General features: G+C 37.8%; 13 protein-coding genes, 6 long non-coding RNA genes and 4 other non-coding genes across 58 annotated transcripts; 15 read left to right on the top strand and 8 right to left on the bottom strand.

Moving 5' to 3' along the window:
- Positions 1-80,897: 80,897 nt before the first annotated feature.
- LOC116786802 lies at positions 80,898-82,006 on the bottom strand. The gene is made up of 2 exons (XR_004357083.1): positions 81,768-82,006; positions 80,898-81,194 (listed from the first exon to the last, which is right to left on the bottom strand). It is a non-coding gene; the product is annotated as an uncharacterized LOC116786802 (long non-coding RNA).
- TRNAD-GUC lies at positions 81,499-81,570 on the top strand. Its single transcript has one exon. It is a non-coding gene; the product is annotated as a tRNA-Asp (tRNA).
- Positions 81,713-81,784, bottom strand: TRNAD-GUC. Its single transcript has one exon. It is a non-coding gene; the product is annotated as a tRNA-Asp (tRNA).
- Positions 82,007-82,246: 240 nt separating the features above from the next.
- TRNAW-CCA lies at positions 82,247-82,318 on the top strand. Its single transcript has one exon. It is a non-coding gene; the product is annotated as a tRNA-Trp (tRNA).
- A 1,270-nt stretch (positions 82,319-83,588) lies between these two features.
- Positions 83,589-111,510, top strand: TMPO (thymopoietin). Of its 6 annotated transcripts, none has more exons than XM_032687794.1 (9): positions 83,589-83,711; positions 97,808-97,934; positions 99,545-99,700; positions 101,211-101,311; positions 106,029-106,148; positions 106,260-106,355; positions 106,918-107,028; positions 108,270-108,364; positions 109,633-111,510. In XM_032687794.1, exons 1-9 carry the CDS (start codon positions 83,604-83,606, stop codon positions 109,922-109,924), a joined length of 1,206 nt encoding a protein of 401 aa, XP_032543685.1. In that variant the 5' UTR covers positions 83,589-83,603; the 3' UTR covers positions 109,925-111,510. The 6 variants fall into 6 exon arrangements, with proteins under 6 accessions (XP_032543685.1, XP_032543683.1, XP_032543684.1 ...); XM_032687792.1 differs by lacking the exon at positions 83,589-83,711 and adding an exon at positions 88,185-88,607; XM_032687795.1 differs by lacking the exon at positions 83,589-83,711 and adding an exon at positions 92,118-92,177.
- A 4,967-nt stretch (positions 111,511-116,477) lies between these two features.
- SLC25A3 (solute carrier family 25 member 3) lies at positions 116,478-129,176 on the top strand. 2 transcript variants are annotated; one of them, XM_032689487.1, is made up of 8 exons: positions 116,478-116,580; positions 116,735-116,891; positions 120,904-121,025; positions 123,468-123,647; positions 123,769-123,950; positions 124,659-124,831; positions 125,814-125,924; positions 126,035-129,176. In XM_032689487.1, exons 2-8 carry the CDS (start codon positions 116,741-116,743, stop codon positions 126,193-126,195), a joined length of 1,080 nt encoding a protein of 359 aa, XP_032545378.1. In that variant the 5' UTR covers positions 116,478-116,580; positions 116,735-116,740; the 3' UTR covers positions 126,196-129,176. The 2 variants fall into 2 exon arrangements, with proteins under 2 accessions (XP_032545378.1, XP_032545377.1); XM_032689486.1 differs by lacking the exon at positions 120,904-121,025 and adding an exon at positions 121,190-121,311.
- Positions 121,319-122,029, top strand: LOC116787671. The gene is made up of 2 exons (XR_004357373.1): positions 121,319-121,836; positions 121,931-122,029. It is a non-coding gene; the product is annotated as an uncharacterized LOC116787671 (long non-coding RNA).
- LOC116787784 lies at positions 124,116-124,355 on the top strand. Its single transcript, XR_004357450.1, has one exon. It is a non-coding gene; the product is annotated as a small nucleolar RNA SNORA53 (small nucleolar RNA).
- A 2,813-nt stretch (positions 129,177-131,989) lies between the features above and the next one.
- On the bottom strand, positions 131,990-140,737 carry IKBIP (IKBKB interacting protein). Of its 4 annotated transcripts, XM_032689485.1 has the most exons (5): positions 140,634-140,737; positions 138,933-139,161; positions 137,198-137,315; positions 135,727-136,303; positions 132,931-133,039 (listed from the first exon to the last, which is right to left on the bottom strand). In XM_032689485.1, exons 2-5 carry the CDS (start codon positions 139,124-139,126, stop codon positions 133,035-133,037), a joined length of 894 nt encoding a protein of 297 aa, XP_032545376.1. In that variant the 5' UTR covers positions 139,127-139,161; positions 140,634-140,737; the 3' UTR covers positions 132,931-133,034. The 4 variants fall into 4 exon arrangements, with proteins under 4 accessions (XP_032545375.1, XP_032545376.1, XP_032545372.1 ...); XM_032689484.1 differs by lacking the exon at positions 135,727-136,303 and having other exon boundaries at positions 131,990-133,039; positions 140,634-140,732; XM_032689481.1 differs by lacking the exon at positions 132,931-133,039 and having other exon boundaries at positions 134,011-136,303.
- Positions 140,738-140,871: 134 nt separating this feature from the next.
- Positions 140,872-182,384, top strand: APAF1 (apoptotic peptidase activating factor 1). 7 transcript variants are annotated; one of them, XR_004357370.1, is made up of 28 exons: positions 141,115-141,493; positions 142,264-142,405; positions 142,696-142,885; positions 143,527-143,724; positions 144,730-144,913; positions 147,948-148,060; positions 148,573-148,704; positions 149,096-149,334; positions 149,882-150,049; positions 150,885-151,016; positions 153,372-153,485; positions 154,073-154,251; positions 155,409-155,535; positions 157,539-157,664; positions 158,280-158,411; positions 160,596-160,721; positions 161,765-161,926; positions 162,193-162,321; positions 163,061-163,186; positions 164,042-164,161; positions 165,850-165,975; positions 166,250-166,375; positions 167,828-167,947; positions 168,275-168,400; positions 169,175-169,300; positions 169,735-169,881; positions 175,499-175,645; positions 182,282-182,384. XR_004357370.1 is itself a non-coding variant. In XM_032689476.1 (27 exons), exons 2-27 carry the CDS (start codon positions 142,268-142,270, stop codon positions 172,267-172,269), a joined length of 3,750 nt encoding a protein of 1,249 aa, XP_032545367.1. In that variant the 5' UTR covers positions 140,872-141,024; positions 142,264-142,267; the 3' UTR covers positions 172,270-173,757. The 7 variants fall into 7 exon arrangements, 6 of the variants coding, with proteins under 6 accessions (XP_032545367.1, XP_032545370.1, XP_032545371.1 ...); XM_032689476.1 differs by lacking the exons at positions 141,115-141,493; positions 175,499-175,645; positions 182,282-182,384 and adding exons at positions 140,872-141,024; positions 172,126-173,757; XM_032689475.1 differs by lacking the exons at positions 175,499-175,645; positions 182,282-182,384 and adding an exon at positions 172,126-173,757 and having other exon boundaries at positions 141,116-141,493.
- A 4,533-nt stretch (positions 182,385-186,917) lies between these two features.
- On the bottom strand, positions 186,918-605,674 carry ANKS1B (ankyrin repeat and sterile alpha motif domain containing 1B). The gene is given in 29 exon segments (XM_032689488.1): positions 186,918-188,822; positions 189,607-189,726; positions 189,764-189,808; positions 196,043-196,180; positions 200,687-200,773; positions 210,583-210,654; position 214,233; positions 214,494-214,561; positions 214,563-214,616; positions 219,715-219,786; positions 232,573-232,752; positions 238,054-238,161; positions 338,908-339,060; positions 349,612-349,710; positions 376,129-376,235; positions 396,336-396,408; positions 398,279-398,859; positions 442,109-442,289; positions 456,135-456,271; positions 482,093-482,258; positions 502,075-502,215; positions 523,458-523,633; positions 526,736-526,846; positions 535,038-535,139; positions 538,149-538,224; positions 544,898-545,194; positions 553,937-554,093; positions 558,145-558,225; positions 605,098-605,674. Coding segments are annotated over 29 exon segments (3,828 nt in total). The 5' UTR covers positions 605,232-605,674; the 3' UTR covers positions 186,918-188,711.
- LOC116787674 lies at positions 192,878-207,328 on the top strand. Its single transcript, XR_004357376.1, has 4 exons — positions 192,878-192,977; positions 195,346-195,472; positions 204,193-204,290; positions 206,519-207,328. It is a non-coding gene; the product is annotated as an uncharacterized LOC116787674 (long non-coding RNA).
- LOC116787673 lies at positions 273,363-275,605 on the top strand. Its single transcript, XR_004357375.1, has 3 exons — positions 273,363-273,599; positions 273,746-273,960; positions 275,465-275,605. It is a non-coding gene; the product is annotated as an uncharacterized LOC116787673 (long non-coding RNA).
- Positions 408,940-410,468, bottom strand: LOC116787670. 2 transcript variants are annotated; one of them, XR_004357371.1, is made up of 3 exons: positions 410,378-410,468; positions 410,094-410,254; positions 408,940-409,051 (listed from the first exon to the last, which is right to left on the bottom strand). It is a non-coding gene; the product is annotated as an uncharacterized LOC116787670 (long non-coding RNA). The 2 variants fall into 2 exon arrangements; XR_004357372.1 differs by lacking the exon at positions 408,940-409,051 and adding an exon at positions 409,065-409,181.
- Positions 605,675-606,033: 359 nt separating the features above from the next.
- On the top strand, positions 606,034-619,667 carry LOC116787672. Its single transcript, XR_004357374.1, has 3 exons — positions 606,034-606,323; positions 616,169-616,278; positions 618,531-619,667. It is a non-coding gene; the product is annotated as an uncharacterized LOC116787672 (long non-coding RNA).
- A 620-nt stretch (positions 619,668-620,287) lies between these two features.
- UHRF1BP1L (UHRF1 binding protein 1 like) lies at positions 620,288-674,661 on the bottom strand. 5 transcript variants are annotated; one of them, XM_032689471.1, is made up of 22 exons: positions 674,450-674,658; positions 667,034-667,180; positions 657,500-657,662; positions 656,305-656,343; positions 653,200-653,291; positions 651,569-651,758; positions 648,435-648,575; positions 647,758-647,928; positions 646,370-646,550; positions 644,945-645,028; positions 642,442-642,624; positions 642,219-642,337; positions 640,403-640,544; positions 639,484-639,677; positions 636,006-637,504; positions 635,398-635,573; positions 633,939-634,075; positions 632,232-632,382; positions 628,040-628,296; positions 625,768-625,876; positions 623,008-623,174; positions 620,288-622,315 (listed from the first exon to the last, which is right to left on the bottom strand). In XM_032689471.1, the coding sequence occupies exons 2-22, from the start codon at positions 667,054-667,056 to the stop codon at positions 622,190-622,192; spliced, it is 4,344 nt and encodes a 1,447-aa protein (XP_032545362.1). In that variant the 5' UTR covers positions 667,057-667,180; positions 674,450-674,658; the 3' UTR covers positions 620,288-622,189. The 5 variants fall into 5 exon arrangements, with proteins under 5 accessions (XP_032545362.1, XP_032545361.1, XP_032545363.1 ...); XM_032689470.1 differs by lacking the exon at positions 667,034-667,180; XM_032689472.1 differs by lacking the exons at positions 667,034-667,180; positions 674,450-674,658 and adding an exon at positions 673,883-673,989.
- Positions 674,662-678,265: 3,604 nt separating this feature from the next.
- LOC116786561 (translation initiation factor IF-2) lies at positions 678,266-679,704 on the bottom strand. The gene is made up of 2 exons (XM_032687230.1): positions 679,105-679,704; positions 678,266-678,978 (listed from the first exon to the last, which is right to left on the bottom strand). Exons 1-2 carry the CDS (start codon positions 679,529-679,531, stop codon positions 678,956-678,958), a joined length of 450 nt encoding a protein of 149 aa, XP_032543121.1. The 5' UTR covers positions 679,532-679,704; the 3' UTR covers positions 678,266-678,955.
- Positions 679,397-687,820, top strand: ACTR6 (actin related protein 6). The gene is made up of 11 exons (XM_032687229.1): positions 679,397-679,661; positions 680,414-680,531; positions 682,226-682,294; positions 682,595-682,718; positions 683,556-683,691; positions 683,782-683,838; positions 684,524-684,622; positions 684,809-684,887; positions 685,557-685,728; positions 686,591-686,729; positions 687,513-687,820. Exons 1-11 carry the CDS (start codon positions 679,594-679,596, stop codon positions 687,640-687,642), a joined length of 1,191 nt encoding a protein of 396 aa, XP_032543120.1. The 5' UTR covers positions 679,397-679,593; the 3' UTR covers positions 687,643-687,820.
- Positions 681,843-701,282, bottom strand: DEPDC4 (DEP domain containing 4). 3 transcript variants are annotated; one of them, XM_032687228.1, is made up of 9 exons: positions 700,838-701,282; positions 699,448-699,874; positions 698,767-698,915; positions 698,065-698,251; positions 697,495-697,721; positions 695,471-695,613; positions 695,125-695,250; positions 693,751-693,829; positions 681,843-681,972 (listed from the first exon to the last, which is right to left on the bottom strand). In XM_032687228.1, the coding sequence occupies exons 1-9, from the start codon at positions 700,965-700,967 to the stop codon at positions 681,854-681,856; spliced, it is 1,587 nt and encodes a 528-aa protein (XP_032543119.1). In that variant the 5' UTR covers positions 700,968-701,282; the 3' UTR covers positions 681,843-681,853. The 3 variants fall into 3 exon arrangements, with proteins under 3 accessions (XP_032543119.1, XP_032543118.1, XP_032543117.1); XM_032687227.1 differs by lacking the exon at positions 681,843-681,972 and adding an exon at positions 690,223-691,343 and having other exon boundaries at positions 700,843-701,282; XM_032687226.1 differs by lacking the exon at positions 681,843-681,972 and adding an exon at positions 690,223-691,343.
- On the top strand, positions 701,024-737,530 carry SCYL2 (SCY1 like pseudokinase 2). 3 transcript variants are annotated; one of them, XM_032687223.1, is made up of 19 exons: positions 701,024-701,214; positions 706,106-706,310; positions 712,300-712,457; positions 715,080-715,224; positions 715,857-716,006; positions 716,631-716,852; positions 717,729-717,845; positions 719,140-719,265; positions 720,704-720,880; positions 724,372-724,383; positions 724,518-724,640; positions 725,893-726,006; positions 726,501-726,633; positions 728,411-728,529; positions 729,144-729,244; positions 729,920-729,986; positions 730,118-730,207; positions 731,286-731,405; positions 731,958-737,530. In XM_032687223.1, exons 2-19 carry the CDS (start codon positions 706,134-706,136, stop codon positions 732,606-732,608), a joined length of 2,802 nt encoding a protein of 933 aa, XP_032543114.1. In that variant the 5' UTR covers positions 701,024-701,214; positions 706,106-706,133; the 3' UTR covers positions 732,609-737,530. The 3 variants fall into 3 exon arrangements, with proteins under 3 accessions (XP_032543114.1, XP_032543116.1, XP_032543115.1); XM_032687224.1 differs by lacking the exon at positions 701,024-701,214 and adding an exon at positions 701,586-701,851; XM_032687225.1 differs by lacking the exon at positions 724,372-724,383 and having other exon boundaries at positions 701,025-701,214.
- Positions 737,531-748,808: 11,278 nt separating this feature from the next.
- On the top strand, positions 748,809-781,644 carry SLC17A8 (solute carrier family 17 member 8). Its single transcript, XM_032688075.1, has 12 exons — positions 748,809-749,224; positions 756,327-756,579; positions 761,198-761,316; positions 766,467-766,581; positions 767,178-767,265; positions 770,130-770,216; positions 771,126-771,265; positions 772,833-772,982; positions 775,925-776,057; positions 777,294-777,404; positions 778,828-778,955; positions 779,584-781,644. Exons 1-12 carry the CDS (start codon positions 749,082-749,084, stop codon positions 779,920-779,922), a joined length of 1,806 nt encoding a protein of 601 aa, XP_032543966.1. The 5' UTR covers positions 748,809-749,081; the 3' UTR covers positions 779,923-781,644.
- A 6,726-nt stretch (positions 781,645-788,370) lies between these two features.
- NR1H4 (nuclear receptor subfamily 1 group H member 4) lies at positions 788,371-832,909 on the top strand. 7 transcript variants are annotated; one of them, XM_032689289.1, is made up of 11 exons: positions 795,624-795,785; positions 798,651-798,883; positions 801,280-801,419; positions 809,876-810,238; positions 815,306-815,458; positions 819,004-819,137; positions 819,684-819,782; positions 820,904-821,003; positions 822,261-822,407; positions 830,826-830,939; positions 832,252-832,909. In XM_032689289.1, the coding sequence occupies exons 3-11, from the start codon at positions 801,335-801,337 to the stop codon at positions 832,488-832,490; spliced, it is 1,434 nt and encodes a 477-aa protein (XP_032545180.1). In that variant the 5' UTR covers positions 795,624-795,785; positions 798,651-798,883; positions 801,280-801,334; the 3' UTR covers positions 832,491-832,909. The 7 variants fall into 7 exon arrangements, with proteins under 7 accessions (XP_032545182.1, XP_032545180.1, XP_032545179.1 ...); XM_032689291.1 differs by lacking the exons at positions 795,624-795,785; positions 798,651-798,883 and adding an exon at positions 788,371-788,388; XM_032689288.1 differs by lacking the exon at positions 798,651-798,883.
- A 766-nt stretch (positions 832,910-833,675) lies between these two features.
- GAS2L3 (growth arrest specific 2 like 3) lies at positions 833,676-850,509 on the top strand. Of its 6 annotated transcripts, none has more exons than XM_032689207.1 (12): positions 833,676-833,715; positions 834,637-834,755; positions 836,312-836,482; positions 837,234-837,362; positions 838,696-838,741; positions 839,716-839,884; positions 840,292-840,410; positions 842,108-842,249; positions 845,830-845,893; positions 846,575-846,713; positions 847,874-847,981; positions 848,697-850,509. In XM_032689207.1, exons 5-12 carry the CDS (start codon positions 838,712-838,714, stop codon positions 850,068-850,070), a joined length of 2,145 nt encoding a protein of 714 aa, XP_032545098.1. In that variant the 5' UTR covers positions 833,676-833,715; positions 834,637-834,755; positions 836,312-836,482; positions 837,234-837,362; positions 838,696-838,711; the 3' UTR covers positions 850,071-850,509. The 6 variants fall into 6 exon arrangements, with proteins under 6 accessions (XP_032545098.1, XP_032545101.1, XP_032545097.1 ...); XM_032689206.1 differs by having other exon boundaries at positions 833,682-833,816; XM_032689211.1 differs by having other exon boundaries at positions 833,682-833,816; positions 836,312-836,475.
- Positions 850,510-949,236: the final 98,727 nt, after the last annotated feature.

Genomic DNA, 949,236 nt, shown 5'->3' on the forward strand with positions numbered 1-949,236 from the left:
TAGAAACTGAGTTCTTTCATTTCACCCCAGAAAAGGCATAACATACTGCCAGTGGTACTGAAAACTTGCTAATGACATAATATTAATGTTCACTAATACCTGGTGGGGTAAAGTATTACTGCTTGGCATTAGCTGTAACAAGCACCGAGTTCCACTGTCTCTCTTACAGAATTCCATTCACCTTCTATATTTAGTGCTTGCTGCTATGGACAAAATTACATCGTTTCTCCTACTATGATTATTTTTCTGTCTCTAACTGAGAAAATTTTCTTTGTTCTGTCTTTTCTTTTGGTCTTATCTTGTAAGCAGGGACACCACCCTCTTCTGCTTTTTCCTTCCAAGAAAATCCTTCATTTGGTTTTAAGTTTCTATCTATCTTCTTGCTCAAACAGGGATTCTCTTCTTTCATGATACGAAGTTTCCCTTCCTGTTCCATAGCCTCTATAAATACTGACTTTTTTCTCAAGGCTCCCACCTACAGGCTCTTCCTTTTTGACCTAACAAGGGTGTATTTGTGCTTAATTAGATGCTGCTATTTTTTAGTCTGTGGTTGGCCCAGCCACCTGTGAGAATTTATTCTTTTCCTGCCAAGTTATGAGCAAACAAGCACTGATAAATGAGAACTTTCGTCCTTGAAGGGAGCATCTTGAATAAACTGTAATTAATTGGTGCCTCACTATTGGCTGATGGCCCTTCAAGGGCATTTAAAGAAGAAAGTGAAAAGGAGGATGATAAAGTAAGCCCCCAGACTCATTTAGGAAAGACCCCCTGAGGCATAGCACGCAGGCGTGGGGAAATTCTAGAGTACCCATGCATGCGCAGAAGAGATGCCACTTGCATAACGGAGGGAGGGACTGAAGGCCTCTAGCTGGGTGGTGCTGACCACACCTGCCCAGGTAGACGTCACCAATTAATTGTATAAAAAGCAGAGAGCTCGTGCTAGGAGTGGAACGCAAGCTTCACATCAAAGGACAACGTTGCCTTTTGTGGGGACACCTGCCACCTTGTGAGCCTGCCGACTCTCTGAGGATGCAGATTCTGCTATGGGTAATTCTAGGCATTCTGGGGTTGGTAAGAACTTCATAAGCAACATCTGAGTGAGAGGGGGAGTCATATTGAGGGCTTATTTTCTTACTCCTTCTTGTCTCTTGGGTTTTCGTTTTGTTGGCCACCTCTCGGTAATAAATATTGTTTTTGTTGAGCTTTCAACAGTGTATTGTTTCAGTTTCAGCATCCTTCCCTGCTACAGAGGGACAAAGCCTTCAGACTGCATGCCTATGCCTTCCTCTCCTCCCTGGTACCAAGCATAAACCATTGATGTAGAGTGAAGTGATTCCCCTCTGTCTCCTGCCTTTGTTATGCCTCATTTTGCAGGGAGTTTCTATCGGCTAGATGCTAGATCAGACAACATGAAACAAGAGACAGCAGCTGAAAGCAAAAAAGCTTTAACCTCTGTTGGGAGGCTTACCTTTTAGCTACAGATAATTCCTCCTTACTTTCCTCGTTCTCCTATTTGAGCACTTCTGCAGCCTCAGGTCAGATCTGCAGATGCAAAAACCTAACCTTTGTCATTGAGCAAAGGCCTGAGACAAAAGCGTTTTCTTTGCCTTCTGAGGATAAAAATGTATTTTGATCACAGTTAATCTGAGCCAGACTCAGCAACACTTCCCAGAAGATAGAGGACACTTCAATTTTATCAGCTGTATTGAAATTCTCTTAACTTTTTTTTCTTTTGCATATGTAGTTACTAATAACATAGATTAACTCTCTTTCCCTTTGGGGAAGGTGCTAACAACTCCTGAAATCACTGGGAAATCATTGCATAGCTGAGTGCCTACTTAGTTTGCTAGAGGTCCCAGGGCTATCTCCTACTCTAAGGCAAGGACAAAGGATTATAAGATGTAGGAAGTACTGCCTGAAATTCCCTGCCTTGTGTACTGCTGTTGGCCTGGGAGACCAGGTCAACGGGTCTATGAAGGTATACAATAACCCTTGATTAAAAAAGAAGCAATGAATTACCAGGAAAATTATGATGACTGCAGGCTGGTTTAGTACCTCGAGGTGTGGTCACCCACTCATGGTTACTTGATGTGGCTGCAAGGCTTCCTCATTAATGTTGATGATGGATTATCATTAAAGCTTCATGTGTTTTGTGCAGATATGTATGAGTATGTGTGGGTGTTATTTTTTTCCCTAAGCTAGATTCTCTCTCAGAACAGTAAGCACTTGAGGTATAGTTTTATTACAATGCTCTCTTTTGACTATCTTCAATCACCTAATACCTCTGAACTTCATTAGGTAACCACTCAGATTTAGGATGCACTTTTCTCAATTTACCACGCAGAGCTGGTATTTTCTTAAATCTTTATACATAACTGAAATTTCTAGTATCTTTAAAGTTGTATTCTCTCTAGATATAAAATTGTTCCTAGCTTTTGAAGGGTCTACCTTCAACATTCAATATTTGATAGATAGAAGAGTCTTATTGCTGGCAGCAAGAACTGTCTCTTTGCCTTGGATATACTCAGGCTTAAGTAATATCTTTCTAATTGCTTTTTTCCTTTAACTTAACTGTGATTGAGGAAAAATTATATGGCATAATTTGGAAAATACTTTCCTATCTTAATTTCTTAGAGCCAGCCTCTTGGGGCTTAAAGATTACTGGTTAACCATTAGTTTGAATGTGTTAAAAACTCTCAGAACAACAAATAAGGAAGATAGAAATGAACACTGTGTTTCCAGCTGCTTCCTAGATTAATCTAGAAAAAAAAAAGTATAATGTCAATCTGTTTTACCATGCTTGTATGAGTCTATCTTTAACAGATCCTAAAAGATGAACAGCATTATGTAGGTGCAAGCACTGATAACATTTCAGCAGTACTCTCTTAACTCTCATATTATGCAGCTGTGCTAGACCTCCAGTACACTCCTTGACATAGTAACTCATTATTAAACACACATTTTCTCTAAATTTCCCTTGTAAAAGCGAGCCAAATCCAAATTCTTCTGGACAACTTTTCACAATGCATTTTCCAGATATCACTGTCACTTGCTCCTAGTTTCTTCTATCAGCTGTCACAGATAAGCTGGAAATGTGTCCTGTCCTGAAGGTTTCTGCACACGTGGATAAGGATAACAAAGTCTGAAGTATGGGGATTGTCTCATCATGCTCCAGAGGACCCCTTAATGCAGATGTGAATATCCAGGCAGGTGTATTGGAGTCTCACCCCAAATAGCTTTGGGTTTGTGCAGTGCCCAGAGGGAGCTGTGACCCCTGCAAAGCAGCAGCCCTTCCATTCGGGTCCTGCTTCCTGGCAGGCTGGGTAATGATCCATGCTTCACTGCTAAGGCATACCAGAATCCAAAGACAAAAAATATTTAAAGAAATCGAATGTAGACCAAGAAGAAAATTTCCTTATTTACCTTTAAGGTGAGCATTTGAGCCCAAGTTTTTCAAAATGATTTCTGCCCGCACGTGAAGCTGTAAGCACTGGTGTCCCAAAGGGAGTGGGGAAACAGAGGGTCATGCATCCACAGATCCCAAGGCCAGGAATAAATACTCCAGCCCACTTCTATTCCTTTATAAAAAAATCAGAGCCAGGCATTTTAAAATTTGGTATTTTATTAGATGATCAATTTTAAATAGCAGCTTGGGCTTGAATTGTCATATACAGGAAAAAAAGGGAGTTAATTTTTTTTTCTTTCTCCTCCCTGTGCCACTCAAGAGTTGTTTCAAATAGGATTATTTTGTCATTCAAGTTTCAAGGTTAAGATTTGCTCCTATTTATGATTCTAAAGTCCTTCAAACCAGTAAACTATCACAGTAATTCCAGAAATATAATGAAAAAACTGAACTGAGAATTGAGAATCCTGTGGGCCACGAGGAATGGAATGTATTAACATTCACCTCTAAAGGCTTTTCTCGATTGCTTACATATTAAAATATAATAATAATAATAAAAAAATCCTTGAAGCATCTATGTGATTGCGTGTTGGTCTTCTTTTGAGAAACACAAATTACTCCTTATATTTCTTCTCTGCAAGAGTTTGCAGCACAACAAAGGCCCAGTAAACAGTGATGAATGGCTCTTCCTTCTCACTGGGGGAGCAGCTTTGGAGTGCCCACATGCTAATCCTGCCCTTACCTGCCTGAAAGATAAATCATGGGGTGAAATTCTCTGACTTTCAACCCCTCCTCTGGCTGCATGAGCCAATTCTGTTCACATGTGAGTTGTTAAAGCATTTTGTTTTCCTCTTTCATTTTTTGCCTTTGAAGGCAACAACCCGTGCCTATTATTAAGACCTGAAGAGAAAATGTTTAAATTAAAGATTGTACAAACATTCATGCAGCAGTGTAATAAGCTCCATTTGGGAGGCAATGTAGCAAGCATATTTTTTATTTGGTTCATTACTTAAAACTAAATAACAATTGCTAGTTTTATTGCTGGAATTTCACAATGCTGGGATTTTCTCTGTTGGTGTTGAAATCTAGTATGATTTCAATTTTTTTCTTCTTGACATTTTACTCTACTACTTTAATATTGATCAGCAGATACATATTGTAATCTCTGCTTTCTGCAAGATGTAACAAGCAAGGAAACACATACAAAAAAAAATATCCTGTGGAAAAAGCCTAACCACACTGGGTTTTATTGCCATTTAAGGCTTGCATTTGAGACTACCACATCATCACCCTGGTTTTATTCCACTTGTTACCTTCAGTGAATTACTTAATGATGGGAGGCAAACCTTTGCTAAAAGGTAATGTGGTAATTATATAGTTAGACCAAAATTCTAGCAAACTGCACTTATCATTTCTGAAAAGGACTGTAAAAGGAAGTGCCATCTTCCAAAGCTGCTATTTTGAAATATCTTAGAAACAGAGTAAAGGACCAATTTTATCACCAACCCATTTGTCTGTCTACATATTTCTATCTCTCTGTTTACTACCCAGAAGCTTATTCCCTTCCAGTCCCCAGTAAGAAAACATTTTTTCCCTTAGAAGAGTTTTTTGAATCAAACACTTGTCACAGCCTCAAACGTTTAAGCAGAGGCTCTGACAGAGATGGAGTATTACTTCTGCTTGGATTATGAAATGGAATGCCATGAACAGCTGCCTGGAATAGTCCTTCTTTTATCCAAGATGCTGCAAGTGACCCAAGGACAGTTTGTGCCTTTCATCATTGTCATATATGTGGAAAGTGAAACTTCAGCACAAGCCAAACTAGCCAGGGGACTGGCATGGAAGAAAATATTTCAGGATCTTTTTATTGCCTTCTTGTTGTCTGGGACCATAGGTAAGACACGAGGTACGCCCAGCAAAGTTGGGGTCCATTTGGTGCAGAATCTGGCAGGATAGCCAGGGGATGCATGGCGCCAGGAGGTGTGGATTGGGTGCCCAGAAGTAGCATTTAATTTTTATTTATTTATATTTAATGTGAATTACTTAGCAGGAAGGAGGTGGCTTTTTTGAGTGGTTTATTCAGAAGTGAGAATTCCTGAAACCTTGCAACTTTCGGCAAGTATTCTAGAAGGCTCGTGGAGTCCCTCTTACCATTTTTATCTCCTTGTTGATATCTCACTGCTGGTAATCCCATAAATCTTCTGAAAGAGAAATGGTCTGTTTGTTTTTCCAAAACTTTTGTTCAAATATTGCACTACCAAAATTTCTCAGAATGTGTTCCTTTCCTGAAGCCTTCAGTGGAAAGCACCCTAGAAAGCACTGTTTGATGTGTCACAAGAGATCATGTTTTGGGAACTACTAGAACAAGTGATTTTAGGCAAAGAGAGAATGAGTCAACAAAGGCTATAACTAAGAATTTCTTCTAGCTAAAAGGCAGGCAGGCCAAGAGAGAGACACAGTGCTTCTTTGCCCTAGGAACAGAAAAGTTGTTCCTCACAGGACTTCTCTGGATTGGAAATCACTTCAAAAATGCAAAATCCTCAGCACAGTCCCAGAACAGAACAATTCTTGCTGCGAGGAGCTATCAACTTGCTTTGTGAAGAAGAACTTGACATTTGGGATAGTCTATAAACACCTAGAAGAACAAGGTGGGAGTGCAACCAAAAGAACAAACCCATTCTTGTGATGTACAGATGGGGCCTACAGAAACACCAAACCAGAAGGATTGAATAAGTAGGTTACTTCTCTCTCTCACCCTCTCTCCCTCTATCTGTCGATGTTTTTTAACCATCCTGAGCTTTAGAAATGCCAGCTTTTTTAATCTCTAAAACCATCTGTGTAGCTTTTTTCAGTGGTATCCTTTCACTTACATCCTGTGTCATTGGGTTGTCTGTATCTCCTGATGTTGATAATGTTGTTGGCAGCTTCTCTTGAAGTTTCCTATGAGCATACTTTGAATGACAAAGAGGTGTGCAGGAAGGACAGGCAAAGCAAAGCAGGTACAGAGATGATTTTATAGCCTTGTGCATAGAGAACAGGTTTAGTTCTGTCTTGGTCCATTCTTCTTTGGCAGCAAAACTTTTAAACCACAGAAAATTTTGCAAGAATGGGTGTTGTCCTCCCAGCTGCTTCCCCTCTGCCCAGCAGTGAGCTCTTCAGGGAGGAACTCAAAGTGCTGTAGAAGTCTGGCTATTGTAATACCATTGTTGTTTATGCAATTATTTGATAAATCAGTCTTGATGATGCTTTCACAAGCTTCATAACAAAGGGGCCCTTTAGCTAGCCACCTGAGACAGGGGATGCTCTTAAAATCAGGGTGGCTTAGCCACCAGCACACTTGTAGCAAGTGTGGGTAGAGTCCTTCCCAAATCTTCGTTTGCAATGCCTAGCCATGATGATGAATCCTGACATTCAAATAATACTTCCTGAGCTGCTTCTCTATGTGTCTAGTATTTCTTTTTGCACAAAGTGCCCTGAAGCCACCTAACTGTAGCCCAAAGTCTAAGGGGAATAAAATCCCTTTATTTCCCCTACTTCTCCAGGAATCCACAGTAGCACTTTTCCTTGAAAATAACACATTTTGCTGTTTATGTCTCTCTGGTGCAGAAACTGTGCTGGTTGTATGAGCAGCAGTTGATTCCACAGTTAACCTCTCTCGCTCTTTCTGCCACAGCAGTGGAGTAGGCCTAAAGATAGGAAGCCAGGGAATAGGGTGGTGAAGTAGCTATCAGCTCTAAAAATATATTCTGGTTTGTTCTGTTCTGTTCACACCATGCCATTTCCATGCCATCCAGTCTGTATCATCAGCCCAATGACTTAACTCTTCCCAATTGATCTCCCTTTACCCCTTGGCAAAATGAGCAAGTCAGATGACAACAGCAGTTGGTCCAGCAACTGTGTCAGGGCTGGGCAGCCTCCTCCAGAGAGGCAATAAAATGGGAATAGTGAAGCTGTCCAGAAGAATTGCTGTGCATCTTTAACACTGATAATCCCTTTTTCAAAGGATAACAGAGGACAAGACCCCTTCAGAGTCTCTCATCTTGGCACTGGGAGGTGTGTGCACCCATGGAGCAGGACTGGGCTGCCTAAGGCACCAGCTACAGACAGGCAGCATGCAGCAGGTGTTCTGCCCAGTGCCAAGCCTACAGGCAGCCCCTCCACTCACCCTCCCGCCCCTGTAGCACCAGCAGCTAGGACAGATGTTAACTGCTGGCTGTGGATGTTGCTCCAAGCCCATCTCCTTGCTGCTCCTGGCAGGTGTGGAGTGTCATACTGTGTCTCAGCCTGCATTTCCCCTGACAAGAAATAGACATTTCTTTGAGGAACTAATAAACCAGCTCCCTTCTGTCTCTTCAGCTGGCTACATGCAGATGAATACATAGACAGACAAGGAGAGATTTTACCAGTGTTTTCTCCATCTTGGGTATTTCCCAGTGTCCTGTGATGTGATGACTGTAAGGAATCTAGGGCTCTTAGAATAGGCAGAAGAACTCCTTGGTCTCCCTCCTCTATGTCTCGCTTCCCATTTTTTCTCCAAGATTTATAATAAACTTTGGAAACTCTTTCTACTTCATTGGCTAGGAAATACGATTATTCCCATATGAATGTCCTACCACAAGGTCTTCAAATTCAGCTAGGCAGGGAAGTCAAGACTGGCTTGCAACAGCAGGGACTCATAAAAGTCCCCTTTTCAATGGCAGAAACTTGGGAAGTGACCCAGGAACTGACACCTCCTAAAATACAGTGCTCTCCTCTGTCCTCAGCAATCCATACACTTAGCAACTTGCTTCCGAAGTCTTACATAAACAGGATAGTTCAAAGTTGCAATTATTGCACAAAGGGGTTGATGCTGTGTCTTCACAGTATTCCATAACGGGAACAAGCTGGTCTCTCTGTCAGACCAAGGGACAAAATAGAGGCCCTGAGACCTTGCTGTTCTGGCATACTTAAGAGTCCTTACAACCCTCCACTGTAAGAAGTCTATGACTGTTTTTCTTGCTTCCCATTCACTCCCACAATCCAGGTTTTTGCAGCGAAAAGATCCAGCTCTCCTCACAGACATCACAGAGTGCAGTATTTCAACCCTCAAAGTTGCCTCTGTCTGATCTTTCCTGACAATACCATTGTTACAAGCCTACAGTCGTGTAGTTATCAGCCATGTACTTAATTGGAATGTGCTGGTTTAAATCCAGCTTCTATTTGTATGCCTGTCATTGTACTTCCACAACTAACTGTGAACACAAATACCATTGCTCAGCAGTTAACAAAACCGATTGCACCAGCACAAATTCCTTTTAAAATTCATTAGAAATCAGGATCATTAATGCTTTGCATATTTTTGCACAACCTGGAAACCTTTTGCTAGCACAATGTTGTGCTGGGCAAAACAAATCTCATGCAACAGCTTCTGTAACTTTGCTGACTGGTCCTTCAGTCCTTCCCTCCCCCTACAAAACTGTGCTCCTAGCTCTGATGTGGTGTCCCTCAACAAGCAGAGCTGAGGAGATATATTTTTGGGTGCAGAAGGGAGGGAGATGGAGCATTTTCCTGCAAAAGGCAGATATTTGCAGTTGGTTCTTTACAATTATTTCAGCATTAATTCATCTAGTCAAAAAAAAGCTGAAAAATACAAGTGCAGAAAAGCAGAACTCTCCAGACTGCCCATCTGCAGATAAGCAGCAAAACTTGTCCTGGTTTCATCAGTGCAAACTCACCCTATTGCTGAATGTGGGATACAGACTCTCCTCCACTGGCAGAGTCCAAACTCGGAGCACTTGCTTCCCAAAAATGGTCTCTTATCTACTAAAGTGAAATTCCTCCCATTTGAAAGAATTTCTCTAGCTTAATGTGACATCATGTGTTACTCCCACAATGCTGATAAATCCAGTTAATTCCCTTCTTCTGTGGAGCAGGATGGAGGCAGATGGACAATGAAATCCAAGGTAGCAGGGTAGGGTGTGGTTTTCCAAAAAAGATGTATCCCTTTGCTTGATAATATGAGAAAGAAGATGGGTGTACATAACATAGCAAGGGGTAAATAACCTGTTCTTCAGGCAAATTACCAGAAATCAAAAAAGGGAATGGAGGGACCAGCTTTGGACACAATGACAGCACAGAGTTGGCCTGAGAAGCACAGGACAGAGTTAAGCACAAGCCAGAGACCACAGTTTAAAATAGCTTTGACTCATCTTCTCAATTATCTCCATTTTGAGCTTTCCAGAAGCCAGAAGTGTTTACCAGGCATGCCCCGGTGACACTCCAGCATGATCCCCACTGCACTACAACCAGGACTTCCCAAGTGCTGCAGCCCCACACCACCATGTCCAGCCCAGACACTTCACCCTGAGCAACTTCCATCCGTCACACTTTGGTCACCTTAGGAGCAACACCAGCTGCTTCACTAAGCAAAACTAATCTCCTCAGACCGAGCTGGGTTCACACAGGGGAGGCAGTGGCAGGCACCACACAAACACACGGGTGGCCAAAAGGAGCTGTCAGGACCTGGTGCACTCTTAAGTCCAAAGAGGATTTGAAGTCAGAGCCTGCAACTGGAGTGCTGCTGCCAGGCTTATCAGTCAATAAACTATGTAAGGGGCAAAAACTGCTACCATTCTTCAAAAATACAGGTCCTAAAAAGCAATGATCATGTAGGAAGATAAGGGGAGATATGTACCAGGGACATTTCTACCCTGTGTTTGCACCCTCCATTTTCGTCATCTTGCTCACCATCTTCAGACCCAAGGGTCTAGTTTGCCTTTTCAAATTGTAATTCCCTAATATAGATAAAGCTAATTGAATATTTGCGATCCCTTATCAGAATTTAGTGATGTTATCTCACTGATGTCTAGTAGTTGCTGTAACTTGTATATGCTAATCTGTAGGAGATAAAACCAGACAGGCACTTAGCAGTGAGAGACTCTTGGACTTGAGAGCATCTCAACAATTTTCTGTGTTGAAATCTCCGAGCTGGAATCCACCCTAAGGTTTTAAAATACTTTAAATAAAATACTTTATTATTCTTCAGTTTGTTTCATCAGCAGGAAAATGCAAGTTCTTTCATGTAGAGTTACTGATAACATAAGCTGGCTAGTGCCAAATGCCCTGCTGAATTCGCAGTGGGGCCTGTGGAATGGGATTGCATAGAAACAAATGCCAACTGCTTAATGTCTCACAGAATTATAGATTTTGGAATCGTGTTTAATAAGAAGGAAAACAGTTAAGGTGGCTTCCACTTAATTTTATGCATGTATAAAAAGCGTGGGACTGACACTGACAACATATCAGGAGGACTAAATTACTGTTTAACACTCCTTGTAATTCTGAGCCCTTACTGATACATGCATTACCCCCACTTATATAATTGATTAAGATACAACTAATATAAAAAAAAGCATTTGTCAGGTCACCTTTAAAAGGTCTAGCACCATTTCTTTTTTCCATAAGCAAATGATTCTTTTTTCCTCCAAGTCTCAAGATTTATCCTCCAAAGGTGTTAATGCATTTCAAACGAGGAATGACAGCAGTAGGTTCCTTCGCTTTGTACTTCAGTTGTTTGTATGATCTGTGTTTACCATTTAAATTCAAGTAATTTGAATTAAGCCACGACATGAAGCTTTAAGCACTTCTGCATTGGTGAAACATGAGGAGGATCTAGTTTGTTCAGGATTCCATTCCATCCAGGTGGGAGTCACCTTCTGCCGCAGTAGGTATGCTCAGCACAGTGCACAATTAATGCCATAGTGTTCTTCTGGATTTATTCAGCACTGCCTTCTGATGGGTTCTGCTCTCAGTGGCTAAAAACTCACACCAATTTTATACAAACTCCTGCTGTTTCCACCTGCTCACAGTTAAAGCAAACTGTCTGCAAGATTAAGCTCTACAGAAAAGAACAAGTAAAATAAATGGAGAAGGCATCCAGCATTCTGCTAATTACTGTGCTCGTGCATGTACACAGTCCGTGAATGGGTGAATACCTGCGTGTATGTGCCTTCTTATTAGCAGTAAGGCCACTTAAAGAACTACTTAATAGTAAAGTCATCCAGGATTTCCCTGCTTCATCTGCTAACATTTTTACTAGACTTCAACCTGTTGGATTGAATTATTTTAGGCAGATTTTCCTGCAGGCTGTATACTTAGGGAAATATCCAACTTCAGACTGTTCCTTTTTTCTTTTCTAAGAAGAAGTTTAAGGACAAAATATATATCCTGGCCTCATCTTCTTGAAAAGTTAACAGGTCATTTGCTAACCCTGTGCAAGTCAGCCCAAATTTGCATGTTACACACTTTCCTAAGACCACAGTCCAAGCACAGGAAAGTAGTTAAATTCCTCAGAGTCTCTGTTTTCAGAGCATGGCCCCCACTGGGGTAGCTCAGCATCACCCAGCATTCTACTGTTCGAGGCTGCTGCTGCTCACCTGGAGACCGTGACCAGGGCTGGCAGCAGAGCCCCCACTTGGCTCACTCTCAGTGGCGCTGTGATGAAACTGCCCTCTTCAGACAGAGGCAAGGATGGGAAGTGGGAGACTGGTTGCCCACAGATCATTTGCTGTGGAGGGGGTGAGCAGAGGAGTCTGTGTCTGTCTATAGTGTGTTTATCTCAAAGAGTCTGGGAGGTACTTGAGGTTCCAGTGCTTTCCCTGGCAGCAAGTAGCTATGATGGCCGCTGACGAGGCTTTGTTAGCACTGGACCACATAAAGGCTGTCGCTAACACTATCAGCTTTCCACAAGGGTAATTAGCAGAGATCTTTGGTGGTTGAAATTAGTGGAACCTCTGGACTATAATCTTCCCGATTCTTTTTATTCTACCTGACAAATTAAGATAACAATGTCCCCTCATCTTAGAGAGGGAAAACAGAATTCAATGCTATTTGTGAGTCGCTTGAAAACAATTGCAGTGCCTGCCACCCAAAAGCTGCTGATGAAACTAATAATTATGTATCCAGATCACAGCTTCAATAGACTGCAATACTGAGACATGGGGTCACGTGCTGAACTATGAAGATAAAACAGAATATTGAAAAGCTGCCCAGCAAGTGATCCTAATCCATAGCAGCCACCTGTGGGTAAAAAACATGTAGCTGTACGATTGAGCACTCATCATAATTCAAAACCAGAACGGAATTCAATTAAACGTGCACAGGCAAACTTGATTCTAGTATTTCCTAAATTCTAAGGGCTTGTTTTCGTAAACACTCATATCCTTTCAATGGTATTTTTGAATATGATATATGTATATATGTTGTGTACAAATACAGGAATGTATGCACATTTTGTTTCCTGATTTGGCTTTCAGCTCATCTGGAAAAAAATACTGCCTACAACTTATCCAAAGGTGGGAGGGAAGGAAAGAAGGAAGGAAGGAAGGAAGGAAGGAAGGAAGGAAGGAAGGAAGGAAGGAAGGGAGGGAGGGAGGGAGGGGGAGGCACTACTCAACCTATTAAAGTGAACAGTATAGCTAGGGATCTCCAGTGCTTTAAACAAAGTAAGGAATTAACAAGACTGCTCATTTGCATGCTCAGTGTACTTCCAAAGCCAGATATATTACGTGCCTGGGCATATACTTACCAACTTGATTATCATAGCAATCTCAAAATCTTGATCACACGCTAAATTGGTGCAACTGTCATGAATATCCTTGGGTGCACAGTTGCTGATGCCAGTGATCTCAAAAGTTCAGCACATCTTTAATTTCCATACGCTGAAGACACCGGGGCAATCACTTTCAGCTGTAGAGACAGTTCATCCTGTACAATTTGAAACCACTTGAGATAGATGATCAATAGATTATGTTTGCAGCCCTCCTAAACAGTCCCCAAACAGGGGTGCTTAGTTTAGCTACTTGGAAATTCAGTTTTGGGAGACATTCAACTCTTGGTTTTGCTGCAGGGCAGCAGTGGCAGATTAACCATCTGCATCAGAAAATGGCCAGTTATTGTAGCTAAGACAGCAGCAACACAGGGAACAGTTTGAAAGAAGAGTCCAAGTGTGCCTGCAGGGGTCGCAAATATGTACTTCCACTGATTGAAAATCAGCAACACATTCGCTGTTCACAACCACTGCCACAGTGGCTTTGCTTGGTTTCACAATTTGCAGAGGAGGAATTTATTCTTGACTCCACTTCTGCCAACTCTGCAGAATCTTGGTTAACATGCTGCAAAGTGTCTCATTAGTGACTACTCCAAACACTATGGGGACATCTTGGGTCTGCTGCCCACAGTGTATCTCTGGAAGAGAACACCTACAGACATACACCAACCTAAAGTACCACACTTGTGGAAATTGAAGAAAATACCATCTCAACACAATTTTTTCCTTGCTAGAATTCTCTAACTGGTAATGAAATGGCATTAATGAAAATGTCCCAAAATAAAAATTCAAAATCATTACTCTAAACATTGTAATGATTTAGGATTACTGAGCAATTTGCACAAATTAATCAGAGTTAACAAGTTAAATGCAGTTTCCTACCATTGAATCAAGCCAAGCCTTTGGGTCAAGGAGAATTGACAAATACCTGTAGCAACCTGTCTTGCAGTCCTGATGTTCTCTTCAGCACTGCATCCAGCACTTGAAGCAGAAGTGACACAGCAGTGCTGTACTTAGTGCAAATTACTGCCTAGGTAGGTTTGTCCAAAGTTTCCCATTGAAACTGTTGACCATCCTATAATCCAAGTATGTTTGTATTAAATCCTAAAGCCAAGATCATTATTGGAAAAAGGGGGAAAAAGAAAATAACCTTTCTTTTGCACAGGAAGTAAAGCTTACCTTGTAAATGCCAGTGAGGATTTATTATCTAAATGAGCTCTTCCCATGGTAAACTTCTCAGTGACCTGCTCATCAATACTAATGAAATCAACCCATCTTTCTTGTTTTGGGCAATGTCTTTAAATTCCTAATTGAGTTCTTACAGCCATGTACTATGCTACTATGCCTGACCAATCAAAGCTCCCATCTCTAATGAGTTTAGATATATCTCAAACTCTGAAAAAGGGTTCAGTAGCTACCTCAGAAATAGGTGAAAGCAATAAAGTTTAGCAAAAAATCTACAAATAAATCTCCTTAATTTATCTACCTAAAACAACTCTTGATATACTTGACATGAATGTCACAGATATTTCAAAAGTAAAATATAGACAATATGTTGCAAGATTCCTTATCAGAAAGCTAATATCCCACACTAAAGTAATGGAGCAATTTTTACACCTAAGTAATGAAAGTGGGCAGTGAGAACACCTACAAGTCAAGAATATTTTTTCTATCAGACAACCTCTGATTAAGGTAGAGATTACACTAGTTTCTGGCTTCACTTACTATACCTAAGTACAAATGTAATATGAAGGTATGTTTTTACAGTTATTTGGGTCTATTTATATCCTCTTCCATGAAGGATTAATACATCAGAAGAAAATGAAAATATTTTAATGGTGATGTAGGTTGTTTGAAATATAATGATTTTTCTGAGTTGCTAAATTCCTTATTCCATATGTTGCTGTTATAAAAGCACATACAATGTGAATTAGAGAAAGAAAAGGAGGGTTGTATTCACATAAGGACTTCTAACTGTTACAATTTAAAAGGGCCATGAGGTACACGTGGGTACAACTCATTCTTTTTCAATCAGTGCATTTAGCAGTTTATTCATCTTGGGAAGAGTTTATTTGTTATTTTGCAGACTGGACTGCTCTGGAACTTTGCTGGTTGCTGCTCTCAGCAGACTTTGATTTCCTGCTGTCTCTCTTTATCACCTCTCTCCTTTTGTAGATTTCCCTGCCATTCTCCTGCTTGTCTCTCTGAACAGTGGGCATGCTTTTCATTTTAAAAATTACTCCTACTGCGAGCTCACTTAATGGGATTGAACATTCATGATTTTTCTCTTCAGTGGGTCTTTCCACTTTTGAAGAAAGAGTTCAGGGCTAGTCACTATCTTCTGGCCCTTGCTGCTTCACTCCAAAATGAACTCCATCTACACTTTGTTCCAGTGCTGCCTCCTTGTTTTGAGAAATGCCAATGTTTCCGGTAGGCTGTACATGCAGATACTTATTTCATCTTTTAATTCTGACTCTCCACCCAAGAGACCCACACACACAGAGTTCATGCAAATACCTGCTGGGCCTGTTAGCCAGCAACACTGAGACATCACATCAGTGGTCCTGTGCAGTGAAGTATTTCCAAGCTTAGGACTGCCATGGAGACAATGATGTAACTAGTTTGGGGGTTTCTTACTGCAGCACCTGGGTGCTCCCTCTGCAAAGGAGCTTGCTTCTGACAGCCTCTACAGTGGCACTTCTGGACAGGTGTTGCATTGTAGCCCCTCTGTACAAATTTACTTTGATGTTCCAAAGAAACGTGCACTGCTGGCCTTAAGAAGCAGTATCACTTCTCAAATGACAATTTGTGGCCGCACTTCATTGCACTATATCAGGCAGTTATAACTGGCAAAATTGCTGGTTTTTCTACCACTCAGTGCCACACTGGTGGTTACTACAGCCTGGTAAAGCACCTTAGTCATCTGTGACTAATCACTGTGATTAGGCAAGTTTCATTTCTGAGTATTGAGAGCTATGAACTGTTATGTCCAAGTCCTAAATAGGAAATTAAAATTACAGTAGCAGTAAGTACTCTCTGTGGGCTTAGGGTGCAAAATGACGATATTTTGGGGTTTATATGCCAATTACATTAGAAGTAATATTGGTGTAGTGGCACTATTTTTGAAACCTTCTACTAGAAGGGCTTGGGACTACAAACTCCATTGTCAGGCTTTTATAGGAGAAAGTAACTACAAATGTAAATGTCTGAGTTGTACTGGGGACAAGATCAGAAGAAGAAAAGCCTCTACTCTTCATTACATTCTCAGCTGCTGACTTTAAGCAGCACCCATGCTAAGGAATCGCTTCCTGGGGCTCTGTGGCATGTGGGAGCAATAAAGATGCCTGAGGATACACTCTTCTGAGAAACAGCAAGAAGGCCTTTGAGACCAAAAATATAACGAGCTGAACTCACCTTTGTGACACTGGTACCACTTCCTTGGATTTCAACAGGTTGCACAAAGTAACAGGAAGCGAAGTGTTGCACTTTGCATGTTAGCACTGAAATCTGTTGCTCCAAAAGGAACCTATGGGAAGTGATGATTACAAGGTACAAAGCTTATTTCGAAAATAGAGGGCCTTTTGAAATCTAGGCAAGAGATTACAACAAATGAGAGCAATATCTAGATGCAATAGCTACAGAAAGGTAAAGAAAAGCTGAAGATGTGAGAAAAGAGGGATGTACAGTAGAAAGCTGACTGCTAGCATAGTGCCACATGAGAAAGCTAAGAATACTTTACTGCACAATTAAAGTAACAAAGGATAAGGAAAAAGGAGCATAGTGTTCTTCCAGTCAAAGCTCAAGATGGTGCACATGATCCAAAATTATACCATTCCTTATAAATAAGATTTAATGGAGATTTTTAATAGGTCTGCTCTGGAACATTCTGCTAAAATAAGCACAGAAAAATCAAGTTGTCCTAGTTTGTTTTTTTTCAGGGGTGCTCTTGTCTTTTTACAGAAAAGTGCTCCTTGTCCTTCCATAAATTGTTATTGTCTGTCATTGGTTACTGCTGGTTAAAAAGCAGAGTGTTTCTCTTAAGTGCTTTTTGTTCACAGAGCACCTTGAACCTAAAAGAAATGGAGGCCTTTAGAAAGCTAATGGAAGTTTTAGAAGCTCAACACCTGTGAAATGAAGTCTCTGGTTTTCTAGTATCTCTCCACTCCCTTTTAAGCACATAATGTTGAATTGCCCACAGTAATGTACACACACAGCACCCTGGCTCAGCAATGATTCTCGGCTTTTGTTTCTGATGTTTGTGATATAGCGCTTTATTTTTGTTTCAGAAAGCTGAGAGACAAGAGTGAGACTTTCTGTAACAACACAATAAAGACAGGAACGTGAAAAGCTGTACAAAAGATTCAAAATAGGCAGTCACCTGATGCCTGTTCCATTCCTGGATTTATGCTAAAATTTGAGGGAGAGTGTCAGTGCATTTGTTGAATACATAAAATCTATGAGGCTGTCTGTCAGGTGGGAATCAGTCAGGAAGCCTGGAGCAAGGATACCCATAATTATGCCGTCAAAAGGCTTGCAATAAGCAGCAGAATATTTTATTTGCCATGAATCCTACAAAAAGTCTTTTATAACATCTGTGTCAGCAGATTCCAAGTCCCAAGAGGTACCACTTTTTGAAAGCAGCAGAGAACTCAGTAAGTGGTGTTTGCCGAGTACATTCTTTGGAAAACCTCACTGGTTTAATGAAGTTATAGGTGGCAGAGGACATCTTAGTTTTGCCTGTGTTTGAGGCAAGGTGAGTTAGACTTTGTTTCTCACCTTGTTTCTCAAGGTGAGTTAGACTTTGATGTTGATTGATGCTCATTTAATTTTCATTGTTAGTGATTCCTATTAGCTATTACTTGCGTTTCAATAGCAACTAAACCATTTGGACAGACCCCTCTCACCCCAGTGCTCTTCAGTGCGCAAACACCTAAGAAAAGTCACCTCCCAGGTCACACAGAAATCCTGGGGAAGGACATGCTGGTGGGCCACGGTCATTTCCAGAGACCTGCACCAAAAGCTCCACACAGGGATGCTGTCGTTATTTACAAGCTAAGCCTTCTCCCATGAGCTGCAACACCATGGCATACCTTCATAACCTCTGGGTGCAAGTTGTCTCACATCTGACAAGTGAGACATTGCATCCTTCTGTGTGTCCAGCTTAGGAACTAGCCCAAAGGAAGCCAGTATTTCAAAATTAGCCATACCTGCTGATGCTTTACCAGAGTGGAGCACTCTAACATAACCACCATAAAATAGTCAGAAAGTCTAGTTACCAATGCTATTTACTGGAATATTGGTTTTGATGCACAAGACAAGTTTGCTGCTCCTTCTCTACCTGATATTACACATCTGTATTTGTAAATAGGGACCATTCTCTGGCCCTAACGTCCACTAGCACAGCATTGCTCTAATCTGTATTGTTAAATTTCTCTGCAAAACAGCAGGTCACATCTGACCTGCAGACAAGCATGTCCCTAGGCTGTGTTAACCCCTAGGTTGTGTCTGAAACCTGGGAGGGATGCCAGCTGGCACAGGTCAAAAGAATGTCAGGGATCTTGCTATGTAAGTTCCAGTATGGATAATCCCAGGCCAACACACACAACCTGGCTGGGTTCACTGCCATAGACAAAGCCATATAACATCAGCAGCTTAAAAGTCTGAACTTATCGTTTTGGTGACTGTAAATAGAAGTATCCCATACTATCTTAATGAAGTTGGAAAACACAGTTTATTGTTTGTATTCAGACTACTCATATCTCTCAATTTATTTCTCCTGCCTTGATAAACCACTCTGAGGTCAATAGTATTTAATTCAGCTAAATTGTACCATAAAAGGTCTCTTATGACAATTTGTAGTTATGATGCAATTATCTTAATTTTGTCTCTGATGAGTCTCATCAATTGAGGTTTTGATTGACTGTATCTGAGCCTAATGAGAAAAAAACAAACATGGTCATGCCTTGCTGAAGCTTTTTTTACTGTCTGTTTCATATGGTGCCTGCTCTACTGGATCTCTGCAAGTGGTACGTGAAGCAAAAGATTCAGCTTGTCAGCCTGCTTCACAGATCCACTGAAAATAAACACATCAGACATTGAGCTGAGCTAATGGCACACTTGTTTCTGGTTGCTCATTTTTGTTTCGGGTTAATGTCATGCCCCTGCATGTACCATCTGGAGAGGGGAAAAAGATTTAATCAAAAATAAAAATAGCTGGTTTAGGTTTAAGTTTTTCTTTTGTACTATGAAGTGCAGGAAGGGAAAATGAAAGGGTGTCATTTGCTGTGACCACTGAGTAGAATAAGAGCTGTGAATGCCAGCAGGTCTGCTTCTCACCCACAATTAAAGGTCTGCTTCTCACCCACGAATCCAGTGCTTCATTTGTTTGGTGGAAAAAGCTCTGCACACCTTTCCACTGAACCTTAGCAATGCTTCTCAGCATAAACAATAGCTCATATTGTTGAGGAGGCTTATCGAGAAAGTTATGTCAGTAATGATGGGGATTTTCAGCTGGCATTCTCCAGGATTTGCGAAGCATTTGCTGCCCATAAGTGTGCTGATAAGCTGCTCGCTGATTAGAATATTCTATCTGCAGTGCAATCAGGCTCCTGTTTCCCTGACATGTCTCCTCTGTGTCTTAAAAATACCACAAGCATATCAACAGCTTATCACAAGAAGCTATATGAATTCAGAACATGATTCTTTCTCAAGATCGCTGAGGTTAGATGTCAGCATAGACTGAAAAAACAAGGCACTAGCAAAAGGTGAACATAACAAGCATATCTCATAATCTTTCAGTGTTAGAGCCCTCATTCTCTCATTCCTGTGGTTTTTGAATATTTGTAGCCTTCACTATCCTGGTGTCTGCTTTTGACTGCAGGCTCCTCAGGGCAAGTGTGCCTTTGTGTCAGTAATACACTCTACCCACTAATGGCACTGCACAAGCAGTAATGAGTGAGCCCATCACAAGCAGCTGCAAATCCAGCTATCAGCAATAGTCTGGATACTCTGCCCCATATCTAGATGCTTAAAACAGGATCACCTGATAGTGCATCGGAATAATTACACAGGGGACCTGTATGTTTAACAAGTCTAATGCAAATCCAACAATAGTCGTACAGGAGACTTTCCCATCTTCATGATAGTGTCTAATGACAGAAGAGCCATAGAAAACTGCAGTGATGACTCCCACACGGAAAGCTGATTTGCCTAAAACTATCAGCACTGCTTGGGTTCACTTGAACAAAAGGATGTGCACACCAACACACCTTTGGCCCTTGTCAATGGTGATTTCAGTTTCAAAGATAAAATGTCATCAGTGTTGAAGCCCTCCTCTCAGGAGCTAATAGCTGCTTGTTGTTAGGGCTTTTATTCTTTTTTTTTTTTCCTAAACACTCTTTTAAAAATGGTATAATTTTCCTTCAGAACTGTAATATCTTTGTAGTGTCTATCGACTGAGTTTTCCTGTGTTGTCTTAAGAGCAAATTTCTTCTTGAAGAAATCTAGTTAGACTACATTGAAAACATTCATTTTAACAATACGTATGTTTAAAAACCCTGCATTTGCCATGTGTGTACACAGAAACACAGATTGACTAAGGCAGATATCTATGGTTCTGTTTTATCTGCTGTCTTTTATCTGCCATATTTATATTTTAAATAATTTATGCAGATTTTGATATATCCAAATTCTCAAGGGTGAAACTTTCCCTCACTTTCTACTTCTGAGGGTACTGAAGTCCTACCTCAGGAATGCAGAATAGCCATGGGGTTATGCTGTAACTCAGATAACCTCAGATCCGTTCCCTCTTTGTCTTTTCCTTCAAGCAGAGGGACCTTGGGCCAGTCCAGGGAGCAGCAAAGAGAATTTCCTGTGCCAGACCTGCAGGAATAGCCCCTATGTTGCAACAATCTGGATCGAATTCCCTTCTCTTTCCATCCCTTGTGCAGAGCCCTGGTGAGTGAGCTGCCCTGCCTGCCCCCTCCAGCCAGAATATGAGAAACACACAGAGGAACAGATACCCTGATATGAGAGGCTCACAACGAGAGGAAGGAAGAGCCTATTTATTTTTCAGAATAAGCAAAAATTTCTTTTGTATTTTTGTCAAGGAAACTTTCCTGATGCTCTTGCGCCCAAACCTGCACCAGCTGTGCCAGGATCAAGGCCTCTTCGCAGCAGGCAGCTCCAGTGAGCCAATGGGTGCCCCACTTGACTCCCTACACTCATCACACCCACACAGTCACACAAGGTTTCCTTACTGGCTCAACTCCAGCTTTCCCATAGACATCTGGATCCTTAAAATAATTTAATCATGGCATAACAAGAGAATAACAGTTCAAGCTGGTGCCTCCAAGGAGGGACCCCGAACAAAGGAAGCCCTGGGCTTTTATACCCTCACAGTCCATGTGTGCAATATTTTGGGGTCTGCCTGCTGCCATGTCTCTGAGTGTCTGGTCACCTGGCTGGGCCACAGGTCCCTGTGCACTTCATTGTGCAAAGGCTTGGTGCCAGTTCACAGCCACTTGCCTCGGGCTCCCACCACCCAGAGCTCAGACTGCAGCTCCCACTAGAGCTGCACACAGAGCTACCTGTACTAAATGTACTCTTCAATAGTTTTTTTCCTCAGACTACTCAAGCCAAAATTTCCATGAATTGTAATATGAATTTCTGTTGTATAAAATATTAAGGGTCTCACCCATCACTGTTTGTTTGTCCATTAAGCCATTTGTCCACTTGTGCGGGAAAAACATTTACTATGTCATCTCAAACCTACTTTTAAATTATTCGTTCTGTTTTTGAAACCGTTTTAAATAAGCTCCATTCTAGTGTCACAGAGATAAAAACCTTTTAAGAAGTTTTTCTCTGTGAAAAGTTTGTTTCATTTAGCTAATAAGATCTTAGAGCTCCAGATATTTCTTAGTGTACCTATTAATGGCAAGCACCTGTACCTGCAGCAGAGCTATAGTGAACAACAGCATCAATATACCCTGAAGCAATTTAGTACAGCCAAAGTGGGGTGAGGGAGAACATGTCATCTCTGATTGATATGTATACTTTTTCTGTGGGAATAAAACTAGAACACCTTGACTGCATAAGGAACTTAGCGTACTCAGACTGGCTCCCTCTGATAAACATTTTCACATATTCAGTGGCCATAAGAAGAGTTTAGGCTGTTCTCTATGTGTTTTTCTCATTTTGCCTGAGGTCTGGGAATAACTGTGTAACATCTGAGTGGCAGTGACCTAGGTATAAATGGGATTTCTAACCATCAAACCCTTTCTTCTTCCCTTTGTTTTTAGTTGTAAGATCAAGATCACCTTTCCATTCATAAAAAGATATTTTTATTTTCCAGAAAGCAGAGGGCTAAGTCCACGCAAGCACTAAAATGCTGCTTCCAAAATTCAGGTCTTTGTAAGCCCTGTTTCCTTTACTCCAAAGCACCTGCGGGCTCTGGCTTTTATAGTTCAAACATTGCCTTTTTCTAGTCCAGTACCTGACTCTGCCTCATCCCAGAGAAGCCTCTCTCCCAGCCTTAGCAAGTGGCTCAACCCCGACTCAGACAGGGGCACAGTTGGGACCCCTAAATTCAGAGCTGTGCTTTTCTGCAGGACTTGTTGCGGTGGAGGTTCCCCAGGGTGCTTTTTCTGCCAGGGATTCAACTAAGTTGTTGCTATCACTCACCTGTACCAGAAGGGATTAACCCATTGTACTGCCTGACAGGCCTGAGGATGCCCTAACCATAGCAGTTTGGACTGTCTTCCAAGCTCTGTTTGGGCTATTTTGCTTTGGACAAGTTGTGCTCTGTACAGAATAGTCAAATACTTCTTAGCAATAGGAGAGGGAAAGGCAGAACTTGATGCTCTCTTCATTTGATTCAGGTCTCCTTTGAAAGCAGAAAAGGTGTGGTCTGAGTTCCCAATTACCATTTAATAGTCAGCACCCAAGAAGAGCTTGGGAGCAAGCTACTCAGATCATGTTGCTATTCAGAAGCTTGAATGAGGTTTTCACAAACAAAGGAGACTCAACAGATTAAGTCCAGAAAGGAAGAGCTTTCCTGAATGCATGGAGCCTTCTTGAATCCAGGGGAGAAACATTCGTTGGACATGTGTACTATTTGCTCCTGTTAGCTGTTGCTTATCGTCATCTTCTCACAGCAGAGCAGTTCCTTGGACTCCATCTTGAGGCAAGCACATCTATGCATGTGCTGGATAGGGAGTCTAACTCACATTTTGGGGATGCACCAAGGTGACTAGGAACAAGGCTATGATCCCCGAGCACGCCTTTTGGCACCAGAAGCACTTATAGGGTTTTGAAAGCCTGTCAATGTCATTTTCACAGTTTTCCCATCTTCAGTAAATGTGGGATAACATTTTTATTTTTAATCTTTCCTGCCTATATGAGAAGGTGATTATTTCTAGACCCACGTGATCATCAGTATATACTAACTGATTAATATTCCCTCAAAATGTATTCAACAAGGCAGTTACCTGAGCTCTGCAACATCACCATGCACACAGCAATCATTTTTAAAAGAATAAAGGGCTTTTGGCTTGAATCTCATTGAATCAAAATTACTCCTGTACAAAAATGGATACCATCTTTCTGAAAATGTAATTGCACTTGCAAAACTAGTTACAAAAACTTAGAGCTGGGTTTGTATTTCGCAATGACTACATGAATTAGCTCTTGTTTTTGTGAATTGTTGGCAAACTATATGAAAGTTTTTTCATATCAATGTGAAAAACTGCTAGAATTTATTTGTCATATAATTTAAGCATATATTCTTGATTTATAGTTTGTTCAAGAGAAATTTACAGCAGCATTCAACATTCTTTGTTGAGCTGTATTGGTTAATATTGATTGATAGTGTGTATCAGATGATAGTTTTCTGTTCCCTGATTAGATGACATTCTTATAGAAAGAGTTTTCCAATGCCAGCTCTAATGCTTTTTAATCCCAAAATTACTTTTGATGAGAATTCTCTTGTAATCATTCAAAATGTCAGTTTTTTCACCTATCACTCTTGCTAACTAATATCTGTCATAAAGTACTCAAACAAGGAAAATGAAAAAGTGAGCAAGCGCATCTGAAATAAATGCTGATGGAATTCGCTGATTTTTTCACTCTACTAAACAAACAAACAAAAAACCCAAACAACTTATTCACATCATTGTACACACTCATAAGTCATAACGTTTCCGAATTCTGGATTTAATGGAAAAGAAGAAAAGAAGAAAAGAAAAGAAAAGAAAAGAAAAGAAAAGAAAAGAAAAGAAAAGAAAAGAAAAGAAAAGAAAAGAAAAGAAAAGAAAAGAAAAGAAAAGAAAAGAAAAGAAAAGAAAAGAAAAGAAAAGAAGAAAAAAACCCTGAAGGGAGTATTTTTAAGGGAACTATTCCTGAACATAAAGAGGTTCAAACAAATCAGTCCCAGCAGTTTCCACCCCAGAAGCAGGGTGTGAGGAGTCCCTGTGCCTTAAATGAGGGTGAGGGAGTTCTGTTTCTGGTCTGGAGGCAGCTGAAGTCCCCGGGAACACGCGTGGGTTTGGAGCTTTAGCCCAGCCGAGCAGCAATCGCACGATTGCATAGCGACACAAGGCGCCAGGGAGCACCCGCGGCTCTCCAATCTCCCCCGCTCCGCACTGCGCCAGCGGGAGGTTCCGCTGCGCGGGGCCTCTCCCGCACCTCCCGCCACAGGCGCCACCGAGCGCGGCCCGCGCGGCGCCGCCGGACCGGGGCGGCTGGACCGGGGCGGCTGGACCGGCAGCGACCCCCAGTGCCCGAGTGGCCGCCGGCACGCCCGGGGCGGGTGTCTCGGCTCCTCTGGGCTTGTGGGCTGGGTTTTAGGCTTTCTGGCTTTGTGGCTTTGCTCGCACCCTCTGCTTTCAGGCTGTGTCAGTGAATGGGTGCTGAGCTGCCCGCCGTGCCGCCCCCCAGCCGTCTCTGCTGAATGAGAGCCCCGCGCGGCCACCCTAAACCTGACCCCAAAATAACTGATGTGATAACTAACCTGGTTTGCATGTTGGCCAGGCTAGAAGGTAATTTTAAATGACCTGCATCTTTACAAGCGGAGTGGAGATGGTTTTGGAGGTATTGTGGTCCCATCCTGCAGCCTAATAACCTCATCATACTGAGCCCTGAGCAGCTCATCCCACCTCTGGAGCTGGGATGGAAGCACAGTCTGGGCTGAAGGGATCTATGAAGCTGCAGCAGCCTCACAGCCCTGTAGAACTGCTGTGTCTCTTTGCAGACCATGGCAATCCTCGTTGCTATGGGCTGTGGCTGGCCTGCAGGATTGGATCAGGCTGGCAGAGAGAAGCTTCTAGAATGATATTCACCTAGAAAAACAGCATTCAGGGACAAATGGCATAGGAGCTTTGTCACAGAAACATGATAACATTTGCCCCCGGGGCTGGAGGAGGGCCTGCCTGAGTCTGGATGCTAGAGTTGTCAGCTAATGATGCTGGACCCAGAGTGGGGCATCAAAAAGCAAAGGGTGGGAGGAAAGCGGCCCATGAAAGAGCAGTCATTTGTTGACCAGTCAGGCAGATGAGAAGAGTGAGACAAAAGACTACTAGGGGTTACTGTGTAAGCAGATGTTTCACATCTTATTTGTACAGCTGAACTATTGATTTGCTTCTGCTATTGTTTTTTCTTCCCTAAATTAGTGTTCCTTTCCTCCTGTTAAAATTGCTTGTGTTTCAAACACAGGCTCGTTGTTCACAAAGGGGAAAATGTAGTTTCTCAAAGAAGATACTTGTTTTTCCCACTGTCAGGATTTGGATGTCAGGCTGAAAACAATCACTAACTTTTTGAGGCCAGCCCGACACTACTGCTGCATGGGTTATCCTTGTCATTCAGCCAGGGTCATCCTTCTAGAGGATGGACTTCGAAAGGCCTGATGGACTGTAGAAAAATTGCCAACATCCAAAGACATCCATGTGCTGTGCTAGAAGCCATATGCTGTGGTTGTCTCTGTGCAACAGTTCACTGCCCCTTTATAGCCCCTTGTGCTTAAGAAACTTGTTGTTACGGGCTTCCTCTCTTAACTATGCTGAGCTTTCTGCCAAAATTGTCCTTGTTCTTGACTGTAGGCTATGGCTTTTTTCAGGCATTTTTTTCTGCCTTGTGTTTGACCCTTTGGTCAAATTCTCTTTAATATTCATTAAGGATGGGAAGTCCAGTTCGTTGAAGCTCCAAATATAATTATTACTAGTTAGAATTGTCCTTTGTTCATAGTTAATGTAACCAGGTCATATAAGCCTTAGATAATCAACAACTTGTAGTCCTTGAATTAATGTATTATTGTTTGTTAGAATGAGTCTCCAAATACATTCCTGTCAAGTGCAACCTCCTTTTGTGGAGAGAAAAAAAAGCTTCAATCTCTAAAACTTGTAATGTTTTACTACCCGGTGCATGAGATCCTCCAAATTTGAGTCCCATATATTAATTCAATTTTTATTCTACAGTGCAGGCAGTTGCTTTAGGAGTCATTCATCCTACTTTCTGGTTTGATTCAGTGTTTTGTAGCAATCATCTTTTCATTCCTCCTCGCTCCCCCAACATCCTTTCTGAAGTTTATCATTTGTATGTTTTCGCACTCCTCCTGCTACTGGTCATTGTATAGGGAGTAGTGCAGGGTGCCATCCCTCCCCCTCAGTCCTTCCTACAAGAACTACACCCTGATTTCAAAGATTCCACTCACATGAATCTCCCTGCTAATGCTCTGCAATGACAGTTACATCAGACCTCCATTCATCAACAAAAATTTCCAAGTCCTTTAGCATAATAACTACCCAGCTAGTATTTACGCATGAACTATTCACTTGCTTTGCTTCCCAGCCAGCCCCAGCACTTTTCAATACAAATGTGACTTCCTAAGGCTGAACTGCATTTTGCTTCCTAGTAACCTTCACCTTTTACACCCTCCCAGTTGCTATCCTGACTAGACTATCCCTTTCCCCTCTCTTGTCGTGTCTTCTTGTCTGGGGGGAAAGTAGCACTGCAGCCCTGAGGCATGATAGCTGCTCTGGGGAAAGCAGCTCTACAGGTGGCAGGGAAGAGTTGCCCATGTCCCCACTTGAAAGTTTTGGGAGATTACCTGACAGCAAAGCTAGGGAATACTCTGTTGGTGCAGAGCAAACCTTATAGCTGTACTTTCCTGTTGAAACTTAATGTTGTGCATGGCACACTTGGCTATGCTGGGCTACTCCACTGAGAGTAAAGCTGTGTCCTCGAGGGAGGTTCCAGAGGTCAGACTCTTCCTTTCATTAGGCACTGAATGGGAAGAATGTCTCAGCTGCAGAAGCTTGTCCATCGTGTTCCAGGACCCCAAATCCTCTCTGATGCTCTGGGCTGTCAGTAGCTACCTCCGAGGCTGCTAACACCAGCTCTCTGCTCTACTTTCAGTCTTTGTAGCTTCTGCTCAGGAACCTGTGGGGGAATTAATGGCATCCCTAATACATCACTGCCCAGGGCTAAGCAGCCTCTTGCAACATGATGTAAAATTTTCAATTTGCAAATATACATTCAACTATAAACCGCTTGGGGTTAGAAGTGTCCCCTGAGAAACTGTGGAAAGTGTGTAAAGCTGCTTAAGCAAGTGATGGGGGAGCTTGCAGGGAGCCTCAAGGCACCTGTGGGATCATCAGGGATCAGGGACCAATCATGAGAAGGGAAAGATGGTAGGACAGACCTGTGGGGAAGACCATGGAATTCAGTCAACCAACCCACTTTTGGGAGAAAACGGCTTTCCTTTCCTCACAGCCTTCCACATCTGCTTCTCTCTGCACAATAGAGCAGAAAGGCTGCCTGCTCAGCAGAGGCACACTGAACCTATGGTGTTTAAATGTTACAGTTTGTGAATCCCAGAGGATTTTTGATGTATGTGTCTGTGATTCAGCTTGAGCAGCACAAGTAGAGCAAGAATAAACATGGCAGGTGAGAACTTGGAGGATCTACACACAGCTTTTGTGTTGCTGAGGTAAACAGCGTCTGTACGTCTTCCTAGGAATTTGAGTCCTTGTGAGATTGTCAGAAAATGGTGGTTTGGAGGTTCCTGCGTAGGCTAATGTGCCATCAAAAAGGCAATCCTTCAAAGTGATATGCATGTCTGTTTCCTTGGCTTTTGATAGCTGGTAGTATATAGGTAGGATATGATCAAGACACAGCCAGTGCCTGAGAGACAGTACTTCTGTTTGAGCTGCAGCGGTGCCAGCACAGACCCTCGGATTGAATTTTACACTTTAGATCCCATCTATAGTCTATTATATTCACAGAAGCTTCTTTGAACTACTCAGTGGTATTTTAAAGTTTGGTTTAAAGGTTTATTTTAGATTCAAGTTGAAAATATTTCAGCATTCAGGAAAAATAAATTCAGAATTTATTAATTTCTCCTGTCCTGGCTGTAATGTCGGCTCTTCCACAGTGGCATTTTTGGAGCCTCATTATGTTTCCCTCCCTTCTTCTCTGTGGTCACTTGACTGAAGCAGCTCCCCAACCTCACATTTCCATTTTTCACTTCTTTAAACAGAGACCCATTTGCCTTTAATGAGCTTCACAGAATCACTGGAGTCTTCTGTAACTGTACACAAGGAATGATGTTTAGTAACCCCTCAGAAATCTCCAAGAGAAATGAGCAAGGAGGCCAATACAGATAATCCAGACTCTGAATTTAGGGCAACGACGGACGAATAAACAATATCGGGTGGTGTGGTAAATCCTCCAGCCTACCATCAAATTGTTTTGTATCCTATGGTGGTTTTAGTGGCTTGTTGTTATGAAACAAAGATATCTTCATTAGGTGCATGTGTCAATACTTCTTGAAGACTTCCCAGTGAAACAAATTAAGGTCCTAGCCTTCTCTACAAGCAATTTTGTTTATTTAGGTGTTGTTTTCTGTGGTCTCTGACTTGGCAGATCTGAGAGGACAGCAGTTACTGTCTCCAAAGATTTCTAAATGGATGAAAGCATGGCTTTGTATAAATAGAGATGGAGAGCTGGGACTCCTGGGCTCCACTGCTTCTGATGGCATGAAGCATAAGTGTCAAATAGGGAATAAACATTCCACAAATTTTTACAGCTGACAACAGTCTGAATCTGTTGATCTGAGTGACTTCGTAGCTGGCCACTCTCCTTGGCATCACATAATGGCAATAATAAAGACACTTCAGAGAACATGTTAATTAGCACCTACTCATTGTCCAGTAAAGCAACCTCTTCTGGCTTCTGTTTTGGATGCTGAATTATGCCCCTCATCCTCATAAGATGCAGCAGCTCCCAGGATGGTCTACATATGCACTTGGATTTCTGATCACTTTGAGAAGTTGGCTGTTAACAGGCTACTCTTAGACTTAAGTGTGGAGCTGTTTGTTACTGCCCTGCTACAGGACTAAGGCTTTAAATAATGAATGTACAACAAAACACACACACATCCTTGGATATATGCAAAATAAATACAGAAAATATCTGACATTTTCACAGTAATAGAACATACGTGAATACCACTTCACAATAAGATGACTGTTGCTGCTTAAAACATTCATTTTTCCCCATAATATTATCCTAGTGTTTGATAATTCATTTTAAGAGAAAAATATGTCAAGCGAATTTAGATATGCTGAAAATTTGCATATGAGCACCATTCTGCATAAAAGTCCTTCCAAAGCCCTTGAATATAAATGAATCTAAGTTATTTCCATAACACATTGAACCATTATGCCAATGAATGAAAAGCTCCTCCTAATGCTGTCAATTTATGTTTTAGATTGTGTAACAGGAGTGTAATCATACTGCAAAAGTTTCCAAAGCAAGAATACTCACATCCAGTGTGCTGTATGTTAGCCTAGTTTAAAATATATTTTACTTATTCTTGTGCTGATAAAACTGCACCTCACTATAAATACTTCTGCAGTGATGAAGAATTTCTGTTCACTGCTTTATTATCAGTCATATAATATTCAGAAGAGAGACTATTTCTCATTTTTCCCATCCCAAACAATTATCCTGTCAGGCTTATCAGTAAATATTCTGAGCATTGCTTTAAGAAATTACCTGTGACACCTGCAGTATGTTCTCACACATAAGGAGCAATAACATTGTCACTAGAAGCAACTTATTAACAGTGCTTCATGTAATGCTGAGTTATATTTATTACAATTTTGTGATACGTTCCTATCCATTAGTCTAAAACTAAAAGCAGGAAAGCTATTTAAAATACATCTCTAGCTGAAATCATCTGCGTCCTTAATTATTAAATGCAGTTTTCTGAATAACAATGCTAAGTTCAAGTTTGTTTTATAGCCTGTGCGGCTATTCTGTCAGAAGTTCAGCCCTGGGAAATCAGCTTAGTCTACTTGTAGGTCCCAGACATGAGGAAAATATAGGGAACTTTGTTGAAGTCTGCCAGCACAAGACCAGATATACTATCTTATCCTGCAACCTCAGCTTTGCTATACAGCTTAAGAAGCTGGGATTAGGACTTTGTGAGTGTTAGGAGACTTGGGGAAATGGCAACTTTCTAAACATTTATTGATTAGTTCACTTTACCCTTCCTTCGTGTAGATTCTGTTTAAATTCCCAATAAATTTCTTTTCTCCATTAAATTTGGTTCTCTGCTGAGACCTCATTTCTCTTCGAAGATTTATGTCACTTATTTGACTGTCATTTACTTTGTTGTTCATTCACTTCATTACACTCTTTGCAGGTTTTTTTCTTATACTACCATTAAGTCTGCAAAGCCTAGCATTCAAAACCTATCTTCAAAGATTCATTTGAGGCAAATGAGAAATCCTGTTGTCTGGAGAGTCATTCAACCAGGACACCCAAAGCTATTCCAGACCTTCCACTTGAACAAGACATGATAAACTCTTCCACCAAGTGGCTAAGGAAATGATCACCTGCACTTTAGCAGATCAGGTGGCATGGTGCAGGTTAAACATCTAACATTTACCCGTTTTTCATAATTACCATAAGAGATGAGGTTACTAACTTTGTAAATAATCACTGCTGAGGACTCTTGGGCCAAGCCAGGAGGATGAGAGGCTGAGGAGTAATGAATCCAGCCGCAGAGCTGCAACAGAGATTTCCCATATCAGTTTTGGAGGCAGCTGCCTGTCAACAAAAAGGCCAGTTGTTGTCTCTCACTTCTGGATGTAGGGTCAGTTGTCTCAGCAATGATGCCCTCAGGGTTTGACCACGATTCCCTCTTCACTACAGGAAGCAATTGGGACACTGTTCACTCCTTCCCATCATCATACTTCAAGTGGAGCCTGACCAGGAAATTGCCTATCCCCAAATCTTTCCTCTTTTCCATTTAGGACAACATCAAGAAATCAAGACTGCAACCAGCCTGTCTTCTCAAAGGGGATATGAGGAAACTCAGTTCTGCTGTCACATTAAAGCCCCCAGTAGTCAGTATTTTACCAAGAAGAGTCTTCTCCTTTGGTCTCAAGAGTCTTCTTACTTATCTTTGTATTCTTAAATCTTTTGTCATAATCCAATTTGTACAGAAACTATCTTCCATGGGCTAGATGGCCTTTATGTGTATTTTAGCATTACTGCCAACAGTATGGGACAGAAATTAAATTCCTTTTCACAACTTCTATCAGCTCATTTTAATGATTTAAGGCTTCTAAAAGACATCTATGGTCAGATGGAACAAGGTTGGTCAGAGTTTTCCGAAGGAAAAAAGAGCGTATTCATGAAGAGGAAGAAGGTACATGACACCCAGACTGTGCACTATCTATCAGTACTTCTGGCAAGCTTTCAGAAAGGAAATTGAAAATCAGCTTATTTTTGCATGAGGATTTTCAGCCAGCATCATGTGTTAGTCTAGATCATCACCAAAAAAATCTGACTCTTGAGTGTTATAAAAGTCTTACATCAGGATACAAATATCTTCAAAAATATTTGGGGTTTCCAAAACTTTAATCTGCCTGAAAGGGGCAGGTAGCAATTCTGATGAATTCAGAAAAAAATGGTGAAATCAGAGAACAAAAGTGAATTAAAGCCCTGACTATCGGGGGGGGGGGAGGGTGGAATAAAAAAAAACAAACAAAACCAACCTTACAGTACCCCAGGGTCTGATTTGTTAAACCATTTCAGTTTAATGCTAAATTGTCTAGATTTGAAAAAGGCAATACAAATAAGATATGATCAAGAGTAACAGGAAGAATATATTTGTTTAAGATATTTATGCAGATGTTTCCTGCAATTCAGCAATTTGTGAGTAGCAAAACGGGCCCCATTTACATTGAGCTTCTGACCTGCAATATAGCTATAAAGATACCGTTGAGATTTGTCTGTTCTCTACAGCTAATCTGCTGACTTGATTCCCGAGGTTTGTTGAGGACCATGTATTGTACATATGTATTGTACAATATTGTACAATAAACACCACACAGAAGGTTTCCTAAGAAAGCTCTGTCTCAAAAATAAAATAGTGACATTTTTAAATGCCAAGGATTATCAACAGGTGGAAAATAATAAGATATCACTCTTTTGAGATTTCCTTAATGCCTTTAATCCAGCAACGAAAATTCAAGACAGATGTGTATGGTTGGGTAAAGGAGAAGCCTGATTCTTTAGTAAAGAATCTAGGTGAATCCTTTCTACACACCATCCTTGAAGAATGTTTAATATCCAGTTACTTGATGTGCACAGAAATTCTAAGGTACCTGGGGAAAAAGAAAAATGATTCTTATTTTTAACCTGATCAGAACTGAAATTACTAGCAATGCTATGAAAGACCTTGTGCTCAGGAGATCTGCGGCCTGATGTCTTAACTGAAGAGGTCCAGAGAAAAGAAAGAGAATTAGCCATAGGCATTCTGAACATCTGGCCAAATAAATTTCCAAAGTTTTGGAGATTTCTCTATTCCTATTTAAGTATGATCAGACATTTCAGTTAAATGTTCTTAACTCTCTCCAGTGTGAAGAAGCCCTCAGAGCCCTGCACTTCACTCATTCTTAGACTGGACTAAAGGACTTCAGATTGCAGGGTGACTGCCTGATTCCAGCAAAACTGGTGGCAAAGCTCTGATCGAATTCTGTGGAGTCAGAATATCAGACTAGGGATCTCTATCACCATTTATGCACAGCATAGTGCTGCTTCCTTACATTTAGACACATACACACGTGCACACATACACAACTGCACTGACGTTGTACAAAGCCGTGCTATAGATTGGAACATTACTGGCCAGAGAGAAGAATCCTTAAATTTCTACAGAAGCAAACCTCCTGAAGTCCAGTAAAACCAAAATATGGGCATCCTGAAACTGTTGCTTTTGATTTTCATTTCAGTCAAAGCTATGAGCTGCCTTGTTTCCTGGCTAGCTTTTCAAAATGGGAAGTATGAAGGGCAACAGCAGGCCTGCATAAGAACCCAGAGCAGGGCTTGTCGTACTAAGGATGGGAGTCCTTCTGCCCTGCGACAATTTCCTGCATCAGTCGGCGTTCTGACTTCAGAGATCAGCCCCATTAGTATGCATACCACCTATACATGTTTTATTTGTAGAAGTAATGTAGAAGCAGAAAATGCATAGGTTCTCTGCTTGGGGAAAGAAGCAGGTGTGCTGTTCAATGCATTCAAATTAGACTGCCTTTATGGACCAAAGTCCTACTTGTGTGATAAAAGGCAGGGCATATATCAATGTTCCTCTTCCCTACTGCTATTCGATCCTTTATGAAACTCAGCCTGAAAACATCTGCTGAAACTCTCTTCCTCTTACAATTTACCTGCTTTAAATAAAAAGGGCTTTGGATGGAGCTAAACCATTTTCTTCTTCCATTGTTAATACTGACTTTGCTTTCCAATTTCTGAAATCTGTCTGCAGCTCACTGCTTCCCTTTCTGAACGTGTAGTTCCAAGACCTCATTTTTTAACCAAAGAAGATTCACCTGGGAACTGTCTCCTAGGAGATTTAGATGAAGATTTAAGAAGAACATCAGATTTTAATCAGCATTGTGCACTTCGCATACAAATAAATAGTCATGTAACAATGAAGGTCTTCCTATTAATAAGAAAACATATTAATGTTAAAATGCAACATACTAGCACAAGAAGCTGACAGACATTTAGATCTTATTAAAAATTAAAGCAATCAACAAGTTCACAGTTATTCCAGAGTGGGAATCTGATTTAAATAGAGTTTTGATCTAATGTGATACCACTAAATTATTACCTGCAAAATAAGCCAGTGAGTGGTATTTATGTTGCAAGACAGTCCTGTATATAACACTTTGGTCAGGAAATGCAAAGTGCATTAATTGAACTAATGATCAAATTTGTGGTTATTTATTAGTTTTATTGTATCGCTGCGTTTTACTGCATTGACTACTTGACAAAAATTTCTGTTAGTCAAGTAAAAAGATCTCCACTGATGGAAAAAAATATTAAACCAGCATATATCTATGAAAAGGGCTTTAAAAGACACTAGGGGTTTTGTTAGTATGAGGGTAATGAAGTTGCCGTTACAGCTTTTTCACCTGTTTTTTTATTATCTTTTCATAGCTACAGATGGATTAAAAAGGGATTTAGCTCTGAATTGCCTGTTTTCCTCTGCAAAATTGGCTCCCTGTGCCTGCTGCAGGTTGAAACAAAACCCCTTCTGAACAGAAATTCCAAATCTTCCAAATAACATTAGGAAGGAAGAACTTGGTATCAAAAGGCCAAACTGTCACTATTTCTTCCTGATGACTCTCATTTAACGACCATTAAAATGCAAATAGAACTATGATTTTCAGATCACAAAATTAACATTAACAGCTGGAATGATTGATTAAAGGTCATGGCAACTGTATAACTTAATTTCTTATGTAATTGTGTTCAGTTTTCTACAGATTGTTTGGATTTGTGAATTAATTTTAGCTGTTGCCGGATACTGACAGGTGCATTTATTGGTCTCTCATTTTTGTTAATATCTTCCTGTGTGAATGATTTCCTTCTTTCAAAGAACCAGAAGAGTACCCAGAGGGGACACTCTAGAATTACTATCTTCAACTAACAGGTTTTGCAGCACATTAGCAGATCTCTCAGAAGTTTTTTTATTGACCCAGACAAGACCAAAATGACAATTCATGGATAGTCAACAAGTTAGTCCTCCAGGAGCTTTCTCATGCATGTGTTTACAGAACAGAAAAAAAATGGCACTTGAGTTCCCAAGAGGCTTTGAGCTAACAGCTCAGATCCTATCTGGGCAGACCATCTTAGATCTGGCTTGCTTTACTGGATGAAATAAGCCACAGACAGACCAACTTTCAAATTACTTTAGAGTCAAGACACTGAAAGGATGAGAAAGTAAAGATTTCAGGCAGCACCTGCCTGTACTGTTCCTTATATGTGCAAAAATGAAACACAGCTGTAATTCTTATTCTACTGAAAGAGTCAGAGTCATTTTTCAAAGGCTCTCAGAGCAAGATCTGCAAACACTCATCACCCACAAATGCAGACAGAATTTCAGAAGAATCCAGTCCAGGAGTTTGATCCACCTGCTTATTTCAGTGCTCAGCTGAAAGCACATTTAAAAACCAGAGCCCAGGGACAGCTGCTAAGCATTTCCAAAAATGATCCAAGTGAATAGGACTTGAGGCCAGAAAGAGTCTAAGCTAGCATAACTTGTACCTCATCTCTCTCCCACACCCCAGCAAGAATCTGACAGCAGCTTCAATGCCTGCACCTCTCCCCAGTGAGAGCTTTGTTCACCGTCTTCGGTTGCTCAATCTGGAGTCTGCCTGCTAAGACATGCAGTTATTGTGTCTATTGGGAGACCAAGAGATTACCAAAATATTTCAACATTTGAAAAGATCAGGGGAGTGTGTCGGTCTGAAGTTAGGGAGAGACAAAGTGGCACAGAGATAAAACATGACATATTTTATTTTTTACTTCCCTCGGTACCTGTGGGGACAGACCTCTTTCAGAACCACCGAGACATTCTCAACTGACAAACTCCTTGGGTTTGTAAAAATGCAAGGCAGTGCCGATGTGCCTGCTCCCTTCCTAGTGCAAGGAGCAGCTTCAGAGCCTTCTGCTCTTTCGACTGAAGTTTGCTATAGAATATTGGAGAAGGTTTATGGAGCCCAGGCAAGGCAAAGAGCCCAGGTTGTGTGTGCCTGTAGGCAACTTCTGAACCTGCACTGGGCTTTTGGGTCCTATGTTTTCCTCTCACACCCTGGCCTTTCAGAATAAGAAAAAGCAGGTCTAGAACATATGCATCAGGACAGGGAGTGTTGTAACCGCAGTGAGATAAGCAATCCCCCACATGGGGGAAAATGCTGGATAGTTTTCATTTTTGTAGTCTTCCCCACTCCTTGAAGTATTACGGTTTAGCTCTAAAAATCCAAGCTGCTTCAGCAATGCCCAAAAGTCTAATTGTTGTTAAAATCAGGAAACAGATCCTGAAATTACCCTGTTCAGCCAAATGAGAGCAAACAGGAATTAGAATGGTTAGTTTTCCACAAGCAGACAAAAGGACTGAAATGAAATTAGCCTTTAAAGTTTTCTCACAGAAGGCAGGATAATGAGTCCTTTTCTGTTTAAATGAACTGAGTGTTCTCACAGCAAAAGTCTCATCTCAAAGCTACATCAGTGCTCTTGTAGTCATTATTCTCTGCTACCCACCTTCTGAGATAGCTCATACATGAGGGAGAACAGAGGATCTTGACACTTATGAGAAGAGGATTTTACCTTGTGGGTTTACAACTAGGACTTGTAAAAACCTGAACTTTTGCCCTTGAAATTCTTTGTTTGTCAGTCAAATACAGATTGCATGAGGAGCATGACAAAAGCAGTCCCGCAGCCATTGTCCACATAGCATTATCCCAGTACAGAAGGACTATCTCTAGTGAGGAGAACGTAATTATTTTCAGGCACACTAATACTTGATTTCTATAGTAAAATTGCCAAAGGGGGGCATCAATATAGGTTATAATGGACTTGACTGCTCCCACAGCCCATCTTTCACATATGCTATTCAACAGCTGTTGGACAGTATCCTTTTGGGTTATACAACATTAGCATGGATAAACCAGTCTCTCTTCATCTGAAATTCAAATACATCAGTCATATTTTTCAGGATTTCATTAATATAGAGAGAATTTAACCCTGTTAAAAAATTAAATGTTATTGTCATACATACTTTCCATTACATAGCTGTCAGAGAATGTTAGGAAAAAACCACAGTGGCTTTCAGGGTAGCTTTGTAGACCTATCTCACATTATAACTCCTTATACATATTAAACCTATATTTTTAAGTTATGTTTTTGAATTCATTTTTAAAATATCTATTATTAAAATATAGGGAGAATTGATCTGTATAAAAATAGCTCTGAATTTTTACAGTACTGCAGTTAGTGGACAAAAGGACATGTCCTTTTGCCTGCACGAAAATATTTGGCAAAAATACATTTATGAAAAATCTGCTTATTGGCCCAAGAATATTTTGTGTGTAGCACCTAAAAACCTTTGTGAGAGCACTTAAAAATGTGCCTGAAAAGAGATGGCTCAGGAATACAGCAAAATTTATAGAAAATTGTAATTTCAGGATATGAAATCAGTGCTGGATAACACAGAATTTTCTCTAAGTGAAGAGTAATGCTTTGCCCAAGATCAGTACAACTGTAAAATACAATTGCAAGAATCAACTCAATTCAATTAAAATGTCCTTTTGGCTTAAACTGTCTGAGTAAATTATTTCTAATTAGCAAAAATGGTCAATTTAAAATTATGCAAAAAGGTGCATTTATATATGTATACATATTTGAACAACGGAAAGGATTAATTAGCTGTTAGTAGAACACTCCTGTGGAGCCAGAAATATGGGTGATTCAGACTCAGAAAGGGAAGTTTTTAATGTCCTAATATGAAATCAAATAACCTTTTGATATGTATGTTGACAATACTCTTTTTTTCTTCACCCACAATTTTGCTAAATTGTGCTAGTACCGAGCCCTTGGCAAAAATATTTCCTTCATTTTGTAAGTGATAAGTAGTCATATTATTATTCATCTAGATTCCCTGAATGGTTTTATTTTTGCAAGCACCTGCTTGCTTTGAAATACGCTTCTCCCTTTGTTTTACCAATATATTCAGTACCTGTGGGTTTTCTGTGCATGTGGGAGAAAGATCTCATATGACAGAGATTTGGGTGGTTTGGATGTTTTATTGCTTTTCTTCAGTACTTCTATATATTTCATCTATACTTCTGCAATATCTCTCTAATTGAATTTGTAAGTTGGAAGTTTAAGTGCATTTAGAGAACACTTTATACATATCATCATCTTGCTGCTACTTGCTTTCAATTAAGATAAAGAGCCCATATTTTTGTTTTGTTGATATTGGTTCACATTTCTGGAATTGTTCATATTTTCATTTAAGGTTTTGACACTCTTCTGAAACACTAACTGAAGCCTCACAACCATTCCAGAAAGAAATGAAGGCTATAAAGTAGAAATAGCTTGTCCAAATTTACAGACAAAGTGAGGATCAGACTTGAGATTAGATGCCCTGGTTTCAATCCCACCCCACTGAAGCCTGCAGATGATCTGTCATTGATTTCCTTTGACTTTTGACCAGGCTCTGTATCATCTGTCTCTTCTCACTCTGATTTCATACAGTGCATTACTGTAATCTTGCTAGGGGTTATGAACTTCACTCTTTTCTAACATTGTAGTTAGTGCATGCCTCTGTTATAAGGGTCTTCAACTACCTGGTAAAAATAAATAAATAAATAAAATTTGAACTGATCTTTGAATGGATGGAAACACCTCTGGTTTAAATGGAAGGTACTGCAGCCACATCAGGCAATGTAGGAGCGTGCATTTTGCCAGCCACTACTAGCAAAGGCTGCTGAAGCTTTCTTTCACTTTGCTGGTAATTCTGAAGCTGATTCTCCCTCTGAGTGACAAACTATTCTTGCAAGTGGAGACAATTGTTAATTTTTTCCCCTGATATTATTTGACTATGAATTTCTTGAATGTATGCATTGTTTCAAACACTATACTGACCGCTTATTCTAAAATAATTCCCTCTCTGCATTTTATGCTTGAGTAATCCATAGAAGGTATTCACTGTTTGAAATGTCACATTCTAACTCTTTGGATTGAGCATATAGTTTCTTGGCATGTTTCTATGCTCTGATTATACATCATAACTTTCAGACTAGTATTTCTATTTTAAAAGCTCACTTTTTGTTTTTTAAATTCAGTTGTTTGGGGTTTTTTTCCTTATGAATTTACTAGTCAGTTTATGAAAATTTACTTAAAATATGAGCTTTCAATAAGCAATCTTGCCAAAAAGTTCAGTGGCCAGAGTTTCAATCCTGAATAATTGTTCTGGCTGGAAGTTTTTAAGCAGAGCCTAAAGAGTTAAATGGTAAGATTACTAATACACATAGGAAAGTTTCAGGGATATTTATCCAACCCTCTTCCTCATATAAAGCACTCATACCACTATTAGAGATGATGGATTTCTATGCTGGCCCTAAGAGAAGACTTTTTGTAGCAGATTCCTCTGCAGAAGGAATTATAAAAGTGCATCAGAAATATAACTGAATCTTTTGGCATCACAGAAATGTGATCAGTGTGATCTGATTCCTCTCCCTAAAACAAAGCACTTACAGAAGTCGCACAAACTAAAAGCTTTATGCAATCCTATTTGAGGATTATAAAGTGGTAACTTTAAATCATTTTTTCACAGTGGCTCTTATAATTGGGAAAGAGTGTATTTGTGTGTGTGAGAGAGAGAGAAGAGACAGACAGGAAAGAGCGAAATTTTGCAAACGTTTTCCAAAACCAGTAACCCCCCTGTGTTTCATGTTTACAATGTAACTTCTTTGAAGTTCTGAGACTCTCTTAGTTGTATGCTTTCACTATATTGTGAACATCGAAAGACTATTAAGTAATACTGTTGCATAATCAGTTATTATTAATAATAGTAACAAGCAAACCCAAATTTGATTCATATGATTTGCCAATCTGACATCTTTGCTGTCAGTAAATATTCATGCAGTCAAGCTTCACTTCCACTGATGTTCAAAACATTGATTTTTACATTTGATTTCTGAGATATTCAGAAAACAAACTAAAAAATACATTTAAGTTTGATTGTTATAATTTTATTTGAGATGGGTGGTTATGTAAGTCATTCAACCAGAGAGCAGAAACAATGTATGAGACTTACATAATTAACACCAGGCTGGGAAGTAGTAAATGTTTGTGACACCTCTTTGTGAGCTAGTCCAATGGTGAAAACACATCTGGGAAGAAATTCTTAACCATTAAAAACATATGAAAAGTAGACTCCACTTTACTCCCTTTTATTCGCTGATCTCTCTCTGGATTAACACAATTGCTGGTAGAGCTAGCCATGAAGTAGTCAATCACCCTTCTAATGTGCTTCAAATTTCTAAAACAACAGGGTTTCTCCACATTGTTTCATAAAGACTGAGCTCCCAAAGAACTCTGTGTCTCAACTCCCAAAGGACTCTGTGTCTCAATCTTGCAATTGGCAGGCACTGGGAGCCACTAAAGGTGCTTGAAAAGAGACAGCTACCAGCATCACATAACTGCCATGACCATTATGCAAACAAGAGGGTCCGCTGGCAAAGCAATCCACCAAGCTCTAGAGTGTATAGCTGTATTTCAGCTAGTAGCTTTGAATGAAAACAAAAAGTTGCTGAAAAGATAAGGTGTTGTGTAGAAGCACTTTTCACCTATCCTCTCTTCAGCATTGACACATGAATATCTCTCCAAACTCTTCCTGGAAAAGGGAGTTATTAATTACAGGCATCAAAGGATTGTCCTGCAAAGCCAGCATGGACCACATGCTGGTCTGAGGAGTGAACTGTCTTTGGATAGCCTTAGCTTTGACTATAGTCACAGTGATCTGTTAATTTTCTGGTGAGAAATACTTTAAAACCATTTCTCTCTCCCATAAGGCTCTTACAAAACTGTTAACAAGAAGAGCAAATGTGTGATTATCAACCTTCCCTAGACCCACTAGACTCCAGACAAGCTGAAGGCAACAATAATATCCCTTTGCAGATTGCAGCAAACAAATTAAGCAAATACTAAAAGTAGTGGTGGCAATAAATGTAGTTTGAATGGAAAATTCAGAATCATAAGAAAAGGAAAAGCAAGATGTAGGAGAGGTTTGGACTCACTGAAGAAGATTGCCATGTTCCAGTATAGAATAATCTCATGTTTTATTTTTTTAATTATATTTTTTTAGTTATATTTCTCTCACAATTCCATAACTCCACAAGTATGATTACCAGAGCTGCCCTAGAGAGTTATCCAGGCACTCAACAGTGTCTTCAACAGACCTCTTGACAAATCTATCATCAGCATCATTTTGTACAAAAAGTTTGAATTGCTACCAAGAGCCAAGATGCAATCTCCTCACACAGAGTAGGACTTATCAATAAAAGATTTTGCCTCTTGTTGCTTTGCTTTGCTTCCAACCATTCCTCAGACAGGCTAATGTTAGCAATGCGGAAGAAAACTCATTCTACCATTTCAGTGTTATCAACATGCATTTTTACCTCTCACTGTCCTGTTCAGTGAAAGTGTTTTGTTTGTTTATGAAGCACGACAGGCATCTGGCACCTCATAAAAAAGAAAAATATAATCAAAAGATCAAGATTCCTGCTGCTGAAGGTTTCGGGAATCACTGGAGCACTCCGGCTCTCCCAGGGCATTAATTCAAATTACGTTGCCACTTAAACATCCAAAACCAGGCTGTGATTCTGTACACTAAGTATGTCTAACACTATGTTCTCCAAAGACTGTATCCTCTTCTGTTAAGGAAAAAAATACTGACTACTCTATTATGAAAATAACTAGGCATGTTATAGCAAACAAATTTCTTGCACATGATATAGTAATTTTCCTTTCTTTCATACAAGAAATAGTTCCTCAGATCCAAAATAAAACCTTCCTAAATATATGAATGTCTTTGGTTATTCTTTCTTTGCTTATTCATAAGTCATAATGTAACAGATGCTGTTCTCTGTAGCTCCAAACTGAAAGACGTTTTGCACTTTCACTATTTTTTAGATTCTGAAAATGCTGAAGCTGGTGATTTTAAACCTCCTACTTACTCTCAAACTTGCAGAATCAATCTCTGCAATGGTTACCTTCTTCAAATCTCTCCCATATACCAGTAAACAGGTATATAGTCTTCTCTTTATTGTCTTGTGTCTGAAATTAAGGTGGAAATTAAGCCTTCTTTATAGATTTACAGCTAAAGGTTTTTTTCAAGATGTTGTCAAACAAAGCTAAAAAACAGTACAATTCCACTGGGTGTTTACAAGAAGCCATTTATTGGATTAAAATTGAAGGGATTATTTTAAAAAGTATGAACTGCTAAGTGGTATCACAGCTTCAGACTGATATACCATAGCAATATGCAACAAGAAATCTTGTCTACTGTGAAAACTGGATGTGAATCCAAAATCACAGCTATAGGCAGGAGAGCAGCAGTGAGAGAAGGTTAGTGTTTGATTCTCTGAAACCTGAGAAAGAAACTGCTTCCAACTTTTCTTTATAAACCTGAAAGAGACTCTCTGCCAAAAAAAAATAACAATTTCTGTAGCCCATTTTGCAAAACTGGGTGCAAACCAGAATAATGAAAGCAGGAAAAGGCAAAATAAAGCAGAGTTTAATGCAGACTGTTGCAAGGATCTGAAAAGAAATGGATGAAAACATTTTACTAGGAAATTGAAGGTACATAGAATGGTTGTTGAAGGCTTTTCTTTTCTAGTAAAACACACAGTTGCTGCTGACAAAATAACAAAATCCAAAAATATTCCCTCTCAGTCTTCAAAACATTTGGTCTTTAGCTTACAAAACCCAAAAAATCCCCTCCGTTTTACAAGTTTTCTGAGAAATTCTTCTCTATTTTCTTTCCCATGAGGAAAAACAAAGTTCTGCCAAGGCATGAAATATTTATATTTTCCACATTTAATTTGCAGTGTAACAAAACAAAAAGCCAGCTTCTTTGTGAACACTTCCAGTTTCCTGGCTCTCTCTGCCTCCCAGTCATGATGCAGGACTAGTCTTATGGGATTTCTTGGGAAACTTGCCTCTGACCTCTGTGGTCACAAGGTTTCACATTCCACCTCCTTTGCTCCTCTATGCACAAGGATTTTTGTCCTCACTACCTGTTCGTGAGGTGTTCTTATTCCTCTCACCACCGTCTGTCACAAGGCAGGGAAGGGACATATTTCTGAAATGCCCTCATTGCCCACAGCCTCCCTTTCCAGTCACAGCAAAGAAAAGCTGCAGCAACACTTGTTTCCCTGCATCTGTTTGAAATTGAGAGGTGGATAGGAGAAAGTGTCTTGTGGTGGGTGGCATTGCACGTGCGATGAAGGTGTGAGGCAGGCCAGGGAGGCCAGTGGCCAGGAGCCACTGTTGAGAAACTTGGAAGGACCATAGGTCTGGCATCCTGCTGGCACCTTTCCCTGCTCAGCCTCAAAGCCAGGGGGCTGGGCTGGCATTCACTAGTGACCCTTCCTTTCATGCACCTCTTCCATTAAAAGATCTTTGTGGAAGAGAGTGTCAACATCCCTGACACCCCTCTTGGGTGTCACACTTTGAGGAGAGAAGCACCATTTTCCTAAAGCAGCCTGGAGGGGAAACACTTGTCCTGCATTAAAGAGGATAACTGTCTTCTAATCACATTCTTTGTGCAGAGCTGACAAGCCAACAGCTGATGAAGCAAAGGAAGACATTTGTCTAAAAGTTCAATCGTTCCCTGATTATCACATTTCCTGAAGCTTGCCTCAAAGCCTCGGGCACGGAGTAGTTGTCAGTTCCTGGAACCTCCATCCTGGCAGTCCTTCTGTCCACTCAGCTCCTGCAAGCATACATCACTAACAGTATCCTAGATCTTATGTGTCCTCCCATGCAGCCTGGCTCTTGTTTTGCCTTTTCCCTTTACTTAATGAGCTCTTGGGTTTGACAACTATTATCCCTAAACAGACGTCAGTACCCACACAAATCTGATGTGAAGAAAGTATCAGGATATTGTCATATTCAATGCGAAATAAATAAAATTTCTCAAGTCATTTTGATGTCATTAATACTAGCAAAAAATATTAACAATGAAAATTTTTAGGATGATTTCACTGCATTTTCAAGTCAGTCTATCTCCCTCACATCAAGTTGACTTCACAGCACAATCAAAGTTACCACACTGAAAAATTCCTGTCTCATTTTACATACTGTTTCACCATGTCTCTGGACCACTTCTGTGTTTGGTGATGGTGTACTACAGAGGGTTTCCCTCTAAGAAAATCTGCCTACTGCCTCTTAGAATATTTATACTGGGACATTAATGTCTCAAAGCCATTTCAATTTTTTTAATTCCACAGGAAATACAGTGCTCATATCCAGAAGCTTCTCATAAGCTTTAAGTGCCCTCCTTCTTTCTGTCCTAAAGTCAACTCCAAGTTTTACTTGTGGAAGTACTATTCTTCAGTGTTTTCTGTATTTCCTTAATTACATTTACTTTCTGAAAGCTATGCGCTTCTGTAGGGAGGGTATTTTAGAACCATCTTCTTTGGTGACAGGTGGAAATTACTAATTTTTTTGTAGAAGATCATGTCAACATTCCTGACACCCCCCTGGGGTGTCACACTTTAAGGAGAGAAGCACCATTTTCCCAAAAACAGCCTGGAGGAGAATCTCTAGCCGTACATTAAAGAGGATATTGGGGAAAATCTTACACTTTTTATTCAGGAAAATGTCTGATGACTTCTGTAAGAGGTTTGCTAAAATGTTAAATTAGAGGTACCATATTCTGGAAGTCTGCCTGATCTGAGCTTACCACAACATACTTGACATATAAGCTTGATGCTGAAGACTTGTATCTGCATGATTAGCTTCAAGCATATGCACAGTTAATTCAGGAACTATTCAATATCTGAAGGGATACACTGGGACAATTCTAATCGTAAGTTGCATCCACATATTTCAATATGTGTCAAGATCCCAAAATAAAATACTCCATTTTGATTCAGAGAAGAAAACTTTCATGTTTTTGAAAGTTAAAAAAAAAGTTACTTGAATCTTTTGTTATTTTAGTTGCACAGAGAATTCCCATGTCCCTGCCAAAAGGGTCCTATCTGATATTGGGCAGGGCATTTAGACTAACATGCTTTTAAATGATCACTATTTGCCTGTTCCACATATAGAAAATGTGCAAGTGCAATGGGAATTCCTGGAGCCAGATTTGCATGCATAGCTGCAGCTGTCTATTAGACCTATGGCTTGAACTCATTCATTTCAATAAAATCATTAACTTAAAAAGTCAGGCCCTGGGTATTTTGAGCAGGTTATGAAAGTGGTTGTTGAGTGCTGTTGAGACTTACCCTTTCTGTATGATTGACCTGCTGCATCAGCCAAGAACTTGAGCTCCTAGGCCATCAACAGATGCTTGTTATCAAAAACTTCTTTATGATACACCCTGTAAAACATATTTTGGTAAAGTGTTCAGGGTTTTAACAATCTGCTCTAATTGCATGAGGAAGTAACTATTTTTGAAGTATTTCCCTTTTAAAATAGTTGACTTAAATATATCCAAACTGATGAGAGCCCTGTCAAAACAAATATTCACACTCAGTTTACTAACACATGAAGCAATAGTTCCTTAGAGAAACAGTGACCTTATTAATGAATTTCAGTGACACAAATGGTATCACCATGCTACTGCTAGGACTAGGTTGCATCATTTTCTCACAACAGTCTATGCAATGTAATTTATTTTCTGCCTTACTGCCCGACCATACCTCATTTGTGTGTTATAACAGTTTATGTACTTTTGTGGCATGTCACTGATGATGATCAAAAAATGTGGAAGCGCCAGTTTTGAAATGGTTTGATCAAATACAGATTCACCTGCTGAATTTAGCTGTACAGAGCAGCAAAGAAAAAAAAGTGTTGTACTTCCCAAACAGAAGCTTGTGTACAGTGTGAGGTTGCCTGTCAGTATCAGAGAAGTAAAATATAAGAGCACTTTAGTTCTTTAAGAGAGACATTAAAATGTTAGGGAACACATTGTAAGACTAAACTGAGAATGCTTGAAAGTAGAAATGATCTTCAGGTGTAGTTCTAATCTTGGCTCTCATCCACAGCAATACCAGGCTTTCAGTCCTCCTCTCTGTGTACCTTTTTATCTGTTACACAAAAACTGCTAGGAGCATTCTCTATGATCTGTAGAAGTAAAGGAGAGAATTCAAAGGTTGTGCCAATATAGGAATGAGATTGGATTTTTCCCATACAGAGCTATTCTGAGTTCTCTGAGGGCAGGTATGAAAAGCTTGTTGCTCAAAACCAGTGGCAGAATAGAAAGTGTATCCGTTCCTGGATGATTTCAGCATCAAGAAACATCTCAAGAGAAAATCCTCTTCCAAAGGAGCCAGTAAACACCGTGCTAAATTGACCCAGACAGGAAGGAATGTAATGTAAATATGATTCCTATAATTACAATTACTACTGAAACCTACACTGAAACAAGAAACAAAGATTTGTGGATAATTTCTTTTGCACAATGATTTTCTGTTTGCTGGCTTGGCATATGGCATACCTGTCAGGACATGTGCTGGCCAGCAATAGATAACAAGAGCAGGTGTGTGAAAAGAAAGGAGGCTTTTGCAATGTGGTAAGTGAAGCAAAGTAAATAATATCATCAGTGAATTTCAGTATTTTGCTTTTTCACAGTAAATACTTCTACTGATCGGGATTCTTCAACTTTCTTATATCAGATTGTTGTCCAGTGATTTTTTTTTTAAGATCTAAAAAAAAAAAAAAGTGGATGTATATGCTACCTTATTTCTCTAAGCATTCAGCATTTTCTTTTTGAGCCACGTTGATCAGCTTGAATTTGCCAGCCAAGTCACCCGATTTGTGCTGTGCTCGTTTCCTAGCTGAATCCAGGTGTGAGTGCTCCCAGCACGAATACCGATAGATGAGTGTAAAAAATTGCTTCCTGAGAACACCTGCACCTGTCACTGTGTTACTTGTCACTAGATTTTAATTTTCTGAAAACATTCAGAAATGTTAGGTTAGGTGAATTTCCACTGCAGGCAAATATAGAGAAAAAAGAGTGAATTCAGCTGGAGGAACTTCGCTTCCCATTTTACCTAGTGAGTCTTTCAGTCCCAGCATGTGATGTCCTGGGGATCTTGAATTTCATAGGAAGTTTCACAGAGGAGGCACTGCCAAGTGTAGCAAAAAAAAGTTAAAACCCATTTTAACACCAGAGTGTCTACAGACTTGAGCCAAATGGACACTCTGCTTAACTTATCTGAAGTGTGAACAAAACGTCTCTCTTTGTTATTCATTGTGGTCCCAATATGTGAAAGAGGAATGGTCTTTACAGAGAATTTGAGAGATGAGGCCAAGATTGAGTTTATAATGAAAAACAAGTTTCGACCTTAGCTATGCAGAGCCAGTAGCCTCTCCATAATACAACTGTCAGTTCAATTTCTGTCAGCGATATAAACATGGAATTGAAATAAGTGTTAGACTAGGATTTGGATGAAAGTTTTAATCAGAAGAGCACCTGCACTCCAAGTCTTATTAAACCGTTGAGGCTGAAATTGTGTGTGAAACATTGCCATCCAGTGGCTGTTTGTACCATTTCCAACCTGTCACAAAAACATTTGTGAAAGAGAAAAACGTTGCGGATTATGTCATTCCTCTTCTCTTTTATGAAACCACAGTGGTCTCTGCATTAGCACCACAGTTCTAGATAGAAAGTTCAAATAGGGATGCTCTGAAGTTCTTTCAATTTTTCTTTTTAAGTAAACATTTGTTTCTTATAGCAATGCATCGTATCAACATTTATGTCTCTTAAAAAAATTTCACTACTGCATCTACAGTGTATCCCTCAAAAGAGGAGTTTGCAACTGTGGGGTGAAAGCCCAAAGGAGTGAAATGACTAGTCAAAGGCCATGCAGCCCAAATCCTGAAATCACAAAAAACCATAACTTTTCTAGCTGAATGTCATTGCTCACTCCCCTGTATGCCATCCTGTGCCTTGGGTGTCCCAGTGTTTCGTCCTTCCTGAAAGATCCACTTGATTTTTTCCTCTTATAGGTGTTTGAAATTTTTGAAAGTTCCACATGCTACCCCTGTGAACTAACTCTTCTGCTTTACCAAAGGACAGCTCAAACATGGGCAGATAGTGAGTTTCCTTCTGCCACCTTGTCACCCACACTCAGCACTGATCTGGAGGGAACATATTTGGTCTTTGCCTCTATTAATTCCTCCGTCCCTCTGTGGAGGTACCCTGGGATGTTTAGATGGCCAGAGCGAGGCACAGCTGCAGAAATTCAGCCAATGATCTAATTTCTGTGGAGAACACTGCTGGTTATTAATAAAAGCATCTGCAACAGTAGTCATATTTTTGCAAAGGGAGTGCAAACCCAAAGGAAATGAGATTGAGAATAGCTGTATTAGTTATTGCTATGACTCAGTTTGTTTGAGTCATAGCCCACATTGGGTGGAAATTAAGAAGCTCTGCTGTTCCAGGTCCATAAACCACTTTCTTCTTATTACCACATTCTGATCTCTACTAGGTTGTGTAGATCTGTTTTGTCATCCTGTGCCTGTTGCTAGGTCTGAAATCCCATCACAGTGAAGTCCTGATCCCCTTTAAAGAAAACTGATGCCCACAAGTATAAGCATCATCTCACCAAGATGAAAAGCAGCCCTTGTAGCATAAGATTAGAGCTTGTTCCTCAGCTCTATAGAGTTGCAGCATTCAGACAGGTTGCTACAAAAGGATATAAAAGATTTGAGGGTAAATCTTTGCTCTGTCTGTGGTAACAGGCTGGACCGTATATGGCAGCTAAGTTAGCGGTCCAATTTATTACTAAAGACAAGAGGGTTAGCACAAAAATGTAGTTTATTCTGTTAAAAATAAAAGTAACTATAGAATTGCAACACTTGGGCAAGTAAAACAAAGAAATTAGAAGCCCTGTACTCCCAAACTATTTCAAATTTTACCTTTTGGAAATCTGGCCCTGGCTAGCGAAACTCAAGAGAAGTCCAGAAATCCTATTCAATGCTATCTTAATGGAATAAATCAAAAGGACACTATATAACATGCAGCTCTGGAACTGATTCATCAAGCATTACCCTGTCTTATAGCTATGCCTTGTAGATTATTCATCTATGCATCTAAAGAGTCAAACGCACCAAGCAGTAACCCATCCCCTCCCCTAATGAAAAGGAATCCATAAGTCTTGCTGTAAATCTGCAGAATATCAGAGGATTATAGTATTCAAACAAAACATCAGAGCCTTTCAGACTCTCTGCTTTCTTTGCTTTGCTAATTAACTTTTATGTAACTCATTGTATCACCAAGCTGCAACAGGCAGCTGGCACACTAATCCATCTGCAAGGTGACCCCTGTTGTGTGCTATGCAGATTGGGATATTGATATGCTGTTGTGGACTGCAAGACATATCTGTTTCTGTCCCTTGTCTGTCATTTGTAGATACAAAGGGAGGAATGGCTGAGTGTCTAACAAGAGAGCTTGATCCCACCGTATGTCTAGGCTAATGCGGGGAAGAATAAGACTGGGATAACCATTCTCACTTAGATATTATGGTGATTGGCTTCATTATTGTGCCTGTGATTGATCTGTGCTTTGAGCGACTTAGTCAAATCAAAGCTTTAAGTAGATACAGCTTTTGTGATTGTTAATTTTGAGGCAGGATTCAGTGCTTTTTAGTGCGTTACCATTGCTCTCTCTGCATTTGACTCTATATAATCAAAGTCCCTTTGGGAGCTGTGACTTACTGCAGTCAGACTTGCTGCAGTTATGGAGGCCCACAGAAAAGATCAACGCTTTTTCTTAAGTCCTCTAGGCTTATTGTAAAGGCATCGGAAATGATGATTGCTATAAATATTTTTCTGTGGGATTTACTTTGCTGTGAAAAAAAAAAAAGGCAGGTGTTTAAGTTATTAGAAGTACATCAAAAGTTTGCCACTTAATACCAGCCTAGAGGTATGTTTACCAGCGATAACACCAAAAATGAGAAAAAAAGTTCTGCAGGAATTAGGATTTGTCAGGTTATTTCAGAAAGTTTGGGATCATTTTGGGAAAACCAATTTTTAGAAGAGAGGACTGTATGAAAGCAGCATTTCAGCAGTCAGACTCTCTAAATCCAAAATGTAGGAAACCTTTCTTGCATGAAATAGTGTGTTTCAGTTTCTAGCAATATCTTTTAAAGAGTCAGTCAAAGATTATAAAGTTTACTTGCCCTGGGATCCCCAGATGACAACAGAAGTGTGGGCAATAGCTTGTAAAAAGTCATCTTTCACCTGTACAGATCCCAGCAGCACCAAGACTTTCCCACCATTTCCAACACACCATTTAGAATATGCATCTGAACCTCTTCCTTGATAGTACAGCACTCCAAATGTTTTTATGCCTGTCAAAGTAACTGGAGTATTAACAGATTTGAGAGCCCGTTTGTCATTACATACAAATTATTCTCATATATATTATGCCCCATCAAAACAGTACTGCATGTTCTTCTGTCCCCAGCTCAAAAAAAAAAAAAAGAGTTTATTAATTCAAAAAGAACTACACATAGGTTTCTAGTAATGTTGAGTTTTGCTCCTTCAAGTGCTACAGTGATTTTTCGAGTAGCCCAAATTTTGTAACTTATTGGAGTGGGGAGAGGGGTTAAAAGCCAGAGAGATGCAAATTAATTCTCTGGAATGTTTCTAAGTGGGATTTTGAGTGGATTTCCAAGAATGTGCTCTTTTAGAGAAAGAAGAGACTTTTCCTGAGAGCAGTGAGCGTTACTGATTTACTAAAGTTGATATTGACTAAACTGCCTGGTTACAGTCCCAGGCACAGAATTATTTGCCTTCCAGGCTGCCAACATTAAGTCCTTCAGCTCATCTCTATTTACTTCAGACACAGTCCAGGATATAGGAAAAAAGATGCAGGCTTTCAATAAGAAGTCAGGCAGCAGACAAACTGGGGAAACAATGGTTACATTCACTGGCAGTCCCAGTTTTCACAGGTTTGATCCAGATGCCACAAGTCCATGTTCTGATCCTGTGCAAGAGTATACTGGGGAGTATTGCTGTGTCTCAGAGAGAAGTGGGATGTCATGGAAGCAGTTCTTTGTAGGTTGGTTTTATCATGGGAACTGACCTGATAGCTTAAAAACCTTCACAAGCCCCAAGGATTTGAAAGCTTCCTAACATGAAGGTAATCCTGCACACAGTACAGTGACCTATATCAAGATGAGGACCTAGTAACACCACACACAGATGCAGCTTCACAGTTTGAAGAGGCTTTTGTTGCAGAGGCAACACTACAGATCTTACTGGCATTCCTGCTGAAAGCTTGGAAGGGATCTGATGACATTCAGTACAGTCTTCTGTCATGAAGATGCATGCATTTTTATAGTCTACTGTGAAAAATTTTGGTAGAATACATGACATTCCTTGATAGACTGTTCCAGAGCATTAACACATTTACAGCTTGATTTTTTTTCCTAATATTTAACCAAAGTAGTATTTGCTGAAACTTCAGCTGCAATTTCCCTTGGTTTGTTGTGATGAGCAGAGATAACAATTGATCACTGTCCCCTTTCCTTATAATAATCTTTTACATTTTACCATTTTGAAATGTTATCAGCATTACCTCTCCCCAGTCATAGTCATCTCTCCCCAGTCATAGTCATCTCTTTTCCAAAAGTAACAAATCCTTTCCTCTTTAATTTCTCACAGATAATGCTTTTTAAATGCCTCTGACTATTCTTATTGCTCTTTTTGGGAATGTCTTCCTTTTAATGTCTAGTGCTTTGACCTCTCCAAATGATGTCACACCAGTGCTACAAAGAGTAAATTTTGCTCAGTTCTGTGACACTCTTGCTAATACATCCCAGAGGGAGATTGATTTTCTATGCCACAGTACCTCACTGACTATGTGTTTTTTCAGTTTGTGACCCAGTATAATCCTGTTCTGCAGCTCTGCTACCTTGCCAGGCATTGGCCATTTTGTGCTTGATTTTGTCTTATTATCATCTTCTGCACTTACTTCTACTAAACTTCACTTTGTTGACTTTAGATCCTCAGTTTCTCCATTCAGGCTGGTTCTGCATTTGGTACAAATCCAACAATTACATTTGCAGGCACTGGTTTTACCTGTAGAGATTCTGCTGCTCAGCAAGTGTCCCAGCAAAGCAGAACCAAGGCCGGAGTGGAGCTCTCCAGTATTGGGGTTCCTCATTAAGGAAGGTCCCTCAGGAGCATGTAGAGGAGGAATAGCAGTAACGTTAGACATGCAACAGTTGCTATCACTGTATTATTTTTCTTTCACTATAACTCTAAGATTAAAAAAAAAAAAAAAACCCCACCTTCATTATTCTGCTGGTAACATCCCTTGAATGCTTTGGTCTTTCAGATATTAGTATCTGCCTACAAACAAAAGACTGGGTCCCATGCACACTCAGCAGGCCTCAACTGAACTGATCCCTTTTAACTGGCTGCATTCTGAAAGCAGTTCACACACTAATGGGAGGGAATGTCATAGTCCAGGAAAGTCTTTGTAACTCGATGGACCTACAAGCTCTTGAAAGCATACTTAATTGTATTGAGTAGAACAGCTTGCTTTTAAAATGCAACTGTTGTTAAGACCTGTAGATAGCAAATTAGAGCTAATGTACAATGACTTTTAAAAGTATATAAACCAGCAGATGCATACATTGAAAATAATGCACAGAGCAACAACAGAGAAAAGATATTTCTGAACTTTTTGAAAAGACATAAGTCAAATAATAATATTATTGTAATAGGCAGGAATTGGCCTAAATTGCTGTCCCAGTGGCCAAGTGGTGCTGCTAGTAAAATGCCTGCATAGATACCATGTCATAGCAGATGACACGAGTATTTCACGGTGCTGAAAGGAATGTTCTGTTTCTCCACCCCACAGCAAAAGAAAAGACATTGCTTGCTAAAGTACTTAATACATTTGAAGTACGCTCACTTGAGACTAAAGACAAGCCTTTTTTCTCTTATGACTCATCCTAACCTCCTTATAATTTCTTTAATAACAGCTCCCTTCAAGCATATTCTGTATCTAAGAACTTGAGTCAAGTGTGTTTGACCAAGTGGGTATTCATCTTATGAAGACAGTTTATAAAGAAAAAGTTATGTAAATGTTTCTCTTAATTTATAAAATGTGCCACAGTTTTGTTTTTTGAACTGTGTTATACTGCCCTAAGGTCCTACAAGTGAAAAACTATCCAGAACTGCATTTTACTTGATCACAGAGAACACCCCTGGCACAGGCAGGGGATTTCCCACACTATCTCTGTTTCTTCTTTTTGTTCACTGTCTAGGATAGAGAGTATTCACACATAATATTGTTCTACTTTTAATTTTCTATAGTGTGCTTTGGGGTCAGATTCTTGTTTGGATCATAGACTGAACTCAGCAGCCGATAGCAACTGAAATTCCAATCTAGTCAAAGGAGAACAACTACTTTTGCCCCAGTCAGGGCCTTAATATACCCCATGGAACAAGAACTCAGATACTTCTTCATATGCATGCTCTGCACACACACCACCACTGCTTCTAGTTAGAATGTGTATTAAGAATGGTATGAATTTTATTTTATGGATCAATTGTTACTAAAAATAATTACACAGCATTAGGCAGCAGCCACTTTCAAAAATGTCATTATCACAGCTGCTGGATTAATCTAAAAAGGAATACCAAAGTGATTCATTTGTATTAAGGGAGAATAGGCTGCAGGGTATGATTTAAAAAATCGACATTTTTTTTTAATACAGAGAAATAAAACAAATGTATTATGGTGCAGTGGCTTATTAAAAAACACTCTCAAACAATTCTGATGACATGTCATTAAGACCACCAATGGACAAGAAGAGGTGGTCAATGGTATTCTCCAGCCATCAGTACCCATTTAGTCAGTACTCTGGGATCAGTAGCCATGGCAAACACTTCCTGAAAAATTACTGTGCAGGTTCAAATGTGCCAAAGGGCTCTGATTTGCAATACATGGGGAGTTTCATTCTCACAGATCTGTGTCTCATAACTTGCTTGGAAATTTTTGCCCATAGGTGAGCCAATAGAAACAGCTTTCAGCCGTTGCACTTCAGAGTCTGGTACAGTAGCTTAAATCACTACCATTTCACTAAAACTGTGTAAACTAATGTATCAGGCTATAAACCACGTCAACTGGGAAGCCATAACGTACCATATCCTGAGATACACTGTGCCCAACAATGCAATGGCTACAGCAGCTCCCATATCAGACAGGCAAGGCAGACTGCCCCAGGCAATGCTCCTGAAACAATATCAACAGCTTTGTCCCCTGTAGCACCGATACCACTTCATGATTTAGATTCTTGTGCTGCTATGGTGGTAAGAGGTAAAAAAGGCTACAGGATAGATGTAACAGAAGTAAGGTTCAAGGTGAGCTAAACAAGTGTAGTTATTTCCTACCTGTAGGGATCAGTAGTTTAGTGTGAAACACTGTTTTTTCCGTGTAAGCATATAGACTCAAACTACCTACAATTATGCACTGCAGACATTTGAACGCTATCTAGTTTTGATTCATTGGTCAAATATATTACATAACACACAGAATCTGTCACACAAAACCTGAGACAGAACTGTCAAATTTCACACATTCCTTTTGGTGTAAATGTGCGAGACACAAACCCATTCCCAAACTTACTGGAATATGAGATAAACCTAAAGATACATTTGGGCCGTGACTGTGAAAATAAGTCTATTTTCTGTTGCAAATATGATTAGATATGCGTTAAATATGTGTATATTGTTAGATATGCTCTGTATGTTAATAAGTCGGGCCATAACAGACTAGCAGAGAATCTACTATTCTCTGCAATTGAAAGAACTTTTCTTTCATTGCGGTTTGTCTGGTTTCACATTTGCTTTTCTAGCTCCTATGGTTGCCTTCTTTGCTTTGGCAAAAGATCATCTGCAGATTGCTCTTTTTTTGTCTCATTATGAAATATACAATATCTCATTCTGAGGAGAGAAATGTATACAACTTGCTTTAGAAGCAAACTGTGCAGACTGAAAGAAAATGGTTTAAAATACAGTCACTAGAAGGAGAAAGTATAAGCAGTCTCGGAATTTAAATTGTTTCTGATCACAGAGAAAAACATATATGGTTTTGGGGAGCCTACTCAATAATAAATGTAGAGGACAGTAAACAAGAGCTCGTTAGTGGGATAGTCTTTCCACCTGCAAAATAAAACAAAAAATTCTAATTTTAAAAACCCAATTCAAAAATTAACATTCAAAGATCAAAGACAAACCATGAAAATGTTTTATCTCAGTGTCATATGAAGATTTCTAACAGTAGAAAAAGGGTAGAATACATGTTAAATAAAGGAAACAGGAAATAGAAGAAAATACAGTCATAAAACAAAATTGCCCATGTTCCTGTATCCATACCAGTATCAGAGGAAAATGAATTCTAGATGGAAGTAGACAGAGCAGAATTTTTTTTCATTGGTATTGTTGTGTATATTTCTCCAGACAGATTAATAACAGCTGTTACTTCTTCAGCAGCCTAGCTACAGCTGTACAGAAACGTGAAGAAAAGTTCAAGTTATTTTAAGCTGCAAGGATGAAGATTTCAAGGTGGTCTCTTAGGCAGCAGCAATCTCCATCAGAAAACTGTTTTACAATTTCTGTCCACAGTTCTCAGCTGCACAATGCCACAGGAGCTGGTCCTGCTGGTAAGGATATATCATGTCAGGAAAATTCACAGCCACTAATGATTGTGTTACTGTGTTAATTATTGTGTTACTGTAATTACTTCTGCCCTACTGTGGTAATGCCTGTAGCCTCAGGACCTCATTACATTAGGCATTGTATAAGAAGATGAAAATTGGATGGTCAGGTGTTTACATCACGTTAATAGAGGTGGTGGCATAGGATGCAAGGAAATGGTTGGATGACAGTACTCACTGAAATAAAGGTGTGCACAGAACAGTAGATGTCATCCTGATCTTGGGATTTTCAGCAAAGAACTTAAGACAGGATTGTGGGGTAGAAGTTTAAACAAAATACCTTTGGATAAGAAATGACCTAATGTAGCAAAAGATTTATCTCTATTATTGTGAGCTGATTTATCAAAATAAATGTTTAATTGCAGTGATTAAAACAGTCAAGTGTGCATCTGTTTACTCCACTTACAGAATTAAATTGAGATAAAACACAAGGGTCTACACTTTTTCCATGTTTGTTTTTGTCAGATCCATAAAAAGCAGACTTTACCAAGTTCATTCAGCATGTCTTTCATGTGACTGATCTCATCTTTCTACAGTAGAGTGTCAAATGTGGCAGCTGACCATACTTATCTATTTTTAGAAATAGATATAAAATTGAAACCAATCAGCCTTATTGTGGTAGACTTTCCACAGACACAATGCAGATACTCCTTGATCCAAAAGAGCAGATGAAGAATGGGGAGAAAGCGCACAGAAAGCTAAGTGCAGTTTAGCTAATATCTTTTAAAGTGCAGAACAGGGCTTTCTACCACCAGCTCCCAGAAAAGCCCAGCATGCTTTTCACTACTCATTTTGCTCTTTTTCTCCATCCTTCTGTAGCTCCAACTAAAACAGTCACCTGTGTTTTCCCAGATTCTCCTTTTCCCCTTGGATACATTTCCCTGGTAGATTTTGAGGATTAGCTGTATTTGTTTGGAATTTCCATGTCTGGTAGACAGAACTGGTGGCACACTGTACTTGTGTGTGATTAGAAATCCCTAGTATGAGTCTACCATGCCAGTCCCTGTGCAATGTCTGTGCTTCAGTGGGTGAGACATGAGTAGCAACAGTACTTGGCAAACTCTCTGCAGAGGACATCCCAGGCAGGCACACAACAGTCCCATCCCTGACAAATTACTGCTTTTTTGTTCTGTGCCTGTTGCTGCCAAGTGCCTGATGCATGTCAGTGTGAGGACAGCAGGACAAATGCAGCCAACCAGTGACACCATTAGCTCTGATTGGCCTTTGCAGGCTCTTGCTTGAGTTCTTGCTGCTCAGCCCTCCTTAGCCTGGCCACCACACAGCACTGCTTCCAGTGCATCCCAGCTGCCTTCTGTCCCTGGTTACTCCTGCAGCATGTGAAGCAGCCAGCTCATTCAGCCTTGGTCTCTTTTCAGCCTGGCCCCATTCAGCTCGATGGCCTGCAAGGCTAGCTTGGGTAAGGCCTGGGTGACCACACTGCAGGCCCCACTCTGGGTTCACAGTCATATTCATAGAATCACAAAACCATTAAGGCTGGAAAAAACTCTTAAGGTCATCGAGTCCAACCCTTAACTCAGCACTGCCATGTTCACCACTAAACCATGTCCCCAAGTGCCACATTTATATGTTTTTTGAACACTTCCAGGGGAGCCTTTTCTGACTACCTTTTCAGTGAGGAATTTTTTCCTAATGTCCAATCTAAACCTCCCCTGTGCAACTTGGGGCCATTTCCTCTTTTCCTATCACTTGTAACTTGGAAGAAGAGACGGACTCCCACCTGGCTACAGCATCCTTTCAGGTATTTGTAAGGAGTGATAAGGTCCCCCTGAACCTCCTTTTCTCCAGGCTAAAAAACCCTAGCTCCCCCAGATGTTCCTCATCAGACTTTTGCTCCAGACTCTTCATCAGTTTCATTGCCCTTTTTCTGGACACACTTCAGCACTTCAATGTCTGCCTTGTAGTGAGGAGCCCAAAACTGAACATGGTATGTGATGTGCAGCATTCAAATCACTGAATGATAACGCATCCAGCTTCAGGGGCTTTTTTGCATTCCCCTGCCTCAGTTACATTTCCAAGGCAGGTTTTTATCCCTGTGTCTTAATGTAAGCTGGAGGACTGTTCACTTCTCTGCTGACACAAAACACCCTCCACATGGAGCAACTTTCATAGAATCAGAGGATCATAGAATATGCTGAGTTGGACAGAACCTATCAGAATCAAGTCCAACTCCTGGTCCTGTGCAGGACACCCCAAGAATCACACCACGTGCCTGAGAACGTTGTCCAAATGCTTCTTGAACTCAGAGAGGCTTGGTGCTGTGACCACTTCCCTGTTCCTGTGCTCAGCCACCCTCTGGGTGAAAAACCTTTTCCTGATATCTAACCTAAAATTCCCTTGACTCAGCTTCATGCCTGAACTTTGTTCAGGCTGAGGGCTGTGGTTCCCAGGTGTAAGTCAAGGAGAAAACAAATCTCCGCCGATGCACACCCATTGCAGAAACGCGATTTTTTCATAAACCCTGGGCTCCGGCAGCTCCCCCACCTCAGCAGGGAACAGGGAGGCCGCTCCTCTCTCTCCAGTGAGGCTGGGCACATTTGGGGGTCCCAAGCTTCCGCGCGGGTGCCTGGCTGCGGGGGGCGGTGCGGGCTGCCAGCGGCTGGGAGCGGGCGAGCTTCCCACGCTGCCCACGAGATGTCCTCCCTGCACCAACACAAGCCCTGCAACGCCAGCCTGAGAGCGGCTTTATGCAGAGGCATGGAGCCAGATTAACTCCTAAATTCAATATTTATGATGATCCCTTTTCCCCAGCATGGTCCAATTTGGGTTCCCGTGTGCTGAAGCACGTGCAGACTCCGGTCGCAGGGGTGGCCCCGATCTGCACGACCCCCGGAGCACCCCAGGTGCCATCTCTCTCCTGAATCCTGCTGCATGGCTTTGGACATCTAATGAGATAAAAGACTTTATACTAAAAATAATAAACAGGTAGAGAGAAAACAGCGTATTTGGCAAAATGTTCATCGTATTATTGACTCTGATTTCTTTTAATTCCCAGATTTTGATGATGATGGCAGGCGCCATCTCCCTTCCCATTCCTCCACGCTGCCCTTGTGTAAAACCGGGGGCAACATGTGACAGGCAGGGGGTACAAAACAAAACAAAGAAATGCAACTGTTCTGTATATGGGGTCATATCACAGCCAGAGCACGAGGGTGTCAAGAGAAGCAATGAGAGGTCAGTGTCAGCATGGAACACCATCTGTTTTAAATTCTAGTTTTAACACTGCTTGGCCTCTGTACTCAGCAACCAGACTTTTCTGTCCCTGCAGGCAGATACAAGTAGGTGGAGGAAAGTACATCAGTTGTTTTTGGATATGGTTCAGAGAGCCCAAGCCCAAAATGGGTAACCTCCACTGACTGTGAACTGATCAATTCTATGCATTCAAACAAAAAAAAAAAAGGTAGTCCTGCCTCATCTCTCCAGATAATTTTCCCACAGCTGTGGAAATGCCACTACATTCTACTTAGCTTTACAATATTCACAGGGTTGTCTTTCTTTAAAAAAGTTATTTGCATTCAAGGATAGAAAAGGGAATATATGTGATATTAAAATAGTAAAATATGTCCAAATGTCTTATAATTTGAGAGTCAAATATCTTTCACTATTGAGGAAAATGCAGAAACATCTGGTTTAATTATCCCAAATTTAACTAAACTTTGAATACAACTCAGACTATTTCAGATGTAAAAGCCCATCGGTAACAACACTTACAAGAGATGTAAGAGTATTTTGGGCAATATGAAAATGAACCATTTAATTACCAGAAAGATGGAAGGGGAAATTATAAAATTTATAAAGTTATAAAATTCACTTTTAGACTTAAAAGTGGTTCATTCTAGTTCCTGGTATGCCAGTATTAAATTCCACATATAATTAACCCTTAAGGACCATAAGATATTTCCTGAATAAGCACTTTTTAAAATCCTGATTGGGAGAAGAACCTCATAGACTGACAGAGACTATGGAAATGTTGTGCCCTATGAAAAAAGCAAAATCTAGATCAAAAGTGAAGAACTCCTATATACTCTTCCACTTCTCCAAAAAGGCTTCTAGACAGGAATACCACTCATTTTAAATGCTAATATCACTCTGTCTTTAGATGTTCATAAACTTCATATTATCAGAAGCCAGGAGCATGTACTAGGAGCTATAATTCTTCACATGCACTTTTCTCACATTCCTTCCCAATTTCCCACTGTACAAACCAGCATATTTTGGCCAATCAAGAATGAAAATTCTTATGTTATTTCCCAGCATACTTCAAGGAATTGGTTTGTAGTCACAGCAGACTTTTCAGGATGACTGTGTGATGACTGGGAAAGCAATATGAGGTTAGAATAAACCAATGACAAATGTCTGCAAGAAAACGAGCATCCCCCTTTTGATAATTGTTGCTCCTCTCCTGAGATTACCCACTACTGTCTTCCTCCTGGGACTGTATAGGATGTTTTAGATAAGCTGAGGCCAGGTCCTGAAGTATCTTGAATACAGACACCAAAACAGTAGACTGCTGTGAACACTATAGAAAGTGCTTGTAGAGACAAAAGGCCAAATCTGAAAAGATACATCCTGTATCAATCAAATTTTCATTCTTTTCTGCTCAGAGTACCTAAATACTGAAAGTTTCAAGTCCTAGTAAACACAGTGCTGGAGACTAGCCAAGACTTACATCATAATGTCTCTTTTAAAGAGATATAGAGCTTCAGAGGAAAAAAAAAAGACACTCATCCTGTGTAAGTTATATAAGTATTATCTTAGCAGTGTAATTATACTAGTCCAATTGTGTAGACAACTATTTAGGTTGCATTTGTGAGTGACTCTTTTCTCTTATATAACTACTCACTCTAAACCAGTATTCAAACCAATGCTTTTAGTTTCAGAATATGTTGAATAGTAGGAGGTTGTGGCTCAGCTGCCAAGCAAATCAGAGAGATGCACACTCTCCCTGGGTAAGAACAAAGGAGACAGTTCAATAGCAAGCTTGTTCAGGGACTTGAGAGTAGTTATTTCACAGCTTCTGACCCTAGATCTTTAGAGTCACTGTTCAGAGGAACAAACCAGGTGCTCTGTGCTTCTTCCAAAGATAATACAACAAGGTGAAACTACAAGTCTTAAACGCAGCACCCCAGAGATGGAGAAAGCAGGTATGTACCCCAAAGTTCCTTGAATAACATTTACTAATGCATGCTTTCTTAGACTCCTTTCATAAAGTTGTGTAACTGCAATGTGGGATTTCTATTTGGTTAGTTCATACCATGCTGCTGTCAGCATTTTCCCTTGGTGACTGCTGCTGTGTTTCTCATAACATCTATTCTCACGTTGGAAACAGGTAGGGTTTAACAAGCCCTATGGAGACAGCTTAGGAAATGGGAAGATAATGCTCTACACATACATTTGCAGATATTATTGTCTAGAGACAGGAATTCTTCTGCTGAAAGAATATAGTCTTTCAGACTAAAATCTCAAATTGTCACAGCAAAAAATTTCAAAATCAGTTTTCAAAAGTCCAGATATGTTTGGTTTTTCACCTTTCCACAAATTTCCTTCATGTTCCCCAAGTCTTGCTAGACTAATGTTTGGGGTGGCTGGGCAGCTCAGGACTGAACACTGAGGATTTCCCCATTGTTGGCTCCTGGCAGTCCTCAGGTGGCATTTGTAAAAACTGAGAACAGAAGACAAGTTTGCAAGGAGCCACATGCCTGGCTCCAGAGCTGTGTGCTCTCAACTTGCCATTGCCCCTTGCTCAGTCAAGCTGGCAGATTCTCCTCATGCCCTCTCAGCAGACAGTTTTTCTGTTCAATTTTTGCTAAAACATCTTCCCACAAAACACTTCAACTTTGATAGATCAGCACTTTCAGATGAAAAATAGTTCTACCTAAAAATAAACATCTAACATTAGCTTTGAGAGCTGTAGATTAGATAATTGTATCTGCAAGTACTGACTTTGAAGCTTAGATATAAACATCTCCTTAATACCCAACCAAGCTCTGCTAAGAAGAAAGGATGACTTAGAGGGCAATGCAGAAGCTGGAAGAGCCTGAGGCTTGAGATTAAACCCTAGCTTAATACTGGTTGATAGTACATCCTATGACTCCCAGAAGGAGTCATACAGCAGAGAGGGACCAGCTTTTGGTCATGTTGTTTTCTGTTCCTGTTAATTATGTCCTAGATTGAGGTATTCGTACTCTGCACGTGTCTGCTAATGGCAAAGAACCTGTTACAGTCACATTAAAAACATTTTGCAATCTGTCCAGAGTAAAAAGGTAGAGCAATGTTATGTCTTTTTACAAAGAATGTGCTTCCACTTGGGTTCACTTCACAAATTACATTTTAGATGTTTTTATCACACTATATTGACGTCTAAAAGTGATCTCTAAAATTCATAGCTATCTTCCTCTCCTATTTCAACTAAAATGGTTTCTTTTTATACCTTTCTATGGCAAACAGTGACAAGCTATTTGTCTTAAAACAAGTTAAAGGCAGCACCCGGAAGATTTAAAGTTCATGCCACCCAGCCACCATGTGGATTATATTCTTAACATCATGAATTTAGGGTAGGGAAAATGCATCAAAAGCAGCTGAATATCTGACCCTGATTCCCCTTGGTTTTATGCAGCCCTGCACAGAAGAGGGAGCACAGTCAAAGGCACTCCAGCCCTTGGCTCTAACATACAGCAATGCTGAAAGTATGTGAAAATGCACTGGCTTCATAATGACTCAGAAGTGTAGATTAGGCATATATGGTCCTATGACTGTGAACATAGAGGGAGTGCTGCTAGGGCAGTGGTTTGAACATAGATTTAAAAACTATGAAATATTTCTGTCAACTACTCTGATCTCATAACTGCAGTTGCGCAGCTCATTCGCTACATGTCTAATTACTGGCATTTTCTCTCTGGATCATATGAAAGAGTCTACTCTACAAAGTGTATCCTAATAAATCAAAATTTTAAAATGGTTTTAATTTCTTAATAAATGCAATTAAAATTTAATTTGGCAATATCGTATGAGGTTTTCTTAATCATATGTGACATCTATTACATACATTATTCAATGTACATAATCTTTCAGAGCCTACAAGCAGTATATTAAAACCTCCATGTTGCAAAGAGCAACATCACATCTGAAGAGAGGGGACATCAGCACTGGTCCACAGACAGGTGGTTACACTAGATCCACAAGATCCCACCACCTCCTTCTCCCAGCTGAGGCTGGGTTAAATGGACAGGTGAATCCTGTGGCACAGAACTCTCTGTTCTACTACATTGCTCCAGTGGCTGAGGGTTCAGATCACTGTCCAGACTCAGTGCCTCTGCTACTCCATAACTCATCACGTGACACAGAAACAGCAGGGCAACTTCAATAGCTCATGAGTTGCTCAAGGCTCTAAAGTCACATTTGGGCATTCTGGACAGAGGATACCAATCATGAGAAGTCTGGGAGCTTAAGCCAGTGTTAGTACTCACAAATGAACAATTTCTCAGCTGAACACTAGGTAAAGGACAGAAGGAGAAATTCTCAGTTCCATCCTGTCGTTCAGCCTATTCAGAGGAGCTGTGCTGGTCTAAAGGCTGCAGTAGTCGTTTTGGTGACATTGTTTATTAAAAAAAAAAAAACTACAAGAACTTTGATAAGCCTCTCTGGTCCCCATCATCCTCAAGGCTTTCAGAAGACTATCTTCTCCTAATTACTGCGAGCTACAGCAAAGCAGTATGTGCTGCTTAGGTGACACTCATATGCCAAGGCCCTTTAAGACTGTGCACAGTAGCCTACCTTAATCTCATTGCACAGCAAAGCTACATCACTTGCTGCACCTGCTGCAGTCATAAAGTACAGCTTGCCCCAAAGCATACTTTGATCTCTGTTACTGCTCTATTCAGAAATTTGTTTTTCTTTTTCCCGGATTGCAAATCTCTCCTAACTACTATCTGCTAGTGTTAACTACCAAACAAGTTTATTATCCCTCTGCAACATTTTTTAAGCTATTAAAGCATGCAGAGATGCAAAAAAAGGGAAGAAAATCTGGTCCAGAAAGAGGGAGGACTGTTGAAATTATGGTGTCATATTTTGAAATTCTCCTTGGAGGAAATACATTGTTAACAGCAAATACACATGCTGGTTATTTAAGAACTCCCCGCTTACATATCTTTTTCCCTGACAGTTAATACACTCAAGTTTAATTAGATTGTTATTAATCATTGTTAGTTTCTTGCCCAAATCGTATTAAAATTTAATTGGCATGCTTCTTACTTAGATACTTTTGTTTACCCTATTTTTCTCTTCCTCCAGGAAACCCGGGTTTAGCCATAGAGCCCCATTCCACTAACCTCAAAACCAACCCATTCCTTTTTATTTCTTCATTTTTTTCCTGTTATTATGCTCTTTTATCCTGTTGTATTTTTATTCCTCTCCAGCTACTGAGGAGCTACTTTCCTGAGCACCAGCATTACATACAGTTTGAATCTTGAGATAAATGTAATAACTGCGAAGAGTTTGGGCAGGTATATCTGTGTTCTAAGGCCTTAAACTAGAAATGAGCACCAAATTTAGATCAAATCAGTTATACAAATCAGCTGTTTATATAATTTTTTTCTTGTATCCTGAGTATGATAGTATCCTGTGGTGGCATATGCAATCAATAGAAGCCAGTCATCTCTCTGACATTCACTGTAGGTTAATAAAAAAACGTTAATAAAAAACAGAAGGAACACACTGAGATCTTATTTTCTTCTCCTCATCATCTATGTCAGTGTTGAAGAACTGGTTATAATTAGAACTCTTAGATCTTATGAATTTAAGTGCTGAAGGACTCTTTAGAGCTTTGGAAGGAGTTGCTTGGAAGGATTTGAGAAAGATCTGGAGAACAGTCCTTCCTCCCTATAGCTTGTTAAATAGTACCATGATGGAGGGAATGTATTTTGTATTGGTAAAGATCTATACACACCTTCTGTTTTCCCCGGACACTTGAGAGAATATTAAACTCCTGACTCAGCCACACAGAGGACTGGTGAAATTCTTAAAACATGGCTGAATCTCCTGGCACCTGATGAGCTAAAGGATTTTTTCTGAGCAGAACAAAAAGTAATTACTTTAATAAAATGTTATATTAAAAACATAATATATGTAAAATAGTTAAATGAAAAACCTTAAGACATATTTATGATAGAAGGCAGGGACCCACATATATATAGGTGAAATTATTATGTTTTCTTGTTAAAAAGCTACAGTTTAGTTCAACCCAAGTTATTTGGGTCTCTCATTTTGCAAATCTTGATTACAAGTAGCTTTACCCCGAAGAATGCTGGACAATACTTGATCATTTATTTGCCCTCCTATATTCCTCAAGGCCAAATGAAGAGCTATCTGTTTCCCTAAGTTAAAATACAAAACGGTTCAGTCTTGGCTCTGAGTAGAATATTATTGATTCATCACGTTTCAAGCAAGATGCTGCCTGACCTCAAACCCCTCCTAACTTGAATCAGATGAAAGGATTTTGGATGATGACCACAGACTCACCAATATTTGTAGGCTGAATGTGTAGCTGGATTTGTGATGGCTGGACATGGATTGGCTTCCATATAATTTGTCTTTTTATCATTTCTATTAACATTTTCTGTTTGTCAGGTAAAGCATCAGCATGTAGTGCCTTATAACACATTTGCCACATAATGAGGCTAATGAACACAGAAGTATTTTAGCAACTTCATCTATTGTGCTTTCACCAGTTGATAGATAATTGCCATAATGGGACACTTTGCTATTTTGATCTTGTAGAGCATGAAATCCCATTACATTTGTACACTAATCAGGGCTGTCTATCAGTCCCTGCTCACATGAGTAACTGTTTACAGACTCTGTTCCAAAACACTTTGCCCCACGCTCTCTTTTCCTAAGGTTTCTGCCACTTTCACCTCCCTTTTCCTAAATATAAGATTTTAATGTAATTAATTGAAATAAAGAATTAGTTTCTTCCTATATACCTTTCTTCTCCTCCTCCTTAAATCCTCTTCAAGTCACCAAAGGAGGGGAGAAGAAAGTTTTCAGAAATAATTTCATAGGGTCAGAGGATAATGCAGATTGGAAGGGATCTTCAGAAGTTCTGTAGTCAAACATCGTGACCAAATAAGAGTCAGCTATGAGATCAGACCATGTTTATTCAGGCAGATGTTGTAAACCTTGAAGGAAGATTGCACAGACTCTCTGGGCTCCTATCCCACCTTTTGGCTGTCTTCATGGGGAAAATGGCTTTTCTCACATCCAGTCTGAACTTCTCTTGTTTCAATTGATATCCATTGTCTCCTGGCTTCCCACCACCCACTGCCATGAAGATCCTGGCTCCACCTCCTCAATCACTTCTTTGTAGTTATGGGAAGACTGCACTTAAGTTCCCTGAAGCCATCTCTTCTCCAGGCTGAACAAGGCCCTTTACTTCAGGTTCCACTCACAGGGCAGGTCCTCCAGCCTGACTACCATGCTGACATTTTGCTGAACTTGCTTGATTTTATCACTGTCTTTTGTTTTCTAACAAATGCTGGTAGAAGAAGATAAATGCTTTTTTCAGTCTACAAGCTGTGCTGCTGTTAATACAGCTCAGAATGCTTTCTCTGCTGTGCTAGGGCATACCACTGGCTCATGTTCAAATTTCTGACTGCCAGTAGATTCAGGTCCTTCTGCACAGAGCTCTTTACAGCCTGTCAGTCCCCAGCTTGTATCATTGCCAGTAGTACTGGCAATACACTTCCCAAGTGCTCTTGTCCTTGTTGAGTTTCATAAAGTTCCCGTTGGTCCATCCCTCCCACCTTTCAGCAGCAGCCCAGCACTCAAGAGAATTGAACAGCCCCCTCGATCTGATCTGATCTATAAACTTGATAAGAGATGTAGTCTGTCCCCTCTACAACTCTAGAAATGTAATCTGAGGACATGGCAGGAAATGAGTAGGGAAAGATACTGCTGGGAAAAGGTGAGAAGAAAAGCCATGGGACTGAAAGAAGATTTTAGACTTGGCTAATACCTAATTATCAAGTTTGTGATTACTAAGGGCTAAATGTACAAGGGGACAGTAGGATGATGCAGCTGTTTTTTCTGGGGATTGATATATTTTTCTATGTTTTTCTGCAGATTTATAGCATTGTAAGTAGGAAGAGTTCTGCACCAAGAACTGCTTTGTCTCAAGAAATCAGTAAAATCTCTTGAGAAAAAACTGAGATCATTGTTCTTGTGGAAAAAAAGCAAGACTCTGCATTTTCTGATCACTTCAGTTGTTTCAATATAGTAAACACTTTCAATATTGTAAACACTTCAGCTTTGTCATGTACCCTTAGAAGCTCTGACTAGAGGCCATTTGTCAATGATTTTTGTCAATACTCTGGTCTATGTACTATTTTCTTCTCGTTAATCATCAGCTTTACCTCTCCCAAGTATGTCAGGAAGACGATGCAGAGGATTTGGGTAGCTGAAATTCATATTTGCAGAGAACTGTCTCCCTAATGCTTTAATTTCAGAACTACTGCAGCAATATAATTAAAAGTCAATGGCTGGCAACAGAATAAATTTCACAAAATGTACATAACCAATATTTCAGTCATCGTGGTTTGTAATGAGAGGAAACATCTTTTATTTTTGCAATCCATATAGCTGGAAAAAAATGAGACATTTTCAGACAACATAAGCCTTTCCCATGGTCTGAAATCAAGTTGGCAGAAAACCTCTGTTATCACCTGATGGAGATATTCATATTTAATGACAAGGTGAGTGCATTTCATTCACATCTTTGACGGCTGACACTCAGACCTCAGGTCTTCTCAGTCTCTGTATCAAGTTAATATTCTGCAATATTGCTGCTTAGAAATAATAGAAGCTTACCATGATGTTCTTAAATCACTCCTCTCTTAATCTTTCTCTCTCCTATAAAGACAATATCATCACTTATATTTGAAGACCAGGAATTTACATCAGAAAACCACATTATCATTCAGATCCAGCACTATTCAACCAAGTGGAATGGCTGGATAGTTTGACTAGCTGTGTCTGCCAGATCCCTTTCCTGACATCCTTGGTTTCTCTGAACTTTTTGCCCACTATTAGCTGTTGACTAACCCTGTGCTAGTTTCAGCAGACATAATGATGCTGTTTGTTTTCAGTCGTGATGTTTCCTCCTTCCATGGGTTAAACAGGGCTAACAGAAACTCTCAATTTCAGATGTCTTAGCTGTAGAGAGGGAGGGACGAGCTAGAGATACAAGTTCATGACCTGGAAACATGTCTTTACCTTATGTTAGACAATGGCCCTGCTGAAAATCTTTCTTCACTGCTCTGCAGCTCTTACACAAGAATCTTCATGACCCTAATGTAGGGTACAGCCCCTAAATGACAATTATTATAAATCCTGTGATAAACTCTGTTTCCCACCAACTCTGTTTCCCCGCTTGTTTTGCAGTGCCTTTACTGGATATATTTCTAAGGATCCTGAGTGCACCCTCCCTCCCAACCAGGGATCTGGCAATGGGGCTCAGGGCCAAGGTAGTCAGTGCAGGCACTTCCTGAAAGACAGTGCCACAGAGAGGACCTGACAAGCCATCCCAGGGCTGTGTCTGACCCAGAGCTCCTCACCAGGACTGATCTCACATCCAGTGGCTGACAGACAAGCACAGCCTTGGCCCACCCCACAGACAGTGCCCAGTGCATGAGGCTGAGGTTGCCCTGGTGCCCATCAGCTGCCCTGCTCCCTGTCCTGCCACATCCTCAACCCCTATGGAGAGACCCCAGCACCCCAGCCCCAGGAAGCCACCTGTCCTCGTGGAGCAGGGACAACACCCACTCAAATACAGCTTACCTGTATCATCTATATATTTATATCCAGTCAAATAGAGCTGATGATCTATACCGCAGGTATGGTTTTACTTAGAATCCACAATCCATCTGATTGAATGATTGAGTCCTGTTCTTCTGCAATCAAGTCTTTGGATACAAATTTCACATTTAATGGAAGTTTCAGATTGAATGCAAGCATATGTACACTGAGCCACTGCAAATACCATGAATGGCAGTAAAATGTATTTACTGCCGTCTCTTCATCTTAATTCTCCATGACCATGTCCAAGTGCAAAGTCAACTGCTGCTCATGCCACATGCTGCTGTAAATTCAACACTGCTGGTGATCTCAGTCCCACCACACTGCTCTGCTTTGGAGTTAGCAAATACTGCTTTACAGTTCTCTTTCTAGCTGCTGCTTTCACAAAACTAAGTTCAATCCCAGAGGTGGATGCACTCTGTGAAAGTTAGTAACATGAGGAGCCCTTAAAAATAAAGAGTCTAAAAATTGAACTATAGAACTGTTAAGTATTACTGTGAGGTTTGTTTATTTGGTAGATCTTACCCTAGTACCTGAATTTCAGTCAATACAGTGCTACAACCTCTCTCACGTTTGGCCCTCATGTAAGCAAATGCAGTTCCTTGGTGAGCTCCACAGGAACTGGGATTCTGGAAAGAAAAAGATGCAACAGTATTGCGCTGCAGCTCTTATCTGCCTTGTCCCTGCATTGAAACTAGGCCCTGACATGCAAATGCAGCACCTCAGCTGTTCCCCTGTAAAATGACCAATATAGCCGACACATGCTCCATCTCGTGTTTGCATCCCCAAGCTCTCTGTTACATATCACCTTCTGTATCCTGAGCCACACTAACATAATTTAACACATTGGGCCTCCAGGAAAATGAGAACTGGTTGATGGGACTGCTTAAAGAAATGTTATAAATGGGCTTTTCTTGCAGCACACCAGCTGTGTGACTCATGCCTTCCCCAAACCCCTCCTCCTCTAGGAGGTACTCCTCCTCTGAGTTTATCATAAATAGTTGTGTATAGGAGAAAATTATGCTGTTTGCAAAACAACAAAAACATCCTTTCCCACAACAAGTTGTAGAAAAGCAAATAGTGGGTATATAAAAGGTTAACTATTTTAAAGCACTTCAAAATATGACAAAAAATGTCTCCCCTTCAGACGAATCAAGGAACCATAGCCAGATACATGATAGAACTCTTCACAATATAAATACTTCCAAGACCCTTTAGTGCCTTTCTTCTCATGCTACCTTCTGCTACAAACTTTTTCTTGCCATTTATCTGCATTTGCATTAGTTGTGTAAGGAAATTAAGTCATATGACATCTTTAGTCCCTTGAAAGCAGTCTCATCTATGAAAAGCAGTCTCATCTATGAAAAGCAGTCTCATCTATGAAAATGTATTTTTGTAATTTGCAAAGATGGTAAGATGCTTACCATCTTTCTGAGAACAATGCAGTTCAGTGGCTCTTCAGTGGCTGCTATTAGGCATCTGCTGTACAAATGCCACAATCACTTGCATAAAAACAATCAGTCCAGTCAGCTAGAGTTCATATATATATATATATATGGCCAGTCTTCGCGAACGAAGATTTGGGAAGGGTCTTTGCCCTTCGAGCCTGCGCAGTGGATTTTTTAGGTGAGACACAGCGTGCGCTGAGCTGAGCCCACCCTTTAATCCTAAGGTTCATCTGCCGGGGCCGAGCAAGCTTGGACGGTGGCAGTGAGGTCCTCAGGACGTAGGTTTGTTTAGAGTGACCTTCTCTTAGATGGATGGCCTTACAGGGCTAACGAGCTCCATCTACCCGGGGGACTTTTTCTCTGACCGGGAATCGAACCCGGGCCGCGGCGGTGAAAGCGCCGCATCCTAACCACTAGACCACCAGAGGGCCCCTAGAGTTCATATGTCCTTCGGATAAACTCTCTGATGAATAGACCCTCTTCTCTTTCATTTCCAATCTATTATTAATAACATTCTCTGTGATCATCCAGGCACAAAGAATTAAGACAATAACTTTCTAAGTGAATAACAGAGCTTTAGCTTGCCCAATGGAATAACAGTCATTAAGTTTCTGCCAAAAGACCACTGCTTCAGACATAATGATGAGCAATTACCATACAGGCTTGGAAGGTGTTTATACATAGTATATTAAGCTTCCCTTTTCTTGGAAGTTGCCTTGTGGTAACACAAAATGCATCAATTAAATTACCTAATGAAAGGTATTTCAATATAAAACAATCTTCATTCCCAGTGTAACCATCTCTTTTGTAATAATATAACAAGAATATAAATTACGGCTTTCGTGTATGACAATCTTTCTGTGGACAACTCAATGGAAAAAAAAGGGTCAAGGTAGATAATATTTTTGTGTTGTGAAATAATGAAAAACTTTAGAAACTAAATTCTTGGGACAAGGAGGGAGATATGAAACAAGCAGCAATAACAGTTTCCTTGTCAAACAAGCTTGTCTTTATCCCTTCTGACTTCAGACACTGCAGCCCAAAATAACACCCTGCTAGCCTCACACTGAAGTGTTGCCTCTATCTCTCTACTGTGTTGTGGTTTAACCACAGCCAGCAACTAAGCACCAGCAGCTGTTCACTCAATCCCTCACAGTGGGATAGGGGACAGAATTGGAAGAGTAAAAGTGAGAAAACTCATGGGTTGAGATAAAAACAATTTAATAGATAGAGCAAAAGCTGCACACAAAAGCAAAGCAAAACGAGGAATTCATTCACTGTTTTCCATGAGAAGGCAGATATTCAGCCCTCTCCAGGAGAGCAGGGCTTCATTACGCACAAGGATTACTTGAGAAGACAAACACCATTACTTCAAACATCCCCCACTTCCCTGTTCTTTACCCAGCTTTATATGTGAGCACGGCAGCATATGGTATGGAATATCCCTTCGGTCAGTGGGGTCAGCTGTACCAGCTGTCCCCTCCCAGCTAGGAGATAAGCGATCACAATTTTGGCATCAACATTACGTGTACGCACAGAGAAGATGAATGTAGGCACAAGCACCTGCTGAGATCTCTGACCTTTCGACAGTGTGCATGTTACACCTCCTGTTGTTGGACTGCCCTGATACCATCACACACCCTCATGCTTTCTTTGTACCGTATCCAGCCACTCAGGACTAGCCATGAAACTGTCATTCTTCATGCATAACTTCATGCTGTTTTCCCTTTCAGAAAGTGACCTGGCAAAAGGGAGAGAGAGCACACTGCACAACAACTGTTTCTTGGCTGTATCATTTGAACACAAGAAGGAAATATGGTTTATGGGCTGCAGAAACTGTAGTTGCAGCCTTCCAAATTTCATATCCTCTTTCCACAAGTTCTGTGCATATTTTCCTCTCTATAGCTTTCATAACTTTGTCTTTTCAACAGCCATGAATTCTTTTTATTTCACTCAACAAAATCTCAAATGAAATAATTGTTTTACCACAGAGGAAGTTTAAATATGGAACTAGCACAAGGCAACACCCAAATTCTGAATGCATCCTGAAACACAAAGGTATTAGAATCTGAGATATGTATCTATCCACAACATCCTTCTCCCGAATATCTCAGCTGAAGTTCTGCATCCGGTTTGCAGAACCGCAGTGCTCTTCTGTTCCTCCCTAAATTGTGGCAAACTCAGATCTAGATCTAAACTTTACACACAAGTATGTCTCTTGTTAAGGGAACAGGAATATTGTGGGCCCTGTAGTGCCCATTTTCGAAAGTACAGTTGTTCTTTCACTTCTTTCACTTTCACAGGGAAAATAGATTGCTACACTGCAGTTACAGAAGGTGATATATGATAAGAATGAATGTTGTAATAGAATGGTCACAATTCATTTACCGAAAAGAACCACAAAAAAACCCTGCAGCATTCTGTATTTTAACCTTTCAGCAAATGCAAACATAATGTTACTCAGTAAGACAGTCAAACTTTAGGAACTCTCTCCTGTGCATAAGAAGGACTTTTTTCTGAGTAAGAGTGATGACCAGAAGATTGATTGATTAATCCATTGATCTATCTTCTGATACAACTTCTGCCCCAAATATACATCTTCTGGTCAGATTCTTAGACTGATCTAAATAGTCTCACAAAGTTGCATCCCTTAAATTTTGAAATGTTCTAGGGAGTTGTACCAGATGATGGGACACTAAAAGTGATTCTGGGTTTAAGGATTGACACACCCCTAAGAGTTAAATACCTTTGTGCTTGTCTTCATGCTTGCCAATTATCCTAAAATTATCCTTAATATAACCCAGACTAATACAGAACAAAAATTAAAAAGCTTGGATTCAGCATAGTATTGGAATTGAGCCCCTATACAAAGTGTTTGCTTTCTCTCCTTTATTTTAAAAAAATGCCTTCAGGAAAACATAAATTCTAAATGAATTAATCCTTATTTATTTAATGGGGAGGGGGGTGTATTTATTAGTAGTAATTAACTACTATTAAAAATACCAATGTAATTATTTGTTAGAAGTAAATTTTAAAGCATTAGGAGTTTACATTTTAAGTCTTTATAGGAAGCAGAGTTGCTTTACAAACAGTGGCTGAAAATTTGACCTATTTTAGCTCTTTTTGCCTCCAATTTCATAATTTTGTATATCTAAGCAATTTAAACACGCTTTCTGGCTTCTAAATATTATCTTAGTTCTTTATCCCTTTTCCTGCACTGTACAGGTCTCCTTAACATGCACCTAACCTAGGAATGTAGTAACAGTCAGGTTCTCTCATCAGCACATATTGCTCTTGACAGTGCTTAGCTGTAAATAATCAAGTTAGCTTTTAATCATGTTATAAATGACTTTCCATTCTTAATGCACAGTTGCAATAATTTTTGCCCTTTAAACATGGCTGAAATTTCTAATATACTTTCTTGGCTCAGAAGCTGGCTTTATTTAAAAATTGGTAACTTGTTACTTGTTCGATTGATTTTAAAAGCGAAAAGGCATTATCCAAAACTAGTGGGGTTTGTAGATGTAAAGCAAACACACATTGTGGAAATTTCAGGTAAAGAACTTGCTGAATAATACAGGACTTCCACATATGAAGAAACTAGATTTAACAATACTAAAGTTCAAATTAAATGTTTTAGTGTAACATGCTAGCACGTACAATATATTGCTCATCTGGTGGTGTGTGTCTTACAGGTTAATGAGATGTTCCAAGAACTTTCAGGTGTGCAGAATTGTGCAAATAGGCCTGATGAATGCCAAGCTATTATGTTTAAATATAACTGTAAATGAATCACAGAATCATTCTGTGGTAGACAAATTATGAGTATATATATATATGTATATATATATATATATATATATATAAACACTAGTCATAGATGTACAGCTCTTATTCATAGTACTGTTGGTTGTGAAGTTTTTGTGAAACCTGAAATAACCCATCTGAAATAATTCTGAAAAGCTGAAATTTCAGAGTCAATAGGCGAACAAGTTCATGAAAAAATGTTATCCAATGAGTTTGTTTAAATTCTTTTCTTTAAACAAAAGAGTAGGTAGGATGAGGATTTTGCCAACGTCAGACTGAGCAAAAAATTTGATATCTTCAGATGAATTTTGTCAAAAGAGCAAAATATTATTGGTATATAGCACTGAAGTCCTTTCAAATAGCTTAGTCTTCATGCCCCTTAGAGAACAATGGTTCTAAAAATATCTTCAGTATTTCCCTTTTTACTTTACTTAAACTATGTCAAAAAAGACTGCGGCCCCGTCATCCATGTAAACAGAGGAGCCTACACAATTTCTTCCCATATGAGCAGGTTAATCTACAGAAAAACTTGACTTCCCTGTCTTCTTTTTTTCAAAGCTTCTAAAGAGCTATACTTAAAAGTATGTCAATGTGTCAACCTAAGAATGTTTATAAAGCAGAGTCAAACTGACAAAAAAGTACTCCCCTTCTCATGCTCCAGGCAATATTTCTTGAACTCTCAGTTGCTCTTAAGGAAAAGAAGGGGCAGGAACATACATTCATTTGGGAGACTTACCATGTTCAGTAATAAGGACTTACACTGCAGAGACAGGGGACTGGGACAGAGTGATAATGCAATCTTAATAATTTTTTTCCTCTCAGTCAGTCTTGCTACACTGAGGAAGGGCAGCTGCACAGTTACCCAACTCTAGGTGAAAGGCTTAGTTTCATTTTTTGCAAACCCCAAAAATGTGAGTCCTTCCCACATGCATAAAAGGGGGAAATAGTCTAACTATTTCCGCATTTCCTGCTCCTCTTTATCTTTTCTTTACTCTTTTCTATATTCATTATTAACAAATGGACAAATAGACTGCACATCTGGTTCAGCTCTGGCAAGAACTCTCAGGATGCAAGTAGCAACAGCTGCCAAGTGTCTTAATTTCAAAACGGAAATACTCCTAGGAACACTTTCTGTAAGAGACTGATTGATATTTGCTGCCAAGTGAAACAGGCCAGTCCCATAGTTAGGACATTTTTGTAACTCCTTTCCTTTCCAAACCCATACTAGCAAAATGCTGTCCACGAATTCAGTTAAGAGACTGTGAGGGAGGGGAAATGAAAGATGTTTTCTCCAGACATTTTGACCCAGATTGCTAGAATTTCATTTTATGAGCTCGTTTTGTGTATTGAAGCTATGATATATTATTCTTTGTTTCTTTGTTTCTCCTATTTTAATATAACAATTCTCTAAAATAGTAACTTCACGTTTCCTCTACCAAAGCAAATGCAAATCTAATTTTACTGAACTGTAAAGTAGAGCACTTCAGAATGCCACCAGAGGGTGCCAGTGCAATTGCAAACTTGAAATTCTAAGTTAAAAAAAAAAACCAAAACAACAAAAACAAACACGTAGGGAAAGATCATTATCCTGCAAAATGGCAAACAGCAAAGAAATAAAGACTATGGTTCCAAAGCATGGCATTTGTGCCTCCTGAGGCAAAAATCCTCACATTCAAAATTACTCATATTTGGGAACATTAATGTAAATGAAAAACAACCTTGCTTATATTTTTTTTCCTAGGAATAGATGCATCATTCTGCATGGCATTGCACTAAATTAATTATTATTTTATTATTATTTTTATTGTTTATTGTCACCTTGACAATGTCTTCCTTCATATTTTGCCCCACAAGAATTCCTCAGCCTTTTTCTCATCTCTTAAAACTGACATCTCCAAACCAGGGGAGCTGGTTGTAGATCACCATCTCCCATCCCTATTAGCTGTGAGAAAGCTGTAAAATGTCTTGTGACTCCAACTAGCAGTGCATCTGATACCTTTCCTCTTAATACTATTTCTTTGATTTTGCTAGAACTAAGAATAATTTGGTGACTGTTGAGCAACATATTCCAGATATATAGTAGTGTTAAGTTCTTACTTCAATTAGCTGTGCTCTAAGCACATAATTCCCAACAGTTCCTCATTTATAGTTTTGGCTATTCAACTGACTTTAAATATTCATCTCTTGTTTCAGATTTAAAGTGCAATGTGATTAATTTCTGCATCTTTAAGTGTCACAGTTTCACAACTGAGCAAGATGGTTAACCATCCATCACATCCTGAGCAATCTCTGGTGAATGTGCACATTTGCTTTTCTCTATCAGGAATAACATTGGAAACAGCAATTAATTTCTGTAAGGGCTTTTTAATGTTTTATTTTATACTGTCTTCCTTCTTCCATCTGCTAAATTGAAAAATCTGTCCACTCCCCTTCTACTACTTGTTTACCCACCGAAAATTGCGTCAATAGCCAAAGAAGCCAGTCCCAGGACTGGCATCACTTAACAGGACCAGCAGTTTCTTCCAGCCTTCAGATCACTCTTTTGCACTCCCATGACTTCCAAGTCATGGGGCATCCTACTTTTTCTAAAGGAAATAGTTAAACAAAAAAAATAAGTGGGGTGAGGGGAGGAAGAATAGTGAAAAGGAAGACAAAAACACTGCCAAGTGGAGAAGTTAGAAAGAGAAGTAATAGTACAACACATGGCAAGGATAAAAATTAACTATTGAAATGAGATTTAAGCCTTATGGGTTTTTGCTAGTTATGAGGACCACTTCAGGTTTCTCCAGGTTTCCCTATGCACATGGATTACTGCAATCATTGGAATATACCCCTAAGTAAGGAAAAATAATGTGGTTTCCATGCCATATGATCCTTGCATCTTAAGAAAAGGAGAAGGGAGGAAACTATTACCCCACGAAGCCATAGTTTTGCCTAGAAAGGGAGCTATTCTTCTGTTCCACATCCACAACAAAATGAAGTAGCAAATGGTGACAACTGGAGGACCAGAAATGCACAGTGAAGCCAGCACTACAACAAATTATAGAGTGCTGGTGGCTTTGATCCAGTGTTTGGTAGTTAAAATAAATGAGTTGTCAACTTTGTCTTTTGCTGAGACTATTCTTAGCACTTTTGGGTTTTTTAATATTCATCTTTTCATTTATTTTCAAAACATTCTTCAAGCTCTTAAGGTCTTCTCTAATTGAACTCTTAAAGCAAGATTGCTAACAGACATATATATTCTTCATATATATATATATATATTCTTCATATAAATAGACACATACATATATTCTTCATATAAGCTCCATTAACTCATACGTCATTTAAAAGATTCCAAACATTCATTTGTTTTGCTTTCTACTTAGTGTTAAATGCTTTTACAGGCAAAATGTACCTTGATGATGCACTAGAATGTTTCGGTATCTGCTCACAATGCTGCTTTGTCTCTCAGCTACAGTGTTTTCTAAACTGAGTTTTTTGAGTCATTAACACATTTTTCAGTGACATATCTTTCTATCACACTGAAACTTCTCAAAACCTTCACAAAGGCAGCAAAGCACACGTAAATTTCCTTCCTCACTTCTACTACACATTCCGCCCGTGTTTTCAAGGTGAGGTCAGTTTCCCTCGGCAGGGAGGTCAGGATCCCGACTAGATAAAAACCAAACTGATTTATACTCATTCTTTGCTCAGCATACTGACTCTTTTTTTCCCCGCTGATTTTTCAGTACTGCAGCAGTGCAATCTGCCCAACTTAGAGAACAGCAAGCACTATTCAAGGTCTGGGGCATTATTGCATTTTCCCCCGTCCTCTGCAGGGTCTTCTGTATATTTCTGATTTTGTACCTTAGGCAAGCATAGAGGTTTTAGTTTCAATAGCACCTGCTCCCAATGCTCATCTTTGATTTCGATCTTCTGTTTCCCCATTGCAATTATTTGGCCTGCACTTGTCCATGTCTGTACCGAGCAAGCACAGAAGTGCGATGACTGGCTTTCTAAGTTAAATTCATTGCATATGCATATTGCATTTATAGTTTTGTAAAACCAATACCTTTAAATATCTCCCCATGCTGTTTAGAGTAGAAATAATTTCTTTATGTATGTCATTATCTCATGACAAGTTTGTTTGGGTTACCTAACTTCAGACAATGGTGTTTTTTCCTGTGTTACTTTCTGTGGGTTTTACTATCCCATGTTTTTGCTGCCTCTACACTCCATTTAGCTTTATTAGGTTCATGATTCCTTTTTTTTGAATAACATTTGTTTACTCCTAGAACTGATATGACGTGACAGTCAGTCCTGGATGTTATATTGTAGCTGTTTATTAGAATATTCGATTTTTTTTCACATTTGACCCTAGAACTTTCCTTCTTAGGCACTAAATGATAGGTCTATTTTGAAGCTAATTATTGACAATCTCAAGATTCTAAGAAATGCCAATGCTATTTCAGACCAAGTCAGACCAATGGTGAAATTGTTTGGGTCCACTGCAGTCTTTCCTCACAGCCAGAAAGTTATGATTATTCTTGTAGTCATATGGTAGACATATTCTAGTATCCAGAACTGCATTACACAGGAATACTTACATTACTACACAATCTATTTGGATTTTGGAGTATCTTGATATGTGTCTAAAGGCTTTGCTGCATAAACACTCTTTTGGGATTACTCATCTTGTACACAAAAAGAGGTGTATTCTGCACATGAACTTGATAAACCTTCTTTCTTTTAATTACTAAGTCCTATCATCCTATTTCTAAGCAGGGCATCTCTCAGGTTTTGTGATTCTAAATTTTAAATTATTCATTAAAACCAGCCAAACTCCACCTTTCCTGGCTTGAAGTTTCCCGGTTTTATGATACCTCTTCAATACATTTCCTTGATAATCCCTTTTGAGGGCAAAAGTGATGAGAACGCAGATAGCCTCTGAGAAGAAGTTATTCTTATTGGAATTATCCATTGGATTTAAATCATGCTATAGGAATAAAAGTGGCCAGATTCAACTGTTCAACTGTTCCTTTGGGGTAGTTTTTACCCAAAACAGAAAATGCAATTCTGTGCATGGGCACTTCTTGTCTATTTTATTTCACAGTTCTTGAGACATAAATTTTCAAGCCCTGAGATTCCTCTAACAAGTTTTTAAAAGGCTCCATTTATTAGACAATTCACATGATTCAAGACAGAGGGGAAGCTGCCCAGCTCTGTGGCTGCATTTAATACTGCATAAACTATACTAGGTATGCTAATAGGGGAAAGCCCCTTAAGTTCCTCCTCCCACTAATCCACCAGGCACTGACGTACAATGTCACAGTCCTCTTTACCTCAAATTTCTTCAGCTCTTCAGCTGTTAATTCACACAGGATGTCTGATCGCTCATTCCCTTAAGTGATGTAAATTGATTTTTCTAATAACTTCTAAAACTTCATTTTAGCTTGATCAAAATCCATTACCACAGAAAGAGATCACTGAGTCGTACAGACTGTATGACAAATCCATTACGCTGGACAGAAATGGTATAAGGCCAAAAACTACACAGAAAGAAGTCCTGTAACTTAATATGTCATTTGATAACTCATACATTCTTACTTGAAAGCTCATAAAATCCTGTGCTGTGAACTTTACAGGGTGTGGGTAGAGACAAAAATTCAAAGGAAAATAAAGGAAAATTAAAAAGAAAACACAAATAGTAGATGGAGCGTTGGATATGTGTGAATGGGCAGGAATAAGAGCATACAAAATAGCTATGAGGATTAATCGGAATCAAATATATTCAATTTGCAGCATCTGTTTGGGACTGGGGCATCCTAAAGACCACACCTAGAGAAGAGCTTCACTTCTCATCTAAGGTTTGTGGTTTTACATTGATTTAGAAGAATAAATTCTGCAGCTACAGAAGGCTCCATCACAGGTCATATTGCCATGATGACATCAGCTGTGCTGAACCTCAACATGTCAGTAATAATATATGTTACTTGTCAAGGCAAATAGGCATCACCAGGTGACAGAGGTGGATGACATCAAATTGAAGGGAGCAACTGATAACCTCAAGGCCAATCTACTGAGCTATTGAAAATGGTGCTTCAAGAGCCTGTCACACCATAGGCTTTCCCCAGGTCTCCAGCAGGTCCAGAACTCCCAGCCAGATCTGCTTTGGCCCTCATAGACAAAATTAAGAAGACAATAAAATGCCTTGCTGTAAGCCCGGCTCTGGTATTATGAAAGTGCTTAGCAGATGCCAAAAATTTGCAAGAGTTGTTATGGAGACAGCAGAAGTCCTGTTCCAAGAGAGGACAGCCCAAGAAGACATCCGTGCAGGAGCCTGAGGCAAAGAGCAGCAGTAAGGGAAGGTCTGGCTGCAGCAAGCGCCACAACTTACACAAGGGGTCACAGCTCAGCTCCCCAGCCACAGGGATTAATGAAGAGAAGCAACTGAGAAGTGACTGGCAGAAAGATCTAAACTAAGTGTGAGTGGTCCTATAAAATTCAAACATGAAATGTTTGATCTACCAGAAAGTCTCCCAGCTTCAAGTGAACCATTCACATCTTTTAAATACAATTTGAGCATGCACAGTAAGTGTAGACCTGCCTGGCAACACCAATTTTGATCCTGCTCTTGGAGGTTTAAAGCCTATCACCTGACTACAGCCCTCCAATACATCTCATTACACTACATCTAAAGTAATGAAATTATTATGAGACTGCAGTTATATTTTTCACTTGTCAGGGCAAAATTTGAATCTGTTGCATGCACTGAGAAACACATGTTCATATTCAAACATTGAAATTAGAAGGCCAATTCCCAGAAATGCTTTGTTTACATGACACTTATATTTGGAAGTCTACATGTAGGTAGCTGTTTGGTCTTTAGCTATGATTACCTGAAAAAGCTAAGCTGGGGTCCTTTTATCCAAAGAAATACTAGCAGTAGTGGAGCCCATCAAAAGAGAACACCATTTGTTCCAAGCACTTGTTTATTATGTGGTGTTAATTCTTCATCCAAGAAGCCAGCAAATTAAATATAGTTTCCTGTCTAATGTCACTGCCATACAAACTTACAACCATGTTTCTGCTGACCGGGTCAGCATCAAGACAGATGGTCAGTCTGTCCTGCCTTTTACTCTCAAATCTCAAAGTAGCTGGTTTCCATTTCCCTCGTTCCTTTTTTAGGTAGGTAAGAAGCAGGTGCTCGGGTCCCTTCACCTCAAGGACTGCTGACTCCAGGGCTTCTCAGGTTCCCGTAAAAAGAAACTCTGCGTGAACGAGATGCAAAACTAGGAACGCAAAGACACCCGAGCTCCTGGTGCTGCTCCGATCCCCCCGCCCCGCCTCCAGTCCGGCAGCTCCCTCGCGCTGCCGTTTCCAGGGTTCCGTGCCCGCAGGTTCGCGGGCGATAGGGCGGGAGGGCAGCCAAGGGCCGCGGTGGGAGCACCCCGCCTCTCCCCGCCCACGCCAGGTCCCGCAGGATCCAGGCAAACACGAGCCCGGACGCGGGCGGAGCAGGGCCGGCCCCTCCCCGCAGGGAGCGGCGGCGCGGGGTCCGCAGCGGCCCGCGGCTCCTCGTTAGTATAGTGGTGAGTATCCCCGCCTGTCACGCGGGAGACCGGGGTTCGATTCCCCGACGGGGAGGGCCACGCTCGCTCGCGCGGGCGTTTTTTGTTGCCGCGCGCCGCGCTCGGCCGGCCGTTCAACGCCGCGCGAAAAATGCTCCGCGCGCTGGCACCGCCTCTGCGCCCCCCCGCGGCGGGAGGGAAAAAAATTGTCTGGAGGCCTCCCCGTCGGGGAATCGAACCCCGGTCTCCCGCGTGACAGGCGGGGATACTCACCACTATACTAACGAGGAATTGCCTTGAGAGTCTCTCCTGTCGGAGTGCCTTTATATAAATCCGCACAACCGCTCCGCGGCGGTGGGAGGTGGGAACGGAGGGCTTTCGGCAGAGGAACGACGGGAACGACCTCCAGGGAGCGGGAGTAGGCACCCGCGAGCCTGCGTACGGCGGCAACGACGTGGGAGGCGAGCTCGGCACTACCAGGGGGCGGGGGCGGAAGGCTTTTGCTGCTGGGGGCCGGTGTCGGGGATGTGGGTGGAGACATGTAACGCACTTGCTCGGGAAGGCGGGAAGCGAAGTAGTGGCGGAGGAGAAGGGCCGGCGCGGGAGAGGACCTGGCCCATCAGGCGCGGCAACCGCACCCCCGCGGCGGCCCGAACTCGCCTCACCCGCCCCGCTCCTCGAGCTCCGGGGGTCGCGCGGCCGACGGCCCGGAATGGGACACTTCTAACTCTCAGACGGTCGCTGCCCAGCAGGACCTCGTGGCGCAACGGTAGCGCGTCTGACTCCAGATCAGAAGGCTGCGTGTTCGAATCACGTCGGGGTCACTTACTTTTCTACCCTTCCTCGCAGGGGAAACCGAGGAACATCATTTTTGTTCTTTTCTTTCCCCCTACAGCCTAGAGTCTACTCTTTTCGCTTGAGGCTGAGAGGGCAGCACGGTGTGGAGGGCTTATTGGGGGTCATGACATAGGATTGCTGCTGTAGCAATGTAATCATAAAGTTCCCGTTGGATAAAATTGGTATGTCTTTGTTTATGGTCTTTGTGTATAGAGGACTGTCTAATACCACGCTTAAACACAAAAGGCAAGAACCTGTCTAGAGATTGACTTTTATAAAGACAACCCACTGTGTGGAAATGATGAGGAAAAAGTCAGAAAGTTGTATAGATATGTAATAGATGTATAAATTTTAACGGGGACAGAGCTCCCCAAAATTGCAGGGGTACCATTGTTTTCAGTACAAAAATTCACATAACAAGGAGAGGAAGTAAAAGCAGAGGCAGCAAGTGGTCTTATGTAGTCAAGAGCTCAGACAGATGCTTGTCTTAAGAACCCTGAAGAAGAATGAACCCTGACAAGGGAGGGAGAGGAGAGCAGCGTGCCCGTGGGGGGCACCTCAGAGGGTTAGGCTGAAGAACAGAAGAGTTTTCTCAGAGCAGACATTTCCACACGCTGAGGTGCCAGAGGCAGAAAGGCACAAAGAGTACTTAACTTTGATCTACACATGAGATAGCGAGTCCTAGAAGTAGTACTTTAGTGATTTGGAGAAACTGTAAAGTTTGACACTTGATGAAATTGAATTAGAAGAGAAATAATAGTTTGTCAAGGGCCTGAATTTGAGGAACAGACAGAATGCCACAGATACAATTCTCACTTTGTAAGAACTGATGATTAATATTGTAAACTGTAGAAGAAAGAATACAGAAGTCCTAGAAACCAGACTCAGCGGTCATCAAATTATGTGGGTTTTTTTAAGCCAAGTAATTTGGGGTTCACATGCTAATATTTGTTCCATATATGCTTAAAACCTTTCAAATACAGAAGTTCTACATTTTCCTTAAGCGATCTGTTCAAGTGCTTTCCTATTCTTACTATTACAAAGGGACTACGTGTAGTTTACGTGTCTCTTTTGCTGTAACTTAAATCCAGCCTTTGTGTCATTGTGCTGGAGAACAGGTTATTCCCTTCCTTTTTATAGATACTTCTTACGTATCTGAAATTTGTTATGCCTCTCTATAGCTGTTCTAGAGTAATAAACTATGTTTACTGTGGCTCTGATTGTTTGTATCACTTTCTCTCTGGAGTCTTTCCAAACAAGTTGCATTTTTAAATGCTCAAAACTGATCACAGTATTTCAGCTGACTCAGTTTTTACCAGGTCTGAATGGACATGGAGGACTGCCTCACAGTGCTATGCTGACGGGACTTCCATTTATGCGGTTAGTCCTTTTTTTCTTTTCTTTTTTTTTCCTTTTATGGGTAATCTGTGAGATGGATGCATTTTGTATGGGATGCATAATCTGTTACATATTTCTGTGATCCCACAAAGTATCTTGTCTCTCTGCCTCACCATCCAGAGAGCTGGATGCAAGAAGTGGTGGCAATCTGCTTGCATTCCTGTACCTCTGCCAAAGCAGGTGCTCTGCTCTAAACATTCCAGTTTGTTGCCAGGCAATACCTCTGGCTTGCAGTAAGGGGTTCATCTAGTGACAATACAGAAGATCTGCTTATAGGAGCCGAAGTTTTCCGGGTGTGATTTCACACTAATATACCTAACATGAGTGCAGGTTGTCACAAAACAGTCCATCTCGCTCTGCCCTGTCCATTCCTGCCTGCACATTCCCCTCCTTCCCCTTGGATCACAACTTGCAATGGCACAGCAGCAGCTGCTGGCTCAGCGTGCAGATCCAGCAGCACAACTACTAGATCCAACATAAGAAAAGCACCAGGAGTGCGTGGGACAGGATAGAGAGCAGGATCATCCCCTTCAGCAACAACCATAAATACTAATGGCTTAGTTAAGGTTTTTGTCAGCTCTTTGGAGAGAGAGCCCATTGTCCCTAAATCAAAATAATCTAGTTATGTCTCAAAACTAAATGAAAGAATTAAATGTGCCTTAGCTATATGCAAACTCTCCCTCTCAATTTCCTACCAGTGAAGTGGGGATAGTAGTTCTCTTTAATCTCGCAGCTGTTTTATCAAGTTGACTCCATTAATTCTGGGGCACTTAAATATGCTGGTGGGTATTTGTCTCTTACCAGCATTTCAACAGCACATGTGCTTCTGTGCTTTTTGTCTCCTTCTAACTTCTAAATACTTTGTTTTTAACCCAACTGATCTCTTTATGCAGACGTTTTTTCTTATGAAATTGTTCCTAGCTAAATATAGACAATAACTTAAAGTCACATAAGCTTCAAAAAATCGTGGTGCTGAGGTGATAGCTTACACATGGTAAGCATAGCTTTGGCATTATCTCTGTCTGTGTATGATAGAAATAGATATACAAATAATTATAGTTTGGAAATGATTCAGTATAGGAAACTACCCTGAAAATTTTCCTTTTCATTCATTTGTCAGTGTACTTAGGTAGGAGCTGATACTTGTTTCCAGTCTTTGTTGGTACAGGCCTTTGACTATCACAGTGTCGGCAGTAAGAAGTTTTAAAGCAGTCGTACACATTTCTTTCCCTGCCTGGGAGCAGCTGTACAGTGCTGGACACCCCTGTATTCACCTGTCTGTGCACCATGTCAGGCAACACCACAGAGCAGCATTCCTCAGTGGCTGCCAGCTCTAGAAGTGCTCCAGAAGCAATGTGCTCCATTATAGTAAGGCATGCTTTTTTCCTTATCACTTTGCCATTTCTACTTCAGATGTTTCTAATAAAAAAGCTAGAGTTATTAGGAAGCCACCTAATTTTTCTAAATTAATCAAGAATGTGGAAAAGAAATTATTGATTCTAAAAAGTATAGTTACACTGTGCTATGATGATTAGGAAACTGCTTATTTTATTTATAGTAATGCTTTCCAGTTTCTATTGCCTTACTCAGATGGAATATCATTTTCATTGTGAAACCCGCTGTGCACCAAGACTGAATTAATACTTCATATATATAGCTTTTTTACATTTCCTTATCAGCTCAGTCTGAGGCAACGGCATATCTGTAACACTTACTGAAATGCCTTGGCTATGAACGAGTTTATAGTCTTCACAATGTTACATGTTATGAGGCAAATGTTACACAAGAATGCCAATTATACATTTATACCTCATTATGGATTAAGTGTTTTCCAAGTCCTCCAGTGAACTTAGGTTACTTTTTTGAACACACAGATATAGAAAATATATTTTTTCAGTGTATCACAACAAACTATCTCATTTTTATGGGTGGCCTTTGAGATTAGGAATTGCACACTTGGGGAAACTCAGAGCTAGAAATCTGAGACAGTTTAAGAGACATGCAATGTTTTCATGTCAAAGACGAATGTATGACTGAAAAATCTCTTTCTCAGGAAGACTAACAAATTCCAGACATTTGGGAGGGTCCTACAAAGGAAAGATTTTTGGCTTCTCCTTTCAGCATATTTCACATTTTTAGGCAAGCTTACAACAGTTTTTTTAACCACTAAAAATGGCCATAGTCTCACAACGTTTGCATTTTTTTCCCTTAGCTTCCCTTTTGTCAGCATTTATACTGACAAGAGGTAAAGTGTGACTACCTGTTTCTCGGGTAGAGGCAGGTATTCTGGTCTTTGAAAACCAGAACTTGGTGCTAGGGATAAACATTCAAATACTGGAATGCTTCACAGAAGGCACAGTAAAACAACAGTTCCATATTCTAAACAATGACGAAACAAATCCTTGGATAGGCATACGGACCACCTCACATTTGCGGGGTTTGTTCCCCACTGTAACAACATTAGAAAGATCTTTTGAGCTCGTTCATAATGGACTCATTCCCTTAGGCCCCTTGACTGCTGCCTTATGCTACAAAATGTGACTTACTTTCCTTCAAACAAAACAAACAATAAAGGTGCGGATCCTCGGCTGTATAAAGGTCTACAGGTTGCAGGTTCCAGTGTTAATCGTCATGCATGTGTACATTTTGGTGCTTTCTTATATTACTTTCCCATCTTTGCTTTGCCTGGAGAACACCTGTTGATCATATCTAGTTTCATATCTGAATAAGAAGTGAATTCTTAAAGCTAGGGGAAAGTCTATTTTTCAAGGCACCTAAAAGCTTTTTAAGCTGAAAAATACTATCTACACTTTAGTACTATCAAATTTGGAGAGGAATTAAATTTCCTTTAACCATTTCCAAAACACCTATCATTTAATATCCACGTTCCAGGAAAAATTTTGGGTAAGATATGCTGAAAAATATATAGAACCATCTAATTTGTTCTATTCACGCTTAAAAGTAAGTGATACTAGTTAATCCACATCAATACATTTTTGCTGTGTATGCTGTTAATGGAAGATGTTTCTGCCCACTGCTCAGCCTTGTTGTATAACAAACTGAATAGGTGAAGTATATACAGCACCAAGAACCAAGCACTTTCAGATAGAAGTTATAATGAACTTCAGATGATTGCCACCTCATCGAACTACTTGCACTAAATTAATTCCTCAAGCTAAACTTCTCACTTGTATTAATTAGTTTGTTACACCACACCAATTCTTCAGTGGGAAGCATCAGGCTTCCTGTGAGTGGGTCCTTGATTTGCCTCGAAATTACTTTCCACACAGATAACCCTCATCACCTTTATCTAGCTGATACTGCAGCTATGGTGAGATAAACAGGAACAACAGCCACCACGACAGTTCCATGGTGGAGCACACCCGAACAGTGGAAATCCCTCTCCTTAACAGCAATTTAAAACTCTTTCTGGAACATAAAGAGGAGTGGGTGCAAACACTAACAATCCTGTTTTAGGTCCATGACTGATGGGCAAATTAAAATATTCACATTTAAATTCTTATCTCTGATACTGGAAGGCAGTTCTCAAAAGCATAGAATATATAGTCAGTTCTAAATACTAAACCCTTCCCGTCATAAAATACAAGCAGTGCGTGTTCCCAGCAAGCAGCATGTAAGCACAGAAAGATTTAACCCGCTTGTTTAGAGACTGCAAGACTGTCTTGAAACTCAGTCCTACTTCCCCAGCAGGGACACACTCGCGAAATTTTTGAAGTCAGCTTTATAAGTAAGTAAATAAATAAATAAAATAACTACATGCCTTTCAAACTCTGCGATACTACAGATGCGATTTTTAAATTTTTTTTTTTAACATTTAAGTCATGCGACGGCAGCAGTCGCAGCAACAGATTAGCTACCGGTTTCCCGGCTGGATTTCTGCTGGAGCCCACAGCTAACGGGTCAGGCGCAGCCGAGCGCTCGGGCGGCGGCCAGCGCAGTTATCCCGGGGGAGAGCGAGCTCCTGTGTCCGCCCGGCCCGCGCTGCAGCCGGCGGGAAGTAGGGAGGGCTCCGCCAGCCCATCGCTCTGCCGAGGGGACAGCCTTGGGGGGCGGCGGCGCGGGCAGAACCGGCAGCAGGTGACCGGGATCGCTGCAGGTTACTAGGATCTCCTTAACCGCCCGCTCCGCTTCTCATTCCCTTCCTGGCAGGGGGGAACGTAGCCTGTGACCCGAGAGAGCGGTGGGGAGATCCCGGGAGAGCCCCGGGCGGCGCTGGGGGGTGGGCGGTGCCGCCGTGAGGGACAGCTCCCCCCCGCCCTACCCAGCCCCGCGCGCGAGCACCGCCCCACACGCCTCTCCCGCCCGAGCCGAATTTAAACTGCGTGACTGTCCCTCGCGCAAAGCACCAACGCTGCCGGGGCCCGCGCGCCTTGCCCCTTTGCCGCCCGGCAGCCAATAGCGGAGCCGCTTCCTTCTCCTCCCCGCCAATCGGGGCGCGGTTTATTGCCGGCTGGGAAGGAGCGCTCGTTGCGTGCGCCCGCCCGCTGTGGAGCTGGTCCCTGGCGCGGGGCAGGCGAGTCCTCCTTCTCCTCCTCCTGCTGCTCCCCCGCCCCTTCTCCCCGCGCTTTGTTGCTGCCTCTCCTGGGAGAGCGGTGGCGGCGGTGGCCGGCGGCGATGCCCGAGTTCCTGGCGGACCCGTCGGTGCTGACCAAGGAGAAGCTGAAGAGCGAGCTGATCGCTAACAATGTGAGCCTGCCGGGCGGCGAGCAGCGCAAGGACGTGTACGTGCAGCTCTACCTGCAGCACCTCACCGCCCGCAACCCGCCTGCTGTCGCGCAGCCGGACTTCTCCAGCGACGAGGAGCGGGAGCCCACACCTCTCGGCGCCCGGAGCCGCGGCGCTGCCACCGCCGGGCGGGTGAGTACAGCCGCCTCCCGCCCGCGCCGCCGCGGCTTCCCGGCAGCCTCGGGCCCGCTTTCCCGCCCGAAGGGGCGGCCGCTCTCGCCCGCCGGCCGCGGCGCGGAGACCGCGGTGAGGCACCGGGGCGCCCCGCACGGCCTCCCGCGCGGGACCGGGGCACCCTCCGGCTCGGCTGAGCGCGCGATCGTGCCCAGCGGGGACGGTCCCACCGCCCGGGGCAGAGCGGCAGCGGCCGCTGCGTCGAGCGGGGAGCTGGGCTGGAACCGCGGGTCGGTGCCGGGTGGCCGCCGACTGCGCCTCCAGATCGCGTCCCACCTTGGAGCGACTGGCCCGTGCGGGGGGGCCCCTCCAGCCGTCAGGGCCGCGCGACCGCGCGTGGGAGGGTGCGACAGCCCCCCGGTTGTAAACTGGGAAGCCTTTACTGTGGTTTGGCGGGCGGTCTCCTAAGTAGAAAATTTCGGTGTTGGAGGAACGAAGCGAGAGAACCGCGCGAGGTTGCAACTTACTCTGGGAGAGGATTCCCGTCAGCTGTCTCAGTTGTACTACAGCAATGCTACGCGCTGTAAATACCTCTAGATGAAAGGAGGAATCTGTGAGGGAACAGCTTTCACTTAATGAAGTGGACTGTTTAGTGTAAAGAGGATCTGCATAATGTAGATGTCTCGCTCGTACCTCTAAGCATGTGTTTTATAGCAAAGGGCCTCTGCTGCATGCTCAGTTTGTCCAATGTACTTGCTTTCTTAGACTTTATCATGTAAAGGAAGAGGGGGAGCTGAAGCTATTTGGAATTTTTCTCTTTGGGAAAATGTGATTTCCTTCTTAACTTTTAATAAGTGGTCTGTAAACTTGCATATATTGAGAAAGCAGTCGTGTAATTGATAATTCTAAACTGTCTAGTCTCGAGTAAGAGCTTGGATACTGATTGCCAGTTTCTGGAGTTGTAGTGTGTGTGATATTACAAGTATTTAATTGTATCTGAGATACTGTCTTTCAAAGCTCATTAGTAAAGGGAGTGCAGAGAAATTGAATCCTTTTAAGGTCTCTCATGCTTTAGCCTCCAAAAAACGTCAAAAAACAGTTCTTGAGTTAAGAAATTGAAAACTGCAACTAAAAGAGGAAGAGATTTCTAACCAAGTTATTTAGTGCTTTTTAACATCTGTCTAATTCAAACGGTTAACTGGCACTCACTGAAGTAACTTTACAGTGAACTAGACACTTTGCTGGCTTACAGTGATCTGCTGGTAGCGCTCATAAGGTGCTTTTGAGTAAAACAGGATGAGCTTGGATCTGACTTGTTTCACACTTGTTGGAGGAGGAACGTCTTGAAACTGCTGAAGTTTCTATCCTAGATCTGATTTTTCCTTTCCACAGTGCTTAAGTTTAAACAATTAAGGGTGACTTTTTTGATGTTTACAGAATGGGTGGTACTCCTACACTGCTGTTAACAATGTCTGGAAGGCTGTGTGCTATTTATGCTTATCTTGTGTATTAATATCAGAACACCGTATCATCATAACTTCCAGGACTTCAGCGAATATTCTAGTGATAGTTGTTCAGATTCGGGTCCGTTGTGCCCTGTGTTGTGTTGTTTCCCTCTGCCAAAAAATCCAACCCCAAACCAAAACACACGGAAAAATCCCAGATAATACCCGCCAAGCAAAACAAACAAACTTGGAGGACGTATGTTTGTTGCCTGCTTTGTGCAGCTTAAGTTGTTCTGAAATTGCTTGTAGCTTGATTACCTGTTGTCCCTGTTAATGCCTTCTGGCACAAGAGTGCTTTTCTGATCAGCTCTCCTTCAAGAAGAGTAATCTACCTGTCCTCAGAACGCTTGGAAGGGAGAGGTAGAGCAAAAGTAAGTCTGACATCCCAGAGGACTGGGATTCTGGTGAGGAAACAAAGCAAAATATCTTGATAAGATTAGGAGAAGGTGGAAGGGGAAGGAGACAGACCTCTGAAAAAGAAGAAACTAGAAATAAGGGGCAAAGAGAGGAAGCGGGAACTGCAAGGATTTATGGAAAGGAGGAATAAAATAAAGGAATTCCATATTACCTGTAGGTCACTTAGTAGGCTCTGGAAACAAACCTCTGTCTCTAAACTCCTCTGTGTAAATTCACTGTTCTATACTGGGCATTGCTTTTATGTTTTACATTTAAAAGGGCTAGAAAACAGTTTTTACTGGGTGCACAAGGAAATTAAAAGTACTTTATAACATGTAATGCTATAACGGCATGTTGTTAGGTTGAGATCTGAATAACAAAATTGCAGTGTTTTAATAGCTCCATATTTATGTATGTTACAGGTCTTAGAAATGGTAGTATTGGCTTGTGTACCTTGAGGGAGTTTTAAACCATTTGTTTCAAACTTTTAGGCAGTCAACTAAATATGTTTCTAGAACACCAAAATACTTGACTACATTACAAGTATATCTTTCATGGGATTAAAAAAGTGGACTCTGTTTCCTGTACCACTCTAAGAATTTACTGTTGCTTAGCTTGAAAGTTACAAAAGTTTCTGTAATCCAGGTGACTCAGTCAATGCTAGTAAAATGTTTGGAAAAGCATTTACATAGACTTGCATTTTGGAGGGTTCTGTCCCACTGTGCCTTCTCCTGCTCCTTACTTGGTATTTCTCTGGCTCTAGCTTAATATTCTACAAACTTTAAAAAAACCCACCCAAACCAAGCAATAATAAACGGTTAACAAAAACCCCAACAAACTGATTTGGGAGTGAAGACTCACCCTCGCTGTTGGAATGAATGAATGAATGCTGGATGCTTAGAGGGAGAAGCAGTAAAGGGTCAGAATCACTCTTGGAGCAGAGGAATGTTTTTTTTTTAATGGAGGAGAGGAGTAACACAAGTGAGAGACGTAACCTCGTTTTTCTGAAGTTTGTGCTTTTTCAATAGTAATACCAACACAACAGTTGTCAATGCTTAACTGTGTGCTGCCTGCTGAAGGCCAGCAGTCTTGACAGCGATTCTCTCTTGTTTAGCTTCTTTGAAAGGGTTGGGATTACAGTTAAAAAGCAGTCTGTCCTTACTTTATGGCATAGGCTGTCAAAGATCTACAAAATATATTCCTTAATATGGCTTTTGGTGTGGAAAAAAAAATATTGTAATGAGGATACTGTGTTGGCCTGAGTAAGGGTGGTCCCGGCTCGGTGGTGTTCACTGGATGGGTTTGCTGGTCATTGGGCCATTTCACAGTTCCCGTTGTTAGGAGCCAGTAGCTGTAACCCTCTCTGGTCCCGCAGCCCGCTGGAGTTGCAGTGCCCGTGTCCGTGGAGCGGTCGGAGGGTAGAGCGGGTGCGGCCGCGCTGCCGGCGGCCATGGGCGGCAGGGGGCGCTGCGGGGCCGGCGGCCCGCGGAGGAGCCGCGTGTGCGGGAGCGAGGCCGCGGCTGCTCCTGTTAGAGCTGGGTCGGAACCTTACGGGACCTGTCGGCTGACCTGCGGATCCTGAAGGGGGGAAGGCACTGCTTCTCGTGAAATGGACAAGTTCAGAGGAGTACTCTGAATATCTATGCTGCAGTCACTGAAGGCTAAACCAGGTCTCTTGATAGTGGAAGTTAGTGTTTTGACATTGCTGTAATCATTAGTCATTTTAACCTGTGTGCATTGTCATTTTAGTGTTCTTTTTTCCTAAGTTCTGGGCATTCGAGGATGCATTTGGGTGCACATTTTCTATTGATAAAAGCTGTGCAGAGACAAAACCCTATAGTTTTAATTGTGCTACAAATGATGCCTTTTGAATCCACCACTCTTTCCAGCACAGCTCTATGAATACTAAATCCAACCCAAGGATATATATCTCACTTTAGCTATACTCTTACCAGGAGAGGAAAAGCTTTTAAAACCATGCCTGTTCTTGCCTCAGTCTGATAATATTGTCTGGAAGAGTCAGCTTCTCTAGCTCTACTAATGTCTTTGAGCAACTTTTTTTCCCTGAGCTTGTTTAGCATAGTGGTACGTGAGGACAGTGTTTGGGTATGTGAGACACCTGTTTCCTGCAGGGGAAACCATCTGCATCTGGATGCTCCTGGTCTTGGTTAGTTATGGGCTGAATATCAGGACAGAGCTCAAAAGTAACTATGAAATTGCATTTTTACCTCTTTAGGACCATTGTTTTAAAACACATGCTGAAAATACTGTCTTGACACCATTGCCAAACAGGAACTGTTCAGAGCTCAGAATGTGTAGAATTATGATTTAGCTATTTGGTGTATTTCATGTCCTGGAAGAATCTCTTCTAAAACACATTGAGTGAAATTTTTCACCTTTAAAGTGATGATTTGAAAAAGATCAGTCAGATGTCTCCTCCTCAGATCTGTCAGTGAAGGTATGATGAAATCATATGGACCTGTTTGATGAAAGTTTGTAAGAGAGACCTATTAGGTAAAGATGTTTGGGTTGGTTTGTTGGTTTTTTTTGGTTTTGTTTCTTTGGGGTCTTTTTGTGCTAATTAAATAAACAAGTAAGTTAAGAGCTAGCTTCAGTCCTTTATGGTGAGAATGGTGTGGTAGTGATAATATCTGTACCTGAGGTAACTATGGCTTCAACCCCTTCCCTATTGGAAAAGAGAAGGTAAGTAAAACTGGTAATTTATGAAGATTAGGTGTGTGGAAAGTGAAACTGTGCTCAGATAGGTGAGTGAATGTAAAGCATATATGCTTACCTAGTGAAGAAATCTATTTGGTGTTCCCTGTGTGTGGCTGTATGTCTTGATTATGATGTGCCATACAAATGTGACCCAGAATACGGATTAAAACCTTTGTGGCCTTTTAAATGGCAGTCATTTGCTGGCTGAGTGACACCTGTGGGCAGTAGGGGAGAGAGTAATTCCCACCACAGCGAGAAGTCCTGCCATGCTGCTCTGCACCTTCAGACTTTCTGCAATTCTAGACTCATGAACTAAGGAGATAACCTTGTTAGAGTGCTGGGGTAATAATTTATATTTAAATAAAAGAATCCCACTGAAGTAATTTTTGTCTAGCAGTGCATGTCAGTTGTACACCAGCCAGGTCTCCAGGTCACCATTCAGTTGATTGAGCTATGAGACCCACCAGTTTGGTTTCTTGATTTGGTTTTTTGTTGTGAATTTTTACTTTTCACCTAAGTGAAAGAGAGTTGTTTCTGGAAGCAACTCTTCATTATATAGCATTCATCTGCTTTCAAAGTGGGTACATTCCCTTCACTGGAACCCAGCATCTGAAGGGAGAAGGGGTTGAAAGAGTTGAGTAGTCCCTAATCTTGTATTTAAGATTTTATTTAGGACTTTTACTGTTTACCTTTATTTAGGACTGTTACTGTACTTAGGCTTGAAAATTCTAAGTCTGGCACTTACTAGCTAGTTAAAAGGTAGTGAGTTTTTTAAGTTGTGTGTATCAGGATCTTTGAATTGCTGCTGCATAATTTCCTTTCCGTTGTTTATTTTGTCTGTCCTGTAGCTCTTGGTAAATGTTGTCTCCAGGCCTTTGAGGTTAAAAAGTTCAGTAGGATTTGGTTTTAAAAAAGAAAATTCTACTGCAGGAAATGTTTGTGTATGGTACAGAGACCTCTCTATTTCACAATGTAAGTCTATTATTAACACTTCACATATGCAGTTCCTTATCTTCACCTCTCCTAAGAAATATTTATTTGTTACCGGAGAGAAGTCTATGCAAACTGGAGAATTAAAGAGCATTCTGTTGGTGTGATTTGGCCTTTCTTTAGCCTATCTTAACCTCATTCAGAGAAACAGTAAATAGGCCCTGACTCTTTCTGCTTCTAGTGATGAAGCTGCACCTGTTTGGGATTAAAATCATTGTGTATCCTGATGTAGGTGCTGTTTAGCTTGAGATTTGAAAATGCTGCTTTTGATGATGTCTCACAGTTGTTTATATTATTTAATAGCTTCTTCAAGATGTTACTTATCTGTTTCTTTGGAATAGTGCTGGGACTAGTAAGGTGCTTGTGAAGTTTGCCTGATAAACTGGTCTGTGGCTGTTAATTTCTATTGAGCAGGAATGGCAAAGGTGAGGTAGGTAGCTTCCAAGTCTGAATTCTGATCACTTGTGTTTTCTGCTCTTGTTAATGGAAGAATGGGAAAGCTTTGTGCAGTCAAGAGATGATACTGAGAGAAGATGAACTTCTCTTGTGCTCTTGTTCTTCTGTGGCTCTAGTACTGAGAATGCTGTGTGGCAGCCCCATGGCTATAATTCACTACAGTACTTGTTTGAAGACTTGGTTCCTGGGTAATCTGAAACTGAGCCTGACAGATAATACTACCAAATTGCTGTCTCTTTGGTATGAACAAATCTCTCTCAAGTGAAGTATGCAGATCCTTTTCCATCTTTGGTTTTCTATAAAATAGAAATATGGAAATATGTTTTTAATGCTGCTAGCTCTGGATGAAATTAGATGATATTGAGATAAGGATTTATAGGTCTGGGTATATTGTTGCAAAAACATTTACATTATGTGTGAAGTGATCAGTGGCACCAAATTACTGTGGCCAATCCTGGGTATTGCCACAATCTCATTTTAAGCACTTCACCTCTGCACCACAGTAAGACAAATTTTACCAGTGGTCACCAGACCAGGAAAATGTGTATGGGTGTGTGTGCTTTTGTTGTTGTTTGATTGCTTTTTAACTTGCGGGGATAAATTTTAAAGCTAGCTCTTCTGATCTGTCTCATGGCATAGTCCAATGGACAAGTTGTCCTGATGCACAGGAAGTGTAGTGGTGCTTTATACTATAATAGTAGGGGTAATTAGAGATAATGTTGTTGCTGAGGTTAATGCTTTCATACCACAGCCAAGATATGAGAGAAATTCTTCTATCCTGCCTTACACTAGGGGCTGATCTTGTGGTCCAGTGAATGATTAAATGGCAACTTTGTACTTGTACCAGTGAAGTCATTTGCTTCTGCGCTTAGGAGAACAGGTGTTCAAAAGTAAAAGTTGTGACCTTGAAGAGCACAAGATAATCAATACATCTGGCCCAATTATTGAAGAGCACAGATTACTTTCAACTTTTTTCATCCCCTCCCTGCTCTTTTTCTCTGCCGAAACTGATTATTCTGGTGGTCTGTGTGTGACAGTAGCACAGGAAAAAGTGAAATAGTATTTGGAAGGAAAAACCAAACTCAAAGATACCATGAGATATGTGAGTTTACTTGTGTTAAAATACCATAGTACTCATTACTTGCAGTTAGATTTTTGATAGTTAATATTTCTGTACAGCATCCAGCAGAATGCTGAATAGTGCTTCTGCTGTATATTGTCATAGCATTTTCTGTGGTCTCTAAGTGATATAAAGGTAGAGACAGGTAAAATTAGGTTTCCAGTTTCTTCAAAGTGTCATTGAAAAGTTGATTTCCTGCACTATGCTAATTTTCTTCTGAAATATGGAATAGCATCTTGGTTAATCTGCTTGATGATGTGTGCAAACACCAGAGCTGTCAATAGTCTAAACAGATCTCAACAAGAAAACCCAGCATTTGTTTTGGAACTTTTTTTCTTCCCTACTGTTTAGGCAGTTCAGTAGTCCAGAAAAAATGCACTGAATATGAAATTTAAGTTAATGTGATACTTGAAATAGTGTTACGACCAGCACATTCAGAAGTGAATAAAAGTCTCATATAGCTCCAGGTTGATTGTTTTTTGTGTGCTATGTAAGTAGGCTCTGTTGCTTCAAAAAGTAATTCGGAATGGAATGATTGATAAAGGAATTGTAAATCTGTCTTTAGTCAAATCTATCACTTTAATGACTCTGTGCTTTCTTCAGACTGCTTGCAGTCTATTCCAAGAGTTCATGATAACACTTATTTTCAGCAGCTGATTTTAAGTTCATCATGCTGGGATATTCACAATCCAGGAGTTAGAGGAAAATCTGGAGTCAGTTATGTTTGGGAAATCCTCATACAGTCCCTGCTTAACTTTAAAATACTAAGATACTTGAGGCAAGACCAAGCTTACATGCAAACAAATATTGAACTGACATTAAGGCCTAGCTAGATACTGTTGACTCATGTCAGTCATCTTAGTGTTTTGGTTCTATCTTACAAAATGCAACAAGAAAAAGACATGTTAATTGTGTCTGAGTGTTATAGATTGTTTGTATTTGGAATTTTAGTCTTTGGTTAATACCAGAAAACCCAGTTAGGTTTTTGCCTCTGGGCAGCCAAGCTGAGAAAAATAATAAGTGTAGAAATTGTTCCTGTTTATATCCTGCAACTTTGAAATACAAATACAACTTGTTTCAAAGCAGTATCAAGATCGATCTTAGTTGAGAGCATGCAAATCCTAAGCATACTTTTTTATGTCTTACCTCTTCACTTTCTTCCAAGTTTTGGAGCTTGAAATGGCTGTTATAGTAGTAGGGGCTTCCCAAGTTGAAGAAATGTTATGATCACTCTGGGTTTAACGGAAACTGTTAATTTAGGAGTAGCATCTCCACAGATTATTTTGATAACCATCTATATGTGGTGGTGGTGGTGCATTGCCAAAGTAGTTTAAAGTAGTGTTGCCAGAGTTGGGTTTAAAATTTGTAAGAGCTACTGTAGCAGAGGCCTAAACAGACAGGCAGGATTTTGAAAATTTGAGATTGTTTCTGAATTTTGCCTTTCTGTCACCTGCTTTCTAATATCATATAATCTCAGAGAGAGTGCTAGGACAAGTAGGAAGAGAGGTTTTGAAAAGTAGGTTGAGAGGATGTAGATACTGAAGAACTTGTTCCATATTGTTAGAGGAGGAAATGTTAACCAACTAGGTAGAAAAATGATGGGAAGAAGTACCAATGGAACATAAATATTTGTAGTTTAGTGTAGAGATGGTGAAACAGCTAGAAACTTACTTTTTCAGTCATATGAAAGCAATCCCCTCCCATTGTATACTTGAACTTCAAATTAAAACACATGACCAGAATAATGAGTAAGAGGTGGTTTGTTTTGGTTTGGTTTTTTTTACTATAGAGGAGGTCTGTAATGGGTATTTCCTTCCTAAGTAGGAAACTTGGGCATATTTGTTTAGTAGGTGTAAATGTTTGTACTGTTTCACATAAGCTTTAGTGGTGTGGGGGGAGGGAGAATATAATGACTTTTTTCTGGGTTTATATGTTTAGTACTCTTACGACTTCTTGTTCCCTTAGAAGAAAAAGATGTGTTCTGTATTAACTGTAAACACCCTGTCTCTCGTTTCTCCCTCACACACTCACAGAAAGCTACAAAGAAAACTGACAAACCCAGGCCAGAGGAGAAAGATGATCTAGATATAACAGAGATGAGTAATGAAGACCTTCAAGAGCAACTTGTGAAGTACGGAGTAAATCCTGGCCCAATTGTAGGTAGGTCAACTGAACTAGCAAATACTCATCTGTTTAACATATTTCTCACTAAACCTCACTTGTGAGTGCTCTAAGCTCCTCTGATACAGTTACTTATTAATACCAGTGCTGTTTCAATACTACTTCCTACTTAGGATGTTTTCATTGAACTATTTACATTAAGACTTGAAGCATTGCAGTGTAGGCAAGTCTGCAGTTTGCTCCTCTTGTGCTCCAGGCCAGCTGGAGATGTTCCAACTTCTGTTCTGAAGCTGTGTAACTATTAGTTAAAGTTCAGTGCTGGGGTAATTAGGTCTTCTGATACAGAGGTTGAGATCTGGGCCCACGTAAATAGAAAATACATCTTACATAATAACCTAATAGCATTGAGAGCAGAATGAGAACAGGGAACTTCCCTTTCCCTAGAGCATTTCCTACTCACTGCATTTTGCAATAATGTTTTGCTTTGCTAATGTTTTTTTTCTGGCCCTTTGAGCCCAGCATTCTGTTCTTTGTGCTGGCCTACATCAGGAGTAGTCCTGACCCCAGCCTAATCTCCTGCCCTGAGCACTCATCTGTGATGTGGGATCCAAGTGCCTTGCCTTTCAGATTGTGCACTAGCCTAACGGCAAGGGGATTTGATTTCACAACTCTTCAAAAAAAGACTGTTGTCTGTAGCATGCTGAGTCTTCTGTGGAATGTCCTTGAAATCCTAGGTGGATGGACATGTCAGTGATGGAGACTGCAGTCCTGTATGTATTCAAAGTATTTTCAGTTAGCTGATTCTGTATGCTTTCCCATGCAACCTGTTCCTCTTGGATGGTATTCAAATCTGCAAAACTCAAGAACCTATGCAGTCCACTGGAAAGATGTTCAAATTTGGTCTAATTAAAAGCCTTTAGTTCTTAGAGGGTATGGATTCTGTTTCTTGAGTCTGCCACTTCTTTTTAAGGGTGGTTTCCTCTTATCTGAAAAATTCTAAGGTTAGATTTTTTTTTTCTGCAGTTCAGGCACCAGTCACCTCTACAGACTTTTGCCAGCACAGTCCTGACGTGGAAGTGTGTGCTAGACTTGATACCTTTTAAAGATCTGCCCTCAAAGATCAAGGGAGCCAACCTAATGGCTAGATCCAGCAAATAAAAGTTCTGTTGCTGCTTGCTTGCACCATCTCTGATGCTTATTGGACTCAATTTGCCAACAAGGCACAGGCTAAAGTTGAAGGGACATTAATTCCAGGGTAAAGGAATTAAGAGAATAGTGGTGCAATCTGCATGGAAACTGTTACCTTTGAAGTGTCAGACTCACTAAATTTTTTGTGAGGGCATAACAACTTATGTATTGCAGCATATGAAACAAAACATGTAAGAAACAGGTAAATTCCCTTTCCATTGATTTCATTTTCATAACTTTCAGTGTACAAAGAGGTCTATGGTTTATCTAAAAATTCTCTTAAACCAAAAAGTTAGAAGCCTTAGAGGCAGAGTTATGTACCTGGAGGTATGCATTATGGGCCATACAAACTGATTAAAAATAAATAATATTCCCAAGGAATATGTATCAGCCAAGTTCTATCAATCAAGTCAGGAAAGATGAAAACTGTATCTTTAGCATGTATCCTTCCTTTGTTATAGCTACTACTAGGAAACTTTATGAGAAAAAGCTGTTGAAACTGATGGAGCAAGGTCCTGAACTGAAGGAGCCTGTGCCTCTCCCAGCGATTTCAACTACTGAGAACACCAGACAGAATGGAAACAGTGATTCTGACCAGTACAGTGACAATGAAGAAGGTAGGACTAAAGTGAAACTTGCATGGGAATGATTCAAATTATATATCAATAATACTTGCAGTAGAAATACCTAAAGAGGGTATGGCCTTGCTGTTAGGTGAGGCTGTAAGGTACTGCTGTGAACCCTGTGAGTCATGTGCTTCATCACAGAGTACTAGCACAGTGATCCAGGTACCTGTTCTGGGAAAGTAAACTTTTTGCTACTGAGCTTTTATCCATTTGCCCCAGACTGGAGCCTGTAAATCTGAGAGATAGAGAACTGTGTATTAGGTGCTAAGGTGTTCTTTGCACTTCATACCGAAGTACCAGTGCAGTTTTGTCATACGGTGCTCACAGCAATTATTTGCTATGGGATATCAAATGAATGTTTGTTTATTAAACTTTTGTACTTTTTTTAATCTCTCAGTTATGACTCAATCCCTTTTATGCTCTGTTCCTTATAAATTTAGTTTGGGGTGGATTGACTGGTTGGTCCTGTGTGTGTTTTTTTTGTGGTTTTAATATCAAGTTTGTATCAAAAAAGTGTAGTGGGGGAAGTGGAACCTAAATCACACCATCGTACATCTTACAAAAAGTAAAAGTATAGGCTTTAAAGAGTGACATGAATGGAATGTTAGATGCTTATTTATAGTGTGGTTTGGTTTTGGGGGTGGGGTTGTTCTTGTTGTTTTTACAGGCATTTCTATGGAGGTAGGATAGAAAGGGTTGAATTACAGTTAGTAATTTGATTGATCTCCCTTGCATGTTTGGGCTTGTTTTTCAACTTTTCTCTCTTGCACTTTCAAGGGGGAAGGGATGTTAGAGATTGATTGATTTATTTTTGGGACAGCCAAGAGCCCAGTCACAAGTGACAGCTACCCCCTTATAGTTACATATGCTTCATCTAATTACTGAACTGTTCAAATGCTGGGGAAAAACCTCAAACCCAAACACTCCCCTTCCACGCCCACCAAAAAAAAAAAAGGTTTCTATAAATAAACCTAAATAGGTTGGTGTAATGCTATTAGAATTTTAGAAAAGCAGTGGAAATAATACATTCTCTTATTGATGACTGCTAACCACTTGCCTTTCTATGGCATCAAAACCAGAGTTTTATATAAAAGGACATCCTAAAGGAGAAACAAAGCTGACAACATCAAATGGTGTTGAAAAGCTTCAGTACCCATACTACAATCAATTGTAGAATGGTACTTCAGTTAAAGGAATTGCAATTTGATACCAGTTTCTAAATGGAACTGCTGGATTGGTCAAAGCTTATCTGAAATGTAGAATTTGTAGGACAAAATGTAAATACTTGGGTCAGTGTTTTAAAATAATTTTAAAGTTATTCAGAAGTCTTTGTTCTTCTGCATTTAATGGAGAAACATACCCGTTTCTCACAAATTTTAAGGAAATGTTAACTCAGACTTTGTTGCCTCTTAAAGTGAATTTTTATTAAAATACAGTAGGTTTCAACTAGTACAACAACCAGTAGTATTATAGAAACTAGTTATATTAAACCTGGTTGCAGATCCGAAGACTGAATTGAGGCTTGAGAAGAGAGAACCACTGAAAGCCCGGACGAAGACGCCAGTAGCACTCAAACAAAAAAGAGTTGTTGAACACAACCAGGTATGTTTAATTTAGTGGCATGTGGAATAGCTACTAACTGCAGGTGATGTGCTCACTAAACACCTTACTACTTTTAATATAATCACATTTGACTAAGTGAACTATGCAGTTTTTTTTAAAAGTTCTTTCAGAAAGCCTGTTCTAATACAGCATGAAAATCTTGTGAATTAACTATAGGTGCCATTTTTAGCCTGTCTAATTATGTTCAAAGTTTGACTTTAATGTTCTAGTCTGACTTGCCAGCTGCTATAGCACCTCCTAGAGAATAGTAGGCAACCTTAACATGTTTAGTTTTGGAAACCTGACAGGTTTTTAAGTCACATGGGCTGATGTCATCCTATGGGATGTTTGTGATCAACTCAATTTAATAAAAGCAGCAGTTTCTCAAGAAAAAGAAGTTTGGAAAAAGGGGTGGGTTTTTTATTTTTAAAAACTGTTTTTAAATACATCCATATCAAACCATGTATATATGTGGTGTGTATCTGTGGATATATGTCTGCATTTTAAATCTGTTTAATGACTCATTTAAATATAATACATGAAGTAATGTATTTCAGTATATGCCTAGGTGTGTGTTTGTATACACATATAGTAGCTATCTATATAATATTTTTTCTTCAACTATGTTTGTAGTAGCAGTACTATATAGACATGAATTTGTTTAAAAGCTGGTCCTGAGAAGAAAAATAATAAATACCAAGTTTAGATCTGGCTGTATGTACCACTTGTCCTTTACTTATCAATAATATTAGTTCTGTTGTCTCAACAAAAGAGAGATTTTACAGAAGCGCTTTAGATTTTCAAACTGCTCAATTCTGGATTTGGTAGTTGGTGGCTGATCTGTCCTTGTGATGTGACAGTGTCACTAAATACACTGTTCCCCAGCTTAGGTTAGGGGGTCTTTATGTTTTCATCTGGCCAATAAGTAGAGAGCTTTTGCTACAGTAAAGGACTTGTATAGAAAACATTCAGTAATTCAGAATCTGACTTGTTAATTGCTTGGTGTATTTTAGCAGATCACAGTGACTTTTCTGAATACTTCATGGTAAATGCTAGATACTTGCAATTTAGATAGTGTGTGTATATAAACATGCTTTTACTATGAATGTCTCTTAAAGCAGGTAACATGCTTTACCTTATTATTTTCTGTGTGATCTTGAGTAATACAGTAGAGTTATGAAGATTTATAACTAGTTCTGCTTTTTTAAATTCGATTTTTGGAGTACAAACTGAACAGATTTCACTTCTACAAATCAAAATACACATGTAATTCAACACACCAAATGTTTCTTACTTTATTCAGGGAACTTCTGCTCATGATGGTCTTCATAATGGACATCTGAATCTTTAGATTCTTGTATTTTAAGAGTTACTTTTTTTTCTAAATTGCTATTCAGCCAGAAATCCCTGCCAGATTCAGTGTAATAGAGATATTTAATTCTGCTATGAACAAACAAAAATTCTGGTCTTCAGGAACCCACTTATAGAATAAAAGGCAAGAAATATATAGTGAGGTATTTTTGTGACATTTTCAAGTGATGATTGTTAACTAAATTTTTGGTCATTCTATTTCACTGTATTAATATTATGTTATTACCTGTTTTGTCTTGCAATCTTACATGTGCAGTCTAGATGCAATATTTTGCAACTTACATATTTTAATTACCAGTAGTTAATCAAAGGAATATCACTTGATTAATCAAAAATTGATCTAATTTCAGAATTATGTCTAATTCCTCAGAAAATGTAACTCTATTTTGTTAAACCTTTTACCTTTCAACTCCTGATCTCTGTGTTAAAACAAAAAGAAACCAACAAAAAGCAACATCTGAAAAACCCCTAACAAACAGCCCTCACAAAAATTTTCTTGAAGCCAAGAACAGCTCAATGATTTTGGCTAGCAAATGTGCGCAGTTATATATTTGATGAGAATAAAACCTGAAGATGGAGAAGTTTGGAGGTTTTTTCCTGCTGTGGAATCGGATCTTAGGTTTTCAGCTAGTATGTCAAGGGACTATACTTGTTTTGCAGAATTATTGCAGTTGTCATGCACTGTGTGGCATTGGCTTAAAGATTATGAGGCTCTGAAGAGTGGTGGGCAGTGTGGTGTGAGCAGACTTCCTAGTTACTTCTAGGTACTGTGCAGGCCTAGTTTTAACCCAGACATAGACAGCTGACAAGATTGTCCTTTGGCAAAGATAGGTGTTGCTTTTCTCTTGAGAAGAGAGTGCAAATAGATAGTCACTAAGCAGACTGCTGCAAGAGAAATTGGGTGGGGAGGTTGAACAGGCTTATGGACCTTACCAGTTAGTTAGCAGTGGAGGGCTGGATGAACTTTAGCTCAGCTGTTTGTCTTTAATTATGTTTAATTAGCTCCTCATAGTGAACTGGAAAAGTTGGCAGAAAACCCTAACTTGAATTCCCCCTTCTAATCTAGTAGGTGAATATAGAATTCAAACTCTCTCTCTACATATATACTCTCAGGCCTCAGTAAATGGCAGTGGACAGAAAGAGGCAGGCTAAACAATAAATTTTAAAGAGTAAAGTGCAACTACTCTCTCTCCTTGAGACATTGTAAAGTGACATTCCGCATGTGCCATGTTCCCCTCCTCCTTCCTGAATTTTTGGTTTTTTTGCCTACCTGGATTGTTGGTTTATTAAAAATAAAACATGCAGCATTACAGCTGCTGACATACAAATTTTATGTGGCACACACCCAATAAAAAGCTTTGTAAATGATAACTGAGGTGAAGTCATAATCTGTAGCTTCGCTGCTCGTGAGTAGTATGACAGTTAAAAGCACATGCTGAATAGTGCTCGCATACCACACCATTGTAGCTTCTCTGGTTATGTAGATGTCGGTGTACCTAAACAAGTGTTACATTCTAATAGGACTAGAGGCCTGCTCAGTTGACAGTGAGGATAACCATAACTATAGACAACATTTTTTCTTTTTTTTTTTTTTTTTATTATTTTGTTTGTTGACTGTGCTGTGCTAAAGTATGGTTGGGTCATAAGCAGTAGATTCTTGTTTCTTCCTAGACTCTTCATGCAAGAAAAAAATTGAACCTTGGTACTTAAAACATATGACTGAAGCATCTGGAGAACACAGAGAGGCAGTTATTAGTGAAGTACTTTTAACTTATCATTAGAAGATAAGTAATTCCTAGTCAAACAGTCTGGAAGGGGGAGCTCTCCACTATTAGGATGAGAGAATTGTCTTACTGCCTTCTTTAGTGGACTGTGTTTGAGTAGAACCACTCTGAAATTAGTATTGTTCCCAAAGCTTCTAAAGAACACCTCTCAAGTAAAAAGTGTATGAGGTTGAGGTGGGGAGCCATGATTGTAGGTTGCAGATTAAACGTTTCTTAAGGAAGAGAGGACAGTGTCTGGTGAATATTTAAAGAGGAGTTGTAAGATGTTTCATCAGAAGTCTGCTTAAATGGTAAAGAAATTTTGAGAATTAGGCCAAAATCTACAATTCTATATAAAACAGCTGAATCTGTTGGGACCTGAGGTCTGTACATTTGTTTTTTTAAAGTACTTAAGTGATTTTGGAATAAAGTGAAAGAAACGCTTGTGCTCCCTCTGCTGGGTATGTAGTTGCTATAATATAGAACTCATCACAGAATCATAAAACTGCTCAGCTTCTAGTTTCACTGTCCCCTCTCAATAAATAAATACTTTTCAGCCTGTTCTCTCAACACATTGTTTTGGGGCTGATGGTGTTCCAGTGAAGTTATTTCTGCTGTTGGACCTGTAACTGACACTTGCACCAGTGTGCCTAACGTTGATCAGAACTGAGTGTGACTTCCAGAAACTCGGTAATACATGAGGTGTTAATGAGGTGTTAATTTGCAAAGATTTCAGTTATAACAAAGTAACAATTTTTATTTCTAAACTTAACCAAATAAAAAGGAAAATCTTATATGTAATCTAGAAGAAGCAGGTCTTCATTTCCCCTTCCCTCCTGGGATTAGTTTTGAGGAGGATATTTTTCTTGAGCATAAAACTTGAAAGAAAGCCTAGGGAGTGATCTGTGTTTGTTAATAGCTATAAGAGTTTGACGTTTTCTGTTGTTACTTAGATTTGTAAAGATTTGTGTCAGGCTTGATCTTTTAAGCCTATTGTTATGTGAGAATTTTTAGTTTCACCTCTCTATGTGGAACCTTTTAAGATTATAAAGTATCTCCACATGACCCCTGTGGAGACCCCTGGAGATTAGTTCCTGTTGACATGTAGGTGGCTGTGCATAAACCATTCCTATCTTTGCTTGAGACAATAGAGCCCTATCTGTGTAGAGAAGAAGGAGATGCTTTCTGCTTATGCTCATAGATTTTTTTTTTTGGTGTGTTTGTGTGTAGGCAGGTAATGTAATGGGCCTGAAAGCTTCATGTTGTCTGCCTATGACTTCATGTGACTACTCACAGTATTAGTTAGCTCACTCTATTGCAGTGAGCAAATTAGCAGATTTTACTGTTGGGCATTATCTACTCAGTTCTGCATTTAAACGGTAATGTGCTCTAATGTTGTAAGTATTGTGGTCAACTCTACTAATCTAGCAGGCTATTCATTATTGAATGTGTTAGGATCTATTTTTTTTGATCATAGACGTATTTCTTTTGGAGTATGCATGCTATTTTAGCTTTTGGTTGTGAGTATCCAATGTTGGCAGCTGGTTTTCATGTATGTGATCATGTGTTTGATGCTTGAATAGACCTATTCTCAAGATGAAGTTACTGAGACTGTCTGGACAAGTGGATCTTCAAAAAGTGGACCTCTCCAGGCATTTTCTAGGGAGTCTACAAGAGTGTCAAGAAGAACACCAAGAAAAAGGGTGATGAGAGGCTTATTTTAAGACAAGCTTTTTTTTTTTTTCCTTCTCACTGTTAGGGTCCCAGTGGCTATTTTATTCAATTGTTTTCTTTTGTTTGTTTTAAACAAACAGGTGGAAGCTACAGCACAGTTGCCTATAGATGATGCTGTAATATCAGAGAGTACTCCCATAGCTGAAACTATATTGACTTCAAGCAACGAGACCCTAGTAAATATGCTTAGTAAATATGTTTAATCAATGGTGCAAGTGGCATTCTTCTGTAATGTGTCTTCACTGACAGAATCATTCTGTTTTGGACAGATGAAATACTGTTTTAAGGAAAGTAAGACTATTCAGTAGTCTTGAAACTACATATTCAGTGTCTGGTTTAGTACCTAATGCTGTTCACTTTGAAATGGGACCAGATAGACACCTAGGTCCCATCTGATGTCTTCTTGGGGGGAGGGTTGAAAAGAACCAAGTTAAAAGCTTAGATATTTTTCTTAATTTATTTAAGTACATGCGGAATATTTGCTTTTAAGTTTGGCTTTTCTCGTGAACTAAATAGCTTTTATGTTTCTCAATGGCTTAAAAGAAACTGCTTGGAATGATAAGCTGTATGTTTCCTGTGCTTATTTCGGAGTATCTGTTGCATAACCTTCTTGAGTTAACTCCTAACATGCATATATTCAATGCACATAAAGGTTTTGTTGTTTGGTTCTGCCACCTTGCCCCCTTTCATTTTGTATCTTGGCTGTCTCTGAGTTTGAACAATTTTGAATCTCGGCAGGTTGTCAATAGGTTGCCTGGAAATTTCAAGCATGCAGCTCCTACGCTGTCAGTCAGTGAACTCTCAGACATGCCCAGAAGAACACCAAAGAAACCACTGATGACAGCTGAAGTAAATAAATTAAAACTTAGATTGCTCTTGCTTACTCTTTGTGAAAAAAATTCTTGTGTGTATGTGCTTACTTCTGAGTACAGAGGGGGTGGAGGATATCATTGCCCAGGTGACAGTCAATATAAATTAGTGTTGTCACATGACATGAGAGAGTATAAACTTATTTTTATCTTCCCCTTTCATATTTGGGGTGTGTGTGTGTGAAAATCTTTTTTTTTTTTCTTTTTCCTCAGACAAATATGTTTTGATGTGTTATTTCTCTGCTGCTCTTTTTCTGAACAAAATAAAGATTTTGTTTTTCTTTTAAATTCTTTGAATAGCTCAAAATAGAGCAGAATTGGGCCATCTACCTTTGATCTTGTAGATCAGCCTATCCTGAAAAAACACAATGTTGTGCTTTAATTTAGGGAATCAAGCAGTAGGATTACTTTAGACCAAACACCTGAATTAAAAAGGCATCTGTAGATTCCTGTCAGTTATCAAGAAAGAAAATAATTCTTTTACTGTTAACCTATTCAAGCTGTCAAAACTATATCTCTTGGAGAACTGTCTAAAGCACCTGCAAGTATATGTAATTGTGTTAATGTAATACTGTAATATTCTGGAATTTTACATTGCAAGATAATGCTTGTCTGAATTTAAATGGAGTTCATTGCTTTGTGTAGTTACTGTAGAAAAAAATTCTGTTAACACTTCATTTACAATATGACTGGAACATAGACTTATTTATCAAATAGAAGGTTGTGGGAAAACTTGATGTTCTATTCCAAGCTGCTGATGTTTTTTTCTGTCAGTATTTTACTGTGCTATTACAGCAAGAAGAGACAGATTACCCACATCAGTGCCTTTTTAATCATGTTCACTACAACCAATGTTGTGATCTGCTCAACACAGCCATGATAGAGGTGATGGTTAAGTTTTTGGTTTTTGGTTTTTTTTTTTGGTCATCTACATCATTGGCTGACAGGTGTATAGTATGTATACAATATATTCTTTATCTTAAAGGAAACTGAGGAGATCTCTGAATGCTTTAAGATACCAAAAGTGACCAGACTTCTGCCAATAATTAAGGTTAAATGAAATTCTTAAACCCAAGAATTAAACTTCTTGGGTATCACTGGGTGACTCATTCATTCTTACAAATTGCACATGGTTATGGTCACTGAGATAGCTATGCAGATGCTTTTTGTTTTTCTTTCTGCTTTGTCTGCTTGGCCTCTAACTGTTTTTTGGCTTCCTAGGTGCTGGAGAGAACTGCTACAGAAGAAAGAAGAGTAGAAAGGGATATTCTGAAAGAAATGTTCCCATATGAAGCATCAACACCTACAGGAATTAGGTATTTCTAAGGTTTATGGGGGCTTATTTGTCGGTTCTCTTAAACCAGTTTAAGCTGAATTATATCAGTATAATCTTTTGATTATATTGATAGATTTCTGAGGAACAGTTTTCGCACTTTAGCTCAATGACATTTTTGATGACCACCTAGTTCTTCTGTTCTATATACAAGTTTTGTTAGCCAAAATAGCTCGTTCTTTATTTAAACTGGGGGAGGGAAAACAGGGTAGTACTATAATAGGAATTATTATTGGAACTTCTGAGTGCTGGAAGTTAAAGGGAAAGGGCTTTTCTGTGGTCATGACTTGCAGCATTTAAGTTTTTGGCTAGATGCAGCTCCATTAGGCCTGCTGTTAAATTAACGTAAAAAGTATATTTGAGTTTTCTTTCGCAGAGCCAAAAAGAATTTTCACATACCCTACCTTTTTCTTTAAGTAGCAGTCCTGTTGTAGTCAAAGATTACTCTTAGCATGAATAAGATGGCATCTAGGAAGGGCTATTACATTTTTGTGTGCAACTTTATATTTAAACAAAAATTGAAGCAACCCTATGGTTAATTAGGCAATTCAAAAAACTCTGCCCTGTTTAGAGAATGAGAAGGTTTCCTTGTGTTAAGATGTGAAATCATCTCCTGTGTTTCCAACATATTAATTTTAGCTTCAAATTAAACTGCAGTTGCATAAAGTCTGAACGATAAGGAAAATATACAGTACCAGTTACTACTTCTGTGGTGTGTTGCTGACCACTCAGGTTTGCTTTCTCTTGTTTTTGAGGTCTAGTTAAATCTATACTATTTTTAAAATAAAAATTATGCATGTATACTCCTTGTCGATAAGGACTTGGCAATGTATGTGGTGTTTTTAATCCTTACTGCTTTGTCTTCTGGCTCTGTATATTGGCTTAGCCATTAGAATATATTTTATTGGCCAGAGATAATCTTATGTTTAGAAATTCCTGCAAGGCTGCATAAGTGATCATTAAAGAAGCAAATAGAGACGCTTCCTCGAGTTTTATTGCCAGTTATGATCCTTTTATGTGGATAGGGTAAAGTGGCATTTGAGAGTTTTTTAAGGGGTGTTTGTTTGAACGCTGAATGATTAACTTTAACATATCTATGATTACTATTTTGGGAGTTTGATGGATATTTCAGGTACTGAATTCAGCAGAAATAATTTAGTTCTTTAATTATACTAAAACTTTCCTGTGTACTTTTGATTGCTCTTCTAAATATGCAATATTTCAATTTGGTTTTTTTTTTTTAATTAACAGTGCTAGCTGCCGTAGACCAATCAAAGGAGCTGCTAGCCGACCTATAGAGCACAGTGACTTCAGAATGGATGAAAGTTTCTCTAAGTATGTTGAAAAATATGGTACCTCGGCTGACATCAAGTCGGAGAAACTACCAACAAAAAAAGAACGGTCCATTCCCCTGTGGATAAAAGTTCTTCTCTTTGTTGTTGTTTCAGTCTTCCTGTTTTTGGTTTATCAGTCAATGGAAACTAATCAAGGAAATCCTTTCTCTAAATACCTGAATATTGTCTCTCCGGGCAGTGCCAAATGAGTATCTTTCTGAAAGGCACACCCGATTTGATCTCCTATTTTTAATTGTAGAGAACTCTTCTGCCCTCTCATCGGCTCAAGGACTTCTTACAAATAATGTGATTTGGAACTTGATAAATTGGATAAATGAAGAAAGATAATATTAAATGGACATCGGTAACTTTCTGGACTTTGGACTAGTAGGAGATCACTGCCATAGGAGTAACATTTTTTTAAATCTTTGAACTTTTTGTAGGCTTTATTTTTTTAATGTGGACATCATTTAAATTCACTTTTGAGAAAATGTATATTTGTTTTTGCAAGAACTTGGAAGCTGAGAAGGGCAAAAATGTAGTAAAATGTGAAGCTGTGTTTTTAAAGCTTTTCCTTTGTACAGAAAAGAAGTTGTACTTCTATCTCTAGATTATAGTGGAGGAGGATTTTAACATGGGATAAAGGGAAATGCATTTCTGTATGCATTTTTTCAGTAACAATTTGAATTTGATCTCTTAGGGTGTAGAGAGAGTACAACAACCTTTTCTGTAGATTACTGTAACTTTTTAGTAAATGTAACTGTAAACCTGTTTGCATTTCTGTAAAAGTCTTAGTATCATATTAGTAACTGTTTAAGTGTAACTTCATTTAAATGTATCCCTTCATTTTAGTGCTTACAGTGTTGTAGGAGCTGAATACAAAACTAATTGGCAAGAGATGTCTTAGAGGAACTTATTTATTAGTAATGTGTGGAAAATAAAAATTGCATCAATATAATTTGCTACTAAAATGCTTTTTTGGGTCAAGGTTATCTGAAGTAGTCTAAATTCCAATTTAAGCAGTGGTCTTTTTTTCTTTTTTAAAAAAGCGAGGTCTTTCCAACACAGCTTTATGTGATTATCTTTGAGTATTCACGTAGAGAAGTATTCTCAAAGTGTGAAAATTCCATATGAAGTTTTATTCTTGTATGAAGAGGGCATTGCTGCATTTTCTGCTACAGTTTCATCTTCTAAGGTGAGATTTACTACTTTCATGCAGTTGACTATTTTTCTCAGTGGAAGCATGCTGAAACACTCTCTATTGTGTAACTTGGTTGAGCAGGCAGCTGACTTCACTACTACCAATGAAGAGTGATAAGCAACAATTTTTTTAAAGTGAATGTATACATTTTTGGTGTGCTTAAATCTGCAGCATACAGATGTTAAGTCTTATTGCTTGGTACAAAATTGCAATAAATCATACTACTTATTCTTAAAGTGCTACTTATAAAACGCTGAGAACATTAGTTAATAGTCAATATCTTTTTACTCTAGGTACAATTATTGTGTAGACTATAGCAATGGGGGAGCTTTACTTTCTGTGAACTTTGGGACAAACATGGTAATTTGTAGCAGAGCAATAGGTTTGGGGGTTTTTTTCCTGTTTAATTTTTTTTTCCTTCTAAACTGCTTTTTTGAGTAATCTAAATAGCTAAACTTGTGTCCATCCTATAGAAAATTGTAACATAAGACATTCACTTTTGGTGTCAAAAATGCAGAAAAATAAAAATGATTTTAATGTGTGGATTTTCCTTATCAAAATAAATGCATTGCTGAAAGGCAGGAAAAGCAAGACAACTGATGTATCAGTGGTGTCATTTTGTGCTGCTACAGTCTTCCATACTGAAAAAAAAAAATTAAAAATCTGATAGTAAGATCAGTTCATGTCACTTGGCGGGAGGAATATTCAGCATTCTTGCACAACAAGAGTTTTGCACCATAATCCTTAAGCCTATGTTAGACCTTTAATTTGGATGGGAGGAGAAGCTAGCCTTCATTTGCTTTTCAATGCTTAAGGAACTTCCTTTTCACTTTAAATTATCTCTCGCACAACTTTGCTGCATGTTTTAACATGAAATACATCTTTCTCTTCTAGTTACATGAAATACTTTCAGTTGACCTCCTTCAGGGATACTGTTAGCATCATTTAAATAAAAACAAACCACAAACTGAACTGCGATGCAACTAATTTCATCATTCTTTCATTTTGCACTGGTTTGGAGAATCCTCTCAGCTTCAGTGTTACTTCACAGATGGTAAGGAGTTTTCTACATAAGTCCTTAAAGTAATTACATGTAGGTCAGTTGTAGTTGGAAGGCAGTGCATCTTCAAGAAATTAATGGGCTTCTAATACTTGAGGCATTTAATAGTGTGAAATAGCCCTGAGACTCATACCTTTCTCTTCCTTCCTCCCCTGGCCCCACATACGGATTTTTCAGCATACCTAAAGCTATTTATGTTATTCTAAGAGTAACACATGTAGTATTAGCTGAATAGTTGTATCTGCTTAAAGCCTAAATACTGCTGTGTAAGTTATGCTGAAGTATACAAGCATACTGTAGTCTTTGTATCAAAGTCCTGAAGCAATAGTGGGGTTTTTTTCCCTTTTACACACTTTCACTTTTGTTCCATTAGTTCATCTTGTCTCCTAGACAAAGGCAGGTTAACCATTCAGAACCAATCACAAAATAGAGCAATTTTATGGAGCAGTATCCAAAATCCAGTAGCAAAAATTAATGGAGTTCTGATGTAGTAAGTATTGTTTAAGTCCTTTTTGGGGCAAGGGCTACAAAAAGCCTGGAAAAGGCCTGTGAAAGTTAATGGGCATAACAGTGTTGTTTTGACTTCATGGGGTTTGTTCTCATGATTGGTCATACTGCTCAGAATGCTGTGCTGAAAATATGGCAGGTCTTGATTTAGCTGTCTGAATTAGAGCTATCACAGAGCTTGTGTTTTTTCCTTTAAATTGTGTGCTTATCTTTTAACATGTATACAGTCTCAGGAGCTTGGTATCAGGCTGCAAATCACTAGAGGATTTTCACCTGCAGTTTTGAGACTTAATTTTATGGCATGTGATCCATGGTGAGACTAGATGAGTAGTGTCTGAGGCAAGAAACTCTCAAGGATCTTGAATTTAAGTTCTGTGTGTGTTTTGGAACCTTGATTTGTGTTTATATAGGAAACAGTGTGAAGGAATGTCTTCTCCAAGTTTACTTTCTATAACAGCATGCTCAGTACTGCCTACAGAATGATTTCATGTCCCTCCTAGGCTTAGTCTATGTGTGTTTTGATTTGTTTCTTGTGGCACAACTTACAACACCCTTCATGGTATTAAAATTTCCTGCTAATTACCTTCTTAGATGGTTTTGTGGACAAAATATCTTTTTTAAAAAGTGTTAACTAGTTTATACAGAGTTAAAGCAGAGAAGCTGAGTACAAAAAGAATGCCTTTAAATAATAGAGCTCTGGAAAGAGACTGTTCAGCAGTAAAAAAAATATAATTAAAGTTGTGCAGCATGTCTTGCTTTGATGTGGCTAAAGTTACATATTGGGCTGAAACGCTTTAAGAAATATTTAAGACTTCATCTGACTGATTGGAATAGATACAGAGGTGGGTTGTGATGTATAATTTTTAATTTTGCGTTTACAAACATAGGTGTTTTAATATGGCTTTTAGTGTGTGTGTGGTAAGTCTACCTGTCTTTGTCTAAGACTGTCCTGTGACCTTCGCTTTTCTTTCTCCTGAGGGAGTGTACCAGGCTGCTTTGCACCAGTGCAACAGCAAGCTACAACAGATGTATAGTACATGCATGTGTTCATACAGCTCAGGGTCTACAAGTTAATTCAACTTGTAAAGCAGTCCTGAGGTGGCATAGAAACCTCTACTATGTATGTATTGATATAAAAAAAAATCCCACAAATTTTCTGTCCCACCTCATTTTGAAGTTCTTTTTTAGCATTGGTAGTCTGTGGTTAAAAAATGGTAACTTTTTTTATCATTGCCTTATTTATTTATTATTTAGGTAAAAAATGTTATGTTTTGTGGAGGAAGAACATGTAATATCTGAGAAGGATTTAGATTTTAAAAAAGATTACTAGATGAGGACACTCATGACACCAATAAGAAGAGGGGAGGTTTCACTACTTTCTGCATTCAGAGGATGTGAACTCCTGTTGTTCAATGTAGCAAGCTTGGATACTGCTGAAGGAGATGCTGCAGTGTTAAGGCTTCCCTTGGGCTGTGAAACCTGATCCATTGCTGACTCTTAAGTCTAGTAGCTCTGGTGTTGAAACCAGGAAAGTGCACATAAAATATACGCACAACAGGAGCAGGTGGTGCTGTGCTAACCTGGTTATCAAAGGTGTGGATGGTGGTTTCACTATCTCATTGTATATTTTTGAAAACAATGTCACCTGGAATATTAGCTCATAAGAGCTTTGATTTTGTTTGCAGGCTTCACCAAAGTTTTAGAACTGTAAAAGTTATTGCAAGACAGGAAATAGTCTACAATGTCCTGATTGTATGCTCTTTAGGGGGACAGGAAATGGAGGGGGGGGTCATGATGGGTGTTAATAACAGAAGGATATATGAAATTAAGAAAGTTTGGTGTTGCCAAACTGGCATTTTCCTAAACTGATAAAGCTTAAAGAGCTACTGATTAAAAATATGTGTTTAATTTACAGTAGCCCTTTTTACTGTGAATCTGACAGGTGGGCACCAAAAGGTAGCATCTTTAAAGTCTTCATCTGTCACTACCTTCAATGTGTGTCAGAATTCAGAGTGAGGTGGTTTGAATTACAGGCTCTTGCTACTTTTTTTTCCACATCTGGGAAAGGTTGAAGATATTTCTCTGTAAAATGGTCCGCATTCAGCAGGAACATGTATTATCTCTGTATTTTCATGGGGCTATGTTAGACTGCTGTTTAATAGTTCTTGTTAATAGCACAGTTGTTAGTCATCAGCTAAAACAAAAAAAAACCCTGTTCACAGACTGTAATTCAGAAGTTCAGTACTAGTTGAGCACACAAATTGCCATTAGGTGTCTCTAAATAGTCTTCTGTTCATCCTTTATAATTGGAAGGAGCAGAGATTTTCTATATGTTAATCAAAAGTCTGCAAGAATTGCAATCACTTATATCCAGTTTCAAGATAAGAGCCTGTCTTGATCACGTTTAGAGATTATTAATGGAAAATAAATATCAGTGGTTTTTAGATAAAACATTGCTAACAATTGCTTAGATTGCAAGTAATGGCAAAATGAACGATTCTGGCTTGTCTTCATTGCTGCCACTGGCAGTGAGGTGAACACTTGAGGCTCTCTGCTGGTTGCTAAATGAAGGTATTTAAAGAATGCAAGTTTAATTTGACCTTTTCCTAGAAGGCAGCTGGAGTCTAGTTTATTTTAGAGGGACCTGACCAACCTTGATTTCTGTGGCAGTGCTATTAGGTGTGTCACTTTTGCCTGTGTGACAGTGTGCCTCGATCAACAGTGTGCCTTGTTGTGAAACACAGTGAGTAGAGCCAAGGCCTAAAGGCTCTCCTTGGAAGTTTGATAGGAGCCACTGAGCTGACCAAAGGAGGGTGTTTCTTCAGTGTGGTGGTGCAGGTCTGCTGTTATTTGCATTATGTCTCTCTGCCCATAAGTAATAGCTGGGATGTTCAGTGCATGTCTCTTGCTTAGCTGGCTTCTGCACTTACGTTGTCATGGAGCACCATAATGAAAGGTATGTGATCAAGATGGTGAAAAAATGGAGTTCTTGCCTCTTTGCTAACTGGAGAGCTGAACTGTGCTGTGCCAGTTTTATACTATGTAAATCACTAAAATGAGTGAAATCACCCTGTGTTAGAAAAGGCATAGTTTAAGGTAGGTAAGGCCAATCACGGATCCTGTGTTCAGTAGCGTTCTGCTTTTCACGAACCAGTAACAAGTAATCCTGTAAGCAGCTGCAGCTGTCACAGCATAGGCCACGTCAACATGCCCTGCAAGCTTACACTCCAAAGGTGGAATTTGGCCATGGAGCATGCAGAGTGTGGTGGCAGATCTGACTGTGCTTGGTCTTACAGCAAGCTGTGGCCAGAGCCTCCCTTTGCTAAGGGAGTTGCATCCTATGGCTTTAGCAGGCTGTGGTTAGAAAGTATTACTAGATGCGGTTTGCAGAACTGGAATCTGGGGCAATACTGAGGACTTCTTTAATTTTAAGAAACGGATGTGATGCTAGGGGTTATGGTGATAGTACTGGGCTTGGTGATGTTAAAGGTCTCTTCCAGCCTTGTGATTCTATGGTTCAGTGCAAAGTGCTGCAGAGCACGGGTCAAGGCCAGCCTGCTGGTGCCAGCAGCAGGCTGCCGCTGCACGGGGAGAGCTGGCGTTCGGAATGTCTCCGGTTTGACATTGTCTGGGGCAGTGCTGCGGGAAGCACGTGAGGTAGTTGGCAAGCTCCCAGAGCCGGGCGGCGATGGGGAAGGATCAGAAGTTGAGGCGCAGGGTTTAGCGCTGGAGGGTGCGCTCAAACACCCATAACTACCCGAGGAGAAACGTGTCCCTGCCGACGGGGCCTCGGCCATCAGTCCCCGCGTTACTCGGGGCGCTGCCGCAGTCCCGGCCCGCACGTACTGACACTGACACTGGCACTGGCCCGGTTCCCCGTCTCTGGCCGGGCGCGGCCCCGCCGCCGCGTGGAGCGCGAGGCGCAGGCGCGGGGCGGGAGAGCGGCGGCTGCGGCTGCGCGTGCGCGGCCGTTATAGGCGCCTCCGCCAATCGCGGCGCGGGACGTTGCCTGGCGGCCCCGCCCCCGGCCCACGAAGGACAAGGTGACGGCGCGGGGCCCTCCTTCAGCCTCTGCCGCAGCGGCTCCATCTTGCGAGGTGAGTCGGGGCGGCGCGGCGGGCCCTCCCGCTCGGCACCGCGCTCGCCCCGGGCTGGCGGGGCCGCCTCGCGGGTGCAGGGCTGGAGCCCGGCAGTCGCGCCGTGGCGGGGTTTCCCGGTCCCACGCCATTCTGCTCTTGTCGCCCGCCTCAGGTCGCCATGTTCTCGTCCATCGCGCCGCTCGCGCGGCACAACCCATTCTACGCGCCACACTTCCAGCTGGTCCAGGACGGCGTGAGGAAGCGCCCAGCGGAGCCCGCGGAGGCGCCTGTCGCGCGCCGGGGCTTGGCGGCCGCATCGGCCGCCGAAGGTGAGAGCGGGACGGAGGGGCCGCGGCGGGGGTGAGGCCCGGGGCGGCGGTGCCCGCGCTGCCCCCACCGGCCCGCGCCTGTGTCCGCCGGGGCGGCGCAGGGAGGGTGAGCGGCCGGGAGGGGCCGGCGCTGGGCCTGTGCGTCCTCTTGGAGGACGAGGAAGGGCACAGGCGGGGGAGGCGCTGGCAGGCACTTCCACCCTCCCTGCGGGGTGTGCCGAGGGGCAAGAAGATTCGGAGTTACTGGGAAAGGACGTGGGAAGGTTCTTGCGCAGACTAATCACAGAGACCCCCGCGGAGTCTGTCTTGCGGAGCAGAGCGCTTTTTCTGTCCCTGTAGGGCCTGCAGCCTCGGTCACTGAGGTTATAAGCCTGTACTTTTTCATCCCTGGGGAAGAGCAGAGTATGAATTTGTGGATTCAAGAGACCACGTCTCCCATCCTCTTTTCCTTTTCCTCTTATTTTTTACCCTGTTTATTCACATCTGGACATTCAGACATGCCTGCAGATGTTTTTGGGCTTTTTTTTCCTCCTTTTTTTTGTCCTTAGCATTTGTAGAGTATACACCAGATAACTGCTGTTTAAGGTGCACATTAGAGTCAAGTGCTTCCCATGTGTTTCCCGATCACTTTTGTGACTTCTAAAGGTCATACCGTGATAATACTTCTAGTATCACAAACTGGGTAAGGTTGGATGAGCCCACAGTGGGTCATCTGGTCCAGGCTTCCTGATGAGGTGGGGTCATCCTAGAGCACATGGCACAGGATTGCATCCAGATGGTTCTTAAATATCTCTTGCGAGGTAGACTTCCACGATTTCTCTGGACAGTTTGTTCCAGTGTGTGGTCGCCTGCACAGTAAAGAAGTTCTTCCTCGTATTCAGGTGGAACTTCCTGTGCATTGGTTTCTGCCCACTGCCTCTTGTCCTGTCACTTGGCACCACAGAGAAGAGCCTGACCCCATCCTCTTGACACCTTCCCTTCAGATAGTTACAGACATTGATAAGATCCCCTCTGTCATCTCTTCTCGATGCTGAATAGGCCCAACTCTTTCAGCCTTTCCTTACAAGAGAGATGCTCCAATCCCTTAATCATCTTTGTTGCCCTCTGCTGGACCCACTCCAGGAGCTCCAAGTCTCTGTAGTCCAGAGGAGCTGAGAACTGGACACAGCACTTCAGATGCACCTCACTAGGACTGAGTAGAGGGACAGGATTGCCTCCCTTGACCTGCTGGCAGTGCTCTTCCTGATGCAGCCCAGGATACCATTGGCATTCTTTGGCCCTAAGGGCACAGTTTTGGTCACGGACAGCTTGTTGTCCACCTGGACCTCCAGATCCTTCTCTGCAGAGCTGCTTTCCAGTAGGTCAGCCCCCAGCCTGTACTGGTGCCTGGGGTTATTCCTTCCCAGGTGCAGGACCTTGCATTTGCTTTTGTTGATCTTCATACAGTTCTCTGCCCATCTCTCCAGCCTGTTGAGGTGCTTCTGAAGGGCTGCACAATAGTGGAGGTAGATATTAAAATTCTTTTAAGCTGTTAAAAGCTTAAAAACATCTTTTCATGAAAGAACTAAGTGGTTTCAGCAAGCCACCTTTTCAAGTACCGTGATTATTGAAGTGTTTTAGAGCACTTAGGTGAACATTCACGTAATATGTGAAAGACAACTCGGTGTTGGATGTTACTTAATAAATTTTCAAGAAATTACTTCTGGCTTTTAGTGTAGTAATCCTTTTGCCAGCTAACTAAAGCCCTAAGTCGCTGGTTGGTATGCTAAATATATTCAGTAGATGCACTTATTTCTTAAAAGCATTATGCTTAATCTTCATCCTGTTTGTAGGCAGTTGTGGTCAGAGGTGGCCAGTAGTTTTTAATCTTTGTAGTCTTTTCTGCTGGGTTCATTATTTTGCATACCAGTTGCTTCTCTGGCCTTTGTGTTGGGAGAAGGACATGTTGCGGAAGATATCTGAGCTTGCTCAAGGTCACACAAAGTCAGTACAAACCACAAGGCCTTTTAAAGAGTTCAGCTCAGGGCATCAGCTATAAACCAGCTCAGAGGCAAAATGTTCTATGATCAGCTCTTGGAATTTGTCCTTAACATGTCAGATCAGCAGCAGAGATAAAAAGTAGTTATGATGTAGCTGTCCCAACAGTAGGCTTATATTTATGCTGTGTGTTTATATTTGAGTAGCTTTGTGGTGTTTGTGCTAAGTCAGTACCTAGGTATGTTAGAATGACTTTCTTGCTCTCTGTACTACCTGTTCAGGGGTCTCTTCACAGGTAATGGTTTTTAGGACATTTGACTCTAAATACCTCTAAAATAGAAAGTCTGAGATGTACCACCACAAACTTAAATACCTCTAAAGAGCTCCAGCCTGATTGATACTGGCTTACTTTTCTTAATTGCTGTTTTTGAACACTGAGCTGACAGATCAGCCTGAATAGTGATACAGCACATACTTAAAGCTCTACTTCTCTGTGGCTACTACAAAGGTCTGTCTCTGTTAGTTCAGGAGTGTGACTTCTAACAGTAAATTACTGTGAGAAAGGGACTGCAAACAAACACTTCTGGTATCTAGGCAGTATGGTAACTAGTGAAGTGCAGTTGTGCTGCAGGCGAAAGATAGAGCTGGACAGAACTGCCCCATACAGATCTAGAGTGTGTTCCCTGATTACACCTGCACAGAATGCCTGGCCTGTGTATGTTTAACCTGTCATTCTGGAGAGTTGTAAACAGACTGCTGCTGTCTGCAAATCTACCAGCTTAGCCAAGCTATTTTGGAGGTTTGTGTAAGTCCCAGATCCGCATATTTGCAGTCTTGAGCAGTATCTCAATTGACTGTTAACTGATGTCTAACTTTAAGTTTAGGCTTAATATGCTGTCTGTGATTTGGTATTTGTTATTTTAGAATAAAGAAAAAATGATATTGTATTGACTTGGTAATTAATTTTTAAGAGTTAAGTGAGAAATGTGAATTTAAAATGTAATATATCTGGAAGATATGGAGGAATAAGTTCCCTTAAAATAGCAAAGTTACGAGCTGGATAAGCCTGGTAGTGTTAACTGCTGCTCTTTTGATACTGTTAAACATAATTGTAAATTTTTGTTGATATTCGTAAAGGAATTTATTTCAGAATCAAAAAGAGAGTGAAGAAGCTTTGCATGAGATAGGTTTTCACTGTCTTTTGGTTTTCATTAGTGTTTCTGTGGAGATAGTTCTTACTAAGTTGGTGTAACTTTATAATGACTTCCATTATATTCAAGTAACAGCAATGGATGTAATAGCAAAACATTATGCCCTTTTACTCAGGGAAATATTTTTTATGTAGTGTATTGTTTTCTGGATGCTTATTAAGTATATTAGTTTTGTTTTTACTTATATATTTCAAATGTTAAGCATGGTTGCAGAACTGTGCTGCTACTTTATCCTTATTTTGTACTGTTAAATTTAAACTTGAGTGAACAAGCTGTATATAAATTTGAGATTCTGTATTTGAAAGAAAATAAAACCTGTATAATCTGAAAAATACCTGAAAATACAGCTGCATAAACAAAATTCCAACACTGATCTTGTAGATCATTATAAGTCTCTACTTAAATACAGAAGTTACACTGTCGTACAATATTTAACCAAAGAAGCTTTGTCTCCTGAGTACTAGAGGGAATTGTTGGACATGGCGACTCTGAGTCATAATTTCTACTAGCAGCTTCTGGGATTAATTTCTGTGGTTTAAGTGTCTTGTGAACTAAAATTTCACTTTCTTCCATTGCTTGTTTAAAGGAACAAATTCAATTTGGAAGGCTTGGAATCAAATCTTGCCAGTCTAAAAGGTGGTAATTTAAAGCAAGGGAATTATTTCTGTGTATAACAGTACATTTATACTCCCATAAACTTAAATGGGAGTTTATTTCACTTTAATACTTTTGAGAAAGTAGCAGTCAGTCAATTTTGGTTTTTTTCTTATCTTTGTTACCATTTGTGATTGATCATATGTATGTAATTTTTTCCAATTAACTAGAATACAGCTGTGCCTATGGCTCAAACAGATTCTTTATGCTTTGTGGCCTTGGTGGGATTATTAGCTGTGGAACAACACATACGGCACTGGTTCCCCTAGACCTGGTTAAATGCAGAATGCAGGTTTGTTCTGCATGTCAGTATGTGATGACATTGAAAAAGCATGTTTAGTGTGGTATATTTAATCTACTAATGAATTGGAGGCTTAAGCTATACCTTGGACATCATTGTCCAACAGTGCATGGAGTTTATATAAAAGCATGGTGTGTCTTTATTTTTTGCTGCAGAATACAGTTGTGAATATGGCTCGCTCAAGTTTTATGCTCTCTGTGGCGTTGGTGGGGTCCTAAGTTGTGGCCTGACACACACTGGTGTTGTCCCCCTGGATTTAGTGAAATGTCGTATGCAGGTTTGTATAAACTTAAATGTTTCTTGAACTTTTTCTTCTATATAGACAGAATATTAACAGTGTGCAATAGGGATGCACTCTTTTCTGGATGACAGGAAGTGAGTAAACTTGAACTCTGCTTTACCAAACCTGCTGCTGTGAGAGAGAAGCAAAGGTATTTAGGATAATCTGGATGAATTATTTTTGATGACATTTTAAGGCACATTTAACTGACTATATTTGCTAAAAGGAACCCAGCACAGTGTTACTCTTGCTGGCTGGTTGCTGTCTAGCACTATTCCAGTGCTTTTGGAGTAGGAAAATAGTATCTTTGATGTTCTGCAGATCTGGATTTTAGCCTGGAGTGACATGCATGTGTAATTTTATCCATTAACACTGTGGATATCAATGCATGGCTTATGGATTGGATATTTTCTAACAATGCCACTTTGAGTAGAATGGCTAAAACTTGATTTGGTATCAGTAGGGCCATTGGTGCTTGCAGCTGGTTTCCTTGAAGTGCTTCTTGATTGACTTGAAAGGAGTGTCATTGCATCGCACTTAATTTGCGATGCCGGCTTTGCATTAAAATCATTTAGTGAACAGCCATGGCTAAAAGCATATAAATGGATTTTCTCAGGCAAATGTACAAGAATGAAACAAATTAAAGCACACTTCTAAATTTCTGGAAATATGGTAGTTAACGACTTCCTTGTAGCCTAGGCTGACACTGATTTAAGAGTTGCCAATTTTGTAATTATAAAACTCTTGAAATTAGGAGGGAACTATTAGTCAGACCTACTGGTCACACTAGGAGTACTGGATGATATTCTTTAAAATTGTGTTCTTCTGGATGGCCTTTATTTAGCATTGTTTACCAGAGATGCTTTTTCACATACTTAAGCACCTGAAATTCTGGTCTCAAACTAGAAATTCTGTAACACATCAGACATGCTTGGCTTGGGTTTACCAGTCCTGGGTTTCTTACATGGTAAGGGTGGTGATACTTCCCTCTCCAGCACTTAAGGGGATGTTCAGGAGGGCGGGTTCCATGTGAATTCCAGGTATGATCTTGTAAAACCTGTCAGCATTTCTCTTTACAGATCCAGTACAAAGCATGTTACTAATCCTTCCTAAGTTCTCCAGGAAGAAACCTGTTGCCTGCCCTCCCATGTCTTTTTAAGAAGAGGTCACCTTTGCTATGAAACCAGGACACCTGTTACATAGCTAATAACTAAGCATGGTTCTGACTGGAACGTAGCCTCATTTTACAGTGTGCCCGATGATATAGCCAGTTTTCTGAAATAATGTCTCTTTTCAAAATTGACATGTTTAGGTGAAGTAGTTCTTGAGTAGGTTGCTGCCAGACTGCAAGACACATGCAGGTTGGCATGTGTGTCCCATAGCTTTTTCTGAAACCTTTGATTGGCTTTTGGTTTGATACCTCCCTTCCTAATGCTCTGAGGAACTGTTGGATGATGTCAAATATGAAAAGTAAAAGTGTGATGTGACTTAATTACCTCTTAAAGAATTTCTGTTGAATTATTTCCTTTCACATGAAACAAAACTATTCAAGTCAATCTTTTTTTAATTTCTGAAAAGTTAATGAAATGTCAAAGTTTTGTGGGCAGAAAACAATTTCGTACGTAGCCTTGTACTTTGACTTCACAGTAAAGTATAGAAGTTGTTGAATACTCTTTGTTCCCCATTGCTCCATCTGTCTTTGACTGTATGGGGGGGATCAAACTGAAGGTGGGCAGAGAACCTTTTCTGATTAGGAATCAGGTGAATCATGAGGTTTGGTTTGTGGTGACACTTGAGTGTATGTAGGTGTGACATGTAGAGTGGATGAGATTGCTCACAGAAGCTATCAAATTTTTAAAGAATCTGATCTATACATAAGTGCACCATATTACCTCTGACAGTGTTAGAATAGTGATTTCAGTAAATCTGTTTTATAGTTGTATTGTTGATTTGGAGAATAAGCGTAAAACAAAATTCAGACAATAAGTAACCATTAAGTTACATTACTGTAGCCTTGTGGTGAGTATGTCATCTCTCCAGGGAATTTTAGGAAGCCAGCTGTCTGAGGAATTTAAAAATTTTAAATTTTTGATGGGGGTGTGAGAAGGGAAATGGTAAGCTATATCAAGTATTTAACTGCCTATTCTGTTTAGGTTGATCCACAAAAATACAAGAGCATCTTCAATGGATTTTCAGTGACAATCAATGAAGATGGCGTTCGTGGCTTGGCTAAGGGATGGGCTCCAACCTTTATTGGATATTCCATGCAAGGGCTTTGTAAATTTGGTTTCTATGAAGTTTTCAAAATCCTGTATGGCAACATGCTGGGAGAGGTAAGCCTTAAGTAGTTTTTGTAAGTGTTGTAGATATTGTATATCTACAATATAATAGTAATGTGGAGTAGTCACAGAAGCATGATTCATTAATAAAAATGTGTGTTCACATTGACTTCAGGAAAATGCCTATTTGTGGCGTACTTCGCTATATTTAGCTGCATCTGCCAGTGCAGAGTTTTTTGCTGACATTGCTCTGGCTCCAATGGAAGCTGCTAAAGTTCGTATTCAGACACAGCCTGGATATGCAAACACTCTGCGTCAGGCTTTACCTAAAATGTTTGGAGAAGAAGGCATCTGGGCGTAAGTCTCTCTCAGTTTTAATTTTTATTCAGGTTCTTGATGTTGAATAGTTTTTCTTAAGAACTGTTGCTTTAATTCCGGCTTTAGCTTATAATACGTTTTGGTCTTTGTATTTTAAGATAACAACATACTTCAGGGAATCTGTGTTGAACTGGCTGTTAATTCCACATGCTCCTTAGATCCATCTTTGTGGGTATCTTTGTGCTGAGTTCTGCTGGATAACTTCAGTTTCTAGCAGTTCCAGTCAGAGATATTCAGCAACTTTCTGGTTGTACAGTCAAAGATGCTTGAGTCATTGGCATGTAAGAGTAACATAACTGCATGTTAGCTTTCTGTTCTGATAGAATTGGCTGTAGATATACCGGTCATTTCTCACTATCAGGACTTGGCTGGTATGCAGACATTAGCCTTACTGCACTGGTAGTATCAGTACTACATGACTGCAGTGCATTGTAATCTGAAAAGTGACTACAGAAACTGCTGTGCAGCCTGGGTATCAGGAAAAGTCTAATTTGTGTTGCTATTTTAAGCTAGTGCTCAGGAACTAATACAACTTAAATTTCTGTTCTGTAGGTATTGACAGCCTTACAATATCAGTATTTAGAAGCTTTATCCTTGATAATAACAATAAGCTAATTTATTTCAAGTTGGAAATGTACCTTAAATATTGAAGAAAATGAAACTGAGTTTGTCTCTTCTCTGATTAAGTTTCTATAAAGGTGTTGCTCCACTATGGATGAGACAGATTCCATACACAATGATGAAATTTGCCTGCTTTGAACGTACTGTAGAAGCTCTCTACAAGTATGTTGTTCCCAAGCCACGAAGTGAATGTACAAAAGGAGAACAACTGGTAGTCACATTTGTTGCAGGCTATATTGGTAAGGAATCTTTAAGTCCTACACTTCATTAATGGACTACTGCAACTCTAGAGTCCTGTCTTTTCTCAGAATATTAAATAAACGTCACTAGTATGGGAGAAATTACTTGGAACTTAAATATATGCAGGGGAAAAAACTATATTCAGTCTGTTAGTGAAAAATGAGTCTGTAATAGGACAGTACTCTTAATTGTTCCTGTATATTACCAGTGTTGATGCCCAGGTTTAGGAACTGCAGCTGATTTAAGTGAAAAACTTGCATCTTTGTTGGTGTTGGGAAGGTTGAAAGGAAGGTAGGAGAAATTTGGATGGAACAAGGCTTTTCAATATCCAAAGATTCAGAAGGATTTTTTTAGCAAAAGAGTTACTGCGATAGCAGAAATGAGGTATTTTCTATTCATATCACGTTATCATAGAATCATGGGATCATTTAGGTTGTAAAAGACCTTTACGATCATTAAGACCAACCATTACTCCAGCACTACCATCTCTACTAGTGAACCATGTCCCCAGGTGGCACATCCGCACCTGTTTTAAGTACCTCCAGGGATACATCCAGGGATGGTACCTCTAATGCTTCCTTCGGCCACCTGTTCCAGTGCTTGACAACCCTTTTGGTGAAGAATTTTTTCCTAATATCCTATCTAAACATCCCCTCGTGCAACCTGAGGCTGTTTCCTCTTGTCCTATTGCTTGTTACTTGGGAGAAGAGATGGATGCCCACCTGGTTACAACCTCCTTTCAGGTGGTTGTAGAGAGTGATAAGGTCCCTTCTGAGCCTTCTTTTCTTCAGGCTAAATAGTCCCAGCTCCCTCAGTTGCTCCTCATGAGACCTGTCGATCTTCATCAAAGTCCTTTTAGGATATCAGAACATGATGTCTGTGCAATTCATTAGGAGATGTGGTTTCAGCTGGTTGTAGTTAGTGTCCACAGTAATGGTACAGCTAAAACACCACAGAACTAATGTCAAATTATTCTTTCAGCTGGCGTGTTCTGTGCAATTGTTTCCCATCCTGCTGACTCCGTGGTGTCTGTGTTGAACAAAGAAAAGGGCAGCTCTGCTTCACAGGTTCTTATGAGGCTTGGATTCAAAGGTACATCCTTACTTTCATGTATTTTGGATCAAGTGTTTGTGGTGTTTTGGGGAGGATTTCCATTTTTCCTGTCATTTTATGCTACTCATGCTTAATGTTTTGCTCTGCAGGTGTATGGAAAGGTCTGTTTGCTCGTATCATTATGATTGGTACCCTGACTGCACTACAGTGGTTCATCTATGATTCTGTCAAGGTTTATTTCAGACTTCCTCGCCCACCTCCACCTGAAATGCCAGAATCTCTGAAGAAGAAGCTTGGTCTAACTGAATAGACAACTCATGGACTGACTGCTGGCTGTTCCAGTGATGAGTTTCATGAAACTTTTATATATTTGACTATGTAGAAAACAAACTCTATATGATGTCATTATTGGCTGTGCCCTCATCTCACATGAGGGTTTAAATTCAACCACTGTCATTGCCTGAAATAAATGAGAAACAGAGTGCTTAGTGTCTGTTTACTACTGCATATGTAAGCTTCGTTTCATAGCAGCAAATATGTCAAACACTCTCCCTGCTTTCCTCTCCCCCACAAAAAAAAGTTTAAAAAATTACTGTTTTCACTGTTTCCAGAGAAGTGCCAAAATGTGTCCTTGTAGAACTGCAGAAACGAACTGCAGTCTTCTGCACTTTGAGTCCACTGATCATTTGCCTATAATAAGCTGCTACTGTAGAATACCTGAACTCCTGAGTAGCTGAGATGAGACTGCAGTCTGATAGGGCATCCTGGTCATAATACTGGTGTTCCCCACAGAGATAAAAAGAATCTTATACATCCTAAAGCTGTTTCTGCCTTTGAATGGTCATCTTGACTTAACTAACTTGACTAATTTTGACTAGCTTACTTGACTAATTTTTGCTTCTCTTGGCTTTGAACCACACCAAAGAACTTGGTCCTTCTGGTTGTCCTGTGGAATTAAACCTCTTTAACTAAAAAAATGCTGATATTAATAAAGATTTTCAAATATATCTAACCACTAAAAACTTAGTTCAGCTTTCCAATAAGATAAAAATGGCTTGTCTTTTATTTGAGAGTTGGAAAAACTTGCCAGCTTTTCCCTACGTTTGCTATGGCTGTAGTTTTTAATTTATTTGGTTTTTATGAATCAGTTTAATGCTGAGCTTTGGTTGAACCATGCACTTCTGCAGAGCAAGGAGTCATAACCATTTTTTTTTTTTTTGGACCCTGATGTGAAGAAATCTAGGTTCCTAGGCATGCAAGAGGAGACAGTCATGCAGTCTTTTACTGAAGGATGATAACGCTGCCCTCTGCATTTCACTTGTTCAGTAACCCGCAGTAGATAATCACTTCAGCCTCTCTAGTACTACTTTGTTCACATAGTAGAGCTGGAGCTGAAATTTCTTTTGTGCAAAACTGTGGATATTATCTGCCTTACAGCATGTGAGCTGATGATACTGAACTTACATTGGCACTCACATATGTTGTACTGTTCCTTCCTCTTTACTTGATTCCTTCAGAGCTAAAAGGACAATTAAGGCAGGTGCCATTGGAATAGCATAAATAAATATACTGACTGCCGCTTCTTGCTGGAGTCTGATGTGCCTGCTATTGTTTTGCTTAGCATCAAGTTTCTCACCCCTTGGGAAAACCCTCCAGCTTCCAAGATTTTGATGATTATACTGAACAAGAAAGCTGGGCCTTATTTTGAATTGCTGCCTTTCAGAATGTGGAATAAGATCTAAAACTTCTCCATTTCCCTGTCACCAGGACACTAATAAAGGCACTCTTAAAGTGGCTGGTATCTTAACTGCGTTACACAGCAAAGTCAAATACCCTAAGTCTAAACAAAACATTTGTGCAAGTACTTTGGTGTTGAATTAAAATTGTTTAATGAGAAAAGTATGTAAATCTTGTTTCCTCATAGTAAGTGGGAAGCTTTGAAGTTATTTAATGAGTCATTAAATGCTTCTAAGAGCTTTCTTGGAGAAGAACCTTTAGTATGACTTGATCTTGTATCAAGACCATAGATGTTAAATCAGCTTTTGAAGTTAACTTACGTGTGTGGTACAACTTGTTAGAAAAAAACAGTATCACTTTTGTGTACCGAATATCAGTTTCTTTAAAAGCATATTTTAACTCAGTAGATATTTCTTTGTTTGCTGTAAAACATCTCAAGTTCCTTCTAATTCTGGGGGAAGTGAAGCACTTCTGCCAAATTTTAAGGCTGGCAGAAGAGTGAGACAGGCTTGGCTCATGCAGTGAGGTAGCGTGATTGGCAAGCAACCCAATGCTGAGCTAAATTTCACAAGACTGCTTCTTGTTCTATATGTTGAGCAAAATCGCACAATTTTTCCCTAGCCCTAGAATAGGGTCAGCGTTGCGCAGTTGTTTTGCTCAGTAATAGGAGAATCTGAAGTCTGTTTTCTCATTGCTCAAGGGTAGACCTGAAACTGTCCTTGTAAAGATGCTCAGATTTATCAAGGTAGATCTGAGACTACAAGAAGCAACCAGCAGTTCCTCCTCTGTAACTGAGAAAGGGAAAATATACATAGTGATCATTGCAGTGTTGTGTTTCAGTGGAAAACTCAAGAGGGGGAGAGAATTGTCTTGCAGGTGCTGGCTGCACTGACATTCAGCCATAGGCTTGTTCAGATGCTTGTTCGGAAAGGGTTTGACATATAAAATGTTGTTTCTTAAAGTTTCTTAAAATACCTGCTGGTATTTTAAATAAGCTTCAGTGGGAAAAATGTAGTATTAAAATGCATTTAAAAGGTCAACTTGGTCATTGATAACTGCTTTGTGCATAATGCCTGGTACGTTTTCCGAAGGCTGGGAAGCTGGGGCGTGGGAGCAGTGGTGCTGTTGATGGACTCGCTCTTCCATTGCAGGGCAAGTCCTGTATCAAAAAGGAGCACTCCATTTTGAACTTTGATAACTCCAGACCCATCACTAAACCCCAAAGTGCTTTGTAAAACATGGATTATGTATATGCTGCTTGTGTATATTTTATGAATGACAAAACATCCTTTCTTGCTGGTTTTGGAGCTGAGATGAGTTTTCTGGTTTAAAGCATATAGTTATATAAATTTGGAATAACAACTCCATTCACACACAGTATTTGTATGAGGTTGTACCACAGATCAAATGTGCTGATACTTGCTGAAATGTTTGTTGCATATCATTTTAAAATGGGCTGTAATAATACAAATAGTTGTAATTAATTTACATTTCTATATAGAAATGATGTAGTTCACAGTGAAAACAATAAACATCCTGCTTTTTTATAGCAAATATGAGTACCTTGGGGAGATGAGCTTAGTAGCTATGTGGCTTTGTTACAGAATACGATTTTTGTAACTCCATGTGCTGGGGAGAAAGATGTTGCTAGCAGGAAATTCTTGGCTGAGCAGGTGTTCTGCTGTCTAAAAGTAGATTTTAATGTTTTGAGATTACTTTGCTCATGTAATTTTTCATTGTTGATTACTTGATGCTGTTGCTAGCTTTTGGTTTGTTTTTTTCCTTGCAAGTTGCTGACAAGAATATTAATTGACCAGTTTTGTACCTACAAACTAAATTAAAAGCAAAGATCTCCTGAGTGTCACTACAGATTGGGCTCCATGGGATGATCTGTTTTAAGTACCCTAGCTGTAATTTTCATTATTATCTGAATCTCTCAATCACTTGGTAAAATTGGAGAGAGTATCTTTGAGTGACCCTAGAAATGAACTAAGTAAGGGGTTGTAGTTTTCCTGAGCTGATAACTCTCCCCAGCACTGACAGTACTAAAATAAGGTGAGTAGCAGACTGCTTTAAATTTTTGAAAAATACTTCACTCTCTGCCTCACCTTTTCTACTGTAGAAAGAGCTTTGCCTCTGTCTTTAGGGCAGTGTAATTGCAAAACTGCTCTTCAGTTTTTTTGGTACAGTGGAGGTGTGTGCTTGAAGGGCAGATGGAGATTTGTAATACTTGTGCAGATTATGGGAGAATTACTGATTGCTCTCCTTATGTATGAGGACAACATGTGGATGTGCCAACGTTAGATCGAGATTTTTTAAAAATATTTTTTCCAAGTAATCCCTATGACTTAAATTTTTTCTCTTGCTTGCAGCAGGAAAGGTTTCTGAAAGGATCATAATGCTTTAGACCTGCACTTCCTGGGAAGGAAGGGTGGGTGGTCTGCATACATCTGAAGGGAAAGGGAAATTAATGGTCCTGTAACACTTTTTGCATGCTGAACTTGCCGTAGAGACCATGCACAGGGCCGTCTACTCTGCTTTTTCCTGGTAGATGTGTTCTAGAATTTGGAGGTTATTCATTTGGGGGTTGAAATCCACAGTTGTTTATCCTGGCTTATTTTCTGGTTAATGTTCCAAGGAGAGAGTGCTCTTTTCATGCAGACAGACCTCTGTTGTGTCAAGAGTGCTCTGATTAACTGTGTGGCTGGAGCGTATTTTCCACATCACTTGTGTAGATAGCACTCTGCTGGTTGTCCAGTTCTGCCTCTCCAGGTTTTTGCTGGCTACTGACGACAAATGGTGCATTCATAACGTTGAAAACAAAATAAATTACTGTAGCCCATGATGCTGTTAATCCACTGGTAACTGTGAACTGCATCATATGGGTGACAGCGAAAGATGTGCAGAGTGCATTTCTCACTCTGCTGTATCTGTGTTCCTTTTGTAACCATGTCTGTTGTGCCAAGTGCTCTCCTTGATGCAACATGAGCTTGCACACTAAAATAAGCAAAATGGAGTTGGTGGATTCACTGAAGAGCAGGCTTTAATATACAGATGAGATATATTTATTATGTAATCCTCAAACTCTTATGGTGTATGTGCATATATACTTTTGAGGTATATACAACACATGCTTTAGCATGGCTGACTGTTCTGGTTGTTGATTTTTCTGTCTCCTTTAAATGCCATTTGGTTATTTTTAGGGGCTCACTTAAGAATTGTGTGAAAGAGCAAAGGGTCAGGAGTTGGTAAAGGTGTCTGTGGATGCTTTCTAGAAACATTTGTCTTTTGACAGGTTTATTTTTGTGGTCTGTCAGGTGGACTGGAAAGGGGTAAAAAAAATTGGGAGGTAGCAATAGACGTTTACCAAAAAGAAGAAGATTTTAAACGAAGTATTTGAGGTTGACTGAGGGCAATGAAGGGGTATGGAAGACCAGCAACATGAAGCTCACCAAAAGACAGAATGCTGAATGAGGATGAGAATGGTGAGGGAGAGGAGTGGTTATATTTTCCATTCAATCAAGAGTCTAGTAGCTGCAAGATGTTTCAGGTATGACCAACTAAACAACTGAGAAGTTATAAAGGCCTTACCATATACTTACACTTCTTGATATAATTCCATTTACAGGGATTTTTTGAGTTGCTGTATTGCTCCTAGTAGGTTTTTATAGTAATTTTTATCCCTATTTAATGCACTTTCCCCCCTGCCCTTCGTCTGCTAAACCCATTCTCACTATGTTGTTACTTCAGTCTACTCCCTACTGCATTTTCAAACGTCCCAGATCTCCTGTTCTTCAGCACAGAAATACTGCCAGTGGCTCATATCAGTGTAGCCTTTTGGGATGTAAGTAGCTTCTCTTTGCAATTCTGCTACTCACTATAGTATTTTGCAGACTAAGAATGAATAACTGTTAGGATTCCTGAACAGACACCGTGACACTGGTGATAAAGCCATCAGCAGGGTTAGTAGGTCTTTCAGAGCACTGTCCCACACAGATTCTGTGTTTTAAAGATGAATGGTGCTGTACAGTAATTACGATTTACAACTATAAAGCCTCACAGGAAACCTTATACAGTTTATCTAATTGCGTGACAAACTTTTTGCAAGGCATCAGCAATATTTCTGGGCATTGCTTGCTTCACTGCTTTTACCTCATTAAATATTATTAAAAAAGAAACCTATTTAGTTTACAAAAATCATAGACTGAATATATTGAGACAAATTGCTATTGCTGTTTGACTAACTCTTGTTTTGCTGGAAGCCACAATTTTATTTCCTCCTTTGGAGCAGGAAAGGAAAACTGAAGATCTGTCAGTCTTGTGTCCTGCTTTCTTCATGAAAGCAAACTCCAAAGCTAAGAACATAATTTTGTGTTTTAATACTGCTTTATTGTACAAAACAAGCAATTTATTAAATGTAGCATTTGTCATTCTTCAGAAAGACAAATACATGCAGAGAGACATGGTTTTTGCTCACTTTATAACTTCTCCCTTGAAATCAGTATGACTTTTTCCTGTCCTTTTCAAAGGAATAGGACAAACCTCAAGTTTAAGTGTGCTTCTAAATGAAGCCTTTAAATATTGTCTGTCTTCTTAGTACTGCATGTGATGAAGTTAACAACTTCTCAAACACTATTCTTTAGGCAGTGGCCTTTCAGTGATCAGTTCAAGTCTGAGATCTTGGTTATTTCATCTTTCACATCCTTGATCTCGGTTTGAACTCTTGTTAGATTGACCAGTTTCTCATTCAGTAAAGCAATTTCCTTCTCCCGCCGTAGTACCTCCTCCACTAATCTTCCTATTCTCAGCGTTAGGTCATTTATTAATGGCTCCAAGACAGCAAACTCCTTTTTAACTTTGTACATCTTGGGTTTTAAATCATTTGCAAATGTAACCGTCTTCAGAACTTTTGCTCTGTCACCTTCAAGATTCAAAAGTCTATCTGAGTGCTTGTTAAAATCACTCCTTAACTCAGACAATGCCATCTTCATTTGCTCAATTTTTCTTGCATTACTGGATGCCAAGCTTTGTATTTTTGTACTTCGGTCGATGCTACTGGTAAGGAGGTCACCTATATTTTTTACTGTCGTCTTTTCACCTTTTTCTACTTTATCTTCTAGTGCTTGCAAAGAATCTGTCAGTGCAGTCATTTCTGAGACTAGGCCTGAAATGCGCCTTATGTCAGTTTTTACTGTCACGATTGTCAACGTTATGTTTTTTGCTACAGAAGCTGCATTCTGTTCAATGCTTGAAACTGCATGATAAAGGCTTGTTAAATTCTTCTGCAGTTCTTCTTGTTTTCTAATTATGCTGCTAGACCATGTTTTCATTGTATAAATATCTTCCTGCAGATGCTTGATGTGAGAAATTATTTCAAGATCTTCCAGCTGTTCCATTAAGTTCCAAGTCTTTTCACACTAGAGGGATACAAAAATATATCTAGCTTAACAACTCACATCATAATTCAAGCTATACTCGAATGAAATATCTTACTATTCTGATATTCAAATTGAGTGCAAATCCTGTCTCTAGGAAATCAACTTCTGTTGTAACGCAACCAAAATTTTTTTTCCTGATAGTATACATAAAAAATGTTACTACTTTTTCTATTACAACAAAAAATTACAGGAAGGTGCTATATGACTTTCCCACATGAATTCTGAAAACACAAGTCATCAAATGCAATCTTTTTCCATTTATAGGAATTTTTGTAGTAAGTCTCCCTAAAAGCTACTTTAATGAGAGAACACTCATGCTATTGTTGGATTTTTGCCTGGATTTGCTAGTTCACTTTTTTTTTAAAATGACTGGTTCTTGGTTTTCAAATTTGAGAGGAAGAAAGGAAAATACGTAAGTGATACTATCCTGTTCAATCCCCAAAAAGTCAGGGTAGAACTTGGAGAGAAAAAAACCACCAAATGGGCAAGCTGAAACACATTCTAAGAGGCTATCATTAGTTTCATATTAATCCTTTTCTGAATGCTAGCAGTAAAAATACCACCAAAGAAACAAATACTTTTAGCTCTTCAATAATGTTGGTCATTCCTCACTAGCTCAGAACTGTCTGCTCAAAAGCAAAAGACCAAAATTATAGAAAGTTGTGCTTGTTTCCTAGCTAATGCCCTCTAAGGATGAGGATTTCCTGTTCAAATTCCTGTACATTCAGGTTTCAATAATGTTAAGGTTGATAATCTAGCCACCCTTCCCCAAAAAGATATGAAGTAGAAGCACTATAACTAGAACACACCTCAGAAAAGTATTTAAAAAACATTTCTTTACAGAATAGTTTTTCTTAATGGGACATGGAACACTAAAGTATTTACTCTGTACCCTTTCCAAAGGAGCAGTTTATTTTGAATTAGATTATGTACCAGGACAGGACAATTCACTACAATGTATTTTTATTTTGAATATGACTGTAAACAGACACAAATTTATACATAAGCAATAAATATATGAAACTGATACAGCTTTATAACATTGAGAAATGCTGGTTTCATAGTCTCTTGAATGGGCACTTTTACCTCTTTAGTGAAGATTTCAGTGGAGTTCTAGAGAAACGAATGTACAAAACCAGAATAATTTAACTTAAGTCTGATTAAGTCATAAATATTGTGGGTTCACACTGTCTCAACTATGCAAACTACTTTCCTGAGTTCTGAAATACAAAATTAGCAAGATAAAAGTCTGTAGACAAAAAAATTGTATTATCCCTGAGATCCACATTTCAATGAACGGCTATCAGGCTTATTAGATAATATGTGTAAGTACATCTATGGATAAACTGGATATTCCCTGATCCCAAGTACTTAACTCTGTGGATTTCATTAATTACTTTGGAGCTCTTGGTTCAGCAAACTTTGGGAAACAATGTCAGTGGCACTGTTAATTTTTTTTCCCTTTGAAATGCAACGCAATACCAGACATATAATGTAATGCCTAACAGAGAACATTCTACAGAATAAAAGGTTAAAATTTGTTTCTAACAGCACCAAAACAAACAAACAACCCCCAAACTAATACAGAGACTGATCACACCAGACTTGTAAATTAAATGATGGAAGAAGAATCTAACAGGAATATCTGTTAATAAGAACTTTAGTCTACATGTAGTTCAGTGACTTCAATGGCAGAACAAAGCGATACCAGTGATTTTAGGACATTTGAAAAGGCTGGAAATGAGGTCTAAGGAGAATATTTTCATGGGGTCAAAGAAATAAATGATAGCACCAGCTGCTATGTAAATACCAGCTGCCTATAAATACAAGACAATGTTCTCAGTAGGGGATTCTTTACTAGTGTTTTCTGTAATGCTGTAGTAGCTAAGCTTCAGCTGTTGAAAATATACTCGGTGCTTTCCTGCACATAATAAAATACGTAGATCCCAACAGCAATTCTCACATTGAGAAGCCTGCACCATAAGCACAAAACCGTTCTGGTATACAATACATTATAGGAAGGTACATGTTTCTCTACTGAGAAATAAGTGATTAATTGTTCATTGTGGTACAAGTCCATGGAAAATAATACAAAAGGTAATAACAACAGAAACTTAAGTAGTGAAAACTAAAAATATTAGGGTTTTTTTCCTTAAATCTAAACACTTTGCTTCAAATTCCGTAAATGAAAAGGATCTTTTAATAAATAAGCTGAATATAATCCTTAAGTTAAGAAAATATTTCTTTCCTTTTTCAACACAGTATGGCTTGCTCTCTAGCCTCTTTATTATAAGTTTGCCTTTCAGGCTAATCCAATGTCTGTTTAAATTAATGACATATCCTTAACATACACTGAAATCACATTATTTATAATAAAGTGCTTTTTCATCAATGAAAAACCTAAGTCCAAATTTACTTATCCCCCTTTTGGTAATCTCCTAAGTTATAGCTTTCTAAAGTTATTCCTTTTGCTTTTGAAGATACTGTTATGTCAGGCACTACTGTTTCTAAAGCTGCTATTTCACGTTGCACTTTCAACAAGCTGCCATTGTACTGTATGCCTTCGAGAACCTTTTGCATGGCCATTGTATCAGAAACCGTTTTCAACATATTATTTTCCACAGTGAACAGCTGTGTTGTCAAGTCCTGTATCTTTTTCTCCATACCTAGCAATTCACTCGACAATCTAAGAATAGAATGAATAGCATTTTCAATTGCTGGCAAATGGGTCTTGCACTCCTCAATTTTAGGTTCATAGTTTGCAAGTTTCTGATTCAGGTCTGTGTCCTTGGCTACCAGACTATTCTGTTCTTCTTCTAGCTTTTCAACTGCCTTTGCATGCAAGTCCAACTTGTGTTCAACTCTAGAGAATTCATCATCTTCTTGCGTTTTTACTGTTCTAATATTTCTGGCTGTACTGTCTTCCAAATCTTTTACTCTTTCTGAAAGGGATTTAATTCTTTGGTCAACTTCATTAATTTGGGAAGTAACTTCTGTATGTATGAACTTTGCTTCAGATTTTAAACCACTAGTGTTTGCATTCATTTCATCCAAGCTTCTTCTCCAGGAATTTGTAACATTTTGGAACTTCTTATTAATGCTCTGCATCTTTAGAGAAAGAGTCTGTTCATTGTTCTGAATATCATTTATGATGTTATGAAGAGAAGATATTTCCTGCTCAAAATCAGTCATCACAGAGATGGATGAAGCAGCTTCTTGCAGGACACTTTCAGAAGACGCAAGCTGCATTTATAACACAAAACAATGTCTGTGTCTACTTAACAAAAGTAAGAATAGAAAACAATTTCCATTTATTTAAGAGAGGATAAAGTCCCTTAAAAGCCACTGTACTTGTTACAAAGGACCTATATGATTTTTTTCATATTTCATCTTTAAAATATTGTTGATTAACCTATCAGGAAAAGCTCAAGTAAAAAGGTATGTCTATTGTTGCATTTCTATAGAATATATGCCGTTTTCTTTGTTGTCAATCCCTTGTTTCCATGTTTGTTTTTTGCGTGTAGAATACAGTAAATGCCATGCAACATTTTGCAATCTTAAGTGTAGCATATAAACATCCAAATTACATCATGTATAAGTGACATCATTCTGAGATCAGTGCTAAAACAAAATAACTGGCATAAGCCATGCTGTGATCCCATCATTATCTGTAAGGTATTGGGGATAATTTGGCAGTCAGCACAAGTTTTCTATTTGATAATGTCACACATCATAATATTTTTTTCATTGTTTTATTTTCTTATCTATCACTTCATTATGTTTTCATGTTATTAGAACAGGTCTACTGCATAAAAATGCCTGTAAATTTTCTTCAAATCAACACATGTTGAAATCATACACAAAAAAGTACTGGTAGACTGAAGTACGTGCATCAATGTAAGTTTTTAAAAATAGTTTAAAAAATAATACTGAGATAAAACCACTACATCTACATACATGAACAATGGCATGGATTGACTTGTTTTGTCACATGAAATATTCTCTAAAGGCCTATTCACAGGCAAGTAGAACACATTATGAAAATTTATTTTAAAACAGAAAAATTAACAACAACAATGTAAAATGATGGTAAATGTTCACGAGAGATTTTCCAATTAAGATGTTAATGACTATTACCTTTTCAGAAATTAAATTTACTTTATTTTCCACATCCAGGATTTTTTCAGCTTCTTGCTGTAAGAAATTGTACTTTCTTTCCATATCAGTAAATTGAACTGACTGCTGAAACAGAAACCTGCAAATTGCAAGTAAATAAACAGAAAATGTAACTACATAATTAGCAGATATTAAGTGTTCCAGGACCTGATTCACAGCAATTTGTTACTGGAGGGATTTCTATTCACAGAATCTGCTAGATCAATACGTAAGAGGAAAAAAAACAATCAGGATTTAATGAAGTTGATCTGTCTACATACTGGAGTTATCTTCCAAAAGAGGTAGGAAAAGAAGGAAACATCCATAATGTCTTCATTTTTACTTCATTTTTTACACTGTACTGCCATTTAAACAGAAAAAATGTCCAGAGTACTGGCACAAGAAGACTGTTACACGCTCATGATGCATTGCCTCGCAATATATTTTATTGATGAAGTAATATTTAACTGGTGGAAATAAACCACACGCACAGAAATCTGGACTTTCTTACAAAGCATCACAAAAGCATGCATAGAAGTCTTTGGATTTAGAAAGGCTAGTCAACGTTTAATTGTAACCACCCAAGAACATATGGCAGCAAAGCTTGTATAGCTACTGTAATGACGATGCCAGCTTTGAACAGGCAGTGGAGATCTCAATTCTGTATTTTATACATATTCTAGATTCATTTACTGTGAACTTGGATGCTTTCTGAACTTTGTCTAATTAAAAAGGCAATGAGACAACCAAGCAAAACTCCCTGAATTTTGCTGGATGCTTATTAATCCCCAAACAAGGTCTTTTGAAGACTATGCAAGGGTCCTCTCTGTATTAGAACAATTTTATCCGGAACAACAGAGCTTACTTCAAATGCTTGTGCTTTCATAAATTGATATTTATAATTTATGGTAAATTAATTATTATTTACAATTAGAAGTTTCAAAATACATAAAATGTTCTGTAAGATTAAGTTAGGCAATAAAAGCTATAGACAGATATATGCAAAAGAGACATAAACAGACATACATAAAACAGTAAGCAGAAGCATAAGTAATAATTTTATTCTATGTTGTTCTGTTTCACAAAAATTTAGATACTGAAATCTAGGTGACGTTAACATAAGAAAAAAATTTATCTTAATTTTCAGATTGATGTTTAGAGTGAATAACCTAAACTAATTTCTGGCACTAGATTTCTAAGAATTTCATCATATCATTTTTGCATGAAGCTCAGTTTCTGATGGAACTAAGGTACTGATGCTGCTAAGATATTCTAAAACGTCTTTAACGAAGGTATTTGGCTTTTACTTGAAGACTCCACCTGAGGAACAATTGCTGAGCAATTTATTTACAGAAAACTCTGTTTCATTTCTACTGTCTATTGACCTGCCAAATGAGCCTTGTTGTACTTATTGGCAGATTAAGCTGCTCTTCAGTTAGATGTAGTCTCCAAAGCAGGTACTTAAAATTCATGAGGAAGGCACCTTTTAAACATTCAGCATGATATAATAAATTGAGCTTCTATTATAACTTACTGTACACCCATATTTCCATGCTTGTGAATACTGCTATTCTTTTCTTGATCCTTCTGGCTTTAACAAGTTTATGCAGTCACTTAACCCAAGCATGGCATTCAAATATAAATCATACAGTCTGTGACTGAATACCATATAGAATACAAAAGAAAATATTAAAACCCGCTTTAGAGGGTTACCTACCAGCTCACCACCAGGCAAACAGCAAGGGAAATTATGGTCAAGCTTGTCCGTGAGTCCATCCAAGAGGAACTCTGATTATTGCTCGTCCTGGGATTTGTCAGCTTCCCATAACTACTTTGCTTCTCAATGTTTTGTGAACCTTCATTGGTCTTAGACGAAGAAATACCTTTTTTCCTTTGCTTAACTTCAGACATTTTGTGGTTTTAAAAAGCAGAAGCAAAAGAGAAAGCTAGGATAAAAAACAAACCCCAAAAGGACTACTTAACTTCTAATCATTCTCAAACATAAACTTTCACCCTTAAAGTACACAAATACACCCCTAAAAATGTTTCCTTCAGTGTTTACTATGTTTCTTAGTTATGTGCACTTTTGTAAAACGTCACAAGACTTTCATTCATTTTGCCTTCTATAGCATAGAGCCCACCTTTCATATTTTCTAAAACCAAACTCACTTTTCAAGCTTTAGCTAATTTCACCTTTCCAGAAATATTTCATCTGGCATAGAATAAGTAATTTTAAAGATATACTGAAAATCACAAGGACTAAAAGCACATTTCTTTTTGTAGTTGATGACTGTCACAAGATCATCAGCAATTTCACTAATGGACTTGTGTTTTACTTGTAGATTTTTTTAAAAAATAATTATTACCTATACCACATTAAAAGGGGAAAGTGATCTTTTTATTTTAAAATATGAAATAGCAAGTCAAGCTTTAATTTAGAAATAGTTCTATTGTAATGATTTCATATCATCTGTAAGATCATAAACATCAGTTAATAAAAGGTCAATAACAGAAAAATTCAGAAGATGAATTAAATTATGCATCTAGATCAAAGAAAAGCTACAACTTGTTCTTAATAAAAGTAAGGTCTGAATAGAAACAAGTAATCTTCAGCCTCATATTTTACCAACCAAGAGGAAGTACAGAGTGGAATTTTTAAGCCTAAAATCTTCCACAGTAATGCTCAAAATAGATTTGATCCTTGGTGGATTTAGTTTAGCACAATTTGAGACAAAACTGTTGTGCTGCTTTTTGGATCACTTTGCAGTATTGCCACTTAGTCACATATCAAAATATAAATATTTACAGATACTTGCATAGTCACATACAAGCGTAAAAAATATTGTTTAAAATCTAATCTGTCATAAGAGCAGGTAGCTTAGGGCTGTTTGAATCACAAACACAAGGCAGCATGCTCTGAGTTTGAAGTACGTAGGAAAAAACACCTCTTAATCTCAAAAAACCCCAAAAAACAGAAAAACGCTATTTTGTAACTTTTAAGACACCTTGAGATTGAGAGCATTACGAAGTTAAAGTAAAAAAAAAAAAATCTGAAATAGTTTAATAATAGGGAAATAGTTTAATACAGAAAAAAAAAACCAAAAAGCCCTGCTTTAAAAGGACGGCTTCAGATCGCAGAGCGGTGCGGTACAGAGGGATGAACCGCAGCTTCCCAGAGACCCTCCCGTGCCTCCCTCCCTCGGCTCCGGCCGCCCCAGCCCTGCCCGCGCTGGGTCAGGGGCACCGAGCGCGACCGCCCGCCCCCTCCCCTCCAGAGCCCCCGCGTCCCTCCTCGCAAACCCGAGCACCCCGCCCGTCCCCGGGGCAGCCCTGCCGGACGCCACCCCGCCCTGGCGACCCCCAGCACCCCGCGCCACCTTCCCCGCTCCCTCCGGCCGCCGCCGCGCCCCTCCGTTACCCCAGCGCTCCTCCGGCCTCAGCTGCAGGGCGGAGGGGCGGGGACGGCCGCGCTGCCCCGCAGGCACCACGTTTACAGGCCGCGGAGCCCCTCCCCTGGCCGGGGCCGGCGCATCGCCTCCCGGTACGCCACGTCCGGCGCCCGCCGGCCGCCGCCGCGGGCAGGGGAGCGATCTGGGTACGCACAGCTGGGCACACACAGCTGGGCTCCGCGCAGCGCCGGGCTTTGCTGGGCGCGGGGCTGGGCAGCGAGCGGTCCGGCCCGGCCCTTCCCCGCCCCCGGTCCCGGAAGGAGGAAGCGTCGCGGCGCTGCCGCCGCAGTGGTGGCGGGGGAGTGGCGTCTCCGCGGGGCCAGGCGGGGACTCGCTGCCGGGGTCTGCGCTGCCCGCCAGGTGAGCGGCGTAGCGGAGAGGGAGGGACGGACCGGGCCAGGCCAGGCTGGGAAGGGTTTGCCTGGGCGGGGTGGGGGACGGCGGCGACGGGCGGGCGGTCTGAGCGCTCCCCTTTCTGTTTCCCTGTCCGGGCGGCTGATAACGGCGGCTCGGGTGTGAGCTTTTGTTTTGGGTGTTTGTGCGGCGATTTCTTTTGTATTCGCTTCACGTGTGGCTTCATTGTTGTTGTTGTTGTTGTTATTATTATTTTGTTTGTTTGTTTGTTTGTTTGACCTGGACGTTTTTCGGCTGGGGAGCTTTCGCGTCCCCGTTAGCTCAGCGGTGCGGTGGGATAAAGGTGGGGGGAAGGCTTTCCTGATCGCGTAATTTTCAGTGAAAGTAGGAAATTCTGTCGGTACGGCGGAAGAGGCGCTCCAGCACGGGCTTATCCAAAGGCAGATGTTCTACCCAGCTCCTGAAGGAGGAAAAGGTGAATGCTTTTGCCGGCACCTGCGTAGTTGCTCCATGGAGGAGTTTGAGCTTGCTTACGGAGCTTTCTGACAGGAGTGTGATCGGAGAGATAATTTTGGTCACTGGGGACTCTCAGGGGCAGCTGATTGGTAATGGAAAACCTTTACGTTATAGACAATAGTTTTCACCTTCTGTTGTCTTCAGACATGTGGTTTTTTATGACATAGAGGAAGAATGAAAGTTTATAGCGTTGGGTGTCAGATCAGTTTATATATCAGAATAGCGAAGTCATTGGTAGTGTTGGGCGCTCCATCTTCCATCATGTGTCACTATTTGTGTGCTTGTATGGCATCTTGAACTTGGAGACAACAATTAGTTTATCTTGTGTGATGAGACCAGTCCTCTTTCTCATCCTGTTGTCCCAATCGCATGATCCAAGAACTTGAAAAAATTGAGAGATGTAGTGGGTGCTGAGAAAACCTTTTCATAGAGACATTTAACAAGTTTCTAGTTTATGAGAAGCTTGCAAAGTCTGTGGTTTTGTAGCTCCCAAGTATTCATAAACATAAATTCATAGAAATGGGGGAAAGGACTCAGACTTTTTATTTTCAGAATTAACAGTACGTATCAGGTACGGTACATATTTTCCACTAATGCAGCTGCTTCACTACTCTTTCTGACTTTAAAACCAAAGTTCCTAAGCTATTTTAAAACTTCTTTCCTTACACTTGTAAATTATGTTCCCGTTCTTACTTGTCTTCTCCCCTCTCTCCCTTTTTCACACGGAAGGAACATGGATGTCAAGAGTAGAAATTACTTGCTTATGAATCGCCAAGCATTGGAAAAAGACATCAAGACTTCTTATATTATGGATCGTATGATTTCTGACGAAGTGCTAACATTACAGGAGGAAGAGAGAGTGAAACAGCAGGTAGAGTCATCTTTCACTGTTCTTTATCTTCCTAGTGTAGTCACATGCTTTACCATCCTTCTTAAAAATAGTAATTTCTGTCTATCTAATTCCTGGATTCATCAAATGAATCCACCACACAGTTTTTATTGCACTTCATAAGGTCAAGTTAAGGGCTTGGTCAAGTTAAAGGCTATTTCTCTAACTGTAAATCTATAATTGACAGAGTTTGACAGAGTGATAGATTAAATGACTTCTAAGGTCTCTTAGTTTTGTATAATACATCTTTTAATGTTTGGATTTTTTTCTAGAATACACAGAAGGAGCGAGCAGCCATGCTAATAAACATTATTCTTACAAAAGATAATAATTCATATAGATCCTTTTATAATGCACTGCTTCATGAAGGGTACAGAGATCTTGCTGCACTTCTTCAGGATGGCATCCCTGCTGTCTCATCTGGTAACAGAAAGAGTTCAATGGATGGAATGACTTCATATGGTCAGTGTAACTACAGCGATCCCTGTGCTTGAACGTAAAGACAAGTTGCCTTGTGGAGTTTTGGAAATCTTACTCAGATAATAAAAGTTACCAGTGTAATATGCTACTCCATATGACCACAAAGTGGACAGATAAAGTGTACATTTTCTTTCCTGCTATGGTATCTCAGCTTAAATCAGTGGAAGTCTTGCTTGGACCACAGTGCTGTGCTGTTAAGTGCCAAGTAAAAGCCTTACACAGCATCCTTTTTTTCTGCTGCATCCATGGAGTGGTAACTTCTGGCTGAGAAAGTGACTTGGTTGTTGGTATAGTAATGTTGAGCTCCTGTGTTGGCCACAGTTTCCACTGTTAATTATCTTTTAACTTCTAGGGCTAGATGTAACTAGCTTGCCTCATGCGGTTGTTAATTGGAATACTGTTGTAGGTGGGGGGCTAGTTACCTGTTAAGTAATTTATTTCTAAAAAGCAATATTTTTTCAGTCTTTCGTGTTGTGAGTCCAGCAGTTTTTAGAGCATTTTTATGGGACATGAGGTGGGAGGGAGCCCACTAGTTATTTTGGGTGAGTTGTTTAGTTGGGTTTGAAGAGGCATCACATTTAGAATTCACTTTTTATTTTCATGTTTCTTGTTTCTGACTTCAGTGAAGACAGTTCTCTGCGAAGGAGGCGTACCACAGAGACCAGTTGTGTTTGTCACTCGGCCGAAACTGGTAGATGCTATTAAAAAGAAGCTGTACTGCTTGGGAAGTGATCCAGGCTGGGTCACAGTTTATGGAATGGCAGGCTGTGGGAAGACTGTTTTAACAGCAGAAGCTTTAAGGGATCATCAGCTTTTGGAAGGTACTTTTAGAAAAACACCTATATTTTAATAAAAATTACTGCAGGTATACACGTTTTGGACATATATGGTGCAATATCATATGTCATCTTGAACATGATTCAGGTTTCTAAATTCCTTAGTTGCTTCTGGAATATTTGCTTGCAACATACAAGTTTCATGACCGGTTAGTGCCCTGGGACCACTAAGTATTTTACTAGTTTATGGAAAAAGGTTTTGAATAGCTTTTCACCTTAGAATCTGCTTTGGTTTATGATAGTAGATGCATCCTTAATTAACTTGAAATTGTTATTTCTGTTAATGAAAAATAATATATGTAGTTATATTCCTTTTGGGCATTGCTGATAAAGTCCTTAGACTCCTCTTTTAAAAAATCTTGCTCTGACTTTTGCATAAATTTTAACAATGGCAGGCATTTGTGGAATGCTTACAGTAGTATCACCTTAGCTTAAAGCAGATCACAAATGAAACTTTTTAATGGTATTTTTCTTATTTTATTTATTTTTCCCTACATAGTACACTAGGAGGAGAAAGTAGGACTTGGACATTAAAAAAAACATGATGTAGGGATAGATACCACAGCATCTGCTGCTACAGCTGACTCTTCTAGATGTCTTCTGCTGACTGTTTTGGGATCATTTTTACATCCCAAACTCTGAACTTCTGCAGTAATACAGGGCTAAAAATATAAATACTAAGTTAGACTACAGAAGGGGTTGTTGAGGGACAGGCAGGAAGACATGTACAAAGGAGGGACAACAGTATCAGTGGTGGTGTGAAATTTCTGTGGGAATTTGCCCTACAGAGCCTGTTCCTTTAAAAATAAACAATAGTGATCTTGTAGAATCATCCTTTGGTGTTAATAGCAGAGTTGCAAGGATGGCTTGCAACAGACTGTAGAGGTTTATATTTTAATTAATGTTGAGTTCTTGATTGCTATTGTAAGCTGCTATTAAATATTTCTGATGTTAAATGTATAGTGCAATTAATATTGCTCTTCTTGTTAGATTACTTTCCAGGAGGAGTTCACTGGATCTCTGTTGGAAAACAAGACAAAGCAGGGCTCCTAATAAAACTTCAGAATCTCTGTAGTAGATTAGAACATGATTTGACTCTTTCACAAAGGTCACCACTTAACATTGAGGAGGCTAAAGATCGTCTTCGTTTGCTGATGTTGCGCAAATATCCCAGGTGATGTCAGTAAAATCAAACACTGTTCTTTTAAAACTTTGCAGAGTAACTTCGATCTAATAATCTAAGGTGTCTGTGTTGTAGTTATGTGTCTCTGTGATGTGTATTTTTTTTTTTTTAACCAACTTCCTAACTTAAACTAATTAGGCTTCTGCTAACAAAATACGTTAGCCAACTGTGCAGGAGTCATATTTACTTGAAAAAGTATTAGTTGTTGAATAATGAAAGTTGGGAACAAACCATTGGAAATAAGAATTGCCCTAACTTTCATTGTTCTCACTGTGTGCATACAGTACTTTACTGAAATGTGAGGATCATACAGCAGAAAAAAAGGATGTGTATCACTGCAGAAATATTTTCCTTTCCAGAACAACTGATGTCTAAAAAGTGTTTGGCCTAGAGGTACTAAAGTGAAAGCAGGTTTTCATGATGTGATCACTTACCACTGAGAAAGCAGTTTCTTTCAAACTTCAGAGAAAGTGACCTGATTTAATTAAGCAGCATCTCAGTCATTGCACAGCTTTTTTCATCTTTGAGCAATAGTTTTTTTTACTTTTGGGGATTTCATTAGTCTCCAGGAAAATCTGTACTAAACTAAACAAGCCTGCACCTCAGTGAGATATCTTGGGAATAATACTCCAATCTTGTGATCTTTATAGATGAAATAGAGTAGCATACTGGCATTTCTGTACAGAAAAAAAAAGCTTTTTCTTGTGAAGAAAAGATGTGAAAAATATTGCCAGGTCCTCCACATGAAATCTTTCTTTTTTTTTTTTTTTCCTTGCGGAAATCTTATATGAAAAGTTCAAACTACACTTTCAGCTGAAAGTACACTTTTTCATGAAATATGTGAAGTGGTTGTTTTCATTGACACATTTCCATTGTTATTTCTTGTTTATTAACAAACAAACCAAAACTCCTGAATACAGAAGAATTTGGATGTTTAATTTGTGCACAACATCACAGTGGACATGGGAGGAAGTAGAGGGAAATGTACTGGGGAGTGAAGTTCATAAGGTGCAAGTGTGTTGAAAACCAAGCTTCACTCTTTCTGCATCTGGTGGAGGAGCTTACTCTGCACTGGAATTCTCTTCGGTGACAAAAAGTCACTTTAACTATTTCTGGATTCAAATAGTCAACCCAGGATATCTCTTGGGAATAAAGTACTAGGCAAAGGATTCGCATTGTGAATCCATTATGTTTCTTGGGATTAAAGAATCAGTCAAATGAAGAAATTGAAACTATGATATACTTTAAAGTAAGAAATTACAAAATTTAATCTCCTGTCATTATTACCACAGGGGTTTGTGTTTGTCTGCTTAGGGTGTTTTTTTGTTTGCTTTGGTTTTTCTTTGTTTATTTTATTTTTTTAAATAATCCTGATTAGGATTTAAGATTTGTTGGTGTGGTTGGAGGAGAAAATCACTGGTACCAAAATATTGGGAGGACTTTGAAGTGTTCAGATTAATTAAAAACATAAAATCAGGCCAGCATGAAATTCATGCCACCCAGCATATTTTCAAGTATGAAAGTGCTGCAAAATGAGTCATTTATGGCTGTGATGGTATTCTTTGATTTATCAAAAGGGTATTAATAGAGGAGTTGTTAAAAATGAGATGGGGTATCCAAGACTTAAATGCAACTTTCAAAATGGGATATGATGTGTATGCATTTCTCTAAGAAAGATCAGATCCTTATCTATAAGCTTCGATGGCATAAGCACCATTTAGCTGAACAAAAATGTGGAAGTCTTGGCATGCTTCAGTGGGAATTGGACAACTTAACCAATAACTAGGGTAGCAGAAAATTCCAGAAAAAAAAAAGGCAGTAAGTATAAACAATTTGTAAGATTAGGTTTCAATAATTAACCTCACTGAATGCAAATAACTGGCATTTCTTTTCGTACGTCTGCTTTTGACTTTTTGCGCTCTTGGAACAAACCTTTTAAAATTGGCTTTCAGTAACTTCTTTGTCATATATAGGCGGGTGTAGGGAAATCTACTATAAATTATTTTGGTGAAATTCGATGTATTAACCTGCAAATGTGGCTAGCCAGAGGATTTGAATGTGTAGTCACTATAAAATGTTGTTTCTGTAAAAATAACCTCATCATCCAAGACAATTCCTTCACAAGAGGTTCTTTCCAAAGATACAAGAATAAAACTGAAAACTCTTGAGTCAAAAGGAAACTGAAATGCCTTCTCCCACAAAACTTATCACTAACCTGTGTCAAGCAGAGTTGTTATCTAGTCCTGTGCAACTCTTTTCTGCCTGGTGACTTGAAAAACAGAGTAAATATTTCTATTTTTCCTGGCATCTATTAATGGGAATGTTTCTCAAAACATTATTGTTTGCACTTCAGTTGTAGCTATAAAATTATAAATAGTAAAAACTTACTTTTTTGAGATACCTGCATTCAACTTCTTGTACAGTGTTTAATCACAGAATCATCAAGGTTAAGAGAGACCTTCAAGATCATCTAATCCAACCATCAACCCAGCACCACTATAATGACCCGTAAACCTTATCCCCAAGTGCCACATTCAGATGCTTCTTGAACACTTTCGGAGACAATAACTCCACCACTTCCTTGGGCAACTTATTCCAATGCCTAACCACCCTTTCAGTGAATTTTTTTTCTAATATCTAATCTGAACCTCCCCTAGTGCAATAGAAGGCCATTTCCTCTTGTCTTTCCACTTGAGGCAAGGAGAAGAGGCTGACCCCCACCTCACTAAAACCTCCTTTTAGGTTATAGAGAGCAATAAGGTTTCCCCCTGAGCCTCCTTTTCTACAAACTAAACAACCCCAGTTCCTTCAACTGCTCCTCATAGGACCTATTTTTTAGGCCCTTTACCAGCTTCATTACCCTTCTCTGGACATGCTCTGAAGATATTTTATGTATTAAAGTAAAAAAAAATACTGCAGTGATAACACTGTAAATTCTGAAAATGTTCTTTCATTATTAAAATGCAATACTTTATTTTAGCACTAGTAGTTGATATGAAATCTGCAATATTTCTTCTTGCACTAGATCTCTTTTGGTCCTGGATGACATTTGGGATTCCTGGGTACTAAAAGCATTCGATAATCAATGTCAGGTTCTTATCACCAGCAGGGACAGGAGTGTAACAGATGCTGTGGCTGGTAAGGAACAGTTTCCTTTTCTGCATCACAGATTTTGTGTATATGTGTGTATACAATTTGTTCTTGTGAACTTTTAAAAGAATCTAGTAGAATCTCTGTTGGTCAATTTGTGGCGAAGTTTTAGAATTCTGCTCTGTAAGACTTTATGCTGTTTGTGAAGTAAGTGTTATATGTTATCCTGAAAGTTAAATGTTTGCATTGAAGAGTGCAATGATTCTCAACAGGATAAATTAACCTCTGTGACAATGACGCTGTTAACCTGATTGTCTCTACACTGTTGAGTAGTCACTGCCCATAAGGCATTTGTAATTATTATAGTCTTTTTTTTGTTTTGCTGATGCAAACTGATTCTGATAAGTAGAATTTATACTCTTCTTAGTGTTAAGACTATAAAATACTGTGCAAAAAATCATGAACCAGGTCCTTTGCTCCCAATTTTACTTGGAAAATTCCTTCAATTTCCATGGGATTTTTTACATTCTTTTAACTTTTTTCCATGTTTCTGTGTCTAGGCAATAAATTTGAGGTTCATGTGGAGAGTGGGCTAGCACATGAGAAAGGACTGGAGATTTTATCCCTATTTGTGAATATGAAAATATCAGAACTGCCAGAACAAGCGAACTCCCTTGTAAGAGAATGCAAAGGTATACTGGTCGCTCTTCAGCATATCATTTAGCACTGAATGTATTTTTTTTCTTCTAGATTTAGACTTACAAATAGAGGAGGGAACATCCTTTAATATTGTATACCTTAAGTAAAACACAAGTGCTTGTCAAATGTTTTTTGGATTTTTTTTAAGCAAAATAGGATTGTCCCATGTTGATTTTCAAGTATTTTTCTTCAGCGTATTTTCCTCGTGCGCTACAATTGCACTTCACTTTCATGAGTTTGATTACACGTTTTGTTTGTCCTCCACAACTCAAGAATTTGATCAATGTGTTGGGAAAATTACCTGATTTACTCAATGACTTGACTGTCAACTGTTGGCTCGTGTTCCTTGAAAAGCTCTAAAATTGATTTAATCTTTTCCTTCAGGTTCTCCTCTTGTGATATCCTTGATAGGTGCATTATTACGAGACTTCCCTAGTCGTTGGGAATACTATCTCAGACAGCTGCAGAATAAGCAGTTTAAAAGAATAAGAAAATCTTCTTCTTATGATTACGAAGCCCTTGATGAAGCAATGTCCATAAGTGTTGAGCAACTAAATGACAATTACAAAGACTACTATAGAGACCTCTCTATTCTCCCAAAAGATGTTAAAGTACCTACTAAGGTAATAACAGCAGAAATCTTGTCAGTTTTAGTGAGATACAAACAACAACTTTAAAGAATTCATAAAACTTACAATTGTCATGTGTAACTTGTGCTGTGTGTAACTTAATAGTAATTGCTAGATTAGGTAGATTTGGTCCATTACTGTATCATGACTTGTGTTGTTAGTAGTGAAACTAAAAAAGTCATAACTGAATAAATGTATTCATAATGTTTAAGTTTAATGTGCATTCCACATATGGCTCTTTAAGTAGGTTTAAAATGGAAGGTTTAAAAACTGTTAAGTGAAATTTGTCTCCTTTAAGAAAAAGATATGATCACCATAAATCAGCACAAATAGACAAAAGACAGGATAACTTGTAGTATCTGTCCTGTGGTTTGGTATGAAAGAATTGGTGATTTATTGAATTGATTACTATTTGTAATATGTCTGTATTTGTTAGTATGCACTTTTTTGTCAGTTAATTGGTAACCTTTTATGATATTCACAAGTCATATTATGACTTAGTTCTCATTCTTTTCTCTGTTACTGTGTTAATACCTTTTAGGTTCTCTGTATTCTTTGGGATATGGAAACTGAAGAAGTTGAAGATATACTGCAGGAATTTGTTAACAAATCACTCTTGTTCTGTGATCGTAATGGGAAGTCATTCCATTATTATTTACACGATCTTCAACTTGACTTTCTCACAGAGAAGAATCGCAACCAACTTCAGGTAGCATATTGATGAATCTGCTTACTTTTAACTTTACTCTTCAAAGCTGGGTATTCTTCAGAAAATGTTGTGTTGTTAAATGATATCTCGAGTAGTTCCATAGAATAGTCCGTGATGCAGTTTAACTTAGTGTTGATTGATTACAAATACTTATTTTCAGCTTGAAACTATGGAATGATTTCATGCTGGTTCCATTTGGACCTAGGAGACTAAACTGAGAGAAGACTCTATATCCATTATTTCTCTATCAGATGATTCCAGCAGGAGATGTAATGTGCCACTGCTGATTCCAAAGGCATCAAGACCCTACCAGAATAGGAGGTTCTTTCTTTAATGCAGAAAAGTGATTTTTTACTTCCTTTTTTCAATTTAAGGCAATACCTGCAGGGAGAGGACATATAAGTTGGGACCAGAAAATTTCAGTTCTGAAGGACAAGGCAGAAAGAGTAGATATGAAGAAAAAGCAAGATTTTAGACTTGCTTCAGAGCGACGTATATAAGGGTCCTTTTTAGTTGGCTACCCACATTTAATGTGAAGAGAGATTTGATAGCTATTATCAATCTGAGAAGGAAGGTTAACAGCTTTCTTTTCTGCCTTTTAATATCCAGAGAATGTTTCTGGAGAAGTCTTAAGGAGTAAATTAGGTAGGGTCTACAATTTGGAAAGGTAAGTTTTTTTTATTTCATTTCTTGACGTTGTGATTGAGAAATGATATTATTATTCCTCAATACTATTTAAAATATAATCTTAATATACTTATAATTCCTCAATACTGAAACTAACCCATACCTTGGTATAGATTTAACTGAAACTATGTTTTTCTTCACATTACAGGAGCTACATAAAAACATAGTAAATCAGTACAAGAAATATTACAAACTGAAGATGCCTGTTCCATCCCAAGAGGACTGCATGTACTGGTATAACTTCCTAGCATATCACATGGCTGGTGCCAACATGCAGCAGGTGGGTTCTGTCAAGTGTCCTCTGTTTCCCTATTTAACCCACTCTTACCTCTGCTTTTCTCTCTAGGCCTTTTCCCACTCAAACCTCTCTTCCCTTAGGCCTTTGTGCATCTAGATGAACACTCAGCATAGAGTCTTTAGGAGATCTGCTGATAATCACTGTCCATTACAAAACCTGTTTTATTTCTACCCTTTGTATCTTGTCTTTTTGTTTTTGAGAAGATTTCTTATTTTATATATTAATAGCTTGTATTTTCTTTTTCCTATTTTAAGAAGCTTTGGTAAGAGGTCTTCTCTAAACCTTTTTGAAAACCTAAGCTCGCTTTATTGTATGACAATACAAGTAAATTGATTCAGTCAGAGAATTTTATCAATTAGTTACCTTTTTCTTCAGAAGTCTTGTTAGTTTTTTTCCTCTTACATCATACGGATTTGCATGTAAAAATTCATTATCTGATTTCAATAGCCAAAAAAAAAAATGCATCAAGAGGTAGATGGGCAAATCTCTTGTTCCCAAGACTGCCTTGGCACCTTTAGAAACCTTTGTCATTTTGCTACCTACTGTACTGTAGATATTCAGCTAGAATAAGATGCGAATCATGCAGAAGGATTAATAATTCAGTAGTCTCACTTGAATTTGAGTCTCAAATGCACTGAATAGCATTTGATACTGGTTGCTGATTGCTTTATTTCACAGGTACTCAAACCTTTTCAGTTGAACTTCTTTCGAGATGGTTCATCTGACTCATCATATAATACACTTTGTGGATTTATATCTTACTAGAACCTTCATAATTAGTGTGGGCTACAAATCTTGTTTTTCTGGATCATATTTATTTAATTATCTTAATTTATTTAACTTCAATGTGTTTTAAAAATGTTTTTATTAGCAGCCTTTCTACCTTTTGTAGAATTAGCTTCTCAGAGTTCTTTAGCCTGGCTCATTATGACTGTATGCTTCCTAGAGTTTGCATTCTATGTACCACTTATTTCTCATTATTTAGGCATGATTTCAATTTGTTGGGAGGCTAATAAAGCTGGGAGGTATTCTTTTCCTTTGTTTAACCATGATAATATTTTAATCCTTGTGGTATTTACTGTCTTTAAATTGGAATATACTTAGAGCCTGTGCAGTGTTGTCTCTAAGCAGTTTTTCTGATCCGAGCAAGTATTTTTTTTTAAAAGAAAGACTTTTTTAAGTACATTAATAGCAAGAGGAGTTCTAAAGAAAACATTGGGTGGGCCAATACTTGTTGAAGATGGTCATCTAACTAATAGAGATAAAGTGTAAGCATTCTATATTTTTGGGTTTTTTTGCCTCAATCTTTAATAATACTGACAGACTTTGGGCTACCCAGCCTCCTGGGTTGGAGGAACATGAGTCTGGGTACAGTGACTTTTCGTTTGTGGACACTGAGGTTGTAAGTGACTGGCTGTATCAGCTGAATATTCACAAGTCCATAGTGCCTGATCTGATACAACCAAGAGCACAAAGGATGTTATGACAAGACTCCTCCTGATGGGTTTATGAATCTGGGGAGGTCCCAGTCTGAGGGGCAACCTTGCTGCTCTCAACAGCTTCCTGAGCAGGGGAAGTGGAGAGGGAGGTTCTGAGCTCTTACTCTCTGGTACCCAGTGATAGGAACTGAGGGAATGGTGCAAAGCCGCACCTGGGGAGGGTTAGACTGGACATTAGGAAGCATTTCTTTACCAAGAGGGTGGTCAAATACTGGAACAGGCTTCCTAAAGAGGTGGGCAATGCCCCAGGCCTGTCAGTGTTTGAGTCATTTGGACAATGCCCTTAACTGTCGGTCAGGCAGTTAGACTAGATGATCATAGTAAGTGCCTACCGACTGAAATTTTCTATTCTATTCTAATAATTCCATTTGCAGTTTCAGATCACCTTTTTAAGTAGTCTTCTCATTTTTAAGTGAAATGCAGCTATAACAGATTTTTTGCTTTTGTTCAAATTCAGCTTCTCTTAGGAAGATCAACAATCACTATTAGCAATGATTTTTACTAGATTGGACTAGAAGAAGCTTTTTCAGAGTTGTATCTTAAACCAGGTTTTGTGTGCTACAAGTCAAGAATTGCTTTGTACTCCTGTTCCTTCTCTGAGTAGCTGTATCAAAGAGCGGTCCTTTGCATTAAAATAACAAGCTTAGCCTTCTATAACCCAGAATTTTCATACCTGATTAAATAAGATGCAGGAAACAGGGAATTGCTTGTTTTCAACTAGAGACAGTTATACCAAAGCATATTAAATACCTCATATATTTCCTGTCCTTTTCTTTTTCCCCTAAGTAGATTCTGTTGTGAAACTTATGTTCTGAACTTAAATTTATATTTCTTGTAGGAGCTCCGTGATCTTATGTTCTCTTTAGATTGGATTAAAGCTAAAACAGAATTAGTAGGGCCTGCTCATCTGATTCATGAATATGTAGAATATAGTTCAATTCTGGATCAAAAGGTATGATACTAAAAGGTAAATGATCAGTCTGTTCCAAATATATGTCTCTATTTTGTAATTGCATTTTGTTGGATATATGTATATATGGCAGGTGTATAGAAAGCTTAAAAAACTGAAGCACAAAACCAATACTAAATTAAATTTTAACTTGGATAAAAGTTAAAAAGATAAAAATGAAGGAAACGTTCAGTTTCAGTTTTAACTTCAGTGATTGGCCATGGAACTCAGTAACCAAAGTGATCAATACCTAATGGTGGGTACATAAGGTACTCTGCTTTTGAAGAGGTGTAGAATTATGTTAGCCACTTGGAATAGTCTTTGTGATATTTCACACTGACTGCTTCTTGAATAAATCGTTGTTGCCAATATTCTTTATTTGAAAAATAAGGAGATTATGCTTTCCTGAGTAGGATAATGAAATATTTCAGTCTATTGTATGTACTTGCTAATAGAACTAAATATAAAAATAGAGCTAAGTGCTTCTGTGAGAGTATTAACTGTGTAGAAATTTAAAAAAGCAAAGGGCATTTAGGAAGTAAATACTAAGATAAATCTATGTTATCAAATATTATCTGCTCTGTACTTAGGATAGCACAGTTCGTGAGAACTTCCAGGAATTTCTCTCTTTAAATGGGCACCTTCTTGGACGGCAACCGTTTCCTGACATTATACAGCTGGGTCTTTGCCAACCAGAGACATCAGAGGTATATCAACAAGCCAAGCTACATGCTCAACAAGAAACAGGAACATTTTATTTGGAGTGGATGTAAGTAGATGCAGTCCATCTGCTATGCTGATCCCTTGATCCAAGGAAATCATTTGATGTACAACTAAATACAACATATGGCTAATAAAAGGACCTTTGTAACAACTGATAAGGTTTTTTTTCTGGGGAAAGAAAGTGAAATAATTTTCAAGAACCCTGGATATGTAGGGCCACAAATTAGTAATAATTACGCACAAATAAATGAAGTAATATATTTACATCTGAATTCAATTATTGTTCTTTTAAAGAACTATACAAAGATGAAAATATGATACTTTGAAACTTCTTTAAATACTTTTTTTAAAAGTTAGAATTGTAGTGCAAGTGTTGAGTATGTTACAGTATGTTTTTAGGTTTTATAGTAAAATGTACAGCTTAAGACAGGAGAGCATTTGTGCTAACTTGCAAAGTTTTTGAAAATAGTGAGGTGGGAAATACTTTATAATCTCTATGCAATCTTGAAATTTCCCCTATTTAAATAATTCTTTGCTGTTACTGTATTTTTGGAAGTTGTTTAAGGAAAAAATATACATATCTAAACATTTTCCCAGCATTGTCCAATAGTCATCTGACCATGTAACTCTCTTAGATTCTTCTATTTGATGTTTCTCTTCTGATATTTGTAGTACTTGGTGGTCACAAAACAGAGTGACTCTGTATCAAGCAATTATAGTAATAACCCATCAGGTTAGTCTTTTCTTTGAATACTTGGTTATTTAATTTAGCACAGCTAGCAGAATTCTAAGAAAACTGCTTGGAAGGTGCACAGTTCAGAAGAACCAATCCCCAGTCAGTTTAAGGGTTTCACCTTGGATATGGGAGACATGCTGAACATGGCTGAAATCAACAGAATAGAGATAGATGTTTTGGTCATTCATCATCAAAAGTCATCTTATTAGAGTGACAGCTTTCTGTATTAAGACCTAGCTAAACAGGATGATTATGATAAAAAACTCTGAGTGTTGGAATTTATTTTTGCCTCATTACTTCAGCATGAAAGCTGAGAGGTAAGATAGAGTGTGTTGGTTGGTTGGTTGTGATAAAGCTTGGCTGCTCATGATATGTGGAAAAGTGTTAACCTTTTTAGAGAGGATTTTGAATAGTACAAAGGCACTAGAAATCCTACTCATCTAAATCAATTGTCTCTCACCCTGTAGGAATAAAAAATCCTTGAAAAACCTCTACCGTCTCGTTGTTCGTCCACATAGAGATGCAGTTTACCATGCCTGCTTTTCTAAGGATAGACAAAGGATAGCATCATGTGGAGCAGATAAAACACTTCAGGTAAGATACCTATGCATGAGTGAAAAGAGATGCTGTGTACCATATTGATAACATTTGTTAACAGTCCTGTTGCTTTTTTTTTTGATGTTATGTGGAAATATTTGGATCTGGACCATAATTGGAGACAAATGATTGAAAAGGATATATTATTGCATAAACATCAAGTTGCATGTTTGGAAGAGTGAGCATTATCTTCTAGTTCAAAAGCCAAACGGTGTGATTTTAGGGTTTATACCCTTATTACTTTAATGAGTGAATGTGAGATGCCTTTTAATGATATGGAAAAACTCACAACCTAAGTAATGCACCCCAGCTTATTTAATATTTGCTTGCAAAAAGTGTTATTTCCAGTCACAACAGACCTTCTACATTACTGAGAAGCAGTAAGATATTTTAGTTACAGCTTTACTGTTTATATGAGATGGTAATGGACATTATGCGTCTTTGGTGCTTAATTAATAAAATGTCTTATGCAAAAGAAATATATCTGTGGAGAAAACCCCTGAAGACAGTATTAGATTGGAAACGGGCCCAAAGTGCTTAGGAAGCAGATTAGAGGAGGCAGAGAGGAAAGTGACTAATATAAATTTGCCAGCAGTCTGCCTGCAGGAGAGTCAGCCAGCTCTCGAGAGAAGTAGCAATCAGCCAGCCAGTAACCTGGTAAAGTATCCATATTCCAGACAGCTAAAGGTAAGGGAAAAGAACAACTTCTCTGCAAACCTTCCGTATTGTTTTGGATGCTTGAGAAGTTGAATACTAAAGCAGTAATATCACTGGTGCTTAGTTGCTGTTCGTTTGGCTATTTAGTGTGTTGTTATTGGTCCTTTTAATTTCTTTATTTTATTTGCTGGCTTCTACAGTATTATGATCATGGCATCCGCTTAAGGAGATGTCTGGTGAATGTACTCATGCTGTGCTGAAGTTGCTGTGCTGGGCTTCTGTACTTAATAGCCTCATTATTGACACTGCAGATTGCTTATTTTTATCTTCATTTTCTACCCAAAAAACCCCTGTGGATTGTGATTGCATTTAAACTAAACTCTTGTTGAAGAAGTAATAGGAAAATTAGCGATAATCCTTTTTTCATTGTTTAACTTCAAACTTATTCATGTTTTTTCTAATCGTGGCCTAAGCTTTTCAGTTTTCAAAGCTACTTAAAGAATTGCTAGATTAAGAGCAGATATTCTGCAGAATTTATTGTGAATGTAGATTTCCTGTTACTTCAGTATTTATGTTCTTATTTGAACAAATACGAACCGTTTCATTGTCACTGACATACCCATTCAATAAGAAAGTAAAGGAAAAAACAGGGATTTCACAATTGTAGTATCCTGAACAGTGCTGTAAAGAACACCTTGTGATTTGTTTTAATAATTAAGAATATTTAACCTAAGATGGAAAGGGAGACGTGATTTTCCCCCTGGCCAGCCCCACATTGTAAATCTCAGAATTTGGGGAAATTGATTAGTATGTGACACTTTTCCCCAGCTGTCCTTTCATTTCCCTTGTCTAGCTCGAGACAGAAACTTGTGTCATCCCGTACAATTTTCCCCTGCTTATTTTTGGGTTTTTTCCCTCAAATTGTCAATTGCTGATGAAATTCGTACTTTCCACAGAAGAACATCACATACATTTATAACTGGAATTTTTAGTTTTAGGAATAATTTAGATTTTGTTAATAGATAGTGTTTTGCAGTTACTGTTAAGAAATACTGTGAAAGGACATGGCTCTGGGCTTAAAGAGTGAGGATAGAACAGAAATATTTTTAAGTATCAGTTTTCACTACTTCTCTCCCTAACAATTTCTATCATCCTTGCAAAATTAAAGCTCAAATTAAATATTTTTGTAGTTATGTTCCTGTCCCTGAAAATATGAATGCTTTCAAAAGTAAACCAATTTTTTGAAGAGTTTACATAAAGAGAGCTATTTGAGATAAAAAACCCTTATATTTGTGCTTTAAAATTATATGCAAGTTATAAGGTTTTATTGTTTCTTGTTATAGGTGTTTAAAGCAGAAAGTGGAGAGAGACTCCTGGAGATAAATGCCCATGATGATGAAATACTTTGTTGCGCTTTCTCTGCAGATGGTGAATTTGTAGCAACTTGTTCAAGTGATAAAAAAGTGAAGGTAAGGGAATGAGGAGCAGGCAATTTTTTTTTCAAACTAATAATTCTAATTTCTGTTTAACCAATTCAGACAGAGCAGATTCTTAGGACTAAAGGTGTTTTAAACTGTCTTAAATCTTACATGGATAATTCAATACTTGACAAACAGAAAAGTCCCACTTGTTACATATGCAAAATATGCTTAATGTTACCATCATACTTGCAGCTAGTACCACTTATTTTACTTGTATTATGAGATGATTCTTTTTAACTAGAACATAATGTTTTAGTCCAGTCTTATTCGTACCATGAGATGAATCTGTCCATAATATGCTTTTTAATGTTTTTTCTGTTACCTGTGAAATATTTGGCATTTTTAATTCCTTATTATTGTGGCCAAATCTTGGTGAAATTCCAGTATTTATCAGATTGTAGTCCGAATTATGACCTTTCCCCTCCTAACTTCTTGTTTCTTTTTGCAGATATATATTCTTTCTCTTTATCTTCAAAACATTTTTGAGGTGTTATTAAGAATGTTTTAGGCCTTTATCTGTATTTAGGCATACTTTCCAGGTTTTTTTAAATTAATTACCTTAAATTTATTTAAAAGTGTTTTTCATCCTTCAATTCTGTCTAGATCTGGAATTCAAGAACAGGCCAGTGTAGGCGTGTGTACGAAGAACACTCAGAGCAGGTCAATTGCTGCCAGTTCAATAACAGAAGTGGTCGGTATCTTCTAGCCACCTGCTCAAATGACACTTTCATCAAAGTAAGTGGAAAAGGTTGAGATGATTCTCATGCTGCTTTTCGTAACAGGATAATTATTGATGTATAAGTATATCCAAACACTGTAAATTAATGGGTTTTTTTAATGAGCCTGGTAGAAGAGAGATGGCAACCGATTAAGAGTACTGACTACAGCTCTGTAGTTAGATTTCACAAAGGCAGAATAGGAGCAAAGGAGAATGGGCAAGTCCTCTGTTGGTAGGGTATGAAGGTGAGGGCTTTGGCAAGACAGAGGGTGGAATGGGAATGGGAGTGAAATACCTAATTAAAAACAACATAATTAAAAATGAAGGCAGAAATTTAGGTTGGGAAACATTAATAATGTAAAAAAATGGATGCTGAAAGATTAGATGGGGGAAAAAAAGTGTTAAGTGTAGCAGGGACATTTTTTGATTAAATTTACTGGGCACAGTACAGAGATGAACACGGAAGCCAGCAAAATAATAATCAGTACAGAGTTTCATCAAGTTAACTGTTGGTCTTCAGTGTCTGGACTGGGAGACAGTACGTATACACAGAAAGAGCAGAAGCTGGGCAATTTAAGTCTGCATCTGAGGGAAAGGGGAAACCAGAAGAATCAGTAAAATCTAGACACTGGCAAATAAGGAGTGCAATTTCACAGTACAAATAGGCAAATAATTTCATTAACTGGCACCAGAGATGCCCTGGCAGTATATTCTTGCCTTTGAGGCAATGCATGTACTTACCTTGTTCTGCAGTGCTACGATTCAAGGAGCCAGCTCTGTAAAACTCTCTGCTGGGATTGGTTTTCTGCCTGTTTGATTCCCTGTAGTGACACTATTACCCAGTCCCAATGCAAGAGAATTGTTGGAAGTAGATGGCAAGGAGGGAGATTTTTGGGGTGTGAGGGGGAAACAACTGTCACTTCCAGCTGTAACGTGCAGTTGTGAAGTCTCATCTGAAGAGTTCTTGCAAGACCTTGTGTCTGTGTGAACTGGAGGTCAAATACAGTTATGATCTGATGTCAAGGTGGAAAGAAGAGGCTTTTGTGCTGATCTCCTGAATGTCTCGGGAGATGCATTTACTGCCTGAGTCTGCCACCTTATAACAGGTAGATTTAGAAGAGACTTGTTTAGAATTGCCATTTTTATAACATTGATGTGGTTAAAATTTTGAACAATTTGACACATGAGTAACGAATAACAGATTTGAAGTACGCACAATCATTTTTAGAGAACACTGTGCAAGTGACTGTTCTTGTTTTGAGCTCTCTCTTGAATGCTCAGTTGCATTCTTTTTTTCTTTTTTTTGTTATAAATAGGAGAAAGGAAGTGTGGGCTATAGACTTGGAAATCAGTGCATGTGAGAAGGGTGGAGAGCAGAAGCCCTAAACAAAAAACATGCAAAATGTTTTTTTAAATTTGTTAGCATGGATGTGACAAGTCTGATTTTCAGGCTGTTCAAGACTTGAGTGATTTCATTTTTGTTAATATGCATAAGCTGCATAATTCTGAACTTCAAAGTTGAAAAGAGTCAAGACAAAGCTTTTTGCTCAGTCTGGAGAAGAGGAGACCAAGGGGAGACCTCATTGCAGTCTGCAGCTTCCTTGTGAGGGGAAGAGGAGGGGCAGGCACTGATCTCTTTTCTCTGGTGACCGGTGACAGGACCCAAGGGAATGGCCTGAAGTTGTGTCAGGGGAGGTTTAGACTGGATATTAGAAAGAGGTTCTTCACCCAGAGGGTGGCTGGGCACTGGAACAGGCTCCCCAGAGAAGTGATTACAGCACCAAGGCTGTCTGAGTTCAAGAAGCATTTGGATAATACTCTTGGGCATATGGTGTGACTTTTGGGGATGGTTCTGTGCAGGGCTAAGGGTTGGACTTGATTATCGACATGGGTCCCTTCCAACTCAGCATATTTTGTAACTTTGCACTGTTCCAGGGCCTTGTCTGCACTGTACAGTGCAGTTTAAACTAGATGTATGTAATTCTGATGTTAATAGTTTTCATGCATGTTAGCAGATGGAGGTGAGCTGTGGGGTAGCCTGGGGCATAGCATCCAGTCCGTGAGCATGTGGGTAAAACTAAGAAAAAAGAAATGAAATTGATGTTTTGATTGCCAGCATAGGCTTTTGAGAAGAGCATGAATGATCTGTCTTTACGTAATTCATTAATATGATGATATTTACATGTTTATTTCTCTTGCAGCTTTGGGATGTGAATGAAAAGTATTGTAGAAATACGATGATAGGTCATGAAAATTCTGTCAATCACTGTAGATTTTCACCAAATGATGAATATGTTGCTAGCTGCTCAACAGATGGAACAGTAAAGGTACGCAGTGTATTTTTAAATCAACTGTTTGTTTTGATGATGGATGGGGGTATTTTTGTATAAAAGGCAAAGAAAATTTTGTTTCTGCATGATAAGCTTTAATGAATCAAATCCCGAAAGAGTTGGTCCTATTTGTAATGCAGGATTTTTAAATGGCTTGTCCAGTACCAAGAAAAGAAAGTTGGCTGCCTGTAGTTTCGAAGAAATACTATGTAGCCTCATTTTGAATATTTTTTCCCCCTACTGCACTTTATTAAGAAAGCTTGAGGGGAGAGTGAAAACTATTTTAACAGAAATAGTAGTAAGTTTTCAGATTAATTGAAAGTTCTGTCATCTCTGAAAATGATCAGGAGACATAAAAGTTAAAAGCAATTTCTATGTGCTGTTGTCATGTATGCACTAGAAGAGAACTGAGAGGCTTATGTGTTTTTCTGAGAATGTATTATTGTTATTGCCTTTGGTTGCAACAGAACTGTACTATTTCAGAACTACAATTCTTAAAACACTGTTATGTTTCTGTGTAGTTGCTAAATCAGGAAAGGAGGATTGCTGTAGCTGTTGTTCAGAAGGAAAAGTGTGGTGAAGGGGTCAGAAATATTCAGTAGATTTTTGGTAGGTTCTTCAGTGAAATTAAGGTGCAAAGCTACTTGTATACCAGATTTCTCATGGTGAGTGGACTGTTTATATAGAGTTGCAAGGCAGATATTATTTTTGGGTTTATTCTTTTGCTAAGGAGAAGTTGAGACAGCATTGTACCTGGAATAATATGATGGAAAAAGCCAAGGAGAGGGTTCTGCTACAGCATAATCCTATTTTCTTTGTGGTTTGTTTGTTGTTTTTTTCTTCTCTTTTTGTCTAAACCATTTGGACTTGTGAATATTCTAATGCTATTTATTGACTGGGGAAAGTAACAAGGGGCTTTTCGTGTATTGTGTTTCCTGCCCCTCTCTTTTCCTAGAAGTGATTATGAGTTAGCTTTCCCCTGTTGTATTTTGTACCTACATCAGTGAAAAGAGATTTCATTTATTTCCTGTTTATTGCAGCTTTGGGCAGCATGCTCAGGAAATGAACTGAAAAGTATTGAGATAAAAGATTTCTTCAAAAATGTAGATGAGCAACCAGATGACGTGGAGGTTTTAGTAAAATGTTGTTCTTGGTCCAGAAATGGTGACATGATTTTGGTAGTAGCCAAAAATAAGCTTTTGGTAAGTACCTCACTTTAATAATTATTTGGAGGTAGTATATTACAACATAAGTAGAAATTACAGTTACTGATGAAATTCCAGGCTATTAAGGTGTTTCAGAGAGAAGGTGTGTGATTTTAAGTGTATGTAAAAATATGTCAGCAACAAACTCGTGACTGAGATAAATACTTCCTAAATTCAAGAATGTACACTGTTGTGCATATAAGCTATTTGTTGATAGTGAAGTCATTCAGACTGGGTGCCAACTATTTACTATGTGTTCACAGCTTTTTGATACTGAAACATGTGATTTGTTAACGCAAGTCATCGTCAGTCATCACAGTACAATCCAATACTGTGACTTTTGTCCTGGTGATGAGTTAGTAGCAGTTGCGTTGTCTCACTGTTCTGTTGAGGTAAGCAATTGTCTTTGCTGCAGTATACAAGGAAAGACTACTTGTAATTTTAAAACGTTACATTTGTCTTAATAGTTTTTTGTATGCAGAGATAAAACAAATGTAGGTACTTTAGCAGGCTTTCGATGTGCTTCATTCTGTAATTTTTATTTGCTTCTCCAATGTAAAGTATCAGCTGGGAAATAATGTTTTGAAGTTACGTGTTCATTTTGGACAATGGAACTTATATATAAATTTATATAAAAAGACTAGTGTACTAAATGTATCCAAAGTTACCGTTGTCACTCTCAAGAGTATTGTTTAACTCAAACCAAACCAAACCCTCTCTCCTTCTATATGCTGGTACAGACTGTGGCAACTCAATAAAAAGGAAGGAAACATCTAGAATAACTTTGGGACTAGCAAGGCTAGTACAGCTATCAGGTTTGGGCTTGATTTGAGGTGATTGTTGTCGTTTGGGGTTTTTTGGTTTAGCAATCTACATGGCCAAGTTGAACTTCTGGTTTTTTATACTGTGATTTTTTTCTTTTTTTACCCCTTGTCTTTCAAAATTATAGCAGTCAAAGAGGCTGCGGATTCAATTTTCCTGACCGTTGAAATGTGATAAGTGGGCACAGTTCTTGTTACACCTGATTTCAGAATGCGAATTAAGAAAATGCTAGAAGACATAGTAATTAAGTGTACTTGCAGTGTTTTTCCTGTAAATGCAATCTAAATCCATACTGTATTTTTACTGTAGTTATGGAATATGAAATCTCTGTCAAAAGTGGCGTATTGCAGGGGACACATGAGCTGGGTTCACTGTGTGACATTTTCACCAGATGGATCTTTATTTCTGACGTCATCTGATGACCAGACAATACGCGTAAGATGACTTCTTTCTGTTTTGAAATATGTTAATTTTATTTATATATATATATATAAATAAAATAAAATTGTTAGTTTAAGGAATTTTTTATTATAAAATTATATATCTTATAAAATAAATAAAACACACTTATGTATTTTGTATGTTTATAGCCAATAATTGTATTAAAATAATTTACATATAAAACAAGCTGGCTTTTTTACTTTACTTATTGTTTATCTAAATTTCTTCTATGTCTACATGATTTTTTTTAAGTCTGGTGGCTCTTCAAGAGTAATTATAACCTTCTATTTTGTTTTACATTTTATCTGAATCAGGAATTGTGAAGTTTTTTGTGGATCCTAGCAGACTTGATATTAGTTTCATTGTTAGATATATTTCCATGTTAATATTTAGGATAGAGTTCTGTAATTCTAATGTCTCATTAAAACCCTGGGAAAGTAGAACTATAGTTTACCATGGTAACCTTTCCCTTTCTCTCAAATTAACACATACATTTTTGAAATTTTGAAAGCAGTTAAGTATAGAAATATCTACTTGGTACTTTTTGTAATTGGATTTTAATGCTGCTCTTTGGATTAGAAAACTTTGGACTTTATAGCTATGACTCTAAACACAGAGGAGTCTCATAGTCATCCTGAAAAAAAAAGTCCTATTTCATCTGTTGGAATCTCTATAGTAATTGCACAACTTTCCCTAGTATCAAAAATAGTGGAAGCAAGATTTTCACTGTTTTGAAAAAGTCAGTGTTACGTCCAAAGTTATAAGCCTTTGATTTACAGGTGCTCTTGCTCAGCACGTTTTATATCTAATTCTTTAATAAAGCTAATGAAATACTGTGTTCTTCAACAGATCTGGGAAACAAAGAAGGTGTGCAAGTCTTCTGATGATGTGCTGAAAAGTGAACTAGATGTTGTATTTCACAATGGTGAAGTGATGATTTTAGCAATTTATAATCAGAAGCAGTTACAAGTAAGCTGTATTTCTCAATATGTTAGTACATTTGAACGTTACCTGCAAATCTCGCTAGGAAACTAAGGAAGTACTGAAAGAGCTGCTTGTTCATGTGTTTCAGCTGTTAAATCTGTAGCAGATGACTCAATGTTTGATAACATCGTTATATCTAGAAACTCTGCCTAGTTTAGTAAGTGAAAAATGGAGTTTGGGGGAAATTTCTACACTAATGTTGAAACTGAAAGTGGATGCAGAGAAACAAAGCTCATCTCCCTTCATGACCAGGGATGCTTTGGACCCTCCAAGTGGCTTAGATGTGCAGAGCAACGTGTAACATGTGCAGCACCTATAGACCAGGTGCAGCACCTATAGACCAGATGTTACACAGCACATCAGAACCCCTGTGTAATAGCTGAGGGAATTGTCTCAAATTGGGGCAATGAAAGGTGTGAGCCCAGGACTGCCTATAGCCTTAGATTTGTGCTGAAGAAAATATTAACAGTGAGTACACTGTTATTACTGTGGCCCCCAAGTGCTAAGTACACCAACATCCAAAATATATTTTTCCATTCCGTGATAGCAAGTGCATGCACATCACCCTTTTTTAAATCGTGATTCTCTAATATATCAAATAAAGTCAGTTAATAGCATTTTCATTTGCTGCAATGAAGGGCTGAGAGAAACCACAGCAAATGGAGTTATACCTGCTTATGTGCAGGAGCAGTTTAGGACATTTGATACTTTTTAATCTTCTTGAATTGTAACATCTGTAGCAACTACTGTGTAATAGTGTAGTCTGGCTCTCATTTGAATTGGTAGACCTTATCTATATGTTTATAAATAGTGTATTTCTGTTCTAATTTTACTTGAACCATTTCCTAGAGAAAGATGGTGCTTAGATTCTCTGCCCTAAATACATTATTCTGACAACTTGTGGACAGCAGTCATGAGAGAAGTCTGCAATGTAGAAAGGCAACAGATTTTTTATCCTTGCACAAGAAGAAAAATTGACTGAAAAGACAGATTGCATGTGTACTGTGATTTAACAGTGTACCTGCTATCACATCTCTCAAAGTTTTTCTTGCAACCATGTTTTTACCTTTTGTAATTTGTTGTCTCTCAGAACTGGAGTCCTACTCACCTTTTGATGTTCAATATGTTCATTTTTAAACATTCATTCACACTGATAGCTTTTTAAACTACGTTTGTAGATTATTGTATTCTAAAGATCCCCCTGCCCCCCGTGGAATTGATTTGAGGACAATACTGAGTTGAGATTTGCTGTACTTTGTGTGCTAATAAGTTTGAAGTCATGCTTACAGGATGCACTTAAAGTATTTTATGCTCCATTTGACATGGGCTGTTAAATCTAGCTGGCAAGGCAAATTTGAGCATGAAGCTTGCTATATGGCTTTTGGAATTTGGGAGTAGCATTTTGAGTTACTGTTTCCTGTAGTCAGACAAACTTTAAAAAGCCTTCTAATACTGAGATGAGTTTCCTTCTGCAAACTTGTCCTGTTCAGAGAACATTGTGTAGAAATAGTTACACTGACCTTCAAGGCAAGTGGTTTATGAGAGTAACTGATTCTTTTAATTTTAAGTTTGTAAGTTTGTACACTGTTCCCTTTGGCGTTCTTAGCTCTGTATTTTAATTTATTTAAGTTTAAATTTTAAAATATTGTAATAATTAACTTCCTATCTTACAGCTTATCAATGGAAATACGGATAATGTTATTATGCAGACAGCAGTCCAAGAATCCCCCATTTCCTGCTGTTGCTTAAGTGAAGATCTTAAATTTGCGGCTTTTGGACAGGAAAGTGGAACAATAAAGGTATTAAATCCTAAATTTGATTTTAACAATAGTAGGAAAACACTCTTCTTGGTGCTTTTTAAATATATGTCGCTTGAATGACTTTGTACAATGATATTCTTCAACGTAGTAATTCAAAGCTAATAACTAAGCTAACGGGAATTTTTAGTTGTTCTAATCCAATGACTGAGAATCATGTATTCTCAATCTCACGTTATTTAAAAAAGAATTTGCATGTTCGTGTTTTCCTTGAGTATGTAAAATAGGTAGAGTTATCGCATTCTTCATTTTAAAGGTACTACAGTTGTCAGATGGGAAAGTTCTGAAGTCCTGGGAGGCCTACAGGACATCCGTGCAGCATTGTCAATTCACATCTGATTGTCGGACTCTCATTTCAAGTGCTCATGATTCAGTTCTACAGGTTTGGAAGATATTTAAAAAGATCATGTTGTAACTTACTGAAAGTAAAGAGCTTTTATACTGTACATAATGTAAACTCAGTAAATGATTACTGTATTCTGTATTGCTCCATGCAAGAGAGTGTAGAAACTGTAGCCTTTATTTATACCTTATGTGAGAGTGAATATTAGATTTTCTGTTTTTACTGCTGTGGATGATAGAAAAGCACCAACTGCTTTGAGAAGAGTGAAAGGTACATTAATTGTCAAACAAGATAACTCAGCAGTTCTGAAGTGAGGGTTTGGGATGTGAGCCAGAGCTGGCCGCATGTGGTAGGTCTGTCAAATGGACTTGTTTATACTCTCTTAGGGAATGAGGTAAAAAGGCTGGTCTCAGAACGGGCTTATGTGCTCACCTAGTCCAGTAGAGTGCTGAATACAGATAATACTAGAAAACGAGTGACTGCACTAATGTAGTCTCAAATTAGTAACCTCTGCCTCTCAGCAAGGTAGATTGGCTTCGGAGATGCATTCTGGTGTGTCTACGTTAGCATTTTAGCTCACCTCAGGGATGCACTTTTGAACATCCTTGTCATTTTATGCTTACTGTGCTTTAGTTTGCACTTCAGATCAGCTGCAGCATGCTGATGGGATTCCTAAACTGGAGCACGTGGTCCAGCTACTAATGAACATTCAGTCCTTACAACCAAACTTGAGTTTCTCCAGAACACAAATGGGTGCTGGTCCTCAGCTTTAGGATCCTTCTCTCAGGCTTAACGTGGGAAGCTTTTCTGCTGAGTCCTCAGCTCCCTCTTGTGGGCAGCGCCTCAGTTAAACCTCCAGGACTGTCACCTGAATGCAGCTGCTTTCTGTTCACTCTTTGCAGCAGGCAACCTATCAATTTGAAAACTATTAAATCATTGTCATTTAAAATAAATTGATGCTTAATAGCTCCTGTAAAACAAAATTTCACTCATTTTTAAGTGAATAGTTGAATTAAAAATACAAGTGTCATTTTGCTATAAAAATGCAAAGCAAAATGGCATTTCATTAGAAATGCCCATTAAACATATTAAAGAAAGTTAACTAAGTATGCAAAATATGAGGTCTGCCAGTCTATTTGTTGCAATAATAGAAGGTTTAAAACCCCAAACTTCTCAGGTGCTTATAAGTTATTGGTTTGCTTTTTCTTTTTAAATTACCAGTGAATTTTAAGTATCAAATTCACTTTGAAAATCAGATAATATGTGTATTATGGAGACTGTCTCATAGCTTAACTAATAAATTCTGTGGCACCCTCAATCTTCAGCATTTCTACTATGGATCTCTTCAATATCTAACATTTTAATTAATTGCCACCACCATAAGAACTTTTTGTTAGTCATGTGATATAAAAATCAGTCGGTTAGTTCATTCTTCTTAACTTATGTTTGTTGTTACAATTTTTAAAAAAAATATTTCATTTTTATAACTAGGTATGGAACTGGCAGTTGAGTGAACATGTGTTTCTAAGAGGGCACATGGAAACAATCAAGGATTTTAGACTTCTGGAATATTCAAAACTTCTCTCTTGGTCATTTGATGGAACTGTTAAGGTAAGTAAAGGGCTGTGAATTGACAAATCACATCAAATATGTTTTACTTTCTCTTGTAACATTTGGTATTTCCTACATTTTGTGTGAATTTTGTTGATTTGATCATAAAGTGTAAGCTGACTTTAAAGACAAATTTTGAATTTTCTTTTTAGTAAGATTTACACTGTTGTTGTATTTTAACTATAGCAGTAAGTATAATAAAGTGTTGGCCATATTAGAACTAACTAGCTGAGTTTTGTCTCTTACATATCATTGTGTACGATGCAAGTGTTTTAACCTTTTTACTGTGTTACAAAAGTAACCTGTTTTTCCTGTATATTTGATTAGGTTTGGAATATCACTACTGGAAACCTAGAAAAAGATTTTGCTTGTCATGGAGGCGCTGTTCTTTCCTGTGCTGTTTCACCTGATGGTAGTAAATTTTCATCTACTTCTGCTGACAAAACTGCAAAGGTTGGTTACCTTCTGTACAAAGATAAAAATGATGCCTTATTTGTCCTGAAATGTAATTTATATTTTTTATTTTGAGATAACTAGTGATTATTCAAGTTATCCTGTTGTATTTCTAGTATTAAATTTTTCATATCCATCAGCATGTTTCTAAAGCTGTTACAGTCACTCACAATTGATCTTGGATATAACTTGAAGCTGTCTTAGTGGCTTATGTACAAATAAAATGCATGTTTAATGCACCATTTTGTGCAGAACACTTTGTTTATTTCTCTGTATTGATTTGTTGATAGCCTGACATTCTTAATTTTTGAAGTTAAGAAAAATCTCTGAAACTTCCAGAAAAGTGCTGTTGATAGATTCTGGTATTCCTGTTCTGAAGTCAGGTGCACAAAGCAGTGGTCTGGGGCTGCCCCATTATATTCTAAAAGCATTCCACTAGATTTTTAAAATATAACTTTAAATTGATTGATAAATCCTGTTTCTATGAACAGTGTTAAACTTCCTTGTGAACAAATCGGGTTCATTAAAAAGTATGTTCCAAGGAAAGATATATACTTGCAGTCATTCAGTAATTTGTAGCAAGCACATTCTTGTGTGATTCAGATAATAAAAAGAGAACTAGACTACGGCATAATACATTTACATAAATGCACACACTTATATGCATATATATGAAAAGTCTTATGTACATTTGAGTGCTAATGCCTTTTAGAAAGAGGTTGTAATTGGTTTTGAACTTATCTTTTTCACTCCTCTGTAATGTTTTCCATTTAGATATGGAGCTTTGAAAGCTCATCTGTTCTTCATGAGCTGAAGGGTCATGAAGCCTGTGTGCGGTGCTGTACTTTCTCTCCTAACAACAAATTATTGGCCACTGGAGATGACAAGGGAGAAATAAGGGTACTTCTCTAATCTTGATGTTTATTTTATAATTCAGTTGATATTCAACTCACAGACAGAAAAGTTCTTATAGTTTGTGTTCTGCATGTCTAATTTGTTAGCATTGTGGTGAACCTTGGGGGTTGAAAATAACAAAGTTTGTCACATGAGGCAGTAGTTTGTAAACAAATTGATAGATTTATGTTCCATAAATAATAAGGAACCAATTCACATGATTTACTAATAACTACTGTGAATCGCATGTGTGATTAAATCCTCCGTATATGATACAGTTCTAAGAGGAGAATTCTTTTTTTGATTATTTTGTCACTTCAAGGAGAATGCATATTTACAAGAGGTTTTTTTAATATAGAAAAATACATTTCAGATATCCTTATTTTAGATTTTTTTTCTTGTTAAGTTTATTTATTTGCATAATCTTCCTTCTCTTTTAGATTTGGGACATTTTAGCAGGTGCATTACTTCACTTCTGCTCCCCAGTTACTGTAGACGAAGGAGAACCAACTCATGGGGGTTGGGTAACAGACCTCTCGTTTTCTCCTGACAGTAAAATGCTTGTGTCATCTGGAGGCTATCTTAAGGTAAGCCTTGAAATAATAAAATATCCTAACATTCCAAATTAAATGGAAACACACTGTAAATTCTAAAGGAAAATGAAGACTAATTCAAAGAAACAAATCTGAAACATTTTACTTAACACAGAGCTGCTTCAATTTCACTTCTTTCCTTCTCATATCTGCAAGTCCCCTGAAAAGGTCTCTTAAGAATTCAGGCTTCTTTTCAAACTCTCTCATTGGTTCAGGCATCTACCAGGCATATGTCTTCTGGGAAGGGGAAGAGTTGGCCTTTCTTTCAGTCTGTGAATGGTTCTTCGTAATTGTGAATTTCTCATGAGGTTTTATCTTGTTCTTTTTCCCCTCATGTAATAACCAATACCAGTTATTAGAAATTCTGTGTGTATGTGAGGTGACAGGGGGTGAAGTTCTCACCTCAGAGTGATGAAGTTTAGTTTATTGTTGGTCCGTGTCTAGCTGTTGGACATGCTTATCAGACTAATTCTTTGAAGTCAGTCAGTAATCATTTAACAGACAGTTGAATTTTCTAACTTAGCTTTGAAAACATATTCTGATGTTCATTTCATATTAAAGAACAAGACATACTTTCTGTTTCTAGCTTCCTCCCCATTTTATCTTGTGGTTACACAGTATGGTGTTGTGATGCTTTTTGGAGTGTAGAATTGTTTAGGATGTTAGGGACTTCTGGAACTCATCTAGTCCAGCCCCTTGTTAGAAGTAGTTTGCAGAGTTAGGTAAAGTTGTTTAGGGCCTTGCCCCGTCAAATATTGTTCCCCAATCCAACAGGGTCACCTGTGAGTCCTGAAAGTAGAGTCTGACTCTGTCATCTCTAACCCTCTGTTTAGTAGTTGAGACAGCAGTTAACCACCTACATAAATTCAGTGCTCTGTCTCTCTTCTATGGCATCTGTTCTAGGTGTCCAGCCATCTCAATGACCATGGGCTGGACTTGCTCCAGTTTGTCAGTGTTTTTCTTGTACTCAGGTGGGGCTCAACACACAGTAACCGATCTGCTGGCTACTACCTTTTGAACCTAGCAGTATACACTTGGTTTGTTACCTGCCTTGTATTCCACTCATCCAGTCCTTATCTCTCCTGTTTGACTATAGGAGAGTCACACTCACTGTGGGAGACCATGCTGTAGGCTTAGCTCAAGTCGAGGTTATTCACATCCACTGCTCTTTCCATGCTGTTTGGAGAGCTGCTGTTATTGTCAGCAGAAGTCAATTGGGTGGTTCAGCATGATTTATCTTCGGTACATTTGTGCTAGTTGTTCACATGACTAGACGTGGCTTCCCGAAAACTTGTGCCGTAATAATCCCAGACACTAGAGTGAAGATTACTGGCCTGTAGTTCTCAAGACCATCTTTGCTCTTTGTGAAAGTGGGTATGATGTTTGTCTTTTCCCAATCATGGGACCATATTCAATCACCATGTCTTCTCAAAGTATTGTATTTCTACTTCTCTTTCAAGATCTACAGATGGATGTGTATGATGTGCCTGAAAACACACAGCCATTTTGTAGGGAGATGCCAGTCAGTGAAATTCTAGAACATTTCAGAAGTCTGGACCCCTAAAAACTGGACTGAGTTGTAGTGTAGAGTTATGTGGATGATACCTTTAAACAAATGAGTCATCTTAGTCATAGATAAGGTGTATCCAGCTGTGAACTGTTAAACTTGCTGTGTGAGTGGTACCCCCTGGCACAGCACCTGATCATTTATTCACCAACAAAGGTTCAGGAGCTAATTAAGATCCATTTTTTGTTTGGTTGGTTATTTCTTTCTCTTTTTGGGTATCTTCATCAAATAACAGTGTTTTTAATCAGAACATTATAGCTGTGTAGTTGCAAATCTGTATTATGCACACAACTGTAATGTTACATATTTCATGAGATGAGTAAGCTAAAAACTAGTAATACCATCTGCTTTTCTAGGTGATCAAAGCTGATGGTAATCTGTTGTGATATTTTGCTGCTTCACTCAAAATCTGCAAGAATAGAGGGTAGACTTCTTATTGGCACAATTGAGTAACAGCTTGGTGCTGGATTGCGTTTAAGTCAATTTTGCATTGGTCTATAGTTTTTCTGAGAAATGTGAAATTTCAGACTACAGTAAACTGATGGTTGAAGTTTTCTCAGTTTCTTTGCTATTAGTACTTACTGCATATTCTAGAAAATAATAATTAGAAACTGTAATCTCGCTGAAAAAGAATTTGGTCCTACTAACAAAACTGTTATTATTTTTTATAGTGGTGGAATGTAACTACTGGAGAATCCTTACAAACCTTCTACACAAATGGAACAAACCTCAAGTCAATACATGTGTCTCCTAATTTCAAAGTGTATGTGACTGTTGATAATCTTGGTATTCTTTATGTATTACAGAAATTCTGATCAGTGTGCCAAACACTGCAAAGATAACTGATTTTTTAAGCTGGAAACAAAATTCTGCTAAATGTGTGTCTGACTCTCATTAAGCTGTGAATTATATTTCATTGTATTCATGATGTTTTCATGTATATTTATGTACATTTATGTATGTTTTTTCAAATGAACTTGCATTTAATCTTGGTTTTAATAAGCATTATTATAATCCTTAAATTTTTATTTGCATTTTAAGTATGTTGCTTCCAATTTTGTAAGGAAATTATATTAAGATTTGTTCAAATTAGTTGAAATTAATATCACTGAAAAAATAATAAGAGTATGATACTTTGAAATTATATTTTGTGCTGAGGCTGATGGCTAAATGTTCTTTAGTCATGAACACAACTGTATAAGGTGCAAAACCATTTTTTTTTTACTGGGATGCAAAGATTTTGACTTTGTACGGAATGGAAAGAAGGAGGGGCATTCTTCATTTGAAATATGAAACCAGCCATCTTGGTGCTTGACATTCAAACCAAATCAAGTAGCTCTTCAGTTTACAGCAGCAATGCCTCCCATTTGTGGTAAGAATGTTCATGCTTCGAATCTGTGGAGATAAAGTGGATTGTAACAGGTCTGAGCTGTACCTATTAAGGGGAACATCCTGAGTCTTGTTTTCTGGAGGAAAAATCTGAAAGGATACTGCAGCTGAAGTGGAAGAGATAGTGCCACATTTGCAGTCCAAGGATGACTACAGCTAACCAGCTAAACTGAGAATGGAAATGGCTTAAAAACTGTGTATTGAAAAATATAAAAAAGGTGTGAATTTAATAGTTTTTCTTTTCTTTTGGATTTAAAATTCAGTTTATACTATGGAGGCACTTTGCTGTCATCAGCTTTGTTTACATGGGATTCTATGCCCAGTTGATCTCTTGCCTGGTAATATGTGATTTTTTTAATTTATTTTTCAAATTTTTACAGTCTATTTATAGATTCCGTATAGGGTAGAAATATCGACATTTTGTACTAATTGCACTTGACAAATGTTGTGTGAATAATTAGGTAACAATTTTTTCTTAGATACCTAGTAAGCCTTTTTCTATTCAATCGCCTCTCAAGTGCTGTAAGCAACTGCACAAGCATTGATATGATTTTCATATTTTTGTAGCTGGCAGTAAAACACTGTCTAACAACTTGATTGTAAAAAGTACAGTAGCAAGTATCTCAACTGATACTGAATAATGAAATTCGCACTTATAGTATTTTTTGTGTGCATTTCAGAAGATTTCATATGCATTCTTGGTATTTCCCTGTTTTTGACAATCACCAGTTTTTCCTCTTTTTTAACTTGAAATTCTGCTATTTCTAAGGTGCTGTTGAATACGGGTCAGTATAATCAAAGTACTGCTGGCAGATATGTAAAGAGAAGAAATTCAATAGAAAAGAACGTGATGTTTTGTTTTCTAAGTATGTACAATATTCAATAAAGATAATCCAGGCAATACTGGCCAAAGTTATAAATGAACTTGAATTCTTGAGTATTTCTTAATACATAGTAAGAAGGAGAGAGAGTGCTGCCTCTTTTATTGTCTTTCACTGTGATTGTATTTTCAATCTAAACATAATGATACTTTACAAATTACATCGAAAATACTTTGACAGGTGAGCAAGAGTATTAAACATGAGTGTGGAGGAAAAAGTGGACTGAAGTCCTGGAACATGTCCAGCAGTGTTCAGGACAGAGTTGTTTCTTCTGTCTAATTTGTACAAAGCCCATCTGTACCTCCCTGAATAGCTGAAGAATCATGGAACAGGAAGCTTCTCTCAACAAATATCCCTTGATCCAAGATGTGGATCTGTGCTGTCCTTATTGCACAGAACCCTGTCGACTGAACTTAGAGACCAGTCCAGGTTAAGAGATACAGGATAAGTGTTTCCCATGAGGAACCAACGCAGAAAGTTGTCTTCTTTGAGAACACTAATTAAACCCTGATGATAGGAAAAACTGATCATAGTTTAATGCAGAAAGTAAACGGTGCACGAGCAGAGTTTATAGATGATTGCGATGTTGAATGAGTAGGAAGCAAGTAGCACAAAATGTGAGATGAATACTGCATTCTTGGATTGTTCTGGAAGAATGGCAGCGTGGCAGCATTGTACTTGTTGCTGGAACTGAGGAAGCTGTGTTTCATAGATGGTTATGTTAATTGGGTTGGGATGGTTGCGATCACATATGTAAATGTATGGAGTTGGCTGTAGGTGTTTATAGCTGAAGTGGAAGAAGAGAAATAGTGATGAAAAAGTCTGAAGAGCCAAAGAATAGATCTGATTTGCAGGGAGAGGATGAAAAAATTCAAGTGAAAAATTATTACAATACAAACCAGAACAGCAACTTCTTTAATTTAAAATGTTTAAGAAGACAGTTTACTGTAATAAAAAATGTCATCCTGTATCATCAGATTTAGCTGTTATCTTTGATGTTAGATGTATTTTAAAGGAAATGGGAAATTTGACTAGAAGCAATTTTTATGGACATTGGTATGTAGATTGGACATTAGTGCTTCCATTAATTCTTGTAATGTCAGATCAAACTGAATGAGTCTGCATTCAAATTTAACTAATGAGCATTGCCAATTTTATCTAGTTTTTTAACTTATAATATGCTTTAATATAAACAAGTTTTAGGTACACTTCCTATTAACCATGCCTATCAGTTTCTGTAGAAGTTTTGGTCTCTTCACTTTGGCAATTAGACCCACAGCTCCTTTCTCTTTCCTTGGGAACTGTACCTAAGTGTGATACACCTGCTTAAGAGGATGCTGCTTTTTATTGCGTGGAGGTGTACCACTCCTTTAACTACAGTGTTCTCCTTCCCCCTCTCTTATCTTACACAGTCATTTGAAATAGAACTGTGCCCTTGCTGTCTGAGTTTTTTCTGCATAAAGGTTTATAGATCTCTTGTAGTGCTGGAATGTGGAGTTAGAGCTGGAACTGGTAACCTGTTCCCAGTAGAGGGACATCCCCCCTAACCCAAAATTATTTTACCTTCTTTAGAAAATTATGCAGTTAAACTCTCTATTTTAGAATGCTGTGCAAATTGCTGGCTTGTTTGTTTGGGGTTTTTTTTTACCATTTTGAAATTTAGTGAAGCCTCTGTGTGGGACCCTGTTCCCCAGGTTATATCTAGATATGACATAGTCTGTGTCCTTATCACTGCTCTCCCGGTATGTTTTTACAGAAGCTGATGCCTTTGCAGGTTTCAGGGAAAAGCCAAGCTGAGAAAGCACTCTGACTCAGGTGGTTTCTTCTGCCCTCCTGGAACAGAATGTTGCAGCGAGATCAATTCCACCCATCTTCAAAAAGCAGGTAAATCCAGAATACCAGTAGGTCACAGAGAATTCAGGTATGTTCTTGCAATTGCTAGTAGAACATAAACCCCTTACTGAAGTATTTGGTTGCCCTTTCTCCTTCATAGCAAGTACATATGCCATGGCAATGCCAAGGAGTGGAAAAGTCAGCCTTGGGGATGTATTTCCCTCTGCTAGCACACTCAAGTGTATTTGTCCATGTTTTGCTTTCCTCCTCCTTGTTTCTACTATTGAGACATAAATTTATTTGGGCTCATACATGGTTACAATGATGCCCAAGAGCTCTGGGGAGTTGGGACACCTTATTTCTGTTGTGATTTCAAGAAAAGCAGAAGCCAAATAACCTTTACTGTTTGGAGAACAGGGAGTGTGCCAGATACTCCGAACACTTCTGGTGTAGTTTGGGGTTTTTATTTTTTCGTGCTCAATTTCACTTTGCTCTTTCAGACTAGGAGTGCGACACAGTCACTGACTCTGCCAATATGCAGTAAGATGTTAAACTGAGACTAGGCTTGTTTGTGACTGGAACTCTGCAGTAGATTGACCTGTATTTTTCAGCACTTCCAAAGCTGTTGTGCGGCGTGCTGCTATCCACATTTGTGTTGGTGTGGGGGCTTTTTGGGGAGGTGGGCAGCAGTGGCTTTGGAATGTGGATGTTGGATTTTCTTGGCTTTTAAGAGTGTTTTTTTCCAAATTAACTTACTGCACATCTTTCTTCTAAAAGGCCTTTTTATGAGAAACCTGGCAAATAGATTTAGTAGAGGCCTCAGCTGGGACTGTTAGGGTGCATTCCAAAAGAATATAGAGGAGTAAGATTTTAAGTCTGCATGTGTTATTGACAGCTTTATCACTTCCTACAGTTAGACTTGTGGGATATAGCACAACTGTGATAATTGGACTAGTTGAACTATTGAAGTGGCATGTGTGTGTTTGCTCAGAAGAATGAGAAAGCTAAAGTATCTTAGAAGTGTTTCAATAAGCAGTTTCTCTCTTGGGCCCTGACTGTTTACGGAACAAATTAGCTTCCCGTGCTTGTTTCCATTTAACAAACCATACATTGTATGTACAAGAAGTGCTCTGAGAACAGTTAGATTCATGTTCTTCAGGCTAGAGAGGATTCTTGTTCTGTACTCAAGAGGGTTCATCTGAGTACCTACTTAGGATGGCACAATTAGACTCCGTGTGCTTATGTGGTATTTTTCATTTCTTTCTGTATTGACTTCTTTCAGTTTATTTGTGTATGTTTCTGATTTATTTTTAGCTTTGTCCAGTTTCTCTAATAACATGTGAACTCAGATGAATTTTGAAAATCATGATGTTTAAAATGACTCAAAATTAGGCAAAGACAAATTTACCCAATCAAACTGTATAAAAGTAAATACGATGCTTCTTAGGTAAAGCATGTGTTATTTGTAATTCATACAGGCATATAAAGTATGCTTGATATTTAAAATACCTTTTAAAACTTTTATTTCATTTCTAAGACATTAAGCTCTTTTAATTCTTCTCTATAATTTTACAGAAAATTTAATTTCTATAGATAACTGGTACTTTCTAGCACATGAGACAAGGGATCTTGTACTTCTAAAAATCATATTATTTGCCTGTAACATTCTCCAAAGATAGTGATAACTGTTCCATACTCCTCTTCCTCATTAGGGTCAGTATTTGGGTTTATGTGTGCTAAGAATTTGTAGCCTGCTGGTTCAAACTCTTACCATACTAATAAGAAATCTTAGTCTTGACATGTTTTGAGAGCAAGTTTTCCTGTCCCAGAGACACAATGGCAGGGACATTTCTCTCTGTGCTTCCCAGTTAGAACCACTTAAATTAATCTTTTAATATAATGCTGTGATCAGTATTGACTGTTGTTTATAAGCCTCTCAGCAGAAGTAGTGTAGGACAAAAAAGATTAAGGAAAACTGAAAAATGTATTTTTGTTTTAACAGCACTGAAATAATACACGAGTGGAATGGTGTACTTCTAATGTGAGAACTGGAAATGCTTAGAGTTTTGTCTTTTTAACAGTTTTTTTGTTCATGGTGTACATGAGTGTTTTTTTGTTTGTTTAGGTTTGGGTTTTGTGGTAAAGATTAGATAAGTGAACAGACATAGGCATAGGCCAGTGGAAATCTATCTCTAAATGCAGATCAAAAATGTTGATCTTAAGATCCAGTCTGAAGTGGATAGTCATGTCTTGATGGTTGAGCACTCAGTGGTAATGTAAGATATACTTAAAGAAGTTGGTAGCTCCTAATTATGTCAGTGTATTTGCGTGACTTCTTACAAGGTGCTGTGGTGTTTATATTCAGTACAGGATAGCAACTATACATTTTATATTTCCAGCTGAGCGATTGGAGGAAATGTATGGTCTTATCAATGTGAGAAATTGAAGGAGGAAGAGTTTCAAAGAGTTTGAACAAAAGAAATGTTGCTTAAATTTTACCTCTATTTCGGTATATATTCAAAAATAGCATTAAAAAAGGCTATCTGAGTGTGTCTGAATTTTCAAAATATTTAAAGAAATAATAGTGCCAGATGTGGCACTCTCAATTTCACAAAGCCAAGGAGTTATTGTTTTTCCACCCCAAAAATTATAGAGCAGATAGTAATTTTTTAAAAAATATTTCTACAGTATCAATAATTCAGCTATTAAATTGCTGTTCTGACTCAGCAGCTGGTTTTTCATATTCTGGAGCCACTGGGTTTGAGGTAGATCTTTTGGACACACATTCATTCAAAGGAATGTTTAAGGGACCAAGCTGAACTTGTAGGAGAATCATTTTCCACTGCAAGACTGTAACAGTGAATACCTGCCAGAGACAGGTACAACACAATAGAACTACATGTGACCTGGAATTTACTTCATAGTATATGTTCAACATTTAAATTTGGTTAAAAATATATTAAACACAGTAGAAGGCAATAAGCTACAAGTCTACCAATTCAGTTGCTTTATCTCCTTTTCCCAGAAATATCTTTGTTCAAAGGGTTGAACTTTTGGTTGTGATAGATGTGAAAAAATAAGTTTATTCCTTGAGTTATAGTCTACTTTTCCTCCTAAGCTTCTACTAGCTGTGAAGCTCTTTACACGTTGCAGTTTCTCACGCTGCTTGTACCCCTCATTACATCTCGTATTTAGTCCTTAGTTACTATTGTCAACCTTCTTTAAATGAGGGGTTCCACTGTTCAGGTTCTAATAATGGTAATGTTAGGAGAAGATTTGCTGGAGCAAAGTTGTACTTCATTATTTTTTTTTTTTTTTTAATCACAAAGTGGCTCTGTAGAATGGAACATTTTCTTAGTTTGTGTTCTGGGTCTCCCTGGTTTCTTCACCATATACTAGCAGAAAAAAAGAGAATGATATTTAACAAGCTGTTACATATGTGTGTTATGCATCATTTTGCTAAAATGTGAATCTAGGAAATTAAAATCACTTCTCTAAAAAGTATTATCCTTTCTATATTTATTTTTATTTGGCATACAAATTACGTCTCCTCCTTTTCAAAAATTAAACCACAATGCCTCCAGCTTATGCAACTTGTCCCTCCATTTATCATTACTTAGTTTACTTCTTATTTGACTTCTATCATGGATTAGAAATTATTTTAGGATAATACTATGTATCTGTTCATGTTTTTGTTTTGTTAAGCAGGAGCCTATCTGGAAAATGAGAAATTTATCACAGTGAATACTTTGAGCAGTTAGCAGCAAATACAAGAGATCTTAACTTCTATATAATCTTTCTCACAAAAACGAAGTTTGGATGTCTAAGTTGATACCTAAGACAAGCAGTAATGGGCTTTAAGCTTGAGTGTCTTCTGCTTTGAATGTGTTTTGTGCAGTGTTTGAGCTCTAACAAAGTAGTTTTTGTTTGGTTTGGGGGTTTTTTTTGGTTATTTCTGAAGTGACTGTTCACGGTTGCCGAGATTTCTTTAAGGGAAAAGATGAGAAGTTCCTAAACACAGTCAGAACCTCAAAGCAAGAACATCTCAACTAGGCATTGTAACTCCAGGACTCAGTTCCAAGGGGAGGACTGCAAAAATTCTGTGTAACTATAGCGGTAGTGTTTGTGTGGTGACTGACAGAAGCAGTACTTTTTTTAACAGTTAAATAGTATTCGCTTCCCATTTGAAATACAAGTTTTGCTCTTAGAGATTCTTGGACTTTGTTTTTATTTTCTCTAAGCTAGTTTTAGAGGCTATGTTGAATAGGATATTCAAATAATTCTGGCATTTTTCCTTAAGAACTGAGTAGAGTTTGAAAACTGGGTACCTTAATCTATCCTTCCCTTTCAGAAGTGTTTTTTCCTGACAGATTCTTGCTACGTTAAACAAATTAAGCCATATAACAAACATTTCAGTAATCAGGCCAACATAAAGTACTCATAAATTATCACCAAGCAGCTCTAAATCTGTCATAAACTTTTACTGACTTGCTCACAGGAATATTTATGTAATTGAGAGAAACTATAGAGAGGAAGTTAACTCTCCTTTTACAAGTTAAATCAACTGCAGAGAGATGAAAAACACCCACACACTTGGCTTTGGATCAGAAGAGACATTCTTGAAAAGCAAACCTTTATGAAATCTTTATTATGAAATCAAATTATGAAAGCAATTTAAGGTATAAACAATTATCAGTTTTCCAGATGTTGCTGACTGTACTCTGTAATGTAGGATATGTCAAAGCTGGAAAGCTTTGAAAGGGGTCCAAGGAGTCACAGTTCCACAGATGTGAAAAAATCTTCACCACACCACCAAACCTGCTGAAGGAGATGTTATCTTACATGGCATTCCTTTAAAAAAGGTGTAGAAGCTGCAGTGCAATACAGATAAATATCTTAGGAGATCATGTTTATGATATTTTAGAGTGCAAATTACAAAGTAAACTATAAGAGCAACGGATAGGGGTTTTTACACCAAGGATTGAAATATTGATAAGTGAAGTAAATGAGAGATTGTTTGATATTAAACCTATGTAATTAAAAAAGAAGCTTATTCTATTGATCACAGTGACACAGTTGTGAAATATGATGTTGGAAAGATGGCATCTTTCTAATGTGTTAATCACAGAGATTGGAAATTGGTAATCTTAACAGGTAGCAAGGCTGCATTTGTTCAAACTGTAGAATTTTGAATCGCCAAGTCCAAATAATAAATAGCCATATGCCTGAGATAGATAAGATGAAGTGTCCTTTGAATCACACCTGGTAAAATTTATCATACCTTATAAAAATGAGAAATTTTTAAAGGATTGTGAACCATGACAATTCTGGTGTTTTGAGAGGTGACCACAACAACTGTTGACCTGAAATCAGTCCTGAGGAAAACAGTAGAATGGCAGATTTCAGGTTATATGGAAAAGCAGAGCCTATTCTGAGCACCATAGAATTTTTCTAAGCATTATTGACTGTTGTGGTCTTTTGAGAGACTGGTTTTGGCAAATGTTACTGACAGATTTCTAACTGTTTTGCTTGTGATTTTTATTTTTTGTGATTTTTATAACACATCAGTGTTAATACGTGAGCTTTGGATTTCTTTAGCGAATTTGATTTATTATCACACCGTATTTTGATTTAAAAGAGTTCCTATTCTGTAGCACGGGTAGAGAACATTAGATGGATTAAAATATAGGTCACATTATCGGTACAATGTTGTTTAATGTTTTTGTCCACGATCTATAAAACCTTTGATGATAAAGCCTATGAAGACAGGCAGAGAGAGTTTGGGCTGTTCAGCCCGGAGAAGAGAATGATCTGGGGAGATCTTATAGCACCTTCCAGTACTTAAGAGATGCTACAAGAGAGCTGGAGAGGGACTTTTCACAGGGGCATGTAGTGATAGGACAAGGGGTAATGGCTTTAAACTGAAAGAGGGTAGGTTTAGATTAGATATTAAGAAGAAATTCTTTACTGTGAGGGTGGTGAGGCACTGGAACAGGTTACCCAGAGCAGTTGTGGATGCCCCATCCCTGGAAGTGTTCAAGACTGGGCTGGATGGGGCTTTGTGCAACCTGGACTAGTGGAAGGTGTCCCTGCCATGGCAAGCGGGCTGGAACTAAATGATCTTGAAGGTCTCTTCCAACCCAAACCATTCTATGATTCTATGATATAAATTATATAAATTGGCTAAAGGGTGAATTGCAAGAATAACCAGCTATCACAATATGATTCACATCTGCTCTCAACATCCAACAGCACTGTTTTCTTACCTTGTGGACAAAGTATAGCTTTGTCACAGCCTCACTGGCATTCTGAAGTCCACTGTCTTGAGAAAGGTGGTGTGGGAATGAAAGTGTATGGTATCATTCATACAAACTCCGAGTGTCAGCAGTGGTATGTAAAAAGGGCCTGTGGGTACATAAAAAGGATCTGTCTTGAAGGAGTGAGAAGGTGTTCTCTGCTTCATTAATAAGACACCAGCTGAAATAGTGCATATAGCTTTGGTAATTGTATTTCAGAGACATAATGGATTCAATCAAAATTTAGAAGAGTACCACAAAAAATGATTCCTGGGTTGGGCAAAAGTCTTGCAGTGTAAAGTTTGCGTTGGATTTGTTTTGTTGAATTGGAGAGAAGGCTGAGAAGTGAGATGTTTGTCATGTGTGGGAGAAAGGCAGGACATTTTGGGCTTGTCAACAAAAAGAATTATCTTTTTGTTTCCTTGCAGATTGCATCATGCAATGACTGGACTTCTGGATGGGGAACAGGTTTCCTCAAACTCACACTGGCAGAATATTTCCCCCCATCTTTTTCTGTAGTATATGTGGCAGTATATGATACTTTTATATGCTTATATACTGTCTGGAAGGTAACTTAAAATATTAGTCTTCTTTGCAACATAAACTCAAGAAATAAGTAGTGCTAGTCTCAATTACAAACACTGAGATATTTTTGCTTAGGACATGCCCAAGCCTGACATTCTGCATCACAGCAATTATCATTATCAAATAATCACAATTGGAAGAATGAACACTGCACTGCATCTAATGCATTTTTAAATTAGTGTGGTCTATTCTTTTTTCCTCATGGTGTCACTATAGGATAAGTTAATGCTTATCAGGTATTCTCAGCATATTTCCATCTCCTTTCTTTCACTACTGACTTTCTGGATTTCTATTGTGTGTTTAGAAAATTATGATAATAAGTACACTACCTTCAAATTTGGACATGTTCTCTCAAGCACTGGCCCATCCTTAACACTGAGCATGAGTTTTTCTTTTTTCTTTTTTTTTTTTTTTAATATTAGAAGAAATTTAGCTTTGTGTAAGGGTGTGGAGAATTTGAGCAGTTGTTCTAATGACTTGAAAGTAGAATTGCAACATTTAAGAAGACAAAAAGGGATGTATCTTAACATTAAGTGAGCTTTTGGATTTAAATCTCTGATAGATTTTTCATCACACATAGAAACTATAAGGTCCTCACAGAATCACAGAATGGGTAAGGTTGGAAGGGTCCAACCTCCCTCCTCAAGCGGGGTCATCCTAGAGCATGTTGCACAGGATTGTGTCCAAGCAGTTCTTGAGTATCTCCAGTAAGCTTCATTTTTTTCTTATGTTGTTGTAAAGTATTGAATTTGGCTTTTCTGATGGATAGAAAAATTAGTTTTCCTATCCAAACTCTCAGTGTCAAGAGAATATGAGAGAGAAAGAAAGAGAATTTTGTTTCTTTACATACTGGTAGCATTTTTGCCTGTCTAGTTGTTACCATTTTACTCAGACCCACATTCTCAAATATATCTAGGTACCTGACTTCACAGGAGAAGGATGAAGATGTGGCACTACAGAAAAATTAAGTAGAACTGAAGAGAAATTTGCTTGTGCTCTTTATAAGAGCGGGAGCTAGATGTAGGTGCCATTTCCCCATTCATGCATTTTGAGCATAGCCTTCCTGAAAGGCAAGGACCATAGGCATTTTCTGCCTCTTCAGTAGGACAGCAGTGTTTGGGCTGATTGCATTCAGGCTTGTAATGAGGATGAGTGTGACTGTCTAGTCAGCAGGAAGGAAATCATCCACCAGTTCTACAAAATCTACATCCAGTGCGAACTCTGGTAACAAGTGAAGCTTGTGTATGTGTTTCAGTTAGCTGAGCTTGTGGTCAACCTCTGTCTAGCTCAGGTTATCAGCTCACAGGTGTGAGAGTTAACTAGAATCAGCATGGGACTTGATAGTGGTAGGGTCCAATTTGTTAGCTTAGCAAAGAAGCTGTTTCACCTAATGAAGTTACAGAGGACTAAACAATTTAAAAGCTTTTCAGTAGAAGCCAGGCATTATACCCCCCTATGCTTTCTAGTGAGCTGAAAATCCTGTCAATACTTCCAGCCAGTTAAGAGCCCTTTTTTCTCCCACTCTCTTCAGATGTTTTTTTAACATGAGATAACAGCTATCCCTCTTCTTCTCTAAGTGCCCACATCTAAATATTTTCCCTAATCCCTTGCCATGTCTTTCACTTACGTACTTGTCACTGCCACACAGTTCCTCCACAGAGTCAATTGTTTTTTGGGCTGGTAGTTTGGAGACAGTTAAGTTACTATTTCTAGATTGTTGTCTTGATGACATCTTAGACATTGTACTCCAGTGAAGTGTGAAGCAGGCCAACTGAACAGACACGTTGAAAGAAATCTAGGGCAAAATTAGAGTTCCTGCATGTGGCACAAACTGCCTGTTTTAACCTAGAATGGAAGGAAATAAACTATTTCAAGTTGGAAGTGCAAGTTTATTAGTTGTCTAGCATGCTGCTTCTTTTTCAAAGGACAGCCAACCTGCCAATTGTCTTCCCAATGGTTACCATTTTATGGCCATGCCAGTTTTTGATGCTGAGATGTTGGCTTTAAACTGCAAGGCGTGTGTACCCTTCTTCTGCAGGAAAAGCAGCCTCTCACAAACTGAGATACCCAGAATGGACATGCTGAGTGTTCCTTCTTGCCAGCTGCGAGTAGTGGCTCTTCTGGCTTTTAATAAACACTAGGCCAGTTTGGAGGAGTCACTCTGTCCAATCTGAAATGCAACATCAACGTCTGCTTTAGGAAACCCTCAGCTCCACAAACATAGTGTTTCTCAGGAGTTTCTCCAACTTGAATCCTTCTCCCAGGAGCAGCTTTTTTGCCTTGCATCATAGTGGTACATCCCTCCTCCCACCTCAGCCCCACTGTGATTTCAGAAATGCTTGTTAGGCCTTGGCCTTGATAATAATAGCTGGGCTAAGCGCCCTTGAGCTTATTCAGAAACACTGTCTGCCCCCAGGAACTTATTGTTGGCTAATGAGCTCCTGTTATTTAGCGAACAGCCTTGGAAACTTATTTCTCCTGCGTGAATAACAATGCACGTGTAACAACATTTTAAGGATTGAATTTTCACAGAAAGTTACTGACCCGAATTGTGGCCAGGATGGAAAATTACTATGCTCAAAGCCAAGTCTCCTGTGACCCAATAAACAGCAGTCCTAAGTAAGACCCTTTGAGCTCTCCTGGACCACAGTGGGCTGCGATCAGAAATCTCCTTCTGAGTGGGACCCTTCTCAGACTCAGGAAACTCCCAAGTTTGCTATACTTGGAGGATCACAGCCAAAAGCCAGTGACAGAGCCTGGACTCAGACCCCCACTCCTTGAGGCTCAACCCTTTGCCCTTTGAGAAGGTGCAAAGGCATCAGACCTGAGCACTGAACTTGAGGGGAATTTTTCACAGGTATTACATACCTTGTACATACTCCTCTAGGTCTGTGTGCATGCAAGTGTGAATACACTATAGCAAATGTACTATGATGTTGCTCTCTTAGAGTCTTAAGTAGGTTAGATTCATAAGTTAAGCCTGTGAGTTACTGTTGTGCTCATTGTAAATTTTACGAAGTATTTTCTTAAATTGTTTAAATTATGCTATCAATTAAGTGCTGTTATGTTTAAGAGCTGTTAAAACCTTTAGGCCTAAACCATTGGTTAAGTCTGAGGCTGAGTTTGGCAAGGGGGTCCACTCTGAACCTTGTGACTCATTCCTTTTTATCCTTACCCTTTTCCACCTTACCTTTTCCCATCCCCAGCCTCCATGCAGATAATTTTAGACTGACTTTAGTATTAGATTTACTGATTTTAGATTTTAGTCTGATTTTTCTCTGTGTGCTTTAACCATCTAGTAAGCAGGAGAGTGCACTTCACCAATGAACTTCATCGTGCTTTCACATTTTTATTAAACTTGCTTTTGCTTGATACCTTTGCCAGTGTTTCGAGTGACCTAAAACACCCATTCACAACAGCATATTAGAGACCTTAGCCAAATAATTCTCAAAATCCTTGTCACCCACAACTCATTTGATTTGAATTTGCTTTATCTGCTCATGTCAATCCAATCTACTTCTTTATCACCTCTCTTCTTTTGCCTGTTCTCCACCCTCACACTGTAAGACAGTCGTTGCAATTGGTTTTGCAGATCATAATACTCCAGTTTTTCACATACCCTTGCTCAACCACTGTCCCATGCCAGAGGGGACTCTGTGGACTTCTCTCCAACTGGCTTACACTGTATCAGTTAGTGAGGGAAATACTCTCCTTCTAAAGTCCAGGTTTCTGCAATTACAGAAGTGCCTTATGTCTGTTAATTCTTATCTTTCCTTCTGTTCAGTTTTTCGCTCTGGGGGCTTCTGTTCAGTGCCTTGCTGTGTCACCAAACCTTCACACTTATTCCTGCCTGGCAGTCTTCATTGTCTCATATTTCATCAGTCTTGCTAGTCATCCTCAGTCTCTCTTGCCCAATTATCTCTCCCAAACAAGTTCAGCTGCTACTGTGCCACCTTACCTACTTGACATCTCTTTGATAAACATAGATCAAATTCTTCCCGCAAGGTGCCAGTTTCTTCCTGTTGTTTCACACCTTCTTTCCTTTGCCATCTGCTTAGAACTGTGCTTGCAACTCTGTCTCATCCTTTAATTTAGGGGTCACTCAGCTGCATAAGAGGTGCTCCAGTTTTATACCCTGAAAACCTGGCCACTCTGTACTTTGTGTGCCTGAAGTGAACGTGTTTTAACAGAACTCCCTGCAAGTTTTTACAGGGTGCAATTAAATATGGGAAGTCAGCAGTTGATTAGTGCATGGAAGAACCAGTTAATTAAGGACTTTAAAGTGTGAAGTATTTACCACGTGTAAACAAAATCTGTATTCCAAACCAAAACTGCCTCCACAGCAATTTCTGGATTTGCTCAGTACAAGGTCTGAAGCCCGTGGAAATGGGAGGGGAGGACCTTGCATGCATTTCAGTACCCTTTGCATGAGGCCACTTACTTCCTTTAGCAATGATAAAATGATGCACAAAGCACTGGGACTGTACAACTTCATTTTATTTTGTGTGCTTTTATAGGATATAAATAAATGACAAAATTACAAAATTTATAACTGGAAGCCCAAGCATATTTACATAAGTCTTTGTTGCAGTGAGGCTACTATTTACTGTTCTCCTATACAATTTTCCTTTTGGTACCATATTTTTAGTGTTATTTTTTTTACTGTCAGTTGACTAAGTACATATCAACAGTGAATAGGCAAAAATATGTACAAGGAACTATTTTGTTCAAGTAAATTGAATACTGTATTAAAAGTATGTCATCACTCAGCGCTATGATTAGGTGTAACTAAACCATATACAATTATCAGGTTTAAACCAAGTTCAATTATCCATTTTTTGGAATATACCAACTGATGATTCTAACTGAAAAACCTCAGCTGGATATGAAATAATAATTAAAAAAACATTAAGACAACCACACAATTTTTCAATATCTCTATAATGAACTTCAAAATGATTCACAATTTGACTGGATAGAACAATATACGTTAAAATGTCATTTTTCTCCTATAATGATATTTGTACTGTTATAATTTCAGTTCTACATAAATATACATCATGGTATTATACAAATACTCCACAGACATTAAAAAAATTAAAACACTTCAAAGAAAAAGTAAGTAAATCTTATTTAATCAAATATTAAGCAAATGCTTAACTTTTGTTCCATGAAAACATTTTTATTACTTTGGAATTTTTTCTTTTTCTCAATATTTTTATTTAGAAAATGTTTTGCAATAGAATTTTATCAACACTCTTTCAAACAAGTTTTCTGTGACAGAAATCTTGATAGCAAAATCCATGGTTTTGACTTTTTTTTAGAACCACTGAGATTATTTTTTAAAAATATTAGTAGAATTCATGGCTATAGCAATGTTGAACTGCATAAACTATATGTAGGTGTAGTAGAATGACCATTCCACTTTCATTCCAGACTGATTACACGGAACATCCAGTGCACTGATGCTACAAGTCTTACAATTTTCATAATGCTGCAAGAGCAGTCGTTTACTTAACTTTAAAATAAACAATATTTCTCATAATTAATCTGGCTTCCTTCCATAAATATTCATATGTTTTCCTATAGTCTCTTCCATAAAAATATCTAATAAATTTTCTGTGCATTATTAATACTTTTTTCTATCAATAAAACTCTGATCCTTTGCTACAATGCAAGAGGTTCTTATTTCTGTAGAGGATCAAAGGACATCAATTTTTACATATAAAATCAGCGCACACAGAAATCAGGGTACCTAATTTCTTGTCACTTTAATGAGTTCCTCATTCAACACAGTAATTATTAATGAATTCAGTGGTTTCACAAATAATCTATTTATTAATTTTGGTTCTATTTCAATTAAAAACTGCCAGGATTCAAATAAAAAACCCAATCAAATACTCTACTCATAGGCAGCATTAGTATTAGTTTAGAGACCTTTTGTTTTTTTTCTTTAAAAAGTAGAATCCTAAAATAAGAAATCAAAGAAAGCACTGTGGCAGAGTCACAAGGGAGAACTGCGTGAAAAATAAGGTTTCTCACTCCTCTTGTGGACTGTAATTTTAAAAGTCTTCATATAGTGTCATTCTTCTGTCAGTGCTGCAGGAAGAAGAACATCACCAGAAATGACTGTCAGCCTTTTTTGTTAGTTACAAGGCCACCATACAGTGCAGTCTTCCTCTCTGCTGGATTGAAACGTTGCCATAAAGGAAAGGCTGTGCTGTGACTGCTTGGCGTGCAAGGCACAACAAGGAACAGGGGGACAGTTTTGTATCAGAAAATTGTAGTTTCATACTTGGTATTAATGCCTCTTTTGGCCTCTTGTCCAGGTTCAACAATCCACGGTAGATTCGCAAGAGTCTTTTGTTCGGATGGATCTATCTGCTGTAAGACAAACGCAAACATACACACGGGTTACCAGCTCTGTGCACAGCAGCTCCAGCAGAACTTTTTTCTTTAAACTAACAGAACACAGAACAAATCCTGAGTGGACAGAGTCCTACAGCAGCGAGTATGGTGGTGTCTACACTCCCATGTACTCACGGCTGCCTTCTTCTTCCTGTGGAGATCAGAGCTGTGTCTACCCCCAAGCTATAGGGCACCATAGTTCGTTAAAGCCACGCTCGATCCTGAGAAGTCTGTTTGCTAATGAGACAGACGATAGCATCAGGAAACGTTCCTACTTACAATTTTATGGAGGAAGATTCTGTGGCAATGGATGACAAAGTGTAAAGTCATACATTTTTTTCCCCGTTCTCTCACCCAGTAATTAAATATCACAGTCCTCACTTTATAGCCAGTGAATATGATACAGTGTGCAGTCATTTTTCTCCTTTCCCTCCAAAATCATCCTATGCCTGTATTTTCACTTGATTTAAAATAGCTTTCATAATTTTTTTAAAAGTTCTACCATAAAAGAATATTTCTCTGTCATCTCTGCACTTCAGGAGGGCCCTTTAAAGACAATCAATATGTAGGCTCCAATGAGCAGTTGTTTGAAACAGCTGCCTGTGCTGCGGTGACACAACCCTGCCGGCTGATGAGCAGAGGTGACACAATGGAGCATTTCTGACTCAACAGGTATTTATTTGTACAGCTTCTAGTATAAACTCTTGACTGTATAGCTGAATTTTGGGTTTTTTTGCATGCATAACTACCTTCTACTTACCACTGACTTCCGAATACTAACACGTGGTTTGGGAATAGGTAGTTTAGAGGGTTTTGTTTTCAAAGCTTTCTGGGAGGGTTGAAGATGGCCCCCTTTTCGTGTGGTAGTGCAAGCTGTAGGGGGGGGGGGGGGGGGGGGGGGGGGGGGGGGGGGGGGGCCACTCAAATGCTTGTCCTAGGGTAAGAATTTCATAAGCTAAATTCTGGAAACAAAACAGAAACAGTTAAAATTGGAGTGAGATTGTATTATTGTTGGAGTGAAGTGGGTAGTACTGCCTACAGAAGTGATTTGCAATGTAATAATTAAAGTCATACTGGTAATAGCTTCTTTAGTCTCTGTAATGTTTACATTTGTCATTTGATTTCTCATTGATTAAAAACAATCTAAATGTAATTTATTGTATTGAAAGTAATTACTTCTAAAACCCTTGAAAACATTGTCTCATGGAAACAGGAGTGAAAAAAGAGTGTCATCTCTTTTCAGAACAAGTACATTAACTGCCCCAACTTCCCAGCTCACCCCGTATCTGCTGCTGTCGTGATCCCACCCCTCTTGCACTACTGCACCTATGTGACATTTGGCCTCGCTCTATTTTGGAACTCTTCTGTTGACCTGTCCTTCTCCAGAGCCAGCAGCCTGACGTGCTGCTTCCCTGGCTAATGCTTGGGACGCTCACCAAGCAGCACGGGAGGAGGCTGCAGCACTGGTGTGATGCTTCCAAAAGGACAAAAAAGCCAGTGTTGCAAGTGTATATTCTGCTTCACACATGCAGTACAGCTAGGCATGCATGAAAGTCAGTGCACCACTCTGGATGTGTGCTTCGAGTGCTGGGGAAACCTTCTCATGGTTTTGTTTTCTAGAAGTAAAATTGTTTGAGTTTAAACTGCCATGTAAGAACACTCTTGTAAGCAAGGGGAAGGGAGTTGGTGCGCATAACCAGAGAAGTCAGGCTCTGAAGCCTGACCAGTTTGGTGTTATAGGTAGAATACTTTAAATCCTCATTGAAATGGGGAAGAAAACCTTACAAGATTATAAAGCATGAATGAGGTATCAGAGGATTGGTATAAATATTTTTTTAGTACAGTTTTACAACAGTGAAAAAGCAGCTGTAAGTTTCAAATTTGACCTTAAATCTAACCAGCAAGTGAATTCCTATGGTAATTTTTCTTCAGGTTTGTGGGTTTGTTTTGGTATATTTATTTCTGGGCTCCTACTAGAGCCTATTTTTAGCCTGTTTCTGGGCTACTAACTTTGCAGTAATGTTTTGAACCTCTGCAGAGCAAATGCAAGCCTGCAGGCTTGCCTCCATATGAAGTCCTACAGTCCCCTTAAAATTATTCATAAATCTTTGATGTGATTCAGAAGTTACCCTCTCCTTCCCTCAACCTCCACAGCCCATAGTTGGAAGCAATTCTGCATTGCTTTAAACTAGGTGATCCTTTAAAATTCCCACATGTTTCTGATACAATTTTAAATGAGACATGTCTTTACCTAGTCAAGTCTAACTGTTACGTTTGCAGTAAGTCGGAAAGCAAGGCAACACACTTGTCCTTCAATTGTTAAAACAAAGTTAAATGGATAAGTATTTTATTTCACACCCTGCACTTTCATTTCCCTGAAGGAATTCAATCCCTTTTTTATCACACGTGTATAGTGAGATAGTACAGGCTAAATTTGGCATATTTAGCTCATTATAAGAGCTTCTTATAAAAGTGCCAGCTCTGGCCTGTGTTAGGTCAGACAGAAAACAATTATACTCCTCCACTGGGACATGCTCTCAGCAGTTACAACTGCAGTTACAACAGCAAGCCAGCCAAAGTTTCAGAGCTTCCCAAATAAAAATGTCTGTCTGATTTGATAGCTGTAGTCTCCAAATTATCTTCCCTTTAACTTCAAGGGAAACTGGCCAGGACCGAGAAACACTGAGGATGCAGTTTGCCAGTGTTGTAATAAAAGGAAAACTAAAGAGGCTATTATGAACTGCTCTGCCTTTTAGCAGAATGCTGGCTATAGAATTAAGAGCAACAGAGTATAACTGTTAAAAATGTAGAGAATAATATAATTTGAACTGGAGCGTGCTTTTTAGTAGGACAAGAATATTAGTCTAAAGACAGATGTCTTTAGAATCAGCTGTTGTGACATTAAAAGAGCATACTATATCATCCTGGGATTGTCTAGAGTGGGTAACATTACTCATTATTACTAAGGAATACATCAGCAAGACAGGGTGTAGTAATGGCTTGCAGAAAATGCAGGCTGCAATACTAGTAGGACTGAGAAAATACGCCATCCAGCGAGGCATAGCAAAATGTCACCAAGACAGGCTTGAAAATCTCTAATATAAGCATGGAGACAGACTAAAAGTTTGCCATGCTTAGCCATAAATCTAGTCTGAGTCCTGCATCCTATCTGAAGCGACTATTATTTGTTTTCCTTTGTAGTCTGTAAAATGAAAAAATAGGCCTGCCTGGAGCCTGAAAGCCATAAGAAACATATAACTGTTTCTCTGGTTAATAAATATTTGAAATATAGCAAATAAAACATTCACTATTCTGTTCAATATTCGAAATGCAAACTGGTACATAAATTTCACACACTGTGTACTGTGGTAGAGCCTTGACAAAGGGAAGTCTGCAAATGGAGGCAAGGAGGGCCTTGTAAAATTTAAAGAACTTATCTGAAAAACTGTATTTTGAAAAAAAACATAGGTAAATAAGCTTGGTTTGAGGTATTTCTCACCAGTAGTACTGGGAGAGTATTATAAGGATTAGAGTTGGTACAGATTCTTGCAGGGGCTATACTGGAGAGGTAAGAGCAGGATTCCTGTGGGAATAGGGGTGGAAAACCAAACCACAAAATCCATTGTGGAAATCCTTCTGATGGAGTAAGGAAACTATTTGAACTTTTGACATGTGGCGCAAAAGGAAGGATACAGGTCTGCCTCCCTGAAAGGGAGCACCAAAGCTGTAGAGCCCCTGGCCGCTGTAAAAGACACTGGCCTAAGCTCTTTAGAAATGAGGCAAAACCTTTAGGACTGTGGTGCTTCCAAGGCTGCTACAATCCTGCTCCTTGCTCGGTACTGCAGAGAAGGAAAGTGAGTAAGCTAATGCCTTTAAGCAAGAGTTTCTGGGAGATGAGAAATGAGGTCAATTGCCTTGTTTGCTTTGCAATGTTACAATTCAACACCCCAGTGCAAGTCTGAGTCAGGATTCTTCATCTGCTTTAATTCAGCCAACCTATTACAATGGCTAATTGTTTTCTTACATTTTAACTGACTTTTTTGTTGTCTTCTATTCCTAGGTGCATTGGGCAATGAAGGAATATCCAATGGAAATTGCTCTGGATGTCTCCAATACGTGAGCCAGAATTTGGTAAGGGATGGTTATGATGGTTTAGGATGTTATGATGGTTTGTTTCTCAAGAGGGAATCCTTCAGTGGTAGATTTAAGGCTACTTAGTAAGTGAATGAAAGTGGATTTCAAATACTGAGCAATAAATCCTCTTCTTCCCTCAAACCTTGTCTCCTTCAATATTCTTTAGTCAAGATGTTTTTGCAATTTTGATTATAGAACTTTAACTCTGAGCTATTCTGAAATATTATGCTGGTGGTTGACATTACTAAAATACTTCCCTATCTACAAAGAAATTGTTCTTGTCCACATTTCCCAAGAAACTGAAAGACTTGAGAGTGATTTTTTTCCCGTAACATTGCGTATGTTGTATTGCCATAACATATATAACTTAAAATGCATATTTTTACACCTTATTGTGGATTTCTACCATTTTAAACCTTATTTTTCTTGAAATGATCGAACTTCTATCCATTGACAAATGAGTAGGATTGCTTCTATTCGTAAACTGGGAGATCAGGCTCTAACATGAGCATTAGATTTTAAACAGAAAATTTAATTCACTGTATGCTTCTGCTCTGAATATCTAGCTATTTTTTATACAGCTTGTACTTGCATCAAAAATGCTAGATCCTGAGAAATAAAACAACACAAAAAGGGAATATTTGAGTAGGTAACACCCCACTGAGGATTATGTTGCAGGAGAAAACTAAGTTATGACAGTCTGACAATAAAGTTTCTGTATTGCTTAAAATAGCTGTTTAAAGTGCTTGGGGTATTAAATGCTCCTCCTTAGATACAGGAAGTGAGCAAAATGTAATTATTCCTGGATCACTTTTCTTCCCTTGCCAAGAAAGGAGATGAATTTTATCTGCTATATACCTGAGTCTATGTTTGTGCTTGATTATTAAACCTATAAATGAAACTGCAGTACTTCAAAACCATTAAGAAGTATTTAAATGGATGAGGAGAAATAATAACCTCACTCAATCAGTCTAATTTCAGCTGATTCACTTATCACTAAAATCTGTATAATGGAACATCTTGTTGACCATCTATTTTTAACACAATTTTAAAGTTTTTTCTACTCTCTGTGGACAGTAAAATGCCCACAGAGAATTTAAACAACAGAATGTCACCGAAATGCTAAAATTGCTTCCAATCTACCTGTACAACTTGTTATTTAAATTCTCCTACATGCTATTGCTATGCAATGTTAACTATTCCCTCAGTCCCAAATAAAATGCCACCATTCAGGCCCCTCTATTTCTTAAACTTATTTATATTCATGTAATCATGTTTCAAGAATTCATACACATTATACTATAGTAAAATATTTTTTCTTGAATAATTTTGAAGTTTTAATAGCACCTTAAATTTCTCTTGTGCACAACTCAAAGGGCAAGTACTCCTGAAAATTTTGGACAAAAATCTTAGTCCTAAAAACTATAGCTACCACTTATTTCACCAAATTTAGCTGAAAACTGCATGACCGATTAATTGATGTGTTCATGATTTCTTGCAACAGTAATAATTTGTGCATCCCCATCTGAGAAGCATAAATATAGGAAGAAGTGAGTAATTTTCCACCAAAATAACAGGAGTTCTAAGGACTTACACTGAAATAACATTTTGAGATACGTAGGCAAGAAAATTGGAACAAGGAAATAAGAAATAAAGAATTAATTTGCTATTTTCAAAATAAAGAATATCTTTTTGAAAATGTAAAGCTGCTGATAAAATAAAATTTCACCAAATTCCATATCTCCCTTAATTGTCAAGCTAAAACTCCCTCTGACATGACAGACAGCAGAGCAGAACAGAGGGATTGGCAATAATAATAATTTCTGTTGTTACAGACATTTCAAATCTTTCAGATTCAGTGTAGCAGCCAAATATTCCTAGGACCTCCTAAGATATGTAATTAGCTACCTGTGTGGTCTCTGTCAGATCTGTGTTTCGGTTCTTTGGTTAAAATAAATACAAAACTTCTCATACATTTTCTACACATTTGCAGAAGAAGCTTCAGTTTTCCAATTTATTCAGTATAATGCCAAAAGTCTAAACAATATTAGAGAGATGATTATTGGGACTGATCCAGCTTAACACTGAAACACTAAAAGTCATGGAACAGCACGGTAAGAATCACAAAGTAACAGAATGGTTTGGGTTGGAAAGGATGTTAAAGATCATCTAGTTCCAACCCCCTCCTGCCACAGGCAGGAACACTTTTGACTAGACTAAGTTCCTCAAAGCCCTGTCCAGCCTGACCTCGATCACTTCCCAGATGGGGCATCCACAACCCCTCTGGGCAACCCGTTCCAGTGTCATACCACCTCACAGTGAAGAATTTCTTCCCAATACCTAATCTAAACCTACCCTCTTCCAGTTTAAAAGAAAAAAAAGAAATCTGAAGAAATCACTCCTGGTGCTAATATCTGACCTCTTCATCCAAAAAGCAGCCTCCATCTACTTCAAGAAGGTGCGATATGTCCAGACTAAGAAGGCCCCCTCAAGTAAGTTCTGACCCTCTAGCTGCTTGTTGGGGGGCATGGGATGGACAACACAAGGTGAAAAACCCAGAAGGCGGGATGTCATCAAATCTATCTTCCCGATGCCCAGGCAGATAATGCAGGATGCCTTGCAAACATAGTTTGATCTAGTTCCTGAACCTACCTCTAGGCAGGATTGAGCACTGTATATAATGCAAATGGACCCTTTTCTGATTTGTTTATTTGGTGTGCACTGAGATTTCAGAGTAGGTGGCCAAACCTGCTTGCTACAAACTTCTTGGAAGGTTATAGCATAAGAATTACACATCAAGACTTGTATAAAAAGCTACTCGTTAAGTTTACAGTCAACAGCTGAGGTGACAGAGATGACTTATTTAATATGGAAAATGAGATATCAAAGAAAATCTTGGCTCTTCTCCAGAAATGTCCTTTTGATATCCCATTAGTCTTTTCATGTGGTAAATGAATGATACCTTCCATTAATCATCATATATCCTGAAAACATTTTAACAGAATTAAATAACTATTACTATTATAAAGAACTATTAAATGAAGTATGTTCTATAAACTGACCACATCAAACGCAGTGAATACATGGCAGTAGTGGTGATTAGTCTTCAAGTCTTTAGTGATGTACGCAAATGTAGAAAGGTCTTCGGGGTCTTGTGCAGCACAGGAAATGTTACGGATTTCATGTTCAGCAATGATATTCTGTTTAAAAAAAATTTGCAATCAATTTTGGAATTAAATTTAAAAGAGCTGTAAAAGGTGTGGGTTTAGATTCACATTGATATTGATCTGCTGTACTGAGGTATTTCAGAAATATCTTAGTAAGAAGAGATTCAATATACCCCATATGTGATCTTACATAGGTATTTGGAATTTTGATCCTCTTCAATTGCCAAAAATCTGGTAGGAAACCATTATGTACTAGAGTCTCGCATATGAGGCCACTTGTGCTTTGTACAGTTTATTCAGTATCCTTTGACAAAGAGACCTATTTCCTGGCATACAGCTATGAATACTGTTTCAAAGCACTATATGAGCATCTTATGAAGTTGCTGGTTTTTTGTGTAATGATCAAAATAGGACAGTTTCAGTCTACTGACAGACAGAATCTGGTGAAACCTAGCAGGCTCGACAGCCATATGTTTGCATGTGGTGTTTGACAAATTTTTGCTATACCTTTTCAAGAGAAAAAACCACCAAACGACTTATAACTGAAACCATGAGATATTAAAAGGCTTTTGATTACTAAAAAGATAACTACAGGAGGATCTGGCAATTTCTCTCCTTACTGACAAGAGCATCCTGTAAGAGAGATATAGGAAAATGAAACCATTCATGCACCGAGCCACACTACTTGCAACAGCCAATGTAAGCTATAGCACACTACTGAGATAGAGGTGGGGCATGTCTGTCTGATGAAATAAAAAAAAGCTGTCTTAAAGCTTTGGAGAAAATTATGAATATTCATTACAGAAATTGCTGATATGTAATTATTGTGTTCAGGCCAAAGGAACCATGAAGCCAGAGAAGAAGATACTGCAGAGTGGCTTATGATTAGGCCTTGCTTCAGCAACATACGCATTTGAAAGGGTTTATTCCAACAGAAGAATGATTAATTGAATAGGAATTTACTTAGCAGTTATGCTTTCTTGAACTGTGGCCCTGCTGGCTGTAGCTCTAGCATTTCCACAAAAGTCCAAAGTGATCAAGCCTGCTGCAGCATGACATCACAACTGCATCACGGAACATGTGACATCTGTGGTGTCCCAGTTCCTTGCACAGCCACCGCTTGCCTTGGTGGCATCTGTCCATGTTAAAACAATCTCTGAACATCTCTGGTTTTCCCTCACCCCTCTCTTTCCCTTACCACCTCCTTTCCTCTTCCTCATTAATTTTTTTTTTTATTATATGCAACTAAATCACTTTAGATGCTTTGCCATATCTTCTTTCATTTGCTAAGTGGCAACTTTCCCCCTTGCATGTAGGTGTCAAGTTATCAAAAAAATGTAGTAATATATCTAATTGAAGAAATCATCGCTTAGGAAAAATCTTAATAAAAAGCATTCCATATTTCAAATTATGGAAAAACCGAGATAAGGAAACTGTTACTGAAGAAATTAAATAATCCTCCTAAATTGTTGCAACATACTTGATTATTTCTGTTTAATGCATTATTCATAAAAATGACAAAACCAGTACTTATGTTTCAATATATGCCAATTTATAATGACACATAATCTCTGCTTAACAATTGCTCGCTTTTTATGTTCCTTGAAGCATTTTATTTTCTTTGTTCTCAAATTGATAAATTTACCCTCACTAAAGATTTTGATGAGAATTAGAATTATACCAAAACCAGGGATTCAGATGTCCACAGATAGAGCTGTAATACACTGTCATTGATGTGGTGTTGACAACATTGTAGTTTAGAAGGCAGAAAGAATTAAAACTTGGAAGGTCATAAAATCATATGTGAAGTACTTATGCCAAATCATGAGCCACAATGTAATCACCTGAATTTATGCAGCATATGAGAAAAGAGCTCTGCTATGCTGCAACTTTTCTAGGTGACCTGGGGTTGACACAGGGATTTGCACTTGAGTCAAAACTCACAGAGATTATTTAATATTTTAATTTTAAACCAACTGAATTTTAGAAATATACAAATACCAAGTTTGTTTTAAATAAAATAAAGTGTAACTAAACTGAATCTTCTGGGTGAAAATTAGTGGTGAAACTGAGTTTTTCCCTAGCTGCTATAGGACATCCTCTGTGATCTCCTTTCAAAATTAAACATTTTTCAGTGCATGTGTTTACTGTTTCTAGGGTCACTATTTCAGTAGACCCATAGTCTTGTTCTGTAGAAAGTAGGAGGCTGTGAACCAGCTCGCCATTCTGGGTATGCTCCTCAGGCATTGACTGACACTGCACAGTTGTCATTCTAAAATTGTCTCTCAGTTTGGCAAGAGAAACCTCTGGTTTCTCAAAAAGCAGGGAAGCTGAAAGTCAGTTCTGGTTCTGCCAAGGAAATACCTTGGAGAGACCAGGTTTTTGCTAAGCAACCTTCCTTCTGCTTGCCTACCTCATGCCAGCCAATCTCCCTCCTGGCAGAAATCACCCAGAAGACAGAGTGAGCTGTGAGCCACCAGAAAATTCTGCAAGTCTGCTTTTTCCTAAGCAGCAATTTCTTTCTGGCCTCACTTGCAAAGAAATGGTATCATGTCAAAGTGGTGTCATGCCAAGCTTCAAGGCGCCACTGAAATAGCTGTCGAGGAATGAGGTCAGGGCCCCTTCATCACCTGAAACTTTGCCTGCTATGACTTGGAATACAAATTCTTAGCTTGGTGGTATAAAGGAAAAAGATGAACAGCCATGGGAGCTGAGTTTTCAAGCACAGAACTGCTAGCTATTTTTGTAATTAAAAGTATGCATTTATTGCTAAGTGGTGCCCAGCGCCGTCAACTATAAGCTCATATGGAAGCAGTACAAGTCTGAATAGGATCTCACCTTAGTGCTAATCTGTTTTGGGTCTTGAAGGAATTGGGAACAGCACACTGTGGACAAGGATGATAACGCTTCTGGGAGAGTTGCAGGCTATTACCTGGTTTTTACAGAAGGGAAAGGCAGTGCAGATTTTGAACTGGAGAGAAAGCAATCTACCACTTGAGAAAAAACACAGGACTGTGGCATTATTTACCTCCATCAAAAACATCCGTTGCACTACTAGGCATAAGGTTTCAGTGGGACTTGTGCAGAGCCATCTAACGCAATTTGCCAAACTTTTTTCAAGTTTCCATCTTACGTAAGATTCTGTGCACTGTACAAAGAGACACGGGAAGCTCCTTTTGTTCTCCTGATTTTTTTTGGTAAACCTAAGGACATTGCAGTTACATCCTTTAAGATCCTTTAAGAGCTGAAAACAGCATTATCCAAGTTAGAGTTAATAGCATTACAATGTCCTGATTTATGCCCTGCACATCAGAGAACATAAAGGAAATGAGGGTTGTAGAAGCTCAGTTCTGAATCAGTGGAAGAAAAAGGAGCTGACAGGAATCCCTGGCCTCTCTGCTCTGGCAAACGCCAGACCTGACATAACAGTAATTTCACCTCACTTTTTCTTTTATGCTGTCTTCTAACTCTAAATATGGTTTCCAAACTCTAGCAGAAGTTCACAAATCTGCTTCCATCCTTCACTTAAAACCCAGTTCTAGTTAAACGGCTTTAAAAACCTGATTCATTTGGCAAGTTTGATGGACACTGGGTTAGATGTACTGTGAGGTCTGAATGTTCAGCAACACAAAGCCACTCTATACATTATTAACCTAGTCAGGTAGTTGGGTTGTCAGATTTAATTTTTATATGCTCAGTGAATTTAGTCACATAATAGAAAAGATAATTTATTTTCTATTCATATGAAAGCATCAGTATGGATTGCATTTTTTTGCCACTTTAAGCATCCAAAGAAGAGAAATTCATGCATTACTTTACTCCTCCTTACAGAGCCTGTACATTTTACTTTGGCTAAGCATTAATCCATTGCTCTATCCATCACTGAGTTCTCTGATCTCTCAGTTTCTGCTTTTGTGGTTTTGGTTAGGTTTTTTTTTTTGTTTTAAGATTTTGGATGTATTTTAAAGCATAAGAAACAAAGCACAGGAGCATTGCCACACAGGAAGATGAAAAAAATATGGAATAACAACTGCTAAGAAACTGTTGCAGTTCAGGGAGTTAAGTGGCTAGTGCCAGGAAAACAGCTCACAGAGAGCCTCTAGCATTTTTCAAAGGACATTTAAGTTTCGTGTTTCTTATTCTTAAAACGGCTGGCCCTGGATAAAACCATGTATCTTTATTTCGTGAGACTTTTTTTAATTATTTGCCCAAATTATATTAATGAACAAAGAAATAAATAAATATAAAGGATTACCAGAGGTTCCCTGCCAAATGTCTTTTGTGATAAGCTTGCCTTTTAATGGAAGAACGCTGGACACAATGTTCTCCAAATAAGCCATTAAAACTGCTTCACTTGTCCTCCAGACTGAGTTTCTGAAGAATGGCAATGACATTACATCCATTTTGGAGAGAAGAGGTGAAAAAACGAGAGGAAAATGCAAAGTGCAAATCTGTCCCCTTTCTGGCCTGGACCTCATAGGTATTACTGTTTTTCCTAGTTGTGAGAAATAAAAGCTAGTATTGAATAATTGCACATACCTTATTTGTGGCATCAATAAATTTGACTCCTTTGTAAGAAACAGACAGGACAATGGTTGGTACTTTTTTCATTTGTTCTGTAGACTTCTGAAATCAAAATGAAGATGTTATTAGACTTGTGTTGCATTGCAAGAACAGTGTTCTTTTCTTCTGATAAAATACCTAAGTTAAACAAATATTTTACCATTTCTTCAGCTCACTATGCTCTGGGCATTTGAAATATCTGCCTTGCATTTACAAAACTAATAAAAGTTCTCCTTTTTCCTAACACAATGAGAAGAGAATAAAGTAACTTTGCCAGACTTAGAAAGACCAGTCATGCAACCAGCATTTCTCAAAATGTGTGTGGTTAAGACATCTACCTGACATGCCTCATCCATCGCTCCCTCCCCTCCTCCTGCCCTTCCCAGCTGTAAAAACCAACAGCACAGTACCTCTCATAGTACCATTTCTTTCCTGTAATTAGTTGTTATTTAGAAATATTTCACTCTTTTGCCTTCTTGTAGTTGTATTTGTGACATGAACTATCCCTGCAATCCTCTAGGCCTGCCAGTCAATCCGTCAGCCCAACATTGTATCTTGTCACGTCTGACCGTCTGTACTTTGAGTGCAGCTGCTACTGGAAGTGCTTTACACATGAATTAGCATGGAGGGTTATTCTGCATTCCCTCAGTGCCAGGTTCTCCTACCTACAGTTCATGCCTTCCAATAAGATGTTTTTTCTTTTATGCTAGTCTACTTCTCTGTGCCTTCAATATGATGCACATAGCAAAGATATTTCCTGTTGAACAGACTAGGCAAATATCTGCATCAGATTTAAGTTCTCTGAAGAAAAAAATGTTGTTTACAAATTAAATTTAAAAACAACCCCAAAACCAACCAAAGAAAAAACGAAATATGGCATAATAGTCTACAGCTGATTTGAATTCTTTTAAGGTTGAAAACACGATGGACTATTCTATAGAGAACTATTGTAGATAAATTAGATAACATTCAGAGAATGCTTATTCATGGGAGCATCTGCAAACAATCACAGAGATCAACCAAATATTTTCTTGAGAGGAAAGAGTAAGTTCAGTTACAGGTAAACATGAAGAAGCATCAGCACACGGAAGGAAAGTGTAAACATGCTGAAAGATCTAGAAGTGGCATCTAGGAAGATCATTAGAGCTGCTAAACAAAAGTACAGTGGTGGTTTTGTATCATCCAAGACAAATAAACAAGTATAGTTATAAGCTTGAAAACACAGACTGTAACTGAAGAAAATATGTTTTAAAAAAATAGGTGATGCTAACACTAGAGAGCAAAACAAAAGCTTCAAACAAACAAAAAAAACCCCCAACAAAACCAACCAAAATCCTGTAATCAAGTCTCCTTATCAGCTCTCAATCCTTACAGAATCAAATGAGATCCATTTTTGCCAGCATAAAATTCAAAGCTACAGATCCAGCTACATTCTGCAATTAGTGTCCATTCCACAAAGACTAAAACCTCTAATTAAGGTTTCAAGGAGAGCCCCGCCCATCCATGTAATGGAGAGGATTGTTGCATCTCTTCATATCAAATGATGAGAGGCTTGAGACAACAATCAAGTGTCAGTTTATCCCAGAGAAAGCTCCTTTCACCCAGAATTCTAGGCACTTCTAAAAAATGACAGCTTAAATGGTAAAACAACCTGAAGAATTTTAACAAAATCTGAAGAAAGACATTAATCTGATTTGCATGTCTCTGAACTGAGTGGAGAAAGAAACGGTATCCCTGCCAAAAGCAGAGCAAGTACCTACCTGTGCTTATGTGTGTGTGTCACTGTAATAGATCTCAAATAAACCTTACCATAAAATTCACCTTCAATGCACAGAAAGCATGAGAGTGCCTGTACAGAAGCTGCAGTGTATACATCTATCAGAATAACAAGCAATAAACCCCGCACATGCTTATACTAGACAAAATAGTCACAAATATGACAATACACTTTAATCATCTGGCAACCCACCAATCATCCAACTTTTGTCCTTTTGTTCTAGCCTGACAGCTACATGCAAGAGCTTTTTGTCTCCCATTTTGATTATTGTAATTACGTCCTTCCTTGCCTCCTTAGCAGCAAAATTCCCCTTCTCCATCAATGCTGTACAAACATGGCTACTAAGGTCACATATTTTAGCTTTTTGGTCTAATTCTCCCTGTTTGGCATTTGTCATAAAGGTGAAGCCTCCTGTTGGCAAGGCCATGCTGTACCAACTACCTGGGTGTCCTCTTTCCTCTAGACAGTAGTTTGTAATTTAATCATCTTCCTTATCTGCTCCACATCCACCTGGATTTGTCTAGACCAGACCTGACCTCTAGTATTTAATTGAGGTTGTGAACTGCCAGAAGACTGTATCTCAGTGAAACAGCTCATCAAGAGCTATTCAATTACAGTTGGCAAATTAGGAAATGAATCAGACTGATGGACATTCGTAATTTATTAGGCCAAACTGTCTCAGCTGGTAAGGAGCAGGGGATATTCCTCATCAGCTTGTAAAGCATAAAACCCCCAGGACTTGTGTAAAGGTGTTCTGTAAGACTCTAGTCCAGTGTAGAATTAGGATTTTGGGAAACAACTCTGCACTGGTACTCCCATTGCAACAAAGAGTTGGGCAGTGGAATAACATCCTTTGTTATTATGACAGTGTCATCAAGAAAAACACAGCTCTATTCCCGCTCAACTCTCAGTGATACAGTAACAAGTCCACCACATAATTATTATTTCCAAGCAGTTTCCAGGCTTCAACAGTTTTGAGTTGTCATGGTGAGCTCATACTATTTGCTTGCTGTTCCTTTCTTTTTAATGGAGCAGGTGTCTGCCAGAATGTGTAACGTTAGTTTTCAGAGATACAGTATGAATACCATTCACTCAGGCACTGTAAGTGCTTTGGCTCTGAATTCTAGGATGAAGTCCTACAGCTCTCTTTCACAGACATTTCACATCTCTGTGAAGGCCAAGTGGGCATCTCTGCTTGTGCCTGTGCCCAGATCTGAGAAGAAGGTGGGACACAGGAGTCAGTATTCTCTTTCCTTGGGCTTTTCAGGTTCTAGCCACCGTAGCAACTCCACAGGACACAATGAGATGACAAAAATATTCTTGTCCTCTGGTGTCTCTATGGGAAGCAGATGGCCTTGAGCCAAAGTTATAGGAGTCACAGCTGAGGGCTGGCATTGCATGTCATGTGCCTGCTGACATATGGTCTAAGCTCCAAGGCGTGTCATACCAGAGAATTAGGATTATATTTCATCTTCATATAGAAGCATCATAGTGACTGTCGTTGGGCAAGTGCCACCAGCCTGGAACTGGTCATAGTTCCTATGAACTCCATTGTTTGTGACTGCAACTTTGGCTCTTTGTTTCAACACTTCTTCAGGGAATCACCTGGATGAACAGCAAGCCTATTCTAGGCTCCTTGCCAGTGCCTGTCACTGATCAGCTGGTCATCTACCTAAGGACAGATGTGCATGCCCTGTCTCCACAGGTGCACTGTCCTGCAGCCAGAAGTCTCAATGCTGCACAGTCTGCAATACCAAGAGACTGAGCTTTGGTCCCACCTCTGAAATACTTCATGTTGGACAGGTAGGTGACTACGTGAAAGCAGGTCATGTATAATTCAAGAACCATAAAACAGTCTTGTCTGCAGATATATGTGATATATGTGCAGCTTCCCCAGACCTCCCCCAAAAGACATAGAGCATCTTCCTCTTTAGAATAAGATATCAGAATAGTGGTCTCATCTGTATTTGGTGCAGCTGCTGCAATGAAGCGTTTCATCCCCTCAGCACCTACAATGGAGATGAGTCCAGTGGAAGGAGGGTGGAAGGCACCATCTGCATAACTGCCTGGTTAGTACAGTAATTGCTTGTACAAAAAAGGTCTGAATTTATGACTCAGAGTTTGCATCTGAACGCTCTGCAGCCATTATATAGGACAGTGCCAAAAGCCTGCATAGGTTTGGACAGGGCTATCCCCAATTCCTCCTTCTGAATGGGTCATAAGGGGATGCAAGAGCAGTGGTGCCAGAGAGGAAGCAAGTCAGTGCAAGCTTGCTTTTCATAATTTATGAATTTTCTTTAGTTTCACTGAAAAAAATACCATTCTCACATCCAGCCTCTAAACACATTTACATAGTATAGTAGTACTACAAATTGTCTTAAGTGGGTAAAGCATTTCCACCTGTATATGATTTTGCATTAAAGGCTGTGCAGAACTGCTAGACATTATTTGAATATAAACTAATCCAAATAATTTGAGATCCACCCTGCCAGTGTGCCTAACAAATCAAGGTAATAACAATGGCTTAAGAGGCAGAGGAATGCCATTCTTTGAATAAAGTACCATAAACTAGCAGTTATTTTTAAAAGCAAAATACAAAACCTCTACTCTGAAGGGCTTTTACCTTTCAGGACAGGATTGTACCACAATACTTGTTCTGTGCAGAACGAGAGTACTAATGCAACACCCTTTGAATATTCCTGCAGTGTACAAAACATGTACCTCTGAGCACACACACACAAAGCAGCTGAATAAGAAATTCAGGCACACTCAGAATGGTGTCCCACGTTAAGATGCTCACACATTCACTTGATAAAGCATAGCATATGCTGTAATCCAGCTCATTCTGAAAACGCTTTCATCTCATTTATTTATTACCTGCCAAGAAGAAATGGGATACATCGGTACTTCTACTTTGCCATGTTGACCACTTCAATGTACTTATACACACATTTATAACTGGATTATTCAGATTTCTACAGTGGCTAAAATGAAATCATGTTCTTTTTTAGGTTTTACTGTGTATGTAATTATACTTGATCTTGCAAATACACAGTAAAAAAACATTATTCAACTATGACAAGTCACTAACATACATCCCATACATAAGTAATTTTGAGTACAAGTTTATGAGCCTGTAAAATCTTAAATTTTCATCTTGGCTTTCTACTTTTGCAAATGAATCTGCTAGTTCAGTCTACACTGGTTTTTAATAGCTATATGACACACTGTAGCTGGCAATTTTCCTATTCAATTATGCACTGGAAACCAAGTCACTGAAAGATTCTGAACTTTTCCTAAACTGGTAGCAACTATTAAGTCCAAATGGCATCAGACTGCACATTTCAAAATATATATTAGTGCCACCTACTATCATACCTGCATAAATAAGTCTGCTACTTATTTAAGGCTTATGAAGCCCCAAAACTGTCACAATATTCAAGGTGAGGTCGCACCAGTGCAGAGCACAGCGAGACATCACCTCCTTCAACTAGCTGTGGAAGAGGAACTTGAATGAATTGCTTTGACAAGATCATGCATGAGATGAAATGGAAATAAAAGTCAAAGTCCCAACTGAACAGTTAGTTTTGAAGCCAATTTGAAACTAAGTCTGCCTTGTAACAAATATTTAGTAACTTCTCTCAGCCCAAAGGCTTAAAAATGCATTACTGACATAATTTAACACCTCTTGGAATAAGACTGCATCTGTAATCCTTGTGGTACAAGACTGTTTACCTCTCTCCAACTAGTGGATGCCTCCAAGCTACATCATTAATATGAACATTGCACTGGGGGTGCACCTGCAACTCATGTACTTGAGAGTGAGATGGTTTTTTTGCTTTTGCAGTATCTCTAAACACTCCTCTGCATCCCTCCTGCACCTTAGATTCCTTTCAGCCACAGAGTTCAAGGACATAAAATCCTCTGAAGAACATGGTGCAGCATGATGTGGATGTGCATAGGGGACTGAAGACCTTCCACCACTTATTTTTTTCCTTTTGATTAATATCCATGTGCCTTTTCCACTGCAGGCCCTCCCAAGCAGTAGTCACCAAGAGAGAGAGAGCGCTACAGTCCCAAGAGACCAGAGACTGAAGAATCTGAATTGTCAAATACAGGGTTTGATCCCAACATTTATTTGCCTGGTTAGTTTCACTAGGAGGCCTGTGGAGGCTTCCTATACTTCTATTTTGGGGGCGAGGGAATGAAATGGAGATAGAAAAATAGAAAGGGTTTGGTAGAACACAAGGAGACTGCCATCTAAATTCACGTCCTTCTTCTTTATGTAAGAAGAAATGAAATGAGGGAAGAAATGCCCCAGATGCTGCCTATTTTCAGCGAGTCAACTCTGCTTCGTCTTCCTCTCCCAGAGAAAAAGAGAAGCAGATTTTGTAACAATTTCAACTTTGACATTTTTGTCTTAAGTCAGCGAGACATTAAATACCTGCTTTGTGAACAGAACTATATTGCTGGTTCCTCAGAACTTTGACTTGAATTTTAGAACCTCTTTTCTAACAACAAAATAAATAAGAAAGATACATAATATTCAGGAAGGTGGCAGGATCCAAAAACAAAATCTAAGTTCCTTCTGCAGCAGTAAATATCTGATAGGTTCAGAGTGTGCAGTTGGTATATGCAACATCAGTGATTTAACACTGCTGCAAGGAAAGAATCATCCTTGGTGCTGTGCTCATGCCAGTAAGTATAAAACCATCCCCTTCCTACCTGGTCAAGGAATTCAGATGTGTAAATGCCAGATGGAGTCTTCTGTAGAGAACAAGTTCCTTCCTAGTTCAAATTTAACTTTATTCCTTGTCTTATTTTGATGCAAACACATTGTATTCTCCCTTCATTTTCCTATGATGATTTAAAGTGAAGGCATCAATCTGATTGAAAACGCAACTTGCAGTACTTCCTATTCCACACTGGGAAAGATGAAAGCTCTTAACTTCTTGAAGGCATCTCTCAATATAATTAATAAACCTATTCTGGCCAGGACAGCAAGATTTAATCTCCAAGTAGCAAAGGTCAGTTTAGAGCAGTGAAGATGGAGATAAGGAGACAGGACTGTCGACTGCAAAGGCAGTTTGTGAGAAAAATAGCTGGATAAAATATAAAGGACTGCAAATATACGAATGGAAAAACACTTTTATGCCAAATATACCATGATTTGAATGGCTACAAGAAATCTGCAATTTTGGGTGGGGAAAAAAAAAAAGCCATGTATAACCTTGACCCTAATGTTGAGCTCTAGTTATTTGCATCTGCATGATTTTCCCCAAACAAATCCATCATCTGCCCTGCTGGAGCACGTTGCTGCACAATGCCCAGAAGCACAGTGAATTGCCAAGAAGAGTTATTAAAACAAAGGTTCCCAGGTTTGTTTTGTTTTTTACTATTATTGGTCGGTTTTTTACATTATAGAAGATTAGGATCTCCACTCTTGAGCTATAGAGAATGAGGCCACTGTAAGCCTCTCTGTGGAGAAGAGAAGGGATAACTGCATGACACTTCCCTTGAGAACCAAAACCATCAATTGCAATAACTGAAAGCCATGGGAGCATCTACAAACTAACAGTGAGGGATCTGCAGTCAGAAACATTTTTGTTGTTTCTCTGTATTTATGAATGATTAAGGAAGATCAAATTTTTTTTCACTGATACACTTCTTTCACTCTTGTGCATCTGCTGACTGGAAGACATTCAGTGAATATCGACACTTTTTTGAGCAGCATTAGGTTAAAGATGGAGAATCTAAAGCCACACTGACAGAAAAATTAGGTACCTAGTTTTCATACATTCTCCATAAAACCATTATGTGGCTGAGTCCAGAAAGACTAAAAATTGCAGGGAGTGACCTCAACATGGTACAAGGTTACGAGTGACATACTCCCCTCCCCCAAGATGTTTCAGATTGCAGCATGCTACAGATTTGAAATATGGACATGGAAATGCAAATAAAATACTAAAATTAAAAAATATTGCTCTATCACAAAAGTACAACCCTATGTAAAAATCTTACTGACTTTAGAGACACTGGACAAGTGTACAGAATTCAGCACCTCAGAGCCAGCAAATAATATATCTTTTAAGTTCTTTTTTTTTAAGTGAAATGTCCCTTTCAATACATTTAAAGTAAAATGTAACTATATCAGAAGCCGCATTTTCAATGACAACCCAGTAGTACTTAAATACAATAATGATAATCACAGCAAAATGCAACATTTCAGGATGACTTTGGACAACCTGGACCCAAATTCACAGACACCAACTTTCAGAACACAACCATAGGGAAAAAGTTTTGGAAAAAGATCCATTTTTCTCACTGGGAAATAGGCTAAAAATAATCTGTTCCCATTAAGTCAAAGTTTTTGCTTTTGACTTGAATAGGAACATGATTAAAAGGACTACATAGAAAGAATAGATGAAATCTTGATTAAAAACTATTATTCAAATATCTTTGCAATAAAAAAACTCAGACTAAAAATAAAAATTCTCACAGCACAATGATTTCAAAAGAGAATGTAAAAAATAAATGTACATAAATCCCGTCACTGTGCTATATAAGTGCCCTATACAGCACTAGAGACAACTAGTGCAACTCCACTATTTTTATAGAAAATTTGTATTTTAAATTAAATTTGCTTTCAAACACTTAGTTCTTTCAGTTATATAATTTAAATTGGTCAAACTTATTACTCATAAAAATATATCTTAAAAGACCTATAAATTATTTAGAGTGCCTTTTTTGATGTTAAGCTTCCTAGTTCAGTCAGAAAACTTACTGAAGTTGTCACATGCTACTATGGTGTCAAATTCTGCCCTAAGATCTGTGCAGGCATATGCCTAAAAAATAGAACTGCTAAGCCTGACAGTTTGAAAACTGGATTTGAAGATGGTAGGCTTGCAGCCTCAATTAATTCCCCAGAACAAGTATATTTCATTGTAGATCCCCCTGTGTCAAGTTGTTGGGTTTTTTTTTAGAGGAGTTTAAGTCCAGGTATGGAATGATTAGCATGTAATTATCTGAAAAGCCTCAGGCAATCTAGTAAGCATGAATTACTGCAAACCCTTAGCTAAAACAGCTTGTATAAAAGTCTGTGTGTTGCAGATACGTAACCAGTAGGAAATGGTTGTCCGATTGCATGAATTTTACACATCTTCCAGCTTTCTAACTGATCTGAATGCCACGTCTCATGCTCAGAGGCATCTTGCATACAAAACTTACGATACACAGAAGAAAAAATTTAGCTCATTCATCTGTGTAATTGTACACGTTTGGTAGATTAGCAAACAATTACATTCTTCATTAATTAATCATGCCAGACCATGATATGTTCACCATGGCTATGAACCAGTTCATTCTTATTACAACTACAGTTGGGAATAAATCAGGCCGTGGCTTGTTTTGAGTTTCCAGCAGTGGTATGTTTCTGGGAGATAGACCGAGCCTTGTTGCAATTTTCTACAAACCAGTATCAGGACAAAGAGCCATGGGAAAACATATTCTTAACAGCCTGAAGGAAACAGGAAACTGCTTTTCCACCATCAGGTGAGACTGACTTACATACCATTTTACCCTTCAATCAAAAAGCAGGTAAGTAACTCATATTTAATGGAAACACTCATGTGACTAAAAGCATCCACAGGATTATGTGACTGTTGGATTTACCATGCATAAAAAAAAGCTTTGATAACATGTTAATATTTATTAGTACATATTTCACATAGAAAATTAGATTATCGTACAAAAGCTATAAATTCTGTTTATAAAATCAATTTGGTATGGGCACGTGTAAAGTGTGTGGACAGTACTTTGAAACATACTGAAAGATTCACAAGAAAACAAAATGCATACATTTGGGTTTTTTTGTTAGATACCACATGCAAAAGAAAAATCTACCTTTAAATTTTCACAGTACTTGAAATTAAGATGTAATGCAGAACAGATTTCCTATTGAATACCACTGTAAATGCAAGGAAAAGAAATGGGTAACAGTACATTATAAAAGTAAAAAGGGCACAGTACAACCAACCACAGATTGATGTTATTTAATACTATTATGATACAGAAAGAAGTAGGTTTACAAACTTACCCTCATCTTTGCACATGCATCCTGTGTTGACTCTGTGCCTCTTAACTCTTTTACCAGCATAGAACCTAAATACTAAAACAAAAATCCATTGAACTTACTTTAACTCAAATTCCAGAACAGACAAACATCTGCAGAAATGCACTAAAAATGCTTTAAAAAGCCTACTTGTAGCAGTCAACTTAATATATTACTTTAGAGTTTCTTTACTCTGCAGTTCTTTGATAAATTATTTAAACCAATGCATTAATCAACCTACAAAACAAGAATGCACAGCAACAAGTGTATTGAATCAGTTCGTGTCTTTTGAAACAATATCTGAAAGTCTCCTAGCTTTAGTCACTCAAACAATGAGGAAATACTACAGAATCCATCTTAAAAAAAGCCATTTGAATAAAAAACGGAGAATCTGCTTTTTTTAGCTGCCATCTGCTGATCTCCTATTGTTATGTCTGCAATCACGTGGATGTGAAGGGCAGCAGCAATCTTAACCTCACCGTACTCAATCTGTAACTAATTTACGCACAAATAGCAGAGCCCAACGTCAGCAAACAGAGAAAATAAATCTATACTAAGACTAGCTTAGACCATTATTTCTTCCTAAGGAAAGGCTGACCCTGAACTATTATTTTAAAGCCTTTACTGATCTGGAGGAGGGTGGGTGAGAGGAAGCAGAAGGGTGCTGTGTCCTGGCTCAGCTCACTGAAAGCCTCCATGCCCTCAGAGGAGCCTGCTCCTCTCGAGGGCAGTGAGTGACTCACCAAAACAGGTCCCTTCCTACAGGCCTTTCCCTCACTTTGTCACTTGCTGGCACATGCAGTTTGAGCCCTCCTGCACCCTGGCAGCAGGCTCTGCTTCTCTGGATTTGTTTCTCTGGGGTCTCAGTACTCCTTTATGCCACGTTTGGATGGTGCAAACGGGATGTTTCTGTATTTCTGTATGATGTCATACAAGTCGGGCTTAACCAAGGAGAGAGGACAGTAAGTCGCCCTCACCTGCTCCTCCCCAGGCACAGAGATGTCTCTCTCTGTATCCTCACTGCAGCACGAGGCCATGGCTTCTCCCAGGTCTCCAATCCTAAGTAAGGCAACACAGGAGCTGAAGAGAAGCCACTGTGGGCAGGAGCCTTTTCCCAGAGGATGCTGCAGACCATCACCACTGCCTGACCTTTTTCATTCTACCACACTGACTCCCCTTGGAAACAGCCTAAACTGACCCAACCAGTTCGTGAACCAGCTTCAGCTTAGACAAGAACCTATCAAAAAGAACTTCAGTTACAGCTGAACACAAGCTGGAACTGAACAGAGAATGTACTGGTTCAATTCTCCGGTCTCCTGACCTAAACTGAGATATTTTCTTTAAAGCCTTCACTTCACACTGTATACTGCAGGAGTCTCTGACCTGCAAGAAAATGCATAAATATTTCAATGTAGACAGTAGCCAACATGTCAATTAGTGAGAAACACTTTATAGGGCATTATAGATGGAACAGTGAGCAACACCAACACTACCAGACAAGCACATACAGAAAGGAATGAATGAAGGGCATTCTTGGAGGACTGCACATGTAAAAGATTCATAAACCCAGCAGCTGTGAGTCCAGCTGGGGGCTCGATGGTGACGTGAATAGGGCTTTGGGCATTAATCTGGTGGGACAGCTTGATATTGCCCTTGAAGAAAAACAATAAATGTAAAGCAAACTCGAAAATTAGAAAATTAAAAGTGTATTTATTGAGTTGAACTGTATTCTTTTCTGGATCCTGCTGTCTGACACTTCTGGCATCCTGTGCAGGTTGCAATTAATTTCTTCAATTTTTTTTTTAATTTTCTTATTTTTTTATGGACTACAGTACAACAAATTATTTTTTCCTTGAAAGATACCAGTTTGTCAGGCACCAGGGTAAAAAAACCAGTGCTTTGAGCTCACGACAGAACAAAAGGAAGAAAGAGAAGAGGGCAGCTCCTGTCCCATCTGCACAGCAGCAAAAAGTCTCAGCTGAAGGCATTCGAAATGCTTTCCAGGGAGGACTGTGGAATAGACAAACAAATCGCAGAGGTACCGTCCAATTTAGTTATCAGAAAAATCTGAAACTCTAGGAGGGAATTTTGCTTCCCTTTGACTTGCTGTGCTTTTGGAAATGTTCCTTCTCAAGTACTGAGAGCACACAGGAGCAATGCAGAGAACATCCAACAGTTTAACTGAGTGATGTGGCATACAGTGAAAGCTGCAACCATTATAACTTACAAGCCAGGGTTTTACTCTATAACGCTCAGGTCAATACAGCTCAGCGAGCTGAAACAAAGCAGTGACACATGGTCCTTTGGAAAGGAAGGTGTTTCCTTAATCACCGGTAACTTAGATATTCATGGTCATTTCAACTCCATTTCTTTAATGATCCATATGCCTTCCAATCTATTACAAGGGTGACATGCTGGATCATGCAATAAGATAAAAGGCACTCATGCTCACTTTATTGAAAACTAGGAAAAATATTTAAAGAACTAGAAGCTTCCTTTTCAATTTGAGGTGAGCAAGGAGGTTTTGAATAGTAGGTGAGCTGGTCTTTGACCATGACTTGCTGAGGAAGGCAGAGGTTCTAGCTACTGTCCAAGGACAGTCACTGCATTCACAGCAATTTCTACCCAATGAAGGTCTGATGGAAGATACAGATGTACTCCAGTGAGACAGGCCTGTAACACCCCTTCTGCCCTTGCTCAGTGAGAGCCAGGCTCTGTCTCACCTGTGTTTAGTCTCTAATTCCTACCTTTCCAGATATGCTTTAAAAGAGGTGCAGCAGCCTCCAACTCTCCTCCAAAATACAGCTGTATTTGATAAACAGAGCATTATCCTAAAAAGCACTAGAGATCTTAGCCCCTTCAAGTGAAGAGGATCTCAACACCATGTCCTGGACCAGGGGTTAACCCTTAGCTATTATGTTAAAGGCACTGCAACTACTGAGCCCCTTTCCTTTGTACAGTAAGTCAGCCTTACTTCATTAGGGCCACCTCCAAAGAGGACGCACAGTGGTCTGGCAAGCCCCTTCAGCAACTTTAACAATGCTTTTCAGCAAAGTTGGAGGAGGAAATGTTAGCATTTAAAGAGGTGAGCTGAGGCACCTCTTCAGATCCCCAGAAGCTCCAGTCCTCCTGCCCAGGGAACTCAAGATTTCAGTTTTTAACTAAAAAAAAAAAATTACTTTCTGTGCTGCAGGAGGCCTTTCTCTCCTCTGCATTTATAACAGACATAAAACACTAATTGTCTTTAGCTGCAGAAGGAAGCTCTGTTTCACCAGGGATGGGAAGTGGTAATCAGCTGCAGCTAGAGGGGGGTAAAAATAACATTGCCCTGCCCTGATGAACTGACTGCTACTGGTACTTCAAGCAGCCAACAGTATGGCAGATGTCTGAATGTGTTCTTGTCCCAGAGATGGAAAACACTGCTTCAGTATCCTGATCTTCATCTTCCTATCTCCCTTCCCCAAAACCAAATCTATAAAAATTCAGGCAAGGCAACACTTAATTTAACTACTCAGAACACAGCATTGAGGTAGGCGTGAGATGCCCATATCATGTTTTATTATTTCTTCCATACTACTAGACAGGGATTGTGACAGATGAGAAGTAGGGTGTTTGCTCTCACTGTCAACGTCTACACTTCGCCACTTACTCATAGTATCCATTCTCCTAACATTATTGCTACATGGACTGCAATATCTCACGAAATTCATAGCAAAAAGTACTGTGCTCCTTGTTTCTCATTTATTACAATTAGAGTTTTCAGAAAAAGTGGCCTGTCTCACTAAAAGTGACTGAAAAAATATTATAAATGGAATAGTAAAACACAACAGCCTATCAAAATCCAAGATTAACATATCTACCCCAAATCAAACCACTAAAAATTTATCAACACTTACAATGCTTTATAATCACATGACTGGAAGATGAGTTTCTCTGGATGATGTTGCCAATATTGTACAGGCGTTTGATGCTGTGGCTTCATTTGGAGGTCGCAAAGTAATTGAAGGCTCTCCCCCAGTCTCCTGTCTGAAAATCACAGTTGTTCAAGATATTAGAGTATGTGCAGGTAAATTAGCTACAAAATAGACCTCCACTGTTGTGCTCAATTAACCAGAATTTATTTCTACGCATAGAGCCATGTTACTAAAATAAGGGGAACACAACTCCTACAATATTTTTCATGATTTAATTTATAATCCAAAATCATCTACTGTAGTGTTTAATGAGGCTTTAATTAAATCTATTTGCTTTGAGAATAAAATCATTAGGCATCGGAATATGCCTTAAAAATAAGTGTTTACAATACATATATGAGGATGAGAGCACTTGAAAAAATCATGATATGCACAAAAATGCCTTTCACAAATTCTGCTATGTGTTTTACAAGCTTTTCTGCACAGTTAATAAGTCTTCCATTATCCGGTACATATAACTGATAATTAACTTTCCTAGATGGCAAATAACTGAGACTTTGCTTTGAAGACTTATTACGTTCTTCAAAATATGAGGCATCTTTAATCTCTTTATGAATATTTACTTTGATCACCACCTCTTGATGCCTCATTGTGGAGGTAGTAACATTGCCCTTCCACATTCATGATTCTCACCGATACAGGCGATTGCCTTCCTGAGCTGTCCATCTCCTCTCTTTCCTCAAAGCCCTCAGAGAACACAGGTAAGACTGCACTTTGCTGCCAAATCCCTTCGCAGCACACTCTTCTCCCTTCCAATAGAGCCATGCAGGTGTCAGCACAGGTATGTCCCCAGCCTGGTAGTGCTGGTCTGGGTCTCACCTGCCATTGTGTGTTTCTAGTCATGGCTTTATTGGACCTGGACTGACCTCCAGGCCCTTAGGGGCTCCTTCTACCTTGCAAGCCCATGCAAAAAATAATTATTATTGAGACTATTTAGCTTTTAACTGTGATCTCTCCTACTTTTTGTTCACATGTGCCCACATCCTCAACACCAGGGATGCTGCCAAAGCATCAGCTCACTTTAAACTGAAAATGACCTGTGAATGGACTCCTCCTCTTCCCACCCCTCTTCCCTCTGCCACCAGTCCCACTTCTATCCTATTCTGTCCTGTCTGAACTGCCTCTGAATTGCCCTCTTCTTCCCAGTTTGTCTTTTTGCAACCACATTTCTCCTTCCTGATTCTCCTTCTTCCCCTGCTCATTTTCTCTCAAACTATTTAATGCTTTTCTATACGATTATTTCAATTTGGGTTACACTACTACTTTCTTTACCTGCACTTATCTCTGCATATTTTCTATCCATGTCATATTGTTAAAATATGTGTTGAAGATGGCAAGGAATTGTCATTAGTATTTCACACAGAATATGGCTGGAAGCTCAGACTTTTATAGCAAAAAGAAGTTATGCATCAAAAACACACAAAAAAAAAATCTTATCGAAGACATTCAAAGTCTGGCAAACTATCACATCTTACTAATTAAATCAGGACAGAGTAAACAAAACAAGTACATCATTTTCATGTGTCACAAAATAACAAAATGACACGCATTTGCACAGCTCTGCAATGAAAAGCAATAGATAAATCTGGAAACATCAACATTACCCTGCCAATATGGTAACGTCAAGCAAGTCGAACCTAGTTACTGTTGACACCATTAGCACATCTACCAATTACACAGTAGTGTAATTTCTGTCTTGCCCAGTTAAGTTGCCTATATGCCATGGGTATGACTTCAGCCTTAGATTTTGAAAAGAAAGCAGCAGAAGCAATTGCTCCAATTTTCGCATGTACAAAAACCTTCTATCATATTTAATCTGAAGTGGGAGGTTGATTTCTTTAAGAAGCAGTTCTTATAAAATAAGGTTTCCATCATATTACAATGGGCAAGGATCTGCATCCTTGTTATTAGTGGAGTCTGTCTTTGACAACAAGAGAAGATGGATTGCACCCATCACAAATTCTCACAGCATGCTCAGCTGTCTCTTATGAACTGTTCAGGGCCACAGCTAACAGACCACTTGAAATAGTCCTTTTTTTTTTTCCCTAATAAAGATACACTCCTGCACATTCTGTGTAAGGAACCAGAGCTTGAGAGGTCATCATGGCTAGGCTTCACCAATGAAGATTTTGGGAAAGGCTCTATCCACATTTGTTACAAGCACGCTGGTGGCTAATAAGGCCAATACGAGATAGACGTGTCCGTTTGCAAAAGGCACAGCAGAAAGACTCCTTAGGTGGTATAGTCTGCTTGGGAGGTAGATCCTATCCATTTAGCAAAAGGCTACTATGATGGAACACGAGTAAATTTAGGACAGAAAAGCTACAAAAGTACATCTTGTGACCACTGGTCTGTTCACTAAGGAAGCACGGGGATGGCTGTGCCATGTTCTACTGAACAAGTGACCGGGGGTAGTGCTCCAAACCCTCCTGTTGCACTGCTCAGCAGGTGGCTTCCCTACATGCAGAAAAGGGATGGTATGGACAAATTAAGCAGGGAGTAAGGAGTAAGTAAGGAATAAAATGAGTACACATTCTACAGTTTGTCTCCCTTTTGCACAGATAGTATGAAAAGCATGGAGAAATGCATTTCTTCTGTCTGTAAATAAAAGGGCAGTAAAAGAGGAACAGTGATAACCTCTTGTTTGGTTCAATTTATAAAGGAAAAATAATCACGAGGAAGTGAGAAATAATCTTCAACTAGGCTAATAAAACTAGTGTATGAGACACTTGGAGAGGGACTGTGTGGAGACCACTTGTTTGTATCCATTAATTGCTCTATAATCATCCTAGTACCCACTCCTTTTAAATTAGACAAAACCGAATTGCCAAGATTTCTATACTTTTCTCTAGGATGTTCTAAACAGGCAATAGAGCTGAGGTTAGAGGAATGCAGGGATACAGGATTTCTGCTGTCCCCGACAGACCACTGCACCTGGAGAGCTTTCATGTATTTCAGCATGTCTTGTAGAGGGAGCAGCTACTAAGAAAAGTTGCATAAAATTAAACATCATAGGTATAGATTTTTTTTTTTTCAGGGAAGAAAGCTTTTAAACAAGATTTAGACAGCTGAATACATTAAAAAACCTGTGTCTAAAAACCTCGACAGAAAGAAAGGGAGCTCCTCAGCTGACTGAGTCTAGTCAGATTCTGAAATTCTGAGATTTAGGATATCATGATGGCAGTTGACTTCAGGCAAAATACAAAACAGGACCATCTTCGACCTAGAGAAGACTTGAAACAACAAGGCTCAAGTCTGGGATAGAAAAATATAAATTATTAGTAGTCCTAACTCCAAGGAATGATGTGGAACAATTCATGGGTGATGTATTGAGATTCAGGTCCTTCACCTAATACACTTTCAGCAGTACAGAAGGTTCAGAAATTGCCATGCAAGACCAACTATAATGTTTGATTTAAATTTTAAAAATAGATATGCTAGGATAAGGATTTTCTGGTTTGAATATTTAATTTGCAATTATAAGAAATAATCAAACATTTAAGCTTATGTATTTTTTATCACACAATATACAGATGGAGATTTTTATCTCTCTGATGAAGTAGAAAGGCAAGAGATAATTTATTCCCCATCTAACTTTACAGCTCATCAGACAGCTGTGCAATTTGTCACATGGTTTTTGCTGTACTGCTTGTGTTTTAGTATTCTAATGTCCCCGTGCCTTTAACCAGCACCTTTCCTGTCTTTGGCCTCTCCCAACTTGAAAAAGAATATTTTTTGCTCCACATTTGCAGATAAAGAACTTATAATCAGAAAATGGTCTCAAGTCAGGTGCCAGAGTGGTAAGGATTCAATCCTTTTACAGGGACAACCTTAAAGACCAATATCTTGTGCTCTTGCAGTGCTTTCTAACCCTGAAAATCAGCAGATGTGCTTTACAAAGGGTCAGATGCTTGATGTCAAATGAGCTACAGAGGCAGATCACAACTATTAAATATTTTTGGTTTTTTACAGTTGTTGCACATTTCCTATCTCATCCCATTTTCTGAGAAGCGTATTTGACTCATATTGAAGGCACCTGGATGCAGAGGGAGTCACAGATAAGAAGTAACCTCAATACAATTTTATAAAAATCTAACACCTCCCTCGTCTTTTTATAAAAATGTCAAGTTAAAACCCCTCCATGCTTCAAGGAAGAAAAAAAACCAAAAAAGCCTGAGTTTGAGTGGTTTGAATGTAGTTATTTTTAACAAGAACCATATCTTATAACTTTTCACCTGTTTTTTTCATGCCTGGTTATGGTAACATGCATTAGTCACCATGACAACAACAAATTGGAGCACGCATGGATACAACACTTCTGGTTGAAAAAATAATAATTTTCTCCCTGTAAAAATTTTAAATGCTCTGCAGACCAGTCAAATCCTCATTGTTTCCTTATGTTTTAGTTCCTAGACCGAGAGGAATTTTTTAAGCTCCTTATATTTTTGGCTCTTGAAATAATGGGAACAGGTTTATGGTGTACTTAGATTTTAAAAACTTCTAAAGCTTGGTAGCCAAAACGTTCCCTCTTTGGCAGAAATGTTCCAAGGAGGCATGGCAAAAAATCAGGAGAAATCTACCAGCTCCCCTGAAATACTCTGCTGAACAACAGGCTGTCATCCTACCACACTGCAATATGGATCACCAGGATCACATGCAGAGCCTTTGTGACTGTCACAGAAGTGATAAAAACTCAGGGCACCATCAGCATTACCTCTAATTCCCCCAAAGGTGACTCCGTAAACACAGCGTGTACCTCAGCTGGGCAAAGCCTATGGGCTGACACAGAAAGGGCAGCACAACACACCGTGGGGGTGAAACTGTGCAAACCGAGCTGTTTACACGGTTTCCCGCTTTGGAGAAGTGAGTGAACGAAAACATCAGGAACAGAAGTCAAAGCTCCCCCTGAGCGAGACTGCTGCTGGCAATGCCCCCACGTCCTGTATGTATGTACACCATACAGCCAACATACGCTAACCACATGGCACGACACACGGATGTGCGCACACAGAATCCCCAAGGAGGGCAGACAAGTTACGAACTTTTGTTACCATTTCAGCGACATGACACCCGCAGATAACACCAAGGCAACAGACTGTACATCCAAAGAATGACAACATAGCCATTTATTACTGTATCTTACATTATGAACCTGATGAATCGATGAGAAAGGATATCCTGCATTCTGGTTGGTCCAGATCTCACAGACCGAAGACTGCTAATATAAACAGAAAACTGTATCTCATCTTGTAAATATTAATGCACTGCAACTGCCAAAAGGCAAGAATAATTAAGAAAAGGCTTGCAATAATATTAAAGAAAGGAAGTAAATAGCTGTTAAATGTAATTTTATTTATTTGCTGACAAAATATTTTTGGACTGGCTGGAAAGACGCATAGCTTATTCAGAGACTCTAGAAGACGTTTCAGACTGTGAGTACAAGAAAACAATTTAGTCAGAAATGCTTGTGAGATAAAGTTATGCAGGCATAAACAGAAAACACAGAGAGCAGAAGAAATACTGGTTACTTTCAGGTTTTGGCAGGGAAGAAGTTTGAAGTCAACATCCTGATTAAGTTTTGAGACTTAAATCTCTCTCTGTTGGAGACTTTCACAGGTAGAGGAAGGGAAAAATCTGGCAAGACAATCAACAGAAAAAATATGTTTTCTCTGTAACAATTACCAGAAAAGAATGCATTGCAATCAAGTGAAGCAGCTGCCCACCATCTCCTTCCAACAACAAGTCCTTTGCATTCAAAGATACAGATAATATTACCTTTGGTATTAACCATGACCCAAAGCGTAAATGAAAGGTTTCATTCTACCTTCTACATTACTGTACAGAGTCTGTAATAGCAAAGCAAAGTCAGCGTACTGTAGCATCTCTAGCAAAAGCAACAGGCAAGCACGGCATTCAACCAGCATCTTTTATATATTTCCTTGTTTGGACACTCATCAAGAAAGCATCTGTGGCACCTCAGCAAACGCTAAGATAACATTTTACAGTAGCCAGGCAACTAAAACAAAGCATCAGACGTAGGATCTGCCCACGCTATCTTCAGCAGGCAGCAACAAAAAGCAATCAACAGACATGAAAAATGCAACTGCAGTATCCAGAATAGATAGCAATTAATATATAAGTAATTTAACAACAGCAGGAATGTGCATTGCTGGTTCTTGTCAGCAGCGGCAGCAGGAATCTAGCACCAATGCTCAAAACAACCTGAAAAAGTGCAACTTTTCTTAAAACATGGCTCTTGCTCTTACCTTTTGTAGCCGGCAACCTGGCTGCCTGGCTGGTGACAGACTAGGTTATCAATTCTGGTTACTGCCAGGGAAGCCTGGCATCCTCTGGACTGACTACAAAGCACTGCCAGACAGACTGGTGGCTGCCTAATGTTGTTAATATTCCCTTATTTCCTTCATGATCTGAAATGCATGAGCACAAATCCCTTCCTCCAGCTTTAGTAATTCTTAAACTTTCATGTATCTGGTTAATTTCATCTCCCTCATCTTGCTTTTGAAGTTATTTGCTTCTCCTTTGTGAGGTACAGGGCTCTACGTTTTGACAGCATTAGATAGTAAAAACTTTGATTTTTGCTCAGTCTTCTTCCCCATCTTCTGCAACTTGCTATAAAACAGTCCTCCTCCACGTGATGAACAAATAGTCTCAGTGCAAGGTCACCAGCAAACAGTGCTGCAGCTACTTCTGCTGTGCCATCATTAGAACAGTGCACTAGTTGGTACTAATGACATTTTTTTGTGTATGTCAAGCAAACTGACTTCTGGATGCTCTGGCCATGCTCACTGCTGTGATGCCTACCTTTGTTTGCCTGGGGACGAGAAGATTCCTGAATAGGAATCAATGGCAGAAGCTTGTGCCTCCGCTTTTCAAGAGAAGAGAGAAGGCATTTCCATGCCAGATGAAGCATACTCAAGCATCTGGTAATCAAGAAGACTTATTGCAGTGCTATTTGGACACACTCACTGAGGTCCTGAAAGCAGCAAGGTATGGTAGTAGGGTACTGTATGCTGGCAGATGTTTTATTTCTTCCCAGCACTGGCATGGAGTTGCCATGATGCCATCACATTGTGCAGCTGCTTCTTACCACCTTGATATTCCTAAGACAAAAGTGTGTCCTTAAATCCTGCCCCTCTCAAGGCCTTGCCTTTAAGGATTGGTGTGGGGCCTCAGCCAGATCAGCCGTGAGCCGGAGCAGCAGCGGCGTGCGGGGGTCTCCCAGCAGAGCTGCCATAGCAGTCCTGCCGTGCTGCGGCACCTAAAGCTATAAATACATCGGGTACATCTGTTGGCTGCTTGGGTGCCAACTCAGGGACAGGTAACACAACACTGTAGTAAGTGTGGGTACAGGCTTTAAGTTGCTCCATTTAAAAAGAGGGCAGGCAATAAATTTTTTTACACGTGCCAATAGTACCCATCCTGCCTCTCCCTCCCCAGCTCATCTTCTCCCAGATGAAGACGTGGTTAGGGCACTTTCCCCAGGAGGTGCCCTAACAGAGGTTAGGGCACTTTCCCCAGGAACTGGGAACTCTTGATTTCATGTCCTTCTCCAACTGAGGGGACTCACATCTATGTATTTCACCTTTCTCTTTCACGGGTTAAAACAGCCGCAGAAGGCAGGCTGCCTTCAACCCCTTTTATAAATGGCAGGAAGTCCTCCTAATTAATTCTTTAGGGAAAGAAGAGTGCCCAAGATGTTTGGAAGCACTCACATATGAGAGACAACTTTTGGGTCCAGGTCTCTGCTTCAAGAACTGTGCAAATGAACCACCCCCATCAGACAGACCTACCCCCAGAATTAAAGGTTTTGAGTATCTAGGCTTAAGCTAAATCATCTCTAAATACCGGTGACTTGATTTATTAAATCAACAATAAATCAAACAGACCAGCAGAAACAGAATTTCCCACGAGTGTACGAATGCCCAGTCTGAAGGGCAGCAGTGCAAAACTCATGACTCTGTTTTGCACTCATTATTGTTTGAATGACTGAGGTACTGGAATGCACTACAGAAGGAACATTAATTTTATGGATGGTAACAAATTCAAATTCAGAAATCAACCTTTTCCTTGCACCATTGTAAAAATATTTAGCATTTACTACATACATATTTTATATCTTCAAAGTGCTTAAAATTTTTAATGAATTATGAAATCCCCAGGAGAAGTACTCAAAGTTACATATCCCTGTGCTGAAGAGGAAAGAACCAAGGAAAGGAAAAAGGTTAAGTGAGTATCTGAGGCCAGAAACTCGGCAGTAGGAGGAATAATGGAGAGTAGGCTTCAAACACTCACAATTTTCAGCTCCCAAAACATATGCTCTCAAAAAACAGGTAAAAAATTCAATCTGTGCATACATTTCTACCACAACAAACACAAATACACTTGGGCATCTAATACCACTGACACAAAGTTATGTGAAAAAGGGTTTAACAAAGAATATTTTCCTAAGTAATATGGTAAAGATGAGCAAAGAAATAGCATCTGCTATTGTCTGATTAGTATCAAACATGCCATTATCTTAATACTTCTCAAAAGATAAATGCTTATAAGTAACATCACAATAAGACTCTGCCATCACGCCGTTTTTGCGGTGTCCCATGCATAAGAGATTTCCCCATCTGGTCATGGCGGGACATGACTCCGACAGGCGGGATGGGCAAAGGAAGGGAGAAAGTCTCACAAAGTGAATAGAGTTATCCAAGGAGAACTTTAGGCTTCCTCCCCATAGACAAGGAAAACTTGGCTGGTAATCTCAAGAAAGAAAGAAACCATAAGATTGTTCATAGAAATTATATGCTTTCTAAGGAGAGGAGGAACAGGAGCTGCGTGGAAGGAGTCCAGAAATATTCATTACAGCTCAGTGAATTTCACTCGATGGCACTTTAGGAGATGTCAAGGATTTACCTAAATTAGGAGCAATTATCCTTGAAAGTCATAGAAAATACTGAAAGGACCAAAGAAGGGCTAAAAGAATATTTAAGATGTGAGAGAAGGAAGACTCAGAAACTTACAGGTAGCCCAACTGCAGGGACCAGCAAGTGACTAGAAACTGTTTCAAAATCCAGCCACCATCCCCCGACTCTCATGACCTTCTGCCATTACTCCTGGTCATCTGAAATAAACACTCAGAAATATATGTATGCATGCGCGTATATTTACATCTATGCATCCATTATCGAGAATAACAAAGAAAAAGTGTAATATTGCCTGCCATGTGTTACCAAGACAGCTTCTATGAGCCAAGAAAAATTCAAGATGTTTATAATGAGGTTCCTCAGTATGAATCATCTCAGATGAAATTTTCTTCTTTGTTGGAAAACTAGCCAATTAAATCAGCGGCATCAAGGAGAAGTACTGCAAGACTTGGACACTGATGCAACAACATATGAACAACTCCCATACACAAACTTAGCCTGAATCAAATGCAGTGGTTGCACAAGAAGTTGAAATTCACCTTTTGAGAACAATTATTGGTATTTAAGCACAAATGGACTGGAATATGCCAAGGCAATCTGCAAGGACCTGCTCCATGCTGTGGCCTGGAGAAGTGCCAAGGCTAAGGAGGATCCAGAAGTGAGGGACTTTTCAGAATGTGGTAAGAACTGAAAATGGATCTAATGAACTACAGAAAGTCAGATAAAATTCTGTAGGATTACATACAGATATAAAATAGCAAACAAATTAGCAGAGTGATTTAGGCTGCAACAGGACAAAGAAGATCTGAAAGTTTCAGTATACCTCAAATTAAATAAAGTCAGTCTTTAAAAAGAAAAAGGAAATAAATCACAAGATAATTCATGCTGTAAGGGAGCTCAGGAAATCTCCATTCCAACTCCAGCTCAAGGCAGGAGCACCTGTGAGATGGGACCAGATTGCTCAGGGCTTCATCCAGTCAAGTCTTGAAAACCGTCGAGGACAGAGACTGGGCAGACTCTGTGAGCAGCTTGTTCCCCTGCTTGCCTGTCTGCATTGGGAGAAAATTTCTCTTGGCATCCAGTCACTGTCTCTCCACTTTCAGTTTTAGTACCCAAAGCCACCTCTTCTCCAGCCAGCCCTGGTTGTCCAGCCTCTCCTGGGAGGGCAACTGCTTCAGCTCCCAAAGGTGGCCCTTTGCTGAATTTCCCTCTCCTAAATAAAAAACCCCAGGTATTCAATAAAAGTAGCCATATGGGGCAGCCATCAGTGAGGTCTCACATGGGGTGGCATCCAGTTTTAGTCACTGCAGTGTAAGGAGGGAGTCCAGGAGAGACTGACAACAACAAACAGAAGTCTAGAAAACACCAGGGCGTGGCTCTGGTTAGGAAAATGTAGGCACTGATTTATTCAACCCTGCGCTAGTCTGAGTAGAGGTTGTGGGTGACTCCTGATCTTCTGCTGCCTTTTCCACCTCTCCTCAGCAAAGTCGCCCTCTCACACTTCCATATGGCAGTGATGGTGCACAGGGAGAAGAGGAGTTGCTGGATGCAACCTCTGGGCTTATTCCCCCGCTGCCTCCTCCTCTGTGTCTCACCACAGAACCCAGCCTCGGAAAATTGCGCCCACCAACCAGTGCTGCAGCTCCAGTGAGGCACAAGGACAGAGAAACAGCAGCAAAGCCCACTCCCCTGATGCGCATAATCTAACTCGCTAACTATAATTCACTCTAGCTCCAGAAATGAGGATAATTTTGGATTAAATCCCAGAAAAATCAGTCTTGGTATGGCGAACAAACTTTTAAGGTGCAACAGCTGAAAGAAACAAATGAAAATTGGATCAATGGGGTTGTCTGGCCACTTTTGTAACTGTAACTCCTAAAGTTTTAGGACCAGGGGAGAGCAGTTGTGCCATCTAAATAGATGCTGCTTCCCTGAATGTTTCCAAGGCTCCGGGGAGAGCTTGCCTTATCAGCAGGAATAACTGCAAATCCTCCTTCAAAAACAAGATCTTGAGAGATGGAGAGTGAAATTTGTACTTCTTTTAGAGAAGCAGAAACTCAAAATACCACTTCTTATTAGAGTCACATGTTTTGCATTGGTATATTTCTTTTTCTTCTCCTGAAAATACTTCACATGAAAATTTCTGGAAAATCACCACCCTCTTTGGACTGGCTCTCTTGCAGGCAGGCAGTGCATGACAGGTACGAGCAGCAACACCACACTCCAAGTCAGTGTACCCAGTGAGGTTTCACAAGAAGGTGCATGCCATGGCCAGCACACCCAGGGAAGGAGGCGACTGACCCAGGACCACAGCAAGCCTGCAGACTGTCCTCTCCTGTCTGTGTCAGGGTGAGAAGCAAAGCCTCTTCCTGTGCTAGGGTGAGTGCTGTAGGTCCCATACACCTCCGCCTCCTGCTCCACACAGAGCCATACTTTCCACTTACTTCTCTGATGAGAAAAGCCTAATCACAGAGGTACGTTTCTCTCTCACCCAGCCAACACCCTCCTTCACACAATAGCCATCTTTTCCTTAGGCAGCTGTTCTCAACCTGATCAAGCAGACCAGGAGCTGGGCTCCTGCTAGAGAGGACAGACCGAGGGCTTTCCCCGGGGTTTGTCAAGGTTATAACTGCACTGACTGGCTTGTAGAGGTGCAGCTTTACAGTCGCAGCTCTGGCTTCATGACTCCCACTGGGCAACCAAGCTTCTTCTCATTGACAACACCTCTTCTGCTGGTACTGCCATCTACCAGTGTGCCACAGCCTCTTAACCTTGCACAGAGGATATAAACTTCTGGACAAACACCAGTGAAGATTATGAGACTTTAATCCCTGAACATTAGGTATGCGTATCTATATTTTTGCCAACACTCCCCCTCAAACAACAAAAACAGAAGAGCACCCCAAACTCTAAGTACAGCTTTTTTTCCAGGAGCTCAAAAATTTAAATGCTAGATATTAAACTTCAGTTTTCATACAACCTTTTCAATGTAGAGCCTCTAGTTCACAATACTGAGTGTGAAAAACAGTAAATTAATTAAGAACATCTGTCCTCTTCTTGATGTAGTATTTATGGCTTTAGTTTGGATCATTAATACTGAATATAGAAACAGCTTCCTTAATTTCATATGCTGAAGCAGCATGTATGTATAATCCACATGACATGACTTCAGTTCCTAAATGTTAGCTTCTGTAACATTCATGAAAAAATTCTATCTTTCTATTCAAGCAGAAATTAGGTAATTTTTTTATAATGTCTTTATCAGTTTACCTGTCCATTGCCCAGAGAAGTAGTGGATGCCCCATCCATGGAAGTGTTCGAGGCTAAGTTGGATGGGGGCTCTGAGTAATTTGGTCTAGTGGAAGGTGTTCCTGCCCATGGCAGGGGCGTTGGAACTAGATGATCTTCAAGGTCCCTTCCAACCCAATTGTGGTTCTATGATTCTATGAAATACACAATACTGAAAATTTGCTGAAATGTACAGCTCAAGATACAGCTGTCTATAGCATTAACATCTATGGGAATTACAAAGACAACGGCTAGCAACATCTATACCATACAATTGATTCAGTTGAGCATTTTTCTTTTGAAGTTAAATTCAAGGTCATTGCAGTTCAGTCATCTTTCCATATTGAACAAAAAGCACCTAAAATATGAACCATAGAGCATTTTATTTGGATTTTACATATTTGTTTCTAAAATAGCTGTCTATTTATCCTCACAACATCCACTATTTTATGCTTTTAAAAAAATGTAAATAAGAAACCTTAGAAGTAAAAAGACAATGAATCTAGACAACGATGTTTTTGTATTTATTGCTTTGTAAATCAACTAGTAAAGAATTCTGTTATTTGAAGAGTAATTTCAACCACTGATAAAAACCATACTTCATTGCTGCTTAGATAATCTCATTTTACACAATGGTATTCTCTTGGGCATGTTTTCCTTCATTCAAAGTAATCATTAAATCCTTCCAAAGCAAAGAAGGAGACAGAAAAACAAACAGGAAACAAGTAAATAAAAAAAATTTCACACTGTGATTAAAAGTTACAAAACTAAAGGTGAGTTCTTTATTTTTAGCTCCTTCAAACTTTGTGTCACCTTACTCAACCTGAAACATCCCTATACCTCAGTTTTCCTAGCTGTAAAATGGAAAACATGATTTTAAACCACACAGTCCTACAGTGCGCTGGAAATAGAAATGCATTAGTATCTGTGAAGTATTTGGAAGATATTATTGAGTTGAAGGTATTATTTCAGAAAGAAGCAACATTATTTCAAAATTTTAATATAAATCTGCCTTTACTGATTCTGTCCTTTGTTTTTATTACACTTTTCCTCTACTGTAGATAAAGGATCTATTGTACTAAATCCATTTAAATGATTGTTCCCTGTATATCAATCCTAACCCGGCAATGAATTATTATATCTTACAAAATAATGTTAAATGCAGAATCTCAACAATCAGGATAGCTTTACTTCAAACTTAAACTTACCATGCAGTCATTACAGTGACATTACACAAGCTATCTTGTGTTTTAAGAAAAAAAAAAAGGGAAAAAAAAAAGAGCCATCAGACCAGCCCTCAGCATCTCTGTGAAAGAACTTCTCCTGCCTGCAAACAATTTTTCCAACCCCCTGAGACCTTAAAAGATCTCTTCCTTCCATCAAAGCCCACCGCGGTGCTCCCCATACGGGCCACAACTCAGAGGCAGACACTGGCTGGAGCTTTCCCCAGAACCCTAGAGGCACTTGCCCACTGCCTCCCAAAATGACAGACCTCTTCCATCTCGGGGTGCACTGCAGGTTCAGCACCATGGGGAGAGTGTGCATCAGTATCACGGCGATGCCTGTCCCAGCTCATCTTCTGTGTGGGCAGGGTGCTTCCCACACCTCCCTGCCTGCCTGCCACAGGAAAGGTGGTTTTGACCCTTGGTCCTGGCTAGGGGCAGGGTGCAGTGCTCTGAACATCATGGCAAGAGGTCTTATGGACCATGGTGGCTAAAAGCACCATATGTCACTGGCTGGCGCAATAAACAGTCACAGCCTTGGGGCTGGCAGTCTGAAATACGCTTGCAGCTAGTACCTGAAGCTTCTCTGCTGCCTAGAGAATTGCAAATCCTAAAGATGTGACATTTTAACTGGTGTATTTTAATGAACTTAGCTATGATTCCTTTCAATCTCCAAAGTTCTTCCCTGCAAATCATTTCAGGGGTGAATGAAGAGCCCAAGCCCTTCAATGTGACTCCTCCTATTGATTTTGGTTCCAAAGAACTCAGGATTGGTCTGTATGATTTAACTTCTATTTTAAAGGTTTAGGCAATCTTAAGAACAACCTCAGCTATTTTAAACCATGTTAATTTGATCATACTAACCTACAGTTTGCAGGCTCAGAATTCAACATCCACAGTCAATGATGACTCAGACTACTCATTCCTTTCTGCATTTTTTTTCTCCTTTTTTTTTTTTTTTGGAAAATAAGCCATCTCACAACCTTTTGTATTACTATTTTGGCAGTTGTGATTTATACAACCAGATATCAAAGACTTTCAAAGCTGGATGACCAACTGGAGGGTTGGATGACCAAATCTATTCCAGTGGAGAATCTAAATTGGTTAGACTCATTGTTTATATCAGGATTTTCCCCTCTTAGGTCACAAACAGTCTGCTAGGGAACTGCGAATGAAGGTACAATGCTGGCCTTGAGACAGAACCACCCACACGAAGTAAATTTAAATCAGTGCTTCCTCCAGGAAACAAAGTGTTGTATTACTTACAATCAGATCTGATTATGGTTTAGGGAACTCTTTAAACCCATCTAGCAGATCAAAGGAAAACAGATTTAAACTGCTGTGCTCATTGTTTAACGAACACTGGTTGATTGATGCAAAGATCAACATGCTTGATGGCTCCTAGTAAAAGTTTAGTGAAAACACAGGTCATACTAAAGACGGAAACATCCAATCTCACCATTTCACCAAAATATCTTCAGATTTTAGATTTTAAATTGAGGCTAAAAATAGCTTTATTCTAACATTTTTGAAATAAAATCAAGTTCATGAAAGCTATAAAATGAATAAGATCTCAGCACTGTGTTGGCCTCTCTCTTTGAGGCCATAAAAACACCCATTAATCTCATCGCCAAGAACACATCAAACCCACATTCACGGTATCACAGCATACAAGACATCTTTATGCATGTTCATATACTATAGCATCCAGTAAACATGCAGATCCACACAGCAGCATGCAAACAGCCTAGCAAAGAGAGGGTTAAGACAAAGAATATCCTCAAAGCAATTCCAATAATTCCTCTAGGTCACAGTGTTTGTGAGAAGTATTCTAGCTGGAAAGCAGGCCTCGTATCAGTTCAGAAGTTGTTGTTGATCTGACACAAGCCAAAGGAACTGGCAAACTGCAAGGAGAAAGTTGCTAGATAAAAAAAAACAAAATAAAATAAAACAAAAAACCAAATACATGGAGCAGAAGGCTCATGTTAAGAATCAGCTGGATCTCCTGTACTTTCTGGAAACAATTATTTTACCTTTAATTTCAAGGGGGCTTTGGGGGAAAAGACTGAAGGAAAGATAGTTCATTTCAGCAAAGCACATATTGCAAAAAATAAATTTAAGAATCTATTTTTGGGCTTGAATGGTTGAAGAAATCCCTGATTAGCCTCTTAATGGGGTGAGTCCAATTTATTGAGAATGATCACCAGAGGGAGTCATTGACTTTCCTGTTAAAGTCAAAGGGAATTTTACATACTTCAGGAATGCAGAATTTGGGGGCAGAGCTGAGAAAGACTTCAAACAGACTGGAGTTCAGGGACTAACACAAGCCACTGTTTTATGGATTTAATCTGAATCCATTTTCCCTTTTGGAGTCCCAAAGGATAACTGATATATTCCATGGTTAAGGTTAGACAGAAGGCACTGAAGTCTTTAATTCAGCGGGTACACAGTCTCACAAAAAACCCCAAAACAACAACAACAAAAAAAAACCCAAAACCAACCAAACAAACAAAAACCAAAGAAAAACCAACAAAAAAACCCCAAAAGAACCCCCACAAAAACCAAAACCCAAAAACAAAAACAAAACAAACCCCAGCACTTAATTGGTTTTACAGCAGTTTGGAGTGGTGCAAATAATAACTTCTCAATTTTCTCTTTGGACATGCAACATATCACAGTCCTTCTGAAAATGCAGTATTTAACAGCACAGAGAAAATCTCCAGGTATCATATATGAGAGTATGTCATACCTCTTGGTAATATCAGGACCTCAAACAGTAAAAGAAAAGAGTAAAATGGAGACAGAAAGAATTGTTAGCATGGGGTCTTTGTGTTGTTGTGGTTTGTTTGATTTTTTTGTCTTCAATATTAGTGACTAAAAGAGGAAGTGAGAATAGGGATTTGTGAATGAAGTAATAAAATGAACTAAGTAGATGAACCAGTCTACTCAGCCATGAGCAAGCATGCATTTTATGCTCAAACACCTAAATTTCATAACCTTCAAAGAAATATTTTCATGTTAAGAACTCGGCTTTTCTTTGCTGGACTTCAGCTCAACCTTGTTCTTGCCATAGAAGCCCAGCAGACTTTGGTTTGGAAACAAGTTCATTCACTCGGTAACTTTCTCCTTAATTCTGTACAATAAAATTATATAGCAGAAAATTAGGAGATTAAAAAAAGACAAGGCAACAGGCCCACCCAAACAAATGCAATTTGACCTCTCTAGAAACGTTCTCTGAACAAATGGAATTCAATTTGTTTCTGTGTTCCCAGGTAATGGCAGCACCTTGTTTTCTTTGTTTATTTAATTACTTCTTGTTCATGCAATTAGCTGACAGACTGCAGCCTTTTGTTCATTATAACATAATTATTTGCATAGCTGTTTCCATTTTGAGCTTGAATTTTGGACAGAAACTCTATTTTAGACTGTGGCAGGCAGAGCCACTGCTGGGAAGCCTCATGCAGGGCAGCATGCAGCAACCTGCTCCTTCATGGAGTGAGTCGCTCCAGGAGCTGCCCTGGCTGCCCATCTGCTTCTGACAGCAAATCAAAGCCCTGTTCCCAACATGCAAATTAAGACCTGGCTGTCTTTCATCATAGGTACCACCAAAAACCAGCTGAGTTCATTCTAAAGCATTTTCACCAACAGGCTGCCCATGCATAATTTTCTGCCCCTTAGATCGGATATTAGGAAAAACTTCCTCACTGAAATGGTGGCAGGCATTGGAATGATCTGTGCAGGGGAGTGGTGGAATCATCATCCCTGGAGGTGTTAAAAAAACATGTAGGTGTGATCCTTGGGGACACAGTTTAGTGGTGAACATGGCAGTGCTAGGTTAATGGTTGGAGTTGATGACCTTAAGGGTCTTTTTCATCCTAAATGGTTCTATGATTCTAAGGTATCACTCCGGTCAATATATACTTTAATTTAAAATTATCAGTACTCTTTCAGAGATTGGATGAAAACAATTTAGAGGTGGAGACTATTTTAGGCTTTCTTTCGTGAACAGTTTAACATCCAGTTCAGTCTAGTGCTGTTGTGATGCTCAAATGAGTTTTTGCACCATTAAATCTTTTTTTAAACACTCAAGATATATCTCCAGATCACAGAGTTTTGCAGAACGCTGACCGTCTCCATTAATAAATGCAGCAATCACCACCCTCCAAGTCCTCTAAGTTTCTGGCAGGGAACTGACATCACCTTATTTTTATCTAGGTTGCTCAGAAGTTGAGGAATCTGCACCTTCTTACAGGAACAAGAGGCAGAGTCAATGCAGGGGGAAGACTGTATGCTCTGCTGCGCAGAAGCCACCTTCATCTCAGCCTGCAGGCACCTAAACCCCCCAAAACTCAACCTCTCCGGAGAAATTATACACCAACATGCCAACTTACACTATTTTAAGTACAGAGAGCTGGAACAGACAGTTTGAAAAAATTGTCAACCTTTGTCACTTACAATTCAAACTTCATATACGACCCACTGCTCTGGTCAGGGTTAGTTCTGTAACCAAATGCAGCAAGGCGCAGCCTTTTAACAGCATTGTTTTAGTCCTACCTGTGCCATCTGCCTCTCCAGCTTTGACCGGGGAATATCATCAAAATAGTTTTCATTTCTTCTTCTCCTTGCATCGCCCTGCATGATAATGTGGGGAACGTCCAGGGAGCCACCAGTAGTGAAAGTGCTTTGGCTAAGTGATGGAGACAACTGAGGAGGAGTGTGGTTACCGCTGGGTTCCTGGACAGAGAAATAAAATGCAGTATAAGAACAGCATATTACTGACTTCAAACCACACATTTAAAAGTGTATTTGAATGGTTCACACGAAAAAAAATAAGGAACAATTCCTGCAGTAGAGGTTACTGTGGATGAACTTTTGAGATTTGCTACCTAACATGCTGAGCCCATGTGGAAGGAAAAATAATTCACTATTTACACGAACTAGTGGCAAACTTCCTCTCCGAAATCTCCTTGTGTTATATATACTCCCTTCTAGGACTGCTGGAGAGATAAAACAGTGAGTTACTTCTTGTCAAGGCCCAAATAAAGCCATGATTTAGGACTAGCTATTTGTAAGATGAAATACATTCTCACTACTGAGCAGCCGCTCTGAGCAGTGAAAGTGATTTGAAAGTGATTTGAACTCTAGCAACATCTCTTGCTGGAAAAAAAGAAATGCATGTCCATTTACACAGTATAGACACTTTGTTGCAATTTTTATAGGTTTTGCAGAACATCCATTTTAACTTGAAGTACCAGATATCAGACACAAGCTAAGTAACAATTCCTAGAACACATGAAAGCATCAGAGCACAAATATTTTACTGGCCTTTTCTTGTTATCTGTGATGAACCTTGTATCAGTCAGTGTACAAATACCATACTCAATTGATATATAAACTCTATCCAATAAACAGATAAAGGGGTCCTCCTGATCATCCATTTTACCAGAATCTGCTACCACACTGCTCATTTGTAGCCACCGTTCATATGTTTGGAAACACTTATTCTCATGCACATCACATCACTTGTTCAAACACCAACTACAAACATCAGTGCCCAGCTCTACTGTTCAACACTCTTGGAGGTCCATCAGAAGGAGTAGAGACCTACAGCCTACTGGCCAGACAGTCTGCATCTGTACCATCCCAGTGTGGGCAGTAAAACAATGCCATAGCAACCGAATGGGAAAACGTTCCCCTCTCATGATGTAGGTTACTGGGCTCAATTTATCTGACACAAGAGATTTCTCTGATAGTAAGCTCTTTGGAGGCAGAATGTACCCAGGAGCATGTTTGCACAGTGCAGACTTTCTCTAAATCACCTGTTGCTGTAATACTCTATTTCAATACTTAGCAACAAGAAGGAACCTGAAAATATTAGAGGAAGCAAAAACCTGCACCAGTGTGCATGGAGGGTAAAAAGTTCTGCCTTTTTATTTAAAGAGAAAATTAAATTGGATGATTCATGCATGATTAGGTTGAAGCAAGTCCAGTTCTGAAAAGCATCAAGATACTTTACTCCATGCTGTTAAGAAATAAGAGCTGGTGTAAGAAATCAGAGAGTAATAATCTCTTCCAAATGGAAAGGAAAGGGATTCAAGGCATAGTAACACCTGATGTTAACATTTGAAGTGTAGGAGTCTATATGACATTATTCCTTGCAATCACAGTAATGGATGAGTATTTTTTGTTTCGGCTCTAGTCAACCAAAAAGAAAAAATATAGGGAAATACAGTTAAGCAATTTTTAATTACCTTGGATTTTTTTTTAAAATTCTCTAGCTTTCCTATGATTTGAGACAAGCACTTGACATTTCCCAGGGCAAAGAAAAGAGTGTTTTCCTCTTAGGAATAGTCTTTTCCCTCCTTCACAAAATTCCACCTACAGTCGGCCCAGTTACAAGCTTCTGAAAAGCTGTAGTCTGCACAGGCTCAGGTTTGGTGGGGCATAGTCTCTAAAACCTACCCTCTCTGGGCCTGACAAGATGGTGCACACACCTCTGCCCTGAAAATAACCTGAGTACAGGGGCACCAAACAAGATCCTCTTTACTGACTGCTACCTGCTGCTTCAGATAGGTAGGTAACCCCTCTCTGCTCCAAATCACGATTCACACACTGTCATCAGACTGATAGGGCTGTCAGTGCATCAAAGAGACAGATGACCGTGCAATGAACATGTAGATTCCAGGTCTCATCGAGCCTTTCATATTTTATCAAATTGCATGTAAAGAGGAAGTTCACTCTGAGATCTATATTGGAAGATTGCTGGCAAGGCAATGCAGACAAGAAATACCAAGTCAAGAAATACAAGAATTATCATGCCTTTGCATTCTGGAACAGTATGTAATTATATGATTTTATGCTATTTTCTCACAGTCGTCCTTCACAGCACAGATGGATCCTCAACTGTGCAGCATATTGTCATATACTCAGCACTGTGTTATCATTAGTTATTGTGTAGTCAGTGTCTTATTCTCACCTCATTTCATGGCCCCAAACCCCTTTCCTAAACTTTATTCACATCCTGCTCTAAAGATAGGATGATTAATACTGTCATATTCATGATGCTCATAACTGCTTTACAAATGTCAATCAATTAATTTTCACCATGCCCTGTGACTTCTGGCATTTTATAATCACCACTTTAGTGTGGGTGACGTGAGACACACAAAGTTTAAAAAGTATCAATCACCTTGGATGACCAATTAGAATGTTTATTCCTGATTTTCCAAGTGCTGGTATTCCAAAATCTGCTGCTTTGTTGATGTAATTTGTAGCACTGTGTGCTCAGCACTAGTATAAACCAGACTCCAGTCAAATATGCAGAATGTTGGTAACATACAATTAGCGACTGTTTATGAGGCAATTAACTAAATAACTTAACAAGCATTATCCAAGGCTTTTGTGGCAAAAGCAGGTTTAAATCTGTATTTTCATAGGTACAGCTATTCCTTTAATCATGAGCCTCTCTCCCATTCTTCCTTCATTCCTCATCCTCACTCCATACCCACCTTCTCATCTCCTTAACAAACCTGCAGACCAAGTATGGACACCCTTGCAGGTGCTACCATAGCCTCAGTACCATGATACTGTTAGTCACCTGGTATTCATACCATGTTTCTACTTGGCTGTGAATGCAAGGATATATGACCTGAAGGGATGTCTGACCATATACATTTCACTTTCAAAATCTGTTTCATCCCCACCTGTCAGTCCTGTCAGTCACATAAACCTGGAAACACAAAGGTTAGGACTGGAAGGGAGCTTAAGAGATCCTTCCTCAAGCTGCCTGGGAATACCTCATGTCCCACAGATGTTTGTCTAACCAGTTCCCAAAAACTGGAATTCTCTCTAATGAATTAATTCTTGTGTTATACTATCATTACTATTGTAACACTTTTCCAAATTTTCTGCCTAAATTGATGGTCCTTCAGTTTAAATTCCAGTCTCCAGTGCTGACTGGGTGCAGACAGGCTTCCATGAATAATATGGAAACTGCTTCTGTAATTAAAGATTACCATGCACTCAAAGAAGGACAAGATTACACAGGTAAACTGAGATCCAGCAATTGCTATACTTCTGAATATATAACTTTGAATCAAAATAACTTTTCCTTAGTACACAATTATTGTGAGAATAACAGATTTTGTAGATATTTTTAATGCTTTTTTGCTTTTCCTCAATATTTAACCTTTTCCTTTGAAATATTTTAAAGGCTAATACAAAAAACAGTCCAAAAAAATGAAGCATTAGCATTGCTTAAGTTGAGCTTGAGACCTTAAAAGTAGACTCTTTAAATAACAAACTACCTTTCCTACTGATCTAGAGCAGCCTGATCTAGTGGAAAGTGTCCCTGCCCATGGTAAAGAGGGTTGAAACCACATGATCTTTAAGATCCCTTCCAATCCAAACCATTCTATGATTCTAAATAAATCAATCTTCTAGCAGCAGCAGACAGTTTATTTAAATCAGTTTTCAAACTACAAATTATTGCAGAGTACAAACTAAACGCTATGTCTTTCTTTTGTGTAAAATGGCATGGAAGCAGTTGATGGAAAAAACCCTTTATTCCAAATGCATGTCCTCCTCTTTAGGATTCTCTGTGAAGTCTCTAGTACCAAGAGGTGATAAATGACATTTAGCACTGGCCCGCATCAGTAGCTTTAGCTGTGGCGCAGCAGATACTTTTTATCACTTTGACTACAGATGGAGGACATCCAGTTTTCTCTTCAGAATTAACTGAGAATATAGAGTCCTGACCAAGAATGTGGGCCGTGGAAACTTTCCCACCCGCTGAAGAGGAATAGATTCTCCAGTTCAGAGTACTGAAGGCACTGAGAAAAAAGTGTGCCTTTCGATATATTTCTCTTTCCTTGGAGTGTTTTAACACCTGTCATGCATCAGGAATCATTCATATAATACATAAAAAATAAAGTACAAGAAAAACATTTACCTGTATGTGCAATGTGCCTTAAAGCACATTATAGACTTGTCAGACCTTTTTCAATATGGCATTAGGAATAGGTTGAATTAAGGGGTGGGATCTAAAATGCCTGTATGGGGCATCTGAGAATAAGCAGGGTGAAAATCGGCTGGTCACAGAAATTTTAAATGCACTTGAAAATAAGCCCTCATTCTGTCTTTCTGTATTTTTCTTTACACCAGAAAATTTAACTTGGGAGCACTGACACTTGCTGACATTTTTAAATTTAATCCTAAATGAGATTTCAGTCAGAAATGCTGCCTCATAAAAATAATCAGATCCAATCAAATGCAAAAGGTGTGACCTAAAATATCAAAATAAAAAGTGTTGCTATGAACTCCCTTGGAGAGAACGCAGTAGGAATTGGTCATCAGACCACAACTTGATAAGAGTAGCAGACAGCAAGTAAGCAAAGGCACTGGATTGGAGAAACTGAGTGAAGGTGGTGTAATGAGAGGAGATTAAATGTGGTCAAGTGTGGAAAAACCCCAGGGATATCGCAACAACACTTCTGAAAGAGGGAATACAAATGAAAATTAAAAACATGATGAAACTTTGGATATACAGAAACATCTTAACGGCATTTATATCAACAATTTCAAGAGGTTCTCCTTAAAGACAGCCAAAAGCATATGTCTGAAAAGTAAGTGCAAGCCTTCAAAAACATAAAAGGAAAATGGCAACTCTCCTTCAGCAGTATCGATCCACTGGGTTGTGCAGGGATTCCTGTGGGCAAATGTAGATGTGCAGCTTGTACACACCTGGTTCTGAGCTAGTTTCCTGAGCAAAGATAAGCTGGTACTTCTAAGATACTATTTATCCTAAGGCAGACATTTGAAACAGGTCAGATGAATCACCCTGTAAAAATGTCAGTTTATCTCTTCTGGCTATATGGGGAGATGTGACTGAGCAGGTCAGCCTAAGATGTCCATACTGTACACCTCTGAAGTGAGGTAAATTGAACCCCACTAAAAGCAGCCATTATTTTCATGTGAATGTTATGAAATGCTTACTGACTTGTTGAGAAATGCAAACAAATTTTCATGAGGACCTACCCTGAGGGTTATTGACCGAGGTGGTTTCTGAGGAGGATCTTCGTGAAGCCTGTCTCCCAAAGATGCCAGAACGCGCTTCCGGTGGCCAATCAAGCTAATTTTTAAGACCTGAAATAATATCAAAAATATCTCATTAAAAAAACACATGGCAATCGTTAAATAAAGAATCGTTATATAAATCGTTATATCGTTATATCGTTATATCGTTAAATAAAGATCCATTCAGAGTGAAGTCATTTTCTCTTTAAACGTCTTAACAAGTTAATCCTCTAGACAGGCTGAGCAGACAGAGAGTGTGAGGCAAACAATCAGCAGAGAAAATGAGAGGTGAGATCAAACAGAGAAAAAACTCTGTAAAATGAAGGAAGAAACTAGAGCAGGTAGAGATGTGGAAGACTGAAAAAAATAGACTGAAAAATGAGTAAAGAGGAAACAAAAATGAAACTAAGAGAAGGCAGCAGAGTAGGAAGAAAAAAAAGGAAATGGGACAAGGAGACTGGAGAAGGAAATGTAGAAGTGCAGGCAAACAGTGAGTGATGAGGATTAAAGTGTTTCATCGGATGGATGAGGAAGAGAGAAAGGAATGCTTAGAGGGGGACAGAAGGGAAAAAAGAAATCATATAATGGATAAATGTTTTCACTTCTAAATCTATTCATTATGCCTTTCACAGGTAATCTCCAAACATCACATGCAGTTTGCATTATGGTGGAGAATCATCCTTGTGTAAGAAACACAGGATGGACAAACTTTGTCCTGAAGTTCTATTACTTTTATCAGACACAATGAAAAAAACATATTGCACACAAACATGTCCACCAGTGGATATGTTCAAATATCTCATGCTTGTCCAAACTCCAAGAATGCTGCCAAAAAAGTTGTTCCAAATTTTCTGCAGCTATTCCCCATTGTATTTCTCTGTGTCCCTGCCACATACAAAACCATCATCGCTCTCAGGAAAACAGGGAAAAGAGAAGCAGTGAGTTGGAAACTTTACACATTAGTGGGGGAAAAAAAAATCATATTTCAATGCTATTTTTTAATGGCTACAATGGCTGTAGTGTAAAGAGTGTAAAGTAGCCCTAATTGTAGCAGCAAGCCTCTGCTCTGCAAACAGAAGTGTCCTTACGTAACTTCCAGACTGTATATATGGTTTTATACACCAGAGCTGCCTCCATTCCCTCTCAGAAAACAGTACTTCCCACTATATTTAGGACCACTGTGTGTCAACACTCTTCAGTCGAGAGGAAGTTCTCGCTCAACCTAGAAAAAGTAATAGTCCCAAAAAAACCCCTGAAAATGCTGTATCTTAAGTGAACAACTACTTCAGCTTAAGCAGCAGCACTAAGAGCTACCATTCACAAGAACAAACAAAACCCAAATCCCAGCACCTTGCCTACTACATCTCTTAGATCCAGTATCTCACAACACACTGTCATTTTATTCTAGTATCCATCTCTATGCATCCATTATCCTGTCAATCCATGGGCACGTGAATTTGTCCACATTTCCTCTTTTAGAGGTCTTTGTGCTGTTTGATTCTGCTAAACATCAGTACCTTCTTGTTTACCCACATCTACAAAGTGATGGGCTATGACATGAAGAAGATGGAGGCCTTCCTCCGAGAGGCAGCTTACAGGGGTGTTGCAGACCCTGCAGCTCAGCAGCAGACCCAAGCTGCAGAATCCCACAAACCACCCTGTTATGTGATACTCTTTCAGTCTAAATCTAGAGAAGTACGAGCGAAGCTGAGATAATGCAGCACACACAGAAATGCCTGAGGCATGCAGGAGACTTAGTTATGTATTCAGTTTACATTGAGTGTTAAACAGAAGGGTGCACAGTTTATCTCCATATTTAACCATATGAAACACGTGCATGAACTACAGCTGCTTTAAGCATTACTCAAGTAATGCACTTCAGTGAACTTGCTTCTTTCATAATGCTTCCCCATCAACAAGATCATTTATCCAGAGATTTTTAAGCCAAGCTACAGTTCTTGGGTTGTTTCAAGGTCCTCAGCACTCTGACTGTCTTATTAGCTATATCAAACCACACAAAGCAATTCTCTTTGACTTCACAGAGCTGTTGAAGAACAGGAGAGAAAAGGACATGAGTCATAAGAGATCAGTAGACAGGTCTAAATGACTAAATTATTTCAAAAACCGTGCTCAATTTGAAAGTAAAACAGATCTTTGAACACCATATGCACTGCTAAGCTTACTCCACCTTTTGTTTTTCCAGTATAACGGTGGTCACCCCAAATCTGAAGTGAGAGGGATTTAATGATGCAACCTACAGAAACATATGGTCCTCAGTCAACAGGCAGCTGCATCACAGTCTCGTCTGGAGCACATAGTCCACTAACTGAAGACAGTTGTATTCTTCTGGAAATGACTCCCTAGCAATTTTTTTACTTGGAAAACCTGTTACTTAACTTACAAATGTAAAATACTGTTTTGTGAAACACTTCTATATTTGAGTTAAAAGAGTTTAACAAACATCTTAAAACTCTGGAAACTTGTTCTGTGATGGATTATCTTTGACAATATTTATCAAAAATGTCCAATATCACAAATTTAGGTCAACAGCGTGGAATGGTACAGCTGCCTAAAGCAATACCTTAGAAATACGCTAATGCCGTGTTCTAGGTAACCATTAAAAGCCTTGAACTTACATAGCCCACAAGTTAGCTTCCCATGAATAATTTGTATATACCAGGTAACACAACGCAGTAACACAGAATAGGGACAGTCAATACAATACACCTAAGAGCTATGCAGTAAAGCATTTTGTCAAATGGACTGTAGGCTACTTAGTATACAACAAAGAAACGAGTTTTGCAGTGTTGCTGTAGGAATCAGCAACGTGGCATGAAACTGTTCAGAGTACCTTAAGGCCATCCACGGCCTGTTATTTCCTTACTGGGACAAAAGAAAAAAAAAAAAGGCATGTACATGACATACTTCTTTCCACACTGACAGCAGGATACCCGAGACAAAAATGATACAACTTAATCTCATATATTTGATTATATTTGATGCTGTAACACAATTAAAGGAGAACGGGGCAAGTCGTTTTTTCAGAGAACTGATAAATGCACACAAATTTAATCTTATTTTTACCTCCATACTCTGTAATGATTAGCATACAAAATGAAATTCCACTAGGAAATGTAAGAAATCCACAAACACAACCAATGTAACACTTTGCATTTAGATTTCTGGCTTAGTTGACAGATGTTTCAAAAAATACATGTAGCCCAATAACTCCCTGATGACTGTGTATGTGCAGATGCTGGAATTAACAAGTTATTCCATCTAAAAATGAGTATTATTTCTGCAACATTCTTCTGCCTGATCTTTTCTTCTAATTAAATAATAATATCCAATATCCAATACTGTATTTTTATAATTATTCTACCTTTCTTTAAGAGTATTATAAAGATTACAGAAATTCAGGACATCAATTCCTTTTCTTTTGGAAGAATCTGAAACATTACTGTACGGGCTAAAATTAGTACTATAATAGCACAAGTGGTCTGGACTACATGTGTAACAGCAACTGAACGCTAGGAACACACTATTAAGCACTACTGAACACACAGCCACAAAGTGCAAAACTAGAGAGTGATAAGAACACTACTAGTGATTCTCTGGTCTAGCATCAGACACTTTAAAATTTGAGAAAAAAATGGTAAATGCAAGCCAACAAAGTGGGATCTTCCTATTTCTACAAGTAAATGGCCCAAAACCCTAGCTAAATTAATTTTTCTTAACCATTTTACTGCTGGTCATATTGGAATAAACTCCAAGGTATCTGGAATTGCAAGTGGAGGATACATTTACTACCTCTTTCCTGCCACAGTGCTGACCCACAGGGCTAATCCTAAAACATGGCAGGGCCCAGAATACCCACCAAGTGAGCCCACACCAGCCAGTACAATTCAACTGATCATCATGACTGATTTAACCAAAAACTTGGAAAAGGACTAGACAAACTTGCTGTATAAATTCTCAGCATCAACAACTGTTCCAAACTTTACAAATCCTACCCACAGAACTGCTAAAACACTAATGCAGCGTTAACAGTTAAACACACAAACAAAGCCCACGAAACAACTGAAAAAGGCGAAAAAAACCCTATATCCCACATACTGACCAAGATTACATGATGTAATGATCAGCATATTTTGAAAATTAAATATATCCCAGTCAGTTGTGATACTTACACTGAAAGAGGAAACATTTAGATTAGATATTAAGAAAAAATTCTTTACTGTGAGGGTGATGAGGCACTGGAACAGGTTGCCCAGAGAAGTTGTGGATGCCCCATCTCTGGAAGTCTTGAAGACTGGGTTGGATGGGGCTTCATGCAACCTTGCCTAGCAGACCGTGTCCCTTCCATGGCAGGGGAGTTGGAACTAGACAATCTTTAAGGTCCCTTCCAACACAAACCACTCTATGATTCTACGATATTGAATGCCCAGTGGCTTACCAATACCAGACACAGCCAAATCCAGTGAAACCATGTTAAATTTCTATTGCATTTTTCACATAGGGATACTTTATGCTCTTTCTCATCACATGGGAACAGAGAAGCTCCAAAACATCCCAAAGGTCAGAGGCTTGCTGCAACTTCTCTGGTGTCCACAACTTCAGGGGAAGTAATTGTTTATTATGCCTATGAAGAGACTTTTAAGAGACTTATGCATATAATAATTATTTTATATCATAAGGATAAGAAATATTCATAATACTACTCTGGAATTAATTACCCATCAGGAAACAATGCAGTTGTCTTGGTGACAGCATTTCACAAAAGCAGATGGCTGTCTTATAATTCCCAATTCTATACATTATCATGAGGAACTGATGTTTATTTGGTCACCCACCACTTAAATAAATAAATAATTTGGATGCAGATTTCCATTTAAGGGTACTGAGAAAGCAAAGGCCAAGAGTTTTCTCCAAGTAAAGTGGTGTTACAGTGTTGCTCAGCCATTGCCACCCCAGGTCAGACTGAGGGAAGTAAGAATTCGTTATTTTTTGCAGAAGTTCTCAGGACAGACTTTGGCACTACCAAGCCATTTTTGTCATTAAAATGTTTTCCAAATTTTCATCAGTTTAACAACTAGCTGGGCTGACTGAAAATATCAGGTGCTAGTACTTTTAGCTCCAATAAAGATAAAAAAATTAACTGTAATTTTGTGCTTGTAATCAATAACCATTAATATTTCAGTTGAAAAATATCAATTTAATACTTCATTAATAAAAATAAGTAAAATGCAATGAAACAAGACCTGGCCAAAACTGAGAGCTAGTCACTTTGCCTCCTGAGGATGTGTCTCAGGCTGCACACTGAACTGGTTTTTAAAAACAATTTTTTAATTAAGAGGAAGTTAAATCCACGGCCTTTTAAAAACTAAATCACGGTTCGATCATTTTACAAGCCTCAGATGTAATGACAAATGTTACATATGTGCATTTTTATCACACCAGGCTCCAAACCCCATGAATCAGAAATCCTAAACATCTATTATACATACAAACACCAACTTTGTTACAATAATGATTATTCTAAGAGACAAGTCTAAAAACATTGTTTATGTGAAAAATGGCAAGCACTGAGCAGATCTGTACATTAAGTGAAAACACTCCTTCTGTTTTCACAGGCATTAAATAGAAAAAATACTGAACAGTTTGAAAGGTGGAATACATTCCCAAGATTGAGTCCTAAAGGATAGACTGTTCCCTCCACTGGGGACTTCCATTTCCATTTGTGTGTTGAGCTAACGACAGGTCCAGTTCCTGGTTTAGATCAGATTTGGAGAAGGTGTGGTCACAGAGACCTGCAGTACTATTACTCCTTGAGGTCTTCAATGTTAATCATATAGCACCACGAGAGAGCAATTGCAATACCAATATGTTATCCCACAATATTTTGCAGGACTACTTACACAGCAGATGAATTATAATTAAAGTTACTAGTACTACAACACATTCTGTAATGAGCTAATTATTTATTTATCTATTTTTAATAGGCAATTATCAGCAAAGAACATTAATCTGTACACAAGCATGAAATACACTTTGTACAATGAGAAATAAAAGATAAAACACAAATCTCCATAGAAAATTTTAACACCTCTAAAATGGATCCTTTTTTCTGATTTTGATTCAATTTCATCACAGACTTAATTCCAAGCAAAAGGAAAAAAAACCCCAAACATTTAAGCCCATTTAATGAATGGGACATTCGTCTACTAAATAAATAGCTTTTTTTTTTTTAAGCTTTCTAATAACATACAGCAATGAGTGTTTTCATAATATAAGAAAAAGTAAACAGCCATTCAGCGCTTAGAGTAAAAATGCAAATTACTCTAGCTCACAGTTATAACCAATGCTGTCATGAAAAGGTGAGCTCTGTAATATGGGAATAGTATCAGTTAATTATAAAGATATTAATATATTACAATGAAAGTAAATTGTTTGCCTCTATATCATACAATTATATAGTCTGACAAAAATTGCAGTAAAAATAGTGAAAAACCTAAGACGGTGTTAATTCTTTCCAATACTAGAAGTTAATGAAATTCCCTCTGTGGTTTTGTTTTTTTTTTTTTTTTAAATCATCAACATCTTTTAGATACACAATGACTGCAGAAAAACTGTCTTCAACATACAGAAAGAAAAGCCAAACACTGGACAGAAGCACCTGGGTCAGTGATCAGAACAAATATTGTTAAGAAATGATATTCAGAACACACTTATTTTCCTAGAATATTTGCAAGTTACCAAAAGTATGCACAAAGACCTAATTACTTTTGCATTACAGTTACTTCAGTTTAGTAAAACTCTTTTTCTGTGTTCTAAAACATTCACATTAAAAGCATCAATTCCACTCTTGAATATCTAGCTCAAGCCAGATCTATGCACAGAGGCTACCTATAGCTTCATTCAGGATGTGCTATCTCAGAACCACAGAATCACAGAAATCATTTAAGTTGAAAAGATCACCGAGTCCAACTATAAAACTAAAACTAGACCATGTCTCTAAATGCCACATCTACACATCTTTTAAATACCTTCAGGAATAATGACCCCACCACTTCCCTGGGCTGCCTATTCCAATATTGACAACCCCCTTGGTGAAGAAATTTTTCCTGATATCCAAACTAAACCTCCCCTGGCACAACTTGAGGCCATTTCCTCTCATCCTGTCACTTGTAACTTGGGAGAAGAGATCAACCCTCACCTGGCTACAACCTCCTTTCAGGTGGTTTTAGAGAGTGAGGAGGTCTCCACTGAGCCTCCTCTACTCCAGCATAAAAAACCCTAACTCCCTCAGGTTCTCCTCATCAGACTTGTGCTCCAGAACCTTCACCAGGTTTGTGCCCTCCTCTGGACATGCTCCAGCATGCTATGGAGCAGTTCATACAGGACATCACATACAGCAATCCAAAATCCACTTATTCCCGATAGCAGTATATATTTCAGAGTTATAAACTTGATAATGCATTATTGTTCTATTGCTAACATGAATATTTACCCACTTTTTAAGAGGAAGAGTTGTAAAAGTATCATAATTACAAAAACGTGGAAAGTGTTTGTAGGCTTTGATACAGGAACCATCACTGGTAATAATAATAATCTACCAGTATGAACCGACAGCATGATGCCTAAGGCCATCCCATCCCAATTCACTGCCAAAATACAGGTGAATTGTCTCGTAAGTCTCATGGCATGGAACTGCTTCCTTAGAAGAAAGATCTGCAGAAATAAATACCAGGGTGTGGTCCAACAGGAGGGGTGCTGGGCTGCAGAGTAGGAGCAGCTGCAGTAGAGCAACCTCACAAGGATCTCACTCCAGGAATCACAACCACCTTAAAAACAGACCTGGGAGGGAGGTAGGGAGCAGTTCTCCATATGACCAGCTCCTCATCTCCTTTCTTCCTTGACCACAGAGATGCTAACACTGGCACAAGTAAACAGGCAGGAAAGTACAACCAAGGATAGGGGAAAGAGGGAGGGGTGGAAATTTCATTTCAACAGCTGCTTGTGCTTACAGCGGTGCAAGCCAAATACGATTCACCACAGTGAGTCTGCAGTTTCTTTCACAATGGATCACCCAAAAGAAGAGGGCAGCTAGCATAAAAAAATAAATCTGTAAAGAACCCTAAAGCAAACGCTTTAACAGAAATCATGGTCTATGAGCCTATATTTTTAAGTATTCAGCAGTCACTAAATTTAGTTTTCTAGTTTGTCTGTCAGGTGTCTGCCATTTTCTCCTTGAAGACTGGAATGAATCTGTCAGAGAAGGGGTAACCATTCAATGAAAAATGTTTTTCTTATCATAACTGCTCCTGTCTTACCAGTAATCAGTGTGAATTCACTCTACTGCAAAGTGGTTGCTTAGGCTTGGCCGTACCAGTCTTTGATGGTATTTGGGACACTGGAGGAAAATACATATTGTGATGTGCTGGTAATAGGCAGCATTGACTCTATTTTTGGGTACCAGGTGTTATGCTGTCCAGGGATGTCACCACTATCAAGATCTTAATTTCATTAATTTACAGGAAATATGCACCTACATCTCTGATGTGAAGAGGGTCCTCAATTATCGCTCTACCTGCACTGCAGTAACAGCCAGCTGATCAAGTACATCACTTTCCTTTCAGCAAGGACACTCCCTAAAAGAATAAACTTTGAATGACAGATAACCTCCGTATAGGTTATGATTTATACAACTTTAGCATAAAAATAATAAATAAAAGATCCTCCATCAAATTATTTTTCCAGTTGTTTTATGCTATAATGGTTAGTAATCTTTTCTCATTAAACAATTATTGAATTAAATACCAGCTCCTCTCCCCAGGTTTCACACTCCTCTCCACCTTCATCAATCTCATCCTTTAACACAAAACGGAAGAAGCTGCTACATACATAAAAGCCACCAATTCATCTCAACTTCAGCTACAGTAATCTATTGTTTTCTTTCAGGTAGTCTGATTGATCAGCAAACTTTAAATAAATTAAGAACAATTTTGACTAATCCACATTCAGTTTGGATTGTGATGTTGCCTGTCAGATTCTGAACCCCAAATCTTGTACATTTTCCAAATACATGATACGGCTTCAAAAAAGCTATTAGTTCTTCCTTATATCCTTACTTCATTTATAGCCTTAATGCTGTCACAATGGTATCAATGCTACTATCTTAAAAGAAGGCAACGACCACCATGGCAGAGGAGACTCATACATCACAGGCAGCGCCGGCATCATCTTGTACTTTGACTCTTAATCTGTGAGGAGGAAGCACCGTGGGTGGGAAAGAACAGGCTCTATAAGCACAGCAGGATGGCTGGATTAACTCTGCCAGGGGCAGCAAGGGGATAGCAAAAGCATTTCTCAAAATATCTTTTTCTTTTATGCCTTGAGGTAAGAGCAGGAAAGAACACCATCAAAAAGTGGGGTTACAAAAGGATACAAATAAAGTGGCAAAAATATTCATCCGTCAATAGCTTAAGTGAGTTCTTCCCATGTGGTTCTGAGAAACACGACAAATTCGAACAGAAAAGATTATTGTCTGCATGATTTGAGATAAAATTGAAACCACAAGGCTGTTCAGATCATACATATCTTCTTAGGCAGCTTCCTTCATTAAACATTCAACATTAGTCTGGCTTAAGGAAGAAACATTTTTGTACATAACCAAATTAGAACAAAGCAAGCTGTACTGAAGAGCTCTCTCCAAACAGGAGGCTGATTTTGTACTACAGTTAAAAAAAAAATAAAATAAACTGAACTTCATATTAGCAGTGAAAACCAGTAAAGCTTTGGTCATCTCCAACTTTTTGTCCATAAAGTTATTTTATAAATTAAAAAGAATATAGATGTGTGTATCTTTTTAAATTCCACAGTTTGGGCAGATCCATTATTAATGAAGCATTCTGGTAAAACCCAGTAGTGAATGGGTTGTCATGGGAAAGGCTTTCTTGCTATAAATTCTATTTGAATTTTTTCAGTGAGAAGAGCTGCACAGGACTGACTCCTCATATAGGGTAGTGCAGTATGTTTTCTTCACCTCCACTCTTTCTCCTTTTTATTTCAGTCTAACCAAAAGTTCCTGAAAAAGGAAGGTTCTCTTCAATGGGAGGATAAATTTCATCTCCACAGCTCAAATATTGCTTTTCTTTACCTTAAGCCCATTCAACACACGCAATAAAGTCAAAAGGAAAGACAGGTCCAAGGATTCCAGCCCCCACTTTTCCCATCAGCAGCAGAACACCAGCAAGTCCTTATTTTGCAAAAATTTTACATGAGGGGATCTTTGGACCTGCATGAAACCAAAATGACTTAGCAAACCTGTGGGTTCAGCTAACAGCAGTACCATGTTGCAAGAAGTCAGAGGCCCTAAACCACATCTATAATTATTCCCAAACCACTCTGAATGTTTTCATGAATCTCCCCAATCTCTAGTCATGCCTTTTTATAATTCTAAATATTGTGATTTAGCAAATATCTCAGCAGTGCTAGCTTACCTTAGTAATGCTAACTTAATGGTTGGACTCGACCATTTGAGAGGTCTTTTCCTACCTAAATGATTCTGTGACTACAAATATCCTTAACCCAATGATTAACCATTCTGATTCTTGAATTATGTTTTCTGTTAATATTTAACCTAAATTGTCACTTTTCTATCTCTTATTCTGTCCTCATTGATTTATGAAAATAATTCATCATTATAAACAATTTTACTACCTTTTGCAAGTCATTTATCATAACATACATGCAATTTTGCAAAACTCTTCTAACCAAGAAATTTATCTTCTGCTCCTAATTTGTTTTAAGTGGACATAAAGAATCCAATGTATATGCACATTATCCCAGTTGAAACATAAAGGGAACCACACTAGGGGACAGAAATCTACAAGTTTTTATACACACTCCTTTTGCTACTATGCACAACATTCATATATCACTGTCCTTTTTATGTGTTCTGTTGTTGACTGATAATCAATCAAATATCCAGTAGCTCTACTCCTCCTGCCCATATTATTCCCCCCGTACTGCTGTTCAGTGATATACTCAGAGCTCATTATATTCTCTCACGTGATCTGTACTTTCAAAATAAATCACTTTCACATTTCTTCAATTAAAACTTATATAACTGACTCAGCCCATTTATGCATTACAAAGATCATACTCTATTTTAATCCTATTTTACAAATGTTACTATAACGTTAAATAATCACCCTTCAGATCAGAAATAATGCCAAGAAAATGCACATTTGTCTGGAATGACAAGTTTTGCTAGAGCAAAAAAGACATTAGTTTATATGTATCTCTTAATTTATAGTGTTAGGTATAATAGCCAGAGGCATTATTGTGAAAGCAAATAAGTTTCTATATCATCTTGTCACAAATGTGCACTACAGCACAGATCACATTAACTCACTATAACATAAGAAATCCTGTCATGAACATTTTATGCCAAATCACCACATGAACTATGATTAATAATGAATCAGAAGAGTAAATTTATATGAATACCAAGAAAAGAGAAAAAAACCTCTTATTATGGACAATTAGATGATAATGTAACCTACGTATGTGCTATGTTTTCTAATATAAGGTATTTTCACATGACTGACGTAGACTTAAAATTCATTTCTGAGTTGTACTAGAGAATTAAATACACTTTTAGCTTTTCAAATTAGTAAGCCTAAATTTAGTCACTGCTAATTAACTATAGTTTTAGAAACTCTACTATTCAAGCATACATCTCATTTATGCAGGTTTTTTAATTTTTCCTGTATTTGTAACCCAGATCTGGATGCAGAAAACTGTAAGCCTTTTCTCAGTTTAAGAATCCTGACATTTAAAGTTGTTTCTATTGTAATATGAACCTTTGAATCAAAATATTTACATTTATGTGTTGTGTCTCTATTTTCTTCTCAGATTTCTCACAGATACTCAACCACATAAGTAAACCAAATTTCTGAACAGAATTGTAAGCAAATGACTGTCTTAAATTTAAGATATGCTTTTGAAACGTTATGTTTCTGTATCACAAATAAAATTTCTTCATTTTCAGGAACTCATTCTGTAGTTCACCCTAAACTTGGTCCAGTGACTCTTTGTGAATGAACACCGATTGCAAGGAATTTACCAAGCACTGATGTTCCCACTGAGCCCCCAGGAGCTGGGTGCCCTCCCTGGCTGTGAGCCCAGAGGACAGAACCAGCACAAGAGTGGTGCAGCCAGGCTTTTCCTATCAAAGTGTGGCATGGATGGACAGGGAAAAATTCTCCAGATTCTTCACCCTTGAAGATTTAGAATTATACATAAAGTTAACAAAACATTTTAAAATCATAGAATCAGAATCTGCTGAGTTGGAAGGGTCCCATCAGGATCACTGAGTCTAGCTCCTGGCCCCGTGCAGAAAACCCCAAGATCCACACCATTTGCCTGAGAGTGTTGTCCAAACGCTTCTTGAACTCTGTCAGGCTTGGTGCTGTGACCACTTACCTGGGGAGCCTGTTCCAGTGCTCAACCACCCTCTGGGTGAAAAGAAAACACTGAATGTACTGGCTCTTCAGAACTGCTTGGGATATGAAAATCCATATTGTGGAGGGAGCAGAGCACAGTGCACTTGGTAGCACCCTGAAATTTCTAGACAACAGATCTCTGCCAGTAGAGCTTTCTGGAGACTGACACAGAAGCTCCAATTCAAAACCGAGATGCTGGTAGGCTGTGGGATGGAGGAGTTTGAAGCATAGTGGAATGCTTCAACACACAGATTTTCCCACCACCACCTTGGCATGCCCTTCCTGCTTAGAGCTGCTTCCCAGATGTCCCACAGCTCCGCTGCTGCAAACAAGTGCTGCTCAGGGTCATGCTGAATTCATTGCTCCATGCTTCATCTCTGGAACACACAGTCATTAACAAATAACTTCAGATAGAACTGGAACTACCGAACATTCCAATCTACAGGAAGACCAGAAAATGGGTCATTATAATAATCAGATGAGAAATAGCTAATGGAAGGATAACATTTTACGATAAAATTAAAAGGCAAGTATTTGAAGGATATCAATAGGTGACATCACAAGGTTTTTTGATAACTAGAGTAGATAATTTTATCTGTCTCTTCTGGCTGTTCGGATAACTTTTCTGCTTTCTTCTTTACAAATTCAACTTCCTTCTCTCTCCTCTGTCAACCTTCTCCCTCTCTCTCTCTTCACATCTTATTTTCAGCTCAACTGACCCCAAATTCCTTTTCCCTTGCAGCTTTGCTCTAGGTCCCCTTCATTTCTTTACCACCCATCACCCACCACCCAGATCAGCAATCTCATCTGCACTTGCAACCACATTCCCACCTCATCCAGACGACCACTGCAGAGGTGACAGGGAAAAATGACAGCAAAAGAATGGGCAAAAACTGCTGACCAATGAATAAGGCAAAAAGCCCAAAGAAAAATGGAAAGGAAGCAATTGGATTAATAATAAAATCAGATTTGATTTAATGGTATCTGCTCTCCTCCATAAGCAGTGAAATAACCATGCAGTAAACATTTTTAATGTATGTTTAATGTCTATTATATATGTTATTTATGGGATAACTACTCGAGGCTGCAGAAAAAGACCGCCTTTCTTCAGCAATCTCTGTCCTTGTTTTGCACCTCTAGGATACCGTTGAAATTAAGAGAACAAACACCCACATTCATTTCTATTCTCTCGTGGTCTGTGCAGTCTTCTGTACAAGTGGTGCTGCTGGGAGCACTGCAACCAGCTCCCATCACCAGCTGCAACCTAGGATGACTTAGTATACTACCACATATAGTACGATTGTTTAATTCTTTATTGAGGTAACACATATAGAGAACGCAGCGTTTCACCAATAGGAAGCATTTCTCAGAATGGCTGGCTATTAAATATAATTTTGAAGAAAGAACTGATTTTATGAACACAGGCTCCTGGTATAGATTACATTTTTTTTAAAAAATTGTGCATCTAATTTTTAGCTATTTAAAATCTAGTGAAATCCTTTCCCTAGGATACATTTTCTGACTGTCTAAACCAAAAATTATTACTGTGTCATGATACAAGAAATACCTAGAAAATACTGAAATTTACTCCTGTATGTTACTGTTGTATCATTTTGATAATAACTTTCATAAGACCTCAGGAATTGGCATATATGTTAAAATCATCTAGGGTCAGCTTTAGCAATTTACGAGCTTCAGTGCAAAATAATTTCATATTTTTAAGAAAATATGGCATGTGTTTGTATCAGCAAGTTTCATCCGTCATTATCCATCTCCCTCCTACACCTTTCTAGTATAAAAACCCCTTCTGCTTGCTGACAGAATACTAATTTGGCTTCATTTAAATGCTAAAGCAGCATAGTCCAGCTATCTCATTTAAAATATGTGTAAAGCTGTGAAACAATTGACAAGCACAATGAAGAGTGTCTACTGTAAGATCTGCATGCAATTATTTTTCAATAGGCACTAAAATTCCAAAAGCTTACACTAGCTATCGTTTTTTTCCACACATATCTCTTAAAATCAGAGCAGGGAAAAGGGTAGTATTTACCTCACAGCTCACCACTTCATACCACCTGTTAAGAATAAAGACTAGGTGATGTATACTCAGAAAATATATATATATATATATATATATATATATATATATATATATATATATATATTTGTGTGTGTATTTCTCTTTGTGCAGTCACTCATTCTTTTAACTTCAATCACATTTTCATTCTGTGTGTGCAAAAAGAAAATGTGCATTAACAAAGTCTGCATAAAAAATAAATCGAGGGCAGGAGGAATTTCGATACAGGAAGAATACAAAACCTCTAAATACAGAGTGCTCTATGGACAAGACCTGGGCTGGTATCCCTCAGTGGTGCTTTCCACTGACCTGCATTGACAAATCTCTCAGACCACCCTCCTCATAAAGGCATAGTTTTAAGGCATAAAATGGAAAGTATAATGAATCTTGCATTGGCATAATTCATTGAGTTGATTACAAATACTTGCTGAGCAAGGACGCAGAACTGTGTATGTGGGGTTGAAATAAATACACCCACCTTTACGTAAAAATGTGTGATGTCTTTTACCATCTCTGTACACACACATGTGACTAAAAAGCAGGAAAGAGAAATGTGCAAAGGACCCCTCATACTACTGCGGCAGGGTAGTATCAGAGACATATGCCTGAGAAACAGACCACCAAAGCCTAGATTTGGTTACCATTGATCTGCTCCAGGTAACAGCAAACTAGAAGCTAAGCCTCATATTTCTGGGGTACGCAACTGAACAATTATTTATTCAGATGTGCTCACAGAGGTTCACACAGTCTATTTTAAGTTCAAAATCAAGGCAGCTTCCCTCTGCCCTAAGCAAAACTGCAGACACAAGTTACTGTGCTAAAATGTTCCTCACAACAGCAGAGAAGGTATATGGACAAGTGAGACAGCAAAACCTGCTAAACTTTACAACTGAGATTAAGATGAGAAGAAACCATCTCTCCTCTCTAAACTCTCTAATTCCTGAAAGGTTAAAAAAACCTGCAGAGATTTATCAGCAGAAGAGTCACTAGTAAAAATAATTTGTTTCAGAGGGTAAACATAATTTTCGTTGTGCAAATTGCAAGAAGACAAGGACTGTCGCTGGACGCATCTGTATTTCTAGATAAAATCATCTCATTTACAGTTCAGTATTTTAAAGAAATGAAAACGTGGAAGACCTGATCATAGATCTAAACCTGCTTTGAGCAACAAGACTAATGCAGGATTGAGTTAAGGAGCTGACCCATATACTGAAAAATAGGATCTAAAATTAAATGGGAAAACGTACATCATTATTTTAGCTCAAAGTTGCACAGCTATATCTCCGTGCAGCAAACTGAAAAGTTATCTATACACTGCAGATTATTATGCACTCAGTGAACACACGTTTAAATCATTTTTGCTATGTTAGTGGCATTGAATTTTTCATGCATTTTAAAGTTAGATAAATGGTTAGGAAAATAATTCAATGGGTCAGGCATTTCATTGACTTAAATATTAACAACAAAATCCTCCAAGCAGAATCAAAATACCTTTTTCTTATTTATTTATTTTGCCCTTGCAGGGGACCTAAGGACTTTGTCCAGGCCAGGAGAACACCGAGAAGCCTCCCCAGCTTGCTGTAAGTACCAGGGTGCTAGACATCTGGGGCTGCACAGCCTACATTCCCTGTACAAACTGCTTGTGTTTAGTTCTTAGCTAACACACACTTTATTTTCTGTCTAGATTTACACTTATGTTCTTGGTCAAAGGCAACCTGTTCCCAAAGGTAACTTTGCTTTGCAAAAATTTCTGACTATACACTGAATATTAACACTGTTTAAGAACTTAACTAAGCACACATACACTAGAACGTTGATAGAATCTACAATATTTCCCACAAGTTTATAAATTACCTGTTTGCAACGATCTAATGCCAGTGAAAGAGTCTCTTTCAAACACAAATTAATGGTAACAAGGATGAGAACCTGGTTTTTTTGATGTCAATGTCAAAATACCATTGATTGCAATGAAGCCAGTGTCTCGGTTGGACATGCTGTATTCCAGTAAAACAGGAATAACACTGCATTGCAGAACTGAAAAGGATGGGTACAGTTAAAATGAAATGCCAGAATGAAAGCTGACTGTGTAAAAATAGTATTTTCTTATTCAGCAGACCTACCCTACAAATGTATTCAATCTCATAGCTGCTTATACTCACAGCTAGAAAAAAATCCCCTAGGATTACTTTTTATTTCCATTTCAGAGATGGCACAGTCATGGTGAAAGTAAGCAGATCCTGTTCATATTGTCACTCACTCTTGTGGTTTCATCACGAGTCTCAATAAAGTCTATCTTCCCCCCAAACCCACAAACTTTTGAATCTCAGCTTTTGTTAGGAAGACAAATGCAGAAGTCCCATGACTGCACAGACAGTTTTGAATTTTGGGAAACAAAAAACCCCACATCTTCATTTTCCTATCATATCTGAAGTTGTAAGGTTGACTTGCTTTTCATTCTGCAGATAATTGCTGATTAAAGGACAACTGAACTTCTAAATTCTACACATAGGAACAGTCTGCCCAAGCTGGAGCAGCCCTACCGTAAATACCACCTGCAGAATCCTTTTTACTATATAAGGGCAAGAAAGAAGCCTTTCAGACACCAAATCAGGCTTGCAGGCAACATGCATACTGTAGTTAGGACAACCCTTTTATTTCCTAACTTCACAATTTTCTCCTTGTGGTTTTTCAGACAAAATGAACAGGGCACTTTGTTATCCTTCAGTAAACCTTCAGATTTCACAACACTGGGTTGAGAAAGGTTCTAACTTTCACTTAGTTAAAAGGAATTTATAATCTCTCAGGGATGCAAAGAAAAGCTGGGACACAACCCAAGTGTAATCAAACTACACAGACCCAAGAAGACATGCAAAAATGAATGAGAGAAGTTGTGTGGCAGTATTTCTGCCTGACTCTGCTCTGTAAAGGGCTCTGTTGAGACTTAGGTGTAAAAGGACACTGCTTCTAGTGCAAATTCTCTCTTCCCAACCCACTGATTTGGCTTGTAAAACTGAGGCAGATCTGAGACAAGCTGGGGGCAACCTGCAGTTTTGATGTGTCTCTCCTTCCTCTACAAGAACTTCATCCAGGTTATTGGTGGTAAGAAAGAGCCACAGATCAGCTTACCCCAGTCACAATATTAGTGATATGCTAGTATAAGATGCAGATGATAGCAACTTTTACTAATAGCTCTCTTGATCCTATATTGTCAACTCTCAACCTTTCCAGACTGCTTTGTTATCACCCACGTTTTACTACAGTAGAAGCCTGCAAGGAGCTAAAGTATCTTGTCCCAGGAAGAATGATACCCATGGGGGAAGGAAGACAACTGGATGTATCCCATTCGGTAAGATTTGTCCTTGCATCTCAGGCATCCAGGACTTTTATCACTGCATGGCAAAGTATGAGAGAAGACACAGACCAGCAAGATGAAATGAAAAAGGGCAGTAAACTGAACATCAAATGAGTTTAGAACTGGAGAGCAGGGAGCAAAGTACACGTGCTCAGACATGGCCTCCTGCTTCACTAGATAAATAAGAATAGGGTAGAGCAATGTGATTTAAGAAAAATATATAACACGGTAAGTTTTATTTCACAGCATGCTAAAAAATGATTAAAGAAATGTGAAGAAGAAGAAAAGACTGGCTCTTTGAGCTTTACTTTCAAATACAGCAATATAACACAGAACCATTCTGATATGTGACTGTATGCATCACTTCTATGTCTATTATCCAGCTTCTTAGAAAAATTAAATCCAAACCTACATTTTATCTTATAACAGCAGCAAAGGTTTTGTAGAGTGAGAGCTTATGAATGGTAAAACATGAATTTAGCACAGTGAAAACACAGCTCAAGCTCAGGGGTCTATTCTCACTGCTTTTATACACTTCTAGTATTCTGGACGGTTACGTAGAAGCATTAGGAACAGAATAGACTCCTGTGAAATGAGCTCACAAATTAAATTAAGAGAGAGAGCGAGAGAGAGAGAGCGCAATGAATAACTGAATCCCCTGAGCCAGAAGAATGCCACGCTGAAGTGTCACAGAAGGATACACAACATGTGCTTCTCTGCACCTACTTTTCGGTGGACCCGTGTAATTTATTAACCTGACAGCAATGCCACACATACCCACAGGCTGTTCCTAACCTCCCCCTGCCCATCAGCATGCTTCCACAGAGAACTGCCAAGGAGACTGACACAATGAAAATGCAGTGGTTTGGCTGCTTTTCAACTTCTTTATACCCTGGAGACATAAGGATTACTTATTATTAGCAATTAAGAAATTTAATCCACTATCTTACATTGCCTGTGATCAAGCTTACTGTACTCTAGTGAGTCTTATCACAGTACAAACATCAGGTTATAAGCCTATTTTTTAATGCATTGACTTTAATTTTATATAGAGTCAGCCCTCCCTGTTGCAATGTAGTCACTTCATTCTGTATTGCTGATAGAGTGCAGCTCTTGAGTCACTGAATAATGCAAGTGTATGTTTCTATCAGCGCAGAAGGGAAAAATACTAACTTGATTTTTCTTTCCTATTTTCTTTTCAACAAATGCAAACCTGAAGCACATGTGGATTAACTGATAAACTTAAGGCTGAAGGTACAACTTGGTATACTAATAGGAATGAAAACCACATCTTCTAAATCCTAACGCCATGCTTTATTCATAAAATCACCCTGGCTTTACTTGCTGTATCCACACAATCAGAATGGATGAAATAAGAGCCATTAAAAAACATGTACTGCGTATGCAGCCTGGCCAGGCACTGCAAGAAGTGGTTCACAGACTTCACTCTTGGCAAGCCTAAAATCAGATGTCCCACACTGTTTTCTTTGTTCTTACAAACTAATGATGATATTTATGAAAATATCAACGTTCTTCTGATGGGCTGCTTGTTTAAGTGAAAAATTATTATGGTTACATAAGTGACATTGCACTTACTGATCACAAACATACAGAAAATCCTAATCAAGGACTGGCAAACACTAATTCTTGTAAAAAAGTAAAATACCCGATTAAAAGGATGTGAGAAAGCAAAAGTGTAGAAGGCATATTTATCTGCCTTTGCCTTCCCTACCCGCTACATAGCAACATGTACACTGAGAAACTCTTTCCCACAAACTGTAACATCCTGCTCAATCCAGTCCTCTGTGGCATGCACTTTTCCCATGGGCAGAAGACGAGACCGCCAGGTGCTGGTGGCTCTTATCCGTCAGGTTGTACTAACAGAGGGTACTTAGCACAGTGAGGAGAGCAGCATGAGAAACTCCCTGAAACTGAGCGAGTGCTTTTACTTAAGCTGGTGTGTCATTCACCACACAGTGACTTACTTTAAAGAGACAACTGGTGATTGACGTGTGCCACCAGGAGCATAAACAACAGTACATTTTCCTATGGATTTTCACTTTATGAATCCACAATCCTCCCCTTGACCCATACCAGAACTCCTCCTTTCTCTGTACCTCTTTCTCCTCTGTATTATTTCCAGCTTCCTCAGTTCTCACAGTAATTTCAGCTTCCCACCATGGCTCTACTATTCCTTACCTGCACTTTTTCCCACCCTCAGCCATGCAAGCCACAATATCCCTGCCCCAGTGAGGATCTTAAAAGGGTTTCATCTACTCACTTTCATGAAAGTTATAGGAACTTAATACCTCTGAAAGAAACTGTTTTCCCAGCTCAAATGCCCAATCAGTTTGAAAGGCTGACAGAAAAACTGCAAAACCATACTTCTTTAGGTTAAAAAATATTCTCCAAAAGGAAACTTTAATGGAGTAAATCAATTACCAAAAATGCTAAAATGTGTCTTTTAATAATAATTATAGCTCAGAGCAGGAACCTCAAATCTTGCTTCTTATGTAACTTCACATTACTGCAGTTATTTAATCACTGTTCACCTCATCAAATAAAAGGATCATGCTACTGTTAAAATACTCTTTTTCTACAAACAGAAAAGTTAAAGCACTCCAAATTTAGATTCAATTCCTTCCTTCAGGAGTGATAAACAAAACTCAGTGAAACCAAGCTAAGCTGTCCACTTGTGTCTAAATGACATGACATGCCTGTAGAGTGAATGTCATTCCTCATGTCAGAACAGTAATTAATTAAGCAACTGTCTTCAGTGTTTCCTCTCACCTAAGAATGCACATTCAGAATTCAGATGCAGGATTCTTTTGACTCAGATTGGAATGAGATATCTGATGCTTAGGACAAGCAAGGATCAGATTGATTTCTGAGCTTATAACACACCTGTATAAACATCCAGAAGTATTTTGAAATTAGAAAAAAAATTCAGTTCCTTGATGATTTATCCACTAAGGAAAGCATTTTTTATCAAAATAGCCATTCAGATAGTCTTCTATTCAGAGAAGAACCAACTTGTCAACCTGGCTGTTCAAATAACGAAAACATTAAGCAGGCAAACGTTGTCCTCTGTCAGTCTGATTATTATGACTGGGGAATTTTAAACAGCAGTGAGATGAAACAAAAAGCTCACTAAATCTGGGGAGTTAAGGAAGTCCTATAGTCCATATTCATATGCCTCTGTGTTATGACAATGATCCAAGGATTCTCTAGATGCTCCTAGTGCCAGGAAAAATCACCCAGGCAGCTGCGCACCAAGCCCCAACACACTGCAGCTAGGTGCTGTCAGAAGAGGTGAAACTTCTGAACCTGAGGCAAGGATGATCAGACAGGTAGTGACCAACCTTGGATGCTCAAGTTTCCTTAATGCACAACTTCCACTTGATAATACATGAAAAAAAAATAATTTTCTCTAACTTGAAGATAATAGAATTGTTTATACTGAAGGCCTTATCCAGCAATGGCTTCAAATACCTTCCTTTTGATGATTCACAGAAGAGTGCCATCCTTGTTTGTCCTCCTGACTCATGCCAAACCATAATTGCTGCTCTTTTTTTTATTGCTGCATCCATTTTCTCTCATTGTCCTCTCTGTTTTCCTTTTACTTCTTTTGATCTTCTACATGTATCGATACAGAAACAGCTTTCTAAATTTTATTCTTTTTAATTCCCTTGTGCTTTGGCTTTTTTTATTTTTTGTAACTTTTCAGGAAAGCCAGATTCTGCGAGAGTGCCATTTTGCCTCTTTTTATTTACTCATTATTTTTGCTGAAATGAAAGCCGAAGGATCAGGAATACTTAAGACACTGTCCAAGCCTGCAGCTATTTACTTATGAAACGATTGTGTCAATGACTGTGTTAGAAGTCATTAGAGGTCTAAGGTAAAATGTCACGTGATACAATATGATACAATGTAAAAACTACAACAAGCAGCAACATTACCCACAGCTGCAAATACTTAGCACAGCTGAGGTACACCAAAACCAATTTTGTCATCTCTACTATCCTTCAAAAGATGGTTATCTGTAGTCCTGATGATTCAGTTTGGTTCATTAGGGTTGTTTTGGTTTGTTTGTTGGGGTTTTTTTTGCAAAGCAAGATCCTGCTTTATTTAAATAGAATTAAAGGGGTGTTTATCAGTCTGGGATGTAGAGCAAGGTTAGTCTACAACGACAGTTGACGGGAAGGCAAAACCACAGAACAGACAGGGGCGAAGATGTTTACCTGGCTAAGAGTAACCCGACATAGGAGCATCAAGTCGATGGGGAATCCACTAGGACTGTATATGCTTCCCTCTCACAAATAACAGCAAAACCAAACAAGATGAACAGCAGTGAAATTTTGGTCATGGATACAGCATCCAGAACCACCTAGTCAGTGTGCTAGCAGTGAAAACAGGTGGTATTAGCATTTGCCTTGAAGGCAACTCTGACCATTCTGAATTCCCAGACTCGTGTGAGAAAGGAGGCAGTGCAGTGGCCTGCCGACCACCTGCTGGTCTTCTTGGAGGCAGAAGTGAGATGGCAGCCTGCCACCAGAAAGGAGCCAACTTCTGCCCTGGAGACTGGCAGGTTTGGTCTTGATCCCTGGACAAAAACGTATTGTTGTTGAAAAAGCAAGCCCGTCTATGAAAGGTCAAAAAAAAAAGTATGAATGGACAATTGTAGCTACACCTTATAAATCCCTTTATTTTGTTAACACTTCTTGTTTTGTAGTTGAAATAACTCATTTTAAGATACTAAACAAACAATACAGATTCTGATGCTTATTAAATAACTGGACATTCTTAGTAATTAAGCAGTTTTTCTACACACAGCAGAAGGAAATATTCTAATGAACTGATTATGTATTTTTCTGTGCCATGGAGCACAACCAAATAAGCAATTTCAATAATCATTATTACTGCTCCAGTATATATTAATACATTTCAGATAAATCATTGCCTGTACTATCAACTCAGCTACTGCTCCTGCAAATAAAGCAATACCTTGTTACCTAGCAACCAAGCAAGGCTCTGCTATGCTGCAAAAAAAAAAAAAAGGAAAAATATATATATTTATATACCCCTTCGTTTCATATGAGAGAACATCCATAAAGAACAAAGAATAATCCACTCAAATGCCTTCAAATTCAATATTTAAATAAAATGTTTGATCATCCACATTTCATGAGTATTTTCAGAAGCTCAGTCTAGATCAAACATGCATAACCTCTTGCTGACAATATAATGTTCTTGCTATGTATTTCTTGGAATATTTTAATCCATATATAAGTACACAGACATTACACATATAAGTCATGACAGGCTCTTAATGTTACATCTGATCTGTATTAGAATAGGAATAGCTATCATACGGCTTGCTTAAAGTTTGTTTGCATATGCTAAATCAGTTCCTTTCCCGTTTAACATAGCAACGCATAGTATCACCTCTTACTGATGCAGTGTCTCTTTTTAGGCTGCTGTCATTTGTACAAATTGTTCCTTGTGTTGCCTTTTTTTTTTTAATAAAAAGAAGTACTAAAACCCCCACCACTTCATTGCTTTGTGTTTCATGTCTCTTTCTGCTAGACTGCCAACACCGTATGGGTCAAAAACGAACAAGGGTAGCTCAGGAGTCCTACTTGCGTGGATGAGCTACACACTTGGGCAACATCTAAATCTGGCAGCAGCCTCTGAACTCTCTGTTCACCAGTATGTGTCTGGTCCATGCTTTACTCAGAGTTGAAAGGGGCAGGAGAAGGATTCATGGTCCCATGACTGCACAGTATGAAGACATATCCTTCCCTGTGACGACTGCAAACAAGCGTGTGCAACAGAGAGAACACGAAGTCAAGAAAATTGCTGTTCTGAAGGCCTGCAGTTTCATTAGGAGGTTCTCACATTCAGTATTGTCTACGTCATCCCACTGCCCCCAGAAACAACACAAAATACATCTGAAGACAACACAAATTTCACTTCAAATTTAGTGGCTAATCACATACCACTACTGCTAATCACAAATCAGATGATCACTAACCACCACACAAAAATTTTGAATGTTGCTCCTGGTAGCAACATCTGTACTGAAAGCACTCCTGAAACGTGCTGTTAATGTTCTCTTGAAAGTTTTTGAAGTCACCTATCTCTTAGCATGCAAGGATATTGGTTCCGTTAATCATAGCACAAAAATATACACAATCTATATCATGCTGCCTCGAACATCTGCTGCTGCTGTAATCCTTGATAATTCATAGAAAAAATATTCAGAAAATTATGTTTGCACCCAAAGGCACCTTAGTTTGTGTGATTCTCGCCATTATCTCTGAGCTTTATATACTCATTGGAAAGTTACTGCAGTTTGGTTTTGCCCATTTTTTAATGTTCTTGCAGTCTTTAGCAACTGGGGACCATAGTTCACCTCCCAGTGGAATGTGTGAAGTTCAGTAAAATGCATAATGCATACAGATGGGCAAGGATGAAGTATCAGCTACTGTGCCATTCAGAAGCCTCTTGCAATAAAGATTTTAGAAGTTAGTGAAACACTGGAACTTATAAGTCTGAGAAGAATAAAGTAAATATCAGAGACCATACCCTACAAGCTTTGCATGACAAAGTCTGTGCATATTGTCTCTCCCTCTGGAACACAGTCTTTAGTGACAGATGGCACAACCACTACCTACAGATGGCTCAAATAGGGGCTCCATAGCTTTGATAAATACTGCAATCAACTCCTAGGATAGGTATGGTTCAGGCAGCAGAGGAAACACAGGGAATAAATACCTCAAAAATTTCTTAACTGCAGAATAATCACACACATACTATTATCCTAAAGAGACAGATGAAAGTCCAGGGCTCTTACTGAGCTGACAAAAATTCAGGACTACTTAAGAGAAGGTCAGTAGTCTGGCATAAAAGTGTTTGAAATGAGCGCCACTCATCACTCTTATCTACTTTATCCAGAAAAACATTTTCACTTTTATCATGGACCAAGTATCGGTGAAAGTATTCTTGCTTTCCAGTGGAATTTGTTATACTTTAGAGGAGCAATCAACCCTATCACTGAACAAATCCTTGGTTTGGTTGGTAGAAAACACCCTTGCCTCAGAAAGATGATTCACTACAGAGAGCATAAGTATATGAATCTACTACTCTAACAAAATCAGAACTCGTGGACTGGTCCTGGGGCTATTTGTAGCAGACTAGTACAACCTTTTCTAATCTTCTATAGAAGGCTCGAAATAAGAGCAACAGGACTGATTTCATAAAGGAACATTTGCTTTAATTGAGCACATGCCTCTCACTTCTTACTGCTAAAAAAAAAAGACATGACTCTGCAATGCCTTGCAATGCAAGGCTAGTGATGGGCCATTTGCTATGACAGAATCACAGAGTGGTTTGGGTTGGAAGGGACCTTCAAAATCATCATCTAGTTCCAAACCCCCTGCTATGGTCAGAGAACCTTCCACTAAAACAGGTTACTCAGATCCCCATTCAGCCTGGTCTTGAACACCTCCAGTGATGAGGAGTCTACAACCTCTCTGGGCAACCAGTGCCAGTGCCTCACCACCTCTGAGTAAAGAATTTCTTCCTAATAGCTAACCTATAAACTTACCTTCCTTCATCTTAAGGTCATTCTCCCTTGTCCTATTACTACAGGCCCTTGAAAAGAGTCCCTCTCCAGCCTTCTTATAAGCCCCCTTTGTTGTTGTTAGCTGCCTTCAGCCACTCACATTTTGTGCCAGTTGGCTCAAGAACTTTCTACCACATGGCACCTACCAGAATGTTCTCACTGACCAAGCATTGCAATTCTATTGGCGCATATATATAATTCAAAATGTACCAGTTTTAGAAATTTGTAGACATTCAGCTAAACAATAGGAATATTGCATTTTCAAGTTGATGTCAGGACATTGAAGGGATGCACTCTGTAAAAACTAACATGCCTTTTGCTCTAATATGCATAGTTCCTGTAATGTACATGTCCAAGATAAACATACACAGGTAACAAAATATCTCCCAGATACACTAGGGAGAATGGACTAAAGTTCCATTCAGAGTCCTTGAATTACATGACAAGTTCCCCAGCCCACACCTGGAATATAGTAATATCTTTACAGAACCCTCACAAATGTAGCTCAGTAAGTCTTGTATCCCAAAAAGTAAAACAACCCTACAGCATTAACAGGCAATATTTCAATCTTTCAAAGCAGCCCTAAGAAAATCTAAACAATCCAATATGCCTAATGGATTCTTGTCTTTGGAAGAAGATACTAAAATAGAGATAGAAACTGCAATCATTTAAACCTTGATTACAGTCCAATCAGTACAGTATGTAGAATCTCTCCTGCAGATCTGAAGTTTCTATTCCCTTCTGCCATCACTATCTTTTCCAGAATACGAACAGAAAACATTAAAACTTCTGTTTTCAACTATTCCTGTCTGCAACTTAGCAAGTGTACTTTCCCTAACTTTCAAGTTTCAGGAAAACATACTGCAGAGTTAGGAAGAAGTCCGCTTTGTCAGAGCATCAAGAAATAGGAAAAAAATACTGTATCAAAATTTTTTGTTTAGGATGAACCACCTCAACTTTTATCCCTTTTCAGATTTTAGAAAACCATGACTGACATTCTTCTTTTTGAGGAACTACCATCTAGAAAAGGAGACAGAGAGTGCTATAATGTCAATGTAATTTCTGAATGCATCACTCAATCTTTTGTAGTATGTCAAAAGTATAAACAAAAACACTTCATGTGTCACAGTCTACAAAGGATATCAGGTTTTACAGCATAATAATGCACGACAGAGCTCTTAATACCCACAATATATCAGTAATTATGTAAATACCTTCAAATTTGATTATACAGACTCACACACACCATTACAGTTTGAGCTTAATTCAAACTGTGTAAATTCAGCAACATGAAAACCTTTAAACCAAACTCAGTTATATCAGTTTTCATACTGCTGGATTAGACCCTCTGCTTACCACAGCAATGTGTGACAAAGAGTGACTTGAAGTTATACTATGATCCCCTAATCCTCAATTTCAACCTGTAGGATACCGGGATGCCTCAAGACTGAGCTAAGCTTCAATCATCTGCTCCCTCCCACGAACAGGAAGATCCAGAGCATTGTCTCATCAGTGGGGCCCTAGGCTGAGGTAGGAAATCAGGAACAGGAGGAACAATGGGAAGCCAAATGGTGAGATCCACCTTGGAGACTATCAGTCAAGAGGATTCTACACACACATACTCCGGTAGGGCAGCTCCACCTCTCCTTTTCCCACAGAGAAGCTCAAAGGCATGAGGGCAAAAGGTTAGGGCTTGGTTTCTTTGGAAATGATTATACTTCATTATGTGAATAATGACACATAAGATGCATAATATAGAAGTATAAACTTCGCAGTAAAAAAACAGCAGGGACATGACAGAAAAATGATGAATTCTACTTAGTTTACACATTCAAATTGACCTCTTTAGGAGAATATGACTTGTAAGGATTTCCTACATTCCTAATAAATTAAAATTATACTTCAGGGATGTTACTAGTTTTTAACTAGCCCCCTCACCCTCTTACTTATGTCATCACTGCATTAGGATCAACATAACAAGGTTTTACCAGAACAGGCTGTGGTGGCTGAAATAAGATATTCTAAAAATAAGATTTATAAAAATGTGACACATCAGCCCCTAGCAATAGCAGCAATACCAGATATAGCTTTTGTATAATGCATGAACACAGGATTACTTCCACAAATCAACAGTTTTGCATTAAAGTATAAAATCATCATCACATACGGATAACTAAAAGTGAAGATTGGTTAGAAAATAAGAAATTTTCTTTTATGTGAGTATTTGTACCTCCAGTGATAGAAAGAGATTATGAAGGTCAAAGAACAATCCTATTACTTAAGTTACATAACTCAAAATAGGGTGCATGTCAAGGAAAAAAAACATGGAAAGACAACTGCTGTTTTGTATTTATTCACTGCTTCTAACTCAGATTGTTTCTTTTACAGTACTTCTGTTCTAAACTGCTTTTCCAAAAGAAATTTTCTCACACAAAGTCTAAGTTTTTGTACCATGAGAAAGACATTTTTAAAAACAAATTTTATGCGATGCTCTGCAGATAAAAAGGGATCCTTCTCTTGCAAAGATCCCAGCACAGATAACCGACCTCAGACGCCAAAGAGTGGGAAGCTGGGGAATCAATTCTCAGTCTGACCAAGCTACTGTCCTCAGGTGGGGTGGTCTGACTGCTACAAGGCATTACTAAGTCCTTGGGTACCACATTTGTACACTGCTGCACCACACCAAGAGTCAGCAGAAGCAAGCAGTAGCTTTTCTTTACTTGTGAAAATATTTAGGAAATGGTTTGTTCAAAAAGAAAGAAGCTTCCCAACTTTCTGTTAACTAGAGTAGTCTTTGGTACACATAATAAGAAAAAAATACAATCTCAATGCAGTCAACTATTCAAACAGGAAAAATTGCTATTTTGGGGGGTAGGACTTGCTCTCTAGCTTATGTTTTAAATAGCCTTTATTTTTTAATGAACATTATCCATACTTTTATTACAGAAGTATAGTCCTGCAGTACTACACTTAAGTATCAAGACCAAAGGATTTCAACAAAATTCTCAAGCTAGGAACGCCACTTGCTTGTGTATATAGTACAATATGGTATATTTAGTGAAATACAGTGCAAAGGGAAACTTAACACTCTACAGCCAAGATTTCCAGGTCAGGACTGCCTAACATTAGTTTCCTATTTGCACAACTGAGCATTTACAGAGAATATCAACTATATTAACGCTTCCTCTAAAGGCACCTTTGAAAACCACATACCGAGCTTTCCTCTTCAACAATTCATTTTCTTCGAAGTTTTAGCCAATTAATTGGTCAATGCAAATGACTCAAGAAGTAAGTAAAATCACATTAAAAGATGGTGTCTTTAGCAAGAGTCTATGAGGTTTCTACCAGAATTGGAGCTCTCATGACTGTGATAGCAACAGGGAGCTCCTTACTACCTTTAGAAAGGTACATTAGGGGAGCAGCCCAAATGCTTCTTCACTGCAGTTATAACTGCACATACGCTATTACTTACCCTTCTTCCTAATATCCAGCAAGATTACCCCTGAACGTGAGGCATACTCTTCAGCCTGCACAGTCAATGAAATAAACGGTGCTATGACAATTTTCACCAGCTAAGAACCTTGTTCGAAATCTCTGAGCGCAAACCCTCGGGGTACATAATGCTTTCTTCCCCTGGCCTATGCTTCCTTGTGCGTATCATTACTGCAGAGATACTGCTTAGTCCCAGACAGCTCTGTAAAGGACAAAAATGGTAACAGCAAGCCTTGGAAAGGAAGTGGAAATGGGCACAGTCAAGCACTAGAGGGCCTGTTTCATCTAGGTCAAACCCAAAGATTATCCTGCACTGATTGGTGGATGCTTATGAAAGGAACATGTGGACAGCATTGAAAAATTGTTGTTACTGTGCTGTGATTGTGACTAATATATACAAAAAGTATTTAAAGGACAAGTATGGAGCTGTTTGGGAGTGTGCTGAGATGGTTCAGTGCATACAGCGGTTTGGAAGCACTCAAATCTCAGCACCACATGATGACTCCAAAATCAGTACCTTGTACTAAGGCAAAGGGTCTGTTAATCTCTCACACAGGTCATAAAGACACTCTTGCAAACAACAAAAATTAGCATAAATAGAATCCAAGCAGAAAATGACAGTCGTAATATTTAATGTTCTTTCCATACTTCCATGCTTACAGAAGTGTAACTTCGTAGTATTCAGACAATATTAAAGATTCATTGTCATTTTGCACAGGTATGTAAAAATCACATGGACAGTCAATTAATTAAATTAATAAGCAGTGGAGAAATCCCTAGGAAAAGGTTAGTGCAACAGGTTTTTAAACCTAGGAGCATCTGTTAAACTTAACACTTCTATGTGAGTTTTTAAATGAAGATGATGTTTGGAAGTCTTTTTATAACATGCCTCCTGTAGAGCCAATCTTTGCTTCCGAAATACCCAAGCTGGGCATAACATGGATTAGATTTGAGAAATACTTATGAAAGCCTATGAGAATCCTTGCATTCTTTTTTCTTGCTAGTGCTAAGAGCAGGAACACTACCACATTCAGATTTTAAAGAAAAGTAATAATCTGCATCACTTATAATGGCTTCAGTAAAAATACAGTGAATCATACGCTACTTCCCTTAGGTTTTGCTGAACTATTTTTCTGTGTGACAATTCACTCCAATATCCACTTATCTCTGTGGTGGTTTTTAAATATTAGTACAGAACACTGAAGTTCTATATATTTTGATCATATACTAATAACAATGCAGGTGCTTCACAAGTCAATTGGGTACTCATTAATAATGTGCTTTCCAGGTGACTTCATTATTATCAAACTAACACTTTTCCAAGATTTCAGCATTACCTCTGAAAACATTCCTGGAAGATAAAAGCATTAACAAAGCACGACAATGCTATAACAGCTCTTGATTATGGGATCCTGAAGGAGATAATTAGATGGTTTTCAGTTATCTTAATTTTTAAGTGATTTAACTATTTGCAAACTGACATTTGTCTAGCATATTTACTTATGAAATAAGTGAGGTCATCTAAGATTATATAAACAGTAAGGAGTTACTAGATTATTTTTACAAGCACTTTTTATGAATCTATTTAAAATTATGAGAGCCTTAATATCAATTTCAAGGGGTAAGACGAAGCCTAAAAACAGTGAGATGACCATGCAATACAGGAGTAAAACTTCTAGAATTAAAGTTATTCCTACTATACATGCATACACACATACATATACACACACGTTTGAGTAATATAATAAATCCTGATGAACACTGTAATTGACTTTCCATTTTCCTATATTAGGAATAATTACATCCAACCATTTTTGTGGCTTACCAATTTACCAGTGGCTTTTAACATCATTCTCAATACTTAGAAACAAAGATATTACGTGTAATAGTGTTCTTCAGTGAATAGATATATGAAGAAAAAAGAAATTATCTTCGGTATACACTTGGCAAACCATGTCTTGCAGAATATACCACCTAAGGAGTCTTTCTGCTGTGCCTTTTGCAATCAGATATGTCTATCTCGTATTGGCCTCACAAGCCATCAGCGTGCTTGTAACAAATGTGGATAGAGCCTTCCTAAATCTTTGTTCACGAAGCCCAGCCATGATGAAACTTGGCAAAAGAGGCATATATTCGCACTGATATAATTGCAAAAGTTTTACTTCAAAGTATACAGAACCAGCAAAGGCAGCATACATGGAAATACCCAGAAGCACTGAAGCTCTGACTTCACTCTGCAACTGGGAGGACCAGTCAACTAAATGAAGAGTTTAGATGATCATCCACAGTCAGACAAGTAAAACAAATGTTTATCACCTTCATGTTTCACCATGTTTAAAAGTACTGCAAAACTAAATGTTTATTTTCCACTGTAGAGAAGCACTTTCTGAAAAAAAGAACTTAAAAAATTAAACAATTGTCTAAAATCTGCTGTCAAAGAGGCAAAACTCCCTGCTGACTTCATCTGCTATTACTGCAGCTACTATTAAATTTACCCTTTTCGCAGCATCAGAACTTAAAATATTCTAAACATTAGAAAAACCTCTCTTGATGTTTGCCGACTGCAGGAAACGAACAGAATGAAGAAGAACAAACCAATTACACATAACAAACCTCATACAAATCACCTTGGATTTCCTACACCAAAAAGTTGGGAAAACATAAGAGACATATCTTTCCTTAACACATCCCATTTTCATGTTTCTAGAAAGAGCAAACTCCAAAGACAAAGGCCTGAGAGAAAGAACTTCCATCTCAAGCTTCAAGACCTTTTTACCCCACCAAACACTTACTTATTTCAGGCACTGCTGATAAGCATATAGCACGTGTGATAAATTTAGAGAAAACAGGATGGCTACAATTACTTAGTTCTGGACCAGCTGGAATTTCCAGTTGGTTTTCCCAAAGGAAAAGTGCTCTTCTTTTGGGTTGTTTAGCAAGGGATCGTGCAGTCCCAGAAAAAAGCCAGGATATCAATATCCCCAAGGGGAAAAAAGTACAGTCTTAACCATCCGCAGAGTGCGGATATTCCAGTGCTGAAGACTGCTTTCTAATGTTGAGCAAGTGCCCTCAAGTGACAGAACAGCCAGAGATTTTAGGTCTTCAGACACACTGTCCTTGCTCATTACCTCTTCTCTTGATCAAGTTGTGTTTCAGGCATTTGACTTTAACCCAAACTCAGTTCTCGGGGCATGGATATATTACAATTTGCGTCCTAATGAAAAAGAGACAAATGCTGGGTACCACTGTTAGTGCTGGTAACACTGCAGCCTGTATGTTCTGGTTATTCCTCTAGAGATATCAAAGATACTATCTAACCCCACAGGATGGGCCAAGCAGGGACCAAATATCATTTGTCTTTAGGAAAGGCACTGCAAAATTCTCAAAGATGTTCCTCAGTCAACTGAGTTAGAAATAACCCACTAGTAGGAGGTTGAAGGCAATAAGTAAGGAATGGAGGAAGACTAGAGATGGTCCTGGATTTTCTCCTTCGCGCTTGAGCATTTCCATGACAATAAGAACCTCTTTGTGATCCAAGGACAGAGACAGTCTTCAGGAGATGTGCCAGCACTTCTCAACACAGAATCACCATTCCTTTAACCAGGAAGAAAGGCTATCTCCCTGGTGATTTTCCTTTGGCTAAGGTTTGTTCAACACTAGTAACATCACTTCCTTATGCTAGACATAATGATTTCCACCTGCAGCTAACATGAAGTTAGGCACAATTGCTATCTGAAGTGTTGCAAGATACTTTGCTTCAGAGAAATTCATTGGGGGGTAAGAATGTCAACAAGATCCTTTCTTTAACTCTATGCTCAAGCTTGTAAGAGTAAATCTAGCCCAAATTTCAGGGTTTTTCTTAAATGAAGACTCTTTGGAAAGAAGAAATGTTTCTTAGTTGACTGAAGGACTTTTAGAAAAATTCTACTGCTCCAGAGTACCTAAATATAAAAGCAGGAAAAGAACTCCAACCCAACCAGGTATCTCTTCTTCTCCCAGACTACATGTTAAAAGCAGTATGAACACTGCAACTGTCCCAAAAATGTCCACTGTCTTTACATGTAATCTGTAAACCAAGGCAATCTCCAAGAGCAATTCAAATATGGGAGCAGACTGACACTGCATAGAGCTAAACACTTGACAATAAGGTATGTAGAGACCTGCTTCTTTGAACCACAGTGCCCAAAATACTTAATTTAACATGCTCAAATACTTTGATGCTTTTCTCCTCAAAGGCAAAAAAATACAGAAAGACTGTGGATAAAGACAGCAAGCAAACTATGACAATGAAACACTTTTCCTAGCTTAATTACCTTGTCAAAGCCAGGTTTATCTGAAGCATAACCCTTTGATACTTGGAACCATGACTACTGTCTTGTAGACAAGCTGGCATAGTTGGCACATGGACTAAAAGATCAAATACAAGCAGCCTGTGTTATTGCCTACACAAAGAAAAAAATTGCATTGGATTGTGAAGAGTGCCAGGATGGTATAATTGTCTAAAGGTGTTATTCCCCAGAATTTGACTGTGATTTCTTAAAAGTAAGCCTACAGCTCATATAACTGTGAAGACAACATTGAAAATGTGAAATAGTATAAGCCAACATGTTTCCAAACGCAAAAACAATACCAAATCACATCTCTCAGAGTAAAAGCTAGTCAGTTCATCATAAGGACTGTCGATTTGGATGACTAGTACAAATTTTCAACATTTAATAAAGAAAGCATTGTGATAATAGGATCATCAGGAAAAAAATCTAGTCATGATTGGTATTTGGCAAACGAATAAGCTTGGACCCAGAACGATGCCATTCACCCATCTCTGCTTTAACTTGCAGTCTGCATGCAGAGCAGGTCTCAGGATCAAGAGCCAAGAGAGCTTAAGTCCAAGGCTTGACAGTTTCTCAGTCTGCCCAAAGCAAGGTGGAAGTTTACTATTTGTGAAGAATATTATTCATTATGCCTATTACTAACATGTAACAAATAAATACAAAGATCCTTAACAAAATGCCAATTAAAACAAAGTAAAACCTGCACCCTCCCAACTGATGGAAATAAATTAAAATGAGCATTTCCAACACAGAATTCTGATTCCTCCAACACTAAAATGTCTTCCTCCTGGAATGTAAATCAAATCATGACTGACTTGGGTCACTGCTCCCTCCTTAAGTTCCTCAGTAGCAAAACTTTTACCTAGAGCCAGTTTGCTTTAGGTTCTTACTTCAGTGCAGCTGCCTTTGATGGCGGCTTCAGCAACAGTTCTGTTCCAAATTTCCACATCCTATACCCTCCCTTTTTAACTTTAATTAGAGGTGTCATTCTCCCCTTGTCCCCACCCAAGAAAAATGCTAAGAGAAAAAGCATCAGGCCCTCAGCTTTCTGAATTAATTTTGGGGTACTGCACTTAAATGTCTTCCAAGTAGAATGAATATGTATAGTACATTTTAATTTGCCTTCTTACTGGATAAATTTATCTCTTCCTGACTATCACATTCTCCTTTCTCTGGGAAAAAAAATTATAAAGGCGCTCAGTAATAGTAGAGAAAGCAGAGCTTACTTTGATATATCATACTTGAATATATCAGTGAGTTCTTCCAATTCTTATCTGTCAACCATTTGCACAAATTCTTTAAATGGAACTTCTCAGGTGTGTAAGGTGATGAGAGTATGGGAGTGGCAGCACAACTGCAACTTGTATAAGTTATACAGACATATCAAAAAGGACAAATCTCTTAGTGAGCAAGTGTCAACAGATCAAAATTCATGTACTAAAATCACTTACTCTCCATTTTTTTCAGAGCACTACCGAATTTAAGATGCCATCAGAATGGAGGTTTAATTCATTATTGTAATTACACACCACAGGATCAAGGTTTTGTACTCAGCAAACAAGTATCAGCTCTACAGGAGTGCTTACAACTTGTAATCATATTTATTCAGGGAAAAAAAAAGTCACATGGCAACCTTCCACTGAGGCTTTTTCTAGGAGGTGACTATATTTTATATTTTGGCATATACAGAAGAGGACAGAAATTGGTTCTTAAAGTGCATTCAAACGAAAAGTTACTATCCATCATGCCAGGGTCTACTATAACACTATTCTGTGTCTCATTAACGGAACAAGTTAAAACGTTCTTTAAGGAACCAGTAAGATGCGTTCTATCAGTAATCCTGTCACAGATGGACACACTGTAGCATTCCTCACTAATACAGCTACTGTTAAGAATGGTACGGAGCACACCTTGATTTTGCGGGTATGGACATACACTGCCACTGCTCACAGAGCTAAAGGAATTTTGCGAGGCACATGGCAACATGCATCAGTCCACATGCTAAAAATGCTCAGGAAAACTGTTACTGCACGTGTGCAGCAAACCGAATTCCAGATTAAATTCTCAGTTATCGTTTGCTTCTCTCCGAATACCAATGCTGCCTTCTTGCCGTAAGGTACAATAACTGTTCGTTATTGTACGATATATTTTTCAAACATGAACCTTTTCTGAGATACTGAAGCACAAACCATCATTCTGATCTCTACTCGCTTCTGCTTTTCATCCCTTTTTTTTTAATTTTTTTTTTTTTAACAACCGTAGCACTTCGCCCAACTAGCATTCCTGAAATAACCGAGCCGACAACCAGCGGTGCCGTGAAGCCAAGACCTCGTCCGGCAAGTTTCGGATCACGGCACACCACGGCCAAGTTCCCAGACCCAAGCAAACAGAGGTGTGCAGCGCGCACACGGACACAGCCCCCCAGACAGCTGCGGGCTGTGCGGGCCGCGCTGCCGCTCTCCCGTGCGGTACACGAGGTGCGTGCCTACCGCCCCCCGCATTAATCACTGGTCCGCGCGGCTCGGAGGGAGCACACTGGGGCGGGCAGGGCTGCCCGAGGCACCCCGCTCCCCCGGCCGCGACGGTCCGGTGAGAACTCACCAGCCGCCAGCACCGGCTCGCTCCGGCGGCTCAAACTCCTGCAGCCCCGCCGCCCCCCGCTGCCCCGCGGCCGCCCCCCGCCCGCCCGGGAGCGCGGCGCCCCGCAGCGCCGCCGGGCGGGAGCTGCCGCCGACACTCGCCCCAGCGGCACCGGCGAGGCGCGGGTTGACATAATCCTGCGAACGCGGCAACCGCAGGCGCCGCCGGCTCCCTCCCCAGGGTCCGCTCCCGGCGCCCGCTCCCGGCTCTTCCCTTCGCCGGGGGTGGCCCGCCGGGTCCCTGGCTCCTGCGGCCCCCCCCCGCCTCCGGGCTGCGCGACGGGGCGGGGGCGGTGCCCGGTGGCCCCGTGCCCGGCCCCCCGTGCTCGCCCAGCCCTCCCTCCCCTGCCCCCCGGTCTCACCTAGAGCGGCGGCGGCGGGCTGAGCTGCCGAGCTCGGCGGGGGCGGGGATAGAGGGGAGAGGGGGGGGCCCCGACGTCTGCTCCGCAGCCGCTACCCCTCCGCGCTGAGCATCTTCCCCGCGCCCCGCGGTGAGTCAGGCAGGGAGAGCGCCGCGGAGCCGCGCACACCGGAGCCCCCGCCGCCCTCCCCGTCCAGCTGCCGCCGCCGCGCGCGCGCCCCCGCTGGTCCCCCGGTCCCCCTCCCGCCTTCCGCGGGGACGCGCGCGCGCGCTCCGGGTCGCGCTGCCCGCGGGGGGAGGGGCGGAGCAGGACGGGGGCGCGCGCGCGCGCTCACCGCGGCTCGGTGCGGTGCCGGCGCCGCGCGGGCTGCGGCGGGCGGGAGCTGCCGCGGCGCCTCCCCCGGCCCCCGCCGTTACTATGGATATATGGATACGGGCCCTGCCTCTCCCCCGCGCCCACCCGCGCGGGCGGGGCACTCCGCAGGGCGCCGCTGCCCCGGGCCTGGCGGGGGCCGGGGCGCAGAGTCGGGGCGGCTCGAGGGCCGTGGGAGCCGCCGGCGAAACTCCATCCCCGCCGCCGGCTGGAGAACGCCTTCCTTTGCTCCCTCGGCAGAACCCCTTCTTTTCCCCCCCCCCCCCCCCCCCCCCAATACGAGTGTCTACATAAATCTCATCCGATCTCGAATTCCTGCGTTAATACGAACAAATAAGCATCCCACGGGATTGTTTACTTCGGTAACTGCATCCATTAAGCAGCACCCGCGCAGTCTAATAAGTGAAACAAAATACAAAAGATAACGCCCCTCTAATTTAAGTTTACAAAATGTCAGAGGACAGAGTTGCACTTTCAGTTCCCCATGGCAGCTCTTATCTCGGCTTCCCTGAGGAAGTTACACACTTGATGGCTGAGCACATTATCTGACAAGCTCAGCCGGCTGAGGCTGGAAGAAACATTTTACCAAGTCAAAAAATTTTACTCAGTTACAGCAGGTGAAGTGATGGGGAAGATGAGGTTACTGACACCAGCTGCATTTCTCCAGCACATTCCCGGCAGACCTATCCAAGACACCAGTCAGGCAGGTGCCTCAGGCCCTGATCCTGCCTATGGAGGCTTTCTGTCTTCTGTGAAATAAAATCTTTAATAAACGAGTGAAAGAAAAAACTCAGTCATTCTCTCTAGGCACAGTTTTACACAAAGTCACACTGCTAAAATTCACTGTCATTTTCAGCCTCTGCAAGAGGAAGAACACAGATGAATGATGTAGTAGCTGCAAGACCCAGCACACCAGCAAGGCAAACTTTCCAGGCACACATGCAAGTTCATACTCAAGCTTCTCAGAGACCTCACGCTGATTAAATGTAGAAACCTAATTCACTAGCCCTTTTGTTTGGCATGCCCAACTGCATGTGCTTATATAGAACTTTAATCATAGATGGATTTGAGCACCAAAATAAATCCTGTTTGAGGCTCTGAGTGGATGTCCCTCAGAGCATTAATTAGGTCTCAAACTAGTGCTAAGCTGCATTTTTTCAAAAGCAAATCTTTCAAGGTGTAAACTATCATATATATAAATAGTTCTCTTGGTTATAAACAGTGTTGATAACATGCACGTAGCCACCAAGTTCAGCGACGTGCAACGGCTCAACTGGACTGACTCAACCACAAAATAGTGCTGACTTCGAATACACTAGCACATGTGTGAGTAAAGGCAGTAACATTTTCCTATGAATCACTAAAATCAACTGTTGAGTTGAGAGTTGAAAGGAATGATTAAAGTAGCAATCATTCTAGCAAAGTCCTAGAGATAACAGTTCTCTATATCATAACTGATTTTAGCTAATTAGTCCTGCCAAAATAACGTTGGGGAATGCTAAGCATTAGTTCAAAAGCACATCTTAGAATGAGATCTGGAAAGTTATTTTGATTTTAACTGAATACTCTCTGCTTCTTTGCAGAGCTCCATTTTTTCAATAAAATCTTATAGACGCAGTCTGGTGTTTATATAGATTTGATGTAGCCCATATGGAGAAGGACTGAACAGAATACAAAAGTTTAGTTTCATCCTGAATCAGAAGAAAACATAAACATTTAGCAACATTTCCTGAATAGAATTCCAAAGACCGAGGCTGTAAATATGAAAATGACCATTTCAAAATATTTTTTTTATCTTTTCAAAACATGTCAATGCCGTTTAAAATTTTATATCTAAATTGTCAGTGTCACTTTTGTTCTGTCGTGAACAGGTCTTTTCAAAGCAGATGCTTTGGCAGTATTTCTTTAAAATGTTGAATGATGTTTATGAATTTGTCTAAATTTTTCCAATACCTTGGATCTCCACATCTCTATCCTTGCAACTAACAAGACTTTTAGCATAGTTCCAGCTCCCTTTCTCCTGGATTTTGTGATCTGCATTTGTAAACTGAAATCAGATCTTTAGTATAGGTGGGATGTGATCCATTAACAACTTTCTAAGATAGAAGCAATAATTAATGGATTGCTAAACCAGAGGAGGAACACGTTAAGGCTGTCAGCGTGAGGCCGATGTGATGATGGCAGAGCATTGTAGATGTGCCAGCTGCTTTCTATACCTGCCATAAACTTCATTACTTCCATTGATTGTAACATATTGCAGACTATAGCAGCTCTCCATGAAGGAAGCAAGTGTGTAACAACTAGCAAGTCCTAGGAAAGGATGAAAGATGGTGAAAGAAAGGGCAGTTTTAGAAATTTAGAAGTTCGGTGAGGGGGCAAATGTGAACCCAGATTGTTGTACTGCTTTGACAGGGAAGATCTGCATGATTTTAGCATGAGGTACATTTCCCGTTCTTCTTGCCTGGACTCAAGACCTTCTTGCCTGGATTCCTTTCCAGCACTTTCTCTAAGGTCTGACCACCTACAGCTGAGTAGGTGTCATGGCTGCATCAGTGGTGAGACATGCCTGCACCTGCACACTGTCTTTTTTTTTCTTTCAATACTGCTGTAAAGGTTTATGTTATAATAACTTGACTCCTTTTTGTTAGAGAGAAGTATTTGCTAATTTGAACTGTTTACCTGATATCCATACCCTTACTGGTTTATACTCTATCGAGGGATCTAGAAAGTCTAAGCAAGATAAAATTAATTCGTGTTTTCAAGTAAAGAAGTGATCTTCATTAAAAACCAAGATAAAATGACTTAAAATATTTAACTGGACTGATTTGACAAAGTTTTCTCAGAGCCAAATATGTTGATTTTGAATTTTCTGAATAGGGAGTGAGCAGATTGACTTTATACCATAGGTTATTAGAGGTACACATTAACATAATAATATTCAGATATTGAAGTAAAATAATTGTTTATGTATGTTTGTTGAGCAAGCAAAATCATAATGTTAATCCAATAGATAAACAAAAAAAATATTAGAAAATTCTACTAGTAAATTATACTTGTCAAAATGTCCCCATAGCTGCTTAAGGGGGAAATATACAGGTGAGAAAGGACATGGGGAGAGGGAGAGCTGCAAACAAGAACCACAGAAGTCTGTTACTGGAATTATGTACGATGCACAGTCCTTAAAGTCAAGCACACAATGAAAGACTATGCACTTGGTAAAATCTATTTATGTAATTCTCATGATATATAACTCAACAGTGAGTGTAACACTTCCACCAGTGCTGCAGCAAATCAGGAGAAAGGGAATACACTAACTGAAGATAGATGAAGCAGCTGTGTTGGCTTGGGTAAGAAGCAGGGACTTTAAAGTGAGGAAGAGAAAGAAAGTTGTCATTTTTTGAACACAGAAGGCTAACGGAATGCTGTTTTAAGCAGGGAAATCTCATGGGGAATTTATGCCAGTCCTGCAAGCTGGCTTTATTTTCAGCTCGGGGTCAGCACTCAGAGGATGGGATCTTGCTGTATAGGAAAAACACTTTTGATAGCTTAAATATCCTAGAGGAGAAAAGTTAAGGACTAGAAAGAAATCTGGATATTGTACTACAACCAGAGTTGTCTTTACACATTTCTTTTAATTCCAATCTCATAATTAAAAGCTGAAATGGCCATTTTTCAGAAAAATTCAGAATTTATTTTGATTTTTTTTCTTAAAATTGTTCCATGTTGGAGAGAAGTTCGAAGAAGCTGATAAATTTGGACTATACAGTCTCTTTGGAAAGAAAAAGTCCAAATAAAGTTGTGTGGGATGCAGTCATTGTAGGACCCATAGCCAAAGAGATAACTGGAGCTATCTTCTGAAACCATTGGAGTCTCTGCTGTGATGTGCTGGGGTTTAGGGAGGAATTCTCTTTGGCAAGCAGGGATTATGCTCTTCTTCTTTTTTTTTTTTTTTTTTTCTCCAGGACAATCTCATGGGTCTATAAAGAAATTAAGCATCAATCAAAGAAGAAATTTAATATCTGAAAATCAACTGAATGTACAAATAGAGAGGTTTTGTCCATACAGGCTCACACAACATCTGGTCTTGCTTGCTGAGGACTATCTGGTACTTGAGTGCCAAATTAATGGAGTAACTCCAAATCATCTTAACCCGTCTTTGAAAAAGGTGTCAAAAATTATCTGATCAATTTCTAATGGTGGTGGTGCTTATAAACATGGAATATTTGTAAAGATAGTTTCTCTGAGAGCAAAAGACAGCACAAGGGAGTTCTTGAGGTAGTACAGGTTTGAGGCTTTCAGGTTGTTTTTTTTTTAATTTCCCTAAAAGGACCTCATTGCAACCTGAATTGATGCAAAAAAAAAAAAAAAAAAGTAGTTTCTAGAAGCCTACAGAATCTAGTTTGAGGCATCTTGCATTTTCCATATAGAATATTCTTATGAAGTATAATCTGGTTTCAAGTAGGTTGATGAAAAGAAACAAATTTAGGAAAAGTACACAGATCTATTTTATTCTTGTGACCACAATGGTTATTCTCCCTTTGACTAACTAGAAAACAAAATAGAGAGGTGAGTGAACAGATAAAATCTAATGTATGATCAGAAAGCAAAACAATGAAAAGGAGTGAAAATCTGCTCTTACTCTTGGCTAAGAAATGTATAAAGTGGAATATTACCTCAGAATTGTAGAACAGAATATTTGTTTCCTAGTAATTAGAAAATTAATCATGGACCCACAAAGGGGATGTATGTGAATGTTAGTGTGCATGTTTTTACTGGGAGAAAGGAAGGAATAATGAAGTATTGAAGTGAAGTAAGGAGACACCTGGCTCAGCCGCTTCATCTTCATGTAGAAAAGGAAAGCATAAAATCATAGAAGCTGTCTTGTTCTAATACTTTTCCAGAAAATGTACTATTTTTAAAACTTGTAAGTCAGAGAGGAAGGAATAAATGCTTCCCAGAGAGCTAGAGAGAGAAGGCTAGTTGAGAAAAATAATTTTGAGCTGGATGGTATAGTTAGTCCAAAACCACCATGAGATGATGACCTTCCAAAAGAAAATAAATTTTCCTTGACTTTAGAAATGCATACATATGCATGCAGAATGTAATCGAAGACTAAATATATGGCTTCAAATGCATATTTAGTGGCACTGTAAGATGCATATACATGTTTTTTAAAAAATCTAAATACTGAATATTGCCATTGCTGTCAAAGGCCATGCTGCAAATAGTTATTGTGTTGTAATGGTGGCCATAATATATTTGCACTATTCAAATATTAGACAGAAACATTCTATTTCTAAGACTGTTCAGTGTAAAATTTCTCACTGTATTGGTAGCAAATTGACAGACAGATTATAAAGTAGAGTGATCAGAAAAAAAAGTCAGAAGAGAATCAAAAGATACACAGTATCTTTACTATGCTGTTTACTTTATTGATAGATGTAGTTTCTTCATAATTAACATGTTCCATTAAAACTACTGAATTTTCATCTGGAAATCTAGTCAAAGCCTTTCTTTCTTGAATTGTATGTTCTGAATAAGCAAAACAAAATGGAATATTCTGTATTAATAACTTTTTTTATTCCAATTTAAAAAAAAAAAATTTACTATCTTTCCAAATCAGTGACTTTCTCACAGGATCTATAATTAAGGTTTCTGTGTTTCCCCAGAAGAGTAGAATCCCTCAAGGTCTTTCACTATAGTACAAGATTCCTTCTGAATAAGTACCATGGTAAATCAGAGGAATCAGTAGACTATAGAGTATTATGAAATATGGGTATGAATAATGATCCCACATGAAAAGGAATGGAATAGGCATTTAAACTGCAATGCTACTATTTTGTTTTGACTGAAAATTCAAAACAAATGTCTTTCTATGACCAAAAATATTGACATAGTATATGTCCAGACTCTTCTGAAAACTTTTCCAGAATATTTTCTCCACTAGATATTTTCTGATTTCCTTTTCTTGACATGAATCAGTTAAAAGACCTTCTAAAGTTATAGAATACTCATTGAATGAAAACTATTTATCATTTTTCAGGAAAAAAAATCTATAAAATTTTAGGAAGTAATCAAAGACAAAACATACATTGTATAAATACAAAACCACATTAAGGATTCAGTAAATTCCTACCTTTTAGGGGCAGACGGGATTGCTGCATACCAAATGCAAAGCAAAGGTACAATGACCTTTAATTCTCTCCCCAGGAACAAATATAAATTCATCCTATGTTAATATTTCACACTACTGCAGCAGAGAAAAATGTGTTATTTTTCTGTATGAAGATACTGGAGTGTCATGCCATATGCCAACTTATGGCAAGGAGAATCTAAGAAACCTGCCTCCCATCACAGGAACACTTCTATGCAAGAAGGGCAATAATATACACACTCCTCCTGGGCTCATTAGAACAACATCAGCTCTTGCTGTTCTGTAGTCACACTTGACTGACACAGGGGAGAGAATTTCAGGACTCTCGTGGCTGCTGCACCTCTTAACATCACTCTTAATTTTCCCCTTAAATTGGCCTTTTCCTCCTCCATGTTTGTAGGGTTCCCTTCAGGTTTAGATGTTACTTTTCATTCACTCTGGAAAAGCACAACCCAAATACTGAGCAAGATGGCTATGCAGTACTCAACACTGATTAAAGATCAGAGAATTGTCTAGGGACACAGTATTTAAAAGGATGTGCTGGCCAAGCCAGCTGGGTAGACTGTAGATTTCCAAACACCATCTATTATAGAGGGGGGTTATAGAGTTAAGCAATCTCGCCATCCAGAGGAAAATGACATAACAGGAACTGTCTACAAATAATTAAAGGCATGTCAAAAAGTAGGCCACCTTTTGGATTAATCAAAGAAGACCGAGGAACTCATTTAATATGCAGAGGGGAAAATTTAGGTTACACATTAGGAAAGACTGTAAAAGATTTGAACAAATAAGAGTTCATATACAAACCAGAGCATCATTAGCTTAAAGTGAAAAACCACTCAAGAAGTCTTTAATTTCTTGGGGTGATTTAGAAATAATGACATAAACCCTGTGCTTTATAAGAGAAAGTATCAGGTGACCCCTAGAGGTCATCCCAAGACAAGCAACTCTGCAGCTGCAATAACCTATGGCTTTTGTCAAAAGGCAACAAAAACAGGAAACTGATTTACACCTTTGTGTTGTATACAATTACACTGTATTTTAACCACTCTGTAGGTACTTCAGACATTTACCACTACGTATGCAAACCATTCATTTTCATAAATGGTTGGCTTCAAATACTGTTACATTAAGGATGTTAGTGTAACCTTACATAATATTAACAGAAAATGGTGATTTATGGGCATGAGTGAATGAAAAGCAGACTGGAAAGCCAGACTACGACAGAATACATTTCTGTTTGTAAATAACAACTTTTTCAAGGCGGTAGAAATCAAATCTAAAGTGTTATAATACTGAATTGTGCATGACAATGACTACTTAGTCCCCAGTCTTGTAATATGCATTGTGGTGAGATAATCACCCCAGCCTGCTGCAAAGCCTGGTTCCTGACAACTGACATTGGATGGTGCATATTTTCATCCATTAAAAAAGATTTCTAAGAAATTACTTTTTTCTCTCTTCCATTTCATATTCCTTTCTTTGGAGATCCTCCAAATTTCTTTATTTCTAATGAATTTTTGTGAACAATGGGAATACACTTTTTTCCTTTTAAATGCTGCTTGTTCCTTCTACGTATTAGTCAGTGGCAATTTTAGCAATCACATTTTTGTCAAGGTAAAATCTTGTAGATGCTTCAATTCATTGTTTTTAAATACCATTCATAATTACCTATTCAAATTATTTCTTGAATTTGGCAAAGTATTAACTGCAAAGGCCAGAAGGGCTGTTAATAAACTGTTAATTAATCTGAATGTCTGATAGTCTTTATGAATTCCAGCATTACATCAGCACTCCATGGTGCATATGGCAGTAGGAATGTAGAAGGGGTCTCAATGACAAAAATCTGTTAGTAAATGAAGATGTGACATAATTCTCTATTCATTCATTTGTGGTGGGGAAAATGGATATATCAGAGGGTAGAGTTCTTACAAAATTCAATTGACAGCCTGTAAGGAGTCATAAGCAGGGCAGCCCAGCCAGGTCAATTCAGATTTTTGTTACCAAAATCCTGCCAGATGATAAAGTATCAGAGTTTAGCTGGCTGCATGACTTAGCTTGATTCACCTGTTTTATGCCAGTTTTTAATGTTACCAGTATCTATAGTAATGACAGGAACACATAACAGACTGCAAACTCCCAAGTATAAGCACAGAAAAATGTAACTCTTTGGCAATCCATCTTTCTGGAATGTTTAGTCTGAAAGATTTTTTGGTCCGACAGTCTGAAGTCTACCCTCACCTTTGAGATTCAATACAGCCTCACCTACAGAAGTCAAAGGGCTTTGAGTTCCTTTTGTACAAGTTTTTCTCATCCCCTCTGTTCTTTCATGTTGTTTCAGGCAGAATGGGGCAAAATACCAGCAAGTTCGAGCCTGTTCCTGAATGGATACCTTTTTTTTTGTAATCAGCAGAACCTGGGCATGCCAGAAAGAAATCCTGATTATTTTTTTTCCTTCGGTTGTGCATGATTTTGATAGTTATTTTTTCATTAGAATAAGGGAAGATTCACTGGTTAAAATTTTCATCTTCATCTATGAATCTATAATAGCAATGGCAGGTGGTGATAATGAAATGAGAGCTTTCAGGGTATCAGAAAAGGTAGCTCTGGCATAATCAGCATTTTCAAGTTGTTTTCCAATCTGGCGCATGAAATCAAGCTGTTTACTATTGATACAGGCAGGTTTTTTGTTGATAAATAAACATAATGTGTATAACCTTTTGCAATATTTAAATAACGGATTTATCAACAGGTATTTGCTCAAGTAAAGCACCACATTCTATCAAAGAAATGACATATTTTAGAGGCCAAATTAATAAAGCCAATTATGATATGAAATTAATTTTAATAATATATTTTCTTCTGCTAAAATAACTTAAAAAAAGACAATCTTAAATAAACATACTGAGTTCAAATAGAAGTTATTAATTTGTAATAACTTTTAATACTTTTAAATTTGGAACTATTTTTTTATCTTTCTTATGATACCTCACATTTTTTCCACATCCATTTGCTGCATATCTCAGCAAATGAAGAATGATGGAATTACAGAACAGAATAAAATTACTCCTTACCACTCTGGAATGTAGTATAGTGATTAAAGCAAGTGGGCCATGCCACTGGAGCAACCTACCACAACTATAAAATTATTCAAAAGCAAAACACTTAAGTCTGAGCTAGAGAGGAACAGAGTCTTCCTGGATAAAAATAGAGTGGAAAATATGCTAATGGCTCTGTAAAGATGCTCAATCTGTTTTTGGTAGACAATTAAGGTGAAAATAACTTGTTCCTGCAAAACTGCTTATTTTCCTTTTAGCTTTTCTTCAGAAGTTACTGCTCTCTTGGGATATTGTAGAAATTAATTCAGCTTTACTATTTTTGTATACCGTTTTACAAAAACAAAAACTGTTGCATTATCTGTAATTATTTTTTGTTATCCAATGTTGCATAATCAACAGTAGATAAATCAACATCTCTAAATTTTCTCTTCCCTGTGTTAGCAGCAGCTGATTATTGGAATGAAATATCATATCTATTATTAGGTGAAAACTTAGGTTAACTTCTGCCACTGATATGTTCAGACCTAACTATAATAGCTGGTTTCCAGAATTAGAGTTCTCATATGAAAAACTAATTTTTGTGGAAGTTTTAAAAGTATAAAATAAAGTATATTTCCTTACCTCTTTAGAAGAATGGAAACCTAGTAATCTTTCAAACTTGAAAAACTGATTTGCTACTCCATAATTTTCATATTCCAGGACAAAAATTAAATTCCTTTTCTACCTTTCCCTGTATTCTTCGGTACCTGTATTACAGTACTGTCTAGTGGCAGACTTCACACATTTCTCTAGATAAGCCTGTTTTCAAACATGCAAAAAAGCCCCAAATCTATAACCAAATAAAACAACCTTTTAGATTTCAGTGACATACAAGCATATTTACAGTTGCATATCTATTGTATCGAGTAAAAAAAGAAATAAAGAAAAGAAAAGGATGACAGCATTAGGATAGGATTCTGTCTTAATGAAAAATGTGTGGTCAGCAAGGAATACTTTAAATTAGCTCTTAAGCTAACATGGTCTGACTCTAAGCTCTGAGCAAAGACTTGCCAAGAGCAAGAAGCCCAGGCTGGGGCTGGAGTGGTCTTCATGAAGCAAAAGAATTCCTTTCCAGGAAGGAAGTAATTCAGTTAGAAAGAGAAACTGGATGATTCATTTTCATGGAAATACTTTGGTTTATCAGGTTTGGATAAACAAAGGCAATCACAGGAAATATTTGATGTTCTTATTCTCCAGGCAAGACTGCTGAGAAAAAAAATTCTTCAGATCAGTTAAGTAATTGCTGTTATGTTTCTCCAGTGAAGGATGATTTTGAGATAAGAAAGGAAGACAATCTTCCACTGAGAATGAACTGCCAGTAAGACGTTTCCCTGAAAAGAAGTTCCTGAATCTTATGGAAAGACTGGATCAGTAAGACATCTTAAATACTAGTGTAAGACATTTTGTGTGTGTTACACAGCAAGGACTCCCCAGCACATCTAAATGACTGTCAACTGAGCATCATTTTCTTACAGTCCAGTCAGCTGTTCAACATTTCTGCCTGTCTGTGCTGAACATATCACTTGGCTTGCAAGTATCTGAACATGGATGGTCCTGGAAAGGGCGAGTCAACCCAAGGCCACAGTAACATCTTTCTTAGGACTAGAAAGCATTGATTAAATGATGCAGAAATCCCACCAAACCCATGAGCATTGAAGTAGTTAGAAAACACCTTATGCCAACTTCATAAACAACAGACTTCTTGTCTGTTTTTACAGGATCTTTTCTACCAAATTTCAGGGAAAAGGGAGCTGAGACTGTCCAAGCTGACAGCCTACACCACTGCAGCATGATTAAGGAGACTTCACAGTTCAGAACAAAAATTTCTTTTTTCTTCATATTATAATTTTACCCCCTTGGGTCCTCTCCCTCACAGAGCAGACATCTCTTGCTGTACTCTGACAAAAATGAGGAACTGACATTTCTATTGAATGTTTTCTGGGTAATATTTACCTTCCTGATAGGCCTCTAAAAATTTCTGAAAATTCATACACATTTAGAACTGACCATACAGGATGAAAATGTTGAAGTGCTTTATATTTTTAGAGATTATTGCAGGTTATAGTCTACCGGAATTGTAGTTAAAGAGCTTTTATATTTATCACTCAGACTGTAGTTGTCAGATCTTAATAATTGCAGTCCTCTTTATTGTGATGGATCTCCTGTAAAGAAAGCCTGTAACACTGCACAAAATGCTTCTGGTGGTTTAATGAATGGTGCTCTTCCTTGTGAGTAAATAATAAAACAGTACACAAGCCACAGGCTATACTATATAAACATGATACCAAACTACTTGCAGTTGTAAGGGGAAAAGTACTTTTAAATAGTTTCCCAGAAAACAGATAAATCTTGCTGGCTGACTCTTATTTTGGATAATTTACTTCACTTTATGCAACAAATTACCTAAATTGTATAATTCTTATATTTTTTCATTAAAATTTTTTTTCTGTTATTTCTCCTTCTTTTCCTGCCTATTCTCCACACTTATTTTCTGCATCTTGCATTATCTGATCTGCCCTTAAAACTCTTAAAAAAAGTTTACTTTAATTAAGTAAAATAAATTTGCATATATATTGTACATATAAAGTGAGTATTCCAGATAATTGAATGAAACATGATCTTATTTACAAGTCAGAATTTATGAATGTTCCTAATGAGACATCAAGGAATTTGATGAAAATGTACTGATGTTTTACCAGTCCTACTAATTTACTAGGATTTTATTTATTGCATTTATCTAGAAGCATTTTGGTAAAGGAATATGGACACTCACAGGCAGTTATTCTATCATTTTAATCAAAGGCTTTTAGATTCAATTTCAGTACTGATAAAATACAAAAGTACTGCTAAAAAGAACAGAGCATCTGAATAAAAAAATTAGAGAAAGATCAGCAGTGATGAGACCCTCCTTTACAGTTTATCTGAAAATAAGCACTGAAATAAACACAACTGCTCCTGTGTGTGGTGGCTTCTGTGGACAGAAGCTTAAGGTGGTGAAAAATTACCCAGCAATAGAGTGCAAATTTCACACATATGACATATTGCTGGGAACTCTGTATAGTCTGAACTGAGCTTTTATTACATCTTCCAAACTATTAGAAGGTTTAACCTCCTGAGAAATTTTCATTAGTTGTACAAAAAAATGTCATCAGCCAGCTTCTCTTTTCCAGTCAGGAATTCCACTCAAGAAACTCTGTGTAGCTGCTAGCTTTGATCTTTGTCCCATTATTTCAGTCTCATGCTTCCTCTCAAAGAGTCTGATAATATCCACTTTATGAAAAAAATAATTTAACTGCCAGATGAGAACTCCCTTGATAAATCTAGAGTTTCTGGATGTTTTTAATAATATGATAGAATATGGTAAAAACTATTACCCTTTAACATCTGAAATAAGCAAGACAAATCATATTAAATATAAAGGATTAAAAAGGGGTCCAGGAAAAAAGAGCAATCATGGTAAATATGGACAAGAGTTACAAGTAAGATCACCTTTGGAACAGCCTCTCAAGAATTGTTACAAATTGAAAATGTCAAAAGAAGTTTGTTAGCAGTGAGAAAAGTCTGATACCCAAGGTGCTTCTACATCCAAGATACAGTCATTTTCTGTCCTAAAATTCATGGTAGAAACCCTAAAAAGGTGATAGTCATGGAAGCCCAAACAGCAGACATTTGAGGCCCATAAATGAAAGTCCCAAATGGAGGCTAGACTTCTAAATAAGACATGTAAGAGAAAAATATTGCAAACCAGAACTGAACATGCTTACATTTTTAGTATAAAAATTTTATACCAGGGAATCCCATGCTGGATTTTTTTCCCCTAAGGAAAGTAAGCATAATGATGTCATCATTGTTCATGTTTACAACATAATTTCTGTGTGTCGTATAGAGACACTGGCCAAACGAAAGTACTTTAGGGTTGCCTTACTGGGTCTCTGTGTACTGGTTTCTCTGGTTTGCTCTTGTGCTTTGCTGACACATCCCTGTAATTTGTTACTTTCTGTAACAACGGTAAGACATTGCATAAATGACTCTAAGTTTCTATTAAACATCAACTATTGCATTTGTCATCCATATTCTGGCTTTCTTGCATTACACTGATTCATAGAAGTTAGAGTTGGAGAAAATCTTATTAATGTCACATTAAATCTCTGTAAATACAAGGATATGCCCTATATTTCTAGATATTTTTCAGATATTTTTCAGCCTAGATTAAAGGGTCCCCAAATGAAAAAGTTTGGCTATTTCCAATAGTCTTTTACACTGTACCTCAGTGATACTTTATATCAATGATACTGAACTCTCAGGTTCATTTTCTTTTCTTTTCTTTTACTAATGGCCTTTGCTGCCATTTATTCCTTTGTGAATAAAATTATTCTTCTTGGTATTTCAGCCATTTGCACACTATTATGTTACTGTTCATGTATGAAAAGTTAAATCTCTCCCCTTAGTTAAACCAAACCTACTGAATGCTTTATAATGTTTGTATTTAGTCTCTCAAGCTCAAGGTTTATTTGCTCCACTGTATTTTCTGTTTTCCCTGACAATGTTGCTCTCATAATAAAGCTAGATACTATTTTTGCAGCCCATTTCTACAGAGATGGTTCAAAGTAAGACAGGAGCCTTCCTAGAGTCTAATGAAATTGATTAAATAAAGCATTTCTAAAGCTTAGTGAAACCACTGTTCTATCGGATGGTCCAATAAATACAAAAATGTAAGAACAAAAGAAAAACATAACACCTAGCAACCAGAAGGAAGAAGGAAGGGAGGAAGGAAGGAAGGAAGGAAGGAAGGAAGGAAGGAAGGAAGGCAGGCAGGCAGGTGAAGACAATCTGTACTAATTATGCTGTATACACAAGGATTGTATCAATTGCTGATATTCCTCACTGCAGTAGGGAAAGCAGATATTTAAATAAAATCACATTGCATGCTATTTGAAGGTTTTCTGAACACAGAAGGCTGAACCTTGTCATGGCTGTTCCACTCAAAGTCCCATATTCATTTATGTGTCCCCTTTACCATCCTATTGCTGTTGACTCTTCCCTGTTTTTCTTCCCCACAAACATTCTCCTTGGAGCACAGAGATCTGTTTGCCCAGAGTGAACTCTGGCTGCACCAAGGGAAAACCAGAAAATTTATGTCATTGTGAAATGGGGTGTTTCATTGTTCTGAAAATTAACGGGAAAGAAGAGGATTGGCACAATTAGCCAGCTTGGGTGATAATAAATAATAATGACGTTAATAGACCAAATATTAAAAAGTGACAGTTATTTTTGATATGTAGTGGACAATTGAGGAAAAGTAAATGAGCATAGAAGTGCAGACCCAGCAACTTGCTACTTTGTGGTGCCTAATTAGTACCTGACAGAACAGGGAGGAATCCTTCTACAATTCTGGCAGAGGCTGTCGTTTGACAAAACCAAATGAAGGGGCCACTTTTGGCAAGTCTTGTAACTTTTTTTTCTGAGAAATTTTTCTACTTCTGCCATATTTTGCATAATCAAAGTAAGCCGCTTCACTCCCTATGCTTTCTACAGAAGGGAAGGAATATATTCACCTGTCTGTCATATTGAAGAAAACACTAGGGATTTTCCCCAAATTGAAGATGACACAGAAAGACAAAGTGCTGAAGGAGTTACCAAAAACTCATGAATCTAGACTTGTGAGGGAATTGTAAGAGAAACAGCCTAGTTTTTTTTAGGACAAATCTTGACTGAAAACTGAATTCCTTTCTTGAGAGACTTACTACGACACTAGGCAAAATAAAAGCACAAGGCCATTTTGCTTGAGCCTTTGTTCAAGTAATTGGAAAGACTAAAGAAAAAAAGAGTCGTGTTTGGAGCAGAACTGCCTGCAATACTGCACTTGATGTATGGTATGTGTTGCTGCTCTAGTGGGGTCAGACAGACAGCTACAAAATCCACCCATGCACATACACTTCTAAGGTACCCAAAACTAATCAAAGAAAGTTGAGCAGGAAAAACCTGTACATTTCTGAGCAGGCAGCAGAGCTGTTCAGATGCAGAAGACATTGCTGAGAAGAGTTTCTACTATCCAAGCACGCAAACTGCTCAACTTAAACTTTAAAATTAGATTGCACCTCTTTATGCTAGTGCATGGACAGCATAGTAATGCAGTGCTTTTTAAGTGCTTAGGAAAAACTCTGATCTGTTTATGAAACTGTATGCCAGAGTAAAAAAGGATTTTTTGTCTTTTTGAAAGAAGTAATCTTTTTTAATGTGAAATGGTTGTTTTATGGTAAAAGGAGTATACCACTGAATATAAACAGTGCAGTGACACATAAAATGTCAGGTTCTAATGTATATCCCAGTAGTATCTAAGACTTTAGCATTTGCAAATATATTTCCTGGACCTGTTTACTTCCAGTCCTCTCATTTGGCTCAGATGTCTTCCAGAGGTCCCTTCCAACTTATATTACTTGTAATCTATGAAAGAAACAGGCAGCATGGAAGTAAATGTAACTAAGACCTTCAGATATTTTGGTGACATTGTACTTTGAAAATAAACTCTAGCTTCAGTGTTCACAGCTGGTATTGACAAAATGTCTCTATTTGAATGATGATTTTATACAAGACAAACTTCTTCCCTCAGGTACCCAGGTACCTTCCCACTGACTCCCTCAGACACTGGAACTTGTTCAACTAGGATTATAAATTAGTTCAGTAAACATGGAGTGCCACAAAGCCAATCCATTCTGGGGTATTTATATAGCATCTTTTAATAAGTAAATTATTTTGGGTCAGAAACCGATACGTTTACTTAGATTTCAGTGATGTTACCACTTAAGAGAAACTGAGCATACAACAACCAAGAAAGGCAGAAGGTAACTTTGAAAAGCTTTTCAAAATAGAAAAAATACTGTTAAAAAAATCATCTTTTTAATGTCATGGAAAAATCTGATTTTACAATTAGCAATCATATTATTCTCAAATTGCTATTCCTTGTAATCACAGAATCAACTGGATTGGAAAAGACCTCTGAGATCATTGAGTCCAACCCTTGATCCAACACCACTTCGTCTGACTAGACCATGGCACTAAGTGTGACACCCAGTCTCTTAAACACCTCCAGGGACAGTGACTCCACCACCTCCCTGGGCAGCCCATTCCAATGCCCAATCATTCTCTATGTAAAGAACTTCTTCCTAATGTCTAACCTAAACCTCCCCTGGCACAGCTTAAGACCGTGCCCTCTTGTCCTACTGTTGGTGCCTGGGAGAAGAGACCAACCCCTACCTGGCTCCAACCTCCTTTCAAGTGGTTGTAGAGAGTGATGAGGTCTCCCCTGAGCCTCCTCTTCTCCAGGCTAAACAGCCCAGCTCCCTTAGTCTCTCCTCAGTGCTCCAGTCCCTTCACCAGTCTTGCTGCCCTCCTTTGGACATGTTCCTGCACCTCAATATCCTTCCTGAATTGAGGGGCCCAGAACTGGACACAGTACTCAAAATGCGGCCTCACCAGCGGCGAGTACAGGGGCAGAATCATTCCCTGGTCCTGCTGGCCACACTGTTCCTGATATAGGAATATTTGCAATTAGATGTGAGTGTTATACAATACGTTTATGTTTATTATATTATAAATTCTATGTGAACATGTGAAGGTTTGCCTATCAGTTACGTTATGCAAAATCTCAAGCAAACTGTAATATGCAATAACAGCTGCACTCCCTTAAATGACAAAATATTTCCCACATTGAATTGTTCTTGCATGATAATTACCAGAAATTAATGTAACTCAATTAAGATGTTATTCTTTCACCTATAAATCACTCTGAGAATGGCTGCAGCACATTTCTAATCAGTGCACTTCATTTTGTGAAATTCTTCTGAATCTAGTATTTGACCTGAGGCATTAAGGCACATATGCCCTGAAGGACTCATGTCTGAATGGCAGGCAGGGTATTTGGATCTAAGCAGGGTCCACATGCAAGTCTGTCACAGAATGAAAACTCCCTGCATTCAACACAACAAACCCCACAAATCCAAGGATTTGTCTTGCCAGTGACCTTTAGCCAAGTCCTGGATATGTCAGAATAAATTATGAAAGGCAAAACCCCTATCTGAACAGATAAACTCTCTGTTGTTTTTCTTATTTCAGTAATGTATAGAATTCATATCAAATTTACTGCGAGAATTCTACCAGTGTACATAATTCAAACGCTTTTATGGCAGTAAAGAAATTCAAGGAAAGTACCTTGACTCTTCCAGTCTCTTTCCATGAGCAAACAACATAATATGATACTTTCAGTAGAACTGACTCTCAAATTTTGTTCATGAGTTTTCTCTGTCATCAGCCAATTAGCACTCTTCTACATTTCCCCATAAGGCTCAGATGGTTGCTGGACTTTAGTTAATCCCTTTTGAGTGACAGTAAAAGCAGAAGTAATTCCTAAGTGCAAATACTCATACCAACAATGAGCTCCTGTTCAAGATAAGATTTGTAACCTTCAGACTGTACTCTTCACTTCCCTTTTTCTTCGGCTGATTGAGTTAAATACTGAGGTAACCTGTCATTCAGAACTCTCAAACCTTAAAATTAAGATCTGATTTTAAAGTACTCTCTAACAAACACAGGTAGACTTGCTGCACGGTTTTACTTCTACTTTCCATATTTATTTTCCACACATCTTTTAGGTTTTTTGAAATAAAATTCAAGCTGTAGAAAAGAACAGCCATTCAGAAGAAACACTAATTTAGCCAATGACCACAAATACCTTAAAAATCAATCTGAAATAATCAATGCATCCAGTGGCACAAACTGACAAGTTATGTGAAATACAAATTAAAGAATGCTAGATGCATCCAGTGGCATGTGACAACAATTGTATTATGTGAACTACTATATGTAAAGTATTATTATTTGATACTTAATCATTGACAACATATGTAAATTGGAAACACCTGGTAGTAACCAAAGCCCTTTAAGAACCAAATACATTCCATAAACGGGAAGCAGTCAAATCACCAGGACGCACAATAAATATAAAACATACCAAGTAAACCACATAATTTCCTACAGTGGAAAGCATTATCAGTTCCTCTCCACACTCTATTTAGCAGTCACCTTTTCTTATGAACTGTCTTTTACAGCACCAGTTTTAGCAGGGGCACAGTATCTCTCTTTAGGTTCCTACCTCTGAATGTCGTGACCCACAGCAAGCCAGTGGGAGCTGCAGGTACTTGGGAATTGCTTAGCACTTTGCAGAACTGGAATCATTAAAGAGTTCCCAGGCAAGCACTCTGACAGTGAGAAGTATGGGTCACCATTCCTACAGACCAACTCTGTGCTACCAACAGTGCTACATGGCACACTTCATTTGAAATCAATTAGTTTTGATTGCTTGGTTTGTGTTGTAGCTGAATTTTGAATTCTGCCATATACTCTCTCTTTACTATAGGAATTGCCTATTCTTACATACCTGTCAAAGAAAAGAGCAATATTTTGTGGGAAAACAGTGATTTAAATGCCTAAGGAATCCACCTCCCATCGATGGCCATAGAGAAGACAGTGACCCTGAATTCCTCTCATCAACTTAGTTTAATCAATTTAGTGCTTTTAAAAGGATGGACAGTGAGTTCTAATTACCGTGGTTTTAATGACACTTTTTCATACTTGGATTTGAATCCCAAGAGCAAGATTCTCTAACTAGCTTAAACTGAGCAGCAGCATTATAAAGTGTAAGATCAATGGCTTTAGATTGGGTAACATTTCCAAACAAATTAAATCTCCAAGCTACTATTGCTTCTACCTGAGACTACACATCCCATTAAAAAAAAAAGAAAAGAAAAAAAAGTTGTTGGCTGCTCCCATGGCCCACTGATAATTACTTTCCTTGCCTTATGAAGATTTAGCACCACCCTTATGCCCAAGTTTGTCAATTTAACGATGAATGGGCCTGCAGATGCCAATCTTTAATCCCCACAGGTGAGGACGAGTCTGTATGCCCAGCAGTGATTCTTCTCGTAACTACATGGTGTTAAATGGGTTCTTAAGAGAATCCCATTTTCCTAGATCAGGAGTCAGTGATCAACATTAAAATGTTACTTATTGTCTTGTCCACAATAGCAGAAGGAAAAAAAAATCAAGAATTTGTATATTAGGAACCAGAGAAGCTCTTCTGAGGCATATTTTATTACCCATATATTCTGAAAAATTCTCTGCTCAGGTTTTCCTTGAACTTTAGGGGATTACTGATAAATCATGAGGAGAACACAAATGTTGCTTTTAGCTTCCTCAAAGAATGAAAGCGTAAATGAAAAGTTCTGTCACTGGGGGAGGAGAGGAAGGGGAAGAGATGACCTAAGCCCTGCAGTTCTGGCACATTAAGGGGAGGGGAGGACTGCTCTGAAGCAGGAAAACAATAACCTAAAAAATAAAAGAAAAGAAATGTTATTAAGCAGTCAGAGAATTCTTCGTTATTGACTGTTAGTTCAAGTCACAATCAGATTTTTTTTTTCTATTTAATGCTCATTTTAAGAACTGTGTTTTTTATGGATTTAGAATAACAGTAATATTTTAGTGGATCCTCTTCTTATTCCAAAAGAGTTCCAGGGCATGTACTGGGCAGAATGTCACCAGAAAGGACTTCAATAATTTCATCTCTTACTCAAGGTCTGGGTGTGGCAGCCTCTCATAATAAAATACACAGTACCATGCCTTCTTGCAGAAATTTCAGCAATAATGAATGTCTTCAAAGAGAAACATTCAACTGCTAGATGGCAAGAGTTAGTTAAGAAACTATACAGAGCACCCTAACAGAGACTACAAAAAAATGGATGAGGTACAAGAAGAAACAGACCTTTTTTCTTCAGAACACCTTTTCTAATTAAAAGTAAACAAACTGCATTTCATAAAGCAGATCAATTTCTTTAACAGCTATATTTATTATCAGCCTCATTTTATGCTTGCAATAGAAAATCCAGTAGAAAGGAGTTCAGATGTCATCTCCAGGGAGACAAATTCCATAACAAGCTGATGGGTTTCAGGAAGATATCACTGCTTTTCTTTCCTGTTGCCATGAGCTTGGATTATGCCCATACTGAATCATAAAAAACCTGAGTGACACTTATTGTAGAAAATTTTAGCATTATTTGATTAACTACTGGAATAGAGAACTGTACTGTTAACAGCTTTCTGCTAATCAGGTAGTACAGTCTGAGGAAGGAGGAACTATTTTTAAGTGCTCTAAAGTGAAACCTTATTTTCTATTTAGATCATGACTTGAATTGATGGTATTATGTTAGTGCTGACAGTCCTTTGATAGCCAGTTCCTCTAGATTTAAAAGAGGCTTCTGAAGTTGTTGTGGAAGTGCTTTTGATGGCTTCTCCTGAAAGATTATACTGAATTGTGAAGTTTTAACAAAAAACGAATCTGTTATGCACCATCATGGTTTAAGCACACTTGGAATTAACTCTAATCTGGCCCAAACCAACACATGCACAGAAATAAAATGCATAGATTTGATTATATGAAACTTATAAAGGTTTATTTTTTTTTTCTCAAAAGTTAAAATTAAGTCTTCCAGCAATGGAGTCTTTCTATCAAAATACAGAATTCTCTATACATTGAAGATTTTATATTAAAAAAGTAATCATTTTCGCCTTATGTAAAATTATGCTCTGCATTGGTCTATTTCATCCTGAGTAAGGTTGTTATGACTATTTCAATCATCTCTTCAAGCAGTCCTTGCCACAATTATCACAAACAGCATTGCTCCACGTCTGCTTTGCTTAGGGAACTACGTGTTTCTCTCCCCTTCTTTGATTCTTTGATCCCCTTCAACCTATGTCCTACCCCATTTATTCAAATGTAGACATATTCAAAACTTGGCAGTCAGTAATTCCAGCACATGACAAGGTCTTTGACAGTGAATCAATTGCATGCAGAAGTCCTGTGCTTCCAAACAGCCATAATACAAGATCCCGGTGTTTCACGCCTTTGAGAAGAGGCACGTCTTTAACTGTGTTTCAATTTATTCACATTACACTAACTGAAGCAAACACAGAAATCCTGTTTTCAGGGGACAGGATTCTTTGTCAAAGTGCTCAGGGTAAATAACCAAACACCAAACAACCAAACAACCAAACCTTTCTCAGTGCACCAGTATATTTCCATATGCGCTGCATGAGAAACAGGACCAGGTTTTTACCTGGTAGTAACCATGGCAGAACCATGATGTGTGTTCAATATTTTGTGTCTGACCTGCAATACATCACACATTTCTCTGAGACAACAGAAGTCATCAGAATGCAGCCAAGAGAAATATCTGCTTTCAGCTGTCTTCAGCCTGTTTCTATCCAGTGAGCGTCCCACCATCAGATAGCCTATGAGAATATGAGTAACAATACACAGAAAGTCTCTAATGCAGGGGGTACAAAGTACTTTAAAATAATTAAGTCTCCCATTTGTGCTTGCTGTATAGGATTTGAAAAATTCTATGTTTAGTAAGTAATGACAGGGCAAGATTTCAATGTCCTTCAGCCTCCAGCTGCTTAGGTGTTTTTCTAATGTATAGCACTTTCAGAGTATTTCTATGCAAGAAACCAGAGCAGTAAAATGGTGACATTTTTTTCCCCACTTCACATTTTAATCCCTTATCTGTAATCAAAATTTACTACTCCACCTTTTCTGATTTGCTTGACCATTTCATATCTTATAACTGCTTCTAATGCTCATTTTTCTATTGGCAATGTAACACATCAGATATAAATATTAATGCCCTTGAACTTACCACAACCATTATTAGAACAAAAGAAAAAATTTCCAAGAAATATACCACTAGAAAATTAATATAAGGTCACAAATTTGGGTGCCATCATGAACTTTTAGAGATATTAAAATTTTCTTACACATAAAATGAAATTAAAACTGCACAATTGAGGTTAAATTAAGCTTTCTTTAAAAACCATATAAATGCTATAAGAAATTGTTATAGTAAGTATTATAACTGTATTTTCAATAAACTTTCACTTGTAAATAACACTTAAATTTGTGCCAGAATATATATATATATCTCATGATAACTAATTGCTACAGATATTACTACTTCACTTTGCTTTGGAATTGGGGTTATAAAAGTTCAAGCAAAGAGATCTAGAGGCTTGGCTGACTGTTACATAGGTAGTCTTTCCCCTACTTCATCACCATCTTGTGAAAATGGAGGTTGCTTCTGCAGTGTTAAATCAGAGTTAAGAGGCAGGAAAACGTTTCATACTTCAGGACTTCCTTTCAACAGCCTTTTGTGCCCCTATTAGTCCTCCCCTCTGAATCATTCCTGCACATTTTAAAGACAGGCTACTAAAGGAAGGATGGTTTTTCCAATTTCTCAGCTTTTTTTTCTCTGCCAACTTGTGCACCTATGTTGACCTTATTAAAATTCTAGTCAGGATCCCTTTTCCTCTCACCCGAAAAAGATAAGGTGAGTGGAACCTGAAAGTACATGAATATGTAACATCCACTCCTTCTTCTGTGTCCTGTCCATACAATGCCAGTCAGAGTAGATTTCAATCATTGTTTAATGGGTATTGAAATATTGTCCTACCAAACTAAGTCTTGACCTAGAAGCCATATCTCATTAATACTAATTTTTACAGAGATCCTTCAAGAACAGAAATATGTCAGAGACATGCTAACTATATGTCCACTGCTGCTGTCATTAATTTAGTCCAAATTCTTAGAGAAGAAAGAAGTGATACTGCCCTATACCTCTTTTCTATATCCTGAATAATTCATCTATATAATGACTGAGAATTAATATCTATCTACAGTTGCCATAAAAATAGGAGATAAAACATAAGAAATAGAAATCTAGATTTAAGGATTTCTTGTTCATATTCCAAATTAAATGGTGACTAACCTGAAATGTGTATTTATATTCACCTTTATGAATTGACAATCTTAGAAATATAATTCTAAATAAATTAATAACATGAAATAATAGACCCTGCCTTTTAAAAGGATTCTAGGGGAGGTTAACTTTTTGAAAAAGAGCAACTGCCCACTATAGCTAGCAAATTCCTCTAACCTTGCAGATGCTATAAGACTTACCAAAGTTGTTGAAAAATAGATAAATAAAATAAAAAAATAATATTTTCAAATGGATCCAGGCTATATCCTTGCCAAATTAAGTTCCCATGACAGAACTTCATCTTTTACTGGTGAGTACAAATTACCAATACCTTTCATACATTTTCAAACTGTATCATGTGCAAAAGCAAATCTATTGTCTGCAGGGATATAATGAGCAGCTGCTCAGTGATACTCTGACAGAAATTTGTCTAGACCCTTTAAATAGAGTAAATATGAAGAAATACATTGTACTGGTACTCACATGGGATCAAGATGCTAGTCAGGGTCTAGTTCAAACATTTTGCTCCCATGATAATTTCCTGGAATAATTATTCTACATCTCAAAGAGAAAGGTTTTTCAAGGACCACTTAAATCCTTTATCCCCCGTATAATACGAGAGTCTGGGTGATAACTTTTCTTATCTTGTTTATGAACTGCATCCGGTATCACTGGCAGAACACTGCTGGAGAAATGAAGAAACTTCATGTATCTCTTATCTTGTTCATAGAGAATCAATAGTAATACTGAAAGTTATAACTTAATCATGTGTTGTTTAAAAGGAAAGAGCATTTCTCCAGTGTAATGTATTTTTCCCCTAGTTCAAATAAATCTGATAATGGCAGCTTATCATTGGCAGTTTTCAGCTAAAAAAAAAAGGTTAAACATATCTCATTGAACTAGATCTCTTTGAGCCTATTCATGCATATGTGTTGTTCCCTGATGACTGGATCCTCCATTGCACTATCCTTGCCTACAAAAACAGGAAAATGATCTTTAACACTCATTGGTCACTCTCAATTTTTATGGCATTCGTTAAATCCTTGGTCTCAGGACACTGAGAACTTTAAAGTGCATCTTTCCAATTCTTTGCTTTTTTTTTTTATTAAAAGCATACTTAAATTCTGGAGGCATGCTGGCAGCTACTATCTTCAAATTAAGGTCTGCCTGTCTTGATGAGTTTAAAATGAAGTTACTAGTCTTACTACTTTTAAATCCTTTGCCTCTGCTTAGGAAGATGTGTAGTCTTTGAAAGACTATTGTTAGACTGTATTTTAGGGAAAACACACTGGAAAAATACACTACAAAAAGGGAATAAAAAATGCACCAAGCACAGCCTAACATGACATGAAAAAACTGGTGTCAGTACTTAGTATCTTGCTATATGTCTAAGGGATGAGAAACGGAATGAAAAAGAATAATTGTGTTGCTTTAACAAAACCCAGCTATGCCTCCAAGTTGGCAGCTGAACCATAGCACAAAGGAAGACTTACATTAGAAGAGAAGAACAAGGCAGAAGAACTAGAAAAATGCCAGAAAAAGTCAAGAAAAGGAAAGACTGGACAGAAAAGACTGGACAGCATCAGGAACAGATGCTGGATATGAAACAGTAGAGGCGAGCTCACTGAAGGACTGTGATTGACAATGCATTAGTGTATTGGCCTATCGAACTAACCCTGTCCTGAAACCTACTGAGAACACAGACCACTTAAAGCCTTCTTATTCTTCTAGTTATATGGGACAGACAGCCCTCTACATGTTAAGAATCACAGCAAGATTCTGGTCCCCCTCTATCAATTCTATGGTCCCCCTCTATCAATTGCTGTGGTCCACAGTTGTACAAATCTGCATTCATCCTGCACATTGCCTATTTGTACATTACTTTAGTTTTCTACTATACTACGCTGTTATACATCAAAGCTACAGTTTTATTACTGTAGAATTGCATTTCACTGAAAAATACCATTCAGATGTGTATCCTCGTAATCACGTATTTTACTAACAAAATCAAAGCAGGTACCAGAGTATGTAATAATTTCCAACACAACATTAACCGTTCCCAACAAATATTCACTTTACAAATCAAGCATAGTGTTTAATTGGTCATGAACCCAAAGCCCAACATGACCTTTGAAGAACAGTATTGCAGCCTATTGAGAGCATTCTGAGAGACTCTCTAGATCTGGTCCCAATCCATTACCTCTGTGTAAACATCTTTCTGATATGCAAACACTGGAAACATCTACCACATGAAATGAGTATCACTCTGTAATTGGGATACAAGTAACATCTTTCAGCATACAAATAGCATTAATTTTTGTGAAACAGGAAAGCATGAGCAAATGTTTAGAAAAATGTTTGGTATTATAGTACCATTAACATCTGTTTCAGGAAAGAGTTTCATTATTCATTGCTTGGAGCAGGGTGAAATTTCAAAATGTTATGCTACAATGGACCTTTTCAGATACTTATTAATGTTAATGGATCAATCATATCTAATCAGCTGGTACTTGCACTGTCTTGTCCTGGGGGAAGAGAGCAAATATTAGCTACATATGACTCATAGAATCACAAGAATGAATAAGGTTGGAAGGGACGGGTCATCTGGTCCAAGCTCCCTGATTAGGCAGGGTCATCCTGGATCACAATGGCACAGAATTGCGTCCAGGTGGTTCTTGAGTCTCTCCAGCGTGGGAGACTCTACAAACCTCTCTGGGCAATCTGTTCCAGTGCACAGTCACCTGCACAGTAAAGAAGTTTTTCCTCATATTCAGGTGGCACTTCCTCTGTTAGTTTCTGCCCATTGCCTCTTGTCCTATTGCTTGGCACCACCAAGAAGAACCTGGTCCCATCCTCTTAACATCCTCCCTTCAATACTTACAGACACTGATGAGGTCCTCTCTCAGTCATCTCTTCTCGATGCTGACCAGGCCCAACTCCCTCAGCCTTTCCTTACAAGAGAGATGCTCCAGTCTCTAATCATCTTCGTTGCCTCTGCTGGACCTGTTCAAGGAGCTCCATGTCTCTCTAGTCCAGAGGGGCCCAGAAATGGATGCAGGACTTCAGATACACCTCACTAGGACTGAGTAGAGGGGCAGGGTTGCCTCCCTCTACCTGCTGGCAGCACTGAAGGGCTGCACAGCACTCTGGGGTATCAGCCACTCCTCACAGCTTTGTGCCATCAGCAAACTTGATGAGAAGGCATCTGCCCCTTCATCCAAGTCATTGATAAGTAAGTTAAATAATGCTGGGCCACTACTGAAACTTTGGGGACACCGTAGTAACAGGCCTCCAACTAGACCCTGTGCCAATGATTATGACCCTCTAGGATCTGTCGTTCATCCAGGTCTTAATCCACCTCACTGTCCACACATCCAGTCCACACTTCCTGAGTTTGCCTATGAGGATGTTGTGAGAGAGAGTGCCAAAAGCCTTCCTGAAGACAAGATACATAATATCCACTCCTCTTCCCTCATGCATCCAGGTAGTTGTTTCATCGTAGAACACAATCAGATTGGTCAAGCATGATTTACCTTTAGTGAATTCATGTTGACTATCTCAGATCACCTTCTTGACATTCATGTGGGACAGCGATGGCCTCCAGAATGAGGCGCTCATCATCTTTCCAAGGATTGAGGTGAGGCTGACTGGCCAGTAGTTTCCTGTGTCCTCCTTCTTTCCCTTTTTGAAGACTGGGGTGACATTTGGTTCTTCCAGTCCTCAGGTATCTCTCCTGGTTGCCATGACCTACCTATGGTGTCTGACAGCTCTCTCAGCATTTGTGCATGCATCCCATCAGGGCCTGTGGACTTGTGGATGTCAAGTCTGCCTAAGTGTTTTCTAACCCAATCCTCCTTGACCAAGGAAAAGTCTTCCTTCCAACATTCCTTTACCCTGATCTACTGGGTCAAAGATCTCTGAGGATTGGTCTTGTCAGTCTTGTCAGTGAAGCAAAGAAGGCATTCAGTAACTGTGCTTTCTCCGCATCCTCTATTAACAGGATTCCCCTTCTATTAGTAATGGGCCCACATTATCCTTTTTCTTTTGTTTTTGATGTATTTGATGAAGCCCTCTTGTTGTCCTTAACATTCTTGTCCAGATTTAATTCCAGATGGGCCTTGACTTCCTTGTCTCATTTCTACTCACCTGATGACTCCCTATATTCATTCCAAGTGGCTTGACCCTGCTTACATCTCCTGTGTATTTCCTGCTTATCTTGAGTAATGACAGTTCTTTATTCATCCACGCAGGTCTCTCATCCCTTTGTCTGATTTCTTGCTCATCGGGATGCATTGTTCTTGGGCCCGGAGGAAATGATCTTGAATATCAAACAACTCTCCTGCACCCCTCTTCTCTGCCAAGGTCTATTCCCATAGGATTCTTCCAAGATGATCCCTGCAGAGGCTAAATTTAGCTCTCCTGAAGTCCACATTGCAATCTTACTCACCACTCAATATGAACTCCACAATCTCATGGTTACTACAGCCAAAGCTGCCCCCAACCTTCAAATCTCCAACAAGGTCTTCCCTGTTGTAGTGTAAGTCAAACAGCACACTGTTCTTGTGGGATACTCAACTGCCTGTGACAGGCAGTCATCAAGCTGCTTTCCAAGAGACTCCTGCACGTTTCTGCTTCGCTGTGTTGCTTTTCTGTAGATGTCAGGGGAGTTAAAGTCCCCCACAAGAACCAGTGCCTGTGACTTTGAGGCTGCTTCAAGCTGCCTGTAGAAGGTCTGATCCGCTTCCTCTCGCATCAGGTGGCTGTAGCAAACACCCACACAGTGCCACCCTCACTAGTCTGCCCTTTTATCCTAACCCGTAAGTTTTGTCTTGCTTGTCATCACCCTCAAGACAGAGCTTGATACATTCCAAGTGTTGTCCAACATAGAGGGCAACAACCCCATTGCACCTTCCTGCTTCATCTCTCCTAAACAGCATGAAATGCTTCATGCAAGAGATCCGACCATGTCTCCATAATCACATGAGGTCAAAGCCCGCAACCGCACACAGACCTCTAGTTCATTCTGCTGTTCATCATACTGCATGCATTGGTGTACAGGCACTTTACAGAAATATTTGCTTGTCTCAGTATCCCAAGTAGGGTTGCAAAGGGACAGCCCATAGTCCTGTCTTGTGGTTACATCTTTGGCTGCTTGCGCTTGCTCGACTTGACTCTGTAATTTAGGGACTCAAACCTGTAATTAATCTTTTTTACTCCAAGTTTTATGGCCAGTGCAGACATATTTTTACTTATCAGAGTACCTGTCCTCATTAAAACACCTTCAGTGGGTTGATTTATCAACATCAAAATGGCTGATTATAGGCATGTGCGACTGGAAATAAAGCAGCTTTCCAGACGGCAGTGGCCTAAACACTTTTTGCAAGATACAAAGTGCACTCCTATTACAGCTTTATCTAGGTTGTCAGACCTATGTTCTGTGTTCAGCCTGCTGTGTTCCGAAGTGCCAAAAAACCAGTCTTGTCACCACTAGCTGAAGCCACTTCAGAAAATATCTGAGTCTTATTTGAAGAGAACGGAGGGAAAAACAGGAAGGAATAACATTAACAGTCCAACCAAGTAGAAGAATTCTAAGATGAGAAAAGGAAATGTGCACCATCTGGAAGAGCAGTTTCTAAACATAGGCTATTAGGTTATATGGTTCATGATTAAAATCTGGCAAAAAGCCTTCTTTTCTCTGGCAGAACAGAAAGTATCTTGATTCTTGAATAATCATGGTACTGCTGCAGAGCAGAGAATATTAGCTTCTAGGAATATGAAGTTCTGGATCCCCTGGAAGAGGCCAATCTCTTGTTGAGTTGAATACATTTCACAGATGAAGAGGAGGAATAAGAAGAAAAAGCTCTGGCCTATTTACCCTGGAAGCTATCAGTTTGGGAAAAGCAGTTTGGCACAGCTCCCTCCAGTGGGCTAGCAATATCAGAACAGTTTTATTTCTTTGGTTTGAAAGGATGCAACTATCTGAGTCTGTGTCATAATTATCTGAATTTCACTTTATCAATATCTACAGTCCAAACTGGAGCAATGAAAGATATCTGAAATGAATTAAAAAATACATAAATTTAGAACTAATTTTATAGCTGTCTTCTGTAGGCAGCTGTCCCTTATTAGCGAAATTATGCAAGATAACCTTGAAAAATCTTCTTGGTATCACAGGGGATTTGAGAGTGATGACACCTGACAAATAATTTTGTCAGGCACTACACCAGAATTTCCTCTATGTGAGTTGAAAAGGAGACTAAAATGAAAACCATCAATATCACTCAGAATACACATGGCAAAGAAATATTTTATAATTGTTTATATTTTTGTCAGAAAGAAACCTTTTCAACTATGGCTATACAACACAATTCAGCACAGGGTAGATCAGTGACTTGCAGCATCATAGTCACACCAGAGAGGGGACGTGCCTTGTCCAACGTACACAACTTCTTGGCAGAACAAATTAAAGCAAACAGAATGCAACAACACAGCTATATTGCTTTTTACTAGGAAAGTTGCCACTGTCTCCTGGAAATACCTGAGAGGTTAGGGCTTCACAGAGCTGTCTACATCAGGGACTGCAGCTCCCTCTAAGTTTATGTTCTGTGTTTAGCTATTACCTTGATTAATCAAGAACTGTATTGAACTTCAGAAGATAAACATTTTTCTATCTAATTTTTTTTTTTAGATGTTTTTGCAATAATAATGCCAATAATTTTCTTAGGCAGTTTCACTATGTTCTACATTCTCACCCTCAGATTCTAAATTCTAATATTACTTACAATTGTAATATTTTCAGTTAAATTAATATCTTGCCTTTCTTAATCAGTCTCTATGTACACAAAGGTGCATGTGGGATAGTTTATTCACCTTTGGACATATCTCTTTTAATATTTAATTATTTTCTTAGATTTCTTAGAGGCTACAGGATATTCAAGGTTACTTGCCTTTACAAGGAGAACAAGCAGACTAGAATCCCTTCAGGTCAGGAATTATTGAAGATAAAGAATCTTTTTCTAAAACTGATGTGAAAAAAAGATAAATCACAACTAATGCAACAGTGTGGTACTCTAAAGTTTCCAGCATGCAGGCTGCATGCAAGAATTTCAGATCATGTATCTGATTATGAATCAGAGGAATTAGTTCCATGAATTGTAAGAGAGGTTGGACTGATTAAAGCATAACTGAGCATAACTGTAATAACAGAGCATAACTGTTACATGAAATTTGATGAAAATATTTAGGAAGATTTCATGAGCAGATTGGTGTCTCATGGTCTTTTAAGAATGTCCGCAGTGTTTTCTTCAGGCAGAGTACAGACACTTTTTCCCTTCTGAAAAGGAATGTTGGAGGTTTCTGATTTACTGAAGATCAGCTGGGTGCAGGAGGCTAGAAGACTGCAGAACAGCCATTTTTCACTGTAGGCCTTGGCAGCTGATTTAGCAGGGAAATGAAGAGAATGAAGGTAAATGAGCTAAAATAGCTAGGAAAGGAGCTTCTAGTATTTGAATACAGATATACACATACTGCAGCTGTGGCATTACAGAGGCAATTAAATGGGTGTTCCATAATCTTAGCTTGACTCACAAGCCAATGGGATGTACATTTTAAAATTCTGCCTTCATGTACTACATATGTGAATAAGTGCTGTATAATAATGTTCTATCTCCAGATTAGTGGATATAACATGCTAACCGTGCTATTTTAATCACCCTTTGCAAGGATGATTACTGTAAGACACTTCTGAGAATCTTTAATCTAAGACTAGTCATTCATCTCCATTTCTTCCTTGTCACAATCCACCCAGATGCTGTCTACTGTGACCTTTCTGCTCTTATTTCATCGTGCTGTTTGCCAGATTATTTTTGATCCCTGTGGTCCTTCATAACAAATAGGCCTTATCACTGTCTTTATATACAGAATGAAAAAGAGTGGTTATCTCAGTATCTATGATAATCTGTTTAAATAGTACACTGAAAGGAATAGCACAGGAAATACTTTTATGTCATTAATTCTGCTTCTTCTATCCGCTCTACCTTTGTTTTTAAAAAGGAGAAAAGAAGCAGACAGGATGTTTTTGTGGAAGGCCAGGAATATTGAATAAAGCTACTCTACTCTCTAAAGGACTGTCAGTGGGATACTACCACTGCAAAGCCATTTGCTGCAGAAATAACCTTTATATTCCTTTGAGCAATCAAATTTGTATACTGATAAATAACAATGATCTTTACCTATTGCCTGAGGATATGAAGCTCATACATAAATAAAAAACTGCAAAATCTGCATTCATTTGGTGCTAGCTAGTTTCTACATCTTTACTACTTCATTTTTACTTAATATAATAAAATAACGATGATTCCAAACTGGTGATCTCAGAGGGCCTCAGGTAAGCCAGCAACATCCTTGTATAAGAATTATGTTAAAGGGGCTTACCCAAAATTCAATGGAGGGCTGTATGTTATCTTCTGTTCTTTACAGAAAGTGTAGAAGAGGTGATGGACCAAAACTTCCTATATATCTGAGAGCTCCCATTCTGCTATGCTCCAACAGATGGCAGGGCTTCCAGGAATTTCTAGAGTTTTTCCTGCTGGGATCCTATGTAAGGTATGGTTGTCCCTCTGCGTGAAAAAAAGGCAGAAGAACAAGCATCATAAAACATAAGGGATATCCTTGTGTTTATTTTGCTAAATGAATTTACATAGTTAGAGAAGGAGAAAGCTATAATTACCCTTTTTGGCTGCTAGATAGTGTTGCTGATTTTTTAAGCACATCTCTATAAAGGGCAAAATATAAAAGTTCATCTTGTTCTAAAGATAGTGTTTGTTGTCAGAGCATTACCTGCTTTAAGTGGTGGAATAGCTCCAGAAAAATAAAATGCATTTAGTTGTGTCTATTAGATATTCAAGATAATAATTTATTTACTGGGAACAGCATCACAGTTTTGTGTCAGGTTGTCAGAAGGAGCATCTGCTAACTACTTGAAATAAAAAATAGGGCAATTAAGATACACAGTTCGGAGAGAGACAGTAGTTTGTGGAAACTCTGGCCATGCTCTGCCCTAAGATCCCTTTCCATAGTCCAGAATAAGTCTTCAGATAGGTAACAGCTACCCCAAAATGGGAATATAAAACTGAGAGTAGTACTTGCTGTATGTTCGGAAACACAGGGTTAATTTCTACCTGAGACAATAGAAGTGAATGAAAATGAAGGTTGAAACACACCAACTTCAGTAAACCTGACTGAACACTCCACATAACTAATTGTCTTGCTGGTAACAGTAGTCCTAGAAATGCTAGTTGAAAGAGTCTAAGATTACTGGCAGTTAAGATGTATGAATGAATGTTTCTGATGCAGCAAACTTACAGAATCTTGGATTGGGTTGAAGGAACTCTGTGGTACACTTAGGGCTTGCTGTAAAATACATGAAATTTCCCCTCTTAGTAGCATATGCTTGGGTTTAGTTACCACAGAGCAAGAACAGCCATAGTGGAAATGACAGAAAATTTGCAATTCTTATATGTTTTAATTCTACAAAGAATTTAAGCATATTCTGAATTTTGAATTAGTCCACTGAACTATTTTTTTTTTAAGTTTAGTTAGTTATGGTTAAAGTACATGATATTAAATGCCGTTATAGGTGGGACCCCAGCAACATCTTGGGTATGAGTCTATACCAATTCACATGAATGAGTTTCTTTTCAAATTAAACTAACCACTACAAAACTGTGGAGTATGTAATCAATAGATTTTGGTTTTTCTATCTCTTGCACAAACTATTTGAGGTAAAGGGCAGGTCAATCAAAATGTAACAAAGTATTTTATTCCATTATGGAGCACGTGAATCAGATGATCAGGCCAAAAGTGACCAGCTTAATTCAGTATGATATATCAGCAAAACAGAACAGCTGCCTTGGGGTACGAGTGGTGGTATGAGTGGTTTAGAGCTTTAATTTTTAATCACTACGTATAAATAATCACGTCAGAAATACACTTTTGATTTAGTTATAGAACAGAGTAAGAGAAATATATATACCTCTTAGAAGAAATACACTTTTGATTTAGTTATAGAACAGAGTAAGAGAAATATATATACCTCTTAACTCTGTTCTAGAACAAAGTATTAGTTTAAGGGCTAGTTCATTTAAGTGGTATCAGAATAGGCAAACTGTGAATGCAAAAATAAGTACATAATTGCATCCAGATACTTTTGGGCTAGTATTCAGTTTGATTATATGAACTTAGAGACTAAGGAATACTAAATGCCTTTCCTTAACTACAGCACAAATAATAAGAATTGCAAATGACCTTTTCTACCCTTCCTCCTCCCGCAGTTTGCAAGACCTAAACACTCCCATCACAAAGTCACTTCAACAAAGTATGTCAAAGCATATTTGAAATGGACAGTTGATGAGAGATGTGTATCTACCTGAGTAGAATTTTCAGAAATATTTACTCGGAAAAACGCTGACTCTGCTGTGGCTGTGTTTAGACTCACTTTGAGGCTAGTTTTGTGTGTCTATTCAGGCAAAGGAGTCAAATAATAGAACAGTTCAGAGAAAAGAGAGTAAGAACACAGCAAATTTTGAACTTAGAAATATGACTAGCCATAAGAAATTATAAGTTTCTTTTAACCAGTCCTGGAACATAAAAATACTCTATGACTCATACAACCAATCAAAGCTCTTTAAAACAGCTTACATGTTGAATTTCAAATATTTGTGAACAATATATACACTAAAACTTACTCAGAGCAATAATCTCATGAATACATTTGAGAAAATTATAAGATGTTCATGACAAAATCACATGCAGAAATGGAGATAAAACTAATTTAATCAGTTATTTGCCATGAATTATTTGAAACTTCTAGTCATCACCAATATCAGATACCAAGCTTGTGAAATAAGAGTAAAAATGTTTTAAAGCAAGAACAGTATCATTCATAGTAGCCAACATTCACACCCTTACTCATTATTATATTATTTACGTAAGTTTTTAGCTATGACAAAATACAATCAGTCATTTTGACATAGTTTACCATTTTTATTAAAATTGTTTTTGAAAGAGCTCAGCATTGTTACAGCTGCTGGAAGTATGTTAGATCACTTATAGTACAAACAGAAGAAAATTAACTTTATGCCAGTGAGTTTATTGTAAGAATGTTTTTACTTTAGCTTTCTGGTAATTTCGTATAAAAAACCACAAAGAGGCTGGTTATTTGCACATAATCAATACGTACTATACATTTGGATAAACACAGTGTCACAGACTTCTATGCAAACAGATCATGAAGCAGCAAAAGAAAAATTTAATTTGTTGAATTTGATACTGTGCATAAAAAATATTTGTAACCTTTAAAACTGTTAATTTAACATGAAGCCTTAAATCATAACATAAGCCCAAGTGGATATGCTCCATCAACCCAACAGTATGGCATTAGATCTGCAGTCAGTGAAGTGGTCTGTGCAGAGATCACTTAACCTCCACTGAAACCACTTCCTATTGCTGGGTAGTTGCTAGAAACAGGAAGAAACCTGAGTGACAAAAGCGACCTTCAAAATTGGAGATGTGCTAATATTTTCCTAATCAACAACAAATGAATAACATGATAGTGCTTTGAGAAGGAGCTGTGAATTCCCGCAGAAGAAATATATTTACGATGTGCTCCACAGGAAGGAGAAAAGTTTGAACTTTGGGGTTGATGGCCCACAGTGGAGCTTTCATGTGGTTTCTTTGTGAACTGTGAAACTGTGAGGAGACTGCTCTCCCTCAAGTCTACTAAACACAAAGAATTGCAAGGTGGAACAGCTGGATTAGTAGTAGTTAAAACCAATCTGTATGAGTAATTTTTACTTCAGTGCTTGCAATTTTAAAATTCATATTTCAAGTAGATGACTCTGAGGATGGCCTGAGAGACACAGTAATGCAGGAAGAATAGGAGACATGGTATCAGGTATCTCATACAGGTGTAAACTTTTGGGATTAAAAGGTAAAGAGAGACACAGAGGGCAGTGGAATGCACTGCAAAGATGGCACGTATTAATGGATTAAATAATTAAAATTAATATTAACTGTTGTGAAATTCGAAAACCAATTATTTCTATAAATTCAGGGTTGTTCTGCAATTCATCCTCATGGTTCAGCAACGGGCATGAACAATAATATGAAAAGCTGCCAATATGTTACTTCTCCTCATTCACCCTGGCTTCTCCAAGAGAAGACAGAAAGATAATATGAAAGGCAATGAGTCTGTGGAAATAAAGAAATGGTTTCAGAGAAAAACTGGTCTTTGCTCACTAACAGCAAAAGTGTGATTCTCTCTTGATGTTTTCTTACAGTCCTGACATAACTCAGACAAAAAGAGTGAGCCTGTGCTTACCTTTCATATAGTCATAGGTGAATGAGGTTACCAAGAATTGAAGGCACAGGGTATCTTGAAGGAAATCCTACTTTTATTCCCTGAAAAAGTCCAGCCACACTATGCTGGGTGCATGCTAAGCAGGCATATGCCACTTCAGACTGGCATGCTGGCAGAAAAGCACACTCTGGTCACAAATCTGGGTATCATTCTCTAAGGAGCAAAAAGATGGGTACATTACAACAACTTTAATGTCTTAAAATACAGATACCTATCTCTGGATGATGGCAGAAAGGAATAGAATATTGTTGCTTGTATTTTTGTTTCTAGTGAGAGAAGCCAATCAGGAAATGTTATAAGAGTTTGGAGGAATTTGCCTTCTGGAGGGCACAGATTCCTCCAGAAGGTTCTCAGAGCTTTTTAGTCTCAAAAAGCAGAACCAGGATACTCATGGAATATCATATGTCGCAGAAGAAAGGACTGTTATTCATATTTAAAGAAAATCCTATTACACCATTGCTTTTTTTCTTTTTCTTACCACTTTTACAGGGGACAAAAGTGTTCTGCTTCAGTGCTAATTCAGATTTGATATACAATGCACTTGACCAGGGACATTGACAACTTGGCTAAGTGTATTGCTAACTGTCTTCATTCTTCAAAAAACCAATCCTAGGAGATTATTTTCTCTTTCTATCTTACTTTCTTCTGCAGTATTTGTTTTGGCTGTTATTGATCCCCTTTTTTTTTCAGTTTTGATATGCTGAGCATGCAAACTCCATGAAAAGTCAAAGGTGTTCACATCCTATTGTTGCTTACTCTCTTCCCTTTTCTTATTCTCCTGGATTTTTGTAATTCAGAGTATCTTCATGATTCATTGCATAAAAGAAGGAAGACGTTGCCTCAGTCTTCTGTTATTCCAAAAGTTCAGTTGCTATGCAGCTGACCTCTCTCCTGGCCTCTTTCTGTTGTTGTAATGTCTTCTCACTCTCAGCTGTAACATCTTGAAAAAAAATGAAAGGTACGAGGAGATTAGCAGTGATATTGTGTACTCCATGCAATGTAAAAGACAAACTGGCAGTGAAGCAACACTAATTCAGATCCTCTGAGGACTTCAACCTTAGTATTGATAAATCACCTCTAAGGCAATGCTCCTACTTGGAGGACCAAATAAGAGTACAGCAGTAGATAATTCAAACCTGCATGCTCAGTCCTAATCCAAAGGGTCCCATTTGCACTGGCTAGCACCAATTACAGAAGATGTGGAAGACCTCTTGGCCTCACAAGTTTTAGCTATCGCTATTAATAAATTCAGCAAACAAAAGTCAAACTAGGTAAACCAGCACAGGGAGAAAATCTTGCCAATGCGAAGTGGCCACCTAAGCAATTACAGATTGAAAAACTAGATAGGCAGCTATTCCAGTGCTATGATCTAAACATGTTGATCAATTCATTAATAGTAGATAGGCTACAAATAAAGAATTTAGTTGCTTTCTAGTAAACTGATTCAATGTTTTCTATTTCTTCTTTGGAATACTCACATTCTGCAAGGCACTTATCTTTTACAGTAACAATCAGATTCCATTTTTACTCTGGGAGTTAGCATAATTCTTACACCAGAAGTGAATATCAAAAACCAGCAGCTTCTTAAAGTGAAACGTAAAACTAAGAAATGGTCTATAAAGGATATTGTGATTGACTTATGCATGTGGTCGGCAGAGACTTTAGTGAAAAAATACATCATGTCCTGGATGCTATCTGCTAAAATTATAAAATATGGTATCTATTCCCACAAAAAACACATACCCCTAAGAGCTTTAAAAAGTGACATTAAAAAGCAAAATACCTTGTCTGGTGTCTTCATTTTTTTGATAGTTCTCTGTTTCACTCATAGTAAGCTCTCCTGCAGGTCCAGAGAGGCGCTTTCCCTTCCAGGGGTGCTCTTTCTCTTGATCACCATTTTGAATGCTTTCTGTAATACCTGCCCCTCCCCTCTTTATACAGGAGATTGTTCTTTGGTGCTGTTCAATAACATGGTAGGCTCTGCAAATGCAAAAAACTTCACAATCTATTCCAAATCATTTAGGAAGAAGTAGATGTATCACCCTACCACAACGATTCATTTGTTTTCCAATCTCAGGAAGAGAGGGTTTAGTATTTGGTCCCATCACTCCTTGTTGCTGTGAACAACTTCTGAATGATACCTGGAATGCTTGGAATAATCAAAACGAGAAGTTGCAAGTGTTTCTTAATGTTTCTCCAAGATGCAAGAGCCAGCGCATCTTCTGGTTGCCTGCAGATTCTATCAAAATCAGTTTATACAGTAATTACTAACATGTAAACAGGTCTTTTGGTCAAAAGGAACCAATCTCACTTAGAAATACTTATAATACAGGTTGCAGAACCCAGCTAAGTAATTAGAATAAATTCATCAAGCCTCAAGAGGCAAGCATTTGCCTCCTCTTGGCTCAGGAAGGACCTGTTGCTGTAAACCATCCAGATGCAAGAAGAGTCATATCATCCTGGAACTACTACTGTGACAAAGGAGAGTAAACTGGGGCAGAGTATGAACAAAAGCTAAAATCTGGGACTACAGCTTCATATTTTCCTGCTGTTTTTCTCTAAGCTCTTCTGGGAAAATAGTCCTTTTTGTGCAGTAAGGAAAGAAAGAATTATAGTTCTCATAAAAACAAATACACACTGCTGCAAATCTAATTTGCCCATTGCACCCAAGAGTAAAAGATCAGTGATGTGGATTTGATTAGCTGCTGTATATATATACAAAATTCTTTTTAAATTCCTGTAGAATGGGACTTGTGACTGTGTTCCACGGCATTTTTTATGATACACATAGATTACTTGGCTAGGTTGCTCAAAAGTTGGCTTTATCTCTCAATAAAAATGCAGTAAGGCTGAATGAAAGAGAATGAGGTATAAGCTGGTCTTTTACCTGCCATCTCAGTCACCAAGTTTTGTCAAGGCTCCAACAGAAGGGCTTGCATCAATTTATAAAGCAAGGCAAGAGAAGCAAACAAGCAACCCGCTGAACAAGACTAAATCACAACTTGCCTTTAAATCAATCAGCAATGCCCATTAGCGAGCCTGAAGCCTGCAGAGAAAAGCTGCTCACCCCAGCAAGGATAGCTCTGTTTATGGCTAAACTGCTCAGTGGAACAGAGCCAGGGAGTGAGCCCAGGCACCACACTGCTGATCATACATGTTAATTAACTGATAGCCTTCACCCTGGGATGGCCAATTAGCACTCTCTGTGGCATAGTTCACATGACAGCCTGCTCAGGGGACCATCCTCAGTAGTTCGTTCAGACATGATCACTGGTTCTTTTGGAAGTAAGAAGGAGATTTTTGCTGAACAGATATAAGTCAGGTCATGCCACTTAATTTCAGAGCTCACAAACAGTCCCTAATCATGTTCAGTTTGCAATCTAACTCAGCCTCTTTATCACTTGTTCTCTCAAAAAATCTTTCTTTAAATAATCTCTAACTTTACCAGTACCTACCTTATCCTAAGTCTGTCAGCCCAGAATGGCCTTGATGGCTTTCTAAAATCTATACATTGTTTCATCATACACAGGACTTAGCTGCTTTTCCTAAATATTTAAAAAGCTCATATGCTCTGCTAGTTTGTCAGTGTTCGGCAGATGAAAACAGAAAGGAAGAAAATTCAAGCTTAAAAGTTGTAAATACTCTTGATAACAAAAAGTGTCAATCAGAGGATTTCCATAAACCACCATCATGAAAGTTGCAGAAATATCGAACAGGACTACATTTTTTGGAGTCCATATCAATTTTAATGTTCAGAAATACCTCCACAGCTATGGGATATATGACCTTTTCCTGAGTGGAAGTATTTTGCTCCAGAAATAAGATAAGTTGCTTTCAAATATTTTTAGATTAAACTTCCTGACCCCTTAATTACTCCCCCAAATCCAAACTCCACGTCAAAAAGCATACGGATTCTGACTCCTCTGGCTGTTGCCTGCTTCTGTTAGTGGCTAAGATCATGTCTTTGCTCAACAGATATGATGTGTTTGATATAGTAGAAACTTGACTACAAGAAGCTACTGGATCACTTCAAGATGATTATAAGAATGATCAGAACCATTCTGAAATGCTTCCTGCCCCACCTTCCAAACGAGCCCAGAGAATTGCCACACCACTGAGACTTGGTGATTTGTGAAGCTCAGAAGTTTTCTGGCATATTACTCAACACTCAGTCACTGCTATGTTTCAAACATTGCTCTCATCCCCAACCACTGTAGAAGAGATCACTATCCAGAGGTAAAGTGGAAATTTTTCAACAGTAAATATCTCAGAAACATGGAATCTTCGTATTAGCATGAATTTATTCCTCATCATACAGTCACCTTTGAACAGGAGAGGTGAAAAGCACCATCTCATAATAAAACAACAGTTTAGCACATGATAATTAGTCATGGAAGGTACCTATTTCCTTCCACTAACCTTGGAGAATGCCTACAAAGTAGCAAGGATAATTAACTAATATGCTTATATCAAAGAGCAAAATTACCAAAAAAAATCTATCTACACTGTCATGAACTTCAATATTAGAATAACTAACAAATATATTTCTTTGTTAATAATAAACACATTTCATCCAACATAGCTTAATTTCTCATATTTGCAACTGAAAAAGAACTAAATGGCAAGAATGTGTATTTTGTGGGAAGTGTCAGCTTTCTGTCATCAAGCACAGTCTGATCAACTCAATGTGTAGAAACCTATAAAAGTTTGAAATTAATTTACAGAAACACAGACAAGCCAAACCAAACAATAACAAAATCCCCAGGCTTCATACTCAACTATTAAAAGAGCTAGATTGTCACACACGAGGAAAGACAAGTCATGGTGAGATATCCTAGAAATGATTCCTCAGCAGAAAAATGTTCCTATATCATTACCTATATCCTAAAGAGGTAACCTGCTACATCTATGCACCAGTGCTCTTCAGTAAAGGGATCTCCGTTTATCCAGATTTTGGCATAAGGGATAAAGGAGAACAGAAGCTTGCGTGGAGACCTAATAGCAAACTTCCAGTATCTGAAGGAGGCCTATAGGGAAGCCAGAGAGGGACTCTTCATCAGGAACTGTAGTGATAGGACAAGGAGTAATGGGTTCACATCGAAAGAGGGGAAATTTAGGTCAGATATTAAGAGGAAATTCTTTACTGTGAGACTGGTGAGGCACTGGAACAGGTTATCCAGAGAGGTTGTGGATAACCCAATCCTGTAAGTGCTCAAGGCCAGGTTGGATAAAGACTTGAGCAGCGTGGTGTACTTGGATGTGTGCCGGCCCATGGAAGGGGTGGCTGGGACTAGATGATCTTTAAGGTCCATTTCAACCCCTTAACATTCTATGATTCCATGATTCTATGATATGAGCAAGTAGATTACTATATCCAAACCTACGGATTTGTTGAAAGATCTAAATAATCTCAAATCAAATAAAAAATTACTGATATATTGTAAACTATATAAACAACAAGATTGTTACATTCTGGAGGATTTTAATAATGAAAGGAGTCACTAGTCACATGCCATTGTTATATTGCATTCAGCTACCTCTATGCTTCTGGTGAGGGCCCAAAGCACATCCCTTCTGGTGCCTGTGGCATCAGGGAGGCCCCCAGACACCGCCATCAGGAAGCCCTGCATGACAAGCCTGGGACCATATCTGACTCCAGTCCCCACACCCTGCCTGATCCTGACACCCACCCATGGGCCGACGTCCCAGGGCAGCCTCAACCGGTTCCCTTCCCCAGGAAAGTGCCCAATGCCTAGGGCTGCCCTGGTTCCCCCTCTGGCTGCCCTGCTCCTGGCTGGGGTAGTGGGATGGGGCTAGGCTGCCAGGCCCTGCTGTGCTGCCCAGAGGAGCCCCCAGTCTTGCAGGACCCCATCATTTCTGGACTCTTGCTAATTCTTGTTGTACCTTCATCTATTCTCAAAATCCGTTCCAGCACCAATGGTAAAACATTCTTTTAAATGTTCTGCAAAGTGACTCCATAAAAGAGACGATGGAGCTCTATGGTGTGCGTTACACATCAGCTTAGTTCAGCTTTGAAATACTACAGTTTTAAAAAACAGTGCTCGAGACTCCCATTGGTATCTTACCAGGGAAGCTGAGTCATTTCTGGCTCAGGCACTGCCAGTCATAGGGAAAGAGGCTGTAGCCGCAACGGAGGGTGCTGCCTGCACCCACACCATCCCACCTGCCAGGCACATCTGACTGCTGAAGTGCTGCAGCACAGTCAGTGTGGTATCAGGTTCCCCCTCTGTATTCCTGCCCTACCGTGAAACAGGCAAAAACTCCCAATGGAAGCAAGTCACAGGCTGAGATGTACTTAAGCACCAACTGAACAGCCACCCAGATGTGTGACAGCCTGTGCTGATGTACCCAGGTAGCACAGCTACTGAAAGCACCACATCTGTGGTACCAGGAGTTTCAACAGATATCCCCTTGGATAAAATTTGGGATGGAACAATTAATTGGTAAAGGATAAACCAGTTTCCATGTGGTAAGCCAGGATATATGAGACCTCTGAAATTACACCTTCGCACTGCAGTGCAGGCAAACAGAGCCACCCCATCAGTGCAGGACAGCAGGAAGAGTCTGTTTTGCTTGCTTTTTACCTGATCAAATGGAAATAAAATTAAAATCACTCATAACAAAATACGGATATAAATAATTTTTCTTCTAGAGTGGATAGAAACACTGATTATGAGTCAGAAAGTCACTGTGACAAGCACTATGCAGATAACAGAGTGATCCCTGCTCTGAGGAGTTTTCATTGTTAATGTAGTAATGTCTACAGAGTAAGCAACAGAAAAAGTAGCAGACTTTAATTTACAGTTGATGTCAAAATTAGAAAGCAAGCCAAAAACCTGGATATCATAGAATGTGAGATCACTGAAAAGCAGAGCAAAATTGTTGGAAACAAAATAATAATGGAAGATATATAACAGCAAATACCTAGATTATTCTCACCCATACTTTTTATCAACTCTTAGAGTAATTTTTCAAAATCATGTATAGTAATAAAGTAAAACACAGTAATAAGGGCAGGCTGCCAAATAGTATTTACAACACAAATCAAAGGGGTATGCTGCAGTACACATTAAAATTTAAATGTTCCATCTGCTGCTTGTATGACAGTATTGTGAGGAAGACAGAAAAGGAAAACTTTTGTCACTAATTAAAACTCCTCATTGAAATCCAAGTCCTTAGAATTTTATATAAGTGTTCTTATAGCAAGACAGTAATCAAGATGAGTTTCAGTATAGCTGAAACAAAAAGAACTGGGAGTTAAATATACACATTTGTCATTGCAGATAGCACAGGAGATTTTTAAGGTGGTCTAATGCATGTATATACCTTCTGATACCAGGGTAAAATTCATACTGAAGTCACAAATGCTCCCATCTTTTCTGGAATACTAGGATACAATGCAATGAGTAGAAAAATAGAGGAAGAAGCAAAAAAAAAAAAAATCTTTTTTTCAAGCAGCTCTTCAATGCTGCCAAAAGGGTATGCCAAAAGGGTACCTGGAAACTTCTGAATGTGTGCTCTAGTGCCTGGAGACACTTTCCGAACACTGTTTAATTTATTAGATCGACATAGCTATGGAATTCATTGTTCTAAGGTCACAACTAATTTGGTAATGTACCATAAGCCAGAGAGGTTATGTCTGTTGCTTGCTTGTTACTGCAGCTAGTACAAATCCACCAGGAATAATGGACACTTACATGGAATTTAAGAGGTAGTATCCTGCGCAGTCCTGATGGAAAGGCATGTAATAATGCCTTTGCAAACCACGTGTGAAATCAGAATTCTAATCAAAAACAATCTTCAAAGTTTTCTGTCTCTTTCTGTCCTAAATTTTCTTTGTGTTAAGAACCACCAAGAAAATTTAAAATCTGTCAAGCTGATTTGTGACATTTTATATGTTCTCGTGAGAAACAACATACCATAAGAGGTTAGTCTTGAAATAAAGCTCCCAATCATAAACAATATTTAAGACATAACAGAAATATTCTTTTGAAATACCAGGAGAAAAGAAATATACTTTCAGGCTTCTGAGTTCAAAAATTCTGGCAATGCCAATTAGGAACCATATGAAAAAGTTTTTCATGCCTCAAAGAACCTCTCTGTTCTTTATCTTGAGGAGTAAGACAAACCTGAAATGTCTAAATGTTGGCAGAAGATCATTTTGTTTTCACATAAATGTTGTAGATCGTGAATAATGGCATTCTCTAAGTATGTACTCTTCCTTTGTTTAAAGTATGGCTTGTGGTCAGAACTTAACCTCAGTAGTCTTGTAGTAGTGCTAGTAGTGTTGCTTAGAAAAGAAAAAAAAAATAATACTCCTTGCTAGATCTTCACACCCACATTGCCTTAGTATTTGTTACAATGATTTCCTGGTTAAGACAAGAAACATTAGTCAAAATAATTGAAAAGCAAGCTTCCATTAGTTGTTAACTCATGAGTTTCTGGGTTTTAATCATAAAGACTGAGTAGTTTTTTTGTATTTCAAAGGCATGTCTGCTCCAGCTTCACTCTGGTAAAAATAAATATTGCAAATCCCCACATTTCTGTATTGGCTACTGAGTGCTTACTTACATTTGACTACAAAGAGAGTTACTTTGTCTCCATAGATACATTTCTATCTATGTGTTCACAATACAGCAATATATCCTGTATTGTTATATCTTGTTCTAGTTCGTCTTATGTCTTTCTGACAGAGAATGACAGAAGTCACAAGAGTATTTCAACACATGACTCACAATCCGTTGCACATTTGATCTTCTATTTACCTGGCATTTTTAGGCAAGCTTTCTAGAGCTTAGAAAGCATTTACATCACACCTTTACAATACTTCTGATATGGATGACTGGCTATGGCAAGATAAAAGAATGAATATGAGCTTTAGAAAAAGTGTATCAGAAAAAGATGGAACTTTCTGTGTCTGCAAATCAAATCAGTGTTCTTTAAAAAATGCCATAGCCCTCTTCAGACTGGTTTACTCTTCTTGATGAATGTCTTTTGGTTGTTGCAATCTTTTGAGATCCTTGTGTACAGGGAAATATCTCTACTTCTAGTCTTGTTCTAGTCTTGAAGTAGATCTCCATTCTACACATACCATGAAAAGAAATAAGAAGATTATTCTGGTAAAGTGGGGCACCAATCCATTTAAAATTCCATGCATAGGTTGTGTGGCATAGCATTAGATGAAAACAGCTGATAAGTAGATGTTCTGCACCTTTATATTTAATAACAATGCATGGCTGATTTTACAAGCTTTCTTAACAGTGAGTTAAAAAAATCCCCCATCATCTGCAAGACAGTATCCACAAGTTCTGGAGATGATGATCATGTTAATTGTGGGAGTGCTGTTAAACCCTAGATACAAACCAGCACAAACATAAGCTCAGAAAAGCGCATCCAAGCACAAATTAGCACTGATTTTGTTGTACACACATTCTGTAAAATGGACAATCTCATGCGAGATTTAAGAACTTGAAAGGGCAGAAGAAACGTAAGAATTTATGAAATGTCCTTGTCTTTTGCTTCCTACTTTTTGTGACATTCAGTCTAGGGCTTTTTGAAAGATTGATTTGTGACCAGTCAATATTTAAACTGGAAAACTAATGTCAGATGAATTGTAATTGTCAGTAGTACATGATATGAGCTCTCATTTCAGGCGTGATGGCAGTCTGTGTTGCATTGGGGGTCTGACAATAATTTCTAATGTCTCAGCAGAGCTATTGTCAATAGGCTTATATTTGTTGCATATGAGATTACATGTCCACCAGAAATAAATATAAGACCACATATACTGAATTAGTTTAAAAAACATTAATTACCAGAATTGGTTTTCTGGTGTGCAGACTGGGAATTTATCATATCTCTTCTGTTGTATTTTCTATATTATTCTCCATATTATTCTGAAATTCATTCATTAGCATATTAGGAAAATCCAAACACAGTTGAAACAAACTGAGCTCTGTAGTCAGTTTATGGAAATATTTGTAGTTACCTAGCATTAATAACATGTACTATGTTAGCAATAATAACCAACTGTCTAACAGCAGAAATGTAAAAAAAAAAAAAGACAGAAAAACTTTTCAGACCCTTTTTTTTGTTTTATTTAATATAGAAAATCCTACACCTTTTGTAGAACAGCAACTCATTCTAAACCTTCTTGAAAGGCCAGGACTTGTGGTAATGAGTAACACTTTTTACTAGACCAGACTGACACATCTGGGAGATACAGGTGTTGGGGCAACACCTGAGAATATGCAAGATGCATTTCTCAAGTTGTATATCTCAGGCTATTTGAGAAAAAAAGTAGTTGGTATTTGTGAAATAGAGGAATTGCAAAGGGAAAAGGTGATAACTCTAAGCTGATTTTAATAAAAATATGAATGGCTGAACTGGGCCATAGCAGAGCTCTAGAGAAGTTTTTTTAAACAAATATCCTACTTAAGCAATGGCCCATACAAAAAGAAAGTCCCCTGGCCGCATATTTGCTCATGTCCTATTGTCACATTCCACCTTAGATGATAAAATGTTTTAAATGCAATGACTGTACTCATTTAAAATTCTACTTAGATTGATGATATCTCATAAAAAATGTAATTAAAAGTCCACTCTGATTACAGTACAAGATTACAAGTTCATGAAGGTAATTTTGAAGGCTAAAGTAAAATAGAGCTCTAGCAGTTTAGATAAATTCTAGCAGTTAGATAAATACTAATTACTTACCAATGGAATTTCACATTACTAAAGTCTCATACCTCGGTCTTATTTGATCAAGGCTATTTTATCCTTAGTCAAGAAATATGGTATTAATGCTACTATTCAAAATATAACTAAATGTTGGGATTTTGACATACTCAGAATAGTTAGGAAAACAACACAGGAAAAAAAAAAAGAGCACAGAATTGCCATGCACTAACATTCTTGGTCCCTGTTAGAAGAGCACCAGACCCACCTAGTGGAATTTTCCTTTATTACAATGACTCTAAAATGCCATCTTGTAATCAGTATGGCAATATATGCTGCTTGGTGGGAGAGTTAATATGTGTTATTGCCACTGAATCACTCAAGTTAAGGCTGGTGCGATTCCAACTAGGTTTCTGCCCTGTACTCCTGTCACACAGGGCTGTTACTTTATTGTACGTTGGTTTTCACCTACTTTAAACGTATCAAAGGATGATGTTTACACTGCTCATTTAGAGACCTTTTCTTCAAACTTTTCATATGTTGTGAATATTTTTTCCTGTAATTAATTTAAATGTGTCTTTTTAATGTAATCTTACTTTTTAAAAAATCGAATACACTACTCTGACAACTTTCTAGTTTTAAACTTCAAACCTATGAAGTTCTGTCACATCCCTTCTGTAGCTGATAGTGGTATTGGCAACAGTATTAAATTCTTTTACTGATATCTTTTAATTGGACTTTTTCAACTAGCTCATGAACCTTTTTTGTCTTCTCTCAATTCCCTGAAGCACACCTTAGTATCTCTTTCTGGTGATATGTGCAAAACGGCACTAAAATGATGCACAGAAATATCAACAGCACTCTAAAATACGTTTTTCATAACATGCCTTTTTATAACTATAAGAACCTATTCAAACTAATTTGTATTTTGAACTAATCTCAGGAATACGGGCAGGAGTTGGTGATTCTCTATGTATGGCTCCTCTGTTTTCAGCACATAGGAAAGCATAATCAAATTGGGTTTGTGCTATTTGAATGGGATTTATCTTTCCTGAATAAGAATCATAGGTCCTGGATAGAATAAGGGAATTTAAAAAGAGAATAGGAAAATCTGTTTCATATGGGATTATTCTCCAAAAAATGAGGTTATTTCCTTTAGCTATTCTTTCTATATATAACTAAGAGTATGGATTTAAAAAGACATGGCAAAAGTTGTTCTCTTTTGTGATACAAATGACATAGAAGTAAGAGACATATAATTGCAGGACCGAAAAGAACCCAGATGTATGACACATGATGTTCCTAAAGAGTAGGCATCATTTAGCACTCTGGTACATCCAGTGGCTGTTAATCATAATGGTGTGGTACAATAACCTTCTCAGAACATACCAAGACTTTCCAGTATGTTTCTACAGCTGAGAACAGGTTTCTAGGGGAAACAGGTTTCATCTCAGAACTTTTGATACTGGGACTATTATTATTTTTAATTATTATTTTTCTTGGATATCACATTTTTAAGTCAATAATTTCTATTGCATTTTCTCACATACAAAGCCATGTACAGATTTAGAGTGATATTTGTCTTACAGCACATAAAATGTCCACAAAAGAGGCCTCAGTACTCATGTAAAGGTTCCTTTAATTAACAGAGAAAAATAGGCACCTTTAAGGCATGACTCATTTGATGTAACTGAAGCATTTGCTTTAGGATGAGATGAATCATATCAGAGAAATGACTGCATATCTTCGATGATTATAGCAAGAAACTTGACATGTATCTCCTATGACTGAGATGTAAATATGAATTTCACTGATATAGCCAGCAACTGAAATTTTATTCCTTCATAGATCCCTCTTTTGCTAAAATAGAATATAACATGTTCATCACAGGTCAAAGAAAACACTAATGATTTCTTTCCTGTTGTCTGCAATTTCAAGTGATCATCTAGGTAAATGAAATAAACTTTCAAGATTTTCAAAATTTCAAAATTTTCTTTTCAGAACTGTGATTCTGTTAGAAAAAACAGTGTCTCTCTCTTGAGCCAGCTCATTTTAGCAGAAATAAAATAATCTGGAAAGTTTCCAGTATATCCATGATTGCATACTGTAGGACCAATCGCTGCAAAGAACTTAAAAATTAACACATGTATATGAAAAGTATAAGTTTTTCCAACAATGCAATGTCTTGCTCCCTTCACCTACTTAATGAGTGGAATATGTAAAATGACTAATTAATATGATGCACAGATGAAAGATATAGTTATGAATTTTGCTCAACATTGTCCTTTATTTGGCAAAACTTTGTAAAGAAACGCTTCAAACTCTCTTCAGAAACTTGAAGCATTTTAGGAATAGCTGGTTAGACAATGTACTCTAAAATACTGACAGTGTAACTGAGATTCCTTCTGTTTATCCATGAGGAGAGAAACTGGTTGAGTTAAAGCTCTGTGAGAATGTCATTAGTCTTGGGTTTTATTGCTCATGCTGTAGTACCATATGAAGACTGGCAAAAGAAAAGTTTTAAGAAATAAAAGCCAGGGGAGGGATGACATAAGCAAAATAAACACAACACAAGAAGCAGATCAGTATAAGTACATACTAAATTACGTCATCCTATTAAATGATTGTGTAATGCTTGGGGTTTTATATTGCTTTGTATATATCTTCACATATCGACTGAACACCCTACAGTACTCTACTGCTACAGTCACTTGAGCACATGCATTTAAAACATTCTCAAAAGCCTCATGGCAAGTAATGCACTGAACAAGCATGCTGGGTTACTAAAATATCAATAAGTTTTATGAGGAGATACAGAAGAACTCCAAAACTTTACAGACACACAGACACACAAAAACTATGACACATGTACCACCAAGCCAAATTTTCAGCTGCTGGCAAGACAGCTTTGGTCAAAGTACTGAGGATATTAGGCCTCTAGATACATCCCAGAATGTACATTGCACTGACCAGTGTTTATTCTTTATGTACCAGGACAACTTACTTTCAGCATATCAGCTAAACAGGTTAGGAACTCAGGTGGGAAACTCATAGTGAGAGCAAACAAAGCTCCAAAATGCTTTAATGGAAACTGCCCTTGAGATAAAAAGGATAAAGCAAAAAACCAGATGTACAATGAAAAGAATTGATTTCACACAGTATTTTTCAAAGCCAAGTGTCAGCTAGCTTCTGAAACAAATAAAGCATGCTACTACTACTTATTATTTTACTAATTGCATGTAAAAACTGACTGTAGGTATTATCAGTAAAACTCATCTCTCTTACAATACAATAAAATTATTTGTTAGACAGAGATAGAGATTTTGGCAGATACCTGGAAAGGTTTTTTGTTTGGTTGGTTTTTTTTGTTTTGTTTTTCATTTGGTTTGGGTTTTTTGTGTGTTTTTGTTTATTTGCTTGTTTTTTCTTTCTTTTTTTTTTTACTTTCAAGACATCAGGAGGACATGACAAAGATTGAATCCGAGTACAAGATTTCAGATATTCAGAATTATGTTGGCTGTGATTCAGATGATAGATTTCTGCAGTATCAGTAAACACATTTCTGATTCTCTTATTCATTTCAATTTACCTTGGCATTTTCACATCAGAAGATTTATATTTCAGACCTTCTGAGTATATTTAGTGTCTTTATAATTGTTACATGCAGAATCAAACAAAATAAGTGAGTTTTCAGGACCAAATAAAATTCTTCATTCTCCTATTAAGGGGTCTGTGCTTAATTATGAGTAATATCTTCCTTGATTTCTATAGAAAACATCCAGTAGCTCATTCCATACTTACACAAAAAAAAAATAATTAGGATAACACAAACAAATGGGATGCTAAAATGCTGTTGCTTATGGAAATATAACAAATTGTCAGCAATAAACACAAAATCTCAGTCATTTTGCTTAACAGCACGTCCTGCAAAACAGTGAGGGGGTTTTATCCTGAACGCGTTGGAATATTCTGTGTTAAATCCCTGGGGAAATGCAGAGGAGATAGCAGCCAGATTGCTTCTCTTCCTTATCTGAATTCCAGCGACCATTAGAAATCTTGTGGTGAAAGTCTGAAGTACGTTATAGCAAAATCCACAAGAAAATATTTTGCCGAGAACCTCAGCTTAAATGAAACATCTCCAAAGAATCTTTTTTAAACTCTTAAACTCTTTCTTACATCAATGTATTCTTGACACAAATCTTCTTATCTGAAACAACTATCCAATGTTTTATTTCTTCTATAATACATGACATGTATTATCTTTCCCATTTCTGTAAATCATCATTTAGATAGACATAAAATAAGGACTTTAATATTTTTTCTGTTTTAAATGACACTTAGATACTCTGTGTTTGTTTCTTCATTATGTATTTCTAGTCGTTTTTGCTAAGCCCATTGGCATCTAGTGGCACTTGTTTCCCACTCTTGACATCTCAGCCTTGCATATAACTCCCTCATTTACTACCAGATCGCCTTAATTCTCAGTTTCCTCTTTCCCACGCTTCAGTTCTAGCAAATTTCCAAAGCCAACCTCTCCATATGCTTAGAGGCATATTAAATTTCTGTAATTTTTTTTTCTATCACATTGTCACATCTTATACTTCTGATTCCCAAGGAACCAGAAATTAAGGAAAAAAAATGTTCACATATCAGAGCAGATAACCCAAGATAATGAATTTTTTTTTGGTGGATGTCATGTACTAGTGCTCCTGTGTACTTTGCTATTAAAAGCAGGTAAGAAGAATTATTTCTCCTCGCAAATTGTTGCTCAGCTTCAGCTAAAGGAGCAGCGTAGATCTATCACTTCTCTTTAATAACGTAAATTTATGAACTAGCCCAGTGTTTTGCCATCCATTCTCCTCAGCTATGGCTTTGATACTTACCTATTGCTTATATAAATCTTACATAAATTTAACTCATAAGACAGGAAGCACAATCTACCCTGCATTTGGTTACGTTCACTGAAAGCACAGTAGAACCATATTGCGTGTGGGAACACAAATGTCTTAAATACTTAGCTCTGCATAATTCTTCCTCTTGTGCTTCATGTGTGCATGTGACTGCATATGCATTTCTTTGTAGCTTACTGAAGGGGAAAGTATTTTAAAGAAAGACCATATGACTTTTCAAGTAGATCACGTATGTGAAGAGTTGATGAGGAAAAAATCCTTTTGATGATAGAGACTGAAAGACAGCCATTAGCAGCTCGTCTGCAACTTCCCAAGAGGGTTATTATTCAATTTATTGCTTTAAATGGCATCATGAAGTCCAGACCCTGAGAAAATCGCAATGGCCAGGTGCTTGGACTGATGCCTCCAGAGTGATAAAAAATGCTATTTGGAAAACCGATATATGTCCTTTACTGATCAGAGTGTTCATATAACCTGACTGACTCAGACAGGTTCTGATCCAGCTTTCAACACACAATCACAAGAATAACTAAGGTATAATTACATTTTTTCCAGTAGCTTCTGTCATTAGTGCATTTGAATCAGGTGCTTAGTTCATCACTGAAAAAAACCACAGATAAAACATTGCAATAGATTTTGAAACTGACTTTCTGTTTTGAACACCATAAAATTAGAAAGAGCTCTCATTTTCTATTAACAAAGACATTCACAATAGCTATGTTGTAATTAATTATCCCAATAACATTTTGAATATCATTGCACAAAGAAATGAGTTTAACTGCATTTTCTCAAATTCTTTTTCAAATTATAGTAGTGAATTCAAATCCGTACAAATACTACTTTTGGATGAATACTGCATGCTTTAAAATAAGCAATGAATAAGAAAGTACAAACCCAGGTAGGAATATAAATCAGGAGTTAAATGTACTTAACCTTGCAATGTCTTGATCATTATGAAAGGGATCGCAAATACCTGCCAATAAGTAGGATGTAAACACTGGGGCTGCCATTATAACTGTAGATAATGGTATGTAATTTTGAAATAATACAGACTGAATATGACAGGTTTCTCAGTAGCATCAGCTACTTGAATTTTGAATTGTCCTTTATGAAAAGTGACCAAAATGTTAATCCTTTGAAAGTTAAAATCAGTGAAAGACAAAAATCCTTGAAGATGACTTTAAGGACACAAGCCCTGTTGGCTGTAGGCTGCAATAGAACCTTTTACATTTAAGTAAATACTTCTCTTCCCCTCATCTTTAATATGTTGAAAAACATTGACCTTACTTCTATTAATAATCTTGGTATAATACTTTGCAGTCTTTTTTTAAATCCAGGACCATATCTGTATGATACAAATGCAGTGGACTGCAGAGATATCCAAGCTAGCTCTGAACAATGTGAGATGGGAGAATCAAGAAAAAGACCCAGGACAATGCTGCTGTCCTATTTCTGGCACATTAATCACGCTGATAGGTCTATATGGCACAGCACTGCATTGGCTCTTACGCCTGAGAATGTTAACAAAATGTGCTGTACAGGGAAAATATTTCTAAAATGTTTTTGATCTTCAATATCTTTATAGCTAAAATGACTGCCATTCAGTCCCCTTTATCTCTAACTATTAAAATCAGTTGAGCACAGAAGACAAATTTGATACATTCTTGGGAATTTTAATTGGAAATATTGACTCCTCATAATATCCTATAGAGCAATGTAGAAGCAGAAACAAAAAGATTTTTAAACATTTAAAAGAAAAATGATTTCTCCTTTGCACACTGCTGAACAGGAGATATACTTGAAAAACACAGTATTCTTTTAAAAGCATTAAATAGTACTGCAGTCCTTGAAAACATTATGTAATAGATTCTGCAGCATTATTTCTTTACAAAAAAGGGATACTTCTTTATGATTTTATATCACTTCAAATTTCTTCAAAGTAAAGACCCAAGTATTGCTTTACAATGGTAACATAATTATGTTCTTGTTTGCTTTTATCTATCATCAACTTGAATTATTTTATATTGACCTTCAGTCAACACAATCTGCTTTAAAATGCCATAGGCTAAAACTGTGAGAGGTAGGTTTTGTGGACAGAAAATAAAAACATTTGAAACAAGCCATTTATTCCAGCACAAGTATCGCAAATATTGTCTAGGAAATAAAATTAAAATACTCATAATGAAATCATTTTAGAGCAACTATCTTTTACTACAATCCTAAGACTGCACATTTCAGAGGCCATATTCAACAATAGGATGTGTGTAAAATTTCTAAATTAATATCAGCTTAAAAAAATACAATAGAAATCCAATTTTTTTGCTGGTTCATCAACACTGAAAAGGTTAAACTGGTAAAATATAACTATTCAAGGCTCTTCTAAGCTATTGAAGGCAGAACAAGTTGTTGCCTAGGACAACAAAATATTTAGTGACTATTTTATCTGTTTTTGTAGAGAACTTGTGGGCTGGCAGAAGAGGTTATTTTGCAGTGGTTGTAAAGGAAATAAGAAGTCTATTGTACTCCCTGGAAAGGAGATCACATTCTAAAACTTGAAATATGAACCTTCTGATAGAACACTGAGATTTTAGACAGAAAATCAAATGATAAGGCAATTTATTTGCCCTCTGAATGGAGGGAGATTTTGTTAGGATATTTCAGTCAGTACGCTCTCTGGTAATTGGCAGGGCAGGTTGCTTTACAATGCAAGATAATTTTTTTATTAAATCAATCATTTGCACTTCTTACTGTGTTGCAGGACAAGAAAATGATCCTGCAGGTGGAATACAATAGGTGCTAAAATTGCTCAGCTTTGATTATTAGTACTAAAAATGGCTGCCAATCACTACCTGATTATAATTTGTTTGAAGAGATCGTGGAGGGGAGAGAAGGAAAGAAACAAAAGAGAAAAGGAGAGGGGGATAGCTCTGGTTTTAAGAATTCTAAAGCGAATGTTTGCCTCCGAAAAGAGGGAAAAGTGATTGTTAAAAAATCATATCATTTTGATAGGACTAAATTCTTGTATTTAAAAATAAATGCAGGATATCAGAAACATTAAAAAATCTGCAAATTTCAACGGCTAGATGTACAGATCAAACATGGTTATTTTACTATCACTTTTAAATCAGGAAACAGAATTATTTTGTTATTGCCATAGCATAAGGAAATAACAGAATTAGGAAAATTACTTCAAAGTACTTTTATCATGTCTTCTATTTAAATAACCTCTAGTGCAAAATGACACTAGATGGATTACAAAAGAATCGTTATACTACCAAAAAACTGTCATTATATTGTTCACAGAGCAAATGTTTCCTCTTTCTCTCTTTCTTTACCATGTTGTATTGTAAACTGAATAAAACACTGTATTTGAACTAAAAGGTTTGTTTTTCCTCCCACTCCTCTGGAGTCTGAGCACTGCCATGATCCAAGGTGGGAGTGGGAAGAGGTAAACAGTAGATGGTTAAAAAAATTGCCATGGTTTATGTCATCTGCTGCAAGTAACAGTACAGAGGAAAGAGAATGATGTACTTAAAAAGTATTTTCATTAGCATAACAAACAGATGGAAGTTTACATATCAAATCACTCAAAGGCTATAAGATCGCTACCTATGCAAAATGTTAAACATGTTGTGAAGTTAAAATATTGGCACATGGATTTGTTGACGATACAAGCTTTCGATGAGATTTCTAGAAACAGCCACTGCAATACTACAAAATAACAACAATTTCTAAATTATAAGTAACATCCATAGTTCTTTAGGAACTGAGTAACTAATGGAGCTGCTACCAGTATTCAAAGCAGAAAAGAATCTGACTGCAGAATAATTTTCAAATGCAAGATTCAAAGGAAAAAATCCACTATATGATTACAATTGATAAGTATTTAATTATTGCAAAAGAAACAAAGATATACATTATTTAAATCCTTTTGAGATCTCTGTGAGAGCCCTGGATGAAAAAAATCTACACAACTATTGTGTATGGGCAAAAAAATGCTGTTTGTATAACACCTCATAACCTTTTTTTGCACACGCAATGAACCTACTGATTCAATTTCAAATGGAAATAGAGTATTTTGGACAATTATCCTTCGTATTTGCAACCATAGTAGCTAATACATATTAATATAACCTCATTTGTTGCATTGTTCTACTAATGCAGGAGCAACTGAACAAATCCATATACATGTCTTACCTCATGAAGAAATAACGCGTCATGATGAAAGCTATTCAGTTCCACACTGATCTTCAGAGTTTTTGATGTGAAATATATGAAAAACTACCTTGTTGTCAAAAGAACGCTTAATATTTGGTCCTATATTTGTATTAATTAGGATAGTTTTGCAAACAGATGAGCCAAAGAATTTGAATGGATACTGAAGGTGTCCTTCATATTTCCTCAAATCAATCAAGGCCATGCACTAACCATTTCAAAATTGTAGTTATTGAATACAAAAATCACCATAAATATAGCAGAAAAGGTTTTCTTAAATGTCTTAGTGCATCTTATAAATAGACTACTCAGTCTGCCTGGCAGAGAATTTTAAAGATTCCTGTAAAACTTTCAAATGCTAGAAATTTTTTATCCTCAGTACAACAGGCACATTTTATTTTTACAGGATGTCAAAGGCATTCTCAAGCGTTTTAGAATGTGCTTGAGAAACTCTGAAATTTAGAAACTTTGAAATACAAGACTTCTGGTTTTGCACCAGTACATCAACATGGTTGTCTTGAAAGAAGTATTGGTTCACATAAATTATCTTCCAGTACTTAATCGAGTACTCTAGGAATATGGTCCTGAATGTCTGGAAAGAGTGAATAAAGAAAAAGTCCTACAGACAATTTTATACACTCAACAACTATAGAAGATATTTTTAATCAAAATACCTAACAACTTGAGATCCCACAGCCTATTGGTAATGCAGCTTCTCCTGATCATCAAATATGTTGGAGCCATTTAGAAAGCAACTACAGGAAGAGCTATGGGCATCTTTATCAACCAGGAGTATCTCTGGGAGATCAGAAAGGACTGTGACTCCAAGCACTCTTAGTTCTTTTCAGTGATATGACATCTAGCAAGAGGCTCTGAGGTAGAGAGAAAAAGTTACAGGAATTGTATTCTGCAGTCACGGTGTCTGAGAATATGTTATTGAGATGTAATGTTTCATTCCTTTCTAAAAACTGCAGAGTGGCATGCTTGGGAAATCAAGTAACAACAAGAGGAGTCACAGAGTACTTTTTCATACAGAATCTGAAGGACAGCCCTCCTAAGAAAAAGGCATCTTTTCATGCTAGATAGTATGGGAAATTAAGCTGTCAAGTGAGCACTGTACGAAATCCATCCAATTGGTGTGTACTACCCAGTAAAATTGTGGAGTTACTATCTGCTTTGCTGGAGTAGATGAGAGGGCTGCAAAGCAAGAGACTAACCTGATCAAGGAATCTGAATGTAGTATGTGGTTCATATTAAAGTTCTTTAAGCAGAGACTGTAAGATGTATGGATGTGGTAGGTGTATTAGTCAGTTAAGGCTTCATGAGAGCTTTGGGAACTAAGCTGGACACAGTGGTTTCTATTAGACCTATAGGTTCAAGATACATACGTATATAAAGGAACTCTGACCTTGAAATTAGACATGTATCACTGGCACTCTGCAACTGTACTGAAGCTGTAAAGAGAAGGACCAGATAGATACAGAACAAGGATTTCTGGAAGTATGAAATTGCTAAATGAAGTAAGACTCTTCGGTTTACAAATCAGATGTTGAAAGGAGAAATTATAAAAGTATGTAAAATGAACCACAGCACAGAAAAAATAAATAGAGAAGGAATTCAAGGATGAATTTGCTGAACTGCTAGCAATGATGTATAACTTTTCCCTTAAAAACTTGTTATCTGAGGACTGAAGAGTGACAAAATTGATGCCAATTTTTGAAAACAGTTTCATGGAAGATTCATGGAAATACTAGCCTGTCTCAGGCAAAATAGTAGGAATGTGAAAATGCACACATGGATAAATACAACCAGGAAGAGCTAAAGTGACTGCATGTAAGGATGCCTCATATCTCAAGAACCTATTGGTGTTCTTTAAAACAGTCAAAAATATGTAGAGAATCTGCTTGTTTACATGAATTTTTAAAGTCTTCTGATGAAGCCACTCTTAAAAGGCTTTTAAGAAAAAAAAAACCACAAAACAGCAGTTATGACATTAAACCATAAGAAGAGGTTGTGTCATGGAGAAATAGCTGGTTAAACCAGGAAACTGCAGGAGAAAATGCAGTTTTCAAAGTGGAAGAAGATTCCTAGTGAACTCCTGAAGAGATCTGTGAATGGACCTCTGCAGCTCAATGTATTTATAGTTTCTGTAGGAAAGCAGACTAGCAGTAAGATCACAAAACTTGATGATGAGAAGACGTTGAAAAGTCAAGGAGCAGCTGGGAAGAACTGGCCCAATTCCAAAAGTCCCTGAGCTGAAAATTATTATTAAAAGAACGCTATGCTGATAATATGCTTGTCCTATCCATGTAACCTTCCCTGGTCATTTGTTTATGATGATTTTTATAGACACCACGGAGGGTTAGGTAGATGGACTGATCTGCTTCACTATGGCCATTTTTAGACTTTTTCATTCCTCCAGTACAAAATCTAGTGGGCTCTGGTGCAATAATCATGCAGCAGCTTTAAATAAAACTAAAAAACATATAATATATCATGGATCTTGTCAGTGATGTCCAAAGTATTTAGCTAGAAACTAATGGAAGGCAGCCCATTGGCAGCTAATTTCTCTCTTCTAGTATCTTTGCTCTGCCCCTGAATGGCAATCATTATACCTTAAGGAAAACCAGGAATGCAATCTGGGAGAAAGTATCAAGAACACTTCCCCAAAAGCTCAAAATCTGGACAGTAATTGAATCATTTGGTAAAGATTAATTTTACAGAAGACAAAGCTCGAATCATCCATATGAAAGAAGTATGCATGAAAAAAGAAGCTCACGGTGCAGGATGAACTAATTGAGAAGAAATGTAAACCAGGTCACTTCCATGTAACCCTCCTCCCAGGAGTTCAGCTATCTGTGATTCCAGACCTACTTTCAGTACAGTGCAGCTGTGCAACTGTTCTCAGTTTCCTTCTGAGAAAATTGCTAGGGCGTGAGAGGGAGCTGTGAGAGAGTACACAGGCTGGAAGCATTTGAGATAAGAAAGGCAAAGTTGCAGACATAAGTAAGATTGTTGAGACAGGGAAAACCTAGTACCTCAAAGGTTCAAGAATAAAAACACTCACATGAAGAGGTATAAAATCCTAACAAAAAAAAAGGAAATCAGAATACAGCAATTCAGCAACATCACAGATCAGCCTGTTCCAATGAGCCCCAGAGGCCAGCCCTCCCCTACCTGAGCTATGACTACTTGCCCATTAAATTGAGTGACTCATTTGGTGGGGGTTGATTTAATGCCTAGCTCATTAGTCCCACAGTGTATTGTGTGTTAGAGGATAAATAACTTGCTTTGTGCTTTTAAGCTGTTTATATCTTGCCTGAAGAATCTCTATGGTAAAAGTTCCCTGAAGACAGGGAGTCCCCAAGGGGGAAGGTTATGTAAGTAATCCAGAATAACAGACAAGAATAATATGATTAGTCATGTAGAAGAGCGTTTATACTTTAAAGCAAGGGTGCACACTTTAGATGGGTTAGGGGATTACAGAACATACTGGACTTTTTTTCAGCAGATGACATATATTTCAGAAAAGTTCCTCATAGCTACAGCACTGAATAAATGATATCTGAATCAGGATACAGAATTTGATCCGTCTAACGAGCCCAGAAATCTGGGAGACAAAAGTAGAAGTGTTGGGAAAGCCGATGCTGGGAGAAGGCATTCTGAATACTTGCAATCTCAGGATAAGAAAACTAGAACAATACTTCCCAAAAAGCACATCCCAGAAGGAAATGGATCTGGAAAAATTCTAAATTATCTACAAGAAAATTAATTAGTGAAACAAAAGCTAAATTTCAAAGTCTGAAGGTCTGTGTCCTGGGTTAAAAAGGGTTTTCCCCTGGGGTTGGAAAGTGTATAACTCCAGGGGGTGGTGTTCTTGGTGTTGACCCAATCAGTGCCCCTGCAAAATTAAAACATATCACACCAGACCGGAAACAAACGGAGAAGAGGACTTAGTTGGAGGAGAAGTAGTCATGTTTTAGGCCACGAGGAGAGAGAGGCTAGGAGCCTCGCTGCGGGCTGAGGTCCCCCAGTTCCGGCTAGGGGCTGCAGGAACTTGGAACAGTGTTAAACTGGGCCAAGTACTGTGGCTAAAAGCTGGGGGGCTTTCCTCGCTGTAAGGGGACAGCCAGAGACACTGAGACGGTGGCGGAGCAGCACTGAACAGAGAGCTGTGGCTGAGAGTCAAAGAAGATAACAAGCAGCAGGGATGGCATGGAACCAAGCTGAGAGACGCAGAGCTGTCCGATGGAGAGAGAGAACACCAAGCTCAGCGGAGGCTGTTTGGGGGTGAGACTTGGCTTTATTTCCCCAAACCCTTCGAAGACCCCTTTTTGGACTTCCACTTGAAGGGAGTCCTGAAATGCAGAGATGTCCTGGAGCTGGACCGGGACGGCCAGGAGGAATGTGGGGGAGGAAGATGCTTTCCTTTCCCCCTTCGCCATACTGGCAGTTTGAGACGGAGCAAAGGAGCTCTGGTAGAACGCTTGGGGCAAAGACTGAACTGAGAGCTGCCCTAAAAGTTCTGACTCAGGAGGAGCTTGAATCCCCTGAGGAAGGGACTTTCACGGGATGCCCTGCATTCCGTGATATGACCATGGTGAAGTAAGTGTTTGTCCCTGCTGGCAGTCCATGGGCGAGACCTTCGGTTGGAGCTGAAGGGCTGAGAGGGGTGAGAGAGAGACCCCTGCGTTGTAATGGAGAGAGAGAGAAAGATATTTTCCAGCTACAACTCCAGCTACGACTGCTGCCTTGAAGAGGAGAGACACTGCTGCCCTGGAAGTGGAAAGGATCTTCCTTCTTCCCTTCTGAACTTTTACTGGAGGGAAAGGAGGGACTTGATCTAATGTAAATATGTTGCTTTACCATAGGAGAGATAGTTAGAATTGTGTATATAATGTATTATAGTATTTATTTGTGTAAGTAATAAACTGTGATATAATTCCCTTTCCCCCATACTGAGTTGTGTTATGTCTGGAAAACCCTTTCACACTGAAACAAACTGTAGGAGTGGGGCTTGGACTTGGAAACTGGATTTTTGAGGGTCTCAAACCACCACAGTCTGACTCGTTGAAAAAGGGCTGAGAATGCTGGTGGGAGCTCACATGAAAAAAAAAAAACTTTTAAAATTACTTTTCTGATTCAAATGCTTTTAGAAATTGCTGCTTGATTGAGCTTGAAGAAACACTCTCTCTCTCTATATATATATACATATACACACAGAGAAGTCTGAAAGAAACTAGCATGTCAGATCAGACATTACCTTGCTGGAATAATTAGCAATACATTTCAGGAAGCTGCATATTAAATTTGTTTCTTAATGCCAGTGAGCCAGCTAGAGGACAAGAAAAGCTGAAGGAAGATGGCCTTTACCACCAATATCTCAGACCTTCTCTCTCTCTCATATGCTTGGTGTTCTCTTTGCAGTGTTTGTAAATGTCTTTGCCTAGATGGTAACTTACACAAATAATAAAATTGTGTTGGAAATAGAGTAAGAACTGTTCTTTTTAGGAAGACAAGAAGATTCAAAGTTCTGATCATGCCAACGTCCTATGGGAGTAAGGGGTAACTCATGAAGGATAACTTTAATCATAGAATCATTTAAGTTGGAAAAGACCTTTAAGTTCGTTGAGTTCAACCATAAACATAACACTGTCAAGTGCCACTAAACTATATCCCTAAGTGCCACACCTACATGTTTTTGAAATAGCTCCAGGGATGGTGACTCAACCACTTCCCTGGGCAGCCTGTTCCAATGCTTGACAACCCTTTTGGTGAAGAACTTTTTCCTAATACCCAATCTGAACCTTGAGGCCATTTCTTTCATTCTACTGTTTGTTACCTGGGAGAAGAGACTGACCCCCACCTGGCTACAACCTCCTTCAAGGTAAATATAGAGAGTAATAAGCCTCCTTTTCTCCAAGCTAAACAACCCCAGCTCCCTCAGCCGCTCTTCACAGGACTTATGCTTCAGACTCTTCACCAGCTTCGTTGCCCTTCTCTGGATATGCTCCAGTGCCTCAATGTTTTTCTTGTAGTGAGGGGTAGAAACAGATTTGAAGGTAGAGATAATATCCCCTCACTACAGGAACCCATGGATTATTTCCCAATGGCTAAATGGAAAGAAGTACCAAATACAAACAGAGGGATTCCTTGCACCAAATCAGGTATGTCTTTTATGTCAAGTTCAGTGGCTGAAACTGTTCAAAATTATAGCTAAAATGAAGAAGTTATCATTTCTGTAGCCCTTAACATATTTTTATTGCATATTTGAACATAAGTTTAAATTGAACTTCTTGTTCCATGTATAACTTAAGAACCAAGAGCCACCAAAACAAGGGTACTTTGAATTCTTTTCAGGATGCTGAGTCTGGTTTTTCTCTTATTTTTCAAATGCCTGGATTCTGACCTACTCAAGTGAAGAGTTCTGTTCCAGACTTAGTGGCTTTGACCTTTATATGTTCTTTTATGAAAAACTTTCTGTAATAAGCTTTTCTTTGCCATCACCTGAATGGGAAGTGAGACCTTTGAAATCAATTTCAGACAGCAGGCCTGCTGGTCAGAGCTAAGTATCTTGTTCTGTCAGACTGCACAATGCTTCAAAACAATTTCTTGTCCATTTCTGAAAGATTCCCCTCAATTGAAAGAGAAAAGTAACAGTAAATAATTTTCTAAGCTACAGCTTTTCTCAGTGAACATAATATCGTTACAGTTAGCTTAGCTGCTACTGATTGGGGGGAATAAAATATATACTGGTTGGACTAAAAGAGAAATGCATAGAATGTAGAACTTGTAGGAGTGACTTTTGGGAATGGTCCTGTGCAGGGCTAAGGGTTGGACTTGGTGATCCTTGAGGGTACCTTCCAACTCAGCATATTCCGTGATTTACTATGCTTTTGAACAACATAATCCAAACATATCAAGTGGGAAAAACATTTCTCTCTATAGATTTCTGTATCTATACAAATACTTATACAACTATTAAACAGCTTCTACTTGCAACTCATGGCAAAAGGGGGTGTTTTTCTAAGAAGTACAGACCCTCAATCAGAACATAATGTTAAGCTTTAAAATTAGAGGGATATATAGAGGTCTGGTTTATACTAGTTTTACAGAAGTGTATTCCTGTTAACTTCAGTGCAGATACTCCCCTTTTCATCAGTTTAAGCAAGTTTGGAATCAAATCAAAAACCTTTAATGAAGTTTTAATGATCCACTTGGGGGAGCTAAAGGGTAATCTGTTTCCAAATTGATTATGACAAAATGTTTGGGATGCAAAATTAAGTTACAGAATACAAGCAGAGTCTTCCACTTTTTTTTCCAACTCAGTGCTAGTTGTTAATCTGACTTAGCTTCTCAGGCAAAGGGTTCCCCAATTCTTATTAAAATCCAGCCACTTACAGAAAAAAGTCACAGTTATAAATAGCTTAGCAGCAGACACCCATAATAGCATCAATCATATCCTGACTTTAATTATACAACTACAAGATACACTGAATGCCATAGACATAACACATAAGGCAGAGTTTGGTCCTTACTCTACATTTTTGCGCCAGTTAACATTGACTGTAGTGTAACAGCAAGAAAAGAAATTCTAACATGCAATGGTTTTGTCTTTCAAGTGATATGAAATAACTCCATTTATATTTTTCTTTCTCTTCTTTTCTTTAGATGCCTGTCTCAGGCTATACCTACTTCTGCCTCATGCACCAGTTACTGTGTTGAAACATGGTTTTGCACTGTAGTTATGTTCTTCATTTCTCCAGCCTGGGACACAGTGGGAACTGTTCCATAGTATAAAACTATACCAACTGCTTTATCCTATGTTTGATTGCCTATGATTACTGGTAGCCCTTTGACTGTCTGGGACTCGGGCACTAATCAGAAACAAAGATGCAGTATCTCCTACAATGGAAGGAAGAGCAGAGCCTTTTGTCTGTGAAGAGTCAATAAAAATATGATATTGGGCTTTTCTTCATGTAGAGATTGTGCTAAAGTTCAGACAAACTGACAATACAGTTGATTTCAAAAGTCACAGCAGATCCAAAGCCACAATCATCTATCTTTCATAAGAGAAAACAACTCAGTTTCAGACACATAACTTACATGAAAATTCCACCAGCAAAGCTGTACAGTCAATGCCTTCATTGTAACAGTACAAACTTCATCTCATTCCGAATTACCCTGCAGTGCAGTCCACATTAAAGTCTATGGTTGCCCAATTTGGGCATCGAATGTAATTGACTCATGTAAATAAAGTTTCAAGCAAAAGTGATAATTAAAGAAAATACTGTGTTCTTTTAGCATTACCTAATAACTATACTTAAGGTTTCCTTGTTTTATGTTTACTTTAGACGGAGCACGTATAAAAAGTAAAATGTAAGTATCTTTATAAGAAGTACTTTAAAACTCATGCTTTGTAGCCATAAACTCCCAAAACATATTTTTAATGTCGTTCATCATCCTGAAGGTAAACACAATCATGTTGATTGAATACCATGCTAAAGATAATGGCAAAGTAAATGGAAGTAAAGGTACAGTCAGCCTAGGTACAGGCATAAAAGCTGTAGTCATTAACAGTACCTGATGACAGTATTTGTAGTGAAAATTGCTTTCCTGCTTTCTCCTTGATGTATAAGGACAAGTACTACGTAATGTATTTAGGAGGAACTACTGCTATAAATTGATCAACTTACATTAATTAATTCAATCTCCCAGATTTTTTTCACAAGGTCCATCGATGTATAGCCATTAATTAGAAAGGATTTGGTATAGTCACCCAGTTCAATGGAATCCAGCCATTCAGCTACAGAGGTGGGGTTGTAGCCATCGTGACCGATCTGCTTCATCTGAAAAACAAGAATGAGCAAAAGTTCCTGATTATACTCATTAAACATCTTTTAGGAAAGGAGTTATGGGTATTATTTTCTTTGGGTCAGTTATTCTCTGATCAACATTCTTTTAGTGATTAGTACAACATGAAATAATTTTGTGTGCAAAAGCAGTAATAAAACTTAGTTGTCAATGGATATTTTTTTATGGCTGCTTGCCTTTTACACCAGACTGTTCTAAGACTGTAGCTGGAGTTCAATTCTTACTAGACAGAGAATCCATGAGTGGGGGAAAGCAAAAGGGTGGAAGAGACATTATTAATATCCTGACTGCACAAAAATGTCAGATTTGCACCTACAGTTTCATAGAAGGGGAAGAAATTAGACTGAGAAATGGTTCCTTTGGTATCACTGCAAAGGAAACATATCACCTTGGTTATATTATTCCTAATTTATCTTTTCTACTAGGCTATCTGTTATTTTATAATGGTTGAAGCTGCACTGTACTTTTTCTGCCCCCAGGGAAGGTTTAAAAAAAGTCTCTTTCCTCTACCTGCTCACATTTTTCATGGAACTCCTGGGAATTTATCATATTTTAGATTGCTCACTGTCTGTAAAGTTGTTTGAGAGCGGACAATCGAATCAGATATTATTGGAATGGAATTGACAGAATGATGTGCACAGAAGTGCACCACTTGCATTTATATAGCAACACAGTCACCTAATCTCATAAATCTTGTTTTCATAAAAAACTAAGAAATACCACTGGTATCTTATTTTTCTGAATTTTGTTAAGCTACTAAGAAGTAAAAAGCTGCAATTTCTCTTTCACAATTGCCTCTCAGTGACAAAAGTGAAGACTTTCAAGCTAACCATTAAAGATAAAAATGTATAAAGCCTCTACCTGTGCAGTTTGTTATGCCATATTGTTTTTATGAATGTTAAAGCAATCTACAATAGTGGTAGAAATAGAAGTGGAATGAAGTAGAAAAAATTATGCAATAGCCTTAATTTTCAACAGTATTATAAGCATATCATCTTTCTACAGAAGTGTAACTATTGCTAACTTGATAATACACTGAACTGGTAAAATGTTAAGAAGCTTTAAAGGTTTAGAAACCTTGTGTTTTGCATAGGATCTCCTGACTGTGCAAGGGTGACACTGCGAATAGTGAAAGCCAGTCTCCCATTTCTGCCTGCTTATATACATTCCTACTTTAGGAGAAACAAGGGACGTTTGACAGAAACCTAATGCTTTGAGCTTAAGTTTGAAGTGACAAATTAATTTCAAAATGAGAGAATTCTGATCTTAATATCTTGCCTGAACCAATTTATTTCTCACAGTTTATCTGAAATATAATTTGAATTCAAAGCAGAGAAAAGAAAATTAAAGTCTGCATTTGAAAGCCGCTGTACTGCTCATCGATCTGTCCGTTCAAATGCAGAAAGCCAGCATGTCGTGATCTTGACCTTGGTTTCCTGCAGTATCAGAGAGCAGTGATGCAGGCACATTGCACCCTGAATATGACAGTTTACTCTTTTGCTGCAGACGTTGGGTATAAAATATTTAAATGATGTAGTGAAACCATTATCTTAAATCATAAAGGAAAGACAAGAGAAATCATATAATTAACAAAAGGAATTAAGCCTTTCAGGTCACTCCTGTAACAAAGGAATCATACTGGATAGTAAGAGCTCAGTTTTGTTGTTGAACCTGACATTTTGGAATTTATTTTCATCCTAATTTAAAAATAAATTATTCTATGTCAAAAGCATGGCAAATTCTTCTTTCATCGTCATTCAGATTTGCTTTAAATATTAGACTGATAGTAATCTGTCCAGCAGACTGCTAAAACATTGAGGATCCTGGGAGCTCTGACTCCTAGGAATCTTATTTCAAGAGCTGATTTTAAACAAGGTATGCTTAAACAGGTGACACTTGAAAAGCAAGAACCTGATAAACAGAAGAAGAAAAATCTTATATAGAGAAGATATGAAGACACACAGGGCCAACAAGGAACAAATGAGTTTGGAAAATATGGGTATTTTTGTTTCATTTGTCTAACAAAGCAAAACAAAGCACCATCAAAACAATTTTCAATGTATCCAGATGGGGTATGTTATGCAAATTATTTCTTTTGTTTATTACTACTTGATCTTTAATAAATTCTGATTTTAATATGACTTTTTTTTTGACCTGTTGATTGAAAAAACCCACGCAGTCTGGTCTGTAATTTTGGTAACCCAACAGCCTCTGAAAAGTAAGTACAGCACGGCAAGTTTCTAAATTCTCAATTCCCACTGGAGATCTTCAACAAAAGGGTTGTTAAAACAGATATTCCTCTAATATGGCTGCAGGCAAGTAAACACAGGTGAACAATAAGCAAGAGGCTGAGAACAACTGAAATGGATTTGACAATTTCACTGGATTTGGTCACTCAACAGCCTACATGAAACACTGGCCTGTTGCTGGGCAGCAGAATGCTCTGCAAGTATTTTCCCTCTTCCTATCCCAGAGATTTGGTTGCCTTTGTTCAAGGCCATGCTGCAGGTACTGCAGCTGCATAGCCTTGGATCAGTGTGAGGAAGAGTGGGGAGAAGTCTAGCCAGGGCCACCCCACCTTCTGCAGGAGCTGCCTGTGACCTCAGGTCCATGTCCTGACACTTGCCTGAGCTATGCTGTAGGTATGTCTGTGCCTGGCCACGCACCTTGCTGATTCTCAACCACTGAGTCACCCTCCAGATTGACCTTGTCCCATTTTCATCCCTATGGATGTCCTGTGGATTTGCTCTGGGATGTAGCTGCTCAGAGTCACTGACACCGTCCCTGCCTTTACGTGCCTTGTCCCAGTGCTTCCTGCCCGCTGTCCCCCTGAGCTCCCTCCCACTCCCCTCCCTGAGCCTACCTACCATGGCAGGACAGTTGTTCCTATCACAGAAAATTAATCTCAGAACTAGAATATATGCTATTAGTTTCATCACAAAAGCAATATTTTGTTTTCTCATGAACTAAGAACACCCTCTTATCTAAAAGAGACTTTCTAAAATGTGTCCAGTACATGAAAATTAATAAACTTTCAGTATCTGTCCTCTTGTACGGAAAGGTCTTTTTCTGTCCGTTAATAACATCAACTAGTTTATTAACTGTCATTCATAGCTGGCTGGATGTTTTCCTTTTACATACTTATTGACAGATATACTGGTTATATAGATGTGACAGTATCATTAATAGTATCTGCTTTTCATATAAAATGTTATTGAGTTTTGAAATAAAAACTCTTTGAAGTATCTCTCTGGAAGTGCTGTCCTTTTACTTTATGAGAATTCCAGTTTAGTTGCATCTTATCCCAGTCCTCATTAACAGGTCATAGCGCTTAGACTATGTTTTCTTCTATACTGCACTTTATTCTGTGATTCTGAGATTATCTTAGACTCCTCTCAGATCATTTAGACCCTGTAGGCTTCCTTCCTGATATTATTTGCTGTGATTTTTTTCTGAAAGAAGAACTCCCTCCTATCTACTGAGTGTATTTCCATGCATAATATTTCAATCATTTCGCATCAGCTACAACATATGCACCAGTGGTGTCAAACACCTAAGCAATGTGCATACTGTTTGACTCAGATCAGTGTCAAATCTCTGAGCTTCAAGTCATGACAGTGTTTCAAATATTAACTGCTCATAAATAGGGGCAGTATTGTTCTTCCACAGACACTACTACTAATTAACTTGGTTCTTTAGAGAACAATACCAATGTTAGCTCTTGCACTGCAGAAAATTTTTCCATGCTGACTGTAGAAAAGGCTAGGAATTGAAGTCCATAGGATTTAGAGAAAAAGAAATGTTTATGAAAATATAAAAAGGAGTGTGGAAGAAGACAGAAACCATATGAGATTTCTTTCCTAGGTCCTATTGATCTTTACTAGTATCACTTCCTTTGAAATGAATAAAAAGCAGAAGCCAGAAAGAGCTGTTTCTCATAATAAAATAGTAATGTCAAGTAGCATCTTAATGGGTTGAGAAATCCTTCACAAGAGACTGTCTGTACAACAGACTTTTTAAAGGTGCATCACTGCTGTGATTATATACCGTATTTTACATTAGGTCAAAAGGTACTTAAGTTTTTGCCTCTAAAAGGCAGTCAAACACAAATAGAGCTTCAAAGTAATCATATATGCACCAGAAGCATCAAGGTGAATTCAGTAACACAGACTATTGCCAGTTTTCTCTGATCTTCTCAGACAGATGGGGAATTAATACTATGTTCTCCACAGGTAATATCACTATCTGGTGGATCTTAACACTGTGTGTATTAAAATCAAGCTTTTTATCCATTGTAAAAGAAGGATGAGATTACTTGACTTGCACTGCTTTTTAAATGATGGCTATGATTTTATGCTTATGTTAGTTTGGAAGAAAGATCTTTTTAGCAAGCATATAGTCCTCTCTTTTACACAACTGGCCCACCCAAGAGATCTAAGCAGTGTTTTTTAGAACTTATATGAAACTATAAACTACCAAGCTAAGTAATTTTGGATTATTGTAATGTTGGATGTATCAGTTCTTTTTTTTTCTCTGTATTTGTGAGTTGTCTGTTACATATTACGTACTTTACAAATATGAACACTTGGAGTCATGTTGTTGGAAGAGGAGATCATTCCTCCTCTGGATCATTGAAAGAGAAGCTCAGAAGAGTGACACTTTGAAGATCAGAGGGCCTGGCTGGCACAGTGGGACCATGTGGAGCTTGTGCCTGCAGTGCCTGGGCAGAAATTGAGCCTGGAGTCAGGGGCAGAGGAGCAGCTTTCGCAGAGGATGGGTACAAAACCCTAAGGACCTGAGAAGACTTTGCATTTGCTGCTGCTGAAAAAGGCACTGAGTGAAAACAGGGACCTGACTGCAGAGACACAGTGGGTGAGGAAGAACTCTATATAAACCTTTTGGTTTTTTGTTCTGTCTACCCTGTCACATATTTTAAAAGTTGACTATTAAAGCTTGTGTTCTATTAATATTTTTTTCTTTCTGCTAATCAAAAGCCTTCTGTCTTCTCGTGGAGCTTACTAGAAAAAGATGGTCCAGGCACACTCCACAGCTCTACTTGATTCAGGATCTTGCCCCAGTGGTAGATCCAGACTTAGTTCAGAGTTTCCTGCCTAAGATTGTCAGAATTGGAATTTCTACAGTTTATGAAGTTGGAATCTGTATTTCAAATTTAAAGGAAAACATGTTCTTTTTTTTTTTCCTTTTTTTCTTTCTTTCTCTTTTTCTGGAGAAGTATAAACAGTTCCACATCCAGAACAGTGAACTGACTTCCAAGTTCTTCATCAAATACAATGTGTGGGACAAGGGAAGAACAGTTCTCAGTACAGTTCAGGCCATATCCATTGCATATAATGTTATCTTAAGAGATCTAAATCTGGAACTTGTGGACTAAGTGGAACCTATGGCCTTTGATCTCATAAAAAAGTCCTTCAGGTTGTCATCCTAGTATGGTTACCAAAAAAAGGGAACAGTGTTTTCTCTCAAATAGTTTATTTTGTTGCCTGCTGACTATTCTCAGTGTAATCAGTAGATGTTCCGGAGTCAATCACAAATAAGAAAGTATAAAAGAAGCAGGAAGGTAAGTAAGACATATGTATGGGCAATGGTGGCAGGACCAGCAGCGTGCTATTGTTATCTACACTATACAGATAAATGACAGCATGTCATGTCTAGAGTGGCTCACTGATAGGCTCAGTTAAGAAGGAAAATGTTTGTGATACTCCTTTCATCAGGCAGTTTTGAAGCACATGCCTAGAGGAGGTATTTGGTCTATGGAAACAGTCTAAAGCTAATCTGAAGTAAACACCCTGAACTATAGCACACACACATCTAACTGCTATGTGTTACTGATCCACTCCTATTGTGCTGCATTACTTAAATAATTTAGACTACGCATTTGTATTTCAGAGTTAAAAAATTCATGTGTTATCCTGGATTCTAACACTTTTTTTCTGTCCTTATGGTTAAAGGTCTTGCAAGTAGTGTAATGAGCATGTGAATGGTCTCCTTTTAAACCAGGAAAGTAAATCCCAGAGGCACAAGAAGGAGGGAAAACAGCAGGGTAGAAAGCACTTCCTTTGACCCCTGTTTTTCATCTTCACTTCCAGCAGACCAGAAGCAAGGAGTCACAGACAGAAAGGGTCATAAACATTATGACATCATTTTGCAGCATCTCCTAGTTTGGAAACTGTCTTTAGGAATGGAAGTGCTAAATGGGAGATTATTAAACACTAGGATTGAAATCAGCTTACTGAGCTCTGGGGTGTCTAAGCGAACAGCAATATAGCAACAGCAAACACATGATGTGGTCTTTCTCTGTTACATACACAGCATAGTTAATGAGCATATGCACAGTAGTTCTGTTTTCCTAAATGCCAGACTTACTGTGCTTGCACAGAAGAGTGTTAAATATGAGTAATAAGTCCAGCACTTTTTGGAAGCACAGCTTTACCATTCATATAACACCACTCACAGACAGCATGTACTCATAGCCTGATCAAATCCTACTTCTTGTCTAGTTCTGCAAAGCACCCAAGAAAGAGGCTGGCTGCCTGCACACCACTGCTATTCCCGAACTTGCTTTGTACTGAGACCTCTCTGTGCAGGAAGGAACAAGCTGCTTTAAGAATAGCTCTGAAGCCAGAAGAAAGCTGTTCTCAGTGAACATCTTTCTTCCATCTGTCAAATGAGAGAATGTGTTCCCATTATGTGCCGGGAGAAGCAGCCATACACTAAGCATCCCACACAAAACCAATCCTTTTTCTTTGAAAAGTTCTGAGATAAGCTAGGATAATTGTTATTTTAAAAAAATATATTAGTTTTTGAGGAACCCACTGAGGAGTCACTTGCACATATGTTTGGGATGCTGAAATAACTTGACAATGCTCCCTAAGTTTCCTATGGAACTTAAGTGTGACTAAAATTTTGTCATGACTGCTATTATTTTCTTAGTCAATTAAGCATACATTGCACGCAACTCTTTTCTCCTTTTAATAAAACATATAAAATCCTTCTCCAAACATTTATTGATTTCATTTTTTTCACAAAAAAATCTTAAATGCAATATTAAACTCTGCTATGAAATTTGCTCTAAGACTGATGTCATGTATAAAATATTTCCACTTCAAGAATTAACTTTACAAATTATATTTCTAATGGACTGTCTTAACCTTATCTAATAATAATAAGCCATGAAGTGCTCCAGTTAATATTAATGTGAAACTTGAATAACCTAAATTATATTGGTACAAGATAAGAATTTGGGCTACAAGCTCTAATCCAACAAAAATAAAGGATATTTCGAAAAGAAGAATTCTAACTGAAAGATTTCAACTCTATCTACCTATTGGTGAACATATCAGTTTACCCTCTTATGAAATGTTTTCCCCAAATACAGAATCTTCATGGGAAAATATTTTGAGAAATCCAGGTAAACATATCTTTTTATACCAGTTAAATAGTGCATAAGAAATTACAATGATTAATTATCTATATTCAGACAAATATGTGGGTGTTTTTTCCCTATTTAAAACTACTTCAAGCTCTGGAGCATGGTTTCTAATCAGGATACTGGTATTTGACATATAGAAGTTCATTACTCTTTAGAAAGGCAGCAATTATGAGTAAAAAAGACAGCCTTTCCTTCCAGCTACTAAATGCCTGTTGCATTTCCGGGCTGTACAGTTGAATATTGATCAGACTAACAAAAAGAGCTTTAAAAATAGATTTGTTGCTTGATTTTTACCCTCTAAGCTTATTCAATGCTGCCTGAGTATATGGCTTTAAGGAAGTGTTGTTCCATAGATGTTTTTTAAAGCATTTAACTTCCACATCACAATCTGAGCTACAAAGTATCTGAAGACAAGAAACATTAATAGTAAAACCAAAATAACATCATCAGCATAGTTATTAAGTAGTAAAAAACAAGGAGTCATCAAGTTTTAAATTAAATGAGGAACAGAAAAGAGGTAAATGTTCAAAACAAACAAACTAAAAGAATTTTTATCTAATGGGATTCAAATTAGTGTGACACCAATTATCATTTGAGGTCTTAAAGTATTTAGATGGTATATACGATTTTGAATGCATGATGACAGAGCTGAACTTAACAACAAATAAATAAATATACAGAAACGTTCCACGGTTCACTGCAGGACGTGGAAGTGTTTTATGTCTTTAACAAGCTGTTGTGAATACAGCAAGGGTGAGTTACATTAGATAAAACTACCCATGATCCCAACTTTTGGGCTCCATAACTGTAGGGATAGCTTCCTCTCAGAATAATTTGTAAGAGGAAAGCTAGACATAGTTGATTACACTTATGAAGCTTGCAAAGTGCCTTCTTGAGAGGGTTAGATGCTTTTTTTGCCTTCTACAGCCCAGAGGGGGTGGCAGAGAGAGCTGTGTTATCTCTCTCTCTCCTATGCCAGAGAGAAATAGCCCTAACAGACATGTACAGAGGCCTTGGAAAGGCAGGGGAGAAACACAGAGGATGAAGAGGCCTTAAGAGGGTGGTAACTCGCCTTTTTCTCCCAGTGCATAAACTGCACTGTCAGGTATTTTGTAAGTTTCTGGACTTCTAAATAAACTTTCTGAATTCTTTCCACTGCCTTGGTATTTCTGGGGATACCTGCATGTCTTACTTTACAATAACTATTCTGACAGTTGTGCCTTCAAAAGAACTCACTTTTGTACACGAAAGTACGTATTTTTACTATGTAAGCTCTTTTACATTCCTGAGTCATTTAAGTGAAGAAATGCGACGCACAGTTTCAGCTTTTGACTGCCTTTGTTTTGGTGTAACAACTTCGCATCAAAGACATGTTAAAAACATGGTTCTTAAGGACTGGGGTATTTTAGCTCAACAGGGAAGATGCCAAAAACTACCTCACCATATTCAGCCCATGCTTCAAGTCATCCAGAATTCTTCCAAGTAACTGCATAACCATCTTGTTCTAAACTGGTTTCAAGAGTACCTCTAGATCTTGATTATGTCCTTTCTCACATTAAAAAAACTTTAAAAATACCTCGGTTGTAGTTTTATAACAAAATCTGGTCTCAGCATTAGTGAAATCTCCAAAACCAGACAATATTAACAATATTTTCATAAACACCAGCCATCGAGTGCAGACAGCATGAAGATGTTGACGTATTAATAATCTATTTATTAATTTTGAAAAATGTAAACAGGAATATATGAAAGTTGATCTCTCTAAGAAGTATGAAAAACGGATTAAGTATATCATCACCTACGAGCTTGGATTAAGATTACAAAAATTTTGTTTGAATGATATCATTGCTGAAAAATTAAAAAATTCACAGTTAAATCTTTAATGTCAATTGTAATTCATCCAGTGCTACTTTTATATACTCTATTAATTGTACCCTTTATCTCATTTGTCTAATATTGTATGTGGAAAATTATTATCTTTAATGATTTTTTGTGTTTCAGTGCCTAGACTCAGATTGTAATATGTATGGATTGACTAGCACCTTCAGATAAAGATATTGTTTAGCAACTTCTGATTTTACCATACAAAAGAAACCCTTGTTCTCTTTTACAAGTCATCCATCCAGTAAGCCTTGATGCATCAAAAAGCCTCTTCCAGCAACATCAGCTTCATGCTCTAGACTCAAAAGTCCTTTAATAACTCTTCTCATTCTCCAGCCATATGAAGCTGCAAGTGGACTAATCTTTATCTCAGTTATTTTACACATGCTGCTACCAGAATGCTCAATGCACTTCAGAGTTGTTTTTAGTCTGGTCCCAGCATTTTGTACGAATGCAGCCTTCTGAGCCTTACTGGTGTCTGCTCCTCCTCATTCATTCTCCTTATAGAGCTTTCCTAATTAAAATAATGGTATTTTATGCTAGGTCCACTGTCTCCCTTGTTTGGAATGGTAGTAGAAGCCTCCGCTGATATATTCTGGTAAGCAGAATATAAGAGCAATCTCTTTCTACTGTCGATTTTAAAATCTACAGTTTAAATTGGCTAGCACAAAAAATGATCAGAAAAATGATTGCAAGTTACTCTGTCCACAGCTGAGAAGCAAAATTCATATACATTGCAACAAATCAAATATGAAACCTGAAGGAAATCTCTGCATCTAACATAAAAGGCAGGTATTAGGATAACAATTTTTCATCCAACATTTTTAAGAATACTTATATGAAGGGAAAAATATTTCCAGGGCAACTGCTATGTAAGAGACAAACAGTCTAGGATTTATGAACAGCCTTATTTACACATACGTAATGACAGTCTATCAACAGGCTGTAAAACCAAAAATTATTAAAATAAAGCTGAAACGGTATCACTTCAAATTACAGATTTTACTTTCCTTTGCTTTGTCAACTATATCTATATAAAGGGAGTCCAATGTAATGACATTATTTTATGCCATGGTTGCATATGCAAAAAACACGTCTACAAAACCAGTAAAGAGTTATGTTTATTTCCATTCAAAAAAATGTTTTAAATAATGTTAAGTTAGTTCCCTCATCTGGATAATAACAGAAACTATACCTTTGGGAGAAGCTGGATTGCTTGGAGTATTCTCTGTCTGTGCCCAGAATTAAGGATTCCTATTTCCAAGAGATCCTGGTCCTCCATCACGTTGCTTCCCTAAAAATTGGAAAAAAGTAGAGTAATAAAAATTAAAAAATAACAGATGCCTTCAATAGCCTGAAACAAGCCCTTCTGTTGCATTTAAAAGATAATACTTTGCTTAATTTATAGCATCTGACAAGAATAATAAATTACCGATGATTGCATTCACTTTCACGATGACAAAATATGGTGGAAAGCGCTTGAACCCATGGACAATTACTATACTGCTGGCAGCACTGCCAGTGGAGAAATTGTAGCTCTCACTCAAGCCAAATACCAGATGTGAACCTTCTTTCATTTGACTAGCACCAAGGACATGACTACAGAAATATTCAGAAGCTCTCAATTTTTCAATTCACCTCCTACCTCACTCAGCTATACATGATGTTCATTTTTCTCTAGATTGAAAAAAATTTAAAACAGAATAAGATGAACAGAGTGGATGTGAATAAAATTATTTAGTTCCTTGTTAATAAAATGATGAAGAAAGTGAGTGGTATCAACAGACCCCATACAGTCCCCATCCCCCTAAATTTAACTGTACCAGTACAATCCTAACTACTTGTCACTGCTCTTATCTCCCTGCTTGTGGGCAGGTCAAATAATTCCTAACATGCAAATAGCTGAAAAAGACCATCTGTTCAAATAATACACTAAATAATTGCTCACAAAAGTTCATAAAATAAGCCTACATAATTCAAGCATTTCTTACGAATTGCTAGCAGTAGGAGAGGACCTAGAGTTACAGAAATAGGATAATACAATTCCTACATTCAAGGAGTCTGACATCACCTAGAGTAAGTTCAGCATTTGAAGGTTAAGATACACTTACACAGTTACCATTTGGAATCACAGGAGGCAAAGCAGTAGCCCAAAAGGGGAATTCCAGCCAGGGATCAGATCAGAATAATTTAAAGTAGGCTAGCAATATTGGACTCCTTTTCTGACCCCTTCATTTCAGATAAAAACTCAGGGTTTTTTTTTTTAATATATGTTTTATTTTTAAAAATTTTCTAACTATTAGAGTTGAAAATGAAACCTGCAAAAATCAGATGATCTGTAGTGATCTCTTAGCCCTGTTGGAGTCTCATGACATTAATTTGCTAGAAGTAAAAATTCTTATTATTCATACTAATTTAATTCATCATGAAACAGGTTTTATGTGAGCAAATCCATGAAAACATCTCTCCCTTTCCATTTGGCTTGCTGCTTCTGACTCACTACAGCTCTTAAGAAGCAGCAAAATGAAAAGCTAATAGGGGCATAACAGAACATGCTTAAATACTTTGCTGAGTCAGGGCTCTAATAAAGGATATAAATTCTTTCTGAATATCAAATCTCCTGTCCCAAAGCAGCATGAATTTCTTTCAAAAAGCACACTGGAATATGCAATACTTCACCCTGTTCAGCTGCTAAATCTTCACCCTTTTCAGATGGACTGATTAGTTTACAGGGGTACTTCTGAGGACTCTCAAGTGCAGCTCCGCAGAGTACCCTGAAAAATCTGGGAGATGTCTTTTTAAGGCAGTCATGGAAACCTTGCAAAGCTACTATATTTAAAATTATATTTCACAGTAAGTGGTATGATTTAAGACTAGGAGTCTGCAGATCATACCCTGAAAGAATCTTCATACAGCATTCAGAACAGGGCAGGCAGAGACCTGCTCTAAAGGGAGAAGCTGTGCAACCATGCTGGTTTAAGCAGATCACACGATGAGAGTGCATGCAGCACAGACTGTGCAAATAGTGATAGTGATGAGGTGGGGTTAATATCCCCTTCATCTCCCTAGTAAACACATACAAAATATAATTTCCCCTTTCTGCCTTTCTCTTTTAAATAACCTAAAGGAGGCTGTAAACTTAGAGAAAGAACTCACGAAAAAAGCCTTCCATTTTGGGCTAGATTCTCCAGATACTGGAAATAGCTAGCATAAATGGATTTAAGGAAACTGAGAATCCAGTCCAAAACAAAGGCTACACATTTTCATTCATTTTAATAAATGCAGCTATTTTGCTTGCAGCTTTAATTTCATTTCACTTCACTGTTTTTCAGATTTCACCTTTCATCATTGCATGATGTTTACACACAATCATGGTGTACTCATCACTGTTTACTGGTGTCAGTAACCTTGGCATCCAGCTTCAAATACTGAAATGTTTAAAACTCAATTAAACTAGCAGGCACAGGAAAAATCCTGTCAATTTGCACATAGCTGCTGCCTAGCAAAAAAAGCATTACTTTATTAATTATTTGCTATTTTTTTCCTTCTATATAATTTAATGTATTTTTTAAAGCTATGTCAAGGTTACAAAATCAAGTATTTAAAACTCAGGAAAGCCTGGAATTCATGTTGCCTCCTTGTTTCTAGTTCAATAGGGCAACAACTTGGTCTTTTCATGTGCTCAGGTTTTGGAGCTTTTGCTGTGTCAACATTAAGTGTCAACAGTAGCAGATACTCATCCCTCCTGTAAAACTGACTTTATTGTTGCCTGCCATGGAACTAAACTAACTTTTCATCTTTCCACAAAAGCAAACAGGAAAATGTAGATACTCAGTATAATCCACCATTGGTTAACACAGAGGAATAAACTCATAGTATTAGAAAGCTGCTGTTTGGTCTGCAGAAATACCTGTGAAGAGAAAGAAACAGTAAGTCCCCAACAGTCCTGTCTCCCTTGTATCTGCTCCCATTCTCCCCTTAATCCTAGTCCCTGATTATCTTTTTACCTGACTACTCCTCTTGTGCTCTTCCAGTCTCCTTCTATAGGCTCCTACATTGAGAGTGAAGGAATATTAACTTCCTTTCGCAGCAGATTAGAAAAAAGAGGAGAAATTCTCTCCCTGCTCTTAGCTTCCATCTATTATAAACTGGGCCAAATGTAATCTCAATTAACTTTGTAGAGATGACATGGTAAATGTAATTAAAATTAATATGAATGCAAGACTGTCTTTTCACATTATTTCATCCTTAAAAATAGTTGAGCTACAGTAGCTGAAACTTGCCAAAAAAAAAAAAAAATCCTAGTAGACATCTAGAGAATTTGAGTCCAGAGATTTAACTTCAATATGCTTACATACAAAACAGGTTCTTATAACAGGAAGTATGGGACAGCAATCTCTGTTAGGCTTATTATGTTTTTCTACAGAAAACATGAGACTTTGTGATATTGTAGTTTCCTAAGTCTATAGAAAAAGTTAGAAGGAAAATGTCTCAGAATTAAAGTCATAAGAATATATCAAAACTGCTTATTCTAGGACAGATTCAGATTTCATTCACTTCAGCTGTTGAAATTACTGTCTTATTAATGCATAACAGTCTTATGAGTTGGAAAGATCCTGCTTCTGAAGTTCCAAGTAGGAAAGAGTATATCTCAAACCCTGCACCCCCCAGATTTGTGGTTCTGCACAACTCTCAAGATCATAATCTTTTTCCCTGTAAGCACAGACAGGAAGCCAATATCCTGAGTAAGAAGGCAGTAGTTTCACAGAACAGTTGGGTTCAAGAACGCAGGAAAAATGACTCTGCATGTGGGAGACTGGAGGCATATGAAAAACAACATAATTTTAATGAAATTTTGCCAAATTCTAAGATAGTTCCTATAAATAAGCTTAGAACAAAATACATAATGGTACGTTATGAGATAGAGATTTCACTGGCATTTATCTGGGTTGTTCAACACAAAATCTCTCTGGCATTTTCCACCTGAATAGAGACTTTGCCAAAAATTCTGGATTAGTCCTTTATACAAGATTCCAAATGTATTTAAGTACAGATATATGTATATGAAATCTTTAGCAAACAACTTAACAAGGAATATGACAGATTTATTAAAAAAATACTCTTTTAAAAATAGCTTAATATTAATACATTAAACAGCTCAGAGAACCTCTAAAATCTAATCAAACCACAAGTTTCACAAATCTGTAGACAACTTCATTTACTATCAAAACAGATCAACTTTCAGGATTCTTGGAAAAAAAAAAAAGCAGCAGCCCATATGCATTCTATCTCCTGCAGCAACGAAAGCACTTTGAAGATTTGTCCTTGAAGATAATAAAATATGGTGATTAGAAGAACTTATTAGGTGGCAGGTATGACTGTATGTTTCTCATCTCTCCTTTTGTACCTATGTTTTGAAATCTTTGTTTGTATATTTTTTGTGCTTGAGAACTATCACGAAAAATTCTAATGTCTGGTTCTGTCTCCTAAGTAAAATGGTACAGAAACTTTAAAATAGCCAGCAGATATATCTCTAGACTTACGTGAAAATGCAACCACTGAGGTTGGAAGACATGAGCTATGGGGAACAAACCATCTGCATATAATTTTTGGTCTTACTATTGTTTTTCACCTTGCCTGATACACTGAAAACCTGATAAAGGTTGGAAAGAGGTTTCACAGATTTTCATTGCAAAGTTCTGGGAAAAAAGATCTTGCTGGAGAGGTACATGCATATGCATCACTTCATGTACATGGACTGAAAACTGACTGAAAATAAAAGAACAAATTGATTTTACATTTAAAGCTTTCTTTCTCCCTAAAAGACTGTTACATGAGAAACAGAAGATTTGGGGGACTTCTGGCTATAGGCTGGCCCTTTCAGTGTTCAGCTCTATCAGCTAGAGGAGGAAAACCAGTAAATCTGGTACCTAAAGCTGTGTAACAGCTGCTACTCACCAGACTGAGTTGAATTCACTTGCTCTGCAGCCATTATTGAGACTAAGATCAGCTGGAGATACCAAGTGCTACTGGAGGTGGCAACAACTTCTGGTAACATTTTATGCTTCTGATGTACTGGAAATTGATCTGACAAAGAACAGAATTGATGTTGGATGGATTGGCTGTGACCAATGACTACATTGTCCTGCAGGTGTTTTTCAGTACCTCCCAGAATAATCTTCCGCATAACTTTACCAGGCACTGAACTGACTGGCCTGGAGTTTCCACAGTCTTCCTTCTTGCCCTTCTTGAAAACTGGGCCAATGTTTGTGAGCTTCCACTCAGCTGGGACCTCTCTGGATTCCCAAGACCACTCAAAAATCCTCAAAAGTGGTTTTGTGATTACATCACCCAGCTCTTTCAGCATTCTTTGATGTATCCCATCAGGCCCCATAGATTTATAGGGATCCAACTGGAGCAGCAGATCCCACACAAGTTCAGGGTCAATAGGATTTGATCATTCTCGTAGTCATGGTCCTCCAGCTCAGGGCACTGAGACCCCCTTATCTGTGTTGAAGATAGAGGCAAAGAAAGCATAAAACACCCCTGCCTTGTCCCTATCCCTGTTTGTGAGGTGACCATCCTCATCCTGTAACAGGTCAATGATATTTCAATACTGCCTATTGCCATTAATGTATTTGAAAAAACTTTCTATTGTCCTCCACATTTCTGGCCAGCTTCAAATCCAGTTGAGCTTTGGCCAGATGAATTTTCTCCCTACAGCAGCAGGCAGCCTCTCTGTATTCTTCTCATGTCACTTGACCTTGCTTCCGCTGGGCATACACCTTCCTTTTTTTCCTTATTTTCAAGAGAAGATCCCTGCTCAGCCAAGCTGGCCTTCTGCCTCACCTGCTTGACTTCTGACATTTGTGGATTGCCTGCTCCTGTGCCCTTAGGAGGTGATGTTTGAAAAGTGACCAGCACCTGCAAAAACATCTCCCAGGAGGCCTTACATACTAATTCTCTGAGCAGCCTGAAGTCTGCTGTCTTCATGTCCAGAGCTGGCATTTTTCCTCCTGTCAAAAGGGATTTGAAACTCAATTGCTTTGTAGTCACTGTGGCCAAGACAGTTGTCAACCAATCTCCACTTTGCCAATGAGATCCACTCTGTTGACAAGCAGCAGATCAAAGAGGGCATGTTTCTGAGTCCGCTCCCTTAGGACCTGCTCCATAAAGTTGTCATCCAGGTTTTTAGGAATCTTCTGGCCCGGGCTGTACCATCTGCGTGATGCTCCCAGTTAATTTCTGACAAGTCAAAGTCCCCCATAAGGGCAGTTGAGTCGCATCCTCAATAGCTCACTTAAACCAGCCTCCTCAGTCTGAATTGCTATATTTCTCACTCATCTAAACCTAATATCCTTCCAAACTGTATCTCCTTGAAATAGCTGACATCTAAACTGCCTGGGAAAAAGATGGAGACATCTCACAGTGTGGTTAAGGACACACTGAATAATCGGGACTTTTTCATAATCTGAATCATATGCCAAAAGGTTTATATTTTTCCAACACAGCATAGCTTTTCCACAAGATAAAAGAGTTTATTTCTTAGTGACTTGCAAAAAATGACCACAGAAATGCAGCTTTGAGTAACAAGCACTGCTTCTTATTAGTGCAAAAATTTCAGGCAATGTGTCACATGTTTAATTTCCAAACAAGAACTGGTAAACGACCAGAATTTAGTAAGCTTCAGTATAAGTGAAAAGGTTGCCTCTCATTAGAATTGCCACTGTTAACATGAAAACAAGATCTGTAAGAATGATTATTGAGTTAAATGCCTAACTTGTACTTTCAGGTCATAAAGATTTATCAGATTCCTGAAGATACTGCAGAAATTATTTCATCTACAAATCTGACGAGACTATGTTAGAAAACTCCCTTGCAGAAACTTGGAATATTGTCTTGGGGGAAAGGGATTGATTATAAAATATGTTTGGAAGAAAGGACCATGCAGATTGCAAAATAATAATTTGATAATGTTCTTCCAAAATTAATTTGCTTTAAAAATATTGATACTCAGTCTCAATCCTCACCTTGGTCTATTGTCAGTCTTTACATTTCTGACTTTCTTAGCAATTAAAAAACTCGCAAAACGAAAGAGAAAACTGGAAGGAAGTTTTCCATGTTAGTGTCATTTCATCAGGAAGTAATAATAAACTACTACTGAAATGTTAACCAAAAAAAGGCCATTTCACTCATAGATAATAGTGGGGTGATAGCAATTCCCAGTATGAATTTGCAACCTATCCACAAAAATAGAAGGTGATGTAAGTAGGGTCAGTTTAAAAGGGAGTCCCAACAGACCCGAGTCTCATAAGACTTAAGTTTTAAAGATCTCTGGTTCACATTCAGCTCTTTCAGAGGTGAACCTGAAGTAACCAATGCTATCAAAAGCTTTTCAAATATTGACATTCAAATGATCATATAGTCACAGGAGGAATAGTTAACTAGACTATAGTGATAATTAAACAATACTGATAGCTGGGACAAGGATCCTTGTAGGAAGAATTTCTGCTATTTTTATCCCCTCTTCCTCGTCGCACCGATTCATTAAAACCAACACAATTGTCACATGCAAATTAGCTGCACAGATAGTGTGGCAATTGAAAAAATTACCTCTGATGTTGCAGTTGGCCCACTTAACTATTAACGTTGTTGACCCAACTCTGTCTCCTATTTAGTCATAACAATTAAAATAATTATGAATACTTACCTAAATTACATCTTAATGTCTTGAATTTATATTGTGAAGATAATTTCACTTCATTTGAGTAATGAAAATTCCATAGAGTCTATATTGTACCATTATTCAGATTACTTGCTATAAATGCTATTTAGCTTAGATGCTAAATTTCTCAAAGGACCCACTTTAAAAATCAATATTACTGTGAGCTAATTAACAGACTTCTAAATTCTCAGAAAAATATTCCCTACTCCGATAAATGCGTAAGGCTGCTGAGTGCAGGAAGGGGCAAAGATGATATTTTCAGATATAACAAAAATGCTCAATACCTTCTCTGCAAGTAACATGCAGTTCTGTTTAACCTTGGAGCTAGCACTGGTGGTTGTGTAATAAATTAGGAGTGATAATAAAAAAACAAAATAACTTTTGTAATAAAATAAGGTCATGATTGGTGACAGCCAACATGGCTACACTAAGGGCAAATCATGCCTGACAAATTTGGCGGCCTTCTGCAATGCAGTTACAGCACTGGGGGATAACAGAAAACAATTGAGGTAATCTACCTGGATTGTGCAAAGCATTTGAAACCGAGCCACACAATATTCTCGTCTCTAACTGGAGAGACACAGACTTGGTGGATAAGGAATTATGTGAATGGTTGCATTCAAAGAGTTGTGGTCAATAGCTTGATGTCCCAGTGGAGACCAGTGATGAGTGGTATTCCTCAGGGGATGGTGCTGGGACTGACACTGTTTAACAGCTTCGTCAGCAACATGGACAATGGGCTTCAGTGCACCCTCAGCAAGTTTGCCAACAACACAGTCAACACAGAGGAATGGAATGCCATCCAGAGAGACTTTGACAGGTTTGAGAAGTGGGCTCATGGGAACCTCATGAAGTTCTACAAGGTCAAGTGCAAGGCCCTGAACACAGGTCAGGGCAATCCCAAGCACAAATACTGGTTGGGTAGAGAATGGTTTGAGAGTAGCCTTGAGGAGAAGGGCTTGGGGGTATTGGTTGACAAGAAGCTCAACACAAGCCAGCAATGTGTGCTCACAGCCCAGAAAGCCAACCATATCCTTGGCTGCATGAAAAGAAGTGTGGCCAGCAGGTCAAGGAAGGTCTTTCTGCCCCTTTCGTCCTCTATCAAGAGATTCCATTTGGAATATTGCATCCAGCTCTGGAGCCCTCAACATAAGAAAGACATGGTCCTGTTGGATCTAGTCCAGAGGAGGGTCAAGAAGACGATCACAGGGCTGAAACACCTCTCCTGTAAAGGTAGGATGAGAGACTTGGGGTTGTTCAGCCTGGAGAAGAGAAGGCTCTAGGGAAACCTTATTGAAGCTTTCCAGTACCTGGAAGGGGCCTACAAGAAAGACAGAGAGGGACTTTTCACAAGGGTAAGTAGTGGCAGGACAAGGGCCAATAGCTTTAAACTGAAAGAGGGCAGGTTTAGATCGGACATGAGGATGCAGTTCTTTACAGTGAGGGTGGTGATGCACTGGAACAGGTTGTTCAAAGGAAATGTCAATGCTCTTGACAGTGTGCAAGGCCACTCTGGATGGGGCTTTAGGCAGCCTGGTTTAGTGGAAAGTGTACCTGCCCATGACAGGGGAGTTGGAATTATATGATCTTTAGGATCCCTCCCAACCCAAACTATTCTGTAATTCCATGACATGAAAAAACTCGGTTCACCTCCCAGAATGTCTTACAGAAGGATTTCCTTCCCCATATTTTTATCAACCCTAGCCATGTTTTTTAAAATGCCTAAATGCAGGGATTGCTTTCTTCCACCCAAATCACCCCAGAGAACACAAAACGCAGAGCCAAAGACTTTGACTCTAAAATTCTGAGCAGAATCCATGTCTTAAAAACAGGGTATTCCCAGAAAGGGCCTCTAAAATAGCATCAAGGAAAACATGCTCAAGAAAATACTTCAGTCTTCACCCACTTACACCCTAAAGTTATGACTGACATCTTCAAGTGCTTGTTTCACCTCCTGCCTGCAACTGAATCCTGCTCACACTGGCAGCTTTACCTTTGAGTGGCCTGGTGTTCAAGCTCTCTGTTTGGAGCAGACAGAGCAGCTAGGAAACCGCATCAGTCCTTTGACGGTGTCTAGAAAGTAGGCCCTTCTCTTAGATGTCATCAGAGCTTGATCTGGTAGGAAGCCTCAGAGGATGCCCAAGGCAGAAACACAGGAGCACAGCATGAATTGGTTGCTGCTCTTTCTTAAAAATGGGTCAAAATCTTTCTTTCTTGTAGCACAACCAACCTATCAGAGTATTCATGCAGAAGATAAGAGATCAGATTTATTTCTCTTTCTCATAATTAATTTTCCTTAAAAAAGAGCAAGTTATGAACCAACTAATAGGAAAGGATACTCTGGGATTGAGGAGGAATCATTCATTGGTCCTGCTGAAACTCAGTTGCTGTGAAGGTTAGTCAGTAAGCCAGAAAGGAATGTTATCCTTTAGATCGGTGACAGCTGGCTGTGGTAAATCAGTCTTGTGCCATTGCTAGAAATGTTTCTAAGTTTACATCCAGTGACTCCCAAATATAAAAAGCAGAGAAAAAGCTAAAAATTCAGGACTTTCTTTCAACCAAGTATCCTAACTTCTGAGCTATGTGCTCAGGCTTCTGCTGTAATTTGGAAGAAAACAGTAAGCCAGATGTCCTTATGCAAAGGGCTGACTTACATGTCAAGATCAAGGAAACAGTACAGGAAATCCAGCCTACAAATGGTGTCTAATGCAGGGCTGCAAAGGGAGGCAAAACTTTCAGATATAACTCCTGCTTTGGAGCATCTCACTGGTTTCCTCTGCTTGCCATTGCAAACCCATTTCTTAATTGCCTTTCTCTTCCTATTAAGTTACTCAGGGTCTTGTTTGCCTAATTCAATTGTAGACATCCTGCTCCCAGAGATAGGAACTGTACGGTCAAGCATCATGATGCTCACCAGTTGTTGCAGCTCAGTGTTACTTTTATTATGGTCTTGGAGGCCTCACTTGGCCATTTGGAGTCCGCTCTGTGCACTGCAAAATCAAGGCACTGCCTAACCTTCAGGTGACCAAATAATTTTCAGGACCTAGTTGCTAATAATTAGAGATTGTTAAGTTGACTGGACATGCTGCTTTGCTTAATATTACTAAATATAATAAAAGATGAAGCAGCTCCCAAAAATGAGAAAGACTGAAAAATGAATGGTGTTTTCTATGTGCCACTGAATTGTTATGTCTAAGTGTATTTCATAGTCCACCGTGCTGCTTTTGATATGTAGTGGTGCAGAAAAGGGTAAAAGGTAAGAAAGATTATAAGCTAATAAGAAATTGGAATATACTAACTTTCTTTAGGTGAAAATTAGTGTATTTAGTTTGCCTGCCAAATATAGTTGTTATACTGAGAACCATTTTAACATATTCTTACAGATTTTGTTTGCTAAGACAAGCACAAGGAATGGTAGGATTGTCATCTCCCACTGCACACAGATATCTCTTACATGTGATTTTTTCTTATACAAACCACCGTGATTTATTTCTACAGTATTTACAGAGATATTACTGGTCAAATCCCTGAAGCCCATGAGGTAAGCAGAGATGGTCTACATTTTCTTCAAGCCCTTTCTAAAAATAAGAGAACATTTGATTAAGGGTTGACATTTTTCTTTTCTTCCTTTGCTTGTTCTTGTAATTCATTTCACAGGGGAAGTGGGCTGTGTTTTTCTTATCCCTTCCAACTCAGCAGCCAGGAGGCTGGCTTTGCAGGCCCACTCCCGTCACCACGGCAACCAGCAGATTGCTCTGATGTGATCCCATGCGCTTTATGTCACTACACAGTGCTATTGTTCTCCAGTAACAATTTGGGAGATGTATTTCTCATAAAGGAGGATTGATTATCGTTCCACTGGTCATCCCACACATCACATGTGGACTACTGCATCACCTTAGGATGTGTTTCAATTCCCATGTAGTGACTTTAAGAATGACTGCTTTGCACCATGAAGCCTATGTTCAGCACCAAGCAGACTCCACTCCTCAGAAACAGTGTAGGGAATCTGAACTGAGGCTCCAGTTCTCAAGAATCATCAGTATGACCATACTAGGTGAAATGAAAGATCTCCTTCTTGATTCAATGTTTCTGCTAGTGGCCAAAACTGCCCAGAAAAGCAAAATACATATCATGCCTGCACTGGAAAGTATTTCTTTTTAATGTATTGCAAAGATGGCAGAAGGCCTGGACTAGCTTTCTTACAAATTAATTTTGGGAAGATATATTCCACAAGATAAAAGCGTTCCCTTCAAAACTGAGTTATGATGACAGGCCCAAACAGGTAGAGATCATGGAAGAAAGGATATTTAGAATCATCCCCCTGGACCTGGCATTGGTGAGGCCACACCTTGAATACTGGATTCAGTTTCAGGCCCTTCACAAGAAAGACACTGAAGTGCTGGAGCGAGTCCAGAGAAGGGCAATGATGCTGGTGAAGGATCTGCAGCACAAGTCCTACAAGGAACAGTTGAGGGAACTGGGGGTGTTTAACTTGGAGAAAAGGAGGCTCAGGAGAGACCTTATCACCTTCTACAACCACCTGAAAGGAGGTTTTATGCAAGTGGGAGTCAGTCTCTTCTCCTAAATTACAAGTGACAGGACAAGAGGAAATGGCCTCAAGTTGTACCAGAGGAGGTTCAGATGGTATACGAGGAAACTTCCTTCATTGAAACTGGTGGTCAATGCTCAGTCACGATCCCTGGATATATTTAGAAGACATGTGAATGTGGCACTTAGGAACATCACTTAGCAGTGGACTTGGCAGTGCTAGGGTAATGGTCAGACCTGATGATCTGAAGGGTCTTTCCCAACCTAAATAATTCTATGATTCTATAGAACCACAATCACAGAATGCTTTGGGTTAGAAGGGATCTTCGAAGATCACTTAGTTCAACTCCCCTGTAATGGGCAGGGACAATTTTCATGTTGCTCAAAATCTCTGTCAACCTGACGAATGAGTCCAAAGAATGAGAGAAACACATTCCATTTATGCTAATTTTATCTAAAAATTAAAGGTACCATTTTGGAAAACAATTGGGTAGCCACTGATACGTAAGAATTGCACTCTGTAGTGATTCACTGATCACTGCATTTCTTAGTGTTTCTTTTTTGACTCATGACAACATTTTTAATATTAAACAGTAGCATTTGATGTAGCGTGACCTAGCTATGTTATGGATAATGCAGCAACTGTTCCCCAGAACCTATAAAAAACCCCTTTATAGCTATTGACAGGATCTCATATAAAATATTAATTATCACAGGCTTCAAAAGTGTTTGCCCACAAATTTTAAGTATCTTGCCACTGAACAATAACATTTATAATTCTGAAATGTAAAATATAAACAAGCACATTCAATAAATAAACAAATGCAAAATCAGATTTCTGGTTGTGTAAGCCAGAGAGTAAACTGTCTACTTTCTGGTCCTTTTTTCTCTTCATACCTGTTTCTTCTTCCTGTGCAACCTATTCCCCATCCACATATTGTATTCAGAAATAGTTGTAATACTGTGGCCTTTCTTTCTATTGACATTATCTGCTTTCTTTACACCTTTTCACCCTTCTACAAACGTTCTTGTATTGTTTACCTCAGATATAACACAAGAGCAGTAATTAGACTACCGTAGTTCTGTTTTCTACCTATACCTGAGTAGTTAGAAGTTACAAATAGTCACAGAAGATGCCATTTTTACACCAGCATAAATTACTTGCATATAATGGCAGGTATAATCTTTTATTACCAGTGAATACAAGAAAAAAACCAAACAACCCATCCATTTGAAGAAGCTTTTTCAGAGAAATTGAACTAAGTAACTTGTGTTCAGCCAAAGCAAGTACTGTGAAATTTAAAATCACATATTGGTCTCATACATACAGTCCTAGCATCTTGATATAGCCCTTTGAACTATCCCTCCCACCTAGCAACTAGTATTTCCTTCAAAGAGTCTTCTATATAAAGGTAAACTTGTTCTGTTTTTTGACTGAGGAGTTGATTATTCTTCCCATAGATTTACTGCATTTTCTTAAAAATCTGAATTAACGTTTTCAAAATTAGAGAGAGGACAGTTTGATATACTCTTAGGGTACTATTAACAGTTCATGGACTGATTCAGTCCCAAAACACTATGGAAGGATTCTGCTATGTTGCTTCACAGCTGATTTTCAAAGTATGCATGTTGGGATATCTTTTTTCAGAGTGCAGTAATCTGACACTCTAGTAATTTATGTCCCTCAGTCACAAGGAAACCTTTATGCGAGTCAGTCCACCTTGTCTGGCACCCTTCTTCCTGATGCTACTGTGATGAGCATTTTCACCTATCCCCTTCTACAGAAGGATACTGCATTCGACAACTAATATTTTGGGATTCTTTGGGGCCTCCCACTATCCTAATTCAAGGCAATTGTTTTACTGATGCTTTACACATTTCTTCTTGAGCTAGCTTTTTCTAATTTAACTTTTTTTTGTGATAAAAAATTTCTTCTAATAGTCCTGGTGAACACTTGTGAGTTTCCCTTGTCCCTTCTGCCTCCAATATTCCAAACAGAAAAGTGCTACCAACAAACTGGATAATAAAACTGTATGCTCCCAACCTAGTGAGACAAGATTGTGGGAGACTATAACTTCACTTGATATAATTTCTAGATTTCAGTACGCCTTTTTAAAAGGAAAAGTTACTGCAATGAATAAAACAGACAAAATAGAAGCTGCTGATCCTCACTACACATTATAGGAATGTTGTAAAGTCATAAAACTACAAAATACCAGAATGCAGATTCTTTAACATTGGCTAAGCACCCTTCACCCCAGGTTACATATTCTACATGGCATCATACACACAGTATAATTATATTTCTGAATAATCCAAGAATTCAGTACAGGAGGATGGATGGTAGTTACAAAGTAAGGCAGCTGATAATTCTTTTTTTAGCCTTTATCATTCTCTGTGTGGGTCCACGTCTTATATATAGTTTCCCATTGAAGACCTCAACAGTAAGAATGACTCACTTTCTTCAGACTTTTTTTAGACATTCACTGAAATAATATTAGACAGCTCCAAACCAGGAATTAATGTATTTTTAAGACTCCTTCAAAGCAAGGTGGCATTTTAATACCCATTATACAGATAAATAATTAAAATAGGATTAATTAGGACTAGAAGTAAAAAAAAAAATCTATTAGCTCTCAATGCCTAAATGCAGGGATTGCTTTCTTCCACTTCAATAACTGCTTAGTACCTATCTGTATATGTATTCAAAGGACAACTAGTCATATTCAGTTTTAGCTGTGAACACTCACACTTCAGCAAGTCTGCTCCTTCCCTTCCACATGTGTAGCAAAGGATTTTCAGTGCAACAATTTTATCAGAAAAGTTTGTCACAGTTTCACAGAATTACAGAATCAGAGCATATTCCCAATTAAAAGGGATTCACAAGGATCATCGAGTTCAACTCGTAAGTGAATGGCCCATACAGGTAGCTAGCTGTCCAAGTAAATCAGAAGCCTAAGACACCTTGGAAAATGGAAAAAAATTGAATAATATGGTACTAGAAAGCATGCTGGAAAGCATGGCCAGTTTTCAGCAATGAGTCATCTTAAGCCCAGCCAAGCAAACTAGCTCTCACTCATCACCAGCTCTGTTCGGTTTGAGCTGTGAGTGACAAGACCATCTCTGTGAAAAACGTTCAGTTAAATCTCCCTCTGCTTTTTAAATCAAGTTAAAACATTTTAAGTCAGTAAAATAAATTAGATGTGAAGCAGATATCTCTGTCCCTCTTTGTTTTCTTCTATTCCACCCCATTTCTTCCTCTCTTTCCCTTCTCCCCTCCCGCTGTTCCTCCCTCCCTTTCTCCTCCCCCCCTTCCTTCTCTCCTTCCTTTAATTTGTAGTCAAAAAAAGGACATAAAATAATTTTACTGAGGAAGGAGAAAATGGAGAAAAGGAGGACATGGAGAGCACAAGAAGAGTCCAGCCTGCAGGAATGATAAGGCAGAGAGAGATCCCAGAAACCAAGTGCATTTGGGAGGAGAGGGTCAGATACAGAGAACCTCAGAAATAAAGAGAAAAGATAAGTGGTACCCAGGTAGCTCCAGGGGATACAAGAGGAATGCTAAGAAACAGTTTCTGCCATGAGTTTGGCTTATAGAAGTAATAAAATATATGACTTAAAGATTAAAATAATTCTAAATTATATTTAGGCAGCCCATGCACAGGAAAATGTTCCTGATTCATTTTGCTGGGTCATAAAATATTAATAATTATTAGATACTTGTTTTGTTATTCTGCATTATTTTCAGCTTGAGTCCAATTCTTGCCACAGAATTCATTCAGAACTTAACTGAAGTTACTCAATGAGATTCCTCAGGCAATCTGGCTACCTCTGACCCCCTCCTGAGAAACTGTGCTTTCCAGTTACAGGTACTTAGAAATCTGGACTACCAAAGATTAGACACAAGCAGATAATTGTCCACAAGATAGCTGAAAATATACAGATATTTCTGTCCCTGAGTCCTCTCCTGATTTCCTATATGTGGCCCAGCAATAATATATAATGTCCTAGCCAGATAATTAAGGGAATAAAGAAGCATTTTCCCCCAAACTCATAATCCAAATCAAAAGCTGACCACAGAGAAGACCCTTAGATATACTGTCCTATGCATTCTCCATGGACAAGGTTGCTTCTGCATGTGCTAGCAAATGTTTTCTTCATTCTCTTTTCCCCTGAATCTCCATTTCTTATTTTTGAAGAATGAAGGAAATCAGAATGCATTTTAAACAAATATATGTTTGAAGTAGAGTTAGAAAGAGAAATCAACCACATAAGCAGTGACAGCAGAATTTGCTGACAAAAAGCCTGATATTACTGGGAATCAAAGATTTGTCTGAATATGGGTTCTCTGGTATAATATTCCACTCTTGCTGCATAAAGTTATTTTTCTCAGCAGAAAGTTTATTTCTACAGGAAATAAAACAAGTACTTAAAAAATCAGAACATCAAGAAATAAAACGTTCATGGACTGAACAGACACATTGCCAAATTAAAAGAGAAATGGAAAATAAAATTACTTGCACTGTCAATTTGTAATTCCTTTCTGGCAACAACAGGGATGCCTAGGGAGTTCAGAGAAGCAAACAGGGCTATAATATTCATATTATATTTAAAAATGGATCAAGGCTAAAAACCAACTCAGTATTGTGCAGTCTTTTATCCTAATGCAGCATAGCAGCTAAGAACTGCTATTTCTTTATAAACGCCATCTTAACTTACTTCAAGAAGTGGTCTTTCTACGTGATTAAAAGGGGAGCTGTTTGTGGAGAGAGCAAACCTGAAGAAGTGAAAAAGCTGTTAAATAGTGTGGTTACTGAATAATAGAAGCTAACAATCACTTCAGATATTGTAAGAGCTGTAATCAGCTGCAACAAATAACATATATTTTTTTTTAGTGTAAGCTGTAAGATACCAGTGAACACGCAAATTTTTTCCTGCTCTTCCTAATTGCAAAAGGGGATTCTGCACAAAGGGGCCACTCTTTGCTAATTTTTGGCTGCTAATTAGGCAGTCAAAGAAAATATTATTTGGGATTTATATTGGAAGGTCACTTGATAGGTGTTTATCCAGCATACTTTTATTCATGGTATTCCAGTTTTTAATATTTAAACTGACTGTTAGTACTTGTATCTGCAGTAACCTTATCCCTCCACCTCTGCTACCTGGGCAAATTCTTTGGCTTTTGTATTTCAAAACTTCTATCTAGATCTAGTCTTCAGATCAAAAAAATTTTAAATAATTATTATCTAATCAAACAAATCTAGAGCAGGTATGGCACATCTTGCAAATTTAACCCATTGCTGTTCCTATCAATAATATTATGAAATCATTCAGCTTCCAATAATTCAATAAAATACTACATAAAAGTAATAAACATCTGAAACATGAGATTTCAGTTAAGTTAGGGGTTGTATTTACAACAAGTGTATAATTTTTTCTAATGTTCCAGATGAACAATACTAGACAAGTGTACATCACTGCCGAATGTGAAGAGAAGGCAGTTTAGGGGGCTCATTATTGTTTTAAATGACTGCTGGGCTAAGGTTGTAAAATCATTAAACAGTGCAACATTTAAAACCAAGTTTTATTTTTACCTGCTAATACTTTGAAATGTGTGCTTCTGCATGCTCAAATCTCAGTACACTTAGTGAGAAAGGAATTTTGAGGGAAAAAAATCAGTAAAGAAACCTGTGACTGAAGACTCTATCATAAGGTATATGAATATGAGGGGTGAGCTGAGGTCACTCAGCTATTGTAACTCTCCAGTTCTTTATTCCTGAGCACATGGAGTATTTCCCCTTAGTGAATAACCTTTTTGTGTAATATGTGTATGCACAAATGTCTGTGTGCAAGTGTGTGTGGGAACAGACAGAATGAATAGCATGTTGAAAAAGGCTACATGGCTTTCATCACTTTTGTCATTACCAAAGTTAAAATAGATGCTGAGGTGTCGGTACCATAAACAATATATGGGCATGGTGTGTGGAAGAAGGGAAAAAATTCTCCAATGTGTGGGAAAACAAAAGACTTCTAAACTGAAGGACAGTAAGTTTACATGCTCAGGAAATTTACTAGCAGTCAGGCAAACTCTATACCAGGAATGTCTTGCTTGCATGGCAACTCCAGTACATCATTCTAAAACAGCTTTTAAAAGGTAGCTCTACTTTTACTAGCCAAATAAGCTTGTATCCCTTGTCGAAATTTTAGTAAATTTTGACAGAAGAAAAGCTTCTCATCTAAATGATGAGGGACACAATGTGTTGTACACTACATCTGTTTCCTTTAAATAGTTTCTTCATCTCCTAACTGCAGAGTTACTTCATTTAGCTTTATCCTCCTTTCATTACATCCTATTGGAACATTTTGTATGCTCCCCCATTTTGTCCCCACCACAGTCAGAACTGATGACAGGATCTGTTGCCAATAACACCACCATCCATTTCCTTCTTGATTAAGGCAATAGTTGTATGGTGAATGGTTGAAGATAAATACCTCAGGAGACTGGAAATCTATACTGAGTAAGAATCCTGCCATCTAAAATACAGATCAGTACTACATTTGTATTTTAGTTGTCCTCTAACAATTTATTCATTCTCTGGACATTCTCAAAAATGATTGCTAAAGGATCTGGTATTTTCAGTTTCTTAAGACTCTTCATCAAACATCACCTAACCTAGATGATTTAGATATTTTAATTAACCAATTGTTCTTTTGTCTGCTTGCAGTATGATAGCTCTCACTCTTTCTCTTCCTCTAATTTCTCAGTGGTCTTCATTAACACTGTACTTCACTAATTATCATACGTTGTTCTTTATTCTAAAACTAAAATAAATTTCATCTGATTCCAACGGTGGTTGTAACTTCCTTAATAGTCCTTTTAGCTATTGCATGTTGATAAAAACTTTTCTGAATGTATTCTACTCACATAACTAATGAAATTGCATTTTCTCTCCTAACTTTTTTTCCTTTTTCTATTTTGATTATTTATCTGTTCTTTCTTGATGTGTTCTCTCTTTGTTTTAGATTGTTTCTGGTTTTTGATGTGCAATAATACTTGTTCATATAACTACCTGAGCTTTTCTTACATCATCTGGTCTTCATTCAAAAAGGATAACATGCCCAAGAATCATATGTTTATTTCCAGTTATCTGTTGGTACTCATTAATCTTTACCTGATAACTCCTTCAGAATCCCAACATGCAATTATCTGTAATCAAGCTTCTCTGTACTGCTCTGTCTTTTAACTTAGTCAGGGAAGTCTGTCATTGTTTGAAATTAATTTAGCTACTGTTCCAGATTCCATTTAATTGTTTCTTGTTGGACAATGTTGTTCTAAAACAGTAATATATACAATTGTATACTGCATTCCTTTAAAAATTTCTTTTGTTTGTTTGGTTTTTTTTTTAAATTTCATTTAATTAAAAAGTATTCCCATATGAAACAACTAAGAATCAGCTGTAACAGGACACTGTTTTAAGTTTACCATTCCCTTTCATAGCAAAGACTTACATTATTTACCTACAATGTAAATAACATTATAAACTGATTGTCCTGTGAATCTTCAGTTTTTCACTCTGAAGAGTAGAAACTTAGATTTTCTGCATTTCTTAAGCTTTAAATTTTCTGTTACTTTTAACAGTTTATATATTGTCAGGTTTTCAGTATCTTTCATCAGTTATCAAGAATAGCATTATAAACATCACTCGATATACAAACATTTCTAATTCTTGAAGATTTACCATTGTTCTTTTTGATAACAAAATCAGCTAAAAGTTTTTGGCCTTAAATAAAAACACAGTGAGAACATTTTATCAGCATGACACCTCTTACTTCATAAGTTATTAAGATGTCATCCTTTATTCTGATTATTAGAATTCTCATCTGCTTTATCAAACTAACTTTCACAGGAAACATTTGTTATCAGTTTCTCATAAAACTGTATTTAGGGCCAATAGACAATTCCCCACATATGTAGTCTCAGAATACAGCTCATCAGATTTTGTACATCAAAACCAAGGCCACCCTCTGCACTAGGCAGGCTTTTAGCTTAAGCACAATGTTTAACATTAACATTTAACATATTTTTAGAACAGACGGAACTAATTCCAGTCCTCACATTATCGTACCCACAGATATGTATAATGAAATAGTTTCACTTTTAGTGGTGACTGTACATGCAATGGCTTTCAATGTCTGAATTTGGCCCTTTGTTCTTAAGTCAGGGTATGATTGAGTCAAATACATTGCTATGTACCTTGGACAAGATCTTTTCTCTCAAACTGCTGCAGAGTGAGCTTAGCAAAGTAACACAGATGTCACTAACCTGAATGGCAGAGGTGAGTGCAAGGAATTCCACCGAATATACTGGCATCTGTATTGTCAACCAAGAGTACAGCCTGAAGTCCTGTCTGTCTACCTTGTAGGTACAACCTTTTGTGGAACAACATTTAAATAAAGACAACCACATATTCCAGAACAACCAGAGAAACCCTCACCTGAAGTTCTACTTAGCAGAACCTAGCAGACAGGCAGATAGACCCATCCCTGATTACACCTTCAAGTTACAACTGTTGAGACAGGTTTAAATGAAAACACACTCCCTCTGACTCTCAAGGAATCCCCCATGCCCAGGATGTCTTAACCAAGTCTGTTTGGAGATGGGTTCCTTAAGAAAAAAATGTTCAAGTGAAATACACAAAAATTATATTGTCTCTCTGTTGAGCAATCATTACTGCCAAAATTTTCACAAAGTGCAGGATGATCACCAGTCTGCAATGCTCTGTTTTTCACTATTACATACATAGATACATAAACATGAAGTGGATTCCTCTAAACTCCCTTTCCTCTAGGAAATGAGCACTGCCTCTCCAGATCTGCATGCACTCACAGATGAAGAATCATCTGGGACCACAAAAAAGAAAGACAGTGTAAGCTATTATTTACACATGCAATACTGAGGAGTACATTAATAAGCCCTTCTGCCTCTTGACCAGCTTGAGGAATACCATGACAGAAGCATTAACTGGAACATGTGGAATGGGATTATTTGTTAGACCCGCTGCTGTTGCAGGATGACAGGCACAATCTTCAACTCTGGCACCCACCTGAGCTCTGATTTGCAGTTTCTGTAGTAAGAATCCCTACTGGGATGAAAAAGAAGATCTTGAAGCCTCAGGGCTGGATGCTCTGAGGGAGGAGAAAAGGCTGTAATAAAAATACTTTGTATTTTGTTTTCAGTGAACTCTGTATGGATTCTAGCCCAAACTGAGCCATCAAAAAACTTTGTGTCTACATGATAGCTTAAGGAGACCCAGTACAAACCCATCAATATAGCCCAGACGGTGATTCAACTGATCAGACGAATCTACTTTAATTTATCCTACAATAACTACCCTAATAGTTATTCAGCCACCCAGCTAAATTGCATTCTATGCTCCATTGACTTTTATGTCTGATTAGGTGCTTCACCCAGTCACCCACAGAGTCATTTGAGGTGCTGCAAATGGACATTGCCTGGAATCCAACTGAAGCTCCAGACAGCTAGGGCTATTTTATAGAGCCAGTATCACATATTCCAGGCCTACACAGATGTCTCAGATATCTCAATTTCAACATGAGGGCAACTGATGAGTCCTAAACATCTAACTGACATGTAAATAGACATGTAGCTGTCTATATTTGAACTTTAAATCTGTCCCATTATATGGGTTACTGGGGTCAAGGAGAGGAAGACTCAGAAGACAGCTGAGTGACAAAAAGTCACTTTACTCATGGAACAAGCCAGGGCTACACTGACACTGAAAGGACTCCACATTTCAAGTTCTATAGATCTGCCATAAAACTAAGATCCTCCAGAGAGATTAAAGGCAAGAAGAATTCCTGAGTATTCGAGGAGAGCAAATCCTAGGAATGGCATCTGGGAGAGGACAGTCTCCAGATAAACTTCAGCTAATAAACCTCCAGAACTAGTGAAAAATGAAAGAAAAGAAACAAAGGAAGAAAGAGAGAGAGAGGAAAAGAGAAAAGTCAAAACTAAAAACTAAAGCTAAAACAGTCAGCTAAGGGGATTTGAGATGGTAGTCCATGCCTAGCACTGAGAAGCCAGGTAAATACTTCTGCAGGTAAGTTCACAGCATGAACAAAACCACAGAAAATTATTAGAAGGTAAAGAAACGCATATGCAACTAAGATAATAAGTGGAAACTCCAGACATCTATAATTAGTTTTTAGACAAGTCGCAAACTCTGTGAGACCTGTACAATTTAAGATTCATTTCAGCTGCCTAATCATCACACTCTAGAGCCATCTGAGGTGCTCAGTGACATCCCACCTGAACTTCAGCTGCTAATCATGAAGGGTCTGGCTGTCTCTGGTCCTCAGTAATATGTCAGCCTTGTCTAGGTCCCCTGGATTCCCTACTGTATTTCAATTGGTACTAGGCACCTATATTTAAGCAACTAAATTGATCTGTTAAACATTATGTTAGTAGGTATTTTAAGAATTACTACCTCATCTCAAATTTATAATCAGTTTTAAATTCCACCCTGCAGTCACTCTATGCCTCAGTTTCCCCACAGTAAAAAAAGAAGAGAATTAAAAAAAAATACTTAGGCAATACTTAGGATCATCAGACAACACAAGCCACTTAATGCCCTTAGTTGAAGGGGAAGAGATGCATATCTGTTAACACCACCAATCAAAGTCTACAGTCTAATGCAAACATTAACTGTTAATAGTGAAGAGTATTTTAGAATGCCAAAAATATAATAAAATGCTTCATATTTTTCTGTTAATTCATTTTTATGATGTGGTCCCTGTTTCTGTCATAGTGTGTTTTATAAATATTGTTAAGAGACATTACTTTCATCAAATTGCAATCTTAAGTGTTAAAATTTCAGAATATTTTAAATGATTAGGACAACCTATAAATAGATAGTCATATGCAGTCCTTAATCAGAAGTAGTCCTCACTGGGCAGTGATTTGATTGAACTGCTTTTATCTCTGTGCATCCAGAATGGAGTCTTTGATGAAGCTCCAGAGTTGTAGAAAGCTGCATGCAACCATTTAGTGACCTTGCACATTTATATATTTACATCTGTTTCTCTGTAATTCAACTTTTTTTTTTCTCAGCATACTAAGTGAGACAGGCCTGCAAGTCTGCATAAATTTATAGCTTGTCCATGGGACCAATGCATCAAAAAGATGGATAGGTTTCATTATGGCTTATATCTAGTTTATATACTGTGATTAATGATTGATCTAATCGCTTTCTTGCACTTCAGAATTATTTTACCTACAAAATAGCCTTCATGTTATGAAACTGCAATATCATCTGCATCTTCAAATACAGAGTATCTGCACAAAGTCACTACAAATTTTTACATCTGAAGGACACTGCAGCCTATTACACAACAAATTATCAAAGTTAATGATTGCATATTCATATACATATTCAAGTATGATACTATTACAAGCACATGTGAACCAAGCCTTGGGATTGAATCTGCCTGGGGCCTACTAAATATTATGGAAGTGTCGTTCCTGCACGATATTAATAGTAGATAGAAATTGCACTTGCTATGTGTGCAAACACGCTGTAAGTAGAAATAAAGCAGTTAATGAAATAATACTAATTTTTTAATATTATGTTTCAACATATTTTTAAAACACCATATTCATAAAGCATTTAAAAATATTAATACTGTAAAGTTTATATTAGGAAACAATCTGATTCCTATTAAGTCCACATACTTCAGGTAAGATAAACAAATCTCCCTAATTCTAAGTACAGTCTGGTGAATAACTTTCCTAATGCCCAAGGGGGACTAAACACAAAGAGTTAATTTCCATGATCTAATGAATAATTAACCATGAAATCTTTTTATCTGAAAACCACTTTTTTATTAAAATGCTAATTAAATTAATAGAATTTTGCTGTTGAGAGTAGTATATATAGAATATATTTGTTCTCAGATGTATGTTATTCCATGGACATTAATTATAACATTGTGATATTCTCTCTTCTGTTCTGAACATCTAGTAAGACCTGTACTACTAAATCATACTTAATAGGAGTGTGATGGTTGTTGCTTAGGCAACAGAATGAATAAATGCAGGTCAGAATGTGCTTCCAGAAAAACAAAAGCAGGAATATAGTAGAGAATGAATAAGAAATATGTCTTAACTGATTTTTACCGCATTGAAGTATTAGATTTCTTCACTGTAAAGTAGCTAACCTATCTGAAACATTTAATTTAATAAGATTGAAAACTCTAGCTTAATATGTAAACCACTGTAATAAAGGTAAAGCATTTCTGTCATATTAAGGAAGACTACAACACATTGAAGTAATCTGATTTTTTCTCTTAGCATAGCAGGTGTTTCTTCTCTCATTTTCCTATATACTTTCCGAGTTTAATTTTCTCTTTAACATTTTGACTAGAATGGAAAATAATTTCTCAAGCACTCATTTAAATTTTTCAAAGGAGGCTTTTCTTACATAATGCTAATATATTCGAAGGAATTATATAAAAAGAAATCACTGTTTTCTGGTAATTCTTATTTCCAATAAAATATGGGAACTATAAAATTTCTGGTACAAACAAAAATTGAAATATGTCACAGCAGGATGAACAGTGTGAAATCAATAAATTAGGAACTATTGATTATTCCATTCACACATGTATGTTACCTCAACTCATGTTAAGAGTAATTAAGTATTTTACCTGCAATATATATTTAAAAACAAAGCACTTCAGAAAAGGTCTAAAATGACCAGAAAACACTGGCTAACAGATAGGTATGCAAGCATAACTTACTCTCTCTGATACCTTAAAAGTTTGATTTCTATACTGAATAATAACATCTTGTATATAATTTGTATGTTTACATAAGTATCCTAATAAGAGACGTAGGAAAGTCTTAAATTCCCCGAGAATGTGGTTCAGGCCCCTCCAGAGTCAGGGTATGACTGAAAAGCCCTCCAGGGCAGTTTATTTGGCTTCTCTTGTGCTCGTAATCTACCTGTGGTAGGTACACCCCTCTGCATTTGCTGTGCCACCTACAGCCTCTTGTGAACAATTTCCTTCTGTAACCTCTTTAAGACTAAATGGTCATCTACTTATGTAACTAATGCTACAGTACATATAAGAATATGTAGTTACATTTTGGGAAAACGTAGCATGAAACACATTTTGGATTTTATTTTTTTTCACATTGCTGAGCACAGCTTTGTTTTCAAGAATACTTAAAGGCAAAGATTCTAATGATTTTTAATGAATAAGCAAATGATCACATGGCAGACATGTAAAAACAGGAAGAAACCTCTGCACTATCATAATGTGGAAATGACAGAGATATGTGCCTTAATTTTCTGATCAGTAATGGCATATAATGTTGTTCGCAAAATAATTTAAACAGGAAGATTACAACTCATGTAATGATTTTATAGTCATAATTCATGCTGTTTCACTTTCTTATATGACGTGTGCAAGTTATGAAAAGTTAGAACTGTTCCAACATATACATGGTTATTAAAAATATCTTTAAAAGGTATTTTAAAAGATGTTTTAGGGTCTGCTGCTTTATAAGAAATGCAGTCAGGATTTTTGGAAGAAGTTGAAGTAATGGGAATAGTGAAGCAGATAGAAAAGTGATTATATAACAGCCTTACAAGTAAGCTTCTCGCTTTACTGTCAATATTCATTACAATTGAAAGTTTGTGCATGACAGATCTCTGTTACTTTACACCACATGGTGATACTGTAAATCTTGAAGTACCTAATATTTCGTTTCATTCAAATATTCCTGATAAATGCCTAGAGTTAAAACATGAAAATGGAACAATTAATAGGAATGCATTACTTTTCCTCCCAGGGCATAAGTTTCAACAAGTGAATCCCACAGCCTGACTATCTAAGATGCAAAAATATTTAACTGAGACATTCAGAATCACTTGCATAGAGAGCACACTTCATTAAATAATTTTCTGTTATTAAAATACCTCTCAAGGCAAGAATGGCATTGCATGTTATTTAATTATCATTGCAAGTTAATGCTGAAATAAAAGTAAGAATGTGATGTACTGCAGAAAGGGGTGCTTGCAGCTTTTACATACCATGAAAATCCTTCAATGGATTAAAAGAATGGTGCATTTTTCTTCTTTAATCTGAAGATTTATGAGGGAGAGAAAGAACCTTAATATTCAGCTTTTATTTCACCATATTTCAGGCTAGAATATTTTGTAATGTGTACAGTTTGGAAGTTTATACAAGGACAATTTATATACTAATTCAGCTACACATAGAAAAGTGAAACACCAAACAGATCTCAGTGCAATGCAGAATAGCTCTAAGGTTTTTATGAGCACATAAGAGACAGACAAAAAAGGCAGAGCTACAGTGTATATACACAGCTATGCACAGAAGATTTCTTACCATAAATTGCACATTGTCAAATCCATTAGCCAGCAAGTGGTTTTCATACTGAGGTAGCCCAATATTTTCCAACCATTGTCCCACTGTCTGGACAGGGCATCGGGGTCCTGTAGGAGGGTGAAGAGGGAGGCGTTTAAGCAACGAATAACCATCCACCGGATAATAGCGGTAGTCCTGGGCTGAGAGGTGGCATTGCCACATCGTGTTCCTCGAAAAGTTGGTATCAAACGAGCCCGCCAGCTTGACAGATTAATGTTTCCAGCAAGCAGAAAAGTCAGAAGTAAAACATAGTTTTCAGGGCAGTATATAGCGTAAGATCTGATCGCAGCTCTACATTTCTTAGTTATTAATCTTTACTACAGACCAGTACGTCATACAGTAGGGAGGGAAAAAAAAAAAAAAGCATATCAAGCTGTCAGCTAAGCTGTTCTCCGTTATATGCGATTGTTGGAATACTCCACAATGAGCAATGCACTGCCAGCAGCAAGAATTCTTTTTATCAAGTACTCCTACACTCATCAGTATGCATCCCCATGCTTCTTGCTCCCCCTCGCTCGCTCCCCTTCATTACCCAGCCTAGGCTACACCTCGCATTTTCAATAATAGCCATCAGATAAGGCAGATTTTTTTTGTCTGCAAGCTGTAAGCCTGCTGCTGCTGCTTCCTCCTACACACCCATCCAAGCGTCAATCTTGAATGATGAGAGCAGTCAAAACAAATGCAGAAAATAGCAAGATTCAAAAGCAACCTAGAGCACTTAAATCTGAATAAAATCTTCATACCAGTTACGCTTTACATATCTGTTTGTTGTAGATTTTTACATTTCACAAGACATTAAGAAATGCAATATATAAACCATAGCCTATGGCATGGTTTACTATGCCTTCCCCTTACCCCTTTTAATATAAGATAGGTAGTGGTCTGCATCTCTGCTTGTATAATAGGAAAACCCTTTAATGAATCAATAACTAATACATTTCACAGTTTCTCTCCTGTAGTACAGCAAAACACATAAATGGCACAACAATTTTAGTCAAAGTAATTAGATTATCTGCATGATTTCTTCAACCATAAAATATTATAAGACACAAGAAAACCTTCATGCCGACAGATAATAATTCAACTCGAAAAGGTCACCATTTCAAATGAATAATTAAAAGAATGTTTCTACTAAATAAAATTGCAAATTTATATCCTTTCTTGCAAAAATGTGAATGATAGCAAGCACACATATAAGATTTGCATGATTTCTAGAGAGGATGTATATTTTATCAACTATAACTGAAAAAAAAGATGATGAATTTTAAATGAAAGCAAAGTTCATTTTCTGCAAAAGAAACCAAACTCCTCATGATGGATTTTCTACCTACATTCCATTTTTGAGACAGTTTTTCTAGAAATGGAAATATTTTATTCCTTTGTTCTGAAAGGAATATGTACTAAACTTTTGCTTTTCACAACAGGATGAAAGGATTTAGCAAAAAAGGCAGAAAATGGGTATATTCAGGATAAAATTCTAAGAGGAACCCTGTTCAGCAGAGCTTCATTTATTGAACACATCAAGTACTTTTTTTGTTTTTCTTGTCCATTGTGGATCTCGAGCAACGACTATCTCTAAGGAGGAATTTAATTCCAGGCATAGGGAAATTATAGATATCTGTCAAAGGCATCATTTGGGACTGATGATGGCAGATATAGCAGAAAACTGTTTCATAGAAATCCAAACCTATAGTCTGACCAACATGTTATAATACAAAGTCTCTGCAAGTGCCATGCAGAGAATCCCTGAGCAGTCACAGAACAGATCCGAAATATAGCTGGATATTTAGAATTAGGAACATTATAAGAGTTTCAACTCCAATCTGATTAGTTCTTGGACTAAAACTGGCTGACCTTTCACTCTGATATTGCTGCTTGGATCTGTGAAACAGCTCATGCAAACTGAAGTCCATAATGTTTTGTAGAACAATTTTAGTTGAGCCATAGAAGATCTTCCATGAGGTTGGAAAGTTGCCCAAAACAAGTCTGTTATGAGATCATACCTTACTCCAGGTATTCTTACTGATTTAATACTACTACACCAAGTATGAAAGATTTACTAGATCTTTAAAAAAAGTACTGAAGACTTATCAAGCACTGGTAAATCTGCAATTGCTGAAGAAACTTTTAGGAATTTTCTAATAGCTAAATTTACTTCAAATAAACAAATGGATAATTAATTTATTCTCAGAGAAAGTAGGTATACCAAGCTGATAGGAGTCTATGTCTCATGGAGATCCAAATGCATTTGTTCACACCTGTCTAGAAATCATCCCTATCTTGCAGAGTTTTTTCTACTGTGAATCAATACCTTTGTATATAGGCTGTGCCCAGTCAGTAGCAAGAAAGGTAGGCTATGTTCAGTTGAAATATAGGGGACTTCCCTTGAATAGGCAAATTTGAGAGGCTGGACAAGATCTTCAGAGGGCAAATTGAGAACAAAGTTATCTTAAATAAGATGAGAATTAAATCCTTTCTGAATTTTTCTTAGTTGGCTGAGAATCATAAACTTCTTAAAAAAAAAAAATCCAGATTTTGTCTTTCCCTTTCCCCCACAAGCAGAAAAACTGATATCGGAAAGAGATCTAGTGAAGCATAATCCCTTTGAAAGGATTATACATGACTGGTATTTCCTATATATGCATAGACACAAATGTCTCTGCATTGTGTCACCCTAACTAACACTAACAAAAATTTTCTGCCCACAATAAGGCACAGACAATAATCAGTATATTAGTTTCATGGTCAAACTGCTTCTTCCTTACCTTACGATAAGCAGCATGGAAGTTATGCTGCCAATGACGAGAAGTGCTTGGCTCTATGCCTAGCAACAGTGTAGGCAAAATTCAGTTTTTGAGTGGCTCCCCAGACACATTTCCTCATGTAGCTGTTGGTACTGTGTCTAACTATCTCCATGGCTCCAGCACTGGATGATTATAGCTGCTCGTCCCAGTGTCCTTTGCCAGTATAACTAAACATCTGAATCCATCAACACAACATAAGGTTGCTCAGCAAGGGGAAAGAAACTAGGGAGAAACACAGTCAGCTTGCTGCCTAGTCCTCATCCCTGACTGTTGTCTTATTGCTGAAGCATCTTGTGATCCGCAAGACTTTTTTTTGCTCCTTCTTCAGCCAAAGGTTGTAGCAAGGTAAAGGAGAGAACAGAACAGAGACAGGAATGTTTGTATTAGGGAACTTGCAGCTCTTTAGATCTTCAGACTTTTGGCCAGTTCAGGTGTCTTACCTCAGGGGGGCTGCTTGGACAGTTTTTCTGAGCCAGTGCAGTTGTAACCTAGAGCAGAAGCTACTGCTTTGAGCCTAAAGACTATCTCTTAATTTTGCTAGTCTATGATTCAGTGCCAGCCCCACTATTGTGCTGCTGCAGGTAGCGCCTACTTTGTTTATACCTAAAGCTGGTCCTGACATTGAAAAACTGACTGTATGGGATTGTCTTACTTGCAACACGTCTACATATTGGTGTGCTTTCCTATGATTTCGAAGGACATAAATCCCATGATAATCCTTCTGTGATACCACAATCTAAAAAGATGTACCCTTTCCCACACAGGAAAAGTGACATGTAAGTCTCTTACAGAGATAGCAGCACTTGGTTCTTCCTTCTCCAAGGCAATAGAAGAAGCACAGTGAAGTGATGTCTACAAGAAATATGCCATCTGCTACACTATACAACAATTTCTACAAGACATCTTGTTCCCAAGGGGACTCAGAATATATTTATTGTGGGGTTTGGAATTGACTGAATCTGTGATATCAGAGAGCACATGATTTCAAATATGTTGTAAGGCATATCTGCTCTAAATGCTAAGTAATTTAAGGTCTCATCAATTTTATTTTCTGTACTGTTAACAGTATGGATTCTTCTTTCTTGATTTTTCTTTATTTGTTTTTTGACTGAGGAAAAGAAAGAACTGCAGTGATTATTTCTAGAGGAGGTGCTCCCCTAGTCATTATGAATAGACTATTAAAAACAATTCTTTTTTTAGTAGGTAAATACCTGTCAAACATTGCTAAACACTTCTGGTGCTAAGGAATCAAACACTGGAGAATTTCAGTAGCTACTGACCAAAAAATTTCTGAGTGAAGAATATATCACAATATGAAAGAATGGTTCATTTAGGTAAGCTGGTAGAGAGTTTAGCAGAGCTGGAGAAGAAAAGGATGCTATAGTAAGTACAGTAAACTTTTTTTTAATTATTATTAAAGCCTTCAGCCTTATCCAATGCTAAACAGGATATAATTTTTCTCTTTATATTATTTCAGCCAGATAAAAAGTTACCTGTCGACATTGTGACAGAACTTGTGCTACGGCAGTTAGCATGACAGGGTGTTCTAGTGAACAAATGAATCTAACAACATGTATTCCTGAGAGGAGATAAGAATAGCTAGGAACAGGATGTTGTATCAGAACAACTGTGCCTAACATCCAGCAGGCCACTATAATTAAAGAAAGTTTATTATGGGAGAAGTATAGTAGGTTCCAAGAAGTGTATGCAGTGTTCTGCTTTATCGTATGCATTTCAGTTATATTATTAGGCTACTCAAAAGGCTTAGATTTTAAACGGTCTTTTTCATAAAACTCTGAAAAACCTGGATGCCTTACATAAAATCTGTAACTTCTGTCAGCAGCCTGGCTCTTTGGATGATGATGACAATGTGGAAGATCATGTTTGGTGATGCTGAATATTTTTCTGAAAGTGCTTTTAGAGACATTTTTCATGACATACAGAAAGAAAACAAATTCAATAGTAACAGCTTGAATTTAAATAACACTATCTAGTATCTATAATCTAAAGGTTACATTCCATTGCTTATGTGTAGCTCAGAACTCACAAAAATAGCTCTCAGATCACAGCTAATCAAGCTAATGGAACAACCCTTATTGACTAGGAAAATCATCCTCAGAGTTCTTTTCTGATTTTTACATCAATATTGATTATAACTCTACCTTACCACTATGTAAGTACAATAGCTGTATCTATAATAACTATAACTACAAATTCAACAAAGACAATTCATTTTACTTGACAGATTATTTGTCAACAGCGAACTGTACTTTGTGAACCCCACTGGCCTTTCTACGACTTCGGATTTCTGACTGTTGATGTATTATTTTCCCAGAAACAGCTCAGTCAAAATACTCCGCTATTTCATAAAACATATATTTATTACAGAAACTTCAAAGTTAGAGTATTTTTCATGTTCAGGTGATCGCTTTGGCAACTTTAATTTAGTCTCCTTCAGAACCCACCCTGTTCAGTGGACTAGGACTCAGGGCAGGTTGTTCTACCCAAGACTGTCATTACTATAGTGCCGAGCAATAGCTATTTAGTAACGTGCAGCAAGATTGCTTGAGATAGTCTTTCCAGATTCTGATCTGGGGGATAATTTCTTTCTAAAGACATCAGGATAATCAAACTATATTATATAGCATTGTATTAGTCCTGACTTCAGTCAGATTTATATCCTTGGCTTACAGAATAGAAATCTAAGATGCAAGCTACTGAATTGCAAAAATTAGTTAAGAACAGACAGATGTTTCACTGCAAGATCACAGGTTCAACTCTATTGGATCACAACACAGCTTCATCTAGCTCATCTAACTTCATCTAGCTTCATCATTCATCAGCTTCATTCACAGTGGCTACTATTAGATCACTACAGAAGAGCATAAGAATAAGATGGAGTGATTCTTTCCTAGTATTCTCCCAGTTTCCAGCAATTTGCAGCTCAATGCCTTCCTGAAAGAGAAATAGCGTCTTTATGCTTAGTTGTCCTTTATGGATTTTTCTGACAGTTTGGTGGTTGATGAAATATGATGTGAGAAAGAGGGTTGAAAGGAGAGCTGGATTCATCTTCCATCCTTCCTCTGTCATCCTCTCCATCCATGGGAAATGGAGGAAATTAAGGGAATGTCTCTTTGCATTTTGAATGCCATCACAAGGATAATAGATTACTGTAATCTTGTATTGCACTTAGGAAAGACACCATTAAGATTCAATTAGAATTCAGCTGCTTTTTCCCCCCGTCTCCATGAGCAGTGAAGGAGTTCCTGCTTCTGGAGGCAGTGTTGATATGAATCCCAGTCTCAGTAGATCCCCACTATCCTATGAAATTATTCTATCTAATGCAAATTCCTTTGGTAGGACAAAGAGCTTTCAGTTGCCTGTCATTTTGTCCAGGAATCATATTCACATCCAAGGGGTAAATGTGTGCATCCTTATTCTGGCTTCAATGGAAGTTAATAATATTTTCTGAAAAAAGGACTTACTGTCTCAGAGCAATTTCTGTGCTTGTCTCGGGACGTTCTACAGGATAATAGTAACACTACACTCACCACCCATGAGTAATCATTTTCACTGGTTTTGTCTAGCAAGAAAAAAGAAAAACCCTCAAAAATTTACATGACACCATGACCAATCAAAATATTTTATTTAATTCAGTAAAGATTTTAGACTACTGTTAAAAACTAGTACACTGAGTGTATAAATATACATAAAATGTATATTACATAGTTTTGCTAAAAATACCAAGCAAGCTCAACCCTCTGCACTATAATTCCTGGCACCGTAAACCCAAATTTATGTAATTTCAGATTTGAGCAAATATTTTTACAGCTCTGTGCTGAGCAACACTGGACTAGCAAACAAGCAAAATTGGGTAACACAGAACTGGGTAACAGATCTATTCGAAGAAAGTGCTCAAAAAAGAGTAGACATATCTCAAGAAGTTAAATACAGCTGATAAAAAATGGTAACAATTTAATAGATTTGGTAACTCTGCAAGGTCCTGTGGGGAGCTGTAGAAATGAGACGCCAGTACTGACACATATCTTTGAAATTCTGAATCTTGAAAGTATACATGATAGAAGGCTAAATATTTCTCTTTGGGTTATTTTATAAATCAGATTCAACCTTACACAGTGTGACACTTTGTTTTCTTCTGCCTAGCTGGGTTCAAAGGCTCCCTTGCCCCTGATGCACCAGATTTTAGAGTGAACTCCTCAGGTGATTAGAGAATTCTCTTCTCTCCTCTCTGTTCCTTCTAGCTTCATTTTATAATTAATTTTCTATGCTCCCTACTTATCCCACTTCTACTTATTCTCCTTGTAAAGTATGAACACTTGCTCTTTTGTCATCCTTCACCTCCAGCTACAACAATTTGTTGCTTTGTTTCGCATCTGCCTTTTTCCTTTTCCTTAATTTTTAATCCCACATCCCCTTTCAAATCCTTTAAAGCAGATTTCTTTAGAGTTGAGACTACGTTGGATTAGGTATTTGAGGTATAGATTAGATACAGCACGACAACTGCTACATGCATTAGTTCTTCAACATTAACCAGCAGCTAATTGCAAAGTTGATACTCTAAACCTGTACTGGAAAAAGTATGTTTAAATGGAAGCAGAAGTAACTTGAAATTCTTTACTAAAAAAACCTGTCTGAACTACCCCTCATTTATTTCTTCTCTAGAACACCCAAAATTTTAGAAAATAATGATATATAAATCAGACGCAACCATATTTCACTGATATGATACAACAAAATTATAATAATGAACAAAAACCAGGGGCATCTGTGCTCTGAGGGCACCAATGGGCCTTGATGCCCATGCCCAGCATTTCCCCAGGTCTTCCTAACCCCACCCACAGCCCAAGACCTCATTTCAGGTAAGTCTGGGACCATTGGTTACTGCCCCAGCAATGCGAAGCAGTGCCAGTTTCTGGCCATGCCTCTGGTCCTAACCACAAGATGGATGTAGGTAGTTTTTCTCCTGGATAGACCCCTCAGACATAAATTGTGTCTTTTTTCCAGCCCCATCTTCAGCCCTGCCTCTTGCATGGATTATGAACCCATGTTACAGCATTATCTCCATTTCTGTCCCTAACCCATTTCTATCCTGGCTGGGCTCCCTCAATGGACCCTGGACCAAGTCATCTCTCAGAGGCCTGTCTGGGGTGGTCAGTGGAATGTGTTACCAGCACCTGGCTCTGCCCACTGGGCGCAGACCCCATGGGACTGCGGGTGAGGGCACAGCTCTTGGCCTTTAGGGAACAACCATCCCTCTCTGCTCTCTGACAAGAAGTCAGGTTCTCAACAGGAACTTACTTTATTACACAAAAACCCTATAACGACCTTCTGTAATATTTATCCCCTGCTAACACAGACTCTGCAGCACCAAAAGAAAACTGCAGTATCTTTCAATGAATAATAAAGATGTTACTTGAGTGGGTGTCATGCTGGCACAGCCCTGGCAACTCACTGGACTGCTTGCATATGGATGAGATTATATAAACCCTGTTCATCCTGTCTATGAGCTCCCTCATGCCGATAACTCTATTCTCACTCTCCCACCTCTGGAGCCCAGGATCTTGTCTCAGGAATCTGTGTTGATGCTTACAGAAGTGCAAATACCTCTCATGGCATTGTACTTAGTCCTGCATGGCTTTTTGTTTTAGAAATTGGAATGAAAAAAATGCAACTTTCTGGTCAAGTTTCATAAACTGTACTCCAGGAATCATTCCTTCCATAGTTCATTTGTCAAGACTAATGGATCTCAGCAAGAGCTCAAGTAGTCCTACAGGTACAGGTTAGCTGAAAATACACTCATCAGACTGATTCCACTAATGTTTTGTAACATATTAATGATTATTTCCTATACTACAAAGCAGATCAAAACTTGAGATGGTTTAATAAGCAAACCCAACACCTACAGTTATTCTCTTACACTCCGGTCTAAAGCTGTCTATATTTCTAGCTATTCATAGTTCAAAAACTTTCACAAACGTGGATTTCTTTCTTGCATAAATCTGAGAAGAATGGCTGGTCTCTACATAAATGCCACATTCATATGGAAGTAGGGGATTTGTCTACTGACAAGATAATATATTCTTTGGAATTATGCTCTATAAAACATTTCAAATAGCCTATCACAGAACAGAAGTAGCACTAAGTAACTGAGATGGGCCATCATATCCTGTAAATAGAAAAGCAGTCAAACAGCAGAGTTCATAAGAAATATTTATCTAAACTCACACATGAAGTCATGAGTAATAAATACACTTTAGAAATAGATTCCAGAAAATCTCACCACTTTAAACTAAATGCTATTATTAGTATTTAATGGAAATTCATATTAGCAATCAATAATTTAACCTCAACCATCCCAGACTTGAAATAACGCAATAACCTAAAATAAAGAGCTAAAGACAGCAATGGATAAAAGCAGAAAAGCAGTTTTGTGAAGTTCCTGGTATCGTAAATTATGATGTAGGGGGGGTAAGTAGTAAATAGCAAATAATTTTTGAAGGATGTGAAGGCATTCAAATACACTATCTTCCTGAAAATAGGGATATGAAACAAGAAGATACTGATCCTAGTGGTACAATCATGAAATCAGGTTAACAGTCTGGGTTAGAAAGCAAACGGATTCACTTTAATAAGTTCAGTATTCTGAATTACTTCATTTTCTGTAGGTGGAATTAAAACTAGAAACAATTTGGTGTGCCGTAAAGTCTATAACAAGCCAAAGATTTTTCAACTACCATGCGATGTTCTTGTGATTACTAGAAATGTGAACTTCCAAGGATCCCTATCTATTTAAATCTAAGGACTACTAGAAGGAAACATGAGTGAATCAGCTGAACTTTCAAGAAACTGTTATTAATTCAGTTTTAGTAGACTTAGCTCTCTATATAATTCATGAAAGATAAACTTCATCATAGTCTCACTTGCCATAACATCTCTAATCCTAACATATTTGTAAGATTAACACCCCTATCATCTCATATAAACCACCACCAGAGATACTGTACAAAGTTTTAGAGATTTGCCCTTAGCAACCACATATGAAAATAATAAAGTGATTAATAAGGGCAAATCTGTAAAATCTATTTTAGACGTTAAGAATATTCTGTTGCCTTTAAAGTATTTCCTGGCCACAGGTTGTGAAAGCTTCGTTTTTCATCAGATACTTTTAACTCCACTGATGTGCTAATTCCTATGCTACATACATTTTTCAACCTTATATTGAATTTGATTCTGCTTTAGAAATAAATGCTGTTCAATTTAGTCAAATAAGTTGAATAAAATATTAATATACATGTCTGTAAATGGCTACATAGTTGCAAGGTTCCGATTAAACAGCAAGGAAAAAGCTGAACCTAAGCACGTGGCTTCTAAAACTTTCAAGTAATCTGATAATTCTTTTCACGTCATTTATCATGGCTTGAAAAAAGTATCAACCTCTAAGAGTTACAGTAGAATGATTATGAGAGCATTATAGAATGAGGGCATCATTGGCTTGTTACTTTTTAGGCACAACAACAAACACTCTGGCATTAACTTTGTGAAATCCAGCCCAACTGTCCTTGTGGAAACGACAAAGAATATTAGTACCCCTCCTGTACTGCTGTGGTTCAGTGGAGACACAGCCAAGACCTCAGTCTTACTGGGAATAACTTTGAAAATGTTTTAATCAATCTTTTTTCAAGTTCTGAAATCTGCAATCTACTTTCGTTGATCCTTTTATCTCCTTTCTAGATGGGCAAAGCTCAGCAATGTATTCAACCTCATAGTGCAAAAAGATACATTCTATGCAGCTCAGTGACTTTAGGGATTGGTCCAACAGAGGAGTGAATTGACCAGGAAGAGCAGATTGCAGCATTAACATTATTATCCTCAGAAATGTTTTAAAATCCACTTTTGAGTTAGGGACCCATTTACTACCAATAGAAGCCAGGAAGTAATATAAGTAATATCTTTAAACAACTTTCACAACCAATTAATTTGAGATCTAACCTTATTTGTTTTTATCAGTGTGATTTTGCAAAGTTAGGCCATAGGCAGATATATCCAAACTTTTAAAGTGAGAATAACTGTTATTCAGTTAATTCTGATTTTCTGTACAGAAACATATACAATTCTTCTAAGCACTGTACCCAAACATGCCTAAACATCATGCTACTTAATTCTCCATTTTACTATTATTTGTCAATATATTCTGAGTTTCATGAGTGTGGAAGTCATTGAAAATCTGATTTTCCGAGTTTTGCATTGTGTATTCACACTATTCTGCACTCTGTCTCAAAACAGATAATATGGGTTTATATGAATATAGTATAGGTCTATATCATGACACATCTACTTATTAACATACATGTCTTCTTCGTAACTCAGTATCTCTCACTTCTTTAAAGAGAAATTATTTAATGTGAGAATATTTTAAAGATACCGAAACAAGGCTTTAGAAACAGTGGTAAGTACACTATTTGAATTTTCATAGATTTGAGTAGTATATTCAAACTGTGCATAAATTGTTCATGTTTGTGGTCATAAAGACTTCTGTTTTAACCATATTTAACAGTAGAACATAAGGATCAGATATTAGTTTAATATCCAAATAAAAGAAGAGATGTTAGGGATTTGGTATGCATTACTCCTCTTTCTGAGAATAAGTATTTCTAGAAATTAAAAAATAAGTACCTTTAGATCTGACAAAACTTTTAGTATACACTTTCCAAGGAAGAATACATCGTTTGTATTCTGGGGCGGGGGGGGGGGGGGGGGGGGGGGGGGGGGGAAAGAAGTTTGTTTTCTCAGAAATAACAGTACAGCAGACCAGACTGCCCAAGTTTTTACTTTTTAAAAGGGAAAAAATATCAGTATTGGAATGGGGTCTGAATCTTCTATGCTTTTTCACTAAAATATTACATCTCATGTGGGGAAATACCTCGGAACTCTCAGCATATTAAGTCAAAATTACATGTCAATCCTCCAGTTAGAAGAGACTTTGTAGAAGACTCCTTTGTTCAAGCAGTCCTATTGCAGAGTACCTAAATTTGGCATGAGCAGGTCTGATGGCCACGAGTAGACTACAACCTAAATTGACAAGAATTAGGCTATACATTTACTGTCTGATGAATATCAATATTTATAATATCGTAGCTCCATTTTCCTAAGTTTCTTTGTTTGCTATCAATCTTCTCTATTCCTTCTAGAAGACATATACCAGAAATCATTTATTTAAGTCTGTGAATACAATGACTGAGTTGCTTTCCAACAGTTTTGGAAAAAAAAGCCTAACACTGAAGAGAAAAAGCGAAAAGCATGGACAGAGATAAAAGGTTTATGTTAACAGGCACTTAAAGACAGAGTGGAAATGTAAAAGGAAAATGTATCAGAGTTAAAGACTACATGGATAAATATGGTCTGATGACATATTTTTATTTTATTTTCTGCTTAGCCTATGTCTTCCTTTGTAGTAGGCTGTTTCAAACACACCTCTGATTAATTGGTGTATGGAGAGTACATAGCTGAATATTACATTTATGAAACTACAGGGTAAAATTACTAATATAATAGGAATATATGAATAACAGAAAATAAAATAAATGCCTGCAGCTTTTTGCATCCAACTCCCATTGCATTTACTATAAAATAGCTAAAAGCTCTACATTATCCTGCAGTTTGCCCAGTTGTCTATAAGGTTTGGTTTGGGATTCAATGGGTCGTTAAAACAGATGCATCTTTATCTCTTGTTTAGGCTTTTAAGTGTAGAAGTCAAGAAAACATCAACCCAATTATATGTGATATTTTCTGTAGAATTTATATGATCTTTAGGTAAGTTCAGTGCCATGCAATACATTAGGACTCATCATGTTCTCAGTAAATAGGTGCCAAAATATTTCTTCCTCATATTTTGCAGCTACATGGCTTCTGTTCTCCACTATTTTATAATCTAGATGATTACATACACTTAAATTACCATTCAAATATTTTGAAATGCAGATAATAGAAACAGAAATATGAAGATTGGTATGAATAATGCATGGATAGAAATATCTGTGTGAAAGCACCAGAAGAAACAGTGCCTCGAAGAATTAAAGGTATGGTCTGTACTGATAACCAAGGACATTGCTGCCAGTGGTAAAGCACTAGGGAGTATGTTTCTGTCAGGACGAGAAGGAGTGTGCTCTGATAAAACAACAGCTCAGACAACCTATCAGGAGAAGACCCTATGCTACAGCAACAATATCACAGCACACTGCATGTGATATTCATCTTCCTCTTATTCCAAAAGGATGACCTAAAAATATCTGAGAAAAGAAAGCAAAATCAATAAACGTCACCGAAGAAAATTTTGTATCAAAAGGACTGCATCATAGCAACTGTTGATCCCTAAAGATCTATGAAAACTAGTTTATTTTTTCTAATCAAAAGGAACTCTACAAATACAATAAGAATGCAATAGTCAGGCTACCACAACACACATAAATGACCATGGACAGGCACCTTGGCCATGCACACATGCACACCTTGGTGCTTTTGGGTCCTGAGTGTGAGAAAGTCCATAAGAGAACATGTGTGACTGAAACCAGTTTTGCCTAAAAGAAGAATCAATTTCACCTTCCGTAACATCTCATATTGACTTCATTTACACAAATTCCCCCCAGCTGTTCTACCACTGCAACTTAAAATTCCACCTTCACTTTCCAGTTATTAATAAGATACAAGGAAGTGTAGAATCAAACCCAAATGTGTGGCTCTCTTCCCTAAAGCGCAGTCCTATAATTGATGGTAAAGAGTTCAAAGACTTGCATCTTAAAAACTTCAGACTGCATCTGCATTTCCTATTGAGGAGGCTTCAAACAGCACTGGGAGCAGTGACCAGCTGCTGAAGCTGTTTCCTCTGTTTGGGTCCCTCTTCTATCAGCTACAGAGTCGGGTTCCCTCTGCCTTTTACTTTTTTTTTTGGTATCTATGATGCTACAGATATTTCTGTCTTTTTGCACAGCATATCAGCTTCAAAGGAAAGGTGGAAGTTAGGAGGGAAGTCATGTTATCCTCATTTTATAGTCTGGTTGTTGTGGTTGGCTACTGCAAAATTATAAAGTTATGTGTTCAAAACTGTAAGCTTAAGATGTCTCCCACTTTATGAGAAGGTGCATGGCTCATTTTATTAAATTCTATTAATGAAATCCACCTTATCAAAGCTCTTTGCTTAATCACTCAGAGATTTAAAAAGGAAAAGATAAATGCTGCAAAACAGGTACTAAATTGCAATAAAAATATATAATTTCAAGTATATAACTTACCACTGTGAAATCTGCCTTATGCCAACATGCCTACACATATCCAATTAAAATTCTGCCTTAATTAAGTACTTATATTTTATCTGTTTTCAGCCTTTGGAGGAGGGAGGATATTAACAGCTTTGGAGGAAGACCACTTTGCCAAAACTGCAACCATATGGCAGCAGATAGAAAAGGGCCAATGTAACAAGGCTTCATTTGTTAAGAAAGTTTGATGACTTCTGAGTGAGATTTTAGCTTTTATAGGTAGAACCACACTAGAGACGATGAAGGCTTCATTTCTGAGTAGTGGTAGTGGAACAGATGGAAGAAAGAGAGTAAACCAAGCCATGTAGCTTCAGGCAGTCAAAGGTTTATCCAATTCTAATTATATTACAGATATAAAGGGCACAACACGAGCACTTATTCCTCTCATTCAGCTTTTCTGTCTGTGGCCCCACCTGATTCCATCTTTTCCTAGGCTGCTGAAGTCATGTCTACTTTGTGCTCAAACTCATGTCCCTTGCAAATCTGAAGAGTAAGATATCTTACAATTTTCCCCATACTGCAAAAGAGAAATCATCAATAATAACCTTGGTTGTAACAGTAGAAAAGGAAAAATAAACAAAGAAAATAAGTTTTATATGATGACTGTCTACAACTTTCATCCTGATATGAAAGATTTGAGAAAGTACACTACAAAATGTACAAAAGGTACAGTGCACTGTACAAAAGGTACAGTGCTCTGTGACCTGTTGTCAATCTCTGGCATTAAATATGTACTACATGAAGTAGAAACATATAGTGGGTACATCAAGAAGCAATCAGATCTTGTTTGTGGAAGAACTTGACATAGATGCTGCATGTGATGCTAGGATTACCTCCAAGCAGAGGAAAAGGCACTGTTCTCACAAAGGGCAACAAAAAAACTTCAGTAAAATACAAACTTGCTAAATGCAAAAAGAATTTTGCTTACATCAGCTGTAAGAAAAAGGCTTATCCATATATTACATTTTAAACTAAAATTGTAGATCAAGAAACTGAAGATAATTCCGTAAACTCTACCCTGAGAGGTGGAACAATGAGGGCACTTGAGGATAGGTACACGCTCAGCTGATCAAAAAAATTCTGACTACAGTGCACTTGTATACACACAGCAACTGGTTAGTGCATTTATGGATAGTAACCAAAAAAGACTTCATGCCTAGTAGAATTATAAAATTGTAAATCACCCTCCATATGCTGGAACATATTTGACAGAAGTGGCTCTCTCAAAAGCCCAGCACAATGCTAAAACGATTGTAGATTATTTTGATGTGGAATGACCTTCAACAATTATTTCCTTAGTCATTATTTAATTGCTCTGATTTGAAACAATTCTAGCTTTAATCATGATGATGATATGATATCCATAACCCACATTAAATTTTTTTTCTGAAGTAGAATATTTTTTGATTATTCCCTTTCAAGTGATTTGCAAATATAAGTAAACTCTGAATAACAAACCTGAACAGCTACCAAGCTCCAACTAACACAGAAATACTGCTATGCATGTCTTGAAACACTTTTTATTACAGAGAAAAAATTGTAGGCAAAGAAAATATCAAATTGTAGTATTTCTTCTTTTTACTTTACCTTGTAGACACATTCCTTCTAAATCATGTTATTACAGTAGTCACAGAATCATTACAAAATAGACGCAAAGGGATTTAAAACAGTGAACATTTCCATTCAGACTCAGGCCAAGGGCAGTTATCCCCCAACCATTATTCTTTTCATTCTAGCAAATACTCAAAAGTCTTCGAGATGTTGTTGAATGTAACCGAGGTTATAATCTCCTTAATAATCTATTTGGATGCTTCAATACATCACCTTCATAATTTTATCTTGGGGATACGAGAGGAAGGTTCATCTTAGCTAGTTTTAGACAGTTACATCTGAGGAGGTCCTCTAAGGCACTTCCAGTGCCATTTGCCATGCTTCAGGCATTTAGATATGATAAACAATAACAAAAAAGTGCCTGCTTATCTAACTCAGTATTAGTGGCTCAGATGTACTCAATGCAGCCCTACACTCCTGAAGTCTGAATTCAGCCATTACGAGTAAGATTCATCTATCTGACCTACCATCATTTCCATCAAGCTCATGCTTTCTTAATTAATTTACAAAAACCCATATTGGACAATGTCAAAACCTTAACTAAAGTCCAAATACTGGACATCTACTGTTCTTTTCTTACCTACAAAATCTGATAGCCACTCCTAGAATGGAATTAGATTGCTTTAATATGTTTGCACTTGGTAAATCCATATTGCCTCTTACGTATTTCTTTTCTATTTTCTAGCTACTTTAAGTAGTTTATATGTTCATTGACTTTTCTGTGAATTGAAAATAATTCCCCACATTCTCCTTCCTTTCCTCTTTTACAGATAAGTTCAATGTCATTCGTGTTTAGTCTTTTGGTACCTGATATCATCTTCCAAGAATTCTCACAGAAACCCACTAACAGAACTTTTTCAGACAGCTATGTAACACAAATTGAAGTTCATTAAATAAGTTGTAAAATCCCTAGCCTATATAATCTGCTCCTTCCTTATCTACAGTTGAGGTTCTACCTCTAGGATTATTTACATGTCATATGTTCACTGAAGACCTCTTCGATAAACATGTATAATAAAAAAATCACTGTATGTTTTTGCCTTCTCTGCACTTACTCCAAGCAGGTTTTCCTTTCCTGCAGTACCTCTCTTAGGTGCTGAAGATTTCTTCGTTCCTCTGTCTATTAAGGTACTGATATAATTATGTTATATTAAATCTTAAATTTCTCTTGCTAGTTGCATCTAACTGAGTGCTTTGGCACTTCTGACTTGTCTCTACATGCATGTTATTCCATCATGCTTAGTAAAGAGAGAAATTTTCCTCATTATGCCTAAGGTGAAAGAAGAGATGAAAATTTAACTAAGCTGGTCTTTTACACTTTCTTTTCTTCCCATTGGTGAAGCTTATACTATGGTCTTTAGTAGAGTTCTGTTGAAAAGCCCACAGATTTCTCTTTAACTTGCACCCTAGAGATTTTTTTTAGATAAATTCTCTGAATTTTGTTGACATCTACCTTTTTGAGCCTTTTTTTTCTAGGCAGTAATGTAATTTCTTTCCCAATAAATAGCTGTTGCAAAATTTGACTCTTGTGAAGAAACAAATCAGCCATAACTTAAGTGCCAGGTGGCAGAGATGTTTCCACATTAGCTTCAGTAGATCATCACTAACCAGCAGAATCTTTCATTTCCTCTGTTACCAAGAGGTTCTGTATTCCTTGGGCTAGTGTTTGGGGGTTTTTGTCTGTTATCATTGAGGTTGATTCTTATGTGTTTCCTGGTCAGCACTTTTTCTTTTGACTTCAGTGTTAAGTTATTCAGATGTTGAATGCTACATGCCCTCAGAGGACATCAACAGCCAGCTTTCTCTCTGTAGTTTTAAGTTTATTCCTCCAGTACCTGTATGGCTATCAACTGAAAAGTCTGCTTCAAGTTTTTTTGTTTCTGAATACATGCTGTGAAGTTCTCATCACCATACTCACTCAGTTTTGAATCTCTCCTTTCAGTGCTCCTCTAATTGCTTCTTAAGAGATTTCCCTAGAAATCTAAGGGCAGTCTTTCTACATGTCACCAGTAGGAAAACATAGGCCAAAGATCTGGCAAATCCATTCAAGACTTTCATCACAAGATGTCATCATTGTCTAATTCTAAATATAGCTACTGAATCAGGAGTATATGACACATTTCCTCTCAAATATTTTTTACTGAGAATGAGATATTATGTACAAGAAGCTCTTCATGATTGTGTTTGAATTTTATATATTTTTGATATACTTTTATACACTTTTGTTTTTACTAGCAGTTAAAAAACTAAAGTATAATATGAATTACAGGATTAAGCAAATACTAAAATGAAGCATTCCATATGAAGCTACATTTGCTCTTCAGTATTATCAGAAATTCTGCTATTTGCTAAAAAGTTATTAGACAAGTGAAGTTTTCTGAACACAGTATTAATAATCTAGATGTTTTCAGTTCAACACTAGAAGTCTATTAAAGTCTTTATTAAAGACATTAAGCTTTAGTGTATAATCTTTTTATAAATGTATTCAAGTAAAACTAACAAAACTCATATTTATATATAAACTGACGAATTATTTCAAAATTATATTGATACCATACCACTTAGTTTTTTATTCCTAAGCATAGGCATGATCTTTACCTTTGGCTATGTTATGCGTAATACAGAGCTGAGAAGGTGAACGAGAATTTCAGTGGTGAAAGTCAGGTCTGCAGTACTACAACATTTGGGCAGATAAAACCTTAAGTAAAACATGGAGGAATGATAGCATCTGTAAGTAATTAGACAGGGGCTAAGGGAACATTGAGGCACCTGAGACACTTCTTGCTAACAAACTATAGGAGCTACCAAAGGAAGCATAGACACTAATAAAAGCTGTTTAGCTGCAGAACATTTCAAAGCAACTCCCTAATTTGGGCCAAAGACCTAACAAAAAATCACTTAGATTGTATTATCAGTAAGAAAAACCTGTATATTGCCTTGTGGTAGTTAGTAAGAGGTAATTAACACGAGCTAAAATCTAAAGTCAAGTGAAAATCTATTCTTAAATATATAAACATCAGTGTAATAAGGCTCTACTTGATTGGTTACTCCAGCTTCCAAATAGTGAGAAATGAAAATTCCTTACTTCCTCCTAGATAACCGATTACTTGATTATTACTTAGGTACTACTGGTGAGGGAGGAATGTTGGAGAGGCAGCCTTGGTGCTGTGCAAGCACTGCTCAGTAGTAGCCAAACAGGGTGTTTTAAAGGTGAACACCTTTCTAGCTACCAAAGCAAAGCACAGCACTGTGAGTGCTGCTGTGCAAAAATGAACTCCATCTCCAGCTGACCCAATACAGCTACCATGATAAAATATAATAAGCAACAAATCCTGAATTACTTATAATACATTCAGAAATTATTAACTATCTCCTAACCTAGAGTTTGTCTATGAATAATTCTACTTTCAAAACTTGTAAGTTTCAGAAACAAAGAACAGACTGCCAGTACATGTCTAGCACTTTTCATGATATTGCCTTTTTTATTTTTAGGAAAAAACCAATCTGAATCTGCTTGTTTTATCTGCAATTATATTTGTATACAAATCAGTTTTCTCTTTTACCTAGAGTCCCTTTTCACTGTACAAGTGAAAATAGCTGTGTCAATTCTATTTAATTGATGAAACAGTTTCATCCTATATACATATAAAGTTCCATAAAATGGACAGTTGTTAAAATATATTCTTTTTCAAATTTTAAGCAATAAGGTACATAACCTCCTGCCCAGTACATAAACCCAATGCAATTTTTAGCAGGGGAGTGCAGGTGAGTTAACATTGCTTTGCCCCAGGCTAAATTATTCAGACATTCAAGTAAGTTTTCTTTCCATGAGTTAGGGAGAAGATGTAGTAAAATGATTTCAAAATTCTTATCAGCACAGTTGCACAGGTTCATGCTGACAGACCAACAGGCTAGGCATGACTTAGAGTTCTTAGAATCCACCATGGTAGGGAAGGTTTTTCTCATCCCTGCTAACACCAGTCCCTGGCTGTCAGCAACATTTTCAGCCCTGTGCCAAATATTTCTTCGAAGCAGCATTAGATAATAAAATGTTTTTAAAAGTGTCAGCGGTTATTGGATTATATATACTCAGAGTCCCATCATTCCAAATAAAACCTCAGCTGAAAAAGATTGTAAAATATCCCCCTAGAAGAAAGGCTTCAGTACAAAGACATTAATGGAGTATTTTTTCTGGTAAGATTTCAAAACAACATTAATAACTCCATTATGCTATTTAAAGCAACAGCTCCAGGATACTGGGCCTAATGCATCTCTAACATTAAACAACATTGATTCTGTTCATAGTTATTCAAAATACCTACAAATGATTTCACCACAAAGAGTTACTTAGCAATGTCTTATCCACAGTTTCCCTACAGAAAATCAAACCAAAATTAAACAATAGTTGGTTGTTTTTTCTTACTTGTAGTGTGATCACTCATCTCCCCCAGTCCAGTATTAATTCCAGCATCTATTGAACTCATGATTTTATCAATCTACAAAAGAGACAACAGTGAAAACAACTGATGGATCCCATCTTCATTATTTTATTTTAGTTTTCATGCATCAACTTATGGCATTGTTACTCTCATTCAGAAAACAATAATCAAAATAGCAAAAAGCAAAAATCAAAGGTGAAAATTAATTTCTCCACTTTGATTTTTATTTTGCAATATTTTTATGCTGGCAAAAGCTAAAGCTTGGAACTAGTATTTCTTTTTCTACAGTAGAGTTCCTTTCATACTGATGCCATCTAGGTATTATCACTAGTGGTCTATTTAAGCAGTAATATTAATGAATAAAAATATTTTTGGTGTGTTCTTAAGTATTAAAGCAATTGTTCAAGTAAGATGTCCAGAGAATTTCCTAGCTCCCTTTTTTTCATCTGCCCCAAGGCTACTGAGTAGGTATGAAACATTGCTGTCCCCTCACATACTGCAGAATTATATTCTCTGTGAAACTGCACTGCATCAATCCCAAAACTTATTTACATGTTTCTAAAGCACATTGAACTTACTATGTCAAAACCATTTTACCTATTTTATTTTCTGTAAGAACAGGACAGAACAAAAAGTGAATCAAAACGCTGGTGTGGACTAAGAAGGCAGACACAGAGAAGCATATTTTACTAAGCTTAATATTAGGACTAGTAGAAAAACTATGTATTAGTCACTGGTGACGGGAGACAATCTAGCATTTATGACAGAATCTGCAGATTGGGAATCCATACCTTTTTTTAATATATATGAACTGCATTTTTTTACTCTTAAGAACAATCGAACCTTGATGCTCCCCTAGAAAGGCAAACTTGGAACTGACTCTAATTTTTTAGAGGACAGGATTTTATAATAATGTAACAAAGTTATAAAGATTGAAACCTGATCCTTAGTGTATTTCCACTGAGAAACTGTCTCCTTTAAAACAGAAACTACCTTTAGATGCCCTATCAAATTAGACATCTAGATGAGCTGAAAACCTAGACATCTAGATGAGATGAAAACCTTTTTCTAGAAAAATAACCAATCACATAATCAACCTCTGTGTTCTTTCTGAATGAAAAAGCACCCTGGAGATAGATACTTTTCCCCTTTGTTGTTGTTTTAAAGAGAAATGCTCACTTCTCTGTAGGGGCACGAAAGATATTTTACCCTCTTAATTCACCCCAGTGAGATGGGAACTTCTGTGTTTTTGAAGAATCTTTTACATTCTTGAAATTCAGCACAGGAGAAAAAAAGCTAAACATAAGGTGCCTAAGAATTATTTTAAATTGAGTTCTAAACCTAAAATAAAGTCTCTCATATGAGCAAGCATGTGCATTACAAATTCAGTGTAATGAATTTATGTTTATGTGGACATAGTCTCAAATTTATTGCAGCTGTGCCAAGCATTTTGTACACAGGCTACATACCAGTTAGAGGATAGGATACACAGGGAGGGTTTGTAGAATGTAACTCTCTATTCCCACCATTTTTTCCTCTCTCTTGCTGGCAGACACTGCCATGGTGGGAAATAATTAGCAAATATGTAAATAATGGGCATAGTTACAAAGGATTTTACCAATTTTATTAGTGTCAGTGGTGAGGGCTTTAGTAGACAATAATTTCAATGCCACAACAAATTACAGAATTACTTCTGGTTAACTTCATTCACTACGGAAACAATAGACTTTATTGAGTGGGCAGCATTGGAATAGAAATGCTTTGCATTTTGTGCCAGCTGTTGAACTACCCTGCATTACACTGTGACATTCCCTTTGAAGATTTGCAGTGTGAAAGATTCACTTTTTATTTCATCTCTGAAACTGAAAACAATAACAGCATCTTCACAAGACCATTTGCTAGTACTTAAAAAATGAACAAAACTTACTTCTTCCCATTCTGATGTGAAAGAAGGTGTTCTCTCTGAATTCCCTTTGGAGCGCTGTTGATTTGGTGTGGGTTCACTCCAATTGCTTCTTGCTTTTTTGTCATTTGGTGGACGGGTGATAAGATTAGAATCAGATTTAGAAACATTTTTGCACAAATGCATTTCAAGCAAAGTCTTCGGTAAGGATCGTATTCTCCCAAGCGTGCATGCTCGCTCCACAAATCCCCCAGTGCTAATAACCCATTGTTCACTTATCCTTGGTGCACCAACCAGTGTATGATTTTCTACTGGTTTATTTTTAGTATGAAATATGGTTCTGTTTACAATTGGTGGTTTTTTTTTCTTAACAGGAGGATCAGAGCTGCTTTCTTTTCGTAGCTGTATCTGCTGCACTGTGCTCTTGCTCAAAATGCTTTTCTCTAGCGGACCACTGCACAGGTTTACTTTGCTGTACAGCTGGAGTGGATTTTCAGGTGGGTCACATGCAGGTGATGATCCATGAAGTAAACCTGCAAACTGCTCAGCGGGGTGTCCTTCTGGAAACTCACTTTCAGTGGATGTTTCACCCTGGCAAAGTTGCTCTGAAACGAGAGAGTACATTGTAAAGAAGAACAGGATGATAAAATACTGCAAACCATAAAACATTTACTCTCCTCAACATTACTTTTGTATGCTACTTGGTTCTTATGTAAAGAAACAAAAGATAAATATGCAATGAACTGATTTATTAGTTTCTTAAAAAAAAAAAAATAAATCTCTCCTTAAACTCGACTATTTTACCCTGACTGGTTGAAGAACAACAATGCTCAGTGCTACACATAAATTCCATGAAAAAACAAATTTATAAAATAGGCCATTGTTATTCCATCATCATAATGGTGTCTCTTTTAATTTGTTATTGAGTTGAAATGTGTAAAAATTATATATACAGTTATTATATACAGTTTCGTATGATGAATTAGGTAGTTATTTTGTAGGTGGTAAAATACATGAAGAACCAGTATTGCCAGAAGCATTTTTAGTAACTTTTCATTTTATAGTCATTATAATAATAGTGAATTTACACTATGATGCCTTTTTACTGACAGTCGCTAAAGAATAGATCTGAGTGTTGTTTTTATTTCTAGGAACTTCTGAGAATAGTAATAGCAACCATTGGGAAAAAAGAATATAAAAACTAGTCTTTTGAAACAAGCTTTATATGTAATTCAGAAGATATAGACACAAAAAGGAACTACAGAAAAATGCACTTTTTGGCACACTTCAGAGTCAATTATTAAAAGTTTATAACTCTTTTTTATGCCTGTTGCTGTAAGAAGTAGGAGGCTAAAAAAGAGACTTGTTCTACCTATGCTGCCTCATAGAAAATGTTGGTGTGGTTAAAATCACTTTATCCACATAGCATTAAGTTAGTAAATTTTACTCAGAATAACTGTGTCCCTGCTAATGGTCACATCTCTATAACTACTTCATTAAAGATAAATACATTCATCTCATTCTTGCTAGAAGTTTTATGCTCATATATAGACTCCAAGTGTAGGACTATATGCACAGCAGTAGCTACCAGAAGAAATGAAACATAAATCATGTCATAATTTGCAAAGAAATTGAGCAGTTTTCTCCTATTAGCTAAAATATCTGCTTGCAATAAAACCGACAACTAAATCTCAAAATATGACCTCTAAAAGAAAGCAGTGTTCTATTTCCTTCAGTGTTTTGTTTTTCCTCAGTGTCTTGTTTCTTCAAAACGTCATCAGCTCTTTTACTAGTCAGCAGCGTAAAAAAATAAAATTAAATGTTTTTATTATTTGTTAAAATATCATAATAAAATTCTAATCAAGCTTAAGAGTGCAATCTAAGAAAATATACTTTTCTTCTTTGGGAAACAACTGACTAGAATACACACTTCAGACATTTTGCAACTAAAAAGATGTGAGCTGTTATGGAGAAAGGTTAAATATAGGACATGACAGAGCTCAAGGGATCAATAAATGCAGAAGAAGTTGGTTTGGTAGAAAAAAGCAGGAGAAAAGGAGAACATGGGGCATTCTCACTTTCTTTGATTTCTGAAAGTTGCTAGATTATTTTTCTGAAAGTTGCTAGATTATACGTATGTCTGCAATTTTGAAGGTGAATTTAAAATAAGAAATAAATGATGCCAATAATTATTGGCTTTGGTGGTTTTCCTTTTAATGAAAAACTCAGTAGAGGAGATTCTATTCCAGATTAAGACATCTCATTTTACATATCCACATGGGTAAGAAGTATGTAAGCTTCCACCACAGTCAGAGATCAGACAGATAAAATCAATGGATCTTATCACTCTTTGCACTCTAAACTGTGTTAACTAGACTGCCAATGACTATTACGGGAGACAGCATCCATTTTGTGTTCAGATGCCTACAATTAGATATCTCATTCATGAGCTGAATCCCATTCTGGTGTTCCAGAGATGCGCCTTATAGCTATGTATTGAACTCATTTAAGATATAAATGTTTTTGTCAGGGCAAAGTAAATCAGGAAGAATAAATCAGAAGAGAGAAGAGCTTACAGACCTGGACTGCAAGAATTTCACTAATATCTACATTAACTTCACTAATATCTTTGCTACATCTATGCTACTAAATAATACTGGCCAACAGCTCATGCCCTTTAGCTTAAACTCTTCTCCTTCTCAAGACAGAGCTGGCCCATCCAAACAATTACTGGGAATGGTCTCTGGCCTCAGCTAACACTTGCACTTTGTTTGGATACTCTCTAGGTGGATACTCAGTATTGGCCAAACCTTGCAAAAACCCAAACAATTTAACAGTACAGACTGCCAAGAACCAATGTCATCTCATGCCCTAATTTTGTTCAATTTACTACTGTAAACAAAATAAGTTCTTACTGAGAACTCCCATTCCTCTGTGGTCAGTAAGTATATGTAGTGACCACTAGAAAGTGTGTGTGTGTATGTCTTACTTTCTAGCAGTGATGCAGTGACAGCATATCAAAATGTTACTTCTGGTTGTTTTGTTAGTCAGTGGCAGCAGTTTACAATGTATTCAAAGACTCCAACTATATCGTATGAGCCTTTTTCAGCTTGTTCTTTCACTACAGTTACGGCATTGTGTACATATAAGTATATACATAATCTACTCTGGGTACAGCTTTCATCTTTAAAATACCCAGACAAATACTTCAGTGAAGTCAGGAAAGATTAAAACAAAGGTTGCCTGTGCAAACATTAATCTTCTCATGTGTTAGCAAGCACTGTATTTCACTTTTTATATGATCACTACTAGCTTTCAAAAACACCCTGCCTGTTTCAGGTAGTGTTCAGAATGAAGTCTGTTTAGTGAAGAAGCAGCTCCACAATATTTTCGTAGTATCATAGAACTGTTTAGGTTGGAAAAGACCTCTAAGATCATCAAGTTCAACTGTTACCCTACCACTGCTAAGTCCACCACTAAACCAAGTCACAGAACCATAGAATCACAGAATCAACTGGATTGGAAAAGACCTCCAAGATCAAGTCCAACCCTTGATCCAACACTGCCGTGGTTACTAGACCATGGCACTAAGTGACACATCCACTCTCATCTTAAAAACCTCCAGGGACTGTGAATTCACCACCTCCCTGGGCAGCCCATTCCAGTGTCTGATTACTCTCTCCATAAAAAATTTCTTCAGAATCCAAAGGAATGTCCTGAAGCTGTGTCAGGGGAGGTTTAGGTTGGATATTAAAAAGAGGTTCTTCACTCAGAGGGTGGCTGGGTACAGAACAGGCTTCCCAGGAAAGTGGTCACATGACCAAGGCTGAAAGAGTTCAAGAAGCATTTGGATGATACTCTTGGTCACATGGTGTGACTCTTGGGGATGTCCCTGTGCAGGCTCAGGAGTTGAACTTGATGATCCTTTTGGGTCCCTTCCAACTAGGCATATTCTGTGATTCTCTGATTCTGTGAACTTAAAGTATGAAAAACTTCAAACAGAATAATATAATACTAGTCCTATATTTTTGCTAAAATAGGCAACTTTATTAAAAAAAAATATTTCTTAGCTTTTAATAATTACCCATATCTGACACTGGTGTCTTTTTATTGTTGCATATTTCTGTCACAAATTTCAAGAAAACTGATATAAATATTTCCACTGAGACTCAGTAGTAATACATAAAATGTAATATTTTATGTATTAATTTCTGCCTGTTTTATAAACATATCACAATAATTCTTGGTCTTTTGAATACTGCTAGGCATTGAAAAAAAACCATTTCATTAAGTTGCTTATACTAATGATCAGTGTTCTGATTGGTTAAAATTAACTTTAAATCTACAGATATATAGGAGAAATTCAGACTCTCCATTTCTATTGTGTTCTATATCCTAACTTCATCATATGCTATTGAACACTAAATAAGATTCTTATTTCTATTTGTTTCAGCCAACTTAACTGGTACTAAGAAATTATATGACATACAATTACATCGCATAGGTCTCTAGTCAGTGAACAGTCATTTAATGATACCAGTTTTGCTCTCTCACAAGCATTTGAGTAAGCCTTCTGAGAAGAGACTTTAAGAAAGAGGGTGGGGATACAAGGGAGAGTTAATAGGGGAAGCTCAAACTCTTGGACTGAATCCCAGTGGAGAGAATCTTTCTGCTTATAAATTAGAGGTTTTTTTGGTTTTGCAAGTACATTTATTTTTGTAATCATAAATAAGAAAAAAGCCAATAGAAAGAAATCTTGCTTCCTCACCAGATACTGCTTTTCTTACCACTTTATCTTTTTACTTGTAAATAGTATCATAAATACCAAAACATAAACAGATGTCATTTCTACATAACTTTAGTGTTATTACAAGTGCACGTACAGCTTATCCATCTGAGTGGATTACTTCTGAAAATCACTGTGATACTGCTGTATCTGTGTTACATGGAAAACATTTACATTTGTAACTACAAATAAATTCAGTTCTGCCATAATCTGAAAGCTACAGATACATATTGCTATTATCACCAGTTTATATACAACCAAACTGGTATTTAGGCAGCAGATTGCAATTCAATCAGCTATTTATTTTCACACTGATGCACCACAGCACAGTTGCTCGTGGTACATATATAGAACTCTATGGAATACCATTTCTCACTTTCAGTATTTGAGAGTTATAATTTACAGATGCTTCATCAAACTCACATAATTTTTTTCTGAATCTGACTCCAAGACTGCGGAGCACATTAAGAAAATCAGAGGCATACTGAATACTGTGAATTTTGCATTCATGTAAAATTGGAAATCATCTTATTCACATTTACATCTCAAGAGATTCCATGTTCAAAACTAAAGTACATTCAGGAGAATAACAGTTGTTAATAATACTAATGAAAAGAGTTGTAATAGACAAATTATAATGACAGAGCTAGATCTTTCACAGGCATTGCTGTTGCCATGGCACAAGTTTCTAATGTAAAATAAAAATCCACGAGAAAATTGTTCTATAGCTATGGTAACAACTGTATTGTGACACATGCAGTATTAATCTATTCAAGTTCTGCTTTCATTTGATCCAAAAAGATGTTTTTAGCATCACACTCTGCACATGTGTAATATTTGCCCCAAAATGTATTTTCAACTCCCTTTTCTCCACATTCAGTTGATTGATAAAATGAACAGTCAAAACTGAGTAATATTTGCAGACTATCTTCTTAGAGAAGAATGGTAAGCAAAGAAGTCTTCTTATTTGCATAGTAAAGATTGCTCTGGAGACACTGGAATACCTTCAGTAGTGAGGATATCAGTTGTATTGCCAAAGTAATACAAAATGGGATGATCAGCAAGAAAACGTGTAAGACAGAAAATTCATAGTATTTAGAAACTGAAGTAGCGATATTCAGGAAGGCATTATTTCACACAGCAAACAACATGGTGCTTTGACCAAGCCCAAGCTCTTTGATGACAATATGTTGGCTGTTGGTATCCTAGATGAGGCAGAGCAATGTTTTCTCACTCTAGTAAAAATTACAGCAAGGTACCACAGACCTATGTGGGAGATATAACAACACGATTACTAAGCAACTAATGAAGAATGTAGGTTTCTGTCACCAGCAATAACACAGAAAAGGAACAATAGTGTCCAGCCAGATTACAGTTTCTTCTGCTTCTTCCTAAATCTAAAGAAACCCCCAGAATGTGGTTGGTAAGGTTGGTGGTGGTGGTCTCCAGGCTCTGCGCTCAGGTTCCAAAATTGCCAGCTTCTCAAAAAACATATAGTCCTTTAGAAATCACACTGAGTGTCTCTGTGGGTTATGTGTTTGCCCTTACTAGCTTCACAACCTCCAATACACCCTCTTAACATCACAGTCTGAACTTGATTGTGTACTGAAGGGTTTTGCTGCCTCACTAGCTGTACCTTCATATTTTCACTGTCCACATTTTACTCATCTGTTTCACAATGACCTATTAGGAACAGAAAAGTTGAGAAAGATTTCAGGGGAAAGATATCTCCATATGGCGTTTTCTGCACATTGCTTGCCAATCACTAATGAAGAAAAAAAGCTTTCAGTGAGGAAGGATATTAGTCAGTAATTACTGCTAATTCTAATCACATTATAATACCCAAATATAGTTCTTGCCCAAATTTTCAGAAATAGCAGTGTAATCTGGTAAAAACAGAGTTAATTTTAACTCCTATTAAGCTGTTTTGACTCTTCTGTACATTTTCAGAAATTTGTTTGGATATACATATATTCTGTACTTGAGGAGGACATAAATGTAACTTTTGCATCAATCACACAAAGGGTTAAGCTTTTACTGCAAAATTCAACATAGACAAAAATAAAGAGCTGCAGCTGCCACCTCCATAATGCCGTTTCCATGAGAATTTCTTTCTATGTGACTATATAAGGCATGGTTCCTAGACATCTTAATGACAGACAGGCTCTCACGAATCACCACATTTTACAGCACAAGAGTCTGCCTTATACCCCCACATTAAAATAAGAACCGTTCAGAAAACTAAAATGTTAACATGTTTATGGACTAAAAATGTCAGACAGATAAGATAATGGTCAACATCCCTCAGGTGAAACACTGGACAAATTCAATACACTTGTTCAAGCTAAAATTCTACTGGAATATTTCAGTTCTACCATGCACCAAAAATAATAAAAAAACCCAACTCAGTATTTCTTTGTAACTTTCAGTTAATCTTTCAGAAGAATTTTCAAGACATGAATGGAAACAGATGTAAAACGTAATTTTGCAGAAAGATCACATATACTTGCATTGAGAAATTCTGTAGCGATCTCTTCTTGCAGGAGAAAGTTAGCAGTTGAGTGGGTAGTGGATGTGCTCAGAAAGTACATGTTCATTTGACAACGTAGTACAGCAGGGAAGAGGAAAACTGGGTGACAATAACCAAAACCAGTGCAAAGTACTATGAACGTGACAGATGAGCTCTTGAAACCATATCCTTTTGTGGAAGACTGTAATGAAACCTCATTAAATGTTCCACTCTTGATATTTTACACACCAAATGCAGAGAAGGAATTGCAAGTTCCCACTCCACTAAGTGGGAACGAAACTTACTAATATTCAAGACAAAAGACACTGGCAAAATAATGGATGATTTTTAGAATAATGTTTCTAAAAGGAGACATTGTTCATCAATTTCATTTGAAAGGAAGGGTTTGTCCAAGTAAAAATTCAGTTTCCCCAAGCATGAGACAAAAACAGAAAACAAACAATATATGTTTTGTCCTTTGCTCTGATCATACATTTCTCTTTTCTAACCTTGGTAAAGAATGTTTCCAATCTGAGCAGAATTTTAAGATACTTCAGCTTACCTCTCTTCTCCTCGTTCCACATACAAGCTGTGTTTCAACTTACATTTTAAATCCAGAAAGAGTGGAACTGGTACTTTCCTAAGACATAATGTAAAATAAAGGCCTTCTGCCCCAAGTGACCTCATTTAGCTTTTGCTAAATCTCTTGTTAGGCTGTAGAAACAAAGCTGTAGGGACAAAGAGTGTATAAAAATGAAGAATGTCTAAAAAATATCTCTGGCTGTAGAATTTCAGTCCAGTTCTAGATGTAGGTACATACACAGTCATGGAAGATTACATCCAGAACTGAAAAGTTTTTCAACTCCAAGTGGAATATGTACTGAAATTTTATATAATTGCTCACGTGTAACTGTTTTTAAACTAATGACTAAAAATCATAGTCTTTTAGTTATAAATACCGAGTGGGGAAAATGTAAGAACAAAAAACACATTACCCACATCTATTTTCTCCTAATGATTTATTTGGGGGTTGCAAATGTAAGAGGATAACCACATAAATTCTTTTGAAAAGTATTTACAAAACATAAATTATCTTTAAAAATTAAATCTACACAATTATGTGCAAAATGATTTATCTAAGAATAATAACTTTCTAGAGGCAGACTGGGAACCTCTAAAAGTTGTTTACTTTTCACAAATAACTGCAGTTGCTTTAAAAAGTAATGTTACACACAAAGATGCTTAAAAGCAGATTTTGTGAAAAGAATATAAGAGATTCAGGTGACTATACACAGACATATGGCCATTTTAGACGGTATAGGATATCCAAGGTGATGGCAAGGGCTGACAGATGTGACCTACAACTTGGAAACTTGTGTCTTTCTGGTGAAGTAGCAAGAGGCCAGAAACAGTAGTGTGTCCAAGTTGTTCTAAACATCTCTTTCGGCACTTGAATTTTTTCCTAGAAGTCAAATGGTAGCAGACAAGGAGTACTGATGGTAGTACCATGTAGACAGTACACCTCAAAGAATCCATTACTGTATAATAAATAATTGCATATGTGCATGGACCCCACCTTCAGATGACTCACGTCCCCTTACACCTTAGATAGGAACTGACAAATTGTTAGCATTTTAAGTAATGATTGCTGATACTTCTACCAAAACAGCATTCACGTTAAGAAGCCAGATCACCTGAGTGATACAGAGTATGAAAGGTTGGCTGACCCCAGATATCAGCTCAGGACATTTTGGAAACAGATATGCATTTGGGACAATAAATTAACCTGCTGTGAATTAACTATGATTGCTAGGAGAGTCAATGTGTAGCTTTATTAAGCTATCAGGATGCACAAAAGCACTTGCTCAATTTCAGATATAGTTATAGGAAAAAGAAGCATCAGACTGCAGTAGCACAGAGATGGAAAAGCAGTGAATGAACTTGGAAGACAATTACAAACTTTCGTGCTCCATCACAAATGACACTTTATTAAGTTTTCTCACTACAGAAATACAAATAAATAAATACAAATATTATTATGAAAAAATGTATGAATCATAAACTAGTTGTGGGACAGAAGCTCCCACAGAGACAGAAAGGCACAGTTTAATGCGATTAAAGCCCCTCTTACACAACTGGTTGAAAAGTCATGCCACACAAGTTCTACACATTGAAACCCTGAAGGATTTATCTTCTGTTAGGATCATATGAAAGTTAGAGGACGGTTTCATCTACTGAATAGCTGTGGCAACAGAAAACATTACCACTCACCCTGCTGCTCTTCAGATAGAAGGTATCATTGAACAGCTCCACAGCAAGAGCTGCTGTAAGAATGGACTCTAATCTGCTTATAGGGCAAATCAACTGCCCCAGCTTGGGTAGAGTAGTTGAGTTCTTGTTTATTTTGCTTGGGTTGGATTAAAAGTTCTCTCAGAAACTCTTCTGCTGAAGCCAGATCTGGGGACAGCCTATGAAAGAAGTGCAATGACAAGGAGGTGCTGGTAACATCTTCAGTTGCTTACACAGAATTCTGCCATTCTTGAAAGCATGATGCTTCTCTGCAATATAAAGGTCAGCTCTCCTCTCTGAAATACAGCAGGTAGATATCCCCTTAAGGCACCAAATAGCTCTGCTTTTCAAATATGTTATACATACTATGAATGACATTTTCTTAGATACATGTAATAATTTGCATGATGACAATAAATATTAGCATGATCTAATAAAGAGGAATAATTTACCAAGCTAAAAGGATTTAAGATGGTACAGCTTTCAAAAACATCCTCCAGACCAATAGAAACACATAAAGTTGAGAGTGTAGGAACTGTAAAGAGGAAAACAGAAAGTTTTTCTGAGCCTAAGGGATCAGAAAATACATTAATATTAGTGGGAATTATCACATTCTAGTCCTGTAATTAATATACCAAATTCTGTTCTGGTAACAATCTAGTCAAAATCTCAGGAAAAATAGATTGTAGGAAACTCTTCCTTACCAGAGAACCCCACCCAGTTGTTGGCACATCTTTAACAAGTAAATGAAACTTTCTTACTAGGTAATTTTATACTTTGGATTTGGAAAACAGTTATATAGAGAGTTATCTACTTCTTATCTACAATGCCAGAAGAAATAAATGTTTCAAGATAGGTTTTAACAAGTTCATCAGGTCCTTAAACCAGATACATCTGAAGCAAGGCAGGCCTAGAATGTTATTACTGCTTCATTCTGCTTTATTTTTTTTATGTTTCACTTGGTATGGGGAAGACGGATGAACAAACATCAATAATTATGTTTATTTGTGAACTAAGAACTCAAATCAGTCAGATCTGATCTTCCTATCATGTATTTCTGATATTTAAGCAAGTGTGCTTCCATTTCACCTGAGGAACAGATCAGGTAAGAACAGATCACTGTGATCCTGTTTTGTAGATACACAGATGGGCAGAATCTCCATCAACAGGGAAGTTCCATGCAAATACAAGGTGAACAGATATCATACTCCTCCTGCAGACAGAGTTGTGAATTCTATTTTGGTTTCACAATCTCATTACAAGGGATTCCCATTTTCAATTGGAAACATCATAAGAAGTTGAGGAAGATTTTACTTGCTACAACAGATTCTTCAGAGAAAACTCTGACAAAGGGCAGGAAATTGCAATTAGGAGAGCTCAAAAATTGCATGGAATAGTCCATATTTATGAATTGTAATATGCATCAGCTTAAAGTGACAGCCTTTTCAAAGGAGGACTATATATCTAAGAGGATAGAGGAGAGGCAAAAAAGTAACACAGATTTTCTAAAAGCTTTGTAAAGCCATGACTGCTATTCAGAGGCTACTATGAAATGTACACTTGTATGAATGTGGAAAAATAATTAGGAGATCATCTAAGTCTTTTATTTTTATTTAGAAGAATCCCTTCAAAATCTTTGTACAATAAACCAGCAGCTAGAAGACTTGTATTTGAAACAATTTGGTTAGCTCACCATCTACTTCAAGATTCAGAGAGCTGAGAATGCACCACTTTATTTCTAATCCAGGGGAACATTAGGATCTTCTCTAGTGGGGGGGCCATAGAAGATACTTGGAATTCCTTGGTACTGAAACCAGCAAACAGTGACATTCTGTTTGCAGTGATGCATTTGTCTATTGGCCACACCAGAATTTTGTACATGGCAAATATTGCCTGCAAAGGTATTTGAGATACCATCTGCCCTTTAGGTATAACAGTCCTCCATTCTTCTGGCTCTGATCACTCTGGTCAGTCAGGAGAGAGATGGTTCATCCCATTTATGGTGTGCTTCCTGACTCTGGAGTTCATGTGGGTAAGGTGAAAGACTGTGCTGCATTTCTCTCAGCTTCCCTCACTGAAAGCTTAGAAATGCTGCTTATTCATTTCACATGACAACAAACTTCCAAACCTCAGTATTTTTCAAAGGCATTTTCCAAACAATGATTTCAAACATACCCCAGTATTGGATGGTAGAGTCAAAATGTTGGAGCTTTTAGGAACTCTTTCTATTGTTTCTGTTCTGGAAAGGTACTTACTTTTGGCAGGTATATATTAATTTTGGTGAGAACGGCATGGTTCAAACTGTCCCTTCTGGAATCCGTGTTTTCAGCTGTTCCAGAAAAAAGGTCTGAGCTTTTGATTCAGCTGCCTAGTACACACTCCTTTCCTGCCCCTCTCTACACTCTGCTCCTTTACCCTGCTTAGCCCCAAAGAAAAGAGAAGTTAATAAAACCGACAGAGTGGCCAAGTTCTTAATCAGTCATACATACAAGACGAGCTCAAAGCTTTTGCCCGGTCCCAGAGATCTGATATCACTGACATAAGTGAAACATGGTGGGATGAGTCCTGCGACTGGAGAGTCCTGTTGGATTGTTACAGGCTCTTCAGGAGAGACAGGCAGGGCAGAAGCAGAGGGGTGGCACTGTATGTAATAGAAGGGTTAGAATGCATGGAGCTCACAGCTGACAATGACACAGTTGAGAGCCTCTGGGTAAGAATCAACAAATAATTTGTATGTCATCGTGGGAGTCTACTACAAACTTCCCAGCCAGGACAACAAATTATTCTCTGAGGAAATAAAGGACATTTCCAAGTCAACTGCCCTTATCCTTCTGGTTGACTTTCCTTGCCAGAATTTTACTGGGAGCATCAAAGAGGTGCTACAACCTGGGGCAGAAGATCCCTAAAAAACCAAGATAACAACTTTATGGAACAGGTCCTAAGGGAGCTGACTTGGCAAGATGACCTCGTTGATCTGCAGCTTGTCAACAGAGTGGATCTCGTGAGCAAAACTGAGACTGGCAGCTATCTTAGCCACAGTGACCACAAAGTGATTGAGTTTGAAATCTCTGTTGACAGGAGGAAAAGTGCCAGCAAAACCTCTACTCTGGGCATGAGGAGAGCAGACTTCAGGCTGCTCAGGGAATAAGTAAGTAAAGTTCCCCAGTACAGTCTTTTTTTCGGGTGTCGGAGTCCATCAGTGCTGGTCACTTTTCAAACATCGCCTCCTAAGGGCACAGGAGCAGACAATCCACAAAAAGTCAAGCAGAAGTAGTCAGGTAGAAAGCCGGCTTGGCTGAGCAGGGATCTTCTCTTGAAAATAAGGAAGAAAAGGAAGGTGTATGCCCAGTGGAAGTAAGGTCAAGTAACATGGGAAGAATTCACAGATGCTGCCTGCTGCTGTAGGAAGAAATGATCAACTCCCAATCAACCCTGAACTTGTGCAGGATCTGCCACTCCAGTTGGATCCCTATAAATCTACGGGGCCTGATGGGATTCATCCAAGAGTCCTGAGAGAGCTGACAGATGTCATCACAAAACCACTTTTGAGGATTTTTGAGTGGTCTTGGGAATCCAGAGAGGTCCCAGCTGAGTGGAAGCTCACAAACATTGGCCCAGTTTTCAAGAAGGGCAAGAAGGAAGACTGCGGAAACTCCAGGCCAGTCAGTCTCAGTTCAGTGCCTGGTAAAGTTATGGGGAAGATTATTCTGGGAGGTACTGAAAAACACCTGCAGGACAATGTAGTCATTGGTCACAGCCAGCACGGCTTTGTGAGAGGAAAGTCCTGCTTATCAAACCTGATTTTATGACAAGGTAACCCACCTAGCTGATCAAGGGAAGCCAGTTGATGTAATCACTTTGGATTTCAGTAAAACTTTCGATAATGTCTCTCACAGGATCACCCTGGACAAAATGTCCAGCACACTGCTGGATAAACACATCATGCCATGGGTGAGCAATTGGCTGCCAGGTCGAGCACAGAGGGTAATAGTGAATGGGGTGACATCAGACTGGAGACCTGTCACTAGTGGGGTTCCACAGGGCTCCATCTCAGGCCCTGTGCTCTTCAACATCTTCATAAATGACTTGGATGCAGGACTGGAAGGGATATTAAGCAAGTTTGCAGAAGATACAAAACTGGGAGGAGCTGCTGACTCCCTTGAAGGTACAGAAACCCTGCAGAGAGACCTTGACAAATCAGAGGACTGGGCAAGCGTCAACCATATGAAGTTCAACAAGGGGAAGTGCCGAATTCTGCACCTGGGATGGGGCAACCCTGGATATACATACAGACTGGGGAATTAGATGCTGGAAAGCAGTGCCACAGAAAGGGACATGGGGGTTCTGGTTGACAGCAAGTTGAATATGAGTCAGCAGTGCCCTCGCAGCCAGAAAGGCCAGCCATGTCCTGGGGGCATCAGGTAAAGCATCGCCAGCCAATTGAGGGAGGGGACTGTCCCACTCTGCTCTGCACTGATGCGGCCTCACCTTGAACATTGTGGCAGTTTTGGGCACTGTAACATAGGAAAGATCTTGAGCTCTTAGAGTGTCCAAAGGAGGGCAGTGAAGATGGTGAAGGGCTTTGAGGGGAAGCCGTATGAGGAGCGGCTGAGGTCACTTGGTCTGTTCATCCTGGAGAAGAGGAGACTGAGGGGAGACCTCATTGCAGTCTACAACTTCCTCGTGAGAGGAAGAAGAGGAGCAGACACTGATCTCTTCTCTGTGGTGACCAGTGTCAGAACCCAAAGGAATGTCCTGAAGCTGTGTCAGGAGAGGTTTAGGTTGGATATTAAAAAGAGGTTCTTCACCCAGAGGGTGGTTGGGTACTGAACGGGCTCCCCAGGGAAGTGGTCACATGACCAAGGCTGAAAGAGTTTAAGAACCATTTGGGTGATACTCTCAGTCATGTGGTGTGACTTGGAAATGGTCCTGTGCAGGCCCAGGAGTTGAACTCGATGATCCTTTAGGATCCCTTTCAACTCAGCCTATCCTGTAATTCTGTGTTACATACACAGTAGGAGAGAACAGATTTATGGTTTTCTCATATGTGTTGTTCTGTAACTTGGGTGTTGTCTCTTACTTACACAAATTAATACATTTGTACTGTGTTTAACACTCAACACAGAGTATTGCTAAAGTGCAGTGTATTTCTAAACTGGGGCTTCTACCTGCCCCTAAAAATTGCTACACAAACCACTGCCTTGTATCTATTAAACTTCAGGCCCCCTGCTCTTGTCCCTTTCAAGAACTCTTCTACAAAAGTCACCTTTTTGGTCCACTGCACACAGCACGTTACATGCTTTGGCTCTCAGTGTTACTTTTAAGGCGATTTGTGGAAATACAAGTCCTTTCTTAACAAACCTTCAAAGATATCAAATAGCCAATTCCTGTCTTTCATGTGCTGGCAATTATTATTGTTTTGCTATTTTCACTTCTACTGAGAAGTTATGTAGCAGAATTTAATTGCTCCAAGTTCTTATGACTGAAAGGGATTGTAAAACAACTGTGTATTCCAACTACATTCTCAGCTGTAGAAAAATTAATATTGGTATACATAATGTTGTTGAAAAAACCAATTCCTTTCACTGCCTCAAGGCCACTGATGCTACTACACAGATTGGTGCAGGTTCAGGATTGACTGGTTCTGAAATAACACTGATTTTCCCAGTGTTTTCTTTGATTAAGTTTTGCTCTGCCAAGTCTTCTAACTTACCAAACACACCCATGAGAACTGAGTATGCAGAAGTAGTTCATTAAGTCAGTCGTAATTAAAAAATAATTGCAGAGAAAATATTACAATTGTTTTAATTAGCATATTCTTCATTTGGAATAAACTGGAAATCAGATGACCATGGTCTCCTGAGAAATTTACATCATTATTTGCTTTCTTTATAAAAGCAAGCAAGCATCACTAGCATATCAGCACATAGCATCATCACTAGCAACATATCAGCACTGTAAGAGAAACCAGAACATAGACTGATAGCTGATTTCTTTGTTCTTCTTTTTTTTTAGCTTTTATTGTTAAAATAATGAGAAATTACCATGAAAAATTTTTAAGCACTTTTCTGATTAAAAGTGGGCTAACAACATCTTCTGTAATAACAGAAGAGAGAGGAAGGGAAGAGAGAGAGAGAACAGAGAAAAAGAATGAAGCCATCCTGATGACCACAGATTCTAAACCCAGAAACTTCTGATGAAATTTTCAAATTACAGTTGGTCCTATAAAGGACCATTGCACCATTGCATAATTTAATGTGCAATGTGTTTTTATGTGGTTTTTTTTAAAGTAGTTTTTTAAAATCTCATGAAGATACAAAGATGAAATGCCATATATTTAGTCAATACTTCTTTCCTGAAAGCACTTTTATGGAACAACCTAACATAAAGAAGCACAGTCAAAAAATTAAGTCAAGATGGTCACTCCTGGAATAGGCTGCCTTGAAAATTATAGTATTATTAGTACTTCAGATTATGTTATTTAATTATTCTGCCTATCTGCACCAACCTAAATGAAAGAATGCTGATGAGGGTGGTGGGAATAAACGACATGCACTAGGTATTTCCAAGGAGAATGACAGGAGTTCTTAAATGAACAATGTGTTAACCCCAGTTAACACATAACTGAATTTTCTTCAAGATGGAAAACAAAGCATTAAGCTATGAAAATCTTCTCTGCTCAGAGAATAAAGGGTGAGACAAAATTTAAAGTAATTGGGATAGCTACAGTACTGGTAAACAAAGAGTAAATCTGCACAGAGGGTTTTCTGAAAGCAGCTTCCTTTCTTTCAGCCATAACTTGGACAAACCTAAAAAAACCCACAAACCATCTACACATATATGATGATATGCCGTGTGTTTCCAAATCAAAATTAACTCCACAGATATGAAAATTGACCAGTGAAGTTTAAAAGTAAATCTTAAATGGAACTTGACTTAGGTTTACCTTCCCTCACAGTCAGACTATCAATATAATGACTAAAAGTCTGCAATTTGTAAGTGCCTTCAAATTATCTCTAATCAATCTGAACTTCAACTGTTTTTGTCATTTTCCAGAAGCCCGACATGCAGCAATCACCACAAAGATGTACAGAAGTTTCAATCAAAGTAACTGCCTGCTTAATAAAAATGGCATCTTTCTTCTACTTCAGTTAAATCATACCTTATATTAAAACCAACACAGCAATGTTTACCACACGAAAGACAGAGATTCAGCATAAATCAGTAATTTCCAAGGTCTGATACTTTTTGACAGTTTTTGAAGTCAATTAATTGAGGAAGACTATTGAAATAGAAAGGCCATCACACTTGTATGACTTTACTTCACAATTCAGAGGTGAAGGGCTAATGAGTAATATTTTTCCCCTGCATGGCTAATCCTATAAGAACTGTGGGAAAGTAAGAACTCTGAGCTTTGTGGTATGAATTCTTCTTAATTTATCTTGACAGTTAGAAAGACTGATTCAGAGCAAGTAAAAATATTTCATCTTCATTGTGGGGGTGGAAGTATTGCTATACACCAAGATGTGAGAGGTGTATAGTGAGGAGGTGATTTTTCTTCTCTACTCCACTCTGATGAGACCCCACCTCAAGTACTGGATCCAGTTCTGGAGTCCTCAGCACTGGACCTGTGGGAGTGGGTCCAAAGGACAGCCCCAAAAATGATCAGAGTGGTGGAGCACCTCTCCCATGAAGACAGGCTCAGAGAGTTGGGATGGTTCATCCTGGAGAAGACTGCAGGGAGACATTATTGTGACCTTTCAATAATTAAAGGTGGATTATAAGAAAGATGGGGACAGAATTTTTAGTACAACCTGTTGCAATAGGTCAAGTGGTCACGGTTTTAAACTAAAAGAAGGTAAATTCGGACTAGATATAAAGAATTTTTTATGAGGGCGGTGAAACACTAGAACACATTGCCCAGAGAGGTGGTGGATGCCTCATCCCTGGAAACATTCAAGATCAGTTTGGACAGGGCTTTGAGCAATCTGATATAGTTGTAAAGGAGCTGGACCAGATGACCTTTAAAGGCACCTTTCAACACAAACGTTTCTATGAATTTTAAAGGTAGGCATCAGACAAAGGTTCTTAGCTGGCTAAAGTGGACTAGAGTTTATGGCAATGCTGGCCTGTCTTTTTCTGAAGCTGACAGGTGTACACTGTCTTTTAAAAGAACACATAGAGCAGTTGATAACTCAAAATCATAAATTTGGGATCAGAAAGTGCCATTGCACCTGTCCTGCATATAAGAGCATAAAATAAGGAGGTTCATCTCCCTGAACAATACATCTGACACTAAAGACACTAAATACAAAAATTAGTTTTCAGTTTTAATCACGGGATGGTTCTTTCACAAATTAGTATTTGTTGAAGTATTTTTAAAAGGCAAAGCCCCTACAAACTCGCTTAATTTCTATTTTACACTCCATTCATATATCCAATATACCAAAAAAGCTGCTTGAAGATATTAAAAAAAAAAAAAAAAAGAAGAGCTAAAATGCCTGAGAAATAAAAAATATTCCAGAATAATGAGCTAGGAAAGGAGAGAGGGAAAACACAGAAGTAGAAGTCAAGGGAGAAGTCTGAATTCCAGGAAACTATGACCAGAATTGCACTGCTCAGGAAGTGCTTTCACTATTCTTGCTACATCTGCCTGTCCTGTCAGGATACTCATTTGATCAAAATATTGAATTTAGACATATCTGTCTTTCATTTCTGCTGTGTTCCTTGCCCATATTTTTTATCACAGCCACTTCAATTCTAAATTACTGCCCAGATACAAGCTGAGGTTTTCAAATATTTGTTGACTGGACACTGCTCAGTTTGCTGTCGCTCTATAGATGAAGTGAATTGCATGGAGTTTTTAGTTGTACTCTGTACTTTGCCTGAGGTCAACCATGTTTAAACGCAACTTTTCTTACACGAATAACAATTACATTATTTTTGGTATTACATTTGATTTTCTTGCTTTAATTAAACCTACAGATTTGTCATAGACAATTTCTGGACTGTCATAATAATGTCCTCAGTATCACAATCATGACACACACAGGAAAACTGATGAAAAAATCAAGGTCAAATTTACAGTAGCTAAAGTACCTTTGAAAAACTATATATTGATTCAATTATAAAGAATAGAATAATCCAAAATATCTTTTAGTTACTAATTTTAGATAGTTTTTCTTTGCTATCACAATTATGACAGACATATTTTTTTTAATTAAAGCTTCCTCAAATATTTAGCTGTATCAATAGCGACTTTTCTTAGTATATTCCATACTCACTCAGCAATCCTTTCAGCTATGTCATGTGGGAAGCTCAGCCATGCTGTTCTTGAGTTGTAATCCAGGTTGTAAAATCAATGTTATTGTTAAACAAAGATAACCTTCAGTCACGAATCCAGAATTTTTTCAAGGTCATCAAAGACACCTTCTCAGTCCTTATGTATTTATTTCTTTGCTGTGTCACAATATGGCCTGTGCTTTGACTCCTGAAGAAGAATTAGTATACTCATGGGCCTCAGATCAAAATTTTCAGTCCCAAGTGTTTTTCTTCTTCTTCATTCACTTACACATGAAAACAAACAAAGAAACAACATCCCAAACCCTAAGAAACAGTACAAAGCTCAAGAAGGAAAAAGCTGGAAGCCAAGCTTCTGGCATAGCTGGAAGTAGATACCAAAATCATAGCTGATCTCTGGACCAGCACAAGGAGAAATCACCACTTTGGGGCCTTGAAGAAAAATCATCAACAATTTCAAAATTATCTGAAAAACCAAAGGCAAAGGAAGCAAAGTTCAACCAAACAACAGCCTGAATAGAAGACAGAAGGGATCAAAGAGAAGGAACAGAATACCAAAGGTATTTTTAATCTGTTTCATGAATCCATGCCTTTCTTGTGAGGAGGTAGCCTACAGGGGACATAAAAAATATTCAAAAAATCCAAAACACACATGCCCATTACTAAATAGACTTATATTTGCCATCACAAATGTTTTAAATTGAAAAATAATCACACACTTACAGAATCTACTTTTCCTTCTACTAATTTTACAGGGAGAACTCTAACCTAAAAATGTTAAATTTCATCCCAAATCCTCATGAGATTACAAAAGCATTCATGGAAATTATGCACCAAAGAAACAGATGGGGATGGAGGGAAAAAAGGAAAATAGCTTAAGCAGGTAAAGAAGTCACTAGGTTCTATTACTTTAAAGAATATTACAAAATCTTAGGATGACTTTTAGCCTTTTCACAATGCCTTTCAGCCCTTTGAGAAAAAGATTATTTGATGAGCTATGAAATTACATACCTTGTCTACTGCATTCTTCAGAAAATGGAAACACTGCTAATATGCAGATCCAATGTTTGTGATAGAGTACAAGAAAAGTTTGGAAGTGTTATGCCTGAGATCATTATTGTTCTGCTTCATCTGCAACTTCAAAGCCTGTTAATACAATCAGGCTCCCACATATTTACATAAATGGGTAAACTACAGACTTCTTTCTCAATTTCATGGATAAACACTTATGATTGATTTGAAAGCGTTAGTCATAACTGAGTACTAGATGTAGCTATCGGCCCTCATACACTCCCAACAGCACTAAACCATACTAACGTAAGGATATCATGCACAGCCTTTACTGTAGCACTCGCGACAGTATCAAGAGCACTCAACTGACAGCTGTGATCTTAAGAGACACCAAGAATAATTTTTTAGATGTGGTACATCTTCTCTCACATCCCACTCCAATGACACATCTGGCATAAAAGGCACCACTCTCTACAGTGGCCTCCAAGCGGTTGTTTCTCATAATTTTGTCTTCACCTTAAAGTTTTCAATCTTCTCACAAAAAAATCTCTTCCCACAATTTCAGTGAGAATACTGCAGATCTGTCAGTAAGTACATGGCAAATATTTGTGTAATAAATCTGCCATCGTGACAAATTTTCACTCTCCTAATTAAAAAGGAGTCTTCAAGGTAGTAACTGCTTTTGCTTGAGAATGTGGGAATGCACATGTGATACAGACTAGCTGAATAATAATGATTCTACTACAGTCAAAAATATGAAGGCATTCTGTGCTGCATTTTTTTTCACAGTAGAACATTCAAAACCTACTAAATCAACACTAGAATAAAGATTTTACATATTTAGGAAGAAACTTGATTTTTACACAAGCCACCGGAGAGGAATTGATTTTCTTGAAGGAGATCAATTATTTATTAGGATTTTTCAGACTGTCAAGAATTACATAAATCAAGAGATTAAGATATTGTTCATTTATTTTTGAAGTAGACATTTTTTGAAGTATGAAGAAAGAAAATTTGAACATAATTTAAGCTTCTAGTCTTGGTATCAAACTAAGGCTGAGTCATAAAATCACTTTGAAGACAGCTGTAATGATATAAAATTTACGGTGTACCAGCTGTTCACTGAGAGTATTCTGCTAAGAGATTGCCCATTCCAAATATAAATTCTGGTATAGCCAATGAAAAATCTGAACTACCTGACGTGGTAGTTTCCCTTCTACTAAGGGGAAATAAAGTTTTACACAACTCCTTCTAGATACAAAAGAGGATAAACTGACTTGGTTCATGAAACATAGATAATGTTTTCATTACCTAGTTTAATGGCAAATTTGCTTCTTGTCTGAAAGATTCTTCAGATGCTGGAAAAAAGTTTTAAAAAGTTCAATTTGTTGAAACTGCATTTAAGTATTAATACAAGTGTACAGTCTGCAGACATAAATACTTCAAAACTGTCATGTTTAATGGCTGCATACTTGCACACCTACAGAAAATCCATAAAAATCTTTTTATTTTAACTTATAACCAATACCTTTTCATCAAGTCCTCTCATCAGTATTTAACACTGCAGCCAAAACATGACAAGGGGGGAAAGAGGTGATATGAAAGGTCAGGAGAGAGGAATAAAAACAAAATTCCTTCAAGGGACATGAGATGTGACCACACTGCATTCACAACAATAACTACAGTGTTCTGTACAGAGCAAGACAGCTTAAAAAAACCTCCTACCTAGTTACAGAAACCTTGCAATATCATGAGAGTGCACTGAATAGACTGTGAAACTTGCTCCAAAACCAGAGTAAACTAGCCTATGCTATGCTGCATTTTAACACCAATTCTCAAGCTGGAGGCAGTTAAAGATGGCAAAATTCACAAGTTTTGCAGAAATATTCCAAATAATTTAAGTAAAATACTGGAGCTGCCAAGAAAGACTAAAGGAATTAGGTTTTGCCTCAATTTGCCTATTATGCACAGATACCTTTAAAAATACCAACCTTTATGTTTTTAATTGTCCACAAGAACAATGTTACAAATTATTAAAAGCAATTATTTTTCTTAATAGAAGACTGTCTAACTAAAGTAGTCCAAAGTAGAAACTGCTGTATTGTGATTCAGGAGTTACTCCTAGCCTTTTCAGTTGTTTACTAGGTGACATTCGAAAATCAGTTTAATATTAGTTAATAACACCAATCCTTCTAAAGGGTTTTAAGACCTGCTAATAAAAACAGCACTATATGAAAGCTAAGTATTATCACCATCTTTTAAGATGTTTATCAGACTTTACCATAAATCCTGAATTTTTCAGAAGTCCTTTAAAAATGCTTATCCTGTGGTTTTATACTTCTCTAGTGTTTGTAGGAAACTTTTTTAAGATGAAAGGAACTGAATATATGAGAAAACAAATTTAACTACAGAGTATACAAAGTGTCATATATATTGTAAATCGAAAAAATAGAGAATATTTTATAAAGCCCTGTGGCTATAAAAATGATGTGTTACTTCTAGGTACACATACTTCAAAAGAAAATGTGAAGTTTTTTGGTTATGGTTTAACTCTAGCAGAATGAATTTAAAATATTTAAAAGATCTAAATGATTAAATATTATTTTGCAAGACATGATTTTTCACACAGTATGATACGATGAATTTAAATCAGAAGCAGATGGTACCCAGTATTCTTACAATTGAGAAGACTGATATGTCAGATGAATCTACTGTTTTGTGCTGTTTAAGACAAACAGGCTCTCTAGGGTCTTTCAAAGCCATTTTTTACTGGAAGGGGAGCTAGAAATACAGTGTTCATTTAAAACGTTTATTTAGTGTGCTTGAAGCAGGCACACATAGAAAAGTACAGAGAAAAAACTGCATCAACAGTCTGCAATGCTGTCACTATTGCCAAGTTCAATTAAATATCTTGCCCTTTTATGACCTTTCCCACAGCAACCCATTTAGATTTTAGAGTTATATTCATCATCATTTTTTTGTAATAAAAACTGCATTCATATTCTTTAATGCTGGCAACCAAATCCTCCTGAAAATCCCCAAATTATCTCTGCAAATATAACTTCATTTCAGAAGATGTGACTGGCACACTAACAACAAACTATGACAGAGATGAGTACTTACCATACAGGTTTTTTTTTAAAAAAAGCAATTTTTATTTAAAAGAGACATTTTCAAGAAACTATCTTATAAGATTACATGTCTAGGTAACTAGGCAGTCATTGAGCTTACTGCCTAGAGCCTGATACGATTTAAGGTCACCTGAGTAACCTAAAGAATTAATTCTATAAGAAAAGTCACATCACCTGAGATTTTATACTGTTGAGAGAGCTAACCCTAGAAAATATGAGAGTTGAGAGACTCTCAATGCATCTCTGAAGCTACCATTTAAAACAGTATTCTTAATCTTCCCGCTGCACAGCTTCAGCTTCCCAAATGGGGTACCAACCCTATGCCCTGTGGCCTTTTTCTCCTTCTTGTTCCATATTATGATCCCAAACCATATCATCTGTCTCCTCCTCTCCTACACATTTCATCTTTCCAGAAACTGACTCTTTCCTATGCTTTCTTACACCTCTTATCTAACTTCCTCACCAAGGTAAGTGCACCAAGCAACAATGCTGCTTAGCTGTGTAACACGTGTTATCTGACTCTGAATACATCATAATGCAAAAATACAAGTTCAGGTCTGAGATACAGTCTTGTATCTCAGATTTGTCAATTTTTGTCTATTCAGTGTCCTCTCTCAGGACTAACAGGTCCTCACACAGGACCAGTACAGATGAATTGTTTCTACTTGCTGAATTGTTGGATTTATCTTCACATGTTCATTGTACAATCAGAAATATCGTTAAATGGCAACATGACTGACTTTTGTAGCATGGTATAAGAAATAATTAATACAAATACGTGTTTAAGAATCAGATATTGTTACACTACTACCACTATGATCATTAGTGTTAAAGATTATCAAACCATCTTACAAGTTGTTTATTTACTGAACACTGTCTATTTGTCTTTGGATTGAGGAGAATATAAAACTACTATTACTACTCAAGTAGGCTGGACATTTCTTATGTTAATTAATACTATTAAAAATTAAATTGTGGAAAACTATTTTTTTTTGTTCAAGAAGCAACAATGTATTTTGATTTTTTTTTTTTTTGGAGAAAAAGATCAGGTTTATACCTAAATATGCACACAGGTAACTTCATTCATTTGAACTGACCAGTTAATTTCAACTTACAAGTATGTGAGCAAGGCCACCTGTGTATGAAACTGGTACATGGACTAGTGTATCTCTAAAGACTGTCTTCTCCTGATACTAAAATAGCCACAGGTCTGGATTTTCAGTTTAGCTGTAAGTGTTACAGAAGACACATCACTTCCACCACCCCCATAAAGAAGGGAAATTTTATACAAGCAGAAAGCAAAATCATCATATACTTTTAGCAAAGGGGCAGTTTTCAAATAACAAATTACCTCTCTACACAGTTTTTTTGGTAGCAGACATGTTGAACAGGGATATGGCTTTTTAATACTCACACTCCATTTGGCTATGTAAGAAAAACTTGTAGAGAGTCCCTGCCACAGTGTTTTAATGTTCTGAGGACTGTAAAATGTAAAAATGTAAAATCTGGGGACTGTTACACTATAGATCATTGTGATGATGGAAGATGAGGAGGGAAAAATGTAACCCTCACCCTCAAACCCATCAGTTCTCCCTTTGGGTAGCAGAACTGTACACACAACAAGTGAGCTAAAAGCATCTGAGTTCCTTATCCACATGTACAGGAAAATTATGCTCCAATGAGCTAAAATCTCATTTTATTTTCTTCACCAGTAAAAGGAATAAAAAAGGAAGAAAATATTTCCTTTTTCCTTTCCCTGCATATAAGCATCTTCAAATACCTTCTTACTGCCTCAGGAAAGGAAATGTTAGTGTAAGAATTTCACCTTTTTCTATTTGATAAACTCAACACCCCCAAATATTTCTAATATATAATTACTCTGTTTTTCATATCATAGCATCTGACCTGAGAATACTTTATCTAGTTAATACCTTTAAAAAACAGTTAAGAACATATCATGGTTATTTTTGATCTTCCACATATTCAACACACTCTACCAATGAAATTTTGCTGTAGATTAAACAGAGGTATCAAAATTTTCAATTTACAGTAGAACAAATCAGACTGATAAATTTTGTTGAAGTACTGGGCCTACCATACTCTTTCTGTTTAATCCAAGAGAAGGAGCAGTTGAGTGCCTTTTTATCTAACAAAAGCTAAAATGTGAGAACCATCAATGGGACTCTTGAAAGTATTTCATCCAGGAACACTGCTCCACAGAGGTACTTGTCTTTTGGGCAAGACTTGATCTGTATGCAGAGAATGTGAAGCTCTAACAAGAGTTTTCAATTGTCTGCACATCTCTATGCCACTTACTCTTACTCTTAACAAATCACACCACTTGTCAGTGCTTCAGTTTTCTCTCTGATAAATTCCCCTATAAGAACAGAGGCTAATGAAGGCTCATGTCCTCAGATGTGCAACCTTAGTTTTCTGACCTCATCCGATGCATCAGCTCCAGCTTCATATTTTTTAGGAGAATCCCTCACAGAAAATAGCACAGATTTTGTGTACTCCATGGGAGTTTATTCACTTTTCACTTTGTAAAGTTTGATGGACAATGCTTTCCTTCCATGGGTACCAGAGACTGGGAGCTCTGCACAGCACTAACTGCATTCAGGCTAGAAGTGAGGAAGAAAGCATTCCAGTCTTGGTATTTTTCTTGTTGCTTAGGCAACCCAGTTCCACTGTGATGAAACAAAACATGGAAAAAGTAATCTCACTGAACGGGAGTCCACTTAAGTCAAAATTGGTATCCAGTTTATAAAGTAGTATGATACTTACAATCAGAAAAACTGTCTGGATTTGATGCATATTTTATATCAAGAAAATTGGAAAAGAACCAGTACCAACAACTTATACTACTTCCAAAATGCACTGAATCATTAAGAAAGCTGAATTTTAAATTTGCTGTTCAGAAAAAAAAGTACTCAGTGATATTTAGCAACATCTTTATAACAAGTAAAGCATTAAAATATTTGGAACTAATTTCTGTGATACATATGTAAAGTTTATGGAAGTCATTATCTTATTAATTTCACAGGAAGTTTTATGCCAGTAAGGAATAATAGATAAGCTCTTCTGAGCCGAATTACCCAGCCGATGTACTGAACAGCAAAGCATATCCTGTATAAAATCACTGCCATCTAAACACTAGCACTGTTGCAACAAATCAAGGTAGTTATAGCACAGTCCTGGTACCAGCTTTCGCTTTACTGATGTGGTTCTGGTGACGTCTCACAAAAAAAAATTCCAGTGATCTATTGCACTTTTTAAATATGAATTAGTAATGGAATAAAGAATATTAACTATAGCAGTAATGCTACCCCTCCCCTCAAGTATTTTAAAAGAAGTATTTGCAATAAAGCTAGCTCTAATTTTAGCAATCATTCTATAGAGTTATATTTTGCAGAGCTTGGTCTTCCTAGACACTCTGAATTTCATTTGAGAAAATGAATATCATTAGACATAGAAGGAAATATAGTCAGGGTATGTCAAGATAGAAGGACAATACAAGCAACTGAAGAGCTGACACAGGTTCATAGCCAAGAGCTCTGTATTTAGCATATTGAATTGCATTAGAAAAATAGCAGATGCATGGTCACTCCTTGTGTTTTAGAAAGGAGGAGGGGGTCCCTCTAAAGACCAGAGGATCAGTAATAAAGATGTTAGTGCAACAGTGATTAATTTTCATCAAGTTTGTCTTAGAAGTAATTTTCAAAACATCAAACACAGAAGAAAAAGCTAAATCATAACAACGAGGCAAATACTGAAGTAGATACTAAAGCTGCTCACAGATCTTCTTTTCATATCTTAGTTTAAAATAAAATTCTAAGAATTGGCATTTAACCCAGTTTCTCAGCTATGTGCTAAACATACATACTTGATTATTTATGTATGATTTCCACTAATAAAAAATCTCACAATAATATGTCACCTAAAGTAGTGGCTGCATTTCATATTTTATACTTAATGTAGACATGAGCTTATGTCTCTTTAAAGAGAAAACAATTATTAGTCTACTGGTGTGTCACAGGTTCGCTTACAGTCAGACATATTCCTCTACTGTTGGATATAAGCCTGTCATGTTCTCTTTATTTGACATAAATGTTCAAGGAGTCAGAATCCATACTACAGCTTTTAAGAGAAACGTAAACTAATACATCTGTATTACTTTTTATTTTTAAATAGGGTTGATCTGAGAATCACAACTTTGTGTTATAAACCAAATTGCATTAATCTCTCAATTTTTCAGGTTTTTCTCTAGTATTTTACTGCCAGTTTAAGAAAAACCCCCAAACCAGAACAATCTTCTCTGAACAGCACATTAATTTCTAAATATCACAAACTGAAAAGCTTATATTGCTTGCTTTCACAATGCTGTACTATCTGTACACAGAAATGTATGCAATAATTCTCTTTGCAAATTAGTAATAATTCTCCTTGCACAGAAATAAATTAATAACTAGAAGCACAATCATTCATACAACTTCTTTGATCCAAACATCATGAAACACATTTTAACTACCACTAACAGGCAGTTACCTCTGAAGAACACAATGGCAACTACTCAGCAGACTTATGAGGAGCATCACATATTTTTCTGCCACAGAAATGAAACAATATACTTTCCTTGCTTATGTTAGACTGGTATTTTGAACTGACTCAAATATTTCAAACACAATAATGAATCCTTTGAATAAAAATATTTTTTAGAAACTAGCACTGCATCAAGAGAACGTAAGAAATCTTGCTTACACTGAAGGAAATGTCTCTGTAACTAAATTAGCACTGATAGTTGTTTCATAAGGGCATGGTGTTTTACTGATATTTCCCTGAAGAAAGCTCAGTTTCATGATAACATAGCAAACACAGGTCAAAGCTTGAAAGATGAGAATATTATACTGTAAGTTTTTAATGCAGGGAGAGATCAAATTTCCACCTGCAATTTTTTTGTTCATTTAATCTTCCCTGTAATAAATTACAGTACAATTGGCAGTGATTAGAGTACATTGCAATGTTCTTTTTAAAGATGGAAAAAGGAGCTTCATGAACACAGCAACATTTTGAGTATCAATTTAAATTCCTTGGAGTGAATTTTTACCATCTGGGAAATGCTTCACACTTAACTTATTTTCAGTAACTCTTTGCAAAATACCAGGGCAGCACAGTTTTCACCAAACCTTTCTTTATCACAATTCTGTAATTCCAATATGCTATCTAATTATATAAAAAAATATGCAGAATCACACTTGAACCATAATTGGGACAACTTTTGCATCTGTTTTGCTTATTCAGGCTTTGAGCTTCAAACAGCTTTAGTAAATACTTCATTGGAAAGGTACATTTCTATTGTTAATCATACTTTTTAAAAGAGTCTTCACATTTACTGTGCATTTCTGGGTCCAGAGAGAGGTTCAAAGTCATCAAAAGATAGTGCCAAAAGAGAATATTCTAAAAACTATCATTTCCCAAACATCACAAACCATTACACAATGCAAACACCTTCCAAATTTTGTATAAGCATGCTCTAGCCTATTACACATCTAAGCATTGATCACTACTTTCAGTTTACTCATTCCAGAAATCTGGATGCTCTGAAGAGAATGTCACAATAATTTCTACATGTTTAATATGCTTATTCTCAACTGTACTTTAGATTTTATATCACCACCAAATTCACTACTGTTTTATGTATACAAAAGCTCCAGTGATGGATCCTTAAAAGAAAATGTGTCCTCCCAGTCCCAAGATGGGAAGGGATTGTGGGACTTGTACTAGATCTGGGAGAGTTGTAAACAGAACAGTGGTAAAATCAACAGCTTCAGAGATCCAACTTATCCACTAATGAAATCTTTTTGGTTTCCTGTAAAACTCTAGAACTGTCTCTAGCATGATTCACAGATCCTATCCTTAGTGGTAATATGCCCTGCATTTACTTTATATGAAATCTCCTTGTAATCCATACTAACATAGGTAGATACGATTGACCCTAAATGCCTCAGCAACAGAAATGATGATTCAGTGCTTCATTGTGATGACATCATAATATTTAAGAGTTCAGAGTTATGCATAAAATTGGTAATAAAATGTTCTGAAAACCAGATAGTAGTAATGTGACTATAGCTGTGATGGTCTGAACTAGATATCTCTTTCAAATACAGCACAATTCTATGATTTTCTATTTATACACGGCTCTGAATCTACACAGGGCCAGACTGTGTACTTCTTCAGATCTTCTGTATATGTGTGAAAGCCTGCCACAAGACCTTACACCAGCTAGCAAGACAGCTGTTCAAGAACAGCAGAAACCCTCCTTGAACTCTTCTCATGGTAAGGACTGAAGAGATAAACCAATTCTCTTTTCTTTTGGCATGTTATACATTACATATCTGAGAAAACTAGTCGAAGAGGTAACAGGCTCAAAATATGTTGCATTAACTTGCACTCTTTAGAAGTAGTAAAAAATACTGGAAATGGAACAATTTTTTTCTAAAACCTCCATGCTTTTCTAATAACCATTTATCCAGCAGGATCCAAGTAAACCTTTTCACTGGCATATCATGCAATGAACAACAGACACTCCTATTTCTCTTACTTCCCAGAGCAGATTGTGCCCAACAGAGACAGACATCTTTGATGCACCTCCATCAGAAAAGCTTGCTGACTCTCTGCCACAATTTAGCCCAGAAGGTTTTCTGAATGTTAAATGCTAAACTTAAAATTAGGAGATACGTATTATTCTATTTTTAAAAACTGTATTTTTCCTGAGCAGAGATTGACTTCACATCTGAGGAAGTCACAGAGAATGAGTTATTTCATCTATGGGTAGAAATAATTTTGCTTCTGGCATATACTTCAAAGCAATTTTTAGAATCTGAAACAGAAATAAGTTATGTACTGTGCTAAAATGCCCCAAATTGATTGCTAGCCTTAGCAAAACAGGAAGCATGCAGATTTAAATGCGTTTTAGAGCACAGAATAATCCCAAGTCTTGTCAGTTAAGTGTGCCAGTCCAATTCAAATCTGTTTTAAATCACTGTTCTGTCCTATCCTGCACATGTTCTACTTTAGAATTAGAGATTTAGTTCAGAATGATATCTCACTGGTTTTGAACTAATGTATTTGCCTCTAGTGTTTTTAGAAAGAAAAAGCTCTTCCACATTAGTAATTTTTAATGTGTTGGAGTCAGAATCTGACTGAGATCTGCTAAACCGAGTATGAGTATTTCCACTAATACCAATAAGCTTTGGATCAGGCCCACAGAGAATTTTAACTGGTAATCAGCATTTTAAACACTTTTTTTTTAACTGAAAAGCATATATTGTCCGTATCAAATACTCAATGACATCTTCTAAAGATAGTTATAACTATAGATATCTTACAAAATATTTTATTTTGCAAAATATATTTGCACAATTTGGTCTACTCAGTGACTTCAAAGAATACTTTACAATATGTAATTACACCATGTAATTAAAATTCCTTTATAAAAAGTCTAATTTATTTTTCAGATTATGAATCAATGAGTAGTAGCATGCAGAACAACTTGCTATACACATTAAAAAATGGGTACTTGAAGAAAGGATTTTAAAGCATAGATGAGTATTCTATCAAGCTGCTGACTATTTGTTTTCACTTTCTCTTCTCTCTCCTGCTTTTGACCAACCTAGCTCATTTTTCTTTTTCCCTTTCTCATAGTTTTGACAGGTGACAGTACTTCTAAGAATACAAAATACTTCTAAATTTCTAATCAGATTAAGTATAATTATATTATTGACATTTACTTAAGAGAACCACTGGACCTACTGCCATATCTTTACTTTATTTCAATCTTACCTCTCAAGTTTCCAGGGGATGAGGTGTATAAGGAATGCTAAGAATCACATTTCTATTACATTAAGAATTGTTTGCTCAGAAACTTTTTTTTTTTTTTATCATTAGTGTCATTATCCTTGGGTTCTCAGATTTAGGACTAAGATGACTAGCAGCTGTGAAATACAGTTTATGTCTTATTATTATTTTGTGTATTTTTTTTCTAATATTATTTTAATGACAGTATTTAGTAATCAATTCTTTAGGCTTAATTTGCTTACAGATAGGATGCTAATTGTACAAGATCTGTTGTCTGTGGTGCTGAGCCAGAACTTAATTATGCACAGAGTGATGGGTGGGTTTTTCTTTGTTTCACACTACTGTAGCTCAATACCAGTATATGAATATGGTGTTTGGGAGCATGATTGGTCTCATTGGTTGTGATGTAAAAGATCAGAAAAGGAGAGTGCATATCTAGTAGTAAAGCTTGGTTTCCAAGTACTGAGAAGAGTGCATATAGCTCCCATAAAAAGAAATAAAGCTCTCATAAGGAAAATACAACACGACATCTAATTATAACGAAAGTTAAAAAATTATTCCAGACGTAATAATCTATGATCATTTAAATCCCAAAAGGTGAAGGAAGGCAATAACTATATGACACTTTGTGAAGTAATTGTGCTGATTATTTATGTAGCTGATATAAGTATTTAAGGCAACTCAATATCTTCCTTGGAGTAATAAGAGGCAGAGGAATCTAGACCAAACTATATGACATTGTTAAAGAGTATAATTTAAAAATTTAAAAAACTAAAGTATTCATTAGGAGTGGATATTTCATTGGGATTCCAGGTAAGCACCATCACGAGATATGCTTGTTTCGATGTTATTGTGTGTACTTCATTTTGTGATACTGGTTTGTTTCCACTGACAGAGAAAAAATATTTCCCCATGGCTACTGTTGCTATAGGTGATGCTTCAACTGCTGCATTACTGTGGAAGAATGTTCATGAGAGAAAGAATATCTCAGTTCAGAATTTTCTGAAATCCTAAAATAATCCTAAGTGTGATTATTTCTAGAAATAATCATTAAATCCAATTAGGACACTTGATTGGAATTTGAAAAAGATCTGTTCCAAAATTTTCTATTAAATTAAAAGAGGCACTTAGCACCTTGGTGCTGCTCACCTTATCTTTAATTAAGTTTATTAATATTTCCATTTCCTCATGTAACTACATGATAAAAGGCAACACATCACTTGAACATCAATGTTCTTATCAAGAGTTTACTCTCAGCATTCCTACACGGATGTTAATGAACAGTATTCCATCTCTGTTTCACTGTGAAACACATAAATTCAGTATTTGCTGTAGAGTAAAAGCATGAAAATACAGCAGATGAGGTGAGGGCCAGCTAGGTGTTAAACCACAAAAACTTAGCTGCCTGCCTAAATGTGATACACTGTGATACACTGTCCAAGGAGAACTTACCCTGACATGTAGGCAGATACAGGCTGGCAGTTCCACTGGCTTGGAATTACATCGAGGGGGTTTTTTGCTCACAGGCATTATTAGAGTATGGTAAGCTCTGAAGGGGAGTGCATCACTCAGAGAAAGGGAAAGAAAAGATGGACAGACCATATATCATTTTACCATGTGAAAAGAAATTGTGATTAATATTTATTGTTCTGTGGTCATGATATAAAACTAACTCCTATGGAATACAGTCCATAGAGTTGCTCAGAGAAATAATGTCTATTTTTAGATTTGTGCAAAATGCCTAGTAATACAGGGAAAAACAGTCTTCCCTGTTCCCTGAACCTGTATTTTCAGCAGTGTTTTTGTTTTTTATTTTTTTATTCAATTTCTTTCTTTTTAAGTGACACCTTTCTCTTGCCTATAAGGATGGCATAGAATACTTTCCAGAGGAGGAGGGAGGAGAAGGCAATTATGAGTATCATCTCAATTTTTCTGAGGGTTGTGAGCTAGCCAGCAAGAAGGTAGAGGTTATTCTAATTGCTTGAATAGACAGCAAGCGACTCAAATAATTGAATATTTATGATTTTAACATTTAATTCCTGAAATTGTTCTCAGAAAGAAAAGCATAACAATAGGCTTGGTTATACAAGACCTGTGTCTCATAGTCAGGCTTTCTGATATCTGACACAGTAAAAGGGACAATTAGAGCTTTTTCAACAGCTGAAACATTCAGAATCTCTCATTCTCATTTGTTTCATTCTGATTTTTTCATGGTTAACAGGAGCTCATTTGTACTGAAGGCTTACAGGTGCATCCACATTAGTGTTTTAGTTTGGCTGGGAAATCTCCCCACAGTTCCTATTTAGTTTTGTTTGGTTTTGTTCACATCTTAGAGCTATCTTGGAGCACATGAAGTGTCTTCCTTCTGTCTAAAATTAAATGTGAAGGTGGGCTTACATGTGAGCACTATACCTTTGTTGACTTTTTCTTGTAGAAAATACACGATTTGTTCTTCCACCATTTTTAAAGTGCCACCAAACATCTGCAGCAAGTATTTTAAGATCTAGTAAGTATATGACATACAGGATTCATTTGAAGGATACCTAGTTTTTACTTTTGCCTTAGTAAAGCAATATTAATCTGCCTCTTAGAGGCCTGCTGTGTAGGTAAATGTTGATTTTTCACAATTTAAACCCATTTAACAGAAACAGAAGTCCCCAACGGCAACCACAGTGGCCTACTGTGGGAAACACAAAAACTAGTAACAAGAAAGTAAGTTAACTTTTAATCATTTGTTATTGAATTCTTTCTATTGAAATACTGAATTATTATTCAATTATAGTATTGGTTTATACTATTCTATGGAATCCAGCTAACATTAAAACTAAATAAACCTACATCTACCTTTCTACTGATTAAAACTCATGTAAGCTAAGCAAAACATTAACATTACACTTCTCAAGCATGAATATATATATATATACATATATATGATATCTTGATAGTTTGATAAATCAAAAGCTGCTTGGGAAGCATTATATTTGAAGAAGAATGGAATTTTAAATTTTAAAAAGTGGGCATCTGGACCCCAGAGAATCCAACTAAGATGTATTTGAACTAAACTAGATTTTTAACTAAAGTTGTACTAAAAATGCAAAACTATTTTTTGCAAATACAAAACTATTTTTTGCATGCGTTTGGGTTTTCACATATAGCTTGATGTTTTGCATGAAGATTCTTTTTTCTTGACAAGCAAGCATTTTGCAAACAATTGCACAGGGACATACTTCTCTACAGTCACTTAAAGCCTGACTGATGCAAGAAGCATGGATCCTATTATTAAAGCCACAAGCTACCTGACACATTAAAAAAGAGACTGCAAATAGCATCACAAGTTATTGATCATCAGAAGTGTGACACAAACTCCTTGGTTGGACTGTGTGGAAGTCTATGTTTGATCTTTTTGATGACAGGAGACGTGTGTTGCCTCTATTGTTGGCAAAATGGATTTCAGGGAGGAAGAATTAAAGAGAATCTTGCCATTCTATGAGATATGTCTGGAGGCACCAATTCTTAAATATTTTCTTTAAAAAAAAATCCACAGGAGTTAAGTAATATTATTCCTTGTGAGCTGTACAAGATCAACCCAGAGTTCTTTCTTAACAGGCTACTTCAGCATGACTCAAATGTAAGAAAGAACATACATAAATCCACTACAGAGTAAGTCTTCAATACTTTCACTCCTGTATACAAGCATAGCCACTAATGAGATATACAAAACATCAACAAAAGTGAAAATTAGACTTTCCTTTTAAATGATTTAACAAAGGGCTTCTCTTGATACAAGAAAAATACGCATAAGTGGAAAAAAAAAGCCACGATCCAAAAGGACAGCCATGATCCAAAAGAAAATTAATTTATGTCTCAGGAATTAAGAAACTTAGTTCTATGAACAATGCTGCTGAAATGCAAAAAATTGGCATTAGCAGCTGTCACAATCTGCTGGGTGCAAGCCACACAAATGAAAGCTCTAGAACACAAACATAAAGCTCTGAACATAAACAATGGACCCACTTTTCAGCCTTCCGAATTTTGAAATGCCTGGAAACAAAAGCTGCAACCTCCTCATGGTGGTTAGATATTTAGTTAAGTGTGGAACTACTCATAAAAATTCTTTTTGGAAACAAAAATTATACATGGGTTCAGTGGAGAATGGACATATTCATAGAACATAAATCTAGTAAGGTTATGCAACACACAGAAAACACCCAGAAGGTACTCGGGCTTAGGAGGACCTTGGGCTGCAAAGACATTCTGAAGAAGTGTCACCATGCATTTGTTGTGCAATTACACATTTCCCAAAAGCATTCATAACTGGTCAAATATGGTACAGGATAGATAAAACTTCACTCTTACTCAGGCCAAACTTTTTATTTTTTTATCCTTCTCTTTTTGCTAAACTCATGAGAATTTATTCATTTGGGTATCTGACATTTCTGACATATTTTCAGAGTGCAGCTTTTTATCCTCCCCAGACATGGCCATCTGCCTCTATCTTCTTCAACTGAGTAAGTCCAAACTCTCAGTGAATCCTTTGCATAACTCTAAGAAAGTAATCAGGCTCTCACTATCTAAAAATTAGAAATGGAAAAATACCCTTTCAATTAATTCAACTTTACAGATAGAGCTACGTTACAGTTAGAAATACAAATTGAAAAGTTATATCCAGAACTTGTATGATCAAGTGCTAAATAAGGTATTTTATAAAATTCTTATCTAATTACAAATCATCAAACTAGCTGTTGTAGAAGCTATTCAACAATATAGCAAAACCCAGACATAAATACTTCATTTTGGTTTACAGTAAGATCTACTCATTCATTCTGAAATCATTCATGAAATTGTGTCAGATTTATTGACCGATTCCTGCTGCAAAAAAGGGATTTCAAGGTCAGAATCGAATTCTAGAACTCATAGCACCATCTCCATTTTAGAAAAAAATGATAGTGGCTATTCCAGAATGAGGGAGGTAGATATTCAATTTTCGCCTTTCACTCAATGGCATCAAATTTTCATTTTCCAAAAGAATACTACCATCAGCAATGTACTCTGATATGTGTCACGTTTATGTTGTTCAACTAGAGCTGTTTATAAAATACCCAGTTAATTAGCTAATGAATAAGACCGACTCTACCCTAGTTGTTGGATATTTACCAAAGGTGAAGGCAGCTTGTTTTCCCATCCACATAGACCATTTTTTATACAGTGTGGAATAACATAAAGGGAGACATTTATTACATCAAATATTAGTAGCATTACAATTGGACAGCAAGGAACATAAAAAAAGAAAAAGATCTAATGAGTTGTGTGCAAGAAAGAGAAAGAAAACTTGTCTTTTATTTCAGAATGGTCTTAGAAGAAATGAAAACTGGCTGGTATGCAATACAGAGAGCTTTTTGTTTTTCTTAAAACGGAACATGACTAAGTATGCTTAGAGGACTAAAAGTTCTTAAAAAAAACCAGGAATGTTTTTGCCATTTCCTTCAGTTTTAATCATCTCACACAGGACTCAGAAATATAGCTGGTGAGTAGAAAGCTTTCTGAAAGATACAAACATTCTCATATGGAGAAGAAGCAGAAAAGCAATATGAATAAGAAGACACGACACAAGAGAAATAGATTGAAATGTAAGATAGAATACTCTAAATAATGTTACAATCAGTTTAAATGCATCCATAGAGTGAAAAGAAAACTTTATCACAAACAATACTGTGAGGAACTGAAGACTGAAATATCCTAGCGCTCTTTGCTCATTGCCTTTATCTTGCAAAGGGCAATTCTGACTGATGAAGTTTTCATGAGCATCCCTCCACAGCTTGGTCAATCTTATTTACAAAATATCCAATGGAACGATAAGGGAACAATAAGGCATGGTGACAGTCCAAAGAGTGAAACAATCTGTCTCTGAAAATGGTCCTACTAGAAGTTCATGAGTTATTTTGATTTCAGCTCAGTAAAAAAACCAAATGAAACCAGCAAAATAAAGAGCTGACTAACATGACAATCAGATAAATATGAATATTGTCTATAGTTACTGTGCTTCTAGAAATGGCTAAGAATTGTAAATGAAACATTATGGAAAATATTTTTCTCTTTGACCTTACATGTCAGGATAATTATTACAACTGGAAAAATCTAGATCAGATACATACAACTAAAATTTGTAATTATATTGCTTCTAACAACTGTATTCATTACCTGCTCCTCAAAAGAAGATCCTTTAAAAGTCTTTATTGAATTAATATTTTAATATCTATTGTTTCTACAGGAAGGCATTTTATGATGTGATGAAGCTCTGTTATTTATCTGTGCTGGCATCTCACAAGGAAGAGGATGTATGCAACTAAGTGAAGTGTAAAAGATTTTAATAGTGCAAATAGGCATGTACACAAACATGCATACATTACATTATGCTTACTTCAGAGGTAAAAAAAGATTCTGAGAAATAGCTAACACCCGAACCTGACAGCAGTGTAACATATAGTGTTCCTTTGCCAGTTTTAGGACAGTCTCTAAAATTTTCATCTCCAGCATCATCATGGCATTGCTGTATTTCCTACCTTCCCGCTTGCCAGACTGAGGCCTAAAAATACAGGTTTCCAAAATTAGTAAATGTATCTTAAATATTACAAGGGATTTTTTTCCCCACTGTATTGTCAACAGTTGCTAACTGGCTTTATTCATAGCAAGCAAATAATGTGGGGGAAAAGGGAAAATCCTATGAAGAATAGCCATTTGAATAAAAGATAGGCATGCACATGACTCAACACATGCCTATCCACATGTGGCCAGATAGTTCAGAATTTGATTTGAAAAGAGAGAAGCTGTTCATGTCATTTCTTGTTTGATTAACACATCCAGTGCTATATCTGACAGCAGGGCTTCGAGACCCATCTGCAGTTTTACTTCTTCAATATGCTTGTGAAAAATACTTTTATTTTCATATTAGTTTATTATTGTCTTAGCAATCGGAATATCCACATAGTTAGCGACACGTGAGACAGTATCTTTGGAGAGCAGGTTCACAGGAGCAGCTAAGTGGGTTTAGCCCAAGTAATTCATTTAAGCCTGAGAAAAGACTGACTGATAACACTGTGGAGGCATTACTGAAGGCTAGGTGACACTGTCATGAACTTTAAGTTGGAATAATATAGCTGCCACCAAGAAGATTATTTTTAAGTTCAGGTAGCGTGATATTTAGGGGCATACTGTACCTAATGTTTCATGTATGTGCTAGCACAGACCAGTTTATTGCAAAAACACATATTGTTTTTGAATGGAATGACAGGATCAGTTTCATCCACAGCTTTCCAGGCATTGCCTCACATGACCCTTCTGCCATCAGATTTTTGGACATGTTGACATACTTGTAACACTGAAATATAATTACAGTGAGCTTCATGAAGTATGTTGCTTTGAAACTGGACTGTGTAAAGACAAAAATAGTTAACAAAGAGCAGTTTGTAATATTAATCAACCCTACATTTCTCTGTTCATGTGGAACAGATCACATCTTGCCTTGGATAACAGTGCAAAGGCTGGAAATAGACACAGCAAAAAGAAGGGCAACATAAGGAGACCTGAACATGTTACATCTGCTGGACAAGTTAATTAGAACAAAAAATAAATTGTATGAGACAGTACCGAGTGAGTATGATCCCCAGGAGCAGTTCCTGGAATTGCTCTACTACGTCTTACTATTTGCACTCAGTTGAACTGAGCTATAAATTGACGGAAAAAAAAAGACAATCTTCACAGATGGAAAGGTTCAAATTAACAGGAATTGAAGGATGCCTTGGCAGAATTTGTTGTATTGTAATCAAGAAGATGAAAAAAATTAAAAACCAGAGAAGAGAGGGCTTGAATTTGACCTTCTCAGGCATCTCCTCTGGAGAAGAGTTCTCAATCAATGACATGTTGGTACAGACCAGTAATACCAGTTTTTTTGAGATGCTCCCTCACTGGAAGTGCAAGTGGCTGTATAAAGGAGATGAGAATGCTTCATTTAAAGCATTTGTTGATTATTCTTATTTCATTACAAGACAATATTTTCCCCTTTTTCTGTCAATCATGCATTCTTTTGCTAATTAGAAAGTTATTGTTAACAGACAAGACAGTGCATCATGAACTTACATACAGCACACTTAAAAAAATGCTCTGGCAATAGGAGTTATTTTCTTTTTCTTTCTATTCCTTTCATTCTGTATTTCAATTCTAGTAATTCCAAAACTTTTCATAGTTGAAGAAACAAGGCTTGAAAAGTCTACATAAACATCACAGGTTTAATCTTTTTGTATCAACTCTTAATAAATGAGATATTTGAATGAGAAAGTAATGCTGACAAATATGTGACCTACTTCAAATAGCCACTTTGCTATTGTCACATAAAGGAACATTCCTGCAGCAAATGTATCTAGGATTGTAACACAGCCAGGAATTCTAGACCAGACCTCCAAAACAAGTTTCTAAATCTAATATGCTGAATTTCCTAATTCTCTCAAAAAAGAAAAACAAAACTGCAAGCTTTAAGAGTAGGACTGCTTTTGCTTCAGAAATATGGCTTGTGAGACAGAACAATTTCATATGATACTTACTGTAAAGAAAGATCTGAAGACATTTCTAGAAGAAATCTAAGGTGTGAATCAAATATTACTTTTTCATTGTAGAAGAGAAAAAATTATAGCCCATATACTAAAGATTCAATTCTTAAATTGTACATTTTGGGTTGTTTTAAGGAAAAATGTACCCTTCTTAGATGAATGAGATGTTTCTCACAGTCAGAAAACAAGGCACGTAAAAAGAGTAAGAGCTACTTTAAGGTCCTACAGTGGAGACAGCCTTTCTAACTAAGAGATAAACTCAGTACCACTGAAAGATGAGGAAAAATCTGTATGCTCTTACAATTAATGGTATACAGAAGTTTTTGAAAATTTAAAAGACTTTGATGGACTGAAAATAAAGATTGTAATGAGATCACCTTCAGACATTTGCTGACATTTTTGCTGCATACATACATCTGAGTACAGACCTATTTTGTGATCTGAAACAGAACAAGAACGTCTGAAGAGCTGTCTTTTTAATTTCACAGCCCAATTATACTCAGGACAAGAAGTTATATGGGTTAGAGAAAGATAATTATTCTGACTGGTCAAGCAAAAATGAGAAAGAAAATCATCCAGAGTTACAGTTTCAGCTTCAGGTGTTGACTGTGCCAAGTTGATATTACCAAGACAGCCACAATTTTGTCACCTTCAATCTTTAAGATTTACAGTTTAAAGAGATCTTGAGGGATGCATATAACAAGGCACGGAGCTATGTTAGAGAGGATCTCCCTGAAAGCCCAGGCTGCCCTCTTCTGGAGTTTATTATCTTGCACATCTAGTGGTCTTGGTTCATGGTCAAGTTACATGAGGAATATCTCACAAACGAAACAATCACCTGACTACAAGCTATTTAATTTTTCATTTGTGTTATCTAACACAACACCTACTAAACATCTAATCAAACGATCAAGAAAATTACATCTTGGCAGGACAGAGTTACATACAATAATGACTTCCCTGTGCAATGGAGTAGTCTCATTTTCAGTATAGTAACCTTCTATATTAGTATATGTAGTAGCCGACATTACTGATAAGCCCTCCAACTTGAGGTGAAATGCAATGCTATAAAAGCATAACCATTCATTCTGAATTCAAGAATGCTTCTATGAAGTCAATGTTCCTGCTGCAGATAAAGCTGTGAAAACAGGTCACGCCAAATCTGTATTCACATAGTCTGCCTTACACATACTGGAGTGAGAGCAGAGTTTTCATCAACTTGTTGCAGGTTCTTCCACCAGTTAAAGTTCAAAACAAATAACACAACCTTTATCCTTACATTAGGCAACCTGATATTAAGGTATCTCCTGCCATCCATGCATGCAACATATGTAGTTTTGTTTACTCTACAAGGCCATCTGATGCCAAAGCTAAAGCACATACTTATCATTATATGACGCCTGTTCTCCAGCTAATTAATTAGAAAATGCTGTCGTGTGCTGTCATTCAGATAATATAGTGCTGTGGTAAAGTTCAGTGATCTTCTACTCGATAGAAATATACTTCTCAAAAATCAGGATCCCCGTTTCAAATCGGGGATTTAGGGAATTAGCAAATACCAAGAGTAAAACTGCACTCACCAAACATAAAAAGGAATTTTCTCTAAGTTATCAGCAGTTACAAGAGCTTGATTGATTCTTTTGGTAGCAGATTATTGAGGTAGAGGTAAAATGATAAAGATTTTAGAAACAGAATAATTATTGTTGTATTCATCTCTCATTTTTATCTGAAGGATAATGAATCATTGCAAGTTTTCTGAAGAAAACATAAAAAGCACTGAAATTGAGTAGGGAAATACTAATGTCTTATTTAGATGTCAGTTCTTGATTTAGAAATCCTGTGAAAAGTATTGTGATTGTTTCAAGGAAGGGAACAGAAAACCACCAGCTGCAGTTACTATGAAAATAGGTTCCTTCTGTATATCGTTTCTTTCTGGTCAGGCAGAAGACCCTTGACATCAATATGCATGATAAAATAATTCAGCGCTTTTTGCTGATGATGTTTTCTTTTAAGAAAATAAAATGCGAGACACAGGAATATAATAAAGGAGGAAACACTTAAATGTGCACAAATACTCAATTATTATTAAAAGAAACAGTCTTTTAAGGTGCAGATGTTCCACAAATTTTCAGAACGAATTGATAATTCAAAAGATTATAATCAAGAAATATGATGAACTGTAATTGTTGTCAGTGTAGATCTGGAAAGGGAACAAGGAACCTTTCAAAGAAACAACAGCTAGCTAAAGCAGGAAAAAGCTGTAGCAAAACACAGAACCCTACTTTTACTGCTCCTTGCTGACCATTATTATTCAAAGTTCAGCTTTTAACAACCTAGGTAAGAGACAAGCATCCAGGAATTTTCCATTAGACACAATTTTGATCTGTTCTTTCCAGATTTTGTTATTCTCTTTTCACATTAGTACTTCTTGTCTCTTGCAGAATTACAGTGCATCATCTATCATGAAGTAGTCAAAAAGAATTAAATGAGTAAAATAAAGTGGTTTTTTTTTAATTCAGGTTAAGATTGTGTCTAATCTGTTATCCTATATTACTAAAATAATTCTAAGATACCAGCTGAGAATGGAGGGTGAAATTTAAATTTACTATAATTATTTACTGATTGTAAATTAATGATTTACTGATGGTAAAACATACTCTTGAAAAACTTGTAGAAGATGATCTGAACTTCAGTCATTTTGCCTTTGTTATTTTTTCTTAGCTTTCTCAGCAGAGATAAGAGAAAAATTCAGCTTTCACTCAATCCATAAAGCAAATCATCCACGAATTAGAAACATTTAGTTCTAATAAGCATGAGATTATAGTTCCAATTTCACACAGTTAAATGCAAAAATTAGAAGTTACTGAGTGTAGTCCATTGTAAATTTAACCAAAGAAGATAAAAGTAAAGCGAATCCAGATACTGTTAAGAACTTAACAAGAACTGCGCAATAGCAGAAATCTGGAGAAGTTAAAATCTAATGCCAATGAATGTTCTTTCTGTTTTCTTATTTTTGCTTTTAAACATCAAGAAGTATTTAGCATCATTTGACTACCCAGAATAAAACTGTGATCGCTGAAGAGAATTTACAGTAGATAAAAACCAATAACAATAAAAAACACACAAAGCCCTAAAGAATCAAATTACTCCAGATAAATAAAAGATACCATTCAAATTATTTTCAGTTAAGTTTGAAAAGATTTGCTATATCCATGAATATAAACACATTCTTCTAGTTTCAAAGATAATGGCACATTATCTTTGATTATAATATATTATAGTCCACAAAACCAATATGAATAATTCCTGATCATTTGAACTCTTTCTTTATCAAAGCAGATAGAATTTCTCACTCTTATTTCACAACAGTTCTCTAAAGATATAGTTTTCCTTTGATCTAGCTATAAAATTAATTATTTTTAAATCATTGAAAAGCAACAATTTTGACAAGTTTCAAACCCTACCAACAAGCAATATAGAGGATTCATCTAATTTCAAGATCAATGCTACAGAAGCCAATTGATATGTTTGCATTGAATTTCAACACTTGCATTATTTTTTATTTTGCAGTAACCTACTTCTATTTATATCTTAAATACCGTATCTCTTTAAAATTCCATCTGCAGATTTCATAAACTAGCTATTAAAGATATTTGTCTCAATACATCAGCTTTCCCAAATACCATACTCTTCTGCTACAAGTTTAGCCTAAATAATTGACTTGCATGTGAAATTTGAAGGGACAAAGCTAAATGCTTGGGTTACCAACAATTTCCAACTCCTGAAGTTCTGATCTGAAAGATCAGTATTTTCTGAAAGAAAATACTTAAATCTTTTTTAAAGCATTTTCATGATGTGAATCTCTACAGATAAAACCTTCACCATTATGATGACACTATCACTCTGTTCAACTCTTATCATCTGAGTAAATACACTGAAGTTTTGCTTTACTGAATCCCATTCGCACTGCAGAAACAATCTCAGGTTTCCTAGAAATGTCCCCTTCCTCATCTTTATTGGTGATTGCATAATGACTTCTGATTACGTTTTTTCAACTTAAAATTCTTATTAAATTATATGGACCACAAAATGATGAAAATAGATAGCTACAATACCTAAATTCTAGGCAAGTATGTAAAAAAAAGGTTTGATTAATTTAAAATATAATAGAGGGGGGAACATGTTTTAATAATATTGGTCATGAAATATCAGAGCCCTTTGTGAAGTAGCAGGAAAAAATCAGGAATAATTTTGTGTATTTATGGTAAGTGCATTTCAGTACCAGAGAAAACAGCAATTTCAACTTAAACCCAAAGACCTATGGCTTTATAAAGCTTTGTTGACAGGCAAAATAAAGTGTTTTTTTCTCTATACCTGGAATTTCTTTCTCTTCAAGACTGTATTCCAGAGGTCCAAAGGAATAATTAGCTGGACTGATTGCAGGAGTAGAAATAAAACTTGCACAGCCAATGGATGAGTTGATTTCAAAATAATTGTGGCTGTGATTCATTCGGTGAAATTCCAGAGAAGATACTATGGATGTACGTTGCTTGGGCTACAAGAAAAACAAAAGTTTGGCATGAAAAAATAGAAACTTTTTATATTATTTTCATTACTTAACATTTCACAAATCTACCTAGGGTTTCTCTCTTTTTACTGTTTTTATTTGGCTCAAAGGTTATGCTAGTAAAAATCATTCCATGTGACAAGCTGTGTAGAGATAATTTTTTTCCAAAATTTCAATTAATCTTCATTAGCAAAAATGCATGTCTTCATTCTAATCAATTTAATTCAACATAAAGTAGGCTTTTACGTTTTTGCATATAATAATTGCAATCATCTTTTGATAAGAAAGGGAACTCTTCACCAGCTGCATTGTTGGGTACATCTTGCAAAACAATTAGCCTGCTGATGCCTGTATAATGAAATTTACTAAATAATACCAAGCACTCATCAGTCAAAAGCAACCCTCTGCTGTTTATTCCATTTATGAATACGCCTTAAATATTCAAAGACTGAAATGTCTAAAAGCTTAGGGAAACAGTGTCAGCCTCAAAAACAAACATGAAAATCAAACTTTCTTCATGAGTTTTCATGGAACAGTGTGAAAACTTGGTACTACCTTATATCAAACATTTACTTTTGAAGTGTACTTCTGAACAGACCCTGCTTAACAGTTTGGCTTTGGATTGCAGAGTAGCTTCAGAGTACGAGAAACTCATTTCTTTCAGGTGGATCTACACCATAAGTTGTAGAAATTAAATCTGTATAGTGTGATCATCAGGTCAGCAACAACTTTTTCACTACACAGCCCTGTTCCTGTTGCACTGCACTATTTATTAATACAGATATAACCTTAGTGCTCGATATCATGGGTTATAAGCCACAGACCATTGCTGTTTTGCAATGTCACGCTAAATAGTCTGTTGCACCACTCATCTAGCTTCATATTCAAAATATCCTGACCCCACGATGCTCCTTGCTACTTCAAGACCAATGACCTGAAACATAAAACAACTCCAAAAGAGAGAAAGCCCTGCATCCAGGTTTATTGCTGTCTGTATACTTATTTCACAACAGTGAAAAACTTTTCAGGAACTTCTGCCTTAAATAACTAAAGCTGGAAAAAGAAAATAGAAAAAAAGAGAGTAAAAGGTGCTTTATCTCTTCTTTTTCTAGCACGTCAAGCTTAACAAGTCAGAATATTTGTAAAGGTCAAGAATTTTATACTTATTAGTGTTAAGACCAAATTATTGCCTTTGAGAGCAATAAGATCTTCCTTGGACCATGAAGCTATTCACCATCCCTTACTTAGAACCAGCTGTTAAAATATAGTCTATCCCAGTGGATTAATTTTCAAATTTTTTTGTGATCTATTTAATATTTAGGTTACAAGTCTTGCAAAGTTTGTGTTACAAATACCAAACCAGACTGTTTTCAGTAAAAATTCACTCTTTCTATAGGAATGTCAGAAAAAAAAAAATCAGATAGACTTAGGTCTATATAATGGATTATTTCTTAAAGTTGTGTTGGGCATCATGCGAATTAACTTTGTCCTGTTAAAACTGAGAAAAACTGCAAAGGAAAGTTTTGGGCATTCATCTGGAACTCATCTATGGTCTATTGAGGGGATTTACTTACTTTAATAATTAAAACCAATTTCTGCTTTGGAAGGTAGACTCCCAAGTTTAGTAATTTCATGGGAGAGTTCAATGAACAGGGACAGACTTCAATATCAAACAGTCTGGTTGAAAGTCATTGTTTGGGACCTGAGCCAAAAAAACTCTGTGATCAAACCAAAAACATTCACATGTATTTAAACCTAAATGGCACACTTTTGCTAGACAACAGATTCACAATGATCTAATTATTTCTAAAACTGAAAAAGATATCCAGTCATTTAGAAGCATGTTTCTGGCCCTTTCCCAAGCAACGGTGTCTTTGCAGATTTGCAGGACTTAACTCCTGAGATGAAAAGGGGCCACTTCAATTAACATGATGTGTGATATTCCTTGTTATGCTTTAACTGAGACAGTTTCTACCTAAATGTGCAGCTACAATGGTCCAGCTCTGTTTTCCAAAGCAGTTTCAAAAGCAACTGCTCTGACCTTTATCTAATAAGGTCTCCAGCCACTGCTTTGACTGTGTGCCCCTTTCTTGAAGCTAGAATAGAAGCATCTGATACCCGATTTGGCCTTTTCCTATTAGGGCTGATAGTTGTTTGACTACACCTAAGTGTAGCATTTATTACAAGCTACTCTAATATCTTTTAAAAGTTTCACAAAAAAACACCTGTGAGGTCTTGATGGATAGAGGGGGAAGGGGAAGTAGGTAAACAAAACACCAAAAAACCACCAAGTTGTTCTGAAGCTTCTTTTACAGATCAGTTTAGTTTACAAATGCTCACAGATTGTAAAAGTGTGTCTCCCAACAAAAAACTATTATTTGCTCTGGGGACATGGGTTAGTAATAAAAAATAATTCTAGACTGATTTTCAAAGACAATCATGGAAGCTAGAAATATATTTTATGTTTGTTGTGCTAAAATGCAACCATCTGCTGACTTGGGTGATACAAAATAGTTTCTATATCATTTCAGGCTTGGGCATTATTATTATTAATTCAGAGAAACATATTTCAGTTTAATACGTCTTTCCAATCTAAGGATTCTGAACAGAACCTCACTCAGCCTCTACTACTCTACAGCACTACACTTCTGCTATATTGTTTAGAGTTAACAAGGTCTGTCTGTCAACGTGTGCCAGTAATTCTTCTACATAATTACACCAGAATCTAGCATTTGAACTTTTATAGCTAACTAGAGGAGCCTTTTGAACTTTTGCTGGGTCCTGTAAAATGTTATGCTGTTAAAGTACACTAATTGTTCACTAATATATGCTGAGACTCAGTAAACCAGTATGTGTTGATTGCATCCCTCTCCCGCTATCTCTCTGAAGTACCATTTGCACAAAAAAAAAAAGTAGTAGAAATGTAGGATTAAATTCCATTCCAGATTTAGATAACTAAATTTACAGCATAGCTATTTACATCTACAGTAGTTATTTAAGCTCCTATAACAGTCAATTGAGATCTAGTCGATAAAATCAATGGAGTCCAGTGAACACTTTGGCTCACCCCAGCCACCTTGGTATTAAATCACTTGCCTTAATGCAGGTATCTACCATCACTGCAGATTCCCTGTGACATCCCACCTGGCATCCAGCTGCCATTCAGAAAAGTGCAGGTCTCCCCTATGTTTGCTCTGTATCATACTAGACAGCCTCCATGTACACTTCAAAGACAACTTTATAGCAACTCAAATGACATTAGATTCCTATTTTTAGGTAACTGAATTCAATCCTGCATTTGTACTAAGCATGATAAGAGATTAGATTTCTAAATCAGAGAGATATTCTTATATATAGAAATGAAGGTACAGAGTTTTTAGTCCCAGATTGAATCACATCTCTAGCTCACATCTAGACATACCATAGAAACTTTTCTTCTTTAGAATCTGAAGTCAAATTCCAGCCTTACCAGCAGAAGCCTTGGTTTCATGGATTGCATCTGCCAAAGCCACCCTTTAACTACATTTACCAAGAACTCTTGAGATAGATTCTGAAAAATTCTAAGAAGATTATTTACTATATGGAATACCATAACTTACTCAGGGGTCCAGATCTCCTAGTGGAGATTGTACAAACACAAAACTCTGTCCCAAAGAGATGATGCTTAATTCATTCTTTATAGCCAGCTTCGTCAGTCATTACATGGCTTCTTTGTACTACTCAAAAAGTCTGGACATGCTTACGGCTCAACTTCACCCCAATATGTATGCTACATAGCTGCATGCAAATTTGTCCTTAAGTAGATTTTTAGTCATTACAATCATGTGTTTAATTTATTTGTTATGTTTAAATCTCTTTAATGACTCACATTTACTTTCAAGACTTTTCTTCACAACTATTATTTCAACTGTCATAATACCAACCTAGAAAACCCTAGAGTATCCTAAAACAGCATACCAGATCAGGCTAATGAAGAAACCCTATCAATGCAAAAGTAAAAACGTACCAATACAAATCTTTAAAAGTATTGCAAGAACAAGATTTGAATTACGTTCAAATCAGGTCTAATAAGAAGAATATTTTCATGTTCTGTCTGTAGTGAACATATATCAATGAAAGATATCACTCTGAAACTGCAAAAACAGGAAAGGCATCAAAATACCCATATTGAATTGCCCGTCTATTAAAAAGACAAGTAAGGATTTAATGCTTCCATGAATGAAATTTGCATGTAATGCTACCGTGACTGGCATGTAACACTATGAGCATGGAAGGAATCATTCAAATATTTCTTACAACATTTAGCAGAGGGAGTAGGGCAAAATTCCTTTCTCAATTTGATAAAATACTTCTCCAGCTTTTGACTTTGCCTTCTTTTATCTTTGGGATTTGTGTACATAGCACCATCATAGCCTTAAAAAAATTAATGTTCACAACATTCTCTACTATGGCAAAGCTATCTGCCCCATTTTACAGATGCTGAACTAGGGTATAGAGCTTTCCCAAGGGACAAATGTGTGGTTTGTTAAATCACTGAGAATGAAGGAGCCTAAGAAAATCTGCATTTGGCAAATGCTACCAAACTCCAGCTGCCCTACATAATGTAAAAACTGGTTTCAGTTGCCTTATACCATGCAGAAAATGTATGATAGAATAGAGAACTAACACACAATTCTCAAACTCTTGCTAGCACATAAAATACAGACTTACCAAAACAAGCAAGTCTCTTCCTCCAGGTTCATCTCACATATATAATACAGTATGAGTGTAGTCACATGGTCACATAAATCTCACATTTTGGTACCTGCCCAGACAATTCCATTCTTTCCATTCTCTGATCAACTCACTCCTACTTCAGAAATTTTCCATTCACCAGCTTCCTTCCTTCTAAAATCCCATTTTCTTTCTAAGTTCTCATTTCCCCTTTCATAGGGTCACAGAATGGTTTGAGTTGGAAGGAGTCTTTAAAGGCCATTAGTCCAATCTGACCTTGAACACTTCCAGGGATGGGGCATCCACAACCCCTATGGGTACCCCTCTTGTGACATTCCTTCCATAACTACCTATGTTACTCTAAAACACAGTATCCTTGCTGATTTCAGTTCTATTTGGTCTTCCAAAACTTGGTTCTCTGCTTTCTCTGTGGTTTTGTCATCAAGATCCCTCAAACAAACTCTCAAATGGTCCTATCTCACACTGACCTTATCAGTCACTATATCCCTCATTGTCCTTCAATGCATCCAATTCTAGCCACTGTTCTCCCTTTCAAATACAACTTTCACATCACTTTTATGGTTTCTGTCTTCTGTCTCAACATCCCAGCATACCATCCCTATTTCTCTTTGTCTCTTTTCCTCATGTACACTTACATAAATGCCCAAAACATTCATAATTTTCTTGGTAAAATACAGCCTGTGACAGGACAGGCTTCTTTGTTTACTACTGTCTCCAGTACCTCAGTTTGATTTGCAGAAATCATCAGGCCTGACACATTCTCATCAGTCAATGCTGCTGCCAAGAATTATTTGATTTATAGGATCTGAACTAAGGTGATCAAGTACCCTTGAAACTGCAAAAACTGGAGATTACAATGTATCTGGGTTTGATTCATCTATGTCACCTAGAAGTGAAAGACTACCTCGAATTATTACTAGAATACTGAATCAATTATTCTGTCAAGCCTCAAAATACCATTTTAAACAAGCTGAAGACACATTGTCTTTTTAATAAGGTAATATAATTTTCTCTTTTTTCATTTCACAGAACCTTATCTTAAATTATGACAAAAATTAAAAATAAAATACAAGCAGTTTCAGCACCCATCTTGACATTCTTGTTTTTACTTCCCAACATCTTAATTTAGTTTAAAAGTAGAAAGCAGAAATTACACAGAGGTTGTCAACTAATATATCTCAAGCAGCCATACCAGGGAGCTTACAGGATCATGGCGGGGAGAAAAAAAAAAAAAGAAAAGGGGAAAAAAATGCTTTAACTGGTTTTTAACTGTAGATCCTTTTCAACACTAAGAGCATTATGTGTTCTGTAATTTTTAATGGCATCATAGTGCCAAAGTCCTAGAAAGTTCTGTTTGACTGACTTTTAATTTAGAGACAGACACCACTTGCATCCTGCATGAGCAGCAAGTGCGTACTTTTTTATAGTAATCTCATGGCCCATCAGCACATTTTGATCATTCCACTGCCAGTGACATGCTCAAGAATGGCACAGACTCAGTTTTTTTCTGTAGCCTGTGGTTAGGAAGTCATGCTGTGTGACTCCAGGTACCATACAGACATAGCGCTTTCTGTTTTCCTCTGTGCGTGATATCCCAGCTCCTGCCTTTGGAGCCCTCCACCAGAGTATGTAATTAAACATCAGAGGGTTGCTGCCTCCTTCTACCTGTGGTCTTATCTCAGATGACAAATCAGATTGGAAATAAATACAGGAAAAACCTGATCTATCCCCAGTTTCCATTTTCCTTGCCTTCTACTTTTATTTCAATTGCAACCATATTGCCGCTGTGGGTTGTGAGGAGTAGCAGTCCTGAATGCTAAAAACTGCAACACCTTTGTAGAGGTTTCCCTCCTTGACAGATGTGACCAGATTTTGAAGAAACACCACTATACCTATCCTGGGAAAACGTTGGTTGAAATGAGCTTCACATTTCAAGAGATAAATTTGATAAATAAGAAGAATGTCTCAGCTACTAAAATTTCCTAAGATTCAAAGATTAAAAAAAGAAGTGTTGTTTTGCCTGAAACAGTTGGAAAAAGGATGTAAGGCCATTTTCTTCAAAAAAGCTCAGCTTCTAGCTGTAACACCCTATTTTGAACTGCAGATTATGAAAATTGCTTATATCATATTTTTACACCACAAATTTTGAAGGGCCAAGCTGATGGCTGGTGTTTTAAGCTGCATGCTACAGAGAACATGCAAGTGTGAAAATGGGGTGTATTTTCAGATGATGATAAAGGATTAGTGAATAACTAAGGTGCTCAATACCATCCCATACTACACAGAAAGAAAGGAAAGTGCTAAGAATCTGGTGAGATACCCATCAAGGCATTATAGGTAAGGCTTTAATCTTCCAAATTCTGAGTGTGTTACTATTTTCAAGCATGTAATAGGGCAGGGCAACTGGTATGGATTTGTTCACACCCCTACCATTAAACTTCATTAGGTGTCAGAGAAGGATCTTCAAAGCAGAATTACCTACCGGGAATGGTGCTTGGTCCATTCAAATCCCAAATCAGGCCCAACAGCAGAAACATTTGGAGAAAGAGAAGGGCATAGGACCAAAATTATACCCAGGACCGTGTCAACAATTAAACAGTGTAGATGACAACCTTACAGAGCTAAAAGCCCATTTTACTATTGTTGTATGCAACTTTCAGTATCTGAACTATCTTTATGCTCAGTATTTCACCTGGTCTGTTTTAAGTTCAGATAGGAAAAATGTTCTGTTCTGCGTATGACTTGTGTTTATATCGAATCAGGAATCACAGCCTAGAGAATCTCTCCAGGTAAGCAACCAGCTTCAGCCAAGGAAGACATATGCATGTACAAGTGATACTCTAAAAACTTAACACTCTTCACAGTAGAGTGTTATTCTGCTTTAATTTATACTTGTGTTTTAGCATCCTGTTGAACCTGTAATTAAATGCACTCACACACACTGTTTGCTGTTTTCATTAGTACTGTGTACTGGGTAGATGTGTTTATGTTTTCATATTATCTCAGCTCTAATTAAAATAATCTAAATAGAATTATATTTTACAGTTACTTGTCAAAGGAGATCTCTTACAATGCATCTCTTTAACAATATTTTGTTTAATGTTGTTATTAAGTAGTCACAAAGTATCCATTATGCTCTAAGGATTTTTTTTCCTAATATTCTCCTCTGGAGCTGTTACATGTCTTCTACAAATTAATTCTGTGGTAAAATGGGCGAGTGGGGGGTGTGGGAGTGTGTGCGGGGTGTGTGCGCGTAGGAATCAGTCCTGTGAGACAATTACAACCACAATCTTTTTTTTGTATTTGGTACTCAGTATTCCAGAATAAAATAATTTCCTAATGCCTGTCCTATTTTCAGTCATGTAGAGATGAATTGTTAACCACATTTTAATGGCACTGACAGTATACCTCTAACTTTGCTTTGCTCTCCTTTTTAAAGGGTTATTTAGGAGCTTTATATATCTGCTTCTTTGTTTATTTATTTCAACATCATTAGAAATTTCAACATCATTAGAATGAGAATACATCAAACTGTGTGCAGTAGATTTGTACAGACATTCTCTGTCACACAGAGAGAGAATATTCTGAAATACATTTCAATACCTAGAATCAAGGACACTGACTGCTGCTAACTACCTTAATGTGTCTGCAGCCTAACAGATACATGCAACCTTGGAAACACTGTGAAATCCAGAACAAACATTCCAGACCAGTCACACAAAGGATGAGGATCAAAACTACTCACCTGTGGACTGTAGAATACATCTTTATTTTGGTGGGTTTGGGGAATGCTCGGCACCTTCCAGAACGTCATTAAAGCACGTACACAGGGTTGGCTTTTACCTTGGATATGATGGGTTTGATGCCCCAAAAATCATTACTCTCAGTAAAGATTTTTGAAATCTTATTTACCTGTTGTGCTAAGCATGGACACTGCACATTGTTGCACAAAGTCCAGCACCAAAACACAGCAGAAAAAGAAGTGTGCACCTGAAGAGGAAGCACAGTGTGCCCACTCAGCATTTCTCCATGGTAATTTTCCTGGCTATTGCCTGCCTGGCTGAGTACATGCAACTGGAGCTGAGCACGAAAAGTACTTCATAGGAGAAAGGTCCTTGCACCCCAGCTGTCCTGTGATCTCATTCAATAAGTGAGAGAATTTATTACATAACTGTGTTCACCAGCCCTTCTTTTTATGATAAAATGTAACAAAACAGACTTTTTTTGTGTATTGGAAAACAAGTACAGTAGATACAACAACGAGTTCTCACCTTCTTGTGCACAGGTGCAACAGCTGGCAGAGACAGGGATGTGCCAATTCAAGCTAAGTGTTAAAAGGCATGCATTTCATTTGTGAACAAGTAAGGATACTGCAATAAGGTCCCGGCATAGGGGAGAAACCAGGTGGAAACAGTTTCACTGTTTCACCATGGGGATATAGTGACATTAATCCACTCAAAAATCCTGTTTACAGAACCATTAGTTCTGAAAACTTATTTTCTGGAACTGTGACTTTCCAGAGCTTCCTCTAAGATGATTTGTTTGTTTGTTTGTGTTCAAAGTAATTCCTGCACCTATCTGAAAAGAAAAAATTATATATAATTTCATTGAATGTAAATTACTACCACTTTTTAAGTCAACCAGAGAGGCTCTGGAGCACATATCTCCTAACAGCTGGTCTACCCATTTATGTCCAGGCTGATACAGGCATTGGAATGTCACGGTCCCTGTATTTCCCTATGCCTAGATGAAGCAGGTGAGAAGTCAGAATTTGGTTTTAGGAGAATTGGCCCAATACCCACAAGTGAATAGCACCAGCACAAGAAATAGTCTCTTAGGGAAAAAACGTTGTCTTCCATCCTCTATGGATCTAGCTTATTTTTTCAAATGGAGCTGAACAAGTAAATAAGTAAGGACAATCTCACTAAATTGAGTAGCTAATACAAAAAAACACATAAAGCATCACAAGTAGCCCAACTTTGTTCAGGTTTCATCCAAACTGAGAGCTGTAAGAACTGTGATAGAACAAGCTCAATTTTACTATCACTTACTAAAATTCCAGTCCGATAAGTTATATTTGACTATATGTACTAACGTAACTGAGTTAAAATTTGAGAGAGACTTTACCTACTTGGTCTCCTACCACATCTCATTTTTGATCCCATGTGCTGTTAGTATACTCCACAGAGGCATGTATCTTTAACCTGAAAGTGTATTATTTTCTCAAAGTCTTCACTAACTAGCAATTCACGAGTTAAAAACTTAGTAAGTCTTGTCTGAACAATCTAGAAAAAAAAGATCAAGCAATTAAAAACCTGAGCTACATTCTGTTTGCTTCTTCTCTGCATATATGCAACTTTTCAACAAACCCTTGTTTTTAGAGACTCACCATGGGAAAATTTGAAAACAAGAAATATATTTGCAAAATGCTAGAGCAGAAGTACAAGCCTTAGCTAAGATGTACAGCTAAAAGAGTACACAGATCCCTCAAACACTGTTAAATACTGTGCCATTTTCAGGACTGAGGGTAGTAGAGGTGGGTGGCACAGTGGCACTGAACCTAATACTGCTTCTGAGAGCTCAGTTAGTATCCCTCCAGAGTACTGCACTGTGCCAAGGAGATAAACCATTTCCATTAAAATGCCTTCAGTTTTAGTAATATTACACTGAATTGAATAGTTGAGACATATCCAAAGAGAGTTTAAAATAGATTTTAGAGAGCAATGGGATCTCATAAGGGACAAGTGGTGTATCACAACAAACTGCAGGTTTCTCATCTCAAAATTAATCATAATTAATTGAAGAAAGGATAAATTTTCAGAAAATTGAGTGAAAGGTTGGGGGAAAGTAGAAATTCCCAGCCATATCTTGAGATAGCATGTATTTTTATATAAGAAGGGAATAATTAGGGCCAGGTTAAGAGAGCTAGAAAGAAAATGAAAAAAACAAGTTTTGAGTTCACTCTGAGGAATCTCTTAATGTCCATGATCCACCCGTTGTATATGAGATTGTTCCTGTCTCACACTTCCCAGCTGTGGTACTTTCACCCTGTAGGTTATCAGTGCCATCACAGCCTCCTTCCTCTTCAGGGACCCCATGAAGCACGTGTAGCTGACAGGGGCCCCCACAAGATGCACTTGGTCTGTGAGGAAAGGGCACTGTACTGTGTTAAACCCCATATTCATACAAGCATCTTCAAAATCTGTCATGTGCTAAAGCCTGTATATACGCCCTGCCATCACATGAGCTGGCACACACTCCTAGAAGGAAAAGGCCAAAGAGGTAGAATGATCCCCATCTCTGCCTTCAAACTTCAGAATTCTCTTTTTCCCCTCTCTGCCACCACCTGTCCTCACCAGACTGGTGGAAGGAAAGATTCTTTTTTTTTTTCTGCTGCTAGGTTGGAAAAGACCTCTGAGATCATTGAGTCCAACCTACGACCAAACACCATGATGTTGACTAGACCATGGCACTAAGTGCCACGTACAGTCTTTCCTTAAACACCTCCACAGATGGTCTGATTTTACCAGACATCTCCATCACCTCCCTGGACAGTCCATTCCAATGTCTAATCACCCCTTCTGTTAAGAAATTCTTCCTAATGTCCAACCTAAACCTTCCCTGGTTACAGTTTAAGACTATGTCCTCTTGTCCTGGTTACACAGAAACACAGTGTCTCTCCTCACGGCTAGTAAACCATTACACGTACAACTCTTCAGGAAAGACAAGGTTATAAATTAAAGTGAAAATAAGGGTTGAAAGGCCAGACTTTCCTGGCAGTTTCATCCAAGCTGCCAAAGCCTGTCTAGTGCAAAGCTGGCTGCTGAAGAGTTTCCCATTTTGCCTTTCACTGGCACTTTCCTGTGCTGGATCTGCTGGACATGAAACGGGAAAGGAATGACAGCTGTTTTGGAAATTTATATTATCCCTGGCTTAGATCTGTTCAAAATCTATTTATTTTGCTAGAAAAATGCAAAGAGGCCCTGGCAGCCAACAGAAAATTAATTATTTTGCATACATTGTGTAACACTATTCATTAGTTTTACATGAGTGGTGAGAGGTCAGTCAGGAATAGAATCCCATTGTGCTAACCTTCAAAGAGCTTGCCATGTAATTGAATGGAATAAAGGAATTAAATATGCAGGCAGAATTAACACTAGCAAACAGCACATTGCAAATATCTACAACTTCTTTGTCTAAATTCTAGAGTTGAGATCTTGGGGGAAGGTGATCAGATAAGCAACAAAAACAAAAACAAAGAAGAATACTGAGGGGATGTGGATTAAACACATGCAGAAAGGTATCTGAATGCTATAGTGCATCCAACTTCTCGTGTATTAGCACACAGACTTACAACATATATTATGCACCAGTCTACATGTGCCTTTCTGCTGTTGTTTTCTGTATAGAGAGCATGCCATATATAGGGCCACATAAGAGACATTTTAGAAAATGTGGTAAAGTTCTGACCATATATATCACACAGCTCACTTTTGTTCTGCAAAACGATGAGAACACTGGGAGTCAGTATGGTATGATCTAAATTTGAAAATAGCTCCCCAGAATCTGCCGAATCCATTCAGAGTTAACTAGCAGGAGAACATCACCATTCAGTGTTCTGGGTCCATCTGTTGGTAATATCATGATGGAAACAGCTTTTTAAATGCTATTTTCAATAAGCTATCACACAACAGCTTGTTCCAACAATATTCCAATACCTTTCTGTTTGTTTGCTATAAAAAACAGCTCAGAGGGAAGGAGGCACTTCTGTACTATACTGATGTAGGGTGGGAGGGACAGAGACACTACAGGAACAAGCAAAGTGAGAAACAACTATAAAAAGAAAAAAGGAGAAGAAACTGTTATTTTAGACCTCCTGCGATCTAGATTTAAACCAGAATGTGGAACCCAAACTACAGTAGTGTCAAGAGAGGGTTGGTCTGCACCCGCCAGTCACTAGAATTATTGTGCAGTGACAGTGTCAGCCGTAGGAAACCCAAGGGCTCCTAGACACAAATGGCTAGTACACCTAGTGATTGATTACCTTCAATTCTGCAAGACTTGCTGAACTGTGTGCTCCAATGAGTACTGCAAGGAAGATTCACCTCCAACATTGTAACACTCAGTTGTGTGGTACCAAAACAATCTGTCCTACATAATTCATCTGAAAATATAATGTATCCATCAGCTTACTTCTCAAATAAAACAAATGCCAGTGACATGCTGATGATACATCACTAGCATCAGAGTGGCTCAGTTGCAGCTCAGCAATAAAGAAGAGATGGTTGCATTTGAACCCAGTAATTGGTAGGAGAGAAATAGAAGTTCTTTTGGTTTCACAATTATTCAATTAATCATGCAGTTGTCACAGCTAGCTTTGGCACATCTAATGTCACAGTTTTTTAAACAAGAAACCAGATCATCCCAAGGTTTCTTCTGACCTATGTTATCCCATGATCCTGTGGTTCTAAAATTAACTGCTCTGTGCTAATTACCTCTATACTACCAAATCAAGGTCTACAATGTATTTCTTGTAAAGTTTTTATTTTTAAAGGCTGCAGTCCTTCAAGAATCATAAGGAGCACTCAAGTTTCCAACAAATTATGCATTTTGTTTCCCAAACAGTATTAGAAATATGGATAGTTGGGAAGGATGAAAGTTGAGAAAAAATACTATATGGGAAGGTAAACTAAAGAAGTTATGAAACATTGTAAGTTCATGTAAATGGAGATGCAGAAAGAGGAAAGTAAACCTGAAAAAGCCATATGGAATTAATAGTGATAAAATCAGAACATATACTGGAAAGAAAACTAATAGTATGTAAAATTACAAAATATTGCATAAGGACTTCATAATTAGTGCTACAAGAAAAATGTACTGCTAGTTCTCTGTACATTTGGGCTCATTCATAAAATATTTTATCTTCTCCTGCTATCAAGATTGCTTCTTAAATACAAAACATATTTTGTGTTCTGTTTATCTGTCTTTGGCCTACTTGCATGCGTAAAGCAATAACACCCTCTTAGAACGCATGCATCATAGCCTGCTATTAAAACGAAAATTACAACTAATGAGAGGATGCTTATGGTGAGCACCTACCTGAGGACGTATAACTTTCACTATGTTTTTAAGTGCAGTGTCTGGTGATGGAGGAGAGCAGTCAGGTGTTGGGCCTGTAGAGCTGTTTCTATGGTTACCAGATCCTGGTGCGGTAATTGCTACCTGAGGTGCATTATCTGTGAACAAAAATAAAAATTATGTGAACTTACAAATACTTCATACATTTTAAAACAAAAAGTAATTTTGAAAACAGAACACTGTTTCAACTTACAAAACCTATTATAATTTAAATATATTTGCTAAGGAATATATTGCATCTCTACACTTATTTTGTCAATGCATACATTCATTCTATGTTAAGGCAAGATACACTATTCTCTCAGTACCTAAACAAAATGAAGTAGAAACTAAGTGCAAATATTTTACTTCCATTACCTTGCATTAGCAACTCTGAATCCAAGTACTACCACTACAACAGGGGTGACTTGAAAGGGAAATTTATAATGCAACTCCTACCTCATCCTGCTAAACCATAACACATACAACCCAGTCCAACATGTTATATAAACACATATTCAACTTAGAGCATGCTACTAGCCATCATCAACAGCTTTCCTGAACATTGTGATCAGTGTAACTGACCAGCAAATATTAATTACATGAAAATATACTCAGTTTCTCAATTAAAATTTGCATCCTCCATAGAGCTCTGCACTGCACTAGCTACCTTTCCAACAGTATCTCAGCTAGATAACCTATGGCTGGTTTAAAAATGTCTACAAACATGTGCATGTACATGGAAAAGTGCTGTTTGGACATATTTTGCTCTTACCATTTTATGGCACTGTGAAGGACCATTAAAAGGACTTAAAATATCATTCTTACCTTCTCTAAATGTTCTTAGTGCTTTTTGATCAATGTAAAGTTAGTGAAAATTAGATCAGAGTATAGAGAGGACTACGAAATAGCTTCCCAGCTGTGATTGTAGCTGAGCACCAGAATGACTTAGCAGGAGGCCAAAAACTCCACATTACTTCATGCCTTTAGAATTGTATCAGTAAAGAAATGCTTTAGTTCAGATTCTGGGGAAAATGCCATTGCCTGTGCATAGCTATGGTGGTCTTTACAGTGTCTGTGAATTTATCAATTACCTTTCTTTGTCAATCACATGCTTCTAAATGTGCTGTAACAGCTGTGGCTCTGCTTTAAGACAATGATTACATTCAAATCTTATGTGTGGACCTCAACTGACAACCTGCAGAGTTCAGAGAAGAAAGGCAATTTACTTGTGATTGCGATGGTTCTCCAACATGTGCTTCCACTCTGTGGACAAATCATCTCCAGAAGAACCCAAACACCAATAAGCAAAAGCAGTTCTCTTAAGCTGGAGAATTTTTGCCTGACCAACTTCTGCAGGTACACACATAAGCTCCTCCATCTGCACAAGCCAGAAAGGCCTCTGTGAAAGCCATGACAGAAGCTTCTCCCTACTACCTGAAAGAATTCTTGGAAGTGTAAAAGAGAGATCGAAGGGAAGGAAATACCCAGTTACATTAGCATAGGATAAAGAGGAATAGTTTCAAGAGTGTAGACTTGATGGTCTTTCCAACTTACAGATACTTTCATAGCACGGATGATTCTAAGATACACTTCCTGCAGAAACACTCTGTAACTGGATGAAGTCTTAAAGTTTCTAATCAAATATAGACTGACAAATTAGCCTTCTAAAATAACATCAGGCTGGAATGTTTCAGCAATACCATTACACTTATTGAAAGTGTAAACAAAAGTTCAGATGGAGTTTGGCAGACATCGAGAATGGAGACATCCTGTAGATAACCTCAGGTGTTACCTCATATCTGACAATCACCCTTCCTGTCGCAGAAGGACAAGTCCAACTCTTTTAAAAAGTATCTCATCAAAACTGCCAGTCCTTTAGGTATGCAGTCTTAACACACAGATCAGTTCTTCCTGAACCATTGCAAGTGTGCACAGAAATCCTGAATCTGAAGTAATTTATTTCAGAAATTAATAAATATGTGTTAATACAATGAGTCAAAACAATTTTTGCACAGTCTTAGAAAGGAACTTACAGTAAATCCTCATAATAACATAGCTGATGTGGAAGATTTTTGATAGCATTTCAGAAAGCCTTAAGTCCCTCTTATGCCTTCCCATCTGACTTGATCCCTAACTTTAAACCTGGTCACGTGCACCATGTAAATGAGTATCCTGTGATTTGAAAGCCCAGCTCATCAAAGGAGGGACAGGGATTTGACAAGAAGAGACCCCCTAAAGCCTTGCCATACTCTGAAAATCTCATAGTGAGGATGAAGTGTTAGTAGCACCTTAGCTGAGCTGAAAGTCTCAGCCTCTTTTGCTCCAGATTATGAAATATTATCTTCTTTCACTCTATGGAGAGACTCATCAATAGATCACCATCCATGAACCTCCTGACTGAGGAATCAGAGAGCTGCTTTAAGAGAGTCACTTTAAGAGAGTTCTGCACTGTGCTTGGGCAAATATTAAACAAGGGACTATACTGCTGTCAAGAAATATGGAATACAGGCACCATCTGTAAGGTAAGAAGTACGTTCTAGAGTGAGAAATGCTCCACATGAGTTTAGCTAAGTGTACTTACTGCACTTCTTTACTCACTAGTGCGAGAAACAAACAGAATTATTGTCTCTGACAAACAGCTAAATCTATAAAGAGCACAAACTCTTCCGCAAACTACTTCAGCAGTCCCTGGCCCTTTCTGTCACTATTTCCCTGGGTAAGCTTAGCACAGCTGCCCTTGAGCTATTTAGCACATGAAAGCCTTGCAAGTGAAATCAGGGAGTCTTGCAGAAGTATCTCAAAGTATCTCAAAGATAGATCACTCAAAGGACACAGAGAGATACAGACTGGTGCTGTTGGTAACAAATACAGTTGTCTGCCCACCAGTTTATTCGATAATCACCTCAGCTCAATTTAACCACACTTTAAATATGCAGAAGAGGTTAATAGAGGGGTCAAGTTATAAGAGCAAGATTTTTGTCTTTGCATAGGGAAGATTTCTTGTTGACTCTGCTCAATGGTAGCTCACTGAAGACTAGGTTTTGCCTAAATACAGTCCCACACAAGTGGCATCAAACTGACTGGGAATGACGTTCTTGGAAGGGAAACTTATTTGAAGTCATTCATGAGGGGAGGAAGGGCTGTTATATGCTCCACTAGACAAGTGGAGAAGAAGAAATTCTCCAACTACAGTGTGTGAGTACAACCATAACCAATTCAGCAACGTACACAATATGGAGCAATCTCAGAAAAGAGTAGTTACAGTCTTTCCTTCCAAGCAAAATTAAGTGGCAACACAAAAAGAAAAAAAGGATCGTGTTTTAGAGTCTAAAAATAAAACTTCACAAAAAGAAGCCAAATATTTTTCTTTGAAATAAACAACCCAGAAAAAAAATCCAACTGCTCAGTACTTCATGCCTTCCCTCATTTCTCAACAGGGTAAGTGTCTGACATGTAATGGTTCCTTGTAAACAATTTCTTTATTGTGGACAGCTGTTTATTTTCACAGTAGGATCTTCCCATTAGGCAACCAATAATGATTTACTACCTGGGTCTCCATCAGAGAGACAATATAACCATCAAATAAGTTCCTACAACCAATTTGGAGGACTTGTCTGTTTATGTATACAGTACTTGTAGTTTCATTAAAAATGTATTTAAAGGTATTTTCTTTTGTAATTAAATTATATAATTTAATTTTCTCTTTCTCTGGTGACAAAACTAAAGCAAGCTTCTTTTTCCCCTTTCAGTAACCATAATGGCAATACTGCAAGTTTCAGGGGAACATTTCATGGGAAAAGGAACTTAGAAACTTTAGAAACTACCAAATTTACTGAGAAAAGATTAGCTCTCCTGCTGAGTTTCTGATAGGTGCTATAGAAGGAGCCAAAAGGGAAGTATTTATGGCTGTCATTCTCTTCTAGTTCCCGGTTCAAGTTGGAACAAACCAGAAGATGCTTCTGTATAAGTCAGATAACACCAGGCTCCAGGGATCATCTAGCAGCTAAAAATTAATGAACTGCAGCATGCTTTAACAATATTCCTCCCTGCCTCCATCACACATGAGAAACTGTCACAAGGTTTATGTAATTGGAGTTTATTCTGATTTTTAAAAATGGTTAATGAGGACTTGCCATTCTCCATTTCCTTCGTTTCAGGGCAAAGGAAACAGAATAGAACAAGGATAATATGCTACATTATGTTTTCTATGTCCACAATAACCAAAATGATTTTTTAAAGGTTAGAAGAACTCAGGTTTTTGATTAACTTGACTCATGTAATGTGCACTATGAAAATTGCTATGCTGATCTACATCCTAGAAAACCTTACTAATTTCCTTTGTTTCTGGGTTGGTTGATTGATTGATTGATTGATTGAGCATACAAGATTTAAAGAATAGAAAGTGTTACAATGCAATTACAATCCCATTTACTACTAACCATCTCACGGACATATGAAAGAAGATGGTGATTCTTTAAATTTCTCACAGGATTAGACAGGTTTCCACATCTTAATCTTAATTTCCAAATCTTGATGTCTCTTGACATTCTATTTGCTACTTTTCCTAATTTTTTAAATATTTACAGGAGGAGCAGGCTCAATATTCACAGCAATGGTCACACTAGTGCTTCACACAACTTATTTAAAAGCTGAAGGTCAGGTTGTTCCTACCACTTTTTAACAACCTTTTACTCTCAAACAACTGTAGCATTATTTAAATTACAGCAACACATAAATGTGTGCCTTGACTACAGCTACACTAGAACTTCATAATATTAAATCAATGCCACCAAATCCAGAAACCCAGATTAGGCTTTTACTGGCTGTCCTGGTTTCAGCTAGGATAGAGTTAATTTCTTCTCAGTAGCTGTTAGAGTGCTGTGGTTTAGATTTGGAATGAGAATGGTGTTGATAACACACTGATGTTTTGCATTTTCTCGAAGTCATGTTTGTCACATCTATCCTAAGACCAAGATCTTTTTTCTTGTCTTATACTCTGCTAGTGAGGAGGCATGCAAAAGAAACTGGGAGGGAGCACAGCCAGGACAGGTGACCTGAACTAACCAAAGGGATATTCTACACCAAGAACATCATGCCCAGTATAGAAACTGGGGGGAGTTACCCCTCAGAAGTGGGGCTAATCTGGGTTTGGGAAGGGGGGTCTGGCATTGGCCAGCCCATGGTGAGCAATTGTATTGGGCATAATTCGTTTTTTCACTTATCATTATCATTTCCCATTATTACTGTATTTTTACTTTATTTTCTATTATTAAACTCTTCTTATCTCAGCCTACAAGTCTTACTTTGATTCTCCTCCCCATTCCACTGGATTGGGAAGGGGAGAGAGTGGTTGAGCAAATGTCTGTGCGGTGTTTAATTTCCAGCTGGGCTTAAACCACAACACTGGCTTTTTCCAGTGATTCCAACATTTCACCAATAATTGTTTCATATAGTCTTACAGGAAAATTATACATAGAAATTGAATAGCATTGAATAAGAAGTAATTCACATAATTATTTTTTTAATTTACAAATTCAAGAGGTTTTAAGTCACTTCATATGTGAAATATTTAGTTTTTTACAGCACCTTTTTATGATAATGTTAAAAGAGAAAGGAAGCAGCAAGAAAACAGAAAATCTCAGAAAATCTATTTTCCCCCAACTTTCATAGAGAATACAATTGCAAAAAGGAGAGATGCTTTTTGAGAATAATGTTGTTTTATCTATTATCCAGTTCAATATTATTGAAGCCTAATTAATGTAAGCCTAGTTATCTTGGCCATAAAAATGTTTAGCTCTGAGTGCACACTAACCTCATGTCTCACAGAAAAAATATTATATAGGAATTAACATCATAACCAATCCCTTCATAGGAATAAAAGATGGGTCTACTATCATTGAAATTATAAGTACTCAGTGATTCATTCACAATGCAGTTTTTCAGTACAAAAACAATTTCTGAATAAAATGAAAACAAATTATGTAATATGTTATATATGTCTATCTAATAATACTGATTTTTTAACCATCATGGTAAAATAATTATGGTAATTTTTCTTCTGAAGTGTACAGGATAACAGGATTTCAACAAAAGAGGGGAAGGCAAGGAACTCTGATTCATGGATATGGTGACTGCATCACACTTTTAAGGATCACTCAGATTTGAGTCTGGAGAGAGCAAGGTAAAAGTGAATGAGTTCTTCTAGTATATTGTCAGAGCAAACTAAGGTGTTATTCCAGGAGTATATCCTAAGATGTCAGGTAAAAATATAAAAATATTAACTATTTAACTGAAATGATAAAAAAATCAGGCACTGGGAATTTTGCCTTTTCCTGTGCTGTGTGCCATCAGTAGGCAGTTTCACGTCATCTTTCACACGGAACACTGCATAGGGAAAAATGGCTTTTGTGGATAGTAACAGACCATAACACCACAGTTCAACAAGTGTTTCATCGACATTTTCATCCCACTCTCCATGTTCTGTGAGGACAAACTGTTCACTGCAACTTTTTTAATAGATACTTTTTCTCACAATGTACTCAGAGAAAAGGTATTGCATGTATACAATGCCACAATATTAACTATCAAGCAGATACCAAGTATACCAACCAGAACACTTCTTACCACATCTCAGGAAGCAAAATATCAAAAGCCAGAGACAGCCCATATTCCAGAAATATAATTAGATTTCACCTCAGAAATAAATCTTTCAAATGGAATGCAGTTAATCTATTTTCCTACTTTCATTACAGAAACATGCTAGGATCCTTATCAAAATCTACAGTTATGTCTAGGATCCTTATCAAAATCTACAGTTATGTCTGTATTAGCTATTACATCAGTTATTTCTACAATTTAGTGTAATGGCAATGGATCAGCAGATCAAAAGCAGTTCATCTGCATGACATTCTATTTAGAATACATGTGGCTTTTAACTTTTAGCACTACACATCATTCTTATTTATTCTATCAAACACCCCCACCGTATATGATCCTCACAGCTTCCAGAAGCACCACTTGAAATGGAACTTCAGATCCAAAGGAATCTGGTTTATGTGCTCCAAAACCAGCCTGTGACTGAAGCAATGCATAGTAACTATGGATGATGATTTATTTTATATTCACATCCAGTGCTCTGAGCCAAAATGCAAATGTACCACCTATTTTATTTCCATATTCCAGTTATTTCTGGAGTCACTTAAATAGTATATGCTCAGATTTACAATTTGCTATAAAAGTGGAAGAAACGTGTATTTAACTTTAGAGGTATGGACCAGTAATAACCTAGAACCACATTATATACTACACATCTAATACTGTGTTTAAATATATATACCAAATTCTAAAACATCTGAAAATATAATATTAGTCATGAACAAAACACTTAAAGCACAAAGGCTAATCATTATGACCTTGTAGAGCATTATAATAAAACCTCAGGGCCTGAACAGATTTGTACACTGCAAATCTGGAAGAGAAAAAAGACAAGGGTGGAAAATTATTATGCATGTATATACATATGCATAAATATATATAGATACACACGCACACATAAATAGACAACAACTCCAAAGGCACCTTATTACTAGCAAATAACTTCCTCAAGCTCTGCTCCCTGTAGAATATTTCATGCAATATTTCGAAATACTTGAAGGTAGGTCAAAATCCTGCATCTGTTTTGGACACCCCAGCATCAGAATAAAGCAAAAAATGTGAATAAAGGTCCACATAGCTTGGTGTTGTCAGGGCTCAAAATGCTTTTTAGTGTGGTATAAAGACAAGTTTGATCAATTATAGCAGACTCAATTTGCTAAACTATTAGAAAACTACTACAGAAACTCTTATCTAGTCTGGCAATTTCAATAGCTTGGGATCTGTCTTTATTAAAAAATGCTGGAATGCCTTTGTCTGTACATGTTATACATCCTCTTAACATCAAATGTATTACATGAAGGCAAACAGCTCTGAAAAGGATATGGCAATGTTAATCTTCTGTCTTGGACAGAAATCAATCATAATCACAGTAGAAATCTTGGAAACATACAAAAGGAGATAATACGGAAATAGGACTATTTCTGGAGGATCAGTTACCCGTGATTGAATTTACATACATCTCCTTGCAGAGGACAGAGCCACCAGAATGGCTAGTTTCACTGACTCATTAAGAAATTAATACACTAATGTAGGTCCACATTAATGTGTGGTACCATTAGGAGCAGGTTTTAGTGCTTTTCAATAAAGGGGGAATGATGATCAAGTCCTTTTATAAGCTTCCTAACTGGAATGAAAGAAGAATTGCCACTTCTAATCACACTGGAGTCATAAAACAGTATTTTCTGATTCCTGTGATAATCAAATATATGGAAGTTTTATCAGGGATATGCTGATATCCTCATACTGAGGAGAAGACCAAGAAACTTGCCCCGATTATGCCACAGGGAATCTTTCCTATTGTTGCTGAGCTTGATTTAAAAGTGAGAGAGACATAGGTCCACATGAAGAATCATGAAAATCCGATTCTCTATGATAAAAAGAATTTGAACCCTGAAGTTTACAGAGGGCTCATTAAAACACATCCCTTTCTAAGGCAGAGCAAGGAGAACCACCCCATTACTCTAAAACATACCTATGGACAGATTTCAGTAAAAGACTTAAAACAGTATGTCTGTTTGTATAAGGACAGCACTACTTGGGCTCAGTCCATTCATTGCAGGTCAATCTTGGCTGCTGGATTCCAGCAGCAGAAAATTTACAAAGCAGGAGCCCAAGGCAACAAGTAGAAAGGAACTAACAAAGACCCAAAACTGAACAGAGTAGGTCACAAAATAGTAGGAATAATCCTGATTTGATATAGGGATGCCATGTTTAAGACTTCTTGGATAGAACGTGTGAAAAAAATGGTGTCTCCTGTAAGTGGTGGACCCCCTGCAAAGATTCACAGCAATTGTATACAGTAAATTAAGGTTTGGAGACTTGGCAGGGAGCCAGCTTCAAGCCATATCAGCAGTTTATACAGAAATCTAGGAAAATATTAGAAAATCTCCTATTTTGTCAGGCAGATAACAAAAACATTCATGTTACATAGTAGCCTCGATTGAGGGACTAGGCAATTTTCCATAGCATAGGATTCAGTTTTAAAATTGTTTTAAGTTGACTAAACTTAAAACATGGCATAACTCTAGGAACTATAGATAAGGACAATCATGTATTTCAGGATTTCAAGGAACAAACATTACAAGAGACATTTCAAAAGAACAGATGGAATACTGAATAACAGAATCAGTAGGTAGCTACACTGGATGTAGAGAGAGAACAGTTGGACTCAACTGTTTGAATTTGCTCTTTTGAATTTGCTTGGTTCCCACACACTCAAACCTGAATAACCACTGTTCTGAGTAGGACTGTAAATATATATCTGCAACTGTCTTGCTGAAAGCACTCAAAGCTATACCTGACCCAATCTTGGATGTGGCAGCTATTTCAGGATTGTATTTGGAATTAATTACCAGTGAAGTGCATTCCAGTGGCAGCGGGGGGTCTGCTTAGTTGTTTCTGCATCATCCAAGAGAGTTGGGTATGACTATTATCAACTTTTTATTTCCTCTAATCACCCACCTGCACAAATAGAACTTTGGAACTGCTTCAAGCTTGCATAACCCTTGTAATACCAGGCAACTGTCTGGAAAAACATCTCTCATTAAGTACTAATGAGAGATGATGGGTGATTTCCACCATTTCCTGAGTAACCTTCTGAGACTGTCTCTGCAAGCCGTTGATGTCTAATTGAGCATTCAAAAACAATGCTACACAGTTGCCATCTACCTTTTTTTTCGGTGTGTAATGGCTTTTTTGTTTGTTTTTCCATATTTAAAAGGTTTGTAGTGAAATGGTTACATTTGTCTATGACAGATATTTCATAGATTTCTACATTTATCTGGATCAGCACGTAGGCATCATATTTCTGGAAGTTAAATGAAAAGCATAGGGTATAGTTACAGGTGCCAAATATTTTTTTTATTTAAGCCATTCACTAAAAACTGGATTGCCTAGTCACCTTGTTAAACAAAAAAAATCACCCAAAAAAAGAATGGTACATATTGGGGATGTCTGTGCTTATTTTTAAATTTCACTTATCAGTGAGAGACCACTGCATGTGGTCATATGCATACCTTAATATATCATAAAGCTTCTCCTATAACCCAAATAAATAACCAAACTGTGCTGTGCAGAAAAAGCATTCTACTATTACAAATGCAATAGATGATTAATGAATTAGGCTACGTTCTCAAATTATTTCAGAATATAAATCACAAAAGGTGGTGAGAATAAATACACTCAAATTATTTAAATAATACTGGTGATAGCCGTACACCCCAGAGATCAAGCTCAGTTAGTAAATAGTTTAAGCAGGCTTAAAGATAAACCTTCCAATATTTATCTACCTACAGCTGCAGTGAAAAGCAATTAATGGAAAAACTATATTTTCATGAGCTTCAGTTCTTCTGAAGTATCAATCTACTAATAAAGCTCTTTATCAGAACACCGAAGTCAAAGAGCTAAACAAAAAATTTTAAGCCTGAGAGACAGAAATGCTGTTTAGTTTGCTAGTGTACAATACTAACACACAGCCAAAACTCAGGGATTCTTTAAAGTGTTTGCTGTTCAATTTGAAAGGAATACTGAAACATCTGTACCAGAGTGGACCAGCTAACTAGTCTTATATATTGCTCTGATGATGCCCAAATGATTTGAGAAAGATAAAGGAAATACTGTGGATAATTCTGGAATATCATAATGCGGTTTCCAACCATTAACAGCTAATGCACTACAGCATCAGAGTTGCAAAAACCCCCAAAACTTTGTATTTTTTAATTTCCAAATCATCTCTTTTATGATATGCCAAAACAATTTTGCCATATTTTATGTATTTTATTTATACTTAGCATTTTCTTCTGAAAAACACTCAAATTTTACCCTTTATACTAATATTCCTGCATTAATTTATTTTCCATCTTCTGCAATTTAGATGAAATTATATGTTATAACACTGTTACATATTTAGACATTATTAAGCTTACCTTCTGACTGACAAAGCAGGATTTACATAACTTCTGCTCTGAGTGTTTAGAATCCTCTCGACACTTCAGCATATTTAATTTCGCTACTGTCACAGTTTTCTTATTTTGGTTTTAGGTTCTCTAAGATCCACATGCTAGCTTTGCAGATTTTTAAAAATTCTTCCTATTAAGCGTTACCACTAATACAACCTACTACATTTCTTACAGTCACCACAGATATAGACTTTGGATATAGCATGGAATTTTTGAGAGCTGCTGTTAACTATATAAAGGAATGATAAAGATAGCACAAAACTTTGCATATATTGAAGAGGTATGCTATTTTTTTTGCTATTGATAGCAAAGGAATAAATCTCAATTTCTAGGCCAAGCAGCTTTGGCCCATTTGTTTGATATAGAGCCAAATCAGTATATTCAGACAAGGAAGAGTATAGCAGGACAGTGGGACAGAAACAGAGAGGGATTATAATTAAGTGGAAATATGGGCAGTTGACAAGTTTTCTTAACATCAAGTTCTTAAAATACATCAAAGAATTACAATTAAATCCCACTAGAATACAGGTAAGAATTTAACTAAAACAAAAGGCAGGATTCACACTAGTCCTGTCACTCTTACTGCCAGAACTCCTAGCCACTAACAGCTTCCTAGTGCAAATGCCATTATTCCATTAGAACATGCATCACAAATTTATTCCACATTATGTTTATCAGGTTGATATCTAGTAGTTGGACAAGTAATTTATAAAATGTATTGCTTTTTGTTTGCAATGACTTCACAAGGCATTTAACACATTCATTATACTGATTAATAGCAAATCTCTGTTGAAGTTATTACAGGTTGGGTGAGAAAAAGTCTGACAGACAACTTATTTAATTGATCAGAAAAAAGTGTTTTTTTCAAATTTTACTTACACAATATTCACAGAAAGTTCTTATAACTTTTTAGCATAATGTAAGATATAAACAGATGTAAAAATAATGGAAATGCACTTAGAAAAAAAATTTAGTTTCAAATCCTGTATTACTGGTAAGAAAATGGTTTTAATTGTGCTGCACTATTTATGTATCTTCCAGCATGGAGGGAATGATTTCTGAAAGAGAAAGGACATGGAGTGAACAGCTGGAGCTAGACCAGAAGGCATATTCTTACTAACAGAATAACATTTAATATCATCACCCAGAACAGTTACTGCTACATACAGTGATATACTGTATTACAGAAGAAACCCTGCTCTGGAGCAAAAAAAATTGTAATGGTCCTTCTCAAGACTTCTCCTGCTTTTGGAAAACAATAAAGCAACTGACTGTTAAAATATTCTTTCATATGGGTTCTTCCAAATCTGCAGTATTTGAAGGCATATCAGTAAAAAAAGGAACAGACTAGTTAGATATCCCGCTGCAGTAGCAAATTATTCTATTATTAATTCCTATTAAAGATATGCTGCATCAATATGTTTGTGGATTGGTAATACAAATCCATTCCCACCCCATTTTGATATGTACCAAAATCCTACATCTCTTGCATACTTCTAATTTGCTTTTGAGGTAGCATAAAAAGAAAATGGTATAAAAAGAACAAAAATCAAATCCCTGTAAAGTAACAGAAGAAAACTTTTTGGCAGCAAGCTACAGACTGCCATCAGGACTAGCAGATGTAGAAAGGGAGACAGAAGCAGAGAAAATGGAAGTAATTGAGTGTTTTTTATTTAACTTAAAATAGAACAGGAAGGATTTTTTTTATTTTTTTACAAAACGCAACACTGATTACTTTCACTAGGAATCAATGTTTTTCTATTTTTTAATCATTTCTGACACTGAATAAAACAAATAAATCTGTTCGTTATGTACAAAATTGTTTTATTTTAGCAATTGCTTAATATTTTCACAAATATTTTGATTTTAACAAAATTTAGAAAGCTATGCCAAGATTCCTGCTTTCCAAATGTACTAAAGTTAAAACAAAAGTTTATTAAAAACACTGCATAGAACATACCATTCCCATTGGAAAGTGAGTTCCCAGTGGAACACAGTTAAAGGTATTAAAATCTTAAATACAAAAACTTTTTTCACAAAACTACCCCATTTAAGTTGTTACTTACTGGAGAAGTAAAGACACTAGAAATGGGATTTTTTTTCATACTAAAAGATAGTATTTCAGATCTGTTTCAGGTCAACGCTGAAATAAAATTCAGTTGATTGTATGATATAAGCTAAAATTATATCCTGATTTTGACACAGTCAGTCACAAGAAATATTCTCCTAAAAACTATCATTGAGAAGAACCAGAAAATCTTTTATAGCTTATTTGATGGTGAGTAAAGGGATGTATTATTGTTGTTCTACGGCTACTGGAACTGTAGAAAAGAAAGCAAGGTTACCAATTCCATTCATATAAAGCCATCAACTCTTCACTAAAGTATTTGTAAAAGCACAGTAACTGTGTGGCAGTAGGTGATCCCTAAAATGAAGAAATGATGGAGAGCAGGGAGGGGTAGCAGGCACAGCTGTGATGCAAAGGCCTCAGCATCTGCCCGTTAGCAGTGCCACCAAACCATAGTGAATCTTTTGACAAATGATTTTCACCCCATATAAACCCATTAATCCAAACTGATATCCTTTGGAAAAATATCTCGGGACGTTTTCATCAGAAATACTTCTCTGAGCAGGATGCAAGTCCCAGTGTGTGTTCGCAAGAAAGACTAGGATGAAAAAATACTGCAGGGCAGGTATCCCACAAAGCTGATTCTCTCACAAAGTTCATGGGTCCTGCTGAAACTCAACATCATTCTAACAGAACAGGGCAGGGATTGAGTTCATATTTCTTGGTCTGGCATGTACCTACCACTGAACAGAATTCCCATGTCCTGTGATACAGATATAGTTGCTCATACAGCCTGGTACTTAGGGTTCTCAGCTTGATCTTCCACATCTCAAATTCCACATAGAAATAGAAGGGATTGCCCAACTCATCAAATCTAATACATAAATCAAGGGCAATCACATAGTAATAATTGTGCTACAAGACATATAGACTACATCTACAGCAAGTCACAAAATACTCCCTAATAAACTGTATTAATAAACTTGCAACCTTTAATACAAAATATCAAAAAAACCTGAAAAACTACACACGAAGCAGGAGAGATGAGGAACATTTTTAATGTCATAACTTTCAGCAACAGCTGAGAATGTCTAGATGACCCTCAGATATGTATATTGCAGTGTCTATCAATTAATCATTCAGAGTTGAGAACCATCTGAAATTGAGAGACCAAACAGTGGAGAAATTAATCTCCCACAAAAAACAGCTGAGTTCTTCCTGTGATTCAAGATATAACTACATTGCATTTCCAGTGTTTCTGAAAACCAGTTTAGCTTTTTTCATAGTACTTGAACTTTACTGTATTACAGACATAAGTAAAGCACTAACTCTTGAGCACTGGATCTCTCAAATTATGGGGCTCAGTTTCATCTTAATGCAAAATAGCAAAGTGTGCAAAGTCTTGAATATAACAGAATAAAAAGTAAGAAGTCCAGATAACTGGTTCCTCCCAACTTCTAATATGGATTAAGATTCAAAATGAAAAGCTTTGTAGAAATATCAATTTAAGGTTTGTAGAAAATGCACAGGTGCATCAGGAGACACATAATATTAGCTAAATACCTATAGAAAATCTCCATGCAGTGCTATATCCATTTCAAGCTTATATTCTTCTAGAATATAAAAGATGCATGTAAACTGTAAACAAATTAATGTTAAGATGAAATTTTACCATCACTGCTAATATTAGCATTTTGACAAGTTTTATAGAAGTATTATTTCTCATACACCTATTAAATTATTGCCACTTATAAAAGGTACTATCACTTACATCTGCTCAATCATCAAACAATCTCTGCAGCATTCTGAGGTGTAGGATTACTTACCAGAATGGACTATGTTCTATGTGATCTATATATATTTCAGCCCTAACTCAAAAGTACTTGCAAAGGATGTTGCAACTAACAGTTATTTAACAAAGAAAAACTCGAATCGTGCTAAATAATATTTGCATGTGAGCTTTAAAATGCAAAATACCTGAAAATAATTATGTTCCTTTGAATTATTGTCTGGGTTTGAAAAAGGGGTTTTGTCTGACAGCATGCAGTCAAGTGTATAATGAGATCATTCTAGACAGTAATCACACCAAGATGGATGAAACTGAGCGTTGGTCAGAATGCATACACTTTGATGAGCACTCATTTGCAAAAATTGCCCAAAACTCCTGTGAGAGCTAATTTTTTTTCAAATGTATTTTAATGAATTTAAATAAAAAGCAATGACACATTGGAAAACGTTTAACATATGTCAAGCAGCAGCCTTTTTCTCTCCGTTTGCAGAGAAAATATAAGTTAGTCCTTTGGAAAATTAAACTATTTTAACAACATAAACATATTTACTGGAACATAGTGGATGGGCAGAGAGACCTGCATGCCTTTTTATAATGAACTGGTCACATGGTATCAGTCATCCCCGTGTGTTCTAACTTCAAAAATGACAGAGTGTTTTTAAGAATAACATTTCATTGTTCAGAATATTATCAAAGATGTTATCCAGGGTAGCATATGATGGGAAGCAATTATCCTAATTATATACTAAAAACCTTTTAGAGGAATGATAATGTTCTAAAGGAAAGTACATTAGAGCTGCGAAATGTATGAATTGATGTGGCTTGTGCAACCTCAATTCAGTCTCCTGTGCATATGCATTCTGAAGAAGCCTTTATGATTGTAATGCTGTTTCTCCGCATGACCTCTGCTGCATCAAGGACATAAAGAAGTGGGGGAAATGGACAAGAGAACAAATGAAATTATGGCATACTACTCTAGAAATGTGGTAGGAGAAATGATATTATAAACCAAGAGATGTGAAATATTTTCCCTAAATATCAAAGAGAAACTCACATGAAACTATACTCATATGAAAATATCCAAAGGGAATGTTAAAAGAAAGTTACTAAAGCTAGAAATTTTTAATCAACAGATCCATCTAATTTGTATCCAAGAATTTTAAAAGATCTAACAGAAGTTATCTCAACAAATGTAGCTGTTTCTTAAGAGCACTTGGAATATTGATAAGATTTGAGAAGACTAAAAGGAAGCTAATGGAGGAACCTTAGTCATTATAGGCTTTCAGCCTGAGATCAGAAATAATGGAATAGCTGATATGGATCACCATTAATAATAAATGGTAGGGACATATGCCATGCAAATAAGCATTACTTCAGAAAAACTGGAACGTATTATTTAACCTGCCTTTTTCAATAAAACTGTAAGTTTTTTTAATACAGATAAATAGAGTTAATTTGGTATTCTCTTTTATAATACATTTGGATTAATTATTACATTTGCATTAATAAACCTTATTCAAGTGGTCTATGTTTGCAATCGAGATAATTTAAAAAATTTAATACTGTATGGTTCCAGATACATGTGCATGAGAAGTATGCACTACCCAAATGAAACAGAAGGTAACAGTTTTACCCCTCTTTATCCTACAAATACCACCGCAGGTAGCAGATGGGTCAAAAAGTCTGCATAAATCTAATTTATTTTAATGCTCCTTGGGATTCTGAAAGCTGTCAGTTAAATGGGCAAGAATCAGCCAAGAAAGGATATTAGAAACAGCAATCACTGAATGCTTTCACTGTCTGCTTCTCAGTTTGTGACAATGAAGTTTTATTTTAGCTTTGATGGATAAATTCTGATCTTTTCAGAAGGCAAGAAGTGAAACAAAAAAAAAAAGGCAGAACTTCTTTTATTCCCAGCATAACAAAGAATCATTTTTTAACACAGTGCTTTGCCACTCAAGTAATGACAAAACTGGAGGATTTCAATTTTCTAGTTATTAATATGAGAATTTTATGATAACACAAGTCTGTCCAAATACAAAATTGCTCTGTTTAAAATAGAATAACTAAGGGAACAACTGTGTTAGGGGAACCTATGGTTTTATCTCACACTGCCCAGGACTGCTTAGAGGGGAAGAAGAACTGCTATTGAAATTTTCTATCATTCATCTTCTCTCATTTATTCACTTGTTCTGTTAATACATTTGTAACTGGAGTCACACCCTAATGAAAATGGTGCTTATTTTGCACAACAGAAGTGGGTTTTTTTCTCTCCCTTTGTAACTTCTACCAAGAAAGCCAATTCCCACATTGTACAGGAAATCGAAACAATAAAGCATTTTTTCTTTAAACACTAGATAGTGCACTGTTGGTATGTCTACTGAGAGCAAGCTACAGCTACGTCAAGAAAGAATATGGAACAGGACCTGTCTATATAAAGTCTATATGGATCACCTGGACCTGTTTTTTGGATAATACCAGAAACCTGCCTTACCTGAACAACCTATGAACAAACTTCACTGCAGAAAGAATTCTCAGGCTGTCTCACTCACCTTCTGAAACCTACCCAAATACAGTTAGAGTGAGTCACAGCCTTAACATTCTGTCACAAAGTGCGTTTAGGGAGGTAGCTAACTGGGCAGAAATCAGTTGCATACCTCACTTACCCATCTATAGCCACTTCCAACTACAACACTGTAATAGATCCTTTAAGAGGTACCTACTGATCTCAGACAAAATCAGAAGAAAAGGGAATTATTCCCACATACAGTACCTCACTTTTCATCTTACAGTACAAGACATTTTTCCTGATCTCATTTAATTAACTAATTCCTAATTCTAATAAAGACTCTTCTTCTGGAAGATAATCTATCCCAACTGAAATCAACATGTTCTAACATCAGTGACAACAGGAATATATGTCAGCGTCTGAGACTCAGATCACTTGAATACCTGCTCAACAAGATCAGTAGGTTAATAACACCTGTCAACAAAACAGTAATTAACACAGAACTACAGGTGAACTGTGCTCCTCTAGGAGATAGAGTATTAATAGAAAGCATCCTAATCGTTTTCCAGAACTATGATAATAATATCAGAAATACAAAAATAGGTCTGAAAATGTCATTATGATTAAACAAATCTTCCAAGCTCACCACATTTTGGGGGATTTGTACTTTAAGAAAATAAACAGAACTATAAAATGCCAGAAAATACTCAAAACCAGAAAATAAATTATACTTCTATAATTTCTCCTATAGGAACTATATCAGCAACACTCTCCCCAACAAAATGCAAGATAGAAAAGCAATTGTATATTTTACTCTTCCATCAGCACTCTCCTAATCTTTATTAAAATGTCACATGAAATTTAAAAATATGAACTGTAAACATATGTTAGTGCATTAGACAAAACAGCTTCTGAGAAGAAGCATGCACTCTATACTGTGGTAGTAGGAATGACAATTACAAAATGTGTCATCACTGAAAGTCAGGAGAAGGTTAGTTTGGTTTCCAATAGAGTGTTCTGGCAAAGATTTGTATCTTGAAGCTCCAAATGTGACCCTTACAACTTTATAAATTAACTTGTTAAAAGAAGTAAATTGAGAAATTCTGTACTGTAGCTCCATATGGCTCAAACATGGGTTAAAGGAAGAAAAATAAAAGCAGAGAAAAGTATGTACAGGTCTTATAACTAAGAATGGGCACTAGATTTCACTATTAATAAGTTATTGACTAAAAATACAGCTGAAAAACTGTTTGATAATTTTTAATTTTCACCTTAAAGCAAATTTCACTAAACAGCAGGTAAATAAACTCTAAATTAAAAAAAAAATATTTTCAGCTGGACTAAATATAACATTTAATTGAAAAAAGGTATCTGTTTTTCAGTTCAATTACTACAGCTCTTCTTATAATGCTTATAATCTCACTCTCCTCTTTTTAAACAGAAAAAGGGGAGGTTATTAGGGCCTTGTATATAGATAATATAATCCAGACTTCTATAGAAGCCACTACCTTAAATAGAGGCATACATACAGAAATAAAAAAAATTTATTTGAACACACTGTGATACAGAGAACACACCTTTGGAATACCTCCATGCAACACTTCACCACCATTTGGAGTTCTCTAGCCACCAAGACAAGGCAGTATAGACAAACAGATATGCATAAGGGTAATAAGAGATTTTCAGAATAAATCACAGGCTGCCCAAATTTGCCTCTTGAAGAGTTACTGGAGAGCTCCAATCTAGCCGAAGATAGTATATTAGGGCAACTCTGTCTTGACTGCAGTTGGCCATGAATACACTCAGGTTGGAAATGAAATCTTAATCACTAGCACAGAAATTAGTGGTTCTAATATAGACTTCTACACAGAGTAACAGGCACAAAACCCAAGCTATTTTTAAGCTGAATCTTGAGAGTTTATTAAAGGAACTACACAAAGGCTAGAACTTTTCTCTCTTTACAGGGAGTATCATCATCATGTCAGGGCACTGTGAGACTCTTGCTCATTCTTTTCATGGCCTGTGCTACTCTTTCTGTGCTAAACGTAAAGGGGTACTACATAGTGTAAAACAACCTGAGACTGCAAAACTTCAGCTAACAATGGGAGCATTTCTCTAAAGCAAAAAATTCCTTAGAAGAGAAACCACTTGCTGCCTAAGAAAACATTCAGCTATTAGGTTGTTATGGAAACACAAGCCTCTTTAGTCAGTGATCTATTCCACCAAACCAATGCACGTCTCACATTACAATACACACTAATGCTTTGTGTTCTGTATTGACAAGCTCTGAGTGGCTCTTCACTTCTCATTCAACGTACAGATGAATTATAGTCTTTGGAGATGCTGTCCGCTTGAGTAATAGACAGAAAAATAAGGGATATTTGATTATCATTCATTTATCATTACAGAATATTCAGACAGTAGTTTCTTGGAAGGGACCCTCGAGGATCATCAAAGTCCAACTCCTGGCCCTGCACAGGACAGCCCCAAGAATCACACCATGTGCCTGAGAGCTTTGTCCAAACACTTCTTGAACTCTGGCAGGCTTGGTGCTGTGAGGTCCTGAAGTACCAGTAAGCTTTAATGGCCCTGCCTTTAATGGCCCAGCTTTCCAAGGTTCTTCATTCACATCCCCTTTTCTGAAGACACCACTTCAGCTCAGTCTGAGGCCTTTAGCTCCTGCTAAAGCTAAGCTGAAGCAGTGCCCATCTAGTGCTTATGCCTTTGTCCTGTGTATCCAGACCTCAACTCACGGGCTGACTTCCCAGTATGATCTTGGACTCACTTGCCATCATGAACTTTCCTAGCCATGACCAAACCCGATCCTGACCTGCGTATTGACTTTCTAGCTTGAATTTAGACCTACCCTCCTCAGCACAAACTTGCTTGTTGATCAGCTCTTGGGTGAAGTTCACCATGATCTCTAGGTCTACCCTGCTCATGGGTGTTGAGACAGGGCTCTGCCTAGTGAGGCCTCTGCCCTGTCAGCCATGGTAGTGCCCTTCACTCCTACCTCTCCATCCCTGAAGGGGCACCTGGACCCTGTTGCTCCTTAACACATCAGGCCTGAGTCTTAGTGCTTAGAAAATTCAGCACTGATAGTAGATAGTACTGGTTTTGAATATGCACTGCAATATCAAAAGCTTTCATGCATGATCAGTTGCTTAAGAAACGTTTGTGTCACATTAGGCTGAATAACAGAGACTCTAGCTATTTTTAGCTGGTTCTAGACCAACTGAATTGCAGCTACTCTGATAAGAGACTCCCTCCATTAATATGTTCTTCTCTACACAACTAAGATGATTTTTCTTCATCACAGAAAATATTTAATCCTGGGGAGTTTTACTTTGGGCCATGTGTTTAAATGCACTATATCCTGCTATCTCTGGTTTAAAAAGCATACTTGAAATACAGCTCTATTATTGGTCCTTCTGTTAGAAGCAATTTGTGTGAGTGTTCTTTAGAAAGGTTAGTGTGTGACCCTTCAGATCAATTAGAGTTTCAAAGTGATGAAGCATGGGTAACTAAGGTTAGCCTCTTGAAATTCCATCATCCAGGCAATTTTGTATATCCAGCAGCGTGACAATTCCTTTTTGTGGCCACTTTGCACTGCTTTGCTTATAACTAGAAAATAACTGCACAAAAGTGAAGGTATAAATTCATCAAGTAAGAAAATATATATTTGCAATCTTAGTATCAATCTGGAGAATTGAAGTGTCCAAATATTGAGGACTACTGAAGTCAAACAGAAACTGACGATCTGAGAAACCAAAGTTTATTTACTAAGCCAAGTATTTGATGATTTTGGAAACCAGGTAAAAGACACATGTTTTAATTTTAATTTTCACAAAAATGTTATCACAGTTAGGCTCTTTTTTCCAATTCAGGTTTCTCGAGAATTGTCTCCTAGATATATATAAGACTGCTAACACACTGTTATACAAGTAGACACAAGAATGCAAGCAGAGGTGATCTGACACACTGGCTACAAAGTTTCAGGTTCATTTTCACCATAATGACAGGAGAGGGATGCTAGGCTGAGAAAGCAAAAAAAAACCCCTAATATTGCAATAGATTGGTCAACTCGGGGACAGTTTGATATGTTGTAATGATTCAGTGACAACTATTTTTTGTTAATTTCCCTGCTGTGATTATGAGGCTATAAGAAGAAGATATAGTTAATTACAGATTTATTAACTGTATGATCTTCCTTAAAAGTTACCTGCATCTAAGCACAAATCAAGTAATTTTTTTAAATAACAAAAACGTCATGATTGACAACAGCAAGACTGCTCCAAAGTACACATAGCTGAGTGAAGGACTCACTAATAGCTACTATCTCTTCCTTTACATTTCAACTCCTTGCCTCATGTTTGCCTGCTACAGGCTAGTGGCAACACATCCCATATCTAAGGACAATTTTTATCCCTGACAGTTATCTTACATATAACTGGGTAATTATATGAGAGCTATCTTTAAAATTGCTGACTTGGGAATTGCTGACTATGCAGTGGCTGAGAGCTCAGCATAAGTGAAGCCCCACAGCATTTACCTTACTTCTCAGCTGAATTTTGCAGCCCACACTGAGTTCTGCATTGCTACAGTTCAGCTGTTTCCAGAGTTGAAGATGGCTCATTAAGGTCTCCTAAACCTGCTGCCACAGTGAAGTAACATAACTGAAAAAAATGGGTCCTTGAACTAGGATTCTCTTATCCAAGCATGATTTTCATGCATCTTGTTATTGAGATGCTTTATTAAAACCTTTGTTAATCTGCATGAACAGATAAAATTTCCCAAAGAAGGTTGTTGTGGGGGTTTTTTTCCACAAGTTATCTATGAGAAAGAGTTTTAAAAGTCTTTTCTGATTCTTAATGATGCTCAATGAGACTAAAAACACTTTAATTAGTACAAGCCATCACTGAGTATTATTAAAAATTTAGAAAAAATATAGACTACCACCTGGCCTCACTTATAGGGAGTTTCTGCAGTAGAAATTATAAAGGCAAATATATTCTCTCTACTGGGTAGGGATATGCAATTAACTCCAATTAAGAAAAAAAAAGTTAACATTTATTCTGTAATGTAGCTCAGACTTCATTCAACATTTCCTAAATAAAGTATATGACATTATGAGGTGCAAGGATGGACTGTGGTACAGAATGTCCAAGCTACCAAAGGTTCAAGTTAGGTCTGTTAGGGTCTTCAACAGCAGAGACCCAAAGGCAGCATGAGAATGCACCTAAGCTGCTGCTACCAGTATTCTGGACTCTAGATAGCTGATCAAAACCACACTAACTTGATGAAAATACTTAATAATGCCTACTTTACCACTAGAATTTTCCAGAGGTTTGAGCTTTAGCCATTTATTAAAAGTTTACACCTTTTCCAAGATGATTTGTTGCTGTAGTTCACAAAATTTCATTACATCCCTAAAAGCAAAAGGGCAATACTAATGCATGCCTTACAAACTAATAAAATTTTATGACTATTTTTCAAGGTTAAATATGTTGTGTGACTTCTTTTTAAAATGGAAGGGCAGTGTAAAAATTAAAATGAGCAGCAGAAATATCTAGTTTAAGGAATAAGAATACTGACCTGGAACAGCTCAACAGAAGAATCAGTAAGACTGATTCGTGAATCAATTACTTCGTAAAATTCATTTTAAGACATTGATCTACAAAATTTTAACCCCAAATTTATATTTTACTTAGCAGAAAAAATTATCGCAAAGACTGCAGTATTTCAAGAATCTTCCTATCACATCTTAATTATTAGTTTAAAGGCAGAAATGTCAAGATATGCCAACACACTTTGCCAAACTTGCCCGATCAATCTATCACAGAAACAAAGAACAGTTTAACTTGAACTCAGTCACATTTCCAGTCTTTATTACTCTTACATTTGTCCTAATTAGAAACAAGTGCTTTAACTGCCAGCATAAACCAATAATGTAAGTGTTCATCTTTGTATATAAACCTAATTTCTTACAAACAGACATAAAACTAACACAACACAGAATTTCAGAAGTAGAAGTAACAAACTTTATGACTACTTTTATTTGCTTTCTATTCAGTTTTTCTCCCTGATATCTAAGAAATATTTACCACTTGGTATATGGCATTCTCATCTTCTGCGATTCCCTACCAGTTCAACAACAAAATTTTGGAGAACTACAGGGCAGTCTGGGTTTTTTCCCCAGCAGATCAGAGAATGACGACTGGCAAGGTGACTATTCCCAATGTGCTATAAGTTGATCACACTGTCCTACCACCTAGGGAAAGGAGACTGACAGATGCAATTTTATGTTCGAAGTGCTACTTCATGCTCTATAAAGAACTCTACATTATGACATAGTACAGAAATTTGAAACAGTATTCCCAAAGTCAGCATGTCTCAGTGACACAAAAACAGGGCAATTCAGGAAAAAAAAGCACGCAAATCAGATATTTCTTTTAAATAAATGATCTCTATAATCATACATAACTTATTCAAGCAATAAATTTATATGATCTAAAGTGGCAGGGTGACATTCACATACACATAGTGCTAAATACCTTATAACTGAGGGTGACATGATTTACTGATTTGGGCCATTTGCAGTACAAGATAATCACCAACATGATTCCAGATATGGGTTGCAAGCCAGGCCAGTTAGATAACTTTAACATTTACAGCTTAAAATAAAATCACAGTTTAAAATCTGCTTATCTACACATCCAAATGTTCTTCCCAATAAAATGCCAAGGAAAATATCACAGTGGTATATGGAAAACTAAGACAGAAGTAATTACAGGACATTTGTATTGTCAACTCATTGATCTTGTTAGTTCTTATAAATATTATGGGTGCCCTCATGACTGTCCTACAGCTTCTGTGGTTATACTCCGGGCCTCTGATACACACTATATTTAACCTTACACAAAACATATTTCCAGATTAAGACCTAAAAATGTCCTTTTTAGGATCTGTGTTTCAGACTGATCTTAATGGATTTACTGTGTCTAAGAAAAATGCTTGTGGTCAGCAGACAGCACGCTTCCAAATCCTGGTATTTTAACTACTGAAAACTCTATCTTTTCTTAAAATACTAGTTACAATGGAAAACTTTCTTGTTGAGCCTCTCTCCCTACCAATTTACTGGATAGGGGTATGGCAGTCTTTCCAGTGCAATATATATGTTTATTGTGATTAATCAATTAGAAGTTTGGGGGGGAAAAAAAAAGATAATTTGGCATTTTCTTCCTTTACTGAACAACAACCCATGATATTGTCCTGCACAGATTGATTATTTTTTAGATTATCAGAGCCAAAACAGTCTGTAAAGTAAGCCTTCAGTGACACAAGTAGCCATGCTGATGTTAAAGTCAGATTCTGGTCCATTCTGTGCAATATGCTATAAAGCTCCTATCCTATTTTGTGCCGCCTCTTAGATTGCTGTTCATAATGTAGATTCCCTCAAGTCTTTTTTAGCCCAAATTTAGTGGAGAGATGGCAATTACGATCCACTTTACCTTACCCTGCAGACTCCAAAGCTCTGTCTTCATATCTGTCCTTATATACTATGCCCAATATAGCTCTGGCACTCTTCCAATACTAGTTCAGCTGTGAGATCAAGAAGGTGCTTCCCCTTACACAGACATGATGTTAGTCAACAAGCATCTGTCATTCGCCTGTAGTCCTGTATATTACCCAAATCATGATTCACAATCAAGATAGCACAGGTCGAAAAGTCAATTGCCTGTTTCAAATAGGTCTCTGCTGCTGAGAACTGTCATTTGTCAAAGCAGACTCCCAGTTTAATTACTTACAGAGAAATGACTATATTCTGAAATTTCTGAACCAGGTGGTGACTAATCAAGAGTTCAAACAAGGGTGATGGAAGAGATCATATAATTTTGGTGAATATAAACAGACTCCTTACAGATAATATCATGCATCTGACTTAGCACAATTCTATTGTTTTTAAACTGTTTTAACTCATTGCTGTTCAAACCTTTATATAATACAAACAAGTCTGTCAAAATGTCATTTAGTATTTTTCTCAATTCTCAGTCACTAATTTTCAAAAATGGAGCAGATCTTCCTTTATGTAACATGAAAACGCAAAGTACTTTACATTTTGAACTAGTTCTATAATGTTGCTAAGCACTTCATTAAAAAAAACAACAGCTTGGTAAATAGATTCCTGCAAAAGGTTGGGCTTAAAGAAACTCTATTTCTAATTTGGCTTTTTGCAACCTTCCTATCTAGTAAAGTATTTAAACCTCTGTTTTGTTTTGCCTTCTACAACTTTTTGCTATTAATCTTTATTCTGATGTTAAGCTCTCATGGTAGCTAATGGAAGACTATAATCATGCTGTGGTAAGTAAACAGTACTGTATGCTTTAAAATATAAACCTATACCTTCTATAACATTACACTTACACCAATGACTATGTAAAGGATTATTTGGTGGTTTACCTGGTCTTGAGGAAGGAACTCTTGCTATCTCTAGGGAACAAGGCTTTTTGGTCACTGCTACATCTATCGAATCACAATGACTGCTGTCATTTTCTGAAGGAACTGCATCCAGAGGTACAGAGGATATTGCTTCCAATGCATAACCTCTCTTCTTTGAATAAGATTCCTGAAATGCAAAAATTCAAGCAGGTAAGAGAGATATTTCTCAGAAGACACAGGAAAAGAACCAGGGTCAATAACTCTAGCTAGTAGGGTTTAAAATTCAGCAAATTAAATACCACATTCTGTTGAAATCCAAATTGTAACAGACTGGAAGAATTACTTGGATTCTAGAAGACAACATTTCTGTTTCTTTAAATTTTTGTGTAATATAATGCTTGTTTAATTTACAGAAAAACTTTATTCATCAAACTTGGTATTTAGTGAAAGCTGTATAACTGGTCTTGCCATACCTGCTTTGCTAGGTTCTAATTCGGGAGATGTCTTTTTTTTTTTTTTTAATTATATCTCATGAGAGTGACAATTACATTAACCACTGCAATTACCTTCTCTTCAGGGATGGGTTTGCAGTATGTTTATATTACACATAAGAAAACTAAAAATATGCCTTCTACATTAGGATGGCAGAATCCCAGTTTGTGAATGAAGATGAAATACTGCTCTACATTTGAGCAAAATAATGATGAAAGGTCCCTTAACAGTGATATATATATAGAAAATTCTACTCATTAGCAAATGTTGAGGGAGGGAAAAAAGGAATTCGATGTTTTGCTGGTACAGTAAACTGTCCAATCCAGCAGACTGCCTCTGCCTTAGAATGTGAATAAGAAGACAATATACAGCTTCACCAAAGTTTCTTGATTTGTGATTTTTTTTTTTTTAATCCCAGTAGAAAGCAATTGCTTGGGCAAAGACATGCTTTCATTTCTTTCTTACACTGGACATGCGGATACTTTGGAAAGTCAAGCATCAGACATAAATCAAATATGATATAATAAAAAGCAAAAGGCAAGAAAGCACCCTGACAGTTATATACTATCATAGCCCTACTCAGAAAATGGTGAAAGAATGTGATGACTAGAACAAACTGTGGAAGAATAATTTCCTCACCAAGAACTTATGTTACCTAAGTAAACTATGGCTGTAGGTAACAGTGACTTTTCAGGTAAATGATTTATACTGTTAGCAGATCATTACATCACTGAATTTTTTTAGGCATTTATTTTTTTTCTGGTCACTTTGGTCATCTGATCTTTATATGAGAATTCATAGTCTGGTAATAATATCCCCTTGAAGGATAGGGTTGAGACGGCAGCAACAGGAGCTTCACTTCAAAATTCTACTTGATGACTTCAGTTGAGACAGATTTAAATTCTAAGCTAAACCACCACAACTAAAGAACTTTAAAGTGAATACTGGAAACAGTGAACAGGGAAAAAATCATATCAAATAAAATAAACAGATACTAAGAATCATTTGTAATTAAAAAAACCCAGTACGCACTATCAAACAATACAAGATTGCTGGTCAGCGTTCAAAAAACATGTCTGAAAGCGGGATGTGATTGTGCCTCTACCTCTTTTACTCTATCCAGTTTATATCTAGTGAGAGTATGAGCTCTTTGCGTTACTAATAGTAACTAATTTTAGCTAGCAGACTCTAAAGACGTAACAAGGAATTATAAAAGTTTGTAAGTGGCCTTCCTGCAGCTCCAAATATAACATTTTTAACTTAAGCCATTTCATTCCTGAATTGATAGAGAATTATTGGGAGGCATCAAAGCAGCTGAAGTGCAATGGCAGGACAAAAGGAGTCCTTCCTACCTTGAAAAAAAAAGGAATTCCTACATTGTCCATTTACCAAAGCAATGACTAGAAGAGCAGATTTCAATTTAATCCTTGTATTCTTCTAGAAGCTTGCATTTCAGTCAGAATGCCAAAACCTTAATAATAGTATATATGCCTAGAGAAGCACATGAAGAAACACTGCAGTCTTAAAATTGTCACCGAACACCAAAGTGAAACTCTTCTCAGCTTCTGAATTTGGCTACATTAAAAAAACCTTTAAAAATTATATACAAAACATTAGAATAGAAATTGGATCATACTTTGTCACCCAATATTCTGTCTGTAAAGGCAGCTAACAGTGCTGACATAGAGAACAGTGAAACCATCATGGGACCAGGACAAGCACGGAGTAATGCTTCTCATCCTGCAACACTTTGAAGGTCTCACATTTCGTAATCAAAAGGTGCTGACTTTGTTTTGCATGTCTACCAATCCAACTTTCTAAAATGCTTCTAAAATTACCTTCTCAAGTTGCTTTTAGAGCTCATGTTCCTTTTTACAGTTTGCATGTACCCCATTTTGCTTTCAGCTATCTCAGCAAGTTTGACTTCGCTAATTCTTACACTTTAGAAGGCAATGAATAGTTGTTCTTTACTTATCCTCTATTTATGATTTCACACATCTTTATCCACTTCCCTTGTCCTCTCCTTTAGGGGCTGAGAAATACTAACTTACACACCCAGCTGTTCCAGGATTTTGACCACCCCTGTCACTGCTCACCCTCTCAGCCTTCAGTGATGTGACAAGAATCAGATTTTCACATGGCATTCAAGATGAGGGCTCACCAAGTAGGCATATTGTCATAATGATGTTCCCTCTTTTGTACTCTACTCCTTTCCTAATTACTTTTAACATTCAGTTTGGTTTTCTGAACATTATTGAACATTCTGTAATTAACACTGCAGAAATATAAACGTCAGTGGAGAATAAATAAAAATGATGGGGTTACTGAGAAAATGGCTGGAATGTAAATTACAGGCAAGTGAATTTTTCCTAAATATCTCCCTAATAAAGCAAATACGATAATAGTATGCCCAACAGTAAGAGTCAAAAAAGAATTAGGACTTTAACAAGTCTGGAATTCTATCAAGTGATTATATTAAGACAACAAGCCTTAATTAAAAATTCCATACGTAGCAAATTCTCTTTGCTGCAGAAAAGCATTGTAAAGCCTTCTGATTGTTGCAGTGTGTTTTCAATTTTGCTGGTCCCGAGCATTTCTAGAAATTTTTAGGATCTAAACTGTTTCAATTTAGATGTTAGCAGATGACATAACATTGTCTACAAATATCAGGGATAAAGCAATGTGATTCTGTTTTTTTCTAAGATTAAAAGTATTCTTAATAATATCTTCAGCATTCTTCTCAATAATATCAGTTCTATTGTCTCACCTCACCAAGTGCCATAACTAGTAACTCTACAGTAATTCTACATGTCCAAGTTATCATCTTCATAATAAAACCTTCTAAAAGTAATTTTCCATTATCTTCAGTCCTGAAATCAAAATAATCTGTGTAATTTTTGTTTTAAAAATAGAGATTATTCCATCTCAAATTTCTGTCAACTATTCCAAAATGTTGAAAATTAGACATGTAACGGACTACCACTATCAAGTCAGAATTAGTCCTTACTTGAAATTGCAACTTCATAAAAGTAATGTGCTGGGCTTCTAGTAGATTAAAATAAGTCTTTTTTGTGGAAAGGATAAAAATACATACACAATAGAAGTAATTAAAAAAAAGAGAGAATATAGAGAGATAGAGAGTGGGTGAGTCACTGGGATAGCATTAGAGAACAGTCACCCATACTGATAAAATCTAAAGCAGATTTTTGTCTTGTAGAAAGAAACAGCAGTGACAGTGAAGCTGGAGAGCACATGCCAGGGACACACTGTGGGCCTTATTCATAGGCCTCCGGGTTTTTTCTGAGCATATGCTTGATAGTATAATACCTATGAAATGTTATCTGAAACCTTAACAGGACTAAAAGATTGTTTATCAGTGGGAAAGAATTTGCTTCTAAAATATCTATTGCAAATAACCATTGCAAAGGGTTATATACAATTGTGAAACACTATGCCATAACACGACTAAATCTTCAAAAACTACATGATGTTGAGTTAGGCCTTTTTCCCACGTTTTTGCCAGATTTCTAGCTACTCTTGCTTCTGCCTTCTATATACTGTTGCATTTCTTTTAAGAATCAAACTGAATAATGTATACTTAAGGACTGAGATATAAGCAGTATATACAAATTTGTGTTTGTATGAGCTATGAATGAAATGAAAGAGGCTCAGCAGGCATCTAATCTGAACAGACACGCTGACAAGAAGATAGAATTTGTACTTAACAGAAAATTTTCAATTCTTCCATCTCCTTTCCTACAGAAATCAGGTCAGTTGAAGCTTTAATACTTCCCTGGAACATGGGACAACACACCAGAGTCAGACATGACTTTCTTCTTAAAGGAGAAATAATCTCATAAATGTAGAAAAGAGGAATGCAATACATCTGACATCTTTGGAAATATTTTCTTTCATTTATATAGACAATGAAGAACTTCTACTAAACTCTGACATACCCCTTGAGATCCTTTTCCCCTGGCTTGCTGCATGCCAGAGGACCAGCATGAAGAATCCAAGTGACTCTCCTTCAACCATAGTGGGATAAATTCTGCCTACTTCTTCTTAAGAGAGTACCGTGACACTTTATTAATTAAAACTGTGGAGAATTATTGATTCTCAACACTCCGTCAACCCCAAGCTGATGATTACAATGAGAGTGAGCAATGAATATTGCATTTATCCCATTTATGTCATAGAATCATAGAATTATAGAATGGTTTGGCTTAGAAGGGACCTTTAAAGGTACTCTAGTCCAGCCCCCTGCAATGAGCAGGATATCTTCAAGTAGACCCGATTACTCAGAGCCCCATCCAATCTGATCCTGAATGTTTCCACATATGTGGCATCTACCACCTCCCCTGGGAAACCTGTTAAGAGTGTTTCACCATCCTCATTATAAAAAATTTCTTCCTTACATCTAATCTGAGTGTATTTGCATCAAACATACTTCCTGACATTTGTAAACAGACTGATGTATAATCTTATTGAATTGGGACACTTCACACTGGAAAATTAATGATAAGTAATCGAAGGTTGCTGAGAGGAATGAAGAACTCAAGAAAGAAAGAAGTTCTGACCAGTGACCAAAGATAAATAGGATAGTTTTTTGACACACAGCAAGTTGTGGGGGAACTGAACCTGAAGGGTGTTGTGCAAGTTTTCCACGATACTGCACTAAGTAAAACCAACTGAAAGTACTTCCTATGTCACAATAACTTAAACCTACAAATAGATGGTGAAATACTTATTTTGACTACCTTCCCAGTGAAAGATATCAGAAATATTACTATAATTTATGGCTAATAAAAACACATTTATCTATTACTAATAAATTAACCAAAGAAGGTTTCACAGTGTCATGTAATTAGAATAATTTTTTCATGAGTCAAACTACGATAAATGTTCCTTGTTATGACAGCTAGAAACACTTGAATGTGTGATTTGTCATAGAACAGATAATAGGGCTCATGATATATTACAGAATCTGGAAAAACACCAATAATCTCATTTAAGGGTAATGACACTAGAGGATCTACTCTGGTCTTCATAAAGTATTTAGAGTACAGATTTTAACACAGTATTCTCTTTTACCCTCTCATCAAACATCTGAAATGATGTGTTTGCTGTTGTAGGATAATATATATTCAGAGTTACCCGAAATAATAATTTCCCTTTAGCACCTGAAACAGCCTTTGTGAGTAAGTTTCAGTAAGCCTTCCACAGAGTTGAGAAAAACATTAATTTTAAAAATCATGCTAGACTTGTTGTCCTGTGTATTTAGTTAGAAATGTAAATATGATGTGTAATTTTTCAGAAACCGTTCAAAATTTAGATTTGCTTTTTCAAACTTTTTTTGGGGAAAAAAAAAAAAGCATTATTTACATAGCACTCCAAATGTAGTAAGTTTATCTTCTCCTTTACAAATGCATATTTTCACATATCCTGTTTAGAATCTAAAATTTCATATGAAAACTCTACAGACATCTATTCCTGAAAGCTAAGGGTTCCTACAAAGCCTTACAACATAAAACTCACTAATATAGCCTAAACTATAAATGTCTGAAAATATAGGTAAATTGTGAGCATAATGAATGATGTCATATACTTTATTTAGGAAAAACATCGAATGAAGTCTGAGCTACATTACAGAATAAACGTTAACTTTTTTTTTCTTAATTGGAGTTAACTGCATATCCCTACCCAGTAGAGAGAATATATTTGCCTTTATAATTTCTACTGCAGAAACTCCCTATAAGTGAGACCAGGTGGTAGTCTATATTTTTTCTAAATTTTTAATAATAGTTGGTGATGGCTAACCTGTTAACCTCTGCAGCAGAAACATATGGCTATATTTTAGGTAGAGTTTTCATAATTCTAACGGGCAGATATTCAACATTTAAAATTAAGTTAGATTGTTTTAGTCATGTTACATGCTTTCCCATGCACACAAGGCTCAGGCCATGAAAAAAAGCAGATGCTTCCTCTAATAAATAACTCACTGTGACAAAGAATATACTAAAAGTGTACATAATCTGGTTTATGCAAATGCTAAGGGTTGTGTGTGGCAATGTAGCATAATACAATAACTAGTTTAATAAATGATTCTTAGTTTAGCCGAACAAAATACAATTACAAACTAGAAAGTAATTTCCAGGTTAAATACTCTCTCTTTTTATCCCATTGTGTTTTCATGAAAAACGTTAAACAAAAAAATCACGTCTTGTTTGAATATCAAGTTATAGGAAAATGCCTATTTAAAATAAAGGCTATTATACTAAAAAAGACAAAATGAACTGAAACCTAAGCTCCATGGAAACAATATTTCTCTGCAAGTTGTTTATGCTCTAGTGATTAGGTTTTAAACACACACACACACAGAGTTCTAATGGAAACAGCAAACATGAAGTAAGAATATTTCCTCACATTATAAGGGCCCAACCCATGGAAAATGTCAGATATTGAGAAACTTTAAAGTGGAGTCAATATTTACTAGACAGCAAATGCAGAAAACAATTCATGCACTACTCTATGTTAAGCAGACTGGCCAAAACTTTCTCACATTTTATAGCTTAATTTCTATCAATTACTGTGCCAGTAAATGAAAAATGTATGGCTTGCTGTGGAGGGGAGAGAGGAATTGAATACACCTAAGTAGATCTTGACACGAAACACATCTGTGTGAACAGTAACCCTAGAACTGTAAACTGACTTGATCGGAGGACAGCATCACTAAAATGAGACATTATGGAAGACACTTCCCTTGAAAAGAAAGCTTTAACATCAGTGTGTTAATTCACTATCTATTACGAATAATCCATGCATTTTTAGAAAATATTCTATATCTGCCCATGCATCTTGTCCTGAAGTCATGTAAACTGACATATCTGCACAACAGAAACCAAATAACTGATATCACACATAATGGATTTGATAGAAGTCATAAATAAAAATTTGCTCTTTCAGGAAAGGGAATCTCCTGTGTTTAAAAGTTTTTGGCACTGAAGAAATAAAAATTTAATTATGTTTGGTATAAAAGTTATTATTGCAATAGCATAAGCCAAGAAGATATCTCTCCTTTGCATGCTCCCACAGTAAAACTGAAAGAACAAAAAAAACTTTTTTCAAAATATTGAAGTTATTGAGAGTCATTTTATCACAAACTGAAAACTTTGTTGTGAATCATACTTTTATCTGTTACATAACAGAAGAGAAAATGAGATACAAAATCAGTAGCAAAAGAATTTTTAAATTGCACGCAAAGTTTGTAAAAGTTAGTACTTCCTAATTAAATAGGACCAAATAAACTTTGTCTGCAGTATTTATGGTATTTCAGCAGTGTTGAGAACTGAGCCTGACAGTAAGAGACAATCAGAGGGAAAGTAAATTCACACTTTAAGTTAGAACTGGTGCATAAAAACCATAAAACAAATTATTCCCTGACAACAGGAGAAATAAGCATCACAGCAGTAGACAAAAGTTAACAGAATATTGTCCATATATCCTTATATATTCTTAAAGAACCCGGTAATTTTCTATTTCAAACCATAGTTCTGAATGGGACCCTATGAACTCTGCTGTTTCGTGGGCAAAAATGTGCCAAAGCCCACTAACATTGATATCATGGGTATTTAGCCTTATGGATACAGTAAGTTCCATCTCATCATACTGCCTATATGCTTGGCAAATTTATGAGGACTGATGTGGTCATGTTGAACCCTAGTAGCTAAGACCTTCCAATGAGCATAATTACATAATTCACTACTCATCACTGAAGGAAAAACATTTTGCTAAGAAACATGTTACTTCCTGATGGCTCTTTAAACAAGAAATTCCACTGTTTTAACATCAGAGCTCTACTGCTTTAATTGTTACTATAATAATTTCTGTGGTGTGATAATCTACTTATTCATTGCAAATACTCAGCCTTAGCTATTGTAAAATGAAAACAGAATGTGAAGATTATATAAAATGGAATGAATAAGGATTATAAGGGAACCAAAATCACCTCTTAAATGAAATTTGAACTTAAAAAACTTTCTATAGGTTCACTGCAAGATTCCAGTTTTGGAACAACTCTTACAGAATCATGTGTCTATTTGACAAGAATTACAGCAATATATATTATTAACACCATTCTAGATAGAAGAACATAGAACACAGAACATGAGATTCCTCATTTCCTCATTTCCTAGCTGAATTGCCACTCTGAGAGACCTTAAAGTCTAAAGACTTTAATAAAGAAATCCAAGATACCTTATCATGAAAACATGAGATGATGTAGTCTTACATATCAAGGGTCCAAGGGTTGGACTTGATGATCTCAGAGGTCCCTTCCAACCCAGCTGATTCTATGATTCTATGATATTTCCCTTTGATATCTAAAATATGGACTCTCCTTAACCTCAGTTTCATTTTATTTTACATCTAATTCATGAGTTCATCATCTAGTGAAAAAGTCATAAAATCATTTGGAGATTTTAAGAATCTCTTAGCCATAGTTTTGAATTTTGGTAAAAATATAAGTATCTCTTCATAAAGTTATGTTTGTATGGAAACCCAAGAGGGATTAAGCACATTAATGCTTACGCTCAAGTAATTTGTTGTTTCAGGATCTATCTCATTTTAAGACTCAGTATAAGGGATACGAGTACTAGAAGTTTTTAGTGAAATACAACAGCCAGACATGACTTTAAACCCAAGGCATGCAATTTCTTTTGCACAGCAAGAGAGGATTCACTGTTACAGACTACAGAATTGTTCTTTTAAAAGCCCAGCTGTCAGTCAGGTCTTTTCTTCAGAACGAAATCAAGTTCCATACATTTTACAGACTTCTTCAGGGACTTACTCTATGAAGCCATGAATTTCCCTACTACTAAAAACTGAAGCAGTAAAACCACCCCTCACAGTTTCCAGTATTAGCTTAGTTCCCAAATATATTTGTACCACCACTGAATATAAAAAAAAAACAAACAAGCCAAAATAGAAAATAAGTTGTTAGGCTCAAAAAAAGTCCCAAAATATCAAGTGCCTTTAAACAGCCCTTCACAGAAATACAACCTTAGACAAAGCCTGACTTAATGGCTAATCAATGTAGTAAATCCATGTAGTAATAACCGTGTTCAGATAGCACCACAACTCCTTTGTTACCAGCTTTTTTGATTATGAGTTTTTTTGGTTATCAGCTTTTTTGCACAGAAACTCCTTTGCTTCTGTTGCTATCAGAGGAACAACAAATACAACATACCTAGGATGGCTTTTTTCCCCCACAAAATGTAATACCGAACAGTAATCCAATTTGGTCAGATTGATGAGGAACTCCTACATAAATTTTCAAGTTTCAATATACTGTTTTAATATTTCTGTTATGAAGTAGCTGAAGCTCAAACGTGAAGTTTTTAACATAAAGTTGATCTTCGTTTATATACAAAACTAATTGCTATGTGTTATTGTTATCCATTTGCTGTGCAATTCAAATTGATTTTTGTTGTTGTTTTGCTATAATTTGTCAGGTGGTACTGAAAGTAAAAACATTCCCTGGAAGTGTGTGTTCTGGTTACCACTAAGTTTCAAAGCACAAAACAACAAAATGTGACATACATACTATTTGAGATCTTCCCGGATGATCACTGTGCCGTGTTTCAGTTAGGAATGCGACAGTGTTCAATTCAACATTAATTTCTACATTAATTTGAATATCATTAATCAGAATTAAATTTCATTTTGTAAAACATTACAGACATCAATATTTCAGATTATTTCTGACATATATCAACAATCCCCGTATTTTTTGACACCTCTCTCCTTTCACTCTCATCCCATTTAATTGTGCTGTTTTGTGACCACAGCAAGAGACAACTCATCCCAGCAGTGCCTACATGTACACAGTGCTGGACAGGCATAGCCATATTTTCACAGTCATTTACAAACTGCAAAGCTAATCCTAAATTTTGAAAGAAATTATCTCATCTGAAGTCACATAGCTAGAATTTTAGAGAGAATTATAAAATGTAGATGTTAACAATTATATGAAAGAGAGTTCTGGAAATCATCTCGTCCAAATTTTCATTTAAAGCAGAGCTATCTTAACCATTAGGTTTCCTTGACCTTGACCTGGACCTTGACCAGGATTCTGAAAACGCCCAAGGATAAATAGATTACAACTTCTCTAGTTATGTTACATACCTGTATAGTAGTGTCTAGATTATACAACTACTGCAGTAAAAATGCATTTGCCATAAGACATCTACAGTCCATAGGCAACTGGAAATTTACACTATGTACAGGAACAAAACACACAGCTTCATTCCTTAAAACACCATCAGAAAATGCAGCATAGCACTAAAATAAGCTACAATCTTTTTCAATATACTTATTTCCCATCACTGTTCAGCAGCGTATAATCATCACCTGCTGATTCTTTCTAGGCAGAATGCATACTGCAGTTTTCAGTAGCTGCTTCAGTGTGTGGGTGGCATGTTCCTGAAATTACTAATAAAACTTAAGCTTACTGCAGAAGAGACAACACTGAAAATCAAGAGTTCAACAGAAATATTTTTTTATGGGCAATATAGCTCTCCATGTCATTCCTATTTAAGTAAACTCATCATTTAACCTACTAAATTAGGAAGAGAAAAAAAATATTTTTCACTGAAGGTTAGAAACTATAGAAAAATATTATAGATAATATAACAATCTTACTGTGGCTATTCATGCTCAGGAATATTGTATGTCAAAGTTTTCTTTACTATGTCTATATCATCACCTATCAAATTAGTACATCACTAAACAAGACAGCATGTTTCCTCCTGTGTAACATATAAGTTAGATAATGCCACAGGACTTTCTAATTTTGGAGAACTTTAACACCAAGTAAGGTCAGCTAAGTCTGTTTCTTTACTAGTCTAGTTTGCAATGTGCTTCCGCTGAATACATTGAAAGGCAAATTTATTAGTGAATTGAAGGATGATGCCATTTCTTGGGCCCAAGATGAAACACTTTAGCTATTAGTGTTTAGATAAAAATACACACTTTGCTTCTCTCTGTTTTTATTAAAGAACAAAGAAGAAATATTTCCTCTTCTATACTACCTCTCCTGCACCTTAGCAGTTCAAAAAATTACTGTAACATTCGCAGAGCTTAAAATCTAAGACAATTTTTAGATGTAACTGAGAATAGAACCAGTTCAAACTGAAAGAATACACTAAAATCAAAACAAATAATGCAAAAAAAATTTCCCAGTATTAAAGTTCTCCAGAAAAAGACAAGATATAGTCATGCTGCATCTCTCCAGAGAGTGTCAGTACAGAGATTTTTTCAGGCATAGACTCGATCTCTATGTGAAAATTGAGTTAGCTCCTTATTTAATTAATTCATCTCTCATGTATCCAGAACTGTCTTTGAAAATGTAAACATAATTGCAACATAATTATTTTCAGTGTCAAGCTTTCTATAGAACAACCCTAACAGCTCCTACAATACAAACCATAAACAAAATTTCTTCCCATTAAAAATTACTTTTTAAAATTACATAAAAAGAAGTGCAGACAGACAAGATGATCTTCTGGAAGGCAGACATGAAATACATAACCCTATTAACTGATGCATCAGACTCCAAACTCTAAATATTCCTATCACTGCCTATACTGGTAAAGAAACAGTATTATATACAGTTCATCTCCTAAAAATGTAGTTAGGAGTCCACTTTCTCTTCCCTCCCTCTAAATAAGAGGCATTTTGGTAGGAAATCTCTCTTCCACAGGAGAACATGAGACAAAGTTGCTAGAGTTCCTACCACTAGGAATCCAAGAGTTACATAAGCAGAATGTAGATCAGACTTAGAAGCAAAACGTGAAGGTCTTCCAGAAGCCCATTCCTTCTAAAAAGATGAAAATCTGGCATTAAGCTAGAAACATAATATTTCTTTAAATATTTAAGTAAATATTCCATATCTGGCTATAGTTTTGTAAAGAGCCATGCTTCCTGGCCACTGGCAACACGATAATTTATACTTATGGCTTTTAAATCAAAGTTCAATTTTTCCATAGTAACTGCATTGGTCTCTTTACAGACATTATTTTTATTTTGTAATAGTTAGACAAATGAAGTGTTCCTTGTTGTCATCATGTCAAACACTGGGAATAACTGTTAGGATTTTTACGTTATACATACAACACAATTCAAGACACAGCGTAGCTGAGCTGATCCATCAGCTTCCTAAATGGGACAGAGCTAAACCTGCCTTATCTCACAACTACTTTATATCACAATTAGAAAAACATGTTGGCATGGCTGTCAAGATTAAGATGTGTGAACTGGTTGCTTTAAACTGATAATACTGCAGAGATCATACAGGACTGCAGTACTCATCTCTCTGACACTGCAGACAGCCCTGTATTTGTCCCTGTACATCAGGCCCTGTTTGCCTGTTAGCAGAGAAATATTCAAAGCACACTATTCATGAAAAAGAAAATGTAATGAAAACTACAGTTTCGTATATTTGGAGTATAATGATTTATTCTAAAGTTGTATGTGGGTACTGATACACTTCATAAAATAAATATACTAGGAGTTGAATAGTAAATAAACCTGCACTGCAGAATAGATTATTAAGAACAAGAAATTATTTTATTACTGGCAAACAAGAGTGTTCTACACTTATTTACCACATTCCTTACACCTTCCGAACCTTGCGCTCCTTAACCAATCAATAAAGCAAACAAATTACCTCAACCAAACTGATGTTTATTCAAATTGCTTCCCGCTACTTTACCAAAACCTATGTTCAGGCAAAGTAGGAGAGAAAGGACCCATCCCTTGTCCAATCTTCTATGTTTCTGCCATAAAGAGACTTTATGAGAGAAACAGCTGAAGTACTTCAGTCCCTTCACCTCCAGGCCAGAGCTGCTTAATGCTATATAATGAGATTAAGTAAGTTTCATTTCTGTCTTCCCCATAAGGAAGGAGTGAGAAACAGAAGCAGACTGACATGCACAGCACTCTCCATCATTCATGCCCTACTGTTACCAGAATTGCTCTTATAGTTTGGTAATGCATAGCTACACCATTACAAGACATGTAAACCTTTTTTTTTCCCCAAACCTGTCTGCTCTTGCATTATGCTCCATTGGGAATATTCCTGTGTTGGAATACTCTGTCTATACAAATGTCAGCCAAGATACACAGGTAAATGCAGATGAAATACGTTCACACATATATGGAGAACCTGTATATGTAGTGCATACAACGCAATCTAGTACATCAGGAAGTGTTCCTTCTTGGTCCTACTCTTTTTTGCTGCAATAACAGGTCAAGTAAGAACCATATTTCAACTCAGCTTCCAGTTTATGTATTTTCTTGCTTTTATCAGTATCTGTCACAGTGCTGAGTGCAGCAATAATTCTTACTGTCCCTGAACAGCCTCACCTGGTGCCCTTACCCACACTGTGCACGTGGGCCCAAGCAGCCTCATTTTACCTCAGCCTTGGGCCCTCAGTTCCTGGCTGAGACAAGGTGCATGAGAGCTCATCTCTAACTCTGCCTGTGCTGATCCAGAGACCCCAGTGACCTGGACCCTGATTTGCTGACTGGCTTCCCAGCCTGCCTCATCACCATAGACATCCTGGTGATCTACTGCCAGTTCCTGATTAACCTCACCAGTCCTGATCCCAACCCCAATATGTGGACTGACTTTCCGGCTTGACATGGGAACTGCCTGAGCATCACAAACTTGTCTGATGTACTGCACTCAGGGTGGCCCCCAGCTGCTCCCCCCACAAGCCTGCCCTGCTCCCTCACAGGAGAAGTGGGACAAGCCTCAGATGGTGAGGATCTGTGTTGCCACCCCAGGCAGCCCCTGTGGGTCCCGACACTCTCACTCCCAAGGAGTTGCCAGCCCTGACAACATCCACCTTTTTTCCTTTTAATAAAGCAGCAAATGTGAAACTCTGAAGTTTTCATTCTATCTTGTCTTTTGTCCTTTGTGCACTGAATGATCCTCTATCAAGGGGCAGAACTTGGTGTAGCTCATCTATACAAATACAAGAATATAAAAGCTTTGCTTGTGCTAGGACAGCTTGGCACCACCTTCTTTATCTGAGCATTTCTCAAAGTTCTCTTAGTGAATTTTTCTCAATGTTAGTTTGCATTAAAGCAAGGCAGACCAAAATTCCCTTGAACCTTTGTGAACTATCTAGATAGAAATATGCTATCTAGACAGAAGCACAATGTCTTCCTTAGGAATTTGTGATTTTCCTGTCCCTAGAAAATACATCACACCCCTACTGGATGAAGCTTTTTCCAGAATGCAGTGGAAACTGATAGCTAGGTTTTGGTTGGTTGCTATGTTTTTTATTTTTAATCTAGGCTGTTAAATCCCAGAGGGTCATAATCAATGGTACAGAGTGTGGTTGGAAGACTGTCACTAATGGTGTCCCCCAAGATTCAAAACTAGGTTGAGCATTTTTAGCTTATTCATCAATGACCCTTTAGGGTCGATGCCTCCTCAGCAAGTTTGCTGACAACACAAAGCCGGGAGGAGTGGTCGATGCCCCAGCATGCCATACAGTGCTTCAGAAGGGCCTCGACAGGTTGGAGAGGTGGGCAGAGAAGAATTGTCTGAAGTTCAACAAAGGCAAATGCAGGTCCTGCACCTGGGGAGGAATAACCCCAGGCACCAGCACAGGCTAGGGGCTGACCTGCTGGAAAGCAGCTCTGTGGAGAAGGACCTGGAGATCCTGGTGCACAACAAGCTCTCCATGAGCCAGCAGTGTCCCCATGTTGCCAAAAAATGCCAATGGTATCCTGGCCTGCATTAGGAAGAGCATTGCTAACAGGTCAAGGGGAGATGATCCTGCCCCGTCCAGAAGCATCCTGCTCTGCATCTGGAGCACTGTGTCCAGTTCTTGCCTCCTCAGTACAAGAGAGACATGGAGCTCCTGGAGCGGGTCCAGCAGAGGGCAACAAAGATGATTAAGGGACTGGGAGCATCTCTCTTATGAGGAAAGGCTGAGAGAGTTCGGCCTGTTCAGCATTGAGAAGAAATGACTGAGAGGGGACCTCATCAATGCCAATAACTAATGCACAGAAAGTTCAACCTGAATATGAGGAAGAACTTTACTGTGTAGGTGACCACACACTCAAATAGATTGTCCAGGAGGTTGTGGAGTCTCCCTCACTGGTGGTACTCAAGAACCGCCTAGATGCAATCCTGTGCCATGTGCTCTAGGATGACCTTGCTTGAGCAGGAAGGTTGAACCAGATCCACTGTGGTCCCTTCCATCCTTTCCCATTCTGTGATTCTGTGAAGTGCCTCTCTTGCACTAAATAATACAGAAATTAGAGTACACACAGGAGATATGATAAAATTTTTGCTTTAGAGATTCACATCCACAGACTCTATATTATAAGCTTTTCTGAACAGGGGGTCATTTTCAAATATTTTACTATGTCGAAAAAAGTTTGATATGAGTGGAAAAAGCAGCACCCAAAGATGACCATAAGTGTAGTCTTCTGCTTATGGCACTCCACATAAACTGTTATAAAGATATACAAACACAGAACAGGGACCAGAATTCTAACTCCCTTTATCAAAATTATAAAGGGGTGAATCCTTATTCAACCTAAATTTGCTCTTCTTGTCATTGTGAGGACAGAAACTTAACTCCATTGACTGACTAACCAAAGCTACTGTATCAACCCAATTATCTGCAAAACTCTGTCACGGTAGCCTGTGTTTCTTTGGACATCCTAATAACTATATACCCATGCACATATTAAGCTGATTATGCTATTTCTACCTCTAAACTTTCCTATTCTATACTTGACTGACTTATCAGTTTCTTGACTAAACTGTCCTCATTTGAACATGGTCAATAGTGACGACACTGTAATGCTTCCAGTTTTTCTTTATCATTAGTAGCCATTGCTCAAAAACTTTTTTTAAGGATCATATCCCCATTTTCTTTCCCACACTTATCTACAGCATAGTGAAATCTCTCCAGCTAAACATACTTTGCCATATAACTCTTATTTTTGTGACTACTCTGAAGAAAAACGATATATGAAATATATTCTTTTATTCTAGTTCTTGGACAGAAGGGATATTCAATAGTATTTATGACTGGCAGAAATGCAACCATTGAAGCATTAAAAATCTTGTTAGTTACTGTAGGAAGATTTTACATGAACTAGAGATCCATGGAAGAGGCTCTAGTACTATCATACCATTATAAAAGATTTCTCTCAGTTTAACAGACATGTCATTTCAGAGTAAACTGTTTCCAAGAGAGCCTGCAATACTAGAATTCGAAAGTTCTTTAGAAGCACTTTCGAGGTTTTACATCTTGGAAAGTTTTTAAAACTGTTTTTACTGTGCTGATAGTGAAGGTTACTGGAAATTCTGGAATGTGTAGAAGATAATTATTCAGTTATGCAGGTGATAAAATGGTTTTTCTTTTGTATTGACTGAGAGCCAGAAAACATATAATCTGGAATTTCCTGAGAAAGGCTATTTTTCAGATGTAAAATATTCATCTCTGGAAGCCAAAATTTTTCACAAAAATGTGCATCAGTTTTAACAAGGATGAAATTTCTGCCCAGAACCAAAGATTAACTCCAGAAAAAAGCAACAGCCTCCATATTAACCTTAAATCATAAGCTACAAATGGAATTCAACCCTCTGCTAAAATAAGAAGATATGTTTAAACTTCAGTCTCCAAAAATCCAGCTGCGTATCCTTGCTCTCTGGATTTTTTCTTCTACTTTTTTTTTTTTTTTTTTTTGGTGGATGAAACTAGTTGTTTGGTCCATTTTGATGTAGAATTGGGCACTTTCTAAACCTCTGACATTTTGAAAAGACACAAAGATTTTCCATCAAGCTCTTCCGGGACTTCACCAATTGTGAGACTGTAGAAGAAAGTTGCTTTTTCTGAGAATACCTGTATAACTGCTATGTCAGGTTAGAAATGATATCTGCAGAATAACTTACATAGAATTTTCTATAACAGCCCTTGCTAAAATGACACTTCCTAGCACAGTACAGACAGCAATGACATACTGTATGCCAGAAGTACCTCCAGACAAGCTTTTTTCCATGACTGCAATAAAGAAACCAAGTTTGTCAAGGAGATAACTGCCCTGTTTCTTTGCCATACTGAAAACTGTTAGCTCACTATGTCCCAGATGGACATTTTCATAATCTCACCTAAAACTCACTTTCATTTTATCATTGTGCCTCTGTGTATACAAAGCAAGATTCAATTTTTACGTTTGCTCACCTCTGATGTGCAAACACAATACATTTATATAACAGTAAAATCTATTTTTAAATAAAGGAAAAGTGTAAAACTGAACTTATCATTTGTGTTCAAGAGTAACCGACAGACATTCTTCCCTATTTTTAGATCTTAAGGAGAGTATGGATTTTAAGACATAATGTCAAGTACCCTTATCTCATTGCTTCTTCATGATGAAGTCTGCACTTTCTGATATGTTAGTGCATTGGCATGAGTATCAGAAACACATTTTTGTACTTTTACCTAAAACATGCTATTGCACATCGTATCTCTCATAATTTCTTAGACCAATTCAACATACTTTTCTTAATCCAAAAATTGAAGTATATACTTTGTGTTCTCAATCCCTTAGAACAAGATGTTCTCTGCTGCATTCTGAAGTAAATGTGAAAGATCCAACAGATTAGCTAACAGCTTGAAAGACTGCATACAGTGATGGCAACGTTTCATAAACTAAACTCACTGGGTTTTAATTTGGAGATTTTTCACTACCTAATTTCTTTCCTTTCTCTCTTAGAAATAAAATCAACGAAAGACCAAATTATCTCTGTCTTCAATTTTTACGGATAGAAACAACCTAGAAAGGCAATCTGCCATATCATGAATGAACACATAATAAATATCTTTTAAAAAATCTTTTTTGTACCTATAACTAAAAATCTAATTAGTTCTGAAAGCAAGGAAGATGAGATATTATCAGGTTGAGTTTACAATTTAAGTACAATGAATAAAACTAATTCAGGAATCACTACCTTACAACTTATATTGTTCTTGAAATTAATCTCTCTTTATATGTAGGAAAAAGAAACCAACCAATCAAGCTAGCTTGATTCTATTTTTCAAGGGCATTTCTCAGTTTTATAACACCCTTTACATATATCTTACATTAAAAACAAACAATGAAAACAAAAACATTTTTTAAAATTAGAAAATCACATCAAAATGCATTTTCATCATAAGAAAATTTAGCAACAATTAAACCATAGGTGATACATATTTAAAGAAGAAAAGTTCCATTTAGGAAATATGTTTTGAAACAAATGCTTAAAAATGAGAAATTAGTAACTATAACACTCCTATTGTAAATCAGGATAATTCCGACAGCTCTGCGCTTTGCCAAATGTCTAAAATGATGGATAGTATGAAGTAGAAAACAGCTACTGAAAGGGGAAAGGAATATAAAAGCTCCTTATAAAAAGACAGAGCAGTGCTCATTGTTATTCAAGCACATTAGCTGCCATATCCTGTTTCCATTGACTGCAGGGAAAGCTTTAGCATTGACTTCAAGCAGGTGCAAGTCCCATAAGACTTAAAGGGAATAAAACGTACAGTCACGATATGAAAGCAACAGTGTATAAAGTGTGGTGAGACAGGATATGTAATTCCAATCTGGTACACAAGAATCTGACAAAGCTATTTAAATGCAGGGCCAAGTAAGGATGCAACTGAAAAAAACCAGACTGCTAAGCCGAAATTTGGCAGGTCTTCATTCAATACTACAAAAAAAGCGGAGGAAAAATGCTACAGAAAGGAGAGTAGTAAATTATAGTGGAGGGAGAGAACAAGGGAGACCCTAGAAGCAGCAATAAGCATCATCCTGTTCTGTAGCGATACAGTATCACTTGTTCAGGACACAGCTGCTGGAAGGCTTCAGTGGACACGGCAGGCTGGTCTGCTCTGAGAATTGCTACAACTGAGACCCAAGTATATTACCCACTTTTATTTATTCTCTTCTGTATTATCATGAGCATTTGAAAATGTTTGGGGACTTCTTTTTCGATTTATATAATCTTCAAAGAGAAGTCTTAGGCTATATTCTTACATCAGCCGAGTTAAGCACAAAGTCCTCAATTCTATAAAGAAAGTAGCTAAGATGTCATTATATTAATTAGAAGCCGAGTACTTATCCAAAAGGAAATTATATGACTTCAAATTTTTTTTCAGATGGAAAAGAAAGCTATCCAACACAGCAACTAGATATCTAAAACAGGGGAAACAAACAGCAGTCTCAATATTAAACTCATCTGGATAAGTGTTACATCAGGATGACCAAACCTCAACATCTAATTTTAGAACCAGATTTTGACATTAAAATGAAGACTGAAGGTAAAAATTTTGAAGGGAATCAGGCAAGACTAGACATGACTGTAAGAGTTAAGGCAAAGATTAAGCAGCTCTTTCATAGTTATTAAGTTTTATGATGAGAAGGTAAATATATACCTGTGTAAGCATGGGAAATCCGAGGTTCCTGCATCCATTACAAGGTGTCAATGCCTCCCATAAACCTGAAGGACCGCATGTATTTTCACCTGCATCATCATCATCTTCCTCCCTTGGTGATAAACGCATTGAAGAAGGCCTCTGTGCATTAAAAAACAATACTTTAAAATTAAATACACTCATATATTGTAAAGAAACCTTTCACTTAACGAAAATAACTTACGAATGGTCCATTTATAAGTTCCAAAAGATAAACTGCTATTTAATACAAGGTTCCTACTCAACGGCTAAAATGCTGTATGAAAATCACACTTTCTAAGGAAGGTGCATATTGAGCTTTCTGCAATTATACTTTAAAGATAAGTGAACATAATACACAGTAAAAGTATGTATTTATTGTCTTTATTATCAAGAAATTGGCAATTTTTATTTCATTTTAGTTTAAAATTTGCTGTAATATCATTAAGTTTAGGATATTCCACAGTGAACAAAAACTAACATTTTAAAAAAATAAAATACAATCCCCAAGAAAGAAAATATGAGAGGATCTTATTTCAGCACTTTTACTGTGTTCAGAAAAGTACAGCTGTACTACATTTGCCTGTATGAGTCCAAGGTTTTTGCAGAAAAAAAAAAAAAGGACTAAATCAATCAAAATACGAGGTTTTGATTTTTATTTTGTATTTATCAATAATAAATGTGTTAGCTTATTTTGTAGGCAAAAAATGTATTTAAAAATGTCTTACTTTGCTTCATTGTCTGAAAGGAATGAAAGGTATCATGAAAAGTCATTCAGATGTGAACATTGTGACTTACATATTGGCCTCAGTGATAAGGGGGAAAATCCTGATTTTTGCTTAAACCAGTACCCTAACTTTCTAAGACAGAGAAGTAGAAAGATATAACAGTTTCCATATATTTATGTTATTTTGCTACACAGGATAGTCCACCCCAACTGAATTACAGGAGCAACTTTTATTCATTTCAGGAGAAGAAGGAGGAAAGTTAACCCAGCAATAAATGATTTTTACAATCTCATGTCAACGAAAATTATTACAAGTTAAAAAAAAGTAAATTTTACATCTTAATTCTTTACCCATACTTAAACTGGAATAGGCAATAGCTGTTCTAGCCTGCTTGACAGCTGCTTGAGCAGCCTACGTGATGTTCAGATACTAAATGCTGTCTTCAGAAATGCTTCTTTCAGAAGTCGTTGGATTTTTGTTCAACCAAAATAACACTGTTTGAGACAATGGCTGACCACAACTATTAACCTCAACTCTAAAACACCGCTATGAGCCCCATATAAAAATAACTTTCAAAACCCCAATACATAAGTGTGGATTATTTTAGCCAATAGAATAAATAAATGCATGGAGTCTGCTGGCAGGAAGGAAATGGAGAAATGAAAGAAAAGTAGAGGGGAAAGAACTACAGAAACAGCAGCAGTTCTCAAGATGAACACAAGCTGATGGAAACTGTAACAGAAGCAAAGGCACCACACAGACAGGCACTGACTTAAATTGTGTGACATCTGAGGATCATTTAACTTTTGACTCTTGCTGTAACTTCTTAACACAGGTGTGGCTGGTATACCATTAACTGAAGCATGGAAAATAGTTCTAAATTCTATTTCAGCTTGCTCACCAAAGATGAGAAACACAATATATCCATCTCTACTAGTCTGATTCCCCTTGGTTAGAAAATGGTTGTTCCCTTGTTGCAGATTTCATTAATCTAGCCGTATCTTCTACAGTTAGGTGGTTTTATTTACTTTTTATTTTAAAAGTCAATTTTGAAACATTCTTAGCATGATATTTCATTAGGTTATTTTGACACTCAAGTAGTACCACAGAATGTGTTGCCATAGCAACCAATATTCTCACACTGATTATTAAAAGGATTGGGTTAATTTTGCAGAGTGTGGGTTGTGAAAGACTATTATTGCTATGTATTTGCATAGACAAAGGAAGCAGACTACAAGCCTTTCCTCTCTATTTATGACGCCATCTTTCATGGTGGCTACCCTGCGTTTATATTTTAAATCTCAGAATTGCTGTACCAGAGAATAAAGCACTTCTTGCCCCCTGGAGCAAAAAGCAAAGAACTGCAGCAGTACTCGGCACAGGAAAGCAGGTAACAAATATTAGCTGTGACCTTACAAGCCAATGAAACTGAATGAAGACAAAAGTCACAGAAAAATGTCAGTGTACCTTCTAAAGGAAAAAAATACACACTCATAATATCAGTGAGAATTTTTAAACACAACTAAAGGAAGATGAATAATGAAATTCAATATATTTGAATCACTGAAGGGAGAACATATGAGTATTTAGCCATTTCAGGAACAGAGTGAAAAAAACCCATACCAAATAATTACTGAATGATCGGGGAAAAATACACAAGCAGAATGAGAGTTCTATTATTTCCATTAGATGCATTCTATATAAATAGCCTAAGATAGACTGAGAATCACAGAAATTTAATGTCAATATGAAAGAGAAGTAGGAAATATTATATAGTCAGATCTCCTGATCACTCAAAAAAAGATAGTCAATGTCAGAGTTCATTACACACACTATTGGAATAAACTAACTGGTACTCCCATGCCAGTAGACAATCCAGGTATGAACATGATACAGGCTAATTTACAGACTACTGCAGAGTACGGTTAGCTCTTCTTATACTGAATTACTTATACTGAATTTTTGTCTTGCTCAGATTTCTGCTACTCATAAAGCACTAAAAAGGAACCATTAGGGAAAACCTATGTGAAGGGTCAAGAAACAGTTATTGCTATCATTTTCTCACCCATCCCCACTATGAGAAGCCCTGTTCTTCCAAGACAATGGCACAAAGAGATACGCTGGATTTACTGCGAGGAAAGAGAGCTGCGTTTGCAAAGAGCAGGGAAAAGAGTTAACAGCTGTATGAGAGAAACAGGAAGCACAAGTCCCCCAAATTTCATAGACCAGGTTTGCACAGCCTGGGGAGAGGAATGCGTTAGGAGGAGAAAAATGAGATACAGGAAGATCTACAAATCAACTCACAGACCTCAGACTGTCACACAAACCCATAAAACTCCAAACCCAGACCACTCTGTTTTCTGTTATCCTCTCACAGCCTTCATTCCTTTCCCAGAACTCCCTAATTTTTCTGTTCTGTTGCATAATTTAATTTTGCCTCCTTAGAGATCCCTTGAACATGAAAATCTAATTCTGTGTGCGCTGCTGGGAAGCCTTGAAATAGCCCTGAAGGGAGAGTTTTAGTGAAACCAAAGTTATTTATGCCCACTTCTCGGAAAATAAATAAATAAATAGAGAGGAAGATACTTCTGCCAACTAAAGAAAAATAGACACAAATAAGAACCTTTTATTTATGCCTGTTTTGAGGGGAAAAAAAAATAAAAGTTAACATAGTTAGAAAATGCCCCCTAAATCACAGTTGCTCAATTAATTGAATTAGACATTATGAAATGGCAAAGTCGATATAAACTGCAATACTAACCTTCCAAAAGGCCGCTTCTCCCTAAGTTAGAAGAGACATGAGTATAAGCATCATATATCCTCAAACAAAACAGACAGAAAACCCTACATGATATTAGATATGATATGCAAAAGGAAAAATTAGTAGAGAAACTGCAAGATATTAATAGGGAATAAAAGCTTTATTAAAAGTTTTAGTTTTTACTGAAACACTGAATTAAGTATTAAACATTGCTTATAGTAGTAAGAGGCTAACAAAGTAATTTCTCTATGTATACGAGAAAGAATAATAATAATGATATAGCAGTGAAAGAGTAGAAAGATGTAGTGTAAGGACATTGGACCACTACAATTAATGGCAAATTTTCTTCAGACTCTACTGGGCCTGACACATTACCTCTCATTTTCATAACTCATGACCATTTAGATTAATTTGAAAATTTAGGTATGGAAGCCTTCCTCTTCATGTCCCCATCTACATAAAAGGCAAAATTTGCCTAGTAGGATATTTTAGACTGAAGGACTCTTTATTCTATAAAGAGGCTATTTATTCTCTCAGAATATGTATGTATATCAGATTCGCTATCACAATAACTTGACATCTCTCTCCTGATTTAAGAGAGCAAGCCAATATTTATCAACAGAGAGAATGATGAATACAGACAGAAAAAGCAGAAAAAGTCTGTTTCACTCTTAAAAGTCAACAAGAAGAGAAGGAGAGAGCAGCTTTAATCTTAACCATTATTCACAGCTACCAAGTTCGCAGCTCAGGCAGCTGTACACCATGTATAAAACATACATAAAGTCCTGGTCTCTTTTTACAGATAGCAACTGCTTCCTGTCTACCATGTGACCTTATTATCTAAACAAGTTTTCTCTAGGAATACAGTAAGTGATAAAAAACCTTTCCTTCAGTCCCTGTTTTTCTCAGCTTTTAGTGAAAACTGGTCTGCTTTCTGTCTTGACATTTGTAAGCAGCCACTGCTAGGCAAACCCAGACTCAATTCCCTTGTTTCAGGATACAGAGGAGACTTTCCTGTGTCTGGTGAAACTGAAAACCAAACATCAAAATCTTTACTTCTTTTATCTCTGTTTTTTTCATATTATTGTCCATTTGTAGAAGTATTGCACATAACCTCTCAGACAGTATCCACCAGAGCAAGACAGCATCTGCAAACTACTGAAGGTACAAAATAATAGGACATTTACCATTTGCTATTGCATCATAGTCCTGGACATTAGCATTAACTTATTTTTATCTTGTAGCATATCACATATTAAGAAAACGAGATTTTGAAACGGAGCAGCAAAGACAAAATCAGAATCCTTCCACTTACAGAAGACAGAAAGCAACCAGACACTTGATAACCAAATGCTAGCACTCAGTGTGCAACAATGAGGTCAGTAGGTTTCTTCTGAAGAAATAATTTCCCAGACATAGGGCCATGTAAGTATTTTCTATGATCCTAACACAGGTATGCCTCTACTCCTCCTTTGCTGGGTCCAAAGGACCCTACCTATGTTGTGAAACAAAATTAAAAAATTAAATTTTTTGTCTCGTATTCTATTTCGACACTATACTAAGAACTAATAGAGTGGGAAACTGCTCCTGAATGTCTTCTATAAATTAGAATGAACAAGTTGATCTCTGCAGCAGCTGTTTCCAGCAGCTGTGGCAGCAAAGCGGGGGACGGCGGAGCCAGGACAGTGTTGTGTGCTCTCAGTGCTCCCCCTGCTGCTGCCCAGGCTGCTCCCGGGGGGAAAATGCCTGAGGTATGCAGAAGAGAAAAAAACACAGCATTTGGGTATGAAGTATAACACCATCGGATACTATTTTTCCACAACAGGATCTCTGCATTAAGCAAAAGTGCCCTTCTGAAATTCAGTAAGGATCCTGGCAAGGAGGAGCCTCATTTGCGACTACATCCTGTGTCTCACAGACAAACAACACTGAAATGTTTTGGTGGCCTGGGCACACCTTTTCCACATCCCCCAAGGCAGCCTTCTCCCTGCTTAGTGTTCTTCTGTTTCCCATCCTCATTATCTTGTCCTTCACCTTACACTGCTCATCTGCTGCCATTCTTCCACAAACATGTTCTTAGTTTCCATCTGGTTAGAGTTTCACTGTACTTCCTGTATTCTATCACGGAACAGTTATCAGGAGGACAAGGCTAGTCTTGTACTTAAAGCAGCTCAATGTTGGAGATATGTACTCTGTACCTGTCCCTGTCATAATCCCTGTGGGATGCTGGGCATGTCACTTAAACTTCTCCAAGACGGTCTCTACATTTCAGTTCCGTGTCTGCCGGCTACATTAAAATGATGGAGGCAAGTCTGCAGACACGTCAGGCTACAGCAGGAGATTTTGTGAGATTTTGTGACCATTTTCAGTCACATATGAGCCTAAGTGCTCTGAAAGTCCAAGCTCTAGCAGTTTCAGACATGCAGAATTTTGATCTCTACACCACTGCACATCTGCCCAGATGCATGTGATAGTATTTTCTGACTGGGGCTCCAAAAAAACCCACCTCATCTGAAGAAATCACACGCTTTGAACTCAAGAACAGTGATGCCTGATTCTGGAAAGAAATTCCTGTAACACGAAGTCAGTAGAGACAAGGTAATTGACTCTGTGTAAAATGTATTAACTGTAGGCAAACATGAGTAATTCACATACATGATGAAAACTACACAAATGTGTAGTTGCTGCCCCTCAGTGGGCAAGTGCTACTGACACCTATCATGATGAGCACCCGAGAAATTACTCACTCTGTCTCCAGAGAGCAATTTGACAGTACTCATGAAATACATCCTGGATCAGATGGCAAGTACAACGCATACTGAATAAGGTCAAAATTTTAAGTAAAAATTAGATTATAAAATGAGTACATCTGAATGTGTATCGAAAGGGTAACGTATTCCATTTTTTTAATTCATTCTTGCATGTAACATAAATAATGACAATTAATAATCTTTGCACTACTCTCATAAAAGGATGCAAACATACATAAAACAAAAGTTTAGGATTTAAGAACCTAACAGGCTATAAATTAATCAGAAAACAACAGGCATAAACTGAAAAAGATACCTTTTCTTCTGCTGATAAAGGAATTTTATTTTTCAAGTCTAAGATAGTTTTTGATTTGCTAAATAACCATAAAAGAAAAAATGACCCATCAATGGATAGTCACTTACTAATAAAAGGTTTAATTTTCACTAATTACTTTTTCACTAAACATAAAAGCTTTTGAACAGTGTCGTGATCTTCATAACAAGAGTATTTCATCTACACATAAAAGCCACTACCAGGACTCTCATATTTCATGATCTAATACTTTGTGAGTATATCTTAAGTGCAAAACAAAAGACACTTCAATGTATTTCAGTGAGTATATCTTAAGTGCAAAACAAAAGACACTTCAATGTATTTCAGTAATGTTCTTTACTCTTTTCTAAGTCCTGTTTAATTTTGCCACATAGGTGAAGATTTTCAAATGACAGAAAATTCAAGGATTCAATAAACTGAAAAATTGCAGCGAATGGACGACTAAGTGTTTTTAGTAGTTATAATCTAACTATAGTATTTTTTTAAGAATTATGAAGTAGTTGGAGCCTATAGAATTTTCATGTTAAGTATCTTGGGAAGCAAATACTGTGGGGTTTTTTCAGTGTGAAATTAACAGCATGAAGTGTTAGCTGCCTGAAGCTACAACATGCACTGTCCTGAATTGAAAAAGCACTTAGGGTATCACTCAAATTAGTTTCAACTGTTTCAAAGTAAGCATTTGTTACAAGGTATTTGTTTAATCTATGCATTAAACTACTTCTCTTTAATGTATGGAAATACAGGCACTTCTATAACTTACTCCACTCTAGTGTCTGTGTTTGGAACAGGATTGAACTGCTAAATTAATTTTTCTCTCTCAGATAAAATAAAGTGAACTTGCATTTTAAACAGTTGTCTAACTTTGAGCATGTACCTAACACTAATAAATCAGACTATTGCACACTTAGTATCGATCTTAAGTGATTAGTATCAAAGCACTGCAAGTGCTTTACTTTACCAAGAAAAACAACTTAGTACATGAAGCAGAAAGCTTCAAGACAATTCTATCTAGCAAGTCATATGGAAGTGCAAGGACACTGTGCTACAGAATGTGTTTCTAGGGATGCCTTTCCATCCCACAGGCATTGTAGATTTGACCTAAGTTGGTATGCAGGAAGAGTATACACAAACATAGGTGGTGCAAAAAGGCAGGAATTTGTTATTTTTTTTTTTAACTAATCTTGAAGTTTAAGCACATAAATAGCTCAAATTAAGTTAATAGGATTTCTCATGTTAATAACAGGCTTATGTGTCTCCATGAAACAATATGCACATGACTCATTCCAAAATGTGACTCATTGAAAAACTCACGTACCAGTTGAAAAAGAAGAAACTGATAATGAAAGGCACGAGAGCCTACAGAAAAGCAAAATCAAGTGTTAATAATTTCAGAAATATTAAATAGAATTAAAAGCTTCAGCATATTTGCTTTTACGTAAAGAAAAAAAGTATAATTTAAAGTAATGATCAGCATTTTTGGTTTTAAATGTCTCAGAAAGAAAATACTGCTTAGAGAATAACTACAGAGGTATCTCTGCATTTAACAGCCCTATACTATCTGAATGTTATCATATAACATATGAAAAACTCAGTGCAATGTAACTGCTACGCAAATCAGCTGTTAAACATGTATTTTTTCCTTTTTTAAAGTTGTGAAAGAGAGGGTGGATAAGTAGGTGGCAGTATGATGAAACCTATAGAAATTACATTATTTGTCATGAAATAGAGCAGAAGGAAGAGAAATTAAAGTAGGGGGAAAATCAGGTGGTTAGCGAGTAGGCAGAAGTCACCACTTTATAACTTCTCCAGTGCAGCTTTTTATTTAGCATTCCTATTCTCAGTAAAAGCATTTACTGAAAATGCAGTTATTATTCCATTAAGCTGCTGCTGGCTTGTATCATACCTGAACAGACAAATCCAATCTAAAGAAGAACTATATACAGCACTGAGTGACTCATCTGAAGATGAATGCTGGTTAAGAGTGGATAATCAAAATGGCCTTGAAGAACATTTGCAGTAGAACCTTTACAGATCCATCAGGAACAAATTACTAGTGGTTTGCCGTGTTGTCACCCAAATGCTAAACATAATATAAACACAGCACAGTAGAATAGCTGACACTTGAAATCTCTTGACAGGCTATAGAAGTTGAAGGCCTAACCGGAAAAGATCAGTCAGAGCGTAATCTACCTTTTGTTCTCAGCAGCACAAGCAAGAGCTCAGGCTCCTCCAGAGGTATTAAAAAAGGACCACACGGATCACACACACCCACTCCCCTTAAGAGATGCAGAATAATATCAACTGGACAACAGCTCTTGATGCAGCTTGATTTACATAGTAGGTGGAAGCAGCATTCAAAATCATCTTCACTAGGAAGGCAACGGTTTTGCTATGGCTGGTAGGAAAATCTGCCAGTGTGAAACTCACATACTGCAAGCTGCTGCTTTTTCCTGTCTTATATAATTAAACCAGTGACGTCACTGCAGTCATCTCAATAACCAGTACTACCAGAAGATTTAGGACAGTAGCTGCTTTTCCTGTGCTAGTTCATCTGTACTGTTCTTTTTGCCTGTGGTAGATTCAACATAGAACGTACAGATCCACCGCAACACAAGCACAGCTTTATGTTGTTTTCCAGACACACTTCTAAACAGCTGAAGAGCTAATATTTAAATTCTTTCTTCAGCCAGTCATCATATAGTGTCTCAAAGATCCTGTAAAATACAGATAAACAAGTCAGTCAGTAACATGCTTTCATCTATAACTCGTGTGTAACATTGTATTTCTTATGAAGTATCAATAAGTGATCATGATCTGTTAAAATTATTGAGATTCCTTAAAGGAAATACCATTTTGGACAGAGATAAGGGCAAGGTAGTAAATATTCCAATACCCATAAGTAAGTAATTATTAATAACTAAAAGACCAGGATAGCAATAAAAAAACCTATGTTTTAATATGATTTTTGTATAAGTTTGACAGGCAGTGCTGAAGCTGCTTCTCTGTAGGCTGTGAACAGTCCATATTTCAGAGATATTGGGCAGAGCACCAATATCAACAGAAATAATCACAGTATTATTAATGGAAACTGGTTAATCTCAAATAACCACTGAAGCAAATAAAATTGAAGAGCCTCTTCTGTGATTTTCCCTCATGGCACTAAACTGAAATTTATATTAAGTTTAGGGAGCAGAGATGCCAACAGAAGAGAAATGAAAACAGATTATCAAAAATTGTGTAACTCATTCAACTCTCACATTTCTTTGGAAAAGAAACTGGTGTAAAAACCTATACCTGCATGGTTAAGTAAATTTGGTTTCTGATTCTCATCTCAATTTAAAAACTTATAACATTGAACTAAGCGAAGGATTTCATATAGTGAAGTCACACAAAAGCTAACAGGTACATTTCCAGCACACTGTTGATACCCATGGGCAAACTTTTCTATATTAGGCAGTTGCCCTTAACTCTGAATTACTCGTGTATTTTATAGAGGTATAGGAATCTGTTTCAATATATTTTGCTGCTATTCATTTTCTACTTGCTGAGAGGAGGACTGAAAAAATCTGTTAACAGAATACAATGAAACTCTATGTCACGAGTGGTCAACTACATCAAGACTTAAGGATAAAAATACTGAATCTTTTTTATATGTGAATTATAAAATAGATCTGCTTGCTGCCGTTAGGATAGAATGAAAATGAAATTAAGCAACTAGTCCAAAGTGGTTACCCAATGTTCTAATCTCAGCTACTAAACAATTTTTAAAGAAAGCATTATTTTGTATTAGCTTATGAGTGGTCATTTTTCCCTGTGAAGTATGGCACAATACTTACCATTAGCATTACTCATATACCTCTTACTAAGAGGCAAAGAAGGGAAACTGAGACTGCTGCTGCTAAAAGAGTACCTACTTATTCAACTTCAAAAGAATCACAGAACAAAATACACTGAAACCATATATTTACTCTTATCTCCACCCCTTACTGAATCTTGTAGAGGTTCATATCTCCTGTTTATACCATTGCAATAAAATGATGTTGTTCCCCTCACTACAGAAAACAACTCAGAGAGGCACCCATATGGCTTTTACTCCTCTCATGTGTTTCCTGTCAGATGGTGATCATCAGGCTTTACTATCAGTTCCAAGCTTAATGACTTCATTCTTACACTAGTGGAGTAGACATGAAATCAGTGTTGACTTGAGCTATATACAAAAATATTTAATTTTTTTCCCTCTGCTGTTCGTAACTGATATGTAGGTAGAACACTCATTTATTCTGAGCTCACTGTGTATTGCAAAACACAATCAAACCTGCATTGGTACCAGCTGACAACAGTGATAGAGTTCTACAAATCTTGCAGAAATTTCTATCTCTTAAACATGGAGAAATATCAAAACCTAAACAGTTCTAGAATTATTTATTCCTTGTTCAGATTTCAGGATAGAAAAGAGTAAACTTTCAAGCATTCTTCTTTCCTCATTAACTCAGTTATCTTTTCCCTCAGGTAAATATCTACATATGACTGTGAAAAACAAATCTCCCACATATTCAAGCTCAGTCTTCTTACAATCTATCAAAATGAACTTTGCAAGAGAGCAAAAATACATTTTCAGAAATTAAAATCTAACCATACAAAAACATTGGTGAATTCCTTCATATTCCTTCTAGACTTCACACATTGTTACATACTCTATTGCTCAAATGTGATAAATCAAAAAGATTACTAAAGACCACAAACAATTCTCAATCCTTAATGTTAAAACTCCCAATCTACTGGAGGGGTATTTGGATCTTGATTAAGTTGCCTTTGCGCTGAGGTCCACTGTCTAACTTTGGGCACCCTGCCTGGCTTTTAACTGCCACTGTGACTTTCCAAGTCCTTTGTCACATCTGCCAGCCCCATGTAGATGTCTTGGCTGCTGACCGACCAGAACAGCACTAGATGCATATGCTTATGCAACTACATGAGGGCAACTACGAGTGATTCAGCTGCCAAGCACAGGCATCCAGCATCATTTTAGAAACTACAGGGTAGTTGTTGGCCCTTAATCACTGCTCCTGAAGGTATGACTAAGCCCATGTTAGTCCTATGCAGCAAGGCATTTTCTGCATCCACAGTGATACAACATAATGTTAAGGCAGCTGGATCCCATCTCTGGAGTATCAGCACTCCTATTGATGATGCCCTCATCAAATAGGGAGAAAATGTATTTTGAGAAAACCAAGCAAGATGAGGATGAAAAGAACTTTTTGTTCTCTTGTGAAAAAGAAGTTGAAATTCTTATTCTGACTGGAGCACTAGCAAACAGTTTGAGGAGAGGAGAAACCCAAGGGAAACGCAGGGCAGGAGTCCATGACGAATTTTTTTGGCAGACCTCTAGGAAGGGTCAAGGCACAAGGGAAGTACCTCCGGTGACTGATAACTTAGTAACAGAAAAACTCATCAGTCTTCCTGATGATTTGGTTTTATAATATGACAACAAGAGAATTGATGTTAATATTGAAGTCACCAGTTTGGGTGGAAATCTCATGATATTCTCTCTTCAATCTGGTCTCTAGAAGTGACTGAAACTCTGTAAGAAGATCCCAAATGAAGCTGGAGACTGCAGTTTAAAAATGGACATTGTGCTGTACACTACTGCATACTCCCAGGAGGATGGGCACTGAGAGAAGAGACAGGTGTTCTGCTGTTCATGCCTGGCAACAGTGTCCACAATGTCACAGGAAGCTTCAGGGATGTTAAGAACAAAATAATGAAACAATATGGATGAAAAAGAAGGTTCTCTAAATCACTGAATAACACACACAAAAAAGATAATTAAAGAACATATACTTCATATTGGGAAGTTGATTTTAGGATCAGCTCTGAGAGAGTCCTCAGATCTTGGCTAATCCTATTGAGATTAGTAGATATCTTTGGTATTCCTCTAAGTATAATGAAACAGAGATTAGTGTTCAAATTACACATGTGCTCAGTATTGAACTAAAAATGTCCTTGTGAAAAAAACCCAAAAAACTACTGTAGTCAATTTAATAAAACATAGCCATCCAACAGAATTTTTGAGTAGACAAAATATTACTCATCATTTCCAGAGCACCCCACATTTACACACAGCTTTATAACCATAAAGACAAACAAGCTCTTTGATCTGAAAAGCTTATATTTTAATTACTTTATATGGAAAAATTTCTACACCCATATCCAAGATCCTTATGTAGAAGATTTAGCTGAGATGAAAGAGTCTGCAGCAGGGCAAGCAGAAGTGGTTGGCAGCATGGCAAGATTTACATACAGAATAAACTTGACAATGCTAAGATTACTTACTTAGGAAAAAGAAAGCTTTTAGAAAGAACAAGCCTGAAGTATTACAAGTTATGGATGGGTGCGCACAAAGTATTTTTTCTTTTCTACTCTGTCAGATTTTACTATACAAGAATAAATGGAAGCATGTACTCAGCAAATAAAAGAAAATGCCTGTATATACAGCACCTGTTCTGCAAAACCTAGCAATACAGGGTCATGGTGGTAAACAATGTGACAGAGTGGAGCAAAAGGATTAGATTAATTTATGATTCACCAGCGCAAGCTAAACACATAACAGCATTCAGAGAGATGTATTTGTCTGTAAGCTGTTTTCCTGCAAGTACCTGATAGTCAAGGAATTTGCCACATGCATACATAATTGCACAGACTAGTTAAATATTCCAGAAAATCATTACAGTGGAAAAAGGAGTAGGTACTTTTTAGTGCGGATTAGATTAACTAGTGGCTTGGCCAGCACCTTCCCCTAGTTATACTTAACTCCATGTAGTTTAAATTATACTAAGTGCTGTCATGTTTTGAGATTTTATATTCTGTAGTAAGTGCTGACTTTCTCACAGGGTAGGTCTCTGCAGCACACTGGAGCACTGTCTAGCAATCCGTCTACCAGAAATCGCAACAGCAGGGAGCTGCAGGCTAATTTACTCGGCTATGAAGCACGATACCGGGCAAATTATTCTGCTTAGAGTGCCACATAGCTACTATCAGGACCCCTCTAACACAGAAATTTTTACAACACTGTGCTGAAGCATAACATAACATACAGATACAGAAAATAATCTTAATAGCTATAGAACACAGATTAGGAAAGCATACATTAAAAACGTTTGAAGTCCTCTCAGCTAGGTAACCTACCCAAAAGAGGGGACAAAATCTTGTATCAAGTTGGTACGTTCCCCTCTGCTTCTTTGTAGTAACCATCTCATGTTTAAAGAGAATTTAGAAACCATTTTGTAAAGCAGCTTTCAGAAAGTATATCATTCTATATTGACCAAGTGGATTTGGTACTGGATGTCACATTATAAATACCTAATGAAAAAAAATAACAGCAACACCAGTTCTTCTCAGCGGGAAATACCACTGCGTGTATTAGAAACTGGGACTAACAGATGGCTTTTAGTTGGGTGGTAGCTTTTAAAAACAATTTTTGAAGTTACATAATTTTATCTTCAGAGAGTGGGTAGACCTTTGCAACAAGGGAATTTTAAAAAGTAAGGTTTACATATCCTGGGAGAGATGGCCTTCATATCTTTACTTCCTATAAAAATAAGAGTCAGTATATGCTTGCAAAATAAGACTCTTTACTGGACTGGGTGCAAAAGAGCAACTTAATACAAAATTCTTGCAACATCAAAATTTGACAGTACAGAAATTATTTAACTCCATTATAAAAAGGGAATTCAGTAAAGCAACAATATTGCAAATGCTGTGTCTCAGTACAACTCTCCTCCCTTTCTTTAACACATCATAAATACCTGCAAAATACAGTGAAGCTTTATTATTAAATTGAGCAAGTATTACTGTATTAAATAATTAAAATTTATCTGTTTCTGTCCATGGAGTCTCAAACAATTAGGCCTGATTATTTTACTATTCCCCAATGAATAAGTAACCAAAATTGTTTTTGAATGTGTTTTTAATATATCCTCATTAGTAAGCAATTGTATATACTTCTAGCTTGCTTATCATCATCATGTGAAATTTTGTATCACTGTCTCAATAATGCATGTATGCAAGGGTGTGATATTTTTAAAGGCTACCGTGCTGATCCAAGACAGTAATTATTTTACTTCAGCATGTTTGGTTATTCTTAGCCACTATATTTCAGTCCAGCCATTATTTATTTGTTATATTAAATGTAAAAACCAAAACAGTGTTCTTGAATAATGCTACTAAATTGTTTACCTCAGTATTCTTCAGTGATTATTATTTTGTAAAGTAAAGCTTTTTATGTGTGCTTTTTATCAAAAATAATTGTTCTTTTCCTTAGAGAAAAAAATTAATCAGAATAACTGACTTCTGAGCAACCATGCATTTTATCAACCTCTAATGTATCTATTCTTCACCCACTTCTTTCAAAACCATGTAGTTCTACACTTTCAAATCTCCCATTAGATATAAACCAAACACGATCATATTTTATTGCCTTTATATTGCTTCATCTTCTTGATATTCTGACATGAGAGTAAAAAGTGAGTCTTCTCTTTGAATATGTGCCATTACTGTTTTCAACAATGCTACTATATTTTTAACTATTTTTTTTCCCACTCTCTCTTAATGTGCACAAGTATCAACTTCCCCTTCTGGATGACAGAAGTGAGCAGAAAGTGACATTTATATGCCTGTGATGAAATCCAAATCTTTTTCCTGAGACTACACAGAACCTTTCCACATGTTTAAATTTAAATTACTGCTGCCAGCCTTTATTATCTATTATATAACCACATTAAATTTAATCAGATATACTGCTGCCACTTCTGTGAAATCTCTCTGTAGTGTAGTCACTACATGTTTTTACTATCTTCAGTTTAAAAAAAAAAATAGAGGCACCTTATAACTTCAGTTTCTCAGTATTCATTCCAGGTAATTAAGTAAAATCCTTTAACATATACTCTGCTGTTAAGAACACAAAAGTGTTCTGGAACTGTTTCTTAATCTAACCTCATGTCACGAATCCAAAGACAGTAAGATATTGCATTTGTACTTGCAAATCAATAACATAAATTTCTGTATTATGCTTCTGAACACAACAGTATAAATGTAAAAGCAAACATTGCAAGCAACCACCAACTACACAAGATTAAAGGGACTGTTCTGAAGAAAATACTTCAATTTGGAGCTTCAGTTTTATTGAAGTGGCAGATTTTAAAATTAGTTTTGGTTCAAAAAAAATCTCAAGACTTCTCAAAAAATACGGAGAATAGTTATGTTAATGCATGGAAAAAACCTCAATAGTTTTCAAAGTAGGGACTGGAATAAATTTCTGAACACAAAATAAGATGAAGCTCTTTTAAGAGTCAATTTTAAGAAAGTATTATGAAAATAAAAGATCAAGTTTATGAAAGAAAAAGATTAAGATTGTATTCAACATGTACATCTGGCAAATATATATATACACACACACACACAAATATGGAAGTGCAGAAGTTCTTAATACCCTATTTTTTGCTTTGCAATCAGCAAAGCAAATAAAAAGCAACATATTCTCTGGTATCCACAAGATTTTTTTCTTGCAAGTACAAAAAGCCCATACTTCTCTTTTCTTTTTTTTTTTTTTTAAACATACACAATCTGCAAATACATTGCAATAAAGACAGCATATTTATTTGTTTAATATCACATTTAGAATAATTTGTTCTCACACGAATACATACACAGGAACATCACATCTGACAAGAAACTGGTAATGATCTTAGTATTCCAACGACAGAGGAATTTAAAGCAATTTAGTTGCCAGAGCTCAGAATTCTCAGAATATACACTGTGACATTCTTCTGTTCTTTTTTCTGACACACTTAATTTTTCTTGATCCCTGCTTTGCACGTTATACCTATTTAAATTTTCTTGTTTGCTGTTCACAGAGATTGTTTGAATACACACTTGATGTGTAACCTCTTTGCTATGATACACCTCTAAATTTAGCCCTAATGTTTTAGTTTGTAGTTTAAATGGATGTCATGATGTTCCATAAATTTTTCTCCTAGAGAAATTACAGGTGTTCATTTTGAAGCAGTTTGTACTATCAACCGTGTTAAAACACATGATTTTTACACAGCAGTGAAAAAAAGTTGGAAAACCCTTATATAAGATGGCTGCTTTTGTTCTTGAAATGACTGAACCAGACTGCCATCTATTGGAAAATAAATATTTTTTTTAATTAAACTTTTTTTTAAAAAACTAAAACTGCTATAATTTGTTGTCAAAACTGATTTTGCTAGCAATCATACTTAGCTTGAAAAGGAAACACCTTAGTTAACTGAACTGTGATAAAACTAAGGATTTTCCTGTATCTTTTTCCCACTGATGTTTTCTGGAACGTGTTTTGAAGCACAGTTCCTTTTCTGACTTGCTGAACAATCAAATTCTAGTTTTTTCTGGAAGATTTGTAATTAGCAGACATAGAACAACTGCAGCATGTCAGTACTGAGCAATACACAAGTATAAAGCTTTCCCAGCTTGCCTGTGCAGCAACTGTCAGGGCTTTCCATGTCTTTGCATTCATAGGGAGACTAAAGAGTGTATTCAAGTCACAATGGCCGAAATAGGAAAAACAGAGAGAGGAACTGGGAGTAAAAATCTGTAAAGCCACCATCAAACCCCACCCAGCCTGCACATCTTTGAGAAAAACTATGAATTCCAACTAAAATGATGCCTAGGTGTACGTAGGCCTTTTTGAGTTCTCTCTGAAGCAGAATCACAAAACTATGTCCAATCTGACCTTTAATTTCATGGAGACAATGAACAGGGAGTTGTTGCCTGGTATGTACTAGTAAACATGGAATTTATATTTTCCATGACAGCACATCAGAAGTACATTTAAACACAGCCAGAGTTGAGAAAGAAAATACTGAAATTATAAAGTTTCCAGTGCAGCTTTAACTTGACTTCATTTAGTTTATTCTTTATAACGTACTCTTCAAATAAAAGATAATATTAACTTACTCTCATCTAACTTTGTGCTATTCAGCAAACAAGCATTCACAGTTTTCCCTCTCTTCATTAAACATTCTCCCCATTCAGGAAGCTAACAAAATCTTCTTTTCCAGAACCCCAATGTTTTCACAGTTTTTCCTTCAATTTTTGGAATGGAAGTGTCCTGTGGGGACTTTTTTTCATCTCCAGATCTGTTTCTATTCACGTCTTCACTGTGGTGTCTCCTGTTACTCTCCTTACTTTTACTTACCACTCCATTGCAATCTCCCTCTCCCAGATGTTCACGCCTTCCAGTTCATAAGATCCTGACTTTCACTTTTCCTATTCAGCTCTTCCATGTCCTAAGGAAACTCAGGAGTCAGATCTGACTAGTAATTTGGAACTCAGGAGACTAGACCCAAAGTTGTTTTAAATTTTTTAATTTTTCACCTAACCTCAGAGCTGTGCAAACTCTGCTTCCTATTTGACTTTAAAATAGTGTGAGCACATAAATCTCTAAGGTTTTAATGCCTTATGTCACACATCAGACACCTGGTCAATAGAAACATATAAAGTAATAAAAACATGCAATGTTTTCGATGCAAATTTGATGAAAAGTAGTCCCTTATTCCAATCATTCCAGAACAATTTGCTGTGTGGTTGGATAACTAATTTTCTGATAACACAGCAAACAGAAGAATGGATTCAATTCTGCCTTTGACCTAAACACTTCCAACCACAGCTTCTTCAAAAGAAAAGGTAGTATTCTACAAGTGCCATATCACTGAGCAACAAACAATCAAAGACACCTGAGACCAGAAAAGGTAAAGACTTTAACTGTGTATAAGGCATCCAAAGTCCTGCTCTCTGGATTGCACTGGTACTTTTCCAATGGTTATACAGTTCAGAAAGAATACTAGATGGGATCATAGCCTGATAATCAGTACTTTATTTGGGAGACTATAAAACCAACGTTAAAGCTCACTCTTATGCCATGGAAAGAACTGGATGCTACTCTTCCAGATGAAGCCTCTTACTGTCAAGTCATTGCATTAAAAAGCAGGCATCCCCACTACTCTTACACTAAACAAAAGCAGTGAGCCCTGCTCTTTCAAACAAAAGAGTTTGGCACTTGAGATTCAGGAGAGAATTCCAGGCTACGGATCATGAATAGACAGACACCACTTTCTGCAGTCCTAAACCGACATAAATCTTATTTAGCCAGAGCAGTACCACAGGTGGTTTTGACCCTTTCAAAAGAGACAATTGCTAAAAAAAATACTTTAAAATACACTCTGTTTCCTGATGTCTTCTCTTTCCCAAGCCCATGCTACGCTCAGGAGTTGGCTCCTGATGCTCATTGCTTCAACTCCCCTAGTTTCTATTCCGATCAAAAATTCCACAGTCTTGGCCTCCTACTTCTCTGAACAATAGCACGATGCAAAAAATACATGTCTCCTAGCAGCCAGTTCCTTTGCAGAATCTCCCTAAGGTCATGAAGTGTTATGGCTTGGGGTTTGGAACCTCTTCAGACCACTGGACTACAAGAAGTTGAAAAGCCTGCACCAGTCATCATCTCTGGAACCAACATCTGTTCAGGACATGGCATTATTAACACATTATCAGCAGGGACTTGATTTCTACACCTCTTCAGAGCAGATGCTGGCACAGCCAGCAATGAAAGTTGGGGAAAAACTGCTGATTTGAACCTGAAGTAACTGCTCGCTCATGGAGGCACACCAGGTGCAGTTCTCAGCCCTGTGTTGGAGCTGGTAACAGAGAAAGGCAACAACTGGTCCTGCAGGCAAAAAGAGTCTGTGCTCCAGCATTACCACACTCCTGTGCTGCCCCTCCCATAGGGTCTTGGCACATGCAGCAGAAACGAATGCAAGCTGAACAAATGCAGACATCAGAGAAAAACCCCCTTTACCTACTGAGATTTTTACAGAAGATTCCCATGGAGGAGAAAACTAAAGTCAGAATAAGCTGCAAGAATCTTTCTCTTCTTTAATACATATCCAAGAAATCTATTTCTGACTCCCCACATCTATATACATCTCCACTTCTTTGTATCTTCATGTTCTTATTGAAGAAACCTAAATGAATATTTATGTATTATCACCATACAGTCACATGTCTTCCACGACCAAGCTTGCTGGTCCCACCCCCTGAGTAGTTTGGCAGCATTCACCTTTGCAACCGTTTTTAGAGCTAAACATATCTCTTAGTGCTTCTTCCCAATTACTCTTTCATGGCTCCTTACAGTGCATGTAGGTTTTTGTATTACCCCTGCACTACACAGGGAGCCTAAACATTAAGGGAAGGCAGCACTTCCCCAAAATTAAAATACATTGTGTCTTCCATTTTTTGATGCAAGGCAGCCAACTGGCAACTGAACAGACTGAGTCACCCAAAATACATTTAAAAATTAAATGGATGCTTTAGAACAAACAGGAAATTTAGACATGACAGCAAAGAGTCCTCTCCATATAGGCCTGTATAATTGGGTTTACTCTAAGGGAAAATATGTTCTGCCCTCCATCCTGACTTCATGTTGGGAGTACGCACCCATCATCCTGATTACAGTTTTCTTAGAAAAAAAAGCTGGATGCATTAGGAGGAGAGCCCATAAAATGCTTTAAACAGTCCCCAGTTTTGAAGATTTGTTTTCACATCTAGTTCAATATAAAATAGATGAAATCTCAAAAAAATGTATTGCCTAATTTACCTTTGTATATCCCTGCTGCACATAAATTACAGATTTAGTGTCTGAATACTTTCTATTCACATTGTATTGCATTTAGGTCTGTAAAAATTTCAGTCAGAGTAGACAGATTTATATGGAATACATTTTCTGCAAAACAGCAGCTGAGCAGATTTAAATAGCAGCTAGCACCTAAATTCAGAGAGACGCTAGAAGAGTGTCTAAAATGTTTAAATGGGATTAGTACCTTGTTCAGACTGAGTTCAATATGAGTTATATATCTAAACATTCAAACATCTAGAAGGGCTTTACAAAAGTATCTACTGCCTCTCAGGGCAGCTAACCACCTCTGTAAATCTCATTTTTTCTACATATACTGTAATAAATGCTCCAGAACGTGAAGTCCATAACTTGCCATGGTTTTCCTCACATAGGAGAGCATAATTTTTCCTAATTTACAAACAACACTAATTGAAATTTAATGCTTAGCATTCTTCCTCTGTTCTTTCCTTTATTTCCTGGGCAATCCCATTTTCTTATTGAGGAAGAGAATTCAATTAAAAAAAAAAAAAAGTTTATTACAGTAAGAAAAAAAACACATCCCAGAGCACTTTATTCATTGTATTTGAAAATCACTGAAGTATCACAACCACAACAATTTTCAGTATTAGAGACTCACTCTTCAATACCATTAGACTACTGAGAAACCTATACAGTAACAAAATATATAAGAATAACAACCGAAGATGCTAAGCTGCTTCTTTCTGGGGGCACATCTGACCAGATTCTGCAAACATTTAGTATTCAATACAGTATTGAGCATACTGATTTCCATTCATCTTTCAAAAAACACCCTTCCATGTCCTCCCCATGCTCAAAACAAGTAACTCAAATGATTAGTCATATTAGTGGTGCCATAAAAACACATTCTGAGGCGTGGTAAGCAATATCTTTGTAAAATAAGGGGAACATTACAGTCTAAATCTGTAAGAAGCACACGCTATATTATTTTTTCTATTATAATGTTAACCTTGTACTATTCTCACTCTTGTACTATTTTTTTCTTGACTGCACCATAAATAAAGCAGATGTAACTGAATATATTGTCTTTGTATCCAATCTTACTTACTACATTAAGCTTGGTTTGGCTTCCACTGGTCATAAGTTCTTCCTCTGATACTTTACTAAAATTATCCAGATAATGGTCTGATATTGTATGAGACAGATCTTCAAAAGAGTATTCCTTTTCTTGGCACAATTTGATTTCATCTAAGAGCTTTGATAATTCTCCAGTCACAGCTTCACCTTTAAAAACAGACACACCATTAGTCAGTAATTAGAATACCAGGTGTAATTAATGCCTAAAATGGAAATACACATTCCTTAAATTTATTGAGTATCTGTTATTTCCATGCCTTTTCTTCTAGACAATAATCTTCATGCACAATTCTCCTCTCAAAAATAATGGCATCTCACTCCAGAATTGGAATTTGCTAGAGGCAATCTACATACTTCTGCATTGCCCTATACCTTGCATTTAATTAGAATGAACTACAACATATACTTACCCTTTCTCTGTTTTCTAATCCTGAAAATTGTCTAGAAATAGCAACTATCCAAGAATGTAAAATTAATCCAGGAATCGAAAGTTTCTACAAACACAGAAAATCAACACAGTCCCATACTCTGCATCAGGTTCACCTTTGCTGCTGTAATCAATCAATACGCTACACAGGTTTCATAAACTGTGACTAGGTTGGAACTCAGTTTCTAAGAATGCACATCTGTCCCATCCAAGTAGCTATGCTTTATAAACAATTCTTGGAAGGATATACTGGGCAAACCCACACGTTTTAAAACATGCCTCCCTGCAGCAGCCTACCAGAAACCTATGTTTAGTGCATTCTGCATTGTGTTTCACGGTTTCTCCTTTATTTATCCAATATCTTTAGTCAGGAAATCTAAAAGAATAGTAAGGCAATGGGCTTTATATGTCTACACTAACTGAGGGCCACTATTAGAAACAGTAGTAGTAGTAAGTACTGGAATCACACTGAGGGCTAACTATTCTGCAAATAGTCCACCGTCAGCAGCAAGACCTCCACAGACTAAAAAGCTACTCATTACTACTCATTATGAACTGTGTTACGTTCTGATTATCTACTGCATGTGTGTTACACAGCTACCTTTAGTAAAAGCAATGAAAATACAAGTGAAAACCAAGTTTTTCCAGGAGCAAATAGGAAATCCCTTCTCTTGACTCAGTTTCCAACAGTCATACTGTTGGAAACTACAGCGCTTAGACTTGATAAAATACAGATAGTTCCATGTTACCCCATCTTTGGAAATAAAATGCTGAAGAGAAAAAAAGAGAGTGAGCATATTAAGCTCAGCATACATAAAACAGAAAGATATATTCACATAACTAAAGAATCCCCTGATGAGACTGTATCTGGTTGGTCTAGAGCTTTTTGTTTGTTTGTTTTTCTTCATAGTTACTGTTCGCTATGCTTAGTAAACAAAAATACTCAAAAAATATTTTTAAAATTACACCAATGGCCAGTTATAACTGAAATTTTCTGAGCCAAGAACAGTTGTTAATTAAAAGCATTTAATTGCCTTTTAATATCTAATTAACAGAAATTTTGCATTCAAAACTTGTTACTCTTATTCAACGGTAACTTCGCACAAAACAAGTAAATTCAGCAAAAATATAATCAAGTTTATTTATAGTCTGCTTTTTAATTAGAAAAATGAAATTAATCCAGATCAATATTATAATAACTAAAAATTGGAAGTAAAATACCTAAATATTAAAATCTACTCTAAAATCATGATACAGTGCCCTATACAGAAACAGAACTACTGCTTCCTACAGAATTATGTTCATGTTCCCAATCCCATGTTTTCCTACATATGGCCTGCAGTACTTCTTACTGGGCAAGAATGAATTCTGTGTGACAAAACTGGACTGACCTGCGAGTGAGAGTGCACTAACTGACCGGCTGATTGCTGCCAGAATGAATACATAATAGACACATTTTGCCTATTTCTTTCAGTGTAGGTACTTATTAAGGTCTCTCTCCTCTATCTAGCTACCTACTTTCATGAAAGTCACAGAAAGTAATTGATACTGCCATTCCTCTTCCAAATTTGGTTTAAATTATTTGAAATTAGATTGTAAGAGAATGGCAGGCAGATGGATGGGAAACACAATCAAGTACAATTTCTTTCCTTTACTATCAGATTACACAATAGACAAGCAAAACCCAGCTATCACGTTTTACATTATTTATAATTTGAAAGTGGATATAAAGAATGTGAGATCATGACCTTATCATTAAGAAGTAAAACATATTTTAAAAATATTTACTACATTATTTCAGGACAAACACTCCTGTTGCATATGGCAGTTGAACTAATCTCATTGGAACTATTTATCTTCATATACCACATATCTGTTAAGTACCCCAATGGAAAACATGACTGGAACTATAGCATTTGTTCACTATCACCATGAAGACCATAACCTGACATGCAGTAGGAAGCTTAGTTTTTCTCATGAATGAAGAATCATGAAGATCATAATGTGACACACAGCAGGAAGCTTAGCTTTCTCATGAATGAAAACTCTCCCTGCAAACATGCTTAAAAAAAAATAAGAACCTAGAAGAACAACAACAAAACATCACCACAACTCACACAACAAAAACAAAGAGAGGCTTAGTTATTTGCCGGCAGTCAATTACATTCACTCTGCACGATTACTGAGAACAGAAGTCAAGTTTGGTTCTACAAGAGGATGATTTTCATGAAAGAGCAGGATGACAGTACACTCAGAAAATGCCCTATTTTAGTGGATGCATGTGTAAATGGTGAACCAGAACATAAAACGAAAGCACGTGCAGACAACAGTGATCACCACAGTGTACAAAAGCTGTGTGAGAAGATGAATGGAAGAACAGTACACGTGTGATCTTTGAAAGAGCCTTCCAAATGTAACACCATTGGAAGATGCACTCACTGGGAAAGATGAAGTAAATTCCATTTTTAACCCAAATGTGAACAATGCCTGCAGAGTACTTCTGACACATTTAGCATTTTTGTTTTACTTGAGTATGAAATGTGTAATGTCAGATAAATTAAAAAGATTTAAGATCAAAAAATGCAACGCATTCATCAGTGACTTGTCCTTTCTGAGAATACAATTCTTTGCTCTTCTATATGACATGGATTACAGTGTATGTAGTCAAGATAGCTAACTGATGCTAGAAAAAAGCTCCTTGATATCAGTAACTTTCTTATTTTTTTCATTTTGCATGTATGTATCAATGTTTTAGTAATATAATTTTAATACTAAAGAGAAGTTCGGTACAGCTTTTGCATTCACAGAGTACATGTATTTACTTTTAGCCTTTGGAGATGGAGGAACTTCTGGGGACAAAATGCAAGACTGACGTTCTGCGCATTCCAGTGGGCGTTCCTCTGAAATACTTGCATTTCCTGTTTCCATATATTCTGCAATTTAAAGATACACATACGCTTAAATGACTGAATCAAGGGGGTTTATTCCAATCTAAAAATATTTGCTACTTCATTTTTCATTAAAGCCTTTCTAATTTTTCATATTACAACCTTGTAATTATTCATAAACACTGCTGCAAGGCAATCATTTGCTGAAAGTACTGCAAAACACTAGAAAGACTAGTTCTCTAATCTGCTGAAACTGTTACAGAAATCTCATTGTAAGAGTAATGAATTGAGACTATTCCTGTTTTTTTCCTGTCTCCTTGAAATATCAATTGTTCCTTTATATTATTACTGTTGAAAGAGGCTTTTATTCTGAACTTGTGCAGAGTTTTTAGTCAAGATATTCAGGTATTCAGGATGCTCACAATAAGTACAAACATTGATACTATTTAAAAACTCAAATATTCTGCTTGCATCACAGAAATAATATATGAGGGAAAAAAAAAGAATGCAAGTTCAAAAATTTAGTTAAAACTAGCAGGCCAAAAAGCAGTGTGCTAAAATTTCTGTATTTTTCCCCCTTAAAACTTCCCTTGCACCACGTTCACAATAATGTTTATGCAAACAGAAAAACATGAAAATATGAATTTCAATTTCATTACTGTTCTTTTCATAAAAATATCTACATTATTTTCATGTGCTTTTGTACACAGGTTACCTCAATGGAAGACCAAGACCCAATGGAAAACCAAGATCCAATAATTAGAAATTAATTTATGCAATAGTGGCATTTTTTTTCCAGCACAGCGACTGATTCTCAGTTCTGGCAGTTATTCTGCATCTGCATTTTCTGGGGTTTCTGAAGTTGCTTAAACAATTTCTTTCTGATACCGACAGTAACCACAATAGCACATGTTGCAACACACACAAAACCAAACTACAGCAACTGCTTTCATCAATATCACACTGAAGGACTAAGGAGTTTCTGGGAACTGAAATCTCCCTGATTTAATTTCTACAGTCAACAATGCATTTGTTTAGCTCGCTGTTACTCATGATTAAATAACAAATCCCAAAACCCAAATACAGTCTGTGACAAAATAGACATCCAAGAAACTGAAACTGGAAATGGCATAAAACAGCACGCAGTTTCAGAATGCTGTGCAGGTTTTTGGTTGGGTTTTTTTTTAATGTATGATTTGAAAGTGCCATATATTAAGTTTGATGGTTGGCCATGGTCCCCTGTATAATGTCATACATTTCTTCATATGAAAATTTCATACTTCATTTTTTTTGTGTGGTGCTGAAAGCAAAGAAGCAAAGATGAGCTGTAGGAGACCACGAGAAAACTAGCAGCATGACAAAATGCTCTGGAATGTTTTCCAGCTCTGTCAGCTACAGTATTTGTCAAGTTAATAGGCAAGATGGAGAAGAAATAATAAAAAAAAAAAAAACAGACCCAAAGAAAACAAAAAGAAAAAAGGAATTCAATTCGTGTCTGAAAATATTTGCTTGGTAATTATGCAACTGTCCAAAAGCAAACCTGAAATGAAATTCTATCAGGTGTGAGTGTTACAATTATTAGATCAATACAGCTATTATTAGGAGGGGGAATGAAGGAGAGATTGTGAAGGACTTTAACCTTGCTGTCATCATACAAGACTGTGGGTTTAAAATAATTCTCTATTTTTATTCTTTGTCAGGCCCCACTTCCAGACCAATGCACTTACCTGCTGGAGGCTAGTTCTGAGGAGCAAATCCTAAGTTCAACATAAGTCTTAAATACTTACTTTTAAAAATGCAGATTTCTTTCCAGAAAACCTCTACAAATGTCTCACACTAGGTGTGGCATGGTAAGGCAAGGTTTACAATAGGCCAGCAATGTGCCATCCTTGTAAGGGTGCAACCCTTAAAAAAATTTGGACACCTGTGGGACTTCTACTCCCAACTTTGTTTTATGGTATTGAAAATTCTACCAGATATGTACGAGACAAAGACGGGGACTCAGTTGCGAGAGGCTTTTAGTCTTGGCAAATATATTACTTACCCACAATACTGGCAGGGAAACAGACACAAAACAGCTGATCTATATTAAGAGCCAAAGACAAAGCACACACGAGCACTGGATGCTTTCACCTGCAGCTGATTAGGAATTCATCTTCAAAGCCTGCCCAAACTTACTGAAAAAAGGTGATTTTGCTACCATCCTTTGCTCTGGCTGCTGTGTGCTTGAGAGACTGCTCAGGTTGTATCACTTTTCCCAAAGCAAGAAAGACAATTCAGAACAAAGCCAAGCTTGGTGAATTATACCACTTCATGACCAGAACAGTTTCCCCAGCTGTGCTCTCATAGAGTTTAAAGGAAAGCCTCTCATTCCTACAATACAGGAGAGTAAAGGCTGTTTGGGACACAACCTGTCATATTCATAATGGGAATAATGGACTATTTTATTTCTGTTTACCCAAACGGCAGTTCAGTGAGGATTAATACTAAGAATTCCAAAAACTTTGCCTGCCTAATAGAATTCTTTTTGATCAGATTTTGACATAGCCCCACTCAACCTAAATAGGGTCATGTGCACAGAAAGTAATAGCATAAAAAAGTGGCCTTACAGTAGTGGAAATAAGAACAGTGAAGAACACTGGAAATAAGAACATAACCAAAGAAGGTAACAAGCTCTGGAAAGTTCAAACAGCTGGAACTCCAGCTTTCTCAGTTTCTGTAACACTGGTTAGGCCAAAGCCAAGCAGAAGGAAAAGAATTAACATGTAAGCAGAGAAACACAGCTGCCTCTCCACCATGAAGAGAGCCACTCTCTATTGTCCAGAGACAGTAAAAGCACAACTTGCTTTAACTTCAGCACCTCTTAGATCCCAATTTCTCTAAGGTGAGAGGGTTAAGACTTTTGTTTTATTTATAAACCCTGGCTTTTAGAGTAATGGCTACATTCACCTCAGAGAAGTTTTTATTTTTAATGGAAAAAAAACCAACCAAAAAATTTTTTTTATTTTCCTTTAAATGAAGCATGAGCTCCTTTCCCTTTTGTTTTCAGGTACTACATCAGCCATGCCATGGGCGGATTCACATAGAGTTCCTTCTAGAGCAATCTTCTCTAAGAGACCAAAAGGCTTTTTAAAACCCTAAGAAATGAAAAAAAGGCCAAATTTGATTAGAATAAAAATCTGAACACTCACCTTTTCAAACAGAAGACTCTCCAAGTAACTAGATCAGAGAAATAAAACTTGTTTAGAAATCACTCCCCTCCACAGCCGATGGCCCTGCAGAGGCGTCTTTATTCCTCCATCACTCCACATCTTCGTGAAGAGCAGCAGTCTTCAGAAAACCCTCTGCCCTCCCCAAGGCTCTTCCAGAACCTGGCTGAGGATCCTGCATCTCCACTGAGTCCTGTCCCAGCCTGGGAGCTGTCAAGAATCTCTTCTCAAAACAGCTCACTTGGTCCCCTGGGAAGGAGCCCACCTGAGGCTTCATGACCCAATTTCCCTTCTCTTTACAGCAGCTGCAGTAGCAGAAAACTGACTGATAACTACTATTGTCAGGTGTGCTAAGGTGACACACCTGAGCTGAGATGGAAGCTGGTTGACTTCAAATCGCTATGATTCTGAGATAGTGTGATTCTGAGTGCAGCTAAACTTTCAGTTGCCACAACATCAGCAGTTAAATTAATTCATAAGCATAGGTAATACTCTACAGCTGTTGCACAATAGCCCATAAAAGGAGATGAGAAGTCCTCAGGAAAAAAAACAAAACAAAACCCAACAAAAAACCCCCAAACCAAAACAAACACATAACTAAAAAAACCCAAAAACAATGAAGGGGGGCTGAGATCTCAATTATTTTCATCCCACACAGCTGTAATTAAATCCTTTACTGAAAACCTATTCCATCCTTCCAGTGAGGCTGGCCTCCTGCACTCAAGGGAATGGAAGATCTACTTGTCCAAAGAGCAGGAGAGAAAGAGCGAATAAGAATACACAAAAGAAAGCCATTGCTAATGACACCAAAGCTATTTAAGCAGAGAGGAGAAGAAAGGAGTCCTGTTTCTGCAGCTGCTTATACATTTTCTGTTTATGAATAATTCGGTAACAGGTACAAACAACGTTAAGTTTCTAAGCAGCTTCAGCAGAAGAGAGGAAACAGCTTTCCATTGCATCTCCCTCCATACTGTCTATGCAGCGATGCTTACTGTGCCTTCCTGGGGCTCATGCCATTTTTCATCTGTTTATCTACTATCTCCTCTTTTTTTCCATAATAACAAGAACTCTGCTTCCAGAAATAGTAAAAGAGCAAGATTCTAATAGAAAGCATAGTGGGCTGTGGAGAAAGAGTTGAAAGACAGTATAGCATGCACCTGCGTCACGTTCACATGTGCTAAAACTAAAACACAGCTGGTTGGTTTAATTTTAGGCCTACTAGCCTTGGCAACATCCCTTTTATCTTCAATGCCTAATTATAAAGTCCTAAGTGCCAATACTGTTAACTGCTTCAGCACTGAATGCTGTTGTTTCACTGCACTCATGAAATGCATTCAGTAGCCTGGCCTTACTTGGCACAGTATCCTAATTCTCTGCTCTTTGAGTACACAATGCCTATACAGCTATTTCTTCCTTATCAAATTAAAAATCTAAACTCTAATAAGTGTTTTTAAGTGAGTTCAATGCAACTCAGACCTGAGCAAGACACTGAAAATGAAGTGACATGTTTGAAAGACATATTTAGAATTAAAACTTGAAATGTCATTTCTATTAATTCCGTCTATAATTAATAGGCAGTAAAAAAAACATTCAGGTGGCATACAGTACTCAGCCTTTTTCATGTTGTTCTTTAAAGTGATTTTTTAATTTATTTTCCTTCTATCAGATAATGGGTCAACATGTCAAAAAAGATGGCAGACTTTGCAAACACACCAAAAAAATATTTTTACCAAAACTTCCATTGCTATTTCCTCAGGATAATGAGAAAAAATGTAGAGATCACAAAAACACTAGGATCATTTCTAAAACCTCATCAGCAAAAGGTTTTGTTTCTTTTAAACTCATAACCTGTAAAAAGTAGTTTCTAAATACTCTTTTAAAAAGGGAGAACAATTTATATTCACAATTCTTAAATTCTGTGAGGGCGTTCATTCACAGCTGGCTATCAGCCCTGAAGGTTTCAGGATCAGCTCAATGAATTTTGCATTACTGCTTCCATTAACTGCTTCTAAACATATAAATTACTTTACCTTCTTCAAAGAACTTTCTCATAAATATCCTCAAAACCATTTTCTTTCTAAACTTTCCTTACAACTCTGTTAAACCTCTGCATATAGAGGTGAAGAACCTATCAGGCCCACTAGTAATACCAGGCACATTATTTCCTTGGTAATTTCTGCCAGCCTGTTCATATGCATCTTTCAGCCTATGTGGAAAGCTAATGTTTTGTGGCAGGGACAAACATTATGCTGTTAATGCTGTAAACTGTGCAGTAACACTCATAACAGTGCAAGGGGTAAACAGTAAAAATTAATGAGAATGCTAGGTGATAAAAATCTTACTCTATCCTGGCAATAAGGTGAAAGAATAAATTCAATGACATTATGTCTGCAAAAAGAACAAAATTGCAAGAAACTTACAAAATCTGGCCAGTAATTGTCTGACACCATTAATTTAATTTCTTTTTCCTATAAGTCTACATGAAGGAGACAAATAAGCTTCTCTAGACAATCATCTGAAGACAGCAGCTTTAATGGAACGTATTTGGAAGCCACTGAATCTCTCTTTGTAATTGCCCTCTCTTTGCATGGAATTCATTACCCATCATCAAACTCAATTACAGTACGTTCAGGATTGCCAAAATCCCAGTGCTTCACTGACTTTTCAGCTACAATAGGATAAATACCCACACTTTAGTGAGAGTATACTCAGCTGGCTTTTTAGAGGAGGGAGGGTCAACAGTACCATCAGTAGTTCTAGTACTGAATCCTACCACTCCTGATTTTATTTTTCAACTTCACAGTTCAAACTTTATCTTTGATGGACAAAGCTTCAGTGAACATTTTGCTGATGAAAAAGAATCTAAGTGGGTTCTAAGGGAGTTCTGAAGGGGCTCCTCAGGTTGTCTTAAAAGTCAGAATGACATCTTTGTAACATTTTTCATCCTTGTACCTCACTTCTGACTATAAGGCAGACAGAGCAAAAATAAACAGCTGCTCATTAAAAGCACAGTTTCATCACACTAATATGAGCTGAAACTACTAAGCAGTCATCTTTATACTTTCAAGGCACACATTTGAAAAAGATTCTATGTCAATGCATCAAAAAGCCTTGAAATTGATATATTTCTTTTGTGTGTGTGTACGTGGTTAAAAACTGAGGGCAGGTACTGATCCATCAACATGAGAAACCCCTAAGAGGGATCTGGGTGCTTCATTATTCATAGAGCAAGCATACTTTGAAGAAACTGTTCATCAGTGGGGTTGAGACTGCAAGACTATCACACTAAGGAGAAAATGGAACAATAAAGAGATACTAAAATGAAAATTTTAGTGATGGAACTTCATGATAAAACCTAGATTAATATCTGAAGGATGATTGATTTGGATGTCTAAGAAAGTGGAAGTTCTGACTGACCCTTTTCCTGCCACTGAAGAAGTTTCAGTATAACATTAACTCTCTTTTCCTCTACAGTGGTATGTTCATGCTGCAGTTGAGTGAGGACATAAAGGTTGAAGCTTGAGTCTGAGTCTAAGTCTAATTAAGAACTCCCTTCTGCTGACAGGGGGAAGCCCTACATCCCTCACGCATATCCTCCTCCCCACTTTTGATTCTGCCAGATACCTGGGACAGAGCTAACTCTAGGACCTGAATCACATAGAAGGCAGGTTCATTAAAACAACAAAAAATATATTTATAATATTATTTCTAAATATTTTATATACTATTAAATATATTTAATACAATAAATACATTTTTGTATTTTAATGGTTCATAAACTGTATCAGGTCACTGTGAAATCTCCTGTAAGTGGGGAATATGTAAGGGAACTGAGTAGGTGGAAGTAGAGGAGGAGGAAGGGGGAAATGAGGGAAACAGCAAAGGAAAATAGGAAGGAGGGAGACCTCAAGGCAAGCTGTTAATTCAGTTCAGCTATAACATGAATCTGCTTCTTACAGGAATACCTGTCCTCCATCCTGCAAAATTTTCATTATACTTTTAAGAGCTTTGTATCTTCAGTCTATCATCTCACAGGAAAACTTTACTGAAGCTAGTCAACAAGTTTGGAAGCTATTCAGAAAAGAAAGGACGCAGTGTGGCCACATGACCTCATTTTCTCTAGGAAATGCTCTTATAAAATATAGTTATGCAGGAGACTGAAGCATGAGCTAGTTCATATGTAGAACCACCACTGAACTGATTAAAATGGCTTCTTTAAAGGTGGGATAATCAATACAGAGGGAGAGGCAGCAGTGATACCTGCAGGGAACTCCTCTGTCAAACACAGTCAATAAAAGACTATTCTGAAGACGCAGGAAAAAAATTTCATAGAGGAGAATAAATTATATTTAACACTGAGTTATGCCCTAATTCATGTTTCATCACTTTACTGCCATCTTCTAGAGTAAAAACCTGAAGTAAACAATGGACTTCCAACAGTCTTACACCATGAAAGAAAGATGAGGAATGACAACAAAGATATGTACGGGAAAAAAAAGCATTATTTCTGCTGTAATAACAAGCGATACTGCCTGGTTTGGTTTTTATTTGTTTTGTTTTGTTTTGTTTGGGGGGTTTTTTGTTTGTTTTGGGTTTTTTGTTGTTGTTTTGTAGTTTTGGGTTTTTATAATTAAGGAAATTGAGAAAAATACAATGAAATGTTTTGGAAAAATATCATCATCTTTCAGTCATATAGTTGTTATTTATGAATGAATCAAGCATTTCAATTGTAGGTTATCATTACAATTTAATAGAAATGAAGTGAAACATTACAGTGGGTAACGAAGAGTAACTATTAAGTGACACACCATGCTAATTTCTATGGTCCACAAAAAAGAAAAGGTTTACTCTGAATTTCAGATACTGAACCACTTATTTTTATTCAACTAGCAAACAAGAAGTTTGTATGTTTAATTTGAAAAGACTGTTCTTCTCTATAACAAAGACTAGAAATTACTATATGCCTTAATATTTCTCCATGCTATTCTGATTCATCTCTAACAAATGTATAACTGAATATGACTTACCTTGAAGTAGAGCTGCAATTTGAAGTGACTGCTGAGATGGATGTTCTTTAAGTATATCCAAAACCGTTCTACCCAAACTGTCCTTTATGTTGGTATCTATTCCTGAAAAAGAAAATGATCTGTGGTGGAATTTTTAACCCCAAGTGCTTTGGATTAGAAATGTAGTGTATCAGACTGAACTATCTGGCAAATTGAAAGCAAGTGTTTTTACAACTGCAGCAGATTAACAGCTGCATTACAGCTGAAGTACAGCAGACTTTTTAAAGCTTGAGTAGCCTAAAATTCACATGCTGACATGGATGGTTTTCATGTTTCTGTAACTCATGGGGATATAAAGTAAGCTTATTGAACCAAATTTGGGATTATTTTAACAATCTGTTTCTCAGAAACAGGTATCCTGAAAAGAATATTTTATAAAACCAAGAAATTCTCTGAATGTTTGTCCTATGTTCCTCTCCAAACTGCTTTAATTCACTGGGGACTTTCTAGTTGATAGTACCAATATCTGTTTTGGGAACAATACTGTAAGGTGATAGATAAGGAGAAAAAAAAACTCCTGATGGTTTCCTGGAAGACCCCAGCTCCTGGGGAGACATTCCCAGAAACTAATAAGAGGACTAGACAAAAAAGGAGTGATATGGAGATAGCACGGCCTTCATTTGCAAACCTCCTGCCAGATGGGAACACAGAAAAAAACCCCTTTGGGCCTGTGTCATTTGTCTATCACTCCAAAATCAGTTTATTGACTATAGCCACTCAAAGTGCCTAAGAAAAAAGGTATAAAAAGAGATTGGACATAAGCAAAAACAGGGGAGAAGTTCCATCAACACTGTGAGAGACGGCTGACAAGCTGGTCTTTCTCCCTTTACTTCTGGTGATGCCTGGAAGGTGAGACACATCTTAGGCATGCCAATTGCTTATAAATAGCTAGAGTTTACTTTTGCTTCATAGTACTCTTAGTAAATTGTTTTGCTTGAAAGATTTTGCTTATGTTTTGCTTCATTATTATTACTACATGGTTTAAATGTGTTTTTACAGTTAGACCCTATTCCAGACAAAATGAACCCTATAAATTGTCACAAATTTGTATTAATAAATGTGTTATTTTGTGAACTGTTAGAGCGAATCTGTTTCTACGTGCTGACAGTTTCGTTGACGGCAAAATAACTCACAGGAGAAACTTGCTAAGGGGTTTCCCTATCGCTATTAAGTGTAGTCTCTATAAAAAAATGTATCAAATGTCCTGTCTGTCTCAGCCAACCTGTTAAGCGAAGGGTCTCACCTAATGAGACACTAACAGACTGCTTTGGACATTAAAAGGCTTTGATCTCCTGGGGGAACACTGATAGACAAAAATGAATTAAGACAGGTTGGACAGAAAATTCTTTTTTTCTGCCCCTTTTTAGGGTGACAAATATGAAAAAGTTTTTAACTTTATGTTAATAAAGTTGTACTTCACGGCACACGCTCTGAATAGAGTGAAATACCCATGTGTAGTATGTGGGCATTGAGAACAGCTACAGCATTTCCTCACTGACTGTTCAGACTGCTGACAAAGTAATTGACTCAAACTGTGAATGTAACCACTATGTTTAAGGCTTGCCCTGAATCAGAACCTCTTGTATGTGATACTGCATGACTCTCTACCTTTGCCTTGTACGGTTACCTCAGAAATGTTTGCCTTATGGTAAAAGACTCAAGTTGGTTTTCAGTTTGGATGTACTTTCATAAAGAGTAAAGAAAAGTCCTAACAAAGTGAAATTCTTCTCAGGACACTGAACGGAGAAGATCAGATGAAGCAGGATTTATAAGCACATTCTGAAAGCATTCACTGGAAAAGGCTGCAGTTCTAGTAATTTCCTAACCCAATGGATAGTTTCCTAGTTCGTTTTGTAAGAAAGACATTTTTTTTTTTTTCTCACTGAAAATAAAGCCAAAATATTCCTGGGCTAATTTAGCAGTGGCAGCTGACTGTAAGAGGCCAGACACACCAACTTACACCTTCACAGTAGCTACTTAAAACATCGTCTGAGTCTTTTTGAAGCAGAACTAGAGAAAAGGGCATTGTGAAGTAAAAAAGGAAGAAGGTGGGGAGTGTTGCAGAAGTGCAGAGCATTTGGGGCTGAAGGAGTTCACCATGAAAATTCTACTATCCTGTCTTGTACAATTATATGCTGGCAGAGGCTGTAACATGTAATTATCTATAAGAGGTGTTCTTTTTCTGTAGTGTAAAGGGCTTCCTATGTTTCTGTGATGTTCTCCAGTCCTTCCTTTTTTAGGAAATAAAAACTATAAGATCCCTTTCAGCCTCCTTCTCATTCATCCAAACAGAAAAGCAACTTGGAAGGACTTTTTTTTCTGAAAACAGTTCTCAGATCAGGCTGAGATTCAGATGAGGAGCTGTGATTATGACATACCTTCTTCTGCAATATATAAATAACCCCACAAGCACTGATAAGAAAGACGAATGAGATCCCTCAGCGTAACAAAAGTTCACGTATCAGCGAGAATTTATTTCTAGATATTTTTATTTTTGTTGATCTCATTTATTTAAGATGGTTGTCTAGATGAGTGATTTACCTGCAAAAAAATTCTGAAACTCTTATTATGTAGTAGATGGGTTTGTTTGGACTTTATATCCCTGTTCTTCTGTCCTTTCAGGACAAATGCAATTCTCAGAGACACAGTGCCTCTGCCTTTCTTCACAGGGACTCAAAGTTTATTCAGGAAATGAAGGAGCAAGCAGGATAGTGTGGTTGTTAGGAATAGCTAACGGAAGGAAATAAATGTGAACATGAGTATTCTGGTCCCTACATCAAAGAATATTCTTGGCTGTCTTTCAGAGTGAATAACAAAATTTTATGTAGCCATTTTGTTCTCAGAATACATTTATTCTCAGAATACAGTGGCATACACTGAGTCATATACGGAATTTATGAGTCTTAGTGCAATCCCCTTTGTACTCTGCATATAGCAATTTCTTATTCTAAAAGAACTGGGTTTTAAAGAGAAGTACATGTGATTAGATTTGCAAAGGCTGATAAAGATCAAAGTAATTTGTATAACCAAAAGTTGATGAGGCACACAGAGATTAGGAAAATTAAGATTTACCTGTTTCAAGCAAAATGCGTACTACCTCCACCTTTCCAAATAGGGCTGCTTCATGTAGTGCGCTCCCTTTTTCTGTCTAGAAAAAGAAATATTGTGACATTTAAAATGCAAATTAAAATACCAATGAATCTTTTTGTAAAGAATACATTAAGAAAAGAAGTATTTCATTATTTTTTCCTCTCTATTTTATCTATACATAGAAAACACTGAATGGGCAAGAAAAAATACTACCATTTTTTATTATTAAAGATAACAACATAAATGTTGTCAGTTCTACTATAAAATTAATACCTATAAAAGAAAATATAGTAGGAATGTTATACAATTCCCAGTTAACAAGCCTGCATTTGTGTAAAATTTCTAGACTCCTATAACAGGCAGTGAAAATCTAGTCAATACCATCAGTATCATCAGTATATCAGCTGCTCAGCAAAGTCAGACAGTTTACATGTGGATATCTACAATTAGAAGTTTTAATGTGAAAGTGGATCACACCCTAGAAGGTCAATTCAGTTGCACGGTGAGAGATGCCCGAGGATATCCCACCTGGCCCCCAGCTGATGATCCAGTTGATGCTCACATTTGATCTGCCTCACATCTGCCTCATACAGAAGCTCTGCATACCCTAAGGCATCTCCAACAGCATTAGATGCCTATGTTTATAACCTTTAAATTCTACCTTAGATGTCTGTGAACTTGATTTTGCAGGTTTCTTTGACCCAAAAAAGAGCAGACTCTTGCTGAAATAAAATTTACACTATTGAAAAACAAGATACCTCTCTTAATAAGCTACTTTTCTTAGTATTTTATCCTGCTGACTGTAACTGAAAACTCTGAACAACATATCTTTCCATACAATAGCATTAGCACTAGCTAAAGCACTACTAAATCTCACTGAATATCTGGTTTATCTCCTTTTTTGATAATAAATTAGATTTTGAGATTTATTTATGGGCAAATGTTAAAGGTTTTACTCCTTGAATTTGTTTTTTCTATATTTTATCCAAATGCACCCTTGTCATACTTGCTATGGTGGAAAGACTTTAAAGACACACACATACACACATATAAAAACTCCAACTCTGAAAGAATACAGTGATTCATTATTAATTACTTGTGTCAGAATGCATCAGAATTACAGCAATGCAATTACAGGATATTCAGAAGTAATCAGAGATCCTGAGATAAGGTGTGAGCACACTGTAAGGGTATACATGCCCTACCAATTGAGCCTGAGAAGTGTTTCCTAGGTCCATAATAGGAAGGCTCACTTATTATCTTTCCTCACACTTAGTACATGGACATAACAAGTAGAGGATGCCCAGTGATATCTACATCCCGTGCATCAGGTCTAGTGACAGTATAACAGAGGAGAAGGAAGTCAGTAGAGAATGAACATATGAAACACACCTCTCAAAACAATTTCTAATCTTTCCATTTTCAGAAGCAGTCCAGATGAACATTTACAGGCTTATTCTGAACAAGAAGACTAAATATTCAGATATACTTAGACACAGTTTCAGAATCCTTTACTCAAACAATATCTACAGGATGTTTCCAGTTACTGCAGTTGACTTCAACATGAGCTAACTGCAATGACAGTGCAACCACAAAGGTACACACAGAGACTTAAGTGCAGCTCAGAGATTTCTGAGAATAACAACAGTTCTCAGAAAAGTTATTGAACTAAATAGTTCCAATTACAGAAAGAGGCTTGACATCAGCAATCTCAAAAAATACTTTGACACAGCCTATTATTCTCTGTGTGTGATATGGCATTTCCTTTGGAACAGTCACTTACTGACATAAATAAACCTCAAGACTTTTAGCTGGATCTGGTGCTATTTATGTAGAGTTTCCTGTCATCAAGGAGGAGTGTTGACAGCAGGTCAAGGGAGGAGACCTTCCCTCCTGTTCACCACTGGTGAGCCACATCTGAAATACTCTGTCCAGTTTGGGCACTCCAGTACAAGATAGATGCGGAGCTACTAGAGGGAGTCACTAAAATGATTTAGAGATTGGAACACCTCTTTTATGAGGAAAGGTTTAGAAAGTTGGGACTGTTTAGCCTAGACAAATGAAAGCTTATAGAAGGACCTCGTCAGTGTGTACAAATATCTGCAGGGAGAGAGTCAGGCTTGGGCACGTCCAGTGACAGAACAGATAATGGGGAAAAACTGACACACAGTAGGTTCTGTTTGAACGCAAGGAAACATTTTTTTGCTGTGCAGGTGACTGAACGCTGGTACAGGTTGTTCAGGAAGGCTGTAGAGTTGCTTGGACATGGTCCTGGGTAACTTATTCCATGGGATTCTGCTTGGACAGGGTGAGTTGGCATAGAAGACTTCCAGAGTTCCCTTCCAACCTCAACCATTCTGTGATTCTGCCAGGGATATATACACCAACAATGAAGTCCACAGAGGTTCAATTGTTACGGAAGGCCTTAGCACTGAATTTTAGTTCTGTGAGGATGAACTGCAGAGATGGAAACCAGCTGCACCTTGACTAAAATTGCAGAGGTCACTGTGTACTAATAAGGAACCTTTTTTAATGGAAGAAGTGGACATACTTTAGTGAAAACAGCTATCTAGAATCCATTGCTGTAGCATGATCTGAGACTGAGAAAGATCAATGTTCTGGCATGCTAAATCAACAGCTTTGACGACGAGGAAGAGGATCTATACCTAGACTACTCAGTTAAAGGGTGGAAAAGATCCTAATATGATAATTGTCACTGGCAGCAGTCCTTTCTAAATCAAAATTCCCCACTGGAGGAAAAGTAAGCAATATTTTCCTTGATGAAAGCACATATCTCAAAAGAAATGGAATGAAAACGAATATGAGAAGAGGAAATTTCCTGTAAATGTCTAAGGCAAACAAATCTAATTTGAAAGTCAGAAGACAGCTCTGTAACAATGAACTAAAAGCTCTGCTATGCATAAAGGAGTATAAAACCTTAAGCCACCTCTACATACGTAATTCATAGTGTTGGGAGAGGAATCCAAAGCCAACTGCCAGGTTTTTTCCCTATATACTTTCTTGCTTCTTGGTCTATTCTACCGTGATATTTCCTGTCATATCTGAACACAATCCTCAAATGCTTTACAGGCATTCTGCACTGCCTTGCATTCTGGGGCAGCCTATGCCTTACAACTCTGAGCTTTCAGACAATGCTAATGAATGTCATATCCCGGAAATGAGATACATATTACAAACAGTCTACTCAAAAGAGGAATTTACAAGGCACACCATATAAGCAGTGCAATGATCTGTATGCTCTAAAGGTGATTCTCTGAACAAGAGGGCAAATATTACCATGAAATTGAACTAAAATCAGTCTGAGAATATGGAGATTGAAAGCATACTTGTAAGATGCAGATGTGTAATCCTGCATAAGATGTCACAAAGATGAATGCTGACATAAATCTTAAAAGCCCTAGGCAGGATTTCACGGTAATAGTTAATAACTAACAACTGAATCAGATCCCTCGACCCAAAAACTATCCAGAAGGCAGAAATGTCCTTGTTACCAGAGAGTTCAGTTACCAAACTCCGTTTTAACATAGAGAAAATGCTGAGCCTCAGGATGAACAGGGCCATGAGAAATTTTGAGGACTGGCTGAGTAGATATATCTCTCTTTGTAAATGTACATGTGGCTTACTACTTGAAGGCAGAAGTAGTCTGGAATGTTCTCTTCTTGTGCAGCAGAGCATGTTACACAAATCACGAGGATTAAAAAATATAGTTGCAAATCATTTCTATAGATTATTTCAAATGTGATAGAACTTTTAGGTAAATTTTTTTTGACTTACAATGACATACTTGTGCACTAATATACTCTTCTTCTCTATACTACAGCAAGCGAGCTTAAGATTTATGGACAATATTCACTGGTTTACTTCCTGAAGCTTTCACTGGCTTGGATCTTATGTTTCTGGCAAACTGAACACTACCATTATATTTGGAAATTCTTTCCCATTGATACTTACTACAAAAAATGCTGGCATTTTTCCATGAATACACTGCTTGAGTTTGCATCAATGGCTTATATATTGATTACCTGCCATAAGTTTTCTGTATATGAAATACAGAGAACTGGAGCACAAATTGTGCTGAGCATATAACAAAACAGTACCTGCCCCAAGTAGCTTACAGCCAAATACAGGTACAATGTCGTAGCTGGACACACAAAGCAAGCAAGTACAGAAGGACATTGTCAGCAGGAACACTAGGATACATAAATCAACTTTCTACTGGTGATAAACTGAATTTATTTAACACGTATCAACTGTGTACAATTTTATTTACCACATAAGATGTTACTTTGTATATTATTTTTTCCCAATAAGTGATGTAGATCAATTTAATTAATAACAAAAGTCGAGTTCAGTTTTAAGTAACAGGTTCATTGCATGTTCTGCTCAGTTTAATTAGCTGCCAGTAATCATCAACAGAATTTTTCAGAGGCTATAGAAGTAATGTCAACAAGATGTACAGAGCCAAATTGTCAATATGCTAAGATGCTGAATGAAAAGGAACATATTGATAGAGAATATGTATACCAGTGAGAAAATAAATAAGTGATATTTCCTTATGTCAAGGAGGACAAACATAGAAGAAATAAGACAACCTAGTGCAAAAAATAAAACAAAAAAAATAAAATAACTGCCCTGCCTCTAAATAACTACGAAAAAAACCAAGAATATAAATTCCTTAAAAGCAATTAGAATAAAAATAAATAAATAAACCAAGTAAGACCTGTAATTTTAGTGTAGATGCCAAACATATCACCATTACTAAAAGAATTTCTTATTTCTTAAAAGAAGATTGTAAAAAAAAATTGCAGCCACTGTATTTTTTAAAGGCCAGTGAAAAACTTTTGGTATAACTATAGATAAAAATGGCTTAGGAGAATTCACAGTAGTGCTAAAATTATCTAGATTACATAAGAGAAAGAACACATTTCATAAAAGCATTGCGTAATATTTTGCCCTCATGCAACCATCAGTCTGTAAGTTGCCATGACAGAGATTATTTTTCTTCAATTATTCTGTCTTAAATATCAATTCAGGCATCACTTTCTGAATTTTTTCTCATTTGCTAGAGATAGAAGAGAAATTATACATTCAGAAACATGCATCTGAGAGTTCTGTAGCATTAACCTTTTATAAATTACTGAAGATGTAGTAAAAGTCAGATAAAAAAAGAGCTGCTTGTATTAACCTTTGCAAGCGTAACTCTTTCTAGCAAAGAAAATCAAAATCAAATTAAATTGAAAGTATAATGGTAGGCAAATACACAGGTACGCAAATCACAGGAAAGTGTTTCACTTTAAAATAGTTTGAAGCAAGTAACAACGCCAACTCAAAACATACTAGAGATAATAAAAGTCATAAAACAATTTTACCACATCTCATCTGCAAGGCACTTAGGAATATCCATTTTTAATCTTAAAATATGCTAATATTTTATGGTTTGCTTTGTTTTTTGTTTTTTCTTTTTTTAGTCTATTTTTTCTTCCGCAGTTCACATTCTTTTTCTCAAAAGTTGAAAAACAGCACCTTGATGGAAGAATTCAGAAATGAAAATACATGGAATCCAGGTGCAATTTTTCTATATAAAAAGGAATTTTATGTACAAAGGTGTTTGATTAAATGCACATAAAGCTTAAAGTGGATATAAAATTTAGTCAAAGTTTAGGCAAAGTTCCTAAGATTTATTAATTGGTAGAGAATGTCTGGATGTGACTTTAAATTAGATGTAATTATGTTTGGTTTGTTTGTTTATCTGAAAATAGATATAAACCTGAAACAACCTTAATTCAAAGTATATTTTTATATATACATATATATACATATATACATATATATATACACATATATATACATATATATATATATATACACACCAAGAAAGCTACTTTAAATCTGAAGATAAAATACACTTTAAACACAAATATAGTGTCATCAATTAAATCAAGTGAAATCATAAGATTGAGGCAACATGTCAGGCATAACAGAATCTGGTCCTCTCTTGTTAAAGGGCCTGGACACTTTCCTGTAGAAAGAACTGAACATAAAATTTACTGCTGCTGTACCTTGTAGCTGTTCCAAACTATGTCTATTTTATTTAAAGTTGCCCCTTTTACGTTATTATAACTTACTGTGCATAGAACTAGTTGCACCAAGCACCTAACAGCTTGGAGTCAGTAGCTGTAAGAGTATATTGCTATAGAATTTTCTTTCAGATTTAGACAACAAGTTAGAAATGCAGAAAATCAAAATGGTTATTACCTAGTAACTTTGGGTTTAGCATGGAACCTAATAACCTTAGGAAAATGAGTTCTCAGTCAAGCACTGTTTCAGATTGCTATGACCATGAAAGGCCATAGCTTTAGCAAATCAGTTTGGTATCATTACAGCCACTGTTGTAGAAAATATAGTTTTATACACCTACATGACCAGTTGATATGATTTGTGCATCTACACTTCTCAAGACAATATGAATATATGCACTCAGCTTTGAAGACATGCATCTTTCTTGAGTTACCTCTTTGAACACATCACTTGCAATGTAAAAAATAAATCTGTATTATATTTCACCTTGCAGCATTTCTAACAAAGTAAATGCAAGTGTATTTTAAAGAAAAAAGTAAGAAGTTATTTCATTTGAATCATATTCTAATGATAAAGGAAAGGAAGGAAAGGAAGAAAGTATGAAAGGAAGAAGAAAGAAATTACACACTAACTTGGCAGCTGACATCCATTCCAGCCTCCAGAAGCACCTGTACGACAGCTTTGTGGCCATTACGTGCAGCAAGATGCAAAGGAGTGTGTTTTCTTGTGTTACAGTTCATCAGGTTTGGATATGCTTTAATGATCATTTTTACAACACGTAGACGTCCATAAAGTGCTGCCAGATCCAGAGGTGTTTCCAGTTTGTTGTTCCTTATTGTAGGGTCTGTCAGCTCTTCCAACAGAACAGCAACAACTTCTGAATGACCATACTGAGCCGCACAATGCAGTGCTGTTTCATTTTCATTGTTCTGTTAAAGCGAAATAAAAGCTTCAGAAATTCATGTTTAATCATACAGTAGAACTGTTCAGCTTCCATGAGATCACTACAGAAGCAGGGTTTCTAATATAATGTATGGTAATGTATGTTAAATGCTTCAAAATTACTCCACTAAAATTTTACTAATAATACATTATTACTTCAGCTTTGTGGCTCTCAAGCAGATCAGGTCCCTATGTGTCCACATTGCTCCCAATCCATTTTTAACAATGTGCTCCCAAAAACCTTGTAGGCTCATGATACACCAAGATCTGTAACTCTCCTTGATTCAACTGTTTCTGAAATCATAGGTGAGTCCTCTTAGAAACGCTCTGACACTGAAGTCTCTCTTCTCATTTTTGCTGTTTTTGTACCATAGCAGTTTGTTACTGGAGAAGTGAAATTATGGAGAAAAACTGTGCAATGAAAATATATCAGGCACAAGGTTAGTTTCATGTATCACTATAAAAAGCTACTATCAAGACAACAATTAAAGTTTGGAAGAAGACAAAATAGCAACTGTAGAAAGACAACACATCACTTAAGCAGTTAAGTCTTCTCAGAGCTCCAGGGAGAGACATATATCTGTTTTTTAGGGCACATGAGTATGTGTATGCTGCAGACTGAATAGGTTTTTCCTTTATAAAGCAATGCCCCCCAAGTCTTTCCCAAAACACTATTCAATAAATTTAATAATAAATACTGAGGCTAAGCAGTACCTTCTTTAATTGTTTTCTTCCAGTTCTGTCTATATACTTGCAATCCCAAAGAGACAAATAACTTCAGGCAAAGAGGAAGGAAATAATTTATACAGCTCTCTGGATTCTATATGCCATCTATATTATTAATATATTATATATAATCTCTATAAAGCCTTAAAATAGGTTAGACTCTATAAATTTTAAAAGTATGTACTCTGAATGCCTCTTCTGATACATGATTTATAAAATGTTATGACAGTTTATGAAATGTTGTAAAAGTAGAAAGCCAATAAGCTAACGTGTCATATAAATAAGTAAAAAATTAATGTAAATTCAGAAAAGATACTAAAGAAAGGTAGAAATGTAATTCTAAAGAAAGGGGAAGTGATAAATCTGAATCCATAGTTCTATCTCTCAAGGAAACAACTGAAGAAAGTTCAGAGGACAAAGAACTGAAAATAGAAAAAAAAAATTGTCTTTTTGAAAGACAGAAACAGTGAGAGACTTAGAGAAATGAGGCTTTGGACTCTTACTCATAAGCCAGCGAGCAAAAGAATATCCATCCTGCACAGTACAAACTAGAAAGATGGAAAGGGGAAAAATTTTTCTTTTTGGTTACGGTGTTTCTAACTCTATAACCAAGAACTTAATGCTTGGGTTTGGGGTTTTAACTTCATTGCTGTCATTTTCATCTCTTCTTGTAATTTAAAGTGATTCAGATGAACTTGGGAAACAGAAGAGACAGATAAATACATTTAGGTAAATCAATGTTGCCAGTTAAACTCTTCTGGTGTCTGCACCACCACACAACATCTGAGAGACCAGAATGTGTTTCCCTCTAAACTGCAAGACATAGGCTGGAAAAAAACCAGGTAGAAAGTGAGAAGCTTCCATTGGCAGACATAGCTTGATGAATAGTAAGTATTTGAATCATTGTGCATTATTCAGACCACCATGTGCTCTTTCTTTATCACACAGACCATAAATTCAGATTAAAAGAAATCACAATACTACATGGCTGCAATGATCTATCAACCACCTGTGATAAGCTTTTTGTGCTCTAATGACTTCTAATGTATCTTTTGCATAGGACTAGGCAAAGCAATTTTCTTATGTACAGTGGTATACCCACAAATCACAAGTACAGTTTATTAAAATCTATTTTTAGGTTTTCAGTACTTTATGGACAGATAGAGGAATAGGCAATTGCAGCCTAATTTTGTGTACAATTAAGTATGAAAATCAGATAACTGCACATAAAATGGCCAATTATGGTAACTTTTGCCTACAGTTACTCTATATATCCAATGGAAATAGTTACACAAAGAAATTAGATGTATAAGTATATTCATATTCTGGGAGGTGAATAGCAAAATACATGTTCACAACTGTAACTATCTGTCCAATATCTGTTCATGTTTGAATTTTTTTCAAGAATTTATTGATATTACTTAAAGTATTTGGAATCTTATGCCAATGATCCAATACTGTAGCTTAAAAGTATTCTGATTAAATGTTTAAAGAGACATAAAAATTAAATTTGCTATGGTCCTTTTCTCAAAATGTGGTGATAGATATAGACACACAGAGACCAAACAGTCCAAATCACTGTTGCTGAGCAGCCAACTGAAATTTGCTCCCTCTAGATAAAGAATATCCAGCTGAATTTTCATGCAAGGGTATATTTACAGAAAAGTATATTTTAAAACAGCATGGTGCACAGAGGTAACAAAATGTTACTATTTTCAAATATACATTGTTGAACATTTTTCTATGGTTTGTATTTGCCAAATTAAACCTATATTTCACTTAATGACCAACTGATACAAAATTATAAAGAACTAGGTATCAGAGAAATAAAGCAGAAGAATCCAACCTGGGCAAACATGCTAATTAAATTACCTACATATATGCAGTCAGAACAGGCATTGTATATATTGTGTCATCAGAGCTGAGAGGTGTTACCTAATTAGAACTCTAATAAAACATCCTTCCTTCTTCAAAATGTAAATTAATCAAAGACAGAATAATTTTTAACTTTCAAAGAGTAAATTAAAACTTGTTTAACTGCCCTCTAAATTTATCTGCTTTGACAATTTAGTACTACTTATATAAATCACCTTGGAATCATGAGGTTTTTCTGAGGAGGGAGGAGAGAGGTTTTATGTAGGTTTTGACAGAGTCTGCCATCTTCAAATTTAGGAAAGACTAGAGAGACACAGTTGGTTCAGCATTCCCAGAGAGATCCCTAAGATAATGGAGGCTCTAATGTGTATTTCCTGGACTGGAAAAAACTATCTTCCTCTTCTCACCCCTCAGGGAAAGATGGCCATGGATGTCTGTCAGCCTTACGAGTTTCCTCCTTAAGAAATTTGTTTAAAGAAGACATACAGTAAGAATAATAATTGAAAAAAACCTCCAACATATGAAGATATTTTAACAATTGAAATTATGTGATTTCCCTGCTCCCACAAATGCTATTAGTTCTGACAGGTCTTTTGTATGGTCAAAGCTAACTCAGGTGTAAATCTATTGATTTGTAGTAGTAGTAGGTAGGTAGTTTGTCTTCGTATCTCTAAAGTAACACACTATTTTGAAGCAATATATGAAAGATGTGAAAAAATATTCTTGAAGAAATTACTAATAATTTAGTACTACTGCCTATATTTTCAGTCCCAAGTGTAAACAACTGCTCCTGGAGTACAGAAAGTTTATGTATTAACAGCCACTGCAGTGAGCAGTTAATCTGCTATAAAATGTCTAAGTTACCATTCTGTAATTAGAGCTTCAAATCTGATATCCAAGCGCTAAATAATACATAGTGCTGAAGAAAAAGATTAGAATTCTTGTAGGAATTTCAGATGCTTCATTACATGTTAGAAACTACAAGATAGACCCTACGAATGAGTGATTCTAAGAACAAAAAAATCAAGAAATCAAACTCAAGTGAAGACATACAAAATGTAAGATAAAAAGAGCAGACCAACATTATGCAAACACAGTATAAACCAGAAGTCTCTAATATTCACAATTAATAATATTTTAACCAAGCAGCTACTCTTATGGCCCAGTGGACCTCTTTCAGAAATAAGGAAGCCATTCTATGATTCAGCTTTTAATCTTTTTTTTAATTTTCTGCTTCATTATTTGCTACATGGGTCTCTTTGTGGGCATGATCCTGACATTTTGTAGTCCTTCCCTGAATCCATTCTCTTCCACATACAGCCAGAACTCATACTTGTGTGGCTGAACTGTGCCTTCACAGCACTGCATCTCATCAGTATTGCAGGCTGTACTACAAATTTAGCTACTAAGAACGCATGCCACTGCCAAATGTAGAACATATCTTGAGGTCTATTCATTAGAGGACAGATTAGCAAATACATTATAGAGACAGTTATTGTAGCTTGGCAGTCTGATAGTGAAGTAGTACAGGACACATCAAGAGAATGAATGGCTATCATGAATATTATATAGGCCCTTGTGAAGCCTCTATTAAACTGGGTAAATTTAGGACTTCTGTTGCATAGCTGTGTAGTATGATATTTTTGTCAAGCAAGTTTTAAAGCTCCTAAAGTCCATGCAAGTACTGTACAACCAATAATGACTCAAGTAGTGATTTAACAGACCTTCCCAAAAAGTGTTCAACTTCTTTATTATCAATGCATTTTGATGATGAACTTGAAAAGGAAGACTTCCTAAATCATGGAGCCATTTCTTTGTCACATAAGCCCAATATCAAGTAACTGAGACATTTGTTATGAAAAGCTTTCTGCTATTTTCTCAGTTACGAAACAAGCACTTAAGTTAAAATTAAAGAAGGATTAAAGAAGGAACAAGGGAGACTTTGAAAACATCTAACTGTATACTCAGTATACTCAAGAATAGTCAACTAGAGAGGGAAAAAATACAAAAATAAGGCTTTAATGACTAAAGAATTAAACAGAGGAGAAAAAAAAAAAAGAAACAATATATCCAAGACAGAGAAAGGAATGATGTCAGGATGGTCTTACCATATGTATTAAATCAGGAAGACAGTTTCCTGAGAAGTTCCACCAATAAGTTAATCATTCTGAAAAAATAAAGGAAGTTTGCCTGCAAAGTACTCAGTGGGAATCAAAATCAAATCTACTGACTTTCAATTGAAATTCACCTTTACTTATGTAAACATTGTAAAAAACAGTAATCTGGTTGACTACGATGAAAAAATTTTTCTTCCAATTTATTTCTGCAATTGGCTCAAATCAAAAAGATGCCTCCTGCATATTTTTTCTTCTAAATAAAGTAGAGTAAGAGTTGCAAGGGAAATCAAAATTCATCCACGTAGTCTCTAATTTTAGGGGAGGGGGTAAAATCAAATGCAGAACTTGAAAAATATTGGCTTTGCAGGCTATTTTGGAAATTAATTGTACTCCTGGAAGTCCTTGAGGTGTCACTGGGAGAAGCACATAATGTCTGTGCTTCATTTTGATGTTTTGAAGAAGTCAGTAAATATGCTAGATGTTAGGTATTTACGTATTATGAATGCATCTTGAACTCTTCTCCTTCATATTTCAGAAGTGTCAAACAATATTAAAGAAATGTGAGTGGTTTCTGTGACCATTACGATTTGATGCACCAGTAAATTCTACAGTACACTGAATACATCAATTTAAGATAAAAGACATGCTATGTGCATAAAGAAAAAGAGAGAATATCACCAAGAAATTTCAGAACCATTCACATTTTTTCTGGTAAATTTTTCACTGTTCATTTTCCGTAAAATATACATATATACTAAAAACATACTTTGAGCTTTATGTTTATTCCTGATGTCACTCATCTTTTTTTTTCCTGCAAAAAACCACTACCTATTGACCTGTATGTGGCTGTTATTTATTAACCATTTTTCATAGATTAGGATTTGTTATCAGTTATGTTAATTTATGATGAGAATTGCCATAATAAATGTTTGTGCTATCCAGATGTCCTTATATAAATAAACATGTAAGTAGTTTGACTGTGTTTTATTTGGTATTATTTAATAACAAGTCTTGATCTCATACTACATATTTGAAATTAATTCAATTGATAATTTACATAATTTTAAGTCTTCATTAATGAAGTTAAACACTTATATTTTTGTAATTTCATCATATTTTGTAATTTAAAACATACAACATACCTGTCAATTAAGAATCCTGTATTAAACAGTGACAGAATTCTTCTTACATAATTGTTATGCTGTAACCATATTCTTTGTGTAGTTGCCAATCTATATTCCACAACCCCCACAAAATAATTGTCCTTTAACTGTTTGGCTCTTTACTGGTTTTTTTCCAATTTTATGTAATAGAAACAGTAGGGGGCATTCAGAGCTTTAGATGCTGGATATGGCTCAATATGATCCTATGATGCTACTTAACTGCATTTTAGAAGTGTAGAATGCAGTTCAATCAATTTAGAGTATACAATATTAAATTCATTATTTCATGTAATATACATTTAACCATCATGAGCTTGTGATTTACTTCATTTGCTGTTCATTACTTTCACTTAAGTTTTTAGAAGGATTTCATTTACACAGAATTTCAGTAAGGTAGATGAAAAGCAAACATCTATTACAAATTGGTTGCAATCATTTTTAAATCATGAAAAAAATTATTTTCTCAAACTGAAAACAATTACACTTTTAATGTGATCCTTAAAACAAACAAAATAACCAACCAGGAGAAAAAAAAGACTGACTTGAGTACAGTATTTGCTGTGGTGAGAAAGTGTCATGAAAAATGGCTATCCTTCTCTCCAGCTTTCAGAAGAAAAAGGAAGAACAATAGGCCAGGATTTCTTATAAGCTGTAGCTTCAGTTCCACAGATGTGAGAGAAGTTATGAGAGCTATGAAGAGTCACCTGCCTTATAAAGCCCATCTGCAAATAAGCAAAAGCCTCAGAAGCCTACGGGCTCATAAGAATGTACAACAGGTATCAGAGTGAGGATGACAGGTGTTATTTGAGGACATGTGGGTGGAGGTGGCTCTATATCAAGATGGCATTTCCCTCTTTTCTTGATACAGATAGCATTCTCCTGCGCAGAGCGCTAATTAGCAGGGGAAAGTAGGTGCCAGCAAAGTAGTCCACATACTAAAGCTGGCCATTGTCCAGAGTGGAATACCAAGGAATTTACAAGGTCAGAAAAACTCTGTATGCTTAACTTCAAAGTTTAATATGATCAAGATTCCCTTAAAAGACTTAAGGTGTAACATTTCTTATGAGGATCGCTCATGTATTTTCTATTATAAAGTTTTTGGGTAAAATTAACAGATGGTAGGATGACCTGTTTGAGTCAGTGGGGTATATAATCAGATGTATCCCTGCTTATTTGCTCCAGTGATCAAACCAGAGACAGCACATCTAATCAAGTTCAAGAATATTCTAGAAGTCTGGATGTATATGTGGGACTGGAGAGAAGTAGGTTTGAATTCACATTTCTCTTTCTGATCTTACTAAAATATCTTTTTCACTATCCCCCTCTCTGAAGTTCCTACATAGCTTCCAGTTTTCTGTCAGTATACAATCTCTTGAAGAAACGGGTAACATGAAATCAGAAAGTTGCTTTTTGTTTTGTTGCATAAACAAAACTGAAAAAAATCCTCTCCTTGACAAAAGGTAGTCCTACAATTCAACTAGTTTCATCCTACAAAAAATAGCTAATGAGAATGAGAAAGTTGAAGAAACTCCTAATCTGCAACTCAAAGCACAGAATGACAAATTTTGGGGTTTGTGTTTTTTCTTGGATAAGTCAGAGTATCATACGATTTCCCAGAAGACTGTCACATGGGCATATTCCATTACATTATTTTCCTATATTTCCTGCACTAATACTTGATATTCATATCATAGTTATTGTATGTATTCAAATGGCTAACTGTATAACCTCAGATATCAAATAGATTATTCAAGGTATGGTATCTCACACTAGTTAAGTGTTTGCAATGTAAGTCTCACATTTTTTATTTTCTAACCATTTGCCTTCTGGCCACACTAATATAGGCACTGAGAGTGCAACTCATTTCTCAGATTGCACTTTACCATTTGAGGTGCTGTAGGTTACCAGGTGTTACCCCACCTGGAGTTCATCACCCACTCCACCAGGACCTGTGTTTGGGCAATTGAATCCTGCCTTACTTTTGGTCACCTGAATAACCCTGTTGGTTCCTGTGATTACACTGACCAGACCTCTGTGGAACCGAATGCTGCACTGTAGGCAATTACAGTTTAGATCTGAATCTAGAGCTGACTCCCACCTTTACATTCCAATAACTCCCTGATTACCCTGGCAAATTCAGTAGCTTAACGGTTACTACTTGTACTTCACAGCCTACTTCCAGTCCTTAAGCAGTTCAGCCTAATATAGATGGTGTCAAATTTTAATCACCTTCTTTCTCTTTTTAAATGCTGGCCCTATGAATGGACCAGATAAGAATATACAGAATAAAAACAGAAGGTGTGCCATATGTCTGACAACAGAATGCAACATACTTATACTGCCCTTACTCACTGTAATACTCTCATTATTTTTTCTTGGTATATATGTGTCCTTTCTGTTCCACATGCATACATGCAGTCCATCTGGTTTGTCATTTATCTCTTCATATCTGTTAATTTACAGTACACTTAAAATATACCAAGGATGTTAATTTTATCTCAAAGGTTTTCAGGACTTTAATATTTAATACAGCAAAAAAGATGCAGAGTTTATGCAAATTTACATCCATACATAAAAGATGCATAGAGTATGTCTTCACACGATTTTTCAAAAACAAGCAAAAGGTTTTTCCATACTTTTTAAATCTAATATTCTTTAGGTCAGTGCCCATCCAGAATAAAGGTATCTGATATACTTATAATGGAAGATTTTATCAGTCTTGGAGAAGAAATTACTGAAACAATGAAAAATAGGCTTTTTTTTAACTTGGCTATAAATTCCTCAGACCTAAAGAATATTTGCTGCTCTTTTCCATTGATGTACACAAATATTTTTTATCACACTTCACCTGTTCATTCACTCGGGAGTGTGATGGTCCGTGATGGATGAGAATCTTCACAATATCTACATCTCCTCTCCAAGCAGCCAAGTGAATAGGAAAATAACCCTTATTATCTGCCACATTAGTTGATGCTTCATACTGAAGTAATTTGAGAACTATATCCCTGGAAAACAGGAGGTAAATCTAAAAATTGACAGAAAGCCTATTTTATTAAGTTTTTACATGAACATACATATTACCAAAATTTTTATCCCGGATAATAGAAAAAAACCCCTGTGTGTCAAGCAAAACATAGAATAAGTGAAGACCAATAATTTCTAAAAATTAAATAGACAGTAAAACGTAGCCAAAATGTTATTAATTTTATTGATTCTTACTTCTTATGAATACCACCAATATTATCACCAGTTCTCTGAATATGTTTCTTTCAGCAGGATCACCTGGCCAAAGAATCACTTTTAGAATTTGCCAGTCCAGGTAATGTGCATGTCCCTCAGACATTAAAGCCAGAGAAGTACTCTTGTCCCCAGCATTGCTGAGTTCTGGAGGCAGGAAGACAAGAGGGTAGTTTTATGGACATAATTCTCACAGTAACAATTTTTCCTCTTCTTTAAAACATTATCTCAAAGATAGTTAAAAAACAATGTAATGATGATCTAGCTAGATATATACTATCTTCTATGAAATAACTGCTTCTATTTTCATTTCCCACATGCAGCTTCCTTATAATAGTGAGGGAAGAAGTGACTTATTATCATTTTAATTCTTTTTATATTACTTTCAGTATTTTTGGTGTGACTTATCATACATTAAATGAAAGACTGGTATAAGTTGGTATGTTCCATCCCTGATTTTTAAGCAGTCTCCTGTACTTAAATTCACAAGCTAAACATAAAAATTAACTGTGTGGTATGATAATGTTATCGAGTATTTCAGAAAGTAAATAAATTCTGTCTTATTGCTGCACTTGACATCTCAGAGTTTGACACAGTCAGGCCTCATTAGTTCTTAAGCTTACAGAATCTATGATCCAGTGTGGGCAGTTCTACACACATTTTTTACTGAATATGGAAACACTGACTTACTGATTTGGCTCAAAAAAATCAGTGGGGGGAGGAAGCTCGGTGTAGCCTATGTTATGTCTAAAAATTAAACCTGTGACTACAAATTAGGACAGAAGACATATCTGAGGCAATTATTCCCCCAACCTTGATGAAACCTTATTAATTTCCTATTGAGAAAAAAACGTGGTGAGTTATGAGGGACTATAACCAGGTCAAAAGAAACTCACAGTTAACTTCAAAAGATATGGAATCATCACATCTAAGCTTTGAGGAGAATTTAAGCTGGATTTTGGTTACTCCTGATAAGGTCAAATAACATGAAAACAATCAAGAAAGAGCAGCTCCACTATAGAAGGACTTTTGCTACACAGAAACTTCCAGGAAAGTGAATCCTGAGTGAAACACTTAAGCACACATAAGGTTTGAGAGACTTCTCATATCGTAATAGTTGATGATGTAATAGATGGTCTAATGAAAGCCAGATACACAGTTGTTTGAAAGGGATACAAAACAAAAGAAGCATAAATTGAACTAAATGGGAGAAAATTAGCAAAAAAACCTCCACAGCTGAAATCTATAGATAACAATACACAGGAACTATTGGGATGAGTCTATTGCAAGATTCAAGCTACAAAATAGAACATACATCTCCTTCATCCTTCAAGAATGCCCTGACCCACCACACTTATCTAGGGTGGTTCTTTTTTAGCACTTTGTCAGAACTTTTTCATTTTGTAGAAATAAATTTCAGAGAGAAGACTCAGAGTCCTTAGCCCAGTAACATTATTGGGCTAAGTAAAATTATTTAGGGAGACTGAGATTCCAGTGATTGCCCCAGATAGGATTTAATTACTTATATAAAGTAGAATAGTTTCTGAAGGAAAGAGAACTACATCAGAATAATGAAGGAAGAGGGAATTTATCACATACAGTGATCAAGCAGGGATTTGAATACTGGTGTCCAATAAGTAACCCAGCCAAAAATTATTGGTTGGGTCATTAGGTCTCGCGTTCTCACTTTTCCTAAAAAACTGAAATATCTCAGGTTCAACCTAATGTAAAGTGGGAAAAATTAAAACCCCAAAGATTTTTAAAGGACAAGAACGTCCCCTAAGGGGGAAGATTCTTTTATCAAAAGATTGTACATAGTTTTGATTTTGAATATCAAGCCTGAAATCTGAAATAGAGTGTAAAGTTATTTATTTGTCATTTGTAGTGACTAACAAAATTAGAACCACCACTGTCCAATTCTCTTGCAGCAGGAGCAGTAGGATGGCTTGGATAACAGGTCCTGAAACTTCACGATTCAGCATGAAATACCTCATGATGTATTTAAGTGTACTTTAATATAACAAGGTATAAATGGGATATCAGTAACTGCTACTTACCCTGCCGTGAGTGTAAGGGGTCATAGCAGCCAGCACTGGACTTTTCAAAAGCTGCAGTTATATATGTGGCTAAACATAAGTCCATATTTTTAAGTCCTCCCAAACCTCAGGAGAAGTTTGGCACACGCTGTGTCTGAAATGTTTTGGTATTTTATAGTTTTTTTGTATATTGTATGTTTTGAGATTTTATAGTTTATATTGGTAGAATTCACTTGAAGTCTCTGATAGTTTCAGTGTTTATAAAGTAATATTTTTAGTTTGCTGCATAACTATTGGTTTGTTGCCAATATTAAACATGCTAAACTCAGTTTTTCTCTATTTAAAACCAGCAATCTTTTCAAGCTAGCACTTCAGCTTTTGTCAGCCAAAAACAAGCAACAGCACAAGAAACAATCCATAAATTATGAACAAAAAGGCTGAGTTTAACAGATCATATTAAGGAGTTAGACCTAATGGATGATTCTGATCTTCTTACAGAGCTCAAACTTTGGAAAATGCATGGTATCTAATTTAACAGTATTTTAACTTCACATATTTATTTAGAAGCAGAATATCCTATATTCACCAAAAGATTAATCTTTCCTAAAGAAAATATGCAGGTTTCTAGAATATAATTAAAGACACATCCTAATGTCTTAATTTTTCCATGAAAGAATGCAAAAATGGTGCAATGAGTAAATTAAACACAAAATTATTATGTTTATCTTATGGACAGTCCAAAATCACATTCAAGTTAGTTCAAATCACTCTTAATTTCAGATGGTTTTTGGGCAGTTCCTTATCTCCCACAGAGGAAATAACCAAAGCTTTATGTTAGAATTTTCTTTAGTGAAAATCAAGTCAGCGTTAATACCATCAGTCTGCAAACAGGGCAGTTGGACTGCATTAAGTGGGGCAGCTCTTACCTTGGTTACAGTGGGGTCCACCCCACTAGAAATTTCTAGACTTCATTAAAACCTTTCTTTCTTGTTCTGCCTTAATAACAACATGCAGCTGGCAGAAAAATACAACGGAGGTAATATGTAGCAGGGGGAAAATGTAACAGCAGAGATAACATAGAACAAATAACAGGGTCTAAAACAAAATGCCTAGCAAGTTTCCAGATTTTTTTCAATGCCTTAAGTAGTTCACCTGCACTGCTGGGCCTGTGCAGTGCCCCTCAGTGGGGATTTTCCATTCTTTCCCCTAAAATTGTTGAGACATGCATGTGGCAGCTTGGATGGACAGCAGCACCTTGGGAAAAGCTGTAAGGTCCCATATGAGGTAATAGCCTTTTTTTTTCTCTGCTTCCAAGCGTATAATTACTAAATATTCTTTTCATGCTAATTTGCTTTGATGATGATTAATCTTTACTGTTCTTTTGTTTAACAAAATTGCTTCCTTAAATGTTCAACACACTATACGTGTATACATACACACGAAAGTATACTACAAAATTTTCTGCTGCAATTTCCCAGCAACTAAAAAGCACTAGAGCCACAACTAGTAACAATAATAAATGTACTCAAAATTGAGGAAGAATTTGGAAGAAAGAGTACATAATCAACAGCTTATAAACTGCATTTCCCATTTGTCATTACCACGTGCTGATATTGATGACAGTGTCAAAGCATTCTATATTAATATATCCCATGGGAAAAATGACTATTTCAGTAAGTCAAAGTTTGTCAACTTTCAGTGAAAACCTCAGTGCGATGTTATATATTTCTATGTTACACAGCTAAATACCATTCTACATAAAAAACAAATGTGAGGCACTTACTTGTGTCCGTTTAAAGCTGCATGATGTAAAGCAGTATAACCTGAACTGTCTGTGCAGTTTATGTTTGGTCCTCGCCAGATGCTGCAAATAAAGCAAAATTGTGAAGTTAATTTTTTGGCTTGGCAAGTACAGATGTGTCAGAAATTTGATGTACAAATAATCTAAAGATCTCTGCAACAAGTGTGATTAAACTTTAGGAGATTAATTACCTTAAAAAGTATATAAAATAGCAAATGTCATCTTGATATCAATATAATTTATTTATAAAAATAATTTTACACATTCATTTTTATAGTAGTCATGAACTTTAGGTAGGGCAGTCTTAAAGACTAATGACTCTTCTGTCATTTCAATTAGATCTGTTCTCTCCCTATCACTCTGGTAATTACACTGAGTTTATAATCTGATTTTGCACTACTTTTTCACAAGTTTTCATTGACTTTAGGTCAGTTAGTCTGGAATCAAACAAACATAAGATTAGTGAGAACCCCTTTAAAGGGGCAGTAAATTTATTCTTTTTGCTTGACTTGATATTTTAGCTCCCACTTTAACTGATTATATTTTTTTAATAAATTAAATATGCCTTTAAAATAAGTTAATTAAATTATGTTTCTTCCTTTTTTTCCCCTTTTGTTATCTTTCTGTATTTTACAGGCAGCTTCATTATATGTCCGGTGTAAACAGTTTCACCATCTATTATGGACTCTTCAAAAACCACTAAAGGAGATATTTTGTTTCAAAGTTGAAAAACATGGCTGTTAATCCACCAAAACCAACAACAAAACCAAATAGTGGAAATTGGATAACAGAGGCATATTGAATACCCACAGGTATTTTTCTAAGCAACTACATTTGAAACTAACTGTATCCTTTGTAGAAGCAATTTATTCTTCTGCATCGCAGTTTCCAATCATTAGTATTAAAATTTCCAGGACACAAAATTATGAGCCCTGAATTACAATTTGTTTTCTTTAGTTTCTAATACAGTGTTAAACAGTCATTGGCAAGCCACATTTTTGCTTCACTTCATACCTTAGAATCAAGTGCTGTAGCTGAAGCTAATAGGTAAAAGGAATTCTTCATATTGACATTTTTCATCATCTACATGAATAAAATGACACGGTATGCTTAACATATGTTTTTTTAAGAATTATATACTACAGAATCTGTATTTTACTACCTAAAAAATGGAATATATGCATATACACACACACACTACGGAATACTGATGCAGACTGGTCTCTTTTTCATTGTGTGTGTTTGAATGATTCATTAGCTCATAAACTTAAGCACTTGTTTTTCTGCAAGTAATACTGGGTGCATACAGAATTATTTGGGTGATACACTGTGTTCTGCAGTGAGCGTAATTCTACATAATGCTAGGTATCTCACCTCTCCCTGCAATTTAATTTCTTGGAAGAACACAACTGAATTATTTTCTTGGGTGCAAAGAAGAAAAAAAAATAGGTAACTTTTTTTAAAAAATCTGCTCAGACACTTACAGATGTCCTTTTCTACAGAAGGCAACTTCCAGCTAAGAAAAGTCACTCTAATCTTTTCAATTCAAGGAAGTTATTTTAACTTCATGAAATAGTAAAAACTGAGTCCTCGAACTGATAGCTTCTCTGTAATAGACAGATGTGATTTATATGGCAAAGAAAAACTGTCTTTATCTATTGGAAGGAAAGAAGTCCTCACCTATTGATACTCTATAACCTTTCCTACTTTTGCATAATTTTTATTCATTATTTTCTGATCTATTGGATTATATTTTCATCACTTTATTTATACCAACTAATAGGAGAATGAAGAAAAATAAGTGGTATAGAAAGTAGCATTTTAAATATTAAAAAAATACACAAACAACCAGAATAAAATTTACTTGGTTTTGCTAGCTTGCTTGCTTTGGCTTACAGTTGTTAGGACTTGTCTGTTGGTTGTTTTTTCAAAATGCAAGGGATCTATGAGTTCATATATTATTCATGATGCACTGGGCATCACTAATAATATTTTTAAAAAAACATTAAAAAAACTCAAAGAAAAACTAAAAAAAAACCACACCAAAACCCTGCCCAAAGATCTGCATTCTTTCTTCCCTATTTTTCTACTTTAATTCATGCATTATTTAAAACATTATTATACTTCCTGAGTCTGGTCTTAGGAAATATTTTTCAACTGAAACTACACTGATTTAAAAAAAAAAAAGTCCTCTGAAACTTTATTAGTGACTATATAAATGCACCTATGTAAAACTCCTCAGGACACACAGGTTGGGAGGTTGAGAGACAAAGGACAAAAGACAGTGTCACCGATGACTCAGAGACGCAAGACAGGATGGACAAACTAATCACTGTCAGCTTTCAAGCAGTACACAGAGACATGCTCAAAATCACAGCTTGGTAACAAACTAAAGAATGCAGCAAACGAGAGCAGGACTTGGCTACAAGCACCTCTTTTCCCTTGGACCGGCGCAGAAATCCCCTCCTAGGTGGTCTCGCATTCTACAGTATTGCAACATTATTTTCTACAAATGGGATGCAGGTCCAGTATATACAGGGCCTATTTATGCATTAATAACTGAGAATCAAATTCAAATTGGACAGTCTGTGAATGCAAGTTCTTACACTCTAAAACTTCTGGATTCATCTAAAGCTCTTCTCTTGCAAACAGAATACAGCAGGGCAAATGTCCAGTTGCATATTAGCTCTATAAAAAGCACCCAACTTCAAAGAAGAGTAGAGTGCAGATTGAGAAAAATCCTAAGGAGCCCTTCACTGATATCATAAACATATACCATTTGTGAAGAATTATCAAATATATTGATTTATCTGTGTATTAAAACACCTGCGAAAGCAACACTAAGGAGAACCTGGTACAAAACAAATACCATTCAACCACCAGAAAAGGATATTTGTTGACAGAAGATTAGCAGCTCTTTAGAATACTGTTAATATTGAATGTTCCCAAAAACATGGTTTTTCTAATACTTTGATGTGGTCAATAATCAAACTTCTTAAATTGGCATGCATTAGTAAGTTAGGAATTTGTTTTCCTATGTACATCAGTAAATTAGGAAAATCTTCCTATCACTTCATGAATTTTACTAAAGTAATTGAACCTACTTTTTGTGCAAAAAGCAATTTTTATTCAACAATTAATTAAAACATGATTATCAATTAGTTTCTTCCATTTCATCTTGCCAAAGTAAGGCACAAAGAAACTGAAGTCTGTTATGCTATTTACATTATTGCCAAAAGCAGAGACCTCCTTATTACAGTCTGCTCTCACTGTGGACAAAGAATACTGACCTTTTGAACTGACATCAAATATTAATTGAAAATACTCTTTACTTGGTAAGAAAATTAGTATTTTTTCTTTCTTTTTAATGAGCTGAAGATAATTACATATAAAGAGTAGTATTTCAAAAGAAACATGAAAACAACAGACTAAAGAAAAAGATGGTCAGTTGATTTATTTTTTATTTTGCTACACTTTGCCATATGGAAAGAAATAATTGTGAAGTGGCTGTTGTTAAACACATAGAGACACAAAAGCAAGGAAATCAAAAGTTAATTCAGCTAATCATCACACAGGCACACTTCCCATTGACAGTGTAAGAACTGTGCATGCAAGGTATGCATAATTTTTCCATCGCATTTCCTCTCTGTTCATATATCTTCATCATATTATTTCATTATCATTGTAGTATATCATCACTATTTAGTTATCCATGAACTAATACTTCTGGTCTTTATACGGTAGTTTTGCTGAGGTGAAAGGAAAATATTTTTGGTAAACGATGATAACAGTCTTTAAAAGCCTAAGATGGCTGCCTGATGACATGAGTGTCTGTCTGCCCATTGGTTTCACTAAACCTTCTCTGATAACTGACTTGTGACTCTTTGGAATTTATTTATTCTCTGAAATGAAGCAGCAAGGAGGAGGATGACACTGGACGGAATCAGTTCCTCCAGAGAAGACGGATAAAGCATGGTGTTCAAGCCTGCATACTTTAGGGTCTAATCCCTGTTGAGGGCTGAGAGGCTCACACAGCCTAGTCCTCACCCTTCCCACTCCTCTCCTCACCTTCTCTCCTAGGTCCTCAGCATTTTTGGAAGCTCTTCCTAGAGACACCCTGGCTCTTCAGTTCAACAGAAGTAATGAATCTCATCTTGCCAGGTCAGTTTTAATAGCGGGAAATTCTAAGCTTCACCCTCTTTCCATTGATGTTGGTGGCAAACACCAACCAGATATATCTAGTTTCCTTATTGTTCCTCTGTTCCATGGAATAAATACATATTACAGGAACTTGCGTTGTTCTTCATATTACAGGAGAACTTGTGGAACTTGTGTTGGGCCAAAATCTTCCAAAATTTCCATGTTAACTGTTAACCTGACAGAAACACACTGGCTAAAGCTATTTGAGCACACAGCCAGGCTACTATATTCATTAGTGCTCTGCCTACATTCATACACATGGTCAGTTGTGTAAGGTGAGCTTATACAAAGCACATGGACAATTTTACAGAGAATTTTTGAAAATGCAAACTTTTACACAATAATATGTATCACAATTCAGACAATAATGGTACTTACTGTGAACATCAGAAAAATAGCTCCCATTCTCTATTTTATGCACAAGTACACCAAATTAACAACTATTTTGCTCTAACCTATATAAATTAATACTGTTACTTATCAAATATAGAAGACTATCATTTTAGTAAATGTGGTACAAGATCTACAGGTATGGCCTATGTTCTGTAAGTTTATCACGGGAACATAAAACTACTGTTGGATGAAGGTATTACAGGTAAATGGAGGTACTTAAAGGTAAATGCAGCTTCCACTCTCTTTGGTAATGAAGACTTACAGAGCTAAAGGAAATTCTCCCATGCAGCATTTGTGTAAGATACAAAGATTCTGCTCAGGTATTTAAATTCCCTTACCATCAAGGAATTATGGACTTCAACTTGGAAACTTGAAGAATAGTTGGGACAAGCTAACAAAGGAGTATATAGATTTGATTCATATCAAGGAGTATATTTGATCCCTCATTGGGGAGATATGGTAGACATTCACAAAATAGTACTTCTAGGATGGTTCCAAGGTGTCTATCTGTAATTCTATGCATCTCTGAAAGGCAGAGAAGGTTTCTTCCACTCAGCTGTTGTGGAAGCATCCAGTATACATATAGTTCCTTCTGAATGTTAACTGGGAACAGAAATGTGAAGAGAAATTAGATAGAGTCAATAATTTCCATCTAGTATACTTAAGTCATGAGGATCAATAGCTACCTAGTAATCTTCACCTTAACAGAACATTCCTGTTCCGATCGAATTCAGAATTTCGTTTTACTTTTGAAAATCTGCCTAAGGAATTATGCGTGCAGTAGTAGTAATATCCATAAAGACAGATCTCAAGCAGTAAAAAACGGAAAAAAATTCATAAACTCACGTTATGAATTTAGCTACTATTATTTTTATCTTCTGTGTATCATTCTTCTTTCCTATATGAAAAGCTACAACAACAGTGTGTTAGAAAAAGATCTTTTTCCAAATATACAAACAGCAGGATCAGCACTTAAAGGCATAAGTAAAAAGGGTAACTTAAGTAGTAAGAAAGAGTGATTTAAAAAAGCATGTGGAAGAAAGGGATCTCACCAGTAATTATTATTTTTCAAGTTTTGTAATATATCACTGCTAAATGAGCACTGATAGATTTAACAGACTACATCTGCCCAGACTAAAATCTGGAGTAGGGTGGAACCATTTAGAACTACACAAATAACCTTCATGTCAAATAGATAGCCTAATATACTTGTCCACTACCACTCTCACTGTTACTAACCACATTTTTTGTTGGAGAAGGATGAGACTCGTACAGTCATTAGTCCAATCTGTCATCCATAGTTTATCCAGTGGAAGGAACTATGAAAAGGCTGATTATAAATTAGAGAAGTTCACTCTGTGGTTGAGGAGAGGAAGAATGCCAGACACAAAGATACCCAAGTCCTGGATATCCAGATACTCAGATACAATGAGTCTTGCAAAGAGTCATTGTGGCCTTATCCTTTGAATAAGATCAGGATAAAAGAATTGCAATTGAAAGAAAAAGAAAAGATCCTACAAAAGCATATATTGATAGAGTTAGGACTTAAGAAGCAACTTGAAAGGAACTTCTGAGGTAAGAAATTCCAGAATCTTTATATGAGGAAATTACTATGGTGAAGTACCCAAAAAAACAAGTCAGAATGGTATTGAGATAATTGGAAACTATACAAATTTTTATAAACCTGTTAAGTTATGTGATAGACAGCTCCCATGTACATCCACAAAGGAACACAAAGAGGTAATAGCAAGGAGGAGAATCAAGTCCAATATCCTAGTCCAACTACTCTGATGTTCATCACAGAAGTATCATCAGTACACTAAAGGGTCATCTCTACGAGTCCAGCAGAGAACAGCAGCACAACAGCAGGCAAAACCACACTTTGCTGGGCTCCCTCTCAGAACTGTACTGTGAGAGCCTCCACCCCACTGTCCAGGGGTGACACACATCAACATGAAACAATGCTGGGGAACACTTCAGGCTAGAGAGACCATAGGTCAGAGGACCTGTGTGTGCCCATGGAGCCTGCAACTGTAGGGCGGGTATGTGAGACAGCATATGATTGCTAATGAAGATCAAGCTGATCAGCCAGCAAGTAGGTGAACTAGCCTGGGAGCCAGTTGTGTGCCAGCATGTGTCTGAGGTTGAGACTGTGCAAGGAGCTCATGTCACATGAGACCAGGGTGAAAGCTAAATTTTGCAAACCAAAAGATAACAAGCAGGCTTCTGCAAAAGTACTAGAGAAACTAGTGGTCTAGTACGGCTGACACAGGCCACTGGGAAGTGTGTTCTAGAAGTCTGCAGATTAGACAGTCCATGCACGTGTAACTACATGCAAATTTAGGTATGTTCAGTTTGGGAAAGAATCTACCTAGAAAAACATGTTGATGAGCACTCAGTTTCCCCATTTAAATACTCCGTATGGTAAAAACCAAATAAACTAAACCTGAACAAAAGTAAAGTGAACTAGTTTAAATGAATTAGAACTGTGATAACTTGAAGCTAGAATCAATTTCCTTTGAAGGTATATAATTTTATTCTGACAGTCTTAATAATTACATCAGTTTAAATGTTGCAAAAAATCAGTTGATATGCAAATATGCAAAGGAGAAACGCATTGACTTCATGATGATGTTACACAAAGGAAAAGGCAATCAATTAGTCATGGTTTATTTAAAAAATCTGTCATATATAAGGTCACTTTGCATTTTACCTTCATTTAACCAGCTTGGCTTCTTCATTCTTTATGGACTACTCATTTGAAGTACACTGGCTGAGGATACTACATAACACCGTGGCTATATTCAGAAAGCAATATGTTCCTGACTAGTACTGGTTAGCTTTACTTTATATTTATAGTCAAGACCAATTTGCCTAGATTGGTTAGAAGGCAGAAAGCTTTCATCAGCTATGACAGCAGAGTTCCTCTGTATTCCATTTGTCTATAGGGACAAGCTGGGGTTTCACAGAGAACCATAGTAACTCCAGCTTGTCAATGATGAGTCAGACAGATCTTTGGATTCACTCCAGAGTTCTGTCCTTCAGAATCCAGTCATCCCGACTGGAAAAAATGTTACCTCTTATTTGGCATCATCCTGCAAAAGAACACTGTAAGAACCGCTACTAAATTATGAAAATATTTGGTCCAAAACCAGATCAGCAGGCAATACCTTTACTGAGTAAAGTCATTCATGTTTTAGCAATGTGAATCATGTTCTAAAACCATTGCCAATGATATCTCCATGTATGATCTTATGTGATCTGAGCAATTTACAGGGATGCCATACGGCTAATGCTGGAAATCAGTGCATCAGATTAACTGTTCCTTTGGAGGGCAACTCCACACTCTTTGTATCATGAGTTTGGTCTCCCTACATATATGAGGTACATGGGCTTGTTATGAATCAGATCTATCCACTTTGTATAAGATCTGTAGATTATCAAGATCAACCAGGAACACAGCTCCACTTTGTTAGATAATATTAGGCCATAAAATAAAGACAAATAATCAGACATACTTGATTATATCTTTTTTCAATGTATATATGATACTTATATACATAGGTACATACATATATGGAACTCCTTTTATAAATAAATACTGGACTCTTTCAGCTCTTCCCAGACAACTACTATTTAGTGACATTATATAAATAATCATTATTTTTCTGTAAGTCCAACAGAAGTGTATCTTCTGAAATGTTGTGAAAGCCCTTGCATATCTCATGACTGTAAGTGCATCATGTCAAGGAAGGTGATTGTCCTGGTCTAACTCTGCACTGGTGCAGTCTCAGCTTGAGTCCTGTGTGCCATTTTGGGCACAATGATATAAGAAAGATATTAAGCACTTAGAGTGTGTCCAAAGGAGGGCAATGAAGATGGTGAAGGGACTTGAGGGGAAGCCGTGTGAGGAGCGGCTGAGGTCACTTGGTCAGTTCAGCCTGGAGGAGACTGAGGGGAGACCTCATTGCAGTCTACAACTTCCTCGCGAGGGGAAGAGGAGGGACAGGCACTGATCTCTTCTCTGTGGTGACCAGTGACAGGATGTGAGGGAATGGCATGAGGCTGAGTCAAGGGACATGTAGGCTGGACATCAGGAAAAGGTTCTTCACCCAGAGGGTGGTTGGGCACTGGACCAGGCTCCCCAGGGAAGTGGTCACAGCACCAAGCCTGACAGAGTTCAAGATGCATTTGGATGATAGTCTCAGGCACATGGTGTGATTTTTGGGGATGGTCCTGTGCAGGGCCAGGAGTTGGACTTCAATGATCCTTGAGAGTCCCTTCCAACTCCACATAATCTACTTTTTTTATGATTTTGATTCTATACACTTACATGAATATATCTATGAACACTGAAGTATATATACATCAGTATTTTCTTTTTATCAGAAACAAACTGAAGCAAAGTCCTATTTCTCTTTCTCTCAAGAATACAGATATGATGACATATTTTGTTAGGAGAGATATTTCCTTAGTCATTTTTTTCCTAATGTAACTGACCTTGAATCTTCAGTAAGAAAAGTTAAAGAGAGTTTTTTCCACAGTACATTTCTGGAGATCCAACACAGTATTCCCATCCATCATAAATTCATGGTGTTTGCAATTTTAAATACATTCTTATCGCAGACAGGTAAAGTCAATATTTACTATAAAAGGAGATTTTAAAACCTCTAAATGATTAATTATGCATCCTGGAACACTTACTGACATTTGTTTAAGTGGAATAAAAATTCCTGAAGTTCTGGCACTGAAACCAGTACTGGGAAGAGTAACAATATATATCAAAAAAATTTTAATATGGATGCTGTTAGATCTATGACCTCATTTCAGTATTAAAGATTGTTCATCCTAGAAACCAACCTGAGATGAGACTCTGTTATAGCTCTAGGACATACAGAACAGAGCTTGCTATATATAGAGTCTGCAATTCAGCTGGCTTTAATACCCTGCCCTTCCTCATCTGGGTTTCCTCAAAAGTAGACTAATTCTATCAGACACCAGCAAAATAGACACTAGAAAAAAATACATGACTCCATTTCCTCTTGATTCTTGAAGGCCACCTCACATCTCAATTTATGGTGAGAACTGAAAAGGAGATTCAGAAATCAACCTATAGTAGTATTAATTCCTGCATCAATTAAAAGAATCACTAGCTATCTTGACATACGAGAAAGTAACACATGTAAGAGTCTCACATCTTGCGTTTGCATTCACATGGTATCAAATCAGTCATCCACGATTCCCCATATTCTCAAGTCAAAGTTTCCATATCTTCATCTCATAACAGCAACACTATCCTGAGATATTAAGGCTCTTGAAGTCTATCGATGACCTATAACATATGTAGAACATGTACACAACATTCGTGCTTTCTAGTAGAATATTTTCTCAATTATTCAGACTCCATAGCCCTAAGCAAGGCAGAGAACATCAGAAGCCTGCAACAGTCCATTTTTGCAAGATATAAGGTAACTGAAAGTAACTTTGATGAAAATGAATTAAAAAAATTACTAAAACCTTTTCCTATCCATAACATAAAATATTAAACAATTTGAGTCTGCCCTCTGGAGAAACACAGTTTTAAAGCAGAGGTGCATTTATTGTGTTTGCTAGAATGCTAGCATGAAGTATCTGCATGCTGCCTGGCTCCATCCAAGTGCTTACATTCATTCTTTCCATCAGCATTGTATTAACTTTGTTAACAAGAACACAACCTAGAAAAGACATATGAAAGACAAATACTGATATGACAAATATATGATAGAAATTATAGTTACTGCACAGAAAAAAAATTAGCACCTGTTCAGATTACATCAATATTTCTTTCTTCTCTTAAATGGATTAACAAGTTAAATAAAGAAGTCAATCACTGTGAAATTAGCTACTGCAGAAAGTACAACTGGGTAAAACCAATTCACTGATCAGGTTTTCTCAGAGCCTTAAAGTGAATGATGGCTGTACCAGACATACTGAAAACCTCAAACAGAATTTTTGCAACACCTAATCTTTAACACACAGAGCTATTATAATGTGATATGTTCAGATGTTTTTGGCATTGTATAGAAAATCTGATTAAGAAAGATACTGGATGAAGCTGTTGTCTGGTACAAAAATTATCAAATCAGAAAATGTTATTACTTGAGGACAGTTTGAGCATAAATCCTCTATCCTGTGCTCAAGCTAATTGGTACAATAGGACAAAAAAAAAGCTTTCCAACAATAAAAACACATAATTAATGTCTTAATTTCAGCAACATGTCATGTTTGAAATAAATAATATCAAAACAGAAGTGTGCTACTGAGCACACATTTCATTTGCTGTGCTTTGCCAACAGAGGTCAGAATTACCTCAGCAGCATCCGAAGCATTACTATGATCATGACTGGAAATACTTTTATCACCACAAAATTACTTCTGCAAAGACAAATAACATACTTTAACTAGAGAGGCTGAAGTTTCACAGCTACATATTACAAAGGTCTTCCAAACTTTCTGGGTATGTAACAGCAATTTCACCACTTAAAATTTACGGAACACTGTTACTGAAATAACTACAAAGGTCATATTCATCACATCACTGACAAAATATTTGGTAAGATATAGTAGCAATCACTTGTATCACCAAGAAAAAAATAAATTCATCAAACATGATGCTTTTTATCGGACAAAATAATTTATGACACATAGCTTAGAAGGCAAAATGCTACTACAGTAAGAATATTCAGTAAAACTGCAGTCTATTTATGTTAGAATTCCCTATTTAAATCCATTAGAGGTTATTGTTTCTATTCTATTTAAAAGCCTTATCAAGTGTAGAAATTAAATCCAAGACTAAGAGGTTTAAATGACACAGAAACTTCTACAATAAAAGGAAGATCTGACTGATGAGAACAATAACCCATCACTTATTTCTAGATGCATCTAAAGCGAACACTGTGTTTTATAATTTTACAAAAACAATTAAACACTAACAAAGAAACGTTCTTTGTACTTTAAATAGCTTTACTGTTGCATGTTTTCTAAAAAATGAACCTGTCACCTACTCCATAAGCAGAAAATTGCAGTTCTATGGAACATGAACTTTTCAGCAATATTAAAATAAAAATGCTAAATTTGGAGAAAAGTATTTCAAGAACGTTAACTGAATTATCTTGGCATTTTTCTGCTCCTTTAAAAAGAACTGATAGGATACCCCACAAAATCTGTTTTGGCAAATACCTTTATGTAAAATATATTATAGGAGTCAGTCATAACAGGAATAATTTAATGTTTTTTCTGAACTGCCTGTTTGGTAAGAAATATCTGGAGAACCCAAAATTGGATGCAAATATTCCTCCCAATACCACAGATTTTTAAAAACATTGGAGAGGAAATCCCAGTTCCACAATAAGACACCATCCAAATAATTCATTGCAACACTCTCTCTAATCTACTCTCAGCACTACAGTACCTGCAGGACTCATGAAACAATTACTATGATTTGTTCAGCTGTGTTTAATGCAAATAGTGTTCCTAAACCTTTATATAATATAGCAGTAGAAGAACAATCTCTGACTAAACACCCTAGGTGCAAAACTAAACGTAACATGCAAGGATAGACTGACCTACAAGAAAAAAAGGGGGAATTGATACACCATGTGTGGATGGCAGATTCCATCTTTCTTTCCTTTATTGGACATATAAATCATATTTATTCTGTTGTTTTACATCAAAAGTCATATATTTTCAGAGAGAAAGGCATTTTTGTTTGTGAAATCTCTAGAAAGGTGTACCATGGCTAGGCTTCGCGAACGAAGATTTGTGAAGGCACTATCCACATTTGCTGCAGGCACGCTGGTGGCTTATGAGGCCAATACGTGATAGACATATCCGATTGCAAAAGGCGCAGCAGAAAGACTCCTTAGATGGTGTATTTTGCAAGACACGGTTCTTTCTGCGTTGCCTTTTTTCCTCGAGAGTGATCCTGCGTGAGTTCTCAAAGGAGACAGCTGCGTTGTAGATGATGTGTCTCCAGGCCTCCCGATTGGAGGCCAGAGTAGACCAGTTATGGTGATCAATATGGCCAAGGCTGAGATGCTGTTTCAGGGAGTCCTTGAATCTTTTCTTCGGGGCTCCTCTCATGCGGCAGCCAGTGGCAAGCTCACCATAGAGCAGGATCTTAGGGAGGCGGTGGTCCTTCATCCTTGAGACGTGAAAGGTGTAGGCTTTTAGAAAATGATGGAGATGGAAGGCCTGTGACACACATATGGGCTAGGTTCTCTAGAAGCTACTTAATATTAACTGTTAGAGGAATCCAGACCTCAAAACCCCTGAAAGACAGACCCCAATTGAATTTACCTAATACTGAATTCTCATTAAATTTCAATTATCTTTATCTTGGAAAGAAAGATCTCCTACATCTCATTCTAAGGGCACTTTTCACAAGTAGATTTGATAGTTAATTCGATCTTGACAGTAAAATTATTGAGTTAAATGATGAAATGATCATTTCACCAAAGGGTGCACAATCTGATTTCAAGTTGTAAGAAGAGGAACGTTTTCCTCCCAGGTGCTCAAGCCTGGTCAAAACTACACTTGTCATATTTAGAGTCATATTAGAAAATACTTATATATCCTTCGAGTGGAATTAAATTTAAAAAGTGGCCAAGGCTTCACCCACAAAAATATTAAATTGATCTAATACTTTGTTTAGGTCAGCTTTCCTGAGTAGCTGGATACTCATCAAGAACTACAGAAAAAGAGATTCATTCCTCAAACTGCCCTGCTCAGGCCTGACTAGTTGGTGGTTAATGGCTGGCTTCCCTCGGTCCCACTATCGAAGTAAAGAACCTCATACAGATGTGTCTGACATAGCTTAAATTAGTGCAATTCCAGCAACATTTCTTTCCCAGTGTGAGGGGGTTGTAGTAAAAGATAAACATTTGAAAACCGTTTAGTTACTAGAATATCCATCTCTTCTGTATTTTCAAGAAGCCAGCTGAAAAGAGTGCAAAGCAACCTGAAGGAACTTGGCATCTTAGAAGACATGAAAGCTCATCCCAAATTTATATGAAAGACCTCTGTTGACAACACACGTTTTGAAAAAGGTTTGTACCACAGCATTACTGATAACTGAATTAATTGGGAGTACATTAATAGCATAGAGATTTTATGCAGCCATGATTCCATACGGACTTTGATCATGCCAGTTCAGACTAGTTTGAATGCACAGAGAATATGTAAATATTTTCAATAAAAGAATAATCAAGCAAAGCTGAAAGGTTAATTTCTCCTTGGGCACAGAAACAGAATACCAGGATGCAGTTTCTGGTTGCAGAAATTTTAAAACTATACCAAATCTACAAAGCCAGAAACAAAACTTCCGAACTTTATTTGTAAAACAGAAAACTTTAACAGTTCAATAACCAATGAAGGAATAGATTCTCATTACAGTGAAATACAAACTTCAACCTAGTTGATTACATAGTTCTGCCACATAGAAGAGAAAAACTTAGGAACAGAGCAGGGCATAAAATTATTTCAGAACAGCCTGGGGGCTTTTTTAAATGGCAGAATGAGTTTTACAACTTCAGTTTTGTAGCAACCACAGTTACAAAAAAGTCTTCACATAAAGGTAAACTGATACAGGATTGTCTTTTTAAGTTTGACAAAGGAAACTGGTTTTTGGCTTTCCCCCAGTGACTGAACAATCTAAAATCCATAACAAATTCTCCAGATAATCATGTTTAGATAGTGGAGTTTTGTGTACTTTTCTTCCATGTAACAGAGGCACAATTTTTTCAGTCCTCACTTTGATTTGCAAAATGGCAGCAGACAATCTGGGATCTAGAATGTTTATATACTGTTGAGATCAAAGTACAGTCTAGATCATTAAAACTACCTGACTCTGCTTAGCTCCATCATGGGTTGTATGCAGGTTAGGACTCACCATTCTGCCAGACTCTGAATGACATGTCAGTTCTCTTATCACTTCCAGTCTGAACCACCTAGGAACACAGGCTGCACGGTCAATAGTAAATAAAACATGTTGGGAACTATTTTCTGGCATTGAGGTCCTATTGGCATAGAATGCTCCACGCCTACCCAACTCAAACCTCACAAACAGGATAGCTGCATCCAGATTGTCTATGAGGCCCTAGGCACATACTAATTCTTCAGCTGTGCCTGGTAGCTCATTCCCTGGGACAATGCCACATGGCACGTTCCAGTACCCAGAAATGTTCCCTGGCACACTGAAGTTAGATGCAGCTTCACACTCCTGTCATAAGCTTGGCAGAAGCCTGTCTCTCAACAACAGCATTTATAAGCGCACAGGATAAAAGAGCACCACTGTTTGAGTTTGGGTCCAGACAGATGATGATGAGCATCTGTCCATAGTTCATGTCTGTGTTTTTCCCTTTGATTCTCCCAGCAGAGGGAATAGAAGGGGGGAGTGCTGGTACACTGCCCTCACCTCCTTTCTTGCCCTTTGCCTGACTCCAGGATAGCAGGTAAGGGGAAAGAAAGCTGTAGATGTGAATATCCCAAACAATAAGCTGCTACTGTTAAGTTAAATTCTTTGCTTCTTTTCTCCTTCACATGCACACTCACACTGACGGAAATTCCTAGCAGTGCATCCATAATTGCACATACTACCTGCAAGGCAGTCTAGGAGTCTCATTCTGCTAACAAGCTAAGAAAGGAATCCACAATGGACTCAGTGACCTTACTCCAGGAAAAGATTGCTAATGGCTACAGCGGCATGAATCTCTTCAACTTTTTAGCAGAAAGAACATCTACCAAAAAAAGCAGCGTTTAGAAAACGGTTCAGAAAAGACAAAGTAGGTATAGACCTGAAAAATTTTCACATGAAAAATACCTAAATTTAAGTTCTATAAACAAGGGCTCTTGGAAATAAACTCCCATCCAAATTGTACGGGAGGAAGCCCGAAGTGACTAGGTGGGAAAAAAAATTAATCCAACCAGTACAAAATGAGCTGAAATTACGGACAGCCAAAGCCCTTACTAAACTGGCAGATTTCTCATTTCTGACTTCCTAGTTATCACATATCAAGGAGAAAGAAACCTTCTTAAGTGAAAGGGACCTAGTTAGACACCGGAAATTTGTCCCACTTATCAGAGATGGTATTTTCCGTAATTAATTAGATGGTCTCTCCAGAAGGAAGAACAAGTTTCTTTCTTGTTAGAACAGGTCAAGGATGAAAGTGAGAGTTGGATATCCAGACCCATGATGAAGCATATCCTGGAACTAGGCACTTCCATAGTCCCTGCATGTTACATTGTCTCTGCAAATCCCTAAAAAAATGGAAAAGAAATGAAAGTATAAATCAGGGTGTTTATACAGAGAAGAAGGAAACCTCAAGGCCTTACCACAGTTAAAGCAGGGCAGGAGACACTTTCTATTGATCTCTGAGACAAAATAGCAGCTTTTGGAAGGCTGAGGTCATAAAATCAAATTACAGAACGCTGTCCTAAATCACCCACTCAAGAGTTCATAAGCCTAAAGTAGGTCGAATTGTCTGATCGTTAATTCAGAGCTTCTAGGAATTCAAATCTTAGACTGGATATACTGATCAGAAAGATTAGCCAGCTCCCAATATGGCAGATAGAATTTCGTATCTCCTTGTTTATACATCACATTGTGGCAGAGCTACATTTTCACATCTAATCATCACAGCGAGGATAAAAAGGCACTCCAGTTCCCTTGAGAATGAGAAACTGCCACTGAAGAGTCACGAAGAGTCTGAACTGTAGGGTTATATACTGGAATTGTTTATAACCAATTTTAAGTAAAGGGTATTTCTCACAGATAAATTACATTGTGTAAAAAAATTACCTTACAAAACCAAGAGATACAAATTACTCCTGTCAATATAAACATAAAATAGCATTAAATTTTATCATTTGAACTCTTCTTTAAGTTCAAGATGGACTCTGTTTTCTTTCAAACTTGAAAGTAGCTTGTTTACCATTGGTTTCTTATGCAACAAAAATGGAAATGATTTCTCGGCCACTGTCACGCAAAGCTGAAGGAAAATGCGAATGGTTCTGTACAATAATGGGGCTGGGAGGAGACACTCAAATGGATGTTTTAACCAATGCCACTATGAAGATACACAACAAAAGTAGAGTCCTCCTATTTTAAACATAACTTTGATAAATTCAAAGTGAATTCTATTATTATTTCTCACTATTTCTGGGGGGGGAAAAAAGGATATGACAGTTTCTTAGTCTACTAGCCATACAGAAGCATTTTATGCTTCAAACATTGTTGGCAGTTTGGCTGTGCACAGAACCACAAGGGAATCTTATTCTTCAGTGTCCTTCCTCACACAGCCAAACTGTCAGCAATGTTTGTGGCACAGATGTGTATTTCCCTGACCCCATCCACTAAAGAGCAACATTTCAGACGTACGAGGTCTTCTTGATATGGCACTTTCCTTGTGCTGATATTCTGTAAATTGTGAGCTTTGTAATTAGAGACAAGTTTTCATTCATTTAACTAGGGGATCATCCATTTAATATCATAATTGCCTGAAAAACTCCAGTATTAACATTTTTGGCATCAACAACTAGAAACTGGAAATACTCATACCTCTTCTTTTGGACACAGGTGAGTGCTGTGAGAACATCCTCAGCCTCAGCATTAGGAATTACTATGGTAAGTCCAGAATTCTTACTGCTTTTCCCCAGTATCCTCTATATGCTGCAACTGCTCAGAGTAGCTGATAAGAGACCACTGTCCTGACCACCATGCACATTGGAAACACACTCCTAAAGACTCCTGATTTCTTCTTCTCAAACTGTGAAGAGTTTACAGAAGTGGTGTCACTACTTGGTTCTAATGAAACAGATCTAGCAGAAAGCGCTGAAGCTTTTACAGTTCTCTCTTCCCTTCTGATGACTTGAAGCCCTAAAAAGTACATAATGGATACAAACTAAAACAACTCTAAAAAGTAAATGCAATTAATACTGTGTATTAGAAATAAAAATAAATACAACACAAGAAAAAGGAAGAAAGAAATTTATTTGAACTGAGCTCCTACTAGTTCAATCCCGTAATTACAAGCCTTAAAACACCACAGACTTGCTAGCTGGCTGTACCATCTTCTTTACACTTGTACACAGCAGATGTACTGAACTACAGACACTGCTTGTCAAGGAGTTCTGATTTCAGCTGCAGGGACATACATGTGCAGAAATCAATCAACCACAAACTTGTGGTCCACCACAAGATTAAAAATAATAAGGAGAACTTAGTTACAGTATAAAATTCATATTATTTTGTTATTCTTTTTTTACACTTTCTACACGGTGAAATAAAAGAAGTATACAGTTCTAAACTCAGATTGCAACCCATGGATCTCAAATGAAATATACAAGAATAATGACAATACATATATATACAATCCACAGTTAGAAACTACGTATCTCTTGGCACACTGCATAATGTAATCTTATTTTAAATTGAAATAATTTTAAATATAGTTACTGTTATAAGCGAAGACAGATATCTGCAAACACAAGATAAAAATAGTCTTTTAAATGCTACATGCTGTGAACGGGTTTGTAAATAAAAAATATATACACATACTATGATTATTCACTTCTTCCCAAGGCCATTTCCCTTCTTTGGAAATCATTTTCATTCTTAGACACTGAGCTACATCAAGCAGAAAACATATATGTAACGTACCTGAGGAAAAAAGTTTCATATTCTCCAAAAGAAAATACGTGGATTTTATCTTTACAAAGGTGAACCAATGTAGTCTTACTACACTGAACACAACCTAAGAGTTGAATGAATAAGATATTATACCAAAGTCAACATAGTTACTATCAAATCATCATCAATATTTCAGCATTGTAAAGTCAGTAATATAAAATTAGTTTTTACTACAACATTTGGTACTATACTATAAAACATAAATTATGCATAAAATATTTTGAAGTCGAATGAGCGAAGTTACATTGTCAATAATTCAGGCAATACAAGAACAGCAATTCCCCATGTATAAGTGCTTCCAACAGCACTTGGTTCTACTTTTATTGCTTCTATTACTGTTTCTTTATTCATGTAGTTAAGATGAAAACATAAAATGAGGGTAAGTTATAGCTGTATAATACATGAATAAAACACTGATTTTTTTTCCCTGATATTGTCCTGAATTCTTTTACGTAAAGGGATAAAGCTGCTTTAAACAAAGGTATCTTTTCAGGATAAAAGAAATCAAAATAAAAACATTTTACAAATTTAAGTCAAACCATCAGCACAGTTACTTTCCAATTGTTACTGAAAGAAAAAATAATTTAACTTCCAAAACCAAGGGACTGGAGTATCTTTCATAAAAGTAGAAGCTGAGACTTCTGGCACTGTTTAGGTTAGAAAAGGCTTGAGGAGGATCTCATCAGAAAGTATCTGGAGGATGTAGAGAAGACAAAGCCAAACTCTTCTCAATGGTGCCCTATGACAGGACAAGAGGCAACAGAAATTAAGTTCAACATTCATAACATCTAGGCTGCTTTTGGCTGTCCTAGAGAGAACCATAGGAGATATGTTGAACTGCATTCAGTACTGCCATAAAGTACTCCCAGTAATCACTGGGATAAGAATTAGAAGACTGATCAAAAGTTGGTCACGTGACTTGCAATAAAAATAAGACCACAATACATGACAATATCCAAGCAAACTTCCAACATACTTTTCTCCTGAAAATATAAATATTTGGGGTCTGGATGGCAAGCCAATTTGAACAATTTCATCTTTTCAGAATGTTTGTGACAATGCTAGTAATGGGCTGACTGGGAAAACAGAAGCTCCGCCCAACTAAAAAATAACTCTAATTTTCAGAGGCTGAAGGTACTTCTAGGTACCAGAACTGTTTTACTGTGAAATAAATGACAGACTTTGCAGCAGAAAACTAAGGGAACACGCATTCACCTTTACCAACTTTCAATGAAAAAGTAACAGATGAGGAAAGTTACTAAATCAGTACACCTTAAACCAGTTGATAACAAAAAAATACTATCAAAAAGATAGTTAGGGAGGAGAATAACACTCCTGTCCAAGAATCTCACTGCTTAAGAAGCTGAGTAACAGTAGCAAGCATGATTGATCATGATCAATCCCATAACCAACATTAAGCATGAAAAGAACTTGGCAGCTGCAGATATTGCTGCCAGAAAAGACAGAAAGCTTACGGAAAGAAAACACATTTTGGAAATCACATGCACAGAATGTAACTGTGAAGACTCACAGAATATACAAAATGGACCTTTGGAATCATCTGATTCAACCACTTTTTCTGAGATGGGAAAATTTCAATTTGGAGCAAAATTTGAGGTTAGATCAGTTTGCTTGCAGAATTGTGCAGTCAAGCTTCAAGTATCTTCAGTCATGGATATTTCACCACCTCTCTTGTCAATCTTTGCAGTGCTTGATTACCTTTACTGTGGTCTACACCAAATGAACTATTTTAGTTGAGGACACTTACTGAGATCCTGCTTAGTCTTCTATTCTTCAGACTCAACAAACAGCCCTTTCAACTCCTTGTATGTCAGTGCTCCAGCCTCCTAATGATTCTGGTGTCTCTTTCTTCTGTATTTTCTTCAGTTTGTTTATATCATCTATTATGGGTCCAAAACTGTACACCGTTTTGAATAGAGGTGAATAGGTTCTTCCCCCAACTTGCTCACCATGTATACTGCTGGCCTTCTCTGCTGACTCATGTTCTCATCACTGATGGCAGACAGGTTAGGCCAGTACAATGTAGTCTTGATAAATCCATGCTGATTCCTTCATTCACCCTCTTGCTCCTTCATGTGCTTGGACATGCCATCACAAAGAAAATACAGATACCCTGATGGGGCTGAAGATATTAAAACAACTGAAGATGATTCAAGAAAGGAATAATCATTTTACATTTTTTATTCTATACATGGTTGAACAGAATTCCATCATTATAGTAACTCCCTTTCAAATCTTGATCTTACATCCTTATTGACAGACGCAAGCCTAGATATTGTCCTTCAATTACTACTGCAAAGCCCTTTTATTTTCTCAGTTCTCTTCATAAAAGGAGGGCATACCAAATTGTAAACAAATACTACCTGGCTGAAGCTGAAAGGCTTCTATGTTCTGTGCTCTGTATACAGGTTCCCTCCCATGTCCTGAATTTTTTTTCATTCATTTTAAAGTGCAGTTTTGCTTTTTTCTAAGGCCTAGAATTATGAAAAGGACAGTACATACAAGATAAGTAACATATAGATTTCTCAACAGGTTGAACACTGAGTTAAATACCTATGTATAAATACGCATACATTGCATTGCCAGAATTAAGACAACTCAGCTATCACTCAGCAGAGAATCATCTAAAAGGAGAACATTCAGTACGCAGTTCCTTAAATCTAGTCAAGAGGAAACTCTTAAGACATGTATGTTTCTTAATCTCCTTCTTGTTTCAAGTATAAGGCACCTCAAGAGCAAAGAAAAATGTCCTCCATTTAAGACCCATAGATCAGAGGGCCTTTCGAGAATACAAGCAGCCATCTCCTCTTACCGAAGAACCCAGAAAAGCTGACTTCTTTCCTTCCAAGGTGCTCAGTGATGATGGCAAATCCTTAAAAAGGGAAATTAGAGCCTTCACCTGGGAAATATCCTGGCCTCCAGTCCCTTAACTAGTGAATGACTGTATATTTTATATTTGGGTAATTCTAGATAAAATACAGAAATGAGAATAATAGATCCATTGACACAGGCCTTTCTTTACAACAGAATGTTTCAAGCATAAAGAAGAGCAAGGATTCTCTCTCAGTAATTATGACAAGTCTCTGTGAGAAAGCTTACATGAAATTTTGCAGGAGATGCTGCAAGTGGCTTGTGTTTTTACTGACAAGTAGTTTAACTAAGATCAGTCGAATAAAAGTAAAAAATACAGTTTGTGCTAAAATATCTATTTTAAAAAAATAAACCTATGGTATCACATCAAAGGAAAATTAGGACATCTCAGTTTTGCCTGTAGTAGCTTTCAGAAGTTATCCCAGAAATGCACCAAATTTTGATGACTGGCTTTTTTCTTGGATTTAAGACTGACAGATTACTACATATCAGAAAGGATAAAATCAATATTGTCCTACACTCCATATGATCTGAAATCCTTACAGACCCAAGTAACAATTAATCCCAGGTTCTACTATTTCTGGTCCTCCTTGCATGAAGCAAGAACAGATGCACATCTCTTACAGCCAGCTCAGAAGAGAAGAGAGAACAAAGGATCCAGCATACCTCAACATTCGGGTGGTTGCTATGAAGTGAGTAGAAAAAGGTGAACTTCATTTATTTGTGTAGATTTTAGCTGTGAAAAGAGCAGTAGGCATCTCTCAGAAGGAAAGAATATCCAGAGAAGAGTACAATTATGCTGTGAGAGCATATGAGAGAAAGCTGGGAAAAGGTATGGGAGCTCTATTAACTTAGAATCTAAGGACTAAGACATTTGTCTTATGGAATCGAAGGGTTAAAGCAACAGATATTCTCATTGCTATCAGGCTGGTCTGTCAGAGTTCAAATTTACCAATTATCCTGAAGCCAGCTGTCCCTACTATTCCATTCTAAATTTAATAGTCTTGAGAAAATGTTATCTTTCTAAATTAAAATGATTTGCAAAAGACAGGGTACACCTCTGTCAAGTAAGATATCCACTTAGCCACACACGTAGACATCTTTCACCGAATATATCCTCCCTGCTTTTACCATCTCACACTATACACTTGTTTCTAAAGAGCATCTACAGTTTTAAAGAAGACATTTCAGTATTTATCCTTCCCACCTTTCATCCCTTCCTCCTACTTTATTTCTCTGCATGATAAATCCATTCTGATAGAAGATTCCATTTTCCAGATGCATATGACTTTGGATACCTACAGAAATATGAAATTTGCCAGACTTATTAAATTCTTTATCTTGAATTCTGCAATTGCCAATCAACTAAATGATTTTTAATTCTTTGATCATAAGTCAATGGATAGTGTTACATAGTAATCTTTAATACAGACTAAAACTAAAGTTCAGTTGAGAACACTGCCATTAAAAACTTTAGGGCAAAAGATCAAGACAAATAGAGAATAATTTCACTCTAAAACTCAGCCTGATATTATATCAATAACATGACCTAGAAGATAAATATTAACAATGATAATTATCCTGTCAGACCTACTCAAATCTTATTAAGATGCGTTCCTAAACAAAAATATTTGAAGAGTTGATCTATTTGTAAAAAGAAACAAATGATAATTTCAAATTGTTTTCTGAATTTTGTTCAATTTTAAGTCTGACAAAGAATGAGGGCTTTGGTTTACTTTGACCACAGTCGCCACACTTTAAAGGCAAACCATATGCATAGAAGATTTTGGGGTGATGGGTAATTACAGATCTGTTTAAATTAAGCCTTAATGTATTTGATTAATCTACTATCAGTCAACTGTATGATGTTTCACTGACATTGCTTCTTGTCACTTCTAATTCACAGTCTGTTATGCTTTCTGAGAATTTTCAATCATGCATTTCAGTAAACATATTCATAAACACCTGAATAGGAAATAATCTAATATACCTGCAATGAGATAACGTAATACAAAATTAATACATGATGCACCCATTCCAACTGTTTAAAGATGAGAGTTTTCTCAGAATATTAATGCAGTATTCTGAAGATGTGCTTAAGTTCCTGTTAACTTCAATGTCCTTGGTAATGCACTGAAAGTGAAATGTATATCTTGAGGATCACAGAAGAATTTTAGTTCTCAGATTTGGCCTCAAGGAGCACCATGTGAAGGTGATTTTGTAGCTTCATTGTAAATTTCATCTTCAGTATGGAAGGACAAAGAGGATGGTTGTCACAGATCCAGTATAAAACATAAAGATCAATTTCAAAATATGGGCACCTAGATATCAAGTGTAAGTTAGAATCATAGAATATTCTGAGTTGGAAGGGACCCACAAAGATCATCAAGTCCAACTCTTAAGTAAATGGCCCATACAGGGATCAAACCCACAACCTTGGTGTTATCAGGACCATGCTCTAACCAACTCAGCTAATCTCAGGATCATACATAAACATGTTAGGTGCTGCCAATAGTCACTGATTTTCACTATAGTGGAAGTCAGATTACCATTAGGTTTGATAAAACTTCTGAAAATGAAATGGCAAACCTGTAGACAAGAATAGATCCTGGTGTATTATGCCAGATCAGCTGCACGGTTAAGTAAGAGATTTTGCCCCAGCTACCTGCAGATACTGCCAGATTAGAATTCCTCTGAGTGTTTCAAAACAAGATGAACCAGGCATCAGAGTGTGTCTCATGCACCAACTCTATAAATGACGCTATTTTTACCACAGAAAACAGAGAAGAGGAACACAAATACCAAGATTTGTCTGAAAGCAGACAAGCTAAAGCTGAATGGAACCGAATATCAAAATGCAGACATCTGAGGAACTTTAGACATACTCTAAATAAATAAGAACTACTTGCCCACACTAATAGATGTGAGAAAAAAAATCACAATTTTTGCAGACACTTCTTTTGTAGCCTTGAGAAAAAACTGACATAAAATATTGGGGGAGTTTCTATCACTATGGTTTGCCTGTGCTTTTGTATAGTAAACTGGGATTAGGAGCGTTCTTACTGTATGTTGCTAGAGAATTGAGGTTCCCTGAGCTTTCTTGATCTCTCAATCCTTTTGATAGTATAAACAGAAGTTATCTGTATAGAGTGGTTATCTGGTAGCAACTTCTCCTTACCCACTATTCTTTATATACTCTGTTTTCATAATTTTATCTGTGTTCCTAAAAATATTCTTTACTTATCAAAATGTTTAATTGTGTTTAACCCATTCCTGCAGAATTAACAAGGTTTTACTATAGTCTCTGTTTTATAACATAGTTTGCAATAGTTTCCAGATTTTTCAGCATCTGTCAATTTGACTAATGCAATTTTAGCTTCTTCCTCTGAAATAAAAATACTCAGCAGAATCAAACTTTGGCGTGTCTCTAGGTGACAACTTATTTCAAGACACTGAACAAAGGAAACAAACAGGTTGGAGGAACATGACAGCTTTCATATCAGACTTTGTTGAGGTTAATTTGGGAATCAGCCACATTTAAATGCATCTTCCTCTTTGTTTTACCGTTAGAGTAACCCTCTAGCTTCTAACCTTAAATTTTGGTAGAATAAGCTACCATTTATAGTCTCTGTGTTTAAAGTCTCTTATCTAGTAAAACTTTAATCCTTTATAACATTCATATTCAAGCTAATGCAATGTTTGCCTTTTTCATAATTAAGGTTTTAAGAATTGCATATCATTTGATTTACTTAAATCCAATTATATATTTAAAATTAAAATGCTGCATATTCTGTATTCCTTTCACTATCCAACTTTATAATTCTATTTTAGGATGAAACTTAGTTTTTAATGAATTATGTTTCTAGATAATTAATTGTTTTTTCTTCATATTCCACATTATATGATAGTAAAATATTATATTAGACTTATAGAAAGCAATATTTATGATCATATTTTTCTTTCCTGAGAACTACAAACCATACTGCGAGATGATTTCAATTTTCACAATTTCTTTAAAAAAGAATTCTCAGATGTGGCAAACATTTTCAAGCTAATATCCTTAATAAAATAAAACATCCAGCCTATATAATAAAAAAGTACTTAGGTATCATGTATTCTGAAATTTGCATATTGGGGGGGAAGAAATATTACAAGGTCTTCTCCCACTGCTCATCAATCAAATACTTTGAGAATGTATCTTTCATAGTCAAGGCTGATTTATAAAAGTGTTGAATGTACTGACATTCTGAAGATAGTTCTCTATCTGAAACATGTCACCAGTGCATCAGTACTGCTGTAACACAAAGTACCTCTATCATGTATATATGCTGGATGGGAGCAAAACAGTGCTTTTAATGGCACAGAGGAATTCTCCCATTCATTCTCCAGAATAACTAGAAAACCAATAAAATTAACTTCATTTACTGAGGGATTTAATTTTTCGTTTTAGCTATATGTCTATATACACACACATATAAATAAATGCTCTTTCTCACCCTTTCAACCAAAAGCTCTTTGATTCACAGATTTCCTTGCATTTTCACACATGATTTTTTGAAAAGGCTCGTAAATCTCAGTATTATTTTCAGATTTCTAAAACTATTTCCATATTACTTGATTACAGCATTCCCTTCATTCTACTATAACAATCAGAATGTCTTTTATAAACAGTAAGTCCCTTGAGTGTACTATTTACACACTAATGCATTCTAAGACTCTGCTCATCCTACCATGCACAATTAAATAAATCATGGTCTTCTGTACAAACCATGCTAAAAAGTTACTGCCTATCAGTAAAAAGCAGGTTCAGACATGTTCTTTCTCTGGCTAACTTTTTTTCTCTGCGGACAGTAAATTTAGTAAGTGCCCTAGCAACACTGCCTCTTCTTACACATTACGTCCACTCCCCACTGTAAAATCACATTTTACTTTTATAACTACAACTGCTTTATTTAAGTTCAAATTTCACATCAGACATCTACCTCAGACTAAAGAGTTCTAAGAAAGGAGATCTAGAGTTGTAGGAGAAAATACGGGATTTATGAGGGCAGGAAACAAGAGCTAGAATGTGAAGGGAAAGTCATAGGAAATTAAAATAAAATTAAATGAGAAGACAGAAATGAGGACCCAACTCACACAGGCAAGACCAGAAATTTGCAGAGGGGGCACTGAAATAGTTAAAATAGCTGAGTAAAAAGACTAGAGGCATTAGCCTCCAAGGGTAAGACTAAGAGATGTGAAAGGACACAAAGATACACAAGGTAGTTGGAATAAAGGCTGAAGCTAAGAAGACAGCTAGACAGACTAGAAGAGTTGAACTTTCATCTAGTGACCAGAAGCATTTGTTAGAACACATTTTCCTAAAGTGAATCCCATGATAACTGGGCAAGTGTGAGCAACACTTTCAACAAAATAACAATTCATATCACCACTGGCTACTCCTACCAAGCATTCTAGTAAAGCACACAGAGTTCTGGGCAGCACATCTTGAAGTGCCATCTCTTATTGACCTACATCAGGTTCATCCAGTTAGTGACTTACAAGTTTGATCAGGCCTAAAAGCTGACTTCTTTGGTCATGAATACTTAGGGTCTTAGCCTAAGGAGTTGCTACCATGCAGCTGGTCATCTGTGATGCAAAAATTGCACAGGCTTAATGTATCTGGGTGCTGATACCACAAACATAATGGAATTGCTAATTTATCAGTTCATTCTTAAAAAAGAAAAGAAAAAGGAAATTACAGAGATATATAAAAATATTTTGACAAGTCACACTGAAAAGTCAAGAAATAGCACAAATAAAACTTTATTATTTTAATTCAATTCCTGATTATGTACGCATTTTTTTTCCTTAGTAAATCTGCCTCAACCTGTCTATGTAACCTATTGTAGGTCATGATTCTGTACCAACAGAGCCTGTTAAATGTAGAGTTAAACAGAAAGGGAAATATATTCTGAATTAACTAGATGACTGCAAGGGGAAAAAGAAGAAATTCATATGCAGGGTAGTGCAATGTTGCCCTAGAGATGTAGACTTTTCATACCACGGACATTTTTTTGACAAGAAGAAAGTCTCTTAAATCTAACTTTGCAAGAATGATCATTGAGCATGTAACTTTCAGGGTGCTCATTTCATATCCTGAGTTTTAACAGTAAAAGCAATATTTGCAGTTGCCCTGGTAGTCAGGGGAAATTGTGCTTTGCACTTTCAAATGGTTTGTGATGACAAATATGCTGCAAAATTGGAAATCAGGTTTTAGGTGTTTTGCACCAGGCATCTAAAATTACTCAATAATGTTCACCTTAATGTCTCATGGCTTCACATATACATTTGTAAAATGGAGTAATAATACCCTGCCATCAAACAAGGTTGTTTTTGAAAATAAATACATTATATTTGCAAAACTCTGCCGTGAAATATGTGAGAAAAAGAATTCTCTTTACAAAAACACATGCAAACACTGCCATAAAGGCATTAGCTCATACTAACAATGAGAAAATAAAATACTAAATAACAACTAACTAAGGGAGCATCATCCACCTCATATGATTAAAGAGGAGTGAATTTTATCTGAAGAATGTCATGTGATAATGTGCGACATTCATTGATACATACAACATGCCATCAGCGTGCATCCCACATGCCCCAGTTCATGGGCAGACTATCTGCACACAAATATGGGTACAGAGACATAGGACTGTCTGCAAAAGCCAGTATGGATCTAACAGTGCTTCTTAGCCAACTGCATGCATTTATAATGCTCCAAGTCAGCTGAAGTCTGGAAGAATTGTAGCCACATTTGCATGACACTGAATCTGAGCTAAGAAGTCCCGCTAGACTCAAGCTCGCTGTGTCATTACTCCATGTTATGTGAATCTAAACAGAACCATGTATAGATTATTAGCTGACACAGATAACGTCATCCGAGATAACACTGCTGAATGTTACCTCACCATGCTTTCTAAGTCTTCTAGGTCTAAGAGACCCTAAATCTGCTCTTCCCACTTCTATGGCTGTGTGCCTAGACATAAGATCTTTAAGGAGAAAAACAGGATTATGAAGTGGACTGGAGTACATGACCTCCATCTCTGCAAGACAGCTTTTTCACCCAGCTTTTTCACGTGAACTACCTCAAGACAATTGCAAACTGACTGTAAATTACTTCCCTTCCATATCTTCTTTTTATATCTCCTCTTAATAGAATATGTTTATTCATGCTTATGTTTTAACTAACAAAATCATCTCCAAAATCTCTCCAGATTTTTATAAACCACAAAACCTGCCAGTCACTGTACTTTTCCATAAAAATCATTACTTTAATTATCTCATTCTTCATGCTTATTCCAAAGCAGACCCATTGTAAATCTGAAGCACTTGAGAGTTAAACTCTTTTGTTTACAATACATTATAAAGGAAGGCCCATCCAACACAATCTAGCAATATCACCAAAATCAATTAAATGTGTGTGAATCTAAAACTTCTTTCTTTACTGCCAGGAATCCCTAGTCACACTTTTTTATCTTTTCATTGTCATCTAAATTATCTGTGAAAATATATCAGACATTCTCATCTTAAGCTCCCTTCTCAACTGCCTGAAGTACTTCATGTTCCTATAAGGTGTTTCTCCACAGGCTTTTATTTCTTCATGAACTTATGTATAAGTCAAATACTCCAACAATTCTTTAGGATATTTGCTATTCTTATTATGGTAAGTCTCAGTTCATAGAAGAGCAGATTTCCACATTCTAAGTAAAACTTGTCTTCTCTATTTCACTCTTTTCCTTTTTAATTTTGGATGGGATTATGTGTGACTTGTCTTGTTTGAGTCTAATCATACTTCCCATTGGCTCATGCTCGGGAAAAACACCAATTTTTTTCCTAAACAAAGACATCAATTTCTTTCTTTTCAGACTACTTTGTCACTATATCCTTCCCTCTAACTATGGAAGCCCAATAGGCAATTTTTCTTCTTGTATTATTTTGTTTCAGGTGATTCTCTTTATGATTTAAACTGGTGGAGAGAGAGGAGAGAGAGATGGGTGGGGTGGAGGGGGTTGGGGAGACATGGTGAGAGAGAACAAACGGAAAGATAGATTAATTGGAGAGAGAGTGACGAAGGAGAGAGAGGCAGAGAGGGGCACAGAGTGGGAGGACAGGTGGGTAGTGAAACTAAGGGAAAGAGATGGGAGGAAAGGGAATGAAAGAAAAGGAGATATTAAAGAGAGACCTCTATGTTCCAAATTGATATTTTGGTAATGTAATACTTTAGTGAATGTATTTTTCTACAACAGTTCAGCTAGAAGTCATATATGAATAGCAATTACTTCAGCAGGTGAAAATTATTGTACAAATATAAAACTTCACCACAGACAAGAATGGACTGATGATACCCATCTAAAAAGGGAACAGTTTTAAATCTTTTTCAGTGCCTAAACAAATCAAACCTACAATCAATACATTAATAACTGCATAGTTCTTACTAAGTCTCTAAAAATATAGTTATAATACTCTGAGAAGTTCGAAGTTCTGTACTTCGAAGTTCATGTCAAAGAGAAAACTGCAAGTCCACTTCAAATAGTGTTAACAATTCTGAAGCTATGATCAGTGCTCTAACACATTTTGAAATGTCACACAAAAATAATGGAGCTGAGAAGTGTGGTTTAGAAAGGATTCAATACAGTACAAACAGAACACACCCTTACTTTCCAACATATTGCCTTTAGAATCCAGTAAAGTATTTGACTTCCAAATTTTGAGCTTCTGATAATTCCACTTTCCTATGTGAAACTTAAACCAAGAATCATTCTGAAGTGTCTACTTTTTTGTGTCCACTTTTTTCAAACAAGAAAGAATAGAATGTGAAACTCCAGACTGCTGGGAAGATTAAAATTGAAGTAAGCCTGCACCATTGTTCTGTTTTCCAAGCAAGTGTGTTGACCAATATTACTTGTATGTTTTGGTTTTAATATCTTTAATCTATTTCAATATTTTTATGTAACTATATGTAATCTTTAGACCAGGGAAAAGTGTATGTTGGGTAAAGCAGTGATTACAGAACTCTCTTGGGATAATGACAGACCAGAGACTTGAACCTGAGTCTCCACATCAGAGGTGACACAGTTATCAGCTTAACTACTTTTTCAGACTCTGTTACACTCCATGCCATTTCTATGCTCAGAAACTTACATCACTACAACTATCGTAAAAGCTAGTGCAGTTCATGGGGAAAAGCCAGTATTTCTCCATTTAACCTGGCTTTTTTAAAAAAGAAAAAAAAAAAGAAAAGAAAAAAATTATCCACTTTAATTTTACTACGTGATTCAGTAGGACTAGCTCCTCTTCACAGCTATGTCAAACATTCATGCACAACTACAGACATACAAACCAACACCTCTACTTTCTGGAAAAAAAGATAATTATTGGAGGGGAAGAGAACATGTACCTTCACCGTCATTGTATCATTTGAGAATGTGTGCCTCTAGGGAAAGGAACTTGGCTCTTTTCACTGAAGCCTTGGTCTATAAAATGGACACATAACTACCTAACTGCGACTGAGCTCTTTTCAAGATTTTTCAAGGTTTCCTCTATAAGCAAAACACCACTCAAATTTATTTGCAGTATTTCTTTAGTATGTTTTCTCCCACTTGCATTATTTTCTGGAGGATGGTGATACCCAGGCCTGTCACATCAGTATTTAAGTAACATCCCTCAACAGAAAAAAAAGTGGGAAGGTAAGCAGTTATTTACATTTAAGTTTTTAAGCTGTAGTGGAAAATACTGACCTACTGAGAAATTGATAGGCTAGCTCGCTATTGATCAACAGTGAAACACATAAACACAACTTGATAGTGTTTCAAATGGAAAAAAGAATCTAATGATCAGAGCACTAACAGAATTTGAGATGTGTCATATTTAGCGCAGTAATACTCAGTTACACAGTATCATTAATATGTTCAGTGTCTAGTTACAGAAGACATTGCTGGTAGCCAAAATACATTTTCTTCAGTGGGAATGTGAACTAACGTTTAGGTGTGCAAGTCTTCAGCTGTTATGTTAAACATAAACGATCACAGTTTAAGCCTGAAAATCCATTTGAAGGGATACAGGCAAAGCTTTCTTTGGATACTGTAATTGCTATTCAGAGCATATGCTTAGTGACCAAAATATCTGCTCAAAAAACAAACCACCACTTGAATATGATGGAAAAAATCAGATACTGTATTACATACAGCCAACTTCAGCACAGCAATGCAATACCAAATTTAGAGACATATCATACTTCAAATGAGAAGTTAAAGTCAGGCCATTATTTCCTTTTCTGACGATTTTTAAGGTATGTTTCAAATCACTAATCTCAGTCTTGTGCTTGTTACCAGGTTTCTCAGCATTTTCAAATCTAGCTAAAAACTCTTTGCAAAATGCCCATGAAAACTAAACCCAAAGCACCTTTGGAAAGAAAGAAATTCTTCATATATTAATGAAAAGTGGTTTAAATAACAACTTTAAATGAAAATCAACCGTTTTAATCATTCATATTATTGTCAAGTTTTGTATGTGTGGATGTGTAATAATGTGCCCTAATGGAGTTGCAAAGGGAAAGAGATTTGTCTTCAATAGTGGGTTTAACTGTGATGATCTGAATATTAGGCCATGTGACTAAAGCTGCAGATGATTAGAAGTATGCCCTGAGCAGTGCTAACACAGACAGGACAGCCTTCTTTGCTGCTCTGATAAATCTGCGCTCATTTAAAATAGTTCCTGAAAACACTCTATGTGAGTGTCAGTTTAACTGCTTTGAACGGTATCATCTGCCTTTAGTTAGAAAATAAAGCAATCCTTTGCAGAGTTTCATATGCTTTATCTGAGGTTCATCTGATGCCTAGTAAGTTTGGTAGTGCAATACTCTGAAGTGAATCTGGTATATAGATTTCTTTCAATGGAGCTGAGAAAGGAAATCCCCAAAGATCCAACTTTTCAGGAATATAATGAATTTTCAATTTTACCAAAAGCTTTATTTTCCTCAGGAAGACCTCAACTGTATTCTGGACTTTTCCAAGAATCCCAGAAGACTGTAACAATGCATTCTGTATGACAGCTGCTGAAACTGCTGACAATGCCACAGGCATTCACAAGTGAGATGGGTATTAGGAGCTGACCTTCTGCAATAATTGTTCTTAATTCCTCTTTAGGAATTGTCACACCCAGAAATGGTGACATATTGTGTCATTTAAGAAAATCATATTTTCAAAGGAGATTGGGTAATTAGGTTCTATGAAGACTACCCAGAGTAGTACACTTTCTTTGAAAGAAGTCTAGACATTCTGGCTCGATCCTTTAAAATGTATCCCTGAGGCCTGCTTTCTCATTCTCTCCTGAGTTGTTTTTAACCCAAGAACACATTTAAACAGAAGTACCACAAAAGGACTCAGCTCCTTCCTTCAGCCTTTTTTCAGAGATAGTGGTTTTGGTTTTGGCATTTTCCCAAGTAGCTATTCCATGTGGTATAGGTCTCTTGGGCAAAGACCAGACAACATCCAACTATCACCATGTATTTTCTTATCATTCTCTAAATAAATTTATTTGCCACTTCTTAGTTTTCATCAGTCTTTGAGGAAGGTTCTGAAAGTGGATCTCTACTTCTCTGTCCAGAAATTATCACGGCCCACTTTGCAAATCAGTCTTACGCTCAAAAATCCCTGATCTTACACTTTTGTCCAGCACTGTGTCTGTTCTTTCAAGCTACCCAATGAATTCTGCTCTGATTATGTCCAATTTTTTCCATGCTATTTTCAAACCTAGTGCCTTCTGTATTCTCCAAAAGCATTAACTTAGATCTTCTTTCCCCCCCCCCCCCCCCCCATACGGGACTCCCTGGCCTTAGAGTGAATATCTGCAGCAAGGTTCTCTTTTTCAAGGCTGGCATAAGCAACCTCTGGATTCTTCACATCCTAACTTTTCCCCCCTTTTCAAGCTGGGTATCACAGTTATCCTAGAAAAAGGAGGGATGATGATGAGAAAAAAATTCTATGGTAACAATATTTAGTTACTGAGAGAAGAGAAAGAAAGCTCTGTTTGTCTTTTACCACCATCATAATTAGCTGATTTATTCCCTGAAGGTTTTCTACTGAAGTAGGCAGCCTAACAAGGAGGATGCTCCCTTGGCATTTTAAAAAGCAGACATTTCTTAGCAACCTCACTTGCTTTTTCCCAAAACTTATCTCCTCAGTCTGTGCCCTGTTACAATCAGGTGAGCTTTAAGGCAAGACAAGGAGAAGCAAACGTTGCAACAGTTCATGTCATAGCAAGAACTATTCCTGCACTGCTGACACATGACAAGATTTCTGTTGCTTTTACTCTTTTTATACCTATGTAACTGTTTCTTCCTTGAATGACAGAGACGTAAAGGCTCAATGCTGAAGCTTCCCTGTTTTGGTTAAACAGTACCAGCATGGCACTGTTGGACCAGGAATGGTTGCATTTACTCCTGAAGTAACTCATTAATTCCAGTTCACCAGTTTAAGTGGGAAATGATACACATCCCATTTATGCCTCAAACTATTTTTCTAGGGCATAGGAGGAAACATCACTGGGTAATGACTGCTCTTTCCACAATAACTTCTTCCCACAAGAGAAGAGAGGAAAATAACACCCTTCCCCTACACATGGCTGTTTCATTTCATCTTCATGCATTACATTCAACAATTAAAGTTTGATTTTTCTTGCCTCACCTTTGCTGTTTCAGGTAATGTAATGGGAATCTTGTTCAAATTCATATCATTACTTGCTGAAAAGAAAAAAAAAAAGGAAAAAATATCCTCCAGCACCTCAAATTCTACATAATTTTTAATAAGGATATTAGATACACATTGGGAGTTGTATTAATTAAAAGTTCTTAGAGGTATCTCCAAATTCTTTATGTTCTGTTCACCACCATACAGGTAGTTTACATTCTCAAAAGAAATGTATTTTTCTGTGGAAAAAAAAAATTCTGTGGTAATACATACAAAACTATATCTAGGAAAGTGTATTAAAAAGTGTTGAGATTGCAAAGGCAAGGATTAAAGTTCTGGTGCTAAGTCATCCTTTTTACAAATATGAATTAGCCTTATTAATCACATGATTTCCTATTATTGTGCAATGAATGCTGATCTCGGAACAGCTGAAGGCCTATCCCCTAGAATGGGGGTGATAGAATAAGAATTCTATTCTTTTTGAAAGTCAAAGGTATTAAAAGGTGTAGTGGTATTTCCTAAATCAATTAAACAGCAGTGTAATGCTGCACCACAGAACTGAATTCTATCCATGTCTGTACTTCAGAAACAAATCTCTGAACATCTGAACAGATTTTTATAAATTTAAACGTATAAAATGCTACTTAATTTATAGAGAATGTTCTTCAAATAATACTTCATTAAGAAGTGAAACCCATGCTGTGAGATGCTATTAATGCTAAACATTTGCATTACTTCAAAGACCAATTGAACAAACGCATGGAAGAAAAATCCACCAGAGGTATTAAATACAAAGACAATACATCTGTCTTGGAGAGCTGCTGTAAATTGTTAAAAGCTGTGAGAGTACACTAGAGAAAGTGTTACTTACTATATGCTTGTTTTGCTATTATATTCTTCTAAGATCAGGCTCTTAACTCCCAGTCAAAACTGGAGAAGAGTACTTTGCTAGATAGATATTCTTTCTGATCAAGAAGAGTCACTCCTGTGATTTTACACTAACTATATTAATACTGTGAAAAATGAAGTCACCAGATAGAAACACCAAGTCAGTGTATACTTGTCATTATCTAACTGTGCTTCAGTCAGCACTTGTGAAGTGAGATATTAAAAAACCCTACCCAGTCACAGAAGTACTGGGACAGTAAACTCATTAATGCTGTGAAGCAGTCAGATACCATAGTGACAAACACCACCAAAAAAAAAGCTCAGGAGAAAAATTAATCATTCTTTTTCCAGAGAAGAGTTTGAATTGTGTGCAGTAAAGAAGGCTCAGGGCTAAATATTAAATAGTAAGTAAAAAGTGCTGAATAACTGCTTATTTAATGAGCACTGTATACCCTGGGCCGCAATTGAGGCAAAAGTCTTGTGAAAAAAAAGACTACAGGACTGTGTCATTAAAAAAAACATGCAATGCCTACATTCAAGGGGCTACATAAAAACTGCACTGGCAACCTTATTTTCATAACTAACAAAAAAGCAAAGTAGAACTCCTGAAATTTCACCATGTAGTGTCATCTTAAACTAATGGAATGACTAGTGGCACTTTATTAACCACTATTATAGCGGTTTATTTTAACACGGAAAGAAAATGACAGTTTGCGAATGCATTTCACAAATATTTGTTATAGCAAGGAAATACAAAAATGTCAGGCTTTGAATGAAAATTATATTTCACTGCACATACATGTTCTCTTTATTCTGATCAATGAATTTGTCTTTATTCTGTCTTGTTTGTTGTAGCTCATCTCCTGAACTTGCCTCACTCTCCTCAGTAGAGTTAACCTCCCTGGTCAATCAGTCTCAGTTCTTATTCCTAGTCTCAATATTTATATCCATTTCCTTTACCAACTATTTCTAGCATTGCAGCCTTTTCAGACTTTTATATACAGCCTACTTGCCAAAACACTCCAAATACCTCGATTCAGATTTCTCTTGCTCCACCCATCTTCTACCCAGATCTCCTCACACAGAACACATGCCTATTCCATACTTTTAGAGGCTTCATTTTCTGCTTATGTCATGACTCCTATGCCTCTGAAATCGAGACTTACATAGACTACATGAAAGTAAAAATAGAGGGGATAGATTTAACCGTCGTGACAGGCAAATAACAGGATTTGCAACATATACATATACTACATGCTGTATGCTTTATTTCCACAAATTAAATACTTGGTTCTCTGAAATGTTACTTGTGCACATTCTGTGATAAGATCCCTGGCAGATCATTTCCACTCGGTTATACAAGATACTGCTCTGCAACAAATGTGCACAAAACAGGAAGGAGAGTGATTGCAAATCACTTATGAGCATATTCTGACAAATTAACTATACACATGACAAGGAGGATATGGAAGTGGATAAATAATTACTCGAGAAAACTGAAAACTAAAAATAAGTGTAAATTATGTTCTTAGGAAACCTTACCAATAACATAATTGAGATTATGGGGTCGAACCGCTAATATTAATATGTTGGGGGGCTTAATTTACAAAAATAACCTAGATATAGAGATCCACTATTCAGATCTAGTGGCACTTAAAAATAGAAAATAATGACCTTGACAAGTCAGTAAGTAAACACGAAACTCAAGAGCTAATTCTCAGAACTACCAGTAACAACAACACTAGAAAGTTATACAGGGGAGGTTTAGGTTAGATATTAGGAAGAAATTCTTTACAGAAAGGGTAATCAGGCATTGGAATGGGTTGCCCAGGGAAGTGGTGGATTCCCCATCCCTGCAGGTTTTTAAGATGAGACTGGATGTGGCACTTAGTGCCATGGTCTAGTAACCACAGCAGTAGTGGATCAAGGGTTAGACTTGATGATCTCGGTGGTCCCTTGCAACCCAGCTGATTCTATGATTCTATGATCATGAAGGTTTGAAATTCAAGCAATATGCAGAGGGAAAATACCTAGTCCAAAAGATATTCCCAATTCTGATTTATAAAACTCCTTTTTTTTTTACCTTCTCCAAAAGGCAACTATTTCCTGGACACTTCTCATACTGTAACAACATGAATACTTTACAACTTAACCTATTTCAGCACTTGTCCAGGCTACAGAGGATTAGGAGAAAATCCACGCACCAATCACATCATTCTTACAGGAGAAAGGAGTTACTGATGTGTAAACTCAAAGACTAAATGTGATATTTGTGGTTTTGTAATGGCAAACGTATAAAAAAAAGAAGTAACACACAAAAAATTGTCCAACTCCAGCATAAAGGTCTGTGGTTATTCACTTCCTGCTCAAAGGCTACACGACATCTTTGGCTGAATTTCATGAGGCTCCAATGAGGCCATTTTTCCAGCCTGTCCCTCCTTATGGACTGCAGCAATTCTTCATATGAATTGTTTCTCAACAATTTGGTGTCATCTACAAACCTGCTATACTTGATACATTACAGTCAATACTGGCCCTTGAATCCTGAGAAAACCCTCTAGTATACACCAACAGTTGGGTTTTGTACTGTTGATCACAACCACTCACAGCCGTGCAATCCAGCCAGGTTTCAACCCATCTTATCATCCTCTTATTCAGTCCATAGCTCACCATTTTGACTGAGACTGCTCTAAAGTAAAACACTACTCACAGTTTTCTCCTTGTCCACAGCAGCAGTTACCTCATTGTAGAAAGCAATTAATGTTGGTCAGGTATGTTTTAAGATTAGTAAATCCACACTGGTTGCTCCCAAGCGCATTCTTATCTTTCATGCAAGCAAAAATTCCATCCATGAGGACATGCTCCGTAACTTTCCCTAGGATGAGCATGATGACACCAGAATGTTCCTTATGCTCTTTCTGAACATGGTGTAGTGGGTTGACCCTGGCCAGATACTAGGTACCCACTAAAGCTGCTCTCTCACTCTCCCTTTGCAACTGGACAGAGGAGAGAGGAAAAAAAAAAAACCAGCTAAGAATTCATGAGTAGAGATAAGAGCTGGGAGAGGTCAGTGACTGATCACCTTCACAGGCAAAACAAGACTCAAAGTGGGGATAGTACTTATATTTATGACTAACAGGATAAGAGCCAAAGAGTAAGAAATAAAACAGTCTTAAAAACACCTTCCCCCCATCCCTCCTTCCTTCCATGTTCTCCCTCCTCCCCCCCAGTGGTGCAGGGGGATGGGGAATGGGGGTTATGGTCAGTTGTTGTTTCTGGAGCTGCTCAGAGAGAGGAGTCCTTCCCCTGCTCCCATGGGGTCCCTCCCACGGGAGACAGTCCTTGATGGACCTCTCCAGTATGAGTCAGTCCCTTGGGCAGCAGCTCTTCCCAAACTGCTGTCCAGTGGGTCACTCCTCCATGGGGTGCAGTCCTTCATGAATGAGCTCTACCAACATGGGTCCCCCATAGAGGCCACAAGTCCTACCTGGGAAAAACCTGGTCCAGCGTGGGCTTCCCTCTCCATGGGCTGCAGGTCTCCAGCAGGACCCCGCTCCATCCTGGGCCTCCCAGAGTCACAGCCTCCTTCAGGCATTCATCTGCTCCAGCATGGGCTCCTCCACAGGCTGTAGGTGGGTCTCTGTACCCCAGTGGTCCTCTATGGGCTGCAGGGGCCACAGCTCTGGTGCCTGGAGCACCTCCCGCCCCTCCTTCTGCACTGACCTTGGTGTCTACATTGTTATTCCCATGTTCTCACTCTGCTCTTCCCTGGCTGGAATTTCTTCTAGGCAACAATCTTCTTTTCTTAAATATGTTATCACAGAGGTGTTACTATCACTCCTAATTGGCTCAGCCTTGGCCAGCAGCAGGAAGCCCGGCCTGGAGCTGGCTGGCATTGGCTCCACGGAACAGGGGAAGCTTCCAGCAGCTTCTAACAGAAGCCACCCCTGTAGGCCCCCACCCCCACTACCAAAACCCAGCCACAGAAACCCACTACACATGGGCATGACATTTTCCTTTTCCAGTCATCAGAAACTTGCCATGTTTGACATGATCTTCCAAAAACTGACAGTGGCCTCACAGTAACATTGGCCCCTTGAATTTAAGTGTTCCCCTAATCTTACTCTACACTGGGCAATGTTTCATTGCCACACAAATTTTCCTAGCAGGCTCAAGAACCTGGCAAGTCAAAGTTTAGCACCAAAAAAAACCAAAGCAGAAAAGGCAATGAGTCCTTGCCTTTTCCATAAGATTTGTCACAAGGTCTCCTGCCCCAGTGAGCACTGGGTTCACATTTTCTTCTGCTGTCAACATATTTACATTTGCCTTTCCCATCCCTCACTAGTTTCAACTCCAGCTACTGTTTTCTAATTTCTTTCTTGTACACTTGATGCATTTTCAGCAAAACTCATGTGATACAACATCATGCATTTTAAGTAATTTTCATGTATCTCTAACTCTCAAGGATTCTGCCTCTTGACTAGCTAATCTATTAATTATCTGATCAGTACCTAATGTCTACTGCTTCTGAATTAATCCAAGTCAGCTATAAAACATGGAAGGAAAGAAATCTACCCAAATTTTGTTTCAACCCTGCTATATAAGTGGTCATTTTTATATATTCCACATATAACTTCAATTGGAATTGTTTTCCTGTTCTTCAATGTTTACCTACAAAAATATTTAAATTAAGGATGAGTTTCAGTTTGAAATAAAATCATTCAATATCTACTTTGGGATGAGTTCAATCACTCTGTATCCTCCCTAACTGTATTGACAACTGACCATTGGCTATAATGGGAACTTAAGACACCTAGCACTGACATCAACACTTAGAGAAACATAACTGTCACTGGCTGTTTTAAAGTGGAAGTAAATTGCACTCGAGATGTAATTTCTAGCATTTCTTCTGTCTTTAGAAAACGTATGTACAATACATAGGAAACAGTGTAAAAGGATTTTAATAAAAGCATAACCTCTTGGAATTAAATCTCACAGAATCTTTCTTACGGTAGATACCTGTGCATTATTAGAAACTCATAGATGTTAAGTGAGGTGCAGAACACTTGTTGTATCACTTCTTAAACTCAAAGTGATCATAATGAAAATACTGTCAACAGGAAAAAGTAATTAAAATTAAAAAAGTCTTCCCACAAAGGCTATAAGGTTAAAAAAAAATTCTATTCCCTATTTCCCAAAAGGGTCCATGTACATGAAAATGTCATATCAGTAGGCAGAAATTAACACTACTTACTATGCCTTACATATTTAACATTAAAAGCTGTCAAAATATTTTACCTTGAAGTATCAGTATAGGATTAGGATGTGTAGTCTGATTGGAAGCGGACAGCAGAGAAATTCCTTGGCAGAAGGGAATTCCAGCTGTGAAACTCTTGTATAGGTCACCTCTCCAGATGAGCAGGCTAAGCTTGCTGAAGGAAAGGGACTGTAACTGCACTCTACATTACACTGTCCCTTAGGGTTTTTATACCAGTAGCATAAATTAAAGCAGTTTATAGGATGCTTCAACTAGTGCCTACATCACGACAGTAAGAAAACAGCCAAGAGCTCTAAGCGTTCCTTAACAGTTCATCCATGAATGCCCATATAAACTTAAAATGAGGCAAATAAAAGAATCTACTGTAAATTTTTAAAAACATGGCTATGTTCCGGATCACTAGTGCACTGACTATGAAAATGCTTGTCTTAAAAGCATCCGTATTTGCTCTTCATAACGTTTTCAACCTTCACAAGATAGCAGACCTTTCAGATAACATCATTCTCCATTTTATTTATTTCCCTTTAGTTCTGCTATAACATTACCACTTAAAACCAGCAATATCATATGTCAATTTTAAGATATATAAAGCAGCATTAATTCTATTGAATTACTGAACTACTAAAATCAGAAATGTTAGAGAAGAGGGAAAAGAAGGTGGTGATCACAATGCATTTATAGGGTCCTCTGTGGAGTTAGACAGTAGCCATGTAGTGGCTAAGAATTCTAAAAGAAATGTTTTAAGTTATAGACACTTCAACTTCCTGAAGGCTTTTCCTTACCTTCTCCTTTTAATGTGTTTGTAAAATTTCTCATACTAGTCTGCCTGACTCCATCATAAACTCCAGCAGTCCTCCCAGTGCTGTTACCATATCTTGATCCTATGTATGGGCAGATAAACATGAGGTTGGAAGATTTTAGCCTAGATCTAGCGTTCTTGCTGGTCATTTTTTGCATTTACTCTAACATATTAGAAAATTAATAGAACATACACTTGAACAATACTCAGGAAAAAAGTTCTGGAGTAAGAAATGAGAAGTTTATCCATAGAGATTAACTACAGAACTGTGAATCCAGCATCATACTCAACTCCTAGGGATGATTCACTACACAGACTTTGCAAATTGCCTTGCCCTTAACAATCCACCAGATGTCCTGGACTCTGCTATGTTGCTACCTTTACATATTGTAAATATTTCAAACTTGCAAAGAAATCTAAGGAGTTCCATACATAAAATGTTGTCTTAACTTTGATTGAAAGCATTTATCGAAAATGAGAATAAAAATAAGTCTAAGAAAAGTAGAAAACAACAAAATGAAGGTTAAGAGAAGCTCATACATTTGACAGGGCAAACATGCAGAGCAAAGGCAGCAATTAACTATCACTAATACCAAACAGCATAAACTAAGTGTTGTCCTGACCATTAATTTGCATTCCAAACTGAAAGGCAAAAGGAAGAAAAATTAAACATGCCTCCAAAAAACTGAAGTTTCTTACTCTAAAGAAGGTTAATTGGGGAATCTGGGAATGCTGGTCTCTGCTTAGGACATCACTACAAACCTCTCAATCTATTAAGTAAAAGTAGTGTAACTAAAATTAGAAATAGACTACCCGAAATAGACTGACCGGATGCCCCACTGAACTATGTAACAAATACTTTCTGTTTTATTATCTGTGCTGGTTGTCTGAAATAAATACCTTATAATATAGAAACAAGTGACCTCAGAATTATGTGAGGCCAGAATCCTGCTACATCAAGTCTCACATAATACAATCTCCTTATAAAATCAACCTAAGAAAGTTTCCCTTACTTTAAACAATGCTATTTGTAATGAAGAACAGAATTAGTTGCCTTAATTTTGTTGATAAGGTAACCCGTTTGCTATTTAAATTATAACATGAAAAAAACTTTTTAAAACTATTAAGTAAAGCTTCATAAAGTATTCCAACATTTTAAATACTTTCTGCTCTACAAGCCATATCCAAGAGTGATCTCTTTTTGCAAAGAAAGCTGAATGAATCAGAGGGCTCTGCACAAGGACAGAAGAGGATCTGTGTGGTTTTCAGAGTGCACTGAGGCCATCAGGCTAAACTGTGGCTTTGCTACAAGCAAGACACTGCTCCGAGAAACAGATGAGGAAACAGATTGCAACTCGCAGACTGACAATCTGCTTGCCGCGTTTCTTATACTTTTGAGGAGAAATAACTTGGGCCAGGCCTAGACATAGTGTAGCTGCACTAAGTAAGGCTAAGCAAAGAATGGAGCCATTCCCTGCCACAGTCTGCCAAATGCAGAAAAGGAAAAAACCAGCTCCAGGCCGGCTGCTCCGCCTTCCCATGCTGTGTAATGGCAGCAGCCAACAAAGAGCAAAAAAGGGCCAATTCAACCTCCCCTACTATGTGTGCCAGTGCACATTAATTAATATTCAATCCCACAGTCCTGTTAAAAATCCAAAGCTCTTTTAACATGTACAGTTTATAAAGACTAAAAATTAGCATATAGTCAAGAACTATCCATTCTTTAGCTTGTAACATATTAGTAGGGCAAATAGGTATGTACATGACTGCGTGTGGCAAAATGAGATAAGGTCTCTGAGAGACATTAAAACCTTCAAAGTTATTTTTCCTAGTAACACTGAAAGAAATGAAACCTGTCTCTACCCAACAATGAAAAACTAGTTGGTCAATAAAAACATGTTATGTATACACAGGTAATCAAATTAAGTAAATCAAAAATACCAGGTTTGTTAGAAACATTTTACTCTTTTTATGTGTTAAATCCTTTAATGTGCATTTAAGAATTTGGGATACAAGAATTGAATGATACATTCTATTAGAGGGACTGTGGGATTTTACTGTCAAGTTTTTGTGTTTACATTGAAATAATATAAAAGCCAGTGAAACTGCGTAAAAATCTGTGAAATTTCTCTCTGCAATCTAAAAAAACCCCCCTAATTCTAAACTTAAAAAACTTTTTTTTAATATGAACCATAGTTAATATACCAATATATGACAGTTCCAGACAGTGGAATCTAGAAGAAACGGAGAAAATAAACTTATATTTCAGTCTTCTAAACTTTGAATGTTTTATGAGGCATCTCAAAATATTCTTGTTTCATAGCAAAAGATCCCCGCCCTGCACTAATGTTTGGGGTTGGGGAATGTAGGCAACACAGACATAACAGAGCCTTAGAGGTCCTAGTGTATCACACCTGAAACTCAGATGAAACTCCACAGTTCATGGCTCTTTGTTTAATTCCATCAGTCCAATCAGACGCCTCAGAAACTCATGGGCATCTAAAATACCAATAAGTACCCAGGTTTAAGCAACTAAATTACTCTATGCCAAGTGTTTACTTAGGTTTCTTGTTCTAAGAGGTTGCAATGCCTTATGCTGACTTTTGCACCTGAGGAATTCACCTTCAGTATATTCACCCACAATCTTTATACTACAAAACAAAGTATGGAGGTAGGGGAGCACAAACTGACCCAGAGTCTTTCAGTGCTTCTCCTGAACTGAAACAAGTTATAGAGTCCACACAGTCAAACATCATTGATTTGTTGTCATTGTTTTAGATAAATCAATTTGGGCATGAGGTATTATATAGTGACTATTACAGATATCTGTGTGCATGATATTTTAATTAAGCATATATCATTTTTACGCTCTTAGCACATACCCTAAGCATGTTTAAATCCTCACAGGAATTCATTCATATGTTTATACATGTGCTTAAATAGCCTTCTGGAACAAAGCTGTTTTCCTGAACTGTTGTAATAATTTAATATAATGACTTAGGAGTTAGAAACCAGCCCTTTAAAAATTAGATAATTTAGCCTGCAATTATCATCAATTAATAGGTCCAACTATAGAACCATACAAAGGTTTGCCCTATTTTCCCCCCAAGGACCATAAAATACATTAAGTAAAAAAAAAAAATTGTTATAAAATTGTAAATAGGTCACCAGAGCTCAGGTAGTTTGTTCCTTGGTTCAGATAACAATCAATGTATATTTGCCAATTCATGAATATTAAATTTCATTCACAAGGCACATCATTACTGCAAAGCCAATTTCCACCAAAAAAGGCATCTTGCCATGGAGAGTTCAGCCACACAAACTGAGTTGTCTCTAGGACTTTGAAGAAATCCAAGGGAAAATGTACTACTACTATGTAGACCAATGTATAAGGCACAGTATAAGTCTATTTGTATGCTGAAAAAGTTGGACTTTTCCAACCTAATGCTAGAAACAGCATTGCTAAAAGGAGAAAGAAAAAGCAACATGGACCTTTCTCACCATGACGGGATACATAAAGTTCTGGGGAACCATTTTAGAAACTGAGCATTAATTACAACCACTGAAAGACCAAGAGATATTATCAAACACAATGACTCCTAAAAATTACATTAAATGAAGAAAAATATGTTCCTATATTTTTTCTATTGCCTTCTTCTTATTATAACTTTCAAAATCAGTTTTTATTCTAATAAACTGCATGCAAAAATACCAGTTAGCTCTCCTAGTAAACTTCTTCAATAGAAGATTGAAGAATCTTCTTCTTCAGATCCCCTCCAACCTCAAATGCAAACTTTTATACTCTACATTTATGGCTCTTCTACAACTTTACTATTTTCAGCAAGTGTTGATTTCCTAAAAAAGATCAAGATGTTAGTATAACTCTCTTTCAGTACCTCATTTTGTTTCCACGTGTCCTGTACCAAGACAGACCCAACCTTAATCTTGCATGCCATTCTGGATTTAATTCATCATTAATGGCATTAGTTAGATCAGGGAACATCTCCAAAATAAAAAGGTATGTTAAAATACCTGGGACATATAATTCTTTCTTGAAAACACTATAATGCATAGTAGTTTCTACTTTGAGCACTCCTGGTGAACCCTCTCAAAGGCGTTATGTTGAATGGTGTGTTAGATTGTGAACATTTATGCATCAATCCATTACTAAATTCTGAATTCTTTCTAAATTAGAAATACTTCAGCATACAGTTGTATGCAGCACAGCTAAAAGTTCACTTTTAATTTTTGAAGTTACATTAACAGAAGCCATAGACACTCTTTACAACATTTGTAAGAAACATCATAAATGTAACAGTACATGTTTTATTTTGCTTTACTTCTCTTTAAGCCAAGTACACTTTGGGGTGGGGGGGAAAGCCAGTTGACTTTACAACCTAAAATACTTAAATTCTGAGTAACAAACAATGACTGTTGTGACCCATCTGTATATACAAAACACATGGCTCATGTATTCCATATACACAATGTAAACCACTGCTGTTTAATAAAGAAAGGAAAGACACAAGCAAATACGCTCCCTCTGGATATACAGAACTTACAATACACAACATGAAAGTAACAGCGCAAGAATATAGCACAAGCACCAGCCCTGAAGAGAGTCACTACACAAATCATACAGTAGAACTAGATTATAAATGGCTAGTCATTGTACTGAAGTGAACTTACTTCTGTACTTAGAAAAATGGGTATCACATTTTAAGAAGCCTCATATTTTAAATTCAACCAACTATCTGGCATACTCCTTGCTAAGCAGCCTATTTGAGTACAGTACAAAAAGCAATCACATGGTGTGTTTTGATTTTGGTCAATGGGTTAGTAATTCAACAGTGGTGCAATACCTAATTGAACTGGGACACTACAGAACTTTGGTAAACTATGAATATCTGAACTGTTGTTGTTTACAGCACTAAAGCCAGCTTTAAAATAGCAAGACGTTATAATAGAGTTTAAACAGGTATACTTTGGACAGTTAACACTAAATTTTCCCTGACAGGGGACACAGAAATAATATAAAAACATTGACAAGAAGGCACTGACAATAGAATCATAAATATATTTTTGTTTAAATCCATTTCCATTGCACTAGGCCTTTCTTTCTTTACCAAATAAACAACAAAACCAAACCTCCAATTTATTCAAGTTCTAGGTCAACGGTGTTTTGGTTCATTTTGTCTTCTTTTGCTATGCCTAATGTAGTGTTGAACACTAGCAGACTGGGTCCTGCAGACCTTCTCTGGCTTGAATACAGTCAAATGTCATAAATGATTGTGACAATGCTCTGACTTAAGAGCATGATGAAACCTAACATCAAAGCTATGCTGTAGATCGCCTGAGATATGACTAATAATGACTAAAGTTAAGCCCTTTCACCCAATATGGCCAGTAACCCAGTTTCACTCCACTAAACCCAGGTACCTTGAAAGTAATGCTGCTCTTACCTAACCTGCTCCATAAGTTTTACATCTCCTCGGCCTCGATGATTTATCTCCCACAAAAAAGAGATCCCCTTTGTTTTGTAGGCTCATTACTATGGCATGCCTAATTTCTTCTGCAAGTGAGGGCTGCAACTATGGGTGAGGGTATGGGGTGAAGCTACGTCTTTTTACACAGACTTCCACAATGCAATGCCTTGTCTGTGATAAACATTTTCATCTGTGATTACAAGGAGCAATTCGAAGATGGAAATATCAAAGGAAAGGTAATCAATACATTGTACATATTAGCACAGCAGTCAAAATATAAGTTCTGCACCACAGCTAGTAACAGAACGAACACATGGACCTTACAGACGCATTGAAGGCAGGAAATTCAGTACCACTATATTAAGAAAATGACTGCCTGTGACTTTAAACACTGGCACGCTTGTACTTGGCGAGAAAGTGAACGATTTATTGTTACTATGAAGGATGCGGGAATGGAAATGAAGATGAGAGGGGCAACGATGATGATGATACAGAAGAAGAGGTTAATATCCCCAGCATCTGATGGGGAACGATGTCCCTACCTCAGTAAGCTGGATAAGGGGATAGCTCCAGATCCACTGCCAAGGATCCCTCCTTTCCTCCCAGAGAGGAGTTTCTCCACCAGAGCCACATTCCCAGTGCGAGCAGCTTCCAGCAGTTCCTGATCCTTCCCCATGGTAGGAAACCAAGCAGCCCCCCGCGAGAGAGCTGTACCCCGGGCCACAGCGGCCCCCTCCCTCCACAGAACGACCTCCCCTCCCCAGACCCTGCCTCAGAGCAGAGCACGGCAGAGATTCCTGCAGTCCCTTCCAGACCAGCAGGAGCAGCAGCAGGAGGGAGGAGGAAAATCACCTCCTCCCGGTTTCACTGGATCATTTCTGGGTGGAGTGTGGAAGGTGAAGGGGGGCGGCGGGAGGGAGGGAAGGAGGACGAGGCCAATAAAGAACCTCCCCCACACTGCCATGCACACACAGCCCCGGCCCGGAGGATGGGGCGGGGGAAGCGGGCAGTGTCAGCCGCCGTGCCGTGTCGGGCTGCCGAGGATAACGACCCTCCCGGACGGGCGAGCAGCCGGGCGCACGGAAGCGGAGAGGGGCGGCCGGAGGGAGGGAGGGAGGAGGCGCAGCCCTGCCTTGCCAGGCCCGTTGCTGGGGAGACGCGCCTGGCGCGCTCCCAGTGGCTGCCCGGGCGCGGTGCCCCCTCCGCCCGCTCCGGCGGCCCGGGCGCTCCGCGGGCCCCGCTCCTCCGCCCTGCTGGCCCCGCCCGGCCCGCGCCCCACTGCGGAGCCGGGAGCGCCGCCCGCCCCGCCAGGTGCATCGGCCGCGCCCCCCGCGGCGGCAGCGAGCGCTTGGCGGCGGCGGGGCAGCGCCGCGGAGGTGGCACCTCCCCGCGCTGCGGAAGGTGACGGGAGGCACCCGGTGCCGGGCCGAGGATGGCTGAGGGCGAGGATGGGGGGCGGAGGGCGGGCGCTCAGGGACACCCGCCCCGGGCCGAATTGGCGGCAGGTGCGGGCGGGGTTGGTGGGGTCACGGCACTGTGCCCGTGTGTGTGTGTGGGCGAGGAGGTGGCTCGAGCAAGGATTCCTCCCCATCCGGGGACGCGGCAGGACGCTCCGCAGGGACACACCGGCCGGCTTCCTTGACAGAAACGGTGTAGGCAAAAAGGAAAACCCGGGCCCCGCGGAGGTCAGGAGCGAATCAAGCAGGCGGGACTGCTGGCACCGCCACAAGGCAGGATCGTGGCTTTTCAGTATTTCCACGGACGGGAGGTATAGCTGAATATGTTTGGTATCAGATCCAGTCATCCCTTCTGGAGTTTCTGGTTCCGTTACAGAGACCTTTTAAATTGTATGACTTTTCCAGGCTCCAAAATTAATCATTCCTTGTGGATACTGGGTTTTTTCAAGATATGCTGAAAATACTCGGTGCTGGCCAAGCAAGCCATAGGCACATCCTTGATAAATGCATCGTTTGACACTGTGCATATGTGAAACCCAAATTACAGCCCCGGGTTCCTGTTTCAGTTTAGTAATTTGAGTAGGTAGGACCATAGGTACAACAGGCAAATAAATTGTCATCCCTTACTGTTCCCCCACTGGCATCAGTGGCATTCTCCCATGAACTGTGCTCACAAGAGGTAAAGTCTGGCAATGGCAAAATAACAAGGATTTTAATGTTATGTTTTTAGAGAGTGTTTATTACTCCAGACCTCCGGTACATTTAAGGCAGTGGAAAGATTCTTGTTGATTTCACAAATTATTTGTTTTAATCCCTGTCAGTAACACTTCTACAGATGTTTTTGTGTTTTTATTAGCTAATTAAAAATTTTTAGTATCTTATAAGAAGAAATTTCTTTCTGGGATCTGATTTTCTCTTACAAAGGATAAAAAAAATAATCCTTATGGAGACCTATCATTCCAATACAGTTGTCCACAGCGAAGTATATTTTAGCTACAAAATGTAGTTTACATAGTTTGGAATTTTCAGGACATGAAATTATGTCTTCTCCAATATTGTCAGCAGGACACAGAACTGAGCACATGCATAAAGTTATTAGGTGGAGAGATTCTATAACTACAGTCTTTCTGATTGAAAGAGTTTGATATAAATAGTAATTTTAAGGCCTGATTCTGTGATCACAAATGTTTTATTATGGTTTAAATAAACAAATGTATAATCACAGGAATTAGGATTTATAGTTTAAGTCCTTTGTCACAGCGGAGTCACAGTGGAAAACAGTAATTTAAAACTTGACTAAAAGGTTGTATCTTGTTACCAGCCACTTGAGCTTTAACTAGTTCCAAAAAAGTTAGCCTTAAACTAAGAAACCCCCTGCATTCTGAAGCATTTTGATGTCCTCTGTTAAGGTAGCCATAATTTTCCTGTATTTCTCACTTGCTTTTGATTTTGTGTGCAATCACATGCATTGCTTGATAAATACCTTCTGACATGCGTGCTCTGCATGAAATGATTTCTTCAAGTTTGCTGAGAGCCTCTGAAGAGGTGCCAGTATTCCATGAAGAGCTAATCATGAGGCAGGAGTATGTGCATAAACCTGCACATTTATGAAAAATTAGCTTAGAAGCAGATCCTAAGGAAAGACTCGGGTCTTTAGGAATTTGTATTGTTTATGTGGTTGGATCAGCAGATGGCAAATATGACTCAGTATAAACGTTACATAATTCTTCTTGGGGAAAACAAAATCTCAAGACTGTGCTCTAACTGAAAAGATCATCCAGAAAGCTGTTGAAGAACAGTATGGAGAATTGGGATAGAAATATCAATGGAGCAGATGCATGCAGTAGCCAGCAAATTGAGGAAGATTTTTATGAATGTAGTGAGGCTCAAAACATACCCCAGTAAACTCATCAGCCTGGTGTCCAACGAAAAACTGCAAAGGCTAAACAGAGGATTTAGTTTCATTAGGAAATAGAGCAGAACACAGTTATTCTATCAATGCAAAAAGGAAAAAGGAATGTAGGCAGCACTATTTAATGGAAGGATTAAACATGGATAAATTCTAAGGGCTACCAAAGCAAAGAATTCAGAACATGAGTTGGTCTGTTTCCAGAGATGAAATTGATAGTGGACTGTAGTAAGTAAAAAAAAAATCAAGACTGAGTTGAAGGTAAATGGTCAAACCCATTAGATTAAGTAGGCTCCTTTGTGTTTTAAATGTTTTACATTCTTTGTTCCTGGTAATATCAGGAAAACATTGTGGAGAGTTAAAAATTTTTTGTATGATAAATATATGAACTAAACATAGAAAGTGGAGACATAGCTTTATAATTTGCAGCAGTTACAGATGAGAAAAATAATTTGTAAAACAGCCAAGAGATCTTTCAAAACATTGTATGCTTTTTGAACAGTGCTGTTCCATACCACAGCAGAATTTTGATTCTATGATTTTAGTATTTTTGAAGACATTTTAAGTTATGACCACTGCAGCTGTCAGTGTCTAAGTGGCATCACACTTTCAATCTTGAAATTCCTCTTAACACAACATATGCTTTACCTTCTGTTTTATTCCATTTTCTAAAATACCAGAGAGAGTAGTTAGCCTACCTAGAAATTCTTTAACTGGTTTGTCATTTTAAAGGACTGGAAGTGACTGTAATAAGCAGGGAGTTTCCTTAATGTTTTACAGTGCAACTATCACTTGGCTTTGTTCTCATACGGGGGTGACAACTTCTTCATTTCTTCCTCCTGCAGTCTCCCAGACATAAAGGCAAATTAACTCCCAGACTTAAAGGCTTTCTGACATACTGTGACTTTCCCCTCTCTATTTTCAAGCAGAAGCATAGGAGGAGTATGAAAAACTGAGTTGCAAGTATTGAAAAAAACCCTAAATCTGTGCTATTAAAAAATAGTTGTGTAGAACAGCAAATATACTAACATCTTATTTCAGGACTATCTATTATCAATTCACACTTGTAAAGATTAAGCAAGGTCTAAGATTCCTATTACAAGTTCTGAGGGATATTCTGCAAGAAAGCTCAAAATGCTGGAATACCATCAGTTCTGTTTGATGGTATAAAGTAAATTAGCATTAAATAGGCCTGATTATTATTCTAATATTTGTACACCCATGGTAAGTCAGGGACAAAGGCTGCAAAGTGCCCAAGAGGAAGTACAATTTTTCATGCACCTAGATGGCAAGAATTTTTCAGTCTTGATATTGCCTTTTGCTCTTTATGGTACATATATATATAGTGTAAAAAAGAAGCTGTGAACTTCAAACAGCCATTACTGTATTTGGGTTTGCACTGGAGATGCAGTTTAGACATCTAGGAGATGTCTAAACATCAGGCTCAGAGGCTAAGTCCAAAATGGAGGTCCCAGGAGCACATCTGAGCTCTTGAGGCCAGGCGTGATTGCCCACCATGTCCTGGTTCCCTGCCAAGGTGAAACCCAGACACACATCAGCCTTCCTCTGAAGGCCCTCCTCAGGGATAAGCTCAGAAGGGAGATGGCACAGTGGACATACCTTCGGTTTAGATAACTGGGACACACCATAATACTCACATGATGTTTTGTTTAGCTCTCACCACTGAAATATGCAAAAGGACTTGCATCCTCCCCCACTGTAAAAGAAAATTATAGAAACTGAAGGTACTAAGCCTAACTCATGAGGGATATATAAACATCAAGGGTGCTATGGTCTCAAAAGAGCGCGTGGATTCTTGGACTCACGAGGTTAAGTAGAAGCTGAAGTAGCGTGTAAAGAAAAAGCCATTTTTGATGACTTACCCGCAACAATCCTGTCTCTGACCATACAATTCTGACTAGATCACATTTTCTCTAAACACTTACTTCCTTTCAGGCATGTTGTAAATTTGCAATGGAAAAGAATATCCCAGGAAATGGTCCCTTAATGACAACAGCAGGATGCTGTCTCAGCATGTGTGCTGACCCCACAACATCATTCTTGTGGGGCTCTGAACACACTAAAAAAGGGCAAGAAATTAAACTGTTGTCATGCAGCCACTGACCTATAGAGTCATCTGAATATACCACGGGAAGTGTGCTGCATTCCCGAGGGCTGAAATGTCCCACTGCTGGAAAGTCACAAGTACACACAGACTGCAGGTTGGGTCAGCACTGGAGAGCCGAACCTCCAGGATATGTGATGGGATAGTACTGACAAATTCATCTGCCGTGCCATTTTCAGTGCAATTGCAATTTTGCTCTGATGGCAGATGCAAAGGTTAACTCGTATATCTATACATATCTTTACATGTATTTCTCGTGTGACAGCAGGTGGGATTAGCAGTATGATTATTCATCCAATCCTTCTGCTCTGTGCTAGGTTTACACCAGTTTGCTATCAAAATATGCCTGAGACTATTTTTCATGCATTAGAGAGAAATGCACAATCAAATGTGAATACAAGTTGAGAAGAGCAGCATGCTGATTAGATGCCCCAGTGTGTGCTGACAGATATAGTACAGTATTAAAGCTTTGCCTGTGCTGCTTAATGCACAGCTTATTGCATAAAAAAATAACTTGTTTCTACCTTTGATGCATTGCAACCCCTTTCGGACTTTAAAATATTTTCCCCTTCTTATCTTCCCTTTGAGATGTGTACAACATTGCCTACACATCAGATTTTGACTGCCTGAAAGAAGGATCATAGAGAAGTCTCGGCTGCAACATGCAAGTGATGAGGGACCACAACTGCAAGTACAGACAGCTGTTAGAATTGTGCACAAGTGTTATCCTTGCTCTCTATCAGCATCCAGGAAAGCACCACCAGGGGACTGGTGCACTGTAAGGCAGTAGCATAGCTGGAGGTATTCTGCCAGGGGGTTCCATTCTGGTTTGGTCTCTTCTAATAGCCATTATGTATTAATATATAGTGGTAAATCACTTCTCATAATTAATATCAACGGTTGAGCAAACACTCATACATCATACATTCTTCAGGTGTTTGTGCTTAAGACAGGATGTATTTGAAATTTTAACCATGCTACTGTGCAACACATAGCTTCAGACCTCACTGGGTCCAGAAGAGAGCGTGGTGAGTGGAAATGCATGGTGCACGCAGAAATAAATAAGAGTATATATAGGCAACGATCTGGGAAGGCTCGTAACTGTCTATATATACTTAAAAGATGTAACTGTCAGACTGAGAGCTGGGCAGTAAGAGGTGTACAACTAGGAAGAATGGGAAGATGTTTGAAAGAAGAAATATATGACAGATAAATTTATAATTAATATCACAATGGGAATCAACACGGAACCAAATGGACACAGCACTCTTTTTTCTCAATATCCAGTGGATATAGCATTGTCAGATATATGAGGAAGAACAGTCTTCCACTGATTCTCTTACTAGCTTTAATTTACCAAATCCTTGCAAATTCTAGCTTTGATGCTTATTCTTAACACAAATGATGCAGGCAGCTAACTTTGCACTGGATTCTTGGGTCTGGCCAGGTTTTTTTCAGTCAACATAACTATTTGTGTGGACATTTCAACTACCGGAGCCTTTCTTTACAGGCCAAGTCCAAGGTGTTAACTGAAGTTACCATCCCATAAGAAAAGGGTTTGTTGAAGCAACTAACTAAAGAAAAATAACTTCCCTGGACCAAATTCAGATCGCCAAATACTCTGCAAAACTTCAAATCTAATACTCATGAAATTAAAGTGGTGAGATGCAAGCTATTGCTTCAATTGGCCTTGGCACTAGATGAGTGGAAGGTAGCAAATGTGATGCTAATGCCTCTTAAGGAGCTTCGAGGGGGAGTTGGAAAACTACTGAGTCTGATTTCCATGCCTGGCAAATTGGTAGATTCAGGAAAGCTTTTGGAGAATCAAGTCATGTCTCTTGTTTCTATTAGAGTTCTTTCGTGGAGTCAAAGAGCATATGGAAAATTGCAATTCAATCGATAGATTGTATTTAGCTTTCCAAAAAGCTTTTGACAAGGTCCTTACAGAATACTTTTAAAGAAACCAAATTGTTATTAAGAGGGACAATTCTCTTGTGAATGGACAATTGGTTAAAGGAGGGAAAGTAAAAAGGAAGAATAGCCAATTTTCACAGTGGTGAGAGGTTGTCAGGACAGCCATGTAGAGGTCTCTCCTGGGACCTGCACTGTCCAGCAGGCTCATAATAACAATTTGCTGGCAAAACAGTAGGTTTCAGAATAGTTTGGACTAAAACGGAGTATGGAAGAGTACATTGTTATAGTAGATAGTAAAACAGAAGGTGGAATTCAATATTGACAAAAGATAGGAATAATTCTCTAGTGGAGGGAGATTGTGGATTCCCCTTTTTCAATTCCAAAACTGCTGTTACATTTCCGTCATCTTGAATTATTGGAGACAGTTCTATAACGATGTCCATTTAATGCTATATGGTAATCAAAATGGCAAATAAAATTATTGGGAATTGCTAGGAAAGGACATGAGCATGTATAAAACCACTGAGTTTGTCCTGTATTAAAAACATTACATCAGTACTAGGCAAGGTACAGTAAAGGAGAAGAGGTGTAATCAGATGTATAGTATGTACAGCCTTCATAAAGCCTAAATAGACTGCGCCACTTCGGGTTTACAAAAATTATAACCATAGGAAGATAGAAGTATATAAAATAAGTGATATGAAAAAGTTAAATATAAAACAATTATCCATTATTTTTCCTAAATGAGAACTAAGAAATCACAATGGTGAGGAGACAGACTTAAACCACATTAATGTACTGTTTTCACTGAAATATTTTAATTTAGAATAGGCTTAGGGTTGCTTTGTATTCCACTTGGAAGCGTGTGCTCTTATTTTGATAAATGATATTTTAGCATAGAGACTGTTATGTATGTGTGCACACTGATAGCAACACAGCAGAAATAATAGGTATGTAAGCTTTGCTTATAGTCTTGCTAATCTGTCTTATTTCAGGTTACTGCCTTGTATAAGAGTGTAGTCTTCATATGTAAGTTAAAATACACAGCACATTGTTTACTGTGGTTTTGTGCAGTACATATACAACTGCACAGTGACTCTGATGTTAAGAGGACTGCTGCTATCTGCCAAAAGGAACAATTAATATCAAATTTGTCAGAGATGGTGATTTTGTGAAGCTGATACTTTGCTCCTAGCCCAAGATCAGGGTCCTTATATATTTTATTCCGTTAGCCCAACAGTAAGAAGGTTCTTCATTCTTAATTACTTCTTCAAGCCCCACAAAACAACATTCTAGAGTGTTTATTAAAATTTGAAAGCTACTCCTGCACTGCCTAGGGAGGAAAGTTATTGCTTTTTTTTTTGCATGAGGATGTGGTTATGCAGTGAAATTCTAAATCTTATTTACCTCTTGCGTAACTGGATTACAGAGGAAAATATTAGCATGAGTAATTTGCTTCCTAATATGCAACTCCCTCATTTTGAGCCTTCTAACAATACAATAGATTTTGGTCCAAAATAATAATTGGTAAAGTCTATGGCTAAACCAGTCAATTCATTTAACTTATGCTTATTATTTATCTGAACCGAAGGTGACTATCAACCTCAGGCAAAAAGCCCTACTAATTTTAATTCAGCAGCTAAGTTAAAGCTAATATCTCAGAGGCAGAACCATGCACAAAAAATATTACATGTAAGATTTATGTTTTAAGAACATAATAGCATATTGACCTACCCCAGAGCATCAGTAGCAAAGGTAGCAGAGAGGATTACAGGAAGAGCAGCCTATCTGTGACACTCTTCTAACTGGAACTGATTCAGCAAAACACATTTAGACATTAATCTGGATTCTTTTACATTGGAAGAAAACAGCTATGGCTATTCATGATAGATGTTCTGTTTCCATATTGTATTAAGAAAATAGAGTACAGAGACACCCTCTGCTGTGGATATGCAAATAGGCTGGCATCATCCTAGAAAAATATGCAATAATTAATGTAAAGTAATCTTTAATCAAATAATTAAGTATAGCACAAATTGGAACTAAAAAGATCCACTTCCAGTAAAGAGGTGCGGGATAAGGGGAGTGTATTAAAGAAGGTTGAATAACTAAGGTAGGATGAGTAATTCAAGTAGGAAAATCCTGAAGTTGCATAAATCTGATATCTGCTGTTTTCTTCCATTTGTTTCTCTTTTCACACCTCTGGACCTGCTGCACGCTGTAGTTTCTTCAAAATAGATTTTGTGATGGCAAATCAGTGAGCTTCTGTGACACTACAGTTTTATCACATATTCCTTTTTATGTTGAAGGTACCATATAACATTTTTAAAATTGAAAAATCAAAATACGGAACTGCCCAGTTTTATTTTGATGTAAGCATTTTATCAAACTAATGCTTCTCTGAGCAATATCCCAGTAAAGACACTACCCTGCATAAGCCTAATCCCTTTTCATAGAAACATTCAGGTTGGAGAAGACCTTTAAGATCATCAAGCCCAACCTTTAGCCCAGCACTGCCAAGTCCACCACTGGACTGTGTCAGATCTACACGTCTTTTAAATACCTCCAGGGATGGTGACTCCACCACTTCCCTGGGCAGTCTGTTCCAGTGGTTGACAACCCTTTTGGTGCAAATATTTTTCCTAATATACAATCTAAACCTCCCCTAGTGCAACTTGAGACTGTTTCCTCTTCTATCACTTGTTTCTTGGGAGAAGAGACATTTCCCCACCACCACCATTTGAGCAAGGAAAAAATTCAGATTTGCTGTAGAAGCCAAGTCAATTTCTTTTGTTTCAAGTAGGATTGTGTTTACATCAAATCACATTTTACAGTTATTTTGAATGTTTTGATACATTTTGTAATGTACCTAAACATTCATAGCACCTGATTTAGTTAGTATTCAGCTTCTCTTTGTTTATTGTGCATTTCTCTCTTGCCACAATTTTTAAACTTCTTTTCATGGAAATTCTTAGTCTCTCTTTTCTACTTCCTTCTACAATATAATACCATCTTTCTCACAGGGAAGATTACCCTGTTAGGCTGATTGTAGTGAAAACATACACCATGCCTAGGACATGTTTGTGTTAGAGCTCTGCCTCATCCTTTTTTAAGTATGTGCAGCTTCAGTTAAGTTTTGACAGTAAGTTCACCTCCAGTGCTTCAGTCTCAGACTCTTCCAGCAGGCCCATTTCCAGTGGATATCAGGGATGATACAGTGGGTGAGATCTCATGGTAACTAATATAACTGTCTCCTGTTATTCATAAATCCCACTTTATCTAGGTTCTCTTGATTGGCATAAGAAGTGTCCAAGTGTCCTTAAAGTGAAGGAACATCAGCAAAGTGGAGATTATGATGGTGTTTGTCAGTTAATAGCCAGCTACTACATACAGTAAGATACTGCTCCACATACAAGTTTTATCACCAGATGGAGAAGAAAAAAATAAATCTGTTACTGCCTATACTGCTGCTAGGTAAAACCATTGCTTTTGACTCCAGCAGCTGCAGATTTAAAGACAGCCACAATGACATTAAGGATGACAGCTATTCAGCCACACAGGAACATGTTTTCATGAATAAGGTGCCCAGAATTTGTTCTAGTGTATCGTTTTCCCTATGCTTATTTCAAATACTTTCCTTTTTTCCTCCTTTTTGACAGCGGTGACTTACAGTAGCTAAATAAGGGACATGTTTTGCATAATGAGAAGGCAAAAGAGATTAACTCTAGGTTGTCTTTGCCTGCTGAAATATTTTGCCAAGTCCCATTTCAAGGAGTCTTTGAAATCTTCTTAACGTTATGACTTTGAAGGAATACTTTCCTGTTGCATAAGCTGAAAATGCTTCTGATAATTGCAAAGGAAGGTTTAAGAACAGCGTTCAGGTCATGACCACTCCCAGATATATCTTCAGATCAGTATGAGTTGGAAATTTAACTTGTAGTTTTCCATGAGTTACATTGCCAACTGTCAGTGATTCGAAAGGATTTAGGATCCAGTTAAAGCAAATAGCTCTGATACTGCTTTAAAGAATTTCTCAGTGACTGTTTGCAACTTACCGTATTTCTTACATTACTTCTGGATAGGAAATGAAATGCTGGAAGTGATGTGTTTTTTATAAGTTTTTTAAAAAGCTGTTGTTTAAATATTTTCAAGTATGTAGATACTCAAAACTCTGAACAGATTATTTTTTTTTTGTGTGAATATTGCAGAAATATCAAATCTCATGTTTTAGAAGGAAATGATTCTTCTGGAGTCTCCTTGCTATCTTCCTGCTAAGTTTGAGCAGAGAAGCCTCATTTCTACATCGAAGTCCGTTCAGGTAAGTGGCTGTGATTGTGTTGGTGTCCAGTATATTGTCATATTCTGCAACATTTTGGTATGTGGCATTGCAAGATGAGACCTTAAAAAACTCTCCATCATACCTATCCTGAGTTGCAGTCTCTTGTTAGAAATATAATTAAAAAGTAAGTGGAAGGAACAAACCACATCAAGATTCCAGAGGAATGAAGAGACAGCTGCTTTCTATGCTATTTTCTCTATTTGACAAAAATAAAGCAACCCCATTTCTACAGTAAATTTTATATAGAATGCTTTTCTCTCTGCTTAGTCATTCTGCCTGTAAGTTTTTGAATAACCAAACAGGATATAAAAAGAAGTAACTCCAGATCACTTACCACACACTATAGTGTTAATATAAACTATCTTGTTAGATTACCATCTGGTGAAGGTAAGCATTTGTAAAGCACTACATTTGTTTATTCCCAAAGAAATACAGAAAACCTCTCTATATGCTCAGTTTATTAAAAATGGGGGGGGTTCCTAGTTAGCAAGAAAATTGAACAAATAAATTGTTGATATCAAGGTGGAGTTGTTCATCTGTACAGTGACAGGAAAACCAGACAAAATAATCCAAACTTTTAACAGATAATGACGAAGAACAACAAATCTGGTAAACGTTTTACCATAAAAGGGACAATATGTACAAAAATATGCTTTTAGAATTTATTTAAAGCTAAAGGGGGGAAGAAACACTAACACTGTTCAGGCAGTTCATGTGATTTATTTAAAGAGGAAGTGTGCCATAAAGAAGGCAGTAGAAACAGTGATAAGCCATCCAAATTAAAAGTAAAAAAAAAAAAAAAGCCTGGTTTAAAATCATATTATGAGATTAAGCATCAAAAATGTATAAGAGCTCGAGATTCTACCCTGACATTTTCTAGCGCGGTGCGGCTGTTGATGGGTGAAGGCGCCGGGCGCGCTGGTACCCACGGGGACGTGAGGCCGCAAGTGACTCCCGCACTGCCACCAAGCGGCGGCGGCGGGAGGAGCGCTCTGCACCAGTCGCGGGTTTAAACGAAAAACTACTAAAAAATTCGCATTCTGAGAACCGGTTAAGCACGGTTTTTCTTACTAGTAAAACATTAACCATCACAGACTGTAGTATGGTAATTCTCACTGCAAAAGTATTTTTCCAGTGCTGAAAAACTTCAAGGCACTAGAACAATATAATTAACACCGCTAGAAGTATCTATGACAGTTGCACCTTCCGCGGTAATGGTGTACTGAGGTTTGCAGACAATATGAAGATATCCGGATTTGTTCCACAGATAAGCTGCTTAGAGGCTGCTGCTTTATTCAGTGCTTGCTGGCTCAGACTACCACTTCTGAAGTGCTCATTTGTTCATGTCTCTGTCAAATGTTTAAATTACTTACCAATTATCTTAACTCAAATCATGGTGCTTTTGAACATACTCTGTCCTAGGAGAACTGCATTAACCAGTTTGTGCATTATGCTCCACACACTCACTACCAGCTTTACTCTCACAGAAGATAAGGCATAAGTGCATCTTATTTTTACTTCCAAAACAATGCTCTCAGAAATTAGACAATGCAAGATTTCATACTGACATTTCATGATTGAAAGCTTAGGAAATACATATATTCCACTTCCACTCATATGAAAATGGGTGATGGCAACTAAAGGGAAGGCAGGAGATAGTGAAAAAATAACAAAATACAGATACTTTAATGTAACTGTTTAGGGATGGCTTGGGCAATGGTAGACAAAACAAAAATGACCTTTTAAAAAAGTTACTATTTCCCCATTTAAGTAGTGGCAATATGAAAGATTCATCTCTTTGGGATGCAAAATTTACCCCTTATTTTGGGAGAGAACACAGGCTATCAAGAGTTTAGGTTGATTTTTGAAAATTCAATTCCTGCAACTTGTTTCAGCTAGCAAGTAGTGTGACACATAGTTGCGAGACATTCTACAATATTTAAAAGCTGTAAGTTGCAAAAGTATTTTTTTAATATTAATTTTAAAGTGTTAAAAAATATATTTCATAATTAAAATTGTTCCTGATTTTTAAGTTTTTATATAAGCATGCTAAAAATATCTAGAACTGTAACTACACAGCTTCCATTTACTATCAGTCTTATGATTAACACTTTTTCTTAATTTTATTGAGAAATAGAGCTTTGTTCCTTCAGCAAAGACCACTATTCCTATACAAGTTTTGCATCCCTTAATACTGATTAGCGTGATCTTTGTGCTGTTCTTGCTTTCAGGTTCCATACTAAGCAGTACAAGATGAGGAGAGGCACTGCCACAGAACTGAGCAGAGTACAGCTGAACACAGCTTAGTGCCTGCACCACTGGAAACCACGTGTTAGCCTCAGGACATGAGAGATGTGCTTCAGCACTACAAAGCCTGCCACTAGGTTCACACTGACAGGTACCTTCACTGAGGCAGAGGAAATGGGGCTGCTATTCAAAAGCTAGTCAGCAAAAGTGAAGTGGCATGGGTTGGAATTAAAAAAGATAAAGTTGTATTGCAGGGCTGTCAAAAACTCATTTCCCTACTGGGAGGGATGAATTAGTGGATTTCACAGCCAGTGCCCACTACTTAACATATTAGCAAGGTCATGTTCTGTCCCTACAATAGATAAAAAGACATTGAACTGTATCAACAGCTGAACTGGAATCTGAAGTACTCTTTAAAATTTGCAGATGGCAACAGTGAGCTGAAAATCTACTTCAAGCATTTTGTGATGAATGTTTTAAGAACTACACAAGCACTTTTATTTTCATACAGAAACCATTTTCCTCATCATTACTTACGTGAAATCTGGTCACTGTGGAGAGTTTGCTTCTGCAATACCTTACATACATTTTGTACTCTTGGAATTGTAGATGCTTGATAAAGTCTTTACCTTTATTATCACATTCCCCTTACATTTATTGTAAAATTATTTTGAATAAAGGTAACCATTAGCATGTCAGATTGTAGGAAGCATTCTATAGCTAGCAGTTATCCTTTAGAGATCAATTGTGATCTCAGTTTAAGACTCCCAAGTAAATTCCTAATCAAGACAGTGTCCAAACAGACATTGCTAATGGGACTGGGAAATAAAGGACTTGGGCAGGAGGGGGAAAAAAAAAGGCAGTTCCCTCCCAGCCAGTCCCATGGTCCCTTGCACCAACAGCCATGGTGGGCTTAATCCAGGGAGCAGGGACATCATAGAACAGGCATGATCTCCACAAAGCTGCCTCTCCAACAGGCCTTTTATAAGTAATACTGTAAGGCCACATAATTTTGATTTAAAACCGGTGCTTACCAACAATGGTAAGAGTTAGTGAGAACTGGGAACAGTGTGTGCCAGAATGATTCAATGACCGAGCCTGGGAAAGGGCACAGCCTCTTCAGGGATTTCTAAACAAGCTAACGAGTGTTAAACTGTAGGCCAGTTTAAATTTCCATAGAAAATAAAAATAAAACTTGCTAACAGTTTGCCTGCAGGACTTCTGGAGTCAGTTTTCAGTATACACTGAGGTTCTCCAAGTTCTTTGCAGAATAAAAGCAGTGATTCATTCAAGAAGCTCTACTGATTGCACAACATCTCCTATCTAGGATTTAAGAAGGTTGTGTACTCTGGCAGAGCCTGAGGATGAATTAAGCCTTTTTTTTGTTTTTAGTCTGAGTCTTTTCATAGCTATGTTTAGTATAACCTAAATGCACTTTCAAAAGTTAATAAATTAACTTTCCCTCTGCATTTTTTTCAATAGCAAAACTCATTTCAGAGTGACACAGTACTATCACTCTCAGTGTTGTCAAGCTCACAACCAAACACACCTGTCTCTTCTGAACTGTGCACATATGATGCTCATTACTGCAAAACTGCCATGAAGTAGAAATGTATTCAGTTATAACAAAATGCTAGGAAGTGATACCCTGAATTTCAACATCTGAGAAGGGCTGATTTGGGCTATTGTTTCGAGTTTGATTTGTGTTTGGCTTTTCTCAAAAGAAGCAGGTACTAGCTTATGCAGTAATAAAGACAGGCATTTGATATTGCTATTTATTTCTTTTTAAAAATTAGACAATTCTCAATGTAATATTCTAGCAACATGCTACTAAGCGCTCTGTACATTCCTTTCTTCAGAATAGTTCTAACTAGATCTTGGCAAGGATAAACCAAGTAAGAATTACTTTAATAGTACCAACCAGAATTAAACCAGTGGAGAAATACTCCCTGAATCTGACATTGCATTTATGTGAAATTGCTGTATTGTCTAAATAACTGTTGAAATACAAATATTTAATTTCTCTATTAGAAACATTGTATGTATATTTTTTCATCTTATTCAGAATAATAAAATAAAAATTTCCATGGGCATTAAGGGGAGTTTCAATGAGGGTTCATAAGGCAGGCTTTAAAATAGTGCCTGAACCAGTTCTTCCACAGAGTTCTTCATTAAAATCTACACAGTTTCAATAACTATTTTCGGCAGTGCAAATTATGTGTCCTCCAAAAAGTTTTAATGAAAACCATTTTAATTAAAACTAGTTTGACAGCCTGCATATGCAAAGTCAAACCACAGGATACTAAATACTTTAGGAAATTTGCCTGCATATCTACAAATAAAACTTCCCTCCAACATCCAATGGAGCAGAAACAATTGTGGTAGCAATTAGAAGATTTTCAGTTGTCAGATTCAAGGTCACTAGTTAAATTATTCAGTCATTTTTACTTCTAGCAAAGACAATCTCTTACAGGCATCTATAGTTTTATATGTTGTTTCCTAAATTGTTTAAAAGCACACTCTTATATTCTCTATTTTACAGTGTTGTGCTTTTTTACTTATCCATCTGTACCAGTTTTTAGCTGAAAGTTATTGTTCAATTTGTACAAATCACCCATAATTTAAACTGTATAATTACATTTCATGTAATCTCACAATTTCATTGGGTAATTAAGTGATTCTCTACAACTTTTTTATCAAAAAAAGCAATATACAATTTATAAATCCCTGTAGGATTTTCCCCCCTCACAAGCACTGATATTACATATTTAAATACATTGAACCAAATCCTTGGGCATGTCTGATGAGTTGTGCAGAAATCAGACATGCATGCAAAATGGCTCCAAGCTCACCTGTCACAAAGGGCTGGATCCTAGTGCAGGGCTATATCCTCATCACAGAGAGAGGAAAAATAAAGTGTGAATGTCTAAGTTACATCAGCTGTACAGATAGAGTGGACCTTCATGCAGAAGGAAAGCCCAGTAGTATGCCCTCTTACTTAAATTCTCCAGCATTTACTGTGGTATTTTAGGAGCACATACGGAAACAGTATAGGGAAGTCTATAGCACCAGAGGATTATTCTTAAAATCCTCTCTGGGCAACTTACACTGAATTTAGGGCCAGTTTAGGGCTGGTATTTTAATTTTCAGTAGCTATACTATTCTAGAGGATCTAGCCCATGTCATCATAGTGCAAATGTAACATCTTGTATGGATACCTTCTGGTAACAATCAAACAACATATCTTTAACAAACAGAGGTACAGTTTGTTAGTGAGGTGTGGTACATGTGGTACACCTTTTTCACAGCTGAGCCATCCATCCACTTCTCAGAAAACATTTTAAAAATAACATTTCCTTTGATAATATTAAAAGTAGATGATATGATTTTTTCATTTGTAAATTAATAAAGTACAGTACAAACTGATTTTTCCCAAGTCAATTCAGTTTAAAATGAGCTGAAAAAAGTTACAATGTTTAATGAAAAATTCAGAATAGTACCTAGTTCACAAACATTTTTTTGTAATGAGAAAACTTTGTCTGTGACCAAAAAAATAACCACATCTTCAAGTGATTTACAGACAGTATTTTAGATGCCACCATCACCTGAAGTTCTCCTGTTCTTGCACTGCCAGAACACTGTCCTACTGATGGTCAACATTCATCTTCTTCATGTGATGAAGCAGGGCATCTTTTTCCATTTGGACCTCAGCAAGAGCCAGTTTGGCTTTGGCTAGTTCCCGTTTGAGACATTCATTTTCTTCAATAAGCTAAAATGATCGGTTGAGAAGACAAAGCTATTAATTAGTACTCCTGCATGCTGACAACTTTTTCCATTACAGTAACTTTAAGATACTATATGCTCACATTCATTCCTGGGCAGAGGCTTGCTGGGACTGAGTCAATTGCAACTGATTCCCAGTTAATGAGCGTGGAACACAGAGAGAGCTCAAAAGGCAGGATAGCCAGTGTTTTAGCTATGCCATTTCCATTCTGGAGTGCAGAGGAAATGACCTCAGGTTCTGAGCTCCAGGAACAGATTCTTACGCAGTAGAAAAAACAACCAAATTGATGTGAGGATGTGTTCTGTCCTCATTGATTCAAACCCCAGGTATGACTGATAGATTAGTAAGGGTCTGACTAAACAGCCTAGTCCCTTTTGTTTGTAAAGAGATGTGTTGTGTTGTACAAAGATGAGGGAGATGAGGAGAAGAAAACTCCCTCATAAAACTCCCTCTGATGTAAAGGAAAAGGATCAATGTGCAGTGTATTACTACCCTATTTAGAAAGCAGTATTAAATTGCTGAGCCATACTATAATATCCATGATCCATATTTTCCATCTCAAATAGATTTCTAAACAGAAGTATATCCCACCCCCAGATAACCTAACAATTATGATGATTAAGTATTGTAACATAATTTTGAGGGGGCAGGGGGAAGTAAAAATCAATTCTAAATACCTCATTTTTAAGGAAGTCAGCTGAATCTCTGCTTGATTTAGAAGGTCTGGGAATTTCACAAGTAATCTGTGTGGCTTGGTCCTTTGTTTTACATCCGACAGGTTCCACTGCTTGCTGCAATGCACTACTTGAATTCATCTTTGACACATCATTTATTTTTTGATTATCTGTATCACAGAAATAGTGCAAAGGGGTTTTGTCAAAATTTTTTAAAGGTTGGTTCTTATCAGTACAAAATTAAAAACACCTAAAACAAATATACTTATGATATTAAGTAGTTTTATATTAGCCTCTCAAAATCAAATTTAAGAATTAAAAAAAAAAATTAAACCTCATAACCTTTTAGAGAAAAGGAGGGAAGGAGCAATATGTAACTTCCAGCCTGAAGGAAATAAACACATTTTTATACTGACCAATAGCATCACCACAGAATATGCACTCTGAATAATGAGAAGTTTGAGAACCATTAATATTGCTATTAATATACTGTCTACAGGTCTCTCTGAAGACTGCATTTACATTTGAAGACACAGTGAAATAAACCTGCTGGATCAAGGTTTTAAATTAGATAATACCTTTAATTACTTGGCATTAAAGAAGCTTTCTAGCATTTGTAACTGAAGCGCACTATAATATCTGTTAAAATATACTGCTGTACACCAAGAGGAAAAGTGAGACTCATGGCTCTCAGTAGTCTAAAAAATACTCTGTGACTGTTTTGTTTTTTAAACATTTCCTTCTAAACAAGAGTTTTCTGTTCATTACCCCCTCCTCTCACCCCACACACCGAGGACTCAAAAAACGTAGCACTACAAACATGTATCACTGATGTGCAGATGGCATTTAACCTATGCCTTTTAAGTCACTGTACCTGAACATAGTCCAAGACATATATAGGGATCAAAGCACTTCAGCAAAAAGGGAAAAAAATACAAGCTGAAAGAAACCTTAAAACTATTTTCTAACTATATTACTAAACTTTCAATGTTTAGTATAAAAAGATGACCAAAATACGTTGTACATCTTTAAGAACTCACACAATGCATTAGATAACGTGCAAAAATTAAAATACAAGCAAATCATGCCACAGCACACCTCTGAGAAGTCTGGTCCATCCTTGATATACCTTCCCATCAGGTGGATGAAGGGGGCATTAAGATCACCCTGTAGCCTCTCAAGTCATACAATCTCAGCCTTCCTCAAGTCATGCAATACATTGCATATTGCTGGATTAACATATTCGGAACCTGGATGAAAGGGTGGGTGCACTCTGCAGTTTTGTGAACTCCACCAAATTGAAGGGTAGGTGACTGACACACTGATGGGCAAAGCTGTTTTTCAGAGGAACCTGGACAGGCCAGAGAGATGGACTAACTGGAGCCTCATGAAGTTGAGCTGAAGCTAGTGTGAAGTCCTGCAGCTGAGAGTCAATAACCCCTTGCTCTGCTATAGGTTGGGAACCAACCGAACAGAAAGCAAAATTGCACAAAGTGACCTGTAGGCATTGGTCAACAAGCTTTATCATGAGTCAGCAGTGAGCTCTGACAGCAGAAACCAGGGATATTGCAGGCTGTACTAGCAAGGGTATAGATAGCAAGATGAGGGAAGTTATTATTCCCCAATACTCACACCAGTGAGACCACATCTGGAATACTGGATCCAGTTTTGGATTCCCTAGTGTGAGAAACTATAGATACTGACAGCAGAGGACCACCAAGAGAATTATAGCCAGGAGCACATGATGTACAAATGAGGGGCCCAGCAACATGCACTCGTGAAATCTGAAGAGAAGACTGTGGAGTGATCTTAATGCCACCTTTGCCTGCCTAGTGAAAGGGTATAGAGAAGATGGACCAGATGTCCCTGAGGTGCTTGGCAAGTGCTGAGAGGGTAGACAGGAGGCAATAGACACAAGCTGCAACAAAGGAAATTCCAATTGCACAACACCAAAAAAAATAACCATAAGAGTGGCAAACACTGGGACAGATTACTTAGGTTGTGGTATCCTTTTTTGATGCTCAAAACTTGCCTGGACAGGGCATTAAGCAACTTGATCTAATCTGCCCCTGCTTTGAGCTAGGAGTAGGACCAGATGACCTCTAGAGGCTCCTTCCAACCTAGATTATGATTCTTTGACATATCTGTGAAAGACAATAGTAAAGTTCCAGCTCTATATATATTGCCTTGTTGTGAGTATTTAGTATTTGCCCATGCATGTAAAAAAACCCCAATCCTGTAAGCACATACATGCTTCATGAAAAGTAGAATGTTAAATCACTATTCTAAATGCAAATCTCGGTGCAACCTGCTGCCAGGACTGCACTGTGATACACAGAATTGGAAATTGCTACTTGCACTTCTTAAATAGTCTTTTATTTACAAAATAAATATTACACAAAACCACAAAGATGGTAACCATCCTGGTAATCTGTAAAGAAAAGCATTTTTTTGTTTGGTTTGTACTCAAAGGAACCTTAAAATTACCATGATGAAGTGATATGCACTGATGAAACATTTCCTGATGATGTATGCATATTTTTATTTCTTTCAGGCTGATTCAGCCGTGGGTTATCACAGCTAATATACTATTCAAAAAGGTAATTTTCCTCTATGTGACAACACTTAGAATTAAGGCATATAGCAACAACAGCTTCCACAAATTATCATCAGTTATCTTTTCATTATTAGCCACATGTACGCACAAAGGAAATAACAGTAAGATTATAAAACTGAGATATCAAGGTACAGGATTATACAAACCTCTAATGACAAAAGTGCCATCATCATTTCTTTCTATCCAGAGTATGTCAATATGCAGTTTTATGGGTACCACCTCAGATGCCTTGAGATTTTCACGTGGACTATCATCCTAAAAAATACATGTATTCGAAAATGAGTTTACCAGGAAATCAAAATAGCTAATTAGGATGTTCATTTAAACATAAGTGGATTTAATGAAACTTGAAAGGGAACATTTCAAAGTAGAATTTTCTAACAGGATCTTCACTAAACTTTGCCTCCATTTTTTTCCCCCAGGGATCGTATTAAAGGCTCAAATTTATCTGTGGAATAAGTCTGCTGAACTCAATATACAGTCTGACTAAAATACTTCAAAGTGTTTTCACAGGCATCTCAATAAGATTATATCCCAACTCAAGACATTCTTTAGCTCAGGAGCCTTCTGAGTCAGAGATAAGAAGCCTGCACTACGTAGTATCTGATTTTCCCTTGAACTGTTTAAGGATTGAATGGGTACAGCTATCATTCTTGAGCAGATTTTGTCTTTTTAGAATTTAGCTTGGGATGCCACCAGCTGCATTTTAGTTATATTACTGTACTCAACAGAAGAGGAACTTCACAAATTAGTTCTTTGGGGTCTCCCCAGGAAGTCTTTATAGTTCATTACCCCTGTCAAGCAGAGTAATGGAGCCAGTATAATCACAAACTATACATATCAGCATTAAACACATACCAACAAAGATATTGAGATATAACTTCCAAAGTTTCTTGAAACAGCATTGAGATTGCAGTAGAAAATGCAAACAAGAAAATAATCTTTCTTAAATTCTTCCCCTGCCATAAAACACACTGCATCGTCTCGTGCAGAAACAATAGAAGAACACACTACATCAAACAGGCAATGCAGCAAACATTTGAACTATATCCTCTTGCTCCTTATTACCCAACAACTCTATAGAAATGAATCATTTGTATGTCAATTTGCAGTTTGTCAACCATCATGAATAACTTCACCATGACTTGTGTGCACTGCTGAGTGAGCACTTCAGTGCTTTTCCTGCCAAGGAGACTCTTGTTGCCAGTTTATTAATGTACATTCCCCACCTCAAGCAGCTGCTTTCTCAAGAACATTTTGCTTAAGTCTGCCTTCTTGCCAATAACCCAGCACAATCCTGGTTTTAAATGCAAATGACTATATGTAAAGACTTTCCTATTTGCATTTGGGCATCCACATTTGTGATACACTGAAATCTGAGGAACAGATCCACAGCTCTTACACAAAGTATTTGTGCTAATCCTGTAGTAAAAACAGCTCTACAGGAGTGCCTAAGGATCTTCAGGGGATGGAAAGGCTGTATCACTGAGGGAAGGAATACTGATGCAGTTTGAGTAGAACAGGATAGAGATAACAATTGGCCTTCCAATCAAGAATGATCTTAGTAGAATCAAGGTCTTAGCCTCGGATGTAGAACTGGAGCTGCTCTTCCAGTCCTCACTCTTTTCAGAGTTTATATGGGTGATTAATACTTTCCAAAGCAATGGTACAATTATCGTTAAGTTTCTTTGTGTTACTATTGCTCCACACCCCCCAAAAAAGTGTCCTTATCTTTATATTCATTATCTCCTTTACATGGCTGTAAGAAAATCCCCGAGGAGAGTTTAGCAGGAGTGTCCTCTTAGTGTTACTATTTTAAACTACGGTGGTGAGAAAAGCTTGCATTATTTAGTATCTGTTTCTAGGTAGAGCAGAACATGAAATCTGGGTTGTAAGAAACAGTGTATAAGTGATTTGAACTGGAATTCTATAACCTTTTTCCTTCTTTTGTACTGAACTTGCATTGCTTGGCAAGTGCTAAGGATAATTTCAATTATCCTCCAAGCAGGAGAGAGAAATAACCATTAAAATCCGTTGTTTGTAATTAGAAAACCATTACTTTGCTAAGCAAAAAAGCTCAACCAGGAAAACCCATATTGTGCCTCTAGAAGCTTGGTATACCTTGCATTTAAAATTACCAGACACTGTCACTCTACAAGAGAGACTTAGGAGAGGAGGAAAAGGTATAAAATGTTAATTCATACAAATAGCTTGGTCATGCAGATAATTCCCCTCTAGGCATACCACAGAGCTAACCAAATCTATGGATTTTTAAATTGTTTCAGTGTTATCTAAAGACCTTCCAGAGTACGATAGCAATTTCTTTGAAGTTAACTGTATCCAGATTAGTAGTTTATCATCAAAGAAACAAGAACACAATTTCTTTTAAAGCAGCCAAATATCTCAGTGTTAACATACTTTTAAATTAATCCTTGCATTAGAAACTTTTATCTTCATAGGCATCACTTCTGCAACAGTTTCATCTTCTAGAAAATGCTGAATGTTTGTGAGGGAAGATGTTAGAAATTCAGCACTGAAGTTCTCCACATGACACTGAAGAAAACCATTTTTCACAGCTAGCAGTGAATGTACAACAGCACTAGGACCGTTTTCCCATCTCAGACTAATCTCAGGTGATGAATTAACAGATCCAGCCACAGATTTACAGTCAGAACCTGTTGCAAAAGGAAAACAAATTTGCATTAAAATTTAGCACTGTACAAAAAACCAATTTTGATGTAATTATTTTTGTCTCTATTGTCCAACTGATTGTCCAAAAAGTACCTTAAAAGTATTATCCACAATAGGCAGCATTACAAATACACAACTTCAGAGCAAATTTCCAAGCATATCACTTCAAAGTACAAAAAATAAACTAAGAATACATACAAGCACTAACCTCACTGTGACAACAGAAAGGACAATGCAGAAGTATCACCATCCACAAAAAAATTTGTGTTTCCTTGGTGCCTTGACAATGGAAACCCAACTATTTTGCATACTTTTCCACTAACCCCTTAAATTTTAATTCACAATCAGTTCTCTCTCTCAGGAGAGCAAACATCATCTTGGAAAGGCTGAGCTTCCTATCTCAGAAAACATGAATAGCAATGCAGCAAGATGGAGAATGTGGCTGCATAGTGCTTCCATTTTTTGAGTGGCAGTAGATTTGAACTGTAAAAACTCCTGGCAGTTTCTTCTTAATTTCATTATCTTTTAATCAGTAAGGATAACTACAACATTCAACTACAAAGTTCTAAAAAGCATTTTAAAAAATCTGTTACATTATATGTTAGATAATAATTTAAGGTAACCAGATTGTGGGGGGAGTAGTATCCACTTCTTGTACAAAAAAGCAGGTTCACTGCCAGACATAACTACACCATGAGATTCTCAAGTCATCTGATCGCTATGATGGCTAACCTGCAGAAATTATCTGTAAGACAAAATGCATAATCACAGGAACTATACAAAAGCAAGCACTGAAACTTGAAAGACAGCTCAGGAAACTAACTCAAGTAAAATCAACTGAATTATGTCAATTCAACATGCAACAGACGCTGCCTGGAGCTACCACAGCCTGACAAAGTAATTAATTTGCTTTCCTATCTGTAGATTGAGTTCCTCTTTCTGTATAGTGCCCAGTTCCCATGGACAACCTGGCACAGCAGTAGAGTCTTATCTACTGGCACTAGAGTGAGAGCAGATAAACACATTGTCAATCTGGGCTGACAAAAAAACAATGAGAAGAACTGTAAATGAACATTAGAATCTTCAGCCTCTGTTATGAACCAGAATCTTTCCATTTGTTACCTCTGTGAATAGAGGTTTCTACAACACCAGCAGCCATGGCTCCATCCTTCAGTCGTTCCAAAGTTTAAGAACTGCTAAAACTCATATTCTTCCTCCACAGCCCCCCCTCCAAAAAAACCAACAAAAAACCCAACAAAAAAACCCCAAACAACCAAACAAAAAAATACCCCCACTGCAAGTATTAGCTACCTCTTTTGGCTCTAGTCCAAAGAGAAACAAATAAGCTACCAACAGTCCTGGAGAAAAAGAAGGGCGGCTCTCCAGATGGGAGAACAGTGACCACTCTGTTCAATGAATCTCTGCAATTGGTTTGGGAAAATTTGTTTATTATTTGTTAATATTTGTTAATTATTTGTTAAAATTTGTTATATTCTTTCCACAAATACAGATAAGAAATAAGCAGTATGTGCATTAAGCATTTCTGCACTAGAAAATGCCTGCATCATTGCTGGAAGAATCCAAAGTGCAGAAAAACAGCAGAGGAAAAGACCACACATTCAATCTCAGCCATTAAGTCGATTTTAGTTATCTTGCAGATAATTGAAAGAGGCAGAATCAAGGGAAGATGGAGTAAAAATTGTGTTAAACAATTTGGAAGCTGCTATGAACTGCTGTTTCCTTCTCACAAGCATGTCAAGCATGATAAGGTCTCAGTAAAATCACTGTCCTTCCCACAGAACCTCTGCCCTATTCCATCCCCCCTTCTTTTGTTACTGCTGCCAGACAAGATCTGATAAAGGCACAGTCCTGCATCCAGGCCTGTGGGGAATTGCACAGCTGCCACATTGCCCTCAACTTACTCTAGATTTTAGGCACATTTTTCCCTTTCTACATCTACCGCATTAACAGTATAATAGGTTTTAAATGGTTATTTTCACCCAGAACACCTTCATAGACTGTAATTATAACTTGAGTATTCGCTGCTTTGCATAGTTCTTCAGTTTACTGGTTACAACTGTTAATGTAGCACTTAAAAGTTTTATGGAGGAAGAGTTGCCTCTAGTGGGATATTATCGTACACATTTGCTCACTTGTTCTTTTAGTGGTATTTTGTTACTGTTAACTCATTTAAATGGGTTTTTTTTATCCGATTCTCAAGCTTTTCCCCCTTTGTTCTTCTAATAGAATGAATGCAGGAGATGGAAAGCAGCAGTGGCTGCAGAAGATTTCCTGACTCAGTACAGAAAGCATAGCCCTGCGGTGGAGAGATGTACATTACAGAATCAGAGTGACTAAATGTACAAAAAAAGTGGTATTGGCCCACCCCTTCAGGTACCAACCAGAAAGAGGAAGGAAGTATTTGAAGATCCCAATCATATTATAACCTTTTGTCCACAAATAATCAACCAGTGCATAAACCTCTCATAATCAGCTAAACCAGAGGAAGCAGGTTCTAGTTGTAGAACACGTGAGAGCAGGAAGGTGATATGTTCATACTGTTTACTCCCTCTGGCTTTTACAAAGGATATGGCAGATAACCAGAAATCAATTTGCCTGCTATAAGAACTGAAGGTCAGCCATGAGTCTTCCCTGCTAGACCTCCTACTTGCCTTGATACTTGAATACAATATGATGGAACAGCTGCTCCAGGCAGCAGCTGCTGGCAACGGCTCAGCTGACCAGTAAAGGGGTTCTTTAGCCTGGGCATCAGAGGCTGTGGCACCTCTGAAGCTGAAGCACAACCTCCTGAACAAAACCCATGCTGCTAGAAGATTGAAATAAAACATAGCAGCCCACAGCTGTTATAGCTATTTCCCAGGAAAGGAGATGAACCAGAAGCAGGAAGCAGGTGCATCAGGGATCTGCCCAAAAACCCTGTGGCACAGCAGAGCTGGCATCCAGCAATCCATGTGGAAGGCTGGCAGAGGGGAGCAAAGAAATGTGACATGAAGTGGCATACCAATACTTCATGCCAAGGAAAGAACCTCACTGTATGAGAACTTGGTTTTCTGGCAAAGAACGTATGTGTTGCACTCATGCCCAAGAAAAGCTCTGACAATACACTGGTTGATCTAGTTGTGCAAATGTCTGGCATGAAACTACACTCTGTTTCTATCAAGCTTAAAAAAACAAACACACACCCCCCCCCCGCAAAAAAAAGGTGGTCTGTCCTCACGGCTAATCTTTCTTAATAGAGAATAATTTTTAAAGTTTTCTTAACCCAAATATTATAAGTCTGTTTAAACTGTGGGTGTAATTTAATCTAGAAAAACAGAGCTGGAAAAAAAAGAACAGCCCTTCAAACAAAGGTACATTAAGCAAAGTGTTATTAGGGACATAAGGGAGTTCCATCTTCACAAAACAATAACGCAGTGTAACGCGTTGTGGTTTCACCCCAGCCAGCAGCCAAGCACCACACAGCCGCTCCCTCACTCCCCCACCAGCAGGACTGCAGAGAGAACTGGAAGGGTAAAAGCTAGAAACTCGTGGGTTGAGATAAAGACAGTTTAATAGGGAAAGCAAAATCCAAAACATAGTCCCATACCAGCAACTATGAAGACAATTAAGTCCACCCCAGCCAAAATCAGCACATAATGCAACTAACTTCATTTTTTTAAAAAGCAAACTAATGACCAGAATTCAGTATAATGCACTTTTTTACCCACACAATCATAAATGGTTCTACTTATTTGTTATCTTCCCTTTTAATGTATCATAAGCAGGAAAGAAATCAGAGTTCTAAACCAGCATAAAAACGGACGCTATTGAACTAATATAAACCTGTGTTTGCATCTTTATTTTCTTAGAACAAATATTTCCAGCTTCAGTTTCACAACACTGAATTGGTAGTTCTTACCAACAGTTCTGTTGCACAGATAGTGTCGAACACTAATGTTTCCCAGCTGATTTGGTATCACTTGGTTGACCTGTAGGCATATTTCTGTGTCTTCACCCCTGATGTCGATTTCACCATTAACACCAAATACTTGAAAAACCACAACAGACATCTGTCAATAAAACCAAGATAAAACAATATAAGATTATAAGATGAATTTATAGTGATTATTGTTTCTAGGATCTGTTTAAACCTTTTCCATCACAAACCCCTTTGTATCCAAAACCCTAACTCACAGAAAAGCACAAAGTTTTCTCATTTCTTCTTTTCTTTTTGGCTTCATAATGCTCAACTGTCCAAAGACAGACACTTGTATTTATAACCCACTGACACCAATTCAGAATTGGCTAGAAAAGCCATGAAAGTGAGACAGACTTCTTCCACTCTGACAGAGAAGCACATGATCTATGTGACATCTGAAATTTCCTAAGGCTGCATTCAACTTTACCCATATCATAAGCACAACCAAGCATTTGTGGTGCTGAATCAGACCAGGTAAAGAGCCAGGAGAGGGTACTAAACTTTAGCTATGTGCATAGTAGTCAGCCCTTTTTCTCTATTTATTGGGTTGCAGTATATTTTTAAAAAGAAGTAGAAGCCAGTTTTAAATCAGCTTTGGTATCAGAAGGTGTGTGTCCATCATCATTACTACTGTTTTGGGCTCATTTTTCTAATGACTTTTAGTTACAGTCTACAAGTAGAAAAATATGGTAAAATGTATTTGCATAAAAATCCGAATGAATTATGTTTTTTCCATATTACCTATATGCATAGGTGATTGAGAATTTACTTAAAAGGAATCAATAATTCAAGTGAGCTGCTTTTTTTTATTTTTTAAAAAATGAAGGTGATCCACAAATATTTTAAAGCAAAGGTAGGATTACATGACTAACATTACTGAAAAGGAAAATACATCAGCAAGCACACAAGATATTTCAGTAAATTCACTATCTTCCTTTGGGCCCATATTGTCCTAGGTTTCCAGTTCATGACCTTAACTGATAGAACACAATTTGAGAAGCATTGATTAGGACCAGGATCAGCATGGAATAAGTACACAGGCAGATGAAAAAACTGGACCCTGCATGGTGTCTCAGGCAAGGAATCTCTCTCTACATGTGCTAGTCTTATAACCTTCTCTAAACACTGGGCATTGTCCTGACATAATCCTGGACAAGAGGCATCTCTGATCTGACCCTGCAGCACACTTATTACAGTGTATTTGAAAATTCTACAAAATGCTACCAGTGCTTAGGAAACATCTTCATATTAGAGATGCCAGAGTTATGGTGCTTTCTCTTAGCTATATGTGATAATGATGATGAAAAGCTCATTTTAAATATCAGATTCAACAGAGTATAAAAGAATGTGATGGTATTAAAAAATACTGTTATATACTAAAGCATAAATATTTTCTGATATTTTTAAGTGGTTGCTGTAATTTCTCAACAGTGGCTATAGAGAAGATAACAAAGAGAATGCTCAGTGGAACTTGGATTGTAATCTTCATTTGTACTTAACACAAGTGCACTAGATCTATAAGCTTACATAATACACTAACAAAAGCTGCCAAAATTAGTTGAAAAATCACCTCTAAAAACAATCATTTTAGTTCTATTTTAAGGTTTAATTTACTGAAGCATGTATTCTCATGGAATACAATATTACCATTTCTTCACTGGTCTCATGGGCATTCTCTGAAGCAGCGCTCATGGCATCTGGAGATGACCCATCACAATTTTCAATCACTGTGCCTCCTTCATGGGCATTTTCTGATGGACTTTGATAGTTTGTGGCTCTAATACCTTCCATATATACATCAGAAAAAAATGCAAAGTTAGCATAGCATAACCTGAATCACTCCTACATTAAGAATAAAGTCAGTGTTTGTTACTGTATGCATACATTAATTCATTTTTTAAGATGAGTTGAATGGCTTATTAAACAAATATTTGTGATTGAACTGCCAAATCCATTCCTCTTACAGAGAGTTCAAAGTTCGAGATGCTATACAAGTAAAGCAGAATATAGTGACAAAACCAAAACAGCAGTCTACATGCATTGTTAAAAAATTGTGAAGGGCAGTTTTTAATCTTCCAAATCAAATAGAAACCTGATTGAGCAGAAAAAAAAAAGGTCACAGATTCCAAATTGTGTATCTAAAATACTGCATAGTGCCTTTACAGCAAATGTTTGTGGTTTTATGTTTAGAGAAATAAGCTACATATATTTTCATTAGAGCAATCATGACATTGTTTCCTTGACAACTAGAAAGCATAGAGACTTAACCTGCAGTTAAATACTGTTTAACAAGCCAAAAAGACATATAAAGGTTATTTAAAATGAAAAATATATTTTATGGCATACTCTCACATAAGCACATATAGGAATACTCCTACAATTCAAATATATAATAGGTTTGCAAGTGAAGCAGTCTTCTCATTATTGCTCTAGACTGAAGAGAAATCCTACAGAAAAAAAGTAGTCATTATTTATTCAAAGCAGAATTTATCAGAAAAGAGGTACCAATAAGGTCTTCTTACTCTATTTCCTGACATTAGAAAATTATTTAATCAGTATATGCACAGATGAGCAAAAATTGGACAAATACATGCTGTTAGACAGTCAACAGCTAGGAACTGCTCCTTAAGGAACAAACTGCAAGGAGACTATCAAATCTATCTGCCTGGTAACTAGCATGGTGAGTATTAGTGAAAATCCATTTCTTTTTCATCTAATTTTAAATTGAAAGCTTCTTTACCACTTCAAGCATAATACTGATTCAGGGTACAACCTGTAAATACTTGCAGCCAAAGCAACAGGTTTTAAGTAAAGCAGGGAACAAGTTCTGCTTAATTCAAAGTTGCAACACAGCACTTCAATGCTCTTACTTTCCTCGAGAGGAAAAAATTAAGTAGTGTTAAGTACCACTGCTTAAGTAGCACACCTTATTTTCCCTTGAAACAATGTTTGGTGAATATACTTAGTATTACTGACTGGTGAAGGCAACAGAAATAGTTTTGTAAAGTATCCAGGTTTTGCTGGACTAGAATCCTTTTGAGTAGTATTTTAGTTATAAACAACATTTTCGTGTATTGCTTAAAAATATTTTGTTAAACCTACTTACCTTTCTCCAGAAAGCTTTGACTGTCACTTCCATCACTCTCTATCAAATGATCCTCTAGCATCATACTATCAATAGAGATGGTATCCAGAGAGACTTGTGATGGACTTCTCTTCATATTTTTGTAAGAAACAGAGAATGCAGGGAGGTTGGATGAGCAGCGTTCCTTAGGCTTAGCACTTTAAAATTAAAGATATTAGGAAATTATTATTTCAAATTAAAGGAAAGACACAGAAGTTACTTAAAAAACTTGCTCTAAACTAGGCAAGATATAAAAAAAACCCCTCTGATTATTCAATAATCCTTTGACAAGTAGAAGAACTAAATGTAGAAACGACATGCATTCCTCTGGGTATTTGTGTCAACACTTTTCTTAATACATATTTTATAACATTTGAACTGAAAGTAAATAGTCTAAATCAATTAACTAACACTTCCTTTTAGCTTTCACTGAATGCTGGATACTGCATATCTTTCTATATACTTTAAAAATTTTCATCTACTAGATGTTCACTTCTGGACTGCTAAAAATACTAGAAGTATGTGGCCAACAAGACTGCTAAATATTTTCAAAGAGTAGGAAAACTGATTTAGTATTAAATCTTCTATACCTTGATGAAGACTGGGATGCAAACATTTTAACTGAAGTCACTTTGTCTTTGTTGATTTCAAGCTCTTCAGATTCTAAGGCAGTTTCTGTTTCCAAGTCATTGACTTGGTTAGGACAGCCTTCAGTTGTGCCTTCCTGTTCATTTAACTTATTTGAGAATATATTTCTGTCATCCTCTTTATCAATGAAAAATTCAGTAGAATCTTCTCTCTTATTCAGAATGGACACTGAATCCCTAGGATTCAAGCTACTTTTCTCACTTAGAGGTCCACAGACCTCCTCTGAATCACTTCTACTAAAGAGTCCACTGCTTCCTCCTTCACTTGTATCTCCCAAACCTTTATCTGATGCATCATCTGAAAATGACATTCCTTTCTGAAAATCCGTATTACTGTCTGATTTAAACAAAAGAGGGTCTATTAAAATTCCTTTATTAACTTCAGCATTCAGAGGCTTGCAGTCATTTACATAATTAAAATTAGTAATACCAGCTTCCACTATCTTACTACCAACTAATTTACTCTCTGAAGTAAGAGCTTCCCCATTTCCCACAGGGGAGAGTTCTGATGCCACAGGACTTCCTTCTTCCACAACAGGAGACTTACAAGGGTTTCCCTGAGTCACTGGATGGAGTAGTAAGGCTATTTCTGCACTTTTCAGTAGGATCCCAATGCAGACATCTGTTTGCTTTGCAGGTTTTCCTGTCACTGCTTCTACATCATTCCTTAAGTTTTCCAGGAGTAATACAAGAGATTCATGGAGAAACAGCAAAAAAAGATACTGGTAGTGATTGATCTGCACGCTTACATGTTTTTGAACATGGACAAGAACATGTACATCTGCATCAGAGGAAGAGCTTTCAGAAAGCACTCCTGAAGTCTCAGACATTTGAATGCCATTGGTCAAGGGCTCTGTCTCAGTGCTGTAATACTCCTTTAGAAGTTTTTTACGTTGCAATCTATTAGCAAGATCACTAGATTCACTCCTTGGAATGTTCAAAGCTGTCTGATTATGCGATAAAAGCTCTTTTTGTGACTTTGCAAATCTTACAGGCTGGCAAATCCAAAGTGAAAGCGGGAATGAGTCCACAAAGCTTATTGGCCGGCCTTTCCCACTTTTTGTTCCTTCATAATCTATCCAAAACTGGGAAAAATGCAAAGCCCAAACATCAGTAGCTGCAGATGTCTTTAATGCATATTTATTCAATTTTGGGATGATATAACCTTTATAAACATCATGCATTTTAGTGTCTTGTTCATGAGCATGTCTCTGGAATATTGGATGCAAAAGATTAAAATTTTTCTGGGACTTAGGAAAACTGGTGAAAGTTCTACTAAAAAATTCAGAGTCTTTGAAGTTCTGAAACAAAGCTTCTAGATCAGAGTGTCTGCAGTTTGGTGAGCATCTGGTATTTGTAGCAATCATCTCTGAACTTTGAATGGAAAGTGCACGAGGTTGATCTTTATGAATTTCAGATTTGTTTTCAAATGGGATGATGATCTGCAAGGGAGAAATATATTTGTCTAGTTAGAAATATGTAGCTTAAAAGGTATACAATTAAACAAAATAATAGCCATGACAGCTAAAACAAAGGAATATAATTATAATTTTATGAGAGCAGGGATAAGTCAGGCTCACAGTCTATGATTTATGTTTCCTCTAATTTTCAAGAAGGATCTTGAAAGCATCTAAACCTCAATGTTTGTACAGAATGTAAGGGTCTCAGGCTTTTCTTATCTGAAGGTCTTAAATTTAGTTCAGCTACATTAGGCTGAAGTGTCTCATTTCTTCAACTCAGAAACAGCTTGGTAGAAAGTTTCTGCAAGTGTTTCAAAAATTTATAACTTTGAAAAACAAAGAATTATAATTTGGAGTTCAATTTGATTTGTCAAATAAGGTTTTTCACTACACTGAGTACTACAGTATTTTATTTCTGTATTAAGGTAAAAGCAAACAAATGTGCTAATGCAGCTAATGTTCCTAATATTGCAGAATACAGAATAGGTATTTTTGACAATTATCTGATAATACATTTTTTCATCATAAAAATAACTATATACTCCAACTCCTAAAAACCATCAAAATAGTTCGGTAAAATGTATTTTATTTAACTTGCATATTTTTAGTGCCAGTTTTAATGGTAACATATTTTATACCAGATCCTGTATCTGATGTTGTTAACATGGACCTTGGCCACACTAGTTTTGGTACTGTCAGTGATACTACCTTCTGTCACAACATCTCCATGCTGAATCTAGAAAGCAGGAGTAAAAAAAAGTCATCTTAATGACATTTAAAGATGGGAGTAATGAAGCTTCTTCAAGTCCATACAAGGACTCAGAACAAAATAAAAAAATAAAATAATTACTACATGATATATAAAATCAAGCACACCATTAAAATAGTAATCATTTGCTAGATTAAAAATAATGCTCTTAATACAAGGATGATATAAATAATTTGAATCAAGGGGTAAGGTATTTAAGAATACTTTAACTTCTCTTAGTTTAGTAGGCTATTCACAACTAATAATTCAATATCAGATCAATCTATATTTGCAATTGTCCAGTTGTTAACTCTTAATAACTACTTTTATTCAGTACAAACCATGTCCTTTTAAAGTTCCATTAAGTATGTACCAAGAGCCTTAGGAAGATAAAGATCTCTCCATAAACCGACTTTTTAGAACCCTTGAAACTTTTCCTGTGAGCACCATTGAAAAGACTCGTTTTGTTCACCTCTGAACCTTGGAAACCATGCAGTGAAATGCCCAATGCAAATGGGGGATGAGGGAGGGTGGGAAGTTTATCTGCTGAATGATTCTTTTTCTACAAAGAAGGAAAATACAAGGGAAGCAAAAATTTGATGTTCAGTTGCATTAACAAGCATCACTCCTCTGGAATAAGCATATAGAGAACTTGTGTACCTGAACTACAGCCAACAGCCAGCATGAAACAGAAAACAGTGAGAATGGGTTTTGGAGAAGGAAATAAACCTTCAGATGAACTGCTTTCTTTGCTCCGGGCTCTTGTTCTTTTCCTCCTCTTTACTCTTGTTCACTAACAAGATGAAAGAGATATACTACAAGCAGAGGAACAAGAGAGGGCCCTTGCATTAATATGGAGTAAAAATATTACTTTTTTCACCAGTTACTTTTACTTTAGTGCTCAATATTTTTTTTCTTCTGCTATGTCAGGTTCACCAAACACAGGGAAATATTTTGTTAATACTCCCATTCAGGTCTTCAAATACAAAACCGAAATACCCCTAGGACATAGATGAAGTAGTACAGAAGACAGATGTCTGTCTTCAAACCATCATACTCTGCATAGTTTTTGAGAGCAGTGTGGCTTATTGCATGGGTTGTTTGTTCATTCATTGGTGTATTTATTCCTTAAGTTGCTTGCTAATAGCTTTTTAGAATAAGAGAAAAAACATTTTTTCAAGAAACCACAAAACCTTCCTCAATGACAGCGTACCTTTAACATTAGTCCATCCACTCTAACATCAACATGTTCATCTGATTTTGAATTGTCATTTAGCTTGTACATGGCCATGAACTGAATAAGACTCTGTTTCAAATCCAACACAAACTGATTTAGCCAAAGAATACTTCTCTCATCCAGGGTGAACTGTAAAGCATTCAGCTGGCCATACAAATTCGGACATGGAACTAAAAGAGAAGAGAAAACAAAACTATAAGAATAAGTAAAATGTTTATGGGTCAGGTTTTGTTTGCTTTTTAAATGGGTGCAGACTTACATTTTCACCAGTATTTTTCATCAGAGAAAGAACACAAACCCACTCCTTTAGTCTCATGGAAGAATAAATTGTTAGGGGATATCTGAAGTGATGCTTCTTTCTCTCACTTCAAGCAAGTGACTGAATTTTTGAATGTAAAAACTAATATTAGAATAGAATCAAGCCTGAGGAGAGGGAGAGAATGTCCTCATTACAGAGGAAGGGCAAGACCACAGAGATTTGTTGTCCTCAAGTCCCATTCCCAGGAAATCCAATGACATTTCTGTATATAAAACAGGGCCAGCCCCAGAACACATTCCTACAAATAACTCCAGCAGATCTTTGTTGCATCTTAGATACTACTGCAATATTTTGAGTTATTTTATGTAGGCAGACAGTGAAACTGCAGAAACAGGATGCTGGAGAATGAATAATTAATGTGCCAGTAAAAATGCTGCGTTTCCAGACTTACAAACCATGATTATAAAAAAGAGTATTTCTAGGAGTCTGCCAGGAGCAAGCACTGTGGAAATGGAACAGTGTTGCGGGGTTTTTTCCATTTTAGAAAGCTACTACTTATTTCCAAGCTTTAAGCTTCAAAAAGGTGAAAGTAACACACAAAATTTATGCTTCAGTACAAAAAAAGAGAAGTCTTACTAGGAAAGTCCTTTCCATCTGGATAGTAATATTCAGTAAATTCAATATGAATAGCTGGCATTTCTGGTGGAAGATAAAGTGACTTTTTATTGCAAGAGATCAGAGCTTTAGGGGAAGAACGACACTGGTCTGCTGTCGAAACCTGTAAAAGACAAAAGATTAATTTCATTAATATATTACATTTTTATGAATCATTAGGCATTTGTAGTTGCAAGGTCCTGTCCCTAACAGGGTCATATTCCACTGCTCTCAGCTGTAGATGCCCAAATACAACACACACTGCGAAACACCTAGTTGCCTTGTAACAGAAGCAATCCAAACAGAACACTTTCACAAGGAATCTATATAGTTTTAAAGGTATCAGATCCCCTTCCTTCATAGGAGGCAGGAGGTAGCAGGTCACTTTCAAAGGTGTTCAGTAGAAGCCTAGAATGATCTGATTATCTTTACTGCAAACACTACAGCTCCTGTTTAAGCAGTTATGCTCAGATTTAGTGTGTTTGCATACAGTCTGTCCCAAAGGATCCCATAACTAGATAAGGGATAGATAAGCTAGAGAAGTTTATTACACACATATTAGGAAGTCCTTGTACTGTTGTAAGGACAGATTCCAGTACACAGGCCAACTCTCAAATACATGCTAGACAAGGTGTTCAGCATGCACCTGGCAGAGATATGTGTGCTTTGATATGCCTGAAGGGCTACTTTACAGGAGAATCAAAACACCATGGAACAGTAATCCTCCATTCCTGTCTCCTTACAATGTAAATTATGGAACATGGAAAAAATCACGATTTGATATGTATTAAATTTCTTTGAATGCATCCCAGTTTAAAAAGAATGTTGTCAAAACAAAGCTCTTTCATTCAACAGTTAGTAGGTCAAACTGCTAGTTTGAAATTACCCAGTGTATTAATATTGAATATATGATGATGCCTACTTGAATGAGTTTCACTGGAAACTGCATAGAAATAATGACAATTAAAAAAATTGAAAATGTGTTTCTGTAGAGGAGGAGGAGATAAGCATCTGAAGAGTAGAAGGCAAATGGAAACACCAACAGTACAAAACAATATTATAAAACCACTTCAAACCCAGATGAAGGCTCCTAGTAGTAAGCTACAACCCCTCACAATACCAGAAGTGATATTGAAAAAATGTGTTGAAAACTGGAACAAGAGCAAGTAGAAATCACAATGACAAAAGGGCACACACTAAGCATTTTTGTTAGGACCTGAGACTTAGAGTAGATCCTCCCATATCCCTACCATTCTGCCTAACAAATATAGTCCTTCTCTACTCCACTCGCCTCAAAAGAGTGAATCTGGACCACAACCAGCAACTCAAACTACCCCCTCTAACAAAGGGGAGGGGGATGGAAATGGTTAAAGTATCTACTCAAGATATCACAGGGGAGGGAGGGGCTGAAGAAAAATTTTAAAAATTTAAAAACCTTCAACATTTTTTAATGTACTTTGAAAAATATAACAATAAAGCCTGGTATACAAAACTGCATATTAAAATATTGGGTACCTAACACAGTACAATGAAAAGATCAATTTTTAAATTTCAAATTCATAATTTGGGGAACAGTAGAACTAGGATCCAACACATAACTGTGATAGTGCCACAATATAAAGTCAATGAGAAAATGTCCACCAATTTTAACAAAGCAGAAACAGGTCCATAAAGGTCTAATCCAATAATGAATGCATAGTCTCATTCATTTCAATGGGCTTTATAATTGTCCCTTAAAAACCACAGATAACAGTGAAGGGTGAAGTAGCCCCAGTTTTACTAACTTTAAGAAATGTACCTGATATATATTGAAATCTGCAAGTCTAACCACAATAGGACTAGACATCAGTTTGCCCTTTGGTTGTTGGGAAGATACAGAGGAAGCCCTAGATGCTCCTTTCGGTATCTGTTCTTTGCCTGTAGGAAAGAATAGTGATGGAATCATTGAAAAGAACACTTTTTTTTTTTTAATAGTTTTAACATTTCATGGAATTAGAGCATTAGTGATGTAAACAAAGTACCTGTTTGTAGGTTCTGGGGTGATACATCAGGTGGTGATTTGGGAGGAGAATCTACAACCTGATCCTTCACAGCCTGCTTAAGCAATTCAACATTGCTTTTGAATTCATTTAATAATTCTTCAGCCCATCCACTTCTGGCTTTAGTGGCATCACTATAATGCATCCAGTGGTCACAGCTGTCTCCTGCAAATAAGAGGAATGGTGAAAATATTAACTCATTTGAAAGTTTGCTTCTAACAGGATAACAAGCTTGCACTACTTCACAATTCTTCAAAATATAATCTCATTGCATGCTGTAATTATAGAACAACAGAAGTCATAACAGACTTTAAAACAGAAGTTATATATTACATAAACACAAGTCTCAGTACTTCACAAAATCACTCAGAATATAATATTACCACCTGCCTTTTAACACCACTAACACTCAAAACATCATCAAATATTTGCAGTTCAGAGAAATTTGATGACACACTGTCATATGTGAGAACATGCAAAAAATGTTTAATCAAAAAAAAAAAATGAGAGCAAGTAATATAATGATGTAATCATGGTCACTTTTTCCAAGCTTATCTTTCCTGCCAGAACTATGTCCTAAGAAGTTCCTGGTCCCTTTCCAGAAATGTATTCTTTTTGTCTTAGTTCTCTAGCACCTTTATGGCACACAAACAAGAAGGTAAGTTCAAGCAGTGCTGCAGCACACACAGCCTTAAAAATCAAGCCAAATGGAAATTCTTTTATTCCTTTTTCCAATTCCTGTTCCAATTCCAGCATGTGTCTGTTGGTCAAGCATTCAAACCTCTGAAAGAAATTGAGATATCTTCAAACAGTCCCTGTAAAGACATTCTACTAACCTGTTCAATAGTAAGGATGCAGTACAAATAACTTGTACCAGCTGGTACATCACTCTTTAAATACCACCAAGTGAAAACTTACTTTATTTGGGACTTAATGAGCCTTTGGATACTTACAGTGAGGATGAGTAGATATGGTTGCTATTAAAACAGGAAAATGTTTTCAGAAAAAATTGTGACATCAAGTCTAAATGCAAATATTTCAGTATGGAAGAAACTTTTAGGGAGGGGCCTATCACAAGACATGATATTTTTCCCCACCCTACTACCTCACAGACATCTTTGGTGGTTATTCACATCTTTATAGCTAAGGAGGCCCATGTGGATGAACTAGGAGCTGTACAACATGTGGAAGCAGCATCAGGTTACCCAAAAAGAATATGGTGGATGGTGGTTAGGAAAGCCTACCTGGAGTTTAGTCTAATAAGAAGCATTACAGGTGTATCACAAGCAAAAGGAAGAGCAGTGAAAGCTTGGACTTGCTGCTGAATGGACGGGGGACCTGGTGAAAAACAGCGTGGGGAAGGCTGAGACAGTCAATGCCTTCTTTGGGGACACTTGCCTTCAAGATTCCCAGGCCTTGAAAACTTTGGCAGTCTTCCCCTCAGCAGAAGAGCATTAACTTAGGAAACATTTGTTCTGTTGATCAGACATCCACCAGTCCATAGAAACAAGTGCTGAGAGATGTCAAGTGCTGGCCAATGTCATGAGGAGGCCAGTCTGAATTATCTTTGAAAGGAAAGGTTTCTGAGGACTGGAAGAAAGCAAATGTTATTGCTATCTTCGAGAAGGAGGATAAAAAGAACAGACCAGTCAGCCTCACCTCAAAGAAGGTAATGGAAGAAGGTAACAGAGGGCAACAGACCAAATAATCCTGGAAACCATTTCAAAATACACTAGTGACAGGCAGGTAATTGGAAGTACACGTGCATGGCTTTATGAAGAAGTCATCCCTGGGGAACTTTACAGCCTTCTACTATGAGACAAGTGGCTTGATAGATAGATAGGGTAGAGCAGTGGACATTGTTTACCTCAGCTTTAGCAAGACTTTTTCCACTTTCTTGTCATGTGCTTTGTAACATGTATCTTGTCTCTTCTAAATTTTTTAGATTTATACTAGAAATTATTAGTAAGAAATGCTTCTTTGGAAATTGCTAACATTTGTTTAATGACATTTCTTAACAAAAGGACAAAAACCTCTACCACACTAGGATTCTTGTTTAGGAAAATAAAAAGAAAAACACTGCTCAGATATGGACATAAAATAATAGACTTGTTTATGTGAAAAAATCTAGCAGATGGACTCTTGCAAATATCCAGTTAGTGAATTCTCAATATGACATACTGCCTTCCTCTGTCAACACACAATTCTTTTCATGTGAGAAATGTGTAAACACCATTTTGCTGACCAAACAGAACAGTGAAAAGTGTGTGGCCTCAAACAGCTCATTCACAGAAATTAAATTGGTTCCCAGGTTGTTGCTTTTGTTGTTTGTTTCTGCATACAGAAGGAAATAAAAAGGTGTGCATTTCAAATGCTTTAAGCATTATTATCCAAGCTGAATATATACAGACAAACACAATTTTTTTTAGTATTCAAGCAAGATAGTTACATTCAGAGGTAATTCACAAAATGTTCACTTTCATACCTGCTTTGTGAAATGGATAATAGTCCACTGTTAAATAGCTGAAGGAAAGCTGCATGGCCCCTCCTGTAACACGTCTATTTGGGTCTGTAAAATAAAACAATGATTGACTCTGCAGGTTGCAGTTAGCATGCTAGTTCTCAGTTGCTGCAATCCTTTAAACACTCAACAGCTACTTCTTCCTCTCCTTTACTGTCTCTCCTTACAACCTCATTATCTTCCCTCAAAATTTTCACTCAGGTTGTCTTCACTGATTTCTAAAGATCAACTCACAGAATTCTGTGCTCAGGCACTACTAGCAAATTGCATATTGTTCTAAATGTTATTAAAAAGACAACATGTTAAACACATATCACTGCAGTTTATCTGAAACAAAACTTTTTACACTGAATACGACTATGATCGGTCATTTGAAGTCAACATTTACATTAAAGAATACTGTAAATATAATATATTTTATTTGACAAATATTGCAGTGAAGGGATCTTCTGAGAGTCTTCTGTTCTGATTTTTTCCATTGTTCAATTTAAGCATCTTGGTCAGAAATAAAGGACCAATAAAGAGACCTCACTAGGAATGATAAATTCCAACTGTAGATGATACACAGCTTGTAAGGAAGTAAGTCTCTACCCAGTGAACCTTATGCTCTGCTGCTTTGCAAGTGCCTTCCCTAATCAAGGAAATACATTTGCTAAAACTTCAGTTTTTCACACTCTTCTTCAGCAGACCTTGTATATTTCCATAATTTTTTCAGTAACTAGCCGGTTCCTTGGATACACACCAGTATGTCACTCTCTTCTGATGACTTTTAAAAGACATGAAAGAAAGGTCATTTGCCTTCAGTTTTTCTGATTCTAAATATGGCTACATGCATTAGCCTTTTGTTAAAAAAACCCCAACATATCAAATTTACAGACAAAATTTTAAGGTCATGGGACACTTGTTCTATTCTTTCCACATCCTGCAGACCATACCAAATTGTCTAAATTAGTAACACAAAGAGGACTGCTCTTTTATTAGTCTGTATTTATATGAGTATTACAGAAGCAGATTGTATAGTGACCCTTTCAAGCCATGGTAACGTTGCCACTGCATTCTTCATAACCCAGTTAACTTATAAAAGAAAAAAAACCCAGCAGTAATAATCAGACTGAGAGGATCAGTTTCTAGAAGACATTAAAAACACAGAAGCTATTAGCGCTCTTAGCACAGTTATTGCATTTATTCTAAAATAATTACATTCAATAACGACATATTGTCCTGGTAGAGCCATCTAGATAATTTTACATGTGTCCACAGACGCTGGAGACAATTCTGACTATTCCACTAAAATAAAGACTCTTGATTAACATTACTGTATTCCTCAAAATGTCTTCTAAAGATGATTATAAGTCACAGATATGTTACTTTAAAAAAAAAAAAAATTACCTTTTTCTTTAGAATGGATATCATCACATATATGTAGGTCCAAATGGGAAATTACTAAGTGATGAGAAGTTTCCTTAACATCAAAATCATTAAATAATTTTACTATTGCATCGTTTTGATCAGATGCTGCTGTTGTCTGGTGCATTTTCACCTGCTGAGAGCTGGGTGCAGGGGCAGAGCTCTGAAAAAATATTTAGTTGTATCAATTTATGATGCTTATAATTTCTTTCAAGCATAAGTATCCAGTTACTTATACAGAAAAAGCCTTTGAAATAAGGAAAAATCTGCATGATGTGCATTCACCTTGGATCATTAATGAGGTTTAAGTGTACTGTTTTAGAATAAAGCTAAGTTGAGCTAATGGGTGTGCATCATAAAGAGGTAGTGCCAGTGCATCCCCATTCTCCCTGTCCTCCCTACTTCCTTACACGCCTGTCACTTGCAGCTCTGGTATTTTTCTGACTTTTGTTGCAAGCTGTTCAAGGAAGTAAAACAAGAGTGGGCACCCTTCTGCTACTTTAGCTCCTCAAACTAAATCACAATAGGATCAAACATAAGTTGGTGCCAGTACCAGAGAACTGGCAAGTACAGGGCACTGAAGCATCAGAACCTCCCTGCTCAAGAACAGCTAACCATTAGATTGCTGTGGCTAAACCATCAAAGCACATTGTAAGGCATCAGGACCACCACAAGAACTGAACTCTCCATTACAGTACATAACTGACAGTAATCAGTTTTAGTAATAAATCATGTTTTATTTTTATAGCAGTGTCTTTTACCAGTGTATTTGTCCTGCTTCTTCACAGACAAGAAATGCCTCCCCTTGACACTCACAAAGCCCAATTGGTCTAGTCTGCTGCATTTGCTGAAGACCACCAAGGTTTATATGCAGCATCAGTAGCACAGATATGCCAGTAGAAATATGTTTAAAGTAGAATCGTTTTTCGCTATATATTCCAATGAGAGCTGCATGAGAGTAAGCTCTTACTAAAAGCTAGTTTTTCAGTACCATGAGAACAAACTGGACAAGAAATTTAAATCATTATAGTAAGCATATCTACCCACACATTAAGGTTACCTTAGTGTGTCTTAATTATTTAAATTCATAACCAGAAAATATTCAGAGAACTAATTTACTAAATAGTTAATCAAGGGTTAAGTAAATACAGAAATCTAAATACTCTGTACATGAATAAAGAACAAAAACCTTTTTTATTTTCTGCAACTAATATCAATACGCAAAATCTTGTAAAATAAAGTCTATTTTATACTACGATTCATTCCCAGGGTAATTCAAGATGTATAGTTGAATGAAAATTAGTAACTGAACATTCTCTAAAATAGATTACCACTTGATAATGATATAGTGAGACACTCAATTCTCATACCTGGGCTGTTTCAGAAGCCAAGCTTTTCCTCTGTTCCGTTGATTTCTCTATAGCTTCACTAAGAGATTTGGCATACTGCACCATGGCTTTCAATTGGGAATCAGTCAAAACCCACAGCAAATCATCCAGAATCAGAACCAGTTTGGATGCCACTACATTACAATCTTTTAACTGTAGAATAAAAATTTAAAGAAGTTGAATGGGCTCATTAAGTACTTAAGTTTCTTATATACATAGGGAGAAAAAAAGCAGAATGCAAAAGGCAATAACATTTTTTAATTTAAAAGAATTACCTAAGACACAGTATATTTATGCCTCACTTTATGTGTTTGGCATGCACTGGATATTAAACTGCTGCATTTCTCTAAATATAAGCAATGTAAATATTACCTGAATCTAGAGAGGTAAAACAACAGGCATCATCAACAAAGTTCTGCAGAGCAAATGGTTTCATTAGTAGGACCTGTACAAGGTCTTCATTTGCAAAATCTGCCTGCAGTATTCCTCATAAACTCTACAGTCTTACCAATCATATGTTATTAAAAATTTAGTTCACAGAATTCTACATTTTACACAGTCTAAATTTAAAACCTTTACAATGTGTGTGTATGCATTAAGGGCATGAGTTACAAATTAATTAATAAAATAATAAAAGATTTCAAACTTTTCAAGTTTACCCTTCTTTTAAGCGTGACCCTAATTTTGGATTGGTTAGTAATGAGTCGAACTGGAGCACTCATGATTTCATGCTTAGAACTCTGGATTGCATCTGCTTCTATTCTGATCATCTGCCAGTTGATTTCTTTAAAAGTCAAAACCTTTAGAGAGAGAAAAAGAGAAAGAAACAATTTTCATGCAATCTGATGGTTTACTTGCACCTAACCATGTGTATGTATATATCTGTATACATATACACACAAACTCACATGAGCTATATGAACAGAATAAATACAAGTCACTTGTTATTCCACTTACAGGTGTTGGGAAGCAAAGCCCTGACCCTTCTTGCTACCTCCAAAATGTCACAGAAATGTTTAGCTACTTCCAAGCAGGCCAAGGTAACAAGCAGCATTTAAAATATTCAGAAGAAAATAAAGGTCACAACTATTGCATACTAGGCTGCCTTTGGGAGAGGAAAAAAAAGATTGTGTAGTTTAGTTTCGAAATGTTAAATCATAGTACATAGAAAAAGAGCAGGGAGGCAAGCAAAGCTACAGGATGGGAGAGGGTTTTTTGGTGTGTTTTATTTCAATTAAAAGAGAAACTTAAACATTGAGCACACTGCATGCCATGTAGATCCCACAAGCTTTGAATCTACTACATGGATTTCTAGAAGACACAGCAAACAAACGTAAGAATAATGATACAAGAGCAGCAAGTACAGCTGGACACTGAAAATCAAATAGGGAAAAACCAGTGACTGTTCAGCAGCAACATCATGGAGAACATCAAATGAACAGGAGGACGTCAGTAGGAAGAAACAGTAATTCTAGTCCTTCCTACATGGTTTGGATGAGGGGATCAAGTTTACCCTCAGTAAGTTCGCAGACAACACAAAGCTGGTACGGAGTGTTGATTTGCTGGAGGGTAGGAAGGCTCTGAAGAGGGATATGGACAGGCTGGATTGATGGGCCAAGGAAAACTTTATGAGGCTCAAAAAGGCCAAGTGCCAGTCCTGCACTTGGGTCACAACAACCCCAGGCAGCGCTACAGGCTGGGGGAAGAGTGGCTGTCCAGTTCAGGGCCCCTCAGTTCGAGTCAGACATTGAGGTGCTGGAGCAGGTCCAGAGAAGGGCAACAGAGCTGGTGAAGGGTCTGGAGCACAAGTCTTATGAGGAGCAGATGAAGAGCTGGGGGTGTTTAATCTGGAGAAAAGGAGGCTCAGGGAGACCTTATCACTCTTTACAACTACCTGAAAGGAGGTTGTATCAAGGTGGGAATCAGCCTCTTCTCCCAGGCACCTAGTGACAGGATGAGAGGACAGAGCTTCCAGCTGCATCAGGGGACGTTCAGGTTGGACATCAGGAAGAATTTTTTCACTATAAGGGTGGTTAAGCATTGGAATAGGCTGCCCAGGGAAGTGGTGGAATCACCATCCCTATAGGAGTTCAAGAAATGACTGGACATGGCATTTAATACTACGGTCTAGTGGGCATGGTGGTGTTTGGTCAAAAGTTTGACTCAGTCTTGGCAGTCTTTTCCAACCTTAGTGATTCTGTGATTACTCTCTGAAGAAAAAAAGATCAGCCATAAGAAAAGCACAAGAAGGAAGAGTTTGTTTGGTATGCATCTTATTTTTCATCAGCCATTCTTTTCTTGATAATTTGGAAATCTTATGGCATACGTCCTGAGAATATAAGCAGAGACTTAAGTAAAACATTCCCAATATGTCTGGGAAGGAGACACACACAATCAAGTGAGCAAGATGGAAAGGCCCAGTGCAAAGTATCCTGAAACACTATTTGAAGAAAAGCAGAGTACCTACCCTTCTCATACAGGAGATGCAGTGTGATTGAAAGCTTCTAGAAAAATTCTAAGGAAATTCCTTTTCACATTAAGAGTATAGCTACAGCGCAAAGCTACAGCACAAGTTATCTTCATAGTACAGCACTTCATTTGTTTTTTCACCTTCTCATGTAATTTACTGCTAACAAATCATTCACTGTAATTTCTAAGAATTTATGTTTACAGAATTCATTGCCCTAAAAGGAATATTCCCCAGAGAAAGCTCTGTTGTGTATGGGGCAACTGTTCGGAACCAAATTCTTCCTAAAAAGCAAAAAATATGCCAATTCAAAATTCCATCTGGTCAAACTTTAATTCTTCCTCTTTAGACTTCATTAACACATACAGTTGAGCTACAGGAAAGGCAAACTGTCAGAAAAATAGTTTTCAACTTCTTATTTTTGTGATATTTTTAACTGATATTCTCTTGGGTTTTCTTCTGCTATATAAAAACAACTACCAGACTTCTTGACTCTGAGTAAACTCTATTTCTTTTGGAATAATCATCTCTAAATAGGCAATCATGGGCAAAACTTAAAACACCCTTTTATCCAAGGCCAGATGTATGATGCTAAAATAAGTCTCTCTGAACACAGTATTTAGAATCAACCTTGCATTCAGCATACACTTTACTTTGGTTACCTGGGAGAAAGCCAGGTAACCAATGGTGTACATCACTTTCAGACTTCCACGTTAAATTCTCCCAGACAGTAGAAATGTATGCACTTTACTGCTATTACTTTTTTGCACACATATGATTTAGCTATTCCAAGAAAATTATTTAATTCTTGCACAAGAACTTACCAAAATTCATTTAAAACTGCTTTAGGAAACAAAATCCTCATCAGGCAAACCTTCACAAGCAAATAACCAGTTGAGTCTTTAAAAATAATAAAATAATACCAATACCAATAATTATAATAAAAACCAGCACAACGCCTTATCCTTCCACATTTAATATACTACTCTTTTTTCCTTCAGTACTTTTCAAGTCTGGCCCAGTTTGTACTTTAAAATAGTCACAAACTTGGGGAACGTAAGAACGAAACAACAGTACACCTGCTTTCCTCGGCCTTTGTTCTTCCCTAAGCATCCACTTTGGCCACTGCTAGAAACATGACGTTTGATCTGATTCATATCCACCATTTTTACATCTCTGGCTTCCTAGAGGACAGCTGAAACTACTGAGCACAGAATGCCTCCATTTCTAGTAATGGCATGTTTCCTACACTGTATAAGGCTGCAATTCAACTTACTCCTTTATGACAAAAACAAGGGAAAAAAGTTAGTAAAAGGTGTTCTTTACCTCTCCGCGCTGAGTTTCTTGTATTCTGGTAAATCTGAGGTCAGCATGTTCCCAGTTTGCATTTACACTATATATTCTCAGCTGGGAAAGTTCAAATGAGGCATTAAAGGCTTTTGCACCAATCCTTATTATAATGGAGTTCACAGAAACTGAAATGCCTTCTACCACTTTTTCAGCAAAGCCATATTCACTAAAAAGTGAAATGCCAACATATTAAATACATACCCAGGGAAAGGGACCAAAATTAAGCATATTAAACATGTGAAATAAATAATGAAACAGATGTTAAAATAAATTAAGTTCCTAGTGTATTCTCCAGTGAGCAATTTTTACTCAATATACTTGATCTAGTTTATAATTTCCACCCTATGATCCTAATCTCTACACAGTGATTAAATAACATATATTTGACTAAGATCAATCTACATGAAGTATAACAGTTAATGCAATCCTTCTATGTTAAATATTTTATACATATATATAAATGTATAAAAATATATATATAATACATATATAAGAATAGCAGTCTACAGCATTATGTAGAAATTTCACTCTTCTTTATGTATACATAAGGAGTAATTGACAGCAAATTAATTACTTGACAATTCCAGTCTGGTTAGTATTTATCTCTATAAGTCAAGTTATTCCATCCATTAAAAATAATACCTTTCATATATTCAAAATAGTATAAAGTATTTGCTTTGTTTCATTCTATAAAACAATGGTGGTTACGCTTCTACAGCAAATCACAGGCATTCCAGCATTAAAAAATTATATTTTAAATATTATTTTAACATCTAAAATTTTTTGCCTTTTGTTGTTTTGGGTTCTTTTCCGCTTGTTTTAAAAGTACAGTTTGTGTGGTTTGTCATTCCTTCTCCTTTTCATAACTTGCATTCTACACAGAATTCTCTATGGCAATGGCTTTCAAGCTATACCCCAGGAGACACAGAGGTCCATGGACTACTTCTACACATTACACAGAAGTTAAAACAAGAAAAGCAATTGTATCATCACATTCATTTCTCTGTATATGGGTCATTGTGACCACTGAAAAATGTTTTGTGTCCATATAAAGGAAATGACTGGGGGTGTGGTGAGATGGAAATCACTGATGTAATGCTACATTGTCCTAGCAAATTACTTGAGTTTTGGGATACACAGTGTGCATGAAATCTCTCTGTAAGATTTGGCCAATACAATAAAGGAAAGAGAACTTGAAAACACCACACTAACAAATAACTCTTAAAACTGCTTTTTAGACAAAATAAATAAAAAATTTTTAAAAGCCACATCAACATTATATATGTTTTCTAAAAAGGCTGAAGGCAAGATATCGTTAATTTTAAAAAAACTTAACAATTACACTTGGTAAATATTTGATATAGCAGTTGCCCCCACATGAAACATGCCTAGGAAGCTCCATACCTAGTTCACACATTCTCTAGGCTTGGGTCTGGATAGTTCCATTATCACTAAACCACTTCATGCACAAATAATAAAATAAAATTATGCAGAGATGGACATGGCAAACTGGAACCCTATATACTTCTGGAAATTTGCAGTCGATCAAACTGTTTTATAGAAATCCATTTTTTTTTGACCAATCACATGTAAGTATCATCACTGACCTCTGTCCAGATGCAGTTGCTATAGGAGAGGGTCCATTAGGGGCACGTGGCTCTTCACATGTGCTCATTTCCATTATAACTTTATCCAAGGACTTGAGAAACAAAACAAAACAAAAAAAATTGGACATCTAAGAGGTAACAAAGTAAATAGACAACATACGAAGAATAGAAATTGAAACAAAAAAAAACTTGAGAATTTTTTCTGAAATATACAAAACACATTTCTTACTATGTTGTTTTTTCCATAAACTTTTGTAATGTACCAGAATTATCTTTTTTAACTTTTTTCATGTTTTTTAATTTTGTGAGTTCTAGCAGACATCCCCCGACAAACACTGCATCACAAAATTCTTGATCCCTGAGTATTATTTATCCATCACACTCATTTTCAAAAATTGCATTTCAAAATGGACTTTAATGTAGTCATCTGTGTTTTCTTTCTACATGGCTGTGTTTATAGTGAGATACTTATACTTCCTGAGTTTTCTGAATGGTTCAGTAAGTTCAGAAAATTTTAACGGAAAATATTTGAAACTAGTCCACTAAAATTCATTATAGTCCATGAAATTTTGTGCTGCATCTCTGAAATAAAACCTGGATAGAATACACACTCACGTATATATATGTGAATCTTCAGTACATCTAGTAAAATAAGTAATTTCTAACCAGATATATTGTAGTGTAATTTGCAACACATTATATTGTAGCAAAATTGTATTCTATTTTTGCATTCTTTGTACTTGAAGAGTAGCTGTTACAAATGGAGCTGAGAATTAAAGGAATGAGACATCTAAATCCTGCTTTAACTGAAGGCCCTATTTAAGTAGCAGAACCATAACATGCATATTAACAGAGGTTGAACAGAATGGGAACAAACCAAATGCAAAACCATATTCCTAGCAATTGAATTAATACAAGAATCTCCAAACTTATATTGCAATATTTGTGACCTAAATTTATCATTACAACCTGGGAAGGCTCTTAGGTTAAAGCTTATAGTCCTGAAATTTTGTCCCATTGGATGCCCATTCAAAACACAGCAGTTAAGATTATGTCCCTGTCTAATTCTACTTTCTACTACCCCTTCTGAATTCCTGCATTTATGCTCTTAGGTCAGACAAAACATAATAAAAACCTTTGTCCTCAGTTTTAGATTTTTCATGATTCAATCTGCCCTAGCTACTAGACTTTATTATTATATTGGGTTAATTGTGCCTGTCTTCATAATCTGCTTGCTTCACAAACATTTTCCTGTACTATTCTTATCCATGAAAACCTAACTACAATTAAAAATCCTAAACTGTCTAATCTGGATTTATTTATACTTCACTATATTTTGATGGTTAAAGGGAAGCATTAGCTGTTAACAGTAAATGTGGACATTTTAAAATTATTTTCTCAGCTGTCTCAGTGATTATCTTGCCTCACAAAACAATAACAGAGGAAAAAACAAGAAAAACCTAATCCCATAGTTTGAGAATGGGGGGGAAACCAAGATTTCTCCTGTTATCCTAACATTGTTGGGTGTTTGACCATTCTTTTTAAGGTTTTAAGAATTTCCTTCACTACATGACTAGTGTAAAGAGCAGTAGGAAGGGCAATGATTCAAGGAGTTCACATACTATAAATAAGAGGTAACGAAGATGCAGATGTATGTCTTTTCTCACTGGTAACTACTGTACTTTGACAGAGTAAAAACTTCTGCATAGCATCCTCAGGGCCCAGATCACTCCTCAAAAGTATCTTGTTCATCATATAAAACCAGAAATTGATTATTACAAAGACAACAGTATGTGCCACTATGTTAACAGACAGATTCTCACAAAGGGCAACTCAGCTCACTGAAAGGACCTTTGGCTAAACAGGTGGGTTCTAGTCACCTCCTAAGCTATGCAAACAGAGGATGCTATTCCAACTTAATTAAACTCCCAGTAGCAAAAATACGCCCCCACGCCCCCCACAAATTAGTGGACATTCAGTGATGTAATGAAGGGCTGAAGTTTGACACTTAGGCCACTGAATTCACTTTCCTTTAGAAATCAAAAGCGGTGTTGTATATTCTACCATTGAAGAAGGAAATGAACTTTTGTTACTAATTTAATGAACTTGTTCAAGGAAACCTTTATGTAAAAAAGGTTACCTTGAAAATTATGTTAGCCTCAAAGATTTCTAATTTAAGTTCAACAGAACAAAGGAAACGATGCCTTGCTACCACAGATCAAAGTGTGTAATCTTTAAGAATAGCACAGCTTAAACCGATTTCCTAATTTGGCAGTTGCATCATAGAGCCAAGAGGTTGAATCATCCCACCTTGGCATTACCAGATTAAGTTCTGGGTGTCAAGAAGAAGCAGTACAGACATTAGTACATTACAACTGGGTCACTAGCAAATGCCGCAAATATTTAAAACAACATGTCTTTTCTAAACCTGATTCAGAACTAAGGAATTACAAGCACATTCAGATATCCACAGCAAGACTGGGAAGCATGACAGTTAAGGGAATATTCACTCTTAAGCAAATACAGCTAAGGAAGTTTAGTCATCATCAAGTACTTCAAATACTACAAAATTCTTAGTGTACTTAAAAATAAAGAACAAAATTAAACAAATACAATAATTACCATTACTTATAATTGTTGTTGAGTTCTATTTACACATTTTACATCCTATTTATATCCAGGCTGAATCCTAAGGTGTTACAGAAGCCCTGTAAATGCCATCTGTATCAAACCTGCTGAGGCTGAGAACATCGGGTAGAGTACAGATGTAGAATAGAGAAGTACTTAGAAAAGACAGCTCCAATAGTCAGGCAGGAACTTTTAAAAGGGATTAATTGGACAAATAACTACCCTTCAGATGAACCCAAATTAACATGTACTGACTGAAAACTTGACAGAAGTAGCTAAGGGTCAAACATTATAGTGATGGCATCCAAGCCACAGATTAAGAAAATAAACATACCAAGAAAGCATAAAGGCATTTTGTCTTGATCTGCTGCTACCCAGAGGACATTAAGGAAAGGCCTACTGATGTTTTAATTATTTCTAGCATCAAGTCAAGAGAACTATATAAATATTTAAGATTCTGCTACACACGGTACTCACCAAAGAGATGGGATGTGTTTTCAATTTTGTCCATGGTATCTGCAAGAGAAAACAGTATTCTAAAGCAAAGCAAATATTTAAAATACAGTGAAATTAAGCATTTGTTTAGAATGCATTTTATATATAAAAATTATATTTCTAACTTTTGAACTTGGAATAATATTACTTTCAAAATATCAAGTTTATCTGAAAATACCATATAGTAATTCTACACACATGCTAGGTCTTAAAAAATCCAGAACTTCCAAATCCACTTATCACTGATCAGAAAAACAGAGGAACAAGATAGAATCTGTCTCTTTAATATTGGTTGTCAAGTATCATAAAAAGTAGCACTTTGTTAATCATTCTGTTCTTTCAAAGGAAAGAAATTCCACATTCCCTTTATTGACCTTCAACTGATTGGGTGCCTGCAACAAGGTGTCAACTTCACTACCTTGAGAAAAATCAGGACAATGTCTCACCAGGGGCAAACAAAAAAACCCACAACAACAACAAAACAAAACAAACCCAAACAAAACAAAACAAACAAAAAAACCCCCACACCACAAAAAAGCCACAAACAAACTTCTCCAAAAGACTGAGGAGATGCCAATGTTTGACCACACTGTAACTTCTGTCAAGAACAAGCCACTGCTTAGTTTCTTACTCCCACATCAGTATAATGTGGGAGGGATGATATACATTGTTTCAATTATTAGCAGCCACACCGACCAAAAAGCAATGTCTACTAGCTTTAGAGTGTTTCCACATTTCCCAAAGACCAGAATCCCTCAGAAAGGTATTTTTGGAAATGAGAACACAACACGAGGGAAGGAAAACAATAAATGGAGAGGAGTAAAGAAAGAACACAGAAAAATGAGAGCAGTAAATATGATACATTAATTACCAAGGACAAATACAAGCTTTTACCTCTACCTGGTTTTCAGAACATGAAAGAAAAAATTCTACTCAGAAAGAAAAAATAATAATTAAAAAAACGCTACTTATTTTCATCATTTCCATATGTATTTCATGTCATCACGTGACAAACAAAAATTAGTACAAAATTATTGCTGGTAACATCCTTGTCTTTAAAATTTTATCAAGCACTTGTCACAATTTTCTATTAATACAAGGTTGCTTGAAAGTTTACAGAGACAGAAGGAAAAGAAACATTTGGTGAAATACCATTCCAGCAAAATAAAATACTCACCCTAATGGATGCTTTATTGCAAAACACCTTGTTTATAGCCAGCCATGTTGGAAGATCCAGCATATTCTGAAGTACCTCTTGATCCAGCTCTAAATTGGTCAGCTGACCTTCCCCCTTTAATGTGCTCAAGTTGATCTTGTCAGGCGACAGATTTTTGGTGAACCTAAAAACAAACACACACCTTAAGTAAACACATATAAAGCAATCAAAGCTGTCCTACCTGTCAGTGACAATTTAACTTAAAGCAGTGGTCTGGGGGTGAGGAAATCATCTTAGATGCAATCATTCTTAGATACAATTTCATCCTAAAAAGAAAATGGTATGATGGAAATGATTTGTTCCTCTAAATTTTTTCATCTCATTAACTCAATTTACAAATACATACGCAAAAATATATTACGAGATATCTTCTAATTTTTGCATCATCCACAATAACAAATCCTTGATCCAAATTATTGAACTACTTATTTTAAGCTATATAAGGTAAAATTGCATCTATTTCAGTCTTCTTTCATTTTTCAAAAGGAGAAAAAAATCCAAAACCTCTGCAGCTCACTGTCATAAACAGTACCTTTCTACACACATTTAGTTAAAATCTTGAAATGAAAAGTTTTATTTACAATATTAATTAGGTTTACTAGATTACATAGATTTTAATAACATAAATTAGAAGTACATATACACATACATAGCAGCATGAGATATATAAAATACTGGGTGAAAACCTGAAAGTTCAATGATATCCATGGGCTGAAAAATGTGACTATTTAAAGGAGTACATACGCAATAAATTTCATTATACCTCAAAGGCAGTATGATTTGCTGATACAATAGAACAATCTATGTGACTGTTTCAAATGGTTCACATCTTTGTGAGACCATGTGACAGAACCCATGGGAAGTTGTCACAGGTTGAGATTGGCCCCCCCTGGGGGGGCCAGTATCCTTGATATGGAGCTGCTGGATAGCTGGGTGGCACTGCTGGTTGTTGGGGATAAGGAGCGTGGACCACTGTAGTGGTAGCAGTGGTGGTCACAACAGGCCGTGGTCTTTGACGTGCTTTGTAAAGACAGCAACAGGAGCAGGTGAGGCACAGAATAATAGTGATGACAATCACTGCACAAACAGTAACTCTTTCCAACAGCAAAACAACCAAGATTACACTGCCAACTGTTTTCGGTGCTGTGATATGATTTTGAGCAGAAGCAAACAACATGAGTGGTGACTGGCTCTCCAGGGAACACTGTCCTGGTACCCAATCACCTCTGAGCCCCCCAGCTTCTCAGGGGGGGCCAATCTCAACCTATGACAGTACTCTACCCCAAAACCAACAGCTGCAGCATTTTATCTACCACAGGGTAAGAACACGATATACTTAACCACACTTTTAATCTGCCATGGAAAATTGTTTCTGCTCACGAATTGAGTCTAATTTTACAAGATTAGGTAATAGAAAATACTACGATTGGCATTATGCTTTGTGACTTTTCCCACCGAAATCTTCTGGTGCTGCCATTCTGCAGTCAGAGACATTAGAATGTCCCTTTAGTAACCGCAAAATACAAAGCTTCCTATCTCAGAAATCATTGAGAAGTCTCATATGACTCAGCTCATTCAAATTTCTAGAAGAAAAAAGCAGCCATTGTGTGTTCACAGTTGCATGATAGTATCTCTCATTCCTGACTTCCTAAATGAGAGTCAACATAAGAATTACAAATTGGTGTTATTTTATAGTCACATTTATAGAGCAAATGCCAAAACATTCTGCCATTACATACACACATACACATACAAGTCTGCTAAGACTCATGTTCTGTGAAAGAAGTCCCCCTCAGAGTTCCCTGTTGCTCTGCCATATCAGAAATGCCACTCAACATGGAGAGAGATCTAAGCATTACCTTGGTCCCAACTGCAGACACAGCACAGAGAAACACAGAGGATCTACAGGAACAGGTTTTCAAACTTCACAGCAAGAAAGACACCAAAATACCATTAAGGAAGAAAGTGCAAAGCCAGTTCTGAGCTACTTCCAATATCCTTCAATCAGACAAAATATGAGCCAGTCTCTCCCAACAGGGAACAGAAGAACAGGGAAAGAAATTTCAAAAAGGACCATCGCTTTTCTATATATATTTTTTAAAAAATTCTTCCAAGAGGGTTGCTTTGAATTTATTTCCTCTCCTGCAGTCAGCAAAAGCAAAAATGCTCAAAGTGCTGCTTCATTCAGAACAGACCGACATAAGAGGCTCTCCACCTATTAAGACCGTACCCTTCACGTCAAGAGTCGCAGAAACAAACTCTCAACAGGTGAGCTGTGAGAAGCTATTTCAGGCATAGGCACCTCTAGTAGGTCTCTTCATTCCACTTCCACAGCTGGAATGCTACTGATGAGCGGATGCTGAGGAGACTGTGGTGTTTCTCCAAAACCCATAGTAACTTCATAATACATGACAACCACATCTGCTTTATCCATCTGCTTTGTCCAGAGCCAATTTTCCACTGAGGATGCCAACACTTTACTCATCTGTGCCAATTCTCTGCTCCTTCTAAATTCATCTGTTCCACAGAATACACTCGTTTGTCTGTTGGATAATTTCAGCTCTTCAGAATTGTTTCATACTGCTTGATATAGTAGGAAAACCTTTTACTTTTATACAGTGGCCTTTGACAGAAAAAAAAACCCAAACAAAACAGAAGTTGGTCTATTTGTTGCAAACACAAGGCAACCATACCTGTTAGTTAGACTTTGTAAGAATTCTGATCTTTGTGCATAAAATTGAAAGCACAGCCAGATGACAAGTACAACAGTGTTTTGAATTAAAAATTTAAAAAGTCCTTAGGGCAACCACTAGTCTTCAAATGGTATTGCTCCAGGATCCCATGGTACACCAGACCAGGACATGCCCCACTGAGCCAATGTGCTTTGACTTTTTCTTCTGGTGTGCTTCACCTTCAGCTAATAGACTCAGGGAGATGTACCACAGACACACTGCTGTGTGTCAACTGCAAGTTCCAGTGAACTTGTCATGAGCTGGAATAATCATCACTGTTACCCATCGAAATTGTTACTCAGATAAAATCTGCAATTTAATATTTTAATATTATTAACTCCTAATTTTTTTATTTAATTAAATGTTAATATTATTCTAAATATTCTGGTGTTGGAGACTTTTTCTAATATTTATTGCTAAGCAAAATCTAAGGAGAAGGCTTTGGAGGCTGGCAAGCTATCTCTGTATCTAAAGAACTACTGTGTCTCTTACTACTGTAACCTACAATGCTTAACTGCTTAAACTTTGAGAACTTATTAGGCTATCATATTTACCACACAATTTTTATGTAAAGCAGAGAGGTGATTCCCATAAAGTTAGTGTAGAATCATGTAATTCTGAATATGAAGTAATTAGAAATCTTTGGTTGTGTCATGATGTTTCACAATTAGAAGTCCTTGATTGGGCAAAACCATTTAAAAAATTTTTATGAGCTTTTCATGTAACTACTCAGAACTAAAAATGTCACCAACTTCATGACATGCACCCACTCTTCTCTCTGACCAGGCACACCCAAACAGCTTCCACACAGCTTGCCATTTGTTTTTTATCCTGGTGTTCATTCCTTAGAATGAGTTAATTACTCCTCAAAAACTGGGTCAAGCTGGGAGCAGAGGGCTTGACAACACAGCCATTTATTTCCCTGCACAACATCCCATGAACTTGTCGCTGATGCTTCTTTTCTAGGAACAGACTAAGTGTTAATATCCACTACTCAGTACAAGAAGTGAATAAAGCAGAACAGAGAAAAGTAAAAGGTAAGGGCAAGAGAAAAGGAAATAAAGGTCATGGTTGAGTTCACCAAAGCTTTCCGTCACCCTGTTTTGCTGTGTCAGTAAGACATCACTGTTACTGAGGCAATACCCACTTGGTTTGCTAATACCACAAGATATCCTTAGCAAAACTGTTTTCATAAATAGTTTCAATTTCACAGACCACCCTTCCTTTCTCAAAACATATTTGAGGTTTGAATTACTATGTGATAGCATGAACTTCAAATACCGTTTTCATACTGCATTCTATAAGTAGAATAGTGCTGCAGATATTTTACTCTAAATGCAACAACCCAGAAATAGGAAGTTACAAATATAACAAGTAGCCTGACATAGCTCCCTTGAGTACATACACACACATGCACTAATTATTACTATGCAGTTATAGATAGATGGTTCAACTTCAATTTACAAAGTACAGAGTAAGAGTGTAGTGAAAAGTGTAAAAGACTGCACGGTAAGAGCAGAGTATTAAGAATCATAGAGCAATATGTTACAATCATTATATTTTGTCAAGACCACAACAGTTCTTTTAATTCTTTTCCTTCTAAAATAACTAAAAATCTACATAGAAGATTCATTTTTTTGCCTGAGGTATTTATTTTCTAAAGGTTTGTTTGTGACACTACAGGCTCAGAGCTCTGAGCAGAGCACTCCACCATACCTGCAGAGAAGACAGCCAAGAAGTGAAAACAGAAATACAAATCAACCAAGAATGAGTAGAGAAGACAGGGGGAAACAATTCCCTGAAGTCACAAGCTTATGGGTTGTATAATGAAGGCCACAGACCACATGAAGCTTACAGCAGCGCTCCATAAAGGTATGGAGTGAATACCAGATGCCTTGTCAAGTTTAACAACAGAAACTCCAACCTCTGGATTTAATAGAAAAATAAGACAAGTTTGGATCACATTTGGACACAGGAATCTCAGCTATTTTGCAAATCTCCTGAACATACAATTGTTTACCCCAGCTCTACCATGTGCCTCCCCTGCTTTTTAAATAAAATTCCCTCAACTATATGATCCTACATGTGTGCTCTAATCATGACAGACTATTAAATCATAATATGCCACATGTTTTGCTCATCTCCTTGTTATGAACTCAAACTGCTTAAAAAAATGTATGATTGAAAACAACAGGCTCTGAAAAAGGGAAACGACCTACCAAGCACTGGCAACTGTATCAATAACAAAACAGCAGAAATGGAACACACAAAGATAACTGGCTTCATTTATTTTACTGTTTCACCTGGATGAATCATGCTATTAGATCACTAAGGAACAGTATATGATTTCTGAAGCAAGAAAAATGGTCTTTTTCAACCTAGTTTCTCAGGAAGATATTTGCTTCCCATGACTCTAGGTAACAGAGAGAAGGAGGCATACTATCACTCTGCTCACTACACCACTTCAAATTTTAAGATTTCAAGTTTAAGTAGAAGAGGAACAAAACTAAGTCTTTGTCAAATTTGCCACACAAACAAAGCATTGGGATCAACAGTGTGTACTGTTATAAGCAAGTTCCTCTCATTCAGTGTAACACCACAAACCAAAGCTGATTTTCAATAAATCTAAATCCCTCCCAGCTTTAAGTAAGAAAAAGAAAAGTTACAGCAAATAGCATGCTGCAGGCAACATAACAATTTCCTCTCTCATATTTTCTCTCCTGTAGCCAAAAGAAATATCAGTGTCTCAGGGAAAAAAATACCACCTGCACATTGTGAGTTCAGGAGTATTGCTATACTTTTTCCCATGGTAGCACTTCATCATTCAAGTCCCAAGTACCAAGATCCTTAGACCTATTTAGAAGGCAGCAAGTTTTACATGAGAAAAAGACAGACTCCCCAGATTAAAATACGACTCTACATACCAGTAACATTACGTACAATGACATTCAGAAGAGTTCTTGGTAGTGTCCCTTCTTGGTCCAAGTATGACAGGACAGAAAGGACGAGATCCTCTACAGTCACGCAGGATTAAAGATTTGGCTGCCACTAAATAAATGGCAGACTGGCTAGGGAGTCTTTACAGATGCAACATATGCTTGACCTGTATTTAAAACGTAAGGTACTAATGAAAATTTTGCAAGGACATGACAGAACTTTGGGGAAAAAAAACCCGCAAATTTAAAAAACCAAACTTCTGTAAAAGATGTCTATTTTAATCCTTAAGACATAAGAAACAAGATTAGAATCAGGCAACTGATATTTTCTCTTGGTATTTCAAAAAACTTCAACCAAAAAGCATCATAAAAGATGCTATAAAAATAAAAAAGAGTAAAGGCTTAGCGTTAGTATTTGTCAGAAGACTGCAAGAGCAACATTATCTCACACCTCATTGTCCAAAGGATATGCAGAAAGCCAAAGGTTCTGAATATATTTAGTAATGCCCTAGAAAAAGCTGGTGAAGTACCAGAAACCTTTGAGTGAATCCTGGCTGTCCTAGGGATGTTCTAATTTTTATGAAGTGCATTAAAGTAGTATTTCCCCCAGCAAAAAAACATTAGCTGTGCTGTATATAAGTTTTGGAATAAAAAACTTTTAGCCCCACAGGCTGAGTTAAAATGTGTAAAAGTTGACAGGTAGCATAAATGTTACATTCATCAAGTCCCCAGAAAACTGTCCTTCTGAGGAACACAAGACAGCAGCAAACGGCTTTGCAGCAACAGCTGACTCATCGCTGATGCAAGATATGGACATCTGAAGATATAATTCATGGAAACTACTGGGTTCCAAGTGAAAGGTACATTTTCAGGCAACAGAGCTGGAAGATAAGAGACAATTGATGAAAAACTGCCTGAGATACATAAAGTATCTGAGTACTTCTATGTATAAAAAAATGAATGGCAAGGAGTACTAAATATGACCACAAAATATGATGGCACGTCCTTATATTGGACACTATTTCCGTTTCTTAAAATATTAATATTTAGAAATAAAAATTACAATTTTTACTATAAAAATTAGCAATTGATGGGGGTTTTTTTAGCACAAAGAGTTAACTGGATGCTCATTTACTTTAATATAAGAACAAAAACACACATGAAACTAATGAGAACACTTTGAATGCAAGCAAAAAGAAACTAATTGCAGAACATCGTAATGCCCATGAGAACATCAGGACAGAACACAGTGCCAAAATCAAAAGCTCAAAAGAATTTTAAAAAAATTAAAACTTAAGGCACTTGTGGTAGGGTTTATAGGGAGAGGCATCACCTTTTATGTTTACAATATAGTAGGATTAATTAGACACACTCTGACACATAAACACTTAAGTTCTTTATTTATGAATATACATTAAGTTGAAAATAAACACTTGTGAGGATAAATTTTATTATTTCTGGACAAAAAATCCTCCCACAAACAGTGGCACTCTCACTTCTGCACCAGGAAGAGAGCATTGCCAGAGCAGCACTGTAAAATCTCACCATAGTGTGAGCCAGTGAGTGAGCAGTATGCAAGGCAAGAGTGGACACAACTCCAGTGGTGTGAGAGGCCATCCTGCAGCCCGTATCCAGAAGTCGTGTGTATCAGCTATGTTGTGTCCTGCATGGATTCCCAAATACCATGCCATTTTCTCCCAAGAAGCCCCTGTCAGAAGATGAACTGCAAGGACTACCCTTCCCTTATTCTGCAAGCTATTGGGAGTCGCAGGGGACTCCTAAGTGACAATACCAACTGCAGAAACTGTACCTCCACCAGACCTTTCAAGTACACCCCTCACCATCTATGATACCCAACTGGCACCTTCTTATAACCTCCAACATCAGTTTGTACAAGAGAAGGGTATCACCCCTTTACCCAAATGCACACAAATGCATGTATGCTCTGTTTAACCACACCTTGAACTTCTGCAGCATTGTCAGGTGTGTGTTTGGTGGCTGAGTGCAAGATGGAGAACCGCCTTGGCCTGTTGGATGCCCAGCATGGATAGGATCTGCATCATCTGCTACGAAGCATCTTGTGAAGGTGCTCACAACCCTCTGTAGCAGGACAGGGCATTCCCCTGTTCACACACCCAGCCTGGACCTACTACTCTCATCTGGTCACGAGTTATTGCACAACAAACAAGTACAAAACACTACCTACACCCCTACAGATTCAGGTGGGACTTTTAAGGCTACTATACAGGACCTAAACCATCTAACACTCATCAGGCTTTTTGAGTTATCATAGTTTAAAGACTGATTTTCCTGGAAAGGAAGACCTCTTATTAGGACTCTGGCTCAACAACCAACCCATACTTGTGTAACACCTCTGGTGCAGTTTAACCCCCCACTCCTCCTTATCTCTCCCATCCAGGTGGAGTGCTGAATAGTACATCTGTTTGCTGACACTTTCCAAGTAATTGCTTCCATTTCATCACAACACAGAAGGACTTCAGCATGGACTTCTAATCCAGGTGACTTCCTAAAGGCATCTTAGTACACTCCTACTTTCTCAAATACTGACATCCCTACCAAGTCTCTTGACAGTATATAAAGCTTCCCCTAGTTAATCTTGTAATAACACATATAGGAAATTATTTTCTTCCTATTTGGAAAAACTGTATTGCTTGCCTTTTGGGTACAGGCAGAACTGAGACAGCTGCTGTCATCAATGATTATTATCTAATTATGTGTCATGCAGCAGATCTGCACAGACACAGCCAAGCCCTGTGCATAAATGAAGAGCTTGCACTGCATGAATGATAATCATCTTGCAAGCAAAATATTGCTCAAGCAATTTATCTTTCATTTATGATATATCCTCACACAGACCAGTATTAGCTTTTGTATTCCATGAGTCTTTTCACATCAAGTATAGAAATGGTCAATATGACCAAACCCAAAGAACTTTTTTCAAACATGTCAATCCTCTACGTGTCAGGCCTTAATGATATGTTGAGGACAAGAAAACATAAAATCCTTAATATATTAAACCACATGTGGCAACGTATATGCAACTTGCACACTGCAGGCAGGTAGAAACCACTTCACATTTTGAGAATTTGCTAATATTTGAAAACTATTAAATTCCACTTAAAATACAACATTCTGTACCTAATGCAAAGAAAAGCCATTTGACAAAAAATAATTTTAGAAATTTAAAATCAAGAAATAATGATAAAGAGTAAAAGCATGACAACATCTGCCCTTTGGAAACTGTATCCTTTATTTATGTGACATTAGGAGGTATCTTTTTTAATGCTAACTGATCAGATCTCACACGAAAATAAGATCTTTTGATAAGACATTAGCTATAAGAACTATTTTAATTTTAAAAAATGAAATAAAATCAGCTGTTTTCTTTTGTAAACTAGGTAAAAAGCTGACCGATCCTTCAAATATATCATTACAGAGGTAATAAACATTGAGTTATGAAAAGGAATTAAGTAGATACAAATGATAAACAGCAAATGGCAAACAGCTGAAAGATACTGAGAAACACCTAGATTACATTTAGAAAATACACATTAAGGTATTTTTATAATGGGATGGCTGATTTACTTTATAAATCACTTTTGCAAATTTAGTTTAGAACTTATAAAAACCCCAAAGAAACCAGAATACATAGCTGCATGGCAAACAATTACTTTTTGCAGAACGTAAGTTACAAAAAGAAGGGAAAATCCAAGTAATATTTTACAGAGCTCATTTCACTCCCAAATTTATATAAATGTATACCACCTCTTACATTTACTCTACAAAGGTGGGAGAGGGGAAGTTACCTGAGGGCAAGGTATTCAGACATAAGGCCCCTACTCCTGGTGAAAGTAAGTGGTCAGTTGCCATGGCTTCTGAGAAGCTGCTGGTACTCATTTTGGTAGTAAGGATATTCACAGCAAACCAATCTCCACCAGAGCCATCTGGGATCGCTGCAGGGAATGGGACACAGGGAACACACAAGGGATCAAGTTCAAAGGGAAAAAGGAGTGATACAATAATGTAAGAGAGTTTTAGCTGAAGATAACTACAGTTACAACAGTTTGTTACACATCATGACATTACAGAACTCAAAAGGAAACAGACCTATGTAAAATACTAGATTCCCATAAGAATATCCCTTGCTGTCTGGTACTGCAATACTGCAGCCCCATTAAATGAACAGCTTATGGAGAAAATTGTAACTATGTAGAAAAGATCTATATAATATAACCAAGTGGTTTCAGAGATATATTTTCAGTAAGTACATTTGGAAGATGAGAAGGAAGATAGCCCAGAGATGCAGCATAAGAGGGTTTTATTTTATTTTTAAATGAGATGCAACTTCTCAGTTTTGTTTTGCCTATCCTAAGATTTCTCATCCCACGTTATTTGTTCCTATTCACAGTGTCTCAACCTCAGTTATTCAAAATTCACACTAAGAAACCTCATCTTACAGGGACTTCTGGAGTTTTTTTTGTATTTGGGGTGGCGTTACAAAAACCTGCACATATTTGACATTCTGATTTTGCAGGCTACGAAATTTTAGCAAATATGTTTCTCAAAAAAAAAAAAAAGTTTTCTGTTAACTGTCTTCACTTTGAAGAGATGCCTCAGCCTAAATATAATTAATTCCAACACTTTTGGGTGCAATAACATCCAAGCATTTGGACAGTGCCCTTGGTAGGCAGTTTGCTGGGATACTTGAACAGCATTTAAGAGATTTATCACTAAAGTGAATTACACACACTTAGCTACAAATTATTATTTTTCTCAGGTTTCCAGATCTCCAGTAATGGGAGAAACTACAACATGAAAACTGCCCTAGAAGTAAGCAACCACATAACTTTCACATTCCTGGGTAGCTGTATCCCAAGGTTGCTTCTTAACAGAAGCAGCAAACAACTCTGAGGAAAAAAAAGCTCTGGTAATCTCAAGCTATATGGTAAAGCTGCATGGCAGACCTGCCACGAAATCCATGCTGGGGACATGCTTCCTACAGCAAGGCTCATACATCCACTCCGGGGAGGCTGGAAGTACCAAAAGCCACAGCCTGAGCTGGAGCTCTTTCCTCTCCTGTTTTTTCTCATGAAAAAAAGAGACAATGAAGAGATTTGAATCCTGGTTAGCCCCAGCTCCACAAAGGTATACAGAACTCCCACATAAGTTCCTGGATTGAGAAACCTGGGTTGCCTTGCAAGAAGCCAAACCTGAGATATGTTAAGCAGTTACTTGTTAGCAGTTATTCTCATGATTTGCAAAAAATCTGTGAAATAAATCACTTCATGTAGGCCTTTATAAATCCATTAATGTTTCAACAGAAATTATCTAATCTCCTCTATCCAATCTGCTTGTAGGAAAAAAAAAGCAAAAAATAAAACAAGACACTTTAACAAGTACATCTCACTCTGGAAGTTTAGTACGTAATTTTATCTTCCTTTGATATTAAAAAAAAAAAAAAAAAACAAAACCAAAAACAAACGCACCAAGGCTTTGGCAGGAGAAATAACACATTTCAAAAAAATGTAACTGTGAGCTTTGTTTTGATTCTTACATATTCAATAATCACTTGAACTTAAGAGACAATTTTATTCCTCACAGGTTTATTCAAATATCTTTTTTTTCCTTGAGAATGCTTCATACTACCATGTCAGCTACTTGAATACAGTGATCTTCAACATTATTTTTGATGTGAAACTTATTTCCCACTAAAACTATTCTGAGAATTGTTTAAAAAAAAAGATTACAGACATGTAAAATGCTGCTGATTAATTCCGCTGATTGTGCAAATGTACTAATTTTTATTATGTATATACAGGAGTTTTCCAACTTCAACAAAGCTTCAACAGAACTTTAGTTGTACAAATACAATGTCTGTAGACTCAGCATCCAGATTTATAATACATTTGCAAAAATAATCTAAAACAAACTGAAAAGTAGAAGTCAAATACTGAAAGCTTGAGATCTATCTGAGATGTAACAAAAGATTCAGTATCAACTCTTAATAAATGTAATGATTAAGAATTCTACCAGAAAATACATTATTGCCTGTTTATCTCCAAAATACCTTCATAATTTCATAGAGCACCATGGCAATTTCAGTTTGGATTATGGAAGATATTCTGTCACAGAAGCTTAAAATGCAATATGATGCATGAAGCTACCAACAAAAACAGAAGAAAGTGAAAGTTTTCTATTTCTCTTGGAAAAAAAAAAACATTTACTGATTCCTTTATGCTCATCAAAACATTACCAACACATTCACACAGACAAAACTGTTGGTATGAAATCTCCACTTAAATACTAATAGTATTGAATTTCAAACATATGGGAATTTAAGAGATACAGGATAATAATGAAACTTTAAATTGCTCTTCCTCCTTGTTCTCTTCTGCTGTCTCAAGCAGTTCTGCTTTACCACCTGTTGTTTTTCAGGCTTGTTCTTTCATTAAGTGCAGCACTTGTTTAAGACAGACATAATGCTAACACTCTCCATAAGCATTCAGATTCAATACAGATTCATTCAGGACAACATAGGTTGTTATGCCTACATTGTGTTCTGCAATTTTCCCACATACTACACAAGCCAGTAAACTCAGTCACGTAGAATACACTCTGTAAAATCAGTACAAGCAAAGAGAGAAGCAGTAAAGTACACATTTTGTGTTCTTTGGCTGCTAAATGAAGCAGATAACTTCCACAAAACTAAAGTGACATAGAGGTGGAATACACAAAACTGAAAATAAGCAAAAAACCCCTCTTATTTTGCTACTAGCAGAAGCTTCAGAGTTCATCCAAACAATTTCGGTAATTTACTTACAGGAAGGAATTCTAGCCAAATACATTCTACATTCTAGCCAAATAAAGGTGTTACACTGGTATATTCTAAAAGGAGTCACCTCAGATCTCTTGAAATGGCAACATCCCTCACCAATCAGGCATGTCTTACTGGTAAAAAAGCAGGGAAATATGCAGGGCAAATATTTAGGTAAGACATATATCAGCAGAGTTGTACCAAATCATGTAGGATATCACTGCTTATATCAGGATCAGATGATCCTGATATCCACATAATTAGTATGCTATTCTTTGTAGACCCAACATTCATATGAGCTTTACAATGATTTCCCGACTATGAAGTGAAAACAATTGTCACAAAATCCATGCAACTTTTTTCTATTGAATCTTAGTATGCTCACATCCTTTGCTTCAGGTGAGCAAAAGCAAAGGTCTAAGTTCACACAGAACATTAACTAATGACACAACTGAAAACAATTTGGGTTTCTGCCATACCAAAGAGTTTTAAAGGTCCTACTGTTTTCTTTGTGAAAATAGCAAATAAGACACAAAGAAAGAATGTCATTTTAAGTTGAACTATGTGCTATCATTGATAAACTTAAGAGTTAATATCTAATTGAGATGAAGAATGTCATATTCAGTGAGGCTACTTAACATAGAGGCAAAGTCTGTAAACTGAACTCCATGGTTCTTAGACATATTTTGATAAACAAAACTGTTTTTCACAGAAAGGCATGGATAAACATGGGTAATGCAGATACACAGAACACTCAGACTGCTCATTAACTAGAGAGTAAATTTCAGTGATACTAAAAGTCAAAACCAAAAAAACACTTGAAAATACCCTCATACAAGTCTGTATTAATAAGACCTGATCTCTGTCTCTATCTTGGATACACACAACTCAATATTCAAAGCCCTAACATAGAAATAATCCCCTTATAAACACAGACATAATAGTATAATAATAGTAGTATAATAATAATAGTATAATAGTAACACCACAGTGAGCTTGTGTAGGGCAATCTAGATTCCTATTAGAAATCTTTAACACCATTGTTTCATACAGTTGTCCACAAAGTCTAACTGAGGAAAAAAGAAGGAATGCTGAAGGATACCTGCTATCATCATAACAGATGATATCATCATAACAGAAAAACCTGCAAGAACAGGTGCTGAAATCTCTCATCCATTGAAAATATGTAACAGCATACATGAAGATTCAACACAAGTTTCAGTTCACTGGGAACTCCTCACAGAAAGAGTAAGTGATCCCAACGCTACAGAGAAGACTTTTCCTAGGCACAGTGTGTCTTTCCTACCTTTGTAAAAGATGATGCCATTATCCAGACACTTGTTTCATTTTAGGGCACATATATTACGCTCCATCATCCACATTCACCAAAACCTCACCTAACACAATATGGAGCTGACAAAAATTCAAGCCTCCTAATGACAAACTCATCTCTACAGTTTAGCTGCTACATTTAGTTTCATATTCCACGGCATGCACCACGTAATCTGAAGAGCAACAAAAAAACATGTATTTTATTCCTACCCCTTCCCTCCTCATTTTCTACCACAGCCTCGGAAAAGAGCAGTGCATGTCAAAGACAGAGGACATTTTAAAAAATTTTAAAAGGCTGAGAAAGCAAAAAACTCATCACCAGATCCTGACACAAGTTTGTTATAAGTTGAGTAAAACAAGCTGTATTACCTTCATTGTTCTTAAGATATAACATAGCAATAAGTAAAACCCTTTACAAAGATAAAAAGTAATTTAGATATCAAAACTGTTTCAAAATGCAGTTTGGGTTGTCTTCTTCTTGTTGTTCTCAGATCCTAAAGACTCATACCTATGCAAAATTTTTCCTGGCTAACAAATGTAGAATGATAAGGCTCCTTCACAACACCAGAGACCATTATCAGTTCATCTAAAAGCACTGTGAGCTGCTAAATGGAAACTGCACTACTAAATGACACAATGCTTTTAAATTTGCAAATACAGTATCTAGATATTAAAAAAAGCTGCAAATTGCTAACATGTGATTAACTGATATTGCAGCAATCTTCATGGCAAACATTGCAAAATCAATGATGATTTTGGGGGAGCCGGACAAGACCTCTAGAGAGCCCTTCCAACCTCAACTGGTCTGTGATTCGTGGCATAAAATGAAAGTACTTCTCTGTAACTGAAGGAAAAAGTTCTTATCTTCTATTTGTTCTTCGAAGTACATATTAGATTTGTCTCTGTTCAAACATAAAGAGAAATACAATCATTAAAAATTAAAGTAAATTGAGGTATCAGGGTAATTCTTTCCATTATTCCTTTATTATATATAGACTTCTCAATAGATTGTAATCCTGTCACTAATACCTGCTTTGTTGAAGATGACAAACAGGCAGCAGTTTCAAGGAACTATGACAATTGCAGAACAGAAACCAATAGTAACAGAATAAAAAGTGAAAGTGTCTCTGTATTGCAGGAAATTCCTTATGCATTTGGCTCCATAATCCTATTCTTACAAAACATATTAAAGAAAATCCTGAAATAATATTATCATTTTTGTTGAAATATTGAGCTCCTGAAATTTAAAAAGCCACCAGATTTACAGGTGCTTATGTCACTTGAATTCTGTTTTTCTGAGCAACCCACTTCTGCAACCACTGAAGCACAGTGAAAGAAAGCAGAAAGAAAACATTACCTGATCATGTGATTAAGAACACTCATAACAAGGGGCTTAACAATGCTGTCTGTATTTTAGGTAGCAAACACACTCTTTCAATGTCAACACAGTATGGATCATGAGCCTCAACTTCAACTTGGAAACCTCAGATCATCTGTCATATTCCATAAGCTTCCTAAAAGTGATGAAATGTGTCATAATCACTTGACATAGCCTTGTTGCATAAGCATTATCCCAACACATGAGAAAGCAAACACAGATTTATCAACACTAAAAAGTACTTAGTTCTAATCTACTCAGCTGTTTATTTGAAAAACTAGACAAAAACCAGCTCATCTTACTGCTGCCTAGGTGCCAGGCACATTTCAGAATCTAACCTGTAGTGCAGAATCTAGAGTTCACTCCTCTTTCCATACAGCTTGCTATATAGCACTGTAGGATGCAAACTGTTAAATTCAGCTATTCTGTGCACACTTCTGATTAGAAAGCTGACTCAAGGCTGATGACATCTTCACACTGCACTTCCATTCACACAGTGCTCAGCTATTTTCATGTGAGGACAAGATTTCTTTACCAGCATTCCCAGCTACATAAGTCATGAATAGGACGAAGAAGAAAAATTATTCTACTGCTGCTTCATACATCATGTTTAGCAGATAGATATCAGAGGATCTGGAATGAGATTTGTGTTTTCCACGTACATCAACAACAGATTTGTCAAATGACAATCTGTCAATTCATTTGGTTTGATTTCCTCTATAAACATTTTCAGAAATACCACACAAAAGCAGAATAAAACATTTCAGAAAAAAATAAGCAAAAAATGGAACAGTATTTCAGGTTATATGTTTTTAAGATACAAAAGTAAGCTCTGAAGAATTAGCAACGCTGTGGTAACATGACATATCAAGTACCTAACAGGTTTTTGCCCCTCTTTAGAAAACCTTGAGAAAAATGTGATGTGGCTTTTCAAAACTGTATCAGTCAGATTGTGTACTTTCTGCAGTTTCTCCATCTTTCAAACACACGACATTGACAGCCATATAATTTTACCGCAGGTTTGGTTGGTTGGTTTTTTTTGCTTTAACCCGCGAGGCACGTTAGACATGATTTCAGCCACGCAGAAAACGACGAACTTATTTTCATCCCTCTGCGTGCACCCGGACGCACCTTTTTTGTCGCCCGGCTTCACCTGTGTCTGCAAGAGCTCAGATGTCGCGACCTGAGCTGCAAGGACACAGGCCAAGCTCCCTCAGCCCCGGCCAGACAGCGCACGGGGTGGCTGCTGTAACCCCCCCCCCCCCGCCGCCTCGGAACCACGGCGAGGTTCGGGGTGTTCCCCGCTCCTCTCTCCCTCCGCACACCTCGAGCAGCGGGGGCGGGCACCGTCTGCCCGGCGGGGAGGCGGCCGGAGCCCGGCGGTGACTCACTCGATGACTCCCTCCTGCGCCAGGCACACCGACCCCCTCCCCGCTCGCCCGCCGGGCACCGGCTGAGGGGGCCACGGGACAGCCAAGCGGCTGTCGCCGCCGGACAGTCCCACACGAGCACACGGCCACCTCCTCCGCCTCCAAATCACTGCGAGGAGGCGGCTCCAGCTCCACCCTCCGCGGGCAGAATGAAGCCCGGTCCCTCCGCCCCGCACTGGCCCCGGGGGCCGCTCTCCGGGATAGGGACCCGCCGCCACCCACGCCCTGCACACCTCTCAGCCTGCCCAGGGCACCGCGCCCCACTGACCTGGAGAGATGCTTCAGGATCTGCTTCTTGATAATCCCCGCCATGGTGTCTCTCTGCCCGCGCCCCTCACGACAACCAGCGGGGACCAGGAACGCGCCTCATCCCTCTGCGCGCCCCTGCCCGAGGCGGGGAGAGCGCCGGGAGCGGAGCCGCTGTCCCCGCTCGCGCTCACTCAGTGCCCGCCGCCATCTTGGCTGCAGCATCGCCCGGTGATGGGGGCGGGACGGGCCCGCAGCCCCCGCCCCGCGCGGGGAGCGGCGGCCCCGGCGGGCGGAGCGGGGCAGGATCGGGGCAGCGGGAGCGGCGCCTGCTCCCCTTGCTCGCTCGCAGAGCTTGGGCAGAGCCGCCGTCCGGGCTCAGCGCCCACAGCCTGTGCCCGCCCCAGTGCCAGCGCCCCCCTTTTCCCCGCTCTCTCCGCCAGCTGTTTCTTTCATCCCTCTTCAGCCTTCCCATCTCCAAAACTCTGAAAGCGTCTCTTTGCGTCCCCGCCTGTGGCTCTATCCTTCCTCCCGCCTGTGGAGCGTGTACCAACAGCCGCACACCTTTGCATGGGCCTGATCTTGGCCGAGCTAAAAGATAGGATGGCAGCAGCTTCTACAGCACCAGACAAATGGAACATGGCAAGATAAGGTGAAGAGCTTACTGTCAGAAACTTACAAGGCTTTGGCAATACATTCTTATATATACACACATATATATTTCCCTTAAGCTGAATTTCTCAAACCCAGAGACTTGTAAAATCATGTTTCTCCGGTGCTTATATTTCACTGGGTATCTGTGGCAAGTATAAAAACTATGAGTTATTTTACTTCTGAAAGAACAGCTTATCATGCTGTAGCAAAATCTCCAACTTAGTTAAAAAATAATTGTGTTGTATTCGTTTTGTTCATCCAGTAACCCTCTTGTCTGGTGGTCCCTCATTCAGAAAAGGTATCTTGAAGAGTTTCAGTGGTAGGTATCCAAGGACTCTAAAAAGTAGTATTAACTGGGAAAAGAAAAAGAAAAAAAAATATCAGTTAGAAAGCTAACAAGCTTTTCAGATGTGACCTCCATATGAAGGATGGCTTGCTGCCTCTGTAATAGTCTAGAGCTGCAAAGGAAAGACATCAGATAGTATTTTCTCTGCTTCTCATATGCATAACATTAATAATTTACAAGCAATGAACCAAAACCCCAAGGACCTTTAAGTCAGAAATATGAAGCAGTAATAGAAAAAAACAGGTCAGGAGATGAACATTTTCAATTGATTTTTCCAGACATTTAAAAAACAGTCAGTTGTGCAATACTGACCTCATTGTATTCTTAAAAGAGATTTATAAAGTAGAAACGAGCTGTGTATGAAGCTAACACTTTATGCCTGTTTTAAGTTCAATTTTCTCAACTAGGAAAAAATCTACCAGCATCACGGAGAAACAATGCTCATCATCATGATGGATCAGCTTCTTATCAAGAGAGAAAATATGAGGGGCAAGGAAAGCAGGACCCATGCTGTGTGTTCTCTTTCAAATGTCTTGCAAGCATAGCACTGACAGAACGGGGGAAGTCCTGAGGCTCTTCACCAACGTCAGAACCGAAAACCAGAAATATTTCTGTGCAGCAGGGCTGATCTGAATTGTAACCTCATGTTATCCCCCCCATCTCCTGGAGCACACTGAATGGAGGAACAGAGGAAAATGCACAGATCAACACAAACCACATACCACATTCTCCCCACCCCCTAGGGAATTAGAAGGGCACCAGCTTTCCATGTTGATTTCAGACCTACCCAGTCCCCATGGACCTGCCTGGTGATCTCTGGACTATGGCTGATTCTTACTCATCCCACTAGTCCTGATCCTGCCCCTGACTTGAGGATTGACTTAGCTTGATGTTGGACCTGCTTTATCATCAGCTTGATGACCTGGGCTCTGGGCTTCGCTCCCACCCTTGCCAGCCTTGTTCCCTGGCTGGGGATGGTGGGACAGGCCCTTTCTAGCAAGGTACTACCCTACTGTCCACAGTATCCCTCCCAGCTCCTGGCTTCCCTCCCTTATCTAGCAGCTGGCACTCATGTTACCAAGAAAGAACCCCACTTGTGAGTGTGTCCAGGATACTAAAATGATCTCAAAGAAAAAAAATTGTCTTATGCTTCCCATAGGTATTTTCAGGGCCAAATTGTGAACATTTTTAATTTAACAGAAAACCCAAGAAGGCATGGATGTAGAGTTTTCCATCAGGCAGTCACCTCACCCATCAACTTGCCCCTCATTGTCACCTAAATAAAGGTAGAAGGATTCGAAGTCCTGGATAACGCCCTCTCTGTCAAAGGGTGCAATAACTTCTTCCTCAAGGGCAACTTCCTTTGGATGTTCTAAACAACCTGCAAATTCTGTACGTGGCACCATTCAGTCATTCCGAGGCTGCGTGTTCCCAGAGAGCAGAGCCAATAAGCACCTGTGCTTTGTATAGGGTGTGTGGAGGGAGTTTGACTTTTCATGTGGTCATAGGGATTTCTGAATTGTAAGAACTGGAATGGAATTGAGAAGAAAAAACCCACAAAACCAAGTAGAACTCAAGCAACGTCAGAAACATGAAGGTCACAGAATTAGCAAAAAAAAAAATTGTTTTTTCCCCCAATAAAAGAGATGTGGTTAAAAAAAACCAAAAAAACAACAAAACACAGCAAATTAATTGTGACCTAAGTTTCAGTGAATGCTTTGTACCATACTTGCAGAATGAGAAATTTGGCATGGCTTCATATGGATAATGCAAAAGATAATGGCCTGTTTTCAAATGCAGATGTGCAAGGCTTAAGTAGTCTGACAAACCATTATTCAAAGAGCATCACAAAATATCAGTTCTCACTGTTGTAAGGGGTAATGTACAAGGTTTGCTGCTGCGTGGACTTTTGAAAGTCCTATTTATGTGTCCTTGCTGTGTGGCTGACTTTGTTACGTACTCTAACAACAACAACAGAAAGTATTATCAGAAGTGCCATTGCAATACACGAGTGAATGTGTAAACAAACTCAATAAATATGTATGAATTGCCCTCAGGTAGCAGTGATAGTAAATATACCAACTTTAGTTCCAAGAGATTTTAAATATTTATGTATATCAACCACTACACATAAATCTAAGTGAACTTTTAATAGCCTGGCACTTGTCCTGTAGGTCCTGAAAAAAAAAAAAAAAAGAAAGAAAAAAGTGAAACTAACTCTGAATCCAACATAAGTCATTGAATGATAACAGATGAAGTTTCATAGAACTGGAGCTAGTATCTAGAAGGGAAAAAGTAATTTACAAAATTCTGGCTTTCACCTCTGTTTTTACAAGGCAAAAGTTAGCAATAGCTATTATGATTTTTTGAGTCTAAACTATTCTTTTAATAAGTTTATATGAGTAAAAGGATGAAGTAAAAGTTATGTAATTTTAACAGTAATATTTTATGTTTCTCTTTAGCACTGAATACTTAAATAATTTTTTACTATTCTATGTTTTATGTATTTTGGATTTTAATTACAACCCCCAAACTTACTATACCTGTCAGTAGGCAAAGAAGGAGAACTAACAACACTTTACAGTGTTCTTTAAATGCACCCAGAAACTCCTGAACTGGAAAAACAGGCTTTTGATAATTCCTCTGACCTCTCCTCAAGAACCAAATGTCTCTGCTAGAGTGAGGATTAAGGATGCTGTCCTTAAGATACACTTCCTTTACAAGCACATAAAGAGGATTTGTCTAAAATCAGATTGCTGTGCATTCCAATAAGCATCCTAGCTCACAGAAAGACATTTGATATTTGTTAGGGCAAAGAGTCATCACAGACAGCAGCAGTTATTTTTAAGTTCTCATATTTATAGGAAAGTCAATTATACACAGATACAAAGCAGTAGTGCGCTTTTTTAACTGGATAAGAAAAAAGATAGTAGTGATGGTAAGTAAAACATATAAAGACAGCAAAATTCATCATCAAGAGAAGTGCAAGGTACTGCACTTGAGACAACATACACACAGAGCCCAGTGCAGGCTCAGACCTGTGTAGCAGGAGAAACAGCCTTGTGGAAAAGGATCTGGGGGTCCAGGCGGACAGCAGGCTGAACAGGAGTCAGCAGTACACTGCTGCAGCAGCAAAGGCAAAACAGATCCTGGGCTGCACAGAGAACTCCAACACTGCTTTTAATATTATTTATAATAAAATAGTGTTAATTACAGCATGCTTAGAACACCTCCTTTCTACCTGAAAGGCGGTTGTAGCCAGGTGGGGGTTGGCCCCTTCTCCCAGACAACCAGCTACAGAGCGAGAGCACATAGTCTTAAGCTGTGCCCGAGGAGGTTTAGGTTGAGCAGTCGGAAGAGTTTCTTCACAGGACAGGTGATTAGACATTGGAAATGACTGTCCAGGGAGGTGGTGGAGTCACTGTCCCTAGAGGTGTTTAAGGACTGGATATGACACTTGGTGCCGTGGTCTAGATTATACGGTGGTGTTCTTTCATAGGTTGGACCCGATGATCTCAGAGATCTTTTTCAATCTAACTGCTTCTGTGATTCTGTAACATTAAAATAATGACGGTGGGATTTAAAGAGTCGTCTCTCTATTCATTTTGTCACACTCTTACAGAGCGCAGCCCCGTGTTGCTGCTCACTTCCCACATAACGTGATTGTCGAACATCACCTTTCTCCGCGAGGCGCGGGTTTCCCGTATGGCAGCACCCCGAACTGCCAGGAACACCCGAGGGCACAGCACTCCCTCGACCGCGCGGTAACTGTAACACACCCCCGACCTCAGCTCTCGCCGTGACGGCCCCGCCCGGTCCCCAGCGGTCGCTACCGCCTCCGCGGGGCTGACGGCGGCCGGAGCAGGGTCTGTGCGCGCAGGCAGGCGCGGTGGGCGGCAGTGACGGGCGCTGTCCGCGGTGACGCCGTGTCACCGCCCCGCCCGCCCCTTTGCCGAGCGCTGCCGGGTCACGCCCGGCCAATGGCGCCGCAGTCCCGCGAGCGTCACCGGCACGGCGGGCGGCCCCAGGCGGAGGCGGAGCGCTGCCGGCACCTCCGCGTCCCGACCGGCCACGCGCGCTGCTCCTCCGCTCTATGGTCACCATAGAGATCCACGGCGGTGGCGGATCAATACTGGGACGGCGGCGGCCGTGGCGCCGTGGGGAACATGGCGACGCTGGTGCTGGATAACGGCGCCTACAACGCCAAGATCGGCTACAGCCACGCGAACGTCAGGTGAGGGCCCGGGGCGGGACCGGGCGGGCGTTGCGCGTCCCCTCATGGCTCCCGCCGGCCCCAGCGCGGATCTGACCCGCCTCTCGGCCCCTCACCGGCCCGCGCCTGCGCCCGCCGCCGAGAGGCGCGGCCTGGCCCCGCCTCGCCCCTGCGGCGGCTGCGGGCCCCGCCCCTGCGGCGCGCGTGGGTCTGCCGGCGGGTCTGCCGGCGGGGCTGCCGTGTGTCCCGCCGTGTCGTCTTGTACCCCAGCGTGTCACACCGTGTCACACCGTACCCCAGCGTGTCACACTGTACCACGGTGTGCTCCACTGTGTCACACCATGTCCTGCCGTGCCCCGCCGTGTCACAACATGTTCCTTCGTGTCACACCATGTTCCTTCGTGTCACACCATGTTCCTTCGTGTCACACCATGTTCCTTCGTGTCACACCATGTTCCTTCGTGTCACACTATGCCCCACCGGCCAGGGTGGGAGAAGAGCCCCGGGCACTTTTCGGATTGTACTGATGGCCGGGGGGTGGTGGTTGCAGCTCAGCGCAGTGGCTGGGGGTTTTGTTTTTCGAAAAAGTGTCTTGTCTACACTGGAGGTGTCAGAAATTGGAGATTTCCCTCGTAATTAGCTCCAGTAAATGGGCTAAAACCAAAATACAGCAGCAAAAATATTACTGAACGTATACTATTTATGCAAGTGGCATAAAGACAATGAATGTGTCTCATACCATGTTGAATAGGAAACTTCCCAATCTTTTCCAGCGTTATTCCCAACTGTCAGTTCAGATCAAAGACTGCACGTTTGAAAACATTTACAGCAAATCAACTGGATGAAATTAAGGATCCTTCTGGTCTTTTTTATATTCTTCCGTTTCAGAAAGTAAGTAAGTAATCCTCAGTTTAACATGAAAGCTAAATGTAAATTTTTGTAAGGAATAGTTTTCATACAATATACCACAGCTGCAGGGTTGAGTGGTATGATCCAAGAATGAGAGTCAATAGTGTGAAGTTTAAGAGTCATGGAATTGTTTAGGTTGAAAAAGACCTTTAAGATCATCAAATCCAACTGTTAACCCTGCACTGTCCAGTCCATCATTAAGCCATGTCCCTAAGTGCCACATTTGCACGTCTTCTGAATGCCTCCAGGGATGGTGACTCAAACAATTCCCTAGGCAGCCTGTTCCAGTGCTTGACAGCCTTGTTGGTGAGAAAATGTTTCCTAATAGCAAATCTAAACCTCTCAGGGGCAACTTGAGGCCATTTCCTCTTGTACTGTTGCTTGTTACTTGGGAGAAGAGGCCAGCCCCCACCTCACTACAGCCTCCTTTCAAGTAGTGGTAGAGAGCAATAAGTCCCCCCTGAACCTCCTTTTCTCCAGGTTAAACAGCCTCCTTCAGCTGTTCCTCATAAGATTTGTTCTCTGAACCTTTCACCAGCTCTGTTGTCCTCCTCTGGACTCGTGTCAGCCCCTCAATGTCTTGTAGTAAGGGGCCCAAAGCTGAACACAGGATTTGAGGTGCAGCCTCACCAGTGCAGAGCACAGGAGGACAATCACTTCCCTGGTCCTGCTGGCCACACTATTTCTGATAAAAGCCAGGATGCCACTGGCCTTCTTGGCCACCTCGTCACAATGCTGGCTCATGTTCAGCTGCTGTCAACCAGCACCCCCAGATCCTTTTCCACTGGGCAGCTTTTCAGCCACGCTGCCCCCAGCCTGTAGCCCTGCATGGGGTTGTTGTGACCCAAGTGCAGGACCCAATACCTGGCCTCATTGAACCTCACACAACTGGCCTCGGCCCATCAATCCAGCCTGTGCAGATCCCTCTGCATAGCCTTCCTGCCCTCCAGCAAATCAACACTTCCATCCAACTTTGTGCTTTCTGTGAACTTACTGAGGGTACACCCAAATCCTCTTGTCCAAGTTGACAATAGAGATATTAAACAGGACTGGCCCCAGTACTGAGCCCTGGGGAACACCACTGATGACTGGATGCCAAGTGGATGTGGCACCATTCACCACCAGTCTGGGCCCAGCCTTCCAGCCAGTTTTTTACCCAGCAAAGAGCACACCCATCCAAGCCGTGAGCAGCCAGCTCAGACTTGACTGACTTTACTAAAGTCCAGGTAGACAACATCCACATCCATTCCTTCCTCCGCTCAGCAGGTCACCTTGTCAAAGAAAGAGGTAAGGTTAGTCAAGCTTTAATAAACCAGTGCTGACTGGACCTGGTTGCTTGTTTGTTCTGTACATGCTGTGTGATGGCACTCCAGATAATCTGCTCCATAACCACTTCTGGCACCGTGGGCAGACTGACAGGCTTCTGCCAAAGAGAATAATGTATACAGAAAACACAGTTTACATTGTTTTTGTAGTGTAGTAATTAACATATCAATGGGGAATATTTATAACATACTTTATGCTATGTAACATTTACTCCTTAGCCTAGAAATGCAAATTTAAACATTTTAACTCTCTAAACCTTTTATATTACCAGTCTATCAATCATTTGACCTTTTTTTAAGTATGATTTTATTTTTTCTAAATAGTGAAAGTTTTTATCTAAATTCCTACAGGGTTACTTGGTGAACTGGGATGTCCAGAGACAGGTTTGGGATTATCTTTTTGGAAAAGAAATGTATCAAGTAAGAGCCTTTCCTTAATTACTTATTTTGTATAGATTAAATACTGACTAATGAAATTAACATAAGTACCTCAAATATTAAAATAGAACTGGGGAGCTTACTGTTCTCTTTGAAAGTGTTTTCAATTAGAAATCACAGGGATTTATGTTTTTGCAAACTGAAGAAGAACAATAATCACAGACAGATACAGTGTGGTTTAGAGATCAAGATATAGTTAATATACAAGAGAGGGATGAACTAGGTCAGTAGGCCAAAATATATTGGTTTTATGTAATGACAATCTTAATATATTTTTCATAGGTGGATTTTGTAGATACCAATATTATTATTACCGAACCTTATTTTAACTTCAGTTCAATACAAGAATCTATGAATGAAATTCTATTTGAAGAATATCAATTTCAAGCAGTTCTTAGAGTAAATGGTGAGTCTGTCTCCTTCTAGTTTGCATTTATATATCTTGAAGCTTAACCCCTTTAAAATAAATAAATAAATACATACATAAAAAGCATGCATGCATATGCAAATACATATATATATTTTTTTTTACATAAAGATAGTATAAAAATTCCTTGATTTCCTTCCTGGGTCTTGAGTAATATACTTGTACATGTACTTTTAACTGTATTAAAATTTTAAAAGTTATTTATTTTATAAATTCCAGCTGTACTATTGTACTATTTTCTGAAGAGAGTGTCATGGTATGGAATTACAAGAAATTTGAGGAGAGTAAGGATGACAGAAATAACAGATGGATTTTAAAACAGGATAGCATTTGAAAAAGTCTACCAAAAATTTGCATGAAGTCTTTGGTAGCTTTCTATTTTTGGGAACCTGAGGTTGGTTTTTTGTTTGGTTTCGTTTTGTATTAGCAAGTCAAATGCAGCATTACAATCATGAAATATATTGTATCTCACAGGGAATATGTAAATAACATTGCCACCCTTCTGAAAGGTAACAGGACATGAGATACTCCTTTATATATATTTGATAAGTTGTGGCATGATCAGTGTGCTTAGACTTTAGGAGGGGAAACTGAATGTGGACCAGAATTCCTGAAAAAGATTAAATGGGGCCATATGCAACACTTAATTTTATCCACTGTCAAAATGAATTCATGTGTTGACTGTAGTATTATGTATTGAGGTCTTGAAAGTCTGTCAAAGGCATTTAAAATATGAAGCAAGTACACTTTCATATCACTGTAAGTTCTAAAAGTGTATATTCACATAAAAATTGAATTAAATTTTCTGTATTTCAGCTGGAGCTCTTAGTGCACACAGGTATTTCCGAGATAATCCATCTGAGCTGTGTTGTATCATTGTGGATAGTGGATACTCTTTTACACACATTGTACCTTATTGTAGAAGTAAAAAGAAGAAAGAGGCAATCATAAGGTAAACTGCAGTATATATTTTCTAGAAGAATTGTTTTCTATGCCTGAAGTTAATAATGACAGAATGCCTTGTGTTACTGCTTTTCTGTAGGATTAATGTTGGAGGGAAACTCTTAACCAACCATTTAAAGGAGATCATCTCTTACAGGTAAAGCATGCAGATCTTCACTATGAAACTTGGTATGAAATGAGCTACAAGTTCATGGAGTATTCTTCCTGGTTCTATGAATTTTAGATTAAATGCTGTTTAAAGGAGAAGGGAATTTTTGTCTGTTATAATCTGCTCACTGCCATCTTGACCTTCAGGTCAGGATGAATTAAGATGAGCTTAAACTCTTTGAAGAATTAGGCTGTTATTTTTCAAAGTGCCCACGCTTTTGAAGTTGATGAGGTTAGCTGTGTGTTCACAATTATACAAGTCTTCACATATTTTCTGAGGTGTCTCAGTAGATCATCAGTCAGTTTGCCAACTATCAATAACACAAATAAAATTCAATAGGGTCAACTTTTCACTGGGATGCTTTAGCTTATAACTTTATCTAGGTAAAGGTCTTTGCTAAGAGAGCTAATTGCAGGATTATGGCTATGCTTGTTAGGAAGACAATGGGCAAATGCAGGTTAATATTTGTATTTACTGAACTGTGAAATAGGAAAATACTCAACTCCAGTAGGCCGGGAATGCATTTGTAAATTGAATATGAGTTTTAGGTATTGAGGCACTAGCTTTCTGTGACATGAAAACGATGGTTACCATCTCCAGTAGAAAACTGGACAGGAAATGGAAGACTTGATTATTCTCAAACTTCAGTGTTTTTGGTTTTTGGTTTTGTCAGACAGCTACATGTTATGGATGAAACGCATGTAATTAATCAAGTGAAAGAAGATGTGTGCTATGTTTCTCAAGACTTTTACAAGGACATGGACATTGCCAAGTATGTATGCAGTAGTACTAAATGTAAATGTTAGTACTTCTGAAAAATCTATTTGTACAAACAAATAAAACTATACTCTTAATCAGAAAATTTTCCAGTTAAATGAAAAAAAGTCTTGTTAGTATAAAGTAGTTGGAATTTAGAACTTTTCTTCATTCTGTTGAATTTTACATTCTTCTCTTTCAGATTGAAAGGAGAGGAAAATACTGTAATGGTAGATTATGTTTTGCCAGACTTCAGCACAATCAAAAAAGGATTTTGTAAGGTAATAATAGTTTTGAAATTTTTTTTGGACTGTTCCCCTGCACAAGTCTAGTAGAGAGGTTAAAAATACTCTATTTTTTCTAATGCTGTAACATCTTTCATTGCTATACATTAATTGGTAAAGCTTTTCCGTAGCAAGTTGAGATAAAAATGAAATTTTGTTTTTTCAGCATAGCATTTTATGTTCTATTATTTAACAGTTGTAGCTTTCTGTGCTTGTGCTCTGTCATACAGCCTATCCATATGATTATTGTTGGGGGTTTTTAACATTAAGTTGGAAAATGTTTTCTCTGCTTTTATGCTTTTTTGTCAGTCTCTCTGAATTTCATTTAAATACCCTAATAGGTAGAAAGTTCAAAGTCATTTTATAGAAGAGCCTGAAGACAATTTAACAGTTTAATCTCATTTACTATGTTGGACATAATTTTGAAAGCAGTCCCAATATTTTAAGGCCATTCTCATGCATACCAGTTCTGTTTTCCTTACGAAAAAACTGCAGTTGATAAGAGCAAAGTCACTTCAGATTTAATACCAGAGTATGTATTATTCTTAAAAGATTTGTTGATAATATGACTGCCTACCTCTGCAGTACATGAAATAGATTAGCTGAATACTCTAGAATGTGATTGCTTTTCTTAAGCAGTGGGTACTATTCATGTCTTTAATGTAGCCGAGGGAAGAGATGGTGTTAAGTGGAAAATACAAGACTGGGGAACAAATACTTCGTCTAACGAATGAAAGATTTGCAGTTCCAGAAATACTCTTCCATCCTTCAGATATTGGTATTCAAGAGATGGGAATTCCTGAAGCCATTGTTTATTCTATTCAGAATTTACCCGAAGGTATAACCTAAAAGTATTATGAAAAGGATGGGGGAGGTGGGGGAAGGAGGGATGTTGTGGTGGGTTTTGTTGTTGGTTTTGTTTTTAAGGATCCAAATAGTCTTAGAGAAGCTGAAATTCTCAATATGCCAGTTAAACAGTTTGGTGAACTGTTCTGTCTTTTGATGCATTTTATATACTCTAGAACTGATCATCTGCAAAAGTCTGTTAGGCCAGCCCTGGTTTTTGGTGATTTATTGATAGGTTTCTACTCTTGAATCAGCTAATTGCTGCAGACTTAATTCTTCTTAACATCCTTTTCTAACATAACCTGTCTGTCTTTGACACTAATGGTGGAATAAACTTGAAATTAGTTTTACTTATCTTTTGAAATATCTTTCTGTACTGGAGGAAGAGAAAAATCAAACTGATGAGAAAAATGAAAGTGGCCAAATTTAGTAATTTAAGCATCGAAGTGTAGAACCTTCCTGACTGCAGTTTGTCAGAAGTAATACCAAAGCTTTCATTTTATAGATGATGTACAGCTGATTACTGTTATCATACCACATAAGTATGGCAGCATTTAGGCTATTAATGTGCTCTTAAAAAATTGTGTTATTTAAAACCCCTTTTGAATGGGGAATTTTGTTGGCAAACATGAAATTTAACAGACAGTGTAAGAAGACAGTAGTTATCAAAGCCAGATTCTACAATCAGGAAGAACATAGGGTGATTGATCACTTTCTTGTATTTAACTGGTTAGATGATCATAAAATTCTTCTATGCATATTTCCTACTTCTGTTCCAATTCATAACAAAATTGGAAAAAAACCCCCTTTAACTACATAGTCTCTAACTACAGATTTACTTATTTATTTTACAGAAATGCAGCCTCATTTCTTCAAGAACATAGTTCTGACTGGAGGAAACACCCTTTTTCCAGGCTTTAGAGATAGAGTTTATTCTGAAGTTCGATGTCTTACTCCAACTGATTACGATGTTTCTGTTGTTCTTCCTGAAAAGTAAGTTCTAAACTTCTAAACAGAAGGCTTTATCTTTCTAGCAGAACAAACTGTAAAGTAGGATTTCTTTTGCTGATTAAAAAGATAGACTGAGTAAAGGTGTTAATTTAAATATTAAGTGAACAAAAATTGTACAAAAAGAATATTTTAAATCAGTATATTTTTCAGACAAACCAAATAAATTAGATACCCCCTGCTTGCTCTGTACTTTGACTAATAAAGTTAAGTGTTTTTAGGATCAGCCTTTTTATTGTAAACAGATAAATAAGACTGTTTTCATTAAATGGATATGCAAGTATGCAAGATTAATGAATTTAGACTTTTACTTAGAAGAATTTTCAGCATCTGAATGCTGTCATGTCATTATTAATGTAGCTACTTCAGGGATTTGGAAGGGGTAACATCTTTGCAGAGAGAGCTGAGACCAAACAAATATACCTTGAAAGTACAAAAAAATCTCTACTTTTTAAAAAGTATTATTCAAGAGTATTTTTAAATATTACTAAAGAATCATTATCTGTGCATAGTAAATACAAAGACATGTCCATACCATTCCCTCTTCACACATGCTTCCAAAGAGGCACTTTTTTAAAAAGGAAAGTCAGCTAGCCCTGCTAAAATTTCAAACTTTGTCTCATAACTTCTCAGAAGCTGGATGGTTTGATTTAGCAATCAAAAATGTATTTCTAAATAGATATGATTAAATGAAAGTCTTGGAAATCATCACTGCATACTTCTAAATGAACTTACAGATGAGTAACAATAACTTTTTTCATTTTTCAGCCCTATTACTTATTCTTGGGAAGGTGGGAAGCTCATTTCTGAAAACGACGATTTTGAAGACATGATAGTAACTAGAGAAGATTATGAAGAACATGGACATAACATCTGTGAAGAGAAATTTGATATATAGGTAGCATAGTTGGATATGTTGTTATTCCATTGTTTTACTCAGAATGGAATTCTTTGAACTACAACCTGTTTTCCATCAGCTAGGATTGTGTTTTAGCTTTCCTGTATTTAATTGGGTTGGGAAAAAATAATTTCAGAGTTTAAAAATAAAGTTTTACAAGCCTAATACTATGAAATAATATGTTACTTGTCATTTCATAATGTTCTCATCTTTTACTGATGAGCTTCATTGTATTCTTTATTGCAGAAAACCTCAATGCATGAGATAATAAAAATACCAATTGCTTGTACTGGTGTGACACTTAATACATAGTGGGAAGAAATGGTTTGGTTTTTTTTTTTTTTAAACTGAATATCATTCTAAATTATGCATGCAATTAAATGGACATTAAACATATCTCAAAAAGAGTCTTTGAGATTGCCTATCTTGAAAAGAAATACATGAGCTTTACTTTTCGTTATTTTAGTGAATAGTTATGAGAGGAATATACTTCTAGTGTGACCACTCCTATTGAAACTATACTTAGGCTTTGAGAAAAGAATGATTTGAACAATTCCTTTTTTTAAAGGGATTTTAGGTGGTGGGGTTTTTTGTTTGGTTTTTGTTTTGAACAATGGCTCAGCAAATAAGCTTTGTGTCACTCCCCTCACCTTTTTGAAAAGGTGACATCAGAAGGAGCCACAAAGGTGAGAAAAGCTTGCAGCTGTGTCCTAGCTGATAATCCGTGTCCTCTCCATACATTCTAGATAAGCACAAATACCCCACTACTTTTTATTTCTGGCACCAGAAGCTCTGTCACTGTGCCATCAGTCTGTGCAGCGTGGCTTGCAGGAGAAAAGAGCACAGCATGGGCTAATAGTCAGATAGAAACCTGGGAGGGCCATGCTAGTTGGGGGTGTCCCACCTGGCTTGCTTGCTTGCCAAGACTGAAATGGTCCCTCGGACAGGGTGGATAATAGATACATGGTGCTGACACTGACCTTGGGCTGATACAGCTCACTGCAGCAGGGAAATGGCCTCTTTATTAGGTCTGGTGATACTCGGTGCTCTCAGATTTGCAGAGGATACCCTGTTGTGTCTCATTCCCTCTGCTGTCTGCCCTAACATAATACCAGTAGGTATACTCACACAGTACACTTACCTGGCTGCCTTGCATAAGGGCACCACAGAAGAGAAGCCAATGCTTCAGAGAATGAGAGATGATCATTCTTCTTGAATATGATCTTTTTTACTTTGGACTGCCAGCTCGTGTTGGCTTTCCTCTAGTCTAACCTACTGAAAGGAACGAAAGAGGTACCCTCCTCCTGCTGCTAACAGCTATATGAGCCACAGAGGAGGCAGCTGGGGTATGAAGGTGTGAGACCACCACCTACAAATTGTTGGACACAGCTTGTATTACACTGTGTAGGATGTGAATAAGTCTAGTCCACTGTTATTTTGATAGCTGTATGTAGAGGCCCAAGCTCTAGTTTTTTAACTAACTGCTTCACGCAGTTGTGAGCATACTTCAGCTAGGACTTTAAGGAAACGTACACATTGTTCCCATGAAAGTACTAATGAACCTTTTCCTTGGTAGGAGCAAACATGAATGCTCTATAAATAGAAGTAAGCCTCCTTACTTTGAAGGTGGCATCACTTGTGCTTTGGTAAGACTGTACTGAAAAGTACCTATAGACTAAACTTTTTGCTCTGGAAATTTTCTACTTCAAACAAATTTATACTGGCAATTAATTTGATAGCTCTATAGGCCTTCATAATTAAATGTAAAATATCACCATTTCTTTCAACAGAAGATTAATGGTAAGTAAATTCTCCTGTCAGGGTATATGAATAAAACAGGGCTTTCAAAAGCTCTTCCTTCCCTTCACAGAACTAGATCAATCTTGACCTCTTGTCCCATGAACTGACAGGAACCACGTGGCAGCTATAAATGCCTGTTTGGAACGCCTCCTTACTACTTGATACCTGGATCTACACCCCCTTGGCTGCCTCTTCTGTACGAATGCACTACGAAATGATAGATTTGTCACTTTTTATACAGTTCTTTATTATCTTCTTTAGATTAGCACAAAAAAATTCAAGTCACAAAGTGCAAAGTTTGTTTTTTAAAAATAGTTTTCCTCAAAGCAGTTCACCGCTCATCTAGCCTACAAATTACCACGTTATCACCCCTCCCTGTTACCAGGTTTAGTATTTTGAGTAAGACCAGTAAAAGGACTGAAGACAGAGAGGAGAGGGAAAAAAAAAAAGCAACTAAAATCCCTTTCTCCCACTACTCAACACCAAAAGCACTTAACTGGGAAATACTTTCCTTTTTAAAATTCTCAATAGCCTGCTTTTGTACCTTCTCCCTCTTCTGGGAGAATGACATAGGGCTAGAAATCCCACAGCAGGCTAGGAAAACAACACATGGCCCTGTAGTCTAGGATTTAGGGCATTCACCTCTGAAAGGTGAAACTTGGGTCTTTTTTCCTCTAGAAATTATTTATGAGGGTAGTGAGGCACTGGAACACGTTGCCCAGAGAAGTTATGGATGCCCCATCCCTGAAAGTGTTTAAGGCCAGGTTGGATGGAGCTCTGAGGAACCTGGTCTAGTGAAAGGTGTCCTTGTCCATGGCAGGGGGGTTGGAATAAGAGGATCTTTAAGGTTCCTTCCAATCCAAACCATTCTATGATTGTATGACTTGTATCAACATTTTCTTGTTAATTTACAGTTAACCATCAATGTGTCAAGACAGGCCAACTTGCTTTCTAGCTTTGCTGTAGAAATTCAAAAACATTATCAAAGTATTAATGATAAATAACTAGACACTCTCAAAATGTCCTCATGTTAAAATAAATTACTTAAGTATACCAAGAGATCTAAACCAAGATTATTATTTCTTAGGTTTCTTCAAAATGTAATTTTTTACTTGCTTTTGCATAATTGCTGAATTAGCAGCAGCTCAGTCTGCCATAGTGGAGAGGGAGTAACAAGAGGATGTAATTAATGCCTGCAAGCACACGGTTTCCCTGCCTAATAAATTTTGCCTGCTAGATTCAAAACCCACTTACCTGCTTCTAACATTTTTGACACACTTTGTACACTTTTACAACACCCACGGGAGTCATAATCTACAGTTTCAATTATTATTAATTACAGATAGAAAAGATTAAAATCCCCCACTGATTATCAACCCAAACATGGCTCTGAATGTAGACTTGGCTCAGATAGAGTGCCATGGGGTTGTGGGACAGAAGAAAAAAGTGCCAGACCCTGAACTCAAAGCAGCACAAGCAGTGTTGTATTAACTTATGAGTAATTAAGTACATTTTGCTTAAAAGAATAATTAGATTTAATGCTTTTTAGCACCATAGTAATTTTGATAGTTGTATTTCCTGAAACTGAAGATGTAAAGACATAAGAAGAAAACATTTTTTATGATGAACAATTTTCACGTGCATCCTCCACTTTTTTTAAAAGAGATAAAAAAAGGCTGTATTGATGTCAAACCATTTGGAGTACAAAATTCACATGTAGTTTTACAACTACTACTATAGACAATGATATTTTTTGAATTCTTTGATTAATTTCTTCTTTTGCTTCAAAGGAACAGTAGGGTCATTGTCCATCTCTTGAATCAATGCTAGAAGATACTGATTGGTTTGCTGTTTTTGATCTTCATATTCTTGAGTTGTAATGCGCTGACAGAAGGTGAAGCCTTTGTAAGAAATGAGAGGTTCAGAGTAAGTTTCACGTATCATGTAAAAGCTTTGTTAAAAAATACGATCAGAAACATAGATATACAGATATTCCAGTTCAGATGTGATTACATCTCCAAACAATGTGAAAGCCCTCCACTGAGCACAGAGGGACATCTAAAATTAATTGCAAAAATAAAATTGAAAAACAGTGTTGCAAGTGCAGTATCACAGATGATTCTGTACTGCAAACAGGCATGCAAGACAAAGAGCAAATACAGTTCTCACAAACAGAAACCATAATGAAGAACATCACACAACAAGAACTTTACAGTTGTCATGATCCAATGATTCTCTGTGAATGAATCAGATCTGTACCAAGGTCCAGTACTTAAAGCAAGTGAATAAATACTGTGGAGAAACAGTTGCCTCTGAACCACACTTCAAAAATCACGAATAGAATTTAAAAGCTTCTGAACGAGTAGACAGCTAAGCATAGTTTGGGCACCAGAAACAGAGGTGATGCAAGAGGCAGTGATTCAGAGTGAGGGCAGAGCCAGGAACAACCCCAAGAGATATGCAACTCAAGCACGACTTAGCCATAAAAAGATTGGGAATCTATGCAACACTGTCCTGCAAGAATTCAAGCCCCATCACTGGGCAGGTGAGTTCTGGCTTGAGGAAAGACTGGCATTCAGCTACTCCACAGACACTTTTTCCTCCTATACATGTTAGAAAGTGATTTGGTTGAACAACTGTCAGTTGCCTAAAGGGGAAAAAATTCTTAGTAATCCTTCTGTACAAACACCATCATCTGAAGACTTCACACAGAGAGCAGTTATTAACCTGAGCTGTCAGAGCTTTCACACGGATGTGTCCTTCCCATCTTTTACAATGAGTCTGTCAAACACCAGTACCTTTTATGGTTTCGTAGGATCAAATGAAGAAAAAGATAGCTCTTCAAAAGGGAAAGCTTCTGGCAAAGTGATTAACTCTTAAAAATTCAGCATGGATCCTTCAGTCTGGTGGTGTAAGTGGCTCACTAGATTAAAACCAACCCCAGAATTTTCTCAGTGGTTTTAGTGTGCTAAATTTCCAGCAGACCTAAAGTTTACCCTCCTGCAATAGACAGACTCCTCTCCTTATCAGGGTCCCCCAGCCTTCCCTCCTGCTCCCACCCACACCTGAAAAATTCACCAGCTAAGCACGCTCGATAGCTCCCAAGGAAGATTTTCCTGATGTCTCCTTTATGAGAAAAGGGAAAATGACACCAGAATATGAGGCACACAGGAAAACAGGAATATGCCATGCCAGAGAGCTTACAATCAGATCAAACTAGGTATTTCAGCAAGTAGATGGAACCTATATGCATTTGCAGATTGAAACTCTAAAGCTTAGTAGGAAGAATATGGTATGGGGCTTATATTTCAGTTGTCTGTTCAATGTGCTGATGGAGACCACACAGGCTCCAAGAATACTGCAGACAAGCAGCTCTTTCCTCTATTGCTCATCTCTGAATTTTTTGGCTACACAATGTGATTCTCAGAACACTGAATGGGAGGGAATTTGGATACATTCCAGAACTCACTACAGATGGTAAGAGATTCTTACCAAAGAAGTACCAAAACTACTTCTCAGGCAGATGCTGTATTAAATATAGTATTACACAGCAAAATAACTTAGTGTTATCAGTACCCGACTCAGTTTTTCTTCAATGTTTAAGCACATAAACACTGGCAATACAGAAGTCAAAAGAAAAAAAAGGTAGTCAGAGAGAAATTCAATTATTTAAGCCAACCCTTTTAATCAGTGCTGCAAGATATTTCTGGCAGCAAAGGCAGATGGAATCTTAGCTCATAAAAGAAATAAGCTGAAAAACACTAATCCCACATTCGGAAAGGTAGTGTAGCTTAAAAAAAGGCATTTGACACTTGGTGTGTAAATTCTAAGCTCTTAATAAACTTTGTGCTTACCCAGAAAAAGAAGAGAGTTCTTCAAAACACTGAACAATCAAAGTCTGTGCTCAAGACATCTATCAGAACCTGTAACTACTGAGCTCTACAAGAATTTGTAGGTGTCTTGTGGAAGAAATAAAAGAATACTGTTCCTAAATACAAAATCACATCACATTCACAAACCAAATAATAAGCAAGTCACTTCAGGAAGCACATTTTGCACTGTTATCTCCAGAAATAATAAAAAAATTGTAATGTATTCAAATGAGGTAATTACTAGAACTCTTGTTCTCTAATATTCAGAGACCAGTTTTGCTGATAGCCTATAATTCAATTATTTATTGCATTACCTGCTAATCACTAATCCTTCACTTCCAACAAAGGAACACAGGCTATGCAAAATTATAGTCAACTAATGATGAAACAGTTTGTATAGAATAATTTCTATAAAAATGTGTATCACGTCATCTACCTGAATTGATATCTGGATCTTGTCCTTCTAGCAAACTCTCAAGTCTCCTACTTGTTAGTTCCAGAAGAGTTAAAGGAGTCTGAAAATAGAATCCAATAAAGGAAAAATTACAAAAGCAATATTTCTTTATTTTGATTATCTAAAGCTTTCAGATGACCAATTAAAAAAAAAAAACAACACAGTTAACTGCAGAAGAATCTATGCCTAACTGCAGAAGAATCTAGGCCTACATTTATTTAGGTACACATTCAAAATCTCTCATACAATTAGACTAAAACACACAGTTTTACTAAGATACATATGTTTATTTCTGGTATTTCTGGCCAAAGAAATAGGAAGCAAAAATCTCTAGATGTTGTTTTCCAGTGATATGTCAAAAATTGTAGTGTAAAACAAACTGATTTCAGCTTAGGCTCTCAACTGCAGCTGTGAAAGAGCAAACCACCATCCCCTCTGCTGACGTTGCTCTGCAGTTCTGGCTCCATCTCCAATTGAGAATCAAAGCCCTAACATTTATATCAGAACTTTTGATACAAGAATATCAAGAAAAAGAAAAAAAAAATTTAAGAAAATAAAATGGGGTTTGGCTGTGTATTAACACATACAAAACTCTCATTAACCACTTGATACTTTCAAACTAAACTGGAGCTAATTTTAAAAAAAGTAAAATCTCCCAAGTCTCTTGACCCAAAGTCAGAATTGGAAATGCATATGTTGCATAAGAATTAAAACCAATATTTTACTGAAACCAAATCAATGTTTCTGTGAAGCTTATTTGTATGGAGTATGGGAATGTTCCATCTTTTCACATTTGTGACAATATGATGGAACATAAACAAAAGAGACTATAAAGCATATCTGTATATTTACATAGCTGATCAAGCTTAATAGAAAGGTCATTTCATTTTGTGGTTCTATTTATTAATTTACAAGTTAACATTTCAAAATACCAAAGGAACTTTAGAGCTATCAGAGCTGTACACATACACTGGGGCACCAGAGTACACCACCTTATATACAACTCTGAGTATGTCAGCAAGTTTCTAAAAGAGAAAGACACTAAGATGCCCAAAGATTTAGGAGGCAGCCATTACAAACAAGGTGCCAAAAGGCCTCTAGAAAACATTGATACTTTAAATATTTTCTGAATACACATGATACATATAAAGAGAAAGGATATAATTTATAAAGGATTGCAAAGCTCTCAAAAATCTGTCCTTCATAGTCTAGAATAGCTTCTCACCCTGCTTGGCTGTACTGTTAAACTGTGACAGATAAAACATTAAACACTGCTCCTCAGACCTGTCCTACTTGAAAAAACGCAGTTCATGGCATTTAACATTTAAAATACCAATGATGTAAGGAAAATGATACCTTGAAGAGCTCAGAGTGATTGTCCATCAGAAACTGAGTCAGCAGTTCTGCCTGTGGTTTTGACAGTGTTCTATTTTGCAAGATGAACTTTGTGCAAGTCTTGATGATCACCAATCTGTTCTCAAACTAGAAAAAGAAGTACCCAGATTTGGCATTAGATTGACTTGCAATGTGCTAGTAAAGACTACGTGCAACAGGATGCTATCAGTGGGAAAACATCTTGATATTTGTTTTAAAACAGATCACGTTGAAAGGCAGTAAAGAGAATACTTCTACCTCTAGACAAAAACATTAGCTTTGCTATAGAAAAGTGCTATTTTCTACATTAAACATAGCAGATACTTACTTGTTTTTGTAATCTGTAGCCCTCAGATTCTGATGCAATGGCTAGGAATGTCAGGAGCCTGCGTAGTTCTTCTCTGATATTTGGTGCTAATAATTTTAAATAAAGTTGTAATGCCTCTAGAGCTTGATCTGTTTTTCCTTTTTCTGCAATGGAGTAGAGAAGCGTATTCAATGCAACTGTTCATTTTCAGAGTCGCAAACACATATTTAAATCCCAATAATAATTCCACTTTTGGGGGGCTTTCCTTCCAAGGAAAACAGGTTATCTCAGTGAATTCTAAAACCTTGCAAGACTCTATACAGCATTTACTCAATAAAAGCTTAAAGTCTTTGTCCCATAGGAAGTCAGGGAACAGTTGTGCTTGAACAATGTATACAGGACATTTACTATAGTCTGTCTACAATGTGCAAACACTGAAGTGATGTTTGCACTGCTGGTGTTTACACATCTTCATATTATTTCTAGGATTCATCTCTAAGTAATTAATGAGCTGAACAATTCCAACACACTCATTGCTTTGACAGTTCTTTTTTAGTTTGTTGTTTTCTTTTTGTTTTGTTGGGGGTTTTGTTTGGTTGGTTTGGTTTCTTTTTGCTGTTGTTGGGGTTTTTCTTTTTCTGTTTGTTTGGGGGTTTTTTGTTACTGTTGGTTGGTGAGGCATCACGTCTCTGTGTTCCCCTTTCCTCCTTTAAGCCATTAGGCTATGAGAGTCTCAAAGAAACATCATACAGTGGAAATAATCTCCAAACCCTTTAGATGATAATTCTAGTTATCTTCACTTTGAAAGTGAGAAGCTATGAAAAAGTTTAACTTTCTTAAAGCAAGAGTAAGACAAAGGCAGATACATGAATACAACCTACGTATGATTTTCTGGCCTTTGTCCTACTTCTAAGACAGAGTTTGTGTTTTACAAGGAATAATCCAGGACTTTCAGGAGTGTGCCACAAGCCATTTGAAACCACCTTTGTTTAAAAAGAACACCAAAAGCGTAAGCAAGTGAGGAGCAGCTGAGGGAGCTACTGTTGAGACGACAGCTGATCCAAACTGGCCAAAGGGATATTCCATACCATGGAACACCATGCCCAGTACATAAACTCGGGGGAATTGGCCAAGAGACACTTACTGCTGCTCAGGAACGGGCTGGGCATTGGTGGTGAACAATTGTATTGTGCATTGCTTGTTTCTCTTGGGTTTTATTCCACTCTATGTTGTTATTATTGTAATAATTACAATTATTATTACTGCTATTACTATAATTAGTATTATTATATTTCATTTTGTTCCAATTATTAAAGCATTCTTTTCTCAACTCACAAGTTTTACTTTTTCACTCCACCAGGAGTGGGGTAGTGGCAGGTAGCGAGTGAGTGGCTGTGTGGAACTTAGTTGGCAGCTGGGGTTAAGCCACAACAACCCTATAGAACTGAAGAAGTAACAAAGCCTATTTAGGGTAAGATTTATCTTAAACTTGTATTTAACTTAAACTGTTCTGGTTTACTTGTAAGCCTATGATAGGAGGGTTTTGCAGGGGGGATCACAGCCTGAATCACAATCTCAACAGTCCCTTCAATAATTTTAAATAACTTCTATTACTAAAAAGTGCCCTAAATTCAGAATTTACAAAACTTTTTTCCGGTTAACATGAAAACATAAAACTAAAATAATTGCCACAAAGTCATTAGTTATAAGTAACTATAAGGGAAATTATGACTTGGGGTAAGAAAGTTTTACAATGAGAGTAGTTACTAATTGAAACAGTTACCCACAGAGGTCAGTGTATCTCTATCCTTGCAGATTTTCAAAATTCAGCTGGACCAGGCCCTAAGCAAACTTGATCTAACTTTGAAATTTGTCCTTGTCTTGAGCAGAGGTTCTTAATAGTGTTCTTGAACATTTCCTTCCAACCTATAAAGTGCATCTGCAATAGCATTGCAAACAGTGTCACAATTCAGTCAATTGACGCTTAGCAAGTTACATCCTCTACATAGCTTTCACCTGTATTTTTTGTTCCAGGTTGCTCTTACCTATAAGTTCTATAATTCCTGAATGAATATGGGGATCCTGGTCAGCAAGAAGAGACTCCTTCTTTTGACTATAATACTTCATTATAATGTCAAAAAGAATCTTCTTGTATGTATCCAGATTGCTGGGTTCGTCAGTGCTCTGAGGTAACTGCTGACTAATCATCACTATGAATTGGTCGGGAAAATACTCCAAGCATTCAATTGCAGCATAGAGCCATCTGTCAAGCCTGTAGAAGGAAAAGTCAGTTTTAGTGCTTACTTTAAAATGCTCTGCCTATTCTTATTTATTCCTTTAAATAAAACTAGATAGAAACAACCATGCAGGTATAGTCATGTATTTGAACCACAACACTGAGCTTGTTTTTACGCAGTTAATGTAACTTATTTCACTACAGCAGCTCAAGGACCTGCTCAAAATAAGCAACTTGCATTGTTTTCCTATGCTACAGGCAATACACCTGAGCTATACTCAAATCAAAACAAGCTGTATTTATGCTAGACTGTCACTGACCCCAGGAATTCAGCTAGTATTTAAAACCAAACATCAACCCACTATGTGTACAAACTTACTCAGGCAAGTTTAAGCTACATGTAACCTCTCTGTCCAGGAAAGTATTTGAGATAACTAGGTCTTCTTCTTTGCCAAAACAGTCTGATTTTGTCTTCACTGAAGACACCAAGATATCTTCTAGAAGAGGAATATCAATTAACTGCAGCAATCGCAACAGAGTTTGCTGTTTCCAAACATCTTCTATTACTGAAACCATAAACAAACAAAAAATCCTCAGAAACAAGATCTTATGTAAACCACTAACCTTTGTTTTTACCTCGCTCAAGAATGTTTTAAGTCTTCAAAGCAAACATGCCAACAGCACAGTGTGAAGTTTCTCTGTTGGGGAAGAAGGGACCAAAATAGGAATGCTAAAAAAATATCTCTCCCATCATATTAGAATTCATAATAATCTATTCTAATTAGTAGAAGTGAATAGCAAAGGAATCCTATAATAAAAAAGTTTTTAGTCTTAAACCCTACTTCCTTCTGAAGTAGTATTTGCATAAACAGCACCATTCTGCAAAAACATAATCCTGTTGTGTTTCCTTCAATTTACTTGCTACAAGCATTTACCCATTTAGCATTCATTTAGATATTCTGTCATTAGTGACATGTTAAATTTAGGACTCTGAGGGGCATTATTTAACAGAAATGGGATACTCACTCCAAAATGCAGTGAAGAACAATCAAGTTTTAAAATGAAAAAATTCAATCCTCACCTCTTTTTGAAAGCAGATGAATTGGTTCATTAACCATGGTCTTTGGAGGTAAAGACGCATGAACATAGATTGATCGGAGAAGCTCCTCTACCCTCTTTTTATCAGCTGCTTCTAATGCTGAGGGGTTTGAAAACGTATCACACTTCGTTCTGCTCAGGGAGGAAAAAAAAACTTAGTTGTATAACAAATGTGATTAGGACATGTGTCTCTTACTTCCTAAATTGCTCTTAAATCAGAACTTTAGGACTTCATTGTATCTGGGGTTTGTTATGCTGCTAGAATTCCAGTCATCCACATCTGCTTTGTGGAAAGGGCAAGGATATTGATTCCAAATACTGTTTATTAGTTCCATTTCCTTAGCCAGCGTTCAGTGCCTACCTCATTCATGCTAATTCTCAGATTTCAGCACGATTGACTGCAAAACCAAATTATACCTAGGCTTATGCTACTGTGCCAGACTCTATTCTAAATAACAAAAGGCAAATCAAAGCACTTTAACATTACCAAGAAATTCCCAGTAGCTTCTGCAATTTAAGCATGACATTCTCAAAACTGACACATAGCTTTGAAAAGTCTCCAACACATGAGTTAGACAGACATAACTTCACCTAGAGGTAACCCACCTTAACTTATTAAAAAAAAAAAAAAAAAGAAGAATTAGAATAGTTTGGAGTAACTCACTTGGAACATCTTATTGTTTTTTGTTTGCAGATTTGCTCAGGAGACAAGCTTTCATTGTTCTCATTCATTCCTTGAAGAGGAGGATCAAGACTGCTATTTACAAATCTATAGAGACTAGTGTCTGTGTCTTCAAACTCTGTTTCTTTCCCGTTCTTGAATGAGTAAAGCTTTGCTCCCACTGGCTCAAACACCTTGTGATCCATCAATGCTTGGCATAAACGGACTCCCTTCAGCCGAGAAATATCATTACAGCTTAGGTACATGCTTTGCATAAGATGGCTCAGTACCACATCGACAGCATTTGAGCCAGTGAAACAGTTTTTATATGTTTTCAGATGTTGTCTACGTCTTTTGATTTCCAGTTGACTGTGGAGGGCACGTATAATACCATTCCACAGCTGAGTTGCTTGAAAAGGACCATTGCAACCTGCAAGACATTTATATGAGAGTTTTACAGATTTATAAACCTTTAACATTTAAAACGCCATATTTTAACACTCTGAATTTAGTTATATATATATATTACAAAAAATATTCAAAAATCAGCTGAATTTTACAAAGACAATGCTTCATGAATCAGTCTGCCTTGTAAGCTAACTCACACTCATTAGAGCCAAGATAACAAAATGACACTAAAAACAGGAGAGGAAGCTTTTTCCCACTGTTATGACCACACATACTATATGTATGGGCTGTGTACATATAAATTAAAACACTAGAGAATCACAGAACGGCCAGGACTTTCAGGGGCCTCTGGGGTCCATCTGGTCCAACCTCTCTGCTCAAGCAGGGCCACCCAGAGCTGGTCGCCCAGGACCACGTCCAGACAAGTTTTGAATATTTCCAGAACCGGAGATAGCCACGTAAGATATCACAGCCCCTCTGGGCACCACTGAAAAGAGTCTGGCTCTATCCTCTTTGCACTCTCCCTTCAGATACTTGCAGAGAACTCACTGAGCAGGTGACAGACAGCTCCCGGCTGAGCAGTCCCAGCGCTCCCAGCTTCACCTGGGGGAGGTTCTCCCCAGTCCCCAGTTTAACCTCACACATAGCTACGAGCTCAGCAGATGACAAACCAGCGCTTGCAATGCATTAATCCCAACTGCCTCCCGGTCGGAACATCTGGCCACAGCTCCACGCCGAGCCGTACCAGTGGCGGCCGCCGCGATCCCGGCTCCGGCGCATAAGGCGGGGGGAAGCTCTTTTGTATCCTGTTCAGCTGCCAGCTCCCCGCTAGCCCTGTGCCTCCCGCAGCACCAGCAGCCGGGGCCGCCCGTACGGACGCCGGCCCTCGGAGCCCGCTCCGCTCCCGGCGAGGCTCGAAGCCGCCGCCAGCCCCCCAGACACTGCGGGAAGAATAGCTGCGGAGAGGCGGGGACGACGCTCTTACCCCACCTTGCCGCCGCCCGCTCCCCCGCCGCGGCTCCAACTCGCTCCGACTCCGGATCCTCCTGAAGCGTGGAGTCAAATACCCCGCCATGGCCGCGGCCGGGCCGCTGGCGGAAACCGGGGGAGCGCATCACTTCCCGCCCGCCGCCCCCGGCCGCGCCCAGCACCGCCCCTGCGGGTCGGAAGTGAGCCGCGCTCCGGCCGCCCCCGCCCCGCCGCTCTGGCCGCCGCTGTCGCTATGGAGTAGCTGCAGCAGGACGGGGCCGGAGCGAGAGACGGAGCCGGCGTGAGAGACGGAGCCGGCGTGACGGGCGGCCCGCCGGGCCCGCAGGGCGACGGGCAGCCGGGCGCCGTGTTGGCAGCTTCCCGCGGGCTCAGGTGAGAGGCCGCGGCCCGGGGCAGGAGCGGCCGCCCGTGGCCTGGTAGCGGTGTGCGGGGCGGGCAGGGCCGGCCGGCTCCTGGGGCGGGGGTCGGCGGGCTCGGGTCCCGGGTGCCCGGCGCCGAAGGGTGGAGGGGAAGGGCCGCTCTGGAGGCGCGATCGCTGCGCGGGCAGGGCCTGGCGGGGAGCGCTGAGCTGCCCGAGCCGGCGGGTCGCGGGTCACCTGCCGCCTGTGGCCGCGGCCGCCCCCGCCCCGAGCGCACTGCTTCCGGCCTGCCCCGCAGAGCCGAGCCCGGGCACCGGCCCCGCGGGGGCGAGCGGAGTCCCCGCGGCGCTGGCGGAGCGGTGCGAGCCCGGGCTCGCTGTAAATACAGTAAATACTTTGCCCGGAGGACTGGCTCTCATGAGGCTGTCCTGGGGTTTGTGCAGCATATAGGCTGAGTTTCGCCTGTCGGCAGGTGGCAGATCCCCGTTCGTGGATCTCGTACCGTGAGTGTTCGTTAGGGATTCAGCTGCAGCTCAGCACCGAAATGGGGAATAAAAGTCACGAAGGTGATTTGCAGTGAGGGCAGTTAGTCCGTCCACGGTGCTTCACTGCGTTTGGTCTTCCTGTTGTTTTTATAACAAATGCAAAAGGTTGGTTGTACCTGAAAAATGTTGGGTTTTCTCCTTTTGTTTGGTGTGACTCAGTTTTTCCAGCATTTATTTTTTCTATGAATTCATCCTGATTTGGGACAGATGGATAGGATGGGGTTGGGTGGCATGAAGTACCCATGCACCTGACCGTTGCCTTGGTTCCCAAAGAGGAATCCAGGCTTATTATAGTCAAAATAGTGGTAGAATGTACTGTGGTACATTCTACCGTACATGTGCTGTACGGTAGGCACCCATATCCATACATCAGATGAAGCTATGAATTAGTTCAAACATAAATTAATGGATTTACATCTTGCAGTTAACTGTTTTAGATGAGTGAGAATTAAAGAATGGTGGAGAATCTTTGTTTTGGATTTCAACAGCATTTATTTCAACATTTTGGATATTTTGCCTCATTTCTTAGTGCGGTGTTGGTTGTTGCTTACTACCTTGCTAAGTAATTGTTTTCATCATACTGATATATCATTGCTGATGTACATCAGGATAGAACCCTTTTTCACTTGTGAGGGGCATTCATGAAAAGGACACATTGATCATCCAGATTTTTTTAGGATTAGTTCCAGGTTTCATGGACTTAGTATCAGTAGCATTAATATTACCCATGAAATTCAAAGAGGAAGAAATCAGAGTTCTTAATCATTTGTTGCATGTCCTGTGTTGCTTGTCCAAACACTGTTACTCTTCAGATTTCGTCCTTGTCTCATTTATTACCTTTTAATCTTAAATGAAAATTTCATTGTGGGTGACTGACTTTATTGCCATTTGGTTATTAATTTTTCTAGAATTAGCAGACCAGTCTTAAAAGAACCGAACAAACCAGTTTTCCTGCAGTAGAGAACTAAAGTTGCATATTTCTCATCTGGTTAAATTATCATGATTTGTGGTATCATAGATACTACACAAAATAGATATTTGGGGAGGCGTGTGGTGCATTGTTCTTGTTGGCATAATATAGAGTTTTTACTGAAGTTGGTAATAGCAGTCATTTTTATGGAGCAAAATGTACTATTTTAGCTTATAGTCAAGTGTTGACATGAGAGTTTCTACAAATTTACAGTCTGATGGATGTAAACATTAAACCACACTATTTTGAGAAGTAAGTTTCATGGTACTCCTTGCTCAGTAGCTAAATTAAACAATAGTTTGCATACTGTCAAGTTGGAGAGAAACAGGTTGGACAGGGTCTACCAGGCTTGAATTTCAGATTCTAACGCTTCAAACACTGGAATGCTGTTAACATTCTCACCTAGTGGCTTTTCCAGGCTACTCACTGCAGTTAGTCTGTCACTCATAGCAGAGGGCACTTCTGATTTAATGAATACTACACCTTTTTTCCACCACCTGTGTAGAGAAGCTCCCTTTCAGAATTACACAAAGAAATTTGAACATGCACGCACAGACATTTTCTTCGTAATATATCCGCAGTTAATTTTGCAGAGCCTTTTATAGTTTTGAGAATCCTAGCACAAGATGGTGTTTCATTGGTACTAGAGAAGGTTCGATGGCTGGGAGTGAATGAAACAATGGAAAAAGCACAAGATCTAAAACCAAATAAATTAGATTTGTGATTATCTTAAACTCCTTAGGATTGATTTTATAGTCCTTTAGCATATAGAGTATGCCCATAGAGTAGCTGCAGAATAAAATCTCTGAGAGCTGGAAATGCTTATAGCTCCTTTTTAGAATACTCCATGATCCCTTTTTCTACCATTTATCAGGCTAATGAAAAGTTCCTTTATACAGGGACATTAGCTTGTGTCTAATAACTGTTTGGTCTGGGGCTGCAAAGTTAGGAGTTGCAGGTGCTTTTCCATAGCACAGTTCATAAAGTAAACTGTAATAATAAAATGTCACATACTGTAATGAAACTACTTAATAAAGGAATTCTGTGTTTTGGTAATTTATTTCCAGGTATGTTCTCAACCAAACATCACATACCAAACAAGTATGTAGTTATTCTGGAGATTATTTTGTTGATTTCAGACCCAGTTTCTTTTATCTAAAAGTCACAGTCCCCACAATTAAGACAAACTCCACCCTTAACGTGCTTGCAGTCATATCTGTTTCTGCTCCTGAGTTGGCCTATTGAAGTCAGAACTACTGTTTCTGATTTAAATTTGAGTATTTGCAAGATTGAGGTCTCTGCAGCTGGATTCCTGTCTTTTTTTATAATATATTTTCTTAAAACTCATAGTCTGATTTCTTCAAACAAAGTTATGTCACTTCAGCTGACATGGAAATTGGAGAAGTATCTATGGAGCCATAGCATTAGTGTATTTCTGCATTTCCCTATGGGGGAATAGTGAAGGTGGAATATATCTGCAGCAATAGTTAAGGCAGAGCAGCATAACTGTGCTGCTTCCAGCCCTGTGCTGAAGTTTGCTTAGGGCTTGGCTTATGGTGTTGCACACAACTGCACTGGAGTGAATTATTCCATAACACACGTAACTTTTTAAGGACTTTTATTTAGTATGTTTATTGCCTTTTTTTGTTAAAAAAGGCCTATATTTGCAATTTAAAACTAATCTGATTATTTGTCCAGATTTCTAATGCAATCAAATTAATAGTACCAGGGAGCGAAGGTGTGCATGTCCAAATAATGTTAGTGTGGTTGATTGTAATCAAATTTGACTGAGGTGTACAGGTGTCAAAAGAAAGTTGCTACAAGTTTTTTGGGACTAAGGAGCTGTGAAGAGGAAACAAACTCCATCTGTGTCTTGAATGGAGAAAAAGCTGTGGTGTAAATGCATATATTGATAGACACCAGATAACCTATGTAGACTAAAATATTGCCTTTTAAATGCGTGTAGTACCATGGAAAGAGTTTTAGGTCATACAAGCAAACACCTCGTATCTGATCAGAAGGACATTTGGGCTGATTTGTCTGTGCTCACTGGATTATTTGTTATGCCTTTTGCTTCTTTTGTTGTTGTTACCTTGACTTGGTAAACATCATCTTTATCACAACAGAATCTTGTTGCTTCCATTTAGATAGCAATAACATTCTCTATTTTTCAAAGAAGTAGTTTTACACAATAGTATGCCAATGAGTTGAGTAGAAGACAAATAAGGCCATAATTGAAAAAAGTATTTCTGCAGATTTCAGTATATTTGCTGATGTGCTATTTTAGGTTTATTTTGCCTTTAAGAAATAGTGCTCTTTACACCTTATTTGAAAGAGAGACTGAAGAAATATCCTTGAATGTTGCTTTTGAATATACTGCATGATACTGACTCCTGGAAATAATTTCTTCTTGCATTCTCTCTTCATCTTTGCTCACACTGATAAGGAAGATGAGTGTCTGTCTCATTTTTTCATGGTTTGTTTGCTGCCTTTGTTCTTTCTTGTGTATACATTATCAGAGAGACAATTGTATAAATGCGACATAGCCTTCAGAACTTCTGTCTCGCAGAATAGGCAAGTCAGGCTTTTTTTTAATGACAATTTAGGAAACTCTGGAAGTATACACTGCAGGGGAAGATGAACTAAACTGGAAGCTGCCAGAGTCTTTTAGCTCTTAAATTTGAAAGGTGACGTAAAAAAAACTTCCTTGTACCATTTTGATAAAGTATAAAAAGATGGTTTCTTGTTTCCTTCCCCTGCATTAATACTTAAGTTCATTAATAGTTAGATCATACAAATAGTAATGCCAGTAATCTAATGGGTAAAGTACTGAATTTTGAGCCTGTATTTTGAAAAGCACAGTGTAGGAAAGAACACTTTTTTTTTGGCTTATCATCTGTATAATACACATCTATTATTTTGCTAGTCTGGGATCTTAAGTAATCCTTCCCTTCAGAAAATGTGTAGTTCCTTGAGCACTGGAAATAAAGGAGTCTGGTTTCCTTCAGATTTGTTTCTCTGTTGATCGATACTGATACACAAGGTGTGGACATTTCCTGTCAGGGGGACAGTATATAGATTCTCTGCTTTATTCAATTACCCATTTTCAAGAAATGGTTGAATTTCTTTGTTAGATCTAATGAAGAACAATCAAGAGATTCAGAAGTTTCTGAGGAGGAGTAGAAGCAATGACATATAATCCCATAGGAATGCAGGCACAGATACGTGTGTGCAGTGTGAATGTGCCCTGGAAGTTATATTTCACTATTCTTTTTGTGGCTTGCTCCTGTATCCTATTGGATCCTTAGAAGTTGTAGCATTCAACATGTACCTTTTGTTAGCAGAAATTGAGAGGACTGTAAGCCCTTGTTTTTTTCTTGTCTTTGTAGGATAACACATTGGTGCACAGTAGAAACCATGGAGTCCATGCTGAATAAATTGAAGAGTACCGTTACAAAGGTAACGGCCGATGTCACCAGTGCAGTCATGGGAAACCCTGTTACCAGGGAATTTGATGTGGGCCGTCATATTGCCAGTGGAGGTAATGGTCTTGCATGGAAGATATTTAATGGAACTAAAAAATCAACAAAACAGGTGAGTTATCAAGTAAAGACATGCATTTATAAGCATTAGATAACAGATTGATAGATAACAGTTGGTAAGTGGCAGTTAAAAACAAAATCCAACTGGGCAAAGTAATGTTAAGAGTAGCAAAGGGGATCAAAAACCTCAACACTATTTAAATACCATGTTCTCAGCTATATAGGTGATATTTGCTTTAAGCTTTCACTGCTGGAGAAAGAAGTGATTCTGCATTCATAACACAGAATTTGCAACCAAGGTCAAGAATTCATCTGAGTTAAAAGTGATCTGACAAAAAGGAAGAGGTTTTTTTTAAACATGGATGGGCTCCCCAGTTGGTTGTACCTTGCAACATTTTTTTGGCAGCAATACTGGCTTTTTAAGTTTAAAATAATTGTGAAGTATGTCATCATTTGTTGTCAGCAAAAGACGCTGTAGTTTTTTGCTCAGCTGCCATACAGAAATTGAAAGGTTAGAAATGTTAAGTCATGAGATACTGTAACAGGAAGGCATGGGGTAGGGGAGGAGGTTGTGGAAGAAGTTGGTTGTGCCTTCTCTGTGCTGATTTCAGATCAGTATTGTTCCCTTTTAGTTTCCTTAAAGTATTAGGGTTTAGAGCACTAATACGCAAACTTCTGACTCACTTGAAGTCACATGTGTAAATGAGTATGGGATTGTGACTTTAGAAGAAGGTTTGCCAAAAACAGAGTTTAAGAATTGTTATTATAGAAAATTATTTTGTTGTACTGGAGAAATGTGAAAAGTCTTTTATCAAACTTGGAGAGGAAGTAGAATTTTCAACATGTAAATGGAAGTGTTAATAAATTGTGACCTTCAGTTAAACTTGATGCTGAAGTGATGTGAAGTCACTTAGACAATGAATCAGCTTGCTTCAGATGTACCAAAAGGAAATGGACACAAAGGAATAACTTTGGAAAATGTATATACAATCCATTAGATGATGGAAAAATAAACTGTAGCAAATAGAGGAAAGATATAATATGCAGAATAAATAATCTATGAAGAATGTGTGATCTGATTGTGACAGTGTTGGAATAATGTTTAATCAGATACTTTTGCCATATCTTGAAGCATCTGTTGCAGAGCTCTGTGCATCTAGTATTTACAGAGTTTACCCAACATACCAATTGGTTAGGGCTTTTTTTTGGTCTTACTCAACTATACAAATTAGTGGTAACGTTGGAAGTATGGTAATTTTGATAGGTTTTATACAATCTATGTGTCCAGTAAGCATATGACCTGTAGCAGGTGTAGCTTTAAGTTCTGGAGAGTTGTAGCAAGTTTCTTCCCTTGTGTATGTACAGAATATATGTGATTGGGTACCTGTCGATCATGTTTTTCAAGCTTCGAATGGGTGTTCTGACCAATTATTTTATGGAACTTTAGGTCAGTTGTTACCACATGTGATCCTACAGTATCTCTGCAAACCCTAACATCTGTACATTTGTGTGCCATCATTAGTCATTAAAAATACAACAGCAGTTGTACTGCTGGGAATTTTAGGTGGCTGCTGGTTTGACATGAAGTTACCATTCATTATTAATATTACCAGTTAGGTAACATCATTACAACATTCTGTTTGCCATTGCACAACAAAACTGTGCAGCAATACAAACAGTTTATGGTGTGTTGTAGTGCAGTATATCTATTCTTTAATATTATCTTTTTATTTCTTTCACATGTACCTTTTGAATGTTTTCTGGGCAGTATGGAAGTGGCTGGCTGTCATTCTCCAAGTGGTAGCAGTCACTTTTGTGAAGTGATGCACGTATTTGCTGTATTGCAAGTGTGTATATCTAACTTAAAGCTACAAGCATTTAGCTTTTTTTGCAGTAAATGTGTATTGTATTCGGAGAAGTAGGATATAAGGGCTTAATTGCCCATGTTGTTGTGACTTTACAACAACACAAGTAATAGTTAGTCATTGTAGCCAGATAAAACAGCTAAATTTGGAGTTTTTAGCTGTACAGCAGATCCCATCAGAAATCTTTGTTTTCAGGATGAATTTGTCAGTGGGCAGTTACAAATATTCCATCTCTGGTGACAGTGGATATCTATGATTGTATTCTTTTTTCCTGAGTTCGTCCTGGTTCCTACCCAGTTGTTTCTCCAGGATTTCTGAATGTTTGTGTGGTTTTTTTTTAATGTGCCTTGTCTTTTCTTGCTTACTTTGTTGGTGACTGAACCTAACAGAATGTGAGGAAATTACTTACCTGTGTGCATAGGTTTATCTGGTTCTATACTGTAGCTGGTTTGCTGCTGTTTGTTTGAAAGATTTACGACTCTCTGGTTATATATGGGCATATAATTTTACAGTATGCATTTCAGATCATCTTGGATTAATTAACTTAGTCTATATGTTTTCTGGCATAATATGGCACTTGTCCTTTCTTCTGCTTCTGTGTCTGGAAGTGCACTCATGAATAGATGGGGTGAGGTCACCAAGTTCTTGTTGGCAACTCGGTTGTAAAACTAGCAGAATTCATTAGATAATGATTTGCACTTCAAGACTTCTGTAGTTGTGTTTAACTTTTATTGTGGTAGTACTAATGTATTATGCTAGGTAGGTAAGTCAACTTTCTGTTGTTTTGCCTGTGCTTATAGTAACTTTGAACTTAAAGCTTCCTGTTGTTCAAACTTTAAAGGCTGATAAATTTTAAAATTGAAATAGTTGTATTGCAAACCTTATGACTGAAAGAAACTAGAGGGAAAGTAGGGTTATAAAAAAACATTGACAAGCTTATAGAAAATAAAGCCCCCAGAAGAAGGAGGAAAATCTTTTTCTGGCAAAAGACCAGAGTAATACTGGAATGCTTTCCAGTGTTTTAGTTCAGAGACTGTTTTGCTTATCTCAGTGGGAGGCTTTGGTAAAATATCATGTGTTTGCATATTGAGTTACATTTAATTTTTCATTTAAAAAATGTGTGAGTGCATATGAGTAAAATAGAGGACAAAAATGAAAGAGAAAGCAAACATAAAATTTCTAAAATCAAGCACTGACTGCCACCTTTAAATTTCCTTTGCTTTTGTGTTTACAATTTAGTTTTTAACATGATCAAATTTGAGTTTTTTCCATGAGAGCGCTACATTAATTCAGTTCACAGGATAGATAGTGAACTATATTTATTAAACATTTTGTGGAGTTGGTTTTTTTACTTCTGTGTTCTGTGCTTAGTTGCTGTCATTATTACTCCATGCTATTTAAAATGTCAGGATTTGAGTTTCTGTAATATATAGTGCTTGAATATTTTACATGTTTTATTAACATACTTCCTCAATATCCAGTGGGATCAATAGGAAGAGGTATTGTTCCGATATCATTACATTTCTGCAGATCTTGGAGTCTTTACTTCAGAAATAATTTCTAGTTTTGCTTGCATCTCTTTTGACACACAAACCCATTGTCTTTTTGAATGTTTGCCTTCCTCTTGGGGTCAGGAGAGAAAGGGGCACACGCCTTGGTTGCTTGGTTGCCTTTTTTTGATTGGAAAAAATTATTTCTCTCTCTTTCCCCCTTTCTTTCTCTTTTTGTAGTAGTTGCATTGGCTAAGATAGGAGCAGGATTTTTGCATTCTCTTTAGTTTGAAAGGTGTTTATGTGAGTAAATAAGGACACATATTTTAAACTGTCAATGTGTGTTTCAAACTGGTGCATGTTTCATTAAGATTTCAGGATTGCAAATAGTCTGGGAGGATGTTGCAGGTTGACCTTAGCCAGCAACCAAGCACCCACACAGCTACTCACTCACTTCCCTGTCCCCAGGAGGCTGAGGACAGAAAATACGAAGAAAAACAAGAAAATTTGTGCTGCTCTTGGAGGGCAACAGAGAGAACAGCTGCATGAGGTGCAATCAAATCAACAATCTGCTCAGCCTAGTGGTGGAGCTGAGATCAAGTAGAAAGACTAAGAAGTATTAGGGACTCTGAGGAAGAGATTGACTAATGGAGCCACACCCTGCCATACTTTAGACAAATGAACCTGCCCTCCACTTCACAAGAAGTAATGAATCCCTACCGTCTCACCACTGGGCAGAAGGAGGGGACCTTAGAGACTGAGGGGAGTGGAAATGGGTTTCTGCTCAGCGTGGCAGGTGAATTCCCTGCCAACCTACCTTAGCTTCCCCAGTGCACTTATGCAATTGATATGAGGCTCTGGAATCTGAGGGTCAGGGAAGTGAGAATGTAGATGAAGGTTCTTCTGGTGTGGAGGAGTTGCCTAGGGCAAGGCAACCAACCCCCCACATCACTTTCTTAATTAAGAAAAAAAGAAGTATAATAGTCATTGGTGAGTCCCTTTTGAGAGGAATTGACGACCCAGTATGTCAACCAGACCCAACCCACAGGGAGGTGTGTTGCCTCCCTGGGGCCTGGGTAAGAGGCATCATGAAGAAACTTCCCAGTCTGGTATGGCCCACTGGTTACTCCCCACTACTGGTTTCCAGGTGGGTACCAGTGAAGTCTCAACAAGAAGGCTGTGGATAGTCAAGGGGAACCAAAGGGCCTTAGGTCAACTGGTCAGGGGATCTGGAGCACAAATTGTGTTCTCTTCTGTCCTCCCAGTTGTAGGGAATGATGAGTTCAAACAAACCATGTAGGATTGCATCAAGCACCAATAGAACTTAGAGCCATCATAAAATATTCAAACCATAGCTGATGTCTTATGCTGTCCAATTTAAATACTCACTTTCTGATTCTTTTAATTTGCCATCAAACAGAAGTGCTTTCAGAAGTGCCATCTTGGTTGGAAATTTTGTTATTGGTCATGTACTACTCAATGTATGTCTTTCATCCCTGTTGTTGGTTCCTCTCTACCTTGTGTCAATGTTAATATTTCATCCATCACACTCAGAGATGGAGCAGGGAGCCAGTATGGATAGAAGCAGGAAAAGTGTACTTAGTTCAGTTAGTTATAGGTGTTCACCTGCTAATGGCTTAATGAAACCAGCTAAAACCAACTTTTTGTGTATTGGGCTGAATTTCTTATTTTATGTAGACTATTTCTAGAAGTTTTTAGGGATTTTAAATTAATAATGTAACTTCTGTGAGATTTTAATTAGAGTAATGGTTATAAAATGTGCAGTAGAAGAGCATAGAGTTCCTCTTGGGACTGAAAACTGTGTTTTCATATTTTTTTGTTGTTTCTAACCTTTATTATTATTCATAATGCTGTTGTAGCAGCATATAAAAGTCACCGTTCCATGATAAAGATTTTAATTCCTTTTTTTGGTCAATCAATATACTTCTCTTTAATGACTTCCAAGATGGTGATGTAATGTAGTTTTTAATTTCACATCGACCTCTGTAATTTCAAGGTCTCATATAAATGTAAACTTGATTTTCTCTCACTCTATTGCAGAAGTTGGAGAGGTTTTCTCTGGTTTAACATTTCTGTGACTTCTTTTCACACATCTTTAAGCATTAAGAAATTCTTAATGTTCTATCATGTGAATGGTCTGATCAGATTAATAGATTACTGGGACTATAAATTATTTCTCATGAAAGTTTAGTTTAATATAGATTGTACTGGTTTGGGGCAGAACACTGAGACAGGATCTGGTTTAATAAAGCACCACTTGATATATTTAATGCCAAATGACCGCATATATACTCAGAATATTTTAACTGTTCATAGTTGATGTAAATGCTTTCATCTGCTTAAAATCAAGCTGATTTCTGTCCTATGGATCTACTGCTTTGTCACTGTGTAGGTAGTGGGTATAGTTTACATATTACTATTTGCAAAATCAGGAGCATCAGGTACCTTAACTCTTAAAGTACATACTTTAGAGGTTATATACAGTAACTGTATATAACTTTGTCCCATGACTGGGACAAAGTAAGGACAATAAGTTTTTTTGTTTGTTTATTGTATTTGTGGCATTGTACTGTTGAATCAAAAAAATTGTGTGTGTGTGTAATTGTGTGTAGGCTTGGGTTTTGGCTATGTTATATACTGATTAACTTTTGTTGATTATTTCTAGGAAGTGGCTGTTTTTGTCTTTGATAAGAAGCTAATAGACAAGTATCAAAAATTTGAAAAAGATCAGATTATTGAGTCTTTAAAACGAGGTGTTCAACAGCTAACCAGGCTTCGACACCCTCGACTACTTACTGTTCAACATCCGTTGGAAGAATCTAGGTAAGCTCTAGTAAAGTTGAGAAGAGACATTTTTAATCATTGTTTTGGTATTGGATGTAAAATATCTGGAACACTGAACCCACACATCTGATGAGATTCAAGTTTACTTTATTTCTTCATAGGAGAATTGTTCTTTCTATACTCAGCACACTCAGCTACTGGTAGGAACACCAGAAGCACAAAACCCGTCCAGTTGCTTGCTGTGGTAGAAAGTGATGTAACTGTTTTTGAAGGGGATTCATAAAAGAAAGGTTTGCTTAGAATATTCGTATGTGTAACGTTGTGCAAGCATGCTACAAGATTTATTTAGAATTTCAGGTCTTCCCAGAGCACCTATTCTTGAAGAAATCCGTCATGGGCTCCTTCTGGAGACACTGTACCTGGTCTTTTTCTTTTGTGTCTCCCAAGTAACATACAGTTGTGTTGAACTGTTGAACACTTTATTCCTCCTTTATGGGGCAAATGGATACTTGCACAGTTGAAGTAGAGAAAGAAAAAAAGACCATATCTTTCTGACCCTAGTGTGTAGGTAGTTTTCCCACTATTAATAGCATGTGTCTACTACAAATTATTGGTATTCAATATAATTATATTTATATAATATATATAATGATGTATAGATCTTTACATGCATTTATATAATGAATAGCTCCTTATTTATACTAAATATTTAATATGAATATGTTTACTTGCAACTTGTCAGTTAATTCCATTAACAAAACTGGTAACCAATATTCATCTATATTTAACTTGTTACTGGAGAAAAGGATTAAACAAACAAGTTGAAAGTTAACTCATAATATCATTGCTACCCATTAAAAATAGTAGTGTGAGGAGTCCCAGATAATTTACAAGACATTCAATTTGTTACATTGTTTCCCTGTAAAAAGCATGTGTGGTTTTGGGCATCATTTTTATTTTTAAAGTGTTTTCTTTTTTTTTATCCTACTATTAATTTCATTCTGATATTATTCAGGAACCGTTAGAGAAGCTACACTGTATGGCAGACATCAGCTTTTGCAATATTCAGTTACTTTAATTAGATTTACTGCATCCTTCCATTACTTTGGTTTGGACCCTTTAATTAGCTTCTGAAGCAGAAAATAAACACTCGTCTTTTTATTCCCTCAAAACAACAGTAATCACAGAGTTTATGCTATGAAAACCACTGAATAGTTCCCTAGGTATTTTCTATCATCCGTGCCCTCAACCATAACTAAATGTATAAGCTCTGTGGTAAAGTTGAAGTCAGATTGAAAATAAACGACATTGTCTTTCTGTGCTCTGATTCTTCCTTGTGATTTCAACAGAAACAACTTTTATAGCCCTGGTTGTGCTAATAGACATGTGAAAGGTATGTCATTAACAGAATGGTAGGGAGGAAACCAAGCAAAGAAGTTCTGTCAGGTTGGCTGACACCTGTGATTTAGTATATTTTACTTTTCAGTTGTTTTTCCTTTAGAGAAACAGTAGATAAAACTAAAATATGATGAAAAATAGGAGGTTTGCATGTTTCAGCAGCCTTATTTTACCTCAAAGGCCAGGCTTGTTAATTATTAAAATACTTAAAAAGTATGTGGGAGATCCATGCTGAGACATTGTGATATTTTTATGGAAAGAACAAAAATTTAGGTTCTGTCTTCTTGCCTGCAACTTTATATTCAAAAATATATCTTTGTTACTGTTACTCGGTGTCTGTTCTCTCTATTCATACTGATGCAGTATTTAGTGTTCTCATGAATTAATCGTCCTTAAAGCATGTATGTGTGCTACCATCCATGTAATGCTTTCTCCAAAAAAACCTTTAAAACAATTAGGAAGTGATTTCTAATGACTGTCCAGGGCCTCCACCACTGTGCAGACCAGTATAAAGAATGTAGATATAAAGAATGACTCTGTGTTGGAGTTTGGGAAACTAAGACATATATTGGTTTCAGGATCAATTTAGAAATTTGGAATTTTGAAGCACAGTGTTATATATATGCAGAAGTTTGCTTCAAACACAGTTGGCACAAAAATGCATAAACAAGACCAGTAGTTTTACATGAAGAAAAGAATCGATAAAACAACTTAGAAAACAGTCACTTCACATGCAAACTGCAGTTCATACAACAAGTGTATTTGTAGCTCTTCTTTTCTACTGCTTTGCAAAGAAAAAGAATATTCAGGTGCTACTTTATATTATATTAATTTTGTTTCTGATCATTGACCACATTAAGTATTGCTTCAATCAGGGACATATCAATTTTAGGCACAGGTAAAAGCCTGATTTTACAAGTCTTAATAGTAGTAAGAATTATTTGCTTGATCTTCTTGGATCAGGACAAGAATATCTTTTTTTTGTTAAAACTTTTTATGAAGCACTGTGTGTATCATTAGTGATTTATGTGAATATTAGAGAATAAAATAACTTAATTCTAGTATTTTTTAATACTTCAGATATTGATATATTTCTCTTTAGTATAGTATTATATGAATTCAAAACCTGAAATACAGTATGGTTTTTGGTAGCACCAAGTGCACTGGTCGTATGTAATATGATGTTTGCGTGGTTCTTTATTCACAATCAGGAGACTTATTACATTTACTTACAAGAAATTCTTTAATGCATTTCCTATACAGGGATTGCTTGGCATTTTGTACAGAACCAGTCTGTGCAAGTTTAGCTAATGTTCTTGGCAACTGGGACAACCTACCTTCTCCTTTACCATCCGATATTAAAGAATACAAACTTTATGATGTGGAGACCAAATATGGTTTGCTTCAGGTATGACAGGTTGCCCATACAATTTTCATGTGCATTTAGTATTAATAATTTTTTTATGAAGTCTGTAAACTGACAAAGTTTTGTCTACCTCTGGTAAATCAAATAATTGCAAAGTGAGAGATAATAGTGCCCTGATCACTCTAAGTGGGAGAGAGGATTAATGCTGGAGGCTCTAAGTTACTACTCTTTTTGCTTATTTTGACATATAAAACACAAAATTCAATTAATTTTTATTTTCTGTATAAATGTCCATGCTACAGCTGTCTCTCCTCTATGTGAAACTTTACCTTCTGTGGAGGACCAGTAGCTCCTAGGTTTTGTTGGTGAATATACTGATCAACTTTGTAAAGCATTTTTGTTCTTCTAAGATCATAGTGTGGCCTGAGGGGAGGGGGGAATGCACCACCACACTTCTGCTGTGATGGACGTTAGTAATCTCATCTGCTAATTACCCATCTGTGTTTAATTTTCTCCATGCATAGTTTCCAAGACATAGGCTAAAATAGCGGTGAAAAATTGTTTCTTAGTTAATTTATGAATTTAATGGTGACCATAGGAACAGAATTTTTATAGATGTCTTACAGGATGTTTGGGGAAATACTTAACCTGAAATAACGATCTTTTATTAACAGGTTTCTGAAGGCTTGTCATTTTTGCATAGTAGTGTGAAAATGGTCCATGGAAATATTACTCCTGAAAATATAATTTTGAATAAGAGTGGAGCATGGAAAATTATGGGCTTTGATTTTTGCATCCAATCAACAAATCCATCTGAGCAGGAGGTAATAATCTTTATATTTATCATCATTAAATTTCAAATTCAGATCTTTGTCTGAAACCAGTTTCATGACCTTGCGTTCCAGTACAGAATCATTTATTTAATATTCACCTCTGTATTTTGTTGGCAGGAATTTTGAACATATGACACAGGTCTGGATTTAATTGCTGCATTTGGTCATCGCAGAAAAAGAGTCTGCATTGGCTCAGTGGAGCCAAAATAGACTAGTGGTGTTTTCAGACAGAGGCTGAAGCCTATGCCACTTGTGCTCACCTGCATGTTGGATGACATGCAAAGCTACCTAATTTAATCTGTTGCATCCACTCAGTGCCTGATTACTACCTCCTACAATGAGTTTCCATCATAGCTTATGTTTCTCTCTTACAGAGATGCTTTGATTTTTACATTACAGTTCCCAGCTCTAATATTCAGACTTAAATGCATCAGCTAATCACTCTAAGCTACAGACAGAGATTCTTAACAGTTTTGCCTTACTCTGATTTTGTTTGATTCATAATTGGATTTGAGTAGCTTAGTTATTTTTTGCTGCTTGAGTTTCTTATTGAAAATAGTCTTTAAAAATCCATAATGAATGTACTTTCTTTTACTTTTCTTCTTTCTCTTGTAGCCAAAGTTCCCTTGTAAGGAATGGGATCCAAATTTGCCATCCTTGTGTCTTCCAAATCCTGAGTATCTGGCACCAGAATATATTCTGTCTGTGAGCTGTGAGACAGCGAGCGATATGTACTCTCTAGGAGCTGTTATGTATGCAGTGTTTAATAAAGGGAAACCAATTTTTGAGGTCAACAAGCAAGATATTTATAAAAGCTTTAGTAGACAGCTGGATCAGGTATTCTATTTGTGACTATTATTCATTGATTTTCATGTTTGAAAAGTTATTGTTTTAAAATAGATTTAAATATGTAGAACACTGTATCAGTGCTTCAACATAAACCATCTGATAATGGTATCTTGCCTTGCATACTGTCATTATAACAAGAAAAAAAGAATCCTAGAAAAATATGAGAAATAAAAGCATGTCTAGAGAAGGTTACATGTACCGACTTTATAAACTACAGATTGCATTTTTCATCTGAATTCTCTGAAAACCTGTTGAATACTGGTCTTGTGGAATAATGTTTACTTGTTGGAATGTACAGTATGAAACACATGGCAGTGAATTACCTATGTAGGTCCATTGAAAGAGGGCTGAGTTTGGAGTGATTTGATCACTTGATGATGTAATTGGTATCCACATAGTCCACTTGCATTCTTTGTGGACTGTGCACATTGACAGAAGACAGTGTCATGGTTTAAGCAGTTAATTGGATCAGCTGACAATGTTCATTCATATGCAGCCTGCCTTTGTCGTAACTTCTTTGGGTGCCCATTGCCATAGCTGTGTGCCCTGTGTTTTAATGTTCGTAGACAACACCTCATGTAATGACATTTACCTGTTTAAAGATACCATGTTTGTGTTCTCTGATAACCTGAACTACAACGGGAAGTTGAAAATAGTGGAATGGGACCTGAAACAGCTAGACTGTTGGGAAACAGAGAGAAGACTATGAGGACTCAGAAACAAATGGGTTATAGAAGGGGAGACGGGAGGGATATCAAAGGTGTGGGTAGAAAAACCTTCAAGTATAGTCCTGTTGTATACTGGAAATAGTTACATACAGGATTTTCTGACTTCATGGTGCATGTGCTTAAATCACTTACACAGCTGAGCCGTTTAAGCTCCACTACTCTTCAGAATATACCAGAGGAGGTGCGTGAACATGTAAAGCTACTCTTAAATGTAGCTCCAGCAGTCAGACCAGACGCAGATCAAATGACTAAGGTCAGTTCATGGAAAATAAAGTAGCCATAGGATAGAGGGGAAATAGTGTTGGATGTGTAGATCTATTTTAAAGTGGTTTTTGTTAATCATTTTAGTTGAAATGTTAAATGTTTTTGAACTATTTCGGAAGTAATGTTTGTTGATGCCAGAAGTTGTCCTTATGCTGACCTTTGTTTATATAGAAAAAGTGGGTGCTGAGACAGAATTTAGAATACTTACTCAGTGCAACACTGTTTTACTTCTTTACTTGGAAGCTTCTCTATGCTATGTTTTTATACAATTCAGTATTTAAAATTGTATTGGAAGGATTTCGAAATGATAAAATGATAAAGGGCTATAAATGTAAGGATTAACTTTTGGCTTATGATTTAAATATGCAGAAGAATAAAGTATATTCAGAAATTAATTGCAAGTGGGATAATGTAAGTTTTCATTTGACAAACTGTTGCTCTGCTTTCCTATCTGAAAGTAGAATTTTAAAGCCTGGTTCTTCCTTTGTCTTATACTCCTTTTTCTTATATCTGATAGCCTTTCAGGTTTCTGTTTATAGGTTTGCTTTGCTAAATAATTTTGTTCTTTTGCTGTCATATAAAAAGATTGTACGCAGAGAGAGAAATCAGTGTTTTAACAGTTGGAAGAAATAGTGAGTGAAGAAGAGAGGGGGAGCAGGTAATGACTTCTGTCAGGATATATGCTGAAAGATGGCAAGTGAGGGAATTGGCAAATATTTCTCCAGTATCAACTCACTTGTCTGAAGGAATAAAACAAATCTGTAAATGGTTGTATTAAGCAGTATGGTTTTATAAAGATGTTAAGTCTCTTTTGCCACAGGTACCCTGCACACTGAATTGTAGAGTAGAGATATTAGAGCTTCCAGGGTTTCCTGGAGTTTCCAGGGGTGGTAGCCAGATCTGTGTGACCTAATAGGTAATCCCTTATTGTAATATTAAATAGCATAATTATTCCTAGGAGAACGTTTAATCAAAGTTTTTACTTTTCATTACATTTTTCTGTAGACAAAACATTATTTTATATACAATAAGTTAACTTAGGTGCACATAACATACATGGGTTTTTGAAAAATACCAGGAAAATTCTGTCTGAATCAACCTATATCTGTGAATATTATACTACTTGGTGTCTAAAAATGTTCCTATTTTTAGTCACAGACGTGTCATTGTAAAGGTTTCCTATAGGGCATTGAAAATGTAAATAGATGATTATATTTTGGAATTATTGTAGCAGTGTCAGTGTTGTCTCCCTCCAGATCACAAACTTTTAATCTTATCTTTAGATACCATTCTTCGATGATGTAGGAGCAATGACACTTCAATATTTTGATTCATTATTTCAAAGGGATAACCTGCAGAAATCACAGTTTTTTAAAGGACTGCCAAAGGTTCTGCCAAAACTACCTAAGGTATGTTTGAACGATGTCTTGAAATAGCGAGTTATGTGAACATCTATTAGCATTCTGATTTTTGGAAGCTGGAATTTCTTTAGTATTGTACCATAGTAGACTGCAATAAGACTGTCAGAATAGAGTACTAGGAAAGAAAGGGAGATTAGAAAACAACTAGTTTGGAAATACTCCTCAGCTTTAAATAATACTTTAAATGGAAAATGGCAAATTGTGCTATCAATATGTGTAAGGAACCATCATTTGCATATCCTGTTGTAGTTCACCCCAGTTTAAAGGCAAGTTGTCTTCACTTACAAGGCTTTCCCTTTGTTTCCAGGTACTATCATAGCTCTTGGAAGTCATCTTGCTACCTTTTCTCCCAATAAGATTGCTTCAAGTTTTTTTCATAGCAAGGCAGTACTTTAATGTTAAATAGTCTAAAGCTTCCTTCCCTTAATAGACTGAGTGCTTTATTGTGCTGACAGTGCCCAGAAATCTCAAAGGCAAATGCCTGTCGTTACAGATTTCTTCTGTGTGCTGTTAGACACTATGTCTAGACTGGCTCCTTTTCCTTTTATAGTATAGTTTAATTTATATAAGCCATAATGTATATGTGATAGAAAAAGAGTATTAGTTTAATACCTAATGGAATAACGGAACTTCTCAACCGTTGCATTAAATTTCTTTAATTCTGTTTTGCAAAATTCAGACTTCACGTTTAATACTCTCTTCTTTTTAATTTAGTAATTTTCTCCTTTGATCAGAAATGGTTACTGCTTTGAATTCGGAAATAGATGGCATGTATTTCACTTAATTTTAGACAGCCCCGGACTGACCTAATCATCTTCAGGGCATTCTTTTTTTCTTTTCCTGTCTTGAAAGTATGTTCTATGAGGGAAGTGACTGTGCCCTTGAACTGTGTATTTCTGTTTATTGACTTGAAAAGCATTTAAGGATGTCTGACTCTGCAGTAGACATCCACAGTGCAAATACCTGTTTCATCAACAAAATCCTATTTAGGGAATGTACCTGGAGTTTTACATTATGTGTTTGGTGAGTGAATGATGGGGAACAGAAAAAAGGATTATTTTTCTGGGGGTGGTAGGGTCTTTTTTAGGGGAATTTTAAAGAAAGCATATAGAATAAAGTTTTCTTAATTCATTTGAAAGTCCTTTTTTCTGTATAGTTTATTGCTTTGTTGTACAGTTTGTTGCTTTGTTGAGCTTCACAGTTGTTAAAGTCTCCAGTTATGTTTTGAGTGCTAACAGAAAAGTAACCAGTGTAAATTAGCTGCAGTATGCTGTGAAAATAAGACTTCAAAACTGAAAATTGTCTATCTGCTTTTTTGTAAATATTGGGTTAATACAGAAGCTACTGAGCTGGCACAATGATGACTTACTGCAGTGCAGTACAACATGAGGCATACTTGTTTTTTGTTGTATTTTTTTTCTTTTAGCGTGTTATAATTCAGCGAATTTTGCCTTGCTTGACTTCTGAATTTGTGAATCCTGATATGGTACCCTTTGTCTTGCCTAATGTTCTCTTAATTGCTGAGGAATGTACCAAAGAGGAATATATCAGGCTCATACTGCCTGATCTTGGCCCTGTTTTTAAGCAGCAAGAACCAATCCAGGTATGTTAATATTGTTCAGATTACAATTTTTCCCTTTGATGTGTTTTTCTTCTGAAAAATGACTAATTGTTCTATTTGCCTTTTCCAGCTTCACACATATTGCCCAACCTGTCTGTAGTTGTCCAAGCAGTCAGTCTTGATTCATGCAAAATAGATTTTTCCAGGAAATATACAAAGCCTCTGCTTTTTTCAGATGAATTTTTTGAGGGTATATTTGTTAACGAGATTAGAGAAGCAGAAAAGGAAACATTTAATATACCACTCAATTCTTGGTTTTGGTTGATTGTAGAAGGTATATGTGTAAGCATTTTATCACTTATCTAGCCAATCTGAGCAAGCTGTACCTATGATTTTTTTTTTTTTTTTTTGTGTCCAGATTGCTGACATTGGGATCATGGGGTGAAAAAAATTGTAACTCTAGCACTCTCTTAGAATTGCTGTTTATCCATGATAATAAGAACAGTGTTTATTTGAGGGTTGTGCACAAATTTGTGAAATTTGTTTAATTCTGTATGTCAAATGTGATACGTAAGATAATTATGCTCTTTTCACTGTAGTTTAAATGCATAAGAGTAGTAAGACACCATTGTTACTGTAAAGGAGCAAAAATTTACAGCCTTTTATCATCACCATGTGCCTGATGATTCCTGAGAATTCTGTCACTAAGTTAGGCATTGTGCCTCCACAGATGAAAGGCATGTATGCATTTCTTCCAACTCACCTTGGTTTATTGCTTTATGCCATTATTTCTTGGCAGAGCACCTAAAGGGCGAGGTAAACATAGAAATGAACAAGTAGACTTTTTATTTCTGGGTTTCAGAAAACTGGACCAAAGAATTCTCATTATACTGAGGAGGGGGAGAAAGGGAACAACTGTGTAACTGAGAATACCTTGGAAAATTTGAACTGCTTAATGCTATTTACTTTTGGTACACTGAGGCTTTGTGTTAGCTTTGTTGTTGTCTTGAAAAAAGTAAACATTTAACCAACCAAAAGTCAGTGAACATCTCATTTGTGCTGTGTCATCCTAAAAGGCAACACTGTGTTTTGCTGCCTTTAACATTAGATTTGTGAGAAAGACTTCACTGCAAAAAGTTTGTAGCAAAGTTTTATCAGGAGCATAATGGACACAAAAGCTGGTTTATGTCTTGAGAAATGAGGGAAGCAAAATACAAACTTGGCAAAGCTCACTCTTTATGAGCTGACCACAAGTTTTTCTGTAGCTATCTAGATACTATGTATTAAATTCTTACATTGATATTTTCAATGCTAAGTATTACATGGCTTATTCAACTATTATTTCTGTGGTCTTTTTAATATGGTAAAGTTTCTTTAAGTAATCTAGGTCATGTTTTCAAAATTAATTTACCAGGAATTTGAGAAAAAAATACAAAGATTCAGAGTGCTAGAGGATAGAATTCTAGGTCTGACTATTTTTGTACAAGGCAAAAAAGTTTCTGTGTGTTTGCTCCTAGAGAGGAGCAGACAGGGAATGTGCCAGTGTTTCTTCCAAATGCTGTCTTGAGATGTAGATTTGTGCGAGGGGCCTGTTGCTTGACTTTCATAGGATACTTGGGTTAGGAAATAAACACATCGTAGGGAAGCTACTGTAATTCAGTATGAAGAAATTATTAGTGCTCACAATGTCTTTGTATGAGGAAATTTATAATATGAAAATTAAATATTTAGCTAAACTGCTCGTTTATATCATACTCTTGGGGTTAGTGTGGAGTAACGTGTGCTGTAAATTAACATAGTAGCTTACTCTGACATAGCTGCCCAGACAAGCCCTTAATTTATATTTACAGGAATCCATGGAGAGTTAGCATAGGATGTGCTGTAAATCCATATTCTAATTCAGTCCACCACAGTGTACCCTGAGAAGTACTGGGCTCTGCACTAATAAAAGATGCATTATTGTTTAGAGTGCAACTGCTACTACTTGCTTGTTAGATGGTGTGTGTGAATCTGTGACTGTAACATCTTAGTTTCTACATAAATAGATAAAAAGTAATGAATATGACCACAGAAGCTAAAAATAAAAGGTGTTCTTTGGAACAACATGAACTACATTCTAGTTAAACCCAGGTAGAGAGAGATAGAAATGATTCAGCTTTATCTTAGATGAAAAGCAGTGACCGGCAGTGGAAAAGAGCTGAACTGCTTCTGTGAAGTCTAAATTACTGTATAGTACTTGGTTCTTATTTTAGAGGAGATTTACTAGTTGTTAAATAAGAGGTTTCATTGACATTCTTTTCAAATTTGCAAAAACAATCAAATGATATTTCTCCAAAGCTATAGATGTAACTAACATAGAAACTGTAATTCCACAGCATTGCAGAGCTGTTAAAGAACATGTGTTATGAGCACATGTAGGTTTCAAAAAGCCAAATTTAGGACAAACAAAAATTCTATATTGAAGAAAATTATAAAATCTAACTTTAAAACTGATCTTGTCCATCTTACCCTCTTTGTCCCAAATATGGGGATATTGCATCAGAAGCAATTTTCTTGGAATGAATGAATGATTTTGTGTTGTGTGTGCAGTTTAGGAAATTATAAATATACAGTGAGAAAACACATATTAGCTGCAGTTTAAAAATCTATTTTTCTTCCCTGTAAAGGAAGGCAGATAAATGGGGGAAGTTTGTAATTTGCTCTTGATATACTTCTATTTCTACATTTTGACGCTTCCGTTTGTTTGACATATAGGCACTGATTGCTATGTATTTTTAGACTTAAAAGTTAAGTCTAATTTTCTCCTATAAAATACTTGGCATTTTGTTATTAATATGTTTACATTCAACGTAATTTATCCATCTAGTCTAACCTACTTTCTAAAATGGGTCCATATATCAATGGATACTCAGTGTCACCTCTGGCAAGTTGTCTTGCCTGTATGAGCTGAGATATGAACCTTATGTGTTAGAGACACTCTCTGTATTTGAGACTGAGCCTGGACAAGTGACTTAGAATAGTGGCTAATTTTTAAATGGCTAAGCCTGAACAAGGTGAATTGCACTATATATATGCGCTATTCTAGTGTTATTTTTTAGGTTAATGCGATGTGAGGGTTTTTTGCTTGAGATTTTTTATTTTATGATATACAATTTCCATGTGAAATAGAATAAAGGCATTTTGTGGCCATCTAGTAGTTGTAATATTGTTTTCATTACATCCCTATTTATTCTAGATACGTGGAGTACAGCTTTTATATGTGGAGTTGTAATCAAGTGCTTTGAGGACAGAATTTGAGCCATAGGTTTTTGAAAGTTTAGCTTTTTCAATAATGATGTATGTATGAAGATTTTTCTGTGGGTGAATTTTAACAAAAGACCATGGTGTAAATAGAAACAAGAACTCCTTACTTAGCTATTTGGATTTGTTATTTTAGAGGTCAGTCTAGAACATGTATATTTTGTTTGATTTGTATTCGCTCTTTTTAAAATGCAATAATATGTCAAAGTGTTTTTTGTCTTCCATGCCTTCAGGCAAGCAACATGGTAAGTGATTGCATTTACTGAGTTCTAAGAAAACTTGTGAAGTTTTTATGATATGTTACAATACACTTTTAAGTTGTAAATATATGCTTCTGGAGCTAAAACTTTTGGCTTCTGAATTGTCCTTCTTTTAATAGATATTGTTAATCTTCCTGCAAAAAATGGACTTACTTCTAACCAAAACTCCACCAGATGAAATAAAGAACAGCGTTCTCCCAATGGTTTATAGAGCTTTGGAAGCACCTTCAATTCAGATCCAGGTATAGTAATTGCAACATTTATTTAAAACATTTTTTTCTCTTTTCTTTCAGCTGATGTGCCAACTTTTTGTATACTCATGTGTTTGTTCACTTGGAAAAAAAAAAAAAGAAGATAAAACTGTGTAATATTCCTGAATATTGAAAGAGATGAGTGTTTTATTAAAGAAAATTTGGTTTTAATAAAATAAAATTTAGTTCCCTTATTTTCCAGGGGGTAAGCACTTGACTGGTGTTCTAATGCTCCTGTCTTAAAATCTTACTAGCCACCATAGCAAAAAATAGGATATGCATTTATACTCCATTGTCTGTGCAGCAGAAACTATGCAGGCATGCATGCTCTTACCTGTCAGTGAGAAGTGGCTTATACTGAGGTCCTTCTGGTAAGAACATCCGTGCTGACAGTTACCTTGGAAGACCTGATTTGCTGTAAAATCATATTAATAAACCTTCTGGTGACATTTTTATGTATCTGTATTTTAATTTTTCTCTTTGTTCTTTCTCTACCTTTCTAAAGTTTGTCTGGTTTGTTTTTTTTTTTCCTAATAATTTTACTGGAATTAACTTCCAGTTACCCAAAAACATTCAAGGGTGGGAGGGGGAGATAAAGAAACAAAATATTTCCTAAAGAATGATTTGGATAATCAGACTTGACTTCTGCCTTTGCAAAGCCTTTGCAATATTATGGAGAAAGATTTTTGGTTTTTAAGTACCTGGCATGAATTTTTTCTGCATCGGTAGTTTAGTTACTCAGGTATTTACTTGCAACCTACTTAATATTACTGTCTCTTGTTTTTTGCTTTGGGCTGAAATCGTGTGTTTATTTTTTCTCTGTTGCTAAAGTATGTTTAATGCTCTTTTATCTTTCACCCTATCATTGTACTGCTGTTGATAGTAGTCATTCAAATTTGCTTGCTTTATATTAGCTTGATGTAATAAAAGCTAGGTTTTATGTAAAGTTGTTTTGTGAAAATACAAGATATTCTTGCTATCCAAAAATTCTATTATGACTTTATGAATGCTCTCTTTTCTAAAGACTGTTTCCAAGGTTCTGTATTCATACCATGATGCTTTATTATTCTAGCTTTTTTTAAGTGAGTCTGATAGATTAAGGTCAGTTTAGTTGAACATATTTCCTTAAAAGGAAAGCTTAAGAAGGCATTTCAAACTAACTTTGATATTGAGTAAAATTAGTACTAATTTTATAATAAATGTACATGTTTCTTTTTAAACTTGTATGGAATTTTTTTTGTAGGAGCTTTGCCTAAACATAATTCCCACATTTGCCAATTTAATAGATTACCCATCAATGAAAAATTCATTAATTCCAAGAATTAAAAATGCATGTTTGCAGACTTCTTCTCTTGCTGTGAGTATCCTAGTAATTTTATCTCTGAGTCCTCAGAAAATATTGTTACCTTTAATTACTTTAGCTTTTCTGCTGTTGTGTCTTTAAAGACACAACAATCAGTGTGCTCTGATTTCTTTTTTTAAAATTTTGTAAAATACTTTTTACCAATGCAAAAGTGCCATTTACTTCTTTAACAATTTTTAAAGTTGTTAACTTATTGTGTTAATAATACTGTGAAAAATTTCTGAAGTGTACTGCACAATAATATACACTGACAGTGTCATGCAGAAAAGCCAAGATTTTGTGAGCATTATGTAACTATGCATAATATACAAGTGTTTTACTTTCATGACACGAAAGGATTTTTTTCAACTTCTCTTGAATTTTCAGATATAAAGGTTGTAGTTTCAGTAGCACCTGTTTTCTTCTGGGTTTTGTAAGGTTGTTTTTTTTTTTTTTTCTTGGACAAAAAGATAATGAAGAGTTTGTTTAATTCTTATCATACTTCACAGGTCCGGGTAAACTCACTAGTGTGCTTAGGCAAGATTTTGGAGTACTTGGATAAATGGTTTGTGCTTGATGATATTTTACCTTTTCTACAACAAATTCCATCAAAGGAACCTGCAGTGCTCATGGGAATTCTAGGTAATTAATACTTCCCACTTTCCCGCCGTATGTTCTTTCATGTTGTAAATCTGAGAGCTTCCTCATCATGGATCATGTTTCCATAGTGTAGTTCTAAAATGACTATTTAAAACTTCCTGTTTCTGGTTCTTAAGTACGCCCCTGTTCAGTTACCTTAAGTACTGCAGGTACATCTGACACTAGTACATGTATTTTTAGTCTTCAGGGCCCAGTGCAGTTCTGAGTACTCATTGCAGTTCTTGGGCTGTGACACTTTATGCACTGTATACTCCACGGAGCCAGAGAAGCTGTTTTCCTCAGAAGAATGTATGATCTGCCTTCTTTCAGATACTCTTTCGTGTCAGATGCTATGAATGATTGTCTACAAATCTGCTGTTCTTTACTGCAGGTCTTGTTAGACTCATTTTGTTGAATGTTTAAACAAACAGTGCTGCCTTTTGCACTGAAATTGAACATGAGCTGGGTGAAGTCTCACAAAATGACTAACAAAACCTAATGGCTTGTTTCTTCTGGAAGGGGAGACCTCACTCCCAGTTGTGCTTTTCTAGTGTCACTTGGTGCTTGCCTAGCTCAGGGTGGGTGATTTTAACCATTTCAATGCACTCAAGGAGACCAGATGACCAGAGAGGCAGCCAAGAAAGAGGTGTAACCGCGTGGCCAAGTCTGGAGGACAGTGACCATTTCTCTTACTGACAAAGAAGTGTTGTCAGTAAGTTGTCAGTAAGACCGTTTGTAACAGTTGAGGTGTATCAGCAACAACCCTCATTAAACACTGTAATAATATGTGATGACAGCATTATTTTGATTTGCTCAAAATCAGTAAGAAGGCTGTACTGTTTTAGAACTGTACTATCTGTACTGTTTCCCTTAATCCTTACAGGTTTGACTTATATTTGCTGTCTAAGAAGAGGGACACTGTGTTTTTTACTTTAGTTGTGTTACTACTGAATTCTACTCTGATACAGGGAATAAGTGAACCTTTGTTTGGAAATGGCAGACTGAAATCAATTTTATATACTCAGGCAGTCCTTTTCTCCAAAATCATAACACCATCTTACTTGTATGCGATACCTTCTTTGTCTTGGTGACAGCTCTGTTCTACTACCATAGAAAGTGAAGAAAGCTGCTGTGTCTTTTATGCTAATATGTTTAGCATTTGCCACAAGAGCTGGACTATTTGAGCAGAGGACTCTTCCTGTCAGAAACATTATAGAATTTGTGGGCTTAACACTGTGTCCCTCATGCCTGTCAGTATTCTTTTTTTCAGAGATTTTAGAACAGATAAAGATTATGCATGATTTCTGATCCCAAATGTAACACAGCTAGATACTTCTAGGTAACAATATTTGTAAAATACCATCAGAGAGCAGTATGATAGTTAATCCTAACCACTTCAGTGTGCCAGGAGAGAACATATGCTTAGTTAACATAGCTTGATTTCTCAGTGGCAATTTGTCACTTTGTGGTAACTCAGTTGCACGAGATCTGTTCAAAGATGCATATTCTCAGATAATTGGATAGAATAATACCTTGACTAATTAACAGTTTTCATGACTTTGGACATCTTCTTGTTCTGGACTGTAGCAAAGCCTCTTGCTGTTATAAGTTTCTGTTGTGAAGGAGTACTTAGTTTTTATGATTCTCTTGGTCATGTTTGTCCCTGCTTGCGCAGAGTGATCATTCAGATGATCAGTACATACATGAACGTGTTACTTGGAGTTTGTTCACGTTGCTTACTAAGCTTAACAATTTTTGCTGTTTTGCTGTTGCATGTTAGGTATTTACAAATGTACATTTACTCACAAGAAGTTGGGAATTACCAAAGAACAGCTTGCAGGAAAAGTATTGCCCCATCTGATTCCTCTTAGTATCGAGAACAATCTTAATCTCAATCAGGTAGGAACATGACTGTTTTGCTTGCTTTTACTTCATAATTATCAAAGAATAAATTTAAACTGTTGTCATGAGAAATTCATACATTACTGGATGTCTGTATCTATTGTAAAAACAAACAGTGCCAAAACCCTTTGAAGTTTTACTGCATTTGCATGTTTAAAGTGTGTTATTTTTCAGTGTTTTTAATGGATCTGGTATAAAATTTCAAAATTAATGCTATCACCTTCCAAATATCCTGCAAAAGCAGTTAGCTACTAACATAATAAGAATTCAAATTAAAATACTGTGTCACTATGAAATATTTGGAAAGGGAATACCTAGTAGGTTTGTTTGTTTGTTTGAAAATTAATCTGATAATACTCATATGTGAGGGGTTTTGTCTACATTGTCCCTTTTTTTTTTTATTTAGTGGAATGTATTTTTCCCTGTTCCAATATGCACTCTGCTTGTAGTTTTGTTTCTAATGCATGATAGCAAAGGTGATAAATCATTTAAAAATCTACAGCTTATCTGACATGATATATTGTAGGTTTTATGAGGTATTACCTGTTAAGTTATATCTGTCTGAATTCCATCTCTCCAAAATCCAAACTTCTTATATATTTCTTTTCCAGTTCAATTCTTTTATTTGTGTTATAAAAGATATGCTTAACAGATTGGAGGCAGAACATAAAACAAAACTGGAACAACTTCATGTCATGCAAGAGCAACAGAAGTAAGTGTTTATGTTTACGTTAGAGAAGTAGTCAGTTTGTTTGGCAAATGTTAGAAAACTCTAGCCATAACAATAAAAAGATCAGGCAATTCTTAGTTCTGTAGTTGAGAATTACCTCAAATAAGCACAGTTGTCAAGATTTACTAGTCCTAAAATGATGATAATATTGTGATATTAGTGGATTTATAGAAAAAAATCCCTCTATACAGTTCAGGTACAGTTTATTATTTTAAGTCAATAATTTTTAATTCATTAAATTCAAAAGTTCATATTGAGGTCTACTAGTATTGTTTGATGCCTTGCTTCTATATGCTAACTTGCTTTCCTCTAGTTGCTGAGAAATAAATCATACTGGAGAAACATAAACATTGCAGCCTTTTAGAAGACTGTGATATTTTAAGATACTTAGAGCTATTATATGGAGTCTGATATGAGGTGAGATTTCTGAGACACATTAACTTGGACTATCTCAAGTTTGGGTCATTCTGTTCAAAAGGAGGAACTAAGAACCACGTGAAATGGTTAGGAGACCTTTACTATTCATCACAGTAACATTTCCCAGTCTCTTAAAGGCATTATATAAAAATGGCAGTGGTCTCATAATGAAATTTTTTGGTATTAGTGATGGATGTGGTTTCAAAGTTATCTTTTTGTAATATACTCTACACTATGTAGATCTTTGGATATAGCTAACCAAATGAGTGTGTCTGAAGAGGCAAGATCTAGTGGTACAAGCAATCAGGTAAGCAACAATATTTTATTATGTAACTTACACATAGAAATTTGAAATTTAAAATTACTTGGTTGATATTTCTGTTACCTTTATTTGCAACATTTCAAATAATGTAGTTTTGTTTCTTTGAACTTAAACAGATCGACAAGGTATTTAATAGTAGTGGAACTGACCTTCTAACTAGTGGATCTGATAGTAAAGAGAATGAGGTGTCATCAATACAGAAGAAGGTGGGCTTTATTTTGTTTTGCAATTCAGTTATGTCCAGCTATCTAATATAAGGCTGATATGGTTGCATAAAAGATTGTGTGTAAATATTTACCTTTTTTAAAGCTTTAATAGAAAAACTAACTACTTTTGTATGGCACATACATAGTCATATGTGCAGGTCCATTGAAAAATGTTCAAATCATATCCTGGAATTTCCATGGAAGCCTTTCCTTGAAAATAACTGTATACAAAGTAGGCAGCAGTTAGGATTATAAATCTGTGGTCATTTTCTTTCTCCTTAATTATAGATTTCAATGAAACTTCAGCACTGGATTTAGATAGGAAAACAAACTAGGGACCTTTCTGGTGAAATTACAAAGAGAAATGAAGATAAAATGTAGAATTTCATGTAGTTGCAGAGATTAACATTCACTGTAGAGTTCAAAGTTAAGTGACAATAAGCAGTCAGTATGGGGTTAAATACAAGAAGCAGAAAAAAACATGACATGAGATAGAATAGTAAACATAAGCATAAACTACTGTAAAATTGTTTTCATACTTCTAATTATGGAAGTGGCTTCCCAGAATCTATATATTTTATAATTTTCATTTCTAGTTATCTGAATCCTCTCACTAATTTTAGACTAAGGGGGAATGATTTCATTATTTTATCCTTTGTTATTAACAAAAGTAGAGTTAAAATCCTGAAAAGGCTCTTGAGCAGTCTTAAAATAAAATTCCCTTTCCAACTTCATAGTCAATTGCAGCTCTATATCAAGTTAGTAACCATATAAAACCAATAACTTTGAAGAACACTTTTTCTTATGACCAATATTAGAAGACAAAGCTAAAGTGGTTTTGTTGGTATCTCTTTTATTTCTGACTGCCCAAATTTCTTCTATTTGTTTGCTTTAAGTACTTTTTAGTAATGTGGTAAATGTTATAATAGATTTTCTGCTTATTCACTTTCTCTTTTATGTCTTTTTCTAAATAATTGTATTTTTCTACCATGTATTGAAATGACAGTGCTATTTATGCCATACAAATATGAATGTACAAATCACCGTTTCTTGCAACTTAGTACCTTTCCTTTTAAAGGCATCACTTACACTGGAAGAGAAGCAAAAGTTAGCTAAAGAACAAGAACAGGCACAGAAACTGAAAAGCCAGCAACCTCTTAAGCCACAAGCAACTACAATAACACCTCTAGTGAAGCAGGTGAGAAGGAACAAACTACTGCACTGCTTCCATTGGATCTCTGATGCTTTTAGCATTTTTTCCTTCTCTGAGTCACTTCTGTTTTCTCTGGTAGTACAGTGGCACAGCTGAGAAAAACTAAATTAAATTTTTGTGTGTCTGGCGTTTGCTCCATAAGCAATATTCCAAGAGTTTCCAAGGGTATCATTATTATCAGGAGCCATTGTTCTAGATAAGGAAAAAGGACATATTAAAATGATTTAGCTCTGAAGAATTTATTAAGTAAATCTGTAAAGGAATTGGGGATAGAAATGGGGCATGAAAGCAGATAGTCACAGTAGTACTTTGTGTGTAGTCTTAGTTGTCAAATTAAAGCTGCCTAACAATTAGTTCTAAGTAGCAAAGAAAAAAACCTCATTTCTCTTGTGTATAATTACATTTTCTGCCCAATTCCATGCAGTAAATTCTAATTTCTGAAAAATTAATGCCAGTTCTACAGGAGCAATGCTAAAAGTGTTGCAAGAGACGTGTTGTACAGGAAGACCATTTAACTGCATTTTATGTATTTTGCAGACAAAAGACTTGACAGATACCCTGATAGATAACATGTCATCTTTGACTAGCCATCCTATCAACAAAGCTCAAGTTGCATCTGCAAACAGCTTCTCTTCTGTTCCTTCTATGGGTGTTGGAATGGGATTTTCATCACCCGTTGACAACACAAAGCGAAATATGACAAATGGACTAAATACAAATATGGGTTTTCAGACTGCTGGATTCACTATGGGAGCAGGTCTTGCCACTCCGAATTTCTTCAGTGGTCCAAATGCAACAGGAGCGACCAAGATGAACATTGTACCAACTGCCAGTATGCCAAATTACAGTCCTATGAATGCTGCGTCTGCAGTCTCTCCACTGACACAACAAAACAGACCCCCAGATATGTCTGCTTTAGATAATCTTTTTGGTCCTCAAAAACCCAAAGTTAGCATGAAACAGTTGGCTCAACAGAAATCAAGCCAGTGGGTTAATCAGTTTGTACCACCACCAGGGTCCCCGAATGCGAGCAGTTCAGTCTTGGGACCTCAGATGAACATGATGGGACAGCCTGGCTTTGGTATACAGGGTAATCCTTTCTTTTCTCCTCAGAACTTTGCACAGCCAGCAAACACAATGACAAACAGCAGCTCAGCTAGTAATGACTTAAAAGATCTTTTTGGGTAAAATGTTTGGTTTTTCTCTTTCAAAGACTGATGAAATTTGGATCATGGGTAAGCTGATTAACATCTTTTTTTGATTAGTAAAAGCACGATTTGGGGAAACTTTCAGCCCAGCAAAGTAAAGACTTCTGCACTGGAAAAAAGGCTGATGTTGCATTCAGCTGGTACTGCGGTGGAATTGTGCAAGTGCAAAGTCATCTTACATGCTAAAGATTTCCTGTCTCTTTACCGAAAATGAGAATGATGAATGTAGGATGTATATATACAACTGAAAAAGAAGTATATTAGAATTGTTCAGAGGTGTACTCAATCAACTCCTGTGAAGTTTCATACAAAATTTTGTTTCTTAGGCTCACCAAAAATGCTTCAGGTATAATGATTCTAGTGAATGCAACCCTCCACGATTATTGCCTGAATTTGGCACAAACTGTCATTTTACCATATGACAGTTTGAAAAAAGGAAATTCTTATGCTGGCCCGAAAATACCAATAGCCATGTTATATAGAAAGAGCTCTAAACAATAAAGAGGCTAAGAGAGCATATTTTGACTTTCTTTTCTATCTATATAGGATAATTATAATTAATATGGTGGTAAACTACAACAAGATTCATCAGGCATAAGAAGTTGTTTTAAAATTTTGTACAAGTTTGGGACAGGGTAAGAACACTGCTTCAAAGGTCATGCTTGTTTACAATCTCTTTTATAATGCCAGATCCTTGTTACAAGCCCCATAGCAAAAGCAACGTACCACTTAAGCAGGATTTTAAAATACATGTGGTGACTTCATCACAGTTATTATATATTTCAGTGTTTTGGCTTATTGGATACTGCTTCTAACTGATGTGTAAAAAAGAATAATGGTAGATAGGAAACCTCACAAAATGAATGTTCTCTGTAAAATTCACATATTGACTGCCACAACTGTGTAGCTAAACAGTTCTGTGTAACCAAACACACATTATATAGTTACACAGAAATCTTGAATTAATCCATTATTTTTGGCTCAATTGAGAAGATGGAAAAGGATTGCCTTGTACAAGTTGCACATGATTGTGTGAAAAAGCAGACTGCCGTAAATTGCCTTGACGAGAATGAACTATTTAATTTTGTTTTAACTCAAGTCGTTATGAAGGATAGATTGACAAAGTGAGTTCTCAAATACGGATTTGTAAGCTCTAGAATATATGGTAAATACACAGGTATTTCAGATCCTTTTTATTGTATTGCTCTAAAGTCAATAAAGCTCTCCAGAAATCCAAATAGTAGTTTCTTCTACTTCCCAGAAGGTGTATGTTCAGCTTGCCCATGATGGAATCTCTGCTCTGTCAGATACTACTGTTGGGGTTTAACTTTTTCTTTCCTAAGAATTTCAAGAGCTTTCTTACATAATATTTTGAAGACTACAGATGGCTATTTTGAGAAGGAAAGAACTAGTTACCTTTTTTATGGAAAGCCTACCTGCTTTATTTTTCAAAGCCTTTCACTGAAGAACCTGCTCATTCATTTGCTGCTTAAGAAACCAAAGGGCCTTATGCTGTAAATGTGACTTGTATTTTATTATATTTCCACAGTTCCAAGCAGTAATAGCATTTAAGCATATTTCTTAAAGAATCATTTATGTATTACAGCTGCTGCCTTAGTCCTGTTATTTTACAACACCTGGGACCAATGAAGTTCTGATCTAGAAAACAATCCCTGACACATTGTAATGCTCATGTGGTGTTAATATTCATGGTAAACATTGTAGGTTATATTAAGACATCTGTGTAAATTTAAGTACAATACTAGAACTGTTAAACTATATAAGTTCATTTGCTGTTACTAGTGCTCTATACTCTCAGTCACACTAATGTCTTCTTTTATGTCAACTCTTGAAAGCTGCATTTTGTTAAGATAACTTAAAGCAAGACTTTGAAGAATTACTTGAATCTGTAATTCTCTAAATTATTTGGAAAATAAGTTTATATTAAAAGCAACATCTCATAGGACTCTACAATGTATTAGATTAATACATCTATGGCAAAGGCAGTCTTAAATGTCAGTCTCTAGATCTAGGGTTTCAGTCACTGGACTGCGGGCTTTTCAGAACTGGATTTTAATTTAACTTTTTTGAGAGGATATTAACTGAAAATATTTGGTAAGATTTCATATAATAGACCCCCTAAACTGTGGGCTTGGGGTATGTGCTTTTGGCGTGGACTACACAAGAACATAATCTATTTTGTAAGAATAAAGTCAAAAAATTCCTACAAGTTCAAATTAAAAGAGGCTCTTGTATGAAGTGGTAGTACAACGGAATAAGGTTTTTATCTGTCTCAAGCAATAGGATTTTTTCCATTTATATTTGAAACATAATTTCGATTTCTTGTTTGCTTTAGTTTTCAGAATGAGCAAAACAGAAAGAAACAAAGAAAACTGAAAAGGGTGCTTTATGAAAGTCATAACAAAATCTTCCAATTACTTAAAAATAAAAGGTAACTAGTTAAGATGAGAGAGTCAAATCTCTATCTCATGTAGATGCTTCCTGCTCAGTGTGTCAGGAAACTGTGTGTATGTGAGGTTCTCTAATTATTTCTTCTTTACTTAGAGGAAAGAGGACTTGCAAGAGGTAAGTCACTGCAGCTGTGTAGCAGTAGCAGTACTGTACTGCTACAATAGTTTTTAGGAAGCCTTGTCCAGTTAATCTCTCCACTTGCAAGTGATTGTCCTGACGCCCTGCAAGAGGCTGGAAGACTCATATTGTGTCCAAAGGGAATACCGTTGTTTGAGAGCAGCAGTTATACTTCACATCCAAGTTGTTGTTTGGGAAAGAGTGTGGATATTCCAGGAGTCTTCTGTGTCTGGACTTGGACGGAAAGCAGTGTTACATCTAGCTTGGCTGGAAGCAGAGGGTCTGCCTAGCCCTAATGTAAAATAAAATGGAGAACACAGGTTTGAAATAGGTATCTGATTAAGAAATTACAAATGCTCTTACTGAAATACTAACCTGATAAAAAATAAGTTCTTTTTTACAATGCCTTGAACAAGACTGTAAAGTACACTAAGTTTCTGCCCTTTTTAGTCAACCTAATTTGAAGGAAAAAATGTGGAAGCCCAGCAGGTTATGAGTGTATCTTTATTCTACTGTGGAAATTAGAGCAGAGTCTGGGCTGAAGTGCTCAGCCCAGATAGTTTACTTTACATTAATTTTAAAGGGGAGGTAAATAGAAGGGAGCAAGTTCCTATTCTTTAATTGATTTATCTATATTGTATTCGCCACAAAAGGAGAAAAGAAGTGAAAACAACTGCATATCTTACATACGTACCTCAGTTGTGCTTTAGCTGCTCTGGTGTATGACTGCACCAAGTCAGCAGTGTTTGCTGTATTAGAACTGTTGGTTCCATTTGGTTTTAAGTATGAAAGTCTCTGAAGTACCCTCTGAAAACTCAGAAAGCAATCTTTCTACTAGAGGGAAAGATTGTATTAAAGAGGCTTGAAAAACCTTCTCTGCGTGGGCTGGTGGAGAGGAACGTTAAAACTACTGAGTTACAGGTTAGTTTATAAGCCCCTAGTTCTGACTCTTTCACGTGTCATTTCAAGGATGGAGGAGGGAGCAGATTTTCTGTTCCTTTTCATCATGCAGGTGGTGTGAATAAGGCACAGAACAGCCCATGGAACCTGCTCATGCAGGAAGACAGCAGTACCAGAGTCTTTTGAAAGGTAAAAGAGTCCACCAATTATTTGGGAGATGTGGAGAGAAATTTTTTTACTGGGAACATGGGTAGTATGCCCTAGTTTGTTTCAATGAAGATACTGTGATCTCCTCTCTGTGAGTAAGAAGTGTTGTGGGGTAGTTGTAGCCTACGCAGGTGCTGAGTAGAAGGCTGGATTTTTGGATGTGTAGGTACACAACATTTCAAGCCTTATTCTTTAAAACTTTTCTGTTAAGTTTTGTCTTTTTAGCAACAACTGTTTCACATTTACGTGGAACCTTAATAAATACCCTGATGGCCTTTTAAAGTAAGGAAAACATATGTTAACTTTTGTATTATAATCCCTGTTGTAATGTTATTGGTGTCTGTAGATAGACAAGTGTGTGTATAGATTACATGATTTTAGATTTTTCAGCTCAACTGCACCAAAAAACCCCAAAAATTAAATGAGAAGTTAAATTTTAATCAAATTCCATACAGGTTAAGAATTATATGATACTTGTGTTATCTATTATAAATGTACGTGCTTAATCTGCCTATGTCTATGTGACTTAAGCATAAAAAGAAAGTTTTTAAAACGTAAGTTTATGAACACTGGATCTTGCATTGCAATGAAGTTTTTGGACTTTAGAGTGACCTTTGTTTATTGATTAGGAGTTTTCTATTGGGGATGGGTGGGGATGCTGATTTGTGCCATTTGCAATGAAAGAAATATAGGGAGGGAGAATACAGAAAAAGTACCTTGTTGTATATGTGACCCCTTTTTTGTTCTTTGTTAAGAGATATGCTGCATTTTATATACTCATTGTGAACTTTTACTCTGAAATAGCTGTGAGGAAACCTATCTGGAGAATTTCAGATGAGTTAGCTTGTTTTCAAGTGAGGTTCTGCCTTGTACCTTACTTTCCATTAGGTTTTGACTGCTTTGCAAGGAGGTTACACAAGGCAGTAAAACCTTGGATTCATACACCAAATCCTCTTGCCTTCCAGGCCTCACACTTGTATCAACAGGACAAATAAGCTCTGAAGTTGTATTGTCTTTAAGTTCTCTGACACAGTTCTAACTGCTGTACAGATTTCTGAGATGAAGTTGTAAATCAAAATATGTTACAGTGAACTCAGGCCATGTGCAAAATATTTAATATTTGTTTATTTGTCTAATTGTACAATCTCTGTATGAGTGGCAGTTTTATGTTTTGATTGTAAAATATTAAAGTTCTCATGAGATTTATAAAGTGATGTTACTGTAGTGTCGGCTGTGATTCATAAATAGAACTGTCATAGCATGGCATTAGTGTATATCCAGTTTATTGGACAGCTCTTCCAAAACAAATTTATTCTTGTATCAACTTTTAGATCAGTTACTTTAAAAATATGTAAAAGATACGGTGGCAGTTTTGAGAAGTTCACATCACTTTGTACTCTGAATTAGGTTGCCTATGGAAATAAATGAACTTTTCATATCTTCATGTTGAAAGATATTTTTATTTAAAATTTCCATTAAATTAACTAATGGTAACTTCTGCAGAAAACTCTTTCACTGTATATTTAGTTTGAAATACATCTTATCCCGCATACTTTTGAGTTCGTTTCTTAGAGTCATTGCTGTCCAGACGTTTGTAAAATGTCATCACATATTGCCTTCATGCAAAGAATAAAAGTCCTGGGGAAAAACTGATGCACTAGATGTATCTAAAATTACTTTTTCTGAAGGAACGCTAAGCCCATACTGGAATCTGGGGTCCTCGTGCCACATAGTGATCTCAATTGGCACTTTCACTGGTCATTGACCCAGAAACCAGCCCTTTTTCTAAACCTGGGTTTCAAAATACACCGCTTTGTCAGGTTAGTTTTCCAGCACTCTGAGGGAAGGTAGTTCTCAGCTCTTTATATGGTATAAATTGATAAAGTATGAGACATCTGATCTGCTTAGAAGTATCATTGTTGGCTGGAGATGGTGTGGGAGGAGAGAGTAAAAAAGGAAGAAGATAGTTTAGGTGAAAATGTGAAGGTAGCATCAGGTGGCTTCAGTTCTCTCTTCACTTGCTGAGGATGACAGTAGCCCCATTCCTTCCGCAGCTGTATCCGTCAAGTGAGTACAGCCTTGTCACTGCTGAGAAAAGACCTGCCTTAATTTGCTCAACAGATCACAGTCCTGATCTGACTTGTATGTCCTTTACCATGGTAATGTTCTCTTTGTCCCTCTATTTCTGGATATTGGTAGGATCCATAACTCACCTGTTTCTTTTGGAGGAAGGTCCCAGGTGCTGAAATCCAGATGTTTTGGGTTGGTTTGTTATGACTTAAGGTTGAAATTTTCATAAACTCTTTCATGAAACTCTTTCATCTCTGCTTCATCACTTAAGTATCTCTAGTCCCACCTTTTATATTTGTCATATACCAGAGCTTTAGGTTAATCTTTTTTATATCAGTGTTTGTAGGGCTGTGTTATCCTATGGAGTTTGCAGCTGTGAGGAATGCAGCTCAGTAGATGTAGGAAATTGGCTCTTTGTGAGGAGTTATGCAAACAGAAATGGTTCATTCAATGTTGTCTTCCTGTTACCAGACACAAGTGCACTTTTATCCTGCATCTCAGAAATTCCCTGTGCTCATGTCACCTGCTGGAGGCCACTGCACTTGCTCAGCAGATTGAAAAACTGGCTCTTGAGAGTGACAAGGGGGATTCTGATTTCTTGTGCCAAACTTACAAAGAAGGAACTGAGTTTATACTCCTACCCGTGCACAAACCTAAGAGCAGCTAAATAAGTACTAGTTATTTAAGCTCTAAAAAAAACTTACTAAGTATTCCAGGCATAAATTTTAAACTGTAAAATGTTAAAAAAAAATCTTTTTTTTTTCTCTGTAGGACACCTGCCTATGAACTATACTGTTATGGCTCTAGTGCAGTTTCTTGCTGCAAATTAAGGGACTTGTGGATGTGAAGCAGCTGGAAACTTAGAAATTATAGAGATTTAATGACCTGCCTACATCTGCATACCAATTTTTGAAGGGTTTTTTGTTTGTGCCGTAGTTATTATTTGGCCTTTTTTTAATGGAATTTCTTAAAATGCTTCACCTTTTGGACAACATTCAAAAGACTAAATTTTACACTCTTCTGCAGTAATTAGCCATTCAAATCAAGGATAATGAAAGAAGTAGCTCCATTTGAAACCACATCAATGAAAACGTTGTTATCTTTGACCTGAAAACCAAGGATTGGGAGCTGAAGTTACTATACTGGCATCATTTGTTCGTGTCTGTCTCCATGTATCCTTAATGCTAGCTTAGGACTATGGTTTGTAAGAGTAAACAAAACCAAAACTTTTTAGAGCTTTCTTTCCAGCAGGTTACTTAAGAACCAAGCACCACAAGGCAGAATAACTGCTGATTTTCTGAACAGAAAAATCAAATATTAGAGCAGAGAACTAAAAAACTAGAAATACAAATCTCGCCCCTGCCATGCTGATGAAATAAACACTTACCTAATAGCACCAAAGCTGTGAGTGTTTGGCTGATGTCACAGAAGTGACTTCAAATACTGCAAATAACCAAAAATGCTAATGAAGCAATCAGATGAGACTGTTACTACAGCAATAAATTTCATCTGAAGAATCTATCGTAACATGGCACCAGATTTTTAAATTATTTTTATTTTTTTAAAATATCTAGAAACAATGTCTTACAGTGATTGCTCAAAAACTTCATCTGTTGGATAAAACTAGGAAGAGAAGTAGTTTTTGATGTGGATTTCTGACTTGATAGATACTAAATGTCATGTTGCAATTGAAGTGATTTCAATATAAAGTACTATTGTATTTTCATCATTATCCTGTGCAGGATTAAATTAATATTTAATCTGTTCTTTTTTTATTATCTGGCAAGCAGGAAACTGTTAAATTAGTTGAGGTTTTTTTCAGTTTGATTGTGTATATATGCTTTGTTTCCTAAAGAATTAATTCATGGATTGTTATTGATTGACAACCATTATGAGAGAAGGATTTACAGTGAAATAACACATTTGCAATATCCTCACTGCCACGTTTTGCAAGCCAGAACCATACAGTTGAAGCTCTTTGCTTAAACAAGCACTATAAACATTTCTTAAGCTAATCAGATCATTATCTGGCTTTTGGGTAGGAGCTGTTTCCTTATTCTTTTCATGTCATAGATAGTATAAAGCCTTGATTCTCTGCACGTTGGAGAGATTAAATAAGTGGAGGTCTCTTCACACATAATTGCCAGCTTAACTGAGCTCAATCCCATGTATACCAATTCTTTTGTCAGAATTTTCCTTTGGACCGTGTGCCTGTTACTTTTTTCAGGCCCTTTCGGATGCAGCCATCTCTGCATATCCTTTCTCTTGCATGTTTTTTTTTTGCATCCATGCTCCCAAGCAGTGCATGGCTGTTGTAAAGCTTTGACAATTTTGTTTTTTCTGGTGATACTTGGTAAGGAATGCTGAATTTATGACAGTGACAGTCTGAATTTTGTGCCTGATACCTTTTATTGGAGGTTTTTGTTTTGCCATCATGGGCTGAAGAAGGGAACCTAACATGAGGCTCTGATCTCGGCTTGATGGTCTAGCTCTGGCAAGCTGATGGAGAGGGTAGATGAGTTGGCATCTGTTTCCCTTGCTAGCTCTTTTACAGGCGGCAATGAGACAAAGGAGAAAATGATAAAAGCAGCTGCAGGTAAGTGATCCACAGGATTACTGAATCCAGATCCAGAGTGATACAGCAACCCTTCAGAGTAGAGAGGCAGATTTCAGAGAATGCCTGAAAAAAAAAAAAAGGAGGAAAGACAGTGGAAAATGTCATCTCCAAATGTCAGAATATCTAGTGCCAACTCCATAGGTTTGGACCTATTTTTCTTTGAAACAGTGCCCCCTGCCAAAATGCTCTGCTCAAATTCCTGGTGCCCTGTGCAGAAGTGCTGGTTGATGCTGTCTCATGGAAGAGCTTAACTAGTCCTGACAACTACTGCTACTGCTGCTGCTGGCTGCTGCTTGAGCTCAGATTTAATTTAATCTTAACACACTTATTGGAATGTTTCATTATGTTTATTTTTCTTGGAAAAGTTACTCTTGTTAAATTGAATGATTGTGATTAGGAAGTTGAATAAATCCCTTTTTTTCCACTCTTTGTTTTGCTGTAGCAGACATTTTCTGGAGAAAGGTAGGTAAAATATTCAATAGCTAAATTATGTATACATACAGATTAGAGTTATTAAAAAGCAACTTTATTAAAGCTGTGGATTTTAAAACAAATTTATTTGAACTAAAAGCACTGGGCTGAACTGTGCATTACTGGTCACCATGTCTTTCAAGACTCCATAGTTGTTTAATTTCATTTTTGTTCAGTTCCTTTTAATGCATGCATTGTAAGGGAAGAGAAGATTTTTCTTTGTCAGCGTTTCTCAGTTTCTTAACTTGGAAAAACTAGAGGGTTTAAATTGAAATAGAACTGGCTTCCTTTCCACTCTTTAAAAAAAATTTCAGGCAGTGCTGGGTATTTAGTCAGTGATTTCACCTAGCTTAGCAATGGGAATATCTTTAAAAGTCTGGCAAAAGCATGTGTTTTTTTTATTTTTTAATTTCTAGGTTGTAAGAGATGACATATTTAGACACTGACATCTGTTGTCAGAACTTAAAATATTAATTTTAAACGGAACTATTTTGCTCAATGAAACAAAATGTTGATTATCATTTTAAACTGCATCTCTCTCTATGTAATAATTTCTAAACAAGAAAGGGTTACACAAAAGGTATTCTGGAGCTTATTTTTTTCTAACATAAATAAGCCCTAACTGCAGTTCAGCCTAAGTGCAACTCCCCCTTCAAGTGAACTATAGCATATGTAGATTTTCAGCTGTTTTTTTAAGATTAATGTGACTGCTCAGTCATCCTTCTCCCCCATTCCTTCTCAGCCCTTTGCAACTTCAAACCTGTTGCCCACTTTCAACCCTTGTTTGATGAAAGTGTTATTAAAATACTAAAGGTAAAGAGTTAATGTAAGTTTTAGGGTAAATGTTACCTCACCAGAGGGACCAACTTTGCCCTTCAAGTGAGGGAAGGGCTGTAGATAGAGATAACTCTGGTTAGACACTAGAAAATTCGTGTAAGGGAGAGCCCTGGGAAGGCAGGTTTTATACATTCTGATCTTCACGTAGAAGCCGGTTTCATTTACATATCCCGCAGTTTTGTTTTCCAATTTAAAAGGGAAGAATTTTTTCATTAGCTTTTATTACAGTGCTTGCTTTTAAAGAGTTCAGATCTAGGATTAGAGGAACACAATGAGCTATGCGATATAATTTGGTAAATCAATCAAGCAAGAGGCTATTTACAAGCAGGGTATCACTACAGGTATTTACAATTGCTATGATATGTATATACTGCCTGGCATAGCTTATCTGTTAAACATGAAGAGAAGACAATACCAAAGACTATTCTCCTCTAAAACGTATTTTCCTAGTAAGAGCAAAAGGGAAACCACAAATTTGAAGAGATGGAATCATCTTTTGAGTAACTTGTAGCAAAAAGATTTCTAAAAACATCAAAGCAGTTTCTTACTGATAGTGACAGGCTGTATATAAAAGGTTATAAGAGATGTTAATTTTCAAAATGACCTGTAAGATGTAATAAAACTGCCATAAGGTGTCACTATACCCAAGAAACATTCAAATAAATTGCAAACATTATAGAAATGTTCTTATCCAGCTACAAGGCTTTCCTTATACTGCTTTGTGAAAGTAAAAAAGGACCCACTTTTAAAAGAACATACTGTATTCCTGTATGCACAGAAATTATCATCAATGTATCTTGTATTAGTTAGTGCAATGCTGTGGAAACTTTGTCTTTTTTTTTTGGTGGAGAAAGACACGTACTTCACACAGGAACTTTCCACATAGAAATGCTTTAAAGCCCTCTTATTTACTGTGTAAGGTGTAGGAAATTACTACTTAATTAGCAGTTTCCAGTAATGAAAATTATAAATAAGAATTCTTATTTCCATTATTGTTTTACTTGTTGCTAGATCCCGGGAGCCTCTATTTTTATTTTGTGTCTAACTGTGATCAGATACCTTTCGGATCAAATACCTTTCCTGATCAGTGATCTGATCAGGAAGCAGAAACTAGAAACCAAAGATGAGTTTTTTTAACCATTTGAAATTAGTGCTGATTTTGCTGCAGTCATTAGGGAATCAAACATAGCATCTGAAAATTTGATTTGAGCAGACTCAACACAAAGCATTTTAAGCCGTCAGGAAAGCACTCAGTTCTCGTATATGGTAAAATAGAAATCAGGATCCTGAAGTCTTTGAATCCATCTTCATTTGTGGAGGAAAACTATAGATGTAAAGCCATAGGTTTTAAAACCTGAAGAACCATATTGATCATTTATTCCTAACCCCATGGGATCCCAGGTCACCCCTTTCATCTTTGACATCAGATGCTGTAGATCTTGAAGGCTGAGAGACTCTTACAGATGCCAATAGAAATACAGTCTCCAGTACACCAGTCACTCTACAGAGGGATAGTTGATTTAACCCCAAAGTTTCATGCCTAATGATAAAATATGCTTGTCATCTGAGTGGACCTTTAAGGTACCACTTAGGGACATGGCTTAGTGGTGAACTTGGCAGTGCTGGATTAACAGGAGGATGCAATGATCTTAAAAGTCTTTTCCTGAAGGGATGATTCTACGATTCTATAAAATCTACCAGACAACTTTTTCACAGAATCACAGAAAATTCTGAATTCAGTCTTGTCCATGGGCGAAGCATTGTCAAACTCACACTGCTGTAAATATTAAAGTCTACCAACTGTAAGGCCCACATGCAGATGAAACCAACATTCATCACTTCTGCTTCGTTACTTTACTCCATTTGAAAGAAAAGGAAGTATTTAAAACTTCTGAAGAGACTTAATTTTGAAACATTGAAATGTTTTAATTCAATTTAATTTTAAGAAATCTTCAGTTAGGAAGACAGGTCACGAGGATTTTCTTGGTAAGAGCTAAAAAGACAAACTCATCTCGCTTTACCAAAGGAAGGTTCCTCCAAATAACAAGAACAAACTGTGATCCAACAAGCAGCCCGCAAGCACCAGGGATGTGATCACATGGCCTTGAACTGAAAAGAAACTGATTAAAAATTAACAAAGTTATTCTAGTCTGACCTTGGCTGCCCAGGCTGTGACAATGCTTTGCACTTGTGTGTGTTTCCACTGGAGGACCCCAGCAGCCTTTGGTTGCTGTTAGGGTTGATCATACAGCATGAAGTGAAGCATCTCTATGTTAATTCAGTAGAGACACCAAAAGGTTAAATTGACTTTCTCAGGATGTTAGTGTCAGGGCGTCAATTACTATGATAATTAAATATTTGTAAAGAGTTCAAAATTTTATGTTTTACAAGCATTGGGAAAAGTGGCTGCTTGCAAGGCTGTATCAGGAATCATATTAATGAGAAGCACACTTGTCTGAATAACACCTGCATATGAAATGTGTATGCTATCCAGTCTGCACTGAAACCAATAGCAAAAGTCCTTTAAATGTGGCTAGGACTTTACCCCAACCATTATTTTGAGGAATCATTGGTAGGAGTAGCATAAAGATGATTTTTTGAGGCCTTTCAACAGAAGAAATAACTAACAAATTAGATAGCCTCTAGGTGTACTTTTACCTGTAGAAACTACTCTTCCATGTAAGAGTTATGTTTATTGCTAGCTCTGATGTTTGATTGCTTAGTTTTCTTAAGGGGCTGCTGCAACCCTGAATCAAGCCCTGTGTCTGCAAGGCGCAGTTATTTTGGGGGCATATCTCCTGTATGTGCACTTGACCAGTTTCCAAGTTTTCTTACAACTCATTTTGTTCTTGAAAATTATCCTGAGGTAATGATAAGCCCACAGCAGTGGCTGTCTGCATGCTGGTTTTAGGTCTGTATTGGTGTTAAAACACAGTTTTGATACAGCCTTCCTTGGGTTCTTTGAGGGTATGAGTCTGTAGTTTCAGTAGTGGCTACAAGTTGTGAGAGCCATAAAGTTTTAATTTTGCAAAATATTTCTTTGCAAGTGCAGGCAAATGCTGTGTCTTGAACTTAAACTCCAGCTTGCAAGCAGCAGACTTAAAATGAAATTATAAAGTACAATACACTGTGTTTTAAGAAGGTCTGAGATAGCAAAAGAAGAATCACAATAGAGTATAATTTCTGAAAAGAAAATTAGGACATAGGTTTGAAACAGGAAAGAAAAAAGTAGTAACAATGGCAGCTGGGTCCATAGGGGCTATAATGTTAGGTCTTGTTAAGGAAGAGAGATTTCCTCAGCTGACGCTCCAAAATGTGTGCTGGGATTAGTCACATAGGGAATGCCATGGCCTCATCCAGTACATTCTTGCTGGGACTTGGGTGGTGTCCCAGGGATGGTGCCCCAGCAGGATCAAGGCACTGCAAAGCTGCTGTGACACACTCTGCAGCTTGGAATCTAGGCAGCTTACTAGTCTGTACCTGAGGAGGAGGAAACAGAGAAACAGCACTGCTCCTATGGAGTTGCCTCCCTGCAAGAAAAGCAAGAGTGAGAAACATCCTTTCTTTAAACCTTAGGGAAAGGGTATATGAATTTGAAAATGAGATACTACTGCAGCACTGCAGAAGTGCAGGCAGTGAAGAATTGCAAAGAGTAAAGAGGAGGGAGGGATGAAACCTGCTGTGAGAAATGTGTAATTCTGTTAATGGCCCTACGTGCATGAAGGGAACATACCTAGCCAGGGGCTAGCCAGGATATATCTCTGAGGAAGCTACTTGAATCAGTCCCAAATGCATGAAGGACAGACTTCAGACATCCATGCAATTAGAGAATGAGTGGATAAATGAATAAAGCCCTGAATTTTAAGCATAGCTTCTTTCTTGTGTCTACTCTGTGATCTCTTTATCTGAAGCAGGATCAGAACCCTGGAAAGAAGGGCAAGCTAAAACCCTCTGTTCCACAGCTGCTGGGAGGTATGGGTTTTGAACACCACTTTCCAACCTGAGCTCTAGTCTTCCAAAGTGAATTCCTGCACTAGACTTTGCACCATTTTCAGTTCAGAGCTGGATTCTTACATGGTTTCAGGTGTTCAGCTGCCATAAGAACATCCAGGAAACTCTCTCAAATGCTAGCAAATTAATGTTTGTTTAAATGGAAGACAATTTGATATGTATATAGCCCTAAAACCATACATACCTCTGATGTCTGGCAGTTGACCTGCTAGGGTTCATTTTCTGTGTGCCTTGTGGAGACTGGAGACACTGTTTTAATGCATTGTGTGGGGCCTTTCCACAGTGGTGACCTCACTGCTCAGGCTGTCTGCAGGCCCCAATGAGCCAGGGTAAACCAGGGCCAGGGATCTGGAGTGAGAAATCAGGAGGATTTATTTCCTTTTGCTCAGTTTGGAGATGGCCAGATTCAAGCTTGAGCAGTGCGAGGAGGAGGCAGAGGAGAAATAGGAGTTGCAACTGCTCCCAGGGCAGCAGGACATGCTGCAGGGAGAGTCATTGGGCAGTCCTTGGGTTGGCAGTGAGAGCAGTTGCTGTTCCACCCAGCTAGATAGAAATACACCCAGAGAAGCTCTGCTACAGGCATGTGGGTAGGTAATGTTGGGAGCTGGTGGTCCCATGTTCCTACTGCTCACTGTGGGAGGACTGTCTGCAAGGACAGAGGCTGGAGTTTTCTGACGCTTCTCTACATCATATGAATTATTCAACAGCAGAGCCAGTTTTGCTCCAGCTAAGCAAAACCTTCTCTGCTCCTAGGTATGTTCTCTCTCGTCTCTCTCTCTTCTCTCTCTCCTTTCCCTCTCTGCTCCTGATTAGTACCAGGAGTAAAGGATTTCAGTGAAAGCTACTCGTCTACCTGACATAACCATGAGGAAGTGTATTTTCCAACATCCCCTTCCTCAAAGTGGAGCTGGGACAATCCAGACATTTGGTATTTGTATTATGGAGACATCTAAAACCCAGAGACTGAGGGCCTGTGCAAGGAGCCAGGAGAGGAATGGATAGGTGGATGTATAGTCCTTGCACGTCTTTGGCCCATATTTTACATCCCATTCATTCCTACTCACTCAGTTCAAACATCCAAATGAGGAGTTTGTAAGTGAAAACAACTCAGGGTTTATTTCTCTGGAGGAATCACTTTCTTGCTTTCTTTTTTTCTTCTCTCTGTCTGTAGAGTTTGGATAGACCAAGCTCTGAACAGAAGTTACAAGGAAAGTGAGGCTACTGTGCCTGGAAGGATAATGTCAGTGTAGGTCAGGAGGATTACCAGAACCATGGCAGCTTGCTTAGGGACACCAGGTGGCCAGAGGCAGAACAGGAGCTGGGGTTTGTGGTTGGGCAGCAGCCTGCCCATCTGCCCTCCACATGGCAACTCTCAGCTGGGGACTTCCAGTTCTTATACTGCTGGTGGCCTGATGAGGCACTGGTGGGTTCTTATTTTAACTTTTCTTGGGAGAGTAAGGTAATATGCCAAACACAAAGCTCTCCCTTTTTCTAACAGCCTGTGAGGTTTGTGCCTTCCCAGTCACCCAAAGTACAGGGAAGGGCTGACAGGGAAGGGAGTATTTGAAATAGTTTGGTTTTTTGGTTTTGGGGCTTTGAGGTTTTTTTATTGATTGGTGGTGTTTGGGGTTTTTTTTGCTTGTTTGTTTGTTTGTTGTTTGGTTGGTTTGGTTTGGTTTGGTTTGGTTTGGTTTGGGTTTGGTTGATTGTTCTGTTTTTTGGGGTTATTTTTATTCTTCACTTGTTGTCTATAACCCACATCCGATAACTGAAGCCTTGCCAAAAACAGAAATTCTTCATTTGACTCCAACCAATGTACAAGCACGATGAGCATACTGGCAGGCTGCATTTCCACGCAAGTTTTCATTAAGTACTTTCTGCCATGCTAGGAGAAGCATTGCCATCATGAAGTCACATGGAGTTGGACTGGTTCACCTCTTTGAGCCACGCTGTGTTTCAAAAATGTAATTGATTTAATTTATAGCTAGAATTCCATTGCTTATTCAAACAGCTTTGCACCAATGCACCTCCGCATCTATCTGCCCAAGGGCCCAGCGACATCAATAATAAATGACCAGACTGGGGAAGGCAAGTTTGGGTTCAAACCAGCAGGTGCATTGGGGTGAGGGGGCTCCCCTGGGTGGGGGGTACACAGTGAACAGGAACCGTAGCTTGCAATAATTCCCTCCCTGCAGAAAGGACTCATAAATGTTTAATAAACTTCTGGCCCTTACCATAGATGAGGTCTTATTAATGAACTGGAGTGGCTTGAGGACAGGTATTGTGTCCGTTACTATAGCACCACCTTGCACAGGATCTCGGCATGAAAGAGGCGGGGGAGGGAGGGAAGGAGAGAGGGAGGGATGCACTGAGGATGAGCCCCAGCCAGCCAGCCTGAGGTTTGCCTGTGGAGCAGGCAGCTCATCCTGCCCAGGGACACTGGCCCTCAGCAGCACCTCCAGCTCCCCAGCTGCAGCCCCCAGACGAACTGACCCCGTACAGGTACCGAGTGTGCACAGATGCACAGCCGAGCTGCTGCAAGTGCAACGCCGAGTCCCTGAGTGCTTCTGAGGGGGCTTCGCTCCAGAGCTTTGCCCTTCTGGATTTGGAAGATCTGGTTTGATTTTTTTTTTTATTTTTTTTTTTCTTCCATGCTCCTTTCTTGAGCAACTGGTTGGTATTGCAGAGGTCACCAAGGGGACCTGTGGAGGCTCCTGAATCTGGCATCGGGAAATATGACAGCAGAAGTGAATGCTTGTTGACATAAGGGATTTACTGAAGAAGAAAGACAAAATGCCTTTCAAAGGGCTCGGTTCACTGAAAGAAAGATTTTTTAACCCAGGAAAGGAAAAGGTGAAGAACACCATTAGTGACTCGCTGGGGAATCTGAGAAGGTAAAATCCAACAGAAAATTCCCAGATGAGTCCATTGCTTCAATCTATTAAGGAAAATGCAGTATAGAAAACGTTTAAACATGAAACAGAATTTAGAGTTGTAAAATTAACATCTGAGTTTAGAGGGAGAGACACCTTACTGTAAGATAGGAGATGTAGAAGGAGAACTGTTACAACAGCATATGACTATAGATCATAGAATATTTATATTAAACAAAAAAGGTGAAATAAGTTATGAAATAATGTTGTAATATACAGTGAGCTTGAAAAACTGTTAATTAAAAACTTTTAAATAATTAAATATGAATAATTCTGTAGTTTAGCATGCATGAGAAAACGTAATGATTTAATGGGAATTAACACTCCCAATGATGCCACTCCTGAATGGCATTTGATTTAATGTTCCTAAATTACAGGTTTTGGGGTTTTTTAATCTTGTTCTGAGTCAGTAAGAGAAATATATTAAATAGAGGTGTGTATGTGTGTGTTTATTGAGACTAGCAATTAGAGAGAGAAAAAGGAAGAAGCAGCTGTTTGCTAGTAAAAGATAGAAAGATTAAAGATTTTCATCTTAATCTGACAGTTTTATGAACACAGAAATGGAGGATTTTTATTTTTAGATAGATGAAATCTGTTTGTAACAAATGACCAGTTTCATAAAGGGAAAGAGATTTCTCATTTAAATGGAACATTATTTCTCTTAGTAATGGCCACTGACAACGCTTATTTAATCAATAAATGAGAACCAGAGGGTCAGTGGCATTTCTTGCATGCTTGATGTTAAGTGTTTTAAATCTTTGTGTGGATCAGGACAACATTTGACTGAAGGTGTTTCTAGGACTGAATTGTATTTGCTTTCATATCCATCCCTTTACCTTCTTTTAGGAATGCTATTTTGATTCAAGATACAGTTCTTGGCACATATAACATGCTTCTGATAACAAGAAAATGTGTAATAATTACATATACTATGCTGCAGAACATATATGCAAGAGAATAAGAATGTACACTTTTAAGAGATGAGTAATAAGAACTGGTAGATTGTCAGTTACTCTACTTCTGTATTATGTGAACAAAGTACTTGTGTTCTACACAGTTTCTACTTAACTTTTTTTTTTCACTTACGATGTTACAGATGAAGTCTGACATTTTGCTTTTTTTACCTTTACAATACTCTATAGTAATTCCAGGGAATCAGTTTTTCTTTAAGAACATTAGATTAAGTCACTTAGTCAATGATAAATTTTCTTTGCTGTGGACTCTGCTGGCCAAATTTGACCAAAACCATGTAGGGTTTCTATCTAATGAGTATGTGATGTGGCAGTACGCTGAGTTCACTTTAAATTATCCAGATTATTCTCCTCTTGTAACCATGTATCAAGGATATCATGCTGGTTTCCTACACAGTTGATAAGTACTGGCATCCAACTTCAACAATACTGCTACTGAATCAAATTAAATCTAATACCAATTGAGATACAAGACAGTTTGTAAGCTTAATTATTTTCTGTTTTAAACATACATATCCTAGTGCCTTCCTTAGATGAACTAGCCAGCGGAGGAAATAATCCAAACTCTGAAGTCTTTTTTACTATGTTTTCAGTCAGATCTAAGTAATAATTGCTGCAACTTTAGCTTGAAGGAAATACGCAGTCATATTTGAAGGTTTCTGTAAACAAATGAAACAGGCACGTTTTTAACTTGAACTCCATTCTCTACAGCTTAGTCTGCAAATGAGAGCATACACTTGTGTTTTTACATGGTGGTGCCTGTACATACGTGTCAGCTGCAACCTTGACTTTGTTCTTTATCCAATCCAATTTGCTTTAATTTGGTGTAAATCAGCAAAGAATTTGGTTTCTCTTCTATCATTTGATAGATGACAAATTGTATTAATGCGTATTCTTGATTAGGCCATGCGGTGTGATTTCACTGACTGCAGTGTGTTGATGTGGGGTCAAAACTAGAAAAGTGGATAGAAAAATACTTTTTAGCTTTGGTAAATATGACTGTTCTGTGCCTTCCCACCACATTTCCTCTGTCTTGCAAACAACAGAGCAGACCCAGAAGCTGGTACCTGGCAAAAGCAGCTGCCAGACACCGGCTGCTGCATGGTGATTGTCCGCAGTCGAGCTCAAGTGCTAAAGTGCAGGCAGTGTAAAGTGACTCACTGGCCTCCTCACAGGTGTGCAACAACCTCAAATTATTTTGTGAGTGTTGCAAAATAAGTCTGTTCACAGGAGGTGATTTTAGGGTGTCTGGATCCTGGAAGGGAGCAGGGGGGACTGAACTGGGAGACTCAAGAGACATCCTTTCTTTAGGCCTTTGGCAGCAGTTTCATTTTGTGAGGTCTTAGAAGATGTTCTAGAAAATGTTTGAAGTGTTTCGTATAAAATATTTTTAACGCAAAAATTTTTTTTTGTGTTGATTAAGTATATACAGTGAGGAAGCAAAAAAAGAATAAAATTAGAGGATTCAAGGCTTGGGTGGATGAATATCAGAGCTGTGGCTCTGTAAACCTTATGTTCCCCAGAAAAGAAATTCTTTCATGCAAAGCTTCTTGGCAGGCACAAACACTTTGGTCCTTCTGTGAACTTAGTGCAGTCAAAGTCATGAACTGAAGTAAAATCTTAGGCTCTCCTTGCTTAAGGATTTCAGGAGTCTTGGACCAGCTAAAGGCAACTGTGGGGTTAGTGATGAAGTGGGAAGTGACTAAGTGGGTTTACAGCTAAATAATATCACTTTTGATGTGAAAAGTCATATAGGCCATGTCACACGGCTGCTGTATGAAGTCTGGGCCCTGATAGGTGTAGCTCTGGCTGCTGCAGATGTCGCTTGGTGAATTAGCCTAAATTACTAAAAGCTGCAAGTTGGAAGGTGAATGATACACCCTTGCATCAGGCAAGGCTTCTCTGGCTGCACCGGACTCTCAAATTTTCCCTTTGCATACAAGTAGAAAGAGAGTTTAGTGCCTTCCAGACCACTGTGAGCACAATGTGGGGGGTCCAGATTCAGCTGATTTATGAGCTGTGTGAGGTGTCTTGTGCAACGGGATTAGAGCAAGGGCACAATGCACACGTGCGGCGCTGTGGCACTTGAAGGGCATCCATCCCTTCAGTGCACTGAGGCTGTGCTGAGGAGAAACTGCAAGGTTGCCCTGCAGCCTGGGAGATGCAGTCCCTCGGGGTTTGAGACATGCCATGAGTTTCATGGAAATACTACGCAGAAACCAGCAAGAGGGGTCCCATGGACTGAGTAAGTTAAGAGAGTTTACCTGTCTGTACTGGGATTTGGTACCGGTGCATCAATTCCAGGATTTAGTATGGAAAATTATCACCTGGGCAAATCCCTGAAGAGTAAATAACGCCTCAGAAGTTTTGTATTTGCTTTTGAATAAATGATGCTTTTCAGTAATCAGTGTATAGGTTTCTGAAGTTATGCAGGGATCATCTTAATTACTGAATTTGTAGATGTGAGGTTTGAGTATTGTGTAGGATGGTGCTCCAGCTGCCTGTGAAAGACTACAGTATCTGATGAAATCCGTTCTCGAGTCTGTTTTAACACATTGCAAATATTAACATTTGCCTGTTATTGTAGAATTGATGAGGTTTTAATCCAATTAAATTAAATTGTATGATTCTAATCTACCTATTTTATCAATTGAAGAAAGAACTAACTCCTAGGCTAAAAATCCCATAAATACAGGTTGCCAAATATAAATGAGCTCTAGGGATTTTATTTATTACTGATAAAAATTTTTGAAATGTCTTTAATTCTTTCAAAATTCTGTATATACCAGAGTAGCCATTCAATAAAGAAAAGAAATGTTGTATACAGTAATTATGATGTTTGGGCACAGAACATGGATGCAGATATCTTCAAATAGCTTAGCTCTTCTTAGTTGCCAAGTATTGTACGCTTGATGAAAAAGGGAAAAACATACATCTAAGGAGCGAACATTTCCTGCGCAGTACAGTGCTCTTCTGCGTGAGGCAGGTAATTACAGGACAGCACTGGACCTGAAGCAGTATTCTTCTAACTCACTGGTGAAAGTTTTCAGTGACACTATCAAAATATATGGATCAGTTGGAAGATATATTATTCATCTTTTCATGGGGTTGCCATATCTTCATTATATACCTGTTCAATACAATAAAACCAAAAGCTAGGTCAGACACTGGCTCTGTGAGTGTCTGCACTGCTCTAATGCCTATGTTTTTGGAGTGCTATTGCAAAATAGTTTTCTCCAAAACAAATCTGCTATAAAGGGCTTAGCATTAATCTTTGGGGGTATAAACTATATTGTATAGATTTGGTGTCATGGATCAGTGCTCAACTTGCTTCTGTTAATTAGTCAAATACAACAGCAAAGCAATTAAAATAGACACAATATTGGTCCATAGTGTTAGTCTTAGCTCACCACTTTCAGCAGTGAATTTGGAGCAGAAGGATGTTTTCATGCCTATCTGAATTGACAGCCAGCTGAAAACATCCAGTTCAGAACAGATGTTTTGTCTTTGCATGATGTGTCTATTCTTTGCCAGCTGCCCAAAATAATGAACCAATTAAAGTCTAATGTCTCTCTTATAAATAGAGCCCAGTAAAGGTACAAAAATTTAAAAATTGTGCTTTGATTTTATTCAATCAATATCTTAGATTATTTTAGAGGAAGACAACTAATTTATTTCTTTCAGTTTGTTAATAACACTTTTGAGATGACAACAGCTGTAAAAAAATATTTATTCGATTGTCTTTTCACTTCCAGATGTCTTTATTTTTGATATTTCATTCTGTTTACATCTACCTATATTAACACATAGAGCATGGAATATATGGTGTCTCCTTTTTAAAGTGCCTGACTGCATTACTCTCTGTACTCTCATTTCACTAACAAATGCTGTTTCCCTGCCAGTGAATCATAAGTTCTCAATCACCCTCAATAACACCACAGCAATATCATGTTTCCTGTGTTATCTTGCAAAGTCTGCTCCAGCCTGACCATGAGCTAATGATTACTTTACAGTGAGCACTGGTTTGAGAAAGGGATCAAATCAAATAATTATGGGAGTTCCTTTCTGACCCCAAACACTGGGATTCTAGTGTTTCTTGAAAATGTGAGCTGACAGCCTGTAAAATGCTTTTTTTCTTTTTGCTAAGACTAAGGCTGAAGTAATGACTTTATGATATGTAAAAGGGAATAATGTAGCAAATGACACACCAGTTAGTTCTAAAACCTAAAAATGACGAGATTTTTAAGCGGAACTTTATATTGGAAAGATATATTTAGGTCCACATGAACCTCCCCGGGAAGCTATACTCACCACCTATATTTGCAAACCCTTTAGTATAGAGTACTAACTATTAGATTATGGGTAGTACGTTAGACAGCAACTGGACAAAGCTGTGATTAAACCAACCCAAAAACCCCAACCAGCTACCGTGCAGATAAGTCAGGTGTAACCCATCCATGTATGGCCTGTCAATATTTCTTTATAGTCTATTTTTATATGGAAAACCAAAGTGCCTTAGATTTAAAATGCACTCAGCCGGATGTGTGAAAGAAGGAAGTTATTCCTTATCAGAAAAGAGTGAATGAAATAATTTCCTCATCTTATATGGGAAGCTGGGCTTCCTTTAGATTAACTAACTGTTCCTGTTTTCACAGTACTCCATGTAATTTCATGGCAGACACGAAAGGAGCTGGATTCCAAGCTCACTTCTTCAAAGTGATGCCAAAACCAAAAGGCTTTGTAATGTACCTACTGGTCAAGGCCTCCCTTAGCAAACACTTAACATTAAGATAGTAGATAGTGGGCTAGTCATGTATTCATGGCCAGTCATGTCCTTAAGAGTTTCAGTATGTCAGAAAACCCATATCCTGCATTTAAAACAAACGCTTGGAAAGTTAATGTTAGGAAAGGAATTATCTAGCTCTGATCTGGGAGGGTGTGTTCAGTTCTTTCGCACCTCACCTTTTCTACTAGAGATTTTCCACAGTCCCTGCAGCATGATGTTAATAACCCTAATCAGACTGGGAGACCAAATTAATTTTTAATTGCACTATCGTGCAATTCCAGATTCCATGGAAATGCCATTTTTTTTAATATTAATCTCTCAGCTACATTGCTTGTAGGACTAGTAAAGGCTGGGTATGCAAAGCTGGAGGAGCTGCGCTCCTACGTTAGCAACTGGTGGGAAACCTCTCACAGGCTTATATAGCTGGGTGCCATTTGCTCCTATTCTGAGTAAATGGGGGAGCTTCCATCCCTGGCACCTTCCTTCCCAGTTCCTCCCAGCTGCACTGCAGTTGCCACACCAAATTTGATCCCAGGCAAAACTGTTTCAGCCTCCACTGCTGAGAAATGGTGAATCAACAACCCAGAAAGTCCCTGTCTTCCTTCAGATCTCATTTAACAGTGAGTGTTTTACACAAAGGGCAATATGTTCAACAATAGGAGTTGCATTGATTCACTGTACAGTGGCCTAAGTCCTTGTGGTGAGGGTGATGTTTCAGAGAAGGGGGAACATGTGGCTTCAAATCCCTTTGGGAAGAGAAAGTCTGGGCCTGTCTCTTCTACATCTGAAGTGGGAGCTCTGGTACCAGAGAATTTCTCCTCTGCAGTACAGCCTTGATTTTTGTCTCACAGGAGAAAACAAATTCCAAGATATTTTGGACTGAGCAAAACCATTATTTGTGTTGTATTTACCCTTTTCTTGAAATCTACTGGTACCTCGTATTAGTAGATCTAATTGGAACTTATGGTTAATTTTGTCATATGTATACTTGTCTAAGAACTGGTGGAATTCATCACAACAGACCTCCATTTATAGTTCTCATAGTTATGCTCATGAATAGCCTGTGAACATTTCTGCAGCTAGCTGTCTGGCTAGATGGCTCAGATTTACAAACTTCAGAGGTCATTCATGGAGAAGTGTAGTCTCAGCACTAGCCCAGCACTAACTCATCATACCACCGAGAGACAAGTACCTCTCAAGGAGATGAGTTAGCAGGTGACTGGAGCACGTAACTGTCAATCCACATTTCAGCAAATTTTACTGAGACAGTAAAGCATTTTCAATTTTTCTTTCTTCATCCATTTAGGAAAATCGACGGCATCAATGTAGAGGAGGATCACATTGAGCTGACAGAAGAGGGGCAGCCTGTGCAGGCAAGCACCCGCAAGCCAGCGCTGTGTGAATGCTACTGCTGTGGGCTGCCCAAGCGCTACATCATCGCCATCATGAGCGGTCTGGGCTTTTGCATCTCCTTCGGAATTAGGTGCAACCTAGGTGTTGCCATTGTGGAAATGGTGAACAACAGCACTGTTTATGTCAATGGGAAACCAGAGCTGCAGGTGAGAAAGCATCTTTCCTTCACTCTTCTGAGCAGATCCCACTCTAAAATCATTGAAGTGCCACATAGTGAAGTAGTGTGGCAAAAATCTGAGGGAGGGAGACACATGAGTCTCGGTTCACGTAGATGTGCAAGTACTTAATTCCTATTTATGTGATGAAGTCACATTAAAAATCTGTAAAATCAGAGTCATAGAATCAGCCAGATTGGAAGGGACCTCTGAGGTCATCAAGTCCAACCCTTCCACTACCACCGTGGTTACTAGACCATGGCACTAAGTGCCACATCCAGTCTCATCTTAAAAACCTCCAGGGATGGAGAATCCACCACTTCCCTGGGCAGCCCATTCCAATGCCTGATTACCCTCTCTGTAAAGAATTTCTTCCTAATATCTGACCTAAACCTCTCCTGGCACAGCTTAAGACCATGTCCCCTTGTCCTACTGATAGCTGCCTGGGAGAAGAGACCAACCCCCACCTGGCTACAACCTCCTTTCAGGGAGTTGTAGAGAGTGATGAGGTCTTCCCTGCGCCTCCTCTTCTCCAGGCTGAACAACCCCAGCTCCCTCAGCCTCTCCTCATAGGACCTGTGCTCAAGTCCCTTCACCAGCCTAGTTGCTCTCCTCTGGACCTGCTCCAGCACCTCAATATCCTTCCTGAATGGAGGGGCCCAGAACTGGACACAGTACTCGAGGTGCAGCCTCACCAGTGCTGAGTACAGGGGAAGAATCACTTCCTTGGACCTGTTGGCCACGCTGTTCCTGATCCAGGCCAGAATGCCATTGGCCTTCTTGGCCACCTGGGCACACTGCTGGCTCATGTTCAGCTTCTTGTCAATCCACAATTCCCGGGTCCCTTTCTGCCTGGCTGCTCTCCAGCCACTCTGTCCCCAACCTGTAGCGCTGCAGGGGGTTGTTGTGGCCCAAGTAGAGAACCCGGCACTTGGCCTTGTTGAACCTCATCTCATTGGAATCAGGCCAACTCTCCAGTCTGTCCAGGTCCCTCTGCAGAGCCCTCCTGCCTTCCAGCTGATTGACATTCCCCTCCAACTTAGTGTAATTTGCAAATTGCTGGTCTGAGGATTTGCAATGTCATAGAGAGGATGTAAGTAGCAGAAAGGAGAACTGAATTGGCTTGCATGTCTACCAGGTCCCTGATTTTTCAGTTGTCAACAGATTTTGCTGTGGTGGCAGAAGCTTTTACTATGTAATATCTCTCATGGAAACATGCTCTGATGCTGCTACCAGAGGAATTATTAGTTGTTTTATGTAGGGCTGCACCCACTCTATTGAGATCAGTGGATAGTTTTCCGGATCTTAAAGCAGTCACAGGCAGTAGGGCATGGGATTATCAACAGTGTGGACTGCTGCCTAGAGGTGATTCAGAGCTAGGTGCCAAGATATTTTCAAATTTGCAGTAGATGGCATGTGGTCCACAGGAGATGCTTACATATCTTTATCAATGCACCCAAGGAACTGCAGGTTCAATTCATAGCTTAGTTTTGCCTGTCCTGTCTTGGTATATGGCTGTGATACCATGAGTCTCCTAATGGACTTTATAAACTTGAATCTTTACATTTGCTCTACTTGCTGACTTATTTTTTGATATCTTTTTAATATCTTTTTAATATTTTTGTCCTAACAAATTCACACGAATATTGACCCTTGAATGAAATGCTGTGCAATTATTCATCAGCTTTTCTCCCAGATATTTTAACTTTAGGTAAAGAAAAGTTCAGAAGGCATCTATAGTAAATTACCAAAGTTAAAAGTACACCTGTCTCCATGACTCATGATGATAGGAGCTTTTGATCTGCAAAGATCAGAGATGATGTTTATGATTCTAGGACTGGAGTTTAAATGAATCTTCCTTCCCACATTATGCCATAGCCAGTCCTACAGTGTTTTACTCTCTCCTTCCTAGTTATCAAGCAGAGTATTTCTAATCAGACTCAATAAACCCCCAAAAGATTAACCAAAGTGAATGAAGAATTTCTTAGTGGGGAGCAGCTCTGTGGAAAGGGACCTAGGGGTCCTGGTAGACAACAAGACCAATATGAGAGGACAGGGTACTGCTGTGGTAATGAAAACCAACAGGAATGCTGGGTTACATCAGCAAGATCATCACCAGCATAGATAAAGAAGTCATTATCCCACTCTACTCAGTACTTGTCAGGCCACACCTGGAATACTGTGTTCAGTTTGGTCCCCCATGCACAAAATAGATGCAGACAGGCTGGAGAGCATCCAGAGAAGGGCCACAAAGATTAATAAAGGACTGGGAAGCCTGCTATGTGAGGAAAGGCTGAGGGGACTGGGTTTGGTCACCTTGAGAAAAGAAAGCATAGAGGAGGCCTTATCGTCACACTCCAGTATTTATTATTGTGTTTCTTTTGCCAAGAAAGAACAAAACAGACAGTCCTTGAGGTCCACCTTCCAACCTGGTATTCCATGGTTCTACGATCCTAGTTCTTCCTCAGCTGCAGTTTCCTCTGACCAGCTCCTGCTTAGACTTGCTGCTCAATTTGTATTTATTCTTTATAATCCCTGCTCCCTGTGATCCTGCTGGGATTTCACAGTTCTGTACTTAACCCTGAAGCAAGAGAAAGGATGTGCCTGCATAGGTTGGGAGGCTCAGAAGAGGTAGTTTCAGGAAATTGGGATAAATTCCTTTCACAAGTCTAAACTTATACTGTTTGGGCATGAGCATCTCCTGAATCAGAAACTTTTTCAATGTCACATGGTGTTTCTGCCTTCAGAAATTAACGCTACCTAGAAACTCATCTGGAAATCCCCGGCAGAAAATTAGGTATTTATACAGAAGTGTAGCTCAACACAGGAAAGTGAGTCTCTTGTCAAAATGCGTGTTGATGAGGAGGGAAAACATTTAGCCCTCTGTAAACATGTCTGGCTAATTAATGCCATCTTTCTCCCTGCAGGTCAAACAATGAACTGTTTTTTAGTTTGTTTGTTTGTTTGGGAGAAAAAAGCAACTTACTGGGAAAAACTGTTCTTTTTACACATAGAAAGTAATACCAAAAAATGAGATGTTAAGGTTTATCACTATAGTTGTCATTTCTCTGTGGTATTTTAGTGACAGTTTTAATCCTGAGTCCAAAGGACATTTGTGCTGCTTCCTCAGATCATACTTAGCCACCTTTCCCTGCCATGTGATTAGCATGAAAATGATCATGAAGCAAAACACAGTGGTTTTTTATTGCTTGAAAAGAGTTCTTCAGAACTGAGGGCTCATTGAGAAAAACTTGACACTGACCTTACAGTAGTGTGTTTATACTGAGCCAGGCCCTTTCTGACCTCACAGAATAGAGGGCAGATCCACCTTCCTTTTCTTCACTTTCTCTATGTTTTGCCCTGGGATTTGGCTATCCCTCTTCTGAACAAGGTATGTCAAACAAGGTCATCAGAAAACAGGGAAATCCTTATTCAGGAAGAGCTTTGAGAAGACTGAAACTGCTTAGTATTCAAGTATGAGGAAAGCTCTTCTCTTGGCTGCAGGCATTTTTGTCTAGGAACCACCTATGACCAACCTGTGGCTGGCCTTTTGCATCCAAATCCAACACTACAAGTGGCATCACTTTTAATAAAAAAAAAAATAGTCGGTAGCTAGTGTTACCTAATTTTATTTTCAGATTTCCTTGTCTTCAGGTCTTATGTCCTTCACCCCCCACCTTCTCTGCTCCCATGCCACTTAGTGCTGATTGTGGATGGTCAGAGTTTAGCCTGACAGGGAGAACTACAGATAAGTCTGACCAGGAGTTGAGTACAAAGAACTTAAGCAACCTTGATAATCTTGGGAAAATAGATTGAACTCTAGGGATAACATCAGGCTGGAAATAAGGAAGGGTTCATATTGATTATTGGACTACAGGTATTGGATGAATCACTGGCACACAGGGATAATGGTCTGACTTACGTTCCCAATACGATCAGTCCACCCGAACAATTGCTCAAGATCACCAGTGTTGGACATACTCTCAATCTCCTGTTCTGACTTGCCATTGGAATGTGACTGGAGTCACCAGGAAAGGCAAATCATCCTAAGGTTGAGAGATTCTGTGATAACAAGATGTTGGAGCACAAGGCAGGTCACTAGAGGGAAAGAAGTGAAGAAGAACAAGCTGGGGAGCTTATGTGCCATAACAGTGGAAAACATGACTTACCAGTTTGCAGCACCTGATCACTGTTATTTTCATCTTAAAAGCAGGGAGTGTGAATGGCACTATAACACCTAGTGAGGTACCACTGAAAGGCTTCAGGTCCTTCTTACAACTCTGAGCAGGCTCAAAAGCAAAGGTTTCAGGATGAAGCAGCCCAGGGGGAAGCAGTGGCAAGTGGCAAAGATGAAGGTCCAGTGTTAACTACAATCTGGCTGAACCCTTTCCCCCTCTTATCCACTCAACTGAAAGCTAAGAAAAAAAGCACCAATCTCACATGGAAATCAGATATCCTTCTGCCTTAACTGGGGGTTTCAAGCTCAGCAACCCCAAGCAGCCAGTGTAAAGAGGCTGCCTTTATTTGGAGGATGGTGTGACTTCCAAACAATAGTTATCTTCCAGTGAGTATGCTTCATTTTACAGCATTTTCCCCATTTCCTTTAAAGACAGCCCAATTCAACTGGGATCCAGAGACCGTGGGACTCATTCATGGCTCTTTTTTCTGGGGTTACATTGTGACACAAATTCCAGGAGGGTTCATTGCAAACAAACTGGCTGCTAACAGGTAAGAAAAAAATAAGCAAAAGAATTAAGCTTTAGAGCCTGATGACTGTTTTACACTTCTGTTTAAATTATGATTAGCAAAATAGTGAATTAGAGTGTTTCAGAAATGCACATTTGAAACTGAACATGCAGTATTTATGCCTATAATTAAAAATGAGACTCAATTTCCATTATAGGTCTATTGGTGATTCTTCCAATTTAGCTGGTTCATCTCAAATATTTATACGTTTCTTCTCTAAACAATAGTGCTATCTGGAGAGTGTTAGGAAAATCACACCTAGTGCTTCAGATAATAGTTGTAGCATTTGTCTTTCAGAAATTGCCTTAGTGCCTTTTAGCTCGACTTAACACCAAACAAGAATTTTCCAACAAAATCTGACCTTTCTGCTTTAAAAATTCCATGTGGACTGAAGCATGAAGGAATTGAGGAGCTATTTGTGTTCTGAAGCCACAAATCTATCCTAGTGCACACAAATATCCTGGACATGGCTGGATCCAGTACTGACTGTAATTAGGATTGCATAGAACTTGTAATAGAGCCTCATGATTTCTGTTTGGTGACCTTTGAGCATCTATACAGATTTCTTTTACGATCAATATGTTTGTCAGCTGATTTATTTTATTTTATTGAAATTCAACTGCTTTAGAAAATGTGAGTAAGAAAAGTGGTTAATTTTGTCAAGAGTAACTTTGGGTTTGGGCTTTACTTCAAAAAGTCTTAAGAACTTGAAACGTGATCTCTCAGAAGAGAGAGGGAGGTTATCTGAAGACAGCTGGTTATGAACGAGCTCATGAGATGTGCATGTTTGGGGCATTTGGGATTTTTAGATTAAAAAAACAAGATGATTGATAATAATTTCATTCTCTGCAAACAAGATGTGATTTAGCTAAAAACACTGTCAGAATTGGATAAGTCTTTAGCACCATTTATATGTTGTTTTTCCCCAAATCAAAGTACTTTGCTCTGCATTCTGTAAAGAGCTACAGGGGTTACAAGACTACCTGGATGTTCTTCCCACCATATATCCTTGCAGAAATTACTCCAGAACAGAGTCATCCCATAGAATTACCCAAACTGCTCAATTCCAAATCCCCTCTGTCCATAGCCAAAAGTTACTGAGTTCAGTTTGCGCTGTTTCTTCAACACTGTTAGCATCCTCAATTATTAATTTCTCTACCACATAACAGTGCCCAAGCAGAGTATTTTTCCATCTGACAAATAAGACAAACAAATTAGCTAAGCTTAATAATTTCCCCAGCCTTTCTAGTCTTGCCACCAGCTTTTGCAGCAGAAGGGCTTCAAAACACAGATGTGCACACTGTGGTTGAATAATTCAGCATATTATTAGTTTGGCTTTTGTTTCCTTAATTTACTTGCAAACAGTAAAATCAACCATGTTTACACTGTAACTCAATGTATTCCATCAGCAGACTACTTCCTTAAGTGCATGTTTCCAACTCAATCTAATGCTCCACTACAACTGGATTTAGGAGTAGAATTTGCTGAGGAACAAAAATAGCTCAAAAACTGAGCTTGAAGAGAATTTCTGCTTGCAGTAATAGGATTCATAGGTCTGGCTAAGTCCATGTTTTTCCTTTATTCCTTGTTTACCCAAGCAATTTCAGCTTAGGTAGATTCACCAGTTGTGCCAAGTTGTTGTTTCAGAGGGGTTATTTGCTAAGATACGGGATAGGAAAACAGCAATTCTGGGGCCAGTGAACCCACCATCCCTAGAAAGACAAATGCTGTCTTTTGTCTCATCTGTACTCTTGAACTGAGATGCTATCCTACTAGTGACCTTGCAGATTTAGGCAAATGCTCTTTTACCACCTGTTTAAACTGTGCAACCTTGAATACACATGGACACCTCCACCCCAGGCAATTCTCTATTGCACATAATTATCTGTAATAATGTAGGATTCGAATGGATCTCAGAACAGCTGAAAATATTGAGTGCTTTATGGTTTTGCAGCAAAACCATCTAACACTATATAATTTTCTCTATACGTTGATCCAAATTGATGTAGGTCAGCATTCCACCAAAAAGTTCATGAATCATTTAGTGACACCATCCCCTTGACTTGCTGCTTATCCTCAAACATGCGACTAAATGTAATTTCATCATTGTTTGGTGTGTACATGAAAGACAAGGCACCCCTTGATGTTGGTGTTCAGTAAGAGCACCCTGCTGGGCAGAGGAGTGTGCTGCTGAAGAAGTCCGTTTTGATCCCAAAGAGGCCTGAGGATCATGGTAGTCAGGAGAGAAGAATATGTGAATGAAGTGAAAAGAAACTGGAATATTTTTAATCAAGGTGGAGACCAACTTCTTTGGGATAAATGGCAGTGAACTGCTGAAAAGGTGCTGCCTCTTTGTGGAAACCATACTCAGCCTTTTAAATAGTAGCAGAAGAGTGACTGGTTCTAACTCAGTATAAATGATGCATTTATAACTTAGGCATATTAACAGCTGGCGTTAAAAGAAGTAGCAGAGTTCAGAAACTCAGTCTTCAGAGCTACCTGTTTGGATAACTAAATACATTCTCTTTTTCACAGTTTATTCTTTCACATGTGTATTAATTTACATGAATTGCTGTAGTTCCATGAGTCAATAGCATTATGATAAAAGACCTGATATTTCTATTAGTGGTAAGAAAGCAAGGTGCAAAAGTCTTTTCTTCACTGATCATAACAGATAAGTAATACTTATTTCTCAGTTAAATGTTTACTTGGCTTTGAAAGCAATCTTCTCCATGTCAAGATATGACTGTGGCCTTTTTATTCTAGTTCATATTTTCAGATTGGTTTCTATATAGTTCCCTTGTCACTTCTCTCTGCCAGCCCGTTCAGCCTCTTTGCTATTGTGCTCATCTGTTTAGTGCTTTCTTGTCACTGAGGTAGGGAGTTGGTTTTGTCAATAGGTGTAGAGAATTTAGCTAAAACAGTGTTGATCTCTGACTGTAGATTCCTCACACTGTAATACTACCATTAATCCTACAGCAAATACTAAGACCAGAAAAAAAAAAATGAAATCACGTATATCTCCTGTGAATAAGTTTTCAAAAAGAGACTGAAAGTCAAACAATTGAAATCCTTATTAAAAAAAATAAAATAAAAGATGAATTGAAACAAAAAGTTTAAAAAATTTATAAATATTTTGAAGTGGAACATGATAAAGAGCTATCTGTAATAATATTTTTTTATGTCTTTGCCAGAAAAAATCAAAATGGAGAGAAATACTGCTGTTGTCCAAACCACAAGATTTCTGATCAAATATCTGTCTAATATGATTCATGTATCAGAATGAAGCTTAACTTGTCTTCCTGAAATGCCACACACATAACAAGACAATTCAAAGCTTATTGAATGTCACTGAATTTGAGTGGTTTGAAAAACAAACATGAACTGCAGTTCACAAACAGCAGCATGCTGGCAGCTAATAGTGTTGCTAGGAATTGAGAGCCCTGAACAAAACAGGCTGCTTTATTCCCAGGGTGTCGCCTTGAGTCTTGGAGCAAGGCAGGGCAGCTTTGGGTTGATGTCCCATGTCCTTGTGCTGTGATCTGCAGGGCCACCAACTGCTGCAACTTTCTAGCTGCAGAATAAAAGGTCTCCCATACAAAGGCTGTCCATAGGGAGCCAGGCATGGCTGCTTGCAATTGCAGACAACACAAAGAAGACAGTAAACTACTGAAGATTAATAGTAATCCACTCAATTTAAATGGTGCTTGGCAATTGTGGAGAACTCTGACTGCCAGTTCTGATATTTTTCAGTGCTGTAACAGGATCTCAGAGGGGATCCTCATGTATATCAACTTCCACAGATGCTATAGTAATGAACTCCTAACGTTCAGAGCACTCATGACATAGCTATTGAATGAACCCCATTCATTGCACAGAAAGGAAACCTGAGGCTTCGCTCAGCCAGATGTGAAGATATGTGAAATCTAATCAAGCAAGTACAGCTCATTCCTACTAATAGTAGTCATTTCAGTGATGGTTCCAACTGGTTTTTCCCAGCCTCTTTCTTGGTTTCCAATGATTTTTTTCATGGTGCAGCAGTCTCATTTTTCAAATTAACTTCCCAGATGTCCTTTCTGGGCACAAGCTGGGAACCCAGGGATACTCTTCCCTTGCATTGCAGCATCAGTGCCTGGCAAACCCAGAGCCTCTGCCATACTGAAACGACCGTCTTGTAGTACAGCTGTCTTCCATGTCTAGTGTCACTGTTGTTTATTATTGACACTGGGCACTAAGTGTGCACCACTCTTCAGTTAAATACAGGAAAACCCATGCCCATGTCGGGAAAAGCTCCCACAGACTGTGGTGAGTGCAGCAGACATGGCTTTGAGTGCTACCCTAGGGACCTCTGTGTAGCCTGCACTTTCAGGACTGCTGCTTGCATTCATTACCATTACACAGAGGTTTCTCCTGCCTGTTTCTCTAACAGGTGCTAACCTTTAGGAGGCTGCAAATGATTTCCCAAAGGTGCTGAGCCCCAGGTACGTTTAGATCCTTAACTGACTTAATGCCCAGCTTCAGCAAGTGCTCTTCCCAAGCAGGGTAACAAAATATTTATATCAAATTTTCCCCAGAATTTGTCTTGTAGAAATGTCCCTTCTATGTCATAGTCATAAAGGACATTTGTAGCTGTTATTTAGAGAAGTGATGTTGGAAAGGAATTGATCTTAAGCAGCCCTGTTACCCATTCTAGCAGCAGCAAGTGGAACTAACCAGAACACTCCCATGTTCACAGAGGCACTTAAACCAGGCTTTACCTAATTTAAGTTAAACCCTCTTGTTATAACAGAATTTAAGTACTTCCTGGGATAGCAATACTTCTCTCAGGTCAGAATTCATATAAACAGTACCTCCAGGCCTCCAGTACCTACATCCATATCTAATCCTCTTGATGCAAATAGAAATCCAGCGCCTTTATTTAAGCATGTACAAAAATCTGTTCCATTCAGAGAAGAAAATGTATGGATCACCTGAATATTTATCCCCTTTTCACAATAAGGGAACTTTACAAGTATTTGGGTTGTTGAGATGGTGGTTAAGTGTAATTGTCTCTGCAACTGTAACTGACAACAGTGTCACTTCTGAAAAATAGACAATAACTGTATTCCCTGACATGGTACTTTTCTCCACAGAGTGTTTGGAGCAGCTATCTTTCTGACATCTACACTGAACATGATCATCCCTTCTGCAGCAAGAGTGCATTATGGCTGTGTGATGTTTGTAAGGATTCTTCAAGGTCTGGTGGAGGTAGGAGCACTCACCACTTTGGTCCTTTCAAACATAGTTTGTTTTTTGAGATTTAGTTCTAAAACACTGTAAGATCTTTTTGATCAAGCTTTCTGATCAATCTACAGTTTAACTTGTTACTTATTTTTAGATGATAACTCTTTAATCATGCTGATTTATATTTTTAAGTTTACTTACAAGTAAAGAAAAAATTATATTTCTGGTGCAGCAGTCTGAGCTATTTTAGTTTACTTGTGCCGTCCACTGCATATACTAAACAGCATTTTTACCTCAGAATGTATGAATTACTATTGAAGTAAAAAGTAATCAAGGTCAGTTTGACATCTTCATACCCAAACAATTGAGCTTTTCCAAACTTAACTAACCCTTCCTACCTCATTCCATGATGACAAACAGCTAGACAGTATGGATAGCACGAGCAACTAAAATACCCTCAGGCACATGGTGTAACTCTTGGGAATGGTCCTGTGCAGGGCCAGGAGTTGGACTTGATGATCCTTGTGGGTCCCTTTCAACTCAGCGTATGCTGTGATTCTGTAATACTTTAAATGGAATGCAGTGAAAGCAAATCATATGATGTGTGAAATTTCTGCCAGGGCGTCACCTACCCAGCCTGTCATGGGATGTGGAGTAAATGGGCTCCGCCGCTGGAGAGGAGCAGGTTGGCTACCACATCATTCTGTGGTAAGTTGATAGTTTATGTGGTTTATATAAGTACATATTCCTATTGGATTTATTTTATTAATTTCATTATTTGAAAGAGAAATATGAACCCTCTTGCTACAATCATCTTGTACTCTAAGCTCAGGAACCTGAGAGTCCTTTTTGTTTAATATGTCACTATTTTATCATTTGAAGCCAACACTCATAATGGCTCTCATAGTAAACTAAAATGGGTCTAAAGGTGTCACATGAAAGAAATTACATTGTATTTTTTTATCTGCTCCATCCTTAGTGATTCCATTTATTATACATACTGAATGGATGCTCCTAAACAAACACATACTCAGAAATTATCTTAAAAGGGCTTTAGGCTGGCTTCTCAATATACTGCAGTGGAGATGATGTAACTTCTTGCCAGTAGCCATTCTGCTTCATTCTGACTTATGATCAAACATGTACTTTGCCCTTTTCTCTGAGTCCCTTTCCAATGCTGACAGCTGAAGATGAATGTCTGTAGGAGAAAATGTTCAATAGAAAAAGTAAAAATCATAAAAAAAATTCTGTCCATGAGCAGTGGAGTTCTAAGGCTAGGGAAAATACAGCACTAAAATACGAGATAAAGGATAAAAGGAGGAGTGAAGCAAGAGGAAAAATCCCATGTTTGTATATTATGGGAATTTTATTTTTATTACAGATTACTTCAGGATTTAGTGATTATTTAAGTGTTTCCATTTTCTACAGAAGAACAGATCGGAAGAAAAGTCTCTCCACACTCAGTGCTCTCTCCTTGAAACCCTAGCACTGGATATGGAAGGATCATAGAATCATAGAATCAGCCGGGTTGGAAGGGACCTCTGAGGTCATCAAGTCCAACCCTTGATCCACTACCGCTACAGTTGCTAGACCATGGCACTAAGTGCCACATCCAGTCTCATCTTAAAAACCTCCAGGGATGGAGAATCCACCACTTCCCTGGGCAGCCCATTCCAATGCCTGATTACCCTCTCTGTAAAGAATTTCTTCCTAATATCTAACCTAAACCTCCCCTGGCACAACTTAAGACCATGTCCCCTTGTCTTGCCTGGGAGAAGAGACCAACCCCCACCTGGCTACAATCTCCTTTCAGGGAGTTGTAGAGAGTGATGAGGTCTCCCCTGAGCCTCCTCTTCTCCAGGCTGAACAACCCCAGCTCCCTCAGCCTCTCCTCATAGGACTTGTGCTTGAGTCCCTTCACCAGCCCTGTTGCTCTTCTCTGGACCTGCTCCAGGACCTCAGTATCCTTCCTGAACGGAGGGGCCCAGAACTGGACACAGTACTTGAGGTGTGGCCTCACCAGTGTGGAGTACAGGGGAAGAATCACTTCCTTGGACCTGTTGGCCACACTGTTCCTGATCCAGGCCAGAATGCCATTGGCCTTCTTGGCCACCTGGGCACACTGCTGGCTCATGTTCAGCTTTCTGTTGATTAGAATCCCCAGGTCCCTTTCTACCTGGCTGCTCTCCAGCCACTCTGTCCCCAGCCTGTAGCGCTGCAGGGGGTTGTTGTGGCCAAAGTGCAGGACCCGGCACTTGGCCTTATTGAACCTCATCCCGTTGGAATCAGCCCAACTCTCCAACCTATCCAGGTCCCTCTTCAGAGCCCTCCTGCCTTCCAGATGATCGACACTCCCCCCCAGCTTAGTGTCATCTGCAAATTTGCTGATGATGGACTCAATCCCTTCATCTAAATCATCAATAAAGATATTAAACAGAACTGGACCCAACACTGATCCCTGGGGGACACCACTAGTGACTGGCCGTCAAGTGGATGCAGCACCGTTCATCACCACTCCTTCAGCTCAACACCAGTTTTAGTGGCTACAGATCACTGAGTCTTGCACTTGAAAGGTGCATAGGAACAATGGAAAAATTAGGAAACCCCATATTAACCAGGTTCCTGGTTTCTCTATCTACATTCTGGCCTAGGGCTTTTCTATTGCTGTAGGAAAAATGAATTACATGGAGATGAGGAGAAGGATCACTGTGAACCATTGCAGAGGAATATTTGCTAATGAGTAGATTATTAACAAGTGTTTATTAGTGAAGTATGTAATACTCTCAAAACCACAAGTATCTCATTTCCTAGAATAATTCAAAGCAACACTCTTCACACGTGAAGCCACTGGCACTGTCTTGCACTGAAACCTGCTGTCCAGATTGCACTTAAATACTCATCTTTCTACAAGTCACTTGGAAATATATTTCACCACTATTATATATTTCACAATCAGAAACCTTGGCACAGACCACGGTTTTATCCTTTCTTTTCCCATCAATATTTGCCTGTTTATTCCAGCTGTTTGTTTATGCCTCTGATACGAACTAAACATGGCTACACAGACTCAGGTTTGGTTTGAACACTCTCTCCACCGCTAGCCCTTGTGTGTCATGGATCTAGAGCCATGACAAGAGCCTCCCCGAATATCTGCAATCATCAGGATTCCTTGGCACCAAGGAAGACTTCCAAAACTTGGGTCATTAGCTTCTCCAAAACTCACCTCATATACCATGGGGTTAGGTGAGATTTCCCACTCGAGTGCATACGTATAGCTTATACCTCTGTGATGGTTTACCGTCAGTCTTGGATTTGCAGATCCTATTTACCTACAGGACACAACCCTTCTAACTGCAAAATGAGACTGGTGATCTCACACCAACAAGGGTCAGTCCTTCCCACCACCCCAAGCAAAATTTTGGACCTTCCATCCAATTTTCCGCATTCATAAAAAATCAACCAAACATGTCCCTCTGGTTCTTCCCCCACGAACACCTGTCTGGATCATCTGTTCTGAAAGCTGGGCACACCTATCATGACTGATACGTTTTACTAATTCATTTTCTCCTCAGGGTCTTATGCAGGTGCGGTGGTCGCCATGCCACTGGCAGGTGTGCTGGTACAGTATATAGGATGGTCATCTGTCTTCTACATTTATGGTGAGTTGCTTAACATGAAGGACCTCTGCCACTAGACTGGTACTGCCAGCTATTCACTTAAACCTGTCTAACAAGTATGGATCAAAGTTGTTTTGATGAATGAAGAGGTTGCAAATGGGTATTCTAATTTTTTCTCTAGTTATTGCAGATTCTGAGAGCTTTCATTTTGTAATCATCTGTTACAAAAGGTTGTAAAATTGTCATGACCAGGCTACAGCCCATGGTTACCCAGTGACAGGGCTGGATACAGTTGCAAAGGTTCCTCTGTAGCACAGACACTTGTGTGGTATCTGCCCCAGATGTGCACTAACAGTGAACGCCACAGCATATGCTGCCGAGGGGGAGCCCAATGCCTCTGAAAACTGCCCCGAGAAATCTTCCCCATGCTGCCCATCTTCAATAAAACAATAACACCTCTACAAAGTGGTCCCACTACACAGGTATGGCCTTGTTGCTGATCTGTGGTGCCTCATTCTTCCCCCCTCCAGTATGTGGTAGAGCTGGCTCCAACCTAGCCTTGCATATCAGTGACCCAGTTAAGACAGGTTTTCTCTGGACACACCACAAGATTTGCCAACACCATCTGATTGTGAAACCCCTTTATGCAGATTTTGATCATGTTATGGCCTGTCTACTTTTTTCCTTTCCCAGGTTCTACACAGAGCTTTCCTTCTGCCTTTTCTCTGCCCTGTGCATAACATGTAATACAAACAACAAAATGCTCAAGTACTTTGCCAGCAGGCATACAATATACATAGAGTTAGTTACAGTACTTTGTTACTTCCCTGACCATAATTTCTTTGCAGGTTTGGTTTAACTGGCACTTGAACCAAACCTCAAGACTTGCAGATACTGAAGTGTAGCTTTATTGGCTTTTAAAATCAAGCTTTGCTATTCTGGCCTCTGCAGGAATGTTTGGGGTTGTTTGGTACATGTTCTGGTTGCTTCATGCCTATGAGAGTCCTGCTGCGCATCCAACAATAACCAACGAAGAAAGAATATATATAGAAACAAGTATAGGAGAAGGAGCTAGCCTGGCTAATGCAAGTGTAAGTAAAAAAAAGGCCTTTCTTGTTATAATTTGTGAGCACTTTGCACAAGATGAGCATAAGACTGGATGGATACTGTTAGCTGCATAAGAGTGGCAGAACTAGTTTCTGTTGATGTTTAGGGGTTTTTCCTTTTATGAAAATTACAGGATCAGGTTCATGCAGCTGGAGAGGATGAGTACAGCAACAGGAAAACACATAATGCTGTTTCAGCCCATGGCTTATAGAGCTTCCCAGATCTAGGGAGGGAAGGGATGGAGGGCAAGAGAGAACAACACATTCTGGTCTCCTGCTCTTGAGTAACTGTCATGCTTGTTCTAAAAAACATTAATGTACTTAACTAAATAAGAAACCTGGCTGCAGATGTTAATTTATCCATCTGCCTTTTGATCTCCTATTAAGGATGATTGCAAATCTGAAAGTTTAAGGACAGGTTTTCTGCCCTGCTCACTCTCACAGCAGCTCAGGTCCTTCCTTAAGGCTCCTTATCCTCTCTCTGAGAAGATCCTGGAAGATCCTGGAGACTTTGAGTTAAAATCTATTTTGCTATTGAACTTCTCTCCATTTCCTTAGGTAACTTATTTTCGCTAGTAGTAAAAACCAAAGGTGTTTCTTGTTAAACTGCTCTTTCTTGGCTTTTAGTCTTGAACATTTTGGAACAAAGTCACTCCAAGCTTTTTCCTCTACATATTTTGGGTAGTAGCCTTGCTGAGAGTGTAAAATACGAGGCTCTGCTTTTGAGCATGCTCCTGAGATTTGGCTGAAGTCAATGAGGTCTTGGCTGGAAACACACATCCTTTTTCCAGATCATGGATTTTCCTTGCTGTATGGTGATTTTAAAGCAAAGGACACTAGTACCACCTTCATGTGTTCGCACACAACTGCAGGCATACGGTTGCCTGTAAAACACAGATAATTTTTTTTTTTAAAAAAGGAGAATGTCAATGCATGTTGCCATAGCTACATATTTCACCTTCTGATTTGAATTTTATAACAAATGAATAGGTCTCTGAAGTGCGCTTTATTCCTCATGTGTGGAGTACTGGAGCATAAATAGAAATTGAAAATGCCAAAAGCAAGTTACAGAAATTAAATTCTCTACCACAGGCTTTTTTTTTCTTAACTAAATTAATTAATTTGAAGCAGGTAGCTGCTTGTTGCTGTGCTACTTATGTCTCTTAGCTTGGATAATGCTTTTTTCCCACTCCTTTCAGAAGAAAGTACCAAACTGCATCATACCAAAAGGTGGGGAATGACACAAGGTTTTCTCTAGTTTTCTTTGATTCTTTTACTGATCCTGTTATCCCAATAGCAGGACTCCAGAAGACCTCATGTAATTTCAGTAAGCAGGGCAATATTAGTGCAGTATTAGTTTTAAAAATCTTAACTATTCTAAGAAAATGTCTCTAAATGTTTTTTGCCATTAATTCAAGACGTATATTTCACTTGCATTCTTAGCGATCTGCAATGTAAGTTGCATGCAATGTTCTGGATAGTCTTAATAATAAAAAACACTGGTCCTTTATTCTGCCTCTGTCTACTCAATTTTTGTGGCTTTTTTCCCTAGAAATTTAGTACTCCCTGGAAGAGATTTTTCACTTCAATGCCAGTTTATGCAATCATTGTGGCAAACTTCTGCAGAAGCTGGACCTTCTATTTGCTCCTTATAAGTCAGCCTGCTTACTTTGAAGAAGTCTTTGGATTTGCAATAAGCAAGGTAAATGTCTGGGATGAAGCAGTGACCTTCAGACTTCACCCTAGGTGATGCACCAGGGCAGGCTCGAGTTGAAAGTCAGGAAGAATTCTTCACTGAAAGAGTGGTTAAGCATTGGAATGAGCTGCCCAGGGAGGAGGTGGAATCATCAACCCGGAAGTGTTCAAGAAATGAATGGATGTGGCACTTAAAACACAGAGCTATGGTTTAGCTGCCATGGTGATGTTTGGTCAAAAGCTGGACTCGGTTATCTTGGAGGTCTTTTCCAACCATAATGTTTCTATGATTCTATGCAGAGTACTTGAGGAGAAATCAGATAATTCCAGTAGATTATTCCCAGAATTTTTTGCCACCACCATTTCATTAAAATCAGTATTGTTACAGTCCCTCTTCAGAGCATGAATGAGGAATTCAGAATAATTGTTTCAGAAAAGTTTTCCCTTTAAAAAAATCATTCCTTTAACAAACCTACTTGCTATGTGCTAATTATTTTCAAGCAACTCTGTGGCTGATAATGATAACAAAGGTAGTCATTATTTATGTGTTCTGGGAGCACAGTGTGTCCAAGTTACAACATGGTAGCGATGACACTCTGGATGGCCAAGTACAACATACAGATGAAGACCATGGATATAAGAAAAATTAGATTTGTTTATTCTGAGTTGCTTTTCATTAATGCTGGAGTTACACTAATTTAAAACCAACATAAAACTGACTGACTGTCAATGTAATGAGGTTGTGCATTCTAGAAAGCAAACTCAAACTTATCACTAAATTACTGCTTCAAGGAAATGCTTCTAGATGATGTCATGCTGATCACTAAAATTCAGTAGCCCGGGGGATGTACTGAGTCTGATCCTGTTTGATGTCTTCATTAACGATCTGGATGATGGGGCAGAGTGTACCCTCAGCAAGTCTGCAGATGACATAAAACTAGGAGGAGTGTCTAATAGGTTATACAAGGTTGTGCTGCCATACAGAGGAACCTTGGCAGACTGGGGAAATGGGCTGACAGGAACCTCATGAAGTATAATAAGGGAAAGTGCAAAATCCTACACCTGGAGAGAAACAGTTCCATGCTGGGATCTGCCCAGCTGGAAAGTAGCTTAGCAGAAAAGGACCTGGGAGTCCTGCTGGACACCAAATTGGATATGAGCCAGCAGTGTCCCCTCGCAATAAAGACTAATGCTATCCTGAGCTGCATTATGGAAAGGTCATCAGGAAAAGGGAGGTGATCTTTACCCTCTACACAGCACTGGTGAGGCCACACCTGAAGTACTATGTTCGGTTCTGAGCTCCCCAGTACAAGGGAGACATGGACATATGGAGAAAATTCAGTGAGAAGCCATGAAGATGATTAAGGAATGGGAACATTGCTCCTATGAAGAAAGGCTGAGAGAACTGGGACTATTTAACCCGGAGAAGAAAAGGCTCAGCAGGATTCTCATCAATATGTGAAAATATCTGAAGGGACAGTGTAAAGAAGATGAAACCAGGCTCTTTCAGTAGTGCCTAGTCACAGGTCAAGAGGCAATGGGCACAAACTGAAACATGGGAGTTTCCCTCTGAACATCAGGAAACACTTTTATACTGTGAGGGTGACAACACTGGCACGGGTTGCCCAGAGAAGTTGTGGAATCTCCATCCTTGGAGACATTCAGAAGCTGTCTGGACACATTCCTAGGCAACCTTCTCTAGGTGATCCTACTTGAGCAGAGGGATTGAAGATGATGACCTCCTGAGGCTCCTTCCAACCTCAACCACTCTGTGATTCTGGGATGCTATGGAAATCTAAAGAAGATGAACATCGGTTTGTAGGCTGTAATCCCACAAGAATAAAAATGCATGCATACCTTTACATATATGCTTATTTAATAATATGTAAAATTATTAAATTATTGCCAGGTTTTATGCTGCACTGTCTTCAGTCCACATACAATGTGCAGGTGTTTCCTTCCTTTACATAGTGGCAGGTGGTGGGGATAGACTGTTTATTCAGAAAGGAGCTCCTTGAGAACCTGAAAAACAAAAATATATAAAAGCAGTTGAAAACCAAGATAGACCATCCAATATCAGGACATATAAGTCAGGACTTTGTGATGTCTACAATAGAATTTGATATAAACAGTCTTCTTAAGCAACTCTTGAGAGTAGCCATGGAAGAGTAGGTATATTGATGATATTTCTGAGAGGAGATTCTCACCTGTGCTCTGGTTTCTCCTCCTGGGCTGTAAGGAGATATTTCTTCCATTACCCAACTTTGAGCATCAGATAAATTAGAGCAGTTTTCTTGTGCTTCTTTGTTGGTTATTGGAGAGAGGAAAAACTCCATCAGAGCATAAGCATCAGACTTTTTAGTTAGAGTTCTCTTTTTAATCTTTATTATAGCTTGTGTCTCTTCCCCCTGTCTCTTGAATATGTACAAATATGCACAAATATGCAGCACTCTTTCTACTGTCAGGAAATTATTATGAACAGAGAAAAACCCTACCTGCCCTTCTCTCCTTCAGGGAGGGATGGAGGGAGAAAGGCAGGAAGGAGGAAAGGAAGGAAAACCACCAGGTTAGTCCCCAAAAAAATGAAGGAAGGTGCCCAGGTCTTTCCACTTTACTGGTACCTTAGGCACTGGTCAACCATGCTGTGGCTCATATATTGCCATTACTGAGAAGGTCTGGGATGAAAACTTCTATTAACTGGACAAAAGTTTGCTGGAGTCTCTCAAGCTCCTAGAAATCCCTAAAGATGGGATAAAGGTAGCTTAAGGTCACACAGGTCTTAGCTGCAGTTCCTGTTGGACCTGTCTGCAAACCTGTCACCCATGAATCTAGGATAAAAAAGTGTCTAATAAGATGGAAAGAGATGAAGGAAAGTTATGGTTCCTAATTTCTTCCCCCTAAGTCTTAAAGGAGGATGTGAGCAGTAAACAGCCATTTGTCTAATTGCAGGTTGGCCTTTTGTCAGCAGTTCCTCACATGGTCATGACAATCATCGTACCCATCGGAGGGCAGCTAGCAGACTTCCTACGGAGCAGGAAGATCTTAACCACCACCACTGTAAGGAAGGTCATGAACTGTGGAGGTACTGTTGGACTCTGAAAATATGATATTTCAATTGTATGTTACAAATATAATAGTTAATTCATGTTTAATTTTAACAAAATGATTTATTCAAGATTGCATTTACAGCTGGTTAATCTGAAACATTAAATGGAGAGCTGATGTCTCACGGCATAAATCCTTACTCATATGAACATGCTTTTAAAAATGGAGGAAGTAGGAAGTCTGGTTAATAACTGAAAAGGCAATAGAATAGTATGATCAAATAGGCCTCATACTGCAAACTCATACAGACAAAGTTAACCCTGCACCATGGTGCTGGAGACACCCTTTCCCAGTGGATACCGTCTTGTAATAACTGGCGATGTTCCCATTTGATACTTCCAGCAGAACTCACTGGCAAGTTTAAGCTGGAAACTTTGGGACAAAAAAAGGTTGAAGGATGGACAGGCTCATTTTTACTCAGCACAAAGTAATTTGTTTCCAGTTCAGTCACTGAACTGCAAAATCAGTGGCATCTACCTGTAAAGTTGATACTAAGTTAGAGAAAAGATTTCAAACCAGATAGCCTGTGGTGCAGTTAGTTGTCCACTGCCAATTGCTGGCTTACATTATTTATGGATGGTAGGGGCTGCTAGAAACAGAGATGCCTGCAATTAGAGATACCACACAACTTGCTATGCATCTTCACAAAAGATGCTCAAATTCATTGTATTTTCAGGGCATATTAATAGTGTCATTAAAAAAAAAACAAACCAGAAGGATTGTACTGTTACATATTAGAAAATGTGAATTTGCAGTAAAGACTGGAAGTGTCCTATGGTGTTGGTAGTGCACTTGTATGTAAAACACTCTTTTGTTCCATTTACCAAGAGCATCTTGTATCACTACAACCCTGAGAAATTGAAGGCAAGTGTTTTTCTCCTTTGCCTATGATGGTTTTGTGTTTGTGAATTTTCTGCCCTTTACACGGTCACTTTCTCATTGTTTTTCTGGACTGTTCAGTGAATTAACTTCACCAACTGCTTGGGTCGTTTATACAGCAATGAATGAGGAGTAAAAAAAAAACATATTCTCAAACAATAAATATACAAATATTTCTGCAAATCCACAAAGATCCCAAGTATGTTTAAGAACAGCTATAAGATACAAAAGAATTTTGTCTCATTTTAAGCTTCTAATCTGGATAGTCCTTATTAGCATCTCCATGACCAATAGTAATTTAAATATAATTCATTCTCATGTGTTTCATTTGAAGGCTTTGGGATGGAAGCAACCTTGCTTTTGGTGGTTGGTTACTCTCATACAAAAGGAGTGGCCATTTCCTTTCTTGTGTTAGCAGTAGGCTTCAGTGGCTTTGCCATTTCAGGTAAGAATTACTCTTATTCTTGGTTTTACTGTTCCTGATAAAAGTGATGTTATTATCCTCGCTGTTCTTACTGTCATAATTTCTATTATTGTGTTTGCACTTAATGTGGCTACTTATGGGTTGTTCCCTATTTCTTCCCACATCAGAAATAATTTACTTCGGAATCTATAAAACATATTGCACACAGAATATGAAACTTTGAGAGAACCTGCTTTTTATTGATTCCATCAATAAAATTACATCAGCGTTCTGCTGTTTTCTAATATAATTTTACAGAGTCAGTTGCCATTTTCTTCTTGTTTAAACTGTATCCCTAAAAGGAGAAAGAGAGAGAGAGAGAGAGAGAGAAGGAAAGAATTACTCTGCAATGAATAGCTGCACAAGGGCTATCAGCTGCAATTCTGCCCCAAGCCCTAGTGGCTGGTTTCTGCTTTCTAGGTCAGCCCTCTCTCTGTTGTGTCCTACAACCAACCCTTCTCCAGAACAGATGTTTCTAACACTTTCGTGGGTCTCACCAATCTCAGGCTGTTTTGTAGCACCATCAGTATTATCATTCCTAAAAAATCCAAAACCTTCTGTTGTGAAAACGGAAGGACAACATCTTCTAAGAAGACTGCCAGGAAGATGGATCTATTGAACCAAATTAACCAGAAAAATAACTGCTGGTCCTCAGTTATTTCAGGATTATGCAGATGGGAAGTGGTTTTATAACTCAGTTATGAGATCGTTGCATAGCAAGTCATTTCTCTTAATCAATTTTTATTGCAGGATTTACCCAGTAGTTCACTTCTTACTGTATTTAATACCATGCACTTGGAATTCACCATAATTTCTTGTGATCAACCTTACTTTGTATGACTAATTTTCATTATCTAAGACATGACAATTCTCTGAGTGTTTAGTATTTGACTTTTAGTATTTGTTTTTATTTCTTAATAAAATATGTACCCAGAAGACACACTAGTAAGGGTAATTATATTTTTCCTACTGGTTTATATTCTGCTTTTTTATCATGTTGTTAAACTACTACTTAAAATACCAAAAAGCATGTGTTAAAAGCCACTACTACCTAAGTAAAAAGGATAGAAGATATTTTACTAATATGAGGTATTGATTTCTTAATTAAAAATATTTACTGGGAGTGCTGTTTCAGGATGAGAAGATGTGAGGTACAGACGCTTAAAACTCTAAATTATATACAATATGATCTCCAGAGGTGGGGGAAAAAGGGAGCTTTGAAAAAGAATAGAGTTGCAATGTCTTCCGTATTTATCACCAAGAAAATACTCTTCTTCTTTCTAATACATATAGTAGTAGGGTTCCTACCTTTTTCAGGCTCCTTCAGCCAGAATGGCTGTAGAAAGCCCTGTGGGCCTGGTAGAGCAACGCTGCATAGCTGACCACTGTCTCTCATTTTTTGTAGGATTCAATGTGAATCACTTGGACATAGCCCCACGTTATGCCAGCATTCTGATGGGGATCTCCAACGGCGTGGGGACACTGTCAGGAATGGTGTGCCCACTCATTGTTGGTGCAATGACAAAACATAAGGTAACATTCCTCCATGTTTTCTAGGAGAAGCATTGGGTAGTGCAACGAAAGTTAAGACTTTTCAAAGACTGCTGGGTATTTCATTTTATCATTGGTCTCTGTAGCTGTTTTCTGTTGTTGTTTGTCTTAAACATTCACTTTTATAGTACCGTGGTGACCTGATTCTTAGGTATTATAAACTATTTATCTGTGTAGGGAGATACTATTTTATACTCCTGAGGCTGAGTCTCTGCAATATCTCCATACGACTGTGCAATGCTTATAGGGCTTGGGAAACTCCTCTACAGTGTATCCTTGGTAGGGTTCCTAAGTAATCATTGATCTACAGTAAGATTAACTTAGTTGTTAGAGAAATCCCTGTATTTCTAACTCCATGAATATTTCACATGCAAGAGAGAAACTTCAACATGAGAAAAAAACGCAGAGAAACCCAAGTTTTATTATTTTAGCTGTTGTTATGGAAAGAAAAAAGTTCTTCACAGTGATTGTTACAAATTGTTTTATCCACAACATCAGAAATCAAACAGTGATCACAATCTTTGTTCAATATATGCTAATTCATGGTGTAATTCAGAGGGTAATATTTCTTTTTACTGGAAACTTAATGAGACCTGCACCATTCTTTCAGACCCGTGAAGAATGGCAGAATGTCTTTCTGATTGCAGCCCTGGTGCATTACAGTGGTGTGATATTCTACGCCATCTTTGCTTCTGGGGAGAAGCAGGAATGGGCTGACCCTGAAAACCTCAATGAAGAGAAATGTGGCATAATTGATCAGGATGAACTGGCCGAAGAAACGGAGATGAACAATGAAACTTTTGTAAGTCCAAAGAAAATGTACGGTGCTACCAGTCAAAACAGTGAAGTACAGAGAAGGGAACGGAGGAAGCAAAAGCAAGTAACTCAAGACATGGAAGAACAGACTTCTTACCATTATGAAAATGGAAATTTTCAAGATTTGTCTTAAGACTTGAAACTGTAAGATTTGTATAGCATCTACTCCCACGACTCCTTCTGCCTAGCCGCCCCAAATCATCAGGTATCCATGTTTATTCTCTTATTCAATTATGTAACATCTGACCACTTGGCCAGATTCAAGGGGTGATAGTTCCCTCCTAATAGTGTGGAAGAGGGCTCATAGCAATGCAACTGGGAGAACTGATACTAAATCCTCTCCCAGCCATCGTATGCCCTTGGAAGTGTTTCTGTGCCCATTAGCTGACCAGCCAGTAGGGCTCCTGCCTGATGCAAGCTGTAAGACTGACTGCAGGGGCAAGGAGTTCCCTCATCTTCTCATCTGAACAGAGAAAGGACAATTCATATCAGATGGATCCACGGTGATCTGTGTAATCACTGGGGCTCCAGTGATGTGACAGTCTGCTACGAGTGGCCCTGCTTTGCCTTTTTAGGATTCCTCTAGATTGACATTTGAACTGCTTATTCCGTGTCAAAACACTAGCCCATGCTAAAAGATCAGAGTAGAAGGAAAAGCAGATTTATAACAGTCAGCTGTAATTAATTACTAATGGTCACTCAACAAGAGGGAGTGGAATATGTAGCAAAAGTGGTATAGTGTTGCTTCAATTGTTCGTACAAATTGATTGAAAATCTTCTTTATACGCATAACCCACAGAGTCTGGATAAGGCAATAAAATGGATACTTGTAAAATTTCACCCTCTGCAAAGATTTTATGCTGGCATGAAATAATTTTGAATACAAAATCATCGTTAGTGATGCAATATTATTACTCCTTATGAAAGGAAATCTTGGTCCTGTTTGGACTAGGATTCTCACTCAATTCATTATTGTGAAGTAATTTAAATATATTTTTCTAGTATTATACTGATAGAGTTCCTGCTCTCAATACCAACAGTCCTCATTTAAGTGAATGAGCTTCCTTACAGAAGTAAAGTCTTTAGTTCTGGGTTTGTAACTTTTCAATGCCTCAGTCTTGTTTTTGCTACAAATGAAGCACTGTACCATTTGAGAGTTATGAGGGTACCTATGTCCAGAAGTAATTCTCTTTTGTCATTGGTATATGTTTGACAGTATAAAGTGGCTTTAGCCTTTTTCTACCATTTTTAGAATCAACCAGTGGAGTATGCTGTGTCATCTCAAACAGTTAGCTGCAGCTCAGAGACTCATTGTAACATCAAAACTCTTTTCAGAATGGATAATTTCAGTAAGCTGTGTTTTAATTTGTCTCTCATCATGACTATTGCCTCATTAAACTCAAGTGAAAGCTATGATGTCTAGCCTACGCTGTGCTTTGTGATGTTTCAGTATTATTGTTCTCATGTACCATATATAGCCACTGTGATGCACATGAGTTTTTGAATATTTCTCATAAGCATTTTTTTATTTTTTTGAAGTGCAATTGAATACCAGGAGTGAAATTACACTTGTACATTAATTTGAATCCACAGATGATTTATCTTCCCTACAGATGTAATTAAAAAGGGAGACTGGGAAGTTAGTTGATTCTCTGTTCTTGTCTCTTATTTCTTTTCTACTCAGCAAAATCCAATCTACAACTGTACATAAATAAGATGGAAAGTGAGGTTGAATGAATGCACGCCAAATTTGACTACAGTGAAGACTTTAGTTGGTATGAGCAGATAATTTAATGATAGGGGTATTGTTATGGTACAGCTCAATCCTACTTTGACAAAAATGAAGTTTATTAATGAGCCACTTCAAAAAAATCTGTTAACTTTATTCTGTTAAAACAGAAAAGAATATTTTTTTTCCAAAATTCTAAACTTTAGTTTAGACTAGAGTTGCTTATTTCACTACTGATATTCAGAGTAGGTATAAGAAAATACCTTATTTCTTGCAGCTTACAGTCAACATTTGGGGGTTTAATTGGCAGGAACTTGAGTCAAATGTTTTCATCAGTCTATCACTCAGAGCTGGATTTGAAAATGGTTTTGATTGCAAAAGGGAGCAAAATTTAGTTTATACTGGAATAGAGGTCTTAAGCAAGCCAGAGGAAGAGTCAGCTCTCCATAGCGTGAAAGAGTAAGATAGACCACAGAATATGAATTCAAGTTTGAGGAGAGAAGAAGCAGGACAGGAATGTATTGTTCAGTGTTGTTATCTTTCTTAACAAAGAAAGCTGTAGCTTTTATTTCTTTGGCAGTTTGTGTTTTTTAGGCGTTATTAGCAGAAGTTCAACGATAATTAATACTGCTCTTATATTTATGTAAGAATTAAACAAAATGTTCCTTGTCATGAAAAAAGGAAAAATTAATGATGGAAATTATAAAAATTTACCTGAGTAGGAATTTCTTCAGGGAAATAATCACTTAGTACAAAAGAATGTACAGACTTTGGGGCAAAATATATAACAAGGGCATCCAGATGTTAACAAGGAGCCAGAAGGAGTCTCATGTGTAACATAACTAATTGAATGTAGGAAGGTAAAAATGAACACAAGGTCATGCAAAATGTGATACGGCTTCACATGTATGATTCCAGCTGACTCCTCTTGACAGATAGTTACAGAGATCTAAAAGTTTAGTCACTATTTTAAATAAAATTTCATAAAAAACCAGATTTGTTACCTTATTTTTCTTCCTATTTTCCATTAAAGACCTTAATTTTATAGTGCTATTTAATTATTCATATTTTAAGAGAGAGGAGTAAGTATTTCTTGTGGTTTGAAGAATAGATAAAAAGAGAGAGCAAATTGCAGCTACGAGGCAATGCAGAGGGAGGGCTGAGTTTGGATTAAGAAATCAGTTTTCAAATCCTGGAAACAGAACTTGGAGTCCTCTACATTTTTGAGTTAAAAAGGATGGGCCAAGATCTGATATCCTGAACCATCCTAGGGTTCAGGGAATTCACTCAGGTCTCGTGTAAAACCTTAACTCTCATGAAATCAGGAATTAATAGAGAGATTAAAAACTTCTCATCCTTATGTCTTCCAAATGCTTATGTTGGATTAGATAACACTGCTAGCGAGGCAACACTACTAATACTACTGCAGCTCTATATATACATACAGAAGACAGTCTGGCAGGCTTCTTTGTAAAAATGGTTTCAATTACTTAGATACTGGTATCAGTTATTTCTTATCTTCCATTTGATAACACTGTTTAGCTGTGACAGAAGAAGTTGTCCCTTTTTTGCCTCAGCCGTTTTTTGTTTTGGTGTTTATGCTGCTTATCATTTTTACATGCAAAATTACATAAGTAAAGAAAGAAATTTGTGTAAGAAATGTAGTAAGATTGTACTTCTTCATGTTGAACTATCTGTAACATAAGAGCCACACATTTTTTCCACAGAAGCATACCATTGGGGTATTTTAAGTCTTGACTGTAATAAAAAGTTGACCCATTTAATTTGTTGTCCCTCTTCCTGTGTCACCTCATCCCAGCCCCCCTCCCCACCCCACCCTATTCAATTAGTTTATTGGATATCTGCAGCAGCAGACTACATTTGTTTGTGTATAACAGTATTTATCTGCTCAATAAAATCAGTGCTCAGACACTTGCTGTACAAACTTTTGACAACTACTTCACTGCTTATTTTAGGCTTAGTTCTACCTGCATGACAAACTCCGAGCTCCTCTGAGCAGTTCATGACCGTTTAACAAAATTTCATGTTTGTTAAATATGTATCAAAAAAACACTGGAACTAATGAGAAATAAATCTCCATTTGCTCAGTTATGATTGTCCAGAAGTGTTTCACATATCATTGGAACACCAACCAGGAAGACAACAACTTTTGTAAACTAGGAAATATTTGAGTACCCCCAATAAAGATAGCTCTGCTTTCTAGAGATGGCAATCATCACCCTGCCAGTTGCTCTCTCTCTGCTGGGCATAGCTGGAATGAAGAGTGAGGGACTTAGTTGAAGAAACTTGCTGATACAGTGATTAAGACAAGGGAAATGGCATTTTTTAGGAAGGGGACTTTGATCCCATCTGCTTGGTTTCTGCTCCCTCCCCAGTGTGTAATAAAAAAAAAGATGCCTGCATGTCCTGAGAGACCCAGTTTATCACTTGACAGCTGTCAGTTCTGTATTTGTGCTGGTACAAATCTGCAGGGGGCTGGAAGGGGCTTCAGGGTCCCTGCTGATCCACGGTGGGCAAGGGGAAGTCATACTACTCGCATGAAACTTGAATTTAGATGTGAAAGAGATTAACGTTCAGGACAAACAAGTGAAGGGCAATCTGTGTGAATGGATGTAATGTTACTCTTGTGGAATAACGATGCTGTGTGCAGCATGCAGGGGCAACTGGGAGTACCCCAAAGGATAGGTTTTCCCTCAGCATGGGACTTAAATGGAATATCCTCTGTCCTGCACTGTTCACTGGGATCATTTCCCAGTGGCCCATATTGGCTGCTAGTTTGCCTGTTACAATGCTTTCGACAGAGTGCAGAGAAGTCACACCAGACCCTTATCTTTAACTTGTATTTTCTTGTTTCCACGTGTGGCTTCTCCTGACCCTTGCTAACTAACGGAACGGTGCACAAGACACCAGGACAACACAGAGTCAAAAATAACAAGGGTTTACTTCTTAGCATATTCTTTATTTTATTTTATTTTTATTTTGTTTTATTTTATTTTATTTTTGCTAGAAAGAGCATTTTACGTTTTGTGCCAAGGTTCCTGCTGGCAGCAGCAGCTGGAGCCACCAGTCCACGGCAGGCAGCTGAAATGTTACCCTGGCTGGCCAAAGGTCAAGGCTGTGCCGACCTGCCCTGCTCCCTCTGCACTGCCAGAGCACACAGGGAACTGTCAGGCTTGTATGGGGCTGGAGGGCAAAGTTGCTGATGAAGCTGGGAAGGGAACTGCAGTCAGGATCTCTGTCCCCTACCCTTGTTGGTTGGCAGGTTACATGAACTTTCAGATCATGAGAAATAGCTGCTCTTTCCAGGTAATTCTCTGCATTCCTCATCCATATTTTTACTACTCCCAAACAACCACCTCTATTCCAATTTCATGAAAAAGCTGTGAGCAGCTCAAAATGCCCCTTGTCAACTGGCATCTTCTGCTGTTATATTTACCTATAACAAGGACCAGTCCCACAGCTGATTCCTTCTCTCTCCTAAGCTGTATCCCTACCCCGGAGTCCTTCAGTGCTCCCGGTCCATCCCTCCTTCACTGCACCTGAGCTGTACCTTTGGCCCATACACCTCTCTGCACCTTGCCCCCTCTTTATTGCCCAGAGCGGTAGATGCCTCAGTCCTGGAAACATTCAAGATCAGCTTGGACAGGGCTCTGAGCAAACTGGTCTAGTTGATGTCCCTGCTGATAGCAGGGGGATTGAACTAGATTACCTTTAAAAGGTCCTTTCCAACCCAAACTGTTATATGATTCTATGATTCTTGGGGAATTTTACATCTTTCAGAGAAGATACAGTACTGACTCATGCCAGTTATTGGGAAAGACTCATCCAAAGTTTAACAAATAATCATCTCTTCAGAAAGGCACCTAGGAGAAGTTTGTTAACAGGTTTTTCTTTGGTTTATGTCAATGGCTGGGATTGATTTCAGAGAACATAGGCATATGTTAGTTTGAAAAACATATCACAGGGTGTTTTTTTGAGCCATCAAATTACTGCAGCAGCTGAATGTCAGCAAACCCTCAGCCCCAACACAACACACATGCAGATTTCCTTATCAGGAATTTTTGAGACAAATCCTTCTAGGAAGAAAAGAATTTTTTTCAGTAATATTTTCATTAGTGCTTCCCACAAGAAACTATGAAATAACTAAGGACGAGAAACTAAAATCCACAAAACTGGTGTAGAGTTTTAGTTTCCACACCTGGTGTGCTCCCCAAATTGGGAGTAGGCTTAACATTTTAATTTATTTAGTGATGCTATATTTTCTTCGGAGAGACAGATTTCTGTAGCTACTGTCTTAGTGAAAGATGCAAAGGTTTATTTGCTTACTTCTCAGAGCTACTTCTCCCCAGGTGGAGGACTTGAATTTCCCTTTGTTGAAGTTCATGAGATTCCTGTCAGGCCATTTCTCCAACCTGTCAAGGCCCCTCTGAATGGCAGCACAAGGAGCTGTTGTATCAATGCTCTTGCCAGTTTTGCATCATCTGCAAAGCTGTTGTCCCATCACGCAGATTATTAATGAATGTATGTTGGTCCCAGTATTCATCACTGGGATATATCACAAATTACTGCTTCTAGCTGGGCTTCACGTTGCTGATCCCAAATATTTGAGACAGTTTTGCGTGTTTCAAATCCAACTGACTGTGTATTTGTCTAGTATGAACTTTCTGATTTTGTCCATGAAGTTTCTATAGGAGACAGTGCTGAAAGCCTTGTTAAAATCAAGCTCTCCCTTCACTAAGCCTGTCATCTTCTCATAGAAGCCTATCAGTTTTTTTGCCTCCTTCTTAAAGATAGGAGTGTATTTGCTTTTTGCCCAGTCATCAGAAACCTCTTCCAATAGTTATGACCCTTCAAAGACAATCAAAAGTGGCCTCAGAGTTGTCCCAGCACTCAGTACATTCTGGCAGGGCCCATAGACCTGTGCATGTCCAATCTGTATAGATAGTCCCTAAACTGCTTCTACTCCAAAGAGGGCAAGTCTTTCTTGTTCTGGACTTTTACATGGGTCTCAGGTACCTGAAATTCCTGGAGGTTGCTCTTATCCTTGAAGACTGAGGCAAAGATGGCATGGAACAACTTGGCTTTCTCTATGTACTTCGTCATCCAGTCCCCTGTCCCATGCAGCAGCAATCCCAAATTTCCCCTAGTTTTCCTTCCGCTGCTGATAAACCTATAAAAGTCTTTCTTGTTGCCCTTCACACCTCTCACCATATGCAGTGAGGTGGGCTTTGGCTTTGCTAACATCATCTCTGCATGCATGTAGTCCTCCCGAATCTTGTAACACTGCTTCTACCACTTGTGTGCTTGTTTTCTGTTTGATTTTAGTTAGAAACTCCTTGTTCATCTATATGGACCATCTGATGATTTTGTTTCATTTCAGGCTCTCTCTAGGGCTATATTCCATGAGATTTTTCCAAACAAGTCTGCTCTCCTGGTGCAGGGTTATGATCCTGCTTTTTGTCTTGTTTCTGCTTCTTCAGATCTTAAACATCCCTGTACCATTGTCACTGCAGCCAAAGCTGTCCATGACTTTCATCCTCCCAAGCAGTTCTTCCTCATTTCAAAGAATCAGGTCCAGCAGAGCATATTTTCTCTTCTGTCTCTCAGTCAGTTCTTATCACATATAGTTAGTTACCAGTTATCACACACTTCAGAAACTACTTGGGTTTCTTGTCCTTGCTTGGATATCTGCATCCAGCAGATATTGGGGTGGTTAAACTCCCTCATGAGAACCACAAGCTGCATATATGAGACTTCTTCCAGTTGCCTGAAGAAGATCTCATCTACTTCTTTCTCTTCTGGCAATCTGTGGGAGACACCACAACACTGCCCTCATTGTTCTGCCTCTAATCCTCATCTGTAAAATCTTAGCTGGCTCAGACTCCATTCCAAGGCAGAGGTCCATACATACTTGCTGCTCTCACATGCAGGGCAATTTCATCTCCTTGCTGATCTATATCCACCCAAGACAGCACTCCAGTGACATGAGTTATCCCACAATGACTCCATGATCCCAAAGAGATCAGAGCCCTGTGAGGGACACAGACCTTTAATTCCTTTTATTTTCTCCCACCCCAAGCTGCATTGGGGATCAGCTAAGTTTTCAGCAGGAGGTATATGAATATCCACTGCCTAAAGGGAAAAAAAGGAGACACATCAAATTTTAAATTCATTTCTAAAACTCTGGACTAGGAAGCAGATTGCTAAAATGCTGTAAAATTGTGATATTAAGTGGAGGGATCAAGGTAGGTACAAGAAAACAGCGCTTTTCCACACCTCAGTTACTGCCTTGAAATAATCCAAGGTTGGGTGTAAAGGTAGTCAAGGTCTCATTTCATTTTAGCACCTGCTGGTTGACACTCCTATTAGAGAAATCATCATATCTGCCCACTTTTACTGGCAACCTCAAAAAACTGTGTCTGGGGAATTATGGATCAAGCTTTTCCACTTGCAGAAATAAGGAGCAGAATATTTACAGAACAGAGATTTATTACATTCAAGAAGCCTAAAGTATCTGGTTAATTGCAGTTAAATTCCTGGAATAAATTGACAGTATTCCAAACAAGACTTTATCAGCTTCTTTGCAATACACTCTGTTTTACTGGCATGCTGTTCAAAGGTTTCTATTGCAACTCATATTTAGGAGGGTTACATAAAACTTGATGTAGGAATGAGTGACAAAGGTTTTATTTATTTCATATTATTATCTGTTGACTTTTAAAGACCTAGGTAACAAGACAAGTTAAGCAAGAAGTCAATGATTAAACTGATAAAATGAGTATCAACTCTGCTAGTTTTAAAAGATATTTAGAAAGTAAGAAGAATTTAAAAAACCCACTTCTCTGAGTTGTAAGTAAATTGAAGTACTAAAATTTATCTGTTCTGCTTATTTAAAGTCTCTGATACTTATTATTATCTTCTTTTTTCAGTCAATTTTTTTAGTATAATCTTTAATGTTTGAGGAGAGGCATATGTTTGGTAAATTTCACTTTTAGATCCACTTCACAATACAGCTTGGTTATGCTTTGTCAAATTTTCCAAAAAGATTTAAGACGATGTTTCTTCAGAGGAAATATTTTTGAATATAGAGAGTATCATGCTATAGCAGTGGTATAAAGGGCTTGCACAGTTTAAGGTTACAGTGCATCACCCACTTGAACAGCAGTTCTGTCACAGAAAATAGAGGTTCCCTTGTGTTTTTGAACTTCGAGTTACCTCACTTGGACTAAATTGAAAGTGGTAACAGGTAGGTATACCCTTCCTTGGCCTTCTCTGGAATGACCTGGTTGTGGAGGAAAAAAAATGCAGTTCAGGCTTTATGTACATTTCCCGGTTGATGTCATATATCCAGGAGAAAAGTATTTCTGTTCTGAAAAACTAATGTTGCCACATGCATTATTTTTCTTCTCCTCTATCAATCTTTTATTTGACAGGATGCATTTTTAGTGGCTGCATATTAGTGAGACACAATCTGACATACAGAGTCATCTGCTAGTATCTCAGTAATTTGCATGCACACAGGAAGGAATCCCTTTTGGTGTTGTGTTTACATGAGGATCACTTTCAGGAAGTATACATTATGTGTTGAATGTAATCAGGTTATTAGAACAGCAGCAGTTGCACCTAATAATCACAGTATTATTACAGTATTTGGTACCTTTGATGCTTCTGTCAGCTTCTAATGCTGTGTTTATCAGCAGCAGCTGTTATGGGGAAAGACTACCGGAAAAAGAATAGTGCATGACTTCTGCCCCTCAGTTGTCAGTGCCATTAATTTTATCACGTGTAGAGATTCTGTTTCCTTTGAGTAGAAATAGCAACACTTACACACAGACACCCGTGTGTTTTGGCCAAAAAAAGTACATATGTAGTTTGCTGCAGCTAAGAGTTAGCTGTATTCCTCATGATAACTAGAACAGCAGCTCCATAGTTATCAACCATTGGTGCTGTCTTATTTTAATTTTTCACTCAAATTTTAAAGATCATAAACTGGAACTTTATTCTCCATGCTACGTGGCGGCTGGTTCGTGTGGACGGGGGATGTTTTTGTTAAACAGTTCTTCTGTACATCAAAGAGGTTGGTAGGAAGGATCTTGAGCCCTACTGGAACCCAGTTCTTTGCTGGTTCCTGACACACAAAACAGTTAACACCAGGGCTGGCTGCTCTGTTCAATCACTGCTCTGAAGAACTTCCTAGCTGGTATTTCTGTAACTATAACACCTTCCTTTTCATTTGCCATTGCGGTAATCAGTTTCTGTGTCCAAGAAATACAAATATGGCTAAAACTGGCTGATGAAACACAGGAACTAATACCACAGGTTCTTGAGGATTTATTCTACCAGCAGTAGGAGCATGACAGATTCTCTGGGTAGGCAACTCCTCTGCTCGTGGGAAATACAAGTTTTGGTGGAAGGCTTGTAAATTCAGAGAGTTATAGGCATGGTCCCCCAATAGCGTGATGCAGTTTTGAGGAAAGCTAGAGGGAAAGAACAGAAATCTCTAATTTGGCTCTATATTTGTGAGGAGCCAGTGCAGAGGGAGGGACAATGGCTTATGTTGCTGACTGGGTGAACTGCCATGCTTCAAATTGTTTTTTCCCTTTTCTACATAAATTGTCTTATCCTACACACCTATTTAGACAAACAGTTAAAGCCTAAAATTCATGGATGTGTAAGACTTCCTCATTTGTGAAGGTTTGGCAGGAGGGGTCACCAAAGACAAGAAACAGAATTAGACAGATTGCCCATGCATGAAATCTACTCTATCATTATTCTCTAGGTAACTTGTTTTTGTTATATATTTTTTGTTTTGGGATGAGATGGGCAGATGAAATATATCAGCCAAGTGAGATTTGACATAAATGAGGTATCTGCCAATGCAAATGATTTGTATTTTGGGATATGACCCAATTTTGGACAAAAACAGTATTCAGATTAGATATTGATAAATAAAGCTTTGTTTCAGAGTGAGCCCAAGCTAATACTGCTATGAGATAAGTAACCTCTCCATTTCCTGATATGTGTTGTTTAAATTTAATAAACTTTATACCGCATTTAATTTCTTTCTTCTAAAAAGGGAAGTAATTTGTTTTCAGAATGCAATGATGTAAACTGAAGATTAGGAAAGAAAGAATAATAAACTAATTCTTCCAAGATCTATTGTTCAATATCCCCTTCACTTTCTCTTCAAACACCACACCTTTTCTTGGCCTTCAAATCCCCTTTTCTCCTCAGTATCAACTGTTAGCAGGGTGGAAACCAAGAGGATGATTCAACTGACCTGGACCCTAGTCCATGAAAGTACTTTTCTGAGCTTGGCAGTATCTCAGTTATATTGAGGACCCAACATCATCTAATTTCCAACCCCTTTCATCTTTCCTTAGGTAGGTGGTGTCATGAGTACTCTTCAGCTGAACTAGTGGCACTGGCTTTTTAATATCTCAGTATTTTCAGTACAAGTTGGACATTGAGGGGCTTACCCTGCTGCTACTCCTCTTGCCTGCCACAAGTGATCAGTGTTCTGATCAGTGTTCTGAACACAAGTAACTGTGTTCATTGTTTGTCTAAATTCTGTTAGGGAACAAGGAGGAGTCAACAAACCTTTTGAGAACTTCTCTATATCAGGGTCTTGAGGCATTAATAGGCTTTAATAACTCTGACCAGCCTCATCTGGGGCCTCCCACATGCCTTGACTGTGGGCTGAGGGGTTATTTAAGATGGGCTATTTAAGATCAAGCCTGGCCCTCTGCTCCTGGTTTGTGATGAGCTGGAAGTGTGCTTGGTGTCTCATAGTCTGGCTCAGGAGTGTATTTTTCTCTGGGTGGACTGCAGATGTTTGGCTGTAACCTACATTATCTCCAGTCCTGCTGCTGCCCTGCTTCCTGGAAGGATCTTGTACTATGCTGCAAACAGTGTGTCTCCAGGGCTGCATCTAGCCCTACTTCTTCCTGCTGATCTTGGCTGATCCCTGGATGGCCCCTTATCCTGATTCTCCATGTTACCTTCTCTAGGTCTGTTGCTATCTGCATGTTGACCCATCAGGTACTGTGGAGCTATTCTCAGCTCTATTTTATCCCCTCATGGAATAGACCCGCTCCTGCTCCTCCCTGATGTACAAGTGTCTCCCTTGTAGAAGGAAGAAGACAGCTTCCTTGCATGATTCCTTGTAGCAGAACTTGATGTTCCCCTTTCTCCCGGATGGGTAGGCAGATGTAATGAGCTTTCTATCAGCTGTTCAGTGTTTGATGTTTCCACTGTTCCCTTGGTGGTCTCAGTGGACTTCTTGAGGCAGGGTGAGGAGATTCCCCTAGGCTTTTCTCTGGGTACCTGTTGGAGGTCTGGTACCTGTTCTGCAGCCCTCCCTCTCAATAAATAATGAGAGCAGTCATTTGCCTGCAATGCTTCAAGGTATGGTAGAGCCTCCTCTAGAACAGTAAAGTATAGAACCGAGAGTTTAAAAGGTTAACAGTGCCTCCAGCTTGCCAGATAGCATTAGCAGAGGCTCCTCCTGCACCTCCAATGGCTTACAGTATCCATTTATATATGTCTAGACTACATTTCCTCTCCTATCCTGAAATAAAGGATTTCTTGCTAGCTACTGAACTAGTCTTTTTATGCATATTTTTTTTCTTGACACCGAGACAAAAGCAGATGTTTAAAAGTTTACAGAATGAATTTACTTAATGTGATTATTTTAACAATTAAAAAAAAATCTAAAAATATTCTAATATTTATTTATTAATAATAACTCATTTGTCACCTTTGACATTCAGTTTAAGAGAACAACTTATTAATGAAAGGACAGTGCTTTCACTTGCTGGAAAACATCAACATTCCTTAATAATTTTATCTCTCCAAATATTTATATAAATGAAGACTAACCCTTATTGAACTCAATCACTACCATACTGTAAAACATCAAAATGTCAAGAGAAAAAAATTTGTTAGAATCAAGTGTATATTTAGTCCAAGGCCTCTAGTAAAACTTCTTATCAGCTAATACTGTACCAGCATGTTTAACTTAAAGCTGTGATTTCTCTAGGAACTTTCAAACTTGTAAACTCTGGTGGGAAAGAGCATGTAATATCAGCATCTTAATTAAAATTTAAAATAATGAGAGAGAACTGATACATGGAATACCAGAACTTATTCTTAGAAAAACATTCTGAATTTCTGTTGAAGTCAGCTAGAGGGACATAGACCAAGTTCCCCCCTACTGAAGCTTAATATTTGATACTGCAGCTGATTCCACATATGCTCAGCTCTCCTCTCGCACCCAGGTGGCTGTAAGATGGTATCTTGTTAATAACATATATGCTCTTGCTAGAGCACGTTAGGTAAAAATTAACTGCCTTCCATCAGGAAGGAATTCCCCCTCTTAGGAGAGATTGTGCTGTGGTCATTTTACCCTTCTTGACACTCTACTTAAAATATGTGAGTGACAGACTATTGGATTTCATGGGGGCACAACACAGGATTGCTGAATAAATTTTACACTTTCCAGAAACTGAATAATCAGAGCAATTTATAATGAAGAGGCTCTGATTAAGGAAAGACTTATTGAATAAGCTAAACTAATCCTAAAAGTTTACGAAGTGTTATTTTCTAGGCAGACAGATTTCTAGCTCTGAATGTTATCTGTATGCCTGGTTTTGTGGCTGAACATGTATTTACACTGATAATGGCACGTATGTACTTTGGAACACATGCTCTTTATCAGATACCAATGTGATGTTACTATTGTTTACTAGTTTTAAGATGTTAGTTAAATTTCTGAAATTTAAAAAAATTATAGCATGCAAGTGATCTCAAAAAAGATATTCCATTTATAAGTTACTGTATTTGAATCTTCTCTTTTTCTCTTTTTCTTCCCCCCAATGCTATGTAGATTGTCTTTCCTAACACTACAAAAGATATATTTGATTTGCTCTAATTCCTTTCTCTTCAATTCTCATTTGTACATGAACCACAATAAATATGAACACCTGGCTTGAACAAGCCACATGTCGTTGCTACAGGCAACATCTCTTTTGATCATGTGGATTCTTTCTTTGCTGTTCCCTATAAAGTCTTGAAAGTATTGATTAGTGGACAAAGCACTACTTTGACACTTGCCTTTTTATTATTGTAAGGAACGGAAATTGTTTTCATGCAACAAATTTGTTGGTGAATAGGGGTATTAAATTCCATTTCTTTTGTGTTGAGCTCTTTGCTGTCAGACAAACAGCACCCAGGCAGAGAAGAATGCTTTTTGGGAAAGAACCTTTATTGAAAGTTGGTCTCTAGGGACTTCTAAATAGCAATGCTCTGTGCCATCAGCTACCTCAGACCAATGTTGCAGGAAGCTGAAAGCTGAAAAAGAGATTTCAGAACTGCAGAACTAGCCAAGAGGCAGAAAGCTCCATGAGACATATGACATTTGTTGGACTTTTTGGTTCTGCTTCTGCTTTTTCATTGGATAAGGGACAAAACCCATTATTGGCTTCAGAAATTATTTTTTTTGGCATGTGTTTTCTAGGTTCCACTGGAGTGAACATGAATTGGAAAGTGTTAGATGGGATTTTGGCATGTTTGGAGTTCGGGAGATCTCCTGCCTCCTATGTGTAGGGTTGTTTTGGAAGAATTCTCCTACTTGAAACTACTTTGGCAATTTTGCTAAGCATGAATTTGTCAAACAAAAATCTCTATATTTACAGTAGTGAGATGGCTTTCAGAGAGTCAGAAGTGAGAACTGCGAGAGCCTTAAATGTACTTATCATACAGCCAGTGCCTGCTGGAATGAACTGTAGGCAAAAATCCCTGAAAACAGCACCCCTTTGGGAGTATTAGTGTCCACTGACAGTCTTACGGCATCATTCTCCCACTGATCTCTTCAGAAACCTGTTGTACCACAAGTGTTTGGATGGCTACCAGGTGGATGTGCAAGGGACAGGACACATAAAAAAAGACCCTTTATTAATCATACTTTCAAGAGAAGGATAGAGAATTTCCTTGATATAAGCTTGAGGATGAATATTTCTTTTAAAATGAGGCAAAGTGAGGGAAATTTACTCTTGGTAATCTCAGGACCAGCAGTTCTCACCTTTCTCCTAGAGAGGACTGTGTTTGCTGCCCAATGTCTCTCTCTGCTCAAGTAGGAGGCACAGCCTGTGTTTCTGCCTATTAAGTCTTGCTCAGACAGTGCAAATATGTAAAGAAGGATGGAGACCATTTACTGTGTGGCAGTCATGAATGCACCATGAGTGATGCTGTCAGCTGTCACCTCTGGCTGAAATTTTTCTCAACACCACTGCCAGATCAACTTGTCTCCACCAGATGTGTTTAGCAATGCAAAAGAGGGAATTATTGCTCTTCCTTTGCTGAAACAGAACAGCCTCAATCAGCTCCACTTGACTTTTAATTCCTCTGCTGGGTAAGTGGGGATACAGCAGCTCAAGGTCCCCTTTCTGTCAGTGGCAAGAGATCAGCATTTTCAGATGTGGTGCAGCCCACCTGGGCTGTGGTTTGCTATCTACAGGTACCATTTTCTTCCCCTTATGCACAAACGGTGCATGAGTCTAATAGATTTAAAGTTAAGGGCCTCACTTTCACATCTAAAACTTCATGGAATGAGCCCAAATCAAAATTATGCAGTCTGTTGGAGATTGTGGCAGATCCAGGAACTGAACTTTAATGTCCCTACATCCCTGTGATGCTGTAATTTACAGCCCATTCTGCTTCAGTACTCAGTGTAATGCTAAAGTGTACACTAAAAAGTGTAAAGAGTGACAGAATTACTTAGAAATCAAGATACGGTTCCAATCTTGGAATGACATCTTGGCTCTTTGGGTAGGAAAGGTAAGGAGGCTGAAAATGTCATAAAAATGTACATGTGCAAGAAAAGTGTTAAAATCAGCAGCGAGGTACTATCACTCCGCTATTTGAGTTAGCTTCCCCCCCTGCACCCAATTAAAATATTAAGGAGCATCTCAAATCTCTATGCTGATGGTCGAGTTGGAACTCACATTTTAATACAGCCCTTGTTTGGAGAGTTTCGCAAAGAAAGAATTGTTAATGAGTAATCCTTGTCCATTAGGGCACTGAGCCAATGAGTCCAAGCTTTGATTCACTGTGTTATCACTACAGCCTTCTGCTAAACTTAAAAAGAAAACAAAACAAAAATGTTCCTGTGTGAGAATCATTAGGATACTGAACTGAGCACAGAACTGTCTTATATCCTGCCATCCGCAGTCTTCCAGAAAAAACCAGTAAGTAATAATTCTTTAAACTGATAGCTCTTGCTGTTGTGTAGTATAAAAGCAATTTTCTCACCTGACTTACTTAGTGGATGTTCATGGATTTTTGACCAGAAAAAATCATATTTTTAAAGCTTTAGTATTTCAATGAAGAATAATATAAGGAGAAGTAATTTCATGCAAAAAAACTGTCTCAACAGCAGGAATTCCCCTTGGGAAAAATGGTAAGGTCATGAAAAATAATGACAGTGTTGAAATTTGTCTTTATAAACCTGGCTTCTGTGTGTCACTGGAAAAGTGTAACTTTGATATTGAGTCTTTCCTGCAATCTACCTAGTTAATTATGTCCGTTAGCTTTAAAATTATACTTGTTAATTTTTGTATCCTTTTAGGAACAGATAGTGTTTTCAATGTGATTAATGGGCAGAGGACAATCCAGAAAGTGAACAGTTTCATGTAATTTTATTGTGTTTTTATATTTGTTTCATGTGATTTTTTTCTTTGACAATTTTGCGTAGAAATTCCACGTGCATCTTCCAAAGTCCAGGACTTTAGTTCTTATTTCACATAACTAGCACAAGGAAAAGGGTGTTTCAAATTTCAAGTGATTACTATTTGAATCCATTGCTAGTTTTCAAGAAAATGTCATTTTAATCTGAGTGTTCCTGCTAGTTGTTTCTCTTCAGACAACTATTATCGTGGTGAAACACATTTGGCTTTTGTTATTTTTATTGCTATTGCTTGTGTTACAGAGAAGCTAGAGATCCCAAACTAGACTGGGATTCCACTAGGCTAAATAGGAGTCCAAAAACAGTTAGGAATGGAGGGTTTGCAGTTTTATCAGTTGAGACATGAAAAAGATGCCGGAGAAAGGAAGAGAAATGGTGTTCAGGAGGTCATCCCAGAGACAGTCAGAAGCTGGCCCCACTCTTTGAAGTTACTTGCCTGCCTACAGGAATGCTACTGAAACTCCTCATAGAGTTTTAAATTCTACCTGTGTCTTAGATACTTGATTTTGCTTCTTAACTAAGCTGTAAGAATGCCCTATGGGTTTTTTTCTGTGTCCCATGTCTCTTTGCTGCTCTAATTTTAGACTCCATATTAAGAAATCTAACAGAAAATTTCAAACAAACACAGTAACACCAGTCCTGCCTCTGGTTCTCAAATTTGCTTATACTGTTGCTTGCATTTTGCATCAGTTGCTATGTAGTTGCCTGTGGTGCCATGCTTGTCAAAAGGACCTAACAGCAATAGAAACAGAAAGCATGAATCTTCCTAATGCTTTCATGTTTCTTTGATACACTTTAAAAAAAAACCAAGCAAGTAAATAAAACAGCCTCTCAAATAACTGAGGCACTGCCTTAAATATTCTACAAAAAGGCTATGAGGCCACATCAAAAACCCGTGAACTAGATGGGAGTCCATCTTCCCATTGATGTTAATGGTTTGGATTGGGCCATAGGTTATGATGTTACTGAAATTTCTCTTTGAGCAATAGACAGTCAGACGTGTAAAGAATGAGACAATGTTATGGGACAGGTGGAAGAAACGTACCTCACTAATATTTGTGAAAAATTTTGCAAGTGCTTTGATTTGCCTTCCTTTGCTGATTAACTGAAACAGTTTCAATCATCCTTCTGAAGGTAAATCACAATTAGACCATCATAGAGCTTTTCTGATGATCAAACATAATTTTGTTACTTGAAAGGATGAGGCCATGATGCTTTATTTTCAGTGAGCTCAGTAGGTCTAACTTTAATTATATTACTAACAGACTTGGCTTTGTTTACACAGAAGCCAGGGAAAGCTTTACTAGTGACAACTGCACAGGCAGTGCACTGATAAGAGTCCACAATAAATCTGAAACCTGCATCCCAATGCACATGTGTATACATATCTATTTGTATACTCCAATGAACATATATCCTTAAGAAATCTGAATAAATGTGTATGTATCCATACAGTGGAAAAACAAGCCCCATGTATTATAATATACGTGTCAATTTTCTCAATTAAACATAGAACATGTAAACATGAGTTGATTGACTGTTCTGAAGTTTGTTAAAGGTTACATGTAATAAAATTTTATGCAATTTGGATCTCTTAAAATGCAATTGATGACTATAATCTCAAGCAGTTGGGCATATATTTTACTTTATACATGATCCCTGTTTTTCTTTGCTGTATATTTTTGGCCTATGACAATAATCTCTAAAGGTGGTGGAGCGAATAGGTTTATTTCAAAAGTCAAATAACATAATTATTTGGAAAAATAAAATTTCTGATTTATCCCATGCCTTTTGTTTTCTCTTCAAGGGGCTTTTATTTTGGAGAGCACTACCGATTTCCTTTGGAACTGTTACCTTTATTACAGCTTTTACCTATCTAATGTGGGGGCTTTTTGTTACACCTTAGTGTGGAGTACCAGTCAAGTTGGTTAAGGTAGTCTAGATTCATCATGATAGCAGTAGCTCCAAAGAAGCAGCTCATATAAGAAAGCAAGCATGACATAGAAATACTTATGAATATTCATACCAAACATACCTAAAAATATCAAGAAGCCTTCCCATATCATAGGGTTTGGTGGACAAAGATATCTGAATTAAGAGAGTGGTTATTGATCCAGTTCATGTAGATTAACTTATTTTGGAAGCTAAGATGACATAGTTAACATATGTTACCATATGTTACCATATGTTAACATATGTAACCGTATGTTAACATAACATATGTTACCAGTCAAAAGAATGCCTCAACCCCTCTAGCTGTGGAAGGAATACTTCTGCCAAGAGCTTCCATGTATAGGTGCTGCACATGGGCATCCTTTCTCACCCAGCCATGCTGGTAGCAATTTGGGTGCCTCTCTGTATCTGCCAGGTGTGCCTATCCCACTGGCTAGACCAATGCCTTGGCTCCATGGGAGTTGCAGCCAGTTGGGACGACAGTTGTTTAACCTCAGAAATAGTCCAGGAGGATGAGGCTGAGAAGAGGTTAAGGACAGAGTTCACATTGTGGAACCAGGTTTTTGGAAGGGAGTCCACCCCTAGATCTGCGATGCTTTGCAACACAGACCTATAGTGACCTATTTCCCAGAACTGAAAAATGTGTAGGTAGGTGTTGCTTAAATGCTCTATACTGTGTACCTAGTGTAGGTCTGAAAGCTGGAAATCAGTGTCTGCTGCTTTTAAATACCAGTGAAATTAATTGTATGGATAAATCTAATACAGGTTAGACAGCTCACAGCAGGCTGGACTCAGGAGCAAATCAAAGCAAAATGTCAATTAGTATTTAATGAAGAGTTTGGTGTTCAGGGAAATTTACAATAGCAAAGATACATGCAATGGAAAATGTATTTCCAGCCTTTTTAATGCTGATCATGTCTTGTGCCTTGCAGAAATCCTAAGGAGATAGGAATAGTCTTTTCCAAGAAATCCCATAAATGGTCTGCATCAGTGGAATATATTAAAGAAAATGAAGTATTAAGAAAGGTGAGAAGTGTAAAATCATCATGAACATTTGATTTGAACTGAATCCATACATACCAAAATTAAGGGTCTGAGGAGGAACCATGAGGAGTAGTAATAGTGATGGAACATAATCATCATGCTTGGTGTAGGGAGAGCAATTCCTGCAAGGAATTCTAAGGGTTGCACTCTCATGGGCTGTAAGGAAAATATTGAAGGGCTTGAACATGGGGAGAAGGTGGCAATGGCCTCTCTTCTCTGATCTTCAGCAAGAAAATCCAGATAAATATTCACAAGTCCTCTGAAGATGCCTCATTTTGATGTTTCTCTTGCTGGCAATTATAGAGGTCCAAACTGTGCTGCTGTCTTCTCCCATTCCAGAACACTTGTAATGGGCTGCAAGAGGAATCCCATCCCAAGGGCTTTTCATAGGTGGTTCATGAGAAGACTGTCAGGAACTGTAGGACCTTTGCAGCCATGTGGGCAGCCCCACCTCCTGAGTCCAGCAGATACCTTCCCTAGCAAGTGTGGTAGCAAGGCAGTAAAATGATTGGAAGTAAACATGGACCTACTGGGGTAGCTGGGCTGGTGGCCAAGCCCCATCCAAGATACTTTGAGTTTTTTTGCTGTTGCAAAACTGTGTTTCTGTGCTGGATTTGAGACTGTGTGTTTACGTGTTGTTTGCCACAAGAACCCTATCTGGTCTGTGATACAAGTAGCTTTTGACGTCCCTGAGTAAACTGTTTAAGTTATCTGTGGGCAGACATTTAAAATGCATCTGTCTAATTAGAGGGCTGCTGTTTATGTCAAGAAAGAACTTAATGAATCCTTAGGGACAAATCCAAATATAATTACAGAGTGTGCTTGCCAGTCTCATAAGCTACTTCCCAGCCTGCTCAGAACTTGGGCCTCCTGCAGCATTCACATTTTTGTCAGATGACTTCATTTCTGCTTGAGAAGCATGCTGAGCTCTCACTGGGAAACAGAGTTGGGCTATAACTTTCAAACACCTTCAGTTAGTGGAAATGCACTCCCAGGGACAGTCCCACGGGAATAAAACCAAATAAATAATTAAGACAATAAAGCAAAACAGATTTGTGTCAACTTTATGCAGAATCCTCTTGGCGTCTGTATAAGCTCTTGAGACATCTCATTGTTGGAGCTGTATGTTCTGTTGCTGATGGTCCTGCCTCAAATGTAATCTGGAGTTGCCCCACTCCATTCACATGAACCAGACCTGGGCAAGGGAGCCTCTTGTGCACCTTCCTCCTGGATGCAGTGTTACTCTAGCTCTAGCTTCTGCTAGAGTAGGGGCAATGGCAGGTCTCTTGCCGCTGTTTTAATAGCCTAGCATTTGGAATGGCCTGGGTAGAGTGGTACTGTCAGCCTTAGCTGTTCCATCTGACCTGCTAGGAAAATATGCCAGTGACTGGGCACAAGCATCTCCCAGCCTCCCCAGATGAGAGTTCTACGACTGCTTGAGACCACAGAGGGAGCAGATGGGTGAGCCTGGTTACCAGAGCAAGGCCTTGCTTTCTGTGTTTACTACCATTTATCTTGTTCAGACAGTAATTACTAAAGGCAAAATAAAGAGCTGGTCACTGGAAATTAAAGTCAAGTTTCCTGGCTATGTTCTTCTGATCTAACCATAAAATTATACTTTTCCAGTAAGTGAAAGCAATGAAATGGTGAAAGAGTGATGCAAAAATAATTCAAACAATTGGTATTCTGTGGAAGGGGGACTGGGCAGCATGCTCTCAGCAGGTCAGGCCAGTGCTTCAGTCTGTGAATATTTGAATAAATCTGAGCAAAAACTGACATTCGTTTAAAATGAATAGCAGAAGGATGGCAAATAAAATATGCCACAGCAAGGAAAAACCAAACAAGCTGAATGCAGCATTTTATTTAAAGGTTGAATTAGGTATTATAATTTCAAGCCAGTGTTTGTCAGAGGAAATATTGAAACAACCTCTTGAATCCTGCCTTATATTAGGTACACAAAACCAAGTTTTAAATATTCTTTTTCCTTTATATGTTCTCAGGGTCTCCTTTCAACCTATTTTTTAATCAGCATATTTCTTCTGAATTGAAGAATAAATGGGATCTGAAATGAATTTAGTTGGACATCATCAGCTAGCCACTGCTGATGGATTTCCTCTTGCTGAAGGTCCTCATTTGTTTGGTAAGTCACCAAATCAGGTTGAAATAGCAAGCTGTCCTTTACTCAGGAGCCTAGAAGAAAATGCACTGAAATTTCAAGTCAAGGACATGTGAGAGACATGTGCCAACCTTCTTGAATCTTCAATACTTACAAAAGAAATAGCAATGGATCTGTGGTGTTAATGTAATCCCACACACTATTGCTCTCATCACTGCTCATAGCAGAGCCTCTAGTTTGTTTTTGTAACACTCTTCTAATACTGAAAGCCATTCAGTGAAGACAGACCTTTGTATGCAGTCTGGTTGTTATCTTCCTGCGAGTCATTTAAATCAAGCTGAGCAGATGTATTTCCAGTTAATTAGTAACAAAATTATCCTGCAATGTATTTGCATTGCCATATTATGCAAATTTATGAAAGTAATTTCACCTAAATTAAAGTTTTTTCTTATTAAGACTATTAAAACCTTATCCTATTAACTTCAGTGCACAAGAAAATTTATAAAGCAGGCTGGGAAATTCTCCTTGCTCCAGTCCCACTGAATATTTCAAGGCTACATATGGGTTTGCTAGTGAATGAAAATTTCTTGGTCAATATTTTGAAAGCATGGGGTAGCTGTCTTCTACTAAGAAAAAAAGAGAGAATAATACATTTTTCAGCTTTTTGTTTGACGGTAGACTGGGTCCTTCATTGACTAACATGAAACATTGAGTATTGTGAGATATGCAGAATGCTGCAACACTTCAGAAGTTTCCACAATTCTGCCTTTTTGGGAGCTGGAAAAATGAAAACATTCCAGTTTTATCTGTCTGAAACAAGAATAGTAGCTGGGGCATGGAAGGACTGACACAGAGCCACTCCAGCTGCAGAGCTCTCAGAAGTCAGGAGCATCTCTCAAGTCAAACCATTTCCAGTCTCCTGGCTCCATACAGCTAAACTAAAGCACTGTCACTAATGATACGCAGAACCCATTCCATTATTGTGTGTTACTGCTTTTTATCCCTCTCTGTGTTGGGGTTGGGTGGGAGAAATATTTTGGAGTTGTTAAAAAAGTATATGCAAAAAGCTAAAACACTTCCTTGCAACCTGTTAATTCTAGTCTCAGGCCATGATATACAAGGAGGAGAATGATATTCAAATCTAGTCATCATTTAGAAACTCCTGAATAACTGAAATACTTCAGATTTTTATCAAGATTTACCCCCCGTATCTACTTTTTCAGTACTTATTTCATTATTTTTAAAGAGTAATGATCAGGTAGCTTAAAATACTAGGAAAAATATTAATGTGTAAAATACGTTCCATTCACAGGGAAATCTTACAAGTTGAGAGGCCTTCATAAGAGGGATTGTGTCTCCCTTTATAGATCTTCAGACCTTAGCAAAATGGAGATTTAATTCAAGCTGACATTTCTAAGAGAAAGAAATAATGTATTAAGGGGTTGAATCAGGGGACCCATTAGGAAGGAGACACAGCACACCTGCTGTGTTTCATTTAAGCTGATTTTTGTTTAGTGGGGCGTCACTCCTATGTGGTGTCTTTTTTGCTTTTATAGCTGAAAAAAAGCCTGTCAGAAATAATATGCAACTGAGTCCACAGAGAAAGTTACTCATTGTGAAAATATGACTCTTCTCTTCGAAAGACTTGTAGGAATTGGTTTTCCGTCTCAATTTTATATTTGTAAATGACTTACTTTTTTTTTTGAAATTCAGTTTTGGCAGGAAGTGACTTGTGAACCCAGGGAAAAAAGAATAAAACTTTTCAATGCCCTTAGAATACAAAATTCTCTCAGGACTTCTCACACATCACAGCTCACAAGCTGAAAATTGTTGGCTTACAAACATTAGCCTTTATACAAACCAGTTTCCTTTTTTCAAAGATACATACTAGCATTCTGTAAAAAAAAACCCTTGGAAATGTGTTTTCTTTTCATCATGGTTCACTTAGTCTATGGGGAGAGTGTCCTTAGACCTCAAAAACAAATTTAATTGTATCTCCAAACATTAGCACCAGGTTCAGGTCTTTCAAAAGAAACGTCAATTGTGAGTTGCTTGTGCTGTGAGCCTCATCACCATGGTAATTCCAGGGAACTTCTATATACCTAGCCTCAAGATTTCTAGTTGCAGGAGGTTTCAGAAGAGTTTAAAGAAAAAAAAGAAGAGTTTCCTACCTTTCAGTAGCTGGAAGTTGTATGTTGTCATTTTAACAGTATATGTCTAAGGTAAAGTATCTCTGTATGTCTTTGGAGTCTGTGTGTTCTACAGTTTTTCACTTCTGTAGTTATAAGTCCCTGGAAAAAAGGCCCAGAAATGCAGATGAGGAAGAATCTTTAACCTAGTAAAAGTCGTTCCCTTCCACCCTCTCTTCCTGGAAAACTGCTTCTCTTTATCTAAATCCCTACTCAGGTGACTGAGAAACATCCCAGACCTCTTTACAGAAAATAGATCTTTGAAGAAGTGGCCAAAACCAAATTCGTAAAACGATACAATCAACTTTATCTTTCTTGCAGCTCTGGTTTTCCCAGTGATGGAAAGGGACACTCTATGACAAGAAAACCCAGAGGTGTGTGGGTCTCCATGGGACCTTTCTCACTGAGATTCTTCCCTTTCTCAGTCAAACTCTGTTTTTATTTCACAAGCCCCATTGGACTGAACAGGGCCAGCTCTGTGAAGAGTGGTCCAGTTTCATACCCTGAACTAAGAGAAAGTGACACACCTACCAAATTGTATTTTTTAACCTCTGTAATTTAGGACTGAAATCCTGGTCTCCTTTAAAATCTTTGGGAGCTTTGTAGTTCACTTTAGAGCCACAACAGATGTAGACTGATCTGAACTTCTCTGTTTTGCTCCAAATTGACTGGACACAAGCTGTGACCCAGAACATGGTGAGGTGCATTAGCAGAGCACTGTGACAAGCCTTGCTATAAGGCTTAGCAATTCAGCTGGGACAGCAAGACTGTGGCAAAAAGTTATTTGATAACCTCTTTCAATTGCCTTTGAAAGTTTTTCATATTAGGGACAATATGTGTTTTAAATACCTGTACTTCCATTACCTTATTTCTTTCAATGGTCATCACTTGCCCTTTATCACAAGGGACTGAATTAATTTTCAGACAACAAATCTCTCCTTTAAATCTTAAATGTGGAGGGTAAGCCTATATATTTGTATGGCACCTGCATTATATACAACATTTGACTCAAACTGTCATTTCTATTATAAGTAGCACACCTCTAAAGTAATAGCTCCATTCTGTTTTCTGTGAAAGCACCTTATATAGAAGTTATTAGCATGCAAGGTATTAAGTGTGAAGCTTCAGATATCAGAAATAGAATTATTTCTAGGAACCTGAAGAGGTAATTCAGTACTATTATACACTTAGTTTGAATGAAGACTATTTTTTGATGGCCTGAAAATATTTTCTTTTAACATGACATTAACAAGACAAGAAACGCCACCCTCATTACGTATGTCCCTGCTGAGAAAGAAATTTTTTGGGTGAATAAGCACTTTTAAAAGCTGTATTGGAATGGAGAAGGAAGAACATGACAAAAAATTACACGTAACAAAGTGGAAAAGAAAGCAATACATCTAAACTTCTCGATGAATGAACAACCAAATGCCATTGAAAATTGTTGTAGGCATAGAACAGTGCCTAAGAGGAGCTTGAGCAGCTGATTCCTTATAGATAAATCTGCATTTGTTCTAGTTATGCTCTTTTCTATTTTTCTTTTAAAGGTAGTAGGGTCAAGTGTCCAAACTGATTAAACTGCTTCAAGATCATAAGATATGTTAAATAACTACTTGTCTTTAGCACCACCTGGCAGATGATGCAACATCTGCCTTCATCCCTGTAGAGAAGATAATTAGGCTCATAACTGACCCCCAAATAAAAAGGAAACAAGCCAACACAAATTAAAACAGAAAATCTTGTATGTATAATAATTATGAAAAGAGCAAAACCAAACAGAGTGGGAATCTGAGAAAAAAAATTTAATGAGAAGGACAGATTGGATGAGGCTTTGAGCAACCTGTTTAAGGGGAAAGTGTCCCTGCCCATTGCAGGGGATATGGAACTAAATGATCTTAGAGGTCCTTTCCAACCCAAACCATTCTATCTTCTCATACAGACATGTCCAGTATGGCCAAAGCACTTTGGTCTTTTTTTGAGAATTTAAAATTTCTGTACTTAACATCTGTTAATCCATTCAGCTAAAACATGCTTCCTGTGCTATGGAAGTGATTAATCTGACCTTACAGAATATTTATTGATAAAAATTTTGTTGTAACTAAAGCACAATAGGTACAAAATTACAAGGCTAGGCTACTTGAAGGCATCCCATCGAATGATAACCAAATTTTATCCAGGTAAATCCACACTGGGAACGGATACTGTTTCAGACATTTACAAACAAGTTTCTCTGTAATGAAGTTAATCAGTAAACTATACAACCTCTGGTCTGTGTCACTCCTTTCTAATCTTAAAGAAAGTTCTCACAGTAAAGAAGGCAATAGGATACAGACAGAGCAGAATTAAAAAGTTTTATTTATAGATAGTCTTTAGGAGGAAGAAAAAAGAAAAAGAGAGGGAAAGGAAGACTGGGCACCTTAAGGAGAGTATTTTACTTCAAGAAATGGTCAGATTGAACCCTGCCTGAGGTAGGATATTGCTGTGTTCTTGCTTGGATGTTTTTGCCACTATTCTTGCACTATTCTTTGAAATTGTAGGATGCTAGAAGGTTTTTTTTAAGCCAAAAAGATTTTTAAAAGATGCACAAATAATTTGTTTGGAATTAAATTGAGATTTTGTTAATGGCTACGCCATGGTTTTCGAATTACTTAATCCTGAATACTGCTTTTTCTTTATGTTCCTTCATGAATATCAAAGGAGAGCCAGATGTTCATATTTTGAACCTGCCTAGAATTTTATTCTCTTCAATTAGCTTTATATTAGTGGAACAATAACTTTTACATTAACGATCTCATTGTAATTTCTGTAATAGTCTGCATAAAACCACCTTTAGTCTATACATAACCTCAGTATAATTCTACAAATTGAAAACACTTTCTTTAGTTCCTATAAGGAAAATTACCTTTAGTTTCTACAAGTCAAATATTTTTTCAAGTTTTATGTAAAATATTCTGTGTAAACTTGAAAGTAACAAAAGCAAAACTCTTCAGCGAGTTTCATTTGACAGTGGAAAAATATTTGTAAGACAATTATCATATCCATGGGAAGGTTTTTAGTAAGCTTTCCATATTTCTGTGAAATGTTTTCATTGAAAAACATCTATTTGCAAAACATAATCTAAAAGATCTGCAGCTGTAAGTAACATCACATTTGTGTGTGTGTAAGCAGTCTTTCCTTAAAAATGTAAAAGGTATGCTTCCAAAAACAAAAACAGATAAATGTTTCAAAATAGCTAAGATCACACAAACATAAAATGTCGGTGTAGTCCAGTGCACTCATTTCTAATTTCAGTTTCACTGCTTAAACTACCGTGACTGCAATGATTTTACTGGACTGCTTATGCTTTAGTCATATGAGACAAGTCCATCACAGACTTCAATGAATATATATCTGGAGAAAAGCTTATGTACATTCCCCTTGGCAAGATAAGATTACTTTTCTTTTGTGATAAGAAATTATTTGGTCTAGATTCTGATGTGCAGGTCTACAGGTATATCATGTTCGAGTCTACTTAAAACAAACCAAACAAAAGCCCCTCAAAACTTTTAGCTAAAGTGGGGGAACCTACATAATTGCAACCTCATTATCTTCAAAAAATCATACTGGACTCTGACCACTTCCCAGAGTTTCAGCTGTTAAGTCTGTTTTACATAAAACAAGACCATGTTCTCGCAGTCTCTCTCAACCCTGTTTTGTTCTTCCTTTTCCCTTCCATTGCTCTGGGCATGGACTCAGTTCAGCTAAATTGTTTAACTATGTGTCTGATACAGAAGGAAGAAGGTGATATGGGCTTTTTGGGTTTTATTTGCCCATATTTAACTTCATGCATTAAGACTAGTATTTTTTTTTCCTTCAGAAGCAGAGTAGAATTAATGATGGTGAAGATTTTTCTAAGTACATATGTAACCCAAACAGTTCTACAGTGGTTTAAATAAACACCCAATCTTGTCTTAGGATGTGCTACAGTTCTTTAGCAGTCCTGAGTTTTTTAACCAGCCCTAAGATTTTTGATGTGGAAGGAATATTAACTTATCTTCTTGCTCTTTCAGAGCAAGAGCTCTTCCAGCTCTTTCAGGATGCTGGCATACAGCTTGTGTGGAGTTTCCTGTGGATGGCATAAAATTAAAAGCGAACAATTTCTTTAATTTCATTTTGGGATTGTCCCACTTCCCTTTAGTGAACGCAATCAACTAAGCAATTTCCTAACAAGCAAATAACGGCTTAGGTTTCCATGGTGAACAGATTCCTTTCCAAACAGAGACTGAATGATTGTGTACCCCACAATTAACACCAGTTTTTGTACCTGAAGTACCTTGACCAGTCTTAATAAGCAGCAGTCTCAACAAAAAGTAAACATAATTAAAAACCTACACCCACTCCTTAAACCTATACCACACATCAAAACATTGTTGTCCTACTCTTTTTTTGTCACCACTGTGGCTGGCAGGTATCAGTGACAGTTTGCATTTGATACACGAAGGTGTAACTTCCCTTCCAGGCTCTTTCATAGAGTCCCAGATGCCCTCTGTATGTGTATTTTGTTTGTTTAAATGGTATAAACTTGAGTTTGGGGAGTGCCTTCTGTTACTCTGCTCCTACCTGTATAGTACTTGGGGCCCTGGCCTCTTCTGGAGCAACCAGATGCAATTGTAGTTAAACTAATTGTTAGTAATATATGGAACCATTATTCTCATTCAGGTTTTTGTCACATTTTTCCTGACATACATCTTGCTGCTTATTCTGGAACTGGAATCTCAACTATTGGCAAAGATGTGTTGTGGGCAGGACAGCAACCCGACAAATCCAAAACACTTGCATGGCTTTTGCAGCATGTGAAAGCAGGAAGGGCGGAAGGCTGCAGATCAAAAATGTGAGACCTTGAAAGTGAAAAAGTAGTTGAAATTAAAAGGTTAGTTTCTGGCACTAACTGAAGTGAGACAAAGGAGAGGGAAGGATCCCCTGCTATAGATTTTAGTTATTTTTGTTGTTGCAGATGTTCCCTCTTCCTAACTGTTAGCATTTTCTCGTTGTTTCTGATTCCTCAGAAGTGAAGAATACTTACCCAGGACCAATTTTATGTCAGCAAAAATGTTTTTGGAATTCTTCTGAAGCACTGTTAAGTGATGGTCACCAATGAATATTAATCTAAGATTTCCTTGTAAATACTGCTGTTGACTCAAATAAAAGTGGACTGGTCATCTTCCTGGAAATATGCACTATTTTTCTCAGACTCTCTTCTTGGAACAATTAAAGGAATGGAGTCAGAGTTTTCATGAAACAGCAAGATGTGGCTCTCTCCAACAGAAAATACGATGTAGTTTGCAAATAACTTTCAAATTCCACTTTTCAGATGTTTGACATGGGCTTGATTTTAACTACACCATCCAAGGACTGCTAGATGTTGTTGTACCTGTAGAACAGAAAAAAAAAAAAAGCAGACTTGAATTGTTTGCAATTTTAAACATGAAATTTAATGAGCAAAGTTAAGGTAGTCTCCAGATATTGTGTTGATCCTTACAGGAAAGGTTGCCACTCCTTATACCACTACCAGGTCTGTTGTTGGCTCAGAGGTGATTAATGCTGGCTTACAGAGGTGTTTCCTATGAGAACTGCACAACTGCACTGAATGGCACAGGCTTGTAGGGGCTGGGGACCAGGCTGTAGAGGCTGGCTGGCCACTGGAAGCTGGATGGTGAGAAGGTTGCATTTCATCACTTATATTAGGAATATCTTCCCTATTCCTTCACGGTAACCTCGCTTCCATGTTTCAGGTCCTCATGTTCTTGCCTTCTAATTGAGCCTCACCCCTGTACTTTTTCCCTAGTGCTGTTTTTCTCTGTCATAATGTATTCATTCTGAATTAAATAAGGATTAATATGATGTTCGAGTCTCGATCTAGCTTTCACCAATGCCATAGGATTGTTGGCATTTGTTTGGATTTCTTCTATTCTGCTATAAGACCTAATATGGGTTGCTAGCTTTCCTGAGGTGTGGATTGATCTTTCTTGTAAATTGAATAATTATATGATTATCTGCACAATATCTTTCAAGATTTTTTTTATATAAATGCCAGTGCTGGACATTTTCACCCATGACAGAGGAGTGGCTGAGGATGACTAAGTTGTTTTTAAAACATCTTGCAGAGTATTCATGTAGCAAATCTGAGCTCAGATAATGCAGTCTTTATGTTTGTGCCTGGTTTTTGAGATAGATGTCTGGAAGTGGAAACTTCTCTAATAACTACAGTTTCACAGCAGTAATAGAGATTGATTTTGCATTATTATTTTCCAGGTGTCCTTTCAGAACCAATGAGTTCTCCAGTACAAGAGCCAGATGCGTCACCTTATGCACAGTACAACAGTGTGCCATTTCCCCAAGTTCAGCCTCAGATTTCATCACCGCCTTATTACCCCAACCTAGGCTTCTACCCTCCGCAGCATGAGGAATGGTATTCCCCTGGGATGTATGAACTCAGGAGATTACCCTCAGAGACCTTTTTCACAAGGGAGACAGACATAATGGATATCCCTGCAGCCAAAAAACCTAGACTGGGTCACTCTACGGGAAGAGTGAAAGGAGAAGAGCTCTGTGTAGTCTGCGGTGACAAAGCCTCTGGGTACCACTACAACGCCCTTACTTGTGAAGGATGCAAAGGTAGGATGAAATCAATTACAGAATGCAATTCAGCTAATAAGCACAGTGGTTTATAAGTATTTTTTTACTTTCTCGTTAATTTTATCCAAGTTGTTAAGCATTTTAGGGATCTACATTTTGATATTTTGTACCCTATTCTGTATTTTTCCCAAGACAGATTGACAGTGTCTTCCACCACTTATTAGCGTCTTGTGATTATACATCACAGTATGCCAGCCTATGGCTCTTGAGCACCAATAGCTCTTGGTAAACTGAAAAACAACTTCTATGTGGAGCCTAGCAGCCTGGCTCTGCTGTCCACAGAGGCTGCTTATGTCATTCTCTGCCTGTGGAAGGAACCACGCCCATGGAGGCCGCTGGGAGTTCAGTGGCAGGCTGTCCTAGAAGACAGCTGTAAAACCAGCCCAGGTGCCTCCTGTAGTGTGCATTGAAAGGAAGTGAAAGCTGTCAGCCCCTACTGCAGCCCTCACCTCCCAAAGGATATGATCGGTGTCTTCAGGCTTGTTAAATAAGAGGATTTCTAGTTCTAGACTTTCTTCTAGGGATAGCCGCTGTCTCCAGGGAGAAAGCTTCTTCAGGAAGCAGGTGGTATTTGTAGGACAAATATCTTGCTTCTTAGAAGAGCAGTATTCACATGTTGGTATCAGGATAAATGGGATATAGAAAATCATTGCTGTTATTGGAAACATGATTGCCAGATATTTTAGCAGAGAGGGAAAAAAGGTTATTCCAACTATTAAACCTGAAGATGGTTATTCTGTGACAGGGCTGAGATACAGAAAAATAGTGCCCCAGTTTTCCATTCTATTCTGTGAATAAATATTTCATTATCATTTTTGTTCTATGGATAAAGGCTAAAGCATGGAAACTACTGAAGCACTAAAACATCTTCATGTGGAATTCACTGTCACAGACAGTGGACTTTGAACTACTTTGGCCTTTTGCTTTATCTATCACAAAATCATTTGTGAGGAAACAACAAACCACACTAGTCAACCACTCTAAACATGAATACAGTCAAGAGTCACACAGTTTATCTCAGAAATTCCAATAAATAAGAGATTAGTTTCTTTCTGCTGTCTGTGTGAATAGTCTCCAAGTCAAAAACTATGAATTAACTCATATGAATGCTGTCATTACAAATCAGATTAAACTCAGTTTTGGTGTGAAGATTCCAAGTAGTGATACATTTATTCTGATAGTAAGCTATTCCTACTGTTTATTAACTTCATTATTAAATGCCTTAGCAACTTGTCAGACTTCAAATTACAGACTTTGAAATTTCTAAAGAATGTTCCTAGGAGAGAGATTAAAAACCATCAGGCAACTATCCAGACCAAAACCCATGCTGAAAGGAGATATGCATCCACCTCCTTACTGATTCAGTTTGAATCACTCTATGTAACCATAATTTTACTGCTTTATTGGGGTAATCTATTTTATGTTTTTGTTCTGTTTCATGACTGCAACATCAATTACAAAGAATAGTACCCATGATCAAACACAGTAAAAGTTATTTAAAGATAATGCATTCTGTTTCTACAATAAACTTTAGAGGTGATTAAAGTACCAGCTGATTCAGTAAAACAATATGCTGAGGACAGTAATTCTGTTAGACAAAATGAAGCAGAAACTATGTTTTCTAGATCTCTGATCATTCCTGTATATCTGTGGAATTTTTCACATGGATATACATTACCTTCAGAGCACGGAGACCAAAATTAGGCTCAGTACTTCAGTTGTGCTCTTATCAGTGCAGCAGAAGAACTATCTCCTGTGTCTGTGTCTCACTCCCAAGTATGAGATTAGCCCTTCTTTTTGGCAACAAGACTGTTAATTCATGCTCCATGTGTGTCCAAAATAACATGCTGATCCCTTTCTGCTCCATTTATGCTGTGGATGCTCTTATTCAAAGGGAGAGGTTTTGCACATATTTTTATGGGATTCAATCCTCTGTGCTGAGTATGTTAACTTTAAAAAAAAAAAAAATTCTTTCCTGGGTAATGCATTCAGCAACACCTTCCATTCTTTTTGGTTTTCTTTCTCGGGCAGAAGGAACAATATTAAGATCTTATTTGTTGTCTCATGAAAATATTCATCTGAAGATATTGGCAGGAGCATACACTGTTATATATTTTTTAATACATTGCCATCCATTGACAAATATGTATGAACTATTTAATTAATATTTTATATAACATTTACAGTAGAAGGAACAATGCACTATATTTAAACCTGCTACTGTAAAGGCCATCTCTGAGACAACCTATACAGACAGGTATCAAAGACATTCTGGTATAGCCTCAGCCTGCATAGCGATATTGGATTTTAAGGGCCATTTCCAGAGGTTACAGAACAAATTTGACATAATGTTGTGCTTGTTTAATAAAGCCACAGAATCAGTTCTGCTGAAAGAAAAGGTCCCCATCTTTAAGATTCTTTCCAACCCAAACTATGCTATAACCCTGTGAGTCATTGCAGGTTTGCATTATGAGTTTTTGCAGTATTCAAACCACTCCTGTGCTGCTCGATGTCTCTCACAACAGACTGAGAATTTTTCTTGCAAAGAAGGGTCCCTGCTTTAATCTTCTCCTCGCTATCACCCACCATTGTGGGCAGAGGGAAGGAATGCTGAAAGAAGTCTTGATAGTCTGTCAGAGCAGAGCAGGTGCTTTGTTAGCAATTGTGAACTTCAAAAACTTTTAAATTTAAAACCTATCAGGATGGCAAACAGAGATATTTCCAAAGCTTTCATCTACGCTTTTTACAGCTGTTCTCTTTCAACTTTCATGATTTCCATAAGAAAAAATCAGCATCAGTAACACTGGAGCCACTCTACCATAATTAATCATATTCATGACTATCTAAGAGAACAAAGTGAATTCAACATTTCCAGCCAACATAAGCTTTTTGTAATTTGGCAAGATCAGATAAAAGTTAGACTGTGCCAGAAAAATCTTCAGCTTTTGGGGTTACTCACCTTTTGTTAGTTTAACATTTGCCATTTCTGACTTACTTTTAAATTTTAGTAAAACTCCTCCTGTTATAGATAGTCACACATAAAGTATTTCAGGCAGTTTAAGTTCATTTTGAATTAATAGTGAATAATATATATATAATTATCATTCATACCAAAATTTAATTTCAAAATTAATTATGAAGAAGTCTGTTCAACAAGATGATTTAAGAGTCACTTCACGATAAAACTGAAGAAAGAGTAGAATTAAGACTACTTTTTGCCAACAAAATTATTTTACTTTTCATTTCACATCATTTCACTTTTTCAAAACCTTTCTTTTCAAGAGAAAATATTTGACTGCTTGAATCTTTTTGGTTCCTAGCTTCTGTATCCATAATTTTGCATTCTTCTTTCACATTCTTGCATATCTTAAAAAATTCATTTACTAAAGCTCTTTTTCTTTGTTCCCCCATGAAGAAGCAAATGCACACCTGGTGGATAGGTTGAGTGATAAAGTCATCAATCAGTCTTAGAATGTCATAAATATTTGTGCAGAGCTTTTCAGCATTTACTACTAATTAATTTGTCATAAATTACAGGATTTAAAGTTAACAGAATTTATAAATGATATAAAGCAGATGCAGTTGCCTTTAACTGACAGTAAGAACCTACAAGTTAAATCCAGGCTTTTTTCTCCCTTCCGTGACCAGTAAACGGTAATGTATTAAAACCATGTGAATGATGAATAAAAATAATGCCTGGGGCTGCTGGAGGTTCTAAGTAATTTACATTTCAAAAGAGACTGATGCCAGTCAACTGCATTTATTTGAAAAGCAGCCAAAAAAATGGACAGCATGGAAAAGATTTCAAGCAGGAATTATTGCAGCTTCAGAGAAATGCCAGATTTTTTTTTACCAGGTAGTGGAATTGTTTTACTTGTTGCTACACATTGGTGCTTAGAAGATATTATGCAATCATAAGAACATGGATCAAATTTGGGAAATTGTCATCTGACAATTGCAAAATCATCATGTCATCTGTTATCTTGCTTAGATTCAGTGGGATGGTAACTTAGCTGTATGCATTCTGCAAATACACAGACAAATCCTTCAGATTCACATCCAAATTTTTTCTATGATTTGAATATGGGAGTTTGGGACTTATCAAGTGCCTTTTTTAGTGCATCAAAGTGCCAGCTTGGAAAATGATGAGTTTATTGTGCCAGCCAGTGGTGATAAGAAAGCAAAAGATTTTGAATAGCTCTGGTTAATGTAAATTTACACAGGGCTCTAGTTTGAAGCACAGTATAAATCAGTGATGTGCCAGTAGAAGATTCCATGAGTTTATTTCATAAACCTGCCCTCATATGGAAAGGAAAACTGATTCTCTCTGTATCTGATGCTAAATAGTCCCTGCTAAATGAAGGACAACATAAAAAGATTGTGATGGTACAGTGAGTCATGCTAAAAATTCAGGAAACAAAGACTGCCAGTACAGGTGGAATTAGGTGACAGCTTAACTCATCAAGTGGACAATATTTAGTGAACAAGGCTGGAACACTTTTTAAACAGGGGAGGAGGCCACATGTACAACAGGCGATACAATGCAGATTCCTTATTAAACTTGAGGGTGGGTGAACAAACCAGTACATGGAGCTCCTGTTGCTCCCAGGAACTGTGGGAAGGGTGATTAAGTACTCAACTCTTTCTGCATATCCTGTACCTTAAGAGACTCGACAGACTCATATTTTTTTTCACCAGCTATTTGTGTGGTATCACCCTCCGACTCTAGTCCTGGTGCTCAGCCTGCTACCGGCAGATTTCAGATTTGGGTCTGGATTTTCACAACATCCACAATTCTAGGACCTTAGTTGGGGTTAATGTCTAATGTTTGGTGCCATGATTTATTGTGTTAATTTATTAAATTATATGACTTTGATATTGTTGTCAATACAAATATCAACAGGGCAGTCATTCAGACACTGAAAGAAACTTGTGGCAGAACATGTGTCATTCAGAAAATCCAGTGCAGATGGAGATGCTCTTCAACTTGATGACTTTGCTTCTTTGAGCGTTTTCTTTCATCTATGTCACTGCTGTGTTGTGCAGGATTCTTCAGAAGAAGTATCACAAAAAATGCAGTATACAAGTGTAAAAATGGAGGCAACTGCGAGATGGACATGTACATGAGAAGAAAATGCCAGGAGTGCCGTCTAAGGAAATGCAAGCAAATGGGCATGTTGGCTGAATGTATGTATACAGGTATTTGCATCATATAGTCAGAATCTGCATCAAATACTGTATTTGCTTAATTAGTCTGTTTTTAATAATTAAGGTACAAAATATGTCATTTGGCAGGTGGAAGGTGTATTAAAGATGATGCCATGCCTCTTCATCAAATCCTGTTGAAAAAGACAAATGCACATAGAAGCAATGGGATTTTGTTAGCAGTCAGGGATGCAAGAGTGTAGGAGCTGAGTAAATGGTGAAGGAAGGGCTATCCTGCACTAGATGACAGCTACAAGTCTGCTTGAGTGGGAGGGAAGAGCAGTCAGGGTAAGCAAGTCTTGCAAGTCTTTGCAGTGTTGGGGAAACCAGAGCAGGAAAGTCCTGGCACTTTTATTTCCTGCTCTTTCTGGGGCTCTCCCTGTCAAATTCTTGCTAGCCAAGTCCAAATTTTGGCACACAAACAATGCCATTTTCAAGAAAAGAGCAAGAATGTTGCTAGCAGGAAGTTTCTGTGGACTTGCCAAGTGTATGTTCCCAGACCTCACCCAGTAATCAGGAAAAGGCTGCTAAGGGTGAGCCCTTTTTTATAGTCTCATTAGCTTTTCTTATGGCACTATAGATTTTCCTGCCTTGCATATAGGCACATAGGTAGAACTGTCTCCAGAAATGAACCTGATGGATTTTAATAATGTTTCATATTAAAGTAAATATTCTATTCAGATGAACAGTTTATAAACTTTATTGAGCTTCAAACTGGATAACAGGGATATTTGAGTGCAACTTTGAACACGTTTAAAGCTCCTTTTTGAGTTACTGCACTATTTTTCCAAGCTTGCTCCTGAAAACAATCTGTATACATCTGCTATTCTGCCTTCCATGAATAGGACTACAATTTATTTTTCTTGATGGCTCCAATCACTTTAGCATACACATATGTGTGAAACCAATTTAGGTTCATACAGGAAATTAATCTACTTGGAATTTTTAATATATTTTTATCCTCTAATCTGATCAGAAGATGCTATATTAACTGCTGGTTGTGTGAGAAACAATAAGCTTCATCAATATTTGGAAGGCATTGCCAGCATAATGTAATTAATCTTTCATTCTGCAAATTGAACAGGCTGCAAAGATCCCAAGATATGACATATTCTTGAGCAATACATAAATATGTGAGCACACAACACTGTGATGACAGAACTCAATGTGTCCTGCAGTGTCAGAGGAAAATAACTCCCCTGTGGACCTAATCTCTGATCCATTGTTCCAAAATTCTGAGGGTTTGAAATAGCTTGATTCACTCAGCGTGACAAAAGAAACAACCCATTGCTGAAAAAAACCAGGTCAGCGTAAATAATACTGACTGGGACCACATGAAACTTTTATACTGGTCTATCATTTTCACAAACTGGCATATGTGAAATAAAAGCCAGTGAGTGCCACTGCCATCTGACTCTCTCTCTGCAATGGAAACGTGGGGTATCTCGTGTTGCTCATGACTTAACCATAAGCGTGCTCTAATGCACTGCAATGAGGATGTTTGGCAAGGCACTATTTAATGGCTTTTAAGTAGGAGTGTGCTATATAATTGCTTTTAGTTCAAGGCAATACAGGACAGTATAACATGTAACTTCTAGTAGTATAGAGCATTTATGTGAAAAAATATGACTAGGAAATAAAAGGTTACCTTGAACTTTGTTTCAGTTGTGCATTTTGTAGGATTGTAATTGCAGGTTCTGTGGGTTCTTTTTCCCCTCTGAACAAGGAGGTAGAGTATTATAAATATTTATGGCATGGCTACTCAACAATCCTACTCCTGCCCTCTATACACAAAGTACAGGCAGACTAAAATTACTACCCATCAATTTCAGTAATTTGCTGTCATTTTGGTCTAAACTGCAAATATTTGTGTGAAATGTCTACCTAGAGAAGACTCTGGTTCTGCAACTCTTCCTGGAATTTAATATCTATTGAAACCTAGATATCTCTGAGGTAAAAAGTAAAGTCCTGTCTCACACATGAGTTTTTCAACTGACTTAAATGGAGCCAGAATAAGATGTCAAGGTAATACTCAGTAGCAGGAAGCATGAGAAAAATTTGTCTTAATGCTTGAGGCAAATGTAAAGCCAATTTTCCCTAAGAAGGCAGTAGACCAGACCCTAAGCTGGTGGAAAAAAGCACAAGCCCATTAACATTACCAAAGGATGCACTGAATAATTTAGAAAAAGAAATCTATGGTGCTGTGTGGCACCACAAATTACATGGCTCAATACCAATTATTATCTCCATCGTTCCTATCCCTTCCTTTCAAGGTATTATTTGCAGGTCTTATTTTAGTCATGTAAATTTCCTCTTCTCTCAGCAGTTCAGGTAGCTTATTTTATATAGGGCTTAAACAGGAAATTAAAAACATTCACAACGAAATTCACTCTTTACATGGTATCTTCCTCCACATCATATACTCACCGAATGAGCTTATTTTCCTGCTCTGCATTTTCAAAGATGAAGAATGGGAAGAATACTTGAAAGAAGTAAAGAAAAAAAGAAAGAAAGAAAGAAAGAAAAAGACAGTCAGTCCCATGCTGATGGGTTTATTTTTAGATGAATACTTAGCTGTTTACTTGTTCATTTGTGCTTTCTGACTGTCTTCCACAGATGGTGTAGGGTAGCTATTGTCCCTTTCTTTTGTTAGCACAAGCAAATTGATAATTTTTATGACATCCACTCAAGGATGCTCCCTGGTTCAAGTTACTGAAATGAAGTCTAGAACAAAACAAACAAACAAACAAACAAACAAACCCTCCAAACCACAAGTGCAAACATCTTTTTTCATTACGGCAAGAGAAACTCTGTAATAAAGCCAGGGTTTTATACAGTCCTCTAATACAATGAAAAGCAAAATAGCAAGACCAGCTGGTAAAGTTTTAAATAAATACATTTTAAAGGTACATTTGCCAGCCTGAATTACTTCTTATTCTTCATATTTAGCTGTTGGTTTATCTGTATAGTGACACAGTAGTAGATAAAGCCCTGGATCCATTGCTAAAAATTATTGAAAATATCCTGTGCCCTTTGTGTAAAAACAGATGCACCTAGATTACCGTTTTGGATCAGATGAGGAGCAGATGAGGAGTACACTTTTGATGACAGTCTTCCAATTGCTCCTATTTTATTGTACTTTGGTTCTGGTCTTGGAGCACAGGAAGAGATTTTTTTTTTTGGATAAAACTAAACCAAAGGCATAATCCAGCACACTCCCATCACTAACAGGTTTTCTGTCTGTAAGAATAGATTAGAGCTGGTCCAAAGCAAGACCCGTGACATGCTCATTGTGTGGATGCTGGATCACCATAAACAACTGTTTTGCTCTGCAGATGAGCTCCATCTGGGCTAGACTACTCATTAGTGTGTACACAGCATGACTCATTAGACCAAAGATAATGACACATTCAGGAAATGATCTGCACAGGTAAGCGGGTTCATTGGTGTAAAGGGCATTCACAGGCATGCTTATGTACCTATTCAGTGCCTGAGGTATATATAAATCAAATTGCTTTGTGTTGGATTATCTGTTCTAGGTCTGTTAACTGAGATACAGTGCAAGTCAAAAAGGCTCCGGAAAAATGTGAAGCAACCCCCAGATCAGACAGTCAATGAAGATAATGACAGCCATGATGTGAAACAAGTAACATCTACAACTAAAATATATAGGGTAAGAGAATTCTTGTAATAGTTTGTACAGTACCGGTGGTTTTTGTTAAATGTGTCTAGTATAGTGAAAATAGAGTATTGAAAACTCTCTGAAGCCATCTCTACTAGTTAAAACTTGATCCTCCATCAAGCCAAGGAAGTACCTTGAGTAGAGAAGTGATTCTGGTATTTTCAGTCAAAACTCTATATGCTGTAAAGCATCTATAAAATCCATACAGTATTTTTTTCCTGTGGTACATATGTCAGGCATATATCACATATGGTGATGTGTGATAATAAAGATTGAACATACCTAGTTATTTGCTAAACATTTCCTTATTTCTAATAATTAACTATACAAACCCATTGTATAGTTTAAAACCCATTGTGCAGTTTAAAAGCATTATACACCTCTCTTCTATACAGTTCTATAAAAACCTCAGTGACAAGCTTGGTCTCCAAGCGTGAAAAATAGAGGTATGGTTTTTGCCTAAAGCAAGAAATATTAGATCATTTCTATGACTGCATTTCATGAAGGGCTTTTTTTTTTTTCTTTTTGCCAGTATAGGAGAAAGTAGAGTTTACCCCAGAACAGCAGAACCTTCTTGATTATATCATGGATTCATACAGTAAACAACAAATACCACAGGAGGTGTCAAAAAAACTAGTAAGTATATTGATGAATTCATTTTTGAGATGGGGGATAATGAAACTGAGGATTACATGGCAAAAAATATTTGTAGTCAGCATAAATAGGTGTAGCAAGTAGTAGAGTGAACTTTGGGTAAAAGCTTACAGTTTAAGTATGCTGCAAGTGGGACAGAATCTCTCCCATTTAGTCAACAGTTAGACTACATCTTTATCAAACTTAAGTGTTAAGAAAAACTTTAAACTCTAGAATAACATGTTCATGCTCAAATCTAACCTTTGTTGATTGGAGCTTTGTTTTTTGCCTTGTTAGTATAGGCAGTGATTTGAGTTTGACTTGCTGTCGAGCTTCCTTTCTATGAAGACACCAGCCTGGGAGCCTGAAAATATTTAATTTTTTTTAACACACATTCCAACGTTTTCCAAGTTTTGATTTTTGTTTAATCCTCTCTTCTTTCTTTTTCCTCTATACCCTCTAGAAATCCCATTTTCCTTTAAGAACTCCCAGCTTTCATGGTAGGATGGAAAAAGGCTGGGAAACAGGGAGAAGAGGAAAAAAGGTTTTAAAGAGATATATTTTTTAAATAAAACTGTAATGTTCAATCTTGAAAAACAAACAAACAAAAAAATAAACAAACCAAAAAACCTAACCAAAACAAACTTAAAATGAAAACTACTGTAGAAAATAATTTCCTAAGTCAACAGCTTTGAAAACTAGAACAAAGACACTTGCAGGGGAAGGACTGAATAAGCCTTAACTAACTTGTGGAACTTATTTCTCTGGGAGACTGAAGAGGTCAAAAAAGAAAAAATTGCCAAAAGAAATAGACAAATTCATTTATAGCAAGGCCTTTGTTTAAATATGATGATAGCCATAAAAATTCTAGATCAATAAGTGCCTAAATCATTGCTAGACATGACACTGAAAATAATACATATTCCAGAGAAAAGACACATTGTCTACCTCTTTTATTTCTTACATGGCCTTCCAAAATACTTGGTTTTGACAACCACTGGAGACGAATTACAGTGTTAGGTGGAACTCTTGCCTGGTCCCGTCTAATAGTTCTTATATTTTATACTCTTAAATGTGAAATGTCAGTGAAAATTAACAGATTTTTTTTGTTTGATTTCTAACAGTTAAACGAGGAATTCAGTGCTGAAGGAAATTTTCTGATTTTAACAGAAATGGCTACCAGTCATGTGCAGGTTCTTGTGGAATTCACTAAAAAACTACCAGGTATATCCAGCGTTCTGGTGCAAATTTTGCTATTGCAAAGTTTAAATGCCTTTCAGTTGCCATTTGACAATTGTGCATATTTTGAAGAGCATATGAAAATTCCTCCTCCTCCTCCACATTGTTCAGACAGTGTCTAAAGAAAAGGTGCTTTGTGCTGAGAAGAATAATATGCTGAATAATTCAAACTCTGCCACTCTGAGATGTAGCACTCTTTACCTATTGACAAACAAAATGCTCAGAGAAGGGATCGTGTCTCTAGAGAGACACATAATTCTTACATATATATAATATATACATTATATGTATATATAATTATTTTCATATATTGCTGCTATCTAATTACTGCTAACACTTACCAGACTCTGCTTCCTGCTCTTTACTGCCTTTCTAGCAATGCCTCTAGGTCATAACATCCCCTGAATTGTGAGTCACATACAAAAAGTTGGTGGCACCAATGTTTATGGTCCTTGCACTGTGTGTTACCGACAAGCACTGAAAATCTGAGTTTATCACTAGTATTTTTTAACTTCCAAGTTGATGTTACCTCAGTACTGAACACTGGACATGGTAGAGATTCTCTTTAATTAAGGAAGGTGCATTTTAACACTTAGCTGTACAAAACCAAGATTTTCCTGGTCCTTCCTCCGTGTCTCACAGGCTTGCTTTAAAGCCTGGTACTGCAGTTGTAACTGTATTTTTTAATGTTAACTGGGATACAGGCTTGTAGGAAGTGAAGAAGGGAGGAGATTTGTAATTGAAATAGAAATGAATATTTAAAACACAGCAGGAAGCTTCTATGTGAAATTGTATATTAGTCCAAAGGCAAGGTGAAATGTTTAAAATTAGATGCTTTAAATGGTGATTTTTGCCATCAGAGCACAGAAAGGTCTGAAAGCAGCATGGCAGTGGGAAAGCCATATAGAGAGCTCTGGTGGAAACATGAAAGAAGATATTAGGCAGCAGGATAAGGCTAGACAAAATTCTACTGGTTATGCTACACCACTAGATTTTGCTTATCACGTTCCTCTAAAAGTACCATGAACATTGAAACACATGTAATCCTCATATAATTTGGTGAAGTTCAAATATGTGTCATTTTCTGGAATCCAGGTTAGAATTTATGCAGCACTTGGCAACCCTACTGACATCAGCATCAAGGTTAGCAGATCAGTGGCACCTCACGTGCAAGAATTTCAGGACAGAAAGAAGTGGGAACTTTCACCATTGCTGCCTGACTTATCTCTAATGTCTCCACAGGCTTCCAAACTCTTGATCATGAAGATCAGATTGCTTTGCTGAAGGGCTCAGCAGTAGAAGCCATGTTCCTCCGTTCAGCTGAGATCTTCAGCAGGAAACTTCCTACAGGACATACTGTCCTTTTAGAGGAAAGAATTCGCAACAGTGGTGAGTATGCTGTTTAATGAGGAAAAAACAAACCACATCATTACACTTCTCTGTCAGTATTTGGCCCTTGGAAAGCTAGTAAAATTGTTTATTAGCACTGAAACAGATTTATCTGAATGTTGTTCTTTATACTAACCAGAACAAACCTAACCCAGCCTTGAGTCTAAAGCTCAAAAGGTTAAGGTTTCTTTATAAATATGTTGCAAGTATTATGAATAATGCTATATCAAATAAATGCAGTGCATGTCTCCAATCATAGACATGAAAGAACAGTGAGAAGAAATATCACTATTATAATTTTTTCACATAAAGTGTGCTTTCAAAAGCAATCATTGTAAGAAGGAAAGAAAAAGTGATTTTAGGATGTTACTGGAGATGACTGAAGGGAACAACCTATTCTTAGGGTCAGTTTGGTAAAATTAAATGACACTGCAAAAGGTGTATAGAAGAATTATAAACATGACATGTTCTCAGTGTGTTTCCTGATTAAGGTCCATCAAAGGCTCAGCGACTGATAAATTCCACTGGTTCTAGACATAAATCTTAATAGTTATGAAAACCCAAATGGTTCTAGATATTGCTTATTCCTTAAAGCAGGCAAAGCAGTATTTTATCTTATTATGCCTTCTTTGTGCTCCACTGATGCAATACTGAATGTTTTCCATTTTTCTGGATTGACCAGCAAACTTTGTCTAAGACTCAGCCACCTATCACTGAAAATTCAAATCACAGAATACAGAATATGCCAACAATTCTGAATCAGAGACTCAGCTTATAGATGCTGGCTTCTAACTTTCTGTTTTAAGAGTCAGAAAGAGAAGAGACAGAAGAACGTGTAAACAAAATACTAGTCATGAAAATGGGCATGAACTCAGTTCTGAAACTCTTAATCAGAAAGTACTACTGATGTATGCAAAATTAAGCCAATACTTATATATTGGAAACACTGAAAAGGAGTTAGAAAATTTAATAATAATTCATTTGTTGCAGGTATGTATTTATTTTGGCCTAACACACTTATTTATAGGTTAATATTTAGTAGTTTTTTATATTTCTTTCATTTTGATTGATTGTAAGAGGGTACTGTTTGATGGACTGGAAACGATGACTTCCAGAGTGATATGAATAGCTTCTTGTCCAGGTTCTGCAGGCAGATAAGTATGTCAAGAAGGCCAGATGTATTTCCTGGAAACTGTATTGAGTGTATCCAAATCTCTTCATTAAGAGATTTTTCTACTGGTTTATAATCTAAATTTTTTATAAAAATAGGTCTTAGAGAAATTAATCCATATGGCTACATGATTACTGAAAACTTCTCTAATCTATACAGTGAGTATCATCCTTCTTGTTCAAGGTATCCACTGTTCATAAAAAAAACCAGAAGCAGAGGAATTACTTAATCCAGACCATTACATAAGCCATTATGTCATACCAATAATTTTTCCTTAGTTGTAATTTTAAAATATTCTGTTAATTCTCTGCAACTACTGAATCCAGATAAGATGCAATATTATTTTTTGCAAGTTTGTATTAGACTAGCACTTCACAACACTGCTAGCTGGAATATTACATTGCATTCTGCATTAGTATTATTTACTTGTCATGAAGCAGATTTGAAAAATAGCATTTTGTGTAGGAGAAAATGTCAAGACAAGTAACCATATCAAATGTGGTATTGTTTACTCCAAAGAAAGATTTCCTGCAATTCTTTTTTTCTGGGGGTAAAAAACCCTCCAAGGTAAATTAAAAATGGATTCTGGATCAGACCAAAAACCCAGGCTGAATAGTTCCCAAGAAATGAAACACAATAACTTTTTTAATGTGTATATATATACATTTTTCTTTTTGGCCTTGGAAAAGGCTTTCTAAAACATCTTCTCTGAAGCCAGGCTCAAGTTGGAGACATAAGAGGAAATACTGCTAGAACTTCTCCCTCCCTATATTACAGAAGGATAATGCATTATCCAGCTTACTGCTGCTGACTGCATTCCTTCCTTCTATTAGAAGGCAGAATAGAGAACAAAGTATCCTTTTCCATATATTTCAGTTCTCCCCTCTGTGCAAATTCAAGCCTACTTAAAAAGATTTTCCTTGACTGCATTTAATGGGGCTGTGACAGTAAACAACAAAAGCAGCTTGTAAACCTTTGCATTGTACCACTGTTAACTTAAATGCTGTACTAAACCTATTTAAATAAATAAAACTTAAAAATAGTTTTAAAATACCTACTACTGAAATAGCTTATTTTTGTGGCTTAAATCCTCATCATTTTCAGGTGTTGCAAGTTTAAAAAAAAAGAAAGAAAAGTATCCAAATTCTTCTGTTATCATTGTTTACACATGTGGCTTTCAAAACCATTAAGTATTATATATTAAAAATATTAAATATGCATGTCATAAGACTCAACATCAGGACTCTGGGTTGAATAGTAACCAAATGTGACATCAGGGTAGAAATGTAAGCAGTCTTTTCCGGCCTTAACCAGTAAGGACAAACACTACTAAAAGTTGCAGCTGGCCATTATGTTATAGACTGGTCCAAGAGATAAGATTGCCAGAAGAGATTAAACACCTTTTTTTACAAACACCTCACCGGAAAAAAAAAAAAAAGACTAAATGCAGTGAACTGAAACTTACAAAGAAAATAGAGAACAGCAGCAGAAATTCAGTGATGGTTGAATGAGAGTTTAAAAATTACGTTTATAGGTGATAAATGGAAAAACAGTATCAAGATTATTCATGGCTCCTAGTGAGATCCTAAACACCGTCACGCCAGCAGCCACAAAATATTGCTATTAGTCAGAACTTCTGTCTGCATATTTTTAGGTGCAGACAAATGCCTAAATATCACATAAGTCCTATTGTCAAGCCTTGATGCTTCTATCCATAAAATCAGGGAGGGTGGTGGTGATCCTGCCTAAAAGTCACAAGCTGTCCAGATATGTCACCTGCCACCAAGTCCACTTTGAAGCTGCTCTCTTGTATTAATATTTATGCCTTCCCCGGTTTGATTGTATGGAATGGTTTGTTGCTTTTTTCTGATATAGAAGTCAGAGATTTGGTGGTGATGACCTTTGAGCATTATCAGTGTTTATTTTCATTCTCATGCTGATGAGGTGCATTTTTATTTCTTAGCTTGCACATATTGCTCAAGTTCTGTTGCATCTCAGATACTGTGCCCTGACCGTCTTTCTTCATAAGGTGTTATGGAAATTATTACATTAGCTGCTCCTGTGACTGAAATCTTCTCCTACTCACCCTAATGTTAAGACTTTATGAAAAATACAGACATTTTATTTAATATTATTGAGAATTTGTGCCATTTATCTTAGTAGATGCTTCATTGTGCATACACTACATTGTGACTGACTCTTTCTGTGAAAGGGTGACATCCTAGTAATTTAATGCTTAGATTTTTTTCTGGTTTTTTGAGGGTAAATTCTCCCCATTATTGAGCAGCACAGTATTGTTAAAAAACAGTGCTGAGATAGTGAATTATTTTCTCAGCGAGCATTTGTAGTTTGTTTTCCTAAGGATACCAACTTTCAGTGGTCATGAATAGACATGGATTTTTATTTCATCATTTTATTCTACAGAGCTGTTCTACGAATCTGAGTATTGGGAAATAAGATACTATCTGATATTAACAGAAATGGAAGAATCTGGACACAAATTTTAGGTTGGCAGCAGGACAACTGACATTGTGAAATACACTGTTGTCTTCCTGGACCGGTTACAGGTGCTGAAGTACAGTCAGATCCAATGAAAAAAAAGAATTAGCTACACTTTCAAACTGGCAAGAGGCCACCTTTTGCCATTGAATGGGGGATACAAAGTTCCCATTAATTTGTACAAGAGATTCCTGCAACCAAAGGCAAAATTTACTATCAGAACCATGGAGAGCTAATCACTTCCACTGTCTTTGGCTTTTATCATTTGGTTATTGGTACTGAGTAGTGGTGGTGTTTCAAACCCCCATTGTACTGGGGTTTGTGCAGAGAAACAAAATGAAATTATCTTCACTGATGAGTCCAAAGTGTCTAACCCTTGAAACAGTCACATGTATCCTCATGGAAAGACACACCATTCTGTGACTCGATTCAAAACTGGCACACTGCCTAAAACATTTAGAAATTAGGACCACTTTCAATTGCGGAATATCGGAAAGAGCTTTTCTGTTTGCATACCTTTTCTGCACATTGCGTTAGCCAGTGCTATGTTCCTGAATTACAAATAAAGTCACTGAAAGTATTTAAATTATATCTGCAGAGTAGATTTATACTCGTGAAAACAAGAAGAAATCTCAGGGACTCAGTCTCTTTTCTTCTATGTAAGCATGCTTCTCCAGGCCAAAAACTTATTTAGACTCTACCTACAAAGACAAGCTCAAGGCAGTGCAGATGCTGTTGCTCTGTGCCAGACCCAATTTATCTCCTGACTGCAAGCACTCAGGCTACTGCCAAAGGATGGTATGTGACAATGTCATTTGCACCCTCCTTGCAGGTTTGGTTGGGTTTTTTTCTAACTAAGGTTTCTTTGCTTGCAATACTGAGTTCTCAGAAGTCCTATGGATCGCTTTAAAGGAGATGGAGTTTTGTTATCCTGATTCTGAGTTCTCCTTGACACATGCTAATTTCTCATTTAAGTTAGCCATTTAATCCCTACAAGATGGTGACAGACAGAAGAGAGGTCATGTGCACTGCTCCAATGTGTCTTCTTTACCGCCTAGATTTTCCCCTATTTGGCATCAATGGGGTGAGTTTGGTCAGTGTTTAAAGGGCCACTGATACATTTGAATAGCTCAGAAGGGAGAGCTCATAAGCAGCATGGAAAGTAGTTCTGGTAGATAAATACTGTGCAAGATAAAATGTAAGTTTGCAAGTAATTAAAATATTTTATTTGCATAAAGCAGCTACTAATATACCCTTGGTTTCATATCCACTGCCACCTCCATGTTTATCAAGAAAAAGATCTCTTTATCTATATTAATAACACAGTGCTAGTTACTGTTAATTAGTACATACTATCAAGCTTTCTTCTTGCAATAGATTAATTATTCAGTTTTATCAAACAGAGAAGATAGGAACGAGAATACTGTTTCAAAAAGTTGGCAATACTGACTTGATATCACACTAAAACCAGGATTACATTAACCAGATAATTATTTATGGCCTGAAACTGCAAACCTTATGAAAGCATCAGTCATCTTAACTTTATAGAGAAAACATAGCAACGAAACTCTAAAAAAGGCAGGGTCTAAAGCAACGTTGTGTCTTAACCTACAAATGGGGATGAAATTACCCAAGTAAGGGGTGCTCAATGAATAATGTTCATGGGTTTAAATCTGCTCTAATCTGATGCTGCAAGGCTGTACTTGGTAAAGCTCATATTTCCGATTGACTACACTTGGGTTTACAGCCAGTCATGCATTAACATAGAGAAATCAATCAAATGATCTGTAATATCTTCTGCAGATGATTGAGTGGGGCTGGTAGTCAGGTAGAAATCCGTGCAATTCAGAATGATGCCCAAGGACCCATGAAGGACGAGCATGTTCTTATTGCGATAATGCTGTGTGAAACAAAGTTTTGAAACCTTTTTGAAATAAGCATTAGGAAGGAGGCACTATTAGCACTGACCAGGAAGCTCTGCCTGCCTGGCATAGCATAGTGCAGGGTTCTTGGCTGATCTAGATAAAGAGGGTTAAACAGAACTAACTTTTCAATTCTTATTGAGGCCAGAAATATAACTATATTTATTTGATTTTTTTCTCACTTTTGGGGTATAAGTTGCAACAATGGCATTGGGAAAGTCATGTAATTTATTTCTTCTCTAGTGTTTCCCATTACAAGTGCCAAGTCGCCTTTAATTCTTGTTCTGATAATCTGAATTGAAGTAACAACATATTTTACAGTAGCTAAGAAAAAGAAAGTAAGAACCACAAACATCTGTTTCCTGTATTTTCTGCTTTTTTTTTCTTTCTGTTGGAGCTTATTAAATCCAAACTGAAGCATTTCATACACATTAGAAAACAGCCCCCTCTTGTGACGGAAGAGCAACTTGCGTAATGTGCAAACGATGATGGGAAACCACAGCACAAATAGGATGATAACAAAACTAGTAACTAATAGAAAATTCCATTATCCTAGTCTCAAAGTTGCTCATTTTGCATGGTTTTGTTAATAATTGTCTTGTGATATATATCGGTTTAAAGATTTCAGCATTCTATTCTCTTTAGTTTCTTAGGGTTAGCTTATAAGCTTTGTGAGACAGGGATTGTTTTACTACATGCTTATGCAGTGTTTGGACCAGTGAGGACCTGAATTAATTATTCCTCACTTTGTTCCCCATCATCATTTTCACCCAGCTTCTGCTATATCAACAGCAGGACTTCAAGAGTTTGTGGTCAGCAAAACAATAAATTCATCCAGCTGAAAGCTAACCTGACTTTCAAAAAAAAAAAAAAAAAGGAGAGAGAAAAAACGAATCAAATTATGAATATGAGAAGCAAATGATGGGAGTCTTAGTCACAGCCCACTTCCTCCTATTTCTTGTCTGCTGCCAAAACGATACCTTGCACAGAGACTTCTAAAAATATCAAGTTTGTCTTGGACTTTTCTCACGTCATTGCTGAGTTATTAACTTCCATGAAAGGAATTCATTTGCTCTGCTTTAAGGCTCAGATTTTTTTCCTGTTTCTAGTTTCATGCAAACTTTAAGACTTTGGTGTGCCATAGGTATGTGTTACTTATATATTGTAAGGAACTTTGGCGTTTAAAACCGCCCAGGAGAGAGACAGGTGGTTCCCCAAAAGTTAGCAATAAGAAGTATTCAAAATTTGAAATAGTTAATGCTGATGACTAACAACATAATCCTCACAGAACATTAAAATCTCTGACTATTGTTTGCTCTATAAAAAGCTCCAGCTGTGTTACTAACTTCTACAGGACGAGCTGACCTGCATCATATATATCTGCTTAATTAACTTAGTCTCAGTAGTGTTGAACTCATTACAAAACCAAGATTTGTGGCTTGTAATCTGAAGTGAATATAGGTTGCTCATGTCATGTGTTTAAACACATGACTCAGCCATGAAATAAACCACACCCTGCAAGACCATTCTTTCACTGTTGGGACACATAACTATTCCACCGGATGAAGTAAATTCATTGTCAAAGTAAAATGTGACTGTTTCATGGTTAAGTCAAGTGACTTTGTGCTTCCTTTGTTTGAGTTCCACCTGATGAGTTTCATTTTGACTTTCCCCTATTGGAGACACTCCAAACATAACCAGTCCTGGACTTCAGCTTTGTGTTGTACTGAGCACTCAAAACTGCATTATTTCATGTGGTTTCCACACCAAGTTATAAAGGCTTCTCCTAGAACAGCTCAAAAATAAGAGTAAAACTACAAGAGATCCTATGGCACTCACGTATGGCAACAGAGGAGGTTTCCATCATTTCAGCCAAGGAAGGCCAAAAGGCTTTTGCTGCAGAACCGCTGGTTTGGATGTCTACACTTCATCAGTGCCACCATTTCAGAGTTGCAAGCAGCTGCTGTCAATAATCTAGTGTCTGCTCTGAGTGACTCATACATCATTTTGAAAAATAATAATTTTGATGTCACAGGACCTACTTCTCTTTTACACCAAAGAGCAGAATGGAGTACATCTGTAATTTAAGGCTAAGTAAGAACATTGTGACCTGATGACAAAGTCAGTAAGAGGAAGCCCCATTGACATGCTGCAGTTTGGTAACCCCAAAAGGGTTCACTGATGGTGAGAGAATCACATAATCCCATGCTTAAATTTGGCTGGATTTTAGTTATTTATGGCTCTATATTTTATAATACACTATTTTATGCTTTAAAGTAGTAGTAGTTGCAGGCAAGTTGATCTTGGACTACAGCTAATCCTAGACCTAACTAAAGTTTCATGCTATGTAGAAGGAGTTAAGTGTCTCTGTGGAGATGACTGAAGCAACTGCCTGAGGCAGTTAGCTGTAGAGCTGGGCTAGAGTTAAACCATATGCCCTGAGAGAATTCCACATTATCAATGCAGAGACAGGGAACATGGGGACTGCTTCGAAAAGAGGAGGCAGTTAGAATATCAGACAATGAGGAAACCATGTATGAGACTTGTCCTGAAGAGCCAGATGAACATACCTGTAGAGAAAAATGAATTATTTGAAAGACTTTGAAACCATGCAAAAAGGAATTACCAGGACTTACCCATGTCTAGTCTGCTCTGGAAAACAAGGATGTGCTCACACTTTTGTAATTGTCTTGCATAGGGTCTGATTTGTGTAGTAAATTTCTCCCACCAAGACAATAATTATGAAATAAAAAATAATTGCTATATAGCAATAAATTGGATTGTTTCAATAATTAAGAAATACTATAACTTTTTCCCCTCCCACAGGTATTTCAGATGAATTCATAACTCCCATGTTTAATTTTTACAAAAGCATTGGAGAGCTGAAGATGACACAGGAAGAATATGCACTGCTCACAGCCATAGTTATCCTGTCTCCAGGTAATTTCCTATCCGGAATTAAATATTTGTGATTCTGGGAAAAAAGCACACAGAGTGTGACCTTGCGTTCTACATGGAGTGAGCGTACATGCTTATTCAGTATATTTAGTTGTTAACCCAGAAAACAAGTACACAAATCCGAACACCAAATGTCCTGTTACATCATTTGGCTTTGCATACAAGGAAAAGAGTGGTTAAATACTCTGCTTAAAAAAATTACTGGTGTCTCTTCACTGCTTACCACAACAGGCTTCTTCCTTCAGAAAATCCCATGTGGTTACATGCTCATCACTACTGACAATTGTGGAATGTCACATTTTTAGAGGGAAATTGGGAAACCCTATAACTTAGAATAGAATAAAGCAATGAAGGTCTTCATCCTTTGTTGGACAAACATCAGATGCCAAGAGCAGAAGGACAGTAGCAAGTTGCCCTCTTGACTATTAAATTGTTGAAAACAGACCTTTTGGAAGTATTGGCATGATAGCATCTCAGCCCTCATTACAGGCTCTGCCATGAAATCTAATTCTTTGGCAACACAAAGATAACCATCTCTACGTACAGAATATAGAGAAATTGTATAGTGCATCAAACAAACTGACTATCACAGGAATGGGAGAAGAGAAGCTTGATGCTTCAGGGTAAAAGATGGACAGTGAGGTTTCCAAATCAGGTTTCATGGAAGATGGGAAGGTGAAGCATTTCTATCACTCTTTGAATCAGTGTGTCTCAGGAAATTATTTTACATTAAAAATTTCAGTGACAAACCCCCATCCTCCTCCTTTCCTCCCTCTCCAAGTACCCAAACACATACTTCCATATGAACAAAATAAAAAGTATTTTCTAACAAAGAAATTTCATCTGAGGATGAAGATGTTTGATTTTGCCCTGGTGACCCACTTGTACCCTCTCTGTACTGGCCAAATTCCCAGGAGTACTACACCTCCAAGGACATATACTGCGTTGCTCAGTTGTTGCAGTGCATCACAAAACATACTCAGGTGCAGAACCACATGAGGATATGATGATAAAACCCCAGTGAAATATTGCAGAGTTAAAACACTTCGGTTTTTGAGAAAGTTAAAAGTTTTCCCTAGCCAGAAGTGGGAAGTTTACATGAAAACCCTAACGTAAAAATACAATGTTAAGCATTTTTATTTCCTCTTAATTTGAAAATAAATATTCTTGGTAGGTGTGAACATCAGCAGCCTGTGTAAATATTTGAATATTTTTATATTATCAGTGTAAATAATTGCAATGTATCATAGTATGTATTTACTAACTACTTCTTTCCTTTTAAAACCATAACCAGATCGACAATACATAAAGGACAGAGATTCTGTGGAAAGGCTTCAAGAACCACTGCTGGATATTCTACAAAAATTCTGCAAACTTCACCACCCGGACAACCCTCAACACTTTGCATGTCTTCTGGGTCGTCTCACAGAATTACGGACATTTAACCATCATCACGCAGAGATGCTGATGTCATGGAGAGTGAATGATCACAAATTCACACCACTTCTCTGTGAGATCTGGGATGTGCAGTGATGGATACTTTTTTATTTTAGGAGAAATATCTTTTTAAAGGACCACATAACATTTACTTTCATAGAAAAGTATCCCACAGTGCATTGTATCTTCTTTAATGCATTTTTATAGAAACATGACATGGGTTCATAAAAGTCATTTTGTTCACTATGCACAGAACATTGTATAGCTACCAGATCTTCACATGTGAGTATAACTTTTTCTGTATTTATGCTGTCTGATCAGAAAGAGCCCACCAGCTCCTCAGAGGAACAGTTAATTCCTTCTGTGATTAAGCTGATCGGAGTTACAGTTCCTCTAGAGAAATGGGGAAATGCAAGTTTCCATTCGTATTTTTTCATTTCAGTGGGTTTTTTGTGCTTTGCCTCTGTTAAAAAATATATTCCAGATATTTACTGTAATAAACCATATGAAATGGTTAATGCCATAGTCATTTGCCGTTTAGCTGTGAAATGTGTTCATATAAGGTGCGCAAGATGTTATTTCTTCACAAGAAGAAACACTATGAAATGGAGAAAAGTCACACGAAAACAAAACCCCTTTTCATGATATAACATGTAGCTTCATTTGCATTATTATTTCAAAGTAAAAATTATACAGTATCTGTACTTCGTGAAAGTGTGTCACAAAATGATGACACAAGTCATTATTTTGCTTTATGACTTCGACTGTTGGTGCTTAATGGCTCTGAAAAATACCATCAGCAACATCCCTGGAAGACGTGAATGTATCTGGATGGTGTGCGAGGCTTCCGGACGCCAACAGGGGCTGCAGGCAGGGTGGGTAGTTTCTCTGTGCCCGGGTCCGCTCCCACGGCCCCGAGCCCGGACGGCTCATCAGCAGCGGTGAGCCGAGCTCCGCGCTGCCGGCCGTGCGAGCAGCGCGCCGGAAGGCTCGGGGCGCAGAACGCCGGCTGCCAAAGGGCCTCTTCGGCTCTCGGCTGCTCTGCGGGCGGGTGGCCGGCTCCCTGCTCCCACCCCGATGGCCGAGCCCGCCGCCGCGGTCCCCGGGCAGCAGCGCGGTCCCCGCGGGCCGTGTCCCCGTCAGCGAGCGCGGATCGCTGGCGCCGGCACAGGTGGGCCGGGCGCGGCCCCGCCCCCGGGCGCTGATTGGCGCTTTCGAAAGGAGCGGCCGGCGCGGCGCGGGCGGGCGGGGCTGTCCCGGTGTGCGGGGCTGCTGAGTACAGGCAAGGCACGGGACCGGACAGTATAGGATAGCGTGGAAGGTGCGGAGCGCCTGAGCGGCGGCGGGCCCGGCCTGGAGGCCGTGGCAGGGTCCCGCTCGCGTCCGTGCCTCAGGCGCGCAGCTCCGGAACGGCGGCGCTCGGTGAGTCCCACTTGTCTGTAGGGGCAGCGCTGGAAACTCGCTGAGCGTGTCGGGGACCCCGAGCAGCGCGGAAAGAGCCCGGTGTTGGGCTGAGCAAAGTCACCCGTCCAGAGGCAGCAGCTCCCATCCAGCGTCTCGCCATGGGTGTTGGAAGGGAAAGCGCCGCGAAACTTAACTTGGGGAAGGGAGAGGGGAGAGGTTTTGCATAACAGCCTTCTAACCAGTCTCTCCTGTGCCCCATACAGGCGTTTGAGGATGCAGTGCTGTTTCTGTAGGGAAGTTTGCCCCAGTGCTCTTGGCTAGAACACTCATTCATATTGCTTAATAAGCCGAAAAGCGTCTGGCTCCTCTCTTTGCCCAAAAGCTGGCCATGTTCCAGGGATGCTGTGTGTCACCTTTGGCATAGTATCAGATCAAGCCATGGCAAAAAGTACATGTATTCTTTTAGGATCTATAAGGCATAACTGGCCTATGCATTTGAAATTGTACTGGGTGGATCTTGCATAATAAGACAGGATTTTATGTTTAAGTCATAATAAACTCCTCCTGACTGTTGCCAGTCAGCAGCCTCCATCTAGCAGTGATCCCCTCCAATGTTGCTTTGCTGGCAGAAGTCTGAGGTGGAAATGGGAGAGAGAGAGAAGAGCTTGCCTGTGAAAGCGAGTGAAGAGCTGGGGTAGTGCACCTTGTGTTAATGAGCCTCTCCCCAGACTGGATGCTCCTGTGGTAAAGGAGCCGTCTGCATGTCTCCTGTGGAGGTGCCAGCTGTTGAGATTAAGTACTCCTCCCTGATTTCAAGTGGGTTTCTCTGCTTTGACAGGTGTATCCAAGGCCTTTGTTGCCATTTGGAAGGAGAGAGTGTGCTCACTGCGTGCTCACTCACTTCATGGAGAGGTGCGGAAAGGCAGACCCTGAGGAGAGCAATCAGCGTGCATGAATGTAAGGAGCTGGTTGCCACCTTAAAGCCCATCACCTTGGACTGACTAGTCTGGTTCTTTCTCTTTCATGGCTCTAAGGCCTCCCCAGGGAAGCAGAGCTCCTGCTGACTCAGTAGTGCAACAAAAAGTCTCTGTAATTGCTGTAGTGAGGAGGGAGTAATGCTCCACTCAATGGATCTCTTGTGCCTACTTCTTTTCTTCTGCATGTAAGGATACGTGTACCAAATAAAATCTTGACTATCCTGTAGTAGGTTTCAACAGATACTGAAATGACAGCTTCTTTCATTTCAGTGTGTTTAAAAACATGGGTTTCAGTAGGTACTGTTAAGACTAATCTACAGTTTCCAGCTGCTCTGGGTTAGTCTGTTGTGACTGCCTTTGGGTGTTGATGGAATAGAAGATGATGTGTTATATATATTAAATATAGGGTGAAGATGTAAAAGTGTTTCTACGCAATTTTTTTTTAATGAGCCTGTTAACCCAAGGCATTTTAATGAGCCTGTGAATCCCTTTAGGTTCCACTTCAGCTAGGTCAATGGCTGCTTCATCAATGCTGGAGCTACCTATGGAGCTGTGGATTTTTTTGTTTGTTTCTTTCTTTGTAAACAGTGCAGTCAAGTAAAATGGGACTTGGACTCTGTTCATCTTGTGCTACAGAATGGGTTGTAATTAGTGTAGCATGTCTTCTTGGGTTGGGAACCAGTGAATGATCTATAAATCCTGATACAACTGATGTTAAACAGGCTATCTCATGTAGCATCTAAGAGCATGTGTTTAGCACCCTGAAGTATTTGCATAAAGTGCTTTAGCATTTGCTGACTTTGCTGTTTCTCAGATTCCCTGAGGGCAAAGTGCCAGGCATCTTTTTGGAGAGAGAGACAGACTGTGGGCTTGCAAGGCTGTGTGGGTCATGTCCAGGGCGTGTCTGCACCCCTTTTCCTGAGAAATGCTTGTCCCTCTGCCCCACATGTCAATAGATAGGAATGTTTTTCTCATCTCTCTTAGCTAATATTGATCCATAGCTCTAGTCCTTCATTGGAGGTTTGTTAGTCTGCCAGCTGAAGGCAGTGCTTGCCTTTCCCAATATATCATTTGAGGCTGACCACCCATCTCACAGTAAATCGGTGTCGCTGTGTTCATACAGGTGTAAGGTGTGGCTAGGTGACACTTTTCTTATCCTTCTATCCTAGAGCCATTAGCAGCAGAAGTAGAGGGAAAACATCACCAGAAAGAGTGTTTTCTGCCCAGAAAGAGTAAGAGGAAGGGAAAGAATTATTAAAAGCATTGTTTCTGCTGTGATGAGCTTATTCAGTCTTTTGTCCCAAGGGACCTTGGGGATATCAGCTGGCATGGGAATGGCATTGCCTGAAGCTATGTGGGGGACATATTACAGTGTATTTTCATTCTGAGGTCTTTTCTTACACAAACTGTGATCCCTGAACACCAAATTCCTGTTGAATGAAGGCCAGCTGATAAAACTGGCATGTGCAGAAATTGATACAGTTCTAGCTGGAACTGCCAGATTTCAGTGTCAAATACTTATTTCATTATGTACAGCCTTTTGATGCAGGGAACCCAACCGGTTTTAGAAGAAGTCAGACTGGGTTATGACTCTGCCTGGTACTGCAGCATTCACCTCACCAGAACACCTTCTGCACCTTTGCAGGCTGACTACTTGAAGGTGGCAGACGTCTGGGTCTTCTCATCCTATGCCTCTCCCAGTAAGTAGTAAGCCTATATTAATCCGTATTCTCTGCAATCTCAGAGCTGGACTGTTTGAGATCTGAAAATGGGTAATTGTTACTATATTACCTTTTCAACGCAAAATTCGTGCAGAGTAGTCTTTATCATCAGAGGGGTTTTTGTTAAGTGTTATTCAGATGCCCCGATAATAAGCGAAGCTGTTTCACTTTCTAGGGAACCCTTTGGCATATGGGTTTACAAAATAACTTGTTTTAGAAGAACAGGCCCTTGAAGTTCAAGTGCCACAGTTTTCCTCAATCTCCTCTTTTTTCCTTCCTTTTTTTTTTTTTTTTGTAAGACTAGCTTTTGTTAGGCATGCCACAAAACTGCAGATGCTGAGAATTCTTGTGATAGCTGCTGTGTGAATATTTTGCTTTGTTCATGTTTTGAGTTCTCCCTGTGAATTAGGCTGCCTTTTGTTTTCCCTTGGCAGTTAATATGCTGGGGCTCTTGTTAGCCTATATGAAGCTCCTTATTTTAATGAGACCAACATCTCTGCTGGCTGGTCTGCTGTTGTTTTATTTAGTTTTTTAATCAATGAAGCCTCTTACTGAGCTTCTCTTGGGACAATAGCTTTCTTATGCCAAAGGAAAATGTATTCCTGGGGACAAAGCTCTGGGAAACATAACATGCTCATTAGTAATGCTTGGTACATACCCTGCCCTTCCCTTGTTCATTCATAGAAGGAAAAATCACATCAAGAAGAGGATGTCTTTTTTTTTTTTTCTTTCCCTAGAAATAAAAGGAAGGGGAAAGATACCAATTGGAGTGTCTCTGATAAAGTCTGAGAAGTGCTATCAGTTGTGCTACAGGGAAGTGGTTTCAGCCTGAAAACGAACTGGTTGCTTGTTTGCTAGTCACAGAGGTAAGTTGTTTGAAATGGCTGACACGTGGTCTGATGTAGTGTGTGGGGTTTAAGGCAGTGGGAGGAAAAAACGGGAAGGAAATGACATTGTTCTGCTTTTCGTGTAGGATGAAGGGGGAGAATTTTTACAAGAATTGTGTTTTCTGTGATGGGCTATTCAAGCCTTTTGTCATAGGAAGGCCAGGTTTTGCAGGACGAGAGAACAATACCATCTACATACAAAACTTAAACATCTGGGACAGGAGAGGAAAGTTACTTATTTTCAAAGGAAAACAGATGAGTTAAAAACATCTGATAATGTCTTCAGTCTGATTTTCAGTTTAATCAGTAAGATGCTTTATTGCAGCTATTAAGTAACAGAGCAAGAAAATTGTCTTTTAACTGGCTGCAAGACACAGCAGGTGTTTTTGATGTTGTAATGCCCCCCAGTACCACTGTGGAGAATTATGATGTAGAAATACCTTCTGGTACATGTGTATCTAGCGAACCTGGTAATGCTGCACATCTCTAGACCTGGAGCCTCCATGGAGAAACTTACTAATCCTCAGCCCAGTGTAGAGCTTGTGCTGGATTTTCCCATGGTTAAAAGCATTTCTGGAAAATACTCTGTTGGCTTCAGGAGAGAAAGTGTTGACTAGGTTGCCTCTAAAACTTTCCTTAAGGTTTGTTTTGCCAGGGAATTGTCCTGATAACTATATTGCTGCAATAGTTTGCAGCATTCTGTTGAAAACTTAGGTGTATGCGTGCTGCCTGGGAAGTCACAATTCCAATAGAATTTAATAAAAACATTGATTTCTCTCATGTATTTTATAACAACTAGGTGATCTTTAAGGTCCCTTTCAACCCCCACCATTCTATGATTCTGTAAGAAAAAATCTTATTCTTCAAAATTATTTCCTTGCTTTAAGATTTTCATGATCTTCAGAGTATTTAATGTGAAGCCAGGATGCATATATCTGCCTACACACATGTACAAGATATACATGTGATAACTCAGAAGAAAAAGATTGAATGCCAGTGTTGTTAAATCCAAGAATGGTTTGAAGCATTTGTATTACACTTTGGCAAAATAAATGCCATACAGCTACTTTGGAGTAGTGTTAATGCATACAAAGGCAGTTGCTACTTTGTGCTGTAATAATTGTGCCTTTATTTCAGGGCAGAGAACTGAAGCTGACTGGATCAAAATCTTAGTCACTAAGATACTTCTCTCTTTCCCCTTCCTTTCCTGATTAGACTTCTTATTTTTCCAAAACAGTACTGGTGAGTTTTCCTTGGGATTTTCATGAAAGCAGGACAAACTGTATTAAAAATCTATTCTCTTTTCCCAGAGAGAGAAACGAATGTAAATGCAGGTGACCATGCAGAATGCAGTTCAGGTAAATGTCTTTTGAAGTGTTTCAATCCTGCATACATGTATAATATATTTTTGTTTTTTTCAATGCAAAGATCTACCCTGAGGCAGATGAAATACTAGACTCCCCAGAGTTACCTCTAATTTAAAAAAAAAGTTATAATTTTCCATTTTACAAGTGGAGTAATGTGATAAAATGAATAACCCACTGTTACTATCAGGTGACCCTTTCACTTCTTAGTGCTGTTACCTAAGAAGGTTTTGAAGTCAGAGGCTGAGATTATCGAAACACCCGTTTGGTGATTAAGAAGTGTTTTTTAAAACTATAGTTTTTAAAACATTCTAGTTAATTACTTAAGTATAAATAAATAAATGTATTTTTTACACACACTGAACTGAAGGAAAGTAGTTAAGAGTAGCAGGACTCTGTCTTTGGGAATTTTTTACACAAAATTTCAGTGTGGTCCTTTTCTTGAAATGTAAGTTACCTGTCATTTTGAAAATACGCAGACCTGAAGAGAAATGCTAAGGATTCATGTTCAATAAATGTGTTATGTTCTTGTACGTGAACATATTTCCTCTTTTAATGTCATAATTTTTAATGATTTAAGCACAAAATGCTCCTGAAATGTTTGATCAGAGAAACCAGTAGTCTGTAGTAAATTATATGATAAACTTCAGAGTTTAAGACTTAAAATGTGCTGAGGAAAAAAAATCACCCACACATTTAATGCATGTTTTCTTTATTCAATATTCAAGAAAGTGTGTAATTTTAAATCCGAAGAAGTCAAGAGAATGAACGCAGTAGTATTTTGACACAGGAGTTACTAATGATAGCTTCACCATCTGATTGGTGTTGTGTTGGTTTGGTGTATCTGTCCGAAGGGAAATGAACACTTTGAATAATAACTCTTCAGCGTAATTCAGAACCGTGACTCTTTGTCATCTGACTGCAAGTATTAGAGCTTTCTGTCTTCAGCTTACTGAAATCCTCTGCAGGTGTGGTTTGGAGATGACCTTCCCTTAACTCCCCGAAGTCCTCTGACTCCCAGACACGGGCCAGGTTTGGCAGATGTGTGCCTGTATGACCAATGGATATCTGTGCGGCATGAAGCAACTTTGGTGCCTATGCAAGAAGATCTGTCCATTTGGCTGTCTGGCTTGCTGGGTGAGGTTAAAAATAAATCACTGTCTAATGAACTTCAAAGAACTTTCCAATATTCTAGTCAATGGTGACATTTAATATCTATACTGCTATTAAGATGTGGCATATTTGAGTCTGAATGGCTGGGAGAATTGCATTAAAATGCATGCTTTGATTTCAGATTTTATTAGCTGCCACCTCTTAGAGGGAGGATAATTAATAATTCTAATTTATATTTCTGAATTTTGTTAGTCTAATTAAAATGTAATTAAATGGATATCTGATTTTAGTTTACTTATATATTTCCACTAATTTTCAGTCTTTAACACTGGAATGCAGTTTGGGTTGCCTCTAAGTTCATATGAAACTTCTCCACCTTCTGTAGAGTAACTCTAATACTGACCTTCTTTTTCGTTTTTTTTTTTTTTAAGGAATGGAAGTCAAAGCAGAACAACTGCTAGAAGAACTTGATAATGGGGTATTACTCTGCCAGTTGGTTGGTGTTCTTCAAAACACAATTAAAAAATGTTGTAGCTCAAATAACTTAAGGGTGAGTCATATCATGACTTTTAAAATACATATATAAACTCTCCAGTTGTAGGTAGTTAAGTAAGTAGTTGTCATTAAAAGGAAAGCAGATGAGTAAGGCTTCCCAAAGTAATGCTCTGTACCCTCTGTATCCAGAGACTGATTAACAATAGTGTGTTTTTGTAGATGGATAAACTGGCCTCGTGCAACAAATTACCTTCTTGCTTTGTTAATCAAATCCTAAGGTCCTTGATTGGTCTTTAATTTGATTTCAGCAGAAGTCTTGCCTGAGGAAGATTTAGTCCAGTTCTGGAGTTTGTTTTCTGACATCGGTGTGGGTTGATAATGAGATATATGTTGGCACTTGGTAGTATGTTTTATGGCTGTACTCTAGTGTACAGATCAGCCATAAAAATATCCAAACTGATATACCTGAAGATGAGCTTCAGTGTTTTTGTTGGGAATCAATGTTCAGTTGAAATGTGAATCTCAAGCAACCCTCTGTATTTGAAGTACGAAGTCATGTAAAACTGGTCAAGGTAACAATTGTTGAGTGTGCAAGTACCCTGTATAGCTACAGCAATGCTTGGATTTGTTAAACAGTAGATTACCAGCTAAATTGCCCTGAAGGACAGAAGGAACTGTTTCACTATATCCAGACCATTTTTTTAATGTTTAACTTTTACTGGTTTACCTAGTAAAACAATAGTTTTAAATAATGGATATTTACCAGTTAGCAGTATAATTACTAATATTAGAATTATTATTAATTGAGGAGTACAAGACAGCAGATTTAAGATGCCAAACAGTATTTATACAAGAGCTATAAGGATGCTGTAAACCCTCAAATTATGGCATCTTTTAGGTTGGAAAAGACCTTTAAGATCAGCAAGTCCAACTGCTAACCTAACACTGCCAAGTCCACCATGAAACCATGTCCCTAAGTGCCACATCTCTTAAATACCTCCAGGGTTGGTGACTCAACCATTTCCCTGGGCAGCCTGTCCCAGTGCTTCCTTACTCTGGCTACAAGAAATATGCAAGTTATCCACAATCTTAGTGATTCCTGTGGTTCTGTTGCTAAACACAACAACGCATTTCCACACTTGTATGGATTTCACTATGTAAGCCATTGTCCATCAGATACCCAGCAAATCCTTAGGGCTTTTTAAGGAGGATGAAATGTACAACTTGTGTATCTTTGAACTACTTTTTTAGTTTTGAAGGTACCAATTTAAAAACAAGTAAGTACTGAATTGCTTTAAAGGAAAGTGCTCCTTGCTCCCTTACGATTCCTTTCACTTTCTAGAACAGGCTCTAAAATGTTGAAATCTGTCCGCTAAGTATAGTTAGTTGATTTAACGTTCTCTTGTTGTGCTTATTCTGCTGCTGTGAACTTAAGCTTGGGAAAGGGGAATAATTATCCAGGCCTGTGAAACCCCAGCATGTGGAGAAATGGGGAAGCAACTGTATGGACAGCTTTGGGAGAGGCTGCAGAGCTAAGGATTTTTCACTCAGTGACTGTTCACAGTGATAAGATAGAATGCCTTCTATATTAGTGTAGCTGTTTTGATAGAGTACATGGTGGGTTGAACACAAAATAGTTGCAACTGTTTCTGTACTCTGAATTTAGGGTGTATTTTCCTTTGCAACTATGCTTTGAAATCTGTTGGCAATGTTGATGTGCACAATGTACTCTTTGTTTTCTTCCCTTGCCAGAATTTTCCTATGAGAAAAGTTCCATGTAAGAAGGATGCTCCATCAGGATCTTTTTTTGCCAGAGATAATACAGCCAACTTTCTTAACTGGTGTAGGGCCATTGGAGTTGAGGAGACTTACCTATTTGAATCTGAAGGTTTAGGTAAATCTATCTTTTTGTAAGATTTACTTCGCTCTGTATGTGGATAACTACCTGTCTGGGGAGATCCCTTGTGTATAGTCTTTTGAACCTTTTCTCTTGACCGTTCCTGTCTCGTGCAAGCTACTAATGCTTTTTTTTAATTTTAAGGCAGTGTCCAAGTAAAAGCCTTGAAAAATCAGTTCAGTGACTGCTCTAACTTGCATGATGGTTTTCCAAACTTGCTGTGTGGGATGAAGCGGGGGCTGACAGCTGTGCAACAAACTTGCATGTTGTCCTTCAGTAAAAAGAAGCACTGAGAAACAGAGGAGAAAATTGTGGTTTTGCTTTCCCTGTGTGGGAAGACCACAGGGCCATGGAGTCAACTCACAATGAGATCCTTTATTTGGTATTAGAGCTCATTCTTGTTGAAGGAATCTCTCAGAATCATGCATTCATAACAGCTAAATTTGATAACTACATTAGGGGAGTTGTGCCTGAAGTGGCAACAGTCTGTTAGCAATTAACATTTGCTTCAGCACCTACTTGATGTGCCCCTAAACCATTTGTGTTTTCTCATCCAATAAGATTGTTATAAAACTAAATATTGCCAACTATGTGTTGTGTGCCTGCCCCAGTGCACAATTGGTCCCTTATAACAAACAGCTTCTAGACTGATACTTACAGATGAAATAATTTTTTTTAACTGCTAATTAAAAGGAACTATACTTCTATCACATGGTAATTAAAGAAATGCTCTTCTACCAGCTATTATGTCAGTAAAAATTAATTAATCCAAAACTTTCTGTGGCAAGCCAATACTTTTTCGTTTGTTTGTTTTTGTTAATTTTTTTAAAATAAGCAAAATATCTGCCTGTCAGCAGAATAGTAAAAATTGAAAAGTACCTTTGTTTTCAGTAATCAAATGAATTTGTCACAACATTCACAGGATTTTTTCAAAGTCTTTGTGCCATTTAATGCCATTTACATGCTCGTTGGACTGCCAGTGCCTTCTCTACTGGATAAGTCATCTTTTAAAATAGTTGAGAAAACACCATCATTTGCATCTGTCTCATTCTGATTAACTAGTCTAGTGAGTGTATCTTTTTTCAGTGCCATGAAAAACAGATGAGTAGAACTGAGCTGTAAGAAAATTAGTTTTAACAATTTTTTTTTTAGTTCCTTGTATGAATTGTGTTGCTTAAACATCTTAGGTCCTGTAAGTGGATGGGTAACTGGAACCTGTTTAGCCTTCCTGAGATAAGCAGACAGGATTTCCTGGTGCTGTGGCTTTCACTCATAGCAAATAAGTGTTTTGAAGTCTGATTGTAACTCCTGACACAAGCTTGCTTTATGGCATAAATATCTTCTGTGAGCCTTTTTGGCAGTTGAAATGAGCAGACTTGCAGCCTCCTTGATGAAACATTCTTTCCACTGATGTTTTCCATCAGACCTTCAAGCCATTCTTTATAAATGAAATAGGGGAAGGATAATTTAACAGTTGTCGTTTTCCCATCAGATACATATGGCAACACCTCCTGAAAGTGTAGATGACTATGAAGGAAATAAATTAAGAGGGTCTTGAGACAGCAGAAGGGAAGAGTAGACATCATGGGATGCCCTTTGACATCAAGCCAAAATAAGTATCTTGATTTCTGCTAGGGGTATATCTGGATTTTTCTCTTTTGGATTCAGGCAAATTAAACTTTGTAACTTTTAAATTATGGCTGTGTCAACTTTTCTATTCTAGATTTATCCTTCCTAATCAGACCTTTTAAAAAGCAGACTTACAAACTGGAGTAGATGATGTAAACAAGGGAATCTGACTTCATACTCAGCTTATACTTTAGGAAACACTTCAGTGTTATTTAAATCAAAGCAATTTTAAATATCAAATTGAACATCAGAAAGATGTCTTATTTCATCTGTAAATATAGAGCAGGCTCAGGTTTCTCTTCAGAGGGAATTTCCAGTTTCTACTGAGCATTGTTACTACATGGTGTGAAGCAAGTCAGACTTGTTCATATAAATGTTCTACAACTTATTTGGTTTCTTACACTTGACGGTAGTGGGGGAAAGAATGGTGCTGTGTGGGGGTTGAGGCAAGTTGAATGACCTTTCTCCCGGTCTTTGATTTTTGAGTTTTTAGGCAGTATTCCTACTTAGTTAAGGAAGCACAGGGATCGTCTGTTTTCTAAAGCATTTATACAACTGTTCTTAGAACATATTGAAAGAATCTCAATTTTGAGGCTTGCATGGGGACAGAGGAGGAAGTAGTTGCTTGTGTGTGAGGTTTTAAACTATTTTCTTTCTCTGTTCCTGGCCTTGTTTCTTTTTGCTTTTTCTTGCACACCTAAACATGGAACTTTCAAGAAACCTAAACAGACATTGTTTTCCTTCTGCCTCTTCCATTCTTCAGTGCAACAGTAGAAATAATTGAATATTTCCATTTCAAAGTTCTTAAGAAAACCCAGACTTGCCACCATCATATTCACATTGCTTAGCTATCACTCTTGCATCTCATTCTTCAGCTCTCCCGATCATCATTTAGTGTGCCTACAAGATCAAGTGCATGTAGCTGCTAGAGCTGCTCTAAATTGAGGGATGTGAAGCAGCCTCTGCTTTGGGCACTAGCTGAGTTACTATGGGCAAGTCTTTGAGAAGCAAAGCCTTGTGCAAAACTGTGCTACTAACATATCTGAAAGTGTGTTGCTGCTTCTCTGTGATCACAGCTAGTATCTCATATTTGAATCTGAGCATTTGTATTTTAAACCAGCATTGTTCTCACCTCCTTCTTATGCTCAGGGGTTTTGACCACCCTTTTCAGATACAGCCTCATAAAGATACCAAATTCTGAAGAAAACCTCTTGGTGGGCAGGAGGTTTGGGCTGCTTGGGGTGGGGGTAAAATGCCGAGGGTATAGAATGAGGTACGGGAGCTGCCACTGACAACGTGGTATCTTCTAGTGGAACTGGATGAATCTGCCATATGGATGGACCCTGCTGACACCTGGAACATTTGAAGTGATAAGAAAAAAGATCTGTTGCTAACTGAAATGGTAACAGTCACCCAGATTGCTCTTTCACAGCCAAGGGACTAAACCACTTAGGCTGACTGGCTAGGCTGACTGGCTATGTAGCCAACCACTTGGTCCTTCACGGTGTATCCTCCTATGGATGTCAACCTATAGAGTGCCTGTGCCTATCTGTGTCTGTATGCATGAGCATATTTTCCTATTTGCAGTTGTTAAATGCTTTTCATCTTTAAGACGACGATAATGTATTTGGGGGTAGGGAAAGCTCTCAGATCTCTGTCTTTCCTGTTCTCATCAAGAAAGAAGATCATAAAACCAAATAAAACATAATTCTCCTAGAAGGAAGAGTTTGATTTCAGGAATGCCAAGATGCATTTAAAGACTTTATGAAATAGAAAATTAGAGTTGGAAAGCATATAGTGCTTTGTCAATGATAATATAACTTGTCCCTGGGTAAAATGGGAAATTTGTAGGCATCTATACCTCATCTTCTCTTCTCTGTACCTAATTGCATAGGCCTTGCTGCAATAAATATGAACTGTAACTCCTCTTTGTTCTCTTCCCCTTTAGTTTTGCACAAGGATCCAAGACAAGTGTATCTTTGTCTGTTGGAAATTGGACGCATTGTATCCAAGTACGTGATCTGCACATAATCTTAACAAGAAATTGAAGAATACATCCTATTAAGTGAAAGCTAAGACAAAGTTAAGGCAATCTGTGGTCATTAAGTGCAATGCAGTGGATGTTAATTCCTCACAAAAAGTAATGAGTGGCTTTTCTAGGACCATCATATAATATGAATATTTTTTCAAATAATTATCAGACCTTTTCAGGGAGAGGCACTGTTCCATGCTGCCTTTTATACTTGAGTGTTTAAGTTATACATTCAGCTTATAGATATGTATACCTCTTGGAAGAACTCACTGAACATTAAAGATTATTTTAAGGGGTGTAATTTTTCATCGTTTTGGCAGGTATCTCTTTGTTCTCTACATTTAGACTTTTGATTTATTTCTAGAGCAGAGGTGGAAGCTTTAAGATAGTTTATCTAAATTGGTTGTGACCTAAATTATGTAATTTTGACAGTGTTTTTACTTCATTCTCCGGTAACACCAAGGCCACCTTAGGGAAGACTTCTGCTAAAAACTCAGAGCTGCTCCTTCTCTTTGGATTATCAAGACAGTTATCCCTCTGACTGATTTAGTGCTGTGCCATGTCAGCCAAACCACTTAGAATTTTGCAAATTTGTTAGTATCAGTTTCTTTTTGTTTTCTTTAGTAAATTAGCAATTAAACTCTCTACTTTGGTATTTGAGGTATGGAGTTGAACCTCCTGTACTTGTAAAACTAGAGAAGGAAATTGAGCTAGAAGAAACCCTACTGATGACCTCTGGGCCACCATCACCTATTAGCACAGCAAAGTCATGTTGTCACCATGGGGAGCTACATGAGGCAGTAAGTACTTCTTACTTAGTGTGATATGGGCTTTAAATCAAGCTCTTAAGTTTCGTACTTGTATGATCTGGCTCAGTAAGCATTGGGTGGTTTTCATCTAATATGTTAGCCTCTTTAAACAGAAAACAGAAGTGTATGCACCTCTTTTTATAATTTTTTTTGTTTGTTTTTGTTTTGTAAAGAAAATGCTGTTCTATATGTTGTGGAGTAAATGCCTTGGTGCATATAACCCACCTTGAATTCCTTTCCCCTGCTCCCTTTTCATTGCTTCTTTGAGTATAAGAAATAATCTCATTCAATTTTTCTGGTGTGTCAATATGCTATGACTGCAATGAATGCTTCCTAAAACTTTATCAAATGTTAAAGTAGGCTTTGATGAAACTCACAACAGCTTGTGAATTGGTCCAAAAGAAATTATGAATAATTTTCCCATTTGCTTAAAAATGCATGTTAAGTCTTAAAAATTCATTTGTTTTAGAGGTCCTCTCTGTGGTAATGTAAAAATTCTGTTTCTTTGGGAATGTTAGCCACCAAGTCCTTGCTCTCTCTCAAAACTCTCACTGTTTTTTCTTCTTGGCAATAGTCTTGACCTTCCAATTTATTACATTTCTAAATGGCTCTAAGAGACGCATCTTTGCTAACCCGGCACGTATTTGGGGACTACCTTTCTCCTTTTTTCAGTGGTTTCCTTCTTTGTTGTCTCACAGAAGATTAACTTAGCCTAACAGAAATTTAGGGAGAATGGTGAAGTAGCTCTGAGCCAGGTGTAGCAATGGATTTGGTCACAAGAGAGACCCAGGCATTCGTTTCAATTTCTAGAGACCATAACAGTGTCTTTACAAGGTCGTGGTTAGAAATGAGGCTACTATGCATAGAAGTATAGACTTGTCTTAATACCAGAAGTGGAAATAATGGAAAATTGAAGAAATCATAAAAATTGGGTTAGAACAACTCAAAATATTTGTCTGTACATACAATTTGTTCTTTCTTTTAATTTTTTATTCTACACTTTGTATCGTTATGTAGCTGAGATTTTCTTGTGAAGGAATATAATTCAAGTATTTTCTTATATTATGGGCTGAAGATATTGGTGTCTTTTCTTGTATTCAACACATGCTTCTTTCAAAATACTAACAAATACTTTCAATTTTAATAACTAGGTAAAACATATAGCAGAAGATCCTCCCTGCAGTTGTTCCCATCGGTTTTCAATTGAATACTTATCAGAGGGACGTTATAGACTGGGAGATAAAATACTCTTCATAAGAGTAAGTAGTTTTTCAGAACTCCAACTTACATTTCTATTGGGGAGAGAAATGCTTTTAAGTGGAATACCTCATTTTTATGGTGTTGTTTTAGAATCACAGAATTATTTAGGTTGGAACAACTTGCCATTCAATCACCTATTCAAAGTAGGTGTAGTTACTTTGATCTTACAACTATTCATTTTACAATCACATTAAAAAAAGTTAATGCTTTCCTGTGGTGTTTTTAAAATTTCAACAATTATTTGCAATATAAATAAGGAAATGCCATGGAATATCCTGAGAACATTGATTGTTCAAAACCTCGACTCTTGGAGTTTATAATTTTCAGGATAGTTGAGTACTCTCTTCAGCAGTCATAAGAGGTTGTGTTACAGGGGCATCTATAATTTGAACAAAACCTGTATCCAAAACTCTAAATACTAAATGAAGATGCTTACAGAATGGTTAAAATGTCTTCTGTAAAGATGCTTCCATTATTTGCAGATGTGTAATGACTGTCTCTACAGGAGAAACTATCTAATAAAATAATTGGGAAGCATAAACCTTGTTTATCGCATAATTTCTCTGTTTTAAAATGTTTCTCTGTAAGAAAGGAGGTGCTATTTTTAGTTAATTTCAATAGATGGTAATGTAAGATGAAGACCTAATGCTGCATAAAACAAGATAGAAATTTCTCTTGTCCTTCTCTTCCCAACCCCTCTTCCTCCATTCTCAGATGCTACATGGCAAGCATGTGATGGTACGTGTTGGTGGAGGCTGGGACACTCTTCAAGGTTTTCTGCTCAAATATGATCCATGCCGAGTGCTTCAGTTTGCAACTCTGGAACAAAAAATCCTTGCTTTTCAGAAAGGGGTCACCAGTGACAGTATCCCTAACTCATCAGCTAGGAATCAGGAGCCTCCCGTTATGAATCCAATGTCAGCTGTCAATATGTTCCAAAAGCAGCCATCAAAAGTCACTGCTCCTGTTTTAGCTGTTGGGGCTGGTGCCAAGAAGGCTTTATCTAAACATCCTCAGTCCCCTGCTCTGGTATCACCAAGAATGCCAGTGCCCCCATCTTCCACACCCAAGTCATCAACAGTCAGGTCCAAATTACAAGGGTCTTCAGCAACAGGTGTGCAGTCTCCTTTCAAAACATTAGCTGGTACCTCAAAGAAACTGGAGTCTCCTGCATGCAGCTCACCAGCTTCTGCTTCTTCACAGCCTGTAAGCAAAAGTTCTTCATGTGCAGGAACAAGAAGAGCTCTAGTTCCCTCCGAAACAGTGCGCAAACGTATTTGGTCCCCTGATGTTCCCAAGGTGAAATTTGCCCCGCCTCAGGGTGCCGCAGCACCAGCACTCCATCCTACCCTCTCATCCTCTAAAAAACAGCTGTCTCATTTGTCTGAGACAGCTGAAACAATGGCTTCAAAGCAGAAGCGTGCCCCTGCTAAATGCAAACCTGTATCTGTCACTAAAACCAAAGCGAATTCAGTCGCTCCAAGGGCTGCTCGGCCGCCTGTGACAAATCTGCGTGCTGTTGCCAAGTTTGCACATTCTCAGCAGCTCCTTGCAAAACCTCCTTCTGAAAATGCTATTCAGATCTCGGGAGCTGCATCTCAGAATCCTCAGAAAGCCCTACGAACAACTTCTGACCTGGCAAGGAATTTGAAAAGTGCATCGGTCCTCTCCGCTTCTGCACCTTCCCTTGCAGTTAGCAAAGCATCAAAGTCACCACCTTCACTGATACCTACAAGCAAACACGTATTATCAGCTGTCAGTAAGCAGCCAAATATCAGTAATCCCCCTCTGGTTGGGCCCTCTTTATCCAAACCTCCTGAACGTACCCCCTTATCTGTTGTACGACTTCCTCAAACTTCTGCCAAAGTGGCAATGACCAAAAAGTCAGCACAGCCTTCCACAAAAGGTCAGCCTTCAGCCAAAAACTTGCAAACAAACAAAAGCCTGGCCCCAGTAGCCAAGAAGCCTCTCCCAAAGGAACAGTCACGTAACAAAGGAACACCTGATGTGTCAAAAGTTCCTCTTATGAAGAGCAGGCAAGATGATCACTATTTTGTTATGACAGGGAGTAAAAAGCCCAGAAAGTAAACTTTATTTTGTTCAAAATAAGTTTATGAAACACTGAGGACAAGGAAAAAATGTTAAGTAACACTACATTTAACATGAAATATTAGGTATAACCTACATTTTGCGCATAACTTACTGTAAGAACTGTGTTTATTTTGCAATTAGAAACTTCTATTTGGATATATTTAGAAGTGAGCTTGCTTGCTGTGTAGCACTGTGGAATAGAAAATATTCCTGACCTGCTGGTTTAAAAGTAAAGTGGAGGTAGAAGTGAACGTAACTCAACAGAGATTACAAGTCAGAGTTACAATTTCCTAATAAGAGATTACAATAAATTAAATGATACAGAGAAAACTGTTTTTCACGCCCCACAAACAGATATATAACCCTGGGACAAGAACAGAACAGTGTTCAGTCCCTGTGCTGATCACTACGTGGCCCCCCTGAGTGTAAAGTAAAAGGAAAAGAAAACCTGTTAGTCCAGATGATGGTGGCAGTTCTGTTGAAGTAATGAGCACAGTCTTGTCGAGAGTGGCAGTGGCAGTCCTATTGGAGTTCTGGTCCTCTGGATATGATGAGTGGTACCAGAAGTCCCAAACCCCAAAGTTTATATATGCTCAAGTTCAGGTGGTAATGCACAGTTCCTCCTCCAGGGCGGGAGTTTCACAGTGGGTGATTTAACTCTGTGAGTCATGGGATATTTTTGGAGTCTTTGATTTTTGGAGTTTAAGTGTTGCAGCTGCCTATTATGCCAGTCCAGTATGGCCCATTAGCAGAGGTGACTCCTCAGGCTGGGTGTGAAGGCGTTAATGCCTTTCTGAAGGGGAGTTATCACAGCTGAGTCACTGCTGTGAAAACAAAAGAACACTTCACAGCCTTGCAGGGTTTATTTAACACCCAGCTTGTAGCCTGAGGTGCCAGGTGTGCCCTGGGCAGCTGCTGCAAACGGTCCATTATTAACAGTCCATCACAAATGACATAGAGGGTGTAGAATACGCAGTTTTGGTTATACCCACATAGTGATAAACTGGTCCCAGCCCCTGTACCTAGGACAGTGGGAGAGAGGAAAGGGGAGCTAAGGCTGCTGCTCATTTTCAGTGGAGCGAAGTCTGCCCAAGAAACATCTACCCAGGGCAGAGCCTGAGTGACTCTGGTGGTTCTGGCATGTCTGCATCAAGGCCCATGGCAAGCAGTAGAGCTGTGCTCTACTGTAACATTTCTAATACCTCAAACAAAACAACGGTTTTTAGTTCACTGGTGTCCCACAATCCAAATTTGGGTCACCTGCATGTATTAGAAAGAAAGGAATCTCTATTCATGTTTAGATTTTACAGATGTTGTTATCAGTGTTCACTGTGCCCCCCATATGCCTTCTTCCACTTCTCTTGGAAGTGGAGCTTTCTTGGTCTATGTTAAATTGGACATGGAAAATCGTGGCCTTGATTGCTTGCTCTCATTGTGCCTTAGTCTCTCAAATTCATAAAAGATCTCTTCAGTGAGCAATACTACCTTTAAAACCCAGGGCAGACAAATTTGCTTAGTCCATGCTCTAATCTGACCATAAGTGAGCCCAGGCTTTCCTAGAAAGCTCTTGCTGCATTAAAATATGCTCCTGAGTTCCTGGGAGGACATTTTCCCCTGGGCTGGAGCCCTACACCAGCTGCTGCTCTCGCGTTGCACCCCCAAAGCAGCTCCAGCTGCAGCAACACTGAACTGCGAGTACTGACCTGCGCTGGCAGAGTCTTACTGCTCTGCAGGAATGGCCTTTGCGTGTAAGACTGAATCATTAAATACTTTTCTCAGTGCTACAGGTTCATTTTTGTAGGCACTCTTAGTCTGTGGTGGCCTTTTTTGTTTTATTTATGGAGACCTTCTTACTGACTCTTCTCTATTACTCTCTGGAGGTGAGAAGTAGTTTCCCTAAGGGGTAATGCCTGTAAACCTCTTAAAATGCCAGAAAGCTATGCATTGTTTACACTCTCAACTCTGAAGGCTTTCAGTGTGTTAAATGTCTGTGGTGCTCAGTACCTCTACCCTTAACAGAAGGAGCTTCATGATAGATTAAAAACTACTGTCTTTGGGAGTAGCGCTGTTTGGTTTTTTTTTGGGTTTAATGAACAGTCATTCCTGCAAACATTGAGAAGCGGTGAAGGTCTCTGAAGAGAGATCTGCTGACTTCCACAGATCATCACTTCTCCTTTCCATTCCCAGTCTATTTATGGGCTGGAGCAGGTGTGACTGCCAGATTGGTTCCTGGATGGTCAGACAAGAAAGTTTCCTAAAAAGGAGAACAACAGTTTCTGCTGTTATGAGGTTTTATTGGTTTTGTTGGGTTTTTTTTTTCCCCTGGAACTACAGTAAGCAAGCATCATGAACTGAGTTCTCATGGTGGCAAAGTCATTGAGCTGCCTTTCTGAGCACCTTGTTAGCTTTTTTATTTTATTTATGATTCTATTTATGCATATCTACTGTACCATACTGCTTACAACCTGCTGGGAGTAAACAGTAAAAACCAATATGCAAATTGTAGGAGGAAAACAGATCACGATAATGTGGACACAAGTCCCACAAGCTCACATACAAAGCTGTATGTTTGGGAAGGCCTTAGGCTTACTTATTTTATAAATACACTGGTCAAAGCCACTACTACAGATAGAAAAGTGTAGTGGATTGCTGTCAGGTTTGATAAATTTGGCACATGGTTTTATATGCTGAAAGCATTTTAGAGTGGATGACTTGCTTTTGATTTTTGGACATCCAAATAGTGAGTTACATGCAATATATCTCATGCAGATTAATAGCTGAATTTTTGGGGTTTCTTTCTTAGTCTGGCTGAGATGGAGTTAACTTTCTTCATAGCATCCCATATGGTGCTGTGTTTTAGATTTGTGGCTAAACTGGTGTTGATAACACACCAGTGTTACTGAACAGCACTTGCCAGGGTCAAGTCTTTCTTTTTTCTGCTCTGCCCCCCAGTGAGTAGGCTGGGGGTGGGCAAAAGATTGGGAGTGACATGGCTGTGACAGCCAACCCAAGCTAGCCAAAGGGCTATTCCATATCACATATCATCACCTCAACAATAAAAACAAGGAAGAGGTGGAGAAAGAAGGGGGAGCAGGGTGGGTGGCTTTCAAGGTGGCTGTTTGCCAACTGGCTTGGCATCAATCTGCATGTGGGAGGTAGTGAGGGATTGCCTTTGCATCACTTGGTGGTTTATTTTTTTTATATCTTTCCTTCACTTACTAAAGTGTCTTTATCTCAGCAAGTGAGTTTTGCTTTTGCTGCTCTTCTCTCCCTTGTCTTGCTGGGGATGGAAGAGAGATAAGGGGAGCAGCAGCTGCATAGGTGTTTGGCTGCTGGCTGAGGTCAACCCACAATACTTTTTGAACCATTTACAAGGTTTTTAGTAGCAATTTAAACACTGAGACTCTTGGATCTCAGTGTAAAGCAATTTCAACATCTACCTTTTTGAACTACAGAGAAAATGAAGCAGATAGCTTAATTTTGTGATCTATTATTTCATGTAATACATTGATTTTTATGGTTCAAAATGAAATAAAAAGCATAAGCTTTTACAGTTGAAACCTTTTTCAGCTAATCTAAAGATCATTCCCCTGTTACGCATGGATAGACTTGGTTTGATTTTATTATAAAAATAGTGTATTTGAGCGTGGTCCAACTTCTGTGAATATTGTAGTCTCCACCCGTATAGTCATATTCTAACTACAAGTGTCATGTAACATGAGGTGAACCAAGAATAAGATGTAACAAAGTACCTCCTAATGGAAACACGTACTCTTTTTACAATGTTTATATTGCCAAATAGCAAGTCTAATCTTCAGCTTGTGTTACTTTTTGTGAGGGAAAGATAATTTGGAGCAAGAATCTGACTGAATTCTTCATGTCATATCGATGTCCTTCTGTATGAGTACTTATTTTGAATAAAAATACACTGCACCTTTTTAGGTGCACACATATTTTTAGTCCTCATGTCTTTTTGTGGGAAGGGAAAGAGAATGTATTTCAGAAGGCTTATGTTTTCTCTCTACCACCACATAAACAGTATCTCAGGCTGTGGTAAAGACATAAACAGCTGCATCAAATCCATTGCCTTGTTTGGAGTTCAAGACCTTTTTATTCTGATCCTTTTTTCAATATGACTAATTGTGTAGAAGGGGCTTTCTATTCATCCCTAGCTGACAGAGAGCCTAAGTATTTTCAGATATACCTCTGAGAGTTTTATTATTTGCAGCTCTACTTGAAATATAAAGCACTTGTGTGCTAATATTTCCATGCCTACATCTTGTCAGCAAACTTTAGACCCATCTCTGTGTCTGTCGCTATCAATAACAGAAACCTAATTAGTTTTTTTGAGAAGAGAATTGAGTCTTCTCACTGGAGCCACCTAATGAACTTTTTTTCCCCTTCCCTATTTGATTTTTTAAAAATCTTTTAATATCTGCATTTCTCTGCCTGTTCCAGTGTCTTCAGTTCCTGCCAGTCTGATGCTGGTGCCTGATCATGTAGATATGCTTCCACTTCAGCTTTGTCTGGTCACATTCTTGTGGCATCTACCATACTTGTTCCTACAGGACCAAGTTCTGCAGAGATGTTAGTTGCAGCTGTCTTTTAAGACATGATGTTACAGCGGGCCAATAAAATACAACGACAGTCCAAGACTGTCTCAGGTAAGTGTCCTAACCCTTACCCATATATACTAACCAAAGAACCCACACATATATATATCTGATAAAATTCAAGGCAGCTTTCCATGTAAAACTTTGAGCAGCTATAGCTTTGAACAGCAAACTCTACAGCTTTCCCTACAGGGAAACTGAAATCTATTTGTTAGATGAGCGAGAGCTATGGGGCCATCTGGTGTCTGAGTTTTATAGAGACTACTCTGGCAATGTAAACTCTTTAACTTCTCTTGAAGTCCACAGGCAAAACTTTTCTCTTTGATTCCAATGAAACCTTTTAGCTGGCAAAATCCAGACTTGGCATGCAATAAATAATGCAAGAAATGTTTAATTCTGTAAGACCCTTTCATTTCAAGCAAATACGTTCTTGAAAACCTTTTCATTATTTTCTTTTTTTTTAAGAGCTGAGATTGAAGATCACTTCCTTACTAAAACTTTTAAAAAATGAATTGTGTGAAATGTAAATAAGCTGAACATTTTGTACATTTCAGATATCTTAAGAAAAAATAAAACATTTAAATATTTGAGAGGTGAGATCTGCTCACAGTACAGGTCTAGCTAGCCAGTAATCCCCACTGACTCATACCCAAACTTGCAGGTGTATCAGCTGGTGGGAATGGCAGAAGTGGATGGCTTTCTAGTTGGGGAGGGGTACTGATGTCTAAATCAAAGCTATTACAGCCCTTTATGTGAAGTATTATGTTCCAGCTGGAAGAGAAAACTTACAGGATGGGAGCAGCTGTCCATTTCTCAAAGGAATGTAGCTAGGCAGAAAATATTGACAGATTAGTTGTGCTAAGAGTTTTTAGGAGGTAGGATTGCAGCATAGAACTTTGATATAAAATTGGTCTTTAGTGCTGAGTCAGAAAGTACTGTGCAAAGCTGAGGTCCTACTAAACAAAGACAAACTTGCATGCTTCCTCAAAAAAAGACCATGCTTGGATATTCACACAGGAGAAGTAGAATACATTAGTCTTTGTCAAAGTGCTCACACGTGGCACCTCATAAGAACCATATTAAGGTCAGTTACATCCATCTTTACAGTGTTAAAGCATATGCTTTACCTGTCCTGCATTTGAAAATAAAAGTAGTTGTTGAAATTCAGCTTCAGAATCTTGTAGTTTGCTGATCTTTTATATAATCGTCATTATTATTCACTCTTCTGAAGCATGGCTGCTGTAACAAAAGGTACCTTGTACTGGAACTTATATTTCCCTATATTCCCAGAAGAACAGAAATAATTACCATGGTGTGTCATGGTGATGAACAGTATGCTTCTTCACAGGTTTTTTGTTTTTGATTTTTGCTGAGTACAGTACTCTATAGACACCTGTGAAACAAAACCATAATAAATTACTTCTATTGTGTACACACTGCAGCACTGACCCTTGCAGTACCTTGACATTATTTATTGCTGCATTCAAAGAAAAGAGCAGCAGAATAAGTTTATTTAAAAATCAAACATGGTCTGGGTCTATATTCCTGGAATTAAGCTCCCGTATAATACATTAGATTTGGGAGATTTTTGTGAGTACACAGTTGTATAGTCTGGATTTTAGAACACCCTTAACTGTATAGGAAATTCAGCTAGGTCAAATTACTTGCAAAATATATACATGAAGAAGCATTTTTGGTGATCTACGTGAAAAAGACCATCAGGACATCTATGCTAGACTATGTGTGCATTTGATTGTTTAAAGAAAAATACTGAGAAGTTTCTTTGTGATTTCCTGCTTAAAAATCCACAAGTTTCCTCCAAGACTTGGGTCCTTAAGTCACAGTCCATTTACATTGGAATGTAAAAGTAACATATTAGGACTGTAAAGTCAAACATTTACAGTTTAGAAAAAAATATAATTCAGATGGTAAGTGCAACTGTTTCACTAGCATGCATGGAGTATCTGGAGTACTATGTCCAGTTCTGGGGCCTCAACAAAGGACATGGACCCATTGGAATGAGGCCAGAGGAGAGCCATGAACATGATAAGTGGGCTGGAGCAGCCTTTTAGTACCTAAAGAGGGCCTTCAGGAAAGCCGAGGAGGGACTTTTGGAAGGGTATATAGTGTTAGGACAAGGGGCAATGGCTTTAAACTGAAAGAGAGTAGGTTTAGATTAGATATTAGGAAGAAATTCTTCACTATGAGGGTGATGAGGCACTGGAATGGATTGCCTAGAGAATTTGTGGATGCCTCATCCCTGAAAGTGTTTAAGGCCAGGTTGGAATGGGCTTTGAGCAACCTGGTCTAGTGGAAGGCTTCCCTGCCTGTGACAGGAGGGTTAGAACTAGGTGATTTTTAAGATCTCTTCTAACCCAAACCATTCTATGATTCTATAATTTTGACACACACTTCCATTATAAACTACAATTTCATCAGGATACTGTTTCACTCAGCCTGAAGAAGAGACAGCTCTGACTTCATAAGCTGTTCAGTATTGGGGATTCTCACTGTACTGCAGTGGGTGCCCCCCTACCTTATTTTCCACCCTGTGCTGAAGGCAGTGATTCATTGTCGTGAGCATTTCCAGGATCTCATCACCAGCACCTGAGTGTCTCTTGAGGTATAAAGTCAAACAGGCTTATCTCCTTTAACTAAAGGAAAGGCAAACCTGAAAGTCACTGAGATTAAAGCACCCACTCAGTTGAGTTAATTAACTAGAGTTGACTTATACTTCACTGTTTAAAGTAGTTAGTGAGATACAGGACTTTGAAATTTCAAGTGACTTTACTTACAGCTGGGAGAGCTTAGCAGCACTGCAAATTTGACTAATGGGCTTAAGTCAGACACTCATAATGAGAAATTGAAGTAACTCTTTGTGAAAGGGTGGGCTTATTTCATTTGTCTGGTATCGTGCAGGAAAGGACAAAGGAAAAAAAAAGAATATATAAATCTTGTTCCTAGAGACAGAAATTATTTGCCTGAAGCAAGAGATGAGAAAATAATCCAACTTTCCTGTATTACCTCCGTGTTCATTTCCATCTATCACTCCCAAGGAAGCAGAACCAGTTGTTCAGAAGTTACAGCTCATCTCATCTTAAATGCATGTAAGGGATCTAAGTTCAGGAGCTACAAGCAATTCTGACCAATTTAGTTTTGTTATTTCCTAAGCTTATGTTTGACTCCAATATTATTTGACACTTTTGTATGTTGCTCTGTAGAATGAAACCCACAGTATCTCTATTCCACAAGCTCTGGATCACACTGGAAGTATCATTGAACTAGATGATTGGTATTGGTTCATTCCAATTTAGCTATTCTACTCTGTATGTTACTGGCACAAGCTCCTGTTCAAATCAAGCAAAAGTAGGTTCTTGTGCTTGTGAAAGATTAAGCTAGATTCAGACAGCATTTGAGTTATTCAGATGGGTTTGGGCTATAAGAGAACAGTACAGTTCCCGTAGCAAAGGTAAAAGAAAGAAAATTGAGAAAAAGCAGCTGCATACAACGTACAGATGATGCTTTATTATTAACCTTTTTTTTTTTATTATTTATCTTCTTAGTGATTACTAGCTTGGTCAACAAACTTCTTGTGAACATTCTAGTGTAAATGGGTACTGGAGAACTGTAATTTGGAAGAGAATATTGCTCTTGCTGAGATTGTGCACAGAGGCATTGCATGATTGGTTTTCCAAGAACTGTGTTCAAGAGTGTTTTATAAAGCCTTAAAAAAAATAACATAAACTTATTTTAGGTCTCTTACTGCTTGCCCCTCTCTCAATTAGGCAATTATATTAATCAGTCATGAAGTCATACCTATGGTCTCAAAAAACTTTGTTGAAATTCTGAAACAACATTGTTCAGACCTTGCCTCTTCACTCCCAGAACACCAGTCGCAGCCTACAACCACTTCAGCCACATACTTTGCTCTGCTCCCGGATACAGGCAACATTGTCACACTTGAAAGATTAAAAAGCTATGTCTACCTCTCAAAAACCAATAAGAAGAGAGATTTTGAACAAGAACAATCTCATGACTAGGTGACTGCCAATGGGTTGAATAAGAGGGACGTTGCCTTAGGGGTGCTGGATGACTGAGTAAGATTTCTGTAAAGCCAAGTCTGTAGGTGAGCTCATGCCTGTTCTCAGCTCAGATTTTACTTCTCTGGGAATACTCTTCTTTGGAAACACTCATCACCAAATGTTCTAGCAGGTAAATAATTATGGTAGTGTCTGGCTTGCCTTTCACTTGACACACATCTAAACACAAAGGAGTTTTTAAAAACAAAGTAGAAATCTGGGGTTTGGAAAATATATAGGAACTAGAAAACAATCCTTTGATTTATTTTTTTTTTTTTTTAAATGAGAACTGCCTAAGGCTCAGTAATTTAGGGCTAAAAGATGCAATAACAGGACAGAAATACATGTTTTGGGATAGAAGTAAAAACATTAGGAGTCTGTGTATGGGTATGAGCTGAGGTCAGGAGAGCGTTCAGAAAAGCAGAGAAATCATTCAGATTTGTCTGAAATTTCCAGCAAGACTACATTACCCAGTGACAACAAAAACCAAGGTGCTCTGTTTGCTACCTATAAAATTGTTCATTTAATCTGATAGACCAGGGTGGTACCCTATGGAGCTCATTACATTCAAATAATGCTCCTCTCGCAGAGGAGCAAGATTGCTCTACATTCAAATGTCAGTCTGCAATTGTGAAGCAGACATACCTGAGCCTTCTGGACCTTTAGAGGCAACAGAGATTAGTAGGAGCTTGTGAAGATCTGTGTGTAGTCTGTGTAAGACAGGAAATTGGTAGAAGTTGCTGAGTTGAGGAGAGGAGCAGTTCTACTCTGAGCAACGGGAAGGCTTTATTCAGTCCGTTTTGCTCACGGGAAAAAGAGGTCTCTCTTTAAAGGCTTAACTTGTACTTCAGTCTCTTGTATCTTCTATGAGGAAACCTCACTGCAATTCAAAGCCCTTTGTGCCTCTGAGTGTACATACTTTCAACCAAAGGTGAGACCTATGGTGCCAAGGCTCTTGGGACAGGACCTGTGTGGTGAATGATGATGTTAGGTTATATATTTCAGGCGGCTGGCACTCTGGATCTAACTCTTCACTTCTGTTGACTGAATGCTTGAATTGGGAAGATACATTCATAACTTGCATCTAATACGCAATGAAATTTTCCAAATAGATTGTGATTGATTTTCTCAATTATTTCTTGTCAAGGTCTATAGCAAACCCTGTGTTATCCGTTTGTCAGCACTTGCAAGAAGGCTGTTTTCTGAACAAAATTCTCCTTTTTTTAGACAAGAAAATTTAGTTAAATAGAGAGGACTGATTGAATTTCATGTTGCTGTGAAGTCTGATCTTTTGTTCTCTACTTCCATAATAAAAGTAAGGCTTTTAGGATTTACTTAACTTTTATTCAGCTAGAATATCGCAGTTACTGATGGGAAGAGAAGCTGTTAAGCTTGTGCATTTTGGTACTGTTTGATGTCAAAGCATTTAAAGATTTCCTCCTGTATAGGCTGCTGAATGCAGCAAGCCAGTCTCTTCTTGAACTACTTGTCTTATTATTAAAATGCCAATAAATTTTACTGATACATATATTTTTAAAATTAATAGAAGTACCTTAAACATTTATAACCGACTACTGGGAAAGAGGATAACTAATAACTCCTCATCTTGAATCATCTAGGTTCCAGACTTTCTGGTCAGAAGTCTGACCTTCTATGCCTTGGCCTTAATTGAATGCACCTAGCAAATATATATATTTCACATAAAATCATGAACAAGAAAGAATTACAATAAAATTAGCAGAATACTTTTTCATGTTAAATGCTTAAAAAAGCCATTGAACTACAAGTGGAATAATGATCAGACAAAGAAAGAGCTGTGTTCCTACCTGGGATCTAGCAAAATGCCCGGTTTTGTACATGGCACTATAGGTCAGTGAGGGGAGAAGTTCTTGGGAGGAAGAAGTCAGAGAATAATTCCCACTGCCTGCAGTGCTGGAAACTTAAGTGGATTTTAGCTCCAGCATAGGAGGGGGGTAAATGGCTTTTAGAGACTCTCTTCAGCAGTGATTTTGCCATCTTGGTGAGATATGAAAGATGCGAGTAAGAATAACTCCATTAGGCTATGTATTAAGCATTTTCAGGGAAGATGTTTGTAATTATTGTTCCCTTGAGCTTTTTCTGCAGTGGGTATTTTAAATGAAGTTGCACTCCCTAGTGTAAATGTAAATTATTGTTGTAAATGAAATCTGTTTCCCATGCAGTATGCTCAAATTCTCCCCAATCACTCTATTATGGTATGTCTATAGCAGTGATTTACAGTGCTCCTACCACATCTTGTGTAGCTAAACAGATAATCCTAAAAAAAATCCATCCTGTCAACCACACCACTGATGAAGTGGACATCCATAACAGTCTGCTTTATTGCACTAACATGAAAAAGCTCAGCAAGGGCTCTCAAGCAAGCTGAAGTCATCTGACAGATAATCAGTCTGAGGTGATCAGCTGAAGACCAAGGCTTTTGTTACTGACACAGATCCTCCTGTGTGGAAGCAGAGTAAAAATTTTTCTTACCATTTTCTTTTAGAGATTTCCAAAACTGATATTTACACTCTCTCCTTCCACAGGAAGCAGTCTCAAAATCCTTAGGTAAGAAGACAAGGAAATCTTTTGCAGTTTTTGAACCCTTTGGCCATTCTGGCTCTCCCAGATGTTCTGCCCACTGCTCTGCAATGAGACCTTGTCCTTAATACCTTATTATTTTTGCCTTGAGCTGTATCAAAGCAGTGTGAACTCCATCATCTGCTTATGATTTGCACTCTGTCCTGATTTTAACGCATCTCTTGTGTAGAGGACAAGCTGTGATAATGGAGGCTAGTACTGCTCTTTCCCACAGAATTGGAAAAAGTACTTGTGGAATTGCCTCTCTAGAATAAAATCTTAAGTGCTTATTGAATCCAGAAAAAAATGGAAGAAGACTGAATGAGAAAATGGATACATGGGGTCATTGTTTACACTTCATGTCTTCAGGAAACTAATTTAGCCAGCTAAATTAGGTAGCTACTTCCCTCTACTTAATAGGGACAGCATAAAGCTGTTATCAAGAATGATTCACAGACCAGAGTTTTAATCTTCCTACAAATTACTCCAGTCAATCTTTCTCCCTTCACTTATTAGGGAAAATTATGAAGACTGGCCACCTAATGCAGCTAACTGAAGCTAGGCAGTGAGAATATGCCCTTCTGCTGTACAGCATGTGGTCTGCTGTGTCTTTTCTGTGTTTGAATGCAAAACTCCATCCTTGGATGTGCATGTGTAGTCCTGACATGAACCAAAGGAAATTGCTCACATGTCAGCAAGTGTAATGTGAGTACACATTGCACATAATATTTTTATGTATGCACAATAATAATATTTTTAAATTTCTGAACTATATACATAAATGAGACTTAAGTCTTTAGTAGAGGAAATGTAAACTGCCGTGTTTATTTTCTACCTAAAGTTCATGCAAATTTCAGTTCTTTAGATGTGAATTAATAATGGCCATGGGAAATCTGGCTCACCCTTGAGAGTATATCTCCAAATGAGAGACAGCTAAAGGGTAATTCCCTTTCCACAAAGGGGAAAGGATAGTGTGATTGCAAAGATGAAAATAATTTAGTCATTTCAAATCCCTGTTCATATAACATGGTTCTTGTATCTGGTTAGGTGTTAGCCAGTCTATCAGCTAACACCAATATTTGAAAGCTGGACAAGGAGTTAAGCTGAAAAGCTTGAATTGGGGCACATACAGATAGTAAAAAGCTATCTGTATAAAAAAAAAGCTGCTTTTCTGCTTAATCCAAACTTTGAAAAAATCCCGTGTATGCACTTTCAGTTTTATGCTGTGTGTGGATGTCAAATTTGCTTAGCTGGAACAGAATTTCTTGAAAGTAATTATTGTTATCCCATTTGGCTAAATATATCTATGAACACACCAGAAATATGCAAGACTAAAAAATGATTATATAGACTTAAAAGTTTTGGGGTTTTTTTGTGGTTTTTTGCTTGTTTGTTTGGATTTTTTATTTCTTTATTTAAAAACTGGTACTCTTGGTCTGCTTTTGTGAATTTTGTTGTCATGTTAGCTATATGTCATCTATTCCCAAAAAGTATTTTTTCAGTGGAAAAAAATGCAAAGGTTTATTCAGAACAAATTATTTCAAAGAAGGAAACTAGGTTTGGGAATGAGATGTCTCAATCCCTCAACTGCTTACCAGGGTCAGAGAATATAGAGAACCTTTTTCAGAGCAATTAGCCCTAGAAAGTATTTCAGGTCAGTTTGTAAGCAAGCAGAGCAGGCAGCAAGGCGAGTTCTGATGTCAGGCTTGTTCCTGTCTCTCTTTTGCCTTCCTTCTCTGCACTGCAGAGAATCAGCCTCCTGGGACAAACAGAGCAGGTACTACAGCTGGGGGAGTTTTACCCCAGGGATAAGAACTGTCCTGCTTTGCCTGTTCCAGCTGTGACCGGATGTAGCAGGTCCTCCCCAGCATGTTGAGACCTTTCAGAAAGCTAATCTTTTACAGTGGGATGGTCTGGGAATGGGTTTTAGAAGTTTCCAGAAAGTTGTGAGCTGGGCACCCACAGCTACACTTAAGCTTTTGGAGGAAAGCATCAGTGTGTGTGACTCAGGTGACCACAGTCTCCCTCCTGTGGCATCAGTGAAGGAGAGGAACTGGCTGGGTCCTGACCTTCACTGAACAGGCTTTCTGCCTCCTGCTCCAAACACAGGTAGGTGAGGTGGGAGAACATCTCGGGTGGAAATGTAGTAGTTAAACTTGTCACCCAAGTCTCTTGGACTCAGATTTTTTTTGTTATAATGTATTCTATGTGGGAGGTTTCGCCCCGCATAAATGCTTCTTATTAATGTAAAATCTTTTGTGCAGATGCTTTTGGCCTATCCTGCAGTAACTTCACGTCTCCAAGTGAGGTGCCTGTGTCTGGTTATCCTTTACCAGCATGGCTGAGGGAGGGTTTTGCAGCGAGAAAGGGTTAGGTGAATAAATATGTGCATGTTGTTGCCTTTTTCTGTGCCCTCCTCCCTAAGGGAGTTCAGTTCCCTATGGAGCATCCTGGCTAGAGCAGCACTGTGTGAAGGGATAGTGGCTCCTGCTTCACCTCAGCTGCAGGAGAGGACAGGTGTGCCTGATTGTGAAGATGAGGATTAGCTAGAGAAGTGGGAGAAGAGACAGGAGGAGAGGAGGGAGGGGAAAAAAAGCCTTAAATGGCAAGACTGCACGTATACCATGTGGCCAGCATGTGCCATACAGGCTTCAGGAGGCAGTAGGAGCACAGGTGAGAGGCTCTGGCTGGACAGCAGCAGAGAGAAGCATCGTAGCAGGATGGGGGATTCCAGGACACGAGCAAAAAGGAGAGGTCTGGAGGTACAACAGACAGTGTGCTGTCACTCTGCAGCAAATTCAGCCTGGAGCCCAGGTAGGACAAATGCACAGACCATGCATGGTATATATTATTTTTTTATCTCTCTTAGTTTTGGCTTATTATGTTATGAAGCAGAGGCAGGAGTTATGTGGTTGCTGTATGGCATTAGTGCATTTGTGGGGTAAGAGGAATATTAGGGGATTGTTTTGGGGTATTACTGCTTCAGGAGGCTACACAAAATTTTAGGTTTTCAGGGAGAAAACATGACATGGTGGTGTCTGTGAGAGAACAAGCCTGGGGGCAAGCCAGCAAAGAAAAAACTCAGAGATGGAAATCAACCACTTCTGAGAAAACTGCAGAGACAAAGGGAAACATGTCTAACAGTCAAGCAAGTGCATAAGAAGTGGTTGTCTGATAAGAAAACCTGAGGGACCAGGGTAGCCAGGCTTGTATTGATTTTCAAGCTTTAATGTTTATTTCTCAGGGCATTGCATCTGCAAAGCTCTGAGGGATTATCAAGACCCTTTCAGTCCTCCTCATTGGGAGAAATTATTCCAGGATATACAATTTAATTTAATTTCTATATTGCTAATAACGGGTTAAACTGCTTGATTTTCTGCAAAGCAGAGCTATAGCTAAACACTTGGGAATAGCATTAAGCTTGCAGCAGGAACATTGTCTGTGAATTCGTAGGTGTCCCCATGTTTCCAACCACAAATTCTGTTAGGCTGCTAAACAGCCTCCTTCAGCACATCTCAGGGAATCCTTTTCCCTGCCTTGATGTTAAGAAGTTATGATGAGAGCTAGATACTGCTTTCCTTTGCTGTTATAATTTTGAAATTTTGGCACAACTTAAAAGATATATAATTGCTGCAAAAGTTTCTTTTTTGGATTTTTTTTCTTCTGTTTCAGCTACTGGTTTGCTGTCAGTTGGAAAAGCAGGCAGAAACAGCCTGTGCATGGATCATGCAGTCAAGTGTATCTATCTGTGCTGATCCGTGGTGTTGCATTTACCTTGAAAGATATGACTTTGAACTCTGATAACTTTTTAAAGTGGCTTTCGCTGCTTTTTTCCCCCCTCTTATTTCTTTTTTATTAGTGAAAAATCTTCATAGACCTTTCTTCCACCTTCCAAAAAAAAAAAAAAAGCTTTCTGCAAGAAAAACTGTTATAGCTTTGCAATTTTAGAATTCAAAACTGCTGTATTCACTTATACATACAGTTTTGTGCTTTTATGAGTATGTGTATATATATCCATTTTTATATCTAGGTACACTTATACGTATCACTGATGTATATGCGTTTCTGTATGTGTTACTTTAATCAGACATTTATTTTAATGTGGCTACAAAAAGCGGTTATGGTGAAAGCTGTTGCTAACCAATGTGACTAATGAGATTAAACAAGGTCAAAAACTTACAAAGCTTGTAAGAGTTCTGGGTAGTTCTATTTATGAACTTTTTATATTCTAGCTTAGTTTTTCAGTCTGAGAGTCTGTATGGTGTATGCTTACAGCTGCAGCATATGCTCTCTTGCAGATAAAAATGAAAATTAAGCTGATGGTTTTAGTATAGGCAAAATGGCCTTGCAGTGGTGAACAGATAAATAAAACAACTAATAGTCTCTTTGATGTGATGTATCTGGTTGTTGTTTGTGGGTTTTTTTCTCAGAAATTATCATTTCCATGTACTTGAAAATGAGTTTATGGAATGACTCGCTATTGGTAAAAGCGAAAATCAATGTTTACAGGAAACTATACTATACAAAGGAGTGACTACAAGCATATTTTAAAAATCTGAACATAAAGTGCTTATAGATTTTTCATGACTATATTGACAGTTAAAAACAGCCATAAATTTCATATCCTCTATACACAGATACATTTTAATGCTCCCATTTTCCTGAGCATTCATGATAAAGCAGTCAGGCATTATGGGATAACCAAAGTCTTTATACAAGTAAACCTAAATTACCACTAGGAAAAATGAGTAAAACCTGTGTCCTTTTAGGTGTAGCCAGGCAAAGTTATGTGTTGCTAGCTCCAATGTCAGTATTACTGATGGGCTCAAACGTGTTGAATGTCTGCAAAAGCAATACAAAATATATTGGCGGATAGCTCCCTAGAAAATCCATCAATTTTATGTTTCAAAAAAAGCACGAGCCAAAGTTTTGTATAAAGAAGAGGATGAAAATAGGGAGGATGAGAGCTTGCTTTTAAAGATAATGTCTACTGCAATACTGGTTAGCGCTGAACACTATTTTACAGCAGTTCACTGAACTTTCTGCAGTGCCCCAAAGCACTTTCTCTGGAGTGCACACACTTGAAAGTCCTCGATGTATGGGTCTCTCTGTCTAGTGGGTAACTCAAATAGCTCTTGAGGCACACACACTTATTTAAAGAGATTTATTTCCTAACTCCGAGAGGTTCCTCTTCCGAGAGATCTGATGAAAAATTTGTTCTTTTGTTCCCTTTTAAGGGATCTACATATACTACACATGCTACTCTTCAAGTGCTTAGTCTGATGCTTAGTTACAGTAGGTAATGGAACTGTGGTTAGAGCAACTGTCATACTGCTCTTGCAGAAGTTATGAGCCAGTCACCAGTTCTATTCAGGCATGCTGTACTGTTACATAGTTTGTTTTCTGCAGAAGAATTCATTACAGGATCATGTCTGAAGTCTGAGTTGTTGCATCGTATTCCAGTGCTTGCTCGATGCAGCAGCACTTGTAGTCTCGAGTGTTGCCATAATTGTCTGGGGGAGTTTAGTAAGACCATCACAGATTTGATTTGTCTGCATTTGAGAGTGCAATTTTGTGGACAGGACATTTGTATTCAGATGCTCCCAGTCTTTAAGTATCACAAACATGAGAGTTAAAAAATAAGAAATTAGTTGTAGGAGGGACATATAGAAGTCCCCTTATTTTGCAGTTATAGGTAATCAATACTCCAAGAGTGGTCTTTTTTTTCTTTCTTCTTCTTCTGTATTTTGGGATAGGATGATGGTAGGGCAGTAGAGGTAATATCATGTACAGCAGAATACTCTCTACAGGGTATTTCTCCTCCACAGTCATGTGGTATAATTTCATAATAAACCCTATTGTTTTGTATTATAATGTCATATACAGTCAAGCTTTTAGTAAGATGGAATATGAGTCTTCAGAAACTGAATTTAAAGAGTGCAAAATAAAGACTAATTTGAAGAAAATGTGCTATAGATAGAATAAATTCCAAAACACTGATTGGTGGATAAGAGAATTGCTGAAGATTATAACAGAAGAACAGAAAAGTGCACTGTGACAGTGGCGTGGCTGTACTCCCCACTTCCTGATTTCCACAGGGGTCTGAATCTGATAGGGGTCAGAAAAATGGCTGCAAGTTGTTTATTAAAAAAAACCCTCAACACTGATTTTTCAGTTGCATTGAGAAACCTTCAGGTTGTAAGGTATGAGTGAGTTCCTGCAGAAATCCAGGTATAAGCAAGACTACAACAAACTGTAAATTCACATTGAAATTATGATATCTTATTCCATGTTAAATGTTGTCTTGTTCAGTACAGGGAGAATGTGTACTGAAAATATACTTTTAGCATTACACTAGCATTTAACATTACTGATAGTAGACCAAAATAAAATATGGGACAGGCTAACTTAATGATCAAAACAGGAATTAATATGACCTTGTTATAGCTTCCTTTTCCAAAATTATAAGCTGCTACAGTACAAGGGTACAGGTTTTAATTCCTGTTGGTTTTTTGTCAGGTTCTGATGCTGTTGGCCCTCTTACAATAGGACTGCTTCGTTGGAAAAACCTGTGTATTTATGGGAACCCTCCTCTCCCTCTCACCTTCTCTGAAGATGCCCATGTTCCCGTATGTCAATGTTTTGCAACACAAAATGACTTTGCATACCCATTCTCCTGTCCAGCATCGCTTTCTATCACGCCGGTGCCTTCTTACAACAGTAGTAGTCAAGAAACTTTGAGTCAAGATTCTGCAGGTAAGTGATTATTTATTTTTTACATGTTTGAGCTTTGTTTGATCAGCAGTCTTCATGGTCAACATAAATGGCTCTTTCTGCTGCCAGACTGCTTTGACTGCTCTTAAAAAAGTATCAGAACACAGAAACATCATGATTATGCCAAATAATCCTTATTCTAACAATTTCCCTCATGGTTCAAAAAGTATCAGAAACAAAGGTCATCATGTTCTTAGCAACAATAATACAATTAGTGTATATTTGCTTTAAAACTTGTAGACCAACTGTTTGACAAGGGTGGATCCATGGCAGCATATGAAGGCATTTGAGGACAGTATTGTCTTTTCTATACCTGTCATAAAACTTTGCATGATGGAGGATACCTTGATATATCTGCATCCAAAATGCTACTAGCACCTGGCTAATCACAAAATAGGGTGTACAAGGAGCATCTGATTACATTCATGGGAGCACACTTGTGCTCCCACCATCTTAAAAGGCTTATATCTACCAGAAGCTATCAGGGGCAGCAGCAGCATGCTGGTCACTGGTGACGTTCTTTCATACCAAGGTTTGGAGGTCTCTCAGGAGCTAAAGGAAAGATGACAGCTGATGAAGAGTTGTGGTGTTTGGACAAATCACATGACCCACAGTCTGGTCCCATTTGTCTCTTGGTGATGATGATGATAGGAAGTGGGTCACAAGCTCAGGAAAATTTTCTGGCTGGCAAATGAGACTCTCTACATACTTCCTAACTAAAATCCTGGAAAATGATTTTGATTTCTGCTACCTATTTTGTGTTGCTAACTGGCAGGAATTATCAAGGTTCTGCCTAAGTGCCAGGTAACAGAAGGGTGTATATGGAGAGTGGGGTATTAGTGGATCCAGTACTGAAGTGGGTAAGGCTGGAAAAGGGCTGGTCTAATTAACTAGTGCTGACTTAGTTCTTAAAATTGTAATAACTGCTGGCAACAGTGGCTGAATATAATCTGTAGTAAAAATGATAAATATGAATATTAGTGTTGTTTATATTACTGTTTTTTTCATTGTAAGCATTGTAGTACATTTATGCAATTTAGTGTAACTGATTGAGACATTACTGCATGTTGCCAAAAAATAGTGGGCCTGAAACTCTGTGGTGGTGCTGAAATCCAAACAGAACTGATTTCACCTTTTTTGGAACTTTTTGATTTAATATTCTGAACCTGACTGGATGTTCACGGCAGCTGAAAATTCTCAGCTCCAGCACTTCAAGTACCAATTCTAATGCCTGATTTGATGGTGACATTTGCAAAGCAAGAGTGTTAGGGCAAATGCTGAACTATTCAAGCAAGGTTAAATGTTGTGACTTTCATTTATCTTTTTTCTGCTTTCAATTAAGAGCTGTGTAAATCTGGACATCCTGCTTCAAGGTAGTGTTCATTCTATGAACTCTGTGACTATATTCTAGAATCTTAATTTGCATCATGGTTTATATTACTATCTATTTTAATGATAGAAATACTGTACTACTGTGAGATACTTAATATTTTCCCCATATGAGGTGTGAAACCCCTGGTTTTGGTTGTAAAGTTGTTTTGGGTCAGTAAGGTGGCAAGTGAGCACCTGTGAGGTTCACACAGATTGCCTCACCCAGAGGCAATGTTGTGGAGAAGGGAAGAAAGGTTACTTTAAAATAAAATAAAATAGTAGTAGTATAATAAAACTTGATAAGGAGCTGTTAGCACTGCAGAACAGTTTCCCAGTTATAAAATATGGATTAATACAACCAAAGATGCCGTTATGATATTATATTAGAAAGCTAAATACAAATACCCTAATTTAAGAAGCTACAAGGGCTTTGAAGAGTTCACACTGAGATGTTTATGAAAACGTCATACTGAAAAGCAGCATAACAGTATGGTGACAGGTCAGCATGGAAGTGATGTCCATTTCCAGCAGGGCTAGGCAGCCCTGGTTCAAAGTACAACTTCTAGCACAGGAAGGTACAGTCTTCATCCTGATGAGTTAATATCCTAATTTCTTATCCAATTAAAAAAATATAATCCATGGGATTCTTTTAAATCTAATTGTCTCCTGCAGCAGAGTGAAGGGTTCTGCATATAACCAGGGTGAAGTGTTTTACCATGCATAGGGGTAGAAGCAGGTTATGTCAGCAGCTCCTCCATATGGCTGGATGTCGTGCCTGCAACACCAGTGATATTCCCTATCTGTGGGCCTTATTATAACACTTTGCATGCAAAGATTCCTCAAGGTTTTTTAACTCTTATCTTCAGGGACGGTCTTGCCATGATTGAAAAACTTGTTTGTAGCAAAGGGAACAGCTGTTCAGCAGCACAGAGTACGTCTGTGGAAGCTCAGGCAAGAGTACAGTGTCAGCTGAAATGGAGAAATTTTTTGAAAAGACAGAGGGTAACTTAGATTAATGAGGTAGGGTGAATCCCAAAGTTATATCCAAGCTCATTTACATCCAAGACTACTTGATTAACTCATTTACAGGAACTTGAAATGCAGAAGAATACCATATCACAGGCTTAATGCACTACTTCTCTTCTGTGAATTTACATCAAATTATCTATAATATTTTAATAACAAATTCTTTAGAAAACAAACTATGCTAAACCACCAATATATAATGCATACAATACATAAATTGTACTTTCAAAAGAATTTTTTTCAAAAGAATTTTTTAACTACTGATGGTGGGAATATTCTGGCTGCTTCCTTCTGAGCAGGGCATGTTTGGGACCTTGTAATAAGCTGTGCTCAACGATGTCTGAGCTGGATTTCAGTGTTCAGAACCATGAGATAGTGATGCAGAAACTAAGATACTGACATAAAAAGCCTCTGTATTAATATACACAGTATAAAAGAGATAAAACTGATAAAACTACAGCTAATAGCTGGTTGTAGTGGGTGCTGTGCATCTTACTTGAAACATTAGTCTTAATTTAGTGCTTTTGTTGCTTTGCAGTGTTCTGCAGTGCTGCATAATTTACAGAGTAGTGTCAAATTTTGTCCTTGTATATTGGAGTATAATTGACATCAGAATTATCAATCTTATGTATTCTGAAAGGGAATTCTTCAATTTTTAATATTACTGGTGATTTGAAATAATGTTTTCTTGAGAGCATTGCTCTGGTTAATAAAAGCCAGGCTTCTGTTTAGAATGAGGCAAAACATGAGGATGTACTGATTTCCTAACCTGGTAATCTTGTGAGGGAGTACCAGAGAGGAACATAGTTTTGGTAACTGTTCCATAACTACACATCAATTTTTAACTGAGTCATGAAAAGTTCCTGTTGATTACCTTTCTCTTCTTACAGTCATTATTGTTGATTGCATTGAACACTATATTTCAGAATATCCAGAAGACTTAGCTAGACAACACCAGCTAGATTAAGATGAATAGATTTTGCATTGGGTAGAAATGAGTCAGGAACTGAGCAACACCTGCCAAGTTTGTGTCATATGCAAATTTTAAAGAAATACAAAACATCATAATTCATTAAGATATTTGATATAAAAAGACCTCTGTGTCTTCTTGAAATGCATTCCCATTTTCCAATAATAATCTTAATAATTTTTTTCCAACTACTTCTGACCTGAAATTAGTGCACCTTCTTCTAGACTGTATTTTTCTTGTTTGTTAATACAGGAACCTGTCCCCTTGTATGCTAGATCAGCTGTTTTGAAAGCAACTATATTGATTTGCCATGAATTGTTCCTGACAAATATGTCAACTCTTTGTTATGATCTTGTTTTCTTCAAGGTGATTAAAGACAGCTTGATTTATTGCTTACTTACTAGTTTGTCACCATCTCTTTTCAAGTATCAGTGTTTGGCTGACTGGACTGTAATTACCTGAAGTACTTTATTTGTCCTTCTTCATTGTTACGGCACCTTACACCACCCTTACTTGGATAGAGTCTTCCCAAAAATATATATTGGATGCCAAATCCCATCCAGGCTACTGAAACATGAAGTAGGCAGCTATGTTACTTTCCTAGGTCTGTGTCTGGTCCATGCTGTGTGAATGTATGGAATAGAGCTATTTCAGGAGAACTTGTACTTACAGCAGAGACAGGAAAAATGCAGGGGACTCAAGTCAGCTGAACCCTTCTCAGAGATGCATTTGGACCTGTCTTATAGTTAGTCAGAAACACACACTGCTGCAGAAAAATAGCATTATGGTTGTAATACACAACTTTTGCAACCATAAGAAAATCTGAAGGAGTATTACAGCTTTATTCCTCAAATCTACTGGAAGTCTGGCTGCAGCTCATATCCCTTCTTTTGTTTGCATAAATTCCTGTGACTGTTCCATCTTATTTTGTGTGTGCAATCATAGCATCAAACTTTTTTCTCTTTTTTACTACATTGGAAGGTATTGCCACCTGCTGTGAATGCTATATTTGACACAGATAAAAACAAAATTTATTTTTATGTATTTCCTAATTTGTATGTAAGTGTATATTTTCCTCCAATGAGCTGGGAGTCTTCAGCTGGAAATAGAAGTAGAGAAAGATAAAGGTAGACAGAGGCAGAAGAAGATAAATCCAGCTGCTAATCAAAAGTGTGCTGCAGCTGTGAAGAAAGCAAATGGAGGCTTGAGACACCTCAGGTGGAGTATTTGTTACCCTGGCAGAGGTTGAAGTTATTTACCTAAACTGCTTATTTTCAAAGAGGATAGAGATGTACTGGAGCTTAAGTGGGGAAAAACTACCAGAACAATATTGGAGAGGAAAGTAAAAACGTTTACTGTGTTTGGACTAGCAAAACAAAAGTAATTTAAAGAAAGAAAACCCAAAACAGTACGTTTCAGGTTCTGTCTGATTAAAAGACTAATGTTTGTAAAGTTTGGGGAAATAGCTGGGTTTGAAGAACAGCCATCTGATCCATTCATTTATCCTGACCACTAGGCTTCAGAGTATGAGGAAACTGCTGAGGGACCCCAGAGATGCAACTGCTCATTATAGTGCTTAGAGTTTGTGTTCCAGTTACAAGTCTTAATATGGAGGGTTTCTAAACTGCCCAACTCCTGCGGACTGTGTTCAAAAGTGAAAGCCACGAGATGGTGCTAACACTCCTTACCGTGGTCAAAAAGCATTATGAGAGAGTCAGCAGAAAATGCAGTGGCCTGGATGTAACCAGACAAAATTTCCATGGAGTTCTGTGTGTATTAACCTGCAAACAAGCAATAAAGTCAGTGGCTCACTTTGGTCTACAGTTTGTAGTTAAGAAGTGATTTTTAGTAAGAGGTCCTAACGCACACTTAATATATTGGGGGGAAAGAGGGAAAGGAAGGTAGAAAGAAGGGAATGAGAAAGGTGATGGTTATTGCTGAGGTTGTACTCCCTTTTGCTTGGCTTTCAGCTACAGAGGGATTGATGAAATTATGAAATTGGGAAGTAGAAAGAAAACACATCTGTGTTGTATCTCATTAGAATCTTCACTTGAATTTCCATGTTTTTTAACTGCCAGGGACAAAATCTGCTGTGCCTACAGTGTTGCTGAGTGTTTATGCTTCTCTGCCTATTTTCTTTTTATTCTTGCACCAAAGCAGGGACCATTTTGGGGGGTTTGTTTGGTATTTTCTGTACAACATCTTAAAATAGATAGACAACCATAAACTACAGAAACCTAATAGTGAGCTCCTAGTGAGAGTTATAAAGAAGAAAAATACTGTTTGTAAAAATGTTACTTGGGATCTCTGAAGTCAACTGAACCTAAGAAACAATACAGCCCAGTTGACAACTGCATAAACTTATCTCACTGCCCTGAGAACAGCCTGCCTTCCCCACAGTCCTGTCCTATCTGCTGGCAAAAGCATCATGTCTCTGTTCATTAATCATTGTGACCATGTAGAGGAGAGATTTATCCTTCTTAATTCTTTCATTCAGCCCCCAGTAGAATCTTCTAGTGTTGTGAATGGCAACGTTCACTACTTTTCTCAAAATTAAGAGGTTTGTTACAGAATGCCTTTCTTCCAGTGCTGTGTCATCTTTTGCTCCTGAAATGCACTGTAAGCGTTTTTACCCTGAATAAAATCAGACTTAATGTGTTTAAGTTTAAACCTGATATGGCTAAAAAGCATACTGCATTCAATAACTATGATAAATTACCGCTTTACAAAGAATGTCCTTGCTGAGTCTTGGGACAGAGAGTGCCTTTAAATCTATATTTCCAAACATCTAAATGCATGTACTTAATGAGTTTCAAGGCTCTGGCTACCAGTAGAATTGCTTTTATGATTCAAAGATGTGTAATATTGTTTACTCAAAATTCTGGCTTACATTAAGTGCACAGACTGTTCTAAAAAACTCATGTTTAAAAGGAAGGAGAAAAAAATTTTGAAACTTCTCTAGGCTTCTGACCTTATTGTAGGATCAAGTGTAGAAGCTGCTGAGCTGCCTGGTTCTGATCCAGCAAAGCAATGAAGCGCTTGCTTAATTTTCAACTTGAGAGTTGTGCCATGGAAATCAATTTATCTGCTTCTCTAATGGTTCTTACCACTTATGAGTGAGAAACCAAAATTTTCCTAAGCGCAATGTCTGTAGTGTCTGTTATAATGCATTCAGAAATGTTAGCCAGCACTGGTTGTGAAGGCATTTAACAAGGGCAATGCTGGCACATGCCTCCTGTAGTGCTGTATCAGTGTGCTTCAGCCACATCTTTAGAGAGCACGTTTAGAGCTGGAAGTGCATTTACTCTCCTGTGTTCTCTTTCTGCTAATTTTGAAACTAATTGCAAGGCCTGGTGTTTCTTTTTACCTACAATGTGGATATTTGCCCTTTCTGCTGATCTGAGGTTGGCGCATCATTGCACAAATTTAAACAGGAATCTGATGCTATCACTGTTTATTGCTGGTGCTTCATGTGAACATAAGCTCAGGAGGGACTGTAGTACACAGTCTCTTCCTCAAATTGCCACTTAGCTAACACAGACTTGGATGTATGCATTTTCATTCTTCTTGGCTGTCTTATTCTTTCTTGAATACATTTCTGCAATTGACAACAGTTGGGGCAATAAAAATTGTTTTGAATGCCAGGTTTCATGGAGACTCTTTTTCTCTGGGCAATATTTTGGTTTTGTATGCTAGTCACTTAATGCAGAAGAGGGTTTGGATGGAGTTCAGGTCAGTAATTGAAGACATACTTTTTAGCTAAGGATGTCTCTATAGCACTCCTCCAATTGCAGACTTCTAGTGATAGAGAGTCGTTTAGGCTTAGTGCAAGAAGGAAATGTTTAATTAACTCTTTAAGTCTAACAGGGGTTTACTGATGCTGTGCAAAACAGCAATCTGTTTCACTCTCCTGTTGATGACATACCTTTCACTGTGAACAGTGTACCTATCTGACATGTTTTATAACCAAAATGCTAGTAAAAGATAAGCATCAAATTATTATTTATCTCTTCTTGTTAGCATTACAGAATCAAAAGAAGACATTTCCCAACTTTATTTCCAGAGAAATTAAGTGTCTAACAATGGAATTCTTTTTACTTTATTGCTCCTTGGAGAATATAGCACTGTTAAACCTTGAAGTGTTGTATCTGTAAATAACTGATATATCCATGAACAGGAAAAACTATTAAAAAAACCCCATAACTTCTAATAAATCTCCTTTTGACAGTCATGTTAAAGAGGGTATTTCAGAAAAAAAAACCCACCAGTGAATGGGTTTTCTTTATGGTTTTTCAACAATTCTTTAATGAGATGTTTCATTTTTATTTGTATAAAGAAGTCTTTGTCCTTTGAAAGAGAAATGACTCAAGAGTTTCAGATGTCAGGTGGGAAGCGTTCACATGTAGCACTGCAATACAAGACTGATGGAGTGAGAGCTGTATAATTAAATGGAATGAACTATGCACAATAGCTCCAGTAAAGGCCTTATTTATTTTCTTCCTCTGCCTTTAAAGCTTTGTTTAATGTAGGCCAAACTTTGTACCCCATCAGTCCCCTCACTGAAAGAAGGATGATCAAGTTCCAGAAAAAAAGCCTGCCGTTACCAATTTGAAAAATAGAATCCTGTCTACTCTTTCATCTACTGTATTTCCTTCTTTTTGCTCACTTTTTCCTTGCATTTTTACATTTCTTCCTCTTTAGTCATCCCCTAATTATTCATTGCACACCTCTGAAAATCTCTTCCTAAATTCCTTCTCTTTCCTGCACAGCTTCCAACATCAGTCCTCTATTTCTATACTGGGTAAGCAGGGGGCTTATTTGGCTCTTGCTGATCTAGTGTCCAGTAGACCCTCTGCTTTTTCGTGCTTGTGTCTGATCAATTTTAATATTTCCATGGCCTATATGTCTAGGCAATGTCTTTTTGTTGAGAAGACCAAATAGCATTTATTGTGAAGGGGAAAAAACCTGAGTTCTAAAGTCTACTGACATGCTCCTAGTTGAATCCTAATTACCATATTGCAGGAGTCTTCTTAATTCTGAGTTTTAGCTTGAAATTCAGGACTTTGTTTAAACTCTGTTGGAAATAATGGAAAGGCCCACCTGTGCTGCAGCATGGGGTAATTGAACCCAGGATAAAATTTTATTCAAATGTAGTATAATTTCTTTACACGTGTCTTGGAACCACCACTCTGCTACCTCCTGTCAGTCCACTTGTTTACCTTTGTTATTCCTGTGCTTAGAGAACAAGCCTTATTTTGCTATCGTACAACTGATCTCCCACTGCTCTGTCTGTGCTTCCTTTTGTCCCTTGTTTTCTACCTTGTTTTTTGCCCTTCTATCCTGGAAATAAAGCTGCAGAAATCCCCTGAAATGGGTACTTATTCCTTATGATCTGCATAGGAAAAAAAATAAATAATGCACATAACAGATACCACTCTGGGGTTCCAGAAGTAATTGCTGCTTTGCAAATGACAAGTTCTCAAAGCCCTGTCATCTTTCCACATCACGACTGAAAACTGCAAACACACCTCATGCACAAATGCCTACATACTTCTTTCTTATTCTTTTAAGTGCTTCCCCTGGGTGCTTCTTTCTCCCTTGCCAAAAATACTGTCGTTCACATCCTTGAAAAACTTCAGCCTTTAAGATGAAAATATTGCAGAGTGAAAACATGTTATTGGAGATTAAGTTTGAGGGAGAAGGGAAAGTGTTACTGCAGCTCTGTGCATAGAGATAAGAAAGAATATGCTGCACCTCAAGCTTGCTGAAAACAGGCTTTATTTTTTTTTTCCTTAGGCAGATATTACACTGTGCCATTCTGTGGACAGTAGGTGAGGGAGAAAGGAACAGAAAGGTGGAGCCATTATCCAACTATTCTGCATGGTCACAAGGGTAGTGTTTATTGAGTCGGGAGAAATCAGCTCTCTCTAGATGATCTTCTAGTTAGCAGGTTAAACAAAGTATTGCTCTTCTGTTATTACTATGGCTGATAGTTTAGAACCTGTATTAGTAAACATCTTCTGTTAAACTAAAATAAAAGGCATCTTTGGCAGAAATTATGAGCAATTAAGCTGTAACAGTAAAAATCTCTAGCTGTATATTTTACTGGCTTGAGTTATATAATAGTCTTGAACTGAGACTGCAAGAGGGTGAGGATGAAATGAAATGAGTCATTGTTAAAAATAGGATGTGGGTTTGAATTAGATGTTGAGTGTGCTGGGCAGCTGAATAGAGGATGCAATTTGCAGTGAAAAATAGGCTGTGTCTATACTATATAAATGTTGAATACTATGTAAACATATAGTGATTAGGGTTTACTGGTGATTTTATTTAGTTACAATCTGAGCATTGTGTGTATTCTTACAACTGATACTGCAGGGACAAGAAAGGCATCTGACCAGTCCAGGGATAGGTGTTTCCTCCTGTGCAAGGAGATGAGGCACACCATCTTTTAATCTTTCCTTATATTGAATATCATGAGTAGCAAGTGAGGAAATGACTGTATAAGCCAAGTGGAAATCACAAAATTAAAAAACAGGTATTTTGGTATATATAGGAAATCATGAGCTCAACTTGGTTTTAAGTCATATCTACTTAGAATGGAGTTTCTCTCAGGGCTAGGAGGATGCGAAGGTTCAATTTATATGGTGAGGGAAGGAGTGATTACTTTTAATGATAAAGATAGCAGAAATTATGACCTCTGGCTATTGCTGGGAACACAATACTTTACCAAGTGGACTAGAAGGCTTCCAGTCTCATCCAGCACGACAAATGTTAAGGTATGTTCCTAGACAGTATAAAGACGGAGCATATTGAGCTTGAGCAGTGGTTTACCTCTTGTCACTGTCATCCATATGGCTTAAAAAAATTCTTTGATGAACATTTTCACCAAAGTAGAGCAGCTGCTGGTAACTGTGGTGGATGGGTGAGCTTTAGATAAAAGGAAACGTGCATTATGCTGGTGCTGTGTGGGCATCTACGTCCTCTGCTTGGTTTAGATACTGTAGGGAAAAAAACTTCACATTTCTCTGAGCTTACTTTCTATCCTAATTTTGGGGATGGATGACATTAAAGAGCAAGGTCTTTAAAAAATAAAACCACCCAGCAGAGGATGTGCTGGTCACCATGGAAACCAGGCTTTTGATGAAGAGGTTGTATATCTGATAATACTTTGCATTGAGTTTTGATTACAATGAAGTTCCACATTATTTTTTCAAATTCTTCAGCATCCTCTTCTACTCTATAGTTTACTTTTTAGATGATAGAAAGGAGGAAACTGCAAATACATTTGCTTTTATAGTACAAGAAAATACTTGTTTCAGCAAAATAGAAACCCATTTAGCTACTACATGAAAATAGAAGTGATGGCAAAGGAATTCAATGCTTAACAAGCCTATGGACATGCATCGAGTTTAAAGGCCAATTACTTCAAAGAATATGTGGAAAATTCTGTGAATAAAGCAATGGCTAAAACTGGACATTCGTAGAAATAATACCTTTGTGTTTGTAAACATCCAGACATTCAGCACAGTCTCATGATCTCAGTGAAGTTATTCCTGCACACTGTGGGCTCTTAGTCCAAAAACACTTTCTTCGTATATCTTCACAACCCTGAATTTTGTGGTATGTTAGAAAGTTTGATTGAAAATATCAAAATTCTGTCAGTGAAGGTTTTTTGGAGCTCAGGTATATGAATCAGGCAGTGAATATTTGAAAGCTGAACCAAAATAACCTTTAATGACTGAATAAAGATGGTTTTAAGCAAAAAATCTGGGAATTGACTGCTTTAAGCTTCAGTAGAACAACTTCTGAGACACTTCAGAATAACATCCGATAAGGTCTTCATATAAATGAGAAATCTCATTTAATGGGCTTATGTATATAGCAGAACTGATACAGGACTGAGGCAGTTTCAGTACGTATTTTTGGGTACAGTCATTCTATTGTCTGCAGTTTCACGAGCACAGTGATACTGTTTTTGCATTATGAACGCACTGTTCACTCTTATTTTGAGCAAATTATTAACTCAATATTAAAGTACAGTAAATCTACCTCTGAAAAAAAGTAAATGTAAATTTTCATGTACATAAACCTGACTAATAATATATATATTTCTCATGAAATAAGAATTTTTTATTATCAACTGCTATCAATAAATTCTTTACCAAAGTTTATTAAATTTATATATTATTATAGTTTCAATATAATACTTTTTAGTGTATTATTTCCTGTTAATGAGATAATATTGCTGATCAGGACCGCATCTACATTAACTATATCCTGTGGACTTTCAGTCTCATCTTCCTTCTTTAGCTGTTGAAAGTACTCTTTTGAAGTTGACAGTGTCTGTTGAAGTTCTGTAGAATGACTTGCCTGAGTGACCTCTATCTCAAGAGTAATCAGACATGTTTATACCTTTTATTGATCAAATCCTTCTTTTTTAGCAGAATACTATAGGACCTTATTTCCTAATTCTTCAAAATATCTGTATGAGTCGCAAACATATACAAAGGAAAGTTTGGCTCAGAGAAAAAAACTTAAGTTTTTGGTTTCAAGCATACTGCTTAAAATTCTTTTTGGCAACTGAGGAGATTTGACACAGATTGTTGAAAGGCTTAATAGATGTATTTTATTCTAAATATTGTTTTACACTGATTTAGGTTTCATTCTGAAACGATGTAAAGATGCATAACCCTTCAAGCATGTCTGTTGTTTAGAAATTGCTTACATGTATGATTATTTGCAGGCTTGATGTTTCATTTAAAAATATGATTATATTTGTTTCAATATTTGTATGATAAATAAACATTTGACTCTGCAGATCCTGTGTATGTCTGTCTATAAAAACATAAAAACATCCCTCCAGCTTTGTATGCAATAGTTAGCTTTACAAAAAGATTTGTTTTGTTGCATTTAAGATACTTATTTTTGTGCTAAATTCATCTGTTTCTTTTAATCTCTTCCTTGCTTATAGAAAGTAAAGATACTCTTGCTTTCTACAGTGCATTTGCTTACTAAACTTAGAATTTTCTATGATGGTGACAAATGCATTAATTTAATAAGCTGGGCTAATTTTCTATATTAATATGTCTTTATACAGAGCACCTTTGGGAAAAGTAAATAGCTAATCAGTGTAAATGTATTAGTAAACCAGTCTGAAAATACTAATATCTGATTATTCATGTTTACATTATTTAAAGTTATTTGAATAGTTGTTTTTTCTTTTCTAACCAAATTAAAACATGGGCATATTTAAGGTCCAGACCTTACATTCAGTCCTCTGAAGAGGCCCTAAATTTTCTTAGACAAAAAAGTAATTAATAAATGCTGAGACCGTTATGGATGATCTAGCAAAATATTTTAGCTAATGTGTGCTTTTTAACATGTGTGTAGTACTTTTACTTCAGTGGTTCTTTTGCATGCTTTAGGATTAATGTTCAAATGTTTTGATCGATTAGGTCTTGAATGCTCTGGATCTTGGTTGATGCCCCTCCAGCAAAGGCATTTGGTTCTCTGCACAAACAACCTCTGATTGCACTTTGCTGGTTGTAAGGAAATTGTCAGTAGGAGGCTTCTGGGAGGTTTTATTTATAAAATTTTTTTGGCAGCTTAAGTATTGAAAGAGTTTAGTCTGCACTGAAATAAAAATGAAGTCCTTTATTGGTATTACAACTTTTTCCCAAGAGCGTGGACTTAACAATCTCAACGCATTAATTTTTAAGAAACTTTGGTGTTCTGCAGTAGTGTGTACCTGCAGAAACACCCGCATGTATTTAAAATCTTGAAGTCTTCTGATGATTGACTTCCACTTTGAGACTTCAGAAAGCTTTTTCTTCTTCATTTTATTTTTTAAAACTTTCAGCTGAAAAACTCTGTGCTTGACTCCCCTGTGTGTGAAAGGAGGTGTGTTGAGGAACTTAATCTGTACTAGAAGTACAAATTTATCTGAGTTTTGATTTGGCAGGAATGTGGAAGGCTTCTTTTCCATGCCAGACCTGTCTCCTATGTTTTTATTCTGCAATGTGATTGGTCCCTATGGAGAGTTGAAAGCAGACTGAAAATGGAAATTTTTGTAAGGTAAGCATTGACAAATACTCCTGGTGGCTTGTTATTTATGAAAAAGTGAGATGGTCCTGAAGATATCACAAGTACCTCAAAAGCTACCTAAGCTTGGAGAAACATAGTAGAGAGCATGATGGCACTCTATGATCAGAGGGGCTGCAGGGACAGGAAGGACCTCACTCCTGTGCTTTCATATTCTGGAGTCTGGGGATAAAACTTGGAAAATGGTGGCTCCACTTGTTGAGGAATGTGAAGCCGAGAGTGGCTTTGCTGCTTGTTAAGAAAGCAGATGAGAATAACACCAAAAAAAAAGGCAGGAAGCTGTGAATAAATGCAGGTATGGCAGCTGGAAGCCTCTGGTTGGGCAGGAGTTAGGTGGTGTGGTGCAGCAGCCCTCAGCATGCCCGCAGGGCTCAGTTCTAGGGGGATACAGCTGTCCCATTTTTTCCCCCCTTACAGCAAAGAAGGTGCTTCAGGGAGTTTCAAGTGACAGCTCAGGGAAGGTTCTATCATCTTATAAAACAGGTTTTGATTCTTTTGTTCTTCTCTGCAACTTTGTCCTCAGAAACAAGCTTTTGACTCTGACAGAATAAATTTGTACTGCTTTCACCTTTTCAATCTTGCTATTAAAAATGAATCCCAATGAAGCTGGCAAACTTAATGAATGTTACTCCTCCAATTAGAGTCCGTATGTATAGGCAGCCACTTGGGAGATTAAAAGGATGCCTTCTGCTAAGCTGCAAGGACAGTTTAAGGACTGGTATCACGAGAGGTCTAGTTATAGGGAAAAATCTTCCTATCTGGCATAGACTAGTGTGTCCTCACACACAGAGGTTGTGGAAAACCAGCTCAAGCCTTCCTTGACTGTCTCATGTCATGTTTAAAAAAGGTGGTGTAGAACCTGTAATGGCTTTGCTTCCATGCTGGAAGCTAAGAGGCTTTGACTTTTATGCTGAGGAGACACTTGTGCTGTTTTGGCACTGGTATTGTGGTCTCTGCAGTGGGATTTGTGGCTTGCGGCTCCTTTCTCCTCAGGAAAGCACTGTTGCCTCAGTAGAGGCAGAGCGGCCCTGGAGGCAGGCACAACAGGATGTACCACACAGGAGGAGGAGCAGCAGCACTTTTTGAGGTGACCCAAGACTGGCACTGCTATAATGAAAGCTACTGGTTGACCCATGACAACCTCCTTCACCTTGCTCCCACACCTGCCCAGACAGAGGTGCAAAACCACACCACTGGATGCAAGTGCCTGGAAGGGGCAGAAAGCTCAGCTTAACCAAAGGAGAGAATACGGACATTGGGTTTTGCCCATGGTGCTCACAGTGGTGATCTCCCAGTCATCTTCCTCACTGACTTGACTTGATGACAGAGAGTTGTTCTGTAATTGCTTTGGTCAAATACAGGCTGGGATCAGAAAACTGAGGTATTTCATCTAGTCAGGAGTTTATCACCTGATCTAGCATCTGAAGGGGAAACCAGTGATAAATTGGAAGATACTGGAGAGCAAAACCCATCTCACTTTCTCCTAGCCTACTGTGTAGTGGCAGCAATCAGGACAGCATGTTCCCACATCATCTTAGGAACGTGTGAATGTGTAAATGTAAGTTGCTTTTCTGACTTTAACGGTGTGCTGAGTCTGCCTCCCTTTAAACTTAACAATGTGTTTTTCTGAGTCCATGGCTAAGAGACCAATGGAGAACCATTAGCTCTGCCTTATGGAAATTTAACGAAATCTTCCCTTCTGAGGCCCAGGCAATAAAGTGATCGAAATATGAGGAAAGAAGGTGAAACAAAAAAAGAAAAAAGAGCTTTATACTAAAAGTTGATATTAATAATAGTTTTGCTTTATTTTCTGCTTGTCATAAATTATTTCAGCCAATTGATCAGTCTCATTTGTTATACCATTATCTCTTTTCTGGCTTATCATTACTTCTTGCTGTACAGCTACGTGTGTCAATTATTTTTTCGTAAGTCACTTCCTTGCTGGTGGTCTTTGTTTAGCGTGGAGATAGACATTAACCTGAACAAACAAACAATTACTTCTTCCAGGGCCTCACTAGCACTCAGATCCAAAGCCCTTAAGTATAAAAATGAGGAAAAAAACCAGGCAACATTAGAAAATTTTTTATCTGAATCTATGGCTTTAGGAAGCATGGAGTGTGTCAAAAAGTCAATATGGAGACTAAGTTAGTTTTGAAGAGCCTTTCTCAGACTAAGACAGGAAAAAAAGAACCAGAGCAAGTCTGGACACAAAACATATTCCTGCTTTCAGGGCTGTCTTCAAATGGTGTTTCACTTCAGATGATAATAACATTTAAGCTGAAAAAATGTAAGTACAAATGGCAGTTAATACTTCCAAGTGTGCACTGGTCAGTCATCTGTCTTTGGTTGTATTGGGGAAACTGGGATGGATCACAATAAGCAGAAAGTGTTCGTTTGCTTTGTATTTCTAGCCTCTCTTGCCCAATTATCTCCCATATTTTGCACAGGACATTGCCCTGCACAGCGTGCGAATGCAGAGCTGCAGATGGAGCGTTGAGATATATCATTAGTGCCAGCTGGACACTGCTGCTTGCATGATGCTTTAGCAGCAGAGCAATCAGCACCTAACTCAGCAATCTTTCCACCCAGTCTTAGTTTCATGTAATAGCATCAGCTACCAAATCTTTAATTAACACAACAGCCTTTTCCACTAGGGATATTCATGTTCCTTGAATCTTCTTTCCTTGAGCATGATTTATGTGTGTCTCAGGCAACTTGTTTAAGACCTTTAAACATTAGCTCCAGATATCAATTCTTTGTAGACAGTTACAGGAATAGGTTTATTGGGTTACATGGGAATTTTCTTCCTGAATCTTTCTGTTGAACTGTGAACCATGTAGGACTTTGTACTTTTCCTATCTTCCAGGGCTGGCACATAAATGTGTAGGTGTCTTCCATGCTGCCAGCAAGTGCTGCTTCCTTTTCTTCACTACAAAGGAGAAAGTATTGTGGAGTGGGTGAAATATGTTTAAATTAAATATAACAGTAGTTAGAATGAAAATAATAAGAAAATAGTAAGTTACTTCACCATTAGAAGTGATCTGGATGTGGGAGAGGGGGAAATGGGAACTAAAACAGTGAATACAGATGAAATTTAGTGAATGATCTTATTCAAGTAGAACTGTTGCAATGTCAATGCCTTCTTGCTTTCAGACTCAGGTGTTTCATTTGGGAAATACTGATATTTCTCAAGATTCTGGTATTTTGGGTGCTTTTTTCCTCTAGATTAAAATTTTAGTCATGTAAGAGATCTCTAAAAACTTGCTTGACTAGTTCTGTGTGTCTAAGCAGCAGCTCTATGGTTAGATGCAGGAACTATTGTACCGCACATTTGGCTTCTAGGTGCCCCGAGGTTATTAATTATCCCACCAGGCTACCAGTATAAATGCTGAAGGTGGATGGCAGAGCACAGTATTACACTAGAAACATCAAGGTCTCTCTTCCAAAGACATATTTTGAAAATTTGAAAAACAGTATTCAAAAATGCTTTTTTTTCCAAATTATTTTTTCCACGTTAAAAAAACAATCTGTCTAAATTAATGGAGGAGAGAGGAAATCAATACAAGGTTTCATAGAGCAAGAATTAAATAAAGCACTTCTGTCTGCTTCAGTCAAAACAGCTTACACTGTCCCATAAAGATCCTTTACTTAACTAAGCCTGAAGAACCTGTAAAAACATTGTAGAAAACTTTTCTCTCTTTCCTTACTGTGACTCTTCAATTTACCTGCCAAATTGAAGAAACTGTTGTGTTGACATTTTTAGGCTCTTTCTACACTGGAGTATCAACGGTGGGATAAAAATATTGTGTATTTTAGTTCACAGGTTTTTATGTATCACTGTACTATAGACAGGGCTAGTCATTAGTAAATACACAAAAAATACTGAGTTCATCACAAATAGATACTAATTTTATTTTATTTTTTCCATTGCATTAGGTCTAAGTGCCACTACATAGGGTTTATTTCTTGGTGGGGACCAAGTTCTTTTGAGCTCTTTTTATAAGGTATTTTACAAGGGGATGTAAGCTGCTATTAGAAGGTTGTTTTGAATTACTGTTGTAATGTAATGTACTGTTGGCAGTATTTATGGATGTGGCCTGGAGTGATGCATTTACATGTATAGTTTCAATTATATACACTACTTAAGGATTTTTCCTTTCATTTGCTCTTGCTTTTGGTATTATAGAGAACCAAGAAGATTATTAATGGTGACATTTCTAAAATTTCTTTTTCTTACAATTCTTTGAAATCCATGCAAAGTTGGAAAACTCAAATCATGAGCCTTTGTAGTTAGTTTATTTCTGCTGCATTCATAACATTTTAAAGGTTGAATAACCAAAAATGGTTAATGCTTCTGAATGAGCTGAAATAATGAACTAGGTAATTAGGTAGTAAGTTAATTTAAAAAATAGCTTCACTTTCTGGAAGAATGCTTAATAATCCTACTATTTCTAAGATGCTCTTAAAATGTTTCTGTACAAGTAAAACTCCTGTAAACTTCAATAAAGGACTAGGTCATGGAGAACTCGTCCCAGCCTTGGTAGGCGGGGTGATATTTAAAAGGTCATCATTACATGGAGTCACTTTTCAGAGTTTGATTAGCCAACTTCTGAAACTTCTCAGTATGAGGCCTTTTATGTAGGTCCTTGCAGGGAGAAAGAACCCAGTATAAAAATCTCTTCTTTTTTTGACTCTGCCTGAAATACCAGTTAAAGAAATTCAGGCTCCTTGGTTATGATGTGTGTGTGTGTATGTATGTTCATCAGTGGACATGATGTAGTGGTTATCATTAACAGTTTTGCTGTTGTTTATTTCTATTTGAGAGGTTTCTTGGGTTGATTGTTTTTGAAATTTGGTGGATTTTTTTAGAATTGTAGAGTAATTTAGGTTAGAAGGCATCTTGAAATCACCTTGTCCAATCCCCCACTGAAAACAGGAACAGCTTAGATCAGTTTAGATTTTTGTTCTTTCAAATGAGATTCCTACTCTTTAATAAAGGAATGGTAAACCTCAAATCAGGAGTTAATAAAACACTTTGTCTCTTCACAGCGATCGTGCGTTCTTAATTATTATGTTTTATTTTGAATGATTCTTTATCTAAACCTCTTAAAGGTGAGTAGTGAAGGTGCCAAGTGTTTACATGCTCTCTACTAGAGAGTAACACTCTCTGCTATTGTAAACATTCAGATGCTTGTCACATGTGCACATACATCTCCTAATTGATGATTGCTTCAACATATCAGGGTGTCTGACCATAAAGGACCTGCTCTCCAAATCTCAGTGGCCTGTTCATGGTATCTAATGCTTTTTCCCATATCCCTGTACTACATTATGTTTTGTTTGAAAATCCTCTTACGACCTATTTTGCAAATTGTACTAGAAGTAGGGCTGGATGGAGCTATGAAACAGTATTGCAGAATAGGCAGTGCACTTAGATACAGAGCACAATTTACCAGGTGGTTCTCTGTTGGGGCCGTTCTGATAAGCTACCCATGCTGGGTCCTTGCTCTCTGCTTCAGCATTAACTTCAGTTCATTTTTCTACTTCAGTGAAGATGAATGATTAGTATATGGTCAATTCCAATTTGACTGGTGGTCTGGCACAGCCTTAAGCCACCCGCTTTAACAGTAGACTAGAAAGCCCTCATGGGTGTCTGGGGGCCTGTCTGTTCCTGGAAGCTGGCCCTGTGCTTTCTAGATGTCTTTCTATTCCTCTCATGAGCTCAGTATTGCAGCCTCTCCTTACTGTATGACCTTATGTAAAATGCTGGTCTCCTTGCAGGTAAAAAAAGTCCTATCACTCCTCTCTAGTCCACTGTTATCTCTGAATCTTCATCAACTTTTGGATTTTACCATCTTCTGCTAATAATTCAGTGCTTAAAAACTTTCATAAAATCCACCCTTTGTTCTAAAGAAGCTTTTTTAAAACTTGTCTCCATGTTAAATTCTTACCCCATTGACAGAAAATGCTGTCACAGGCTTTAAAAATGTTCTTTTCTTTTTCTGTTGAGGAGATGTGAAAGTAGATCATCTAAGTTTTGGCAGCAGAAGATAAGTGGACCTCTGTTTAATGCCTTATTGGACAGACTGTCTTCTTAGTGCTGCGGTTATTTATACTAGAAACTAACTTACAGGTAGAACCTTTGATTATGGGATTATGTCCTTTGTGCAGTTTGAATCATTTACCTCCAATGAATCATCCTGGAAAGGTTTGTAATTTTTGTCTTTATTTCAAATCAATAGTAAACTTTTCTGTTTGCATTGACAGTAAAGTACAAAGATGTGCACCTTTTAAGGAAAAGCTTTAATTTATTTTTTTTTCTGAATATCTCCTGTCTAACTGTTTCAGGTTTCATATAAATAGACGTACAAATGTTTTGTTTAGAATAGAGATAATGTTATGGGCTATCATAAGATTTGTTTTACTGTAACAAGAATAATTTTCTTAGTTAAGGAAATATCTAGAAAGAAATTGAATATTCTGTACCATTCTGTAGAAATTACGATCTGTTAAGATTGCTTAAACTGCTTCATGCATTATGACACTTGTGTCTTCATAAGGTACATGGTAACTTCAAAGTTATTGCACAAAATATAGTTAATATGGAGTTATGCAGCAGTAGCCTAACTGCTTTTAAAAAGTTTTAAAATAGTTAATCATTAGATATTTAATATTGGTTCCCTATTTGAAAAGCAACATTAAACCAAAACTTTGGTTTGTTGGTCTATGAATGTTTTCTGTTTATACCTACCAGTTTTGGCTTCAGGTTGCAATTGTTTTTGTTAGAGCCCCCATGAAGTTGCTTTAACAAAACCTAAACTTTATCCTTTAAGAAATACTACCTGTCTATAAATTTCTTACTTCATTTATGGAGAGTCTTATTGGAAAATCCTGAGTTAAAGACCAAATATAATATTGTAGATAGTGTGTTGGTATGAATTGTGTCCTTCCACTACCTCTGTATGGCATTGATTTTACTGTCCCTTTGGGAAGGAGGTATGAAGGAGGAGGAACATTCTCATTGTCTATTTATGCCTAAATTGTAGAATTTGTGAGTGTTTTGATGTGGGTTTTTTGTTTTACAACATAAACCAGATGTGGTATGTGGACAGCCACAATGAAACTACATGGAATAATTTCTTTTATATAAAATAGCCAGGAAAATTCTCCATAACTGAAACAATCCCTAAATAACAGCTTGCCATTATTACCTAGACAAATTCCTTTTACATAAAACCTCTGGAATGCAGACATGGCCATTACTGATTTTTCTCCCAAACAATGTCTAAGAAACATAGGTTGGGGGTTTTTTTGAGTTTTGGTGTGGGTTTTTTTTGTTGTTTTTTTGTTTGTTTGTTTGTTTGTTTTTTATGAAGAGCTTTTCTCCCATGGGTTTTGGCTTTATGACTGCAAACTTGTTTGTTGATGTGTTTTGTTTTGTTTTCTTGTTTTTTAATTTTTATAGGAAAAGTCTTAGAAGCTCTCTTATTAGAATTAAAGATGCTATAGTAATCAGCAACCAGTTCTATCCTCAAAGTCTTGTCAGTTACTTGTACTGCTTCCCACCTGCATGAGATTTACACTTACGTTGCAGAAATGGAAATCTCTCTAGATGATTACTTACTCTCTTTTCCTCTATCTGGATATTTTTAATACTTCAGAAATGGCTGTATGGATTTTTTGTTTTATTAGTGCAATTTTGATTTTGCTTAGCCAACATCTTTTCCTTGAAGCCCATCATGTTTTTGAGCTTTCTTTCCATCTGCATGTGTAGTTCAGAACCTCCTTTATCCAATTTCAAATGATGCATCAGCAGCATGAACAAATGCTTGTGAACCACCTGCTTTTCTAGAAAAAAGGCTGATGAAGTTTCTTCTTGAGTTGATATTGATAATTCTTGTTTCATTGTTAAGAGATTTGAATAATGAAATCACCTTTTTATAATTATGAATTTTTATGTATCTGAAATTCATTTAAAACATTTTACTTTTTTCTGAGGAAATGACATTTTGAAGAATGAAGTCTTACTAAGAAGAATATATTAATTTTATAACTGTAAGATAGAAATGATAAAAAAAAAATTTGCTATATTGACAGTCATGAATATTAATGCATGCTTAATTCAGTAGAAAATAAGTAATGGACCTCTCATAACCAGGAAAGGTTTTACAATATGTTAGGAAATGATTTTTTACTCAAAATATGTTGGTTCGTTAAAATTCTGATTTAGAAATAGTAGAATTTTCCATGATAATGTTAAAAGCAGAAACTGACAGTAAATATTTCTGTTCTGTATTTAGGGGAAAATGTTATCATAACCTGAAATACTTCATACCAATGCTCACTCAATAGTTTCTAATTAGAAACCACAAATTAAATTATTTTAGAATAAGTAGAAAGATGTCTTCTTTTATAGTTCTTTAAAAGAATTGTTTAAATTCCCAATTGAACTTGAAGAACATCCTGAAAAATTGCAAAAGAGCCACGTGACAGAGGAATAGATCAGAAAACATCTAAACTTACCGATATGACAACTAAGGAGAGATTTTTGCCTATGCTCAATAGATCAATGTAGAGGCCAAAAATCTGGTAACTGGAAGCACTTTGATTTAACACATAATAAAAATAGAAAAATGAGAAAGTTCAAGGACGTTCAAGCTGAGCAGGACCAAAGCTAATTTTCCTCAGCCACCTTCAGGCAACATAAATTGGCAGAAACTTTCCTGTTTTTTGTTGCTCTCATCAAGCTTCTCAATACCAACCACCGCAGCTGAGCTTCAGCACCTTGGGAAGGTTCACAAGCCCCCAGACCAAAGATGAACTGCCTACTTCACTAAGCATGTGATGTGTCAAACAGTAATCTTTCTGCTAGCATTGCAGTGTGTTTTGAAAGCTTACTGCAGAGCTTGAATGTATTTTCTTCTACTGCTACCTCCTTTTCTTGTGGTCACTCCTATATTAGCTATATTTTATATTTTGGTTATCTATATGATGTGTGCTATTATCTATATATATTTTATGTGCATTATTTGTATATGGTAATTGTACTCCTTTCTCATTTATTCTTTTGATCTGTCCTTCACCCATGCCTGCTTGGTCCTAGCAGTTATCTTGTAGTTTTTTAACTAATCATGTTTATGAACAGGGAGGAATAAACACCACATGTGTTCTCTTGACAGCATTAAAGAAGCTTATTAAAACTTAAACGAAATGTAAGAAAGTACTGGACTTTCCAATGTCCTGTTATCTGAGGGGAGAAGCTTTTTTTTTATTAAAAATACCTAAAACCAAACCAAAACAAAAGGGAAAATAAAAACCAACCCCAAATGGTACTTTTGTTTATGACCAACACGGGATGTCAGCCTGGTGTTCTGCTGTTGCTGCTACTGGAATCTGTATGCTCTTGAACGATTTTCACGCTCTCAAACATTTTGGAACAGATTAGTTGTATCAAATTGCACTTTAGATTGTTAGTCTGCACTTCAGACCATAAATGTTCCAATTTTTTATTTTATTTTTTTTTTTAATTTTGTAACGGTTGTTAGGCCCCCTCTTTCCCTGATAGGCCTATGCTGTTACCTGGGGTGTTCTTCAAGTACTTGATACTGATCAACTGATATGGGTACCAATGCTGGAAATGCTTTGATGTTTGTTTTCCCCACACTCCCCCCTTACAGTACATAGCTTTTTCATCTTCTGAAATGTGAATATCAGTTGGATGATATTCATGATTACGTTGTGATAGAGCAGAAATTCAGGACTGACTGTTCTAAAAATGTTTTGAAAAGGTAAGCATCTAACTTTGTCCACTGGCAGAGTGTCTGTTTTAAGTAAACACAAATTTCCATGCTGTATTTAAGTTTCTTCCACTGTAGACTGCATTATGCAGTAGGACCAGAAGAATTTCTCCCTCATAGTCAAATACAGGCTTTTGTATTTTAGAATCAGAAACATCCCCTGGAAGTTACAGTGTTTGGCAGCTTTAATTCTGACTGAATCACTTTTCTGTGTGAATTGGTTCAATGGGTTAAATGCCATAGAAATGTTTGTCTTCAGATCCTGGCTACCCTTATTGCAAATTAAGTTCAGGTGTGGGTTTGTTTCCCCCCCCCCCTCTTTTTTCTGGTGACAAACAGTATAATAGATAGCAGCACAAACATTTAATCCACTTGTCATCTTGACAGGTGGGGGGAGAGGAACCTTGGTTGTGTATTCTCTGTGGATGTGGTGTCATCAGGGGTCTGTGATGTCACGTCAAAACCAGCACACTCTCTAACAAAGCAGTTTAAAACAGTGGGACTGTGCTGTAAAATATCTTACAGACTTCTTTTTCCTTCAGAAAGAAACCTTTGAAGAGGAAGCAATGGTTAATACATGTTTTATACAGGGAACATACCAGATAATAAAATTGCAAGTTAAACGATGCTGATACTTAAACCTCCAAACTTTTCTTACCTTTGTACTATTGCACAGATGTAGCAAACAGCCTGTCAGCACAGCAACCCAAAAGAGCCTGTCATTTTCTAAGCACTGCTGCTTGGGGGAGCAGACACAGTGCGTGAAGGCAGTTTGTTTGCATGTGCTAAAGAAATCCTTGCTGGGGTTAAGAAGCAGCTTAGCCCCTCAGTGATCTGGTGCAAGCCAGGACTGTGCTGGCGACTGACGCGTCGGGCTGCCCTGCGTTGGACAACTGTCACGCTGCCACCACTCAGTTCCTCTGATTGGGTACTCGCAGCGACTGATTAAAAATGCTGATGCCGTTTCTGTGATCCTTTCCACTTGGAGGAGAAATCTCTTATGCCCACCCCCAAGCCCACCTCTAGGATGTAAGTAATGGTGAAAAGATGAAGATGAAAACAGTGCAGTGTGAGTGACTGGAAATTCAGCAGTCTGGTTTAGCTGCAGTGTTATTTATGTAGGAGTCGTCTTCAGACTTTTTACCTTTGGTTTTTCAGCACAAACTGCTTGCAGGTTTTCGAAGGCTGTGAGAGGACCTACCGTTTTTGTGTTAGTGTTTTCTGTGTATCATCATATCACCTTGCTTTTTCCCTGGACAGCTGTGTTCAGAGCTTCATGTGGAAATCTTTCTATTGAAGAGAGATAAAAAGGATCCTTAATCTGATTCTCTTTGGATCTTTCTATTTTTATGGTAAGTGCCAGCATATATTGGCTGAGCATAGCTTCTTTGCTGCAGTGCTCGTGCTCTCTCCCTTTCTCTCTCTCCCTCCCCCCTTCCCATCTGTTTTTCTCCCCCTATATTCTTAGATAAGCCTCGTGACCTTCACTTAATATCTCCTCATAATTTTCAGCATCTTGATAACAGATGCTGGCTAAGTAAAATACAAGTTTTCTCTTTATTTTGTTCTTTCCCTTCTCTGACCCGGAGCTCTGAAATATTGATTGCAAGCTGAGTACTGCCTCTTTGTCCTTGAAACGGGAGGCTTGAGCATTGCTCCTGATTGCCTGTGGCAGCAACGGGATACAGTTCTGGGGAACTGCAATAGAGATTGGTTAAAGGTGATTGACTCATTTCTCTGGGTCTGTACTGTCACACTGGAAGGGTACAGAAATCCCCCGCTTGTCTGGCCATCTAGAAAACTCTGAAGCCCCTCAATGTTCAAGTGTGGGCATACATGTGGCTTGAACCGGTATTTGCTATCATTGGCATGGAACAGGTTGGCTCTTTCAGCATTTTCAATATAAGCATGTGTCATCAGGTGTTTGTAAGTTGGACCTTTTGTATCTTATGAGTGCATACTGGCTGGGACAAGAAGTTACAGAATAGACAACCTAATAACCCTCGTCCCTCTCTGGTCGATACGGCTGCAAATTCTTAGCTTTTTGAAATGCTTTTACATTTCTGTAGTAGGAAAGAAGTGAATTTAGATGCCTGAAAATCTGTGCTGGCTTAATTTGTGCTCTAAGCTATTTTAACAGCTCTGATTTTCTAAATAGGAAAGGTTGTTATTTAGACCACAGTAAACTGTGCCCTTAGCTTTTTTTTACTAGTTTGTTGCGAGATTTAAAGTAAACGCAAATATACAGTTTCTGGTAGATAGATATCTTCCTTTGCTTTTGGCATGAGACAAATGCAAAAGTATTTCTTTTAACTTAAATGTGTTTCATGCTGTGAATCCATTATGTGGATTGACTATGCATAGCCCTTAAACACTGCAGGAATAATAAAGACTCTGCTACCTCTTCAAAGGTCTGCTGAAGGCATAGATATAACACTGGCTCAAACTTGTCACAGGGTGGTCTGACTTCAAGGGAGGGCAAAGAGGTGATGTGCTCTTATACCTTTGTTTTACTGAGGTAGGATAAGAATAAAGCTTTTGTTCTGTCTCTGCATTGCCTTTTCTGGGTTTAAGCAAGAGATATGCTGATATCTAGGAATTGTTTTCTTTTAATGTAGCTTACACTGTGGGTTAATAAAACAATTTTGTTCCTTATTTATCCTGTAATTCAAAGAGTTTTGCTCACATAAGCTGATTAGTTCAACAGAGTTTGTGTACCTCCTTTCCCCTCCCAAATGAGTAAAAACTTTAAAACACTACTGTTATTTTCACTACCCTTTGTTTCTTTTCTGTACTTGGATGTAACGTCTGGTTGTATTGATAAGCATGTATGAGTGTGATGGAGATGGGAGGAACCCAGGTCAGGCAATTGCAAGAGGCACTGGTGGGAGGAGGAGGCTTACACGGATCTGTAGGTAGGGGACTTCGTGGTGCAGTGAGGTACCTGCTGCACTGGCTTCACAAAAAGCCATAGGACCAGCACGTAGCCCAGATATCAGTGGTCCAAGTCATCTCCCCAGTCAGATCACGCATTTTGACATCACGTAGTACCCATTGGTGCAGCCGATCCTGAGCCTTGTTTCCCTTCTAACTGATGTGGTGAGAGCATGCTGCAGACCTGCCTCCCTCCTGCTCTAATATGGAGCAGGTCTATTCTGGCAACTGTGCAGCTCAAGGAACTGTTTAAAAACATTTACTTCTAGAGCAGTCCTCTATACTGCCTACTACAGAAGGGCTTTAGCACTATGTCAGGTCTATGTGTAATTTATTTTTTTAAAATCAGTCACAAAGGTGCCTGAGTTCATTCTCTTCCAGCTTCAGTGAGTGCTCACATAATGACAGCAGCAAAGAAACTTTTTGCTGTAGACCAACAGGGTTCTTCGTAATACACACGGGGAAGCAGTCCTGAGTCCTTGAAGGTTGTGACATTGCCTTGGAGAAGCTGGACTTAGGCTTTTCTTGATTAAATGTAGCAAGTAACTGTGTGTGTGCATTGCACTTCGAACTGTTTATTTTGTTCCATATAAAATTATTGTAAATTTAAAAAACAAGAGGGTTTTCAAAATATATGCACAACCTAAATAATTCTGAAGATCACAGAGTTATCAGACAACATCTTTTCATTTTTATAAATATTATTGTAAAATCAGCTATTCTTGTGCCTTAAAGTAATCTACATTCTTAAATCACATATAATCAAAAGTACTGTTTTCACTTAAAAATTACTAATGTTTAAGTAAGATTATCTAGCAAAGGCTAATTTTTAACCTAAGCGCATAATCATGTCTGTCTTTTCCAATAAAATTTTAGAAGCCGAAGTGCATAATGTAATGTGCTTTCTCAATAACCTTGAGGCAAAGGGAAGGGAGGAAAAAGATCCCGAAGTGTTTTCTCTGGTTTAAACTGCATGAGCTTGCAATGGGATGCTTACATTTGGAACCTGACATCTGTATACTGCAACTGAGAAGTCTGTGCATCTAAAATCCTTTCCAGCACACCCTGTTGCAGGCTAAGGGCTTGAAAAATAAAGATACAATCCTCTGTAAAAGCCTTGGGAGATAGACTGAAATTCCCCAAATTACATGAAATTCAAGTAGGTAGATATGCGGTTCACTTCTTGGGAATTCTATGAATACCCTGATAGGAAATGCATGCATAGTGCTTCCTTGTTTCACAGCATAGTGTCATGTTAATTCCTTTGCAGGGTGGCTGAAGACTGCATAGAAAACAACTGCAGGGGAAAAAAAAAAAAAGCTCTATTCCTTAGCCAGCCAATATCACCCAATGGTCTGATGAAGTCACTGCATTTTTTTTTTTTTACTGTGTGTGTTCAATATGCATTCTTCACTCCACTTGTCTGTAGAAGCAAGTCCTTTGAAGTTTTATGCTCCACAAATGTTCAACCATATACATCTAGATTGTCAATATAAATGGGTATGTTTTTACAGAAAGCTTGCTCATTTATCCATACTGCTTCAATAATTTTATACTTTCTATCTGCTCATATCCTTTCTGACAAAAGCTATACAGGCTGAAGAATGCAGGCAGTAGACTAGCCATGCCTCAACTTCCCTCTCTGCCCCAGACTGGAGAGTAATACCGGAATATGCACAATGCAGAGCTGAAGTCATCAGTGCCAGGCAGTGCTCTGGCTAGTCATTTTTTTCAAAGTTTTTTATGAAAAGAGTTTACAAATGTTTTCAAAGGTAATGTGGTAACCCGTATTTTAACAAAGCACATGTAATTGTAAGTTATAGTATACATATTCTATTAATGTATTGCGTGTTATATTAACTGTGGTTTTACTTGGCTGTGTCTTCCTACATACTGACGCATGAATGAGCACATATGGATAATCCAAAGGTGACTGCAACTTCTAGAATTTCTCTGTTATTCATAGAGCTAATTTTTAAGGTGTTCCTAAACACAGAATCTCACTTTGTCTGCAGATTTTGTCTGGGATGATTTTGTCCAGGACTTTATAGCTCTAATATTGCAAATTTTAACAATCTCTCTCCCTACGTCTTGAGACTTTAGCAGGTGAGCTCTCTTCAGTCCAGTTGCTACTTTCACAGTTCATGGATGTCTGGCAATCCTGTGTGAACACTGTGCCTCATAATCTGTCTCAAGTTTAGTGCTTTTGGAAAGTATTAGGTAGGGTGTTTGTGTGCTATGTTTTTTCTCTGTATCTGTGGGGAAAGATTAGCTTTCAGGCACTGTTATATGGGTCTTGTGTCTCCTGTGTCTGCTGTGCATATGCTGCCCTTTACGCCTGTCATATCTCAGGGAGGGATTGCATTTTCTGTATTTATACAACTGCATAGTGCTTGTGTAGATCTGTCTGATTCCTCATGGAAACTGGCATTTTAGTTCATGTTGCACAGATTTGCTCTTGTATAATTTCTGCATAGGAAATACTGGACAATAAAGCAAGAGTTCTTCTGTATGTTAAAGAACTTTCTCCTACAACAGTCACAAATATGTTGTTCCACACTCAATGTGGTAACAGTGGAGCAGCATTAGGCCTGCTTGCCTTGAGAAATATTTAAGGCTTGAAGTGTTCCTGAGGGACCAGTCTTTCTTTAGCACCTGAACATAAAATGTAATGAAACATTTCAAAGGCAAAATGTTTATTTTCTTGCAATTGTAGAAACAATTGTAGGCTTTTCTGGTGGAAGATGTAAAGAAGGCAAAACTCTATCCTAAACTGACCTAACCAAGTTTAAGTGTTCACATTCTGCTAATGTGACATTATTAGAATCAAGAACTTTACATTGTTCTGTTTGCAGTATAAAGGGAAATAATAATCTGGTTAAGAGTTGTGGGTTATTTCCTCAGTATCCTAGTGGAAGAGATCTTTGCATTGGAGCCGGTAATTTCAGCAGCAAGTGTTTCAATCTTTATGAATAACAACACTGAACAGGATGAGTATCACTGAAGCTGCAATCAGATCCTCAAATAGGGAAGCTAATGGTGTACGGCTTTCTTCATGTGGATAGATTTTACTCTAGGAGAACACAAATCTGAGAAAATGTTTTCAGAAAAAACCTCATTTTCCTAAGAGCTGTATGTAGATGCTAATAATGCTGCAACACCAGTCTCTCAAAATAGTTTCCCTTTACCACCTCACGAGGAGATACAGCAAGCACACCTCAAAGTGGACCTCCAAATCCAGCTCTGATAGAAGACTAGTTCCCACCAGATGTTGAAATTTGAACATGAGTTTAGAGATTTCCAGACTGGGCATTTGCAATCTGATTGTCCAAAGGCAGGCTGTCCAAAACTTTTGCACAACTCGGTTCCTCAAAAAGCCCATACTACCCATAAATAAATATTTTTTAAAAGCTAAACCAAATTAATTCTGAATGCTTTCCCTGGAAAGAGTATTGGTGTTACCTCTGTTGTTTCATGTCAAGACCTGAGCTATCAGGTCATCTGTGTGAGATTAGACACATCTGGCATCATAACAAGAACCTTTTTCAAACAGTTGATATTCATATGACACCAGTCAGGATTAAAGACATGTCCAGGATTAGAGCCATCATGCCGGCTGAAAGGGTGTTCTAAGATTCCAGGATTATGAAGGTATTGATGTTCATTGTAGGAGATGGGCTCTTCATGCTCTCTGCACAGGTAGAATACCAGAAGTTTGCACTTCTAGAGGGTGATTTGAAACGTCTAAGAGAGATGTCCCAAATATTCTTTAGGAGCCTATCGCTGTTTAATAGAAAGATAGAAAGAGTAGGCTTCTGTATAATTTATCTGTAGGGTTTATGTAACTACTGCTGGGAGATTGTTAAAATAGATGCCCATTTCAGAATAGCTTCTTTAACTAACTCTATTTGCTCTTGTTGTAGCCACCTGCAGTATTGACATTAATTTCTTATTTTATATGGTGCTTACAGCCTTCAAATATAGAAAAATGATTCTACCTCCCTTCGTTTTTGGAGGAGGAAGTTAATTAACAAAATCGCTTGAGAAAAGAAAGACAGAATCTCCTTTGAGCCAGTTTTCTATACGGAAAAGCTAACCTAGTGATTAGCTGTCTTGGATCACCAGGAGATATATTTCCATTTTTTGACGGAAGAGTTTTTCATTAAAATTAAGCATAATACTTTATACACGATGTATTAGACCACCAGACTTTTTCTAAATGAGCTTGATACTTCTGGGAGAATCGCTTCCTATAAAATGTCAACTGAAATCCAGAGCTTTGCGAAGTCCATTGTGTCCATGTGTCCTGGCAGACATGCAACCTCTCTACGTGTTGTTCATCTCTCCTCCAGGCTCAATTAAGTTCTTTTCTTGTTTGTGCTCTGTGTCACTGTCTCTTTCACTGTTTTCCCTTAACATGTACTTTTTTGTCTTCTCACATACTGATTTTCCTTCACTTTTTTCTTAGTTTTGGTTTTCTTTTGTTGGTTATTCTTTGTTCTTCATAGAAATAATATCTATATTAGGTTTTTTGCTTGGGTTTTGGTTTTTTTCATACTGGTTTTCCTCTTAAATTCGTTTGATTGGTTGGTTGTTGTTTTGGTGGTTTGGTTTGGTTTGGGGTTTTTTTGGTTGAGAGGGGGCTGTTGCTTTTTGTTTTGTTTTGCTTTAACCATACTAGTTGCTATCCTATGCTGTGTTTCATCTAGGCAGAGCACTGCTTACTCTGATTCAGTGCCTAAGGAAAAGCAAATATTGTCTTTTCTAAATTAAGAGCTTGGGCTGTAGTCCCAATATATTAGGAAGCGTGCATGGAAAAATGGAGAATAGGAGGCAATGATAAACAGGTTTAGCAGGACAAAAGGGCTGGAACCTAAGAGCCAAGTGAAATGTCAGCCTTGTTAGCATAAATACTCTTTTCCTTAATGTGGTAGGAAAATAGGATATTCTGTAGTTGTGGAATCTGAGATCAAAGAACATAACAAGAGGAATTAGGCAGGTGATACTGATCTGAGTTGTTTCAACCTCTCTGCAGTTTCATGCAGGCAACACCGTTTCAGTTTATGCTTAATGTTTTTGACGCTATTGCCATTAAAATTCTTTATTTTAGATTAGAAGGAGAAAATTAGTTAAGTTCAGTGCTTCTCTGCCCTCAGGAGAAGGAAAAGAATTACCTCTTTTAATTGCTTATTGTCCTTTGTTCCCATAGAAACATCTGCAGCATTTGATTTTTCTAACCTGTCATTTGGACAAACACATCCAGAATTAGATTGAGGGAAATTCCTGATCCAACTTAAATTAAATTTGGGGTAGTCAAGTTTCTACCCATAAACTTATTTTTGTTTTATATGATGCTGATTGCTGCTAATAATGCTGGGTGTTGCTAATGCTGGATGTTGCTCTGTCTCTTTATGTTGACCACAGGATCATCTTAAACATAAGAAATTCTTCTAGCTCAAATTGCCGTTGAGCCATAAACAGAACTTCCTTATCTTCCTTTATAACCTAGAATTTGTGATGTAGAAATGCCTTGACAAAAGACTGGATAACCTTCTGCTTCAGCATGCTTCATGAACTTTACTTGGCTTGCATTTCTAGTAATAATAGACTCTGAACTGTTCTGATTAATACATTACGGTATAATTCTGACAGTGCAAACAAGTTTTGTAAAGTCTACATCAGTACTCAGTTCCATGGTGAAGCTGTTACTGCAACTTATCATTGCACTGTTTTCAGACAGAACAGTTCTCTAAAAAATGTATGTATTCTTCTGTGGGAAAAATACTGCTTTATTTTCTTTTTTACCTAAAACTCAACGTGACTCAATAATTGTGTGATTAATACATTATGTTACCATACCCCAACCTAGTATATTTGAGACAAAATTTAGGTCTAAATTATCCAGTTGCTTTCTGTAAAACTCAGAACATCGTTCAAGTAACTCTTTCTCTGCAGTTTTAATTCTGCCTCTAATTTTTCAGCTTCTATCTCTGATCTTATTTCTTACAATTCTCCATTCTGCACTTCTGTTTCTGGCTGGACCTCTTGTACTTTGACTCTCTTCCAGGCTCTGCTCCGTTCCCCATGCAGCATTTCTCTTTCTGCTCCTTCTATTCTTTACCTGCTCCTTAAGGCTATTTCTGTGCCCAGATGTCCCTCTCAGGTACTCAGTCCTAATCTGTGAAAAAATGTGCTCAGATCACTGAGCTGTGGTACTCCAGCAGTGCTTGTTGCACATGTTAGCGTTCTTTGCAATAGCAATAAAATTGTCTATGAATTGTTTGGGAAAAAATGCAGTGGGGGTTTAAAGGTGACATTGCAATGCAGAAGTAGGGTCTCAGGTTTCAATATGATAATCTTGTTTCCTGTCCTTAAGGTACATTGATCAAATTGAAATTTAATATATGTTGCAGTGAGGAGGGATGATAGGCCTGTGCTTATCTTGATGCTCCTTGTCTGAGATTCGCTGCTAAATGGTATCATCTCTGCTCATAAGTTATGTTGAGAAGGGAGATAATGAGGAAGACAGGTTCAGGATATGTACTTCATTTCAGTCTCAAGAGGGAGAAGAGGAGAGATGTGGCACAGATCCACTGATTTTTTTATTTTTTTTTTGACATTTTGCCTCAGGATCAGGTTGTGATGAAAGAAACTTATGTGTCTGGGAAATGCTATGTGCTTTCAGCTATCATGTGATAGCATCGCAATTATAGCACAGGAACTTGTTCATCATACAGAAATGTATGTTTTGGTTGAACCCCGGACTCTCGAAACCCGAGCCAGTACCCTACCCATGCCAGGCTAGCCTGTTTTCCCACAGTGATGGTACAGGGGAAACAGAAATTCTGATACTAACAGATCATACTAAATAAGCTACATTCAAATACATAAGGTCAAGAAGAAAACATTTAATCTTCTAGGTTTTAAAGCAGGTAAAAGTCCTCAGAGAAATTTTAACAAAGAAAAAAATATCATGTTGTTACAGAATGTGGAATAATATTCAGGATACTTACTAAATAGCTTTGATAACATTGCAGCTTGTCATTGACTGTCTAAAAATTCCCAGTTGTCTGTTTTCCAGGACATACCATGAAGATTGGTTAGTTTTTTATGTGCTCTGATTGCAGTACACTCCAGGCTAAGTAACTTGCAATTGATGTGGTGTTTCTCTTTCACTGTTGTCAAACATATGTTCTCTTTTCTGTATAGACTCCAGGGGAAAAACATGTTCTGAGGCCATATTGTTAGCACTTACATTTTTTGAATGTCATTTTTAGAAACATCTGTGAGTCTGTCAATCAGTTTTAAACTCTGGTATGGCTTTGTGAGTACTTCATTGCATTCTTGGGTATTAGCACTGCTAGTTTGATTTTACTGAAAGCCATAGGAGGATGAAGTTTTGAGCATTTAAAAATTATGAAATGACAGAATTTTGGTTGTCTGTATTTATGTGTTATCCTGGAGACTTTGCTAATGTGTTCACATGCAGTTCTCACTGAATTAGATTTGTTTCTTTTTATTTTCCTTGTGAAATATTTCATTCTGTCTCATAGTTAGTGTCTATGATCCAAACCAGGCTCCAAACAAAAACCAAAACAAGTACTTCTTGTTATTTGTATTTTTATGGCAATCACCACAACTTCTGCTGATGTCCAGATGACAAATAATTACTCTTCAGGGAAACTGTGAGTTGAGATGATATTATTTCCCTTGCCAATGTTGTCTGTTCTTATTACTTTGTAGATTAAGAGCTGAGATTTTTGGTGTGAAAGGGAGAAACACTTATTAGCTTAGGATCCTGAATGTGAAACGTCAAGGGCATGATTTTTTTCCATATCTTTAGCACATTATAGAATTTCATATAATCAAAATAAGCTTCAGTGGACACTGACTGCATCTTTGAATGCCATAACTTTGATTAATCATGTGTTCTCTTCTGGGTGCTTGGACAGTGATATACACCCACTGAAGTCACTTCCTTAGAAGCACTGAAGGCAGAGGTGGGCATGCAATCAACCTTAAATTAAAAATTAAATTCTTTGAACCCGATACCAACATTTGTCTTCATGGAGTTTCAAACTGTGTATCTGTACAGTTTTCTGTGTGCATGGAGGTGGAGCAGAGGCCAGGTGGAGCTGATTCCTATTGCAGAAGTGTCCATCCGAAGTGCACACTGAGGATGTAAAATTCTGTGTGGTCTGGAGTTAAAACCCGTATCATATTGCATAAGCACAGAAGTGCTGAGTGTATTTCACAGATGCAACCTTAATCCTAGCACTTCTTAGACACTTGATACTGCAAACTCAGCAGCCTTCTGATATAATTGTGTTATATGGCAACACCCAAATATTTTAAAAGACTATATAAAATCCAGATTTTTCATCCTCTGATATTGACAAAAACATTGGCTGTATATGTAGGGCAGTTATTTGAGAGCTCCAGTTTTCTTCTTCCTGGTCTCGAGCATAGTGGGGAGTCAGCTTGGCTGTCATTCCAGGGCTGGTAGACCAGCCAGAAGGGGAAAGTGCATCTTTTGCTATAAAACTCCCTAATCTGTGGAGGGTAGTTTAGTGGAACAAAGTGTCTTCTACCTCCACAGACCTTTCTATCTTGCCATTAGGGTAATTGTTCCTTCTTCATCATGTGGTGTAACTGCTAGCCATGGGAACCCAGGAGAACAGATCTCTTCTACCATCACAATGACCCCATTGAGCTATAAGAGGGGCAAATGCAGGGAAGAAAAGCACCACATCTATTGCTGAGAAAAAAAAAAGATTAGGCAGCCTATAACTTTAGGTAATCTTTTTTTTTTTTACAGTAATAACTATCTGCCATAGATAGATGGATAGATATTGATAGCACACAACTTCAGAATTGACTAGTGCTTTTCTGTAGCCAAGATTTTCCAAAGTAGCCTGAAACATTTAATGTTCTCCCCCTGAATTTCCAGCAAAGTTGCTTTTAAATTTACCAGAGCAGATGTCCCAAGACAGAAATGGCATTTCAAATTTTGAGGCAGCTGTGTTTGTATGTGTGTGGCTAGTGATTTCATAGCATATTCACTGATGTGGTTAATACTTTAAAGCTGCTTTTTAAAAAGAAAAATCAATGTTGATTAGCTATTATGCTAGCACAAATTCCATCTTTACAGTTTCGGTGTTATAAGTAAATCCAATTAAATTGTGAAAGTGTTTTCATTCCACCTCATTAACATAGTTTTTAGTAAAAGACTTAATACAAATAGTAAAATTGCAAGTGATCAAGTAAAAAAAAAATCAAAAATCTTATTCTGTCCTAAGTGTCATGAATAAAGCAACTAATACTTTGCTGATGTGTCTTCTTTCAGAAGCTTTCCCAGCATCTGGCCAGTGAGTTAAGGTTATGGGAATGTAGATTTTGAATCAGCAATGCCCACTAAATGCTACTGGAGTGTTGTTAGCAGGAAGATGTCACAGAATAGCACCCTACAATGCCTGTGGCTTTGTGGTAGTTTGTCACCTGCATTTTGCTGTCTCAGGGAAAGAACAAGAATTGCATTTAATACATAATCCCAGGAAAGTGCCTGACCCTGTCTCTCTGTTGGGCTTCAGTATATACCTTACTGTGACTTCAGCTGAAGGAAAACCACAAATTAATTTTTTGTGCTTTACAATCATTTCTTTTGAATGGATCTAACAGTGGAAGTATCATGGGCTTAATATACTCTGAAGCCAAAGAGAATTGCAGAGCTCAGGAAACAGTATTAGAGATGTTTCTTCAATCATTGTTTATCACTTAAAAGTGTAATTCGAATGCATCATTTAAATGTTTCTACATGTAATCACACAACTGTATGCTAAAAATACTGATGCTCAGAAGGTGGAGGGAGCCAATTGCATAAATAGAAGCATGGAGAGCAAGATGGTAGGTTTACTTACCTATATGGCATTTTAAAGGAAGCAAGCACCCAATTCTGTGTCGAGGAAATAAGAGACTTATTGATTTCCATTAAAGGATGTATAAAATGCTTGTTTTCCCACACCGTTGCCTTTCAGCATAAGCAGGCACTTATTGATCTAGAACAAACCAAGTTTGCAACCTTCAATAACTAAGCAAAGGGCCACTTTTGTGTTGAATTTCATGCTTTGTGAAAGTCTGGAAAAGTTTTTCCTTTCTTTTCACATGAAAAGCCTGACATTCCACTAATAGTATACCCTGCTAACTATCAGATGCTGAGCACTTTGGTACAGTGTTAATCCTCTGGGCTTAGTGTTGCGATCTTGCTGAGCAAACTCAGACTACACGGGCGATAAAATAATTCAGAGATAGGTGCTTTCAGTAAATGGAGTTCCGCAAGAGGCATTGCAGAGCTGGTCTTGTATCGGTAGGAATTGATGTAATTGAAAATCTTTGAAAAAGTGATACAGAGTCCAGTGCTGCAGTTTTTCAGGAAATCAACTGTAAGTAAAAATGCATGCTTTCCATTTTCATTCTGCTCTTGCAAAAGTAGTGCCTGGCTATGGCAGAAGCTGTTGCTCATCTGTATTCAAAAACATCCCAGTAGCTGGAATTTGCAGTATAACAGTGATATCTGTCCAGTTGATTTTAGAATAAATTGACCAAAAAAAATTTAAAAAAATTCAAAGCCTAGTCCGGTGCAATATTTTTTATTTTAGTCATATCTTCCTTAATGGACTGGTATCAGTTTTTATAAATCACAATGTATTATTGTGAAAGTTTTAGTAAATGATCTGTACAAATAACAGTAGCAGGGAATGAGTGAGAGCAAATGAGGTTTGTCCAGTTCCTACTTGTCACATTAAAAGCACCCTAGTTTCACACTTCTGCTTAATTTGTCTGCTTCATACAAAGATAGTAAGAATTGAGAGGAGGTTTTTGATTTTTGTGCAAGCATGTGATGTCTAGCACCTGGGATTCTGACCTACTAAATCCTGTTGGGAACCAAATAAAGTTTTGTTCCCTGTGCAGATCTCTAAGCTCCTAATATTTTTTAGTCTGTTTTGGGTAATGTCAAAGTTCTGACATTCCTTGCTGAAAGTCCCATATAATACCAAGGTCAGCACAGTAGCCTGTGCAGTGGGGACAGGGATCAAACCACTCTATGTCTGGTTTGGATGACCGACGTTTGCCTTAAGTAGAAATTCTTTGTGGAGCTGAGACATGAAATATCTCCTAATTTTATGCAATTTTTTTACTAATTCTGTTTTCTGGTATTTGAAGAGGAATGCTGCTGCTAATGCAGGAGAAGTGAATGGCAGTAACAAGTGGAAGTGTGAACAAGGAGCAGCAGGGTTAAGAATTCTCTCAGCACAGTTTGCAGTTTCTGAGCAGCGCAGATATATGGAACTTGGTGCTGGGTCTTCATGAGGATGTTCAAGAAATCAGGGATATGGGAAACAGGCAGAGTTGTTTTTTTTTCTCTTGCCCACACTGAGAGGGTAACTGAGAGGGGCTGTTAGCTAGCAGTTATTCATGGTGCTGATTTAGTCTCACTCCATAGGTCAATCCAGCCTCCTGGAGACTCTGGGACGACTCCTGGTTTAAGGAGTAACTCAGTCACCTGGACAGCCCTAGAGGCAGGACACTTTCTGATCCATGCAATCATAGTCTGCATGGAGCAGTTACCTGCTGTGGAGATAGTGCATGAGGCTACAAAATTCAGGAGTGTGTTATTTTGTGTTTAAGTAGACTTTTATATTCCTCAGGGTTAAAAAATAAAGGGACAGTGGGGAGGTTTTTTTCCCCTTCTCTTCTTTAGAAAGAAACACGTTTTATTTTAAAGGGGAAACGAAAGTAGAAAACAATGAACTAGGTTAGGAAGCATGTTTTAACACAGCATTTGCACAGAAAAATTGCAAAGTGTGAATGAGGATTGGATGTAGTTTAATGAAACTTGCATTTTTTCACTGTTGTAAAGCTCTAGCTTTTCCTTGAGGTATGTTCTTCTCTTTCAGAACCAAACTCAAGTCAGTGCAGAAAAATAATTAGGTAATTACAGTCAAATAAATGGTCTAAATCTTCACATTGTGATCACAGAAGACCCATGGATTTTATGGGCTCTAAATTCTACATTGAGTTTGGAGGCTAAATTACTAGAAATTAACAATTCCTTGCTTAAAGTTTATGGAATGATCATCTAAGAAAAGAAAAAATTAGATGCTGTTTTACTTTATTAGTCTTATTTCAGGATCATTAGATAGAAGTTACCCTGAATTAATGAACAGTTTAATTTGACAATTAATTTTTATTGTGAGACATTCACTTGCAGACAGAAAGAGCTCCTTTATTCTAGCTAGCTGAATCCCTGGATGTGTATGTGTTGGTCATTGGAGATAAAGACCTTGACAATTTTGTTCACACACTGCTAACTTCATTCAATTGTCCTCTGTATCGTGGTGTGCAACCTATGCTATGAATTTTAACGGAGAAGAGCAGTTATTCTGTTCTCTATGGACCAAAATCTGTGTGCTTCCAGATTCCTAAAGAAAACTAATCTTAAAATTTTTCATCCAGTCCTAGCTCTTGGGCACTTTCACAGCTAAAAGGGACACAGCTTCAGTGGGTTTAAGTCAGCATGCTTCTACTGCACAAACCTCAGGTGTTACAGTTTATGTTCAGAGATTATCTGATTTAGCCCATAATTGTTCTTGTTGCAGCTTCCAGGAGATTAAAATGGGGCAACGCTTAATTCAGGATTGAAGTGGGGAGTGTTTCTTGCCATGGTTACGTGTGTGACCTTGTAACAGTAGGGTCTGTGAGGAAATCAGAAACAAACAGAAGAGATGATTCTACCATAGCGTGAAACTGAGAAGAAAGATGTTTATCTCTAGAGCTATTGATGCTGACCATGCTTAGTTGGGACAGTCCTAACAGTTGCTGACAGCCCACAGGTGAAGCTGCCTTAGCAAGAGAAAAACCACCATTCAGACTTGGGCTCAGTGCTGATTTGTTCCTGTGCAAACATAAATTAATTTGAACAGAATTTAAGTATTATCACAAGGAAACTAGGCTTTTTTTTTATTTTTTTTTTCCCCATAGCCATTATTCAACATTATTCAAAACAAAGTCTAGATTGTATCTCTCACTTTATTTAGCATTTTCATTTTTATATTGTCAGGTGTAAAAATAAACACATAGGGGCAAACCTGACACTAAAAAACTGTGATAAACCCAATAAACAAAAACATTTTCTTCCCATAAACATCTTAAAGTATCTGCAGAAGACTTACATATTTTTATATATCTGCTTATGCAGTGAATAAACTAAAACAAGCGAGAAGTGGAAGACAACTATAGAGTTTTTAAAAATACTGAAATCCCACACCATGACATTATTACAATCATAACAAGATAGTATAAGAAATATAAAACATGAGTTCTAGTTTCAAGACAAAGGGCCTTAAAAATTGTTTAAATTAATGTTTTTGAAAATCTAGATTAGGTGAGTTGTAGTCCTCTAACATTTCACAAAGCACTTCTGATGAAAACTGCTTTTTTTTAAACTTCTCTCTTTGACTTTAAGAAATAATTTGGGGTGATAATTTTGAAACAAATTTCCCATGTATATAATGTTGGTTTGCAACTTTCCAAAGAAAGAGAAAACAAAATATTACATTTAGGCAAGAAATACAGGTAGCAGTGAAAGAATGTTTGAACTGCTTAATGAAGCTCCATGTGAGATGTGTCTAGATGTATAGGATTTTAGAGGGAGATCCTATACCCATTAGGATGTGATACATGGAACAATCAAGGAGTCTTGTCAGTGGGATCCAACAACTGGTTCAGTAAATAGTCTCTTTTTCAGGAATTCATCCTAAGTGTAGCAAGAAACTTATCTGATTTGAATCAGCTTCCAATAGAGCCTGCAGTGTGTGCTTGCTTCTGAAAAGCTGTAGTGCAAACCAACCAGACTCCTTACCCTACTCTTGAAACCCAAATCCAGAGGAGCTGCAGGGACTCTACACAGCCTGCAGACTAGGGGAAAAAAGTACTGGCTTGGTGGAGTTCTGTCCACTTTGATTAACTTGTGTTGTATTGAGAGAATTTATTTGAGTTCTGTTATTCAGAGATAATGAACACAGAGGCAGTCTACATTGCTGTTTGTTTCATCATCAACTTGGACAAAACTTCTCCACTAATACCACAGTTATACCAAACAGCATGAAACGGTGTTAGTAGCAGCATTATGACAAAACCATCCTAATATTTCTGTAGATACAGGAAGATCCATAAATATGGGCTTCCTTGGGCTACTTTAATAGAAAGCAAATATTTTCAACCAAATGCACTGTTGGTAGATTTCTTTAGATCAATTTCACATTACAGTGAGATCAGTATTTGGAATTGTAGTGAATCACTGAGGCTTTTTTAATTATTTAACTGCTTCTTTATTTAAAATATTTTTTTCTGGAGAGAAACAGAAAATGAGGTAGTGGGCTGATCTCACCATAGTATATCTGGAGTATGGGAACCTTCTGTCTGATTCTGCCAATATTTTGCATTTTGAGTTTTGGTCATATCACTTGGGCCTTGCCTACTACTTTGCTGATTAAGCTCAGTAACAGCCATTGCTGCCCCAGATCCATATAGGAATGAGCAGCACATATAGGTGAGATGCAGCTTTTCATGTTCATCTTGTGCAGACCCACACTGATAACTAAAGCATAGGCAGCCTTTCATGTCTTATCTTCTTGTGTGTACAATAAAGTTTGTCTTGTGGGAGAGGTTTGAAAGATGGATCAGCCAAAGTTTGGAAACAGAGGATATTTGTTAAAAATTCAAAGGTGTAAATTTCTATTGAAATGTACTTTGGTTCTACATCGAGGGGGAAATAGCAGAAGTTTGTTTAATTTAATTATTATTTAATTATCTGAAATGAATTCACCTGATCAGAGTTTAGCATCTGCAGTGGGCTATGGGAATGAGAATCTGAAGAAGGTCACCGGTGATGAAGCAATATGCAGTGTGCAGATTCAGCACTGTATGCTGTGCTGAGTACAATCCTTGACTTGAAACTGGAGTTTATCACTTCACTTTTAGTGCATTTTAACTTACGTTTGCAAGTGACTTAGAGAAATGGTCTGCCGTGCTGTCACACCAATGACATCCAAGAACTTCCTGAGCTTCTGATAAAAATAAATTGAAGGTCACTTTTCCAGATCAGCAGGCTTATCTCTAAGCCAGTGCGGTAAACTAAATTGACTGTGTATTTTGCAACAGCAGCAGAAGTTTCAGAAGAGCCAGAGTGTAGTGTCTCATCCACTGATACAAAAATACTCATTTGAGAGAACCCTGAGTAAAAGCCATAAGATTTCCCTGATGTCTTAAAACTAACAAACCTCCAGAAAATGTGGGTTGTTTTGACCTTCAACTTAATGTCTGAGCTATTCTGACAAGTTCACTCAGTCAGGTGCTGTTTATATCCGTATTGTTGCTAACATCTCCATCACTATCCTATTCTTGCTGACAAAGGCTCTGTCTTTGTCATACTTTTGTATTCTGAAGGATATATCCACTGGCATGAGCAAGCAAAACAAGTCTTTTAGAGCTGAAGCCTGTTGCTAAAGTGTGAATGAATTCATGTTTTTATAAGGAGAAGTATTCAAAGTATTGGTTGAGATTTTCTCTAATTCTGTTCTTTGCTTGGAAGAAGGGTAAAACCAGTCAGAGCAACAGTTTCCAGTTCTTCTACTACGATCTTGATACTTGACATAGCAGATGTCTCTGCTTCATCAGCACCAGCAAACTGCAAGCAAGGATTTGTGCCTTCTGCTTTAGCCCATTGCCTTTGCCCAGTCTGTGCAGGGCATAGCACTGGCTACTTTCCTGCCTGCTGAGTGTTCCTCACCATTGCTGCTGACCTCTGCTTGGCAGCGAGGGCCAAGTTATGTCCTATTTGTACTTTTCAGATAATGCAGAGGGGAAAGAACTGACACTGTGGATTTATGCTTGTTTTGCTCGGGACCACTGCAAAGCCTGACTTTTCTGTTAGTTGACAGCACTGATTAAAGGGTTTATTCCACAAGAGAGTGCTGCTACCGTAGGGGCTAATTCAAAACATTTCTTATTAATTTCTCAAAGTCAATTAAAAAATTAACATCATGACTCTTATCAGTGCGTGCACACACAAAAAATAAAATCATTTGGAACATGGCACAGCTGACTGCTAGCTGATTTCTCTTCATATGCTTAAAAGGGTGAGCAAAACAAAGGAGCACATTTCCAGCTTCTTGTTGAGTATAACAGATATGATAAACTTATGTTTCATTTTTGGGTAAGAGTTGATGGTAATTGCATTCATATTTCTGAAGCCTTGCTGACCAGCAGAGAAACACTTTCAAAATTTCCAAACGAGGCTTCTCCTCTGGGAAATGATTCCCCTCATGTCAAACGTTGATAGGGCAGCAAGGAAAGGGAGTTATGAGCAGTTATTCTTAAATCTTTTTTTCCCCAACATTTACCTGTGGAAAAAAACTGTGCTGAAGCTCAGGAAAAATGGTCTGTGATTTTTATCCTCCTACTTTTGCTGGTTTGGATGTTTTAATGTGTTGCCCTAGAGATAAAGATGGTTGGAGACATTATGGTAGCATTCACAGTGCAAAGACCAGTTTTCTAAGCCAGTCTACAAAAGTGAGTAGACCTAACAGAGTAGGTAACACTTATGAGTACATGTCAACTGGTTATGGCCACATGTCCACTGGTTCCTGCATTATTAGTTTTCTCACTGTTTGGTTGTAGCCTGCCCAAGGCTGGAGGTCACCTTTCTAGCGGTAGATGAGAAACAGACTGGTGTTTTTAATTCTGCTCTACCATGTCTAAACCAAGAACTCAAGAGCTGTCTGAATATTGGCACGACTCTAGAACATCGTCTCAGTGAACTTGAGCTTTGGTGCTTATACAGCAGTGCTTAGTCTGTGATAGCTTCGATATCACTGGAAATTACCGACAAGAGGGAGGGAGAAATAAAGCATGAGGGAGGCCCATCTATTTCCATCTGGATTTGGAAATGCAAGTCAACTGTTTTGGGTGGTGTAAGATAACAGCTATCCCTTTTGCTTCGTGGGGCATTTGAGCCTACTTGTAAGCTCTGGGACTAAGTTCTGCAAGCACTTGATAAGGCTTCAATTAAGTGTTCATCTTGCAGCCAAGCACTAAATTACCTGCATTTCCAGGTCACTAGCTATTTGTTGATTAAGCTCTGATCTCCATTTTGAAAGGATTGCTGTCATTGAAACAACTGCTGTGTCTGGCTGACATAGCACCTTCTCCCATCCCTATGCTCTGCTCAGTTCCAAAAAGGGAAACCACAGGAGCAGGTGAAGAGAGCAGGAAACATCACTGGGAAATGAGGATCCATCCTCCCACCTAATTCATTTCCTGGCTCCTCTATGTGTGGTGGGATGCAAGGAATCACTTCCATGTAATAAAGCTTGTGCTTGCTCCATAAGTATTGCAGCATGCATAAAAATTTTACACAGGCATAAATTCAAAAAATCATTTTGCTAAATGAGAGGGCTGCACCCAGCTGTGCCATATCCAGGACAGCCACAGCTGCTGGGGGAAGGCAGAGCTCACAAGATATTCAGGTAGGAGAACACTTAATGAAAAAAAGTAATCAGCACCACTGAGAAACAAACCATACCTTGAGGGCTGTCCAGTGCAAATAGAATAAAATTGCTAGCTAGACAGAAAATACTAATTCCTTCTGTTAATTCAGCTACTTTTCAGTAATTCCAGGCTCTGCTTGGGGTAATGCTGATTTAATATATAGCAGTGTAATTACAGAACGCCTCCTTACATCCAAAAACCAAGGTCCTGATGGAAAATCTGAGATTATCAAGTCAGTACAGAAGATTAAGCAAATCTGTGAATGCTACAAAGTGGAGCAGAAACTGCTAAATCAGCCTATTTCTTCATCTACTTCACTGTGTTTGTCAATAGGTTGCTCTTAATGCTATAGAGAACAGTGAAGCTTCCTTAGAATACATTTAGTATGGTGTAGTGGGTTAACCCTGGCCAGATATCAGGTATCCACTAATGCCACTCTCTCACTCTCCCTCTGCAACTGGACAGAGGAGAGAGAAAAAAAAACCAGCTAAGGATTCATGAGTAGAGATAAGAGCTGGGAGAGGTCAGTGACTGATCACCTTCACAGGCAAAACAAGACTCAAAGTGGGGATAGTACTTATGTTTATGACTAACAGGATAAGAGCCAAAGAATGAGAAATAAAGCAGTCTTAAAAACACCTTCCCTCCACCCCTCCTTCCTTCCATTCTCCCTCCTCCCCCCCAGCGGTGCAGGGGGATGGGGAATGGGGGTTATGGTCAGTCGTTGTTTCTGCCACTTGTCAGGGAGAGGAGTCCTTCCCCTGCTCCCGTGGGGTCCCTCCCACGGGAGACAAGAGGTCCTTGATGGACCTCTCCAGCATGAGTCCATCCCTCGGGCAGCAGTTCTTCCCAAACTGCTGTCCCGTGGGTCACTCCTCCATGGGGTGCAGTCCTTCATGAATGAGCTGTACCGACATGGGTCCCCCACAGAGGCCACAAGTCCTACCTGGGAAAAACCTGCTCCAGTGTGGGCTTCCCTCTCCACGGGCTGCAGGTCTCCAGCAGGACCCCGCTCCATCTTGGGCCTCCCACAGGATCACAGCCTCCTTCCTGCATCCATGGGCTGCAGGTGGGTCTTTGCACCCCAATGGTCCTCCATGGGCTGCAGGGGCCACAGCTCTGGTGCCTGGAGCACCTCCTGCCCCTCCTTCTGCACTGACCTTGGTGTCTACATTGTTATTCCCATGTTCTCACTCTGCTCTTCCCTGGTTGGAATTTTCTTCTACGCAACGATCTTCTTTTCTTAAATATGTTATCGCAGAGGCATTTCTGTTACTCCTAATTGGCTCGGCCTTGGCCAGTGGCAGGAAGTCTCCTGGAGCCAGCTGGCATTGGCTCCACGGAACAGGGGAAGCTTCTAGCAGCTTCTAACAGAAGCCACCCCTGTAGCCCCACCCCAGCTACCAAAATCCAGCCATAGAAACCCACTGCATATGGTTAGGTACTACATAGTATGGTTAACATCATTCTATGGTGATACTTGAGAAAATAAACCTCTTTTTTAAATCTTTGAGGTGATTAGTTAATTTCCATGAAGGACAAGGTCTATTATCCCATGTGACATTCATTGTCAGAACTTGGAAAATTGCTAATATGTTGAAGTGATCCAGGACATGTAGAAATTGTTTTATGCTGTTGGCACTGTTGATGCTTGTTTCTCAGTGCGTCCTGCACATTGTCCATGTAATGGATTTAAAATGAGCCAAACCCCTGTTATTGATCCAGTGGCTTCAAGCCAGCAGTTTTTAGTGTTGTCAGAAGTGTAATAATCAAGATAGGGAAAGGAGAACAAATAACAGAGAATAGCTCTTATGAACTATCCTATATTTGCATTAGCTGGCAGGACTCCTTTTACCTGGAGTCTTAGCCCTGAGATTTTTTATTTCCTGCTACCTTGCACTGAGCTGAAAATGCCAACCCAACAAACTCCTGAGTGAGAGACAAAAGGGGTATCCTTTTCTGTCTGAAAATGAGCCCCGAGGTGGAATGTGGCCCCTTCCACCCGACCAGCCTTGCAGAGAGCCAGAAAAATGAGGAGACAGTAGTTAATTAGTAGAAACTCAGAATAAGCATTTCTATGCAGAAAGTTATTTTAGGAAGAGCTCTTCTCCCTCAGTAGAAGAGCTCCCATGATGCGCGTTTATGAAAGAAATGATTATCTGAAGTCTGTGGGGCTACTTTTATAAGTCTTCAGCTGTGAACCTTTAGGCTGTGCTGCTTATCAACTTCTGTCTAGAAGCTCTTAGACCTGTAGTCAATCTTGCATTAAGCATTTTGGTTGATTTTGCTTATTACTTGAACATCAAAATTGAACATAGTGCTGTGAACAGGATAAGGTATTCTGTTGCAAGGAATGTGTAGTCTAATTCAGGCACAGTGACGCACAGACATACATAATATACATGATAAGGATGCAAATTCAAAGTAATAGAGGTGTCTTGGGAAAAATCAGTGCTGCAGGCTAATTTACTACTTCTGAAGAGCTATTAGACTGCAGAACACAGGGAAAATATTGAGCAATACAAAATATGTCTTTTCCTTCTTTTTGATCCTTTTTTCCAAGATGTTAATTCTTGATGTGTCATCAAATGGAGGGGCAACACCCAAAGAAAACAGAGAGATAATAAAATAGGGGTCCTCTCTATGTTCCTGTTTTCTGAACTAGAATCTAGAAAAGAATATTGGAGATTTCTTTACTGGAGTGTATACCTTGTGAAATAAGAATTTCATTAAAATAACAAAAAGAAAAGATGGATTGAACCTGCATTACATACCAGTATTGATGTAACAAGAGTTCTGTTGGCAGAAATATTTAGTTTGTACTTGGCTTTTTGTGTACCTATAAAATTGAGACATTGGATATCACTTTTCTTGCAAAGTACAGCTGCAGACTGATGAGGTAATGATTATAAAAGGCAGATACCGGGGTACCCAAAGCAGACAAATCCAGATTTTAATCTGTTTCCCAATCTAAATCTGTAGCAGGGATCCACACAGTTACATGCACAAACAAAACTTGAGAAACAGAGATCCTATCAAATTTACTGGCAGTCTTTCATTTTGCATTTAAGCACTTGTCTAAGCCTTGATTTTGTGCCATTTATTTCTTAGTGTTTGTGGGTCTAATCTACATTTCATTTAAATGTTCAATGATCACACCGAATTAACTGTCAAACATACCTCTGTGTAACAAACTCATTAACACCATGTGCTAATTTTGTCACTGATACTGATCCTTCAAACTATAGCTGAACCCAGCAGTGACTGGACAATCAGAAGAAGCAGAAGGAACACAGTTGAAATGTATATGGACAAAACTTCTCTGCAAACTAGTGGGTGGTAGCTGCAAGTCCTGACACCAGCTGCAGCCCTGACATGCAGTATTCTCCCAAAGAAACCACCTAGCTTCTCAGGAAATATACTGGTTCTAGCTGAAGAAAAATGCTCAATAAATGACAGTTTTTGAAGGGCAACCACCTAAAATGCAAGTGGAGTCTTACAAACACACACATACAAATACATGTGTTTCTGTGGATTATTTGAACACAGAAGCACAAATAAATTTAGTTAATTTCAGATAATTAACTAATTATTTCTAGTGAGATCAAGCTTACTGGTTTATTAGCACTTTGATAATGCTACAACTGAGATTACACAGTTAAGAGTTGCTTTACTTCTGTTGGTGGGCCTGTGACTAACTCTTGTGGTGGATGAGCTATTAGCATCACAACCTTGAATTTTTTTACTTTTCTGAGTATTCTTATTTTCATTCTGCTAGATCTACAGGTTGAAAGTGATAAATTTGAGAAAGCTGCGTGGACAGGTCTTCATAGTAGATGTTTCTGGACTGCCCGTAGTCTTCTAGGGTGACCACAACAGTATCACTGAGGTTGTGTGCATTTAGTAGGGTAAGGCTGGAAATTTTTCTGTCTCATGTTTTCTTTATGATGATAAACCCATTAAACAATTCAAGATATTCAGTTCCTTTGGGACTGAGTCAAATACCTCTTTAAGGTCAATTAATGCTAGGAACAAAAGCAGTATATCTTTCTATGGCATCATTTTATGAGGTTGCAGTAATTCTTTGATATCTTTTAAAAAATGTGGTTACCATAAGTTATTGGAAACAAGGTATCTCTTCTGTTCATATTTTCTTATGCACACTTGCCCATACGCATGTTGTCAATGAAGCGTTCCCATCCTTCCTCAGGAGTAAGATTTTTTTATGATTCTCTGGCCAACAAATGCCAGATACCAAATACTGATTTGAAAATACTAATTTTCTTTTGTACTTCCAGCACAGGTAGCAACATCACATCACTGCATTTTTTTTCTGTCAATGCACTGGTATTTTAGCATTGTGAAAACTATAGATTGAAGAACAAGTGGATATATGTTTATAAATAACTTTGAAATCAACAAAGTTTTCGTAGAATCATAGCATCAACCGGGTTGGAAAAGACCTCTGAGACCATCAAGTCCAACCCTTGATCCAACACTGCCATGGTTACTAGACCATGGCACTAAGTGCCACATCCAGTCTCATCTTAAAAACCTCCAGGGACGGTGAAGCCACCACCTCCCTGGGCAGCCCATTCCAATGTTTTTTACCCTCTCTGTAAAGAATTTCTTCCCAATATCCAACCTAAACCTCCCCTGGCAGAGCTTAAGACCATGCCCTCTTGTCCTACTGCTGGTTGCCTGGGAGAAGAGACCAACACCCACCTGGCTACAACCTCCTTTCAGGGAGTTGTAGAGTGATGAGGTCTCCCCTGAGCCTCCTCTTCTTCAGGCTTCTCCAGCCCCAGCTCCCTCAGCCTCTTCTTTATAGGACTTGTGCTCCAGCCCCTTCACCAGCCTTGTTGCTCTTCTCTGCTCCAGCACCTCAATGTCCTTCCTGAACTGAGGGGCCCAGAGCTGGACACAGTACTCCAGGTGTGGCCTCACCAGCTCTGAGTACAGGGGAAGAATCACTGCCCTGGTCCTGCTGGCCACACTGTTCCTGTATCACAGGCCAGGATGCCATTGGCCTTCTTGGCCACCTGGGCACACTGCTGGCTCGTATTCAACTTCTTGTTAATCCACAATTCCCAGGTACCTTTTCTGCCTGGCTGCTCTCCAGCCACTCTGTCCCCAGCCTGTAGCGCTGCAGGGGGTTGTTGCGGCCAAAGTGCAGGAACCAGCACTTGGCCTTGTTGAACCTCATCCCACTGGAATCTGACCATCTCTCTCGCTTGTCCAGGTCCCTCCGCAGAGCCCTCCTGCCTTCCGGTTGATGAACACCCCCCCCCCAGCTTGGTGTCATCTGCAAATATGCTGATGGTACACTCGATCCCCTCATCCAGATCATCAGTAAAGATATTAAACAGGACTGGGCCCAACACTGATCCCTGGGGGACACCACTAGTGACCGGCCGCCAACTGTTTGCAGCACTGTTCACCACCACTCTCTGGGCCCGGCCCTCCAGCCAGTTCCTAACCCAGCACAGAGTGCCCCTGTCCAAGCTGTGAGCTGCCAGCTTTTCCAGGAGTATGCCATGGGAGACGGTGTCAAAGGCTTTGCTGAAGTCCAGATAGACCACATCCACAGCCTTCCCCTCATCCACCAGGCAGGTCACCTGATCATAAAAGGAGACCAGGCTGGTCAGACAGCACCTGCCTCTCCTAAACACTTGCTGGTTGGGTCTGATCCCTTGTCTATCCTGTAGGTGTTGTGTCACTGCACTTAGGATGATCTGCTCCATAACCTTGCCAGACACTCAGGTCAGGCTGACAGCCCTGTAGTTTCCTAGGTCCTTCTTGCAGCCCTTTTGATGGATGGGCGTGACATTTGCCAACTTCCAATCATCTGGGACATCCCCAGTGAGCCAGGACTGTGAGAGCGACTTGGTGAGCTCTTCTGCCAGCTCCCTCATCATCCCAGGTTGGATCCCATCTGGTCCCATAGAGTTGTGGGGATGCAAGTGGCTCAGCAGGTCACTAGCTGTTTCCTCCTGGATTACACGGGGGCTATTTGGCTTCCTGTCTTTGTCTACCCACTCCAAAAGCCACTTGTCCTGAGGACAACCTGTCTTACTGTTGAAAACTGAGGTAAAGAAGGTGTTAAGTACCTCAGCCTTCTCCTCATCTTTAGTGACTATGTTCCCCCCATGTCCAACAAAGAATTGAGGTTTTCCTTGCCCCCCCTTTTGCTATTGATCTATTTGTAGAAGCACTTCTTTTTATCCCTAACAGAAGTGGCTAAATTGAGTTCAAATTGTGCCTTTGTCTCTTGAATTTTCTTTTTACATGACCTAACTATACTCCTAAACTCTTCATGAGTAGCCAACCCTTTTTTCCATAGTCAGTAAGCTCTCTTTTTTCCTCTTATTTCCTTTAAAATCTCCCTGTTCAGCCAGGCTGGCCGTCTTCCCTGCTGGCTCACCTTTCAGTACACTGGGACAGCCTGCCCCTGTAAGTTCAAGACTTCCTTCTTGAAGTATGTCCATCTCTCCTGGACCACTTTGTTTTCAAGGGCTGTTTCCCAAGGTTCCCTCTGAACCAGTCTTCTGACTAGGCTGAAATCTGCCCTCCGGAAGTCCAGAGTAGAAGTTTTATTGATGACCCTCTTTGTGTTCCTGAATATTGAAAACTCTATTATTTCACAGTCACTGTGCCCTAGTCACCCTCCGACCACTACATCTCCCACCAGCCCCTCTCTGTTTGTGAACAGAAGGTCTAGTGGGGCTGCACCCCTGGTAGACTCATTTACTAGCTGAAGCTGGAAATTATCCTCTATACACTCTAAGAATCTCCTAGACTGACTCTTCTCTGCTGTATTGAGTTTCCAGCAGACATCTTGCAGGTTAAAGTCGCCCAAAAGAACAAGGGCTGGCGATTTTGAGACATCCGCCAGCTGCTTGTAGAATAATTCATCACCCTCATCATCCTAGTTGGGTGGTCTGTAACAGACTCCCGCCAGGATATCAACCTTGTTGGCCTTCCCCTTGGCTCTGATCCACAGGCACTCAATCTTATCCATACTGACTTCAAGTTCTACAGAGTCAAGAGACTTTCTAACATATAGAGCCACCCCTCCACCTCTCCTTACCTTGCCTGTCCCTTCTGAAGAGCTTGTAACCACTCGTGGTAGCACTCCAGTCATGCGTCATCCCACCACGTTTCCGTGATGGCGACTACAGCACAGCTTTCCTGCTGCACGATGGCTTTGAGCTCCTCTTGTTTGTTACCCGTGCTGCATGCATTGGTGTACATGCACTTCAACTGGGCTGCTGCTTTCACCCTTAACTCAGGCTTTCCACCCTTAGGCTCACCTCTGGAGAGCCTGGTTTCAACCCATTCCCCCTTCAAATCTAATTTAAAGTTTTTCTCTCTTTTATTTTATTAACTCAGCACTTTAGAAAAACAAAGCTCCCAGTTCTGTATCTTTGGAAGTTAAGTAAATGGTCTGATTCTCAAGAGAGCCAAGCACTAAGAGTTGTCCACAAACTCCTGCAAGAGAGCAGTTAGCTCTGTGCAGAGGGTATTTCGAAGACTTGCAGTCTGAAAAGACTACTTGTGCAAATTGGGGCTCAAAAAACTGTGCCCCAAATGTTAACAGATTTTTAAGCGAGAGCAAGACAGCAAACAGACCCTTCAGCAGCCAAACAAATACCCATCTGGTTCTTTGCATTGTGTGAGAAAAATATGTTGCAATTTTGCAAACAGAACATTTTTATTATTTAATTAGTCTAAAAAGCTAAGCTATTAAAAAAAATAAACTGAGTCTATGAAAAATTTAAAAAAATTTAATAACAGCAGGCCTGGTGCCTAAGGGCATTACTCATGAATGTAAAAATGACTGGGTTTGTTACCGGCTGTATACTCTGGTAAATAATCAGCTTGAGCTTGCAATTCCCTCTACATGTGAATATTTTCTCTGCCTTTGTATTAGCCATGATCATTCATGTCTCTCTGAGGTTTCAAGACCAAGCCTATTCAAAAGCTGAATGTGATGGGAGATAGCATACAGAACCTTGCTGCCTGATGCTGTGAATGGGAGTTCTGGGTTTCTGCTTTTTGTTATGGTGCCTCTTTTGCTGTGAGCTTCAGTCTGCCCTGCTCGGCATGTGAAAGCTGGGAGTTAAAGTGCTGGAACAGGTTACTCAGGGCATTTTCAGACTTGTAGGTTTTAAGCTGGGAGTCACTTTTTAAGAAAGAAAAATTTGACTTATGAATGTATATGGAAAATCCATCAGGTTAAAGGATCATATGGGTCTTCAATGCAAATAGTGTGGCCATTGTGAGGCTAATACCTGCTGTTTAATTTGCAGCACGTGTGGGAAATGAAGTGCCAATTCCCCTCCCGGACAGGGAGTCCTTCTGGAAGTATTTTTTCATTTGCTTTGCAACTTTGGTGTCAGTTGGTGGCAGATCCATATTTGACCTGTTTGCTTATAGAAGCAGGATTTGGATGTGCTGATGTTACTCACCAAAGCAAGTTTTAAATTAAGAAGTAAAAAAACCAAAAAGCCAATGTGTTTTCTATGTTTGATTGTTCCTCCTGTGAGATGTTGCAAAGCTAGGCCAGTTGGAAAATGGCCAGTTTAAAAAAAAAAAACAAAACAAAACAAAAAAGTTGCAGCTTTTTGTACCAAATATTCATTATGCCCTTTGTCCTTGGTTACCTGTACTTGAGACAGCTGACCTGATGCCCAAGATAGATTTCCAGGAACTGAAAATCAGTTTGCAAAATCAACAGTAATTGGGACAGTATGGAAGATGGAATTTCCTTAGCTGTCTGTAGAAAATGCTATTAGAACTACTTTCTGAAAGTCCTGTCATTTATACATTAGAAACAAATTATTTTCAGGTCATGGTTTTGAGAGTCCAAATGTGGCAGCTGCTGTCAGCAGTCAACTATGAGTTAAGTAGCTACCAGTCTTACTGGTAGAGGCTGGCACAGGGCTGTTCCTAGGTGTCTGCAGAGAGGAGGGCAGTACACCAACTGCTGCTCCTATTGATGGTGACCATGGGTGATAGGTGGTTTTCACCCTCTTCTGTGTTTTGATTTCCCTGTACCATTCAAAAATGCCTTTTCAACCTCTGTGGTCTTACAGCAATTTACTTTATCTAGCTGTTGTATCCAGAAAAAAAAAATTAGTAGGAAATTTGGATAAAGAGAGACAGGGATGAGGTAAAAATTGTAGGCAAGCTACAAATAAGCACTAAGAATACTTGTTCTGTTGTTAGTATTGAATATAATTACTTAGTGCAGAAGCTCACATGACTGGAAAGACATCTATATAGTAATCATTGGGGTGCTTAAAATGATGTTATTTGAGTTACTTAGCAGCAATTAGTAGAAGAGGGAGGTTTTTCTTAACATATAAGAAATTACTAGATTTTGATACTGCTTACATTTTTTTCAGTATAGTAGTTTTGAATGCCAAGTGACCCTACTGTATACTGTGAGCAGATAATGTGTTTGTGGCAGGATTGGGGAAAACTGGTGGCAGTTTGAATAAATCAGAAACTGGAATCAATTTAAATATTTATTTAGAACATGAATATACTTATCTCTTTGGGACTTAAAGCAGTAGTGCCATAATTCAGCAGAGGTCCCTCTCACCTCTACTCCATAGCAAAACAAATGCTGATGTCATGAAGTGGACTGAAACACAGTAGAAAGGCAGACTGTTTAATTACTACATTGTTCCTCTGCTCCCCTAATTACAGCAGTAGAGACTTACCTAGCTATTTTTTCAACTCTTCTTTTGCTGTCAGGGCTTCCTGACATTACCTTTTTGGTTTTTTCCTTCTAAATTTCACAACTTGCTTTGGTGAGTAACACCGTTTGGTGAGGGAGAGAAAGACCACAGGTTATTGAGATGAGAAGCCGGGAAAACCTTGGCACTGCTGATATTTCTCTTACACCCTCTACCAGCTGCTCCTTCCATTTTTTTCTCTGATTGCTAAACTTGTACTGAAAATGCAGGAACTTTTGCAAAAACTTTTTTTCTCTGCTTTAAGAACACCAGATTTCTTTGTGCAAGTGTAACTGTTGAAAAATAGCATCCTACCTCAGAAACACCAATTTTCTAGTACAGTATATATCCTCTTAATTGATCATTTTATGTCTTTTTTGAAAGAAATGTGAATAACTAAATGATATACTCTTAGTCCATCAAAACAGTAATCATACTGTTGTTAAACTGTGTCTGTTATTCCTTTCTTGTTTGGCAAATGCATCATCTAATCTCATTCATTCTTTTTTTCCCATTCACTTTCAGTTTGGATCCCACCAGCTCCCATACCAGGGAGTTATCCATGACATTCCAGTTTAATGATCAGCATAAGGCATACAAGGTTCATAATGTAATATACCAGCCATACTTCAATCTATAAATAAAGATCTTTGACAACAGATCTTAGTATTGGTCAACTCTACTTCTCCCAAGAGAACATTTTCTGTTTTTTTTTTTTTCATTAATTGACACAAAAGAATTTTTTCATCTACAAGCTGTCCTAAGGAAGTATTTGGGAAATACTTAAGAATTATTAAATTATTAATTGTGAACATTTGAACTAAACATTTATAGGGTTTTCACAAAGTCCTGAAAACTTTTAATTGTGATAGTAATTATTTTCATTAAGTGGACTGTGTACTGCAGAAAGAATGTATATATTCCTGGGATGAACAGGAATTTATTCCTTCAGGGAGCTTGGTTGTAAATAAATACAAGGTTACATATAATATTGCAGAAGGCAAGCAGAATCCAACTTAGTTAAAGAAAAGTAAAATAAATAGGAAAGGCCATTAGCTCTTTGACAATAGATACACATAATTTTAAGTTAATATAACATGATGAGGATGAGAAGAGGAGCTATGCAAGACCAGGCACTTTCAGACCACAAAATGAAAATGTCTAGTGGAAAAGATTAATGCAAAATATCTAAGCTAATCCAACATTTACTAGGAAAATTCAGGTCAAGCTTGGGATTAGTGCTTTGTGTTCTCTATTGATAACCTTGGTGTTTTCCTACTTAAATTTCTCACTCTCATATAGTTACTTAAGCCCCATATTCTTTATGTTAAGAAAAAACCCCATACTTCTTACAGCTCCTGTCTCTTCTGTTTGTAACAACAAAACAGCACTAGCACGGTGCCCTGAAGCTTTGGTGGAAAAAGCTTCAGATGAGTAAGCATCAGAGACAGCACTGAACAGCTGTTTCTCTGAGCTTTTTTTTATGTGACATCTGAGTGCAGAAAAGTGGGAGTGAAGATCACATAAAAAAATCCCTCAGATTTTTTTGCCAATTTTTTTACCTTTCAAAAGCATCTGCTAAAGTGTTTGTTATTTTATATGCCATTATGGAAATGTTGTTTTGCTAATGTTAATATGATCTCAGTAATAATTCTGTTGATCAGCTTTTGCAAAACTTTGCTTTTTAGCAAGCTTTTAGTTTGTAATGAATTCTTTTTGATAGGGTGGTAGGTCTTTGCTGCTTTGATGAAAAACTATGTGTGTTTTGCTAAGACATAAAATATTATAAAATCAGAATTAATTCATGGACAAAGAGAAAGCAGTAAAATTGTGCTTTGAGACAGAAAATAGAAGCACAAAGCAAATATTTCAGAATTTATTTCCCCTAAATAAATGATAACATGTAATTTTATGTTGGTTTAAATTATTTGCAAATTTAAGTTAAATTCAGCAGTTAGAGCCTTGTGAAAAAAATAGAAAATATTTGAGGAGATGGCAGTATCTTGTCTCAACACAAGTGAGGCCCTTTTCACTTTCTTCATTCACTTCAGCATCAGCATTGCTGTTTTCTCTAGTAGAACAAAGATAATTTTTAAACCCTCCCCTCCCCAAAATCTCAAACTCTGGCACTCATAAAGAAAGGTTATATTGGAGCGCAAAGTCGATATTCAAAGGAAACCGTACATCCGTCTTTCCTGAAGACTACCATGTAAAATTCTAGATTCTTAGTATTCTGGCACTTCTGAGGTAAGGGCTATGGGTAAGACTTACATGTAAATTAAGTAAAGACACCTCTGAGCAAAGCACTTCTAAGACAGGCTAAAATGTCTTTTTAGATGTTTCAAACCAAGAGGCTTCCAGTGTGAATTCCTAGTAGAAAGAGAGTATATTTTAAGCAAGTAGGAGAGAGACATTTTTAAAGGCAAAAGGAACAGAAAGAGGAGAGGCTGGCTTAATAATACTTATTTAGCATAGTGAGAGGGAAAACACAATACTGCCAAGGCAGCTTGCCTGTCTTACAGTGCAGGCAGAGGAGCTAATTTGATGTTAATATGTTAAAGAGGAATTATGGTCCATCAAGACAGTACAGGACTGTATACAATGAAAAAAAAAAAAGGAAAAAATAGCATCTTTATACCTTTATGGAGGAAGAAATAGGGGAGCTAGGAAATTGTTGACTTGTTCGTTTAGCATTAATCCTTGGGGAAAAAAAAAGAAACAGGAAAACTTACTGAGCAAGTAAGCTAATGATACATATTTAGGAGGTAACAAGGAGATGAGTAGCAGCCATCAGACTATGTCAAGAAGAAATTGCGTGAAAGCCCATCTGCTTTTCTCTTGTGAGAGAGAAAAGTCCTGTAGAGTACAGGACTTTTTACAAAGGTTACCTGGAGGTCAGTACTATACAATTACTGATAGAATATGACAGTCTATTATATGTAATATGATATTCTATTATAAATTCTATATATACTATTCTGAGTATATTTACACATGACACAAACCCATCAGACATGCTGCAGGTGTGTTGCAGGGCAAGAGCCAAACCCAAATGGTTGTGATAAACCAGAAAAGCAGTTGGAAAAAAAAATTGGATGGTTTTCAATTGGGATGACCACATTTAGGCAGAAAAAAATCAACTGCAATTGTGGAGGATGGGGAACAAGCAGTAGCTGCTTTCTGGAAAAAGATATGGGGGTGGGGGAGTTACAGTGATACGAAAACTGAATGTGAGCCAATAATGTTGTACTGCTGCAAACGGGCAACATACTGAGGTGTAGGAGGGGGATAGCTGTCTGGAAGATACCTGGAGAAATCCTCCTTCTGCTGCTGGCACAAGGAAGATCTCAGCTGTAGTATCTTGCCTAGTTTAAAGAAGTACACTTCCAGGAGAAGCTGGAAAAGCTGAAGGAAGAAATTTTGGGAGAGAACAGCCAAGACCTGGATAACAAGGTGTACAGGAGTTCAGTTAAGGAGCTCATTCTGGCAGAGATAAGACTGACAGCGTGTGTGTTTGTCCCTTCAGTTATGTGTACATCAGAGGTGACAGCAGACAGATAAGGAGTAGTCTGATCTTACTGTCCACAGCAAGTAGATTAAGGACAAGAGACCTTTACCTGGAGCAAGAGAGCTTTGGATATCAAGGAAAACTTTCTAATCATGGGGAGAGTATAACGTTAGAGAAGACTGTCCGGGAATGTGTCAGGGGCCTGTGCCATCTCTACTGGAAGATTTCCAGTGAGGATTAAAGTCACTTGTGTCCCTCATGACTTTGGTCTCCCGTTACAGAAGGTAGAGGAGAGGTTGGGTGACCTTGCAGGCTCCTGTCCTCCCTATTTCCTGTGTTGCTGTGGCACTTGCCCAGAAGAAGCAGGGTTTGTACTTCACTGCAGAGCCAAGCTGCCTGCTTAGCTCCACAGTAAGACAGCTCAACACAAGCATCAGCCACCTGGTGCTGTTGAGGGCACTACAGCACCAGATTTTTGGCACTGTTTTAATATCGTTATAGGCATTACCTGCTCCTATTAAGCAAACAATGTCTCAAAGCATTTTTTATGATGCTGCAGAGGAGTTTTACATCAGGCTAGGCTCTGACCTTTTGAATCCAGACAAACTGTCAGGCTCTGAGCTAGGTCTACTTTCATGCCTGTGGTCCTTGCAATGCTTTGTGTCTGCTAGGATTATGACTCTAATTCCTGCTAATGTTTCAAGTTTGCAAGGCTACGTGTGAGACTTATTTAGGATGCGTGACTCCATGCAATACTTTAAAAGAGCCCCAGTTACTATTTAACCTCATTTCACATAATGAGGTTTATCTTTCTTCTGTCTTACTTTTTAAACATCTCTTGCTACATCTGAGAACAGCTGTGGGCTAAGAAATTGTGTCTTCCTGAAGCATTACAGTGAAATGCTCTGTGAGAGCATCAAAATCCCCGTGAGAGTTTGACTGCATCTGGAATCACTCCTACCTTGCTGCTAAACCACTGTACAACAATCTGCTGTTATTTGAGCAAATATCACTCAGTACTTCAAAAGGGCTTGTATGGTATAGCGTAGTCACATTTTAACTGATAATTTCATAAAGTTCATCATGCAAAAAAAAGCTGGTCGTGGCTCAGTAAAACTGAATAGGTTTAAGCAAAATTATTAGCAATGCTTATATCCTTTAAACAAGAAGGGGGGTAGATTCTAAGGGAATAAGGTGGTAAGTGACATAAAACTTAGTGCAATGAACTTGTGATGGCATTTTAATTCAGATCTGTGCTGAGAAAAAAGGGTAAGCTCACTTGCCATCTTTTACCTGCCTTCAACTTTCGTGTACGCTCAGTATCTACTAGTACCTCTTTGCTATTGTGAATCTGAAGGAAAGTTTTGTATTTGGTATAGAATTGGATAAGCAATACACTGATACTTCTAAGAACTGTATAACAAAATCATGCTGGAGGCAATCCAGGTGGTATTTATGTAGTCAAAAATCACTCCACTCAAATTAAAATGAACCTTCTTCTGTGAGGCAACTTATGACTGAAGAAGGCTCCATTAGTTCATATTGTATTTCATAGCCTCCAGGTAACAATTTTTCACAGGGAAATTTGAACTTTGTTGCAAAGGATTTAGGAATAATAATTTTTATTCTATTTATGGTAGATACAATTGGGCTAGAGAAAAAGGTGTTCAAGGAGGGATGTCATATAAAAATGGTCTCTTTTCCCAGATTCCTTAGGACCAAATGAGTGGCTTTTTATGTCATTTCAAATCCCATATCTATAGGATGACCCTTAGTGTTGCTTTCCACCTGGCACTTCAGAACTGTCCTGTGCATCTCTCCTAACCCTGCAAGGCAAGAGTTGAGTCAAACCTTGATTTTATTTGCTTGGCCTGTCCACTTGCCTCCCTGACTTCTCTCAGTCTTTATACTTTTTATTAGCTAATGTGAGCTTACTTACAAACTGTATATTTCTCTGCTTTGAGCTTACTTTTGTTGCAGTCGGTTGCTCAAAAACCATATGTAGAATATACCTGTGGCATTAGGAATGATCTGTTTTGCCAAGGGCCATACAATTCAACAACCGCATGGGTAATCTTCAGCTCTAGGATCGTGTGTAGTTTTGTTTTGAATGTTGCTCTACCTTCCTTGTCATTATTTTTGCAACTTTTTTTGAAATAGATTATCCTGAGGAAATTGTGCAGTGCTGCTACATTTTGCTGAAGCCTGGCAGATCTTCTTTCTTACCATGTTGTTCCCTAGGGAAATCAGGAATGTTAGTGTTGTTAGGTTTAGAATATCATTATGACTGTATTTTGTAGAGATGGCAAGTATTGCTGCTACTATAGTAACACTTATGATGATTGATGACTTGTTAAATATACATGGAATTTTTTTCAAATATGTGTAAGAGTACATACACAGAAAGATAGAAAAATCCTTGTTCTGCATATTCACTTATGTTTAGTTTTCTCATTAATTTCCTATGGGTAAGAGAGAGACTTCTAATAGAGGATTTTTATTCTCTAGGTTTTCGGTTTGGTTTTTATTTACCACCTGTGTCTTTATTTCTTTTAGTCTCTCTGGTTGTTTGTAGATGACTCCTGCATCAAACACATTGTGTTTGGAGTTCCCTGGATTACCACAGTCAGAGAAATGTCTGATAAGGATGTTTGTAACATTATAATATCTTAAATGCTGCAAAATCAAGCAATGACTATGAAACATTTTAGTTAGCTGTAAGAGACTTAAATTATTTCTGCCTGTAATGCCAGAGACTGCTGCAGCATTTTGTTGAAGAATAAGGGAAGTGCAGTATCACTCCCTGGAAATGAACTGAGCAGAGAATGCAGAGATGAGGGAGGGTGAGTGTGACATGGAAGCCATGAATGAAACCTGCTGAAATTTTTCTGATGCCTTGTCAATTAGCATTATTTTCTAGGAAAAAGAGATGGTTCACAGTGAAAGGGCAAACAAAAAAATACATGTTTCGGAGGTAGTTTGGGGCAAAGTTAAAGGTGCAAGGCAGGAGATTAGTTATAGCTGCATGGCAGAGGCTGTTAAGTGCTCATGGAGAAGTAGGAAAGAGAACAGACACTGCAGTTGTGAGAGAAAATGGAAATTCTTTGTGTAGGTTGAACACCAACGCAGCAACATTCACAATGAATAATTATTTAGGTAAGACAAAACTAGAAAAGACTCTATGAACCCCTAATGGGGCCCAGCAAAGTCAGATTAATGGGCAGCGTGATGGTAGATGGATATCAAAGCAGATAGACCTCAAATTAGGTATACATGAGGTGGAATAGTTTGAATTATTTGCAAGAAGAGATGTGCTAAGTCAACTGAAGTTATTTCTTTAAAAGTACTTTAAATCAGGTTTATATTTCTTGAGTTTTCTTTTTTGCTTTGTAAATAATAAGAATTTTAATCTGACCATGAGGATACTAAAGGCCTTAAAATCCCAAGTGGAAGTTGATGTTTAAATGAGGAGTCTCTGCTGAATTCCAGAAATCCAGCCTACTAGAATAACCAATGTATTAGGCAACCCCATACGCAAGCTGGTATGCAAGATACAGAGACTTGCAGACCTAAACTTAAACAGTAAGCTGCTGTAGAATCTTCATCCAAAAAAAAAAAAAAGGTTTTGTTAAGTTTGCATTTATATCTTTCAAACTAGTAACCAGAATGAGAGCATTGGCACAGGACACATGGAATTCTGAAGCTGGAATCCATAAGTGCATATTATATTAATGCTTTTAGCTATACCTTCTGCCTGCGGTTGTGGAGAGGGTATTCTAGTGGAGAATTTAATTTACTGACCCTAGTCAATAGCCACACACTGGAAAGAAAATAGTGGTGGTCTCTGATCTGCTTTGTATTGCAGCCTGAGAAAGAAGTATATTGTATGTGGCTTCACTACCTAAGAATTTCCCTGCATGCCCAGAGAGGAGGACAGTGCTGCCAGTGTGGGTGACACAGGCTGCAGAACAGATTTGTCCTGTTGTATACTGGTCCCAGAAATGCTATTTCCCAACTATTAGAGGAGAAGCAAGGATTTACCCTCACTAAATACTATACCTAAATAATATTCAGCATACTGGAATATTTGTGAATAACACACAGTTTACTACTACCTGCTTGAATTTTTTTCTGAATACAAATTTTAAAATGTAATTAAAACTTTTAGTGGGGGCAATTATATGAGGATGGTTTTGTTCTATTTGGGAGTAAATTGCTTTTACTATGAAGTCGACATTCATGGTTTTGGCATTTAGGTGTTGTTTGTATCTGGATGTATGACTGTAACAGTGGATTAAATCTACAGCATATTTCAATGCTACTTTCAAAATGACAACTTCATTTCCAGCACAGTCTAAAAACCTTCCTATAATTATATGATATCCTGTAAATAAACTGTCTCCAGAAGGCTTTAGAGAATTAAATAACTGAGGCAATACACAGTACAGAAAATAGTGCTGCAAAGACATTGTACTGAACTTGAACAAATGAAGCCAGATTAATTAAAAGATTAAAGATAGAGGAAATGGAATAACACGTTTTAAGTGATCTAAAAGGAAACAGAAAACAAGTGAAATGTAAGATTTTCTCAAAAGAAGGGTAATCTTTGAGTGATAGATGAGATTGGGTGGGGAACGGGTGGCAGCCTCCCAGGAGGAAGAACTGTCCAGGAAGCTAAAGTAGCCTCAGAGGTGATGCAGCATGAGCTGGAATTGACCAAATCCAGGGACAGAGTGCCATGAGGGCAGGGCTGGCTCCTGGTAGAGGTACTCTGGGCAGCTACTGAAAAACAAGCCAGCCTTGTTTTTCGGTGCTTCTGCAGGAGTCCTGGAAAAGTGGCCTGTGGGCAAGACAAGGGGATGTGAAGCAGCAGAATTTTATGTTAAGATATCTTCTTGAAAATAAGATTGTCACTCCATACCTTTATCCCTTGGGCAGCAGCAGAGTGGCAGACCCCAGCTCTTCCCATTTCAGGACAGATTTGGCCCTCTCTTGGCTCAGCCCAAGGTCACCTCAGTGATGGCATCAACCTGGATGACTAATTACAGAAGTGGAACACTGAAGGGGAAAACTTAAGATCATTTTTTAATATAATTTCAAAATTCCTTGTATTTTATATGTAGAAGTGCTGTTTTAATCTTTCACAGCAAGGAAAAGAAAACCAATATGTTTTGTGAGTCATGTAACAGTGTGCATCTGAATTAGCTGTTTGCAGAGGTATTGGAAGTATAGCTACAGTGCCAGCCATGGAGACATACATAGACTGATCAGTCCTCAACCTCCTTACTCCATAAGATCTATTTCTCCCTCCAAATGTTATGTAGATTGCTACAGGTTTCTATTTTCATTTTTGCCATTGCACGGTGGGTGGAGTTTTTTGCAAATGTTTGCTCTTTTATTGAGGCCAGAGGTTGCTAGTGCTTTGCCTATCAGCCCAGACTATCTGCTAGACTTCAAATTCCTCTAAATCAGTACTCAATAATTTACCACTTCCAGTTCATTTTTATGGGAAGTAGTAAAATTCCCTTTATCATCTAAAGTTTCTCTGCCAGGTTGCATGGTACTGGACAGCTTCCCACTGGCCCTCTACGGGGCTGAATTTCTAATGCTGGACAAGCTGAAGACAGTCTCTATCTGATGCAGATAGGTACTGTGCTATAGATAGACAACTTCATAGTTGTCTTTGCTTTTGACTCCGTCATTTTCCTGCACCAGTAGCTGTCTCCCAGTGTTACAGTTGCTGCTCTTTAGGAGTATTGCTCTTTCTCTTCGGTGGCTACCTGGCAACTGCACTTGGAATGGCCACGTCTGGCCTTTGATTTCTAGTTGTGACAGTCTATCTGCCCAACTGGTGCTCTCCCAGCTGTTCTTGTGGCGTGTACTTCACAGCGCTGCCCACAAGCCTGTCTGCAAAACAGCCTTACTTCTCCAGCTGGTGCTGGGCTGCTGTGCAGCTCCTGGGATTTTGCAGTGGAGTTGTCCAGCTTTAAAAGTGTTGATTCCTTCCTACTTGCCTTGCCTTTGCACTAAGCTATTTTTAGTAATAAAAATCCAGGTGGAGACTACCTATGCATAAATTTCTGTTTGAGGTTGAACTGCTTTATTCTGTTGTGCTGTATTTTGCCTTGTCTTTTGAAGGTACTATGTTGGATAGTACAACAGCTGCTTCTGTTTGCACATGACGTTACTAGCCAAAGGATCAAAACGCTTTTGCATAGCCCAGATCTCAGAATTTGGAGGAGCATCTGCTGTGTTGCATGCCTTCTGCCACTGAAAGTGAACAGACCTTCTCCATTTTTTCCCAGATTGATGAATCCCCCTTCTGCTCTGTTCCTCAACTTGCACTGTATGATGTCAGCACATATCGTGCCCTAGGATAGGTAACCTGATATACTACTTTGCTTTTCTCTCTCCTTTCTTGTGAAAACTTGTTCATCTCAGGATGTCATTCTTTAATTCTGATGGGACAGTACTGAAGTCCCCTCAGGCAAAATCCAGTCTTGAGAGGAGACCTCATCTCTCAGCTGATAAGGAGAGATAGAGGAGGTATATTTTACCCCTTGCAATCTGCATAGTCATGCAGTGTGAATTTTTCAGTACCTGTTAGAGCTCTTAATTTTCACCATTTCCGCAGACTACCTTTAGCCTTCAGCGAGGCATATAAAGTTATTGTCAGAGGCTGAAGTATTTGTCTTCTGCTCCAATGACTAATGGTGTGGCAATGTAGAAAGTACATGCTGTTTGATATTTCTACTGCCCACGGTCAGCAAGGGGTTTCAGTCTCTGTATAAAACCTTCTGTATTGTCAGGACTGCTATCCTGTGTGCTGAGCTTGTGGCTCTGGGCTGTGGCTGCCGTGGTTGACTTCTCTGGCATAGAGGTGCAGTACTGGCTAGTTCACAGTTGAGCTTTTCATTAGTATTACTCATAAAGTAGTATGCTAGAATTATTGTTCTGCTTATTTCTTTACTTACCCAGGCAAATGTCTGGTCCCAAGTCTTGGACCATTCCCACTGTTCGTTGTCTGTTCTTTCCTGGATATCTTAGGGGCCATGTTTTTGTGTAGCAGTCACACATTGATTCTGTAGGATATTAATAACTCTTAGCCACCATTATTCAGGTTAATGGTGCCACTTAGCAGTGCTGCAGGATATTACATTGCAGTGGCTCCTCCATCCAGCTAGAAACCAATTGGTCATATTGATCTTCTGCGAATTTACAAACTTAGCAGCTGAATTGCTGGCAGCTTGTACTAGTAATGCTGAATACCTAGTTCTTTGCTACATTCACACTGCAGCTCACTCCCATCTGGAAATGATGAGGTAAGTACAAGTATGATCTATATTGGAAAGGGAGAGGTTGACCAACCACACTGTCCAATGGAAAAGTCACTTGAGGAAGGGAGTAAGCTGTATTTTTCTTCTCCTTTGACAGTAAATTAATTTATCTTTTCTCATTTCTGGGTTCTGTCATTTTAAACCTCATCTTCTCATTCTGTGCTATTAACAATCCTCATTTTGTTGATTCGGTCCCAGAGTGGCTCAAATGGCCTTCCTATCTGGAAGCATTTATTTATGTTCAGATTATGTCTCTGCAGTGTTTTTCTGTAAGACGGAAACATCCACAAAAGTTTTGTCTCTAATTAAAAGATTCCTGCATGTTTCCAGGGTTAACTATAGCATGGAACTTCCAATTTTATAATGAAAGTATCTATTCCTTGTACTGAGTCTTTCACTCTTTTTGAGAGGAGGGTAAAACAAACAAGTGTCTCTTTTTGTTCCCATTCCATGGCAAAACAAAAATTGTCCAGAACTTTTACCATGTGTTAAAATGTTTTGGACACTGTATTGCTCACTGGGTGAGCAAGCTCCTGGGAAGACATCACATATGTTTTAAGGAGGGAAGGGAGATCACAACATACTTCTGAGCTGGCATATGTGTCTGCCTGTGGTGGCCCAGTGATTTCCCTGGCTGGTTCTCCACTCATCTTCCCCCAGTGTCATTCTCTCTTCCTCTGTGTGCTGGGTTTCCTTGAATTACCTTTTTTTTTTTTTTATTTTAGTATGAGGAGCTGGTTGTAACATATTGGTGATGTCATAAGGGAAACCATCAGTTTAAGCAAGGGTGCTGAAGGAGAAGGTTCAGCTAAACCCATAACATTTTCTTTTGGTTTATTTCATTCATTTACACTTGTATTAACTGAAAAACACACTTCCAACACCAGAAAACATTTATCAGATACTGCTTTTTCAAGAAATAGCCAGTTGTATTCACCTTGCCAGTTGGCATCCTTCATAGTATATTTGTGTACGGCCTGATTGTTCCAAATGCTGACACTCTCCTAATGAAGGACCAAAAGGCCAACCCTCATGTTTCATCTACTTTTAAAAACAGATAGATACTGGATACTTAACTGCTTTCATAATCTTCAAATATTCCCTTTATGTGCCTTTGCCTGTTGAAAGACAACTGTGCCAGTTAAATTAAGTTTTAAATTAAGTTTTAAATTAAAGTTTTCTGGGCTTTATTATTCATGGAACCCAGTATAGATTAAAAACACAAGATAATTACTCAGAATTTATTTGTTTGTTTTTAAAATACTTATTGCATGCCAAAGCTTAAACAGGTCAAAACTGGTCTTATCCTTTCTATGTTCAAAAGGTTCACAGTACTGGGTGAGGGACTGAAAAAGCTTCCACTTTTTCCTCTGGCTGTTTTTAATGTTAGCTCCAAGACTTGCAGAAGTCCAGGCCAGCAGGTAAGCTGGTCTTCCAGCTTACTGGACCACCAAAACACTTCTAAATGCTTCGTCTACAAGCTGTGATTTTGAATTTGTGCATCATCTGATGCCTGTTGCTAAGATGCTGTTACCTTTCCAATAAAATGGCTGTAATGGGCTTTGCTGCTCTTTTATTGACCAATATTTGGGCTAGCTCCCACCATACTTATATCACTTCTAAGCAGGGGTATTTCCAAAGCAATTCACAAGCACTCTATTTAAGAACACTTTACTGTTCTGCAATTTGCTGATGCTGCGTAAATGAGAAGCAAGTCATAGCCTAAAGAAAATGCCAGTCACAGGAAAGGAAACAGAGACAGAGGAAAAGAAAAGGGGGGGGGGGGAACAGGACCTTCAAAGCACATGAATGATGCTTCACTACTGTTCTTAGCTTAACTTATTCCTGAACACAAAATTAGTCTCAGCTTTCAAAGAAGCATCATGGAGTGATTTAGCTCTAGTCATTCTCAGCTTTGTTCCGAACTATAAGGTTCTGTATGGAGACCTCCAGCAACTTCTCTACTATCAATCTCTAAGGAGATGTAGGGACTCTTAAGATGGATCTCGGGAGTGTGGCTTGTTGCCATAGTTTTTGCGAAGACCCTTATTCAAGACTGAATATGGAGAATAATTGCAGTTTAATCTAATTACTTTCTCTATAAAAAGTAGTGTTTCAAAGAATGAACTTACCTGTTAGTGACATAGATTACAACCTTGAAATGCTTGTACCAGTCTAGCTGTTTGCACATTGAACTCCAGTTTTCTACTTGCTCAGAAAATGAATTTTTCATTGCTTAAGCTCTGTGCGCTGCAAAATACAGTTCTTTGGGACTTGTACATTGAAACCAAACTGGACATTGTTTAGGGAGCAAGGAGTTGCTGATAGGTGTGATCTGTCCCTGTAAGAGAAGGCAAAAAGGCATGGGGATCAGTAATTTAGGAGCAGCATTGCTGTTCTGGGATCTGGGGAATGAGATGGTGACTATTACCTACTCAATTTTCATTGCAATCATAACTGTAACTCTGGTACCATACAGATAATGGTTTTTCCCCTAGAAGTCCTAGTGGATAATTACGAAGCATATGGATTTAGTCAAATTTATGGTAATGGCAAAGAAGCAATAGTAATTATTTGTGTGTTCTGCCATTTTTAAAAAGGTGATTTCATTGTTGTCATGATCATGTGTTTTTAGTGTAAAATAATTTGATATAACTTAGAATATCTTGCAGTTACGATGACTAATATGGTAGTAGATCAAGTAAGGAGGCTTTCTTGAATAGTCATTCAAGGTAAAATGAGTAATGCCCAGACACTGCACCACATGAGTCTGAGCATGTTTTTCCTTCTATTGGTTTAAACCGTAGAGCTTTAAGGTCAAGCAGGTCTCTAAAACAAATTTGATTCATTGTATTAAAATCAACTCTGTCTACGTCAGACATTTTAATTGTGCTTGTACAGATACTTCTGTCAGGAGAGATAAAATATTAAATGCATAATGAATAATGCAGCTGTCTCACAGTACTGTGATCTTTGTGTGAATAAGGAAGCCACAAATTGCCTGGGTATTGAACTGGCACAACACTTGCTATTATTTCTGCAGTGACAGCTTATGCAAGGAGAAGTTGCATGATGTAATGTTGAACATCGTATGTTTTTTTAGAGGAGAAATGCTATTTTTCCATCTCCTAATGCAGTAACAGAGCTGTGCAGTCGTCTGCTCCCAGATAGCTGACATGGCTGTGTGGACAGCCAAGGTTTAACGTAGCTTTGCATGTTATTGTGCAGAGGAGAAGTCAATAGAGGGAGATACCCATGTGAAATTGCATCTTGAGCCGTGGAAAGGAAATGGAAGGTGCCTTTGGTAAAGAGCTTTTCAGTCGTGACCTTTGGTTTCTACACGCTTTCTTTGGGGATGCAGTTCACTCTCTTGACATGCAATGACACTAGCTGACTCTGCTTTGCTGTTTTTTGTGTTGAGCTTCAGCTACTCCTACCATTCCTTCCTTGCCTTTCCTCCTTTCTTTCCCTAGTATAACCTAGACTTCTGGCTACAGTCTGACCACCAGAAGATGTTGCTTTTTTCACCTCAATTCTTTCTCCCACAGATTTTTTTTTCTTTCATTTTTAGGTAAAAATAGATATTTCCAATATTTTTCTGAAAACATTTCTACTGCTGAAGTTTCAGTTACATAGAGGTTATGTCCTTTAATCTTCAGAATTAAGATGGAATTTTCACTCCCATTTGCCTTGCTGGGGACTGGGGACTAGCACAGAACATTTCTTCTTTAAAGAAAAAACTTTAAAAAGGGAGAATTTCACTTTTAAAATTAATCACCATGGCAACCTTTACAGTGAGTTTCCAAACATAGGAAGTTGCCTTTAGGAAGCATCCTCAGCTAAGAGAAAGGTGAGTTTTTACGGCTTCTAACAATGTTCCCATAGAATAGACGATTTTACAAGAATCAGTCAGAGGGACTTTTATATGCAGAAAGGAAGGTATATGATCCTGGTGGGTTTTCTTAATTTATTTTTTTTATAAGGATGCTGCATGCTAACTAATCTCATCATAATGCTGGCTTAAAATAGACATGGAGAACTAGATAGAGCCTGGTGATAATACTTATGATATCATCAGATATCATCTAGGTGGATATTTAGTTAACAATTTGCCAACATTTCTCTCATGCTTAAAATATTATTTTTCCTTTTTCTAGTTGTAGACTGCCTTTTCATGCATATTCATAATCTTATTGGGAAATACTTCTACAGTTGGAAAGGAAAGTGTGATAACAGAACAGAGGGGTGAGAAAACAAGTTGTTCATGTATTAAAAGAAGAAAATCCTTCATACATTACAATTCAGCAAAATGTAACTTTAGCACTCATCTCTGTGTTCCTTTTATTGCTCTTAGTACTCAGCTACGTTATTTTATATCCTATTTTTTGTATGTATGAGATCCAAGGAATATGTAATTTCTTTTCCCACTGGAATTTCCCTAGTGAAAATATTGTACATCAGATGAAATCTTGACATTTTCCCTGAAATGGGAACTTTGGTGTTTCAGTCTGATATCTTTAAAATAAGAGCATTTTAGAATGAAATTTTTATGTCCAAAGGAGTTGTGAGACTAAAGAAAGAGCTTACAGACAGAGAACTTCAGTCTCTGTGCAGGTTTCAGAGGATGGTAGAAAGGTTTATGGACTGGAAGAGACAGCCACTCTTAACTGGATTGCAGAAATACCACGGAAAACATTCTTCTAAAAAAAAAATTCTGGTTGGCTCTGCCAGGGTTGAATATAATGATTCAGAAGTGTATCAGGGTATGTGGGAGTGTTCCCACACTGCATGTAGGAAGCAGAAGGGCAGGTCAGAAGAGGACTTTCCTTTTCTCCTTTCATGCCATCTGTAATTGTGAGGTCTTGAGCTGCCCATGGGAGGCTGTGTCAGCCACACTGCTGATGTCTGGAGAGGGCATGGTGGGCTTTATCCATGAGCTCACTGCCTGGTTTTAGTTAGCTGCACGGCCACAGTTCATTTGTATTCCACTGGTCGTGTTCCCAACTTAGAGAAAGAAAGCTGTTTCTGCTGGAATTAGGGCTAGTTGATGTTGTTAACAGTCCAGTATTTCTCCATGCACTGCATATCTGGAAGAAAGAGATTAGAAAGTACCTCTAAGTAAGGGAAAGTTTTAGAAATACTTTTTTAAAATTTATTTTATTCATGTAACGAGTCATTTAAAGGTGACAGCCTTAAGTTCAGTACCTGAGTAGCTCAGTTAAAAGTAAATGCAGTTAAAAATAAGCTCAATTACTGCATTAGTCATGTTATGTAACATCTTTAGAAAAGTTTAACTTTTAGAGCAAAGTTAGCAGTAAAGTTAGTAACAGTTATCTGAAGTGTGTGCTCTTTTAGGATGTGTCTGCCATCATTCAGTGACATTTTTATTTCGTGAGAAATATGGGTAAGTAAAAGATTGTCTTTTGTACTTTTGTAGTGGAGGATAGGATCAGTGTGATCTGAAGGGTTGTTTTTTTTAGTATGTGAGAGGGTCCTGCCAAGAACTTCATATTCAATTCTGAAGTCAACTGAAGGCTTGACAAGGTGTTAGGTCAGCGAGCAGTTCAGCAAGCAGTACATTTACAAAATACCATTGAGGCACGGGATTGCGTCTGCAAGAAAGCTGAGAGTGGATCACGCCAAGTGCTTGCAAGGTGAACAAGAATCTTTCTAAGAAGTGACTGTTGTGAATTACCGTGACCAAGTTTCTGAAAAATTGTCTGACAGATTGACCTTATGCAGTTGACAGATGTTCTCCTTCCCCAACACTTCTGATAGATGGGATTATAGCTAGGTCACAATCTCATACCATCTGTCAGCATGGAGTAAAACCTATTACATAGCCCTTTTACCAAGAAAGTCAGATTGTCCTGTTTTTACAAACAGTACATGTTCATGTCTATAACAAAGATAAACAGTAGACTTTATGCATTAGAGATAACAATTGCAGTTTTAAAATTAAGGAGATGAGATGAGCTGCGGCAGAGTGCAATAACAGAGGGGAAAAAGAACTTTGTTTCATGCTTTTATAGGATCTTGCCATGGTATAAATGAGAAAGAAGGCAGTCAGGGAATTATCACTTTGCATGAATTTAGAACATATATGGTCCTTATATTCACTGAATGTAAATTTAGTGTCAGTGAGAATAATCGCTGAATTATAAATTGCAGATATTCAGGGATTGTATCAAAGTAAATGCCTTGAGATGTTTTGTTTTGATTGAAGCTAATACATAAAACATTTTGACATATACCATTAAACACCAAAAATGAAAAAACAGTTATGGAACTGATAGGAGCACCAATTATCTTGAGCATATTTAGACAGTAATTTTTAGAACATCTGAATTTTTACGGATCATTGTTGCATTTGGTCTAATATTTTGGCTCATTATTGTCAATGATGAAATAATTTTTACCTTGATTGGCTTAGATGCACTTTTTAAAAGTCCATGTGGAGACCCATAATAGAAAAACACATTGTGAGAGGAATAGGTTTTGACAGCTGCAAAAGCAGGAGCAAACCCAAAACCCAGCAGTTTATGAAGAAGAGAGAGTGTGTCACAATCATTTCCTTGCCATGGCTTGATCACCAAAGGAGGTACTGTCAGTAGGCATAAAATGAAAACCATACCTAATTTTCAACAAGGAGAGATGTCATGTAAAGAGATGGAAAATATCATGAATGTTATCAGGAATTGAAAAGAATTACTCTCTAACAGATTATATTCTTATCTATTATTCACTTTTTCACACACCTTCATACATTGCAGTTCTAAGTTATCTACTTCTTTGACTTCTAGGCACATAACATACTTTATTGATTGAGGCACTAAAATCATATTTGGAAATTTATTCTCATATTCTGTTTGTGTAATTGTAATTATGACTGTGATTCATCTACAGCTTTTTGTAAGCTGGCTCATATTGCTTTGGAAATTAATAAAAATATTTCTGGTTGATGGTTAACTACTCATAGAAATTTGAATTTAAGGATATTATTTCTAAACCCAGCCTTTTCAGCATTTAGAATTGTGTTCATAAAGAATTAGAGGGAAGAAGTCAGTCCAATGGGACCCATGATTTTCAGTACCATTTTGATTCTGGGGATTAGATCTAACATGAAGAGGTACTCGTGGCTCTTTCTTTCAGGAAGTATATAAGACAGCTTTATGTAGTCATGTCTAACCAATCATTTCCTCAGGGAAGGAATGAGGTAGATAGTTTGATTGGTTATTTTTATTTTGTTGGGTCTTGGATGATGGTTTTTTAAAGCACTTTGCATTTGGAAGGCTCGATGTCATTTCCATTTGGGTTTTTTTTCATTAACTAGACTACCCATCAGTTTATTTAGGGTTAAGTGCCCCACTAGTGGACTTTACTATTTTCTTGATTTCTCAATAGACTTCTGCCCACGTATTTGAATTTTCTCTTTGAGGATGTTATATCATTGTATGAGCAGAGTACACAATCATCTCTAATTGTTCAGGTGCTGTGAATTGCTCAAATTAATTCACTCTCAATTAAGCTCTTCTCAGAATCACTACTAACAAGTTTCAGGATTGTATAGGCAGTTTTGGTGATGAAATTTCAGTTTAGGATTTGTTCATGAAGATTGCATTCTACGTACCTTTTGATGCATATACTTGACTCTGGGCAAAATGGTATCTGTGAAGAGAAACTGTCTCTTCCTGAACTATCTGTTGGTTTGAATCCTCAAAGCTCCTGTGACATTCACAGCAAATTCAGCATCATTCCCAGACTGGAATGTTCTTACAAATACAACTTGCAATATGTTTGCAATTCTAGCAAGTGCAGTCTACAGATATTTGCAATATTTGTTACACAAGTAGTGGAATTTTTTAAATATTTCTTTTTACTTCCTGTTCATGGTTTTTAGAATGAATGAACAGTAATGGGTCAGGTGTATGACTGAAGAAAGGAAAAGTTTTATGCAAAAGTATTCATGAATGTCCTTTCACTGAGAAGATGTCAGTCACAGGAGCTAAACTTAGGCACTTGTTTCTTTTTATAGGATCTTCCTATAATCAAGTTGGTTTAGGTGGCTTGAGAAAATTTGTGTCTCTTTTGTGCCTTTTCTCAAACTGTAGGAATATTGAATTAATAACCAGTGTTTTATGTAGTGCATAAAATATAGCTTAAAGTTTACCTTGCATATTTTTCATGTTTTTCTGAATTGCTAACTTATCAGAGAATTATTTATGAAAAAACAACAAACCTTGCCCATGCACAAGGCTGTTATTCAGTAAATGAGTTAGAGCATGGACTGCCTTTTACAAAAACAAATCTGTATACTGTAGACCTCTGACGATGCAGTTACTGCATTTTTATAGCCTTCTACCTTCCTTCTGATTCTGCTATAAAGAGATCAAGAAATTGAAATGGTATGGATGAGTAGAGCACTTTCTGCCTCTATGTACTTATCTGCCAAATCCGGACAATCATTATCTAATCACTGTTGTCTTTCAGAGTTTATTGGTCTTCCATCAGAAATACAATCTAGCTCAGAAGTGAAATAAGCAACATCCTTGCTCTGTCCAATCCAGATCAGAATAAGCTGATCAGTTGGATCCCTATGAGGAACATATGCACAAGCATGGAAGGTTTACATATTCTTTTCAATTGTATTTTGTTATTTTTAATTGTTTGAAGTATTACCAGAATGACGAGGTGGCAGATGAACACAGATTTTCTCTGGCATCTGCTGCACACTACAGCTGCCATCTCCTCTGGGGATCACTTTCACTTTATGGCCATTTAGAAAGCTTGGCACCAGAGGCTTTATTATAACCAAAAGAATTACTTGCCAAGAGAGAGTGTACTGAAAAGTAATGATGCACAAAGAAAGACAAGTGGTACACATGCCTCAAAATTTCTGATACAACTGGCCTTTGTTAAAATGTCTTTCCCATGGAAGAGCCTGATGGCAGACTTCAGTGTTTCAACAAGCCTGGCTGTGGAGGCTGGTGCTTCTTTCTAGCAGAGCAATGCTCATCCAGGCTCTGATGCAACATACTGCAAAGCACATCCTTCCAGCCCATGTGAGAGTCTTCCCCAGGAGGGGTGGGAGGCTTCTGGGCCTCCTTCCAGCAAGGCTTCAGCATCAGACCCTGGACACAAGAGTAGCTGAAGCCTGGGAAGCGCCCATGAGTCCCAGGCTATAGGAAGAGCCCGTATGCCCACAACAGACAGTTGTTTCAAAGGGCAAAAACCCTCCCAGGTATTGGACGTGATTCAACATGTGTGACCTGCTTACTCAGATGTGCAGCTGTCCAGATGCATATTTATTTTAAAGACATTTTATTGAAGTTTATACTTTGCTGCAATATGGTGTATAAGATAATTTTTCCTATTTGGGGGAGGGAGAAGACAAATAACTTGTCTTAAGCCCTACCCCTGAAGGCATTGGCTGTGTAGTTTTGACAATAATATATCATCAAAATAAAAGTCAATTGATGGTTAATAAAGCTACCTGTGGGCAGGGAGCACTTCGACACCAAGCTTGTAAAAGGCCCCATAGCTGGGATTATAGCACAGGCTGGGTGAGGGCAGGAGAGTACACTTGACCTGCTGCTTGTGGGTTCCCCAGAGGGTGTGATCAGGGCTGGCCTGGAGATGGAGCAGCAATAGAGCACCAATGGCCAGCCAGTCCCTGAAATGGGACGCAAAAAGAAAAAGTTAAATTAAGCCTAGTTGCTGTGCTGAAAATCCTTACTGTCTGTGCCATGGAGGCAGACACATTCAAACATATCCCAAGCTATCTTCTTTTCCCATTTATGAAGTCTCCTGAGGGTTTTTTCTTGTTTCACAGATGATGTCTCAGATTGATTGTACTGTTCTGCATTATGGAGAATATCCGATTAAATCAGATAAAATGAGACTTGTGGCTTGAAATGTAGCAGTTAACATTCAGGCAGCAAATTAAGATGGGGGAAAAAGAGAAATCTCTGCTTTTAAATATACCTATATTCATAATACATCTGCATGATTAGTCCTTCTCTTCATTGCTTGGCCAGTAAAAACTGTCTGGGACTTGACTTGGCGCTTTGTTTCACAGAGCATCGTGGTTTGCCCTGATCTTTGTACTGTGTATTGCTACTGTGTGTGCAATTACCTTTTACTGTATGGGTGAAAAGCTCAAAATCAGTGCAAACAGGTTTAGTGAGAATGCTCTTGACTTTAAAAATCAGAGTAATAACTAGTGATTAAGAAAGAAAACAATTTTAAAAGCAGTGCTTTTGTGGAAGTAAGTTTTAATTCACTTCAATGTTGAGTCTATTTTCAGCTAGTAAATGCTCTACATATATAGAAAAATGAATAAGGCAAAATTTACTGCATGGTTTCCAAATCAATAAGTGCCGCTTAAGGAGACAGATTCAGCCTTCTGATATTGATAATGCATCAAAGAAAGAAGTATTGACATGATGTTATTTGTTTTGACAAAAACTGGAATATTAATATGTTGGGTTTTGTATGAACCTATATTCATTCTAATGCAAGTCTATTCTACTTGATTATAGAAACAGTGAGTCAAAATCCAGAATATCCAATCCACAGAAATTCTTATTTTCTTGCTCCCCCCCCCCCCCTTTGAATCTCTTTTAAGCACTTTCTGGGGTCACATTTCTGCATAATGTTTAAAATATTTCTATCAGAATTTGCTTCTGGATGGTTGAAATATTTCATCTTGGTTGGACTTCTTGTTTTCATTGTATTTTGCTTTATTATTTTGATTTGTTTTTCTTTCTGGTCTCAATGTTAATGGTTTGAATTATACCTGCTATTTGTATATTAAAGTAACATTAATTGATGACTGGTATTACAGGTAGTGTTTCAGCAATTTAAATGATAATTTTTTTTTGCTTGCTCAGAGATAACTGGTTTTCTAATTAATAATTTATGTCCTACTTGATTTGTAAGATTACATTTTTTAAAATGTAAAGTCATTACAAAATGAAATTCAAGATATTCCAGTCCAGATAAGGTTAAAATTATTTTCTAAACAAATTTTTTGACAGCAACTCTTGACTTGGCGACAAATTTTTTTTCCTTAAAAAATTGTCAACTTTTTGACAGAGAAACATTCTGCTGAAAATTTTTTATCAGCCTCAGTTTTTTATTTCTATTGTATTTATCAAATTTCAAGACAAGGTATTCTTCCTTACTGCAATTTTCATACTGGGACATGCAAAGGAACATTTTAGAATGCCTTTTTTTTTCCCCCCGAGTTACTCTTCAGCATGCATGTAGTTCTAATACTAGTGAAAATCCAATAGTAATAATAAAGTAAATCAAAGTAGATAACAAACAAACAGAAAGAGAACAGTAATAAACACAACTATAAAAATGCCAACAACCCCAGGAAGAATTCAGTCAGCTGAGATGGTGACAAACAACGCTGCAGGTTGCTGGGTGAGCTGAAGTGAGGCATATTTCACACACAATTGTTAGGCATTTATCCCAGTAGCCTGGAAAACACAGTAGCATATATACAATGTACATTGTGTTTCGTTTTTGTAGAGAGGAACTAAAGAATGAATTGTCAGACAGAAGTAAAAGTACAAGACTTATAAATAATTCAAATCAGGCATCTTGAGGGAAAAATGTTCCATTTATTCACCTGAGCTCATAAAACTTGTGTAGGTAGCAACTTGTGTCCAGCACTGTGGTCCTGCAACATGCCTATGACAATCTCTATTAATTCAACAGCAACCCAAAAGAGCTTTATATTCACTTAGCTAAGCTTTTCATACCTGAGGAAGACAAACGGTTTTTCAGAGTGTCATGTAGACCATCAAAGTGGGATTATTATGACTCTTTCCAAGATATTTTCATGATTTCAGGTTGTTATCTTGCCTCTCTATGAGCACTATGGGAGTTTTTCAGTCATGCTAAATAATCACTATTGAAATCACTAGCTGCTTGTAATTTAATAAACCACCTCCAGGGCTATAAAAACAACCCTTTGATGGTGGGCCTAAGGTGGGCATGACCTTTTTATTTGTTAGGACTTTGATAGGCTGAAATTAACACTAGCTCTGGATGCAGTTTTATCACAAATAATGTAGTTACTTTTGCAGGGGAGAATAAGCTATTCTGATCTAAAGCACATAAGCAAATATAAACTTATGTTCCCATAGAATCTGCAGTTCTTTAACAGTTCATTTCTACATCAGTGCAGTAAAGCTGGATAAAACTCACTGTATACACAAGCCCCTTCTTCATGGAGTCCTGGTTATAGTTCAGACGTGTCTTTGATCCCACTTCGAAATGCAGATTCTAACACCACTGTAGACTTGCAGATACAGGATGATGCTACTCTCCTCCCTCTGAAGGCAGGTAATTGAAAAAAAGTGACAAGTAATACAGCTTTGTGAAGATTTGCGTGAAGATTTGCTTTGCTGATACAAAAAGGCTCTACGGTAATGGTCTTACAGAAGTGATAAACATGAGACCTAGAGAGCAACTGATGTGGAAAAAGATGCAACATACAAATGAGAAAAATAATGCAGTATTTCTTCCTGCTGTCTTTACTTGACATAGGGACCTCAAGTAAATGGGTTGGAAGAGTGATCCCTGATTAGCTGGAAAATTGCCCAAAGAGCTGACAAATGTGACAGGGAGGCAGAGTCCATCTAGAAGTATCTTGGGGCAAATGAAATTTACAGAATAAAACCTGAAATATCACTGTGTCACTGTGAGAATGTTTGATGAAAGCACAGCCTGGGAATTCATTAGTGGGAATCCTAATGAAGTTGTAACATTTTTCACCAAGTTAACCATGCTTTCTGGATATATTTGTGACCTAAGACATAGTGTGAGAAAAAAAAAAAGTGAACTGCCTTTAGGCTATGCTTTTGGGCATGTGTACAGAGGGCAGCAGGAGAATTTTTCTCTCACACTTCTTCATTTCCACCTAGACTTCAGAGCAAGAAGAGTCCATCATGGCATCAAGCATTGCTGTGTCTCTCCTGAGTCTCGGATTAAACTGGGTTTGCATGAGAAACCTTTTACATTACTTTCTTTTCTGAGCTCCCCCTTATCAAGGCTATCTCAAACGTGCAAAATATGAAGCTGTCTGCAGAGCTTCACTGACTTTAATGGGAAATGTGACAATTTGCACAAGGTGAGGAAAGAGTGTTTAGCTTATTAAGGTGGACAAATTCACTCACTTTCTCCTTTCCTGTGTGTAAAAGTTGAAAGAAACTAAATATGTAATTTTCCCACTTATATACTGCTCCTTAAAGCCTCATTTTCTGTGCTCTGCTCATGCTTCCAAAGTGCTTCCTTATGACTTTACTTATCTGTGCCTTAATGACTGCAGATTTTCCAGAGCTGCTTTACTTTTTGTGTCTCTACGTGACAGCTGAGATTTTCTTCCTTCTTTGTCTATTCTCTCCTGTATAGCTCTTCTCTGAAAAGAGCCTTGAAGAAAGAGTCTACCTCAATCTGCTCCTAAGGCCTCCACATAGGGCTGAAACAGAATAGAAGACCCACATAGAAAAGAGTGTCGTATTTTGCCTCCAAGATGAGTGCTGACACTAATAATGCAAAACTCAAAGGACTTCCCTAACCTGCCAGTGCTACTTTGTTATCCCAGAGAAGGTCTACACGGCAAGTCAGGACACTTGAGGCTAATTAAGCACTGTTAGCTAATGGATTGTTTATACAATTTTGTAACTCTGCGTCGTATTATTATTTCTCATTCATGTTCTTATAATCTCTGTCTAGAGACAAACACATCAGAAAGCAACCTATAAATGGATGCCTGTAACCCGAAGTGGTACAAGGTGGAAGAAAACTGGGGCTAACACAAACCTGACTGTCTCTACAGGAGTGCCTCCCCAGGATGAGAGGTGTCTCAGTCCCAGCACAGTATAATTTGGGCCCAGTGCTTTTCTGACCTCCAGTTCAGGTGCAAGAGCCACCTCTATCAGTACCAGAGCCACTGTGCTGTGCTCAAACAGTGCAGGCCCACTGGATGAGGTGTGCTGGGTGCAAGTGTTGCTCATGCAGAGAGGTGAGTGGTGCATAGCTGCTGGTGAGGGCTAAGATATCACCAAAGCAGACACCCTGTCAGATGCCTCAGCAGAATGACTTCTGCGTAGTGCAGGATGTTGTTATTCATCTTTGTAGCATCTGATCAGCCAACAAAACAAATATTAGTCACATAAAACTTTGTTTGCAGACACAGAGTAGTGGTTTGAACTTTTAATAATTTCTCCTTCTTTTTTCTCCTTTATGTTTGATTTTATTGCTTCATGACTTGGAAATATTTTAAAACTCCACTTCTATTGTTCTTATATGCAGGTTTTATCTGGAGCATTATAAATCCCTGAGTGTCTTAAGCATATTACCACTTTATAAGAGGCAAAAGATGCTCAATGTAAAAGAAACGCTGCTTTGAAAAAGTTTATAGTAAAAAGACATATCGGGGAGCAATAAAAGTCATCCATAAGCTAGACAGAGGCTGTTCTCTTCTAGCAAACTTGCACAGCTGAGATGTATTGGTAGGAAGGTAGTGAAGGTGTTTGTCTTAAATGAACCTGCAAGTTCAGAGTCATCAAAGAACAAAAGGGCAGCAAGAAGAGTGTCTCCTCATGGAGACAAAAACCTTGTATGAGAAATAAAAGATAGAAATACTGGTAAGGAAGAGAAAGGCATGTGAAGATTTGAAAATACAGAGAAGCATTTTTGCTGCATGCAGAAAAGGAAAAGAGCTGAATATGTATAATACTTGAAGGCACAAATCTTGTCCAGCTTTAAAACACTAAACTTCTACTTCCCAGTCTTACATATTTTGTTTGCAGCCAGCCAGGTGCAAGTGGGTGAGTCCTGTCCAGAAGCCAGTTCTCCAAACTGAACAGGCAGTTGTGGCTACTGGACAGTATTTAAGTCTTTCTCTTGCATTTGCACTGTAGCCCTGGATTGAAATGGTGCTCAGGAGCAGGTGCTCCCTGCCAGAGGGAGAGGCAGGAGAAACTCTTGATTTTTGTGACATCTATACTACCTGTCAGAGCATACCAGTGTGCTCACACCCAGCTAGTGAGTACAAGTGCCAAGCTCACTGAAAAATGACCATGCTGCCAGGACAGGACAACCAGATGTCATACAGCCAGGCATAAAACAGCAGTGGGATTTTGGTGTCAACATCTATAGTGCCAAGCCTAAAGACAAGAGTAAAACTCCACCAAGTACAGTTAGTTGAAGACCCCGTCTGCACTATGCTGATAGAGAACTTCTCTTTCTTTATAGATATTTTGTATGGGTATTGTCATGCTTCTAAAAAATAATTGATGTCAGTTTTAACATCTACTCTTGAGAGGTCTCTGTGCTGTTTTCTCACCCTCTGATCCACAAACCCCAGGATTCGTCAACAGTGTGGTTTATTTGCAGGAAGAACAGGCACAGTTTACTCTAGAGTCTGCTTAGTGCCAATAGTTACCAGGTTTTCTTCTTCCATATGATACGTGCGCTATTCCCGATATCTTTTCTACTTCTGATTCCCCCTCCCTTTGCCTCTGCTCTTCTGCATGTTATCTGGGGTTGTATTTTCAGCTGTCAATATCTCTTTTAAAGGAACTTTCGCCCACATGAAAACAAGGTAATGCTAAAGCTTGCTGCAGTATTGTTGTCTTACATTTTTTCAGACTTCCAGTTTAACGAAAGAAAGATACATAGAAAAACAAGATCAGGTCTTTCTCTGGAAAAATCTGAAATTATAATTAAATAAGGACACCTGTGTCTTTGTGCTGTACCTGGTTCTCAGGAAAACAATGGAAATTATTTCTCCTAGTCAAAAGAATGTCTTCCACGGAAAAAAATAGCTGCAGTGCCAATGAGATCGGGGTGAAGAACTTCCAAATATATTGTATATGTTTGTGACACACCTTACGTGGTCGATTTTGGGCACTTCTAAGTTTTAAATATGTCAAAAGAATAGTTTGTAAGATTTTCAGTGATACTGGAACATTCTTCCTCATGTAGTTTGGAGGCGTAATTTATTACCTTTCCTTAGAGGAAGAAACAAAAGCTTGCATATAACCAGAACCTAATTTTGGATATGATCAATCTGCAAATTTTGCAGTTCTTAGGAATAGCACTCTGGCAGCAGTATGCTTTATTTTGATGTCTGAAAAAAAATGTGCTGCAGAAATAGTTTAGGAAGCTGACTCACAGCTGCACAAGAGTTTCAGAATGCAAAGAAGCAATTTATGTGAACCTCAGAGAAATGTAGCAGTCAGTTTGTGTTAGGAACCAGTTCCTAAAACAGATCCCTAATTTCATGACCAAATGAAAGCACAGCCTTACTGAGATCCATCTAATAAGTATGTGGCGATTACAGGTTCATGTTTAGTGTTGACTAACTGGCTGACCCCATTGTAAGCTTCAGAGGGATGGTTGTTTTAAAAGATGCAACGACCAGTGGTGATGCTTAAAGAAAACAGTTGTAGTTAATTTTTTATACCTTAGGGATGATTGCACAATATTTTGAGCATCATGAGGTTCTAGTGACTGCACAAGAAGCGAAGAGCTCATTTTACAGCTGGGCCTTAGCTCCTCGCTATTTGAGGCCCCTTATAGGTAACATGGTCAAAGGCATGCTCATTGTCATCCTGTTCACTTGGATTGATAAGCTACCTTTCACAAGAACGGAGTGACTGGGATTTGCTCTGTA

Source organism: Chiroxiphia lanceolata, chromosome 5 (assembly GCF_009829145.1).
Source record: "Chiroxiphia lanceolata isolate bChiLan1 chromosome 5, bChiLan1.pri, whole genome shotgun sequence".
NCBI lineage: Eukaryota > Metazoa > Chordata > Aves > Passeriformes > Pipridae > Chiroxiphia > Chiroxiphia lanceolata.

Bases quoted from the DNA above. Each gene is read 5' to 3' on its own strand.
- TMPO (XM_032687792.1), top strand. From the start codon at position 88,365: ATGCCCGAGTTCCTGGCGGACCCGTCGGTGCTGACCAAGGAGAAGCTG. The intron at 106,356-106,917 runs GTAAATATGCTT...GAATCTCGGCAG, and splicing joins CTTCAAGCAACGAGACCCTA to GTTGTCAATAGGTTGCCTGG. The intron at 107,029-108,269 runs GTAAATAAATTA...TTGGCTTCCTAG, and splicing joins AACCACTGATGACAGCTGAA to GTGCTGGAGAGAACTGCTAC.
- SLC25A3 (XM_032689487.1), top strand. From the start codon at position 116,741: ATGTTCTCGTCCATCGCGCCGCTCGCGCGGCACAACCCATTCTACGCG. The intron at 123,951-124,658 runs GTAAGTCTCTCT...TCTCTGATTAAG, and splicing joins GGAGAAGAAGGCATCTGGGC to TTTCTATAAAGGTGTTGCTC. The intron at 124,832-125,813 runs GTAAGGAATCTT...TTATTCTTTCAG, and splicing joins ATTTGTTGCAGGCTATATTG to CTGGCGTGTTCTGTGCAATT.
- IKBIP (XM_032689481.1), bottom strand. From the start codon at position 139,126: ATGTCTGAAGTTAAGCAAAGGAAAAAAGGTATTTCTTCGTCTAAGACC. The intron at 137,316-138,932 runs GTAGGTAACCCT...TGCAATTTGCAG, and splicing joins GTTTGCCTGGTGGTGAGCTG to GTTTCTGTTTCAGCAGTCAG. The intron at 136,304-137,197 runs GTAATAGTCATT...TTATAAATGCAG, and splicing joins TAAATTTAATTTCTGAAAAG to CTTGCGTCTTCTGAAAGTGT.
- APAF1 (XM_032689476.1), top strand. From the start codon at position 142,268: ATGGATGTCAAGAGTAGAAATTACTTGCTTATGAATCGCCAAGCATTG. The intron at 150,050-150,884 runs GTAGCATATTGA...TTCACATTACAG, and splicing joins AGAATCGCAACCAACTTCAG to GAGCTACATAAAAACATAGT. The intron at 155,536-157,538 runs GTAAGATACCTA...TTCTTGTTATAG, and splicing joins GAGCAGATAAAACACTTCAG to GTGTTTAAAGCAGAAAGTGG.
- UHRF1BP1L (XM_032689470.1), bottom strand. From the start codon at position 674,493: ATGGCGGGGATTATCAAGAAGCAGATCCTGAAGCATCTCTCCAG. The intron at 651,759-653,199 runs GTCAGTGATGAT...TTCACTTTTTAG, and splicing joins GCAACTGCATCTGGACAGAG to TGAATATGGCTTTGCTGAAA. The intron at 635,574-636,005 runs GTATAGAAGATT...TTAATTTTAAAG, and splicing joins GCATCCCAGTCTTCATCAAG to TGCTAAGCCTAAGGAACGCT.
- LOC116786561 (XM_032687230.1), bottom strand. From the start codon at position 679,531: ATGGTGACCATAGAGCGGAGGAGCAGCGCGCGTGGCCGGTCGGGACGC. The intron at 678,979-679,104 runs GTGATGTTCGAC...TTAATGTTACAG, and splicing joins CCCGCGCCTCGCGGAGAAAG to AATCACAGAAGCAGTTAGAT.
- ACTR6 (XM_032687229.1), top strand. From the start codon at position 679,594: ATGGCGACGCTGGTGCTGGATAACGGCGCCTACAACGCCAAGATCGGC. The intron at 680,532-682,225 runs GTAAGTAAGTAA...AAATTCCTACAG, and splicing joins ATATTCTTCCGTTTCAGAAA to GGTTACTTGGTGAACTGGGA. The intron at 682,295-682,594 runs GTAAGAGCCTTT...TATTTTTCATAG, and splicing joins TTGGAAAAGAAATGTATCAA to GTGGATTTTGTAGATACCAA.
- DEPDC4 (XM_032687226.1), bottom strand. From the start codon at position 700,967: ATGCGCTCCCCCGGTTTCCGCCAGCGGCCCGGCCGCGGCCATGGCGGG. The intron at 698,252-698,766 runs GTGAGGATTGAA...TTATGGTTTCAG, and splicing joins TCATCTGCTTTCAAAAAGAG to TAATAGAAGATGTTTGGAAA. The intron at 691,344-693,750 runs GTAGATGACGTG...TTTCTTACAAAG, and splicing joins AGATCCAGATATCAATTCAG to GCTTCACCTTCTGTCAGCGC.
- SCYL2 (XM_032687223.1), top strand. From the start codon at position 706,134: ATGGAGTCCATGCTGAATAAATTGAAGAGTACCGTTACAAAGGTAACG. The intron at 712,458-715,079 runs GTAAGCTCTAGT...TTTCCTATACAG, and splicing joins CATCCGTTGGAAGAATCTAG to GGATTGCTTGGCATTTTGTA. The intron at 715,225-715,856 runs GTATGACAGGTT...TTTTATTAACAG, and splicing joins CCAAATATGGTTTGCTTCAG to GTTTCTGAAGGCTTGTCATT.
- SLC17A8 (XM_032688075.1), top strand. From the start codon at position 749,082: ATGCTTGTTGACATAAGGGATTTACTGAAGAAGAAAGACAAAATGCCT. The intron at 761,317-766,466 runs GTAAGAAAAAAA...TTTTCTCCACAG, and splicing joins AACAAACTGGCTGCTAACAG to AGTGTTTGGAGCAGCTATCT. The intron at 766,582-767,177 runs GTAGGAGCACTC...AATTTCTGCCAG, and splicing joins TTCTTCAAGGTCTGGTGGAG to GGCGTCACCTACCCAGCCTG.
- NR1H4 (XM_032689291.1), top strand. From the start codon at position 801,335: ATGGGATCTGAAATGAATTTAGTTGGACATCATCAGCTAGCCACTGCT. The intron at 810,239-815,305 runs GTAGGATGAAAT...TGTGTTGTGCAG, and splicing joins TACTTGTGAAGGATGCAAAG to GATTCTTCAGAAGAAGTATC. The intron at 822,408-830,825 runs GTGAGTATGCTG...CCCCTCCCACAG, and splicing joins GGAAAGAATTCGCAACAGTG to GTATTTCAGATGAATTCATA.
- GAS2L3 (XM_032689207.1), top strand. From the start codon at position 838,712: ATGCAGGTGACCATGCAGAATGCAGTTCAG. The intron at 840,411-842,107 runs GTGAGTCATATC...TTCCCTTGCCAG, and splicing joins GTAGCTCAAATAACTTAAGG to AATTTTCCTATGAGAAAAGT. The intron at 842,250-845,829 runs GTAAATCTATCT...CTTCCCCTTTAG, and splicing joins ATTTGAATCTGAAGGTTTAG to TTTTGCACAAGGATCCAAGA.